Consider the following 1,153,433-nt stretch of genomic DNA (forward strand, 5'->3'; position numbering starts at 1 on the left):
ATTCATATTTAAGCGATCTCATACTTTTACATGGTTTCTTCATTTTGTAAAATAATATTAACAAAGAGCTAGTTACATTATGCAATGCCAAGTATTTCCCCACATTTTCCTCATATTTGACAGTTCTCGTAATCTTTTGCAGTTTCATCATTTTGCAAAATAATATTAACAATGAACTAGTTACATTATGCACTACTAAGTAATTCTTCCTTATTTCCTTCATTCTTCATATTTAAAGATCTCATATTTTTATATAGTTTCTTCATTTTAAAAAAATAATATTAACAAAGAGCTAGTCACATTATGCACTACTAGGCATTTCTTCCTTATTTTCTTCATTCTTCATATCTGAGAGATCTCATATTTTTATATAGTTTCATCATTTTGTAAAATGATATTAACAAAGAGCTAGTCACTTTATACTATACTAGCAATTATCCCTTATTTTCTTCATTATTCATGTTTGAGCTATCTCATATTTTTATATAGTTTCTTCATTTTGTAAAATAATATTATCAATGAGCTATTTACATTACGCAGTGCTAAGTATTTCCCCCATATTTTCTTAATATATGACAGTTCTCATATATTTTATATCGTTTCTTCATTTTGTAAAATAATATTAACAAGGAACTAGTTACATTATGCACTACTAAGTAATTCTTCCTTATTATCCTCATATTTCAAAGTTCTCGTAATTTATTTTGCAGTTTCTGACTTTTGTAAAAAGATTTCTTCCTTATTTTCTTTATGTTTGGGAGTTCTCGTAATCTTTTGCAGTTTCTTCAGTTTGCAAAATAATATTAACAAAGAGCTAGTCACATTATGCACTACTAGGCATTTCTTCCTTACTCTCTTTATTCTTCATATTTCAGAGATCTCATATTTTCATATAGTTTCTTCATTTTGTAAAACAACATTAACAAAGTGCTAGTAACATTATGCACTACTAGGCATTTCTTCCTTATTTTCTTCATTATTCATATTTGAGAGATCTCATATTTTTATATAGTTTCTTCATTTTGTAAAATAATATTAACCAAGAGCTAGTCACATTATGCATCACTAGGCATTTCTTCCTTATTTTCTTCATTCTCCATATTTAAAAATCCCATATTTTTATATAGTTTCTTCATTTTGCAAAATAATATTAACAAAGAGCTAGTCACATTATGCACCACTAGGCATTTCTTCCTTATTTTCTTCATTCTTCATATTTAAGGATCTCATATTTTTTACATAGTTTCTTCATTTTGCAAAATATTATTAACAAAGATCTAGTCACATTATGCACTACTAGGCATTTCTTCCTTATTCTCTTCATTTTTCATATTTGAGAGATCTCATATTTTCATATAGTTTCTACATTTTGGAAAGGTGGTGGTGGTGATTATTGTTTTAAGAGGAAGTACAAGTGGTGGTGGTGATTTTTGTTTTAAGAGGAAGTACAACGAGGTAATCATCCTCTCTGAACAAATAAGTGGAAAAGAAATTTAAAATATAAAACAAAATTATTTATTCAACAAAGGAATTTGGAAACGCAGTACAAAATAAAACAAAACATAATTATAAAACTAGGCCGAAAGGATTACTAACGTATCAAAAGGGAACGTACGTTCCCTGAGTAACAGTACACTTGTAATTTACATACCTTTGATAAGTCCACTGTCGCACATAAAGCGGATGACGAGATCAGCAGTAGTCGCGTCATCGGCTAGTATGCGTTCGAGTGCTTCCTGCAGGCCGAGGCTCCGTCTTAGGCCAGAGAGATCGGCGCACTCTGTGAGGATGTGGGCCACGGTGAATTCGGCACCACAAGAACACACTGGGGGGTCCTCCCTCTTTAGGAGATAAGAGTGCGTGGATCGTAAATGACCTGTCCTCAGCCTGCACAGTACTATGGCCTCTCTCCGTGAAGGTCGGAAAGGGGACCGCCACACGGTAGTTGTCTTCTTAATTGCTCTCAGCTTGTTGGGAGTTCGGATATCTAGCCACTCCGATTCCCAGAACGCCAAGATGGTTCGACGTAGCTGAGAACAAATATCCTTAGCAGGTACATTGACGGGTCTTGGAGGTAAAAGTGCAGCTTCCTTTGCTGCTTCATCCGCAAGTTCGTTTCCCGCAATCCCAACGTGGCTTGGAAGCCACGCAAAAGTAATTCTGGTGCTAGTATCGCTTAACCTGGCTAGAAGGTCATGTATCTGCTGCACCAGTGGGTGTTGCGAGAAACAGGTTTCAATAGACTGCAGAGAGCTTAACGAATCGGTACACAACAGAAAGTGGCTTCCTTCGTCACGCAGTGCAAACTGCAGTGCCTCTAAGATGGCGTAAAGCTCTGCAGTATACACGCTACATGCTTTAGGGAGCGAGATCTTCGTACTCATATCATCAATGACAAAAGAGCAACCAACATTATCTCCGATTTTAGAACCATCCGTGAAGATAAGTCTCGCGGCCGGATATTGGTGAACAAAGTCCTGGAAATACCTCCGATGAACGGAGGAATCCGTGTTCACCTTGGGTCCACGGAGCAGATCTAGACGTACATCCGGTCGCGGAACCAACCACGGAGGTACCTCGCTATGAGTTCGTTCAAGACAACCACCGATATCAATATTCAAATCATGACACAAGCTATCAATCCGAAACCCAACCGGCCGTGTGGCATTCGGCCGGTCTTGGCACCGCTGGTGGTATTGGGTGCGATAGATGCATTGATAGCTTGGATGTAGCGGCATTTCACGAATTTTGGCAGCGTACGTTAAGAGTAACTGCTGCCTCCTTATCCGTAAAGGTGGAACTCCCGCTTCAGCGAGCAGGCTGGGAATGGGGCTAGTACGGAAAGCACCCGTTGCCAGCCTTACTCCACTATGGTGAATACTGTCTAAAAGGCTCAGCGTAGATTTTGATGCTGAGCCATAAGCCGCACTTCCATACTCAATTCGGGAGAGGACCGTCGCCGTGTAAAATCGCACGGTCAGCCCCCCACGAAGTGCCGCTGAGAAACTTAAGCATGTTAAGTCTCTTCATGCAGGCAACCTTTAACTGACGGATGTGGGGCTGCCACGTAAGTCTCTTATCAAAATGGAGACCCAGGAATTTGCAGGTGTCAACCACTGGTAAGACACTGTTTCGCAAGCGGAGCTCTGGTTCCGGATGCACAGGCCGACGTCGACAGAAGTGTACAACTGAGGTTTTCGCTGCTGAAAATCGAAAACCATGTTGCAGGGCCCATCTGTCGACTCGGTTAATAGCTTGCTGTAGCTGTCTCTCTGCAAACGCCACCCTTCCGGAGCTGTAATGCAGAGCTAAGTCGTCTACATACAGCGATGGAACGACTGCGGGCCCAGCAGCGGCAACTATGCCGTTGATGGCGATTGCGAACAGCGTGACACTCAGTACCGATCCCTGAGGTACTCCATTTTCCTGAACGTAATATTGAGAAAATGCATTCCCTACTCGGACTCGAAAGAGACGGAGGGACATGAAGTTCTCAATAAACGTAGGCAAATTTCCCCGAAATCCCCACTGGTGTAGAGTGGAGAGAATCCCATATCGCCAGGTAGTATCGTAAGCTTTTTCCAGGTCAAAAAACACGGCGACTAGGTGTTCCTTCCGGAGAAAGGCCTCCTGAATGGCGCTCTCCAGTCTGACCAGATGATCAGTGGCAGACCGATGAGAGCGAAAACCACACTGGTAGTTAGACAAGAGGCCCTCCCTTTCCATGGCCCACACAAGACGCCGGTTAACCATCCTTTCAAAAAGCTTACAAAGGCCACTTGTAAGGCATATTGGCCTATAATTATCCAGAAGTTTTGGATCTTTACCTGGCTTGGGAATTGGTATTACAATTCCCTCACGCCATTGAGATGGAAACACTCCCTCACTCCATATTCTGTTGAATAGGGTGAGGATATCCTTGAGACATCTGTCACTCAAATGCTTAAGCATTTGATTATGGATTTTGTCCGGTCCAGGAGCCGTATCTCTGCATAGCGCAAGTGCACTTCGCAACTCCCACTCCGTGAAGGCCACGTTGTAGGGATGCGAAGCACTAGAGGCAAAAGAGAGTTGGTGGGCCTCTGCTTCGCGCTTAATTGGAAGAAATGCAGGGTCGTATCTCCTAGAGCTGGACGTATCTGCGAAATGTGACGCGAGGTGGTCTGCAATGACAGAAGGAATCGTAACTATATCTCCATTAATGGAGATTCCGGGTACTGAGGGCACATTCTGTACTCCGACAATACGGCGGAGTTTTGTCCACACTTGTGATGACGGAGTATGTGCCGTGATGGATGACACATACTTTTCCCACGTAGCTTTCTTACTTTCTCGAATCAAAAAACGGGCCTTCGCGCGCAGACGCTTAAATGCGATATGATTGGCCATCGTAGGATTCCGACGATAATGCTTAAAAGCCCGACGGCGATCACGTATGGCCGCTGCAATTTCGTCCGTCCACCATGGGACCTGTTTCCGGCGACGAATACCGGACGAGGAAGGAATTGTTTCCTCTGCAGCAGCCAAAATTCCAGTAGTAATGGAAGAGACGTGGTCGTCAACAGACTCCAGCATATCATCAGCCATCACTGCGCGTTTTGTAAATTCTGGCCAATTTGCCCGCCGAAGTAACCAGCGCTTGGGTACTTCGGACTGTCTTTGATCCAAGAGAGACAGAATTATCGGGAAGTGGTCACTATCACAGAGGTCGTCGTGAACTTGCCACCGTAGCAGGGGAACTAGCGCACGGCTACACAAAGTGACATCCAGGTGTGAGAATGTGCCATGCGCGCTACTGAAATGTGTCGGTTCCCCTGTATTGAGCACACAAAGATCAAATAGGTTGATCATTCGCTCGAGCTTCCTCCCCCTAGAACAGGAAGACGGAGAACCCCATAGTGTGTTACGGGCGTTCACATCCCCCAGCATGAGGAAAGGAGGAGGCAACTGAGCGATCGAATCTTGTAGTGCATGCATATCACGGTTATAATCCGGTGGAAAGTACACGTTGCAAACCGTTGTCATTACTGGCAACGGAGTGCGAACTGCAACTGCATCTAGCTGAGTACGGAGCGGTACTTCTTCGCTGAAGATGTCGGAGCGAACTAGGGTACAAACGCCCCCAGTTGCCGCGCCATCCACAGCTACTCTGTCTTTGGAATAAAGACGATATCCTCTCATAGTCGTGTCGTGTCCAGGTCTCAAACGAGATTCCTGTAGACAGACTATGGAGGCCGCATAGACGGATATCAGTTGACGTAACTCAGCTAGGCGACAGTGGTAACTACTGCAGTTCCACTGCAATAGTGCCATTGTGTGGATTGGTAGTGTTGCGAAATTAGGACAATTGCTTGCCCTTCTTTTTGTCAACTACCTGCCATTTTCCGCCGTTGTTGTCGGTATTGTCGTCACCATCCACGACAATGAGTGGTTCAGTCTCCATTGTCTCCTCAGAAGAAGGAGGCGCAGTTACTGGACCCTCCACGGACGGTGATCTCATTGGTCTGGAACAGTGGGCCTTCTTTCTGGGAGAACTAGGTTCTCCAGAAAGTGATCGAACAAGAGGGCGTCGGGGCCTCTCGCTCTTGCCCACCGTTTCTCTCTTTTTGGGAGGAGAGCCGGCAGATGGCTTGCCGGATTTCTTCGGTGATCCTGTGGACCCCGACTGAGTTGGAGAAGGCTTCTTCTCCAATTTTTTAAGGGAGCTCTGTGGCTTCACCTTCTCCTCCTTTATGATCTGGGCATTGGAAGGAGGGCTGGACTTTCCAGCCCTATTTGGGGAAGTCTTTCCCCCCGCCCTGTTGGGGGAGGACTTCCCAGCCGAACGTTCCTGGGAAGGGCCCTTCCCAGGCAACGTCGACAGTAACGCTCTTTTCGGTTTTTCACATGGTGAAACTCCAGTTTCTTTACTTACTGAATTTTGTTGCTGGCTTTGACTTTTCAATGCATTTTCAGTACCGGTGTTGTGTACAAAACTCTGTGGAGTGATCCGTACGTTTGCGACCTTTTCCGCGAATGAGATGGAGAACTCCGGAGCAGCCATGGACTTGAACTTCCTCCGGGCGTCTGGATAAGATAGCTTATCCAGCGTTTTTATCTCCTGGATCTTCTTCTCCCGCTTGAATGTGGGGCACTCCTTGGAGATTGGAGCATGCGTACCCGGGCAGTTGACGCACACAGGTGGTGGTGTGCATTCAACCCCAGCATGCTCGCACTTCCCACACATTTTGCAGGTCGTCGAACCTGTACATCGCAATGAGGTGTGGCCAAACTTTTGACAGTTATAACACCTCATTGGTGCCGGAATTTACGGACGAACAGTCAGGCGATACATTGCTACTTTTATTCGTTCAGGTATGGTCTCAGCGTCGAAGGTAAGGATGAAAGCACCCGTATCGAGTAGCTTATCACCCACACGCCTCTTCAACCTCTTCACGTCGGTTACACCCCGACGTGCTAGGTACCGGATCATTGTATCATCGGAAGACTTAACCAAATCCCTGTGGAATATAACTCCCTTGCAGGAGTTAAGGGTTTGGTGCTTCTCGATTTTCACCTCTACCTTACCGAATAACTTGGCTTTAAGTAGCCGTCTGGACTGTTCAGCCGTAGATGTCTTGATAAGTACGGATCCATCTCGGAGCTTGCGCATCTCGTCGACTTCACCAGCAACCATTTCTTCGATTGAATTACTTATCATAAAAGGACATTCGTCAAGGAAACTTTTACCATCGACCCTGGAAGCAACCAGGAATCGAGGAAGACGTTCGTCACTCATGTAGTCTACAGGAACTGGAGTATACCGCTTACGTTTTTTACCTATATTTGACGCTGTTTTTCGAAGGGTGCCACCCTTTGTAAAAGAAGGAAGAGAAAGAGGTTCCGTCTTTTGTCCCACGAGTACTCACGGAAATATGACGTCGACCTCCGGCAGAGCCAAGGAGATTTACAGGAGGCAAGGCTATATACTCCAGAGGGCGCCCGGTATCTGGAGGGGGTCGCTAGGAACTACTCACCCAGTAGCCATGCATCACCTCGCCACGACCCGAAACTTGTGATTGGGGGAGGTTAAAACCTCCGTGCTAACCTAATTATTTTTTTTAATTTAATTTTTTATTTTTTTTTAAATTTTTTTAAAAATTTATTTTTATTTTTATGTTATGTCTAAGCTAATCTACCCGAGGCAGAGAGGGTGGCCAGACAGGAAGAGGAATAAAATTAAAGATGGTGAGAATAGAAGGGTAGAAATAGTGATGAAGAATAAAGAGCACAGACACCTCTCAAGGAACTCGGGGGACACCTTGTTAGTCTGGCCCTACACCGAGGCCTATCCAGCATGGGTAACCCTGAGCTGGCACAACCCTCGGGATCAACAAGCACACAAGCCCCCACACCGACTTCAAGGTCATGGTGTCCCTAGAGGGGGACATGGGTGGTGGTGGTGGTGATTATTGTTTTAACAGGATGTACATCTAAGCAACCATCCTCTGTATAACACTATTCAGAGAGAAAAAATGGAAGGGATCCGACACTTCGAACGGTGAAGATATCGGCGAAAAGAAGACAAGGGCCACGAAGGGCGTGAAAATGAAAGACTCCCTAGCCCTCGGAAACCTAATAGCGTCGTGGTGGTGGTGGTGATTATTGTTTTAAGAGGAAGTACAACTGGGCAACCATCCTCTATATAACACTAATCAGGGTGAAAAAATGGAAGGGATCTGACACTTCGAAAAATGAAGGCATCGGCCAAAGAAAGACAAGGGCCACGAAGGGCGTGAAAATGAAAGACTCCCTAGCCCTCGCAAACCTAATAGCGTCGGGGTCGGAAAAGAACAAGAGTTGAGTGGTGGTGGTGATTATTGTTTTAAGAGGAAGTACAACTAGGCAACCATCCTCTATATAACACTAATCACAGGAAAAAATGGAAGGGGTCCGACACTTCGAAAAATGAAGATATCGGCCAATGGAAGACAAGGGCCACGAAGGGCGTGAAAATGAAAGACTCCCTAGCCCTCGCAAACCTAATAGCGTCGGGGTCGGAAAAGAACAAGAGTTGACCAAGAGAGGTCGGATAGGATAGATGAAAGTGAGGAGCCTGGCACAAGTAAGTGGAAGCAATGCCAGGACTCAGCTAAGGGCCCCGTGGTCGCCAACCCACGCTCCAAAGTTCAGAGCCCCTGGGGCCCCTTTTAGTCGCCTCTTACGACAGGCAGGGGATACCGTGGGTGTTATTCTACCGCCCCCACCCAGGTGGTGGTGGTGGTGATTATTGTTTTAAGAGGAAGTACAACTAGGCAACCATCCTCTATATAACACTAATCAGAGAGAAAATATGGAAGGGGTCCGACACTTCGAAAAATGAAGATATCGGCCAAAGAAAGACAAGGGCCACGAAGGGCGTGAAAATGAAAGACTCCCTAGCCCTCGCAAACCTAATAGCGTCGGGGTCGGAAAAGAACAAGAGTTGACCAAGGGAGGTCGGATAGGATAGATGAAAGTGAGGAGCCTGGCACACGTAAGTGGAAGCAATGCCAGGACTCAGCTGAGGGCCCCGTGGTCGCCAACCCACGCTCCAAATTTCAGAGCCCCTGGGGCAGACAATGCGGTGATGGTGGTGGTGATTATTGTTTTAAGAGGTGGTGTGGTGGTGGTTATTGTTTTAAGAGGAAGTACAACTAGGCAACCATCCTCTATATAACACTAATCAGAGAGAAAAATGGAAGGGGTCCGACACTTCGAAAAATGAAGGTATCGGCCAAAGGAAGACAAGGGCCACGAAGGGCGTGAAAATGAAAGACTCCCTAGCCCTCGCAAACCTAATAGCGTCAGGGTCGGAAAAGAACAAGAGTTGACCAAGGGAGGTCGGATAGGATAGATGAAAGTGAGGAGCCTGGCACAAGTAAGTGGAAGAAATGCCAGGACTCAGCTGAGGGCCCCGTGGTCGCCAACCCACGCTCCATAGTTCAGAGCTCCTGGGGCCCCTTTTAGTCGCCTCTTACGACAGGTGGTGTGGTGGTGATTATTGTTTTAAGAGGAAGTACAACTAGGCAACCATCCTCTATATAACACTAATCAGAGAGAAAAAATGTGAGGGGTCCGACACTTCGAAAAATGAAGATATCGGCCAAAGGAAGAAAAGGGCCACGAAGGGCGTGAAAATGAAAGACTCCCTAGCCCTCGCAAACCTAATAGCGTCGGGGTCGGAAAAGAACAAGAGTTGACCAAGGGAGGTCGGATAGGATAGATGAAAGTGAGGAGCCTGGCACAAGTAAGTGGAAGCAATGCCAGGACTCAGCTGAAGGCCCCGTGGTCGCCAACCCACGCTCCAAAGTTCAGAGCCCCTGAGGCCCCTTTTAGTCGCCTCTTACGACAGGCAGGGGATACCGTGGGTGTTATTCTACCGCCCCCACCCACAGGGGGAAGGTGGTGATTATTGTTTTAAGAGGAAGTACAACTAGGCAACCATCCTCTATATAACACTAATCAGAGGGAAAAATGGAAGGGATCCGACACTTCGAAAAATGAAGATATCGGGCAAAGGAAGACAAGGGCCACGAAGGGCGTGAAAATGAAAGACTCCCTAGCCCTCGCAAACCTAATAGCGTCGGGGTCGGAAAAGAACAAGAGTTGACCAAGGGAGGTCGGACATGATAGATGAAAGTGAGGAGCCTGGCACAAGTAAGTGGAAGCAATGCCAGGACTCAGCTGAGGGCCCCGTGGTCGCCAACCCACGCTCCAAAGTTCAGAGCCCCTGGGGCCCCTTTTAGTCGCCTCTTACGACAGGCAGGGGATACCGTGGGTGTTATTCTACCGCCCCCACCCACAGGGGGAAGGTGGTGGTGGTGGTGATTATTGTTTTAAGAGGAAGTACAACTAGGCAACCATCCTCTATATAACACTAATCAGAGGGCAAATATGGAAGGGGTCCGACACTTCGAAAAATGAAGATATCGGCCAAAGGAAGACAAGGGCCACGAAGGGCGTGAAAATGAAAGACTCCCTAGCCCTCGCAAACCTAATAGCGTCGGGGTCGGAAAAGAACAAGAGTTGACCAAGGGAGGTCGGATAGGATAGATGAAAGTGAGGAGCCTGGCACACGTAAGTGGAAGCAATGCCAGGACTCAGCTGAGGGCCCCGTGGTCGCCAACCCACGCTCCTAAGTTCAGAGCCCTTGGAGCCCCTCTTAGTCGCCTCTTACGACAGGCAGGGGATACCGTGGGTGTTATTCTACCACCCCCACCCACAGGGGGAAGCCCCTGGGGCCCCTTTTAGTCGCCTCTTACGACAGGCAGGGGATACCGTGGGTGTTATTCTACCGCCCCCACCCACAGAGGGTTAGGATAGATGAAAGTGAGGAGCCTGGCACAAGTTGAAGCAATGCCACGACTCAACTTAGGGCCCCGTGGTCGCCAACCCTTGCTCCAAAGTTCAGATGGTGGTGGTGGTGATTATTGTTTTAAGAGGAAGTACAACTAGGCAACCATCCTCTATATAACACTAATCAGAAGGAAAAATGTAAGGTGGTGGTGGTGATTATTGTTTTAAGAGGAAGTACAACTAGGCAACCATCCTCTATATAACACTAATCAGAGAGAAAAAATGGAAGGGGTCCGACACTTCGAAAAATGAAGGTATCGGCCAAAGGAAGACAAGGGCCACGAAGGGCGTGAAAATGAAAGACACCCTAGCCCTCGCAAACCTAATAGCGTCGGGGTCGGAAAAGAACAAGAGTTGACCAAGAAAGGTCGGATAGGATAGATGAAAGTGAGGAGCCTGGCACAAGTAAGTGGAAGTAATGCCAAAACTCAGCTGAGGGCCCCGTGGTCGCCAACCCACGCTCCAAATTTCAGAGCCCCTGAGACCCCTTTTAGTCGCCTCTTACGACAGGCAGGGGATACCGTGGGTGTTATTCTACCGCCCCCACCCACACTAATCAGAGGGAAAACTGGAAGGGATCCGACACTTCGAAAAATGAAGATATAGGCCATGGGCGACAAGGGCCATTAAGGGCGTGAAAATGAAAGACTCCCTAGCCCTCGCAAACCTAATAGTTTCGGGGTCGGAAAAGAACAAGAGTTGACCAAGAGAGGTGGTGGTGGTGATTATTGTTTTAAGAGGAAGTACAACTAGGCAACATCCTCTATATAACACTAATCACAGGGAAAAATGGAAGGGATCCAACACTTCGAAAAATGAAGATATCGGTCAAAGAAAGACAAGGGCCATGAAGGGCGTGAAAATGAAAGACTCCCTAGCCCTCGCAAACCTAATAGCGTCAGAGTCGGAAAAGAACAAGAGTTGACCAAGGGAGGTCAGATAGGATAGATGAAATTGAGGAGCCTGGCACAAGTAAGTGGAAGCAATGCCAGGACTCAGCTGAGGAACCCGTGGTTGCCAACCCACGCTCCAAAGTTCAGAGCCCCTGGGGCCCCTTTTAGTCGCCTCTTACGGCAAGCAGGGGATACCGTGGGTGTTATTCTACCTCCCCCACCCACAGGGGGTGACCAAGAGAGGTCAGATAGGATAGATGAAAGTGTTGAGCCTGGCACAAGTAAGTGGAAGCAATGCCAGGACTCAGCTAAGGTCCCTGTGGTCGCCAACCCACGCTCCATAGTTCAGAGCCCCTGGGGCCCCTTTTAGTCGCCTCTTACGACAGGCAGGGGATACTGTGGGTGTTATTCTACCGCCCCCACCCACAGGGGGACCGTGGTGACCAAGGTGGTGGTGGTGGTGATTATTGTTTTAAGAGGAAGTACAACTAGGCAACCATCCTCTATATAACACTAATCAGAGAGAAAAAAATTGAAGGGGTCCGACACCTCTAAAAATGAAGATATCGGCCAAATGAAGACAAGGGCCACGAAGGGCGTGAAAATGAATGACTCCCTAGCCCTCGCAAACCTAATAGCGTCGGGGTCTGAAAAGAACAAGTGTTGACCAAGCGAGGTCGGATAGGATAGATGAAAGTGAGCAGCCTGGCACAAGTAAGTGGAAGCAATGCCAGGACTCAGCTAAGGGCCCCGTGGTCACCAACCCACGCTCCAAAGTTCAGAGCCCCTGAGACCTACTCGAAGATGACGGCAACCGGCATGTGGACGTGTTAATGACACCGGATATGTATAAAACTACTTCACAAACTAAGGGACAATGCGGTGATGGTGGTGGTGATTATTGTTTTAAAAGGAAGTACAACTAGTCAACCATCCTCTATATAACACTAATCAGGTTGAAAAATGGAAGGGATCCGACACTTCGAAAAATGACGATATCGGCCAAAGGAAGACAAGGGCCACGAAGGGCATGAAAATGAAAGACTCCCTAGCCCTCGCAAACCTAATAGTGTCGGGGTCGGAAAAGAACAAGAGTTGACCAAGAGAGGTCGGATAGGATAGATGAAAGTGAGGAGCCTGGCACAAGTAAGTGGAAGCAATGCCAGGACTCAGCTGAGGGCCCCGTGGTCGCCAACCCACGCTCCAAAGTTCAGAGCCCCTGGGGCAGACAATGCGGTGATGGTGGTGGTGATTATTGTTTTAAGACTAAGTACAACTAGGCAACCATCCTCTATGAAACACTAACCAGAGGAAAAAAATGGAAGGGTTCCGATACTTCGAAACATGAAAATATCGGCCAAAGGAAGACAAGGGCCACGAAGGGCGTGAAGATGAAAGACTCCCTAGCCCTCGCAAACCTAATAGCGTCGGGGTCGGAAAAGAACAAGTGTTGACCAAGGGAGGTCGGATAGGATAGATTAAAATGAGGAGCCTGGCACAAGTAAGTGGAAGCAATGCCAGGACTCAGATGAGGGCCCCGTGGTCGCCAACCCACTCTCCAAAGTTCAGAGCCCCTGGGGCCCCTTTCAGTCGCCTCTTACGACAGGCAGGGGATACCGTGGGTGTTATTCTACCGCCCCCACCCACAGGGGGCTCAGGTAACAGCCCAGTGGTCGCCAACCTCGCTCCAAAGTTTAGAGCCCGTGGTAGTCGCCTCTTACGACAGGCAGGGGATACCGTGGGTGTTATTCTAGGCCTACCCCGTCATCCACAGAGGCTGTTGCGAATCGGACCAGAACATAAAGGCTTAGAATCGGACTATTTAGTGTTTTGCACACGACTTGGCACTAATTGCCCAAGACATCACCGATGCATAAAACCAACTTGAACGCCTGCAAGGACAAGCATCGAAAACTGGGTTAAAAATTTCATGGTAAAAATTCAGCCTTTCTCACGCAAGTTTGTATCATAGTAATCATGGCTGACGGTTGGCGAATGGACACTGCCATTGGTTGAAGGCTAGTCCAGTGAAATGTCGTTCCCTTAATTCAATACAGGCCAGAAGTTATGACCAACTTACGCGATGGAAAGACCTAAGGGTTAGGCAATGTGAAAGAATAACCATATGAAACAAATAAGAGTAACAATATCTGGCTATCTTGAAGTATGGCAGTGACATTTCTTCAGGCGATGGCAGAGTCCATTCGTGCCACCGCCAGCCACGATTATATAAGAACATGTTGAAATAGTTGAGACGTTTCGATGCAGTAACTACGATTCTAAACACTACAAACCATACAAAGAAAGTATTTTTTCTAGCACTGGCATACCAACCACATTCCCGACCCCCTTGTACTCGGCGACGACATGAAAAAACAACACGATTGAACTTCTCATTCACTGACAATTTAACGTCACGGCCACATCTTTCACATACTCTGCTATTTGAAATCAAATTGTGACGTACATACAATTGAAGTAAATCATTAAAGTTGTTCTTGTAATTAGATGAAAAACTTGTAACATTTATAACGCATCCATCGCACGATGCCATGTCAATAGACTTTGATGTGTTTTCTGTATCAACAATGGACAGATGCACTGCTGCCTAGATGTGGAGGCACTATGTACGAAGAAAGATGTAGTAGGCTTTGCTGCTATCAATAGTATCATTTCCTGACCAGTAACCCACATAAAATGCATATATTGTTTTCCTTGGCAACCGTAGAGAGGTGTTGTTTGAACTTCAGCAAATAGTTTGAAGTTTATTTACTGGTATATTTTGAAGAACTTTTTGCCTCCAGTCGCTACCTAGTACTTGCACATTACGATACGCTTAGTCGTGTGCTCCGTGTTTTCAGTATTTGGTTGTGAGGATTCTTTTTTCTTGTTTTAGTGCTAGTGCCGTGTGTTATTATGGCTGCCTCCAGTGGAGGTGATAGCCTTTTGTTAGGAGATAAGTTAGTTGTCGCGCAGGAGGAAGAAGTTCGGATGCAAGACGAATCTTCTGGAAACCTGGCAACTCAATCAATTTTGACAGACTCACAATTATCACAAAATTCTAATTCTAATGGTGACAATGTACTGCCGTCTATGGAACGTGAACAGTATTCCCATTCACACCTTGGACCTTATATTGTATACGTTGAATCTCTGGAAAACAAAAATTTAGGTCAACTCCATCCTATGGCCCTTAGGAGACATTTTTATGAACGTAATATTTCTGTCCAGTCTATCTCCCGTAAAGGTCGTAATCGCCTACAAATAATTTTTAATAATGCGGGCCAAGCCAACGATTTTCTGTGCCACCCTCTACTCACATCTCTACATCTTAAGGCATACATCCCGTCTTCTAATATTTTTCGTGTGGGGATTATTCGAGATGTGGATAAGAACCTTTCTGAAGACGACATTTGACTTTATCTTACTTCAACCGTACCGGTTAAAGCAGTACAACGTCTCAATCGTCGCATTGTTTCCAATGATGGTGTTGGTTATGTCCCCACTGGGTCAATTAAAATTACTTTTCGAGCCCAAAAGTTGCCTACACAAGTGTCTCTTTTCCAAGTCTACTTGCATGTTGAGCCTTTCATTCTTTCCCCTGTTCTCTGCAGAAAATGCCTCCGATATGGTCATACACAGGCCCAATGTCGTGCACAGGTAGCACGCTGCGGGAAGTGTTCAATGGAGCACGCTACCGATCATTGTACATCTCAGATTGCAAAATGTGTGTATTGCAAAGGCCCACATCCAACGGGAGCAATAACTTGTCCGGAACACAAATATCAACAAGAGATAAAGAAGGTCATGAGCACGGAACATATCTCATTTCAAGATGCTAAGAACAAGACTTCCCTCCCTCATTATCATCCGTCTCAACACCCCCAGGATCCCCCCCCCCCCTGGTACCAGAACAAGTCTCTTCTTCCCCTGTTCAAGATTTTTCTAGAAAACGTAAATTTACACAAGTAATCCAGAAATCTGCCCCTCCGCCTTTGACTCCGGGTTATGATAGAACTGGTTATCTTGCCTTGGTACGCCCTGACCCTGGTTCTACGGGCCGGGTTCCATTTTCTTCTCCTCCGCCTGCTACAACATCATCTTCTCTTCCAACAGCATCACCTCCCTCTACTTCGGGTCCTAGTTACCCGCCCCGATCCCACGACTCTCAACTGTTAATGCAAAGAAACCAAGTACATCAAGAAATCCAACAAATCTTATTCTTGCTTCTTCAGAATGTGGGAGGAGAGTCTCCCATTTCACCGGTAATTTATCAACTACGAGATCGCATCGCTCATATCCTTACCCTATATGATACGCGTTTTGCAGTGGAACGCTAGAAGTCTTTTTCATAAAAAACATGAACTTCAACTATTAATTCAGGAAACATGTGCTAACATCATTATAATACAAGAAACGTGGTTTTATGCAGACACCCTTTTTAATCTTCCTGATTTTCGTGTCGAACGCCTTGATACTAATGGAAGTGAAGGCCTTGCCATTTTTATTCATAAGTCTATTCCATATGTCCCCTTTCCTCTGACGCATTGCATTCCAAATACTATTGCTTTAGGTATTATCGTGCGAAATATATATTTCATCAATGTGTATTGTCCTCCTGATGTTTATATCTCTACCTCTCACTGGTCCCACTTCCTTACCCAATTTGATTCCATTGACAATGTTTTCCTCTTTGGTGATTTTAATTGTTCCCATACTGTCTGGGGTAGTTCTAAAGATACATCTAAAGGGACAAATTTTCTTACGGCATATCAGTCCCATCACTTTACCCTTTTAAATGACGGGTCCCCAACTCGACTCACCCCTCCTGGTTCACCCCCTAGTTCTGTTGATCTTTCGCTCTGCCATGACCACATGACTCCTAATACCGTGTGGCATATACTCCGTGACACTCATCTGAGTGATCATTTCCCTATTCTTATTTCTTTTGGTGTTTGTAAACCACCCTTTTCCTCATCCCCACCCTCTCAGCTCAGTAATATTCGGTCTTTACGAAATTTTGATAAACAATCGTATTGTAGTTTCCTTCACACCCATTTCCTTCAATACACGCCCAATACCTTAGACTATCCTACCCTTCTACGCATTCTCTCCTCATATGTTGAGACTTTCCATCCATTCAAATTTATCCCCTCTCTCTGTCCCCGTTCTTATCAGAAAATACATTGGTGGGACGACGAATGTCACAAGTTAATACTGCGGCAAACAGCTTTATTTAAATTGTATCGTAAGAATATGACGCTAGCTAATTATTTAACATTGAAACGTCATAATGCATGTATCAAACGCATATTTAATGCAAAGAGACGCGAGTCTTGGAAGGCCTTCATCTCCTCTCTTAATCATCGCGTATCTGCAACATCCCTTTGGAACGCCATTCGCGCACTTACCCGTGTTACTTCTGTACACCCTGAGCAATCGATTATTCTGCCTAATGTCCTTCTTTCTTTTCTATATACTATAACACCTGACTTCACAATTCCGCCTCCCTTTTCTTCTTTCCGTCCCATATCCCCCCAATTTTCTGTTTTACTTCAACCCATCCAACTGTCCGAATTACAGTCCGTTTTACAAGTAGTTCGTAGTTCATCTCCTGGTCCTGATAGTATCACTTACACTATGCTCCGGCTTTTACCCCATACCGGTCTTCTTGTTTTACTTTCTCTTTTTAATAATATCCTTCTCACCTTACAGGTACCGACACAGTGGAACAACATTCATTTAGTCCCAATTCTTAAACCTGGGAAAGATCCCTCTTCTCCTTTAAGTTATCGTGGCATTGTTTTAAGTTCCTGTGTTAGGAAACTTTTTCAAAACATTCTACTACGGCGTCTTCTCTGGGTTATGGAGAAACATCAGATCCTTCCTAAATATCAGTATGCCTTTTTTAAAGGACGTAGCACACAAGATCCACTCAATATTTTGTTGACTGATCTCCTACTAGCTAGACATCGTAAACATAGCACTATTACTGTTTTTCTTGATATTCAAGGAGCTTATGATTCCGTTCCTTTACACCTATTATGGTCTTGCCTTGATTCGCTTGGCTTTCCCTCTGCTTTTATTTCTCTATTAGAACGCCTATATACTTCTCGTACTCTCATTCTCAAATCCCCCTACGCCCCGTTTCCAGGAAGACACGTTTCGCATGGAGTCCCACAGGGTGATATACTAAGCGGTATCCTCTTTGCGCTTTATATGCGAGATTTAGAACGTATAATTACAAAGAACGCACGAGTTTTAGCTTACGCAGACGACTATGTTTTATACGTATCACATGATAGTGTTGATGTGTGTAGGAGAAAAATAGAGTGTGTCCTTCATGAGGTTGCTCTCTGGTTACATGAACATGGCTTCTCACTCTCGCCTTCCAAATGTGCTGCAATCCTATTTACCCATACTCGCGCACCTAACCGTTCTCCTCTCCTTCTTGATCGTCTTACCATCCCCTTTGTTAATCAGCATCCCTACCTTGGAGTCATATTGGACCACAAATTATCATGGACTCCTTATGTGGTCTCTCTTCAACGTAAAACTGATCGTTTTATTTCTATATTACGTACGATCACCCGTCGAAGTTGGAGCGCTGACCCCGTTACAGCTATTCTCCTTTACAGAGCAACTATTCGATCCTTACTAGATTATTGTGCTCTTTTTATCGACACCGCTCCTGCTACTACCCTTACACGTTTAAATACAATACAATACCGCGCACTACGTGTGTGTTTAGGAGCACTTAAAACTACACCAACCAATGCCTTATTAATAGAAGCCGGTGAACAGCCTTTAAAGATTCGGCGACAGACCATAGCCGCTAAGTATGTCCTCAAACATTTTACTGTCACCCGGTCTCAGCTTATCCCCAAGCTACGACTTTTACATTCTTATTATTCTTCCAAATCTCCCCGTGGAAACCGTGTCCCTGCTTTATATACCGCATTTCGTTCTCTTACACCAAGAGAATTTGAGCTCCTCCGTTTACCCACATTACCTTTATACTCTATCCCTTATGACAGTCAGTCCTTTTGTCCTCAAGTAATTATATCTTCTTCTGAATCATTTTCTTGTCTAACACATTCTACTCCTCTTTCCCCTCTTGTAACTAAACGTATTCGACTTTCCCTCTACATAAGGGAAGTAAGCATTTTTACTGACGGATCAAAATCAGCACACGGCGTTGGAGCAGCCTTTTATATCCCCCAACCGTATACTCTCTCTGAGTTTTCCCTCCCTTCTGCCTTTTCTGTTTTTACCGCCGAATTGTTTGCTATTAGACAAGCCCTCATTACCATCAGGTCACATGCTTATGATAAGGTTACGATTTTCACGGATGCACAAAATGTTCTGCATGCCTTATACTCGCCTCTCTCTTCCCCTAATTGGTACTTATATAGCGTTAAGTATATCTTATATATCCTTACTCGTTCTGGTGTTTATATAACCTTAGTTTGGGTTCCCAGTCACTCTGGTATTATGGGGAATGAGACTGCTGATCAGGCAGCTAAACGAGCATCACAACAATCCCCCCCTCTTTTTCTTGCGATCCCCCCTTCTGATCTCATTCATGAAGTGCGGGATATAGCATATCGACATTGGCAGTCCGATTGGAATGAAACGTCACGAGAAAAGGGATGTTTTTATCATCAATTACAACCTGTTATTCCTCTTAAACCGTGGTTTTATTATGGTACGTACTCTCGGCGCCATATCACATCTATTATACGTCTACGTTTTAATCATGCCCTTACTCCCCAATATAAAAATCGTTTTCATCTTCCTCCCCAACTTCCTGTGCTTGTGGCTTGTCTGATACTGACAGTAATCACCTTCTGTTACAATGTCCTGCTTTTGATGTTCCCCGCCAGCGCCTCCTATCCTCTTTGCTTAACATGGGCATCCCCTTCCCCACAAGTATTTCGTGTTTATTATCCTCTCTAACTCCTACTCTTGTGAACAGCATAAATCAGTTTCTTGATGATGCACATATTATATTATAATCCTCTGACAGTCTCTTTATGCTCACTCTTCCATTGCAAAATGTTTATCATAATTTTGGTAGGATATAAATCTCTTTACCCTCTGTCTATATGTTATCATCGTTTCTTGTGTGACTCCTATGGTATGTTTTTTTTTCTATCAGTTACATTTTAAAGTACAATACGAGTGATACATGTGTCAGTGTTTAAGTAATTAATGTTTTTCGTGACTGGACGATAACACATGAGACCAACCACACCTTTCAAGAAGAAGAAGAAGAAGAAGAAGAACCCACATAAAATGCCGTGGTGTAGTAATGTGAAAAGAAAGGTGATTGTGGTCCAGGGCTAAGTATCGTAACATATGAAAAGAAACGTAATTGTGGTCCAGGGCAAAGTGCCGTAACATATGATAAGAAACGTAATTGTGGTCCAGGGCTAAGTAAATTAACATGTGAAAAGAAAGGTAATTGTGGTCCAGGGCTCAATACCATAACCAAATAACAGATGGACTAGTTCCTAAGTACAGTGGTTGGCAGCTTTGTGCTTCGTCATCGGCGAGTCGTCTGCGAGAAAGAAACATAGGACAGTCATACCGCGCGTAGATATTGCCGATGCAAGCAAGGATCATATGAGAGAAATAGATCCGTCACTGTATAATATCGTTCACTGAGAAAACAGGTCATGGAAGCTATAGTGGCCCCTGTATCTCCGCCAACATAAGGAAATAAATACCACGATAATACCTCGTAATAAACTTGATAATAACAGTTGTTACTTTGTTAAAATTTTAATAGTGATAGAGATAATGATTGCATTTCGGTAGGAAAGTTGTATCTAAAGCTTCTCTCGTGTCTTTTACTTGAAAAGCAAATTGCAATTATCGTATTTGTATGTTGGCAATACTGCTATAATGCTAGCTTGTATCGTTGTTTCACCGTTCGCATTTTAATGTACCGTACATTTACATCTATTAAATAATAAATGCAACATTGATTACTGAAAATGTTAATGCAATTCATATAAAACCCCAAAACGCCCATATTTGCCTAAATCACGATATAACGTAACCTCATTCTTTCGCTCGTTCGTTAAACCCTTCCCACGACTTTTATGTATGGGAATGGAAAACAGGAGAAAGAAAGGAAGAAGTAAAACACAGCATAATGCACACAGTTTATATTTTGAATTTTATTCCAAACAGCAGGTAAGAAGCACAATCACACACGCGTTTACTCGCAACAGCTAGGTAATTCAATGTGAAATACGTTCATGATCATAATACTATTTCTTCACACCAAGAACGCGTATAATTGTAATTTCACTCCATACTCTCAAAAAACTGGATCAAAAATCTCGTTCAATGCGAAAGAATCTCAACAAATTTTCGTCTAACAAGCACTATTACTTACCGTACGACCAAGTTCCCTTCACGCGCAACGATAACAGTGTTGTGTTTTGAATTTGCTGTACCGCGCAACTGAATGTATAATGCCAACCACTGCCTACTAAATTAACCCTCTATAAGAGAATTTTAGTTTTCACTAGTTGGCGGAGATTGAGGAGCCCATCTCGGAACTGCTTCGGACGCTCCCTATGAAGTGTCACCCCCTTGGATGCAAGCAGTAATCATGCTACTAATGCTGCATGAGATGGACTGAACGTTTAATAAATTTCATTTGAGAAACAAATGTAGTCACGGCATCAAAATTTGTCCAAATTTGTTCCAACCATCTCATCTCTTGTTCAGGAATTAAAATATTTAGGTGATTGGACTACAGAAAATTGTAATGACGCGATTTCTGAAAATGGAGATTGCATTTCAGTTAAAAAAAGTACAGCAAAAACTCTCTCCTTGATCTGAAATATTCAACACTACAGCCTGCTGCTGCTCTCTGTTCTCACTCTCGAACACAATTAGAAGTGAAGAAACTTAAAATTGTTGTTGGTGGTGTGAGAAACCAGTAATATGTGTTCTTTGTGTTGTTTACTTCCTTGAACCTGGTTATGTACTCTTTGGAAATGGAGGACTCGGGGAGTGTGTAAAAAGAAAATGGTGTGATTGTTTGTGGTTTGTAGATGTCTGGAGAATTAAATCTCGTGTGAATGTATGTTCTGTGTTTAGAACTGTGTTTACATGTATAGATGACGTTCTGTAGTTTTTTAATGTTGGTGCAAGGATCTGTGACACGGGTAGTGCGCGAGTGTCTAACCCAACATTTAATTTGGTGACCCCGACGTGATAAGTATAACTGTACGTGCCACAATGGAGAATTTGTGTAAGAAACGGAAACCTGTGAGGATATCATTCACGAAAACCTCCCGACTTTTATTAGATGAGCTAAATAAAGACGCGATAAATGACGAAGATGTTAGGTTAATGTCCGTAAAATTGGAACGGTTATTTCAAGAACTTTCGATGTTAGATGAGCAAATACTGGACTTGGTTTTGCAAGAAGAAGGCAGTGATAAGAAATATGAAGATGAGTATGCCAATATTGAAGAATATAGGGATAAAATGGACGCTGTGAGATCAAAATAGAAGCACACACTCAGAGGTTAGATGTAACCCAAGAAAATGATAGGTTTGAGATGGCATGTTCTGTTGAGTCACATAAAAAGAAGATGAAATTACGAAAAATAGAGTTGGTTAAATTTAGCGGTGACAGAAAGGACTGGCTTTCCTTTTGGAGTCATTTTCGCAGAATTCATGAAGATGAAGACATAGCAGCGGAAGACAAATTCCAGTACCCGATCCAGGCGACAGTTCCAGGAACAAGAGCACGAGAGATCATCGACAGCTATCCACCGACTGCAGAAAACTATCAGAAGGCAGTGGACGGACTGACTGAAAGATTTGGTAAGAAGGAGTTGCTGACAGAGTTCTACATCAGAGAGCTCCTAGGTTTGGTCATAAAAAATGCCACCAGTGTGAAAGGTAAGGAACATACTTTACAACTGTACGATAAACTTGAGTGTTACTTAAGAGCGCTGGAATCCATTGAAGTAACCTTTGACAAGCATGCGGCAATTTTGTTTCCACTTGTTGAATCAAGCATTCCAGAGGAGCTTTTGAGAATCTGGATGAGGAGTAGTTCAAGTGTGACTCAGGCAAGTGATTACAGTGAAAAATTGAAGATGTTGCTAGAATTTCTAAAGGCTGAGGTCGAAGGAGAGGAGAGGATAATGTTAGCTAAAACTGGGTTTAAATTGACTCATAGATCAGGTAAAACCTCCAATGAAAGAAAAGATTCAGAGGATGAAAGTGTACCTACTGCATATAATCTGATGACTGGTGAAAAACAGAATACACGATCAAATGTTTGTGTATTTTGTGAGAAGTTTCATGAGAGTAAGGAGTGTTTTAAAGCCCAAAGGATGTCTCTTAGGGAAAAGACAGACATGTTAAAATCTAAACGGGCTTGTTTCACATGTTTAAAACCCGGACACAGGTCTGTAAGGTGTAAATCTTCACTACAATGTTTGATCTGTGGGAAAAAACATTATCCGATAATGTGTTCTGACCTGCCTAGAAATAACGAGAAACCAATATTGTCAGAAAAAAATAGGAGGGAAAACACTAGTGTCGTTGGTGCAAACCACTGTTGTTCTCCAAACGTCCTGTTGCAGACTCTAATGGTAGTTATCACAGCTAAGGGTGGTCAACGTGTGGTAAGGGCGATAATAGAAACTGGATCCCAGCGTTCCTATATTCTAAAGAAGACTGCTCTGGAAATGGCTTGTTCTTGTGTTGGATCTGAGAATCTCATACAAGTTCTGTTTGGGGGAATCTCGTCGCAAAGACAAGTACACAAGAGATATCGAGTATCACTTCAGAGCATGACAGGAAATTATTCATGTGAGATTGAAGCCTTAGATCAAGTTTCTATATGTGGTTCAATTCCTCGCATTAATCAAAGTGCTTGTCTGCAAGAATTAAAAGAGAAGGGCATTGTAGTCTCTGACACTGGAGCTGGTCATCCTACTATTGAAATTTTAATTGGAGCTGATTATGCAGAAAGCTTATTCACGGGAAATATGGTAGGACTACGGTGTGGCTTAGTGGCACAAGAAACTCGTCTTGGCTGGGTGATAATGGGAACAACCCAAAATACAGGGCATGGTAACACGGCTAAACTGGTAACATCCTTACTAACACATAGTGAAGATATGGCAAGACTCTGGAGGTTAGATGTGCTCGGGATTACAGATCCAGCAGACAGGAAAAACAGAGAGGAGGTGGAGTTAGCAGTTCTGAATCATTTCAAGAGAACAGTCGCTGTTAACAAAGATGGTAGATATGAAGTCTGCCTACCCTGGTGTGAAAGAAGAGAGGATCTTGAGAATAACAGAATGGTGGCAGAGAAAAGACTTGCATCGATGACTTCAAAACTTGTCTCCGAGAACAGATACGAAGAATATCATTCAGTACTACAAGACTGGGTAAAAGAAAACATAATTGAAGAAGTTGATGATGACATTGGAAACAAGCAGGGATACTTTATGCGTCATCGTGGAGTTTTCGAGAGTGATTCAACTACGACGTGCCGACCCGTGTTTGATGCTTCCAGTAAACAAGGAGGAAAACTGTCCCTAAATGACTGTTTGGAGAAAGGCCCCAGCTTGCTGGAACTTCTACCATTAATCCTGCTGCGATTTCGAAAAAGGGAAATAGGAGTAGTGTCAGATATAAAGAAGGCATTTCTGCAAATCTCTGTGAACGAAGTGGACCGTAATTATCTGAAATTCCTTTGGTGGGATGATTATGCGACCAGGAAGATTAAGAGTTTTCGCCACTGTCGCGTGGTATTTGGTGTAAATTGCAGTCCGTTCATTCTAGGAGCTGTTATAGAGCATCATCTTGATAACTGTCCTGCTGGGTACCGTGAAACTGCAGAAAAACTCAAGCATTCATTTTATGTGGACAACTGTGTTGCTTCAGTCAGTTCGGAAGAAAAATTAAACTCTTTCATACAAGAGGCTTCTCGTTTGATGGCCACGGCAAAGTTTGAGTTAAGAGGTTGGGCGAGTACTGCACTAAATGAAAGCGATGTGATTCAAGAAACCATACCGGTACTCGGATTACTATGGAACAGAACAACTGATAGCCTGTCTTGTGTAGGGAAAATACAAAATATAGAGCCACCTGTAACAAGAAGAAAGATTTTGTCTGTCTGTCAGGCAGTATTTGATCCTGTCGGGTATACATGTCCTGTCACTGTTGTACCGAAAAAACTATTGCAGGAAAGTTGGAAAGAAAAGACAAGCTGGGATGCTGAGGTCTCGGAAGATCTGCAAAGAAACTTCGAGAGATGGTTAGAAGAACTGCATTGTTTGGCTGATGTTGAAATTCCTAGACGATTTACTTCAAGCAGCGATCGAACATCATACACTTTACATGTCTTCTGTGATGCTAGTGCTTCAGCCTATGCTGCTGTTGTATTTTTAAGAAGTGAAAGTAACTGTAGGATGACAGTGCAGTTGTTACTAGCGAAGTCACGAGTTGCACCGGTGAAGAAAGTAACTATGCCTAGACTAGAATTGTTATCTTGCTGCATTGGTGTCCGACTGCTAGTCACTGTCAAGAACAGTTTAGGTCTCCTGGAGACTCCTCAATATTGTTGGACTGATTCGACTATTGTATTGAGTTGGATTAGGAGGGATGGAAGATGGGGAACCTTCGTAGAGAACGGAATAAAGGAGATACTAAACTTCACACAAAGGAATGAGTGGAACCACGTTCCTGGGAAACAAAATCCTGCTGACTTCCCGTCGCGAGGATGTTCGGCTAAAGAACTCTTAGAATCTGCCTGGTGGGAGGGACCAGCATGGCTAAGGCTACCTGAGGAGGAATCGCCTAGTAATATGGCTGTGGACATAGAGTCCTCTTGTCAGGAAGAGGAGAAAGGGGTAGTGATGACAGTTGGTAGTACTACCTCATGGTTTCTGGAGTACTTTTCGAAGTATACCAAGATAGTGAGGATGGTGGCATGGATATTCAGATTTGTGAAGAATAGTGCAAAACAAAGAAATGAAAGGTATAAGGGGAAGTTAACAGTGCAAGAGATAGAAAGGGCTGAAAAGAAGCTTATACAACTGGTATAAGAGGAAACGTTCACCAAAGAAAGGGTTTCTAGTTTGAAATCTCTGTGTGTCTTCAAGGATGCAGAAGGAATCCTGCGGGTGAAGACGAAAATTGTGGAAAGGAAGGACGATGATAACTTCAAATGTCCCGTTGTCTTGCCAAACAAGCATAAACTAGTTCAGCTTTTGATTCAGGAGGAACATGAAAGACTGCTTCATAGTGGAACTCATATACTACTAGCTCACTTGCGCCAGAGATACTGGATACTGAAAGGTCGAAGAACTGTTAGAAATGTGATTGCATCGTGCAAGAAATGCAGACGACATGAAGCCAAAGGTATGGTTCCAGAAGTGCAGTGCCCTCTTCCAGAAGATAGAGTGAAGGACGCATCGGTGTTTGAAGTTGTGGGAACAGACCTTGCAGGTCCACTAATCCTCAAGGGAGGACAGAAGTCGTGGATTGTACTATTCACTTGTGCCGTGTATAGGGCAGTTCATCTAGAACTAATAACCACTCTGTCAACAAATGGATTTATTATGAGTCTTCGTAGGTTCATTGCGCGAAGATGAAGGCCAAAGATAATTTACAGCCACAATGGAAGCAACTTTGTTGGGAGTAATAACCTGCTCAGATCCATTTACTGGAGCAAGATAGAAGAAGATGCCCCGTTGCTACGAATCCAGTGGAAGTTCAACCCTCCAACTGCTGCTTGGTGGGGAGGTTGGTGGGAACGGATCATCCAAACAATCAAAAGAGCCCTTCGTCGTGTGCTGGGAAGAGCGTCTCTAAACTACGAAGAACTACTGAGTATAATATGTGACTGCGAGGCTCTGATAAACTCCCGACCTCTCACTTACATGTCAGAAAATCCTCAAGATTTGAGTCCAATCACGCCTAGCATGTTTCTACAAGACATGCCCAATATGAGTACTCCTGATTTGGACTTGATAGATGAGAAGTGTTTAACAAAAAGGATGAAATATATCCAGCAACTACGTCAAGACTTGAGGAAACGATTCAGGGATGAATATCTGGGCCAGCTTGTACACTGTCAGAAGTCAAGTGGTGAAACTACAAAAATCAAGGAAGGGGACATTGTGCTCGTTGGTTGCGACCAGAAAAGACGGATCGAGTGGCCTATTGCCAAGGTGCTTGAGGTATATCCTGGAAGAGATGGTGTGGTACGAGTGGTACGGTTGAAGACTTCTTCTGGTGAACTTACCCGCCCTTTACAGAGACTCTACTTGTTGGAGGGATCCTCACCTTCAGATGTTAGTCCTGTCACTGATGTTGATGACAGAGACCGACAACCTTCAATGTCGCCATTGAGAGAGGTACAGGTGACGAGAAGCGGAAGGAGAGTAAAATTTCCTGAGAAACTGAATCTTTGAGCATAGTTGATTGTTGCTTCGTGCGACAATCAAGGGGGGAGGATGTGAGAAACCAGTAATATGTGTTCTTTGTGTTGTTTACTTCCTTGAACCTGGTTATGTACTCTTTGGAAATGGAGGACTCGGGGAGTGTGTAAAAAGAAAATGGTGTGATTGTTTGTGGTTTGTAGATGTCTGGAGAATTAAATCTCGTGTGAATGTATGTTCTGTGTTTAGAACTGTGTTTACATGTATAGATGACGTTCTGTAGTTTTTTAATGTTGGTGCAAGGATCTGTGACACGGGTAGTGCGCGAGTGTCTAACCCAACAGTTGGTGATGTATTTTGGGCTTTTATCGAGGTAATTTCACCCCGTCTACAATCGCTTACTTGCTGAATAACACTGATACACTCGAACACTTCAATCCATGAAAAGTCGTAATTTTGAAGGGACTCACACCACTTTATTCCACTATGTCACTATCACTGGCTTCTCCAGAAATATGATGAACCATCCCAATGGAATCAGTAGTATATGAATACGATCCAACAGACACCACATAGAATTTTATAACACAATATTAGCCTCATCCAAAAACGTGTTTAGAACTTTGATTATATCAGCAGAAGGATTGCATAGCAAACAAGAAACACTGGTTGGAAAACCCTGCTTAAAAACGAAAAATAATTGAGAAAAATCATAGACTGTCGCGGCTTCATGGCCACACGGAGATCAAGCAAAGAAAAGGATGATCGAACAAAAGATAGGCAAAGAGATTAGATGAGATTATATTTGCTCTGTTGCAGTGGGGTCGTCAGAAAAGTAGGATTTTTGTTGATTAAAAGAATATTGAATCAGTTCTAAAATATTTGCATTCTGCAATTAATAAATGATGCAGTAATAGGACCGAGAGTCAAAGATAGAGTACATTTTCCAAAACCAAATGCGGAAATATAAAAATGAATCTCCAAAATTACAGACGCAATGCGCAATCATGGGGCAGTTGGAAGCTGACTCACTGAATTTACACATTCGGTTCCTAAAGAATAACAGCACTGGATGAAATTGTTACAGGCAGGGAAAAGCCTGAAGGATTAAGATCACCAAATCTGCTGCACAGAGATGAAATTTGACTCACACGGGGTTTTGAGGATGATGACGGTAAAAGTTCATTAGTAGTCACGCATGTTTATTGACGTCCGAAACGGGGGAGGAGCTTACGGTGAGCTGTTTCCAATATGGCGGCGAGATAGTGACGGGAAGTAAACACGACAGTGATCGGGTGTGCGTCTGTAGGATTTATTAATTGTTCAAAATGTCTTTGGTGTCGTATGCGCAATTGTTGAGAGTTGTCGGAGATTTCACGCGTCCATTAGTGGAAGGGGAAGAAATATTCAAGCGTAATTACTTGATATGTGTAGGTAAAAAGTTTGAAACAGAAGATGAAACTGGTGTTGTAGCGTTGTGTTTACAATAATCCCACATCGATTCAAAACCGCACCAAGTTAATGTTGTCTTGAACAAGGGGGTGAAAATATGGTGCAACTGTATATGTAAAGCGGGTTTGTCAGAGAAATGTTACCGTTGACACGCTAATTCACCTTAACAGTTAAGCTACTGTAATTTTCCACTGTTAGAGGTTATGGAGTAATTTCTTGTTGATTTGGTCCATGCCAAAGCCTTAGCCAGGTGACGGGGGAGTTACCTTTTTTGTAAACTGTAATCTTGGGGAAGAAAGAAAATAATAATTCTACTAAGTAAATGTTGTAAAGCAAATAAATCCTAGGCTTTATACAGGCTTGTGTTGGAACAGCCCACATAAACATAATGTTCTTCCATTTACGATCAGCACAAAATTTAGAACTTAGAACCGACAATAATAAGTATAAAAATTATAACTACCTACAGAATATGCAGAGCAAAGTTGAAAAATTATAATTTAAGAGTACTATAACCTCTACAGTCACAGCTGTTTGAAGTTGAAGAATACTTGGTTTGTCCAATTCTACCAAATAATTAGGTTATGGTTTCTAATTTAAGATGAGCGGGCGAGTTGGCCGTGCGGTTAGGAGCGTGTAGCTGTGAGCTCGCATCCTGGAGATAGTGGGTTCGAACCCCACTGTTGGCAGCCCTGAAGGTGGTTTTCCGAGGTTTCCCATTTTCACACCAGGCAAATGCTGGGGCTGTACCTTAAGGCCACGGCCGCTTCCTTCCCATTCCTAGACCTTTCCTGTCCCATCGTCGCCATAAGACCTATCTGTGTCGGTGTGACGTAAAACAAATAGCAAAAATGTGAATTTATGATGGCAAAATACCACATATTTTCTTTCATTGATAGAAGTATTTTATAGGCAATTTAAATTCAGCGCTTAATTGCTACCAGTTAAAGATATTATTCACATGTAGATAGTTAATTTACTGTCTGCTGTTACACATATGAAGAAGTTTACAAATAGCGGATTACATTCTATGTGCGGCACAGAAGTATTAGGCTACAAGTTTATCAGTATTGTTGATGTAGCTAAATCTTTGTGAATACAAATTAGAGACAATAAGTATCAATGAGTACAATAAACAGTACCGATACCTACGCTGTGGAAAAAAGTCGTCTTCAAAAGAATGCAATTGACAGTGCGGAAACCCATCTTTCTCTCTAAACTTTTTGTACAGGAAAGTAGTGAACAGAATTCGCATCCGTTTTATACGATTTACAACCGTATACAGAGCAGTACCTCCTCAAATTTGACAATTTTCTTTCTGTTTCCATCACGACGTCAATGCTTCGCCATGTAAATAAACCTCACCAGTCACTATCACCGCCATCTCAATCTCTATATACTGCCTGCTCTGTGCCACGAGAATTGCGTTTACAGCGACATTCCAGATGGCAGCACTTACCGCACCCAGAGAACATGTTGGTTAAATGAGAGTTGGTCCGTAATACCAATATAAAATGAAAAATAATCTCTAACATGTTACTAATTGGGAAGATAATGGACATACAGAAACTAACATTTGACGTTTGAGCTTGGCTTAAGATACATAAACGTAAAATAATAAAATCTCACCAGTTACAGTAGATATTATATTAGGATCATCCCATGCTGCATGATACATACCAATTTCAGAATTTTCTCGACACGAGTAACGGAGCACCTTTTCCGTACTTTTCTTACTGTTATTTACCAGCAGTGGGCGCAAAAAAAAATTATCACTGTTTCGCTGACCCTTTGTTTATGACCAGTTTTCAGGATACGTTTTATAGTACATAATGCAGTGCGTGGGTTCGTCATGTCATTAAATCCACCACCCAATCTCACTGAACTAAATAGATCTATTGCGTCTCCAGAAAATCATCTAGTGAGAACATAAAATAACCGATTTTGTAACAGACAAGACACGCATTCCACTATAGATTTCACAGTTAGCGAGACATCATCTGCCGTCTCATTAGCAAGACATTTCAGTTTTTTACGTTATGATTCCAAACGAATTATTTTAACGTACTTGATGAAATCATCATTCAACCATTGTATGTGTTTTATCTGCTGGTGAATGGAAATGCAAAAAATCTGGATTGTTTTGCCGAAAGGCATTACAGTAATCATTTCTTAACTACAAGGGATAGATCGGAAACTTCTAAGCCTTTAACGAGGAAGTAGGCAGCAGGACTAGATAACTTCTTTGAAAGTCGGATTACAAGAAAAGAGTTTATTCGCGATAGCGGGAGATTTTACAATATCTGTGTCGCATACACTGTCAACATTGACCACGCAAACGAACATGTCACTGGTTCGGTTGTAGAGGAGCCGTACCTAATTAGCCATTTAATCAGCGATCACTGTTCCACTCCTCTCAGTGGTCTGAGAGTTTTACATTCAGCTCTAAGTCTTTCCTTCACTAAGTGGGAAATCCCGACAAACACAATAAACATTTTCCATTTAGGCTACCTGTCCAGAGTACTTTGTGACGGAGCTGATACTAGACCAGGAGTCCTGCCATATTCGTAACCATTTGGGATACTATTCCCCACGCCACATAGTAACGCGTGATTTTGTCTTGCGAAAATTATGGATTTGATTTTTTTAAATGGTCGTTTTTCCATTATATTTGGCTGCTTCCTTTACTTTATTCAAACGATCAATTTCTGGGTTGTCTTCGAATTGTCTCTGTAGTCTTTTAACTTCATTATGGTTAGTCATAAGCTGTCATCGCAGCGTCAGAATTCTTGATCATAGCCTCTAATGTTTGATTTTCTGAGCACTGCTGTCATTCTTACTCGTTGGAATATTGACTTCGATTGATACATCGTTGTTCAAATGAATTTCATACTCGTCATCCAATGTATTTCCTGCTGTTGAAGAGCTTGTTTCATCACATATTTCTTCCGAAGAAATATCTTGTCGCTGTCTGGTCTTTCGTGGAGCTATTTTTCTGCTTTGAAGGTAATGGGGATAATTTGAAGACCGACTAGGCACGCTCTCTGGATTAAATATATTTTTATTTCAGTTTTATCTTTTACCTCCATCTCTAAAATTCAGGTTTCAAACACGGGAATAATCGAATGGAATCCATTGATTACCCTTGGTTGATCCTTGGCTTGATATAGCATTAAGTCAATTTTCTCAAAGTTCTTTACTTAGGGATAACAGGAATCCTCACACCCGAAGAATTTGAATTTCCTACTTTGATATACAGAGATGAACACAACAATTAATCATTTTACAACCAGAGACACAAAGAGTGCAAACGCACTGGAACACAATAACGTGGCTACCATACGGAGATAGGCCTATGTTGGGTGCGTTAGTTGGCGCCCCTAGTGGAGGTTCGTCACACTAAGAGTTCACGCTAAGGAGCATGTTAACGGCATAGCATAGAGCAGGCAGTATATAGGATTGAGACGGCGGTGGTCACTATGTTGCAGCTTCAACATTCTACCGCGTGGCTGCGCCATCCAACTTTTCTGACGTCAATAACCGTTGCTTACGCTATTATACAAGGCTGGGAAATACAAGGCCTCGCTGGTCGTGAAACTGGTTCCCGCTCGGGCTTGCGAATCGCATCGTTTTGCCGCTAGGTGCGCGCTTCTTAGACATAAAATTGCACAGGTGAGGTACTCATTCAAACATTCACGAGCGTGTCAAGACGTATTTTTGTATTTTATGAGCTTTCTTGTGCTAGTGCGGGTGATTACAATTGAGCGATTGAAATTAATGACCGTATTTACGTAATGCGAACATCGCATAAACTTAAAAAAAAACATGGCATACTGTAGTGTTCCTTATTGAAATCAAAGATCTCAAAAGGGTGTGATATTTCATTTCATAGATTTCCGAAAGACGAGGAACTTAAAACTAAATAGTGTTTGGCAATTTCTCGTCAGGGAAATAGACTGGGATCTCCGTAGAAACCTAGTGTACATTCCACTGTTTGCAGTAGGCATTTTAAAGACTCAGATTACAGTGTGAGCACAGCACTAAAAATCCTACTTCCGAACGTCATTCCATCCGTATTTCAAGACTTTCCCGGACACAAACAAGCACAATCACATACAGGAAGACTACTTAACGGGAAGGTGAAGAGAATGACCTTCCACCTGTACTTATCAGTGAACCATTATATAAAACCACAGCCACACCCCCCTGTGGGTGGGGGCGGTAGAATAACACCCACGGTATCTCCTGCCTGTCGTAAGAGGCGACTAAAAGGGGCCTCAGGGGCTCTGAACTTTGGAGCTTGGGTTGGCGACCACGGGGCCCTTAGTTTAGTCCTGGCATTGCTTCCACTTACTTGTGCTTGCTCCTCACTTTAATCTATCCTGTCCGACCTCTCTTGGTCAACTCTTGTTCTTTTCCGACCCCGACGCTATTAGGTTTGCGAGGGCTAGGGAGTCTTTCGTTTTCACGCCCTTCGTAGCCCTTGTCTTCCTTTGGCCGATATCTTCATTTTTCGAAGTGTCGGACCCCTTCCATTTTTTCACCCTGATTAGTGTTATATAGAGGATGGTTGCCTAGTTGTTCTTCCTCTTAAAACAATAATCACCACCACCACCACCACAGCTACACAGTGTTCTATTAAACATAAACTACCAGTATATTGCACTAAATTAGGTTTGAAACTGAAAAAAATAGCCAGGAAATGTAGGAAATAAAGAGCACTTATAGCAAAGCAGAAACATATTATTGCAACTTTAAAAGAAAGGGAGCATCAACTCAAAAATGAAAAGAAAAAAAAAAACATGGACTGGACAGTCAACTAAATAAATTTACAGGACTAGCTGAACAAGGTGATTTGAAAGCAAATTTCTTGATTGAGCAGATTCAGGCTTTTTGTAAACAAAAGTGTAAATTCAGACAGGACACTATAAAGGTCTGCATATTACTGTTCAACAGGTCATCTACAGGCTAATTTAACAAACAGACTCAGCAGTGATAATTACTTTTTCCTATTTTCAAAATCTGTAGTTACTCTGTCATCAATTTCACTGGCAGTGATAGCTGGATATTTGATACTTGTAGCAGAAGAAGAAACTAGCTGTGACAGTTGTCTACAGATAATATCCTTACCTGCAACTGATAGTCCTGCAGTATGCTTAATTCGTTTTCAAGACAGGGGAGGGTTAAGGTACCCTAACGCTTTCTTCAGGGCTTTGATACAAATGTGTTACGATTTTGTTATTGAAGCAGTACACTATCTCCCAAGAAAACACTCTCTACCGATCTGTACCCACTACCTGAAAGACAAGCTTTTAATGGAACTCATGTGCAGGACCTGCAATAACGAAACATTGCCACTATTGTTGCTGTAGAAATTACTCAAGCCTTTGTTGGACAGTATTGCAAAGAATATTTCATCAAAGTGCCAAAATATTCCGAATGGTGACCAAAAACCTTTGAACAGAAAAGTGTTAAATTTAAGTTAGGCTAGGCAGTGATGTAAGATTCAAATGGTGACTCTGAACTGGAGACCCATTACAAATGCTACATTTTAAGTAATAGCTATTACGTTAGTATAAACTGACTATATATTTCCCAAACACTTTAGAACACCTTTGTAAATATGTATAAATTCGTGTTGACTGTGGGTCCATACTACGACGACTCATAAACTCAAGATACTGATGTAAATAAGATTCCAACAGGACACGTTAATATCATATTGACGGGATTATTATTGCACTACAACAGAAATGGATCACAAGCAACATTCAAAACACTTGGTTTCTCCGTAAGTATCATAATTGGCTATATATTAGCGAATTTCCACAAGCACTTGCCACAAAAACCACGCTGAACAAAGGAAGACATTCAAAACTTATGTCTAAGAAAAGCGATCTTAGCGGGAGAACTGAAAACTAAATTCGGTGACCCCACTTCTCATGGCTCATTTCCCAGCCTTGTATAATAGCGTAAGCAACGTTTATAACATAGTAATCATGGCTGACGGTGGGCGAATGGACTCTGCCATTGGTTGAAGGTTACGCCAATATATACTGGAAGTGGGCAAAAATGTGCATTGTACAACAAAATAAATAATTTAAATATTATTTCTATTAATACTTAGTTTTGCGTATTCACTTATGGTTTTTGTTCGCTTTGTACACAGTTGGCATATGCAAGTCTTCATCGGATTGTGGTACACCTTGTTTTTGCAGAGGTGATGATGGAAGCCGTGCACTGACAGTCTCGTTAGTACATGTCTCATCTCGAAGTTTGCTGACGTCCATTTCCTATCGATCATCACACCCGTGCTGTAGAATTCTGGCCAAATTTCTAGGCGGCGGTCGCTTAAACTTTGTAATTCTTGATCTGCTGCTGTAGTAGATGGGAGCACGAAGGTTGTTTTCAAATCCTCTAGCAGAAATGATTCTCTAGCTAGTACATATGTTAGGCGGGATCTTGTTGATTTGGATACACCCAAAGCTCTTTCAGGAAGCATGCTTTGACTTTTTCCAAGGTAGCTACGTTTTTCCTGGTGAGGTCAGGCCATATAATTTCAATGCCATATGTTAGGATAGGAATAATCTTTGCCTCGAATAGTTTCATTGCTGTTTCCAAGCTAAGTGCTTGTATATGCTTGATGTTATTTATTGCTAGGATAGCTTGCGCAGCTCTTTCTGTTATGTGTTTTGTAAAGCATTTGCCGCTAGGTTGTAGCGTGACCCCTAAATACTTGAAATCGTTGACTATTTTGAGTTTGCTCTTGGAGATAGTGATTTATGTTCCGTGAGGTATCTTACCTCCATTTCTAAAGACCATCATTTCCGTTTTTGTGTTGTTAATGCAGAAGTTGTTGTTCTGGCACCATTTTACAATTGTATCTATGGCACTCTGTAGTTTGTGCAGATTTGTGGAGCTTACTACTATGTCGTCTGCATACGCAAAAATGTGAATCTCTTCTCTGTCTTGCGTTATCCTCAATATTTCCTCGGTTGCCAGGACTCATGGGGTCTCCTTGAAGCACACCATTGGTTTGCCTAATTGCGTGAGAATTGGAAAGGCCGTCCGATACCCTTATAGCGTTGTATTGTAATATTTCTTTGATTACTCTTGTCCATACGTTTTCTCTTCCTAATAGGTTTTCAAGTTTGGATATGATTAGTCCTCTGTCCAGTTGGTCGAAAGCTTTGTGAAGTCCAGAAAGACGGAATAGAACTTTTCTTTCTTTTCAAGTGTTTCTTTTATGTTGCTTAATAATAGTTCTACTGCCATTAGAGTCGATCTATTGTTTCTGAATCCGAATTGAGTTTCAGGGAGGATCTCATCAATGGGTTTCTTTGCTCGTTCCGTTATTAATGTTGTGAGAATTTTAAAGGGAGCGTTTTCTAGTGCAATGCCTCTATAGTTGTTGGGATCTTCTGGGTCTCCTTTGCCTTTGAATATAACTTTACTTATGGAGTTCCTCCATTGTTCTGGTATTGTTCCGGTCTCTATGCATTTATTGAATAGCTTCGTCCATATAGGGAGCAGTGATTCTATGGATGATTTTATATGCTCATTATAGATCTTGTCTGGGACTGCAGTTTTCTTGTTCTTTGTTCTATTTATTGTCTTTCGGACTTCTTCTGCTGTAAGTGGTTTCCATTCAGTTAGGTTTGTTTTATTGCCATCTTCCGTTCTGTGGTTAGGTAAATCTGTTTCTTTCTTTTTGTTCAAAATCCTGATGAAGTGGTCTTCCAAGACTGCCATATTTATGTACTGTATGGGTGGAGCGTGTCGTGGGCAGAGTGCAATGTATGGATCCTTTTTTGCCTCTTCAGCCAGTTGATGAGCTTTTTCCTCACTGTATGCTTTTTTCTTTTCCTTTATCAATGCTTTGTATTGTTTTCTTTCAGTCGCATACATTTCTAGTAGGGTAGGGTCTTGGATGTTAAGCTTCACTTAGTGTAACTTGTCTAGCACTTTCTTTCTTTTGATGAAACATTCTTTGTCAAACCACTTTTTACTCACTTTAGCATTCATGTCGATTGGTTCTGTAGAGCTTAATATCAGATCTTCTATCCGGCTTGTGGCTTCTGACAGTTCTTCGTTCTCTATTAGTGTTTCTATGCTTTTTAGTTTGTAAGTGCTTTCTTTCAGTGTATCTATGTTTAGTTTCCTAGATATCTTCTGTGTGTTATTTTGACTTTTGTCTCTTGGGTGGGAAGTGGTGAATTCCATTGAGAGGTGTTTCCGTATGGGTGTCAATGAGTTCGTCCAGATTGGTCTTATCTTCCCTCTTTTTTGTCCCTTTACAAATAATAGATCTATTGCGCTCTTGCCATTGATGGATATATATGTTGGAGTCTTGTTGTTATTTGTAAGTAGGAAACCCTGTTCTCCGAGCTTTTCAATGATAAGTTTTGCCTTGTAGTTATCAGTGTCTATTCTGCTATTCAAATCTCCTGCTAGTACGGTTGGCTTGCTTCCTTTGCTGGTTTGTATTAGATCACTGAGCTCATCTATTATGTCCAAAGCATTGTAATATGGTTGGAAGTAAGCATCTATGATGGTGAGGTTCTTTGTTTCCACAAGTAATGCATTGTTGGATTGAGTAGTAAAGGTGATCGGTGTCAAGGATGGTTTCACCAGAATGGATATTCCTCCTGAAGGTCTTCCCAGTTCCCCTTTTTTTGCCATGAGATGTGTACCATAGAAGTGTGGATGTTGCCAGTTTTCCAAGAGGAAAGTTTCTGTGAATATTACTATGTCGTACTTGCTTATGGTGTTATCTGGTGTTACGCCAATGAAATATCGTTCCAATAATTCAAGACAGCCAGAAGCGCGGTGGCCAGAAGTTATGACCTTCGCCCTCTACTATGACTGCGCGTATATACGCCTTCCCAATACAGCAATATGAGCCAAGGTTCTTAAACACTACTAAAGGTTGGGTCCAACGCGAGAGGAGCTGCTATTGGTTCACGAAATGACGTCACAGTAGGAGCAAAGCAGCCGAGTCCAGAGCGCGCAAATCAGTAGGAATCTCATAACACCAGCAAACATTACAGTCTCTCAGAACTAATTGCAGACCAGACATAAAGATTACTGCTTTTATACGAGTGAAAAAGAGTATAGCATAGTAAGTTTTCATTATTTCTATTACGAATAAGGCATAAATGTAAGGTGATGGTGCACTGACCAACGCTTGAAATTCATTAACAATTCCAAGTTCCGCTATTTAGTTTGAGGAAGGTTACGCGTTCTCAAATCTGTAAACATAAATATTTAGAGATATGAAATGTTTGTAATATTAAATCATGACAGTAGAACTTTCGTAATGGAACTACCGTATGTTAACATACGATATACTGATTTACTTCCGCAGGTATCGAGTTTAAAGCTTAACACATGTTATAAAAGCAGCAGAAGTAAGTTCATATTCGAAACCATGCATAGATATTCCTACTTTTTAAAATTTAAAGATTAAGAAAGAACAGGAAAAACAATTACAACACAGTCCTACCCGTGAGATCAGATGTCATGAAGTGGTTGCTTTTGAAGATGAAATCCACTGTCGTGCCTTCCGCCGATGAGCTGCTATGAATTTTTCAGTTCTTTCCCGAATGTTCATTTGTCGCATGCGTATAAATGTTCTCGTTCTAACATACATTTTTAATATTTCTTGTGGTACAGCGGGGATTTTACTGCTAATTATTTGACACACTTTGCGTATAATATTAGGTATGCGTTACAGTTCAGCGCCGGCCCCGTGGTAGCGTTCCTGCCTCTCGCCCGGGGGCACGGGGTTTGATTCCCGGCCAGGTCAGGGATTTTTCTCTCGACCTGAGGACTGGTTCGAGGTCCACTCAGCCTAAGTGATTAGAATTGAGGAGCCCAGAATAACGGCCGAGAGGATGCGTCGTGCTGACCACACGACCCCTCATAATCTGCAGGCCTTCGGGCTGAGCAGCGGTCGCTGGGCAGGCCAAGGCCCTTTCAAGGGCGTTAAGTGCCGTGTTTTTTTTTTTTTTTTTGTCACAGTTCAGCACCTCCGTAAGTGTCCGTGAAAATTAACTCAAATTCCTTCATTTGGTTTACCATTCTTCCGATGGAACGAGTAGACCTCCCCGAGATAACCTCTATTCATCCGACAAGGGCTGTACCAGAAGAAATGGAAAGCATTTCCCCAGTGGGACTTCCCATTGACCTGTCATATTTTCTTCCACGGAAGGCGATGTAGCCAGCGAGGTATCGAAATCCCTCTGCTGAACAATCAGGTGTCGCTGTAGATTGCGGTACGGTTTTCTGTCGCAATGATACTATGAACACAGAAATTTCACTCCAGCTACTATTACACTATTCACGCAAGTAACGAAAAAAAAGTGTACCTCACTGCACGAAACACGGCAACTTAACAGAGATTTCACAGAAACGATCTACGACACACACACACACACACTACGCAAAATACAGTAGGACACTATATAAACCAACAGCAATATACGAAAAGAAATTACGTATAGATATTACGTGGAAATCCTTTCTTTATAAGACAGACAGCTATAAACAACGATATAAGGTACACGTGCGGTTGTATCTACACAGTCACAGTGCTCCTGTGATGACGTCACGAGCAGGACGAGGGAAAACTGACATCTACTGCGCAACCAATCTGGGCCACCCGTGATATGAGCGATATGGGCCTAGTTCCCATTTTTACCACCGAGAGCTGCGTCGCTGGCATTGAAACACGATTGTTCATTACACAAGCGTCTCGGTATAACACTGCGATAATACGACCTGGCCAATCAGAATGCATTCTTGAAAAGTATGGCCGCTGGTGGCCTCAGCCTTTTACGAAAGTGCTGCCATCTGGTATGATTCGTACTAAATATGAAAATTGATTAGCAATTGTTTTTGCGTCAGTGGAAGGAAAAGTTGTTGTTTGAATTGTGTTTAACATGTGGTCAATACGTTCGGGTGAATAATTTTTAATATTTGTTTGAATTGCGTCAACACATGGTCAATAAGTTCATTTGGATCATTTCTAATGTGGTTAATACGTTCATTCGGATAATTTCTGCTATCTACACGATGCAAAATTAAAGAGACATAAATTACAAGTAGCCTACACAAGTTGTCATCTGAATCACTAAAGCGTGGGCGGCTTAATGGAACTGGATTTACTTGTAAATTTTGTAGATGGGACACATCCAGCGAACGAGAGTTACGGGGACATATGAGCGTCATACAGTCAGCGAGAAGATTCAAAATTCATATAGACTGTCCTGGTAAGTGCTGACGATTTCCATATTAGTCGTTGAATAGGTTAGAGGTAATGGATTGGTATGTTCTTACTCAAAAGAATTCAGGGTAATTACTAGAAATATGCTGCCATATCGGAAATATTTGTTTACTGTTTGTAAGAAGGAGCTCTGGCCCCACTGTATAAAAGAAAAGGGTGATGAACATAAGGCAGATAATTACAGGCCGGCCTGCTTAACATGTGTTGCATATAAGCTCTGGTTTGATAGAAGGCTGTACACGTTTAGGAAAAGTTATTCCAGTGAGGCTCAACTTGTAGGATTCCAACATGATATAGCAGATAATTTAGATTCAGGTAGAATGGACTATATGTATCCATCCGTGGTCGTGGTGTTTATTGTTTTAAGAGGAACTGGGCAACCATCCTCTATTAACACGAATCAGAGGGAAGAGATTCGACACTTCGAAAAAAGAAGGTAGCGGCCAAAGGAAGGTGAGGGCCATGAAGACTGGTAAAGTGAAACTCTCTCTAGACCTCAAAAACCTAATACCACTGGGTCAGAAAAGAACAAGAAATGACCAAGGGAGATTGGATAGGATAAATGAAAGTGAAGAACTTGGTGTGTAAGTAAAGGGAAGCAATGCCAGGACTCAGCCAAAGTCACCATGGTCGTCAACCCGTGCTTGCAAGTTTAGAGTTCCTGGGCTCCTTTTAGTTGCCACTTATGGCTGACAGGGAATGCCATGGGTGCATTCTATTGCCCCCACCCACAGGAGGTATTTATTCAAGGATTTTGACAGGGTAGATCATTAGAGATTACTGACGAAAATGAGGGCTAATGGACAAAAGAGTGGTTGAATGGGTGGCTAAATTTCTAGAAAGAACTCACAGAATTAGAGTAGTTGAAGCATTACCTGATCCTGAAATGGTTATCTGGAATCAAAGATAAGGCTTTTTTTGCTAATGACGTTACACTGTATGTATTAAATAAGCTGCAGGTTTGTAAGCGACTACAAAAAGAGATCAACAATGTTGTGAGATGGACAGGAGACAAGGGTATGATGGTAAATGGGATGAAAAGTCTGGTTGTAATTTTCACAAAGAGGAAAAGTCCTCTCAGATTTAATTACTCTGTTGATCAGGTGACAGTACCTCATGGGGATCACGGTCTAGGTCTTAATATAAGGAAAGATCTTCATTCATGAATGAGATAGTACATAAAGGTTACACATGAGGGTATTTAAGGGTTATAGTAAGGAGGTAAACCAGAGGGCATATACAATAAGTCTCTGGTAAGACCCCCAATCAGAGGATGGTTTCACTGTGTGAGACTCCCACCAGGATTACTTGATACAAAAACTGGAGAAGATCCAAAGGAAAGCAGCATAATTTCTTCTGATGATTTCCGACAAAGGAGTAGTTTTTGAATATGTTGGAAAGAAAAGACCTGGGAGTAAGGAGACGAGATGCTCGACTAAGCGGCATGCTCTGAGCTGTCAGCAGAGAGATGGCGTGTGACGGGCGTAGCCATATGGGACGGGTTTACTGGTGGTTAGAAACCCCATGGAAATTTTATAAAAGAAAATAAACGGAAACTGATTGTAAACACGTGAAAGTCGACTCAATGGGGTGGCTCTTTTTAACAATCATAGATACATAATTGTAAAACCAACAGATATCTTGAATATGTCTTCTAAGAAGCCTCGAAAGTTGGATTTTAGATTTAAACTGAACATGCCATTCGCTGTAAAACTGCTGAGCTTGATCGTATTGTTTTTTCTGTATTTTAATGTAAGATTCTGTAGTGTACTGCAATCTGAATATCAACGTAATTCATTTGTATTAATGTCTTTATGATGACACTCAAGCATGCACAAGCACCTTAATTATGTTCTATCATAATTTTGCAACTTTAAGCACCCTCCCATAAGTTGATCTGCTACTGGAGTGTAATGGCATTAGTAGACAAATAAGCTTGGAGAGGAGCTTTTAAAGGTAGGATAGATCATAATATGAGGATAACGTTGGAATTCAAGAGGACAAATTAGGGCAAATAATTTATAAGACGACGAGTTACGGATTGGATCAATTTATCATGGGAAATGTTTGATAGATTTCCGAGTTCTTTGAAATCATTGAAGAAAATACTAAGTAAAATGATAGGGAATCTTCCAATTGGGCTACAGCTCTAAATGCAGATCATTCACCATGGGCTTAGTAGAACCCTTCATAATTCATCAGTTATATTATCATGTATAAGAAACACCCCTAACCTCGTTTTTTTCTGCTAACATAGCTTGAAATGTCGAATACCTTATGCAAAACTATCGGTTACGTAAATCTAAACTTGGATTTCTGTGTAACGACCTGAAATAATTCCATAATTATTAACGAGGACTATAAAAACACTGCATCGGTTTTCTGAGCAACTCGACCTGAAATCATTCATAGTAAATCGAAAAAAAGAATCGTATCCTTTCGTATTCCAGTTTTAATTATTAGTGTGTTAAATTTAATTCTTCTGTTTTAGGTTATCAGACAAACGTATATAGTGGCATAAATAGGCTGGATTCGATCACTGACGATCAGCTGATCATCGTAAACAAACTAATCGCGAAGTCGCCATCACCAAAGCAAGGAATTATGGGAATAAAAAGCGGCCAGGGCCACAGACTCTGAGAATGCGTTGTGATTGGCCAGGTCGTATTATCGCAGTGTTATACCGAGACGCTTGTTTCATTACAGCACACGTTACCCGGACTGGAATTCACGGGTGACTAATCCTAAGGGGAGAATACTGCAACGTCATGTAAGGGACAGTAATATAAAAGTACATGGTCCGACGGAGCCCACTATTTATCCGGCCCGCGGTCGCCCTGATGTTATTGATATTGCCATTTCGAAATACTTCTCTCCATATATTACATTTACAGTACCCAATGTGCTAAATTCAGACCATAATCCCATTCTTTTCAATCTTACATGGTCCCGCCTACATGCGCCATCTCCCATTGTTAACCGCATTCCAATTGATTATAATAAATTCAGGTGGCACGTTAACAAAAATTTACAACCTTTTGAACCACGTAGCAGGGAGGATATTGACCGGGCTATTCAACATCTATATAATAAGATGGGGAATGCTCGTAAATATGCTTCGAATGCTACTCAAAATTCTATTTCGGCCCAAACACGCAACAATGGCGTACACAACAATGGACTTCACAACAATGGCATTCATACTCCCGCCCGTCAAGGCGGGAATATGACTGGCCCTGATGATAATAGTACTCCAGATATCATTAAAGATCTTATATATATTAAAAACAGATATAGGAAAAGATGGCAATTGTACCGCGACCCTGCTGACCGGGCCGAATACTACGAACTGGCCCGGGAAGTCCGCAAAAGACTGCTGGAGCGTAAGATTGAAAAATGGGAAGAATTTTGCCGCTCCCTTACAGAACACGAATCAGACCGCAATTTCTGGAGAACCACCCGATGTCTGACTCGAACCCGGGAACCTAGCCGAGCTATTCACGGCACTAGGGGCCTGGTATTCTCCCCTTATGATAAAGCTGAGGCCTTTGCCGATTCTATTGAGAATCAATGTGTGACACATGACAATATTAACGATGACGCTGACGAACTACGGACCCGTGCCGCACAACGAAAGGTCTCAACTTTCATTAGACGATGGACTCCTGACAATGACATAGAGAGAGTGACTCCTGCAGAGGTCCGTAAAATCATCAAGGACCTAAATGAGAATAAGTCTCCTGGCGATGACAAGCTTTCCAACAAAGAAATTAAATCCCTGCCTTATAAAGCAATACTGTTTTTAGCGTCCATCTTTTCGGCCTGCCTTACCACGGGATACTTTCCTAAGCTCTGGAAAACAGCTAAAATAGTTGTTCTTCCTAAGCCTGGAAAGGACAGATTGTTCCCGCAAAATTATCGCCCTATAAGCTTGTTATCGCACTTATCTAAAATCTTTGAGAGACTTATTCTCAAAAGACTCAATGGACATCTTCGTCTGCAGGGCATAATGAGACCGGAGCAGTTCGGATTCCGGTCGAGGCGGAGTGCCCCTCTTGCGGCGCTCCGCCTTACCCAGTATGCCACTAGGTCGTTCAATTTACGCCGTACAGTACCCGCGGTATTTTTTGACATTGAAAAAGCCTTTGATACAGTGTGGCATGATAACTTGATATCTAAATTGCTAGATAAATATCACGTTCCCTCCTACCTAGTCAAAATTATTCACTCCTACCTCTATAATAGAAAATTCTACGTTTCATGTGACGGTGAAAAATCCACCCCTCGGTCTCTAAAAGCTGGAGTACCACAGGGTGGTACGCTATCCCCCACACTGTACGGCCTATATGTGAACGATCTACCGATAATTCCGGGAGTAGAGATACAGCAGTATGCTGATGACATAGCCGTCTACACTTCGAAACGACGGAGATGTGATGCCATTCGGCTACTGCAGTCCTGGATAAATCGTTTTAGGGACTGGTGCAAAATTAATAAAGTCAAAATTAATGCTGATAAAACCCAGGCCATTCCTTTTACTTGGAGAATACCTAGACTTGACCATCTTAGAATTGGCAATACGGTCCTCCCCTGGGCCCGTGTTGTCAAATATCTCGGCCTAAGTCTTGATCGTAAATTAACATGGCGCAACAATGTGAACCAGGCCCTAGAGCGAGCTTCAGCGAGGGTGGCCTGTCTCAAGCCACTGCTCCAAAATAAATATATCTCTCCCACCATAAAGAGAAATATTTATTTAGCATGTGTGAGACCCATCCTTCTGTACGGCTGTGAGGCCTGGGGCTACATTGCAAAAACTAATGTACGCAGACTGCAAACTTTTCAGAATAAAACCCTTAGAAGAATGATAAAGCCGCCCTGGTACATTTCGAATAAAAAGATCAGGCAGGACTTGCGCATTCCCACAATCCGGTTCCAAATTAACAAAATTACTAGGATGGCCAAGTCTAGAATTCTCTCCACCCAGTCAAATGATCCAGGAATCTCTTTGTTGAAACAGGTTATAAAGACCAAGAAGCCGAACACCCGGTTCAAATTCAGAGGCCCTTGGCTCCTTTATAACCCGCAATAATTTCGGCCTTTTCCAAATTTTTCTAACCAACACTAATTACTAGAAAACTGCCCTGAAAACGCCCGTTTGTTAAGAAGCCTTGGTATCCCCTCCCATCTTGCGCGTATTTTATAACAATGAATAGCGATGTTGGGGGTTTTCATTACTGATTTAGGGGCTTAAACTCCCCTAAAACAGATCGCTTTCCCCCCCCCCCCAGTGCAAGTAACAGTGATTTTCCGTCTCATCGGTATCCCACGGAAACAGATGAGTAGAGGGGCAAAATTCGCCCCGGGGCTCCCACCTACTTGCCTACAAAAAAAAAAAAAAAAAAAAAAAAAAATATACAGCACACGTTAAGTGCTTTGCATATTTCTGTTCAAATATATAGTCAATCACTCAATAAACATATTTGAATCACACTTACACCTTACAATAGACATTCAGTGAAGAACGTATCTGCAGCGGAAAAACCGTACAAAATTATGTTAACGGTAGGTAGCAAATACTGTAGAAAATAAATAATTTCACACACTTTTCTGTTTAAGTGTTTCGCGTTCTTGCGTTCAAATCTTTCAAAGATCTATGTTGTTTATGTGGCTAAATAATACAGGTATAGCACACTCGCAAATAACTTCACTCAATAACTATGAATGTCCGATTTCAGGGAAACTGAACAATCAAGCAACACAGGCACGCAACAGGATTTTTATGCACAAATGGTTATGCTTTCAATGCAAAAATCGTGAATAACTTTCAAAATCCACAGTGGCAAATCAGATAGGTACTGCAGCCTGCTGTTTTAATCTCTTTTATAAATCAAGTCCATTAGCACTTATCAAAAGAATTAAGCATCTTGTCCGGCTGCAATGTTGCCACATTTGTGCTACTGACACGTATGTCGAATCAACTTTTTATCGATAACATGTATTTGACAATGGTACCTGCATTAAAAAATCGTGCACATCTGTATACCAATGGTCTTGTAAATATTCTAGGGTTGTTATTATTTCAGTCGCGAAAATAATTTTCTCGCGCCGCACATTCATTTTCTTAAACTTAGACGGCTCGATGTCTTTGTATGTAAGAAAAATGAAGTCCGCCTCTGTGGTATAGTGGTTAGTGTGATTAGCTGCCACCCCCGGAGGCCCAGATTCGATTCCCGGCTCTGCCACGAAATTCGAAAAGTGGTACGAGGGCTGGAACGGGGTCCACTCAGCCTCGGTAGGTCAACTGAGTAGTGGTGGGTTCGATTCCCACCTCAGCCGCCTGGGCGAGGTACTGGTCATACTCCCCAGTTGTATCCCCGACCCAATTTCTCACGCTCCAGGACACTGCCCTTTAAGCGGTAGAGGTGGGATCCCTCGCTCAGTCCGAGGGAGAAACCAACCCTGGAGGGTAAGCAGATTAAGAAAGAAAGAAAGAAAAAAATGAACCGGTCTCACAGTTTCATTTGATTTCATCTGATACAGTTTCTTGATAAAAATCACCATTTATATCCTGGGAACCATCAAACATAGATTTTTTGAGTAAATAATTCCTTACTTTTCAGAATGTGCCATTTGTTGAAAGCAAGAAGAGTCATTTGACTCTCAACAGGATGACAGGTCTTCGGTTTAATGTGTTTTGAAGAAGACATTCTTCTTATCCTGCTAACATTAGGCTTATGATTATCACTCGCAATACGCAACACAAAAAAAAACCGCAAGCTTCCACTTCCTTTATTGTTTTGAATGTTAAAGTACGTAGCTCTGTACCTAAAAGCCTCTTAAAGAAGAAAAGGCCTGCGGTAACCTTTATATAGTAGTCACAGCAGAAATTATAAAACAGAAAAGGTTATTGACTAGGGTCATTCGATTTCTACTTTCGCTTGCATGACAGTCATCTTGAGTAGTTTTTATTCGCTCAACATGGAATTAAGTATCTCTCTGTTGAAAGAAGATGTCGAGTTTCTTGTCATATAACATCTGCTGTTCGATGAACTACCAACAATCAGAAACTCTCTGCTTCATTTAGGTACTGACTTCCTGCTAAGAGGCGCTCCTTATTAAGAGTGTTATTCCAGTCTCGCAGTTTATATCTCCTACGTAGCCTGAGAGTGTGGATTTATTCGGTGTGGTAAACATATCGTTTCGATGATCTCGAATTGAAATTTGGCGAGAAATTATTTCTCGAAATAACATTTAGCCGTTTATGACGTTGTTGCTCGTTGAGAGGAAATTTATGAAACGAAATCCCATTTCCCGATCTGCTTTTCATCTTACATTAAGACACGCAGCAGTAAACAATATTATGTACATGCAATTTAAGACGGTTCACGACCAACGAAACAACCCAAATAGGGTAAACACAGGCTGAAATTACACCAGGACTCTTAGCAATGATCACTGAGCGTGTCTCGTCAAGCAGACTAATGCCAGCTTCTCAGCGCTCTAAGCGCCTGAACTGGTAACTACGCCGTGTTCGTTCGTTTACATGTGTGACTGGGCGAATGAGAAGGCGTATTAGCGCAGTCATAGTAGAGGGCGATGTTATGACCTACTTACGCGGTCAAAGACCTAAGAGAATGAGGCATTATAAAAGAATAAGCATATGAAATAAATAAGAATAACAATATCTGGCTGTCTTGAATTATGGAACTGACGTTTCATAGGGCAAATCTTCAGGCGATGGCAGAGTCCATTCGTGCCACCGCCAGCCACGATTATACATGAACACGCCAAAGAGAAATAATAACATGTTGAAATAGTTGAGACGTAGCGATGCAGTAATTACGATTCTGAACAGTCGAAAGCATAGATTGAGCTACTTATGCTTTAATATGAATTGGAAATAGAGGCCTAAAGCTGCGCGACTTATGATTGAATATTAATAAGAAACAGAGGCCTAACGTTTGCTTGTTCACAGACCAATGGTTTTGTCACTAACCGGATCTAACGGGACAGCTTGCTGTTTTCAGCGAGAAAGTCGATAGTGCTGCTACCTACATGGCTTGGTGTGACCAACTCTTCAATAACATATTGCTATCTGTATGATTCTTGGCGCACTGCCGTGTTGTTTATAAAAGTGTTATGCGCTGAACAAATTACCCAGCAAGATAATGGGCATGGGAACTGATAAGAACCGCAAGTATTAAAAAAAAGTAATGACCTCGCATCTGTGTTGAGGTTACATTCTATGCTCCTTATATTAAGAAAATCAATCAAATACTCTACTGAAATATTAGTGGGACCTAAAACCAATAATATTAACAAATATGAAACTCTAGTAAACTCAAACTTGAGGGTCCACATTGTTAAACAGTACCATAAATTTCACAATCGAAAACTTGTGGGCCTGTAGCGTAATGGTTATCGTGGTAGTCTTGAAATTGAAAATTGAAGGACATGAGTTTCGAATACAGTCACCTTTCTTTACTGTAAGAAAATAATAATAATAATATATTTTTACGTCCCACTAAGTACTTTTACGGAGACGCCGAGGTGCCGGAATATAGTCCCGCAGGAATTCTGTGTTGGACATCTTCCATTTCCCTTCTGATTAGTGTTAATAGAGGATGGCTGGCCAGTTGTACTTCCTCTTAAAATAATCACCACCACGGAATGGTCAGCGTACTGGCCTTCGGTTCAGAGGGCGCTGGTACAATTCCCGGCTGAGTCGGAGATTTTAATCGCGACTGTTAATTCCTGTAGATCGAGGGCTACGGATTTGTGTTCGTATTCATACGCATCTTCAAGTATAATATACAACACATCATACAGAAAACAACCACAAAAACACGCGATAGTGAGTTCGGTATATATCCTTCCACATATGCTTGCTGTTAGGAAAGGCATCCGGCCGGAAAACTAGGCTAAGTCCATACAAAATCCTGCGCTAGGTAACTGAGAAAAGGCTAAAAAGAAGAGGAGAGAGTAGTTGTTAAATATTTCCCCCAGAGGCTGGGTGGATCGTCAAACAAATTCTGCTTTATAATTTTTGAGACAGCGAAAGGCACGGCTAACATAATGCTCCTTTGGAGGTTTATGATGGAGGCATTTCATATATTAAAATTTCATTATTATTATTATTAATAATAATATTATTCAATTATTTTAACAAAAATATTTCTCCCGTTAGTCTTGACTGTAACATAGACAAGTATGCAGTTCACACCAACACGCTAGATGTCACCACCGTCGCTGTTCGCACTCCACTCAATGCTGTTGAGATAGAGCTGTCCGGTATTGGTGTATTAAAGTATTTGATCTAACGAATCCAGACCAATCGTTATTATTGTTTACCTTAGCAACTGTAAAGAGGTGTTGTTTTGAACTTCGGAAAATAGTTAGAAAGTTTATTAGTATCCGCCTAGTACATTGAGGATTTCTGAGGTCTGCAGCGGAGGAGGCGGACATTATTTGAGTGATGAATCAGGAAGTAGAAGTTTCAATGGAAAATGAATCACTTCAAAGCTCTGAACAATCACCTGCACAAGTAGATACCGGTGCTAGTGTTCAAATAGAACAGGAATTTTACCCTCAGAATCATTATGGCCCATTTAACGTATTCGTAGAATCCAATAATAACCAGAATCTTGGACAATTACACCCTATGGCACTTGGGCGATATTTTCACGAAAATGATTTAAATGTGAAATCCATTACCCGAAAGGGGAGGAATCGTTTGCAAGTGTCATTTACTACTGCCTTACAAGCTAACGATTTTTTGTGCCACTCCATTCTCAACACATTAAAGTTAAAAGCATACATTCTGTCCTCAAATGTACTAAGAGTTGGCCTGATCCGATAAAAGCCTCACGGAAGATGTAATACTCAAATACATACAATCTACCGTTCCCATTAAGTCAGTACAAAGACTCAACAGATGGGTAGTCAATAATGAGAATACTGAGTATCAGCCTACAGGGTCTGTTAAAATTATTTTCAGAACCCAGGCTTTGCCTCAATACGTTTCTCTTTTTAGCGTATATTTACAAGTTAGACAGTTCATTTTCTCACCCATATTATGTCGAAAATGCCAACGCTATGGTCGCACAGAAAAACAGTGCAAAGCTCAATTTGTCAGATGCACATCCTATCAATCAATGTACCGAACAGTTTCAAAAATGTGCGTACTGTAAGGGTAGTCATTCAACCGGATCCAACGGATGTCCAGAGCATAAATACCAACAAGAAATAAAAAAGTTATGAGTACAGATTACCTTTCGTTTGAAGAAGCTAAAGCGAAAGTTGCGCTACCCATTTACTATCCACAACAGCCTCCAAATCACTTCCCGCCTTCCACGAAATGACCCCTCCAAACCCCTTCCTCCAGAAAATCCTAGAAAAATAAAATTCACCCAAGTGGTAATGCAATCTCCACGACCCACTCCAACCCCTGGGTTTGATAAGGAGCAATATATGGCAATTTTACGTAATGAACGAACCCCCTCACAACCCCCACCAGATAACCACTACTGAACCTTCCACCTCTTCTTCTACCTCTCCCCCTTCTATGAGTATCAACAATTAACAATCACAACAGGCAACTATTCTACATGAGAAAAAATGTCAACTTCATCAAGAAATTCTAAATATCATAGGACTCCTATTACAAAGTGCCGGAGAAGAGGGGCAACTCTCACATGCTATATATCATTTAAGGGATCAAATAACTAATATGATGGCATTATATGATTCGAATTTTGCAGTGGAATGCAAGAAGCACAGTTCCTAAAAAACCTCTTCTCATATCATTATCATTCAGGAAACATGGCTTTCTAGCTCTTCCACATTTCGTTTACCGGGTTTCAATCTTGAACGACAAGATGGACCAGGTAGTGCTGGTGATTTTTATTCAAAGTAATTTTACCTATCATATTTTTCCTCTCACTTACCAAACTCCTTATACTTTTGCTATAGGTGTTACGCACAATAATATCCATTTCATTACTGTCTACTGCCCTCCTGATGTTTACATTACTGCAAATCAATGGGCACAATTTTTTGTCCGTTTGATACTTTAGATCACGTCATTTTCTTCGGCGACTTCAACTGCCACCATACGTTATGGGGAAGTCAGCATGATACACCAAAGGGAATTCATCTCCTAACTGAGTTTCAACAATATAATTTCACATTATTAAATGATGGATCTCCCACGAGAATATCCCCCTGACACACCTCCTAGTGCTGTAAATCTAACTCTGTGTAGATCCCACATAGCTCCCATAAGCACATGGCAAACACTATCAGACACATATTCTAGTGATCATTATCCTATATTTATCATACATGGTATTGGAAAACCATGCTTAACGCAAAGAGCAACTCAAATCCGTAGCAATGTCCGCTCATTTCACACTTTCGATAAGCAAACTTCCTGCACATTTATACACAATCAACTTAGTAACCTTCAACAAACTCCTCTCACGTATAATACACTTCATTCTATTATTAATACCTACATTGATATATTTCATCCTTACAAACCTTGTGTGTCAACGTATTTACGACCCTGTCAGTATATACACTGGTGGGATAGTGAGTGCCACCAATTAGTATTAAAAACGAAAACGTTTATTTCAGACGTACCGAAATGATATGACATTACAACATTATTTATGTTTAAAGCGTCATATTGCAAGAATGAAACGAGTATTTCATGAAAAGTGACGGACAGCCTGGAAAACCTTCATATCATCTTTGACTTCACAAATGTCCAGTGCCTGTTTGTGGAATGCAATTAGAACTCTTACGCGTGCTGCCCAACAACGCCCACATTCACCCATTCCGCGAGAGATGCTTACCCCCTTTCTCATTTCTCTTACTCCAGACTACACCGTTCCCTTCCCTTTACCTCAAATTGTTTCCCAATCTACTCTATATTCAACTTTATTGCAACCTATTCAACTTCATGAATTAACTCAAACACTTGTATCTTCGACAAGTTCTACTTCTGGTCCAGATTCAATAACCTATACTATGCTTCAATTGTTGCCATCTTCAACCCCTTACTCGAATAGTGTAACAATATCTTAGCTACTGGAAATATCCCTACAGAATGGAACATCTTTCGTCTTATACCAATACTTAAACCTATAAAAACGCCAACCGACCCGGCGCATTATAGAGGAATCGTATTGGGATCATGTGTGAGAAAAACATTTCTAAAAATACTATTAATCCGTTTGGTCTGGATTATAGAATATTATCAACTCATACCCAAATCACAATATGCTTTCCTTAAAGGAAGGTGTACACAGGACCTCCTTAATATTTTCATCGTTGATCTTTTGTTAGCTCGATATCGCAAACATAGTACAATTGCTCTATTTTTAGATATCAAATGTGCATATGATTCCGTCCTCTTGCATTTACTATGGGAAAAACTTGGATCAGATGGATTTCCGTATAAGTTCATATTACTTTTATATCAATTACTTACATACCGCACTCTTATCGTTAAAACACCACATACTCCACTTGCGGGTCGACAGACTTCGACCGGCTTACCACAGGGGGACGTTTTAAGCCGTGTTCTATTTGCTTTTTATATGCGTGAATTAGAATGGATAATTTCACCATACGCTAGAGTTTTGTCTTACGCTGACGATTTTACTATATATGTCTCCCATGAGAGCATCCCTGAATGCAGGAGGATCTTAGCTAGTGTAATGCGTGACGTAATTAGGTGATTGGATACCCATGGTCTAACTCTATCAATTCCTAAATGCACAGCAATGCTTTTTACGCACAAGAGGTCGTATGAGCACTCCCCCTTAATACCTGATGAATTTCTAGTTCCGTTCTCACCTCAACACACATACCTCGGCATCATATTTGATCATAAGCTCTCGTGGAAACATCATGTTAATGCAATTCGGCAAAAAAGAACGGGTATATCCAAATCCTTAAAACAGTAACACGTAGAATTTGGGGAGCAGATCCATTAGTAGCTTTGTAGCTTTATCGCTTTATCGTGCTACAATTCGCTCTGTATTAGATTATTGTGCATTTTTTAAAGATATGTCCGCACCTTCCACAGTTTCACATCTCAATACCATACAATACAAAGCGCTTCGAATATGTATAGGTGCATTAAAAACTACTCCCACGAATGCCTTACTTGTAGAAACAGGTGAATATCCTTTGTGGATTCGTAGAAAGACTCTAGCAGGTAAATACCTTCTAAAGAAATTTGCTTTGGCCCGGTCACCATTAATTCCAAAATTACAGCTTTTACATGAATATTATACGAAACACCCCCCCAAGAGGAGAACGAACCCCTGCTATCTATCAGGGATACAAACTGTTGTGCACACAAAGCGATAAATTTCTACGTTTGCCCAAACTTCCTACGTATTCTATCCCTTATAATAGCCTACTTTTCCAAGATCATAATAACCTCTACAACTCACCTTTCTCCTTTAGAACACAATGTTCTTCATAGTCCTTCCGAATCCAAAAAAAATAGAATTTCCTTATCTGAGAACGAGATCAGAAAAAGGCGTAGGAGCAGCATTCTTTATTCCGAATTTCAATATAATTGAAACCTTCCATTTACCAAATAATTTTTCTATATTTTCTGCAGAGTTATTTGCAATTAGACAAGCACTTATTCGCGTTCAGCAACAATATAAAAGAACAACTATATATACGGATGCTCAAAGTATGCTTTATGCATTAACCTCTCCCAAGCTCTCTTATAATTGGTATTTATACAATGTGAAATATTTATTGTATCAACTCGAACAATCAGGAGTGTACATAACAGTAGTGTGGATCCCAGGACATTCCGGTATTTTTGGAAATGAGAGAGCTGATTTTGCAGCTAAGGCAGCTAGTACTCAGAATACAGAATACAGCACCAATTCTTGTAGCCCTTCCTCCCCTTGATTTCCTTCCAGTTCATGGCAAGAGAATTGGCAATATTCCACTCATACAAAAGGCATTTTTTGTATCAAATTCAGCCGCATATTCCTCATAAACCTTAGTTTTTTTATGGATCATACACTCGTCGGCCTATCACAAATATCATACGCCTTCGTTTCAACCACGCACTTACACCGCAATACAAGTACCATTTCCACCTTTCTAACCTCTCTACCTGCGTGTGGCCACCCATATGGTAACAGTAATCACATTTTATTTCAGTGTCATTAATTTGATTCTCCCCGTCGTCAATTTATGCAACGCCTTCTAAATTTATCCATTCTCCTTCCTACAAGTGTTTCCTGTTTATTGTCAACCCTCACTCCCACTTTAATTGATACATTAAATAAATTTAAAAGATGAGCTATTCCCTCCTTCATATAGTCAAAATATGCTTCTTGTATCCACTGTAAAATTTATTCCAACCTCTACAGATAAATACAAGCGAATCATAACAAAGCGTGTGAATTTTTTTACAATAATTGGTCCCGTAACATATATTAACTATCTCACATTCAAAATAAAAGGCGTATAATAAAATTCCATATCCAAGACACTTGAGTTTACACCACAGATATAGTGACTGGACGAAATTCACAGAGTCCAACCCAACACCATCAAGAAGAAGAAGAAGAAGAAGAAGACATGTCGGAATTCAAAAGTTGGGCTCTTTCCATACGTCTGTGTTCATTGCAGGATTTCGTAGAAATCAGGATCTATTGCTGCAAGCTTTTGCTGTCTTTGTTCGATGTGGGCCTCATATGCTGAGGTGGATTCTAAATTATTACCCTTATTATTATGCCCTTGCTGACAAGATGTAGTGTGTACAGTGAGCTGTGTCTTCTGGTATGGGCTAGAGCAATTTGTTACTTTCATTGACCTGTCTGTCTCAGTTTCATCCTTGGCTTTGACAATATGAAAGTGACCGAGGTATGAGCGATGCTAGTAATGCCATTCCTTATGCAGCCAGTCCCTGTTATGAATGGTGTGAAAATATCGCTCATAGAGTCGGTTGGTGCATGCGTTTCAGTGGGCTTGTCAGACTGATATGCAATGGCAACTTCTGGCTCGGTGAGGAAAGCAACGGGAAACTACCTCACTCCTTATTTCCTTAGTATGCCTCCTCAATGACGCCTAGGCTGTCTATGATAGCTTTTGGTGGAGCTGTAGAGGATCAAACCAGCCTTCGGGCTGAATACCCAACATACAACATACACCTATCATCTCCCTGATGAAAAAGTCCGTGTCTACCAGTCTATATACTAACCTTGCGCGAACTGTTCTGTGTAGCCGTAATGCTCTTTTCAAGTAGGTGGCTTTCACAGCTTCCAGTCTCCTCAGGTTGGCCATAGTGAGGTGCGTCCATATTTTGCTGATATGAGGGCGGATCTTTCTCAATGCTCTTTATTTCAAATATGGATTTGATCGCTGCAGTGCATCGTTTCTCTATGTCAGTGCCTCTCAGGGTGCATGCGTCGTGCAGTGCATGGGCGCAAGGTGCAGGAGACGACTTCACTAGATTGACCAGAGTGCAAACCCCCACTCCACTTCCCCTACACCTGTCTCGCACGTTCGGCCTGTCTTCGCCTTCAGAATCTTCCCCGCTGATCCTCCCCTCACTGCGAAATGTTTATGTGCGGTGAGCGGTGACATCTATTGTATGGGACAACGTTACCGGTGTTAAAACACTCTTCTTTTCCTTTATCTTTGCAATGATACCAGTTATGTCTGCAACAAGGGACCGGCTGACAGCAATTTGAGAGCCGTCTTTTACAGTCAGAAATTGGCCTACTCGCATGCAATCTAGTTTTCGTACAAGTCAAAGCAGGAAAAAATACCTTCCACATATGCATGTGGAACCAAACATAGAAATAATCTTAGCTGCTTCTCGATGCAGTTTAGGAAAATCTTCCTTCGAAAATTCTCGTAGAATTTGAGCAAAGCCTTTGTATTGGAAAATAGATCTTTTTGATTAACTTTTCACATAATTATTGTCCCACGGATTAAGCATTTGGCTTTATCGTCACGACTGACAAAAAATACGAAAGTTCCTAGTTCGACTGAAATGAACTTTCGGAAGTCTTTGCTTTCTGAAACAGGTTGCTCCATTACTATGTTGTTGTCTTGGGCTTATCTATTTCACTGATAAACAAGCCGTCTATCACCGAACGCTTCATCGCTCTCAGCGCACTACACCATCCGAGTCAAGCCGAGTCAGAACGATGCACTGTGCACGAAGTCTCTGCACCTTGATACGCACGCGTGAGATTTTGAGCGTTTGAGAGGCCCTGCTCTATGTGTTTAGTAAACGTCTTCCCAGTTACTTGCAAGGTTAAGCCTAAATAACGATACGAGTTTACCAGCTCTAGTTTGTTATTGCCGCACTCAAAGACATCTTCTGTGGAGATATTTCCCCCTCGCCGAAATTTCATAACTTTTGCTTTGTTGGTATTTATCTCTAGATCATTTCTCAGTGACCATTCGTTTAGCTTATTCAGTCCTTGCCTTTTTGTCATGCCAACATATGAACAACCACAACCACATGGAATTTCATATACGCCCGGTGTTTCAAGATGTGGTTTTTCTTTGACTGGTCGAAACAGGGATTTGAGCTTCCGGTCTGCGGTGAAAACTGGAATTAGATTGTACTTCTTAAGAATGCGCCCTATTCTGTCAGTTATACCTGCCACGTAAGGAAGGAATACTTTTTCTTTTTGTTGTAGTCCTGGTTGGTACTATCCAAGTTAGGCTCCTTGATCTCGTATTATGTCTCCTGATGTATAGCCGTTTTTCTTCGTGGATGTTGTCAATTCTCTCAGTGCACTCGAGCGGTTATCATCGTCTGCAATATTATTCACCCTAGTATATAACGTTCGAAGGAGATCTGCTTTTTGGGAGGAGTGGTGATGTGAAGACTTATGAAGGTATCTTTCAGAATGTGTAGGTTTCTTTTACATTGCATGGCTTAGTGTACCATCGTTCTTCTTATATACTAACACATCAAGAAAAGGTAATCTCTAGGCCTCGGATAGAGAAAGTGAGATCTGTATGCAGATGAATCAGAGTAGAAAATCTCCATGATGAGGGATTTAAGATAGAAGTACAAGGCTATGATTACTGAAAAGTTTCAAACTATGAACAGGATATAGGGAGAGAATGGGTGGCGTACAGGGATGCGTAGTAGAAACAGCAAGGAACTACTCTGTGTGGAGATGGGAAAAAGCGAACATCTTGGTGGAATGATGATGCGAGGGAAGTTTGTGAACATAAAAAAGCAATATTTTGAAAATCTTCACACCTTAAGAAGAAATATTTCTTTTGACATTGTGCTCATTAGGAGGAGGCCAATAATGTGCGTGAAATTATGCTTGAAGAAGTGGAGAGAATGGTAAATTATTATAAAGCAGCAAAAATACATGAAGTTAGACCTGAAATAGTGAAATGCAGTGGGGAAGGTAGGGATGAAATGGCTTCACAGAATGGTAAGATTAGCATGGAATGCTAGTAAGATATTTTCAGATTGGACAAAAGCAGTAATTGCACTTATCTGTGAGCAATGGAACAACTATCGAAAGATTTCGTTGATCAGTATACCATGCAGGGTAGTTCCAAGGGGAAAGGTGTTGGCTGTACTGCGGGTTTATGGGATTAAGGGTAGATTATTAAAATCAGTCAAGGGCATTTATGTTGACAATTGGGCCTAATTCTTAATCCACACATCTAGGTATTGTTTGAAATTTATATCATGTTATTATATTTTAATATTATAATTATAATTTCAATGTTAATTATTGTTGTCATGTAGGTATACTGAGTCCTTTGAGGCCACATCCATGGGGAAGGAGTTTTGTAAATAAAAAAAGATGGTAGAATGAATTTGTTGTTCATGGTAATTATAGGAGTTAGACAAGGCTGTAATATTTTAGCTTCGTTGTTCCTACCTTGTATGGATCAAGTACCGTTGGATACAAAGTGTTAGGAGGGGTTGGGTTTCGTGGAAATGAAGTAAGCAGTTTGACCTCTGCCAACGACTTGGTCCTAATGACAGACTGTGCTGAAAGTCTGAAAGGACTTGAAGATAGATGCAGTGACCATGATCTGAAAATTATCCTTTCAGAGACTGAAGTTATGTCAGTTGAGAAGAAATCTAAGAGAATTAAATACCAGATTGGGAGTACATGTACATGTGTATTCCCCCAGGATGGCATGTAGTACATGTGCAGCAAAGTTGCGATCAACAACATTCTCGCTGCGGGATCTATCTTCACACCATATTTGATGTACGGAAGTAAAAGCTGGTTGAACTCAGGATATCTTATTCATAAGTTAAAGTTAAAGTAGCGACAATGATCAATGGTGCAAACAGGAGGGAACAATGGCAGGAGGAAACTCGGAATGAGGAGGTGAAGGATTACATTCAATCGATGAAATTGTGTGCATAAACCATCCTCGCTGATGGGATTGTGAGGAGAATGGAGGAGAACAATGGACTTGGTCATGAAGGGAAGAGAAGAAGAGGGAGACCAAGACGGAAATGGTTAGAGTCTATTTCTAGTGATTTAAAGATGACAGGAAGGGAACTGAGCGAGGCATTCAGTAATTTCACTGTGGCTTGCAGACTGAAGGGCATAACAGTATATATTGGGGATATGTATGTAATTTGTCTCCATTCAATTAAGTGAACTTTCATTTCATTCAAACTGTAGGCCTAAGTTTACATACAACCTGCTCCTTCCAGAAAACTAATTGTTTATAGGAATGAGTGAAATATACAGTAAAATACATTCTCATGACGACCGTGATTGTGAAATAGCCTAATACCGAATGCTTCATTTTTATTTTTCAGATGCAAGCTGTAGTTGAACACAACAAGAAAATCAGGGTTGTATTTGCAAGATATCCATGACACGGGAGTTTTTAGGAAAATATGGACAGTATTATTTACACGAAGATAGCGGATACCCGCACCGACAAAATTTATTGATCCCCTTCAAGGACCGAGGCAAGCTCACACCCCCTCAGCAACGAAATTATAATTTAAAACTATCCAAAAATCGGTATCTTGTAGAACACTTTTTCGGCATATTAGAACAGAAATTTCGACAAATGTATCATGTAAAACTGAGCGATATGTTTTACATCGTTAATTTGATAAGGGCAGCCTGTCTTTTGCACAATATAGTCATTAATAATGAGTTTCTCTTAAATGACGTCCCTGAAAATGTCTTACCTCTGCAAGAAGGAGATGAAGATGATGAAGCTGAAGATGACCCAGACACTAAAGACATAAGCGACCATGTAGCTAATTCATTAAGAATGTGTTTATTTTTATTTTTATTATTTCAACTTCCCCCATGCGGAGGCTGCCACAAGGACAAAAAAAAGTTCAGGACTTCATAATTTACACATGTGTGGAAATTTATTGAACATCTCCCTTGGTAAGTTATTCCAATCCCTAACTCCCCTTCCTATAAACGAATATTTGCCCCAATTTGTCCTCTTGAATTCCAACTTTATCTTCATATTGCGATCCTTCCTACATTTAAAGACACCACTCATACTACTCATCAAATTCGTTTTATCCAAGTTATTTGAACCATAGTTCTTTAACAGCGTAAAACAGGCCTAAGGCTTGGAGCAATCATGTGTGTTTCGTATTTTATTAATTTATTAACTTTTAAAATACGTGATATAATGTGTCCTATATACTGCATACTAAATTTCATCAGTACTTAATGACTGTAAAATAAAGCACTTACCATTTATTTATCTATTTACCCTTTCTTTCTGTTAACGAATGGACAGAACAGCGCAAGGAAACGTAAGATTATGGTAAGACAAAATACGCGACAAGCTCTTTGTTCACTAGTCAGGAAGTGTTACAACACGATCAAGTTCGGGACCAGCCACTGACAAATCCCAAACCGGCGCATGCGCACAGGGCAAAGCATGCATCCATTGGTGACCGTCAGAAACTCGTGTGTTGGAACTAACCTATTATACGCAGTCATTAAAAAGTAAATCATAGTCTATTGTGTAGGCCTAGAGTTAAAAGTGTATTTTTTTTTTTTGCTAGGGGCTTTACGTCGCACTGACACAGATAGGTCTTATGGCGACGATGGGATAGGAAAGGCCTAGGAGTTGGAAGGAAGCGGCCGTGGCCTTAATTAAGGTACAGCCCCAGCATTTGCCTGGTGTGAAAATGGGAAACCACGGAAAACCATCTTCAGGGCTGCCGATAGTGGGATTCGAACCTACTATCTCCCAGATGCAAACTCACAGCCGCGCGCCTCTACGCGCACGGCCAACTCGCCCGGTAGTTAGAAGTGTAAACAATTGTGCATAACAGAGTCTACTATTGTGTTGTAGCAAATGGATCGTTCGTGCTGCGTGCTAGGTTGTAGATTAAATTATACTGTTGCAGATACCGTACTTCAGTTTTTAAATTCCCTGAATATACAGCTCTAAAGGAGAAATATATAAGTTATGTACGCCGGGAAATTTAAGTTAAAGGCCAAACCGTTCAAGGCCCTACACCGCTGGCTTCCCCCTATGGGTGGGGGCGGTAGAATAACACCCACGGTATCCCCTGCCTGTCGTAAGAGGCGACTAAAAGGGGCCCCAGGGGCTCTGAACTTTGAAGCGTGGGTTGGCGACCACCGGGGCCCTTAGCTGAGTCCTGGCATTGCTTCCACTTACTTGTGCCAGGCTCCTCACTTTCATCTATCCTATCCGACCTCCCTTGGTCAACTCTTGTTCTTTTCCGACCCCGACGCTATTAGGTTTGCGAGGGCTAGGGAGTCTTTCATTTTCACGCCCTTCGCGGCCCTTGTCTTTCTTTGACCGATATCTTAATTTTTCGAAGTGTCGGATCCCTTCCAATTTTCCTTCTGATTAGTGTTATATAGAGGATGGTTGCCTAGTTGTACTTCCTCTTAAAACAATAATCACCACCACCACCACCGTTGGCTGCGCAGTAGTGTGTAACTGGGGAAGAGCTGTTCATGCGCGTACCGCCATCTTGCGGGCACTGCATAGCTCGCCGAGGAGACCGTAGTATGGAATGCATACATTAACTTCCATTACGCACGAATGAAAACACCTGTCGACAGGTTATTTTTATTCCTGGGATACAGGATAATACGGTTTAAAAATGTTCATTAGATACGGTACATCATCATCATCATCATCTGTTTACCCTCCAGGTTCGGCTTTTCCCTCGGACTCAGCGAGGGATCCCACCTCTACCGCCTCAAGGGCAGTGTCCTGGAGCTTCAGACTGTTGGTCGGGGGATACAACTGGGGAGTATGACCAGTACCTCGCCCAGGCGGCCTCACCTGCTATGGTGAACAGGGGCCTTGTAGGGGGATGGGAAGATTGGAAGGGATAGGCAAGGATGAGGGAAGGAAGCGGCCGTGGCCTTAAGTTAGGTACCATCCCGGCATTCGCCTGGAGGTGAAGTGGGAAACCACGGAAAACCACTTCGAGGATGGCTGAGGTGGGAATCGAACCCACCTCTACTCAGTTGACCTCCCGAGGCTGAGTGGACCCCGTTCCAGCCCTCGTACCACTTTTCAAATTTCGTGGCAGAGCCGGGAATCGAACCCGGACCTCCGGGGGTGGCAGCTAATCACGCTAACCACTACACCACAAAGGCGGCCTCATTAGATACATCCAAAATAAAATGTTAGAAAGGTGCCGCATTAGAAAGCAGAAGCAGAAGATCCGTACAGAAATTCCCGTCAGTTCGCAAACCAAAACTACCGTACTAATTTTAAATCAAATACCACGCAGAAGTTATACAGAGAAATAATCCTGAGGTCTGAAAAGTACAAGTAGACCGTGAATTGTGAAAGTCTGTGTGTGCTTTCACATTAATTTCCGGTAAACATCTAATAGGCCTACTGTCGCATTCCAAGCATCAGGGAAACGGACATTCCCAGGCCCAAATGGCACAGCCTACGCTGAATAACCAATCAATCACTACTGATCTGCATTTAGGGCAGTCGCCCAGGTGACAGATTCCCTATCTGTTGTTTTCCTAGCCTTTTCTTAAATGATCGCAAAGAAATGGGAAAATTATTGAACATTTCCCTTGGTAAGTAATTCCAAACCCTAACGAATATTTGCCCCAATTTGTCCTCTTGAATTCCAACTTTATCTTCATATTGTGATCTTTGCTACTTTTAAAGACACCACTCAAACTTGTTCGTCTGCTGATGTCCTCCCACGCCATCTCTCCTCTGACAGCTCGGAACATACCGTTTAATCGAGCAGCTCGTCTCCTTTCTCCCAAATTTTCCCAGTCCAAACTTTGCAACATTTTTGTAACGCTACTCTTTCATCGGAAATCACCCAGAACAAATCGAGCTGCTTTTCTTTGGATTTTTTCCAGTTCTTGAATCAAGTAATCCTGGTGAGGGTCCCATACACTGGAACCATACTCTAGTTGGGGTCTTACCAGAAACTTATATGCCCTCTCCTTTACATCCTTACTACAACCCCTAAATACCCTCATATCCATGTACAGAGATCTGTACCCTTTATTAATAATCATATTTATGTGATTACCCCAATGAAGGTCTTTTCTTATATTAACACCTAGGTACTTACAAAGGAACTTTCAGCCCATCAACGCAGTCATTAAAACTGAGAGGACTTTTCCTATTTGTGAAACTCACAACCTGACTTTTAACCCCGTTTATCATCATTTTACCATTGTCCACCATCCATCTCACAACACTATCGAGGTCACCCTGCAGCCGCTCACAATCTTGTAACTTATTTATTACTCTGTACAGAATAACATCATCTGCAAACAGCCTTATCTCTGATTCCACTTCTTTACACATATCATTGATATATATATAAGAAAACATAAAGGTCCAATAACACTGCCTTGAGGAATTCCCATCTTAATTATTACAGGGTCAGATAAAGCTTCGCCTACTCTAATTCTCTGAGTTCTATTTTCTAGAAATATAGCCATCCATTCAGTCACTCTTTTTTCTAGTCCAATTGCACTCATTTTTGCCAGTAGTCTTCCATGATCTACCCTATCAAATGCCTTAGATAGGTCAATCGCAATACAGTCCATTTGGCCTCCTGAATCCAGGATATCTGCTATATCTTGCTGAAATCCTACAAGCTGAGCTTCAGTCGAATAACCTTTCCTAAACCCAAACTACCTTCTGTCAAACCAGTTATTAATTTCACAAACATGTCTAATATAATCAGAAAGAATGCTTTCCCATAGCTTACATGCAATTCATGTCAAACCGACTGGCCTGTAATTTTCAGCTTTATGTCTATCACCCTCTCCTTTATACACAGGGACTACTATAGCAACTCTCCATTCATTTGGTATAGCTCCTTCAACCAAACAATAATCAAATAAGTATACAATAAGTATACAATAAATATACAAGAATCAAGACGGTAATAACATGAAAATGATACTTATGCAAACAAACTGAACACATTTGCATTGTTATTGAACAAATCTCCACAAATCGTTTGGATAGCTGGCCTATAAGTAACAGACGTAATAAAACAACATTTAGAAAACTGGATAAGAAGACACTGCTAATGATAGTAAATAAATACCTAGGTAGTTAAACACATGTCTTAAATTTAGAGAACACTCTTCAAAAACAGAAAAACATTGTATACCGTTACATTAAATTAATAATCTTAAAAAAAGAATATGTATGGTAGCTCACATTAGGCCTACTATAATGATCATGTTTGTGTTTACATATTCGGAATAGACACACGTAATAAAATCCTAGACTCTGCACTTACGCTTTCATGAAAATACCAAGACATTTTCCAATCACAGCAGTTTACAACTTCAGTATGATTTACAGATCATGAGAAGAAAAACATTACCTGTGACTTAGCAGACTGAAGAACATCATTAATTCTTCAATTCTTTCAATATTTGTAGTATTTACAAACAGTTGTATCAAAAGCAAAGTTCTGTGATATTGGCAAAAAGAAAACCTGTGAAATAGACAATTTTCTATGAAAGTTACATAGCAGATCTATCCTTTCTGATGAGTACGTAATCATGGCAGGTATTATTCAGTACTATGAACAGATTGTTGAAAAGGTACATGACAGCAGAAATCTGTAAGGGAAAAAAAATGAGCTGTGCCCAATGTTCACTACAAGTAATTGTACTTATTTTACTAATTCCCATCTGAATGAAATTTTTCTTTTTTATTATTTCCAGTATATGAACTAATATATCAGGGTGAGTATACCTTCAGTTATGATTTCTATATGGTTTGGAAAATAGCTATCTAAAATCTACTGAGATATTCTTCTAATATAAGGAGTGGCTACTATCAATAAAATTTAGCAGGGAAAAGGATTCTTACATACTAGTTCATGAAGTGAATGGATTTAGTTAAATGCTGTCTATCACATGATGATGATGCTGTCTGACAATCTTCTTGTGTAGACTCACACTGTATGTTTTAGCAGCATGGTGGAATCTCACTTTCATGTACATTTCCACAGTTAAAGTTATAATCCTCAACACATGATTATCTAGGAATTCATTTTCCAGGATGTGATCTTGCAATTGGGGAAATAAGGAAGATACATTGAGCTGCTGCAATACCATCTTCTTTATAATGAGGGCAACAGGACCTTTGGGGGGTCTTCCACCTCCTTCTTTCCACACTTGTCGAATTGCTACCTAACAATGACGACATTTCTTAATGATATCTGGTGATCGTATTACAAGACCCCCATTATTTTTCCTAAGTAAAAAGGCCAGATGTATCACAGTTTCATCATCATAAAGTGCCTCCTTGCACTTATCGCAATAAATCCTGTCACTGATTTGCCTCACTATAAAACCAGCAATGTACACAATGACATTTTCTGAATATTCAGACACAGCTGAGGAGGAAAAGAAAATGGGGCTATATCAATCAAATGATGGTGGAGGGTCTAATTGATCAAATCTTCTTCAATGGTCATAACTCTGGTGATACTGGTCTTCACTGTTGCTCATAACGTTAGCCTTCTTCTTTCCATCCCATACCAACTACTTTGTTTTAACATTTTCTTCAACATAGTTGCCGGTAATTTGGCTGCTTACATCATTGGCAATAAGCAGGCACTTATATGCTGCTTTGAATTGCTGAGCAGAAGGGTTGTTGTTATAACCAAGCCTACTCCTCACCATGCAGAAAAAAATTTCAGTATGATCCTGGCTGAATTTATATGTTGCTAAATAGCTCAGCTTATATGATTCCACTAATGAAACATAAATATTCTTTATTCCCCTACACAATGAAAGAAACCTAATGATGGCAGTCTTCCTTGGCAACTGATACAAGGGTCTTCCTTCGTTATCCTTAAGACCCAGTAAATACACCTCAGCACATTCAAGGGAAGCAAAAGTTAACTCCTTATTTTTAGAATTTAAAACACTCTTCTGACCCTTAGCCAGTGGATTTTTTGAGTTCATGATGTTGTATAACCTGTCAAAGAAGAGACAGAACTTCGCAGTTGCCTCTGCACCCTGAAATTCTTTTAATTTCAAGTCATTACATAAAAACAGCAATGCATTTCCAACAGAAGCACTTAATACTTGTACTGCCAAGCGAACCTTCATTTTTTGACTCTTGAAAAATATGTGGTGCTTAGTTACTTTGTTGGCAAGGGTAAGGGATTCTGTACTTTGTAGCTCTTCCAGCAACTCCACATATCTCCACTCAGTTACATTATTATCTTGATCCCTTAAAACTTTCATATCACCAAACAGGTTTCTCATCAACTTGACCATCTGGCAAGCATCAAACATCATCTGTACAACACTTGGAAAGGTGTATCTACCTTGTCAGCTTGGGAATTACAGCCTAGCTTGCTCCCCGTTACTATGTTACTGCTCAGTCCATCACACACCACTGAAACAACAGTTACTTTACAGTCCTGCAGGCAACTTATGCACTCTGAAATTATGTTCATCCTAATATCAGCATTTAAGCCATTGATCAAAAAATATCCCAAGGGTATCTTCCATGATGCATTTATTGCAACAACCATCAGCACCAGTACCTCTTTAGCTTCTTCCATTTCACTTACACAGATCCCTTCCCCCACATCGACATATCCTGTGAAGCCTCTACCATCCCACTCAACACATCTCTTGATTGACATCTCGTCAAATGTTAGACTGACAAAGATTGGATGCTGGGAAAGCGATGCTCGCTCTTGTAAAGCAAGAAAAGCTTCTGGAGTGAAACTTGGATCTCCAGATAATGAATTTCTCCATTTCCTTAATGTATTTATATGAGGCATCTCATATTGAAACTATGCCTCACATATGCATAAGCAGCAGGAGAATAAAAGTGAAGGGTCAGAGCAAATTTCTTAAGAGTGTCTGAATATTTGCTAGTGTGTGCCCCAGCAGATCTCTTCAAGATGGCGGGCAATAAGCAACTAGCTGTGTGTGGTTCGTGCATAAAATCAATGACTGCCGAGGACGACTACATCATCTGTGACGGTAAGTGTCATAGAAAACATCACAGAGCGTGTGTTAAATTAAATAAACGGGAATTCAAGACACTAATTGAGGACAAATCAAAGAAGTGGTACTGCGGCAAGTGTGATAGTGTGAATGGTGATCTGGCTGCAGGGCCGAGTGTCCATAAGCTTGGGGATATGGAATCCGTAGTTAGGGACATCCACAAAAGGCTATGCAAACTAGAAGGAATCGAAGCTGAACAAGCGGAAATTAGAAAGTCGGTAACCTTCTGTGCTGAGAGTTTTGACGATATTAAGCGTCAGATGCACAAAATAACTGATGACTTTAAAAACGCTATGGCAGAAGTAGCGGCATTGAAGTCTAAGGTTGCTGTCCTCGAAAGGGAAAAGACAATAGCAGACGAAGAAGTCTCTAAGCTTAGAGAGGAAAATCAAGACCTCCAACAGTACGTCCGGAGGAACAACGTAGAAATTCATGGACTGCCTCAGCTTGGTGACGAGAATCCAGTCGCAGTTGTGAAAGCATTTGGCAATGCGCTCGGTGTCGAAGTGACCGACAGTGATATTGATGCGTGTCATTGTCTACCCCAAAAGAAGCAGGAACTCCCTCCTCCTCTCCTTGTAAAATTTTGCAGCCGGTTAAAAAAGGATCAGCTGCTCGCAGCAAGGAAGAATAAATCAACACTAAGCTCAAAAGATTTAGGTATCCAAGCAGCTAACCGAGCTATATATATATCAACGAACATCTGACATCGGGAAATAAATTTCTTCACAAGATGGCCAGGGATCTACGGCAACATGGATATAAATATATTTGGACAAGGGACTGCAAACTTTACGTAAGAAGGACTGAAAACCATCGATCAGTGCGAATTAGGAGCATTGATGATATTAGAAAGTTGCAGAGCGAAGACACAAGTGTAACGGCACAGCCAAGATATCATACCAACACTCGTTAATGACAGTACCTAAGTGTTACAACAAATATTCCATTTTTCCATTAGGCTGTTATGAAATACAATACGATTCCATAAATAATTTTGTTTTACAGAACATCAGTTCATATACAGTTGCTTCTCACCTGGACGGAAACAGCTCTACTGGCCCGTCAAAATCTTAGGTGCTTGTACCTAAACAGCAGGAGTATCCGAAACAAACTTGATGACATAGAAATTATGTTGCACATTATAGGCCAGGTAGATATATTGGTTGTGACAGAAACTTGGGTAAAAAGTGAGGAGGCGAAATACTATAATATACCAAATTATAGAAGCATCTTTTCACACAGAGACGGCAAAGCTGGAGGTGGCTTAGGTATTTACATTTCGCACTGTTGGAAAGCAAATGTGAAAATGAATTGTGAACTTGATCATAGCTTGATATGGGTTGAAATTTATAGGGATAAATTTAGTAGTAGTAAATATAAAAGTATTGATTTAATTGCGGGATATAACCCAAATAGGAATAATGCCATACCATTTCTAGCATCCCTCGAAAATTTTCTAAGTAAAATAACTAACAATTTATGCCTATTTTTGGGTGACACGAATATTGATATCTTAACTAGTGACCAACTAAAAAGAAAATACATGAACCTGCTTTCTTGCTATGATTTCAAGCAATGCAAAAATGTATATCCAACACGAATATGTGATACCACAAGCACTTTAATAGATCATGTGTCTATAAATAATTCTGGAATATATTATTATTTATCAAATGTTGGTAGCTATATAAGTGACCATAATATATTAATATTTGATATTCTTTTGCCAAATTCTAAATCTCCATCACAATCGCTTAAACTGAAAAGGCTGAAAGCAACTAATGTAGACCAAAATAATGATAGACCTGAAAGTAGTAATATCACTGAACATAACACAAAAGTCATAAACAACACTACTAGTAGAATTGACATAATGTATAATTCCTTTATTGACCAGCTACCACTTAGTACTCAAAAACAGAAAGCACAAAGTCATCGAACACAAAGAACTGGTAGCTTGCCATGGATATCTTCTGAACTTCTCAGCCTTATTAAGCGACGTGACATTTTACCTGCAAAACTTAAAAATCCCACCCTAAAAAATAACATCAATCTCAATCAGGAATATCGCAGGTGTAGAAACAATGTGACAAATCTAAAAAGGAGCTTAAAAAACAAATATTACTCTGAAAAATTTAGAATTCATAACAAGAACCCAAGGGAAACGTGGAAAATAATCAATGAAATCATACATAACAGAAAAACAACAAAAGGCAATAATTGTACATCTCTAGAAATAGATAACAAGATAATTACAGACAGTCAGGAAATATGTGAATCATTAAATTTATATTTTACAAATATTGCTAAAACCCTGGCTTCAGCAATCCCTCCCCAGAGCACTGAACACTTGCGGTTCCTAGTTACTTGAACTCATGTTACCTATATCCAACTGATGAAACAGAAGTAAGATCTATAATATTAAATCTAAAAAAACAAGAGTAGCTGTGGGCAGGATGGTATAACTGCCAACTTTCTAAAAGAATTCCAGGATTCTGTAAGTGGGATGCTAACAGATATCATTAACGAATCCTTGGCATCTGGTACATTACCTAGTGAGCTAAAAATAGCTAAAGTAGTTCCTGTCTTCAAGGGTGGGGACGGGAGGAATCCTAGTAACTATAGGCCTATCTGTATTCTTTCCATAATATCCAAAATATTAGAAACTATTGTTAAAAAGAGACTTCTCACTTTTTAAACAAAAATAATTTCTTTTACAATGCACAATATGGCTTTCGTGAGAACTCTAACACTGAAATAGCAACCGTAGATCTCATAAATATGCTGCAAGAGTCAATAGATTTTAATAGTTTTGCTGGTGGGTTGTTTATAGATCTAAAGAAGGCCTTTGATACAGTGGACCATGAAAGACTGTTAGCTAAATTAGAGAGAACAGGAGTTCGTGGTGTTGCATTGAAGTGGTTTGATAATTATCTGTCCGATAGAAAACAGTATGTAGTGCTGAATAACTGTAGGAGCTCAGCAATTAGGGTAACCCATGGCATTCCACACGGGTCAGTATTAGGGCCGATTCTCTTCCTAGTCTACATCAATGATATTGCAACTTGCCGCTTGAAAGGATGTATCACACTGTATGCCGACGACACAAACTTGTTCTATACTGGTTGTAATATAGACTCCATTGTTAAGGATATGTAGGAAGACCTCAATACTCTTTGCTTTTGGTTTCAAGCAAATAAATTAACTATTAATGTGCAAAAGACTAATTATATGATAATGACAAAACAAGGTCAGAATGAAATCCCACACAGTAAAATATATATGCAGAATACTGAAATAAAACTTGTTAGAACTGTCAAATATCTTGGGTTGGTGATTGATAGGAACTTGAACTGGACAGACCATGTTGAATACATTACTAAAAAGATCACACCTGTTGCAGGAATTTTAAAGAAACTTAGTTATCTTATCCCACAACATCTTTTAAAAGAGATCTACTACTCTTTAATTCATAGTCACCTACAATATTTGAATGTAATCTGGATGCGCTGTAAGAAGTCTGACTTGAATGAGCTAATGGTAGTACAAAATAGAGCTGTTAGAAATATACTTAATTTTTCTCTACTTAACACCAATAAAATATCTATACCTAAGTGCTAAAATACCACCCCTAAGCATGAGTGCATAATTCAATACAGCTGTACTCATGTATAAAATAAAACATAAATTTATACAACACAACACTACATATACTCTGAATTCTGACAACCATCCATATAGTACTAGGCATGCAAATGACTTTGCCTTATACAATGTTTGCTGTTATAAATATGGTATAAACAGCTTGAAGTTCTCTGCGACCCAGTTATTTAATAACATCCCTGTGGAGATAAAAACAGCACCAACTTTGGCAAAATTCAAACAAAGAGTCAAGCATTATTTTTGGGAAAGGTACAGTGCTGTTTAAATCAAAATATCAGTTGTCATTTAAGACATTCTCCCAAACAATCTTGCAAACTGTCCGGAACTATTCTTGTACCTCTACAACTTTTATGTTATGTAAATGTAAATACTCTGTAATCGGTTCTTGTACCTCTGCAACTCTGTGTTATGTATATATACTGTAAATACTCTGTAATCAATTCCTGTACGTCTGCAACTTTTATGTTATGTAATTGTAAATAATCTGAAATCTATTCTTGTACTTCAGCAACTCTTATGTTATGTAAATGAAAATACTCCATAATCCATTCTTGTACCTTTGCAACTTTCATGTTATGTAAATGTAAATACAGTCAGAAATAATTCTCTGTAATCCTCATATTGATGATGTACATATTTTATATACTGTATGTGTTTATATGTTCAACTGTTTACTAATTATCTTATATACACAACTATATTTTGATGTGTAAGTGCCCGCCAGTATGTAATGTCCTGTACAATTCCTATGTATGAGCCTGCAGGCTCGTTGGAATTAATTGAAATAAATGAATGAATGAATAATTATCTTCAACATTACCTCAGAAAAGTTAGTGTTTATAATTTCAAGAGTTAAGTTCTGATCTTTTAATTCCTTGGTTAAGTTTTTAAGGTCACTGACTTGTATTCTATGCCTGTCACACTGCTGTTCACTCCTAGCATTCTCTTTCTTCAAATCTGCAATTTGCTTATTTTTATTTCAAGCCTTTCGCTTAACATTTTTATTTGTTTTGTGGGGCTTTCTGCACTACAATAATTATGCTCAGATGAAATGCACTGTGTAACAGTACTGACTGAACTGCTACATGTACTGGGATCTATGGTTTTATATTCTGTTGAGTCCCTCCAAAATCTAACTTTCTTTTTAAAATCCTATGGGGAACCTTTTCAGTCTGAAAAAATAAAAATACATAGGCCTATTGGGTCTACCATAAGCAAAACCTATCATTGATTTTTTTTTTTAATGAAGTAATACAATATCTTTGACCTATTGAGCTACAAGTACCTTTTTTTAGATGATCTGGAAAGTCAAACAGTGTTGGCACTGCATCATCTTTAAAAATTTTGTTCCCTTGAGATTTCCAAAAACTTGCTTCTGTGAAGTGAATTGAACATATTCTATGGGAATAAGTTGGAACAAACTTGTCTCTTTTAACAGCAACAAGCCACTTTGACAGAACTTCAGGCTTATTCAATGGAAATCTGTAAGCAGTATGTCCAAACATAATAGCCATGTATTCAAAATCAAAGAAATGTATAATACATTTCTATCCCTCATTTTTTCCTCAACGATTCCTGGTACAAAGACAGAACATTCTCCCATTGATTTATCACAAAATATTCTTCTGCTACATAAATAGAACCTCATGTGATATATTTCAGAACAGAGTGGTGGAGCCAGCAATCATTCACATTTCACTATATTATTTTACATTTTGAAGATATTATTCCTGGAAACACTCATTACACTAGTGCTACTCTGCCTCATAATTCTAAATGTATCTAACAATGAAAAGAATAGGCCTACCTAGCTTAGTTTGAGTTTCTATGAGTTTAATATATTTTTAGCAGTTGATTAAGTTTAAGAGAGGAAAAATAAATCATTTAGGATATAAAATTCCCTCTCATAATATTTTCATCTTAAATACCAATATTAGGCCTACTGATTTTATAAACTCGAACTTAAAGGAGATTTTCTGAACACAAATTAAAATTGAAAATGTGTTCTAACTTTTCTATTGCAGGAGCATTATGATTCACAGAAGGAAGAAGATAAAGGAGCTTGAATATTAAGCATATATGAATACAACAGTTAAACAGGTAATTTGATTAGTGTGTTCTAGTGCAAAGTAGGAGTCAGCCCAGTCAAACTTCTCTGGAACAGCATATTTAACAATTCATTTATTATAAAGATGGTGTGAAAACATGGATAATGGTATCAATAAATCATTTTTCTCATAATTGTTAATAATTTGAAGCCATATTTTGACCTAAAATAGAAGGGTTTGCCAAGCTTTTTTTCAATCATATTTTCCGGATTCTAGGCCCGTGTTATCGAAATTTTAATACGGGTAGGCCTACACAGTCTGTAAGAACAAAATGTGAGCTTTTTCAGAATAGCTGTTTAGTTCCTAAGAACTGTCCCTAATGAAATGAAAAAAGCCAAGAAGAAGAAGCTTAAACATTGAAAATGCCACGTCCATACATCCCTGAATCCACCACTCTATAGCCTATTCTCGATTATGGTAATCTTATAACATTTCAATTTGTGCTCACTTGTGAAGAGAAATTCCAGATCTTTTATGAAGCCGATTTGTTCAATTGAGAGCTGCACAAGAGGTCACCATCGTGAATAGTTCTCCACTCCACACTTACGGCTTAACTTAGGCCTACTCTTTAATATCGCCGATCAATGTAAGCTCGCACTTATCACTAAACATAGTTGCCAATACTATAAATTAATCACTTTATACATACCCACAACCACAGATCCGCTAACCGATAGGAAACACCATGAAAAACACACAACGAAATGTGAACATAACCACGTGTTAACCATGAATTCAAAACTGACTTAGAAAAACTCATAATTAATAGAGTGATGTTTAACTTCGCGATAAAGAACAGTTTACATGAAAACCAATTTGGATTTATGCCATCAAAATCTACGGAAGAAGCCGTACATAATGTGACACAATGGATGAAATCTATCTACGATTGCAAAGAATTCGGACTACTAGTATCATTAGATATCTCCGGTGCTTTCAACTTTGCTTGGTGGCCTAAAGTGTTGCATCAGCTGAAAGTGAAGGGTTGTCCAAAATACATTTATAGCCTAATGCAAAATTACTTCACAAATAGAAAAGTGCACCTGACCATTTGTGGCACAACTGTGACAAGAAACGTAGATCGAGGATGCCCACAAGGCTCTGCTTGTAGCCCGGGTCTCTGGAACATACTCTATAATAATATTCTTCAACAGAAGCTTCCCGATAATTGTTCGCTAACTGCTTATGCAGATGATGCATTACTACTAATTAGGGGTAGAACAACAAATACATTAACATCTGCAGAAAATGAAACACGCGACATACTTCTAAGGTGGGGACAGAACAACAAATTGTAATTCAACGCATCTAAGACTGTTGCTATGCTAGTCACCAAGAAAAGGAAATTTGAGACACCGGTGGTTAAACTAGACGGCCAAAAATTAGTTATTGTAGTTAGCATGACATATCTAGGAATAATTTTAGACAGCAAACTTTTATTTAGATCGCACTTTCAACATTTGGAAACCAAAGCAGCCAAATTGTATAGGAGCCTGACAATGGTAGCACGACCCACCTGGGGACTAAACTCGGAAATTTTGAAGATTATATATCGTGGAGCTGTTTAACCAATGGTGCTTTATTGTGTCACTGCTTTCGAACATGTTCTGCATAAAAAATGGGCGCAACAGAAATTGTCTCAAATTCAAAGAGGTTTCGTGTTACGTATCACACGCGCTTACCGTACAATATCGACAGACGCTGCCCTAATTATTTCTGGTATAGAACCTCTGCATCTCACAGGACTCAGCATGTCAACTTCTGTCAACAGTAAGAAGAACAGAATACATCTGTGGAATTTGGAAGGAGTGGAACTTGAACTTCCTGCACATCATACTGCCGCCGGACATCCAGCAGATTATATGAGCTCTGTATTTGACCAACCATGTACCAGAGATCACAGCCAATCAGTATACACAGTAGCAGCACAACCAGACTATCGGATTCTGAGGAGTCTGGCTGGACACGCAAACAGAGGGAGTCGGAGACCTCTGGCCAACTTCGCCCAAACAGCAAAACATTTTTCGGAACACTGAGCAGAAATTCTCTCTTGCGGGCAGGGAAGTTGTACGAACTAGAGCAAACCCTAAATGATCAAAAAATAGAAATACTGGCACTCCAAGAAACGAGGCTGACTGACGAACACGCAATGGATTTCGGGAACTACAGACTCTTCAAAAGTAAAACAGACAAACAGATTCTCAAAAACACACCCCATTTAGGAGTTGCTTTTGCAGTCAAGAAGAGCATACTTAACTCAGTAACAGGTTTGAAATGTGTAAACAATAGGCTAATGACCTAAAGTGTGCAAACAAATCATACACACTGATCAATGCACATATGCCAGTCAATGAAGACAATAAACCAGATCGCGAGAAGGTAGACAAATCCTGGGAAATACTAGAAGAAACAGCATCAAAAATTCCTCAAAACCACGTCAAAATTCTGTTAGGAGATTTCAACGCTCAGCTAGGCAAGGAAAGGAAATACAGGAAAACAGTTGGAAAATTCCCAGCACATAAATGGACGAACCAAAATGGACGGAGATTAGTCGACTTCTGCAGGGCATTCAACCTTAAAGTCATGTCGACTCACTTCGGGAAGAAACCTTCTAAACAAATGACATGGAGATCACCCAACTCCCTCTTGGGCGAGTTTCAAATTGACCACGTGGCAATTTCATACCCAAACCACAGATAAATTATGAATGTCCAAGTAAGGAAAGGTGCAAACATAGACTCAGACCACTATCTGACAAGAGTCAAACTACAGTTGATACCCCAAAGGTTCAGAAGAAGGAAGCAAATAATTCCGAAATTTGATACTAGTCGGATCCAGCCATCTCTCACCGAAGAATTAGAGAAAAAGCAGTCCAACAATTGACAGCAACTCAAGACCAAACTAAATGAAACAGCACAAACACTGATTCCTCTGCAGAAAAGAAAAAAACACCCTTGGTGGAACGCAGACTGTGAACAAGCCATCCAATCCCGGCAGAATGCATACAATAAGTGGAACAGCAAAAAGACCGATAAGAATCACAAAATGTTTTTGGCAGTCAGGAAAGAGGCAGCGAAATTAATCCGACAGACCAAAAGGAAATTCGAAAAAGATCAACTACTAGAAATTGAAAAGGACTTCGAAAAAAACCACACAAGAAATTTCTACAAGAACTTCAAAACAAAGCTACCAGGGTATCAGCCATAAAACCTTTGCTCTAAGAAAGTAAATGGGCAATTTGCACTGAACAATCAAGAAAACTGCACCGAACTTGCAAGGTATTTTGAAGAACTGCTTAACTGCCCAGAGCCACAAAGATTTCCACCGCAGGAACCTGGCTTCACAAACCCAAATTCAGTACCACCGGATTAAGAAGAAATTACCAGACAGATAAAACGACTTAAAATTAATAAAGCTGCAGGTGAGGATGGGATCATAGCAGAAATTCTCAAATCAGCAGGCCCAAATACTATAAAAGAATTCACCGGTATCATCCAAGAGATTTGGGAAACAGAACAAATTCCAGAAGATTGTATAAGTGCACTAATTCATCCTTTACATAAGAAAGGAGACAGAACAGACGTAAATAACTGCAGAGGAATCTCATTGGTATCTGTTGCCTACAAAATTTTATATCAGTGCCTTCTCGATAGAGCCCAACAGCAACTAGAACCAAAAATTGGAGAATATCAAGCAGGTTTCAGACCAGGCCGTTCGTGTCCAGAGCAAATTTTGAACCTAAAGTTAATCCTAAGACATCAGAGAATTTGTAGCAAAAATGTAGTTTGTACTTTAGTTGATTTCAAAAAGGCCTATGATTCAGTTGATCGCCAATCACTGTTTCAGATATTAACAGGGTCTAGACGGAAAACACTCGCAATTGCAAAAGAGACATTGACAGACACAAAATCTAAGGTTAAATTCATGGGGGAAATCTCAGACCCTTTTCCGATCAAAACAGGAGTAAGACAGGGTGAATGGGCTCTCTCCACTACTCTTCAACTGCGTCCTTGAAAACGTAATACAGGAATGGCGCAAACAGAAGTCTGTCCTCAAGATTGACCAACCAATCACTCTTGGTTGGGGCAAATTAGCAGTAGACTGCCTGGCATTTGCGGACGATCTGGCAAACTTAACTCGTGACGTTTCAACAGCCATAAACCAGATCGAACTCCTGAAAGAAACAGCGGAAAAAGTCGGCCTCCAAATATCGTTTGAAAAAACTTAATACATGACCTGCAGCAAAGAAGCCCCTAAATTCATGGAGACAAAATATGGCAAAATAAATCGGGTCCAGAAATTCAAATATCTCGGTGAAATAATTCAGGAGAATGGAATAGAAACAAAAGCCAACGAAGTTAGATGCCAAAAAATGGAAACTGCATATAGACTCACCCAAAATATCTATAACAAAAAGTGTCTCTCCAAGCATGCAAAACTAAGACACTATAATACAGTAATAAAACCAGAATGCCTCTATGGATCAGAGACACTAATTTTGAACAGGAAAACTGATGTAGAAAATATTCAGAAAAAGGAACGCAAGATCATTAGGAAAATTTTAGGCCCAAAACTCGTAGATGAACAGTACCGCCTTAGAGGGAAACAGGAAATCAAACAATTTTCTAACATTCACAGCGACCTCAGAAAACGCAGATTAAGATTCTTTGGACATATAAAAAGGATGAACCCAGATAGACTTACCAAGCAAATAGTTGAATTTTATGAAAACCGAAGTAAAGCCAAAACGGACACAATAAAATGGATTGGCGAAATTAAAACAGATCTCAAACTGGCAGGAATTACACCTGAAGACATCCAAAGCCGGGTTATCTTCAGAGCCAAAGTTCATAAATGGCAAGTTGACAAAGAGGAGGAACCAAGGAAGAAGACCGGAACAACATGGTCTCAAGAGAGAAAAGAAGCACACAGCAAACGAATGAAGGAAGTGTGGGCACAAAGAAAGGCAAATGCCTGTCTCTAAGTACTTTGCGTTGTCCTAATGGGCTCATTCGCAAATAATAATAATAATAATAATAATAATAATAATAATAATAATAATAATAATAATAATAATAATAATAATAATAATAATAATAATAATAATAAATTATTATTATTATTATTATGCAACGATGGCAAACAAGATAGGAAGATGACTCTACAGGGAAATGGACGAAAAGACTGATACCTTCTCTGGGCTACCCCTGTGGATTGGGGCGGTAGAATAACACTCACGGTATCCCCTGCCTGTCGTAAGAGGCTACTAAAAGGGGCCCAAGGGGCTCTGAACTTTGGAGCGTGGGTTGGCGACCACGGGGCTCTTAGCTGAGTCCTGGCATTGCTTCCACTTACTTGTGCCAGGCTCCTCACTTTCATCTATCCTATCTGACCTCCCTTGGTCAGCTCTTGTTCTTTTCCGACCCCGACGCTATTAGGTTTGCGAGGGCTAGGGAGTCTTTCATTTTCACGCCCTTCGTGGCCCTTGTCTTTCTTTGACCGATATCTTCATTTTTCGAAGTGTCGGATCCCTTCTATTTTTCCCTTTGATTAGTGTTATATAGAGGATGGTTGCCTAGTTGTACTTCCTCTTAAAACAATAATCACCACCACCACCTTCTCTGGGCATATGGGTTGGCCGAAATCATGCTGAAGTGAACTACTATCTCACACAGTTCTTGACAGGTCATGGATACTTCCGAAAATTTCTTCATAGGCTAGGGCTAGCAACTAGTCCGGTGTGCATATACTACGGTGATATCGATGACGTATTACATACTTTCTTTGTGTGCGTTCATTGGCTGCCACAAAGAAGATGCTTAGAAGTTATGCAGGGAGAATTGACGCCAGAAGGTATCGTGTCAGTAATGCTACGAAGTCAAGAATCTTGGGACCAGGTGGCAGTCTACGTATAAAATATTCTGCGTCAGAAGAAGAAGGACCTGGACGATTACGACAGACAGTAAAGCAGAAGAAGGAAGATGAAGCACAAGATGCATTAAGCACGACATCCGCCCTGAAGTAATGCGAGAGCGGTTCCGGGGCGGAGATAAACGTCGTGGGAAAAGGGAGTGTGGTTTTTAGTGGGTAAGAATCTCCACACACTTGTTGAGTGCGGACCCTCACAAGCGTCTTATGAAAGATTTTCCACACTCCCTCGCACAAAATATTATTATTATTATTATTATTATTATTATTATTAGGGTGTGTCCTCCTCTGCGAACCATGTGACCTTGCCGCGGTGGGGAGGCTTGCCTGTCCCAATGATGCAGATAGCCGAGCCACAGGTGCAACCATATCGGATGGGTATCTGTTGAGAGACCAGACTAACGAATGGTTCATCGAAAGGGGGGTAGCAGCCTTTCGGTTGTTGCAAGGGCGGCAGTCTAGACGATTGAATGATACGGTCTTGTAATAATACTGAACATGGCTTAGCTGTGTTGATACTGCTACACGGCTGAAAGCAACGGGAAACTACAGCCTTAACTACCACCCGAGGATATGCAGCTCTCTCTGTATGAATGGTCTACTGATGATGGCTTCCTCCCGGGTGAAATATTCCGGAGTTAAACTAGTACCCCATTCGGATTTCCGGGTGGGGACTACACGAGAGGGGGCGATCATCAGGAAGATGGATACTGACATTCTACGAGTCGGAGCGTGGAATGTTAGAAGTTTGAATCGTTGTGGTAGGTTAGAGAATCTGAAAAGGGAGATGGAAAGGCTAAAGTTAGATGTAGTTGGTATAAGTGAAGTACGTTGGCAGGAAGAACAAGATTTTTGGTCAGGCGACTACCGAATTATCAACACAAAATCAAACAGGGGAAATGCAGGAGTTGGTTTCATATGAATAAAAAAATAGGGCAGCGGGTAAGCTACTACGACCAGCATAGTGAAAGAATTATTGTCGTCAACATAGACACCAAACCAATGCCCACCACAATAGTGCAGGTCCATATGCCACTAGTTCAGCGGATGATGAAGAAATCGAAAGAATATATGAGGAGATAGAAGATTTAATACAATATGTAAAAGGTGACGAGAATCTAATTGTGATGGGAGACTGGAATGCAGTGGTAGGCCATGGAAGAGAAGGTAATACAGTAGGAGAATTTGGATTGGGACAAAGGAACGAAAGAGGAAGTCGTCTGGCTGAATTCTGCACTGATCATAATTTAGTCCTTGCCAATACTTGGTTCAAACACCACAAACGACGGCTGTATACGTGGACGAGACCTGGAGACACTGGAAGGTATCAAATAGACTTCATTATGATTAGGCAGAGATTCAGAAACCAGGTGTTGGATTGCAAAACTTTCCCAGAAACAGACGTGGACTCTGACCACAACTTGTTGGTCATGAAATGCCATCTGAAGTTGAATAAATTGAAGAAAGGAAAGAATGCAAAAAGATGGGATCTAGACAAGTTGAAAGAAAAGAGTGTGAGGGATTGTTTCAAGGAACATGTTGCACAAGGACTAAATGAAAAGGCTGAAGGAAACACTATAGAGGAAGAGTGGAGAGTCATGAAAAATGAAGTCAGTAGGGGCTGATGAAGAAATGTTAGGAAGGAAGAAAAGATCAACTAAGAATCAGTGGATAACTCAGGAGATACTAAACCTGATTGATGAACGACGAAAATACAAGAATGCTAGAAATGAAGAGGGCAGAAAAGAATACAGGCGATTAAAGAATCAAGTGGATAGAAAGTGCAAGGTAGCTAAGGAAGAATGGCTGAAGGAGAAGTGCAAGGATGTCGAAGGCTGTATGGTCCTGGGAGACCCAATTTTGAGGTCAGAGTTTGACAGAACTGTGAGTGACCTAAATAGGAACAAGGCACCTGGAATTGATGACATTCCCTCTGAATTACTGACTGCCTTAGGAGAAACCAGCATGGCAAGGTTATTTCATTTAGTGTGCAAGATGTATGAGACAGGAGAAGTCCCATCCGATTTTCGGCAGAATGTTGTTATACAGCCGGTGCTGACAGGTGTGAAAACTACCGCACCATTAGTTTAGTATCTCATGCCTGCAAAATTTTAACACGTAGTATTTACAGAAGAATGGAAAAACAAGTTGAAGCTGAGTTGGGAGAAGATCAATTTGGCTTCAGAAGAAATGTAGGGACACGTGAAGCAATCCTGACTTTACGTCTATTCTTAGAGGATCGAATAAAGAAGGACAAGCCCACGTACATGGCATTCGTAGATCTAGAAAAGGCATTCGATAATGTTGATTTGACCAAGCTATTTATGATTCTGAAGATGATAGTGATCAGATACCGAGAACGAAGAATTATCTACAATCTGTATAAAAATTAGTCTGCAGTGATAAGAATCGAGGGCTTTGAAAAATAGGCAGCAGTCCAGAAAGGAGTGAGGCAAGGCTGCAGTTTGTACCCCCTCCTTTTCAATGTTTACATAGTAGAACAGGCAGTAAAGGAAATCAAAGAGAAATTTGGAAAGGGAATCACAGTCCAAGGAGAGGAAATCAAAACCTTGAGATTTATCGATGATATTGTTATTTTATCTGAGACTGCAGAAGATCTCGAGAAGTTGCTGAATGGTATGGATGAAGTCTTGGGTAAGGAGTACCAGATGGAAATAAATAAGTCCAAAACAAATGGAGTGCAGTCGAACGAAGGCAGGTGATGTAGGAAACATTAGAATAGGAAATGAAGTTTTAAAGGAAGTAGATGAATATTGTTACTTGGGTAGTAAAATGTTTAACGACGGCAGAAGTAAGGAGGACATAAAATGCAGGCTAGCACAAGCAAGGAAGAGCTTTCTTAAGAAAAGAAATTTGCTCACGTCAAACATTGATATAGGAATCAGAAAGATGTGTTTGAAGACTTCGTGTGGAGCGTGGCATTGTATGGAAGTGAAACATAGACGATAACAAGCTCAGAAAGAAAGAGAATAGAAGCTTTTGAAATGTGGTGTTACAGAAGAATGCTGAAGGTGAGATGGATAGATCGAATCACGAATGAAGAGATACTGAATCGAATTGGTGAGAGGAGATCGATTTGGCTAAATTTGACGAGAAGAAGAGATAGAATGATAGGACACGTCTTAAGACACCCAGGACTTGTTCTGTTGGTTTTTGAAGGAAGTGTAGGTGGTAAGAACGGTAGGGGTATACCAAGGTATGAATATGACAAGCAGATTAGAGCAGATGTAGGATGCAATAGTTACGTAGAAATGAAAAGGTTAGCACAAGATAGGCTGGCATGGAGGCTGCATCAAACCAGTCTATGGACTGATGATCAAACATTAGGGTGTGTGACATTAGTTGAATTTAGGTTATTATTATTGTCTTGGACCCCGCAGCAAGGTGCAAGACCGCTACTTGGCGGTAAATTACATCTGCTGCCATCGTCATTGCTTACAATGTGACCAGCATCATTGTCGCGCGTAGGCAAGTGCGCAGGATTTCTACGATACGAATGATATACTTCCGTGCATTATTGACCTTATTATAGAGGTGACAAATTTCACGGTCAATTTCACTCCTATAGTTTATTTCAAATTTGAGATTCCAAATACAAATGTTCACGCCTGTTACCTTCAGTTTTGAGATATAGGTATCCACATAAAAATAATTCACTTATTTTTACTTCCTTTCACACTCCCCCCGTTAAGTGAATTTTCCCGAAAAAATACTTTTTCTTTATTAGTAAGGGATCTTCTAAATACCAATTATCACGACTATAACATCTTCAATTTCTGAGATATGTGTCCTCATAAAAGGAATTCAACTCCTCTTTAGGTCCGCCCCTCCCCCCCCACCCAAGATAATTTTCCCCCTAGAATGCGTTTTTATTTGTTTTTGAAGGAGATCCAAATACCAGTTTTCACGTCTGTAACAACTTTGGTTTTATTTAGATGTAAGTATCCTCATACAATTAATTCAATTAAGTTTTCAGTTCTTCCACCCCCACCCCGCACCCCCACCCTTCATTGGATTTTCCGAAATCGAAGGAATACGTGTTTCTTTACTTTTAAAGCAGATTCCAAATACAAATTTTCACGTCTGCACCATCTTTCGTTTTTGAGATGATAGTATCTTCATGCAAATAATTCAACTAAGTGGATTTCCGGAAACAAGAAATATGTATTTCTTTATTTTTAAAGGAGATTGCAAATACTAAATTTCACGTCTGTAACATCTTCAGTTTTTGAGATATCAGTATCCTAATAAAAAATCAATTCCACTTTCAGTCATTTTACCCCCACCCCCACCCCACCCCCACCCAAGTGTTTTTTCCGAAAACAAAAAATACATGTTTATTTTTAATAGAAATAAAAAATACCATTTTTCACTTCTGTAACATGTTAAGTTTTTGAGATATACTGTAGACATAGTCATTTTAAAAATTCACCCCCTTTTTATTTCCCCTTAAGTGGAGTTTCGGAAAACAAATCACTAATGTCTCTTTACTTTTACACGAGATTCCGAATACCAATTTTTACGTCTGTAACATTTTTTTTTTCTGATATATACTGTGGATATAGTCTTTCTAAAAACTCATCCCATTTTTCACTCCTGTTTAACCCCCATTAACTGGATTTTCCAAAAACAAATAATACGTGTTCCTTTATTTCTAAGGGAGATTCCAAATACCAATTTTCATGTCTGTAATATCTTCAGTTTCTGAGATATAAGTATCGTCATTAAAGGTATTCAACCCCTTTTTCATTCCTCCTAGTGGGATTTTCCGAAAACAAAAAAATACGTGTTTCTTTATTTTTAAAGGAGATTCTAAATACCAATTTTTATATCTGTAAACTTTTAAAGTTTTGAGATATAGATACTCTCATTTTAAAATTCACCCCCTTTTTACTCCCTTAGCGACGGAATATCCAAAAATCCTTCCTTAACGAGCTCCTAGGTTGTAATATAAATGTAACCTTAAAATTTCATTTCTTTATGTCAAGTAGTTTTAGCTCGGCGATGATGAATCAGTCAGTCAGTCAGTCAGTCAGTCAGTCAGTCAGTCAGTCAGTCAGTCAGTCAGTCAGTCAGTCAGTCAGTCAGGACATGTTATTATATATAGATTTATGTCTTCAGAGGTAAAACAGAAAATTCAAAATACAGCAAAAGCGAGATAGCAGCGTGAGGTGAGTTCTCCTGTAGAGTTCGGGAAGATGGGCCGTACCGAAGAAGAAGAAGAAGAAGTAGAAGTAGAAGAAGACAAAATAATGGACCAAAACTCCTGTCCCTTTATTACAGCTTCTCTTTTTCTCTTTCCCAAAATCTTAATAAATCATGGGTGTTGTTGAGTTATCTGCCCCCTCTGGCGCTTTAGCTGAATGGTTAGCGCTTCGTGCCCACCCCCCCTACCCCCTGTGGGTGGGGGCGGTAGAATAACACCCACGGCATCCCCTGCCTGTCGTAAGAGGCGACTAAAAGGGGCCCAAGGGGCTCTGAACTATGGAGCGTGGGTTGGCGACCACGGGGCCCTCAGCTGAGTCCTGGCATTGCTTCCACTTACTTGTGCCAGGCTTCTCACTTTTATCTATCCTATCCGACCTCCCTTGGTCAACTCTTGTTCTTTTCCGACCCCGACGCTATTAGGTTTGCGAGGGCTAGGGAGTCTTTCATTTTCACGCCCTTCGTGGCCCTTGTCTTCCTTTGGCCGATACCTTCATTTTTCGAAGTGTCGGACCCCTTCCATTTTTCTCTCTGATTAGTGTTATATAGAGGATGGTTGCCTAGTTGTACTTCCTCTTAAAACAATAATCACCACCACCACCACCACCCCCCCTTTTTTTATGATACCTTCATTCTTCGGAGTATTGGACGTCTTCCATTTTCCTTCTATTAGTGTTAATAGAGGATGGTTGGCCAGTTGTACTTCCTCTTAAAACAATAATTACCACCACGGAATCGCAGCGTACTGGCCTTCGGTTCAGAGGGCCTTGGTACGATTCCCGGCTGAGTCGGAGATTTTAATCGCGTCTGTTAAGCCCTGTAGATCGGGGGGCTACGGGTATATACAACGTATCATACGAAAAAAAAACCAACAGAAACAAGCAATAGTGAGTACGATATATATCTCTCCACGCATGATTGCTGTTGGGTAAGGCATCCGGCCGGAAAGCTGGGCAAAGTCCATACGAAGTGCTGCGCTAGGTAATTGAGAAAAGGCTAGAAAGATGTGGAGAGAGTATTTGTTAAATATTCCTCCCAGAAGCTGGGTGGATCCCCAAATGAATTCTGCTTTATAATTTTTAAGACATAGCGAAAGGCATGGCTCGTTTGGAGGTTTATGAAGGAGGCATTTCGTATTTTAAAATTTCATTCTTAATAATTATGATTATTCAATTATTTTAACAAACATATTTCCAATATCTGTAGTGCATTCCTCTCAACTGCAGCAGAGACAAGTATGCAGTTCACACCAACACGCTAGATGTCACCACCGTTGCTGTTCGCACTCCACTCAATGCTGTCCGATATTGGTGTATTAAAGTATTTGGTCTTGGTTGTACACTCACAAGGCCGTGAAAGACCGTTCTGAGAAGAGGCTCGGCGTTGTTCAAGAATGTACCGCTAGATCGCACACTTGTTTTATTAGGCGGGGATATAAATTCATCACATCACATCTGAACTGAATAACTGATAGTTAAGAAACACTCATGGGAACAAGAAAACATTAACTTCACCTTTTATTAAATAACTTTCTTAATAATAAACGTTAAATACCTGCATAATTTTGTGGCAGTTCCGACGTAGAGTCTTTGTCATGAAGTTCTTCACGAAATCAGTGTCATTTGTTACATTTCCTGCATGATTGTCAAGTATTGGTTTAAGGAACTTCGTTACAATAATGTCCATGGAGAGGCTTCTGATTACATTCCTCGCATATAAATGTTTGCACGAATTTGGGAACAACGAACACTTTGAATTTCTTAAGTACATTTGCATTTTGTACATACTGTCTGGCATACGAAGAGAATTTGGGAACATATCTTAAGAAGAAAACAAACTTTGTCGGTGGGTAACGCAATGTGCCTCGGACTTCTGTAGGCACATCAAAGGGCTCTTCGCATTGATTCCGCGAAATTGCTCAAGACCGAACGAACACTATGAGTCCTTTTCAACAATTCGAATCAACAGTCCACCTATCACAGCCAAAGATGTCAGTTCTGTTGGGAGTGAGCATTCTGAAAAATACAAGTTATAGCTTGTTTGCTTTAGACGTATTATACAAATAAAATAAAATTATTTCTAGCTTATACATGAACAACCTACCTTCTACTGGCAAGTCAAGTTCAAATATAGTCTTGGGTGGAATATTTGAGTTAACTTTCTGTACCTCTGCCTCGGCATGTTGCTGTTTGATGGCATCTAATGTCTTGGAACGTATTTCTTTTTGCATTACTTGTATCTCACTTATTGATCATGCCAATTAGCAATGTTGTTTCCATTGCATTAAATCCACATTTCCTTCGTAAATGACTCAGGAAGAATCAATTATTATTTATTTATCGTATGATGAAGAGAGGAATATCAGCTATTTACAAAATATGTACAAAAATACACACATATACACACACTCTCAAGTTCATAAAAGTTATTCACAATACTATGTCCAGATGGTTAATCCACTCAGCGGCTTCTTCTGTTAGGTTGTGGAGATCCTTCATTGAGCCTCTAAAAGCTCTGAGGGGACATTCGAGCACTGCTGTTCTTCACCGCAGCCGCAAGGAAGACAGGACTTCCATCCACACTTGTTCAGTATTGCCCCGCATCTTCCTTGGCCGGTCCTTATCCTATTCAGTACGCACCACTGTCGAGGTGCGGGCTGCTCCCAAGGAGTTTTAATTAAGTAATGATGTGTCAGGGAGTTTTGGTTCTTGCAGGTTGATTGCTGTTCGCCACGATGGTTGTCTGGACTTTAATCGCTGCGGTAATGATACTGGACAATCTGAATATATTGGTAACAGTGGGTTGTTTTCAATTTTCTTCCATGTGTTCAGCAATGACTGAGTTCTTCTTAGGGGTGGGGGGTGGAATGTTACTTAGAACCGATAGCCAGTGCGTGTTAGTAGATTGAATACATCCTGTGATGAAGCGCATTGCTTGATTGAGCTGGGTGTCAATTATTTTGGTGTGAGCACTGTTTAACCATGTAGAACAGCAGTATTCTGCAACTGAGTACGAAAGAGCCAGAGCTGTGGATCTAATGACTGATGCATTGGCACCCCAGGTGGTCCCTGTTAACTTCTGTAATATGTTGTTCCGGGTTTTAATTTTAGCTGCTACATTCTTGAGATGCATTTTGTATGTCAGTGATCTGTCCAGATTCACCCCTAGGTATTTAGGGTTATTGCAGCATTGGAGAATCTCATCTCTGAAACTGACTGTAGGATTGTAATTTGCATGTTTGTTCCGTAGATGGAAAGTTGATACAAGGAAAAATCCAATGTCGTCCCTACTCAGGTTGCGACTTAAAATATAATGGAAACGTATTGACAATACATACATTTCACAGGTGAATTTGTTGTCGGTTGGATAGCTTCGTGAGATTCTTTGCTGGTTTTGCATGTTTGGTCTGCATTGGTTTGAATAAACTCAGGAAGGTCTCCGTTAACCACTTGAGCCTGCCGTCGTCTACTGCGGAGAATAATTTCGTGAAATGAACGACTGTCTCCGGATACAGATGTCGTGTATGTCGTGTCACTTTCGGACTATGTCTAAAAATGTAATTGTCTTCCGTAGATCAGCTAAAGATCGTTTTTCCCCAATAATTTCGATACCAAATGGAGCAACACGGCTGATTGAAGCATGAAATAGTTTGAATGCTCTCTGTATATTCTGAAGGAGTTTGCACAGTGACCCCAAGGTAACTGAAGCAATTAGGTACTACTAGGTCTATACATTATACAAGACAGGAAGGACGCACAAATGATCTGAAAAACTATGTCCACAAGTTTAATTATCGGCAAGGTCAGGATCTAATCCTGCCACCTAGCGGCAATTAGGCGGAACGGCTGTGTCCGCTGTTTTGGTTTGAAAAACCTGCATTTCACTGCCTTGTGAGTGTATGACGTAGCAACGGTCGTATACAGTACTAGAACTCAAGGTTAATAGAGAAAAACAGTAAGGTTAGTCATTCCGCGTTACGGGCTGCCATTGGCTGTCGCTGTGACGTCACCATGGAACATCGCTGGTAGCCGCTGACGGCAGACTGTATTAGCGCGCGGGTAATGTTTCACATTTTAATAATATACCGAAGTGATATTTTAGAATTTTTGAACGTCATACAATGTATTCTATAGAAACATACATTCTGTACAAGATAAAGTACGTATAACACCGTAGCGCTACAAAATAAGAGGTATTTAGAAGTGCGCGATATGTTAGGTTTAAATCAACAGATTCGAGACAAATAAGGCTATTTTTATTTACTGTTATTCACTCTTACCTCAGTGAAGATGATGTTGACGAAATGCATGGAATCTGCACCTCACTCTGACTGACAGATGGGTTTTGTTTTATATCACAACACTGTTAATTTGTTCAACACTTCACGGTGAAAACTTACAGGATACATTGCGATATGTAATAACTTCAAGTCTTGGAACACTAGCACCAAATAAACGGGTTGTCTTTCTTTCCGTTAACATAAGTCTAGAAGAGTATCACAGTCTAGTATATTCACTATCTATCCGATTTTCATCAAAAGGGCTACAGTTCGAATCGTAGTCAATGAAAGCGAGACAGGGTATGAAATAAGTTCTTTTCCGAGTTCTGCGCATAAGGCAAAGGTCCCGTGGCTTTGCACACGAAGTTTAAAACAACAAATACAACGGTAACGAACATTTCTTGACATTTACTTTGTTGATAAATGCCACATTCTCGTTTTTCGCTTACGGGCAGCCTCTTTGCCGACTGAGTGGCTCAGACGGTTGAGGCGCTGGCCTTCTGACCCCAACTTGGCAGGTTCGATCCTGGCTCAGTCCGGTGGTATTTGAAGGTGTTCAAATACGTCAGCCTCGTGTCAGCATATTTACTGGCACGTAAAAGAACTCCTGCGGGACAAAATTCCGGCACCTCGGCGTCTCCGAAAACCATAAAAGTAGTTAGTGGGACGTAAAGCAAATAACATTAATTAATTAATTATTACGGGAAGCCTCTATTGTTTTATTTCTGTTTTGCAGCCAACCAACGCAAACGGAGTAAGGTTCGGATCTTAGCACATAATTTCAAGACTTGTGGATGAACCAGTGGCGAATATAGAATATATTTTGGGGGGGGGCCAAGATTGATGTAAGGTTAGATTAAGTAATTTTAAGAGGTCAGACGATTTCAAACACTTTAGAAAGGAAAACGGAAACATTGATTTGGGCTGATACATACATACATACATACATACATACATACATACATACATACATACATACATACATACATACATACATACATACATACATACATACATACATACATACATACATACATACATACATACATACATACATACAGTACAGTACAGTAATGGTTACAAAAGGAAGTCCAGGTTTCTTGGTACACTTGCAAACTTATCAAGAACTTCTTCATCACTAACTATAATGTCTCTGTGGATAGAGAGTAAAGCAAGCCCGTTAAGCCTACTTTCAGATGTGCTGTTCCTTAAGTAAGTCTTCAGTCGAGAAAGTTCTTTCTACGGTTGCGATAGAAACAGGAAGAACGGGGAGTAATTTGAGAAGGGTATAAATGTTGGGGAAGAAAGTCTTGTCACATTTTTCTAGAGAACTTACAGCCATTTTGGGAAGATTTGAAGGATTTTCCTGACTCCACTTTTCTTTCCACCACATAAACTCACTTTGCACAATCTCTTTTTGTGACAGATTTCCTTCGTAGAAACTAAAAGCAGCCTCCAATGAACCGAAATCTGTTACGATACACAATTGTGGAAGGATGTTTTGTAAGGATGCAACTATTTCCTTGTGAGATTCAAAGCATTCTTTTAGTGAGTTACAAAAATCGTCCAGGTATATAAACTGCTAACTATTGGCTCGGAATCTCAACAACGATCGAAAATTCCCATCATTTTGGTCCGGTTCTTCAAGGCTTATACATTTTTTCCGGGGGGGCCCAGGCCCCCTGGGCCCCCCCCCCCCTTATATACGCCCCTGGGATGAACGTCAGGAAAACGGCTTTTCAACTTCACAAACATATTGTTCACAACTTCTGGTTCCCTGTTCAAATATGTTCGTCCGTGAACTTCAGCAAATATCAGTTCGAATTTAGTGATAATTTCCATAAAACTATCGGAAGGGACGAGCAAACCTCCCCGAAACAGCACGTGTACCCACCCCAGACTTGGGTCATCAGGTGGTATCAACAAATCTCCTGTAGGCATGCCCAGGGACTTATCAAATTTTCGGCAGCGATATGCGATGAACCCTGCAACGTATTTGAATCCCTCCAGACTACAGTCAGCATTTTCCTGTACGGATAGATCATCACTATCAACAGCTGGCAATTCAATGTCATTCATATCCTTGTCACCCTCAGTCATCGCCAGAGCTTGTCATATCCGGGAGGATGTTGCCAAACATAGCCGATGTAACAAATTCTCCTCCTTCGGCAGGAGCTACAGGTGACTCATTGGAATGAGGAATATCGCTGGAATTGGCTCCTAACAACAACAGTCTGATGCTATTTTTCACATCAGGTGGAGATGGATGATCGTAAAAATGCCCAAGACCTCTTAGGCGCGAAAAGAAATTTTCCAGGCAATCTTGATTCAAACTTGCCGTGAGAATGTATTTAATAATAAATAATGTTATTTCTTTTACGTCCCACTAACTACTCTTTTACGGTTTTCGGAGACGCCGAGGTGCCGGAATTTAGTCCCGCAGGAGTTCTTTTACGTGCCAGTAAATCTACCGACACGAGGCTGACGTATTTGAGCACCTTCAAATACCACCGGACTGAGCCAGGATCGAACCTGCCAAGTTGGGGGAGAATGTATTTAACGCCGAAAGATTCCATGTATTTGAACAGCACAAACGAAAAAAGAAACTAGGTCCTCTGACACTCTTTTAAACACCCCACGCACTTTAAAGGTAAACAAATACATCCGATACATGTGATAACTGAAGAATTTGCCTCGGTCTACCCTGGTCCCGCGTGGTTAGCTGTTCCACCGTGACGTCATGCGCTAAGCGAGGAAAATGCAACACCTTCTGCGCACGGCTGAGTGCACCCCCCTGCTAGAACTCTTTGGACCTGTACGTGATGCTCTTTGATTTATTGTTAATCGGCATTAGTTCAGCCCGTAGACCGCCGTCATTTGTAATGTTACAAGCGAGTGGAATTAGTGAAATCTTACTTGGAGAGCGTCTCAGAGAAGGGATGTGTTCGTTGCGATGTCCAGGAACCCACCAACCCGCCCCAAGAAGCACATTTACTTTTATAACCTAATTAAGATTATTACACGCCATGTTCCTTTCTGAAGTAGGTACTTGTATTCTTATTGGCCAATGTAAAGTGGCACGTGATCTCCTTCCCGTCAAGTATGTTGATAATAATCCGTTACAACCCCAGTACAATAAAAGTGCGCTGCTGTCGCCCAGGGGCGTAGGGCTGCTTCGCGGCTTCTAACTGTCCACGGCAAGAATCCTAACCGTCCAGACCAATCGTCTTTTCTAGATCCTATCCTAACCGTATACGAAACTAGGGGCTTAAGGCCGCCTCGCGGACGGCAAGAACAAGGGAACAATTCGAAGCATAGTTCCTAAGTGGAGAGGTTGGCAGCACTGAGCACTGCTGCAGAACATCCTTTCCAAGAAGGCCGCGACCGAGGAAACAAACGACAGTCGTTACGCGTCTGTATGAATAGCGGTCCACGGGCTGAACTAATGATATCAACTTTAGTTGGCTTAATCTTTTAGCCCGGTATTCCTTCATATATAGTGAATGGGAGTGTCTTCGTTGCAGGGATCATACGTGTCGGTAAGACTATTAAAAGCTCAGTACATGTCACGCAACATTAGTACCATGGTTACCGCTTGCATCGGCAATATCTACGCGCGGTATGACTGTCCTATGTTTATTTCTCGCAGACGACGTAATCGAGCGAAGCACAACGCTACCAACCACTCTGCTTAGGAACTAGGCCATCAGTGAGCATAGACCTCAAGGGGAGGGGACTGATTGCTTTAACTCGATGTTTTCGTTAAAATTCATTCCACTGCTCTGATTACACGTCACCATTCCAAAGAACTAGTAAGAGAAAGGTTCTTCGTAGAGGATCTGCTAGAGTGGATGCTACTACATTCTACACCTGCTTCAGGCAGTGTTCTACAAGATCTTTATTCAAAGAAGTAGGAAATAAATGGAGGACGTTCTACGCCATGATGGCTCAAGGCTGGAAACAACCAAATTATGAGCTACGACAAGTCATGACACGATTTGTGGTGCATGGCCTTCGTCAGAGATTATGTGACAATACAAGACATCACGATCCGCAGGACTCTGTGTGTCGGTTGTGCAAGAATCGTTGTGATCGCTATCACCTTCACGAATGTGGAAAATAAAGAGCGGTGTCTTAGACCAAATTTTGTACACTTGAGTGAAAATGAATGTATCTACTTCATGGCCATTGGCTGCATTTAGCCGGGAACCGTCAAAACGTGGCGGACAATGGGGTAAATATTTAGTGAAGGATTTCCATATACAATCAACTTTGTCAGTACTAGAACTTCAAAGTTATTGCAACATTTGCATGGCTGAAAATTGGCTGAGGTAAATTGACACCCGCATGTTGCGCTTTCCCTTGAGCTTTATTGACTGTGACTCTAAATGCCAAGTGAATTGTTAATTGGTGATACTTAAAAGAAAATGGAAGTGTTTTATCTGATGGAGTTAAATCTTTTACTTTTTTGTTAGTTGCTTTACGTCGCAGCGACATAGATAGGTCTTATGGCGATGATGGGATAGGAAAAGGCTAGGAGTGGTAAGGAAGCGGCATGGTGTGAAAATGGGGAAACCACGGAAAACCATCTTCAGGGATGCCGACAGTGGGGTTCGAACCCACTATCTCCCGGATGCAAGCTCACAGCTCCGCCCCTCTAACCGCACGGCCAACTTGCCCGTTGGAGTTAAATCATCTCGAGGGATTATAGTTCTCTACTGAAACCGTACAGTGTCCTGTACAGCTCATTGGTAGTATCTGCATCTTTCCGCCCCATTAAAATCATTTCAGAAGTCGCGTTATTTGTAGCATGTTGGGCAAAAGGATCATGCCCGGGTTCCATCGGCGTGTGGCCATAACCACCGGACCTGGGAAAGATAGCCGAAAGACAATGGAAAGATGGAGTTCAAGCCAGCCCCTGCGAAAAAAGCTCTCTCTCTCTCTTTCTGTCTCTCTTCAGACAAAGTGGGGAATAAGAAACTTTCTGTTTTCCCTGCGTCTTTCACGAGTGCCAACGTCGAATTTTGGCGCACAAAACTGTGTGATACTCTGATCCAGGCATAGGAACAATATGTAGGGCACATCAATGAATAGAGCTGAATTTTCTGTGTATTCCATACTGAATATATGGAATACTTTATTCACGGGGTTAGTGGAGGTCACCAGATGTCCGGCTGTAACGTATTGCTGTGACACGTGGGAATACACCGCGTCCCCAAACCGAGAATTGCGCCCAAAGTTAACTCCACCCACAAAGGGACGCTACTGCTCCAATTAAAGATGGGAGTTTATTTACCTAAAAACTGCCGATCGAATTGCAATCGCAGTTGGAACAAGTGAAAGAGGGACTTGAGGTCTTTAATACGCACCCTTTAAATGTCTTGAACTCCGCTTATTAACGGAGTAGATTTCCTTAATTCAGCGTGACAGAGCCTCTATCCCAAGTGCAGGTCGGTTGTCAATAAAAAGAAAGACCCTGGTTCTTGAGAGCTAACAAAAGACAAAGTCATTGTCCGTCACGATCGTAAAGCCGGGAGTGCATTTTGTAAACCGTGTATTAGGAAACTAGGAAACCAATACCTGCTTGCATATTCTCTCTCATTGGCCAAATCCATTAGACGCCTAACACATGTACACACCTGAAGAATGACTGGAGATGGAGAGGGCAAATGACGGGAGATCAGTATGTACCAGACACGTGCAGAGGGGAAGGAACTTGCTTCCCCTCCTGTTCACATGCCTCCCCGTGCTCGACTTGGAATAAGCGCTATAGAGGGAAATGAAGAGATGAACCACACGGGCTAGTAGGTCAATTCATTGTTGGTCAAATTCTTCTATTCCTTTGTAATTCTTTTGTGCAAAAGCTGGCTGAAATCTTAGCGGTATGACCATGTCAAATGGCATCACGCTGGACCACTGTAAGAAAGAATGACCATATTTTCACCGATGCAGGCCCTATTAACTATCTTTACAACAGTAATTGTACACTTAAATATGCACGGATATCAAATTTGGACGCAAAAATTCACTAATAACTTATTAAGGCGATTCGTGTTTCATTTACCAAGACATATTCTTTCACTGAAATATCATACCATACTTTTTCTTAATATACTTATCGGAAATGGAAGAGAAATTAAATTAGGATAAAATAACGTACAAAAATAAAAGATAGGATCAACGATTATATTTAAAGTATTTGTAAATGAAGAATATTCTTCACAATAAAAAACAAGAAGGGTAATGATAGGTGAGTTTAATAAATAAAAATAAGATATTCTCATAATATCATAGTAAAATGTCTTAAACAAAGGAAACGCTTCCAACACACGAAAATAACTGTATTTGTATAAAATGAAAATACTTTGAGAAAACTAATCAGTGGAAAACGGAAACTAAATGATTCTTCGTTACTTTGATAATAAGAAAGAATTTTTCATTTCTGGCTTCTAAAACAGCTGTCTTGCCCCTAGTTTTCCCCTTTGGGTGGGGGCAGTAGAATAACACTGACAGTATCCTCTGCCTGTCGTAGGATGCGACTAAAAGTGTCCCAGGAGCTCGTAACATCTCGCATTTTCATCAGTATCCAGCACAAGGCGTCTCCGTTTGCTACAACCTACCCCAACTTAAACGCGCTCATTTGTACTGTCCAACCCTGCCCCCGAGTTCCAATCTCCCCACTGCTTAGATTTAATGTGCGCCATGAGGATATTAGCGAACATCTGACGAACGACAACTGGAGTCATCATTCAAATTAATGGGGACACCGCGGCCACTCAACTCAACTCACCACAGCAATAGGAGCTCACCAACTTGGATCAAGGACCTCTTTACAACTACTCCCACCCCTACCCATCAAAACTCCCCCCTCCCCACCTCGCTACCGCCTTCTCAGCTGTGTAATATGAGAGGTTGACCCATCTATTACAGAAGAAACAATCATCTCAGAACTCAATGTGGAAGTCATTCTCCATTCGGAATGAAGAACTCCATGGATCCCACCTTGTCATCGCTCAAAGATGTCGATCGTGCCTTGGCCAGCGGAGTCTCCATACACAGACATCACTACACTGTAAAATGAAACCATCTCGCGCCCCACCACCACAACCCCTCCGGTGTGAGCGCAGTATCATCTAAAACAATCATGCGACCATGACCCTTAAATGTGGCCATTGCAATCAAGATCGCTCTACACCCAGGTGTCTTAACACGCATCAATCCTCCCCCTCCTGTGGAGGTAATCACGCAGTGTATTCTCGCCGCTGGCGTCGCCGCCCTCCGACTCCTCGGAATCAACTAGAACTTATAGCCCCTATCAGAACAATCGATCCACCTACATCACCTAGCCACTCCCCTTTTCGATCACCTACCGTCGAAGATCTAATTCGGTCTGTCACCATTTCATTACTAAGTATCCACCCCTAAAACAGACAGTTAAATCTCACTCGCTTACAAGCCGCAGTAAATCAAAAATTCAACTTTCACCTTCTAACCACCCATCCCGGCCTGAATTCGCCCTTCCACTTTACACCACTGCAAAACATTGCTTGAACACATTCACAGCCCCCTTAGCTCACACAACTGCTCTTCAGTTTTTGCAATCACCAACTGAACTTACTCTCCATTAAACGTAGGCTTGTGAGTGCGCCAGGGAAATTGTATGCCATTCTTCACATATTTGCCACCCTGTCTTCAGAATAGAGCACATCGGCAAAGGAACCTATCAAAACATCTTTAAGTGGTGTTAATAGCCCAAGTACTTTTATGCTTCTAAAGTTTTATATATATATATATATATATATATATATATATATATATATATATATATATATATATATTGTACCTTCCCCTGTTCTAAATTTGCCCAGCTCAGCGGAGACGCTGCGTGTTACGTTTGGACATAAAATACGGATTGAAAGCTCTATCTCAAATTAACTTAAAATCATAGGACTGGTTCTAGAATACATTATTAGCAAAAAGGAGAACTCGAATAAATAAATGGGTGGAAAGGTTTATTAACAAACAGCGTGAGAAAAGAATGATAAACTCCCTAATAAAATGAAATTACAAAAAATATTACAATAAAATACGCCTTCACAATTTTAAACACAAACACGGATCTCAAACCCAAATTACAATTATTATTATTGTGGAATACGTTGGTATTATTGTGTTTTGACATAGGATTCAAATAAATTAAATTGGGCATGGCACGCAGCCTCGATCTGAATCGTCTCTTTACATGAAATAGATTCGCACATCTCGGCCTGATTAAACAAATCCGAACTGTTCGGTAAACAAATATAATAAACACTTGATTGGGACTGGCATATACCCCCAAATGACACTGAATTTAAAATCATGGTATCCGCCCCGGATAAATTAGAGAGGGAACAGAACCTCACAACCAAAAATCAGCTCTTGCTGTGATCCCCGAATCAACGAGGCACACAAACAATGGACAAAACCCATCGGACAAACACACACAAGGTCGAAATAAACACCTCCTGAAAAAGAAAACAGATATATACACTTGATGTCATCGTCCGGGGTCCAAGACCTCTATGGCCCTGGGTGTCAACTGCCATATATTTAGCACGACAGATAATTGCCGGCTAAATTTAGCAAGTCCTGGTCAGCCTTGGAGAGAAAGTGAATAGCGAAATATTTTTACACGCGAACAGACTAATCTACCTCGGTCTGGATAACGGATTTGTGTGTAAACGCAGTTCATTCATTGTGGCTCAGTCAGCCAACATCGAGAGTCTATACTTGCGTTGGGTCAACAGATCTTTCTCCTCTCGGCTTTCAAAACCATTCTTGTCTTTCAACACATTTCCAGAGAGGCGGCTCTCTGAACTAAACTCGTATCTCGTTATGACACACCGAACTGTGTCACGATATTATGCCGCAATCAGATCTTACACCAGCCTATACTCAAATACATATTTTGCATCTCTCATGAGGCTAGCATGCTCTCTTTGCAACTCCTCGCGTCTCGCATCTAGAATACACAGGTTCGAATCCCGGCTCTCTCTTGGTCTATTCTCGCATCTAAGCCTCCTCGGGCTACTTTCACAAATATCTCACTGCAGTATCACACCTACATATCTCGGCTCTTTCCGGCCACACATCTACCCTCTGCAGGTTCTCAACCCACATACGGCTATGGATTGGTCTTTTGCGGTATCATATATAAGACACTCTCTGAGTCACAACGGTGTATATATCTCTCTGGTCTCGCTGTTACTGGTAAACATGCCCTATGCGTAATCATAAACATACAAATGCTCTTAACTATGTTGTCTTCGATACTGGGTTCCCCGTTCGAATCTCTAGAGGTATCTTGAACTCCAAGTCAGTTTGAAGACTTTGACATCAATATAACTCCCGCGTCCATACATGGTGCATAAGAAATCTACATACAAAATAACATAATAACCATTAAACTACCATTGCCTTCATACCATCTAAAGCAAAGCTAGTAAAACACAAGGCTGGCGCATGCCGTCAGCCCCAAGCTATTACTTAACCCACTCTTGAAATAAACATGCCTATGGCATTAAAAGTTACATGTTTATATATTTACATTACTGAAATGGCTCTGAGTCGAATTTATAGCTACAAGTCATGCTTGAATGCCGCTCAACTCATCTGAAATCGTCCGTCATTACCTCAGCGTGCTGTCTGGGGCTGCGTTGTCGAGTTAGCACGATGCACACAAACAATGGACAAAAACACGTCGGACAAACACACACAAGGTCGAAATAAACACCTCCTGAAAAAGAAAACAGATATATACACTTGATGTCATCGTCCGGGGTCCAAGACCTCTATGGCCCTGGGTGTCAACTGCCATACATTACGCACGGCAGATAATTGCCGCTGCGTACACCGGATCCTGAAGCCTGGCACGCGCCTCCTTGGAAGACCATTACAGATGCCGTCTTCCTCGACAAGTCCTGAAAACTGGATGACGAAATATGACACTCCTCTTTCCAGCCTCGTATTCGCATACTTAATCTGTTACTTTTGATATTTGTCCGACCATGAATAGAGCCAATTATGGGTCACAACAAGTCTTCACGGCAGTTAACCGTGGCGAACCGCACTAAATTGAAGAACTTCATCTAGTTACGTTTTTCATTTTCTCACAGTAAATGCCCGTGCGAGCTAGATCTTGTTGGAGGCACTTTATCTCGAGGTTGGATACGAGCGACACCGGTCTTCCAGCAACTCGTCTCCGGCTCACACGGCTGTTATAGTATCGCCAATTTCCGTTGGGCTGGGTACATCCCCGCTCTCACAAGGGATTGTCTTTGTGTACCGGTCGCGTCTTTCGAACGGCTGTTTGAAATTAAGTAAGGAAACCGTTAACATGTCTATTTGTCACCGCTATGGTGCAGATAATGTTCCATAATTCCAATCAATATCTTCCAGTATTATACATTCGCTGCAAGTCCGACTCGTTGGCTGAACGGTCAGCGTACTGGCCTTCGGTTCAGAGGGTCCCGGGTTCGATTCCCGGCCGGGTCGGGGATTTTAATCGTCTCTGATTAATTCTTCTAGCCCGGGGACTGGGTGTTTGTGTTTGTCCCAACACTTTCCTCTTCATATTCATACAACACACTACACTAATAACCACCACAGAAACACGCAATAGTGATTACATCCCTTCATATAGGGTTGGCGTCAGGAAGGGCATCCCGCCGTAAAACAGGGCCAAATCCACATGTGCGACACAGTTCGCACCCGCGACCCCACAGGTGTGGGAAAAGCGGTAGAAAAAGAAAAAGAAGAATACATTCGCTGCAACTTGTACTCGTGTGGAAATGCCATCTCGAATTAGCTTGCAACCAATCTGGAGTGCTCAGATTTGGTTACGTGTTGTTGGCACTACTGGCTTCACGTGACAAATTCAAACATCTCTGTTTCGCGATTTTCTTTTACTTGCTCTGATCCGCTTCAGAACGCTATCTACGGGGTCTTCACGAATAAATTCAGAATAAAACTTGATTCCCGTTAGGCTTTCCATGAGAAACCACAAGAACTGCCGCTTGCGCTACGGAGTTCCGACGTGTGGATGTTCATATATACTTGGTAAAAGGAGGTCCCCTGTGGTGAGTTTTGCGTGTCATGTATCTGTGGGTGAACTCCCCAAAACGTTTTTATTTTCACTGCCTCTTTCTAAAATACCGATTTTATGCCATTTAATCCCCCTGCAGCCCCAACTTTCAATTTTACCTCCACTACTAATACCTCATCTTCCGTTATCTTTTAATCCAAGACTGCACTATCCAGCTCTGTCTGCCACCCTATTTTTCTCGTCAACCCCTCACTATTCCATATGTCTCTCCCCCTAATAATCTCTGTAAATATTGGACCCATCTTTCCTAATTAATATTTCCCACTCCCTGCCTCCTCTCCCCTCTATATATTCTGTTTATTCTCTCCCACACCTTATCAATTTGGTTATTTTACAATCCCTAATTATTGCCTCCGCCTGTTCCTTCCACCGAAACATCTTTCTTTCTACTAACATGTTTTTATACATCTTTCGTAGCCTAAAAACGCTTGCCTCTTTTGATGAACCTTCTTCCTACACACCCTTAAAGACCTCATCACCTCCCTACATTGCTTATTGGACCATCCGTCTCCTCCTTTCCTTTTTGCTCTACCTCTTATCACACCTGTTACACTCTTTATCTTTTCCTAATAATTATAACGCCGTGTCTACGTTATTACCCCCAACGCCACGTCACCCCTACACCTGATGATTTGGAAGTTCTCATCTAAATAATTACTTAATTTATCTTTTGTTTCGTCCGACCATCTATATTTAACTTGACTCGTACCCTTCCCTTCTCCCTCCCTCTCCATATCCGTCTTCTCCTCTTCCTTCATCTTCCTCAAAGTAATATATACCGGTGCGTAGGATAATTCTATCTTATGTTTAATATCCAACATGTCTCCCAAATTAATCACCAAGTCAATTACACTCCCTCCTAGCGTCGATATAAACGTCATCTTCCTCTTTTCATCCCCTCTCCATCATCCATTCAAAATATACAAATATGCCGCACAGAAACCCAACAGTTTAAACAATTACTCTCTTTATCCTCACTCCGTCCCTCTTCTCCCATTACTTCCATCCCCTTCTTATTATATGATGGGCTCAAAATACCTATTCTCGCAATCCAGTCCCCCATTAAGATAATCACACCTTCATATTTTTCTCTAATCATACTTATATCTCCTATTAATTCCTCAAATAAGTTACGATTTGCACATGCCGATCCACTGGATGATTAAACAGGAAAGCCAGACATACATTTTTAACCTCACCCTCTCCCATTTTAACCCTTATCCATACAACACCATCCATCTCATTCGAAATTTCTTTTATTAACTTGTTTAACTCTTCCTAGATTAGTATCGCTATTCCTGCTGGATTTCTTCCCTTCATCCCCTTTTTCTTTTCACTGTATTACTAAAAAGCCCTTCCGTACTAAGCTTCTCCATACTGCCCCAGAAAAACAAAAGTCTCAGACCCCTCTACCAACTCCACCACTTCCTCACTTCTCAACTTATTAGACATCCCTTCAATATTTACAAAACCCCCTTTTAAGAATAGTTATCTCTTAGCCCATTCTTCTTCTTCGTCGTCGTCGTCTTCTTCTTCTCTGGTTCCTCTTCTATTCTTACTGCCCTCTGCTAGATTTGTGGTCTTACTCTCACTTACCCAATTTCACCGACGTTCACCACCTTTTTATCATTTCCACATTCTCTTTACCCCCCTTCCTCCTCTAGCCCCTTACCTTTCTTCCTCCATAGGTCTTTTAAACTTAAGCTTCTTCCCCTATCCGTTGATTCATGTCTTCTTTCTTCTCTCTCCTTATTTCCTCTTGTCTGGGTAGTCCCCTGGCTGCCCTCCAATCCTGGGTTCCCACGCTCCACATGCTCCATATTCAGCAAATCTCCATTCCCCGATTTGGTGTGAGGTGGACTTCGCTCACTTCCTTAATATCATTCTCCTCTATGTCATCGCTACTTATCCTTGTGACCTTCCTCACTTCTCTCTCTGCCGTCTGGGTCGCCTTCTGCTGATGTTAATGTTCTTCATCCATTTCCTTTAACCGTCCCACCGTCCATACGCGTGACCATCTTCCATCCCCAATAACCAACTGCTGCCCCCTAATATTTGCTTTAAGGCCTTGTTCTTTTGCCTCCCATAAATGCTTACGCATGATTCTGTTCTCCTTAATGGCTTCACTGTCCATCTCCCTTCTTCTGCACAATTCTCTACCTTTAAATTGCTCGCATTCCTCATCACAATATCCGCCATTAATGGAGATAACAATTTCACTCTAATTGGCCTCCTTCCCTTAACTTTCCCGACCCGATGCACATCGTCTATATCAACTTCACCAAAGTTAATATTCATTCTGTTCTGCACCACTTTCACCGGTTTGTAGACTACTTCCACTTTCCTTTTTTCTCTTCTTGCACAGCATAAATGAAAATAACCTTGAATATTGAATTTTCACGACCGCATTGTAATCGAAACCGACTTTCAACCTATTAGGTCGTGTTACGTACATTTAGTGCGTGTTGAAGAGATGTTAAGTACAGAACAAAAATGGCCAACCGGACACCAGTGGGATCCGAACCCACAACCTCCCGATTTCGCGTCGGTTGCTCTACCAATTGAGCTATGGTGGCCTAGGCCATCTTTGTTCTGTTGGAAAGGATCTGAACTACAGGTCTGGTACTACTACCATCACACTGTAGAGTGCGTTTAAGTTGCCCGTTGAGAGCCCATCCCATACACCGGAAGCATACTCTAGTTGGGGTCTTATCATAGACTTACATGCTAGATCTTTACTACAACCCCTAAACACACTCATAACCACGTGCAGAGATCTGAGGGCTTTAATCCTATTTATGTGATCACCCCAATGCAGATCTTTCCATAAATTAACACCTAGGTACTTACAGTGATCCCCATAAGGACCTCTGACCCCAACAACGCAGTAATTAAAACTGAGAGGACTTTTCCTATTTGTGAAACTCACAACCTCACTTTTAACCCCGTTTCTCACCATACCATTGCCTACTGTCTATCGCACAACATTATCGAGGTCATTATGCATTTTGCACAACACAGACAAATACGCCAGGAATAGTTGGAAATTCAAATGCGGAATTATGAATTACTGTGAATTTCCAAAGGCATTTATGGAGAAACCGGACTTGGCTTTTCGCAGGATTTTTTAAATACCTCAACAGGACATTTCAAAGTGGTCGCACACGAAAAATATTATATCGTCATATACCCCGAGAAATGGGACAACTTTCATGGCAAATATTTCGGTTTTGGTTTTTGGACTATTTTGGGTAAAATCTCAGTAGAGTCTTCCCGTAAAATATAACTTGACTCATTCCAGGAATATTCTTTCTTAAAATTTTAGACTGACCCAAGGCAAAATGCACCAAATTACGTTTTTTCATAAACGTGAACAAATGAAGGGCTTATTACCAAAGTGGCGTAATTCAACCTTTTGCGCACTTCAAGCTGAATGTATTCTCATAATAGGTCTTTACCATGTGAAAACGTATTTATTTCCAAAGTGCCGCAACTGCACGCCCAGCCCGCGTGTATCACGTGACTGCTCTTTCGCTTGTAATTTCTCTGCAGTTTTCTGTAATAGTGGCGAATATTAATGCAAATGGCGGCGTTTGATGAAGAAATTGAAAGGCAGGCGAATCATAACGCGCGGAAAACGAAACGAATACCAGCAGAATCGTAGAAAAATAAGGACAAAATTGGAGGGATTATTTTCGAAGTGACGCATTATACTTGGAAGTTGTAGCACCTACAATGTAACCTAGCCTACGCCGGTCGGCGTAAGTTCCAAAGTGACGTAAATCCAAGAGCCTCCCTCCCTTTTTGACGTTATTCTTTGCACTAGGATTTTAATCATCATGGTAAGCAGATTTTGTTGGTGCATAGAAGAAATGAAGTGTCTTCTGTTATTAGGAATCCTTTTATTAAAAAATTAGCGTTTCCTAAAAAAAATCTTTTCTTGGAGATGCGTCACTTTGGAAATAAGCCGATCAAATAATTTCGCACCTTAATTTATTTCTAAACATTCAATGTAATGTTTTATAGTTTTATCGTGTATTCCCCATCTTTCGAGCGGGGCCGGCGATAAGTGTGGGGTGCAGAGGGGGCAAATGCCCGGGGCGGACCAGAATAGAATTAAAAACAGGAATTGAATTTGGATGAGCAGTGCTGTTGACAATAAAGAAGGTTGAAAGAAAAACTTTGGTGTATTTTTATCGCGAACTTGGTGCGGAAATTTTATGGTGTAAAACGTCACGTCTATTGCAGCAACTTTGTTGCTGTAAAGATGGTGTGAATCAATATGAAAATTATACGCTGTAATTATGGGGTAATCCATTGTCTCTTTTGCACCAAATTAGCACCACAAATACACCACGTTCAAGTTCGCATTTCTGGTGTAAATTAAGTGAGGGGAGGGGTGTGGAGGGAATGGGAGTTAGGGGCCCAAGAATCCTGTGAGAATCGAGTGAAGTGAAATCGAATAAAGAATGTTACTATTGGACTAAGTGAAATGTCTATAAAAAGATTATAATCTGCTTGTTGTTCTCTTTTACTGTAGGACCTTCCATTTATTAGAGTAGAATATATGTGATTCTAACCGATTATATGTAATGGATGGTTGTTAGCTAAGCCTTTTCTTACGCGCAACAGTGATTCCTCTACGATGTTACATTTATCATGTTAAATTGCCGTCATTAGTATAATATCTACCTCGTTTTAGCCAGTACCAGCCGTCGGACCATTACGACCGCCATGTTTGTTCTGTGTTGGGTGGGTTACATATCTGCGCAGTTATCTCTCGTAAAGAACGGAGTAAAAATCTCTACATGCATCTGAATTGAAGGTGTATTTTGACCTCAGTTCTCTTTTCATTCCAACAGCTTTGGTTCTACAAGTGTGTTCTAAACTAAAAAACGTCAGTGGGTGACAGAAAAGAAGAGCCGCAGTTTGTTTCATAACTGCAGCAGTGTTGCTAGGAGAAGAAGAAGAAGAAGGAAAACAAACGCCGTGAAGGTTGGTGCAATGAGTTACAAGAATGAGGGAATATTGACGGTTAGCTAAGGATGAACAAAAATGCTCGAAAGGTTTCAGTTTTCAATTAAAACATCGTAGGCTGATGCTTTTTTTTTTTCAACAAAGGTGGAAGAGGATACGAGTGTGGTATCCCAAAACTCGATAAAAGTTAAGAGAGGATTTTTTTAAAGTTGAAAACATTCCTTAGCAGACAAAGTAGGGGGTCCCCATATTAAGCAAAACGTAAAATTAAGCAATTTCCACAATTGTGGCGAAATTTGAAGGGTTAAATGTCCCGGAAAGATTTGAAATCGTGAGTTCTGGATAGCTCTATCAAGGTAAAAGAAATCGAAAATCGCTTCCGACCTAAATGCAGTTCCAGCCTACTTCCTTTACTCGTTCTCTTTTTGATTCAAATCCCAGTCAAATTAACTTATTTACATAATTTGTTCTGTAATACGTTCCTTGGTCCAGTGCCTTCAGGAATATTTTGATTTTTGAAAAATGTCTACACTGAATGTAGTTAAAGGAGCTTAAGTGAAACTCTTGACTCACATTAACGCTCGTAATGGTAGAAAAATGCAAACTGCTAATCTAATCGCCTGGATAACGAGGATTAAGAAAAGGGTTGTAATTTTAGGAATAAATAATAAATATTGTCATATTTTTATATTGTATGTAGCTAAAATTCGTAGCTCATGTTCCTAGGGTGTTTTCAGCATTGAGTTGCTTGCCCGAAGGAGTAGAACTGTGGATTTCTTGAGACCGTAGTAAAAGTCTAAGTACATAAACCATGAACATACTGTACGATAAACTGCATTAACCGCGCAGGTTTCCGTTCCAAATGAGGGTCCGAACACGCAGACACTTTATCTGTGTCAAAACCGGTCTAAGCAGTGCACTTCACACAGTTTCTGTCTCAGACATGACGTCTCACGTGACAAACTGCACAGATGAAGGGAAGGCGTGTAGAAGTTGGCCTTGCTTTGACACGCACTTTCGATCACGATTCTGGAGCTGACTATGATGTAAGCAGTGCAGGCCCGTGGCATTGTTGTTCATGCTTGAGCAACATATTTTTTTTTTGCTAGGGGCTTTACGTCGCACCGACACAGATAGGTCTTATGGCGACGATGGGATGGGAAAGGCCTAGGAGTTGGAAGGAAGCGGCCGTGGCCTTAATTAAGGTACAGCCCCAGCATTTGCCTGGTGTGAAAATGGGAAACCACGGAAAACCATCTTCAGGGCTGCCTATAGTGGGATTCGAACCTACTATCTCCCGGATGCAAGCTCACAGCCGCGCGCCTCTACGCGCACGGCCAACTCGCCCGGTGAGCAACATTTAATACACCGTGTGTTTATTTTAAAACTTCCTGCCTTAGAGGTGAGAACTGAACATAATCACTGAAAACTGTATTTATTTCTTGAAATTGACTAATGCGCCACTTAGATTGTTGTAGTTTGATAATATTAAATATGAAACAAGATGACCCGCAGTATTCGTTATAAACATGTCAGAGAACTCGTCTTGATGTGCGTGTCGCAGTCGTAATTCTTTACCTGCCCTTTTCAATAGTTTTTTTGAACATTTAATATGCCGCAGTTTGTAGTCAGAATTCACCCTTCCTGACGTCATCATGCCGTCTGTTTGGTAAAAATATATCCATATATTCGCTTATTTATCCTGCAGTTGTTGATGTAAAGCTTGGTATTGATCGTATAAAGCAATGGTATTCTTAATCGCAGTAGTTGTATATAGAACAGTTGTCTTGTTCTCGAAGTAGCGCTTTTTGCCAGGCAGCGAACTTTTTTAAGATACATGGCCTTCACTCTTTTTAGTGGAGCTGGGTGTTGCGAGATAATGTCTGTTGAGTATATCTAAAAGCTGAGAAAGAGGATCTGGAAGGGAACAGTATTCCTCCGCTATGAGAGGATTGACAGGAGCCGCATGCAATGACATCACGACAAGTGTTAGTCGCTTAGCAACCTGCTAAGTACGGAATGTATTGCTGGTTAGCGTAAGCCTTCGCCTGCAATTTATTATTGGAGCGATCATTTAGTGATTTTATTTTGTGAATTCTCAAAGTTGGCTGAACCTTCAGTCACCGGCAGGTCATTCCGTACAGAATGAAACAACAATGAAGCACTTGCCAAAGCTGTTTTTAGTGAACTATTTTAATATAGAGATGAAATGTCGTATGGCTTTTAGTGGCGGGATATCCCAGGACGGGTTCGGCTCGCCAGCTGCAGGTCTTATTATTTGACTCCCGTAGGCGACCTGCGCGTATTGATGAGGATGAAATGATGATGAAGGCAACACGTACACCCAGCCCCCGTGCCAGGGAAATTAACCAATGATGGTTAAAATTCCGGCCCTTCCGGGAATCGAGCCCGGGACCCCTGTGACCAAAAGCCAGCACGCTAACCATTTAGCCATGGAGCCGGAGAATATATAGATAAGGTGGTAGGAAACTAAGTGAACCGATTACAGTACAGGGTTGGTCATATTGATAAATTATTTGAAAAATAAATTAGATTTCTCATCCTGTTTTCATTTTATCAGCTCCACGCTTGAATTGAAATGGAGACGGCGTTGCTGAATGTGCACGTGGCTTAAAGCCGAGACACCATGGGGTATAGCACGATCCTGTTCGTGTTCCGCTGGGGAAATGTATTTCTTCGATTGTGCTTCTATTCGTCATATCCCACAGATGTGATGTTATTATCACAGTTAATCCAATAATTTAATTTCAACATTCGGAGATAGGTTTGATGAAAGACGTATTTCTGTTTTTCATAACATTTTATCTATTACCTCACTTCATTCTATTATCCAGACACCTCACATACATAAAACCTGATACATAACGCATCCGAATATTCTATGCGATACAACTGATTGAAACTCATTCGGTTATTTTATTCGATCGGATGGAGGTTACACCATCACCACTTCTGACTACAACTGTTGGCTTATAAACACCTTCGGACTGTTTTGCGGTATACATCTCTAGATTATAAGAGTAGAGGACTTTTCAACCAAAAGACTTCTTAATTTTACGCTGCATTTGCTAATTATTATGCTGTTAATATAACACTAGAGGGAAAGAAATTGGAACAAGTAAAGTCATTCAGGTATTTGGGGAGTTTATTAACATGGAATGGAAAGCTGGGCAGAAGATGTAAGAAACAGAATGTCTATGGGGTAAAAAAATCTTTCTATGGCAATCCCTACGAATTTGCGAAAGAGCTTCGTGAATTGGAGTCTGGTGTCATATGGAGGTAAAACATGAATATCAAGAAAGAAAGATACAAATATTTTGAAAAGTTTTGAGATATGTTTGTGCAAAATAATGGAAAAATGAAGTGGACAGATGGAGTGAGAAATGATGAAGTGCTAAGAAGAGTAGGAGAGAATAGACACGTGATAAAAACGATAAGGAAGAGGAAATATCCTGGTCGGGTCACATGTTACGTAAAGTTGTCTTCAACGGAGTGTGATGGAGTTGGAAGAAGAAGGTTTGGAATGTTAACAGGTGCCAAGCAAGGTGGAAGAAGTGAACAACTGAAGCAACATGCTCGGGGAAGAAAATCATGGTGGATGTCCATTTTTCACCTGTCTCAAGAGATTCACAGAAGAAGTATTTGTTTGGTTCAGAAGGAACTTGCATCTTCCTCTGAAAACTTCTAGTTTCTGATCAAGTATGACATTCTGTCCGAGAGAGTAACATTTCTTACAATTTCACGAATTTCGTGAACTAGCCCAGAATTGGTGCTGGATTTGCCTTCTAACTCTGCTCGAAAGGTCATCGAACGTAACACATCTGTTCGGGAATTTCAACCGTCGTAATGGCATCAAGTCTGAACTTTTCAACACCATCACCATCTGAACCCCACAATTCTTCTGGTCTCTGCTTGCTGGCTCTCCATGCACCTGCCAGATAGAGTAAACCAATAAAAGCTTTTATGACTTATTTGTCAACTTTGAGTCACTTTCTATGCTGGAACTGGCTTGATTGTCTCTTATGTATTGATTTTTATACTGAACTACTACATCATCCAGCACATCTTCGGTCACTAAACAGGAGCAAGGAGCAACTTCCTACTAAAGACAGACCAGGAGGATCAAGCACGTTTGGCTACAGGTAAGAGGCGACCATCGTTTCTGCTATACCATGCGGCTCGCGAGCTTACAACTGTCCCCGCATGCACTGGTGATGCAAGGGATATCTAATCACTTGTTTTCGAAGGAGCGCTACAACATGCTGTATTGTGAGTGTTGTGAAACAAATAGCAGTCATTTTACTGCACACGGTCCATAACAGGGTGCCAAATGTATTCACGTGTAAACATTCCACTCTATAAAAGAGTTGTTTGTATGGAACACAAACTAATACTGTTCGGCTAAATACGCCTGTAGAAGGCAGACGTCTTTTTGGAGCTTTGGCTGCATTCTCAACAGATTCTCCACAGATTAAGATAATGTCTATGTATTCGTCGTTGCCGAAAGAATTGCCAGTGCAGTACTGCTGTACACTAACACATACAACAGCCTAGTACTATGCAGTCGTAAACGAGATTTACTAATCCAAAGGGTTGCATTAGACGAGTAGCACTGGGGAACATGCTGCGAGCGACCGTCCGGTTGTTCTCTCTTCATATTCTAACGTACTCTGCCTCCTGGTAGTAGTGCCCCTGTGAAAATCAGTTAGTAGACACCCCCATTCATCATTTGTGCATGCGGAATATTTATATGTAGCCGCCTGGTAATATACTCGCCAAGTAAGGCTATAGACTAAAAACCAAATATCACCGCCCTATTCTCTTTTCTTAAATGGCTCATAACTGCTGCCAACTTGACTAGCTGCAACTAAAATCACAAGACATAATCATCAACTTCAATAATGAAGGTTCCATTAACCAAGTAAATGATCAATCAAAAAATTCATAATTTAGTTGGATTTCTGACTCGATGAGGAATTAAGGGAAATACTCTCTCTCACCCTCACTTGATTTAATGTTGTATATTTCTGCCATAATTTTTGTATCCACATTACTATAACTGTATTCTTCTGTGTTTTCTTGGTGCAAATAATTCATCGTCATTGAAATTTGCTATTACTTGCTGTTACTTATCGATAAGAATATACCAAGGCTAAGTCCGTAAACCGTAAAGTCGTGACAAGGCGAGGCAAAGAAATTAACTTCCATTTCAACTGAACTGGTCTTTTTAGAGGAGATAATGTTGCTTTTCTTTTCAGGTAGATCTTGCAGATTTTTCTTGCTCCTTATACATCCTATTTTCATTATTGGACGAAATAAGACCGCATTATTAAAATGCTGCATTCGTCATTAACACCAGCTACGTTATTAAGTACATTATACGAACATGCCGCACTTATACTTATCTGGTATTACCCAAACACATTTTTAATCCTGCAGGAAAAGAAATTATGCTTTGCTTATACCCGCAATTGTAACACTAGTGATTTTGACAATACGGCAGTAGCAATACGTGAATATCGCAAGTCATCAAAAAACAAACCAATGTGAAAGATAAACAGGAACTGGGTACCTAAACTGTATGGTCAACGACACTGAATCGAACCCAACAATTAGGAAATAACTATATACCAGTACCTTCTGTATTAACAGGGGGAGGGAGTATAAATGCAAGAACGTTGTTCTGATATTGTATTTGCATTATGATGATGCACTAGATTTGATGACAGACGATGCAATATTCAAAACCTGTGGAATAAATTATCAGGTAATTTACCAGGTGTATGCATAAGTTTCTGCTCTCTGTCAGGAGAAGGCCTGGGCGTTCGGTTGAGTAAAAATAAGCATGCATTTTGAAATCGCCCGGTAACTCACAAAGTCACCGCAGGAGCACACTGATATGTCTCTAGCAGGATCTGATAGTCATTTGTCACGCTGAGACGTCACAGCTCTGTCAGGAGCTGCGCGTTCTGTTATGTGAAGATAAGCATGCATTTTTAAATCGCCCGCGCTTGTTACGTTATAGCACTGTCACTACTCCAAGGGGAGGTTACAAAGGACCTATGTGTGAGGTTAATTTGCAGTTCGTGGCCAACGTTAGGTTAACACACGTGTTAACCACACCGACAAGTCACTTCACTAGTTCGCCCCTCCAAGGGGAGGTTAACACGTCATAATAACGTCTTATCCTTACCTGCAGGTCATCTAACCGATTTTTGGCCCCTCCATGGACGCCCGATCGGTTCCGCTCCTCCAAAGTGGCCCATCAGGTTACCATTGCCCTCGTACGTAACAGTACGACGCCATAACCTCACCTAGCAGCCAAAAACTTTCCGACTCGGCTCGTTCGAGGAGCCCGTCCGATTCAGCTCCTCCAAAAGGGACCGTCAGGTTACCACTGCCCTCGTTACGTAACGGTATGACGTCATAACCTCACCTAGCAGTCAAAACCTTTCCGACTCGGCTCCCCCAAAGTCACCCGTGAGGTAAGCATTGCTCTCGTACGTCAGAGTTTGACGTCATAACCTCACCTAGCAGTCAAAACAATCCAGGTTGGCCAATGAGGTTAGCATTGCCCTTGTACCTATATGTATGACGTCATAACCTCACCTGGGGAGTCAAAAGCACCCCCAGATCATTCCCCTGACCACTTAGGCCCCTCATTGGAGTCTGTGAAGTTAGGGTTGCTCTCGTACGCAAATTCAGTGTTCAATGTTCTGGAGCCTTCATAGCCTTACTACTCAACTATGGGTCAATGACCTTACGTCAAAACCAGCATAACTCAACTAGGGGAAAATGACCTCGTGGGAAAATACTGACTCAACACTCATTGTTTTAGAACGTACATTGCCCTACGAGCGATTATTCTTCTCGCACTTTTCACAGTAATATTGCTGTCACGACCCTCTGGAGTAACAGTCTGTTCCTTAATGTGACGTACATTGTATCACAAGTCCTACCGGCCAATGCTATATCGGTACTGATTTTTCTTTTCCTCTTAATACTGTGGACTTCCATATCATAAATGTCATCACCTGCTGTAATGCCGTCAGAGAATGATGGCTCAAGTACGTCTTCTGAAGCTACTGACGTCACATCATTTTTGTCATCCGAATCAATAATAATCCCTTCTTTAGCGGTGATTTCCCTCCCTTTACGGCATTGTTGTACTTGATCTTGATGTTTTAGCACTTATTGTAGACCTAACCATAACAGACGAATTTCGTTGCACATATTCTGAAGAGTGGTTTTTTGTTGTTGTTGCTAAAAACGTATGTGTTCAGTCAACGTTTTCTCCTGTTCATAGCCTTTTGGAATGGCGTACGCTTTATAGTTTAGTGATAGCATTCATGAAGATCCAAGATCACTGACTTTACATTTCTTACCTCGATTATGGAAATCCAGTAGGCTCCAAAGAACCTGGCAGCCATAAACCTCTCACCACGGCTTAAATACACCGCAACTAGTTAAACTGTTGCTAGCGCTACAGTTTCACGACTACTGTTGCTAGCGCTACAGTTTCACGACTACTGTTGCTAGCGCTACAGTTTCACGACTACTGTTGCTAGCGCTACAGTTTCACGACTACTGTTGCTAGCGCTACAGTTTCACGACTACTGTTGCTAGCGCTACAGTTTCACGACTACTGTTGCTAGCGCTACAGTTTCACGACTAGTGTTGCTAGCGCTACAGTCTCATGGCTACTGTTGCTAGCGCTACAGTCTCATGGCTACTGTTGCTAGCGCTACAGTTTCACGACTACTGTTGCTAGCGCTACAGTTTCACGACTACTGTTGCTAGCGCTACAGTTTCACGACTACTGTTGCTAGCGCTACAGTCTCATGGCTACTGTTGCTAGCGCTACAGTCTCATGGCTACTGTTGCTAGCGCTACAGTCTCATGGCTACTGTTGCTAGCGCTACAGTCTCATGGCTACTGTTGCTAGCGCTACAGTCTCATGGCTACTGTTGCTAGCGCTACAGTTTCACGACTACTGTTGCTAGCGCGACAGTCTCATGACTACTGTTGCTAGCGCTACAGTCTCATGACTACTGTTGCTAGCGCTACAGTTTCATGACTACTGTTGCTAGCGCTACAGTTTCATGGCTACTGTTGCTAGCGCTACAGTCTCATGACTACTGTTGCTAGCGCTACAGTCTCACGACTACTGTTGCTAGCGCTACAGTCTCATGACTACTGTTGCTAGCGCTACAGTCTCATGACTACTGTTGCTAGCGCTACAGTCTCATGGCTACTGTTGCTAGCGCTACAGTTTCATGGCTACTGTTGCTAGCGCTACAGTTTCATGGCTACTGTTGCTAGCGCTACACTTTCACGACTACTGTTGCTAGCGCTACAGTTTCACGACTACTGTTGCTAGCGCTACAGTTTCATGGCTACTGTTGCTAGCGCTACAGTTTCATGACTGCTGTTGCTAGCGCTACAGTCTCATGACTGCTGTTGCTAGCGCTACAGTTTCACGACTACTGTTGCTAGCGCTACAGTCTCATGGCTACTGTTGCTAGCGCTACAGTTTCATGACTGCTGTTGCTAGCGCTACAGTTTCATGGCTACTGTTGCTAGCGCTACAGTTTCACGACTACTGTTGCTAGCGCTACAGTCTCACGACTACTGTTGCTAGCGCTACAATCTCACGACTACTGTTGCTAGCGCTACAGTCTCATGGCTACTGTTGCTAGCGCTACAGTCTCATGGCTACTGTTGCTAGCGCTACAGTTTCACGACTAGTGTTGCTAGCGCTACAGTCTCATGACTACTGTTGCTAGCGCTACAGTTTCATGACTACTGTTGCTAGCGCTACAGTCTCACGACTACTGTTGCTAGCGCTACAGTCTCATGGCTACTGTTGCTAGCGCTACAGTTTCATGGCTACTGTTGCTAGCGCTACAGTTTCATGGCTACTGTTGCTAGCGCTACAGTTTCATGGCTACTGTTGCTAGCGCTACAGTTTCATGGCTACTGTTGCTAGCGCTACAGTTTCACGACTACTGTTGCTAGCGCTACAGTCTCATGACTACTGTTGCTAGCGCTACAGTTTCATGACTACTGTTGCTAGCGCTACAGTCTCACGACTACTGTTGCTAGCGCTACAGTCTCATGACTGCTGTTGCTAGCGCTACAGTTTCATGGCTACTGTTGCTAGCGCTACAGTCTCACGACTACTGTTGCTAGCGCTACAGTTTCATGGCTACTGTTGCTAGCGCTACAGTCTCACGACTACTGTTGCTAGCGCTACAGTTTCATGGCTACTGTTGGTAGCGCTACAGTCTCACGACTACTGTTGCTAGCGCTACAGTTTCACGACTACTGTTGCTAGCGCTACAGTTTCACGACTAGTGTTGCTAGCGCTACAGTCTCATGACTACTGTTGCTAGCGCTACACTTTCACGACTACTGTTGCTAGCGCTACAGTTTCACGACTACTGTTGCTAGCGCTACAGTTTCATGGCTACTGTTGCTAGCGCTACAGTCTCATGGCTACTGTTGCTAGCGCTACAGTCTCACGACTACTGTTGCTAGCGCTACAGTTTCACGACTAGTGTTGCTAGCGCTACAGTCTCATGACTGCTGATGCTAGCGCTACAGTCTCATGACTACTGTTGCTAGCGCTACAATCTCACGACTACTGTTGCTAGCGCTACAGTTTCATGGCTACTGTTGCTAGCGCTACAGTTTCATGGCTACTGTTGCTAGCGCTACAGTCTCATGGCTACTGTTGCTAGCGCTACAGTTTCACGACTACTGTTGTTAGCGCTACAGTTTCACGACTACTGTTGCTAGCGCTGCAGTCTCATGACTACTGTTGCTAGCGCTACAGTTTCACGACTAATGTTGCTAGCGCTACAGTTTCATGGCTACTGTTGCTAGCGCTACAGTTTCACGACTACTGTTGCTAGCGCTACAGTCTCATGGCTACTGTTGCTAGCGCTACAGTTTCACGACTACTGTTGCTAGCGCTGCAGTCTCATGACTACTGTTGCTAGCGCTACAGTTTCACGACTACTGTTGCTAGCGCTACAGTTTCATGGCTACTGTTGCTAGCGCTACAGTTTCACGACTACTGTTGCTAGCGCTACAGTTTCATGGCTACTGTTGCTAGCGCTACAGTTTCATGGCTACTGTTGCTAGCGCTACAGTTTCATGACTGCTGTTGCTAGCGCTACAGTTTCACGACTACTGTTGCTAGCGCTACAGTTTCACGACTACTGTTGCTAGCGCTACAGTTTCATGACTACTGTTGCTAGCGCTACAGTTTCATGGCTACTGTTGCTAGCGCTACAGTCTCATGGCTACTGTTGCTAGCGCTGCAGTCTCACGACTACTGTTGTTAGCGCTACAGTTTCACGACTACTGTTGCTAGCGCTGCAGTCTCACGACTACTGTTGTTAGCGCTACAGTTTCACGACTACTGTTGCTAGCGCTACAATCTCACGACTACTGTTGCTAGCGCTACAGTTTCATGGCTACTGTTGCTAGCGCTACAATCTCATGACTACTGTTGCTAGCGCTACAGTTTCACGACTACTGTTGCTAGCGCTACAATCTCATGACTACTGTTGCTAGCGCTACAGTTTCACGACTACTGTTGCTAGCGCTACAATCTCACGACTACTGTTGCTAGCGCTACAGTTTCATGGCTACTGTTGCTAGCGCTACAGTTTCATGGCTACTGTTGCTAGCGCTACAGTTTCATGGCTACTGTTGCTAGCGCTACAGTTTCATGGCTACTGTTGCTAGCGCTACAATCTCACGACTACTGTTGCTAGCGCTACAATCTCACGACTACTGTTGCTAGCGCTACAGTTTCACGACTACTGTTGCTAGCGCTACAATCTCATGACTACTGTTGCTAGCGCTACAGTTTCATGGCTACTGTTGCTAGCGCTACAGTTTCATGGCTACTGTTGCTAGCGCTACAGTTTCATGGCTACTGTTGCTAGCGCTACAGTCTCATGACTACTGTTGCTAGCGCTACAGTTTCATGGCTACTGTTGCTAGCGCTACAGTTTCATGGCTACTGTTGCTAACGCTACAGTTTCACGACTACTGTTGCTAGCGCTACAGTCTCATGACTACTGTTGCTAGCGCTACAGTTTCACGACTACTGTTGCTAGCGCTACAATCTCATGACTACTGTTGCTAGCGCTACAGTTTCATGGCTACTGTTGCTAGCGCTACAGTTTCATGGCTACTGTTGCTAGCGCTACAGTTTCACGACTACTGTTGCTAGCGCTACAGTTTCATGGCTACTGTTGCTAGCGCTACAGTCTCACGACTACTGTTGCTAGCGCTACAGTTCCATGGCTACTGTTGCTAGCGCTACAGTCTCATGGCTACTGTTGCTAGCGCTACAGTTTCACGACTACTGTTGCTAGCGCTACAGTTTCACGACTAGTGTTGCTAGCGCTGCAGTCTCATGACTACTGTTGCTAGCGCTACAGTTTCATGGCTACTGTTGTTAGCGCTACAGTTTCACGACTACTGTTGCTAGCGCTACAGTTTCATGGCTACTGTTGCTAGCGCTACAGTCTCACGACTACTGTTGCTAGCGCTACAGTCTCATGGCTACTGTTGCTAGAGCTACAGTTTCATGGCTACTGTTGCTAGCGCTACAGTTTCATGGCTACTGTTGCTAGCGCTACAGTCTCATGGCTACTGTTGCTAGCGCTACAGTCTCATGGCTACTGTTGCTAGCGCTACAGTCTCACGACTACTGTTGCTAGCGCTACAGTCTCATGGCTACTGTTGCTAGCGCTACAGTCTCACGACTGCTGTTGCTAGCGCTACAGTTTCACGACTAGTGTTGCTAGCGCTACAGTTTCATGGCTACTGTTGCTAGCGCTACAGTTTCACGACTACTGTTGCTAGCGCTACAGTTTCACGACTACTGTTGCTAGCGCTACAATCTCATGACTACTGTTGCTAGCGCTACAGTTTCACGACTACTGTTGCTAGCGCTACAATCTCATGACTACTGTTGCTAGCGCTACAGTCTCACGACTACTGTTGCTAGCGCTACAGTCTCATGACTACTGTTGCTAGCGCTACAGTTTCACGACTACTGTTGCTAGCGCTACAATCTCACGACTACTGTTGCTAGCGCTACAGTTTCACGACTACTGTTGCTAGCGCTACAGTTTCACGACTACTGTTGCTAGCGCTACAGTTTCATGGCTACTGTTGCTAGCGCTACAGTCTCACGGCTACTGTTGCTAGCGCTACAGTTTCATGACTGCTGTTGCTAGCGCTACAGTTTCATGGCTACTGTTGCTAGCGCTACAGTCTCATGACTACTGTTGCTAGCGCTACAGTTTCATGGCTACTGTTGCTAGCGCTACAGTTTCACGACTACTGTTGCTAGCGCTACAGTTTCACGACTACTGTTGCTAGCGCTACAGTCTCACGACCACTGTTGCTAGCGCTACAGTTTCATGGCTACTGTTGCTAGCGCTACAGTTTCATGGCTACTGTTGCTAGCGCTACAGTTTCACGACTACTGTTGCTAGCGCTACAGTTTCATGGCTACTGTTGCTAGCGCTACAGTCTCACGACTACTGTTGCTAGCGCTACAGTTTCATGGCTACTGTTGCTAGCGCTACAGTCTCATGGCTACTGTTGCTAGCGCTACAGTTTCACGACTACTGTTGCTAGCGCTACAGTCTCATGACTACTGTTGCTAGCGCTACAGTTTCACGACTACTGTTGCTAGCGCTACAGTTTCATGGCTACTGTTGCTAGCGCTACAGTTTCACGACTACTGTTGCTAGCGCTACAGTTTCATGGCTACTGTTGCTAGCGCTACAGTTTCATGGCTACTGTTGCTAGCGCTACAGTCTCATGGCTACTGTTGCTAGCGCTACAGTCTCATGGCTACTGTTGCTAGCGCTACAGTTTCATGGCTACTGTTGCTAGCGCTACAGTCTCATGGCTACTGTTGCTAGCGCTACAGTTTCATGGCTACTGTTGCTAGCGCTACAGTTTCACGACTACTGTTGCTAGCGCTACAGTCTCATGACTACTGTTGCTAGCGCTACAGTTTCACGACTACTGTTGCTAGCGCTACAATCTCATGACTACTGTTGCTAGCGCTACAGTTTCATGGCTACTGTTGCTAGCGCTACAGTCTCATGGCTACTGTTGCTAGCGCTACAGTTTCACGACTACTGTTGCTAGCGCTACAGTCTCACGACTACTGTTGCTAGCGCTACAGTTTCATGGCTACTGTTGCTAGCGCTACAGTCTCACGACTACTGTTGCTAGCGCTACAGTTTCATGGCTACTGTTGCTAGCGCTACAGTCTCATGGCTACTGTTGCTAGCGCTACAGTTTCACGACTACTGTTGCTAGCGCTACAGTCTCATGACTACTGTTGCTAGCGCTACAGTTTCACGACTACTGTTGCTAGCGCTACAGTTTCACGACTACTGTTGCTAGCGCTACAATCTCATGACTACTGTTGCTAGCGCTACAGTTTCATGGCTACTGTTGCTAGCGCTACAGTTTCATGGCTACTGTTGCTAGCGCTACAGTCTCATGGCTACTGTTGCTAGCGCTACAGTCTCATGGCTACTGTTGCTAGCGCTACAGTTTCATGGCTACTGTTGCTAGCGCAACAGTCTCATGGCTACTGTTGCTAGCGCTACAGTTTCATGGCTACTGTTGCTAGCGCTACAGTTTCACGACTACTGTTGCTAGCGCTACAGTCTCATGACTACTGTTGCTAGCGCTACAGTTTCACGACTACTGTTGCTAGCGCTACAATCTCATGACTACTGTTGCTAGCGCTACAGTTTCATGGCTACTGTTGCTAGCGCTACAGTCTCATGGCTACTGTTGCTAGCGCTACAGTTTCACGACTACTGTTGCTAGCGCTACAGTTTCACGACTAGTGTTGCTAGCGCTGCAGTCTCATGACTACTGTTGCTAGCGCTACAGTTTCATGGCTACTGTTGTTAGCGCTACAGTTTCACGACTACTGTTGCTAGCGCTACAGTTTCATGGCTACTGTTGCTAGCGCTACAGTCTCACGACTACTGTTGCTAGCGCTACAGTCTCATGGCTACTGTTGCTAGAGCTACAGTTTCATGGCTACTGTTGCTAGCGCTACAGTTTCATGGCTACTGTTGCTAGCGCTACAGTCTCATGGCTACTGTTGCTAGCGCTACAGTCTCATGGCTACTGTTGCTAGCGCTACAGTCTCACGACTACTGTTGCTAGCGCTGCAGTCTCATGGCTACTGTTGCTAGCGCTACAGTCTCATGACTGCTGTTGCTAGCGCTACAGTTTCACGACTAGTGTTGCTAGCGCTACAGTCTCATGGCTACTGTTGCTAGCGCTACAGTTTCACGACTACTGTTGCTAGCGCTACAGTTTCATGGCTACTGTTGCTAGCGCTACAGTTTCACGACTACTGTTGCTAGCGCTACAGTTTCATGGCTACTGTTGCTAGCGCTACAGTTTCATGGCTACTGTTGCTAGCGCTACAGTTTCATGACTACTGTTGCTAGCGCTACAGTCTCATGGCTACTGTTGCTAGCGCTACAGTCTCATGACTACTGTTGCTAGCGCTACAGTTTCATGGCTACTGTTGCTAGCGCTACAGTCTCACGACTACTGTTGCTAGCGCTACAGTCTCATGGCTACTGTTGCTAGCGCTACAGTTTCATGGCTACTGTTGCTAGCGCTACAGTCTCATGGCTACTGTTGCTAGCGCTACAGTCTCACGACTACTGTTGCTAGCGCTACAGTTTCATGGCTACTGTTGCTAGCGCTACAGTCTCATGACTGCTGATGCTAGCGCTACAGTCTCATGACTGCTGTTGCTAGCGCTACAGTCTCATGACTACTGTTGCTAGCGCTACAGTTTCATGGCTACTGTTGCTAGCGCTACAGTTTCATTGCTACTGTTGCTAGCGCTACAGTTTCATGACTACTGTTGTTAGCGCTACAGTCTCATGACTGCTGTTGTTAGCGCTACAGTCTCATGACTACTGTTGCTAGCGCTACAGTCTCATGACTGCTGTTGCTAGCGCTACAGTTTCATGGCTACTGTTGCTAGAGCTACAGTTTCATGGCTACTGTTGCTAGCGCTACAGTTTCATGGCTACTGTTGCTAGCGCTACAGTCTCACGACTACTGTTGCTAGCGCTACAGTCTCATGACTACTGTTGCTAGCGCTACAGTTTCACGACTACTGTTGCTAGCGCTACAATCTCACGACTACTGTTGCTAGCGCTACAGTTTCATGGCTACTATTGCTAGCGCTACAGTCTCATGACTACTGTTGCTAGCGCTACAGTTTCACGACTACTGTTGCTAGCGCTACAGTTTCACGACTACTGTTGCTAGCGCTACAGTTTCATGGCTACTGTTGTTAGCGCTACAGTCTCATGGCTACTGTTGCTAGCGCTACAGTTTCATGACTGCTGTTGCTAGCGCTACAGTTTCATGGCTACTGTTGCTAGCGCTACAGTCTCATGACTACTGTTGCTAGCGCTACAGTTTCATGGCTACTGTTGCTAGCGCTACAGTTTCACGACTACTGTTGCTAGCGCTACAGTTTCACGACTACTGTTGCTAGCGCTACAGTCTCATGACCACTGTTGCTAGCGCTACAGTTTCATGGCTACTGTTGCTAGCGCTACAGTTTCATGGCTACTGTTGCTAGCGCTACAGTTTCACGACTACTGTTGCTAGCGCTACAGTTTCATGGCTACTGTTGCTAGCGCTACAGTCTCACGACTACTGTTGCTAGCGCTACAGTTTCATGGCTACTGTTGCTAGCGCTACAGTCTCATGGCTACTGTTGCTAGCGCTACAGTTTCACGACTACTGTTGCTAGCGCTACAGTCTCATGACTACTGTTGCTAGCGCTACAGTTTCACGACTACTGTTGCTAGCGCTACAGTTTCATGGCTACTGTTGCTAGCGCTACAGTTTCACGACTACTGTTGCTAGCGCTACAGTTTCATGGCTACTGTTGCTAGCGCTACAGTTTCATGGCTACTGTTGCTAGCGCTACAGTCTCATGGCTACTGTTGCTAGCGCTACAGTCTCATGGCTACTGTTGCTAGCGCTACAGTTTCATGGCTACTGTTGCTAGCGCTACAGTCTCATGGCTACTGTTGCTAGCGCTACAGTTTCATGGCTACTGTTGCTAGCGCTACAGTTTCACGACTACTGTTGCTAGCGCTACAGTCTCATGACTACTGTTGCTAGCGCTACAGTTTCACGACTACTGTTGCTAGCGCTACAGTTTCATGGCTACTGTTGCTAGCGCTACAGTTTCATGGCTACTGTTGCTAGCGCTACAGTTTCATGGCTACTGTTGCTAGCGCTACAGTCTCATGGCTACTGTTGCTAGCGCTACAGTCTCATGACTACTGTTGCTAGCGCTACAGTTTCATGGCTACTGTTGCTAGCGCTACAGTCTCATGGCTACTGTTGCTAGCGCTACAGTTCCATGGCTACTGTTGCTAGCGCTACAGTTTCACGACTACTGTTGCTAGCGCTACAGTTTCACGACTACTGTTGCTAGCGCTACAGTCTCATGGCTACTGTTGCTAGCGCTACAGTTTCACGACTACTGTTGCTAGCGCTACAGTTTCACGACTACTGTTGCTAGCGCTACAGTCTCATGACTACTGTTGCTAGCGCTAATGTTTCACGGCTACTGTTGCTAGCGCTACAGTTTCACGACTACTGTTGCTAGCGCTACAGTCTCATGGCTACTGTTGCTAGCGCTACAGTCTCACGACTACTGTTGCTAGCGCTACAGTCTCACGACTACTGTTGCTAGCGCTACAGTTCCATGGCTACTGTTGCTAGCGCTACCGTCTCACGACTACTGTTGCTAGCGCTACAGTCTCATGGCTACTGTTGCTAGCGCTACAGTTTCATGGCTACTGTTGCTAGCGCTACAGTCTCGTGGCTACTGTTGCTAGCGCTACAGTCTCACGACTACTGTTGCTAGCGCTACAGTCTCATGGCTACTGTTGCTAGCGCTACAGTTTCACGACTACTGTTGCTAGCGCTACAGTTTCATGGCTACTGTTGCTAGCGCTACAGTTTCATGGCTACTGTTGCTAGCGCTACAGTCTCATGGCTACTGTTGCTAGTGCTACAGTTTCATGGCTACTGTTGCTAGCGCTACAGTTTCATGGCTACTGTTGCTAGCGCTACAGTCTCATGGCTACTGTTGCTAGCGCTACAGTTTCACGACTACTGTTGCTAGCGCTACAGTTTCATGGCTACTGTTGCTAGCGCTACAGTTTCATGGCTACTGTTGCTAGCGCTACAGTCTCATGGCTACTGTTGCTAGCGCTACAGTTTCACGACTACTGTTGCTAGCGCTACAGTTTCATGGCTACTGTTGCTAGCGCTACAGTTTCATGGCTACTGTTGCTAGCGCTACAGTCTCACGACTACTGTTGCTAGCGCTACAGTCTCACGACTACTGTTGCTAGCGCTACAGTTTCATGACTACTGTTGCTAGCGCTACAGTTTCATGGCTACTGTTGCTAGCGCTACAGTTTCACGACTACTGTTGCTAGCGCTACAGTCTCATGGCTACTGTTGCTAGTGCTACAGTTTCACGACTACTGTTGCTAGCGCTACAGTCTCACGACTACTGTTGCTAGCGCTACAGTCTCACGACTACTGTTGCTAGCGCTACAGTTTCATGGCTACTGTTGCTAGCGCTACAGTTTCACGACTACTGTTGCTAGCGCTACAGTCTCATGGCTACTGTTGCTAGCGCTACAGTTTCATGGCTACTGTTGCTAGCGCTACAGTTTCATGGCTACTGTTGCTAGCGCTACAGTTTCACGACTACTGTTGCTAGCGCTACAGTTTCATGGCTACTGTTGCTAGCGCTACAGTTTCACGACTACTGTTGCTAGCGCTACAGTTTCACGACTACTGTTGCTAGCGCTACAGTCTCATGACTACTGTTGCTAGCGCTAATGTTTCACGGCTACTGTTGCTAGCGCTACAGTTTCACGACTACTGTTGCTAGCGCTACAGTCTCATGACTACTGTTGCTAGCGCTACAGTTTCACGACTACTGTTGCTAGCGCTACAGTCTCACGACTACTGTTGCTAGCGCTACAGTTTCATGACTACTGTTGCTAGCGCTACAGTTTCACGACTACTGTTGCTAGCGCTACAGTCTCATGGCTACTGTTGCTAGCGCTACAGTCTCATGGCTACTGTTGCTAGCGCTACAGTTTCACGACTACTGTTGCTAGCGCTACAGTTTCACGACTACTGTTGCTAGCGCTACAGTCTCACGACTACTGTTGCTAGCGCTACAGTCTCACGACTACTGTTGCTAGCGCTACAGTCTCATGGCTACTGTTGCTAGCGCTACAGTTTCATGTCTACTGTTGCTAGCGCTACAGTCTCATGGCTACTGTTGCTAGCGCTACAGTTTCACGACTACTGTTGCTAGCGCTACAGTTTCACGACTGCTGTTGCTAGCGCTACAGTCTCATGACTACTGTTGCTAGCGCTACAGTCTCATGACTGCTGTTGCTAGCGCTACAGTTTCATGACTACTGTTGCTAGCGCTACAGTCTCATGACTACTGTTGCTAGCGCTACAGTCTCATGACTACTGTTGCTAGCGCTACAGTTTCACGACTACTGTTGCTAGCGCTACAGTCTCATGACTACTGTTGCTAGCGCTACAGTCTCATGACTGCTGTTGCTAGCGCTACAGTTTCATGACTACTGTTGCTAGCGCTACAGTCTCATGACTACTGTTGCTAGCGCTACAGTTTCATGGCTACTGTTGGTAGCGCTACAGTTTCACGACTACTGTTGCTAGCGCTACAGTTTCATGGCTACTGTTGCTAGCGCTACAGTTTCACGACTACTGTTGCTAGCGCTGCAGTCTCACGACTACTGTTGCTAGCGCTACAGTTTCACGACTACTGTTGCTAGCGCTACAGTCTCATGACTGCTGTTGCTAGCGCTACAGTCTCATGGCTACTGTTGCTAGCGCTACAGTTTCATGACTGCTGTTGCTAGCGCTACAGTCTCACGACTACTGTTGTTAGCGCTACAGTTTCATGACTACTGTTGCTAGCGCTACAGTCTCACGACTACTGTTGCTAGCGCTACAGTTTCACGACTACTGTTGCTAGCGCTACAGTCTCATGGCTACTGTTGCTAGCGCTACAGTCTCACGACTACTGTTGCTAGCGCTACAGTCTCATGGTTACTGTTGCTAGCGCTACAGTTTCATGGCTACTGTTGCTAGCGCTACAGTCTCACGACTACTGTTGCTAGCGCTACAGTTTCACGACTACTGTTGCTAGCGCTACAGTTTCATGGCTACTGTTGCTAGCGCTACAGTTTCACGACTACTGTTGCTAGCGCTACAGTCTCATGGCTACTGTTGCTAGCGCTACAGTTTCACGACTACTGTTGCTAGCGCTACAGTCTCATGACTACTGTTGCTAGCGCTACAGTTTCATGGCTACTGTTGCTAGCGCTACAGTCTCACGACTACTGTTGCTAGCGCTACAGTTTCACGACTACTGTTGCTAGCCCTACAGTTTCATGGCTACTGTTGCTAGCGCTACAGTTTCATGGCTACTGTTGCTAGCGCTACAGTTTCATGACTACTGTTGCTAGCGCTACAGTTTCATGGCTACTGTTGCTAGCGCTACAGTCTCACGACTACTGTTGCTAGCGCTACAGTCTCATGACTGCTGTTGCTAGCGCTACAGTTTCATGACTAGTGTTGCTAGCGCTGCAGTTTCATGGCTACTGTTGCTAGCGCTACAGTTTCATGGCTACTGTTGCTAGCGCTACAGTCTCACGACTACTGTTGCTAGCGCTACAGTTTCATCACTACTGTTGCTAGCGCTACAGTTTCATGGCTACTGTTGCTAGCGCTACAGTTTCATGGCTACTGTTGCTAGCGCTACAGTTTCACGACTACTGTTGCTAGCGCTACAGTTTCATGACTGCTGTTGCTAGCGCTACAGTTTCATGGCTACTGTTGCTAGCGCTACAGTTTCATGACTGCTGTTGCTAGCGCTGCAGTTTCACGACTACTGTTGCTAGCGCTACAGTTTCATGGCTACTGTTGCTAGCGCTACAGTTTCATGACTAGTGTTGCTAGCGCTGCAGTTTCATGGCTACTGTTGCTAGCGCTACAGTTTCATGACTGCTGTTGCTAGCGCTACAGTTTCACGACTACTGTTGCTAGCGCTACAGTCTCATGACTACTGTTGCTAGCGCTACAGTTTCATGGCTACTGTTGCTAGAGCTACAGTTTCATGGCTACTGTTGCTAGCGCTACAATCTCACGACTACTGTTGCTAGCGCTACAGTCTCATGGCTACTGTTGCTAGCGCTACAGTCTCACGACTACTGTTGCTAGCGCTACAGTTTCATGGCTACTGTTGCTAGCGCTACAGTTTCATGGCTACTGTTGCTAGCGCTACAGTTTCATGGCTACTGTTGCTAGCGCTACAGTTTCATGGCTACTGTTGCTAGCGCTACAGTTTCATGGCTACTGTTGCTAGCGCTACAGTTTCATGACTGCTGTTGCTAGCGCTACAGTTTCATGGCTACTGTTGCTAGCGCTACAGTCTCATGGCTACTGTTGCTAGCGCTACAGTCTCATGGCTACTGTTGCTAGCGCTACAGTTTCATGGCTACTGTTGCTAGCGCTACAGTCTCATGGCTACTGTTGCTAGCGCTACAGTTTCATGGCTACTGTTGCTAGCGCTACAGTTTCACGACTACTGTTGCTAGCGCTACAGTCTCATGACTACTGTTGCTAGCGCTACAGTTTCACGACTACTGTTGCTAGCGCTACAGTTTCATGGCTACTGTTGCTAGCGCTACAGTTTCATGGCTACTGTTGCTAGCGCTACAGTTTCATGGCTACTGTTGCTAGCGCTACAGTCTCATGGCTACTGTTGCTAGCGCTACAGTCTCATGACTACTGTTGCTAGCGCTACAGTTTCATGGCTACTGTTGCTAGCGCTACAGTCTCATGGCTACTGTTGCTAGCGCTACAGTTCCATGGCTACTGTTGCTAGCGCTACAGTTTCACGACTACTGTTGCTAGCGCTACAGTTTCACGACTACTGTTGCTAGCGCTACAGTCTCATGGCTACTGTTGCTAGCGCTACAGTTTCACGACTACTGTTGCTAGCGCTACAGTTTCACGACTACTGTTGTTAGCGCTACAGTCTCATGGCTACTGTTGCTAGCGCTACAGTTTCATGGCTACTGTTGCTAGCGCTACAGTCTCATGGCTACTGTTGCTAGCGCTACAGTTTCACGACTACTGTTGCTAGCGCTACAGTCTCACGACTACTGTTGCTAGCGCTACAGTTTCATGGCTACTGTTGCTAGCGCTACAGTTTCACGACTACTGTTGCTAGCGCTACAGTCTCATGGCTACTGTTGCTAGCGCTACAGTTTCATGGCTACTGTTGCTAGCGCTACAGTTTCATGGCTACTGTTGCTAGCGCTACAGTTTCACGACTACTGTTGCTAGCGCTACAGTTTCATGGCTACTGTTGCTAGCGCTACAGTTTCACGACTACTGTTGCTAGCGCTACAGTTTCACGACTACTGTTGCTAGCGCTACAGTCTCATGACTACTGTTGCTAGCGCTAATGTTTCACGGCTACTGTTGCTAGCGCTACAGTTTCACGACTAATGTTGCTAGCGCTACAGTCTCATGACTACTGTTGCTAGCGCTACAGTTTCACGACTACTGTTGCTAGCGCTACAGTCTCACGACTACTGTTGCTAGCGCTACAGTTTCATGACTACTGTTGCTAGCGCTACAGTTTCACGACTACTGTTGCTAGCGCTACAGTCTCATGGCTACTGTTGCTAGCGCTACAGTCTCACGACTACTGTTGCTAGCGCTACAGTTTCATGGCTACTGTTGCTAGCGCTACAGTCTCATGACTACTGTTGCTAGCGCTACAGTCTCACGACTACTGTTGCTAGCGCTACAGTCTCATGGCTACTGTTGCTAGCGCTACAGTTTCATGGCTACTGTTGCTAGCGCTACAGTCTCACGACTACTGTTGCTAGCGCTACAGTTTCACGACTACTGTTGCTAGCGCTACAGTCTCATGGCTACTGTTGCTAGCGCTACAGTTTCATGGCTACTGTTGCTAGCGCTACAGTTTCATGACTACTGTTGCTAGCGCTACAGTTTCATGGCTACTGTTGCTAGCGCTACAGTCTCACGACTACTGTTGCTAGCGCTACAGTCTCATGACTGCTGTTGCTAGCGCTACAGTTTCATGACTAGTGTTGCTAGCGCTGCAGTTTCATGGCTACTGTTGCTAGCGCTACAGTTTCACGACTACTGTTGCTAGCGCTACAGTTTCATGACTACTGTTGCTAGCGCTACAGTCTCATGACTGCTGTTGCTAGCGCTACAGTTTCATGACTACTGTTGCTAGCGCTACAGTTTCATGACTACTGTTGCTAGCGCTACAGTCTCATGACTGCTGTTGCTAGCGCTACAGTTTCATGACTTCTGTTGCTAGCGCTACAGTTTCATGGCTACTGTTGCTAGCGCTACAGTCTCACGACTACTGTTGCTAGCGCTACAGTCTCATGACTACTGTTGCTAGCGCTACAGTTTCACGACTACTGTTGCTAGCGCTACAGTTTCATGGCTACTGTTGCTAGCGCTACAGTTTCATGACTGCTGTTGCTAGCGCTACAGTTTCATGACTACTGTTGTTAGCGCTACAGTCTCATGACTACTGTTGTTAGCGCTACAGTCTCATGACTGCTGTTGCTAGCGCTACAGTCTCACGACTACTGTTGCTAGCGCTACAGTTTCATGACTACTGTTGTTAGCGCTACAGTCTCATGACTACTGTTGTTAGCGCTACAGTCTCATGACTACTGTTGCTAGCGCTACAGTCTCATGACTGCTGTTGCTAGCGCTACAGTTTCATGGCTACTGTTGCTAGCGCTACAGTTTCATGGCTACTGTTGCTAGCGCTACAGTCTCACGACTACTGTTGCTAGCGCTACAGTTTCATGACTACTGTCGCTAGCGCTACAGTTTCATGGCTACTGTTGCTAGCGCTACAGTTTCATGGCTACTGTTGCTAGCGCTACAGTTTCACGACTACTGTTGCTAGCGCTACAGTTTCATGACTGCTGTTGCTAGCGCTACAGTTTCATGGCTACTGTTGCTAGCGCTACAGTTTCATGACTGCTGTTGCTAGCGCTACAGTTTCACGACTACTGTTGCTAGCGCTACAGTTTCATGGCTACTGTTGCTAGCGCTACAGTTTCATGACTAGTGTTGCTAGCGCTGCAGTTTCATGGCTACTGTTGCTAGCGCTACAGTTTCATGACTGCTGTTGCTAGCGCTACAGTTTCACGACTACTGTTGCTAGCGCTACAGTCTCATGACTACTGTTGCTAGCGCTACAGTTTCATGGCTACTGTTGCTAGAGCTACAGTTTCATGGCTACTGTTGCTAGCGCTACAGTCTCACGACTACTGTTGCTAGCGCTACAGTCTCATGGCTACTGTTGCTAGCGCTACAGTCTCATGGCTACTGTTGCTAGCGCTACAATCTCACGACTACTGTTGCTAGCGCTACAGTCTCATGGCTACTGTTGCTAGCGCTACAGTCTCACGACTACTGTTGCTAGCGCTACAGTTTCATGGCTACTGTTGCTAGCGCTACAGTTTCACGGCTACTGTTGCTAGCGCTACAGTTTCATGGCTACTGTTGCTAGCGCTACAGTTTCATGGCTACTGTTGCTAGCGCTACAGTTTCATGGCTACTGTTGCTAGCGCTACAGTTTCATGACTGCTGTTGCTGGCGCTACAGTTTCATGACTGCTGTTGCTAGCGCTACAGTTTCATGACTGCTGTTGCTAGCGCTACAGTTTCATGACTGCTGTTGCTAGCGCTACAGTTTCACGACTACTGTTGCTAGCGCTACAGTTTCATGGCTACTGTTGCTAGCGGTACAGTTTCATGACTCACCTATCGAGCTGAACGCTCCAAAGCGCTTTCTCACACGCGGGCATTAGAAGTGTGTTGACGGAAATACTGAAGAGTGTCGCGAAACCACGCTACATTACCAATTCCCACGATTTAGCAATTTGTCAGCATCTTGTTGGCAGTCTCAGCCGTCTGTATTTCACAAGCAGAACTAGTTGATAAGCATTGCATTCCGGTTAGAGATTATTTATAATCGACCTCTTATCGCGGAGAAGTGTCGATATGTTTGAAATAATGCGAAATTGAAGTAAGTTAGAAATTAGTGGAGATAGTCTAGAAGTTCAGAATAATATTCTGATGAGTGTAGTTGTGATAATGAATCCGAGAATCACGAAAACGTGAACAAATATTGTGTGGTAAAATGAGAAAACAATGCCGGTTCATATCATAACTTACTTTCCGGTAGTTCAAAATATTTTTTCAATTACTACCGGAATGAGAATTTTATGATCTTGTATTAAAGCAGACGAATATTCACATTTAAAATCTGCCACTGTTGATACTACTTGGCAAAACATTACGCTGACGATACAAGGGCGGGTAATGACGCTGAAATGGTATAGGAAACTTAGGTAATGTTTAGATTCAAAATTAGGGTTAGTCTTTTTCTTTTTCTTAATCTGTCTACCCTCCAGGGTTGGTTTTTCCCTCGGACTCAGCGAGGGATCCAACCTCTACCGCCTCAAGGGCAGTGTCCTGGAGCTTCACACTCTGGGTCGGGGATACAATTGGGGAGAATGACCAGTACCTCGCCCAGGCGGCCTCACCTGCTATGCTGAACAGGGGCCTTGTGGGGGATGGGAAGATTGGAATGTATAGACAAGGAAGAGGGAAGCAAGTGGCCGTGGCCTTAAGGTAGGGACCATCCCGGCATTTGCCTGGAGGAGAAGTGGGAAACCTCGGAAAACCACTTCCAGGATGGCTGAGGTGGGAATCGAACCCAGCTCTACTCATTTGACCTCCCGAGGCTAAGTGGACCAAGTTCCAGCCCTCGTACCACTTTTCAAATTTCGTGGCAGAGCCGGGAATCGAACCCAGGCCTCCGGGGGTGGCAGCTAATCACACTAACCACTACACCACAGGGGCGGACATTAGGGTCAGTACAAAATAATATACAATGACTGATCATTTAGAATTGCCTGCTGCCATTTCATGATGGATACAGTACTTTTGTATCCATCTCTCGGCACAGGCCAAAGTAAAGTGTAGCTTCCACCGAAGTCCCATTCCCCATCCATGGCTGTGACATTATGGAAGCTCCTGGGGTATGGGTAGTGCTGAGTAATGACATTCAGAGCACGACTATTGCATCTGAATGTTATGAAAGGTGTTGCTCATAGGGTTTCCTGACCCAGTGAGGAAAGTAATGGCAAACTACCTCACTCCTCGTCTTACCTAGTTGGCCTCATTTTGGTGCTGCCATTGGTTTTTGCGGTTTCCTTATAACCGCATAACCTTTGGTGATGCTATTTGAGGATCCAACCAGCCTCTGGGCTGATGACCTAACAGACAGACATATCATTTATAAACGAAATGAAAATAATTTACATTTATATCTTTATTCGTTTGACTACCGTGCTGTGTTGTGACATTTATACGCCGGAAGATTTATTGGGATAATGCCTCTGCCATAAAGCGCGGTAACCCCGGCCGGACAGCTGACCGTAAATGGGGAACGGCAAAGCATTATTATAGTAAGGAAAATGTTGGCAAGCAAAACAGCCATTTAGCGCGCGCCAATAATCCAAAGTAGCGTATCTATACTTACACTAATACTGCTCTAAAATTTTCTCATATTCCTCAGCAACAAAGCAATGTACCTTAACTAACAATATTTTGAGCAAGTTACTTTCGCTAGAGGCTTATTTTCAAAACTGTCAATATTGTATTTACGCTGTTTTGGTACTAAATATGTTCCATTCTAAATAAGAAAAGCCATGAAATACGCCATTTTGTCTATTTTTGTAGATACGCTATTTTGGTCCTAAGCCGGGGATATGTGAAAACAGTTATATTAGTTTTGAAGTGATATGTTTGTAAAATTACGTTTTGATTAAGGAGTCGTGTTACTACAAGTAATTACAGAACTTACATGCTGCATAACCTTAAAATTATTATTATTATTATTATTATTATTATGATAATTTCTTGTGCATCACAATCTGAACATTAGGTGTCTTATTTTATCTTTTCTATAGAATATTTTTACATCGATATATACAGGTGTATCATAAATTACAGCGCAAATTGAAACAACCGTAAGTACAGGATTCTACAAATAAAAAATCTTCTTAACGCTAGAACTGGCAACTGTCTAATGTTCGACTCTTTGGTCCCTGCTAAGGTGGCACTGTCCAGTATTCGACATGATCGTATTTCTTCTCGTAATTTCCTCATTTCTTCAACAGATCTCATGACAGTGCCCTATTTATCATGTTCCATGTTCACAGCGGCCGTGAGTTCACTTTATTCATATTTACATCCTCTTTGAGCGCCATTTCTGTAGTGTTTGTAAACGGGCTCTGCTTTAGTATTCTACATTATTTTATTTCGTAGTTTTCCGTTTGGTGTGACTTATTTACTTCTGCATATATATATTGTACCCGACAGGGACATGAATGAAGGACTGGTAATCAAGGGGACGCGCATTTCTTTGTCTGGTAGCGAACTCGCGGGGACCCGAAGCTTGGAACGCCACAGGTGTAGCCGAACTGGGGAATCCCGAAGTTGAAAATAAAGGAGAAGTCATCCCCACCTCATGTTGTTGCCGGGTGGGATAGGTACACTTTTTAGCATCGAAATACGGGAGCCATCTTTAGGTCAGCATGACTAACTTCGTCCTTTATAATGAAAGATGTATCGACATTTATAATACTGCACTGCGCCATGATTCAAAAGAGCTGTTCGTGATTCGAGAATTTACTTAGAGCGAGTGACGTTTTTTTGGTAATATTCCTCTGCTAATGGAAGGAATCGATGGTTACATAACAGCGAAACGTTACAGAGGCCATGTGGAATATGTCTTGACATTTTCTTGACTAGAGGAATCCTGTGAGCGAAGGGGAAGTTGAATTTATTTATTTATTTATTTATTTATATATTTATTTATTTATTTATTTATTTATTTATTTATTTATTTATTTATTTATTTATTTATTTATTTATTTATTTATTTATTTATTTATTTATTTATTTATTTATTACAGGAGATTCCACGATCGGATTTCGCACGGGTATGCATTATCCATATGATAAGATTACTGGTCACCTGATTATTGCACTATTGTGCCTCAATTACACCGAGAACAGGGTGTATAGAGATTTTGGGAGGGGGAAGCTCCTCAGTTAATATAGGGCTTTAGAGGCGTCAGCTCAAGGCAGTTGGTGTTTTCTTCTCTCGAGGGCCGGATGTATGTCCAGATCGAACTCCGAGTTCTTTGTGTCTTGTGTACTGTTAAGACAGAGAATAGATAAAAACCGCTTAATTCGCGTGGAATATGGAGTGAACTAAGACCCGAGATACAATTAAGTGCTAGTTAAATTTTGACGAGTTTCGAACAGAAATTTCAACTCGTAGACTTGTTATTATTATTATTACGCCAGCCGCCCGAGACAAAGGAGGGAGACGTCATAATATGGTTCGTTTGTGGACCCACGTTTACTAACATTTTTTGCTTGTACTATTGTGTAATTACAGCTGTTTCAATTTGCGCTGTAAATTATTATACACCAGTATAAGTATGCAACACAGTTTCTGACACTATATAAATAATTATTGCTATGTCGTTTTTGAGACTTCTCTTTATTTTACATTTTTATAAGATCAGAAATCAATGTGTCTTAGTAAGTTCGTCAGTAAATAACATACACTATTGTTCGACCGATGTTCCCTTGTAAGGAACTTCGATTTTGAAATATTAGGTTATAGACAGCTGATTAGGAGTTAATGTGTATTGTGATGATATAGTGTGCCTGTTTCCTTTATGTAAGGGCTAAATTATTAATTATTTAATGATTTTACATAATTGTTATCTACTGTAATGAATGAGAAATATACCATACAGAGTTGTTCGGCGGCATACTTCAATTATGCAGGGGTCGTGTAAAATAGTAGAAGAAAATTTTACGGAACGAAAGAAGAGAACAGAACTTGGCCACAGTGAATCAAAATGCACAATGTTGATATAGTACAGATGCTTAAAATGTCAGAAGTATATTTTGTGTCTGGAACCCACTGATATAATCTGCTAAGTGAGGGATGGCCAGTAAGCATGACAAGAAAAAATGTACTGAAATCAATATCAGTAATTGCGTTCTCTTCTAACACGGGTGTTTGTATCTATTATCTTCCGTTGTAGGTTGTGGACTGAGTGTGTGAGGCCAATTTCACGGTCAATATATTCCTTGTATACGAGGGTTGTGGCAGAACACCACCAACGCACTACATTCCTTCAATGCAGTCAAATATCGGGAAGCCCTTGGGGACCGTTGGCAAGGTGTTCTCTGTCGATGACAACAAACACCCTACTGCGCTGCCACGTCAAGAAGTCGGCGGCCTCAGAGGAGTTCCTTCAACTTCGGAAACGGGTCGAAGTCACAAAGAGTCATGTCTCGGGAGTACGGAGGGGGTGCCATGACATTCCAATACCACCGTTGCAATACGAGCTTGACATTGTTTGCGACATAACAACCTGCGTTGCCATGCAACACGACAGGACGATCATCTCGGACTAAACGTCCGCTCCAAAAATCGGAAATAGTAGCCACTATTGACGGTTTGTCCCTCAGGCATAGCACCCTCATAGTGGCTTCACCCAACTGGGTTCCTGTTGAAATTTCTGTGGTCGTGGCGACTCCGGGTGACGCCATGCCCACGTCTCATCAACACGTTGCGTCTCCTTCGTTGCGGTATCTGTCCAGGTGGACGCCAGCCAGTGCGTATCGGTGCCATTTCTGTACGTCGGTGAGTTGATATAGAGCCCAACGGGACGCAATTCCCCTCATCTTAAGACATTTCGTCAGTATGTGTTACACTCGTTGATGACTCTTCGGATAATTACCGAACAATCTATCGATAGTCTACGGAAAAGAGACCACTCACGATGTCAATCTGATCTTGAGGAATGCAATCTGCAGTCCCATTCCGTCCTACACGAAACGCCTTGAGCCATCGCGGAACCGTTCTATACGATAATGCGTGCTCGCAACAAGCTTCACGCAACCCTCTATAACATTCTAATGCATTTTCGAATTTTAATCCACGAACGCTGATCACCTTTTAAAAACATGCTTTAAAGTGGTGAAATCGACATTCTTCAATACACCGTCACACAGCAATAATACTCCCAAATGCTCACTACACATAGACTATAGCACCACCTTACCGCTCCCAAGCCCCATCTCCAGCGAGTGTCTAACTACCCCGCCCTCCTACATAGTGCAAGGAAGGAAAATTGAACTGCAGCGTTCGTTGTGGTTATGAACGTAAATTGGTATTTTATAAGTTGCACATTTATTATTCTGTGGTGCTATGTGTCCCAAGATATATTTCTTATTTAAAAAGGGGCTAAACGAACTTTCGGAAAGTGAGTCTGACACTAAAATCCTCAGCCTGTTTCCAGTCATTCGACCGGCTCTGGAGGGGAATGAATAAAGCCCCCACCTTGCGGCGAGGATAGAAATTGTGCCGGCTGCCGAAGGCTGTCGCACTCTTCTGGCGCAATGATTAATGACTGACAGATGAAATAAAATGATACCGCAGAGTGTTCCTGGACTGAAAGATGACAGGAAAAACCGGAGTACCCGGAGAAAATCCTGTCCCGCCTCCGCTTTGTCCAGCACAAATCTCACATGGAGTGATCGGGACTTAACACGGAACCCAGCGGTGAGCCAGTTGAGCCGCGGACGCTCTTGAGTCTGAAATATCCTAATTAATGATGGTGGTCATGATCTTTAACGCGTTGAAGTCTAAACGGTCTGACACCGAGGTTAGCCGGTTCGAGTCCCGTTGATCGAAAAAATGTTCAGCATCAGAATGTTTGCCGGCAGGGTAGGGGGGGGGGTATACAATATATTATAATCACTAGCTTACGTGCCAAAAGGCTGGATAAAATTCCAAACCTCTCCGCAGTGTTAATATGGAGTCAGGGCGTATGGCGGTCTTGATGGTGATTCTTCCGTCCGATGGGGATGTTAAGCCTTGAGCAGACCCTTTGATGCTATTCGACAGGAGTAGGCTACATGTCGGCACCGGGTTTCACCATTTCCCTTCCTACTATCATATATCACGTCATTCATTTCATCTCATTAACTCCTCTGATAAGGTTGACGTCAGGAAGGGCATCCGGTCATAAAATCTCACCTCACCGCATACCCGACCCCGTAGAGAAACGGGACAAGGATTGGACAAACGTATTAAATTCTTAAAACAAATGTTCTTGGTTTGTCTGAGAAATAAAAGTTTCCATAGACTAAGAAGAAGGCAAGCTGACTGCTCTCGAAATACAAACCAGTCCGAAGTAGGATAAAGGGGTGTATGTTGGTGTCCTGTGTCCGGTAGAGCGCGGTGAAGACCAATTGCACGTGCTAGAGACATCAGTTGAGAACTCACGGAACTAGTAGTAAAGTTGAAATGCTTAGGGAAATTCATGATACGTATTCAAAGATTTATCGCGAACTTCCTTGTATCCCTGTACCAAGAAGTAACCTGTGCGTTTTCCATTAAACGAGCGGACATTGTAGCCATCCATAGGCGTCATTGCCCGTCCAACACTCAGATATGAGCGTGATGGAAAGCAGTCCAAAGAGGTTGATACAGAAAATAAGAGGCACTAAGAACTTTGCTCTCGTGGCTTGGGACACAAGTATAAAATTAATAAAACAAATGTTCTTGGTTTGTCTGAGAAATATAAGTTTCCATAGACTAAGAAGAAGGGAAGCTGCCAGTACAGGGGATTCGACTCGCTACTAATGTTCTACAAAGAACAGTGGCGTATACTGAGGGCTACCAAGGCTATCGGTGAAGCCCAAACCTCAGCTGGGAATGATGGAAGTCTAAACCATATTACAATGTAAGCATCTGACACATTGTTCCATTTTAAAAACTTGAAAGCAGTGAGAAAAAACGTTGCAAGGCAAGGCATCGGAGACTGATATTGCACCCCAGACTCTCACCCCTCTCCTTTCGAGACACCTCACGCGGCTTGCTGACGTATGTCCAATAGGTGCTGGGACCGGGGTATTATACTAGCGGTGTCCGGACATTTCGTACCACGGACATTCCGTACCACTTGATTTTTGAGGACATTTCGTACCACCTAGGTCGTTATCTACCTGCCAACGATTTTCCCGTAATCTCCAAATATTTACGCCCGGACAATCCGTACCACTTGGAATTTCATTTCCACGCCAGCGGGCGTAATGAACCTGACAGACACGTTTTAGAAAGCAGAAACAAAAATAATTATTTACAATATTCGCCGAAGAAAACATCTACAGTATATAATTTTAATAATTGCCTTTTAAACTATACTTGTCACTTACGTTTACGTAAATGTTACCAAAGAAAGTCGATTTTTTTAAGAAATACTCAACAAAATATATATCCAGGGGCGCGCGGCTGTGAGGTTGCATCCGGGAGATAGTGGGTTCGAATCCCAATGTCGGCACCCCTGAAGATGGTTCTCCGTGGTTTCCCATTTCCATACCAGGCAAATGCTGGGGCTGTACCTTAATTAAGGCTACGGCCGCCTCCTTCCAACTCCTAGGCTTTTCCTCTCCCATCGTCGCCATAAGACCGATCTGTGTCGGTGCGACGTAAAGCAACCAGCAAACAAATATACATCGTGTTCGGGCGCAATGTGCTGGTGAGCATAAGAATGGATAATATTACTGTTATTGTGAATATTTATAAACTATTGCATTATTTCATTATCAAGCAAGTAAAATAAAATATTCTGACGTACTGGCCGATATGGGCTTGAAGGTCATGCGGAAACTGAAAGGTGGAAGCAGCTAGGTCCCCGCGAATGACGAATACGAGATAAGAATTAAAACGTGTGCAAATCAGATCAGTTGCGCCCGACGGAAGGTTAACAGCAGTAGTGGTCACACCGTGCGGAGGCTTCTGCGCCAGTAGTGGACACTGGGTATACAAATGAATCCATTCATTATGATATCGTTTTTACTTCGCAATACTTCTCATTCTCTCAAGTGGTACGGAAAGTCCTCTAAATAATATAAAGTCATTAGCTGACAGTTCGCAAGTAATCAGCCGGTCAAGTGGTACGAAATGTCCTAGAACCTATACTAGCCGTGCTAGGCTTCAATCCGTCAGATCGCCACTGTTAATATCAACCATGCGTTACTCATCGTATATACTTCCTCACCTCCATATTTCAGACGTAATTATATAGAGGACAGAGCGTTGGTATTTCACTCCCGTTTACTTCTACATCCTTGTAGGAAGACACAGAAGAGCTGCTGTTATAGGAGTAATATAGTTTTCTTTTTATAGGTAGATCTGCTAAAATGAAATGCATTCTTTCAGGTTTAGTGTTCTTTTTTGTTGGTTGGATTGGAACCTACGATCATGAGTCGGACACCACCACTGATCTCCCGAGGAAGCTAATAAACCAGTGAACGATGGGTACGACCGCTGTAAAATTCAACACTTTTACTTAATAATAATAATAATAATAATAATAATAATAATAATAATAATAATAATAATACATGGCATCTGTATAGGCTTGGTGGTGATCAAATGACGATCAAATGAATGGCGAAGACGTCATAAATACCCAGTCTCTAAACCAGAGTGATTAACAGTATGAAGGCTTGACGTTCAGCAAACCAACTATCGAAAAGGGGTAACCTAGGTCTAGTGGTAGCCCACGTCTTGATTCCAGCATACGCCACTGACAATGAAGGTCAATTATGAATTTGAGAGATTCACTCAAATAGTACAAAATCATCCGTGTAACTTAAAATTTATTTGAACAAATAGAATCCATCAGGGGTAGCTGCTCGAAAATTAATAAATATTGTAATATTATAAGAAAATCCGTCGAAAATTAATTAAATGTATTATTGTCCTTATGGATTAGTCAGTGGGCTGAACTTTTGTCGTTTTCCTAGAGAGAGAGAGAGGAAATGCAATTTATTTGAGCTTCCCCCATTTGGAGGTTGCGAAAGACACAAAGCTTACATGAAAAGTTAATTGACAACTACAAGGGTCATGTCTATAAATGATTGGTGTACCACATTATAGCCTACCTATTACGTAATAAAAATCGTATCAATCAATAATTTTGAAACCGCTATGGACGAAGATAGCTAAAATCATCAATGATTTCTTACTAGTATTAACGAGCCTTTCAAGGCTGCTAAACCAATGCCCTTAATAAATTGATTATCCATATACAATTTCTTACAAAAGTTGTGAAATGTGTGAGTAATGGTGCCTCTTCCAGGCAACATCGTAACCGCATCTGACATCAGACCGATCAAGTATCATTTTAGTGCGCGACTTGCGGACGGTTAATCCAGGACCAGGCGTTCAGAATACAAGTGGTATAAGTCCGGATAAAATATTTTTGTGACATGGGGAGTTAAGGATATTGTAGCCTTTCATAAGGATGATAGGTGATAGCTTAATTCCATCGAATTGTGGGAGTAAATTTTGGCAATTATTCCTTGGCAACTATGATACCACTGCTCAAGTTGTTAATTTTAACATGGAGCATAGAGGTATTCATGCAGAATGGATGTGTTATTAGTTATAACATTAATAATTTGGCCGCATATAATATTGGGATTTGGAACAAATTTGAATGACATTTACGGATCATCAGTCATTCAATGACTTGAGTTGTAGGGCTGCTTGCGAGTCGCAACAGTTTTCCACTTCATTTTTGTCTCTATCATTCTGATCGTCCTGGCGAGAACACCACTAGTCGTATTGTCTGTGTGAACAAACTCAACAACGGATACGGCAAGACAATAATGCGCCATGAGTCGGTTGCGGGCGTATTTGAATTTTACAAGCTCGAGAAACGGCCATGGAGTGATTTATACTATAAAGTGTTTTCTGAAATTAATTCAGTTAAGGTGAACTAGGAAGATTATGGATCCCAGTGCGATTCTGTTTATTGGAAATCTCGTACATTGCTAAACGAACGATTACAAGGAAGGAATACGGCAGTTGATAACGATAGTGTATCCAGATTTTTGCAGTGTGCTGATTGTGAATGCTACATGAAACGTGTGAAATGATAGTGATGTCGAATCTATGGAATATGTGCCGTGTGGAAATATTTAGTCGTGGCTACACACTTGTATAGACTGTTATTAAATACAGATTGTAAATACTTCGTTTAGGTTAAGCTAGTAATAAGAGTTTGTTGGTGACGGTTGTAATATCATTTTTAAGGCAAACATTGTTTTGTTTCTTTTGGAATTACGTGTGGTGTATTTTTCTCTATAACAATGCATTTAATATCAAATACAGTAGAGACAATACGCGACACTTCCGGTTTTAGCCTCGTTAAAATGGGAGACAATTCGCAAGTAGCGTTCCTAGTGGCGTGACCTGAAAATTCGAGCTAAATTAAAATATCAATGGAAATGTATATACGGAAATGGATAAATAAATTACGTCTAGAAAGAAAGTGTTGCTAAAATATTAACTTCAAAGTTGCTAAAGCAATTCTGGATGCATGAATGAAAAATGATTTAACAGGTTATTATTTAAAGACTGAAATTAGACATATAATCAAGATGTGGATTGGACTGCTGTAAAAGAGCTTGATCTTTCATCTATGCATTACTTTTTTAGCTTTAGCATACCTGCCTGAACTTTCACGGCTAGATTTGTCCTCTTTTTTTTCATTTAAAAGCAGTGTACATCACATTAGGACACTTGTCACTAAAATATCGGCACATTCCTTACACACATGATTCAATGAATTTACATTTATGAGCTGGACAATTTTCCTTTTAACTTGAAGCCTACTAACAGAAAGAAAATCTATAAATTAGGGCCTCAAAACATTCAAAATTTCCCTATAAGCATTACCTGCCATTGCATTAGGGTAAAGCAAATTTGCATCATCATCACATTTCTTAAGTTACCCATATTTTCCTCAGTGCTTGACTTGACAACGCATTACGGCATTCCAAACGGGGTAACTTGGAACACAACCTGCCACACACATATGCATTTTCCTGAATCAAATCAAAAGCCACAGATCACACCTACAACAACACATCTTTACTGAAGGTTAACTGCTGCAGTAATACAATAAAATAAGCTCATTATATTTTCAGTTAAAATATGGGTCGCGCAGATCAGAAGGTTAAGAAGTAGGCCTTCTATAGAAATATCTTTGTAACTGGAAAAATATATATGCCAACACAGTATTTACTTATATTTTCTTGTCACGAGGGAAACGGAAGAAAGACCGCGAATCCTTCTGCACTTCACAGCTATTGCAGCCAAACACAGCACATATCTTTGCACTCATATTCACAGGAGATATAAAGGAATGACACACGCTACTATTTCCTTATGTCAACTTAATGCAAATGCACAAATAACCCCAAAACCTTCCCAAACAAATACACATGCTCTTATGACAATCAGTAACTCTCAGGTCACTCCGCTAGACAGAGCTCTAATCGCTGCCCCTCGATATCTCGCTGAGTGTCGCGTATTGTCTCTACTGTATTTGTTAATACTCAATTTTTAGTTACAGGCGAATAGAATGTTTTAAATAACCCGCGTATGGAGAGGTTTGAGAAAGCTTTAAACATGTCTAACTAAAGAAAATCATGGGGAACTGGAAACCCTATGAGTATGGTTAATTAACCACAACAGCATGCCGTAGTGGTGTTCAAGTAAAGATAAGTACTCTATTTCTCATTTCTCCAATTTTATTGAAAATTCTTTTCTTTTCTTTAACCTACGTTTAATAGTGTGATTCAAGTAATGCCATTTATTTAACCCTCTACTGCATACTGTTGCCATAGGGCCGGTTGGGTCATCATCGGGAGGGCGGCCTTCTTCTCACCAGGGGTGATGAGTCGGCCGGACAGTAGGTTTTTATGTGGTGTTCTTTTCTTTATTTGTATGTATATTAACTATGTCTGTTTGTTTTAAAGTTAGTAGAAGTTGTGTGTGTGTGGCTAAAGTTGAACGCTGTTATTTTTCTCATTCAACGGATCAATTTGGTATTTGTTTACTGTGATCTAGAGAAAAATAATAATAAAGAATAAAGAATACTGTTGCCATTAGGCAACAAATAACTTTTCACCTGTATACATGGATAAATATTGTAGGCAGAGGTAGTTTTACGTCACACCTTCAACTGTACAATCAATTAAACATATATTACAGTGATCCCCATCATATTACCACAGGCTTCAGGAGTACCTCTGGCTCAACCTCAAAGACATTACCGACCTACGGTCGTGCAAGTATACTTGCGCCTTGCAATACGTACCCATGGCCAGTAGGCAGTAATGTTCGGTCTTTGAATGTTAAAAGCTTAGCGTAAAATCGTGAAAAAACGTATATATATTCCAATATAGCAATCCACATCACATACGAGTGTTAAGCTATTAGGCCCAGTTAAGAATTGCTGATACATTAAAAAACTGAGCGTATGTTGAACATTAAAGCTTGAAATTTTCTTCACCAAACGGAAACGAAAAATAATTCATGCAGTAGAGTGTTAAAAGCGAGGCAAATAATGTGAAGATAGTTTGAAAAGACAAAAAATTTCAATTATTGGTTTTGTTTATCTATATAATTTGATCAGAAGTAACCCTATGTAGCACCATATACACTTTTTGAAGATTCACAGTCATACTATGGGATTATATTAGCTACGTGTATTTAAGTTTATCTGAATTATTTGATTTTTGGTCTCGGTTGAGAAATTTTATGGCGGAATGTGTGTTATCATGGCAGTGTTGTGCGATTTGAGATCAGGACTTCGTAACCGCTAGAAGCGTATTTTAACATTGATGAGGTGGTGTGATCTTTTAAATGTGGTACTTTACTCTGGTACATATTATTATGAAGGATACTGTGACGTGTATGTGAATTGAGTATGTTATTTTAACTGAGTCCTCTAAATAATTAAATATGGTTAGATAGGCAGACAGATAACCAGGATCTTCGATACGTGACGAATATGGACAGGGAGAAAGCCAGGAATCTTTGAGATGATATTGATAGTAGTAATAATATAAACAGATAGACAGAAATCTTCGAGATGTTACTGATGGTAATAATAATGTGAGTAAATAGTCAAGAGTCTTCGAGACATATAAGAGTGAATAAGTTAGCCGTGTATCTGCTGTGAGGGTCTTCGAAAAGGAGGACTAAGTTATTATGAGCGAAAGAGTAGATTGTGTGCATCGTAGTTGATATTGATTACATTCGGGTGATTAGTTGACTATATCCACATTTAAATCATCGAGAGTATTATTGTCTTATTCCACCCTCATTTTGTTGTTATTGGAGACCATGCAGTTTCTGTATGATGATACTGAATTGAGACTGTGATCATCTATAACATATTAAAGAGTTATGATTTGGATCTTCTATCATAAAGGAATTTTCAGTTCCCATGTACATTTATTTTGTTTGTATGTTGCATGATCTATTATTGTTCATTTTGGATGCTATCCTTGTGTTATTTCTGGATCGCACATATATCATGTTGGAATTACAGGTGCAGGCAGCATTGTTCTATATGGGTTATTGTTGTGATCTGATCCTATTGTTTTATTCTCCATTGTTTCATTTATTTCTCATTTACATTTGAGAATAATGGCTATTGTTGTATATCGTACGTGATTGGTAGTCTAAAATTTAGCAGACATTGCTTGATTCTCATGGGCTGTGATTTGTTTACTTTATCGACGTGGAAATATTCAAATTATACCATAATATTTGTTTTTTAACGTATTCAAACGATTAAGTTACTATCTATGAAGAAATCGTAATATAGAGAAATAGAGAACTTATGGAACACCGTGTCATGAGAATAAATAATCGCTATGCCAAACAAAACAAGCAAAATATGTAAATAATTGCTATACCCAATAAACTGTAAATTTATCGTAATGTCAAACAAGATTGTTTTAAACCAGGCTATATCAGACCAGATATTTTTGAACAGATTATATTCTAATCAGATTGTATCAGACCAGGCTATGTTATGGCATACTTTACCATAACGAGTATGCAAGCAGTTGTCATTTCATAAATACTATAGGTAATGAATGAATTGTCATTTCAGTATAGTAGGCAATTGTCATTTCAGAATAGTAAAACACATATTGCTAGCCGAAGCATTCGTGATGAGTATAGATTGCTAAACCTATGTAAACAGATATAAATGTGGAAAGGAAGTGTAAGTTGTCAGAGCAAACCAGTATATTATAACCAAAGCAGTTTGAGTAACTTAACATTCCACATACGAAGGAGATAATAGTTATTGCTATGTAATTTTGGCTCATATTTGACAGATGGAATATTACCATGCGTATGCTACTTACTGGACAGTGGTCTGTTGAAGTTAGAGTTGCCAGGGGATAATATGTGTATTTTATTGCAAGTTGGATTGAGTTGTAAGATGTTGTTATGAAGGTGATATATATAAGTGAAATTTGACTTGTGGTTTATTGCTTGATATTGCTACTACAAGTACAGTAGATTGGTTATGTGAAAGGATGTGAAATGAACGGGCAAGATACATCTTAAGGTCCTGATAGACATATTTTCATCGATACTGTCAGAATTAGTTGTACGTTGGCAACTCAGGTTATTATGATTGACGTGGTATAAACTGTTTTATTTATTCTTTGAGCATGCATATCTCTGAAGATGTGGTAAATTACGGAGTCAAGGTAATAGTTACTTGAAGATTTTAGATTTTATCTCCATTCTTTCAGTCGCGGTCAGCGGGCTTGGTTTGTTTTGATTATACGCATTGTTGAATCACATTTTTTCACGGACTACACTATGTGCTTTGTAGTCAGAAGTAGTATAATTGGATGGTTCTGCCGCCACCGTCGCCACCGGCCTCCCAGGAGCCTCCTCCACCGCCACCGCAATGGGGCGCCTCACAGAGGCCTCCACCGCAGCCAGGGGCCTCTTCCAGTGCTGCCAACTTAACCTTACTAGCGCGAAATTTGAATTGGTAAACAAAGCCACATGCTTTTTTTGACAGCCACGTGCTTTTTGACAGACAACAACGCATCACTAACCTCACTGCTGCCATCCTGACGGGCCTAAACTTCAGTGCTACCAACTTAACCTAACTAGCGCGAGATTTGAATCGGTAAACAAATCCACGTGCTCTTTGACAGCCATGTGCTTTTTGACAGACAACAACATATCGCAAACCTCAGTGCTGCCATCTTGACGGGCCTAAACCTTAGTTGTGCCAACTTAACCTCACTAAAGCGAGATTTGAATCGGTAAACAAATCCACGTGTTTTTTGATAGCTGTCATCCGCCATCTTTAATCAACAGAGCACCGTGCTGCCATCTGTAGCTACATATCTTTGAAATGTGGTGGCGGATAATTGGAAAAATGCTTTTTGATAGCAGCCATCTTTAATCGACAGAGCACCGTGCTGCACTCTTTAGCAGAAATGTGGTGGCAGGCAATTCCACGTGACAGCAGCCATCTTTAATAAAGAGAGCACAGTGCTGCACTCTTTAGTTGAAATGTAGTGGGGGCAATTTGAAAATTTCTACGTGCTCTTGTTTGGAAACAAAGCCACGTGCTTTTTTTTGACAGTTACCATCCGCCATCTTTAATCAAGGGAGCACCGTGCTGCACGTTTTAGTTGAAATGTGGTGGCGGAAATTTGAAAAATGCCACGTGCTCTTGTTTGGAAACAATGCCACATGCTTTTTTGACAGCGACCATCCGCCATCAAGAGAGCACTGTGCTGCACTCTTCAGTTGAAATATGGTGGCGGCAAATTCGAAGTGCTTTACAAACTCACATGCTCTTTTGACAGCTGTCATCCACTATCTTTAATCAAGAGTGCACTCTTTAGTTGAAATGTGGTGGCGGCAATTTGAAAACTTCTACGTGCTCTTGTTTGGAAAAAAAGCCACGTGCTTTTTGGACATCTACCATCCGCCATATTTAATCAAGAGAGCACAGTGCTGCACTCTTTAGTTGAAATGTGGTGGTGGCAATTTGAAAAATTCTACTCGCTCTTGTTTGGAAACAAACCCACGTGCTTTTATGACAGCTGTCATCCGCCATCTTTAATCAGCAGAGCACCGTGCTGCCCTCTTTAGCTACAAACCTTTAAAATGTGGTCGCGGATAATTTCAAAAATTCTTTTTGACAGCTGCCATCTTTAATCAACAGAGCACCGTGCTGCTATCTTTATCATAGTAGTAGCAAATTTCTACGTCACAGCTGTCGTCCGCCATCTTGCAGGAGTAGGAGGAGGACGCAGTCAGGAGGAGGAGGAGGTGGAGTAAAAGTCCTTTTGTTCTGAACACATCAAGCAATGTTCTAATCACATGTTGAAGTTAACGACATTGAGTACAGTGTTCGATTCTAGTCTTAATCACTTCTTTTGTAATCTGATCTTCTTAGAACAAACGTATCCCGTAATATGTTCTAAACACATGTTGTATCGAGTACAGTGTTCTATTCTAGTCTTGATCACTTATTTAGTGTTCTGAACATATCAAGCAATGTTCTAAACATATGTCGTATCGTTCCGCATGAGCTACATGCTTGTAACCTATGCCAACAGATTGGCTGATATTTCATGTTATATGTTTATGCGATAACTTGTTCGACTGCTAGGGACTTAAATGCAACCAATGTATTTCTTATAGCACCAATCGTTCTGTTTAATATTTACTCTCAGTGTTTGCGATAATATAGAACTGGGTTTGAGTCTATGTTTTTTCTACTCTAAATCAGATTATTGTTTATCGAGCGAGTTGGCTGCGCTGTATAGTTTTTTCTGTAGTTTTTCTTATTTTCGCACAAGACGAATATCATAAGTTGTACTTTTTGCTATATCGTTTACCGAGCAAGTTGGCTACGCAATATGTGCACAATGTGTGTTTTTGATTTTTACACCAGGCAAATAATTGAAGTTGTACTTTTGCAAATATCGTTTAATGAGCGAGTTAGCTACGCGATGTACACAGTGTTTTTTTGGATTTTTACACTAGGCAAATCATTGAAGTTGTACTTTTGCAATATCGTTTACTGAGCGAGTTAGCTACGCAATATGTACACAGTGTGTTTTCGATTTTTACACTAGGCAAATCATTGAAGTTGTACTTTTGCTCTGAACACATCAAACAATGTTCTGATTACATGTTAAAGTTAACAGCAACGATTCTAGTCTTGTTATGTTTCAATCTAATCTTCTTAGAACAAAGGTATCCCCTAACATGTTCTAAACGCATGTTGTATCGAGTACAGTGTTCGATTCTAGTCTTAATCACTTACGTAGTGTTCTGAACACGTCAATCAATATTCTGATCACATGTTGAGGTTAATGACATCGATTCTAGTCTTGTTATGTTTCGCAATTCTAATCATGCACGATGATGTTATCGCTGCACACTCTTGCCTTCGCGATGCAGGTTTTAAATTTGTTCGATAGAGCTATGCCTTGACATAGGAAGAGGCCTTAACAGCTTAGGTATAACCGCTATAGTTTAAAGATGACCGCTATTAGCTGTCAAAAAAAACACGGAGAATTTTTTTTAATTACCCACCACCACATTTCAAAGGTAGTAGCTAAAGATAGCAGCACGATGCTCTGTTGATTAAAGATGAGAGCTGTCACAAATTGCCCTCCACCGCATGCATAACAGCAGCCGCCATCTTACGCAGTAGCCTCTAAACTAGCTTTCTTCATAAGAGTAGCCGCCGTCATGTGCGAGCAGCCCTAGACTGTCTCATAAGGAGCTATGTATAGTCACCATCTTGTCGCTGCTATCTTGCGCAAGCATCCCCCTAGGGCGTCTCATAAGAGCAGCACCCATCTTGTACAAGCGCTCTTAAGCCGTCTCATAACGAGCTATGTATAGCTGCCATCTTGTGTCCGTCATCTTGCGCAAGCATCCCTAGGGCGTCTCAAGCCATCTTGTGCAAGCACCCTTAAGCTGTCTCATAAGAGCAGCCGCCATCTTGTAGAATTAGATAGCCGTTAATGCCAAAGAGCCTAAGTAGGAACCGAACCGTTGATCTCATCGTTAAACTATGTTTTTCTTATGCTATCATATTCCTGATACTGCGAACCTAGGTATTAGGCCGAAAATTTTTGTTTGTTTTGCTCTACGACATACCGTTTTGAAGATATTTAACATTTTGCATTTAAGCCCCAAATTTAATGAATCGAACCAGCATAGCACGTTATACTCTCTACCACAGCTAGACCTGATCATGTTACAAAAACTTGCTTCAATACAAGCTAAAACAGAGCAAATGCCAAAGGGCCTAAGTAGGAACCGAACCGTTGATCTCATCATTAGACAATGTTTTTCTTATGCTATCATGTTCCTCATACTACGAACCTAAGTATGAGGAAAAATTTTGTACGTTTTGCCCTACGATGCACCGTTTTCCAGATATTTAACATTATGCATTTAAGCCCCAAATTTAATGAATCGAACTAGCACGGCACGTTGGCCTCTAAGCTAGCTTTCTTCATAAGAGCAGCAGCCATCTTGCTCAAGCACCCTTAAGGCATCTCATAAAGAGTCGTGTATAGCCGCCATCTTGCACAAGCATCCTTAGGGCGTCTCAAACCATCTTATGCAAGGACCCTTAAGCCGTCTCATAAGAGCAGTCGCCATCTTGAGCAAGCATCCCTAGGGCGTCTCATAAGGAGCCATGTATAGCCGCCATCTTGCGCAAGCATCCCAAGGGAGTGCAATTAGCGTCGAGAGATGGTTGCTGTAGAATTTTTAAATTATCCACCACCCTATTTCAAAGGTAGTAGCTAAAGAGTGCGGCACTGAGGTTTGCTATGCAAGATGGCGGATGACAGCTGTGATGTAGAAATTGGCTACTACTACGATAAAGATAGCAGCACGGTGCTCTGTTGATTAAAGATGGCAGCTGTCAAAAAGAATTTTTCAAAGATGGCGGATGACAGCTGACAAAAAAGCACGTGGGTTTGTTTCCAAACAAGAGCGAGTAAAATTTTTCAAATTGCCGCCACCACATTTCAACTAAAGAGTGCACTCTTGATTAAAGATAGTGGATGACAGCAGTCAAAAAATCACGTGAGTTTGTAAAGCACTTCGAATTTGCCGCCACCACATTTCAACTAAAGAGTGCAGCACAGTGCTCTCTTGATTAAAGATGGCGGATGGTAGCTGTCAGAAAATCACGTGGCTTTGTTTCCAAACAAGTGCACGTAGAAGTTTTCAAATTGCCGCCACCACATTTCAACTAAAGAGTGCAGCACTTTGCTTTCTTGATTAAAGATGGCTGCTGTCACGCGGAATTGCCTGCCACCACATTTCAACTAAAGAGTGCAGCACGGTGCTCTGTCGATTAAAGATGGCTGCTATTAAAAAGCATTTTTCCAATTATCCGCCACCACATTTCAAAGATATGTAGCTAAAGAGGGCAGCACGGTGCTCTGTTGATTAAAGATGGAGGATGACAGCTGTCAAAAAAGCACGTGGATTTGTTTACCGATTTAAATCTCGCGCTAGTGAGGTTAAGTTGGCACCACTATGGTTTAGGCCCGTCAAGATGGCAGCACTGAGGTTTGCGATACGTTGTTGTCTGTCAAAAAGCACGTGGCTGTCAAAAAGCACGTGGATTTGTTTACCGATTCAAATCTCGCGCTAGTTAGGTTAAGTTGGCAGCACTGAGGTTTAGGCCCGTCAAGATGCCAGCAGTGAGGTTAGCGATGCGTTGTTGTCTGTCAAAAAGCACGTGGCTGTCAAAAAACACGTGGCTTTGTTTACCAATTCAAATTTCGCGCTAGTAAGGTTAAGTTGGCAGCACTGGAAGAGGCCATTGGCTGCGGTGGCGGAGGCCCCTGGGAGGCCCCCCAGTGCGGTGGTGGTGGAGGAGGCCCCTGGGAGCCGGAGGTGGAGGTGGCCGCCGAATCCCTGTATTATACTACTGTGAAACTTCATTGTTTCTCAGTCCCATTCATTACTTTCAATTGATTTTTGAATAAAACCCTCAATCCTTTCAATTATTCGATTTGTTATTATTTTAGAAGTTAATCACCTGTCGTTAGTTTGTAAGTTATATATGGTAATGTTTACTGATTGATTTACGTAGATGAGCTCATGCGTTGCGTTGTGTACTCGCCACAATTAACTTACTCCCTCAAGATAAGAACTCTGCTCTATTTTATATATTTTTGTGTATGCGAACCCTAACTGAACTGACTATTCGATGATGATGGTGATTACTTTGTTCCGAAGTTTTTTCTTCGATATTTATTGACGCTCATGTGGATAGGAATAGCTAACTTTGTATAGATATAATTTCATTTTGATGCTGCACTGGTGAGTTACCCACCCGGCCAGCACTGCTATAATGATATTCTATGTGGGAATAAAATACTCAGAATATATTTTACACATAAAAATTTGTTTTTTTGCAAAGAGATTATAGTACTTCACTCGTTCCATTTGAATATCAGTACACAGAATAAACATTTGTAATTATAATAATTTTTAATAATAACATCTAGAATAAATTGGTATTATCGGGGAAACTATTCAAATAGAACAAAAATTGCACAGAAACCTGAAAATAAAATGTGAGGAATGGACACAAGAACGGAGAAAGTCACTCAGTGAATGAATAAAGAGACATTCAAAATAAAACAAGAAACATCATGCTAAGTAAGAAGAGGTAGTTACGAGTTTAGTAGTTCTGATTTATTTTATTTTATTAGCTTAGCACAGGGACAAAGCATTACAAACACACAAAATATGGTCGTAAAATTAGTGATAGAAGATAGGAAAAATATTACAAGAGATTAAGGAGAGTAACACATTATTATGTAGTATGTAACTGGTTTTGTAACATCGTGACAGATCCCTTAACTGCCGAGACTGCGATATCTTGTATGATGATACGAGGGATGCCTAGCATTATGCACATCTTCACAATAAGGCTCGGTATTGTTCCTCGAGCACCCACCATTAATCCAATCTCCTAAAGACGTTCAAGTTTGTGCTTGTTTTTATAATAGAACACTGAAGATTCTTAGATAGCCTTCTTCTCATTGTCAACCTCCTGTGCCTTGTCTGAACTCAGTTCAAAACTGACGGTTGGATCTAGTGTATCACCAGTTTTTGAGTCGGCTTTAAAGGCTGTGATATCTATTCACCTCGCGCTCCCTTCCATGGCGATTCCAGAGACTTCATCATGAGTGCTATATCATCTCCTTTGTAAAGAGTCAGCTAGCATGTGACCAGTGGGGTGATGAAGGGCATTGCGAAGAGTTTTATCTAACGGGAAAAAAGTCACTGCTAGTGTTACTAGATGAGTCTTTGAAGCACAAGTTGTAAAAATATCCAGGACATGTTTATTTGTTTTATATGCACTTGGCAGAATATCATAATAATTATTTTGATTTCTTCAGTGTTTTGGTGCGGGTAGTAAAACATACAACATTTAACATACTACCGTGCCATTTTAAAACAATGTATACTAAAGATTTAAAATATGTCGCATTTTGCCATTATTTTCCGTTTTAAACTTTAGTGAAGATTAGTACAATAATGAATTTAATTGAATTATATTCTTTTATTGGAAAAAGTACAACAAAAAACAAAATGCACAAATAAAATAAGTCAAACAAAAAAAATTATTCATAAAGATGTTCCTCTCTAAAGAACCAGAGAAACAAGGAAGTACCATTTGGTCCTTGTTTCAATGACGGTGAAATCCTGACATTCACCTCCCCGCGGTAGAGAGGGGGCTAACGAATGATGGGACCGATTATCTCCCGGTATAAGGAGAGTGCCAACAGTCTCTCTGAGAGTGGATGAGCGGGTATGGGTAAAGGCACTCTATTGTCCTGGGGACAAGAAATTGTTCCCAGAGGCGGAGGAACCAGTTTGGTCAACGGCATTAGGATGCAGAAGGCAACGGGAAACCACTGCATTAAAGATTCTGAGAGATATTCCAGTAAATTCACAAGGCATGATAGGAGCTGGCCGTGTGGATCGTCTGCCTCCGTTTGGAGACGACGTCTTAACAAGAATAAAGATGCTGCAATGCTTTTCTAATTACGAGCAACACTATCTTAACATTTGCGATAAACCTTGCTCACAATTTTTGTTTTTACTGGAGTTTTACACTTCTAGCTCATCCACACGCTCGTGCTGCTGAGCACCCTAGTTATTGTGCATTCTGTACATTGTGTAGGTTATGTTTCTTTACCTGAACTTACTTCCAGGTGATTGTTTGGTGCAATAATGCACTGAAATAACATCCGTCACAAGGGAATACAGAAAAGTTAGCTTACACTGTAATCCCCACTGCCCATGTGTGCGTGGTATAAGCATGGTAGTAGATAAAACCAAATACAGTAGTGACAATACGCGACACCTCCGGATTTAGCCTTGTTAAAATGGGAGACAAGTCGCAAGTGGCGCTCCTAGTGGCTTGACCTGAAAATTCGCGCTAAATTCAAATATCAATGGAAATGGATAAATAAATTACGTCTAGAAACAAAATGTTACTAAGATGTTAACTTCAAAGTTGCTAAAGCAATTCTGGATAAATGAATGAAGAATTATTTAACAGGTTATTATTTAAAGACTGAAATTAGACATATAATCAAGATGTGAAATGGGCTTTTATGCATTACATTTTTAGTTTTAGAATTCCTGCCTGAACGTTCACGGCTAGATTTTTCTTTTTTTCTCATTTAAAAGCATTGTATCATCATGTTAAAACACTTGTCAACAAAACTATCGGCACATTCCTTACAAACATGATTCAATGAATTTAATTTAAGAACTGGACAATTTTCCTTTTAACTTGAAGCCTACTAACAGAAAGAAAATCTATAAATTTAGCCTCAAAAACATTCAAACTTTCCCTTTAAGCAATACTTACCATAATGCCATCATATTAGGGTAAAACAAATTTGCATCATCATATTGTTTCAACAAAATATGTATATTTCTTAAATCACCCATATTTTTTCAGTGCTTCACAACGCATTACGGCATTCCAAATGGGGTAACTTGGAACACAACCAGCCACAGTCATATGCATATGTATTTTCCTGAATTAAATCAAACCCACACATCACACTTACAACAACACATCGGTATTGAAGGTTAACTGCTGGACTATACAATAAAATATGCATATTATATTTTAAGCCAGTTAAAATGTGGGTCGAGCAGGTTAGAAGATTATGAAGTACTATAAAAATCTGTTTGTCACAGGAAGAATATATATGCAAACACAATATTGCTTACATTTTCTTGTCACGAAACTGAAGAAAGACCGCGCATTCTTCTCTACTTCATAGTTACTGCAGCCAAACACAGCACATACCTTTCCCCTCATGTTGAGAGGAGATATCAAGGAATGACACCCGCTACTATTTAATTATGTCAACTCACTGAAAACGCATAAATAACACCAAAAACTTCACACACAAATACACGTGCTCTTATGACAGAATCAGTAGTTCTCAGGTCAATGCACTAGAGAGAGCTCTAATAGCTGTCCCTCGATATCTCGCTGGGTGTCGCGTATTCTCTCTACTGTATTTGATAAAACCTTTGCCTTCGTGGTGTACAGATCGTACTGTAGCTCCGATGGCGAACAGTATCCTCCTTCCCACCCACGCATGATACGACTTTGCCTTATAGTTAAGGTTGTATTAATATAACATTAACACCCTGTAATCGTTTGATAAGAGCCTCCGTGGCTCAGACGGCAGCGCGTCGGCCTCTCACCGCTCGATACCGTGGTTCAAATCCCGGTCACTCCAAGTGAGATTTGTGCTGGACAAAGCGGAGGCGGGACAGGTTTTTCTCCGGGTACTCCGGTTTTCCCTGTCATCTTTCATTCCAGCAAACACTCTCCATTATCATTTCATAGCATTTATCACTCATTAATAATAAATCACCTTGGGAGCGGCAACCCCATTGTAATAACAGCCTATATATGCTTCATTCATCACTTCCCTGACCCGGTCAATGACTGGAAAACAGGTTGTAGGTTTTCATTCAATCGTTTGATATCTCGTAACTTAGGTCTAGGGCAATTTTAGGAGAAGTATTCTTAAAATGTGATCAAAGTGGTCAATGCATAACGACTGACTTACCTGAGTGGCTCAGACGGTTGAAGCGCTGGCCTTCTGACCCCAACTTGTCAGGTTCGATCCTGGCTCAGTCCGGTGGTATTTGAAGGTGCTCACATGCGTCTGCCTTGTGTCCGTTGATTTACTGGCAGGCCGAATAACTCCTACGAAACGAAATTTCGGCACCTCGATGTCTCTGAAACCGTAAAAGTAGTTATTGGGACGTAAAGCAAATAACGTTATTATTACGACTGTTTTACTCCAGCAAGTAGCCACAATTTATTATTATTGTGCATTAATAAAAATACGGAGACGCACTGCTACAACTCTATAAGAAGAAGAAAGTCAAAAGTAGAACTCTCCATCAGCAAGAAACAGTTCCATCTTCGAGGATTTTCGTCTTCCATATATGTCTCCTGCCCTCATTCGAAGTGGTAAAAATATTGGTATATAGTCACTGGTATAGTTGCGATTTTCATCGTAGTGCACACAACTTCTTGGCATTGTGACAATTTCTTTAAATTTGCAACACATTACAGCATATTTCCACAAAAACGTGCTATACAATAACAGTTGGTGAATAAATTGCACGAGAAGCATTAGGTCCCGTGAATTGTCATTACTCACGACGTGAAAACAACGTATCTAACCTAAACTGTGAGGCCTCATTATCTCAATAAGAGCTGTTTAGGTCAATCCCGAAGTGAAAAATATAGAAAACAGGGATGCAATATTAAAAACATTTAAGCTCTCTAAGTAGTGAATAGTGAAATTACCAGCGTTTCGCCCAGGTGTAGCAGTGGTCTCATCAATTTTAAATATTTGCAATCCATGATATTAAATTATGGTTTCCTTCTAGGAACTTTTCTTTTAGGCATGCAATATATTTTAAACTAACGATCTGTCTTTTGAACGGCAACAATTATCCAAAGAATGTCCGACTCCATAGCTAAATGGTTAGCTCTTGGCCTTTGGTCACAGGGCTCCCGGGTTCGATTCCCGTCAGGGTCGAGAATTTCAAGCACCATTGGTTAATTTCGCTGGCACAGGAGTTGGGTGTATGTGTCGTCTTCATCCTCATCACGACACGCAGGTCGCCTACCTGCATCTGGCGAACCGAACATGTCTCCGAGACTCCCGGCACTAAAAGCCATACGCCATTTCACCCTAAGAATGCTCTCAATCACTATCTATTACATTTGCAAATACAGCTCATAACATTCGTTTAGCCGCCCTGTTCGAGCTTGGCGCTCTTTCTGCAGTACGGCCTGTACTTTGTTTTTTTTTTTTTGTTTTTTTTGTAATCTAATACTCGAGAGCCCCGAGGCGAACAGAAGGCCTCTCTACTCGTCGGTTGCATGGAAGTACGAAAAGCTCGCATCAGCGCCAGCACGTACACATAGTGGAGGAAAAATCCATCTGTCGATGACGGAACAAGTCCGCCATGTCAGAGCTGTAACCTCCTCTTCGCTAAGCTGTTAGTTATCAAATAGGCTAGTGCTAGTGGACAGGAGGTGGCATTGGTATTAGCTTATCAGAGACAAGAAAAGAGCGCAAGTTCGGTGTCGTAGGAAGGCATGTTTAGGGAGGAGAGAGCAGCGATGTCTTGGCAGGGGGGGGGGGTTACTTGGCTGACAGCTGTTGGCAGTCGGGAGTGCTTGGTGGTGGCGTTGGGGTCAGGTGAGGGGAAAGCAGGCTAAGAAGGAGCTGTATAATAGGGGACGTAACTTGGTTGGTCTGATTTGGAACAAAGGGGGAGTTGAGATGTGGTGCTGGATGAGTTTGCGGGGACATGTGTCTGGCGTGCCTATAGTGGGCCCGGATGGCTTTCTTGATGAAGGGGCACCCAGGAAACGAAGCAGCATGATGTCCCTCGCAGTTTGCGCACCTGGCCTGGGCGAAAGGTACCTCGCAGTCTGTGTGGCGGTGAGGGCCGCCACACCTGTTACATCTTGTAGAATTTTTGCACGACGCAGCAGTGTGGTGCAGTTGCAGGCAGTTGTAACACTGGATGACCAGGGAGGAGCGGGTACTGGGTTTGGGTTGGGGTGGGGGGTGGTTGATTTGGGGCGTAAGGAGGGCTTAGGCGCAGGCTTACGGCAGGTTCTTCGTGTCTGGGAGGCCTTGTCGACGTAATTTTGTGTGGGTGGATTAGGTTTGACAATGGGGTCCGGGGTTTGATGGCCTGTACTTCAGGAAGGCAGTGATAAAACATACCATCCACTTTCCCGAAGCGAGATACATAAACATTCTAAAATTAAAACGAAGAGATAATCAGTTATTTTCGCTCTGATATGCAGAGAATTCTTCAGCAGAAATAAACAACTCAAGGGCAGGTTTCTACAACCACAGTTCGGTAAACGACAGTAGGAGACACACCGCGTTTCATTTCCCTGAAGGAAGAACACTCTTATGCAGCCGATAAGGCGCACTCTATCCACAAAGTTAAGAACTAGCTGAAAAGAGCGAAGTGGTGCTAGTAGAAAATAAGCATCTAGCAACGTCCTCAGAATGAATTGAATGGGTGGTATATATTTCATAACGCCATGTTTCTGTGAGATAAGAAAGTGTACTACATACATGTAAAAGGCACTCAGTGTATGAGTATTCATCCGTGTGTAATATATCTATTACCACAGCAATAATAAAAGTGCACATCAATTTACTCTTTGGTGTGTAAAAGCGAGACATACAACCATTGTCAGTCAGTGCTGATCTCCAAGCTAGCAGCACTATAGGCGAACGTTTCCGACACAGTTGCTTAGACATCAAGTTCGTGCATATATTCGGAGATTTTAATTAGAGAAAGCAAGTCTTAATTGTGAACAGAGTTAGAAAATAATTCATTAAATTTGAAACGAACAATCTTACTGTAAACGTTATTATTAAATTAGGTTTTACTCGTAATGTACTTCTTGAAGTGAAATTGACGCAGCGAATGAGAGAAGGGGCGATACGACAGTTATATGGAACTGAGATATTTTGAGTTTTGTGTTTGCCCTAATCTTGAGAAAAAATAAATTTTATTGTTTACCATTTCAACCTCTTTAGGAAAACTATTCACAGGACGTAATTCCATCATTTAACAGTCTACTTAGGCCCTTTCCTCTGCAGACAAACAAATAAAAAATCTAACCTGCCATTGCAATTGATTCATGGTATCTGCCCACAGGCAGCGTAGAACATGAATGCTTCTATCTGATTGGCATATCACACAGTCTAAGAGTATAAACCTGTGCTGAGTGATTCACATAATGTAAATTATTTTCAAATAGATACAGAAAAAGCCTACGGATGTGTTTGATGTCATGCACATTCAACGATTAATGTATGCGAGGTAACAATTACTCAAATTTACCAAATTCTCAGAATATTCCACTCTCTCGCATACTGCCTCAATTGTATTCGCTCCTTACCAGTAACCGTTACATCCAGTGCCGGTATATAACATAAGAACAGTGATCGTTAAATCTAGTTATCTCTACAATACATTCCAGTAACCGTCACATCGAGTTATCTCTACATAATATTCAAATAATCGTTACATCTAATTATCTCTAGTTATCTCCTATATAATACATTCTAGTAATCGTTACATCTACTTACCTCCGCAAAACATCTAATTACCTCTAAATAACATTAATTAATCGTTACATCTAGTTATATCTCCATTACATCTAGTTACATCTACATAACATTCAAGCAACTGTTATATCTAGTTATCTCTACAATGCATTCCAGTAATCGTTACATCTAGTTATCTCTACATAACATTCAAGTAATCGTTACATCTAGTTATCTCTACATAACATTCAAGTAATCGTTACATCTAGTTATATCTCCATTACATCTAGTTACATCTACATAACATTCAAGCAACTGTTATATCTAGTTATCTCTACAATGCATTCCAGTAATCGTTACATCTAGTTATCTCTACATAACATTCAAGTAATCGTTACATCTAGTTATCTCTACATAACATTCAAGTAATTGTTACATCTAGTTATCTCTACATAACATTCCAGTAATCGTTACACCTAGCTATCTCTCCATTACATACTAGTTCGGCTGCCGTAGCGCAGAGTACAAGCATCGTGCGTTCGGTTTTAGTTTCTATGAGAGATCCTGAACACACAGGCTCCGTGTCGGGGACCGAAAATAGTTTTCTACGCCCTAGACTTAAAATGGCTCCTTGACTTGTGTTCTCTGCTTATCGCATGTACGTTGCCTTGCGACAGTGAATCTATGTATTTAATCCTGGTGCCAGCACGATGAACTGTCATAACGCAACACGCGTTTTACCGTAGTTTTTCGTTCATAACTCTCCAACGAAAGTAGTATAATGCAGGGATTCGGCGGCCGCCGCCTCCGCACGCCTCCTCCTCCGCCGCCTCCTCCGCCGCCTCCTCCGCCGCCGCCGCCCGCGGGAAATTTGAATTTTGGCGGGAAATTTGAATTTTGGCGCGAGATTTGAATTTGTAAACAAAGCCACGTGCTTTTTGACAGCTGTCATCGACAACAACGCAACGCTAACCTCACTGCTGCCATCTTGACGGGCCTAAACCTCACTAGTGCCAACTTAACCTAACTAGCATGAGGTAAACAAAGCCACGTGTTTTTTGACAGCCACGTGCTTTTTGACAGACAACAACGCAACGCTAACCTCAGTACTGCCATCTTGACGGGCCTAAACCTCAGTAGTGCCAACTTAACCTCACTAGCGCGAGGTAAACAAAGCCACGTGCTTTTTGACAGCCACGTGCTTTTTGACAGATTTGTAAACAAAGCCACGTGCTTTTTGACAGCTGTCATCGACAACAACGCATCGCAAACCTCAGTACTACCATCTTGACGGGCCTAAACCTCAGTAGTGCCAACTTAACCTAACTAGCATGAGGTAAACAAAGCCACGTGTTTTTTGACAGCCACGTGCTTTTCGACAGATTTGTAAACAAAGCCACGTGCTTTTTGACAGACAACAACGCATCGCAAACCTCAGTACTGCCATCTTGACGGGCCTAAACCTCAGTAGTACCAACATAACCTAACTAGCGCGAGATAAACAAAGCCACGTGCTTTTTGACAGCCACGTGCATTTTTGACAGCTGTCATCCGCCATCTTTAAACTACAGAGCACCGTGCTGCCCTCTTTCGTTACCTGTCATCGGCAGTGCTGCCATCTTGACGGACCTAAACCTTAGTGCTACCAACTTAACCTCACTAGCTCGAGATAAACAAATCCACGTGCTTTTTGACAGCCACGTGCTTTTTTGATAGCTGTCATCCGCCATCTTTGAGCACAGTGCTGCCCTCTTTAGCTACTTACCTTTGAAATGTGGTGGCGGATAATTTGAAAAATGCTTTTCGACAAGCAGCCATCTTTAATCCGGAGAGAACAGTGCTGCCCTCTATGTGGTGGCGGCAAATTGAAAAATTCCACGTGCTCTTGTTTGAAAACAAACTCACGTGCTTTTTTGACAGTTGTCATCTGCCATCTTTGAGCACAGTGCTGCCCTCTTTAGTTTGAAATGTGGTGGTGGTAAATTCCACGTGCTCTTGTTTGGAAACAAAGCCATGTGCTTTTTTGACAGCTGTCATCCGCCATCTTTAATCAACAGAGCACTGTGCTACTATCATGCGGGCAATTTCATCACCTGTCATCCGCCATCTTTAATCCACAGAACACCGTGCTGCCCTCTTTATGGCTACTACCTTAAGCACGTAAGAGCGGGCAATTTGAAAAGTTCTGTTAGCTATCATCCGCCATCTTTAATCAAGAGAGCACTGTGCTGCCATTTTTAGCTCGATACCTTTGAAATGTGGTGGCGGCAAATTGAAAAATTCCACGTGCTCTTGTTTGGAAACAAACTCACGTGCTTTTTCGACAGCTACCATCCGCCATCTTTAATCAACAGAGCATAGTGCTGCCCTCCTTTGGTTTGAAATGTGATGGCGGCAAATTCCACGTGCTCTTGTTTGGTAAACATAGCCATGTGCTTTTTTGACAGCTGTCATCCACCATCTTTAATACAGAGAGCACCGTGCTGCCCTCTTTATCGTAGTAGATGTAAATTCGTCACCTGTCATCCGCAGTGCTGCCATCTATAGCTAGATACCTTTGAAAAGTGGTGGCGGATAATTTAAAAAGAAAAATTCTACAGCAGCCCTCTCTAGACGCTAATTGCATAAGATGGTGGCTATACATGACTCCTTAAGGGTGCTTACGCAAGATGGCTGCTATACACAGGTACTTATGAGACGCCCTTGGGATGCTTGCGCAAGATGGCAGTTATACATGGCTCCTTATGAGATGCCCTAGGGATGCTTGCGCAAGATAGCGGCTGCTCTTATGGGACGGCTTAAGGGTCCTTGCACAAGATAGCTTGAGACGCCCTAAGGATGCTTGCGCAAGATGGCGGACACAAGATGGCGGCTATACACAACTCCTTATGAGACGCTTTAAGGGTGCTTGCGCAAGATGGTTGCTACTCTTAGCTTAGAGGCTAACGTGTCGTGATAGTTCGATTCATTAAATTTAGGCCTTAAATGCAAAATGTTAAATATATCGAAAACGGTGCACCGTAGAGCAAAACGGACAAAATTTTTCTGCCTAATACCTCGGTTCGCAGTATGAGGAACAAGAAAATCATAGTCTAATGATGGGATCAACGGTTCGGTTCCTACTTAGGCCCTTTGGCATTTGCTCTGTTTTAGCTTGTATTGAAGCGAGTCTTCAGGTCTAGCTATGGTAGAGAGTATAACGTACCGTGCAGGTTCGATTCATTAAATTTGGAGGCTTAAATGCAAAATGTTAAATATCTCAAAAACGATGCATCGTAGAGCAAAACGGACAAAATGTTTCCGCCTAATACGTAGGTTCGTAGTATCAGGAACAAGAAAAAACATAGTCTAATGATGAGATCAACGGTTCGATTCCTACTTAAGCCCTTTGGCATTCGCAGCTATCTATTTCTTCAAGATGGTGGCTGCTCTTATGAGAAACAAGATGCCTTGAGACGTCCTAGGGATGCTTACGCAAGATGGCAGACACAAAATGGTGACTATACATAGCTCCTTACGAGACGGCCTAGGGGTGCTCGCACAAGATGGCGGCTACTCTTATGAAGAAAGCTAGCTTAGAGGCTACTGCGCAAGATAACAGCTGCTGTTATGCATGTGGTGGAGGGCAATTTGAAATTCTATGTGCTTAATCAACAGAGCACCCTGCCGCCCTCTTTAGCTGAAATGTGGTGGTGGATAATTTGAAAAATTCTTTTGACAGCTATCATCTTTAAAAACAATGGCGACTATACATAGGCTGTTAAGGCCTTATCATTCTCCTCCTCCTCCTCCTCCTCCTCCTCCCCCTCCTCCACCTCCTTCTCTACCTCCTACTCCGCCTCTTATGTCAAGGCATAGCTTTATATCGAACAAGTTTAAACCTGCATCGCGAAGGCAAGCGCGTGCAGCGATAACATTGTTGTGCATGTTTAGACTTTCGAAACATAAGAAGAGTAGAATCAAACGCTGTACTCGATACGACATGTGATCAGAACATTGATTGATGCGTTCAGAAAACAAAATAAGTGATCAAGACTAGAATCGAACAATGTACTCAATACATCACGTGTTTAGAATATGTCAGGGGATACGCTTGTTCTAAGAAGATCAGATTGAAACATAACAAGACTAGAACAGAACACTGTAATCGATGTTGTTAACTTCAACATGTGATCAGAACATTGATTGATGTGTTCAGAACACAAAATAAGTGATCATGACTAGAATCGAACACTGTACTCGATACAACATGTGATCAGAACATTGATCGATGTGTTCAGAACACGAAATAAGTGATCAAGACTAGAATCGAACACTGTACTCAATACAACATGTATTTAGAACATGTTAGGGGGTACCCTTGTTCTAAGAAGATCAGAATGAAACATAACAAGACTAGAATCGAACACTGTAATCGATGTTGTTAACCTCAAGATATGATCAGAACATTGTTTGATGTGTTCAGAGCAAAAGTACAATTTTGATGATTTGCGCAGCTAACTCGCTCGGTAAACGATGTGGCCAAAGTATAACTTCAAATTATTTACCTTCCATCATTCGTCTTGTGTGTAAAAATCAGTTGAACAAGTTATCGCATAAACATAGCTGAAAAAAAATCGTGATAGGGTATGGAACCCAGGGGTTACATCTTGTCAGAAGAGCAAAGAGGATGAAAGGACTCTTCCTCCTCCTTACCGCACATTCCTTGGCTAAAGGGCTAATGGGCTAAAGGGCTAATGGGCTAAAGGGCTAAAGGGCTAAAGGTGCAACAACCTCGTCGATCGCTATCAGCAAGAACGCTTGTACATTGTAGAAAATTAATCTTTATTTGTAAATGGTTTCATGTTCAGAACAAGGAATGGAACCTAGTGGTTACGTCTTACGCAATAAAATCCCCGAGGTGCGATGAGTTACGTTTTTCGAACTAGTGTTTGGAACACTGAACTTTTCAAGATGATAGCAGAGAGTTTAGCAATGTTCTGTTGTTGGATTTTAAATTCCGCGCTACAACATGCATAAGGTGGCAGCCTTGAGGTTTACCGCCGTAAAGATGGCAAGAGTGAGGTTAACAATGTTCTGTTGTTGGATTTTAAATTCCGCGCTATAACATGCATAAGGTGGCAGCCTTGAGGTTTACCGCCGTAAAGATGGCAGCAGTGAGGTTAGCGACGCTCTATTGTCCTTCAAAGTGAGGTTAGGGTTCGTCAAGAAGACAGCTGTCAAAAAAGCACGTGGCTATGTTTACCAAACAAGAGCACGTGGCTGTGACGTCACGGTCACGTAGTATGCCGCCTCAGCATGCAAAGTTTAATGTCTACAACTACGTAGTAAACATTCTGCTATGTTCACAAGATTTTTTACACATAACTATTCTTTATGCTTTAAGTTCATTCACATAGGCTATGCTAAGATAGCAATACAAACACATGCGAACTTTGTACATTCTAATGGAATAAGTTTAGTACTATGTGCATCATGGATACATGATGTGTGCACGCATTTAAACTTGACTATACGTAATGCTGCTGCTTTGTTTACAAGATTTTTATACATTGCTATTCTTTATGCTTTAAGTTCGTGCACACACAAGCGATAGTCGTACGCTCTGGCAGGAGAAGTTTAGTACGACAGTCGATGCATGTAAAATCGATAGGTTATGCTAAGATAGCAGCACACTTACATGATTTTAGCACAATCTAGTGGAAAAAGTTTAGTATGATAGTCGTTTCGTGCAAAATCATTAGGTAATGTGTAAACGCTTTGAAACAAGGCTATTCTTTGTACTTTAAGTTCATGCGTACAGGTTATGCTAAGATAGCAGCACAATCTAGCGCAAGACGTTTAGTACGAGACATGCAAAATCGATAGGTGACGTGTACACGCTTTGAAGCATGGCTATTCTTCGTACTTTAAGTTCATGGGTATAAGTTATGCTAAGATACCAGCACAATCTAGCGGAAGAAGTTTAGTACGAGATTCGATGCATGCAAAATCGATAGGTGATGTGTACACACTTTGAAACATAGCTATTCTTCGTACTTTAAGTTCATGTGTATGAGTTATGCTAAGATAGCAGCACAACCTAGCGGAAGAAGTTTTGTACGACAGTCGATACATGTAAAGTCGATAGGTAATGTGTACACGCTTTGAAACATGGCTATTCTTTGTACCTTAAAGTCATGCGTACAGGTTATGCTAAGATAGCAGCACAATCTAGCGGAAGAAGTTTAGTATGATATTCGATACATACATTATCGATAGGTAATGTTTACACGCTTTGAAACAAGGCTATTCTTTGTACTTTAAGTTCATGCGTCTTAGTTATGCTTGCGATAGTCGATGCATGTAAAATCGATAGGTTATGCTAAGATAGCAGCACACTTACACGATTTTAGCACAATCTCGTGGAAGAAGTTTAGTACGAGAGTCGATGCTTGCAAAATCATTAGGTAATGTGTACACGCTTTGAAACAAGGCTATTCTTTGTACTTTAAGTTCATGCGTCTTAGTTATGCTAAGATAGCAGCACAATCTATCTGAAGAAGTTTTGCACGAGAGTCGATACATGCAAAATCGATAGTTGATGCGTACACGCTTTGAAACATGACTATTCATTGTACTTTAAGTTCATGGGTATAGGTTATGCTAAGATAGCAGCACAATCTAGCGGAAGAAATTTAGTACAAGATTCGATGAATGCAAAATCAATAAGTAATGTGTACACGCTTTGAAACATGGCTATTCTTTATACTTTAAGTTCATGTGTATAAGTTATGCTAAGATAGCAGCACAACCTAGCGGAAGAAGTTTAGTACGATATTTGTTGCATGCAAAGTCGATAGGTAATGTGTACACGCTTTGAAACATGGCTATTCTTTGTACCTTAAGGTCATGCGTATAGGTTACGCTAAGATAGCAGCACAATCTAGCGGAAGAAGTTTAGTACGAGAGTCGATGCTTGCAAAATCGATAGGTAATGTGTACACGTTTTGAGACATAGCTATTCTTTGTTCTTTAAGTTCATGCGTCTTAGTTATGCTGAGATAGCAGCACAATCTACCTGCAGAAGTTTAGTACGAGAGTCGATACATGCAAATTCGATAGTTGACGTGTACACGCTTTGAAACATGACTATTCATTGTACTTTAAGTTCATGGGTATAGGTTATGCTAAGATAGCAGCACAATCTAGCGGAAGAAATTTAGTACGATATTTGATGCATGCAAAATCAATAAGTAATGTGTACCCGCTTTGAAACATGGCTATTCTTTGTACTTTAAGTTCATGTGTATAAGTTACGCTAAGATAGCAGCACAACCTAGCGGAAGAAGTTTAGTACGATATTTGTTGCATGCAAAGTCGATAGGTAATGTGTACACGCTTTGAAACATGGCTATTCTTTGTACCTTAAGGTCACGCGTATAGGTTATGCTAAGATAGCAGCACAATCTAGCGGAAGAAGTTTAGTACAAGAGTCGATGTGTGCAAAATCGATAGGTGATGTGTACACGCTTTGAAACATGGCTATTCATTGTACTTTAATTTTATGGGTATAGGTTATGCTAAGATAGAAGCACGATCTAGCGGGTGAAGTTTAGTTCGATGGTCGATGCATGTAAAATCGATAGGTCATGTGTACACGCTTTGAAACATAGCAATTCATACTGCTGCTCTGCTCCCAAGACTTTTAAGCATAGCGTAACCTAATACTGCTCTTAACGACGTCGAGCTAAGGATTGATTACGTGACCGTGACGTCACGACCACGTGCTCTTGTTTGGTAAACATAGCCACGTGCTTTTTGACAGCTGTCTTCTTGACGAACCCTAACCTCACTTTGAAGGACAATAGAGCGTCGCTAACCTCACTGCTGCCATCTTTACGGCGGTAAACCTCAAGGCTGCCACCTTATGCATGTTATAGCGCGGAATTTAAAATCCAACAACAGAACATTGTTAACCTCACTCTTGCCATCTTTACGGCGGTAAACCTCAAGGCTGCCACCTTATGCATGTTGTAGCGCGGAATTTAAAATCCAACAACAGAACATTGCTAAACTCTCTGCTATCATCTTGAAAAGTTCAGTGTTCCAAACACTAGTTCGAAAAACGTAACTCATCGCACCTCGGGGATTTTATTACGTAAGACGTAACCCCTAGGTTCCATTCCTTGTTCTGAACATGAAACCATTTACAAATAAAGATTAATTTTCTACAAAGTACAAGCGTTCTTGCTGATAGCGATCGACTAGGTTGTTGCACCTTTAGCCCTTTAGCCCTTTAGCCCATTAGCCCTTTAGCCCATTAGCCCTTTAGCCCATTAGCCCTTTAGCCCATTAGCCCTTTAGCCAAGGAATGTGCGGTAAGGAGGAGGAAGAGTCCTTTCATCCTCTTTGCTCTTCTGACAAGATGTAACCCCTGGGTTCCATACCCTATCACGATTTTTTTTCAGCTATGTTTATGCGATAACTTGTTCGACTGATTTTTACACACAAGACGAATGATGGAAGGTAAATAATTTGAAGTTATACTTTGGCCACATCGTTTACCGAGCGAGTTAGCTGCGCAAATCATCAAAATTGTACTTTTGCTCTGAACACATCAAACAATGTTCTGATCATATCTTGAGGTTAACAACATCGATTACAGTGTTCGATTCTAGTCTTGTTATGTTTCATTCTGATCTTCTTAGAACAAGGGTACCCCCTAACATGTTCTAAATACATGTTGTATTGAGTACAGTGTTCGATTCTAGTCTTGATCACTTATTTCGTGTTCTGAACACATCGATCAATGTTCTGATCACATGTTGTATCGAGTACAGTGTTCGATTCTAGTCATGATCACTTATTTTGTGTTCTGAACACATCAATCAATGTTCTGATCACATGTTGAAGTTAACAACATCGATTACAGTGTTCTATTCTAGTCTTGTTATGTTTCAATCTGATCTTCTTAGAACAAGGGTATCCCATGACATATTCTAAACACATGATGTATTGAGTACAGTGTTCGATTCTAGTCTTGATCACTTATTTTGTTTTCTGAACGCATCAATCAATGTTCTGATCACATGTCGTATCGAGTACAGCGTTTGATTCTACTCTTCTTATGTTTCGAAAGTCTAAACAAGTAGTATAACAAGCGGGTTCGGCCGCCTCCTCCTCCTCCCGCCGCCACCTCCGCCTCCTCCTCCGCCGCCGCCTCCGCCTCCGCCGCCGCCGCCCGCGGGAAATTTAAATTTTGGCGGGAAATTTGAATTTTGGCGCGAGATTTGAATTTGTAAACAAAGCCACGTGCTTTTTGACAGCTGTCATCGACAACAACGCAACGCTAACCTCACTGCTGCCATCTTGACGGGCCTAAACCTCACTAGTGCCAACTTAACCTAACTAGCATGAGGTAAACAAAGCCACGTGTTTTTGACAGCCACGTGCTTTTTGACAGACAACAACGCATCGCTAACCTCAGTACTGCTATCTTGACGGGCCTAACCTTAGTGGTACCAACTTAACCTCACTAGCATGAGGTAAACAAAGCCACGTGCTTTTTGACAGCCACGTGCTTTTCGACAGATTTGTAAACAAAGCCACGTGCTTTTTGACAGACAACAACGCATCGCTAACCTCAGTACTGCCATCTTGACGGGCCTAAACCGCAGTAGTACCAACTTAACCTAACTAGCGCGAGATAAACAAAGCCACGTGCTTTTTGACAGCCACGTGCTTTTTTGACAGCTGTCATCCGCCATCTTTAAACTACAGAGCACCGTGCTGCCATCTTTCGTCACCTGTCATCGGCAGTGCTGCCATCTTGACGGGCCTAAACCTTAGTGCTACCAACTTAACCTCACTAGCTCGAGATAAACAAATCCACGTGCTTTTTGACAGCCACGTGCTTTTTTGATAGCTGTCATCCGCCATCTTTAATCTATAGAGCACAGTGCTGCCCTCTTTAGCTACTTACCTTTGAAATGTGGTGGCGGATAATTTGAAAAATGCTTTTCGACAAGCAGCCATCTTTAATCCAGAGAGAACAGTGCTGCCTCGGTGACGGCAAATTCCACGTGCTCTTGTTTGAAAACAAACTCACGTGCTTTTTTGACAGCTGTCATCTGCCATCTCTAATCTATAGAGCACAGTGCTGCCCTCTTTAGTTTGAAATGTGGTGGCGGTAAATTCCACGTGCTCTTGTTTGGAAACAAAGCCACGTGCAGCTGTCATACGCCATCTTTAATCAACAGAGCACCGTGCTGCTATCATGCGGGCAATTTCATCACCTGTTATCCGCCATCTTTAATCCACAGAACACCGTGCTGCCCTCGTTACGGCTACTACCTTAAGCATGTAGTAGCGGGCAATTTGAAAAGTTCTGTTAGCTGTCAGCCGCCATCTTTAATCAAGAGAGCACCGTGCTGCCATCTATGTGGTGGCGGCAAATTCCACGTGCTCTTGTTTAGTAAACAAACTCACGTGCTTTTTTGACAGCTACCATCCGCCATCTTTAATCAACAGAGCATAGTGCTGCCCTCTTTAGTTTGAAATGTGGTGGCGGCAAATTCTACGTGCTCTTGCTTGGTAAACATAGCCACGTGCAGCTGCCATCCGCCATCTTTAATCCAGAGAGCACCGTGCTGCCCTCTTTATCGTAGTAGATGTAAATTCGTCACCTGTCATCCGCAGTGCTGTCATCTTCAGCTAGATACCTTTGAAATGTGGTGGTGGATAATTTAAAAAGAAAAATTCTACAGCAGCCATCTCTCGGCGCTAATTTTATAAGATGGCGGCTATACATAACTCCTTAAGTGTGCTTACGCAAGATGGCTGCTATACACAGGTTCTTATGAGACGCCCTTGGGATGCTTGCGCAAGATGGCAGTTATACATGGCTCCTTATGAGATGCCCTAGAGATGCTTACGCAAGATGGTGGTTGCTCTTATGAGGCGGCTTAAGGGTCCTTGCACAAGATGACTAGAGACGCCCTAAGGATGCTTGCGCAAGATGGCGGACGCAAGATGGCGGCTATACACGACTCCTTATGAGACGCTTTAAGGGTGCTTGCGCAAGATAGCTGCTGCTCTTAGCTTAGAGGCTAACGTGTCGTGCTAGTCCGATTCATTAAATTTGGGGCTTAAATGCATAATGTTAAATATCTCGAAAACGGTGCATCGTAGAGCAAAACGGACAAAAGTTTTCTACCCAATACCTCGGTTAGCAGTATGGGGAACAAGTAAAACATAGTCTACTGATGGGATCAACGGTTCGGTTCCTACTTAGGCCCTTTGGCATTAGCTCTGTTTCAGCTTGTAATGAAGCAAGTCTTCGTAACATGATCAGGTCTAGCTATGGTAGAGAGTATAACGTACCGTGCAGGTTCGATTCATTACATTTGGGGCTTATATGCAAAATGTTAAATATCTCGAAAACGGACAAAATTTTTCCACCTGATACCTAGGTTTGCAGTATAAGGAACAAGAAAAAAACATAGCCTAATGATGAGATCAACGGTTCGATTCCTACTTAGGCCCTTTGGCATTGGCAGCTATCTATTTCTACAAGATGGTGGCTGCTCTTATGAGAAACAAGATGCCTTGAGACGTCCTAGGGATGCTTACGCAAGATGGTGGACACAAAATGGTGACTATACATAGCTCCTTATGAGACAGCCTAGGGGTGCTCGCACAAGATGGCGGCTACTCTGATGAAGAAAGCTAGCTTAGAGTCTACTGCGCAAGATAACAGCTGCTGTTATGCATGCGGTGGAGGGCAATTTGAAATTCTATGTGCTTAATCAACAGAGCACCCTGCTGCCCTCTTTAGCTGAAATGTGGTGGTGGATAATTTGAAAAATTCTTTTGACAGCTATCTACTTTAAACAATGGCGACTATACATAGGCTGTTAAGGCCTCCTCCTCCTCCTCCTCCTCCTCCTCCTCCTCCTCCTCCTTCTCTACCTCCTCCTCCGCCTCTTATGTCAAGGCATAGCCTTATATCGAACAAGTTTAAACCTGCATCGCGAAGGCAAGCGTGTGCAGCGATAACATTATTGTACATGTTTAGACTTTCGAAACATAAGAAGAGTAGAATCAAACGCTGTACTCGATACGACATGTGATCAGAACATTGATTGATGCGTTCAGAAAACAAAATAAGTGATCAAGACTAGAATCGAACACTGTACTCAATACATCATGTGTTTAGAATATGTCATGGGATACCATGTTCTAAGAAGATCAGATTGAAACATAACAAGACTAGAATAGAACACTGTAATCGATGTTGTTAACTTCAACATGTGATCAGAACATTGATTGATGTGTTCAGAACACAAAATAAGTGATCATGACTAGAATCGAACACTGTACTCGATACAACATGTGATCAGAACATTGATCGATGTGTTCAGAACACGAAATAAGTGATCAAGACTAGAATCGAACACTGTACTCAATACAACATGTATTTAGAACATGTTAGGGGGTACCCTTGTTCTAAGAAGATCAGAATGAAACATAACAAGACTAGAATCGAACACTGTAATCGATGTTGTTAACCTCAACATATGATCAGAACATTGTTTGATGTGTTCAGAGCAAAAGTACAATTTTGATGATTTGCTTAGTGTAAAATCAAAAACTATGGAAACACACTGTGCACATATCGCGTAGCTAACTCACTCAGTAAGCAATATTGCAAAACTACAACTTCAATGATTTGCATAGTGTAAAAATCAAAAACACACTGCACCCATACTGCGCAGCTAACTCGCTCGGTAAACGATATAGCCAAAGTATAACTTCAAATTATTTACCTTCCATCATTCGTCTTGTGTGTAAAAATCAGTCGAACAAGTTATCGCATAAACATGGCTGAAAAAAAATCGTGATAGGGTATGGAACCCAGGGGTTACATCTTATCAGAAGGGCAAAAAGGATGAAAGGACTCTTCCTCCTCCTTACCGCACATTCATTGTAGGGCTAATTGGCTGAAGGGCTAATGGGCTAAAGGGCTAATGGGCTAATGGGCTAAAGGGCTAATGGGCTAAAGGGCTAAAGGAGCAACAACCTCGTCGATCGCTATCAGCAAGAACGCTTGTACTTTGTTAAGTGTAGAAAATTAATCTTTATTGGTAAATGGTTTCATGTTCAGAACAAGGAATGGAAAATCCCCGAGGTGCGATGAGTTACGTTTTTCGAACTAGTGTTTGGAACACTGAACTTTTCAAGATGATAGCAGAGAGTTTAGCAATGTTCTGTTGTTGGATTTTAAATTCCGCGCTACAACATGCATAAGGTGGCAGCCTTGAGGTTTACCGCCGTAAAGATGGCAAGAGTGAGGTTAACAATGTTCTGTTGTTGGATTTTAAATTCCGCGCTACAACATGCATAAGGTGGCAGCCTTGAGGTTTACCGCCGTAAAGATGGCAAGAGTGAGCTTAACAATGTTCTGTTGTTGGATTTTTAAAATTCCGCGCTATAACATGCATAAGGTGGCAGCCTTGAGGTTTACCGCCGTAAAGATGGCAGCAGTGAGGTTAGCGACGCTCTATTGTCCTTCAAAGTGAGGTTAGGGTTCGTCAAGAAGACAGCTGTCATAAAAGCACGTGGCTATGTTTACCAAACAAGAGCACGTGGTCGTGACGTCACGGTCACGTAGTATGTTGCCTCAGCATGTAAATTTCAATGTCTACACCTACGTAGTTAACACTCTGCTATGTTCACAAGATTTTTTACACATAACTATTCTTTATGCTTTAAGTTCATGCACATAGGCTATGCAAAGATAGCAGTACAAACACATGCGAACTTTGTACATTCTAATGGAATAAGTTTAGTACTGTGTGCATCATGGATACATGATGTGTGCACGCATTTAATCTTGACTATACGTAATGCTGCTGCTTTGTTTACAAGATTTTTATACATTGCTATTCTTTATGCTTTAAGTTCGTGCACGCACAAGCGATACTCGTACGCTCTAGCAGGAGAAGTTTAGTACGATATTCGATACATACATTATCGATAGGTGATGTGTACACGCTTTAGAACATAGCTCATCTTTATGCTTTAAGTTCGTGCACATGGGTTAGGGATACACAAAAGCGATTGCTACATGCTCTAGCGCAAGAAGTCTAGTACGATATTCGATGCATGTAAAATCGATAGGTTATGCTAAGATAGCAGCACACTTACATGATTTTAGCACAATCTAGTGGAAAAGTTTAGCATGATAGTCGTTTCGTGCAAAATCATTAGGTAATGTGTAAACGCTTTGAAACAAGTCTATTCTTTGTACTTTAAGTTCATACGTACAGGTTATGCTAAGATAGCAGCACAATCTAGCGCAAGAAGTTTAGTACGATATTTGATGCATGCAAAATCGATAGGTGACGTGTACACGCTTTGAAGCATGGCTATTCTTTGTACTTTAAGTTCATGGGTATAGGTTATGCTAAGATACCAGCACAATCTAGCGGAAGAAGTTTAGTACGAGATTCGATGCATGCAAAATCGATAGGTGATGTGTACACACTTTGAAACATAGCTATTCTTTGTACTTTAAGTTCATGTGTATGATTTATGCTAAGATAGCAGCACACCTAGCGGAAGAAGTTTTGTACGAGAGTCGATACATGCAAAGTCGACAGGTAAAGTGTACACGCTTTGAAACATGGTTATTCTTTGTACCTTAAAGTCATGCGTATAGGTTATGCTAAGATAGCAGCATAATCTAGCGGAAGAAGTTTAGTATGATATTCGATACATACATTATCGATAGGTAATGTGTACACGCTTTGAAACAAGGCTATTCTTTGTACTTTAAGTTCATGCGTCTTAGTTATGCTTGCGATAGTCGATGCATGTAAAATCGGTAGGTTATGCTAAGATAGCAGCACACTTACACGATTTTAGCACAATCTAGTGGAAGAAGTTTAGTACGAGAGTCGATGCTTGCAAAATCATTAGGTAATGTGTACACGCTTTGAAACAAGGCTATTCTTTGTACTTTAAGTTCATGCGTCTTAGTTATGCTAAGATAGCAGCACAATCTACCTGAAGAAGTTTTTCACGAGAGTCGATACATGCAAAATCGATAGTTGATGCGTACACGCTTTGAAACATGACTATTCATTGTACTTTAAGTTCATGGGTATAGGTTATGCTAAGATAGCAGCACAATCTAGCGGAAGAAATTTAGTACGAGATTCGATGAATGCAAAATCAATAAGTAATGTGTACATGCTTTGAAACATGGCTATTCTTCATACTTTAAGTTCATGTGTATAAGTTATGCTAAGATAGCAGCACAACCTAGCGGAAGAAGTTTAGTACGATATTTGTTGCATGCAAAGTCGATAGGTAATGTGTACACGCTTTGAAACATGGCTATTCGTTGTACCTTAAGGTCATGCGTACAGGTTACGCTAAGATAGCAGCACAATCTAGCGGAAGAAGTTTAGTATGAGAGTCGATGCTTGCAAAATCGATAGGTAATGTGTACAAGTTTTGAGACATAGCTCTTCTTTGTTCTTTAAGTTCATGCGTCTTAGTTATGCTGAGATAGCAGCACAATCTACCTGCAGAAGTTTAGTACGAGAGTCGATACATGCAAATTCGATAGTTGATGTGTACACGCTTTGAAACATGACTATTCATTATACTTTAAGTTCATGGGTATAGGTTATGCTAAGATAGCAGCACAATCTAGCGGAATAAATTTAGTACGATATTTGATGCATGCAAAATCAATAAGTAGTGTGTACACGCTTTGAAACATATCTATTCTTTGTACTTTAAGTTCATGTGTATAAGTTATGCTAAGATAGCAGCACAACCTAGCGGAAGAAGTTTAGTACGATATTTGTTGCATGCAAAGTCGATAGGTAATGTGTACACGCTTTGAAACATGGCTATTCATTGTACTTTAATTTTATGGGTATAGGTTATGCTAAGATAGCAGCACGATCTAGCGGATGAAGTTTAGTTCGATGGTCGATGCATGTAAAATCGATAGGTCATGTGTACACGCTTTGAAACATAGCAATTCATACTGCTGCTCTGTTCCCAAGACTTTTAAGCATAGCTAACGCTAATACTGCTATTAACGACGTCGAGCTAAGGATTGATTACGTGACCGTGACGTCACGACCACGTGCTCTTGTTTGGTAAACATAGCCACGTGCTTTTTTGACAGCTGTCTTCTTGACGAACCCTAACCTCACTTTGAAGGACAATAGAGCGTCGCTAACCTCACTGCTGCCATCTTTACGGCGGTAAACCTCAAGGCTGCCACCTTATGCATGTTATAGCGCGGAATTTAAAATCCAACAGCAGAACATTGTTAACCTCACTCTTGCCATCTTTACGGCGGTAAACCTCAAGGCTGCCACCTTATGCATGTTGTAGCGCGGAATTTAAAATCCAACAACAGAACATTGTTAACCTCACTCTTGCCATCTTTACGGCGGTAAACCTCAAGGCTGCCACCTTATGCATGTTGTAGCGCGGAATTTAAAATCCAACAACAGAACATTGCTAAACTCTCTGCTATCATCTTGAAAAGTTCAGTGTTCCAAACACTAGTTCGAAAAACGTAACTCATCGCACCTCGGGGATTTTCCATTCCTTGTTCTGAACATGAAACCATTTACCAATAAAGATTAATTTTCTACACTTAACAAAGTACAAGCGTTCTTGCTGATAGCGATCGACGAGGTTGTTGCTCCTTTAGCCCTTTAGCCCATTAGCCCTTTAGCCCATTAGCCCATTAGCCCTTTAGCCCATTAGCCCTTCAGCCAATTAGCCCTACAATGAATGTGCGGTAAGGAGGAGGAAGAGTCCTTTCATCCTTTTTGCCCTTCTGATAAGATGTAACCCCTGGGTTCCATACCCTATCACGATTTTTTTTCAGCCATGTTTATGCGATAACTTGTTCGACTGATTTTTACACACAAGACGAATGATGGAAGGTAAATAATTTGAAGTTATACTTTGGCTATATCGTTTACCGAGCGAGTTAGCTGCGCAGTATGGGTGCAGTGTGTTTTTGATTTTTACACTATGCAAATCATTGAAGTTGTAGTTTTGCAATATTGCTTACTGAGTGAGTTAGCTACGCGATATGTGCACAGTGTGTTTCCATAGTTTTTGATTTTACACTAAGCAAATCATCAAAATTGTACTTTTGCTCTGAACACATCAAACAATGTTCTGATCATATGTTGAGGTTAACAACATCGATTACAGTGTTCGATTCTAGTCTTGTTATGTTTCATTCTGATCTTCTTAGAACAAGGGTACCCCCTAACATGTTCTAAACACATGTTGTATTGAGTACAGTGTTCGATTCTAGTCTTGATCACTTATTTCGTGTTCTGAACACATCGATCAATGTTCTGATCACATGTTGTATCGAGTACAGTGTTCGATTCTAGTCATGATCACTTATTTTGTGTTCTGAACACATCAATCAATGTTCTGATCACATGTTGAAGTTAACAACATCGATTACAGTGTTCTATTCTAGTCTTGTTATGTTTCAATCTGATCTTCTTAGAACATGGTATCCCATGACATATTCTAAACACATGATGTATTGAGTACAGTGTTCGATTCTAGTCTTGATCACTTATTTTGTTTTCTGAACGCATCAATCAATGTTCTGATCACATGTCGTATCGAGTACAGCGTTTGATTCTACTCTTCTTATGTTTCGAAAGTCTAAACATGTACAATAATGTTATCGCTGCACACGCTTGCCTTCGCGATGCAGGTTTAAACTTGTTCGATATAAGGCTATGCCTTGACATAAGAGGCGGAGGAGGAGGTAGAGAAGGAGGAGGAGGAGGAGGAGGAGGAGGAGGAGGAGGAGGAGGCCTTAACAGCCTATGTATAGTCGCCATTGTTTAAAGTAGATAGCTGTCAAAAGAATTTTTCAAATTATCCACCACCACATTTCAGCTAAAGAGGGCAGCAGGGTGCTCTGTTGATTAAGCACATAGAATTTCAAATTGCCCTCCACCGCATGCATAACAGCAGCTGTTATCTTGCGCAGTAGCCTCTAAGCTAGCTTTCTTCATCAGAGTAGCCGCCATCTTGTGCGAGCACCCCTAGGCTGTCTCATAAGGAGCTATGTATAGTCACCATTTTGTGTCCATCATCTTGCGTAAGCATCCCTAGGACGTCTCAAGGCATCTTGTTTCTCATAAGAGCAGCCACCATCTTGTAGAAATAGATAGCTGCCAATGCCAAAGGGCCTAAGTAGGAATCGAACCGTTGATCTCATCATTAGGCTATGTTTTTTTCTTGTTCCTTATACTGCAAACCTAGGTATCAGGTGGAAAAATTTTGTCCGTTTTCGAGATATTTAACATTTTGCATATAAGCCCCAAATGTAATGAATCGAACCTGCACGGTACGTTATACTCTCTACCATAGCTAGACCTGATCATGTTACGAAGACTTGCTTCATTACAAGCTGAAACAGAGCTAATGCCAAAGGGCCTAAGTAGGAACCGAACCGTTGATCCCATCAGTAGACTATGTTTTACTTGTTCCCCATACTGCTAACCGAGGTATTGGGTAGAAAACTTTTGTCCGTTTTGCTCTACGATGCACCGTTTTCGAGATATTTAACATTATGCATTTAAGCCCCAAATTTAATGAATCGGACTAGCACGACACGTTAGCCTCTAAGCTAAGAGCAGCAGCTATCTTGCGCAAGCACCCTTAAAGCGTCTCATAAGGAGTCGTGTATAGCCGCCATCTTGCGTCCGCCATCTTGCGCAAGCATCCTTAGGGCGTCTCTAGTCATCTTGTGCAAGGACCCTTAAGCCGCCTCATAAGAGCAACCACCATCTTGCGTAAGCATCTCTAGGGCATCTCATAAGGAGCCATGTATAACTGCCATCTTGCGCAAGCATCCCAAGGGCGTCTCATAAGAACCTGTGTATAGCAGCCATCTTGCGTAAGCACACTTAAGGAGTTATGTATAGCCGCCATCTTATAAAATTAGCGCCGAGAGATGGCTGCTGTAGAATTTTTCTTTTTAAATTATCCACCACCACATTTCAAAGGTATCTAGCTGAAGATGACAGCACTGCGGATGACAGGTGACGAATTTACATCTACTACGATAAAGAGGGCAGCACGGTGCTCTCTGGATTAAAGATGGCGGATGGCAGCTGCACGTGGCTATGTTTACCAAGCAAGAGCACGTAGAATTTGCCGCCACCACATTTCAAACTAAAGAGGGCAGCACTATGCTCTGTTGATTAAAGATGGCGGATGGTAGCTGTCAAAAAAGCACGTGAGTTTGTTTACTAAACAAGAGCACGTGGAATTTGCCGCCACCACATAGATGGCAGCACGGTGCTCTCTTGATTAAAGATGGCGGCTGACAGCTAACAGAATTTTAAAATTGCCCGCTACTACATGCTTAAGGTAGTAGCCGTAACGAGGGCAGCACGGTGTTCTGTGGATTAAAGATGGCGGATGACAGGTGATGAAATTGCCCGCATGATAGCAGCACGGTGCTCTGTTGATTAAAGATGGCGGATGACAGCTGCACGTGGCTTTGTTTCCAAACAAGAGCACGTGGAATTTACCGCCACCACATTTCAAACTAAAGAGGGCAGCACTGTGCTCTATAGATTAAAGATGGCAGATGACAGCTGTCAAAAAAGCACGTGAGTTTGTTTTCAAACAAGAGCACGTGGAATTTGCCGTCACCGAGGCAGCACTGTTCTCTCTGGATTAAAGATGGCTGCTTGTCGAAAAGCATTTTTCAAATTATCCGCCACCACATTTCAAAGGTAAGTAGCTAAAGAGGGCAGCACTGTGCTCTATAGATTAAAGATGGCAGATGACAGCTATCAAAAAAGCACGTGGCTGTCAAAAAGCACGTGGATTTGTTTATCTCGAGCTAGTGAGGTTAAGTTGGTAGCACTAAGGTTTAGGCCCGTCAAGATGGCAGCACTGCCGACGACAGGTGACGAAAGATGGCAGCACGGTGCTCTGTAGTTTAAAGATGGCGGATGACAGCTGTCAAAAAAGCACGTGGCTGTCAAAAAGCACGTGGCTTTGTTTATCTCGCGCTAGTTAGGTTAAGTTGGTACTACTGCGGTTTAGGCCCGTCAAGATGGCAGTACTGAGGTTAGCGATGCGTTGTTGTCTGTCAAAAAGCACGTGGCTTTGTTTACAAATCTGTCGAAAAGCACGTGGCTGTCAAAAAGCACGTGGCTTTGTTTACCTCATGCTAGTGAGGTTAAGTTGGTACCACTAAGGTTAGGCCCGTCAAGATGGCAGTACTGAGGTTAGCGATGCGTTGTTGTGTGTCAAAAAGCACGTGGCTGTCAAAAAACACGTGGCTTTGTTTACCTCATGCTAGTTAGGTTACGTTGGCACTAGTGAGGTTTAGGCCCGTCAAGATGGCAGCAGTGAGGTTAGCGTTGCGTTGTTGTCGATGACAGCTGTCAAAAAGCACGTGGCTTTGTTTACAAATTCAAATCTCGCGTCAAAATTCAAATTTCCCGCCAAAATTCAAATTTCCCGCGGGCGGCGGCGGAGGCGGAGGCGGCGGCGGAGGAGGAGGCGGAGGAGGCGGCGGGAGGAGGAGGAGGCGGCCGAACCCGCTTATTATATTACTTAAACATGCACAATAATGTTATCGCTGCACGCGCTTGCCTTCGCGATGCAGGTTTAAACATGTTCGATATAAAGCTATGCCTTGACATAAGAGGCGGAGGAGGAGGTAGAGAAGGAGGTGGAGGAGGGGGAGGAGGAGGAGGAGGAGGAGAATGATAAGGCCTTAACAGCCTATGTATAGTCGCCATTGTTTTTAAAGATGATAGCTGTCAAAAGAATTTTTCAAATTATCCACCACCACATTTCATCTAAAGAGGGCGGCAGGGTGCTCTGTTGATTAAGCACATAGAATTTCAAATTGCCCTCCACCACATGCATAACAGCAGCTGTTATCTTGCGCAGTAGCCTCTAAGCTAGCTTTCTTCATAAGAGTAGCCGCCATCTTGTGCGAGCACCCCTAGGCCGTCTCATAAGGAGCTATGTATAGTCACCATTTTGTGTCTGCCATCTTGCGTAAGCATCCATAGGACGTCTCAAGGCATCTTGTTTCTCATAAGAGCAGCCACCATCTTGAAGAAATAGATAGCTGCGAATGCCAAAGGGCTTAAGTAGGAATCGAACCGTTGATCTCATCATTAGACTATGTTTTTCTTGTTCCTAATACTACGAAGCTACGTATTAGGCGGAAAAATTTTGTCCGTTTTGCTCTACGATGCATCGTTTTTGAGATATTTAACATTTTGCATTTAAGCCTCCAAATTTAATGAATCGAACCTGCACGGTACGTTATACTCTCTACCATAGCTAGACCTGAAGACTCGCTTCAATACAAGCTAAAACAGAGCAAATGCCAAAGGGCCTAAGTAGGAACCGAACCGTTGATCCCATCATTAGACTATGATTTTCTTGTTCCTCATACTGCGAACCGAGGTATTAGGCAGAAAAATTTTGTCCGTTTTGCTCTACGGTGCACCGTTTTCGATATATTTAACATTTTGCATTTAAGCCCTAAATTTAATGAATCGAACTATCACGACACGTTAGCCTCTAAGCTAAGAGTAGCAACCATCTTGCGCAAGCACCCTTAAAGCGTCTCATAAGGAGTTATGTATAGCCGCCATCTTGTGTCCGCCATCTTGCGCAAGCATCCTTAGGGAGTCTCTAGCCAAGGACCCTTAAGCCGTCCCATAAGAGCAGCCGCTATCTTGCTCAAGCATCCCTAGGGCATCTCATAAGGAGCCATGTATAACTGATATCTTGCGCAAGCATCCCAAGGGCGTCTCATAAGGACCTGTGTATAGCAGCCATCTTGCGTAAGCACCCTTAAGGAGTCATGTATAGCCGCCATCTTATGCCATTAGCGTCGAGAGAGGGCTGCTGTAGAATTTTTCTTTTTAAATTATCCGCCACCACTTTTCAAAGGTATCTAGCTATAGATGGCAGCACTGCGGATGACAGGTGACGAATTTACATCTACTACGATAAAGAGGGAAGCACGGTGCTCTCTGTATTAAAGATGGCGGATGACAGCTGTCAAAAAAGCACATGGCTATGTTTACCAAACAAGAGCACGTGGAATTTGCCGCCATCACATTTCAAACCAAAGGAGGGCAGCACTATGCTCTGTTGATTAAAGATGGCGGATGGTAGCTGTCGAAAAAGCACGTGAGTTTGTTTCCAAACAAGAGCACGTGGAATTTTTCAATTTGCCGCCACCACATTTCAAAGGTATCGAGCTAAAGATGGCAGCACAGTGCTCTCTTGATTAAAGATGGCGGATGATAGCTAACAGAACTTTTCAAATTGCCCGCTACTACGTGCTTAAGGTAGTAGCCATAAAGAGGGCAGCACGGTGTTCTGTGGATTAAAGATGGCGGATGACAGGTGATGAAATTGCCCGCATGATAGTAGCACAGTGCTCTGTTGATTAAAGATGGCGGATGACAGCTGCACGTGGCTTTGTTTCCAAACAAGAGCACGTGGAATTTACCACCACCACATTTCAAACTAAAGAGGGCAGCACTGTGCTCAAAGATGGCAGATGACAACTGTCAAAAAGCACGTGGCTTTGTTTACAAATTCAAATCTCGCGCCAAAATTCAAATTTCCCGCCAAAATTCAAATTTCCCGCGGGCGGCGGCGGCGGAGGAGGAGGCGGAGGAGGCGGCGGGAGGAGGAGGAGGCGGCCGAACCCACTTATTATACTACTTAAACATGCACAATAATGTTATCGCTGCACGCGCTTGCCTTCGCGATGCAGGTTTAAACTTGTTCGATATAAAGCTATGCCTTGACATAAGAGGCGGAGGAGATGTAGAGAAGGAGGTGGAGGAGGGGGAGGGGAGGAGGAGGAGGAGGAGGAGAATGATAAGGCCTTAACAGCCTATATATAGTCGCCATTGTTTTTAAAGATGATAGCTGTCAAAAGAATTTTTCAAATTATCCACCACCACATTTCATCTAAAGAGGGCGGCAGGGTGCTCTGTTGATTAAGCACATAGAATTTCAAATTGCCCTCCACCACATGCATAACAGCAGCTGTTATCTTGCGCAGTAGCCTCTAAGCTAGCTTTCTTCATAAGAGTAGCCGCCATCTTGTGCGAGCACCCCTAGGCCGTCTCATAAGGAGCTATGTATAGTCACCATTTTGTGTCTGCCATCTTGCGTAAGCATCCATAGGACGTCTCAAGGCATCTTGTTTCTCATAAGAGCAGCCACCATCTTGAAGAAATATTTTTTTTTGCTAGGGGCTTTACGTCGCACCGACACAGATAGGTCTTATGGCGACGATGGGATGGGAAAGGCCTAGGAGTTGGAAAGAAGCGGCCGTGGCCTTAATTAATGTACAGCCCCAGCATTTGCCTGGTGTGAAAATGGGAAACCACGGAAAACCATCTTCAGGGCTGCCGATAGTGGGATTCGAACCTACTATCTCCCGGATGCAAGCTCACAGCCGCGCGCCTCTACGCGCACGGCCAACTCGCCCGGTGTTGAAGAAATAGATAGCTGCGAATGCCAAAGGGCTTAAGTAGGAATCGAACCGTTGATCTCATCATTAGACTATGTTTTTCTTGTTCCTGATACTACGAAGCTACGTATTAGGCGGAAAAATTTTGTCCGTTTTGCTCTACGATGCATTGTTTTTGAGATATTTAACATTTTGCATTTAAGCCTCCAAATTTAATGAATCGAACCTGCACGGTACGTTATACTCTCTACCATAGCTAGACCTGAAGACTCGCTTCAATACAAGCTAAAACAGAGCAAATGCCAAAGGGCCTAAGTAGGAACCGAACCGTTGATCCCATCATTAGACTATGATTTTCTTGTTCCTCATACTGCGAACCGAGGTATTAGGCAGAAAAATTTTGTCCGTTTTGCTCTACGGTGCACCGTTTTCGATATATTTAACATTTTGCATTTAAGCCCTAAATTTAATGAATCGAACTATCACGACACGTTAGCCTCTAAGCTAAGAGTAGCAACCATCTTGCGCAAGCACCCTTAAAGCGTCTCATAAGGAGTTATGTATAGCCGCCATCTTGTGTCCGCCATCTTGCGCAAGCATCCTTAGGGAGTCTCTAGCCAAGGACCCTTAAGCCGTCCCATAAGAGCAGCCGCTATCTTGCGCAAGCATCCCTAGGGTATCTCATAAGGAGCCATGTATAACTGCCATCTTGCGCAAGCATCCCAAGGGCGTCTCATAAGAACCTGTGTATAGCAGCCATCTTGCGTAAGCACCCTTAAGGAGTCATGTATAGCCGCCATCTTACGCAATTAGCGTCGAGAGAGGGCTGCTGTAGAATTTTTCTTTTTAAATTATCCGCCACCACTTTTCAAAGGTATCTAGCTAACGATGGCAGCACTGCGGATGACAGGTGACGAATTTACATCTACTACGATAAAGAGGGCAGCACGGTGCTCTCTGTATTAAAGATGGCGGATGACAGCTGTCAAAAAAGCACATGGCTATGTTTACCAAACAAGAGCACGTGGAATTTGCCGCCATCACATTTCAAACTAAAGAGGGCAGCACTATGCTCTGTTGATTAAAGATGGCGGATGGTAGCTGTCGAAAAAGCACGTGAGTTTGTTTCCAAACAAGAGCACGTGGAATTTTTCAATTTGCCGCCACCACATTTCAAAGGTATCTAGCTAAAGATGGCAGCACGGTGCTCTCTTGATTAAAGATGGCGGATGATAGCTAACAGAACTTTTCAAATTGCCCGCTACTACGTGCTTAAGGTAGTAGCCATAAAGAGGGCAGCACGGTGTTCTGTGGATTAAAGATGGCGGATAACAGGTGATGAAATTGCCCGCATGATAGTAGCACAGTGCTCTGTTGATTAAAGATGGCGGATGACAGCTGTCAAAAAAGCACATGGCTTTGTTTCCAAACAAGAGCACGTGGAATTTACCACCACCACATTTCAAACTAAAGAGGGCAGCACTGTGCTCAAAGATGGCAGATGACAGCTGTCAAAAAAGCACGTGAGTTTGTTTTCAAACAAGAGCACGTGGAATTTTTCAATTTGCCGCCACCACATAGAGGGCAGCACTGTTCTCTCCGGATTAAAGATGGCTGCTTGTCGAAAAGCATTTTTCAAATTATCCGCCACCACATTTCAAAGGTAAGTAGCTAAAGAGGGCAGCACTGTGCTCAAAGATGGCGGATGACAGCTATCAAAAAAGCACGTGGCTGTCAAAAAGCACGTGGATTTGTTTATCTCGAGCTAGTGAGGTTAAGTTTGTGGCACTAAGGTTTAGGCCCGTCAAGATGGCAGCACTGCCGATGACAGGTAACGAAAGAGGGCAGTACGGTGCTCTGTAGTTTAAAGATGGCGGATGACAGCTGTCAAAAAAGCACGTGGCTGTCAAAAAGCACGTGGCTTTGTTTATCTCGCGCTAGTTAGGTTATGTTGGTACTACTGAGGTTTAGGCCCGTCAAGATGGCAGTACTGAGGTTTGTGATGCGTTGTTGTCTGTCAAAAAGCACGTGGCTTTGTTTACAAATCTGTCAAAAAGCACGTGGCTGTCAAAAAACACGTGGCTTTGTTTACCTCATGCTAGTTAGGTTAAGTTGGCACTACTGAGGTTTAGGCCCGTCAAGATGGTAGTACTGAGGTTTGCGATGCGTTGTTGTCGATGACAGCTGTCAAAAAGCACGTGGCTTTGTTTACAAATCTGTCAAAAAGCACGTGGCTTTGTTTAAAAATCTGTCAAAAAGCACGTGGCTGTCAAAAAGCACGTGGATTTGTTTATCTCGATCTAGTGAGGTTAAGTTGGTAGCACTAAGGTTTAGGCCCGTCAAGATGGCAGCACTGCCGATGACAGGTGACGAAAGATGGCAGCACGGTGCTCTGTAGTTTAAAGATGGCGGATGACAGCTGTCAAAAAAGCACGTGGCTGTCAAAAAGCACGTGGCTTTGTTTACCTCGCGCTACTGAGGTTAAGTTGGCACTACTGAGGTTTAGGCCCGTCAAGATGGCAGTACTGAGGTTAGCGATGCGTTGTTGTCTGTCAAAAAGCACGTGGCTGTCAAAAAACACGTGGCTTTGTTTACCTCATGCTAGTTAGGTTAAGTTGGCACTAGTGAGGTTTAGGCCCGTCAAGATGGCAGCAGTGAGGTTAGCGTTGCGTTGTTGTCGATGACAGCTGTCAAAAAGCACGTGGCTTTGTTTACAAATTCAAATCTCGCGCCAAAATTCAAATTTCCCGCCAAAATTCAAATTTCCCGCGGGCGGCGGCGGCGGAGGAGGCGGCGGAGGAGGAGGCGTGCGGTGGCGGCGGCCGCCGAATCCCTGCATTATACTACTAACGAAAGCCAAATTAAAAACCTGCCTTCGAAGTGAATTCGGACCCCCTTCCATTTACCTATATTAAAAATTTCAGATCTATGCGTGCCGTGGATGTGGCTATTATAAATTGTTTTTGATAACTTTTTAAACATCCTGCACCCATTCTATATTTGGTGTCTTCCCTGTGAATCATACGCCCTTTTCTTTACATCCTTACTGCAGCCTCTACATACCCTCAAAACCATGTGAAGTGATATGTGACTTTCATAACAAGCTCGTTAATATGATTACCTCAATGAAGATCATTCCTTGTATTAACACCTAGATACTTACATTGTTATCCATGAGGCACTGGTTAAACTTACAACTTGACTTTTCCTCCCATTTACAATCATACCAGTCTCCACTGTCCATCTCACTACATTGTGTAAGTCCCCCTGCAACTCATTTACTACTCTGTGACATCATCTGCACGTGACTCCAGTTCTTTACTCAAGTCATTTATGTATATAACATAACATAACGGTCCAATGACAGTGCCCTGCGGGACTCCCTCTTAATTATTACATCACTAGTAATGCTGTAACATGCACGTATTTGAGGCCATGCAGCCAACGTTTGAGTATAATTGTACTGCTACTATTTTTCAACGGAGTTGAATGTACACTAACTTTTGTTTTACACATTGCTTTACGTCGCACCGACACTTATGGGGACGAAGAGTAGGAAAGAGCTAGGAGTGGGAAGGAAGAGGCCGTGGCCCTTAATTTATATACATTGCCAGTATTTGCCTGGTGTGAAAATGAAATAGTGAACTATGGAGAATCATCTTCACAGCTGCCGATAATGGGGGTACGAATCCACTATCTCCCGAGTGCAAGTTGACATCTAGGTCTCCCAAACTTTGTACTACATCGTATTATATGTTAAGATAACCAGAAAGTACTAATCACCGTAAAACGCAACCATTCACATTTTCTCTTATATCTCCTAAAGTTTTCCAGGTAATTTCTTGACATTTTCCGGAGATGTGTGTACGAACCCTTGATTTATGTTTCCTTTCACTTTTGTTATCACAAGTTGAACAGAAGAGTATTTATGGACATTCCTATAGGGGGGGAAATTGAAAACTTTGATATATGTTTGTACCTTTTTCTTATTACCAACTGATGAAATTAAAATGAATTGTCTATTATAAGTAATCAGTTGTTGTTCATTTCTGCGAACCACAATAAATTGTCTAATATATTCTGGTAATAAGATACGGCAAATTTTGTAAATGTGTTAAGCTTTCTGCTGTGTGTGTAATTTCATACAATTCTGGAAATAATGATGGTACTTAAACGACTGTAGTTCCCAGGCATTATCTTAGACTAGATTCTATGTGTAAAAAAAGCATTAAGATTGGTGCAACCAGTCCGCAGAAAACGGTACAGTTTCATTCAATTATTTTTCTGGAAAATCGAGTTAAAAAATAGTAGTGAAATGACCTGACCTTAATACACCCCAGGGCAACAATCCTCCTGGCCATCCTCGTCTCCCTCTTTTTTTTTTCTGCAATCTTCTTTCTATCCTGGATTCCTTTGTGTTGGCCTCAGTTGTGTGACTGGCACTGTCAGTGAGGGAGGAGCCTTTTTCGCACTTCTTGATACTACACCATCATTAAATGTCAGCATCTATCCTAAATGCTAGAGAATTTTGTTACTTACACCATGAATCAGCGCCCTTCGGACAAAGATAGTGAATTTGATTTTCATCCTTTATCCGAAAACTGATAGTGAAGTTGAAAGTGGATGTGCCACTTTCTATCTCTAGATTCAAAGCTTTTTGAATAAGAGGAAGAATGTAATTTTGCTATGTTTCACATATCTAATTGTTCGTAAAGAATTGCAGATATTTTTAAGACGAAAAATGATATTTTTGCCATTTTTGCACTTGCTGGTTACCTTAAATGTGCAATGCTCAGTCTTTTCAGTCTCAAATTGTGGGTTGTGTACATTTTAAAATCAAGTGCTATTTTCTCGGTAACATCCCGGATGTACCCGCAGCGAAGTACTTAAATATTACCTAAGAGACACATCTTAATTTCTCCTATCTAATCCTTGTTCATGAATCCATGATTCCATTTCTTCACTCACATCATTTATACTCGTATATATAAGAAAATATAAAGATCCAATAATGCTGCCCTTTACCTGCACCACATTCTTCCACCACACTGAAGATGTTATTATTAACATGATTATTAAGACGATGAAGTCTAAACGGTCTGACATCTTAGCTGGTTCGAGTTCCGTTCGTCAAAATATTTCACATCAGAATGTTGGCCGGCAAGGTAGGGGAGGAGGTGGTATACCGTTTCTAATCACAAGATGGCGTGTCAAAAGCCTACTAAATTCAAAACCTCACCGTAATGCTCATATGGAGTTGACGTCTGGCTGTTGACAGTGATTCCTCTGTCGGATGGCGACGTTAAGCCTTGATCAGACCTCTTGGTGCTATTGGACAGGAGTAAGCTATGTGCCGGCACCGGGCTTCACCCTCTCCCTTTGTGTTATCATATATCACGTAATTCATTATGTCTCATTAACTCCTCCGATGAGGTTGATGTCAGGAAGGGCATCCGGCCATGAAAACCCGCCATGACTGATTCATCTCACCTCATACTCGACCCTGTAGAGAAATGACACAAACATTATTATTATTATTATTATTATTATTATTATTATTATTATTATTATTATTATTATTATTATTATTATTATTATTATTATTATTATTATTATTTTATTATGCTCATTCATGGAGCTTCTTGGAATTTGTTCATTGGCTTCAAGACGTTCCCCTTCCTGTTCTTCCTAAATATCTTCCTCAATTCACTGTGTTGCCTCTTCCGTTCTTCTGACCAATTTGTACCGGTAGTTCTGCTAGTTTTCACCACAAATGTGTGTTTGTTTACAGAGGTCCTAAAGACTTTGCGATTTTTCATGATGTCATCCCCGATGTTCTTTTCATTCAAGTCCCCTCATGTTTCCTCCAGCTGTTTCTCCTGTTTTGGAAATTTATTACATTAAATATTGTTTTTGTGAGCCTATTATTATCCGTCCTAAAAATGTGTCCAAAAATGTCAAAAGTCTTCTCCGTATAATGTTAATGTGACTATAGAGGTCTAAAGTTCCCTTTTGATCAAAATTCCGTTTTTTCTTGTAAGGGGAAGAAACTATTCCTTTTATTATTATTATTATTATTATTATTATTATTATTATTATTATTATTATTATTATTATTATTATTATTATTATTATAATTATAATTATTATTATTATTATTATTATTATTATTATTATTATTATTATTATTATTATTATTATCTCTGCTGCAGATTATTACGCCCGTTGCCACCGACAATGTTCCACGACGGACAGAGCTACGTCTTTATTTTGATTGTGGTCTTCACGACGAGAACTTTGTGCATCGAGTCTACGGTGTACAGACGATACGAACTGATCTCTGCTGTACAGAGACATTTCTCGTCAGGCTGTGTCGTGTGGCAGATGTTACAGGAGAGAACGCACAACCGTGAGTACCTTACCGCTGTATAGGTTGATTCAGTAGCCGATGTGTGTGTGGGGGGGGATGTAGTAATAATAATAATAATAATAATAATAATAATAATAATAATAATAATAATAATAATAATAATAATCGTAGGGCCTCAGCTACCGCGTGCAGACATTTCAATTTGACGCCATCTGGCTGTCTGCTCGTCAATTTCGACGTTCCGTTTTACTCTAGGCCCACTAGATGGCAGACCGCGTAAACCGAAACTCTCTTGGGCGTGTGTGGTTGAGATTTAATGAATTTTGTCTGGTAAATACCAAATGTGTCACCAGAGATCTTTTACATGCCGACATCGTACGACATGGAGTGTCGAATGGACTTTTTCCGCCCTTCAAAAATCCGACCACCTCTGCCGGGTTAGAACCCGCTATCTTGGGATCCGGAGGCCGACACTCTACCACTGATCCACAGAGGCAGGAGCATGTAGTTGCTTGTACAAAATGGCGATAAAACACGATTAATGTGCAAGACTTGTCAGTATAAGGAGATTGATACAAGAGAATTATGTTGATATTAAAACGCTGATGAAGGACAGTACGACCACGGCCAACACGAATAGTATGTTCAGTTTACAATCTAAAATCCAAATTTCGAGGCTTCTTAGAAAATAGATTCAATAGATCTGTTGTTATATTTCTGAATAGTTTTGTTTATTGTCAGTTTTAGTTTATTTTCTTAACGTAAAATTTCCATGGGGGGGGGGGGGGGGCTACGCCGTTGGGTTGATTGATGTACGTCCAGTCATGGCCTCCTCGACAGCTATATTTCCGGCCTTCTACGCTTGACACTTCCACATGAATGATGTCACAGTTTTGATGTTTCGATGGCGAGACTTGAGTCTTGTTTCCATGATGATTGGAAGCAGCTCGTTTTTATTTGATAATGTATTAATTCTTCGCGGTGGTTGTTTCCAAGTGATAATCTACTATCCTGGAAGCGAGCTGGAAGCAGGCTGTCAATCATAACCCGCACCCTGCTGAGTTAACGAGTTCTAAGTGATCCTTGTTAGGTGTGGGGAGGCTGCACTCTCTTCAGTCTTTAATCTGTATCGAGTGTAATGTAGTGATCATTTTAGCAGTATTAATAGTAATATATAGTATTAATTACAGCCATTATCATTATAGACTGTTATGCCTTCCAGCATTCAGTCTGCAAGCCTCTGTGAATTTACTAAACGTCGCCACAATCCTCTATTTGCAACTAGTGCTGTGGCCTCATTTAGTTCTATACCTCTTATCTTTAAATCGTTAGAAACCGAGTCTAACCATCGTCGTCTTGGTCTTCCTCTACTTCTCTTACCCTCCATAATAGAGTCCATTAGTCTCCTAGGTAACCTATCCTCCTTCATTCGCCTCACATGACCCCGCCATCGAAGCCGGTTTATGCGTACAGCTTCATCCATCGAGTTCATTCCTAAATTAGCCTTTATCTCCTCATTCCGAGTACCCTCCTGCCATTGTTCTCACCTGTTTGTACCAGCAATCATTCTTGCTACTTTCATGTCTGTTACTTCCAACTTATGAATAAAATATCTTGAGTCCACTCACCTTTCGCTCACGTAAAGCAAATTTGGTCTGAAAACATACCAATGTAAAGATAGGTTCGTCTGGGAGCTGACTTCCTTCTTACAGAATACTGTTGATTGCAACTGCGAGCTCACTGCATTAGCTTTACTACACCTTGATTCAATCTCACTTACTATATTACCATCCTGGTAGAACTCGCAACCTAAATACTTGAAATTATCAACATGTTCTAACTTTGTATCACCAATCTGACATTCATTTCTGTTGAATTTCTTACCTACTGACATCAATTTAGTCTTCGAAAGGCTAATTTTCATACCATACTCATTGCACCTATTTTCAAGTTCCAATATATTAGACTGCAGGCTTTCGGCACAATCTACCATTAATACCAAGTCGTCAGCATAGGCCAGATTGCTTACTATATTTCCACCTAGCTGAATCCCTCCCTGCCATTTTACACCTTTCAGTAGATGACGCATGTAACTACGAACAGCAAAGGTGAAAGATTAGAGCTTTGTCTAATCCCTGTAAGTACCCTGAACCAAGAACTCATTCTACCATCAATGATTTTTAATATTTATTACTTATCAGGTTAGCGTAAGAACAATAATATGTCAGTCTGCTTCCGGCCTGGGTAAATCAAGAAACTGAGTGTAATGAAGCGGAATTAAATCCTTCTTCTTCTCCTTCTTCGTCACCAAGAATTCCAACCAAAAATAACAAAAACGTTGTGATTGGCAGAGGTGTTAAATTACGAAAACAAATCGTGATGTTAGTGAAGAACGTTAAACATTTCTTACGATGTGTTTTAGGAAATGGCGGTAGTGAGTGCAGCTGTGCAACACTGGAGACCTGGCAAGCGAGCCGGTTCCAGGACCGGCACGCTTTTGAAGTACTTCACGTGGAATGTCACTGACAAAGCAAGCATGCTATTGGTCAAGAGCCATCTGCTGTTGGTCACGGCATAAATCTGGTTACTGTTGGGGGGTGAAACAGCTTAACGTTTGAGTCGCCGGTCGTTAGCGACGAAATTGAACTTAAGACCATGGAACAACTTCAACACCACACAGGTAAAGCATCGCGCAGAATCCTATTCACACTTACACTAAAATCACAGAGTTGTTAGCCAAGACGCAACAAGTTCCTTGAATTGAACCACCTCAGCAACAATAACGACTTTGCAGCATTTTCTAACTTACAATTATTAGTATTCCCAAGTAGAAAAGGATGCCCTTTTACCTCTTCCTAAACTTTCGTTAATCTATCAGAATGATTAAAGTCTTCTTCTATATCAATATATGTAGGAGCTGATTAATTTGCCGATTCCTCCTCTAAAATAACAATCACACATGCATTGATACACTACCTGATGGAAAGTATCGGGACACTTGGAATTTACCCGTGTCACATTCCCAAATATTGGACATAAATATGGGCTGGGTCCACCCTTCGCTTATATATGACGGCTTTAATTCTGTTTGGGACGCTTTCAATGAGGTGTCTGAATGTGTGTGCAAGAGAAAGTAGTGATGTTGAATGCTGTGGACTAACTCTGGGCAGGCCAGTCTACTTCAGGAATGCTATTGTCCTCACAGATGTCGTGCTGATTGTCACTGAACTGGTCCTCTACTGCACGCAGTACACAAAGATTTGAAATGTGTTCGTATCCTTCCACATTTAGAATTTTCTCAAACGCAATGAGATCACCCCATAACCACTAGAAACACTTCACTGTTGGCACTACACATGACTGCAGCCTTTCACCAAACCCACATCCTCTCATGGAATTGCCACAGTATACCGCGATTCATCACTCCAAATCACTCGTTTCTAGTCATCGACTGTCGAGTGGCGTCGCTTTTTACACCACACTTGAACTCCCGACGCACAGTCATTGTGCTGCCCCGACAGCTGGTAATACATTGGAAATCACACGAGATTCCTTCCGGTGATTTTTGCGACTTTTTACAACCACGACATGCTCGACGGTCATTACTCAGTCTTCGTTTAACTGCGGTTGATCCTTCGCCTTTCCATTTCACATCACATCACGAACAGTCGAGTTGAGGAGCTAAAAGGGTTTAAATATCCCCGATGGATTTGTTGTTCAGATGACAACTGAGCTCTCCTGACCGACTCATTCTGCTCTTACTGTTTCTCACAATATTCCCTGCCTCCATTTATACTGTCGGGTCTGCATCTCGTGACATCTAGGATTCAATTCCGCATTGCACAAGGGTAGTGTAGTTTCTGTCTTCCGAAGGTTGCACTGTTATTCTCTTCCAGCAGGTCTTGTGAAGATAAACCAGATCATCATTCAAATGCAAAGATTTCTGTCCAAGACGAACGTTCTTTCTACTGCAGTCGACACTGGAGGACACAACACCACTCTGCCCTGCCGACGAAACAGACCTCTGTACGTCATCTGGTGTAGCGGTGACACCAAAGGCCATCATTTAAGGCAGGTACGTGACCTCGTTCATCTGATATTACTGTACATTTAGAAACGTTTGTAGATTTCCCAATTCACCAAGAACACTAACTGCCAAATTTTATATGTCTTATGGGTGGGATCATCTGAAATTAGTAGCAGTTAATGCATGGGCATGACCAGGAGACTTAATTATATCATTTGATTTCCGCAAAGGGAAAACTGGTTTCAGTTTTTTTTCTTTTTCTTTTTTTTTTTCAGCTTAGACTCTACTGTAATTAAGTAAATTTTGCGGATTGCATTTGAGCTAGAGGTGGACACTATCACCTGTAAACCACTATCGACTAGTTGAGTGGTAAGAACTTTGAACTCTCGACTGAATAGTCGAATTCATTGAGTCGAAAGTACTGTTTGCAAATCGCAAGTAGCCAGTCGTTCCATGACAAAACGTTTGAATACTTCTAGTCGGAACACTAGGTAACAACAACGGGCAGTGGTACCTTTACGAATTAGGTTTTTTGAATGTAATTGATCGGTAATTAGAAATTATTAGTATAGACACTCACTGGAACAAAATTAATGTTATAGTGAGCAATTAAAAAAGTCATTCAAAGAAACAGCTATGCAGCCCGGAACTCTACTCCATTCCACACAATTCACATTGGGAATGGGGTAGGTGAAGTACACGGAAAACCAAAGTTCGTATCCTGTAACTGACAGTGGCTATCCTTAGTGCAGTTTCTTTTCATGAGTTTTTCTGCACTCGCCTCTAGAAAATACCAAAATAGTATTGTACCTTGTAACGGTACAAACCGAAATCCAAACCTTACCAGTTCGAAAACAGAAATATCTAAGACATGGTTCATGATATTGTGACTGGTAATCAATCAATCAATCAATCAATCAATCAATCAATCAATCAATCAATCAATCAATCAATCAATCAATCAACCAACCAATCAATAAATCAATCATCAGGTGTTATGTGCATATGCAAGTGATCATGTAAATTGATTATAGGTTAATGTATTCTTTCTTTAATATTCTTATCATATATTTTCATACGCGGATATAGAGGTGTTTGTAAGTTCTCAGCAAGTTCCGATAAAAAAAATGTGTAAACATAGAAAGTGGTCGATTGGACAGTGCTAAAAGATAAAAGCAAATTAATGTTGATGGTATAAAAAAGATTTATCAATATGGTATCAGAATCTTTCACGATTTTGCAGCGCACAGTAGCTGAGAATATGCTATTGTGATATTATTATTATTATTATTATTATTATTATTATTATTATTATTGTCCGCTTCTGTGGTGTAGTGGTTAGTATGATTAACTACAACCCCCAGAGGCCCGGGTTCGATTCCCGGCTCTACCACGAAATTTTAAAAATTGTACGAGGGCTGCAACGGGGTCCACTCAACCTCGGAAGGTCAACTGAGTAAAGGAGGGTTCGATTCCCCATAAGCCGTACTCCGTGGTATCCCACATCTCCTCCAGCAAATGCTGGGATGGTACCTAACTTAAGGCGACGGTCCCTGTTCAGCATATCAGGTGAGGCCGTCTGGACGAGGTATTGCTCTTCCTGTCTAGTTTCTCCCTCCCGACCTAAAGACTCTCGCTCCATGAGACTGAGACGGTGGAGGTGGGATCCCTCGCTGAGTCCGAGGGATAAACCAACACCGGAGGGTAAACAGATTAAGAAAGATTGTTATAACTACTGCGGATAAATGTGATACCTAATCAAGATATTATTTCCAGGTGCTCTTAGATCTCTACCCTTCTAACGCCCGCTGGCTGTTACTCATGGACACGAGAAACATCGGTATTGAAGAATTTCTGGGTGACATCAACATCCCCTTCGACTGCGAGTTCCTGGTGGCCATGGAATCTCAGGAGCAGGTGGAGCTGAGAGAAGTGTATCGAGTACACTATACACTTCCGCTAGTGACGTCACTCTGGGGAAGTTGGAGTCCAGATGGCGGGCTAACTGCTCCACGTCCTGGGCTCATTCGTAGGAGGAACGATCTAAGAGGCATTGACTTCATCGCCGCTGGCACACACGTAAGTGTACAGGTACCATAACGCCAACAATTTACTGAATCGATCTGGCCACGTGGCAGACTCTCTATCAGTTGTTTATCTATGATTTCAAAGAAGTTGGAAATTTATCGAAAAATAAGTTATTCCAATCCCTAATTTCTGTTCATATAAACAAATATTTACCCCAATTTGTTCTCTTGAATTCCAACTTTATGTTGATATTATGATCTTTCCTACATTTAAAAGCTTCACTGAAGCTATCCCTCAAGTAATGTCATTCTTCACCACCTCTCCACTGACAGCTCGGGCTTGAGTTTTCCTGCTTTCCTGGAAAGTGAGCATCCTGCTGGCGAGTCTTTCTGGTTCCAACCTTTATTAAGCAATCCACTTTCTTTTTATTCTTTTTATTGTTTAGTTTTCGGCCTACTGATTTACTGATTCATCTCCGTTTCTCTCCCAGAATGTTTTCATCATTTCACTGAGTTTCCTCTCCCTTTCTTTGTGTCTTCTTCCTGGAACTCCCTTGGTTTGAAACACTGCACGGCTCTAGCTCTCATTTGTACGGATACCAACTCACTTTAGTATAAACTGAATTTGTCGCCAGTGTTGTGCCTTCCATTGTTACTGCGAGACTCAGAAAATGACGCTGTAGCTGGACAAAAACTGACATTTCACATCTTTGATGAAGTAAGAGTTCTTAGACAGTACATAACACTAATCTGGACAGTGTTGTCTTCAGATATCTCACTTTGATTTTCTCAATAATCATTAGATCAAATAAAGATTAGTCTTTTCCCGAAGTTATTAGACTAGCCCAGGGATGCGAACCTATGACACCTATTTTATGCTTTGTCATGCAATAAATAGGTCGAAAATCTATCAACATAGCATATATCAGCATTACGCTTTAATAAGGAAGTATGTCACAAATAATAACTTTCGACATATATTTTACAAATTTTATTACGTTAGCGCAAAAACATGTCTTATTCCTAAAATATATCCATTGTTAATGTAAGTTTCTGTGGCGTTTGCCAAATAAAACAATGTAATATTCAGTCGAATGGATTTATATGTAATGCAGTTAAATGAGGGAGTTTAATGATGATTTTAAAAGAAAATAACCGATGCCACACTAGACAGTAAGAAGTGGTATGCAAGACATTAGCTGACATGCAAGTTGGAAAAGCTTTGGCATCCTTGGAATAGAACTTCCGCAGAGGTATGCCTGAGCCGGAGTTTACGTACTCTAGGGTGGCCAGTTCCTTTCCGCTCCTCCATTCCCTTACACCCCCCCCCCCCACCACCACCACCTACAACGCGTGACAACCCATCCAAATGTTGACTAGGCCAAATGTTGCTCAACTTCGGAGGTCTCACGGGATCCGGTGTTTCAACACGGCTACGGCCGTTGGCTGTCTATAAGGAATGTAGAAGAAATTCAATGTCACTTTTAGACCTTTATTCTGCCAAATTATCCAAAATATGCCAATAAGCAAAGAAAGGCTTTCTAACAGAGAAGTGAGTGCTATGGTGTGGTGACTGTTGGAAATATATACAAATAAGAGTCAAAGAACGAAACATATAATCAGAATTAGTGTTTATTTTGTGGAGAAATAATGGAAAGAGCGCATCAATTTAGAGTATGTAGGTGCTTCCAAGTCGTGAATGAAGTTTGACAGCTATAGAGTCAGCCATGATACCATGCCACCGTCTCAGATAAATGGAAATTAAAGTAGTTGCAATAGCCCTAGAGCCATGTTCAAGGTTCCATTTTAAAGTGGAAGGTTTAGAGAAAAAATTAAGACAAAAAAGGGAATGTGAATTTCTTCACCCAAAATCCGATTCAATTTCCCTTTAATACACGTATGAAATCAATGAATTACTATCTGCCAAGTCCAGGCGATCCGGAATTAGAGGAAGGGAGTAAAATATAAACATCTCACATTGCAGGACAAGCCGCTGGTGCACCTGGGGGAAGAAGACCAGTTCGGTAATATCGAAGCCAGAGGATATCCAGTGGACTTGTGGAAAGAGCTGTCCATCAGGTTGAATTTTAGGTATGAAATTTTCAAAGTTTGGCTTCTTCCCAAATTACAGTCCTTAAACTATAGCCAGAAAATACTGGATTTTTTCTATTCTTACCTCACAAACCGCCGGCAGTGTGTGGTTGCAAATAATAATAAATCAACGTGGCGAACAAAAATATAATTGGTGTCCCACAAGGGTCAGTTCTGGGCCCGCTCTTATTTACTTCATATATAAATTATATCACCAGATAAATTAATCACTGCAAGTACCATCTTTATGTTGATAATCTGAAAATGTATTACCACACTAGAACTAATAATATACAACAAGCAATATATAATATAAATGCTGACCTTGAGCAAATTAATAGCTATGAAATTAAACATACATACATTACACATACATTATCATTGTAGGCTGTTATTCCTTTCAGCGTTCAGTCTGCAAGCCTCTGTGAATTTATTAAACGTCGCCACAATCCTCGATTTGCAACTAGTGTTGTGGCCTCATTTAGTTTTATACCTTTTATCTTTAAATAGTTAGAAACCGAGTCTAAACATCGTCGTCTTGGTCTACCTCTACTCCTCTTACCCTCCAGGCAGAGTCCATTATTCTCGTAGGTAACCTATTCTCCTCCATTCGCCTCACATGACCCCACCACCGAAGCCGGTTTATGCGTACAGCTTCATACATCGAGTTCATTCCTAAATTAGCCTTTATCTCCTCATTCCGAGTACCCTCCTGCCATTGTTCTCACCTGTTTGTACCAGCAATCATTCTTGCTACTTTCATGTCTGTTACTTCTAACTTATGAATAAGATATCCTGCGTCCACCCAGCTTTCGATCCCGTAAAGCAAAGATGGTCTGAAAACAGACGATGTAAAGATAGTTTCGTCTGGGAGCTGACCTCCTTCTTACAGAATACTGTTGATCGCAGCTGCGAGCTCACTGCATTAGCTTTACGACACCCTGATTCAATCTCACTAACAATATTACCATCCTGGGAAAACACATAACCTAAATACTTGAAATTATCGACCTCTTCTAGCTTTGTATCACCAATCTGACATTCAATTCTGTTGGATTTCTTACCTACTGACATCAATTTAGTCTTTGAGAGGCTAATTTTCATACCATACTCATTGCACCTATTTTCAAGTTCCAAGATGTTAGACTGCAGGCTTTCGGCACAGTCTGCCATTAAGACCAAGTCGTCAGCATAGGCCAGGCTGCTTACTACATTTCCACCTAACTGAATCCCTCCCTGCCATTTTATACCTTTCAGCATATGATCCATGTAAACTACAAACAGCAAAGGTGAAAGATTACAGCCTTGTCTAACACCTGTAAGTACCCTGAACCAAGAACTCATTCTACCATCAATTCTCAATGAAGCCCAATTGTCAACATAAATGCCTTTGATTGATTTTAATAATCTACCTTTAATTCCATAGTCCCCCAGTATCGCGAACATCTTTTCCCTCGGTACCCTGTCATATGCTTTCTCTAGATCTACGAAACATAAACACAACTGCCTATTCCTCTCGTAGCATTTTTCAATTACCTGGCGCATACTGAAAATCTGATCCTGACAGCCTCTCTGTGGTCTGAAACCACACTGGTTTTCATCCAACTTCCTCTCAACGACTGATCGCACCCTCCCTTCCAAGATGCCTGTGAATACTTTGCCTGGTATACTAATCAATGAGATACCTCGATAGTTGTTGCAAACCTTCCTGTTCCCTTGCTTATAGATAGGTGCAATTACTGCTTTTGCCCAATCTGAAGGTACCTTACCAACACTCCATGCTAATTTTACTACTCTATGAAGCCATTTCATCCCTGCCTTCCCACTATACTTCACCATTTCAGGTTGAATTTCATCTATTCCTGCTGCCTTATGACAATGGAGTTTATTTACCATCCTTTCCACTTCCTCAAGCATAATTTCACCAACATCATTTTCCTCCTCCCCATGAGCCTGGCTGTTTGCAACACCACCAGGAAGATTACCTTTTACACTGAGAAGATGTTCAAAATATTCCCTCCACCTCTCCAGTGATTCCCTGGGATCTATTATGAGTTCACCTGAATTACTCAAAACACTGTTCATTTCCTTTTTCCCTCCCTTCCTAAGATTCTTTATTACTGTCCAGAAAGGTTTCCCTGCTGCTTGACCTAGCCTTTCTATGTTGTTACCAAAATCTTCCCATGACTTCTTTTTGGATTCAACAACTATTTGTTTCGCTCTGTTTCTTTCATCTACGTACAACTCCCTGTCTGCCTTGGCCCTTGTTTGGAGCCATTTCTGATAAGCCTTCTTTTTACGTTTACAAGCTGCTCTCACTTCATCATTCCACCAAGATGTTTGCCTTTTCCCATTTTACACACAGTTGTTCCTAGGCATTCCCTTGCTGTTTCTACTACAGCATCCCTGTATGCCACCCATTCACTTTCTATATCCTGAACCTGCTTACTGTCTACTGTTCGAAACTTCTCACTAATCATATCCATGTACGTCCGTCTAATTTCCTCATCCTGGAGATTTTCTACCCTTATTCGTTTGCAGACAGATTTCACTTTCTCTACCTTAGGCCTAGAGATACTTAGTTCACTACAGATCAGATAGTGGTCTGTGTCATCGAAAAATCGCCGGAAAACTCGTACATTCCTAACAGATTTCATGAATTCGAAGTCTGTTAAGATATAGTCTATTATGGATCTGGTACCCCTAGCCTCCCATGTGTAGCGGTGAATAGCCTTATGCTTGAAGAATGTATTCGTAACAGCTAAACCCATACTAGCACAGAAGTCCAGCAAACGCTTCCCATTCCCATTAGCTTCCATATCTTCCCCACATTTACCAATCACCCTTTCGTATCCTTCAGTTCTATTCCCAACTCTCGCACTGAAATCGCCCATTAGCACTATTCTATCCTTTTTGTTGACCCTGACCACGATGTCACTCAATGCTTCATAAAACTTGTCAACTTCATCCTCATCTGCACCCTTTAACGTAAATTATGCACATAATAAACCGGAACTAGTTTTGCTTTTAGATCTGATAGTATTTGAATAAAATAACAATTGTCTATGTTCCGGGGTATGTGTGGAACGCAGAGATGGTGAGAGAGGTTGCGGGCTTGAATGGGTCTAACCACAAGAATTGAATTAAAATTTCAACAAAGGTTATATTACAATATCAAATAACAAAAAAAATTCCACTATGTGAAATAACAATCAGGTACAATGCCAATCTTGAAACCAGGTTTTGAAATCTCCAAGATTCAGAACTTTAACAATTTTGGGCTTCAAGCACCTAGTTTCACAATTTCAGAGATACCGGACCCAGTTTACAAAACTTTAATAGAAAATAAGGGACAATTTAGTCAAGGGCAGAAATCCCCTAATTCATAGAGCACTCGTTAATCTTACAAAATCTTTGAAAAAGAGCAACCAGGCTCTCGGTTCCTTACTGCCTACTCAAGGCAACATTACATCAATCTCTAGTCTCTCAAACCACCATTTACAAATTGAACTAACTTTTACAGGGGTATTTAGTACCCAACCTATGGGGCCTACATGGAAAAGAACAGGTTAAATAACTGGCCCAAACACAAAAGGAATGGAGGCGTACACTGCGCTCCAAAATAATGAAAGATAATGGAAACTTAAAAACCTAAAGGGCTCTAGGCCGACGAAACAGGGGCTATTCCCAAACTACCGAGGTGACTCGTATAGAAATTACTTTAACACATTACAGAAGAAAAAACAGTTACAAAACGTAGTCACCTCAAACCAAGATGGAGGGGAGCTCGAGAGGGTAATTCACTCTCTATCCCCCATTTCCAATTAAAGGGCTTACGAAGTTTTTAAATTAACCAAAATAAGTTTTGCATTTTAGAAAGATTTGTCACTTAACATAACTCGGATTAAACTGCGGAGGTAGCAAGAAAGAATAAAGTTATGCGGCCATTATCTTATAGATGTTCTGGTTGCCGAAGAAAGAGGCCGCCCGCCTCCTGCTTAATCACACACACTTAAATAGACGACGATCAATTGGCAAAGATATGTGAAAAGCCGCAGTTTATAAACCCTCAGGAAAGGTTCGGGATCATTCAAGACTAAACCAGCCACACTCTCTCATTTAATTGGTTAATCCCAAAGTTACACTCAGAATCGAATAAGAAGCCTGTGATAGGTTAAAAATTAATTACAGAAATTTTTGATTGGCCAGATTCAAAACTGGCGGAAAGAAAAAAGGAGGGTTGCCAACCCAAAAATAAATGAACATCAATCAGTTACAAAAACCTAGAAATACAACACTTCTTTAAATTATAAGTTCTTTCACTTTGCACTAGAGTGCATGATCATAATTTTTAGTGGTGTCATCCGTAGAAAAATGTCCAAATTCTTGATGAATATCAAAACAAAACCAGGAGAAATTCAGTCAGTTTAGGAAACTGCACAATAACAAAATTACTTAATATTTCAGTGGAGACATCTTCTGATTAAAGTTCCAAATTATTGTGTTATTAGTTTAACTTTTGATAGATAGAGGAGTTTCTTTAGGCGCTGATTTTCAGTGCGCGGCGTTGAGGTGTACCTCCCAGTACAGACCTCCCCCCAAATGTCCTTCCTTGGGGTGGCACAGAAGAATTTTGAGAAAACATTTCCAATTGAGAAAAAATTCTAAGTTTTTTGAAGTTGATTGGTAGAAAATTTGTAGATTCGATTTTAGATTTTCTTTGTGGTCGTAGCTGTTCGTTACATGCTGATAAGATTGGACGGCAAGACCTGCCGCCGCTGCCGATACCCAACTGATGTCGCCCGGACCGCCCGGGTACCCTGAGATACGCTTCTCCCACTACTATGAGAGGGGTAGTCGTGGTGATGGTCGTCCCATATTAGACATCTATGTACAGTCCCCAGATGAATTGGCGGTAGGGACACCGCTCTTCGGCCTTTGCAGGGAGATGGACTCTGGCGCGCCTTTCACAAGGAGTCTTCACGGGAGTGGAGTGGGCCCTTACCCCACTTCTGTTTTTCTCACCAGGTGTTGCAGTACGGCGGCGAACGGCTGATGGGGGCACTGAAACAGTAAGATCTAGGCGACAGAGAAGTGTTCTTGGAGACTTGAGAGGACGATCATTATTGGTGATGCAGAGGTGCGGGCGGCGTGGAAAGTGCTTGTGTGCCAATAGTGCGGAGATGCAGGAGGCGGGAATTTGGTAATGGCCACCAAGGAATAAATAGCAGGAATACCAGAGGGGAAGATCGTACATAAATATCATATACCAAATTTAATAACATTATCGGTGGAGAAGGCCTCGAATAATAATAAAAAATATTACCTTCAAACTCCTGCTAAATTTAGCGGCTAACGAAAATAGCAAATCAATTATACAGGTTTCACCTGAGAGAGGTGGACTCTAAAGATCCTCTCTGTGGCTGGATTGCTTACTAATAAGTTAACTGGTGTCAAGAAAATACTAAATGAAGCATGGCCCAGGGAATCTGGGGGCAAGCTTGCCCGCAGGAACAAAATTCCTAACCATGACTTGATCTCCGACTTTTAAATTGGTGGGCCTCCGTCCACGATCATATCTTTCCCTAACCTTTTCATAAGAAACCTTCAGGTTGTACTTAGCCTTCTTCCATACATCACTAATATTATCGGGATTTATTGTCTCTGGTAAGATATCATTCAGTGACCAAAGGTTAAAGAGCGGCGTGTTAGGAACAAATTTAAACATAAGAGAAGCAGGTGTGAACTTATGGGACTCATGAACCACCGAATTTAAAGGAAAGACCAACCAGTGCAGGGAAGTATCCCACCTGGAATGATCTTCATGATGAAATGCGATATGAGCCGATCTAAGATTACGATTGACCCGCTCAGCCAGAGATGGTTGAGGATTATACGCCGAAGTGATATGTGAGACATGTGATATAGACAGATCAAAACAGAATTTACGGAAGAGGTTGGATGTAAAGGCTTTAGAATTATCAGAAACGATATATTGACAAGGACCAAAAGAAACAAATATGGTATTTAAACAAGAAATGGTGGACTGAGCGGTAGCCAGCTTAGTCGGAAATAGCGAGGAAAATCTCGTGAAACCATCCACACACACTAGTATGAATTTGTTGGCGTTCTCCTTTGAATGGGGGAAGGGTTCGACGTAGTCTATATAGAGGCGTTCCATGGGGCGCGATGCTTGGTGAAATGATAATAGACCTAGCTTAGTGGGCAAGGTGGGTTTACTAAGCAAACAAGACTTACAATGTTTTACCAATTCAGGAATTTCACCGTCCATACCTTTCCAAATGAACATCTCTCGGAGTTTTTCCCGAGTTTTGAAGATGCCCAAATGCCCCGTGATGGGGTCTCATGATAGTTCTTGAAGATCATAGGCACAAGAACATCTGGAACCACTACTTTCATCTTTTGGTCATACCACGACGGGCAACACAAAACCCCGTTGCTCATCACATAAGGGACGACATGTTCCCCAGAAGAGAGGGTTTAAATAATAGGGGCCAGCACAGGATCTTCACGTTGATATTTTTCAATGTCCCTAAACAACATGGGGGCATCAGTTAGAATGGAATTAATACCGAAAGGTATGGGTGCGGGAAGAGAAGAACTATCATCCTGTTCGGCGGTCTCCACATCATGAGAAAACATGCGGCTTAGTCCATCCGCAACAACATTTTCAGATCCTCTGACATGCCTAACATCAAACTGGAAGGCAGAAATCCTGATGGCCCAACGGGCTATACGACCCGTACGACGTGGCCTAGCTAAGACACAACTTAAGGCTTGGTTATCCGTTTCCAGGTCGAACTTAACGTGTTCCAGATAGAGGCAGAACTTCTCTAATGCAAATAAAACTGCCAAACCCTCAAGTTCATAGATGGAATATTTGGCCTCTTGGACCGATAATATCCTAGGCGCATAGGCGATGGGTCGCCTTCCGAGTTCAGATTCCTGAAGAAGCACAGCAGCCACCGCCGAAGACGAGGCGTCGGTTTGAACGATGCATTTCTTCGAAAAATCAGGCATAGCAAGGACAGTGTTGCAGAGAGCTAATTTCACGTCTTGAAAAGCGGCTTGTTGAGAAGGCCCCCATTCAAATTCGACGCCTTTACTACGGAGTATGTTCAAGGGCGCCGCTCTGTCAGCGAAGTTAGGAATAAATTTCCTGAAGAAATTCACCATGCCGATGAACCTGCCAATACCTTTGATGTCCTTAGGAGGTTTGAAATCACGGATGGCCTGTGTTCTGGAATGATCGATAGAAACACCATCGGGAGACACAATATGCCCTAGGAATGACATAGAAGATTTAGCAAAAGCTAACTTAGATAACTTGACAGTCAACCCAGCCTTACGAAGGCGATTGAGTACCTCCATTAGATGATCTAGATGCTCTTCAAAGGTCTCAGAAAATACGACATCATCAAGATAGTGATACAAGTATTCAAACTTGATGTCAGAAAAGACCCTATCTAGCAGTCTAGTGAGCAGAGCTGCCACAGTGGGGAGCCCGAAATGCATGCGGTTATACTCATACAAGTTCCAATCCGCAGCAAAAGCTGTTAGATGTTTCGATTCTTCAGCTAGAGGTATTTGGATGTACGCCTGATTGAGATCAAGGATGGTAAAGAACTGAGCTTTCCGAAACAATGAAAAACAAGAGTGAATGTCGGGAAGAGGCACAGATTGAAACACCACCTTCCGATTTAAAGCCCTATAGTCAATCACAGATCTGAAGCCGCCTTGGGGTTTCGGCACCAGGAAAATGGGCGATGAATACACCGACTTAGAAGGTCGAACAATACCATCTTTTAGCGTTTGGTCGATGATCTCTTTAAGAGCCTTAATTTTGGGTGGAGACAGCCTGTAAGGTGGAAACCTAACTGGGATCGAATCCGTAAACTCAATCTTGTATTCAATAAGGTCAGTAACACCAATAGTATCAGAAAATACATCCGAAAACGACTGACAAAACTTACGAATACTTTCAGCCTGCTCCTCAGGTAGATGTCTAAGGTCTAACAACATCTCATCCTGGGTAGGCGAAAGAGATGAACATGATACAGAATTACACTTAAGCAAAGTGATTTTACACTCATTAGCAAATTTGAAAGTGCACGACTTGCTCTGAATGTTGAGCACCAGACCAGTAGAAGCCATGAAATCCGCTCCTAATATTATGGGACAAAACAAGTCTTTAGCCACAAACAATTTTACTTTCCAGGTGAATTTAGAAATCCGAATTTTGGCAAGGATGAAACCTAAAATATCTAACGGAGAGGAATTAACCGAAACACAATGGACTGAAGACGAACAATATTCAGGAAACTTACATACAGACTTTAATTTGGAATACCTTTCGGCGGAAATAATGGAACAAACACTCCCAGAGTCTAATAGCGCGGTGACCGGTTCATTATTTAATTCAACCTTAATGAAAGGTACTAGTGCAGGGGTCTGCGCCACAATGCAGAGGCATTCTTTAGGACCTTCGAATGATAGGTTAGAAGAACTTTTACCGATACCGCAGCTTTCGGTGGGTTTAACCGGGGCTGAGTCTGGGGGAAATGAACACGCCGACTCAGCCGATGACACTAGTCACTTCCTATTATTAGAGTTCGTGGAGGTTACACCAGAAGTTGAACAGGAGGGGGTGCTATTGGCATTAGGGCAATTTTTGGGGAGGTGAGTAAACGAGCCACATTTGAAACATCCTTGTGATGACCCTGACCCCTTCTTTGTCCCACTGGATTTGATCAAAGGGCACTTGTTACGGAGATGTTCCGTAGACCCACAAGCATAGCATTTACGGGTGGTGAATGTTCGACGAGGTGAAGGCCGAAAACTATTACAAGACTGAGGGGGCTCCCTCGCAACTCTTAAGTTGTTGGCATACCGCACACCGTCGGCTGAGACAGGCATAGCCTCTAATTCTGCTAAGGTTTGGGGACGAGACTCAAAACATAAATAAGATCTATAAGGTGGTGAGATAGCTTCAACAATAGTTTGCACTATTTGGTCTTTCGAAAAATGCAGGGCGAACACTCGGGTATAAAATTTGATATCTTGGATGTAACCCGCAAGATTTTCGTCCAGACGTTGTACCCTAAAACAGAACTTCTGTATTAGAGAGGACATTGCCCTAGGCGGAATGAAATTTGCCAAAAGGTGAGTCTTCTATGGATGATTTATCAGCTATAACCTTAACTATTTTGTCCGAGAGGACGCCTACTGAATATGGATACATGATTTGATGAATTTGAGAGTTAGGGAGGGAAAACACTAGTGCGTAATCCTGAAATTCAACTAAAAACCTGAGAAATGAAATGACATCATTAGTGGAATTTACTGAACATTTTTAAATTCCCCTAAGCAACATAGCCAGAGGATGTGGCAAACTACTGAAACAGGGTGACATAATCGGTGACGGCCTAGGGGATTGAGAAGCTTCCCATACAGCATTATTCAAAAAGAACGGTGGAATTTGTTTGGGGTGACCAGACTCTGATTCCAATGCTGCTGATATTTGCTGCGTTGCTCCAGATTTTCTACTTTCTACCACCTTGGAAGAATCTTCCTCACTCACAGTGTTTATCACAGGGGCATGGTCGGTTTTGGGAGCAGCCGCCCCAAGCAACAATTGATTGACTCTATTAGACATTTTTGAACGATGATAAACAAGATTACTAGCTTCCTTAGCATGATCTTTTTTTTTTAATTTCAGAGAAAACAGATCGCTAACCCTGATATAAAAATGGAACAGTCTAGCCTGTACTCTCTTAAGCTGATTAGGAGATGGATCGCCTACTTAATTAAAAACTTACTACCGATGCTAGTTCAGTGGTGTTGTCAGTGCTAGTGGATAGAGCCTCATCAGTTCCCACCCCCCAAAAAAATTTGGGATATAAATAGGTAATTCTAATGACTCTTTAAATTTGGTGGTATCTGCCGCAACCGTGCCTCCAGACTAAAAATTCCTAATGAGTAACTCATAGATCAATTCCTCCTTACGCAAGTAGACAGATGGAGGAATTCGCGAGGGCCAGACATGATGAAAAAAAATTACAAATTTATAAGAGGAAAAAAAATTCCAGCAACTGAGAAAATTCTTCGAGTTCGATACGCATACTATGTTCAGCCGCCAAAAGGGACTTAATTGAGTCCCATTCAACCAGGCTTTGCTACCACTTGATACGGGTTACCTGTGGAACAGAAAGAAGTGAAAGAAGGTGTGTGCTTGAATGGGTCTAACTACAATATTAAGAACTGAATAAAGATTTTTACAAAGGTTATATTTCTTTCAATATCAACAAGCAAACAAATCTCCAGAAAGAAAAATAACAATCAGGTACAATGCCAATCTTGAAACCAGATTAGGAAAATCCAAGATTCAGAACCTTAACAACTTTGGTCTTTAAGCCCCTAGTTTTACTATTTTAAAAATGGAAGACGGGTTACTTAGTTAAGGGCAGAAATCCCCTAATTCACAGAGCACTCGCTCCCAAAATACAAATTCTAGCCTTCCAAAGGCACTCGTTAATCTTACAAAACCTTTGAAAAAGAGCAATCAGGCACTCAGTTCCTTACTGCCTACTCAAGGCAACATTACATCAATCTCTAGTCTCTCAAACCACCATTTAAAAAATTGAACTAACTTTTACAGGGGTATTTAGTACCCAACCTACGGGGCCTTCATGGAAAAGAACAGGTTAAATAACTGGCCCAAACACAAAAGGAATGGAGGCGTACACTGCGCTCCAAGATAATGAAAACTTAAAAACCTGAAGGGCTCTAGGCCGATGAAACAGGGGCTATTCCCAAACTACCGAGGTGACTCGTATAGAAATTACTTTAACACATTACAGAAGGAAAAGACAGTTACAAAACGTAGTCACCTCAAACCAAGATGAAGGGGAGCTCGAGAGCGTAATTCACTCTCTATCCCCCATTTCCAATTAAAGGGCTTACGAAATTTTTACATTAACCAAAAGAAGATTTACATTTTAGAAAAGTTTGTTACTTAACATAACTCGGATTAAACTGCGGAGGTAGCAAGAAAGAATAAATTTAGGTGGCCGTTACCTTATAGATGTTCTGGTTGCCGACGAAAGAGGCCGCCCACCTCCTGCTTAAACACACACACACTTAGACAGACGACGATCAATTGGCCAAGATACGTGAAACACCACAATTTATAATCCCTCAGGGAACGTTCGAGATCATTCAAGACTAAACCAGCTACACCCTCTCAATTTAATTGGTTAATCTCAAAGTTACACTCAGAATCGAACAAGAAGCCTGTGATAGGTTGAAAAATAATTACATAAATTTTTGATTGGCCAGATTCAAAACTGGCGGAAAGAAAAAAGGAGGGTTGCCAATCCAAAAATCAATCAGTTACAAAAACCTAGAAATACAAAACTTTAAATTTTAAGTCTTTCACTTTGCACCAGAGTGCATGATCGTAATTTTTAGTGGTGTCATCTGTAGAAAAAAGTCCAAATTCTTGATGAATATCAAAACAAAACCAGGAGAAATTCAGTCAGTTTAGGAAACGGCACAATAACAAAATTACTTAATATTTCAGTGGAGACATCTTCTGATTAAAGTTCCAAATTGTTGTGTTATTAGGTTAACTTTTGATAGATAGAGGAGTTCCTTTAGGCGGTAATTTTGAATGCGCGGCGTTGAAGTGTACCTCCCGGTACAACCTCAAACCAAGATGAAGGGGAGCGCGAGAGGGTAACTCACTCTCTATCGCCGATTTACAGTTAAAGACTTTATGAAATTTTTACGTTAGCCGAAAGAAAATTTATATTTTGGAAAAGGATGTTACATAGTTAGAATTCAGACCTTCCCTCAGATAAAGTTGCGGAGACAGCAAGAAAGATTGAATTTACGGGGCCATTACCTGGTAGATGTTCTGCCGGCCGAAGAAAGAGGTTAATCTCTTAATCTCCTTCCTTAACACACACACACACTTAGAAAGACGGCGATCAATTGACATGGAAACACGAAAAGCCGCAACGTATTTACCCTCAGGCAAGGTTCGAGAGAATTCAAGACTAAACCGGCCACACCCTCTCAAAATTTATTGGCAAATTTAAAGTGACCTCCCGAAGGTATCGCCACCTTGACAAAGGGAAAAGATATTTTGCCGGGTGTTTATTGGAGGCTCGCGTGGTCAAATGGTCCTTATAGCTATGCCGCCGGGAGCATCTGCTCCTGGTAGGGCCACCCAAGCCGGACAGGTCTAAGGTGGTGATCCAGACTAAGAGTGATACCCTGGTCCTCCAGGTTGGGGGTTGAGCGTAGGGTTAACTCCCATACCTCGTAAAAAAAAATCAACTGTTACGGATACCTTAAGAATGAATAAAGCAGGACTGGAAAACTTGGTGACGAACCGGCGAGAAAAACAGCTAAAGAGAAGGAAAAGGGATATTATATTAGCAACGTGAAATGTTAAGACATTGAAGAGACCTGGCAAGTTGAAAGAAGGAATGAAATGGGAAAAAATATGGAGTGAAAATAGCAGCTCAACAGGAACTAAGATGGAAAGGGCAAGGGATGATGTCTGGACAACATATCTTGATGTACAGTGGAGAATAAGCAGGCAGTAATGGCACAGGATTCCTCATACATAAGTCGGTAAAGCAAAGCGTGAACAACTTTACTCCAATCAATGATAGGATGTGCTCTGTGAGAAGTAGGGCAAAATTCTTCAACGTAACTGTGTTTTGTGTGTACGCCCCTACTGAGGAGGCAGAAGATGAGAAGAAAGATGCATTTTATACTAAATTGGAGGAAGAAATTCATAAAGTTCAAAGACACGATGTGAAAATTATCCTTGGAGATTTAAATGCAAAAATTGGAAGAGGAGAGGTGTACAAACACTTAGTAGGGAAAGAAAGCCTGCATGAAGTAAGTTATGATAACGGATTGAGATTGATTGATTTTGTGAGTGGAAAGCAGATGATAATTAAAAGTACTTGGCATCCTAGGAAAAACATTCACAAGGAGACCTGGATTTCACCAGATGGTGTGACAAGAAATCAAGTAGACCATGTTATCATAGACAGGCGACATGCATCAGATATTATGGATGTTAGAAGCTGCAGACGTGCTGATGCAGATACAGACCACCATCTTGTTAGAGGCAAGAACGGAAAAAGTAAGAAGAAAGGCAAAGTACAATATTGAAGGTCTAAAAAATGAGGAATTGAAAGAGAAATACAAAAAGAAAATGGCTGAATCTTTGGAAATAAAAAGGGAATTATGGGAGAAAGGAGAAGTGGAAGATAAATGGGAGATACTGAAAACAACAATCAGTGAAGTTGCATATAGTACCCTGGGAAAGAATAAATTGGTTAAGAGAGCAGAATGGTTTGATGAGGAATGTTCAACGTTAATTCAAGAGAGGAATGATGCTAGGAAAAGAATGCTTCAAAGGAGAACAAGACAAATAGTAGAAGAGTATAGAGAGAAACGAAGAAGAGCAGATAAGATATGTAGATATACGAAAAGAGCTTTTGAAAGAAAGAGAATCGAAGAACTGGATGAAATGATGGATGAAAACGAGGTACGAAAGTTCCGTGAAAGAACAAAAGACCTTAAGAGAGTATTTCAAACAAGAACTGTTTTCTTCAAGGATAAAGATGGAAACCTTCTGGATGATAAAAGCAAAGTGCTTGGAAGATGGCAGGAGTATTTTTGCGACTTACTCAATGGAAATAATGAAGATGATAGAGAGGAGGAAAATATAAATGTTGATGGGGAAGAAAGAGAATCGGAAGAGGAATCAGTAAAACAGACAGACTTAGAAGAGGCCAAAGCTGCAATTAATGCATTAAAGAATAATAGAGCCCCAGGTGAAGATGGAATGGAGTCAGAGCTGTTGAGACGTGGGGGAGAGGGAATAGAAAAGGCTGTTTATGAATTGATTAAGGAGGTTTGGACAAAGGAGGAAATACCCGAGGATTGGACATTGGGTATAATTTACCCAACACATAAGAAGGGAGAAAAGGCAGTATGTGGAAATTATCGAGGGATCACCAAGCAGGCTTTAGAAAACATCGCTCTACTCTGGATCAGATATTTATATTACGACAAGTGCTAGAGAAGTTTTATGAATAAGACAAACAGCTACTTCAGCTGTATGTTGATTTTAAACAGGCATATGACAGTCTAGATAGGGGCAAAATTTACAAGATTATGAAATAATTTGTAATCCCGAGGAAATTGATTACATTAACAGAAATGACCTTGAAAACAACAGTATGCAAGGTGAAAGTGGAGCAAGATCTGTCAGAGGAGTTTTTAGTGGAGAGAGGACTAAGACAGGGAGATGTGCCTTCCACACTGCTTTTTAACCTAGCATTGGAAAAAGTAATCCGTCAATTTCCCATCAACCCAGGGGGAACCATTTTGAACAGATTAGTACAAGTGATAGCATATGCTGATGATGTAGCAATAACTGCAAGAAATGAAAGAGCTCTTTAAGAGAGCTACTCAGTATTAGAAGAGAAAGCACGGGACCTAGGACTAGAAGTGAATATATACGAAATATATGAAGATGGGAGATACAGACGGAGTAAGAGGAAGGACCACAGTAAGATTAAATGGGAAGGAATATCAAAGAGTCACATCTTTCAAATATCTAGGCTCTATAATAACAGAGGACAATAAAACCTCCGTGGAAATACAGGTGAGGATAACAAGTGGAAACCGATACTTTTACGCCTTGCAAAATATATTTAAATCCAGGAATGTCAGCAGGAATACAAAAATTAAAATATACACAACAGTACTAAGACCAATAGTTATGTATGGCTCAGAATGCTGGGTGATGACCTCCAGAGAAGAACAGTGGCTGTTACGGTGGGAAAGGAAGTGCAGTAAGAGAGCAGGATGGGTGGAGAATGAGGACAAATGTAGAGCTGCAAGGACTGTTTGGCCAGCCAGATATTGTTACTAAAATTAAGCAGGGAAGAGTTAGGTGGGCCGGTCATGTTCAGAGAATGGCAGAAACCTGCACCGTTAAAAAGGTGTTTATAGGAAAACTTGATGGAAGGAGGAGGAGAGGAAGCCTCAGGAAAAGATGGATTGATGATGTTGAGGATGACCTTAGAAAGTTAGGAGTTAAACGTTGGAGAAGAAAAGCTGAGGACCGAGATGAATGGAGGCAGGTGATAAAGGACGCCAAGGACCTACACGGACTGTAGCGCCGACCAGTAGGTAAGTAAGTAAGTAAGTAAGTAAGTAAATTTAAAGTGAACAAGAAATGTGGGATTGGTTGAAAATTAATTACAAAAATTCCTGATTGGCTAGATTCAAAACTTACGGAAAGAAGAGAAGTGTTGCCAACCCAAAAATAAATGAACATAGAGTCAGTTATGGACAACCTAGAAATACGAAACTTCTTTAAGTTATACGTTCTTTCACCTTGTACCAGAGTGCATGATCAGAGTATTTGGTAGGGACATCTGTGAAAAAATATCCAAACTTCTTGACGTATAGCAAAACAAAACAAGGAGAAATGCAGTGTTTAGGAAACTCCACAATAACAAAACGATTAATATTTCAGTAGTGACATCTGCTGACTAAAGTTTTAAGTTCATGTAGTATCAGTTTCAACTTTTGGTCGACAGATGAGTTTATTAAGGCGCTTATTTTTAATGAGCGGAGTTGTGTACATCCCGGCACAGTCTATATTTTGATCATTCTGGGATCTAATTAATTAATAATAACCTTTAATCCTTCATTTTCACTGAAATAAACTGCATTATTTACAAAAATATTTACCACTGACTCACACATTGCAATATTTTCTCTTTCATACTCAGCCTTTAATATAGCTGAGAAGGCACAGTCAATATTTTTAAATTTATTATAAAGTTCAGCTTCATTTCTTTCACTGTTAGGTCTATTTGTATTTTGATCAGAATGGGTAAGATCTTGATCTGTATGGAATATTTCTGAAATGTACTTTCTCTTTGAATATAATTCCTTTTGTATGCTGGTTTTGGGTGCATGCCACTGCTGAAGAACTGAATTTGAGACTACTGTCGTTTACTGTTAATATAAGCACATAATGCAGCTATGTGTTTACATCTTCCAGATAGACCTTCCTTGCAAGTGCAGACAGCTTCCACTAGGTTTCTGTTGCAGTGAAAATAAATAAATAAATAAATAAATAAATAAATAAATAAATAAATAAATAAATAAATAAATAAATAAATAAATAAATAAATAAATAAATAAGGTAGCTATCAAACAGGAAAAGTTAAACTGAACATTGAAGTTATATGTTTAATAATGTTAAAACTAAGATAATTGCAAATTTATAAAATATTCAAAGTTAATATTATATGGGGTTTGAATAACATTTGTCTCTCTCAAAGATAATCCAGATACTTCTTTGGAATTTTTTTCTTCCGCTTGATACACTGTATGTGATAGCTATCATTAAGCTCCCTTCCTTTCCTCAAAGTAGAATTCCTAAAATACTGAGAACTCCACATAATTTTAAGAATAACAGCTGATTAATTCAAATTATACGTATTCACAACACATTTCAATAAGTAAACACGACAGCTGATGTTATTCTGGTGTTTCTCATACCGATGAACAATCGTCTCTTCCGCTAGGGGCGCTGCGGTCGAAAATTTGTTGTTACGCACGTTCCCTATAACGAAAACTCTAGACTGGTCAGCGCAAGTTAAGAATATCTGTAAAAAAGGTTTATTGTGGCTTGCATCCCTTAAAACGGTTCAGAAATGTATTCCCTCGATCACTAAAAATTCAGGTTGTTCAGTCATTATTATTTCCCATTTTTACTACTGTGATGTAATTTTTACGGATATAACAAATGAATTAAGCTTCAAACTATAACGCACTCAAAATGCTTGTCTTAGATATGCAATGCATTTACGGTATGACGCGCGAGTTTCTCGCTACTATAAACAATTATCTTGGTTACGACTAGACGACAGGCGTAAACTACATTCAGATACTCTTGTGTACCAGGTACTTTCGGAAGACATCCCTGCTTATCTCTCCAGCAATCTTCGTCACCTTACATCTCCATGACACTAGCTCACTGTCCACCGAACAACCACATACCATCGATCATTTACTATCACCGCTTCGGGATGGTGGAATGCTGTTCCCAAAGACATCAAGGATGCTGCATCAAAAAGTATATTTAAAACCTCTTACCAGCAGTTCCTCGTGAAGTGCTTCCAGCAAGGTACCTGTATGAGTGGAACGAGTGATTGTATGTGAAAATGATATGAGATTATTGCATGCATACATACATACATACATACATACATACATACATACATACATTACCATTATAGACTGTTATGCCTTTCAGCGTTCAGTCTGCAAGCCTCTGTGAATTTACTAAACGTCGCCACAATCCTCGATTTGCAACTACTGCAGTGTTGTGGCCTCATTTAGTTCTCTACTGCTTATCTTTAAATCGTTAGAAACCGAGTCTAACCATCGTCGTCTTGGTCTCCCTCTACTTCTCTTACCCTCCATAGCAGAGTCCATTATTCTCCTAGGTAACCTATCCTCCTCCATTCGCCTCACATGACCCCACCACCGAAGCCGGTTTATGCGTACAGCTTCATCCATCGAGTTCATACCTAAATTAGCTTTTATCTCCTCATTCCGAGAACCCTCCTGCCATTGTTTCCACCTGTTTGTACCAGCAATCATTCTTGCTACTTTCATGTCTGTTACTTCTAACTTATGAATAAGATATCCTGAGTCCACCCAGCTTTCGCTCTCTTAAAGCAAAGTTGGTCTGAAAACAGACCGATGTAAAGATAGTTTCGTCTGGGAGCTGACTTCCTTCTTACAGAATACTGCTGATCGCAACTGCGAGCTCACTGCATTAGCTTTACTACACCTTGATTCAAGCTCACTTACTATATTACCATCTTGGGAGAACACGCAGCCTAAATACTTGAAATTATCGACCTGTTCCAGCTTTGTATCACCAATCTGTCATTCAATTCTGTTGAATTTCTTACCCGCTGACATCAATTCAGTCTTCGAGAGACTAATTTTCATACCATATTCATTGCACCTATTTTCAAGTTCCAAGATATGAGACTGCAGGCATTCGGCACAATCTGCCATTAAGACCAAGTCGTCAGCATAGGCCAAACTGCCTTGAAGCAACCTGAGACACATTCTCAACAATGACGCAGACATTCCGAGACGTCTACATACCAAGCCGACCAATCAATGGATTGAGATTATTGCACAATAAAATAAAATATTGGGTTAATATGATAATTTTAATTAAATTAAAAATATCCATATTGCATTTACAAAGTAGAAGTAGCCTAAACATAGTTAGTAGTGCACCCTGGTGGGGGTATGATAAGCGTCATGCAATTGAAACTATGAGGAATTAATGAGGAATATATATTTCATTTTCAGAATAAATAGTATCTTACTGTACGTACAGTAAGAACAGGCCAGGCCGAGATGGCAGGTTTCACCATACCACAGACTCTTGTCTCCAGTGAGATTAACAAACACAATGGGGGGACAGAATTAGGTTTCTCAGAATTTGTCACAACAAGGAAAGAGAGAGGCTAGCTTGTTGCCAAAGTTTTCCTAGCCCGGGGCAGTCTTGGTAGTAGCAACAGCGCAGGGAGCCGTGTGCAAAATTCTGAGAAATGATGGCGAGGTATCTCCATGTAACTAGCCGGAGTGGGACACGGGGTTGGCACTAGAAGAAAAAAAATATGAGCCTTCCCGGTCACGTGGGTAAGGTGGACCAATGGAAAAATTCACTTGACCAAAGCAAGGTGACAACTTCGTATTGTAAGAAGCACTAGCGAGGCTAACTCCGTGGATTAAACTTATAGAAAAAAGTCAAGTATCGATTCACAATAAAGTGGAATTTAGGAACCTTACTATACCATAAAACTGATATAAAGTTAATAATTGCGGGGGGGGCGGGGGGCCGATGACCTTCGATGTTAGGCCCCTTTAAACAACAAGCATCATCATCATCATCAATAATTGCGGGAGATTGCATGGTGTAATTCTGAGAATTCATGGACGCTATTCGTTGATTGGCTGAAGGCAAAGGACGCCACAATAGAGCGCGAAACCCCGAGCCGGGTTACGGCAGCTAAATTCGCGAATATATCCATTACCAGCGAACGATAATAGTTGAGAATTGGTATAGAGCATTTGAGAACATAATTACATCATTGGATCATATATATAAGCCACCGGCCAAACTGCAAACTGTCGTATGAAGATATCGGGACTGTGCGTTCCAAGATGACCTCCGTTGAACTCGGAAGAGAGGGGATACAAGTATAAATATGAGGTCGTACACTAGGATGAAAGTACTTCTGACAAAGTGTTCGGGCGGATACCACGCCCGTGGTACGTGACTACTTTTGACAGTGTGTTCGAGCTGATAGCACGCCAGTGCTGCGAAAGTACTTCTGATATTGTGTTCGAGCAGTGACTACGCCAGGGGTGCGAGTGTGTACTTACTCATGGAGTAGGATTCGAAGTATTATATTGTTACATAGTACAGGGATTCATGTCGTGATGTAGCTCATATTACAGTCTTGAGCAGTCTACTAGTATGAAGTGTTTCAAATAGACAGGACTCAGTAAATCATAACTTACGGAGTGTGAGATTCTACCAACAGATTAGGAAGTGCGTTACATGAGAACGGTCACGAGTGTTTATGTCACCTAGTAAACAGTCCATTCTAAACTGATACCTGGTCAGCTACACGAGCGTGAGACGGGAAATTCAAGTGCGCGTACGGGCCGTATAAAAGGGAAACCCGAGGTATCCCAAGTTCCTAGTGTCCCGGAAAGGAATGAAGAATGTAAATCTACATTAAGTGGGCTAGATACAAGGCCGAGAGTGTAAAATTTGTGAATAGAATTTAGGGTGGAAATTATTCCAAAGTGCAACAGTTAATTTATTTGTTTTTATTCAGAATGTGTAAAGTTGGAAAGGGTCAAGGATTAATTCTTCAAGCTGGCATGAATACCAGCGAGATGCATTGCTAAAAACCGGAGGGGCTATGGCTTCTCGTCCGGTTTTAGCAGACTGCAATGGCAGAGTTGAGTACCTTTTAATGTATTAATAGATAGCTATCGTTAGGGGGAGGAAATCATATTTTATCATGGTAACTTGATTGTGAAACGAGCCGTTACGGCTCGTATAAATTCAATGATAGATAGACAAAGGGACAAATTAATATGTAGATTAGATCAAGCACTCATCATAAATTTGATTATTAAATAGAGTATAGTAGGGTTGAGTTGTTCAGTCAAGTGCTTGAGTTGTGTGCTATGATAGGGAGCACGTTTCACATAAAGATAATGTAAATATTCATTTAGAAGTGCTTCCAAAGTGGGTTTCCGTTATCGGAACTTTTATAGATATTAAGGCATGTTGTTAAGATAATCCAGAGGTAGGATTGCCAAGTGATTAAATTGTTGTGGGACGGAATGAAGTCCATTGATATGTGTGTAAATATCGCGAAGTTCGCCAGTGGACAAAATAATAATAGTCTGTACAAGTGTCGAAGTAGGACATTAGAATTTGGTAATGTGTAAAGGCGTGTTTAATAATAATCTTTGAGAATAAAGGCACGGGCCTAGTTGGATAGTATGATTGCAAATTAAAGTAATTTAAATGTGGAGATCACCTGTGCCGTGAATAATTATAATTTGTGCAGTGAATCCGGTTTTAACACTAAATGTTTGATTTAACGTTTTTTTTGGACTCCATAATAACCATAAATAATTTTGGTAGAAACTAGATAGGCACTGTTATAATATGGTCACGCTATGTTTGAGATCCAGAGGGATTTGAGCCAAAGGTTGAGATTTGGAGTTTTGTGGGACAGAAATCCGGCCCCGAAATGAAAGTGAATTGTACTGGTGTTGATGAAGAAATAGATGGATCTTAAGGCCCACATAGAGGTTGTATTTATATACCGGTGTATTGAGTGGAAGAATAGAGTCCACACACCGAGGGTTAATTTGTGAAAATGTTTTGAAGAGTTCCAATGGATAAATGGACTTCAAAATGGAAAAAGGAAGGAATAATTTAACACTTGCAGAGATTGGAGGTATTTGCCCAACTGCGAGATGTTATGGGATTTGAGAATTGTCTTAGGAGCATATGGCCTCCATGAATTAACGGCAGTACGAAAATAAGGTGGCGGATTCGAACACTATTATGTCCTGACCGATGTGAATTCGGATCTTGGTGATTTCTGTTTGGGAGAGAACGTATGTGACCAAATTATAAAGATGGGGAATAAAAATAAAGATTCTCGAAAGAAGTAATAATAATAATAATAATAATAATAATATTCCAAGTAAATCATATCTGGATTGATTAGTGCCAAAATAAATAGGAATTGTAAAAGGGGTTATGCGTTAAACATATTAAGAGTGGACTACCGTGTAACAGGCGAAATTATATTTTTTTAATAATAATAATAATAAAAAATAAAAATAGGTACTTTTTATTTTTGGAAGAATTTACTTTTTTTTAAATTTGGACATAATTATGATGTTGGGAGTTGAAATGAAAAATTTGAGATTTTTAACTAATAATAATAATAAGGAGAATATTTGAAGAAGGAGAAGAAGAATAATCGACGAAGGTACTTTTATTTATTTCAGATGAAAATAAAATAAAATCGCGAAAAGTTGCAATATTAGTCCGAGGATGATTACGGGTTACGATAATCATGATCTCCACAGATAATGATAATAATAATAATAATAATAAAAATAAAATAAAATATTTTTTTATTTTATTTAATTTTCTTATTATTTCGGATGATGATGATGGATGATACTAGGGAAGTCAGCTGGCGAATTAACGAAATAATGTCAATTGGTTGTAAATAATAAGTTAAGTTAATATGTGTAAATGAAGGCAAATCCCTACATCTGGACCATTAGGTTAGAGTCCCTTTGTCGTATTCCTTCAACTAACGATTAGCATATCTTGGTTAGGAACCCGGGAGAGTTTGTAGTTTCCCGGGTTGGTCTCATCTCAATTAAAGTAGAGGCGATAACATGGTCCATGTGATCGCGCCTACTTAGCCAACAGGTTCTTGGTCCATGATCAAATATGGTCATGGTGTTAACGAAGGTAAATCTGATACCTTCAGATATCAACGGTTCTACCACCAAAATGGAAGGGTGGTCAAAAGTGACAAATATTATGTAATCATTTTTCAGGAATAATTTGCCAAATTACCGGCAAATCAAGGGTCAACAGATTTTGATTGTGTGTAAAATTTCATTTGTTTACTTAAATAAGTGCTCCTTTAGCATTTGCAAGGAAACAGTTCCAGGTTCTTGTTCTTGTAGAATAGTAAACCCTTGGTGACCGTTTAAATATCCGTCCCCATTCCTAGGACGGAGCCTTCATAATTTCCCTTTGATCTGAATATAAATATAATTTGTGTGTTTTATGATGAGCCTTAAAGATAAAGATTAGAGTGTCCCGTTCAACCCTGTAGTACTGATTGGATGGCGCCCTTACATTTAGTTTGAGATCTTATATCTCAAAACATTATATTTTTTATTGAGTAGTAGTTGCGATGGATTCGGACCGTAACACTCCCTGAGATAAATGCTGGTTGGGACTCAGGCATTGAGCGGGTACAGTAGTAACTACAGTATTTAACTTAGATGTAGTATTGCAGGGATACAATTAGTTAAATTTCATTTAATATTTTTATTAAGCTTACCAGTATTTTTACGTTCGTATTTCTTTCGTTATGTATTGAAATGAGTATTTTTTTCAAATCTGTATTATGTAGGCAGTTCCTTTCTTCCTTTCTTTCTTCTTTGCGTGTATATATTCATATTTTTGTCTTAAAAATTAATGTTATTTGTAGTTCTCAGTATTTTAAGTTAATCAGTGTCATTGTATTAACAAATAACATGTGTGTGGTTAAGTGTAAGAAAGGGCCAAGAGCGCTAACTTCGCCACAGAAAATAAAGGCTTCTATCTGTCTACTTTTCAGCAATGTAGAGCTACAATTTCCCTGTATCTTCCTGAAGCCTGATGTCCTTTATGAAGGACACAGACAACGCCATATCTACTCATGGGCCAACATATATCATCTGACATTTTCCTGCACTACATCATTTCTGGTTCGATAGAAGGCAGTTTGCATTTAGGAAAGGATATTCCACTGAAGCTCAACTTGTAGGATTCCAGCAAGATATAGCAAATATTTTGGATTCAGGAGGTAAAATAGATTTTATCGCGATAGGGTGGATCGCTCGAGACTACTGGCATAAATGAATGCAATTGGACTAGACAAAAGAGTGACTGAATGGGTGGCTACATTTCTAGAAAACAGATCTCAGACAATTAGAGTAGGCGAAGCTTTATCTCACCTCGTAATAATTAAGAGGGAAATTGGTCAAGGCAGTGTTATTGGACGTTTGTGTATTATTTTATATAAATGATATGAGTAAAAAAGTGGGATCAGATATAAGTATTTTTACGGATGATGTTATTATGTATAGAGTAATAAAAATGATACAAGGTTTGAACAACTGCAAAATAACCTCTATAGTGTTGTGAGCTGGACATTGGGCAATGGTATGATGATAAACGGGGTTAAAAGTCAGCTTGTGAGATTCACAAATAGGAAAAGACCTGTCAGTTTTAATTAATGTGTTGATGGGGTGAAAGTTCCTTTTGGGGATCATTGTAAGTATCTATGCGTTACTATAAGGAAGGATCTTCATTGGGATAATCACATAAATAGGACTATAAATGAACGGTACATTCTGTATCCTGATGTCCTTTTTCTTCGTTCATTGTGGCAACTCGTAGTCACGGGAAGTCGTTGATTCGTTCAATATATATATATTTAAGACATACGTTCCAGTAGATTCCGGAATATATTCTTCATATCGTAAACTCACACAAGAACTCCCCTTTATACAGAATTTTGACTCAGTTTAATAAAGTAGACCTTGATAAACAAATTTTCAATATTTCGGAAAAACCAGTCTCATACATCCTGTGATAGAGTGTAAACAGTTTTGTAAGGTAAAAGACGTCTTAACATGGTTCCAAAACTTTCCCACTTTCTCCATCGCTCCCGTTTATGATACAAGCTCTGTTACGAGTTCAAACCATTGGCTTACCGTATTAACTGAAGAATCCCCCGCTCCCCCCAGGGAAATGTTTGAAAAGTGAGATTACAGTGGTAATAGGATGCATCATGACGCCTCTCTTACGTCTTACATTTGAACTTCAACTAGGCTTGCGACCAGCAGAGCCATCAGTCAGTGCTTGTGTGGGTCATAGACGAAGACACGTCTGTCTATATTTTGAAATATTATCTTGCCATTTTTATTGTTGCATTTTTATTATTATACTAATATTGTTTGCTATAATTTTTATTTCAAGTCCATGTAAAGGATTTCTCTTCTCTTATATACCAACGTAGGGTATACCTTCATACTATTTTCCATTCTATCAAATCCAATTCACCCATTATTTTTAAAACCTTCAGTTAAAACAATAAAATTTTCTTTCTAACTTAAGTAGTACGTAAGCTCCCTTCGACAGCCGAACTTACTATCTGCAAAGTAATTGGAAATTCTAAATAGAAGTTTCACTTTCCAGATTATATCCGGCATTCGAATGTAATCGAAACAGGTGCGGTATTGTAGTGTTTCCTTACAAACCATATTTAGTACAGTTGTAGCTCTATAAGTGTGTGTACTCTCGAGAAAGCTACATACAGTTATCTAAAACGAATCACCATCAACAGGGCCACATGCCCTCACTCCATACAAGTACTGCGGATAGGTTTGGAATTCAATCAAAGTTTTGGCTGGTGTTCTAGTGATTAGAAATTATCTAAACCTCATGCACTAAGCCTGCCCGCAACAATCTCGACCCGGCTAACCTCGCTGACTATGGTCACCACATGTGCTGCTCAACCCTAGAATGGAAAAAGAAAACTTCAGCTATGATGTTCAGCAATGCATTGTTCTTACACGTAAGAAAATGGAAATTGCAACACCATGAAGGCATTGGTCATTTGCGTTTATTTTCAATATATGGAACGATACCATGTAGGTATGTAAACGATCAAAGTTTTAGACCCATTGGATTGTTGCTACAGGTCTCCCTACGTGATTGGTCGCGGAGGAATCAACTCCAGTATACGGACTCTGGTATACCGTAGTTGATTTGCAGTCTGTGCAGTGAAGTGTTCCCCGTCAAACATGCCTCAAGAAGAGCACGTTATCAACAACTGTCGCCGTTTGAGAGGGCTCGGATAATTGCGCTGTGTGAGGCTGGAATATCGCTAAGGATGGTCGCTGCACGTATTGGCCGACAGGCATCTACGGTACAACGTGTATGGCAGCAGTGGTCAAATGAAGGTACCCACACTCGTAGACAAGGCACAGGCCCAGCGCGACAGACAACTGTGAGAGAGAATCACCGCATCATTCGGATGGCCTGGATGGAACCCCAAGCAACAGCAGCGCAAATTCGAACAGCTGTAGCACCCCACGTTACACAACAAACAGTTGGTAATCGCCTGCGTGCAGCTGGCTTACGAGCCCGTGTTCTTGCACAAGGTGTTCCATTGACCCCAGAACAGCGACGTGTCAAGAAAGATCGACGTGGGTCGACAAATAGCATAGGGTCGTCTTTAGTGATGAATCGCGCTTCTGTCTTGCCCGCAGTGATCGCCAGAATCGTGTGAGCCGACGTACTGGGGAGAGGGGCCGCCCAGATCTTATTGTCGAGAGGCACACAGGGCCAACACCAAGCATTATGGTGTGGGGAGCTATTGGCTTTAATGTGAAATCACAATTAGTGCTTGTTAAGGGAAATATGACTGCTCGACAGTACGTTGATAGGGTACTCAATCCAGTGGTTGTCCCTATGATGGCGAACATTGTTAATGGGATGTTTCAGCAAGACAATGCCCGGGTTCACACTGCACGCATCTCCAGAGAAGCTCTCCACGACATCACAACCTTAGAATCGCCCGCCAGATCCCTGGACCTCAGTCCTATTGAGCATGTGTTGGACATGATGGGTCGACAACTGGCCAACCGTCCTCAGCCACCCACAACTCTGGAATAACTGACCCGTGCAGTGCAGCAAGCATGGGCCACAATTCTTCAGGAAGCGATCCAGGGCCTTATTGACTCCATGACTCGACGAATTCATCAATGTATTGCAGCTCGTGCTGGGCACATCCTGTATTGATTGTTGTCCAAACTTGCGGTCAGAGGGATCTGAAAGTGTAATCATCGAATCACAACCGAACACTCGTCTTGCATGTTCAATTGCAGCAATGTAGCACCACTTCTTCTGGGTGTTGCAATTTCCATTTTCTTCAGTGTATAATCCGTAAATGATAGCAGATTAATCTTCTCAAATATATGTGTGTGTACAATGCGGCAGAATCCGGGATGTGTGCCGACAGATACGACTTCACGTGAGAGCTTCATAGTACACTACGGTGTAAAACTGGTACCAATTTCACATGTTGAAACCTTCCCTTGTCAATATCGCAGACAGGATTAGAAATTTTGTGTGTATAGATAGATGAATCCATGTGTACACTTCCATATGCAATTGAATCAAGGAATGTATACCGTAAAATAAACCCCATAATAATTTTTCCTTCTCCTTAAATTTATTGATTTCTTGGTTACATGCTTTTCCGGGAGATCATCAATTATTGTTAGTAATATTAAAATAGTAGTGAGCATTTTAACTGGGGGAAGCCTGTAATGCTGTTTCAGTCTGATAACTCGCCGGTCTAAAGACAACTTGTACGGTCGCGAGCTGCCCAACGGTTCCTGGAGTGGCATCCTCGGGATGGTTCTCGACGGTAAAGCCAACGCCTCCCTGTCAACGTTGTCCATCACGACAGCGCGGTCCAACATCCTGGACTTCACCGACATCGTCTTCCTTACGTGGTGAGTAACTGATGATTATATAATGAGCCTAGTTCCCCAATAGATAATAGGAGGCAAGTTCCGTGTACATAGCTCTGAGCACAAGGCAGTGGCGAGAACAACTAAGAGAGGAAAGACCGCTATCGACGTGCGATCTGGCGGGAACACAAAACCCTTCCTACCGCCATTTACAACGCCTGGAAGGTCTACGTACCTACGGGGAGTTGTCACTGAAATGTTGCACACTTTTACAAAAATAATGAATTTTCAATTTTAATTCCCCCAGTTCTTTCTCTTTCAAATCCCGTTGTCAGGTTTTGCTTCCTTTCTTGCTTGCTTGCCGGCGCTAAAGTCAATGTAGGTCTTTGGCCTCCTTAATCACCTGACGAGCATTAACTTCCATCTTCCTGAGGTCCTCTCCAACATCGTCAATCCCTCTTTTCCTGGGCCTTCTTCTCCTCCTACTTCCTTCAACTTTCCCTCTAAATACCTTTTTGAGAGTACGGGTTTCTTCCATTATCTGGACGTGACCAGCCCAACTAAATATTTTTCATGATTTTAACAATATCTGGGTGGCCAAACAATCCTTACAACTGTACATGTGTCTTCTCCATCCATCCTGATCTCTAACCACACCAAATATCTTCCTCCTCCACAGCCTCTGTTCTTCAATGGTGCTCATCAGCCCACCTTCTGAGTCGTACATCACTATAGGTCATAGTACTGTCGTGTATATTTTTATTTTCGTGTTCCTGCTAACATTTCTCGATTTGAATATATTTTGCAAGGCGTAAAAGCATATCTTTCCAGTTGTATTCTTTTCCTGTATTTCCAAAGAGCTTATTATTATTGAGCCTAGATATTTGAAAGTCCTTCCTCTTGCTCCCTATGTATCTCGCCTCTTCATATACGTTGTTTTATTTATATTCACTTCTAGTCCTAGGTCCCGTGCTTTCTCTTCTGACAAAGCACACTTCCCTTCAAGAACTCTTTCGTTTCTTGCAACAATTGCCACATCATCTGCATATTCTATGACTTGTACTGATCTGTTCAGAATGGTTCCCTCTGGATTGACGCGCAGTTGGCGAATGACTTTTCCAGTGCTAAATTGAAGAGAAGTGTGGAAAGCACATCTCTGTCGCTCAGTCCTTTCTCCACTAAAAGGGCCACTGACAGACCCTGTTCCACTCTCACCTTGCATACTGTTGTTTCCAAGGTCAATTTTGTCAACCTAATCATTTTCCTCCATATTCCAAACTCTCTGATAATTTTGTAAGTGTTATCTCTCTCTAGACTGTCATATGCCTAGTGTTTCCCTAACATCTTTCCTAAAGCCCTAAACGCCGGACTTAAAGCGCAGCGGTTCGGCGTATAGAGAGCGAACTCACGCCCCTTTGTCTAAAGCTGTCAGCTTCTAACTTCTTTCAGACTGCGATTTCAATAACGCCGCTGGAATTCTTTTAAATTGTTGTAGCCCTACGTTGTGCGTAACAGAAGGAAGTGTGGGGGCGTAACTTACACGCGAGGGCAGTTTCAGTAAGGAATGTTTCTTAGCTCTTGCAATTGCCTTTCTCCACCCTAAAACATTTTCAGCTCATTGCCATGCATGAAAAGCTGCTTGCGATAGATGTCGTACCGGATTCACCTGAAATTTTCAAATAATAGCTGAATATGCACAGGAATCAAATGGTGGTTAATGTTGTCATCAGTTTCCGCTTGGAGCGCTGTGCGAGCCACCTGGTGACGAACAGCTCCAACGTAAAATATTCTTCAATTCAAGCCCTCATTATTGTAGAAGACTTCCTCTTGAACACTCGAGATTTCCTTCTGAAGATGCGGTGCAAAGTTCGCTAAAGAGTTTCACCTCATTTTCTTGACACGGGCCGTGAAAGCATCAGTGTTAATAGACTTTTGTCTAGTGAATGAGTAATAAAACATGAAAAATTATATCTATCTCACTGCTTATTACAAGCATTTTTCATAAGTCCACCAAATTATAGGCCAAACAAGTTGAAACTGTGCCGCAAAGAGCATTTCCGATGTAAAATATAAGAATAAAAATAATTTGTCAATGACTTTGCAATGAATGAACTAATCAACTCCAAATTTTGTGTGGGTCTATATCTTATTGATAAGTGCTTGTGTTTTAAATTATATTTCGGTAAGTTCTAAATTGTAGAAGATCAAAACTTCACTGATGAACCCCCTGTAGAAGACGTGGAATGTATGCACAGGTGCTTAACAAGTTGCCGGCCATTCCACTACGAGGACACTTGTAAGGCGGGCTGCAGCCTCTCCAGGCTCAATATTCCTGCTGTATTGATTACAGTGCGTATGTGCAAAGGATAATTTACTTGCTTGTTATATCTGCTTTATGATTTTACACCTGGAATACATGCATTTTGTAAATTAATCTTTATCTATGGAATCATAACAGGGATTTCAATGAAACTTTGTACACTTGTAGTACAAATTCTGGGGTTTCATTGATGTACACAGTTTTAAAATTCTATATATAAAAGTGTAATAAAATTCTTGAATGTTACAAAAATATTTCTTGAAAACTGTCAATGTGATTGGCATCAACTATTTTTCCCTTAAATACAACACTAAATTGCCCAGTATAGACCTCTATGAACTTGGTGGAAGGATAAGTTACCTTTTATAGTTATTTCTTTTGAATATTTATAAAAATGGTTTTCACATGATACAGCACTAAGCATATTTTTCAAAGGAATTCAGTAATTGCGGTTCATCCTCTATAACAAGGGGAGTTCCAAAATCCATGCATTTTGTACCATTAGTTGTTTGTTGTTGCATTCTTTGTGTGAAAAATTAAACTTTCTGTAAAATGGCTCTAAACATAGTATACACTTAACACGAGAAATCACCTGCTCCATGTGTAGTATCCTCCATCTCCATGTTCTTGTCATGTTCTTCCATCCTCAGCCCCTTTTTTGTTCTTCGTTCGTCCTCTGAAGACGCTCGAAGCCGTTTTTCAGCAAATGTTACCCGAAGAAACGTTCAGGCAGAGGAGATGTTGCATATTTCCGAACTTTGATGCCTAAACATTCTAGCACTTCCAGTTTTCTTTTATTACCATCATTAAAAGAAGAAACAGCTTCAACAGCTGCAATTTTCACAAATATCCTCGTTGAATTTGACTTTTTAGGACAAATAGTCCTTACTTTGTTGTTAAAGGATTCATTGGCATTTATAGTCTCCTTAGGAGGTCAGTAGCAGCAATCTTGTGGAATATTGACTTAATTGCCTTCATTACAGCCATTGGAATTGGGCGGAAGGTGCTTATACTCCTTCTCAGTTCCATTTCTCTGGGCTTGACGCCACCCCACCATGATTCTGAACCATTCGGGCAAAAATAATATTGAGGGTCAATGTCAGTAGAGACTTCATATAGCCTTCCTCATGTCTTCCAAGTTGTCTACATTTTCCCTGATGGTATTGCCATAACAACATTGCAGCTTGTCGACGACAGCATCAGCGAGACGACCCGCACCACCAATACCCTTACCATCTTCTAATTTTGTGCCAGCCGTCTTGTTCTTCTTCTTTTGTCTGAGTCTCACAAACTTGACACGGTTCAAAACACAACCTGGTGGTTGGGTTACAGGCACAGGATAACAAAGCAAGACAAGCCCACACTATCATTTCCGGTTCAAACGATAATTATTAATGGATCTAATGGCTTGATGGGTCAGAAATTTTTGTTCCAAACCAGTATTCCCAAAACAGTACAAATTGATGGGACGCACAAATGTCACGCCCATACAGCTGACAGTTCAGTACATGCTATAAAACTTCAGATTTACGTGAAGAAAGATGAATTCTTTCATTGGAGATCACAAAAGTGAAAAAATATCATATTTTCAGGTGCACCAGCCCCCTTTGTTGCATTTTATTTAATTCGTCTCTGATTCTTCTTATGTCCTCTCTGTTAGTCATCACGCACACGCGGTGGAGCTTCATGTTGTCGTCAGCTCCCGCTTGGAGCGCTGTGCGAGCCACCTGGTGACGAAGGAGCGTACCACTACAGCTCATTGTTGTAGAGGCCTTCCTCGTGACAGTCGAGATTTCTTTTGAAGATGCGGTGCAAAGCTCTCTGCGGAACGTAAAGCGTTTCACCCTGTTTTCCTGAGACTCTTGTCTAGTGAATGAAACATGAACAATTATATCTACCTCACTGCTTGTGATATATCCGCCAAAACAGTTGAAACTGTGCCGCAAAGAGCATTTTCGATGCAAAATATAAGAATAAAAATTGTATGTCAATAATTTTGCAACCAATTAACTAATGAACTCCGAATTTTGTATGGGTATGTATCTTATCAATATGTGCTTGTGTTTTAAATTAGATTTTGATAAGTTGTAAATTGTAGGAGTTCAAAATTTCAATCATGAATCCCCTGTAGAACACGTGGAATGTATGCACAGCTGCTTAACAAGTTGCCGGCCATTCCAGTGCAAGGACACCTGTAGAGCGGGTTGCAGAACTACCAGCTCAATGTTCTCGCTGTATTGATTACAGTGCAAAGCAGAACACACTTGCGTGTTATACCTGCTCTGTGTCCATTCACTTGCAGAGCAACTCGCTACGGGTCGCTAGTGTATTAAAAATAAACAATCTTTTATTTTATGATATTCCTTGCTAATCAGGTGAAACAAATAAAATGTCGTTTACCTCAGAGAAATCACTAAGATTGAAGTGTGGCAGTCGGTTCAGTAATCGTACAGCTCTGCATACCGAAGCGTAGAACGTCCAAAACTGACCCAAATAAATAAAAATATGGTAATTTTTGACAAATATGTTTTAATATTTTCCACGTAGCAATTTATAATTTTTTGAATGAAAAACCATCATATTTGGAAGAAATGAAAAATTGCTCATTTAAGTGTTAAGCCCCCACCAGATATCGTCTACTCCTTATCGTACAACACCTCACGTGTTTACCTGTGTAGGATTCTTCCCTGCCCTTAGATGCAGGGGAATTGACTAGGGAGCGTGATTTGGCGACCACAGGGCCCTCAGCTGAGTCCTGACATTGCTTCCAGTTACTTCCGCCAGGCTCCTAACTTTCATCTATTCCATCCGACCTCTCTTGGTCAACTCTCGTTCTTTTCCAATCCCGATGGTATTAGAATATTTAAGGTCTAGCGAGTCCTTCATTTCCACGTCTTTCGTGGCCCTTGTCTTTCTTTGGCCGATACCTTCATTTATCATTATTCATTTTCTCTCCGATATGGAGAATGGTTTCCTCAAGTTCTACGAAGTGTTATTCATTTATGGTCCACATTTGCTTTCTACCCGGCACTCAGCGGGGGATACCACCTTTACCGCCTGGAGCGTGAGGCATTTGGTCGGGTATACAAGTGGGCAGGAGTACCAGTACCTCTCTTGGTAACTGCTATGCTCAACAGGCGATGGGAATACTTGAAGGGAAGGAAATGGCCGTGTCTTAAGTTAGAGACCATCCTTCATTTGCCTGGAGGGGATGTGGGAAACCACGGAAAATCACTTCCAGTATGGCTCTCTACTCAGTGTGCCTCCCGAGGCCGAGTGGACCTCGTTCATCAGATGAATCCAAGAACCTATAAACCCACTCTAATGACTGACCGATGCAGGAGTTTTTGAGATAATATACGACATTCTTAAGAAAATGGAGGTTGGGGAAATGGCAATCGAAAACTTGAACAATAATGTTCGTATCTTGTTTCTAATACTCATTCCTCTGTTCAGTTTCTAAATCACTTACAAGTTAATGATGTTTATTTGTGCTTTTACTGACTTCTTTTTCAATTATGCCACAGTACATCAACTTTCGTAAAGTGCATGTATCTAAACATAAGATGGCAACAGACAACACTCTCTCCCGGATTTATGGTCTCCGAGATTATGGGAGATGACTATTACCTAGTTCTGGATCGGTTGAAATTGGGGACAGAGCGTTCTTTTACTGCATTGAATTAAATATGCATTACATTATATTTTCCTCACAATTACTGGACTGTTACAACACCAAATTAATTTATTTTGTCCTATACGTTAATGATATTACAAATAGTAGGACAACACGCATCTCCATGTTGGATTCTGCATTAAGGTCGGATAGGTCGTAGTTGGTCTTGATTTCGGTTTAACCCATCACTACCGAACTGCATTTAGGGCAGTTACTCAGTTGGCAGATTCCCTACCTGTTGTTTTCCTAAACTTTTCTTAAAGGATTTCAAAGAAATAAACGAATGTTTGACACAATTTGTCCTCTTGAATTCCAACTTTAAATTCATATTGTTACATTTCCTAATTTTAAAGACACCACTCAAGGTTATTCTTCTACTACCAGGTGTATGCTTAAGTTTCTCCCGGTTTTGGTGGGAAAGAAAACATGTAATTTCCCTCGGAAATTCATTTTTGAATTCAAAATATTGGTCATCGGTTTCTGCATACTTCGCCCATATTTCAGGGAAGTTACGAATACCGTACCAGAATAACTGCTTGTCTTTTGCGTAAAACCATTCGTCAAGCCATTTTCGAACTTTCCCAAAATCGCTGAAGTGCTGCTCTGAGAGCGCGTGCCCTATTGATGCGTCAGATGGCGCCAGGTCGGGGTATTACGGCGGGTACGGACGGATTTCCCATCCAAGCGATTTCAAAGTGTCCTTCACTGGATTCGCTGTGTGAGACAGCGCATTATCGTGTAACAAAGCCACTTTGCCACGTCTTCTGGCCATTACGATCATATTTATTTGTTGTCTATAGCGTTGAATTTGAGTTGGGTCATCGTCCAGTAACGCCTGCAATTACTCGTCTTCGCACTTTTGTGGTCTACCAGAGGGCGCTGAGATCATCGCGCTTAACTTGTCTCAAATGTTCTAATCGACGGAGCGTGTTCAGAAAACCATGACTTTCCACAATCTCTTCCTTTTGATTGAATAACAAAAGCAATGTGTGGCGCAAATATTCTTGTTCAGGCCCAAACTTCGACATGATCACTGAAAGATTCACAGACGCTAATGTTTCGCGGACTCAACTTGTGTGTGTTGGTAGGCTAATGTCAGACAAACAAACTGACGCATGTGTCAAATTCATACGCTGCATAGTGTTCACTGCCGCCATCTCTTAGTGAAACCGGAAAAGACTTGTGTATATACCTGGTAATGTCATTCCACTAGTGATGGGCAACGCTCTCGCTCGAGACTGTCGAGACTGACGTCACAGATCTCGAGACTCTCACGAGAATCTCGAGGCCGATTCTCCTGTATTGCGAGCTGTGCGACCTCCCAGTAACGGCGAGTGTAAACTGATGGTATATCACCAGCAGTTATTGTGTGAAATAATGTTCTCATATGGAAACTTGTGAGCCAATACATTTTGTCAAAAGCCTGGAAAAGTACTGCATATTCAACTATGAACCCCTTAATACCATTAACGAAAGTGAAAACAGAATGTTCACGACTTCTTTGGGGTGGACATCTTAGCTGACTAACCCTGCATAATTTGTGAATAACTGTAGATACGATGTACACCTACCTGGATACTAGAGGCGTGCATTATTCCAACTTGAGACTGGGAAATATGTGCTTTGCTACATATGCAACCAGCATTACACGTGAGTGTAACGTGTAATCTAAATTCCCCAATTTGCTCCAATTCTTTCAGCAGGGGTGATGGGCAATGCTCTCGAGACCGATTCTCGTGTGTTGCGTTATTAGGATGTAAACCTACCTGGATGCCTCACAATCGTTGTCAGAAGGGTAGCTCCTTGTGATTCAGATCGGCCCGGAGGTGTTCTGTGACTATCCCTCTTCATTTATATTAGGCCTATGTGTTTTTAAGTGTCGGAACATCCCAGAAATATTTCTGCCGACGTATTTTACTTCTTTTGAATAAACAACACAGCGGGCTGTGCTTTGCGGCATCTCTTCAAAATAACCGATATCCACGACTTACGTTACATTTCGGACATCGTCTTCAAGTTGTCGCGTACAACTAGTACAATTTCACATTGCACTGTCATATACCGAAGTACCTATTTTTAACAAATGCATCGCAAATGGGAAATATCTCAGTGGCAATGGTGATTTACAGCAGTGTAGTAATAACCAGGATACTTCCTTCGTAAACAGGACCATAAGGGATTGGAATAAATTACCTGCAGCAGTCTTTAATAGATTCCCTTTCGGTATCAAATCGTTTCAGAAGGTGATTAGTGCTAGTGTAAAATGAAAAGTAAAACCTGTAAATGACGGACACTGAATTTGTGATTTTCTGCTGGATTTGGAATGCTAAATTGGCAGTAATTCTTGTAATATTTCCTTTCCATGGAATTGCTTGTTGTACTCCTCTTGTTGTCGTTGTTGTTGTTGTTGGGTAATTATGCTAACTTTACATATAACGCGAATACTCTATAACATTGCAAGGAAGTATTTTCTTCGTCACCAGAATATCGGTAACAGGCAGTGGTCATAATATGATACTGAATGTGGGGTCTGATAACGCTGTACATCTACCTATCAAAAGAACTGGAGCAAACTCAAACATTTTAGATTACACATTCCACTCATGTGTAACGGCGGTTGCATTTGCCGCAAGGCGCATCTTGCCACGTCTCGAGTTCGAATACTGCACGCCTTTAGTATCCAGGTACGTGTACCTGCCTATAGAAGCCGTCAGTTTCTGTACTTAAACCACTCATTTGTCTACCTACCAGTGCATGCAATGCCAGAATGCGTATTTTTTATAACTATGTTATACTGTGTCAAAATAGACCTTAGTAGAAATGAACGCCATAGTCGCTTGTTGACACGTATTTACGAAATGGAGAAGGCCCGTGGTTGGCTATTCGCATACTCGGCACAAACAAAATTCAGCTCCGACTACCTGTAGGCCTACGACGCGCTGCTCGCTGCACAATGCTGGGACAACGCTCTCGAGATCTCTCGAAACTTCTCGCGAGAAGTGGTGCCTGCGCTAGTCTCGAGATATCCCGAGAAATATGTAGACCTCGTCTCAGACTTCCCATTACTACATTCCACCCCATCCCTCCACTAACAGCTCGGAACATACCACCTAGTCGAGCAGCTCGTCTCCTTTCTCCCAATTCCTCCCAATTTCTCCCAGCCCAACCTTGGGATTTTTCCAGTTGTTGAATCAAGTAATCCTGGTGAGGTTCCCATACATTGCAACCATACTCTAGTTAGGTTCTTTGCTGAGACTTATATTCTGTTTCCTTTACATCCTTACTATAACCCCTAAACACCCTCATAACCATATGCAGAGATCTGTATCCTTTATTTGCAGTCTAATTTATGTGATTACACTAATGAAGAGCTTTCCTTACATTAACACAAAGGTACTTACGGTGATCCCCAAACGGAACTTTCACCCCATCAACGCAGTAATTAATACTGTGAGTACGATTCCTGACTTTTAACCCCGTTTATCATCATACTGTCCTACTGTCTATCTCACAATATTATCGAGGTTATTTTACAGTAGCTTACAATCTTGTAACTTATTTATTACTCTATACAGAATAACATCATCTGCAAAAAGCCTTGTCTCTGACTCCATTTCTTAACTTATGTCAATTATATATATATATATATACAAAATATAAGGTTCTAATAATACTGCCTTGAAAAATTCCCCTCTTAATTATTACGGTGTCAGATAAAGCTTTGCCTACCCTAATTCTCTGACATCTATTTTCTATAAATATATCCACCCACTCACTCACTCTCTTGTCTAGTCCAATTGCACTCGTTTTTGCCAGTAGTCTCGCATGATCCGCCCTATCAAACGCCTTAGACAGGTCAATCGCGATGCAGTCCATTAGACCTGAATATCTGCTATATCTTCCTACAAGTTTAGCTTCATTATTTAGTGCTTACTTTTGTGTGACAAGTCTTATCCTACCATTACAACATACATTGTGACTGAATTGAATGAGTGGATGAGTAACATTCTTCCCACCCGGTCACAGATAACTGCCAGCTAGGGTGAGAGTGTCATGAATGAATGAATGAATGAATGTTCTCGTTCAATTCACATGCACTTTAATAATTAAATTAAGGGGAAAAGATTATGACACGACAGTACAACAATTTATATATCACTACATTTAAAATTATGTTAACCCACAAGTAGTTATAGTCTTTATTCTAAGACAGGCAAGTCTCCACTATTCTCGTTAATATTCGTTTTAATGATGAAAACATACCTTAACAGACAAAGTAGGGGTCCCCATCCTTCAGAAAACGTAAAGTTAAGCAATTTTCTCAATTGTGCTGAAAGTTGAAGGGTTTCATATTTTTTGTCTTGCATAGATCTAGCAAATTAAAAAGAAGAAATTTCCAAATCACTTCTCGTCTAAATACAGTCCTGGAAATCCCTTGTTTCTTTACTCGTTTCCTTCTTTATTCATATCGCAGTCAAATTCAGTTGTTTACTTTATTATTTCTGTGGTGCGTTCCTTGGATTAATGTCCACCCCGAACACATTTATAACGGCTTATGTTAGACTCAAATTAGCACTCGCAGTGGGAGATAAACGCAAACTGCTAATCTAAACGACCGCATGACGATGATTAGAAAAATATTGCAATTTTCAGAAATAAATAAAGAATAGTAGGTATAGAAAGCTGGCCCAGGGTAGGATAGGCGGTATGTATATCACTTAAGGGGAAGGCCTAGGGAGTAATACGAAGATGGTGGCCGCGTGCAACTTCCTAGTGCTAGGCCCCGCGAGGCAAGATGGCCACTATATATTGTTCTTATAATCCTAACTCTATAGAGCTGCCTCAAAGGCATGACCTATTAGTTTATCAGCCTAACTTTCGGATACGAGGCCAGGGCTACTATGCAAGATGACTGATATACTGTATTCGTTTAGACTTAACTAATAGGTCATAAGTTACAAGTTGTAGAGTTAGTATTAGCTCCTGGTCCATCTCCTTAAAGTTACTATGATATAATCAATGTCTAGTGGCCATCTTGCCTCGAGGACCCTAGCACTAGAAAGTTGCACGTGACCGCCATATTGCGCATTAGCCCCTGGCTCAGCTCTCTCATTTTATACCTACTAAGAATATATTCTAATACTTCATTATATTTTATTCACCTAAAATTCGTAGCCCTTTTCCCTAGGATGTTTTCAACACTGATTTGCTTGTATGAATGGCGAGAACTGTGAATTTTTTCTTACTGCCTTTTGCCACATACTTTTTAAATAAAAATAAAAAATATCTGCCTGTGTAAGCCACTCTTTACTTAATTGTTTTATCAACTGTATAGATTTTCCATCTCTCTTTATAATTTTGCTTTATATTTACCACCCAAATATTTAAATATCAGTGCTTCAGTCCCCTTATATTCACAAAATAAATGCGCGTCTCCGTTCCTTGTCCACAGAATAAACACTGATTTTCGTTATTTCTCTTTCTCTCTCTCTCTCTCTGGCCCTTGTACAATAGTCCTCGTTTGTCTATTGTGGCTAACGTGTTACTGTTTCTTTTATTTCAGGACTGATGTCCACATTCGAACGAGGTACGATTCCGATAACAGCTGGGGGATGTATCTTGCACCATTTACCGTACCTCTGTGGTTATGTGTGGTCGGCTGTGTTTTGATAACAGCCTGCTCCATGGGGATAATACACCACCTTCATCCGGAGAAAGACGTTTACAGCTTTCAAGAAGCCTTATTCTCAGTTGCTGGAGGCTTTTGTTCTCAAGGTAAAGAAGCGAGACACAGAATATTACATCTGTTCCTTGAACAGCGCTCCGTCCTTGCCGCGTGCTTGTTACTACGCACATGGGAAGGCGAGCCTGCAACTGCAGAAGCATCGTATGCCGGGCAGCCGGTCAAGGGGCGGCAATATGCAGAATGTTCCGCCAGGTGTGGAACACAATGCAAGAAATTCCTATGAACATAAGACCTTCTGTCGAACGTTATAATCCTCTTATTTATTTATTTATTTATTTATTTATTTATTTATTTATTTATTTATTTATTGATTGATTGATTGATTGATTGATTGATTGATTGATTGATTGATTGATTGATTGATTGATTGATTGATTGATTGATTGATTGATTGATTGATTGATTGATTGATTGATTGATTGATTGATTGATTGATTGATTGATTGATTGATTGATTGATTGATTGATTTTTAGTTCCGTTTGGGCCTGCTATGGACCACGTGGTTCTTATCTCTAGCAGCTTTCTTCTCTGACCAGTACTCCTTCATTCTTGCACTGTGAATGTCTTTTCGCTCCTGAGTCCATTTCACACCTCCTCCCGGACGTACTGTTTTTTCTGTTAGTGACTGGAGAGAGTTTGACGTTCTGATCAACGTTCTGTACCTATTCCTGTCATAAATTTCACTGGGAGCAATGTCCAATTCTTGAAGGTCTTTTCTGACGAGTCTTGCCCACTTGGCATTAGTCGCTTTCCCTCTAGAGATGGTGTGGAAGATTCTGGAGGTGAGCCTCTGATTGTCCATTCTCATGACATGACCGTAGAAGTTCAATCTCCTCTTCCTCATAGATGTTGTAATGCTCTCCAATTGTTGGTACAGTTCGTTGTTGTGCCTGATTCTGTACTTGCCTTCTTCTTTAATGGGGCCCATGATTTTTCTCAGGATCTTCCTTTCCTTCAGCTCCAGTTTTCTAAGTTGCCCTTTTCTTACCATGTTTAGGCATTCTGAGGCGTATAGTACTGACGGTCTCACTACAGTAGTGTAATGCCTGATTTTGAGGTTAAGGGAGAGGGATTTGGATTTGTACATATTCTTACATAGGTGGTAGGCATTTTCCAATTTGATGCATCTGCTGTTCATGGCCTGATCTTCATTCATGTTTGGGGTTATCCATTCTCCTAGGTATTTGAAGGAGTTAGTCCTTTGTACTGTTTTGTCCCCCAGTGGGATTGATTTGGGTGCATCTTTGATGTTGGTGATAAACTGTGTTTTGTTGATGGCGATCTTCAGCCCTACTTTAGCTGCTATGTGGTCGAGAGAGGATAGTTGATGGATAGCTTCCTCCACACTGGATGCCAGGAGTGTAAGGTCGTCTGCGAAGGCTAAACAGTTGACTGTTAACTTGTCTTTCTTGTAGCCAATTCTCAATCCAGAGTCATCCTGTAGCATTTTCGTCCACTCACGAATGACTTTTTCAAGTAGGCAATTAAAGAGGATTGGAGATAGGCCATCCCCTTGTCTAACACCTGTTTTGATCTCAAATCTCTGGGACAGTTCCCCTCTGAATTTGATTCTGGCAGTAGTGTTGGTAAGAGTTGCTTTCACTAGATTCAAGGTTTTCTTATCTAGTCCCAGTTCAGCGAGTGCCTGGAAGAGTGCCTCTCTATCTACTGAATCGTAGGCCTTCTGAAAGTCAACAAATGTTGCCACGTAGGGTGAGGCGCTTAGGTTTTTGTAAGTGATGATGGTTTTGAGGTTCAAGATTTGTTCGGCGCATGACCTTGACTTGCGAAACCCAGCCTGGTACTCTCCGATGCAGGAGTCTAGTTGAGCCTCTACTCTTGTGAGTAATACTTTGGAGAGTATCTTATACGTCACTGATACAAGGGAAATCCCTCTGTAGTTGTTGAGATCTGATTTGTCGCCTTTTTTGTGTAACGGGTGGATGATAGCTGAGGTCCAGTCGCTAGGTAACGCTTCTGTCACCCAGATGTTTGATATGATTTCATGGATACTTTGGATTGACTCCTCATCAGCGTATTTCCAGAGCTCTGCTATGATTCCATCCTCGCCCGCTGCTTTGTTACATTTCAATTCTGAAATGGCTTTCTTGATCTCCCCCTTTGTTGGTGGGAGAGAGTCCGACTTAGTAACATTCTGAGGTTCGAAATGCAGTTTCTCCTTGGGTTCCCTTGAATTTAGAAGGTTGTTGAAATACTCTGCTAGAACTGTGGTGCACTCTTCATTGTTCATTTTCAGATTTCCGTCAGCTCCCCGAAGGTGAAGTGTAGGGGCTGAGTAGGGTGTTATTAGAGATTTAAAAGTTTGGTAGAAGTCTCTAGTGTTGTTTCTTTGAAAATCCCTCTCTGCTTGTTCAATGATATTTTTATTGTACTGCCTCTTGGTGTTCCTGATAATTTTAGTAGCAGTTTTCCTAACTTCTAAGAAGTTTTTATGGTTTTCCAGACTTTTGTTACGGTTCCATTTTAGCCATGCTTGCTTTCTCTCTTCTATTGCTTTGTCACAAGTAGTTGTCCACCATAGATGTTTGTTCTTTCTGATTGCCGGGATGGTGGTTGTCGCTGCATCTATTAGTGCCTTCTGTAGTTGGGGCCAATCTTTTTTGTCTTTGTTTTTAGCCAGGGTCTCGGTGAAGTTATTGTTATCTTTCAGCCTGGCTGGATTGAACCTTGAAATTCGCGACTTGATGCAGTGGTTTTCCCTGCTGCTTTTAAGAGGGATGAAATTTGTTTTGATCAAAGAAAGATAGTGGTCTGAATCAATGTTTGCGCTTCTCAATACTTTGACATTCAGCACTTCTTTGCTGTTGCTTCTACTGATCGCTACGTGGTCCAGCTGGAATTCCCCAAGCATTGGGTTAGGACATCTCCAAGTCATGGCTTTCCTAGGAAGGCGTTTGAAAGCTGTAGATTTGAGGACTAAGTTGTAATTTCTGCACAGGTCAATCAGCCTTTCTCCATTCCTGTTGGTCCTCTTGTGGGCTGGGTAATCTCCAACTATGTTCTTGAATTTTCTCTCTTTGCCAATCTGGGCGTTAAAGTCTCCCATTAAAATAGTTATGTGGTGTTTTGGGATCCGGTCCATTGTCTCTTCGAGTACCCTCCAAAAGGTTTCCACATTTTCAATATCTTTCCTGTTGGTGTCATTAGTAGGTGCATGGAAGTTAACAACTGTGTATGCTTTGTTGAGAGTTTTAAAAGCTATAGTGGACGTTCTTCCATTTGGAGATGAAAAGGAGATGATGGAGTTGATCATTCTGCTGCTGACTATGAAGCCTGTCCCCAAGTGAGGCACATTCTTCATCACTCTTTCACCGGGTTGCCCTTTGTAGATCCGATAACCTTGTGATTCTATCACTTCTTGATCGAGGAATCTCGTCTCTTGCACAGCTGTTATCAGGATGTTGTGTTCAGTTAAAACATCTAGCGTATGTTTTAGTTTTCCTGTCTCTAGGAGGGAGTTGATGTTGATGGTCGCCAAGAACTTAAAACGTTTCTTCTTCTCACATGAAGGTGCAAGCTCCCCAGAATCCAAAGGCTTGCTTGCCCCAACAAAACTGGGGGTGGATTTTATACCACCTGGGGTAGTTTTTCCGTTGGTCGTTTTCTCCATGTTGCGAGAGTTAAGAAAAAAGTTTAGGGTGGTTACCCGCAGGTAACAATTTGTTAACTGTCAAGGTTGTAAGCCTTGAAGCCCCCAGCACTGATCTGTTCGCCGACCCAACTTCCCGCTGGGATTGGTACCCAACCTTCCACTGGGTTGCTCGGCTTTAGCAGGGGCACCTCTTGCAGGTTATGTGCTGGAGTTGGAGTGAAAGAGGCTAGTTGGATTCTCTTGCTGAATCCAATATCTTCATGTTGCAGATGATTGGCAACAACGCATTTCACTCCCATTTGCCAGAGTCATAATGACTCCTCCCAGGTTGATTCCCAGGACCCTATTTATTTATTTATTTATTTATTTATTTATTTATTTATTTATTTATTTATTTATTTATTTATTTATTTATTTTAGTTCCGTTTGGGCCTGCTATGGACCACGTAGTTCTTATCTCTAGCAGCTTTCTTCTTTGACCAGTACTCCATTCTTGCACTGCGAATGTCTTTTCGCTCGTGAGTCCATTTCACACCTCCTCCCGGACGTACTGTTTTTTCTGTTAGTGACTGGAGAGAGTTTGATGTTCTGATCAACGTTCTGTACCTATTCCTGTCATAAATTTCACTGGGAGCAATGTCCAATTCTTGAAGGTCTTTTCTGACCAGTCTTGCCCACTTGGCATTAGTCGCTTTCTCTCTAGGGATGGTGTGGAAGATTCTAGAGGTGAGCCTGTGATTGTCCATTCTCATGACATGACCGTAGAAGTTCAATCTCCTCTTCCTCATAGATGTTGTAATGCTCTTCAATTGTTGGTACAGTTCGTTGTTGTGCCTGATTCTGTACTTGCCTTAGGATCTTACTTTCCTTCAGCTCCAGTTTTCTAAGTTGCCCTTTTCTTACCATGTTTGGGCATTCTGAGGAGTATAGTACTGACGGTCTCACTACAGTAGTGTAATGCCTGATTTTGAGGTTAAAGGAGAGGGGTTTGGATTTGTACATGCTCTTACATAGGTGGTAGGCATTTTCCAATTTGATGCATCTGCTGTTCATGGCCTGATCTTCATTCATGTTTGCGGTTATCCATTCTCCTAGGTATTTGAAGGAGTTAGTCCTTTGTACTGTTTTGTCCCCCAGTGGGATTGATTTTGGTGCATTTTTGATGTTGGTGATAAACTGTGTTTTGTTGATGGCGATCTTCAGCCCTACTTTAGCTGCTATGTGGTCGAGAGAGGATAGTTGATGGATAGCTTCCTCCACGCTGGGTGCCAGGAGTGTAAGGTCGTCTGCGAAGGCTAAACAGTTGACTGTTAACTTGTCTTTCTTGTAACCAATTCTCAATCCAAAGTCATCCTTTAGCATTTTCGTCCACTCACGAATGACTTTTTTATTTATTTATTTATTTATTTATTTATTTATTTATTTTTATTTATTTATTTATTTATTTATTTATTTATTTATTTATTTATTTATTTATTTATTTATTTATTTATTTATTTATAAAATGGCTCTTGTCCCTCTGTTTCAGCATTACTTTTAAGTATAGCGGGAGTCAATTAAATTTAAAGAAAACACGTAAATAAGATAAAGAAAACAGAATTAATTTCGATTAATATTAATGACAAATATAGGATAAATTGGAAGTAGACAAAGGTGTAGGACACTCTTAACAGCACTTCAATAGCGTTGTCGAGATCTCCTCTTAAATACGTGAACAGCTCGTATGAATGAGAGCAAGTGTTATTTAGAGCTATCGTTAGGGAATGTAGATACCAGTCTTTCCCGAATTAACTAAGAGATGGCGCCGGAGAACAGTACGCAGCGTATGAATTTGACACTTACGTCAGTTTGTCAACAATCTATCTATCTATCAGTAATGATCTGTATTTAGAGCAGTCACCTAGGTGGCAGATGTCCTACCTGTTATTTTCCTAGCCTTTTCTTAAATGATTTCAAAGCAATTGGAAATTTATTAAACATCTCCCTTGGTAAGTTATTCCAATCCCTAAATCCCCTTCCTATAAATGAATATTTTCCCCGATTTGTCCTCTTGAATTCCAGCTTTATCTTCATATTGTGATCTTTCCTACTTTGAAAGATACCAGTCAAACTTATTTGCCTACCAATGCCGTTCCATGCCATCTCACCACTGACACCTCGGAATACATCGCTTATGATAGGGATGTTGATTCCCATAGGGAACCTGAAATATTTGTTCCGAATGAGTAAATTTATAATACCAATGTAGTTGGTTCTCGAATCAAGTAATCCTGGTGAGGGTCCCATGCACAGGAACCATACTCTAGTTGGGGTCTTACCAGAGACTTGTATGCCCTCTTCTTTACGTATTTACTACAACTCCCTAAACACCCTCATAACCATGTGCAGAGATCTGTGTCCTTTATTAAAATCCAATTTATTGTGATTACCCCCAATGAAGATCTTTCCGTATATTAACACTAGGTACTTACAGCCATGAGCTTTCACACCATACATCTCTATACAGAATTACGTCATCCGCAAAAACTTACTTGATTCCACTTCTTTACACATATCATTGATATATAAAGAAACATAAAGGTCGAATAATACTGCCTTGAGGATTTCCCTCTTAATTACTACAGTGTCAGGTAAAGCTTCGCCTACTCTAATTCTCAGAGTTCTATTTTCTAGAAATATAGCTACCCATTCAGTCACTCGTTTGTCTAGTCCAATTGCACTCGTTTTTGCCAGTAGTGTCCCGTGATCTCCACTATCGAATGCCTTAGATAGGAAAATCGCGATACAGTCCATTTGACCTCCTGAAACCAAGATATCTGCTACATCTTGCTGGAATGCTACAAGTGAAGCCTCAGTAGAATAACCTTACGTAGATCCGAACTGCCTTCTGTCGAACCAAACATGTCTAATATAATCAGAAAGAATGCTTTCCTAAAGCAGTAGTAAAGATAAAGATTGCGCGGCGCTTATTCAAGTTCTGTTTGTACTAAACAAAAAAACTCACCTGATTTCGTAAGTACTACCGTATGATGTTATGTTCTTTGTTGAGATCTAGAAGAAAGTTACTTGAAGGAAATAGAATAGAAATGCGCAATCTGCGAATGCGACATTAACCTAGCGACACGCACAAGTTGAGTCCGCCAAACACTAGCGTCTGTGTTGTATCGTTCACTAATCATGTCGATATTTGCGCCTCAAAAAGAACATTTGCGGCACGCATTGATTTTCTTATTTAATCAAAAGGAAAATGCTGTGGAAAGTCATCGCTTGCTGGTATAAACATATGGTGAACACGCTTCATCGATCAGAACATGTGAGACCTGTTTTCGACAATTTAGACGTAGTGATTTCGATGCGAAAGACCATGCTATGTATCTGGTGGGACCAGAGCCGTATTGTGTATTATGAACTCTTGAGGCCCGGAAAAACCGTTAATGCACAATGCTATCGCCAACGAATGATTAATTCAAATGAGACATTGATCGATAGACGAACGGAATGAGCCAGAAAACATGGCCAAGTGTGACAATGTGCCGTCTCACACAGCAAAACCAGTGAAAGACACCTTGAAATCGCTTGAATGGAGCATCCTTCCTTACCCGCCGTACTCTCCGGACCTGGCACGCACTCGCAGAGAAACTCTTCAGGAATTTCGATGAAGTTGGGAAATGGCTCGACGAATGGATTACCGCAAAAGATAAGCAGTTTTCTGGCATGGTATTCATAATTTACCTCAACGATTGGCGGATTGTGTAGAAGCCGATTGCCAATATTTTTAATAAATAAAAAGTGAACTTCCCTTGAAAATTACTTGTTTTCTTTACCACAAAAAACGGCAAAAAGTATACATTCGCCTGGAAAATTATATTAATTATTAACATAATTACTGCTATAATGCTATTTTATTCCATTAATTAGTTAGTTTCTAGATAATGTATACAGGTTTCTGAAATGATGTCCCGTGGTGCACATGCGCCAATCTCAAGTCTCAAGGCCTGACAATCAACATCCGTTCTATCCGCTTCATGAATCTCCTCTGTTTGTGATCAAACTGTTCATTTTCCAGAACTTGCAGTAAATGTGTAACTAAATCACAACTGAACTACCATGGTGTGAAAGCTCATGGCTGTAAGTACCTAGATGTTAATATGAGGAGAGTCTGGAATACCAAGATGGTGATAGCTACACGACATGGGATGTGACAGGTAAGGATATTACCAATTACTCCGGTACAAAGTTACGAAGTTTGTAAGTCGTAAACGATCGACTTTACGACATATGTCGTAATGGCATTTTGTGTTGATTAGAGGGATACTATCCATCCCTCGATTATTTGCACTTATTTCGGAACATTCTATATATCAGTAACTTCTTCCTTCCTTTAACATTTGTCATTACGTTCCTAGAATAACAAAATAAACAAGAACTCTTGGAGCAATCACTCATTGAGGCATTTAGGTGTCTAGATGTCGAACCAGATGACTTGCAGGCTTTAGAGTACGTGGTCAGCGTATTGCTCGGGTCTGCAGAGACAGGTTCTCAGTTGGTCTCACCCCACCCCACCTCTCAGACCCTGTATTAGCGGGAAATACATGGGTATGCTTAACGTAAGAAATACGTTTCCACAACCGCGAGGACATTTGGAGTCAGCCAGCGGTGTTTAATTAGCGTGCCTGCCTTCAACTGGAAGTCCTGCGCTCGATCTGATCTTGTCTACAGATTTTGATCCTGGACTGAGGATTCACTGAGTGTCATGGCAGTGGGAACTGAGAAGTCGTGGTAGTGGTGTTGGTGGTGGTGATTGCTGTTTTAGAAGGAACTACAACTAGGCAACCATCCTCTATCTAACACCAATCAGAGAGAAAACATGCAAGGGATCCGACTCTTCGGAAGATGAAGATAAGGTAGATAAGGGCCACGAAGGCGTGAAAATCAAGGACTCCCTAACTCTCGCAACGAAATACCCTCGGGGTCGGAAAAGAACAAGAGGTGACCCAGGGTGGTCGGTTAGGATAGATGAAAATGAGGAGCCAGGCACAAGTAAGTGCAAAGAATACCAACCCACGCTCCCAAGTTAAGAGCCCCTCGGGCCCATTTTAGTCACCTGTTACGGCTGGTAGGAGATGCCGTGGATGTTTTTCTACCGCCCCTACCGATATGGGGTTGAGAAGTTGTGCACCTGGTCAGTAAAGCTAATGATTATCGCTGAGAATATTGACAAGCTGACCACGCAAGACCTCACTTTCTGGAGGCCGTCAGGAGCTGTTATTGTTTCTTGTTGTTGTTATAAATTCAGTACACCTGCCTTCTACACTCAGATTTTTGCCATTTATGAAGGCATGAAGGAAGGATATGACTCCCGTCTCTAACACTTTGGCTGCTATTGAGGTTATATTACGAATGCAGTAGTCAAGTTCTTGAACGGTAAGCAACGGGCCACCACACCACATCGCGGTTGGTGTTCACTTTTAACCATTCACCAGTAATCTGCATTTAGGTCTGTCACCCTAGTGGCAGATATCCTATCAGTTTTAAGTCCAGTATTTTCTTAATTAATTAAAAAGGAGCTGAAAATTTACTTAACATCTCCATTGGTAAATAATTTCAATCCCTTCTTATAAACAAATATTTACCCCAATGTGACCTCATGCGTTCCAGATTTATATTATGATCTTTCCTACTTTTAAAAACTCTATCCAATCTTATTATTTCCACTGACAGCTCGAAGTATACCACTTAGTTGAGAATCTCGTCTCCTTACTCCCAAGTCTTCCCTGGTCAAAGTTTACAACACTTTCGTAACAGTACTCCTTTGCCGGTGATCAGCGAAATAATTGCCCCGCTTTCTTTGGATAGTTTTTAGCCCTCAAATCAAGTAATGCCGGTAAAGACACCACACTCCAGTCACTGGGTTCTTACAAGTGATGTATAAGATCTCTCCTTTACTTCCTTACTACATCCCCAAAATACTCTTATAACCATTAGAAGAGATCTGTAGCCTGTTAACATGATTACTTCAATTGTGAGCTTTCCATATATTAACACCTCGGCACACAAAAACCTTCATAACTTTCTGATAATCTCAATCTCGATTTCGGAAGACCACCCAGTATAAAACGGACAGCCTTTTAAAAGAAGCAATAACAACCTATCGCTAAAGTGTGGAAAGTAATTAAACTTCAGAAATATGTTTACAATAGTGCATTCCATAACTCACCTATATTTCATGAAAATCGGACATTGAGTTTTCATGTAATGTGTTACCGAGTTTTTGTGGTAGTTAAGCATGAAAGAAGGTGCTGGGTGGTGAATAGGTCTCAAGCTACTAAAGAGAAATTAAATTTTAAAATTTAACAAGGTTATATTTTCTTTTCAAAATTAGGTAACAACAAATAGAACAGGTACTTAGTAGCCGAAATACAACTTGAAATGTACAATTACAGGGATTAAAGAATTTGGGCTTCGAGCCCTGAAAACACAATTCTTGAGCAACTAGCTCAACTTTACGATATACCAATTTTAACAAAAGGGGCAGAAGACCCCACTCAAACCCTGGAGCCCTTGCTCCAAATTACACAGCAAAGCCTCCTCGAGGCATACAACTCTCAGTTTTAGAAAAGAGCCACTCGCTCTTAAAGTTAAGCCTCTCCCAGGCCACACCAAACTCAACTTTCAAGTTGTCCTCAAAGGACATATACACAGGGGTAAAATACCCAACCTACTGAGGTCTATTAGGTGAGAAAAGATTAATACATGACCTCTAAAATACAACTTGAGAGGAGGCGAACTTGCACTCCTAATACACTTTGCTTTTAAAACCTAATCTGGCTCTGGGCCACTAACGCAAGGGCTAATCCCATACTACAGAGGTGACTTAGAGAAGAACACTTTACATTACATAAACGAAGAAAAGTTTGAGAAAATAAGTTCACCTCAAAACAAATGTGAGTGGGAGCTCGAGAGGGTTAGCACTCTCTATCCCAATATGTAACTTTACAAGAAAAGGAAGAGTAGTTACATTTTAGGAAAAGGTTACATGATGGAAAACGCTTCGAACCCGCCGCGAGAGTTAAACTGCCGACCTAGCAAGAAAAGAAGATATTAATAGGCCATTACCTGGTAGTAGATCGCTGCCGAGGAAAGAGGCGCTTCCCGCCTCCTGCTATGTACTTAATACACTGAAAGATGGAACAGAAGTGGCCCGGAGACCCCAAAATCAGCAGTTTATATCCTCTCGCGGAAGATTCTAGGCGTTAGGGGAAATAAAACACCCTCCCACAAAATCTTTATTGGTTCGGGAAAAGAAACCCCTACATAGAGGAAAAAGAAACACATTATTGGTGGAAAATTAATTAAAGAAATTCGGGATTGGCTAGATCCAAACTAAGGGGAAAAAGAGGGGTATACAGCCAACTTAAACGATAACAGAAAGAAATTTAACAAGAAACAAACTTTTGACATAAAAATTTCTCCAACAAAATAGTTCTTTGATTTCGCACTAGGTTGCACTATTGTAATTCTTCAGTAGTGTCCTCTAGAAGAGAAAGTTCCCACTTCTTACTTCAAGCGAAACAAAAACACATCAAAAGTGACACAGTTCAAAAACTCAAAATTTTCCACGTGGTGACATCTTCTGAGAAAGTAGAGAATTAATAGAATAGATAAAGTTCAACCTTCCTCCAGAAGAGGAGTTTCAACTGGCGCAACTTTTAAATAAACAGAGTAGAGGTGTACCGCCCGGTACAGACCTCCCCCCCCAAAAGTTCTTCCAAGGGGTAACACAGAAGAACATAAGCTTTGTTTCCAAAATAAGGTCCAAGTTTTGATGTTGATATTAAGATTAATTGCGGAAGCATTTATAAGATTTTAGTAATTTGGTTGGTTGCAATTTCAAAATTTTGTTGTTGCCGGTGCAGTAAAGTTTTTATGTTTGTAGAATTTGTATTTCTGAAGATAAACTTTTAATACTTAAAGGTGAAGAAAAATTTTGCAATGTCTACCAAATATTGTTGTTAAATTCCCAAATGTAATTATTGCTTATGGTGACTGTCCATGTAGTTGATGTAGATTGAGTCGGATGGCCAGACCGGCCGTTGCAGCTTGCGTCCAACGGAGGCCGCTCGGACCCCTCAAGTACCCTGAGATACCGCTCGCCCGCACTATGAGGGGAGCAGAGGTGTTGAAGTACGCCGCGCCCGCGGTGAACAGATACAGGCTGCGGGCATGTAGCAGGTCGTGCGCCGCACATCAGCCTTGGCCGGGAGGTGAGCTCCGGCTCGCCGTGCACATGTCGTCCTCGCTGGAGAGGAGGGGGCCCATCCCCCTCCCCAGTCGCTGCACGGCGCTGCGCGGCTGCGGGGGCGCTGAAACATTAAAGCTAGGCGGCAGAATTGTGTTGGACAATTATTTTCTTTGAGGGTACAGGCTTGTAGAGAGAGTGAGGGGCCAGCGGCGTGCAGATATTCATGGTATTCATTAAGCCACTGTGTAGAGTGGAGCAGGAGACGGGAGCGTGGTAATGGCCGTGGCAAGAACAGGATGGCAGTTTAACGGGTCGGGGCAGGTTTTAAACAAGCCTTACATCTAAAACCAAAATATTACAGAAGGGGCAGAATGCCTTAAAGTGAAACTCAAAAAAAAAAAATATATATATATAACCTTCATATCCTTTCAAAATAATATGAAGCAAGTTAACACAGAAATTACACCGGTTTCACCTGGGACAGGTGAACTCTAAATATCCTCTCGGTGGCTGGATTACTTAACAATAAGGTAACCGGCGTAAGAAAATCGAGAATGATACAAGGCCCATGAAATCTGGGGGCAAGCTTGCCCGCGGGAACAAAATTTTTGACCATAACCTGGTCACCTACCTTCAAGGTGGTGGGTCTCCGTCCACGATCATACCTTTTCCTAACCTTTTCATGAGATACTTTAAGATTAGCTTTAGCCTTCTTCCCAAGATCTTTAATGTTGTCCGGATCTATTGTCTCGGGCAGAATGTCATTCAGAGACCAGAGGTTAGAGAGCGGCGTGTTGGGAACGAACTTAAACATCAAAGAAGCTGGAGTAAATTTGTGAGATTCATGAACCGCCGAATTCAAAGCAAAAGCTAACCAATGCAGGGACGTGTCCCACCTAGAATGATCTTCATGATGATAGGCAATAAGTGCGGACCTGAGATTGCGGTTAACCCGTTCAGCCAGAGATGGTTGAGGGTAATAAGCAGATGTAGTTACATGAGAGATGGACAGGTCAAAACAGAATTTACGAAACAGATTTGATGTAAAAGCTTTAGCATTATCAGATACAATGTATTGGCACGGACCAAAAGAAGCAAAAATAGAATTTAGGCAAGTAATGGTGGACTGAGCGGTAGCCAGCTTAGTCGGAAATAACCAGGAAAATCTTGTAAAAGCATCTACACACACAAAGATGAACTTGTTGGCATTACCCTTTGACTGGGGGAAGGGTCCCACATAATCGATATACAGGCGTTCCATGGGGCGCGACGCTTGATGAGAAGACAAAAGGCCTACTTTAGTGGACATGGTGGGTTTACTGATCAAACAAGATTTACAAGCTTTTACAAGTTCTCGAATTTCACCGTCCATACCTTTCCATATGAACATTTCACGAATCTTTTCACGAGTTTTAAAGATTCCAAGATGCCCCCCCAATGGGGTCTCATGATAGTATTTGAAGATCATAGGTACAAGAACCGCTGGAACAACAACTTTCATCAACTTATCATGCCTCGAAGGGCAACATAGAACACCATTCCTCAGAACATAAGGGACAACATGTTCCCCAGAAGAAAGGGTTTCCATTATAGGAGCCAGCGTCGGATCTTCACGTTGGTATTTCTCAATATCCCTAAAAAGCATGGGAGCACCTGTTAAGATGGCATTAACACCAGATAGTATGGACTCGGAAGGTGATGAACTATCGACCGGTTCGTGGGTCTCGACGTCGTTATGAAACATACGGCTGAGTCCATCAGCAACAACATTTTCGGTACCTCTGATATGTCGTACATCAAATTGGAAGGCATAAATACGGATGGCCCAACGGGCTATACGACCAGTACGACGCGGCCTACCTAAGACCCAGCTTAAGGCTTGATTATCTGTCTCCAGGTCGAATTTGACATGTTCCAGATAGAGACGGAACTTTTCTAAGGCGAATAAGACTGCCAACCCTTCGAGCTCATAGATGGAATACTTGGCTTCTTGAACCGATAGAGTCCTAGATGCATAGGCGATGGGACGCCTCCCTAGTTCAGTCTCTTGAAGAAGGACTGCAGCTACAGCTGACGACGACGCGTCCGTTTGGACGATGAATTTCTTCGAGAAATCAGGCATAGCAAGTACAGGGGCATTACAGAGAGCTAATTTAAGATCTTCGAAAGCGGCTTGTTGAGAAGGTCCCCACTCGAATTTGATGCCTTTCCTACGAAGAAGGTTTAAGGGCGCCGCTCTATTAGCAAAATTAGGAATGAACTTCCTGAAGAAATTCACCATGCCAATGAACCTGGCGATACCTTGAATGTCCTTGGGAGGTTTAAAATCACGGATGGCCTGTGTTCTAGAATGATCGACTGCTACACCATCAGGTGACACAATATGCCCTAGGAATGACATAGAGGGCTTAGCAAAGGCAACCTTGGACAACTTAACAGTTAACCCAGCCTTACGAAGGCGATTGAGAACTTCTCGCAAATGATCTAGATGTTCTTCAAAGGTTTCGGAAAATACGACGACATCATCCAAGTAGTGATATAAGTACTCAAATTTGATGTCGGAAAAGACCCTATCTAGTAGCCTAGTGAGCACAGCTGCCCCCGTGGGGAGCCCGAAAGGCACGCGGTTGTATTCATATAAATTCCAGTCCGTGGCAAACGCTGTAAGATGTTTAGACTCTTCGGCAAGGGGAATTTGATTATAGGCCTGATTCAAGTCCAAGATGGTGAAGAACTTGGCCTTACGAAACCATGAAAAGCAAGAATGAAGGTCGGGAAGGGGCACAGATTGCAACACCACCTTCCGATTGAGAGCCCTGTAATCAATGACAGGCCTGAAGCCTCCTTGGGGTTTCGGGACTAGAAAAATAGGCGAAGAATACGCTGACTTAGAGGGCCTAATAATACCATCCTTCAACATCTGATCGATGATTTCTTTCAGAGCCTTCATTTTAGGTGGAGATAGCCTATACGATGGAAGACGGACAGGAATTGAATCCGTGACCTCAATTTTGTATTCAATAAGGTCAGTAACACCAAGAGTATCAGAGAACACCTCGGGAAACGACTGACACAGTTTCCGAATACTATCAGCCTGCTCCTCAGGTAGATGTCTAAGGTCTAACAACATCTCATCCTGGGTAGGCGAAATAGATGAACATGATACAGAATTACACTTTAACAAGGGAATTCTACAATTGGACGCAAATTTGAATGTGCACGACCTACTCTGGAGATCGAGCACAAGACCAGTGTGAGAAATGAAGTCCGCTCCCAATATGATGGGGCAAGACAAACGCTTGGCCACAAACAATTTGATCTTCCATGTAAATTTAAAAACCCGAATTTTGACATGTATGGAACCTAGAATTTCTAATGGAGATGAATTAGCCGAAACATATTGAACAGGAGAAGAGACATAGTCAGGGAGTTTACAAACAGATTTCAATTTAGAATACCAATCAGCCGAAATAATGGAACAAACACTGCCTGAATCTAAGAGAGCTGTTATAGGCTCGTTATTTAACTCAATCTTAAGAAAAGGAACAGGTGCGGGGGTATCCGCCGCAATCCTAAGACACTCTTTAGGGCATTCAAAAGATGAATTTGAAGGCTGGTCGTTCTCTGCATTTACAACCTGTTTACTAGGGGCTAAGTCTCGGGAAGATGGATTAGTCGGCTCAGCCGACGCCACTAGTCACTTTTTATTATTGGAATAGCTGGAATTTGCACCAGAAGTTGAGCAGGAGGGGGTGCTATTTGAGTTTGGGCAATTCTTGGCGATATGTGAGAAGGCCCCACACTTAAAACAGCCTTGTGATGACCCTACTCCATTCCTTGTCCCACTTGACTTGATCAGAGGACACTTATTCCGCAGATGGTCAGGCGACCCACAAGCATAACATTTACGGGGATTGACTGGTCGGCGAGGTGGAGGCCGAGTGTAACTAAAGGAAGGCGGGGGTTCTTTCGCCACACGCAAGGAATCGGCATACCTAACTCCTTCCGCAGAGACGGCTAATGCTTCCAGTTCAGAGAAGGTTTGCGGGCACGCCGCGAAACACAAATATGACCTGTAGGGTGGTGAAATCCCTTCAACAATAGCTTGCACGATCTGATCCTCAGGGAAGTGGAGAGCAAACACCCTAGTATAAAACTTAATATCTTGGATGAAGTCTGCCAGGTTTTCATCCAAGCGCTGTACCCGATAATAGTATTTCTGAATAAGGGAGGACCTGGCCCTAGCCGGGATGAAGTTAGCTAGCAAATGGGCGTGGAAATCCTCAATAGAGGATTGCTCGGCAATGGCTCTAACTATTTTGTCAGATAGAACACCAATAGCATAAGGATAGATAATTTGCAAAATTTGACATGGGGAAAGAGAAAACACAAGGGCATGATCCTGAAATTCCACTAGAAATCTTAAAAATGAAATTACGTCACTGGTGGTGTTGACGGAAAACTTAGAGATACCTCTAAGCAACATTGCCAATGGATGAGGCAAGCTGCTGAACCCAGGTGTCATAGTCGTTAAAGGTTTCAAGGGCAAGGAAGTTAATTCAGAGCGGATGTTACTCAATGACGCACGGCGTTCAGATTCGTTGTTCGATGGGGCAGAGATAGTTTGAGCAGCAACGGTTATCCTATTGACTTCTCCCTGAGGAGGCTCTTCCTCGTTACCTACATTCACCGTGGCGGGTTGATCAGTTTTGGGAGGAGCTTCGCCGGTTAGCAATTGAGTGACCTTATTAGACAATTCAGAAATAGTTTCAAGGAGCGTATTAGCTTGCTTCCTCTGAACGTCATTCACCTTTAGAGACAATAGATCATTAACTCTATTTGCAAAGTGATACAGCCTGCCTTGCACACGCTTAATTTGATTAGGAGATGGATCGTTTTCATCAAAAAAGCTGACTACCGATGCTAGCCCAGTAATATTCTCGACAATCGTGGAAAGAGAGTCGTCAATTTCTTTCTCTCCCAAATTGGGGATGGAAATGGGCAAATCAAGGGACTCTCTAAGCTTGTTAGTGTCTATTGCAACCGTGCCTCCAGATTGAACGTTTCTGATAGTTAACTCATATATCAACTCCTCTTTGCGCAAGTAGTTAAGGAGGAGAACATCGCGAGGGCCGGGCATGATGACAGAACAATTTTGAAAAACTCAAAAAATTCCAGCAACTGAGAAAATTGTTAGAGTTCGAATCAAAGCAATGTTTAGCCGTCAAAAGGGGCTAAATTGAGACCCATTCAACCACGCTCTGCTACCACTTGTTACCGAGTTTTTGTGGTAGTTAAGCATGAAAGAAGGTGCTGGGTGGTGAATAGGTCTCAAGCTACTAAAGAGAAATTAAATTTTAAAATTTAACAAGGTTATATTTTCTTTTCAAAATTAGGTAACAACAAATAGAACAGGTACTTAGTAGCCGAAATACAACTTGAAATGTACAATTACAGGGATTAAAGAATTTGGGCTTCGAGCCCTGAAAACACAATTCTTGAGCAACTAGCTCAACTTTACGATATACCAATTTTAACAAAAGGGGCAGAAGACCCCACTCAAACCCTGGAGCCCTTGCTCCAAATTACACAGCAAAGCCTCCTCGAGGCATACAACTCTCAGTTTTAGAAAAGAGCCACTCGCTCTTAAAGTTAAGCCTCTCCCAGGCCACACCAAACTCAACTTTCAAGTTGTCCTCAAAGGACATATACACAGGGGTAAAATACCCAACCTACTGAGGTCTATTAGGTGAGAAAAGATTAATACATGACCTCTAAAATACAACTTGAGAGGAGGCGAACTTGCACTCCTAATACACTTTGCTTTTAAAACCTAATCTGGCTCTGGGCCACTAACGCAAGGGCTAATCCCATACTACAGAGGTGACTTAGAGAAGAACACTTTACATTACATAAACGAAGAAAAGTTTGAGAAAATAAGTTCACCTCAAAACAAATGTGAGTGGGAGCTCGAGAGGGTTAGCACTCTCTATCCCAATATGTAACTTTACAAGAAAAGGAAGAGTAGTTACATTTTAGGAAAAGGTTACATGATGGAAAACGCTTCGAACCCGCCGCGAGAGTTAAACTGCCGACCTAGCAAGAAAAGAAGATATTAATAGGCCATTACCTGGTAGTAGATCGCTGCCGAGGAAAGAGGCGCTTCCCGCCTCCTGCTATGTACTTAATACACTGAAAGATGGAACAGAAGTGGCCCGGAGACCCCAAAATCAGCAGTTTATATCCTCTCGCGGAAGATTCTAGGCGTTAGGGGAAATAAAACACCCTCCCACAAAATCTTTATTGGTTCGGGAAAAGAAACCCCTACATAGAGGAAAAAGAAACACATTATTGGTGGAAAATTAATTAAAGAAATTCGGGATTGGCTAGATCCAAACTAAGGGGAAAAAGAGGGGTATACAGCCAACTTAAACGATAACAGAAAGAAATTTAACAAGAAACAAACTTTTGACATAAAAATTTCTCCAACAAAATAGTTCTTTGATTTCGCACTAGGTTGCACTATTGTAATTCTTCAGTAGTGTCCTCTAGAAGAGAAAGTTCCCACTTCTTACTTCAAGCGAAACAAAAACACATCAAAAGTGACACAGTTCAAAAACTCAAAATTTTCCACGTGGTGACATCTTCTGAGAAAGTAGAGAATTAATAGAATAGATAAAGTTCAACCTTCCTCCAGAAGAGGAGTTTCAACTGGCGCAACTTTTAAATAAACAGAGTAGAGGTGTACCGCCCGGTACATAATGTACTACAATATTGTTGTTTTTTAAAAAATAGGCAAGAAATTAGGTACTTTTCTTGTATTCCTCTTAATATAACGGCCACAAGAAACATAACAAAAACATGTAAATACCACCAAAGAACGCAGAATAAAACAAACTTTACGGTGGTGTGATTATATTTTTGATTGGGAGACTGGTTAAAATTTTATTAGCATTTAAACTTGACCGCACATACTTTCTGCGCCGACAATAGGTATTTACAGTGATACCTGTGAGGTAATTAAAATTCAGAGAACCTTTCCTCTTTCTGAAACTTACAACTCCGCTTTCCACCCCACTTACCACCATGCTGTCCGTTTCACAACATCGTCTAGGTCTTCATGCAGTTACTCATAATCCTGTAATTCATGTATTACTCTACAGAATGTAACATCATCAAAAAAATCCTTGTCTTTATTTTCAGTTCTTTACACACACTGCCGAAGAGAACCGTGCAACATCGTTAAGGGTATAATGTTGTGTTAGTCATTCGTCACGGATATCGGCGCTCAGGGCGTCTGTCCATGTGCACTCTGTTTTGACATTGCAGGCAGTAACCGTGCTGAGGTTATAGGTGAACAGTGTTTACAAAATTCGTTCTAGGGTACAACCATGCCCCGCCGACGAGGTCAACGAAGCCACTGTAGCCCGAGACGTCGATGGGCCAGTGTCATTGAAATCTGCGCAGACCTGAAACAGACAACGGTGCTCCCCTCTCCCTGTGTCCCAGTCATAACCAGGCGGGAGTATCCTCATTGTTCTCATAGTTGACTCGTTTAGTTCAGTGTTGAACCGTACAAGCAGTAGTGCCGCAGCCTGAAAGTATATTTTCTCCTACATCCGTCCTTGATCTCCGTTCAAGCTCTGCTGTTTGAATTGTGCCCTTTCAGTACGATGCCGCACAGTACAGACAGGTTACAGCTTCAATTCTGATACACTAATCGCTTACCTCCTCAGCATCCAGACAAACGTTTCCAGTTCCACAAGTAGTTATTCATTATTCAAAACCAACATCCGTATCATCATTCCCAGCTGACTGTGAAACTATAAAGGATCGCTCTGAACGTAATTTGTTGATATAACTGAAATATAATTGACACATTGAGATTTTGCTCACTTTCATATATTTTAATCCTCCGAACTGGGCGTTTTTCACTAATTCCGGATTTAAAAAATAAATACTAGTTTTGAACTTCGGTATTTTTTCACTAGATTTGAGTTCATACTTTCGGCTTCCCATGTGTAAAAACTTTAATACAGTTGACAGATCCCTTACCATGGAAATAGTGGATTAAAATTAGGTGTTTCATTTTTTAATGTTCAAAATTTACCCTTAACTAATAAAATATGGCTGATATTGAGCTTGTTTATATTTTACACCCTTTGTTCAAAAGATAAAGCTACGTAATAATCAGTACATAAATCAATATCGTTGTCATCAATGTTTGATGCTGAATGCCCATATAATACTTCCAATAAATCACTGTCTTTCAGTCTATGTTCGCACGCAGACACCGAAGAGGCACAGCTCTAACACGATTTGAAAGGAAGAATAAGATATATAAAGCTTTAGTTTGCTGCCATCTACATGTTTTTCTAGAACTATATGGACCAGATATTGAACTGCAGCGTCGATCAACGCACATAGTACGATTTTTTCGTAGTAACAACAGTGAAAACCAGAGTACGTGCGCAGTGCGGACTTCTTTCTCCGCAATAAATGACTCGGCCTGTACAGCGTACGGCCTTCGATCTCAATATGTTAAACTTGATTAGAAAAAACAGCTCCCGTTTTAATTCCAGAATGAAAGAATTCCTTACCATGATATTCGCAGTGACAGTGAATTACGTTGTACGGTGTTCAATACAGTCCTACGCCGGCGGAAGGAGTAAAACATCCTTTTATGCACCAAATGGCGGGAGTAGTCTGATTCTTGTACCGAAAGACAGAACGATTGTTTCTAAGACAGCTTATTGTCGATATAGAACTAAACGTGGCCTGTCTGGTTCTTTCGTCGATACATTTTTATGAAGGCTTACAATCGTCGTCATTGCGAGTTATTCGTGCTTGCAATTGCTTAACACCCGTCGTATCCATTTGAATTCGTTTTGAGCAGCATGTTTGGCGTCTTAATAAATTCTCAGTCTGGCGCCCGCAAGGAATGTCTGCACGAAGGCCTCCCATGGTCTTCCTCGGAGATGCTTACCTCGTGTTTTGTCGTCAATCATCAAACTGCCACGACGAAGCCTATGGGCTATCCACATGTCCTGTTATTTCCTACTCCGACTAACGAGCTTACAGAGAATAAAAAGAAATCTCATTTCCCTTTGCGAAAATCAAATGATTATATATAGGTAATATCGGGAGACATTAGATTGAGGTATGTCTTCCGATCGTGGAAATCCATCAACGCTGCTAATTTTAGATGACAACCAGCCATAAAACACAGCCTGCGCGGTTACTAGGTAACAATACCTTACATAACAGCCTGCACGGTTACTAGGTAACAATAACTTACATAATAGCCTGCACGGTTACTAGGTAACGATACGGTACCTTACATAACAGCCTGCACGGTTACTAGGTAACAATAACTTACATAATAGCCTGCACGGTTACTAGGTAACGATACGGTACCTTACATAACAGCCTGCACGGTTACTAGGTAACAATACCTTACATAACAGCCTGCACGGTTACTAGGTAACACTACCTTACATAACAGCCTGCACGGTTACTAGGTAACGATACGGTACCTTACATAACAGCCTGCACGGTTACTAGGTAACACTACCTTACATAACAGCCTGCACGGTTACTAGGTAACACTACCTTACATAACAGCCTGCACGGTTACTAGGTAACGATACGGTACCTTACATAACAGCCTGCACGGTTACTAGGTAACACTACCTTACATAACAGCCTGCACGGTTACTAGGTAACACTACCTTACATAACAGCCTGCACGGTTACTAGGTAACACTACCTTACATAACAGCCTGCACGGTTACTAGGTAACACTACCTTACATAACAGCCTGCACGGTTACTAGGTAACACTACCTTACATAACAGCCTGCACGGTTACTAGGTAACACTACCTTACATAACAGCCTGCACGGTTACTAGGTAACAATACCTTACATAACAGCTTGCACGGTTACTAGGTAACACTACCTTACATAACAGCCTGCACGGTTACTAGGTAACACTACCTTACATAACAGCCTGCACGGTTACTAGGTAACAATACCTTACATAACAGCCTGCACGGTTACTAGGTAACAATACCTTACATAACAGCCTGCACGGTTACTAGGTAACACTACCTTACATAACAGCCTGCACGGTTACTAGGTAACAATACCTTACATAACAGCCTGCACGGTTACTAGGTAACACTACCTTACATAACAGCCTGCACGGTTACTAGGTAACACTACCTTACATAACAGCCTGCACGGTTCCTAGACAACAATACCTTACATAACAGCCTGCACGGTTCCTAGACAACAATACCTTACATAACAGCCTGCACGGTTGCTAGGTAACAATACCTTACATAACAGCCTGCACGGTTACTAGGTAACAATACCTTACATAACAGCCTGCACGGTTACTAGGTAACGATACGGTACCTTACATAACAGCCTGCACGATTACTAGGTAACAATACCTTACATAACAGCCTGCACGGTTACTAGGTAACAATACCTTACATAACAGCCTGCACGGTTACTAGGTAACAATACCTTACATAGCAGCCTGCACGGTTGCTAGGTAACAATACCTTACATAACAGCCTGCACGGTTACTAGGTAACACTACCTTACATAGCAGCCTGCACGGTTGCTAGGTAACAATACCTTACATAACAGCCTGCACGGTTACTAGGTAACAATACCTTACATAGCAGCCTGCACGGTTGCTAGGTAACAATACCTTACATAACAGCCTGCACGGTTACTAGGTAACACTACCTTACATAACAGCCTGCACGGTTACTAGGTAACAATAACTTACATAACAGCCTGCACGGTTACTAGGTAACAATAACTTACATAACAGCCTGCACGGTTACTAGGTAACGATACGGTACCTTACATAACAGCCTGCACGGTTACTAGGTAACAATAACTTACATAACAGCCTGCACGGTTACTAGGTAACAATACCTTACATAACAGCCTGCACGGTTGCTAGGTAACGATACGGTACCTTACATAACAGCCTGCACGGTTACTAGGTAACGATACGGTACCTTACATAACAGCCTGCACGGTTACTAGGTAACAATAACTTACATAACAGCCTGCACGGTTGCTAGGTAACACTACCTTACATAACAGCCTGCACGGTTGCTAGGTAACAATACCTTACATAACAGCCTGCACGGTTGCTAGGTAACGATACGGTACCTTACATAACAGCCTGCACGGTTACTAGGTAACGATACGGTACCTTACATAACAGCCTGCACGGTTACTAGGTAACAATACCTTACATAACAGCCTGCACGGTTACTAGGTAACACTACCTTACATAACAGCCTGCACGGTTACTAGGTAACGATACGGTACCTTACATAACAGCCTGCACGGTTACTAGGTAACACTACCTTACATAACAGCCTGCACGGTTACTAGGTAACAATACCTTACATAACAGCCTGCACGGTTACTAGGTAACACTACCTTACATAACAGCCTGCACGGTTACTAGGTAACGATACGGTACCTTACATAACAGCCTGCACGGTTACTAGGTAACAATACCTTACATAACAGCCTGCACGGTTACTAGGTAACAATACCTTACATAACAGCCTGCACGGTTACTAGGTAACACTACCTTACATAACAGCCTGCACGGTTGCTAGGTAACACTACCTTACATAACAGCCTGCACGGTTACTAGGTAACAATACCTTACATAACAGCCTGCACGGTTACTAGGTAACGATACGGTACCTTACATAACAGCCTGCACGGTTACTAGGTAACAATACCTTACATAACAGCCTGCACGGTTACTAGGTAACAATACCTTACATAACAGCCTGCACGGTTACTAGGTAACACTACCTTACATAACAGCCTGCACGGTTACTAGGTAACACTACCTTACATAACAGCCTGCACGGTTGCTAGGTAACAATACCTTACATAACAGCCTGCACGGTTACTAGGTAACGATACGGTACCTTACATAACAGCCTGCACGGTTCCTAGACAACAATACCTTACATAACAGCCTGCACGGTTACTAGGTAACACTACCTTACATAACAGCCTGCACGGTTGCTAGGTAACAATACCTTACATAACAGCCTGCACGGTTACTAGGTAACACTACCTTACATAACAGCCTGCACGGTTACTAGGTAACACTACCTTACATAACAGCCTGCACGGTTGCTAGGTAACAATACCTTACATAACAGCCTGCACGGTTACTAGGTAACGATACGGTACCTTACATAACAGCCTGCACGGTTCCTAGACAACAATACCTTACATAACAGCCTGCACGGTTACTAGGTAACAATACCTTACATAACAGCCTGCACGGTTACTAGGTAACACTACCTTACATAACAGCCTGCACGGTTACTAGGTAACACTACCTTACATAACAGCCTGCACGGTTGCTAGGTAACGATACGGTACCTTACATAACAGCCTGCACGGTTACTAGGTAACAATACCTTACATAACAGCCTGCACGGTTACTAGGTAACGATACGGTACCTTACATAACAGCCTGCACGGTTACTAGGTAACAATACCTTACATAACAGCCTGCACGGTTACTAGGTAACAATACCTTACATAACAGCCTGCACGGTTACTAGGTAACAATACCTTACATAGCAGCCTGCACGGTTGCTAGGTAACAATACCTTACATAACAGCCTGCACGGTTACTAGGTAACGATACGGTACCTTACATAACAGCCTGCACGGTTACTAGGTAACGATACGGTACCTTACATAACAGCCTGCACGGTTACTAGGTAACAATACCTTACATAACAGCCTGCACGGTTACTAGGTAACGATACGGTACCTTACATAACAGCCTGCACGGTTACTAGGTAACAATACCTTACATAACAGCCTGCACGGTTACTAGGTAACAATACCTTACATAACAGCCTGCACGGTTACTAGGTAACACTACCTTACATAACAGTCTGCACGGTTACTAGGTAACAATACCTTACATAACAGCCTGCACGGTTACTAGGTAACACTACCTTACATAACAGCCTGCACGGTTACTAGGTAACACTACCTTACATAACAGCCTGCACGGTTACTAGGTAACACTACCTTACATAACAGCCTGCACGGTTGCTAGGTAACAATACCTTACATAACAGCCTGCACGGTTACTAGGTAACAATACCTTACATAACAGCCTGCACGGTTGCTAGGTAACAATACCTTACATAACAGCCTGCACGGTTGCTATGGCTACACTTCCATCACTCATTTTGTCACGTTATGTTATACAAATTTTCCGATGACCCCGAGATATAAGACATGTTTATATCGGAAAGACGAGTTGTACCGAGAAGTCTAGCTGTCTCTTTCCTTCCACAGGCTCTTCAATTGCAACCACGTACCTACAATGCGTTTCAACCTTCCTTCACAGTTGTACTATTCTCTTAAACATGAATGTCTATGTTTCAGGTTTTGCTGTGTTCCCTCAGCACGTCTCTCTCCGGCTGGCGATATGGCTCTCACTGTTCACAGGATTTGTAGTGCTCGGATCTTATGGGGCCCGAATAACATCCAGTTTAGCCGTTAAGATACCAATACTACCCTTCAGGGGCTTTGAAGGTCTTCTCAGAGACGACTCCTACGGGTTTGGTATGTACGGCAAAACGGGATTTGACCAGATGTTCAAAGTAAGTGCAATTCTCATAACCTGGGTGATACAACACAGTAAATCTCAGTGGATGTAGTATAGTTGTAAATACTAACGTTATCAGCCCTATATAATTCTAGAGTTTCTCATTGTAGCGCTCTCATTACTTTTATATATTTTACTTATTCAGTCGTTAGTTGGTTCAGTGGAAGACCTACCTATCCCCACCTAGAGTCGATTTTAATTTCTATGCTGAGCAAATATCCTAGCACCACACCATCTTGTGGCAAACATCAGTAGCTTATAGTTGTGTTCGTTAGACGGTGGCAACTGCCTTCTTTCATAGAAAACTTGCCACGATTGGAATAAATCCCCATTCCAAATCCAGTCACGTGACTTTCCATGGCCTACTTGCTCAAGTGGGTGGGTAGACCTTGTACCGATCTGTGTGGTGCTCAAAAGTCGAGAAACAAAACACCGAATATGAAGGAGTGAAAAAGAAATACAAGGAACATTAATAATCAATTACTATTATTCTTTTTTCGTATCGGCGTTATCTGGGCTTTCAACTTTGCTCACTGTTCCTTCTTTCGTTGCCAGTGTTGCTCTGTCCACGTCTTTCTTGTCTTCAACTTTGGCCTTTCTTGAAAAAATGGATTGTGGTCTTGTATATCTTCATAAGTGACGCCCATCTCCTGTAGGTCGCTTTCCACATACTTGAACCAAGTTGGCTGCGTCTTCTCATCTTTAAAATAGGTATTATTTATTTATTTAATTATATTTATTATTCATTATAAGTCTCAAATCGGCGATCATAACACATTCTGGCGTTTACTGAGTTTTCGAATGATGCAGTAGGTTAACATTATTGTTATTGTTTTTGTTATTACCTGACCCATCATTTGCAGGAGGAGAGATTGTGACATTTAATAGAATACTAATTAATATCAATGTAAACCACTTTTAATTTTCATGGTCTGCAAAGTTAAAAAAAACCACTTTTTTACCGCCAAATGTGCTCCAGTTGGGATGGGTAGTTCTTCCAGTGAGCCCCTCATTTATGAACTTTCTTTTTTCATTTTCCACTGCCTTTCTTTTTCTTTGTTTCGTATGGCGTAACTTCCTTGGTTATTGGCCTAAAACGACGGAAAAAGAAAAGGATATCTGCAGGTCTAAGCTGCTTTCTATTGATAAATTTTCCTAGTACCACAGAAAATTTCGGGGTTCAAATTGTATCTTAAACTGGACGTTACAAATCTCATAACAAAATCGTGGAGTTGTGAATATTCCCGTATCGCGCCCAGTTGCAATTCTAGTCATATGTTGCTAATAATCTTCAATTATATTATCCCTTTTATTTATCACACTTGAGAACGTTATTTACAAAAGGTACCAAATCCAATAGTAAAATTTTACACCTAAGAGAACAACGCTGAGGGGGTACAAAATTCACATTAAAATTCATTTTAGCACTTTAGTGATCTTTAGTTGCACTGGTATACAAAGTACTACTGTTGAAACGTTCGTAGCTTAACAAATATTCAAGAAAGACAACGGTATTGGCACCATTTGGCGCTTAAACTGTAGACATTTCTATCTGAGAGGATTGCCGTAATCGGAAATCTCACTATATTCAAATATACAATGATCAAAATGACTTACTTTCAGTGAAGGCACAGATTAGTTAAATAACAATGTAAATTAAATATTTTCTCTTCCTGGTGATCACGGGCTCCGGAAATGGCTCCTCATTGGCCGCATGGATACCTTATGTTCTGGCCAATTCAATCCGTGGAATTTGGTACTTACTGGCATTAAACGTGACTTACAACGCTCTTTTCTGTCATGGATTTGAGCCTTTTGGGCGATTTTGACTTCTATTCTGTCTTAACGCTGCATTTGCCGCGTGTTATTCGGGAGATACATGGTGGTGGTTACTTGCTGTGACTTATACTTGCTTGAGGCTAAAAGCCCATCTCGATTCCTAGCTTCCTGTCTTGGAAGCGGTGACATCCAATAGCTTTGTGACGTTCATGCATGCTGCGTTATCTCGCAGATACGACGCGAGTAAATTTTTAAGGTATTCATGTTTATCTATAATTCGTTTGATTTGCTGTTTCATGGTTTCAAATGTGTCAGTGTCCTTGTCCTTTCCCAATATTTCAATGGATACGTTGTAAATTAAAATAGATGTGCATTTTATGTTGGTTTATATCTTTCAAAAATTATATTGGGGTTGTGTAGATGAACCCAATTTACGTACCTATCAGATACGACGCGAGCACTCATGCTACTTTTAGGACGCGCGTAATGCAGTGTTACACCTAAATCTAAGCGCATCTTGCCTCCTTATTAATTGCTGAATAAGGGTACGAACATGTCGGATGGATTCTTCTCACTCAGCGCTCATAGCACCTTTCCCTTCACACAGGAAGCTGAGAGATGCAAAACGAACCCATACATTTCAATAGTGACGTTCATGCTGGCAATTCACTCATCCCTCTTCTCTCCGCTCCCTCACTCAAGAATGAAATCGGTTTGATTTTAGAGCGATGTGCTTCTTGAGTGCTGTTCTGTGATTGGTTACTTCAAGGCCAAGGCCGGCTGCTCGTAATATTATCGGCGGGAAGCCTAATACGTACAATGATTCAACTACCAGCATCATATCATACACGCAAAAGTCCTACGGTCTTAATAATCCCACAATTTCGCAGCGCTCCGCAACACCAGCAGTCTATTCCTAAACGATCTTCCTCAGTTTCTCCAGCTTCCAACATCAGTGACAGTCCAGTTTTAAAATGTAGCTAGAAATACGTACTTTATAATATAATTTTGATTTTATTTTGTAAAATTTCAAATCAAACATGTTAGAAAAAGAGTTTTAACCTTATAAGTAGCATGACCGAAAAGCAGAAGGAATTACTTTTAATTTGAATTAAACTACGTACCATTACCATGGTATGTTTATCTTATTTCAAGCACTAATGCTTGCTTATGATGTTTTCATGATTTAATTGCACTTTGATTTATTGAACATTAACACTAATGTGTAGGCAATAACTTTTTGTTAAAAATGAAAGGGATAATTGTTAGTCTTCGAAAACGAAGCTGCTGAAGATAATGGAAACATGTCTCTTTTAAAGGACAAATAACTATATGGATTAAGTACCTATGTTCATTGAAGGTAAAATATCAATATTAAATTAGTAGGCTACTTGTTTGATATTATCTTTATACTCTATAAATTTAACATTTTGATAAAGTACGGATTACTTCATTGAAGAGGAGAATAATATTACATTACAACTGCTTTCCTTATTGTAATAACTAGTTTTCCTCAATGGAAATAGGGTTGGCATGATAGTTGCTGTCCTTCTGTGGTTTCATATTGCGTCCAATTTCTTTTAGCAAGTACTGAAATGTCTGTATTGACATTCTTAAATAATCGTGGAATTTCTGCGGGTCTTTCTTCAGTTCCTCGTATAAATGGTGGAATTCACCGAATTTCAGCCTTCACTTATTAATTAGATGTGCACTGTACCTTCTGTCAGAACTTTAAATCATGTACAGGTTTCTTGCTACCGTAAGTTCAGCATCACTACTGGTACTGCATTTATGTACATAGATAACATTTGCATAAAACAAAATTGAATTTAAAGAGCAAAGACTTGTTAATGCTGCACAGTCATAACTGGATGGAAAACGTTACCTCGTTAACGAAGAGCGAGTTGTGCACCTTTGAATGGCGAGTGATGAGTGAAGAGCCCTGCTATGACCTCTCAGTGAGGAGTCATCCAACTGGCATGTTCGAATTTTGCTCCGCCTTGTATGTGATTCATGTTAAATTCCATTGTTCATGGTTTATTTTCCTTCCTTCTTTCACAGTATAGTCCTGGCGTTAGGAAAGATTTATATGATCGGAAACTCTTACCCAACTTGAACAATTTACCGATGAACCATGAAGATGGTTTCCAAAGAGTATGTAACCAGAAATACGCCTACTTCTGCATTAGAATAGTTGTACCAGAAACGGCTCCCTGCGACTTGACGATGCTGCCAGAAGCGTCCAGCGCTCTCTACGCAGCGTTTTTGCTTCAAAAGAGGAGTCCTTATCGGAGGATCATCAACTACACGTAAGTAACATGTCAGCCTTTTCATAATGTAAGCAGCCAACATTCAACTCGACCAGATTCTAGGCCTAACCCTCAAATGGTTAGGTGAAACTTTATATAGGAGGGATGTAAATAGAGCGGCGCATACTAACTGAACGAATTCAACCTGCCTCAACTAAAGTCAAACACGTGAATTGAGCGACTAACCAGAAACTACCTTTCAAAAGAAGCATCGAACTGAGCGAAATTTGGTTAGGTCAGCCCATCATTTCAAATTATGTTACATAGGTTAGGTTACGTCAGGTTAGATTAGGTTAAGTCAGGTCTGGTCAGGTAAGATTAGGTCAGGTTAGATTAGGTTAGGTACTGTTAGGTTAGGCCTTGTCAGCTTAGGATACGTCAGGTTAGATTACGTGAGGTGAGGTTAAGTTAGGTGAGGTTAGATTAGAGTAGGTGAGGTCTGGTGAGGTAAGATTAGGTCAGATTAGATTAGGTTAGGTGAGGTTAGGTTAGGTTCGATTAGGTTAGGATAGATTAGGTTAGTTCTGGTCAGGTTAGGTTAGTGAGGCCAGATCGCGTCAGTTCAGAATAGGTTACATAGGTTAGGTGACGTCAGGTTATATTAGGTTAGGTTAGTTTAGGTTACGTCAGGCCATCATTTCAGACTGGGTTATGTAGGTTAGGTTAAGTCAGGTTAGATTAGGTCAGGTTGGATTAGGTTAGGTACTGTTAGGCCTTGTCAGGTTAGTTATATCAGGTTAGATTAGGTTAGGTGAGGTTAAGTTAGGTTTGGTGAGGTTAGATTAGGTTAGGTACTGTTAGGTTAGGCCTTATCAGGTTAGGATACGACAGGTTAGATTAGGTTAGGTGAGGTTAAGTTAGGTGAGGTTAGATTAGAGTAGGTGAGGTCTGGTCAGGTTACTTTAGATTAGGTTAGGTGAGGTTAGGTTAGGTTCGGTTAGGATATATTAGGTTAGTTCTAGTCAGGTTAGGTTAGGTCATGATGATGATGATGATTGTTGTTTTAAGGGGCCTAACATCGAAGGTCATCGACCCCTAGGTTAGGTCAGGCCAGGTCGTGTCAGTTCAGAATAGGTTACATAGGTCTGGTGACGTCAGGTTATATTAGGTTAGGTCAGTTTAGGTTACGTCAGGCCATCATTTCAGACCGGGTTATGTAGGTTAGGTTAAGTCAGGTTAGATTAGGTGAAGTCAGGTCTGGTCAGCTTAGATTAGGTCAGGCTGGATTAGGTTAGGTACTGTTAGGCCTTGTCAGGTTAGATTAGGTTAGGTGAGGTTAAGTTAAGTTTGGTGAGGTTAAATTAGAGCACGACAGGACTGGTCAGATTAGATTTAGGTCAGGTCAGGTTAGGATGCCAGGCTGAGTGGCTCAGAGGGTTGAGGCGCTGGCCTTCTGAACCCAACTTGGCAGGTTCAATCCAGGCTGTCCGGTTGTATTCGAAGGTGCTAAAATACAACTGCCTCGTGTCGGTAGAATTTCGGAGGTCATCCATAGTTTTCTTGGTTCTAATTTTTCTCTACCGAGGACTTCTGTGGCAGCTATCTCTAAGCCACTTCTAATATCGTCCCATCCCGAGTTACCTTTCTTCACTTTGGTAGCATCCTTGGATGTTTGTAACACAGTAGAATCTTGAAGTTTATCTAGGGGCCACTTCTTCTGTCTGAGTGTTTGGAACTTCTTGAATCTAACATCACATTTAGCTGCAACAAGAATGTGATCATTGTCGATTTCAGCATCTGGATAACTATGACTGGATTTCACTTGATTTCTGTTCCTCTGGTTAATCAATATATAGTCTGGTGTCTTCTTGTATCTACAGTGTCCTTCCAAGTATAACGTATTCTTCAGGGAAGCTAAAACCATGTGTTTGATATAACAATCTTGTACTGCTCATAAAATTCTAACAGCCTTCCGCCTCTTGAATTTGTTTCTCCCAGACCAAATTTACCATAGTGTCGAATATTTTCATTTGAGCCCACCAGAAGCATTAAAATCACCCATCAAAATCACATTGGCGTTATTGTCCACAATCTCAAAAATACCTTTGATGTTTTCATACATCTCTTCTACATCGTCATCCTTACTGTTTGTAGTGGGGAAATACACTTGTTTTAAGATCGGGTTTACTGGCCTGGCTTTAACTTTCACCATTAGAACTCTATTAATATGATAGGTGTTCTCAACATTGTGGAACCATTTATCTCTGAGTACAATTGCCACTCGAGTACTTCCGATTCTATTGTTGCCACTAAAGTCCTCAGATCTGAAGTCACCATTGCCGGGACATTTTGTCTCACATACACCTAGAACTTGTAATCTGTTCTTCACCACTGAATTTTTTACTTCCTCCAGTCTTCCCAGTTTGAGTAATGTTTTTACATTGCATGTACCAATATTATTTTCCTCGCAAGGATTTCGCGGGGTGACGACCGGAGAGTCATCGCTGTTGTTCCCACTCCTGCCGGATACTGGCTTCCGATTTCCATGATCAGTAGAATCAACTCTACTGTCAGAAATAAGCTACTATACGATCTTGAATGTAGTAGTTTTCCGTTGCTTTCTACATCCTAATGTCGTTGATCTATAGATTCTTCCGCCTTTAAGGCAAGAGATTGCCCTGAACCTTCAGCTGCTCATCCAGAGGCGGTTGGCGTGGTGGAGGAGGACTCCTTATCCCGGGAGTCACTCGGGTTTTCTTTTCAGTGCCCTTCTAGGACAGAGGGGCCTTACCCTGGGTGAACCACAAGGACAAAAGACCTCGAATGCTCTAATACTGTCGGAGTCGGAAAAGAACAAGAGTTGACCAAGGGAGGTCGGATAGGATAGATGAAAGTGAGGAGCCTGGCACAAGTAAGTGGAAGCAATGTCAGGACTCAGGTAAGGGCCCCATGGTGGCCAACCCATGCTCCCAAGTTGAGAGCCCCTGGGGCCCCTTTTAGTCGCCTCTTACCACAAGCAGTGGATATCATGTGTGTATTCTTCGTCTGTGTCCCGCACGCACAGTAACTATCGGCAAGTGGGATCCTTAAACTATGTGGTTCGCGACCGTGAATCGAACCCAACTATACATCACTACCTTCAGTAAACAGGGGAGAAAAAGTGTGTGCATTTACATGGCAGGGACTATACTTGTTTACAACCACGTAAACGGCATAGCAGTAGTGATCTGAAGAACAATGACACAGATCCATTAAACGGAGAATTACGTTGTGACGGCAGTGTTCTCATCTCCTTGGGTACATCAGACCGTGAGCCTGTTTCTGTAGTCGGTACTGGTTGTTCTCGATACGGTTCAGTCAGCTTGGTTGTGTTTTCTGCACTCCGTTACGTACAATTTAATTGCACTTCCTCAAAAGATAAAACACACACAAGAAATTAACACAAAGTGATACCACACACTGCACCGCACATTGCAACTATTTACAGGGCTACTATACACAAAACCAATTCACAACGGCCTAATTCAAAGAATACCACTTAACTACAAGACATCCCCGCGAAAGGCGGGGGGAATACAGCCTACTTCAACTATCAGCCTCCTTGTTATTAACAAGTGTTGTAAAACAATCTTTGTTCTTTACTGACAACTTGAGGATAGCAGGATTTCCGCTGTGAACTATTAAACAGTATCGCGTTATTTGCAAGTGAACTTCCAGCTCTGCAGTATTGTTACATAACATTTTGCTGCATAGTGTAAACGCATGTTAAAGCTAAATAGAAACGTGTGAACTTCAATATTTCCTTAAGTTTATGGCGCCAAATTCATAAAACATATAAGAAAAGTAAAATACATTATACTTACGCAAAAGTTGAGGTCGGGGTCAATAATGGCACTACCATTATTTCAAGACTGGGTGCAATGGGGTCGGAAAATATTAGTGAACAGCCGCTTCAGGCATGAAGTGAGAGTAAGTTAGGCTAAAAGGAAATTCAGCAACTAGGGAGTAAAGAGAGGTGCCCAGTCTGACTGGTGCCACAAACGATTCCACCTCACTATTTGAGGGCGTGGGATGAAAACCAAGGAAGATTATCTTATTAAAATGCTACTGAATACTGCCGGTGCAGTGCTCGCACGCGGACTCATGATCCTTATGCTGCTATTTTTCTCTTCCCTCCTCTTGTCCTCGACGTTAAGAGACATGTGATTTCAATAGTTCTCGTGCATTATTCTGTCAGTTTGCCTCATTCTACGTGGTAGTGTTGAAACAAATAGCTGATGTGGACTGTTGCTGCTTGTCCTACGAACTTGTTGCGGAGCATGTGCGAAACTAACCTGCCTTAACTAATCTGCCTAGTAACATTCACTCAAGGATCTGTGAAATTTTCAAAACTGAACCTAGAGGACGTCCTCTGGAGAATTCCAGCCACCAGAGAAGTAGTTGAGCGTAATGTCATAAGAAAAAGAACCAGGTACAGGTTCAAGAGGTGCGATGTATACTTGTGTTTACAACATGCAACTATTGTGTGATCCGAATGCTTGGAAAGTGTGATGAGATGTTAATTCGTTGTTATGTATAATGCTTATCTGTGATTGATAACTTTTCATGGCTATTCCCTAGATCGTTAAAGTGATTTTTCCTTTAATATTGTTCTAAAACATTTAGACACTTTTAATTGTTGTATAAATATTTTTCAAAAGACATCACTTCACAAAGCGTGAAAGACTATAAGGATCCTCAATTATTACGATTAAGACGACAATAACCAAAAATATTTAAATTATTTCACAGAACGGAAACACTAGATCATTTGGCAGTAGTATAAGCGATGCTTTAAAAATGTCACTGAATCCTTAAAATGTCCACTATAGTTTCTTACAGTGTTGTGTGCTGGACCAAGCTTTTTCAATATATCCCACGAACACTCCCTGTGCTTCACTCAGATGTGGTCTATAAATGCTCTTCTTTTCCTGGTCAACTTCCTTGGCCTAGGGTAAGCCTCTTTCGAACCGGATGGTCGGATCCAGAATAAGAGCTGTCTGAGTCTGCTGGCAGATGGCAGCAATATCTGCTCTTCTGCTGGACCCTGCAGAAGAGATACAATGTACTTTCTAACGAACTCTCCACTTCAAATTTCTCGGTGCAGAGGCTACATTTGCTCTCACTCCGTTTTGGCATACTTTTATAATGATTAAATATATTTTAAATCAGTTATTGTATCTCGAAAATACATTTTCTGTGTTAGTTTTATGTTAACAAATACAAAATCTACTTTTATGTACGTGCGCCGCGACTGCAGAAGACACGGAAGGCTATGCGACTGGTTAAGAGAGCTGGTCTATAGTAAGTGGCTCACTGTACGCCAGTTTCCCGAGTGTAAGATCTTAGCTCCAATTAAGATGTTTCTGTTCCATTGTATGTGCGTTGTGAAGGAAACATAAAGGTCATCAGACGAATCAGGCAGGAAATTTACACCTTTATCATTAGAGGAGTCTTGTTCGTGAACACACGAGATTTTCTTCTGAACACGTAGAGCAAAGTTCTCTGTAAAACTTAAAGAATTTCACCTTGTTTTGTGACACGGTACCAGTAAAAACCTTACAATAACCAGCCATGAAGGCATCAAACTAAATATTCCCATCTCGTTAGCTCGAACGTACAAGTTGAGTTGTTTTCTGTGCAGGTTGAAGCGGATGATGGCGGCGGGGATTCGCCGCAAGCTCCAGCTTCAATGGCTGGCCTTCCCAGACGACAGACAGACCCCTGAACTGAAGAGTGTACACCTGAGCGACGTCACAGCACCTCTCTTTATATGTGCAGCTGGAGCTCTGATATCAGTCTGTGTATTTCTGGTGGAGGTTCTCAGGGGGGTAAGAAAGTAACGGGGGATTTGTACTTGTACGTAATTGATTTGAATAAAGTCAACTTTTCCAAAAAATTCTTCTGGAACGCCTCAAATGGTCTCTCGATTTTTATAACTTGTTACCAAATATCAATTTGCCTTCCTACCGGGTCATTCCGCCTCTGATGCCATTAACCTTTTGGTTACAGATATCAGTTTAGCACGATGTCGGAAGGAACCCTTGTTGGCAATTTTCTTTGACTTACGGGGAGCCTATGATCATGTTGACCTCAAAATTTTACTCCAAAAATTGCTCAATTACAATTTTCCGCCTCTCTTTATTAATCTTCTATTGAACATGCTAAGGCACAGATCACTTCAACTAAAACACTTCCCACAGATCTCAGCACGTATGACTTCTACGGGGCTCCCTCAGGGGGATATCCTAAGTCCTATTTTATTCTCAATATATTCGATGTCCCTAGAGAAAATTATTACACGCAGGGCACGTATGATCCAATTTACCGACGATCTCGTGATATATCTCAGTCTCCCATCACTTGAAGAGGTTTATAAGTCATTACATATGACGCACTCAGAGTTCATTAAGCAGGGGAAGCTCACGATAGATAGCACTCTAAAACACAATGATTTCAGACAGGCTACCAAAGAAACCTCAAGACATCAGTGGCATTCATAGACTAAACAGTGGCCTATTGAGCAGTCTGGAAAGACAGAGTAGTCTACAAGTTCCTGGAGGTTATCCCGTGTAGAATGACTGCACAACTTTTGAACAGCACGTTCAGTCAAAGACAATTCCGTGTACACGAGGGGAAAGATGTAAGCAACCAAAGATCGCTGAACAACGGACTTCCTCAAGGGTTGGTTCCTGCTCTCTTGCTGTTTGGTTTATACATTGCAGATATGCCGGAGACAATTTCAAGGAATTTGGATATACAGAAGACTGGGAATCGCTATCAGAAACCAAACAGTTGAGCAAATGGAAGAGATCTTGAAAGGATACCTTAAGAAGTTGACACACTATTCTAAAATCTGGGGACTCAAACCAAACACCAGCAAACTTAAGTTTGCTGCTTTCATCTAAGCATAAAATAGCTAACAGGGAGTTAGAGGTGTACATGGACAACCGGCAATTAAGACACAATAGATTGCCTAATATCTAGGGATCACATTAGATAGAAAATTGTCTTATATACAACATCTCTGGAATGTTGCTGCAAAAATAAGAACTCACATTAACATAATTCATAAAATATGTGGAACAACTTGGGTATCTACAGCTGCAACTCAGCAATACTCAGCTCTAGGGTTGGTGTATTCTACTGCCAAATACTGTGTTGATGTTTGGCTAAATATTACCCACAAAAATATCATAGATTCTCAACTGAACACCAGAATTCATCTCATCACTGGCACAGTCAAATCTACTCCCATACAGTGGTCAACAGTGTTAAGTCATATTCCTCCTCCAGATCTCAGATGTAAAGATGTTCTCCTAAGAGAATTCAAAAAAATTGATGAACAATACAGAACTGCCGATACATGATGATATCGGTGATGCAAATACTAGCCGCCTGCATTCATGTAAACCACCAACAAGAGATGCCATGAACTTGAGGAACAACAACTACCAAAATTCCGTTGAATGCCAGAAGAGACTTGAGGACAAATGCTACCGAACAACGACTCCTGTGAAGAAAGATGCCACCACCTGGTTCCAACCTCCCTCATATACTATGGTCCACACTGAACAGGATTTGAACCAAGCACGAGAACTGTGCAGCCTGTGACTACAGTGCTACACAACAGACAATCCAGCACATCATCACTGCAGTGCTGGTGACTTTGCTCTCACAACCCCAGATATTACAGACTACATCCAAGCTCTAGATATACTTATACAGGAGTGCAGGTCTTACCTAAGACTTTTAGCCATACAGTAAATAAATACATCCAAAGAATGTTCTCCACAAGTCCTTTCTTCAGCAATACGAATTAAATGAAGTTCTTCAAGCTACCAAAACCTTTGCTGCTTTGTGTCGAGAGGATCTAGTTTTACAAGGCTGGCATGACGAGCATTGGCATTATTCTTAATGCACAACTCAGGGAAGGTGCCTGATAATATACAACCAAATTCGGTATCTAACAACGCGGGATAACCTTTCTTGTGCAAGATATTAGAAGACACAGTTTCATAGTAGATATCAGTTCCAAGCAAGATATCAATAGTAGAAGGATGTTAAATATATTATCACTTAAAATAACAACATGAGCAATATACCATTTGGAAGAATCAACTTCCTGTACAGGAAGTGATTGTGTTCATGAGTTCAACTGCATTGTACAATCTGACACATTAGACACAAAACAAGGTTGCATATGAAGCTTACAGGTGACACACTGGTGTTGCCTATACCAACAATAGGTAGCTCATGAGCATTAGTACGGAAGCCAAGCTTCCTGACAAGCATAGACTGACTCGTCCAGTCCAATAACGCTTAATAATAATGTTATTTCTTTTACATCCCACTAACTACTCTTTTACGGTTTCTGGAGATGCTGAGGTGCCGGAATTTAGTCCCACAAGAGTTCTTTTAGGTGCCAGTAAATCTACCGACATGAGGTTGACATATTTGAGCACCTTCAAATACCACCAGAGTGAGCCAGGATCAATCCTGCCAAGTTGGGGTCAGAAGGCCAACAATTCTCCAGACATATCCCACAGCTCCCACTCCTGTTGAACTAAATGGAATTTGGTATAACAGCAGTATGAAGTTTTCAGGCAGAGGTGGTTAAAGTAATGTATGCAATCACTCCAGCAGAGGCATAAGTGGTCATCTACAGGAGAATGGAATCCAGCTGTAGGAGACTTGGTGTTTCTACATGAAGATAACTTTCCTCCACTGGTTTGCAAGACTGGTGTAATCCAGGAGCTCCCTCCTGGCTGTGTACTGTTACTTGTGTGGTCACTTTGAAGACAAGACTGGTTTCTTTTGCCATGCCATAGTCAAATTTTGTCCATTGCCCAATTGTTTTGATTAATATATATTGTTTTTCAATTCAGTAGGCTATTTAATACAGTGATTTTATTTGTAAGATATTTTGATATTTGTTTTGAGTGTTGCAATCACTGAAGGGGCAAATATGTTGTGACTTGTGATGGCAACACTGTGCATGCTGCACTTGATAAATTTGAAATTGTACAGTCAGCGACATGCTGATGCACTTAAAATATAGAATAGACAGAGATGAGATGGCTACTTGATGCAGCGTACATGTTATTGTACCTCTTATGGGTTTATGTAAATTTTAGTACACATGAACTGTTTATACCTTTATTCATATAGAATAAATGCTCTGAATCATGTCAGTGAGTGATGGGTTTGTGTCCGTCCATGCAGATCAGTCTTCTCCTTCAAATAAACATAGTATTTGCACCTGTGGAAATATCAGTTTGAATGTGCATCCGTTATACTTGGTTCAACGGTCGCAACAATATTGTTACTGTACTTACTTGTAACTCCATATTGCTTGAGTCCATAGTTTTTGCAGTTCCTTTTGCATCCAACACTGCAACAATTCGCGTTACCTGTTTAGGTCCATCCATATTTCTAATCGTTTTTGTAAACCGTGTTTTCATATATTTCAAGCTGCGCCCGGTGCACCGTCCTGTGTTATTTAGCATAACCACCACCAGATACTCATCAACTCTCTGGTGGAATCATGGAGAGTACTTTATAGCCTACTGGAAGCACTGGTATAACTCAGTAGTTGTTGCTATCAGTTCGGTCACCTGCCATGCGTAATGCGATCATAAGATGTGTTTTCCAGTCATCAGGTATTATGCCGATCTTCCAGCATTCGACTAGGATCTGGTTCAGGTTTTAATTTTTTCACCTCCACCGGCTTTCAAAGCTAACACAATGATGCAATCTTCTCACGGACCCTTGTATTTTATGACGACGGTAATGACTTGTTGCAGATTGAGTGGTTTAGATGGTACGTGGATCTCTCACGGATGTTCTGTGAATTGCATTTCGTTTGGCTCTTTGCAGTTGAGCAATTAGTTCTCGTCATCGAGCTTCTACCGGAGAGCGGCCTTTGTTTTCACATCTGAATAGCACTGAGAAGTACTGCTGTTCCAAAACCCTTGAGCCAAATTTGTTCATGGACTCTATAACCTTCTGGTTCAAAAGAACACCTAGTCAATATCTGGTTTCTCGAGCTACTGAAAATGAAATTTTGCATTTGTGGATGACGTCATGAAGTTCCCGGTCTTTACAGCGCGAATGTTTATTTATGATGTGTTTAGGTTTAAATATTGTGTTGATTATATTTAGGAACTCTGCCTTTCTCTGCGCATGGACTTAAGGCTTTCCAGAATTTGGTGGCATGAATACACCACCGTAGGTGATGGCAGATCGGATACTCCCTGTGGGTAGTGATATCTACGCCATTTTTCACTATTGTAATTGAACTTGTTAAGTTATTTACCAGGCATGAGTGTCGGGGCACTTAGGATTTGCTATTCTGAATCTTATTCAAGAATGCCAGTTTAGCGACTTTGAGTGGGATTGTGTCTTCATCTGCTATTGTCCACCCGCTTCCTGTTCGACCCCACCATTCATGAAACAGTCCAGTGCAAGGCCAGACCACTCCCCTTCCCCCTCGTAGCAACAGCGCGAGATCAGCATAGAAATTACGAGAGTGCCGAACATTGAGCCTTCTGCCTTGAGAGATTTCTGCATGTGTCCAGCTACCGGACTATTCTTGAACGTTTGTTCTCCTTATGTTAAGGAGCATGCAACCGCGAGTCAGTTCAGTTTCGAGCTCACTCAGTGTGTAATTGCCAGCGATCGTGACGGGAAATTTCAGCTGAGGGCATCGCTGTGAAGTGTGTGAACGTGTGTGACTCTAGGATTAGCATGCAACTGCGTGGACTGACGGCAAAAACGAAACAATGCAGTTGTGTGGCGTACGATCTTGAAGAGCAAAGACCATCATTAGTGTGCGTTTTGACACGTGCATGCTGTGCGGACCCTATTTGAATACAATGTAGAGTCAACAGAGAGTGAGCTAACGACTGTATCTCTGTAAATGTATATCCTGTTCTATGAATGTGCGTTCTAATTAGGCTTGTGTGTTAATTTATTAAATATGCAACTAAATAATAAAACTTAGATAGAAGCTACCAGTCGAACGTTTATTTACATAATACCCCGCCAAATAGTTACAGAATGCAGGGTTATTTTTTTCCATTCGCGTTTGATTTAAAAATACTTCTTACTCACTGTGGGAAATATCGTAGTTTTGTAGTTACCGAACATATGCTTGCAAGGCAAGCTCATTTTCATGTCCGTCTGTCTACACACTGTAGGTAAAGGCTTTCTACATTTTCTGTTTTTGGCCAAGTTACCTTGACCTATTAAAAGAAACATTTTGGTACCTATATTGAGTTTCCTTCTGGATTGTGTATTTGATTTCGTTCTTTACGTGGAATAGTTAACACATTTTTGTTTTCTGTATTCTAGTGTTAGCATTGCGTTATTGACCAGAGGTGCAGTGGGTACATGCAACTGCAAGATCTTGGAAGAAGGAAATGAGCTGATGTGCAATTCTTCAACTCACTCTGGAGAAAGGCCAATCCATCTTGTTAAACACCAGACACTCTGTTGTAACAAATGCGCTAGTAAGTATTCCTGTAAATTATCTCTTCGAAACCATCTACAAACTCATACTGGAGAGTGTAGATATTTTTGTGTTGTGTGTGCAAAGTCGTTCTCCCGGAAATCTTACCTTCATAAACATAAGCTCACCCATATTACAGAGCGTTCCTTTTCTTGTAATACGTGTGGTAAAACGTTTGGTTTAAAAAGCTACCTCACTAGACACGTCCTTTCACATATTCGAAAGCGGACGTTTTCTTGTGACGACAGTTCCCCTCACTCTAGAAAAAAGCCAGCGGCTCTTGCGCAACGGACACTCTGTTGTAATGAATGTGGTACCAAGTTTACCCGTAAATCTTCTCTTCGAACCCACCTACGTATTCATACTGGAGAGCGTCCATACTTTTGTGTTATATGTGCTAAGTCCTTCTCTCAGAAAATCCATCTTCAGAGACACAAGTTCAACCATACTGAAGAGCGACAGCATTCTTCCGACGGGAGTACGTGGACTAAAGACCTGCTAACTGTTACAGCCAAATGTGCACACTCTTGTCCCGATTGTGGGAAAAGTTTCTTTGAAAAGAGTGCACTTAAAAGACACCGCCTTAAACATACCGGCGAGCGTCCCTACTCGTGTGACGAGTGTGGGAAATCTTATTCCTACAAAAATGATCTTAGAAAACACAACCTTAAGCATACAGGCGAGCGGCTCTGTTTCTGTGACTCCTGTGACAAAAGTTTTATGACAAGAGATCCTTTTACAGACACCGCCTTACACATACTGCACCCGTCCACCTCCCGAGTCCCAGACTAGCATTTATCTCAGGGGTGTCGGTTCATTATTTAAATCATCAAATATAAATATAACGGCATAATAGAACACGGGGATGAACGGAGCAACTTGAAATTAAAATGGGGAAGGCTCGATTGTAAACTGAATTTAAGGACTCCATGATAGGACTAGGAAGTGACTGTTACTTTAAAAAGGGCATCATCTAACTACAATAAAAAGATTATGAGAGTGGTTTCCTTTGAAATAATTTGCCAGAAGGAGCGGTTTATTACGCCATTTGACGTATGAAACTTTGATACACTTGGCAACAATATTTGAATTTCCACACATGTTACATATATAAATCACTTGCCATACCGCAAGTGGTATCAATATCTTGCTGCGTTGCTTCTGAAATAAAATGACATTTTGGAGGTATAATTTACGGATCGATTCCATTTGAATCGAACCGTTACTCAAGGATATAGCTTCCTTCTATCGGGAGCCCGAGCATAACCCATGTTACGGTCGGCTTCCCGATTTAACTAAGATGACGTACTCCGGCTATATACATTTTTCCGAGACCGGTACTCGGACTGGGTAATGTTTCTCGTGAATTGCGAAAACTGGATTCCACGGACAGTTCCTATCCTACGATATCCAGCTGATGCCATACCACTGATTTAGCATTTACATATTATTTACATGTGATCTGAAATGTTACCAGTTAGCCTCAGTAAACTACTGCCACAGATGAGATAACGAGAAGCGGTGGGAAATACCGTGCCAGTGACCCCCCTCGCATCGCGAGCGAAGTAAACAAACACGCCAAGTTGTAACATCGTCCCATACGGAAACCGTACAATAAAAAGACACCAAATGACTCTAATATTATCACTCGTATTATTCAACATACGAATAGAGGGATATCGTCCCGTATGGAAACCGTACAAAAACGAGGCAACAAATGACTAAAATATTATCACTCGTATTATTCAACATACGAATAGAGGGATATCGTCACCAAACAATTTAATCCACGAAATTATCATCCTCGAAATTATTATTATTATTATTATTATTATTATTATTATTATTATTATTATTATTATTATTATTATTACTCAACGGTTCCTGGCACTGTCACGTTTGATTAATATCGTCATTATTATGCGGGATGCAAACACAAATGGTTATTACTGTTATAATTATTATATCCCTCTCGTGATTATTATTATTATTAATGAATAGGTGACTCAAGATATTATTATTATTATTCATGTTACACAAGTTTATTATTATTATTAATGAACCGGTCACTTCCGCCAAATATATATTAAGGTATCGGTCGCCATTACAAACATTTCACTGATCAACAACGGCATCATTACTGTTATTATTATGACGATTATTATTAATCTGATCGCGATGATTTAACATCTTCCTTACATTGTTATTATTATTATCGGTTGCATATTATCATTTATATTCCCGTTTAACATCCTTATCAACGCTCATTTAATTAAGGCGGTCCAATCCTTTATCTGCAATATTTATTATTATTATTATCACGACATCATGATTGTCCTCGCTCGTCATTACAATGAATACAATATACGACCATTTATGTGAAATCTGAACTCTCATTATCCTTAGATCCGTTGTATCTCAACGAATAGCTGTGCAGTCTATTTATTTCGTACATGCTGTCACGGGTTCGAATTCTCCCCGCTGCGTAACTCAGTATTTCTCTGTGACACTGCCCGTACATTTTACACTCATTTCAATATCCTAAGTGTCTCTCGTACGGAATTTATTTTCCTCTCTATCTCAATATTCCTCGATTCATTTATTTCTCACAGAATTATCAACTGACTTATTTATTCATTTCTGACATCGTACGACCTTTTATTATCTGACTGCAGATTCTTTCACTTTTTCTATATCATTTTGATCTACGCCTTAGTTCATTCTCCACAAATAATCGTAACATCTTGAAATTATATTTACCAAAATTTGACAATCATGGTCTCGTAATATTAGCACTACATGTTCCGGCTAATAAATCGCAACTTCAAGACACGACATTTATACGTAAAAAAATATTGGACCGTAATTTAAACCAACGTTCATTAACATGTACGGATTATTAGCACCGATTTACATTTCAATATTATTAATTGACCAAATTAAATTATCACGCACTTTAATTCCGAATTAAAAACGACATCCCGTCATTAAATGATTCCCAATAAACTCAACACTTGACCACATGAATTATTATTATCTCCAAATCATATTTTAAAAAAATATCTTCTTAAAAAAATAGTTATATTATTTATTTATTATGATTATTAATATAAAAAAAGTAATAATTTCGCCTGTAATACGGTAGTCCACTCGTAATATGTTTAACGCATAACCCCTTGTACAAATTCGATTTATTCTGGCACTAAACACTCCAGATATGATTTACTTGGAAATCATTATATTAATCGCATCTCACAAATTTAACAACTTCACTTTGAAAATATGACCATATTAATTACAACAAAACACACTTGGTATGGCGAAGCTGGATTTTCCTTCCATGTCATTACATAGCTCGTTAAAATTGACAAAACATAAAAGCACATATCGGGTCTTATTTAACTAGCATAACCAAAATCAAACGTAAAGAAAATTATTGACTACAAAGAAAATATGAATGCATGCATGACTTAACGTACTACACTATATATACAAATTTACATCTCCAACAAACTGAATACATAAAAGACCCGATTATTTACATTATTATGATTTACTACTGTCCGTGCTACAAATTTAGGATGGGGTCGTTAAGCGACCCATCTTGTTACAGAAGGTAACCAAGTATAATCAAATTATTCCCATTTTTCCCATCACGATAACATTTCCCAAATATTATTTACAGTTTAGTACTCATCTTAGTTATCGGTATTCCATTACAGCTTTGCAGACGAGAGGCTCCATCCGGCCCCTCTCTGCGTTTTACTCCTCCATTCTTGATGGCGTAGTTTCACAAAAGATTTCCTGGCACATTATCATTTTACACTCATATCTTGATTACCACAAACCTTCACCATTTACAACGTTAACACTGTATACTTTAACTTGGATACAACAAATTTCTATCCTAGACCCAAGAATTTAATATTTACACTATTTTAATCTTCGTCCACCTACCGCACAATGGACCTGGACACGTACGACGAGGTGTCAACTATTACGCCCGTCGCGATACGCCCGATTTATACGGCATTCTTGACGTGTTCATAATATCGGTTCGATATAGCAAAGTACAGGCTACTACTTCCTTAAAGTACTGTTCGTCACACAGTCTATTATGTACGTACTTATGGTGATATACTTTATACTACTCTCTTGCAGTGTAATTACTTTACGTCACTGATATCCATAAATGACAAACACTGTCCTGCGATAACTATTTCCAGATTTAACATGTTGCTTGAGCGCGATCACACTTTACAAACCCTGGCGGATGCTCGCGCCATCAAATGACTGTACGTCCGTAGAATTCTAAGTTACCGGCGACCAACAGTTCAGCTCCCGATATTCATTTCACGTGTGCTGGCGACCGTCAATTCAGCTCCAACGATTCAAGACAAGTGTGCTGCGAGGATCCCTTGCCCCGTATATATGGATGAAGCCTTTTTCCCGCGGATTCGTTGACGTCATACCCCTGAGGGAGGGGGTGGATTTTTAATATCGGTACTTGCACTCCGAATTGGAAGTTAAAATTTACATCAAATTAATCCACTCCGCTAGCATATCTGCTGGATAAAATATGAACTCCTGGTGATCACAGATTTAGGAGATACGGATGGATTTAGCTCCTCACATTTCGCGCCTTTGTAAGCGTCCCTGACAACGTGGTCTTCTTTCAGCCAATGAGATTCAAGCTGTCCGGTTTCCAAGAAATCCAGCCTTCAATTTATTTAATTTGCTAATAAGTATTGATTATTTTTCCATGCGTGACATCTAATAAATTCAGTACACCCATCCGTGTACTCATAATAATTTATTACTGATTACTTTTGTAGTTACGAAAATATCTCATCCATCATTCCTTAAGATGGTATCCCTGAGTCTCCCATCAAATTTTTACTATTGGCCGGCAAGCGGTCACGTGATTTAAATCTCCACCTGCTCGAACTTAGGCTAGCGAAAGTACACGTAGCCGCTGTAATTTTCCATGAGGTCACGGAATTTCCGTCCTGCCAAAAATATCCCAAGGTATTACTCATGTGGTGAGTTTCCTTTGTATGACTCTCCCCCTTCCTCTTTCTGACCAAGACTTATTTGTGGACTCTGTATTTCCTTGTACGCCAACTAATGATATTCCCTGCTGTGAAGTAGCTAAAAGTTGTCGTGTTGAGCTAATCCGTCAGGCTCCAGTCTGTCGTCCTTCCTTCGCTCTGATTTTGACATTACATAAACGAAATATTTTCGACGTCCCTTCTGTATTTCAATAAATGTACCATATTATTTTACCGATCAAATCATGACTGACTATGGGCCTAAGTCACTCGGGTTCATCTTCCTCTTGCCCAGGTAAAAAAAAAATCTAGTGAGTATCATGAGATTTTTTTTTTATGATGTGTCCATATCATCACTATCATGATTTGACATCGGATCCTCTGTTCTTCGACGGCTATTGATTTCGTCTCTCAGCATCTGGTTCCTGAACCTTAACTCCTCGTTCTGTCTTTCGATTTGATGGATCGTATTGACAAATTCCTGCAAGTCGCTGTCTATCTCTCCACATTCTGGACATGGCCTTGCTTCAATTGGTGTATGGATTACTTGGACTTCTTCTTCCCTTCCGTCTTCTTCTTCATCCTCTTCTTCGACATCATCTTCTTCCGGCTCGTCATCTGCTTCCTCTCGTTCATCCTCTGCTTCCAGTCACATCTCTTTGTTTCCTTGTCCCGAATCGAACGTCGGTGCATTCGGGTTCAAGTCGCTGCCACCTTTCCTTGCTCTTTGGAATTGCAAGCTCTCCGCTCCTGTCGCTTCCTCATCACGGCCTCGATCATGGATCGCCTCCTTCCATTTTCTCTTGTTCAGCTCTTCTATATACCGCCTAGACTCTTGGTATCTGTCATCCTTCTCCTGACGAGATCCTCCCTGGTAATATCTCGGGTTCCCTTGATTCCTAACTGGATACGGCCTATAATTACTTCTCTGGAATCCACGGTATCCCCTGTCAGCTCGAAAGTTCCCTTGGTTGGTTTGCCGGTTGCCTTCCGCAAAATTCCTTGGTCTCGTCCATTGTCGCGGCTTCCACTCCGTATTATATGCTCGACGAGGTTCCGGATCAGTACTAGTTCCCTGGTTCTTTGTACTCGTGGTCTTCGGTTCGATTGTCCGTTCGATATTATTCACCTGTTGGTCCCTGCTCCTAATTTGTCTTGGGTTCGAATGATGCGTTGTGAGGTCTAATTGACGTAATAAAGCCTCCGCATCGACAGCTGTCTGGACATTTGACGCTATCATCATTCGTTGGACCTCGAATGGCAATTGTTTTCCAATGGCGCTAATCAATTCTGTTTCGCTCATTGGATTATCAAGCTCACGTAGCTTGTGAAATTGTGCCACAAAGTAATCTGAGAATTTCGTGGGTGAAGATGTTGAATATCGTCTGGAGTAGACTTCCAGCCTTAACTCCTGCTGTTCCTGAATACTCCAGAACTTTTGGAGAAAAGCCCGCCGAAATCCTTCAAAATCTTCAAAGGTATACAAGAAAGCCCTGAACCATACAGCTGGTGCTCCGTCTAGGAATTTCTCGACCGTTCGCAGTTGTCGCTCTACTGGTATTTTATTCTCATTTATATAACCGGCGATTTCCCGGATGAAACCTTTCGGGGTGATATGCCCACGGGCATCGAACTTTGGTGGCTTGTCATCAGACATCTTAATGACGTGTACCACCGATGTCGGGATAGCACTTGATGACGTAGACGACCCATCTCTGTTTTCAAACTTGAAACCGTGTGTGTCAGCTCGGGATAGGCCTCCTTTCTTATGAATCCCCTGGTTATCATGGGGTTCGTATTCGCGATATTGGAGGTTAAAATCTTGGCTAGACGCTGATGGTTCCAACCTAGCCTTCAACATCTCCAAGTCTTTTCGCATGTCATCCATTCCGTCGGGATTACAACTGGCTATTTCTTTTGTGCCGGAATTTTGCCCATTATACGCCTTGCATTGTTCTAATAGGCGAACTTCCGTGTCGGCAAATGATTGGCCCTGTTCGATTAGATCTTCCGTCCGCTGGAATAACGCTAAGTTTGCGTCTTCGCACTTAGTTATTCTCTGGCTACGGTCTTCTAAATTTATAGTTAGTTCTTCGACTTTGTTTTTCAGTCCTGCTACGATCACAAGTGTACGTGCGGCTTCCCCACGTAACTCGTTCATGCCCTTGTCATGCTTGTCCAAGGTGCCAGCTATCTGCGCGCATTTTTCTTCTACTTGTCCCCGGACGATGTCATTCTCCTTCCTACACTCATCCCGAATTTCCTCTATGTGTGATTCTATGTCTTGTTTATCAGTTAATCGCAGAGCGGCGAGTTCCTTGACACTAGCGTTCAATTTTTCCTTAATTTCTGCGCGTTCCATTTGAGCCTCATCTCTAACGCGGTCAACCTTTTCATTAACGATGGTAATGTACGCATCCATGTGCACTTTTAATTCATCTTTCGCGAAGTGACATGCTTCCTGAACTTGAGTTAATTTGTCCCTAAGTTCCTGTCCCATCGCTACGCTCGCGGCCTGAACTGCATCTATTTGTGCCTTGAGTTCTGTTTTATTAACTTCACACGCAGCCTGTACTTGGTCTATTTTGTTCTCTAATGAAACACTATTAACCTTCATTTGTTGAATAATTTCCTGTTTATCTGAAAACCTATCAGCCTTCATTTGTTCCGCAAGTTCATGTTTAATTGAAACACTATTAGCCTGCATTTGCTCTACAAGTTCATGTTTAATTGAAACACTATTGGCCTGCAATTGATCTAACCTATGTTCCATGTTCAGAGTTAAGTTCCGCATTAAATCCTCTAACGTGAGAGCTTTCATCTCTCCCTGTCCTTCTACCACTATGTCCTGGGATCGCTCCCCACCGTCGTCAGACATTATAACTTTTCTTGAGAAAGCAAAAGGGCCGATCGGCCTCTCACCTTGCTGCACACGAAGGAATACGCTATTGGGTCTAGGCCCTATCCTATGACATTATACCCCTACACTAACTTTCATTTAACAAAAAAAATTTGACTTTAAAACTTGTTTACATTTGCCGGTCATTCAACTTGAATGCTGGCTTGCGCCTAAGATTTCACAATAAACCGCTCCAATATAACAACAACAACAACATTAAAAACAACGATGAAGTTGGAAATCTCCTGCCCTGAAATACGTTAATTTTAATTTATACCATCTCAACCTCTTTTTAAATAATAACTTGAACTGGTGCTCAGTAATATTTTTACCATTTCAAGCCTTCCTAAACAGCTGTTTATAATATTCATCTCATGTCCAATGACATTTAAATGGAGTCCTGAATTACCAAAATAATATTAAATTCCATATGGGAAGAAGAGAAACATCAAATCTTCGAGCTTATTGAATTTTGAATCATTGCCAAACTTGAAGAGATTAGCAATGGATTATATTAATAAACTAGCCAAATCTAGCTCCGTTCGAAACTAACCTTACTCTAGCATGATATTACGTTACAAGTGAACACACACTTGACCGTGATGCGGCCATCAATTAAAAAAAATCAAAATTTTAAAAATATAAAATTTGAAAGGAAAAAAAGTATAAAAATATTACAATTGATTAGCAATAATATTGGCCTCTCAGCCGTTCTTAAAGCAAACACGTTGGGCAAGCTATATTGCTTCTGGCCCAACTGTAACTTGTCCTACAATTGGTCATCATTTTACTGATGTCAACCAACATGGCTCGTAGTTCTTCCCTTATTTTGTTAGGCCCTCTCTGCCATTCTTAAAGCAACACTTTGCCGTTCTTAAAGCCCCACTTTGGGCCAGCCATTTTGCACCCGTCCACCTCCCGAGTCCCAGACTAGCATTTATCTCAGGGGTGTCGGTTCATTATTTAAATCATCAAATATAAATATAACGGCATAATAGAACACGGGGATGAACGGAGCAACTTGAAATTAAAATGGGGAAGGCTCGATTGTAAACTGAATTTAAGGACTCCATGATAGGACTAGGAAGTGACTGTTACTTTAAAAAGGGCATCATCTAACTACAATAAAAAGATTATGAGAGTGGTTTCCTTTGAAATAATTTGCCAGAAGGAGCGGTTTATTACGCCATTTGACGTATGAAACTTTGATACACTTGGCAACAATATTTGAATTTCCACACATGTTACATACATAAATCACTTGCCATACCGCAAGTGGTATCAACATCTTGCTGCGTTGCTTCTGAAATAAAATGACATTTTGGAGGTATAATTTACGGATCGATTCCATTTGAATCGAACCGTTACTCAAGGATATAGCTTCCTTCTATCGGGAGCCCGAGCATAACCCATGTTACGGTCGGCTTCCCGATTTAACTAAGATGACGTACTCCGGCTATATACATTTTTCCGAGACCGGTACTCGGACTGGGTAATGTTTCTCGTGAATTGCGAAAACTGGATTCCACGGACAGTTCCTATCCTACGATATCCAGCTGATGCCATACCACTGATTTAGCATTTACATATTATTTACATGTGATCTGAAATGTTACCAGTTAGCCTCAGTAAACTACTGCCACAGATGAGATAACGAGAAGCGGTGGGAAATACCGTGCCAGTGACCCCCCTCGCATCGCGAGCGAAGTAAACAAACACGCCAAGTTGTAACATCGTCCCATACGGAAACCGTACAATAAAAAAACACCAAATGACTCTAATATTATCACTCGTATTATTCAACATACGAATAGAGGGATATCGTCCCGTATGGAAACCGTACAAAAACGAGGCAACAAATGACTAAAATATTATCACTCGTATTATTCAACATACGAATAGAGGGATATCGTCACCAAACAATTTAATCCACGAAATTATCATCCTCGAAATTATTATTATTATTATTATTATTATTATTATTATTATTATTATTATTATTATTACTCAACGGTTCCTGGCACTGTCACGTTTGATTAATATCGTCATTATTATGCGGGATGCAAACACAAATGGTTATTACTGTTATAATTATTATATCCCTCTCGTGATTATTATTATTATTAATGAATAGGTGACTCAAGATATTATTATTATTATTCATGTTACACAAGTTTATTATTATTATTAATGAACCGGTCACTTCCGCCAAATATATATTAAGGTATCGGTCGCCATTACAAACATTTCACTGATCAACAACGGCATCATTACTGTTATTATTATGACGATTATTATTAATCTGATCGCGATGATTTAACATCTTCCTTACATTGTTATTATTATTATCGGTTGCATATTATCATTTATATTCCCGTTTAACATCCTTATCAACGCTCATTTAATTAAGGCGGTCCAATCCTTTATCTGCAATATTTATTATTATTATTATCACGACATCATGATTATCCTCGCTCGTCATTACAATGAATACAATATACGACCATTTATGTGAAATCTGAACTCTCATTATCCTTAGATCCGTTGTATCTCAACGAATAGCTGTGCAGTCTATTTATTTCGTACATGCTGTCACGGGTTCGAATTCTCCCCGCTGCGTAACTCAGTATTTCTCTGTGACACTGCCCGTACATTTTACACTCATTTCAATATCCTAAGTGTCTCTCGTACGGAATTTATTTTCCTCTCTATCTCAATATTCCTCGATTCATTTATTTCTCACAGAATTATCAACTGACTTATTTATTCATTTCTGACATCGTACGACCTTTTATTATCTGACTGCAGATTCTTTCACTTTTTCTATATCATTTTGATCTACGCCTTAGTTCATTCTCCACAAATAATCGTAACATTTTGAAATTATATTTACCAAAATTTGACAATCATGGTCTCGTAATATTAGCACTACATGTTCCGGCTAATAAATCGCAACTTCAAGACACGACATTTATACGTAAAAAAATATTGGACCGTAATTTAAACCACACGTTCATTAACATGTACGGATTATTAGCACCGATTTACATTTCAATATTATTAATTGACCAAATTAAATTATCACGCACTTTAATTCCGAATTAAAAACGACATCCCGTCATTAAATGATTCCCAATAAACTCAACACTTGATCACATGAATTATTATTATCTCCAAATCATATTTTAAAAAAATATCTTCTTAAAAATAATAGTTATATTATTTATTTATTATGATTATTAATATAAAAAAAGTAATAATTTCGCCTGTAATACGGTAGTCCACTCGTAATATGTTTAACGCATAACCCCTTGTACAAATTCGATTTATTCTGGCACTAAACACTCCAGATATGATTTACTTGGAAATCATTATATTAATCGCATCTCACAAATTTAACAACTTCACTTTGAAAATATGACCATATTAATTACAACAAAACACACTTGGTATGGCGAAGCTGGATTTTCCTTCCATGTCATTAAATGGCTCGTTAAAATTGACAAAACATAAAAGCACATATCGGGTCTTATTTAACTAGCATAACCAAAATCAAACGTAAAGAAAATTATTGACTACAAAGAAAATATGAATGCATGCATGACTTAACGTACTACACTATATATTGTGCCCTGACAGCAATCCCTGTGACCATTTTGTAAATCTTAATTCTGTATCTCAGTGTTGGGTTAGGCCGCGGCGAAGCAATGCAGTCGGAGATCCATGAAGGCTCCACTCAAGGGACGTGCAAGTCCGACGAGTTGGGTCACAGGTTAATTAAGTGGACTGTTATCATCGTAGCTTTAAACGTAGAATGTAATCATCATTTCTGCCTAAATTACGTGGATATCCCGCAATAGAATATTAAGAGATCGAGAATATTGGCATATTCGTTAAGATACATTGACCATCATTTAATCTTATCTTAAATTAAATAACTAATCTAGTGTTCCTACGCTACTTTAAATGAGAACTCCGTAAAATGTTTTATTTATGGAAGGATTCTCCGTTTAATGATTTTTAAATAACTTCAGAAGTATCAATTACATTAAGAGCAAATTAATGGCAACTCAAACGGATATAGGAAGGAAAATATTATGTTAAATAGAAAATAAACACCTAACTTCAAGCTCTTGTTACAAATAAGTTATAACATCGTCAATCGAAAAACAAGAGAGACAAAGTGTCCCCCTCTGCTGAAGGCTTGCAGTGAAAGATCAGTTATCAACCTTGCATTTTCTAAAATAAATCACTGGGAATTATAGAATCATCCACTTCAGAATGCTATTTTCTACCCAAATATCTCACAATATTCCGTCATTTCTCTTTTAAAAATCACCGCATTATATGTCGGTATCTGTCTATCTAGCAACTTGAAAAATACCGTTATTCTAACTTCATAAAATCACCATAAATGCAACAGAAATGTTTGAAAGACACAGGATCGTAACATAATATGACATCCATCAAAATCATGCATTTAAAAGACAGACTCGATCCTTCCATACATTCATCGGTGACTGCGCCTAGATAAAAGACATCAAAAGACATTGCAACGTCTACAATACCCTTGTCTAACTACGTTGATTCTGCGCCTCCGGATACCACTGCGATGTTTGACCTGGAATACTACATTAGCACTAGGCGTCAACTCAAATGATCTACAAAATCCAACTAGCAAAGAAATGATTTACTTACCATGGAAGATCATATTTCCTTTACGACATGACCTCAATATCTTTACGTTACCGATTATCTTGCGAAGACCCTAAACATCCCTTTAATATCGTGCGCACTGGTCAATCTTGTATTTAAATAGAATAAATGTGACGACCAACTACTAGTGTTCGTGAGTGCAACATCCTATGACATTATTCTAAAATACGGCCTCGTACCTAAATAAATTATTCATCACGACAACATCAAAATTCACGCATGACCAACATAGTTCCTACCGTCAATACCATCATCAGGACCTTCACATAACATCATCATAAAATTCGCAATCCTAATGACACGTCTATAATCATCACATCTCTCTATCCACGTAAATACTTTCAAAGATCCTACCGTAACTAACACCTTATTACATCGCACAACTCGTCATGCACAGCGAATTCACAATACTAAAGAACAATCTATTCAGGCAATTACGTAAAATTACTAAATACGTTGCCGCATTAACTCCATATCACCACAATAGTATCACACTTCTATTATCAAAACACTGTATTTCCACACAAGCACATAACATTTTGAAGACCACAGAATCGCACGTCGCAAAATACCGAGCTCCTCCGAGGTATTCTGAGCTACAAGTTAAATTAACGTTCAATACCATAACACCATTACGGTACCAATAACATCCATGCCGAAAATCTATCGTAAAACCTTGCTAGCAAACATTAAAGAAATCTTACACAACCATCGCATATTATCACAACGTAGTCTGGCTCACCGCACTAGACGTAACGATCATAAGTATTACAACGCAATGTCCAACAAATAACGGTCGCTTTCAAGTTAAAATTGTTCATGTCAAATCGACATTAAAATGAATACTACTCTACATCTACAATAAGCAATTACGTGGCGGAATATATATAAGATATTCAAGTACTCATCCTGGGTTGTTGCTCCACGACGGTGTCACCTTCCGAGTTCAGCTCTCACTCAATAACATTATCAAGTATTGTCCATCACATTTCTGGTCAGATCCTTTGAGGTCCCTCTATTTTAGTTGTTCATGTTGATACGTGCATTCATTTCATCTGAATATTTAATTGCTGACGGTTCCATATTACCTGAAACTCAGAGATATCAATTAGAACAAGGTTATACACCTTAATACAATTTTTACAGTTCAAATGATACACTTGCCTTTTTCATTCAATAACAAGATATCTTGTTTTACAATATTATATGTTTATAATATGCCAATATCTCTCTAATATTTCCTTTCAACACAATCTTTTCCCTATGAATTCTTGCTTCCGATCTTTCTGAGATGCAGATTGAGAATGACAACTTCTTCAGAGACAAAACAGATTCTACCACAACATAATAATTGCAGACGGTTTGCTTTTCAGAATTCTTCTCAGCTTCTAGCTCCCATATGTTCTTGACAATTGGAAACATTTGACACATAATGCAAGACGATCTCGAACAAATCAGCTGTACTAGCAAAGGAACTTATTTAATAATTGCCGCCTCGTATTTAGGTTAGTAATCGACAGTTTCTTTTCTTCATCTCGATCGTCGGATCGTGCGAGACTAGATGTACAAGGTATGGCCCTCTCATATGAATTTATTATTTACATATTTCATGGCCCTCAGTAACATTCTGTCATAGATATTCTGCCGTTCATGCATTTCGGAAACTTTACTTGAGGAATACGTATTATTCATTTAATCCTGCCCTATGTTTCACGATGATTAACTGTCAACTCATATTTCCGAGATACCACGGGGTTTAGAGCTTGTTATCAATCCGCTGATATCTTCAATTCAGCGATGCCGTTCACGTAATTAGACAAGTCAACTGCCCTCTAATTCATCTGGAGGTGTGATAACCGGACATAAGATTTCATTGACATCATTTCTCGACATAAACTTCCAATGTGTACACCAATCTCATCCTGACATACATTGGAAGGTTATAATATACAAATTTACATCTCCAACAAACTGAATACATAAAAGACCCGATTATTTACATTATTATGATTTACTACTGTCCGTGCTACAAATTTAGGATGGGGTCGTTAAGCGACCCATCTTGTTACAGAAGGTAACCAAGTATAATCAAATTATTCCCATTTTTCCCATCACGATAACATTTCCCAAATATTATTTACAGTTTAGTACTCATCTTAGTTATCGGTATTCCATTACAGCTTTGCAGACGAGAGGCTCCATCCGGCCCCTCTCTGCGTTTTACTCCTCCATTCTTGATGGCGTAGTTTCACAAAAGATTTCCTGGCACATTATCATTTTACACTCATATCTTGATTACCACAAACCTTCACCATTTACAACGTTAACACTGTATACTTTAACTTGGATACAACAAATTTCTATCCTAGACCCAAGAATTTAATATTTACACTATTTTAATCTTCGTCCACCTACCGCACAATGGACCTGGACACGTACGACGAGGTGTCAACTATTACGCCCGTCGCGATACGCCCGATTTATACGGCATTCTTGACGTGTTCATAATATCGGTTCGATATAGCAAAGTACAGGCTACTACTTCCTTAAAGTACTGTTCGTCACACAGTCTATTATGTACGTACTTATGGTGATATACTTTATACTACTCTCTTGCAGTGTAATTACTTTACGTCACTGATATCCATAAATGACAAACACTGTCCTACGATAACTATTTCCAGATTTAACATGTTGCTTGAGCGCGATCACACTTTACAAACCCTGGCGGATGCTCGCGCCATCAAATGACTGTACGTCCGTAGAATTCTAAGTTACCGGCGACCAACAGTTCAGCTCCCGATATTCATTTCACGTGTGCTGGCGACCGTCAATTCAGCTCCAACGATTCAAGACAAGTGTGCTGCGAGGATCCCTTGCCCCGTATATATGGATGAAGCCTTTTTCCCGCGGATTCGTTGACGTCATACCCCTGAGGGAGGGGGTGGATTTTTAATATCGGTACTTGCACTCCGAATTGGAAGTTAAAATTTACATCAAATTAATCCACTCCGCTAGCATATCTGCTGGATAAAATATGAACTCCTGGTGATCACAGATTTAGGAGATACGGATGGATTTAGCTCCTCACATTTCGCGCCTTTGTAAGCGTCCCTGACAACGTGGTCTTCTTTCAGCCAATGAGATTCAAGCTGTCCGGTTTCCAAGAAATCCAGCCTTCAATTTATTTAATTTGCTAATAAGTATTGATTATTTTTCCATGCGTGACATCTAATAAATTCAGTACACCCATCCGTGTACTCATAATAATTTATTACTGATTACTTTTGTAGTTACGAAAATATCTCATCCATCATTCCTTAAGATGGTATCCCTGAGTCTCCCATCAAATTTTTACTATTGGCCGGCAAGCGGTCACGTGATTTAAATCTCCACCTGCTCGAACTTAGGCTAGCGAAAGTACACGTAGCCGCTGTAATTTTCCATGAGGTCACGGAATTTCCGTCCTGCCAAAAATATCCCAAGGTATTACTCATGTGGTGAGTTTCCTTTGTATGACTCTCCCCCTTCCTCTTTCTGACCAAGACTTATTTGTGGACTCTGTATTTCCTTGTACGCCAACTAATGATATTCCCTGCTGTGAAGTAGCTAAAAGTTGTCGTGTTGAGCTAATCCGTCAGGCTCCAGTCTGTCGTCCTTCCTTCGCTCTGATTTTGACATTACATAAACGAAATATTTTCGACGTCCCTTCTGTATTTCAATAAATGTACCATATTATTTTACCGATCAAATCATGACTGACTATGGGCCTAAGTCACTCGGGTTCAATACAGGTGAGCGTCTCCACTCTTGTGATCAATGTGGAAAAAGGTTTTATGACAGTTGGGCGCTTAAAAGACACTACCTTACACATACACGACAGGGTTTACAGTCTTGTCATCAATGTGGTAAATCGTTCTCAAACAAAGGTGCAGTGCAGTGAAGAAACACCTACCCGCTTGTAATGTCAACCCAGTGAATACTGCTGAGAAGTGTCGGAAGAGGTTTGGTCCAAAGAGATACTTTGATAAACACACCCTTACCGATGTAGCAGTGTCACAACATAGTTGTAATCAATGTGGTAAAGTGTTTCTTCGCCATTCATCACTAGGTAAACACCTGCTAATTCACACCGGAGAGCGTCCTTACCATTGTACCGAGTGTGGTAGAAGGTTTCTTCAAAAAGTATCTCTGAAGGTACATATGCGGGTCCATACTGGTGAGCGCGAACATTCTTGTCAGAAATGTGGCAGGTCGTTTGGTACAAAAGCGCACCTGAGAAGGCACCTTGCTTCTCATGCAGGAGAGCGAACGCTTTGTTGTAATGAATGTGGTAAAATGTTTGCGTTGAAATTTAATCTTCGAACGCACATGCTCATTCATATCGGGGGAGCGTCCACACGCATATGAGTGTGGAAAAAAGTTTCGTCAAAAGAGCAATTTTGATACACTTAAGCTGACATTCTAAATAGTGTCGGCATTTTTGTAACGAACGTGATCATAGGTGTCGTGAACCTTGATCGTGATAGGAGAGCAAGGTTACTGAACACAGTTTTATGTAGAAATTCCATTCTTTCTTTTCTTACGGAGATAATATATCTGAGATTATTGTGAAAAACCTGGGTAACTGACAATACACTTCGTAACCATTATTTTCCTTAAGACTGGTCACGCGCCTCTGCCACGTACGGATATGCAGTCCATCAAAACTACTGTCGTATTCATTTTCATATGCTCATGTGTACAGGAAAATTACCCTTAAATATGTTGTAGCATAGGCCTGCTCAGAAATGTATACGTGATTCCCTCCTACAGTATAATGCATGTAAGGTTCATTTTCCTGTACACATAGGCATAGGAATATGAACACAAGGACTCTTGTTCTGATGGACTGCATATCCGTACGTGGCTGAGGGGTGTGATCAGTCTTAAGGAAAATAATGGTTAGGAAGTGCATTGTCAGTTTCGTGGTTTTTCACAATCAGTACAGATGTATATAAACAAAGGTGCTTCATTCACGGAGAAAGGCAAGGGCCCTAACCAAAGGTTTGGTGAAAAGGGGCATGCATATTAAATTCAATCTTACACATATTGAACTGCGTTCACACTGTTGTGATTGCTGAAACCAGACATATTTGTGACCATGCATAAATTCTCTATAACATATAAAGGATTAATTTTGTCTATTTTACTAATGATATGTTCTAATCTTTGGTCTTTCTTGTCACCTGATCATTATTACAGACAATGAATCATGCCCTCCCAAAAAAATACCATGGCTCTACAGCCCATGAGGGCCTTGGCCTACCAAGCAAACGCTGCTCAGCCCGAAAGCCTGCAGATTACGAGGTGTCGTTAGATCCATATTGATTATTGAACTTCTTACAAAATTCTACACAAATAACTTGATATCCTCCTAGTCAATACTATGAAATTTTACATCCTAATCAGAACAAAGTCTTACATAGACATGTTTCTTTTTTTTGCTAGCGGCTTTACGTCGCACCGACACAGATAGGTCTTATGGCGACGATGGGAGAGGAAAGGCCTAGGAGTTGGAAGGAAGCGGCCGTGGCCTTCATTAAGGTACAGCCCCAGCATTTGCCTGGTGTGAAAATGGGAAACCACGGAAAACCATCTTCAGGGCTGCCGATAGTGGGATTCGAACCTACTATCTCCCGGATGCAAGCTCACAGCAGCGCGCCTCTACGCGCACGGCCAACTCGCCCGGTAGAGACATGTTTCGACCTGGCATGGGGTCATCCTCAGTAAGACGTATACAATCCATTAAAAATGTGAGTACACAAAATGAAATATTAGTTTAAAAGTTTTTCATAAAAAGCACGATGAAAATTAAAAACTGTGAGATGGTGATCGGTAAAACAGTCTTCAGCTGGATGCCTTTTTTGTTTCAATGTTTCTGTTGTCCCTTGGTGTAGTTGAACTAGTATCTGTAAACTGTTGGTTTAGTTAATATTCATAAGGTATTATTGAAGTTGGGCCGTCGGACATTTAGTCAGTAAATTTAAGAGTTTAAAAAGGTAACTAAGTGGAAAACACATAAAGTATATTATGAAGCAATGAAAATTAACTTACGTTACATGGCCCGCTTCTCTGACTATGGAGTCCAGCTGTCAAGTGACTTGCTCCCACAGTTGAGATGCAAGATGTGTTGCTGGAAGGAGGTGTAGAGGGAAAATGGGGCGGGGCTTGTGGGATTATGCGAGATCATGGGCGCTGTGACTGAAACGGAGTGAAATGATTGTGAATTCTTCTGTTCTTGTTTTGTACTACAAATAATCAGAACGAAACTTTTCCATCCTATGTTCATTTTTCTTTTATCTCATTTAAGTTAAGTGCTGGATCTTATATTGATCGATGCTATTGTAAAAATTCTCTAAGATGTTGAATAGTGGACCTTTTTGTTCATGCAGAATTTTTAGATCTTGATCTGTTGTGGTACCTCGTGGCCGAGAAATGATTATATGTTAAAGCATTGTGGTGTTCTGTGTATCCTATGAGGTAGTTCCAAACGGTTTGTTTGACATAACTTGAACCACATCCCTGGCATTCCAGTTTATATATCCCAGAATATATGTATTTATTGCTACTATTTACTGTACGAGAATTAGATACTATTTTTTCATTGGTGTTGCTAATTTTGAAAGCAATTTTTAGCTTTACATGTAATAAATATAATTTTTGGTCCGTATTGATATTTGATTGGAATAATAACAGTAAGTTATTTTTTAAATAGACCACCTAATCAATACAAAGTCTAGTCTTGGATGATTTACATAGATTTGTTAACTAATAGTGATACATGTTTCACCTTGTATGAAGGCATCATCAGCCATTGTCTTAACCTTAGATTGAAAATAAGCGTCTAATTAACATGTAATAATGAAATGAATATTACAAATCTTGAAGAGATTTGAAGTAAAATAACATTAAAAATAACAATGATGGTTTAATAATATACAATGTGATGAGTTACAATGGTGGAAGTATTAACAAAATTAACATTAGGAGGCTGCTATATTAAGTACAATGGATAAAACAACAGACTGTTATACAACAAGTAGTAAGATTGCTATAAAAATAAAGTTGAATGTCTGGCGGTTACAATTAGCCGATGGCGAGAAATCGTATATATTTAAAATAAAGAAGAGAGACTAAAAGTCGAAGGTTGGTCGAGAGATCTGAAGTTAATCATAATCTTGAAGATAAAAGACGAAACTCAGAGGCATATTGTGAAGTTGTAGAACACATTGAGGATATGAAGTTGTAAAATAGAAGTTGAAGAACAGTTTTAATTTGGATCTCTATGGATCATCTCAAATTTGAAGCAATGCTCAAATGTTGCAAGAATGTGAGTTTGTTGATATTCTAGTTGAAAAGGCATATAATAGTGGAATCTGTAAAAGGAAACAAGAAACGTAGAGTTAATTGTGTGAAAAGATGTTTTGAAAAATTGAAGTAGAATAGTGTACACTTACCATTTGACGATGACGAAGATAACTTGTAACGTTATGAGTTAGAAGTATTTGCAACAGTAGACTTCTTACTACGTGTGTTATAGATGAAGATTTGTGTTGGAGGGGGATATGTTTGCGGTGACGTAACTATTGGCTTGTTTGTAGTATTTGGAGGGGGGCTGCTATTAGTGGGAGGGAAGGAGGAGAGTGTATTACTGCGTGTATTGTATCGATGTAAGGCCATTGGAGGGAGCGATGTTACAGTGTGTGTGGCTATGGGTTTATTGGTTGCATTTGAATTAGAGGTACAAGCAGTGAGGGGAAGGGAGGGGAGTGTATTAGCTGTAGAGGAGGTGGGAACACTAATTGATGTGAGGTTGAAGATTTTTAAGAATATGTTGGTGAGGGGAGTTGATTCTCGTGATAGAATAAGAATCTGTTCACACAAGAGGCTGTTTTTATCAATAGTGTTATTTGCGTTCTTATCTTTATTAAAATGCTGGTCGAGGAAAATGAATAAATTTTCATATTCTGTCATAAGTTTACCTTTATCGACTCTTTTGAGTACTTCTCTTCATCTACATAAACAAGGGCTTGCAGGGTGTCCACCAAATCCAGATTTTAAAATTCCCTGACATTTCCCTGTTTTCCAGACACAAAAACCAGTTTTTCCCTGACACATGATGACAAAAAACTAATTTATTATAAAGGAAGTGTCAGTAATATTAAAATACATCCGAAAAACTAAATGAGCAATTAATGTGCATATTAAAACTTGGAAGTTTAATTTAGTCTGATTAAATTCACTTTAAGTTTTTTTACATGTATTACCATTACTGCTTCAGTGAAGAAACTTCTTTGTAGCCACCAACGACTCGAGCTTCTGCTATCGCCCTCCACTTCTTTTCTTCTAATTCTTTGAGCAACAAAGCGGCCTTTCTCTTATTTTTTGCAAAGAATCTTCTACTTCCAATATTTCACGTTTCTCCTTTAGATTTTGAACATACAAAGCATGAGCATTCCTTGCAGCATGGAGCATGTTATTAATGGAGACTTTTTCAATTCCACCAGGGTTTGGGATAGAATCATATATTATTCTTTGTGCTACAAGGGATACTTGTAGCATGTTCTCTACTATAATTTCTTTATTAACAGGAAAACCACATTCAAGTGAAACATTTCCATGAAACAATATTAGTATCATTTTGAGAAATGAAGCCAACTTTTCTGTTTTCAAATTTACTATTGGAAGAACAGTGCGAAGCCAAAAGTGATCTAACCTCTCGTCTTTAGAATACAAAGAATTCACTTCTTTCAAAGTATAATTCTCACAAACAGAAGTGAACTCCCTTTGTACATGAATGGCTTCATTTCCCGAGATCCATTTGTTTTCAACAAAGGCTTTTAAAGCTATCCTTAGCAGTCTGCCGCTTAGAGGCTACTTGGCTACACTTGGATCGAAACAAGAAATTAATTTAATCAGTTTATATGCTAGCGGTGAGCAGATGCGGCCAACAGCTGGAAACTGCAGATGACGACGACGATATGCCAGCGGTGACTTTTCCAGTAACTATTTGCACAAAGCTACCATTCCTCTTAGACAATCTGTGCAAAACACTAATATATCTCTACCATTTAATCCAGGATTGCCACGAAATGCTGCTTTAGCAGTATAACCTATGTCAATTTTAGATGCAGGCAGAAGATTTTCTTTACTGTCTAAATACATTTTAGGAGATCTTCTGAAGCAGTCTAACCTAGTCAGCGTTCGGTGACGGACGTATTGTGTGGAGGTGCCAGGAGAGTCAGCGTGGAATGTGAATGGTGTGTGGTAAAGTAATTCGAGTGGGAAGAGGAAGATGATTGGAGTGGATCAATATCGTGCAGCTATTGGGAGATGGCAGAGGAAAGGGGGAAAGGAGATACCTAGAAATAAAGGAGGTATAATGGAAGCAAGAATGATGGACGAGATGATATTAGCGGCAGCGGTGATATTGGTACTACTAACTATAGGAGGTGTAGAGGTAAACCCTGGCCCGACTTCTAGTGGCAACATAAACTGGGAAGACGTGGAGGTCATAAAAAAGTGGTGAAAGAAGTGGTGGAAGAAGTATGCCCGTTTGAGCAGATTAAGAATATGATGGAGCAAATGAAGGAATTTGAGCATATACGACGGTGGATACAGGGAAAAACAGACGAGATAATGAGCAAAGTAGAATCCAACGAGAGAGAGATTATAACACTCAAGACAAGAATAAGGGAGATGGAAGGAGAGGTGGTGAAGCTGCGATCGGAAATTGAAGACTGTAACCGAGAACAGAGGAAGAAACACATATTTATATATGGAGTACCGGAAGATAAAGCAGAAGATAAAGTACTGACAACTTACAAAGTAGTGGAGATTATCCAGAAAATGATGAGAATTAACTTTAGTGAAGTTGACATTGATGATGTGGAAAGAATAGGCAAAAAAAGGGGTGACAGACCGATAAAACTGAAGCTGTTTTCCACCTTGATGGCGGAATCAGTGTTAAAAGGTGCAGACAACATACGTAGCACAAAAATTTGGATCAAAGAAGACATTGGCAGAGAAGGGGTAAAGAACATTATCACACTGAAGAAACATTTGGCCAGGGCTAAATTACAAGGGTTGAGAGCCTATATTAAGGGTCAAAAATTAGTTGTGACTAACGGTATATGGACCAGAGTGTGGACTGCGAAGAAATTACAAGAGATGGAAAATGACAGCAAAGACGAAATGGTAGTGGGGAAAAGTGTGGAAGTAAGACAGGCCAGAGACAGTAAAGTGGGCGAAGACGGACATGGAGGTAAAGAAAGAACCAAGGACAATAATGCACCGGATCCAAGCTCGCAGCAAGAAAGAAAGAAAGAAAGGGATGGATGCGATAGTTGAAGCATTCGAAGTAGCGAACAGGGAGGTATTAGCAGAGATGAGGAGGGAAATAAGGGAGACCAGGGCAATATGGAAGGAGTCCAGAACGGAGGCCAGTGGGAAAGAAGAAAGAAGAAAACAGGGAGCGATTGTGGGAATAGAAACGCAGGATGTAACAAGAGCACGAAAACGAAGCGAAAATACGACTGGGAGTCAGGAAGAAGAAGCAAGAGGTGCCCTAGTGAAAGGGAGAAGTTTGAGCCTAAGAGAGATATGGGGCAAAAAGAACAGAGAAGACGAAGGCATAGTGACAAGAAGTAAAAAAGTTAATCTGTAGTTGGAAGTAAATTGCTGCGTACTGGAGAATAGTGGAGTGTGTGCATGTTATACATAGCCATGACAAGAGCGGTTAAATGACAAGTGGGTCTGAAGAGGCATGATACCAGATGGTGAAGTGTGTAGTGAATGAGGAAGAGAGTGTGTGTAACTAGGACAGGTGCTAAGGAGAAAGTGAATATATGGAGATGGTTGGAATATGAGCTGGGGCTCTAGTAGCCTAGTGATATGTGAGTTAATATGGTTTCATCTTAGTTGACGAATTGCTTGGGCTTTAAAGGTAACTAATATAGTGAAATCCTAGACGCTGAAGTGTGATTACCAGTAGAGAATCTTAAGGTGTAGTAAATGGCACTCAGGCATTACAGTGGAGGTAACACGTAGTCAGGTGTGCAACATAAGTAGAATGTAATAAAGGTCAGTGTTCAAGAGAGAATGCGCTGAATGAGATCCCGGCCGGAAGCGATATACTCTGTGGCCTAAGTGCTGATTCAGCCCGACACAGCATTGTACTCTGCCCAGTTATATGTTGCCAGTTTTAGTTTCCCATTACTAGTATTGCCATATTGTCAAATAGATGGAATTACCTTATGGCAGTAGTTATATTAGTTTTCGTTTTATCCCTTTTTATTAATAGCAATATTGAGATCGTTGATATCTGAAAAGACATCAGTGATGCATTGACATTTGATTATTATTATTTTCAATACTATCAGTTTTCGTTTTATCCCTGTTCTTAACAGCAATATTGAGATTTTTTGAGGTTTGGTTTATATATGAAAAGACAACAGTGACTTATTCACAATTGATTATTATCATTTCCAGTAACTTTGTTTTTTTTTCTATTTTTTGTTTGGTGTTAGTTATTTTTACTATACGAGCTTTATGATATGTATACAGCAACTTAAGCAGACTAGGCTAGGCATTATTATTTTTCTTCCGTAAAGGATCAATAAGACTTCATTGCTGTAGATCTGGTAGAAAAATAAAGATTACGATTACGATTACGAGATCTTCTGAAGACTGCAGTGATTCAGACTTAACAAACCTTGTCATGATATTTATCATCAATGAAAGATTCATAAAGGAGTGATGCAAATGGGAGATCTGTCTGAAACTTTTAGGAATGGTTCCAAATCTCCAACAAGTGATAATAAGAGTGACAACTTGGCCTTAAGAACCTTATCTGTTACAGCTTGGGATTTTCTTGTCTCTGTTTGTTCCTTCCACATATTTTTCGACATTAGGTAGGATATCTATAGCATGTTCAATGACTTGAAAATTTTCAAGCCATCTTATAGCACTATATTTCGAAGGAAATACGTTTCAACCTGAATAATGTATGTAATCAGCACGATTTGCAGGAGCGTAGCAAAACAAGAAGTGAAGAGCACGAAGAAATTCTGCAATATTCCATTGGGTTTCTTTTACTGCCATTTTATATGAATTGTGCACACTATGCAAGCCACAAGATCCAATGTTCAACAAAATAGGAACATCTAGATCATCTAATAAATTACCAAAATCCTCAAGAAACTTTTTATTAACATTTGGACCATCCACTGAAATTTGTAATTTTCTTAGATAGAGTCCTTGCTGTGCTTGCAAAAAAAAAAAGGTAGAGTGACCAAGAAACATGGAATCAAAATAAGAAGTGCCTACTTCATTAGTATCAGGATTGAAACAATGAACTACAAGGTCCATTTGGCCTATCTGAAAAACTTGATTCAGTGACTCATCAAACCCAACGGTGAAATGTGTGCACTTACTATCCATCTCAAGAACTTGTTTATGGAAGTAGAGAGCCAAACCATGAGTGATTGTATATGCAACTTTTGTTCTGTGCAGTTGAACTTTCGAAGCTGTTTCAGAGTCTGGAAACATTACTGGAAAAAACTGAGAACGCAATATAGGTCTAATTCATCGAGCTCACCATTCCCCAACAACACAGAATATTCAATAGTAAGAAGATCAAAACATTGAAAATTCGATCGATCAATCATATAGCTATTGATACTATTGATTACTTCACATTCGAGATCACACTAACTTTTCATTAAAATTTATTCCTGGCGTAAAAGACATGCCATAGATTAATGTGATAAAAACTGAAAAATGTGTTTGTATTACACCATTCCTCTTAGACAATCTGTGCAAAACACTGATATATCTCTATTATTTAATCCAGGATTACCACGAAGTGCTGCTTTACCAGCATAACCTATGTCAACTTTAGATGCAGGCAGATGATTTTCTTTACTTTACGCTATGTCCATTTTATCTGGCAGAAGAATGAATTTCCAGATTTTTTCCTGAATTCCCTGACATTTCCAGGTTTTCCCATTAATTATCGAATTCCCTGACATTTCCCTGTTTCCCAGGTTTTCCATACTGGTGGACACCCTGGCTTGGGGACTAAGTGCTTTCATCGTGTTGATCCAAATATACTGAGAAAAAAAGAAATAACATGTACTGTATTCTACATTCCGTGTTTCAAACCTTTACGACCGAGCTCGATAGCTGCAGTCGCTTAGGTGCGGCCAGTATCTAGTATTCGGGAGATAGTGGGTTCGAACCCCACTGTCGGCAGCCCTGAAGATGGTTTTTTCTTAACGTCGCACCAACACAAGTCTTATGACCGAGCTCGATAGCTGCAGTCGCTTAAGTGCGGCCAGTATCCAGTATTTGAGAGATAGTGGGTTCGAACCCCACTGTCGGCAGACCTGAAAATGGTTTTCCGTGGTTTCCCATTTTTACACCAGGCAAATGCTCGGACTGTGCCTTAATTCAGGCCACGGCCGCTTCCTTCCCAGTCCTAGCCCCTTCCTGTCCCATCGTCGCCATAAGATCGATCTGTGTCGGTACGACGTAAAGCCGATAGAAAAAAACATTGTGATGCGTCAGTTCATGGATGGCGAACCAATGACACGCGAACACGACTTCTGTGGCACGCCGCGCCGCACAACATAAAAACCCATTTTAATGCATGTAATAAATAGGTCGATATTCTACCAACAAACATATTTTAATATTAAGCTTAAATAAAGAATTGTGTCACAATTAATTCTATGGCCAAATTAATTAATTATTTATTTATTTATTCCGTGATGTTAGGGCATGCGTCTATAAGCTTGAATTCCTAAGATATAGTGTGTTTAAAAACAAACTATCTTGTTCTAAGTTCAACTCCAAGTCTTAAGAGGTAAGCGCGTGGTCAGCGGAACGATAGACATGCTGTATTAATAGAGGATAGATGTACAGTTGTATTTCATCTTAAAACAATGCTCTACCGAGCTCTATAGCTGCAGTCGCTTAAGTGCGGCCAGTATCCAGTATTTGGGAGATAGTGGGTTCGAACCCCACTGTCGGCAGACCTGAAAATGGTTTTCCGTGGTTTCCCATTTTTACACCAGGCAAATGCTGGGGCTGTGCCTTAATTAAAGCCACGGCCGCTTCCTTCCCAGTCCTAGCCCTTTCCTGTACCATCGTCGCCGTAAGACCTATCTGTGTCGGTGCGACGTAAAGCCAATAGCAAAAAAATAGGGTTTATGGCGACGATGGGAGAGGAAAGGTTTAGGAATGGGAAGGAAGCGACCGTGGCATTAATTAAGGTACAGCCCCAGTATTTGCCTAGTGTGAAAGCCACGGAAAAGAAGTAGAGGGACATAAAGGCGACGATGGTTAGACTCAGTTTCTAACGATTTAAAGATAAGAGGTATAGAACTAAATGAGGCCACAGCACTAGTTGCAAACACAGGATTGTGACGACGTTTAGAAAATTGACAGAGGCTTGCAGACTGAACGCTCAAAGGCATAACAGTCTATAATGATTATCTATGTATGTATGTATTATGTAGAAATATTCACTCAAACATTTAAACACTCTTTAAGCTGTTAATTATTTTCACTGGAAAAAATCAAAGCTCCATATTTTCTGCATTCCAATCGGGCCCCATGCGGCTTGGAGCCATTTTATTTATCACTCTCGTCTCTGTACCAGGAAATGCCCGTACTTTATAGCTGGAGGAGCATGAGGTGGTACACAGGGCGTGTATGGCACATTACATTGGAGTGGGTACAGAGAGTGTGAAGATTTGCTCTGAATGAAGTTCTGAACTTTCTAAACTGTCTGTTTTATTGTGAAAAGGCAAGTTCATATCACCTCATTACAGTAGAAGATGGATGAACCTGCGGCTGGCGATGTCCCGCCCTGCTCTGCTACTCCTCTCGTTCTCACTATGGATCAGTTCTCGGCAACATGTGACACGTACACTCCGACGAGGAAAGCTTTGGACGTTAGTAGTAAGGCTGGACGCATTTAAGTGCAAGGTCAAGGTCATTCAGCATCCCTAGCCAATGAAGAGCTTGCAGTGGGTCACGCGACTGCTCTTAGCCAATGGGAGAGCAGCGCATCACGGAATGCTGGTGATAGGGGCGTGGTTTGGATTTCCCACCATACCGAAGACCACTTGGTGACGGGGTGGGGACTGTTGCTAGGGCGTTGGCCGTTGGTTCCCGCCAAGGCGCCACCTTGAGTCAAAGACGTGGTTCACCTTGTCGTTCGCTGTTGGTTCCCGCCAAGGCACCATGTTGGAGGTTGGCCGTCGGTTCCCGCCAGGACGCTATGTTGGGCGTTGACCCTCGGTTCCCTGCACGGTGGCCAAGCGTTGAAAAATAAACGTATGATATTACACGCCAAAGATAATTTGATGCTCCTAAGAGGTTTTGCCTTTTTACCTACTTTGTTGGCAACTAGATTTGATATCGATCGCCTAAAGCTATACACTAAATTTGAAAAAATAAAATAGTGTCTATGCTTTTTCTAAATCCTTTAACATCTTTTGAGCATTACAACCTCGAACTTTAACTTTTTATATGCATTCGGCTACGGGGTTTCTAAATCTGCGATAAAAACACTAGGTCATCTTGGCAATATTATTAAAATTTCTAAAAACTTTTAATCACTTTTGTGTGTGTAATTAGAAGCAATGCCAGGACTCGGCATCCGCCGCTGTTGTAAGGGAGGTGCTTGATGTGTTCGCATAGATTCTGTTTGGTGACAAAGGAGCATGAACTCAAATAAGTCCTGCACCCAGCCTTTGCTGGGATTGAATATAAGAATTTGCTTTAGGAAAGGACTGTGCAAAGGTAGTGATAGTGAATATTGGGATTCGGACCTTATGTGACTCTACAAGGATTGTAGTTTCGTCGTAGCGAGATGTAGCTTGTATCTACGACTATCGGTGTAGCTCAATACTTTCGAACTGCGCCAGTCCGCTTGTGTCTGCACAGCGTGCTAGGTGAAGCTAACTAGGGAAGTATAAACCAATCCGTTAACGTCACTACAAGGGTTCTGGCCTCGCCTTACCGCTATGTAGCTTGTGACCCTCAGTGAGCATACCGACATCGACTAATCAAAGCCTGAGAAGCATGATATTCTAGCGAAATATTTCATGTAAACTCCTATTGTTGACATGCGAAGGAGGTTTGCGAGCTCTGATGTTGAATATGTCGTAGAGATCTAGTCTCTAACTATGAAACGTATACTAGAGTACACGCTTTGAAATAGAAGATCCGACGGGAAATGGAAGAAAACAAGGGAGTTGCGTAGCGGATTGATGGTCCAAAGGAACGTAAGCTACGAGACAGTATTGAAACGGTTGTTTAAACACTGAGTACTGACGACTGTTATGAACCTACAGAAATTATGACGGGAAGAAAGCGGTCGTGGTCTTATAGAAGGTACAGCTCTAGCATGTACCTGTATGCAAATGGGAACCACGGAAAACTATCCTCAGGGATGCTGACAGTGAGGTCTGACCCTACTATCTCCCGAACACTGGATACTGGCTGCACTTAAGCAACTGCAGCTCTCGATCTGAGTAATATCTATATTAACTAAAAAACTTAAATTACAGGGCGATTTTAAAAGGTGTGTCTTAAGTGGAAGGGACTGATGGCTGTAACGTGCTGTGCATGAAAAGGGTGGCTTTAATCATACAGACCTCATGATCATGATAACTCTACAGAAAACAGAATTATCAACACTCTTAACACGGCTACGATCATACATACCGCATGTTCATAATACGGGCTAAAACATCAAGCTAACCAGGACACTAGGATGTGGAAACTGCCGGTAACACCACTTCTAGGGCTGTAATCTCGTCTAACCGAGGAGTAGCAGTTACTCTATTACCCTATTGTAACGTTTCATACACCTATTACAAACTAAATTCTGGCAAGAACAATTATCGTTACCAGCTTGCTCCTCCAGCGCGATCGTAAGTAATATGCCCACGAGTTACGATAAAGATAATTAAGAGCAATTGCAAGTTGGGTGCCAGGCTTCGAAATTAAATGGAATTTGAAACCAAATTTTGATATAAATAATACTAAACTTAATTTTATGAGACTATCCCGGTCGCGAGCTATAAGAATACTAACCATTAAATGCCATGTGGAAAAACATAGGGGACCTACTAAAAAGTAAATTATTGTAACAAGTACAAAAAATATTGCATAAAAGGATGAAATTACGTAACGAATTATTCCCAAAATTGAGAATTAATGACTGAGATTACCAACTAAACCCTACACGCACGGACTTGCGATAACAGGGCTAACTAATGCTCACCAGAGATTGATCTTCTCATCGTCTGCTTCCGTGGTTGATACTTTTCGTCCTTCCTCCAACAGCATCATCCTCGGCATCTGCTTCATGGAATGGATTCCACCCTGAATCTATCACTCCCTATTGTGCTAGGTACCAAAAACATAGTACCAGCCTTACAATATGAAATTCCACTTCGGAATTAATTGGATAGAGAGGGCTGAAAACATCCAGCCCTTCTATATTATATGAAATTAGCTTTCTAAATAATCTGAGTAAGTCTCGCAGAGCCGATAAGAAATACTGGATGTAAGCACATCATAAGCAATGCACTCAGATAGCAGAGTGATCCTCTAGAACCCGGGGACTACCTGAGGATAGAGTTTCAAGAAAGCTGGATGCAGAATAATTCTTCACCACGCAGTGTAATTGTATATAAATCATCTTCACGTTTCCACTTCCTCCTTCGATGTCAGATGATGAGTCGTTCCAATGAGAGCTTATGTACGTCGCCACCCTGTCGATATAGATGTAGTGTCTGTCCTGGACAGAAAGAGCCTTCCTGATAGGAGCACGTGATGTGAGGTGATTTAGCGTCCCAACAAAAAATTATGTACACTGACTGACAGAGCAAATGCAACACCAAGAAGGAGTGGTCAGAACTTTATGCCAATTGCAGGGTAGACTGACGTCACTAAGGTATGCTCATGATGTGAAATGCGCCGCTGTGCTGCGCACGTAGCGAACGATAAATGGGACACGGCGTTGGCGAATGGCCCACTTCGTACCGTGATTTCTCAGCCGACAGTCATTGTAGAACGTGTTGTCGTGTGCCACAGGACACGTGTATAACTAAGAATGCCAGGCCGCCGTCAACGGAGGCATTTCCAGCAGACAGACGACTTTACGAGGGGTATGGTGATCGGGCTGAGAAGGGCAGGTTGGTCGCTTCGTCAAATCGCAGCCGATACCCATAGGGATGTGTCCACGGTGCAGCGCCTGTGGCGAAGATGGTTGGCGCAGGGACATGTGGCACGTGCGAGGGGTCCAGGCGCAGCCCGAGTGACGTCAGCACGCGAGGATCGGCGCATCCGCCGCCAAGCGGTGGCAGCCCCGCACGCCACGTCAACCACCATTCTTCAGCATGTGCAAGACACCCTGGCTGTTCCAATATCGACCAGAACAATTTCCCGTCGATTGGTTGAAGGAGGCTGCACTCCCGGTGTCCGCTCAGAAGACTACCATTGACTCCACAGCATAGACGTGCACGCCTGGCATGGTGCCGGGCTAGAGCGACTTGGATGAGGGAATGGCGGAACGTCGTATTCTCCGATGAGTCACGCTTCTGTTCTGTCAGTGATAGTCACCGCAGACGAGTGTGGCGTCAGCGTGGAGAAAGGTCAAATCCGGCAGTAACTGTGGAGCGCCCTACCGCTAGACAACGCGGCATCATGGTTTGGGGCGCTATTGCGTATGATTCCACGTCACCTCTAGTGCGTATTCAAGGCACGTTAAATGCCCACCGCTACGTGCAGCATGTGCTGCGGCCGGTGGCACTCCCGTACCTTCAGGGGCTGCCCAATGCTCTGTTTCAGCAGGATAATGCCCGCCCACACACTGCTCGCATCTCCCAACAGGCTCTACGAGGTGTACAGATGCTTCCGTGGCCAGCGTACTCTCCGGATCTCTCACCAATCGAACACGTGTGGGATCTCATTGGACGCCGTTTGCAAACTCTGCCCCAACCTCGTACGGACGACCAACTGTGGCCAATGGTTGACAGAGAATAGAGAACCATCCCTCAGGACACCATCCGCACTCTTATTGACTCTGTACCTCGACGTGTTTCTGCGTGCATCGCCGCTCGCGGTGGTCCTACATCCTACTGAGTCGGTGCCGTGCGCATTGTGTAACCTGCATATCGATTTGAAATAAACATCAATTATTCGTCCGTGCCGTCTCTGTTTTTCCCCAACTTTCATCCCTTTCGAACCACTCCTTCTTGGTGTTGCATTTGCTCTGTCAGTCAGTGTAGCTCCTTCGTACCGTTGCGTACGTTTCCAAGATTCGTCCAAAATTAACCTGCTGCTCCCGGACTATTGAGAAACACAAAGTAGCATGTTAGCGCAAGACCTACTGTCTTAACATTACAACGGAATATTCTAGTATATTACAATTAAAAATTATTCCTCGTTCTTACGTACCACTTACATAAATGATGATGACGGACGTTAATAGTGGATAAAATTACATATGATACAAGATACATATATATCTACACAATTAATTCGGGTGGGTAATCACATTATGTAAATGCCGTGGCAACTACGATATTACATTAGTCCACCCCCCCCCCCGATTCTAACACGCGTAACACATAGTGTCGGAATCACCCACACTATATATATATATATATTTATTTATATATCAGAAAATACACCAGTGTATCATACATCGAATCATCACCCACAGATTGTCAAGTTTACACTCATTTCGAAGTCTCGTACAGTTCATCTTGCACCAGTCTACCATGTGGTATCACTTCTATCTAGACCGACACACATAATTTACCCAACTTTATCATGCCAGTCATGTATACATATATTTCAGCCTCCATGCTCTCGAGTGTTCAAGTGTTGCATCGAAAATCACACCTTACTCAATACCTAAAAACACCACCATACATCTCCTCCGATTTCAACACACTGAAGCGTTCATCAGTTTTAAGATTGTCTTCACCAGTTTAAAATGACACACAAAAAAGCATATAGCGCAACCACACGCTACTCAATATGTGATAGCATCATTTCACCTGGTGTCACCCAATACCAAGTGTATCCCCACACATGGCAAGCACTGTTACACACGTTCACTCACACGCTGTTGGAACATGTAACCGTACTACCGCAAGTCACCTCGTGGCACATATCTGCCTGCGATGACTCTATTTTACAAAAGCAAACTTTTATATATATATATATGGCCTTCCTATTCGGCAGGTCTGAATCATCCCTTGACATTTACCAAAAAACACCCATGGCATGACTCACGTGCGCATCAGTACAATGAGCTCACACCACGCCCCACACGTGTCTACAGACATAATCCGGAAAATCCACTTCATTCATACACACAGCTGATACACAAAGACACAAACACCTCGAAAAAATAATCAGGCTAACTTGCCGTTATCTACGTTCTATATGCTCGCCCTCGATTTTCACATACCTTCGCAAACTACGAATGTTGTAGGACACAAGTAAAACATTCTCCCCGTCAGCTAATTTATAGGCACAAGGTCCCAACCTCTTATGAATACTGTACGGCCACTGATAGAAAAGAAAGAACTTCTTGATGTCTTTTTCCTCACTCCACGACTGCATGGGAACTCTCAAAAGCACAAGGTCACCTACTTCAATCTCATCCAATACCCTGCGTTTCTGCTGTTTCTTACGCGCCTCGCCAGATTTTACGATGTTTTCCCTGGCCAGCCTCACGTAAAATTCGGCGTCCCACTGAGGTTCCTCAGTAATGCCTAATACCCTCACCAGTTCATTTTGGGGTTTCCTACCGAAAGGAACCTGTAGAGGTGTAAGTCTGTTACTATCGTGTTGAACAGCATTAATCCAGGTCTTGATGTGCGATAGTTGCGCCACCCAGACAGAATGCTTTTCATGTACCAGAGCTCTAAACATACGGCCTAATTCACGCATGACCCATTCACTCATGTTACCTTCAGGATTTCTAACAGATGTCTGAACATGAGTAATCCCTAAATCATTCATAACCGAATTCCATTTTTTCGAAGTAAACTGTGGTCCGCTATCAGAAAGTATGCGACAAGGAGTACCAAGTTCCGGATTATACGGCTACTAGCTTTTCTTGTTGCTTTCCTCATAGCGTATAATTTAACCAACTTCGAGATCGCATCAATCATGACAAGACGAACTGAAAGCCGAATTGTTCTACAACTAGGGAACCAAATAAATCCACACATACTAAGTCTCCCGATTTTTTTAAACCACCGTTTGACGTGGCCCCTCCAGGTAGAGGTTCGGAATTTGGCTCCGCTGACACAAAATCAATCAATCAATACTGATCTGCATTTAGGGCAGTCGCCCAGGTGGCAGATTCCCTATCTGTTGCTTTCCTAGCCTTTTCCTAAATGATTTCAAAGAAATTGGAAATTTATTGAACATCTCCCTTGGTAAGTTATTCCAATCCCTAACTCCCCTTCCTATAAATGAATATTTGCCCCAGTTTGTCCTCTTGAATTCCAACTTTATCTTCATATTGTTATCTTTCCTACTTTTATAAACGCCATTCAAACTTATTCGTCTACTAATGTCATTCCACGCCATCTCTCCGCTGACAGCTCGGAACATACCACTTAATCGAGCAGCTCTTCTTCTTTCTCTCAATTCTACCCAACCCAAACATTGCAACATTTTTGTAACGCTACTCTTTTGTCGGAAATCACCCAGAACAAATCGAACTGCTTTTCTTTGGATTTTTTCCAGTTCTTGAATCAGGTAATCCTGGTGAGGGTCCCATACACTGGAACCATACTCTAGTTGGGGTCTTACCAGAGACTTATATGCACTCTCCTTTACATCCTTAGTACAATCCCTAAACACCCTCATAACCATGTGCAGAGATCTGTACCCTTTATTTACAATCCCATTTATGTGATTACCCCAATGAAGATCTTTCCTTATATTAACACCTAGATACTTACAATGATCCCCAAAAGGAACTTTCACCCCATCAACGCAGTAATTAAAACTGAGAGGACTTTTCCTATTTGTGAAACTCACAACCTGACTTTTAACCCCGTTTATCATCATACCATTGCCTGCTGTCCATCTCACAACATTTTCGAGGTCACGTTGCAGTTGCTCACAATCTTGTAACTTATTTATCACTCTATAGAGAATAACATCATCCGCAAAAAGCCTTACCTCCGATTCCACTCCTCTACTCATATCATTTTTATATATATAAGAAAACATAAAGGTCCAATAATACTGCCTTGAGGAATTCCCCTCTTAATTATTACAGGGTCAGATAAAGCTTTGCCTACTCTAATTCTCTGAGATCTATTTTCTAGAAATATAGCAATCCATTCAGTCACTCTTTTGTCTAGTCCAATTGCACTCATTTTTGCCAGTAGTCTCCCATGATCCACCCTATCAAATGCTTTAGACAGGTCAATCGCGATACAGTCCATTTGACCTCCAGAATCCAAGATATCTGCTATATCTTGCTGGAATCCTACAAGTTGAGCTTCAGTGGAATAACCCTTCCTAAAACCGAATTGCCTTCTATCGAACCAGTTATTAATTTCACAAACATGTCTAATATAATCAGAAAGAATGTCTTCCCAAAGCTTACATACAATGCATGTCAAACTTACTGGCCTGTAATTTTCAGCTTTATGTCTATCACCCTTTCCTTTATACACCGGGGCTACAATAGCAACTCTCCATTCATCTGGTATAGCTCCTCCGACCAAACAATAATCAAATTAGTACTTCAGATATGGTACTATATCCCAACCCATTGTCTTTAGTATATCCCCAGAAATCTGATCAATTCCAGCCGCTTTTCTAGTTTTCAACTTTTGTATCTTATTGTAAATGTCATTGTTATCATACGTAAATTTTATTACTTCTTTGGCCTTAGTCCCCTCCTCTATCTTGACATCATCCTTGTAACCAACAATCTTTACATACTGCTGACTGAATACTTCTGCCTTTTGAAGATCATCACATACACACTCCCCTTGTTCATTAATTATTCCTGGAATGTCCTTCTTGGAACCTGTTTCTGCCTTAAAATACCTATACATACCCTTCCATTTTTCACTAAAATTCGTATGACTGCCAATTATGCTTGCCATCATGTTATCCTTAGCTGCCTTCTTTGCTAGATTCAATTTTCTAGTAAGTTCCTTCAATTTCTCCTTACTTCCACAGCCATTTCTAACTCTATTTCTTTCCAGTCTGCACCTCCTTCTTAGTCTCTTTATTTCTCTATTATAATAAGGTGGGTCTTTACCATTCCTTACCACCCTTAATGGTACAAACCTGTTTTCGCATTCCTCAACAATTTCTTTAAACCCATCCCAGAGTCTGTTTACATTTTTATTTACCGTTTTCCACCGATCATAGCTACTTTTTAGAAACTGCCTCATGCCTGCTTTATCCGCCATATGGTACTGCCTAACATTCCTACTTTTAAGACCTTCCTTTCTATCACATTTATTTTTAACTACCACAAAAACAGCTTCATGATCACTAATACCATTTATTACTTCAGTTTTCCTATAGAGCTCATCTGGTTTTATCAGCACCACATCCAGGATATTTTTCCCTCTGGTTGGTTCCAATCACTTTCTGAATCAGCTGTCCTTCCCATATTAACTTATTTGCCACGAGTGTCCAGAATTTTCCTGATTCCTCTGCCCATCTTTTCCCAGATAAAGTTCTGCTTCATCTCATTTAGTATTTGCTCCGTAATGCCCTAATTTACTGTGGATAAACCATACCAATAGAACACGGAGCGACTTGGGTACACACATTGCCCATTTACATTCGCTACACCATCTAGCTAAAAACCCGTTGACTAATTTATATGTGTGTCGACCGCATGTCACCATAGCTTGCTCACTTCTCAGAAGTGCAGACAATGGTTCCTGATATTCATCGTCTTTTGATTGCTCTACTAACAAGTTACGCAATCTTTTCAGAGCAGGCTCATTGTCCTTGCAGGGGCACTCACAGACTAATATGCCTTCCTGTGGCTTAAGGATCTCTCCTCCTTTACACAAGTTCTAATCTCTGGACAGAAGATCGGGAGGACATTGTTCTTTCCTTTAATATGAGACACCGTAAAGTCATATTCCTGTAAAGCCAGTATCCACCTACTAACTCTATTTGAAGATAACTTACAAGTACAAATAAAGGATAAAGCGTGATGGTCCGCCCTACATCGTAAACTTGCTAAGGGAATACACAATTCTCAGAAATTCCAGTTCAGTAAGTGAATATCTCTTCTCACAGGCACTCAACCCTCTAGGCCCAGGGCCTCTCAAACGCCCAAAATCTCACGCGAGGAAACTGCGGCGCAGAGTTCCTGTGCACAGTGCATCGGTCGCACTTTGGCTCGGCTCGGACCAACGATTTGTCTCTGGGCTACTCGGCTCAACTCGGCTTGGATTTGGAGCGCTACGGAGCAAGTGAGGAAGAGGGAGACAGGCTGAGTGAGCGAGACATGCGTGGGGAAAGAGAGGGAGAGAGAGAGAGAGAGAGAGAGAGAGAGAGATAGCGCTATTACTCCAAATCGAGCAGTGGGGGTCTGCACTCTGGTCAACCAAGCGAAGTCGTCTTTTTTCACCGTGCACAACGCATGCACCAGGTGCTTCCAACCTGAGAGGCCTTACTTTAGATGCTAAGGATATGAATCCTAAATTTCCATCTTCGTCTTCTTGATATAGAGCTTCTGCCACTCTACACAGCGATGAATCAGTGAGTAAGACATATTTCCCATTCTCCGTAGGGTACTTGAGTACAATAGCCTCCCTGAATACTCCTTTCAGCTCCCTCAATGCAGTATCATGATTTTCAGTCCATTTCCATTTACTGTCGATTTTCAAGAGTTCTCTGAACGGCTCAAGTAAATATGCGTATCTCATTACGAAAAAAAGTTGCATACCCCAATGAAAGACCTAACTTCCTTGATATTTCTTGGGTTAAAGGTATTCAAGATTTTCCCGATTCTCGTACTCGCAGGCTTTACTCCCGCTGCAGACACACGGTGTCCCAAAAATGTGACCACACGCCTGGCAAAGACGCATTTGGAGAGTTTAAGAGTAAAGCCAGCGCGTTCGAGCTTCACAAAAACCCTCTCCAAATGGTCTAAGTGCCCTTCAAATGTGCTGGAGCCTATTACAAGGTCGTTGATATAGACCGTGGCAAACTCACCAGTGTCCTTGTCTAAAGCAATATTTAACGCTCTAATCGACGCCGAAGAGGTTTTCGTCCCTACAGCACACGAGTGAACTGGTATAAATTATACCTATAACTGGAAATAGTAAGATGCCTATCTTCCTTTCTCAACGGTATCTGCCAGAAACTACTACTGAGATCAACCGTAGAGAACCACATTTTCCCATGAAAACTCTGAATGGGCTCCTCAATCGTCTGAGACGTTAATTGATCCCCCGTATCCTCTTATTCATTGCGCGATTGTCGATGCATAACCTAACACAACCTTCACTTTTAGGGACAACAAGAAGAGGATTAGTGTTCTGACTACTTGATGGCTCAATTACGCCGTCTGATAGCATACTTTGTATTTGCTCGTCTAATGCTTTGGAAAACTTGTGTGGAATGCCATACCTCGGTCCACCAAAAGGGACTGTACTAAAAGTACAGAAAAATAATGCTCATACACATGAGTTCAGCCAGGTTTCACAGAAAATACATTGACGTGTTCAAGCAACACTTCCAACAACTCGTCTTGCCGTCCTTCCTCTAAGCAACTCTTGCCCACAACTTCCCATATTGCGTCCTTTTGACCCTTATCCAACAACACATGACACAGAACGAAACTCTCACTAACGTCTTTTTCCCTAAAGCTTTCTCTAGCTTTCTCGATAACTTGTGAAACTCTGACAACACACCCCATGGCACAATCACCCTGTTTCCCGTTAATTTCACCCTCAAAATTGGCTTGAATATGAGCCTCGTCCCACATTAAGTTAGCCATAGCTTATTTGTAATCTAGCTGTGCTGAGTGTGACGTCAGCCAATCACATTCCAAGATGATGTCAAATACAAGAAACAGAATAACTTCACATATCTGAACCACAATAGAACCAGCAATACTTGTAGGTAATGCCACCTGCTTACACACTTGTTTGGATTTCTTGCCAACGGCAGTGATGATATACGTACTCTTAACCGGCATTTCCTCCACATAAATACCTCGATGTACAAAACTCACATACCACTCACAACTAACGCATGACCTCTGACTACCTGAGTCAATAAGTGCCTGAACACCTGCCCCCTATACTTCTAACTTAACAATGGGATTAACCACTTGCTCCTGTTTGTTTATATATTCCTTCTGTGGCTCAAACATTAAATCATCTCTTACGTCTAGGTCATAAGATGACTCCATAACACAACTTCGGGTTATCGGTGGATACGGCTGAAATACAGACCGTACTTAGTTTAAATGTCTTACTTGGCCCTGACCATTCGTCCCGCTAGTGCTCACATTCCTGTCCGCCTGTCTGTTACCTTCTTGCTGATCCGTTTGTTCTTGGTTCCCGTTATTCCTAAGGTTACCTTGATTTCTAGTTTCATAGTTTAGGTGCCTACGGTTTTCTCTGCGCTCATACTGCAGGGCATAATTCTGCGCGTCCCCGTTTCTACATTCCATATTTCCCAACCCATCAAATTTAGTGAGCAGCTGTTCCGTCTCCTGAATAGTGTGTGTTTTCTGCATCACCGCCACAGTTCCTACTCCTTCAGGAAAATGCCTGAGTTGTAGCCTTACTACGTCAGTATCCGTCGCTATCCCAGATAAATTCTGGCATACCATGACGTGAGCCAAGAAGTACTCCGTCATGGATACCCGCTATTCGCCCTAAACTTGCCAAAAACGACTCTCTCCCTCTCACGACTCTGAATTGTGCCGCTCCAGTATTTTTCTTTAAATTTATTCTGGAACTCGTTGAGATCATTCATACTGTTGCGGTACATCACGAACCAGGATCTCGTTTCTCCCACGGAAGCACGGCTAATAATTTCCAAAACTTCTTCACATTTTATGTGCCCCTCATTTATGTTTCGCTCAAACCGCTTGTGAATAAGGTTAAGGCAGTCCAGTGGGTTGGTTTGTCTCCCGTTAAACTTCGGTAACTTCTCTTCTCTTACGTAATTTTCTCCGTGCTTTACCACATCGTAGCTACCTTGTTTCTCTCTTATCTCCCGTCGCAACTTCGCTTCTACATTATTGACTCTCTCCTCAACTTTCTTATCTCTACCTTTTATCTCACTTAACTTGCTTGTCTGTTTGTTTCTTAACGCTTTAATTTCACTTTCCTGTGTTTTTTACTCTCTCCCTGGTTTTATTATTTCCCTTCCCAATAACTTCTAAAAGTTCGCTTTTTTGCTCTACCAACTTCTTATCTACTTCTCTCTTATCTTGTTCCGTCTTCTTATTCTGTTTCTCTAACCGTTTATCGCAATTTTCACTCTATTTTAACAGCTCGCTTATTTCCTTACTATGGTCCTTCATTTTCTTATCAGTTTCTGGTTTGTACTCTCTTAGTTCGTCACATGGCTCTTTCTTAGTTTTCTCTAAGTCTGCCTTATTAATTTCCTTCCCCTGCTGCTCTAATTTTTCATTGATTTCCTTCCCCTGATCATTCAACTCTTTTTTTTAATTTTTAAACATGGACTGTATAAAACCACTTAACTCGTTGTTATTTTCTTCGGTGGTAGGAATAACCTCTGCTCCGCGTTTGATCTGCCATGATTCCCCAATATCAAACATATACCGAAATATGGATTTATTGATAGCACTTTCCCCAAAAAAATCCCGACCCTGTCTTCAGATTTGCAGTTCCCTATATCGTATTTAATGGTTTTCGTGCCCTACGTTGTTGTGACTTTATGTAACGTTTCATACACCTAATACAAACTAAATTCTGGCTAGAATAATTGTGCACCTCCAGCGCGATCGTAAGTAACAAGCCCACGAGTTACGATAGAGATAGTTAACAGCAATTTGCAAGTTGAGCGCCAGGCTTCGAAATGGGTGGGTAGGAGACCGGGATCTGCGATAAGGTGGCCTTCACTTAAACCGCAGTGGTACATGTAAGTTGGGAAACTTGTTTAGAAGGGTTATAGGCAGGTACATTCAGGGAAACGGGGTGGCCTAGGGAGCGGTGTTCAGCAAACAGGGAACTGGAAATCAATGACATCAATGACAATGACATAAAATGTTAGTGCTCAGCTGTAGAAGCATTGTAAACGAAGGAATCGAATTAAGTAATTTAATAGATATATACTTACCAGATATTGTAATACGAGTTGAATCATGGCTGAGAAATGATATAGTGGATACAGAAATATTCTCACGGAACTGGAGTGTGCATCGTAGAGATAGGATAGGAATGGTAAGGGTGGGAGTATTAATTCTGGTGAAAGAAGAATTTGTAAACTACGAAAATTTAAGGATGAAAAACATGAAATTCTGGGTGTAAGGCTCATCTCTAAAGATAATAGACAACTTGATGTATTTGGAGTGTACAGACCGGGAAAGGGTAGCGCTAACGCTGATTCAGAATTATTTGATAAGATAATCAGCTATGTTGGAAATGATATGGAAAGGAATGTGATAGTAGCAGGTGATCTCAATTTACCAAATGTCAATTGGGAAGGTAATGCAAATGATAGGAAGCATGAACAACAAATGGCAAATAAGTTAATAAGGGAAGGGCAGCTGATTCAGAAAGTGATGGAACCAACTAGAGGGAAGAATATTTTGGATGTGATGCTGATAAAACCGGATGAGCTCTATAGAGAAACCGAAGTAATAGATGGTATTAGTGATCACGAAGCTGTTTTTTTCGTAGTTAAAAATAAATGTGAAAGAAAGGAAACAATTAAAATTAGGGCTGTTAGGCAGTACCATATGGCTGATAAAACAGGCATGAGGGAGTTTTTAAAAATTAACTACGATCGCTGGAAAGTGGTAAATAAAAATGTAAACAGACTCTGGGATAGGTTTAAAGCAATTGTTGATGAATGTGAAAATAGGTTTGTACCTTTAAAGGTGGTAAGGAATGGTAAAGATCCACTATATTATAACAGACAAGTAAAGAGACTAAGAAGGAGGTGCAGGTTGGAAAGAAATAGAGTTAGAAATGGTTATGGAAGTAAGGAGAAATTGAAGGAACTTACTAGGAAATTGAATCTAGCAAAGAAGTCAGCTAAGGATAACATGATGGCAAGCATAATTGATGGTCGTACAAATTTTAGTGAAAATGGAAGGGTATGTATAGGTACTTTAAGGCAGAAACAGGTTCAAAGAAGGACATTCCAGGAATCATTAATGAACAAGGGGTGTGTGTATGCGAGGACCTTCAAAAGGCTGAAGTATTCAGTCAGCAGTATGTAAAGATTGTTGGTTACAAGGATAATGTCCAGATAGGGGAGGTGAGTAATACTAATGAAGTATTAAAATTTACCTATGATAACAATGACATTTAGAGTAAGATGCAAAAGTTGAAAACTAGAAAAGCAGCTGGAATTGATAAGATTTCTGGGGATATACTAAACACAATGGGTTGGGATACAGTGCCATATCTGAAATACTTATTTCATTATTGTTTGGTTGAAGGACCTATACCAAATGAATGGAGAGTTGCTATAGTAGCCCCGGTGTATAAAGGAAAGGGTGATAGACATAAAGCTGAAAATTACAGGCCAGTCAGTTTGACATGCATTGCATGTAAGCTTTGGGAAGGCATTCTTTCTGATTATATTAGGCATGTTTGCGAAATTAATAACTGGTTTGACAGAAGGCAGTTTGGGTTTAGGAAAGGTTATTCCACTGAAGCTCATCTTGTAAGATTTCAGCAAGATATAACATATATCCTGGATCAGGAGGCCAAATGGACTGCTATGCGATTGACCTATCTAAGGGATTTGATAGGGCAGATCTTGGAAAACTAGTGGCAAAAATGAGTGCTATTGGACTAGAAAAAAAGAATGGCTGAATGGGTGGATATATTTCTATAAAATAGAACTCAGAGAATTAGAGTAGGCGAAGCTTTATCTGGCCTTGTAATAATTAAGAGGGGAATTCCTCAAGGCAGTATTATGGGATCTTTATGCTTCCTTATATATATATCAATGATATGTGTAAAGAAGTGGAATCAGAGAAAAGCTGTTTGCAGATGATGTTATTCTGTCCAGAGTAATAAATAAGTTACAAGATTGTGAGCGGCTGCAGGGTGACCTCGATAGTGTTGCGAGATGGACGGTGGGCAATGGTATGATGATAAACGGGGTTAAAAGTCAGGTTGTGAGCTTCACAAATAGGAAAAGTCCTCTCAGTTTTAATTACTGCGTTGATGGGGTGAAAGTTCCTTTTGGGGAACATTGTAAGTTCCTAGGTGTTAATATAAGATAAGACCTTCATTGAGATAATCACATAAATATGTGTGTTAATAAAGGGTACAGATCTCTGCACATGGTTATGAGGGTATTTAGGCGTTGTAGTAAGGATGTAAAAGAGAGGGCGTATAAGTCTCTGGTAAGACCCCAACTAGAGTATGTTTCCAGTGTATGGGACCCTCACCAGGATTACTTGATTCAAGAACTGGAAAAATCCAAAGAAAAGCAGCTCGATTTGTTCTGGGTGATTTCCAACAAAAGAGTAGCGCTACAAAAATGTTTGCAAAATTCGGGCTGGGAAATTTTGGAGAAAGGAGACGAGCTGCTCGATTAAGTTGTATGTTCCGAGCTGTCAGTGGAGAGATTGCGTGGGAGGACATCAGTAGACGAATAAGTTTGAGTGGTGTCTTTAAAAGTAGGAAAAGTCACAATATGAAGATAAAGTTGGAATTCAAGAGGACAAATTGGGGCAAATATTCCTTTATAGGAAGGGGAGTTAGGGATTGGAATTACTTACCAATGGAGATGTTCAATAATTTTCCAATTTATTTGGGATCATTTAAGAAAAGGCTAGGAAAACAACAGATAGGGAATTTGCCACCTGGGTGACTGCCCTAAATGCAGATCAGTAGTGATTGATTAAATGGAATTTGAAACCGAATTTCGATATAAATAATTCTAAACTTAATTTTATGGGACTATCTCGGTCGTAAGATATAAGAATACTAACCATTATTTGCCATGTGGAAAAACATAGGGAACATACTAAAAAGTAAATTATTTAAAGAAGTACAAAAATATGTTATTGCATAAAAGGATGAAATTACGTAAGGAATTACTCCCAAAATTGAGAATTAATGACTGAAATTGCCAATTAAATCCTACACGCGCGGACTTGCGATAACAGGGCTAACTAATGCTCACCAGAGATTGATCTTCTCGTCGTCTGCTTCCGTGGTTGATAGTTTTCGTCCTTCCTGCAACAGCATCATCCTCGGCATCTGCTTCATAGAATGGATTCCACCCTGAATCTATCACTCCCTATTGTGCTAGGTACCAAAAACATAGTACCAGCCTTACAATATGAAATTCCACTTCGGAATTAATTGGATAGAGAGGGATGAAAACATCCAGTCCTTCTATATTATATGAAATTAGCTTTCTAAATAATCTGAGTAAGTCTCGCAGAGCCGATAAGAAATATTGAATGTAAGCACATCATAAGCGATGCACTCAGATAGCAGAGTGATCCTCTAGAAGCCGGGGACTACCTGAGAATTGAGACTCAAGAAAGCTGGATGCAGAATAATTCTTCACCACGCAGTGCAATTCTATATAAATCATCTTCACGTTTCCAATTCATCCTTCGATGTCAGATGACGAGTCGTTCCAATGAGAGCTTATACGTCGCCACCCTGTCGATGTAGATGAAGTGTGTCCTGGACAGAAAGAGCTCTCCTGATAGGAGCACGTGATGTGAGGTGATTTATCGCCCCAGCAAAAAATTATGTAGATCCTTCGTACCTTTGCGTACGTTTCCAAGAACCGTCCAAAATTAACCTGCTGATCCTGGACTATTGCGAGACACAAAGTAGCATGTTAGCGCAAGACCTACTGTCTTAACATTACAATGGAATATTCTAGTATATTACAATTAAAAATTATTTCTCGTTCTTACGTACCACTTACATAAATGATGATGGACGTTAATAGTGAATAAAATTACATATGGTACATATATATCTCACAATTAATTCGGGTGGGCAATTAAATTATGTAAATGTCGTGGCGACCACGATATTACACTATGTGAAGACTTCAGCATCAACCAGTCAAAGCTTGAAATACTGAGACTACAAGCAAACCGGGACGCTAGAATGTAGAAACTGCCGTTAACACCTCTCGCCGCCTAACGAAAACTTAAAAGAACAGTGAGAGCAATTCGCACGACAAGGGATCAGAAAACAACGGAAACAAACAACATAATACTTCATGAACACTTACCAACTCAGATCCCAAGTAAGGTCGTCGCATTGTGTGGAAGGCTGGACACACGAGGTCACGCGGAACAATAAAATATTTTTGACTGACTGACTGAAATAACATCACTTATTCCAATAAGAAAATTCTTTAATTAGAATTAATACCTCTAAAAACCCCGACAATGATTAAAAACCAACTTAAAATGATTAAGCCGATTAATTATTGTATCAATCCTTGAAATCATTTAGGATGAAAATTTAAATAAATATCATAAGGCATGTTTTGAAGGATAAAAGTAATTATGGCCATTAAACTTCTTAGTATTTTTAAAGAATATCTAATTAATTCTTCGGTAAATAATCTTAACATTAATAACCATCTCTGGCCATGAGAACAGATGATTAGGTAACTAAAGTCAAAATAATTCCTAACGACTACTTGTATATTTCAGAAATTAAAATAACACAAGGAATCAAACTAGAAACGAATGGTTAAATTACTTTAGACAGGATGGTAAAGTCATGCGAATAATATAGCGATAACACCCAGGAAGGAATAATTAAGAATCACATTAAGTTTTTAAGCTACCAAAACTCCTTGAACTGTAGGTCAATTAAATTCTATAAGCAAAAATCAAACAAGGCATCCATACACAGGAGAATCAATCATCGTCACACGCGGCAAAACATCTGTTCTGTTCGTGAAGTTTATTTGGGCTCGTTATTTCACCCAACAAAACATCAAATGTTACCTTCAACAAGGAAAACGCTTCTCAAATGTCAAGATCAACAGAGCATGCGCCCCCGAAAACGTTTACGTTAACATAGCAACAAATCACGTGACACTACCAACAAAATGGCAGCCACAAAACAATTCCAGTAGTCTTTAGAAAATGCTTCTAGTTTACCATTTTACCCAAGACCTTGGTAGTTGCGAAACAAACAGAACCAATACAATAATGCACTGTCTGTTTCCAACACCAGATCAAGAGTTAAACACATTACATATAAATAAATATAGTTGTTAGCAGCTACTACGCAAATATTAGCTTAAACACCACTTTTAAACCTTGGAAGTTATCTTGAAGTACATATTCAATTAAATTACCACCTTACAATTTCACATAGACCTCATCTTAACTAATAATGCATTTCACAATTATGATATGACCTGAATTTCCCCCACGTTTCTACTAAGTACAATTTCTTCAAATTTGGAATAAACGGTAATCTTTTAACATCCATAAAACAAAACGTGTTTCCCGTTGCACTTACATAGAACCTTTCCTAGTTGAATCCAATGGTCACCCAAGTTTTGAAAAAACAAATTTTAGGCTACTTACAGTTGTCGGTGAGGTTATTAAAAAATGAAACATGATTGGCTTCTTGCCAAGTTGGCGATTGAGTTATCCAGGATCGAAACCAAACATCGTCTCTCATTATCTAGTTTCCAATATCATTAACTTCACCAGCAGAAGCTACGTGAGAAACTTCCTTCTTCAACTAGTCACAATCAAAGACAGCAGAATTACGACGCATTGTTTTCTCTCGTGAGTTGACGATCAAGTCAGTTTCGTAGTATGCCGCTAGATGGCATCAGCGTACAGGCAGTTGCTCAGACGAGTACAGATCTCACGGCACGGACGCGTACTAGGAAGCACAGGATTAGGTAACACATTTTAATAACTTCCAGACAACTCAATGGACCCAAATCTCTTAAATACATTAGACGGAGATACTAAACAGTTCATGGGCCGAATAAAATAATTAAAAAACCATTATAGCCACCCTCCCCCAAAAGACCAACATGGGGTTGGGCGTAACAGGCGAGAACCGAAGAAAAATAATCTTCATCACCAATTTTAATAGCCAATAATGTCCTTACTTAATGCTGTTACAACTGACAAGTATTGAGGCCAGGTAAGACTTTCCTAGGATCATGAAGAAGGAGCAATATCAATTGTTTCTCAGGTCATTAATGGTCATCCAATTCCACGAACCAAGACTGCGTATAACATGAACACAACTCTCTACATATGATTTACCTTTTAACAATGGAACAGTTAATTTTTGATGAGCAGCACACGAATCATTAGGGTTTATTTTCATAATATAACGCAAGGTTTTATGTTAACTCCCCCTATGCTACGGAAAACAGGTCACATATTTCATGAAACATATCTATAATTCTTTCATTAATATAATTATGTGGCTTCAAATTTAGAGGAAGGCATGATTTCTTTGGCAATAACGAAATTACAGTGATAGACACAACACAAACAAAGGAAAAGGAAAAGGAAAAAAGAACCATAAATATCTTCAAGTAATGAATCAGTGCACCAAAATCCTAAACTAATAAATTCAATAATATCCGCCAAACTAATCACTTCATCATCAGATATGAAACCACACATCAACCCAACATAGAATAATGCAAGCACGACATACCGTACCAGGAATGACCAGGTAAAGCATACATCAAATTACAGTACGTAATGAAAGCATAAAGAATTAAAATTATACCCACAATCCAATTAAATCTCAATGTTACACTCATGGAACCACCAATCAGTGAGTAATTTCAGCATTACAAATCTTCAAACCTACTACCAAAATTATTTAATATATTCCAATTAATCCGGTTCATCTCTCATATATACTATACTTTACCTACCAAAGGAATAAAGAAAGAAGGCATCAATTACACTCGCAGAAGATATCACAGAAATGACAAGGCTAAGGAACAACTGAATTTCGATGGCATTAAGTTTACGATATTACTAAGCTAGGAGAACCTCAACAGACACAGTTGGAGACCTCGAGTTCCATCAGATGGACTGTACGCGTTAAGTTTGTCATCAACAACAGCTCTACAAGGAACACCGAGCCATGAATACCACAACACCATCAACCAAGGAACCACGCAACTGAGATAGGTTAGACAGATAAACACCGTGGGTACTCGATCTGAATTCATATATGAATCCAAATTTACAAAATTATCAATAGTACACACACCACCATGGCCACCCAATTAAGCTAAAAGCTAAACAACATGCCTCAAATTAGATGATCAATAGGAGATTAAGAAGTAGTGACCAAACATTATACGCCACCTGTTATCCACAATGGATCTCGACTTAACGGTCTAAGAAAGATGAAACCCCAAAATACGCACTGTCGCTCTACAGCCAACAGGTACCTATCTACAACCATAGAAAAATAAGGTAATTACAATATACGTACTAATATTATAAAGAGGGAAATGTGTATATTTGTTTGTAACGGATAAACTCAAAAACTACTCAACCGATTTTAAAAATTACTTCACCTATAGAAAGCTACATTGCCACTGAGTAACATGGGCTTTATTTTCAAAACAATTCGAGGTTTGGGCACAGGGGGGAATATAAAAATCATAGGCTAATATAGGCAAAATATCGAATTTGTCGTACAAGGACGAGACAAAGCTCAATTTAAGCCCCTTGACGCAAAGAACAAAACTCGGCAAGCGCTATGGGCCCAAAAATCATGTTTTAAGCCCCTAAAACCCACCGTTATGCAGATATTGGCACCACACTACCCCTGCTCTAGGGTTGAATAAAATAATGAACTGCGGTAACCATGGCATCGTCAGCTCCAGGATTCTACTGCAGCGAAATTATCTACAATATATCACAAAAGCCTAACATGTTACAGACATGAATATTTGTATTTGGAATACCCTTTAAAATTGAAAGAACAGAAATGTTCGTTTTCAGGAAGTCCGCTTAAGGGGAGGGGAGTGAAGAGAAATCAAAGGGTGATATACAACCTCACCACAGTGCCACATAACAATATTAACCCAACCACACACCAACAACAACCGTATAACACCACATCAATGATTACCAGTTCACATGCATCAGCCCACGAAGTTAAAAGGATACAACAAAATCCTCTACAGTATACCAACAAATCATATTGTGCCCACCCTAACATAATCCCAACAAGAACCACCATAATGACTCCAGAGGAACATAGTCACCTCATGACGAAACCAATATGCCACCCCAAAATAATTCCCAAAACCAACCCCACGGTACCGAATCATGCACCAACGTCAACAGAGGATCAGTAACCAACCGCAAAGGCTAAAAGAAGAAAACTTATCCGGCTGTGAATCCTTTCTCCACCACACATAAAACAACCCCAACCGGTAGAAGAAGCAATACTCAGTACATCCCATGTAATCTACAACTCCGAATAGAATAATACAATAGGAAATAGGTACTAATTTCGAGGAAAACATATACTAACAATGATAACAGCAGTGCACAGAATAAATACTCAGGGCTCCTTTCAAAACAACCAAGCTAATATCATAACCAGAATTTACATTAAACTGAGAATAGAAATAAATTACAAGTCAGACAGGTTAGGCTAACTTTATAAGCAGCATAGCAATCATGAAATGCATTAGACCTAGACATTTCGTGTGTAGGATATAATATTATCCTCAAGATCAAAATACCATTAAGTGAAGGACACCAAGTTTTATCTGAATTGAGAAGCTTACCAGTCTGGAATCCAGAAATTAAGACACTGTAAGAACACGAGGTCCATACATATAGCAAGCAGGTACTCCTTTCTAGTGTCAGCCGATAGTACTCCACGACAACAAACACGTCCCGAATTAAGGTATAGTGTGCCCATAATCCCAAGATTACAACCCGGATTAACCCATAGATTAGAACAATTCGAAAAACACAGTTAATCACAAGTAAATCATACAAATTAGCCTATAAGACCATCATCCCAAATAAATAAACACAGACCAAACCGGAATATGAGCTCACATCACCATCCGGATACCATCCATTAATGAAAAGCATAAACGTCTCGGAATGCAATAAGTGGCAGAAACTCAAGTATCACACGTATACCACCACCACGTCACCACGGTACAATAATTAGACACAAGATAGAAGAGTCACCCAATCAGTTTAAAATTTATAGGCATTTTGCACATCAGATCCAACAGAGCAGATAAAATTTTATCACAGTAAGATTCCCATACAGACATTTGTCTCAGAACAAAATACTTACCGATGACAATATTTAACGTGGAAGGGAGAAGCCCACTCCAAGAGTATAACCATCAAAAGGCCGGGAACAAGTACTCACTTAAAGCTTTAGCCCTCCTTGCCATGTCATGTGAGATGATGGTGGTGGTGGTGATTGTTGTTTTAAGAGGAAGTACAACTAGACAACCATCCTCTATATAACACTAACCAGAGGGAAAAAATGGAAGGGATCCGACACTTCGAAAAATGAAGGTATCGGCCAAAGGAAGACAAGGGCCACGAAGGGCGTGAAAATGAAAGACTCCCTAGCCCTCGCGAACCTAGTAGCGTCGGGGTCGGAAAAGAACAAGAGTTGACCAAGAGAGGTCGGATAGGATAGATGAAAGTGAGGAGCCTGGCACAAGTAAGTGGAAGGAATGCCAGGACTCAGCTAAGGGATATGTGAGATGATTCACACCATTCAACTTAAAAGGTTTTAATAAATGCATTCATAATTACCGATAAAATTAAAATTATACTAAGTAAATGAAGAAATAGAATGACTCAATATCTTGTCAATTAAATTAATATTGTAGAACAAAATAAAATCAGTAGTTTGAAATATTTTTAGATCAAGATTAAAATTCAAGGTTGAAGTACCTCAAAACAACTACAACCATAACTTATTATTACTATTATTATTGGTGTGTACCGTATCCGGAACCTCAGAATTAGAACAGGCCTTGGTTAACCAGGCAAGGAATATAGTTAAATATAAATGAATTTTGCTTCTTGAACGTGCACAATCAACTGGCAATAAACAAATAACTGACTAACACAAATAACTCAACAAATAGGATCCACATTTAACTGACTAGCTAGCAGAATAAATAACAGTCATCAAGCACCATTCCATCCGTCAGTAACATTCGAAGACAGTTATCTATTTTTCGACAACAGTGAGGCCAGAAAAACCAATCATCATCAAACAAAACTCGTAACCAGGCAACAAGCCACAATAACAGGCAAGGCAATAAGCATCGAGAAAGCTAGCCTCAGGGCCACTAATAATTTTGAGGTTTCGTTTACATTAGAGAAGAATGCCTAGAAATGCAGTTTTAAATTTTTAGACCTACACTCACCATGCGATCACATAACACCTTGAATAAACTTTAACCACACATTAGAACCATAATATAGCCTTCAAAACTTACTACAAAGGATGTTTACCGAATTAAGGTGATTATTTTAGTACATTTTAAGGATTCCAAACAGAATAATTGTGAATTACAGGTGTAGTTCATCTGCCGATCGGACGGCCACCGGAACCAGTTCCACACATAATTTTGATTTACAGCATACCAAAGGATTATATATATCTTGAGGTTCAGGCTACCACACTACTTAATTGCAGACATCCTTTTCTGCCACACAAACCAATTTGCTTCGGATTCAGAAACCAACTTGAGCTCGACTACAAAGGCCATTATTCACTTGTCCAGTTCAACTTTTTGCTTCATTGCCGCAGTTCAGACTGGCAGCCGCGAGGAGCGCCACCAACTGGCTGAGAATTTATTAACGAGCAACGCCAACAGGCTGCGCTGCGACGCACACTAGTTTCAATCCATAATGTGATACGAATTTCAAATCACTTGCGAAAGGATTCCAAGTTCATTAATAATGTCTCAACATTCATCATGCACACCACTGAATCACAAATACTCCAGACAAATGACCAAGCAGTGGACCACTTATTCACACCAGTTCTCAAAGTTCAAGACATTTACCATAACTAACTCACCAAATAAAATTCACATATATTCAGGATTAATAATTAAAATAATTTAGGGAAAATTAACATTAATTCTCTCACTGATATGTTGATTCCATAGCCATATACAAGTGCGCGATCATATGTATAGTACACTGACTGACAGAGCAAATGCAACACCAAGAAGGAGTGGTCAGAACTTTATGCCAATTGCAGGGTAGACTGACGTCACTGAGGTATGCTCATGATGTGAAATGCGCCGCTGTGCTGCGCACGTAGCGAACGATAAATGGGACACGGCGTTGGCGAATGGCCCACTTCGTACCGTGATATCTCAGTCGACAGTCATTGTAGAACGTGTTGTCGTGTGCCACAGGACACGTGTATAGCTAAGAATGCCAGGCCGCCGTCAACGGAGGCATTTCCAGCAGACAGACGACTTTACGAGGGGTATGGTGATCGGGCTGAGAAGGGCAGGTTGGTCGCTTCGTCAAATCGCAGCCGATACCCATAGGGATGTGTCCACGGTGCAGCGCCTGTGGCGAAGATGGTTGGCGCAGGGACATTTGGCACGTGCGAGGGGTTCAGGCGCAGCCCGAGTGACGTCAGCACGCGAGGATCGGCGCATCCGCCGCCAAGCGGTGGCAGCCCCGCACGCCACGTCAACCGCCATTCTTCAGCATGTGCAAGACACCCTGGCTGTTCCAATATCGACCAGAACAATTTCCCGTCGATTGGTTGAAGGAGGCCTGCACTCCCGGTGTCCGCTCAGAAGACTACCATTGACTCCACAGCATAGACGTGCACGCCTGGCATGGTGCCGGGCTAGAGCGACTTGGATGAGGGAATGCCGGAACGTCGTGTTCTCCGATGAGTCACGCTTCTGTTCTGTCAGTGATAGTCACCGCAGACGAGTGTGGCGTCGGCGTGGAGAAAGGTCAAATCCGGCAGTAACTGTGGAGCGCCCTACCGCTAGACAACGCGGCATCATGGTTTGGGGCGCTATTGCGTATGATTCTACGTCACCTCTAGTGCGTATTCAAGGTACGTTAAATGCCCACCGCTACGTGCAGCATGTGCTGCGGCCGGTGGCACTCCCGTACCTTCAGGGGCTGCCCAATGCTCTGTTTCAGCAGGATAATGCCCGCCCACACACTGCTCGCATCTCCAACAGGCTCTACGAGGTGTACAGATGCTTCTGTGGCCAGCGTACTCTCCGGATCTCTCACCAATCGAACACGTGTGGGATCTCATTGGACACCGTTTGCAAACTCTGCCCCAGCCTCGTACGGACGACCAACTGTGGCAAATGGTTGACAGATAATGGAGAACCATCCCTCAGGACCATCCGCACTCTTATTGACTCTGTACCTCGACGTGTTTCTGCGTGCATCGCCGCTCGCGGTAGTCCTACATCCTACTGAGTCGATGTCGTGCGCATTGTGTAACCTAGATATCGGTTTGAAATAAACATCAATTATTCGTCCGTGCTGTCTCTGTTTTTTTCCCAACTTTCATCCCTTTCGAACCACTCCTTCTTCGTGTTGCATTTGCTCTGTCAGTCAGTGTATGACTACACATCATATTAACTTGATGAGATCACCTTTCACAGTTTTTTCCTATACTTCACAACTTCAATAGAGATTTTACACGCCATCACCAAATATAAGAAGTATCTAGATCATAGTTACACCCATATACCAATTCCCAACATTCATACCTACAGGACAAGGTCTGTACTTCCATCACAAACATCATTAGAGATCTTCCAAAAGAATTAATCATAATGCTTAATCAAGATGATCAACAGGAGGATCACCACCAACCTTCTCACATAAAATTTTAAATCATCAAACCCAACCCAACAGCACATACCACTTCAGATTTCACTTGGGATAAATGCACCCTTTGTATCCTTTTGGCAATACGGTCACTGACGAGCATAGATACCGGACTTAAAAAACTGTAATATAGTACAAGGTCCCTGGAATCTGGGAGCTAATTTAAAAGAGAATGTATTATAACATTACGGATAGGATAAGTTTTCACAAAGACTTGATCTCCAACACTTACCTTAGTGGGTTTTCACCCTTTGTCATAGTTTTTTTTCGTACTTTTTCGTATACTTACTTACTTACTTACTTACTTACTTACTTACTTACTTACTTACTTACTTACTTACTTACTTACTTACTTACTCCTCGGCGCTATATCCCTTGTAGGGCCTTGGCCTCTCTGACGATTGTAGCCCAATCTTCACGATCTTCTGCACGCCTCCTCCATCTTCTTATTCCCATCTTTCTTAAATCCTCCTCCACATCATCCAACCATCTTTTCCGGGGTCTTCCTTTCCATCTTCTACCACCTGGATTTCCTTTATAGATCTTCTTGACAGCCCTATTATCTGGCATTCTATCCACATGTCCCAACCACCTTAATCTGTTGCTTTTTATTTCGGTTGCGATACTTGGATGTCCATAGAGTTCTTCCAATTCCTTGTTTTCCCTTATTCTCCACAATTCTCCTTCCTTCACTGGGCCAAAAATCTTTCTCAGTATTTTTCTCTCCCATCTGTTCAACAGTTCTTCATCTACTTTGGTCATTGTCCACGTTTCAGAGCCAAAAGTTACCACTGGTCGTAATACTGTTCGATAAACTGTCAACTTTAATCTTCTACCAAGGCTGCGTGATCTAATCACTTTCAGTAAAGCTAAGTAAGCCCTATTGCCTGCAGCAACCCACGCTTTTATTTCCGCCTTCATGTCATTATCTTTTGTCACCAGCACTACTAAATACTTAAACTTTTCACATCTCCCGTAGTTAATCCCATTTAATTTTATGCACTTGTCTTCCCTAACTATGGTCCTCCTAGATGCAAACAGGTAATGATTTTTGGCATTATTCACTCTTAGGCCCATTTTCCTCCTTCCTTTTCTAATCTATCCAGTCCATCCTCTAGGTCTTTCAATCTTCTATACAGCATATCAAAATCATTAGCATAAGCCAGATTGTGTGTTAAACTGTTGAACAGCGTACCGCCTGGATTACTGACCTCCACCTTTCTCATCACACGCTCCAAAACCACACTGAAGAGCAGGGTAGATAACACATCCCCTTGCCGCAAACCTTGGTTTACTTCAAAATCTTTACTAAGATTTCCTTCTATTTTAACCACACATTTAGTACCTGTTAGGGTTATTTATACCAGTCGTATCAATTTAGTTGGGAACTCCATGTCCATCATTGTTTGATACAGTTTCCTCCCTTTCGCACTATCATAAGCCTGCCGAAAATCCACAAACAGCTGATGCACATCCACAATATATTCATAGAATTTCTCCATTATTTTCCTGACATTGAAGATGTGATCTGTTGTTGATCTATCCTGTCGAAAGCCACTTTGGTAGTCTCCTAGTATCTACTCAACCAGTGGAGTGAGTTTCATAGACAAAACCTTGGCTAAGACCTTATAAACCACACTAAGCAAAGATATGCCTCTATAATTTTCACAATTTGCTTTATCTTTCTTCTTATGAATTGGGCAAATAATCGGCAAGCTCCAATGCTCTGGCATTCCTTCTCTTTCCCAAACTTCCACAATTAGTTGCTGAACTGTTCACCCCTTATTTAATCATCTCAGCTGAAATTTTATCACTTCCTCGAGCCTTGTTATTCTTCAAGTACTTAATTGTCGTCCTCACTTCTTCTATAGATGGTACAGACACTGGTTTTAAATCTAGGCTAGGATTCTGCAAAGGCTGCCCATCCTCTTCTTCCAATCTCACCGTCTCTGCAGCCACATTCAACATTTCACTAAAGTATTCCGCCCATCGGTCAAGAATCCGGTCTCTTCCCCCAGTCATGTTTCGTTCTTTATCTCTACAGAATACAGCATGTGGTTGAAAGCCTTTCTGTACGTCCTTTATTTTCCTATAGAGCTTCCGTACTTGTTGTATATCATACTGTTCCTCCAATTTTGTAATCCATTTCCTCTCTGCCTCTCTCTTCTTTCTCCTACAAATTCTGTCTGCCTCTTTCCCCTTCTTCCTAAATTCTTCTACATATGTTCTTGTTTTCCTGCTAAACATTTTCTTCCTTGCTTCATTTCTCTCCTAAATTGCTCTTCTGCAATCATCACCAAACCATCCTTGCTTTTCAGTCTTTATTTCCACTCCTAGTACTTCATCCGCAGTTTCCTGCAATGCATCTCTCAATAACATCTACTTTCCTTCGATGTTTTCCACTGCCCAGCTTTGTCATTTAGCCTCCAATTTCTTCTCCATCCTGGATTCATATAGCTGGGCAGTTTCTTTATCTTTCAATTTTGAGACCATATATCTCCTTGGAGCTTTCCCTTTCTTAGCAGATCTGTAAGTTGCAATACGTTGCCTGTAATTTAGCTGTACCAAGTAATGGTCCGAATCACAATCAGCTCCCCTACAACTGTCAACTTGTAGTATGTCAGATCCATGTCTCCGATCGATTACTACATGGTCTATTTGATTCAAGGTAACTCCATCTGGTGAACACCAAGTGGCTTTCCGTATATTCTTTCTCTGAAGCCATGTACTCTTCTCCACCATTGAGTTCCCCATGGCAAAATCAATTAGCCTCTGCCCATTATCATTTGACTCATCATGCAAACATTCCTTCCCAACTGTCTCCCTATAGGCTTCTTCTTTACCCACTTTAGCGTTGAAATCTCCAAGTATGATTTTTACATCTTGTCTTGGGATGCATTCTGTTTCTTGTTCCAATTGCCCATAGAACATATCTTTCTCTTCATCCTCAGTCTCCTCTGTAGGTGCATACACACATACAAGCGTGATATTGAAAAATGGGCCTTCGTTCTTAGAGTGCACACTCCTTCATTTACAGGTTTAAAATTCAAAACTGCTGACTTATATCTGTCATCCACTAGGAAGCCTGTGCCACCTATTGTACCTCTGGCTCCACCACTATGCAGAACTGTATATCTACCACTTCTAAAAACATTTCTTTTCCATCTGACTTCCTGAATTGCTGCTATTCCGATCTTATATTTCTCTATTTCTTGTTTCAGACTGTTTAGGGCTCCTGGTTTATTCAGGTTTCGTACATTCCAGGCTGCTATATACATATCATATTTCCGTTTGCATCTTCCATTTCCTCGCTTGGGTCGTTTACCATTGTCATCAGTCCGGCTATTCTAGTCTATGAGTTTCGTAACGAGTTGTTTTTCAGATATAGGGTGGTTAGCCCCATGATCAACCCCTAACCAGGAGGACCAGAGTATCCCTCGTCTCCCCTATCACCTTTGACCTGTCCAGTTTGGGTGGCCCTACCAGGAACTTATGCTCCCGCCGGCATAACTCTCAAGATCCCTTAGTCACGCAAGCTCCCACATCGCGACAAGATGAAGATACCAGCGTGGGAGACTTTTTCGTATGACACAGCTAACTTCGCTTTGGGTTCATCCCACATCTTGCGGACATCACGTGGAGTAGACACCTCAGGTAACAGTTCCTCAATGTGAAGGAGGTTTGAGAGAGGTGAAAATGGAACAAAACTGATCATCAATTCCATGGGGGACTTACCATGCGGCTCGTGGGTTGCAGAATTGAGGGATAGGACAACCAATGTAGACAGGTATCCCACTTGAAGCGATTCGAATTATGGTAGGCTATCAGTGCTGATTTCAAATTTCTATTTTATTCTTCCTTGAATACGATGGGTTAGGATAATAGGGAGTTGTTGCAATATGCGAAATGCACAAATCAAATAAATACTTCCTGAACAAGTGACTGGTAAATCCACTAGCATTATCCGATACCAAGAACTTGGGCGTTTCAAAGAGACGAAGATAGAACTCAAACAGGAAATAGTAGATTGCGTATTAGTAGACCTGGTTGGGAAGATCCAACAGAACCCGTTAAATGCATCAGTGCATACCAATGAGTGACTATTCCCGCAGGCAGAACGCGGAAGGGGTCCAACATGATCTATAAACAATCGTTCCATGGGTCGTGAAGCTTGTGAGGATGACAACAACCCCACACAGTTGTTTAGGCTAGGTTTACTAATAGCGCAAATTTTACAAGATTTAACCATGGACTTGATATCCCGTTTCATGTTTTCCCAGATAAAGAATTCTCTGATCTTCAATCTAGTTTTGAAATTACCCAAGTATCCACCTAGAGAACTGTCGAGATAATATTACAAGATAGTAGGAATTCAAATTTTTGACATAACAATATTTATCATCTTATCATGACGGGATTGACAACAAAGCACACCCTTAACACAAGAATATGGTTTAAGAATTTCACCAGAATTCACTCCCTCCAAAATTGTCTATAATTCGGGATCATCTTTTTGATGCAGACCAATATCATGATACAAAATGGGAAGATTATTCAAAATAGGTTTCACCATTACTAAAGCATCTTGGGGTATACAATTTCCTTCTGAACTTCCAGAAAACTCTTTCACTCCATTAAACATCCGACTAAGTCCGTCGGCGATTACATTTTCAGTTCCACGAATATGGCGAACGTTAGAATTTAAGACAGAAATTATCAGAGCCCTTCTCGTCAATCTTCCAGTTCTTTTAGGTCTTTTAAGTACCCAAGAAAGAGCCTCATTGTCAGTTTCCCAATCAAAGTTTACATGCTCAAGATAAATACGGAATTTCTCTAATGCGAAGAGTACAGCTAAACATTCAAGGTCTTAGATGGAATACTTCCTTTCCAGGGGAGAAAGTGTCCTAGATTCATAAGCGATAGGTCTTCTACCCATTTCAGAATCTTGCAGCAAGACTCCCGCAATCGCCTTGCCCGAGGCATCGGTTTGAACGATGAACCTCTTATTAAAACCCAGAATTGCAAGCACCGGAGCATTGCTAAGAGCGTTTTTCAAGGACTCAAAGGCTATTTGTTGAGTTTGATCCCACAAAAACTTAACATCTTTCCTTCGTAAGGTATTTAATGGAGCAGCAATTTCAGCATCATTACGGACAAACATTCTTTTTAAAAAATGACCATGCCAATGAACCTAGCAATGTCTTTCACATATTTTGGTGGCTTGAAATCATGGATCGCCTGGGTACAGGCATGATCTATGGGGACACCCTGTCCAGATACAATGTGACCAAAAGGTGCCTTAGAAAGTTTCACAGTTAAATCTGCTTTCTTTAGTCTTTCAGTTACTTCTTTGATGTGCTCGAGATGATCTTCAAAATTTCATGAGTAAACCACCAGGTCATCAAGATAATTCATTACAAACTTGAATTTCACATCCCCAAACACAGAATCAAGAAGCGAGTAGTACAGCAGCACCAGTCAATAGACCGAACGGAATACTAGTGTACTCATATAAGTTCCAGTCGGTCGCAAATGCAGTCTCATTTAGTGATACTTGGTTGTACGTCTGATTCAAATCAAATGTCGAAAAATATTTGGCAACATGGAACCAAGAGAAGCACGTATGCAAATCCGGCAAGGGAACTTATTACAGTACGATCTTACGGTTCAATCCCCTATAATCGATTGCAGGCCGGCAACCACCAGACGCCTTGGTCGCCAAAAACATAGGGGCCGAGTATGGAGAGATAGAAGGTCTAATGACACCATCCTGAAGCAATTTATCAATGATCTTTAATTCCACCATCTCAGATGGGGCCAACCTATAAGGGGGAAATCTAACTGGAATCTTGTCATTTATACCAATGTGGTATTTAAGAACATTGGTCAATCCGAGCTTATCAGTAAAACATCAGGATACATAGCACAAAGATCACGAATTTTTGAAGCGTGCTCCTCAGGCTGTTGTCACTTTCCTCAACATCCTCATATAAAGCACAAGTGGGATAATTTTGAAACATTGCATCATCATTGAAATAAAATTTCTATCCGGACAGAATTTGAAACTAAACTTTCTATCTTGCAAATTCAGGACCATTCCAACTTCAGCCATAAAATCAGCTCCTAAAATCATCTAGTATGGTAAATTAGAGGCAACAAGACAATTTATTGTCCATGTGAATTCTGCGATTTTGATCTTAACTGCTATGGAACCCAGAATTCTAATTTACTCCCATTGGCAGTCATACAATTAAGACAAGAAGTCCCAATTTTGGGCAATTAACAATAATATTTCATCTTCCTATACCAATCCGCATCCACAAGTGACACAACACTACCTGAATCTATCAGCCCCAATACATGTTCGTAACTGATCCTAAAACAAATCATCGAACCCTTCGGAATGATTCACCTGAAATACCTAACTTTTGAGGACGGTAAAATTTATTACTCACTTTACTACCAATAGACAAGCTTTCAATAACTTCTTTAAACACATTCCTTAGTCACCAAGAATTACTGTTACTGAAACTAGGGCACTGTCTTCGCACATGCAATTTAGAACCACATATATAACAACCGCTATTCTGATTTTGACTTAAGGTATCTCTATGTCTCGCAGAAGGTCAATTATTTCTAAGGTGGTCTCTCGATCCACATGCATAGCATTTCTTAGGTTGAGAATGAGTGACTGGATGAGTAGAAACTTGCATAGAACTATTGGGAACACAGGGAGGTGGATATCTAGCATGTCGCGATCCGTCACCATGGTTCACATCTTCGTCGAATGTACAGGCTTCCTCCAGCTCCGCAAAATAGGATTTGTATTCAAGCGTAATACTCTTAAGAATGCGAGCTACCATTTCCCGTTCTGGAACCATAATCGTAAATACCTCACACTAAAACTTTAGATCAAGTGCATATGCCAACAAGGTTTCGTGTAAAAACTGAGTCCTAAAACAATGTTTAGGCACAAGGCTCTGTAATGCGAGCGAAGGAATAAACTTAGCCAAAATCAGTTCATGAAATTCAGTTACATTCAAATTGTTATTAATTGCTTTGGAAATCTCTTTTTTCAGTACACCTTCACAGTTCGGAAACAACACCCTAAAAATTCCAATTGCATCCATGGAATATACATTGGCCGACTCATTTAACTCAACCAAAAAGCGCATAAACCTAATAGTCTCAACTGAATTCACTGAAAAATATTTATTTTTTAATGAGGTCCTTAATCAAATCAGTAGTTGAATATGACCTAGTTAATAAACCTTCCTAAAGAGCCCACAGCAATTAGATGACTGGTTACCGGACGCTTGAGGGGTAACGGGGTCATTACTTCCACCTTGATTATTGCTTTCATCAATACTAGCTTCATCATATAAGGACAGGTGATTGACTTTATTCACACTCATCATAATATCAAACTCAACCGAAATATTGATCGCTAATGTCAACAATGATGTACACTGGCCCATCCATTCATCTTCACGATCTAGAGATATCAAATCCTGAACTCTGTTGATGCAGTGACTGGTCCTGGCTTTCAGCCGCCTTAACTGGTAATCAGACAGTTGTAATTCTTTAAGTTGGTTAACAACAGAAGTTAATTCACTTACATTCCGTTTCATCAAGGAGGATTATTTTTAACTGTAGGTTAAGACCTGAGTTAAGTTAACCCCTCCTTTCACCTGGTTTAAACTGTTTATTCGAGGTTAAAAGCAAAATGGCCACCGTAAATCATGCATTTGATGCAGAGTTGCTTTATTTAGATTTGTTAAACGGTGTTCCTAACAGAAATAGGCCTATAATAAGAAGGAAAGACTTTGAAAATCTATCTGAGGAACAATTTCTGAAGAGATAGACTTCAAAAACCGTCGTCAGTAAATTCGTCGATGATGTTCGCGAGAGGTTAGAATACACAGCTGATCGAAACAAACTTGGGCTTGCGAACTAAACTAGAAACTACATTGACCGTAATAGTAGCAACAGCGGTATTACACAATATTGCTGTGGAGAACCGAGATGAACTTCCCCCACAGGACTTGACTCTGCATCAGTATCTCACAGGAAGGAGAAGGAATAGGAATGTTGGAATTGAGAATGGCATCATTCTTCACATTGATAACGACAGCACGACAGTGGCATATAGGAATGCAAGTGCACAACACCACTTTAATAGTACAACACCTATGAACATTATACTGTGTATTACGTAGTGGTTATACAGAAATGCACTTTGAAATTAAACTGTATATATTTTACTTTCGTGTGTGTTATTGCTATGAAGGTGTGCCAACTTTCAAAACACAACTCTTGGCACAGAGAAGCTAAAATTTTTAAGGAACTGTTTTAGTTGTTTCGTAGATCGCACTGTAACGTGGGCAATATTATTAAATTCCCCTGTTATTCTTTCCCATGTATCCTCCTTTTCTTTTAATTTTATACCGCCAATCTCCTTGCATTCTGTAAATCTTCGGTACTCGGTGGCTAATTCAATAAGTCATGATTTTTCTAAAGCAGAAAAATTCGTGCCACTATTATTTTCTCTTCTGCACTTCTTCCATTTTTCGTTCAAGATCGCGAAAGAGTAATATCTACCACGGACCTGAGGAAGAAAACGAAATACCGCGCAAGAAATGCACAAAAGAACCACGCAAGAAGTGTGTTCATGATTTCTGATTTTTAGTCACTGCCTCCTTGATTATTAGGGCAGCTGTTTCCTGCGAGGTTTAACGCGGTGTTAGTTAACCCGCTGCCGAAATAGCTTGGTGAAACGCGTGACTTGTAAGAATGAGTTAAAATATTAACCCTAAGTTAACAAACCCAGGGTTAGAGTATATTTAACCCACGTTGATGAAACCGGGCCTTAGAGAGAGATTTATGAAGTGCACAGACTCACCCAATTCGATACGCATGTTACCCGGTTTAATAGGACGGTCAAGAGAAGCCATCAGCTAGGCAACATCGCCCTCAATAGAGCCGGACGACTCCAATCCACGTACTTTAATTTCATATAATAACTCTCCTTTCCACAACATCCTCGGCAATAACACAGACCGGCCAGACATTTCAGTATGCAACAGAGAACACTCAAATTAAAATCAAACACCAATCTAGCCTTTCTCTTTACAGCTTTTAACTAATACAGACCCTTCTTTATTATTTCAGGCAGTATTTAATAATAATTTGCAATTATGACCTCGTTTAATTTATCACAAGGCAACAAGAACCACAAGATAAATGAATTGGGCAAAACAATAAGAAGGACACGGTCGTAGCAACACAGACGTAGCAAGCACGCGAGCTGCTACCAAAACACTATCGCGGTATTACTGGGATATTTACTGCGATAGATATTGCACAACCAAATGCCAAAACAAACAGAGCACACGGCCCCGCAAACGGTTTACATACGGTAACCATGCCAACAGTCACATGACCAGGAAAGAAAATGGCTGACTAAAAACGAACCGGGTTAGTCATAAGAACATATTTTCACTTCGTTCGTTTACACTCGAGTTTCGTGGTTTTCAGGTGAATGAAACAATTACTACGAAACCAACAAGTTAAACCACCACATAAGATAAATATTACATTACGGAGTAATAACATTCTTAACAACTTTTGAATCTAAGTTATAAAATTTTAAATTAATTTTGAAATAGAGGTCAATCGAGATCACGACGATCACGAGATTACATCGAAACCCCAAATAGACTGACAATAGATTACAATACTATGGTGATGACCTGAAACTCAGAACCATTACTGTCAAACGTAAATTTCTTTCAGGATGAAGTAGGTAAATATTCCCGGAATATGTTTAACTTATATTTTTCACATTACCCGTTTCAAATTTCACTTTCTAGACAGTATCCGTCGTACCATTTCAGGTTCCGTAGAAGGAAGAAGTTATGTTACTTACAGTTGTCGGCAAGTGAGTAAACCATCAAAGTATGCCTTGGCATATCGCCGGGCGTCAATTAACTTAACCAGTGTCAAACACCACCCACATTTCTTCTCGTTTGCTGGAAATACTATTTAACTTTGTCCAGTTGCAGACACGAAGAAGCTTGCTCCTTTCAATCAATCAGGATAACAACTGAATCACACCACATTGTTGTTCTACAAGCAAGATGACGACCAAAAAAATAAGTTTCGGCGGACGCGCCTAGGTGGCAGGAGCGTACATGCAGGCAACCAGAGAAGTGTAGCGCTCGCAGCATATTGGCGAATTACCAGCAATTACTGTGTTACATTATACATTTGAGAGACCCCAGACAGGTCCACAAGATGAAAATAATGAATGTTACCACACCTTGGCATAATGGTAAGTATGTTAGATAGCCAGACATTTTCAAACTCTTTAAAATATGTCATAGTTTGAACTTGGCCAATTAATATTAGGACCCTTAACTTTAATAATTTATTAATCAGTATTAGTTCATCCCGTAGACCGCCGCACAGTGTGTCGAATCCCAATTCTAGGTAGAAAAAATTAAGGACGTCGTTAATAGTGCTGGGATCCTATTAAAAGTTGGTCATATATCGTTTTCGAGGTCGCTGAATTCATGTCGGGTATCGTCTAAAGTGTACGATCTTCGGGGTAAAAATATAGGGGTGAGGGGAAAGGGGAGGTTTAAAAAATGACCGAAAGCAACAATAGAATCGTCGATTTACGGGAGTAAATATCACGATTTGGATGTGTATATTATAGTTTATGACAGTAGTAAACATACTGTTTAAAACTGGACAAAATATGTATAACAATGAGAATTTCAGTCCAGTATTCTTGTTACCCTTATTTGAGGAAATAGACGAAGACAGTGAAAATGAAATGAAGACTGAAAATGTATTTTAAATTGGTATTAAACATAGAACAACGAAATATGCACACAAAATAGCAATAATTTTAAAAATAAAAATATATTCGTCGAAATCAAAACAACAATATTTCTTTATAACACAATTTCATTTTCTAGTACAGTTAATGACGTAGTTTTAGTAAACACACCTTACACACGAAAACAATATTAATAATATATTATATTGCATTTGCACCTTAAAAAGGCAAGATTACACTCAAAAACATTTGATAAAAGACGCTAAAGGATCATATTATTTACAAGTATTTGTCTCATCAATCTCATCCCGTTAATAATAACAATATATCTAATGTTCATTCGTCCCCTGATTCGTCTGTATAGTCCAGAGCATCGTAGTCATTGCTATACTGGTATTCTTCATTTGATGTGAAAGAATCTTGGGAGTCATTAAGTAACTCAATAGCTTCCATAGGTGGATTACCAGGAGTTTTATGTGGCATTGTTCGGTACTTGTTTATTAAGGGATCTGATGTAATCAACATGTTATTGAATCCCTGCTACATTTTCGAGTATAGTGTTCACGAGACCTCCGACAATCTTTATTTCTAGCTTCTTGAGCTTCTTCAGATAAAGGTCCTATTGGCACAAGAAAATGTTCAATTACTTGAGTACTGTGTACTAAAATGTTATGCACAGTTACGGGCACATAATACCATGCATATACTTAACATACAAAGCCGCAACGAATTTTTTCCGAAATCGTTGTTCTCTTCTTCCTTCACTCTCCCATTTTGTGATAATATCAACTCAATTTTGTTTCTTAGCTCATGAACCTGAATGCCACTAAGAGTTGTAGACTCAAATTTATTCATAACGTATTGAAATATAACTTCTGAACGCCCCTCTTTACGACACGACCGCCACGCGTTGAAACATTCTCTCGCGGTAACGCCCACATAGTCACTGAAAATAAGAAAATAAACCATCATGCACATTCATGCGCAACCAAACCACTACAGATCCTGAATCTACATTAAATTTCTCATCGAATGATGTTGAAAGTAAAGTGGCACTATGAGACACTCATAAAGTTTTCTTCGAGCAAAATCTAAAAACAATCTAATTTTCTACAACCACTTCCTTTTACAACGCATTGTGAACAATTTATTTAGTGCAGAACGCTTGTATTACGCATAAAAGTGAGAACACATATATCTTTTCACTATTCTATGAGCCATAGAAGACAACAACTCTTGAACTCACTAGAAACACAACGTTCGGTTCACTCCGACACCTTCTATCCACTGAGCCTGATAACTGCCAGGAAGACGTTTCAGCACCTGTCCCCTGCCTCCTAAGCACCAGAAAGCGGAAAGGAAGACCTGAGGTCATCGTCTGGTTTGTTCACTATCAAATGAGCCAGGTTTCACTTTGATTTGCGGCAGTGAACTTTTTTCCACCTAGATGGGGGATTCGACACACTGTGCGCCGTAATTTGTAATGTTACAAGTGAGTGGAATAAGTGAAATCTTACTTGGAGATCGTCTCAGAGGAGAGATGTGTTCTTTGCGATGTCCAGGAACTCATCATCCCCCTTTCCAAGAAGGCCGCGAGCGAGAAGACAAACGACAGTCGTTACGCGTCTGTGTGAATAGCGGTCCACGGGCTGAACTAAGGATTATTAATCAATGTCTCTTGTTTCCTTTTTAGTATGGTCTGCATTTTCTCACTGATATGTTTCTGGAAAGAATCCCATTCCAGAGGAAGCAAGCTGAGTGGGGTTGGGAGATGTGCGAAATATATTTTCTCATTAAGATATTTCTTTTTCTTATACATAAATTGAATTTCTCTTTTAACCCTCTCCAGCCCAAATTTATTTGGCACATGAAAAAGAAAATTCCTGAAAATACCCTTCAAATAGTTATGAATAAAGTTTCTGTGAAAAAATCCATACAATTTTAGGAAAAATAAAGAAAATAGAACAGTGTTTCCAAATGGAATATGAAGGAGTTACTTAGGAAATTCACAGAAAACATGAAAGTTAGTGATTCCATTTGTAATCATAGGCCTGGAGAGGTTTGACCATATTTTACTGACTTTCATTTGAGTAAAGTTATGATGATTAGAATATAAAGTTTTTCTTTGGGCACTTTTAAGAAAACTGAGTGTTATATTATTTTTAAGGCAATCCTTCAGAAACACTATATATTTTATTACTTTAGCTACTTTCATCTTTAAGTTGACGTAGGTGTTAGCTTCTTTGCTTGCCTGGTTGGCATTTGGATTACATAAAATCAACTTCATAGTCCATATCGCACTTTAACAGATTCACAACTAAATATTTTTATTATCCACCTTGTTGATACATTAGTTGCTTAAGGCAACTTATTAGCTAATAGTGGTCATGTTTTGTATTTTTGTAACATCTTCAGCCACATGATAAGATTGTTTAGATGAAAAAATTAATACATTGAAAAAGTTTACAATGCCTTGAGAGAAAGTGTCCTTAAAAATAGCTAAGAAGATCAAATAATAACATTACAAACGAAACACTCAGGAAAAAATATATACATTATTTTTAAATTGAAAGGTTTTTAATCTAGCGGTTGTCAAGGAAACACTTGTATAATAGTCCATAGAGAATATGTCCTGATGAGTATTCTTTTCTTAAAAAGTCCATATTAAAAGTCTGAACGAGGAGCTGTTCTTGTAGTATCGGAAAGACCAGTGAGTAGGTGGGCTGGAGACGACTGAACTGAGGACGTGTGGACTGAGGATCGCCATGAATCAGCAGAGAAACCCGCTATCATGAGTGCGAGGATAAATGGACCTATGTTAATGTTCGCTGTTGAATACTGTTGAGCTGTTTAGTTGTTTACTGCATGTGACTGTGTGCATTACTGGACTGTCTGTGCAGTTGAACCAACGAACAGGTATCGTGTGTCGAGTGGCCCGTAGTGCTGGGTTCAGATCCAGCTGCTGTATGAGGTGACTGGACTTGGGGAAGTGAAAGTAAGGATTAAATGTCCCCCGATATAGCGACAGACCAGACCGCCTGCTATGCCATAAGGAAGAGAGAGACTTGTAAATAGACTTGTGGCCATTCATAGCTGATTAGAATTTTGTGTGTGCATTTACTGGGTCATCCTGAAATAAAGTAGAATAATGAAACAGATAGAGTTCTAATATGTAACAAAATGTTTGAGTGTGATTTCAGATAATTTGATGATGTTCCTTCAAGAATGAAAAATGACATTCTATTTTAATTAAGTTGTTTCTTTTTCAGGTATAATATTGTTACTACATTTTTTTAGGTAGTTTATAAATTTATTTAATCAGAGTTTTGGTAGACTGAAAAACCTAACAGTTATAAAATATTGACATTAAAACCCAGAACTAATTTTTTTTTCTAGTCTTCAAAAAGCTGAAAGTGCCTACATTTTGCATATGACACTGCAGAGCCATTCTTCTTCTCATTTCAGTATGGTGAAGTTGTTCATTTTATGCAAGCCAGCCCTCAAGTAGATGTACCTAAATAGTGGTATATGTTGTTCAGCTGCGTGGTTTCTACTGTATACTTCTACATATATTACAACACGGTTTGCCAGCAAATGGACATCGCATCTATCACTGACAAAGCTTGAGAAAAACGCCTCCAATGGCTTGGCCACGTGCTGCACTGGAACACACGCTAAACTTTCTCACCACTTTGAAATCGATAGACACTGCCGGTGTGTATGTCAAACAGCCTTGGCATGAAACAGCAAAGGCTGACACGAAGACAGCCAAGTTGAGATGCAACCTTGCCCAGGATCGTGCAAAATGACGTGCCATGATCAAGACAATGGACCGTGCTCCGGCGGGAAAATGCTAGGAAGAAGCTTGTTGAGTTGCTTAGCCCAGCAAAGTTTACCTCGCAACAGTAGCTGAAACAGAAGCAGAACCTCTCAGAGGCTCCCCGAGTGGAAGGTGCACTGCTGGACTGAGGACAGTGTGGGCTATCCAGGCTCTGTACTGGCATTATTGTGTATAGCAGTGGCGTATGCTGGGATCAAGACGTGGGCTACCACTAGACTTAGGTTACCCCTTTTCGATGGTTGGTTTAGTGAACGTCAAGCCTTCGGCGTTTTGAGCTGCGGGCAATAGCCAACGGAGTAGCCTGCTGTGTTGTCAAGGCTGCTTCACAAGCAACTGCCCTGGCCTCTGCTACTGCCTATGCTAGACCGCTGATCAGTGGAGATGGTAGCCTAAAGTTTAGCAAATTAAAGTCCGGTTTTATGGCTAAATGGATAGAATGCTTGCCTTTGGTGCTATGGCTTCTATTCAATTTTCAGAATCAAACCCTCATACTGCTAACTCCCCTACCTTGGGAAGTGGGTGTTTATGGCGTCTTCGCCATTCATGTTATCCTCATTAGGTCACCACCAAGCCTATACAGATGCCATGCACCATTATTATTATTATTATTATTATTATTATTATTATTATTATTAAATTAAAATGTTGAATTTTACAGCGGTCGTACCCATCGTTCACTGATCACTTAGCTTCCTCGGGAGATCAGTGGTGGTGTCCGACCCATGATCACGGGTTCAATTCCATTCAACAAAAGAGAACACTAAACCTGAAAGATTTCACTTCATTTTAGCGGATCTACCAATAAAAAGAAAACGATATTACTCCTATAACAGCAGCCCTGCAGTGTCTTCCTACAAGGATGTAGACGTAAACGGGAATGAAATACTAGCATTCTGTTATCTATATAATTAAGTCAGAATTAGGTGAGGAAGTATATACGATTAATAACGCATGGCTGATAGTTAGCAGTGGTGATCTGACGGACCGAAGCCTAGAACAGCTATCCCCCTGGTCCCCGCTCCTATCCGATATACAGCAGCAAGCCATGTGGGGTGAGTCGAGGGGAGATGAACGAGAGTCTGTGCTGCAATATCAGTCTCCGATGCCTTGCTCTCAGAAATTACGTGTGACGTTTTCTTCTTATTGCTTTCAAGTTTTGTAAATGGAACAATGTGTGAGATGCTTACATTATAATGTGCTTTAGAATTCCATCATTCTCAATTTAGGTTTGGGCTTCACTGATAGCCTTGGTAGCCCTCAGTATATGCTACTGGTGTATAGTTATTTTAGTTTTAATTTGTACTTTGTGTTAGAATAAATTGTGTATTTATTTGTGTGTTTGTTTTATTTCAAGAGTACTTCATGATCTACTAAGAGGTGTTGTTTAAATCAGCTTTGAAGCCTGAGATGCCTAGTGCCCTTTGACCGTGAAACACAAAGTAATTACTATTTGTTTTTTGATGTCCAGTTTTACTTCATCGTCAGTCATGTATGTAACAGTTTCCAATATCTAACTGTCTCCCTGCTGCAAGATTTCAATATTCTCTGTAGCTTCAATAATACAAACATTTCCTTTAGCCACGACCGAGCGACAATTAGAACTGTTTCATGATCAGCATACTTAACACATGATTCACACCTCCTCGAACTATGAACTGATGCTATAATGCAGCGCCAAAGTATAAAAAGAATCAGGTACTGAGAGTGTGTTAACTACCTTATCCGAAATAATGCACGGATGTATACGTTTAGGTGCCAAATAAAATATAAAATGTGGAGAGTATTCGTGCATACATGGTATCTCTCCTCGGCCCCAGCTTCCCCACAACCATGGACAAGGTGGTTCTCCTTGAGAAGGAGTGGTGATAAGGGGTAAAACTAAGGGATTGCCAATCCTGTCATTCTTGATAAAAGGAATTAAATGACTGAGCCCATCTACAAGGCCTGTCCGAAAATAACATTTTGAGAATACTGCGTTCTGAGTGGTGCTGCACAATGGTATCCTTCCTGCACTCAGCAGCTATTAGTTTGGGAGCGTATTGAGACTGTCGAGATGTCTGAATATCTACATTAGCTTCTACTTCATGGATGAATTTTCTACGTAAACAAAGACAACTGTGCTCCCTATACACCCTGCTCACTTGACCTAGTCCTGCACTCTTTTTTTTTCTGTTCTCCAAACTGAAGGAATGATTTCAATTAATTGAAGAGATCAAAGTGAAATCGCAGACAGAAATGCGCGTGATCCCTCCAGTTGCCCACAATGACGGCTTTCATAACTATTAATAGAGGAAGGTAGTACTATATAAGCCTCCTAAATTTACATTTATTGCACAGGCCTCGCACAAAAACAAGAGTGTGTGAAGACGTGGAGATGGACCTTCTCCTTTAAAATTTGTATGTTTGTTTTGTCTCTAATTTCTACTGCTCCTTTTGCATGCATTGAGCAGTCAGAGGGTAAAGCCGTTGTTATGTTCCTATCAACCTTCCTAGCTTCCTGTCTTTGCTAATCAAAGAAAATCCTTTTGGCTTTTGCAAGTCATATCTGTACTAAAAGTAGGTTCATACTATACTTCAATGAGATCAAGTCCACCAAATACTGAAAAAGGAGGAACTAATATTTCAGAGAGCGATCTAAAACCTAATAAGGGATGCTGTATTTATATTTATAAACCTATACCGCTTCGTCCACCGAATGGGGACGTTAAGCTTCAGCAGAACTCTTATTCAATAGGAGTAGGTAATGTGCTGACACAGCTTAGGTGTTAAAAGAGTCCCTATCCAAGGCATTCGTCGCATAACCATTTTATGGATATGGAGGTTTAGGCATGAAAGGATTTACGAGGAAGCACTTCTTCCCTGGGTTAGACAGGCTTTCTGCTCAAGTGTTCATCCACAGATTGTTTTGCGGCAGCTCGCCAGTCGGGTCTCTTTTCTGCCCTTTTCTTGATTCAGCATGCTTTCACACTTAGCATCTACCATTATCTGCAGAATATACTACATGTGGTGTCTTCCTCAGTACATCTTCCCTTTAACCATTTCTTCTAATATCAATTCAAGCAAGCTGTGATGTGTTAGTGCATGCCCTATCTATTTTGGCCTAGTTATTATGCTTCTCCAAATAGCATCATTCTCCCCTGCCTTCTTATACACTTCTTTATTTGTTATCCTGTTTCTCCCACTGATTTTGAACGTTCTTCTGTAGCACCAATGTTCGAATGCAGTTATTCCCTTCTTTTCCTCTTTTTCTATCGTCCGGTTTCACACCCATTTAGAGCAACACTCCACATGCATTATGTTTTAACCCAAGTAATGCTATTTGTAGTAAAGAAGCTGTTCCTTTCTACTAAATGCAACTTTTGCTTTTCTGACGCTAATTATTTCCTTATTACCTCTACCATCTTTTGTAACCTTGCTTCCCAGGTAATTAAATTTTCACACGTCGTCTGAAGTTTCTCTTTTCATTGTGATTTTTACTTTTGAGTCGCTTTTTCAGTCACATATAATCACTTTAGTTTCCTGTTTATCGATCTTCACATTATATTTGTCTCAGACGATTTCTTTCATCTTTTCTAGCACATACTGAAGATCCTTTTCACTCTCAGCGACTACTTCAATGTAAAGCAATAAACCTTTTGTATACACCATTAGCAATAATCTAGTTAAAGCTAACTGGGTCATGATCACTAATTTGATGCCGGAACTGAGCTTGGTTCTGTTACTACCTCAGCTGTAACAAAGAGCGAAAATTGTTTACAGTGCCAGAATATACTGCACATTTTAACAACAACATCAGCTCACGTACTGTGTGTGACAACAAGGATCCTGACTTACAAAAAAACACTAGTAGAAGTAATGTTGCAACTTGGAAAAGAAACTATTCGTATGCACAAATAAAATAAAAATGCTTGGACTGTACGGAATGCAACACTTCCATAGGGGATTATCACACAAAGTGGCCCAGATTAACAATTATGAAACATAAAGGTGGTGGTGCAGTCTTTGATAGTGCCTATTATGATGTTGTGGAGCGTATTTGTGGGGATACCTAAAACTTTCTCAAGATATTCCAGGTGTAGTTTGTAGCACCTCACCTGCTTCTTCTTTTCTCTGCAGTGTTGCCAGGTCTCCCGAAATTTCAGGAGATCCCCGATTTTTTTACAACACACCAGAAAACCTGAAAAAAAGGCAAAAAGTTCCTCCGAAAATGAATAATAATGGTACATAATATATTTGTTCTGAAAAACTCTTTGCTCGTCTCAGTGCGTGAACATCACTCGTTAGGTTCTTCCACGCATTCATTTTAGGCTCGAATTACGTAATCTCTCTCTTATTGAACTCAAAACTCACGCTTGACTGCATCATTCGAAGTGAAATCACTCACCCGAATACAGAATACAAAATCTGCATCCAGCTACAACTTCAAAACTGCTAAAGAATTTCTACGACTGATGAATAACTGAATCTACAGGAAGACTGGAGAAGAAGAATAAGAAGAAAAATAATAGAGTAGCCAGACAGTGTGGGTGAGTTAAATTGTACATTTTTCTCATATTGTTGTTTGAGTCATCAGTCCATAGACTGATTTGATGCAGCTTTCCATGCCACCCTATCCGTGCCAAACGTTTCATTTCTATGTAAATATTGCATCCAACATCTGCTTGTCATATTCGTACCGTGGTCTACCCCTATCGTTCTTACCACCTATACTTCCTTCAAAAACCATTAACATATCATACGGGTTATTAAGGTAAGAAGTCCACTTGGCATAACTCGTAAACAATTTAAGATACTGGCATTCTGTCTTCACTTTCGTTTAATGCATTGCCTTCCTGGGCTTTTGACTAAATTTATCTTCACACACGTTTCCATATGAGAACTGCTGATGTAACTATCAATCTTACACTCGTGGTTACTGGGATGTCGCGTCGCACAGCTCGCAGCACACGAGAATCGGTCTCGAGAGCGTTGCACATCACCCCTGCTGAAAGAATTGGAGCAAAGTCGGGTATTTTAGATTACACGTTCCACTCATATGTAATGGAGGTTGCATATGTAGCAAGGCACATCTTCCCCAACTCAGGTTCGAATAATGCACGCCTCTAGTACCCAAGTTGGTGTACATCCTATCTACAGTGATTCAGTGATTATGCATGGTTATTCAGCTAAGATGCCCACCACAAATAAGTCGTGGACAGTTTAAGATAGGTACTGACATTCTGTTGTCACTTTCGATAATGGTATTAAGGAGTTCATAGTTGAACATGCAGTACTTTTCCAGGCTTTTGACAAAATGTATTGGCTCACACGTTTTCATATGAAAACGTTATTTCACGCAATTGCTGCCAATTATATACTATCAAGTTTATAGTCGTAGTTACTGACACGTCACACACCTTGCACTACAAGAGGATCGGTCTCGAGATTCTCGAGATTTCCGACGTCAGTCTCGAGAATCTCGAACGAGAGCGTTGCCCATCACTGCCTACCAGTGCATACAATGCCAGATTGTGTATCCTTTATAATTATGTTATACTGCGTCAAAATAGACCTCGGTAAAAATGAACACTCTAGTCGCTTATTGACACGTATTTACGAAACGGAGAAGGCCCGTGGTTGGCTATTCGCACACTCGGCGCAAACAATATTCTGCTCCGACTACCTGTTAGCCTACGACACACTGCTCGCCGCACAATGCGGGGACAACGCTCTCGAGATATCTCGAAATTTCTCGCGAGAAATAGTGCCTGCGCTAGTCTCGAGAAATCTCGAGACCTAGTTTCAGACTGCCCATCACTAGGCATTTCTTGACCAACAAATTCTGGTCAGAGTCCACGTCTGCTCCTGCGAAAGTTTTGCAAACCGACACCTGGTTTCTGAATCTCTGCCTAATCATAATGAAGTCTATTTGATACCTTCGAGTGTCTCCAGGTTTCGTCCACGTATACAGCCGTCGTTAATGGTGTTTGAACCAAATATTGGCAAAATTATGATCTGTGCAGAATTCAACCTGCCGACTTCCTCTTTCGTTCTTTTGTCCCAATCGGAATTCTCCATCTGTATTACCTCATCTTCCTTGACCTACCACTGCGTTCCACTCTCCCATCACAATTAGGTTCTCGTCACCTTTTACCATATTGTATTACATTTTCTATCCCTTCATATATTATTTCGATTTCCTCATCATCCGCTGAACTAGTAGGCATATAGACCTGCACTATTGGTGTGGGTATTGGTTTGGTGTCTATCTTGGGGGCAATAATTATTTCACTATGCTGGTCGTAGTAGCTTACCCGCTGCCCTATTTTCTTATTCATTATTAAACCAACTCCTGCATTTCCCCTGTTAGATTTTGTGTTGATAATTCGGTAGTCGCCTGACCAAAAATCCTGTTCTTCCTGCCAACGTACTTCCAAGATACTTTTATAAACGCCACTCAAACTTATTCGTTTACTAATGTCATTCCACGCCATCTCTCCGCTGACAGCTCGGAACATACCACTTAGTAGAGTACCGGGCGAGTTGGCCGTGCGCGTAGAGGCGCGCGGCTGTGAGCTTGCATCCGGGAGATAGTAGGTTCGAATCCCACTATCGGCAGCCCTGAAAATGGTTTTCCGTGGTTTCCCATTTTCACACCAGGCAAATGCTGGGGCTGTACCTTAATTAAGGCCACGGCCGCTTCCTTCCAACTCCTAGGCCTTTCCTATCCCATCGTCGCCATAAGACCTATCTGTGTCGGTGCGACGTAAAGCCCCTAGCAAAAAAAAAAAAAAAAAAAAAAAACTTAGTCGAGCAGCTCTCCTTCTTTCTCTCAATTCTTCCCAGCCCAAACTTTGCAACATTTTTGTAACGCTACTCTTTTGTCGGAAATCACCCAGAACAAATCGAGCTGCTTTTCTTTGGATTTTTTTCCAGTTCTTGAATCAGGTAATCGTAGTGAGGGTCCCATACACTGGAACCATACTCTAGTTGGGGTCTTACCAGAGACTTATATGCCCTCTGCTTTACATCCTTACTACAACCCCTAAACACCCTCATAACCATGTGCAGAGATCTGTACCCTTTATTTACAATCCCATTTATGTGATTACCCCAATGAAGATCTTTCCTTATATTAACACCTAGATACCTACAATGATCCCCAAAAGGAACTTTCACCCCATCAACGCAGTAATTAAAACTGAGAGGTCTTTTCCTATTTGTGAAACTCGCAACCTGACTTTTAACCCCGTTTATCAACATACCATTGCCTGCTGTCCATCCCACAACATTTTCGAGGTCACGCAGTTGCTCACAATCTTGTAACTTATTTATTACTCTATAGAGAATAACATCATCCGCAAAAAGCCTTACCTCTTGTGAGGTGTTGCGTTATCGTGCAACAAAATCACACCAGCGCTCAATTTTCCCCGGGGCTTATCTTTAACCGCTTTACGCAACCGGTGCAACGTTTGACAATACGACGCCGCGTTGATCGTCGTTCCTTTCGGCATGAATTCCACGTGCAGCAAACCCTCCATGTCAAAGCACGCTGTCGCCATAACCTTACCGGCTGAAGGTTGAACCTTGTCCTTCTTTCGTTGTGGTGATGTGGGGTGCACCCATTCCACTGATGTTCTCTTCGTTTCGGGGGTTAACTGGTGGACCCACGTTTCGTCGCCTGTGACGATTCGCCGCAGAAACCCGTTGCCTTCTGCGGCATAGCGTTGCAAAAATGCCAGGCAGGATTGGAAACGTTGCCCCTTGTGCTCATCGGTGAGAAGACGTGGGACCCATCTTTGACACAGCTTACGATATCCAAGGTCCTCGTGAACAATGGCGAACACACTGCCATACGACATATTCAGCTGCGTCGCGATTTCTCTCAGTTTAATGCGCCGGTTCTGTCTAATGATCGCATTCACACGGGTCCTGGACGTTGCGGGCCTGCCTTCGCGATGGTTGTCCGTGATATCCGTACGTCCAGCTTCGAATTGCCGACACCACTTTACGATACCTTGCCGGGAAATGGCCCGCTCCCCACACACAGCACAAATTTCACGATGAATGTCCGTACAATTCTTCCTTTTGGCCCATAGGAATCGGATTGTCGCACGCACCTCATATTTGGAGTGAACGTCCAGTTGACGCGCCATTGCATTTGACCGCTATTCACACAATACTAGACGAGACACCACAGCGACCTGCCTAACAGACGTGTGGGCAGTGTCTGTCCCTTTCTCCGCTGTGCCCACGTTTGCGACACACAGCGCGCTGCTGCGGCGCATTAGTGCAGCTAACCTTTTGATCCACCTACGTACTTTTTAAATTTCAAATACTTCAATTGAACAATTAAATTACGAATGGTAAACTGAAAAAGACAACACTTACTACAATGAACGGTATATCAATATCTTCAATTGATGAGAAGGTAAATATTAAATATCAAGGTGTAACATTCAATGATGACATTTTCCTAGAAGAAGGATCTGTGATGAATAATTTAAATTCCAGTATAAATAAGCATGTCAAATTTTCATCTGATCAAGAAATAACAGTCTTTCTGAGGATGTAAAAAGGCAGGTGGAGAGTGCCTGCCATTATAATGAAAACTCTCCAATCTGATTGTGACCGATGGTAGGCAACTGGGCCTACCACTACAATGAAAATTCCCTGACCCAGTCTTCATATGAGAAAAGATGTTTGGTGACTTCCCCGTCGCGTTTCTAGGGTAACATTAAGAGCTATGCAATTTAATACCATCTTGCTCACGTGTACACTACCTGACCTAGAATACTGCATACAATGTAGAATTCCGTAGCAAATTTGGGGTACATCAGCTGGTACTTGATAAATTTTAAAGTTTCTTCATATGTGCAGATTTCAGTTCAAATTCTTTTCTTGGCTGGGACTTTTATGTTGTAGCCTAATATTGGATTCTTGCAGTACGTCTTCTAACAAAATGGAGCTAAACAAACAAAATACCTCAGAACAGTAATACCACTGCACTCTATTTCAATAAGTTTCCAGTAACCTTATTGCCAATGCAATTAAAGTGATACTGTGATTTCCATATAACAATGCGATAGTTAAAATTTGTTGGTTATACACAAATAAGCATTTCTCTTCCAGACAGCAAACCTGCAGCCTACTTATCTGGATGTTTATCTGACAGCCAGATAAATGTACGGTTCAAATTTATGCTCCAGATTGCACATGTATCTGGAAGTTAGGCTGATAATGCGTATATTCATTTATTTGCAGTCTGGAAGAATATTCTCTAGTTTAGCTATGCAGAAGATGGAGCAGCATTGAAGCTCATGCACATCATGATGAATCTGCATCTGCATGATGCTATACGAAAAATAAGTTATAATTTAATCTATGGATAAAGGGCACTCAAATGAAAACTGAACACACACCACGTGACCATGCAATGTTTAATTCAAAAGTATTTATCAAAAGAGTTAATAATTTATCCCACTGGGAGACGAGGCGATCAATTCCAGTTTTTGTAGAAAGAGGTAGGTTGCTGACGGATCCACAACCGCACCCACTCTCGCACTTTCTCATCCGAATGAAATCTACAGCCACGAATGTTTTTCTTCCTCCATGATTCGTCAGTTTTCCCGGATAAGGCCATCAATCCACCCTATCAAATCATGAGTAATGACACAATGGGCCTCTCCTGGGCATGCATCGTCTTGCAGTGATGTGCACACTTCTTGGAATCTCCTACGCCACCCGTCGTGGACATGCAGCGTTTGCCATACGCAGCAGACATGAGACGAGTTTCACGTACTCCAGCACCCTCGGCCACCATAAAACGAACAACACTTCTCTGTCTTCTTTGATTGCCTCCATTTCTACAAAGAAATGAACCAACAACTGCGTGCACATGTGAATTGCCACTATGCAGTTCTCCGACCACAGTACGGAATAAGTTTTTAAATAATTCCCAAGCTAGCAAGTTGCTGCCACCAACTATGTGAGTTGCACACAAGCACCATTAACGGCAATCTTCCTTGGTAGCCACAGTCAATACGGGGTCATCACTTGATGCTGTCATGCCATTATTTTTCGGTTCATGTCCCATCCATTAATTACTTTTTTTACCTTCTAATATTGGTCATCAGGGTACTAGAGGTGGTGGTATAGAATTCCTAATCACTAGTGTGTGCCGAAAGCTTGGGTTCTACACCAAACCTTTCCGCAGCACTCACATGGAGTAAGGGTATATGACGTTGATCAATGAAATTTGTCCATGGAATGAAGATGTTAAGGAGATTATATTTCTTTGAATTCGTAAGAACTTACTATTAAGTATTTACATTAAAGTGAGATAAATGCTTGCCAGTTACTATTCTAACATTGTCTTGGAAAAAAATAAAGTAACTACTTATTAAATTATTAGCAACAAATTGAATAATTAATAATAAAATTACTGATCCTCCGTCAAATCCGGGGCGTCCCCAATTTATTTTACATCTTAACAAAATTGGTGGCATTAATTACGAATATAAATGTTACCTTTATTGTAACAAGCACTTACCTATTTGATTTTGCTGTTGCTCCATACATTGCCTGACTCACTCAACATGCTGCTACATACAGAACTGCTATTTGCTATTGCCCATGGCTTATGTCACTCACCACATCACTGTGTGTGTTGTTTCTCGAAGTTTATTGTGCTTCAAGAACCTTCCTTCGCCCTATAAATTCTTCACCCCAACCATTCGGTCTTCAGTCCAGCACTGATACCGAGTGAGGTTGGAGTGTCGTCTTACCTGCTCCCAGTTTCATCACTGGGAAATTCTGCTACTGCTTCAACAATACTGGGTGAGCAACAGAGTGTTATGATTTTGTCATTTTTCCCCGCCGACTTCATTCTTTTACAAAAATGAGCAGCTCATATTATGTACATGTATTTAACTTCAGCACTTCTCTTGACTCACAGGGTATAACGTGGAACACATGCCCAGGGTTATGAGTGAAGACCTTAACAGCATCTTAGGCAGAGAAGGAAACCTTCGGAATGGCGAAGATCGTGGATGAGGCAACCCATACACCCTGGGGAAAATTAGAAGAGGAAACCACTGCCTTGTGGAGAAGAGGGATCTTCAAAGACTAAAGTAGTAAACCCCAAAAGAAAATCCTCAGATGCGTTAGACTTAGCAGGTGAGCAGATGAGTAAATTTGTACTTGCTTTCAACTATAATAAAAGCCTCGGATGGAAGTTTAAAATGAAAATGGAATTGACAAGTCTCTGGCTACAGTTGCACAGTATGATGTTAATGCTGATGTTCATGCAAGTGTTAATCAGACAACAAAATCCGATTGGGAACAATCATTATTTTAACAATGAACGGGAAGGAAAATGAATTGATTGACCTAATGGAGAGACGAAAACTCTACATCCTGGGATTAAGTGAAGTAAAATGGAAAGGGAAAGTAATAAAGAAACTAAGCAAGAGGTACACCATGTATTGGATGGGTAACAGTAAAGAGAAAAGAAATGGAGTGGGATTTATAGTGAATCACAATGTTGAACCAATAGCTGAAGATGAGTATGTAAATGAAAGAATTATAATAATGCACATACATGTAAACAAGGAACAACTGAAAATAGTACAGGTGTATGCTCCACAGACAGGATGTGGCATGGAAGAAAAAGAAGAATTCCTCAATGACTGGAAACGCATATTGTTGGAGGTGGGATCATGATAATGGGAGATCTGAATGCTAGCCTTAAGATCAGCCGATATGGTTGAGATGGACAATATGAAACACTCGTCGATTTTATAATAACAGACCAAGAATGAGGAAGATACGTCACGAATATGAAGATAAACCCCAGTGAAAGTATGGGAGGTGATCATAGATTATTATTTGTGGAATTAAAACAAGTAAAAATCCCTAAAACTGTACTGAAGAAGAAACCAAAGATCAGGATTTGGGAATTGGAGGAGGATAAAAGGATGGCATTTCAAGATTGTATAAAAAGGAAGTTGCCTAACACAGAAATATGAAATGGAGAAGAAGAGTGGGACAATTTAAGGCAGACATTTGTGGAAGCAGCAATTGAGGTATATCAGAAAACAAAAGCAAAGGTTAAGGGAAAGGAGACATGATGGTGAACAGACAAAAAAAAGAAATAAATAAAAGAAAGGAACAAGGTGAAAAAAGAAATGAATACGAAAAAGCAAAAAACGTATCAGAGGGATGAGAATAAGGTGAAAGGTTACATGTGGAATACAAAAGACTGAAACTACAAGTAAAGAAGAGTATCAAGAAAGAAAAGGAGAAATGTTGGGGAGAGTTTACAAACAAAATTGAACAAGATAGTCGAGGAAATCAGAAACTATTATACAGAGTAATAAAATCGAAAGGAATAAATCAAGGCATTAGACAGAGAAGATGGATCCATAGTACATGATGAAAAGGGTCTTCAGAAGGAGATAGCAAAATATTTTGAAAAACTTTATGATGAGGATGACTGCTCGGAGGAAGGAGACAAGAAAATGGAAATAAGAGATGGAGAAAAAGAAGAACACTATAACATGGTTGGAACTTGAAAGGGCAGTGAAAGCAATGACCAAAGGTAAAACAAGTGGAAAAGACTAATTCAATGCAGATATGATTAAGGCAGGAGGAAGCAGTGGATTACAGTGGCTATACGGAGCCCTCAATGCCATATGGAAGGATGAAAGGATACCTGAAGATTGGCAACAAGGAAGCATTGTACCATTGTTCAAAAAAGGAAATAGGAAGAAATGTGAAAATTATAGAGGTATAACCCCATTATCGCATGGGCTAAAAATAATGGAGAAAATCATAGATAAAAGACCGAGGGATATAATAGAAACACAGAGGACGAACAATATGGCTTTAAACCGAATAGATCAACAATAGACTTGATATTTACAGTGCAAACAATAATGGAAAAACACCTGGAAAGGAACAAGGAAATCATCTTTGTATTTTTGGATTTGGAAAAAGCTTATGATACACTCAAGAGAAAACGTATGGAAATGCCTACGGAAAAGGAATGTACCAAAATCATGAATTAACAAGATAAAAATGTTGTATCATGAGAGTGGTGACTCGGAAACATTTTATACAAAGATCTCAAGCAAGGAAATGCACTGTCGCCATTATTGTTTATTATATTGATAGATGAAATCATCAAACGTGTAAAACAGAGTATCAGTAGCAATGAAGTGAATGCTTTGGTATTTGAAGATGATGTGGTGATTTGGGGAAAGGGAGAAAAGGAAGTACAAAGGACACTGGACATTTGGAATGAAATCTGAAAGAGTTTGGAATGGTAATTAGTAAAAAGAAAACTGTAGTGCTCTGTGGAAAAGAGAAAAAGAGAAGCCACGTGAACATAGACGGAGAACGGTTAGAGAATGTAGAACAGTTTACGTATCTGGATAGCATTATTAATGGAAGTAATGAAATCAACCCTGAAATTAATAACAGACTAAGAAAGGTACAACATTTTATCATCAAGTCAGAGACAAAGTACTATGGGATGACAAAGTACCCAAGAGAACAAAAGTAACACTATATAAACAGTATTTCATACCAATTGTAATACACGGACTAGAAACGCTGGTAACTAATAAGGGACACGATAGTAAGATCCAAGCAGTAGAAATGAAATTTTTAAGAACATCGGTTAAAAAGACAAGAAGAGATAGAACCTAAAATATTAAAAACAGAGAAGAGCTTAATACAGGACCGTTAGTACAGAACATACAGAAAACAAGACTGAGATGGTTCGGACATGTAAAAAGAATGGGAAAGGAACAGGTAGCAAGACGGGAAATAGAAGGAGAAGTTAAGGGAAAGAAACCAGTTGGAAGACCGAGACGAAGGTGGATGGATCAGTTTTAGAAGGACATTAGAGAAGCTGGATTGGATGTGGCAGAAGTAATGGAGTAGGAAAAGTGGAAGGACAAAAAGGAGTGGAGGAGGCTTGTTAACCACACCCAAGCCACTAGAGTTGGACACTGATGACTTCCCTTGACTAGTTTTAAAAAACTAAGAAATTTATCTCCGGTTGAGGCTTGAGTTATGAAAAGTGGGCCTGGACTTAAACGAACCATTGTGACTCCGCCCCTTCCTTCTCCGACTATCCCCGTTGCAGACTTACTCAATTCTTCTGAAACTGCTTCCCTTTTTTGCAGGCTGAATGGAAAGTCATAAGATCTTTTGTTACTGTACATAAAATCTTGTAACTACACCATTTTTCTGTAAGTACATCCGTCGCTATGACGTCATTTCCGTTCAATCTCGTTGTACCTTAGTTTTGAAGTTTGTAAGAGTTCAGTTGTGGTTGTGTTTCAAGTAGAAAGAATACACAAATTCTGTTAAAAATCACACTTATTCTTTGTTGTACCATCCACGAAAACCTCACTGTTCCCAGCCTGCTACCAATCCAATTGTTGTTTGTCATCCCTTTGATTGTTCGCAGTTGGCTACACGTAAAACCTATAATTTATGAAACCGTTTAAGAATTAGTATACAAGTGTCACACACCGGACCACTGCATAAAACATGATGACGCGCATACGTGTAATTAATACTAGACAAAAAATAATAATATTGTGTGGTAGGAATTATTATTATTTGACTTGAATCTTACCTTTTACGTCCATGTAACCTTTTCAGTCTTTTTATTTTGTAGAACAATTTCTGTATTTTGTTACATATTTAATTCATTTTAAAGTGTCTTCACATGTGTAGATTTCAGTCCTAATTCTTTTCTTGGACACACCCACACACACACACACATGCACAGTTCCAGTGTATGGGACCCTCTCCATGATTACCCAATTCAAGAACTGGAAAAAATCCAAAGAAAAGCAGCTCGATTTGTTCTGGGTGATTTCCAACAAATGAATAACGTTAAAAATATGTTGCAAAGTTTGGGCTGGGAAGAACTGGGAGAAAGAAGGCTCTATTAACATTGGAACTTAATACTAAACTTAAATTAATACTAAATATTAAAGACAATGGTCTTATGCTTCTTCTAAAGTTGTGTTTTAAGTGTTCCAATGTTAATAGATTGAAGACTTGACCTTAAGATTAGTATTAGGCAGAAGATGCCCAAAACTAGGGTGAAACATGTCCCTAACTAGTGTTTATACAGTAATTCATGAAGAATTTAATCACTACAAAATATAATTGTATTGAATAGGTGGGCACAGTAATTTTTTCAAGAAAGAATTTTACTTATTGTATCTTCAATACGGAACAAAATTAGATTAGTTACTTGTAAGTGGTACGTTCCGAGCTGGCAGCGGAGAGATGGCGTGGAATGACATCAGTAGACGAATAAGTTTGAGTGGCGTTTATAAAAGTAGGAAAGATAACAATATGAAGATAAAGTTGGAATTCAAGAGGACAAATTGGGGCAAATATTCATTTATAGGAAGGGGAGTTAGGGACTGGAATAACTTACCAAGGGAGATGTTAAATAAATTTCCAATTTCTTTGAAATCATTTAAGAAAAGGCTAGTAAAACAACAGATAGGAAATCTGCCACCTGGGCGACTGCCCTAAATGCAATCAGTATTGATTGATTGATTGATTGACAAGGGCATTGGAAAGGAACTAGTAACAATGATAAAAGCAGCTGTGTGAAGACAACAATGGGTAGAACAGAATGGAACTGACAATGAGCTAAAGCAAAATGTACAGTTCATAATGGAGATGGATGACATCGTAAAGGCAGCAAGGGAAGATTACAGACGGGAAAGAATGAATGTAATGATGTTTGCGGATGATGACGTGAACTGGGGAGAAGATGAAGAGTACATTGCATCTTCATTTACTCAATTTGTTTTCTTCAACCTCGTTTCTTATTTTCCATCAACACACTTATATAGCCTTTCTTTCTTCCTAGACTCCATCAGAAATAGAAAGAACTACACTGCCAGTAATACAGACATCAGAGTTCCGCGTTGACATTTTTATTAACGGAAATGCTCTGTTCGACATTAAAACCACAAGGAGTTCTCTCAACCTAGCCTAATAAATATTCAGATCAGCTTTATGACGATAACATCCCAAAAGCACATTGGCAACTTTTACTAAATTTGAAACAAGAAGATATTTTAAGTTAGACACTTCAAGTTGTATTTTTTTTAAACCTTTTTAAGCATCCTGTTTTTCTCATCAATCATCAATTTTATCATATTTTTATATAGTTGTGTAGCTTTTAAGAAGTCTTTTGAACTGTTTAAAAATAACTGAAATTGGGTTGAAACATCTTATAAAAAAAATTATGAAGACTAATTTCAACACTCAGTTTTAGTGTATAGTCTAATTTGTATTGAAAAGGTGGACCTGTAAATACAAATTATTTTAAGAATTAATATTTAAGTATTATTATTAATAATATTTATAAACAAAAGTCAATTGCAGTCATGGAAAATTAGCTGAGAACAGGTTAAGGTGTTATGGCCATGAGGTACGCTGGGCAGACAAGTATGTAGTCAGCAAGTCTCTCTATAACCACAAATAAAAGTTGCCCTGGAAGACCTCTGGCTAACTGGATGATGGCTGTACAGAGGGACATGAATAATCTTGAACGAACAGGGATAAATGATGCCTCCTAGTTGGGTAAGCTGACCCATTTAACCAGGATAAAGCGAGGATGAAGAAAAAGTCATTGGACGCTGTTAAATAATTTATTGGATATTGCTTGGCGACAAATGAAATCGAGGTATGAGTACATAGCTTAACAGATCTCTTTAAGAAAGCAAACTTAAAAACAAAATTATTTTGGATCAAAATACAGAGAAAGTCTCTCTTAATTGGTCATTTTAAAGCACTAGTGACAACAACAAAGTTCATATACTGTAGTATTGATATTTAGGAGACTCTTGATTATCTGTTCAGAGGATTAACAACGAAGGTCTGGAATTTTTTTTTTTTTTAATCAACCCTAGTTCCAAGAACTAAAACGGATTGCACTTGACTGTACATTGTGTTGGGAGTTCAGTTCAATAAGTGAGCAGCTACAGTATACAGTACGAGTCACTGGCTTCTGCCGAGTGCGAAGCAGTGTCCAAGAAGCATAAACATGTTATAACGATAGAGCAGAAGCTGGAAACACTGCATAAACTTGAAGACTGCAATTTTACACAGTACCTGTGTAGGTGAAACGACAATCTGGGGGTTTCCAAGAAAACAAAGACAAAATAAGTTTTGTAAGCAGATCCAACTCATCAAGGAGCCTGTCAAAGCAGGAACGTAATTATGATGTTCCTTCACACAGCTGAACAAATCCATTTTAGAACAGTTTCAACAGAAATGAGAACAAGGCACGCAAGTATCTTGTGCAATATGCATCAAAACACGTCCAATTTTCTTTTTCAAAGTGTTGGCAATTGAAAGCATCATCCAGTTGGCTAAGAAAATGTAAACAAACATTAGACACTGTAACTTAATGTAGCAAATTCCTTTGTCAATATCTATTTTGCCTCATTTGCAGATTATCTATGACTTTCAATTATCTGTGCTTGCTTTATTGCTACTTACTGTGGATAATCAAGAGTCTACTGTATTAGGTATATAGGTTTCCAGTTTGTTTTTTTTATTCCCAAAAAATCCACCAATGCATTTCACTGTGGCATAGAAAATATCCTAAATGTATGTCTCAATGTGCAATGACATTGAACACCACACAATGATAACTGTAACACCTCAGAATTTGGAATGAGATAAAGTTTAAAAACATACAAAGTAATTAACTAAAAAGGATAGCCTATTTACAGTATTCCAGCTTTACACATCAGATGTTAATGTGCTAAATATGAAATTCTTAACAAAAATAAAAATTTTTCGAACATTCTCTGAAGGAAAATCCCATTAAGAAAATGAACATCAATTGGCTACTTCTTAGCTTGAAACTTTACATAGTCTAACAGATTTGGTACAACCTGGAAGAAGTAATACTACGAAGTCTCATCCACTGACAAAGGCTATAATTAGACTGTGTGTAACATGCTAAGATACATCTTTCCACCTGCATTCTTATCTATTTTTGAAACATGCATATGAAACTTTATTACAAAAGAGTAATGGAAATGAACAAGTGACAAATCAAGTCATGTACAGAAAGACTGGAACACACAATGACAGGTCAGAATGGAGAGAGAGGAGACTAGGACAATCTCCACATCCTCTTTAATCAATCTTGGTTTCTTCTGCATCCGTACATTCTCAGACCCTGATGAGTTTGCTTCCACTTCCAGCTTCATCGGGACAGCAGGCATCAACATCGGACTGTCCTTGCCGAGCACTGACGGATCCTTTCAATGGCGTTTTGGATTTCTGTTCTCCTTTTGTTTTTGTCTTTTACCAACTGTATTCATCTTTATCTTTTTGTCTCTTCCCATTTCCTGCATTTGTCAACTTTTTTATCATACATTTCCCATTCGAAGACTGAAGAACCGTCAAGACCTCCCTCAACGAATGTTGATGCCCATCCTGATAAAGCTGGGAAGCACGAACATCCTCATTGGGGCTAAGGTTGATGAGAAGAGCGTCTTTGAAAACGACAGTGTTTAGTCTCCTCCCTCAATGACCTGCCATTGTGTTTATCCTGGTAGGCATTCCCGTCCACGTTCCCATTTTACAATACATGATTATCACGAAAGAAATTAACAATGTATTTTTGATTAAATGATTCATATTAGAATATTCTTTAAAACAAGCTCTTATACGATAATCAGACACTTTGGTTGAGATGACAGTCATAACGAAACAGAGGTTGGAGTGTTACAAGTCTTTGTCAAGATATTCATTCTTAATAAATCCCATAGTGATTGCAAACTGAAGAAACTGTTCACTGTCTTCATTCTAAGTGAACAGAAATATCTCATGCTACACCGAACCATCTATCGTCTACTCATGCTGTAACAAGGATGCAAATTTCACAAATACTGGAAGATCAACAAAAATAAAAGGATAATATTGTCTACACAATGATGTTAAAGTCATTCTGTGCAACAATCACTCTGTGCTGCATTCACGGCGATAACAGAGTGCAACACAGTGGACACCCTTCGTCACAAGTCCTGTACCATCCACGGGAGGCGATACTTGCCTATGGGTTGTTCTAGTTTTGACAGGTTAGGCTGTACGTATGATGATGTGAATGCCCGAGTCGGTTGTCACGGGTTCGCTCAGCTCCCCAACTTTCAGGGCAAATGCTGCCTTCTCGAAAGGTCTCTGCATGGCACCCCGTCCGAAGGGACCCAGGTCGCCGCCACGACGAGCTGAGCTGCAATCCGAGTACTTCTGCGCCAACTCAGCGAAGGATGCACGGCCAGACTGGATCTGTTCTCGATAAGCTAAGGATAGACACACATACCACAAAATTTGTAGTTCAATTACATCAGAAACACACACAAAATACACAACTCATGACCATCATGTCTGGGTTATACAGATTATACCTTCACTTGCCTTAAATTTAGTACACACACATCTAAATTACGGAACTAACACCTTCTCAATCCTCTATCTGTAACTAGCTCTCTGGACTAGTTTAGTTTCACAGGCTCTTATCATTAAATCAGCAAAAACCAAGTCTACCCATCGTCACCTTGGTGCCTCTCCATTCCTCTGACTCGGGGACAAACTGTTAGTACCGTCCCCAACATCCCTGCAGCTCACGCACCACACACAGCATTATCCTCCACCACAATAACATGGAGTTTCCTATACGCAGCACATGATGCCCACCCTCTTCTAAGGGTTTACCTTACAAGAGCTGCACCAGACCATTGCAGTATTTGCATCTCCGTTGCGTGCTATGCCATATGCCTTCCCATTAGCCTGCTTCCCCAATACTGTCCCGTGAAAACTACCTAACAGCGATGGGTGGAGCCCGTTCATTCATATGAACTACTTCACTCATTCACAGTCTTTACTATGAATCGTTTGTTCATGAAGCCCGACGCAGCTACTCACTATGCCATTCTCTTCGTATAGTGTCTCACTCACACTCACTCAATAAAGCTTCATAATACTTAATAATATTACCAACAGATGGCTGAGCTATGTAATTATGGATACCATATGGTTTACTCGCTTATGTCATCTAGATGATGGTTGTTAGTGACAAGGAAAAGATGAACACAGAAGCCTGTCTCATAAAGAAGGAAATACATGTAAGAACACAGTTGACAGGTAGGATGGGCCTGAGAGTGATGCAGATAGTGGGAGGGGGAAGAGCAAGAGTGATCGAGCAACAGACTAATCTCTACTCCAAGAAATACACATTTATTTAAAATCAGCCTTGTCCATATATGCCAACTTTTGAAAAGCGCTATTAGTAATACTCACACGCAACAAAAATGTAACGATTTTCGACAAACCCCGACTTGACTACTTCTGGGCTACAAAATACAATAATTCATGCTTTAACCCTTTAACGCTCACACTATTTTATATTTAGTTTGCGTACATGAACAGTGGCTAAACAGGCCTATCTAGACACTTCAATAAAGTTTAATATGATTGACAAAAGCCATTGATAGTGAGCCTTATTGAATTTGGTGGTGTCTGCAGATGTTTAATGGCTTAATATTTGGCCACTTTCTGTTCTGTGTGTCATTTCCTGCACTGTACTGCCATTAGGGATGAAAGTGGCTAAATATTTAGACACTGAGTTCTTGCGTACCTAGCAGTATCACATGTTGTGTATATTCTCAGTTTGTTGCTATATATTGAGTGTTTCTGGAGTGATTGCCATATTACATCCTGATATTCATAATAGTGCACATATTTAGTCACCAGCCTATTGTTAGTAGAAATGAACAGTGGCTAAATATTTAGCCATCAGGTTCTCAAGTCCGTTTGAAAAAACAATATCAAATCAAATGACATCCAACCAACAGTTCTTCTAATAAAAAATAAAATTTGATCATTCAGGGAAAATTCAGGTGGCTAAGTACTTAGCCACTGATCTATAAAGGGTTAAACAGGATACTTCAATGAAATCATATTTGCTTACATCATAGGCTAATGATTTGTAGATGAACATAACAATCAAGACAAAATCCATGTTAAACAGCGGCAGGCATGGTGAATATTGGTTTGGAGAATACATAACAGGACTACCTTGATAAATTAAGCAGATATGTGATATGTGATAATTGAAAAAGGCTTTACACAATAAAACTTGTTTAACGTAACACAGGCAAGAACTAATATAATACGCACTGCAAATCACATGCTAGTAATAGTTGTGGTCTTTTTAGCTTCCTGCAGAAAGTCTTGAGGAAATGTTTTGTCATAGCCGGAACCAGAACTCCGGGTCTTCAAAATAGAAATCGACTCCAGAGATTCATTGGACATGGATGATCTGAACTCTGTTCTAATTTTCTTCACAAGGCTGAAAACACGTTCACATTCTGCATCCCTATGGGGTATGGTGAGAATAGAGAGCATTACTCTGGACATTTGGTTATACTTAAGAAGTCCATCGTCTCCACGAATTATTGATATTTGTGCCCAATTTTGCAGCATCTTGATTTGCAGCCAAAGTGTCATCTACCTGAAAAGCTGAGAACGGCCTCTGAAGCTCATTCACCACCTCACCTGTAGTTTCATTCTCTTCCTTGCATATCAGGATAGAAAACTTTTCCAAGAAAAAACGAATGGAAGAAAACTGTGCATCTTCAATTTTGCCTAACCTAGCAACCTAAGCATGCTTTAACACATCATCCTTGAGTGGAAACTTATTGATGATTTAGTTACAGGCAGTATAAAAGTACTTTCTCACTGATCGAAACAAAAGGGAGTTATCTGTATCCTGGAGATCATTTACTATGTTCGAAGTCTGAATACCAACAACTAATTCATCATCACTTCTTTGATTTTGAGTACTCAACTTCAAGCAATGAGGAGCTTTAGACAATTATGGGTTTAACAAACTTGGTGAACAACTGCTTTAGCAAATCCATTAGAAGTTCTAATAAAAAGTGAACTTGTGGGGAAGAAGTCTGAAGGGAAACATTGAATTTGTCAAATACAGGAATAGTCACATGAAGGAAAGTGCAAGAGGCCTTGTTCAAATTTGAGGACAGGAACATAAACAATTTTTCTTCACGTGTTGCAGCAGAAGTCTTACTTTTTAGGATGGGTTTGTCACATTTGGAAGATGTCTAGAAGTACTGTTTCTTGTTGGCTTTATTCATGAATCCTACAACAGGAATACAGCGTATGAAAATGTCCGAGAACAAATGACTTGATATCTACTGAAACATCGGAAGGAATCTGGATCACTGAAGGACACACAAAACTATAACAAACACTCAAGGCAGTCAAACACTTCATTAAAACATTTCAAAGCACACAAAGTCTTAAACGATTAAATCAACATGTCGCTAACATCGTGAACAAAGAACATGCACATGGTAAAAAACACACATGTGCAACGAATGTAATTAGTCCAAAGAATACAGGAAACTGCGAAGCACAAAGTTAAAACACAAAACTCGAACACTTCATTAAAATATGTCAACCTTAAAAGGCCAAAACCTTCAAGGAACGCCAACTTCGTGAACAAAGAATGACACTCACGTATTCAAAGGATATGGGTTAAATCACAACAAGCGAACGGAGCGGAACAAATAATTTGCAGAGCAGAGCCTGTCCACACCTAAGATTCACATGAGAGAACCATCATCCCGGCTTTAAATTCAATTCCAATGACGACACAAACATCACATGGTTAAACGTACCAATTGTATCAAAGAACGAGTTATCTATTGACTATCGTGGACTTGCATTCGACCCACCCAAACAATCGATTGTACTGAAGTGGGGTGATTATCACATGTTAATTCATTCTCACCTTCTTAGTTATATCTTTTGAACATGTAGGAACATTGTAAATCCAGTATTATTATACTTGTAGACCTGTGAAATGAGGTGGGATAGGAATGTAAGACGAGTCTGAATTGAGTGAATTAGGATAAGTACAAGGTTTAGGTAGGATAGCACGAGGAATGTAGTGGACTGTAGGTATAGGACACGAGGTAGGTAGCCGGTTCATATCACTGGATTCCTGTGGAATTATTAACAAGATATATTTACACACTTAAATACACTATGCAAGAACACTCGCTACACATATTTAACTTCACATAAACTCCGAATGTGCTAGTTACATTGACTACTATGTCATCGTCCTCACTACGTGTCAGCCTGTCCGTATCCGCTTCATCACACACACTCCTCGAGTCTCATCCCCGGAAGTGGCAGGTAGTCTACCGCATCCTGGTGGCAATACAAATAGCACTGTCATCTGACCTCTGGCGAGGGCTTGCTAAATTAGGGCTAAATCAGAGTGGAAGCAAACAGGCAAATTTGAGTCTGGTGATCAAACATGCTGCCCACCAAGAAAAGGGTTAAACACTTTTTTTTTTCACATGGAAAGCACAAAAGGAACAATTATGAAGAAAACTACAGTACAAACACACAATGTTCAGATATAGTCTCCTTGAGAAGTGCGAAGTGGACAAAGTTTTGAAATGGGCCTTTTAAATACTCCAGAAGAAGTACGGATAGTGGCGACGTGTACCAGTCCATCAGCACCAGGGTAGGCCTGATCAATTACCGCGAGCTTCCAACACAGTGGGGGGGGTGTTGTCTTCCTTGACAATTACTAATGTGCCAGGTTGCACATTATTGTTTGATAGTGTCCATTTACTCCGCTGCTGCAGATGGGAGAGGTAGTCTGTTGACCACGCCTTCCAGAATCCTTGGAGCTGCCGTTGTAGTTGCTGCCATCTAGACAGTACATTGAGACGTACATTACACAGATCTGGTTCGGGAAGGGTAGTGATAGGTCTTCCAATTAAAAAGTGACCGGGAGTGATAGCAACTAGATCGTCGGGATCATCGGATAGGGGGACTAGAGGCCTAGAGTTAGAGTTAAGACATGCTTCGATTTGTGCTATGAGTGTTGCCGTTCTCATCACTCGTCGAAGATGATGCTTGAATGATTTGACACCAGCCTCCCGAATGCCTCCAAAGTGTGGAGCCTGAGGCGGAATGAAGTGCCACTGAATGCCTCCAGTGCTAGCGAAGGTTGAGATCTCTCGATGATGTTCTTCGTCGAACAATCTCTGCAGTTCCCGAAGTTCCTTGTCGGCGCCTACAAAGTTTCTGCCATTGTCCGAATATATGTGCGCAGGTCTCCTCGTCCTGAGATGAAGCGTTTGAGAGCAGCAAGAAAGGCCTGGGTAGTCATGTTGCTAACAATTTCCAAGTGAATAGCCCTAGTAGCCAAACATACAAAAACTGCTACATAACATTTCAGCTTTGCACTGTTTTTACGAGAGCCTGATTTTATATACAGTGGGCCAGCGTAGTCATTCCCGCAATGTAGGAATGGATTGGCAGGTGACACTCTGTAGCTTGGCAATTGACCAATTAGTTGCTGGGTATTTTTTGCCTTGAGCTTATGGCAGATAAGACAATGGTGTATGATTTTCTGAATGGTATTCCTTCCGTTTGTTATCCAGTATTGCTGTCGAAGAGAAGAAAGTAGCAATTGACACCCAGTGTGTAACATTCGTCGATGTTCGTTCTCGATAATCAATTTAGTTGGGGGTAGGATTATTCGATGCTGTTGGTTGAAAGGGAGCTCCAATCATTGTAATCTGCCCCCAACTCGAAGAAGTCCTTGCTCGCAGAGAAATATATTAAGGGATATAAGCTTGCTCTTCTTACTAATCGCCTTTGTAGTCCGAAGGGCATCAATCTCTGCACCATATGCTGATGCTTGGCCACTCCTGATACATGCATATAGTCCACAACGTAACTCTTGAAGGTCTAATTCACCAGTCTTCCTTTCCGTAGGACAAAGTTTGGCATTGGCGGCAAATCTGAGGCAGTATGCTGTCACCCTCTACAGTCGTGCAAGCTTAGAGAATCGCTTCATGAACTCGTCTTCAGGTTGAAGTGCTAAGAGACTGACCACTAGCTTCCGCTGTTCTGGGATGTCCTGAGTCTCCGCAGAAGGGATTGAATCAGGCCATGACAGAGTATCCTCCACAAGCCACGGTGGTCCATTCCACCAGAGTGATTTAGCGATAAGGGTGTCTGGGGTGAGTCCTCGTGAAATCAGATCCACAGGATTATCTCCTGAAGCAACGTGCTTCCAATCTGCAATTGATGTGCTGTCTTGAATCTCTGCAACTCTGTTGGCAATGAAAGTTTTCCACCGTGTAGGCGATGCTGCAATCCATGAAAGAACTATAGTTGAATCTGTCCATAAATGGATGCTGCTAATAGACAAATTTAAGATTGATGTCACCTTCTTGAGAAGAGGAGCTAGAAGCAATGCTCCACATAACTCTAGACGAGGAAGGGAGACGTTTTTCAATGGGGTGACCTTTGACTTAGAGCACAGTAGCCTTGTGATACACTCACCCGTTTGATTTTCCGATCTTATATAAATGCAGCATCCATAACCCTTCTCAGATGCATCCGAAAACCCATCCAATTGAATGTTAGTGACAATGCCCTCTGCCAACACTAGCTTGTCAATTCGAATTGGACTAACAAGAGGAAACTGATTTTGCAGTTGCTCCCAGAAATGAAGTAGTTCTGTCGGTAGCTTCTCATCCCAACCTAAGCGCAGTTGCCAGAATTGCTGCAAGAAATATTTGCAGGAGATGATGAATGGACCCATCAGTCCCAACGGATCGTATATTGATGCTATGACTGCAAGTACCTTTATTTTTGTAACATGTCCGTTGACGTCAGTACACCCAGTACCATTCACAATCTGCAGCTGATCAGTGGCAGGATGCCACAAGAGTCCTAAAGTTTTGACATTATTGCAGTTATAGAGTTGAAGGGGCAACTGAGGTTCTCTGTATTCCGGAGGAACAGCTTCGAGTAGTCGTGGATGATTGGAACACCACTTTCGAAGTTGGAAACCTCCCCTTTGAAGGAGATCGATGAGTTGTTCTTGCATTCGTAGAGCTTCCTCAAGAGTTTCTGCCCCAGACATGCAGTCGTCCACATAGAAATCTCTCTGGAGAATTTCTGCTGCCTTGGGTAGACTGATAAGACTCCTCAATAGCGAGCTGGTGAAGGCACCTAGTAGCAAGAAAGGGTGCTGAAGCTGTTCCGTACGTGACTGTTTTCAGCTGGTAATGTCTTATAGGTTCTTCCGGCGATCGGCGCCATACGATTCTCTGAAGGTTGCAGTCACGACTATCAACATTTACTTGACGATACATCTGGCGAATGTCGGCTGTAAAGCACACTTGGTGAGTGCGGAATTTTGTAATGATGGACCAGATATCTTGCTGGATAGTCGGCCCAATTCGGAGGATGTTGTTGAGTGATTTCCCACTTGCAGTGGTGGCAGAAGCGTCAAATACAACCCTCGTCTTCGTAGTAGAGCTTGCCTCTTTAAGAACTGGGTGATGGGGCATGTAGTAGCTATGTTCATTAAGTTGCGACATGTCGATGGCCTACATATGTCCCAGAGCTTCGTATTCCTCTAAGAAGTTCACGTAGTCTTTCTCGAGTTGGGTGTTCCTCTTCAGTCGTCTCTCAAGATGATGAAGCCGTGACCTAGCCATTGTGAGCGAATGTCGGCTGTAAAGCACACTTGGTGAGTGCGGAATCTTGTAATGATGGACCAGATATCTTGCTGGATAGTCGGCCCAATTCGGAGGATGTTGTTGAGCGATTTCCCACTTGCAGTGGTGGCAGAAGCGTCAAATACAACCCTCGTCTTCGTAGTAGAGCTTGCCTCTTTAAGAACTGGGTGATGGGCCATGTAGTAGCTATGTTCATTAAGTTGCGACATGTCGATGGCCTCCATATGTCCCAGAGCTCCGTATTCCTCTAAGAAGTTCACGTAGTCTTTCTCGAGTTGGGTGTTCCTCTTCAGTCGTCTCTCAAGATGATGAAGCCGTGACCTAGCCATTGTGAGCGAGTCACCAAGTTCTGTTGAATCCTCACGAAGTGGAAGCTGTACAGTGAATCTTCCCTCAGCATGTCGCCTGGTGTTGGCAGTAAAATGTTTCTCACACTCCAGGTCGTCCTTTGATCTGATCGGCTGACTGATGTCTTCTAATTCCCCGAAATGTTAAACCAGATGGTCAAGGGAATTGTCACTCGTGGCGAAGAAGGTCTGTGTGGTCTGTGGAGGTGCTTCAGCCGTTCTGTTTAACTGAAACCGCCCTGCAAGTATCCACCCAAGTTCCGTGTTCTGGAGAACAGGATAGTCACCTCGTCTCACCCGTCTCTCCGGTCGAAGAAGCTGAAGGAATATCTCTGCACCAATTAGCATGTCAATACGCCCAGGTTGGTTGAAAGTCGAGTCGGCTAGAGGGAGCTCTTCCAGTATACACCAGTCAGCAAAGTTAATATACGATCCTGGGAGATCAGCCGAAATTCTTGGCAACACAGCACAGTTGATTTCCACTTGGTAATCGCTGTGCATGGAGTGAACATTTACGGTAGCGCTGTGACGAGATTCTGTAGCAGCGTTACTTATACCTTGTATTGGTATTCGGTTTCGAACCTTCCTTAAGCTGAGACGTTCTGCACAGGCATTTGTAGTGAAGTGTGACTGGCTACATGAATCTAGAAGCGCTCTACAAGTTTGCAATCTTCCATATCCATCACGTACTTTAACCAGTGCAGTGGAAAGTAATATCTGGGTTTGAGGTTTTGCCTTTAACGAACAATACGTTGCTGGTTGACATCAGCGCTGCTGTGTCTTCCAGGTGGGGCTTCAAGTTGCCTTCGCGGGACTGGTTGATTGGCTCGATGAAGTAGAGTGTGATGTTTCAAGCTACATGAATAACAAGAGCCTGAAGAACAGTTACTAACAATGTGTCCAGGCCTAAGACAATTTGAACACAATCTATGCTGTTTGACAAAGTCCATTCTTTGTTGGACACTGCTGCCAGAAAAATCGAAACATTTGTAAAGAGGCTGAACACCATCACAGTCAGTAGCATGCTGTAAGTGGGACGATACAGTTGGTTTGGATATCTGATCTGATTTAACGAGTTCAAGGGCATGGCACCTGTCTTCTAAGAATCGACATAATTTGTCTAGTCTCGCAAATTTCAATTTTGATGAAGACAGCTCCCATTGTTTTCTGCTGGTCTCATCAATTTGTTGCAGAATCAACTGTGATATGAGAATTTCATGCCAAGAAATATCAAGTTCAAGTGCCTCAAGTGCACTTAGATTACTTGAAACTTGATTTAGAAGTGATCGTAGATCTGTCGATGACTCTTTACTTACAGATGGAAGGTTTAGCAGGTTCTTAATATGAGATGTTGCAATGAGTTTAGTGTTATTGTATCTTTGACACACTGTTTGCTATGCAATCTTAAAATTTGTGGTGGTTATGGAAAGATTCTTAATTTGGTCATGTGCTTCACCTGTAAGTGAGGATAGCAAATAATGGTACCTTTGTATATCTTCAAGTGAGTCATTGTTTATAACTAAACTGGTAAAAGTATCAGAAAAATGACGAAAATCAATAATACTGCCCCCAAATGATGGTAATTTAATAGTTGGAAGAGCTAGTTCTCTCTTGAATGAACCAGAGTGAGTATCATTTGTTGCACCGGAAAAGTTGCCTTGTTTCAACCGTGCTTCTGCACTCTCTTCTATTAATGTTGTAATTTGATCTACTACGGCATAGTACAACGATTCGAAATTATCACAATCTTCACTATGATCTTCAGTTTCATCCTCCAGTTCTAATTTATCTTGGGCATTTTCATACTTTTCTCGTATTCTGGGTAAATCGTCTAGTCTTGCCTTGATTGCATTTATGCTTGACCCTGCTTTAAAGTTGACTACGAAGTTGTACACACGTGTGATACTGGCTTTCGCTAGGCCTCTAGTCTTAACAAGGAGTTGTTTTTCTTTGGAATCCATAGTGGGGAAGAATACGAATCAGAACCGAGTATGTACTTACAGTAGCTGCGTAGGGTACTGCATTGAAGTTGGTCTGCATGGATGTCGTATTTCCTCTGGCGCTGACAGGAGATCACTGGTTGCCATAAACTGGACCAAAGATGGCAACGTCCGAAGTGGAAATCACAATGGCGGACGAACTGACCAGAGTTGGAACAAACATGGCTGCAAATATGGCTGCTATCAGCAGTTGTATTCTTTGCCAAGATGGCTGCTATGACGCTTCGCTCCCGCCACAAACATACGTGTTGCACATTAACGAAGAATCCACAGAAATCCGGTCTAGGAGGACCATGAAATGAGGTGGGATAGGAATGTAGACGAGTTTGAATTGAGTGAATTAGGATAAGTACAAGGTTTAGATAGGATAGCACGAGGAATGTAGTGGACTGTAGGTATAGGACACGAGGTAGGTAGCCGGTTCATATCACTAGATTCCTGTGGAATTATTAACAAGATATATTTACACACTTAAATACACTATGCAAGAACACTTCACATAAACTCCGAATGTGCTAGTTACATTGACTACTATGTCATCGTCCTCACTACGCGACAGCCTGTCCGTATCCGCTTCATCACACACACTCCCCGAGTCTCGTCCCCGGAAGTGGCAGGTAGTCTACCGCATCCTGGTGGCAATACAAATAGCACTGTCCATCTGACCTCTGGTGAGGGCTTGCTAAATTAGGGCTAAATTAGAGTGGAAGCAAACAGGCAAATCTGAGTCTGGTGATCAAACAACCTGTTTCATAAAAATTAAAAAAAAAAAGAGAAAAAGAAAAGAAAGAAAAAAGAGAGAGAGAGAGTGAGTGTGTGTGTAAGTTAAGTAAAGCTGAAGTTACAGTATTCCATAGCAGAAATGCACCGCAGTGTCATGCTGAGCCATTCAAATGTAGACACGTAGCAAGTAATGAAATGGCGTATGGCTTTTAGTGCCGGGAGTGTCCGAGGACATGTTCGGCTCGCCAGGCGCAGGTCTTTCGATTTGACACCCGTAGGTGACCTGCGCGTCGTGATGAGGATGAAATGATGATGAAGACGACACATACACCCAGCCCCAGTGCCAGTGAAATTAACCAACGATGGTTAAAATTCCCGACCCTGCCAGGTATCGAACCCGGGACCCCTGTGACCAAAGGCCAGCACACTAACCATTTAGCTATGGAGCCGGACACGTAGCAAGTATTGAACTGGCATGGAGTGGACATTATCAAAAAACAGCTCACTGAAGACAGGCAGCAGTTATCCGAATTTTAAAACAGGACTTGCAGGTGTATAAGATTTATTCTTTCAGTTTTAATTAGGGGTGAAAGTACCTTATGGGGATCACTGTAAGTACTCAGGTGTTAATATAAGAAAAGATCTTCATTGGGGTAATCACAGTAAGGAGTTTATAAATAAAGGTTTTTGCTACTTGTTTGACGTTGCAATAACACATCGAATGTTTTCAGCAATTACCTTAATTAAGGTACAGCCCCACCATTTGTCTGGTGTGAAAATGGGAAACCATGGAAAACTGTCTTCGGGGCTGTGGAATTTGAACCACTATCTCCCGAATGTAAACTCACAGCTGCACAACGCTAACAGCATGGTCAGCCTGCTCGGTAAAACCACAAATTTATATGGCTGATATACTAATATACTGTACTGAATTACCGAGTTAAGGCAGTGATTGCCAGAACAGTCAGATAAGATCAAAGCTTTATAAAGATCACCGCTCGGCTCTAAAAGAGGTGCAAGAGCATCCTCAATGAGCTCTGAGCTCAAGGTTAGATTATCATCACACTGTCCAAGAAATAAAAAGAGAATAGGAGACTACTTTGTACTGGCTTTCCCGATTCTGAAATAATTACTCTGAAGCCTGCTTCTTTTTTTTTTTTTTTTTTAAATATCATACAATGTTGAACGTCCCATGTGAAATTCTTCAATGAAGTGCACTCTTACTAACTCATTTTTTTCATTTTATTCAGGAAATTCCAGCTCTTCTCGAAGTTCCAAGCATTTCCTTTACACGTCTCAGTCTTGTTCATTTTGCAGCTATTTCACCCTCTGATACACAATGCATACTGTTGAAATACTGACATTTCACTTGCTTAAACCAAACTGCTGGCTACCGAATTGCATTCACACCCTGTCTTAACACATGCTATAATTACAACAGCAGGGATTCAATCAATCAATCAATCAATCAATCAATCAATCAATCAATCAATCAATCAAATCACTACTGATCTGCATTTAGGACAGTCGTCCAGGTGGTAGATATTCATTCAGAACTGTGGCTCTGTAAAGAAACCTATATAGAGATGGAGCTCAAGGATTTAAAGGATTTTGTTTCACTTATATGATTGAATGTCTCTATTAGTGGAAATGAGAAGATTATTATTGTAGTGATACAATGTAATATATGTATATTTCAGTGCCTGGTTAGATGGAAGAGAAGACCTGAAGGCCTTAATTTTGCCAGGTAAAATAAAACATTACTAAGAACTAACTAACTTTCTCAAGAGCTGTTTTGGCAGTATCAGTCAATCCTAATAAATAGCACTGAATTTTACCAAAAAAGTGTCATTGAGTTTAAAAAGTAAATATTACGCATTTAAAACAATATTTATTTTTTGACGCTTTAAAACGTCATTGGCACTTTAGGCCATGTTTTAGATGAGAGTGTCATCCGACGCTTTCTTTTGTACTAATTATTTGTATACCAATGCACAACGTGATGGATCAGAGAGCACATTATTGCAAATAAACATCTGTTTGTCCCAAATTGTTGAAATCCAGTTTGTTGATTGCACACTTTCAGGAACACTGTCGTCTTCATTCAGCGCACTGTTGTCACTTTCACTATCAGAATTCCTCCACTCATCGTCCTCACTGCCTGACAATATATCAGATTCGCTGTCAGAAACCTCTTAACATTTTAATTAAATCATCATTAGTATACAATTGTCTCTTCTTAGGATGAGACGGGCTAGGCTGTGACCTGTTGTTCTCCATTTCGAAGCAATACCGATCGTCCCTTAATTGCACAATAATGGAACCGCGTGCGGATATTTGTTCTAAAGGTAACCTTCCTGCAGTGCCGGCATAACTACAAGCATCAATCGCCAAGCCGGCACATTTCTATGTAACTCTAGAAACATAAGGCTCTGGATGCTTTAAAGCATCAGTGACAGAGTGAATGTGTTAATATCACCAGACCTATCTATCCAAGGACACTCATACTTCCTGTTCTGCTCGACTCTTCTGGCCTGGGCAAATAATGCCTTCCTGTAAGTTGTCAAGCTCTGATTGACATATACAGTAGGTTCACATTTATCAAAGCCAATGTCGCCTGTATTTAGAGTCCTGTTCAACTTCCGCTTGTGCATAAAATTTTCTTTGTCAGCCCTTCCAACGAAATTTACAATAATATAGGCGCTTACCCTATGCTCCGACTTCTTGAGGCGGTGACTCTCATCAGTCCATGCCTGAAGTGACACTGATATATCCAGGGCACACACAATATTTTTAATGATTTTTACAGGGTCTTCATTTTGAACATCCAGTGCCCAATAGACCTCAATATCTCTCCTTTCTTATTGATAGAGGTCACCTACTTCCAGCTTCAAGTCTTCAACATATTGCTTCATGGCTGTATTTTCATTCCAGAAAGTATCTACCGAACCATGCAATGTTTCAAATTTTCAGCCTGAACTTTCAATAAAGATGAATTTACTTCTCGTGTAAGAAATGAAACAATTTTTTCAATGCTTTAATCTGTTGGTGAATTTATGGAAAGAGTTTATACTATGTTTCTCTGAATCCAAGATGACCCCCACTCTTTCCTTCAAAAAAAAGTGAACAAGGCTTAAAAAGTGCTTTGTATAACCATATGAATGTCTTTCTTGAACAGTACACATTTTTAGACTATCTTTGTCTTCACACCAACACCAAACATTAGCTTTTAGTTACGCCAAATTTTCTTGCGACTGCAAAAATTATTCTTTATTTCCACGGGTTTAATAACCATTAACTTAAAATTGGCATCATAATATCAGAGAGAACCTGTTGAAAAATTTCCAGCAATACCTGTTCCACGCGTCAGAAAAATATTCCTGCTGTCTATAAAACTAACTTTTACTCAGCATCAGGTACAACCGGCTGCCGCTTCATGCATGTCTCGCTTGCCGGCTTCGGCCGACTTCAGCGGCTAGCAAAGGCCTAATGACAACGCGGACAATGAAGGTCAACAAACTAGTTTATTGCGCCGTGGTATAGCCATTCCACCCTTGCGTTTTTCGCGCACACACCTCACAATTTTATCTTCGACTTCTTTAAAGCGTCCTTGTTGCGGGCCACTGAATGCATTTTTTGTACAGTATGCATTTTATACGCTACGCCTTCACGCTAACGCCGAATATTGGCTTTAGTTAGGCCTGTGCCATCTTTTCCTGTGGCTGCAAAATTATTCTTCAGTTCCGCGTATTTAATAACCATTAATTTAAAACTGACATCATCAATATCGACGAGAACCCTTTGAAAATCTGTCGGCAATACCTGTTCCACGTATCTTTACAATACGATGATCCATCACAAAAATATTCCTGCTGTCTATAAAACTTCATTTTACTAAGTGTCAGGTACAATAGACGCGTTATAACTCTGCCACTGAGTAGCAGTGGCCTTTCTAAGAATTCAGAGGTTTGCATGTTTTGACGGCATTCTGCAGATTTGAGACTTTTTGTAGAGGCTAATAGAATGTTATTCTCTCTTCACTATATCCCCAAGATCCAGTGCTTTACACAGAGGCACTGTACAACCGGTTGCCGAGGCTAGCGAGGTATAATAAAGAGGCAGACGTTAATTGTCAACGTGTGTGTGTGTGTGTGCGCGCGCGTGTGAAAAGAAGCAGCGTGGTTACCGTGGTAGCTGCCAGTGGTGTTTATGACTGCCAGGTTATGAATGCAAGACGACCCTTGATTTTTCACATGAGATGCTGAGAAAAGAATGTCGTCTTTGATTCGGAGAAATACGGCAAATCTCCATTGGCACTGGATAGTCAGTAGATTATCAGACACCAGTTCAGCCTCGCCTGCCAGATTTCCACATCTTGCCTGGATACATAAATTGCATTTCCAGGGTTTACTCGTAAATCTCAAACTTTTGATGTCCTCTTCCTTACAATTTACATATGTACTATGGTACTATACAGATTGCTACATGCAGCACACTGAACTTTGGCAACACTGGTTTGGAACAGGCTTCACAGATACTCATGACACTAGTGCGCTCCACATGCTGTCATTGTGGTTTGCTTCACATCTTTGTGCTAACATTCACGCTCTTGTTTGTTTCCGGATTGGTATAACTGTATGCTTACGACTCACTCAGTGGATTACTGATAAGTACTTTCAACTATTAAACAGAGCTCAGTAGTTACACATTTTGGCTTATATCTTATCATGCCTTTGCTGATGAGACCTAGTGTTTACAGTGCACTATGTCCTCTGGTATGGGCCAGAGCAATTTTGTCACTGATCTGTGTCTCTCATCCTTGGCTTTGATAATATGAAAGTGACCGAGGTATGAGCGATGCTAGTAATGCCATTCCTTACGCAGCCAGTTCCTGTTATGAATGGTCTGAAACTGTTACTCATAGGGTCGGTTGGTGCGCGCATTACAGTGAGCTTGGCAGACTGATATTTAATAGCAACTTCTGGCTCAGTGAGAAAAGCAATGGGAAACCACCGTATTTTCTCGCATAATTCACGCCCTTGCATATAATTTACGCATCCCAGTATTTTTGGGTCCAAAGTGGAGAAAAAGAAATGTTCAGGTATTTGACCTTTGATCACGCAGCTCCGGACGCATATCGAAATAAAGATTTCAACTACTCAGGTAGCAGCTTTCCTATTGCAAATACGGGCAACGTGCTGTTATCAGCTGGTAGGAGGTACCACTGCACTAGTTCAGTGAGTTAATCAGCACAGAAGTGACTACTGACGCTCTATTCCAGTCTGGTACAAACGTATTTTATGAGTGTTTCGGGCACGGGACATGCGTTTTCTGTGATCTCAAAATTGTTTGTTAGTCCACAGTGAGCAAGTATTCCGAGTAACACTGCATCATATAAAATCGTGGTGATCAGTTACGCCGAAACATATACGGGAGTAGGGCAGTGAGCCGCAAGTATATTCAGTGTCCGAATGCAAGGTGCGCTACCGCGGTAACAGAGAAGCGCACTTCAAGCGACCAACAAGTCTCGCAAAACATTTTGTGAACCAAAAAGCGGCAAGTTTCCGAAAGTAGGGGTAGATGTGCTTAAATATATTTTTTCGTTAGGCAGTATTGGATATGCCATTTCTCACAAAATGCTGTCTTTTAAAGGACGAGAAATAGCTGCTGCACATGGAATCAGTGTCCTGAATTTGAAGGTTAGCCGAGGCTTGATCGAGAGAAATGGACTTCCTCTTCGACGAAGAACAACATTATACCACAAAATACCGAATGATTTCAACCAAAAAGTACGGTAATTGATTTTCGCTGCCTTGTGATGAGAAGTGTAAAGTGAAGGAATATTTTCTCTCCCAAATAGGAACTACAGGTCAGACGCCAATCATGCTACAAAGTCGAACAATAGATAAGAAAGGGACATCGAGTGTTATCGTACGCGATACCGGAAGCGAATGCAATGTTTGTTGTAACAGGTGATGGCAGAAAGCTTGCACCTTACATTGTTCTAAAACGAAAAACAATGCCTAAAGTACAAATTTACACGAGAGATCCATATTCGTATCCAAGAAAAAGGGTGGATGGACACGTCACTCGTACAAGAATAGATACGAACGGTTTGAGGAAATATAGCAGGGGGTTCCTCGTTCGATGCCCGGCCCTTCTCATGTTGGGCAATATTTTTTTTTTTTTTGCCAGTATGTCATTATTATGTACTTAATGTACTTACATAAATTGTAATTTTATTAGCACAAGTTTATTTCACTTCAGGTCATATTGTCAGCTCGTAATGGGAAGAATATTTTCCAGTGTCGGTATTTCAAATCCACGTGTCCAACTTACCTGACCCTATTTGACTTTTGAGAAAAATCTCACGCCGGAATTTTACGCCAAATAGCGGAGTATTGAAAAGGTGGACCATTACAACATTAATTTTATAATTATTATTGTGACCACAATTCAATAGGATCAAAACCATGAAGTTTACATCCTATGATAAACAGCGATTAACCACAAATAAGTTGAACCAATTGCATGTATATTATATCTATTAAATGTATCTATTAAATGTAAATGAATTGTAAATATTTTTTCAAATATCTGGATTTCTTGAATAATTTACGCATCCGAAGTTTTCGTCTGTATTTTTTGTCAAAAAAGTGTGCTAATTACGCAAGAAAATACGGTACCTCACTCCTCATTTTCCCTAGTATGCTTCCTCCGTGGTGCCTTGGCCATCTACAGGGGGGCACACGAATAGTTGACACATTTGAAAGGCAAATATATTAAATGCAACTTATGTACTATGTTGTTCAAATTTCGTGCACACCTTCCCTGTTTCATGGAAATAACTGTAGAGGTGACACTGCTGCTTTGTCTCCGAATGCCTGAATTCCAGTGAGTTTTCTGCCATGGCCAACCGTGGCCAACTCTCCGTTCAACAGCACGCCAAAACAGTTATGTTTTATTGCGAATCGAAAAGTGTTACGGCGACACACAAAATTTCGAGCTGTATTTCAGACTAGGTGGGCATCAGCAAGGAACACCATCTTTCGCTTATACAGAAACTTTGAAGAACAAGGCAGTGTGAAGGAAGGAAAACGAACAGTTCGGTTTCCTGAAAACATCGCTGCACTGAGGGTTGCCATGCAGCCCAGACCAGTCAACAGGGCGAATTTCAAGAGAAAGTGGAATATCGCGCCGTTCTGTTCAAATGTTACATGGTGACCTTCAATTGTACCAGTACAAAATGACTACTACACAAGCTAACAGATCCTCACAGGCAGAATAGTTTGCAGGACGCATTATGGACACAAGATAAAGATGAAGTACTGTTTAGCACTTGGCTCTCTGATGAAGCCAATTTTCATCTCAATGGGGCAGTTAATAAACATAATGTGCGATTTTGGGCTACAGAAAAACCAGACAAGACCTCAAAGCCGCATGGAAATGCGTACTCCGATTGTACAGCTCTGCGGTGAAATCCATGAAGACCTGGGTTGCAAAGTCGTCAGAAACATGCGTACTCGTCTCGAAAAGGATGTCGGCAGTAGTGGAGGCCACACTGAACATGTGATATAATGAAATGTATTTCCAGGGTCCAAGCTGCCTGTGTCTAAAATTTGATTGGTGTTCTGTGAAAAATAAAGTTGTTATTCTACAAGAAAATGTCGTGCGCCACCCTGTACGACAGCTAATTGCGGAGCTGTTGAGGATCCAACCAGCTTTTCGGCTGAGGAATGAACATACACACATCTTATAAAGAGAGTATAATATTTACCGAATAAGGGGCCATCCACAATTTAACTCTTATACAGAAACTTCATCATAATTTTCACTAGTAATTGAGAGTATACTCACACTGCAGCTTTAGTGTACCCGACACATCTCTTCAATGACTTACACAACTTAAGCAGCGAAACTGCTCGCATGGCAGCATTTTTTTAGTTGTTTCATAGAAACTGTACCAAGTGGCTACCTTCTATCACAGTTTAGTACACAGAAACCTTCCTGGAGAGATCCTTTAGGAAACAGCAGAAACTGCATAAAAATATGTCTGAGGTTTTTGAGTTATAATCCAACACACGTTGGAGCGGTTTATTCAACCTCAGTAAACATTTAGCTGCATGTTAAAATAATTTAACAGTGAACTTAACCAAATTAGCATTTAATCAACAACTGGTTAAGACTAACAATCTGTTAAACTCTCAGTTAACTGAACTGCCCAGATTCAAGCAGTTATATTCTGTTAGTTAAAAATATGGCAGGTGCATTAGATGCAGAACTTCTATAATGGGAATATGATAGGCCTTTTCCAGAAAGAGAAACAAAAGAGAGGATTTTCATACAGTTCTTCGTTTTTGTTTTTTTTTTTTACTTTGCATATTACGTCCAGTCACTGGTTTGATTTAAGTATTGCTAACCAAAAACTTATAAATGGAAGTACTAACTATTTAGTGGGAGAAGTAGTTTTGTTATATAATTAGGAATATTATATCCTTGTACAGTTAGTAACAAGTATACATTTGTTAGTTACATTGATTTATCACATGGACACAGGGTTCTACATCTTCACGCCAGTGTGATCTATTATGGCATCTTACTACAACACGCAAATAATACCAGATCACAAGTAAGGGATTCAGGATCTTTCATATTATACTGTGATATTATAATCTTGTTTCAGTTGCTTTACCGTACATTAGCTAACGTCAGTATGTACATTGAATTCACTACAAATTTTCTGCCAACCGTCACTTTTAGCTTTGAGTATTGCTCCATTAGTTTACTTACTTTCTATAATAGGTATATACTTTGAAATTATTTCCAAAAGAAGAGTAATTTCAACCATGCATTCTCTTCTCGTTTCTTTCTTCTTTTTTTTCCATATTTGTCCATAGTCCAACAGGAAGTTCACGGTCAAGCAAAAAATTGTAATAAACTTTGACTTCGCACGCCTTGGTTTACAGCCCTTTTTTTTTTTTCTTTTTTTTAAGTGCTCCGGAGCGCGCTCAAAACCTGCATGTTTCTGCCACCGTCTTCTAAATTCTCACTAATCGTGACTCTTGTGAGAGTTAACACTGTGTTAACTAACAGTTCTCAGGAAATGTTTGGATAAACGCAAGAATTATAACATGCCGCTAAATTTTTAACGCTATGTTAACAAACAGTGTGTTAGTGTTGTTTTAACTGAGACTGAATAAACTGGGCTGTTGAGTTATATATATGTAAAAGTGTCTCACCATTTGAGTTCCATAAACAGACGATAAAAAATACACTTATTCCCTAAATGGCATTCATGCACGAGAATACAAAGAACTTTAGTCAACCAAGTAATTTCATTCTTCTTACATTTGACAAGGTCAAGAGCCTCTTCAGGAGTCCGAGATATTTTCTCCTCTCTCCATGACGACGGCCGCCTCGAGTTGCAATGTTTCACAAGCAGGTGGCTACAACGCACTTGGTCTGGTCCACTGCTTGACACCGATTCTGCTGGCTTCTCTGGCCTATCCCATTGGCTCTCCTTCGTGTAAATGTTCAGGTAGTAATGCTGACCTGAAAATAGGATGACGATGATAATAATCATTGTTTATAAAATTATACAAGTGTTATGCCCCACAGACGGGCTGCAGTGAGGAAGACAAAGAGAAATTTCGGCAAGACCTGGAAGATACAGTTAATGAGGAAAATATTATTATTAATGGAGATCTAAATGCACAAGTTGGGGTAGACAGACTAGGGTACGAGAACATCATTGGTCCACATGGATTTGGACAAAGGAACCCAGAAGGAGAACAACTATTAGATCTGTGCAGAAGAAATTATAATCAAAAATACATTCTTCAAAAAAAAAAAGAAAGAGACAGTCACAGAATAACAAGGTACAGTTGGGATGGCCAGTATAGAACACTGATTGACTACGTAATCACAAATAAAGATAGTGGCAGGTACATCACAGATGTAAAGATCATCCCTAGTGAAAGCATGGACAGTGACCACAGATTGTTGGTAGTAGACTTCAAACATAAGACAAATGAAACGCAGAAACTTATTACGAAAAAAACAAGGGTTAAAACTTGGAAGTTGCAAGAAGTCCAAATAAAGGAACAATACAAACTAAGGATTCAACAGAGTTTGCCGAAGTGTGGAGTAACCAGCGTTAATGAAGAATGGAAGGCCTTCAAGGACACCTATGTGGGAGAAGCCAAAAACATATGTGGAGTTACAAGTTCTATCAAAAGAAAAAAGGAGACACCATGCTGGAATGATAGAGTGAAAACAGCGGTGAAAGAAAGAAACCAAATAAAGGTGGTGGTGATTATTGTTTTAAGAGGAAGTACAACTAGGCAACCATCCTCTATATAACACTAATCAGAGGGAAAAATGGAAGGGGTCCGACACTTCGATAAATGAACGTATCGGCCAAAGGAAGTCAAGGGCCGCGAAAGGCATGAAAGTGAAAGACTCCCTAGCCCTCGCAAACCTAATAGCGTCGGGGTCGGAAAAGAACAAGAGTTGACCAAGAGAGGTCGGATAGGATAGATGAAAGTGAGGAGCCTGGCACAAGTAAGTGGAAACAGCGCCAGGACTCAGCTGAGGGCCCCGTGGTCGCCAACCCACGCTCCATAGTTCAGAGCCCCTGGGGGGAACCAAATAAAGAAGGCACTGGACAAGGAAAAACAAAAACAGGGATAAGAACGAAATGAACAAGAAATACAAAGACTTCAAGGGGTATACAGGACCAAGAAACTTGCTGTAAAGAACATTGTAAGGGAAGAAAAAGAGAAGAAATGGAATGAGTTTGCAGACAAACTGGAAGAAGACAGTAGAGGAAATATGAAATTGCTAGACAGAGTAGTGAAAAACAAGCGAAGGGATCAAGTGGCCATAAAAGCAATAGAACGTGATGATGGAACTCTGGCACAAGAAGAGGGAGAAATTAAACAAGAACTCAAGATCTATTTCGAAAAGCTGCTGAATGGAGATACAGAAAACATAACGGATAGAGGAGAGCCAAGTCGAGGAACCACAACTGAACCACCAATTACATGGCTTGAATTGAAAATGCGCTCAAGAGCATGAAGAAAGGAAAGGCAGTGGGCATAGATGAACTAAGTGCAGATATGCTGAAAGCAGAGGGAATTCTAGGAATCCAATGGCTCTACAGACTGCTCAACAAGATATGGGAGGAAAATACTATTCCTGAGGACTGGAAGATGGGCATCATTGTACCTCTGTTCAAGAAAGGAAGCCAACGAAAATGTACTAATTACCGTGGTATCATACTACTGTCTCATGTCCTGAAAATATTGGAAAAAAATCATAGAGACCGGAATCAGAGATATTGTTGAACCAATTTTGGAAGAAGAGCAGTATGGTTTCAGACCTGGAAGGTCAACTACAGACCTTATATTTGCAATTAGGATGCTAATAGAAAAATACTGGGAGAAGAACAAGCCTTTATTTCTAATATTTTTGGACGTTGAGAAAGCATACGATAGTGTACTAAGGGAAAGAATTTGGCAATGCATGAAAGAACTTCAAGTGCGAGACAGCCTCATAGACAAAGTGAAAATGTTGTATAGTGGGAACAGAAGCTGTATTCAAGTAGGGGGTGGTTTGTCGGACTGGTTTGAAACAAAGAGAGGAGTGCAGCAGGGCAGCTCATTGTCACCACTTTTATTTATTATTGTAATGGATGTAGTAATGAAATCTATTAAAAGGAAAGAACATGGAGATATCAAAGCCTTCATATTTGCAGATGATGTTGCGATCTGGAGTGACTCAGAAGAGGAATTGGGAGAGAGAATACAAAGCTGGAATGAGGAGTTTAAGAAATATGGTTTAAACATCAGCAAGACCAAGACGGTGGTGATGAAAGTGTATGGGGAAGGAGCAGAACCAATAGTCAAGTTAAATGAAGCTCAACTGGACAGCGTTCCAGTTTTCAAATACTTGGGTAGCGTTATATCAAATGACAACCTAGCAAAACATGAGGTGAACAATCGAATCAATAAGGCAACACAATTTTACCACCAGGTAAGACACCTGCTGTGGGATGAGCAAATACCCATGAAAACAAAAATGACATTGTACAAGTCCTATTATACACCAATTCTTACATACAGTCTCGAAACCACAACACTGACCAATAGAGATAATTCCAAACTTCAGGCAGCTGAAATGAAATTCCTACACACTACGATCCAGAAAACCAGGAAAGACAAGATTAGGAATGAGAAAATTAGAGAAGTAGGAATAGATGATTCTCTCCTCAATAAGATTCAGATGTCAAGACTGAAGTGGTTTGGTCACATGAAGAGGATGCCAGTAAACAGAACTACAAGGAAGGAATATGACAGAAAGGTAGAAGGAAGACGACCCGTGGGAAGGCCACGAAGGAAATGGATAGAGTTAGTTAAGAGCGATGTACTGCTGAGAGGTCATGATTGGGACAAGTTGGTGAAGGAAGAATGGTACAAGGACAGGATGAGATGGAAGAGGCTCATATACCACACCCAGGAAACTGGAGATGGTTTAGGATGATGATGATGATATAAAATTATAAATCACTGTTACCAGTCACTTTTGAAGTTTTATTAAATAATTCACTAACAACACATTTCAGAGACTGCTTGATCATCAGGTGGTAAAATGGTGAAAGACACTTTTATTCTACTTTATACATAATTGATTCCAAACAATATATATTACATTTAAGAGTAGGAGCTATGTATCTTATAAATATTGGGTCAGCTATAAGTGCGTGTCGTTTCAGCTTAAGATGGTTAGGCTACTAAATACTAATTTTCTATGTTATTACTGACCATGTGTTGAGGATTCATTAGCTGATTATAACTGTTGATTTATGATGCTTTTCCAATGAATGGTATGCTGTGATACTGCATGTCATATATGTTCACTTGTATGATTTTTCTGCTGGGAATTTTTTCTCCTGATGTTCTTAAGCATTTTATATATTGTATGTGGTTTGTATCCATTGTTTATGGCCAGTTGCTTTAAGAACTTAATTTCTTTAGTTCTACATTTATTATAGAAATGAAGCATAGCTCCTCATATTTTCTGAGATGGAGTGGCAAAATTTCTAAAGTAACTCAATTCAAGTACATAAGAGAAATCATTCAGCTTTCAAAATTAAATCATGAAGCAAGCAAAGAGAGAATCCCTAAATTACAGAAAGCCTATACCAATCAATTGGACTAAAAAATCAATATCTCAGAATGCATAACTCAGACCCTACAACATGGTAATCAAACCTGAGCATTATAAATATCAAAAACAGATCACTAATTAAAGACACAAAATGAAATGGCGTATAGCTTTTAGTGCCGGGAGTGTCCGAGGACATGTTTGGCTCGCCAGGTGCAGGTCTTCTGATTTAACGCCGGTACGCAACCTTTGCGGCGTGATGAAGATGAAATGACTATGAAGACAACACATACACCCAGCCCCCATGCCAGCAAATTAACGGATTATGGTTAAAATTCTCGACCCTGCCTGAAATCGAACCCAGGACCCCTGTGACCAAAGGCCAGCACGCTAACCATTTATAGTCATGGAGCCGGACATTAACACGTTGACGACGGCATATTGTTTTCCGAATTTATTCATTAGGAATAAAGTGAAAAATCAGAGATACGTGAACTCTAATGGATATATTATATACTATTACATATCTTAAGTACGGCCTATAGGCATTATGGTGCACTGTGTCCACTGTGTGCTGAGACCACCCGGTGGGTCTCATCGTCCACAAGTAACGCACGGGGTTCGCGCACACTCTGTGACCCGCCGGCGACCTCACTTTTGAAGGAAGCAGAAGAAAAACGTGGCCAAAATAGAAAAGTACGTAAACGTTGCATCAGTTGTTACTCAGAACTAGTGAGCATCCATGACAGAACTTAATGCTCAGAAGCACTGCAAAAAAGTGTCCATGTACTGTGAGGACTGTCCCAAGAAGCCATTGTTGTGCCTGCTTTGTTTCCATATGTAACACTGAAGTGGTACCTCACATTGTTACATTCATTCCCTTTTTACCAACAGTTTAACAAAATACTAACTCTTTTCATAATCCATGTGTTCGATATAATTTTCTTTATATTATTATTATTAAAAATAAAATTAAAATTAAAAATAACGATGCTGTTAAATATTCAACTCCAATACAACTCATAGTTATGAGTTTCTGAACAGTGTTAACCTGAATGTATCTATGCTTATATTTGTAGATATTTTCTTCATAGAAAATGATTTAAGTAATGGAACAAGCATATTGAATAAATTATCCTAGCTCCTATGTCCTCCCTGCATGTCCCTCTGTATACGAAGTTAGTTTGCCTTATGTAGAGAAGAACCAGGAGGAACGAAAGCATAATCTGTGAATGGCGCACGATACGGCTCCAGTACATATATTTTGTCACGAGACCGCCGGCGGGTCTCACTGTCCAGAAGTAAAGAGTTGGCGTGACCCGCCGGTGGGTCTCATAGTCGCCAACGTGTTAAAGACACAGAAAAGCAAGAGAGAGAAATCCTAATGAAAATCTTCAGCCCAGTCCACATAGATGGAATCTGAATGACAAGGAAATCTCATGAGTTACATCTGCATTCTGAAAAACATCTCACACTCTTTCAGGAAAAGGTGACTAAAATTGTATGGTCACTTCCTCAGAATGAACAATGAGACTGACCAAAAGAATTCTCAAACTTGCCCTCTCAGTGGAAGTCAAGAACTGGCTAACTGAAACTGAAAGACACCGGCAGGAAATTGGCATCATAGGAGACTTCAGAACACTAATTGACAATCAGAAATTTGCAAACAAATCCAAAACTAGAATCAACAAAAATGTCAGAGAAGATTAAAAGATAAGAAAAAGAGAAAGCAAATACAACAGCAAAATAAGTTCGGTCGTACACAATGATATAAAAACTCTTCCATTATTAGATCCAAACCGTAGAATATGGTGGTGGTCGACTTTTATCCCCCATTAACACTAACCAGAGAAAAATTTGAAGAGTTCTGGATCTTTGAAACATGACAGGGGAGGGGGATCTAGAGACTCCCTAGGCCTCGCAAACCTATTAGTGTGTGTTGACAAAGAAAAGTGAAACAGGAAAGATAAAAACACAAAGAGGCTGACACAAGTAAGCGGAAATAATGTGCATCGTGGTTGCCAAGTTAAGAGCTCCTGAAAGTTACCTGAGCAGGATGTATTCCTTTTTTAATGTCAAAAATTTCACTTTTGGTCCATATTGAAACGAAATTTACAATCGAAGATAAAGGTAGGGTTTTCCGCCTGTTCAATACTACAAAATAGTGAAATTATAAAAACATCGCATTTTTGTTGTCATTTTTTGGTACTGGTTTCGGCAACTTTATCTGCCATCATCAGCCTAGGAGAGTTTTGCAGGACATTTTGATACCTTCATTAAAATATTTATAACATATGTATGTTCATAAACAGAACCTTCTAAAATAAGTTTTGTTATTTACAATTGTGTATATACCGTAAAACTTATGTAGTTGAAAATCAGACTAAATTACACCTTATGAGGTTCTATAAAAGTCATTTTAAAAAATGTCTATATACAATCTTTTAAACGTACATCTCCTTGCATTGTCAACTGTTTGAAACTATACATAAAATTAATTATAACACCAAGATTCAGATAAAATTTCCTTTTTAAGTGTATGTTATTCAGCTGTTAAAGATGTACAACTAGCCTTGAAGAGGTATAAAAACATTTTAAAACATTTTGTCATGAGCGATCTTTCCAATAAGGAAATTTTATCTGAAACTTGGTGTTATAATTAATTTTATGTATACTTACAAACAGTTAACAATGCAAGGAGATGTACATTTAAAAGATTGTATATAGAAAATTTTTTTAATGACTTTCCTAGAACCTCATAAGGAGTGATTTCGTCTATGTTTTTCAACTACATAAGTTTTAAGATATATACGCAATTGTAAATAACAAAACTTATTTTAGAAGGTTCTGTTTATGTACATACATATGTTATAAATATTTTAATGTAGCTATCAAAATGTCCTGCAAAACTCTCCTATGCTGATGATGGCAAATAAAGTTGCTGAAACCGGTACCAAAAAAAGACAACAAAAATGTGATGTTTTTATAATTTCACTATTTTGTAGTATTGAACAGGTGGAAAAACCTACCTTTATCTTTGATTGTAAAGTATGTATTCTGCATTTCCACCCATTCAGCAGCCAAACCACGCTTATCAGAATTTAGTAGAAATACTTGGTGTGGCTAGGGTCCCCGAGGTGGTGGTTATTACTGTTTTACGAAGAAGTACAACTAGGCAATCGTCCTCTATTAACAATAATCAGAGGGAAAAAATTGAAGGGGTCCAACACTTCAAACAATGAAGATTTTGGCTAAAGAAAGCCAAGGGCCAAGAAGGGAGTCAAAATGAAAGACTCCCCAGCCTCAGAACCTAATAGCATCGGGGTTGGAAAAGAACAAGATTTGACCAAGGGAGGACAGATAAAAGCGACGAGCCCAGCACATGTAAGTGGAAGCAATGCCAGGACTCAGCTAGGGCCTCATAGTTGCCAATCCATCCTCCCAAGTTCAGAGCCCCTGTGGCCCCTTTTAGTCACCTCTTACGACAAGCAGAGGATACTGCGGTGTTATTCTACCACTTCCACCCACAGGGGGAGGACTCTTGAGGTTGCCAGTGTATTTTACTGTGTCCTGTTCACTGATGAAGTGAGTTAAGGGTAAGGATGAAACTGCTGATGGATACTGAGGTGCTATTAAACAATATATCTCTGATACAGTGAAACCTCGGAATGCGAGTAACTTGGTCTACGAGTGTTTTGCAAGACGAGCAAACATTCTAAATAAATTGCAACTTGATAAGCGAGTGAGGTTCCGAGCGTCACGTGTGCCTGCGTTTTCCCCTCCCCTGTTCTTCTGCCGAATGGATGAACGAGGTCTTTGGTCCTGTAGTGAAGAAATACCTTTCAGAATATAATCTGCTGCTCAAAGTCTTGCTGGTTATGGCCTTGAGGACAACTTACTGCAGGAATTAAGTTCGTTAAGGTAAAGTTCCTTCCTCCCAACACTACTCCAATACTCCAGCCTATGGATGAGCAAGTCATTTCAAACTCTAAGAAGCTATACACCAAAGCACTATTTCAGCGATGCTTCGAAGTGACCGAAGGAACTAAACTTACCCTCCAAGAGTTTGGGAGAAATCATTTCCCCATCATGAACTGTCTGAAGATCATCGATAAAGCCTGGGAAGGAGTCATCACGAGAACTCTCACTTCCGAGCTGTGGCCTTACTATGTTCTTGGACATGACTTTGAGGGGATTGTTGGTGACAGTGAGCCGCCAATTGTCGATGAAATTGTCCTTAAGGAAGACTATGGGGCTGGAGGTGAATGACGTGGACATTCAAGAGCTGGTGGAAGAACATAGCCAGGAAGTGACCACCAACGAACTGATGGACCTGCATCGTGAACAACAGGAGGAGGTTATGGAAGAGATCTCGGTGGTGGTGATTATTGTTTTAAGAGGAAGTACAACTGGGCAACCATCCTCTATATAACACTAATCAGAGAGAAAACATGGAAGGGATCTGACACTTCGAAAAATGAAAATGTCGGCCAAAGGAAGACAAGGGCCACGAAGGGCGTGAAAATGAAAGACTCCCTAGCCCTCGCAAACCTAATAGCGTCGGGGTCAGAAAAAAACAAGAGTTGACCAAGGGAGGTCGGATAGGATAGATGAAAGTGAGGAGCCTGGCACAAGTAAGTGGAAACAATGCCAGGACTCAGCTAAGGGCCCCGTGGTCGCCAACCCACGCTCCAAAGTTCAGAGCCCGTGGGGCCCCCTTTAGTCGCCTCTTACAACAGGCAGGGGATACCGTGGGTGTTATTCTACCGCCCCCACCCACAGGGGGAGAGGAGATCTCGTCGGGGGAAGAGGAGGAGGAAAAGTCAATGGTATCTCCCACTTCAACTGATATTCGGGAGAAGTGCAAATTTTGGGGAAACTGTGCAAAATTTTGTAGAAAAACACCACCTGAATAAAGCTGTAGCAGTGCAAGCGATGAATCAGTTCAATGACAATGCAATTTCACATTTTCGTGAAGTCCTCAAAAAGAGACAAAAGCAAGTCATTGGACAGGTTCCTTGTTAAAGTTGCACGAAAATAAAACAATTCCAGTGAGCCAACAGATAGCAGTGATTCCGTTAGTGAAATTCGTGCTACACGGTAACTCTTCTCATGTCATCTCTCGTCACCCGCACATCAACAATGATTCTATTGTAAGGACAAGTGCACTTTAATTTGTTTTATATTATATTTTGTTTTAGAAATGGTATGTGAATAAATATTTTTGTGTTGTGGACGAATGATCCAGATTTCAATTATTTCTTATGGCAAAACTTGCTTTGATATACGAGCGCTTTGGATTGCAAGCATGTTGCCTGAATGAATTATGCTCACAATCCAAGGTTCCACTGTACTTCAACAACTATTGGCAAATAAACAGCCAAGGTGTTTTCCAAATTTTTTCTTTGTTACATTACATTTACAACTGACCTGCATTTAGAGCTCTGTCGCCCAGGTGGCGAATTCCCTGTCAGTTCACAAAGATGGAAATTTAAATGGGTAAATTATTACTACAATCCCTCATTTATCTTCTTATGAACGAATACTTTCCCCAGTTTGTCCTCTTGAATTCCAACTTCGTCTTCATATTATTATGATATTTCCTACTAATAAAAACTCCACTCAAATGTCTCCTAATGTCATTTCACACCATTTCTCCAGTGACAGCCCTGAACATACCGGTTAGTCGAGCAGCTCGTCTCCATACTCCCAAGTCTCCACAGCCCTTACCCATTCCAGACGCTGGCTGCCATCATGGCAATCCTTGGTTTCTTCAGTATAACTTTTAAAAGTGAAAGGGCCAGTTGGCCATGCAGTTAGGCACGCGCAGCTGTGAGCTTGCATCCGGAAAAAAGTAGGTTCGAACCCCACTGTCGGCAGCCCTGAAGATTGTTTTCCAAATTTTTTCATTTTCTCACCAGGCAAATGCTGGGGCTGTACCTTAATTAAGGTCTCCTTCCCACTCCTAGGCCTTTCCTACCCCATCGTCGCCATAAGACCCATCTGTGTCTGTGCGACGTAAAGCAATGTGTAAAAATTTAAGAGCTGAGCCGTTTAAATTACAGCATTCTCTCAAGTTCGACAAACAGGAAATAATTGTTCTTCCAGGTCCTCTTCTATCTCCTAGTTTTCCTGATAATGTGAATTGAGGAAACCAATATTTTTGCTTGTTCCTCGGAATGTGCCCAAGATATTTGAACTTTCCTTTTAACATCACTTGATCCTGATAGGTGGTGGTGGTGGTGATTATTGTTTTAAGAGGAAGTACAACTAGGCAACCATCCTCTATATAACACTAATCAGAGAGAAAAATGGAAGGGGTCCGACACTTCGAAAAATGAAGATATCGGCCAAAGGAAGACAAGGGCCACGAAGGGCGTGAAAATTAAAGACTCCCTAGCCCTCGCAAACCTAATAGCGTCGGGGTCGGAAAAGAACAAGAGTTGACCAAGAGAGGTCGGATAGGATAGATGAAAGTGAGGAGCCTGACACAAGCAAGTGGAAGCACTTGATCCTGATAGTTCATGAGCCTCCTTATTTGTAAGGTCCTCAAGATCTGTCGATACACCTATATTTCCAAAGACTTGATCGTATAAGAGTATAAGTTTCAACATCATGTGAAAGAGTTGAGAAGACACAGCATTATGCAATCCTCTTTTCAGCTCTAGACTTACACCATGACAGCACAGTAGGTGTTTCATCTCTATGAAAGCAGTTCATGCTCTCTGATCCCAATGCCTGATTATGGTGGAACCTAGACAGGAACACACAGGAACACACAATTGTTTAGCTGTTTATTGTAAGAATACCTGGAGGCATAGGCATCATCATCATCATCATCATCATCAATTCTTCTCTCTAGCAAGATTTAGGAGCTTTGTCCAGTTTGTCTTGTCCATCCACAGCAGCTGATCTACATTTTGCTGCCAGTTTACACCACATTTAGCAAGATCTTTGAAAATTTGCTTTTCCCAACCATCGTGAGGGCTCCCTTTGGGCCTCTTACCAACAACATTCTTTCATAGCACGCTCTTGGGGGTCCTATTAGGGACCATCTCCCTTATATGTCCCATACCATTAAATATGCTCAATGCTAAGGTTTTCAATGGACTCGTGTCCAATACAAGTTGTTGACAGATATTCTCATTCCTTATTTCGTCTCTCCATGTCTTTTGGTGACAAGAATGGGGAACTTCATTTCAGTGGCCTGCAGGGGACTCTTCACACGTTCAAAGTTACTGCTTCCAGTCTATACGGTAGAATTGGTACAAGATATGTTTTGTACAATGAGATCTTTGAAGCTTGAGGAATTGTCATTCTAAAGTAGTTGACAAATGGAGTGGCAGAATTTTGATGCAGTACTGTCTTACTTATGACCATGCATTTGATCTACTTGACACTGAGATCAAGCCATACTTACGACTCAATGACACACTCCATCAACAAGACACTGTAGATCTTCCAAACTACTGGTCTTTAGTACTGTGTCATCTGTGTATTGAACGCTGGCGACTGTTTTTCCATTAATTTTGCTGCCATGCCGAACGCCTTCAAGAGATTCCTTGAACATTGCACAGGAGTGGAGAAGGTATGTACACGTCTTGCCCCTCGTCATATTACAACTGGCTTTTATATACTAAACACACACCATTGCATCCTTTTCCTAGAAAAGATTTCTAATTATTTTAACACACACACTACCAGACCATATTTATGTACATGTCCCTGGAAACCAGGTATTTTCTGTTATATTTAAATTTATTTTGTGTTGTAATTATGCTACAAACTTATATCATTTTCAAGGTCTATTCCTCAGCAATAATACATAAATCAAAAAACACAATTATTACCAATAAATCTCAAATATTACGGGGGATTTTTCAACCACGTAAATGTCACACACACAAAAAAAAGTTCAACAAAGGATCACTGTTCATAAAACTGTATCAGTTCACTTATAAACACTAAACCCACGGTGCAACAGCCCCGAAGGGCCATGGTCTACCAAGCGGCCACTGCTCAGCCCGAAGACCTGCATATTACGAGGTGTTGTGTTGTCAGCATGGCGAATCCTCTCAGCCATTATTCTTGGCTTTCTAAACTGGGGCCACCATCTCACCGTCAAACAGCTCCTCTTTTGTAATTCCGCAGGCTGAGTGGATTTTAAACCAGTCCTCAGATCCAGGTAAAACTTCATGACCTGGTCGCGAATCAAACCCGAGGCCTCCGGGTAAGAGGCAGGCAGGCTACCCCTACATCAAGGGGCCGGCACACTTATTATCACTATGGACTGAATTTATAGCATGTTTTACACAATTATTATTAGTTTTAGATACATTACTACACGGAATCATATTTTCTTCGTGTGATAAATTTTGAAACATAGCTCCATGCAAAGTGCAACACTGCACTCCTCACACTGATGGCATGTCGTCTTTACAGGAAGCTTTCCTGCTTGATTTCTTACTTCTCACACTGTAAATGTGGCATATCCTAGTAGCATACCAGTACTCAAACCACTAACTATGCATAAGCCTGGAGTTGATTTGAGTGATCAGCGCATTCAGTATAACCCGCTTGGAGACAGAAATATGAAATGTTGGTGGAAATTGTACTGTTTTGTAAATGCTTGGAGACAGAAATATGAAATGTTGGTGGAAATTGTACTGTTTTGTAAATGCTCATTATTTTATTTTACCGTGCTTATTGCATAGTATTTTTCAAATATACCTTCAAATATCCCAGCATCTAATTCCTCATGTTCCAAATCATCCACATCATCTATATTAGCAAAACAACCTCAATATCATGCTGTGATAAACTTTGGCAAGCTTCCATTTCCACTCACGCCGCGCTGTGAAGTGGCGTGATAACGCTGTCATGAGAAAGGCGTAGCCTTGAAAAGATATCAACTGGAGTGTCATTTCTTGCTCAGTATCGTTACTAACAGTACGAGGCATAATCCCTCCTTGTCCGGACGCGTAGAATCACCACTTAGCAAAATAACATTTGTTTAAATGAGCAACCCCACAGAAACTACGGGCTTGGCGATTTTCGATAGAAGGGTGGCCCGTAAAATCTATGGGCTTCGTAGCGAGAATGTTAAAGGGAGCCAGAGCCTGAGCCACCTATCTTAGCAATGTTAAATTTAAGAACTTTGGTGCACCTTTTCTAGGAATCTACTAACTTTGAAGTGTCATATTTTTACAGATTTTAAACCGGATATCAATACACACTTTAACACAGTAGTTTTTTAGTTTTTTCATTATTTAACGAAATATAATTCTTTTTGTAACTGTCAAAATTTGCTATAAATAATGTGTACTTTTTAACATATAATTTCTTTGTAAACCAAGACAGGAAACAAAAAGCCCTTGTTAAAGCATGCACAATAATGCTGATTATGAGTGGTTAAAGTTCTGTGTTTCTACCTTCAGCAGTACCAATATAAATGGTCCGTTATTGGACATCATAAATTTTCCAGCTAACTCATTGCTGGTTGCCCGCGTTTTGAGTTGGGCTCATCAGTTGGTACTTAGCACACCCACCAAGACGCATGGTTAGTGCATACCGTGGAGGCCACTGCATAGCCTACTTGGAGCTACCGGCAGTGCCAATGCACTACAAGAAACTTTGTCCCATTACCAAATATTGATGCCTGCTTGGCCATCAAATGATACAGATGTTGATTCCCATACGGAACCTGAAATATTTGTCCCAAATGAGTAAATTTATAGTACCAATAAAATGGTCCGTTATTGGACATTATAAATTTTCCAACTAACTCATTCCTGGTTGCCAGCGTCTTGGTGGGTGTGCTATCTACCAACTGATAAGCCCAACTTAGCACACGGGGGCGAAACACTGGCAACCAGGAATGAGTTAGTTGGAAAATTTATAATGTCCAATAACGGACCATTTACATTGGTATTATAAATTTACTCATTTGGGACAAATATATCAAGTTGCCTATGGGAATCAACATCTAGGTCGGAAAAAATTTCACCATCAGAATTTAGACTAGCAGGTGGTATACAATTTCTAATGACTAGATTACGTGCCAAACGCTTGGATTCAATTCCAAACCTCTCCGCAATGCTCAAATGGAGTGAATGCATATTATGGTGTTGATGGTGATTCGTCCATCGGATGGGGTCTTAAAAGCCCTGAGCAGATCCCTTGGTGCTATTCGACAGGAGTAGGCTATCTACAGGCAACAGCTTTCGCCCTCTCTCTACCTACTATCATAATGTCATTCACTTCATCTCAGTAACTCCTCTGATGAGGTTGGTGTTGGGAATGGCATCCGGTCATAAAATTTTGCTCCAAAGATTCATCTCACTTCACACCCCAAGTGGGAAGGGGGCTGGACATATATACATACATTACACACATAGAACTTTCAAACAACTACGGCAAACTCAAATTAATTTGCAATTCTGAACATCCAAAGGACTACAAATTGGTGTGCCAATGGGTTAATTAAGGTACAGCAAGAGCATATGCCTGGTGTGAAAATGAGAAACGATAGAAAACCATCTTCAAGACTATCGACAGAAAGTTCAAACCCACCCATCTTCCAAACGAAAGTTTAAAGCTTCATGACCAGAACTGCACAGCCAACTCACTCGGTTTATATATAAACCTTCATACAACCTTACATTATATGAAATTCCTGGTTGTTCGTTTTTTCCCAATTTTACACACAGCTGTTCCTAGGCATTCCCATGCTGTTTCTACTACAGCACCCCTGTAAGCTACCAATTTTCCTTCTATATCCTGAACTTGCTTACTGCCCATTGCTTGGAACTTTTCACTAATCATAACCATGTACTTCTGTCTAATTTCTTTGTCCTGGAGATTTTCTACCCTTATTCATCTGCAGACAGATTTCACTTTCTCCATCCTAGGCCTACGGATACTTAGTTCACTACAGATCAGACAGTTGTCTGAATCATCGAAAAATCCCTTGAAAACCCAAACATACCTTTTTTTTTTTTTTTGCTTTACGTCGCACCGACACAGATAGGTCTTATGGCGATGATGGGATGGGAAATGCCTAGGAAGTGGAAGGATGCGGCCGTGGCCTTAATTAAAGTACATCCCCGGCATTTGCCTGGTGTGAAAAAGGTAAACCACGGAAAATATCTTCAGGGCTGCCGACAGTGGGGCTCGAACCCACGATCTCCCGATTACTGGATACTGGCCGCACTTAAGTGACTGCAGCTATCGAGCTCGGTCCAAACATTCCTAACAGATTTCCTGAATTCAAAGTCAGTTAAGGTATAGTCTATTATGGAGCCTACCCTCCCATGTGTAGCGGCGAATAGCCTTATACTTTAACAATGTATTCATAACTGCTAATCCAATACTGGCACAGAAGTGAAGCAAATGCATCCCATTCCTATTAGTTTCCCTACCTTCCCCACATTTATCACCCTTTCGTAATTCTTCAGTTCTATTTCCATCTCTTGCACTGAAACCGCCCATTAGCACTATCCTATATTTGCTGTTGACGCTGACTACCTCACTCAATGCATCACAAAACTTGTCATGTTCATCATATGGACCCTCACATGGTGAATACACTATGAAAATTCTAGTCCTAATTCTTCCAACTGCTAAATCTACCCATATCATTTGCTCATTTACTACGTTATACAATCAACATAGCAGCAGCTCCAGCGAGCTTGCACTGTACTAAGAAAGCTTGCCACTGCCAGCACATTATCCACAGATACTAAATAACATGAAAGATGAACGGTAAAAATATGCGAGAGCTACAAAATATTGGTCTGGACTAATTAGGTTCTGCTTACCATACGAACAAAGAAAATAGTGGCATTATTTAGTTTCAGGCTGTTTCTCTTTCAATTCATCTTTTATGACTGCATAGGATCACTTAAGTCAGTCTATCATTCAGGTCTCTTTGAAGGGATTGTTCAGGCTTTGCGGTCCTCCCAGTACTTCCTCAGACGCTCCAATCTTCGTGCCCTTTCCTTGATAGAAAATATGCGTATTGTTGGTTTGTTTCGTGTAAGGGTAATGCGGAGGTTTGTATTCTTGAGTTTTGTATTCAATTTTATCTTAGTTGTGGTGTCTTCTGTTGTAAGGCCTATTTCCTCCAGATCCTCTCTTACTTCTCTGATCCATTTACATCCTGTCGTGGTATTTTTTGAGACGAGATTGAGCTGTACTAGTTGTTTCAGAAGTCTCGAATCCTGCATCCTCATGATATTTCCAAAGAATTCCAGTCTCCTCTTACGCATAGTATCTGTAATGGGTACATGACTTTGTTAGGTATTATCCACCACTGTCCATCTTTCGGTATTTTTTGTTGATGCAGGTTCTTCCAATTCTCCTTTCAGTTTTCTGAAGTCTATCAGTCTTTGATTGTTTATTCAGGTGAAAAAGTGATTCTGCTGCATATGTAGTTTCCGGTTTTGTAACTGTGTTGTAGTGTTTTATTTTTGCATTTATTGATAGACATTTCTTTTTGTAGATATCCCATGTTAATTTTTGTGCTTTAGCTAATCTATTTGTTCTTATTTGGATTGAGATTTTTTCATTTGGATTATGTGTTATTACTTCTCCAAGATATTTAAATTGAGTTACTATTTAGATTTTATTACCATTTATGGTAATTCTTTTAGTTGTGTTGGTTTTTGGGGCCTAATTTCTGTTTTTTCATATGATATTTTGAGGCCAATTTTATTCACAATGTTTTGAAGTTCTGATATCTGGGTTTTTGCTGCTTTTATGTCCACTGCTATAATGCTAAATCGTCGGCAAAACTCATGCAATCTGTTTGGATTTTTCGGCCAATCTTTATTTTGGGGGGACATTTCCTAAACCATTCCCTCATTACCATTTCTAGAGCACAATTAAATAATAGTGGTGAGAGCACATCTCCCGGCCGTAGTCCAGTTTTAATTTCAAATGACTCTGATGTTTCACCCCTAAACTTCAGTTTTTATTTGGTGTTAGTGAGAGTCAATTGTATCATGTGTATTAATGTGGGGTGTAGTCCAAGGTGTCTTAAAATTTTAAACAGAGATTCCCTATGGATGCAATCGTAAGCTTTCTTGAAATCTACAAATGTTATCACCATATCTCTGTTTCTTCTCCTGTTATTGTCCATTATCAACTTCTGATCTGATCAGGACAGCTCCTCCAGGTTCCGAAACCTCCTTGATATTCTTCTAGTTCTTGCTCAAGTAGTAAACTTATCCTATTAAGGATGATTATTGAAAATATTTTTTATATTATGTCTAGGAGTGAGATTCTCCTGTAGTTATTAGGGTCGGTTTTGTCTCCTTTCTTGTGCAGTGGGTGAATGAGGGCTGTTGTCCAGTGTTCTGGCAGTTCTTCTTTAATCCAGATAGAGACAAGTTGTTGATGGAGGGCAACTTTTGCAGATCTTCCTGCACATTTCCAGATTTCCAAAAAGGTCTGATCTCCTCCTGGAGCTTTGTAGTTTTTTAATTTATTCAGTGCTTGGTAGACTTCCTTTATTATGGGGGCGATTGTTGTTTTCTGGTGGTGTTTTTATTGGGGTGTCGGTTGTCCAAATGAAGTTCTGCAAGTTCCTCACAATTTAGAAGCTTGTTGAAATATTTAGCCAGAATTTCTGCATTTTGTTATGAGCCAGCTTACCATTTTCACCCTTAATCAGTAGGGTCGGGGGTTCATATTTTTGGAGCTGTTTTCTGAAGGTTTTATAGTAGTTCCTTGATTGGGTCCAGCTTACCATTTTCATCCTTAATCAGTAGGGTCGGGGGTTCATATTTTTGGAGCTGTTTTCTGAAGGTTTATAATAGTTCCTTGATTGGGTTTTATTGAATTATTCTTCAATTAATTGCAGTGTGTCCTTATGATGCTGTCTTTTTATTCTTCTTAAGACATGGGTAATTTCTTTTCTCTGTTTTACTAGATTTTGATAGGATATTTCTGTTTTTTTTTGGGACTGATGTAATAGCCATGCATGATGTCTTTTCTCCACTGTTTCATCAGATTCACTGCTCCACCATTGGTGTTTTTTACGTGGTTTAATTGGAGCCAGGTCTTTTGCAATTTGTTAAAGGTTGTGTTCTATGTTAATTTTTTCAGTTGTTTTTTGGTAATTTGCATTGTTGATTAGCTGGGTAGGATCTATTTTCTTTTAGTTTTAGGGGCTTGCTTTTGTTGTCTCCTCTGGGGGGTGAATTTAATTTTTATTTTAAGTACGTAGTGATCTGAACCTGTGTCTATTCCTCAGAGGACTTGGACATTATAGATCTCCTTGTGGTGGTATTTGTCCATGCAGATGTGATTCAGTTGCCATTCTCCTTTAGTGTAGTCAGGGTGTTTCCATGTTTTGAGTTTTTGAGGTTTTCTCTTAAAACATGTATATTTTGAGATCAAGTTATGGTTTCTACACAGGTGAACTAGTTTCTCTCCATTTTTATTTGTTTTCTTGTGTGCTGGCCATTTTCCAATGATGTCACGGTATTTTCTTTCTCTGTGTAGTTGAGCGTTGAAGTCGCCTATTAATAATTTTACAAGGTGTTTGGGGGGATGTTATCTATGGTCTGGTCCAATACGTCCCAAAATTCTTCTGTTTCCTCATGGTTGTTTGAGGAGTTGTTTTTATCATTAGTGGGAGCATGGGCATTTATTATAGTATAGATTTTATTAGATGCCTTGAAAGTGAGCATTGAGAGTCGTGGAGACATGAGTTGAATTCTTATACTGAGTTTATTACTGTATTTTAAGGCTGACCAAAAAACCTGTTCCAAATTGTGGGACAGTCTTCATCACTCTCTTCCTAGGTATACCTTTATAAAGTCTGTACCCTTGGGATTTCAAGGCATCCTGGTCAGTGTTGTTCTTTATAAGTAAGAATACTTTTTGGGGCGGGTAAGTTGGTGCTTGCCAAGAATCAAGGAAGAACCTCTCCACTCTGCTACTTCAGGTCTCATTACACATTATCTTTCTATGATTCCAACATCCAAATTGAATACCAAAACGCCACCAGAAACACACTTACACGTTCTCAAGCTCTCATTAATATTGTCGACTGTCAAGGCTTCCAGCAGCAAACTGAATTTTTACGTATTCTTTCTTTGCATTGTTGTACTAATTTGAATATCAATATACAATATTATACGTTGTTTTATACAAAAAAAAAAACTGCAATTATGCATTTATATGCACATGTCAAGAATATGTACATATTCCATACATATGCATTTATATGTACTAAACTTAAGTCGATCAATTTCAAATAGTATGAATCGCCTTTATTTCTTGCGGGCATAGTATACCTTGAAATAATCTTGCAAATAAGCCAAACTCTGCCTTCTACTCATAACCATGTGAAGAGATCTGTAACCTTTATTCACAGCCTTATTTATGCGATTTCCCCATGAACATCTTCCCTTATATTAATACCTAGGTACTTAGAGTGATCCCCAAGCGGTACTTTCAATCCATTAACACTATTTAAAACAAGAGGATTTTTCATCTCTGTGAAACTTACAGTGACTTTTTACCCCATATACCATCACAACATTATCCATCTCACAAGTCTTTGCAGTTGCTCAGAATCCTATAACATTTATTACTCTAAACAGTATAACATCATCTGTGATTCCAGTTCTTTACTCTCATCATACATATAAGAAAAGAATCATTACAGGATCAGATAATGCTTCACGTTCTCAAATTCTCAGATTTCTATATTCTAGAAATCTGGCCACTCATTGGTCTAGTCCAATAGCCCCCACTTTCGTCAATAGTCTCTCCCATGACATAACCTGTCAAAAGCCTTTGGTAGGTCAATAACAAAACAGTCCATTTGACCTCATGAATCTAAAATATATGCTATATCTTGCAAGTTGTGCCTCACTGGAATAACCTTTCCTAAACCCAAACCGCCTTCTAAAAAACCAGTTAGTAGTTTTGCAACTGTGGTTTACATAATTAGAAAGAATGCTTTCTCGGAGCTCGCAAGCAACACATCAAGCTGACTGGCCTGTAATTATCTGAATTATGTTAATTACCTTTTCCACTGTACAATGGAGCTAATACATCAAATCTCCATTTATTTGGCAGAGCTCCTTCATGTAAAGATTATTCAAATTAGTGCTCCAGATATGATACTATATATACTATATCCCAACGCATTTTCATAGTACACTCACTGGGCGAGTTGAGTGTGCGGTTAGGAGCGCGTAGCTCTAAGCTCGCATCCGGGAGATAGTGGGTTCGAACCCCACTGTCGGCAGCCCTGAAAATGGTTTTGAGTGGTTTCCCAATTTCACACCAGGCAAATGCTGGAGCTGTACCTTAATTAAGGCCACGGCCGCTTCCTTCCCATTCCTAGGCCTTTCCTGTGCCATCGTCGCCATAAGACCTATCTGTGTCGGTGCGAAATAAACAAATAGGAAAAAAATAGTACACTCATGTTCATAAAAAACATAACACCTTGAAAGACTAGAGATAGGAAGTGGTGGTGGTGATTATTGTTTTAAGAGGAAGTACAACAAGGCAACCATCCTCTATATAACACTAATCAGAGAGAAAAATGGAAGGGGTCGACACTTCGAAAAATGAAGGTATCGACCAAAGGAAGACAAGGGCCACGAAGGGCGTGAAAATGAAAGACTCCCTAGCCCTCCCAAACCTAATAGCGTCGGGGTCGGAAAAGAACAAGAGTTGACCAAGGGAGGTCGGATAGGATAGATGAAAGTGAGGAGCCTGTCACAAGTAAGTGGAAGAAATGCCAGGACTCAGCTGAGGGCCCCGTGGTCGCCAACCCACGCTCCATAGTTCAGAGCCCCTGGGGCCCCTTTTAGTCACCTCTTATGACAGGCAGGGGATACCGTGGGTGTTATTCTACAGCCCCCACCCACAGGCGGAAGTGTGGAGAGAATCCCATATTGCCAGGTAGTATCATAAGCTTTCCCCAGGTCAAAAAACACGGCGACTAGGTGTTCCTTCCGGAGAAAGGCCTCCTGAATGGCGCTCTCCAGTCTGACCAGATGATCACTGGCAAACCAATGACAGCGAAACCCACAATGGTAGTTAGAGAAGAGACCTTCCTTTTCCATGGCCCACACGAGACGCCGGTTAACCATCTTTTCAAATAGCTTACAGAGACCATTTGTACGGCATATTGGCCTATAACTATCCAACAATTTTTGGATCTTGACCTGGCTTGGGATTTGGTATCACAATTCCCTCACTACACATTCTGTTGAACAGGGTGAGGATATCCTTGAGACATCTCTCACTCAAATGCTTAAGCATTCGATTGTGCATTTTGTCCGGTCCAGGAGCAGTGTCTCTGCATAGCGCGAGTGCACTCCGCAACTTCCACCCCGTGAAAGGCACATCGTAGTGATGCGAAGCAGTAGAGGCGAAAGAGAGATGGTGTGCCTCTGCTTCGTGCATTACTAGTAGAAATGCAGAGTCGTATCTCCTGGAGCTGGACGTATCTGCAAAATGTGACGCGATGTGGTCTACAATGACTGAAGGTATCATAACTATATCTCCATTAATGGAGATTCCAGGGACTGAGGACACATTCTGTACTTCGACAGTACGACAGAGTTTTGTCAACACTTGTGATGACCGAGTATGTGCCACTATGGAAGACACATATTTTCCCCACGTAGCTTTCTTACTTTCTCAAATCAAAGAAGGGCCTTCACGCGCAGACGCTTAAATGTGATATGATTGGCCATCATAGGATTCTGGAGATAATGCTTAAAAGCCTGTCAGCAATCACGTATGCCTGCTGCAATTTCGTCTGTCCACCATGGGAACTGTTTCCTGCGAGGAATACTGGACGAGGATGGAACTGTTTCCTCTGCAGCAACTAGTAGTCCAATAGTAATGGAAGAAACGTGGTAATCAACAGACTCCAGCATATCATCGTTGGCCATCACTGCGCGTTTGGAAAATTCTGGCCAATTTGCCCGCCGAAGTAACCAGCGCTTGGGTACTTCGGTTTGTCTTCGATTCACGAAAGACAAAATTATTGGGAAGTGGTCACTATCAGAGAGCTCGCCGTGTACTTGCCACCGTAGCAAGGGAACTAGCGCACAGATGCACAAAATGACACCTAGGTGTGAGAACGTGTCGTGTGTGCTGATGAAATGTGTCGGTTCCCCTGTATTAACCACGCAAAGATCAAACAGGTTTATCAATCGCTCGAGCATCCTCCCACTAGTACAGGAAGACAGAGAACCCCAGGGTGTCTTACATCGTTCACGTCTCAGAGCATGAGAAAAGGAGGAGGTAACTGAGCGACCAAATCTTGTAGTGCACAAATTTCAAGATCATAGTTCGGTGGAATGTACACGTTGCACACCGTTTGTCATTACTGGCAACCGAGTGCGAACTGCAACTAGCTGAGTATGGAGCGGTGCTTCTTCGCTGAAGATGTCTGCGCGAACTAGGGTAAAAATGCCCCCAGTTACCGTGCTATCCACAGCTACACTGCCTTTAGAATAAGGACGATATCCTCTCATAGATGTGTTTTGTCCAGGTCTCAAATGAAATTCCTGTAGACAGACTATGGAGGCCACAGAGACGGTTATAAGGTGACGTATCTTGGCTATTCGACAGAGATAATTATTACAGTTCCACTGCAATAGTGCCATTGTGTAGATTGGTAGCATAACGAAATTAGGACAACTGCTTGCCCTTCTTTCGGTCAATTACATTCCATTTTCTGCCATTTTTGTCGTTTTCTAATATTTCATCACCATCCATGACAATGAGTGCTTCGGTCTCCATTGTCTCCTCGCTTGAGAGTGACTTGGAGACTGAACACTCCATAGATGGTGAATTCTCACATTTGGAGTGGTGGGCTTTCTTTCTGGGAGAACTGGGTTCCCCAAAAAGGAATCAGAGAGGAGGCCGTCTTGGCTTCACACTTTTGTCCACCATTTCTTTATCTTTGAAGGAGAGCCAGCAGATAGATTTCCGGTCTTCTTAGGGGATCCTGTGACCCCCAGTGGGGTTGGAGAAGTCGTCTTCTCCAAATTTTTAGGGGAGCGCTTCTCCTCATTTATTATAATCTGGACTTTACTAGGAAATTCCAGCCCTAAAGGAAATTCCCCCGCCCTGGTAGGGGAGGACTTCCCAGCCCTTCCCAGGCAACTTTGGCAATGACGCTCTTGGTTTCCCAGAAGGTACGAGAACCTTCTTGGGACTGTCTGTACTTGTCATGGCAACACTTTTTTCGTGGTTGGTTCATCTGGATAGGAAAGCTTATCCAATATTTTTATCTCCTGGATTTTCTTCTCTTCCCTGAATGTTAGGCATTCTTTGGCTATCGGAGCATGCACGCCAGTGCAACTGACGCACATTGGCAGTGGTGTACACTCAACACCAGCATGCTCACATTTTCCACGCATAGCACAGGTCGATGAACCAGGGCAACGCAATGAGTTATTGCCAAACTTTTGACAGTTATAACATCTCATTGGTACTGGAATGTATGGGCGTACAGTTAAACGGTACTTCGTGACTTTAATACATTCAGGCAGTGACTGGGCATCAAAGGTCAAAACGAAAGTGCCCATTTCGAGCAGCTTATCACCAACACTTTGATAATGTCCCGATGTGCAAGATTTCGAATTATATCGTCATCGGAAGCCCTTATCAAATCCCTGTGGAAAATAACCCCTTTGTAGGAATTAAGGGATTTGTGCTTCTCGATTTGAACTGCCACATTGCCGAACATTTTAGCCTCAAGTAACTATAGACTCTGATCGCCCGTCAATGTCTTTATCAGCACGGAGCCATCATGAAGCTTACACATTTCATCAACTTCGCCATGAACAATATCTTCAATTGCATTACTAATCATGAACGAACATTCTTCTAAGAAGCTCTGACCATCGATCCTGGAAGCAACCAAGAATCGAGGGAGCCGTTCTTTACATTCATTTTCTAATGCCAAAGGTTTATATCTTTTTCTCTTTTGCACTTTAGTAGATGCAGTTTCTTGGAGGGTGCCACCCTCTTTCAAATTAGAAAAACCAAAATCAAAACCCATGCTTTGTCCACGAGTAACCAGGATATAAGAGGTCAACCTTCGGCGGAGCCCTGACGTACCAAAGGCACGACTGTATACTCCAGAGGGTGCTCGGTATCTGGAAGGGGTCGCTAAGAACTACTCTCCCAGTAGCCATTCATCACCTCGCCACAACCTGAAACTTGTGATTGGGGGTGGACAAAACCTCCATACTAATCTATTCTACCCGAGGCAGAGGGGCTGGCTAGACAGGTGGTGATTACTGTTTTAAGAGGAAGTACAACTACGCAACCATCCTCTATATAAAACTAACCAGAAGGAAAAATGGAAGGGATCCGACACTTCAAAACATGAAAATATCGGTCAAAGACAGGCAAGGGCCACGAAGGGCATGAAAATTATAGACTCCCTAGGCCTCCATACGTAATACCGTCGGGGTCTGAAAAGAACAAGAGTTGACCAAGGGAGGTTAGATAGGATGGATGAAAGTGAGGAACCTGGCACAAGTAAGTGAAAGTAATGCCAGGACTCAGCTAAGGGCCCCATGGTCGCCAACCCACGCTCCAAAGTTCAGAGCCTCTGGGGCCCCTTTAAGTGGTGGTGATTATTGTTTTAAGAGGAAGTACAACTAGGCAACCATCCTCTATATAACACTAATCAGAGGGAAAAATGGAAGGGGTCCGACACTTCGAAAAATGAAGATATCGGCCAAAGGAAGACAAGGGCCACGAAGGGCGTGAAAATGAAAGACCACCTAGCCCTCGCAAACCTAATAGCGTCGGGGTCGGAAAAGAACAAGAGTTGACCAAGAGAGGTCTGATAGGAAAGATGAAAGTGAGGAGTCTGGCACAAGTAAGTGGAAGCAATGCCAGGACTCAGCTGAGGGCCCCGTGGTCGCCAATCCACGCTCCAAAGTTCAGAGCCCCTGAGGCCCCTTTAAGTCGCCTCTTACGACTGGCAGGGGATACAGTATGTGTTATTCTACCGCCCCCACCCACAGGGGTTAGGCTAGACAGGAAGAGGAATGAAATTTTATGAAGGTGAGAATAGAAGGGTAGAAATAGTTATGAAGAATAAAGAGCACAGACACCTCTCAGGCAACTCGGGGGACACCTTGTTAGTCTGGTCCTACACCAAGACCGATCCAGCATGGGTAACCCTGAGCTGGCACAGCCCTCGGGATCAACAAGCACACAAGCCCCCACACCGACGTCAAGGTCTTGGTGTCCTAGTGGCGGAGAAGTGAAAGACGCGCCACTAACCCAGACCATAATAAACAGCGACAGACTGTCACTCCTGATAATGTACGTGTTACACTGTTCCATTGTTGCGCCAGAGCCAAGGAGAATGCAGATCTGTCCTGCAATTCTATTCGGGTGAGGTGTCGATCTTCTCGGGGGTAGTCTGGGTGCTGCGACCAGACCCATCTCGTCCTGTTCTACGGCCTTCTGTGAACCATTCTGTACACACCCGCTGCACTGCCGACACTTCGTACCACACGAGTAGCGATTTCCCAGATGGATATATCACACTCTCTCAGTGGTGGTGGTGGTGATTATTGTTTTAGGAGAAAGAACAACTAGGCAACCATCCTCTACATACGCTAATCAGAGAGAAGAAAGGAAGGGATCAGACACTTTGAAAAATGAAGGTATCGGCCAAACGAAGATAAAGGCCACGAAGGGCGTGAAAATGAAAGACTCCCTAGGCCTCCATACGTAATACTGTCGGGGTCGGAAAAGAGCAAGAGTTTACCACGGGAGGTTGGAAAGGATAGATGAAAGTGAGGAGCCTGACACAAGTAAGTGGAAGCAATGCCAGGACTCAGCTTAGGGCCCCGTGGTCGCCAACCCACGCTCCAAAGTTCAGAGCCCCTGGGGCGAGACAGGGGATACCGTGGGTGTTATTCTACCGCCCCCACCCACAGGGGAATCACGTTCTCTCGGGCCAATAACGTGCCCTCTTTCAAACTCACTCATTTGACGGTACGGTTCTCGTATACATCAGTGAGGCATCCTGAAGGTCTGCTCAAGTCACACCGATCTATTACCTTCGGTTTATAGTGACAAGAGCCACATGCATATTTTACCAGTTGGTGGTGGTGCGACAAGATATCGATGTGGACCTTGAACCTGAGGGCTGGCAAGGTTCAAAAGCAAATCATTTCTTCAGAACATACTAATGCACATGTTCTGTGAATATGAACTTCGTATCTCTAGTCTTTCATGGTGTTCTGGTTTTTATGAATATTAATGTATATCCCCACAAATTTTATCAATTCTAGCTGCTTGTTTAGTTTTCAACTTTTGTATCTTTTTGTAAATATCTTTATCACATGTACTTCAGTAGTGTTAGCTACCTCTGCGGGAAGGCCTATGTACTTCAGTTCTTGTGGAATAAGGCTGAAATAAACAGGTTAAGCCACTTGCCAGGTAAAGATGTGTAAGTTGCACAACTAATCCAGTACATTTTCACTTTGGTGGTGGTGGTGATTGTTTTAAGAGGACGTACAACTAGGCAAGCATCCTCTATATAACAATAATCAGAGAGAAAAAATGGAAGGGGTCCGACACTTCGAAAAATGAAGATATCGGCCAAAGGAAGACGAGGGCACGAAGGGCATGAAAATGAAAGACTCCCTAGGCCTCCATACATAACACCATCAGGGTCTGAAAAGAAGAAGAGTTAACCAAGGGAGGTCGGATATGATAGATTAAAGTTCGGAGCCTGGCACAAGTAAGTGGAAGGAATGCCAGGACTCAACTAAGGGCCCCATGGTCGCCAACCCACGCTCTAAAGTTCAGAGCCCCTGAGGTCCCTTTTATTCGCCTCTTACAACAGGCAGGGGATACTGTGGATGTTATTCTACCGCCCCCACCCACAGGAGGAATTTGCATAGATAAAGTGACAATCACAAATAAAGTGGGGAAATGCAAATATAACAAAGAAGCTATATTTCAATGAGTTTTGTTATGCTGGCATCCCACAGCTAGCCGCAACGCTCGGGATCATAGACAGCTCATTTTCTATTGGGACGCACCTTCCCATGACTTTTAGCCACACAGTGTATGAGCACCTTTAAATACAATCAGGCTGAACTAGAATTGAACCCCCAACTTTTCTTTTTAATGATGTCCCCACTGTAGATTTCAGATGAATTTGAAGCCAACCACAGAAAGCCATCGCATTAGCTATATTATCCTTATACTACTTTCGCTTTACCCTACGTTCAGCTAGTCACAGAAGTAAAAAATCTCGTGGGAACATATCTGCAGTATGTGAATGTCAATGCCTCCCTTACTCTAAGCACCTCTCGTAAGGTGTAAAACGCATTAAATACGGACTCTATAGAAATTTGAAATGGAAACTTTCTGAAAAGGCAATAGGTCTATTTTGCTCTAGCCCTAGCTTCACACATTTGTAAGTGTTCTGCTATGATTAATTCAGCAGTATATATATAAAATGTCAGACTGTACTTCCTCTTAAAATCACCACCACCACTATACACAAAACATATCGTATTTTATTTCATTCTGTGGCTTGGTAAGCTTGCTGGCTTATTTTTTCTGCATTATGTTAATCATGCAGATGAGTTTAATTTGTGTTTCGTTGGTTTTGAAGGGAAGTAAAATACCATCTCCCTTTCGTATGCAACTTCCATAAGTCGGATTAGCAATAGACTCTTTGCCACTGGATCTCATGATAGCAGTATCAAACCCAGCAGAAGTAGTTGAATTTTTGAAGGGCAGAAAAATGTCCGTTCCACACTTCACATGGATGGTACATAAAAGAACCCTGGTGGCAAATGTGATGTTAACTCAAAGAAGCAACCGCAAAGCAACACCACACAGGTCATAAGACCTTTGGAGAAGTGGAAAGTAAAGGCTTCTACTATTTGTAACCTCTGCCTTGAGTGGGAGAGAGTCATTAGCTCCATGCCCAGCCCCAGGAATTAACTTAGTTCTTGATAAAATTAATTAAACCTCAAAGATCTCCCAACATTCCACCCACTAGAATAAAATGAAATGTCAAAATTCATCTGCAGGCAGCCTAATCGGCGTTAAATTAAAATGCTGTCAATGGTAGCCGAGACCACACAATTATTATACAGGGTGTATTGAAGTTCTAACACCCCCGATTTTTTTTTTCTGAGAACAGGAAACAGACAGAAACATGCAGTCTGTTTTAAAATATGTGGGCACTCTTTGCCAATGTGTGACAGAGATGGCAGTACTGTATAGTACAAAGAACCCTAGCGGCACCAACGAGAGTGAGGACCGCTTTTTTATACTTAAAATGGTAATGTTTTCAATCATTCGTTTTCTCAATTTGTATGGTGTGACACCGACTGATATTCATCGCCAGTTTAGTGAGACGTGGTGATGGTGTCATGGATGTGTCTAATGTGCGTTCGTGAGTGCAACAGTTCAAAGAAGGTAGAATGTAGTGTGACAACAAACCAAGACAATCACAGCATCGCACAAGCCAGTCTGACGACATGATCGCACAAGTGGAAAACAGTTGTTTATTAGGATCGCCAAATGAGCGTGGAACAGATTGCCTCCAAGGTTGGCATTTCCGCAAAATGCATTGCAAGAAAAATGACTGGAAAAGGCTGCATGTGTGCTCTTTCACATTTGGCGAATGTGACACAGCAGTTTCTTCTTTGAAGCAACTTCAAAGTGATTTCTCATGCTCCCTACTCACCTGACCTAGTTCTTAGCGACTTTTGGCCATTTCTAACGAAAGACACACTCCGTGGCCTTACATTTACCAGCCGCGCTGCTATCGCATCAGCAATTTTCCAGTGGTCAAGACAGACCCCTAAAGAAGCGTTTGCAGCGGCCATGGAATCATGGCATCGACATGGTGAGGAGGGCAACAGGAAAATACTTCAGACCACATTTTTCAAGTATGCCTTAGTGATGCCTAGGCTAATTATGACAACTGATCGCTGAACTATTGAAGATCCTACTGACCTTTGGGCTGACATTTAAAAATTTAAAAAAAAAAAGACTTCTGTCCACAAAGATCCAGGCCAGATCCTTAAAACTGCCAGATATTTTCACCTATTGTAAGGATGCTGTAGAACTGTCCCATCATAGGGGTAACAGGATTTACAAGGGCATGATGCTATAAACTGATTCTGTATGTCCCAAGAATGTTCTTTATCTAAGAAGTCAACAAAGAAACCTACCTGCTCTTTTAAACCCTAGCCACTAATTATGCTATAAAACATATGGGTGTGTTACATATTTTTTATTACAGTCTGGGAAGGTTTCCCCAACTGCCTGCTGACCTACCCTCGACAGGTTATTCTTGAAATCCTTTCACAACTTCTTTGACTCTACTATATGCTCCATTTCTAATGGCGATGATGGAAAAGGAAAGGGCTAGGAATGGGGACGGAAACAACTGCGGCCTTAATTAAGGTATAGCCCCAGCATTTGCCTGGTGGGAAAATAGAGAAACCACAGAAAACCATCTTCAGTTCTGCCGACAGTGAGGTTCGGAACTCACTATCTCCCAATCGCAAGCCGACAGCTATGTGAACCAAACCGCAGTCACTCGCCTGGTGCTGCTCTATTTCCTTCCTTTATTTACAACTGCCCATCTACACCAGATCTTTTTCAATAAGGCAGTCATTCATTATTTCTTTATAATGACAAGTTATGGAGAATTCTCCCTTGGACCTTTTTTATTGAGGCACCGCCGTGCCATTCCTACACACAGCCCGGCTAACATAACCAAGATATGATAATATTAATACATATCTGAGTCATTAGGTGTTCCAAAATAAAGTGTAAATACTGTAAAACTGTTTATTTAAATGATAAATCTTCATTATTTTCAGCATAACTGCAACAATTATATCAGAGTTTAAATGTTTAGTTTGACTATTACGTACTGTTGTGCACGAGCGATATCTGGATTAGCGTGGAATCGCATGCAAGCACTTGATTCTGCATGACGTCACAAACCAGTATGGCACTCCACAGCAACAGAGTGGTATGCCCCAGTGTTACGCGATTATGAACGAGCAGTAAAATACTAGAAGTTCAAATCTGTTCTGTCTCGTTCGTAATACCACTAAAACAGTTCAATTTTACAATTAATGCTTACCTGTCTGATAATACTGTTAATTCCCTGAGGGAAATAAAATGAAATGTTATCGTCGTTGCCGGGACAAAACCTCCTATGTGATAATATTTTTGGGGATATACTGACCCGCAGCACATACATTATGAAGAGCGAGAATGCCTTGACCACATTCACACAATATTGCGCCTTAGATGACAGAACCTTACAGGCCAAAGTTCTAAGCTAAAATATTTCACATAGGAGGTTTTGTCCCGGCAGCGACGATATTCTTTTATTTAAGAAGTATTCTCCGCCCGACTACTCATTCCTGCCACCCGGCTGTAAAAATTTCCGGAGAGAACACTGGTGTGTATCTATTTATTTCTTCTTTTTTGCTATTTATTTTATGTCCCATTAACTCGGATAGATCTTATGGGATGACGGGTCCAGGACTAGGAAGGAAGTAACCGCGGCCTTAAAGTATAACACCAGCATTTGCCTGATGCAAAAATCGGAAACCACATTCAAGGCTGAAGACAGTGGGGTTCAAACCCACTATTTTCCAAATGCAAGTTCACAGCTACGTGACCAAAACCACATACACTTCTGCAGGGAGATGTATAGCAATGCAAAATTCTAGAAACCACAACATGAAGCTTTTGACTTGCGTCAATCTTCTAACTGGAACTAGAGTATGTGTAGGGTCAGTTATGAGTTTCTGAAAGTATAAGTCAGGAACATGGCACTGTACGAAAGAGTAAAATGGATAATAACTGCTATAGAAAGAAAGGGAATAGAGGCCTTCAAAAGGTGGTCATACAAGAATGCTTAAGGTGAGATGAGCCAGTCACATCACAAACTAAGAAATACTGATAGGGTAGGAGTGAAGAGAACTATTTGGTGATAACTTTATTCTTAAGAATATTATATGTTTCAGGCTGGTAGAATTTATCATGAGCAACTCTCTCTTTGGACTTTTCCTTAGAGATGGGAAAGCAAAGAAGAGCAAGAAATAAGTCATTCAAAACTGAAAGATGAGGAAAAAAAACAATTTATAACCAGCTGGGTAGAGAAAGAGTTAACGCACTCGACTCATCTGCCGTTACATTCACGTGAGCATTGGCCAGGCCTTAAACTCAAATGACGAGACATTCACGTGCTGGACCAAGTCGTATGTACTAGCTTATAATTTTATCACCCCTGCAAGGTTTCTTTTTTTGCGAACTTCTACGAATAGAACAGGAATAAGGCTTGTTTACAGCTCTCTTTCTAAGAACTTGCATCATTATTGCCTAAAATTGTAACCTCTGAAAACACAGTGTCAGTCATTCTCCTAGCAATGCTACTGCTGAGTTATTCGAAAGTGTTTTGGAATTACAGGACAGCGACTGCGATTATATCATTGAAGCAGAGATTTTAAGTGAAATTGGCAGTTCATCTGATACGAGTGAGCATGAAATCATACCTAAAGCCCTGCGTGCGAAACCAAAACATAGTGATTGGGTGTGGGTTAGTGACAGTGATAACAAACCGATTATTCATTACTTTACAGGCTCTCCATGGGTATGAGGAGAAATGAGAGACAAATATTTAGGTAATTCTGTATCAGAGTTGTCCGTATTCTTGGAGTTCATGGACCCATCGTTTCCCAGATTGCGCGGGAAACAAATATTTACGTTATGGTACAATTATTGGACCTACATGGAAAAAGACTTTGCCCTCTGATTCTGATGTCCCAGGTTCATAAGCCTTGCATCCAATTATCTATATATATAAAATAAGAGTTTTGTCTGTACATTGCTCAGAATTTGAAAAGAATGGTATTTCTGCATCGGTCATGTCCACAGTAACAAGGAAATGCACTTTTTACTTTTCCATAATTTCTGTCTGTCTGTATGTATGTATGTATGTATGTACACGCATCATTAGAAAACGGCTAAAGAGAACTTAATGAAAATCAGTATGCAAAGTCGGGGAATAAGTCGCTACAATCTAGGCCATAAATAACTTTATTTACGCCGACAGAAATGGTAGTTTAGGGGAAGGCCTAAAATTTAATTTTCAAATATTTATGTTATTAGTGGTCCTATCGTAATGAAAATTGGTATTTAAAGCCGAGGAATGAGTCGCTACAATCTAGACTATAAATAATTTTATTCACGCTGAGTGAAATGGTAGTTTAGGGGAAGGTCAAAAAATTTCATTCTTGAATATTTACGTCATGAGTGGTCCTATCTCAATGAAAATTGGCATGCGTATTCGGAGAATGAGCCTTTATAATCTAGGTTATGAATCATTCTATTCACACTGAGTTAAATTGTAGTTTAGGGGAAGGCCTAACATTTTTTCTCAAATATTTAAATTATTAGTGGTCGTATCGATAAATACTACATAACCAAAGTTATATAGAATTAAATTTCCGACCTTTTATGTCTTATACATTTTTACCATACCGACTGTGATAAAACAGATATTCATGAAATTGTAATTTTGTTGCTAAGCCCATATCAACGCCGAGCCACGAGAAAATGGGTTAACAGAATTTTATGAAAATCGTTATATAGAGTCGGGGAATAAGAAACAACAGTCTAAGCTATAAACAAATTTATCCACCCTGGATGGAATTGCAGTTTAGGGGAAGGTGCCTAAGATGTAATTTTTAAATACCTATGTTATTGGTGCTATCAAAAAGTATTACATAACAAAAGTTATATTGAATACAATTTCCGATCCTTTATGTTTTAATCAGTTTTACCGTACCGACTATGGTAAGAGTGGTATTTCAGAGTCGGAAGAAAACTAAATGTGAAGACCTTCAATATCCAAAGCGCACAGCATTGATTAACAGTGACATTACATTGACCATTGTTTGATTTGATGTTCTTTGTTTCTTATGCTGCCTCTCAACTCCAATAGATGGGATTATTGCTGCGTACCGACTATAACAGCCTGACTGAATATTAGCGGAAAATAGCTGGGGAGATAGAAAACTTTCTTCTTTAGCATGCCTTTTCTCAGGTTCATACACTTTCTGATACAACTGGTACGTAACACACAGGTTCATCATAGTATTCCAGCTATGCGATCCCTAATCTGACGCGCTGTTTTGAATGAGCAGCGTGCACACTTAGGGCAGAGGCTCACTTAGTAGTAGTAGTAGTAGTGCCTGGTATGGAATAACAATTTAGGCCTATTCCGAATTATAGCACCACAATTCACTATAACTCAAAATTCGACCCTGAAAAGAGCCGTTTCTTAATTAAAGCTTCTTCCTCTTTACTTTTATTGAATTCTACATTAATTTTATTCCAAATTAGCAGTGAAGAGTGGGTTTTTCCTCTTGCTTGGAGGAAAAATTTGTCACCAAGTCAGATAGATTTTTCCGTCGCCAGTGTAGTGAATTAAGATTTTCCGACTCATCGGGCACTCCTAGGAAAAAGATTAGTAGAAGGGCATATTTTATGCCGTGGGAGTCTCCACTATTCGAGCCTCTCCCTGCCGAAAAAAGACGAAGGGTGTTCACGGATCACGGCAACCTGCGGCTTTGAACAATCCAGCTCTGGAACTTTGGACTGTTAGATCGGCAACGTAGTCCTGTTTGTTAAAAGTGAGAAAATGTGCGTATTTTCATTTGATCGAGTATTTTATATGATATCATTGCTTTTAATCTCTACTTTCCTACCGACGTTTTCATACTGACCTATGTTGACTTCAGTTAAAAAAACCACGAGGTCAGTCTCTCTGAGAATCCAATCCCGTAGCGAAGCACGGGTACATCAGCTAGTATAGTAATAAAGGTAAATATACCGAGACCCACAATTTTTCAAGAGGCAATGAGTAGTGTGACATGCCTCTACAAATACGTGAATGTTTCAAAATTTACTACACAAAATCTTCGTTCTGACATCATTGTTGTTGAGTACAATTACTTTCAATGTTTCACTAAAAACTGTGTGTAAAAATTCTGGTTTCTATTCTGTTTATAACATTTATTTCAGAGCGTTGCACGGTAGTTCTGACCGGATGGCTTACTCGTGTTGTAGAAAATTTAAATCTGATTTCTAAGCGAGTGTCCAGGACCATTAAACCTGAAGAGATTGGATTAAAAATTGCAGGCAAGGAGCAGAATATCCAAGTCCAATATTCAGAAACCCTGCTGATAGGGATTAGAAATGACCTAATTAACAAAAGAGGTCCTATCAAAATGCAGAAAGATGAGTGACAATGCCTGGCTTGGCTTGAAAGAGAAGAAATGGTATACACTACATGCATATATTTTCATTATAGATTGTTGCGCCTTTCAGCGTTCAATCTGCAAAACTCTGAATTCACTAAATTCCTCCACAAACCTCTATTCGTAACTAGCTCTGTGGCCGCGTGTAGTTCCATACCTTTTATCTTAGAATCATTAGAAACCATTTCTAAACATTGTCATCTTGGTCTCCCTCTACTTCTCTTACCCTGCATGAAGGTGCCCATTATTCCCCTAGGTAACATGTCCTCCTCCATTTGTTTCACATAATTCCACCACCGAAGCCAGCTTATGCCTACTTTTACATCAATCGAGTTCATTCGTAACTTTGACTTTTATCTTAGCCTTTTTCCCACCTGTTTTTACCAGCGGTCATTTTCGCTGTTACTTTTAAATTATCCTGAGTCCACCCAGCTTTCACTCCTGCAACACAAAGTTAGTCTGAAAACAGACTGGTGTAAAGATAGTTTTGTCAGGGAGCTGACATCTTTCATACAGAAAATACTGTTGACCGCAACAGCAAGCTTTGCTGCACGTCAATCTCACTATACTACAATCCTGGGAGAATACTGTACTTGAAATAACCTGTTCCAGTTTTGTATTCCCAACCTGACATTCAATTCTCTTAGGTTTCTTCCCTACTGACATTACTTTAGTCGTGGAAAAGCTAATTTTCACATCACACCCATTGCACATATTTTCAACTTCCAAGATATTAGACTGCACGCTTTCAGCAGACTGTGACATTAAGACCCATCTGTCACCATAGGCCAAACTGCTTACTACATTTCCACCGAAGTGAATCCCTCCATGCCACTTAATACCTTTCAGTAGATCCATGTAAACTACAAACAAAGGTGAAAGATTACAGCCTTGCCTAATCCCTGTACGTACCTTGAACCAAGAACTCATTCTACCATCAATACTCCCTGCAGACCACTTGTCGACATAAATGCCTTCAACTGCTTCATTATTCTACCCTTAATCCCATTATCCCCCATTACGGATAACTATTCTCTCTACTTTGTCATATGCCTTATCTACATCTACAAAACGTAAGCATAACTCTATTCCACTTATTACATTTTTTCAATTACCAATTATCTGAGCCCGACAACCTCTTTGTGGTCTGAAACCACTAGTTTTACTCCAACTTACTCTCAACAACTGATCACACCCTCCGTTCCAAAATGCCAGCGCACAACTTGCCTGGCGTACTAATCAATGAAATATCTCAATAGTTGTTGCAATCCTTCCTGTTCCCATGCTTAGTGATCGGTGCAATTACTACTTTCATCCAATCGAAAGGTACTTACTATTCTCTGGACCACTTTTCGAGCAGACTAAGGCGTAAGAAATGATATAGGCTAAAGGAAGACGTGGGTGAGTGGAACTGCGCCTACTGTGTTGTCACATGGTAGGAGAGGGGCAAGGGGCACGTGTTTCATGCGCCTTCCGTCAGCACAAGTTACGGCATACGTATCCAGTATATGTCTTGACAACTTGGGTGCAGTTACTATCATATTATGTTTAAAATATCAGTGGCAGTGAGGTACTCCATTAATATGAATATGTTAATGCATTAATTCTTTCAAATGTTGTCAAGTTACAACCAGTGAGCTGTGCTGTGTTATAGTGCTGGAGTACAACTTGCAACTGCGCACCGGTTCATTTGGCAACTCAGGCAAGTGTGAAGCGGCAATGACGTTACTTCGCTTTAGTCTGTTCAAAAGGTAACCCAGAGTATAACATCCCATGCTAATCTTATTACTCTATGAAGTTCTTTCATCCCTGCCTTCCCATTATATTTCACCATTTAAGGTCTAATTTCATCTATTCCTGCTGTGTTATGACAATGGCATTTATTTACCATACTTATCACTTCCTTAAGCCTACTTTCACCAACATCATTGTCCTCCTCTCCATGAAAGATATTTGAATCATTCCGTATTCCAGGGCCTCTCAGGGTGCATGCGCGTGGTGCATGCACTGTGCACGGTGCAAAAGACGACTTGGCTTGGTTGACCAGAGTGCAGACCCCCCACTCCACGATTTGGAACAATAGCGCTAACTCTCTCTTTCCTTACGCCTCTCTCGCTCGCTCCGCCTGTCTCCCTCTCCCCCACTTGCGCCGTAGCGCTCCAAATCCGGGCTGAGTTGAGCCGAGTAGAGCCGAGCATAGCCGAGTAGCCCAGAGACGAAGCGTTGATCCGAGCCATACCGAGCGGCACCGATGCACAGTGCACGGAGCTCTTGCGCCTCGCTCTGCACGCGTGAGATTTTGGGCGTTTGAGAGGCCTTGCTCTATGAAGTTCTTTCATCCCTGCCTTCCCATTATATTTCACCATTTAAGGTCTAATTTCATCTATTCCTGCTGTGTTATGACAATGGCATTTATTTACCATACTTATCACTTCCTTAAGCCTACTTTCACCAACATCATTGTCCTCCTCTCCATGAAAGATATTTGAATCATTCCGTATTGACAGTTTTCACTTTACAAAGGAGCTTGGCTGTTTCCTACGTCAAAGAAAGTTTTCCCATTACAATGAGATTTTCAAAATATTCCTTACACCTGCCCAGCGATTCCCTGTGATCTATTGTGAGAACCTGATTTACCCAAAACATTATTAATTTCCCTTTTGCCTCCCTGTCTTTCTTTATCAATGTCCAGAGAGGTTTCCCTACTGCTTGACCTACCCTTTCCAGGTTATTAATGAAATCTTCCCATGACTTCTTGGTACGACCACATATTTGTTTTGGTCTATTTCTTTCATCTAAGTGCAATTCCTTGTCTGCATCAGTCCTTGTTTAGAGCCATTTGTAATACACCTTCCCTCTGTTTACAAACTGGCCTCGCTTCATCATAAAAATGTTTCTTTCTTCTCATCTTCTTATCTTTACACACCATTCTTCCTAGGGATTCCATTGCTGTTTCTACCACTGCATCCACGTATGTCACCCATTTTCTTTTTATGTCCCGAACCTGCTTATTGTCTACTGTTTAAAACTTTTCTTGTAGGCCTACTCCTAATTTCCTCATCCTGGAGATTTTCTAACCTTAATTGTCTGCAGACAGAATTCACTTTCACTCTCCTATGCCTAGAATTAGTGGTCTGGATCACTGAAAAATCCCCAGAATACCCACACATACCTAACAGATTTCCTGAATTCGAAGTCTGTCATGATAATATAATCTATTATGGATCTGGTGATCCCGTCTTTCCATGTGTAGCAGTGAATAGCCTTATGCTTGAAAAATGTATTTTTTACAGCTAATCCCATACTGTCACAGACATCCAGTAATGCTTCCCATTCCTATTAACTTCCATTACTTTCCCACATTTACCCATCATCATCATCATCATCATCATCTCATATCGTTTAGTTCCGTTTCCAACTCTTTGCAGTTGACCGTGACCACGATGTTACTCAGGTGCTGGTACAACTTGGCAACCATCCCATCTAAGGAGAAAAATAACGTATAGGCTGAGACAAGTCTCGTCCAAATTCCTCCACTCTCTACCATTCCTTTCTAACACCAATTAAGAACACTTTATAATCTCCTTCTCGTTATTTCCCCTTACCCAACTCTTTAACATATTCAGACACATCTTTCCCAACCCGGCCTATTCTTTCCTCCACAAGGCCCATTAATACTGATAGCTCCCCATCGAATTCTATTTCGTTAGCCACATTGTTTCCAAGGAGTACCTTGCCTGTCAAAAGGAACTAGGGCTCCGTTATTCCCGTGTGTCTGAGGCTTCCTTAAAACATTGCGAGCGTGATCAGTACAAATTCTGTGAAGCAGGATGCTATTCTAGAGTGAGAATCTCTCCTCTTAACAGGTTAGGGTCCACCAGTGGATCGTATAGTCCTAGCTGCCTGAGCACATGGAGAGCCGCAACTCAGAATGTGCCCACTCCTATACCACACCAGCAATTGGTGTTCCAACTCTCAGGATAGTTTTCTAGGCTGCTCAGCCATTGCCCATGGTTCACAAACTAGGTAACTACAGTAGGGGGAGATATTAAAATCGACCCATTGCACAGCCAACACCAGTAGATCATCCGACATCATATCTTCCTATTGGAACTCCACCACCACACCAAAATGATTAAGGCTTGTTATAATTATTAGGTACTCGTGCAACCACGAACACATCCCAGTAAACATCAAATTTCCTACAGCAAAAGGTTCCACTGAGATGTTTTTAAAACGCTTTTGCAGTCACCCCAGTAAAACAAAACTGTCATTCAAAACTGAGAGACAAGGGAAAAAATTATATTTTTATGACCAGCTTGACAAAAATGGCGTCTCATATTACAGGAATGCATTTTCTGCAATGAGTGGCACTAGAACTAGTAAAATTATCTGCAGACAAACCCAATACATGTATTCATATTAGGCCTGTGGGATGTCACACTTCGTGGAGTTGCGCTTCGGCAGAAATATTCAGTCTAATTTAGAAATTTACGCATAAAAGCCAAAACATTGAATTGGGAACATAAAACGAAGTGAAAAAGATCAGCTCCTAACAACCTAAGGTTCGAATAGAAAGATCAACATGTATGATCATGAAAAACCTGTGAAAGAACGTCCAAGTCTACAAAAGCTACATGCGGTATTATTAAAATTAATCTTCTTTATCGCTCCCATCTGACTCAGCGTCGAGCCAGTATTTAATCACCTTCATTTTATTCAACACAGATCCCCGACCATCCTTGAGGTCTATGTACTACACTGCAGGATCCATTAGAAAATAAACCTCCCGTAAAGTTTTAAGAATGTAGAGTCCGCTATCCATTTCCACTCCACTCAATCACTACAACATAACGCGTGAACCGACAGTTATGTTCTGTAATATACATCGCAGGGACAACCTGATCAAAATCATAACAATTGCGAGAGCCTTATTCGTTTGGTTAACAACCGCCAGATAGCGCATGCAGGCTTAAATTTAACTTCAAAGGAATTTCACGGGCCCAGCTTACCTACTCAAGCATTACAGTCATTCTCATAAAGGTAGAGAAACATGTTGCAAGGGGTGTTTATTTCACGGGTGGCAACAATACTCAACAGTAGTGATATTTATGGTATTCACTTGTCATTCTCAAATAAGTCATCTTATTTTTCCATACTCCGTATAGTGTTGAAACCCTCCTTTGAAATCATTGGTCAAGATACTTCCATCGTGGCATACCTACCAATTTTGTAAAAGGAGATAATTGCCATTTCAAATACCTGCCCGAAACGCTAAAAGAAATGTTCCTATGCTTAAGGCAATCTGAAAAAAAGAAATAAGGTACTACAAACAATTTGTAAAGTAACCTGAATCGAATATTATTAATCAACTGAACCTCTTGGTTGCGTACCCGGCGTTATTTTTATGAGAATGAACTCAACTCACTAATATTCCAATAATGAAACCTAAAACTGACAAAATTCCACAAAATACTTTGTAAATTAAGTTGTGTGCATACTGCAATCCTGTTACATCCTGCATTACTGTCAATCATAGCAGACAGCACAGAATATGGTTAAGATTGAAAGCAGTACCGTATTGATCGTACAGACCCTTCTCTCTAAACAACCAGTCATTTAGGCAAAAAAGAAGTTAAAAACTTGTTAATGCATAGATGAAATACATAATGTGGATTTAAATCGCATTAGTTACAATATAAATTTTTAAGACACACACCAGTAGTCCTGCTTAATCGCTTTTCCCACCCTGATGGCAATTCTTCGTCCGCCATTGTTCAACCGGAAGTCACTGAATTTGGTTTCTGTTGCACAGCAGCGCTAGAAGTAAAACGTGGAGAAATATGTAACGGAATTGCCCGACGCACAGGGATTCGGCAACTGCAAGAGCGACCCAGTACGTAATAGACGTTTCCTCTTATTGGTGCTTAACCAAGTACGATGTTTGCTTGTTTCGCCCTTCTCGACCAACAGTATTAAGCGTTATATCCCATTTCGTCTTCCGCATACTTGGCAGCGGAATGGCGGCTAGGATGTAACAGGCTGTCACTAATCTGTTGAAAGTGTCAGAGAGTGGACGTATCGGGGCTGGTTGGTGGCTGTCAAAGTGTCCGTTTGGTGTTAAGGGATTTTTTTTTCAGCATTTGCTTCATCGAGAAATTCAACGGATACTGCAGATATTTAATTGTGAGTGGTTCTATTTATTTTTGATAAAGTTTTAAAACTGACAACTCAACTGATGTTTAGCAAGAGGGGGCGGAGCAACTTGTAAACATTAAGTGACATTTGCATGCGAATAGTAAATTTGTATTATTTACTGCTTATATTTGAATTTTACAACATAATCTTGGTCTGTGTACGTTTTGCGTATTGTAGTAGGTGATTTTTATTTCCGTATGGTTCATTAGTATTACCAAATTGGGTAGACCTAACCTCAATTGCATGTCTTTCGTCACGTCTACTGAAATGTTTACTGCAGTGTACGGTATTCTTATCACAGTGTTAGTTTATTCTTATTTAGGACTTCATTTGTGATTTTTTTTTTTTCGTAATGTAAAATGTATTTTTGAATTGGCTTGAAATAATGTTGCTTCATGCAGGCAGTGGAATTTTGAAAAGTTTCTATTGAAAATCTCTGTTTAACGTTGGTGTTTTTTTGTTGTTGTTGTTGTTGTTGTATTTTAGGAACTTGGGACATCATAGCCAATTGGCCGTGTAAATAGTACATGTACGGTTTGATCATACGTGGGCGCAAACGTGTTGTTATTGTGGTGTCGGCACTGGCTTGCGTATGCAGTTGGAACTCTGTGATAGCTTGTATGTTTACGCACTGTTATGGCCTTTGTTTGGAGTTGAAGTAGGGACACTACGAAAGACAACTTTGAGGATGAACAATGGTTGACAGGGGCTGATTATACAACATCCCAGACCCTGCAAGCTTTGTTGTAAATTTGTTGCTAGCATCGAACCCGGGCTTACCAGGCAGGGAGCTAAACATTGTAATGCAGCAGCTGCCGAAGAAAATCGGCTCCATCTGATTCGAAAGTTAGAATTATTATAATTCATTGGCTTATTGTATTGTCCTTTCAGTTCCATATTTTGTCGCTGTGTTTTTTTTTAATCAGTTACTAACGTATGGGAAAATGTTCCTTTGTAAGAGTGTGTGGTCGCGCGGTTTGATCTCCGCTCCAGCTTTCATGTCTAGGCCTATATTCAGTCATTCACCAGCATTTAGGGCTGATGCCCAAGCGGCGGGTTCCCTGTCAGTTGTTTACCTAATCTTTTAGTAAAGGGTTATAAATATTACACTTTACTATCTTGCCAAATGTATTTCATTTGTTATTTTCCTTTTAATTGGGATTCATTATGATTTGGTACTTATCTTTTGTTTGTGATAGCCTGTAATGTTTGTTTCTGAAGGAGGATTGAGATGGAGTAATCTTACAATTAGTTTTACGGGACTCTTTTATATCATGGTCATACGTCATTGACAAACGAATTGTTTTTGTGTTCGTTTTTTCTTCCTATTCATTAATAGAACCCGTATGTTTAGTCGGTAACAGGTTAGAATGCAAACTAATTTGGTTATTACGAAGTGTCGTCTAGTCCGCTGTTCCGTAATGTAGCGAAAATAACATAAATTGTAGGGGTTCTGATGGACGAGCCCCTAATGTTTACGCAAAACTCGTAGCATAACAGTTGTGCAGGCTAGAGTATACTTGCTCCTCGCTTCAGTAAGTTTGCATCCTAACCTGTTACTGGCAAAAAAATTCCGGGCTCTATTCTTGAAATTGGATGATGTTTGCAGGAAGTTATGTTGCCATTGAAAACCCGTAACTTAATATTTTCCGTCCAGGCCCGGATTTAGGTGCCTGGGACATAGAGCGAGTTGGCCGTGCAGTTAGGGGCCCCCAGCTGTAATCTCGCATCCGGGAGATATCCCACTGTTGGCAGCCCTGAAGATGGTTTTCCGTGGATTCCCATTTTCACACCAGGCAAATGCTGCGGTTGTATATTAGTTAAGGCCACGGCCGCTTCCTTCCTATTCTTAGGCGTTTCCTATCCCATCGTCGCCATAAGACCTATCTGTGTCGGTGCGACGTAAAGCAAATGGCAAAAATATAGGTGCCTGGTGCCTACGCACCCGCTCCTGTGAGGCCTATACGATAGTAATACAACTAGATCATATTTAAGCAGTAGATTATTCACAAAATCAGTATTGAAGTGAATAGTTAAAATTATTAATCTACGTGAAACAATTGATTACAGTATGCAGTGACTTCAAAGATCTTTTGTGAGCAAGCGGAGGAGTATTATGTAGTGTTGCCACTTGAAGAGCATCGTTTGCGTGTGTCAAGTCGACGAGTTTGCGAGGGGACCTACGCAAACCAGGTCAGTGAGTTAACTGAACAGTAATACAACGCATTCAAATAGTATTCCTTTGTATTACGTTTTGGCAAAATTTACGCCCTCAATATTTTGCCACCCGGACCCGTTTATAAATCCGATGCTGTTTCCGTCATTTGCCAGAATTGAATCGTTGCGTCTCTTTCCCGAAAATTTCGAATTTTCACATATTTTAGTAGACGGTAGCATATTGTTTTGACTGAATATATTTGACGTAGAATTACGTTTGCTCTACGGCCCGGGACAATTCCCCTGTGGGTGGAGGCGGTAGAATAACGCCCACGGTATCCCCTGCCTGTCGTAAGAGGCGACTAAAAGGGGCCCCATGGATTCTCAACTTGGGATCTGGGTTGGCGATTACGGGGCCCATGGCAGAGTCCTGACATTGCTCCCACCTGCTTGTGCCAGGCTCCTCACTTGCATGTATCCTATCCGACCTCCCTTGGTCCACTCTTGTTCTTTTCCGACCCCGACGCTATTAGAACACTCGAGGCCTAGGGAGTCTTTCAATTTCACGCCCTTCGTGGCCCTTGTGTATCTTTGGCCGTTACCTTCATTTTCAGAAGTGTCGGATCCCGTTTAACATTTTCCCTCGGATTAGAGTTGGATAGAGGATGGTTGCTTAGTTGTACTTCCTCTTAAAACAATCAGCCTACATGTATTACTGTACCCTATTTCAAAACAATGAAATATTCGAAAGCACTCCTTTGCCGAGCTACCATAATAGAAAATCTAAAACTGATTTGCTCATTGCTTGTGAATAAGGTATATAGCAGACTCGGTATTAAAACACTCGTTATTCATAATATCAGACACTCCCTGTATACCACGATACGACGGTCAAAATGCTTAAACTTTCAGTTAACGACAGGAAATGCTATATAACCTGCTTGCTAGCATTGAAATATAAAATTGATTTTCATTAATATTGTAATTTCTGAACTTGTTTTGGTTTTTTACGTCGCTCCGACGCAGATAGGTCTTATGTCGACGATACGATAGGAAAGGTCTAGGAGTGGGAAGGAAACGGCCGTGGCCTTACTTGAGCTATATCCACATCACTTGCTTGGTGTGAAAATGGGAAACCATGAATAACCAACTTCAGTGCTGCCAACAGCGGGATTTGAATGCACTGTCTCCCGAAAGCAAGCTGACAGCTTTGCGACCCTAAACCCCACGGCCAACTCGTTCGGTGTATGAATTGATTAGGAGGCTGTTTGGTTAGATTCGTTATTAGGGACGGCTGTGTGCTCTCTTCAAGTGGAATTCGATCGAATTCTGAAACAAATTAGCAACAAATAACAGTTCACACTAGCCAACAAAATGTGTGTTACCTGGAAATATGCTGCATTATTATTATTATTATTATTATTATTAAGTAAAACTTAACCGCCTCTGTGGTGTAGTGGTTAGGTGCCACATCCGAAGGTCCGGGTTCGATTCCCGGCACTGCCACGAAATGTAAAAGGTAGTACGACGGTTGGAATGGGGTCCACTCAGTCTCGGGAGGTCAGCTTGAGTATAGAGGGTTCGATTCCCTCCTCAGCCATCCTCGAAGTGGTTTTCCGTGGTTTCCCACTTCTCCAGAGAAATGCCGCGATGGTACTTAACTTAAGGCCACGGCCGCTGCCTTACCTCTTCCTTGTCTGTCCCTTCCCATCCCCCCCCCCCCCCCACATCCATCCCAAAGAGGTCCCTCTTCAGTATAGTACGCGCACCTTTTAGTGATAGGTGGACACCCTAGTGCTGAATCGGTCGACCTCGGTTATCTTCGAGATTCGTATGAGCAACTTTCGAAACACAAACTATGAATCGCTGTGCGATATCTGGCGTACACTTCAGGGGACTGACTACCTCGGATCGAGAAGGGGTATTTCATTCGCCTTGAAAGAGAATACTGCAATATATTCGAAACGTCGGCAAACTGCTCGTAATGTACAGATAACAACAACACGGTTCAACCCAGAAAATAAACTAAGTAAATAGTACTGTTGTTGTTTACACAGCAAAGCCAAAGTATATAATTCATGCTAGGAACAAGATTCGCATCGAGAAATGTTATATAATGTGCGTGTGATACCGTGGTTGGCTTAAGATAATAAAGGTTCAGAAAATTCATATCGATCGATAATATTATCGATTCAGTTCAGATTTCATTTCCATTCAGTTGGCAGTATTACCGGAACTGGGAGAGATCCCTCCTTACTCCTCAACCCCGGACAAAAATCTATCGCTAAAAGGTGCTCGTACTATAGGGTGAAGTAAGGTAATTTGGTGATAATGTTTTAAACGAATGCCACCACAAAACCTGTTTTGTTTTTGTGCTCGTCTGTTGTCAGCTGGGTGTCCTGGGTTTTTCCTTTGTCCCGCGCTCAGGTATAATCCCTGGATTTTTTCACTTACTGAGGTATGAGATTTTGTAACACTCAGCTGTAGTGATTTGGCAAGTGCAGACTTATTAAATGCAGTGTGCTATTCAAGTGAAATAAACTGTGGCAATAAACCGTTCGTTTTAGTTAGTTCTGGTGCCGAACTCTTCCTAAGAAAGTGAGTTATTTTTTATATTGAGAGAAAAGTTTAATGCCGTAACAATTTTCGGGAAAATCCTTAAGAAAATACCGAAATATTTAAGCAGTTTCTACTCAGCTGATGGTAACCCACAATAATGTTATTTTCTATTTCCAGCGTGGTTCTTTAAATGCCTGAAGGAATGAGAATTTTAGATATATTTCAGTTATAGGTAGTCTAAATTAACAAATTTCATCATCATTTTCAGAAAATAGACCGTCACCAAATTAGCTTATGCAAAAAAAAAAAACGAAAGCCTCGACAAGATGATAATCCTTAAGTGTACAAGCAGTACAGCAGTGCAGACTTAGTGGAAGTGGCTAGATTAGTGACTGAAGGTAAAATGACAGTGCACCGAGCCTCAAAATTCAAAACTTTGCCGTGGTCGTCTCTCAAATGATGGCTCCAAAACAGTGAAGAAAGAGATAGGCCTATTGCAGAAGGTATCTTACCCAAACTTGGATTACATGCGAAATCACCCCAACGATAAACCAAACCAGTTTAATTTCCGTTCATTGTTCAGTCCTGCATTTATTTCAAGTTTCTCCCATGCCAACCTAACAGGTGGATTTAGAAAGGCTGGAATAGTGCTTTTTAACCAAAATGTGATCTCTTCTGTAGCTATTGCCTCATCTCTCATAACTGAGAGATCTTTCTCAGAAATAAGTGAATCTGCAGACTCAAATTCCAATGTTGAGCACTTACTTCAGCTTCCCAGAGAACCAAGACGTGATCACAAAAAACAGAAGAGACTCTTGCGAGAGGTGTCACGCTCCTGCCGAGCAGCGACAGTAGTAGGAAAGATGACCTAACAGCGCTCATGTTGACTTACTGATTCCTGCACCTTCAGGTGTAAAGTTAAATGATGACTGGTTATGTGTCATATGCAAAAAATCGTACTCTAATGATTCCAAACGCAAAACTTTGGAAAAGTGGATTTAGTGCAGCTTTTGTACACATACTATGCATGAAGATTGCCAATCACAAGATACTGACGACATAATCATCTGAATGTGTCACGTGTGTTGTGAAGACTCATCATAAGACGAGAACTCCTGTGAAATGTAGTTGTACAACTCCTGAAAGTACAAAGTGTTCTAAAATAACTATCACCAAATTACCTTGCTACTATCACCAAATTACCTATATGTATCACCAAATAACCTAACTCAATTGAGTTGCATAAAATTATAAAGATTTCAAGGTGAAGTAATTGCAAGAATACATTCATGATCAAAACCTTTAGTTAATGTTCTATATGATACATGGAATTTTAAGGAAATAAATCATGTATTTCCCCCCTTTATGTTGCTATAATGCCTTTGCTGGCGGGACCTAGTGTTTACAGTGCACTATGTCTTCTGGTATGGGCTAGAGCAATCTTGTTACTTTCATTGATCTGTCTCAGCTTTATCCTTGGCTTTGACAAAATGAAAGTGACTGAGATATGAGTGATGCTAGTAATGCCATTCCTTCTGCAGCCAGTCCCTGCTATGAATGGTGTGAAAATATTGCTCATAGGGTCGGTTGGTGCATGCATTTCAGTGGGCTTGGCAGACTGATATGTAATAGCAACTTCTGGCTCGGTGAAGAAAGCAACGGGAAACTACCTCACTCCTCATTTCCCTAGTACGCCTCTTCAGTGATGCCTAGGCTATCTATGACAGCTGATGGCAGAGCTGTTGAAGATCCAACCAGCCTTCGGGCTGAGGACTAAACATACACATGTTGCTATAATCGAAAATGATCACCAAATTACCTTACTTTACCCTATAGCTGGTGAGGCCGGTCTTCCTCGCCGTATGTTTCCCACGCTCCAAGACACAGTCCTTGAGGCGGTAGAGGTTGGATCCCTCGCTGAGTCCGAGGGAAAAACCAACCCTCCAGGGTAAACGCTTTAAGAAAAAAAAGAGAAAGAAGTAAAAGCTTAAAGGCTGAAGAAATGTATTGTTTTGTTTTCAATTTCTGGAGATAAAAATTAGCGTATTTGTAAGATACGGGATAACAATTTGTATCATTTACACCACGTTTTGTTTTCCCTAAAAACTTTTTCTTTTCTTTTTAACATGTCGTGGATTTTGACTATTTCAGTACTGTATAGGAATCCTACGTTTCAGCATGGTGTCGCGTTCTGCCTTCATTGCTTTTGTACAAAATTAAAACCTCTGCTAATGCATGGTGTAGTCCACAACGTTCAGATTTCCGCGCCGGATGATCTTACCAATGGATTTATGGTGGCCTACTCATATTTGTTCTGTTGGAAAGGATCTAAGCTTCTATTGCCATCACATTGTAGGGAAGTTGTCCAATATCGGAAGGTTGTAGGTTGAGTGTTCCACTGGTGTCTGGTTTGTCATTTTTGTTCTGTATTTAACATCTCTTCAGTACGGCCGTAGTGCCATTTAGGCTGCCCACGTGGCACAGGGCTGACGTGTTGCTGAGAATGATGCCAGATAAACACTGGTTTGTGTACTGGCCTTTCGCCCTAGGGGTACCGGGTTGCATTGCTGGCCGGTTCGGGGTTTTAATCTTACTTAATTCCTCTCCCTCAGGGGCTGGTCGCCCTGGGGGTGGGGTCGGTAGAATAACACCCACGGTATTCCTTGCATGTCGTAAGAGGCGACTAAAAAGGGCTCTGAAATTGGGGGTGTGGATTGGCGACCACGGGACCCTCAGCTGCGTCCTGGCATTGTTTCCACTTACTTGTGCCAGGCTCCTCACTTTCATCTATCCTATCCGACCTCCCTTGGTCAACTCTTGTTCTTTTCCGACCCCGACGCTATTAGGTTTGCGAGGGCTAGGGAGTCTTTCATTTTCACGCCCTTCGTGGCCCTTGTCTTCCTTTGGCCGATATCTTCATTTTTCGAAGTGTCGGCCCCTTCAATTTTTTCCTCTCTAATTAGCGTTATATAGAGGATGGTTGCGTAGTTGCATTTCCTCTTAAAACAATAATCACCACCACCACTCAGCATTTAGGTAGGACCTCATCCTCATAGATGAGCAAGTCTCTTATTTGGCGTCAGGCCTTCCCATAGGCCATGCGCTATTGAATTACAACACCAACCGCCATGCCTCTGAACGAGACTTTGGGATCTGGACGCTGACACACATTTCACCGGACTGCAGTGGCTCAAACGGTTGAGGCGCTGGCCTTCCGACCCCAACTTGCCAGGTTCTATCCTGGCTCAGTCCGGTTGAATTTGAAGGTACTCAAATACGTCAGCCTCGTGTGGGTAGATTTACCCGAACGTAAAATAACTCCTATGCGAGATGGTTCGAACCCTACTGTCGGCGTCTCTGAAGATAGTTTTCCGTGATTTACCGTTTTCACACCACTTGTACGTTAATTAAGACCACGGCCGATTCCTTCCTACACCCAGCCCTTTCCTTTCCCGTCGTCGCCATATGGCCTGTCTGTGTTGGTGCAACGTAAAGCAAATGTTAACTAATGTGTAAGCAGAACGGGCATTAAAGGAAATCAAAGAAGGCTCTGGAAAAGACTGAAAGGAACTCTCAAGATTCGACGATGATAGTTATTTTTTGAGCCTGCAAATCTACATATGCTGAGTCTTGAAGAGGAGTGCAAGACGAAAATAATAAACTCATAACAAAAATAATGCAATACAAGCGCAAGAAATTAATAATAATAATAATAATAATAATAATAATGTCATTTGCTTTACGTCCCACTGACTACTTTTTAAGGTCTTCGGAAACGCCGAGGTGCCGGAATTTTGTCCCGCAGGAGTTCTTTTACGTGCCAGTAAATCTACCGACACGGGGCTGTCGTATTTGAGCACCTTCAAATACCACCGGACTGAGCCAGGATCGAACCTGCCAAGTTGGGGTTAGAAGGCCAGCGCCTTAACCGTCTGAGCCACTCAGCCCGGCGCAAGAATTTAGATGGTGCAGAATATATTAGAGTAGGATATGAAGTCTTGAAGGAAGTAATAGAAAAACTACCAACGGTAGAAGTAAAGAAGGCACCAAATACAAAAAGAATAACATATGTTCCCTTTGCGAAAATCAAATGGTCGTAAACGTGTGTCTCATCCGACAGTGGCTGCTAATTTAAGATGACCACCAGCCATAAGAACCCCCGTGGGAGGGGGGGGGCGGTAGAATAACACCCACGGTATCCCCTGCCTGTTGTAAGAGGTGCCACAGGGGTTCTCAGTTTGCGAGTCAGGGGTGGCGACCAATGGGCTCTTAGCTGAGTCCTGGCTTTGTTTCCACTTACTTGTTCCAGGCTCCTCACTTTCATCTATTCTATCCGACCTCCCTTGGTCAACACTTGTTCTTTTCTGACTCCGACCGTAGAGAGGATTGGAGGCTTACGAAGTTTCCATTTACACGTCCTTCGTGGCCCTTGTCTTCCTTTGGCCGATATCTGCATATTTCGAAAGTAGTATAATTGGATGGTTCTGGCGCCACCGCCACCGCGGGCTCCCAGAGGCCACCTCCACCACCACCACAGCCAGAGGTCTCCTCCACCACCCGCGGGAAATTTGAATTTGTAAACATGGCCACGTGCTTTTTTGACAGCTGTCTTCTTGATGAACCCTAACCTCACTTTGAAGGACAATAGAGCGTCGCTAACCTCACTGCTGCCATCTTTACGGCGGTAAACCTCAAGGCTGCCACCTTATGCATGTTAAAGCGCGGAATTTAAAATCCAACAACGGAACATTGTTAACCTCACTCTTGTCATCTTTACGGCAGTAAACCTCAAGGCTGCCACCTTATGCATGTTGTAGCGCGGAATTTATAATCCAACAACAGAACATTGCTAAACTCTCTGCTATCATCTTGAAAAGTTCAGTGTTCCAAACACTAGTTCGAAAAACGTAACTCTTCGCACCTCGGGGATTTTATTAGGTAAGACGTAACCCCTAGGTTCCATTCCTTGTTCTGAACATGAAACCATTTACAAATAAAGATTAATTTTCTACACTTAACAAAGTACAAGCGTTCTTGCTGATAGCGATCGATGAGGTTGTTGCTCCTTTAGCCCATTAGCCCTTTTGCCCATTAGCCCTTTAGCCTATTAGCCCTACAAGGAATGTGCGGTAAAGTAATCTTCTTAGAACAAAGGTATCCCCTGACATGTTCTAAACACACTTTGTATCGAGTACAGTGTTCGGTTCTACTTATTTAGTGTTCTAAACACTTCAGTCAATGTTCCGTTCACATGATAAAGTTAACGGCATAGAGTGCAGTTTTCGATTCCAGCCTTGTTACGTTTCTTCTGCGATTTGCAAGTCTAAACATGCTTAATGACGTCATCACTGCAGCACGTGCTTACTCTAGCTATTCCGATGCAGGTTTAAACTTGTTCGATAGAGCTATGCCTTGACATAAGAGGAGGCCTTAACAGCTTATGAAAAAGCACGTCGAATTTTTCAAATTACCCGCCACCACATTTCAAAGGTATGAGGTTTAGTGCTGTAAAGATACCTGCACGATGCAAAGCTAGCTTTCTTCATCAGAGCAGCCATCATCTTGTGTAAGCACCTCTAGACCGTATCATAAGCAGCTGTGTATAGTCATCGTCTTGTCGCTGCTACTTCCCGCAAGCACCCCTAGGGCGTCTCATAAGAGCAGCAGCCATCTTGTGCAAGCGCTCTTAAGCTGTCTCATAAGAAGCTATGTATAGTCACCATCTTGTAGAAATAGATAGCTGCCAATGCCAAAGGGCCTAAGTAGGAATCGAACCGTCGATCTCATCATTAGACTATGTTTTTCTTATGCTATCATGTTCCTGATACTGCAAACCTAGGTATCAGGTAGAAAAATTTTGTCCGTTTTCGAGATATTTAACATTTTGCATTTAAGCCCCAAATGTAATGAATCGAACCTGCACGGTACGTTATACTCTCTACCATAGCTAGACCTGATCATGTTACGAAGACTTGCTTCATTACAAGCTGAAACAGAGCTAATGCCAAAGGGCCTAAGTTAGAACCGAACCGTTGATCTCATCATTAGACTATGTTTTTCTTATGATATCATGTTCCCCATACTGCGAACCGAGGTATTGGGTAGAAAAATGTTGTCCGTTTTGCTCTACGATGCACCGTTTTCGAAATGTTTAACATTATGCATTTAAGCCCCAAATTTAATGAATCGAACTAGCACGACACGTTAGCGTCTAAGCTAGCTTTCTTCATAAGAGCAGCAGCCATCTTGCGCAAGCACCCTTAAGGCGTCTCATAAGGAGTCGTGTATAACCGCCATCTTGCGTCCGCCATCTTGCGCAAGCATCCTTAGGGCATCTCTAGCCATCTTGTGCAAGGACCCTTAAGCCGCCTCATAAGAGCAACCGCCATCTTGCGCAAGCATCTCTAGGACGTCTCATAAGGAGCCTTGTATAACCGCCATCTTGCGCAAGCAGCCCAAGGGCATCTCATAAGAACCTATGTATAGCGGCCATCTTGCATAAGCACCTTTAAGGAGTCATGTATAGCCACCATCTTGTGCAATTAGCGTCGAGAGATGGCTGATGTAGAATTTTTGCTTTTTAAATTATCCGCCACCATATTTCAAAGGTATGTACCTAAAGAGTGTAGCACTGAGCTCTATAGATTAAAGATGGCGGATGACAGCTGACAAAAAGCGCGTGATTTGTTTACTAAACAAGAGCACGTGGAATTTTTCAATTTGCCGCCACCATATTTCAAAGGTATCTAGCTAAAGATGGCAGCACGGTGCTCTCTTGATTAAAGATGGCGGATGACAGCTAACAGAACTTTTCAAATTGCCCGCTACTACAGAGAGCAGCACGGTGCTCTGTAGATTAAAGATGGCGGATGACAGCTGACGAAATTGCCCGCATGATAGCAGCACAGTGCTCTATTGATTAAAGATGGTGGATGACAGCTGTCAAAAACCACGTGGCTTTGTTTCCAAGCAAGAGCACATAGAATTTTTCAAATTGCCGCCACCACATTTCAAAGGCAACTATCTAAAGAGCGCAGCACTGAGGTTTGTGATGCAAGATGGCGGATGACAGCTGTCAGAAAAAAGCACGTGAGTTTGTAAAGCACGTGGAATTTGCCACCGCCACAAAGAGGGCAGCACGGTGCCCTCTTGATTAAAGATGGCTGCTGTCACGTGGAATTGCCTGCCACCACAGGTATCTAGCTAAAGAGGGCAGCACGGTGCTCTCTGGATTAAAGATGGCTGCTATCAAAAAGCATTTTTCAAATTATCCGCCACCACATTTCAAAGGTAAGTAGCTAAAGAGGGCACCACTGTGCTCTATGGATTAAAGATGGTGGATGACAGCTGTCAAAAAAGCACGTGGATTTGTTTACCGATTCAAATCTCGCGCTAGTAAGGTTAAGTTGGTAGCACTAAGGTTTAGGCCCGTTAAGATGGCAGCACTGCGGATGACAGCTGTGACGTACCACATTTCAAAGGTAAGTAGCTAAAGAGGGCAGCACTGTGCTCTATAGATTAAAGATGGCGGATGTCAGCTGTCAAAAAAGCACATAGCTTTGTTTCCAAACAAGAGCACGTGGAATTTGCCGCCACCACATTTCAAAGGTATCTAGCTAAAGAGGGCAGCACTGTGCTCTGTTGATTAAAGATGGCGGATGACGGCTGTCAAAAAAGCGCGTGAGTGTTTTTCCAAACAAGAGCATGTAGAATTTTTCAAATTGCCGCCACCACATAGAGGGCAGCACGGTGCTCTCTTGATTAAAGATGGCTGCTGTCATGTGGAATTGCCTGCCACCACAGGTATCTAGCTAAAGAGGGCAGCACGGTGCTCAAAGATGGCTGCTGTCAAAAAGCATTTTTCAAATTATCCGCCACCACATTTCAAAGGTAAGTAGCTAAAGAGAGCAGCGCTGTGCTCAATAGATTAAAAATGGCGGATGACAACTGTCAAAAAAAGCACGTGGATTTGTTTATTTCGCGCTAGTGAGGTTAAGTTGGTAGCACTAAGGTTTAGGCCCGTTAAGATGGCAGCACTGCGGATGACTGGTGACGAATTTGCAGCTACTGCGATAAAGAGGGCAGCACAGTGCTCTCAGATGGCGGATGACAGCTGTCAAAAAAGCACGTGGATTTGTTTACCTCGCGCTAGTTAGGTTAAGTTGGTACTACTGAGGTTTAGGCCCGTCAAGATGGCAGTACTGAGGTTAGCGATGCGTTGTTGTCGATGATAGCTGTCAAAAAGCACGTGGCTTTGTTTACAAATTCAAATTTCCCGCGGGTGGTGGAGGAGACCTGTGGCTGTGGTGGTGGTGGAGGAGGCATCTGGGAGGCCCCCCAGTGCGGTGGCGGTGGAGGTGGCCTCTGGGAGCCCGCGGTGGCGGTGGCGCCAGAACCATCCAATTATACTACTTTCGAAGTGTCGGATCCTTTCCATTGTTTCTCTCTGATTAGTGTGATATAGAGGATGGTTGTCCAGTTGTACTTCCTCTTAAAACAGTAATCACCACCACCAGCAGCCATAAGACATAGCGTGCACAGTTGCTAGGCAACATTGTCTGACCATCCATCCATACCTTACATCACAACCTGCACGGTTGCTAGGGTTACACTTTCGCCGGGCTGAGTGGCTCAGACGGCTGAGGCGCTGGCCTTCTGACCCCAACTTAGCAGATTCGATCCTGGCTCAGTCCGGTGATATTTGAAGGTGCTCAAGTACGTCAGCATCGTGCTGGTAGATTTACTGGCACGTTAAAGAACTCCTGTGGGACAAAATTCCGGTACCTCGGCGTCTCTGAAAACAGTAAAACTTGTTAGTGGGTCGTGAAGCCAATAACATTATTAGGGTTACACTTCGGTCACACTAAATTCCGCAACACAAATTTTCAGATCACCCTAAAATCATAAGACATATTCATGTAAGAAAAAAATACACATTGTTTTAACAAAAGAAACGAAGCCAAACGCCGAGTGAATTCGCCTAAATACGGACAGCTCTGGAGAAAGTTCCCCAGTGGTACCGTATCGGGAAAGGAACAATAACAGTGATAGACGCAGTGTAATTTAAATGCTGTTCTTGACTGGAGGCACGTGGACAAATACTGATGACATGCTTCGTGAGATTAGATGGACTCCTTAAAGTATTACAGAAAACGTTTGTGTCAGTTTTCCTGTACCGGCCTAACACACGGGTTAAAGTCACTCATTTTTATTTCAGGTGGATAAAATGATAACATATAATCGTGATCTGAGATAAGCAATCGGCGATATTATTAATCTGTCAGTGGAAACGTGCACTTGATAATATTTATCAGGGTTAGTGATACTTTTTATAAAACCAATCACGTGAGCTTGTCTGTTCGTCATGAAAATACAAGGTCGATGTAACACGATTTGTTAATATTTAATTCAATTCTTGGGATAATGGGATATACGAACTACACACTGTCATCAGTAATATAATGCCCTGTATTATCAATGACTTCCTGCCATCGCTGGAGTAATTTTGATATAAATGTGTCTAATGTCTCAAGCTCATCTGAAAATTTGCCTTGCGAAATATGTGACGCGATGGTTACTTAGCAGCCGTTGAGGCTGTGATTTGAAGTATGATCGATGGCCATGACTAGAGTGACATATTATCATAGAGGTGCGTTACAATACGGATAGTCGATGTGACCTTGCAGCCTGTGATGGGATGGGATGGGATGGGATGGGATGGGATGGGATGGGATGGGATGGGATGGGATGGGATGGGATGGGATGGACGAACGGACGGACGGACAAGTACACAGTCGCCTCAGCTGATTTTTCCCCCCTCTGTTGAACTCTAACATGTCAGAGGTGTTCGTCCTCCACCACCTTTCACTATATTCGACCACCGAGCGATTTGCCCGTGTGGTTAGAGGCGCGCATCTGTGAGCTGCGCGCCCCTAACCGCACGACTAACTCGCCCGGTCGCCTAAACTTTACACCCCACTTACCTTTGTAGATAGTTCGTGTTGACACAAATAGATTTAGGCTGGGGATCAACCGAAAAATTGTGTAACATGGCGTGGCAAAATGTCTGACGGAAGTGTAACCATAGCAACCGTGCAGGCTGTGATGTAAGGTGTGGATGGATGGTCAGACAGTGTTACCTAGCAACCGTGCAGGCAGTGATGTAAGATGTGGATGGTCAGACAATGTTACCTAGCAACCGTGCAGGCAGTGATGAAAGGTATTGTTACATAGCAACCATGCAGGCAGTGATGTAAGGTGTAGGTGGATGGTCAGACAGAGTTACCTAGTAACCGTGCAGGCAGTGATGTAAGGTGTGGATGGTCAGACAGTGTTACTCGCAACCGTGCAGGCAGTGATGTAAGGTGTGGATGGTCAGACAATGTTACCTAGCAACCGTGCCGGCAGTGATGTAAGGTGTGGATGGACAGTCAGACAGTGTTACCTAGCAACCGTGCAGGCAGTGATGTAAGGTGCGGATGGATGGTCATACAGTGTTACTAACAACCATGCAGGCAGTGATGTAAGGTGTAGGTGGATGGTCAGACAGTGTTACCTAGCAACCGTGCAGGCAGTGATGTAAGGTGTGGATGGTCAGACAGTGTTACTCGCAACCGTGCAGGCAGTGATGTAAGGTGTGGATGGTCAGACAATGTTACCTAGCAACCGTGCCGGCAGTGATGTAAGGTGTGGATGGACAGTCAGACAGTGTTACCTAGCAACCGTGCAGGCAGTGATGTAAGGTGCGGATGGATGGTCATACAGTGTTACTAACAACCGTGCAGGCAGTGATGTAAGGTTTGGATGGATGGTCAGACAGTGTTACTAACAACCGTGCAGGCAGTGATGTAAGGTGTGGATGGATGGTCATACAGTGTTACTAACAACCGTGCAGGCAGTGATGTATGGTGTGGATGGATGGTCATACAGTGTTACCTAGCAACCGTGCAGGCAGTGATGTAAGGTGTGGATGGATGGTCAGACAGTGTTACTAGCACTCGTGCAGGCAGTTATGTAAGGATGGATGGTCAGACAATATTACCTAGCAACCGTGCAGGCAGTGATGAAAGGTATTGTTACATAGCAACCGTGCAGGCAGGGATGTAAGGTGTGGATGGTCAGACAATATTACCTAGCAACCGTACAGGCAGTGATGAAAGGTATTGTTACATAGCAACCATGCAGGCAGTGATGTAAGGAGTGGCTGGATGGTCGGACAATGTCAACCGTGCAGGCAGTGACGTAAGGTGTGGATCGATAGTCAGACAGTGTTACCTAGCAACCGTGCAGGCAGTGATGTAAGGTGTGGCTGGATGGTCGTACAGTGTCAACCTAGCAACCGTGCAGGCAGTGATGTAAGGTGTGGATGGTCAGACAATGTTACCTAGCAATCATGCAGGCAGTGATGTAAGGTGTGGATGGTCAGACAATGTTACCTAGCAACCGAGGAGGCTGTGATGTAAGGTGTGGATGGATAGTCACAATGTTACCTAGCAAGCGTGCAGGCAGTGATGTAAGGTGTGGATGGTCAGACAATGTTACCTAGCAACCGTGCAGGCAGTGAAGTAAGGTGTGGATGGTCAGACAATGTTACCTAGCAACCGTGCAGGCAGTGATGTAAGGTGTGGATGGTCAGACAATGTTACCTAGCAACCGTGCAGGCAATGATGTAAGGTGTGGATGGATAGTCACAATGTTACCTAGCATCCGTGCAGGCAGTGATGTAAGGATGGATGGTCAGACAATGTTACCTAGCAACCGTGCAGGCAGTGATGTAAGGTGTGGATGGTCAGACAATGTTACCTAGCAACCGTGCAGGCAGTGATGTAAGGTGTGGATGGTCAGACAATGTTACCTAGCAACCGTGCAGGCAGTGATGTAAGGTGTGGATGGATAGTCACAATGTTACCTAGCAACCGTGCAGGCAGTGATGTAAGGTGTGGATGGATAGTCACAATGTTACCTAGCAAGCGTGCAGGCAGTGATGTAAGGTGTGGATGGTCAGACAATGTTACCTAGCAACCGTGCAGGCAGTGATGTAAGGTGTGGATGGTCAGGCAATGTTACCTAGCAACCGTGCAGGCAGTGATGTAAGGTGTGGATGGATAGTCACAATGTTACCTAGCATCCGTGCAGGCAGTGATGTAAGGTGTGGATGGATAGTCACAATGTTACCTAGCAACCGTGCAGGCAGTGATGTAAGGTGTGGATGGATAGTCACAATGTTACCTAGCATCCGTGCAGGCAGTGATGTAAGGATGGATGGTCAGACAATGTTACCTAGCAACCGTGCAGGCAGTGATGTAAGGTGTGGATGGTCAGACAATGTTACCTAGCAACCGTGCAGGCAGTGATGTAAGGTGTGGATGGTCAGGCAATGTTACCTAGCAACCGTGCAGGCAGTGATGTAAGGTGTGGATGGATAGTCACAATGTTACCTAGCATCCGTGCAGGTAGTGATGTAAGGTGTGGATGGTCAGACAATGTTACCTAGCATCCGTGCAGGCCGTGATGTAAGGTGTGGATGGTCAGACAATGTTACCTAGCAACCGTGCAGGCAATGATGTAAGGTGTGGATGGATAGTCACAATGTTACCTAGCATCCGTGCAGGCAGTGATGTAAGGTGTGGATGGATAGTCACAATGTTACCTAGCATCCGTGCAGGCAGTGATGTAAGGTGTGGATGGATAGTCACAATGTTACCTAGCATCCGTGCAGGCAGTGATGTAAGGTGTGGATGGATAGTCACAATGTTACATAGCAACCGTGCAAGCAGTGATGTAAGGTGTGGATGGATAGTCACAATGTTACCTAGCAACCGTGCAGGCAGTGATGAAAGGTATTGTTACATAGCAACCATGCAGGCAGTGATGTAAGGTGTAGGTGGATGGTCAGACAGTGTTACCTAGCAACCGTGCAGGCAGTGATGTAAGGTGTGGATGGTCAGACAGTGTTACTCGCAACCGTGCAGGCAGTGATGTAAGGTGTGGATGGTCAGACAATGTTACCTAGCAACCGTGCCGGCAGTGATGTAAGGTGTGGATGGACAGTCAGACAGTGTTACCTAGCAACCGTGCAGGCAGTGATGTAAGGTGCGGATGGATGGTCATACAGTGTTACTAACAACCGTGCAGGCAGTGATGTAAGGTTTGGATGGATGGTCAGACAGTGTTACTAACAACCGTGCAGGCAGTGATGTAAGGTGTGGATGGATGGTCATACAGTGTTACTAACAACCGTGCAGGCAGTGATGTATGGTGTGGATGGATGGTCATACAGTGTTACCTAGCAACCGTGCAGGCAGTGATGTAAGGTGTGGATGGATGGTCAGACAGTGTTACTAGCACTCGTGCAGGCAGTTATGTAAGGATGGATGGTCAGACAATATTACCTAGCAACCGTGCAGGCAGTGATGAAAGGTATTGTTACATAGCAACCGTGCAGGCAGGGATGTAAGGTGTGGATGGTCAGACAATATTACCTAGCAACCGTACAGGCAGTGATGAAAGGTATTGTTACATAGCAACCATGCAGGCAGTGATGTAAGGTGTGGCTGGATGGTCGGACAATGTCAACCGTGCAGGCAGTGACGTAAGGTGTGGATCGATAGTCAGACAGTGTTACCTAGCAACCGTGCAGGCAGTGATGTAAGGTGTGGCTGGATGGTCGTACAGTGTCAACCTAGCAACCGTGCAGGCAGTGATGTAAGGTGTGGATGGTCAGACAATGTTACCTAGCAATCATGCAGGCAGTGATGTAAGGTGTGGATGGTCAGACAATGTTACCTAGCAACCGAGGAGGCTGTGATGTAAGGTGTGGATGGATAGTCACAATGTTACCTAGCAAGCGTGCAGGCAGTGATGTAAGGTGTGGGTGGTCAGACAATGTTACCTAGCATCCGTGCAGGCAGTGATGTAAGGTGTGGATGGATAGTCACAATGTTACCTAGCATCCGTGCAGGCAGTGATGTAAGGATGGATGGTCAGACAATGTTACCTAGCAACCGTGCAGGCAGTGATGTAAGGTGTGGATGGTCAGACAATGTTACCTAGCAACCGTGCAGGCAGTGATTTAAGGTGTGGATGGTCAGGCAATGTTACCTAGCAACCGTGCAGGCAGTGATGTAAGGTGTGGATGGATAGTCACAATGTTACCTAGCATCCGTGCAGGTAGTGATGTAAGGTGTGGATGGTCAGACAATGTTACCTAGCATCCGTGCAGGCCGTGATGTAAGGTGTGGATGGTCAGACAATGTTACCTAGCAACCGTGCAGGCAATGATGTAAGGTGTGGATGGATAGTCACAATGTTACCTAGCATCCGTGCAGGCAGTGATGTAAGGTGTGGATGGATAGTCACAATGTTACCTAGCATCCGTGCAGGCAGTGATGTAAGGTGTGGATGGATAGTCACAATGTTACCTAGCAAGCGTGCAGGCAGTGATGTAAGGTGTGGGTGGTCAGACAATGTTACCTAGCATCCGTGCAGGCAGTGATGTAAGGTGTGGATGGATAGTCACAATGTTACCTAGCAAGCGTGCATGCAGTGATGTAAGGTGTGGATGGTCAGACAATGTTACCTAGCAACCGTGCAGGCAGTGATGTAAGGTGTGGATGGATAGTCACAATGTTACCTAGCATCCGTGCAGGCAGTGATGTAAGGTGTGGATGGATAGTCACAATGTTACCTAGCATCCGTGCAGGCAGTGATGTAAGGTGTGGATGGATAGTCACAATGTTACCTAGCATCCGTGCAGGCAGTGATGTAAGGATGGATGGTCAGAGAATGTTACCTAGCAACCGTGCAGGCAGTGATGTAAGGTGTGGATGGTCAGACAAAGTTACCTAGCAACCGTGCTGGCAGTGATGTAAGGTGTGGATGGTCAGGCAATGTTACGTAGCAACCGTGCAGGCAGTGATGTAAGGTGTGGATGGATAGTCACAATGTTACCTAGCATCCGCGCAGGCAGTGATGTAAGGATGGATGGTCAGACAATGTTACCTAGCAACCGTGCAGGCAGTGATGTAAGGTGTGGATGGTCAGACAATGTTACCTAGCAACCGTGCAGGCAGTGATGTAAGGTGTGGATGGTCAGACAATGTTACCTAGCAACCGTGCAGGCAATGATGTAAGGTGTGGATGGATAGTCACAATGTTACCTAGCATCCGTGCAGGCAGTGATGTAAGGATGGATGGTCAGACAATGTTACCTAGCAACCGTGCAGGCAGTGATGTAAGGTGTGGATGGTCAGACAATGTTACCTAGCAACCGTGCAGGCAGTGATGTAAGGTGTGGATGGTCAGACAATGTTACCTAGCAACCGAGGAGGCTGTGATGTAAGGTGTGGATGGATAGTCACAATGTTACCTAGCAACCGTGCAGGCAGGGATGTAAGGTGTGGATGGTCAGACAATGTTACCTAGCAACCCATAATGTGGCTGCCACAAGAAATTATATCGAAGTATTTCAAAGCCATTGGTGAAAATTATTTGTTTATAATTTTGTTTCACGTCGCACCGACACAGATAGGTTTTATGCCGACGATGGGATTGAATATGCCTAGGAGTGGGAAGGAATCGGTCGTGGCCTTAATTAAGGTGTGAAAATGGGATCAAGGAAAATCATTTTTAGGGTTGGCGACAGTGGAGTTCGAACCCACTGTCTCTCTGCTGTAGGCTCGCAGCGTGAAAATTAAAAAGTGATGAACTCTCTGCACTGAAATGGGCTAATGGTGCTTCCATTGTTCTGAATAGAGGGCAAAATTTATGGCAGTAATAGGAACCAGAAAAAAAAAGAACATTTACATTCCGACAGTTCTCTTCTACAAAATAAATACAATGTAAAAGAGTGGTGGTGGTCGTGGTGATCATTATTTTATGAGGAAGTACAACTAGGCAACCATCCTCTATGTAACACTAATCAAAGAGGAAAGAAATGATGGGATCTGACACTTCGGAAAATGAAGGCATCAGCCAAAGGAAGACAAGGGCCACGAAGGGCGTGAAAATGACTCACTTGGCCTCGAGTGCTCTAATACCGTCTGGGTCGGAAAAGACAAGAGCTGACCAGTGGAGGTCGGATAGGATATATGAAAGTGAGGTGCCTGGCACAAGCAAGTGGAAGCAATTCCAGGGCTCAGCTACGGGCTCCCTGATCGCCAACCCACGCTCCGAAGATTAGAGCTCCTGGTGCCCTATTTAGCCGTCTCTTACGACAGGCAGGAAGTACCGTGGGTGTTATTCTGCAGCCCCCACCCACAGGGGATCCATGTGCAAGAGATGATGTGATTTGGCTGATGCTTGAAGCACGCCGTAGGGTACAAGCATGCTTCATGAAGTTCCGCAAGACGTTTGGCTTGTCAAAAACTGGAATACAAGTTATTGTGATTAATGCAATGCGTAGTTCATTGGGAATAGTAAAATCCCAGCACTATACAATGTATTTACAGAGACTAGGAGATATAGGCCAGTTTTCTATATTGTACTAGTTCTCGTTGTCCACAGTGAGAATCTGTACATTCAGGAAGTTGACGTTTCCACAATCAATCTTACAGTATTTCTCCCACCACTGCCGCTTGGAATACAAACTAATTGAAACGAGTTATAAGGATACTAGTCCGCACGACGGTTACGCTGTGAGCTTTGCATAAACCGTAGGGGACGGCCCATCATAACTCGAATGTATGTTACTCTCGCTACATTACTGAAGAGCGGGCTAGACGAAACTTCCTAATAACCAAATTAGTTACTGCCTAAAGATATGGGGCCTAGCCATTGACATTCGGAGTGTTTATTTGTGAATTGAGAAGCAGTCTCTAGCACTGTGAAAAAGGCAACGGCAAACTCCTAATGTTGCCTAGTGCGCCTAATTTTTGCACCGGCCTCCAATCAGGTAGACGGAGAAGCCTGGTGCAGGTCTTTTATTTAGTAGACGGCCTGTAGGTGACCTGCATTTCTGTGAGGATGCGGCTCCACCTAAGATGATTTCTAACGATGAAGGTGGCACACACCGCCAGCCCCCGTGGTATTCCCTGCCTGTTGTAAGAGGCGACTAAAAGGGGCCCCATTGGCTCCGAGCGTGGGTTGGCGACCACAGGGCCCTTACCCGACTCCTGGCGTTGCTTTCACTTTCATGTATATTATCCGACCTCCCTTGATCAACTCTTATTCTTCTCCGACCTTGACGGTATTAAGTTCACGGCAATCCGTGACCCCTTGTCTTTCTTTGGCCGCGATAACTTCATTTTTCGAATTGTCGTACCCCTTCTCTGGTTAGCGTTAACAGAGAATGTACTTCGTCTTAAAGCAATCACCTGCATCCGAACCGACTGGGTATCGAACCCAGGCCTGAAGGGCAGAACGCTAACCATCGAGCCTGAAGTAGTGTACAGAGTTTGGAGTGTTTTTTTAAGGTGATGTCATTACGAATGTACAAACGGCCTTTGTTACCAAATCCTAGATAAGCAAAAGATTGGAGTATGCAGACATTGTATTTATATGGATATATCTGCTGACGTCATGCTGGGCGAGGTTATGGTTACGAAATATACTTCTGGTTGGCTGCTGTTGCTCGTTCCGGAGCTTTGAGCTAAGCACGTTCACCTGCAGCGGCCATTGTTTTAAGCGGAAATGTTAAAACACTGCTGTGCTCAAAGAACGGATACAACACAAACGTGTAATCTCTTCTATGACAGACGTGAGCGAAGCTTTTTCTCCACTTGATACTGGAAAGGAAGGGAAAAGAAGTCATGTTTGCTGCGTGTGTGTTTTCTCAACGTGCCCAGAGGACTACTGCAGTTCAAAGCCTCCTGCTTCTTGCGTAAGAGCGTTAACCTTGCATTTCCAAGGCTTCCATGTTGTGACCTACATCATAGAGACTTTTACCTTTATTTCTTGTGGTCCTAGGGTTACAGAGGTGGTGGTGCTGATTATTATTTTAAGAGGAAATCCTCTGTTAACACTAATACCGAGCGAGTCGGTCGTGCGGATAAGGGCGCGCAGCTGTGACCTTGCATTCGGGAGACAGTTGGTTCAAAACCTACTGTCGGCATCCCTGAAGATGGTTTTCCGTGGTTTTCCATTTATACACCAGGAAAATGCTGGGCCACGGCCGCTTCCTTCTGACTCCTAGCCCATCGTCGCCATAAGACCTGTCTGTGTCGGTGCGACGTAAAGCACGTTGTTAAAAAACACTTATCAAAGAAAAAATGGGTCCAACACTTCGAAAAATAAAGGTAGGTCTACCTGCCAAAGCAAGATAAGGGCCTCGAATGAAGAGATACCGAATCGAATGGGTGACAGGAGAACGATTTGGCGGAGAGAAATAGGACACATCTCTAGACGCCCAGTTAGTTTTCAGGGAAGTGTAGGAGTGGACCAGGACATCAATATGACAAACAGATTCGATGAGTAGTAGTTACCTATAAATGGAAAGGTTTGCCAGGATAGGCTGGCACGCATGCATAATAATAATAATAATAATAATAATAATAATAATAATAATAATAATAATAATAACCGAAGTTGAGTAACTACAGTATCGTAAAGTTCCACTTTTCTAGGGTGACCAAATTACCACTGAGCCCTGAAATGTAGGACACATCTAGGAACAGCATTTTTCGTCGCTGGTTGCTGGTTCGTTCTAGAATGATTTTTTTAAAATTAGATTTTGCTTTACTTCGCACCAACACATATAGGTCTTACGGTGGCGATGGGCTAGGAGTGAGAAGGAAGCAGTGGTGGCCTTAATTATGGTACAACCTTAGCATTTGCCTGTTGTGAAATTTGGGAAACCACGGAAAACAATCTTCGGGGCTGCCGACATTGGGATTCCAACCCACTATATCCTGGATGCAAGCTCACAGCTGCGCGCCCTTAACCGCAAGGCCAACTCGCCCGGTAGAATGGGTTTTAAAAAGAAATAGACCGGGCGAGTTGGCCGTGCGCGTAGAGGCGCGCGGCTGTGAGCTTGCATCCGGGAGATCGTGGGTTCGAGCCCCACTGTCGGCAGCCCTGAAGATGGTTTTCCGTGGTTTCCCATTTTCACACCAGGCAAATGCTGGGGCTATACCTTAATTAAGGCCACGGCCGCTTCCTTCCCACTCCTAGCCCTTCCCTGTCCTATCGTCGCCATAAGACCTATCTGCGTCGGTGCGACGTAAAGCAGCTAGCAAAAAAAAAAAAAAAAAAAAAAAAAAAAAGAAATAAATGAAATGAAGTGGCGTATGGCTGTTAGTGCCGGGAGATCCCAGGACAGGTTCGGCTCGCCAGGTGCAGGTCTTTTGATTTGACTCCCGTAGGCGACCTACGCGTCGTGATGAGGATGAAATGATTATGAAGACAACACACACACCCAGCCCCCGTGCCAGGGAAATGAACCAATGATGGTTACAATTCCCAACCCTGCCGGGAATCGAGCCCAGGACTCCTGTGACCAAAGCCCAGCACGCTAACCTTGAAGCCGGACAAGAAATAAATCATTGTTATAAACATCGATTGTCTCGGCATTATGTGACATTATAGTCATACTCGCCTTCTGATGCGATTTTTGGCCGATAAATAATGCTTATTCAGTTCTCATTTATAAAAGTATTTCTGTTCATTCGAAATGTTTACGGATACATATCACTCCATTAGGCAGACAACAGAGAATACAACCTTTCTTCGTTAGCATTATTGCCTGTTAGTGAAGATAAATAATCTGCAATCTTCGCAAATTCGGAATACTGCTCAAAATTTGTCGTACTTTTGAAAATAAATTCCCATTTTCCTTCCCTGTCATATTTTCTGTTTTAGTCTTAAAATATAAAAATCTGCATTAAAGAAAACACTGAAGCTAGGCATCTTCAAATGTATGATATTTTGGCGCATTTTCCGGACTCTCGAAGGTCGGGTCGTGTACGCCGGTCACCGTGTGCTACCCACATGGTTTTGAAGAATGTAAACATACTTGCCTTCACCTGCGTTACTAAGCCCACTGTGTTTTATGACGCTTGGCGTAACGGGGCCGTCGTACAACTGCGCGACGTCAGACTGTCGAAAACTGCCAGAAATTCTATAGAAACTACTCTCCCGTAAGAGGGATGTTTAACAGCTGGTTGCTCTCAGCAAGTCTGCTTCCGTTCACTTTGCCGCCTCACGTTTGGCACGAATGAACGTGGCAACTGACACAGTTGTTCTCGCGGTCCCTGCCACTAACATCATACTTGCTTTACACGTGAAGAGCCATTTGTGTTCTCCACTCGACAAAGGCTTTCTTTTCCTCATGAAGTATTCCCGTGAAGTTGTACTGGTTGATATGTCGATCACAGAACTAACCGATTACCTCAAATTAAGCTGACAGCTACGCGACCCCAACCGCAAGGCCCACTCGCTCGGTCTCTTAATAAATTAATTCTTATGTTTGTTAAAAGTATGAACTTCAAAAACTTGAAACTTATGTGCGGGTAAATTGGTTGAAACTTGTTCTATAGAAAAAGAAATTACCGAGTGACAGTCACTGAAGACACCTCGGGCTATCTTTCATTGCTTGCATGGTTGGCTCTGGCTTTAACACATGCGCTGGGGTGTAATCCACCCCAGGCGATTACATTTCTGTTCACAAGGGTGGAAATATTTATTTGATAATCTCAGCTTCTCAATGCCTTTCCATCTGCAACACCGATATATGTCTTCAAAAAACGAAAAAAATCAATTTCGCATGTCGCAGTTAAAGTCGTAGAAGTTTGACTGCATCCCGCATGTGTAACAGAATCCAGTCGGTTAATTTGTGCCACTAGTTTCTTTCTTAGATATTAAAATTGATCTTTCCAAGACTAAATTGATGTCAGTAGGTAAGAAAAGTAACAAAATTTAATGTCAGGTTGGAAATACAAAGCTGGAACAGGTGGATAATTTAAAGTATTAGGATTAATGGTCTCCCAGGATGGTGGTGTAGTAAGTGAGATTGAATGAAGGTGCAGTAAAGCTAACGCAGTGAGCTCGCAGTTGCGATCAACAGTATTCTGTAAGAAGGAAATCAGCTTCCAGACGAAACTATCTTTACATCGGTCTGTTTTCAGACCAAGTTTGCTTTACGGGAGTGAAAGCTGGGTGGACTCAGAACATCTTATGAATAAGTTTAAAAGGAACAGACATGAAAGAAGCGAGAATGATTGCTGGCAGGGGTTATTCATATTCTTAAAATGAACTTAATTGTTAAGGCATTCAAGTCATTTTGCACTAACATTTACAAGTTGTTTACATTTCAGCTTATTTATTTATTTATTTATTTATTTATTTATTTATTTATTTATTTATTTATTTATTTATTTATTTATTTATTTATTTATTTATTTATTTATTTATTTATTTATGGAATGATGAACATAACAAGCTTTCCCCGAATTACAGTATTCACAATATAATAATAAGAATTTCATTACTATAAGTTAAATACAAACAATTAAAAAATGAAGAATACAATAAATTACACAATTTATATTTGAGGACTCGGAACAACAGAAAGTTGATAATACAACACGAAGGGTACAGCTACCGGGCTGTGTGGCTCAGACCGTTCAATCCTGCCTCAGTCCGATGGTAATTGTAGATGCTCAAATACGTCAGCCCTTTGTCGGTAGATTTACTGGCACGTAAAAGAACCCCTGCGGGACTAAATTCCGGTACCTCGGCGTCTCCGAAAACCGTATAAGTAGTTAGTAGGACGTAAAAAGAATAACATTATTATTATTATTATTACAGTGCTGTACAATACAAAGTAACAGATTTAGTTATGAAGTGAACAGTCTTAGAAGGGAGAGTATAAAAGAAACATGACAAGAGTATGTTAAAGAATATTCTGAGAAAAGAAATAAAATGTTTAAATTATAAGCAGTTTAAAAATAAGAGAAATGTAACAGTGGAATGTTTAGATAGGAACCGTAAGAACAAGTAGAAGAACGAATGCAGACATGTAGACTAGACGGCGATAACTGTATATGGTTTAGTATCACATGCGAAATCAAAGTTAATTTGAATCATATAAAAGATATTCACATTATATGTATTTAATTCATTGTAATTTTTTAGAATCCTATTAAGAGGATAATTCTTATGGGCTTATATGTGGCACTTCTTAGTGTAAAATAAATTTTTGAACCTGGCTGCCCTTTGAGGAACGTAAAATAGTATTCATTAACCATTAATTTCACTACCTATTAAATATTTTGTACAAAACTAACATCATGCGCTGTTTATTTATAAATATTGTCGTAGAAAAAATTCAGAGCATACCCATTATAGCCAGCAAGAAATGTTTATTTTACATAAAGTATTCTAAAACAACCAATTGGGGCCGATGACCTTCGATGTTAGGCCCCTTAAAACAACAAGCATCATATCAAGAAAAACACCCAATTAATATAACAAATTTCATAGAAGCACAAAATATGCCGTGTTTGTTTGCGTTCTGAAAATTTGAGCGTCTGCTTGAGAGAGAATTTTCCATCCGCCCGCTGTGTACTTTTGCTAAACATGTGCGACATAAAGCCGGTTCCTGTCAGTGTCTGTTTTCAGAGGAACTGTGATTGGCCATTATAAAGAGGAGCTGATGGTCACTTGAGACGACCACTTTGTGAAGGCAATTAGGGAGGCACATCACACACCGGTGGTAACGAGGTTCGTGTAACCACTCTGCTATCGTGTGCGAGATCACACTGACGTACTGTGTAGGGTGTTACTAGTGACCCTTCTTTCTTTTGCTGATACCTTTGTTAATTAAAGGGTCAGGCTTCTTCCGTTTTTATAATAATTATGATTATTATATTCGTTTTCGATCTCTTGAGACCACATTACTGGAAATTGTCTTTTTTGCAGTCCGGCCCCATTGCTAAATGGGTAGCGTGCTGGCCTTTGGTCACAGGGGTCCCGGGGTCGATTCCCGGCAGGGTCGGGAATTTTAACCATAATTGGTTAATTCTCCTGGCACGGCGACTGGGTGTATGTGTAGTCTTCATCATTTTATCCTCATCACGAGGCAGAGGTTGCCTACGGGTGTCAAAAAAGACCTGCACCAGACCTCTCCAGCATTATTATTATTATTATTATTATTATTATTATTATTATTATTATTATTATTATTTTCTTTGCAGCACAAAATCTTTGCGTTCTTTCTCTAGCAGCCTGTCTCCTCTGTCCTTACCCCATTAGGTTTGTATTCGTCATGCAAGTGTCTCAAACTGTCGATCACCGGCCTATACTTGTCCAGTTTAGCATGTCTTCCCGATTTCATCCAGACTGCTCCAGATCCTTTCTTACTTCCCTGAACCATTTGTCGGAAACTTTAGATCTACTGTCAAGCATTTTAAAATTCTCTTTTGTCAGCCTCTTCACATCCATTCTAAACGGATGTCCATAAAATTTGAGTCTTCTTTTCCTCATTGACTCAGCCTTTCCCGTTCCTGGTACAGGTCTCCTCTTCCTCTTAAACCTATGCTGACCCTCAACGATTTCTGGACCCAATATTGTGCGCAGCATCTTTCTCTCAAATTTCCCGGCCTTTCTTTGTCCTGACATCCCTGTCATTCGGAAGCACACAGACACTCTTGTATTAGCTCGCTTTGAGATGGCTTACCTCTTGTATAAAGCAGCGGTCATCTCTCGCCTGCTGTACTCGGCTTCTGTCTCGCTAGTTTTCAGCTGTACCATTTCCCCGAGGTACTTCAAGCTTTCAATTCTTTCTCTTTATTGCCATTATTATTTGTTCAGTGTTAAGGAGTGTCCGAGGATCTGTTTGACTCGACCCGGTGCAGATCTTTCTATTTGACACTCATGAGCGTGAGTGTGCTGATGTAGGGATAGGGTGAAACTCGATGGGGGGGGGGGGGGGGACACAGAGCCTAGTCCTGTCGAATAACACCGAGGGGCCTACTCAAGACTTAACCGTGAACAGTGCGGGGAGATTTGGAATCTAATCCAGTATCTAGTGATTGCTTATTACATTAAAAATAGTTCTAAAGCACACTGATCTTAGATATAATAGTAACAATTGTAATTGATTGCGCGTAGAGCACAAAAATATTTTGAGATACCGGTAAAACTCTGTATTGTATCCGATCATTATATGCAGACTGGTGGTGATTACTGTTTTAAGAGGAAGTATAACTACGCAACCATCCCCTATATATAGGGCCTAACACTAATCAGAGAGAAAAAAATGGAAGGGATCTGAAACTTCGAAAAATAAAGTTATCGGCGAAAGGAAGACAAGGGCCACAAAGGGCTCGAGTGCTCTAATACCGTCGGGGTCGCAAAAGAACAAGAGTTGACCAAGGGATAGCATAGATGACAGTGAGGAGCCTGGCACAAGTAAGTGGAAGCAATGCCAAGACTCGGCTAAGGGGCCCGTGGTCGCCAACCCACGCTCCAAAGTTCAGAGCCCGTGGGGCCCCTTTTAGTTGCCTCTTACGACAAGCACGGGATACCGTGGGTGTTATTCTACCAACCTTACCCACAGGGGCAACATTATATGTAAACAGAACAGAAACAACGTTAGTTATATTGAAAATTATCTGGATTTCTGTCACTGGAAATTAAAAAAGTGCTATTCCGTTAATACTCGAATTTTCACCGGTCATTGACGTTCGCGGTATGTGATGTAAGCACAACGTTCGTGTCGCAATAATAATAACAATAATAATAATAATAATATTAATAATGGCGTGTGGCCTCCTCCACAGATCGAGTGCATGTCTTCCGAGTTGACGCCACTGGGCAACCTGGGCATCCGTGAGGATGGGGCCCTGCACAAGATCAGTTATAATGTTGAAGATGATACATGTACCAACGCTCGGGCCATAGGAATTAACGAACTGAAGTTAAAATCCCAGACCCGGCTGGCAGTCGAACCCGGGAACCTTTGATCAGAGACCGGCGTGCTAGTCATGGAGCCGGACGTTGCTGTAGCTGAAGTGTACACACCGATCGCTCACTTGTATGCGCGCGTTAGCACCGCTGGTATATTCCCCATCATGTAAGCGTAGTCGCTACCTCTTTCTCCCCTATTATTACTGTTCGGTTCCTGCCTTACATTTGCGAGAATAAGTAATGCATATTTTCTTTTTCTGTAGAATTGTAAGGCAATTTGGATAATACTACAATTGTGACATGTTGGAATAATCAATAAAGTAGTTGGTGTAAATTGACGAACGCAGCATTTTATAAATGCGGTCTTATCTCGTACAATTCTTACCTATGGAATTCAATTAGGATGCCTAAGAAGCAAGAAAAATCTGCAAAACTGGTCCGAAAAAGGAAAGGAACTGTACCTCCTGTATTCTTCTGTGATAAGTTTTTTTGACATAATGAGAAAATTGAAATGGAAGGAAATTTCACTATCAACCTAACATAACGTCGTCTTGTCTTGTGTATTCTTATTGACTTCCATGTAATATATTTGGTTGTGTGTATTATTACTGCGTGGTTTCTCTTCAGTCCGGCAGGTAACAGCAAATTGCAAGAAAGGAGCTAAACCGGGGAAGCACCGGGCAAACATACGGTTATAGTAATGCGTATATCAAACTAAAACATTAACTTGAGTGAGGGCGCGAGAGGGAATTCAGACTTATTATGAATATCTGGACTGATCGTTTACTTGGGTAAGGGAACCTTAATTATTGAGGTTGTGGTTATGGCATGTAACTGGTTAAGTTGGCAGCAATGATGAGCCATTAAAGAAACGAGACTAGGGCGGCGATGTTTGCTTTTTATTGTATAACCTTACACTCCGAGTACTATGCAGTTACTGCTGTTCAGCCAGTGACACGGCCGGGTTCGCTGTACTAGACACTAAAAGAACCCCGTGTCAACCCTCGGAAGACTGCCACGCGCTGACCCACTTGGCGTTTGGCCGCCATCCCAATTGGCAGGCTGTGCGAACCTCAACCAACGTCAACTTCCCCATTCATCATCCCAAGGTTTTAGCTCTACTGTTTGTTTCCATATGGATCAGGCACGTGGTTTTTTTTCGCGCTAACGTATGGAACGGTTTTGGCTGCGGTTGGGAAGGTAGCGACCGTGATCTTTCAGCACTTGCCTGCTGATAACATGGGAAACCTAGCAGGACAACATTCCGGCACCTCGCCGTCTCCGAGAACCATAAAAGTAGTTAGTTGGACGTGCGATAGAACTTACCTGATGTTCATTCTTTTCCTCTTCCAAAATCTCTGCCTCTGGGCACTGAACATTTTCCTCCGTTCTTCAGTCCTGGTATTCATTTCCCCAGTGAAATTATGGCTGTTGACTCGTTTTTAAAAAAAATTGGAGTCTTATCTTGAAGTGGGATGCTAATTTCCTGAATGTCTTTTTCTATGTCACCAAGCCAGTTGTTCTTGGCTTTCATTGACAGAGCAAGGTTGAGAATCCTTTCGGTGAGCCTGTCATTGTTCATTCTGATTATGTGACCATAGAACTTTAATCGCCTTTTCCTGATGGTGTCGGTGATCTTTTCAGAATGCTGATAAAGTTCCCAAGACTTCGTTTCATTTAGATTCCCTCTTATTAGCCTGATTTTCCTCAATATTTTCCTCTCCTGTTTCTCTGATCAAGGTTTCCGAGGCGTATATTGCTTCAAATTTTATAATAGAGTTGTAACGTCTTCAATTTTGCGTTCCTGGATATTGCTTTTTTGTTATGTCTGTTCCAGGCGAGTCTATAGGCCTTCTGTAATTTTGAGATCCCCTCCTTATTTGCTTCACGATTCAACTCTGATGGCTGAATTACTTCTGAATGTTTGAACTTATTATCTTGGATTAATTTTGCCAAATTTAGTATTGAGAGGTTTCCTCCAACTCCATCTTACATGTTGGTACAAGCTTCCCAGAATCCGAAGGCTTGTTTGCGCCGCCTGATGCGACGGTGGATTCCCATCGCTGGGTACCACCTGGGGTAGCTTTCCTTGAAAGTGTTTCCATCATGCATAATGTTATCTCATGGTAATGCTTGATGGGACAGATTACTCTGTTCGTGGTTAGAACTACGGTTGTTTGCCGTAAAGCCAGTTCTTCCGCCTTCTCAGCTGTTGGGAAATATCCTCTTCCACCATCGAGACCGTTGACTGCAGTCCTTTTTGCCTCAGTTGATCCGCGGGTGTTTATTTGGCTAAGCCTTATTCACACCTGTCCTGCATATCTACAGGAACATCCCCTATCAGCCATATGGGACGCGCAATGTCGGGGTTGAGGCCCCCTGCCACAGTGTCTTACGTAAAGTGAAGCTAACCGGGTATCTCAAACCGAACAAAACTTAACCGTGGGTGGACGGAAGAAAGAAGACAGGCTGCCAGAGAAAGGATGCTAAAGTTTTGGGCTGTGAAGAAGGCTTCCAGAAACATTAAACTGTTACCTAACGTCGTCTCTAATAGCCGTAAACGAAAAAATATATATTAGAGGTTTCGTATCTAGATATTATTTTAAGACGTAAGGGGTTGATGACCTCTTTGGTGATGTCCTGGTGGTAAACAACTCCTCTGGAATATTGCAAGGTTGCAGTGAAGTGGCAGTGGTCAGATGGCGTGGCGCCCGCTAGTTTTCTCCATCCCTAATTGCTTGCTCAGGTGTGCAGAATAGAGCGAGTTCAAGGTCCGGTTGTTCCTTTCTGGCCGACTTACTTTCTAGAAGCAGGTCGCATGAGAAACACATACTTATGTCACACATTTAGAAATCTTCATTAGCACACGAGTCGACTACAATAGTCCATTCGTTATATCACAGTGGATCGCTCTCAGCACTTTCCTCTCTTAATTGAACCATCGCAGCATTGATTGCCGGGATTGATAGTTTGGCATCCGAGCAGAAAGTTCATAGATATTATTATTATTATTATTATTATTATTATTATTATTATTATTATTATTATTATTATTATTATTATTATTTCTTCGTTATGCCCGACTATGGAACGCGACTGAACTTATTTAGCTGGTGTCGTTGCCTTTTTGATGCATAGGTCCTGAAGTATGTTTTTTTTTTTATTAAATTTATTTGGCATTCGGCAAGTAGCCATCCAGCCAGCAGAACATCATGTATACACAAATAAAATACGTACCATATTTTATGTATGAAGCACCAAAGAATACCGTCAAGTGCTACAGATAAAACCGGAAGACGGTTTTGACAGATGTCTTTTCCGAAAAGAAAAAAAAAAGATAATGACGAACGGGCTAAACCGAGACGAACAGCCGAAAAGAAGACGCGGTGTCCCTCGGACAGAGGAACGTAAGCAGGCCCGCTCAGAAAGAATGCGGGAATTCTTGGCTCAAAAGAAAGCAATGTTCATTGCCAAATGTGTCCGACTCATTGGCCGAATGGTCAGCGTACTGGCCTTCGGTTCAGAGGGTCCCGGGTTCGATTCTCGGCCGGGTCGGGGATTTTAACCTTAATTGGTTAATGCCAATGGTCCGGGGGCTGGTTGTTTGTCCTGTCCCCAACATCCCTGCAACTCATACACCACACATAACACTATCCTCCACCACAATAACACGCAGTTACCTACAAATGGCAGATGCCGCCCACCCTCATCGGAGGGTCTGCCTTACAAGGGCTGAACTCGGCTAGAAATAGCCACACGGAATATTATATTATTGCATTATAATTACAATACATGCAACAGATGAAATATCTCAATACGAAGGAAAAACAACTCATTTTATTCACCTCAATGCACACGCAAGACTTTCGGCGATAAATGTCTCATTTAGATCTTCACATTAGGCATGAGTAAAAATCGGGCAAGTCCTACGTAAATGTTATCAGATCTTCTTAGTTAACATATCATACTGGTAGCAAGAGTGACCTGATTGAGGGCCTGTTTTTCGTATAAAACACGCTGTGTCTATCGATATTTACTGCAACCGAGAATGGTGTAGTTAAAGAACAGCAATTTCCTCTTGATCGTTGTCGCGCATACGAGAATCCACTAGTCTAATCCGATGAAGATGATCTGGGTAGCAGCTATGACCGAGACGGATGTGGAGGTGTCTTCTACTAAGATGTAATTTGTCAAAGCAGGGTCGTGTTGGTATGTGAGGCTGATGACCTGCATTATGTTCCAGTTATTCGACCAGTCATTGTGAGATTTGCTGCGTAGTATGGTGTGAAGTCTGTATACGGAAGAGAAATATCTTAGTGAGTGTCTTAACTTCAAAGGGTTCAGATATCTCACCCAGGGACTTAATCTTTGAGTATGTGTGTCTCCTTTATTAATCGTAATGTCAATCAATTGTGTCATATACTTTCCGAAAGTATAATCACTGTGCCCATCTGTTCCAGTGATTAGTTATCTTTATGCGTATCAGAAGTATTTGTTTGTTAGTATTGAGAGTTTCTGAGTTGTTTCTTACTTTCTGTACGAATACTTAGGTCTTGACGTGAAACGTGTAGTATTTTTTCTCTGAGTAGTGTAATGAGTTGACTAACTCCCTGTACCTGGTAATGAACATCACACCTTGTAGGCCTGTAATGAGCCTCTGGGAAGTCTTAACGAGGAGACGCTTCTGATTAACCCCTTGAGGGAGGGAGCACGTTGCTATGGGGACAAGAAAATTGAAACCGAAGTGATTACTTGTTAAGCCTTTCAATTCCTGTCGCTTCATCTTATCTCAGTCAGTAGACATTCCCCCTTTGGGTGGGGGCGGTAGAATGCATCCCCGGTGGACCGAGCAACTTGTCAGCTTGCATTCGGGAGATGGTCGGCAGCCCTGCAGGCTGTGCCTTAATTCGCTTCCTTGCTCTGTTCTATCACATCGTCGCCGTAAGATCTGTCTGTTTCGGTGAAACATAAAGCAAAAAGCAAAAGAAGAAAAACAGACGAGTATCCCGCGCTTGTCGTAAGAGGAAACTTGGAACATGGGTTGGCAATCTCCTCATGGCAGATTCCCCCAGTCATTTCTTAAATGATTTCAAAGAAGTTGGAAATTTATCAAACATCGCCTTGATAAATACTTAATCTTCCTGTAAATGAATATTTGCCGCAATTTGTTCTCTTGAATTCCAACTTTACCTTCATTAGATGATTTTCCTACTTTTAGAAACTCCACTTGTGCTTATTCGTCTACTAGTACGCCATCTTTCCGCTGACAGTTCGGAAGATACCACTAAGTCGAGCAGCTCATTTCCTTACTTTCAAGTCTTCCCAGCCCGAAGTTTACATTTTCGTAACACTACTCGTTTGTCGGAAATGTTGTGCTGCATTTCTTTGAATATTGTCCAGTTCTTTTATCAAGTAATCCTGGCGAGGATCCAGTACTGTACCAGAGACTTGTTACAACCCCTACATGTCGTCATAATCATATAAACACATGTGTAACCCTTGTTTATGACCTCATTTACGTGATTACCCCAATAAAGATCTTTTGTATCAGCACATGGGTACTTACGCCTATGAGTTACTTTCATCCAATCAACAGAGTAATTAAATCTGAGAGGACTTATGTAACCTGACATTTCATACCATTGTGTGCCGTCAATCGCAATCTCTCTTGGTCAACTCTTGTTCTTTTCCGACTTCTACAATATTAGGTTTGGCAGGCTTAGAGAGTCTCTCGTTTGCATTCGGGAGATAGTGGGTGGGAACCGCAGCCTTGGAGATGGTTTTACGTGGTTTCCCATTTTCATATCAGGCATGTGCTGGGGGGGCTGTACCTTAATGAAGGCCACTTACGCTTCCTTTGCTATCCCATCGTCGCCATAAGACCTGTCACTGTCGGTGCGACCTAAAGTAACTTGTAAAAGAGTGTTTCATTTTCACGCCCTTCATGGCCCTTGTCTTTCTGTGGCTGATACCTCCTCCATTTAGTGTTAATAGAATTTGGTGATCCATTTGCTGTCACCACCTTGCTGACGTCACACTGATGTGGAGCTATGTAATGACTGCTGTGTGTTGTGATTGTATGAAGAGGAGTGTGTTTTAATAAACACTAACGCCCAGTCCCGAGATAGACTGTTAACCAGACGCGGTTAAAGTCCCCCGATTCGGCTAAGAATCGAATTCCGGATCGTCTGACCTGAAGGCCTGCACGCGACCAATTAGCCAAGGAACCGAATGATAATAATTGTGGTTTTACGTCCATTAATAACATTTACAGTGCAAAAAAAAAAAAAAAAAGGAGCACGTTGTATCGAATCTCTGATCTTCTCACCGTCTTTTCGTATGGTGCACCATGGTGCGATATAACTATGCTTTTAACTTTTACTTAACATCGTGAGACGAGTATATTTTTGGTCCGAACTGGGAGTTTCTATGATGAAGGTTACTTCTGGATTGTTTTTATAGATTTTGAAGGAAACAGAAAAAAGTTTACTTTTTGACAATAAAATGTAAATTGAGTAACTCTGATGCAATTTTGATTTATTGCTGGATTGTTTCTAATGCATTATATTCTAAATTAGGAAGGATAAAATGCCACTTGAAAAATGATTTCGCAAACGACCGAGCATTTTCTCTTTTTTTTTTTTTTTTTTTTTCTAGACAAGGGTGGAGGAAATCGTAGCATAAGTTGCTTGATATAACTTCCGAAGGGAAGCACCTGTCTCGCTTGTGCTGTGCAAACCACCAGTTCACAGACTCATGGAACAATCTGAACGTGCTGAGTCTGGTCACTAACCACACGCTGCACCCGCCCAGTCTCGTCCGTTGCATGGAGCCAACAGTTGCAAACATTTTTGGATTTCGTCCTCTGTTTCTCTTCTTTTCTTTCTGAATCACTTGAGTCCATGCTGTCGTTGCTGGTAGGTGATGCTCCAGTCCCAGGTCTTTAACGATAAACATCATATATTTTCGTTTGCATCTTCCTTAAACGTCCCTTTCTTAAACTCCCATCAGACACCGTATCATTCCCTTGTATTCTCCTTTTGTTAATTTAATTCTGGTTTTAAAGGCTCGACGCTCAGTCCATTGCTGGAGAGGCAGATTGAAGCTTTCGAAATGTACAGAAGAATGCTTCAAATATCCTGGGCAGACAAGAAGACCAGTGAGGAAGTCCTCAACTTGTTAAATAATAAAAACTAGGAGACTCGTGCGATGTTGATAAAGTATGTGGTGGTGTAACCCCGTGGTGAACTAAGGAGTACACACATCAGTATAATATTAGACAGTCTTACTTACCACTTAAAGTAATCTTTGATTTTTTTTTAAACATTTATGGTATCCATTTGAACGGACGGAAATGCAAGTGCATTATTATAATGACGAATGTTCCGGGAGTAATGTTCGGTTTTTACTATCATTCTTTTCTTAACTGATAATTACAGCATATTATAATGACATAAAACAGGCGTCCCAACAGTGGACAGCAATGATGGCGCGCATGTTCCTACAGCAACAGTATTTGCAAATCGCACACTTCGTACAATTTTTAAACTCACTTTTTAAAATAAATTACAGTATCGATATTTATCATATGAGTCACTGCTAATGTCTATTCTCTTTCTGTTGAATGCTCATTTGTCACGATCGGCTACTTGTGAGCGCCGCAAAAGGGGATCTATGCTACTGGAATAATGAAGAGCTTCTAACAACCATGAGGGAGCGAAAGCTCAGGTATATCCTGAGAGGTGAACTCAGTCAACACCGAGGTGAAGATCTGTGGGGAGACGCAGAAATGTCACGACTTATCTAGTCCGCCTCCATAGCGTAACGGTTAGCATTATTAGCTGCCATCCTCGGGGGCCCGGGTTCGATTTCCGATACTGACAGAATGGCGGGAGGGCTGACATGTGGTTAAAAACAATGGTGCATGCAGCTCGCGTCCATAAGGGGTGTGCCTGAAAAAAAGCTGCACCACCTCGGGACAAGGGCACGAGTTACGATAATCAACGACGAACTAAGAAGAATTCTCATGTCTCGATATCTGTTGATGAATTCCTCCCGAGTTCTCCTCAGCTATTGTCATTTGTATTTCTGTATATGCTACTCTCTGTGCCACTTTCCTACATACTTGTCCTTGGATATATACATACTGTAGAATTTGCTCTACGTCGCACGGACACAGATAAGTATTATGGCGATGATAGGATAGGAAAAGGTTAGGAGTGGGAAGGAATCGGCCGTGGCCTTAAGCTACAGCTCCAGCATTTTCCCGATGTGAAAATGGGAAACCACGGAAAAACCATCTTCAGGGCTGCCGATAGTGGGGTTCGAACCAACCAACTATCTCCCGGATGCAAGCTCACAGCTGCGTGGCTAACTCGCCCGGTATATTAATCGTATGGTTTTTAGTGCCGACAGTGTCCGAGGACCACGTCTTTCTATTGACGCCCATGGATGATGAAGTAGGCAGAGGGTAAAACCCGTTGTCGGTACGTAGCCTACTCCTGTCGAATAACAGCAAGGGCTCTGTTCAAGGCTTAACGTCTCCATCCGACGGACGAATCATCATAAACAGCGGCATATGCTCTCACTACATGAGCACTGCGGAGAGGATTGAAATGTAATCAAGGCTTTTGGCACGCAGTCTAGTGATTAGAAATTCTATACCTGCAGCTCTACATTCTGATCGTGAAATTTTTTCGACCAATGGGGCTCGAACCGGCTAAGCACTGTGTCGATCCTGACCACCAGGAGGGCTTCCTTTAAAAGAATTATCTCCGAGTTTTGTCCAGAGAAGAATTGGGAGTATGGTCGATTAGCTGAATTATATCGACGGCGTCTCAGCCACCTGACAGAACGTACAAGGAAACTACCTCTACGGTAAGGGATTTGCATGCTAGTATATTACCGCCGCAAGGTTGGCGTGTTTGATAACCTTGAAGGGTCGAACCCGCCATAATTTCAGTTCAAGAAATTGTCAGTAATATGTGACAAAGCCATCTCGGTTTGACTTGCAGTTTAGAATTCGATGAATTGCGGTTAATGTTTAAAGTTAAAATGAATTGTCTGACATTTACCGAGCCTTTTCTAGTAGAGGTCAAAAAAAAAAAAAAAGGAGAATTAGCATTGGTACTTGTGACGAGCAATACTCCACATTCCGTTGACAGACCACTTCATTGTAGCCGTCGCTGTATATGGAATGCTTTGGAGTGCTTTTTGAAGTTACGTGCGTTGGAGCAGGACTCTGCTCTTAAATATATGCCCGTCTTGAGGATGAAATATTCATGTGAACTTCAGTATATTTCCTCCATAAGTTACTCAACTTGTAGAAGCGACCGCAAACTTCTCGCTGGATCGCTCTCTATACACACACACTTGAATTTATGAATCGAATGTCGCAAGGAATAACCATATCTTGAGAGGAAACTGCAGCTGTAAAACGAGCAGGAAGTTGCCTTGCTTGTTTATATTGTTTACGAACAATAAAGCCGTTTGCGTCGAAAAATACAATGGGCTTTAGGAAAGAGACATATTATTGGCAGTTTCTTTAACTGAAAACCGAAGATGGGTTTGAGGTTTTCTCAATATAGGAAAGACTGTGACTCCTTTAGGGCTATTTCCTTTTCATTTCTCCAGTTGTAAAGTGATTTACATAATTTTAATTAGGCCTACATTATGTGTGTTTTATTGTTTCTTGACTCTTTAAACTGAATCGCATCCAAATCGCACCTATGAGTGAACATGAGTAGTTTGTATGTAGTCCAATTTTGTGAGCAAATACGCGAATTCATTCACACGAATAAAGTTCTTGGGATTGTTCTCTTTAGCTGAGACTGTAACTTGCTCGTGTTATGGAGGTGGTGTAGCATGAACTCACATTTCGAACAGCTTGGAGAGGACGTCCTCACTTGTGATATGTTAAGTAAAAGACAATACCTTCTCAGATTTATAAGGATATTCTCACTTTTCCTCAGAATACCTGATACTTGTCTCAGGCGTGGATTGATTGTTCTTATATGAATGGCTCGGGTAATAACATGGTGCCTCGTGTAAAACTTTTCCCAGGGGACACGCGATCATGTGAATTTTAAAGAACTTTAGAAGTCTATATAATATTTATCAAAAGTAAATGTATTTAGAACAGAGAAATGGGAAACGAGAGGTGCTATTAAGAGAACTAAGAGTTTTTAAGACTCGTAGATCAACCTGGACTTCATTGAAGTATAGGGAACTTGGCATTCACCAAACAACCGTGTCTCGAAAACCTGTTCGAGGCTATGGACCTCATCGTGGCTTAAGATGCAGTGTGTATTAAATTTCCTCTGACTGATACAAAATTGGATGTTGCAAACAAGAGTTTCCCGCAGCTCTTCACTGTTCATGTTACGGTTAACGTCACACTTTTATTTCACTCTCATTTCATATTACACTCGTCAAGAAAAACGTTAAGCATATACCACATTCTGTTGTGTTGATCTGGAACCGGTATCCCATTATTTAACGTGAAACTCAGAATAGGAAACACAACAAAAACGTACACTTCTCAGTAACTTTGGGCCAGTATGATGAGAAAAACACTCAGTTCGTAACTAAACCATACAAATTAAGTGACGTCCTCAGTTAGAGCATCTCAAATTAAAGACAGTTTTTAATACAGTCACGTGGTCCAATAACAACACATACACATTCAGGGACGTACTAAAGTCAGACATGAAGAAATGCCACATCAACAAAAGCAGCTAACCGCCTGTTATAGCATCCTCTTATCCACGAAGGTTGTAAGAACTGCGAACAACGCCGGAGATTTGAAACTGAGAAGATATTGCTCGGAAAGAGCGCGCGTTCCTCAAGTTGAATAACCAACGCAGGCAATGTTTGCCACCACTGTGGCTCGAGGATTGGCCTCCACAGTCGCCAGTAACATCTGAGGAAGACAGTCACACTCGTCAGCGAGTGACAGACTTATCATCAACGTGTTGGCTCTCCACGAACGCTGAAGTACTCTTGAATGCGACGGGGCATCATTGAGCATTTCATGAGACAAAGGTCCCACTTTTAGATGTTAGGATTACCGGGCGAGTTGTTAGGGGTGCGTAGCTGTGAGCTCGCATCCGGGAGATAGTAGGTTCGAATCCCACTATCGGCAGCCCTGAAGATGGTTTTCCGTGGTTTTCCATTTTCAAACCACGTTGTACCTTAACGCCACGGCCGCTTCCTTCCCTTACTAGGTCTTTCCTATCCCGTCGTCGCCATAAGACCTCTCTGTGTCGGTGCGACGTAAAGCAAAATATCACCACTAGATGTCAGGATCTTTTAGGGCCGCCTGCTGAGTGGCTCAGACGATTGTAGCGCTGGTCTTCTGACCCCAACTTGACAGGTTTGATCCTTGCTCATTCCGGTGGTATTTGAAGGTGCTTAAATACGACAGCCTCTTGTCCATAGACCTACTGGTACGGAAAAGAACTCCTGCGGGGGGAAATTCCGTCAAAAGTAGTTAGTGGGGAGTAAAGCCCAGTTTATTTATTATTATTATTATTATTATTATTATTATTATTATTATTATTATTATTATTATTATTATTTTGCACACTTTAGTGGTAATGATGTTGAAGCAATTGTACAGATTTTAGGACATCAAAGCATAATAAACCTTAATTTACACCACAATTTTACGTAGAATTCGAACCCATAAATTTCCGTACAATTTCAGCCGTGGCAATGACCACAGTCTTCTGCATGGTCTTGTAGATGTTGGTGTTGACATCCAACTTCTTCAGTCCTTCCACCAGAGTTTTAGGTATAGGAGCTGTACTCGAAAGGATAATTGGTACAATTACCGCCTCATCAGTCTTTGAATGTTTTCTGCCAGTGCCAGGGGTGTATACTTGTTGATTTTCTCAGTATACTTTTCATAGAGGTTCCCGGATTTCGGGACAGCTATGTCGATCAGAGCGGCATGTTTTATTCCCTTCTCTAACGGCACTATATCAGGTCTGTTGTGAATAGTCGTCTTATCCGTAATAATTGTTCGATCGCAGTACAGTTTAATCTTATCATTTTCGAGTACAGTTTGAGGGCTATATTAACATCGGCAAGTCTTCCGTCAACCAGTCTGTATTTAATGGCAAGCTATTATTATTATTATTATTATTATTATTATTATTATTATTATTATTATCATCATCATCTTTTAGGCGTAAATCGTTCGTGGTGGATGTTGACGGTTGGGGGAAAGGTCCACGCATGCTCTACGCAGTTCATGTTCAGGGTAAACGCTGCTGGCCAGGCTGATGCACGATGTGGGCTTGTACAGTACAGTCTCTGGTCATATTCATTTACCTCCTCTACTCATTCGTGGGACAATACATTTTACATAAGAGGAAAGCTATATGTTTTTTATTAAATGCTACTTGAAAATTCTCGGATGGTAACAGAAAAATAGCGAGCAAGCTGTTTTCTTTTTTGACTGTACACTGGTGACTAAGAAAGAAGAAATGTCTATAAATGTGTGAAATAGTTTCTAAAAACAAGCGAGAGCTAATTTTCGAATAGCATTCTTGCGTTATCGCACTTTCGCCCAGCGTTGCATGTAGCAGTGACTCAAAACAGAGATACGAGACGGCTAATTCAGCAGAAAATCTTGTTCTTTGCTTGCCACCATACCATTGTGAAGTGAATCATATCGAAATGGTATGGGCAGAAGTGTGGACGTGTATAAAAATGAACGTCTCATTCATAAAACAAGAAACGTCAAGTCTTAATTTCGGCTGCACACCACCACGTTCTGACAATACAAAATGGGTCCAACTACGTTGGACCAGACAAAGAAAATCGAAACTGATCTCTGGAAAACGACGAGTTTCAAGATGCCGAGGAACAGTTGTTGATACATTTGTCATATTCGTCATCATCATGGTTCTGATTCGGTTGAACCTGTACCATCCCGGAACACGACGAAATTTATGGAAGAATTAACACTAACTGAGCAAAGTTGACAGCCTAACAAGTATTAACTGTATTATCTTATTAATATTATATTAAATTATTATTAGTATTATTGTTATTATCATCATTATCACCTGCCCTTTTGCAGCTGACACTAGGTATGAACCATACTCTCCACTTCGTCCTGTCTCTCAACCAGCACTGCGAGATGTTCTTCAGAGTCCATCCATCGTAATCTTGGTCTCCGTCGTCCTTTTTTTTTCCCCTGTCATCTGTCTTTCCGGTGCTTGTCTTGGCAGTCATTCTTCAAACCATGTCAGTCTGTTCTGTTCCAGTTTGTCATTTAGTTTTTGCACATTTAGCTCTCTTCTTAGGTCAAGCCTTTCCAACTCGAGCACTTAGTGCCGGGACGCCCCAGCGCTGCACTCAGCAGCACCTTTCCCCTCCTTCCCCACCTACCCCGCGCAGTGGTCGGTGCATGTCTGCGTAAAAGACAATACATTCATTCTCATTCTCTCTCTGTGTGTGTCATTCTCAGTAGAATCTATTCGATAGAACAGATAGCGGAGCAGTTGGTTTCACCTTCGTTAAAAATGTCGTTTAATCCTTCATGGGTGGATTCCTATTTTGTTCTCAATACCGAAGGGAAAGCTCACTGTTTAATTTGTCATGTCATTTTAAGCGTAAAGTCTTCAACCGTGCGACGACACTACCACAATAAACATGTTTCCACCTATGATGACATTGTTGGCGCAGCAAGAACCAAACAAATTGCTAAGTTCTTCAGAGATACGTAATAACTTACTCATTAGGAATTGTTTTACATGCAGTTTAGGAGATTTGTTTTCGTTTTTGGTTTTGTATTATTAAGAACTGTTTAGAATTAGACTTAGATGTGCTGCTAAGAAAAAACATAGGTGGAGTTGGCGGCGCGGTTAGGGGCGCTCAGCTGTGAGCTTGCATCCGGGAGATAGTGGGTTCGAACCCCACTGTCGGCAGCGCTGAAGATGGTTTTCCATAGTTTCCCATTTTCAAACCAAGAAAATGCTGGGGCTGTTCCTTAATTAAGCCCACGGCCGCTTCCTTCCCATTCATAGCCTTTTCCTATCCCATCATCGCCATAAGACCTATTGCAGAAAGCAACCCACAAAGATAATTATTGTAATTTTTTGATCTCGCTGTCCCACAGATACTTGAACTCAATACTTTCGAAGGCGCAGTTCGAGCACGTTGTGGGCTATTGTTGCTCTGAAAATTGCAAAAAGCAGATGTTTTCAATTCTGAATTTAAATAAATGGAGAACTAGGACTTCTGTCTGATGCGGACTTAGAGGCTGTACATAGAATTTCTACTGCCAAATCGATTGTACCCATTATTGGTAAATTAGTTGCCGCAAATCGATGTCAGCAATCGACTTAAACGCGAAATGTACATTAAGGCAAACGCAAAGTAGTTACAGAATAAATTGTGTGTTTATGTGTTCACAGAACGTCATAAATAATATTGTTTTCATAAGCTGTGCGCTGACTTGACGACCTGTGGTTCTGCCTCTGTCACTTCCCCTCCTTCCCCCACCACCTCAACGGTGCTATAGCACAGCACCGGGGCTGCTGCCAGGGCCGTGGAAGCACCTCAGTTGGAATCGCTTGTCTTAGGTCTTCATTTCTCAATCTATCCCTCATTTTCTTCTGTACCATACTCATCAGGAATTTCATTTCGGTTTCCTGTACTCAACTCTCATCTCTCCGAGGTTTCTGCTGTATAGGCTATGCCATTATAGGTAAGTAATATCCCTTGTACAATACTTCTTTAGCCTTTATTAGTAGATCATTATTCCATCTTAATCTCCGTACTTGGTGGTAGAAGGCTCTCTCCAGTTGTATCTTCGTACTAACTTCTTTATCCAGTCTTCCATTTTGTCACTTCACTTGCCGAGTATTTGAAGTATTGTAGTATTTCCAGTTTGTCTCACAGCATCATTCGCACACTTCATTATAGCATAGAAGTCATTATTATTATTTAATATTAATTATAATGTGTGCATTTAAATCGCGCTCTGAAATTTGCCGTATCATACCTCAAAAATTGCACCGACGTTCGATCTTTAGGGCATGCAACAAAATAATTCGCTATGTCGGAAATGTCGAGGTTATGTCGCTTCGTGTGCCTGGTCTTGCACAATTTTGTAGGTCCAGTGCGCCCCACGTAGGTCGTACTGTCATTTAAAATCTTATGATCAGCTTTTTACATCATTATTCTTTATTGGCCTAGGCATCACTGAAGAGGCGTACTAGGTCATGTATGACAGCTGATGGCGGAGCTGTTGAGGATCCAACTAGCCTTGGGGCTGAAGACTATACATACATACATACATACATACATACATATATACATACATACATACATTCTTTATTGAATTTTCTGCTTATATTTGCAACGCTTGAGATTAGTGCTCAACGAAAACATAGGACCCTCTGTGTCTCCTTTTGTGTGGGATAAGATACGTCATTTCCAGATAAGATATGAGCAGACAGTTATGATGATGTACTGGATGTGTAATCTCCTTCTGTCTCTGACCTCTATAACCAGCTGGAAGTACAAGGTCGTGCCTGCACTGTGCTTGTTTTCAAAGGACTGTGAATTGCGCTAAAAACCACTGCGGATCAGTGGCGTATGCTGCGATCAAGACGTGCGCTACCACAAGACTTAGGTTACTCCTTTTCGATAGTTGGTTTAGTGAACGTCAAGCCGTAAGCGTTTTGAGCCACCTGAGTAGTCTGCTGTGTTGTCAATGTTGTTTCACAAGCCACTGCCAATACTCAGCACCTGATCAGTGGAAATTCCTGTTTAGCAAATTAAAGTCCGGCATAATGGCTAATGGGTAGAATGTTTGCCTTTGATCCGATGGCCCCGGTTCAATTCTCGGAATCAACCTCCTCGTACTCTTACTTCCCCTCGCTTGGGAACGGGGTGTTCTTGACGTCCTCGCCATTCATTTCATCCTCATCACGTCACCATCAAGCCTTTCCAGAGGCTATGCAATATTATTATTATTATTATTATTATTATTATTATTATTATTATTATTATTATTATTATTATGTATAATTTTACGACGTTATTAGGGGCCGTACCTGTCGTTCACCGGTTTATTAGCTTCCTCACTAGATCAGCGGTGGTGTCCGACCCACGATCACGGGTTCGATTCCAAACGATAAAAGAGAATAGTAGACCTGAAAGATTGAATTTCATTATAGCAGATCTACGTATAAAAAGAATATGATATTACTCCTATAAGAGCAGACGTTGCAGTGTCTTCGTAAAATGGTGTAGAAGTAGAGGGGAGTGAAATACCAGCACTCTGTTATCCATGTAATAAGGTGAGGAAGTATATGTGGTAAGAAACGCATCCCTGGTTACCAGTGGCGAACTGACGGAGCGAAGCCTTGCTCACTCATCCGATATCCAGCAGCAGCAAGCTGCAATGTCTTGCACTCAGAAATACGAGCGATGTTTTTTCTCATTGCTTTCAAGTTTTGTAAATGGAACGATGTGTCAGATGCTTTAATGTGCTTTAGGATTTCCATCGTTCTCATTTGAGGGTTGGGCTTCACCGATAGCCTTGGTAGCCCTCAGTATACGCCACTGCTGCTATGTTGAGTGCCCTTATAGAGCGTCTTTACAACAACTGAAAAGATGTACTTTGGTCGCTCGGCCCGGCGGCAAATTGTTTGAAATGCTAGAAATCACTAACTAAAGTAATTTTTAAATATTATTAACTTAAATGTCAAATCAAAATAATCATAAATATGTCTTTCGGTGAAATGTTTGTCCCGATGTTGCCTAGGAACCGTGGAGACTTTGATCGACGGCCATGAACGTACAGATCCATGGCGTGAGGTAGTGTTGCTAGGCAACTTCCCGTCACACATTTTGTTACATGACACAAATTTTCGGATAATCCCCCAGCTCTGACATTCTTGTCAAGATTATGAGAAATATTTTTGGAGTCTCATTTTTTTGGCAGTAGCGGTATATTGTTTCTGCGCTTAAGAATAAGATCACATAAAGTGAAGTAATATATTTTTCGTTGCTAATTTTGGTATCATTCTAACCCCATGCGAAGAGAATGTCACTGATATCCTTAATCCTGCAAGGACCAGGGGAGAAGTCTCCAAGGCAGATAGTGAAAATAGATTGCTTCTTGTAATGAGATATATAATCTTTGCAATGAATGTAATATATATGTATATATATGTAATATATATATATATATATCGTTATTTGAGTCATAACTCAACTGTCGTAATAAACTAAATAATTTGAAATTTTATTCTTGCCTTAAAATGGTAATCAAACCGGTATGGGCCAGCGAGGCCCTCCCTTGGTCTAAATGAAGACCAGTTTGTTTATAAATACCATTGATTTTCAAATCAACCTTGCACAAGTAGGTTATAATAATACATAAAAATTGTAACAACAATGGTAATTAAGTCAAGACTGACAACAGCTATATTATTGAAGCAACGTGACTTGTTATTGTTAGATTAGCAGTTAGTGCGTGCTTGTATTGGTCTGTTGACGAAGATGTCTAGCCTCCATAACCTCTGAATGGTGTACGGTACCGTATGTCTTCTATGTTTAAAGTATCGTGAAGATCATCAACGTTATCGTCATTCTTTCAACGTGTGTTCAATGTTAAATGGATAAGTCGAATATTTTACAACGATTATATTACTGTCGACAATAAATACCACGAAAATAAACTGCTCACTCGTTTCTTTTTTTCCGCTACACGCTGCTATACAGCGCTTATACTAGGGTCCTGGACTGTATAAGCAATTCAGTGAATAACTATAACAGATGTATACACAGGAGGCTTATACACGGTTTATTAGTAACGAATTTCGCGTAAACGGTGTATAAACCTTGTATAAAAGTTATACACCGTTTATTAGTAAGACGGGTATTGTTTAAGTGATGTATAAGCTGTGAGTCAACACGAGTCGAAATAAATTTGGTCTTGAAGAAATAAACAAAGTTCGAAGAGGACGACGATGTGGAGCGAAATATTTTTGATTCTTCAGACGAAGAAATTCATGTCAGATTTGCGTTTCTGACTAATATTTGGGTGAATTTAATTTTAGGGTCAAATGATGTTAATGATAAAAATGATCATCATAACGAGAGACATTCCTTGTGAAATAACTGTGCGGCAGAAGCAGTAAAACTGCAATCTGCTTAATATATTGGCCCAAAAATAACGCTGACCGACAAGAAAGATATTCGTGAGTGATTTGTCTTGTGACCAATATCTGGGCAAATTGAATTTCAGTTTAATATTTTATACTGAAGTTTTCCTTACAAATTATTCATTAAATTCTGTTAGATAATTTATATCAATAGAATCCAGGTTTATTACGTACCAGTATTGTTTTAGAATGGTCCTCAGAACCCCCCCCCCCCGCCCTTTCCAGTCTTCCGTGAAACAAATCAACTTTCGTCCTTTTCGAATTACGGCAGCCGTTCTGTGAAGTAATTGCAATTTTGCTGATTACTTGAAAAAGTAATTTGTTAACTGATTTCTTAGGTAAATTAACTGCAATTCAGCCAAATCTGTACTCTTGCCATCACTATCGTAGGCGCACTGTGTGCGTGATTGGCGCACATTGTCGCTCCTTACATGGTCTAATCGAGTTGAGCAGCATCTTAATTTCTGTTTGCTGCTTAATAATGCTAATGAAGTAGATGAATATTGTTACTTAGGTAGGGAAATAACTAATGATAGCAAAAATAAGGACGACATAAAATGCAGACTAGCACAAGCAAAGAAGGCCTTTCTTAAAATAAATTTGCTCACCTCGAACGTTGATATAGGAATTAGAAAGATGTTTTTGAAGACTTTCGTCTGGAGCGTGGCAGTGTATGGAGGTGAAACATGGACGATAACTAGCTGAGAAAGAAAGAGAATAGAAGTTTTTGTTACCGAAGAATGCTTAAGATGAGATGGATAGATCGAATCACGAACGAAGAGGTACCTGAACAGAATTGGTGAGAGGAGATCAATTTGGCTAAATGTGACCAGAAAAAGAGATAGAATGATAGTTTATGCAGTTGTTTCTTGAGGGAAGTGTAGGAGGTAAGAATGGTAGGGGTAGACCAAGGTATGAATATGACATGCAGATGTAGCAGTTACATAGAAATGAAAAGGTTAGCACAGGATAGGGTTGCATGGACGCTGCATCAAACCAGTCTGTGGACTGATGACGCAAATAATAATAATAATAATAATAATAATAATAATAATAATAATAATTACAACGTTACTCTGCTCATACCTTTAAGTTTTGACTCGAGAACTTACACAATGCCATTCGTCTTTGAGAGACTGCACGTGCCATTAATAAATTGGAGCTATCTGCGGTGCGTATCTGTAGGTCACCGATATTGATTTCCCTGCACAGTAGGAGGTGTGAATGGCCTGCGGGAGTGATTACTGAGATCACGGTCCCCCTTCTGCACTGCTTGCACTTCGCAGGGGGCTTTGAGTGTTCTGTGTTGTGTCGTCTCGTCTGCGCGTATCGATTGTGCGGGCAGGCGAGGAGCGACTTTGATTATCGTGTGTGCGCGCGCGCTATATTTCAAGTTTAGAAAGATTTCATCTTGAAAGCAAGCGCCTGCATTTCATTCCATGTGTGTTACACGAGATTCTAATGACTTTCAACCCCCTGCGGGTTGGAGCGTTATCTCCTCTTTGTGTTGTAGACTATGTTGAAGGCTGATTGAATCCTCAACTGCTCCGCCTGCAGCTGTCATACGAGGGTTAAAAATAAAGTAATGGGAGTATTGAGAATGCGCAATATTTAATGAACTAACAAGTTCAAGTCACCTTTTGCCAAATGTCGGGAAGCCGTTGGGGACCGTTGGCAAGGCGATCTCTGTTGATAGCGAAGGAGCGGCCTGCTGCGCGGAGTACAGATGCCATGTCAGGAAATCGGCGGCCTCGGAGGGGAAACAGGTCCAAGACTTCCCAATGCCACCGTTGCAATAAGAGCTTGACGCTGTATGCGACACGGCAACATGCGGATAGGGCGATCGTCTCGCAGTAATTGTGCTGCATAGCCGGACTGTTGACACCCTGGTAGTCGTATGCCACAATCAGCATAAGCTTCACCCGACAGGATTCCTGTCGAACCTGGGCGACGCCATTCATTCGATTGACGATTTAATTCAGGCTCGTAGGCTCGTGCCCACGTTTCATCAATGGCGACAATGCGCTGGAGAAATGTCTCTCCGTCTGTCCTGGTGGATGGCGGTGAGTTGTTGTGGAACCCAGCGGGACGCAGTTTGCTTCATATTAAGACATTTCGTCAGTTTATGAGTGGGACTAGTCTACGGAAACGAGACCACTCACGATGTCAATCTCATCTTGAGGAATGGGCGGCCGACCTGTGCACGCCTTCAACCGTCCTGTACGGTAATGGATTTTCGTAACCCTCCATAACATTATGATGGAATTTCGTCCCGGGAAACCTCGATTTTAATCCACGAACGCCACGAACCTAAGTAGGGGGAGAGGTGATACTCCCACGTGGCGCGTCCCAGGTGGCGGATAGGGGGTCCTAACCGGCTTGCCGGCGGACTTGAGAGAAATAAAATACCTCTCGCGGACCAAACACACAACCCCTGTGGGTGGGGGACGCAGACGGAGAATACACCCACGGTATCCCCTGCCTGTCGTAAGAGGCGACCAAGGGATGATTGGATTAGAACCATGAAACTACTTGTGATTAGTACCACCACGCGGGGAACACCATGGGTCGCTATTACTTGCGCGTAGTACCATTATGTTAGGTACCAAATAGGTTTATGATTAGTAGCAATCAGGAGCACCGTGCGGTCAGGCTTTTACGGTACCTGTGATTAGTAGCACTATATGAGCGACACCAGGGTTCTGGCTTGCCTATGATTAGTACCCACTGTATAAGGAACACCACGGAATAGTACGAGTCCCTGTGGTTAGTGCACTATGTGATGAAAACCATAGGTTTGCGTTGCCTGTAAATTGCGCCGCTATGTGTGAAACACCATAGGCCTGTATTACATGTGCGAATTTCATTACCTGTGAGTAGTACCATAATGTGTGGAATACTGCGAGTCTACGATACTTTGGATTAGTACCGCATCATGTCAAGTACCATGGTTCTACTTTCCAAGCGATAATACCATTATGAGAGGCCGAAGACCTATATTTTGGACCCCTTTAGCTTGCAAGCATCATTGATTCAGTATTGAGCTATAGAAGCAGTCCCTTGGGCAGTATTACTATTGTTTTCCGTCAGTTTCTGAGACTGAGGCATTGCGGGTCGGCTCCACTGATTGTTTTTACTTCATATCCATCCGTTCATTTTTCGTCCTCGCGCTTTGAATTCTGGCCAGTGGAGGTTTCTGGATTTTTATTTTGTCATTGCATTTCGTCTCATGACCTAGATGTTAGGCCCCTTAAAACAACAAGCATCATCATCATCAATCCACGAACGCACATCATCTCTTGAAAGCATGCTTTAGAGCGGTGAAATCTACACTCCTCCCTTCAACGCCACACAGCAAGAACACTCCGAAGTGGATGCCCGTCAGATGCAGACTACAGCGCCACCTGCCCCATCTCCTGCGAGTTTCTGGACTACTTTACTTACAGCCCTCGTACATAGGCTGAGTCACTGAATAGGCATTCGAGGTAAACGAGGAGTCGGGTAGTTTCCCGTTGCTTTCATTACGGAGCCGGAAGTTATTACGTTTGTATGGCGAGCCCACTGAAATGCATGCTCCAACTGACACTATCAGCTACGTTTTCACACCAGCTCATTATGACATGCCATTACTAGCTTCGCTCATGGCTTCAGATTGTCTGCTGTAAACATTTGGTCTCTCTGTCCTATTTTTTTTTTCAGCTGGGGTACATCGCACCGACACAGATAGATCTTATGGCGACGATGGGATAGGAAAAGGCTAGGAGTGGGAACGAAGCGACCGTCGCCTTGATTAAGGTACAGCCCCAGGATTTGCCTGGTCCGAAAATGTGACACCACTGAAAACTATCTTCAGGGCTGCCGACAGTTGGGTTCGAACCTGCTATCTCCCGCACACAAGCTCACAACTGCGCGACCCTAATGCACGACCAACTCGATCAGTCCCTCTCTGTCCTTAGAGGCGTGTAAAATGGGTAATATCCCGTAACCACCTCTTGTTCTCTTCGTGGTGGTGGTCGTACTAACTTTTTTTTTTTTTTTTTTTTTTTTTTTGCTAGGGGCTTTACGTCGCACCGACACAGATAGGTCTTATGGCGACGATGGGATAGGAAAGGCCTAGGAGTTGGAAGGAAGCGGCCGTGGCCTTAATTAAGGTACAGCCTCAGCATTTGCCTGGTGTGAAAATGGGAAACCACGGAAAACTATCTTCAGGGCTGCCGATAGTGGGATTCGAACCTACTATCTCCCGGATGCAAGCTCACAGCCGCGCGCCTCTACGCGCACGGCCAACTCGCCCGGTAACTATTTTTAAGACGAAGTATAATTGGACAGCCATCCTCTGTTAATGTAATCAGAGAGAAATAATCGAAGGGGCGCGACACTTAGAAAAATGACGGTATCGGCCAGAGAAAGACAATGGCCACGAAGGACATAAACCTAATACCGTCGAGGTCGGGAAAGAACAACAGTTGACCCAGAGAGGTTGATGTCTGAAGTAGTTGGAAATATGTCCATCCCCGACTTATCTCGCCTCCCACGTCGAACTCAAAGCAGGAAGTACATTTGGAAGAGCCACCAGATATAGATTACAAGGACAATATAATGACATTCATGGAATGTTTGAGCTGTTTAGGGGAAAATGAGTTCTTTCAGTGAAGTGAATGGATCATCTTCATCGTTCTGACGTATGCAACGAAATTACCTTAATCTGTAAGCACTAATGAGTTAGAGGAGTGACATGTAATAGATTTTGATGATGGATGCTTTTTTGTAGGATTTTTGTGTGCTGGAGGTAAGAATAAGGCGAGGTGGAAGTTGGCATTCTTAGTTCTTTCGCGGTAAAATGCCTCTCATTCAGCGAGATGAGATTGCCAATATGAATTAGGACCTGCTGACGTTTTTGATTATAGAGAACATCTATAGCTCATTCCACGTTAAGAAAACAGTATTGTTCTAATGGACCTGAACACGCCCCCTCTGAGATACCCATAATTCCTCGTGATTAAAGGATATTATAGTGTACTTTGTAATATATTATGAAAGACAAATAAAAAGGATGAGGCATTTTTGCCCGTAAGTTATTAAAATAACTACATAACATTTTCTTTTTCATAAATACTGTAATATATTCGTAGGGGGGAAGCAGCCATCACTTCGTTGCCTTCCTTCATTTTCCTTCTGGTACAAACCTCGTGTAGTCCCTCTGTGAACCGCCGGCATCTCACTTCTGTAGTGAACTCATCTAAAGTGTTTATTTGTTGCGTGCGCGTGCTTTTAGGCTTTAAATCAGTGAGTACTTGCCTTGTGTTGAGTGACAGTTGGTTGTCTATTGCATAGTATTTGTGTGTGTACTGTACAGAAGTATAAAGGAAAAATACCGTGTGTTTTATTTGCGCTTGATTTTGTTATTTAGCTGTGCTTTCTTAAACGTATAATTTTATTACTTTTTTTACACCGGGCGAGTTGGCCGCACGGTTAGGGACGCGCAGCTGTGAGGTTGCATTCGGGAGATAGTGGGTTCGAGTCCCTCTGTCGGCAGCCTTGAAGATTATTTTCCGTGGTTTCCCATTTTCACACCAAGCGACCGTTGGCCACGACACCTTCCTTCCCAATCCTAGCCCTTTCGTATGCCATCGGCGCCGTAAGACCTATCTGCGTCGGCGCGACGTAAAACCAGTTGTAAGATATATACTGTATATTGATTGAAGTTTTTTTATTTGTTTCTACGTTCGTTGTTTTTATTAAAACTATTTTAATTTTTTTTGCATCACATCACAACCGAATTGGATATACATTTGAGGGTGCAATAAATGTATATTGATTCCTGCCTTTTTCTTTAACATACACTAATAATGTGTTTGTTTTCTTTGTTTTCAGGTGAGTAGCTGTCTCTCTTCGCTGTTGAATTTGTTTTAAGGTAGGAAAGGTTTCTGTTTACGCTAGGGCCTCTCAGAGTGCATGCAGCGGTGCACTGCGCGGCGCAAGGTGCAAAAGACGACTTCGCTACTTTGATCACAGTGCAGACCCCCCCCCCCCGCCTCTAATTTGAGCAATCGCGCTGTCTCTCTCTCTCTCTCCCTATGCTCTGCAGCGCTCCACCATCCGAGCTTAGCCGAATCGACCCGAGACAAAACGCTGGTACGAGCCGCTTTATTTATTTATTTATTTATTTATTTTTTTGCTATTTTGCTTTACGTCGCACTGACACAGATAGGTCTTATGGCGACGATGGGATAGGAAAGGCCTAGGAGTTGGAAGGAAGCGGCCGTGGCCTTAATTATGGTACAGCCCCGGCATTTGCCTGGTGTGAAAATGGGAAACCACGGAAAACCATCTTCAAGGCTGCCGACAGTGGGACTCGAACCGATCTCCCGATTACTGGATACTGGCCGAACTTAAGCGTCTGTGGCTGAGTTTAAATGAATTTTGTCGGGTAAACACCAAATGTGTCCCATAGGTATTTTACATGCCGACATCGGGGTACGACATGGAGTGTCGAATGGACAATTTTTCGGGCTTCAAAAAAAACCAGAGTTCTAGGGCTTCAGGCAAGCAATTCAATGTTGAATACATCCTAGGAATATTAGCTACGATTTTTAGGGAAATAAAATATAATGAAGTTGAAAATATGTTATTTATTTATTCTTAAAAATTACAATCCTTTTCTTAATTATCGTTATCCTGTCGAATAGATTAACAGTTTGCCTTTTTCTAGCACTACGGGTGCTAATGTGAGTCAATACAGAGTTTCACTTAAGCCCTTATAACTACATTCGGTGTGGACTTTTTCAAAAAATCAAAAACGCCTGAGGATATTGAACCAAGGAACACGTTACAGAAAGAATTAGTAAATAACTTAATTTGGCTAGGATTTGGATTAAAAAAAGGAAACTAGTAAAGGAACAAGCGACATTGCATTCAGGCCGGAAGTGATTTTCGAAATGTATTTTTTTAGTTTGATAGAGCTGTCCCAAGACTCACAATTTGAAGCCTTTCCGGGCCCTTTAGCCCTTCAACTTTCGGCACAATTGGGGAAATGCTTAATTTTACGTTTTTCTACTTCGTCTGATAAGACATTTTTTCAACATTAATATTAGACTACCTGTGCCGGGTTTGAACCCGGTATCTTGCGATCCGGAAGCAGACACTCTACCCCTGATCCACGGACGGAATTGGGATACTGCTAATACATAATAATTGGGATCACCAGAACTTCTTGTCTGTTGGTCAAAGGAAATGAAAGATTTAACTCGTGTGTTTGCTAGGGCCTGTGTTTTTAGAAGTACATTTTGTCAGTATCCAGGAATGAGTTAAGGAGTTCGGAATCTACGACCTTTCCACCTCAATCCTAATTGGGTAATACATGGATTTTGCGACTGTTAATTGCCGTGGCCTTCTTAAATGATAGGATTGCATAGCGTGACATGACGTAGGCCGAACAATGCTTGATGTGCTGTTACATTCCAGGTGGCCGAGGTAGCTTTGCCCCACTTCCGTGTTCCTTGTCAGTTGCGTTGGTGTCGGCGGCGAGAGGCATTGCTCTCGGGTGTGTGCGTGTGTATGTTTCTCCTTGTGACCTTGCCATCAGATGGATTACTCTTGACCAAGACATGATGTCATTCGCTCTGGTATGTACGCAGTCTTATCTCAGTAAATACTTTCATTTTGATCTCTTTAAAGGGAGTTGGAGTTGACTAATGTATGTACCTCTGCCTGTGGGACAACGTAGAAGCAACAGATGGGACTGATTAAATTATTACATTTGATAAATATTTGTCTTATTCTGCATTATTACATTTGATCAAACTGTCTTATTCTGCTTTACTAAAAATACATATTGACCAGAATTTTTTTGTTTTTGTTTTTTTGCAACTTGATCACAAATACATTATGAGAAAAACACGGCATGGAAACTACAGCACAACTCTAGGCGCTTATTTAGGTTTAAAACGAGGCTTTTCTTCATTATTCGCCGACCGAGTTGGTCGTACGTACGGTTAGGGGCACGCACCTGTGAGCTTGCGTTTGGGATGTAGTGAGTTCGAATCCCATCGTCGGCAGCCCCGAAGAGGGTGTTCTATGGTTTCCCTTTTTCACACCTTAGTTAAGCCCACGGTCGCCATCATCCCGAATGCAATCTCGTAAGTACGCGACCCTAACCGCATGGTCAACTTGCTCGGTAGGTAACTTTGTACTTCCGGAAAGTTTTCCCGTACTTTTCAATACTTTGCACATCTTTCTGGTTCACGCCATTTCCTCTTGTATAGTTTATACAGGTTTATAATGTTTGTGAATATCTGTTGAGAATAGTGTGATTCGGCGCCCAGGAAAGAATATTCTCTGAATACCTCGTAAGGTTGAGGCGTTGGGCTTTGACCCCAACGTGGCAGGTTCGATCCTGGCTCAGTCCGGTGGTATTTGAAAGTGCTCAAATACGTCAGCCTCGTGCCGGGAGATTTACTGGCACGTAAAAGAACTCACGCGGTGCAAATTTGCGGCACCTCGGCGTCTCCGAAAACCGTCAAAGTAGTTAATATCACACAAAACCAATAACGTTCTTATAATCTTGTATCTTAAGCTCATTCTTGGATTCGAGTTTCCTCTCTCCTCTTAACAAGCAAAATTCCTTGTTCATTTACATAGTTCTCCCTTCAGAGTGTTTGTAGTGTCGCTCGCGGCATTGTCAAACCACGTCTGGAATCTCTAGAGGCTTTTCCCCCAGTATTCGTTGGAACATATCCACTTACGCACTGAACTAAAACTCTACAATGTGTAAAGCATAATATTACTCTTTGAAAACAAATCATTTTCATCATATTGTAACAAAACCAGGGAATCAGCTGATGTGACATTTTAGCGAATTTACCGTCGTGAATACGGTCGAGTTCAACAATGACAATCCACAGTAAACTAACGAAAGTTCACATTCGCTTCTTCTGCACAGTCAAAAACACCCAGTAGGCCTACTGTGCATACTTCCGTGAATTGCCGATTCGCTAGTTTGTCAGAAAAGCAATTTTCCTTTTGCGGAAATCAAACGATCATAAATGTGTCTTCCGGTCATGAACGGCAACCAGCCATAAGACACAGCCTGCACGGTTGCTATGGTTACACTTCCATCACATATTCTGTCGCGCCACGATACACAGATTTTCGGATCTCCCCCAGACATGTCAAAACGGACTCCACGGGGAAATAAACGTGTGTATTCCATCCGGTGTGAAGGAGAAAGTTCTGTTATTTTCCACGAAAGATGAGTAGACTATTTCCTGCGTTATTGTTCTGACATGTCTGTCTGGGAAAAGCCCCGCTACCCACTTCCGTGAAGGAGTTAGCGCACAGTCTCCTGAGAGTCGATAGCTGCTATCGATTGGTAAAAGTTTGAGATGACTATTCCCGGCCGTGACGTGAGAGTGAAAGGCCGGCCAGTGCCGTTGTCAAGGATACCGCAGGAACACTCGGCCAGTATCCCCTGTTCTCTTACATTGACTGCACAACCACTTGCCTTCGAATACTTTCCCGCTCCTCTCGTGAAGCGAACCTTTACCAACTTGAAAAGGTGCAGAAAGAAATTGCTTGAATCTTTCTATAGAGTGGACCAAAAGTCACGTTGCATGATGCAAAGTGAAAGTCTTCCAGTTGCGTAAGACGTTTGCTAGTGTGGTGGGAGTGATTTTTGAAATATCGTCGGTGATCTTTGTTGTCATGGGTGACTGGCGATCTATTTGGATGTCGCCGGTACAATTCCGTTCAGCTACTCCTTCGCCTCTCATTAACACGTCAGAAATGAAGAGTGTCGGGAGTGTTCGAGGATAAGTTTGGCTTACCAGGTACAGGTCTTTTGAATCTACACCCGGAGGCGACCTGCGGGTCGTGATGAGGACGAAATGATTATGAAGGCGACACATACACCCAGCCCGCGTGTCAGCGGAATTAACCAATCATGGTTAAAATTCCCGACCCTGCCGGAGATCGAACCCGGGACCGCTGTCACCAAAGGTCAACGCGCTAACCATTTAACCATGGAGCCAGACAATGTCAGAAATGTGGGAACAAAAGAAAATGCTGAGATTTACCGAGCTAACCTGACTTTTGGCCTATTCTGTATTTTCAAAGAACATCTCTCTAACCACAAATGATTCCGCACAGTGAGATTCTTCTAAATACAGAAACACGAAGAGAGAAAGTTGGAATGAAGTTAATAGCCGGGCTGAGTGGCTCAGGCGGTTGAGGCGCTGGCCTTCTGACCCCAACTTGGCAGGTTCGATCCTGGCTCAGTCCGCTGGTATTTGAAGGTGCTCAAATACGTCACCCTCGTGTCTGTAGATTTACTGGTACTCATAAGAACTCCTGCGGGACGAAATTCCGGCATCTCACCGTCTTCGAAAACTCTCAAGTGGGACTAAAACAATGCAGTATAATAACAATAAATTCACAGATTAATAAGTTTGTTCGTTTCCTTCCTGAATTTTCATGTGCCGTAGTGAAGATCACCGCAGGAGCCGTCCACGGTGTGATTAACCCCTTGGACGATGTGAAGCGTGAGTTGAAGCCCTTTCCACATAGTGCAGTCCTAACAGTGCTCAGTAATGTTGTGGAGTATCTTAGTGCAGCTAACGACAGAATTAATTAAACTGAATAATTTGCATGATATATTTGAATAATCTGTTTTATTTTATTGAGAAATTTTATTAATGTCGAACGATATTAACTTAATAAGCCGTTAAACATAATTAGACATTAGACAGTCATAACAATAGTCCAAAGTGACTGCTCACTACATTATAATAGACATGTAGAGGGTTATACACTTAAGATTTTTCAGCTTAATAAATTATAATCCATAGAAGGTATCGATGTTCTGTTTTCGTATTCTTGAATGGTATAAAGGGCCTCGTAAAAGGTTGTGCTTCGTTTTTGCGCGGGATCGTTTATAATCGGGATATCGACACCGACTCTGCCCTTAGCAGAAATGTTGAAATCGTTACGAATTCAGACATACAATTAGTTCGTACATCGACCGGGCGAAGTGACTGCGCTGTGGGTTGGAGCCGAACTCCCACCGTTGGCTGGCCTGAGAAAGGTTTTCCGTCATTTCCCATTTTCACTTCCAGGCAAATGCCGGGTCAGTTCCTATTCATAGGCCGCAGCCGATTCTTTCCACCTGCTTACCCAATTTCCAGTTGCTATTTATTTCCTATTCAATAGGTCCTCAACTAAGTTTGGACGTCAGGAAGGGCATCCGGCCGTAAAAACTTGCCATATAAATTGATTTCACCTCATCCCTGGCCCCGTATAAAGAAACGGGAGTAAGGGGCATGCATACAATACGTCGGACAGTTGCTTCTAGAAATGTCAGTACAACTTGCAGTGGCGGCGATAACGACCGCGCGGGGCGGGGGCATGACTGTTTCTTATTTCAGTACGTGAAGAGTGATTTTACATATGATAAAGCTAAAGCACTCAACACAGTGTCATTTGTATTACAGAGGGTTATTCCAAACTTGGCCGTCGTAGTGCAGAGCTTGTTTCGTCAGTAGGAGTACGGTAGTTATTTATGAAAGAATGAGGGTTTCGCAACCTGTCGCAATAATAACCATCCCTTGCTGCCACTCACAACAATCAGCAAGGTTGCTGAAGTAATTAACCAGTTCTGAGAACCCAGCACTCACCGAAGATGCGAAAAAAACATCCTTATCAGAATTCTAAATGCTGAAGTTTCGAGCCTGTTTATAAATCTCGGCAGTCAGTGTAGGTTAATGATGGATGGATGGATGGTTGAGTTGTAAATTATTTCGTCCTAGGAACGACATTATTTCTTAATATTGTGACGGTCAGCGTGTTTTGGTTAATATAATTGCAATATGCATTGTGTGTGTGTGTGTGTGTGTGTGTGTGTGTGTGTGTGTGTGTGTGTGTGTGTGTGTGTGTGTTCGTACCATATAAGTGTATTATTTTAATTCTTTCGGATTTGAAAACTGAATGATGTCGTTATGATTGTTATTATTATCATCGTTGCGTCGTTGTTGTAATAACATACAACTCTGTACTACGAAACAAACTTGTACCTTTCCTTATCAGAAACGAGGAGCCATTTTCAATTATTGCGGGGGCCCCGAGCTTCTTAGCGCCGCAACTGACAACTTGAGATTTTGGTAGCTCACAGCGGGCACTGACCTTGTATCAGAACGTTCGTTCGCGCAATGTCTTGTTGATACGCAAGCTGCTTCCTTGTTGTAAACCCAGCCACACAAGTGGTAATGTGTGTATGTACAGTACAAGGTAGTCAGTGCTCGATATAATTACCATTCAAGGGCCAAAACTTACGGGAACCAAATCGAGTTCCGGAAGTTCAGTGCCCTACCCAGGACACAGTGAAGCAAAAGCCTCTTTGCTGGCCATCCAGGAAATTCCTCGTAATCGTATTCGTAAACTGAGTTTGTAGAAGCACATGGTCTCGCGTCACCAGCTTTACTTTACATAGAAGTGCATTCAAACTGGTCAGTCTGCTCGAGACCTGGATATGCCCATATGAGACGGGACCTGGTGTTGGTTGCTTACCGAGCGTTGAAGTCTCCAGCTCAGCGACATTGTTGATTTCATCCGGCCGTAAGAATATGCCATACGATTTCATCTCACCTTATCCCAGACCCTGTATCAGGAAACCGAAACAGACAGAGCCCTGATTTACACTGCTCTTTCGTAATCTCTGCTGCTAGATCATATAATCCCCTCCCTGCCAACATTAGGAACGCAACTTCTCTTAATAAATTCCAGAGGTACTTGTTGTATTCGTCAACTGACTTGTGCGGTGGCCATTGTTATGAATGAGTGAGTGTGATTTGAATGGTCAATTGTTGTAGTTAGATTATAATTACGTATAAAGGTTAGATTCTTGTGCTTGTACCGAGCTCGATACCTGCAGTCACTTACGTATGGCCAGGAATATAGCGGGTTCGAACCGCTCTGTCTGCAGCCCTGAAGATTGTTTTCCGTGGTTTCCCATTTCCATACCAGGAAAATGCTGGGACTGTACCGTAATTGAGACCACGGTCGCTTCCTTGCCACTCCCAGGGCTTTCCTGTCCCATTGTCGCCATAAGACCTATCTGTGTCGGCGCGACGTAAAGCAGCTTGTAAAAAAAAATCTGATGCCTGTTGTTTAAAGGGGCCTAACATCTAGGTTATCCGCCCCATATAAATATATATTAGGGTTAGTTTCATAGTTGTCCGACTCGTTGGCTGCATGGCTAGCGTACTGGCCTTCGGTTCAGAGGGTCCCGGGTTCAATTCCCGGCCGGGTCTGGGATTTGAACCTTCATTGGTTATTCCAGTGGCCCGGGGGCTGGGTGTTTGTACCGTCCCCAACATTCCTGCAACTCACACACCACACATAACACTATCCTCCACCACAATAACACGCAGTTACCTACACATGGCAGATGCCGCCCACCCTTATCGGAGGGTCTGCCTTACAAGGGCTGCACTCGGCTAGAAATAGCCACACGAAATTATTATTATTATTATTATTATTATTATTATTATTATTATTATTATTATTATAGTTTCATAGTTAATGTTCTTCTGACTATTATTTTATATTATTCTTCTTTCTTCTAGTTTGGCCTACTTTGGACCACAGTAAACAACTGACTTGCTGGTTAGTCCTTTTTTCTTCTTCCAGAACTTATTCATTCATTTCACTGTGGTTCCTCTTCATCTTCTCTGACCAAATGTTCTTGGACTTTTCATTTTGTTTTTCCTGGAACCCCTTGAATTTATCAATTTTAGCTCGAAACATGTCGCTGTTAAAGATTTCATTTGGATTGATGCCAACTTCCTCCATCTCTTTTCTTGTTTCTTCTACCCATTTAGTAGTTGCTTTTAATTTGATGATGTAGGTAAAGATTTTCTTTCTTCGTCGACTCTCGTTCATTCTTGTGAAGTGGCCATGAAACTTCAGTTTTCCCTTACGTACGGTGCCTGTGATCTTGTCTGTCTGTCTGTCTGTCTGTCTGTCTGTCTGTCTGTCTGTCTGTCTGTCTGTCTGTCTGTCTGTATCTTCATTTCTGCTCTTTTTTTTGGGTAGAGGTTCAGTGTTTCAGTGTAAGAAAGGGCCCAGGAAGGACGAAGTGTGTCCAGTCCTTGTCCCGTTTCTCTACCGGGTCGGGTATGAAGTGAGATGAATCATCGTAGGGAGTTTTTACGGCCGGATGCCCTTCCTGACGTCAACCTCATCAGATGCGTTAATGACATTAAATGACTGGCGTGATATATGATTGTAGGACGCGGATAGGGCGAAACCCGGTGCTGGCACGTAGCCTACTCCTGCCGAATAGCACCATAGGGTCTGCTCAAGGTTTTACGTCGCCATCCGACGGACGAATCACAATCAACAGCGTCATATGCACTCACTTCATATGAGCACTGCGGAAAGGTTTGGAATTGTAATCCAGGCTTTTGGCACGCAATCTAGTGATTAGAAAGTGTATACCACCACCTCTCCTACCCTGCCGGCCGACATTCTGATGGTGCAAATATATTCGACCAACGGGACTCGAACCGGCTAAGTAGGTGTCAGGCCCTAGTATTAAAACCAATAGGACTTCTTGTGCACCGTTACTACAGGTTAATTCATGCTGTTGTCACAGCGGGTTAAGTGTACATAGACATCCCAGCGCCGCCCCTGATTGTACAGCAAACTGATTGAAAATGAATGAAAACCTACAACCTGTTTTCCAGTCATTGACCGGGTCAGGGATGGAATGATTGAACCCCCATCTTGTAGCGAGGATAGGAATTGTGCCGGCTGCCCAGGCCTGTCGCATTCCTCTGGGGCAATGATTAATGACTGACAGATGAAATGAAATTATAGTGGAGAGTGTTACTGGAATGAAAGATGAGAGGGAAAACCTAAGTGCCCGGAGAAAAACCTGTCACGCCTCAGCTTTGTCCAGCACAAATCTCACATGGAGTAACCGGGATTTGAACCACAGAATCCAGCGGTGAGAGGACGACATGCTGCCATCTGAGCCACGGAGGCTGTACAGCAAACTTGTTTCTACTATTCGTTGAACTGGTCCTGCCTGAACAGAGTTTTGTTGACACAACTAGCTGGTTCCGTGGCGAGTTGTGTGGGAGGGTCGTCAGCTGCCTAATATGGCGCCTGCAGTCTCTCACTCACCGTATGGCGGCAGGTGCTCGCGAGGTCAGAACCATGAATGAAGTACTTTCTTCAATCACCTGTTTTTATCGCGGTCAGGTGGAGAACGGAATGACAGTACAATCTGCTTGTTGGAAACTACACAGTTTTATTCGTTGCCTTATTTCAGTACCTTCCATTTTTAATGTCCTCACAATCTTTTTCTTGGGGTTGGGGTTTAGCTGGCTGCCAGCACGTCTTTACTTCCCCGAATTCCACAACGTCAAATGTTGTCTGTGGTAGTAATCTGCTTATGGTGGTGGCCATGGTTTTTGGCTGGTAGTTTATCTGCAATTAGTGTCATTAATTTCCGGGCACTATTGTAACCATGGCAACCAGTGTTGGTCTATGTACACTGGGTCAGTAGCGTCGTCTTTTCACTGTGTGCTTTGTTTCTGCAGACAGTGTCGTATCAAGTGAACCCCGTTCAGTCCACAATTAAAATCCTTGAACTACTCTACATAATAGACCTGACATAGCATTAACAAACAAAAATAATCAACACACACATCTCATTAATATCGCCATCTCGAATGACCACATTATCAAACAGAAGTATGGGGAGAACATCAACAAATATACTCCTTTGGCTATGGAAGTAGCAAGGATATGGAAACAAGACAGAGTGACAATTCTTCATTTTCTCCTTTCTCTCACTGGTCTCACACCAAAATACTTTCGAGGAAACTTAAATATACTACAGCTTCCAATGTACATTCACAACGTGGCACAAAAGGCTTCAATTTTGAACACGTCCAACATCGTCAAAACACTCCCGAATGCTTAATACGCACCATGAATAGAAAAGGCTGCAATCTCTATAGCGAAGGGGATAATGAAGGCTTGTATCGTAAATGAAAATTATGATTAAGCTCTATTCCTAATGTGGAAAACACCTAAATACGAACTATATTACAACTATAAAGTTGTGAAATAAAGAAGTAGTACTGTGCTAGAAAGAAGAATTATGTGGAAAATAGTGGGTCCCCTAAGAACTATAGAACTCTGGAAATCAAGAAAAATGGTGAAATATATCGGAACATAGAAAGCGTAACAGAAACAAAACGGAAGAAGCGGGGTTTTTGTTTGGGGGGGGGGCATTTATAGAGAATGGATGACAACAGGTTAACCAAAGAGATCTTGACATATCTTTGGAACAAGAAGTCGACAATAACCTGGATTCATGAAGTCAAGAAAGATTTGAAAGGAAACGCTAAAGGAGAAGCAATAGAGATATTTTTAGGTAGAGAGTATTAAAAATAGGAGTCAGAGGTCGGAAGGGGAAGAAAACAGGCTCGGAGTAGTCCGAGGAGAGGAAAAGGAGATGAAGGAACAGCAAATGATGAATTGAAATTGACACGAACACACACACACTCTCTCTCTCTCTCTCTCTCTCTCTCTCTCGTCTTCTAAGCCCAGTCCAGGAAATATACGAGTGCATTTGTTGTTGTTGTTAGGACAATTACTAGTTCTTAACTGTCCACCTCCGTAGTGTAACGGTTAGTGCTGTTACTTACAGTTACTGCTTGATTGCCAGGAGGGCTCGTTATAAAGGTACATTTGCCTGCAAAAGTGAAAACAAGTAGCCAGTACAGGAACGGTGATTTAGGTTCGTAATTAAATTTGCAAAGAATTAATTTCATTGTGGTTCCGTACTGACTTACAAATTATACAAAATTTGATGTTTTGGCCCGCCTTTTCAATACGTTATTACCTAACACTTAAACAATTTAAAAAATAAGTTTAGTCGTGTTATGTTTAAGGTACATGTTTCGACCATTTGAGGTCGTCATCAGCCTTGTATTATTCGTGAAACGTTGGAAAACGTTTTAAAATATATTATGAATGGACAGGTAAATAGCGAAATGAATGCGTGAAATATTATTTAAAACTCTCAGTGAAGAGAATGTCATAAAACATTTCTTACCTTGCCTTTATTAAAACCACAATGTATTAGAGGAGAGTCTGTTTAAAAGCGCTATTTCCACCCTCTCCACTGTCAACCTCCTCCTCTCCCCTCCTGCTTGCTTCGAGGGACATTTAGACCCCGGACATTCAGGCAATAATAACTTTAAAAGCAAACTAATTTGGTTATTAGGAAGTGTCGTCTAGCTCGCTGTTTCGTGATCTAGCAAGAGTAACATTAATTGCAGGGATTCTGACAGGCTGTCCCCCTTACGTTTATGCAAAACTCATGGCATAACTGTTGTGTAGGGTAGCGTAGGCATGTGTACTGTAGGCTTGGCTCGCTGGAACAGCCCACGTGCAGCCATCGCCAATACGCTAGCGATGACCTTCTGACTGGCTGCGTTGTTTTTCAATCTACCACTGCCATAAATTTATTATCTGAAATAATAATAATAATAATAATAATAATAATAATAATAATAATAATAATAATAATAATAATAATAATAATAATAATAATATCAGTTTAATGTTATACAAGTCCGGCGCACTGACGTGCTGGCCTTTGGTCCATGGGTCCTCGGTTCGATTCCCAACAGCGTCGGCGAATGTAATATTCATTGGTTAATTCTTCCGGACCAGGGGCTGCGTATTTGTGTCGTCTTCAGCATTAGAACTCATCCTCACATATGCTGAGATCGCCTATAGGGCGTCATCTCGAAAGACCGGATGGCATACTCCTCTATGAGGATGATGATGATGATTTATTATTATTATTATTATTATTATTATTATTATTGACTAGCTGTAGTACCGGTCGATGACGATGCAATCATTTAGTATGTGCATGATTACATTTTTATCGACCTCTCAAGTTGTTCCCGAGATTGTGAAGCATGTAGGTGACATGGGCTTGCCGTAATGCTAATTCCCCAAGACTTTGCAGTACTTGCGATCAGTATCAAGTGTCTGCCCAATGGATTGATACTGGTATAACCATTTAAATATTGAATTACTGAAAGATAGTAATTTGAGAAGTACAATTTGAAACATTTTGAATACACAGTGTGCCCAGCGAGTTAGTTAGGTAGCTGTCAGCTTACATTCGCACTATAGGCAGCCATGAGGGTGGTTTTCCGTGGTTTCCCATTTTCACACCAGGCATGTGCCTGCCCTATCCCACCGTCGCCATAAGACCTGTCTGTGTCGGCCCGACATAAAGCATAGCAACATAAATGTTAGTGTCTCTCGTGGTTCCTTTGCCGCTACAGAGTCTCTGGTTGTTGCAAGGTGGTTAGGGAGATAGATGTCTGTTGGGGTGGTATTTGTAGGGGAAGGTGACGAGACTAAATGAGATTTTGAAGCGACGAGGGTGAGGAACGATTTCTCATCAGGTTGGAGTCGTTGACAGTACCAAAGCTCTCTGCAGTGCACATTGAGCAAGAAGGTGGAGATGTTTCCATGTTCAGTCTCGGGAGGCTGGGGGTGATTATCCCTAGCCGCCTGCGGGGTAAGAGATATGCTGATGTGACTGTAAAAATGAATATTGAAAATCCACAGCCTGTTTCCAGTCAGTCGACCGCGTCACGAATGGAATGAATGAAGCCCGCATCTAGCGGCGAGGATAGGAAATGTGCCGGCTGCCGAAGCCTGTCGCACTCCTCTGGGGCAATGATTAATGACTGAAACATGAAATGAATGTTAATGGATTGTGTTTGTGAAATGAAAGGTGACAGGGATAATCAGGGTACCTGGAGAAAAACCTGTCCTGCCTCAGCTTTGTCCAGTACAAATCTCACATGGAGTGACCGGAATTTGAACCACGGAACCCAGCGGTGAGAGGCCGACGCACTGCGACCAGAGCCAGGGAGGCTTCTAAAGGCGAACATTACACATAAAATAAACATAGAATTTGTGTGATGGGGCCATTCACAATGTATTTCATTACCATTAGATCATAACAGGAAAGTGTGCAGAACTCGTACGTTTCGTGTTTCTATGAACGTGGTTTAGAAACATTGCAGAATGGGAAAGCGTCGATTGATTGTTCGTTTAACGTCTCTTGGGCTGTGCCTACTTTCAGTCTCCCTGACCGTGACTGGAAGTGCAGATTCCTTAGATGAGAAGTTGATTATTTTTTAGAGCTCGTAGATTTTCGTAATGCTTATAAAATGTGCCTTTTAACTGACTTCAAATCACAAGGCTGGGACACACTCAAAGAGAGCACTGTTCAAACTCTCAGTGAGTGTTTCAAATGACGTAAGTTCAGAGTAGTGCTTTGGGAGGATCTCGACTGCGCCCGACACTTAGTTTTGGTTACAGGGTTTTTATTCTCGAATTTCCTTTCCAATTTTGGAGTCGTAGGACTACACTGGATGTAGACTGTTAAAAAAGTTAACGCCTGTCGAATGCCTCACAAAAATTACTTGTTCTTTCTGATTTGATAGTGTCAGGGGCTCAAATTTCTCGAGAAAATGCAGATTCAGAATATGTGGATGTCTTTGAGTATGCAGGACGCCGTTATATACACTCCGAACAATTGACGGTCGGTAACAGTGCTATCATCCCTAGAGCCACAAAGCTAATATTCAGGCAGGCTCTTTACTTGGGACGCAGCAGTAATGCAGTCTACCGGAGACAAATCACATGACAACAATCGTCAGTGTAATGTTGTTAATCATCTTGTGAGCTTTTTCTTCCGACTCACTGAAATTACGGCGTGTAATGTAAAGGGAGTCCTTCTTGCCTTATTTTTCAGGGATCGTTCCATTACAATTTTCTAACTATCTTCTTAATTTTCCTCGTCCATATGCACCGATGACAACGCGGTTTTACACTTTAACACAATCATGACAACATCGCCATTGAACAATACTTCCATGTTAGCAATGCTCGGAATGATATGGACTTAGTAAGGAGAATTGTGCAATCATAGCCGGTACGATAAAACTGTATAAAGACATGAATGATCGGACATTGTGTTCTCTGTAAGTTTTGTTATTGCCACTTTCGATAGGACCAATAACATAGGTACTTAAAGAAATAAATGTTATGCGGCTTCCTCTAAACTACCATTTCATCAGTGTGAATACAATTACTTACAGCCTATACTGAATTGCCTTATTCCCAGACTTTACATACCGATTTTCATTAAATGCGTTGATATGGACTTAGCAAGAAAAATTGAAATTCATGAATATCTGTCATCATAGCCGGTGCGTAAAAATGTATAAGACAAATGATCGGAAATTTAATACTGTATAACTTTATTTATGTAGTATTTATCGATAGGACCACAAATACTATAGATAACAGAATTACATTTTTGAACTTCCTCAAACTACCATTGTAGTGCCTCATCCCCCAAATTTAGATACCGATATTCCTTAAATTCTCTTCAGCCATTTTCTCATGACGGACAACTGAAAAGTGCATTTCCTTGTTAATGTGAACACGACCGATACCGAAATATCATTCTGAGCAATATACAGAGAAAACTCTTATTCTCTGGTGCTGTCACATCGGAAAGACTCTCAAGCATCTGTATTTGCGGTACATCCGCTCGCGAACAGTTGAGTGAGACGCTCCCTTTCGTGTCCAGCCTTTACCCGCCCGATGTTTTCTCAAAGCTTTAAACGTTCATACGGTGTGATGCAATGACAAAATATGTTTTTTTATTACCTTGAGTACTTATTTCTAAATCCATGTTGATAAATGTTATGAATAAATAGGTCACGCGTTTGTGTTAACAGATCTGTATGTTTCCTTACTTTTTTTCTTGAACTTGAAATTCTAGAAAATCCATCAGTTAATCCACTGCCATTTCCACATCAAATCCTCCATTCGAAAACATTTTCACAGTAATAGTACTTAGCTCCTTGTCACTCTCGTAAAATGCGCTGTCCTGACCGCTGCGATGTGAAGTATTGATGGATGGCCATGACTGAGACACCTCATCTCATCACCACTTTCAAATCTCTGCCGCCCAAGATGCCTTTTCAAAGCCGAAAAGCGGTTAAAAATGATGTCAAATTTCCCTTGTGGAAATCAAATGATCATAAACGAATAAATGAAACTATTCAAACTCAAATCGATGTTGCTTGAGTCACCAGTCCATAGACTGGTTTGATGCAGCTCTTCATGCCACACTATCCTGTGCTAACTTTTTCATTTCTACGTAACTATTGTATCCTACATCTGCTCTAATCTGCTTATCATATTCATACCCTTACCGTTCTTACCGCCTACACTTCCTTCAAAAATCAGCTGAACAAGTCCTCGGTGTCTTAAGATGTGTCCTATCATTTTCTTCTTCTCGTCAAATTTAGCCAAATCGACCTCCTCTCAGCAACTCGATTCGTGATTCGATCTATCCATCTCTCCTTCAGCATTCTTCTGTAACACCACCTTTCAGAAGCTTCTATTTTTTTTTCTGAGCTAGTTATCGTCCATGTTTCACATCCATACAATGAAAAAAAATAAAATGGCGTATGGCTTTTAGTGCCGTCTGTGTCTGAGGGCAAGTTCGGCTCGCCAGGTGCAGGTCGTTTGATTTGACTCTCGTGGGCGACCTGCGCGTCGTGATGACGATGAAATGATGATTAAGACGACACATACACCCAGCCCCCGTGGCAGCGAAATTAACCAATGATGGTTAAAATTCCCGACCCTGTCGAGAATCGAACCCGGGACCCCTGTGACCAAAGGCCAGCACGCTAACCATTTAGCCGTTGAGACCGACACTTCCATACAATACCATGCTTCAAATGAAAGTCTTCAGAAAACATCTTCCTAATTCCTATATCAATGTTTGAAGTGAGCAATTCTTAAGAAAGCTCTTCCTTGCTTGTGCTAATCTGCATTTTATGTCCTCCTTACTTCTTTCATCGTTAGTTATTTTACCACCCAAGTAACAATATGCATCTACTTCCTTTAAGACTTCATTACCTAATCTAATATTTCCTGCATCACCTGCCTTCGTTCGACTGCACTCCATTACTTTTGTTTTGGACTTACTTATTTTCATCTTGTACTCCTTACCCAAGACTTCGTACATACCATATAGAAACTTCTCGAGATCTTCTGCAGTCTCAGATAAAATAACAATATCATCGGCAAATCTCAAGGTTTTCATTTCCTCTCCTTGGATTGTGATTCCCTTTCCAAATTATTCTTTGATTTCCTTTACTGCCTGTTCTATGTTAACAGTGAAAAGGCCGGGGGACAAACTGCAGCCTTGCCTCACTCCTTTCTGGATTGCCGCTTCTTTTTCAAAGCCCTCCATTCTTATCACTGCAGACTGATTTTATACAGATTGTAGATAATTCTTCGTCCCCGGTATCTGATCCCAATCCCCTTCAGAATCTTAAATAGCTCGGTCCAATCAACATTATCGAATTCCTTTTCTAGATCTACGAATGTCATGTACGTGGGCTTGCCCTTCTTGATTCGATCCTCAAAGATCAGACGTAAAGTCAGGATTGCTTCACGTGCACGTGTTCCTACATTTCTTCCGAAAGCCAAACTAATCTTCTCCCTATTCAGCTTCAGTTTGTCTTTCCAATCTTCTGTAAATAATACGTGTTAAAATTATGAGGCATGAGATATTAAACTAATGGAGCGGTAGTTTTCACACTTGTCAGCACCGGCTTTCTTGGGAATAGGTATAACAACATTCTGCCGATAATCGGATGGCACTTCTCCTGCCTCATACATCTTACGCACCTTTCCATGCTGGTGCTTTGTTCCTTTTTATGTCTTTCACAGTTCTGCCAAACTCTGACCTCAAAATTGGGTATGCCATTTCATCAGCATCAGCTGCATCTTCTTGTTCCAGAACGAAATCATCTACATCTTCTGCATTTTTACCTTGATACAACTGTTGGATATGTTCCTGCCATCTTTGTGCTTTGCCTTCTTTCCCTAAAAGTGGTTTTCCATCTGAGCTCTTAATATTCATGCACTTACATTTCCTTTCTCCAAAGGGTTCCTTGATTTTCCTGTATGCAGCAGCTACCTTTCCTACGACCATACAACCTTCGACATCCTCGCACTTCTCCTTCAGCCATTCTTCCTTAGCTACCTTGCACTTTCTATCCTTCTATCCACTTCATTCTTTAATCGTCTGTATTCTTTTCTGCCATCTTCATTTCTAGTATTCTTGTGTTTTCGTCGTTCATCGATCAGACCTGGTATCTCCTGAGATGTCCACTCATTCTTAGTTGATATTTTCTTCCTTCTTAACATTTCTTCAGCGGCCCTACTGACTTCATGTTTCTATGACTATCCAGTCTTCCTCTATTTTGTGTTTCCTTCAGCCTTGTGCAGCATGTTCCTCGAAATAATCCCTCACACTCTTTTCTTCCAACTTGTCTAGATCCAATCTCCTTGCATTCCTTCCTTTCTTCAATTTCTTCACCTTCAGATGGCATTGCATGGCGATTAGTTGTGGTCAGAGACCATGTCTGCTCCTGGGAAAGTTTTGCAATCCAACACCAGATTCAGAAACCCAATAAGTTGATAACGATTAATTTATTTGCGTGTAACGAATCGTTTTCGAGACATATCTGTATGGAATTTGCAGTCGACAAGTGTAGAGTCCAGTGCATCGAAAGGGGAAGTAGAAATTGCCCGGATCACCACGACGGAAAAAAAGCCGCCAAAAGGCAGGTCGAAAAAGTGTGTGATCCTTGGACTATTAGCGCCAGTTCACGAACATATTGACTGTACAGTAGTACGTACATTGGTATGCACTGCGTTGCATATATTGTCGGCGCCAGTGCAAGTATAGAGGATTGTGGTCATGTTTAGTCAATGAGTGTACGCCGTGTTGTCTACACTGTAGGCGCCAGTGCAAGTATAGAGGATTGTGATCATGTTTAGTCAATGAGTGTACGTGGCGTTGCCTACACTGTAGGCGCCAGTGCAAGTATAGAGATTTGTGGTCATGTTTAGTCAATGAGTGTACGCCGTGTTGTCTACACTGTAGGCGGAAGTGCAAGTATAGAGGATTGTCGTCATGTTTAGTCAATGAGTGTACGCGATGTTCTACACTGTAGGCGCCAGTGCAAGTATAGAGGATTGTGGTCATGTTTAGTCAATGAGTGTACGCGATGTTCTACACTGTAGGCGCCAGTGCAAGTATAGAGGATTGTGGTCATGTTTAGTCATGAGTGTACGCCGTGTTGTCTACACTGTAGGCGCCAGTGCAAGTATAAAGGATTGTGGCCATGTTTAGTCAATAAGTGTACGTGGTGTTGCCTACAATGTCGGCGCCATTGCAAGTGTATAGGAATGTGGTCATGTTTAGTCAGTGAGTGTACGCGGTGTTGCCTATACCGTAGGCGCCAGTACACAAACGTATTGACTGTAGTTGTACGTATTACAGCCTATAATTCCGTGTTCTATTCATTGCAGGCTACAAAGCTTGTCTGCAGGCTTTTCAGCACTTACTTCGATGTGGTGAGTTTTATTGTTTTTCTTTTTGATTATCTATTCAGCGAAGTTTATGGGTTTTCTGCGTGCGTGCGGGAACGGTGCGTCCGCTACCGACACATGGCATGCGGGAACAACTTGGTCGTCGAGGGTAAGAGAAGTAGAGGGATACCAAGGTGACGTTGTTAGTCTGTTTCTAATGACTTAGAGATAAGAAGGAGCTGAACGAGGCCGCAGAGCTAGTTACAGAGACATGCAGACTGAACGCTGCACGGTGGCTCAAAACGAAACTCGTACAGTGAAATGGCCTACTATCCAATGAGGTAAAGAATACATTTGTTGAATCACCGAACTGAAGTCTGCATGTTTTATTGCCAGTACTATAAGGGGTTGTGTACTAAAAGCACAAGGATCATACACGAACGCATTACAGGTAACGTTATTCATCTACCGGCAATTCTCTTTGCTAAGAGCAGCTTTGCAGCACCTGTTATGCAATCAGTAAGATATGGCTCGATCTTACGCCTGCAATCTTGAAGAGATTGATGCAGTTAAAACCGCATGCTTAAAATGAGCCCCTTGTCTGTAGAGAACACACAGAGCAAAGACCTGGAAAATAGAGCAGCATATAAATCTCACGTCAGAGAAAGGGACAAGAAAGCTGCGAGCATTGATTAGCTCTTTTGCCTAGCACCTGTCGTTAATTGAAGCGAGTGGAAGCAGCCTAGCTTTATGGTCACGAGGACTGCGGCTCACGGCTTCCGTTACAGGATGTGTGGCCTTAGGGGAGTCTCTGTAAACAGCATCATACACTATTCTCCTTGGCAAGGACTAATTTACTGGTGTATTATGCACACCGCAGGAACTTTGTGAGACTGGTATATGCATACAGTATGTTTGATAAATATTTTCATTTCTGTCCGAGATAGTTTGACGTCAAAGTAAAACTTGTACAGCACAGTACCACACATTGAGTCCTCCAAATTCGGCAAAGTGAACGTGAGTTGATCACCGATCATCATAGGCGGAAAAATCTTCGAAAGGAATCGCTCGGTTGGTGAACAGATCTCATACCACTGTACAGGGTGTTTTAAGGAACTCTAAATAACCACAAACAAATCCAATGTGAGCTCCAGAAAAGTCCTTAGTTATACTATAGGGATAAAACCTGAAGAGAGTCATTTGTTGAGTGTGTAGGGAGACACTCGCTGGGCTGTGATTCCAAAGCAAAAATAGGAAAAGAGAAAGAATCCCATACGCTTGTAAAATTATTAAACAACGTGTGGATTGTACCGGGAGAACAACGCTTTTGTGTATACTAAAAATATGTGGCAAAACAAATAAAAGAAAATGAAGTAGTGAATGTTAAGATACATCCAGGACAAAAGGCAAACAAAAACCAATGTTAATTTGCAGGAAGGGTGCAAATATGGTTTAGGCTTAATTAATTATAGTGTTTAATGTATAGTAATACATACAACAAAACTAACTCCTAGGACCTTGGCCTGCCAAGTGACGGCTGTTCAGCCCGAAGGCGTTCACATTACGAGGTGATGTGTGGTCAGCACGACGAATACTCTCGGCCGTTATTCTTGGCTTTGTAGGTCGGGCCCCATCTCACCGTCCAAGTAGGCCGGTTGGACCTCGAAGCAACCCTCACATTCAGGTGAACATCCCTGATCAGGCCGGGAATCGAACCAGGGCCTCCACCCTTACACCATTGGGCAGGCGTAGGAATAGACAAACTGGCTGTAATAAAGAAAATCATGCATGTATAAAGAACAGTTTAGATTGGATCTCTCCCCAGTTTCAGCTGCCAGATGGGAGCATTATATTGTTCTATAGGGATGGACGTTTTTAAATCAACAAAGCGAGGATGTATCCCAAATTATCCGCTTCTAAATTAGCTTTATGGGCTGAAAAGTGTTAGGTAAGTATTGCAATCCTGAAACAGAAATATGTCGAGAAAACACGACCACCACGGCCGAGTGCCTTGCTGAGCCAACAGAACAGAGTTTGCTGTGGAGCTCGTAAAGAAGGCCTTGCTGTTTTCGCTGATGATCACAGACAGGAAGGTTATGTATGCCGCAATCCACTTAACACAATCTAAGACCCTCTGTGAAACACGGTGGAGGCTGAATTATTGGGATCGGTAATTTGGAGTTCATTGACTATGACATGCACGAGAATGCAACCTAGTGCACAGAAAATAGATTTTTTTTTTTCAATTTGCTTTACGTCGCTACGACACCGATAGGTCTTGTGGCGATGATGGAACCGGAAAGGCCTAGGAGAGGGAAGGAAGCGGCCGTGCCCTTAACTAAGTCATAGCCCCAGCATTTGTCTGGTGTGAAAATGGGAAGCCACCTAAAACCATCTTCAGGGCTGCCGACAGTGGAGTTCGAACCCACTGTCTCTCAGATGCAAGCTCACAGCTGCGTGCCCCTAACCGCACGGCCAACTCGCCCGGTAATATAGGGATAAATAACACGTTCATATTTTATCAGGACAATGATCCTAAACACAAGGCCATGGAAATACAAATTTCCATACGAAATATATATAAATGTAATGGACCATCCGTGGTCTGGACTAAACGTTAAAATTCAGCGGGGAAGGAAGCGGCCGTTTCCACACGAGGCAAATGCTGGGGCTGTACCTTAATTAAGGCCGCGGCCGCTTCCTTCCCACTCCTAGCCCTTTCCTATCCCATCGTCGCCATAAGACCTATCTGTGTCGGGGCGACGTGAAGCAACTAGCGCAAAAAAAAAAAAATCAGTGGCACTGCATAAGGAACGAAGACGACTTGAAGAAAGGATTATTTGAGAAACCGTCCAAGATTCCTCCAGCTTAGTGTGAATATTTGGGGAATTCTATGCGAAGAAGATTCAATGAGCTTATCAAGAATAAAGGGTTCCCCACGATACATTGATACATTTAAATTGTAGCCTAGCTTACTATTTACTTTGGCAAAATATACTTCTGTATTTTGTTTTCATCAATGTGTAGGGGTTTCATTTTAAGTCAGAAATCTCCCTTCTAGTGCTGTTCAAACAAGTGAATTTTAAATATGAATCATATTATTTGTTCAACTTAGTAGTATTGTGAAATACAGGCTTTACTGAATTTACTGGATGTACTTCTCGTTTGCTGTATTGCTATACGAGTGGCATTTTGTATGTCTGTTATGTATGTATGAATGAATGAATGAATGAATGAATGAATGAATCAATCAATCAATCAATCAATCATTGATTAGAATACTCTTCTCTCCCAGTTACGGATGGCCACCAACTTATTTATTGCAATATGAAACATAATCCAACTAAAGAAAATATTACGTCATTTAAATATACTTACTAATATACTGTATTCTCCATAAATAGTACTTGGATGTATCCTGAATTTAAAGATTATACACTTAGCATTTGAGGTACTTCCTAGACTTTAACTACGTCACATACATGTTCTTACTACTAGCTACATTTCTTTGTATTCATCCACTTCACATTTATTTTCCCATATTCCTCTTATAATAGTATTATATAGCTTTGCCCATGACTGGGAGAAGTACCACAGATGCCATTTTTGCACTCCGACAAACCATAGAGGCACAGGGAGAAAAATAAAAGGTTACACATGGTCTTTATAGACTTAGAGAAGGACTATGGTAGAGTCCCACGTCAGGAAGTCTGGAGATGTTTGAGGACCAGGGCAGTACCGAAAAAGTTTGTGAGAATTATCCAGGATATGTACGAGGGAGCTAGAACAAGAGGAGGAAGCAGTGTAGGGTTGACTGGATGGATACCAGTTGGAGTTGGGTTGCATCAGGGGTCCTCACTGAATCCATACATATTCAGCCTTGTGGTGGATGGTGTACGAACTAAAGCACCGTTTGCTGATGATATTGTTTTGTGTAGCACCAGTAGGACAGAATAGGAAGAAAGGCTGGAAAGCTTGAGAAAATTCTTGGAAGACAGAGGCCTAAAAATTAATAGAAAGAAAACCAAATACCTGTGCCTCGAAGGTGAGATGGATGGCACATGCTTAAAAACGGTGGATGGTTTCAAGTATTTAGGATCTTTTAAGGATGGCAACCTAAACACGGAGATTAACCACAGAGTGCAGTCTGCCTGGATGAAGTGGAAAAGAATGTCTGGCATCCTGTGCGACAAAAGACTTGGCATAAGGGTTAAAGGAAAAGCCTACAAGACAGCAGTGAGGCCAGCCATGTTGTATGGTGCAGAGACTTGGGCAACAACAAAGGCACAATGTAATAAATTAGATGTTGCAGAGATGAAGATGCTAAGATTGATGAGTGGTGTCACTTGAATGGACCGCATCAAAAATGAGAAAATCAGAGGAACAGTTAAAGTGACAGAAGTATCTAAGAAAGTACAGGAGAGAAGACTGGACACAATATGCGAAGGGATGAAACCTACGTAAGGACGAGAGTGATGGATATGACTGTGGATGGGACCAGAAATAGGGGGGGGGGGGGACCAAGAAGGAAGTGGACAGATAATGTACGAGATCTGAGGGAGAAGAAATTAAGGGAAGATGATGCATGGGATAGGATAAAGTGGAAAAGACTTGCCAGAAACATCGATCCCGCTTGAAGCAGGATAAGAAAAGGTTGTTTTACTGTTGTGCCTGGTGAATTCCATTCTCTGTTTAACAGCCCAAGAATGCTGTATAGTTCGATTTTACCTATCTCCTTCTTTCCATCTATATATTTCCTCTCTGATCTTTGTTTCCTTACAATCTTTCAGTAGGCGAGCCACTTCCATATTTTTGTCATTTTATTCGTATTGTAGTTGTGTTCTATACACTCCTCTCATTCCCCTCATTGTGAACATTTCAGTCCTTATTGTCATAGTTTTAAGTGTTCTCTTGCTTCAACATTCTGTCGTTAATGTTTCTTTTACTCTTTGGACCAATTTCTTATACAGTCCCATATAATCCCTTGATAAATCTTTTTCGCACTGGCTCAAGCGGTTGAAGCGCTGGCCTTCTCGTCCCAACTTGGCAGGTTCGATCCTGGCTAGGTTCGGTGATATTTGAAGGTGCCCAAATACGTCCGCCTCGTCTCGGTAGATTTTCTGGCACGTAAATGAACTCCTGCGCGATTAAATTCTGGCACCTTGGAGTCTTCGAAAACTGTAAAATTGTAGTTAGTGGGACGTAAAGCTAATAACATTGTCTTTTGCAGTATTACCCCCTCCCTATGTGATACAGTAGTTCCTTCACCCCATCCACCCAGTAACCCTCATTTTGATGTTTCATTTGGTGCTGGCATGCTATACTTAGAATTTCACCTCCTACGCCCATCTTTAGCCTCAACCATTATTTACGTATTCGTTCAACAGTATCTGCCCGTTTACTCATACCTTCGGACCTCATTCTCACTGAACTGTTTGCAGTAACTTACTGCTTGGCAATCCCATTATTATTTTGGCAAATTTATTTACGACTACAGCTAATGCTACAATTCAGTCACCTACTCTCCAGATTTCTGCTCCATACAATAACTTCATTTTAACTACTGAATTAAATACATTTTTCTGAACTCTATATTCGATGTTCGGCATCTTTCTATAAAATATTTTATACTAGCGAGAGCACTTACTCCTTTCATTTTTGCGTCATGTTATTATTCCTCCCGTTACGTTTCACTTGGTTGTTGGATGTGCCATTGACTTTCATTTATGAGGTTTGTGTGGTGGGAAATGTGAGTGCTTTGTGGATGTATGCCCGTCACCTGCGCAGGCAGCGTGAGCTCCAAGGTCGTGGTCTGATCAGTGTGTGTGACCTGGCTTGTTGCGTAAAGCACGAAACATGGGAACGCTCTAACAGGCATCTGTGATATAAAAATAGCTAATAGCTGCGCATGTATGAAGGAATTCGGGAGATTTTGGTATCGAATCCCACTGTCGGCAGCCCTGAACATGTTTCTTCCGTGGTTTCCTACTTCCACATAAGGCCACAACCTCTGCCCTTTCCTATCCTTGCATCGCCGAAAACCTTCAGTCTGTTAGTACGACGTTTAACACTAGCAAAGGCAAGAAGAATACAAATGGAAGTAAAGTGAAGGTTTTTACTCAACAATCTGCTCTTAGTTTGTCATAGTTAGAGTTCAGAGAGTATACACATGTCTTACACCTGGGGTGTCATCCGAACATTTGTCTAACGAAATAGTGTGTGTATGTACGTCCAACCAACCATTGTACCGTTGCTCTGCGCTGTTGGGGATGAAGGGAGACGAATCTTCGTAGCGAGGTTTTTACGACCGGATGCCCTTCCCGAATATCAGCCTTATCAGAGGAGTTATTGGGATGAAATGAATGACGTAATATTTTATTTATTTAATTATGTATTTAGTTAGTTAGTTAGTTAGTTAGTTATTCTTCCCTAATTATAGGCTTCCACTAGGACGAAGTATAGTTCATTTTTCAGTACACAACTTAGCATCACTGCTTAACAGGTTATAAAACAGTGGTATATAATGAGTCTTATTAACATGATATATGAACATTCTTTCACGTACAACACCAAAAACTAACTAAGAAGCAAAGGGTACGAAACACACCCGTGGCTGTTAATCAAAAGTAATATTGAACCGCGGATGGCAGCTACACCTATGTTTGTCAGCAGATGTTTTTCAGTGCCTAATGAAGTCAAGACTGGGCTCCCACCTGTCAGTCCATTGAAGGGACGGCATATAACCTCTTCCTGTCGAATAGCATCAAGTGGTCTTTTTAAGGCTTTACGTCCCCATCCGAGGGACAAACTACCGTAGACAGTGGCACATGCCCTCACTCCATATGAACACTGGAGACGTTTGGCATTAAATCGAAGCGTTTCTGCTGCTGCTGCTTCTTCAAGTGTCATATCCGGTCCCCCAGACGTCCGCGATCACCCTGGAGAAAGCACGCGTTTCTTTAACTAACTGGAAGAGTTGTTGATGCAAGTCTAGTCTTTGATGTTTTGAGCCATCACATCGGTAGTCTACCAGCTCCTCACGTGCCTTCTATCTTTCCTTGTAATATGACTTGGAGAAGCCCGAAATTTCTGCCTCGCAGAACGTGGTCTAAATAAGCTGTTTTCCTGGCTTTTTAGCTCTCCTTAACACTTCGTTATTGGTTACAAAATCTGCCCAGGCTATTCTCAGTATTCTTCTATGTAAGGCCTCCTGGAGGAAGTTTGGAGAGTCCGGGTCTCTACTCCATAAAGCAATGATGACCGTAACATCTCAACAGCTTTTGCCTCAGTTTGTGGTTTACATTATCCAGGCTTTTGGTGATTAGAAATTGTATACCACGTACCGTAACGGCCAACATTCTGATTGTGGAAAAGTTTTTCGAGCAGCGAGACTCGAACCGGCTAATCGCGCTGTCAGACCATACACACTTGATGGCCACCAGCGGGCTGTAACAAAATGTGTGCCGGTAGCGTTACCTAGCAACTGTGCTGCCTATGTCTTATGGCTGGTTGCCATCTGAAATTAGCAGCCGTTGATAGAGGGCCATGGCCGGGAGACATACTTTATGATCATTTGATTTTCGCGAAGGTAAAAGTGGTTCCCTTCTGAGCAACAGCCATCTCTGTTCTGTATTGTATTGTATTGTATTGTATTTCCTTCAGTGTGATCCTCAAGAACACGCTGACAGAAACTATCCCACTTACGGTGAGTACACATAAGGAGGAAACCTGTTACGTCCGCCTCTTCGACAGGGCAGGGCCCCGTGGCGAGGTCAGTAACCTAACCACGTCCAAAATATACGCCTTTGTAACCACAATTCTAGGGCACTATGGCGTTCGTTTGGAAAGGCGTATCTGTGCTACGTTCAGTCGCTGTAGCGGATATCAAAGGGTGCGGATTCTGATGACGTATTAATACCAAAAAAACGACGTAACAATAGTCAAAAAATGCCTTAAAATGAGCGAGAATATAACACAAAACTATGAAGGATAATGTATATACCCAAAAGAATAAATATGTGTACTGTCAATATTGGATTGAATACAATTAATAAGCGTTATCTAATAATAATAATAATAATAATAATAATAATAATAATAATAATAATAATAATGTTGTTTGAGTCATTAGTTCGTAGACTGATTTGATGCAGCTGTTTATCCCACCCTATCCTGTGCTGACCTTTTCATTTCTACATAACTGCTGAATCTTACACGTGCTTGTCAAACTCATACCTTGACTGCCACTATCGTTTTATCACCCGCAATTCTCTCAAAAGCCAACCAAACAATCCTGGGTGTCTTAACATGTTCTTTCTTTCTATCTCTTCTCCTCCTTACATTTAGTCCAGTCGATCTTCTCTCACCAGTTCGATTCAGTATCTCTTCATTCGTGATCCACGGGGCTTAATGGCTCAGTCGGTGGAAGCCCTTGTCTTCTGACCCCAACTTGCCAGGTTCGATCCTGGCTCAGTCCGGTGGTATTTGAAGGTGCTCAGATAAGTCAGCCTCGTGTCGTAAAAGAACTCCTGCAGGACTGGATTGCTGGTTTTTTCGTACCCTTTCAGTCCTTATCACTGAAGACTGATTTTCGTATTATACTAATAGGCCTAATAATAATAATAATAATTATTATTATTATTATTATTATTGTTACGGAGTTCTCCGTGGTAGTTAGAGGTGAAAGAAGGTGCTGGGATGAAAAGGTCTCAACTTACGAAATTAAAGTTAATTTAAAATTCAACAAGGTTATATTTCCTTTTCGAGATCAAGAAATAACAAGTACAACAGGAACTTAGTTATATAGCAACAAAATAAGAATGTACAATTACAATTTATTAATGTATATTGGTCTTCGAGTTCCAGAAACACAATCCCTGAGCAATGAGCCCAACTTTACTTATACACAAGGTTTAACAAAGGGGCAGAAAACCCCAGTCATGCCCAGGAGCACTCGCTCCCTATTACTCAGTAAAGCCTGCTCGAGGCACACAGAAACCAAACTTCAGAAAGAGCAACCCGCTCTCAAAGTTCAAGCCTATCACAGGCCACACAAAACTCCACCTTCAAGCTGTCCTCCAAGCACATGAAAACAGGGGTAAAAATACCCAACCTACTGAGGCCTATTCAATAAAGAAACAGGACAATTACATGGCCCCAAAATACCAACTTGAGTGGGGGCGTAACTTGCACTCCTAATACACTTCTTTAAAACCTATTTGGCACTAGGCCACTTATGCAAGGGCTAATCCCATACTACGGAGGTGACACGATTGAAAAATGTTATGACATTACGAGTATAAGGGAAACTGTTATAAAAACGTAGTCACCTCAAAACAAAATGAATGGGAGTTCGAGAGGGTTAGGCACTCTCTATCCCAATTTGTAGTTAAAGAAACAGAATTTTTACCAAGTTTCTTTTACATTTTAAATATAGGTTACATGAGGAAAGTTTCGAACCCGCCCCGAGGGTTAAACTGCTGAGCTAGCAAGAAAATAAGTTATTAAACGGCCATTACCTGATGGTTGAAATGCTGCCCGAAGAAAGAGGCGCTTCCCGCCCCCTGCTACATAATCACACAAAGAAAGATGTTACTGAAGTGGCGAGGAGACCAGAAAATCAGCAGTTTATATACCCTCGCGGAAGATTCGAGACGTTTCATGAATGATTACACCCGCCCATAAGCTTTTTATTGGACGACCAAAGATTACATGTCAAAACTGGAGAAGAAAACCAGGATTGGTGGAAAATTAATTACAGAAATTTGCGATTGGCCAATTTCAAAACTGGCGGAAGGAAAGGATTAACATTGCCAACTTCAACAATGGCTGAAAGAAATTTAATAAAGAACAAACTTATAAATACTAAATTTCTTCAAAAAAAGGTTCCTTCACTTCGCACTAGGGTGCACAATTGTAGTTCTTAAGAGGTGCCATCTAGAAGAGAATGTTCACACTTCTTACTACAGAGCAAACAAATACACATCGAAACTGACGTAGTTCAGAACACTTCAAAATTTACCGTAGAGACATCTTCTGAGAACTCAGAGCATTAAAGTGGAAGTTAAAGTTCTAATTTACCTCGTCGCGACCCACATGTTCCTGAATGGTAAATCTTTTATCTGCTGTCGCTTCCGCTTCGCATGTTTCTCAGAAATGTATCTGACCATCTGTAGAAAAAAGTATCGTCGCCGAATTGTGAAATACTTCTTCAGTGCACGGCATTAGATGATTCCATTCAAACACTTGAAGTGAGTCACGCTCGAATAAATAAAACTCGCACAGTAAAAATAACAAACGCTCGGGCGCTTTAACAGCCCCACTGAAATGCGAATTTTGTACCTACTACGGGCATAACACTTCCGCATCCTGATTAGAAGCAGGATACATCAGCGTAACAGAGATTCAACGCTAACGGAGCGCATTTCATGTATGAAGGACTTTCATGAGGAATGCTGGTACTTTCTGTTGCTGAGTAATGCACTGTGTAGAGTTGTAGAAAATGAGTTCTTACATAGAAGTAGAGTTTCCGGACCTGCGTCCATATAACATATTTTCTTCTTCTTTGTGCGAAGAATGTATCGTGAAAGTTTACACCAACTCGATCCTGATTCTACTACCAGTTTTCGTTACTGGTCAATACAGCAGCCAATGTTCTTCAGCTCACCTGATGGGTATCCGGACATTTCATACCAGCTAGGTCGTTTTCCAGTAATCCCCAATTATTTACGCCAGAACAATCCGTGCTACTTGATGTCAGATAATCAATATAAAATGTAAGATTGGAATTCCTTCCCGAGTCAGCCAAGTCTCTGTTTTCATTACTTTATTGACATTTGGAGGGAGAACCCATAATTTCGAATAGAAATGCGGAACAGTCACCAAAGCGACGTAGAACAACAAATTATTTCGAGAGCTGAAAAACTGTTTGAATACCCTCTTAGAAATTCCAGAATCTAGAATAAGAAGACATACATGGTGATTTCCTGGAAAAGAGAGTAGGAGAAGGCCAACTGCGCCTTTATAAAGTACGAACTGAGCATTGGAAATTCAAAGAGAAGAAAAAAATACGTCAAGTATGACGAACGGCTTAAACAGTATGAACAAAATTGAAACGGAGATTCTTCCGTATAGCTCTCATACTCGCAGAACTTGCTTTTAGCTTGAAAAACACCAAAAACAATTTTAACAAGATAAATACAAAACAAAAGTAGAAAAACGACGGAAATGACTGGAGTTTAACCACAGTTGTTTCAAGACACCAGAATTATTATAAGCTGTTTACAAAAATTTTGCCAGTCTGGATAAAGTGTGTTAGGAATCAGGAAATGTATCATATTTATTTATCACCAGGATTAATTGACCAACATATTTTGTATTGGCCCCTCGTCCTGTGGTTTTATCATGTAGCTATTCAAGAAACACGATAATGGACCTTCTAAATCACCACCACTATTGCCAAGCGTCAGCCTTCTTTACGAGAAAAGATTATAACTAGTCGCCGCATTTTGAGGCAGTAATGAAAAGTAGTTTAGTTATCCGAAAGTCTCTTCAAGTACGCTCTTCCGTAATGTATCGAGAGTAGGGGTTCTCATGGACGAACCCCTAATGTTTATGCAAAACTCACAGCACAACCGTTGTGCAGTCGAGTATACATGCTACACGCTTCTGTAGAATTATATTCTGCGTAAAAATTCGGGCTGTTAATTTATTATAACACGATTGGTGCCACCGGAATAAACATCAAATAGTTTCCCCGGGACCTCGGCCGCGATAAATCGTAATTGTACTCACTGTACCGTTATAGTGTACCTAGGTATAGGACGTTTTTCTCATATGAATGACTAGCTTAATATTCTGTAAGCGCATATTTAAGATGTAATGCTCCCGGATTATTTCCCGTTCTTTCAAGTGGTACGAATTGTCCTCTCCTAAATATTTTAAAGTCATTATCTGCCACATGGCAGGTAGTCAGCCGGTGAAGTCGCACGTAATATCCAGTACTCGTAATAGTTAGATCATTAAGGCGTCAATTGCTTACGGTTTGACACTGTGGTTAGCCGGTTCGATTCCATTCACCGTCAGAATGTTGGCGGGCAGCGTAGTAGAGATGAGCTTTCATCGCTAGATTGCGTGCCAAAAGCCAGAGCTCTCCCCAGTCTTCATATGGAGTGAGGGCATATGAGCTGTTGGTGATTTATCCGCCAGATGGAGACGTTAAACCTTCGTGATATTCGACACAAGTAGGGTACGAACTGACACCGCATTATCACATATCAAATAAAGAGAGCTGAAACAGGGCAGCTGAACGTTTCCTCAGACACTGCTTGCACGAAAAGCAATAACGCTAAATAAAGATAAAGAAGCATTTTACGGTTTTGGCTTAATCACGTTCGGAGTAGAAGCGAAGCAGTTTCTTCTCAAACGACATCCTCCTGCGTGTTTAATACGAATATAATTTTGTTGCTCAGGGAACGGCTTTACGTCCGGTTTCGTTCTCACCCATCCGCCAGTGTGTTCGTTACGCTAGACGGAGTTCTGTAACTAGCTCGTCCACAGTTCGCCGAACTGCTGACCTACACACGTACTGGATGGCCGATTTTGTCCTCGATAGATTATTTTATTTATTTATTTATTTACTCTGACAAAACTAACATTCACAACACACACTCCAGAGTCAGTGTTTTTTTGTATTAGCGATAAACATTTAGTTTTATGCAGTTATTGAGAAGAAATGTGTACTTTACTGCATGTGATTGATACTTTTCTCCTTGAATTTTCACGAAATGATGATGTTCCTAAGACAAATCTAAATATTCACGATAAAATGTGCAAACTTGTGATTTGTTTGATTAGAAAAAAATTAAGTTTCATTTTCCATTGTGAGTGCCTGTTTCTAATGTCGGTAGCCAGGAGGAAGAAACAACGAAGTATTGCTAGATGTTGTGTTGTAATAATGTCGTGTGGCTCTTGCTGGCTGAGTAGCAGACTCTCCGAGGAGGGTGGGGAAACTATTATTATTATTATTATTATTATTATTATTATTATTATTATTATTACCGACTCGTTGGCTGAATGGTCAGCGTACTGGCCTTCGGTTCAGAGGGTCCCGGGTTCGATTCCTGGCCGGGCCGGGGATTTTAATCTTCATTGGTTAATTCCATTGGCCCGGGGGCTGGGTGTTTGTGCTGTCCCCAACATCCCTGCAACTCACACACCACACATAACACTATGCTCCACCACAATAACACGCAGTTACCTACACATGGCAGATGCCGCCCACCCTCATCGGAGGGTCTGCCTTATAAGGGCTGCACTCGGCTAGAAATGGGCACACGAAATTATATATATATATATATATATATATTATTATTATTATTATTATTATTACCGACCTGGATAGCTGCAGTCGGTTAAGTGCGGCCAGTATCCAGTAATCGGGAGATAGGTTCGAACCCCACTGTCCGCAGCCCTGAATATGGTTTTCCATGATTTTCCATTTGCACACCTGGCAGGCTGTACCTTAATTAAGGCCGCGGCCGCTTCCTTCCCATTCCTAGGCCTTTCCTATCCTATCGTCACCATAAGACCTATCCGTGTCGGTGCGACGTAAAACAAATAGCCTAGCTATTATTATTATTATTATTATTATTATTATTATTATTGTCACGTGGTGTTGTGGAGGAGGATAATGTAGTGTGTTGTACAAGAGTTGTACGGATATTGAGGATGGTACCCGCAATCCCAAAGCCACGGGGATAAACCGAGCGGCATCGAACCTGACCATTGAGCCGAGAAGACGGACATCTTGTATGTTTGGCAATGTATTTCGTAATAAGTTGTGAATAAATTTTTAAAACACCTTGTGTACATTGTCCAAAGCTCATAAAAAATATTGTTACACAGCCGTTTATTCATAAATTATTGCCTTTTTCATTGTCAGAAGTTGAGGTAAATAAGCAGGCTTACTATTCACTGGCCTGTCGGTAGAGCCCGCATTTTTAGGCAATAACAGTTAAATGCAAACTAATTTGGTTATTACGAAATATCGCCTAGTTCGATCTTCCGTAAACCGAGCTCGATAGCTGCAGTCGCGTAAGTGCGGCCAGTATCCAGTAATCGGGAGATAGTGGGTTCGAGCCCCACTGTCGGCAGCCCTGAAGATGGTTTTCCGTGGTTTCCCATTTTCACACCAGGCAACTGCCGGGGCTGTACCTTAAGACCACGGCCGCTTCCTTCCAATTCCTAGGCCTTTCCTATCCCATCGTCGCCGTAAGACATATATGTGTCGGTGCGACGTAAAGCAAATAGCAATGTCAAAGATCTTTCGTAATGTAGCGAGAGTAACATAAATTCTAGGAGTTGTGATAGGCCGTGCCCCTAATGTTGGTGCATGACTCATAGCATAACCGTTGTACAGTTTGCTGTATACTTGTTAACTCACTTCAGTTAGTTTGTCTACAAATCCGGACTCATAATTATTGGTGTATAATTGATACATTGACTCATTAAAATTAATCGCAAAATGATTGGCAACTTTTAACAATTAAAACGAAAGAACTAACTGTGGAGATCTCCCAAACGTCATCTTACATCAGATAGACTAAACAGGTAAAAATACAGTAAAATACACAGTAAGACGTAAAACTTCATTTGCCACTGATCGGCAATTGGAGCTCTTGTCCGTTTGAGCTGTTTACCTACTCGTTACTTACATGATTACAAGGAAGTTGCTTATTATCGAAAAACTTCAGTTCCAACTTTATCTTCTTATTATGATCTTCCCTACTTTTAAAAACTCCACAAAAAAACCCATTGCGCAACAGCCCCGAAGGGTCATGGCCCACCGAGCGACCGCTGCTCAACCCGAAAACCTGCAGATTACGAGGTGTCGTGTGGTCAGCTCGACGAATGAATCCTCTCGGCCATTATTCTTGGCTTTCTAGACCGGCGCCGCCATCTCACCGTCAGATAGCTCATCAACTGTAATCATCTAGGCTGAGTGGACCTTGAACCAGCCCTCAAATGCAGGTAAAAATCCCTGACCTGGCCGGAAATTGAAACCGGGGACTTCGGGTAAGAGGCAGGCAGGCTACCCCTACACCGCGGACCGGATTTTAAAAGCTCCATTAGAACCTATTTGTCTACTAGTGTCATCGGACAGCTCGGAACATACCGCTTACTCAAGCAGCTCGTCTCCTTACTCCCAAGTCTTTCCAGCCAAAAGTTCGCAACTATTCCTTTGACGTTAAATACCCACAACAAATCGTGGTACTTTCCTTTGAATCTTTTCCAGTTCTTGTATCACGTAATCCTGGTGAAAATCCCATACAATGAAACCATACCATACCTGCCAACATTCCCGATTTTCGACAGTTTTTGCCGCCTCCCGATTATTATTTCTCCTGATTTTAGCTTATTTATTGGTGAACATCAGACATTTGTTTCAGATCCCGCTATTTAATTTTTGTACGCCATTGGCCGGAAGACCTTCGCTCATTGGCCGCTTTTATATGAAATATGGATGTTTAATACGTGAAATGCGCGAGAATTTGCGATGTTTATTGAAACCTGTATATAGCGACGCGTATATCGATTGTCAATCTCTCGTTCTCGCGTGCTATGTTAGTGTTCGTTCACATCACTCCAGTCGATTCTAGAGACTAATCGCTAGATTTGGAGTCTTTTTTAGTAATTTAGTGACAGAATTTCAGTGATAGCGACTAGTGACTTTTCTAGAGATTTTAAGAACCATTTTGAGACATTTCTGACCAGTGTTAGTTTATTTGTTGATAAAAATAACATTGCTCTTCGCGGGCGCATGATGCATGACTGATTCACACGCGTGGAGCACGAGTTGATACTGTTTTCTGAAGGCTTGTCAGAGACCGACCATCTCTTACATACCTCGTACTTCCTATGAGGGGATAGAGAGCCTTGTGTAGCGACAGTCGGGTTTTGAGACAATATACCACAGTACTCCTATATTGCACAAGACGTGTAGAATAAGCAGATTTGACCGATTGTATCTCGTGATTTTTCCTGATTTTCTTATCAGAATCTCCAAATGTTTTGTTTTGTAAAATTGGCAGGTATGCGTACTCTAATTGGGATCTTACCTGTGACATAATTAAAAATGGGTCCCTTGTTTCCTGATACGGCAAGTTAAGTCTATTTCGTAATACAAGGTTGTATATTATTACAATGAAAGCAACGACGATTTAGTTTTTAAATTCGAAGGAATTAAAATGATACACTTATATGGTACGAACACACACAGCTGTTACAATATGAAGAAATAATCTCGTTCCCAGGACCGAATAATTTACTACAATGTACAACTCAACGGTGAGTCGTAGGCCTACCTACACCGACTGCTGAGAGTTATAAACAGGCTCGAGACTTCAGTATTTAGAGTTTAGCATCTTCACTGACTACTGGCTAATTACTTGCTGATTGTTGTGAGTGGCAGCAAGGGATGGTTATTATTGGAACAGGTTGGGAAACCCACATTCTTTCAGAAATAACTACCGCACTTGTATTAACTACCACGGTCTAAGTTTGGTAATACAAACAATACTGTGTTGTGAGCTGTAGCTTTATCACTCTTCAGCTACTGAGTTAAGACGCAGTCATGGGCCCCCTGCCTGCGGGGTTCTTATATAAACATCTAGGAACTTACATCAGTCTCTGCAAGGTACATTCACTCCAATAACACAGTAATTAAAACTGAGGGGACTTCCAACCTTGAACCTGTAGCGCAAGGCGATGGACTCCAGCAAGTGGACACGCATGTGCGGCTGGAATGAAAACACACTGAGCGTGAAGAAAAGTCGGAGGGAGCTGAAACCTTCGATGTGTTTGTGCGAGATTAAACCACTTGCAAAAACAGTTTTTTGTGTATTATTGCACTTTAATTGGCTTTAAGTGTTCTTTCTTATTTTACACCTGTGGGGTCGCAGGTGCGAATTGTGGCCCTGTTTTACTGTTCGATGCTCTTCCTGACTCCAAACCTGTGTGCTTTAAGTGCGACTAACTACTTTTACGGTTTTCGGAGATGGCAAGGTGCCGCGATTTAGTCCCGCAGGGGTTCTTTTACGTGCCGGCAAATTTACTGACATCAGGCTGACGTATTTGAACACCTTCAATTACCACCGGACTGAGCCAGAAGGCCAGCTCCTCTACCGTCTGAGCCACTGTGATTGTGGTTGCCCGAATATGAAGAGAGAAACACAAACACCCAGTCTCCGACCCGTCCCAGTATCGAATCCCGTACCCTCTGAACGTTGACCATTCAGCCATTTCGGACATTTAAGTTCGCTTTGAGTAATGATTATTTAATAACTGAAGTGATACGTATATTAAATGCAAGTTCGCGGTGTACAACTTAGCTCTTAAACCATCCTTGTGGCTTGTGTGTCACTGGAATTAATTTTAAGATTATTCTAGCTATAAATTGTTTTTTATTTGTATTTGTTTAAATTTGAATGGTTTTCATTTCTGTTTGTTAACGTCTTAAGTAACAATTGTCGTGAACATTGTAATTGGGACTCATCGCCTGTTATGTTCACAATAAATAAATTAATTAATAAATAGATAAATAAATAAATAAATAAATAAGTTTAACAGTTCCATTCTCGCGCCGTATCGGTCTTGATCTTGCTGACTGACCAAGTGAGGAAAGCAATGGCAAACAACTTCACTCCTCATCGTGCCCCATTGTAGTGCATAACCTTTGGTGGTGCTATTTGGAGATCTCTTCACATTGTGGAGTTAAGAGCTACTGTGTAATCTGTTATCAGCGTGAGACTTGTGAGGCATCCTGTACCATGATGCATTACAGACGGGCGGTAATGTGGAGGCGCTCTCTTGTACTCGAGACAGATAAAGCGCTGCATCACTTCCTGCACACATCCACTTGTTCTCCACGTCATAACTCTTCAACGAGAAAGAAATCCTACCCCTTGGAGGAGAAGAAGACACGCCCTCACTTGTTCTTACACATGGCGGCGCCACCTCTCCGGTCCACCACACACCTACAAGATACAGATTTACTCAAGAGCTTTGTAGACTTAGAATTCTTCCAGTTTTGATATCAGCTTCAGTAAATAGTAAATCGTTTCTGCCTTCCAGCGACTGTCACTATGAGCATACTACTGGTCGAAAATACAGGAGATGTAGCACAAAATTGGTCCATGTGGCAATTTTTTCTTACACCAAAAGCAGGACACATTTTTTGTGGATACGTTTTTGAACTGGGTTCCAGCTGCAAAATACCTTGATCCATTTACAGCCACAGTGGTAACCAGGCAACCAGTGTTCATTTTCTTCCTCATGTTATTACCGTGAGCCAGAACACTGTCTTTGACTGGCGTTTCGTCTAGTTCACAGCAAAACCCCTTGAACACGGTGACGTTACCGAAGGCAGCAGAATTTTTATCATATGGCTATAAAATTGTGTGCTAAATCAGTGACCATTTTGTTGGACGTAGATCTTCATAGGTGGAGTTATCTTGTGACATGCCATGGGAATGTTTGTGCTAAATCAGCGACTATTTTGTTGAACGTAGATCTTGATAGATGGAGGGGAATGTTGTGTGCTGTATCATCTGCTATATCCGTGGAGGTAGATCTTGATGCAACATATTTCTTTCGACTTGTCGGAACTGTTTACCTCCCCTCTGGGTGCAGTTAAGGATGCATTATCTGTACCCCTGCATGTCGTATCCTTGAATCTATGCTTTTACCGCGTAGCGGAGAAATTTGCATCTCTCTCTCTCTCTCTCTCCAACCCATCCCCCAAATGTAAGTGTCGAAGCGTGTTTATGATTGACCAAGAATAGTGGAGGAAAATACACTTTGTCATATTTCTCTGCATGGTTATTATTAGAGACGAGAATTATAGGCACTAAAAGCAGTTAAAATAGGCAGGCATATAGGCTCTTAAATTAGCCAAAATAGGCATTTAAATAGGCACTAACGTGTAAAATAGGCAACAAAATAGGCATGAAAAAATACTTTTAATTCAATAACACGTTCAGTTACTATAAAAGAAATTTACACAAGCAACGTTTCAATGTTTTCAGGTAACAACCTTGTTCTTTTGTCGGGCAGAATGTTTTGTACTGAGAGAAATCTCTCAGCATCACAGAAAGTGCTTGGACAAAACTTCAACGAAGCCACTTCATCTCGTTTTAGTTCAACTGCTTCATCTACCTCACCTCGTAGCACCCTGGCTACTTTTACCGTCGTTTTCCATCATGGATTCTGCTGCAGGACTCTTATGGAAATGTTTCGGTCGAAACTTCCCCTGACTTCTTCCACAACCCTAAATGACTCCACCGGGGGAAAGCCACTCGTCTCCAACTCGGTGATTGCTGCCGGCGGCTTGTTGAAGTCTGAAGATGCTCCAGTTTATGCAGGGGGATATTAGCTCCCACCATTACAGTGCACAGATCTATAGAAAATTGTTGTTGGTCGCCGTTCATTGTGGACTGGTAGAAAAGCTGCGATGACAACGCTTTCTGTACTCGTGTCAAATGCATCTCAGTACTTCTATGTTGATCTATATGGTATCTTTTCACATTTAATCTGAAAAATAATAAAATTGACGTAAATTACAATGTTCTTATATTCCTGCAGCTGGGCTAATGGGACAATAATGGCGCATGGCCTCCGGAGAGGCCTGGTGCGGGTCTTCTCGTAGATGGCCTGTTAGGCGACCTGCATGTCTGTGAAGATGAGGGCCCTACCTAGAATGATTTCTAATGCTTAAAACGCCACACACACCCAGCCCCAGAGGCACTGGAATTAACCAATTAAGGTTAAAATCCCCGACCCGAGTGGGAATCGAACCCGGGACCCTGTGAACCAAAGGCCAGTACGCTGACCATTCAGCCAACGAGACGGACAATATAAACATGCATTTGTTTCATTAAACAAGAGAAAGACTATTAGAGGTGATGTTTCTAGAAGTACAAAACTTTTAAGTAGCAACAAGAGAATTCGTAATTTACATGGAAATATGTCCTCAGAAATGTTCAGTTATAATCTGGCAGTTTCCTGTCAAGTTCACCGGGTGAAAAAAAACAACATAAAAATGACGCGAAACGATACCTAGGTAGCGTAGAGGAGAGATCTTCCTATATGCTTGCCAGAAACTCACCAAGCTGCCTCTAGCAGTATTCTTACTTATATAGAAGAATTAACACGGAGGTACTATAAATCTCAGATTTGTAAACATTTTATATGTTGCTATTCACCGGCTTTGGTCAGGAATACTTTATGTTGCCCGCAATAGATCCTGCATCATGTGTGCCAACAAGGATGCCACCCTCGTTGAAAATTAGAAAACCGCGTGATTTGAAATTGTCGTGGCATGCGCTCATAACCTTACTTTTTGTCACAATTTAGCAAAACTCTAGATGGGATGTTAGAGCTTAAGCACCCCAGACTATCTTTGCACAACGATTACTAACGGACCTCACCAATCCAGACCAACGTGTGACATCGTCCTAGCTGCACCATGTTCACTAGAGCCTACACATAGCGCTGGTGAAAGTTACTCACGATTTTTAAAAATTACAATTCAGTTGTAACCCGCTTCTGTGGTGTAGTAGTTAGCGTGATTAGCCGCCACTCGCGCAGGCCCGGGTTCGATTCCCGGCTCTGCCACGAAATTTGAAAAGTGGCACGAGGGCTGGAACGGCGTCCACTCAGCCTTGGGAGTTCGACTGAGTAGAGGTGGGTTCGATTTCCCCCTCAGCCATCTTCGAAGTGGTGTTCTATGGTTTCCCAATTCTCCTCCAGGAAAATGCCGGGATGGTACCTAACTTAAAGACGCGGCCACTTCCTTCCCTCTTCTTCGCCTGTCCCTTTCAATCGTCCCATGCCTTCACGAGGCCCCTGTTCAGCATAGAAGGTGAGGCTGTCTGGACAAGGTACTAGTCCTCCTCCACGGTTGTATTCCCCGACCCAAAGTCTCACGCTCCAGGACGCTGCCCTTGGGTAGAGGTGGGAACCTTCGCCGTGTCCGAGGGAAAAACCTACTCTGGAGGGTAAACAGATTAAGAAAGAAAGAAAGAAAATATTTCAGTTGTAAGTCTCTATCTTCACAGGAATTGAATCAGAGCTCAAATTACCGATTTTTAATTTTCATCCACTCTGTGACAAGAGACCACAGGCGTTCTAACGCCTCGTTCAGTAATTAATGATTATTTACATTTTAGCAATAGTAAATTATTGAAAGTTGATGTCTAACACAACAAAACAACTTTCCACAGTACGTAAATTAATAGGCCTATAAATGCTACAATGAAATGCGATCGTAGTTCAGTCATAAAAAAGATAAAAGGAACAAACGAACTTTTCTTTTTTGCTAGTAGTTTTACGTCGCACCGACACAGACAGGTCTTACGGCGACGATGGGATAGGAAACGCCTAGGAGTGAGAAGGAAGTGACCGTGGCCTTTATTAAGGTAGGCCTACAGCCCCAGCATTTGTCTGGTGTAAAAATGGGAAAACACAGAAAACCGTCTTCAGGGCTGCCGACAGTGGGGCTCGAACCCACTATCTCCCGGATGCAAGCTCACAGCCAACTCGCCCGGTGATTTTTCTTGGGGCATTGCCACAGACACCCTTCTTCTTCACAATAAATCACAACACGTTCTGAAGACAAAGCGTACGCGTACAGCAGTTCACATCGAGAAGGAGGTATAAGGGTTCGGCGTTGATTGGTTCTCGCATGTCTTAGAAGATTGGAGGGGTTGAAGGCTTCAAGGTCAAATTGTTCCTTGTTTCTCCTGACGGAAATTTCCCAAGAACTATTTCTGGTGACTTCCAAGAATTCCGATTTTTTGTTCGTGGGGTAAATAGATCTTGAGAAATGAGAATGTCCTGCACATCAGTTACGATTTAATGCATTGGAAGAAAATCGGCTTCTTTAAAATAGATTCAAAAGGCATGAAATAGGCAATTAGACTCCAAATAGGCACGAACCCCTGAAATAGGCATTTATAGGCACAATAAAACCAACTAAATCTAGCTTAAAGGACCCTAAAACGGATTTATATCTCAAAAGCCTACGTTTCTGAACACAGGAATAAAATAGGCAAATAGTCAAATTCCCGTCTCTAGTTATTATATACATTCTTAACATGACAATCTTACGTTGCTGACCTACACTGGCGTTGGTTAGTTGCAATATTTCGTATTGCGTCAAGTCTTGATGAAAAAAATAAGTTATTCCTTCATGTCAGTGGTTTTTTTTTTTTTTTTTTTTTTTTTTTTTTTTTTTTTTTTTTTTTTTTTTTTTTGGCATTTTGGCATTTGGTCCGTAAGACCATGCTGCCAGCTCTGTACATTTAGAAAACAGGAAAGTCAAAGAGCAACATCTTTACAACATGGGACCGTTAATGGCATTGTGACTAATTGGTGATGGAAAGCCACGGTACAGGAACTTTGGTTGGATGAGAACAGTTTAACTGCAGACTACAGAACAAACGTATCACAATATTAAATTGGCTTCACTTAAAAATTTGGCTATTGCTTGATATATACGGATGTCATAGCTGCTGAACAACGACGAAACGGAAGTGGGAAGTGCAACTTTCAGTTGTATAAGCGTTTGATATAAATTGGTCACTTGTGGTTTGTATCTAGTGCATCCTAAAATTATATGGTTGAGGTCTGCTTCTTGATTGGGGTCAGAGGGACAATTTGGGGAGTCTATGACTTTGAGTCTGAACAGATGACTGGGGTAAGATGCATGTCAGTGTTATCGATGGCAAATCTGGATAAAATCGAGACATTTGGCTGCCCCGCCGAACGTTTTCGGGACAGTGGGATATTGGGTTAAAAAATCGGGTCGTATGGCCACATTATCCATGCATTATGAGGCTAATGTACACGTCAAGGTTTAGAGCAGTTTTTGTGATCACACAAGCAAACCGTGTGCGTCCCATTGTTCTTGTAAGTCTAAACTCAAGACTGGACACCAAGTAGGTGAGTGAAGGGCAGTAATGGAGTCTAGTTACTAACGTACGGGAAAGTGGAATCGTCAACTTTCTAGTTCCTTGGACTTGACTGTCCTCCCCTGTTTACACGGGGAACCTTGAATCCTCTAAACCCTCCCTGTGGTACTTAGGCTGTATCTACCCCACGTCGGACGCGTGAGCACGAGAGCAGGATTATTAGAAATAAAAACATTTTTTTCTGGATATTGCACACACTTCATTTTATATTATCAAAGTTAACATAATATAATGGATTCAAAATTTTCATTATTATGTACGTGTCGATAACTTAGCAGAATGTGATGTTGGAGTTCAGGAAATAAAAGTTTGACATTAAAACTCGTATATTCCAACTGAAGAATGGAAAGACAAGTTGAAAATGAGTTTGGAAAAGATCAGTTTGTCTTCGGAGGAAATGTAGGAACACGTGAAGCAATACTCACTTCTCCTCTGATCTTACAGCGTCGATTTAAGGATGATAACTCCACAATGTTGATTGACGTAGCTATTTGAGATGCTGAAGGCGATCGGGGTCACACGCCATGGAAGAAGAATGATCTAAAATTAGTTTAAAAATCAGTCTACAGTGATAAGAATCGAGGTCTATGAAAAAGCAGCAGCAGTCCAAAAACGAGTGAGACAAGGCTGCACTTTGTCCCCCCCTCCTTTTCGGTGTTATACAGAACAGACGGCAAAGGAAATCAATGAGGAATTTGGGAAGCGGATCACAGTCCAAGGAACAAGAAATCAAAATTTTGAGATTTGCCTATCATACTGTCATTTTATCGGAGTTTGCAGAAGACCTGGGGAAACTGCTGAATGGTATGGACAGTCTTAGAGAAGCAGTACAAGATGGAAATATAGTCCAAAACAAAAGTAATGGAGTGCAGTTGAAGAAAGTCAGGTGTTGCAAAGAAGTAGATGAATATTGTTACTTGGGCAGTACAATAACTAACGATGGCAGAAGTAAGGAGGACATAAAATGCAGACTGCTACAAGCAAAGAAGAGCTTTCTTAAGAAAAGAAATTTGCTCACTTGAAACATTGATATAGGAATTAGAAAGATGTTTTTGAAGACGTTTTTGGAGTGTGGCATTGCATGGAAGTGAAAGCTCAGAAAGAGAATAGAAGCTTTTGAAATGTGGTGTTACAGAAGAATGCTGAAGGTAAGGTGGGTAGATAGAATCACAAACGAAGGGATACTGAATCGAATTGGTGAGGGGAGATTGATTTAGCGACATTTAACCAGAAGAAGATAGAATGGTCTTAAGAAACGCAGTTATATTTTGAGGGAATTTTAAGCGTTAAAAGCGGTAGGGGTAGACCAAAGCCTGAATATGACACACTGCTTCTGTCTGTCCCAACCACATTTGGCTAATTGCTTTAGCTCGGCGACTGGGCGTTTGTCTTCTTACATACAACACATCACACTACCAACGACCATAGTGGATATATCGCTCCACATGTGGTTGAAGTCGGGAAGGGCATTCGGCTGTAAAACTACTTTTAATAAATATTCGTGTGCACACCAGATAATGAGGGAAAAGGCACAAAACCCGAGGATATATACTGGCATTTTTAGGATATATTTCGGGATTTGAATGTCATATCTATCTGACCTTACCCGATCTGCGTGGCAGTCTAAAATTTCGCAGTACCATCTCCCTCATTCTACGAGATGACGTCATCCGTTGTATGGGGAATGGTGGCCTGTTTTGTCTTGTTTAAAAGTGCAATTTTTATTTTTATTAGTTATTGAATATATGATTTTACTTTTAAGTCAGTGTCTTATTCAATTTTACTGTATTATTTAGTAATTTTATAGGAAAATAACGCATTGCGAATTAGGGCCGCTGATTATTTTAAATTCAAAGTAATTTTTCTCATCATGTTGTTTAATTCTGGTCAGTTTTGTAAATTTTAGATTTTTATCTGTCATTTTATTTGGTTTCATCCCATTCCATCAGGGGACGATGACGTAGATGTTATGTCCCTTTAAACAACAATCATTATCATTTAACAGCTGCCTCTGTGGATCAGCGGTAGAGTGTCGGCCTCCGGATCCCAAGATAGCGGGTTCAAACCCGGCAGAGGTAGTCGGATTTTTGAAGGGCGGAAAAAAGTCCATTCGACACTCCATGTCGTACGATGTCGGCATGTAAAAGATCTCTGGTGACACATTTGGTGTTTACCCGACAAAATTAATTAAATCTCAGCCATAGACGCCCAAGAGAGTTTCGGTTTACTCGGCCTGCCATCTAGTGGGGGCCTAGAGTAAAACGGGACGTCGAAATTGACGAGCAGACAGCCAGATGGCGTCAAATTGAAATGTCTGCACACGGTAGCTGAGGCCATACGATTATTATTATTATTATTATTATTATTATTATTATTATTATTATTATCATCATTTAACGTGTGAGAATGCTGTCCGTTGGCTGCACGGAACGTCCTTGCTCTAGCCATTAGTCCAAGGAAATGTGTTTTGATGTGTGTACACATTATCGTCCTGTGTTTTGCTGTTGTGACTGGACAAGGTGTGTGCGGGTGTTACGCGCTGGCGACCTCATTTGTCTCGTGTGGTCGTTGCCATGGACACATGCGGACCACTCCCAGTTTCACACGGGAATCTCTGTATTAATTGGAATCATCGTTTCTCTTTCTCGGATGGTAGGTGAGGCTTTGTGCAACTACAGGACTAGCAACTGGCTGCTCGCTTTCTTAATTCCTATCTGACCTTCCTTGGTCAACTATTGTTGTCTTCCGACCCAGGAAGTCTACAGTACAGCATGAAGTGCGGTACAATGACGTGGCTGTTGCGTAAATGAACCCTTCCCTCTCTTCACAAATGGCTGGTTTGAACGTAGTCTTACTACCGTTACCCGACACTCTGCTACCGATTCAAAGAGCGAACTGCAATAGAAAATGTCTTCTAAATGAAAAACAATACCGTTTCGACGATAACCTTCAAGGAACACAAATTACTATTCAGAATTCGTGAACACAACGTAAAGAAAAACGGTACATTTGGCCGGGTTTACAGTGTGCACCCTTATCGAAACTCAAACGCGTCTTTTTTGATTATATCGATAAATTAATCAGAAGTACACTAAAGGAAATAATTGGTTTACCAATGGATTGTTCGGACTGTAGGGCATTGTGAGAGCGTCTTAACGGGCTGGACTGCGTTCTTGACCCACTTCTGGTACAAGAAAAATACATTTTCAGCAAGAAATGCAGGGTAATCTGGTTTAGTTTCTGATGAACAACCTACGGTACAGACTCTTCACAGGAAGCTGAGAAATCAGCAGCTGAAACACCGTGGAAACGTTGTCACATTCTTTTTCAGAATGGACAGTCTCAAACACCCGGATAACAATCAAGAGAGGAGTTCCAACTTCCAGTGGATTGATGTCATAAAAATGCACTGTAATGTGATAGCAGTCCGAACCGTTCCCGTAGAAGGCAAGAAAAGCGTTGTTCTCACTACAGCGAGATAGAAACCCTCCCTCATGTACTCGGCTTTGCCCCTGCGGGTGGGGGCGGGAAAATAACACCCACGGTAACCCCTGCCTGTCGTAGGAGGCGATTAAAGGGCGCCACAGGAGCTTTTCACTTTGGAGCGTGGGTTGGTGAGTTCCACTTGTGCCAGGCTCCTCACTTCTATCCGACCTCCCTTGTTCTTTTGGGACCCCGATGATATTAGGTTTGCCAACCTTAGGGAGTCTTTCATTTTCACACGTTCCGTAGCCCTTAATTTTTCGAAGTATCGGATCTCTTCCATTTCTTTCTTCTGATTGGTGTTAATAGAGGATGATTGCTTAGTTGTACTTCTTCTTAAAACAATAATCACCACCACAACCATTCTTGGTTTCTGTCCGAAATAACAGGCACCTCAGGTCAGGAGTAGTATTGCTTAAGTTCCCAAAACATCTGGAAGAAGTGCACTGTAAGAAACGTGCAGAAATTGACGGGATCCACCGGAAGAGAAGCATACGCGTTGTTATAGATCGAACAATACGGATTTAGGGTAATAGTTCACAGGCCAGAGAAGTTGATTCTGAACAGAAGAGATACTACAAAGCCTATTTTAACTACTCTGAAAAAAAGTATCCCATACCCGCCTGTTGTCAGCGCGCGAGATTTTGCCACAAACTTTTCACTTAATTTCTTTATTTGTTCTTGGTATTCGTCTTTGCTTTTTAAACGGTATATGTTTCTTATTATTTTACAGATGGGTTTACGTCGCACCAACACAGATAGGTCTTATGGCGACGATGGGACAGGAAAGGCCTAGGAATGGGAAGGAAGCGGCCGTGGCCTTAAGGTACAGTCCCAGCATTTGCCTGGCGTGAAAATAGGAAACCACGGAAGACCATCTTCAGGGCTGCCGACAGTAGGGTTCGAACCCACTATCTCCCGAATGCAAGCTTACGGCTAACCGCACGGCCATCTGGCTCGGTATTCGTTTCTATGTTTTACGTAATTGACTGTCAATTTACGGTGAGAAAAATAACATCCCTCGTCGGAGAGAGCTGTACAACGCAGAAAATTCAGAATTACGCACATAATGAGGCTCCTTTTATCCTGCAAATAATGTGTGATAATTTGAATGACATTACGGTGCTCCTTGTTCTTGGATAGCTATCACTTGACAGAAAGTGACAGGAGAAGAAATATTCCTTGTTTGTTTCTCGCAGCAGATGGTCGCGTGCTCCGTGGCTGCCTTTGCATGTCTGCGAGGATCCTCCCCTGCAGTTTAGCGAGCCAGTCAACCAGAAATAGACGAGGCGAAAGCTACTCGAGAACAACGTCCAATTTCCGCTCGTTGTCATGGTAGCAAACTGTGCATGAATGTCCGCGCTCTCGAACGTCGTTGAGCCGAGGTTCCAAGATCTGCTATCAGGCTTCCTGCGTCGTCTGTGTTTACAACTCTGGAGCCTTCAAAGTCTCATCAGAAACAGGCTGTGTACTAGGTTTGAACTGAGTTCAGATCAGCCACAGGAGGCCGAGTGAGACTTGCTGTACAACCTTGAGGTGATTGGATTAATGGTGGTGCTCGTGGAATGATACCGATCCTTATTGTGAAGACATGCGAAATACTAGGCGCCCCTAACAATACCATAAAATATATTGCAATCTCGGTACTTAAAGGATCTGTCGCGATTTTACGGAATCTCGTATATGCTACATAATAATATGTAACTGTACTTCATACTCCGTATTCCTGCCTCTCTCTTGTTCAAATAACTTCATTTATCCGCACCCAGCCCCCCTTAACTCCTGTATCTTCTGACAGAAACTTGGACGTTTTTTCTTCGTATGCCTCCTTTCATCGATTCTTTCTTAACGTATTCCAGCTCATTTCTTTCATATTCCTTTTTTATCTTCTCATTGCTGTCCCCTCTATTGTACACCATGTAATATTTACATTTTTACTGTGCTGTACCCTTAGGGGTCTTTCATTAAAGTACAGCGTAGTGTGAAAATGGGAAAATATGGAAAATGATCGTCAGGATTGCCACCGTAGGAACAGGAAATAGTGAATACCTCTTTCCACACTGGTTTGGCGTCAAGAAGGGTATCCGGCCGTAAAATCACGGCTTATGGCAAAGTGCTGACCCCGGGAAACTGATAAGAAGAGGAAGTTGAGATATTTGGCTAAAGGTAGGGAGTGATGCAGTCGTCACGGTCGGCTTGCTGTGCTGCGCTCTGCTAAGTGGTTACCCCGTTAACCTGGCCGAGTAATGACGGTATTTAGAATGCCGCTCGTTCGGACGAATTGCAAGTCCTGGAGCTCTTCCAACTGGTTCTTCACCGGCAGAGTGTGATCTAGATTAATACCTGCTGGCAGGGGAAAGTAAGTCATCGGGAATATGGACAGAGAAAGTTTCAAGGTCTGCCAGCAGGTTGTACCTGACATCTCACACTCTGAGTTGGCTCAGTCCGGTAGTATTTGATTACTAGCACGTCAAAGAACTTCTGTGAGACAAAATTTCCGCACCTCGGCTTCTCCGAAAATAGTAGTACTACGTAAAACAATGCCCTTATTTATGGTATTCATCTAAGGAATATAGAAACTGCCAACTGAAAAAGGATTGATGGCTGCAGCCATCAGTACTACTACTACTACTACTACTACTACTACTACTACTACTACTACTACTAAAAATGTTTTCATTCCTCCTCCGAAGGGTTAGGTGAGCCTCCTAGACGGTGACGCCGTCTCTCAGGGCGGGAGATTTGTTACGGTGAAGATGCTCGGAGAAAGTGAGGGGGTTGGCGGCCGTGGCCTATACTAGGAAGTGTCCCGGCATTCGCCTTAGTGCAGGAGAATGGAAAACCAGGAAAAGCCATCCTCAGGACAGCCGACGGTTGGGGCCAGCCGTGAGGTCCAGCCCTGTCCCGTCTGCCGAATGCAGAGGCGTAGAGCCACGGTAGAGCCGTGGCCACCCCTCCTCTGCTCGGTTGGCCGGTCAGAGTGCAGAGCTGTTGACCACGGACCAGCATGTGGCTATTTATGAACCGAGACCACTCTGCATCCACCGACCAGTTATGAGTTATTTTCTTTCTCAGTTAAACCTTCGCCCGTTATCTAGTCGCAGGAAAGTTGCCGACCTTAGATTCCTATATAACACTGTTCACGGTTTATTTCGTTCTCTTGAACCTGTATCCTTCTTTTCCTGCATGTTCCAACTCGGGAAACTAGGATTAATTCACCCCTTCATATACCATATACCCGCCTCTCTCTTGTTCAGAGAACTTTATTTATCCGCATTCCAACCCTCCTCAACTCTTTGTCTTCTGACAGGAACTTGGACGTTTTTCGTATCCTATCGTCGCCATAAGACCTATCTGTGTCGGTGCGACGTAAAGCAAAATAGCAAAAAAAGGAAATTGTTGTATGTTTTGTATAATCTGATAAAAAACTTATTTACCTCAAAACTTTGTTTTAATGGGTTAGCACTTAACTGTTATCTTCCATTTAAGAGAGAAATAATTATGAAATTCGATGGATACGACTCTTTTACGTAACGTTCGTCTTTACGGGGTCTTTCATTTTCACGTAACCCTTTAGTCACTCTTCACTTTGTGATCTCTTCTCTGAAAGCAAGCACTGAGAACACTTCTATGTGGGGTGCCTGGCTCTTAGAATTTTATTTATCCAAACAGCTTGTCAACATCGTGATCTCTAACATGTGTTGAAAAGTTAATGAGGGAGAACAGGCGCAATTACCGATACTGCCGTAACTTGACGTCACGTTACCCTCACCCACCTCCTCCTAAGATCGATTATCCTGTCAGCACTCTTCTCGGTCTGATCCCTGAGAAATATTGGCGGACTGGATATCATCAAATTGACAACGAAATACCGAAATGAAGAAATATGAAAACATGGATGTGCCATCCAGTAACCCACCACGGAGCTCAAAAATTGCCGTGTGTGCGGGCAGGAGATGGCTACCGAAATCCTTCGCTTTGAGGTTACCTCTCGATACAAAAATCCTTGCTGTCTCAGAATTCACTTATGACCAGGGATCAAGGCTCCAGTTCTGAAAAACAGGGGGGTGAAAAAGTACAAATACAGTGTGATGGGTAGGCCGACATGTTTTGGCCTGTTGTAGTTACTGATATAAAAAGTACTAATTTATTGTACCGTCTGTCTCTCGAAGATTACGGCAAATAAAGACGATATAAGTGAAGTTGAACAAAGCAGTAGTGCGTGGTTTTTCGATGTTCGTGTCTTGTAGTTTGAGCGCTGAAATAACAATTTATCACTAGTAGTATAATAAGCGGGTTCTGCGGCACCTCCGCCGCCGCACGCCTCCGCCCGCCTCCTCCTCCGCCGCCGCCCGCGGGAAATTTGAATTTTGGCGGGAAATTTGAATTTTGGCGCGAGATTTGAATTTGTAAACAAAGCCACATGCTTTTTGACAGCTGTCATCGACAACAACGCATCGCTAACCTCACTGCTGCCATCTTGACGGGCCTAAACCTCACTAGTACCAACTTAACCTAACTAGCGTGAGGTAAACAAAGCCACGTGTTTTTTGACAGCCACGTGCTTTTTGACAGACAACAACGCATCGCTAACCTCAGTACTGCCATCTTGACGGGCCTAAACCTCAGTAGTGCCAACTTAACCTCACTAGCATGAGGTAAACAAAGCCACGTGCTTTTTGACAGCCACGTGCTTTTGACAGACAACAACGCATCGCTAACCTCAGTACTGCTATCTTGACGGGCCTAAACCTTAGTGGTACCAACTTAACCTAACTAGCATGAGATAAACAAAGCCACGTGCTTTTTGACAGCCACGTGCTTTTTTGACAGCTGTCATCCGCCATCTTTAAACTACAGAGCACCGTGCTGCCCTCTTTCGTCACCTGTCATCGGCAGTGCTGCCATCTTGACGGGCCTAAACCTTAGTGCCACCAACTTAACCTCACTAGCTCGAGATAAACAAATCCACGTGCTTTTTGACAGCCACGTGCTTTTTTGATAGCTGTCATCCGCCATCTTTGAGCACAGTGCTGCCCTCTTTAGCTACTTACCTTTGAAATGTGGTGGCGGATAATTTGAAAAATGCTTTTCGACAAGCAGCCATCTTTAATCCAGAGAGAACAGTGCTGCCCTCTATGTGGTGGCGGCAAATTGAAAAATTCCACGTGCTCTTGTTTGAAAACAAACTCACGTGCTTTTTTGACAGCTGTCATCTGCCATCTTTAATCTATAGAGCACAGTGCTGCCCTCTTTAGTTTGAAATGTGGTGGCGGTAAATTCCACGTGCTCTTGTTTGGAAACAAAGCCATGTGCTTTTTGACAGTTGTCATCCGCCATCTTTAATCAACAGAGCACCGTGCTGCTATCATGCGAGCAATTTCATCACCTATCACCCGCCATCTTTAATCTACAGAACACCGTGCTGCCCTCTTTATGGCTACTACCTTAAGCATGTAGTAGCGGGCAATTTGAAAAGTTCTGTTAGCTATCATCCACCATCTTTAATCAAGAGAGCACCGTGCTGCCATCTTTAGTTGAAATGTGGTGGCGGCAAATTCCACGTGCTCTTGTTTGGAAACAAAGCCATGTGCTTTTTTGACAGCTGTCATCCGCCATCTTTAATCAACAGAGCACCGTGCTGCTATCATGCAGGCAATTTCATCACCTATCACCCGCCATCTTTAATCTACAGAACACCGTGCTGCCCTCTTTATGGCTACTACCTTAAGCATGTAGTAGCGGGCAATTTGAAAAGTTCTGTTAGCTATCATCCACCATCTTTAATCAAGAGAGCACCGTGCTGCCATCTTTAGCTAGATACCTTTGAAATGTGGTGGCGGCAAATTGAAAAATTCCACGTGCTCTTGTTTGGAAACAAACTCACGTGCTTTTTTGACAGCTACCATCCGCCATCTTTAATCAACAGAGCATAGTGCTGCCCTCTTTAGTTTGAAATGTGGTGGCGGCAAATTCCACATGCTCTTGTTTGGTAAACATAGCCACGTGCTCTTTTGACAGCTATCATCCGCCATCTTTAATCCAGAGAGCACCGTGCTGCCCTCTTTATCGCAGTAGATGTAAATTCGTCACCTGTCATACGCAGTGCTGCTATCTTTAGCTAGATACCTTTGAAATGTGGTGGTGGATAATTTAAAAAGAAAAATTCTACAGCAGTCCTCTCTCGACGCTAATTGCATAAGATGGCGGCTATACATGACTCCTTAAGGGTGCTTACGCAAGATGGCTGCTATACACAGGTTCTTATGAGACGCCCTTGGGATGCTTGCGCAAGATGGTGGTTATACAAGGCTCCTTATGAGACACCCTAGTGATGCTTGCGCAAGATGGCGGTTGCTCTTATGAGGCGGCTTAAGGGTCCTTTCACAAGATGGCTAGAGACGCCCTAAGGATGCTTGCGCAAGATGGCGGACACAAGATGGCGGACACAAGATGGCGGCTATACACGTCTCCTTATGAGACGCCTTAAGGGTGCTTGCGCAAGATGGCTGCTGCTCTTAGCTTAGAGGCTAACGTGTCGTGCTAGTTCGATTCATTAAATTTAGGGCTTAAATGCAAAATGTTAAATATCTCGAAAGCAGTGCATCGTAGAGCAAAACGGACAAAATTTTTCTACCCAATACCTCGGTTCGCAGTACGAGGATCAAGTAAAATATAGTCTAATGATGAGATCAACGGTTCGGTTCCTACTTAGGCCCTTTGGCATTCGCTCTGTTTTAGCTTGTATTGAAGCAAGTATTCGTAACATGATCAGGTTTAGCTATGGTAGAGAGTATAACGTGCCGTGCAGGTTCGATTCATTAAATTTGGGGCTTAAATGCAAAATGTTAAATATCTCGAAAACGGACAAAATTTTTCTACCTGATACCTAGGTTTGCAGTATCAGGAACATGATAGCATAAGAAAAACATAGTCTAATGATGAGATCGACGGTTCGATTCCTACTTAGGCCCTTTGGCATTGGCAGCTATCTATTTCTACAAGATGGTGACTATACATAGCTTCTTATGAGACAGCTTAAGAGCGCTTGCACAAGATGGCTGCTGCTCTTATGAGACGCCCTAGGGGTGCTTGCGGGAGGTAGCAGCGACAAGACGATGACTATACACAGCTGCTTATGATACGGTCTAGAGGTGCTTACACAAGATGATGGCTGCTCTGATGAAGAAAGCTAGCTTTGCATCGTGCAGGTATCTTACCAGCACTAAACCTCATACCTTTGAAATGTGGTGGCGGGCAATTTGAAAAATTCGACGTGCTTTTTCTTCACAGCAGCTATCTTTAAACAATAGCGGCTATACATAAGCTGTTAAGGCCTCCTCTTATGTCAAGGCATAGCTCTATCGAACAAGTTTAAACCTGCATCGGGATAGCTAGAGTAAGCATGTGCTGCAGTGATGACGTCATTATGCATGTTTAGACTTGCAAATCACTAAAGAAACATAACAAGACTAGAATCGAACACCGCACTCTATGCCGTTAACTTTATCATGTGATCGGAACATTGATTGAAGTGTTTAGAACACTAAATAAGTGATCAAGACTATAATAGAACACTGTACTCGATACAGAACATGTCAGGGGATACCTTTGTTCTAAGAAGATTAGATTACCGCACATTCCTTGTAGGGCTAATGGGCTAAAGGGCTAATGGGCTAAAGGGCTAGGGCGCCTCTCCTCTCTTTATCTGGGCTTGAGACCGGCTCTACAACTAGAGGCGGAGTTAACACCCTAAGGAAGGGAGAATGTTAGGAAATAATCTATACGAATATAGCTACTCGATCGACTATATACTACAGATGGATGACTTAGGTGAGGGTAAGCGCTTACTTAATAATACCTACACGACGTAATTCATACTCTATTTCAAAAATATCTTCTTTGTACTGTGTGTAACCAGCATCATGATAGGCTCTTAGCAGTTGTAAACGTTTTACGAGTACGTTGGGGTCTTTACAGTAGCTTATATCTACATAGGGTAACAGAGGCTTGTTGTGAACTTTGAGTCTATATGCAGACAGTTGATGTGCAGGGACTTGTTTTGATGTAATACGTGCTTCAGCAGTAGCGTTTCTAGGTACAAACATAACTTGTTTCGATAGCGATGAAGCGTTGAAATTTCCTTCTTCTTTACCTTGCATCTCTTCTTGAGATGTTTGCACTTCGACAGAACGTGTAGTAGGCTTAGGAAATGAAGTAAAATCATCAAGCTGTAATGGCAATGAATTTTCTTCTTCTTCTACTTTCCCTTTACTACTGTTTTGATCAACATCATTATCCTTATTATCATAATCATGATCTTGCCTCTCTTTATCTTGAAGTTTGTGCTCAGTAACAGAACTTGCAGCAGGCCTAGACAGCAAGGGAGAATTAAAAATCTCTCGCAGAGGTGTACTTTTTAAACATAAATCAGTGTTCGCTGGAATATGGTTGAGCTCTTTGTATTTTGTTCTCGATGAAGCTACATTACACGCGGCTTCATGACGTTGAGCGTTGTATGCGTTCTTGAACTCTCTTCTACAATGTTTGCATTGAAAAATCGTCCTACATGATATCTCATGACGTCTCCTGTGATAGCTTCGGGAAAATGCTTTTCCACATTCTTCGCAAATATACCTAGAAATAGGTTTTTCCATGACGGACTTTTATCTTCTGCTAACAGATTCTTCTTTAAATCTACTCGACATTTGTTACTCTCAACTTCGATGATGCGAACAGCTTAGCGATTAATAGTAAACTAACACAAAAGCGTATAACCAAGGTAGCAACAGTAAGGTTTAAGCCCATCAAGATGGCAAGAGTGAGGTTAGCGACGTTCTGCTGTTGGATTTTAAATTCCGCGCTATAACATGCATAAGGTGGCAGCCTTGAGGTTTACTGCCGTAAAGATGGCAGCAGTGAGGTTAGCGACGCTCTATTGTCCTTCAAAGTGAGGTTAGGGTTCGTCAAGAAGACAGCTGTCAAAAAGGCACGTGGCTATGTTTACCAAACAAGAGCACGTGGTCGTGACGTCACGGTCACGTAGTATGCTGCTTCAGCATGCAATGTTCAATGTCTACACCTACGTAGTAAACACTCTGCTATGTTCACAAAATGTTTACTCACAACTATTTTTTATGCTTTAAGTTCGTGCACATAGGTTATGTTAAGATAGCAGCACACGTACAAGCGATGGTCACGTGCTCTAGTAGAAGATGCATGCGTTATCAAAAGGTGATACGTACACGCTTTTAAACCTTGCTATTCTTACTGCTACTATGTTCGCAAGATTTTCAAAGATCGCTATTCTTTGTGCTTTAAGTTCGTTCGCATAGGTCATGCTAAAGTAGCAGAGCAAACACATGCGAACGTTGTACATTCTAGCGGGATGTGTTTAGTACGATAGTTGATGCATGCAAAATCGATAGGTGTTGTGTACACGCTTTGAAACTTAACTATTCTTCGTGCTTTAAATCCGTGCACATAGTTTATGCTAAGATAGCAGCACACTCTAGCGGGAGAAGTTTAGTACTCTAGTTGATGCATGTATAATCGATAGGCAATGCGTACACGCTTTTGAAACATTACTATTCTTACTGCTGCTGCTATGTTCACAAGATTTTTATACATCGCTATTCTTTATGCTTTAAGTTCATGCGGATAAGTTATACTAAGTTAGCAGCATACTTATAAGGTTGTTGCACTCTCTAGTGGAAAAAGTTTAGTAAGAAAGACGATGCATGCAAAATCGATAGGTGATGTGTACATGCTTTGAACTTGGGTATTTTTGTGCTTTAACTTCGTGCACATAGGTTATGTTAAGATTGCAGCACAATCTGGCACAAGAAGTTTAGTACGATATTTGATGCATGCAAAATTGACTGGTGTTGTGTACACGCTATTCTTTGTGCTTTAAGTTCACGCACATAGGTAGCAGCACACAATTGCGAACGTTGTACACTCTAGCGGTAGAAGTTTAGTACGATAGTCGATGCATGCAAAATTGATAGGTGATGTGTACACGCTTTGGAGCATAGGTATTCTTTGTGCTTTAACTTTATACACATACGTTAGCAATACACATATGCGATCGTTGTACACTCTGGCGGTAAAAAATAGTCGATGCATGCAAAATGAGTAGGTGATGTGTACACGCTGTTAAACATCGTTATTTTTTGTGCTTTAAGTTCGTGCGTATAGGCTATGCTAAGATAGGAGTACAATCTAGCGGAAGAAGTTCAGGGTGATCTGTACACGCCTTGAAACATGATTATTCTTTGTACTTTAAGTTCATGCACATAGGTTATGCTAAGGTAGCAGCACAATCTAGAGGAAGAAGTTTAGTACGAGAGTCGATGCTTGCAAAATCGATAAGTAATATGTACACGCTTTGAAACATGGCTATTCTTTGTACGTTAAGTTCATGGGTATAGGTTATGCTAAGATAGCAGCGCAATCTAGCGCAAGAAGTTTAGTACGAGACTCGATGAATGCGAAATCGATAGGTGATGTGTACACGCTTTGAAACATGGCTATTCTTTGTACTTTAAGTTCATGCTAAGATACCAGCACAATCTACCTGAAGATTCAGTACGAGATTCGATACATGCAAAATCGATAGTTGATGCGTACACGCTCTGAAACATGACTATTCATTGTACTTTAAGGTCATGCGTATAGGTTATGCTAAGATAGCAGCACGATCTAGCGGAAGAAGTTTAGTACGAGAGTCGATGCATGTAAAATCGATAGGTGATGTCTACACGCTTTAAAACATGGCTATTCATACTGCTGCTCTGTTCCTAAGATTTTTAAACATAGCTAATCCTAATGCTGCTCTCAACGAGGTAGAGCTAAGGATTGATGAAGTGACCGTGACGTCACGACCACGTGCTCTTGTTTGGTAAACATAGCCACGTGCCTTTTTGACAGCTGTCTTCTTGACGAACCCTAACCTCACTTTGAAGGACAATAGAGCGTCGCTAACCTCACTGCTGCCATCTTTACGGCAGTAAACCTCAAGGCTGCCACCTTATGCATGTTATAGCGCGGAATTTAAAATCCAACAGCAGAACGTCGCTAACCTCACTCTTGCCATCTTGATGGGCTTAAACCTTACTGTTGCTACCTTGGTTATACGCTTTTGTGTTAGTTTACTATTAATCGCTAAGCTGTTCGCATCATCGAAGTTGAGAGTAACAAATGTCGAGTAGATTTAAAGAAGAATCTGTTAGCAGAAGATAAAAGTCCGTCATGGAAAAACCTATTTCTAGGTATATTTGCGAAGAATGTGGAAAAGCATTTTCCCGAAGCTATCACAGGAGACGTCATGAGATATCATGTAGGACGATTTTTCAATGCAAACATTGTAGAAGAGAGTTCAAGAACGCATACAACGCTCAACGTCATGAAGCCGCGTGTAATGTAGCTTCATCGAGAACAAAATACAAAGAGCTCAACCATATTCCAGCGAACACTGATTTATGTTTAAAAAGTACACCTCTGCGAGAGATTTTTAATTCTCCCTTGCTGTCTAGGCCTGCTGCAAGTTCTGTTACTGAGCACAAACTTCAAGATAAAGAGAGGCAAGATCATGATTATGATAATAAGGATAATGATGTTGATCAAAACAGTAGTAAAGGGAAAGTAGAAGAAGAAGAAAATTCATTGCCATTACAGCTTGATGATTTTACTTCATTTCCTAAGCCTACTACACGTTCTGTCGAAGTGCAAACATCTCAAGAAGAGATGCAAGGTAAAGAAGAAGGAAATTTCAACGCTTCATCGCTATCGAAACAAGTTATGTTTGTACCTAGAAACGCTACTGCTGAAGCACGTATTACATCAAAACAAGTCCCTGCACATCAACTGTCTGCATATAGACTCAAAGTTCACAACAAGCCTCTGTTACCCTATGTAGATATAAGCTACTGTAAAGACCCCAACGTACTCGTAAAACGTTTACAACTGCTAAGAGCCTATCATGATGCTGGTTACACACAGTACAAAGAAGATATTTTTGAAATAGAGTATGAATTACGTCGTGTAGGTATTATTAAGTAAGCGCTTACCCTCACCTAAGTCATCCATCTGTAGTATATAGTCGATCGAGTAGCTATATTCGTATAGATTATTTCCTAACATTCTCCCTTCCTTAGGGTGTTAACTCCGCCTCTAGTTGTAGAGCCGGTCTCAAGCCCGGATAAAGAGAGGAGAGGCGCCCTAGCCCTTTAGCCCATTAGCCCTTTAGCCCATTAGCCCTTTAGCCTATTAGCCCTACAAGGAATGTGCGGTAATCTAATCTTCTTAGAACAAAGGTATCCCCTGACATGTTCTAAACACATGTTGTATCGAGTACAGTGTTCTATTATAGTCTTGATCACTTATTTAGTGTTCTAAACACTTCAATCAATGTTCCGATCACATGATAAAGTTAACGGCATAGAGTGCGGTGTTCGATTCTAGTCTTGTTATGTTTCTTTAGTGATTTGCAAGTCTAAACATGCATAATGACGTCATCACTGCAGCACATGCTTACTCTAGCTATCCCGATGCAGGTTTAAACTTGTTCGATAGAGCTATGCCTTGACATAAGAGGAGGCCTTAACAGCTTATGTATAGCCGCTATTGTTTAAAGATAGCTGCTGTGAAGAAAAAGCACGTCGAATTTTTCAAATTGCCCGCCACCACATTTCAAAGGTATGAGGTTTAGTGCTGGTAAGATACCTGCACGATGCAAAGCTAGCTTTCTTCATCAGAGCAGCCATCATCTTGTGTAAGCACCTCTAGACCGTATCATAAGCAGCTGTGTATAGTCATCGTCTTGTCGCTGCTACCTCCCGCAAGCACCCCTAGGGCGTCTCATAAGAGCAGCAGCCATCTTGTGCAAGCGCTCTTAAGCTGTCTCATAAGAAGCTATGTATAGTCACCATCTTGTAGAAATAGATAGCTGCCAATGCCAAAGGGCCTAAGTAGGAATCGAACCGTCGATCTCATCATTAGACTATGTTTTTCTTATGCTATCATGTTCCTGATACTGCAAACCTAGGTATCAGGTAGAAAAATTTTGTCCGTTTTCGAGATATTTAACATTTTGCATTTAAGCCCCAAATTTAATGAATCGAACCTGCACGGCACGTTATACTCTCTACCATAGCTAAACCTGATCATGTTACGAATACTTGCTTCAATACAAGCTAAAACAGAGCGAATGCCAAAGGGCCTAAGTAGGAACCGAACCGTTGATCTCATCATTAGACTATATTTTACTTGATCCTCGTACTGCGAACCGAGGTATTGGGTAGAAAAATTTTGTCCGTTTTGCTCTACGATGCACTGCTTTCGAGATATTTAACATTTTGCATTTAAGCCCTAAATTTAATGAATCGAACTAGCACGACACGTTAGCCTCTAAGCTAAGAGCAGCAGCCATCTTGCGCAAGCACCCTTAAGGCGTCTCATAAGGAGACGTGTATAGCCGCCATCTTGTGTCCGCCATCTTGTGTCCGCCATCTTGCGCAAGCATCCTTAGGGCGTCTCTAGCCATCTTGTGAAAGGACCCTTAAGCCGCCTCATAAGAGCAACCGCCATCTTGCGCAAGCATCACTAGGGTGTCTCATAAGGAGCCTTGTATAACCACCATCTTGCGCAAGCATCCCAAGGGCGTCTCATAAGAACCTGTGTATAGCAGCCATCTTGCGTAAGCACCCTTAAGGAGTCATGTATAGCCGCCATCTTATGCAATTAGCGTCGAGAGAGGACTGCTGTAGAATTTTTCTTTTTAAATTATCCACCACCACATTTCAAAGGTATCTAGCTAAAGATAGCAGCACTGCGTATGACAGGTGACGAATTTACATCTACTGCGATAAAGAGGGCAGCACGGTGCTCTCTGGATTAAAGATGGCGGATGATAGCTGTCAAAAGAGCACGTGGCTATGTTTACCAAACAAGAGCATGTGGAATTTGCCGCCACCACATTTCAAACTAAAGAGGGCAGCACTATGCTCTGTTGATTAAAGATGGCGGATGGTAGCTGTCAAAAAAGCACGTGAGTTTGTTTCCAAACAAGAGCACGTGGAATTTTTCAATTTGCCGCCACCACATTTCAAAGGTATCTAGCTAAAGATGGCAGCACGGTGCTCTCTTGATTAAAGATGGTGGATGATAGCTAACAGAACTTTTCAAATTGCCCGCTACTACATGCTTAAGGTAGTAGCCATAAAGAGGGCAGCACGGTGTTCTGTAGATTAAAGATGGCGGGTGATAGGTGATGAAATTGCTCGCATGATAGCAGCACGGTGCTCTGTTGATTAAAGATGGCGGATGACAACTGTCAAAAAGCACATGGCTTTGTTTCCAAACAAGAGCACGTGGAATTTACCGCCACCACATTTCAAACTAAAGAGGGCAGCACTGTGCTCTATAGATTAAAGATGGCAGATGACAGCTGTCAAAAAAGCACGTGAGTTTGTTTTCAAACAAGAGCACGTGGAATTTTTCAATTTGCCGCCACCACATAGAGGGCAGCACTGTTCTCTCTGGATTAAAGATGGCTGCTTGTCGAAAAGCATTTTTCAAATTATCCGCCACCACATTTCAAAGGTAAGTAGCTAAAGAGGGCAGCACTGTGCTCAAAGATGGCGGATGACAACTATCAAAAAAGCACGTGGCTGTCAAAAAGCACGTGGATTTGTTTATCTCGAGCAGTGAGGTTAAGTTGGTGGCACTAAGGTTTAGGCCCGTCAAGATGGCAGCACTGCCGATGACAGGTGACGAAAGAGGGCAGCACGGTGCTCTGTAGTTTAAAGATGGCGGATGACAGCTGTCAAAAAAGCACGTGGCTGTCAAAAAGCACGTGGCTTTGTTTATCTCATGCTAGTTAGGTTAAGTTGGTACCACTAAGGTTTAGGCCCGTCAAGATGGCAGTACTGAGGTTAGCGATGCGTTGTTGTCTGTCAAAAGCACGTGGCTGTCAAAAAGCACGTGGCTTTGTTTACCTCATGCTAGTGAGGTTAAGTTGGCACTACTGAGGTTTAGGCCCGTCAAGATGGCAGTACTGAGGTTAGCGATGCGTTGTTGTCTGTCAAAAAGCACGTGGCTGTCAAAAAACACGTGGCTTTGTTTACCTCACGCTAGTTAGGTTAAGTTGGTACTAGTGAGGTTTAGGCCCGTCAAGATGGCAGCAGTGAGGTTAGCGATGCGTTGTTGTCGATGACAGCTGTCAAAAAGCACGTGGCTTTGTTTACAAATTCAAATCTCGCGCCAAAATTCAAATTTCCCGCCAAAATTCAAATTTCCCGCGGGCGGAGGAGGAGGCGGGCGGAGGCGTGCGGCGGCGGAGGTGCCGCAGAACCCGCTTATTATACTACTATCACTGTTCTGTATGGATCAAAATTCTATAAGGATGGTATATTCATCTTAATAAATATTAAATTATTAAAGCTGTCTGACACCACTGATGATCTCAAATCGTTATGTACTAGGGTCGTAAGTAAACCTGTATCACAAGAAACGCTTGACGTAGATAACACTAACACGATACGAAGCAACTTGACAAAAATGGGAAATTGAATTTTTTACACAACCTTTTTAAAAAGAAACTCGCTTTTCTTCATCCTCTTAACAAGCACTTCGAATTTCTATTCGTTTAGAGTACTTTGCTTTATTTTTTCAAAATCCATGATGGATCCCACACGTTGTTTATTAAAATTGTGCGCCAATGTTTCCATCTCCTTTTCTCAAGAAGTATCTAGTTGCTTCTCTTCTGGCCATGCTGTGTTCACTTTTGAGAAACTTTTCCTGTAACTGGTAACTCAAAGCAATGAAATATATTTGACATTCAAGATAAATCTGAAACTTTGAACTTTATCCCATAATGATAATGAATTTGTTATTTTGTAAGCAATCCGTCCGTCCGTCCTAAAAATCAGATATATCAACCAGTGGCGTACCCTGAGGGCTACCAAGGCTATCGGTGAAGCTCAAATCTCAAAGGAGAAGGATGGAAATCTAAAGCACACTATAATACAAGCATCTGACACATTGTTCCATTTACAAAACTTGAAAACAACGAGGAGAAACGTCGCACATATTTCTGAGAGCAAGGCATCGGAAGCTGACACTGAACCTACCTCACGCGGCATGTTGCTTATGTCTGATGGGTGCGGGGACAGGGTGGATAGGTGTGCAAGGCTTCGCTCCGTCAGATCGCCACCGCTAATCATAGTATAACATACTTCCTCACATCGTACTTCTCACTTAATTATACAGATAAGAGAGTGCTGATATTTCACTCCCGTTTATTTCTGCAACATCCTTGCAGCAAGACACTGCGGGGCTGCTGTTATAGGGGTAATATAGTTTTCTGCTAAAATGAAATGTAATCTTTCGGGTTTAGTGTTATTTTGTTGGTTGGAATCGAACCCGTGATCATGAGTGGGACAGCACCATTGATCTCCCGAGGAAGCTAATAAAGCAGTGAACGAAAGGTACGACCGCTGTAAAATTCAAAATGTTTATTTAATAATAATAATAATAATAGTGCATGGCATAGGTATAAGCTTGGTGGCGACCCAGTGAGGATAAAATGAACGACGAAGACGTCATAAACCCCAGTCCCAAAGCTACGGGAATTAACAGTACGAGGGGGTTGATCATGAGAATTGAACTGGGGCCATCGGACCAAACGCAGGCATTCTATCCATTTAGTCACAAAGCCGGACTTTATTTGCTAAACCTGAGACTATACTCAGGAGTTGAGTATATGACAGTAGCAGAGGACAGGGCAGTACAATGTTGCCAGATCTACAAATAAAAAATTCGTAGGTTGTATGTAAAAGTTTTCGGAATTTTAATGAAAATGTTATAATATAACTAAAAGAATGTCATAGTCATGTGAAATTATTATGAGAAAAATATACAGTTCCACTCATCCGTACTCTGTAGCCATTCTTTACTTCTTCTCTTCCTGCAGATGTAGTTATTCATCAAGCGTAGAGATTGTGTGCCAATTTTGAAGTCGTAGCGGGATGGGGGTCGCTGATTTCCCTTCGAATGATGCAGCCAAGCCTGAGTTTTGAGTTCAATAAGAGGAGAGAGATTACGTAATTCGAGCCTAAAAATTAATGCGGGGAAGAACCTAACGAGTAATGTTATCGATAAAACATCAACGCAAAGAGTTTTTCGGCACAAATGTATTATGTACCGTTAATCAGTATTATTCATTTTCCTTAAATTTGGATTACAAGAAATTTCGGGAGATTTTTTTTTTTTTTTTTTCGGGCTTTCTGGTGTGTTGCAAAAAAAATCGGAAGATCTCCTAAAATTTTGGGAGACCTGGCAACACTGGAGCACATTTTGTGAAGCAGATTGGACAACACAGCAGGCTTCTCCGTTGGCTATTGGCTGCAGCTCAAAACGTTTAAGGCTTGACATTCACTAAGCCAACCATCAAAAAACGGTAACCGAAGTCTAGTGGTAGCCGACGTCTTGATCCCAGCATACGCCACTGATATCAACGTCAGAGAAAGAACTCGTATATTTTTCTCCGGTGCATAGCATCATGGACATGTTTTTGGATTTAGAAAACGAAAGAACTTACATTCTTACATCAACGTATGGATATGACGCTACTCACCTCGTATACATACATGAAGAACAACACGGGTTGCCATAGTTACAATACTGTGGGTAAATTGATGACTAATTCCAGATATACGTCCATCCCCAAAACATATCCCATGTTAAATAAAACCTACGCGTTAGACTCGGCCCTGCCTATTACCATTGGAAGAAAGCCTGGAACCTACTTATCTCTTGTTCCTGACTTACAGGCGACGATCAGATACGGCAGTTAATGACCAGAATTTAATGTTCCCTTAACTGTTAGTGTTAGCACTCGTACAAGGCCACCATCTTGTCATATCTGTTGCTTTGCGATCTGAAAACAGTGCACATCATTTAGCCTATAAACTATCACTTAGGAGGGTAAGTGAGGCGCTTAGCTGATTCATTGTAGAGAACAAAAAAGTTGCTAAATAAATTGTGTGATGAGCCATTTTCGTGAGAAACCAGCCGTAACAGAGATGCATCGATTTTGTTTTACCACCCCCCTCCTCCTCCTCCTCCTCCTCCTCTAAAGTCCCCTCCTGGCGACTTTTTTGAACGCCTTACAGTTAAAGTCGTACTCGCCCTTATCTTAAAATAGCTGATGTACCCGCGCTTCGCTACGGGATTATCAGAAATACTGTCTTTGTGGTTTTCCTACCTGAAGTCGTCAGAAGGAGTGTAGTGATTAAAAGCAATGATATATAAAATACTCAAACAAAATTAATAAACCGCATATTTTCTCACTTTTAACGAACAGTACTACGGTGCCGATCTAACACTCCAAAGTTCCAGTGCTGCAATGACCAGACCGCAGACAGCCGTGAACACTTCTCTGCCATTATTCCTTTAAATATGCACACTGCTCATTCCAATCAGTGCCTCAGAGTAGGAATTGAATAGCTCGAATGCTATGATGAACCAGTTTGTTACGTATCAGTAGTATCAGAAATTTATCTAACTCCCCAGCTACTTCCCGCCAATTTTCAGGGAGTCTGTTATACTCGGTACGACCGGGTGAGTTGGCTGTGCGGTTAGGGGCGCATAGCTGTGAGCTTGGATCCGGGAGGTAGTGGGTTTGAAGTCCACTGCCGACAGTCCTGAAAATGGTTTTCCGTGGTCTCCAATTTTCACACCAGGAAAAAGCTGGGGCTGTAACGTATTTAACATAGGGGTTGCTTCCTTCCCATTCCTAGCCCTTTCGTATCCCATCGTCGCCATGAGTCCTATCTGTGTCGGTGCAACGTAGAGCAGATTTAAAAAAAAACTCGGTATACAGCAGTAATCCCATCTATCGGAGATGAATGGCAACAGACACACAAAGCAAATCACAACAAACAATGGTCAATGAAATGTTATTGTTGATCAATGTTATGAGCTTTCTGTATTGTAGGCCTTCACATTGTTTTCTTTCGACTCTGTAATATAGGCCGTCTTATAAAATTAATTATAGCGCAGACTGTAGTTCCTTATTTCCCGACTTTACATACCGATTTTCATTCAATTCTGTTTACCCATTTTCTCGTGACGGCGCTGATATGATCTTAGCAACAAAAATCCATATTCATGAATATCTCCGTTATCATAGTCGGTACGGCCAAAATGTATAAGACATAAATGATCGGAAATTTAATACTCTGTAACTTTATTTATATAGTAATTGTCACTAAGACCACTAATAACACAAATATTCGAGAATTACATTTTGGGCTTTCCCCTAAACTACCATTTCGCTCAGCGTAAATAAAGTTATTTATGGCGTAGATTGTATCGACTTATTCGTCGACTTTGTATACCTATTTTAATTAAGATAGGACCACTAATAAAATAAATATTTGCGAATAACATTTTAGGCCTTCCCCTAAACTACCATTTCACTCAGCGTGATTAAAATAATGTATAGCCTAAATTGTAGCGGTTCATCACCCGACTTTACATTCCGATTTTCAATAAATTCTCTTCAGCCGTTTTCTCGTGATGCGTGTACAGACAGACAGACAGATACCATTCTTTTCAAATTCTGAGCAATGTACAGACAACTCTTATTTTATATATATAGATTACACCCCACCCTTATTCGCATCATGCCGTAAGAAAGAAGCCGACAACAATGAAATTGAACCCGAAGGTCGGAATATTAATAATAATAATAATAATAATAATAATAATAATAATATTATTAATAATAATAATAATAATAATAATAATCAACAACCGCCTCAAGGACAGTATCCTGGAGCGCAAAACTTTGGATCGGGATGAAACTGGGGAGGAGGACCAGTGCCTCGCCAAAGCGGTCTCGCCTGCTATGTTGAACAGGGGCCTTGCAGGGGGTGGGTAGATCGGGAGGGATGGACAAGGAAGAGGGAAGGAAACTCTCGTGGCCTTAAGTTACGTATCATCCCGGCATTTGCTTGGAGGAGAAATGAAATGGTGTATGGCTTTTAGCGCCGGCAGTGTCCGAGGACATGTTAAGCTCGCCAGATGCAGGTATTTCTTGATCGTCATCCGACCTGCGCGTCGTGCTGAGGATGAAATGGTGATGAAAACAACACATGGCCCCAGTCCCCGAGCCAGTGAAATTAACCAATGATGGTTAAAATTCCCAACCCTGCCGGTAATCGAACTCAGGACCCCTGTGACCAAAGGCCAGCACTCTAACCATTCAGCCATGGAGCCGGACTGCCTGGAGGAGAAGTGAAAAATTATTGTGTATGTATGTTCAGACCTAAGGCTGGTTGGATCCTCAACAGCTCCGCCATCAGCTGTCATAGATGACCTAGGCATCACTGAAGAGGCGTAATAGGGAAATGAGGAGTGAGATAGTTTTCCGTTGCTTTCCTCACCGAGCCAGAAGTTGCTATTACATATCAGTCTGCCAAGTCCACTGAAATGCATGCACCAATCGACCCTATGAGCAACAGTTTCACGCCATTCATAGCAGGGACTGGCTGCAGAAGGAATGGCATTACTAGCATCACTCATACCTCAGTCACTTTCATATTGTCAAAGCCAAGGATAAGACAGAGACAGATCTATGAAAGTGTGGCGTAGGGGTACCATGCCTGCCTCTTACCCGGAGGCTTTGGATTCGATTCCCGACCAGGTCAGGGACTTTTACCTGGACCTGAGGGCTGGTTTAAGGTAAAGGCAAGAAAAATTATTATTATTATTATTATTATTATTATTATTATTATTATTATTATTATTATTATTATTATTATTATTATTATTATTTCCAATATGATTTCATCATCCAGATTTGATACATTGTCAACGTGGCCTCCATATAATACACATAACTGATGATGTGATGTTGCTAATGAAGTTCTTGTATGAATTAATCCCTGACAGTCGTAGTTATTTGTTGTGTAACCGATATTGACCGCAGTGGAGATTCAGTGGGAGTAATTAATAATATTCTGCCTGTTTGTTGTTTGTATCAATTCATTTCGCGTCGCAGTGTACAACAGCGGAGGAAGAAACGCTCAATTAGCAGACAATACAGCGGACTCGAGCGCGCTTGTTTTGTGTATTCGGATGTAATCTCCGTGTCGAGATACCGGACAGCATTTCCTATACAGAGGGCAGTGGCTGCACAACCTTGATGTATTGCAGTCGAACGCTCTAATATGCGACTGTGGCACCGCCTGGTGGCTGACATCAATACAACTGCTTCCGTAAAACAAAGCTATATTCGATATTTCATGCGGTTTTTTCAGTTCCAGTATTCTCGTCGCCCTGTTCTTAGGGTTACCGTAATTCCAAAATGGAAAAAGTACGAACTTTTTGAGGAAACTGTTGTAATTAAATCGCTGAAGCATAAATCTATGTATATAAAATAAGAATTTTGTCTGTACATTGCTCAGACCTTAAAAAGAACGCCATTTTTATATGGGTCGTGTTCACAGTAACAAGGAAATGACCGGCTGAGTTGGACGTGCGGTTAGAGGCGCGTGGCTGTGAGCTTGCATCCAAGAGATAGTGGGTTCGAATCTCACTCTCGGCAGCCCTGAAGATAGTTTTCCGTGGTTTCTCATTTTCACACCAGACAAATGCTGGGGTTGTACCATAATTAAGGTCATGGGCGCTTCCTTCCAACTCCTAGGCCTTTCCTATCCCATCTTCGCCATAAGACCTGTTTGTGTCGGTGCGACGTAAAGCCATTAGCAAAAAAAAGCAACAACAAGGAAATGCACTTTTTCTTTCTCTGTCATGTGTGTGTGTATGTATGTATGTACGGGCATCGCGAGAAAATGCCTGAGCAGAATTTAATGAAAATCGGTATGCAAAGTCGGGGAATGAGCCACTGCAATCTAGGCTATAAATAATTTTATTCGCATTGAGTCAAATGATAGTTTAGAGGAAGGCCTAAAATTTAATTCTCAAATATTTGTTGTTAGTGGTCCGTTCCATAAATACTACATAACTAAAGTTATATGGAATTAAATTCCCGATCATTTATATCTTATACATTTTTACGCACCGGCTATAACAGAGATATTCATGAATTTCTATTTTTGTTAAGTCCATATCACCTTCGAGTCACGAGAAAATGGGTATGTTAAGTCGGGGAATAAGGCGCTGCAGTCTAGGTTATAAATAATTGTATAGAAGCTGTATGAAATGGCAGTTTAGTGGAAAAAGCCTAAACTCTAATTTTTAAATACCTAAAAAAAGTTATAGAAAATACAATGTCCGATCATTTATGCCTTTATACAGTTTTATCGTACCGACTATGATTACACAATTCATGAATTTAGACTTTCGTTGCTTAATTCTTATCAACACACAGCATCGCTAACATGGAAGTATTGTTCACTCCTGTTAACTGGCGACGGTTTTTGTCGCGTGGTCATTGGTCCATATCGACAAGAAAAATTGTGAAGCTGATTATAAAAATTAGAAACAAAATCGTAAAGGAACGCCCTTTAAGAATAACGATCGCTTGAACACAAGAGGGAATCATGAAAAAAGGAAGATCTCTTACATTAGATCCCCTAATATCACGAGTCGGAAGAAAACTAAATGTGAGGCCTACACAACGAGCTAGAAAGAGGACTATAGAGTGGCTATTGGACCGCCATATTTGAATCTACTTGAAAGTCACGTCCGCCATATTGTAAGCGACCAAATCGAGTGGGCTTGTGATGAAGCAAGTAGGCCTCCAGAGGCTGCGGGAATAAATACCGTTTCATAGTTTTCTTTATTAGGGAAGCACTCAAAGATGCGCAATGTCTGTTTAAAAGGACATTAAAGAATACAAGATACAGGCTACGTACTTACATATTGTATAAAGAAAGAAAATTAGCGCATTTCCACTAGTCCGAATTACAAAACAAATCACAAGACATTGCCAAAAATTTATACCCACTTACAGGGAATGAAAATATAGAACAGAAAACCTTGAGCAAAGCAATATAACAAATCGAGAAATCATTCATATAACTTTAATAATAATAATAATAATAATAATAATAATAATAATAATAATAATAATAAATCCTGATATCTTTCCATTTACCTGGAATTGGCATTTTGTATGGATTTAGCCTAATTTTACGACCGGATGCCCTTCCTGACGACGCCAACCCTAGGTGGAGTGATGTATTTACTATTGCGTGCTTCTGTTGCGGTTTGTAGAATGTTATGTTGTGTGTAGATATCCAGTCCCGGATCCAGAGGAATTAACTGTCGACTACCCGGTTAAAATGCTCAACCCGGTCGAATCTGGTGCCCTCTGAACCAAAGGCCAGCATGCTGATCATTCAGCCAAGAAGCCGGACACTAAACAACTTGGCAGGTTAGATCCTGGCTCAGTACGATAGTATTTAGGTGCTCAAATCCCTCAGAACTCCTGCGGGACAACATTCCGGCACCTCGGCTTATCCGAAAAAGTAGTTAGTAGGGCGTAAAACTAATAATAATTTACGAAAAATAAGTATTCTAGAGCCGTGGGGTACAAGGTTTGAAGTGAACAATGGTGTAATAAAGTATCCCTTAATAATAATAATAATAATAATAATAATAATAATAATAATAATAATAACAATAAAATAAGAACAAGAATTTGTAGGATAAACAATTTGAAATAATTGCTAAAAAAGAGAACAGTTCTTCTTGTGATAATGATCTTAAATCGCATAAGTTAACTTTCCTGAATAATTCACTTCGATTATCTTTGGAAGAAGATTATGGTAACGCCGATTTTTTATTTGCCTTATGTAGCACCCACTCAGACACGCCTTATAGCTACGATGGGATAGGAAAAGGCTAGGACTGCGAAGGAAGTGTCAGTGGCATTAAGGCACAGCAGCCCCCGTATTTGCCTGATGTGAAAATGGGAACCACGGAAAACCAGCTATCAGTGCTGTCGGCAGTGGGATTAGAACTCACTATATCCCGAATGCAAGCTAAGAGCTATATACCGCGAACCACGTAGCCAACTCGCTCAGTAGTAGTGGTGATGTAGGACTGAAAGTCCTCATATTACTCCGTATCGTTGGCAAAGGGGATGAGGTGACTAGGAAATTCTAAATATTGTAGGTGTGGCGTTGGACAGCAGGCGTCTTGCAACATCGTTGTTCACTTTATATTTATTTTCAAAATGCTGGGGAAATGTGCTCTGTAGGATACAATGTAATAATAAATAGTGGTATTGGTTTTTCGTCCTACCGACTACTTAGTACGGTTTTCGGAGAAGCTGAAGTGCCGGAGATTTGCCCCGGTGAAGTTCCCTTACGGGCCGGTAAATCTACTGACACAAAGGTAACCTATCTGAGCACCTTCAAATACCAAATACAAGAAAATAAAAGTAGGCCTAATGTACACGTGCTGGATTGTGCTACACAGGCAACGTAATTCTGCTAATCGCCCAAAACTGTGTACTTTAGTAAAAAAAGAATCTTATCTAAAATATGATATTTATTCTTCGTGTTTTCTCTACAATTTATGCAATTGCATGCCACACACGTAGAGAGCATATTTTCTTCGATCTAATCTATTAGAAGTATCGCACCGTATGCGGAGAAACTATATGAATGGCGCTTAAACTATGGAGTCGCTATTTCGCCTTGGCACCACCCAGAGCACTGTAGCAGCCATGTTAGCCACTCTATAGTCCTCTTTCTAGCTCGTTGGGCCTACATTATCGAAAGCTCAACAATACCATGACATTGACCATTGTTCGCTGTGAAATGTTTTCTCTCTTCCGCTGCCATTCATCTTCGATAGATGTACCAGTATGTGAGGAACGTGAATATTGGCAAGAAATAGCAGGGGAGTTAGATAAAATTTTGTAAAAAAAAACTTGAGTATACCATTCCTCTGGTTCATAAATTTTCTGAAAACTATTGAACGTAACACACTAGTTCATCATAGGACCGTATTTCAGCTATTCGATCCCTACTCTGAGGCGCTGATTGGAATGAGCAATGGTGTGTACACTTATAGGAATATGGCAGAGGAGTGTTCATGGCTGTCTGCGGCTGTTCATTCCGTAGCGAAGTACAGGTACGTCAGCTAGTATAATAATAATAATAATAATAATAATAATAATAATAATAATAATAATAATAATAATAATGTATGCTCTCCATTTGACGCCGTACAGGTGACCTGCGCGTCTGTAAAGAATGGGGCCCTACCTGAGACACATACCCAGTCCCCGAGCCCGGAGAATTTACTAATGAACGGTAAAATCCCCCGACCCGGACTGGAATTGAACGCGGGGTCCCTTTACCCACGGAGCCGGACAAACAGAAATATGAAACTGGGGAAGAAATATCACTGAACATTCCTAGAAGTCTGTCAAAACTACGCACTACTCTATACAGTTTTCTTTACACCCGGGATTATAGACGTGGGGTGGTGATTTTTCGCAGTAGCGATTATTATGCAAAATGTTTATAAAGGCTTGTGACCTACTTTTTAAATTTCATTAAACCTCCTTTTAGTTAAAATGAGAAACCGGCGATTTTTTCGGATCATACAGTGCCCGTCTATGTATGCACTGTACCCACAGATATGTTGCAATTCCAGAACTCTTTTTCAAATGTAAATGTAAAAAGCGTGTTTATGGAGTGTTTGGTTATGTGTAGCAGAGCTGAGCCGTTCCATTTTCTGCTGAAAATCACGTAGCATTTAAGAAGGGCATCCGGATTTTAAAGCCCCGACCAGAACCCAGCAACCTCTGAAATACATGGGAAATAGTCTATCTCGAGTTAGCGTCATCACCTTAGCGTACACAATTATACGTGGTAATCAGCCAACCAGTTGTAATCTTCTTCCTCGCGTTATTACCGTGTGTCAGAACACTGCCTTCTATATACAGTACGTACAAATGACGCCGTGTCTTAAACGAGTTTCACTGTCTTTGACGGGCGCTTCGTCTAGGTCACAACAAAGCCCCCTTACACACGGTAACGTCACCGAAGACAGTTCTCATGTAGTCATAAAATTGTGTCCTAAATCAGCGACCATTTTGTTGGACGTAGATCTTGATGTGGCATGGAAATGTCGTGTGGTGCATCAGCTGCCAAAAGAGGCGATTCAAAGGGGCGATCAAGGGATGATGGACTTTGAACAACGAGACTAGTTGTGATTAGTGCCACTATGTGAGGAACACCTCAAGTCTGGGCGTTGATGTGATATATATATATACCATCTTGTGCATCCTACAGAGGCGGGAGAGCGGACGCTCGGCTGCACAGACTAGCGGGAATAGATGCCGAGCGCTACGCTCACATGCGTTGGTTCCACTGTGTTTTGGATGGGTCTGCGTTACCTACGAGTAGTACCAGTATGTGAGGAACACCATGAGTCTATGTTGCCTGTGATTAGTACCAGTATGTGAGGAACACCATGAGTCTATGTTGCCTGTGAAATGAAATGTCATGTCGTATGGCTTTTAGTGCCGGGATATCCCAGGATGGGTTCGGCTCTCCCCTAGGCGACCTGCGCGTCGTGATGAGGATGAAATGATGATGAAGACAACACATGCTCTCAGTCTCCGTGCCACTGGAATTAACCATTTAAGGTTAAAATCACCGACCTGACCGGGAATCGAACCCGGGACCCTCTGAACCGAAGGCTAGTACGCTGACCGTTCAGCCAACGAGTCGTATTGTACCAGTATGTGAGGAACACCATGAGTCTGCATTGCCTATGATTAGTATCACTATAGCCGGGCTGAGTGGCTCAGACGGTTAAGGCGCTGGCCATCTGACCCCAACTTGGCAAGTTCGATCCTGGCTCAGTCCGGTGGTATTTGAAGGTGCTCAAATACGTCAGCCTCGTGTTGGTAGATTTACTGGCACGTAAAAGAACTCCTGCGGGACTAAATTCTGGCACCTCGGCGTTTCCGAAAACCGTAAAAAAGAGTAATTAGCGGGACGTAAAACAAATATTATTATTATTATTATTATTATTATTATTATTATTATTATTATTATTATTATTATTATTAGTATCACTATAGGAAGAACACCATGGACCAATGATTAGTGCTGTTATGAGGGGTCGGTGATATGGATCATCTCAGAAAATAAGGCGTTGTGAATTGGATCCACTGCTTGTTTTGGATTTATGGTCATTTTTCATCATCATTCGTTTTGGATCCTGGTCAGTGGATACATTTTGAAGTTTTAATTGTCGTTTCATTTGTTGTACCTCGTAGCATCAGGGGCCGATGATCTAGCTGTTACTTCCCTTTAAACATCAAACATCATCGAAAGGATGCATTATCTGTATCACCTTCATCTCGTAAGAGGCTACTAAGAAGGGTACTCACTCCCGTCTTGTAAGCCCAAAAACATATCCATGATGGTGTGTTTTTCGATGTAGCGGAGGAATTTCCTTATATCCTCTACTGTACATGTTTGATGGTAATATTCATGCTATTTAATTTGAATTGGAAAGTGATTGTAAGTGTACTTAAAATTTTTGCCACGAATACGTGATGCTTGTAGTAGGTGGTCGTCAACCCCAGTGAAGGAGATATCTGTGGGAGTGACCAGATTGGTTGTGTCAAGTCTGAGCGGATCGTGTTACTCTTTCCTGCCTTTCGCTAACAAGAGCAAACAAACTAGCGGTGCTAGGGAAGGTTCGTCGTTTTCATTAACAGTGCGCCTGGTTACTGAATAACGGATGATTCCATTACGCGGCTCGCGTCAACTCGAATGGCGCAGATGGTTCAGTTTTCAGGAACACGTAATCCAGCAGCACTCATTTGTCATTGCCAGGCTAGCGGGTTCTAAGCCGCCTGTAGTCACGTGACTCTTCCGTTATTGTTTATCGCTTGTGCTTCATAAAACCGCTCGGATAAAATGTGATGCTTCTTTGTTCTTTTGAAATGCCGAGAAATGTACAGCTGTGTAGAACAGCAGTGGCTCAGTTCTTCTGTTAGTACTGTGACCTAACGTGGCCATTACTCCTGATACCAGTGCCGGGAATTAGTACATTTCTTCTTTGTAGGCTCTTCGAAAGATTGGTACGTGTAGTGATGCCACGCCTAGTTCCGGATCGCCTGAAACTGCAATTCATTGCAATTCCACACATGCATTACATTCTCCTTAAAATTATTTGACTATTACTGTACTAAATACAATTTATTTTGTCCTAGACGTTAACAATGTTACATAGTCTAGGACAACACGTATCTAATTTAGTGCTTACTTTTGTGGAGTTTTCCTACGATTACAACATACGTTCGGCCGATGTTAGGCTCCTTTAAACAACCACCATCATCACAAGCACAACATACGTTATGACTGAATTGTGGTCATATGTAAACGACTCAATGAATGAATCAACGAATGAGATTCTTCTGGCGCGGTCACGAATAGCCTCTAACTGAGGAGAGTCCATTCATTGATGAATGAGTGAACGAATGACTTGGACGAATTGAACATTCCGTTATAAATGAATGAAATGCTGACTGCCTACATGAATGCACGAATGGATGAATAACTGAGTGAATGCATGAATGGACTAGATTCCAAGTCCTCTCTCCCAGTCATGAATTGCCTCCAACTGGAGTGTGTTTCATGAATGTAGGGATGTTCTCATTCAGTTCACCTGCCCGTAGTAGTAGTTTAAAAATAACATTGAAAATAGTAATATATCAGTTGTTTTATTGTCATATCATTATAGTATATTTTCCCCAATTTAATTGAATAATGCTGTCGGATCTCTTCCATCTTTCCCTCTGATTAGTGTTATATAGAGGGCGCTTGCCTAGTTACACTTCCTCTTAAAACAATAATCACTACCAGCACTGTACTGGTGTTTGCGTTATGAATTAAAAACTCATCCCAGTAAATTTATACAGAGCTCCCCGCCTAGGTTACAAAGGGAAGAGCACTCCATGACAGTGGACTGCGGCCTATTAGATCAAGACGACATGGGCATCGTATGGTGCATGCCTCATGTTATCACTGGTGCGAGTGAACATACGCATCACCCTCTGTGGGCTGCCACGGACGTGTCTTCAGTTAGACAGAAGTTACTTGCCATTAAAAATATAAGTAGGCCATCCTGTATGTAAATTCTTTAGGACCAGTGAAATGATGCCATTCACATTCGGTACACTCCGAATGTGGAGCGGTGAGCTGCTTGTGGCCCAGAGTGAGGGGTGCCATTCCTAGTGTCATCGCCTTGCCGTTCATCTCAGCGTGCAATCCTTGTATTCAACATTACTAGAACGTATTATGATACAGTTTCCACAGCTTTGCAATGCCCACATAATTTATTTCCACGTGTGAAATAGCTAGTTGTAAATATTATAATCTATTCAGGTACCTGTCGAGGAAGCCAAGTGACACGCGCGTCCTTATCAGTGTATCAGCCAAACCACTTCACTTAACATCGGTCCAGTTAAGTCCTGGGGATTAATTCCGTGTAACGAGAAACAGGTGTATCATTGCAGTTGGGGAACAAATTACATTCCTGTGTAATCCGCACATTCCATGTACTCCTCTGATCCGTCTGAATTCCCACCCCATCTGTTACCTTCAGAAAAGAGTACAGTGCTGCAAACCTCTACAGAGCACTCAGAATGTCCCTATGTTCACTTTGTAAGTTCCTGCAGAGAAAATTGTATATAAATAAACAAAATAATAAGAATTATAGTAATTAGCCAGCACAGACATCTTCAAGGAATTGGAAAATGTCTTGGAAATGTTACACATACCTTGGTTCAGTCATTTCTAGTACAAATAGCTGTGCTTCTGAGATTAAGACAAGAACAGCTATGACCAAATTTTTATGACGAATTTGTCCAGTTTATGGAAGGATCGTTGTATCGTGTTACAACTAATTTTATTTTTGTAGGATTTTTCAGTGGTAAAGTGTCGGCCTCCTGAAACCCAATAAAGTGGGTTCAACCCTGGCAGAGGTAGTTGAATTTTCGAAGGGAGGTAGAGTGTCCATTCGACACTCCATGTCGTACGATGTCGGCATTAATTAAAACGCAAGGCTCCCAAAGAGATTTGGTTTGCTCTGCGATCTAGTGGGTCTGCAGTAAAACGGAACGACTAAATTGACGACCAGAAGGCGTCAAATTGAAATGTCTGCACACGGTAGCTGAGGGCATATTATTATTATTATTATTATTATTATTATTATTATTATTATTATTATTATTATTATTATTTAGGATTATAATGATTCCAACAGGAATTGATCGTCTACGTCAAACGATTCAAATTGTTGTTGACCGAGCAGGAGTAAATGGTTTCGAAACTTGATCTTATTGTTAACCCTTCCCACACTTTGATGCGATATCTGCGTCAGGGCGCGAAATTTCCGATGACTTTTTAACATTGGCTCCTCATTAACGAGTCGTGAGTTACGAGTTCAGTGTGTGGAGCGGTCACGTGAGTTCATTGTGCTAGTTATCGGTCTTGTCTGGAGTCTAGCCAAGTGTACTGTAGTCCTCCGTTGTGATAGCCGACGAACATGGGTTCGAACCTGACTACGAGGAATTGGTGTGTTAGGCGACTGTGGTGCGTGTGCAACGAAGTGAAGATCGTCCGCTCCAGGTAAAAACTGCCGGACGTTATGATAAGTCAGCAAGTAATAGTGACGTATTAATGACAAACTTAAAAGTGTAATAATTCTAAAGGTCGCAGCACAGGTTCTTCTTTTTTCTGTAATTTGCTTTACGTCGCGCCGACACGCATAGTTCTTATGGTGACGATGGGACAGGGAAGGGCTAGGAGTGGGAAGGAAGCGGCAGTGGTCTTAATGAAGTAACACCACGGCATGTGCCTGGTGTGAAAATGAGGAAACCACGGGGAGTTCGAACCCACTGTCTTCCGAAAGCAAGCTGACAACTACGTGGCCGAAACAGTGCAAGGATTCGCACGGTGGACCGCGGTTCTGGTAATGCTGTTAACAAAGGTTTTAACTAATGTCATGGCGTCTCCGAAGACCGTAAAAGTAGTTAGTGGGACGTAAAACAAATAACATTATTATTATTAACTAATGTCATGTGGGCGGTAAACACCACTGTAAGAATGGTCGCCGCACTTCAGACATACACGACAGAACACCAGTCTATTTCTCGGTTTTTCGGGTAGTGAAGATGTGAAACCTATCGATGAATAACGATACAGCATAGGGATGCAGTGATTGTCAAAGTTCGGCCCATTGCTCGCCCAGCAACAGTCCGGACCATTTTGAGTGTCCACCATATTCGCCAGACATTGCCCCTAGTGATAACCACATGTTGGACCACTCAGGAAGGCCCAGGAAGGAAAGACTGCACACGAGTTGCTGCGCTGACCAAGGAAGGGATGTTTTTGTAGAGTAATAGACGCACTTTGTAAGCGCTAGAAGATTTGGGTTGCACGTAACGGAGACTAGATAGAAAAATATGCAGTTGTGTAACTCTTTCGCTCATGAAACAATATTTTTTTTCATTTAACTTGCCTGTTTAGCACGACTTGGTTATCTTCTTCTTCTGGACCTTTTGGTAATTTATTGCGGGCACTTCATGTCAATTTGGTCCCGTTTCGCGACCAGCTGCCCTTCACGATACTAATTCTGTGTAAGGAAAAGTTTTTTACCTGCGGGTTTTTGTGCTGGTTAATACTGTGGTAAATGAAGAGCAGTCAAGATGCGGACCGTTCACGTTGGTAAGTGAACTTGACGGACATGCTCGAAGAACGATCACCTGTAATAGCGCGGTGCTAAGTCGCCTTCCCAGCTTAATTTCCCGTGAGGTAATGATCGCTCTCTCCACGGCCATTGTTGAGAGTTCAACTAGCGGAAGTAATAGCGGGCCGTGCTCGTAGCAGGTATCATGTGTGAACCCGAGTTTGAAGCTGAATATATCGAGAATGTTCTCGAAATTAACTTGAAAATTAACCGACGTTTATTTAATGATAATCAAGTGGAAATACTATTTCTAGACTAAATTAGTTATTGTAAGAGATGACTAAAAAATCCACAGTTCTACCCTACAGGCAAGCAGCTCAAATGTTGAAAACATCCTAGGGACATGAGCTACGACATTTAGGAAAATAAAATAAAGTAGGAGAATATATTCTTTATTTATTCCTAAAAAATTATGGTATTTTTCTTAAACATTTTTATCCGGTCGATTAGATCAGCGGTTTGCCCTTTTTCTATTACTACGAGCGTTAATGTAAGTCAGTGCAGAGTTTCACTTAAGCCCTTATAACTATAGTCGATGTGGATATTTTTAAGTAAAAAGGGTATTGAACCAAGGAACACATTACACAGATAATCATGTAAATAATTTAATTTGGCTAGGATTTGAATAAAAAAGAAAAGCAGTAAAGAAACGAGCGATTTTAGGCGGCTTTGCATTTAGACCGGAAGTGATTTTCCAAATTTGTTTTTATAGTTTGATACAGCTATCCAAGATTCACAATTTGAAACCTTTTCGGGGCCCTTTAGCCCTTCAACTTCCGTTACAATTGAAAATTGCTTAACTTTACATTTTCGTAGTATGGGGACCTTGACTGTGTCTGCTATGGAATGCTTTGAAGATTTTTTTTTCTTTTTGCCAGTGGCTTTACGTCGCACCGACGATGGGATAGGAAAGGCGTAGGAGTTGGAAGGAAGCGGCCGTGGCCTAATTAAGGTACAGCCCCAACATTTGCCTGGTGTGAAATTGGAAAACCATCTTCAGGGCTGCCGACAGTGTAATTCGAACCCACTATCTCCCGGATGCAAGCTCACAGCCGCGCGCCTCTAACCGCATGGCCAACTCGCCCGGTACTTTCAAGATTAAAAGGAGATTCCAAGGGTTTGAAAGACACCTCGGGAGTATTTCATTTTCATGTCCTTCGTGTCTATTTTCCTATGTTTTACCAGTATTTTCTTTCAAGCGTCCGACTCCGTGGCTGAATGGTCATTGGTTGAGAGAGTCCCGAGTTCGATTCCCGGCCAGGTCGGGGATTTTATTCGCGTCGGATTAATTCTTCTGGTTTGGGGACTGGGTGTTTGTGTTTAGCCCGACATTCTCCTCTTCATATTAACACAGCACAACACACTACGCTACAAGCCACTACAGAAACACGCAGTAGTGATTACAGCCCTCCACGCAGTTGGAGTCAGGAAGGGCATCCAGCTGTAAAACAAGGTTTAATCAAGAGGTGCGACAAATTTCGCACCCGTGACCGCACAGCCATCTGAAAAGCGGTAGTAGAAGAAGAATAAGAAGAACTTCATTCTTTGAAGGGTAAGAGAGGATGGTTTCTCGGTTTTGTACTTCCTCCTAAAACAGTAGCTCAGTTGACAGGTCTTCTCTCCCTTTTGTTGTGGTTTGTGCTTAATCCCAGATAAAGTGCGAGTACCAGAGGCTCAGACGGTTGACAAGTAAAAGAACCTCATCGCGACAACATTTCAGCTCCTCGACGTCTCCGTAAACCATGATGTCGATACTTGACTCGCACAAATTAATTTCGAAATACACAATCTGTTCAATCACACAAGTGATCTCGCAGGCACAAACTTCACGGCTGTTTAGCTGTCCCATTCTTGAGTGGCGCTAAGCGACAAAATTTAATGAGTCATTTTATGACATTCTAATCAGTTATATTTTACGGTTCGTGAGATTTATTAATTATAGGCTGTTCATTTCGTCTCCTTGCTCCTTGGCTACCTTAACAAACTCTAATATTTACGTTGGATATTATAACTTTCGTTCACAGAATTAAAATTGAATCCTCCCGTGTTTTTTCCAGCGTTAAAGTTAGTATTTAGTAACGAACGACTGCGGCAAAGTTACGTGCGTGATGTAGGACTGAAGTTTACGATTCCCCTTGACAGAAATAAACAACACTCCCGCACGCTCTGGACATCACCGGGAATTGGTTCACGTGGAGTAATTCTGCCTGGCATATGTGGTGATCAGCAAGGCCGTGCCCAGAAACATTTTTTTGGAGGGGGCTTAGGATTTCGAAAAAAACTTTTAGTAACAAATATGTTTTACTTTCAAATAGATTTTGCAGAAAGAAAAGTTAGAAATAAATAGTTTTAGAGCAGTATCTTTCGGAACTTAACGGGCGGAATAGTGGTGTGGTGGCAGAACACTCTGTAACACGTGCGTGCAGTGAGGAAAAAAGGTTTGTTAGAAATGGAGATAACAATATGTTTGACTGTATTCAAAATATTTAGAGTTTTGATTTTCTTTTATCTTCTAGTGGGTTGATAACATGAAAATATGTTTATTGATATAGATTTTTATAAGCAATAAACTGACAACAGGGTCGACTTTTCAATACAATATATCAAGTAAATAATATTACATCAGTCTTGGGACTAGTTTCAGCCATCAGCGGCCATCTTGAGCCAAATAAAATTAAACAGATGGTGTGATAACTAAAACATACAAAGACAATGTTGCAAGAATAATTATAACATTAAAATCCCTATCATCATCATCATCATCATCATCATCTGTTTTCCCTCCACGTTCGGTTTTTCCCTCGGACTTACCGAGGGATCCCACCTCTACCGCCTCAAGGACAGTGTCCTGGAGCTCCAGACTCTTGGTCGGGGGATACAACTGGGGAGTATGACCAGTACCTTGCCCAGGCAGCCTCACCTGCTATGCTCCCTTGTGGAGGGATGGGAAGATTGGAAGGGATAGGCAAGGAAGAGGGAAGGAAGCGGCCGTGGCCTTAAGTTAGGTACCATCCCGGCATTCGCCTGGAGGAGAAGTGGGAAACCACGGCAAACCACTTTCCAGGATGGCTGAGGTGGGAATCGAACCCACCTCTACTCAGTTGACCTCCCGAGGCTGAGTGGACCCCGTTCCAGCCCTCGTACCACTTTTCAAATTTCGTGGCAGAGCCGGGAATCGAACCCGAGCCTCCGGGGGTGGCAGCTAATCACACTAACCACTACACCACAGAGGCGGCTAAAATCCATATAATAACAAAAATTTGATTATGATCTTCTTGTCATAATATGATGTCTTTAACTTGACTTAGGACCTCAGGCAAAGAAGTAAATCTGGAAATGATAGCCAGAATCAGGAATGAATAAACATGCAGAAAAGAAATTAAAAAGGCGAAAAATTATTTATGAGACTCACCTCTAATGTCTGATGTAGAACAAGCACTTACTTGACCATACAGGTGAGTCTCATAAATAATTTTTCTCCTTCAATGTGTTTCTTATAATTGCACTTCAGTACGGAACAAAAATGAAATGTATAGCTTATTATAGATTTTTATGGTGCGAAATGTATTAAGAACATAAAAAAATCCATATATCCCACCAAAATTGTTCTTTTCAGTAAATTTGTTAACTATATTTGTAGAGAAACATTTAAATATGACGCAGATTTTATAGGTTAAATTCAATTGTTTATTGTGCAATTTCTTGTTTTTAAAATGAAATCAAAAATGAAATGGCGTATGGCTTTTAGTGCCGGGAGTGTCCGAGGACAAGTTCGGCTAGCCAGATGCAGGTCTTTTGATCTGACTCCCGTAGGCGACCTGCGCGTCGTGATGAGGATGAAATGATGATGAAGACGACACACACACCCAGCCCCCGTGCCAGCGAAATTAACCAATTACGGTTAAAATTCCCGACCCTGCCGGGAATCGAACCCGGGACCCCTGTGACCAAAGGCCAGCACGCTAACCATTTAGCCATGGAGCCGGACGTTTTTATAATATTTCTAATTTATTGCAGGCTGTTTCAAACCACGTGTATGCCAAGTTGACTTTTATTTCGGAGGGGGTTGAACCCCCCTAACCTCCTCTCTGGGTACGGCTTTGTCAATGTTTTCAATGCGCAATTGTCCGTTGCCAGCAGTATGATCTCTGAAAGTAAAAAGAAGCAGCTTATAGCATCTCTGGAGAAACGTTCCGGATGTAACTTCCGAGTTACCGTTACTCCATGGCGTGGCGTGTGTAGCACGAAGCGCTGTAAATGTCCACAAGGCAACGTCAAGTGTTTCTCATGGATGAAGGGTCTTCAACCCGCAGACATTACAGATGAGTGAAATGTATTTTTCTAAGGAAGAATACTGTTGGTCAAAAAAGATGGAATGTGGCAACACATTGCTTTTGAAAATGTAAAATTGTTTGTCGTTATAAAATGACTGCTCACAGTGTAGCTGTCCCCCTTTATTGACCTGTCTTGTCCCTCATTCCTTTCTGCAGCAGTTGGTCACCCTGTCTCTTCTAATGCGAGAGCACTTGGCTACCAATCCCTTGGCCGTAATGATGAATACTTTGCGATCTTCTATAGTGAAGGAGTAAGAGGCGAGTGTATGAGTTCATTGTGATGACTGCATGTTGCGTGGAACAGTATCAGGGCTTCTGCTAAGGGCTTTAAGGTCCCCATCCGACGGACGAATCACTATGTCCTCACTCGACATGAAGAACGTGTTTTTAGCACGCAATCTGGTGATTAGGAATTGTATACCACCACTTCGCCTTACCGTGTAAAAAATGCAACCCTAGGTCGGTAGGACTTTACAAGGGTTACTAAAACGGGGGCAATTTCAGGCGCTTATGGCGCACTTCGTTTTCGTCCGAACCCAATCGAACAAGCGCCGTTCTTAACAGTAATGGTATCGCAAGGCAGAAACATTCTCTCGGAATTAATATTTGTAGGTGCGATAGACTACGGAAATCGTTAGTCCTAAACTTAGAAATGCTATCACATCTAAAGTTGAAAACAGAGGGCTCTCAACTTGGGAGCGTGGAGGGTTGACGACGGGGACCCCTGTTTCCACTAATTGTCGGGCTCCTCTCTTTCATGTTTCCTACCCGACCTCCCTTCGTCAACTTTCCGACCCTGACGGTATTAAGTGTCATGTTTACACCCTTCGTAGCCCTTGTCTTTCTCTTCATTTTTGGAAACGTCGGATCTCTCCCATGTTTCTTTCTGATTAATGTTAATAGACGATGGTTGTACTTCCTCTGAAAAGAATAATCATCACCAATCTGTCCGCCTTCTTAGCGTAACGTTTAGTACTGCTAGGTCCCTCCCTCTGGTTCGATTCCCGATACTGCCCACGATTTAAGAATGCCAGGAGGGCTGCTGCTACGTGGGGAGCTCACCTCCATGAGCCTGAAATGAGCTCCACCACCTTGTGGTGAGGACAGGAGTTTTACTTTTAACGACCAATTTGACTACCCTTGGCGGGTTTGAGCCAATACTGTACCTATTAGCTTATGGCACTACCCACACATTGCATAACTACATTAAGCGTAATCATAATACATAGTCCGGCTCCATGACTAAGCGTGCTGGCCTTTGGTCACAGGGGTCCCCGCTTCGATTCCCGACAGAGTCGGGAATTTTAACCATCATTGATTAACTTCGCTGACAGGGGGCTTGAGTGTGTGTGTCGTCTTCATCATTATCTCATCCTCAACATGACGCGCAGGTCGCCTACGGACGTCGAATCAAAAGACCTGCACCTGTCCTCGGACACTACCGGCATTAAAAGCTATACACCACTTCACTACTTCATTATACATACATTGATTAAAAAAACAATCATGAAACATTGATGGACTTTTCTCAGAATAGTACCCAAAATAATGCCACGCCGTCACTCCCCCTCCCATCCAATAAGGAGAAGACATTAATTATTTGAAGACTAAGAGAGGATAGTTTCCTGGTTTTGTACAGTAGCTCAGTTACAGGTCTTCTCTCCTTTTTGTTGTAGTTCGTGCTCAATCCCAGATGAAGTGCGAGTACCAGTGGCTCAGACTGTAGACAAGTAAGAGAACTCTTTCGCGAGTTTCAATTGAGACAACACCCAAACAAACTGACCTGATCTTTCTCCGGAAATCTGTCTCTATCGCTTTAGAAATTGATCCCTTCCAACGTCTGTCGCTTGCTTACCGCTCAGCTCAGAGAGGCGAAGGAGATACCCTGTGTCCGCCTTTCAGAGGACGTACCGCAAAGCTATGGAATTGGCTGTCAGGGGATGTCAAGAACTTGCATCTCCCAAAATTTCAGACATATACAAAGAAACAGGTAATTTAATGGAACTGTTGCAATGTGTCTGTATGGGTGAATGAGTGAATGACAGATTAGTAGAGTGAAAGGAAGTATGCAAGCACAGGAATTATTCAATGAGTGAGTGATTAGCTATCAATGGACAGAATGAACAAGTAGTAAGGAATTAAATACATGTGTGTCTTGCACAGTATTATTTAAGTATTTTAAATCTATGTGAATCCATGTAAATATTTTAAATAATATATCGCCTTAAGATAGGTCTAGGGAACAGTAGTTTATATGTACATGGTGGGGGGTGTCACCCTTTTTCTCTAAACCTTCCACATTTCTGAACAGAATCGTAGTAAATAAATAATACTAATACATTCTCCTGCCACTGTATGGCCGGCACTGACGCTGGCATACATCCTCCCACAGGTCCGGAGAATGTCCTTTCACACTCGCTGACAATGTGGTGGATTGTGTTCTATCTCAGCACAGTCGCAGGTAGGGAAAGCCCATTTGTGAAGCAATAAAGTAGGTAGGTCATGGCGGGTTCGAACCGTCCTGATGGTAGCCCTAGTTCTCCGATGAAAATCTGAGAAACTTTGCTGCATTCATTTGCAGCTCCCGACCAGTTTGAATCGGTGGGCATCTAGACTTCAGCTCCACCAACTGCATGACTGTGTATACGAGGAAGTTGGTTCATTTTTACTTCTCGGACAAGTTGTTCATTCTCCTTAGTTCAGGAGGTTCGATGGTGACTGAGTACTGGCAGCTAGAAAAGATGGCTGGTAGTGGGAGCTTTTAAGAGAAGTGGCTGTCAAAAACTGTTTTTCTCAATTCTTACTTTTAGTCATTGGAAGTTTATTTTCCCTTGGACAACGTGCGGAAGGAAAGGATCAGCGAGTTTAAAAATAGTGGAGCGGGGAGAAACGATCTGGTCAGCAGCGGAACTTGTTTGGTCGATAATTAACTAGAAAGTTGTAAATGGTCCCAATTATGTAAAGTACTTGGCGATACAATTAATTTCTCGGCATAGCCCGTGTAATATCTCTAAGTGGGGTGATCTGATGGCCCACATTCGGTCCCACTGGCACCGTTATCTCGTCCGTGTAACCATAGCAACGTCGTGCGTGACGTCACCGTGGGTATTTAAAATGATGCGCCTCGTACTCCCACACTTGCATTCAGCTTAGTAGTTCCCTAAACTCTTCCAGCCGGCACAAACTCTTCCCGCCTCCATTCTCTTATAACGAGTGTTTCTTGTTTTGTTTTCAATCTCACGAGAACATACTTCATTCTGATGCAAGTTTTAATGCCATATGTCTGACTCTCAGGTCACATCTTTCATTTTTCTCCAAGTAAGTCTTGTGTGCCCCCTCCCCCTCCCCCTCTCCCCCAGTGTGGCACATCCACGGCATCCCCTGCCTGTCCTAAGAGGCGACTAAAAGGGGCCCCAGGGGCTCTTAACTTTGGAGCGTGGGTTGTGTTGGTGATCACGGGGCCCTGAGCTGAGTCATAGCATTGCTTTACAAATACTTACGCCAGATTCCTTACTTTCATCTATCCTATCCGATCTCCGTTCGTCAACGATAGGAGAGTACTCGAGGCCTAGGGAGGCTTTCGTTCTCACGCTCTTAGTGGTCGTTGACTTTCCTTGGCCGATACCTTCATTTCTCGAAGTGTCGGATCCCTACCATTTTTCTCTCCGATTAGTGTTGTACTTCATCTTAAAACACTAATCAGCGCCACCACTTCATTGTGCGAACCAATAGTTTAAAAGACCATGACCACTTGATACGAGAACTGGGAAAGCACCACGATTTTTTCTGGGTGGTTTCCGACAAAAGAGTAGTGTTTCGGGAGTAAGAAGGCGAGCTGCGCGGAATGTTCCGAGCTATCAAAGGAGAGATGGCGTGGAATGACGTACAAGCTTGAGTGGAGCTTTTAAAAGTATGAAAGATAAAGTTAGAATTCAAGAGGACAAATTGTACGACGAAGAGTAAAGGACTGGAATAAATTATCAAGGGAAATGTTCGATAAATTTCCAAGTTCTTTGACATAACTTAAGAAAAAGAATCTGCCACCTCGGTGACAGATCTGAATGCAGGTCCGTGATGATTGATTGATTGATTGATTGATTGATTGATTGATTGATTGATTGATTGGTATAATTTTCTTCTTATCACTTTATTTTTATCGCACCTACGTGCTCTTTTTTTTTAATTATTGGCAGACTGTGGCTCAACGAGTTTAAAGGAAAAAAATAAAACAGTATATTTCTCTGCTGACATTTTTGTTTCTGAATAGGTTGTAAATATCTACAGTATCTATTTGATTTGTTTGTTCTTTATTCGTTCTCATTATCATTATTTTTATTTAACTTCGTAGTTATTCAGTAAATAATCAAAATAAATATAGGTCAAGCTACAGATTCTCTCTAGATAAATTCTGAAGCTCTAGCTGTGGTGCTAGAAATAATCAAAACATCGTAGGTAATAGGTAATTCAAGACCTAAAATGACAAATATTCGTAAAAAAAAAATCACCGCAATTATCTGTGCATTTCACATCCCAGTTTGGATACTTTAAAATTACTTAATGCGTACTTTACTTCCGATTAGAACAGGCTAAGCTTTACCTTAGGTCATCCAAGATTGAATGAACGAATGGTAAAGCGGAAGATACACTGCGTACGTGTACTGTCAACAGACTTATTACGAACTTGTTGGTTATAAAATGCAGAGAGATTTGTTGAAATTTTGTTAGAAATATTGATCATTTAAAATCTGCACTTACCGGGCGAGTTGGCTGTGCGGTTAGGGGATCGGAGCTGTGAGCTTGCTTCCGGGTTTGAATGGGTTCGAGCCCCACTGTCGGCAGCCCTGAAGATGGTTTTCCGTGGTTTCCCATTTTTGCACCAGGCAAATGCTGGGGCTGTACCTTAATTAAGGCCACGGCCGCTTCCTTCCCACTGCTAGGCCGTTCCTATCCCATCGTCGCCGTAAGACCTGTCGGTGTCGATGCGACGTAAAGCCAATTGTAAAAAAAGAAATCTGAACCTATCTTGCCAGACACCACTCAATTTACTTGTTACACATTTTGGAATTAAAGAGATGTCTAATATTTTTCTCTTTTTGATTTCAGGTGAGTAGCAGAGAGCGTTTAATCGTCAGTTTGCAACCGTAAGGTAGGAGCGCAGTTTTGAACTCCACAAGTGTAAAGTAAATACCTTCAGATCATTCAGTCTCTATGAACACTTCAATATTGCTGCTGTTAGAATTGAGATGTATGGACGAACCTAGTACGCTGGCGTAGCAGGGGGAGAGGTGATACTCCCAGGTGGCGGATACGGAGGTCCTAACCGGCTTGTCCACGGACTTGAGGGAAATAAAATACCTTTCGCGGACCCCCCTGTGGGTGGGGGACGCATACGAAGAATACACGCACGGTATCCCCAGCCTATCGTAAGAGGCGACTAAAAGGGGCGATCAAGGGAGGATTCTATTAGAACCATGAAACTACTTGTGATTAGTACCACCACGCGGGGAACACCATGGGTCACTTTTACTTGCGCGTAGTACCACTATGTTAGGTACCAAATAGGTTTGTGATTAGTAGCAACAAAGTGCGTTGCCGGCTTCTGCGGTACCTGTGATTAGCACCACTTTAGGAGCGACACCATGGTTCTGGCTTGCCTAAGATTAGTACACACTATATGGGGAGCACCACGGGATAGTGCAGGTCCCTGTGGTTAGTACACTTATGTGCTGAACACCATAGATTGGCGTTGCGTGTAAATGGCGCTGCAATGTGCGAAACACCATAGGTCTGTATTATACAGTATGTGCGAATTTCATTAGCTATGAGTAGTGTCATTAATGTGTGGAATACCGCGAGTCTACGCTACTTTTGATTAGTACCGCAACATGACAAATGCAGTAGCATGGTTCTACTTTCCTAGCGATAAGTACCAGTATGAGGGACGATGACCTGGATTTCGGACTCCTTTAGACTGCAAGCATCATCGATTCAGTATTGTTTCAGGATTGTGCTATAGCAGCAGTCCCTTGGTCAGTAATGCTATTGTTTTACGTCAATTTCTGGGAATGTGGGGCATTGCGGGTCGGATCCACTGATTGTTTTAACTTCATATCCATCCTTTCATTCTTTGACGTCACGTTTTGAATTCCGGTCAGTGGAGGATTTTGGACTTCGAATTTGTCATATTTCGTCTCATTTCGTACCATTAGGGCCCGATGACCTAGATGTTAGGCCCCTTCAAACAAGCATCATCATCGAGATGTATGGATCCAATACCAATATTTCGTCTTCTTCTTCTTCTTCTTCTTATTATTATTATTATTGTTAATGTTCGTGAATAGAGTATATTCTAGGATTACGTGAATACGTCACGGAAGCATACATTCTTACAGCACGGTGCGGTAAGGTTCATTTTTCTTTACACACACGGGTAGAATAATGAACACAACGAAAAATGTTGTGATGGACTGTTCATCGATATGTGGCTAGGAGATGTGGCCAGACTGAAGGGAAGTAATGGGTAGGAAGAGCATTCTTCGCATTATACGTGTCTTAAGAAGGTACTGCCTGTGTATTTTAACAGACAAATAAATAAATAAATAAATAAATAAATAAATAAATAAATAAATAAATAAATAAATAAATAAATATCGTTGTTGCGCCTGCGAAAACCGCTTTGTGATAGTATATTTGGAGAGATACTGTCCCGCAGCACATATATTATGAGGAGGGACAATTCCTTGAGAATATTGAACCTTACCGGCCAAAGTTCTAAGCTAAAATACTCTTTCATGTAGCGATTTTTGCAGGCGCAAGGACGATATAAATTAATCTATTAATGCTTAAGTCAAGAAGAAATAAAAGAACCGCGCTGAAGCGCGACAACACAGAATAATGATAATTATTTCATGTGGCTGTTTCTAGCCGGGTGCAGGCCTTGTAAGGCAGACCCACCGATGAGGGTGGGCGGCATCTGCCATGTGCAGGTAACTGCGTGTTATTGTGGAGGAGGATAGTGTTATGTGTGGTGTGTGGGTTGCAGGGATATTGGGGACAGCACAAACACCCAGCCCCCGGTCCATTGGAATTAACCAATGAAGGTTAAAATCCCCGACAGCGCCGGGAATCGAACCCGGGACCCTCTGAACCGAAAGTCAGTACGCTGACCATTCAGCAAACGAGTCGTACACATATGTTACGACGAGCGAGGATAGCTTGAGAATATTGAGTCTTGCATAATAGAACCGTACCGGCCAAGGTTCTAAGCGAAAATATCCTTTCAGAAAGCGGTATTTGCAGGCGCGAAGAATAAATAAATTGATTTTAGCATTAATTAATTAATTTATTCTAAAATCAAGAAGAAATAAACGAACTGCGCTGAAGCGGGACAAGGCTGAAGAAGCATAGTGTGCACATTGTTTAAAATAATTAACAACCCCATAGTGCGCCAGACATCGCCAGGCGTCACAATTTATATCTCCGCCGCTAGATCGGGGCTTCATTCATTCCATCCCTGACGCGGTCGAATGACTGGAAACAAGCTTGAGGATTTTAATAGCCTCATCAACATTTAGAGAGATCTACTACTACACACACCTGATGGGGTTGCAGGTGCGAACTGTGTCGCGAATGGGACTTGATTCAGTGTTTTATGGTCGGATGCCGTTCCTCGCGATAGTACTTTTTTTTTTGCTGGGGGCTTTACGTCGCACCGACACAGGTAGGTCTTATGGCGACGATGGGATAGGAAAGGCCTAGGAGTTGGAAGGAGGCGGCCGTGGCCTTAATTAAGGTACAGCCCCAGCATTCGCCTAGTGTGAAAATGGGAAACCACGGAAAACCATTTTCAGGGCTGCCGGTAGTGGGATTCGAACCTACTATCTCCCGGATGCATGCTCACAGCCGCGCGCCTCTACGCGCACGGGCAACTCGCCCGGTCGCGATAGTACTATGCGGAGTGGTGGTGATTATTTTAAGAGAAAGTACAACTAGACAACCATCCTCTACCTTCATAACACTAATCAATGAGGAAAATGGAAGGGATCTGACAGTTCGGAAAAATGAAAATGAGACTCCCTAGGCCTCGAGTGGTCTAATACCGTTGGGATCGGAAAAGAACAACAGTTCACCAAGGGAGGTCGGATAGGATAGATGAAAATAAGTAGATGAGAGAGAGAGATGGTACAAGTAGAAACAATGCTAGATTTAGGTAGGGGCCCCATGATCGCCATCGCTCGCTCTTTAAGTCGTCAGTCGCCTCCTACGATAGTTAGGGGATACCATGGATGTATTCTACCGTCCCACCCAAGGGATTTTCTTAAGCTCAGCTACCTGGATCGTAAATATTGATTATCGCCTTTAAGATAAACAATCCGCGTCCAGGGTCATCCTAGCTATTACTGCTCTTTTCTCGCCACCACTATTTTCTACAGTGACTTGACGTTGCTGGAGAAGCCGTTCCCTTCACCAAGGTGATTCACTCGTGATGCTGCACGTTGAGTCACCTCGTCTTACCTGGCTGTGGGCGAACAAGTCTCCAAGAGGCTGCTCATGGGATGCCTTTTACCATCTTACATTAAACCATTTAAAATGCAAATTTCTGCCACAAATTTTGGCACAATTTCAATTTTTCTGCAAGTTAATAGCACCAGTACCTAGAATGGAGACTTAAAATGTATCTAAAAAGAAACGACTTTTCCTCACATATAGTGACAGAATTATAACTGTAAAAGGAACAATTCTTTTTTCTAGGTATAGTTCTGTTGCCATATGTTTTTCTTGTTGAGGTTTAGTTTCGGCACTCGTAAGAACCTAATAGTTATATTCATTCATTCATTCAGCTATTTTGTGCTATTTTGTCATGTGATAAACCTCTTCCACTTTTGCCTGTCCACAGCCAAGTTTTTCATGACACAATATTTCTTTCCTCTGATGTTCACGATTTGATAGCTTTTCCTTCCTCCTCTTCTTTTACCTTTCACCATTCCTTCCCTCCTTAAACAATGTCCGATCCAGTTCATTTTCCTCCTTGTAATAATTTGCAACACGTCTTCATTCCTTGCCCGGTCTTCCCATTTCACTTGTTCTATTCTCCTCCATATCCACATCTCTAGTGCCTCCAATCTTCTTTCGCTTTTTCTTCCATACTTTTCAAGTCTCTGCACCATAACATATAAAATTTGTCAAGTCTTTTCCTCAAATCTTTGTTTACTGTCCCACGAAGTAATTTCAATTTTCTCTTGAAACCCTATGCCATGGCAATTCTTTTCTTAATTTCTGTTGTGCAGTGGATATCTTCGCTCATCATACTTCCCAAATATTTAAAGTTATTGACTTGTTCTATTTCTTTAACCCTTATATTAATACGACATTTTCTACCTCTTCCTCCAATGACCATACTGTTGGTCTTCTTATTAATTTTCACTCCATATCCTTGTAGTTTCGTGTTGAGTCCATCATTTCCCGTCCGCCTTCTGCCATCATAACCATATCTTATACACTGCACTCTCCGACCAACACAAATTCCCGACCTTTTCCATTAAAACTTGGATCGATGATTTCCTCGAGATACATGTTGAACAGCAGCCCTGCCTTACACCTCTTGTATTGTTACTCTTGCTTTCTGGTTTATTAGGCTTCTATCCCTCCAATCGACTCCATGTTTCTTTAGGATTGCCATCAATTTGTCCCAATGAAATCAACATAAACCTTCCTGTTTTTTCCCTGTGCACCTCTCCCCTCAGCATCCCAGTGGCACGAGTGTGCGATTTGAGTTGAAGAAAGAGTATAAATGCTGTCACTGTTACACGTTAGAGCCCTGCGCGGATGTTGTAAATATTTAACTAAAGTATACTACGATAATAATGTTATTTGCTTTATGTCCACTGACTTCTTTTACGGTTTTCGGTGACACCGAAGTGCCGGAATTTTGTCCCGCAGGAGTTCTTTTACGTGCCGGTAAATTTACCGACATGAGGCTGACGTATTTGAGCACCTTCAAATACCCCCGGACTGAGCCAGAAACGAACCTGCCAAGTTGGAGTCAGAAAGCCTGCACAGTATACTACATAATACAATAGGCCTGACACCTGGCACCAGAACCACAGGTTTATGAGGGGTTTTCTCTTCCGACAACTACCAACGTATTGGCCTTTGTTCATTCCTTCCATTAATTGCGGGCAGGAGCCAGTCAGGTTTAGGTGAGATTTACGGCTTTATGTTCCCAAAGCCATATCACGATTCTCCCACACCACTCTCAGCGGTCGCCTAACCGCAAGCAAAAACAAGGGTATATCTGAGTCCAATTCAATAAACTTCGTTATTTAGAAATTATCAGCAAAATTATCCGCACTGCCATACAGTTTGCATCCGCGGATAAAGTCTAGATACAGTGGAGCTTCGACACCTCTCTGCTCTAAAGACGTAGAAGTCTCTAGAAACGAGGAAGGAGGCGAAGTCTATTTTAAGAGATAAGCGAGAACACGTAATTTATGTGTTGCAGGTAAATTACAATATTTATTTCTTTCAGTTTAAAGAGGCTCAGGTCGGCAGGTTCGATCCCCAGTCAGGCCGATGGTACTTTAAGGTTCTCACAAACGCCAGCCTCATGCCAGTAAATTTTCTCCTGCAGGACAAAACTTCGGAATTTCGCCGTATCCGAAAACCGTAAGAGTAGTTGGTGGGATGTGAAACCAATAACTCTGAAAGGAACAGGTCTGACCCTTCTAAGGCTGACGATATCGGTAGAAGAAGGGGAGCGGGCGCGGAGGTTACCCTTGGCCTAGCAGAGAGCAAGGCTTGACCAAATGAGGTCGGAGAGGAAAGATGGCTCAAGTAAGGGGGAGCGGTAAGAAGCTGATCTGGGGGGCGGTTAGTCTCCAAGCCACGCTCCCAATTTCAGAGTCCCTGAGGGTTTCCCTTTCAGTTGCCTTCTACGACAGGTCGATCTATTCAGGAAATAATCTGTATTAAATAGTACGAAACAGTGATCGTAATTACCTTGCAGTCTACTTCATGGCACACAGTATGGAGGTCTAGTTTAAGGATCCATGACGAGCTCCTGATATTGCGGTCGAAGGAAAACAACCACGTTCATCGCGCACGTTGTAATCCGCCGCAGCTATAATGCATGTCGTTCCATGGCCCCACATAATCTGGTCTTCGGGGAGACTTGGCCCTCTGTAATGGCCACATTAATCCCGCAGTGTGTCCCGCAACGACCGCACCGCGAAAAGAAACTCATAGCTTCCCTGGAAATCTGCCCGTTCCTTTTAATTCTGTTACAAATGCATGATGGACAGAGATCGTAGTTCAGGACAGCTGTATCAAGATAGACGAGATTTTCAGCTGCTAGGATTCTTCCGCAACTCTTCAATCTCTTCAAAGGCGATGTGCTCGACTGTAGGTTTATACTTCTGGATTTCAACACTGATCCAGGGAGAAATTCAATTATTGATTGGCGGGCTCAGCGGCTCAGATGGCAGAGCTGTTCTTAGCTCCTCGTCCTTGATGTAGACATGTTAAAGATTGTGGAACAGTCAATGCCATCCAACAAAACTAAAAAGTAACTCTGTTATAGCTATATTTTCTGGAAAATGAACACGGAATTAATCATTTTTGGTATATTTTCACTTTTATAAATGACCCCAGATTGACACAAATGTCTTGTTAGAGCTGGGGTGTCATCCGAAAATGTTTGTATCGGAACAAAATGTGTTACGGAAGTGGTGCCTAGCAACCGTACAGGCTGTGATGTAAGGTAGGATGGATGGCCAGACAGTGTTACCTAGCAACCGTTGATGGATGGCCATGCCCGAGAGACATATTTACGATCATTTTATTGTCCCATAGGAAAATTTGACTCCATTTCATGTTTCGTGATTAACTTGTGACTTTTCTTGCTTTTATCTAAATTTTATTTCTCATGAATATTTCATGCTTTTATTTTTTAATGCGTGACTTCGTTTTTAAAAAAGTTTTTTTTTTATTTTCCAAGAATGGCTTCAGAATTTTATTTTCCATTAATTACTGGTGATTTTCAGTATATGTAGATGCCACCCATCTTGGTGTCTTCCCGTCGATGGCAAATCTATTAAGAATAACGAGTATCTCACAGAGTGCACCGCCGAGTGAAATGGCCGCGTGGCACGACCCCTGTGAGTTCGACTCCTTCGCCGATCGGCAGCATTGAGAATGGTTGTCCGTGATTTCCCATTTTCACTCTAGGCAATTGCAAATTAAGGCCCCGGCGACTTCTTTTCTTGTCCCATCCCATCGTGTCCGAAAACTTATGAGCTAATACAGTATTATCTAAGTCACTCGCATAACCGAAGGTGACAATGACATCCAGTGTTAAGATTTTAGTTCGCCTTTTAAAAAACGTAACATTTCGTCTGGGATCCAATCCGTGATCTTCAGACAATCAGTCGGACGGTTTGCCAGTCATCTTCTTCCTGGCTCATTTTGGAACGTGATGTAGGTTACGGTCGGATACTCTTCCGAACACCAGCTTTATGTGGACTGTGGTGGTGAATATTGTTTTAAAAGGAAGTACAACTAGGCAGTCATCCTCTACTGACTGTAATCAGAGAGAAATGGAAGAGATCGGACACTTCGAAAATTGAAGGTATCGGCCAAAGTAAGACAAGGACCACGAAGGGCGAAGGCTTCGGAAACCTAACATCGTTTGGTTCGGAAAAGAATAAGAGTTGACCAAGGGAGGTCAGATAAGATATATGTCCCTGGGACAAGTAAGTGGAAGAATGTCAGGACTCAGCTAGGGCCCCGTGGTGACCAACCCATTTTCCCAAGTTAAGAGCCCCTTGGGTTCTGAAGTTACCGGGCGAGTTGGCCGTATGGTGAGGGGCACGCAGCCTTGAGCTTGTATTCGGAAGACAGTGGGTTCGAACCCCATTGTCGGCAGCCCTGAACATGATTTTCCATGGTTTGGCACTTTCACACCAGGCAAATGCTGGGATGTTCCTTAATTAAGGCCACGGTTACTTCCTTCCCACTCCTAGGCCTTTCCTAACCCATCGTTGCCATAAGACCTATCTGTGTCGGTGCGACGTAAAGCAAATTGAAAAAAACCGAATGTTCTGAAAATGTAGAGGTTGGCAGGCAATTCTAGACTCGGCTATGGGCCATGTTCCTAAGTACGGGGCTTTAGTCTGCTCTTACGGTAAGCCTCCATCCACCGGGAGATGGGGAACTAATGTATGCATCTTAAAATATCCCTATATAACGTAAAGGCCAGCCCAGAGAAATTCAAGAATGTCTTTTCTTTTTACGGCTTTGAATGTGTCGGTTGCGGTGAACACTTGAAACTCTTTGGAATATGAGAGAAAGACAGATGAGCGACGCGCTAGTGGTCTGGGAGGAAAGAAATATGACGAGCGTAGCGTGATAGCGTCTTCATTTGATATGTATAGGGCCGTGACCGTCTCTATGGAGACAGTCCTCAGGTTACTGGTCGAACGTCTCGTTGTCATGTTCACGAATAGAATACTACTGCTATGTCACTGACCATGGAAATTATCGGTGAATGTCTCCTTCCTGAAATATATCGTCTTTGACTGGACTCTCACTTACTTTGTTCACATTTACATTTTGGTCGACCTTTTATGGAGCATTCTACACATAACGCAGTTAATAATAATAATAATAATAATAAAGTTATTTCCTTTACATCCCACTAACTACTTTTAAGGTTTTCGGATACGCCGAGGTGCCGGAATTTAGTCCCGCAGGAGTTATTTTACGTTCCAGTAAATCTACCGACACGAGGCTGACGTACTTGAGGACCTTTCAAATACCACCGCACTGAGCCAGGATCGAACCTGCCAAGTTGGGGTCAGAAGGCCAGCGCCGGCACCGTCTGAGCCACTCAGTCCGGCAGTACGCAGTTAAAACTAGGGACATTCTGATATCTCCATCGATATGGACATTATCAAAACAAAATATACCCCTTATGGGTGGGGGACGCAGACGAATACACCCACGGTATCCCCTGCCTGTCGTAAAAGGCGACTAAAAGGGGCCCAAGGGGCTCTCAACTTGGGAGCGTGGGTTGGCGACCACGGGGCCCTTAGTTGGGATCTGGCATTCCTTCCACTTACTTGTGCCAGGCTCCTCACTTTAATCTATCCTGACCGACTTCCCTTGGTCAACTCTTGTTCTTTTCCGACCCCGGCGATATTAGAGCATTCGAGGCCTAGGGAGTTTTTCATTTTCACGCCCTTCATGGCCCTTGTCTGTCTTCGTCCGCTACTTCTTTTTTCGAAGTGACGTATCCCTTCTTATTTCCTCCTTTTTCCCTGTCTACCCACTATGGGTGAGGGATACAGACGAAGAATACACCCACGGTATCCCCTGCCTGTCGTGAGAGGCAACTAAAAGGGGCGACCAAGGGATGATTGTATTAGAACCATGAAACTACTTTTGATTAGTACCATCACGCGGGGAACATCATGGGTTGCCTGTACTTGCGAATAGTACCACTATATTAGGTACGAAATAGATTTGTGATTAGTAGCAGCGGAGAGTGGGTCACCGTGGGTTTCCAGTACCCGTGAGTCGTACCCTTGTGAGCAACACCAGGGGTCAGGGCGTTGCCTGTGATTAGTACACCTAGGCGAGGAACACCATAGGTCTGCGTTACCTGTACGACGTGCAGTACTTGTGAGTAGTACCATCATGTGTGGAACACCGTGAGTCTGCGCTACTTTTGATTAGTACCCCAACAAGACGAATACCATGCTTCTCCTTTACTAGCGCGGGGCCGTTGACCTGTATTTTGGACACCTGTAGACAACAAGCATCCTCGATTCAGGATTGTGCTTTAGAAGTGGTCTCTTGGCCAGTAATACTATTTTTATGGTAGTTTGTGGGTAGGATCCCCTGATTGTTTTAAATTCATATTCATCCATTCATTCTTCATGCCATTTTTTATTTTGGTCAATGGATGATTTAACACTTTTAATTTGTCATTTCATTTCGTACCATCAGGTGCCGATGACCTAGATGTTAGGCCCCTTAAAACAACAAGCACCATCGTCATCAAAACAAAATATTGTTCTCTCAATATCAAATGATATGTTTTTCCAAAATACAAGGATTTGAAATTATATTGACGTTCTTTAAATTTAGAATCACGGTAGCTCCAAGAAAAAGATAATTAAGAGAATCAAAAATATAACGATCAAAATATTGTGTGTAAAATAGTGTATTACCAAAGAACGTGACATGTTCGAACATTTGGACATTTGTAGGTCTCGCCTGTAGACAGAGTAATGGCGCACTATCAATCTGCTACCAAGTTACGTTGCTCGTTCTTTGTTTTTATTATCGATACCATTGAATATCTTTGTTGTTTAAAGGGGCCTAACATCAGCAGTAATACCTTCCGTATTCTAATTACGTATAGAACTATATTTTAGTGTTCTGTTCGTTACTGCAGATTAATCGTTAAAGCTTCTTTTCTACCATCATGATCATCACAATCATAATCATCATATGTATTTAATTATTCACTGGTTTCAATCTGTTATGAAAAATGTGGGCCCAGAACCCTGACTTCGCCACTTGTAACATACACATACATTTCTTTTATAAAAATGCTATTTGTTCGCGGCGTCGACCTATAGAGATTTTTTGCCCGTACTTGCACCATGTGATATGAACCTGCGTGTGATTGGAATGGAGGAACTGTAGAGTGTTGAATGTGAGGAAAGGAACGTTAAGGGCGACACAAACACCCAGTCCCCAGGCCAGGGATATTAATAATTTACAATTAAAAACCCCTGACCCAGCCGGGAATCGAACTCTGGGCCGCCGGGTGACATACCATCCCCCTACACCGCGCGGCCGGACTACACATACATACAGTACATTATCATTATAGACCGTTATGCCTTTCAGCGTTCAATCTGCAAGCCTCTGTGAATTTACTAAACGTCGCCACAATCCACTATTTGCAACTAGTGCTGTGCCTTCATTTAGTTCTATATATCTTATCTTTAAATCATTAGAAACCGAGTCTAAGCATCGTCGTCTTGGTCACCCTCTACTTCTCTTACCCTCCATAACAGAGTCCATTATTCTCCTAGGTAACCTATCCTCCTCCATTCGTCTCACATGACCCCACCACCGAAGCCGGTTTATGCGTACATCTTCATCCATCGAGTTAATTCCTAACTTAGCCTCTATCTCCTCGTTCCGAGTACCCTCCTACCATTGTTCCCACCTGTTTGTACCAGCAATCATTCTCGCTACTTTCATGTCTGTTACTTCTAACTTATGAGTAAGATATGCTAAATGTCTTAGTGATTCAACCCAGCTTTCGCTCGCCACTTGTAAAAGAAAAATTAAATAAATAAATAAATAAATAAATAAATTAACAAATGAATTAATTCACTAATTAATTAATTGACCTGTAAGTTGTCAGCTGAGTGACTACTTTGCACAGTTTCGCTCAGACGTAATTTCATGAGTGTAGTCCTTGTATTTTAATCACTCCGTGGCTGACACACTCTGAAAATGACTCAATCTCAGTTTCCTCGTCCACCTCCAGTACAGGTGGTACTGGACGGTTGTCGAGCGGATGAGGGAAGCTTTGAGAGAAATACACTCCACGTCACAGGAGGCAACACCTTGCTGCCGCTTATGAAGTCGCTCATTGAAACTGTACAGACACAGGACGTGGTTCGTCATGTTATATGGCGAGGAGATAGTATCCAATTCCAAATATTCACGGGGCCGATGACCTAGATGTTAGGCCCCTTTAAACAACAAGCATCATCATCAAATATTCACGTATTTTATGTGCTCCTGCAACGACTGGTTATTGCAGAAGGTGGAAGTATCTTACCAGTAGCCTCACGATTGATTCGACAAGTATCGTGGCCTCTACCTTCGCCCAACATTAACCTGATACTGATTGTAATTTTTTAGGACATTGTGGACATTCTATTGTTCACCCGAGACTGTGGACATACATGTATCGGGAACTTGTGGTTGGTTTTTCTCCTGAATGGCTCATCGTTTCCACTGTACTTCCGTAATTGACGGTACGTGTGCAGGATGTTACGTAATTTTAGGCTTTTTTTTTTTCTAACGACCCCTCTTAATTGTATATTTGCAATGAAATGAGTGGGAGAACAGCTTCTTTCTGCCGCTGCTAAAAGAGAGGTGTTTGTACATGGCGGTGTATTTGTGGACTGGTGTGCTCATCGCTAGGACTGTGCGAGCCAGCTTAAACTGTTTTATTTCTGCTTGCCCTCGCCTCGCAATTTACTAGCCAGCCGTCTCACACGAACGACGAGTTATTGGGTGGTGGTAATTCAGCTCTGGTTTCTACTGCTCGCTTGATTCATTAATTGAGTAACGGAAATGAACACAGGACGCGGATCCAGTATGACACTTGACAGTGCATCGCAAGCGACATAGGCCTATACCTGGCTATCCAGGTGTTCTCTGCATCTCATAAGAGCCCACTAGAAGGGGCAACGTGGTGACCACATTTCTTGTTCGACCTCCCTTGTTTCCTTCCAACTGTGGCTGTATTAAGGAGTCTTTCTTTCTCACTCTCTTCTCTTTCTTCATTCTTTGAAGAGCTAGACCTCTTACTTTTCTCCTCTGATTAGAGTAAATAATGCAGGGTGAGTCCTCCAAGGGTTGCCGTGTTTCCTGTCTGTAAATGACAGCGCGTGCGCCGTCACATCGTTCCCTACACCTGTAGGATGGAATGGATAATCAGATAAAAGAACAATAAAATGTACCTCGTAACAGTAAGTGTTGAAACTGCTCCCCCACAACCTCTAGACAAGCTCTGTAACGTGTGATGCTCAGAGCCAGGAATTATAGGTCAGAACGCAAATTTACTGAAGCTAGTACACACTAGTTGCATAATCATTAGGGGTGTGGCGTATTAGAACCCCAAAATTTGTTACTCTCGCTGCATTCTAACCTGCAGTATTACTGCGTAAAAGTCTGGGGTATACTGATGTTATTGCGGTTGATTCTCTGAAATTCAAAATTTCCGTGCGAATTGCATTTTTCAGTTCTTCGATGGTGCGGGGTTTACTTCGATACATTCTTATCTTTCAAACTACGCCATAAATAGAAATCGCAAGGCGTCAAACCAGGAGCTGGAGCTGAACATAAATCTGCACTAAGTATTCTGTCCCCGGAAACATCACATTATTGAACGGTGAGTACAGTCTTGCTGAGACCATGACGACATCCGCTCGTCCAGACACGGTGCAGACCGCCAACTCGTCTGAGGCTCGCACATTTTGGCCATCAGTCCATAGGCTGCTTTAATGCAGCCCTCCATATCACCCTATCCTGTGCTAACCAATTTCTACGTAACTACTACAACCTTCATCTACTCTAATCTGTTTGTGATATTCATACCTTGGTCTACCTCTACCGTTCTTACCCCTTCACTTCCCTCAAAAACTAACTGAACAAGTTCTGGGTGTCTAAAGATGTGTCTCTTCTTGTCAAAGTTAGCCAGATCTCTCTCTCTCTCTCTCTCTCTCTCTCTCTCTCTCTAATTCGTTTCAGTATCTCTTCATTCGTGATTAGATCTATCCGTCTCACCTTCAGCATTCTTCTGTAACACCACATTTCAAAAGCTTCCATTCTCTTTCTTTCTGAACTAGTTATCGTCCATGTTTCACTTCCATACAATGCCACGCTCCAGATGAAAGTCTTCAAAAACATCTTTCTAATTCCTATATCAATGTTGGAAGTGAGTAAATTTCTTGTCTTAAGAAAGGTCTTCCTTGCATGTGCTAGTCTGCATTTTATGTCCTCATTACTTCTACCATCGTTAGTTATTTCGCTACCCAAGTAACAATATTCATCTACTTCCTTTAAGACTTCATTTCCTAAACTAATATTGCTTCCTTCGACTTTACTCCATTTGTTTTTGACTTACTTATTTTCAACCTGTTCTCCTTCTCCAAGACTCTGTCCATACTACTGAGCAATTTGTCCAGATGTTCTGTAGACTCAGATAAAATAATCTATTACCGGGCGAGTTGGCCGTCCGGTTAGGAACGCGCAGCTATGATCTTGCATCCGGGAGATAGTGGGCTCGAACCCCACTGTCGGCTACCCTGAAGATGGTTTTCCGTGGTTTCCCATTTTCACACCAGGCAAAAGCTGGAAAAAAAGCAGTCATCTCCGTACACGCCATGAACGCCCTGGGAGTGGAAACCTCATTTCTTAAATTTTACGACTTCCTGACGGGGATTCGAACCCACGTCCTTTCAGGCGAACCGAGTACGCAAATGCTGTACCTTAATTAAGGCCACGGCCACTTCCTTCCCATTCCTAGTCATTTCCTGTCCCATCGTCGCCACAAGACATATCTGTGTCGGTGCGACGTAAATCCAATTGTAAAAAAAATGACAGTGAGATGGCGACCCCAGTCTAGAACGCCAAAGATAACGGCCGAGAGTATTCGTCGTGCTGACCGCATGCCACCTCATAATCTGCAGGCCTTGGGGCTGTTGCGCCATGGTGTGTGCTTTGTTTCGAGAAATCTCAGTATTTTCATTTCGTCTCCTTGGATTGTGATTCCCTCTCCTTCCCCTGATTTATTTTACTGCCTCTTTTATATGATAATAAAGAAGTTGAGACAAAACTAGAGCGTTGCTTCCTTCCTTCCTTTCTGCAATGCAGGTTGTTTTTTTTTTTTTCATAGCCATCGATTCTTATCACTGCAGACTATATTTTGTACAGATTGTACTCAAATAGCTTGGGTAGCTGCCTCAGAAGTTGAGTTGTTTGTCGATATGGACAGTAGCTGTTACTGTTTCCATGTTTGTCTTTTACTCTGCGGCTAGGGTTAACTTTGTCTCCGCTTTCTTGGAACGTGGGCATTTAGGACCGTACCCAACTACCTGCTCGATGATTCACCTCCTCTCCCTGTGTTTGCGGCTGTTTACTTTGTGACCAGAATTAATCTCGGCTGTTCGTCGATTTACTCCCTCTCATTGCCTTACTGTCAGGCTCCATGGCTAAATGGTCAGGGTGCTGGCCTTTGGTCACAGGGGTCCCGGGTTCGATTTCCGGCAGGGTCGGGAATTTTAACCACCATTGGTTAATTTGGTTGGGACGGGGGCTGGGTGTGTGTGTTGTCTTCATCATTTCATCCTCATCACGATGCGTACGTCGCCTACGGGTGTCAAATCAAAAGACCTGCACCTGGCGAGCCGAACATGTCCGCGGACACTCCCGGCACTAAAAGCCATACGCCATTCCATTATTTCATTGCTTTCTTAACCAACTCTTTACAAACATTTTCGGTATTGGAAGCTTTTGAGGGCAGAGTAATGAAATTAATAATGAGGCTGAAGAGAAAAACCCCGGAGGAGAAATGTACGTCCAATGGTAAGAATTCTAAGTGTCCAGCGAAATAACCACGAAAGGCAATGAAATTATTTTTTATTTTCCAGTAATCAAGTTCTGTGTACCGACCACAGGCTTGGTGGCCATGCTCTGACACCGGAGGTAGCTGGTTCGAGTCCCGCTGCTCGAAAGAAAACTCACCGTTAGAATGTTGACCGGCAGGGTAGGAAAGGTGGTGGTATACAATTTCTCATCACTAAATTGCGTGCCAAAATCCTGGATTAAATTACAAACCTCTCCGCAGTGGTCAAATATCACGCTGTTGATGGTCATACCTCCGTCGGATGGAGACGTTAAAACTTTACTGCTATTCCATGATTTTACCTTCTCCCTTGCTACTTCGTATCACGTCATTAATTTGATCTCAATAAGTCCTTTGATGTCGTTGACGTCGCTACCACTTCATACTTGACCTCGTAGTGAAACGGGACAATGGTTGGACACAGTCTCTCTCGTACCGACCAGAGGCTAGAGAAGGCTGTGTTCATTGCAAAGAAACTTGCGTCAATTACAAAGATCTGTAAAGTCTTCTATTCTCCTGCACTAAGGCGAATGCCAGGACAGTTCCTAGTATAGTCCACGGCCGCCAAACCGTGCATCTCCTTCACCGTAACAAATGTCCCGGCCTGAGACACGGCGTTTCCCTCTAAGAGGCCCGCCTCATCCCTTCAGGAGAGGAATGGAAACGTAGTAGTAGTAGTAGTAGTAGTAGTAGTAGTAGTAGTAGTAGTAGTAGTAGTAGTAGTAGTAGTAGTAGTAGTAGTAGTAGTAGTCTCTATAAAGAAACTATTAGTACCAGGGCTACGATTTTGATGACATGTCATCTTTTAATTGGCTCACAACAGACATTACTAACTTGTACAGAAATTCTAAACATAGCTCCCACATTGTAGAAATGCTCATTTATTAGTCATTATGTTACTTTTGCCATTTTACATTTTTCGGTCATTTAAAAAAATTATAAGTCACTATTTGGTCACTTTATGGAATTTATTAGACTATTTTTGAGTCGATTTTTATGTGTTGAGAATTTTGAAGCATTTACGCGCGTGGTGTTTGATATTATTATTATTATTATTATTATTATTATTATTATTATTATTATTATTATTATTTGATAAATGCTTTACGGATGGTAAACTAACAACGTAACTAGACTTGAGTATGTTTTATACAATAATAATTCTCTAGGAATGTTTTTTGCTATTTGCTTTACGTCGCACCGACAGATATGTCTTATTTATTTATTTATTTATTTATTTATTTATTTATTTATTTAAGTGGCGAAGTTAGGGCTCATGGCCCTATCTTACACTTAACCACATACAATTTTTATTTTTATTTTTACAGTATTAATCTAAAAAATCATTGTAATCACTAATAAATTACTGTTATTGAGATATGTGAGTCAGATAAGGAATTACAATAATACAATTAATCAAGGGTACTACTGATGAAGAATTATGGGATACATAGAGTGGATAATACCAAAAAAAATCAACTTATAACCTAAAGAATATATCTTCAATTAGCTTAAAGGAAAACTTATTCAAATATAACACTAAAAAAAAAATTAACTGAATATTAGTATGTTACAATCTGAGTATACTAAAATCGATGTTACTATGTAGTCTATTCCTACGAACAGTCTATAGCCTTAAATGAGAGTAGTAAGAACGTAAATGGGATAGCCTAAGAACTTAGATCTAGTACGTATTTTTTGGTTTCAATCACACGTCATTCACTCTTACATTCATTCGAGTCAACTGTATGTACTCTGGAGGAATTTCCGGTAGGCTGTTTTAAATGTCCTAGACGAACAAGACTTTTTTAAATATCTTCCGGGATCGTATTCCATAATCTCGAAGTAGAGACCAGGAATGAATGACTGTAGGTATTGTTCGATGCGGTGCTATTTCAAGTAGTGAACCGGAACGAGTGGTAATTTCGTGGAACGAAGAAAGAAGCCTAAAATTGGACGATAGATAGATGGGGCTGTTTGAAGAAAGCAACTGATAGACAAGGGTCATTTGGTGCGTTTTTCTACGGTCATTTAGACGTAGCCATCCCAACTTTTTATGGCGACGATGGGATAGGAAAGGCCTAGGAATGGGAAGGAAGCGGCCGTGGCCTTAATTAAGGTATAGCCCCAGCATTTGCCTGGTGTGAAAATGGGAAACCACGGAAAACCATCTTCAGGACTGCCGACAGTGGGGTTCGAACCCACTATCTCCCGATTACTGGATACTGGCCGCACTTAAGCGACTGCACCTATCGAGCTCGGTCTAGGAATGTTTAAACAAGGCTAAAATATAATAATGTATTAAAGTCAAAACCGTTATTCCGACATATCGTATACATCGGCGTATTTCTATCACATTTTCTGAGAAATGTATCGCCTATTACGTCTACTGTTGATTTTTGCTTGTTACACATTTGGGGATTGCTGATAATAATGTAAAGCTTATTTTCAAACTGTTGTTTTCAGTAGGCCGGCCCCATGGTGTAGGGATAGCGTGCCTGCCTCTTACCCGGAGGCCCCGGGTTCGATTCCCGGCCAGATAAGGGATTTTACCTGGACCTAAGGGCTGGTTCGAGGTTCACTCAGCCTACGTGATTAGAAAGCCAAGAATAACGGCCGAGAGGATTCGTCGTGCTGACCACACGGCACCTCGTAATCTGCAGGCCTTCGGGCTGAGCAGCGGTCGCTTTGTAGGCCAAGGTCCTTCAAGGGCTGTAGTGCCATGGGGTTTGGGGCTTTGTTTTCAGTAGATTGTAGATTTCAAATCAGTCTGTTAAATAGTCAAAGCAAGCATCACTGTAAGGATATCGCAAAAGAAAGAGAAAGTGTGTAATAGAAAAGGGGATTAAAACGTGAGCCTCGCTAAGAAATCGGGTGTATGTCACTCAGCGATTTGTACAATTTGGAAGACCGTGTGCGGCATTGTTGCTACTTCTTTACACTTCGCTCACATATTATTGCTGTACGTACTTTGTAAACATTAGAAGAAATATTCCTCTGTCCCTTTTCACAAATACAGTAGTTATTTTACTTATGTTTTTTGAAGTTTTAGATTTATACTGTGAATTAATCATGGGGTGTGCGCCCATATGACAGTTTGTAGGGGGGTATGTAGTATTTATAATATGTTGGAAGATGACTAGCGACTTGTATTCCGCGGTAGAATAAAGGCCACCACACACAGAAAGCTAAGCTACGCTATGCTACGCATCCAACGGAAAATATAGCTCCAGTGAAGTTTCATGGAATGGCACACACAGACTGCTAACCTAAGCAACGCCAAGCTAAATTGTACAGGTAGCCAAGGAGGATATTTTCATAGCTGTGCGCAAGCGCACAATGATCTTTTTGCCCAGCATCTAGCAGGTGTGTGGCTTTCGTGAATTACTTCAATACAGCAGCTATTTTATTGCTTAATTATTTCTGTGTTTGTTAATTATCACGGAGGGCAGACAAAAGGAAGAAAGACTGATTGAAGTGGTACAAGAATACACTTTCCTGTCAAATTATTATAGATAATTACGAAAGAGAATTGTTGGCAAGAAATAAATGAATGGAAGTTGATTGTACGTATCATTTATTACTTTTACATACATTTTGACCCTACTTTCTATAATTTGGGTACTTCATATTCAGTTTTTGATAATATCATGCTGAGTAATAAAGGGAAGTTCATGAAACTGTTCCTGATTTAGACGAAAGTATTTTTTTATTCTTCATCATTTCCACACACGGCTTGATGGAATTCACCATGAATTATTCCCTTTCCAATTTCATGTATACATGATCTTCTCTCTTTCTTCATCTTTCAGCACAGCGGTCAACAAAAAAAGCCTCCTCTTCAGTTAATCCGCCATCTTTAAACGGCTGGCTAGCACAACATAGCTTGGCATTGCTTAGCATGGAGTAGCTTATGTTAGCATTCTGTATGAGGTGACCTTAACACCCTCTTGCTGTGGGGCGGTACTACCACTTCTCCGTAATACAGACTTTTAAATCATTTTCTTGAAAGAAAAACACCTGACTACAGTAGATTTTTCCTTTTCCTGTGAGCTAGGGAGGGGAGTGACCCGCGGCCCCCCTTGCCCCCGGGCATGGGCGCCCTTGGGTGTGCAGCCTAAAACTTACGGATATGACAACAACAAACAAAAAGCCTGTTTGTGCGAGTATGGCCTATAACGATGGTTAGTTGTTAAAACCGGTTCCGACTTTATATATCATGTGTGACCAGGAAGATCAAAGTCCTGAGTTGGACAAAATAGTACACCTGAAATTCTTAGTATAGTCTAAATACCGTCTTCTTACATAGGCTACCTAAAAAGTATGTTTCTCGTTTCGAATCTATGCTCAATATGGTGTTATTTTAATGCGTAACGGTACTTATGGCCAGACTAGGTAGCCTACTTCATTATTATTATTATTATTATTATTATTATTATTATTATTATATTCAGCCCGCCTGGTGGCCATGATCGTTAAGGCGCTGAAGTCTAAAAACGGTCTAACACCGAGCTTATCCGGTTCGAGTCCCGTTGGTCGAAAAAAATTTCACCATCAGAATTTTCACCGGCAGGGAAAGGGAGGTGGTGGTATACAATTTCTAATCACTAGATTGCGTGCCAAAAGCCTGGTTTAAATTCCAAACCTCTCCGCAGTGCTCATATGGAGTGAGGGCATATGACGCTGTTGATGGTGATTCGTCCGTCGGATGGGGACGTTAAGCCTTGAGCAGACCCCTTGGTGCTATTCGACAGGAGTAGGCTATGTGCCGGCACCGGGTTTCACCCTCTCCCTACTTTCATATATCACGTCATTCATTTCATCTCTCATTAACTCCTCTGATGAGGTTGACGTCAGGAAGGGCATCCGGTCATAAAAAACCGCCACGACAAATTCATCTCACCTCATACCCGACCCCGTAGGGAAACGGGACAAGGGTTGGACAAACAACAACAACATTATTATTATATTCGTCGCGAATGAAGGCAGAACTGTAACAGAGTTGAGTTTATGAGAAACTGCTCGATTGAAATCTCCCGAGCGCACAGTTACGAGGCCCCACACTGTTACAAGTGTTGAGACACCCAATGCAGGAAGTCCGCCCTCTCGTGTCTAGAACCCACACACCGCAAGTCGCCTGCACTAATATGGCGGGAACAAGGTCCGTTCGACGTGTGGGACCAAACCGGCCACTTGCCGACAATCGCAGCTCCAAGGGCGGTTCACAGCTGTGCAGTTAAACCGTTATCAGAGGGCCAATCCTGGTGAAATTAGAATCCCACAGGGGAAGAGGAATATAATTAGTCCAGGGGATGGAATATTCAATACGGGTTGAAATGAAATGATAATCCACAGCCTTTTTCGAGTCTATTCGACCGAGTCAGGAATGGATGGAATGAAGCCCCCATCTAGCGGCGAGGATAGGAAATGTGCCGGCTGCTGAAGCCTGTCGCACTCCTCTGGGGCAATGATTAATGACTGACAGATGAAATGAAATGGTATTGAAGTGTGTGGCTGGAATGAAATATGACAGGGAAAACCGGAGTACCCGGAGAAAAACCTGTCCTGCCTCCGCTTTATCCAGCACATATCTCACGTGGAGTGACCGCTATTTGAACCACGGTATCCAGCGGTCAGAGGCCGATGCGCTGCCGCCTGAGCCACGCAGGCTTTCTTCAACATGGATTATACCTTTATAAAAATAATAATAATAATAATAATAATAATAATAATAATAATAGAGATCAGGAAAACTACGGTGCGCTGGTATCAGGAGGTGAAGAAGAACCTGGAAGAAATGGGAATACAAGGGACGGAAATCATCCAAGAGAGATGTTTACAAGTCGAGCATCAAGGACACCAAGAGGTTTCGAGGAAAACTTACATCCCGTACGCAAGCGCCGTGGACAGAAGATATTGCAGAGTGAAAGCAGGATGAAAGAGCACTGGACGAGGATTAAAGCCCAGGAACAGGTGAAGCTGAATTCGATTGAACGTGGTCCATAGTCCGCCAAAATGAAGAAGAAGAAGAAGAAGAAGAAGAAGAAGAAGAAGAAGAAGAAGAAGAAGAATCCGGGCTGAGTGGCTCAGACGGTTGAGGCGCTGGCCTTCTGACCCCAGCTTGGCAGGTTCGATCCTGCCTCAGTCCGGTGGTGTCTGAAGGTGCTCAGATACGTCAGCCTCGTGTCGGTTGATTTACTGGCATGTAAAAGTACTCCTGCGGGACTAAATTCCGGCAACTCGGTGTCTCCGAAAACCGTAAAAGTAGACAGTGGGACGTAAAGCCAATACCATTATTTTTATTATTTTTATTATTTTTATTATTATTATTATTATTATTATTATTATTATTATTATTATTATAAGGAGAAATAATAATCATCATAATCATTTGCCGCGTCAGAAGCTCTAAAGAACGAGCAAATAGCTGCGCGATTTGGGCCACGGAACTGTCAGCTTCCATTCGGGACATAGTGTGTTCGAACCCTACTGTCGACAGGCCTGAAGATGGTTCTCGTGCTTTGCCATTTTGATACCATGCAAATGCTGGGGCAAATTCTGCATCGGTGTGACGTAAAGCAAGTTGTAAACAAATAAATAAATTTAAAAGGCACTAAAATCGGCTGCATATAAAGTACAATAAGATGTATATACATATTAACAAGAAGACACAACTGATAAGAAGCAAACAAAGAGATGGTGGTGGTAGTTATTGTTTTAACAGGAAGTACAACTAGGCAGCCATCTTCTACATAACACTAATCAGAGGGAAAATATCGAAGGTATCCAATGAAAATGGAAGTCTCTCTAGGCCTCGAGTACTCTAAAAGCGTCGGGGTCGGAAAAGAACAAGAATTGACCAAGAGAGGTCCGATAGGATAGATGAAAGTGAGGAGCCTGGCACAAGTAAGTGGATGATGTCAGGACTCACCTTGGACCCCATGGTCCCACGCTCGAAAGTTAAGAATTTCTGGGGTTCTTTTTAGTCGCCTCTTACAACAGGCAGGAATACCGTGGGTGTTATTCTACCGCCCGCACTCACAAGAGGTAAGAAAGAAAAAAAAAAAAGACCACGGGGGTGGATCTGCACAGTAAACGTGACCCGGTATCGAACACAGACCTCGGAGAAGTTGGTGTGTTGACTCTTCAATGTGAAGCCTGTGCTCAGAGGTGTCCCATTCCGACAGGAGGAATCCAACGAACATAGTGGATGTGGTTGGGCACAGTGACCCACATTCACACAATAGAGTCTCCTTGAAAATCCCACTTCAACAAGTGCGATTTGCATCTTCTAACACCAGAGCGCAGTCTCTTAGGACTTTACATGTTAACCATCCTTATGTATGACCAGGAGGAAATTCCTCTAGGACTATTGAGCCTCCCTCGTCAATTACACAGTCAGGCTTAGTCCCTCCAAAAGCCTCCATTGTTCTGAGGAAAAGTTTTCTAGAAGACAGGCCAGGAGAGACATACTGGCTGGTGGCCGTATAGAGATTAAGCTCTTTGCCGATCTCTCCCGACGGATGTCAGGAAGTCCAATTCCAACAACTGTTTTATATTATTATTATTATTATTATTATTATTATGGCCCATCTGGTGGCATTGCTCGTTAAGGCATCAAGTCCTTATGGTCTGACACCGTGGTTAGCCGGGTTCGACTCCCATTTTTTGAAAACATTTCACCATCAGAATGTTGACCGGCAGGGTAGGAGAGTTAGTTGTATACAATTTCTAATCTCTAGATTGCGAGCCAGAAAGTCTGATTCAGTTCGAAACACCTCCGCAGTCACGCCCTAGTGATGCCATAAGACGCTGTTGATGGTGATTCGTTAGTCTGATGGAGACATTAAGCCTTGGTGCTGTTCGACAGGAGTAGGCCATATGCCGGCACCGGGTTTCACGCACTGCTTAATTTCTATACTTTTAGGTGTGGGAACACACATCCAGAGCCGGGCTGAGTGGCTCGGACGGTTGAGGCGCTGGCCTTCTGACTCAAACTTCTCAAGTACGATCCTGGCTCAGTCGTGTGGTATTTGCAGGTGCGCAAATACGTCAGCCTCGTGTCGGTAGATTTACTGGCACGTAAAAAGAAGTCCTGCGGGACAAAATTCCGGCACCTCGGCGTCTCCGAAAACCGAAATAGTAGTTAGTGGGACGTAAAGCCAAGAATATTATTATTATTATTATTATTATTATTATTATTATTATTATTATTATTATTATTATTATACCCAGACATTTTGCCCCCTTTTCAATCATAGAACCCTCCATAAAAGTCATAAGTTTCGATATTTGGAAACACGTGTAGGGTACTATTTCAAATCTCCTGTGCGGATTATGTTCCTGTAACTTTTTATCCAGCAAAGCCCTTAAAACACTGTGTAACAAATCCCTGGGACGTGTCGGAACACCGTTCCGGCCGAAATCAAGCACTGGTTTCACCCTCTCTCTTCCTACTGGCACATCGTCATTATAAAGCTTTTTTAACATTTATTTTTCGTCGTTCCGACGTCTTATGGCGACGATAGGATAGGAGTGGGAAGGAAGCGGCCGTAGCCGTAATTAAGGTACAACCCCAGCATTTACTTAGTTTGAGAATGGGGAACTTCGGAAAACCATCCTCAGATCTGCCGACAGTGCAGTTCGAACCCACTATCGCCCGAATGCAGGCTCACACGGCCATACAATGCTAAGCAGAGTGCAATTGAACTATAAATTGCCACAGTCGTTCTGCGGACTGGAAGTTCAATTTGCAGAGATTAGTGTGTTATTTAGTATCTCCCTGTCTGGATCAGTGGTAGAACAGCAGCGTCTGGATTGCAAGTCGCGGGTTCAACTGGGCAGAGATGGTCGAGTGTCGTACGATGTCGGCATGCTAAACGTCTCTGGTCAGAATGGAGAACCATGTCTTTATTTCATAAACAATGTAAGTCAACTGTTTCAAAGAAATTATTTCGAATTTTGTTTTGTTGTTGTCATCCGTCCGTAGGCTGGTTTGATGCAGCCCTCCATGCCGCCCTGTTGTGTGCTAACCTTTCCATTTCTGCGGAACTACTACATCGTACAACTACTCTAATCTGTTCATTATATTCGTACCTTGTACTACTCCTGCCCGTTTTACCACCAACACTTCCGTAAAAAACAAGACCTGGGTGTGTGTACTATCTCTTCTTCTTGTCACATTTAGCCAAATCGATCTCCTCTCAGCAATTCAATTTAGTATCTCTTCATTTGCGATTTGATCTATCCATTTCAGCCTCAGCATTCTTCCGTAAAACCACATTTCAAAGGCTTCTATTCTCTTTCTTTCTGAGCTAGTTATCGTCCATGTTTCACTTGTATACAGGTCCGCGCTCCAGATGAAAGTCTTCAAAAACATCTTTCTAATTCCTATATCAGTGTTCGAAGTGAGCAAATTTCGTTTGTTAACAAAGCTCTTCCTTGTCTGTGCTAGTCCGCATTTTAGGTCCTCCTTACTTCTACCATCGTTAGTTATTTTACTGCACAAGTAACAATATTCATCTACATCCTTTAAGACTTCATTTCCTAATCTAATATTTCCTGCATCACCTGATTTCTTCCGACTGCACTCCATTTCTTTTGTTTTGGACTTACCTGGGTGAGTACTCTTTCTCCAAGGCTGTGTCCATAACATTGTGCCATGCAACTTTGTATGAAACAAAATTACAAGCTTTTCTTACCTATGATATGCGAAAATTCACAGATTGTTTCCAGTCATATGGCCGGGTCAGGAGTGGAATGAAGCCCCCATCTAGCTGCGAGGATAGGAATTGTGCCGGCTGCCGAAGCCTGTCGCACTCCTGGGGCAATAATTAATGACTGACAGATGAAATGATATTGCGGAGTGTTGCTGGAATGAAATATGACAGGGAAAACCGGAGTACCCGAACATAAACCTCCGCCTCCGCTTTGTCCAGCACAATTCTCAGATGGACTAACCGGGATTTGAACCATAGAACTCAGCGGTGAGAGGCCGGGGCGCTGCCGCCTGAGCCACGGAGGCTTAACTATGATATAGAACCAACAAAATAGTCACTATCTTTATGAAAAGATCATTCTAATAAGGCTTTTATTGTAATGACTCAATAGTTACCGTTCTGTTTGTTCATTTAAGATCTATTCAAAATACAGAACTTCCGATGTCTATAGCAGAATGGAACGGCTACATTCTGTGTTCACATTCTCTCTGACTGCCATCAATGATATGGCGTGTCTTGCAATGCACAGAGTAAAGTGTCTAAACATTTTCTCCTTGCTGCTGTCATTTGTCTCCATTATCGAGCTGAGCCGCTAACTCGGCTCCGCCCTCAGTGACGTAAGCTTGTCTCAATGGAATCGACTGGCAGATACTGTAGTTGTTTTAAAAATAGCAAGGATCACATTATGTCCTTTGGTAAACTTTCTAGCAGGCTCAGCACAGAACGTTGAACTTCCTTCTCCCAGTTCTCTCCGATCTCAGCAACAAATGACGACTCGGTATTCTTTGTTGATTGCAGAAGAATTTATTTATTTATTTATGTATTTATTTATTTATTTATTTATTTATTTATTACACTTGTCTGTAACAGGGTTGCACTCAAATTACAACGGACATTACAAGAAATAGTACAATAATATATATTGCAAAACAGAAAAAATATCACGAGAAATTAACAACAGATTTTGAAAAATTATAATAAACATATTTAGAAGAAAAAATGACAAAAACAATAGGTTATATAGAGATCAGGATTTGATAGTGCTGCAATTACTGGCTCCTGATTACATAAGTAGGAAGAACTAAAACTTTATGTACAAGCACACACATATGCGAACAGGTCAGGTGCATGATTAATAGTGTAAAAATAATATCTCGAAGTCCATAGACAATTGAATTCCATTTGGATTTTTTTTTAAATTTGCTTTACGTCGCACCGACACAGATAGGTCTTATTGCGACGACATTTGGATTATTGACACAGTGATAGTGTAATAAATTCTATTTTCTTTTTATGAGATGTTATTTGTTAAGATTGTTTAAGTATATTCATTAAAGAAAATCAGTAGACATTTTTGAAGTCTGTTAGGGACATTGAGAGATCTCTGTCGTGGTTTCTGAATATTTCATTAAACGTACTACACATCCTTACTAATGGCGAATTTTTATTAATTAATATGTTGGATGAGAGATTGTAAAAGAATGTCCGGTTACGCAAGTTAGATTTGCTTACGTTAAAATTTATTCTGGCTAGTAGATCATCACTATCTATAACGCCATTTATAATTTAGTGTAGAAACAGTTGATATAATTCTCGGCGAGCGCTTAATGAATTGTAGCTAAATTCTTCTAATAAGTGACTATATGATATTCTCAACCTATAAGCTGACTGATTATGCTTCTTGTAATAAATGAACCGTAAGAATCTCTTTTGAACTCCTTCATTTTATTTATATATGATTTGTAATTTGGCATCCATATAACGGATGCATATTCTAATTTTGACCTCACGAATGAGTTGTAGAGAACACATAAAGTCTTAATGTTACTTATGTCCTTCCCGTTTCGTATGATAAAACCTAGTTGTTTCAGTGCTGTATTTCAATATGTGCACTTACGACTTAGAAACGAGGTTACGGAACAACATTGTAATCAGCATATCAGGCACTCCTTAGCGATCTCATGAAACCATTTACACGAGGCTTGAGACGGTTAAATTTGTTAAATTATTTGCGAATAGCCCTATTTAGCACCGAGCGCGATTTTGTGTCATGTAGCTGGGGGGGGGGGGGGAGGAAGTACTAGGCTGGAACCCTGCCGTTGGCAGCGTGGAAGATGATTTTCACACCCAGAAAATGCTGGGGCTGTATCTTAATGAAGGCCATGGTCCATTCCTTCCCATTCATAGTCTCTTCCTGCTCATCGTCGGCGCGACGTAAAAAATGATTATGCCCATCGTTCCTTAATTCTCTTTCTGTGAGCTGCTTTTCTCTCTTGCGTCGTTTTCTATATATCCTCATGGATCTAAAGACCTTCCTGTTTTCTATGCCTTTCTGTGTGATTTCGACCCATTTAAGTTCTTTTTAATCTATGTTGTCTCCTATCTATTCCACATGGTCTGTTTTGAATCTGCTCCTGTTTCATACAATTCGACTATTTGTTTTATTGTATCCTGTTGTATCCTTAACTGTTTTACTGAGGTATTTAAATTATGGTGTTCGTCTCACTTTGCAGTACTTTGTTTCCGTGTACTGTATTTAGTGCTTAGGCCTATCCGCTGCAAGCAGTCTATTGTTACGGGTCAAGTGTTGTCTGTTTTATTGATCTCATGTAATGCAGGATAGTACGCACAATTCTCCTGGCTGTTACATCACATTTAAGATACAGACAAGAGTAATAAGAATCATAAAAGGAGCTCAAACGTTGCAGCCTTGTATACCACTGTTCCATAGTCTGGACATCATTCCACTTCGTGTGCTGGATACACTAGAAACATTATTTTGACATGAATATCTCGTATGGTTGGGGGTCATCCGAAAAATTATGCAACGTGACAAAAGTGTGACGCAAGTGACGTTATCATAGGCCTTGGTCGCCAGAGATGTTGCGGCTATGGATTTCTATAAATAGACAGTGTCCATTTTCTTGGTTTCTAACAGGTGAAAACACTCGAAACAAACGATATTCCTTTGTGCGACCTCGTCATCCGCTTTATGAGGGATAGTGGTCTGTTTTATGAAAGTGAGGAGCCTGCCACAAGTAAGTGGATGCAATCCCACGACTAGGCTAAGGGCCTCATAGACGCCAACCCACGCTCCCAAGATGACAGCCCCTGGGGCCCCTTTTAGTCGCCTCTTACTACGGGCAGGGAATACTGTGGGCGTTATTCTACCACCCCCACCCACAGGGGGAAGATTTTCGGAGACCCCGAGGTGGCGGAATTTAGTTCCGGAAGAGTGTTTATGTGCCATTGAATCTACCGACATGAGGCTGAGGTATTTGAACACCAAATACCACCGGAAGGCCAACGCCTCAACCGTCTTGAGCCATTCAGCCTGGTGACAATCATTAGTGAATAAAAGTCCTGGGGAGACTTGTAATCAAAACAAAATTAACGCACTAACTCCATTTATTTTTTCTTTCGTCCTTTTGAGACTAATGTGATTCATTTGCAATGCTGTCATAAAAATGTCGCGCTGTAATTAGATTTTCCTAGTAAATGAGATATACTAGACAGCTCGCAGGATTTCATTTTTGCGCGTGTGTGGAATGCAGCAAGAGATGATGTTCAGCCCTTTCTCCATCAGAATGCATTTGGAAGTCGTACACATTTTAAACCAACAAGTAATCCTGATGTTCGTAACTACAATACAAGAAACTCTTCATCCCGAAAATCCTCACGTCGCTTCCCAGAAAGGCCTCAACAGCACTGACCATTCAGCCAACGAGCCGGACATATTAAAACATTCATATTGTCACCACTGATCACTGTATTTATTGATATAATTATATAACGTGATGTCGGTTTGCATCTCGTGTATATTGCTCCCTTGTTTCTGGGAGTCAATCTTTCGAAAGAATAAAATAAAATCTGATTAAAATAAAATGACTTTGGTTTTGAAACATCATTTCACTTAGCCAACCCCCTTCATCATAGCCATCGTCGTCGTAATTCTCCAGAATCCCTCCCCTGTCGCCGATGTGGACAGACTGTATCTGACAGGTCCATTTGTGAGAGGGTTTTAACAGATGACGCAGAGGGTTGTTACTGTATTATAAATAGAGAGTCTTGTTACATCTTGTTCTCTGTCGTCAGCGAGGCGAGAATGAATCTGTGACAAATGGATGACGTCACGACGTGATGACTACCGCATAGCGATTATATTACGAGTGCGGACTGAATAAAACATATCCTCTTGCAGAATCTCCCCCACATGTTTACACACAACCGCTGTAAGGACGATGGCACAATTATTATTATTAATGAATGTAATTTTCGGGCAACGGTAGTGGTAGTGCTCGATAGGAAATACAAATGGACAGCTATCCTCTTTTAGTTTAGTTAGTAATGGTTTATTTTACCTGGCAAGATTAAGGCCTTCAGGGCTTCTCTTCCATCTAACCAGGCACTGAAATATACGTATAGTACATCGTATTACTTTACACTAATTAGATTTAATACAAAATGAAATTAATAATACAAGAATGGTGAGTGATGAGATTAAATTAAGATTAAATAAATTAGATATAATAAAAGGATACATTCTTAAAACTAATATCCTACATGTAAAAAAAAAGGTAGTTCATAAAATTTAATAACATTTGAAAAGCAAGTCTGGTAAACATTTTAGACTAATCTTCTACCAGGACATCCATGACGATAGAATGGTTGTGAGTAGCAGCATTAAGTTTACAGATGATCTTTACTGGTGCATAAAATGTCTCCAAAGTGCTTCCTTGAAAGTGCGAATAGCGCTTAACCCTCCGATACTTTCGGGAAGGAGGTTCCACTCACGGCAGACAATTACTGTGAATGATTTATCGTTTATCTTTTGACAGTAATCAGGGGATAAAAGATTATAAATCCTTCGAGAAATGGAAATCTTGGCGAATGAAAAATAAGGCTCCCGGAGAGCTTGAAAATGGCACTCCCTAGGTGTCGGGAGACTTAATATCGTCGGGATCGGAAGAATACAAGAGTTGACCAACATAGATCGGAAAGGAAGGATTATAAAGTGAGCAGCCTGGCATAAGTAGGTGGGAGTATTGCTAAACACTGATGTAGGGGGCCGTGCCTTTCTTCAGCAGACAGGGGATACCGAGCATGCTCTTAAAACAGTAATCACAGCCAGATAAGTCAGTGATAAATGGAAAGTACTTGTTTTTCAATTTCAGATGTTTTCGAAAAACTCCGTTTTTAAGATTTCCGTAGACATTTCGGTTGCCAAGTATTCCTGGTCTCTTTGGCGGTAGAAACTAATTGCTCTCAAACGTACAGCCTCCAAGGCCTTATAAACCTGTAAATATTGGTTGTCTGGAAAGAGCATGCAGAGACTGGCAGTTATAAATATAATCAATAATTATAAATGTGATAAATAAATAAATAAATAAATAAATAAATAAATAAAGTTGTACATAGCTTGTACAGACGTCGAGATTTACGTTTAAAATTCTAGATTAAAAAGCACATGTTTTTAGTTTGCTATTGGAGAAGAAATCCCTCCTGAGAGAATATGACTGCTGCGAGCAGGATGCCGACATGAAAGCTTTTGATTAGCTCGTCTGTGATGTAGACGTAATGAGAGGGCTTCATCACGACTATAGTGCTGTTCTCAATAGTTCATTAGTGTTGGTAACTCGAGCACAAGGAGCTCTAGGTTATATCGCTATCCAGTTACAATGTCGTGAACACTATAGCAGAGCTACCGCTTGGAGTCGAGAAACAGCACCTGTTTAAATCAGCTTTGTAAAAGCTTACATGCATCTAACTACTCACAGTTTGTTTTCGAGTTTTTTGTAATAATGGTTATGTGCACGAATCGTATCCACGAAATTTCATTGTATATTTTGTCCTAAATGGAGGATAATAATTGCTTTCACGCAAATCAACACCAAAATTAGCGGTAAATTGGTAAATACTATTATTACTAGAGAAATATACATACGTAATTACGGCGACTCTCTTCTCTGGCATTCCGCTTGATCGTGTCGTCTTTTGTTTCCTTCCTGTGGATGTGCTATGTCTGTGAATTCTCAACATCTTTGTCTAGCGCGAGCCTTTCAAAGGGGAAAATGGAGGTGAAAAGAACATCGTAAATAGAACAAAAATGATTTTTGTTGAAAGAAAAATAGCATGGTCCCTGGACTAATAATTATATCAATTAATGAGTTACGGGTACAAGTCAACAACTCGCCCCAGTAAGTAACACAAAGCAAAGCAAAGCACTTCAAAGAAATTAAGTGAGCGAAGACTTTACACACTTAAGTATTACTTGAACAAAAGACATACTGAAGCGGTGTGATGTAGAATTCATAGTCGTAATGTAGCAAAGTATGTATGCATATATTTTTCTAGTAATAATGGTATTTATTAACTTACCGCTAATTTCACTCGTAATTTGCGTAAAAGCAATTATTATATTCTAATTAGGACAAAACTTATAACGAAATTTTATGAAAAAGGTTCATTCACGTACCCGAAGGCAAGTCTCCGAAAGATGTAGAACGCCATGCCAGCAGGCGTCTTGGTGCCCTCTTCACAAATTTATATTTTGTGATTTTGTAGATGTTATTGTGATAAATAACAGGATGGTCGAGGATAATTGTTTGTAATTAAATTACTTTATTAACTAGTGGTCATTAACAGAGTTATGTTCTTGTACTGGCTTCAGTGTAGAGTAGATACATAGTAAAAGTTGAGTGCATTGACCTCTTCATAGAAGACGGCGTTTGCCAGTGACTTACGTAACGGAGGACAGCACAGTTCTGTTTTAATGAGATGCGATTTTAACGGTGGGTAAGTGAGCATGGTAACTCAATCTGTTGCGGCAGCGCTGTGTTCTCGGCATTCCTCGTCGGCCATTCCCGAAATGTTTTTCCATTTCGTCTCTAGGTAAATTCTGGGATGGTTTCTTCCTCAAGGCCAAGGCCGCTAGCCCGCTGCACCGCGGGGCTGAGTGGCGCTGGCCTTCTGACGCCAGTCCGGTGGTGTATTAGAAGGTGCTGACACGTGTCGGTAGATTTACTGGCACGTAAAAGAACTCCTGCGGGACAAAATTCCGGCTCCTCTCCGTCTCCGAAAACCGTCCAAAGTAGTTACTGGAACGCAAAAACAATAACATTAGTATACCTGCACCCTCAGATGGTGGTGGTAGTGGTGATGATTATTGTTTCAAGAGGAAGTACAACTAGGCAACCATCCTCTATATAACAGTAATCAGAGGGAAAATATGGAAGGGCTCCGACACTTCGAAAAACGAAGGTGTCGGCCAAAGAAAGGCAAGGGCCACGAAGGGCGTGAAAATGAAAGAGTCCTTAGGCCTCGAGTGCTCTAATACCGTTGGGGTTGGAAAAGAACAAGAGTTGAGCAAAGGAGGTCGGATAGGATAGATGAAAGTGAGGAGCCTGACACAAGTAACTGGAAGTAATACTAGGAGTCGGCTGAGATTTCCGTGGTCGCCAACTCACCCTCCCAAGTTAATAGCCCTTGGGGCCCCCTTTTGTTGCCTCTTACAACAGGCAGGGGATACCATGGGTGGTATCCTACTGCCCCCACCCGCAACAGCGGCAATTGTACTTCACCTCCATGGGGTGTGCCAGAGAAAGCAAGTACAGAACTGGAGAGCGGAACTACAAAAAGAAGTAACAGAGATTCTGTTTTAGGGTGGAGTCTGAAAATATCCGAACATGAAATTGACAGAAAACAGTATCAAAATACAGTATCGGCAAAGGATGTGTAGCTGAAATAAATTAGCTAAATGAGTCTCAAAATATCCGAGAAGTGTAGGTAGATAGACAGATAAAGCCTTTATTATATGTGGCGAAGTAAGGGCTCCTGGCCCTTTCTTACCCTTAACCATACACATATTATTACTTATTAATACTATGAAAGTGACAAACTTTAAATACTAAGAACTACAAATAACACTAATTTTACGACAAAAATATGAATGTATACACACACACAAAGAAAGAAAGAAAGAAAGAAAGAAAGAAAGAAAGAAAGAAAAAGGGAACTGCCTGCATAATACAGATTTGAAAAATACTGAGTTCAACACAGAACTCAATGAAATACGAAAGTAAAACTACTAGTAAACTTAATAAAAATATTAAATGAAATTTAATTTATTGTATTCTTGCAAGTTGAATACTGTAATTACTAATAGCTATGTTTACTTCTAATTGGTAAATACAGTACGGATGATTTAATTTAATTAATTTATTGATGTACACTATTAAATCAGAAAGTCATTAAGTCCGAAAAAGAGCTTAATCAATCTATTTATTTATTTTTATTAAGATTTTGGCATTTGGTCTGTAGGACCATGGTGCCAGCTCTGTACATTTATAAAACACGAAGGTGAAAGAGCAACACCTTTCATGGCATTGTGACTAATTGGTGATATAAAGCCACGGTGCAGGAGAGACTATAGAACAAACGTATCACAATGTGAATTTGGCTTCACTTAAAAATTTGGCTGTTGCTTGATAGCTGCTTAACAACGACGAAACGGAAGTGGGAAGTGGAACTTCGAGTTTGTAATAATTTGATGATGATAATAATAAATAAAATCATGAATAAGAATATATAAATAAAATTACTCAAAAACTTTATAAAATTAATAAAAATAGTTAACCGAAATGTACGTAGTATGGGCGCCAGAGTTCACCAGAATGGATCCCTCGAATTTAGATAAGAGCATGATAAACTTTATATCCCAGGGCGTGTACATAATGCTGCGTACTGGTACATCTGCTGCAGGCCTTACCTAACCTCCTGAAAACGACTAAATAGGTAGGAACTGCACCTAGGTTCATCAATAACTCCACTGATTCTAAAGTAGCTAACTATATTCTTAACAAAATCCGTGCATGAGCACCTCATCGACACACAAAATTATACATATAATACACACATAAAATATTGCTGGAAGACTCCATATTTACAACAACAACAATAATGAAAACTGTGGGAAAACGAAAGCGAGAACTAAACTACCATTTGTAGATAGTGCGATGAACAATGTACATGTATGAAGATAAATACCCTTCACTGTCTCTATATCAATTCGACTTACCGATTCTCATAATCGTCAGATATCACATCACACAGATACTGTACCTTGTAATACTGTGTTCACATATTTTAACACTTGTTGTAAAGATATATACACGCCTGTCGATCCTCAACATAAATTATGGAAAGTCTGAGATAGCTTTCACCAACATATAAGGCCAGACCTTCACAAGTACTACAACACTTAATGCATACGCCCTCCACAATTTGTTGATCAGCCACTTTCCACGAATATAACAAGACTACGCTCCACGAACGTTTGAAGTCCAGTCCATTGCAGCCGGGTCACTCGAATACCGTATATCAGCACCACTTCCTTCCCGTACAGTGTGTCAGTTGTCGTTCCTTCATACAGTGTTACTGCTTGTAGTTGTAGTAGTTCCCTTCCGCTGTGATATCGGAGTAAGACTTCGGCATTCCCCTTCCTCTCAGATGATACGTCTGGATGGTCCTTGCCCGCCAATCATGAGTGATCTTTAGTCAAGACCAAGCCCTGAACTCATACTTGGTCTCAAGACAATAACAAACGCTCGGGTATATCACATGAATCATACAAATTTCCCTAGTACAACAACATCAACAAACACTGGAGTAGCCACATGACTCATCCAAATTACCAGAGTTATTAAAGCAATGTTTTCCCACTCGTGCAAAACAAATTACTCATACCTACATATGTGGATATCTTCCAGCTTACAAATATAAATGGCAAAATATACAAATGAAATACTGATAATAATAATAAATCGAATACTGACAATAATATCTCTAACTTCTACATATAATTCGGGGGTGTGATATATGTACTATCACAAGTTGTATAAGAGTTTGATATAAATTGGTTACTTGTGGTTTGTATCTAGTACATCCTAAAATTGTATGGTTGAGGTCTGCTTCTTGATTGGGGTCAGAGGGACAATTTGGGGAGTCTACAACTTTGAGTCTCAACAGGTGACTGGGGTAAGATGCATGTCCAAGTCTCATTCTGATAATTGATGAGAGATGGCGGCGAGTTAAAGGTGGTTTCTGTGGGATGTCTCTCTGGATAGCGGCGTAATGCTTGTCTTCGATGAGCTTAATCAATCTAGTTATGATGAAAGTTGCAGATTGAAAACTTCCAAAACTAAATTTAATTTGAATTATTGTATTAACCCAATATTTTATTATATTGTACAATAATCTAATAACATCATTTTCACACACAATCACTCGTTCCACTCATACAGGTACACTTAACGAAGAACTGCTCGTAAGAGATTTTAGATATACCTCTTGGACGCAGCATCCTGATGTCTTTGGGGAGAGCATTCCACCATCTCGATGTGACAGGGATTTTAAAAACAAACAGTTCTTAAGTATACTAGCTGGATGCCGGTACTTCGCTACGTCGAGGCTGATTTTTTTAATTATTATTCATTTATTTTGAACGATTTTATCGACTATGATTACCAGTAGCTGGGAAATCCACAAGTGACAGTTGGGCTGTGGAACTGTCATGGAAAACGGCACCGAACATGATATTCTAAGTTTTACCATCTGATAAAAAGACCTCATCCCCGCTTCAGAGAGCTGGTATCTTATTTGAAGAAAGAACCTGGAAAATCTGATTTTCAAATAGCCAGGATGAATATGAATCTGGAACGTTCGAAGAGAAGAAAGACATACCCATTTTAGACGAAAGGACTGCAATTAACTACGAGGAAACTGGAGGCATTGATTTTTTTTTTTTTTTCAGAATAATCTCTTTCGTCGTCAAAATGTACTGAAACTTCTGGCAACATTCTCATGTAATTATTTTCATAGTAACATTTCTAAATGATCAAGGTTGTTCATGTCTGACAAAGCAATTTTAGCTGCATTTTTAACACTGGCACTAGGTCTAGCGTTAGCCTCCGTGGCTCAGGGGGCAGCGCGCCGGCCTCTCACCGCTGGGTTCCGTGGTTCAAATCCCGGTCACTCCATGTGAGATTTGTGCTGGACAAAGCGGAGGCGGGACAGGTTTTTCTCCGGGTACTCCCTCTCATATTTCATTCCAGCAACACTCTCAAATATCATTTCATTTCATCTGTCATTCATTAATCATTGCCCCAGAGGAGTACAACAGGCTTCGGCAGCCGCCACAGTTCCTATTTTCATTTCGCTAGGTCTAACGTTGCATGGGTTCTTTGGCGTCTGTGTGACTACTGTTCCCTGTCGTATATGTCTGTGCGAGGCTAAATGGCAGACACACCTCCTCAAGATTGAGGTACCACTTTTAGAATAGGGTGCGCAGGCCCAGCTGATGCTAACAGTGAAAATTTTCGCACCTTTTTGAGACCTTTTTATGAAGAAGTGCGACGGGAACCATCTTCTGTTAATACCAAAACAAAGAGGTCCGCCACTTCGAATAATGAACCTATAGACAAGCAAAGCGAAGGATCACTAAGTGCATTAAAATTGAAGATTCCCTAGGCCTAACAAAGACTGTCGGGATCGGAAAACAGAACTAAGAGAGGTCGAAAAGGAAAGACGAAGGCAAGGAGCCTGCCTGAGACTAATAAGTGGAAACAATGCCATACTAAACTACTACTCCATGGCCACCAACACTCATCTTCAAGTTAAGAGCCCCTGATGTCTCACGACAGACCGGGGGATACCGTGGCTATATTCTGTCGTCCCCACACACGGGAAAACGTCTTCCTTAGTATACCCATTTCATTTGCATCATTGATATATGGATGGCTTCACAACCTCCTCAAAAATGAAGCAAGCACTTGATTTTGCAGTTCTCATCTTAACGACATCGCCAGTCCATTTGATGTAGCAGACGTCTGCTATCGACCGCCCCGCCTCACAGAGTAATGAGATCCTCTTGAATTGTATATTTCTGGAAGTTCTCCAGCACCATGTAACAATCTACTTATCATTTATTCGTCAACACAACAAGATCTCACTGTCACCCGGCCGCAGGAAGCGGCCAGCAGAATTCCGCACTATCACCATATCAAAACTGGTAGACAGGTAGCCTAGACGGCACAGGAAGTCTGCTGCTCGATAGCTGACGAACCTATAAATCAAGGTATTCCATCTCCGTATCTCGATATCACTTCACTTCCTACATTTACTGGTTATATAGCGAGACAGCCGAAGTGAGGAAAATGTGATTTAAGGAGTTATAAAAAATAACGGATAAGTTCTAGCTATACGTTTATAAGGTGAAGCTGTATTGGAATAATAATAATAATAATAATAATAATAATAATAATAATAATAATAATATTTTTTGCTAGGGGCTTTACGTCGCGCCGACACAGATAGGTCTTATGGCGTCGATGGGATAGGAAAGGCCTAGGAGTTGGAAGGAAGCGGCCGTGGCCTTAATTAAGGTACAGCCCCAGCATTTGCCTGGTGTGAAAATGGGAAACCACGGAAAACCATTTTCAGGGCTGCCGATAGTGGGATTTGAACCTACTATCTCCCGGATAATAATAATAATAATAATAATAATAATAATAATAATAATAATAATAATAATAATAATAATAATATCGCCTCCGTGGCTCAGGCAACAGCGCGCCGGCCACTCACCCTTGGGTTCCCTGGCTCAGATCCCAGTCACTCCGTTGAAATTTGTGCTAGACAAAGCGGAGGCGGGACAGGTTTTTCTCCGGGTACTCCCTCTCATATTTCATTCCAGCAACACTCTCCAATATCATTTCATTTCATCTGTCATTCATTAATCATTGCGCCAGGGAAGTGCGACAGACTTCGGCAGTTGGCACAGTTCCTATCCTCGCCGCTAAATTCATTCATGACCTGGTCCAATGACTGAAAATAGGCCGAAGATGTTAATTTTCAATAATAATAATAATAATAATAATAATAATAATAATAATAATAATAATAATAATAATAATAATAAGTAAAATAAACGCTTGTCCTCTTATTCCACAGGTCTTTTCAGGCACATCCGCAATGAGCTGCATGTACCTTTTTAACCATATACCAGGGTCTCCTGCCAATCTTAAATCTCTGACAATACAGGGAATCGCACCCGGGCATCTGAGGGCAATAGCGATAATCGTTGCATTAGAGGGGTGATTATAATATTTATGTATTTATTTTAAACGAAGTAAGGAAATGAAATTAACCCAATTATCTTGCTGAAGAATTGCCAGGTATCCTTATTAAGTTACTTTTTATTAAAGTATAACCTCTCAATTGTTTTCAATCCAGTACGCTCTTGATAATATTCAGTTTGGAGTTCCAAGTGAATATAGTACAATATGTTAACGTTTCCCTTCCGGAATGCGGTTATTTAGGTCGCGCCATAACCTGAAACAGCTCGCAGTTAAACCATTTTTGTTTTGGTATTATCGTCCGAGATATTGAGGTCGGTCTTGGTGCAACGTATGCTATTAATATCCGAAGAGTAAAATAGTAAGTATTCAAATAATAAATATCTAATAATGTTTCATGTACGTCAATGCAGAGTTCAGGCTTCTCTGCTAGCGAGGAGAATGGCTTACATGGCTTCAGGCATGGCCATCTGTTCCAGCACAGGCCGTGATGTAAGGACTTGCTTAATTCTCGACGTGTACCAAAAAACTCGTGAACGTCTTAATTTCGGAGGCTGTGGATTCCTGTCAATACACTAGCCTTTCCCTATTCGTCAATTTCGAAGACCACAACACGTCTGGAACGTATTGTCATGCTGGAAAAGAATGGCAAATGATTTTAAAAAACTAACACAGTTTTACTCCCTATCCTAGCCTACACATTTCTGTCGTGGGTCATGACTCATGATCATTATTTTGACGTGAATATATTTTATGGCTGAAGGCCATCCAATAATTTATGTAACGTAACGCGACAAAATATGACGTTAGTGACGTCACATTAGTCGTTACCGTAGGCCTTGGTCACTAAATATGCTGTGGCTATAAGTTCCTTTGACGTAGAGTTGTAGTTCTCCTTGAGTTCAATTTATTGAAAGATGATTAGCTTCTTCTTTCTCAGTTTCTTAGCCTTTATCGTAAGTGTTAATTTTAACTGTAACTACACAGCATTGTAACAACGAAATGACCTTATAGCTTTAAGTGCTTCAGTTGTAAGCGACACACAACTCTACTTCAGTTCACGAGTTTTCCGAAATCAGTTTGCATTCTTTACAAGGTCCGGCTCCTTCGCTGAGTGGGCCCCGGGTTCGATTCCCGGCCTGGCCGAGGATTTCAACTATGTTTAGTTAATTCCTCTTGGTCGGGAGCTGGGTGTTTAATGCTCGTCTTAATACACAACACAACCACCACAGAAATAGCAGATAGTGATTATATCCCTCCACATAGGGTTGGCATCAGGAAGGACATTCGGCCTTAAAAGTGGGCTAATTCTATTGAAAGTGCTCACTCGAGGTAACTGAGAATGTGCCAGGAATTACAATAAGAAGAAGAATTCAGCATTCTTTATAAGCTCATGAATAGTATTTTAAATGTTAAATGACACTCTGTATACTAGTTTTCACTTCACGAACATTTCTAAAACCTTTTGCGTCTTTTGATAAGGATAGAGGACCCTTCGACATTTTTCAACAAAGTGTTCTGTGTTCTGTTGTCTGAATAAGAAGAGGAAAGTGTTGGGACAAACACATACACCCAGTCTCCGGACCAGAAGAATTAATCACACGGGGTTAAAATCCATGACCCTCTCACCATTCAGCCAACGAGTCGGAAAAATTATGAACATTAACAAACTTCCATTAGCCTGATGATTGAGTCATTTGAAAATATATTACAAACAGCGCAGTGTAGACTGAGGTTTACAACATTTTGCTTCCAATTTCCAATGAAGCTTGTCCCCGAAATTGTGACTCTCGTCCTCCGAGGCTCCATCAAGATCCTGAGACACCAGCACTGAAATGCCGTACTGACTATACTGTTTCTTTATAATTTAGAGTTGCCTTCAATTAATAGAACTGTACAGATAATTTGATATGTTGCAATACAGGAGGTTGTTCCTAAATGTTTATGGTACTTGTTGGGTTGACAAGCAGTGATGAGAGCATTTTCACGTTCACTGTCTGCCCACGTGTAACTACAGGTTTGGAACCGTTCTTCTCTACACAGTTCGATAACATTTTGAGTGTGGCAACCAGCGACTTTGACGTGGCTGATGAATCAGCTGATACGGCGCATGAAGACTTTGACGTCGGTTGCTGCACGTTAATGTAGCATGTCTGTACGTGAAGTTGTATATTAAATTGATTATAATATTCGTATGAGCAGCCTGCTTGCTGTATTTCCCAGTCTGATTTTGAAATGATTGTACAGTCACTCGAAAAAGAATGAACACGTTATTGCACCGCATGCGGCAAAACAAACGCCAGTGAAATGTTAGTTGATAAACACAGTACATAAACAATGTCATCTTCTGGTGTAATTCGGGAATATCTTATCTGTCTTGAAAGTGGATACTTTGAACGTAGTCCATATGTAGGCACCTGGGGCCGTGGGATACAAGGTGTGGGAAGGGTACAGGAATGGAGTTCCACAAGAAATTAGGCGATCTCCAAAGTATTGTTCCAGAACTATAAGAGACTACCCCGCCGTGTGACCTGTAGCTCCACCTTCCTGCATCCATTGTCGGAGTGGTAAGTTTCTGCCACGATAAGAAACGGTGCAAATCCCGTACGGATTACATAATACAGAAATCTGTTCTTTAAATTCAATTTTTACCATTTGCTTAACGTTGTTCCGACAGACATAGGTCTTACGGCACCGGGCGAGTTGGCGGTGCGGTTAAGGTGGCGCGGCTGAGAGCTTTCGTTTGGAAGATAGTGGGTTCGAACCCCACTGAAGATGGTTTCCCATTTTCACACCAGGCTCTACCTTAAGGTCACGATTGCTTTGTTCCCACTCGACCTAAGACCTATCCGTGGCGATGCGACATAAGTGATTTAAAATAAATTCGTATCACTAGATTGTGTGCCAAAATTCTGGATTCAATTCCAAACCTCTCCACAGTGTTCATAGGAAGTGGGGGCATGTGACGCTGTTGATGGCGATTCGTCCGTCGGATGGAGACGTAAAGCCTTCAGCAGACCCCTCGGTGTTAGTTGACAGGAGTAGTCTATGTGCCGGCACCGGGTTTCACCCTCTCCCTACCTGCTACCATAGCACATCATTCATTTCATCTCGCTTCATCGCCGACAGTGTAGAGAAGCGAAGCAAGGGTTGGACATACTGTACACTGGAAAGCAGTTGAATTAGAGACAGCTTCGGTTTTGGCAGATTAGTCCTGTTGTCGGTCCGGCGAATGTCATAGTTCGATGTCAGACCTCGTAACAGGTGAACACAAGATGGGTAACATAAGAGATCGCGGCCAGATTGTCGCTTTCCTTAGGTCATCCTGTCCAGAGTGTCCCGCGAGTACATACATTCGGGCAAAAGTAGTGGTGGTGGTGATTGTTTTAAGAGGAAGTACAACTAGGCAACCATCCTCTATATAACACTAATCACAGGGAAAAAATGGAAGGGATCCGACACTTCGAAAAATGAAGATATCGGCCAAAGTAAGACAAGGGCCACGAAGGGTGTGAAAATGAAAGACTCCCTAACCCTCGCAAACCCAACAGCGTCGGGGTCGGAAAGGAACAAGAGTTGTCCAACAGAGGTCGGCTAGGATACATGAAAGTGAGGAGCCTGGCACAGGTAAGTGGAAGCAGTGCCAGGACTCAGTTACGACCCCCCTTGGTCGCCAACCCACGCTCCCAAGTTGAGAGCCCCTGGGGTCCCTTTTTAGTCGCCTCTTACGACAGGCAGGGGATACCGTGGTGTTTTTCTACCGACCCCACCCACAGGGGGAATTCGGGCAAAACCACCATCACCAGCGTCAACTGCCGTTTAGTACAACTGGGGTCACCGTCGACTGACTTGCGTGGTGAGATCCGATAGAGGGGTCAGAGTGAATGCTCAGTGCTGGATAACAAGGAAGTGTAAGCAGGCATACGTTACCCTGAGATACAGAAGCAACCTGCCCACCGTACGTCACAAGGCACAGGAACACCACCTATGAACTCTCAGGCTATATATAGAGACAGATCACCAGGCCATCATCATCAAAAGTTTTACTTCCCCACCCTGCAGGGATGGGGCGGGCCACCTAGACTGTTACGTCCTCTCTCTGGCCAAGAGAAGCAGGCGGGTTGCGGAGATGTGATGGAGGAGGAAGGTGGGTAAAAGGATATGAAAAAATGAGATGAGATGAGATGGGGTTTGTCCCCTTGCCTATTTTATTGACTTTTTACATTTACGAAAGTTACAGAGCAGAATTAATAAACATAACAAGAACGTTACTCTTCGCTATGAGATATTTTGGAGGAGTAGTAGGCGTATACATACATTACAGCCTCCGTGGCTCAGACGGCAGCGCGCTGGCTCTTACTGTTGTGTTCCGTGTTTCAAATCCCGGTCACTCCATGTGAGATTTGTGCTGGACAAAGCGGAGGCAAGACAGGTTTTTCTCCGGGTACTCAGGTTTTCCCTGTCATATTTCATTCCAGCAATACACTCCAATATCATTTCATTTCATCTGTCAGTCATTAACCATTGCCTCAGAGGAGTGCGACAGGCTTCGGCAGCCGGCACAGTTCCTATCCTCACCGCTAGATGGGGGGCTCCATTCATTCCATTCCTGACCCAGTCGATGACTGGAAACAGGCCGTGGATTTTCATTTTCAGTATAGATACATTCAAACGACAATATCAGTAGATTGTTTCTTTTTTTCTTATGTTAATGATCTTCTGGACAAATGAGTCCTGGTACCAGTTTGTACACGCCGGTGGCAGGCTACGAGTGCGTCACCAAGCACTCGAGGCAATAGATTCTCTTGTCAGCAGCAGGTGGTGGTATCCTGAACACTGAGAAACATACAAATTATGTTATTATAACGCTTAGTTTCTCCCCATGTAATATGAAATATTCTTGGCTCTTATCGAGGGTTTGCTGCAGTTACAAGCGTTTTAAAACTCCAGTTGGTAGTGAAGGTGTGTGACCTATTCCGCGTGAGTCAGTCGGTGAGTCATCCGCTCCACCACCGGAATGCTGTCTGTTATTGTTCCGTGCAGCTACACTGATCGATATGGAACTATTCACACATTCCTGGAGTCGGTAGACGATAAGGCTTCCGTGTCTTCATCAAATTCAGACCCACATGCTTGGCACTCTAAAAACTCCTTCATATATTGTTATTAATAATAATAATAATAATAATAATAATAATAATAATAATAATAATAATAATAATAATAAAGAATTTGGTCAGTTATTGCCGCTTGGGACCTAAGAGTATGGCACAGTGTTTTTCTTTTTCTTCGTTGGGTGTGTTCCTCCGATAAAACTGTGCGAGGTTAACGTAATTTACAAAAGCGAAATATCCGCAGAATTGTTCTGTCGCCGGAAGTCCATCCTATTAGTTATGATCCTATCGTATCTCTTCCAGGCAACCGGTGATGTGTTTTAATTTGGAGATGTATTCGGAAATCTTCTTAGTTAACCTGCCGTTGTTCATTCTATGAAGCTGACCATAAAACGTAGTCCTCCTCTTGTAATTGTCTGTAGTTTACTGTAAATTGTGGTAAAGGTCTTCATTTTTTCGCTTCCTCCAAAGATCTTTATTCTTTTGGGGTCCCAAAATGATTCTTTTTTTTTCTTTCCTAGTTCCTCTTGTTCACCTCTTTTGTTCAACATTAAACATTCTGATCCATATAATACTTCTGTTTACGTTTTTGTAGTGCCTGATTTTTGCCTCGAACATTCTGCTTTTTTTTCGGCCTGCTGTGTAGCACGTTATTTCAACCGTTTGCATCCTTGAGCTTTCTTTCCCAGTATTCCCGTATTAGCTTTATGTGAGCTTCCTTTCTTCCTTCTTGCCTGTTTTCATCTTCAGCTTTTCTTGGAACCGCTGGTATGCTGGAAATTTCTTCTGGAGAGAAACACACAACTTCAATCAATCAATACTGATCTGCATTTAGGGCAGTCGCCCAGGTGGCAGATTCCCTATCTGTTGCTTTCCTAGCCTTTACCGAAATAATTTCAAAGAAATTGGAAATTTATTGAACATCTCCCTTGGTAAGTTATTCCAATCCCTAACTCCCCTTCCTATAAATGAATATTTGCCCCAGTTTGTCCTCTTGAATTCCAACTTTATCTTCATATTGTGATCTTTCCTACTTTTATAAACGCCATTCAAACCTATTTGTCTACTAATGTCATTCCACGCCATCTCTCCGCTAACAGCTCGGAACATACCACTTAGTCGAGCAGCTCTTCTTTCTCTCAATTCTTCCCAACCCAAACATTGCAATATTTTTGTAACGCTACTCTTTTGTCGGAAATCACTCGGAACAAGTCGAGCTGCTTTTCTTTGGATTTTTTCCAGTTCTTGAATCAGGTAATCCTGGTGAGGGTCCCATACACTGGAACCATACTCTAGTTGGGGTCTTACCAGTGACTTATATGCACTCTGCTTTACATCCTTACTACAACCCCTAAACACCTTGATAACCATGTGCAGAGATCGGTATCCTTTATTTACAATCCCATTTATGTGATTACCCCAGTGAAGATCTTTCCTTATATTAACACCTAGATACTTACAATGATCCCCAAAACGAACTTTCGCCCCATCAACGCAGTAATTAAAACTGAGAGGACTTTTCCTATTTGTGAAACTCACAACCTGACTTTTAGCCCCGTTTATCAACATACCATTGCCTGCTGTCCATCTCACAACATTTTCGAGGTCACGTTGCAGTTGCTCACAATCTTGTAACTTATTTATCACTCTATAGAGAATAACATCATCCGCAAAAAGCCTTACCTCAGATTCCACTCCTTTACTCATATCATTTATATATATAAGAAAACATAAAGGTCCGATAACAGTGCCCTGAGGACACACGTTGCTGGAAGTCTTCATGTGTGAACCCTATTTCTTGAAGGTCTTTTTCAACTTCAGTGAACCAAGGTCCCTTGGTTTTCTTGTTTACATAATAGGAAAAGATCCGCTTGGTCAATCTCTGCGAGCTCAAACGTGTTTATTATTATTATTATTATTATTATTATTATTATTATTATTATTATTATTATTATTATTATTATTATTATTATTCAGGTACAGAATTTCAAGTATTTAAGTAAGATGTGTATCCTTTCAAGGTGGTGCAGCAATGCAGTGAGCTCGCAGCATTCTGTAAGAAAGAAGTCAGCTCTTGCACGAAGGTATCTTCACATGGGTTTGTTTCCAGATGGACTTTGTGGTACGGGAGTGAGAGCTGGGCGCGCTCGGGATATTTTACTCGCAGGTTGGCAGTGACAGACATTAAAGTGGCGAGAAAGTTCGCTGGTACAGAGGTAGGAGTTTACTGGGAGTGAGGAGATGGAGGCTCTGCTAGCTGTACACTGACTGGAGAGTCCGCCCTGAAGAGTAAGAGACGTAGAGGGAGAGCAAGGTGGCGATGGTTGGACTCGGTTTCTGACGATTAGAGGTTGGGACCTAAACTTGGCCTTAGAGCTAGTTAGAAATAGAGGATTGTGGAGGCGGTGGTGGTGATTATTGTTTTAAGAGGAAGGAAACTAGACAACCATCCTCTATATAACACTGATCAATGGAAGTGGTCCGACACTTCGAAAAATGAAGATATCGGCCAAAGGAAGGCAAGGGCCACGAAGCCCTCGAGTGCTCTTAATACCTGAGGTCGGATATGATAGATGAAAGTGAAGAGTCTGGCACAAGCAATAGGAAGCAATGCCAGGACTCAGCGAAGAGCCCCGTGGTTGCCAACCCACTTTCCCCAGTTCAAAGTACCTGGAGTCCCTTTTAGTCGTCTCTTACGACAGGCAGGGGACACCGTGTTATTCTACCGCTCCCACTCACAGGGGAACAGAGGATTTGGGAGGCGTATAGTTAATTCACAGACGCTTGCAGAATGAACGGCGCAAGTCGTAACGATCTATAACGAGGAAATTATTTAATTAATTAATTAATTAATTAATTTATTTATTTATTTATTTATTTATTTATTTATTTATTTATTTATTTATTTATTTATTTATTTATTCATTCATTCTTTAAGTTGAGGCTTGCTGTGGACCAGTTGTCAATTTCAATCCTTCCTTGATGATTCCTGTTCCGTTCTTTCCAGTATTTCCTTCAACATTGCACTATGCTTTATTCTTCACTCCTGAGACCACTTTGCACCGCATTTTCTTTCCATTCTTTTTTGGAATCCTTCCACTATTAAAACTTTTTTTAAAAAAATCCGTCTATAATTTCCTCCTCTATTATTATTTCTAAATCTTTCTTGACTTCTTGTATTCAGCTCGCTGCTGAATTTTTCTCCCGAAGGTACTTGAATATCTGTTTTGTGAGTCTATCATCCATTCTAAGATATGTCCAAAAAATAGTAATCTCCTTTTTCTTATATTTTCTGGAGTATTTCCTTATTACATCTTAATTTCCATTGTTCTGTTGTTCTCATTGAACCTCAGATTTTTGTCGTGATTCTTCTTTCTAATACTTCCAATTTTTCTAAAGTTTAGTTCAAAACTAGACATTCACTTGCGTAAGGACATTCCGGTTTCACCACTGTATTGTACTGCCTTATTTATTTATGTATTTATGTATTGATTTTATTTTTTTATTTTTTATTTATTTATTTATTTTTTTATTTATTTATTTACGTCCCAGCGACACAGATAGGTATTGTAACGCCCATCGGATAGGACAGGGCTAGGAGTGGGAAGGAATTTTCAGTGGTCTTAAGGTACAGGCTCAATAAAAAATGGTGAAGCACGGTAAACCATGTTCAGGCTGCCGACAGTGGGGTTCGAAGCCACCGCTCGGTTAACCATGTGTTGTCGGTCTCTCCGAGCCGCACACTACGACCAGGGGTGCTATTCCGTACATGCCAACCGACATTGTTCGATATCGGTTACTCGACTTTCCGACTATGTTCGGCGAGCGCTATTCTGTACTATTTCTTTACCGATAATAGTAGGTGAAAGCTGTTGCTTGGACCGAATATCTTCGATTGGTGACCGTCGGCTTGTTGACCCATCGTTTGTGTGTTAACGACGGCTGTGTATACATAATTACGCCTAAAGTCACATCACACAAAGTCGCTGTGCTCTGCATTTCAGCAAGATCTTGTAAAAGATGCATTGGAAGAATGTGATCACTCTATTTTATTATTTTACACATAATTAATTTTAAACAAATGACCTTACTATGTGGTTTGTCTTCTCATTCAATTTGCCGTATTAGCGTTTGTGAGTGGTAGATGAAAAAATTATTGTTTACAAAGATATTTCTTTGTTTAATAACGAGTTGTGTTTTAAGCTAAGATTAAGGATTGTGTAGTGGTATTTTACATTTTGTAGTTGGGTTAAACGAATTAGGTTAGGTAATTGTACGAACGTTAGAACTTGTAGGTTAGGAAATTATACTTTGGGTTAGAACTTGTAAATATAGGTATATTCTGAGGTTAGGTTAATTACTGAGGGCCTTGTAAATAAATATTGTCCTCTAAGTCAAGCATATGGCCAATGCTTACCTTGCTTTGGATCTCATGCTTCTCGAGCATCGAGTACAAAGACTTCAACGGCAAGTAGAAAGAAGAGAGTGGCGAAATAGCCGTGACCCATTTTCATTGCACGACGATGAATTCATTGATCTTTTTAGATTAAGTCCAGATGCTGCCAGAGATCTTGTAGATTCACTTACATTATCTCTGGAACGCCAACGACCATATGGACTGTCTGCTGAAACCCAGGTGGGTCTAGTATATCTTTTCCTGTCTTCTTATTTATTTAATTTGTTGTTACCTTTATGAATGAATGAAAATAATTTTCTTTAGCTTACCAGTACTGCCCTTTCATTCAGAGACTTTTGGAGCTCAGTGATGAATGATTGATTATCTTTATAGGTCCTTACTGCCTTGAGGTTTTATGCCACAGGCTCATATCAGGGTGCTGTTGGTGAAGAATGGGAGCTTGGAGTTAGTCAGCCATCTGTGAGCCGATGTGTCCGTGCTGTTACAAGAAGCATAAATTAATTGCTTCTGAGACAATGGGTATATTTTCCAATGACTGCAGAAGAACGCTATTCTGCGGTTCAGAAGTTCCGAGATGCTCGGGAGCCCTTTCCAGGCACTCTTGGTGCTATAGACTGCACATATTTGAAAATCATAGCACCTAAAGAGCATGAGGAAGCTTATGTAAATCATTGGGGTGACCATACACTGAATGTGCAAGCCGTAAGTACGATTGTAATTCCATTTCATACTATTATCATTATCAATCTGTTATTCATATATAGTAGGTAATGTAATTGTTGGTTTGCTTCTAGATATGTGATCCAGATTTGAAAATTTTGAATATTAATGCCAGATATCCTGGGGCTCGGCATGATGCTTACGTTTGGTCTAATTCGGCTGCAAGAAGAGCGATGGAAAGGAACTTCACCTATGGTGAACGCAACACGTGGCTTATAGGTAACTGTGCACTTCTTTGTTCAATAGGTACAGGAGAGCTTAAAGGACAACATGTAATGCAAATAATAATGTTTTGGGCTGATAATCTTTCCATTTTGACTCTTACAAATCACAAGTAATAAAATGTATTATTATATTGCAGGTGATGATGGTTATGCCCTGGAGCCATGGCTTATGACCCCTTTAAAAAATGAAATACGTGGAACACCACTATTCCAGTACAACGAAGAATTGTGTGCTGCAAGATCTGTTGTTGAACGGCTCTTTGGGGTATTGAAGGGAGAGTTCCGGTGCCTTTCTCAGCAACGACAGCTAATGTATGACCCTGTCATGTCTGGGATGATAGCTAATGCCTGTGCTGTACTCCATAACATGAGAATTGCTCATCGTTTGGACAATGCTGTTGATGCTGTGGAAGAACAGGGTCGTATTCATAGAGTAAATGAAGAGCCTCTGCTTGGTGAAGAAGAAAACGCAAATCAAAGGCGTGCTGTAGCTCAAAGGATCCAGCAAAGCCTTATTACTAGACACTATGGAAGACATTAAGTAAAGTACACAATTGCTTGCCTAACTATCAGTGAGAAGTTAAACTGTATTTTATTGTTGTTTTTAGTGTATTGAGACATCATCAGCAGCCCATATTTTTTGTAAGTTTGTACCCATGTTCATGTGTTTTTGTGTAACTGGGGCTAGGATTGGGAAGAGGCCAGAAGTAGTATGACAGATACCACCCTGGCATACTCTTGTAGTTGAGAGGTATAAATTATTGCAAGTTGTGATGAAATGAATGAAGTATTTTAAATCTATCTTTCTCCTAATTGTGACTTTTCATTTCAAAAATTCCATTTGCATTGGCCGCAAGTCGAACTGCGGCTGCTACTTTGGAATGAAACGAATGACTTTGCCACTCAGCTGTCATATCTGACACATTTTAGTTTCTGAAGTACTACTATATGTAAAGAGCCCTGCTGATTATGTAATATTTAATTGCAATGTATCCTTGAAATAATGTATGTAAATGATAAAATGACGAGGCAAATTATGCTGTTGACAAACGGCATGTAGGCCTATGTTTTAACGTTCTGTCCATTTCCTAGTCCTAGTTGAACGAGTTGGGTTTGATCATAAGCTTTCTTCAGTGAAGTAAAATTTTACTTCTGTTGTCTTTTCATGCCCTGAACGCTTGACACAATAGCCTGCCTGTATTGGCTGTCAGAAATCAAAGTAATGACCTAGCCCATACTTTCTTCTTAGATTCATATTATGTGATTCATATCCTGATAAACAAAAAGAGCGATATTCAAATTGTGGAAGAAAGTGTAAGAGAGAGCTCTGTATTATCATTTTGGCTAATCATGTTGCTAATCCCAAATCTTAGATTTTATATACTTTGCTTATAATTTTCTGACAATGTTTGTGACAACAATCTATACTTTGTAACTAGGCAAAAATCACTATTAACAAGTTCTGCCCTAGTAATAAAATCAATTTATGGCACATGAATGAATTTCTTCACCAAAATAGTTTTATATGCCAAATTAAATGCCCTATCAAGTGTATAGCAGTGTCTCAAATCAGTCATTTTTGGTGTTGTAGACTTCACCCAGAATGGTGATGATTTTGAATTAGCATTGTCCTGTCATCGAAGCCTTAATCAATGCAAAGTGAACAATTTATAACAATCTATAATTCTTGCTCATACAACTAGTCATGAAAATTACAGTTTGTTGTAATGATAAACTTATGATATAAATATAGACATTTCTGTTTTAAAAGAATGTTGGAATATCAGTGACAATGTAATTGACCAATATTCCAATAGTGTACAGTAGTAGCTGCTATTTAATTTGTTTGTGAAATGCTTTTCTTATTGAAATGTATTTGATCGAGACATCTTTTTTTAATGATTAACATTTCATCTATTAAATAGGAAACAGGTATCTTTAGGAATAAAGTAGACTGTGAACAAAAATATAAACAGTATCTGATATGTTGTAAAGTGTAGAGTGTTTTCTGAAGATGTCAACTGTGTTCATTATACAATGTTGGCTCATAAGTCATGACAACTATTTTTTTTTCTGCATTAATGCAGGATCTTCCACACAAATGGAATGTGTGATTAATGCCGAGTATGCAATGTTGAGAAGATCCAGGCATTTGTTCCTAATGGCACGACTTGACCATCTCTGAAGGAGGGTTCAGTAGTACGTTGCTGTCACCGATGTGGCAGGTGGAACAAAGTGACACACAATCACCCTTCTGACATTGTGTGCCACAATTAACCACCTGCTTCACAGGGGAAAGATTTTGCCAGAACATCTGTTTTCGTGGTGATCCTACATGTCGCCATTCTGCAGACTGGCATTTAAGCTCAGATGCATCCACAATCACCATTCCCTCCAGCATTTGCTCCACCTTCCTGCTGGTAGCTTACAAAGTGTTCACAGTATATGGCATACCTTGTTCAATTTTGCATGTCGGTGAGTGCACGTGGCACCCACTGTGTTGCAGTTTTATGTTGATGAATATCTCCCATTAAATTCTTATAGATGGTTCATCTTTCAATGCCTGGTTTGGCTTGTAATTGAAGTAGTGTCCATTTTCTTTCCACATCCATGCACTGGGTAATTACTGCATGTAACACATCAATCCAGACACTAACAGGTCTTCTGGACAATTGTACATTGCTACTTGTTTCATGTCCATGCTGAAATGTCGCTGCCCATCTTGCAATGGTTTGTTATGGAAGGGCAAAATTCCCCACAGCTTACACAAGCGCTCTTGCATTCTTTGGCATTGTGGCCCTGATGAATGGCTAGCTTGGTGTTTGCACATTGTTCTTGCCTCGTTACATTCATTCTGCACAGAGCCTGACTCTATTGTAGCCCTATCACCCTGTGCGCGGTAATGTCCAATGCACTGCAACCTCGTGCTTTGTCCATGTACAGGGTCTCTCATATAAATTCTCGGCGTTTGTACTCTGCAGTATGGGAGGAGCGTGCATAGTCCTTGACCTAGCAAGCAGCCTGCACGTGTTCGACCTGTCAAGCATAAGTCGCCAGTCTGAATCTCGGCTGTTAACACGGTGAGGCAGTTATCATTGCAACTCCGCATTTTCGTATGTAAAAGTTCCCGTTTCATCTTAACAGTCATAACTCTCTCGCTATTGGTGTGCAGAAAATCCTAATGGTGTTTATGAAGTCCCTTATTGTGATAGGAAGATTGGTGTTTGGTGTGCTGTTAGTGCAAGATGAATAATTTACCTTAGGTTTTTTTTGAGACAATGGTAAATGCAAAGAGGTACCAAGATGACTTTTAGAAGCCATGGAAGAAGAAAATTTGCATGGGTGGCTTACACAAGATTCAGCCCCTGCTCATACAATCTTGGAAGCGTTTGCAGACATAGAGATCAGTGCTGGTCTATTTCCTCCTCGTTCTCCGGATCTGTTGTGATGTTTATTTGTGGGGTAAACTGAAAGAAAAAGTGTATTGAACAAATCCTCATACATTGGAGGAAATGAAATCACAAACATTACAGTGCCAGAACTCACTTGTGTAAGGCAGAATGTGGTTATCAGATACAGTGCCTGTATAACCCAGGAAGGACAACACTTCCAGCATCTTTTGTAACGTAAGATTTCATATAAGATTGTATACACACTTAAAGCAGGGCGGCCACGCGTGACACAAGTTCAGCTGAAGCAGCTGCTGTAGCGCAGAGCACGACCACCATGTGTTTGGTCTGAGTTTATATGAGAGACCCTGTATTATGAGTGTCTTACTTTCCCAGACATGATCTTTGTATGGTAGCCCTGTGGAAATGTGAGGAAACACAGTTGCCATGATTTATGACCCAACCCTCATATTACCTGGTTTTCAAATGAAATAAAAAATACTATAACACAAATAATAATACGGTATTTTATTTTCACTTACTTCCTTGGCATTATCCCTCTCTTGACAACTATGCTATAACCTAATATATTTTCAATGAATGTGTTGTAATCTCATTTTCCAAGAATTACTGATAGGCTTAGGGCATTGAAGTTTAAGATGGAGTCTTGGACATCTTGCTCCCATTTTTCTGTAATTTCCATATTGTGTGGTAATATTGCAAGCCTAGTGTATCTTTAGTACAGAACTTGCGTTCTCTATGTATTAATGAAGTAATCAACTTCAAATTATTTTTCAAATAGTAAAAAACACAGTTTAAAAAATTAAATTACTTAGGAAATATATCCCACTTCTTATATGGTAACTGCAAAACTCCAAACATTTTAGACTAGTTTGACGTTTCCTCAGTAGCGACATAGGGGGGGCCAAACTGATATTGAGATATTTAAGTAATAACGAACAAGGCTGTGCATAATCTAGAAGATATATCTTTGGGAAGTTCATGAATGATGCACCTCTGACAGCTTCTAGCTAAAGATTGGATCAAAAGATTAAACTAAGCGATGGGATTGTCCTATTCAACAGATATGGGGATGGGTTTGATTAAATCAAAGCTGGAAGGATGAGTCATCTATGAAAACATATGTATATTTTTTATAATTTGATTTACGTCGCACTGACACAGATAGGTCTTGCGGCAACAGTGGGATAGGAAAGCGCCTAGGAGTGGGAAGGAAATGGCCGTGGCCTTAATTAAGGTGCAGCCCCAGCATTTGCCTGATGTGAAAATGGGAAACCACGGAAAACCATCCTCAAGGCTGCCGACAGTGGGATTCGAACCCACTATCTCCCGCATGCAAGCTCACAGTTGCACGGCCAAATCGCCCGGTACATTGGATCGTGCAAAGAAACCAAAGGGTTTTGATCTCCAAAGAAAGAATTGGTACCGAGCGCGTGGCTGCACAATTTGGGCCACATAGCTGTCAGCTTGCATTTCGGAGATAGTGAGTTTAAACCCTGTTGTTGACAGCCCTGAAGATTGTTTTCCGTAGTTTCCCATTTTCACACCAGGCAAATGCTGGGGCTTAAGGCCATGGTTGCTTCATTCCCACTCCTATCCCATCGTTGCCATAAGACGTGTGTGTGCGTGTGACGTAAAGCAAATTGTAATTTTAAAAACAAATCTTTGGTGCTCCCTCAACATAATTTGAGCTAGACACGGCTGCTGCAACTACTTCCAGCACAAGATCAGCTCAGCAGTGTGAGATTGGTGTAGAGAAGCAGAGTACTGGACATCTCGTTCAGTGCTGTCATCGGTGTTCTTACTTTGGAAGCCCTAACAACCTGTTCAATCTCACTTCTGATGCTATCAGATGTTGACCTAGTGTAGTTTTGTATTTTTATTCATTCTTTGTGATTACCGTACAATCAAATAAAGCATAATTCAATAAACGAATCTTCATAACTTTTACTCAGTTTCTTACACAGTAGGGTATTCATGAAAGGACACAGGCTAGGTTAGGATAAATACACAGGATGAAACTGTACTTGGAACTACTTTCAGTAGAGATATTGTAAAGGGATAGGTAATTACTCACTACCTTCAGTTTATATATTTCTTCTGCAATTAGGGTTAGAGATAAACTATAATAAACTTCTTTTGTCCAACTATAATAAGGTATATTATACACAATTTTATAATAATGCCTTTTGTTGTCCCACCAACTACTTTCGAGGCTTTCGGAGTTGCTGGAAATTTGTCCGATAGATGTTCTTTTATGTGCCAATATGTAACAATGTGACAATGACATATTCAAAAACCTTAAAATACCACTGGACTGATTCAGGATCAATCCTGCCAACTTGAGTTCAAGAGGCCAGTGCTCTACCACCTGACCTACTCAGACAGATGTAAATCATTTTTAAAAAAATTACTAAATACCTATCACCACATTTTTACATGCTTCGTCATTTGGAAACCTCTGATGACAAGAAGTTTTGCATGCTTTTACCAACTCAGTATTCAAAGGCACAAGAGTCTGAAATGCTATGCTTTTTACATTGCATCGACACAGATGGCAATGATGATGGGATAGGACAGGACTAGGTCTGGGAAGGAAGCAACCGTGGCCTTAATTAAGATACAGCTACGGCTGCCTTGTGTGGATTATGAGAGAACAATCTTTAGGGTTACCAATAGTAGGTTTTGAACTTGTTATCTCCCGAATGCAAGTTCACAGAGAGTCTGAAATTAAGCAGTGCGAAATCTTAGGTAGTCTGACAGACATACCACATATCGCAATCCTTAGAAAGTTCTGATTAGAGACTACGAGTTGCCACGTCCTACTGAATGAGGGTACAAAAATAATGGAGAAAGAGTAATAATCACTTTAGTCAAGATATTTATTAATTTTTTTCAATTACAGTCAGGAATCGCTCCATATCTATAGACTGATTTCCAATCACTCCAATAAACCTCTCTGTTGTTTCGTTTTGCAGACGTCCATTTTCAGCCTGCTGTAGCACAGCCTTGGCCATAAGCATTGCTGCTTCACCAATCATCTGCATAGAAAGAGAACAGTGTAAGATTAATATTTTAATGTTAAAAATCTTTCTCGCTACTGGTTTTATGTCGCACAGACTCGGTCAATCAATACTGATCTGCATTTAGGGCAGTCGCCCAGGTGGCAGATTCCCTATCTGTTGTTTTCCTAGCCTTTTCTTAAATGATTGCACAGAAATTGGAAATTTATTGAACATCCCCCTTGGTAAGTTATTCCAATCCCTATCTCCCCTTCCTATAAATGAATATTTGCCCCGTTTTGTCCTCTTGAAATCCAACTTAATCTTCATATTGTGATCTTTACTACTTTTAAAGACGCCACTCAAACTTATTCGTCTACTAATGTAATTCAACGCCATATCTCCGCTGACAGCTCGGAACATACTACTTACATGTAACTAATCTCATGATTAGACTCGTACTGAATTTGCTATAATATACTTATAATACTGTGATTTTTTATTCCACCTTTTCAATACAATTGGTGGAATAAAAAATCACAATATTGTAAGCATAACATACCACTTAGTCGAGCAGCTCATCTTCTTTCTGCCAGTTCTTCCCAGCCCAAACTTTGCAACATTTTTGTAACGCTACTCTTTTGTCGGAAATCACCCAGAACAAATCGAGCTGCTTTTCTTTGGATTTTTTCCAGTTCTTGAATCAAGTAATCCTGGTGAGGGTCCCATACACTGGAACAATACTCTAGTTGGGGTCTAACCAGAGACTTATATGCCCTCTCCTTTACATCCTTACTACAACCCCTAAGCACCCTCTTACCATGTGCAGAGGTCTGTACCCTATCCCACTGTTACCGTAAGACCTGCCTGTGTCAGTATAAAGTGAAACAAATAACAAAAAATACCCACATACCATTGCTTACTTGTCAGTAAACTTAAAAGATGAAATGTATTAAGCATTTGCCAAGGAAATCCAATTGGTGAAGAAAAGGATGAAGTGTGTCATACAATTCATGCATACTGCAGGTTTGTGGACAGCTGGAGTAATAGGCATTGGTCACAGTATTTAAATAGGAGAAATCTGCTGTAGACATTAATGGTTAATTATAAATTCAACTTGTTTTGCAGATATAGCCAGTTACTTCCTTTTGAAGGGTAGCCTATATTAGACTTTCTTATAGCCAATCGCATCAGATGTGCAGACAATAAGTATTTCAGTATGTATGCTTTGCAGGTATATTTGTAACCAAAGCAAAAAGAAACATTACTTGAATTCTTTAGTCAAACTTCTCTTTGTAAAAAATTTATATTTATAATGAACTGTCATGCTATCCTTGTGTTCACTTGCCAAGAGTGAATGGCATATGTCATAGAGCACAAGACAACTATCATATTACATCATTAATATGTACGTAGCATAAGCAATTACTTGAAATCAAAGTGTAGACGAGCAGCAAATTTGGTAAGGACATAGTGAAAGCATATTTTCCCCCTCTTACTGATGGTCATTTTAGATGGACCACAACCCAACATGTCACCGATTCCCAAACAGGAAAGTTCTCTTTATTTTGGCACTCTTGTAAATATAACTTATAGGCTTTTCCAGGCTGTTGAACACCTACAACACTATAACATACCTGAAAAAAAAAACACCCAATGGTTTTACATGTATATTAGGTGTTGTAATTTGTGGATAACAAAGTGAAAACTTTTAAGTTACATTAACTGAGTCATGGTTTCATTCTTTAAAAAACTCTTGTAAATGGCACTTACCATCTGAGTTCTATTACTGTCTTCCTGTAAGACTGTAAATTTCTCACGTGCCTCCAACAACTGAACTCCAATTCTCTCCCTACTAGGAGTCTTGCATTTCTTCACAGCTGAAACATAAGACTAATTAAATCCAAGTAAACAAAAGTTAATGTTTCTAACAAGTATTCTGAACAGAAGCAACCGATGACTGTGTTTGTAGGCCCACCTGTGCAATCGCTATCACCTCCGAAAGTGTAAAAGCAGACAGAAGTCAATGACTGAATATAGCAGAGTGAATTTTCAATAAAACTTCATTGTCATTTGAGTGCTCATTATTACCAAACTAAAGCATACTGGTACTTACAATATTGCCGTGACCCTGAGCTTTGAGTAGGAGTTCGTGGTGAAGGTATTTCTAAACATACCCTTCCTTCAATTGAATTTTCCAATTCAGGAGGCACCTCTAACTTCTTTTCATGATTACCTATAAATAAATCACTTATTATTATTATTATTGCAAGTTTCAAATAATGCCCAGAATAAGAACAATATTGCAGTTTGTGAAATACTTGCCAATCTCAGTATCTACTACTTCCAGTGATAGCACTGTAGGAGTCATCACATCTTTCAAGATATGTGTTTGAGGAAGAGCCTGTAGGACTGACACATCCCCTGCCTCGAGTTGAATCTGTAGGCTCTGAAATACAATCTATATTTAAAATCTTTTAAAAAGACTATACAAAAATGGTTATTACATCTACTGTAAATAGTTACCTCTTCTTCTGGCAAGCTATCAGGGCATGCAGATCCCTCTACATACACAAAGCCAATCACTTCCAACACCCTTAGCTCAATAGCTGTAAGAGGTGTTGCAGTGATGGGCTTCCTGTTGCATTTCTCTGGCGCCTGATATTGGCTGCTTTCTTAGGAGCTGAGAACTTAAGATCCCTCCAAACCTGTACATGAAAACAGTATTAGATAATGATTACACACAAATACACTAATATTACTTATAAATATAATTCAACGTACAACTTGCCACTGTTTACTGTCCTTGACAGTTCCTCTGGGAACACTGTTCAGTATGTCCGTTAAAGCCTTCCACCTTTCACTTAGGCCTCGTTTCCCATCTTTCCCTAGAAATTTTCCACGAGCAAAAAGATTGTGGTTCTTCATGTAAGTCACCAGTTCATCTATCTGGCTTTCCGTAGCTCTTTCAGCTCTTGGAGTTTTAAAGCTGAAAGTAATATCCTACATTGTTTATTCATCATAGTTTATACTGCAATATTTATTAATATCTCATTCTTGTCAACAAAGAGATATTGTAGAGAAATTCTACACTTCTTTCCAGTAAGCATACCATTGTGACCTGAAAATTACACATATTTTCATTATACTGTCGACTGTCATGACTACGTATTTAATTTGCAAACCTCTATGAATTAACTAAGCACCTCCATACTTGTTAGTTTGCAACTAGCTCTGTAGCGTCGTTTCGTTCCTATAAAAAACTGAACCTAACCATCATCGCTTCAGTCTCCCTCTACTCTTAAACAACCGAGTCTATTATTTTTCTAGCCAAGCTAACCTTGTTCGTTTACCTGAAGAATAAAATAATTACATGATCTCAGAAGGAGCATAAATATATTACTGGTACCAGAAATTTTAATAAATTTAACAGCAATAAAAGACAAATCTACATCAAAACGGACTTTCAAAATCCTATCTTATCAGCTATAGATACCGGTACCCAAAACCTATTACAATTACAATTTATAATATCTACATACCGGTACTGTTACCATCCCACAGTGGAGTAAGAAATAGTGTATTGGTATAATCACATAAAAATGAATGGAAGAATATTTAAGGTACCACTCACAAATAACACTAATTCATTCACCAGGATGTAGTAGTTATATAGAAAGGAAATGAAACTGGTAGGGTTGCATGGAGAGCAGCATCGAACCAGTCTATGGACTTATGACACAACAATAAATTCGGTACCGGTCGAGAGCATCGTACATGCATTAATTTAATACATGATTTGAGTGCTTAACCTTATTCGTCTGTATAAACTAAGAGCGACGTTTTGTTGTGTGATAGTAAAGATAGAATTATTCACGGCTGTGTGTTTGAGCGACTGTTTCATTTGAATGTGCATATCGGTTTCGCTGTTTTAAACCAAACGGATATTCTTCTATTCTGTCTCATATAACACAAATAAATACTAAAATCAAGCACTAGAATACCACATCCAAAACTACAATTAAAAAAAAAAAAGAATATTGTGTGCCACGTGGTCCTATAGACCTAAAATGGGAATTCGATACTCTTGTTAATCCTAACATTCTAGTAATTCCTATAATATTATGCTGTTCATAAAACTAGCAAAAACCTTTAAAGAACAATGTATAAGCCTACGGCTCTAGACGTTCAAGTGGGCGCTGAATGGGTTTTGAAGACCACCGCGCTTAATGCGTTTCATTAACAGCTCTACTCACTCTTCTGTAAGAGATTATCACTTCTTATTGGTCAAAAATTCTAGCCTTCGACCGGGGTGTTCCAAAGAAACCATTTTTACCGACCGAGTTGAGTGACGTCACACAGCTCTCGCTTGCACCGATTCGACAGAGTACAGAATAGCTCGGCGTCATAACTATCGGCCCTGCAACCTATAATACTCGGTGACTTGCCGACCCGAACTTCGTCGGTTGGCATGTACGGAATAGCACCCCAGATCAATGAAGACTGAGCGAGTGCAGGTGTACCGACCTACTTGGCGGCCGATCGGTTGTAGCCGTGACTCACACTGTGTACGGAAAGGAATGCGACTGCTTGTTTCCCCGCAGAGCCTTCACCGCTAATGTTACGCCCGCACGAACAGCAACACTGTTCCTGGTGGAAAGAAGAGCTCAGTTTCTTTCGTTTCATTACCTGTCTTCTGGAGATGATGACCCCCACGCCCGGCTCAATTTTTGTTTCATTTCATGTTTCTTTATGGCAAGAATGGGTGGATATTTTGCCTCTATTTCAGAGTGTTTGATATTTTCTGTCATTCGTCAAAAGTTTCCATTCTTAAAACAGTTAATAAAATGACCATGCAGATTGTAACTTAAATGATGTAACACAACAGGTGAAGAACTTACAGCGATGGCAGACTGCTCTTCCATTAGAGCACTAATCACTTTGTTCACAACGAATTAGCCACCGTACTGTTGCACGCCTTAATAGTAACAATAAACTAATGCGTCTGGCGTCCGCTGGTCAGGATAACAAAATCCGGATATCAGAGAATGTCATTGAAATACAGCCTAATTCATACAAGTAAGTAATGAGGCCTATAATAACTTAACGCACTATGTATTAAACTCCAACGTACCGGTACTAATGTATTGAAATACAGTACAAAACATAACCCTAGAACACTAACCCTTCGTCATTTTTACGACGGGAGGTATGTTAATATGCTGTATAATAGAACGTGTTAATGTAATATTTTCTGTGTATCAAGCTATCGCATCAGATGATTTAATATCTACGTATTTTGTTAGGTTTATGACTCCAGATATCCAAAATCTTGCCGAAACAGATCACTAAGCAGACCTCTTGACCAGTCATTCAGACTCTCACCATTGCAAATGTGCGCAATCTATTAGTATGACTACTCTGTTCAATGCCTGCCGCCATTTTGTGTAGCCGAATTTCTCGACACGTTGTTGACTGTGGCGTGTGCGATTCGTGATATCTTTAGTCATTCCTGCGATAATTCGGTGGGTGTCGTCATGTTGAACGGTTATTGATAGTGCAATATAGAATGAATTTATGGGATCTCACAGCGACTTTGTTTTTAATTGACTTAAAAGGTACGTACATTATGATGACGATTTAAACAGTCACTTACTGTTTCTTAAGTGTACACGTATTGTTTTTATGCCACTACCAACTCTGTGTCTGTTATCATAGGGCATTGTAGGAGAGAAACGGCTACCAGAATAGCAGATTGGCGATTACTGTACAAATCAGATGAAAATGAAGAAGATGGGGCAGGAAGTGGAGGATAATAGTGATAGTGACGAATGTTTGAAGTACGAAGAGGAGAAAGAGCATGCAAGTCCTGAATGAGGGAACGAAATTAGTGTTTGTGATACATTACTCCACCCGCTGTGATGTTCAGACCCCATACGGACCCCAGTTACATCGGATTCTGCTGAATATGATGGACCAGAAAATTCTGATTTTGATCTCAATTTAATATTGATCAAGAAACGAATCGTTAGAGGATTTTTTTACAGGCATGTAAACAAATTAGAACTAGGGCAAGTCGATGTAATTTTGACAACTTGACTTTAAACGTCCATAATTCTATTGACCGTAATGAAAATTTCTCCAATTTTACACACGATAATTAGTATTATGTATCAAATGATTTGGTGAAAAATCTTAATATTATCGCTAGAATTTGTTTGAAAGTAATATTTGTTGTAAAATTTGTTATCGTGTAGTTTGGACCGATAGCGTGTAAATTGGACTCTTATAATTTATTTCATGAATTTATTATCAAATAGTAAGCAATAAAATACGACACTATGAATTATGGTCGTCACGTTTCGCATGTAGGAGAATGATAAAACAATTCATCTTGAATTTTGGCACAGCTTTCATGAGCCCACTTTTTGCAACTATTGCATGGAATCCAATCGTCATCATAATACTTGTCACATGCAGTGCTGTCAGAGTGGTGGTGGTGATTATTGTCGTAAGAAGAAATACAACTAGGCAACCATCCCCTATATAACACTAATCAGAGAGAAAAAATGAAAGGGATCCGACACTTCGAAAAATGAAAGTTTCGGCCAAAGGAAGACAAGGGCCACGAAGTGCGTGAAATTAGACTCCCTAGCCTTCGGGAACCTAATAGCGTCGGGGTCGGAAAAGAACAAGAGTTGACCAAGCAAGGTCGGAGGATAGATGAAAGTGAGGAGCCTGGCATAAGTGGAAGCAGTGCAGGACTCAGCTCAGTTCCCGTGGCCGCCAACCAACGCTCCAAAGTTAAGAGCCCCTGGATCTCCCTTTAGTCGCCTCTTACCACAGGCAGGGGATACCGTGGGTGTTATTCTACCGCCCCCACCCACAGGGTAAATGCAAAGAGATAGCTCCTTAATTCTGATCACGTAGGCTGAGTGGACCTCGAACCTGCCCTCAGATCCAGGTAAAAATTCCTGACCTGGCCAGGAATCGAACGTGGGTCATCGGAGTAAGAGACAGGCACGCTACTTCTACACCGCGGGACCGGCCTCAAATTTTAAAATAAGTTATTTTAGGATCTCCAGTGAAACTACGAAGAAACGTAATTATTACCATTGTGTCATGTGTTGTCTCAAAACTCACGAGCAGGGCCAGTTCTTCCTCGAATGGATAAATGTCTACCTTGTTAGTGATAGGATAATGGGATACTTTTAATAATCGGATAACTTCCATCCGATTATTTAAATAATTGAATAAATAATCGAATGAGTTTCAAATAACATTAATTTATATCGCACAGAATAATCGGATGCGTCATGAATAATTTATTTCGGTTTAAGTATTGAAATAAACGAATAGATGAACTCTTGCGAAAAAATAGAAATACGCCTGTTTTCTTTAATATGCCTAAATAAAATTTCTTATTCAAGTAAATACCGCCTTTTGGCCGCATAATGGAACTAAAACCCAGTATTCGGGAGATAGTGGGTTCGAATCCCACTGTCGGCAGCCCTGAAGATGGTTTTCCGTGGTTTCCCATTTTCACACCAGGCAAATGCTGGGGCTGTACCTTAATTAAGGCCACGGCCGCTTCCTTCCCACTCCCAGCCCTTTCCTGTCCCATCGAAAACCTATCTGTGTCGGTGCGACGTAAAGCCAATAACAAACAAAAATGTACTACGAGCTGATAGTTTCTTTTAACTACTGTAGCAGCGGGCAATATACCTACTTTAATTTTATGTCCTCCGGCTGCGTGCATAAATTGTTAGCATGCTGACCTTTGGTCCAAGAGGTCTAGGGGGTCCCGGGTTCGGTTTCCGGTCGCGTGGGATATTTTAAACTTTCATTAGTTTATTCCTTCGGCTCGGGGACTGGGTGTTTGTGCCGTCTTCAGCATTAGACTTCATCTTAGGTAGGGCCTCATCCTCACAGACGTGCAGGTCACCTCTAAAGACCTCCACCAGACGTCCCCGGAGGCCACACGTCATTATTATAAATGTATGTGAAAGGTAAAAAATGCATTATATTAGCTTTTAGACAACATTAAAATATTTTAATAATAATAATAATAATAATAATAATAATAATAATAATAATAATAATAATAATAATACACCTCGGTCTCTTTTATTCACCAGCCATTATTTGTCCCCAGTGGTTTGGGGTGGCAGAATAACATCTACAGTATCCCCTGCCTGTCGTAAGGGAAGCGTGAGTCTCCGCGCACCTCATCCCTCCTGCGGTCCGGAGTCGTGAGTTTTGAGACGTAACCCCCAATTACACAGTATGCAAAGATTTAATCAAAAACTAAATAATATGCAAAATATTCAAAATTTAGGAACGAAACTATGTTAACACCATTGGCTGAAATAACTACGTCACAGTACAATTACTTGTCACCGTATAAGCTTATAAGGAATGTGAAATTCTTGCTGAGCTTGCCTCGGACAGGGGTTGACCAAAGCTGCAAATACCAAAAATGTTACTGGTCCAAATTACAGGGAATTGCGTGCAGTCAAACTTGTATTTTATGCCTTATTTACATGCAATGTATTTCATTCATTTTCATATTAGTTTTGGTTTCTTTGTGTCACATTCATAGTTTTATCGCTTTATTTTAATATGTTGTATAATAAAATGTAAGTTATTATAAAATGTGTTGCACCGACACAGATAGGTCTTATGGCGACGATGGGGCAGGAAAGTGCTAGGAGTGGAAAGGAAGAGGCCGTGGCCTTAAGGTAAAACCCGAGCATTTGCCCCGTGCGAAAATGGGAAACCATGGAAAATCATCTTAAGGACTGCTGACAGTGGGGTTGGAACCCAGCTGCGCGCCCCAAGGTGGTGGTGGTGGTGGTGGTGGTGGTGGTGGTGGTGGTGGTGATTGTTTTAAGAGGAAGTACAACTAGGCAACCATCATTTATATAACACTAATCACAGAGAAAAAACGGACGGGCTCCGACACTTCGAAAAATGAAGGTATCGGCCAAAGAAAGACAAGGGCCATGAAGGGCGTGAAAATGAAAGACTCCCTAGCCCTCGATTCCTAACAGCGTCGGGGTCGGAAGAGAGGTCGAATAGGATAGATGAAAGTGAGGAGCCTAGCACAAGTGGAAGCAATGTCTGGACTCAGCTAAGGGCCCCATGGTCGCCAAGCCACGCTCCCTGGTTGAGAACCCCTGTTGGTTCTTTGGCATTTCTTAATACATGTTATTCCTCAGATGCTGGGGCTCGGGGTTGGGTGTTGTGCCGTCTTCAGGATTAGAATTAATTTCAGGTACGGCCCCATCATCACAGACGCGGGCGTCGCCTATAGGGCGTCGTCCTGCACCAGGGCTCTCCGGAGGCTACACGGCAATATTATTCGTCGCCACGGCCATAGCAGAGAACACTTTGTCTTACTAGAGATGGATCTGGGCTACTTTTAATTAAGAAGTAAATACGTTAACGTTAAAATATTCCCTCATAGAACAGCAATAAGTTAGGTAATCATAACGTTTCGGCGAACATTGCGGTTTCCACAATTTGACGCCCTGGGCCTGGAACCAACGATCCCGTTCGTAAATCCGGTACTGACAATTATCAGCTGTCCACAGGACTGTAATGAGTTAGTAGAGCGTACTGTGAAACTGGAGGTCCCTAGAAAGTCCTCACGTTACTCGTAGAGAGAAAGCTTACACGTATTATGTAAGTCTTGTTAATTATGGGGGCTTCTCATTTCCACAGCACCAGAACTCGCTGTGTAAAATGAGAACACGTCCGAGGTAACGCGGCTCTATGACGGCTTCTAAGGGCCGTATTCAAGAACAAGACTTTGTACCCACCAAATATTTTTCCTATTCATTGTCCAGACATTTCGGAATGTCGCCAATGGCCCGTACTTTGACTTCGCAAAGTCGACTATAGAGGATAATACAAAGGCGGACATTGTAAACATACTCCAGTTTCTGAAAGATTTTGAATACGTTCAGGAGATTATTCAAGCCTCGTCGTCGTCGTCCCCCCCCACCATCCCACATTCCTCGTCGAGTTATAGAGATGTGCAAACCCGATTGAGTTCTGCAGGGGTAACGAATTCAACATTAGGTACCGTGTCCATAAGCGAACTCACGATGTTCGAAGGTGCATTAATGAAGGAAAATCGAAGAGGACAAATTATTCCTACAGTAGGCCTACAACTCCTAATTGCTTCAAGATATTATGCCACGGATAAATGTGAATTACTAGACTTACTTACTTACTTACTTACTTACTTACTTACTTACGTAATCATTATAGACGGCTACGCCTTTCAGCGTTCAGTGTGCAAGCCTCTGTGAATTTACTAAACGTCGCCACAGTTCTGTTTGCTGTGGCCTCATTTAGCTCTATACCTTTTAACTTTAAAACGTTAGAAACTGAGTCTATCCATTGTCGTTCTGGTTTCCCTCTACATCTCTTACCCTCCATAACGGAGTCCATTATTCTCCTTTGTAACGTATCCTCCTCCATTCGCCTCGCTATGCGACCACCGAAGCCGGTTTATGACTACAGCTTCATCCATTGAGTTCATTAATAGCTTAGCCTTTATCTCATTCTGAGTACTCTCCTGCCATTGTTCCCACCTATTTGTACCAGCAATCATTCCCGCTGCTTTCATGTCTCTTACTTATGAATAAGGTTTCCTGAGTCCACACAGTTCCTTCTTACAGAATACTGCTGATCGCAACTGCGAGCTCACTGCATTAGCTTTACTGCACCTTGATTCAATCTCACTTACTATATTACCATCCTGGGAGAACACACATCTTAAATACCTGAAAATACCAACCTGTTGCAGCTTATCACCATTCTGGCATTTAATTCTCTTGGATTTCTCACCTACTGACATCAGTTTAGTTTTGGAAATGGTAATTTTCATACCAAACTCATTGCACTTATTTTCAAGCACCACGATATTATATTGCAGGTTTTCGGCACAATCTGTCATTAAGAGCAAGTCGTCGGTGTAGCGGGAGGTACACCTCAGATCCGCTCAATAAACTCCTCTATCGACCAAAAGGTGAAACTGATACCACATGAAGTTGGAACTTTAATCGGAAGGTGTCACCACTGAAATATTAAGTAATTGTGTTATTGCGAAATTTCCTAAACTGATTGGATTTCTCCTTGTTTTGTTTTGCTATACATCATGAAGTTTGGACATTTTTCCACAGATGACACTACCAAAAACTCTGGTAATGCACTCTGGTGAAAGGTGGAAGAACTTACAACTTAAAGAAGTTTCGTATTTCTAGATTTTCATAACTGAATCTATGTTCATTTATTTTTGGGTTGGCAACACTTCTTTTTCTTTCCGCCAGTTTTGAATCTAGCCAATCACACATTTTTGTAATTAATTTTCAACCAATCCCGCATTTCTTGTTCACTTTGAATTTGCCAATAAAAATTAAGAGAGCGTGTCTGGATTAGTCCTGATTTATCTCGAACCTTATATGTATAAGTTGCGGCTTTTTGTGTTTCCTTGTCAATTGATCGCCGTCCTTCTAAGTGTGTTTGTTAAGGCAGGAGGCAGTACATCTGCAAGGTAATGGCCACGTAAATTCTATCTTTCTTGCTGTTTCCGCAAATTCATCCGAGGGGAAGGTAACATTTCTAACTTTTCTAAATTGTAAATCTTCTTTCGGGTAATGTAAACATTTCATAAAGTTTTAACTGTAAATCGGGGATAGAGAGTGAGTTACCCTCTCGAGCTCCTCTTCATCTTGGTTTGAGGTGACTACGATTTAGTAACTGTTTTTGTAATGTATTAAAGTAATTTCCATGCGAGCCACCTCAGTAGTTTGGGAATAGCCCCTGTTTCATCGGCCGAGAGCCCTGTACGTTTTTAATGTTTCATTATCGGGGAGCGCAGTGTACGCCTCCATTCAGTTTGTATTCGGGCCGTTTATTTAACCTGTTCTTTTTCGCAGAGGCCCTGTAGGTTGGGTACGAGATACCCCTGTATGAAGTTATTTCAATTTGTAAGTTGGCTTGAGAGGCTAGAGATTGTAAGATTTTGATGTTGCCTTGTGTAGGCTGGAAGAAACTGAGAGCCTGTTAGCTCCTTTTCAAAGTTTTGTGATAGTGAAGGGTGCTTCTGGAAGTCTAGACATTGTAATTTAGGGAGCAAGTGCTCTTTAATTAGGGGATTTCAGCCCTTGACTAAATTATTTCTCATTTTGAATTGGACACTTGAGCTGGTAGCTCAAATTCTAAAAGTAGGGGCTTGAAGCCCAAAATTGTTAAAGTTCTGAATATTGGATTTTTCCAAGTCTCGTTTCAAGATTGGCATTGTACCTGATTTTTCATTGTGATTTCACCTAGTGGAAATTTGTTAAATTTGTTTTTTAAATATTGAAAGAAATATAACCTTTGTTAAAATTTTAATTCAATTCTTGGTATTGTAGTTAGACCCATTCAAACCCGCACCTTCTTTCACCATCTCTGCGTTCCACAGATACCACGGAACAGTCGGCATAGGCCAGACTGCTTACTACATTTCCATTTAACTGAGGGCAGTTTTGGGCAATATGCGGAGTTCGTGTTCGTGTGAGCCTGCTTTTGTTTCCGCACCCAATGGGGTGGAGTTCGAATCCTGGTCCATCCGGGGTTGAGATTTTTATTTCAAAAATCACCCGGTGCCAGTAAGGACCCGGCCAAGATCGAAATGACCCTTCGTAGCTCCAGCGACCTTGGAAATAACTCGGATAAGCTGAAGAGAGTTTACTTGATCAATTACTGTCTGCCAAACAGTAAAAGTGCCTTAACATTTTTCTTTCCATATACGTGTTGTTGAGGAACGTAAGTCTAGTTAAAAGTCCCCTCGCGCATCGGAAAGGAAATGATTACGTTAAACAGGTTGATTGTATTAAATATTTAGGTGCTTTTATAACGTCCACACTAGACTGGGACCATCATCTGCACTTTATCAAGAGTAAAACAGTACGGTACCTACTTCAGGTGTATTGAATAGACTACATGGAATAATTACCTTAAAAGTGTGTTTACTTTGCTTTAATTCATAGCCATCTACAATACACGAACGTTGTATGGAGTTACTGCATTTAAGTTCAAATAATATAACTTCAAATTCTTCAAAATAAAGCACTCAGAGCCCTTTATAGTAAAGAATAAAAACCTAAAACCTCTTTTCCAGTCAGGGATGGAATGAATGAAGCCCCATCTTGCGGCGAGAATAAGAATTGTCGTAAACCTCTGGGGCAGTGATTAATGACTGACAGATGAAATGAAATGATAGTGGAGAGTGTTGCTGGAATGAAAGATGATAGGGAATATCGGAGTACCTCGAGAAAAATCTGTTCCACCTCCGCTTTGCCCAGGTCAAATCTCACATGAAGTGACCGGGATCTGAACCAGGGAACCCAGCGGTGAGAGGCTGCCGCCTGAACCACAGAGGCTTACTTTTCCATTCTTGATGTCCAGACAAATAATGTACTCATCAACAGGCATTCCTCCGACTAGGTTATCTGTTGCATACTCTTTGGTAACACTTGCCTTCACAATTAAACATAGTTTGACTCGGGGGAAAATCGAACTCAAATTCATCAGTAATTCGTGTATTCATGATCGTGCAACACGACAGTCTAGAAACCTGCATGTCCCTAGAATGAACACAGTGAAGTATGGAACTAACGGTGTATTGTATAATAGCATTTAATTCCATTCCAGACTCGATGAAAGCTTGTCAGAATTTCAATGAATTCAAAAGAAATATTTATGGACAAAATTTAATGTTCGCCGAGCTGAGTGGCTCAGACGGTTGCGGCGCTTCTGACCCCAACTTGGCAGTTTGGATCCTGGCTCAGTCTGTTGGTATTTGAAGGTGCTCAAATATGTCGGCCGCGTGTCAGTAGATTTACTGGCACGTAAAAGAACTCCTGCAGGACTAGATCCCAGCATCTCTGCGTCTCTGAAAAGCTTAAAAAAGTAATTAGTGGGACGTAAAAACAAATATTATTAATTTAATGTTCTTGGAGTTAGTCTGTTTAATTGAACTTCTTTTCAGGTTTCATTTCGAGCAATATGGTTCTGTTTATATACACTTTTAAGCAAGAGCTGTATCCTTGATACAGGTTTTATTTTAGATTTAAACTATTCTAAATTTTATCAGCTCTGTATTACGAGTAATTCAGTTTGTCGTTACTATTGCAACTATGCCATCTCTTTAATATACTGTCCCAATACGAGCATTAGAAACAATAAAATAAAATAACTTCTTCTTGAACTTCTGGAGAGCTGCCCTACATTTCTACTTTCTTCCCAGACTGGTCATAGCGTGTTCTTTTCTAGGCCGACACCGAGACGAGACGAGACTCCCACACACATTACATTATGTAGACCAAGACGTGTTCACCAGGCTCGAACACAGAGCCACCTGCACTGCGCTACCAGAGCGTGCTTGCCTCCCGGTCATTGCTTTCAAGGTCAAGTAGTGTCCTCCTGCTCCACAGCCTCGGGGATGTCTGACGGAGGATCGGGTCTCTGCTATAATAATAATAATAATAATAATAATAATAATAATAATAATAATAATAATGGCACCGAGCTCGATAGCTGCAGTCGCTTAAGTGCGGCCAGTATCCAGTATTCGGGAGATAGTAGGTTCGAACCCCACTGTCGGCAGCCCTGAAAATGGTTTTCCGTGGTTTCCCATTTTCACACCAGGCAAATGCTGGGGCTGTACCTTAATTAAGGCCACGGCTGCTTCCTTCCCACTCCTAGCCTTTTCCTGTCCCATCGTCGCCATAAGACCTATCTGTGTCGATGCGACGTAAAACAACTAGCAAAAAAAAATAATAATAATGGCATAACACAGTAGTTAAAACAGAAGTACTTTATACATCTTAATCTAGTACTCTATAATTTTTGGCAAATCTCGAATAAAGATGATGGAAAAACAAGAAAGAAAAATTCTCAGGAAAATGCGAAAATGGATTTCGGATAAAAAAGAAACCACATGAAATCTATCAGTTACAGAAAAAGTCACACATACAATCAGAAAACGACGATTACAATTTCATGGTCACTTATACAGAATGCCAAGCGGCTATCAATTAAGTAATACGTGGTTGCCAGCCATTAAGAATTTAAGTAGGTAGTTCCCTTCCCGGTCCCTTCACTATTGTTATTTCGTCTCCGTGTTTTCCAAATTCGTACGTTCTTCGTCGCCAGATATTTCATTCCAGGCTTGTGTCAATGTCAAACACCTGTCAATGTCATATGTTACGCAAACACGTTATGTGAACCGCTTAGACTGATTGTGATGGTTCGGTCAGCCTCCGCTTCGATCGGTAGTGTTGCGACGTCCTGAGGGCCATCTGGTGACGAATGAACGTATCATTTTCCACTTCTATTATAACGTCCAAATTTCAAAGTGTCATTGTTTAAGAAGCCTTTCTCGTGGACAGTCGAGATTTCTTCTGAGGACGCAGAGCACAGTTCCTTGCGAAACGTTAAGGATTTCACCTCATTTTCTTGACACGGCATAAGCCCAAAAGCCTATACAGTATCGTGTCAATAATAATAGTAACTATAGTTAAGAAGGAAGCCATACTTCCCAGTGTATTTTTCTTCTTCGTCGTCTACTTTACCCACACCTGTGGAGTCGTGCGTGCAAACTGTGTTGCACATGTGGATTTGACCCTGTTTTACGGTGCTCGTCCTGAAGCCAACCCTATATGGAGCGATGTAATCACTATTGAGTATTTCTGTAGCGGTTGGTTGTGTAGTGCGTTGTCTGAATATGAAGAAGAAACTGTTGGAACAAATACCCAGCCGGCGAACCAGAAGAATTAATCAAATGCGATTAAATCTCCGACTCGGCCAGGAATCGAACCCGGGACCCTCTAAACCGAAGGCCTCAACGCTGACCATTCAGCCAAGGAGTCGGATCATACTCTCCATTGTCGACTCAGTTAAATGTAACTTAGAAGCTGTCGAACACATACGTTATACATATTACACTATAACATACGTGTAAAAACACGCTATTGAGCAAAGAATAAATAGGACTTACGCAAATAATTGATGAACACCAAAAATAATAACGGCCCTAGATTGGAACCTTGTGGTACTCCGGAATTAACATGTGGTGGTGGTGGTGGTGGTTGTTTTGAGGGGAAGTACAACTAGTCAACCATCCTCTATTAACAAAACCAATCAAGCCGGACTCTTCCAAAAAATGAAGTTATCGGCCAAAGAACGGCAATGGCTATGAAGGGCGTGAAGATGAGACTCCCTAGGCCTCGAATGCTCTAATACTGTCGAAGTCGGAAAAGAACGGGAGTTGACCAAGGGAAGATGAAAGTAAGTAGCCTGGCGCACGTAAGTTGAAGCAATGCTAGGACTCAGCTAAGGCCACGTGTTCGCCAACCCGCGCTCTCAAGTTAACAGCCTCTGGGGAGCTTTCTTAGTGGCCTCCTTTGACAAGCAGGGGATACCGCCCTCACCCCGTGGGCGACCGGAATTAACAGAAAATAAATCGGATTTAGGTTTAGGATATACTGTATATTGTTTTCTATTTGAGAAATAGGAAATGAGTAATTCCAGCATTTGATCTCAAAAGCCGACAGTGGTTATGAATGAATTTGTTGTGGTTTATTTTCAAAAACGTCTCGTATAAGTAGTGTCAGTTTGAGATCTGCATTCTAAACCATCGGATACAAACTCTATAAAGTTAATACGATTAGTTGCCGTGGATGTATTTGGAATTCAACCCTGTTGAAATTCTGACAAATTACATTAAACATTATTAATGTCTGGAATCTAAAGACTTCGGCAGGAGCAGAGGTGATTATTATTGGTATATAATGTTTGATTTTTGTTGTATTGCCTTGAATACTGGATATACTCTAGCATAGTTTTGGAAACTTTCGGTTTTAAAAATTTATAATTAGGTAATACAGCATATAGAGAGGATACCACACTACTTCATAACATCCTTTTAATATGCTGGTATGCCTTCTGGCCCACTACGTTGCTTTGGTTTTAATCTATTATCTCTGTCTCTATTCCTTCACTACAAATGTGGTTGATGAATACTGAATTAGGAATTCCCATGGATGACGCATGAGAACGGGCAATAGCTTGAGAAATATCACACAGTAAATAGACTTACGGTAAGAGTAGGCTTACCATACGTCCCAGTTTGTGCCGGTTTAAAATGTGTTACTCGTAAAAAAAAAAAGATGGCATCGGCGAAATGATTTAAAATTGTTGTATTGTTTCAAATAAATATGAGTGACTAAAAACCAGTAAATTAAGTTGTGAAGGAAAATGGAACGAATTGTTCAGTCATTTCAAGGATGAAATATACGTGTTGAGTAATGTTTCTTGTCTGCCTGGCTCCTCCGCTCCTGTTGAAAATCGGAGCCTACAGTAAAAGGTTTACGGACCTTCAAGTTAAACATTGGGCTTATCTGTAGTGACAAAATGTAGAATGTTGAACCAGTTCTAAACAAGGTCACGGTACTAAAAATTACGAGTCTTGATTTCACTCTCACACCTCGCTTTCTGCAGTAGGTTTTTTTCTCGTATAATAAAATATGTACCCATTTAGTCATTTTATTTGAGCACACTTAATATTCTATTATATTACCATACTGTATACCCACGTAAGTCTTAACGATATAGTGTAATTGAAGCATAGAACCGATTGTGGGCTATGACGCCGTGTTTATTGTTGCCCTGGTTTGAGAAGGAGATGGTACGGTAACACTGTGCATCAGCAATATATCATGACCGACACAGATAGGTCCTATGGCGACAGTGGGATAGGAAAGGCCTAGGAGTGGGAAGAAAGCGACAGTGGACTTGATCAGGCTACATACCCACTAATTGTTTGGTGTGGAAATAAGAAACGATGGATAACCATCTTCAGGGCTGTCGACAGTGGGGTTCGAACCCACTATGTCCGTAATGAAAGCTGATAGCAACGTGATCGAAACCACACAGCCAGTTGCTCTGTTTGTTTGTATGTATGTATGCTGTTATGTTGGTCGTTAGAGTTATGTTTACATTTATTTCGTAATATAGACGTGTAGCTGTTGATGGTTTGATGCAGCCCTCAGTGGCACCCTATCCTGTGTTAAAATTTTCATTTCTACGTAAATACTGCATCCTGCATCTGTTCTAATTTGCTTGTCTTAAGGCCGGTCTCCACTGTAAAACATTTAACAAGAACATGTTAAATCTTAAACGTTAAGTGTTGAATACTGTTTCATTTAACATTGTGTACACACTTAATAAGCATGTTAAACTTTACTTCCTTTTTCTATATACAGGTAGTTCATTATATCAGTTTGTGGTAATACATTTAGGTGGTGTCTAGTATTTTCAAACAAGGACAATGGACTCAGATGAAGAGAATTACCGGGCGAGTTGGCCGTGCGGTTAGGGACGCGCGGCTGTGAGCTTGCATCTGGAAGATAGTGGGGTCGAATCCCACTGTCAGCAGCCCTGATGAAGGTTTTCCATGGTTTCCCATTTTCACACCAGGCGAATGCTGGGGCTGTACCTTAATTAAGGTGACGGTCGCTTCCTTCCAAATCCTGGGCCTTTCCTATCGCATCGTCGCCATAAGACCTATCTTTGTCGGTGCGACGTAAAGCCACTAGCAAAAAGAAAAAAAATGATGAAGAGTATTTTGCCTTTCTTATTGCCACTGTTTCTTTTTGTTCTGATTTAGAAATGTAGGCACATTTCCTCCCCTCATCCTGCTCATTGCTTCAAAAGCAAACCACTTTGAAGTATAAACTCCGTCCGCTGCCGCCCCCGACTTTTCTGAACTTTTTACAATTCTCGACTGTACCGTACTGGGACCGAAGGGACGCTAGTATTTTTTTCGATGCACTCGCGGGAATGATTTTAGATAATTTTGAGTTCCTGGAAACTGTCGGCTTTCTTCGCTTTATCTCTGCATTCCTTTGATGAGACATCCCACAAACAAGGCCTTTCTATTATATCATTAAGTCCAGAGTAATCTCCTTGCTCCACTCCATCTCTGACTATAAATTTTACTTATAGTGCAGAGAGAACGACATACGTGCGCGTACTGTATTTGTACGGTAGCTTATAACAAAGAGTGGAGTGTTGTAACTGTAATCCTACTTGACGAGAAGTGCGTCGTTTGTGTCGTTTAGGCCATCTGTTGGAATGGAAACAGCACGGAAGTTGCCGAAGCTGTGCCGACATCTCACCAACAACGGATGGAGCGGAAAACTCGCCAACATGTTAAGTGTTACCTCAACATTCCGAGTTAACATGCAAAGTCAGTTGGAAGACACAATTTTAACATGTTCAGTTTAACATGTGGGTGTTAATCAGTGGAGACCCGCCTTTACTCATACCTTGGTGTACTCCTACCGTTCTTACCGCCTTCACTTCCGACGAAAACCAACTGAACAAGTCCTGGGTGTCGTAAGATGTGTCCTATCATTCTGTCTTCTTCTCGTCTAATTTATCCAAATCGATCTCCTCTTACTTATTCGATTCAGTATCTCTTCATTTGTGATTCGATCTACCCCCTTCACCTCCAGTATTCTTCTGTAACACCACATTTCAAAAGCTTCTGTTCTCTTTCTTTCTGAACTAGTTATCGTCCGTGTTTCACTTCCATACAATGCTACGCTCCACACGAAAGTCTTGGAAAAGTCTTTCTAATTCCTATATCAATGTTCGAGGAGAGCAAATTTATTTTCTTAAGAAAGGCCTCCCTTGCTTGTGCTAGTCTGCATTCTATGTCCTCCTTACTTCTGCCATTGTTAGTTATTTCACCGCCCAAGTAACAATATTCATCTACTTCCTTTAAGACTTCATCTGATATTTCTTGAATCACTTGACTTCATTGACATAGACGTCTTGTATAACTTTTTTTTTTAAAATTGTAGGGCTACGTCCCGAATATGGAGATTGTGCTGTGTGCACAACATAAAACTGAGAGTATGGAGGTCAAGCACAGTTGGCGATATCAATGGAACACGGACGTGTTATCAAGAGTCGTGCTGCTAGTCCAGAGACTGGCTTACTTCGTCTTACAAGTGTCGATAACTCCAGCGCTGTTTGTTTTAATTGTTTCCGTTGATAGATCATTCGCGGTCACGCCTTATCCTTTCCCCGCAGGCATGGCCTTCTATAGCTGGTGCCCACTACGTTCTCTGATTATGTCATGGGTCGTAGAACGTCGTAGGTAATAACAGCAATGACGTGGTCCTAGGTTAGAAATCGCGGAGCTTTTATTATGCATCATCATTTCTCTTTCCTCACGGGCTTACTAATAAAACATCCGTATATAGTTGTTTAACACTTCAATTCATCCCGAGGTGGTGCATCTCTTTTCAGGACACCCCCAATGGAGGTGAGCTGCATGCACTATTTTAACCACATACCGGGCATCTTGCCAGTCTTATATTTCAGGCAGTACCAGGAATCGAACCCTAGCCCACGAGAACGGCAGCTAATAACACTAACCATTACGCTACGGAGGCGGTATAAAAGCTATACACCGTTTGTTGGTAAGACTGTGCGGTGTAGGCTACAGGGGGATTTTGCTCCCTGCGGAGTATCAGACCATGTCTCAAGCTTGGACAGTTTTGCGTTGACAATTTTTCGATGCCACGGTAACTATGGCAACCAGTACACGTCATCTGTGTAGTAGAACAGGAAGAAATACAGCATATCGATGCTTCTCCGTGTAGTAGAGGAACTTAGTTAATATTTTGTAATCTAAAAGCGGAGATTCCTAACCGCGGTTCTGCAAGAATGAATACAATATTTTAAGAATTGCCATAAAGTTCAACATTTTCCTCTGTCTCAGTGGACGCTGTACACTAACTTTGCTGATAATGAAGTATTCCTAAGGGATAGTAAGGTTGGTGTAATGATAAAACTTTAATATCATTGGTGTCCTACTGTTTTTACCGTAATAAGTGGGTCTACTGGGAGTGCGAAATCGTTAAAAATTGGTGGGCGGAGGGTTCTGATTTCTACCTATGATTTTTTTTTTCTGTTTGCTTTACGTCGCACCGACACATATGTCTTATGGCGACGATGGGATAGGAAAGGCCTAGGAATTGGAAGGAAGCGGCCGTGGCCTTAATTAAGGTACGCCCCGGCATTTGCCGGGTGTGAAAATGGGAAACCACGGAAAACCATCTTCAGGGCTGCCGACAGTGAGGCTCGAACCCACTATCTCCCGATTACTGCATACTGGCCCCACTTAAGCGACTGCAGCTATCGAGCTCGGTCCTATGATTATTTGCTAAATTACAGGTAATTTTCAATATTTCAAGTCGAAATGCGTAATTTTTTTAAACAAAGGGGCGATAAGGAAATACGTCAAATAAAACTAAGCTTATCTCAAAGGAAAATAGTGAGGTAGTATTTCTCGTCGCTGCATTCTTTCGTTGAGTAGAGTTTGTATATTAAGTGATGTGCAGAGATGACCCGGTTATCAGCTATAGCAGCAGCAGCATCTCGCAATGTCAAAGGTGGCCCATTAAGTATGCCGTAAGAGACTGTGAAGTATTCACCAAAAAGCTATTTGTTTTGCCTGTTTCTACGCTATGAGCAACACTGAAACCACGTGGACAGATTTTGTGATGAATATGTCTTAGAGCTGGAGGGTCGCCCGAAAATCAGCGTGTGACGTAACGAGACAAAATGTGTTGCCTAGCAACAGTGACCTTGTGAGGTGCAAGAGCTGTAGATCTGTATAAATAGTGTGTCACAGCCAACTAGATCTACGCTGCATCAAGTCGGCCGTGGTAATACTAACCACACTGTAGAAATAATATGTAAATCCACAGCCTCCTGTTTAGGCTGGTGGTCATCTGAAATTAGCGAAGGGAAAAGTTTACGCTTTTCGTATTAATGCTTTCAGATCAACCGAATCATTTATAACTGTCTTATTCTCATTCTAATAATAATTTTGAATTGTATTAACATGGATGATTTTCGGCGTCGGAAGGGTGGGAAAGAGTTAGGATGGTGAAGGTAGCGTCGGTGGTCTTAAGTGAAGCCGCAGCATTTCTCTGGTGTGGAAATGGGAAACTAGGGCTGCCGACGGCGGGATTCAAACCCACTATCTTCCGAATACACGCTCACAACTACGCGACCAACTTTCTCGGTATGAAACATGTACTACTGCTGTTATTTTGTTGGAAATATACAGTTACGTTATTTTTGTAATTTATTCTTAACGTTTTAGACACTTTATAGTGGGTGTATTTTTGTAATGAAATCGTCTTTGAGGGAAAAGCCCACTCACCGTCCGTTCCGTAATTTCGCACCCTGGATTGCTGCTATGAGTGAAAAAAGAAATTGGTTCGTAGAATCTCGCAGAAAGGTTTAGAGCATGTTAAGTTATTGAGAAATGGAGTAATCGAATCCGGGGTCTCAGCATAAGACACATGCCCTCTACCTCTCAACTACTGGACGGACAGTGTTTGTTTTCGTAATAAAATTTGTTTGGTAAAATTAGAAACGTACAATGAGAAAATTTCTGTGGAATAAGTGGGTGGGGGAGTGAGATCTCGATTGCATAGTGGCTTGCACATGAATTTCAGTGGCAACCGACCGCCTGTTCCTCTCCGTCACGGAACTATGTCTTAACTGCTCTGGGATACAGAGTAGCTGCGTATGTGTACGTGAGTGTACTGTAGGCGCTATGCCCGATAACGTTAGCGATGCCGGGCCGTTGCATTTGTGATAATTGTTGTACTTATTTGAGCAAATTAAAGATAGTAACGTTTAATATACCGCGCGTTCATTTCAAAGCTTCTCATCGTCAATAAATGTAATGGTTCTTATTTTAGTCTTTTTCTTTCGTGCTGAGGGAAAACGTCAATTTAGAGGTGATGCATAAAATTCAGTCAGCAGTGGTTTTGAACTTCCCCCCTCGAAAACTGAATTGACTTGTGCTTCTTCAATGAGAACCAAGATAAGAACATTACATTTGTTCAAGGTGGGAAGTTTTCAAATGAACTCACTCTATATTAGAAGCATATAAAATGAATTTATTGCAAACTAAATATTAGGCCTATTGCAGTGATATTTAAAACATATCCATCGTTCTTGATAAATAAATATTTTCGTGAATAACAATTTAACATCCATACCTCTTATTGAAATCTGTGCTTATTCTTGTCGCTCAGACGGTTGAGGCGCTGACCATTCTGACCCCAACTTGGCAGATTCGATCCTGGACTCAGTCCGGTGGTATTTGAAGTTAGTGGCACGTAAAAGAACTCCTGCGGGGCAAAATTTCGGCACCTCGGCGTCTCCGAAAACCGTAGAAAAGTAGTTAGTGGGACGTTAAAACAATAGCATTATTGTTAGAAAACTCGCGACCTGTCTTCTGTTTCCAACAATAATCGGAAAATAACATTGAATATAGTGAAGTAATACATTGTAATTCATACCATGACGTAATTGCCTTTTTCCCGTACTCAAAAGAGTAACACTTTACTCTATTACTGTCCTTACTATTTTTATTAGAAATCGTCTCTGATTGGTTCGGCTCCGCTTCGTAGTAACTTAATGCAGAACACTGATAGAGAGATTATCTGTCAAGGAACAACCGCTGTGATTCCCTGCCCATCTACAGCATTCCCTCCTCATGTCATCTGTCACTGTTCGCATGTATCACAGTATATCGTACATTTCATGTTACTTTCGTTGGCCCAGCACCGGAGGGCCGTGTTTAAAACTCTGGTAGCTTAGTGGACTGTTCAGTGGTTCAAATGATATTAATGTTGATATTGTATTAAGACACACCTCTATATACACACCTGTTATACTTTTCGTAGCAACGCACTCACAAGACAAAAAAAAATCACTGCATGGGTAAAACGGTGATGATTTGCGTGACGACTTGTCGAAATTATTCATAATTAAATATTTTACTTAACATAAGTAATTTCATCATTTTATGAAATAAAATATTGTACACGACAGCCACTAAAGTGATAAGTTTACGTCACTCGTTTGGACATTCCGGTAAACATTCACCCAAGATGGCTGTTGAGTAAATAACTACTAGAATTCCATCGCAATCTTTGATATAATACCCAAGCCGACAGCGCACTCTAATTACAATAAATACAATCCGGGTATTTACGCAGTACTAGGTTAGAATGCAAGCTAATTAGACCAGCAGGAAGTGTCACCACCCTCTCTTCCGTAATGTAGCGGCAGTAACATAACATGCAGGGGGTTCTAATAGGCCGGGCCCCTAATGTGTATGAAACATCTTATAGCAGAATTCTTGTCCGGGCTAAACTGTACTTGTTACTTCAGTAACTAACCTATACGGACTCTACTGTCTCTCGATGCCCGCTCGCTACCACGGAATGTACTGACTATACCCTCTGCCCGCTTTTCCTTGCGCTGAGGTAGTCCTAGCGACCCTCCTCACATCTCCTGCTATCTTCACACGAATGTTGCTCACTTTAGCACTACAAGTGTTCCCACCATTCCTAACTGAAGCATTTAATATCTTGGAATATTCCTGTCAGCAAAATATTATTCAATGCCGAATTCACATTCTGAGTTTTTCCATGAAGGCGTGTGCTTACTTCCTTTGTAGTTAACACAAAGCGCTGAACAGCAATATATCCAGAAATCTAATAGTTGCGAGTATCGGCATAAATATAAATTTCCGTTAGTATATGTATAGCCTATACATACTTTTGTTTCCTTTCAAGGTGTAGTACTGTAATTTAGTCTCATCAAATGCCCATTTTTCGGGTTCCAAAAATGTCCACGCATTCATGTTCCGTACATCGGATATATATTTAAAAACATTGAAAATCACCCTTTCGATCTGTCTTACCCCCACCTGGGTGTTTCTCACGTTAATTGCCCCATCGGCGTTTGTGACTACCTGCTTGCTCTATATCCAGATTGCATATTACTGGAGATGGTTATCTGCCAATCTGCGGTGCTACTGCCGGAGGGTGCGCGAGGCAATTAACCTTGCGCCCCCGGTAGCGTCAGCGGATAACATTCCCCTCATTGGCCTGTAATGTTGACTTGACGTGGACCTCAGTGCTGTGGATATGGGATTTCTCTGCGGTGCAGTTGGCTGCACTGATCGGCCATAACGTTGGAAAACTAACTGGCAGTCTCAAGTGACTCAACATTAAAAAATTAACTAGTGCTTGAAGTGGCAGGATGATTTTAATCTCTTTTCCAGCTGGCACACAGTACTCAAACTCTCTCGATTGACTATTATAATGTACATTAACGTACTTAACGTTACAAGGGTCGAAAGTGAGTGAAGGGCTTTCATTTCATACGACTGTACAGTATATGGAATTCGTTTTTATTTAAATAGACGCTCATAAATTAATAAGAATTACAGTGAAGGAAATTGTTTTATCAATGGAACTCGGGCTTTTCTTTATTGATCCAACAGTAAGGTAACAGTTCAGAGACCAATGAGCTTGATGGCTTGATTTAGAAAAGAAGACATAATGCAGACTCTTTTTTTAAGTACTTCGAAGAAAACTTCACATACCCGCCAGTTGCTGGGGAGTGACGGGTTTGCTTTTCGGTGTGCGAGGTTCTGTGACAAAATGTGCAGTTAATTTCTTCGTTCGTTGTTGTATTCCTGTTTCCTTTTGACATAAATATGTCTTACGGCTGGGGGTGTTTTGCAAATTTGCGTTACGGAAGTTAGTATGACGGAAGTGTAACCCTAGCAACCGTGCAGGCTGTGATGTAAGGTATGGATGGATGGCTAGACAGTGTTGCCTAGCAACCGTGCAGGCTGTGATGTAAGGTATGGATGGATGGCTAGACAGTGTTACCTAGCAACCGTGCAGGCTGTGATGCGAGGTATGGATGGATGGCTAGACAGTGTTGCCTAGCAACCATGCAGGCTGTGATGTAAGGTATGGATGGATGGCTAGACAGTGTTGCCTAGCAACCGTGCAGGCTGTGATGTAAGTTATGGATGGATGGCTAGACAGTGTTACCTAGCAACCGTGCAGGCTGTGATGCGAGGTATGGATGGATGGCTAGACAGTGTTGCCTAGCAACCGTGCAGGCTGTGATGTAAGGTATGGATGGATGGCTATACAATGTCACCTAGCAACCGTGCAGGCTGTAATGCGAGGTATGGATGGATGGCTAGACAGTGTTGCCTAGCAACCGTGCAGGCTGTGATGTAAGTTATGGATGGATGGCTAGACAGTGTTGCCTAGCAACCGTGCAGGCTGTGATGTAAGTTATGGATGGATGGCTAGACAATGTTACCTAGCAACCGTGCAGGCTGTGCTGTAAGGTATGGATGGATGGCTAGACAGTGTTACCTAGCAACCGTGCGGGCTATGTCTTATGGCTGGATGCCATCTGAAATTAGCAGCTGTTGATGGATGGCCATGACTAAGAGACCTATTTTGATCATTTGTTTTTCGCAAAGGGAAATGTCGTTACTTTTTAAAAGATGTTTGTTTAAATGTTTAACGGCTGGGGCATTTATCGTAGTTCTCCATCTTCCTCTCTCCCATTCCTCTTCCATCATTTTGTCCCAGTTCAGCTTTCTTCTTCTCTTGCACTCCTCTTTATTTAATCAATCCACCTTGCTGTAGATCTCTTCTCCCTGTCACTGTCTCTCACTCACTCTCTTTTCCTCGAGCTTCGTCTCCATCCTCTTTACATGTACGAACAATTTTTCTACTCCTGTCAGTTCTCTCATTTAGGTTTTCCATTCCGACCTCCTTTCTTACATCTTCGTTTCTCAGTCTGCCTTTCCTTATCCTTCCTATCATACTTCTTGCGTATTTCATTTCGCTGGCCTGAATTCTACTCTCCTTCTACTTGTCAATGTTCAGGTCTCAGCTACATTATGGGTACATAATACATTTTGTACATCTCTTTACACTTGCTTGGTACTTCCTTGTTCCAGACAAGGTTTCTTACTCTCTGGCAGAATGCATTGCCCTTTGCACCTTCTTGCTTATCTCTATGTCCAGCCTTGTATCCTGCATTAATTCACTCCCTAGGTATTTAACGCTGTGGACAATTTCAAGGCTTTGACCACCAATTTTCACAATTCCTTTCTCTTCTTGCTTTTCTCTGCGCTCATTTTCATACCATACTTTTTAATTTTCTTCTTCAGTGCATCAAGTTGTTCTTGTACTTATTTGCTGTTAGTTCCCCAAACCACAGTATCGTATGCAAATACTAACAACTTCATCTGCCTGTTCCCATAAGCTTCCTTTATCTCCTTTACAATTTCGTCTATAACCACTGGAAACAAGAGAGGTGACAACACACTCCCCTGTCTTTCTAAATCGTAGATTTATGGAAACTAAACACATGAAATTCGACCACTCTAATTCGACCTAGTGTGAAATAAATATTTCAGTTCCTTGATGTTCACTTTATCAGTTTCTAATGTACTGTTCTTCTTTGTGTTTCAGGTGAGTACTAGACTAAAGGACTGTGAACACGTGAGTACGAACCCTGGGTGGTACGGCAAGCTCAATGGCGGGCGTTGTTCGCGCCAGCGGGTACTAATCAGAGATGGTGCTAAAGATGTCACCGACAAAGCGATGTCATTCATGCGGGGCCCAAACACGACTCTTTTATTTCTTCACAACGAGGCGTTCTTAGGATCTTTGGGGATATGTAATGCAAGCCAGACTTGATAGGGAGCCACACGGGTACAGTAAAGAGAAGACATTATTCATTTATGGATTTTTTTCTGTCTGTCTGCTACAAGACTCGTACGGTATTAAGGGTTTTGTAGTGCAGATAAGCATCTTACATTTTCTAAATAAAAAATACATATGTAAATTTATCCGCTACGTGGAAAAGTATTGAATCATGGATATATTTTAAGGCTAAAAGATGTAAGAGTGAGTACAGATTCTTCAGTTGTTCCCTTCGTAGTTGTCTCTTACGGCATGCTCTCCACCCACAGCGGAGATAATGAGATCTGATACATGGAAAGAGATATGTAGCATCAAGATCTACTTCCAGCAATATGGCAGCTGATCCGTCACATAACATTCCCATGTCATGTCACAAGATAGCTCCACCTATCAAGATCTACGTCCAACAAAATGGTCGCTGATTTAGCACACAATTTTCTCGCCATGAGAAAAATTCTGCCGCCTTCGGTGACGTTACCGTGTGTAAGGGGCTTTGCTAACGCCAGTCAAAGACAGTGGACACTCGTTTAAAACACGGCAGCACCATTTGTAGCTACTGTATATAGAACGATGAACTGGTTGCCTGGTTACCACGCTGTGTGTAACTGCAGCTGGACCCCCAGCTCAAATCAATATCCAAGTTTTTTTTAAAAGAAACGGCTTCCGTATTTTGAAACCTAGACTAACTTACAACATATAACATATTGAACGCACACAGTTCAGTAAATATTTCAGGTAGGATTGCACTTTAATGCAAATTAAAACGACTTCTACCTTTACTGTATGCATGTCTCTTCACGGCGACTCTGGCGTGCAGTAACAGTGTCTCCGGTGATGCTAAGGACTCGTGAAGAAATAAGACGTCACTTGTAAGGTATATACTAATACTCCCTCAATTTAGAATCTGTCTAAAAGACTGAGTATACTTTGTTCCAGATAGAGTGTGTCCCACACACTTTTGAGACTTGGGAGAAAGGAGACGAGCTGCTCGACTAAGTGGTATGTTCCGAGCTGTCGGTGGAGGGATGGCGTGGAATGCCATTAGTAGAGGAATACATTTGAGTGGTGTCTTTAAAAGTAGTATGAAGATAAATTTGGAACTCAATAGGATAAATTGGAGCAAATATTCGTTTATAGGAAGGGGAGTTAGGGATTGGTATAATTTAGTATAATTTATAAAGGGAGATGTTCAATAAATTTACAATTTCTTTGCAATCATTTGAGAAAAGGCTAGGAAAACAATAGATAGGGAATTTGCCACCTGGGCGACTGCCCTAAACGCAGATCAGTAGTTATTGATTGTAATGGAAAAATAAATAAAACTATCCAATCAGCCATTTTTCTGTATTTATTCATGGTGTAATGTTTGTCTTGTATGAATTGTATTCATTATTGGCCTCACAGTTGAGCGTCAGCACTTTCCCACCTAACACTTAAAAAAAAATGGTCGGTAACGAATTGCATTTGCCATGTCAACCTGGAATGCAGTAAATATTTTATTTTTATCATGCTTTGGTGTTAGACAATGACGAAACTTGCTTAACGAACACCAAACGTTTCCAGAACACGTATGGTAGAATTTTCTCTCGTTTCCTTTTTCATCAAAAAAGTTTTCAGGAGTTTTCTTGAAGTGGGATGTTGTGTCTTTCGATAAATCTTTCCGCAAATGAACAGGGCGACCAGACGTCCTGGCTTCATGGGGACGTCTCGGTTTTGGATGATTTCCTCCAACGTCCCAAAAATCTTTCTTTGAGTGCGAACACATTCTGGTTAAAAAAATCAATTACTTGCTCATAATAAAAGTAGTTTGTATTGGGTACGATACGGAGTTTCCGTTAAAATTCAACGCCTTCTTGATTATTTTGTTTGTCTGGACCACATTTTATTCTTGGCAGATTTGTATGTTGTATCTTCCAAGTAGCAATAAAATGTGTTGAACCTTATGACGTAAACTGGAATGATTGGCCGTTACTGAGTTTAGTGGATTTCTGTACTTCCGTCCAACTCAGACAACTTATGGTTCTGAAATGTACCAGACCGAGGGGTTGACCGTGCGGTTAGGGACGCGCAGCTGTGAACTGGCATCCGGGAGATAGTGGGTTCGAATCCCACTGTCGGCAGCCCTAACAATGGTTTTCCGTGGTTTCCCATTTTCACACCAGGCAAATGCTCGGGGCTGTACCCTAATTAAGGCCACGGCCGCTTTCTTCCCATTCCTAGTCCTTTCCTATCCCATCGTAAGAGAGATTGTAAAAAAGAAACGTACCAGATGTTTCTATAGATTTTAATTGATAGCTATTTTAACAGCTGCTAATATTCTATACGCACAAATAGTACAGTTTTCTTTCGTGTCCCGGTTTTTTAGTGTAAAAATATGGTGACCTTGCAATAATGATCCATTGAAATAGTGAAAATGTGGGAGAAGTTAAGTCATTAAACGTTGTCATCACGAAGGTTAGGTCTGCATTAGCTGTAACGTGTTAACACTAAGCAGGTGTTAGCGACTTTGAACGCCTCGTCATGCTCTATTTCAGCTCCTCTATGTTAATTACTTTAACACGAACTGGAGGACTCACAACTTGTTAATTTGATAATTTCGCAGGGCGCTCCGTGAGTATTACCACATACAAAATGTTCTCTTCTGATTACACACATGACTCGTTACTTCCATTATTCTAACGTAAGAAGCATTTTATCGGTGGCGCTGCGTGCTGAAATTCAGTAGTGTAAATCAGTCATCCTGAGTCACACAAAATAAGATTTGAAGAAAAAACAAGGCCTATATTTAATGGAATTGTATGTAGCTCTGTCAGATGTTGGTAGGAAGACCATCAATCAGTATGTTTTACCTCGTAAGCTTTGTATCCTTAATATCTCATTTCATATCATCAAATATATTTTTAAGTTCTTGCAGTCCTGTTGTTTTAACGAGTAACTACTCTAGTAGCGTATTATGTGTTGCACTGTGCAATTACGATGTGTAATACTAGGGCCCCGTGCGAGAAAACTAGCATGTGCATGAGTAGCCCCCTGGTGAATTAAGAAATACACAAATCAGTACAATATTACACAGTCTTACTTACCAGTTAATGCAATCTTTGATTTTTTAACATATATGATATCCACTTGAACGGAAGCAAATGAAAGTGCATTATTATACTGACTAATGTTCCGGAAGTAATTTTTATTTTATTATCATTCTTTTCTTAACTGATAATTACAGCATATTATAATAACGTAACCCCCTGTGGGTGGGGGACGCAGACGAACAATACACCCACGGTATCCTCTGCCTGTCATAAAGGTCGATTAAAAGGGGCGACCAAGGGATGATCAAATTAGAGCCATGAAACTACTTGTGATTAGTACCACCACGCAGGGAACACCTTGGGATGAAGGATCTCATGGTTATGGCTTGCCTATCATTAGTACCCACTATATGAGGAACACCATGGGATAGTACTAGTCTTTGTGATTAGTACACCATAGATTTGCGTTGCCTGTCAAGAGCGCCGCAATGTGCGAAACACGTTAGGAGGTCTGTAATACATGTGTGAATTTCATTACCTGTGAGTAGCACCATAATGTGTGGAATATCGCGAGTCTACGCTACTCTTGATTAGTACCGCAACACGGGAAATACCATGGTTCTACTTTTCTAGCGATAAGTACCATTATGAGGGTCGATGACCTGGATTTTGGACCCGTTTCGAGAACGAGCATAGTCTAATCGATTCAGCATCGTGCTATAGAAGCAGTCCCTTGGTCCGTACTACTGTTGTTTTGTGCCAGCTTCTGTGCATGTGAGGCACTGTGGGTCGGATCCACTGATCGTTTTAACTTCATATCAATCCATCCATTCATTCTTCGTCCTCGCGCTTTGAATTCTGGTCAGTGGAGGATTTTGAACTTTTAATTTGTCATCTCATTTCGTACCTCGATGTTAGGCCCCTTTAACCAACAACCATCAATCAATCTAATAACATAAAACAGGCGTTCCAGCGGCCAAACATATGAAGTGGACAGCAATGATGACTTGTATTTTTCTACACCAACAGTATTTGCAAATCGCACACTTCGTACAATTTTTTAAAACTCATTTTTAAAAGAATTTTTCGATATTTATGAAATGAGAGTGCAATTCGTCACTGCTAATGTCTATTCTTTCTTTTGAATGATCATTTGTCGCGATCGGTTACTCGTGAGCGCCGCAAAAAGGGATCTATACTGCTGAAATATCACCTCGTCCCTGACCCCGAAGAAAGCGGACTCTGCAATATGCGGGATAAGCGCTACGGTGGAGAGGAGGAGGAGGAGGACGAAGAAGAAGATTATATGTTCAGTGCTGGTTTTCTAAGAAAGAAGTTACCGAGCTCGATAGCTGCAATCGCTTAAGTGCGGCCAGTATCCAGTATTCGGGAGATAGTAGGTTCGAACCCCACTGTCGGCAGCCCTGAAAATGGTTTTCCGTAGTTTCCCATTTTCACACCAGGCAAATGCTGGGGCCATACTTTAATTAAGGCCACGGCCGCTTCCTTCCCACTCCTAGCCCTTTCCTGTCCCATCGTCGTCATAAGACCTATCTATGTCGGTGCGACGTAAAGCAACTAGCAAGAAAAAAAAAAAAAAAAAAAGCTGGCGGTCCAACTTCATCATAAATTGAATCTCACACTTTGTTCAATCTCCAGATATACAGTCATCTTCTCCTACAAAGGTGCTGGTTTTACTAAACTTGTAAAATCCTGATTTTAAGGCATGAGGAAATTCCTAATAATATCCAATTCATTTTTTGTTTCTTTCGATAAAAAGCTGTCAATACTGCGTACGATTGCGTAGCGCCAAAAAAGGCACTGGTTATGTTTATTTAAAATTTTTAAAAACAATTCATATTGTTAACACGTTAAATTCAAACTATCATATCCGACTTAAAAACGTTATTTCACGGTATTCATTTTCAAACCAGTGTTTCGCACGTTTAATGGCAATGTGTAGCCAAATACTTTAATACACCAATACCGGACAGCTCTATCTCAACAGCATTGAGTCGAGTGCGAACAGCGATGGTGGTGACATCTAGCGTGTTGGTGTGAACTGCATACTCGTCTATGCTACAGTTGAGAGGAATGCACTACACTCATTGGAAATATTTTTGTTAAAATAATAAATTGAATAATCATAATAATTAAGAATGTCATTTTAAAATATGAAATGCCTCTTTCATAAACATCCAAACGAGCATTATGTTAGACGTGCCTTTCGCTGTCTTGAAAATTAAAAGCAGCATTTGTTTGAGGATCCAACCATCCTCTGGGGGAAATATTTAACAACTACCTACTCTCTCCAGTTTTTTCTAGCCTGGCGAAGGACGTTGTATGGACTTAGCCTAGTTTTGCGGCCGGATGCCTTTCCTATCACCAATCGTAAGTGGAGGGATATATATTCACTACCTCGTGTTTCTGTGGTTGTTTCTCGTGTGATGTGTTGTATATATTTGAAGATGCGTATGAATACGAACACAAACCCGCAGCCCCCGATCTACAGGAATTAACAGACACGAATAAAATCTCCGACTCAGTCGGGAATCGTACCAGGGTCCTCTGAACCGAAGGCCAGTACGCTGACCTTTCCGTGGTGGTTATTTTTTAAGAGGAAGTACAACTGGCCATCCATCCTCTATTAACACTAATCAGAAGGGAAATGGAAGAGATCCAACACTCCGAAGAATGAAGGTATCATAAAAACGGGGGGCACGAAGCGCTAACCATTCAGCCAAAGCGCCAGAGCGGGCAGATAACTTAACAACATCCATGATTTATTACAATTTTGGAAAAGAGAAGCTGTAATTAAGGAGCAGGAGTTCTGATCCATTATTTTTACTTCTTCTTCTTCTTCTTCTTCTTCTTCTTCGATACGGCCGATCTTCCCGAATGCTACAGGAGAACTCAGCTCACGCTGCTCTCTCGTTTTTGCTGTACTTTGAATTTTCTGTTTTACCTCTGAAGACAGAAATACATAATATGTATAATACATTGGGGTTACGGTGAATGAACTAGGATGTTCTTGACAAAGAAGAAGTGTTCAGAATTTCCTAAAGTCTCTTTCACAAATTTATGCATGAAGCATTACCATACACACGTATTAAATTAGTTGGACTGGTGCTCAAGCCTATGCCTGTAATACACTGAAATAATTGTCTTGCCCGCTTCTGTGGTGTAGTGGTTCATGTCATTAGCTAATACCCCCGGAGGTCCGGGTTCGATTCCAGGCTCTGCCACGAAAATGAAAAGTGGTACGAGGGCTGGAACGGGGTCCTCTCAGTCTCGGGAGGTCAACTGAATAGAGGTGGGTTCGATTCCCACCTCGGCCATCCTGGAAGTGGCCATCCTTCTCCAGGCAAATGACGGGATGGTACCTAACTTAAGGCCACGGACACTTCGTTCCCTCTTCCTTGTCTATCCCTTCCAATCTTCCTATGCCCCCGCAAGGCCCCTGTTCAGTATAGCAGGTGAGGCCGCCTGGGCGAGGTACTGGTCATCCTCCCCAGTTATATCCCCCGACCCAGATTCTGAAGCTCCAAGACACTGCCCTTGAGGCGGTAGAGGTGGGATCCATGGCTGAGTCCGAGGGAAAAACCGACCCTGGAGGGTAAACAGATAAAGAAGAATTTTCTTACGCCGGGCTGAGTGGCTCAGACGGTTGATGCGATGGCCTTCTGATCCAAATTTGGCAGGTTCGATCCTGGCTCAGTCCGGTGGTATCAGAAGGTGCTCAAATACGTCAGCCTCGTGTAGGTAGATTTACTGGCATGTAAAAGAATTCCTGGGGGACTATATTCCGGCACCTCGGCGTCTCCGAAAACCGTAAAAGTACTTAGTGGGACGTAAAGAAAATTATTATTATTATTATTATTATTATTATTATTATTATTATTATTTTCTTACAGTAAAATGACTGGATTCGAAACCCATGGCCTTCAATTTTCAATTTCAAGACTACCGCGATAACCATTACGCTACAGGCCCACAAGTTTTTGTTTGTGAAATTTATGGTACTGTTTAACAATGTGGACCCTCAAGTTTGAGTATACTAGAGTTCCATATATGTTAATATTATTGTTTTTACGTCCCACTAACATTTCAGTAGAGTATTTGATTGATTTTCTTAATATAAGGGTCATAGAATGTAACCTCAACACAGATGCGAGTTCATAACTTTTTTAATACTTGCTGTCCTTATCAGTTCCCATGCCCATTAGCTTGTGGGTAATTTGTTCAGCGCATAACACTTTTCTTAGAATATAACTGCAATGTAAGATTATTTAGTGACAAACACTGATACATAATAGACAACACGGCAGTGCGCCAAGAATCATACAGATGACAATATGTTATTGAAGAGTTGGTCACACCAAGCCATGTAGGTAGCAGCACTATCGACTTTCTCACTGAAAACAGCAAGCTGTCCGGTATTATCATATTCAAGTATTTGGTGTAGCTACACACACGTCTAACCCCCTGACGTAATGGCCTTCAGTTAATAGGACCACGGTTCCGATTCCCGGCTGGGCCGAATATTTTAATGACGTTCCGTTGATGACTGCAGTTTGCAGGCTGGAGGTTTCTTCTAGCACCGCTTTTTCCCCACACGTGAGGTGCGAGCTGCCTCGCACATGGCGATTTGGCCAAGTCTTACTGCCGGCTGCCCTTCCTGACGCTAACTCTACGGTGGGGTGTAATCACTGTTGCGTGTTTCTGTGGTGGTTCGCAGTGTGGAGTGTTGAGACAAACACAAACATCCATTGTCCGAGCCAGAAGAATTAATCTTTCCGAATCGAACCAGGGACCCTCTGGTCCGAAGGCCTCAACGGTGACCATTCAGGCAAGGAGTGGGACTTGTGGTCGCCTTAATACATATCTTTACTTATCGCACTACGAGCATAACAGAAGCACGTAATAGTTGTTACATCCCTCCATGAAGTTCGCGTCAGGAAGGGCATCCGGCCGTAAGAATAGTCATAATCAAGTGCCACCCTAGATGACTGGGAAAAAGGCCTTGAAAGGAGAAGTGGCCTATAGGTACACGCATATCTTTAGTTTACATTTAGTAAATAATTTAAAGTTGATTATTTTACGCCACTAAAAAGACAAGAAATCCATACAAAACACTATACTTCAAGGCGGCGACTTGTTCTCACTCCCCGTATCAAATAGTTGTCCATTGTAGTGGCCCCCTACCCCGTTAGAGAAGTTACCGTGATGTGTTTGTTTCTTTACAAATAGACTCCAGATATTGAGGCAGTAACAGGTGGTGTCGTCTAACCTGCTCTTCAGTAATGTAAGGAGAGTAAACTGAAGTCTAGGCGTTCTGCCACTTGTCACGATCATTTCTAATGTGCAACCTGTTACTAAAATGTACATACATGTGAAAATATGCTGATTTTTTTCCTTATAATTCTGTACTTAACATCTCTTCAACATGTAGTAAATGTACGTAACACGACCAAATAGGTTGAAAGATGGTTTAGATTACATTGCGGTCGTGAAAATTCAATATTCATTGACTTAAGGGGCGACTTAAACGCACTCTGCAGTGTGATGGTAGTAGTGCCAGACCTGTAGCTTAGATCCTTTCCAACAGAACAAAGATGGCCTAGGCGACCATACCTCAATTGGTAGAGCAACCGACGCTAAAACTGGATGTTATGGGTTCGGATGGTGTCCCGTTGGCCAGTTTTGTTCTGTACTTAACATCTCTTCAACGCGTACTAAATGTACGTAACACGACCTAATAGGTTGAAAGACGGTTTCGATTACAATGCGGTCGTGAAAATTCAATATCCATTGACTTGGCTCTCAACGGGCGACTTAAACGCACTCTACAGTGTGATGGTAGTAGTGTCAGACCTGTAGCTTAGATTCTTTCCAACAGAACTAATTTGATATTTTTTCCTTTTTTCATTTTGCACTGTATGGTCCGCCTTAAACGCTACGGACTTACGCTTCAGCCTAATATAAAACCGCAGGTCTTGTCCTCATTCATACAATTTGAGGTCTGTAATCTTGTAGTTAGCCAGTACAAAACACGGATCGCAGCTGTTGGCGCATCCACCAATCAGAGCTGATAAAAGAGCGCAGTATATTCTCACAAGTGTGTCCGCTCGCCTTGAACTGCTTTATTGTGCTGCGAACTGGAGCCGCTTGAGGTCACTGAAAATTGTGTCGCCAAGATGAATGAATGTGACACTGCTGAGCACCGGTTCTTATACCCGTTAACATCTCGTGACAGACCTGAAGAACGGTATGGTTCAGAAGTACCGATTTGTGGTGACAGAACCAGGCTCGCTGTAAACCTGGGCACCTTGTTTTGTGAAACTGGTGAACTAAATTTGTTAAACAAAACGCATTTCTCTTGAGAACGTAGACGATGGCCGAATAACTATGGTGAAACCTTGATATTGCCGCAGCTTTTGTAATATCGTCGCTTGAGAACTCAGAACTCGTATGTAACACAATACCTACATTACAAAAACTCTCATATGCTTGAAAATGAAATTGCCATTTGCAAATTGTGAATGGAACTGATAACAGTCGTGTTGATTAGTACAAAAATATAACTTTATTCTTATGGTATCTTACCTTTTCACTTTCACTCAACTCCACAAATATTGGTTGGCAAAGAAGCATTTTACTGTATACATTCTCTAAGCACGAGGGTATTCGTATACTGTGGGTGAAGATATGATACTTGGAATCCTATCACCTACACAATGTGTTCATTGTACTTCAAACAAGAGGACTTCTGCGACGGTTACATTTTTGCGCGGTTTGACTGTACATAATATCTGTAAACAAGTGTCGTAGTATATTAAATACGAAATGGCGGTGTTCGTTCATTTTAAACAATCCTATTGCATATTTTGGTACGTCGCCGCCGCAGAACGACCAAGGCGCTTTGTGTTACAACGAAATAATAAAACAATATTTCGGGAAAATTTGCAGATACGAGGTCCTCATTCTTAAGAACGTTTTAAACGATATTTGTGATACCAACGACATTTTGCACACGAATCGGCAATACATTGAGGATTAAGGGTGTTGCTTTGTGGTCATTTTTATTGATACTGCAGCCAGTCCGTTTTAGTTATCACACTGCTCATAGCGGCTTATAAATTTTACATTACCAAATGTTGAAAGTATTTCTCCTCTTTCATTAAGAACCTGTGAATATTTCGAGAATATGAAAATTGAAAATCTTATAATAGCAAGAAATACTAAAAAGGACCAAGAAGAAAAGTGCAAAGGATCTTGAGTAAGTAGAATAATATTGTTGTTAGTTTTTCGTCACTCTAAGTACTTTTTTTTACTGTTTTTGGAGACGCCGAGGTGCCAAAAGTTAGTCCCGCAAGAGTTTGTTTACGAGTCAGTAAATGTACCGACACGAGGCTGACGTAATTGAGCACCTTCAAACACCACCGGGCTGAGCCTAGTTGGAACTGGCCAAGTTGGTATCAGAAGGTCATTGCCTTATGAGTAGGTGCATTTTGTGATAGTAACCGCATAGAGTAATTCTGTATCGACATTGTTAAGTTTGTGCCACTGCAAATGACATCCATTTGGTTAACATTTCAGTCTCTCATACTCAATAGTTTATGAGCAGAGTCCGTATTTTTAAGTTTTAATAGGTTAAAACGCAAATTTATGTACGCGAGTAGCCCGCATAACGGTTGCTCAATGGGATTTACATAAATACAGTATTAGGGATACTGCCTATCAGAACCCCCAAAATATATGCAGCTCCCCTACATAACTGTAGAACGGGCTGTATGCTACTTGCTAAATAACTTTTCATTCAGCCTGTTAGTACTTAAAAATAAATAAATGCAAATTTAAATCGGACTTAAGGTTTGCACTTGTAGACTTGAATACAGAATACGTGGGAATATTGAAACTTCTCTCAGCACAAACTTTCCACTGGCAATCTAACCAAATTGCTTGGCTTGGCGATGTGGAAGACAGCGACTATCAGCAGTAAGGTGATGTGCACTTTGAAATGCATTTCCTGAATAAAAAACTATTATTCAATCTAATTAAATTTTTTCTTGTAGATAGAACCCTGCCTCCTGTACCAAGCCCTAGCTAGTAACCACCCAGTATTGCCCTGAGGACTACTTCATGCTAACTTTAAAGTTAAATCATAAAGTCGGGCTCTTTTACTGACACAGTATATAAGTATATGATTAATGCAGACATCTGATGAGTTTTTTGACGGCTGGTGGATTATGCAACACAATGATAATAAGTACATTTATTCTGCTAAAAAATAAGCATTGGTTAAAACTAAGTAGCAATGTTTATAATTTGTTGAAGGACTTTGGCAGGTTTAATTGCTCTGTCCACTGGTGTGTTATTTCTTGGTTTATTAAACATGTAATCTTGAAGTCACAATTCTTGTGCTCCCATTGGAATATTGTCGAACTAGGGTGTCGCATTCAATAATGCCTAATAATTCTGTTAAAAACGTACGTTTACACTTTATAAACATTAAATAAAAAACAATTGTTTTGTTTATATCAATTAAAGACACTGACCAGTTTAATTGTGCAGTCTTTACTGTTCAATGGGCGTATTATTTCAAAGTTGATTGAATACGAAGTCTTAAAATATAGTGACAATTTGGAATTATATTCTCAATGCGTAGGTCTTTTCCATATTTTTCAAGGATGTCATCTCTCTTTGAGTACATTATTTTTAGATCAGCCATGTTACACTGTCAGTGAAGTTACGTGAACAGCATAATCCTTACTGTTGTAATGAGTATTACGTTTTATTTAATTACTCCAAAGTTCACACGTCTGCATTTTCTCTTTAAGAAACGACAGCCAGTTGCAGTGTGAGCAGGAGGCCTTGGAGTAACCATGGAAACAACACGTCACAGAGGAATAAGTAAATCCTTTCGAATTTCTCAAATGCGTGTTCATGTTCTAGCATTACGGCGCCAGTTGTCGAGTTCGATCTCCGGCAGAGTCGAAAGATTTCTCTTTAAAAATAGTAAAATGCATACTACAGTGTGCCCTTTATTTCTGGTTGTAAGAAATTCTTGGTGGACACCGTGCGTAAATACTGAAGTGCAGATAATATTTTAGTCTCGTGTTTTAGAAAAAATGTGAATTAACCTCTGAAAATCTCAATAGATAAGATGAGGATGCATCGATCAGTACAGCTGTATGTTGTATGTTGGGTATTCAGCCCGAAGGCTCTTTTGATCCTCTGCAGCTCCGCCAACGGCTGTCATAAATAAGCCTAGGCGTCACTGAAGAGGCGTACTAGGGAAATGAGGAGTGAGGTAGTTTCCCGTTGCTTTCCTTACCGAGCCAGCCGCTGCTATTACATATCAGTCTGCCAACCCCACTGAAATGCATGCACCAACCGACCATATTTTCATACAATTCATAACAGGGACTGGCTGCATAAGGGATGGTATTACTAGCATCACTCATACGTCAGTCACTTTCATATTGTCAACGCTGAAGATTTTGTACAAAGGGAAAGGAGAAAATGACAACCCCGACTCATATAGAGGTATAGCTCTAGAAAGCAATCTATACAAAGCATTTGCAACCATTGTAGCGAATCTCCTGAACAATGAAATAGACTCATTCATACCAGAACGCCAACTAGGCTTCCGCAAAGGAAAAAGCACGTTACAAGCCGCAGCATGCCTGAAAGAAAAAATTGAAGAGGCACTGAGGCACCCAGAAGGGAAGTACTACGTCGTCTTTGTTGACTGTGAGAAGGCTTTTGATCTTATCGACAGAGATATCCTGATAGGAAAATTAAAACAAATGATTGGTGACAACACGCTGGTGAGAATCGTTGAGACCATACTAGACTACAACCTAATCAAAATTGAAGATGGAGCATCCTCATCCGGGAAAGTAATTCAAACAAATGGGGTACCCCAAGGAGACCCACTAAGTCCGCTACTATTCAACGTAGCAACGGCAGATATCACACAAATAATGACGGACTCCCATGAGACTACTCTAATAATGTACGCTGATGACATGGCTCTGGGATCGAGCTCAAAGACAGAACTACAGTCGACAATGATGAAGTTAGAAGCTTGGGCTTCAGATAACAAATTTGAAATTAACCAGAAAAAGACAGTACAGATGGTGTTCAGAAAAGGTGGCAAGGCCGCCAAGGACGATGCTATATCATTAAATAATAAACGACTAGAAATAGTCAAGAAATTCAAATATGTGGGCATCACGTTCCAACGAGCATGACATCCTTCAATAACCACGTCATAGACAGAACGACAGCAGCAATCAGAGCCATCCACAATATCAAGAATATATCTATGGTATCCCTTAACACAGCGATGACTTTATTCAAGACCGCAATAACCCCAATTGTGTCATATGGAATCGAAATAATATGGGACAACCTGACAATCTGTGACTTGGAGAGGATAGAAAGGGTCAAAACAAGGTTCCTGAAGAAGGCCCTAGGAGTAGGTAAACTGGCACCCTCCAAACGTGTTTATGTACTGACACGGGAAACCTACTTCATTGAGGATCTACGACACAATCTACCACTGCCATCTACCGGCCCATTCCAAGAACTTCAAAAAAAGCTTCTTTAGAAACGCGCGGAAATAGACCCCGGATTCTACGGAAATGACGCCATGATCGATCGAAACTGGACCAAACAACTCCAAGAGCAAAGACATGTCATAACAAGATATGCAATACATGGCTTCCACCACAAAATATGCGCAAAGACAAAATTCCACAACCCAACAGATGACTGTGTTTGTACACTGTGCAAGGAAAAGTGCGACCGCTACCATCTGCTAAAGTGCAAAAACAGAATAAGGACTCTTAACAGAATACAGCAAAATGTAAATTGGCACAACAAACTTAATACTCATTCGAGTACTGCTTATAAATATATTATATTGTCAAAGCCAAGCATGAGAGTGAGACAGGTCAATGAAAGTAACAAAATTGCTCTAGTCTATACCAGAAGACATAGTGCACTATAAACATTACATCTCGCCAGCAAAGGCAGCTACATATTTTATAACTGAGTCAGTCTGTCGAAAGTAATTCAGCGTGACATAAATTCAATAGTTGAAAAAGGAAACACTGGGAGTTCTGCCTAAAAAGATACCATTAATAAATTGTTTATTACAGTTATCGCTCATTAACTCGTCTGATGAGAACGTCGAGAAGGGCATCCGGTCGCAAAAACTGCTTACAGAGATTCATCCGATGTCATTCCCGACCCTGTAACGTATCAGGACAAGGGTTGAACTTTTATTTATTTATTTATTTATTTATTTATTTATTTATTTATTTATGTATGTATGTATGTATGTATGTATGTATGTATGTATGTATGTATGTATGTATGTATGTATGTATGTATGTATGTATGTATGTATGTATGTATGTATGTATGTATGTATTGTCCCTTTTTGTGCCTCGAGTGTCTCAGGAGATGGGTGACATGCGCATCTAGGTGTCAGATAATGATGATGATAATAATGATGAGGTGGGGAGAGGATGAAACCCGGTATCGGCACGTATCCTACACGCGTTGAATAACACCAAGGCTTAACGTCTCCATCCGACGGACTTGTCACCGTAAACAGCGTCATATGTAACCGAATTTCCAGTAATAGAGAAATAAATACACTTGAAGAATGGGAGAAACGGCCGGGAAATTGAAGTTGGAGTACTTGGAGGTTCGAGATATCGAGATAGGCTCCTCACTTTCGACCTCCCTTGATCGACTCTTGTTCCAACTACGGCATTACAGCACTCGAGGCCTGGGCAGTCTTCCATTTTCACGCCCTTGTCTTTCTTTGGGCGATATCTTCATTTTTCCGTCTGATTAGCGGTAATACAGGATGGTTGCCCAGTTGTACTTTCTCTTAAAATAATAATAATAATAAGAAGAAGAAGAATTATTTCAAAAAGGGCCTAAAAACTTCGGTGGGGATCACATGGGATCACTACAGTGCACGAGTAATGTCACCTAATACCACATTGAGACATTACAAAACAGCTGTCCTACCGGAAGTTATATATCCATCAGAAACCTTAACGTGCAGATACTGAAAAACAGTAACGTAAAAATTTTAGGATCAAAAGGCGAACTGTTGACCTTTATAGTCACACAGACAGTTTCATCGCAGGAGACGTTTGAAATTCTTCTGGACACATCTTTAGGATGGATAACGATAGACTCACAACATGATTATTTAGTGTAATAGAGGATGGTTGCCCACTTCTACTTCCTCTTAAAACAATAATCACTACCACTGTCACAACAAGTGAGCTTTCTAACAGCTCTGCATTTGACGTCAGGGGCGACGATCTTTCGTAGTAATTTCCTCAACAACTTTAATATACGCTAATGGAGCTGGAATTACCGCGGCTGCTCGCACCAGAATGGATACTCGTTAAAGGATTTAAAGTGTACTCATTCCGATTACGGGGCCTCGGATGAGTCCCGTATCGTTATTTTTCGTCACTACCTCCCCGTGCCGGGAGTGGGTAATTTGCGTGCCAGCTGCCTTCCTTGGATGTGGTAGCCGTTTCTCAGGCTCCCTCTCCGAAATCGAACCCTGATTCCCCGTTACCCGTTACAACCATGGTAGGCGCAGAACCTACCATCGACAGTTGATAAGGCAGACATTTGAAAGATGCGTCGCCGGTACGATGAGAGGGCCATATGGGGTTTTAGGACATATTATGCAGTGTAAAGGCGGTATTTGGTCTGCACTGAGATGGATTTGGACTGATAAGGGGGTTTACAGAGATGAAGTCCCAGGGGCTCTGAACTTTGGAGCGTGGGTTGGCGACCACGGGGCCCTCAGCTGAGTCCTGGCATTGCTTCCACTTACTTGTGCCAGGCTCCTCACTTTCAACTATCCTGTCTGACCTCTCTTGGTCAACTCTTGTTCTTTTCCGACCCCGACGCTATTAGGTTTGCGAGGGCTAGGGAGTCTTTCATTTTCACGCCCTTAGTGGCCCTTGTCTTTCTTTGACCGATATCTTCATTTTTCGAAGTGTCGGATCCCTTCCATTTTTCCCTCTGATTAGTGTTATATAGAGGATGGTTGCCTAGTTGTACTTCCTCTTAAAACAATAATCACCACCACCACCATTACAGAGATGAAAACTTGTTTCCATGCGACTGACGCGATATTTCATGACTTCTTTCTCTGATGTCTCTCTCCAAGATACTTAGTGAATGGAACGTTTGATTATTCCACATTTGTTAAATATTATCATCAGTTGAGAGGATCCTGGGCTAGTTTGACGGGGAATGATGCAGGAAAGATGCTCGCGAAAGCCTGTAATATCTTAAAATGGGTATCCATATAGATCAGTTGTAGCGTGTTTCCTTATTATAAATGCCTGTCCGAATGAAAACACTTTGTGTTATGCATGCATTGCGGACATAGTGGCGGTAAGTTACGTGGAGCAGGGGGTTAATGGTTTGCTCTCCGCCGTAGGCCTCCATCATCCCTGTGTGTTGTTTCCATGGTTACTACGGCGCGCCCGCCCGGCTTTTGTTTCTCAAGTGGCGATGAAACAGAACACCATCGCTGTTTGCACAGTGTTCGCACTTGAAACAATAATTAACTTCGTGACTGCGTTCGCCGTTCAGGAAGTGTAATGTTTCCATTCTTCTTACTCGTAGCTGGGCATCCATCACAGAACTGTGGCTGTACCCACGTCTTGCGTTGAGCGTAATAAAAAGAAAACAAGCATGTTGGGCCTGACAACCGCTCAGCCCGACAAATCCACTCGGCAGTTGCTCTTGGCTTTCTAGATCACTGGTCGAGTTGATGGTTGATAGCTTGTGTCCAGGAGATACTGGGTTCGAACTCGGCATCCTGAAGATGGTTTTCCGTGGTTTCCTATTTTCACACCAGGGCTGTACCTTAAGGCCACGGCCTGTTCTTTCCCACTCCTAGGTCTTTCCTGTCCTATCGTCGTCGTAGGACCCATCTGTATCTGTGTGACGTAAAGCACCGGGGTCGCTATCTAACTGTCAGATAGCTCGTTAATTGAAGCAAACGCGGAGTGGTTTCTCTTTCATGTTTTGGGTTGGCGGTTTATCTGGGACACCATGGCAACCGGTGTTCGTCTGTTCCTCACTGTGCCCTAAGTGCTTGAGAACATCTTGTATCAGATGAACCCCGTTAAAGTCTTAAATTGGCCGGAAACTAACGCAAAGCAGTGAAATCATAATAATAGTATTCTATGTACGAGGTCTAGAATGTCTTGTATTTTCTCGCTGTCCTCTGTGAATGGAGTAGGAGGCTGCTGAGAGGGGAATCTTTACTCCCTCTCTCGTTTTCTCAGCCTAGCGGAGTAAATTGATGAGAGCGAAGCTTTCTTCGTCTAATTCATGCATTGATAGTTTCAGAGAGTTACTCCGGTACGTCACACTGACCCTGCATTTGTAGTTACTGCAGCAGACGATGAACAGTGCCCTTAGTTCTCACCCCCGAAATGAAAATAACGAGAACATGTTTATATCTCGCTTGACACATGATTCGGGGTCAGAAATGAGATGAAATTATATGGCATGATTTACGGCTGGATGCCCTTCCCGACGTCAACCTCAGTTGAAATTAATGATGTTGAATGAAACTGGGTAAGGGGATGTGGCCTATGAGGACGAACTGTCCCGGTATTTACCTGGAAGTAAAAAAAAAATCCGATACCCATTCTCAGGCCAGCCAATGGTGGGGTTCGAACCCTCTCGTCTCTCGAAAGTCGGTCCGCTCGATATATATATATAATTACATTACTGTGCAGGACACATTATGATGAATATGTGATGTTTCTTTCCCTTGATATAGTTCATACTACTTGTAGAATACCATTAGAGTATGGTTCCAGTGTATGGGACCCTCACTTGATACGAGAACTGGAAAGGGTCCAGCGAAAACCAGCACGATTTGTTGTGGGAGATTTCCGACAAAATAGTATTACGAAAATCTTACAAACTTTGGGCTGGGAAGACTGGGGAGTAAAGAGACCAGTGGTATGTCTCGAGCTTTCAGTGGTGAGTTGGCCTGGAATAAACGTAAGTGAATTAAAGGTAGGAAAGATAATTTGAAGATGGAATTAAAGAGGACAAATTGGGGTAAATATTCGAGGAATTAGGGATTGGAATAATCTATTAATGGAAATGTTCGATGAATGTCCAACTTCTTTGAAATCATTTAAGAAAAACCAGGGTGAACATTTGACAGGGAATCTGCCACTCGAGCAGATCAATGATTTATTGATTCAATGAACAGTGTATAAAGGGGGCAGCTCGAACTCTTATTTACACTTTAATAACCAGTACTGTAGTCGAGAGAATACGCCATTTCTCCTTGAAGTATATTTCCGTACTTCCTGCTTTCGCTTTTTTCCCGTTTTAATTTCGTCAGTGAGTATTAACATTCCAACTACGCTATGGTGGATTTCGAAATGTCATACATGAACACAACCCGAAGGTCGTCTCAATAAAAGCTATACATTTCTGTCCGAGTCCATCAGACAGAATGAGATCCAGATGAAGTATTGATTCAAACTGATGACCAGCTGTTCGGAGACACTGCAGTACTGGATCCTACTGAAACCAGGAAAGGAGCCCCGCGTCACACTGAAAATAAAGTAGGAATGATCTGCAGAGGTTTTAATCTAAATACATCCTTTCCAATACAGGGTTTGAGGGATTTGGCGGCGTGCAGTTGTGGTGCTGTGAAGCAAAGAGTTCGGCACACCAGGGAAACCCAAGAGACTTTTGTTCTGCTCTCACCCTTGTGTGTTGACTGTGTAAATACTACAAACTGTAAATATTATGTATTACTACTGTATTTATGTGTAATGCGATGTGTTAGCCATACGCTAAATAAATAAATAAATAAATTCCAAACTTCTCCGCTGTGAAAATTACCTGAACGTACCTTTATATCTATGCCATAACATAGTTGTCAACATTTTCTTTACCACATGAAACGGAAGATTATAATTTAGTAACACTGGAAAGACCGGAGCGAACTGATAAAATGGAAAGAATTATACCGACACCTATTCTGTTTTGCGTAACTCCCTGCCGGTCTTCCTCTATAATCGCTGAGGGACGTGGTTTCTAGTTAAATGTACACATTCCTATTGGTGATGACGCTGAGCTGGTGGATCATTAAATGTTCTGTACAGTCTCGTGCTCTTGCTAAAGACGAGTTGAAATGTCAACTCTCCGGGGGTTGCTCCGCCCGGCGTCGCTTTGACTAGCAGTTCCCTGTCTCAAGGGGGTGTAATAACGCGCCGAGCCTTACACCGAGCCAAGATACAGAAGCGGCATTGTTAAACTTTATGCACGTAATTCATTGACCTTATTCTATAGCTGTATTGTGGCCTGTATTTCCCATGCTCAGCTACGGCGATCTCATTTCGCCTCGGTTTTTTTGTTCTTTTCGAGCGCGGAATGCTCGTCATTTGTTCTTTTTCTTTTCCCTTCGCGACCATGAAATGAGGCCTCGCCCTGTGACAGACATGTTGCCATGGTTACGGGTCCTTCCCATCCATGGCCTGCTGCAATGGCATCTCTGTGTCTTAACTGGTAATGAAAGACATCTTTGTGATGGACTTGATTCTGACTTCGTGGGAACTTCGTTGTCGATTGAATCCTTATTTGGTTGGGTTGCGACTTGTTAGCTCTTGGAGTTGAGAAATCCACTGGCGTATACCTGCCCTTGTCTTGACAGGATTAATTATTACTTGTCTGTAAGATGTTATTTTATTTGTTCCTTTATATTCCAGTTTAGCTTTCCTTGAGATTGCCTTGTTTTTGTACAGGACATGCGTCCTATTATTATTATTATTATTATTATTACAAAACACATTATATAGCACGATACAAATTTTAAATGTAAAATTCATTGACTTATGTTAATTTGTACTGGGCATTTTTGACACCCCCTCCCAAAAGCACGTTCAGATGTTGATACGAGGGTGATACTCTCATTTATTTAATTTAATTTCCGGGTTGAACCGTGTTGTAGTTGTCTGCGCATGACTGGAGACTGATTACCTCGGATCAGGTAGGGGTATTTCAGTCGCCTTGACAAAGAATACTGCAATGTATTCGAAACGTCGGCAAACTGTACGTGATGTGCGTACAAGTACAACACGGTTCAACCCGGAAATTAAATTAAAATAATAATTCTTCACACCGTGGAAGCTTCACTTCCTGATACTCTCATATTTACGTGTTATCGCTGTCTCGAAACACCTTCTGCTATCTCCTTGTAAGGTCATGCCATGTTTGCTAACCACTCAACTCCGTCCGAAGCTCAGCTTGCGTAAACTGTCGGCTCAACATTACCTTTTGCTTACATCGACTCTTATGGGTTACTTAACGGTAAACACACTATTATCAGACCTCGGGGCAGCCAAGGACGAGTGGGCCACAAAATAGTTTTGCATGCACTTTGCATGTATTCCTGTCTGAACAAGCAAGAAGTTACATTAAAACCTCAGTAAGACGCTGTCCCGGATAATACGCAGTGTTTTACCGAGCTCGATAGCTGCAGTCGCTTAAGTGCGGCCAGTGTCCAGTATTCGGGAGATAGTAGGTTCGAACCCCACTGTCGGCAGCCCTGAAAATGGTTTTCCGTGGTTTCCCATTTTCACACCAGGCAAATGCTGGGGCTGTACCTTAATTAAGGCCACGGCCGCTTCCTTCCCACTCCTAGCCCTCTCCTGTCCCATCGTCGCCATAAGACCTATCTGTGTCGGTGCGACGTAAAGCAACTAGCAAAAAAAAAAAAAAAAAAAAAAATACGCAGTGTTTACCTCGTCCCTAGACATTTCCCCGTTGTATCGCGCTTCCATCCCGTTGAACACGCCCTTTTTCCAGGGAACATTCTTTGGTTAATGTTTAGCAAAGTTACGAGAGAAATGGACAACTTCAGTCTTTCGTCGCAAGTGTACCTGGAGCTCTGATGAAAACAGTAAACTTTACGTGGAGTTCTAGGCTAGGTAGAGCATGAGAACTCAGTCAGTTTATCTAATCTAAAGATCCTTGACAGACCAAACAGCCATCTGTTGTACATTACAATTCAGTGAAACAAAATTGAACATACCGTATATGAATTGTACATCAAAATTACATTCCCATGGCATTGTTACATTTCGAGGATATCCAATTGTATATACATTTATTTTTTCCTTTCGATGTTTAAGAAATATGTGGAAAACCATTCTAGATTGCCTTTCTGTGGGCTCGAACTGATATATCTATTAATATAAGACGACCCTGTTTTGTTTTGATCTTGTCTGTGAATTAATTCTTTATAAATAATTACATTCGTTACCTGTCACCATTTTTATTGTGTTTTCTTCACAACGTGTTTCAGAGTCTAGGCTCCATCGTCAGGTGGCGAAATTCAGTTGAATGTCGTCATTGCGATAGGTCTGCGCACGAGCTCTTGGTGTAGAGAACCTCTTACAGTGGGGAGCCTTTGTCCGTGTGCTAGTCTCCTTCGTTCCCGGTAACAGATAAATTTGCCAGCAGAAAGGACCGTAATATGGACTTAGTTCATCGCCATGTGGCTGTGGCTTGCTGAGAGGCTTGGTGCGGGTGTTTTGATTTGACTCCCGTAGGCGACCTGCGCATTGTGATGATGATGATGATGATGATGATGATGATGATGATGAAGACGCCACATACACCCAGTCCCCGTGCCAGGAGAATTAACCAATTATGGTTCAAATTCCCGATCCTGTGACCAAAGGTCAGCACGCTAACCATTTAGCCATGGAGCCGGGCGTCTAAACCGTCAAATGGGAGGGGGGGTAAGTCCGCTATTCTGTTTATGGGGCGAATTGTGTGTGTGTGTGTGTGTGTGTGTGTGTTTTTTTTTCAGCGTAAGTATGGAAGAGTGAAATCTTGTACCACGAGTCGCCACTGCTTCCAGTCTCATCCATGGCTGTTATCTTTTCTCGTATGGCTTTTAGTGCGGGAGTTCGGCTCGGCCATGAGCGACTTGGATGTGGGATGATGACAATGGAGGTATGTCGACACACAGCCTCCTGCTTAACGTCACAATCCGACGGACGACGGAAATGAAAAATCTGCAACTTTGTAGACGAAACCGCGCGGCCTGAGAGAAAACAGCTTTCCGTAAGTATCGGCGACATTGAGCCATGTCAGTGGGGTGAACGCCCTCCATGACGGTACAGTGACCTCCTCCTGCAGTATTTAGACCCCTCATCACACGGCTGAAAGGGCAGCTTAAACAAGCGGATGATTATCGTTCGACCACGGGTCACGAACGGGATCAGTCTCCTCTCAGACAAATTGATACGAACAATCTTTCTTATTATCCAACAAAGTGCTCTGTTTTTGTTTTTTTTTCTTTTGTAGGAATCACTCAGGTGAAATAGGTTTTAATGCTTTCGTTTCGTACACGTCTGAATGTCGTACACATCCCAAAGCAGGTTTAGAGCTGGGGGACATCCGAAATAGTGTCATGTGACAAAATGTGTGAAGCGACGTTACCTAGCAACAGTGCCTTGAGAGCTGCCATCACAGCCTGCATGGTTGCTAGGAGACATAGTCACACATTTTTTTGAAAGACGGAGCGAGTTGGTCGTGCGGTTAGGATCGCAAAGCTTGGAGCTTGCATTCGGTAGATAGTGGGTTCGAATCCCACTGTCGGCACCAGTGAAGATGGTTTCCCGTGGTTTCCTACTTTCACACCAGGCAAGTACTGGGGCTGTACCCGGCCGCTACTTTCCCAATCCTAGGCTTTTCCTATCCTTCTATCACCGGAATACTTCGACGTTTTAGTGCGACGTTATACAAATGGGGAAACAAAATTGAAAGATATATTTATGATCATTTGATTTCCGAAAGGGAAATTAATTACTTTTTTTCATTATGATTCGTGTTACGAGACAGTAATCCCCAGAACTGCCATCGCGACCTGTCCTTCCATAGCGGTTGTACCTGGAATGTATTCATATATCATCTTACTTCCACTTTACGGGTAAGATAGCGGCGAACTGAGCGATTTCGACTGGACATGTAGGTACAATTTTTTTTAAATAACGGGCTGAGGGAATTAGAAAGTGTAAGATAATTTTATTTAACATATTCATTGTTTCCTTCATAAAACAGATCTTAATTTTTATTAAGGAATGATTGTCGTGAAAATAATTAATTTCTTCATAAAAGTATTGATAGTGTCTAAATGTTTTGTTAGGCGCCCTTTTGTTGTGATAGCTGAAGAAAGTACAGCCAAGGGGAAAAGGCTGTATTTCCCCACTCAAGGGAAGACGAAGGAGCTTTATGATGGGAGACAACAGCTTCTTCGTCCCATCCTTTGTCCTGTAAGGCTCGGTCGTTAGTAGAGTACGAACCGATTGGAGTTCACAACTTCTCTACTAACTTGTTAAATATTCTCTAATAATCAAGTTAAATCATATAGCGCTGTGCCTTAGGTTGAAACAGATCTGTTGAAGGGGAGTTTAAGCGGTAAAATAAATTGAGTTGTCTTCAATGGCCTATACACACACGAACATAGTTCGGCGAACTTGGTCTTTTTCACAGTTCACGAACCAAGATCGCTCGTGTGTGTTGTCTCACGAACCCGAACATGGTTTTCTGTCGAGTTGGAAAACTTGGTTCGTGGAGTTGCCACCGACGAAGCATGTTCGCGCGAAAATGGTCTTCTTGGCAACTGTACGAACCGGTTTTTACCGGCTGAGTTGATAATATGGGACCGGGTATTGGCAGCGAGCGGTTGATAAGTACAATAGTCGACCTTCATGCATCGTAGCTTCTTGACAAATTTTATAGTCTTTGAGAAGCTTTCCTTGTCTTTGGAAAGTGAAGTCAAGTGAATATAGAGACAGATATAAGCGGGATGAGGCGTTATAGGAGCTGCTGAGAATGACGCAAGAGAAGATACCCGAGGCAGATTTAGCGTTTTTAAATGCGAAAGTTACTTCGTTGAAACAAAAGTTTCCGTAGGACAATTAAGATAGTTAGAGTTGAAAAGTAAAACGGGTTCGTCGCAAGAAAGTGTCCATGTACCAAAATTGTGGTACTTCGGTGTTCTTTCATTTCTCACCCACCGAAAGGAAATACGAAACTCAAAATCCAGCGTTGATGTTGCAGCCACTGAGGAAGGGGAGTCGCATGATGACAGCCAGTCAACTACTGGAGTCGCAGATAATAATTTTTCCGGGAATACCGTGGCGAACAGAGGTGAAAGATGGTCGGGCCATGAATAGGTCTATGTAAGACAGTAGGAAGATTAATTAAAAACTTTAAAATTACCGTTATATTTTGTTTTCTCGGTTATATTTTGCTTTTTTTAAAGACAAACTTTATAATTCAGGTACAGAAGTTCATAAGATAGGGGACCATTTTAGGATATCGAATAACAACCAACTTGAGCTTTAAGCTCCCTAATTATACATTCTCCATGAGCGCTACGGCTCCTTTCAAACACCAGTCAAGGAGACGAACCTCCCAATTTCTTTTGCAGGGTATTTAAAATATACAATGTTCCAAGAGCCCCTTTTGCTCCACAGAATTATCTAGGAGACTGTTCTCCACACCGGCCTTCCAAAGGCACCATTTAACCATTACAGAGAGGGAGGGTCTTTACTCTGTTAAAATTTTACACTTGGAAACCTAGTTCCAGAAAGGTCCAGGCCTATCGAAGGCACAACCTACATTTTACAATTCAAACAGTATTCCCTGCCTCAGACACTCAACAGTCTAACCTCTTAACATAAAAGAATGCAATTGAATTTCACAGAAGTATCGAAAACCCATTCTACCGGGCCTAACAGGTTAAAGTTACTGCAGGCGGACACTTGCACTCCTTGAAATTTGCAATTAAAATCTTAGAACTCTATTTGGGCTTCTGGCCCGAAGTTACAGAGGCTAAGCCTAAACTACCGAGGTGACTAGACGGAGAATGTTTAAATTACAAAGATTTCAAATTGAAACAGGTTACAAAATCATAGTCACCTCAAAATTAAGTTGATAGGGAACGCGAGAGGGTATCACACTCTCTATTCCCTGATTTCGGCTAAGTTTGTTTGAAAGTTACATTAGTAAAGATTGGAAACCTTTCCCTCGAGTTAGCTTTCAAAGACTATCACTTAGATAGGACCGCCATTACCTGGAGCTGATGGATTACTCGGCGATGGATGAGGCTCCCCGCCTCCCTTATTAACATAGACACTAGACTTGAGCGATGAATAAAGCCCCTTGGTCGAAAAATGTACCAGCTCTTATACCCGAGAGGAAAGATCCAGAAAACTCTGGGTTAAGGTCCGAACGACACACCCCTAATTTCCATTGGGTAATCAAACAGATACAAGATAGTTGTAATTAACAAAATTTTCTATTGGCCAACATCCAAAGTTGACGGGAGGAGATAGAAGTGTTGCAAACTTTGTCGCTCCAAAAACAAAGAATCATCAACTCAGTGCAGTAAACCTTAAAATAAAAAAATAATTAACAATTTCAATAATTCCTCTTCACACTAGAGGGTATGACATCACTTTTTAGTAGAGACATCTGTTGACAAAAGTTCAGACTTCTTGCACTACTTGGTGCGAGTTTTAGATTTAAGACGTCATTTCCAAGACGCTTCATTTGAATGAAAGGGGCGGGTGTACCTCCCGGTACAATAATAATTTGTTCCATATAAATATTAGTATTTATTAAATTGATTCTAACTAGGATTAAAAAATCCAATACATTGTTTCAAATTGTTCATTTTATATTGAGGATACCATTCGGTCACGCCAGGCATCTTTTCCCCGGGCATTAAAATAACTCACATAATCCATTCTTCTCTGGTTTTTAACTAATTTCTATATTCCACATGTGGCATTCGCAGAAAATTTTGAAAGTATGTTTCAGTTGTGTCTTTGAGCATGTTTACTTGTCTCTTTCTCGTAACCACGCCTTATAGCTCGTGCTCGTTTCCGTACTCAACACGTCAAGCAGAATAACAGCAGCCGCAGCGAACCATGTTTGTATGTGTATAGGGCGCTTTATTCATGGCCTCGTCAACACGTCTCCCATCAAGGTTTGCGAGCTTCCTTATCAAATCAATCACCGACGAGGGTCTCAGCATCATATAACGTGTACATAGTGGGACGTAAGTGGCTTTGCTTGTCAAACCGCGTGTCTAAGAGGGGAGATTGTAGCATTTCACTCCGTGGTTTGTACTGCAGCCGTTTAGTTACATTCGACCCGGAATGACTTAATGAATTTCATGCAAATTCCCAGGAATTAATTATCATTCATAACTGCTATATTTGTTAAAGTAATCCAGTAGCACATTTTTAAAAATTAACGAATAAAAGCTCGTACACTGCTATGATCTCGTAAAGGCGCCTCGCCTGTTCTGTAACCATGGCGACCGCGCCGGCCAGGGCCGTCTGTTACCAACGCGCCGAGCACATAAACGGTAATTTCAGGAGGGATAAAATTCAATTACGAGAGGACTTTGTTTCTCATTAATATACACCGCTAACACGTGTTGGATTACCAAGTAGAATAAGAAAAAGCTCTGCTTTGTGCTGGTGTTAGGCTAAGGGAGAAATACGGCTTATTTCCAGTTGGAGCAGAGACGCCGCTCCTAGGTTGTTGGTTTCCTTTTCGTACGCCTGTAGTCGTGAAAACAATTGAAAGTGGCTTGTCTTTTAAAATCCACCAATTCGCTGCATGACGTCGCTCCTAAGAAATATTGCTGGCTCCTATATTTTGATCTGTTTTGTTCAGTAATAATAATAATAATAATAATAATAATAATAATAATAATAATAATAAATTAACATTTTGTGTGGCTATTTCTAACGGTGTGCAGCCCTTGTAAGGCAGACCCTCCGATGAGGGTGGGCGGCATCTGCCATATGTAGGTAACTGCGTGTTATTGTGGTGGAGGATAGTGTTACGTGTGAGTTGCAGTGATGTTGGGGACAGCACAAACATCCAGCCTCCGGGAATAGAACCCGGGACCCTCTGAACCGAAGGCCAGTACGCTGACCATTCAACCAACGAGTCGGACATTCAAATAATAATAATAATAATAATAATAATAATAATAATAATAAAGCTCAGTGTTTCTGACGCATATAAAACTTCTGATCTTGTAGTGTCGGATTTGTGCTTTGAAAAGAAAAGCTCAAAACCAGAACTGGAGAAAGTCGAAAGAAGGATAGGGAGAAAGATCTCAGGACCCATTAAAAAGGAAGGAACATGAAAGCTCGGAAAAAAATGAAGAAATGCATGACAAGGTGGGCAGAGTAACAGACGTCATGAGGACAAGGAGGTTGACTTTCTTCAGGCTGACGAAGCATACCCGAGCACAAGTTTTGAATCTCAAAGGTAAACCCAGATGGCACTAAGGAGAGTGGCTGACGATTTGAGGCTGAGCGGGATTACGGTACAAGATGTCCTACGTAGACGCATATTTAAACAAAAAATCTAGGATTGGAGGGTACCTAAAGATGGGGTCAAACTAGCGAAACGTCTTCCTTGGTCAGAGGACGGAAGAAACGCTCACATTAAGTGAATGAAAGGACGTTTGGGCAAAGGCACGTAAACATAGTTGCAAGTCAGAACGATGTTTTTTGAAAAAAATTAACAAGTTGTGAGATACTGGAGTGCTGGAATTTTGCCTCAAAAATTAACCTGTGTTAAGTCGACTGACAGACGTATCTCCCATTTAAGCACAATCCCAGTGGACTGTGCAGAGAATCGATTGTGGAACCTTGAGTGTTAAAAGATAACTCCCTGTTGACTTGTGTTCAAGCAATGTGACAGTAAGGACTCGGTGATGGGGTGTGGGGGACAAATGAGATGTCTGCTCCCAGTGCGGTTGCCAGGCAACGGACACAGTGGTCCATGTGTTATGACTCTGGGGAATGTAGGGGCTGTACCGGAGATCGAACATCGTTACCCTCTCCTGGGAAATGTAGATTTCTGTACTAACCAACAGAGACGTGATGTGTGCATGTTACTCAACTGTTTGCAAACAAAAACTGTTATCTTTTGGGTGTTTGCTGTTTGAAAGCGACAACATATTTAGGCCTATGTTTTGGCAAGATTTAAGATCTGCGTCCTCAAAAGAAGAACTCTAGTTCTCACGACTTCGATTCTTCGAACAAGCCGAAAAGTTTCAAACATATTTCAATTCACTTTTTACTACTACTACTACTTTTTTCGTGTGGCTATTTCTAGCCGAGTGCAGCCCTTGTAAGGCAGACCCTCCGATGAGGGTGGGCGGCATCTGCCATGTGTAGGTAACTGCGTGTTGTTGTGGTGTTATGTGTGGTGTGAGAGTTGCAGGGATGTTGGAGACAGCACACACACCCAGCCCCCGGGCCATTGGAATTAACCAATGAAGGTTAAAATCCCCGTCCCAGCCGGGAATCGAACCCGGGACCCTCTGAACCGAAGGCCAGTACGCTGATCATTCAGCCAACGAGTCGGACACTACTACTACTACTACTACTAAAATTGTTTTAATTCTGTACCTTGATGGGGGAAGCGGGCCAACGAGAGGGTAATGCCGGCCGTGGTCTATACTAGAACTGTCCCGGCATTCGCCTTAGTGCAGGAGAATTCTCAGAACAGTCGATGTAGGGGAGCAGACCCTCTCCGTCTCCCGAATGCGGAGGCGTAGAGCCACGGTAGAGCCGTGGCCACCCCTTCATCTGCTCAGTTGGCCGGTCGGAGCGCAGAGCTGGCGGACCAGCCGTAGCCACTTGTGGGCCGAGAGCCACTCTGCACCCGCCTGCGTTCCTCATTAGAGGTTCATTCAATGTGTTGCGGGCTATATTCATTGTCTGTGAGCATTCTTTCTTATTATTTTTGTTTGTATCTCCGTCTACTCTTCAGCTTACAGACAATTATTAGATTATTAGATTAGATTATTAGATTATTAGAATATAACAGCACATCTGGTGACCGAGCAAGTTGGCCGTGCGGTTAGGGGCGCGCAGCTGTAACCTTGCATTCGGGAGATAGCGGGTTCGAACCCCACTGTCGGCAGCCCTGAAGATGGTTTTCTGTGGCTTCCCATTTTCACACGTGGCCACGGACGCTTCCTTCCCACTCCTGTCCCATCGTCGCCATAAGACCTGTGTGTCGGTGCGACGTAAAGCAAATTCTAAAAAGATGCTTACTTGTTCGCAACGCTGCTTTCGGCATTGTTAGGAACAGTCAGGCGTGGTCGTTATAATTTCTCTCTTGAGGGCGAAAACTAAACCAGTTTCAGCTACCTGTGAAAAGAGTCGAAGAATTGTCGATTCCAGGATTTGTGAATATACCTGCTTTATTTATTTTCCTAAACATACCATTTGTTTCCCTTAAAAGATGTAGATGTGACTTATTACTCTGTTAGTTTGGCAACCCGCTCATGCTGGAAGTTATTCACATCGTAATTCACGCCATCACATGGTGAGGTCTAAGATCGCTAATGCAGGTGCACGAAGAAATCCTATGCGCTTCCTCACACGGGACTACTAGAAGAGTTGATATTATTGTATTCTAGCTGATGTATCCGTGCTGCGCTACGGAATTTTACAGTGTATCCAGAAATTTATGTCAGATAGTGAACGCGTTGTGAGTAAGGCTGTATTAAATTGCATAGCTCTTACGGTTACTCCAGAAACGCCAGCGGGAAGTCACTATACGTCTTTTCTCATGTGAAGACTGGGATTTTTGGAAATGCTGACTGGACACGGAATGAATAAACATCATAGCCGGTGCGGTAAAAATGTATAAGAATAAATGATCGGAATTTTAATTTTGGGTCTTCCCGTAAACTACATAATACATACATACATACATACATACATGCAGACATGACGGAAAAATAAAAACTGCGCATTTCATTGTTACTGCGGACACGGCCGAAACAGAAATACCATTCTTTTTAAATTCTGAGCAATGTGCAGACACAACTTTTATATATACATATATTCTAACACCTCCAGGTATGGCATAATAATGAACCCTTCTGTCCGATTCGAGTTTGGTCTTCAACAAGCTGAGGAGGTAGATACAGAAAACAACCCACAAAGACAGATACAAGCTCAAATGCGTTGATGTAATAGGTCTGCTGATAGGAGCGCGATATGCTATGGCTCGGTTCTTTTTTTAGGAATTTCTTAAAAGAATATCAACATTCCAACTTCCGTACGAGATGAGATAGTCACCATAGTATTAGAGAAGAGGTGTCAAATTCTGAATCACCATCTGAATCCACACCCCTAGGTGTTTGAAATATCATATTATTATATTTTACTATTGAAAATATAATTGGCATAGCCATCTCCGTTACAAGCCTATTTGAATCTATGACTTAAAGCTTAATGATTGATTTGGCTGACGGTGATAGTTAATTATTAATGTCATGTGAGTATACTGAGTCCTCCATTTTCTAAATAAAAATATTATTATTGTAACATACAATGCACTATTCGAAACACTGCAGACAAGGCTAATGGAGCAAATAAATCATCAGCTTGGAGAATATCAAGCGGGCTTCATAAAAGGAAGATCATGCGTGGAGTAGATGGGGAGCCTGAAAAGCGTGCTGAAAAACTACATCTCTAAACAATGGGTTGTGTTCTTCGTAGACTTCAAAAACGTCTATGATTCGGTTGAGAGAGAAGTGCTGTTCGACATATTTGTAGAATTGGGAGTAGACGTGAAAATAAACTGAAATTATTTTTTGTTTTTTGTTTTTGCTAGTTGTTTTACGTCGCACCGACACAGACAGGTCTTATGGCGACGATGGGACAGGAAAGAGCTAGCAGTGAAAAGGAAGCGGCCGTGGCCTTAATTAAGGTACAGCCCCAGCATTTGCCTGGTGTGAAAATGGGAAACCACGGAAAACCATTTTCAGGGCTGCCGACAGTGAGGTTCGAACCTACTATCTCCCGAATACTGGATACTGGCCGCACTTAAGCGACTGCGGCTATCGAGTTCAGTCCTGAAATTATTAAGCAGACATTAACACACACACGTTCTAAAGTAAAATTCATGGACGAACTCTCGAACGAGTTTGTAATCAAAACAGGGGTCAGACAAGGTGATGGACTGCGTTTTGGAGATGATGATCCGCGAGTGGCTCAACCAGGTATACGTATATTGGAGGATGGAAAAATGGCATCAAGATCAACCGCCTTGCATTCGCGATCCTGTCTGGAAACACTAACACAGCTACAGAGCAGATACATATACTGTACTACAGCAGGAAGCAGATAAAGCAGAATTCCAAATTTCCTTTGAAAAAAACAAATAAATGGCCAATATCAAAACAGACCCTCATCACGTGAAGACAGAGCATGGTAAGATAGAAAGAGTTGACAGCTTCAAGAGCCTCGGGGAAATCGTACAGCTCAAAACTAGTGAGAGACAAGATGGCCGCTACTTTTCGCAGGACACATGCTTTGTACAAGAGGAAAGCCATCTCAAGGCGAGCTAAATGAAAAAATGACGATTGGCTTTTAGTGCCGGGAGTGTCCGAGGACATGTTCGGCTCGCCAGGTGCAGGTCTTTTGATTTGACTCCTGTAGCCGACCTGCGCGTCGTGATAAGGATGAAGTGATGATGAAGACGACACATACATGCAGCCCCCGTGCCAGTGAAATTAACCAGTGATGGTTAAAATTCACGACCCTGTCTGGAATCGAACCCGGGACTCCTGTGACCAAAGGCCAGAACGCTAACCATTTAGCCATGGAGCCGGACAAGGCGAGCTAAACTAAGGCAGAGTGTCTGTATGCTGGTGAATTACTCCAAAAGACAGGAGTGTCGGGACTACGAGAAGCGGAGGAATTTGAGAGGAAGATACTCCGCAAGATGAGTCCCAATATCGTGTAGGTTACGAGGAAATGGGAAGTGAGAGAATGATTGAGTCAATGAAGAAAAGAAGACTATCTGTTTAGAATGGACGAGAAGAGGCTGACAGAACAGATTTTTAAAACTCTTGACGGTAGACCTAAAGTATCCGACAAATGCTTCAGGCAGATAAGAAAAAGCAGTCTGGAAGATATCCTAAACCGAGGAAAATATAGATCAGTGATCGACAGCTTCAGAGGCTTCCATGACGAACAGAAAATGAATAGGGGGTGGGCAGAAGAAAGAAGACTGACTGTCAGACAAAGAATGCAAAGGTTTTGGGCTGAAAAGATAATAATAATAATAATAATAATAATAATAATAATAATAATTGTCCCTACATTGTAGCAAGGGGCACCATTAGCGGGACGGGGGACATGTCCTCTCCGCATCCCCCTATCTGGGGACTGTGTGTAACGAGATATAAATATCTGATCCAAATTCCATCCATAAATAAAATACAAATAATATTTATTTTTACCTGAACGAAAATTCGAAATAAAATATTACATGTCGGCCTAATAGTGCAACTAATTTGAAACTCGCATTTTCCTGTTAAACATTTCTTGTGGATGTTTAATACTGAGCAGGAACGCGGGAGGATGGAAGCCCGTACTGCAAACTTGCTTAAAGGTGTATTTTATACTTTATATTCTGTTAGCAGCGGTTGTTTTACGCATTAATTACCCAAGAGGCATCTCATAAAAGTGGAAAGCAGGAAAGTACTTCCTTATACAGTACGTCGTCCATTTGTGGTGAGGAACTACAACTCGGCAGACATCCTCGTTCTCGAATCATAAATCGAAGTAATCACTTGGTGACTCAGAATTAAAGAGACTTCCTAGGGCTCAAAGCTAACACGTTCGCGGTGGGAAGAGAACAATGTGTGACCACTGGAGGTAGAATAGGAGAGGCAGAACTCAAGAGTCTGGCGTAACGGATTATTAAAGCAGACTCAGCTAGGGGCCAGAGGGTCGCCAGTGCACATCCTCAAGTCCGGTTTATTTGAAGGTGCTCAAATATGCCAGCCTCGTGTTAGCAGATTTATCAACACAAGATAACTCATGTGGGACAAAATTCCGGCACCTCAGCGTCTTCGAAAACCGTAAAAAGTTGGGATTTAAAACCATTCTTCTTCTTTCTTCGTTATGCCCATTCAAACAGCGCGTTTGAACTTGTTCATTGGCCTGATGGTTTTCGCTTTGAATGGAGAGTTTTGTGCACCACGTCCTACCAGTTTTATTTTTAGGTTTCTCGACGAATTTGTTCTTGGTATTAAAGGCTGCACGGTCTTCTATGATGTCCGTGATATTCACTTCTTGGAGGTCGCCTTAGTGTCTTCTAGCCAGTTCATTTTGTTCTTTGAATAGCCTTTTGGTGAGTGTGTCACTGTCCACTCGTGTTAACGCGCTGCGGCTATGGAGCCAACCTCTAGTCTGAGAGACCCGTGAGTTCGAAGCCCACCATTGGCTGTCCTGACAATGGTTTTCTCTAGTTTCCCACAATGCCGGGACAGTTTCTGTTCATACAGTTGATTCGTTCCACCTCCTTACCCTATTTCATTCACCATTATTTATTTCATCTTCATTAACTCTTCAACTGAGGTTGGCGCCAGGAAGGGCATCCGGCCGTAGAACATGTGATATAATTTTATGTCGCCTCATCCCCGAGCCCTTACCACGAAACGGAACTAAAAGGCAGACATTTATTATTATTATTATTATTATTATTATTATTATTATTATTATTATTATCATGAGCGACCTGCAGACGGAAGCTCTCTTTGTTCTCATTTCTGATCACAATTAGCTACTGACGTCACACCAGGTGTGCGCTGTTCAAATATTCAGGAGCGCTCGGAGCTCATTTCGGCTCTTAAATTATCTCTGTATACGGGAAACGTGTTCTTCTTCAGATAAATTAATAATCAGGGCGGCTTTTGTTCACTCTTTCCCTTAGCATCTTATTGAGCGGGTTTTGGTTTTTGTTTTTAAAAACGAGTTGTAATATTTTAGAAATTCTCATAATCAAATGAAGTTTTGCATATTACATGCTATTTCTCGCGGCACCTCAAACATACCTATTTACAGTGAGCACAGTAGAGTCGCAGCGCGCCGACCTCTCACTGCTGGGTTTCGTGGCTTACTCCGTGCGAGATTTGTGCTGGACAAAGCGGAGGCGGGACAGGTCCTCCTTTCCATCTTTCATTCCAGCAACGCTCTCCAATATCATTTAATTTCATCTGTCAGTCATTAATCATTGCCCCAGAGGAGTGCGATAGGCTTCGGCAGCCGGTACAATTCGCCGCTAGATGGGGGCTTCATTCATTCCTCACGCGGTCGAATGACTGGAAACAGACTTGCACTGTCTGCGACACTTAGTGAGTATAAGTCACGTCACATCGCGTCCTCATAGTACAAGTAGCGCTCCCTCTGCGGATGGCGGCCGAGGCTGGCAGAGGTAGTCGGATTTTTGAAGGGTGGAAAAAAGTCCGTGCGACACTTATTGTTGTACGATTTCGTAATGTGAAAGATCTCTGATGACACATTTGGTGGTTACCCGACAAAATTCATTACAACAGCCACAGACACCCAAGAGAGATCCGGTTTACTGTGCCATCTAGTCGGCTTACAGTAAAACGGAACGGAAATTGACGAGCAAGCAGCCAGACGGCGTCAAATTAAAAAGACTGCACACGGTAGCTGAGGCCATTATTATTATTATTATTATTATTATTATTATTATTATTATTATTATTATTATTATTATTTTCCTGTACGTACCCATGCATGTGCTCCTTAGTTTTCGAGATCTAAACACGATCTGGTGTTTGAGTATGGCTGTGCAGTTCGCTACATCACTCTTCGAGAAGCGCCATAATAATTCGGTTTACCTTTTAGCCTGTAAATAAATGGAAAATATGAGTTTACAGTCTCGTTCGCAACAAGTTGACCTCTCTGCGTCCCTTTCTTTGAGTAGCAGTACCAACGTAACACATACAACCCCTGTTACAGCAATGCTATACACTAAAAAGCCTCCGTATTCTCTTTTTCCTTACATTTATTGAACATTATTGAACATTACAGGCTTGTTCACAATGTCAGCTTACATAACACAGAAAGAACCATTAAAACCAAGGAAACTGAACAATTATAAACAGAAATAAAAACTATCTATTAAGTGGCCCTTACATTGGCGGATGACCAGTCCACACTTTAGGGCACCCCCTACATCCAAATTAACCCTATAATCCTAAAATTAATTTGTTGTCCCCCTACACGGGCGAGTATTCTCTTTTTTAATAATGGTATATCACTGCTGCCAACTTGAGTAGTTACATATTGAAATCATCATGACCTCAGTGGAAGTATCAATAATGGAGATTTCTTACCAAGATACATGATCAAACAAGATATTCATAATTCAGTTTTCAAGCTCAATGCGGAATTAAGGAAATACACTCTCTCTCTCACCCTAATATTGCATCCGACCTTCAGTTTGAGGCGATCTGAACTGAACAGTTGCAGTTAGGGTGTTATGTGCACAGCGTGTTACACACTAAAAGTCCTGGAAGTGAAGAAGATATCTTCTCGGATATGAGTGTCTGGATAAGGAAAGTTCTTCCTTGTCCGCAGAAGAGGAAGTGCCTCGGGAAATATGCCAGTAAACTAGCGGGCCTGTGCGGTTCCACAAAATGAGAGCTCCAGTGAAAAAGGAATAGAAGAAAGTAACAGTGAAACTATTGAATATGCTTAATTTATTTAAATTACTATGGGACTTTAAAAACAAAATGTTTTGATTTTTTCTGGTTCTATAAGTTATTGTTCAATTACTAATAGATTGTTCGTCAGTTTAAAAGTATAAATATTCTTTTAAGTTTTAAAAACTGCAAAAACAATTAGTCACATATTATATTTAGTTCACGAACTTCAGGCAACAGCAAGTTTGCAAAGATGGTTTTTGATTATGTTTTTCGCTCTCTGTTTTCTGTGTTCATTTTGTTAAACGATTGGAAATTACTCTATTATCTATGTATTAACTGTTGTTTGTAAGTAAATTATTTTAAAAAAACCTCAGTCAATTTAATGTTATAAACTTGTGCCCTTATTTTGATATACACATTGCTATAACCGTATTCTTCCGCTGTTTGCCTTGTGTAAATAATCCAGCTCCCTTTTTGAAAAACCGGCCGCGTTGGGCGTGGAGTTAGGAGCGCGCACCTGTGAGCTCGTATCCGGGAGATAGTGGGTTCGATCCCAACTGTCGGCAGCCCTGAAGATGGTTTTCGGTGGTTTCCCATTTTCGCACCAGGCAAATACTGGGGCTGTACCTTAATTAAGACCGCGGCCGGTTCCTCCCATGCGTAGGCCGTTCCTCTCCCAAGGTCGCCATAAGACCTATCTGTGTCGGTGCGACGTAAAGCAACTAGCAGAAAAAGAATCGAAATTTGCTATTACGACTCGGAGTGAAGAGTAACCACGTTATAATAATGCAGACAAGCACATATGCTGTAAGTCAATAACAATACACAAATGCTAAATGTGCAAAGCGTACATAAGTAGAGTCAAGATTAGGTTAGGTATGTTTTGTTGGGTATTCAGCCCGACGGCTGGTTTGATCCTCCACAGCTATACCAACAGCTCTCATAGATGGCCTAGGCATCACTGAAGGGGCGTACTAGGGAAATGAGGAGTGATGTAGTTTCCCGTTGCTTTCCTTTTCCGACGAGTTCCTGCAGATTTTTCTTGGTTCTTAGACATCGTAACTAAATTATATACATAAGAATTGGACGAAATAAGATCGTATTAATAAAATGCTTCGTTCGTCATTTCACACCTACAGACGGAGGAGTTTGGCATATGTGCGCGTTTTGTTTGTTTCAAGATGTGGTAGGTTCATAATAAATGCATATATACGGAATACGCGCATATTCTGATGTATATGCATTTGAATGTATAATTGCGTTTTTATTATAATTTTGTATAAAACAATATATAATATGCTGTATTGATATTCAATACAGTACAACAATGCAATATGTAATAATTGCGTTCGCCACCAGAAGCCTTAACAAGCATTGTTGTTCACAGTCGACAATATTGAAAAGAGTTTTACAATGTGTAAATTTCTTTTCGGTGACGTTCTGGTATTCGGTTTGGATGTTGGAATCATAGAAACATAGAGACCTGAAGTAGCATAGAGGAGAGATCTTTGCTCGATATTAATTTGGCAGAGACCCCGAAAAGTATTCTTCTTACATACAAGAATTAAATAGAAACAGTCTGAAACTAAATACTGCCAGCATTTTCTTGTCCCTCCCCTGTTTGAAACTCAAATGTAGGAATACGTGAAGCAATCCTAACTTTACGTCTGATGAAGGGGATGGAATTAAGAAGGACAAGCCGACATGCATATCGCTCGTGGATCTAGAAAAGGCATTCAATAATGTTCATTGGACCAACCTGTTTGAGATTCTGAAGGTGATCGGGATTATATAAGGAGAACGAAGAATTATCTACAATCTGTATACAAATCAGTCTGCAGTGATAAGAATTGAGGGCTTTGAAAAAGAAGCAGCAATCCAGAAAGGAGTGAGGCAAGGTTGCCGTTTGTCCCCTCGTACTTTTCAATGTTTACATAGAGCATGCAGTAAAGGAAGTCAAAGAGGAATTTGGGAAGGGAATCACAATACAAGGAGAGGAAATCAAAACCGTGATTTGGTGATGATATTGCTGTTTTATGTGAGACCGCAGAAGATGTGGATAAACTCCCGAATGGTATCGAAAGAGACTTGGGTAAGGAGTACAAGGTGAAAATAAATAAGTCCAAAACAAAAGTAATGGAGTGGAGTCGAAAGAAGTCGAGTGATGCAGTAAATATTAGATTAGGAAATGAAGTCTTAAAGGAAGTAGATGAATATTGTTACTTTGGTAGTGAAATAACGAATGATGGCAGAATTAAGGAGGAGATAAAATGCAGACTAGCACAAGCAAGGAAGAGCTTTTCTAAGCAAATAAATTTGCTCACTTCGAACATTGATACAGGGATTAGAAAGATACTCGTCTGGAGCGTGGCATGGACGATAACTAGCCGAGAAAGAAAGAGAATAGAAGCTTTTGAGATGTGGTGTTACAGAAGAATGCTGAAGGTGACATGGATAGATCGAATCATGAACGAAGAGATACAGAATGGAATTGCTGAGAGATCATTTGGTTATATTTGACGAGAAGAGAGATCTTAAGACACCCATTTGTTTTTGAGGGAAGTGTAGGTGGTAAGAACGGTAGGGGTAGACCAAGATAGGAAATGAGAAGCAAATTACAGCAGATGTAAGTTGCAGCAGTTACGTAGACATGAAAAGTTTAGAACAGGATGGGGTGGCGTGGAGAGCTGCATCAAACCAGTCTCTGGACTGATGGTTCAAATAATAATAATAATAATAATAATAACAACAACATGGTCTTGTCACTTGCAAGACCTAACCAGTCCAGATTGTGTAGCTCTAACCTATCTTTACCGTTCACCTTTCGTGTTATTCAGTATCTGTGGATAATGTGTCGACGTTGGCAAGCCTGTTCATCCATTGCCTGCTATGTTGAATCTATAACGTATATTCTCATTTTCTCGTTGTATGAAGATCAGTAACCAGCAGTTGATATTTGGAGGACCAACCGTATACATAGAGTTAAAACAAGTACTTTGCAGAATATGCAGTAGTGCCACAAATCTTCTTACCTGGTATTATCCAACCAAATAGATTTACGATCATAGGTCATCATACATGAAAAGAAAATATTCTTTACTTATTCTCGGAACAATAATGTTCACTTCCATACGGCAGTCGTAGTACGTATAATAGCGCAAGGGACTACATAGATGAATGGTAACTGTAAGAAATCGTATGAGCGAGTAGGGTCCCTAAACTTTTGGTTGGTGACACTGAATCTTCAGTATTAACACACTAGAACGGCGGGCTGAGCAAGCTTTTCCCACTGTCGCCTTACTGCCTGTGCTGTCCTCTAGAGGCTGCCTCATGTGTGCGCATTACAAATGAAAAGTGCTGTTATCCGCTCCACTCTTTTTTCTCTCTCACACGTAGTCTTTTGTGTTCTCGCTGTTCTAATTAACTGTTGTAATTTTGAATGAACGAATTAACTAAAGCTCACTGCTGTCTGTACCTAGTCAACATTTGCATGACAAACAGCTGGTCTGTTTCAATTAGACTCAGCCAGATATTGCTACTGGTCTCTCTTCCTTCCCGCGTCCCCGTTAATATGAGTTATCTGCTGCGAATCCTATACAGTCGAACGAAGATCGATATAACAATAAACCAGCACTGAGCGATATATATTTGTACATTTTCGATACATTTCATATCTTTATAACTAGTGTACCTTGCAAAGTGGCCGCTACAGCTGCATTCGGGGAACTAGGGACAATTCGATAAACTAAAACACACAAACGACGGCTTTATACGTGGACGAGACCTGGACACACTGGAAGGTATCAAATAGACTTCATTATGATTAGGCAGATTCAGAAACCAGGTGTTGGATTACAAAACTTTCCCAGGTACAGGCGTGGACTCTGACCACAACTTGTTGGTCATGAAATGCCATCTGAAGCTGAAGAAATTGAAGAAAGGAAAGAATGCAGAAAGATGGGATCTACACAAGTTGAAAGAAAAAGAGTGTGAGGGATTGTTTCAAGGAACATGTCCCAAAGGACTAAATGAAAAGGCTGAAGGAAACACAATAGAGGAAGAGTGGATAGTCATGAAAAATGAAGTCAGCAGGGCTGCTGAAGAAATGTTAGGAAGGAAGAAAAGATCAACTAAGAATCAGTGGATAACTCAGGAGATACTAGACCTGATTTATGAACGACGAAAATACAAGAATGCTAGAAATCAAGAGGGCAGAAAAGAATACAGGCGATTAAAGAATGAAGTGGATAGAAAGTGCAAGGTAGCTAAGGAAGAATGGCTGAAGAAGTGCAAGGATGTCGAAGGTTATATGCTCCTAGGAAAGGTAGATGCTGCATACAGGAAAATCAAAGAAACCCTTGGAGAAAGGAAATCTAGGTGTATGAATATTAAGAGCTCAGATGGAAAGCAAATTCTAGGGAAAGAAGACAAAGCAGAAAGATGGCAGCAGCATATCCAACAGTTGTATGTAGGTGAACATGTAGATAATTTGGTTCTGGAACAAGAAGAGGCTGTTGATACTGATGAAATTGGAGACCCAATTTTGAGGTCAGAGTTTGACAGAGCTGTGAGCGACCTAAATAGGAACAAGGCACCTGGAATTGATGACATTCCCTCTGAATTACTGACTGCCTTAGGAGAAACCAGCATGGCAAGATTATTCCATTTAATGTGCAAGATGTATGAGACAGGAGAAGTCCCATCCGATTTTGAGCAAAATGTTGTTATACCTATTCCCAAGAAAGCCGGTGCTGACAGGTGTGAAAACTATCGCACCATTAGTTTAGTATCTCATGCCTGCAAAATTGTAACACATATTATTTACAGAAGAATGGAAAAACAAGTTGAAGCTGAGTTGTGAGAAGATCAATTTGGTTTCAGAAGAAATGTAGGAACACGTGAAGCAGTCCTGACCTTACGTCTGATCTAGAGGATCGAATCAAGGACAAGCCCACGTACATGGCATTTGTAGATCTAGAAAAGGCATTCGATAATGTTGATTGGACCAATCTATTTAAGATTCTGAAGGTGATTGGGATCAGATACCGAGAACGAAGAATTATTTACAATCTGTATAAAAACCAGTCTGCAGTGATAAGAATCGAGGGCTTTGAAAAAGAAGCAGCAATCCAGAAAGGAGTGGGGCAAGGCTGCAGTTTGTCCCCCCTCCTTTTCAATGTTTACATAGAACAGGCAGTAAAGGAAATCAAAGAGGAATTTGGAAAGGGAATCACAATCCAAGGAGAGGAAATCAAAACATTGAGATTTGCCGATGATATTGTTATTTTATCTGAGACTGCAGAAAATCTCGAGAAGTTGCTGAATGGTATGGACGAAGTCTTGGGTAAGGAGTACAAGATGAAAATAAATAAGTCCAAAACAAAAATAATGGAAGGCAGGTGATGCAGGAAATATTAAATTAGGAAATGAAGTCTTAAAGGAAGTAGATGAATATTGTTACTTGGGTAGTAAAATAACTAACGATGCCAGAAGTAAGGAGGACATAAAATGCAGACTAGCACAAGCAAGGAGGAGCTTTCTTAAGAAAAGAAATTTGCTCACTTCAAACATTGATATCGGAATTAGAAAGATGTTTTTGAAGACTTTCGTGTGGAGCGTGGCATTGTATGGAAGTGAAACATGGACGATAACTAGCTCAGAAAGAAAGAGAATAGAAGCTTTTTAAATGTGGTGTTACAGAAAAATGCTGAAGGTGAGATGGATAGATCGAATCACGAATGAAGAGATACTGAATCGAATTGGCGAGAGGAGATCGATTTGGCTAAATTTGACGAGAAGAAGAGATACAATAATAGGACACATCTTAAGACACCCAGGACTTGTTCAGTTGGTGTTTCAAGGAAGTGTAGGTGGTAAGAACGGTAGGGGTAGACCAAGGTATGAATATGACAGACAGATTAGAGCAGATGTAGGATGCGGTAGTTACGTAGAAATGAAAAGGTTATCACAGGATAGGGTGTCATGGAGAGCTGCATCAAACCAGTCTATGGACTGATGACTCAAACAACAACAAAATATCGATACATCGAACATTACCACTACCATCCCGATATCAAATTATTAGTTTTTCAAAATACAAGTATTTAAAGTGATGTCTAAGTAACTTATATTTGGGATCACGTCAGCTCCTGGAAAAAACAATATAATATTCAGAGAATTCGTAAATAGAATGATCAGAATATTATGTGAAAAATCATGAATGAAAGCTTCTCCAGAATTCGACATTTTCAGAGCATTATTTATTAAACACTGTACTAGTCGGTGGCGCCATTTCCGCAATTGAAAATTAATTTTACGAGAAACCGTTGTTGTTTTGAGTCATCAGTCCATAAACTCGTTTCATGCAGCTCTCCATGCCACCCTATCCTGTGCTAACCTTTCCATTTCTACATAACTATTACATCCTACATCTGCTCTAATCTGCTTGTCATATTTATAACTTGGTCTACCCGTAGCGTTTTTTCCGCTTACATTTCCCTCAAAAACCAACTGAACAAGTTCCGAGTGTCTTAAGATCATTCTTTGTCTTCTTCTCGTCAAATTTAGCCAAATCGATCTGCTCTCACCAATTCGATTTCGTGTCTGTCCATCTCACCTTCAGCATTCTTCTATAACACCACATTTCAAAAGCTTCTGCTCTCTTTCTTTTTGACCTAATTATCGTCCATGATTCATGCCCGTAGAGTACCACGCTCCAGACGAATATCTTTCTTATTCCTATATCAATGTTCGAATTGAGCAAATTTCTTTTGTTAAGAAAGCTCTTCCTTGCTTGTGCTAAACTGCATTTTATGTCCTTACTTCTGCCATCGTTAGTTATTTTAGTGCCAAAGTAACAATATTCATCTACTCAAGACTTCATTTCCTGCATCACGTGATTTTGTTACTCCTCCTGTCCATACCATTCAGCAGTTTCTCCGGATAACATAATATCCTCGGGAAATCTTAGGGTTTTTATTTCTTCTCCTTGAATTGTGATTCCCTTTCCAAATTTATCTTTGTTTTCATTTACCGTCAGTAGTATAATGCAGGGATTCGGCGGCCGCCGCCGCCGCACGCCTCCTCCGCGGCCGCCGCCGCCGCCCGCGGGAAATTTGAATTTTGGCGGGAAATTTGAATTTTGGCGCGAGATTTGAATTTGTAAACAAAGCCACGTGCTTTTTGACAGCTGTCATCGACAACAACGCAACGCTAACCTCACTGCTGCCATCTTGACGGGCCTAAACCTCACTAGTGCCAACTTAACCTAACTAGCATGAGGTAAACAAAGCCACGTGTTTTTTGACAGCCACGTGCTTTTTGACAGACAACAACGCATCGCTAACCTCAGTACTGCCATCTTGACGGGCCTAAACCTCAGTAGTGCCAACTTAACCTCACTAGCGCGAGGTAAACAAAGCCACGTGCTTTTTGACAGCCACGTGCTTTTTGACAGATTTGTAAACAAAGCCACGTGCTTTTTGACAGACAACAACGCATCGCAAACCTCAGTACTGCCATCTTGACGGGCCTAAACCTCAGTAGTACCAACATAACCTAACTAGCGCGAGATAAACAAAGCCACGTGCTTTTTGACAGCCACGTGCTTTTTTGACAGCTGTCATCCGCCATCTTTAAACTACAGAGCACCGTGCTGCCCTCTTTCGTTACCTGTCATCGGCAGTGCTGCCATCTTGACGGACCTAAACCTTAGTGCTACCAACTTAACCTCACGAGCTCGAGATAAACAAATCCACATGCTTTTTGACAGCCACGTGCTTTTTTGATAGCTGTCATCCGCCATCTTTAATCTATAGAGCACAGTGCTGCCCTCTTTAGCTACTTACCTTTGAAATGTGGTGGCGGATAATTTGAAAAATGCTTTTCGACAAGCAGCCATCTTTAATCCGGAGAGAACAGTGCTGCCCTCTATGTGGTGGCGGCAAATTGAAAAATTCCACGTGCTCTTGTTTGAAAACAAACTCACGTGCTTTTTTGACAGCTGTCATCTGCCATCTTTGAGCACAGTGCTGCCCTCTTTAGTTTGAAATGTGGTGGTGGTAAATTCCATGTGCTCTTGTTTGGAAACAAAGCCATGTGCTTTTTTGACAGCTGTCATCCGCCATCTTTAATCAACAGAGCACTGTGCTACTATCATGCGGGCAATTTCATCACCTGTTATCCGCCATCTTTAATCCACAGAACACCGTGCTGCCCTCTTTATGGCTACTACCTTAAGCACGTAGTAGCGGGCAATTTGAAAAGTTCTGTTAGCTATCATCCGCCATCTTTAATCAAGAGAGCACCGTGCTGCCATCTTTAGCTAGATACCTTTGAAATGTGGTGGCGGCAAATTGAAAAATTCCACGTGCTCTTGTTTGGAAACAAACTCACGTGCTTTTTCGACAGCTACCATCCGCCATCTTTAATCAACAGAGCATAGTGCTGCCCTCTTTAGTTTGAAATGTGATGGCGGCAAATTCCACGTGCTCTTGTTTGGTAAACATAGCCATGTGCTTTTTTGACAGCTGTCATCCGCCATCTTTAATACAGAGAGCACCGTGCTGCCCTCTTTATCGCAGTAGATGTAAATTCGTCACCTGTCATCCGCAGTGCTGCCATCTTTAGCTAGATACCTTTGAAAAGTGGTGGCGGATAATTTAAAAAGAAAAATTCTACAGCAGCCCTCTCTCGACGCTAATTGCGTAAGATGGCGGCTATACATGACTCCTTAAGGGTGCTTACGCAAGATGGCTGCTATACACAGGTTCTTATGAGACGCCCTTGGGATGCTTGCGCAAGATGGCAGTTATACATGGCTCCTTATGAGATACCCTAGGGATGCTTGCGCAAGATAGCGGCTGCTCTTATGGGACGGCTTAAGGGTCCTTGGCTAGAGACTCCCTAAGGATGCTTGCGCAAGAAGGCGGACACAAGATGGCGGCTATACATAACTCCTTATGAGACGCTTTAAGGGTGCTTGCGCAAGATGGTTGCTACTCTTAGCTTAGAGGCTAACGTGTCGTGATAGTTCGATTCATTAAATTTAGGGCTTAAATGCAAAATGTTAAATATATCGAAAACGGTGCACCGTAGAGCAAAACGGACAAAATTTTTCTGCCTAATACCTCGGTTCGCAGTATGAGGAACAAGAAAATCATAGTCTAATGATGGGATCAACGGTTCGGTTCCTACTTAGGCCCTTTGGCATTTGCTCTGTTTTAGCTTGTATTGAAGCGAGTCTTCGTAACATGATCAGGTCTAGCTATGGTAGAGAGTATAACGTACCGTGCAGGTTCGATTCATTAAATTTGGAGGCTTAAATGCAAAATGTTAAATATCTCAAAAACGATGCATCGTAGAGCAAAACGGACAAAATTTTTCCGCCTAATACGTAGGTTCGTAGTATCAGGAACAAGAAAAAACATAGTCTAATGATGAGATCAACGGTTCGATTCCTACTTAAGCCCTTTGGCATTCGCAGCTATCTATTTCTTCAAGATGGTGGCTGCTCTTATGAGAAACAAGATGCCTTGAGACGTCCTAGGGATGCTTACGCAAGATGGCAGACACAAAATGGTGACTATACATAGCTCCTTATGAGACGGCCTAGGGGTGCTCGCACAAGATGGCGGCTACTCTTATGAAGAAAGCTAGCTTAGAGGCTACTGCGCAAGATAACAGCTGCTGTTATGCATGTGGTGGAGGGCAATTTGAAATTCTATGTGCTTAATCAACAGAGCACCCTGCCGCCCTCTTTAGCTGAAATGTGGTGGTGGATAATTTGAAAAATTCTTTTGACAGCTATCATCTTTAAAAATAATGGCGACTATACATAGGCTGTTAAGGCCTTATCATTCTCCTCCTCCTCCTCCCCCTCCTCCACCTCCACCTCCTTCTCTACCTCCTCCTCCGCCTCTTATGTCAAGGCATAGCTTTATATCGAACAAGTTTAAACCTGCATCGCGAAGGCAAGCGCGTGCAGCGATAACATTATTGTGCATGTTTAGACTTTCGAAACATAAGAAGAGTAGAATCAAACGCTGTACTCGATACGACATGTGATCAGAACATTGATTGATGCGTTCAGAAAACAAAATAAGTGATCAAGACTAGAATCGAACAATGTACTCAATACATCATGTGTTTAGAATATGTCAGGGGATACGCTTGTTCTAAGAAGATCAGATTGAAACATAACAAGACTAGAACAGAACACTGTAATCGATGTTGTTAACTTCAACATGTGATCAGAACATTGATTGATGTGTTCAGAACACAAAATAAGTGATCATGACTAGAATCGAACACTGTACTCGATACAACATGTGATCAGAACATTGATCGATGTGTTCAGAACACGAAATAAGTGATCAAGACTAGAATCGAACACTGTACTCAATACAACATGTATTTAGAACATGTTAGGGGGTACCCTTGTTCTAAGAAGATCAGAATGAAACATAACAAGACTAGAATCGAACACTGTAATCGATGTTGTTAACCTCAAGATATGATTAGAACATTGTTTGATGTGTTCAGAGCAAAAGTACAATTTTGATGATTTGCGCAGCTAACTCGCTCGGTAAACGATGTGGCCAAAGTATAACTTCAAATTATTTACCTTCCATCATTCGTCTTGTGTGTAAAAATCAGTCGAACAAGTTATCGCATAAACATAGCTGGAAAAAAAATCGTGATAGGGTATGGAACCCAGGGGTTACATCTTGTCAGAAGAGCAAAAAGGATGAAAGGACTCTTCCTCCTCCTTACCGCACATTCCTTGGCTAAAGGGCTAATGGGCTAAAGGGCTAATGGGCTAAAGGGCTAAAGGGCTAAAGGTGCAACAACCTCGTCGATCGCTATCAGCAAGAACGCTTGTACTTTGTAGAAAATTAATCTTTATTTGTAAATGGTTTCATGTTCAGAACAAGGAATGGAACCTAGGGGTTACGTCTTACGTAATAAAATCCCCGAGGTGCGATGAGTTACGTTTTTCGAACTAGTGTTTGGAACACTGAACTTTTCAAGATGATAGCAGAGAGTTTAGCAATGTTCTGTTGTTGGATTTTAAATTCCGCGCTACAACATGCATAAGGTGGCAGCCTTGAGGTTTACCGCCGTAAAGATGGCAAGAGTGAGGTTAACAATGTTCTGTTGTTGGATTTTAAATTCCGCGCTATAACATGCATAAGGTGGCAGCCTTGAGGTTTACCGCCGTAAAGATGGCAGCAGTGAGGTTAGCGACGCTCTATTGTCCTTCAAAGTGAGGTTAGGGTTCGTCAAGAAGACAGCTGTCAAAAAAGCACGTGGCTATGTTTACCAAACAAGAGTACGTGGTCGTGACGTCACGGTCACGTAATCAATCCTTAGCTCGACGTCGTTAAGAGCAGTATTAGGGTTAGCTATGCTTAAAAGTCTTGGGAACAGAGCAGCAGTATGAATTGCTATGTTTCAAAGCGTGTACACATGACCTATCGATTTTACATGCATCGACCATCGAACTAAACTTCACCCGCTAGATCGTGCTGCTATCTTAGCATAACCTATACCCATAAAATTAAAGTACAAAGAATAGCCATGTTTCAAAGCGGGTACACATTACTTATTGATTTTGCATGCATCAAATATCGTACTAAATTTCTTCCGCTAGATTGTGCTGCTATCTTAGCATAACCTATACCCATAAAATTAAAGTACAATGAATAGTCATGTTTCAAAGCGTGTACACATCAACTATCGAATTTGCATGTATCGACTCTCGTACTAAACTTCTTCCGCTAGATTGTGCTGCTATCTTAGCGTAACCTATACGCATGACCTTAAGGTACAAAGAATAGCCGTGTTTCAAAGCGTGTACACATTACCTATCGACTTTGCATGCAACAAATATCGTACTAAACTTCTTCCGCTAGGTTGTGCTGCTATCTTAGCATAACTTATACACATGAACTTAAAGTATAAAAAATAGCCATGTTTCAAAGCGTGTACACATTACTTATTGATTTTGCATTCATCGAATCTTGTTCTAAATTTCTTCCGCTAGATTGTGCTGCTATCTTAGCATAACCTATACCCATGTACTTAAAGTACAATGAATAGTCATGTTTCAAAGCGTGTACGCATTACCTAATGATTTTGCAAGCATCGACTCTCGTACTAAACTTCTTCCACGAGATTGTGCTAAAATCGTGTAAGTGTGCTGCTATCTTAGCATAACCTATCGATTTTACATGCATCGACTATCGCGAGCATAACTAAGACGCATGAACTTAAAGTACAAAGAATAGCCTTGTTTCAAAGCGTGTACACATTACCTATCGACTTTACATGTATCGACTCTCGTACAAAACTTCTTCCGCTAGGTTGTGCTGCTATCTTAGCATATCTCATACACATGAACTTAAAGTACAAAGAATAGCTATGTTTCAAAGTGTGTACACATCACCTATCGATTTTGCATGCATCGAATCTCGTACTAAACTTCTTCCGCTAGATTGTGCTGGTATCTTAGCATAACTTATACCCATGAACTTAAAGTACGAAGAATAGCCATGCTTCAAAGCGTGTACACGTCACCTATCGATTTTGCATGTCTCGTACTAAACGTCTTGCGCTAGATTGTGCTGCTATCTTAGCATAACCTGTACGCATGAACTTAAAGTACAAAGAATAGCCTTGTTTCAAAGCGTTTACACATTACCTAATGATTTTGCACGAAACGACTATCATACTAAACTTTTTCCACTAGATTGTGCTAAAATCATGTAAGTGTGCTGCTATCTTAGCATAACCTATCGATTTTACATGCATCGACTATCGTACTAGACTTCTTCCGCTAGAGCATGTAGCAATCGCTTTTGTGTATCCCAAACCCATGTGCACGAACTTAAAGCATAAAGATGAGCTATGTTCTAAAGCGTGTACACATCACCTATCGATAATGTATCGAATATCATACTAAACTTCTCCTGCTAGAGCGTACGAGTATCGCTTGTGCGTGCATGAACTTAAAGCATAAAGAATAGCAATGTATAAAAATCTTGTAAACAAAGCAGCAGCATTACGTATAGTCAAGTTTAAATGCGTGCACACATCATGTATCCATGATGCACATAGTACTAAACTTATTCCATTAGAATGTACAAAGTTCGCATGTGTTTGTATTGCTATCTTAGCATAGCCTATGTGAATGAACTTAAAGCATAAAGAATAGTTATGTGTAAAAAATCTTGTGAACATAGCAGAATGTTTACTACGTAGTTGTAGACATTAAACTTTGCATGCTGAGGCGGCATACTACGTGACCGTGACGTCACAGCCACGTGCTCTTGTTTGGTAAACATAGCCACGTGCTTTTTTGACAGCTGTCTTCTTGACGAACCCTAACCTCACTTTGAAGGACAATAGAGCGTCGCTAACCTCACTGCTGCCATCTTTACGGCGGTAAACCTCAAGGCTGCCACCTTATGCATGTTATAGCGCGGAATTTAAAATCCAACAACAGAACATTGTTAACCTCACTCTTGCCATCTTTACGGCGGTAAACCTCAAGGCTGCCACCTTATGCATGTTGTAGCGCGGAATTTAAAATCCAACAACAGAACATTGCTAAACTCTCTGCTATCATCTTGAAAAGTTCAGTGTTCCAAACACTAGTTCGAAAAACGTAACTCATCGCACCTCGGGGATTTTATTACGTAAGACGTAACCCCTAGGTTCCATTCCTTGTTCTGAACATGAAACCATTTACAAATAAAGATTAATTTTCTACAAAGTACAAGCGTTCTTGCTGATAGCGATCGACGAGGTTGTTGCACTTTTAGCCCTTTAGCCCATTAGCCCTTTAGCCCTTTAGCCCATTAGCCCTTTAGCCAAGGAATGTGCGGTAAGGAGGAGGAAGAGTCCTTTCATCCTTTTTGCTCTTCTGACAAGATGTAACCCCTGGGTTCCATACCCTATCACGATTTTTTTTCAGCTATGTTTATGCGATAACTTGTTCGACTGATTTTTACACACAAGACGAATGATGGAAGGTAAATAATTTGAAGTTATACTTTGGCCACATCGTTTACCGAGCGAGTTAGCTGCGCAAATCATCAAAATTGTACTTTTGCTCTGAACACATCAAACAATGTTCTGATCATATGTTGAGGTTAACAACATCGATTACAGTGTTCGATTCTAGTCTTGTTATGTTTCATTCTGATCTTCTTAGAACAAGGGTACCCCCTAACATGTTCTAAATACATGTTGTATTGAGTACAGTGTTCGATTCTAGTCTTGATCACTTATTTCGTGTTCTGAACACATCGATCAATGTTCTGATCACATGTTGTATCGAGTACAGTGTTCGATTCTAGTCATGATCACTTATTTTGTGTTCTGAACACATCAATCAATGTTCTGATCACATGTTGAAGTTAACAACATCGATTACAGTGTTCTGTTCTAGTCTTGTTATGTTTCAATCTGATCTTCTTAGAACAAGCGTATCCCCTGACATATTCTAAACACATGATGTATTGAGTACATTGTTCGATTCTAGTCTTGATCACTTATTTTGTTTTCTGAACGCATCAATCAATGTTCTGATCACATGTCGTATCGAGTACAGCGTTTGATTCTACTCTTCTTATGTTTCGAAAGTCTAAACATGCACAATAATGTTATCGCTGCACGCGCTTGCCTTCGCGATGCAGGTTTAAACTTGTTCGATATAAAGCTATGCCTTGACATAAGAGGCGGAGGAGGAGGTAGAGAAGGAGGTGGAGGAGGGGGAGGAGGAGGAGGAGAATGATAAGGCCTTAACAGCCTATGTATAGTCGCCATTGTTTTTAAAGATGATAGCTGTCAAAAGAATTTTTCAAAATATCCACCACCACATTTCAGCTAAAGAGGACGGCAGGGTGCTCTGTTGATTAAGCACATAGAATTTCAAATTGCCCTCCACCACATGCATAACAGCAGCTGTTATCTTGCGCAGTAGCCTCTAAGCTAGCTTTCTTCATAAGAGTAGCCGCCATCTTGTGCGAGCACCCCTAGGCCGTCTCATAAGGAGCTATGTATAGTCACCATTTTGTGTCTGCCATCTTGCGTAAGCATCCCTAGGACGTCTCAAGGCATCTTGTTTCTCATAAGAGCAGCCACCATCTTGAAGAAATAGATAGCTGCGAATGCCAAAGGGCTTAAGTAGGAATCGAACCGTTGATCTCATCATTAGACTATGTTTTTTCTTGTTCCTGATACTACGAACCTACGTATTAGGCGGAAAAATTTTGTCCGTTTTGCTCTACGATGCATCGTTTTTGAGATATTTAACATTTTGCATTTAAGCCTCCAAATTTAATGAATCGAACCTGCACGGTACGTTATACTCTCTACCATAGCTAGACCTGATCATGTTACGAAGACTCGCTTCAATACAAGCTAAAACAGAGCAAATGCCAAAGGGCCTAAGTAGGAACCGAACCGTTGATCCCATCATTAGACTATGATTTTCTTGTTCCTCATACTGCGAACCGAGGTATTAGGCAGAAAAATTTTGTCCGTTTTGCTCTACGGTGCACCGTTTTCGATATATTTAACATTTTGCATTTAAGCCCTAAATTTAATGAATCGAACTATCACGACACGTTAGCCTCTAAGCTAAGAGTAGCAACCATCTTGCGCAAGCACCCTTAAAGCGTCTCATAAGGAGTTATGTATAGCCGCCATCTTGTGTCCGCCATCTTGCGCAAGCATCCTTAGGGCATCTCAAGCCATCTTGTGCAAGGACCCTTAAGCCGTCCCATAAGAGCAGCCGCTATCTTGCGCAAGCATCCCTAGGGTATCTCATAAGGAGCCATGTATAACTGCCATCTTGCGCAAGCATCCCAAGGGCGTCTCATAAGAACCTGTGTATAGCAGCCATCTTGCGTAAGCACCCTTAAGGAGTCATGTATAGCCGCCATCTTACGCAATTAGCGTCGAGAGAGGGCTGCTGTAGAATTTTTCTTTTTAAATTATCCGCCACCACTTTTCAAAGGTATCTAGCTAAAGATGGCAGCACTGCGGATGACAGGTGACGAATTTACATCTACTACGATAAAGAGGGCAGCACGGTGCTCTCTGTATTAAAGATGGCGGATGACAGCTGTCAAAAAAGCCCATGGCTATGTTTACCAAACAAGAGCACGTGGAATTTGCCGCCATCACATTTCAAACTAAAGAGGGCAGCACTATGTTCTGTTGATTAAAGATGGCGGATGGTAGCTGTCGAAAAAGCACGTGAGTTTGTTTCCAAACAAGAGCACGTGGAATTTTTCAATTTGCCGCCACCACATTTCAAAGGTATCTAGCTAAAGATGGCAGCACGGTGCTCTCTTGATTAAAGATGGCGGATGATAGCTAACAGAACTTTTCAAATTGCCCGCTACTACGTGCTTAAGGTAGTAGCCATAAAGAGGGCAGCACGGTGTTCTGTGGATTAAAGATGGCGGATAACAGGTGATGAAATTGCCCGCATGATAGTAGCACAGTGCTCTGTTGATTAAAGATGGCGGATGACAGCTGTCAAAAAAGCACATGGCTTTGTTTCCAAACAAGAGCACGTGGAATTTACCACCACCACATTTCAAACTAAAGAGGGCAGCACTGTGCTCAAAGATGGCAGATGACAGCTGTCAAAAAAGCACGTGAGTTTGTTTTCAAACAAGAGCACGTGGAATTTTTCAATTTGCCGCCACCACATAGAGGGCAGCACTGTTCTCTCCGGATTAAAGATGGCTGCTTGTCGAAAAGCATTTTTCAAATTATCCGCCACCACATTTCAAAGGTAAGTAGCTAAAGAGGGCAGCACTGTGCTCTATAGATTAAAGATGGCGGATGACAGCTATCAAAAAAGCACGTGGCTGTCAAAAAGCATGTGGATTTGTTTATCTCGAGCTAGTGAGGTTAAGTTGGTAGCACTAAGGTTTAGGTCCGTCAAGATGGCAGCACTGCCGATGACAGGTAACGAAAGAGGGCAGCACGGTGCTCTGTAGTTTAAAGATGGCGGATGACAGCTGTCAAAAAAGCACGTGGCTGTCAAAAAGCACGTGGCTTTGTTTATCTCGCGCTAGTTAGGTTATGTTGGTACTACTGAGGTTTAGGCCCGTCAAGATGGCAGTACTGAGGTTTGCGATGCGTTGTTGTCTGTCAAAAAGCACGTGGCTTTGTTTACAAATCTGTCAAAAAGCACGTGGCTGTCAAAAAACACGTGGCTTTGTTTACCTCATGCTAGTTAGGTTAAGTTGGCACTACTGAGGTTTAGGCCCGTCAAGATGGTAGTACTGAGGTTTGCGATGCGTTGTTGTCGATGACAGCTGTCAAAAAGCACGTGGCTTTGTTTACAAATCTGTCAAAAAGCACGTGGCTGTCAAAAAGCACGTGGCTTTGTTTACCTCGCGCTAGTGAGGTTAAGTTGGCACTACTGAGGTTTAGGCCCGTCAAGATGGCAGTACTGAGGTTAGCGATGCGTTGTTGTCTGTCAAAAAGCACGTGGCTGTCAAAAAACACGTGGCTTTGTTTACCTCATGCTAGTTAGGTTAAGTTGGCACTAGTGAGGTTTAGGCCCGTCAAGATGGCAGCAGTGAGGTTAGCGTTGCGTTGTTGTCGATGACAGCTGTCAAAAAGCACGTGGCTTTGTTTACAAATTCAAATCTCGCGCCAAAATTCAAATTTCCCGCCAAAATTCAAATTTCCCGCGGGCGGCGGCGGCGGCGGCGGAGGAGGAGGCGGCGGAGGAGGAGGCGTGCGGCGGCGGCGGCCGCCGAATCCCTGCATTATACTACTACCGTCTGTTCTATATAAATATTGAAAAGTAGGAGGGCGGGGGTGGGGGTTTGTCAAACTGCAGTCTTGCCTCACTGCTTCCTCGATTGCTGCTGCTTATCATTGTAGACTTGTTTATACGGAGATTGTGTATAATTCGTTTTTCTGGGTATCTGATCCCGGCCACGTTCAGAATACGGGAAACCATAAACATTATATGCGGTTAATAATTCATATTTACTTGGAAAGTAAAAATGTCTGCAATAGGCCAAGAATAGGTACGCAAGACACACACAGACCGTACATAACTAAACCTATAGTCAACAATACAAGGACAAATTTCGCCGCCACCACCACCACCACCACCATCACCTTCATAATGCATATCGTAGTTGTAGGATAATTCTCTTGCACAAGAGAGGGCAAGATACAACTTGTGCCAAACTGTGCATACAGGTTTATTATTTTAAAAACAATAACACGTCCTCCGTTATTAACAGACTGCCGTGAACGAAGTTAATACGGATCACATGTCATGGAGATGTTACAAAGCAGTAAATATACAAATTACATAATTTTCAGAGTTCTTTTCAGTAACGTTATTACGCGCCGAATATGTGGTTCCTCAGGAGCCTAATGGAACCTTGGAGAGCGATCGTAACTATTTCGTGAATGTCCTCCGTGGGTAGCTGGAACGGTTTCCACGTATCCGCGAAATGTCGAGGTATGGGGCGGCGTCCTCCTACCATTAGTCCTAATACTTCAATATCGTGAAGATTGCATTTGGACTTGTAATAGGGGATTGCCGGTTCGTGGCTCTCTTGTGTACCTTCTGGTTGGAATTTGTGGTGCTCGAACCGTACAGTTGTGTTCTCGATACGACGAGCACTCCCGTTTATAGCGAGCATCTGCGGCAAGAATAAATGAATACTTCTAAACAGACTACAATTTAGAGATGGAATATTTAATGTAGTAATAAAAAATAATTTAAAAAATCAAGCATGTATCAAAACACATTTCGGATTACTATAAATTTATACACTGTCCCAGTTTCGGGTGATCCAAAACTGCGAGCTGGGAGTATTCTACTTTAATAGGTTTTCGAGGCCTAGGCAATTCCATTTTTACACAAAGCAAATGCTGGGGCTGTACGCTAATAATTAAGGCCTCGCCTGCTTCCTTCCCACTCCTTGCTCTATCCTATCCTATCGTCGCCATAAGACATACCTGTGTCGGTGTGACGCAAAACAATTTTTAAAAAAGCTTGTCTCCTTTCTTTGGCCGATACCTTCATTTCTTCGAAGTGTCGGATCTCTTCTTGTTTCTTCATGATTAGTGTTAACAGAGGAAGGTTGGCTAGTAATGAGTAGAGAAAGGATTTTAAGCACGGACAGGTTAGAATGCAAAGGTATTTAACCAAGGCGCAGGTGTCTGGTACCCGCATACCGGATCTGCAGTGAGATTTGCATAAATATTAGCGATGTGAACTATCGGAGCCCCCTAAAGTGACTTCTTCCCGCACAACAGGCCTGCAGTGAGATTTGCGTAAATATTTGCGATCTGAACTGTCGGAACCCCTAAAGTATCTACTACCCACACAACGGATGTGGAGTGAGATTTATTAGCGATCTGAACTATCGGCTGAACCCCTAAAGGCTATGCAGCTCGCCTACACAACTGTCAAGTGGCTAGGTGATAGTCGCGCCTTGTTCAAATACGTTCCCATTCTAACCTAAACATCCTCTCTCGTAATAATCAGTACCACGTCGGTTGATTCAGGTGTGATTGTACAAGATATTACAATGAAACAAACATAATTTTTGGAAAGAAATAACGTTCTAGTAAACATCGCTATGAACAGTCGAGGCTTAACGGATCAGATCCTGTGTATCTTGAAGGATGACAGTAGTGATGTGACCACTCCTACAGTTTCTGTTTATTATTTTGCCTAACTTGTTATTCTCTTTCTCTTGCAGGTAAGTACCAGAGTGGTCCAGTCGTCTAGCGCCGCGTGAGATCTTACAGTAAGAAACTCTGTACCGTACATTTATAACATTTTAGTGTATTTCTCTGCTCTGTCTTACAAATATCAGAACCAAATCATGTGGTGGCTAAATCTCTGTACAAAATAAAATTTGGTGGACAGTGTTCTTGAAGACAGACGGCTAAAGATCTGTGACGTATAAGCTGAGTGCTTGGCATCCGGGATGTCTTGATGTCGGACATGGATAGATTGTGATGAGTTGAGCTGTTCACACAGTACAAGGAGCCTGGATAAGATATTATGTGTCACTAATGATGATGCTTGTGTTTAGAGGGACCTAATATCTAGGTCATCGGCCACTAAACGGAATACCGTGTAAAGTGGTGGCTAGACAAGAAACAGATATGGGCAGTCAGGAAACTGGACGTGGTAGAGATGAATACTAACGAGGATGTATGCGATTGAATAAGGAATAAAGAAACCAGGGGATATCCAAAGAAATGTCAAAGAATGTGGAGGAAACACATAGACACATTCTGAGACAGGGTGAACGTTAAATCATGAGGAAAGTACTGTAATTGAAATGAATGTGGACGGGAGTGGGAGAGGGAGACCGAAGAGAAAAGACATGCAACGACGAAGAAGATGGAGGGAAGGTGACCGAGGAATGTTGATGAGGCTCGCCAGAATAACAAACTGAACTTTCCATACCAGTTGAAATATTAGAATTCCAGACGTTCGTAAGCATACTAAACATTATGGAATTAACTGTTCTGTGTGTGGTTAGCGGCAGGCGATGGATAATGGGAGAAATTCCTTGCCAAACAAAACTGGAATTGGTACATTATAGTTCATTTAAGAGTCGAATGGAGGTACCATTCCGAGGTTTGTTGGAGGCGTCGTAAACCTGGATAGGAAAGGCCTAGGAGTGGGAAGGAAGCGGCCGTGGTCTGAGCAGTTGCGTGGTGTCAAAATGGGAAACCATAGAAAGCCGTCTCTATGGCTGCTGAGGTGTAAGATGCGAGGTACGTGACCCTCGCTCTGTGTTGGCGACCTACGGAACTAGAGCGAGCGTGGGAGTTACAATTTATTGCGCACTCTCATCCAGCACCAGACGTGTTCCGGCGAAAGTGATTTAATGTTTATATCTTCCTTTAACCTTGGAACTCCCATCTGAGCTTTTCATCTACAAAATTTAAGGTGGACCTGCTCTATGTCCCCTCCTAAAAATATTGCTGTGTACTTTACGAGGGCCGAGTGGGAGGCTGTCGTAAAAGGCGACACATGGGCTTTCATATCGCGAGCATGGGTTGCTGACCAGGGGTCTCCTACCTCACCGCCTTTATCTTCGCTATCCGACCTTCCTTGGACAACTCGTATCCTTTTCCGATACAAATGACCGCACAGTGCCCCCTCCCTTTCTTTTGCCGACATCTTCATGTTACTAAGAGTCGGATTTCTTCCTGTTTCTCTGCTCACCGAATTTTTTTTCAATTTGCTTTACGTCGCACCGACACAGATAGGTCTTATGGCGACGATGGGATAGGAAAGGCCTAGGAGTGGAAGGAAGCAGTCGTAGCCTTAATTAAGGTACAGTCCCAGCATTTGCCTGGTGTGAAAATGGGAAATCACGGGCTGTCGACAGTGGGGTTCGAACCCACTATCTCCTGGATGCAAGTTCACAGCTGCGCGCCCCTAACCGCACGGCCAACTCGCCCGGTCTGACTAAAATTAATGGTTATGCAGTTCTACCTCCGTTAATGGCGTGTGAAGAGTCACATCGTAGTTTTTCACTTCTTTCACAACAGCCAGTCCCCGGGGTAGACGAATTAACCAGACAAATATAAAATCACTGACCCGGCCGAGAATCGAATCCGGCGCTCTCTGAAGCGAAGGCCATTCAGCCGAGTAGTCGAACTGCGAGTTATAAAGTAAAATCTTTGGTGAACATTATACATAAAGCGGTGGCGAAATTTTAATTCTTTATATGATTTGTTGCTGTTGGCACCCCTCTTGTTTAACTAAGCTCTATTTTGTCGTAATTGCTGTATCGCTGTTGACATATCCAGGACTTTTGATGGGTTTGATAATGGGAAGAGTACTAACAAAAATGAGGACTATTGGGATAGGCAAAACAGTGAATGAATTGGGTAACTACATTTCTAGGGGGGTTGGGGTGAAGAAACATAACTCACAGAATGAAATTGGGTGAAACTTTGTGATTCTGTAATGATTAAGGGAGGACTTCCTCAAAGCAGTATCATTAGCCCTTTCTTCTCATGCCCGGCTGAATGGCTCAGACGGTTGAGGCGCTGGCCTTCTGATTCCAACTTGGCAGATTCGATCCTGGCTCAGTTCGGTGGTATTTGAAGGCGCTCAAATACGTCAGACTCGTGTCGGTAGATTTACTAGCACGTAAAAGAATTCCTGCGGGACTAAATTGCAGTATTATTATTATTATTATTATTATTATTATTATTATTATTATTAATTCGTATTTATAAGACATAAATGGTATGAGAATTAGAATCACAGATAAGGCCTTTTACAGATGATGTTACACTGTATAGAATAGTAAATAAATAAGGAAAAACGACTGCAAAAAGAGCTCGACAGTGTTGTGATGGTAAACAGAATGAAGTAAGTTTCGCCAAGAGAAGTCCTCTCACTGTGTTTGTAGGGCGATTGCAAATACAGTTTATAGATCTCTTAATGTGGTTGTGAGAGTACTTAGGAGAGGGTGTATTAAGTCTCCAGTAATAATAATCATATGGCCTCAGCTACCGTGTGCAGACATTTCAATTTGACGCCATCTGGCTGTCTGCTCGTTAATTTCGACGTTCCGTTTTACTCTAGGCCCACTAGATGGCAGACAGAGTAAACCGGATCTTTCTTGGGCGTCTATGGCTGAGATTGAATTAATTTTGTCGGGTAAACGCCAAATGTATCACCAGAGATCTTTTACATGTCGACATCGTACGACATGGAGTGTCGAATGGACTTTTTTCCGCCCTTCGAAAATCCGACTACCTCTGCCGGGTTTGAACCCGCTATCTTGGGATCCAGTAAGAGACCGGAACGAAACCAGGACTCCTTGATAGGAGAAGTAAAGCAGCACGATTTGGTTTGAGCGATTTCCGACAAAAGAGTAATATTACGAAAATATTGCAATTTGTGGTCTGGGAAGATTTCACAGTAAGGAGAGGAACTGGTGGTCTAAACGGTATGTTTCACGCTGTCGGTGGAGAAATGGCGTAGAGTGACATTAATAAACTAATAAGTTTGAGTGGTTGGTGTTTTTAAAATCAGAATGTCTGTCCGTCCATACCATTCCACCAATCTGAACCAAATTTTGTATACTTTCCCTTTAGAACCCTGCTGGTAACCCCATCTACAAAAAAGTTCGACATCCCTCTCCATTCCCTAGATTTAGCCCCTCTGGCACCTTAACATAGGTTAATATAGGCGAAATATCGAATTTGTCGTGCAAGAACGAGACGAAGCTGATTGTAAGCCTGACGGCACGAAGAACAAAACTCTGTAAGGCCCTAGGGGCCTAAAATCAACCGTTTCGGAGATATTGCCATCGTACTACTCTGCTCTGCGAATCGGATGAAGAAGTGAGCAGCAGTAACCATGGCAACGTCAGCTCAAGGATTCTACAGTAGAATACAGGTCTGGAGTTCGAAGTAGGCTAGGGCAAGGAGAAATTCTGTTGATTGTCTGGAAGAAAAAACTCTGGGGGTAAGGCACTCCTAGGGGCGGAGGTGAGGAAGGGGTGGCATATAAAAATAATAGAATAGAGTGTCGACTCCATAGGTCTCGGGGTCGCTGAGATGAACTGCGATACTCCACATGTCGTTTCAGCCCAAGTTCACCTCCATCAGCGTCGGGGGTGAGAAGGGGTGAAAAGAAAGTCAAAAATGACCCAGATTATGGATTTATGTGTGTTCACCCCTCTGCGCGGGGGTGGAAAGTGGGTGAAGTGTGAAGTAATAGAAAACGACCAATATTAAAGTAGAATTCTTAGTGTTCGGGGTCGCTCAGATGAATAGTGACACTCCGGGTGTCGTTCATCGGTATGGTGATTCAGAAGGGGTGAAAAATAACCAACTATAACTGAAACTTGAAATTGAAGGTATAACAGTAACTCCTAAAGCACGAAATAGTTGTTAAAATATCAATGAATGTCACAGTAAAGAAATCTACAAAACTTCGATTCACACAGGTAATAAAAATACCTAAAAGTAATCAGCCAAATAAAGTCACCGGGCAATATAGTTAGTATGAAGATAATTAATTAATGTTATTGATTCACACCCAATAACTACTTTTACGATTTTCGGAGACGCTGAGGTGCCGGAATTTAGTTCCGCAGGAGTTCTTTTACGTGCCAGTAAATCTCCCGACACGAGGCTGACGTATAGGATCGAACATGCCAAATCGGGGTCAGGAGAGCCACTTACCCCGCAGGATGAAGATAAAGTTCAAGTTCAAGAGGACAAATTGAGACGAATGTTCTTTCATAGGAAGAGGAATTATGGATTGGAATAATGTACCACGGAAAATGTTCCATGAATTTCCAGTTCCCTTGAAATCATTTAAGAAGACACTAGGAATGCATCACATAGAGAATCTGGCACCTGGGCGATTGCAGTAAATGCAGATCAGTCGTAAATGGAAAAGGGAGTGTTTAAGGTTGGTAGTCTTGAAACAGATACTTTCTTAGCTATGAACTTACGGCATATGGCTTAAAACTTCGCCTAAAAGTGCGACGTGAGAGTCCAGGCTGTCCAGGAGAATGTGCCCCGCCCGTTAGCTTCTTGTCCACCAATTGACCAATTAGCTGTGCTCTCGCTTGACCTCTTGTCTCAGTTTAGGGGGACTTAAGTTAATTAGGTGGTCACAGAGTGACTCACAAGCGATGGGCCGCCTCGTGTGGAGCGAGTTGCCATGGCCATATGATAGAAAAGCTATTAACGTCGCGTGCCTGGGCGTCTAGTATTGTTGTTTTTCTCTGAAAGTTACCAGGCGGTGCGGCTTATGACAGCTTCAGTAGACTAGGGGGCTTTGACTCAAGCTCTGCGCTGGGTTGCATCCTTATTACCAGAGCCCGGAAATTGGTGACCTAATAAATGCCGAAACATGACTTTAAAATTTACCTAAAATGACTTATAAGCGAGAAAATGAACCAAAAACATTAAAATAAACCCCATATTTATCCAAAATAATATGTATGTACGTTATGCGCACAACCTTGAACTCTTAATGGAGTGAATAATTTTTTTAAATGTTCAAAATATTTCTTAGGAACAAAGTCCCCATACTACGAAAAAAGTACAATTAAGCAATGATTGTGCCGAAACTTGAGGGGCTGAAGAGCGCGGAAAGGTTCCAGTTTGTGAGTCTTGGATAGCTCTATCAAACTAAGAAAACAAAGTTCGAAAATCACTTGCGGCCTAAATCGCGTGTTTCTTTACTCGTTTCCTTTTTTTATTCACCTCCGAGCCAAATTAACTTATTTACATGTGTAATGTGTTACTTGGTTCAATACCCTCAGGCATTTTTTTCATTTTTTTAAATGTCCACATCGAATGTAGTTATAAGGGCTTAAGTGAAACTCTGCATTGACTTGACTGTCATTTGCGCTTCTACTGGTAGAAAAAGAAACCATGGAAAACCACGTTCGGAATGCAAGCTCACAGCTGCGCGCCCGTAACTGGACGGCCAACTCGTTAGGTATCTTCATTTTGTATATTTAAGTGTACATTCTTGTTACAATCATGCAGTCTAGTTTTTGTTACATTTAGTTACTGTAATATTCCGAGTTTGTTTTAATTCTCTCATATATTGTACATTATTCTCAAATATATAAATACAGTATGCGAGAAAAATAGTATTTGTAATAATGGATTGGGAAGTGCTGATTTACATTGTTCTCCAACTTTCTGTATCTCACAAAATTGTCGGTCATGTTGGAGGTTTGCCAAATGTACGGTTATTTTCACATTTTGTTGCGCGTACGGTGCACTCTTTAAACCGTACTCCCAGTGTTCCGTTCTTTTTAAACATCGCGGTTTAGACAATATTATAGTATCGAAGAACAGCGCAGTTATGATCGTGTACTGCCCCTCACAATTCTTCTTGTTTATTTGATGTGGGGTTCATGAAGCCTACACCAGCATCGACAGCTTCCCATAAATGCTCGATTGGATTAAGAAGGGGAGATCTGGAGGGCTAATCCGTGTTCGTAACTTCACTGGAGTGCTCCTCCAACCACGTGCGTGCTACTACAGAGTGGTGACATGGAGCATTGTCCTGTTGAAACATGACATCTTCATCAAGGTACTCTAGGGCCAGAAAGGGATGCAGATGATCTGAAGGAATATCCACATAACGTGCACCTGTCAGCGTTTCCTGCAGCCGGACAAGGGGGCGTAATTGCGACCATGAGAACGCCGCTCAGACCAGAACTGAGCCACTTTCCGCCTGGACACAACCTTGTTGACACGCAGGATCTGTAGCTTCATGAGGCATACGCTACCTTCTACACGTCCATCAGCTCGATACACCTGGAACCGGGATTTATCAAACCATAACACACTCCGCCACTGTTCCACGGTCCATTGCCGGGACACGAGTTGTTCATCGCCTGGTGAAGCCTGTGCGGTGCAGTTGCCTCCTTACAGTCCTGGTAGGAATGGGTTCGTGCCCCCCAACATTCAACTGGGCGGCGATCTGAGTCACGGTAGCCCGTAGAGCGCCCAGTATGGTTCTGCGGAGGTGAAGTGATGTCCGTTCGTTAAACACCTGTCGTCTTCCCATGCGGCGGTTGGCAACACTGTTGACCTCGGAAACCCGAATTCAGGTGTAATCTCCGCAATGCCGTGCGTCGATCATCATCTCACATTCAACGTCGGTTAACTCGCTACTTGTTGCCATCTTCACAACACTGGTGTGTGTGACAGAGTGCTCAACTACGCCGCAGCTATCCGCAACGCTCAGGAGTCATACACGGCACATTTTCTTCTAATGGAACACTCCTTTCCGTGACTTTTGACCACTCGGTGTGTATTACACGTTTAATTCGTCCAGAAATAACTGAAGACGATTTTTATGGCACACAAGTTTGTGTTAATTATATTTCCATGGAATGCATGCACTGAAAGAGTATTTCCAATAATGGCAATGACAGAAACAGCTCTGTACATTTACCCTGCAAGGACGGGGAGGGGAGAAGAGGGGCGTTGGGCGGCTCAGACGCCCACAATCAGAATAAATTACTTTTTGTAATGATATACCTATATCTTTTGCAAAGATTATAAAGAAATTATGTTGTTATTTGAGTCGTAAGTTAACTACCATAATAAACTAAATAATTCTGAACCTTTTTTATTACGTTAAAATGGTAATGATAACCGCGAGGCTCTCCCTTAGATCACGTGAAGACCAGTCTTGTTATTGATTTTCACGTCAGGCTTGCCCAGGTACGTTTCAGTCATTCACAAATGGTAACAAAATCAAGAATGCCGGGCTGAGCGGCTGAGACGGTTGAGGCGCTGGTGTTCTGACCCACCTTGGCAGGTTCGATCCTGGCTCAGTCCGGTGGTATTTGAAGGTGCTTAAATACGTCAGTCTCGTGTCAGTAAATCTACTGACACGTAAAAGAACTGCGGGACTAAAATTCCGGCACCTCGGCGTCTCCGACGTAAAGCCAATAGCATTATTATTAAAATCAAGAATGGCCAGATTATTGAAGCAGCAAGTTATTGTTAGATTAACAGTTAGTGTGTGCTTGTAATGTTACAGATAAAATAGTCTGTTTACGTATTGTTGCTTAACACGAGTCGAAATAAATTTAGTGCTGAAGAAGTAAACGGAAGGTTGGAAGAGGAGGAGGATGATATTCGTATCCGGTTTGCGCGTGTGACTGATATTGGGTGAACTTAATTCTAGGGTCAGATGGTGTTAATGAGACACATTCCCTGACTGATATCTCTGTGACAAACCAATAAAACTGTAATCAGCTGCGACCGGAAATAAAGCCGACCGACAAGAAAGATATTCGTGATAGATCTGTGTTTGTGATCAATATCTGCGTGAATTCAATTCTTATCCTGAAGTTCTCCTTACAAATTAGTCCTTAAATGCTGTTTAATAATTTATGTCAGTAGAATTCAGCTTTATTACTTTTTTTCTTTTTTAGAATGGCCTCCGTGGGTGACGACCAAACCTTCGTCCTTGTAGGGTTAGTAAAAGAATGAACTGTTTGCATATTTCAACTGTTATGACAGTTATAAGGAATTTCACAAGTTTTGTTGCAGATTGCATCCTTCAAATGACGAGTACTTGTGAAATGTAAATTTCCATCTAAAGACTAACGCATTAATTTTTCTAATACTATAATACGGCATGACATTCTATGATTATATGTCTATTAAATATTTATTAGGGGCTGCCCAAAAGGGCATATGGGATCCATTACTGAGCTATTAAAAGTGAAATAATAACTAGGTAGCGGATGTGTTATTATGTACTTAGATACCTGATTTTGATCGTGTAGGGGTGAAAAACACGATAAACGCCTGAATGAATAGATTTAAAATGCTTAATTTTGTTGAAATATATCAGCAAGTTTTCCAGTTTTGGGGACACACACAGATAGATAACCGGACAGGTCGACTCCAAAGAGAAGAATCGTTTAGCAATCAGTATCTCGTATGGAACAAATAATTATACGGACATTTTGGTCACTCTTACAACTTAAAGGTATAACTTAAAATCCCACCAAAGTACAGGCACACGGTCGATACCATTTTATTTATATCGATAAGAAATCTGCTCTACGTGCAACAGCTTTTGGGCCATATCCCCTACGACTTAAACGGTAAAACATTCCGTTAACATCTCATTAATAATCGGAAAGGTGTACATGAGAAAAGTTTTACAAATTGATATCGATTAAGGTCCGGTATTATAATGAGGGTTTAAACTGAAGATTGAGTTAAACTGTAACTTCAGTTTAAACCACTGTTGAGTCTTATAATGGCCGGTCTAAGTTAAACTGAGGTAAAGAAACAAATATACTATCTTGGTAGCAGTGACTTGCGAGAAAAGATGACTGTCGATAATGTTTTGTTTACTTCTTGTAGGTAAAATGGCGGTTAAAAGCAATAAGCGTTGTCCTAATTTTACTTGTAAGGAAATATAATTGCTTGTGCAATTAGTAAGTCACAGAAATATTTATATAGTCCGTGAAACAGTGGCCTTATGAATTCCTCCGAAATCTTCCATTGTAATAAACATACTACGGGAGGCATAAAACTGTAATGCTATTAGTAGCTGACTGAGAAGTTCTACAGCATGATTTCTGAAATGGACGGAAGTTACTTTATTTTCTAAAATTTACACTTTTGACATTCAAACTGTTCAAAAAGTCATTTTTACATTCTTACCTTTTCGTTGCTTGTTTTATTCTAGCACGGATTTGCTGAAATAGGGTTATGACAGTCTGTTCTGAAAGCCTAAACCTATTTAAAAACTATTTTTCATTCCATATATGAAAGTGTCGTGCCCTTGTTCGAAAAACTTGTGTCCGTGGTCGTTCAATAATTGGAACCACTTCTTCCTCATCGCTTAGTATTTCTTCAAACACCTCAAAAATATCTTCGGGATCCATTGGTTCTGCCATGTTGTAAGGTTATGTATTCTTAAACTTCAGTTTAAACGGTAGATGAGTGGCAGTAACATTAATCTCTAGTTAAACTTAAGATTAAGTTTTATAATACACGACTAACAGATAAACCGAAGTTTAAACTGAACCAACAGTTTAAACCTCTATTATAATACCGGCCCTAAGACTGGCAGATTTTTGTTAGGGTTGGTCAGTTACATTTTGTGGGGGAGTAAAATAACGTTTCGCTATCATATAAACCCCTAGTCAGTTCAGGGATTTTGAAATGGTATGAAATCTAAAACCTACCTTTGGATAGGTGGACATTAAATATGAAGTTTGGTTTAAATATTTCCAGCAGTTTTCCAGTAATAAAAAATCAGCTTACATGCACCCGCTTTTGGGCTAAGTCCACTGGGACTTACACTGTAAAAGCGTCCGTTAACGATGTCTACCTTATTAGTCACCCTATCGAAAAGGTGCGCATGAGAAAAAATGTTTTAGAAATTGATTTCCATTAAGGCTGATATATCTCCATTAATGTTGGTAATGTGTATTTGTTGGGAGAGTGGAATCAGTGTCTTGATCTTCCTGTAGACCCCCAGTCCATTCAGGGATTTAGAAATAATATTGACCCTAAAACCTACCCAAGGATAGGTGGATTCTAAATATGAAGTTTGGTTGAAATACTGTACATCCAGTAGTTTTTCAGTTATAAGAACTCAGACACCAAAGCTAATATGTTTGCGGATGGTCAGTTATTACACCTGAAACGGATAACTATAAGAACGTTTCGCCAAAATAACCACTGTACAGACAGACTATATAGATATATAGATACATCCCTGGTCTCTTCCCCCATTCATTAAATGGCTATAGTGTTATGAAAACCAAAACCAAACCCCAACAGCCCCGAAGGGCCATGGCCTACCAAGTGACCGCTGCTCAGCCCGAAGGCCTGCATATTACGAGGTGTCGTGTGGTCAGCACGACGGATCATCTTGGCCATTATTCTTGGGTTTCTAGACCGCGGCCGCCATCTCACAGCCACATAGCTCCTCATTTGTAAGCACGTAGGCTGATTGGACCTCAAACCAGCCCTCAGATGCAGGTAAAAATCCCTGACCTGGCCGGGAATCGAACCCGGGGCCTCCGGGTAAGAGGAAGGCGCGCTACCCCTACACCGCGGGGCCGGCTTATGGTGTTATGACCATCTGGAAATCTGTGAACGCTACTCATTTTGATTGTCTGTTGTGAGAGGACACAGCAACGGACACTGTGTCAGTAGGCCCTGAGGTGGCGGTAGTTTGGGACGGAATAGGTAGAATGACGAATGTGGCTGGGGTCAGACGGAGTGGGAGAGCTTTATCGATTAGTCGGTGGCAGCGCTGGATGCTGTGCAGAGCCGGCCGGGTCACGTGCAGTGTTAGTCTTGTTTTCATCGCAAGCTGTGGACGTCTGTCGACTAGTGTGTGTGTGTTCGAACCCCCCACCTGGATCAGGTCCCTAACTTGTTATTGTTTTGATGCATTTCTAGCAGGCACTGTTTATCAAGCTGGTGTAGAGGTGTGTGTGTTTGTGTAGTGCTGTGTTCTCGTGGGGTACCCCGCACTAACAACAATGGACTAAGCCTCCGTACCAGCGTGTGCTAGGTTGGGAGGTGCCATTATCAGCACGCCGGGGGAGGGTAGCTCTACATGTGACCTCTTGGCTGTGTCACGTGATCTTTTCTTCTGTAAGCATAACAGTGTTTTATGTTATATATTGACGACGTATCTGTGAATTTGTCTTTCATGCTTGATTCCTTGCAGTGCCGTTAGCTACGGACATCCGTTCTTCTGTCGTTCGTGTTGTCCTTTTCGTGTTTGCTGGGGGAAATAGTTATCAGGCTTATATCTTAATTTGTTGAGTGATTATTTTGCATCGATAGGTTGTCCAGAAACGTATCTTGGTAGCAAAATTGGGGATGTTCATTGTTTATACTGTGATGCATGAAATGTGCTAAGAAAAAAGAAACTGACTAGGATCGCATACTTTCAAGAAGCTCTGGTATATATGATGATGATGATGATGATGATGATGATGATGATGATGATGAAGCCTCTGAGTGGCGGTTGTGGTATTTCCTTTCATAAGAGCTCAAATTTCGTGCATTAGAACCTTGTTAAGGTGGACTTTTGGGGATGAATTAATCCTAAGACTCCTTCCGGACTCTCACTAAGGCAGAACACACGTTGCACATACAGTACTTCCAGGATCGCGACCCCCTCCCTAATTACCCGGGAAATTTCCTGCGTCCCTGGTGGAACGCAGTCCTTTGGGACTCGAATGTCCCGAATACGGTTTTGTTGTCCATGAATTAATTTCATTCTAAATAGTGGATGTTAAGAAATTATGCGAGTAACGTAGAATTAATCAACGCTGACATTCTATTTCATTTTTAAATTGTTATTTAAGTTGTTCTAAATTTGTAGATTTTGTAAAAGACGAGCAAGAGACGGGAAGTTAAATATGAGAAAACGAGATATTTCATTTGGTACTTTGTAAGGTGTAAAAAATATAACAATATAGAATTTAATTTTTGATGGTCTGTTAGGTCATCAGCCCAGAGGCTGGTTGGATCCTCAAATAGCATCACCAAAGGTTATGCAGTTATAAGGAAAACTCCAAAAACCAATGGCAGCACCAAAATGAGGCGTACTAGGCAAGATGAGGAGTGAGGTAGTTTGCCATTGCTTTCCTCACTGGGTCAGAAAGTACTATTGCAGCACGACTGACCCTATGACCAGCACCTTTCATAACACTCAGATGCACTAGTCATGCTCTGAATGTCATTACTCAGCACTACCCATACCCCAGCAACTTCCATATTGTCACAGCCATGGATGTTGACTGGGACTGCGGTGGAAGCTACACTTTACTCTGGCCTGTGCCAAGAGATGGATGCAAAAGTACTGTATCCATCGAATTTTTGATTTTGTACTGGTATTTGTAATATCAAAAGTTGAAAAGCGTACCTCGAATTTATCTTTACTGCTATTAACTCATTGTAGAATGTCTGTGAACACACATGCATTTATAGCAAATGATTTGTAATTTTAATTCCCGAATTTTCATGGTTAAAAGGTGGGAACCCTGGATACACTCGCAATCTGACCCTTTCTAAGAGTAAGATGGTGTACGACTCCTTTGGTAGGTTTAAAATATTTTTAACAATTATCTCAGCTATAACTTATTTGTTTACTTAAAGAGACAGAAAAGCACGCAATACAAATATATATTTATTTTTATAAATCTAAATTATTATTATTATTATTATTATTATTATTATTATTATTATTATTATTATTATTATTATTATACAGTACTTACAGGATCGCCACTCCTCCCTAATTACCCGGGAAATTTCCAGCGTCCCTGGTGAAAGTCTTCAGGCGTATATAAATGTCTTGTTGGGTTAATCATCGAATGGCTTCAGTTATCATCTGCAGACATTTTAATTTGATGCTGTTAACGCTACCTTTGCGTCGATTTCGGCGATCCATGTTACTCTGCCATAACACGAATCTCAGTTGAGTTATCTGTGGATGACAATTAATTTTGTCAGGTAAACACCGGAGATCTTCTACATGCCGACATCGAACGATATGGAGTGTCCTTCTAAATCGTAATAATATTACAATATCTTGTGTTCTTACGGTCTGGAAAATGCTTCCTTATAGAAGTAGTTGGGATGGTATTTATTATTTGTTTTTTTTAAGAAGAGGTACAACTGGACAACGATACTCTCTATATATTGAACGAGTCAAGGACTTCCCGCAATTACGGTTGCTACAGTGGACAAGGTAAAGCGTATCAACAGAATGGTTTATACAGGGTGAAGCGTAATTCGTGCACTCGGGCGTCGCCTGCGACGCCTCACATGCCAGCAATAAAAAAATGTATCTTACAAAATTTCGTCTTGCGAGTATATCCGGTAGAAAACGGACGTTAAAGAGTAGCAATCTGGCAACACTGTAACCACATATAGGGTAACTACCGCTGTCAGCACGTCCACGTCGTGCTGTACAGTTGGTGCAGTGGGTAGAGTTTTTGGTTGGCATGCAGGAGGTCGATGGTTCGATCCTGGGTTGAGGCGCATTTTTTATTTGCTAATTTCCATCTGACATTACCTACTGTAATACAGTAAGACACCGTTTCTGAGGTCACATGTATCCTACATTTACAACATAATAATAATAATAATAATAATAATAATAATAATAATAATAATAATAATAATAATAATACATTAAGATACGTACTAAACAGCATGCGGTTACCAGACACAATGTTGAAAGGCAGAATTATTGGGACCATGGTGATAACACATACAAATTGTAACCGAGTTTGGACATTATTCGCAGAGCACGTTGCTAGGCCTACTGGTAACGTAAGACCCTAACGAAATGTAATGGACCTGAACGAGGCAAGAATAATAGTTGGTACTAATCTATGGGACCACTGGAGGAGGGTACAAAGAAAACAGGTTTCACATCTAGTAGATGAAGTGGTGCGAATAAATTCACGCTCACGACGTGGAAAGGGCGCCTTTCAAAGCTGACCAATGAAAACGATTGTTCGTCCATTTCTAGGATCGTAGTATGTATGTGCAAATGGTTTCTAGAGGACCCACTGCAATCGCTGTTGACGATTAAGATGCCAGATACCATACCACCTGGACTACATTTACGAAATAAAAAACAAACGCCTCAACCCAGGATCGACCACTCGACCTTCTGCATGCTAACACAAAACTCTATCCATTGCACCAACTGTACAATACGAGTAATGTTTGCTGACAAAGGTAGTTACCCTATATGTGGTTACAGTGTTGCCAGATTGCTAATCTTCAACGTCGTTTTTCTGCCGGATATACTCGCAAGATGAAATTTTGTAAGAGACATTTTTTTATTGCTGGCATGTGAGGAGTTGCGCTGCGACGCCCGAGTGCGCGAATTACGCTTCATCCTGTATATACAGCGGTAATGAAGATCTTTTTAAAATAATGGAGTTCCTAACAAATGACATCTCAGGATGTGTACAGATCCACGTATGGTGGTGGTAACTGTTCTTTCATTGCTGTTCATTGGCAGCTCGAACTTCTTCCAGAATTCTATGAACAAGGCAGGTATTGTGCCTCGAGCACCATCCATTAGGCCGATAATGTCCATTTCATTCAGCTGGTATTTATTTTTGTAGGATGCGTAAATGTTGTGCTTTTCAAGGTGGACTTCGACATGGTGCTCGAATCGAATGGCAATGAGAGGGGGAAATGGAAGGGATCCAACATTTCAAAAGTGAAGGTATCGGCCAAAGAAAGACAAGGGGCATAAAGGCCGTGAGAATGAAAGTGCTGTAATACCATCGGGGCCGAGTAGACCGAGGAAGGCCGGATAGGATACATGAAAGTGAGGAGTTTGGCCCAAGTAAGTGGAAGACTGCCAGACTCAGCTAGGGAACCCGTGGTCCCAAGGTATAAGCACATGGGATTTACACATTTTAGTTGCTTTTTACAAGCAGGGAATACTGTGGTAAGATTAAATACATTGATAGATGATTTTCTTGTACCTGGCAAACTTTGGGACACTTCTCCCTGTCTAGTAACATTCCTACCCTACTGTACTGAACTACTTGGCCTATCCATAGAAGATACTGCATAATATAGAAAAAGTAAAATGGCGTACTTCTTCGTAAATACGACATACCTATGCAGAAATTGACAGTATTATTATTATTATTATTATTATTATTATTATTATTATTATTATTATTATTTGTTCGTATAAACCAACTAAGGACCACGTTATTTCAGCTACCTTCCCCGGACTTTCATCTTTGCCCAGTGATCCTTCATTTCTTCGTGGTGTTGCTCTTTCCTTTCCTCCTGCCTAGCTGAGTGGCTCAGACGGTTTAGGCGCTGGCATTCAGACCCCAACTCGGCAGGTTCCTTCCTAGCTCAGTCCGCTGATGAAAACGAAATGACGTAGGGCTTTTAGTACCGGAAGTGTCCCGAGGACAAGTTCGGGTCGCCAGATGCAGGTCTTGAGGGCTGCCGTCAGTGGGATTCGAACCCATTATCTCCCCAATGCAAGCTCACAGCTGCGTGACCCTAACCGCATGGCCAAATTAACTCATTAATAATAATGCTATTATTAATAATAGTAATAATAAGCTTGATAATATTACTGTATTTTGTCATTTGATGTTAATAACTTGCGATAAGGATTAATTAACTGAGGAATGACAGCTGAGGACTACTTCTGCGATTTACTGATAATAATAATAATAATAATAATAATAATAATAATAATAATAATAATAATACCGCTGGTTAGTCAGATGACCTGGGGATACTCTGTGGCTTTCTTGACCGAATCCGCTTTCTCTGGTGTCAAGACATCCTCGCTTGTCACATGAGCTGATGGTACGCCATTCCTGCGTTGAGTAGAATTAAAATCTCTCGACTAACTTAGTCTGGAATCGAACTCCAGCCCTCTCAGTAAGACGTTGGCACACTACCGTTTGGCACCAACACAACATATAACTAATTCTGGACTCTCTGTCGCTCTTTCCGTTAACTATTCAATATGGAATCGATTGCGGAATGTATGCAGTCCAAAAGTGATAAATAATTCAATGTTCCTCCTGACGTCACAGAGTTCTCTTCAAGATTTTTGGAACTCGCAGCATACAACTGCAGTAGCAGTGTTGCCAATCCATAAATCTTTTCACCGTTAAATTTTAGTTGAAAATCCGCTAAATTCCGCTAAATTTTAAACTGAAGCAAAATAGCATATACCAGCTGTTTTAATAAGAGAGATTAATTCCAACACTCACCCGTTTCAGAAAAGGAGTTCATCATCTTCTCCGCCCCGCACTACATGCTCTGAGTATACGTGCTGGGTTGAGGTCCTGTGGTTTCGTATGGAGCCACATTGTACTATGCTGGCAGTTCACAGCAGTTAAGCACATACGGAAATGTTCAAATCTATTTCGAAAGTTATTTTCACTTTCATTACTGTTTTCATTGTTTTTAATAAGCGCGAAAAGGAGTAATGTCAAACAATTTCGCATTTGGCCGTCCGTATTTGGGATCACTGGGAACCTCAGTCAACTAGTCTTTTAAAGTTTAATTGTACACTGACTGACACCAAGAAGGAGTGGTTCGAAAGGGATGAAAGTTGGGGAAAAAACAGAGACGGCACGGACGAATAATTGATGTTTATTTCAAACCGATATGCAGGTTACACAATGCGCACGGCATCGACTCAGTAGGATGTAGGACCACCGCGAGCGGCGATGCACGCAGAAGCACGTCGAGGTACAGAGTCAATAAGAGTGCGGATGGTGTCCTGAGGGATGGTTCTCCATTCTCTGTCAACCATTTGCCACAGTTGGTCGTCCGTACGAGGCTGGGGCAGAGTTTGCAAACGGCGTCCAATGAGATCCCACACGTGTTCGATTGGTGAGAGATCCGGAGAGTACGCTGGCCATGGAAGCATCTGTACACCTCGTAGAGCCTGTTGGGAGATGCGAGCAGTGTGTGGGCGGGCATTATCCTGCTGAAACAGAGCATTGGGCAGCCCCTGAAGGTACGGGAGTGGCACCGGCCGCAGCACATGCTGCACGTAGCGGTGGGCATTTAACGTGCCTTGAATAGGCACTAGAGGTGACGTGGAATCATACGCAATAGCGCCCCAAACCATGATGCCGCGTTGTCTAGCGGTAGGGCGCTCCACAGTTACTGCCGGATTTGACCTTTCTCCACGCCAACGCCACACTCGTCTGCGGTGACTATCACTGACAGAACAGAAGCGTGACTCATCGGAGAACACGACATTCCGCCATTCCCTCATCCAAGTCGCTGTAGCCCGGCACCATGCCAGTCGTGCACGTCTATGCTGTGGAGTCAATGGTAGTCTTCTGAGCGGACGCCGGGAGTGCAGGCCTCCTTCAACCAATCGACGGGAAATTGTTCTGGTCGATATTGGAACAGCCAGGGTGTCTTGCACATGCTGAAGAATGGCGGTTGACGTGGCGTGCGGGGCTGCCACCGCTTGGCGGCGGATGCGCCGATCCTCGCGTGCTGACGTCACTCGGGCTGCGCCTGGACCCCTCGCACGTGCCACATGTCCCTGCGCCAACCATCTTCGCCACAGGCGCTGCACCGTGGACACATCCCTATGGGTATCGGCTGCGATTTGACGAAGCGACCAACCTGCCCTTCTCAGCCCGATCACCATACCCCTCGTAAAGTCGTCTGTCTGCTGGAAATGCCTCCGTTGACGTCGGCCTGGCATTCTTAGCTATACACGTGTCCTGTGGCACACGACAACACGTTCTACAATGACTGTCGGCTGAGAAATCACGGTACGAAGTGGGCCATTCGCCAACGCCGTGTCCCATTTATCGTTCGCTACGTGCGCAGCACAGCGGCGCATTTCACATCATGAGCATACCTCAGTGACGTCAGTCTACCCTGCAATTGGCATAAAGTTCTGACCACTCCTTCTTGGTGTTGCATTTGCTCTGTCAGTCAGTGTATATTTATTTAACCACTCTTTACGAAATATCTGACCACTATCTAACCTCTTCTTTCGACATATTGACGTACCAAAAAGAACCTCATGTCAAGAGAAACACGTTAATCAAACACGGCACTACCCGGCTCATCAAGAGTACACTAACGAGGCTGTGGGCCACAGGTGGTCTACAAAACGAGTGGTAATACGCAACATAAGTTAAATACAACGGGAGTAAGTAGACTATTATACCGTAGTAAGTTCTTTTTTTCTCCTGGTGATGAAAGGTGGATATTGTTACCGCTGAAAATCGCTAAAAGAAGTTTGAAAATCCGTCAAAAAATCCGCTGTCCGCTAAATGGAAAATTTATCCGCTGTTCCATTTAAAAATCCGCCAAATTTGGCGGAAAATCCGCTGAGTTGGCAACACTGTGCAGTAGTAAGTATGCCTGGTTTTAGTTTTCCGAACGTATTATAATTGATCATACGTGACCACTTTCCACAAAAGAAAAAGGTGCAGTCACTTTCGGCGCGTATTCTGTATGAAGTTTCTTTGTTTCTTGATTCGTCACTCACACCGATTACGAGGGAATAATAATAATATTTTTTAACAAAACACTTATCTTTTTCATATGATCTAGGAGAAAACTCAGAAGAAGGAAGTAAGGATACAATTCGAAACGAGGTAAATAATTACAAGTTCCCCGTGAAAAAACACTAGTATCAAGAATGTACTTGCAGAAATTCAAATATCCAAAACCAAAAGAGTCAACAAATTGAAATAGTTAGGTGAAGTGACAGCAGTAGAGAAGGACCCGAGGGACGAATTCACAGAATGGAAAAACTTATCATGCAATGATGCATGTATACAACAGAAAGTCAATATCCAGGAATGTTAAATTGAGACACTGTAATATTTTCAGCACATTTACTGCAACAGTGTGTCTGAATATCTTCTCAGATAGAAGAATGAGCAAAACAGAAAACAGAATCCTAAGAAAGATTATGGGACCTACTTGGGAGAATGGCAAGTACAAACTGAGACCACAACAAGATTTATACAAAGCTTTAGAAAATATGTCATGCTTCCTATATAAAAAAACGATTAAGATTATTTGATCACCTTACCGAATGGGCAAATGTATTAACAAAAAAATTTTTTGAACACACACAACCGAGTGAGTTGGCCGTGCGGTTTTGTTCGCGTAGCTGTGAGCTTGCTTTCGTGAGACAGTCGGCAGCCCTGAATATGGTTTCCCATTTTCACACCAGGCGAATGCTGGCGCTGTGCCTTAAGACCACGACCGCTTCCATTCGTATCGCATTCTCGCCGTCAGACCCATCTGTGTCGGCGCAACGTACAGCATTTCTGAAAGAAGTCGAAGAACATTTGGAACTACTAAATATTAAAGAACAGTTAGCAAACACAAAATTATTGAGGAAAGCAATGAATCGAATGAATAATAATAAGCAGAAGAAGAATACTGATTTTACGTCCATTTAGCCACTTGTACGCTTTTCAGAGACGTTGATGTACCAGAATTTTGTCCGGCAGCAGTTCCCTTTTACGGCAAACCTACCAAGACAAGGTTGACATATTTAACCACCGGACTGACCCTGGATCGAACCCCCTAACGTGGTCTCTTGGCCAGCACTCTATGATCTGACTTATTATTATTATCGTCATCATTATTGTTTGCTATGGAGCCAAGCGTTGCATTCGGGAGACGAGTCTGTTCGAAGCCCACCGTCGGCATCCCTGAATATTGTTGTCCGTGACTTTCACACCGTGAAAATGGTGGGGCTGGACCTTCAGTAAAGCCACGGGTTCCTTCATCCATTCCTATCCCTTTCCCATGCTTTCATCGCCTAAAACCTTAATGCGATGTAAGACAACTAACTAATAAACCATACAGAAATAATAAGTCCCTAATATTTTGGTGTGCTCATTTGCTGCACGTGTTAGTGTCAAAATCTCATTTCTGATTTAAAGGTTTTTAGGTGACTTTTGAAATAGAACCATCATATCGGTTCATTCCAACGGTGCATATTGCCGGCTCCATGGCTAAATGGTTAGCGTGCTGTCCTTTGGCCACAGGGGTCCGGGGTTCGATTCCCGGCAGGGTCGGGAATTTAAACCACCATTGGTTAATTTCTCTGGCACGGGGACTGGGTGCTTGTGTCGTCTTCATCATTTCATCCTCATCATGACGCGCAGGTCGCCTTCGGGAGTCAAATCGAAAGACCTGCACCTGGCGAGCCGAACATGCCCTCGGACACTCCCGGCACTAAAAGCCATACGCCGTTTCATTTTTTTTGAACTGTGCATATGATTTTCCGTGGTTTCCCATTTTTACACCGGGCAAGTGCACGGGCTGGACCTACATTAAGGCCACGGTCGCTTCCTTCCCGTTCCTCGCCCTTTCCTATCCCATCGTCGCCATGTCGGTGTGACGTAGAGCAAATTGTGTTTTAAAAAGGTCAATCTACTGTTCATACGTCACCAGCGGTTAATTTACAGTTGCTTTTACGGCAAAATTATTTTTTAGACCCCGGCTTTTTGGGCAGTAATAAATTAGAATGCAAACTAACATGACTATTAGGAATGTCGTCTAGCTAGCTTTTCTGCAATTATCGAGAGTAGCACACATTCTAGGGGTACTGATAGACGAACCCCTTATGTTTATGCAAAACTCATTGTATAACCGTTGTGCACGCCACTCGCTCAATAGGTTTGCGTTGTAACCTACTCTGGCTAAAAATCCGGGCTCTAGCTGTTACCATTAAATTTATACGAAGTTAATTGATCGTCCTTTCAGTTTAATTGAAATAGGTGAGCTTGAACCTAACCTGTTAGATGTTTATTCTTGTGGGATCGATTAATGTCAAGAGGGGAAGGTTATATCGTTGCCTTATCTTCTAAAACAATAGCCACCAACACTGATTTTTCTTGATTCATGCGGGCGATAGCCTGTATTATAGGTCTACAAAACACACAACACACCCCTGCTTGACTTAAGGGCACACTAATGAATTGGTCATTAGCGCATTATTCACACAAGCTGTTTCCTTCCGCTCCCTCACAGGCGATATTTCATGCCTCACAACTCGCCCTACATTCCACCTGCTACTCGACAGTACCGTAGGAGAAACACGGCCCCAGCAAGTCGCGTAGTATCATTCCCTTGTTGGCTTTTAGTGCCGGGGGTGTCCGAGGACATGTTCGGCTCGCCAGGTGCAGGTCTTTCGATTTGACACCCTTCGGCGACCTGCGCGTCATGATGAGGATGAAATGATGAAGACGACGCATACACCCAGCTGCCAGAGAAATTAACCAATGATGGTTAAAATTCCCTGCCCTGCCGGGAATCGAACTCGGGGCCCCTGTGACCAAAGGCCAGCACGCTAACCATTTAGCCGTGGAACCGGACATTCCCTAGTTAAGACATCTGAAGACCGAGTTCTTACAAAATCAATTTGTCGATTTCACAAGCCTCAAAAAATGTATTGGTCCTTTTTGTAAATTCTGTGCACGTTCAGCCCGCAAAGCTAAGACTGCATTTTCAGCTCGAATTAATACCATTGCATAACAATACGCTTTTTAAGCATCTGTATCACGGTAAACCAGCTCTTTTCAGTTGCCAAGGACACAAAATTAAGATTTTTTCAACTAAAATCGTGGCTACGTTCGCTTCTTATTTGTGTAAAGGTAGCTTCAACTGAAGTAAGGATTTATTGGAATAAATAGAAATGTTGTTTATAAAACTGCCAGTGAGATGTTTGCTCTTTGGGGCAGGAGACTCGGGAAGCTCCCGTGATGATCTCTGTCCCCCAGTATCGTGCTAGGGAGCTGAGCCTTAGAAGTTGCCTCAGATGTTTTCTGGAATTTGGCTGAAAAAGAAACAACAGAAGATTCCTCAAATCACAGAAAAATATCACAGAGATACAATTAAGAAATGTCGATTAAAATTATCCTGCGGACATCTACATGGAATGGATAACAGCCTGACAAAGAAAATTTTAAAACCGCAAAATTAGCTAATGGAAAAGAAACTAAGATCTACAAGAAGTTGGCATTACCGAAGAAGCGAACGAGTTAGGAGTCGCTCTAGATAGAACTGCTATATCCGGCCGGACATATTTGGACGTTTGTGAAAAGAAATTAAATAATCCCGAGTATCTCCTTCATTTTCTCCTCGCACGTAAAAGAACGTGATACACAAAAGATTGCAAATAGTGCTTTGCAAAACTTTTCTTTTTGTACAGTTTTTCAGTAAACCTAATATCGATAGAGGAATTTACCATTTTCGGTTTTGATCCCCTTAATGCTATTATTACGCCCCTAATCAGCTTAATTCCTTCTACTTACATCCTTGAAGGCGAATACAGAGTTTCAAGAAATTCTGTCGAGCCGTTCTCCCGTGATGTTCACACAAAGAACAAGCCAACTTTCAACTTTTGTATACCTAATTCGAGATGAAAACTAACTCGAGTTTCTCCCAGCATAGAGTAGAGAAGCCAGGAAGTAGCAGAGGCCGTACAAAGGTCAGTCTAACATTGATCGAGGGAATCAACTGTGGGAGTGCTCGGGACAATGGCATTAGTAAGACTTGGCATTTTAAAGCAGTAATAAGTTTCCCCCTGTGAGCGGGGGACGCAGGCGAAGAATACACCCACGGTATCCCCTGCCTGTCGTAAGAGGCGGCTAAAAGGGGCGACCAAGGGATGATCGAATTAGAACCATGAGACTACTTGTAATTAGTACCACCACGCGCGGAACACCATGGGTCGCTTTTACTTCCGCGTAGTACCACTGTGTTAGGTACACAATGAGCGACACCACCCATTATATGAGGAACACCATAAGTTTGCATTGACTGTAACTGGCGCCGCAATGTGAGGAACACCCTAGGTCTGTGTTACATGTGGGTATTACATTACCTGTGAGTAGTACCATAATGTGTGGAATACCGCGAGTCTACGCAACTTCTGATTAGTACCGCAACATGATAAATAGCATGGTTCAACTTTCCTAGCGATAAGTACCATTATTAGGACCTATTGTGTCCCAGATAATTTAATTCATTGATTCGTTGTAAGATGTTTTTATTTAAACGGAGTTTACTGGGGACAGGGTACTTTTTATTTTTGTCCTTTTAGGGGAAATTATCGTGTTGAATTTTCTGGATACGTTCTGGAGATTAAATACTGGCCACAGAAGAACACCTTCTGAGGTTGCTACCAGCGAAACATCAACGAACAGTACGCAATCTAGATGCGTGCGATATCTGCTGAGTGGTATTAATCCATGTATTTCATGCCTCTATTCCTGTATTATGATCTTCATGTAGATTATGAACAACAATGGAGAGAGCCCACAACCTTGTGGTACACCTCTGGTGGTCGGTTTCCATGAGAGTTATTGCTTTCCTAACTCGACTGCACTGTACATGTTGTATACATAATCGTTGTCTGACATTATATTTGGTAAGAAATTAAGAATTCTGTTTCTGTCAACGACGTCAAAGATACCACTATTACTATACGATATGTGGGTAGTTCGAATGATCACTAAGATTTACTCGTGCCGTGCAACTCCACGCCGGGGCGGTGCGAGACTCTTGCACTTGACGGCCATGCTCGTTACCTTGGCAACGGAGCTGGCTGTGCGTCTGGAATTTCAAGCATTCTAATCTCATCTTATTGGTTGGTGAAGGCATTTAAAAGATTTCCCTCGATGTTCTCCAGGAGACGGACTCCGCTCTGCCTGGAAGGAAATTGAAACATTCGCTGCATTCTGCTTTCACGCTGACGTGTGATAACGGTTCGTTCTATCTCGTTTGCCAATTTTATTTCCTTGCTCCCTCATTGATCGATGAGGCAGTGGAACAATATTGTGTTCTCAGTTATGATGTTATATCCACCATTGGGGACAGAATACGGTTCGTTTTGGAAACATTCAGTTTAAAACCTATCATCATCATATGCTATATAGATGATACGATATCTTAGTAGTTACAGTAGTCAGCAACTCCTCGTCGTAGCCGCTTACTATTCTGAATTGGAAGTACTCTTGGAGATATTAGTGAGAGATGACGTGATAGGCTATATGATAGTAGGGAGAGGGTACATAGCCTACTCCTGTCAAATACCACCAAGGTGTCTGTTCAAGGCTTAACGTCTCCATCCGACGGACGAATCACCATCAACAGCGTCATATGCCCTCACTTCATGTGAACACTGTGGAGAGATTGAGGCATGAACCTAGAGTTTTGTCACAATCTAGTGATTAAAATTGTATACCACAGATGTCTCTGGGCAACGATTCGTCAGATGTAAAAAAATTCACTTTCAGTTTCATTTATTGAAGACAAAGTTATGATCATTTGATTTTGTCAATGGGAAATTTGGCACCATTTTTTCTTTCTCGTCAGTATTTATGAGGGACGGTTGCTCAGTTTATTTTATGTCGAAACAGTAATCACGACCTCCGCCCGAGTTGAAGTATGTTTGGTTAATACCAAATTTACATTACTTGTAAAATATTATATACCTGTTTACCAAGTTTGTGTATGGCGTCTCCTTCTTTCAGAATTATCACACTTAAAAATTTCTGACGGCTGAGCCCAGATGATGAATTACAGCCTAATATCGGGTTAACGCAAGGTACGAATTCGCCTCTGATGGGGCGGGCGTAATTATGGGGGATCCCCTTCTTCACCCTACTTCGCCTCGCGTCATCCTATGTAATGAATGTAGGCAACTTATTGGACACGTTTGCTGCGCGGGTAACATCATAGCCGTATCACGGCGAACACGCACAACGCTCTTTCCACTTCGATAACTCCACGGAATATCTAAGTTTGATATTTCGGATGATCTGCCTACAATGATGAAGGTTTCCGAGGCCTATAGTGCATCAGGTTTGATAACTGAGCTGTAATATCTTAACTTTGCGCTCCTGGATTTTTTGTTATATCTCTTCCAGGTGTGTCTATAGGCCTCTCTCCTTATTTGGTTTATCATTCAAGCCTGATGCCTGAATTACTTCACCTAGGTACTTAAACTTAATCGCTTGATTAACTTTTCCGAATTTAGTCATTATTATCTCCGCTTCTTTTCAACCTCGTCCTAGACAAAGTCATCCGCGAGTGGGAAAAGGTATTGAAAGACATGGGATACTGGCGCCCCATACGACTAGGACGACCCAAAGACGGTATTGAGATATCATGCCTCGCTTTTGCAGATGACCTGGCCATACTTACAGATGATGTATTCACAGCCGTTAAACAAATTGAAACCCTTAGCGAATGTGCTGGAAAGGTTGGCCTACAAATTTCCTTTGAAAAGACCAAGTTCTTCTGCTCAAAATTTGACATCCAAAATTTGAACACGACACATGGGCAGATCAACCGAGTACCACACTTCAAGTACTTGGGAGAAATACTTGAACCAACGGGAGGCGAGAAGGCTGCCCAGAAAATTCGCCTACAAAAATTTCGGAAAGCCTACGGTAGGGTTCACAACATATACAATAAAAAGTGCTTGTCCCGCCATGCAAAGATCAGACACTATAATACAGTAATAAAGCCCGAAGTCTTATATGCCAGCGAGACCCTTACACTAAACGGGAAAGGTGACCTAGAAAACATTTTAAAAGAAGAAAGGAGAATCCTGAGGAAAATTCTCGGTCCCCGAAAAACAGAAGATGGATATAGACTGAGGTTACGCAGAGAGACAGAAGAGCATTCCAACATTGCAGCAGACATCCGCAAAAGACGTCTGAAATTCTATGGGCACGTCCACAGATTGCCGGCAAGTAGACTGACACACAAGATTCTCACCTACATAGAACATCTAAAAAATATTCCATGGGTACTAGAAGTGAAGAAGGATCTGGAAAAAGCCCAGATAAACCCAAATGACACCGCGGACAGAAACCTTTATAGGAAAAAAATTAATGGATGGAAAGTGCAACCAGAGAACGAAGTGAAAAAGAAGACTGGAGCAAAGTGGACAGAAGAACGAAAAAGGATCCACGGAGAAAGGATGAGAGCTGTTTGGCAACTCAGAAAACAGAATCGTTAGAGCTTTGCGTGATCCATTGGGTCCATACGCACATAATAATAATAATATTATTATTATTATTATTATTATTATTATTATTATTATTATTATTATTATTTCACTAGCCCAACTCTCAGCGGATTTTAATGAGTTAAGGATCAGCAGTTGTGCCGTTGTCTGCTTGTTGAGTCTTTAAGGTACTAACGTTCTGTTTTCACACTTCAGCTTACCGCAGCTCATCCCTACCTTCGATCACAGCTGTGCTTCCTCGCTCGCTGACAGGGAAGACGTATCAATCTTCCTCCCTCCCTGCTGCCTTCAGAAACCTCTGTTGAAGTGAAAAATGTAATATTTCTTGCCTCAAGTAAACATAATTATTCAGTTCACGCGAGTACGGGAGAGCTCTCCGTGTCTCATACGCCAGCTTACCCGCTTCAAGTCTCGAAACCTCCTGAAGGAATTTTCTTGCAAAATCTCGTGTTTCGACTGTCTATTTCATTTCGTAATGTGTTATTTACGTTGTCTCGGGTGTGTCTAGTCTGCTCTTCAGTAATGTAGCGAGAGTAACATAAATTTCAGGGGTTCTGATGGGTCGTACCCCATGTTTATGCAAAACTCATAGCATAGCCGTTCTGCTGGCTATAACGCATACTTGTTACTGCCTTAAAACCTGCGCTTTAATTACTAAGTCCCAGATAGATCATATCTCCGGCTATCACCCCCAGCATGTGGGGGCGATAGAATCCATCCACGGAATCTCATGCCTGTCGTCGTCAGGGATTCTTAGCTTGGAAGCGTGGTTTCGTGACTTAGCGTGGCATTATATGCTCTTATGTCATTCTCTTCACTTTCATCTTTTGCATCTGACCTTCCTTGGCTAAGCGTTGCCCTATCCCATATCCAACAGTATTTTCATTTTCACGTCCTTCATGACTTTTCCTTCTACGCATACCTTCACTTTTCGAAGTGTTGTACCTCTTCCATTTTCCTTCTGGTTAAATTTAAACATCGAACCCCACTATTGGTAGCCCTAAAGATGGTTTTTCATGGTTTCCCACGCTTCTTTCCCACTCTTAGCCATAAGACGTATCTGTGTCGGTGTGTCGTAAAGCAGATTGTTCGAAAACTTTGGTGGTAGGCTGTCACTATTATTTGGCCAGTGACTTTAGTTCAATAGAACGTTGAACATTTGGAATGTGGGTATATTATGGGTCTGTGATTGTTATTCTATACAACTGACCACGACGTATTCACGACAGCTAACCTCCAACTGAGTGCGCGAGTCCATACAGCGCCATCTTATAACAGAGTATGCGTGTGACGTCACATGTTTAGCACAAGTTTTGCCTTACTTTGAAGAGCTATTTCATGAGAATTACGTTTGCTTTTTATCTATTTTCTTTTATGTGTTAATTGAGACGTTGAACATAATCGCAAGTTAAATATTCGTGTTCTACCCAAACACTAAAAGCGTCTTTCCATGTACCCTTTGTCGAGGAACGTAAGTCCGCGTTAAAGAAACAGGGAACAAATTGATCACCACCTCCAATTGACTTATAGGAGAGCTCAAATACGTACCAGGATGTTAAATGGTCTTTTGACAGCAAGTTGTAGTAGGTACTCAGCATTTCTTAAAGCCGGTAGCAGTTGAAAAGCAGAGCTGGTTAATCCCGTGTTGTCATATTCTTTCGGAGATATGCTCTCCCCGGCGGCTGGCTGGTCGCTATGGGAACGCACCTTGCGGGCGATGACGACAAACCATGTTTTATTCAGGAGGGCGAGTAAACAATTGCCTATCGCGTGTCGCCGCCAGGGGGGAGGCTCTGAAATGCAAAAATATTTGTTACCGTCTTCTAGTCTGGCCTAAGTGGAGATGGGGAGATAGCGAGGACAGAGATCTGTTGTAATACATTTCCTGAGCCCGCTCTTACGAGGACGTCTCCAGTGCTTGATATATCGATGTTCGGGTTCCTAGTATAGGCCACGGCCGCCAACCCTGTCACCTTCTCCCATACAAATCTGCTGGCGCGAGAGACGGCCGCCTCCCTCTTCAGGGGAGAAATGGAAACATTTTAGTAGTAGAGTTGTTTTGAGCGTCTTCTCGTCGGAAAAGACGTACGCTCTGTCTTCTGATTCTTTTGAATTCCGTGCTTTTAAGAAAGAATATTCTTCACAAAAGAAAAAAATACTTTGGAAATGTAAGATACTTCGAAAATGTCGGCTTGATAAATGTACTGCAGTGAGCAGAAGATAATGCACTATCGAACACTGGATCAAGGAGAGGGCAGATGATAATTATGATGTTGCAGTCTGACTCCTCCTATATGGTCAGGACCACGGTGTCCCGGGTTCGAACCCTCGTCAGTTGAGGTATTTGATCATAAATCTGTTGATTCCCTTGGCTTGCGAACTAGGTGTTAGTGGTGTCCCTACATGAACATGACTACCCTCCAAGTGACGCCACCCTTCTCAGAAGGTGCGCCTTCCAGGGGCTGCACCACGCTAATAATACTCACACGAAATTATTGTTGTTGTTATTATTATTATTATTATTATTATTATTATTATTATTATTATTATTACTAGGGTTGGGGCATAATTCATTACAATTATTTCCTCTTCCGACTGGGATAGCGATAAAAGGAACACGAAAATATGGAAGGCTTCCTTCCAGATTCTTAGAGAGAAGCAATGGTCTTACGTTGTCTACGGATCGGCCACGGTATAGCAACGTGTTCCTACTTACAGAAGGGAGAAGACCCCCGCACTGTGTACTTGCGGCTGTCATCTTACAGCGGTACACACCCTTACGCAGTGTGTGAACCGTAGTCTAAAACTTCCGGGTACCATCTCCTTCATGAGCAGTCAGCAGACCTCGCCATCCGTTTTATGAGGGATAGTGGCCTGTTTTATAGTGCTTAAAGGTCAATTTTTCTATTTGCTTTTTATTTTTATTTTATCGTTAACTATGTTTTATTATAATGACTCTGTTTTGGTTTTTTATCTATTTTAATGTGTTACTTCAACTTTTTATGATTTTAATTCAAAGGCAATGCCTTATCCTGTTCAATCTATTGTTTTATCATCCACTGATTACTTTAAATTCATATTCATTCTTCATTATCATTTGTTAAGTGGCTGAATTTTAAAATTTTAATTATCATTACATTTCGTATCTCAAGTCGCACCATTAGCGGCCGATGACCTAGATGTTTGGCTCCTTCAAACAACAAGCGTCATCTTCATCATCATCTTATTTCCTCTTTTTTCGTTCGAACGTAGTATGTACCAGACAAATGGAAATGTACAGATAGGCGTAGGGAGCGTACGGCGCTGTGGAATGTATGCCTAGTGGCGAGTAGGTTTACCAGGTGCAGGATATAAAGTGAGGAAGGCCTCAAAGTAGTCCTCTAGATTGTTCACAACGCGTTGCCAGTGATGCGAGAGACGTGTGATATGTCTCCTCATCATATAAGAATTTTGCAATCTCATCTTTCACAGCGTCGGCAGTGTCCTCTCTTATCCGAAACCTCTCCCACTCAGTGGTTCTTTCACTTTGGGGATGACGTCAAAATCGCAAGGAGACATGTCCTGTGAGTATGGCGGCTGTTCCAGTACTTGCCTCGTCACATTTATCCTTCACGTAGCGTGACTCACTACTGCAGTTCCATCGCCCTGTGTGTCGTACCTGTCCAACACAACGCCATCTCGTGTTGTGTCCATGTACTGTGAGTGTCAAATGAGCATTGTATGGTAGTACCGTGCAACTGTGAGGATACAAACCAGTAGCCTTGCCTTTTTCTTCTTAATTATTATTTCTCTACAAACAATAACTAGCAAGAGAGGAAGAGAGGTAGGACCTTGCCTTTTTCATGCCCTTCGTTATTCGTGACCAGAGGTGTTGGTGTTTCCTATCGATACTTAGCATCTGTTGTCGACTCGACCAGAAAGTGCTACCACATGTTACATTTCTCTCTCCCCTCCACCTCCTGCGGTAAAGGAAGTTGTTAAACCTGTTGAACGCAGGGTCGTAAATCATCCCGTCACGAAGGTACCCCTCATCCTCCTCCTCGTTTTGTGTGTTTATTTATTGCACTTGTTATTAACTGCGACGCCGAACTACACGCCCACTTGTTCTCCACAGAGTTCTGAATGTGTCAAAGTTTCGACGGGTATCTTCTGTATTTCTGCATCATCGTTATCGCTTCTTCTTGTGTTGTTCTTCGCCGGGCTGAGTGGATGAGATGGTAGCTTGGCTGGTTCGATTCTGGCTCAGCGCGGTGGTGTTTGAAAGTGCTCAAATACGTCACTTTCGTATCAGTAAGAGAACTCGTGCGGGACGAAATTCCGGTAGCTGGGCGTCTCCGAAAACCGCAAACGTTTCTTCATCTTCGCTCCTGTATGGCTTTCAGTGCTCGAAGTGTCCTATGCTCTCCTGATACAGGTCTTTCTATTTGATTCCCCTGGGTGACCTGCGCCCCTGTGTGTAAGATGATGATGATGAGTTAGGAAGAAGTCAAACCAGATGTGGGCACATAATCCATCTCCTGTCTAATAACACCAAGAGGTCTGCTCAAGGCTTAACGTGACCATTAACAGCGTCATATGAACAGGTTTGGAATAGAATCCAGGCTTTGTGGTTACCCAACTGTAGCTAAGCACGGTGTCAGACCATCTGAACTAGACGCCTTAACAATCGTGCATCCACCGGGCGAGTTGGCCGTGCGCGTAGAGGCGCGCGGCTGTGAGCTTGCATCCGGGAGATAGTAGGTTCGAATCCCACTATCGGCAGCCCTGAAAATGGTTTTCCGTGGTTTCCCATTTTCACACCAGGCAAATGCTGGGGCTGTACCTTAATTAAGGCCACGGCCGCTTCCTTCCAACTCCTAGGTCTTTCATATCCCATCGTCGCCATAAGACCTATCATGCACTAGTTTCATGTGACTAATGAGATCTACAGCCCGTGTGAACATATCTCCCACTGTTCCACAACGCCCTCTCTCTTCAATAGGAGCAGTGAACTACTGTACCATTACATGTAACTAGCAAACGACCTGGAGGGGGAAAGATTTAAGATTAAAAAACTATGTCTGTACATCGCTTCTCTACGCAGAAAGGCATGCACATGCTTTTTAGCTTAGAAGAGGAGCGAGCAAGTACAGATTCTTTGGTTTTTCCTCTTACGACATGCAGGGGTACAGAGAATGCATCCTTTCACTCCACCCACAGGGGAGATAAAGAGTTCCGAAAAATCGAAATAAATATGTAGAACAATATGCCGGCTGATGCATGCTGTGTCACAAGATAGCCCCACGTATGAAGATGTACGTCCAACAAAATGGTCGCCCATTTAGCACACAATTTTATGGCGATGAATATAATATATTGGCAACATACGCAACTTATTATGAGAAAAATTGCGCTACGTTCGGTGACGTTACCGCGTGTGTTCGCGTCGGTGGCTCTAGTGCCAGACCTGCAGCTTAGATCCTTTCCAACAGAACAAAGATGACCTAGGCCACCATAGCTGAATTGGTAGGGCAACCGACGTGAAATCGCGAGGTTATGGGTTCGGATCCCACTAGTGTCTGGTTGGCCATTTTTATTCTGTACTTAACATCTCTTCAACACGTACTATATGTACGTAACACGGCCTAATAGGTTGAAGGTCGATTTCGATTAAAACAAAGAACATTTATTTATTTATTTATTTATTTATTTATTTATTTATTTATTTATTTATTTATTTATTTATTTTTATTTATTTATTTATTTATTTATTTATTTATTTATTTAATTTACTAAAAGGGCAAGATCAGGTGGGGGTATTTGTACTTTTAAGAGGAATTACAACTGGGGAACCATCCTCTATTAACATTAATATAATAATTTCGTGTGGCTATTTCTAGCCGAGTACAGCCCTTGTAAGGCAGACCCTCCGATGAGGGTGGGTGGCATCTGCCATGTGTAGGTAACTGCGTGTTATTGTGGTGGAGGATAGTTTTATGTGTAGTGTGTGAGTTGCAGGGATGTTGGGGACAGCACAAACACCCAACTTCCGGGCCATTGGAATTAACCAATGAAGGTTAAAATCCCCAACCCGGCCGGAAATCGAACCCGGGACCCTCTGAACCGAAGGCCAGTACGCTGACCATTCAGCCAACGAGTCGGACTATGTGTAGGTAACTGCGTGTTATTGTTGCGGAGGATAGTGTTATGTGTGGTGTGTAATGTATTAACACTAATAAAACGGTGATGGAAGAGGTCTGATACTAGTAAAAGTAAGAGACAAGGGCCACGAAGGGCCTAAAAGTGAGACTGCTTAGGTCTCGCAAACTACAAGAGTTAAGTGTTGGTGAATAGGAAACGTGAATGTGCGAAACTTGGGTAAAAGGACTAAATCAGCGTCTTACGCAAATCCATATGCCTAGCGTCTTCACTGATGTTATATCAATTAGGGCTACAAATTTTGTCTAGAATATTATGTGTTGCACCTTTTGAAACACACTATGTTTACATTCACTCCCGCTCATTTGAGATAAAACACAAGTGGGTCAGGTCATTTGTCAACCCTCTAAAGTTGTTCAATAGCGCTCTTGCGCGGTCGATGTTATTATTGAGGCCATGGCCCCCTGACAGGTGGACATCCGCTCAGTCACGGCCTGTTAGATCTATTGGTTGTGCGTGTTGTTGACTTCACTAATCTCCGTGATTGTGTTTTGTGAGTTGGTCAATTCAGAGGTATTTCCGCTGGCGGCGAGTCTGCGTTTTCAGTACTTACACCCTGATTTATTGTGTCATCAAATAATTCATGTGCGTCACTATGACTGACGAGTTACTGGTTTCTTAGTTTTATTGTATTCCGCCCTGAATGCATAATTGGCTTATGCTAGAATACAGTGTACTTAATTTTATAATCCTGATATTTTTGTGTTCCGTTTGGTTAGAGTGATCATTCATTAATTTCCGTGTCCGGTCAGCATTTCCAAAAATCTGCAGCTGCGATGGCCCTGTTATTTCCTCTAAAAAACATCTTGTCATGTGTATCGGTTGTCCAGGAATGGACAGTCGGGTTTTGTTCAGCACCACATTCACACGAGGTGTCTGCGTTTGCTGGAAGGTTGTTCTTGCAGTTGAGGGTAAGGTAGGTCGGTGCTAGAGCTAGTTTGTCCTTTGGTGACATGTCTGTTAAGACGAGTTGTCTGTGGTGTTCCCTCCAGCGACATCTGAGGTGAGAATCGAACCCCCCGCCCTCCTCTACTCATTTAACCTCCCGAGGCTGAGTGGACCCCGTTCCAGGGCTCGTTTCACTTTTTTAAATTTCGTGGGAGAGCCACGGGACTCCGGGGTGACAGCTAATCACGTAACCACTATACCACAGAGACGGCCTGAGGTACCCCGGGCAAGCATTTTAATTTGGCTGTCTGCTCGTGAATTTCCATGTTCAGTTTTACTCTAGGCCCACTAGATGGCAGAGTGAACCGGAACTCTCCTGGGCGTCTATGGCAGAGCTTTAATGAATTTTGTGGGGTAAACACCAAATGTGTCACCAGAGGTCTTTTACATGCCAACATCGTACGACATGCAGTCTTAAAAATCCGACTATCTCCGCAGGGTGAAGGTATCGTCAGAAGAAAGACAAGGGGCGCGAAGGGCGTGAAAATGAAAGTCTCCCTAGACCTTGAATGTTCTAATACCGTCGCGGTCGGAAAATAACAAGAGTTGACCAAGGGAGATCGGAAAGGACAGATGAAAGCGAGGAGCCTGGCACAAGTGAAAGCAATGCCAGGCCGAGGTACAAGCCAGGCCATGCTCTCGTGCTTGAGAGCCCGTGGGAATTCCCCTTTCAGTCGTCTGTTACAACAGCCCATAATACGCGGACGAATTGTAACTCACGCACCCACGGGGGATGGCTGTTTCACAGAGGTACTTTTGTGTCTTCAAAAACATAACCTTTCCACTTTAGCACACAATCCAGAGACTGAGTTTTCAACTCTCGCTCTCATTGTGATTGTCAAATGTCGGAGACAGCCTCCAGGCGAAACTTTGCTGCCTTTTCAACCGTGGCTTAAGATCAAAGCCTCTCCTGGATACTGTGCTTCCAGCGAACATCGAGGGAGGAAGCACATTATTGCGTAGGTGCATCGCATCTGTGTGGCTGCATCACACAGTAGAGGTTCGATCTCCACTGCGCCACGTCACCGAGCTGGGCTATTCGATCCCGGTCCGGTGTGTTCCTGTTTCGAGGTGGTGTCTATTTATTTATTTATTTATTTATTTCTAACAGGAATACTTCCCCACCTAAAATGGATGGTGACAGAGTAATTTCCATTGCATAACATTTACGGAAATAATAACAATAATATTAATGATAATATAAATCTATCTTCCTTTCTTAACCTGTTTACCTTCCAGGGTCGGTTTTTCCCTCGTACTCAGTGCCCTGGAGCGTGAGACTTTGTGTTGGCGGATACAACTGAAAAGGAGGACCAGTACCTCGCCCAGGCGGCCTCACCTGCTGTGCTGAATACTGGCCTTGTAGGGGGATGGGAAGATTGGAGGGGATAGACAAGGAAGAGGCAAGGAAGCGGCCGTGGCCTTAAGTTAGGTACCATCCCGGCATTTGCCTCGAAGAGAAGTGGTAAACTATGGAAAACCGCTTCGAGGATGGCTGAGGTGGGAATCGAGCCCCTCTCTACCCAGTTGACCTCCCAAAGGTGAGTGGACCAGGTTTCAGCCCTCGTACCACTTTTCAAATTTCGTGACAGAGCCGGGAATCGAACCCGGGCCTCCAGGGGAGGCAGCCAGTCGCACTAACAACTACACTACAGAGGTGGACAATAGAAACAATTATAGGAAGAAATTCCTTAACACTATTGTTCTTTGAGTCATTAGTCCATTGACTGATTCGATGCAGCTCTCTTTGCCACCCTATCATGTGCTAACCTTTTTATTTCTACGTAAAAACTACATCCTACATCTGCTTGTCACATTCGTATCTTGATCTACCGCCGACACTTCCCTCAAAAACTGAACAAGTCCTGGGTGTCTTAAGATGTCTCCTATCCTATCTCTTCTTCTCGTCAAATTTAGCCACATCGATCTCCTCTCACCAATTCGATTCAGAATCTCTTCATTCGTGATTCGATCTATCCATCTCGCCTTCAACATTCTTCTGTAACACCACATTTCAAAAGCTTCTTTTCTCTTTTTTTCTGAGCAAGTTATCGTCCATGTTTAACTTCTTTATAATGCAACGCTCCAGGTGAAAGTTTTCAAAAACATCTAACTCCGATATCCTTTCTTTCTGTCAATTGTAATAATGTCCAGTCGACGTACGCAACCTGAACGCACAGTGAACTTCCTCATGTATCTCCAAGCCAAATTTCTGTAATCCATTTGTCATAATCTTCCTGACTGAGTGATAAAAGTATTTCACGATTATTATTATTATTATTATTATTATTATTCAGCCGAACTGAGTGGCTCAGACGGTTGAGGCGCTGGCCTTCTGACCCCAACTTAGCGGGTTCGATCCTGGCTCAGTCCAGTGGAATTTGAAGGTGCTCAAATACGTCAGCCTCGTGTCGGTACAACTACTGGCACTTTCCTGCGGGTCTAAAAATCGTAGAAGTGGCTCTTTAAGAAGACGTGCAAACATCCACTCTAAGCGCTAATCAGAAATGGAAATGAAATCGGTCTGACATTTCGAAAAATTGAAGGTATCGGCCAAAGGAAGAAAAGGGCAACGAAGGGCGTGAAAATGAGACTCCGTAGGCCTCGAGTGCTCTAATACCGACGGGGTCGGAAAACAACAAAAGTTGATCAAGGGAGGTTGGATAGGATAGATGAAGGGAGGAGCTTCGCAGAAATAAGATAAAGAAATGTCAGCCTCAGCTGGGAACGCCAGAGGGTCCCTTTTAGTCGCCACTTACGCCAGAGTTGGGATACCATGGATGTGTTTTAACTTACGGTTCGTCACCCTGCCTCATACCCTGTTTACACTGTGTGTGCGTGTCTGTTCTTTTTTGAGGGTGGGAGAGAAGGAAGGCGATAATAATACCCTCCCAAGATGTCTTTGTCTTCGAATATTGTGAAGAACCATTTCAAAGTTGGATGCCGAACGGGCTCTTGTCGCTCTAAGCTGCCAGTCTTGTCGTCTCCAGTAGGTCGTAATCTTGTTTCCAACTGTAAGGTTAGCAAAAGTTGTCTGAAGGGTCGTTCCTTTCCAGTCTGTGTGATCGTGTGCTGTTGACGCTAAGAAACTGTGGCACTTTGAACGGACAGTGATCATGTGAAGTGTTGTGTTGAGTTTCCCGTCAAGACGCCGCACCAGACGTCGGTGCCGGGCTGCCTGGCACACAGGATGGTCCTGCAGAAGCTGGTACCAATCCGTTGGCAGCGCACCCGTCCCAAGAAGAGGTGAGTAGTAATTTAAAAAATCGTTAATTTCATAGCTCAAGACTCCCTAGGTGTCGGTACCTAATTCCGTAGGAGTTGAAAGAGAACAGAAGTTCGCCAAGAGAGGTCAGATAACAAAGATAAAAGTGAGCAACCAGACTCAGCTAGGGGGACCGTGGTCGCAACTCCACACTCCCAAGTTCAGAGCCCCAGTTGCCCTTTTAGTCGGCTCTTATACGGGTGGGGAATACTGTGAATCCTACCTAGAGGGATATTGAGGACTCTGAAATACACAGGTATATACCGTCGGAGTAGATTTTTTTGCAGAACTTTTTAAACTGAACGATTATTCCACGTTTAGTTGCGTGTATCATTTACGATTTACGAGCGTAAGCATAGAAACGTCCGAATGGTCGTTTTGATATAACTGTCTTACGGCTGGGGGTCGTTTGAAACTAGCGATACTGCATAAAATGTGTGACGCGTTGTTACGTAACAACTATGCAGGCTGTGATGTGAAGTACTGATGGATGGCCATGACTGAGAGACATGCTATGTAAGAGGAGCGTTACAGTACAGGTGGTGGTGTGATGTGAAGTACTGATGGATGGCCATGACTGAGAGACATGCTATGTAAGAGGAGCGTTACAGTACAGGTGGTGTTGTGATGTGAAGTACTGATGGATGGCCATGACTGAGAGACGTGCTATCTAAGAGGAGCGTTACAGTACAGGTGGTGTTGTGATGTGAAGCACTGATGGATGGCCATGACTGAGACATGCTATCTAAGAGGAGCGTTACAGTACAGGTGGTGTTGTGATGTGAAGTACTGATGGATGGCCATGACTGAGAGACGTGCTATCTAAGAGGAGCGTTACAGTACAGGTGTTGTTGTGATGTGAAGTACTGATGGATGGCCATGACTGAGAGACGTGCTATCTAAGAGGAGCGTTACAGTACAGGTGGTGTTGTGATGTGAAGTACTGATGGATGGCCATGACTGAGAGACGTGCTATCTAAGAGGAGCGTTACAGTACAGGTGTTGTTGTGATCTTGCAAGTTGTGATGGTGGATGGCCATGGCAGAGAGATATGGAAAGCTCTTATCGAAGTGGCCGTATCTCGTCATACTGTGGGATACTGACTATTTCACTCATAGTAGTTTCATAGGCCCTGAGTCGCTTTCCCCTTTCGACGCCCTGAATCAGTGACGCACTTGTCGTCCAGCTGTCTCTCGAAAGGATTCGTTAGATGCAAATAAATTAATCGTCATCGATTTGAGTTTCATTTATAGTTATGGTCATTTGACTCTCCCCAAGGTGATGATGGTGATGATGATTGTTGTTTAAAGGGGCCTAACAGCTACGTCATCGGCTCCCATTCCCAATTGGTACAAGTTGTTCTTTAACTTCCTTCGTTAAAATCGCCACAACTCGGCTGACTTTTGTCATACATTTATGTCCCATACCGAAAAACGATCCTCGTTAAATACTCTATACAGCGGTGAAAATCGCATCGCTTGTCAAGAGCAGCCCGCACAAACACGACGACTTTATTTTATGAATTAGACATGTTTCTAATTTTTTCTGTTTTATTAGCTGAATGCGCAACGTGAGACTACACATGTGTAATTTCACTTTGCTTCTGAAACGGGAATTATGTCTTCGTATTGACACGACCAATTGTTTTGAGGACACTGGGATGGCCATGACTAGATACGTTGCATGCGGCCATGACCTGACGCTACATCACACAGATGGTTATTTTAGACGGACATGGCTCTTCGTATTGCTTTTGTGCATCAATAAAATAAAAACAGGACTAGCTCGTTAGAGGTGTTCTATTGTTACTGGAGAGGGCATGACGCATCACTCATAGCTACCCAAGGTACCTCCACACCAAAATACATGTTTGCGCCGTAAACAGGTCTGTTATACCACGACTGAACGTGACAGACCGGCTCTGAAATACGATAAGGCATTAGTCAGGTCTGACCTCACCTGTATCTGGTTTCCACGGAGTGTTTCTGATAGGTGTTCCCGGTGGCTGAACAGCACTGACTAGGAAGTGCAAGAGATTTTGATGAGACTTACTGCTAAAAGAGATTTATTAGTTAGAAACCAGGATCAAGAAGACCAGGTGAAGTTCTGTGGTTCACAGTCTTATTTAAGGTGATGTAGAAAACGAAGAAATTTTCTCAACCACCTGGGTATTTTTTAAATAAGTATAATGATTTGATTTTCCCTGCGATCCGGATTGATGTAATATTGCAATAAAGGGGTTGTGGGGTCCGAATATTTGGTTGAATAATACAGGTTTTGACCTTGCTTACCGTGATTGGTTACTTCGCAGAGTAATTTAAAAGAGATACCGCTACCGCTATATGACAATGTCTGGGGGAGAAATACTGAGCAGAGCACATGGCGGAAATGTGTTGATATAGTTCCTGCAGTACCGAACCTTAGATGATAGAAACTTTCTGCTCGGAGTTTGAGCTGAAATATTATCACATAGCCGTTTTTCTAGGCGCAACAACGATATACGATGTATCTTAGTATCAATTAGCACTTTTAAAATTTCAACCAGTGGATTGGTCACACACAATACTGTACATTCACATACAAACAAAATCTATCTGTCTATAAATGAATGGTTGTTTATATGTCTGTGCCGAATTGACTCAAAAACTACTGGACCGATTTGGCTGAAATTTTTACAATTTGTTCTTATTACCCCTGGGACGGTTTAGGAAGTGGTTTGAACGAAATCTGATGGATAGTTCGGCATAGGGGGTGAGAAGGGTGAAAAAAAAAGAAAATAGCGGAATGTAAGTAAACCGCATGACAAGTCTGATTAGCAGGTTGCCTAGCCAACAGTATGCAAAAATTATGATGCGTTTCTTAAAACTTTTCTCCTTCTTCTTCTTCTTCTATAAACGGAATATGAAAAGTCCAAGTTCATTCTCCATGGCATAGGGGGTGAGATGGAGTGAAGAAAGAAAATTACAGATTACAGGTGAATGTGTGTGTGTGTTTCAGCATAGCTCTCAACCAGACATGATACTCCTGTTTGGGAAAGAAAACTGTAGGGTAAGACAAGCCTACGGGTGGGGGTTGAAATGGGGCGAAGTAATAAAATAATAGAAAACGACCAATATTAACAGTTAAAACGATGGATGTTAATATAGTTTTTCTCTTGCATTTAATTAAACGGTTTAGAGAAATCTAACGCGGGTGAAGCCGTGGGCACCTGCTAGTTTTAGATAAATGCTATTTTAAATTCAGTGTTTATACTTAAGTTTGAAATATACAGTTCTCCCATCCAGCCTCATCAGTGACAGAACTGGCAAGTCTTGTTTTGTTTTTTTAACTTTTCAAACTTTGGAATGCACGAAGTTCCAGCAGTCCTCATAATTCTCGATCTGAAGTTATGCTTCACAAATATTGGAAAACTTATTTTGAAACACATGTCAACGGAGCGAGATATCGATTTTTTCCAAATTGTTTGTCAGTTTGACCAACCCTGTGACACTCACGTACTAGCGGCGAGGATAGGAAATGTGCCGGCTGCCGAGGCCTGTCGCACTCCTCTGGGGCAATGATTAATGCAGAGTGTTGCTGTAATGTAAGATGACAGGGAAAAACCTGCCCTGCCTCCGCTTTGTCCAGCACAAATCTTACATGGAGTGACCGGGATTTGAACCACGCTATCCAGCGGTGAGAGGCTGGCGCGTTGCCGCCTGAGTCACGGAAGCTTCTTAAATGCTGTAATATCTTTACAAATCATAACGCGTGAAATTATGCTGTGTTTATTTTCCATATTTCTCCATATTTTGGAGTTTAGCACTATGTTCTATATTCTTAGTCATTAAAATCGATATAGTCAATATTTCGCCTAAAAATTAAATTCTGTTAAATTAAGTCTTCTCAATTATGGATACTTAAACATGTAATATTTTGAGTCCAGTTCAACGATCGACAGTGTGCCAGTGGTTTCCCGATTATTTCGTAATTTAGGTATTTCATTTCATTGCTTAATGTGGCTCTATTAAGGACCTTGTGCATGTCATGGACTCTCAGCCTCAACTAATGCTGCAAAACACAGTATGATACAAGTGTGAGGAATGGCTTACGTTACATTTATCATAATTTTTCGTGTATCATAAAAGTACTCAAATGACTCCAAAACGTACATATGTCATTTTCGGAAAGTTTCTAAAATGTTAATATAACTGTGGAACAACTGAATCGTGATAGAGGCCATAGATATAGCGAAAATGAAGACGGACACTACTTCTAAAGAACTATGAAGAAATCGGAAATGTTAGTGCAATGTTTTGTGGAGATTTGAGTGTGAAGTTAACGTTGCACTTAACCGTAGCAGACATTGTGAGCTTCAAATATTCGCTCATAACCTCTTTTGATGTTGACTGCAGTTTTTCAATATAAATCTGTCCTCAGACAAGACAGATCTTTCCAGCAGTCGAAAGAACACTTCGTTCAATATTGAATAAAAATGATCATTTGTGTAATTTTAAGTGCATAGATAGTTACATATTTGAAGTAAAATAACTAAATATATCTGTACATATTTGATTAATAATATCAATTCCTTCCCTGATTATAACTTATTTAGATATATTAGCCGGCCCCGTGGTGTAAGGGTAGGGTGCCTGCCTCTCGCCCCGAGGCCCCGTGTTCGATTCCCGGCCAGGTCAGGGATTTTTCTCTCAACCTGACGGCTGGTTCGAGGTCCATTGAGCCTACGTGATTAGAATTGAGGAGCTATCTGACGGTGAGATGGCGGCCCCGGTCTCGAAAGCCTAGAATAACGGCCGAGAGGATCCGTCGTGCTGACCACACGACCCCTCGTAATCTGCAGGACTTCGGGCTGAGCAGCGGTCGCTGGGCAGGCCAAGGCCCTTTCAAGGGCATTAAGTGCCGTGGGTTTTTTAAATTTAGATATGTAGACGACATTTCTTGTATTTTAATTGTAATTTATTTGAAGTATATTGTCAGGAGGTTAGATATCAAGCCCACAAATTATTTGGTGGAATATGTGCTCTCTGATGAAAAGAATAAGTGAGATTATCGAAACTTGTACGGCATTTCATTAATATACATTAAATAACTTTATAGCATCGGCAAGGCGGACATAGATCTTAATCACAGACTTTCAGTGGTGTAGTAGATATAAGTCAATATGCACCAAAAGGGGAAGTTTCATCACGATCCTAAGCGGAGTTGCTGAGTTCTTTTACGTCACATATAGGTGTTCTGGCGACGATGGGATAGGAAAGGGCTAGGAGTGGGAACGAAGCGGCGTGGGCTTAATTAAGGTACAGTCTCAACGTTTGCCTGGTGTGAAAATTGGAACGACGTAAAACCATCTTCACGGCTGCCGACAGTGGGGTTCGAACCACTACCTCGCGAATACTGGCCGCACTTAAGCGACTGCATTTAAGGGAAACCATCAGAGGGAAAATTAAAGAGGTCTGACAATTCAAAGAATGAAGTTTTGGTCAAGAAAAGGACCACTTCGCAACGTAGTACTGCCGGGTATGGAAGAGAAAGAACGACGTTTAATACCTTACATGTTTAGGTCATGTAATATTTCAACCGGTCTCTGTTGAGCTCTCATAATTTGTCTCGTTTCTTTTTATTTTAAAAAAGGAAATGAGGCAAGCTGGCCAAAACCACGCGTTCTTTTACTCCTAGCATATTGCGGTTTTCTGTTGTCATATCAGCCACCTGCCACATCGTCCGGTACTGCATGTCTCCACCACTTGTATCTACTGTATATAGTTTATGAGGAAATATGTATTTTGCCTCCTCCGACGAAGTTATCAACAGGAGTTGTAATATTGTGAAACTATATGGTGAATAATAATAATAATAATAATTTTCAACAGTCTAACTCCGGAAAGAAATTCAGGAAAAATTGGCCGTCAGATATCTTTGGAAAGACAGAGTAGATAACCTGCAACAAACAAGCATCAAAATTCATGGAGACAAAATATGGAAACATTAAACGAGTTTCACACTGTAAATATGTTGCTGAAACAATTCATAAAAAGCCGAAAGATGAGAACTACATATTGACTAACCCAAAATATCTACAGCAAAAAATGAATCTCCAAGCTCTCAAAACTAAGACGGGCCCATTACAATACAGTTCATTAACCGCAATGTCTTTGAGGATCAGAAACGCTAATTTTGAACAGGAAAACGGACATTGAGAAAAAGGTACGCATAATCGTAATGATAGGCCCAGAAGTCGCCGACGGAGAATACCAACTTAGAGGCGGACAGGAAATCAAACAATACACTAATATTCACAGTGACATTAGAAAGTGCAGCTTAAGATTCTATGGTCATATTAAAAGAATGCGTCTAGACAGACTTACCAAACAAACAGTCGAATTTATGGAAACAGACAGGAATTACACCGGATAATTTTCAGATCCAAAATTCACAAACAGCAAGTTGACCAAGAGGAAAGACGAACGAAGAAGACCGAAAGCAAACGCAGAGAAATATGGGCACAAAGGAAGGCAAACGCACGCTTCTAAGTCTTCTTGGCTTATTCGATGATGATGATGATGATGATGATGATGCCGAACGAGTTGGCTGTGCGGTGAGGGTCGCGTAGCTGTGAGCTTGCATTCGGGAGATAGTAGGTTCGAACCCTACCGTTGGCAGCCGTGAACATTTTCACTCGACGCACACCCTCACACAGCGGTACGTGGTGTCTGCCGGGAAAAGCAGCTACAGAGCTGGCGAATCGAACATGTCCTCGGACAGTCCCAGCACTAGGAGCCATACGCTCGAAAGAAAAAAAAATGCACGGACGAATTCCTGAAATTAAATTATGCAGCCTACTTTTTTACCCACGTGGTGTGTCATAAGCGTTTGTATGGTGTCCTTTGAACGTGATTGTGAAGGCCGTGAGCAGCAGACGTTGTCAGGTGGCTTTGAATTTACGAGCTTTCCGTCGATCCGGGAGAGCAAGGTCAGTGACCCCTCCCCTGGCCCCGCCCTCCTGTCTGCCACGTGGACCCCATCATTGATCCTGCGGGATGCTGGATGTGTCCATGTTTATTGCATCAATGTCGGGGACCACGGCTATCGACCGTCTTCTCACTACGCACCTACATCGTAGTGAATGGCTTCTCTCTTCCTACAGTGTTTAAAATATTGCTCTTGTTTCTCATTCATCAACTGTTGAGGATGCCGCGTTCGAGCGGTGATCAGGTCGTGCATTTTAACCACGTCAATAATCAGGTTGCCAGCTGCATTCATATGTCAGTCGTACCCGAAACTGTGTGGGAGTTATTCTCGACAGTCACAGCTCGCACGTGATACAACTGCAACTCTTCGCCCTTCTGCCTCAAGTCTTATTCATAGTAAGCCAAAATACGTCCGGCCCCGCGGTGTAGGGGGCAACGCGTCCGCCTGTCACCCGGCGGCCCCGGGTTCGATTCCCGGCCGGGTCAGGGGTTTTAATTGTAATGATTAATATCCCTGGCCTGGTTTTTGTGACGTCCTTAATCCTTCTTTCCTCACACACAACATTCCACACTATCATCATTCCAATTACACGCAGGTTCGTACAATATGGTGCCAGTAGGATGAAAGATCCACATGGGTCGACGCCCCGAACAAATAACATCTTTAAAAAAAGCCAAAATACTGTGCTCCTGTCTGCCTGAACAACAAGCTTGATCCGCACAATCACAGGTTGTATACATTCCATCTCCCAGCTCAAACGACCGCATACTCTGCAGCAGGAATATAAGAAGAACCTGTCCAATCCCCAGCGCTGTATCTAGCAGACTCAGGCTACGACCAGACGTGCGTCTTTTCACAATAACTTGGACGAGACCGGTCAGATACAGCTTGATATCCCACCGAAGAGGAGGAAGGGAGGCGCGTCTTAAAGGTCAAGATTCCAGAGATCTCCTGGTTTTACAATGATGTCTCTGCGAGTGTTCAAAAGAGCCAACCGACTGAGTCGACTTTCACTAGTTTGTGTTTATTTTCTTTTGTAAAAATCCCTTGCTTCGCCACTGGCTTCAGCGGCTGAAGTCACATAGCAGACAGTGAACTCTGTCTTATGTACATCGTGCGTTATCTTCACAGCTTGAAACAGTGTAGGCCTACATCACATTTCTGGTTCTCTTTTGGAAAATGGAATTTTTACACAGTGAATTGATAATTGTGGAGGTTCAAAAATATCCATGTCTGTATTATAACGAATCCGGGTTTAAAAAACCGAGAAATGAAAAGAGAATGCTGGATATCAGTTACTGCGGTGGTTTTGAGAGAATGGTGGGATGGAGAAAGCCAAAGTTGCAAGAATTTTCGTTCAATGGATTATGTAGAAGCACAAATTTTCCATTTGCTGGCCTGTTTCGGAATGGGGGATCTATCCAGTATTTTTTTCATGTCGACGTTGCCGCCGAGAAACAATTAAAAAAGCAAAAGCAAAGTCACCTTCGTGCAGGCCATGAAGGCCCTTGGAGGAGTGGAAGGTAAAGGCTTCCGCCATTGTTAACCTCGGCACGTGATGGGGTGGAGTGGTTGGCTCTACGTCCGGCCGCCTTTGCTCCCAGGAATTAACCTGGTACTCATTTTTGGTGTAGGCTGATTGAACCTCAGGGCCATATGCACCTCCGGAAGTGGAAATCTCGTTTCTTAAATTTTACGACTTCCTGACGGGGATTCGAACCCACGTCCTTCCGGGCGAACCGAGCGCGCCTTTACCGCCTCGGCCAGGCAGCCCCTCGAGAAACAACTAACGCAGTACAAAATTCAACAACTGCATTCATATTTAGTGATATTCTCTTCATAAATATTACAATTGCACACATCAGTACACATTCCGAATGTGAACCGCGAAATGAAAACACGCACGTGTGGCCCTAGCCTAAGATCGGTGCGACCGGCAATGAAAATTGCCATCAAGCCCTTTCATGATACGCAAGAAATGTCTACCGCTATCAGCATCCATAGTGTACCAGCAAGGGCTCGCTGTGTGTGGAAGATCGCCAGTAGGATACGCGAGAATCACTGGAAATACAGGGAATGTTCATTGAATTGGAATCAGATATCTGATCCATTTTTCAACTGCCAACCAGTACGTCAGGCCATCAGACTGCAGCATCACACCGTATTGAGGCGACACAGTGGACTTCAGTGTTTTATGTGCAGAAGCGGTTGAATGGATCCGGAATCAGCTGCTTTTTCATACTGAACTTCCTTCCTTATGTTGATATAAATATGTCCTTCAGCTGGGGATAATCCGAAATGAACAAAATGTCAGAGGCGATGTTACCTAGCAACAGTACCTTGAGAGCTGCACTTCGTCACAGCCAGCACGGTTGCTAGGTAACATCGGGACACACATTTTATTGAAAGATATATTTAGCCTATGACCATTTGATTTCCCCAAAAGGTAAATGTAATAACATTTTATTCCAGTGTAGCCATACGATAAACATATAACAAGTTGCTTAATTCCTCTCACTCGGGGAGTGTGTGTTCCGAACACAACTCGCTACCAGTCAGCATAGAGCTACTGTTACGGAACATCTCGCTTCTACTAGCGCTTTAACATGCTAGTAGCTACCAGACGCTTCCACGCTAGTTCACTGGATGCCAGTCTCAGACTACTTTAGAAGTCATAGAGTTCTCTGTAGGTGAAGGGTTTTTTATATGAAAATAGCTTTCTGTAATCTAGATATTTACATAGACGAAGGTATTCAGTGCGCCCAATTTATGAAAATCGACGTGAACTCGGTGAATTCCATCATTTGCATAGAATGATTGAAGACAACGAACAAACATATCTCGAATGTTATTGAATGAGCCCAGTTACATGTCACCATCTTTTAGATAATATATAGAAACTTATTACAAAACACAGAAAAAACATTCTATTTCAACAGAAGAGAAACTTGTAGTAACACTGAGGTAAGGGACTTGATGACATTATTATATTTTGGAATAGAATTCTTTTAAAATGTTAAAATTTGAGTGAAATAGAATGAAATGAAATTGTCTTCGTGTATTAATTTTTCGCAATCTGTGATTACGACTCTGCTGACAAGCTTTAAGTGACCCGAGGAAACGGACAGCCGGCCATTTCACTCGCTCCACTGGCGCTAGATAGCGTCAGCTCGTGCGTGATTAAAAAAAAGTAGTAATAAAAAAAAAAAAACAGAATTTCAAACGCATCAACACCGGCATGAGCAATGTTTATAAATTGTAGCCGCTTGTTGATCCGTAGCCGCAGCCTGGAACACATAATAGTGATTACATAGGGTTGGTGGTAGGAAGGGCAGCTGGCGTAAAGCAGGGCCAAGTTCGCACCCGTTATCGTACCAGAGTTTTGCAAAAGTGGCCGAAAAGGAGGAGGAGGAGAAGAAGAAGAAGAAGAAGAAGAAGACTTTTTTCTGTTTAGAGGGCATGAACACTGTTGCCAACTCTTTGCATACATTTCCTCCTGTTCACATCTTAACATCTATCAGATTCTCGCCCTTATTGCCTTCATAAATGACCCCATTCCTTTGGCTGGTGAGTAACAATTACCGTATACAACAATTCTGCTATGAGATTGCATAGACATTTAGGTGCCCGGCCTATTAGAACCCCTAGAAGTTCGGTTACTCGCGCTACAACACGGAAGACATCCTCCTACAGTAGCACCTTTCTGCCTACACATTCGCCCTGCGCCACAGTATTCCCAGAGTACGGCCGGGAGGTGTGCCTCACAGGGGCTCCATCAAGCTAAGAATAGCCACATTAAGCTTTTTTCTTTTCACGTATGAAGAACGTAAACAAACATTATCTGTAGAATGCGTAGCGAATGTAACTGAAGATAGGAACTACTCGGAGATGAGGCTCGGACCCCAGCCCTCTTCTGGGCTACACCACATGTTGTGACAGGGTTCTTGAAGATAAATGTTTTAAAACTTGGAGGAGAGTTTTGGTTGATGAAGACCGACATCTGTAAAGACTGGGAGGTCCATGTAGAAGCTTAGACTGTTGTCTGTTTCTCTATGGGGTCTGGTTTGAGGTGAATTGTATCTTCCTAGCGAGCTATTACGATCGGACACTCTTCCTGACGTAACCCTCATCAAAAGAATTCATGAAATGAGATTAAATGAATGACGTGGTGTATGATAGTAAGAAGGAACAGGGTGAAATCTGGTGCCGGTACTTAGTCTACTGTCGAATAGCAAAGGCTATCACCATCAACTCCATACGAGCACTGTGGGGAGGTTTGGAATTGAATTGAATCCAAGCTATGAGACGCCTTAACGATGAATGGCACCAACCGCGCAAGCTACATAACCTGTAAATATTTCTCTCTGTCGAACACAAATAAGACGGTCAAGTGTGTACCGGTGTATCATAAGTAACATATATCTTAAATGTTCTATTTACTGTAAAACACAGCATCCGCCTTGAATGAAAATCCACAGTCGTTCGACCGGGTCAGGAATGGAATAAATGAAGCCCCCATCTAGCGGCGAGGATAGGAACTGTGCCGGCTGTGCTGCCGAAGCCTGTCGCACTCCTCTGGGGCAATGATTAATGACTGACAGATGAAATGAAATGATTGTGGAGTGTGTTTCTGGAATGAAAAATGACACGGAAAACCTGCCCCGCTTCCGCTTTGACCAGCACAAATCTCACATCGAATGACCGGGATTTGAACCACGAAACCCAGCAGTGAGAGGCCGGTGTGTTGCTGCCTAAGCCACGGAGGTTTCAGGTTCCGCCTTAACAAAATAAAATTTAAGTAACATAATTCATAACATGTTATATTTATACATAAACATACTGCGATATTTTGACCAAATTTTGCAAAATTTTCAGTTATATCTTTCGAATTTTTTGATCTGGCTACACTGCTCGGACGCCTGGTGAGGCGGCGTAAATACGTACATTATGAGCGTATTGATGGAGTCTGATGGTAGGACCAAACATTCTATCCAGATCGTCTGTGTAGGCGGCAATGATTCAGATTGAGGTTAAATAGATTGGAGATCCGTTGCCATGGTTACCGTAATCTCTAACCTGAAGCTTTAACTGTGTCTGGCGGAGGCCTTGGAAGGTGGCGGTTCTCACAATAGACATGATCCAATTACCTGTATCGACAAATCAATACCCGAGTGTCAGTGGCGAGCTCCGTCTTACTGCATGCCGTTTCTGTCACTGTAGGATTATTTTGAATCCAAGATTGTCCTCTCAGTTTCAATTACTGTCTTCATGGCGTTAAAGTGCCTCACTATGAGTACCTAATGTAAGGAAAAATCTTCATTGGGGTGATCACATTAACGGGATTGTTAAATATTTTCGTATGGTTACGAGGATATTTATGGATTGTAGTAAGAATGTAAAGACCGAGCTCGATAGCTGCAGTCGCTTAAGTGCGGCCAGTATCCAGTATTCGGGAGATAGTAGGTTCGAACCCCACTGTCGGCAGCCCTGAAAATGTTTTTCCGTGGTTTCCCATTTTCACACCAGGCAAATGCTGGGGCTGTACCTTAACTAAGGCCACGGCCGCTTCCTTCCCACTTAGCCCTTTCCTGTCCCATCGTCGCCGTAAGACCTATCTGTGTCGATGCGACGTAAAACAACTAGCAAAAAAAAAAATGTAAAGAGTCGGTGGTAGAACCCCAACTGGAGTATGCTTTGAGCGTATGGGACCCTCACCAGGATTATTTGATGCAAAAACTGGAAAAGATTCAGATGAAAGCAGCTCAATTTGTTCTGGCTGATTTCCGACAAACCAGTAGTCTTCCAAAAATGTTACAAAATTTATGCGGGGAAGACTAGGAAGTAAGGAGACGAGCTGTCAGTGGAGAAATTGTCTGCAAGGACATACATTTGAGTGGTGTTTTTAAAAGTATGAAGATAAAGCTGGAATTCAAGAGGACAAATTGGGGCAAATATTCATTTATAGAAAGAAGAATTGCGGATTGGAATAGTTTACCAGTGAAGATTTTCGATAAATATCTAAGTTCTTTGAAATTATTTAAGGTAAGTAAACAGTTGACAGGGAGTCAGCCATGTGGGTGACTGCCGTAAATGCAGATCATTGGTGATTGATGATTGAAAACGTTTTTCTTCATGTGGTGGATACTCCCCCTTACTTAACAATGCTTTGTCAGTAGCAGCCGTTGTCATGGCAATACGGCGTTCCATCTCATTTGAGTGATCGAGGCTGCTTAATATCCAGTTACAATTTATTCACGCTAGGTTTTTTTCTAGTGGTTTAACGCGGCATTTCCCTGATGTGAAAAAGTGGTGATAGTGGTGATTTTTGTTTCAAGAGGACGTACAACTGGCCGACGATCCTCTATACAACACTAATCACAGAGGAAAATGGAAGGGATCCGATATTTCTAAAAATGAAGGTATCGCCAAAGAAGGATGTGAAAATGAGACTCCCTAGACCTCGCAGCCTAACAGCGTCGGGGTTGGAACAGAACAAGAGTTGGCCAAGGGAGGTCGTATAGGAAAAGACGCAATTAGCTAGCATCCGTTTCAGCTTGGGGCAATTGAGAAGACAGTTTACTTCATGCCGAGAGGGTAACAACGCTGAGAAACTAAGCCGTACCCTACATCAGGGGGCTGTTACGATATTGATTTCTCGGCATGGCCCTCAAGCCGCTCTTAATCCACGTGCAGATTTAGCGACACTACCTCTCAAAATATTTTGTGCTGTGCGTCAAAGCATTTCATAATCTAGTCTTAAGAGAACGGCCTCGCTGGTTCGCAGTATGAGTCGAACTCGGCACTCTAGGGAGATGAAATATAGTTGAAGGTCGCCGGGTGTGGTCTAGAAGACGTCCTCATAGTAATTATAGTGTCCCTTGTGACCACGGCGCCCCGCCCTGCCCTCCACGAGACACACCCTACAAGAGCTATACATTCTGGGACGTGAGCTCACATCACTGTTGAATGTGGGGTACGGTTTAGTTTCCCGGTCCGTCCTATTCTCAGCTTTGTGTTAAGAATAAAACACTCTGTTATCGATCTAATTCAGCATGATCCACATACAGGCTGGCCGGAAACAGTGACCGCCAGAGCGGAGAATAATTCACTATCTCGCTGCGTTGTCGTTTCATCAGCAGCAAAATGGGTGTTGCTAAATCTAAAACCACGGCACTACAGTCCTTGAAGAGCCTTGGCCTACCAAGCGACAGCTGCTCAGCCCGAAGGCCTGCAGATTACGAGGTGTCGTGTGGTCAGCACGACGAATCCTCTCGGCCGTTATTCTTGGCTTCCTAGACTGGGGCCGCTATCTCACCGTCAGATAGCTCCTCAGTTCTAATCATGTAGGCTGAGTGACCTGGCCGGGAATCGAAACGGGGCCTCCGGGTAAGAGGAAGGCACGCTACCCCTACACGACGGGGCCGGCTGTTGCTAAATCCGCACGTAGCTTAAGACCGGCTTGACAGGAACAGTCGAAAAATAAACCTTTGGCCATCCCCTGTGGGTGGGGCATGCAGACGAAGAATACACCCACGGTATCCCCTGCCTATCGTAAGAGGCGACTTAAAGGGGCGACCAAGGAATGATTGTATTAGAATCATGAAGCTACTTGTGATTAGTACCATCACGCGGGAAACACCATTGCGTCGCCTTTACTTGCGAGGTGTACAATTATGTAGGTACACAATAAGTTTGTGATTAGTAACAACAGATTACGGTTCACTGTGGGTTTCCACTACCATTGTGAGAAACACCACGGGTCTGTGCGTTGCCTGTGATTAGTACCTACTATACGAGGAACACCATGGGAATACCGGCGCCCGTGATTAGTACACCTAGTTGAGGGTTTGCTTTGCCTATGAGTGTCGCCGTTATGTGAGAAACATCATAGGTCTGTGTTACGTGACGTACAATACTTGTGAGTAGTACCTTAATGTGTGGAACACCGTGAGTCTACGCTACTTTTGATTAGAACCGCAACATGACAAATACCATGGTTCTATTTAACGAGCCATAAATATAATGCATAGGACTGATTACTGTAAAGAGATAACACCTTTAAAATACGTAAACTATAGTACTTGGACCCTGTGGGTGGGGGCGGTAGAATAACACCCACGGTATCCCTTGCCTGTCGTAAGAGGCGACTAAAAGGGGCCCCAGGGGCTCTGAACTTTGGAGCGTGGGTTGGCGACCACGGGGCCTTTAGCTGAGTCCTGGCATTGCTTCCACTTGTGCCAGGCCCCTCACTTTCATCTATCCTATCCGACCTCTCTTGGTCAACTCTTGTTCTTTTCCGACCCCGACGCTATTAGGTTTGCGAGGGCTAGGGAGTCTTTCATTTTCACGCCCTTCATGGCCCTTGTTTTCCTTTAGCCGATACCTTCATTTTCCAAGTGTCGGACCCTTTCCATTTTTTCTCTCTGATTAGTGTTATATAGAGGATGGTTGCCTAGTTGTACTTCCTCTTAAAAAAAATCACCACCATTAATCACCACCTTGGACCATATACTGAGAGGAGAGCAATATCGTTATTCAAGGGAAGACTGATGGGAAAAGGAGACGAACTTCTTAGTTGGACAACCTTAAACATTGGTTTGATTGTAGTTGCGGTGATCTATTCAATGCTCCTAGATGTAAAGACCGGGTTGCTGTGATGGTTGCCAACCTTCTTAGGGGAGACGTCATCTATTCAGATAACCTGAAAACTTGACTTTGCTGACTTAGAAACTGTGATTAAGAGAACACACTCCCCCTGTGGGTGTGGGGGGTAGAATTAACACCCATGGTATCCCCACCCTGTCGAAAGAGGTGACTGAAAGGTGTCGCAGGGGATTTCAACTTGGGAGCGTTGGGCTGTCGACCACGGGGCCCTTAGCTGAATTCTGGCATTGCTTCCACTTATTTGAGCCAGGATACTCACTTTCATTTATCTTATCCGACCGCCCTTGGTCAACTCTTGTTCTATGCCGACCCCCACGGTAGGCTATTAGGTTTACGAATAATAGGGAGTCTTTCATTTTCACGCTCTTGGTGGCCCTTGTTTTCCTTTAGCCGATACCTTCATTTTTCAAAGTGTCGGACCCTTTCCATATTTTCCCTCTGATTAGTGTTATATAGAGGATGGTTGCCTAGTTGCTCTTCCTCTTAAAACAATAATCACCACCACCACCACCTCCTAGTTCTTTCCTATCAGATCATCGCCAGGAGACCTAACTGTGTCGGTTCAACGTATAACAAACTACACCATGTGCGTACTCGATGTCAAATGAAATGATGGACTAAAAACGAAAGTTTTAATGTCATATGTGTATTTATCAGGTACATGTTTAGTTTTTCTTCTGAGCAACTTGTCTGTTACCCATTTGTAAACATCTTACGAACACCATTTTCGGAACCACTGCCCAAGACTACCTCTGTCAAAAGTTGTACACACACGAGAAATCCCGGCAAGAATGTGGCCTTATTTCTATTATTGATATTAATTAATAGGCCTATGTTTTATGGGTGTGCATCACACGGAGTAAGGGGCACAAAATGTGTGGCGCGATGTGATCTTGCAGGTTGTGATGTGGAGTATTGATGGATGGCCACGACTGAGAGACATATTTTCAAAGAGGGGCGTTAGACTACTGATGGTCGATGTGATCTTGCAGGTTGTGATGTGAAGTATTGATGGATGGCCACAACAGACACATATTATCAAGGAGGGGCGTTAGACTACAGATGGTCGATGTGATCTTGCAGGTTGTGATGTGAAGTATTGATGGATGGCCATGACCGACACATATTATGAAGGAGGGGCGTTAGACTACAGATGGTCGATGTGATCTTTGAGGTTGTCCGAAGGCTCTTTCATCAAAGACCCCGCATTTATCATACTATAGAGAACTGAATATTTCATTCGCGGTAGTTTAATAGTGACGCACGCAATCCTATACTTGAATCCAAATTTCACTGAGCTGTCTCTGGAAAACGATTCGTTATCAGTTTGAGTGTAATTTAATGAAGACATACTTATGATCATTTGATTTTCCATCATGGAAATTTGACACCTTTTTTTTCTTTTTAGTTACTTATCATATCTGACCGCAAGATCCCAGCTCGCATTCACTCCCCTAACTTGTAACAGACTCGTGATTTTCATGTTTTATAAGCTACCTTCCTTGGCCAACTCTTGTTCTCTTCCGACCCCGACCGTGGCCCTTGTCTTACTTTGGCCGATATCTTCATTTTTCGAAGTGTCGCATCCCTTTCATTTTTCCTTCCTGATTAGTGTTATATAGAGGATGGATGAGTAGTTGTACTTCCTCTTAAAACAATAATCAGCACCACCACTACCTGACACATAAGTAACTATACAGTACAGTAAAAACAAATGGATTATATTATGTACAACAGAGGGGAGAGCAATGAGATGAGACAAAAGAATGTGAAGGAAAGGAGGTAGGTTGAAGCTAAGGAAGGAAAAACGTCCAAGTTCCTGTCAGAAGATAAAGAGTTAAGGAGAGATGGTTGGTTGGTTCGTTCAGCAACAGAGAGGCGGGAATACAAACATGAAGGGGTGGAGTATCCTGGTTATGCGAGTTGGGACATATAAGGAAAAGAATAGGAAGACAGGAACTGGCACACAGTTCATGGAATTAAACCGGAGAGGAGCAGATGAAAACTAGTGATTGCGAAAGAGATGTCAGTCAAGTCTATTATTAAGAGCAAACAGCGAGGAAGCATTCATTCGGTTAATGGCCTACCTAACAGCAAGGGAAAGCTTAGGGATATTGAACGGCAGACTTCGCAGTCGATGCTAATATGTATTACTTCAAAAGCTGAATTCTTTAGTTTTCTCGTATGCAACTGTTAGAACGAACACATGTGTATTTTATATTCATTAACTCACATTTTACCACCCAACAAACTTGTTAGACTGCACATGGTTAAAGGAATAACATATGAATATATTTAAAGCGAATCGAAAGCCTTTTTCTTTCATGAACCTACGAGGAGAGAAGAATCTCGCATGTAATGACACAGCTACTGTAAATTTATCTTGCAATATTTTTAATTTTTTTTAGCTATTGGTTTTACGTCGCACCGACACAGAGATATCTTATGGCGACGATGGGATAGAAAAGGGCTAGGAGTGGGAAGGAAGCGGCCGTGGCCTTAATTAAGGTACAGCCCCAGAATTTGCCTGCTGTGAACATGGGAAACCATGGAAAACCATATTCAGGGCTGCCGACAGTGGGGCTCGAACCCACTATCTCCCGGATGCAAGCTCACAGCTGCGCGCCCCAAACCGCACGGCCAGCTCGCCCGGTGCAATATTTTACTATTAAGATAAGTTTTAACAGCTTTTGCTCTGTTGTGACTGAATAGTGCTTGCTACCTTTTATATAAAAACCATCCTCATATAAATAAATAGGCTTCTTTTCACCCTATGTATGTATACAAAACAGTGCTCTTTTTCTGTAGTCCCCAGTGGATTGGGGGGGGGAATAACACCCACGGTATCGCCTGCCTGTCATAAGGGGTGACTAAAGGGGCCCAAAGGGCTCTGAACTTTGGAGCGTGGGTTGGCGACCACGGGGCCCTTAGCTGAGTCCTGGCATTGCTTCCACTTGTGCCAGGCTCCTAACTTTCATCTATCCTATCCGACCTCCCTTGGTCAACTCTTGTTCTTTCCGACCCCCACCGTGTTAGGTTTACGAATCCTAGGGAGTCTTCCATTTTCACGCCCTTCGTGGCCCTTGTCTGTCTTTGGCTGATCCCTTCCATTCTTTCTCTCTGATTAGTGTTATATAGAGGATGGTTGCCTAGTTGTACTTCCGCTTAAAACAATAATCACCACCACCATCACCACCATCTCATCTTTAAATCGTTAAAAATCGAGTCTAACCGTCGTCCTCTTAGCCTCCCTCTACTTCTCTTACTCTCAGTGGTCTCTTAGGCAACCTATTCTCCGCCACAGTCTATGTTAAAAGAGAAAACAATATATGTGAAACTAGGAAGATAACTGCCGTGCAAATATTCAACAGTGTTTGGCATTCTCCATTCCATGACATGCACGCACATTGCTTTTGGATTTTGGCATCCCTTTAGACAAGGAGCATCCTCGATTCAGAATTGTGGTTTAGAAACAGTCCCTTGGTCAGTCGGATCCAGTGATTGTTTTAAGTTCATATCCATCCATTCATTCTTCATCACATTTTTTATTCTGGCCAGTGGATGATTTTGAACTTTTAAATTGTAATTACATTTCGTACCATTAGGGGCCGATGACCTAGATGTTAGGCCCGTTTAAACAACAAGCATCTTCACTTCACCCCGCACAGCAGCCGCACGCGGACAGTCTCGAACACAGGGCAGCTGACCACCAGAGCACACGAACATTATTCCTTGGCCCGGCTCCAGAGAAAGTCCGCCTCTTACACAGTCAATTCAAGTGGCCGCTCCACACAGTGAACTACGCAATACTGACAACTAAACAGCACTACGATACTCCTCACAACAAGGACATTTAACACTACTCCAACTTTACTAATACAAACAGTTCCACGCAGTGATTCCACGTCCATACACAGTCCACGGCAGTAGTACCCAAAGGCAGTATTGTTCATGCAGCCTCCTCGTTAACGACCTGCACGCTTTTGGAGCCTAGCTGGACGGCTGTGTTTACGTTCCTTGTCAGCGCAGTGACACGATTTTCTTAGCTCGAGACACACCGTTGTCAACAATGTAGCTTGGAGGACAGTTGATGGCTGGCCACTGAGAGTGAGGAACGATACTAGACAGAACTGCGTGCAGCTGTGCAACACTGGAGACTTTACAAGCGAGCCGGTTCCAGGACCGGTACACCTTTGAAGTACTCCACGTCGACTATTACTGACGCTTAGTACTCCAAGGCAGAGCACACTGTTCGCGGCTAGCCTTCTTTTCCTGTCCTGATGATGGAATACTAGAATCTTCGGGGCTGGGCCGGAAACCAGAATGCGAAACCAGACGAAGACACTGCGCTCACAGCTGACTCGCTAGGAAATTCAGAATGGGGCTGAATACATGTAGCGGTTGGAACGGAGTGAGCTGAAGATTTCTTTGCTGGTGCAGCCGGTCAACTATCGTCTCGTAGCAAACTAAATCTGAACAAAAATAAAATGTAATACGTATTCGGTGAATGAATTTTGAAAAAACGCAATAAAAGGAAATTACATACTCTAAATGGTGTTTAATTGGACGGAAGGGACACGAACACATCAAAAGGGGACATAAGTTTCCTAAGTAACAGATGACTAGAAATGCATAAGCTCTCGATTAATTCACTCTCACACATAAAGCAGGTGCCGAGATCAGCAGTACTGTCGTCATCGGTTAGTACCGTATATGAGTTAGTCTTTAATAGCGTAGTCATTGAAATGTCGGAAGTCAGAGTTAATTGAATGGCTGTACATATGAAGCTTGGGAAAAAGTGACGATATATCTGTAGATCATTTGCATAAAGGTGGTAGATACTTGCTAGTGTTTTACCATTGCCACCGATACTAATGAAATTACTAGTGGACCCAAAACCGAACCCTGTGGGACACCATATACTTTTTTCTGCCATTCAGAACTCCGTCCGTCACCCGTTGCCGGCAGCCAGTGAGATAAGTGAGGAACAATTGTAGCGTTCTTGTGTTAAAATTGAGATTTGGAAACTTGTACAGAAGTGTCTGGGCTTTGACTGTATCATATGTCCTGCTGAGGTCTAATGAAGTAAGTGCAGTCACGTTTCATTATTCTGTTGGATGTGTGATATCGTCTGTCACTTGCCCTGCCCAGAAACATGGTATCCTTAAAGCTCTGACTACCAGGGTCAGGATAATTTGTGAAGTGTCAACTCTACAAGAGGAAATTAACACCTTGAGAACCACCTTTGAGAGCTTTGATCTCAACGGTTCTTAAATCGACAGATCCTGACGTCTGTTAAGGAAAAAGATGTAAAAGGAACTGCTTACCTACCTTACATACATAACACGACGGATCGTATTGCTAAAATCTTACGTAGGCACCATGTACGAACTGTTTTTGGAACATCAATTAAGATTAGGCAACTCCTGCGACCAACTAAGGATAGTTTGCCTAAATTGCAACAACCTGGTATCTACAGAGTTCCCTGTACTTGTGGCAAGGTTTATATTGGGCAGACTTCAAGAACGGTATGTACTCGCATCAAAGAACATACTAGATGTATCAGACTCAACCAACCTGATAAATCAGCTGTTGCTGATCATGCCTTAACACCTGGTCATAATGCTTTGTTCCAAGAAGTGGATGTTCTTGCCCGTATAAAGCAATATCGCCCAAGAATAATCAGGGAGGCGGTTGAAATACGTAAACACCCGGATAATTTCAACCGCGATGCAGGCTACAAGCTCAGTGAATCATGGCTACCTATCATCAGAACCATTAAAGAGTAATGCTTTACTGTTGCCATTCGTTGTCTCTATCTGGGGCTAAAATGGCGTCCCGTTTACATCTTAGGGCACCATTTCAAGTACCTTGTTGCTTTCTCCTAGCAACCTGTTATGCGTCGTTTCATTTATCTGTGTCTCCTGATGAAGAAAGGCAAGGTTCCTTTCGAAACGCGTTGAGTGTGTTTTTATATTTAATTACACGGCATAAGCCCGAAAATATACCTCATGGAGAGTCTAGTCAGGTGTTCCGTAACTTGTAAGTGAATAATAATGTTATTTGCTTTACGTCCCACTAACTACTCTTTTACGGTTTTCGGAGACGCCGAGGTGCCGGAATTTAGTCCCGCAGGAGTTCTTTTACGTGCCAGTAAATCTACCGACACGAGGCTGACGTATTTGAGCACCTTCAAATACCACCGGACTGAGCCAGGATCGAACCTGCCAAATTGGGGTCAGAAGGCCAGCGCTTCAACCGTCTGAGCCACTCAGCCCGACACTTGTAACTGAAAGAGCACTTCCGAAACGAGTAGAAGAATTGATATTGGCCCACAGTGTGACGGAGAATTTAACGAAAATGTGCCTTATCAGCGCGTCCTTCCAAATTGCAGGAAATACCACTGGTTCTAGATGTGTGGGACGGCTCCGATGATACCAGCAGAGTTGAATTTAACACATCCTTAACGTCGTTCGTTCTAACATTCAAAAAGTAAGCTGATCGCAGTAGTTAGTGGGACGTATAATCAATAACAGTAGTAATCACTTTGAGGTTGATTGTAGACCGAGTGAAATGGCTATTAAAGTCGTCAAGTGAGACGATTAGAAGCTCTACAGCTCTATCTGTTCCTATTGATCGTGTGCCTGGCTAACTGCTGGAAGTAGCTGTTCTATTCTGTATTCCTGAAACTCCTCTTTGTCCTGTGTGCGCCTGGACTACCTGTCACGGCTGGCTACAGCAGATCTTATCTCTGTCGTTAGCAACGGGGCAGGTAATTCTCACTACCTGTCTCTCAGAGGCATTTTCGTCGTACAGATCCAAAATTAGACTCTTGAAAGTGTTCCCTTTTGAGCCAGTGTAGTGAAAGTCACGTTGGTTATAAGCGTCATTACGCAATTCCTGTCAGTGTTCTTTTATGTATCCTGATGTAACAGAAGTGAAGACAGACAGAAGTGAATATTTATCTGTAGATCATTACTATAAAGGCGGTAGGTACTTGTTAAATTCTAGTGGTTTGCCAATGTCATTGATACTGATCAAATTACTAGCGGACCCAAAACCGAACCCTCCGTCACTCGTTGCCGGCGGCCAGTGATTTAAGGGCGGAACATCGTTCATGTATTTAAAATGGAGATTTGGAAGCTGGTACAAAAGTATCTGGGGGTTGACCGTATCAAAGGCCCTGCTGAGGTCTAATAATGTAAGTACAGTCACATTTCGTTGTTCTGTTGGGGTGTGATATCATCTGTCACTCCTAGTATGGCTGTCGCAGTGCTATGTCCTGTTTGAAAGAAGTCGCCAGCTATTCCGTCACTTGTAACTTGTAAGTAAGGAGCCCAATCATTTTAGTTTCGAGTCATGTTTTTACATTAAAATCTTATTTCATTGGATATTTGGACTATGTTCAGCTCCTAATAATACGTTTCGACATACACAACTGCATGGCGTTTTTAAGAAAGAAACAGACACACATCCAGCGTATTTTCAACCTTATCCTACCAAGACGACTGCTGCCCGCATATATTCAAGTGTCACGTGGTGAACGCCACCGGCTGCGCTGCCTCTCGTATCAAACAACTCTCCAGTTGGTCATGTAGCTGTGAGCTCGCATTCGTGAGATGACTGATTCGAACCACACCGTCGACTGTTCTGAAGATGGTTTCCTGTCGTTTACCACTTTCAAACCAGCAAAAGCTGGAGTTGTACCTTAAATCCTTCTGCGATCGCTTATTTTTTTCATCCTCCCTTCGCTGGCAACCTTTCATATTTTAGTGAGACGTTGAACTACTGTACTAGCAAAAAAGTCCTTCGACTAGCCGAGAATCGAAGCTTGGGCGTCCAGAAAGGAGGTAGATTCGCTACCCCTACACCACGGGCCTGTCTCTACAAAGTTCTAAACTCGTAAAGTTTACTGAAAATAAGGTGCACTGACTGTCGTTAACTGAGTCGTGCTTTGTGTCTTCTCTCCGCTAGGTGGAGCTACTCCTGCAGTTGTTCTGAGTACAATTAATAAATTAATGTATATATAAATGAACGAACAACGCATCTTTTTAAGTTGACTCAAAAGCTGAATTTGTACTAGAAAGCTTTGTGGGATCATACTGGCTGGTGCAGTAGTCTGTTCCATTTTTCACTACTTTATACTAGAGTTGAGATGTAGGCCAGATACAGTAGCATAGTCCGCGTGTGTTGCGGTCCAGATAGGGCATGGCCTGCTAGAACACAGATGTGTGCTGTGTATTCTTTAATTGCATGTTTTCATATGGATTCATAGGAGGCCATGCCTCTACACGTAGACAAGGATTTGACGGTGTTTCCGACTACGCTCTTTTATCACCAAGTAGTTACAATGGCATGACAAACAGCCATGTTTAATACATGTACAGAGCTAGCAGTATAGTCTTACAGACCAAATGCCAAAATATTAAAAAAAAAACTGACTACGCTGTAAGCGTGCAGGAGCCTAGCTAGCGTAGATGATCAAGAAGGCTGTCGTGAAATGTTGCTATCTTGAGAACTTGTCAGAATGTGTGTCGGTCGAACACAATCCTGTATGTTTACTCCTCGGTCCCGTTTCTACATACGGCGTCGGGGATGAGGTGAGGTGCATCTTTATGGCATAGTTTTACGGCCGGATGCCCTTTCTAACACCAACCTCAGTTGAGGCAAAGATGTCGAAGAAATCTGCTGTGATTTATGAACAGGAACTGTAAAAATGGGAAACCACGGAAAACAGTGTTCAGGACAGCCGATGGTGGGGTTCGAAGCCACTCCTCTCCCAAATGCACAGCTTTTCTTCTTGGTCGCCGTCGCGAATGGCTCACATAGGACCACGTGGAATCAACATTTATTGGCTTTCTCTTTTGAATGGGTGTGTTTTTGTTGCAGGGATCATACATGTTGGTTAGCTTTTTGAAAAACTCTTGTGATTGTGATTTTTCTGACTTCATATCGGTCCAGTAGATTTGGTGAACCTAATTCCTTTGTCTGTTTGAACCAATTCGATCTAGTGGTTTTATTCTTTAAGAATAAATTCAGTGAAATAGTCTGTTTGAGTCCATTATTTCTAAGTCCTCCTCATATAATATGATAAATATGAAAATAATGAAGGTTCCCGTCCTTTCCTTTCCACTACTAGCTTTGTCCTGTCCCACAGTGATCATAAGACTTGGCTGTGTCGGTGTGACGTAAAGCGCCTCTCAGCGGCCAGTCTGCGCACCTCTGTGACACTTTTCCCCACCTGTACTTTTTGCTACTTAAGAATTGCGAAGTTAGAGGTCCGCCCTGTTTAAAAACAAGCCGGACAAGGCGCTAATGTTTTGGCTGGAACAGGTAGAACCGGTTATCTGGCCGTGAGATCACGCATATCTCCACTCAGTTGTTGGCTCATCAGCTGACTCACCTGCGGATGACGTGTTCCCTGCAAATCTTATCGCGTCTGCTTTTACAATCCATCAGCTAATGTGAAGGCAAAAATACTCTCTCTTATTTACTGTATTCTAGGAAAACAGTTGCGGTTCATTTCATCCGTTTATGAAAAGAACTCGCTAGATATTACGTGAAACGAACGCCACAGCTATATTATAACTTGATCGTGACGGGGACATTTCTTTACATTCTGTATCCATTTCAGGAGGCTTTGGAAACTTCAGACAAGGGTAGCACGTGGCTAGTGGTGGTGGTGATTGTTTTAAGACAAAGTGCAACTAGGCAACCATCCTCTATATAACACTAATCAGAGAGAAAAAAATGGAAGGGATCCGATACTTCGAAAAATGAAGATATCGGCCAAAGGAAGACAAGGGCCACGAAGGGCATGAAAATGAAAGACTCCCTAGCCCTCGCAAACCTAATAGCGTCGGGGTCGGAAAAGAACTAGTGTTGACCAAGGGAGATCGGATAGGATAGATGAAAGTGAGGAGCCTGGCACAAGTAAGTGGAAGCAGTGCCAGGACTCAGCTGAGGGCCCCGTGGTCGCCAACACGCGCTCCCAAGTTGAGCCCCTGGGCCCCTTTTAGTCGCCTCTTACGACAGGCAGGGGATACCGTGGGCGTTATTCTACGTCGTCAACCACAGCGGGAGAATAATGACAGTTATTCCTGATAAACAGAGATCAGGTGTTTAGGCAATAATACGTGAGAATGCAAAGTTACTGAAGCTGGTAACAAGTATAATGTAGCCTGTGCTATGAGTTTTGCATTTATAGTAGGGGTCCGGTCCAGCGGAACCTGTTAGTCTCACTACATAACGGAAGAATGCGCTAGATGAAATTAGTTTGCATTCTAACCTGTTTCTGTCTAAAAATCTATCTATTGATATTTATTGATAACTATTGCAATTTCTATAGAAAAACATTTTATAACAAAAAACTGAACAGCGTGCATTTTGCACATAACGTCAGAACCAGCCGGGTTCATAGGTCTGTGATAATATAGCAGACCGTTGAAATATTGTCCAATTTATTTGCAGTCATATTTTCCACAACCTGTCATTGCCAACTTTCCACCCGGCCTGCAATCAGAGGAAAAATAAAACTCAGGTGTTACTGTGGCCCAGCTGGCCTGACGTATCTCGGACCATTAACTGCGGAACCCTGTCTCCACCGCTGTATTTCTCCGCCAATTCATGGACCAATAGATGGTTATTTACGAGCTCCTTTTGTTTGTGGGCGGGGCCGAGCGACCCGCGGTTTCACTTCGTAATCAATTTGTGAAGAACGCCTCCGTTCGATACGTAGCGAAATGTCGGCGTAAAGAACAGATGCTTGCTCCACGAACAGGGTGTTTGGAACAATATCCATAGTTCGTAAAATATGACTCTTCTTTTTCATTTAGCGAGGGACGAGTTGGAATTAGAGTGCGATGTTTCTGAGGTAGGTAGTATCTTCGTTTGCCCCTCAATTTACACCACCCGCTGTACCGTGCTTCAGGCAGGGTGTATGCGTAATGTGTAAGAAGCAATTCTGAGGACATCACTGCACTGCAGCTGCGGCTTCAGGACGTATTCCACATGCGGACTGCCGACGGTGCGGTTCGAACTCCCTCGCCTCCCGAATGCTGAACTTGGCTCCAAAACTCCACGACCACTCCGCTCGGTATTTATCATCTGTACTTAATGAATTGTCGCGCTTCAGTTATACGGATATTATTATTAGGGCCCGGGTGTTTATGACGTAAAACTATTAGAAATATGCAACTATTTATGACCTAAAATATATTTAATTATGACAATAAATATGACTTCAAAGTTTTTGGTCACATTTTCGAAATCTTCAGAAACTTGCTGCTGTTTAAATTAACAATATATCGAAAACATACTTTTAAGACCTAGAACACTCAGTAATCGTAAATAAGTAAAAAATATTTCGAATTTATTTAATTACTCAATCCAGAAGAACTCTCAACTCTGTACAGAATGGAATGTCACATTTTGTTTCTAGTCGCTTTACGTCGCACCGACACAGAGAGGTCTTATGGCGACGATGGGAGAGGAAAGGCCTAGGAATGGGAAGGAATCGTCCGTGGCGTTAATTACGGTACAGCCCCAGCATGTGCCTGGTGTGAAAATGGGAAACCACGGAAAACCATTTTCAGGGCCGCCGACAGTGGGGTTCGAACCCACTATCTCCCGGATGCGAGCTCACAGCTGCGCCCTCCTAACCGCACGGCCAACTCGCCCGGTAATGTCACATTTTGATGCGCGATCAGAAAGAATTACAATATCAAATTACATATATCTTAAAGTTTTAAAATAGGAACGTTCTTCTATTTTTTACGCAACATTCACTTGTAACAGGGAAAAGACCGCTCAACTTCGCAGGATGTTAATGGGGCATATGAATGGATGAAAACCATAACGGTATAAGTAGCATTTTGGTCATTCTGAGAAAAAGGCATTTAAACATTGTCACCACTCATATAAAGCATGCTATTTGTAATTATACCACCTATCACTAGAGTGCAGAATATTACCGCTATCACTTGTACCTCTTTGCTGGTGAAAGGATACATCCTCTCGGAGTTACATCCTGCACTTAACTCATTTTTTTTTAAAATGTCACTTATACCGTTATGGTTTTCATCCATTCATATTTGAAATACATAGCTGCAGTCGCTTAAGTGCGGCCAGTATCCGGTAATCGGGAGATAGTGAGTTCGAATCCCACTGTCGGCAGCCCTGAAGATGGTTTTCTGTGGTTTCCCATTTTCACACCAGGCAAATGCTGGGGCTGTACAGTAATTAACGCCACGGACGATTCCTTCCCATTCCTAGGCCTCTCCTATCCCATAGTCGCCATAAGACCTATCTGTGTCGGTGCGACGTAAAGCAAATAGAAAAAAAAAGGAATATATCATATCATTAGAGTTCAGTTGAGGCTTATCTTTCTACCCATCTGTCTCTTTCTATATAGCTTACCCTCCTAATTCGCATAAAAATATATTTCTATAAAAAAGATAATTGGAAGAAATTACAGACAATTAGGAGATATGAAAAATCCGTCTTTGAGACGACTACAAGCAGGTATGCAAAAATGGAATGAAAGGATAAAGATTTGACAAAAGTACGAAAATTCAGGTAAATATGACATGTTATAAACATTCGGGCCCTAATAATAATAATAATAATAATAATAATAATAATAATAATAATAATAATAATAATAATAATAATAATAATAATAATAATACTTACGTGGGATTCCTTTCGGATTATATTTTTTGAGTTAAAACATCGGAAGGTTTTTGTCCCGTACGTCCGCTTCGTTCCCGCATACTTACGCCACTGTGTCGTAAAAGAAAACACCTTTAATACGACGTATATGTTTACTGGTAGATCCCTTCCAACGTCTGTCACTTGTTTTCGCTCAGACCAGAAAGTAGTAGCAGCTAGGCTTTTTTGCGCCTTTCACCCGTACCTCCGCTTTCCAGAAGGGTTTTTATTGGCGCTCCACAAAGCTGTGGTACTTAACTTTCAGGGGATGTCTCAAGGACTTGCTTGCCTCTTCCAAAATTTCAGTTACAAAACAAAGAAATGATTAAATGGGATACTGACAGAGTGAAAGGAAGTGTGCGAGAGAATGAATGGGCTGTGAGAAATTGTGTAAATGTATATTCTCCACATTATTTTGGAAACCATGTAACTATTGTAAATAACACCTCACCTTACCTGCGCTCTTCCTTTTTTACTACACGTTCCATATTCCTGTAGGCCTACAGTATTGTGATAAATTCGTAATGACCGTGTGTCTAAAAACATTGAATATTTTGGTGAAATTTTCGTATAAACCTAGTTATCAGTTTCACGTGTAATAATGGCCATCTGAGTTCTTATAACTGGAAAACTACTGAATATATTTCTACCAAACTTCATATATAGAATCCACGTGACGTTGGGTAGGTTTTAGGGCCAATAACATTTCTAAATCCGTGAATGACCGGGTGAACTGGCCGTGTGGTTGGGGGCGCGCAGCTGTGGGTTCGAACCGCACTATCGGCAGCGCTGAAAATGGTTTCCCGTTTTCATACCAGGCAAATGCTGGGACTGTGCCTTAATTAAGGCCACAGCCGCTTCCTTCCCAGTCCTACGCCTTTCCTTTGTGCGACGTTAAACGAATTATAAAAAATTAACAAATAAATCCATGAATGGATTGGGGGTTTGTAAGAAGATCGAAACTATGATTTTACCCTCCCGCACAATATACATGACCAACATAAATGGAAATATACCATCCTTGAAAAAAAAAAAAAACAATTTGTGAAAGTTTTGCTCGTGGAGGAAGATTGATAAGGGAGACATCATTAACGGACCGTTTTCCAGTCTAGGATGTCCCAGCGGACTTAGCCTAAAAGTGGGTGCGTGTAAAGCATAGCGGATTTTTAGTCCTAGTCCCATGGGATACTTGGTTCGTGTCACTTCAAGGTGGGTTAACGGGAAAAAATAAAGATCTTTTACTTTTCCCGATACAACAGATAATAAGGGAGGTTATGATCAACGATGGGTTTCATGAGTCTTCAGCCATAGCGCCACTCCAGTGATCAGAGAAACAACAAGTTTGGACCAGGAACTGTATCGCACAATAACCTCTCATTCTGTCTCTACGTAACTGCTACGTGCTTTCGTTTAACATATCGTATTAAACGTTTGAATATAGGCATTGTAACTTCGCATGAACTCATGAAGGAGACATGCGATCCATTGTAAATTCCCGTACGGAGAATAGGTACAACTGCTAATAAATAAATAAATAAATAAATAAATAAATAAATAAATAAATAAATAAATAAATAAATAAATAAAACAATACAATTATTATTATTATTATTATTATTATTATTATTATTATTATTATTATTATTATTATTATTATTATTAATAGTATTAAGTTCCCAGAAGTGCACTCAGACGCAGTTAGCTATGCTGTTTGAACGTAACCACAGCGTAGCAGGTCGCATTAGTAATTCATTGTGCGGAACAAGTGCAGATACGGTACGGTTTGTGTAGCACGCAGGCGGCCATGGATAATGAGAGACTTGCTGCAGAAGGCCATGCAAGCGTGTCTCCTTCACCATCACTGTAGCAATATACTCTGCAATACTTTACCGTTTCTAGGTGGGTTCCAGTTAACAGGTTCAAAGGATTCTGTTTTTTGGTCCTGTTGTGGGATTATCGGATATATTCCCTCCATATGGAAATATTTCTCAACACACTCGAGAAGTTCACTGCAGTATCTTGCAAACCCCGAAAACAAACAACAGACAAGTCTTACGGCGACGATGGGATATAACTGAGGAGCCTGGCACAAGAAATGCCAACCCACGCTCCCAAGTTAAGAGCCTCTGGGGTCCCTTTTAGTCGCCGTTACGACAGGCAGGGGATGCTGTAGATGTTGTTCTACCGCTCCCCACCGACAGTGGGTAGATTCGAAAGGCTGATAAACCCCTTTCTTGCCCCTCCACCCTTAAAACAATAATATCGATTTCTTTCGCTGCACGACACAATCCTGGGAGAAGAGATATCCAAAACCTGTTCCTAGTTTATTTTTATTTCTCTACGTAAGTTTTTGGAAATACGAAGCCTGTTTGAAAAACTCCTGTGGAAATAAGTCTTAAGGGTGTACCTGCCGCTTAGCTTTGTCTCCCCTACTCTATTAATACATCGCTCCCAACACCGTTTCCACTTAAAGGAAGCAGTCGTGATAAGCAATTTCAGGGAACGCATGAATTCACATTGATCTCTCCAATTGACAAATCGTCGGTCCATTCAGAGTGAATTTCAGTTTGAGAAGGTCTACTCACGCTAGGTCACGTGAGTGGGATGGTAGAGAAACTCGCAAATAAACAGCGATCTCATGGGGGAGACACCAGGAGTTATTTCTGCAGAAGTCTTCTCATTTCCTCTCAAACGTCTCAAGACAACATCAGCGGTTCACTGTTTGACCTCCAGGAAGAAATTCATGTTGTACAACACCATCGACAATACTTTTACGTTCGACCACTCCTTCCTCTTTTTCTTCGCTCTCAGCGAATCGCCATAAACTTGTCTTCATCATCTTCCCCTGCAAGAAGCAAAAGCGAATGTTGATACGCAGCTTGTAACATTTACACATCTCGATAGTCGCAACACACGCTTAACACCCGAGTTACCTAGCTGGGTGCCCCTTGAAGGTATCCCACTGCGGCCAGGCTCGTCCATCTGAAATGCGGGCAGCGCACGTAAAGGCGTACGTCGGAGTCAAACGAGAAAGCGAACACACTCGGCACGGGACAGAAGCACTCACATTCGATTGTGACTACGAAGCTCTTGTCGCACCATTCAACCAAATGTTAGAGTGCAGTATTTAATCAAAGACACTGTATTCGCAAGAAAAACTGGTATTTTAAAATATTTGAGCTTTATTTATTCTGCGCTCGATATTAATAAGTCATCGTTTCATTTTCTTATATTTACATATTTAAAGAGAACTGACACGTTATAAGTTGCTTGATACAATTGTGAAGGTTGAAGTGTGCAAACTAAGATTTACAGTTTATTGTATGAGAATGCCAGAATTTCCACTAAGAAAAGTAAAATTCGAGCAGTTAATTTAGTAAAACGTGATACATACTTCAACAAGTTTAACGCTTGATTTGACACAATGTTCTCATGCTATGTGACTTGACCTGTTCATTGTAGTAGTTAAAACGTATCATCCATTAGCCTCTAAATAGCGAGTGAGTTTCATCAGTAGAGAAAAGACAGATACTTACCAAGTAAAACTCTGTAAATGCAAATACAATTTGTTTTACAAGATAATATATATATTGAAATGATCTGCATTTGTGTCCACTGGAAATAAAAAAGTGAACGTTCGCCGTCCTGTGATCTTCACGTTCTGTGACGTAAACAGAACGTTGCTGTCGCTGAAGCGCACACGCTGATCGCTCGCCCGTCCCCTTATATGCTGTGCACCCGCGGGACGAAACACCCAGCGTGAGCACCTCTGGTCTACACACTGGCAGACTAACAGCTGCTGAGCAGTTTACTGTTACCACAATACAGCGCCACTTAGTCGGATTCGGCTACGGCGTTGTATTTGCGCCGTATTTTCAAAATTCTGTTATTTTTTGAACAGATCTCGTTATATCTTTTAAATATTATGCTCACTGCAGTATCATAGTGAAAATCGGGAGGATTAGACTTGGAAACCTCGGTGTGCCCAACTTTTAATTCTTTAGAAACATCAAGGTTGTTATGGAGGTGACTACGTTAAGTCGTGTTTAAAATGGACTGGTTTGAGCTGGTAGAGGCTGGGGTTTCTGCCATCTGTGTGAAGCCAGGGAGGTGCTCCTGCGTTAATTGTGTCGTCCATTAAAGTAATTAGGGAGGCAAGCTCGATTACAGAGAAAGGGTGTCACCTGGCAGCAGCTGAACGTCCCTCGGTGTATTTCACTTACAGTGGGCAAGGAATATGACGGTGCTGCGCTAATGGATCGACACGCAATGGCCACCGTGAACCGTTTAGAGGACTTAGTGACTGAAACAAGTGAAACGCACTATTGTAATATTTGGGAAGTGTTGCATCTCTGTTAGATTCGAGAGAAATTTAGCATTGTTGTCAAATAGCAATGTGCGTGCATGTCATGGAATGGAGAATGCCAAACACTGTTAAATATTTGCACGGCAGTTATCTTCCTAGTTTCACATATATTGTTTTCTCTTTTAACATAGACTGTGGTGGAGGATAGGTTGCCTAAGAGACCACTGAGAGTAAGAGAAGAAGAGGGAGGCTAAGACGACGACGGTTAGACTCGATTTTTAACGATTTAAAGATGAGATGGTGGTGATGGTGGTGGTGATTATTGTTTTAAGCAGAAGTACAACTAGGCAACCATCCTCTATATAACACTAATCAGAGAGAAAGAATGGAAGGGATCGGCCAAAGACAGACAAGGGCCACGAAGGGCGTGAAAATGAAAGACTCCCTAGGATTCGTAAACCTAACACTGTGGGGGTCGGAAAGAACAAAAGATGACCAAGGGAGGTCGGATAGGATAGATGAAAGTGAGGAGCCTGGCACAAGTGGAAACCATTCCAGGACTCAGCTAAGGGCCCCGTGGTCTCCAGCCCACGCTCCAAAGTTCAGAGCCCTTTGGGCCCCTTTAGTCCCCCCTTATGACAGGCAGGCGATACCGTGGGTGTTATTCTACCCCCCACCCCCACCCACTGGGGACTACAGAAAAAGAGCACTGTTTTATATACCTACATAGGGTGAAAAGAAGCCTATTTATTTATATGAGGATGGTTTTTATATAAAAGGTAGCAAGCACTATTCAGTCACAACAGAGCAAAAGCTGTTAAAACTTATCTTAATAGTAAAATATTGCACCGGGCGAGCTGGCCGTGCGGTTTGGGGCGCGCAACTGTGAGCTTGCATCCGGGAGATAGTGGGTTCGAGCCCCACTGTCGGCAGCCCTGAATATGGTGTTCCGTGGTTTCCCATGTTCACACCAGGCAAATTCTGGGGCTGTACCTTAATTAAGGCCACGGCCGCTTCCTTCCCATTCCTAGCCCTTTCCTAGCCCTTTCCTATCCCATCGTCGCCGTAAGATATCTCTGTGTCGGTGCGACGTAAAACCAATAGCAATAGCAAAAAAAAAATATATATATATATATATATATTGCAAGATAAATTTAGCTGTGTCATTACATGCGAGATTCTTTTCTCCTCATAGGTTCATGAATGAAAAAGGCTTTCGGTTCGCTTTAAATACATTCATATGTTATTCCTTTAACCATCTGCAGTCTTAACAAGTTTGTTGGATGGTAAAATGTGAGTTAATGAATATAAAATACACACATGTGCTCGTTCTAACAGTTACATATGTGAAAACTAAAGAATTCAGCTTTTGAAGTAATATATATTAGCATCGACTGCGAAGTCTGCCATCCATTTCTTCTGAAACCTCTTGAGTGGAAAAGGCCAGATATCCTGAGGAGTGAGGTATGAACACGTTCAATATCCTTAAGCTTTCCCTTGCTGATAGATAGGCCATTAACCGAATGAATGCTTCCTCACTGTTTGCTCTTAATAATAGACTTGAATGATATCTCTTTCGCAATCACTAGTTTTCATCTGCTTCTCTCCGGTTTAATTCCATGAACTGTGTGCCAGTTCCTGTCTTCCTATTCTTTTCTTTATATGTCCCAACTCGCATAACCAGGATACTCCACCCCTTCATGTTTCTATTCCCGCTTCTCTCTTGCTGAACCAACCAACCAACCAACCAACCAACTAACCAACCATCTCTCCTTAACTCTTTATCTTCTGACAGGAACTTGGACGGTTTTTCTTCCTTAGCAATAACGTACCTCCTTTCCTTCACATTCCTTTTGTCTCATCTCATTGCTCTCCCCTCTGTTGTACATAATATAATGCATTCGTTTTTTACTGTACTATATAGTTACTTATGTGTCAGGTAGTGGTGGTGTTGATTATTGTTTTAAGAGGAAGTACAACTACTCATCCATCCTCTATATAACACTAATCAGGGAGGAAAAATGAAAGGGATGCGACACTTCGAAAAATGAAGATATCGGCCAAAGTAAGACAAGGGCCACGGAGGAAGTGAAAATTAAATTCTCCCTAGCCCTCGAGAACCTAATACGGTCGGGGTCGGAAAAGAACAAGAGTTGGCCAAGGAAGGTAGCTTATAAAACATGAAAGTCACGAGTCTATTACAAGTTAGGGGAGTGAATGCCAGCTGGGATCTTGCAGTCAGATATGATAAGTAACTAAAAAGAAAAAAGGTATCAAATTTCCATGAGGGAAAATCAAATGATCATAAGTATGTCTTCATTTACACTCTAACAGATAACGATTAAATTTATCTTCATTTAACGAATAGTTTTCGAGAGACAGCTCAGTGGAATTTGGATTCAAGTGTAGGATTGAGTGCGTCACTATTAAACTACCGCGAATGAAATATTCAGTTCTCTATAGTACGATGAATGCGGCGCCTTTGATGAAAGACCCTTCGGACAACCTCCAAGATCACATCGACCATCAGTAGTCTAACGCCCCTCCTTGATAATATGTGTCTGTCGTGGCCATCCATCAATACTTCACATCACAACCTCCAAGATCACATCGACCATGTGTACTCTAACGCCCCTCTTTGAAAATATGTCTCTCAGTCGTGGCCATCCATCAGTACTTCACATCACAACCTGCAAGATCACATCGACCATGTGTACTCTAACGCCCCTCTTTGAAAATATGTCTCTCAGTCGTGGCCATCCATCAGTACTTCACATCACAACCTGCAAGATCACATCGACCATGTGTACTCTAACGCCCCTCTTTGAAAATATGTCTCTCAGTCGTGGCCATCCATCAGTACTTCACATCACAACCTGCAAGATCACATCGACCATGTGTACTATAACGCCCCTCCTTCATAATATGTGTCTGTCATGGCCATCCATCAATACTTCACATCACAACCTGCAAGATCACATCGACCATCAGTAGTCGAACGCTCCTGTTGATAACGTGTCTCTGTCATGGCCATCCATCAATACTTCACATCACAACCTGCAAGATCACATCGACCATCAGTAGTCTAACGCCACTCTTTGAAAATATGTCTCTCAGTCGTGGCCATCCATCAATACTTCACATCACAACCTGCAAGATCACATCGCGCCACACATTTTGTGCCCCTTACTCCGTGTGATGCACACCCATAAGACATAGGCCTATTAATTAATATCAATAATAGTAATAAGGCCACATTCTTGCCGGGATTTCTCGTGTGTGTACAACTTTTGACAGAGGTAGTCTTGGGCAGTGATTCCGAAAATGGGGTTCGTAAGATGTTTACAAATGGGTAACAGACAAGTTGTTCAGAAGAAAAACTAAACATGTACCTGATAAATACACATATGACATTAAAACTTACGTTCTTAGTCCATCATTTCATTTGACATCGAGTACGCATATGGTGTAGTTTGTTATACGTTGAACCGACACAGTTAGGTCTCCTGGCGATGATCTGATAGGAAAGAACTAGGAGGAGGTGGTGGTGGTGGTGGTGGTGGTGGTGGTGGTGGTGATTATTGTTTTAAGAGGAAGAGCAACTAGGCAACCATCCTCTATATAACACTAATCAGAGGGAAAATATGGAAAGGGTCCGACACTTGGAAAAATGAAGGTATCGGCTAAAGGAAAACAAGGGCCATGAAGGGCGTGAAAATGAAAGACTCCCTAGGCCTCCATACGTAATACCGTTGGGGTTGGAAAAGAACAAGAGTTGACAAAGAGAGGTCGGATAGGATAGATGAAAGTGAGGGGCCTGGCACAAGTGGAAGCAATGCCAGGACTCAGCTAAGGGCCCCGTGGTCGCCAACCCACGCTCCAAAGTTCAGAGCCCCTGGGGCCCCTTTTAGTCGCTTCTTACGACAGGCAAGGGATACCGTGGGTGTTATTCTACCGCCCCCACCCACAGGGTCCAAGTACTATAGTTTACGTATTTTAAAGGTGTTATCTCTTTACAGTAATCAATCCTATGCATTATATCAGGGTTCGCCATTCTGTCCATCCAACTTACTCGCAAAATCCTTTCGGTAAGTCCACATCTCCAATGCCTCCAATAGGTTGACCTTATGTTGTTTTACTGTCCAAGTTCCCATTCCATCGAATACTACCGAGAACATACAGCATCGTAGCTGTCAAGCTTAGGTCTCTGCTGCATAATACATGTACTTCTGGCTTGCCCAATTTTCTTACTTTAATTTCTTCAGAGCAGTCATTGACAATGGTTCCTGGACTCTTCGTACAGTTTCACCTTGATTGCTTTTGAAACGATTGAGAAACAAGTTTAGGGCTAATCCACTGCTGCCACCTTATCAGTTAGCCGTTGTAGGTCTGCGAGATATCCTGCGAGTAGAAGAGTGTCGTCAGCGAATCTCAAGTTGTTCACAGTTGTTCCTGCTACTTCCTCAGACAGCGCTGCTTTTATGACTTTTTCAGAATAAATATTGAACAGTAATGGGGATAATACACAACCCCTGTTTATTTCTATTTCTTCTGAAATCATATTGCCTCCCCTTATTACAGCAGTTTGGTTGTAATACAGTTGGATTATAATATTTAGATCTCTTTTGTCTAGTTTTCTTCCTCTTCTTTTTCTTCTTATTCTTAGCAATTGAAAAATCAGACTCTCATGGCGAACTTTATCAGAGCATTTGTTGTAGTCCTGGAAAGAAACATAGAGAGTTTACAGAAGGTTATAAGAAATGACAAAACAAACCCATCATATCACTAGGTTTCTGATGACCTAATTAATTTTATACCGGTAGACGGTTGTCTGCACGCAACCCTTGCGTATAATGAGCTGCACTATGACTTAGAGGTGGGGTTTTATTCGTACTACGTCTGGGTGCGGTCACGTTGTCCGGAAGGAAGCCATCCCGCTACCCTTGTGACGCCTGGTGCATACCAATATCAGCTGGCATTGTTCACGGAGAGACTAGTAACACACAACGCGTGGAGTCTCTACTCATTGACGTTCCCAGGTTCACCACTTCGAATCTGGCTGATGTTTCAAGGGCGGAAAAAATACATTGACGCTCCGCTGGTGATGAAATGATTATTTTTGTGGGTTCTGATTATTATTTTAAGATAAGCACAGCCATTGTCTCTCTATCAACAGCCCTCCTAGTGACCGCCAGTTCCTTCGGATCTGACACTATGGTTCGAGTCCCGAGAATTGGAAAAGTTTTCACCATCACAATTTTGGCTAGCGGGGTAGGAGAGGTGGAGGTATACAAATGTAATCACTCTGTAGTGTTCATGGGAGAGAGTGATTCGACCGTCCGATGGAGACGTTAAGCCTTGGTGTTATTCGACACCGGGATTTTCTCTCTTTGATCCTATCGCATATTCACGTCATTAACTCCTTTGATGAAGCTGACGTGCGGTAAGACAACCTCAGCTCTCCTATATCCGATCCCCTAGAGAAACGGGACAAAGGTTGGACAAACACACAAAACTATCCTCTTGGACGCTTCCAAAAATGAAGGTATCGGCCAAAGGAAGACAAGGCCACGAAGGGCGTGAAAATGACTCCCTAGGCCTCCATACGTAATATCATAGGGGTCGTGAAAGAACAAGAGTTGACCAAGGGAAGTTGATAGGATAGATGAAATTGAGAAGCCTGACGCAATTGGAAATATGACACCGCTCCAAAGTTCAGAGCCTCTGTGACCCCTTTTAGTCGCCTCTTACAACAAACATGGAATACCGTGGGTGTTGTTGTATCCCCCACTCCCACCCGCAGGAGGAGCACGCCAGTACAGCACGTAAAGTAAATTCACATAGACACAATTACAACACAAGACATACCAGTAACAGTGTTTGTACAATTACTCACTCCTGCAAATATGGCATCGATTAATTGTGGTACTGTTGGATAATTCTATACATTAAACTATCTGAAGCTCTGTGACAATTTTCAAAAACTAAATAAACAATTACCAAATAGTGTTGGTCCTGTATAACCGATTTTGACTGTTTTGTTAACCATTCCTTTTTATTTTCTTTCATGGTGCTGTTTATTTTGTAAGTATTTTGTATTTTTTTGTGATGCTAATGCATACTTTTAAATGTATTAGCTCTCAAGATGATAATCTATCTATCGATCTATATAAAAATGGATGTGTGTCTGTTCCAACATGACTTTGCTACGCATGGACCAATTTCAACGAAACTTGCTACACATATGATTTAACTGTTCGGAAGAAAATACTGTGGGGCTGACATCCCTAACGTCCTTAGGGGTGGAGATGGGAAGGGCATGACATGTAAAAATAATAAACGAAAACTACCAATATTAGTGCGGAATCCATAATTTTCGGAGTCGTTGACATGAATAGTGACACTTTCGATGCCATTCAACTCCATGTTCAGTTCCCATCGGGATGAGGAATATAACTATAATTAATAATAATAATAATAATAATAATAATAATAATGGCGTGGCCTGCGGAGAAACGTGGGGCAGATATTTCAAGTTGACCTGCGCGTCTTTAGGGGGGAGGAGCGTGAGGGGGGGGGCGGGGCAATGAATTGTAATGATGAAGAGGGCACAAACGTCCAGCCCCGAACCAGAACCAGTGTAATTTAAAATTCCCGACCCGGCCGAGAGTCGAACCCGGGATCTTTCGAAGTCGCTTAGCTGGTTGGTGACAGTCCCAATGACAATGCGATTTGCTTTACGCCGCACCGACACACACAGGTCTTATGGTATAGGGAAGGGGTAGGAATGGGAAGGAAAGGCAGTGTGCCTTTTAAGGCACAGCCCCAGCATTTGGCTAGTGTGAAAATGGAAAAGCATCTTCAGGGCTGCCGACAGTGGGGTTCGAACCCATTATCTCCCGAATACAAGCTCAAAGCTGCGCGACCCTAGCCGCACGGCACAGTTGGAATCGTGTACATCGTATCTATAGCGCGACGCGTTAAATACACAGAGTTATCACGTATTTTTATTGATCAACTACTTCCCAGACAATCTGGGCTGTCACTCACACACACACACACACACACACACACACACACACACACACACACACACACACACACACACACACACACACACACACCAAGTAAATGGCAGCGCGGTTTGGTCACGTAGCTCTCAGCTTGCATTCGGGAGATAGTGGGTTTGAACCCCACTGTCGGCAGCCCTGAAGGTGGTATTCCGTGGTTTCCCATTTTTTCTCCAGGCAAATACTGTGACTGTACCTTGATTAAGACTCGGGAGTTTCCTTCTCGTTCCCTTTCATATCGCATCGTCGCCATAAGACCTATCTGTGTCGGTCCGGTGCAAAGCAAATCGTAAATTAAAAAAAGTAGTCCATGATGAATTTTAACGCGAAATTTACAATTTAAACGTATAAAAAATCCCTAAAACTACCTATTAGCCAACGCCACAAAAATTCGCTTCACATATAATTAACAGGTACCGAACTCGATAGCTGCAGTCCCTTAAGTGCGGCCAATATCCAGTATTCGGGAGATAGTAGGTTCGAACCCCACTGTCGGCAGCCCTGAAAATGGTTTTCCGTGGTTTCCCATTTTCACACCAGGCAAATGCTGGGGCTGTACCTTAATTAAGGCCACGGCCGCTTCCTTCCCACTCCCAGACCTTCCCTGTCCCATCGTCGCCATAAGACCTATCTGTGTCGGTGCGACATAAAGCAAAAAAAAAAAAATTAACAGGTAATACAAATCCTAAAAGTAAGCATTCAGAAAAGTATCCGGGCAGCGCCGGCTACTACAGCTAGTAAAGCAATATAAACTGACTATACATTTATGATCCTATTCTCAGGTACCTTCCTAAATAGAACAATGCCTATAGTTGGATACTTTTGACGACGATTTCTCTAACAGGAAATGTTAAAAAGAGGCAATAATAATTGAACTTCCCGGGGTTATGCTATATATGTAGCCTGGTATGGGCATTATTTTCTTCACTAAGTATTTGACGCTAACAGTTTCACTCCTGAATGAAAATAACCTGTTCGTATCCATCCTAAATAATATCCGGGCAATGCTTCCTATTTCACTAATATAACTTAACCTCTGAGCGATCGGTACAACTAAAATATTACATATCAATTTTCATGACGCGACATTTCAATGACACCTTGATGCATTTAGTTCATTTTCATACCCCTGCACTATCCATCGTTAGGTGTGCGTATCGTGACTGTGCATAATTAGACTTGGCAAAGTGCCTGGTTTGAAGTAACCTGCAGGAAACTTACATTTTTGCTCATTGAATCATGTTGAAATTTTGTAAAGCATGCCGAAACATGTGAATTACACTGGGCACACGCTCTGTTCTGTCGTGCGTCGTCTATTGGTGGGCACAGCACGCTACGAAACATCGCGACTTGGAATGAGAAGGAGCGAACCTGCTGGGAATAAAGAACACTACACTGACCACTGCTGCTCTCTCCAGAGGAAAAAAGAACTCTCTCTGTTCATTGTTGGGCGTGATGTTAGGTGTAGGTAGACTACTTCACTGACACATCAGAGCCTTAATACACCTTATATCATTCCTAGTTTCTGTCTGTGGCTTGGCTGTATTTTGATTTAATTTGTATTTAGTTTCAGCTGTTCTTAAGAACCATTTTATTTCCTAAATATGATTGCATAAAATATTAAATCTACTGAAACAAAATAAATAAAAAATGCAGTTTATATTGTAAATGAATTTGAAAAGAAATTAAATAAACCTACAAGAAGCTACTACAAAACGCTCTTCATTCGTCTTACCGATTATGAAGCACTCAGTCCACTTCCATTAAGATGATGAAGAATACAGCTTTAGAAACTAAAGCTTGTCATTGGTGATGACGATGATGGTGATACTATAATAATAATAATAATAATAATAATAATAATAATAATAATAATAATAATAATAGTAGTAATAATAATAATAATAATAATAATAATAATAATAATAATAATAATAATAATAATAATAATAATAATAATAATATAAGGATTCTAATCTATTTAGGTACAAAGTAGCAGAATGTGAAGGTGGATTGCTTAGGATTCGCTGATGACATGGCATTGTTAGCAGGAGATAAAGAAGAAGCCCAAATAATGCTCGAAAAATTACATGAAATCGCAGAGAAAGCAGGACTCAGGATCTCATATGAAAAGACAGAGTGCATAGAATACAAAGATAATAAAGAAAAGCATCTGGAAACAAAGTATGGGAAAGTCAAGATGTCAGATAAATTTAAATATCTTGGTTAACGGATCCAGCCGAATAGGCTTGATAAGGTAGCAAAGAACGGAGGGCCGGAAAGATGAAGTTAGCCTATAGATTAGTACAGAGCAAGGATCAGACGCTATACCACGGTTATAAAGCCAGAGGGACTTTGCAGTTCAGAATGTCTGATACTGAACAAGAAAGGGGAAACGGATGAGGTAGAGAGGAAAGGAAGAAAAATCTTGAAGGATCTTACGACCCGACAAAAGAAAGGATGGTACATGGAGGAATAGGAGAAATGAAGATCTACACAGACAAGATCACAGGCACCATACGTAAGAGGAGACAGAAGTTTTATGTTCACCTCACAAGAATGAACGAGAGTCGACGAACAAAGAAAATCTCTTACCTGCTTTTCATTTGACGATGTAGTTATTAAATGGATAGAAGAAACAAGAAATTACATGGAAGTTGGCATCAATCCAAAAGAGACATGTTTCGAGCTAAAATTGATAAATTCAAGGGGTTCCGGGAAAAACAAAATGAAAAGTCCAAGAACATTTGGTCAGAGGAGGGAAAGAGGAACCACAGCGAAATGAATGAAGAAGTTCTGGGAGAAGAAAACAGGACTAACCAGCAAGTCAGTTTCTTACCGTGGTCCAAAGTAGGCCAAACTGGAAGAAAGAATAATAATAATAATAATGTTATATACATCTTCATTATAGACTCTTAATCCCTGCAAGCGTCGGCGAACTACTAAACGCCCCAACAATCATGTTTGTAAATCGCTCTGTGGTCACCCTCTTCTTTTTTAGAAACTGAATCTGGCCATCGCGGCTTTGGTCTCCATGTACTTAAGATTCTATTAGAATAAAATTTATTGTAGCCACCTATTCAATACAATTCACAGTTTGTGGTGATTAAATTCTAAGTGATTTGTATACACTACATAGGTACACGTTTCGCCCTGTTTTTTGGGCATCTTCAGCCTATTGTCAATCTTAAGGTCAAGATCCAGGTCTTGTGTGTGTTAAACATTTGGAACCAATATATACACATATAACCTTAAATTAAGAATCTCCCTATTTTTACAAATAAAAAAGGAGGGCGTTACTCTAGGTGATAGTTACAAAAATTATAAAAATGTGCAACTTCAATTAAAACACAATTTGTTACATGACTACATTTAAATTATCTAACAATTTACAAACTGTAGAAAGTAACAATTGGATTTCTTCAACATTGGATGAACCATTAGGTTGGTAGTTTGTAGAAAGTATGTTCGTCCACGGTTCTTTTTGTTCACCTATACCATTCGTATAATAGGAACCATAGTTTGTTGTTGTTCTTGCAAAGGTTGAAATATCCCATGAAGAAAGAAGCATAGTGGGTTGTTGCTATTATAAGGAATTATTATATTGCTAATTATATTGGTTTCAAATGTTTAACATAGACAAAACCTGCGTCTTGACCTTATGCCCAAAAACAGTGCGAAACACGTAACTATGTAGTGTATACAAATCACTTACAATTTAATCACCACAAAGGGTGAATTGTATTGAATAGGTGGCTACAATAAAATTTATTCTAATAGAATCTTAATTATTGTTATCTTCAATACGGAACAAACATGAGATTAGTTACTTGTAACTCCCTGTACTTCTCTTAACCTGTATTGTCCAGTCCAGGTAATCTATCCTCCATTCGCCTTACATGAGCGCACGACAGTTATGTGTATGGCTTCTTCATCCATCTGCTATATTCCTAACTTACAGTAGTGCTTATCTCTTCTTTCGCGTCGTATTTTAAGTCTTATGCCATGTTTTGCTATCTTTTAGAACATAAGTGTTTGCATTGGCCTATTTCCAGAATTTTGGTCATGGATTTCAGAGTAGTACTTGTACTGCCACAACCATAAAATTACACGGTTTGGCTGCGGGTATTTCTCCGTGTGTTAGTGGACCTTTGCAGTTAGCGAGTTTCTGGGTTGGAGATGAGATATTTATTGCGCCAATAGTTCACAGTTGTTGGAATTTGAGACCTGACTTGAGCGAAGAGGACGCTACATATTCAGTCTACCGATAGCCCACAAGGAGACCGACATGAATTTTTTAGAAAGAGCTACAGAATATGCGTTATTGCGAAAGCAACGAAGGAAGAATATGTCTATCCATCGTTTATTAAGCTAAAGGCTGCTAAAAGGACTGTTGCCATATGAAGATTTGTGTGTGTGTTTTTTTGCTGTTTTACGTCGCACTGACACAGATAGGTCTTATGGCGACGATGGAAAGGAAAGACCTAGAAATGGGAAGGAAGCGGCCTTGGCCTTAATTAGGGCGCAGCCCCAGCATTTGCCTGGTATGAAAATGGGAAACCACGGAAAACCATCTTCAGGGCTGCCGACAGTGGGGTTCGAACCCACTATCTCCCGGATGCAAGCTCACAGCTGCGCGCTCCTAACCGCACGGCCAACTCGTCCAGTTTTTTTTTTTCTTTTCAGAATGAGCAAGAATTGTTTCGACGAATTATTGTACATGACACAACCGTATATTACCTACAGTATCAGAAACAAACTCAACTTCGTTGATCGGTCTTTCAGTCTTTAATATGCATCAGTTGTGTTCAAGGACCTGTTGGTAAGCGGTTATTTTGCCGGTCGTGCGTGCGGTGTGTTTCATATCGCTCCGCTTATACGTGTTGTGCATTTTTAATAGCGCGGCGGGAAATTATTCGCTTGGGTGTTCACGTCAATTTAACATACTGTAGTGCGTTCCACTCGGCGGTTAACGGATAGAAAACTCCCATCCGCGCTACTTCTTCGTCAGTATCCGCAAAATTGCACGAAGCTCTTTTTCTGTATCGACTCACTGTCGACTTGTGACTGCCTGGTCGCCCACTGTTCTCTGCATAATAACTTAGCGTTGTTGAGTAGTTGATTCTTTGCCTGCACCGCCATACTTTCAGGGTCAGTTAAATGTAAAAGTTTCCGTAGATAATCTAAAAGAACATTTGAAGTTCATCCTCTGGGTTTGGCCTGTCTCCAAACAGTCATGGAGAAACGTGGTGAAGGTTTAACATAAGCTCATCAGCGAAGAATGATGTTGAGTCTGTACCCAATCAACTTATAATAACTTAAATCACGGAGAATTAATAAATAATCAAATTAACTTGCACAATACCGTGTTACACATCTGAATCTGATATAGCAGGTATTTTAAATTTACGATCGATAGTGAACTATGCAAGGCCTTTGATAGGGTAGATCATGGAAGAGAACTGACAAAACTGAGGGCTATTGGAGTAGACATAAGAGTGCTTGAATGGGTGGCTACATTTCTGGAAAATAGAACTCAGACAATTAAAGTGGGTGAGGCATTATCTGATCCTGTTTCCTTATATTGTACCTATACATGATATGAGTATGTTGTTGTATGTTGGGTATTCAGCCCGAAGGCTGGTTTGATCCTCCACAGCTCCACCAACAGCTGTCATAGATAGCCTAGGCATCACTGAAGAGACATACTAGGGAAATGCGAGGTAGTTTCCCGTTGTTTTCCTCACCTGATATGAGTAAAGAACCGGAATCACACATAGAGCTCTTGGCGGATGATGTTATACTGTATAGAGTAATAAATGTGTTACAGGACTGTGAGTGACTGCAAAAAGACTTCGGCAGTGTTGTGAGATGGACAGCAGGTATTGCTATCATGACAAACGAGGTGAAGAATCAGCTTGTAAGTCTCACCAAGTCCATTCAGATTTAATTACTGTGTTGATAGAGTGAAAGTTCTCCATGGGGACCATGGCGTTGATATAAGGAAAGATCTTCACTGGAGTAATAACATAAATGCGATTGTAAATAAAGGGTACAGATCTCTGCACATGGTTATGATGGTATCTAGGATTGTAGTAAGAATGTTGAAGAGAGATTCCAGTTACAGTAGTGTTTCCCTCACCAGGATTACTTGATCAGGACTGGAAAAATCCAAACAAAAGCAGCTCAATTTGTTCTGGGTGATTTCCGACAAAATAGTAGCGTTACAAAAATGTTGCAAAATTTTGGGTTGGGAAGACTTGGGAGAAAGGAGACGATCTGCCCGATGAAGTATGTTCCGAGCTGTCAGCGGAGAGATGGCGTGGAATGTCATTAGTAGATCAGTACGTTTGAGTGGAAAGATCACAGTATGAAGATAATATTGGAATTTAAGAGGACAAATTGGGGCAAATATTCATTTATAGGAAGGGAAATTATAGATTGGAATAACTTACCAAGGAAGATGTTCAATAAATTTCCAATTTCTTTGCAATCATTTAACAAAATGCTAGGAAAACAACAGATAGGGACTGCCCTAAATGCAGATGAGTAGTGATTGACTGATATTGTCAAACATGAATGGTAAACACACGACATGACGCGAATTGTATGCACAATGGACCAAGCCAGTGGTTACGTGATTTAGTTCACGTAGCTGTCAGCTTGCATTCGAGAGATAGTGGGTTCAAACCCCACTGTCTGCTGCCCTGAAGATGCTTTCCCGTGGTTTCCCGTTTTCACACCTTCGCTTCCTTCCCTTCCGTCGTCGCCATGAGACCTGGAAATCTAGCAGTAGAATAATAGACAGGAAATTATATCTCTTACTAGCTGTTACCCACGGCTTCGCTCGCGAGGATTTCGTAAGTTAATAAAATGAATTGTCCCTCGGTACTGTACAAAGATGTTATCTGAAAATCCCTAAAGTATAAAAACTCGCCGAAAAATTGCAGTTCATTTACGGCAGAACCTCTTTGTAAACCACGTTTGTGGCATTGCCTTACGGGGCTAAGACGACCAGGCTACAGGCAGAGCTAAATCTGGAACATGCGACACGGAACTCTACATGTCAGAAACAGTCCTGTTTTAAGTCGAAAGGAAATGTTTCGTTATTTCTAAAGGAGATTCCAAATACCGATTATCACGTCTTTAACATCTTAGTTTTTGAGATATAAGTATCCCCATAAAAGGAATTCAACCTCTCCTTCACTTATTTTCCTTCTCCAGCTTAAGTTGATTTTCCGAAAACAAAAAGTACGTGTTTATTTATTTTTAAAGGACATTACAAATACCTATTTTCACGTCTGTAACATGTTAGGTTTGAGATACTGTAGTAAGACGTCGTCTCCAAACGGAGGTAGACGATCCACACTACCAGCTCTGATCTTGACGTTGCAGCCATGCCATGTGAATTTATTGGAATATCTCTCAGGATATTTAATGCAGTGGTTTCCCGTTGCCTTCTCCATCCTAATGCCGTTGACCAAACTGGTTCCTCCGCCTTTGGGAACAATTTCTTGTCCCCAGGACATACCCGCTCATCCACTCTCAAAGAGGCTGTTGGCACTTGGTATAGGGGATCTCCTTAAATCGGTCCCTTCATTCGTTAGCCCCCTCTCTACCGCGGGGAGGTGAATGTCAGGATTTCACCGTCATTGAAACAAGGACCAAATGGCACTTCCCTGTTTCTCTGGTTCTTTAGAGAAGAATGTAGATATACTCATTTTAAAAACTGCCCCACTGCTTGATTGAGTGTTCAGCGTAGGGGCTTTCAGTTCACAGGGTTCCGGGTTCGATTTCGGGCTGAGTCGTGGAATTAAATCGCTTGTGATTAATCCTTCTGGCTCGGACAGGTTGTTTGTGCTTGTCCCAACACACTCCTCTTCATATGAACTCAACACACCACTTTACCAACCACAACAGGAACACGCAATAGTAATTACATCCCTACACATAGGGTTGGCGTCAGGAAGGCCATCCAGCCGTAAAACAGTGTCAAATCCGCATTTGCTACACAGTCCGCACCCGCGATCCCACAGATGTGGGAAAAGCGCTAGAAGAAGAAGATACTTATTTTAAAAATTCACTCGCTTTTTTTTATTAATTCGCCCCCTTAAGTGGATTTTCCAAAAAAGTGTGTTCATTCATTTTTAAAGGAGATTCCAAGTAGGCCTACCAATTTTAACATCTGTAACATGTTTCTAAGATATATGTATCCTCATATAAATAATTCAAATCCTTCCTCACTTCTTTTCACCTCCCCATCATCCCTTAAGTGGATTTTTGAAAACAAAATTTGTGTTCTTTTATTTTTAAAGGAGAATCTAAATACCAAATTTCATGTCTGTAATATGTTAGGTTTTTGTGATATATTGTAGATAATCTCGCTGCTGTAGAATACTGGAGCTGACGTTGCCATGGTTACGACAGTTAATTTCTTTATCCGATCCTTAGAGCAGGGGTAGTGTGGTGGCAATATCTCCATAACAGTTGGTTTCAGGACCTTAAAACATGGTTTTCGGGCCCGTAGGGCTTGCCGAGTTTTGTTCATTGCGTCAAGGGGCTTAAATTGAGCTTTGTCTCGTCCTTGTACGGCAAATTCGATATTTCGCCTATATTAGCCTAGTATTTTTATCTCTCTCCCTGGTCCCCTCCTCCCTCGAATTGTTTTGAAAATAAAATACAGCCCATGTCCCTCAAGGATAATGAATATTTAAATTAGTAAAATAGTTTTTAGCATCGGTCCAGTAGTTCCTGAGATTAGCCATTACATACATACAAACTTTACCTCTTTATATATTAGCAAAACAGGACTTCATACAGTGCAAACGACAGAGGCTCAGGATTAGCAACGCCTACAAATACCTCGGAATCACAATTCAAGTAAGTGGAACGTCTTTCTCGATACACCTGAGGAAAAGAATAGCCGCAGTAATTGGGAACATCGACATCAAGCAGCTACCACGCCTGTCCCTGGAGACAGCCATGCGACTTTTCGTAATCAAGGTTATGCCTGTAGCCACATATGGTCTGGAGTTAATATGGGAGTTTCTCCCGAAGAAACAACTATAAGAATTGCAAAGTCTAAAAGCGAGGTTCCTCAAGCGAGTTCTAAGCGTCTCGAAATACACTCCATCTCGACTAGTCTATTTGGCGAGGGAAACGTTTATAGTGGAGGATATAAGACTTCACCTACTGCTACCATCCACAACAAGTTATCAAGAACTCTTACAAGAACTGAAAGGGGGGAAAAAAGCAGATATTGGGATGGATTTCTACGGGACAGGCGCCATGATCAACCGTGAATGGACACGCACAGGATACGACTTACGGCATACAGTTACGAGGTTTGCCATACATGGGTTTCACCATAAAGTATGCCAGACCTTGAATGACCATGAGCCAGGCCCGGATTGCGTGTGCAGACTCTGTGACCAACACTGCCTTACAGTGCAAGCGTAGGCAACATACGATCACCCAGCTTTCCATTGAATAATGGATATGACAATTTTTAAAAGTGCAAACTAACTTGGTGACAATAAGGGGAAAGATTTACTTCTTACATGGCCATTGACTGCAATAACATTCGTATTATATATTAAGTATAGCTAGCTCATTCCACGTTAAGAAAACGGTATTGCTCTTATGACCTGCAAGCAGTGAACACACCCTTCTGAGACACACATAATTCCTCGTGATTAAGAGATATTATACTGTACTTCGTAATGTGTTAAAAAGGATGAGACATTTTTGCCCGTGATTTGTTGAAATAACTTCATAATATTTTATTTTTCATAAATACATTTGTAGGGAGGAAGCGCAATGGCGGGACCAGCCTTTGCTTCCTTGCCTTCCTTCATTTTCCTTCTACGTTGCTCTGGTACGAACCCTGTGAACCACCGGCAGCTCACTTCTGTAGTGAAGTCATCTACAGTATTTATTTGTTGCGTCTGTTTTCTAGTCTTTATTGCCTGAAGAAATTTATTAAATGCATCCCTCATCCCTCGAGCCCATAAGAACTATTTGTCTATTTTCTTCCCCAGTTGTGAAGTAGTTTACCTCTCATTCTGTACAAACAAAAAAATATCCCTTGCAAAACCCCGTTCCCTTTAGTTCATAAAAATAATTTGTAGCTTACTTTCTTCCGCTTTTTGTCTTGGACTTAGATAATGAATCTCACAAATTCATGTGCCGCCGTTTTCCCGTGATTCTGTTGTGTGGAGCCGTTGGATGTGGCAACCCTGTTGTCATGAGAGCATTACTGTTCTCTTAACATGGAATGAGCTATAGTGGACCTTTGTTTGTTTGTTTGTTTGTTTGTTTGTTTGTTTGTTTGTTTGTTATGCTGCTCAATAACAACAGCACTAAGAGGGTACTTGTGTTTGTTGTGTTCCAGAAGTTCTGATGGCCGCCCTACTGCGCCCCCTGCACTACGACTCGCCCGGTCTCTGGGGCTGGCTCTACCGGACGGCGGGGGCATTGCTTTTGCCATGAGCTCCGCCATGGTGGCACACAACAATTCTAACAACAATAACAACACTAACTTTGCTCTTAACAACAACGTCGACCCTTCACCCGGCGACCTGGCGCTGCTCGCGAAACTGGAGGAAGCCAACAGGTGAGTAATCATCTATTTTCTTATACGTATCTTACGATATCTCACCTTATAGACACAACAACGCATGTTATTATACGACACAATATTCTTTCTCATGGAATGTTTCGAGCATTTCACGGTCCTTTTTTGTGTAGAATTTGAGGTAAAACAAAAAAAAAAATATATTCAGTCTTGAAAATATGGGAAAGTTGGCGTCCCGAGAAAGGTTTCCAAGGAACGCCTGATATCCCTGGACCTATGTTGTATGTGGTCTATGTGAACAAACATCCAGAGAAATGAACCAGTTGCAGGTAGGCTGGGAGTCGGAGACGGGACCCCACTTAACCGAAGACGAACCAGACCTTTCGGGAAAGATCGCGAAGGGCGTGGAAACGAAAGGTCGCGTCCAATAACATTATTAGATAAATAAGGTTGAGTGGTCTTTTTGAAAGTAGGAAAGATCACAATATGAAGATACAGTTGAAATTTAGGTCAGACTGGAGCAAATATTCGTTAACAGGAAGAAGAGTTAGGAAATGGAATAATAATTTACCAAGATAAATATTCAATAAATTTCCGAATTCTTTCAAATTATTTATGAAAAGACTGGGTAAACAACTAATAGGGAATCTGACACATGGGTGACTGCCCTAAATGGAGATCAGTGGTGATTGATTGATGGGATGTGGAGAAATATTGCTGATAACACGTTCCTTGAAACTTGTTTTGATAATTGCATTGGCAGCATTGACGAGAAGCACATCAGGATAAAAACCTACAACCTGTTGTCCAGTCTATGACCGCACTCCTCTGGGGCAATGATTAATGAATGACTGACAGATGAAATGAAATGTTAGTGGAGAGTGTTTCTGGAGTAAAGGATGACAGGGAAAACTGGAGTACCCGGAGAAAAACCTGTCCCGCCTCTGCTTCGTCCAGCACAAATCTCACATGGAGTGACCGTGATTTGAAGCACGGAACCCAGCGGTGAGAGGCCGATGCGCTGCCGTCTGAGCCACGGAGACTCACATCAGGATAAAAATGTCCCAATAAAAGCAGATCTTATTAACTTATTTTAATTGCGTGCCTTATTCTATCGTCCTAGAAGTGGAGCCGGATGCAGATTGTACAAAATCATGCAGTGCATATTCTAATACAACTACTGTAAGTCGTTCAGGTAGAAGTTTACTCATTATTTGAATAGCAAAGAAGGGGAACTACCGTGGTAAAATCAATATGCGTTACCTGCGAATGTATTGCACAACGCAGCATAGAAACACGTAACGACTAACAACCTCATGTTCCGTGATTAATTACTTTACTTTGTGTAATGGCCTGTGTATAAACTTGATTTATTTGCTGTGGTTTTGTAAGCATATAGATCTGCTGCTTTTGTCTTAATTTTATCCGAATTAAGTTTTAATGTGTTGCGTGCTGTTTTGAAAAGTAGCATATGGTTTCGCAGCCTTTCGAAATACGGGCACCCCTTATTCCGGGATTCGATACGCAAGAGGTTTAAAATGCCCCCACTAAGTCTAGACCCGGGAATTGGTCATTCTCTACCTATCCATCTGTTACTATTTAATCAGACCTAGCAAAGAGACTACCGTTGGTCTGATTCTACTCGCTCAACTGCTGCTTAAAAACGCTTTCTTTGTGAACTTAGTTTGTCACAACAAGAATTCTGCGTGATATTTGAGACGGCGCTTGCTCATAAAATGGGAGAGAGATTTAAAATTTAGAATGCAGCTGTGTATTTGACATTCAGCCGAGGATCTTTCTTAGAAACATTCGGATCTTCTCTATTTGCGGTGGTATGCAAGAGCTAGGAACATTCTACTCTTCGGTGTTTGGTCTGCCATGATATGGGGGTTTCCAGAGGCGAGCAGCATTTTTTTTCCCCGTGCGTTTCACCCGATATTTCAGGTTTTTTCTTCTAATTTGAAATGATCCGTCCAGGATACTTATAATGAATGCAACGTTTGATTTTTTCCATATTTAGTATCGAGAAATAGCCTACAGAGGTTTTATGGCGGTGAGACATTACTTAAGTTCTTTTAAAAGATGCTTTGAAAACCTACATGTGTTCATGTACGGCTCTGATTGTTGGGCAAGGCAGAAAACGCATGACCAGCGAATGCATGTCACAGAGATGCGGATGTTGCGATGGTTGGCGGGAGTGCGCAATGAGCATGTGCGACGATCTTTTAAAGTTTTGCCCATCAGCGACGATGAAAAAAAAAAAACCGTTCCGCTGGTATGGTCACGTAAAAGAAAGAAATGAACACTCTTTAGCCATCGAAGAGCCGAAAAGAGGAAGAGGGCGTCCTAAGTCAACTTTGAAACGAACTGCTGAGGCTGCCTTAAGGAAAAGGAAAGTGCCATTAGATCGGGTTCAAGAACGTTGGATATACTCTCTACACGTCAGACGAGCCGACCCTGAGTAAGCTCGGGAGCGCCCGTTTTGTGGGTGCATATACGGCCAGGAAAGAAGCAGCTTTGGAAAGCTACAACTTTAGCAATTTTTTGTAATATTTCGAGCTGGAAACTAGCGATATTGAGGTCATTTGCACTTAGGACTGCACCATCTGCAAAATGAACGCAGTTCATTATTATTATTATTATTATCATCATCATCATCATCATCTGTATTATTTTTGTTGTCAACATCCCGTTTTTCTCAAATAATACAAAGCCTACAGCGATGAATAAGGTATCAGTGGATTAGGATTTTACCGACTTCTGAGTTCCATACTCATTTCACGTTAAAGTACACAGTTTGAAAATTAAGGGAACATGTTTTTGAACGTATGCCATGCTCCACAAAACAGTACCTCACTCCCACGTATATTACGAACTAAACCTATATTCTTTACCGTTGAAGTATATAAAAACATCGATGGATTCGTGTTCATTTTCAGAACACAAACGGAAATGTCCAAATAGGGGCGAAAACAAAGTGGTAACAGTCCTCCAGGGTGCAGCTATCTAGAGCGACGCATCAAGTTGGCCGTGAGTGGATGTAAGTGTATTGACATTTACAAACTTCCAAGATGGCGTCAATAAACATCACCAATAGCTCATGAAGCATTGTATACATATATTACCGTATGGCTTTTAGTGCCGGGAGTGTCCGGCTGATGCAGGTCTTTCTGTTTAATAACCATGGCGACTTTGCGCTTCTGAATATGGGAAGACGATGGTGATAAAAGAAGGGAGAGGGTGAAACCCGGTGTTGGCGCGTAACCTAACCCCATGGCACTACAGCCCTTGAAGGGCCTTGGCCTACTAAGCGACAGCTGCTCAGCCCGAAGGCCTGCAGTTTACGATGTTGTGTGGTCAGCACGACGAATCCTTGGCTTTCTAGACCGGGGCCGCTATCTCACAGTCAGATAGCTCCTCAATTCTAATCACGTAGGCTGAGTGGACCTCGAACCAGCCCTCAGATCGAGGTAGAAATCCCTGACCTGGCCGGGAATCGAACCCAGGGCCTCCGGGTAAGAGGCAGGCACAGGGCCCGGTGCGTGGTGTACTCCTGTCGAAGAACACCCTCAGAGGGACGAATCACCATCAACAGCGTTATATGCCTCACTCCATATGAGCACCGCAGATAGAAAACCTTTCCTACCGTGCCGGTCAACATGCTGATCGTGAAATCTTTTTCTGCTAACGGGACTCGAAGCGGCTAACCACGCTTGCCCACTAGTGATTGTTACACGCAGCTCAGATAAAATAAGAGACGACGATTCTAGTTTTGTATCCCTAGACGTATAAAGTTAGCATAAGTGTATGTTATATTATTTATGTTGTCAACATCCGTCTTTCTCAACTAATTAAAACACTACACCAATTAATAAGGTATCAGTGGATAGGATTTTTTTACCGACTTCTGATCCAGAATACTCAGTTTACATTAAAATTCAGGCTTGCAAACACAATTTCATTTTGAAGAAAAACACTAGTGTCGTGTTGATCAGAAATGTAAATGCTAAACAGGCCTTAATGGTCCTCACTGTGACTGCTCGGTTAATTGACTGTGGAGTCATCCTGTAACACGAATTAATCTCCATACCTTTCAAAATGGCAAGAAGACTGTTGCCACTGAAAGTTGCCTTTTCAGTGACTCTGTGTCTCAGGGACAAACACTTCAAAGAGCTGCGATTATACTTGCCAAATTCTGTGTTTACTTATGAAGCCTTTGTCAAACATTCTAACACTAATTTTGTATCTGGTGGTGGAGGAAGTACAACACTATATAACACTAATCAGAGAGAAAATGGAAGGAATCCGACACTTCGAAAAATTAAGGTATCGGCCTAACGATAAGTAAGACAAGGGCTACGAAGCCCTATGGACCTAATAGCGTCGGGGTCGGAAAAGAACAAGAGTTGATCAAGGGAGGTCGGATAGAATAGACGGAAGTGAGGAGCCTGGCACAAGTAAGTGGAAGCAATGCCAGGGCTCAGCTAAGGGCCCCGTGGTCGCCAACCCACACTCCCAAGTTGAGCCTTTGGGACCCCTAATAGTAGCCTCTTACGAAAGGCAGGAGATACTGTGGGTATTATTGTACCGCCTCCACCCACTGCGCTAAGTATTTCAACAACCCTACAACAGACTATATCGTTTTTGTGGGGTGGGGGTGGGCTAGAAGGGTTCAATTGCGGAGATTTCTCACGAATATACTGGTTATTATTATTATTATTATTATTATTATTATTATTATTATTATTATTATCATCATCATCTTCGGCTGGGCTATTATGAGTTTGTTGTTAATGGTTACCGTGCGTTACTCACTTTTTTCCTTGACGTCATGCCGATAAGATAAGAGCCCTACAGTGCACTCAGTGCCACATGGTGAACATGTACGGCTACATCTATGGATATTCATGCGCTGACATTCCTACATACAAGGTAACAAGGTACTGCTTCCTACCAGGTGACAATACTCTTCTTATGTCAATAATGAACAATATTTATAGGAGACAGAAATAACTTGTTCGCCTAAACTGTACATGCATGCTTGAGTGCCTTTAAGAGTGCTATAACTTCCATATTGTTTTTTTTTTGTTTTTTGTTTTTTTACAATAATGTTCAGGGCGATATTTTCGCTGTATTACTATTGTTCTGCCATTTTCTTAAATCTTGAGGATTCATGCTGTTGGAAGATAGGATCTTTTAAAGTCAGATCCTGATATACATGCTTATTAACAGCTTTATTTCCAAATAAAATCGTGTGTGTATTATTACTTCTTATAACCACATGTCATTTTCAGTTCATCTTTAAATCATTACAAAATATTACATTTTTGAGGAGCGTAGATTGAAGCTTGGTTATGGTACTTAATCTATATATATAAAATAATAGTTTTGTCTGTACATTGCTCAGAATTTGAAAAAGAATGGTATTTCTGTATCGGTCATGTCCACAGTAACAAGGAAATGCACTTTTTACTTTTCCGCAATGTCTGTCTGTCTGTCTGTCTGTCTGTCTGTCTGTCTGTCTGTCTGTCTGTCTGTCTGTCTGTCTGTCTGTCTGTCTGTACAAGCATCACAAAAAACGGCTGTGAATTTCATGAAAATCGGTATGTAAAGTCGGGGGATGAGCCACTACAATCTAGGCTATGTCATTTTATTCACGCTGAGTGAAATGGTAGTTTAGGGAAGGCCTAAAATTCAATTCTCAAATATTTATATTATTACTGGTCCTATCGATATATACTACATAACTAAAGTTACGTAGAATTAAATTTCCGATCATTTATGCCTTATACATTTTTACCGTACCGGCTATGATAACACAGATATTCATGAATTTCGATTTTTGTTGCTAAGTCCATATCAATGCCGGGCCACGAGAAAATGGGTGAACAGAATTGAATGAAAATCTGTATATAGAGTCGAGGATGAAGAAACTATAGTCTAAACTATAAACAGTTTCACTGACCCTGGATGAAATCGTAATTTAGAGGTAGGCGCCTAAAATTTAATCTTTAAATACCTTTGTTATTGGTCCTATAATAATAATTTCGTGTGGCTATTTCTAGCCGAGTGCAGCCCTTGTAAGACAGACCCTCCGATGAGGGTGGGCGGCATCTGCCATGCGTAGGTAACTGCGTGTTATTGTGGTGGAGGAAAGTGTTATGTGTGGTGTGCGAGTTGCAGGGATGTTGGGAACAGCACAAACACCCAGCTCCCGGGCCATTGGAATTAACCAATGAAGGTTAAAATCCCCGACCCGGCCGGGAATCGAACCCGGGACCATCTGAACCGAAGGCCAGTACGCTGACCATTCAGCCAACGAGTCGGACTATTGGTCCTATAGAAAAGTTATAGAGAATACAATTTCTGAAAATTCAATATTCTTAGTAATCTTACGTTAGAGATTTTGATTTGAGAAATCATCTTTCGTAATGTTCTGATATTTCCAGGTTTGTTTCATACATATTCCTGGAATCTCTGTTTTGCTGATTATTTTGCGGAGTGTTGGTGGTAGCTGAGTAGCTCAGACGGTAGAGCGTTGATTCCAACTTGGCAGGTTCGATCCTGGCTCAGTCCGGTGTTATTTGAAGGTGCTCAGATACGTCAGCCTCGTGTCGGTAGATTTACTGGCACGTAAAAGAACTCCTGTGGGAAAATATACCAGCCCCTCGCCGTTTCTGGAAATTGTAAAACTTGTAAGTGCGACGTAAAACCTAATGCCGTCAGGGTAGGAAGAGAACAAGAGTTGACTAAGAGAGGTCAGCTAGGAAAGAAGAAAGCGAAGAGGTGGTGGTGGTGGGTGGTGATTATTGTTTTAAGAGGAAGTACAACTAGGCAACCATCCTCTATATAACACTAATCAGACGGAAAAATGGAAGGGATCCGATACTTCGAAAAATGAAGATATCGGCCAAAGGAAGACAAGGGCCACGAAGGGCGTGAAAATGAAAGACTCCCTAGCCCTCGCAAACCTAAGAGCGTCGGGGTCGGAAAAGAACAAGAGTTGACCAAGAGAGGTCGGATAGGATAGATGAAAGTGAGGAGCCTTACACAAGTAAGTGGAAGCAATGCCAGGACTCAGCTGAGGGCCCCGTGGTCGCCAACCCACGCTCCAAAGTTCAGAGCCCCTGGGGCCCCTTTGAGTCGCCTCTTACGACAGGCAGGGGATACCGTGGGTGTTATTCTACCGCCCCCACCCACAGGGGGATCAGTCAGGGTATACCGTGGATGTAATCTGGTGCGGGTCCTATGCTGCTCTATTGACTAATTCGATCTTGCCAGTCACTATTCGGTGTCAACATACGGGAGATTAGAGACTGTGCGTGCGTGGATCAGGATAAGATAACTCACGTCTGCTTTAACAGTGGTGGTGTTCGTGATAAAGGTTAACATTCCCAGTGCACGTGTTGTCTTTAACTCATTTTATCCGTTTGTTAATAATAATTGTTCCGGGGTTTATCGTGGACCGCAGAGGTGAAAGAAGGTGCCGGGATGGATGGGTCTAACTACAATGTCAAGAAAAGAATTTAAAACTTAAACTGAAGGTTATATTTTCTTAAATTCAACCTTAGCAAATTTTCATAACAATGAAACGTCAGGTACAATGACAAATTTTAGACAAGACAAGAAAATTCAAAATTTAGTGACAGTTTAAAAATCTGGGCTTCAAGCCCCTCGCTTTACAATTCTTGAGCTCCTAGCTCAAATTTACAAAGAGCACAAATTCACTCAAGGGCAGAAATCCCCCTAATTCATGGAGCACTTGCTCCCAAAATCCAACATGTAGCCTTCAAGAGGCATACAGTAATCTTACTTTGCAAAAGAGCTAACAGGCTCTCGGTTTTCCAAGCCTATTCAAGGCAACATCAACTTACAATTTCTGGATTATACAGGGGTTTTTAATACCCAACCTACTGGACCTTCATGGAACAAGAATAATGGCTAAATAAATGGCCCGAACACAAAATGAATGGAGGCGAATACTTGCACTCCTAGATATGAACAAACCTAAAGGACACTAGGCCGATGAAACAGGGGCTATTCCCAAACTATGGAGGTGACTCGTATAAGAATAAATTAAGACATTACGGATAGGAAGAAAACCAGTTACAAAACATAGTCACCTCAAACCAATATGAAGGGGAGCTCGAGAGGGTACATCACTCTCTATCCCCGATTTACAGTTAGATTTTATGAAGTTTTTACATTAGCCGGCAGAAAGTTACATTTTAGGAAAACTGGGTTACATAGTTAATGATTCGGACCTTTCCCTCAGGTTAAACTGCGGAGCTAGCAAGAAATAAAGATGTTATGTGGCCATTACCTTGTCGTTGTAGTGCTGCCTGATGAAAGAGGCGCCGCCCGCCTCCTGCTTTGACACACAGTAGGTCAGATGACGATCAATTGGCCAAGAGACGTGAAAATCCGCAGTTTATAAACCCTCGGGGAAAGTTCGAGACCATTCAAGATTAGACTAGCCACATCCTCTCACGTTTATTGGTCGGTTTAAAAGTTACACTCAAAATCGAAGAATAAGAAGAAGAAGAAGACTGTGATTGGTAGAAAATTAATTACAGAAATTAGGGATTGGCTAGATTCAAAACTGGCAGAAATAACAAGGAAATATTGCCAACCCAAAAAAAATGAACATCAATCGATAAAAAAAACTTATGAATACAAAACTTCTTTAAATCAAAGGTTCTTTCACTTCGCACCAGGGTGCATGATCATCATTCTTTGGTAGTATCATCTATGAGAGAATGTCCAAACTTCTTGATGAATGGAAAACAAAACAAGTAGAAATTCACACAGTTCAGGAAACTTCACAATAACAAAATTATATCAGATTTTAGTGGTGACATCTTCAGAGTAAAGTTCTAACTTGTTGTATTATTGGTTTCACGTTTGATAGATAGAGGAGTTCTTTTAGGCACTCATTTTGAACGCGCGGCGTAGAGGTTGTACCTCCCGGTACAACAACAACAATAATAATAATAATAATAATAATAATAATAATAATAATAATAATAATACCCTCTGTGGATTGGGGACGCAGACGAAGACTACACCCACGGTATCCTCTGCCTGTTGTAAGAAACGACTTAAAGGGACCATGAAACTACGAGGGGCGTACTATATTGTTTTACACTTTATTTTTTGTACGTCCGGGTATGGTTCACATTTCACTTTTGAAGATGGTGATGTGTAACTAGTGTCTTTTTCCATCGTTGGGTAGCAGCACACGCACAGGGGCCAACGAATGCACTCGTCATAGCCATTTAATAACAACACCGTCAGCGCTATACGACTTGGTTCCTACGGAAAGAAGGCGTGACCACTGCAGAAATTCATTGGCGCTTGGTGGCAGTCTGTGGAGAACATGCGCCGTCACGGAAAACAGTTTACGACTGGGTGGAAGGCTGGAAAACAGGGCGCAAATCGGTGGACAAGGGAACCAGTTCTGGAGGGAGTGTGACAGTGTCAATACCAGTCAACATTGTCCGGGTCGAACAGGCCATCCAAGCAAACAAATGCATCACATTTACGGAAATGGAGGCAGCCACGGGAATTAGCCGAAACACCCTGCAGCGGATCGTGCACGGCCACTTACAGTTGGGGAAGGTGTCATCCACGTGGGTGCCTAGACTCTTGTCAGCATACGAAAAGCAGAGGCGTGTGGACGTGTGCAGAGAACGTTTGCAACGCCATGATTAAGATCCTGCCGATTTCATGGCTTCCATTACCATGAGCCACAAACGAAACAACAGTCGATGCAACGGAAGCATAGGGGCAGTCCACCGCCAAAGAAATGTCGAACAGTGCCATCAGTTGGCAAGCGAATGGCGACAGTGTTCTGGGACACAAAGGACATCATCCTTTTTGACTGGCTGGAATTTGGGGCCACAATTAACAGTGCAGCCTATGTGGCAACCCTTAAGAGCTTACGTCGTGCCATTCAAACTAAGCGGCCAGGAAAATGGGCTAAAGGTGTGCTTCTGCAACACGACAATGCCCGGCCCCACTCTAGCCGAGAGACCACCGCTGCCATTGATCAAATAGGATTCACGGTGCTGCCACACCCATCATATTCTCCCGACTTGGCACCAAGTGATTATCACCTGTTCGGGAACATGAAGAAACATCTGCGTGGTCGCCATTTTGCAGAACTGGCCACAGCTGTCGAGGCATGGGTACGCAGCACTCCAAAAGAATGGTTTCAGGAAGGTCTGGAGAGACTGACACATCGATGGCAAAAGTGCATACAGTTACAAGGAGATTGTGTTCAGAAGATGGACGTAACAACTGATGTGTAATGTACTTCATTTGGGCAGAAAAAAATAACGTGTAAAACAATATAGTACCCCCTTCGTACTTGTGATTAGTACCATCACGAGGGGAACACCATGGGTCGCCTTTACTTCCGAGTAGTACCACCTTGTTAGGTACACAATAGGTTTGTGATTAGTAGCAGTAGAGAGTGGTTCACAGTGAGTTTACAATACCTATGATTAGTTCCAACTATGAGAGGAACACCACGGGCTTAGGTTGCCTGTGATTAGTATCCACTATGTGAGGAACACCACGGGAATACCGACGCTCGTGATTAGTACACCTATGTGAGAAACAGCATGGGTTTGCATTGCCTATGAGTGGCGCCGTAATGTGAGAAATACCATAGGTTTGCGACCTAGATTACTTGTGAGGAGTACCACAGTGCGAGCAACACCGGGAGTCTCTTAATTGTGGTTGGTAAGAAATAGCATGGTTGTTACTTTACTAGCGATAAGTACCATTATGAGGGGCTGTTGACCTGGATTTTGACCCCTTGCCCTGCCCCTTGGTCAGTAGTACTATAGTGTCTGGGAAGGTGAGGCATTGCACGTGGGATCCACTGATTGTTTCAAATTCATAATCATTGTTGATCGTCGTCGTTTGGAATTCTAGTCAGCGGATCGATTTTGGAATTCTTTTTAACTTTCACCATCGTGAGTTGGATCCGCTGATAATTTTAAATTCATATTCATCCATTCATTGTTCATCATCACGTTTTGAATTCTGGTCAGTGGATGAATTTTGGACTTTTAAATTGTCATTACATTTCGTACCATTACGAACCGATGACCTTGAAGTTAGGCCCCTTTAAACAACAATCCTCATCATCATCATTAATAATAATAATAATAATAATAATAATAATAATAATAATAATATATTTAGATTGATGGTTTTGCGGCCTTAAATTGTACACATGATAATAAGCTTTGGGCTTTTGCCGTAGAGAAATCTTTCTCGTGAACAGTCGAGATTTTCTCCTGAACACGCGGAGCACGGTTCTTTGCGAAACGTGAAGAATTTCACCATGTTTTCTTGACACGGCAAAAGCCCAAAAGCTTATTATTATGTCTACAATCACATCATACTATGGGCTACAACATTGACTTGTCTCGGTCTCATCCTTGGCTTTGACAGTATGAAAGCGACTGAGGTATGATCCGATGCTATAAATGGTGTGAAAGTGTCGCTCATAGGGTCCCTTGATGCATGCATTTCACTGGTCTTGGCAGGCTCATATGTAGTAGCAATTTCTGGCTCGGTGAAGAAAGCAACAGGAAACTACCTTTTTATTCGCTTATACGTCTCTTCATTGATGCCTAAGACATATATGTTGAGGAACAAACGATCCTTCGAGTTGAATACATACATACATACATACATACATACATACATACATACATACATAGTCTCTGAGCGCTACACTGAACCAGTGAATGTAGTAAACGTTGAAGGCAAGGCAGTGCTGTTGTTGGAACATTTGTCTCAAAGGAGGCTCCAAATGGACTTGTACAGCACTTCTGTGGCTTTTTTCTTACTATGCTCGGACTAGCCGCGCTACGACTATGGACTCGATCTCTGAATTCCGGAGGCGAGTGGGTTCGAATCCAATCCCACCGTCGGTTGTCCTGAGAATGCTTTTCCGTGCTTTCTTATTTTCACTTCCAGGCAAATACTACCCGTACGCCACAGCCGCTTCCTTCTACCTCCGTGTCCAATTTCATTCATCTTCATTAGCTCCTTAACTGACGTCGACGTCAGGAAGGACATCCGGCGGTAAAACATCTCCCCTCATCCCCGGAACTAATATATAGATAATAATAATAATGGCGTGTGGCCTGGTGCAGGTCTTTCAATTTGACGCTTTACAGGTGACCTGAGCGTCTGTGAGAATGGGGCCCTACCTATAATGAATTCTAATGCTGAAGTGGTGGTGGTGGTGATTATTGTTTTAAGAGGAAGTACAACTAGGCAACCATCCTCTATATAACACTAATCAGAGGGAAAAATCGAAGGGATCAGACACTTCGAAAAATGAAGATATCGGTCAAAGAAAGACAAGGGCCACGAAGGACGTGAAAATGAAAGACTCCCTAGCCCTCGCAATCCTAATAGCGTCGGGGTCGGAAAAGAACAAGAGTTGACCAAGGGAGGTCGGATAGGATAGATGAAAGTGAGGAGCCTGGCACAAGTGGAAGCAATGCCAGGACTCAGCTAGGAGCCCCGTGGTCGCCAACCCACGCTCCAAAGTTTAGAGTCCGTGGGGCTCTAATGCTGAAGACGGCATATACCCCAGCCCCCGAGCCACTGGAATTAACCAATCGAACCCGGGACCCTCAGGACCAAAGGCCAGCACGCTAACCATTTAGCCATGGAGAAATAGCATGTATGCGTAAACGAATAATAGGTCTTATCATACAGTGATTACTTTGCACAAAAGTAAGTAAAACACGTTTATCTTCACAACATAAGGTGCTTGATTGATCTTCGTTTCAATGAAACACAAATATGGTGACCGAGCGAGTTGGCCGTGCGGTTACGGATGCGCAGCTCTGAGCTTGTATTCGGGAGATAGTGGGTTCGAACCTCACTGTCGACAGCTATGAAGATAGTTTCCCGTGGTTTCCCATTTGCACACTAGGCATTTTCCTTTCCTTAGAGTAGAATCTCTGAAATAAGATTTCCATTTCACCCATTGAGGCCCTACGTATATAACACTTGTTGTTTGGCTTACACTAGACATTGGTCACTGTATACCACGCATTGTAGACAGGCGTTATTCAATTTAGGATTGACTGCTACTCCCGACACATTTTGCCTCCCATTGATGCTCGAAGCTCCACAAGAACGGAGGAGCTTCATTCGCACGCGGCCTATACACTTCGCACGAAACCAGAATATTAATTTTTTAGCATTGTAGTTTCAGCTTGTCTGCATGGCAAATGTCGCTCTGTAGTCCTGCTGGACTTTAGTGCGACATAATTTTTCACTCTGTTTAAAACCTTTATCTCTGAATTATTTTTTACATAATAAAAAACTATTTTCATTACTGAATAATTACTCCAGCGACGAAATGTATAAGGAATCCGTTGCTCGCTTATTGCATGGAATAGGCTGCCGTGCTATTGTCTGTGGGTTTAAAATATTCTCTTTTGTCTACAGTAAAGAACCCAAGCACGGGAAGACACTCCCAAATATGTCGCAAGATCACTGCTCAGCGCCACAGATGAGGCTAGAAGCCATTTCTGTTTACATTGTGGGTCGCAGCAGTGAACCTCCCACAAAAATTGCCAAAAAAATCTAGTTTCGAAATAGATACCGCTACTCGTTCTCCCAAGGTTGGTTACCCTGTACTAGAGATGGGCACTATCGACTGATAACTATCGAACTAGTCGATAGTTTAAACTATCGTAACAGTCGACTACTTTAAAAAACAAGTCGACTGAATTCAGTCGCATTCCCGTCAGCCGTCACGGATCTCTCCACGTTTCACTGCCCAGTCAGCACAAAACAAGTCGACTGAATTCAGTCGTACTCCCGTCACAGCGACATGGAAGCGAATGGAACTATCGGTTTATGGTCATTTCGGATATGTAATATATAATATGTTAACTTTATAGGTACATACTTAATGTGGCGATTTTCTCTTGTTGTTTATGTGCTCTTTATTTCGTTGCATATTTGTTTATATTAATTACATTATTCATAAATAAGGCATAACTATAAAATAATCTGCATAACTATAATAATAATCTAGAAAATACAGTAGTAGTGTGTTTGGCTAGTCTCATATAAATTCCCCCTGTGGGTGGGGGCAGTAGAATAACACCCACGGTATCGCCTGCCTGTCGTAAGAGGCGACTTAAAGGGGCCTCAGGGGCTCTGAACGTTGGAGCGTGGGTTGGCGACCACGGGGTCCTCAGCTGAGTCCTGGCATTGCTTCCACTTACTTGTGCCAGGCTCCTCACTTTCATCTATCCTATCCGACCTCCCTTGGTCAACTCTTGTTCTTTTCCGGCCCGACGCTATTAGGTTTGCGAGGGCTAGGGAGTCTTTCATTTTCACGCCCTTCGTGGCCCTTGTCTTTCTTTGACCGATATCTTCATTTTTCGAAGTGTCGGATCCCTTCTATTTTTCCCTCTGATTAGTGTTATATAGAGGATGGTTGCCTGGTTGTACTTCCTCTTAAAACAATAATCACCACCACCACCATCTCATATATATCTTGATTGTGTACTACAGCAACAAATTTTACATATTATTATTGTTAGTACTGTTCGGGAATAGAGCCTCATTGTCGTCTTTCTACGTTTCACTGTCCATTTAGCACCAAGAAAGACCATTCCTATGATGCTGATTCGTATTAAGGGCATCTCCCTATTTATTAGCGCCGCGTCCGGACGAGTGCGTGAATCGGATTTTAACCTGCCAACTGTGAATTCCTCAATAGCGTGATTATATAAGTCTAGGATTGGGGTATGCGCCCAAGGTACAGTACTATTGTGGCATTTGCTAGGAATGAATGTAGAAAACCCCATGGAAAACTGCATTAAGGATACGGTATCCGCTTTCAGTGAATGGAATACGGACCTGGGATAACCAGGTGGCGCAGCTTCTTATTCCTAATGTGGATTGGTGTGACTCCTCGGCTGCGAACGTGGGTCCCTTTGAATACATTTGTAAGTCACTCAATATAACATTAATTTTGTTCTAATGGGTGTCTATACACGTTATTTCGATTTATTGGTAAATTGCGTTAAATCAGTCGAATTCGTAAAAGTACGATTCTCCACTTTTGATACGGAGAGTTTCGACTGGAAACATTCGAATGTTTTTCATGGACTGACTACTTGCGTTATATGAACTTTCTTTCGACTGAAATCATTCGACTGTTCAGTCTTCTCAACAGGAAGTAATGAATACTTTTGTTCGACTGAAAACATTCGACTATTCAGTCGATAGTTTGAAGGGACTATCGCCCGACTAGTCGATAGTGGTTTTCAGTCGATAGTGACCATCTCTACCCTGTACCTTAAATTATTTGGTGTAAATAGCAAAATGGCTACTCCATCATTTACTGATGATGAGTTGTGTAATCAACAATGGCAGTCCAATTGGAATGAATCGTCACGAGAAAAGGGACATTTTTATCATCTATTACAACCTGTTATTCCTCCTAAACCGTGGTTTTATTATGGCACGTACTCTCGGTGCCACATCACATCTATTATTCGTCTACGTTTTAATCATGCTCTTACTCACCAATATAAAAATCGTTTTAATCTTTCTCCCCCAACTTCCTGTGTTTGTGTCTTGCCTCATACCGACAGTAATCACCTCCTGTTACATTGTCCTGCTTTTGATGTTCCCCGCCAGCGCTTCCTATCCTCTCTAATTTCTACTCTTGTTAACAGCATAAATCAGTTTCTTGATGCACATATTGTATTATAATCCTTGAACAGCCTCTTTGTTCTCACTCTTCCATTGCAAAATGTTTGTCATATTTTTGGTGGGATATAAATCACCTTAACCTGTGTCTTCTGGGTTACATTCACAAAATACTACTCTCCAACTCCGAGTAAACTCGGAGTTTACTCTATCCGTTCACAAAAGCAAAGAGTTAACTCTACAAGGTGTTCATAAAATCCATTCGAATTAACTCAGAATATACTCTTTTTACTCTGCGTAAATAGGTAGGTAGATTTAACTCGACATGCGCAGTACTGCATTCATTGGTGGCGGTGAAAAACTTAAACTTGAAAACACAAATACGAATACCGACATGGAAATGAATTCCAATTCCAATTATTATCTAGTTGTTGACAAAGAAGGACGTTATGTACTGAATGAAGAAGGAGATATTTGCGTCCAAAACAGGGAAAGTAGGTACCAATTTCATAATCGGTGGAAATATCATGATTACATTTTTTATAAGAACACCCATGTTACGAATGATCAGCTGATTTATTAACCTCAAATTCCTAATGTTTATTTTGTAAATTTATACGTAACTCTGTTTATTTTAGATGTCCTTCTGAATGTGAATTCGTCTGACGTAACTGAAGATCTTAAAGGAGATCATAGTCGTTGGTCACACAATGCAGTCTTATTACTGTTAGATGGATACAGCAATAACATTGACTCGTTCGCATCCTCTGCTGTGCGAAATAATGTCGTGTGGAATAAAATGGCCACTCAGTTAATGTCAGAAGGGTTTAATTTCTCACCAAAACAGTGTGAATTTAAATTCAAGAACTTAAAGAAGAGGTACCATTGCTAAAGTGGACAATATGAAATCCACGCAGTCTGGAGCCTCAAAAATTAAGTTCGATTATTTTGATCAGTTCCACGAATTATTTGGGAAGAAACCCAATGTCGTTCCTGTGGCATTGGCTTCTTCAAGCAGGGGTGCTAACATTAACTTGTCTGGTGATCAAAATGTTGAAGTGTTAGATTCCAGTGGCGAAGATGAAAATATGGATAATACTGACTATCCAATACTCAATAAGCCGTCCAAGCAGCCTCCCAAAAAGAAGGCGAAATTAGATACAGTGCTTTCACACTTTTCACAATTAAGTGCCGAAAGGGAGAAAGAAACGGAAACAAGGCACAAGGAATTAATCGAGGTGCAGAAAGATGCCATACGGGTTTTCAGTGAAAAAATGGACAAATTAATCGAAAAGCTTTAATATTTTAATTTAATTTAATTTTAATTTTTGGAAAAAAGTTAATTTACAACCATTTATTTTCTTAGTTATTCATGTTTCTTTCTTGTGTGTGTTTATTTGGCGTCATTTATTAATTGAAGTTCATGTCCGTTAATAAGTAAAGAAGGAAGTAAACTAAAAATTGTAGTGTTCGAACTAGAGTTGAAATACCTTGCCAAATGCAATTCCTCAATTAAAATAAAGCTGCTGGGCTAAATCTCGTCTCTTTTCATTCCCATCTCGTACATCCTGAAGACAACGGTCAACATCTTCAATTTCAATCTCATCATTTCGTTCCTATCCTTCACGTATGTACTCTTCTACCAAAGGGTCGTGGTCAATACAGATGTTGTGCAACACGCAAGCGGCTAATTTAAATCTGTCCTATTCATGTCCAAATATTTTAACCTTCTGAATCTACCTTTCAGCAGGGCGAATGCTCTTTCTATCACTTGCCTAGTTTTGGAAAGTACCAGGTTGAAATTTCGTTCAGTTCTATTGAGGTTACCTCTATCAATATACGGTGGAATGAGCCAATTCAATACAAGATACGCCTTGTCACCCAATAAGAATTCGCCATTTGGAAAGAACTGATTATTATTCGACACAGTATCCGCGTAAATGTCAGAATTTCGAAGAATTCATACATCACTGACTGAGCTCGGGTATCCCACAAAACAGTCGATAAACTTCAAACTTGAGTCACAGATTCCCTGTAGTGTTACTGCATGAAAACATTTCCTATTCACATAAACTTCAGGATCTTTCTTTGGGGCTTTAATGGGAATGTATGAGCCATCAATAACCCCTATGACATTAGGTATGTTTGATAATTTTTGGAAGGCTTCACATGATTCCTGAATCTCACTACCCTGCGGCCATTTAATTATGTTATGTGAAATACTGCACAATGCATTTATAACTCTCACAAAACAGACGGAAAGAGTTGACTTGGCCATGTCAAACTTTTCCCCAACAGTTCTGTACGAATCAGGCGTTGCTAAGATCCAAATTACTGCCAGAAGTTGCTTTCGTGGATCTTGCAATGGTCTTCCTCGTTCCCCGATTTTGGATTTCGAAAGTTTAGGGCCAATGACTCTCAGAAGATGTTCGAATGCTGATCTCGGCAATCGAAAATGTTGTTTAAATTCGATTTCATCGTAGCTGTTGACAACATATTCTACATATCCAGTTATTCTAATTGGCTTATCGTTCACTAATGCAGAACAAATATATTGGTATTCGTCGACATCATCATCATCAGATTCTTCCTGCAAGATAAACAACAACAGATACTGTTTTAGGTCACATTTCGGTGAGGAAAGTAGCAACAACTCGTACAGCACACTGCTATTAATGAACTCACCTGAAAATTATTCATTAAATTCCTCGCAAACGAGGTTATGGTAAAAGAAATAACCTTCCTTAATTGATCAGCCATATTCTGTTACTCTGTATTCACTCTAAAGCGTTCATGAAATACCGTTACTCGGAGTTAACCTTACTAGTTACTCCGCGATACTCTAACTCTACTCGGAGTAGTATTTTGTGAACGCAACCTCATGTTTTGTGTGAGTCCTATGGTGGGTTTTCTTTCTATCAACTATACTTTTAACGTTCACTGCGAGTGATATATGTGTCAGTGTTATTAATCAGGTTTCGTGACTGGACGATAACAAATGAGTCCAACCACACCATTCAAGAAGAAGAAGAAGAATGAGTTGTGTAATTATTACTCGTATTTGTGACCTTTTCACCTAGCTCGATAATTTACTGATCATTGATATTGTTCAGGAAAATAATAGTGCCAGATATTTCAGTGTAGTACAGTTTAGTATAGTTGAGCTTTCGTATTCTTATTCATAAACCAGTTTAAAGTCCTCGTACAGTTTTTCAGTCAGAATCATTTCCGAAACATTAACATTTGTCTGTTAGTCATATGATTGGAGATCGTAAATTGATTTATGGGTTTCTTTGAACTTGTGGAAGTTTATAGTTCTTTAGGGACGCCATGTTGGAAACCATGACTGTTAACAATGGATGTGGAAACTGATGAGCATGTGGTGCTAATTTCGGGGTCGCCATGTAGAGCGGACAAAATTTTCGTGTGGCCTCCTGGCCAATTGGAACACTCGAAGAAGAGAATGCACTTTGTAAGTTGGGGCGGTAAGCATAATCTGGAGATTGTACCTGGAACGAAGGCTGGTGCGAACGGCAAACATATCGTTTTCAAGCTCAGGTAGGCGAAATAACCTTGTTAATGACTGTTATGAGTTGCTATATCGCTATGTTCGTCGTCCTCTATCAGTATCTTTTATAGCGTGCAATCATGTCTAGTGTTCGGTTTTTCTGTCACAACATTAAATACTTGCTTTCCATGCGCGTAAAAGATAAGATAAATATTGTACTCGATTACAAATTAAGTTTTCAACAAGAAATCTGTAAAATTACACTTACTGCACAGGATATCACTAACATTAGACTGGAATAATACAGAGGTTTGCAAGGAAAATACCTTACTTCATTTTCTTTTTAGCTTAGCAACTTTAAGTGGTTATCATCACTTTTTAATACATGCTATCATCACTTGGTGATATCTTAGAGCTTGTGAAATTATCTTTTTTATGTTAGCTAATGTCTCTTAGCGTTTCAGATAATTTGCCATTTACTAGAATGTAACGATTACAATTAATTTCAAGAAGTAAACATGATCGTCAAGGCTGTCACCGTGGTTAGCCGGTTCGAGCCCCATTGGTGCAGAAAATGGCACTGTCAGAATGTTAGCCAGCTGGGTAGGAGAAGTGGTGGTATCATTGGATTGCGTGACAAAAGCCTGCAGTGTTGATCATATATGGTGATTCTTCCGTTGGATGGAGACGTTAAGCCGTGAAAAGACCCCTGGCTGTATCCCATTAGCGTCACACATCGTGATGCGTGGAATGGAAAGATCTGCGTCAGGCCACCCCGGAGGCTGCATGTAATTAGGCAGCAGAAAGTGAACGCAGCCTCTCTGCAGGATACTTCAACAATTCAGTCCAGTGGTATTTGAAGATGCTCAGATACGTCAGCCTCGTGTGGGTAGATTTACTGGCGCTTAAAAGAACTCCTCCGGAACCTAATTTCGGCGCCTCGACGTCTCCGAAAACCGTTAAAGTAGTTAGTGGTACGTAAAGCAAGTAGCATTATTAATTCAGTGCGCATGCACAGCACAAGCATATTGCCGACTTCTTGAAAACTAGACCACAGAGTCTGTGTTCCCTCCTAAAATTTGAACAGAATAGGCCTATACATCTCTGTACAGAACAAGAAGTAGCGTTAAAGCTAGAACTATGTTTTATTTCCCACAGCCGAACATGTATCTGGTTTCCGGTAGTTAGGGCGTTTCAAGACATTTCTGGCAAGTTGCATTTTCGAAGAAAAACAAGAAAACCCGGCCCGGTCTGATATTCGAGTGGTTTCAAAGATGTGACGTGCCCTGTATGAAAGGTTTAATTCCCCAGTGCGACCTGCCATTTCGGTGTGAAAGCTCGCAGAAACATTCGCGAAATCAGCCATCATTGTTCTATGGCCACTGTATCCTACTCCTTGTTCCTCTTGAGATGACATTTTTTATGCGTGTGTTCATAGTTAAGTGCATTTCCAATTAGAATTGTTTCGACGAAGCGCTCTTTTCTGTTGCAGGCTCATCGAGGCGGATGCCAAGTCCCTGAACTCGCTATCGGGGAACAGTGGCCACTCCCGCAAGAGTTCCGACACTTCCCAGATCTCCCTCACTTCCGGTAAGTATTAGCTTAAGCTACAGCAAATAGAGGATTTATTTTGTGATGAAATAACACAGTTGCTTCCTCCCAACGACAAGCATATTGCTGACTTCTGCGACTAGTTTCTGGAAAACTAGAGCACAGAAGAGTGTGTGTTCCTTCCTAAAATCTGGACAGAATATACACACTCGTAGAGTCATTTCATGTTAAACTGAGGACTATGTTTTATTTCCCACACTCGAACCTATATCTGGAAGTTACGGCTATAGAGATTAGTGTTTAAGAATGTTGTAGTTTTTAAGTCCCATAACTACCGAGCTCGATAGCTGCAGTCGCTTAAATGCGGCCAGTATCCAGTATTCGGGAGATAGTAGGTTCGAACCCCACTGTCGGCAGACCTGAAAATGGTTTTCCGTGGTTTCCCATTTTCACACCAGGCAAATGCTGGGGCTGTACCTTAAATTAAGGCCACGGCCGCTTCCTTCCCACTCCTAGCCCTTCCCTGTCCCATCGTCGCCATAAGACCTATCTGTGTCGGTGCGATGTAAAACAACTAGCAAAAAAAAGAAAAGTCCCATAACTACTTTAGATCACTGTTTCACTTGTGATAAATACTCTAGTCGAGCACAAAAGAGAAGCAGTATTTAGTTAGTGTGCATGAGCAAGTACGAGATCGGTTTAATTTCAAACTGGACTGCGCAAAAGCTGTTAGTCGTAAATATCGAACATTGGTTGGGTACAACTAAGGGATGTTCGTGGGCTTCATCTTCTTTCTGAGCTCGCGTTGGAGGATTGAAAGGAATACGCCTAGCTTTGAGACTAACACTTGAAAATGTTGGGAATGATTACGACGCGCGTACAACACTTGCATACTGTAATGAGGGACGCCGTACTTGGAAGATTGAAATTAGAAGTGATGTTATACCTGTTAGATTATAGGGAGTTGCTGGACAGGTCTCCAACATTTTTCACTAGTGTATCAAAGGCTACAGGACTTGTTCGCATGAAGCAAGCGTAGCGTCCTGTCTATCTTCCGGTAAGGACTGTCGGGGGCGGGGGCACCTACTTGGACAAGTACGAGTAATTTGAGTGTCGTTCGAATGATTTGATTGGTCTGGCTACTGCTTGCTTCCTGTTACTTGTTCAAGTAATTTGAATGGCTACTCGAGCCAGCCTGTAGCCTTTTCTCTTCTCAAAACTGGTTTTAAGTATTTCTGTAAAAATACGTTTTTGACATGAGTGGATATAAAAAGAACTTTTCTGCCGTAGTCAATTTCTATTTTTTAAAAAGATTCTGTGAGATGTTCCATTTCTCAGCATTATAGGCCTAACACTTTTCGTTGGAGGAACACAGGTAGGGTCTGGTCAACCACTGCTCGTTGGCGCGCCAGTAACACGATCTTGCGGGTCAGTTTGTGTCTGCCCTTCAAAAATGGACCATGTTAATCGGGATCGAACTCGCAACCACGAGAGAGAATCAACATGGAATGTTTGTTTCAGGTACGAGCTCCAGTCAGGAGCGAGCCGAGGATGGTGAAGAGGACGCATGGACTGTGTGGGGGAGAGTGTCCAATGACTGGGAGAACTTTTGGAAGAAGAGGAACCCCTTCGTTAGGGTGAGCAAGACTCCACATTATTTCCCTTCAGTGTTCTTTAGCCATCAAGTGAAACACGGATTGTGATATGCGCTGTCGTGATACCGTACGTTCAGGGAAGTTGAAACTTGTTGGAAGTCCATCCCCGCGATATACGAGAGTATGGTGTTGTATTCTCGATCTGGTACTGTAAACAGACGGTCATTTCTTTCTTGCCTGAGTTATGAAGGTCGAAGAAGAAAGCTGTATAGTACACATAATCCTGGACCTCTTTCAATTTTCCGTCTGATTAGTGTTAGTAGAGGATGGTTGCCCAGTTGTACTTCCTGTTGAAACAATAATCACCACCTTGTACACATAAGTCCTTGGAGAGAATAATGGAATAAACACTACGAATTTCAAATTAATGTTGATAAGGTTGAGGAGTGGAACCATCCTGTATTAACACTAATCTGAAATGAAAGTAGTAGTAGTCCGACACCTTGAAAAATGATCCACGAAGAGCGTGAAAATAAAAGCCTCCCTAGACCTCGAGGTCCGAAGAGAACAAGAACTGGCCGAGGGAGGTCGGACAGAAAAGATGAAAGTGAGGAGCCTGACACAATTTCAGACTCAGCTAGGGGGACCATGGCCGCCAACCCAGAGCCCCTGGTCGCCGTTTACGACAGACATCGGATACCGTGAATATATTCTATCGACTCCACCTACAGGAGGTTTGATAAGGTTGAATAACATTTTTGTTTTTTTTGTTTTTGTTTTTCAGTTTCTGTGCTGCCTGTCGGTAAAGATCTTTTTGCTGTTATTTAGGTGTTTAGGCTTACATTTTAGTTAACTAGGGAGTTGAACAGCTCCAGCGTCTCAGATTGACCTGCTGATCGTCTGAAATCGGACGAAAGAGTATAATAATTGTGATGTTTCAGGAGCTGGTCCGCAAAGGCATCCCCCACCACTTCCGCGGGATTGTGTGGCAGCTGCTGTGCGGCGCCCACGACTCGCCAGTCAAGAAGCAGTATGCGGACTACATCAAGGCCACGTCCGCCTGCGAGAAGGTAATCGATGTCAGTAACGATCATCATCATTTTGAAGGAGCACAGTAGGACGTCGTCTATCGGGGTCTCACCAGTTGCAGGTCGCACTATCGCTTGTAGCAGGATGTGCTGCTCATTTTACTAAAATGGAGAACGTATCACTCTTTTGGACACAGAGGGTGTAAATGAATACCTAGTACAAACTCGTCAGACAGTCTGGTGGCAAGGCAAGAATATAACGGCTGTAATCTCTGCTCACATTCTTACTAACAGAAAAGAAAATCTGTGTTACAAGGTAGCGACCCGCCCAGGCTTTTGAATTTATGAGACAGAATGTTGTTTTCGTCTTGATGTAACCCAGTGCGACGTTCTGTTAGTTCGCTCCTTTCTCCTCAAATTACGATATTCCTGAACTATTCATGTTATAAAAAAAAATACCTTAATACCTTAGTAAGTTTATCGAGGTGAATAAACAAGTTATTGCTTGCGTGATAAATTTCGAAGTACGGTTTCTAATTTTAAGGTTTCTTTTTTAGTACAAGCTATATGACTGTTACCTTTTACAGATAGGTTTATATCGCCGCGATTCGTCGATTTTTTAATGCTCAGTGATGCCTGGGGTCCGTTGCTGACTGTTTAAGCGGTTTAAACCAATAAAACTCTCCGATGACCGTTTTCTGTTTTACTTGCTTCACTAAAATCTCCAGTGCTCGGCTCTCTTAGTTCTTGGATAATGATCTATACAGCAGCGGAGATAAACGCCAAAATCCGTCCGGTTGTTTTCCAAATTCCGCACTAACACAGACAGACAACTACCGGGGAATTTTTATTTTATAATATGTATAGATACCACTGCCTGCTCGATCTGCATCCGATGGCTGCTTATACTGCCTGCTCATTACAACATTTTTAACATGGCACTAAATGAAACACTCCGTTTACAAATACCCACAGCAGGTGGCAGCACCAACCGGCTCCAGACTTGTTGGAATGAAATAGCGGGAAATAGGGTAGTTCTGTACTTGTTTTCAGTGAAAATGGTGTACTGCTGCGTGTCTTTCTGCAAATCAAAGAAAGGGAAACCAGAATGCCGTGGTATTTCATTCCATGACACGGGCCTTTTCAGGAGATCCAGTTGAAGCCATGTTTAGTGCTATTAGAATGGGAGGAGGGTGCAATGACATGACTGACTCCCGGGCTGCTCAGAATTCCATAGCCTAAAGAGAATTCTGAAATCCGGTATTTTAATGTCCAACGATGGTGCTAACGTTATCCACAAGCAAAATTCAAAATTTTCTGCCCCAGTATCCTCTCCCGGACTTGACGAAACAGAACCGGTGATGCCCGCTGAGTATGTACTTGATTTACTGGAAGATGTTCGTGAGCCCCCTGAGTCAGTGTGTGTCACTTTGGAAACTGCTTCCCAGGCATTAGTATGTGGTTATTTAGTGCGTGTAATGGAAGAAAAAACAGAATGCAGCACGTGCTTGAATAACGTTTCCACCTCAGTTAATACATCCCCATTGATGAACTTAATTAGACAGTTGGATAGAGGAGGCCTGCGCTATCCCCAGCAACGAGGCGGCTCTACCGTACTGCAAGAAATCTGCAAATCTGCTCCAGACTATAAAAAACTATGTTCTACCCTCTTTGTGCCAGTGTAAGATTTTAAAGTGTGCTAGTAACAATAAGCACCAGGAACTTGTGTAAGAAACTGTGGTGGCCAAATTTGTGAAATCTCTACTTAGTAATGTGGGGAAGTACCAGACAGACAAAGTTTCCAGGTTTTCTTGTTCGTCGAAAACTCTTTCTCGAAAAGTCCTGAAGCTATCACTCTAGAGCAGGGCCTCTCAGGGTGCATGCACCGTGCAGTGCACGGGTGCAAGGTGCAGGAGACAACTTCACTAGGTTGACCAGAGTGCAAACCCCCCAGTCCACTTCCCCTACACCTGTCTCGCACGTTCGGCCTGTCTTCGCCTTCTCCACCTTCCCCACTGATCCTCCCCTCACTGCGAAATGTATATGTGCGGTGAGCGGCGACATCTATTGTATGGGACAACGTTACCGATGTTAAAACACTCTTCTTTCAGTTTGGTTTGAGACTATTTATCTTCTCTAGCTCTTCTTTTCCTTTATCTTTGCAATGATACCAGTTATGCCTGCAACAAGGGACCGGCTGACAGCAATTTGAGAGCAGTCTTTAAATTACAATCGGAAATTGGCCTGCTCGCATGCAATTTAGTTTTCGTACAAGTCAAAGCAGGAAAAAATACCTTTCACATATGCATGTGGAACTAAACATAGAAATAATCTTAGCTGCTTCTCGATGCAGCTTAGGAAAATCTTCCTTCGAAACATTCTCGTAGAATTTGAGCAAAGCCTTTGTGTTGGAAAATAGATCTTTTTGATAAACTTATCACATAATTATTGTCCCACGGATTAAGCATTTGGCTTTATCGTCACTACTGATGAAGAAATAGGAAAGTTCCCAGTTCGATTGAAATGGACTTTCGGAAGTCTTTGCTTTCTTTGAAACGGGTTGCTCCATTATTATGTTGTCTTGCGCTATCTATTTCACTGATAAACAAGCCGTCTACCACCGCATGCTTCATCGCTCTCGGTGCACTACACCATCCGAGTCAAGCCGAGTTGAGTCGAGTCGGAACGATGCACAGTGCACGGAGTCTCTGCGCCTCGATACGCACGTGTGAGATTTTGAGCGTTTGAGAGGCCCTGCTCTAGAGCACCACCTTATGCGTACAATTCTTTAGTTTTTCTGTTATTTTCAGATTTTAAATTTTGCTTGTATGCTTATCTAGCTGTATTCACGTGGTAACGGGGTATGTCTGGTGCTGCCATCTAGCGGCAGATTGTTTGTAAGTCGTGTTACACGTTTGAATATGGAATGAGCAGGCAGTATAAGCAGCCATCAGATGCAGATCGAGCAGGCAATGATAGATACTCTGCCGGCCCGTGGTGTAGGGGTAGTGTGCCTGCCTCTTACCCGGAGGTCCCGGGTTTGATTCCCGGCCAGGTCAGGGATTTTTACCTGGACCTGAGGACTGGTTCGAGGTCCACTCAGCCTGCGTGATTAGAATTGAGGAGCTATCTGACGGATTTGTCGTGCTGACCACACGACACCTCGTAATCTGCAGGCCTTCAGGCTGAGGGCTGTAGTGCCATGGGGGGGGTATAGATACTCTGGTTATTAATACAAAGGCAGATTGAGCGCGCACCCCCTCACTATTCACAATACAGTATTTTTCTATTTTCGCTAGGCAGTGAGAATCGAGATGAGAGAAAAGTCGCATGCTGGGATCCACTCTGAAGATTGTGCCGGCTGAAAGCTGACGTGTAAAGCTCATTCTGGGTCCGTGCTACATGATCGTTGAAACTAGCGATGGACAGAATCGCATACGGTGTATTCGAGAACTGTTTAGAATCAAACTAAAGTTATATAGAATTAAATTTCCGAATGTTTATGTCATACATTTTTACCACACCAGCTATGATGACACAGATGCTAATGAATTTGTTGCTAAGTCCATATCAGCGCCGAGCCACAAGAAAATGGGTTAACAGAATTAATGAAAATTGGTATATATAGAGTCGGGGAATAAGAAACTACAGTCTAAGCTATAAACAATTTTATTCACCCCGGATTAAATGGTAGTTTAAGGGAGGGCGCCTAAAATTTAATTTTTAAATACCTATGTTATTGTTCCTATCGAAAAGTACTACATAAAAAAGTTATAGAGAATACAGTTTCCGATCATTTAGGTTTTATTCAGTTTTACCGTACCGACTACGATAAGAGTGGTACTTCGGAGTCGGAAAAAAATTAAATGTGAAGGCCTACAATATTGAAAGCGCACAACATTGATCAACAATAACGTTACATTGACCATTGTTTGTTGTGATGTTCTTTGTCTCTTGTGCTGCCACTCAACTCCGATACTTGGGATCACTGCTGCGTACCGAGTATAACAGCCTGATTGAACATTGGCGGGAAATAGCTGGAGAGTATTCTTTAGCATGCCATTTCTCTGGTCCATACATTTTCTGATACTGCTGGTACGTAACACACTGGTTCATCATAGTATTCCAGCTATTCAATCCTTATTCTGACGCGCTGATTAGAATGATCAATGCGCACACTTAATGGAATAATGGCATAGGCTCACTTATGACTTGGTCTAGAATTACAGTTTCAGCCTATTCCAAATTATAGCACCACAATTCAGTAAAAGACTCAAAATTCAACCCTAAAAAGAGCCATTTCTTGAGAAAAGCTTCTTCCTCTTTTATTAAATCTACATTCATTTTATTCCAAATTAGCAGCAAAGATGGGCTTTCTCCTCTGGCTTGGAGGAAAAATTTGCTTCCAAGTCAGATAGTGTTTTTTTCTCCCGCCATTGTAGTGAATTGAGATTTTCCGACTCATCAGGTACTCCTAGGAAACAGATAAGTAAACGGGCATATTTTTTGCCCTGGGACTCTCCACTATTCGAACCCCCCTCCGATAAAAAGAAATGAAGAGTGTTTACAGATGTCTGTGGTCTGGTTATTCCAGCTCTGAAACTTTGGACTGTTAGATTAGCAGCGTAATACTGTTCGTTAAAAGCGAGAGCATGTGCCGTTTTTCATTTGATCAAGTATTTCATACGAAAGCATTACTTTTAATCGCGCCATTCCTACTGACGTCATTGTTAATGACCTGTGTTCATTTCCATTGAGAAAACCATTAGGAGAGTCTTTCTGAGGATGTAAAAAGGCAGGTGGAGAGTGAGGGTCTGCCATTATAATTAAAACTCCCCACCTGATTGTGACTGATAGTAGGCAAGCGGGCCTACCATAACAATGAAAATTTCCTAACCCAATCTTCATATGAGAAAAGACATTTGGTGACTTCCCCGTCCGTTTTTAGGGTAGCGTTAGGAGCTATGCAGTTTAATACGATCTTGCTCACAACATGTACACTACCTAACCTAGAATGCTGTATACAATTTAGAATTCTGTAGCGAAGCACGGGTATATCAGCTGGTTTTATTTATGTATGAAATATTATGCTATGCCCATAAATGAGACAATTTTGAAAACTAAGAGATTACCTATTAAATTTAATAAAAGCAAAAAATGAGAAGCTTTAATTAATATTTGGCCACCTGAATTCTAAAGGTTTGTAATGTTCATTTATGCCTGTTACAGCCAGCTTATAGTACATTTCTGTTTTCACTGCTGTATGGCGATGTCACTGCTAAATTTTAGGAACAGATTGAATGCATTGTTTGTTAATATTGAAGTTGTGCTGTTATCATGAAGTTTGCCGTTGTGCCATTTATTGTTTTGTGTTGTGACTGCTGTGTGGTGTGATGCAGTGTGCACAGGGACCCATCCTGATCAGCAAATCTCCTAATCCTTTATTTCTGAACTCGATTATCTGGGATTTGTTTACTTCAGACAACGTAGAATGCAGCAGATGTTTATTTTTCTTTCTTTTAGTGCATATGAAGTTGATATAGAGAGAAGGGGGGGGGGGGATGCTAAATTTTTTATCAGGCTTAAATAATGATATGAGCCTGGTGCGACTAAAGCGATGTTGGTTGAGAAGAGACGCAGGGAGATCGAGGAGTATGAAATTGGAGCAGGTGGGGTTGCTAGCACACCACAGAGAAATTACGGAACATTGCTGACTCACAAGGGGAGACCAATTTCATTGAACTTTGGTGTTGATATACATGGGTACAATACCTGTTCGGAAATTCTCCGAACAGACTTGAGTTTTTAAGAATTTTTAACATTTCGGTTTTCAAACACCACCAGCCAGCCAGCATTCAAAGAAGCATTATCATTGGCACCATAACATCAGATGCACAATTTCAGGTTTTCATAAAGCCATTTTTAAACTAAATTAAAATTTTGAATTTTTTTTACTTGAAGTTGTTCTATGAAAAAAGATATGTTAAGGAAATACAAAGAAAATAAACATTAAAGAAGGTAGGCTCAATGGCGACCCAAACTGTGTGCCTTACATTAGAGTCAGCGCCTTGACCTGTAAGCTACAAGAACGTTTCTCTGATTTAATGCCAAACACAGTGACAAGTCGGTGTGGGAAGAAGAAACAAGGACAAACTGAAGAGAAAAAAAACCAAGGATATCCACGTCTTCACTAGTTCCTCTCCTCCAGTGACAAGTTCATTTCTGCTTCTGAGCTTCATCAGGAGGTCTCAGCAGATAGCAAGAGAGCTGGATAAATACAGGAAAAATGAAGAAACAAGAATAAAAGATGAATACAAATACATATAGGAAGTGACAAGAAGATAAAAGTGATTACTGTCGCCTTTGATACAATTGACTGGAAGGAATGAGACCTTATAAACGTCATTTCATTTAATATTTCCTGCCTAAGATCAATCTTATATTGAATGTATTCAATATTTTAAAGATTTCAGTCCATTTCTTCAATAATATTTGTTTGTTATGACTTTATCTGTTTGTTTACAGTAATTGTCTTATTGATTGAAAGCTGAAGATTCCTTGACATGAGGTTATAAATTTATGAATATTTTAATTTAAATAATTGCTATCACCATGCATAATAGAATTGTACTTGCTGATTATTGAGGAGGGGAAGAAGAAGAATCTGCATTACTAGTTCATTCACTGTGGCTTGTAGACTCGTGTGTGTAAGACTAGGTCCCCTGAATTTTGATCATTACTTAACATAGTTCTGACGTGTTCAATGTGTCTGTGTGAGAAAGTAATGTGCATCATTCACTGTTGTAGAGATTCTGCCGAAAGACCAAGAGAAGGTACTGTTTGTATTCCCTGGTAAGGCTTTTCTTTACAATTACATTTAACAATAATTGATGGCAGACAGCAGCTGTTGGATAATCCAGATACATGACGTCTTGCTGCGTTTTTAAAAAATAAAGCTTTAGTTTGAGTTTTTCTTCCCCTGCTTGCTGTAACAAATTATTTCTGTATTTCACCACCTGCTTCTCTTTTCTGCTTTTCTTGTCATAATAACGGTGTACCAGCTTTCTTCCTTCGCTGCTTGCTAATGCTTTTGGTCCTGTGCAGCAGGAATGTCAAAGTAGGTCTCTCCCTCATATCGTTAGTGTCAAAGCAGCTAGAATGACAAGGTTAATCTATTAAAATGATGTCAGGTGTTCTTGCTAAAAGCGGAAGGAACTGGGGCCAGCCTCTAGGTTATTTCAAAACCATTGTATCTAGTGGAGTTAGTAGAAAGAAACTTACACTTTGTGTTCCTTTTGCAAAATACATTCTAATTTATTGCTTGAATTCCATTGTAATTTTAAATAAATCTGTGTTGTGAATCTTATTTCTAAGGCATTGTACTTTGTGATATATCTCATGGGATATTGAACATTAGTTGAAACATTGCCAGTAGTGGCTAATATACCAAAAGAAGATCACTGCTTGTCAGTTGATATGGCCATGAAAGTCTGCACCAGTAAATTGTTGCTCACATTCATCAGTATGGTAAATATGTTGAATGATGCATCCGACATCAGTACAAAGAAGTTATGCATGAAAGAGCTAAGGAAAGAACTTAGCCCTCCATTCCTTGCAGTTTTTGTTTCATGTTAGCCCAAGAGCAACAGCCAGACCCTGAGAATACTGGAAAATAAACAATTAAATGCTGTTAAAGCAGAGAACGGGTGAAATATACAAACCATCACATGATAGCATTTCTTTGGGGACGCGGATAAAATTAAAGGCTGCTACATTTTTATTAAACTTTAGTAAAGTATTGTAAACATGAGCTCAATGCCACAGTATTTTGAACCTATCTGATCCGCAGGTAGCTGCTTGACCAGTAGTTGAAGACACTGTGGTATTTGTTAGTTCAGCAATTAATAGGTCTTAGAAGTGATCAAGCAGTAAAAGAGCCAAAATCAAGGAGGAAAAGATGAATGTACTGTATATGTTGGGTATTCAGCCTTGATCTTCAACCGCATCACCTTCAGCTGTCATAGATGATGTACGTGTCGCTGAAGAGTCATTCCAGGGAAAGGAGTGAGATAGTGTCCCATTGCTTTTGCAGAGGTAAAGCTGTTGGTGTTGAAGAAATTGCTGTAGAAACGATGAAGGCTGCAGACTAGTAAGTTTGCAGTGGACATATTTCGTTACTGAGGTGCTTATAGAAAGGCAAAACCCTGAAGTCTGGCAAAAAAAAAAAAAAAAAAGTATTGTAATTCCAGTATTCAGAAAAAGGGGATGATACCAGAATTGATGTGCAGTTAGGGGCATGCAGTTGTGAACTTGCATACGGGAGATAGTGGGTTCGAAACCCACTGTTGGCAGCCCTGAAAATGGTTTTCCATGGTTTCCCATTTTCACACCAGGCAAATGCTGGGGCTGTACCTTAATTAAGGCCACGGCCGCTTCCCATTCCTAGCCTTTTCCTATCCCATCATTGCCATAAGAGGTACCTGTGTCAGTGCGACATAAAACAACTAGCCAAAAAGAATCAGAATCCTAAATTCAAGAGGAACCATTGTGATTTGCATTTTGAAGATCAACAATGAAATCAATCTGCATCATAAGACAGATCATGGAAAAGGAGTGAGAATATGGGGAGGATCTCGTGATGATTTTTATAGATGTACAAAAGGCCTATGACAATGTACCCAGAGAAAAGGTTTGGGAAACTTGGATAGAGAAAAATGTGGGTATAGATACAACAGAAATGATTGGAGCATTGTTTTACAAATGTTGCAATTGTGTGAAAACGAAAGCTAGCAACGCAGGATGGTTTAAAAGAGAAACAGGACTGAGACAAGGAAATGTTGTTACTGTTCCTCTTTATATTGATTATGAAGGAAGCAAAGGAATGAAAATGAATGTAATGTAATGTAATGCTGTTTGCTCATGATGTTGTGATGTGGGGAAAGGACGAGTCTGAGATACAGGAATAGATTGAACAATGGGGAATAAACCACGGTAATGACCAGAGGAAAGAGGAGGCAGTGATCTAGAAGTACCTACTTAGGAACTGAAATAATGGCAAATACTAGACTGGATGTGGAAATTACCACCTGCTGTGGAATAAAGATACACCAATGATGAAAAAGACAAAAAAGAGATGAAAATTGTATCCAAGCAGCTGAAATGAAGTTTCTGAGGATCATGGTTCAGAATACAAGAAGGGGACATAAGGAAAGTGGAGAAGTTGAATGATAAGAGGAACAGGGACACACCAGATAGAAGAGCAGTAAACTGCTGTAGAAAACACAGCTTGGAATGAACTGGATGAGGGAAAATGATGACGAGTTAATTTCGTAGTCTGTGGGTTATAAAGTCATTCTTACTAGTACCCAACAAAATTGAGATGTTCAGTTCTCTGGATTGATGGCAAAATCACCTCAAAATTATATGTTGATTATGTATATAAATGTGAGCAGGACGAAAATATACTGTTCACAAAACACATTACTGATTCATAAACCCCAAGTGGTTCTTGTCACTCTGGTGTAGATGTGCTAAGAGGTATTCCAAGTTTGACTGCATGGCTGTAACTGAAATGAATCCATGAATTTATTTGTTTAGTGTAGTCCACTGATTCATCCCATACTACATGGTGTAAACAGAGGGAGGAACTGCCCAGTTCTTCTACATCCATTTCTTGTCGTTTTCCAACCTTTTCCTTTTTTCCTCGTCCTAACAACAAAACATCTCCCTCAAGAATGATACTCGACCTTCCTAATGGGATTGGGAAATAGAAATGAGGAGAACATATAGAAAAACTGTGTTTGATGGGAAGAGAGCAGCTAGTCTATCATAGCATTCTGCTGGTAAGTGCCCTTTTCTCACCGAGACTGTATGTGCTGCCTCCTAATGTCGTTGCTATCGCCTCATTATCTTAGGGGAGGAGATGAATAGATAACGCAGCTTGCAATGGCCAGTGTTTGACATCCCTGATGTACAGCTTTAGCTTCTCTGTGCTCAGCTTACGTAATGCCAGATTATGTTGTGTTTGTATTTGTGATTGTTGTGCCCAAACTGGCTGTTCTCTCTAAAGTAATTATTTTATTTTGTTAAGAAGCCTTGTTGTCGATATACCATATTTACTCAAATCAAATGTGCATCTCAATTTTAAAAGTCTTGGAATAAAAAGAATGTTTGCTTATGACTGTAATATTGTACATAGTTACTAAATTTAATATTACTTCATACAGCATTGAGTTTTATGTGTAGATTTCCTAGCTTTATTATTATTATTATTATTATTATTTTTATTATTATTGCTTTGTGTGATAGGTTACAATTTTTATTTCTCTTTTCCCGTTCCAATTTCAGAATCTCATGCTTCTTCCTTTTTGTTGGGCCAATGAGCTTCTTTCTCGTCTCTTCAGAAAGACAAATCACCCCTTGTGGGTGGGAGATGCAGACGAAGAATACGTCCACGGTCTCCCGTGCCTGTTGTAAGAGGCGACTAAAAGGGGCGACCAAGGGATGATTGTATTAGAACCATGAAACTACTTGTGATTAGTACCATCACGCGAAGAACACCATGGGTCGCCTTTACTTGGGAGTAGTACCACTATGTTAGGTACACAGTAGGTTTGTGATTAGTAGCAGCAGAAAGTGGTTCACTGTTGGTTTCCAGTACCCGTGGTTATTATGATTGTGAGAAAAACCATGGGTTTTGGCATTGCCTGTGATTAGTACCACTATATGAGCGACACCATTGGTCGGAGTTGCCCGTGATTAGTACCCACTATATGAGGAACACCATGGGACTACCGGCGCCCGTGATTAGTACACCTAGGTGAGGAACACCCTGGATTTGCGTTGTCTGTGAGTGGCGTCATTCTGTGAGAAACACCATAGGTCTGCATTACCTGTGCGACGTACAATACTTGTGAGTAGTACCATAATGTGTGGAACACCGTGAGTCTACGCTACTTTTGATTAGTACCACAACATGACAAATACCATGGTTCTACTTTACTAGCGATAAGTACCATTATGAGGGGCCATTGACCTGGATTTTGGACCCCTTTAGACAACAAGCATCCTCGATTCAGCAGGATTGTGCTTTAGAAGTGGTCCCTCAGTCAGTAATACTATTGTTTATGATAGTTTGTGTGTCGGATGCACTGATTGTTTTAAATTCATATCCATCCATTCATTCTTCATCACATTTCTTAGTCTGGTCAGTGAATAATTTTGAACTTTTAAATTGTCATTACATTTCGTACCATTAGGGGCCGATGACCTAGATGTTAGGCCCCTTTAAAACAGCAAGCATCATCTAAGACAAATCTCCATTTTGTTTTGATGCCACGAGTGAATGTTGCTGTCTGCTGCACTGCATTCTCTTGCAGCCTGCCTATTTCCGTGGTTCACTGCATTACCTGAAAAGTTTTGAAGCTTACACTGAAGCAGAAAGTTAACAATAATTTTGGAATTTACATACAGATCTACTGCATTATGGATTCTAAAACACAGCCCGATTTTGGAGAATACATTTGGCTGAAAAAGGTGGATTCTAAAACACAGCCCGATTTTGGAGAATACATTTGGCTGAAAAAAGTGGGTTTTAATTGTCAGTAAATACAGTATGAGACCTACTTCACCTGGCTAAATTTACTCTCACACTGTACATTCAAATATGAACTGGCAGTGAGGAGTTTCTGACAAATGGGGAATGATTGATAGGAGATGGGCTGCAAACTATGAATTCTGAAAGTGTTTTATTTGTTGAAGTAAAAGGAATATTTCTTGTTTTAGAACAAGTTTTTAAGGTAGCCATATTTCTTAAGAGATTTCTGTAAGAAATGTGGTTAATAAAATTTTAATATACTAATGCTGATCTTTTCACTTATGAGGAGCTGACCTTATCCATAAAATAATAATAATTGTATGTCCTGCTAATGAAACACCCGGGTGTTGGAAACTTGTTCATGCTGGAGTTCTTTTATGTCCCAGTTAATAGGAAAATGAAAATCCACAGCCTATTTCCAGTTTCAACGGGGTTGGGAATGGAATGAATGAAGCCCCCATCTAGTGGCGAGGATACAAACTGTGCAGGCTACTGATGCCTGTCGCTCTCATCTGACAAATGAAATGAAATGATACTGGAGAGTGTTACTTTACAAAAAACAATATAAGTCACCACCTTATCAATACAAAATTTATTCACATTCAGCTAGTAAATATGGTCAAGACCGGTTTCGACCCCTAGGGGGTCATCTTCAGTTCACATGCATAAAAAATATATTTTACAAAAACATCACATATAATGATTAAAACTTAATGTAATTTAAGAACCAATTTTTAATGTATATTACTGAACTTACTACTATTAATTTACACAAATGTATGTATATCTTATTCCACATTGTACAACCCAAATTAGATAGTGATAACATGAAAAATAGCATGTAATTTCATGGATGATGTATATTAGTTAACTACTTACCTTGACACTGTATGCTGGGAAACTTAGGATTGACACATACAATAGCTCAAATGTACCAAGACATACATACCAACATTTATGATCAGTTCGACTTAATTTAAGTTTTAATCATTATATGTGATGTTTTTGTAAAAAAAATTTTTTATGCATGTCAACTGAAGATGACCCCCTAGGGGTCGAAACCGGTCTTGACCATATTTACTAGCTGAATGTGAATAAATTTTGTATTGATAAGGTGGTGACTTATATTTATATTGTTTTTTGTAAAGTAATATCTATCAATACGGAAATGAAACTTATAAACAACTGGAGAGTGTTGCTGGAATGAAAGATGACAGGGGAAACCCGGAGTACCCAGATAAAATTCTGTCCTGTCTGCGCTCTGTCCAGCACAAATCTCTCATGGACTGACTGGGGTTTGAACCACGGAACCCAGTGCTGCGAGGCCAGCATGCTGCCACCTGAGTCCAGGAAATAAGAGGTTGGTGCATTTCATCACCTTCTAAACCCACACATGGTGTGGGGGTAATGTACCTGCCTCTTACCTGGAGGCCCTCGATTTGATTACCCGCCAATCCAGGGATTCTGGAACAGCCTCGAGAGACCAGCTAAAAGCTATCTGATATGGAGAGGAAAGTCGAGCAATAGGTCTGGCTGGGCAGTAGTTGTCAATGGCTAATTGCTGTCTACTGCTGAGCCACTCGGACCTGCATCTCTATAAACCTGTTTCCACCATACACACAAGCTGCCTCTGTGGATCCATCGTAGAGTGTCGGCCTCCGGATCCCAAGATAGCGGGTTCAAACCCGGCAGAGGTAGTCGGATTTTTGAAGGGCGGAAAAATGTCCATTCGACACTCCATGTCGTACGATGTCGGCATGTAAAAGATCTCTGGTGATACATTTGGTATTTACCCGACAAAATTAATTAAAAATCTCAGCCATAGATGCCCAAGAGAGATCCGGTTTACTCTAGGTCCGCTAGATGGCAGACAAAGTAAACCGGAACGTCGAAATTGACGAGCAGACAGCCAGATGGCGTCAAATCGAAATGTCTGCAAACGGTAGCTGAGGCCATACGATTATTATTATTATTATTATTATTATTATTATTATTATTATTATTATTATTATTATTATTATTACCATACACACAAGCCTGGAAACTTGCACTCAAGAGATGATGGGAAGAACGCAACCATCATCAACCCCTAAAGATAAATTTTCATTGTTTCCTATTTTCACCCCAGACATGTGCTGCTTCCTTTCCAGTCCTAGATCTTTCCTATCCCAACTTCATCTAAAGACTGCCTATGTTATGTTGACAAAAGTAATATAATACCAGTACTAAAAAAATGAGGTATGAAAACAGATCAATACACTATTTTCACAAAACATGTCATATCATGTGGTAAGCAGCCAGTTTGGGCAGGTCAGCAGTGAGATACTTTTTTGACCTAACGTAATTAAGAGAAGTGTTAACTTACCAAGTAAAAGACATATTCAGGAAGTTGTTGTTCTAGTTGTTATTGAGAAGCATCCTAATTGTTACTTAGAATATTGATATTGCTAATTCTTTAAAGATCTTTCAAAATTCTTTCTTTAAGTTCTAGGAGTTTTACACTGCCTTAAATACTCGGTGGTGGGATCTCTGCCAGCTGCATGCTACTATATTTTCTCAACATCCCCTTCACTATTTCAAACATGTAAACTAGTTCCCATTTGGCATGCGCTTTTAGTCGAGTTGATACAGGCAGTCGTTCCCTAAATCCACTGTAGCATTCAAAATATGATTCAGAATAGAGTATGTTTATGAATTCTACAGTTAATTTACTCCACTGCACAAACAAGTTGAAGATACGGTAGTGATACTTTCATTGTTATGGATCCATCTCATTAAAGTGTTCTGTTAACACAAAATGAATGCAAAATTTCTGTAAGAGTAAAGTATTCTCTGTAAATATCTATTGTAACAAAGAGAAGAGTCACAAAAGTGTTAAATTATAAAACTGGATTGTATGCTCTTTGAATTCCATTTAATCAGTGCACAAAATTTATGATGAAAGGCAGGAGTCTGGTTGCCAGTAGGTTTGTTCCTCACAAATTTAACCAAAGTTAGTTTAGTTTCTTCTACACAGGAAACATATTTTAAATATTTTTAAAAGGATCCTGTGTTGTCAACGCTACAGGATAGCATCTGCTTAATATTGGCACTCTGGAAGACTATCATATCATCATATAACAACCACTCAAAATGGCCTGGCCAATCTTTGTTGAATTTCCTTTTAAGAGGAAAAGATGTTTTGATGTTTTCACAGAACAGGAAAGTGAACCAACTTCAACACCGCTATAAGTGGAGTCACTCTCGCTTAGTTTCAGAGACACTTGTGATAGAGTCCAGTCTTTATTGTTAATATTAGCCCTTTTATAAAAGGACAGAAGATTACTTTGTTTTTCTCCACAGCAGTTACTTAATATGAAGCAGAATAACACGAAACACTTGGGGTTTACGGTACAGTGAACTTGTGAAAGGTACTGCTAAAAAATTATCAAATATCACTGCACAGTATAAAAAACATAAACAGATAAGAAATCACTGTTGTCATGTGTGAAGAGCCAATATTTTATAAATATATTAATACTTGGTCATCAGTGGTGACTAGCAATTTCATGGCATTATTTAAGTCTTCAACAATTTCACTATTAATTTATTGATTATTTTATGATAACAATATCCTTTGCATTTTCTGTCACTAGACAGGTTACGGGGATATTGAGAATGATAATAGTGCACTGTCAGCTGTTCAGCCGCTGGTGATTATGCCAGTAGGCAGCCAAGAGAGAGCACAACTTCCCCTGTATTTGAACAAGAAAATGAGCTTTCTTCTTTATTAAAGAAAGCTCCTCAAATTGGATATCAATTTAAATTATCTGTACATTTATGAAAACAAGGTTTTAATTTTTTCATCCTCCCTAGGTTAATGACATACAGCTTCCATTCACAAGTTTGAGATAACATATATTAGCTTCATTCTGCTTTCTGTCTAATTCTATCTGCAAAGATGTTCTTTGGCTTACTGTATCTTGAGTGATCTTGCATTAACGAGGGTTGTGGGGCTTGTTTGTCACAGCGATGTCTGTCTGGTTGGTAATGTTGTTGTCCCCGCAGGTGATCCGGCGAGACATAGCCCGGACGTATCCGGAGCACGAGTTCTTCAAGGAGAAGGATGGGCTCGGCCAGGAGAGTCTCTTCAACGTGATGAAGGCGTATTCTCTCCACGACCGTGAGGTGGGCTACTGCCAAGGTTCAGGTTTCATCGTTGGGCTGCTACTCATGCAGGTATGTCTGCTACCACTACTCGTAGTGGGCAAACCAGGATGGCATGCTAATGGATCCTCCTTTTCAAGTAATGTATGTAGTAAGACAGGAACATGTTACCATATACACACAATTTTTTTTTTCAAAATTTGCAACGGAGATTGGAGTGCAGCTATTATTTGCATTATGTGCTTTTGACGTACAGAAATCTGGATAGGTGGTATTTTTCTGCCCACTCTGTTGACAGGTCTGTTACCGCTAAAAATGAGAAGCACACTGCATACATATTGGTTCATTTATGTGGCATCAATTTAAAGTATTGCCTGTTTGTGAAGATCGGTGTGAGTTCTTGTTTACAGCTTAAGAAACACTCCACATTATTGAAGCGGCAGTGCAGATTGGTAATACTGCTGCACGAAGAAAGTACAATGTGGACAAGAGTTTCGTATGTGATTGGAGGAAAAATAGAGCTCGACTTGAGCAGACAAATAGAACCACAGGGCATTTTGTGAATGAAAATCTGTGTTTCCAGAAATTGGAAACAGGATATGCAAATATCTGAATGAAAAAATTACAGGTTGTAAGGCTAGACGTGAATGGCTCATGTGTGTTTTCATTCCAATATATTGTGAATTTCCGCAGATATTTTATCGATCTGTGTCAGAGAAATTCGTGTTTACTCTCGCAAGTTGCTAGTGTAGACCAGACATATTTATTGTACTGTAGTATTTATGGTTTTTAATCTTAATATTTAACTAAGTTATTTAATTACAAAAATAACTTTTTCTTTTCAAAATTTCCATTTCTAAAATGAAGGTATGGGGATTATTTGCATATATACGTTAGGATAAGCACGATGACAGGTTAGTGTGGGATGAAGGAGAAATAGAAAGAAAACTCAAAAGGATTATAACTATCTCCACATTTTCAAATACATCAATCCTAGTTCATCTACCGATACATCCATTTCTTCTCAGTCTATGGGAGACTCGGCTCTACTTGTGAGCTTTTCACAGATCTTCAGGCATGATGTGGGACAGGTACGATAACAAGAAAACCAGATAAACAAGCCAAAATGTGTTCCTCTCCTTGGATATATTGTGTATTTCTTGGTTTGTACTTATCTGTTACTTTCCATTACTTATATTGACATTTGGGCTCCTCTTCTTCTTTTTGTCTTGATGTGGGAAGAGTAGGATGAAAAGCAAGCTGGTTGAATATAGGAGAAGGAAATAGAAGATTGGGAGCACAGATGGAAAAATGTAGACCAAGTCAACATAAGTAATGGAAAGGAACACCCAAGTTACAAATAAAGTCGTTCATGCTGGTTGTTTGTTACTTTCTGTTACTATGTGTGTGTTTCTTACATCCTTGCAAAGAAAGTCTGTCTTTCCTCTCCGTTCTTTCTTTCTCTTCTCTCCCTCTTTGTGTTGCTTTATTTTCCTGCCATGTTTATTTAAAATATTCTTAAAGAGTAAGAAGTGTGCAAGAAGTAACGTTGAGTAATGTAATTGCAGATGCCTGAAGAGGAGGCGTTTGCTGTGCTGGTAAAGCTGATGCAAGAGTATCGCATGCGGGACATGTTCAAGCCGACGATGGCCGAACTCGGACTGTGCATGTATCAGTTGGAGAACCTCGTGCAGGTGAGTGCCACTGGATGTCTATATCTCCTCTACAGTTCTCCGTACTGTCGTTACTGTTGTGATGCCCTTGCTTCCAGGAGCTGATCCCAGACCTCCACATGCACTTTCAGTCGCAGAGCTTCCACACGAGCATGTACGCTAGCGGCTGGTTCCTCACCCTCTTCACCACCGCGTTGCCCCTGCCCGTCGCCTGCAGGTACGTGCACCGGGCAAGTTGGCCGTGCGGTTAGGGTCGCGCAGCTGTGAGCTTGCATCCGGGAGATATCCCACTGTCGGCAGCCCTGAAGATGGTATTTCGTGCTTTCCCATTTTCACACCAGGCAGGGGCTGTACCTTTATTAAGGCCACGGCCGCTTCCTTCCCACTCCTTTGCCTTTCCTGTCCCTTGGTCGCCATAAGACCTATCTGTGTCGGTGCGACGTAAAGCAAATAGCAGGTACGTGTAGTAGATGCTGCAGAGGCTCTCGTGTGTTTCAAGACCAGTAGCGGTCTAGTCCAATGGTTCCTAAACTATTTCTGCTCTCCGCATGTTAGCTACGTGAGGATATTCCCACGGTGCGCTAGATCAGAACATGCTTAACAATTACACCTCGTTAGTGCAATTAATAACTGTAACACTTATTTAACACTACAAAAAGTGTAATAAAGATACATAGGACAAATTCATCTAATCATAATTCTCTACATTCATTTTCACTGAGTACTTACTCTTTAATACACTGATACCGAAACCGAGCTTCATACAAAATAAGAAATGGTAAATGGGATTAAAATTTGCTGATCTGTACTCTGTAGAAAAAAATATTAATTTATTATTGAAGTAGAACCAGAGTAAAAATAACTCATCATATTTATGATATTTACATTCTCACAACAATAATTACTGTTCAATAAAAGTTAGCCCATTTTCTTTAAATACAACAAGAAATACCCTCAAAAGCAATTATTGTCTTAGTAACGTGCTTAAACAAAGAAAATGATGTGATGTTTGAACATTAACTCTACACCATGTGACAACTATTTATGTACAGTGTGATGTATGAGTAAGTTTGGTAAGCTTCTAGAATGAGTTGGGAATGTAGATAATTATTGCTGAATGCCGTTTAGTTGAGGCTTTAAGCAAAGTCATTTATTAATTGAAATATTATGATGCAACATCAAAACATATTGCATTGCTTCAGGGGAAGAAAAGAAGTTCTGTTCTGCAGCAAAACTAGTGAGAAAGCCACAATCTTGAAGTAAAACTATGTATTGATTAGGTGAAGAATAAACTAAAGTTTGTACAAATTATGTCATATCCTTCAATACGGGTCTAACCATGAAATTTATTGCTTATACATCACCAAAATTAGTACCAATCAGTATGGCTTCATTTTGAGAACTGGTACAACTGACACTATCTTCACATCTCTAAACCTTATGGAGTGACACAGAGCAAAACTACTGCCACTTAACATTGCTGTCGTTGATCGATATCAAGAAGACTGTGTTCTACATCGGCTGATCACGACCATAACATGCTGTAGCAGTTTATCATCTGTATCAGAATGTTATATACAAATATCAGCAGTCGGCACCTCAGACAGTTTCCCTGTTAAAGTCGGTGTCCTCAGGGCTCTTGCTCTGTCACCGCAGCTCTTCTTCATGATGGATACCATCACTCGAGACTTGCAATGCAGTGTTCCTTGGACCCTCAAGTATGCCGACGATGTCGCACTCGCAGCCATCAATCACCCAAGCACAATTGCAATTTCGAGTTGAAGAATGGAACAACTGCCTCTCCCTACATGGTCTCCGTCTGAACATAATACCTGGAAACTAATCCAAGTATGGGGCGAGAGCTTAGCAAAAGCTTCAGATACCGTGGACCTTGCCTGCAGAGTGACTGTGGAATGAAAATGAAGTGTGAGCTCGGAAAAAATGCAACTTGGATGTGGTGAGGGGTGTCACTAGCACACTTTGTGACAAAAAAATGCCTCTTCACCAAACCGTAGCGTGTCCAGTTGCAATATATGATGCTAAATGCCGACCATCCAACAAAAGCATTGGAGACGTGAGTGCTCCACTGCTCGATGTGCATCTCCTTAATCCACCGCATTGACCGGGCGAGTTGGCCGTGCGCGTAGAGGCGCGCGGCTGTGAGCTTGCATCCGGGAGATAGTAGGTTCGAATCCCACTATCGGCAGCCCTGAAGATGGTTTTCCGTGGTTTCCCATTTTCACACCAGGCAAATGCTGGGGCTGTACCTTAATTAAGGCCACGGCCGCTTCCTTCCAACTCCTAGGCCTTTCCTATCCCATCGTCGCCATAAGACCTATCTGTGTCGGTGCGACGTAAAGCCGCTAGCAAAAAAAAAAAAAATCCACCGCATTGGGAAAGACACAGTTCGTCAGCAAATGGGCAGCATGTCACTTACGGAGAAAATACAGGAAAGGCACCTCTGATTGTACGGCCTTGTTCTGTGTGCAGCATGTGGCACAGTTGCCAGCCTCACCTTTCACTTCGACGTCATTGGTGTCCACCCATCTGGATGACCAAGAAAGTACTGGCTAGATGTGGTAAAAGAGGATATGAGGGAGGCTTGATGCCAAATGACGTCCATGACCATGCAAAATAGTTTTTAAGGACTCAAGGAGAAGACCATGGTCTTGCGGGACAACACTAGGAAGAATAGGAATGCTGTAAGTGGTTATTGTGGCGATTAACTGAGTTATGGGATGGCTGGAAACTTGTTTGTGAAGTCAGCTCCCAGATTATTATTCTCGTGTCAGAAACATCGAGAACATTTGGTCATATTATGCACGTTTTGGCCAAGTGCATTCTCTGTGACTTGAAAGAGTTATCTTCTGTACAGGAGAATAGGCACAGCAGAATGTGGTCTGTTTAGCATTGATGTAACCCCATCTTGCTGAGGTCACTTCGGATCTGCTCACACCTGATCTCAACCTATTTAGGGATTTCTACAGTATCCAGTTCTCTTTATAGCCAGGTGGTAAGCACTCAGCTACTGCTATCTGTGCAGGGATGTTGGGAAACCTTGTTTTCTAGAGCTGTAATCTTGCTGTTAGGGCTGTTCTGATTAGTTCCGGAGATGTTCGTAAAAAATCTGTTCCTGGACTTCAGTCTCTGAGCTGGGGGGAACATGACCATGTAGTGGATGAGCACTTTCTTGTTCTTTTCGAGCCCTCACCTTATTCGCAGCTTCTTCTCTTCGAATGTGTGGTGCTGCAGTTCCTGCAAGCTGATAGAGCATGTCGACTGGTGAAGACTTAAAACAGCCTGTCAACAACTGACAGCTCTCATTGAGTTCCCAGATGAAATGAAATGAAATGTCGTATGGGTTTTAGTGCCGAGATATCCCAGGATGGGTTCGGCTCGCCCGTAGGCGACCTGCGCGTCGTGATGAGGATGAAATGATGATGAAGACAACACATACACCCAGCCCCCGTGCCGTTGGAATTAACCAATTAAGGTTAAAATCTCCGACCCGGCCACGAATCGAACCGAAGGCCAGTACGCTGACCGTTCAGCCAACGAGTCGGACAGTTCCCAGATGATAAACCATTAACCGTGCAAGTGCGACATTGATCTTAATTTCATCTCCTACAAAGTACATGGCAGTAATTCCTTGGGAACGGTGAAGGGAGGTACCAATACGAAGGAGTGCGCAGTTGCTGTCATTAAATTCTCTGTTATACTGGAATCTAATGAAGGAAGAAGCTGTGGTGAGTTCAAACCAAGCATTTGTGGCTAGAAATAAGTTTATTTGCACTATATTGTTTTTCGTTTCTTCCTGTCTTTTTGTTCCTTTGGCAACAATATTGAAAGTAATGTATGTCTGTTTATATAGGCTTAATATTTAATTTTATTTACCCCCACCACATAGATCTAATAAGATTGCAGAACAGGTTATAGCTAAAGAATTCTTCAAGGAATTAATTGTATAAAAGGTTATTTTTGCTATAGAGAAAATGCTATCATTTCACACCTCGGTAACTATACATTTCGTTGTAGACATTATATGGGCCATGTCAAGAAAACAGCATGAAATTCTTTACGTTTCGCAGAGAATTTTGCTCCGCGTCTTCAGAAGAAAATCTCTTCTGTTCATGAGGAAGACTTCTACAATAATGGGGGTTTAAATTTAGACGTTAGTAATAGAAGTGTAAGTTCGTTCATCACCAACAGTAGAGATTTTCTTCTGAAGACACAGAGCAAAGCTTTCTGTGAAACGTAAAGAGTTTCACCTTGTTTTCTTGACACGGCATGTCTACAAGTACGGGCCGTGAAAGCATCAATGTATACTTTTCATTACCTATCCTTTTTAGCAAAAAAACTTTTTGTAGACATGATACTGTATAGGCTTTTGGGTTTATGCCATGTCAAGAAAATAAGGTGAAATTCTTTACGTTTTGCAATAGCAACATTAAAAACCTCTATGGGGAGGATTCTTTTAAGAAGGCTTCAGAATTCAACAAATTAAGGAGAAAGAAGTCTATTCTTCTTTTTTCTGTGTGCTTTCTACTGATATGCAGGGACCGTAACATCATTCCCAACTGTGTGAAACTGAAGCACACGTTGAATACACCGAAGGCCAGGAGAATATATCAACGCGCTAGCAAGGCTTTTGGGATCGAGAGAGTGCATTACACTCGTAAGGAACTGAACTCGCAAGAGTTGTTTCGTTTACACCTGCTGTTAAGCAACATTCTCTCGCAGGAATTGTGGTCGACTTTCGATCATATTACTGCTATACAGCTGGAGCTGTAGGCCTGCAATGGACATATCGAGTTCTCAGGATTGTCTGGGAGAATGAGGAGGTCCCTGAGGATTGGCAAAAAGGAATAATCATCCCAATTTTCAAGAAAGGTGATAAGAAAGTATTGAAGAACTATAGGGGAATTACTCTAATATCCCGTTGCTAAGATAATGGAGAGGATACTGGAAAGTAGGATTAGGTTGAGGGTTGAAAATTAGATACAGGAAAATCAGTTTGGTTTCAGAAGTGGAAGGTCAACAATAGAGCCCATTTTCATTATGAGACAACTAATGGAAAAGCAATGGGAGTACGGGAATGATGTACAAGGAATGATGTAGTTGTGTGCAAACACAAGTTGGCAGGACAAGTTGGTTCAAAATAACTAGTGGGCTGAGACAGGGAAGTGTTCTATCACCAATCCTGTTTACAATAGTAACGGATGACATCATGAGAACAGCAAAAGGAACATATGGAGGAAGAGAAATGAACATCATGTTATTTGCAGATGATATTGTGATTTGGGGGGGAAGAGGACATGAAGGTTCAAGAACAGTTGGATGTGGTGATTGGGAAGATCGAAGAATGTGGATTGAAAATAAGTGTAGAAAAGAGTAAAACTCTTGTTATGACTAGAGGGGAGAAAGAAGGGAAAGGTCAAATTAGACTTACAGACAAGCCCCTGGAAGTAGTGGAGACATTCAAATACCTGGGGAGTGAATTAATGGAGAGTGCTCGACTGGATGCTGAGATTAGTAAGAGTATTCAAGCTGGAAGCTGTTTCTATCATAGTGTAAGAAACATGTTATGGGACAAAGGAAGCAAAGGAAACTATGTACAAGATGAATTACGTACCCATAACAACTCACGGAGCAGAAACTTGGCCAATGACAAAGAAGGATGAGAGTCGAATACAGGCAGCCGAAATGAAGTTCTTGAGGAGTATGATACAGAAGAATAGAAGAGACAAAATAAGGAATGAGATATTCAGGAAGAAATTGGAGTGGAAAAAATGAATGATAGAATAGAGAAGAGCCGACTAAGATGGTCTGAGCACATAAAGAGAATGAGATGAAAGAATGCCAGAAAAGGTGATGGAAATGCAAATGCAAGGAAGGAGAGGCCGTGGACGAACACGATTGAGATGGAAGGACACAATCCAATGCAGTATTGTAGAAAGAAACCTGAACTGGGACACAGTGTTAGAGGAATGGTGGATAGACCAAAGAAAGTGAAGAGGAACCATATTTGCCCCAACCTGACTACAGCTGGATAATGGGAAATGATGATGATGGTGGTGGTGGTGGTGAGGAGGAGGAGGAGGAATAATGTAAAACTTACATTTCTTATTTTAATAGTATTGAAAGGTTGAACCATCATACGAGTATATCTTCTTTCAACTTAATAGTGATGCGTGCTACGGCGAAAGTAAAGTTTATATTCATAATTAATGCCATTGTATTCGCCGTAGGATCATTAATTTTTTATTAATTCAATTTATTGCTGCTAATTTAATTAGTTAGTTTTTTTCCCAAGACAATATTAGAATAGTAACTGGCAAGCATTTATCTCACTTTAGTGTAAGCAAGTTGTTATGAAGTCAAAGAAATACAATCTCCTTAACGTCCTCATTCGACGGACGAATCACCATGAACAATGTCATATACCTTTACGTTATACGTGCATCACGGATAGGTTTGGAACAGAACCCTAGCTTTTGACACTCACTCTAATGATTAGGAAATGTGTACTATCACCTCTAGTACCCTACCGACTAACATTTAGAAGGTAAAAAAAATGTTGGACTATTGGGACTCAAACCCAAAAATAACTGCATGGCTGCACCAAACGATGTTGCTATTGAAGTGCTTGCGTGCAACTCATATAGTCAGTAGCAACAACTTGTTAGCTTGGGAAATCTTGAAAAATTCTGCGATAGCTGGACAGGAAGCAAGATATATTTTATAAATATATAGCGTACATAGATTAAATTATAACAACTTATTTTTCGTATAGCATCATGCAGATCTCGATGTGTAGCCATCTTGATTCTTACAGTAGCGTTCCTGGTAGGAGCAAAGTCCCAGATAAGAGCGTTAACCGCCTCTCTGACTGGCATAGCTAAACTTAAGAATATTCTCCCAGAGCAAATAAACGAAAGTTGTCACGTTTTCAGCTAAACTTCTAGATAAATGTGCAAATTGCCACATAAATGTATACCTCACTTTTATCTGGCTGTCATAGTACAGCCCTAAGTAGGGCTTTAGAAATGATTTTATAGATGAAGATTCTTCTTCTTTGTTTGTATCAGCCTACTAAGGACCACGTTATTTCAGCTATCTTCTCTGGGCTTTGATCTCTGCGCAGTGCTCCTTCATTCGTTGCCGGTGTTGCTTCTTTCTTTTCTCCGTCCACGTCTTTCCCGTCTTCAACTTTGACCTTTTGGGAAACCCTGGTGGTCTTTTAGTTTCCTCCTGAGTGGGTTGCGTTCTTGTATATCTTCCTAAGTGATCCCCATTTCCTTTCCGTGTGGGCCATAACATGCACATTACATCAGAGATCTTCTGGACCTGAGTATACAGCTCATAATTATCCCAACGTCTATATTTATTTTCGTCTTTAATTGGGCCAAGAATTTTCCTTATGATCTTTCTCTCTTTAATTTCCAATTTTTCCATCAGGCCTTTCTTGCTCATAGCAAGGTATTCCACTGCATACAAAGCCTCTGGTCTTATGGCAGTGCAATAACGTCTGAGTTTTGTGTTCAAGAGATGAAGTATTATTATTATTGTTATTATTATTATTATTATTATTATTATTATTATTATTATTATTATTATTATTATTATTATTATTATTATTATTATTATTATTATTATTATTATTATTTACTTTTAATATAATATGCATCAGACTTGTTCTGGGAGTGACACTTTTATTCACAGCTAGTCCATACTTCTCTCTATTTACAATTTATTTCTTTAACAAACAGATCACCACTGCAGATTGCTTAGATCAAGTTTTCACGCACATTGCTCCTTTATGCTACTGAACAGAATATGTGACGACGTGACTTGAGTCGCACAAGAACACGAGCCAGAAATAAGTGATTTATCAGCCATTGTCAGCACTTTGGTATTTGGATACTAGATGTCAACAATTCCAGAAAAACCAATATCTTTACTGAAACTGCGATATTCAAGCAGCCCCTGAGTTTTCTGGGTAGGCAGCAGGACAAAATACCTGAACACAGGACTGTCCTGTCTAATCTGGGTCAGCTGTTCGGATTAGAGAATAGAGGACTGTGAAAAGGTAAAGACTTGTGCATTATTCCACTGAAATGCTTATTGTGCTTAATCAGGAAACAGGAGGGTTCATGTGGCCATTAGGCATGTTCTCGTCAACTTCAGTCATGGCAGTTTCCTTAAGCATAATCAAACACAGTATTACAAATGAGACTACAACGAGTTCACTACACAAGAAAATGCATTAAATTCCACACAATAATTTTACTGCAGAATGCTATGAAAGAAGTGTAAGTTATTCAGGAAGAGATTATGTCTCATACTCGTGTGTTCCAGGATAATGGACGTGTTCCTGTCGGAGGGAATGGAGGTGATCTTCAAGGTAGCACTGGCCCTCCTCACGCTGGGCAAGGAGGATCTCCTCTGTCTCGATATGGAGGGGATGCTCAAGGTGAGTGTGAATTAGGACAACCCCTCGGCCCTCAAAGAGCTTGTTTCTACTTCCTAGACTGACCTGTCATTGTGGTTCCTCCTTCGCTGCATACGACTTGTTTGTTATACACTAGGAATGTAAGTCAGACCTTCTTCGTTGCTGATATAATTGGTTCAAAAGCTAGACTGATACAGTAGAAGTCCGTTATAGCGAGAATTCACAACAGCGAAAAATGTACTCGCTAGAACGGATTGTAGTTATATCCGATCTTTGTATAAAAGTCGGAAAACCCTTTGTGCCCTTTAAAATCACTATGAAACGGCAATCAGGTTGTTCAAAACTTGCGTTTCCGCAGATGATATCCATACTACGGCTTACTTGTTATTTTTCGTAATCCGATACTACATGAAAGTGTATGTTTAATTTCATTCTGAAAAAATGTAGTCCCGTATTTCTCGGAATCCAAGATTAAACCCAATTTTTTCCTTCAAAAATGTTAAATCAGGCTCAAAAAGGAGTCTGTAAAATCATACAGGCCTACGCATTTTTAGACGCCGAACATTGACTTTCGTCACGCCGTATTTCATTTTCTTTGCGGCTGCACAATTATTCTTTATTTCCACAGGTTAAAGGACCATTAACTTGGTAACATTGGCATCATAATACCGAAGAGAACTCGTTGAAAATGTTCCGGCAATACCTATTCCATGCGTCTCTACAATACAACGATCCATCAGGAAATTATTCTTGCTGTCTATAAAACTGATACTTTTACGCAGTGTCAGATATATTTAAAGATAAAAATTTCATTGTTCCGTATTGAAATTATTGATGTTAAAAATTAAATAACTGGAAAGGAGGTTCAACCTATTCAATACTCAAAAGAAAGAAACGTAGCAATCACATTTCTATTTAAATGGGACCGGTTTCGACCTTAGTCTAGGTCATAATCAGCCATAAAAAACATGTAAAATGTTTATGAATGTTGGATGTCAGTTTCACACTCTGTTAGGCACAAAGACACGACACCACATTCTGTCCTGCACAAAGTCACAACACTAACAATCAACATGCGAAGATCAAAAAGGCTTGAATTCGCAGACGAACAGATCTGTAGTAGAAAGCCGCCAGCTCCCGGTGACCAGCGCGGCACACTCAAGGTCACGCGCTGCGGCCAAACACCAAAGTAAAGTGGAGAACGTTTGGAAGGTCCAGAACCTGTCACGGCTGCGGGAAGCCAAGTACGTATATAAAAATATACGACGCCAATTAGTACAACCGAATGAGCACCCGTACTCCAGTTAAGTTCTTGGTAAACAGTTGACTTGAAAAAACAATTGTAGAGAGAAGAAAAAATGTAGTAAAAAGCGCAATATCGGAAAACAAATGAAAACTTATATGCACAGTGCGCTATTTTTTAAAAAGAAAAAATTTCTAGGTTATGATTGAAGTAGTCGAAGTTGGCGCAAGACAAAAATTTTTGAAAGAGGAGAATAAATTAAACGAGGAAGAGTGATAGTGAAATAAGAGAAAGAATAAAAGAAATTGAAGTTAGATGGTAATGAGGAAAGATAAGATAGGGAAATGAAGGAGGGGTAGTTTAAGGTGGGTTAGGAGGGTGGGTTATTGGAGGTAGAAAATGTGGGTGGGAACTATGTAAGACATGGAAAATAGAATTGGGGTTTTGGAATTTGGAATTTTTGAGAAGAAGAATTAGGAAGTCAAAAAGGATATTGGTCAGATACAACCGGCTACCGCTACACGCACGTCTCGCTTGTCGGGTGCAGCCAAATTCAACCGGTAGGCCTAATCACGAACGTTGAAAGTCAACGAACGAGTTTATTGCGCCATGGTATAGCCAACCGCCCTTGTGTTTTTCGTGCACATACCTCACAATTTCATCATCGACTTCTTTAAAACGTCCCTGTTGCGGACCACTGAATGCATTTTTTGTACAGTACGCATTTTTTTTAGCTGTTTGTCTTCACGCTAACGCGAAATATTGGCTTTAGTTAGGCCTATGCCGTATTTTCTTGCGGCTGCACAATTATTCTACATTTCCAAGTGTTTAACAAACATTAACTTAAAATTGGCATAATATCGACTAGAACCCGTTGAAAATTTGCCGGTAATACCTTTTCCACGTATCTTTACAATACGACTATCCATCACGAAAATATTCCTGCTGTCTATAAACCTTAATTTTACTAAGCATCAAGTACAATAGACGCGTTATGACTCTACCACTGAGTAGCCATGGCTTTTCTAAGAATTCGAAGGGTCGCATGTTTTGATGCCATTCTGCAGATTTGAGAAACACACAGGCACTGTACACTGTACAACCGGTAGCGATGTGTAGTAAAGAGGCGGTCGTTTATTGTCAATGAGTTCTGTGAGTGTGTGAAAAGAAGCAGCATGGTTACCGCGGTAGTTGCCAGTGGTATCCATTAACTTACTGTTAGGCCGCGAATGCAACAACCCTTGAGTTTTCGCATGAGATTCTGAGGAAAAAAAAGTCTTGGATTTGGAGAAATACGGTATCACTCCAGAGATTTCTGTGGCAAACACCTCAGCTTTCTTCTTCAAACAGCGTCACCTAACCTAACCGTACCGGTATATGTAGCCTATCATGAAAACATATTTGAAACGCATGTAGAGAAATAACCTCCTCGTGAAAAATTTACATGTAAATAGCCGTAACTAGACGCGAGAAGATATGAAATATCCTCTGAAATCAGTGATGTACTCTGCCATATCTTGAGGTGTATGACATTCTCGCGTAATTTCCGTTTATAACACTAAAATTAAGATATCGTTTATTCAGTCTTTATTTTTACGAGTTAACAACTGCTATCGGCCACATTATTTACACATTTATTACGAAAACGTGTTATACTCATTCATTTCGAATTTTCTTCTGAGAACAGCAGACGATGGGTATTATTAATCAACTCCAACATTGCCTTTGAATGACAACGAGAGAGCTCGCAAATGCACAAAGTGAGAAAACTATACCGTACCGGTACCGAAGATGATCGATCGCATTTTGTTGCAAACGTTTCAGTTTTTTTATTCAAACAGCGTCACGTATCCTAACTTACCGTACTATACACTTCAAGCGCCGGTAGAGAAATTATACCTTTCTCGCTATAAATTTTCATAATAGCCTTTCTGTAATTTAACCAGATGCCACAAAATACAAACTAACCTATGAAATCAATTAAGCACTCTGCCATATCTCGAGGTGTATCCCATTCTTACTTAATTGCAGTATTTAGCCTCAAAATTAAGCGGTCGTTTAGTCAGCCTTAATTTTTAACGAGTTAACAACCGTTATCGGACACGTTATTTACGCATTTATAACGAAAATGTTCTCTTTCATTTCGAATTTTCTTTATGGAACAGCTGTCGATGTATATTACTAATCGACTCCGACATCGCCTTCGAATATCGACGAGAGAAATCACTAGTACACGCAGCGAGAAAACGATGCGAAGGTAATCGATCGCATGCAATATCATCGCTAGGGTACATAAATATCGGTAACGGAAAAAATCGTGCACGCTTAATCGCTCGTAATAACGGATGCGCCAGTGATAGGGTTCTCGCTGTACCCGAAGGACGATACACAGTTTAATATAGGAATTTTGAAGGGACAGGAAAAGGTCGTCGGTATAACGGAGTTCTCGTTATATGCCGTACTCGCTATAGCGGACTTCTACTGTATATGTTAATTGTTAAAAAATTGATCCGTTTAAAATATGTGGTCTGTCCACTTTGACTGATCTAAATATTTTCACTCCGGCGAAACAAGAGCAGACGCTTAGCCTTGGGGATGAGTACGTATGGCAGCTGACTGTGACTTCTGTACAGGGTACGTTACACCTTCTGCTATCTCGGTCGCATCTGTTCGCACTTTTAAGACACAACAGGTTGACTATTTTATTTATATAGTTTGTACTATTTGCGAATGTATTAGTCATTTTTATTCCTGCAAAGTTTCCCATCCTTTTAATATTTGGACACAGCATTGGCAGAGTTAAATCTTTCTCTTCTTCATATTCTTCAGTCACCCGACGTGAGGATAAGGACTTCATCTGCGGTATACAGTTTCTCATGCATTGTACGGTATCGTAGTGCATTGAAGCTCCCTATAGAACCACTAATAAGTTGCCAGTGAAGAGCAAGACTTTTGTACTTTGATAATATGTCGGAACCTTCTATTAACCTTTGATTAGTAAGAAAACCATATACATATCTCAGTGTGTCACTATGCCAGTATTAACACAAGGTATGAATGGGCGGATAAAGTCTTTTGTGCTTTGATAACATTTCGAAACCTTCTTTTAATCTTGGAATGTACATATTTGTTTTGGTGTAGTTATCAATCCTGATTTAATTTTTTCCTCATTTAAGAATTATGATGGGCAAACCATCTTATCTTGGCATTGCCACCACTGATGGGTCATCATGTGAATACTTGATTTATGTAACTTACATATTTTCTGTTTGGCAGTTCTTCCAGAAGGAGCTGCCTCAACGTGCAGAGGCAGACCCAGATGGACTCATGCTCTTGGCCTACAATATGAAGCTCAACCCAAAGAGGATGAAGAAATTAGAGAAAGACTATACTGTGATGAAGACTAAGGAACAGGAAGAAATGGTTGAACTCAGGGTGAGCACTTTCTGAATTCCTTCATAACATACTCAAGTATTGTTCCCAGAAGAATCGTTCTTGTCTTAGGAGTATTCCATGATAAAGTAGAGTAACAGAAATATACCTGATTTACTTGCCTATACCACCTCTCCCTTAATTATAGACTGTTCATAGTCCTCCTCCTGAAGGAGGTAATATGTCACTTCTCCACCTTCCTCTCTCCTTTGTCCCAGAACAGGTTTCTTCTTCCTGCACTCCTCTTTATTGTTCTATGTCTCCCTCTCCTTCATCTGTTTTGGTATTTGATAACGTACAGAATGTATTATGCTCGCATACTGACCTATGCTGCTGAGATCTGGACATTGACAAGAGAGTAGAATTCAGGCCAGTGAAATGAAATGCCTAAGAAAGGAAAGACAGATTGAGAAATGAAGATGTGAAAAAGGTGGTTGGAATAGAAAACCTAAATGAGAGAATTGACAGGTGTAAACTAAATTGTTTGAACATGTAAAGAGCATGGAGGAGAAAACAATAATTTTAGACTGTTATTGGGTAAAAATGTTGGGGTAAAAGGCAATTGGGAGGGGGAAAATAATGACAAAAATCTTTGAAGTGACCAGGCAGCAACCGAGAGAAACATTTCAGTTAATGGTAATCCAGGTAACACTCCTCCTTTCCCCGAACGTGCAGGACAGGACATCACCAAGTTGAAAATTGCTGGAGTTGTCTTGATTGATAGGAGCACGAGCATTGATTAAGGTGTAAGCCTTATTAGCGCACGTGGTAGTAAGAGTTGACAGATGGGGAGAAATGGCTTTAAAGTCCACTGAGAATCAACAATGGTTGTACGAACTAAGGAAGTTGTGCATAGAATAACTAAGTTAGCAGATGTGATCTTAGCCTTGGATTTGAACACCTGGTATCTGTATATTGTTAAGATATCTTCCAATGCTGCTGAGTGCTTGGCCCTTACTCATCATAGTGATATAGAAGAATCCTTGGCACATGTCAAAATTCTGAGGGTGAATATCACCTGACATCGACTGCAAAGCTGTACTCTAAATTTGGAAAGTTCTCACTTGTTATGAGGAAGTGCTGTTATCTTTTTCGAATCCTTACCACAATATCTCAATTCTTACTTGGAAATGTACCATTTCCTGGGCAACCACGGCGACGGAGGATCTGAGGCACGGTTCAGGAAAGAAGTTCAGAACCTTGGTATCACAGGTTAATCTTTGTGAAAGAGCAAGAAGACTACCATGGTGCGAAGATCCTGAAATGAAATGTTAATTTTTTTAAAAAATCGTATGGCCTCAGCTATCGTGTGCAAGCATTTTTGATTTGATGTTACCTAGGTTGCCTGCATGTCAATTTTGATGTTCTGTTTTACTCTACCTCATGACAGAGTGAACTGGATTTCTGTAGGGCAATTTATTTAAATTTTGGGTAAACACCAATTGGGTCACCAGAGATCTTTTACGGCAGACATCGTACAACATGGTGTGTTGTGCCTGCCTGGAATAATGAATATAATGGAAATGGGAAATAGGAATTAGACATGTAAACCTGGGAATGATAAAACATATTGGCAGGTCAGTGTGGGAGGATTGTCTCTCCTTCCTTCCACACTGACCTCTCATTATGTTTATCTTTTATTTTCACTCTTAACTTTCTATCTATGATTACTTGCTACTTTTTTCTTCTCTTTTCTGTAACATAGTCCCTATTAAGATGCATGGTCGTCATCAGCTGCAACTCGTATCCGAGCCATTCAGCAGTTTACATTTTCACACTCACAAATGTTTGTGAATATGTTTCGTATGACTTAGTAGCCCAATCATAACATGAAACGTATGTCCATACAGATCACATGAAATGGTTTGGGGAGGGCGGAACTGAGCTTGGTGGAGCTTCTGTACATAACCCATCTGATAAAGAAGAAAGAGGAAAGGTGCTGTGAAAATTGGGTTGCAAAACCTTGAACTTGCGGAAAGCTTCAAGTACTTGGAAAGTAACTGATGCAGGACACAGGATCGGATGTGAAGGATTGTACCAGAGGGAAAAGTGCCCCACAGTGACATGAGACATGGATACTAACGAAAGACAGGAGAGGTAGGAAAGACGAGAAAGAAATGGGTAAGAATTGAGGATGTTGAAATAGAAAAGTTTTCCAACAAAATGGGCATTAATAGATTCAGATGTTAAGAAGATGGAAGAGGGTAGGAGGCTATGATTGAAGGAAGGAGACTTGGCCATGAACAGTGTAAGAAAAAGAAACCTGGGTGGGAACAGAATTGAGGAAGATGGAAAGGTGTCAAACATCCCAAGCAGGCTGGAGCTGGAAAAAGATGTCAAGAGTTCATGTAGGTTTGTTAACATTTTAAAGCATATAGCGCTACATTCTCCATAATGGTATGGCATACCTAGACTCCCCACCATGAGCTGAGTTGATGTGTGCGAAGTGGAAAACAAGTTAAAGTGCTATTTTCAAGAATAAACAAGACAGTTAAAAAGTGGGGAAAAGACAACATCAGAAACGTTCCATAAGGTTGTTATTCATCTGAATGTAGTTAAACACAAGTGTGCTACACCGGAAAAGAAGAGAAAATATGGCTGATGTATGTTGGGTTGTGTGATGAACTTGTAAAGTCCTCTGTGTGTGGCAAAGTCTAACAAGTCTAACCTAAAGACAAAAGGTGCACACTGTGAACAGCAAGGATTGCCTGTGTTATTTAAAATGATATAGTTTACACCTGTTTATGAAAGGAATAGAATGAGATTATAATGTGAAATAAAACATACCACAGTGTAGTGGTGGTGCTGTTTAGAAGTTTGGTTCCAGGAAGCTATTCTTGAGACAGTACAAAGTATGTGAACTTAGTTGCAAGCTGCAAATTGAAGACAAAACTACACAAATCTTAAAAAGAAAAATATTATGTTCTGTCACTAAAATATTCTTTCTGTACAAAAATGAACACAATATGCGGGGTTACAAGTATTTATTTTGCACCATGTGTTCAGGATAGCAATGGGTGGGAAATGTGGAGTGATATTTTATTGTGTTGTTGTTGTTGCTTCAGCAAACAGACTTCGGTAGTAAAGTTCATTATATAATTCTACAGAGTATAATGAACTCTTGGTGAAAAGTACAGCAACGGATTTTTAAAATAGGCAGAAAGAAATACGATTATTCTTAACATGTAACATGAATGATTTTGCACTGAATACACATTTGACATGTCCAACTCTGCTCATCTTCGCACAGAGTTTGAGTTGGAAAGCTTCAAAAACTTGGAAAGCGGAAATTGTACCAGAGTGTGAGGAACTTGATATGGGAGAAGGAAGTGCAAAGTGCACCATACTGTCATGAGACCTGGACACGAATGAAAGACGGGACATAAGGTACCCCACAGAAAAAAGTCCAATGGATTTAAATTAGGAGAGCATGAGGGCCAAGCGTTCATGATAATGTGCATTAAGAGCTTGAAGGCACAAGGACTGAAATGTATCATTCATGAACCATTAAACAAAGCTACCTAATAAAAGTTTTCATTTCATACCATAATGGGTTACGGTGGGACTCCTAGAGGGTGATGGCCTTTCTTAGGCCAGGACATGTTACGGTGATTTGAAGTGCGAAGAACACGAGTCATGGCGTATAAAAGAAACTGCCCCAGCGTTTGCCTTGGTGAAGGCAATGGAAAAGCACAGAAACCATTCTCAGGACAGCCAACGACGGGAGAAGCCCACCAGCCTCTTAAATACAGCACTTCATTTCATGCCATAGTTGCTCATTGAGCAAAGCTATCAGATACGGCTACTTATGATTCGGACTACATTTGTGGTTGTTAGAGGCATATTCAGGTCGACAACAATTTGTTATCTTGTCTTGTCATTTAAAGGGGCATAGCATCTAGATCATCGGCCCAATTTGTTATCCACATCATAATTACACGTGTAACAACGTAAGAAGTATATGATTTACTGTAATTCCTTCAATTAAGATGTGTTGGAGCATACTACCTCCAATAGAAATGGAAAACTACACAGTTATGCACTTCTGGACCCGTTTTGGTATAACTCTCTATCTGAAGAGTTCATTCCTGAAGTTCTGTGCAAGGTTTTCATTATACCCTCTATGACTGAAGTGTGTTTGCTGCTAAAGAATAGTAAAATATTACTTCACATTTCCCACCCAGTACCACCCCATGGACAACCTAAAGCCATCGTCAACTTATACATATCATACTTATCCTCCTCACAGATCTGCTACTAGTAAGACTTTTACTGAACTCAATCCCTTGCAGTTAAAATTGAAATAATTGATAAGGAGATTCCACCTATTCAATACCAAAAAATAAGAAATGTAATGAATTACATTCTCATTTAATAATAATCCCTTGCGTCGGTGGATCCAGAGTGAGTCTCGGCCCACAAGTGGCCACCGGCCAACCGAGCAGAGGAGGGGTGGCCACGGCTCTACCTTGGCTGTACGCCTCTGTATTCGGGAGACGGGACAGGGCTGAACCTCAAGGCTGACCCCAACCATCGGCTGTTCTGAGAACGATTTCCCGTGGTTTTCCATCCTCCTGCACTAAGGCGAATGCCGGGACAGTTCCTAGTATAGGCCACGCCGCCAACCCCTTTACCTTCTCGGAGCATCTCCTTCACCATCACAAATCTCTCGACCTGAGAGACAGTGTTACCATCTAAGAGGCCCTCTTCCCCCTTCGGAGGAGGAATGAAAACATTTTAGTAGTAGTAGTAGCAATCCCTTGTGATGGCTTATGATCTATTTCTATTTGTATCTTTTGTAGTTTTTGTGGTCTTCATCACATCTGTGCTTTCTACATTCCAGCGTCTGAGACAAGAGAACCGTCTCCTGCGGCAGCGCGTGGAGCTGTTGGAGGCGGAGTCGAGCGAGCTGGCGGACAGACTGGTTCGCGGACAGGTGTCTCGAGCTGAGGAGGAAGAGACTACGTTTGTGGTGCAGCGGGAGCTTGCCGCACTGCGACACACGCATCTCGAGACATCCCACCAGCTGGAGATGGCTCATGAAGAGATCCGTAACCTCGCCCTGCTCATGGAGGAGTCGGTAAGAGACTTTACACTACATGCTGTCACCAGCTGCACAAAGTAGACATAGATTTTCTTCTTTCTTTGCAGTATTACGTCATGGAAGAAAATGTTTCATCTTTGATTTCTTTAATGATTTCATATATTGAGGCAAGTTTTGTGTGGAACCAACTTCTGATTTCATAAAGCAGTGCCATGAACGTAAGATTTTTTAAGCCATTGTTTTTCAGTATAGACTGACTTAAAGAAACTTATGAGTTCTTCACTCTGTCAAACACGAATATAACACTTGGAACAATATAGAATATTGACAAATCCACCATATTTAATATTAAATGTTTGTAACTAAAGCTCATTCCCAAATCCTTGCCCATAAAAACAAAATCCACCACAACATCAGCGAAAATCTCAACTTCACTATCACGATTGCTACAGATAAAAATCACATCAAAATTTGCATGTATAAAAAACCCAAGAAATGAGCAATACAGATCTTGATTCCCATAGGGAACCTGAGATATTTGTCCCGAATGTGTAAACGGACCAAACAAATGTTACTCATTCATTTAAAGCTAAGCAACTTTTGGCCCCCTACCTTATGGTCATTCTGTACTAAATTTTTACATGATCATGAAGGAGTCCAAAAACAGAAGGTCAATGACAACAAAATAATAACCTAATCGACAAACAAACTAACCCAGAAAATAACAACAGTGGCAAAATTATAAATTGTCACCCCAGAGGAATAATCAGCAGATCCCACACAAACCTTTCAAATAATTAACTAATAACTAATTTTGAATAAATAAATATATAAATTAGAAAGTCACACTCGTTGGCTGAATAGTCAGCTTACTGGCCTTCGGTACAGAGAGAATAATGAGCGCTCACCCTTTTCTCTATTTATCGTCTCCCATTAATTTATCAATCACCACGGCAAGCTGTTCGAGTTGAGCCTCGCATTGTAATTTCTTTTAAATTTCTTCCTATTTTAAAATTTTTATTTTGGTTTTATTCTTTTTAATGATTTAAATTATTCTTAAAAATTTATATACCCGCTTTAAAGTGTTGAAATTAAGTCCTACACTGTATTCCTAGGACTTTAATTATGTCACCTTTTACTTTTCGGCCGGAGAAACAAATGCCTACAAGACCTGCCTAGCAACAGCTATACATAACTTGCATATCACAAGTTCAATTTCATAACGAGTTATCCTTCGGGTTTTCATCTTGCACCGGGTCCTTTATCTCGTTATTGGCCTCAAATACTACATCTTCATACGTCTTCATATGCGAGTGCAACACAGCGGGATTGTACTGGACCTGCTTATGAAGTTCAACTGGATTTGTTTCGGCATGAAGTAGTGTTGTTCTTTTTACTCTTTTGACTGTGATCATTGTGTTATGAACATCAACTGGAATTGCTTCGGCACAAAATAGTGTTGGTTTTTCTACATGCTCTTTTTGTCTGTGATCATTGTGTTATGTGTTTTTTGATTTTTATGACTTAATTTTTGCACTGTTTTTCTAGTTGGTTGATAATGACACTTCAAATATGTTAAAACCGGTCCAAAATGAACAGGTTGTAACTTTTTTTTTTTTGTGCTAGGGGCTTTACGTCGCACCGACACAGATAGGTCTTATGGCGTTGTAACTTCTATTTGGTTCAACTTAATAACAGAACATTGAAAGGTGGATCCTTCCTTCTATTTATTATTGTATGTTTCACTATTCAATATGGAACAGTAATGAAATTGTTTACTTTCCTAGCGACATTCATGAGAAAATACAATTTGTGTACTTCTGTACCAGAGATGGGCTAGGGTATCCACTCATTCTTTCATCAGGAGAAAACTGTTGGCATAACACCCCAGAGATGATCTTTTGATATTATTCCAAAATAATATATAACGCACCATGGAGAAGGTACAGAACCTGCAGAAAATTTAAAGGAACTCCTCAATAATGACTTACGGCAAAGAAGAAAATAAAGCAAGGGAAAACTGCGTCACATGTGGACAGATGTCAAATGAAAGGGAAAAAGTTAAGGATTCACACAGAAAAATAAAATGGCTATCTCCAAAAGGTTAAGGTTACTGGTGGGATGTAAGGACAGGTCAGCAAAATCAAACAATAATCCACAGTAAAATAAAAACTCCTTCATTGTGTACCAAAATACGATCTATTCCACTCAACCACATGACAGACATACAAAGTCACTCAATATAATAATACCAGGGATAATACCGTAGATTGGTCCGAATTACCAGACTAGATATGTACAAAATCATGATGTACATAACCACCACAATGCCACATAGGCAGTTACAAAGCAGACTTAGAGACCTTAAAACGGGCCAGGTATAAGACATCGATGAAATCCCCGACAAGAGATCCAAAATACCAGGCACCCTACAAACAGAGATGTCATTCCCACCAACAATATTGGAATAGACCGTATCATGCCACAACATAGAAGTGATACATATAAATAAGGTTGGAATGAAGGTAATAAAGACACATATAATGTGGCGACACATCAAAAATGAATCTATTAAACTTTTTAAAATAGTTTATGTTGGGTCCACCTTGTCAGTACACTTTTAATGATTGAAAATTATTTATTGTATCATGCATGTTTAAGGAACAGTACGCATTCCCTTCATCATTAAAGTCAAATCAAGGTATCTTTGATTTGACAAGGTGGATGCAACATAAACTATTTTAAATAGTTTATTTAATAGATTTAGACAAGTCAATACAGGATCAAATAAAATACCTATTATGGTTAAGTTTATCAACGTCCAAAATAGGCAAAAAACCCAAGCAAAGGGTGAAATAATATGGCAATATTTTCAAAGCATAATGTTCAGTCGAACGGTAACCAAAGTGCGACCGATAAGGCAGGATAAAAATACACAGAATTAATAAAGATAAAGTGGGCATAGAGAAACAAACTTACTAAGTGAAGTAATTATAGATTCTGTGCAAATCTCTAGCATAACATCATTTGAATCTGTTATAAATATTATAATATAGTAAGAAGGCCTGCATTTTCGCTTTTCTGTGAAATTCAAAGAAAAATTATCATTAAGAGACTTAAAATCAAGAAAGTAGAAAAGCCAAAGTTACAAGAGGGGACAGTATTGCCATCTTGTGACACTATGATAAACTATCAAGTGTAAGATTGCCAGTACAGGAAGAAAGTAAAAGATTTCGTAACATTAATCAAACATATGTGAAATTGAAGAAAAATACAGGCAGAGAAGCAGAAGCATCTCAGTGGATAGTTATATTACAATTTTCTATACCATTGTAAAATGTCAATATGGAATTATGGTGAAGTTCATCATATGCAACCCCTGTTTGCCCCCAAACTGTTTATAGCAGCTTGAAGCAGAAGCAAATGTTGATACGCTGCTCGTAATGTTTAGACATCTCAACGATCCCAACGCATCCACTTGTTTCAGGAATTCAAAGCAAAGGGCTAGTTATTTAGGAAGTATACCATCATGCACTGCCGCTTACGAAAAACCGCCAGAACTCCCATTTGTGCGATATTTTCAAAATCCGATTATTTTCTGAACAGGCCTTGTATTTCTAGTTCTAGTAATGTTGTGTTTGGAAGAAAATTAACCTTAAACCTTTTCCAGGATGTCCCTATGCTCCAGAGATTTATCCTCTTCCTATCCCGCTTGACCCGGCGCTTTATCCCTCAGACCGTGCTCGACAGGTTCTCTGCGAGGCATGCTGTCATCATACGTGTGAGTATCCTACACGAGACTTACGAAACCTTCTGAATTCATCCATTTGCTTTGTTTCTGTATCAACCTTTAAGAATTGTTATAGTCGTAAGTTCTTCAGAATCTCATGAGTAATCTTCATTTAAATCAAACATTTGCCAGTCTGAGACAAATATTTGATCATATATATTGGAAGATCGGAATAGGAAAAAGGACCATAGGATAAATAAAATGAGAAGTCAGTGACGGGGGGGGGGGGGGAGGAAATGAGGACAAACGTGAAAACACACAAGGCATTGAGGGGCCATATGGGAACTTGAGGATAAGAAGATAACTGGATAAAGACAGGAAAATGGAAGAGACTAAGATGAATACAGGAACAAGGGAAATATTGAAACAGGAATGCCCGTACTTTAGTTTTGTGGAGAGCATGGATAACACCAAGGCGTGTACGGTTCATGCTTTAGAGAGTACAAGAGAAGGGTAGTGAAACGAGTTCATATTTAAAGTGGAACTTGCAGTTTATTCAGAAAAATGCATGGAAATTATATCACCTTTTACAGACGAATGGTTTGAATGTCCTCGAAGATGTGGAGAAGGCGGCGTCCCACATCGTCGGCGTTGTCCCACGGTGGTTTTTATCCCTCGGTGTTGAAGGAGACTCGAACCTGGGGCGGTCGTCTGACGATAGTGCAGCGTGGAATACTTGTTGAGTTTTGTATTCCACTAAGTCCCATGAAAGGAGCAGAGAAATGTAAAACTTTCGCACAGAATGTCAATGGAATCTGATACGACACTTCTCTACTGCACTGCACTGCACTGCAAATTATGGCGAGACACTGTTTACTGGCCGAAGAAGTTTCACTATAAATGGTGTTGAACGCACATTTTAAAAAGAGAGATGAATTCAAAATCACAGGTCTGTGAGAATGATTAATATTGTTCGTGCAATAGTCACTGTCGAGCTTGAAGTGATAGGCAACGAAAATAATCTGGAACTTTCTGAGATACGATGGTTTACAACTTCACTCAATCTCAGTGCAAAAGAAAATAAATTAAGTCCTTCGGACACAGCCTCTGCACTGTTTGTAATGAGTATGCAATGTTCTAGCGCACACACATAGAAATAAATTAAAGTTTCTGTGAAGACAGAAAGAAATAGTTTATGACACAGTCTTGTGAAAGAGAACCAAGTTCTGTTACGACTCAGTCTTAACAAAAATCACGTAATTTCTCAGAGGTAAACTTTCCACTGAGGCACAATATTACATCTAAATGTAGACACAGTCTTTATGAGGGGATTTAACATAGTCCCTTGAGAAGAGATAAAGGTACCGTATTTCACAAATCAGCACAGTCCTTGAAAGGAAATATCGGCACAGTTTTATAAAAGTAAATGTTAGCACAGTTCTGTGAAATGGATTGACACAGTCTTTTGAAAATTAAAGTTGGCACACTTTTATGAAAAGAAAATGTCGACACTGTTTTCTCATGGAGTAATTGGCACAGTCTTTGAAAGAAAAATAGGCACTGTCCTTTATGAAACAAATTGACACTGTCCATAGAAAGAATTGTACTTTCACTAGGCCACAATTTTACAAAATAGCCTAACACAGTCTCTTGTAGAGGAAACAACTAAAGCACAGTCTTTATGCCCTGAGTCCTTTAAGCACAGTTTCGAAATATCAAGTGATTACTGTACAGTCTCTTCGATTACACAATTCACGAAACGAAATAATGTTACTCGGCTCGACAGACCAATATTATCAGTGAATAAGCTTTCGCTTACACGCAAAGTTAGAGTCTACAGAGAAAGCTTTCAACACTCGTATTACGTACTTTCAAACCCCGGTCCTTAGCTGGACAGAGTAACGAACTGTATCACATCAGGGAGACGACTGGTTCATGATGAAGTACTGCGACACACACTGTGACACAGACACACTCTGATCTCTTCGAGGCTGGCGACCCTCTTACATTACTCAAGGTCGGACGGCGAGACTGGGAATATGAGCTTCTAAAAAAAATTCATATCTCAGCCATCCTTCCGCCAATTTTAATGAAATTTTGGGTAGTAGCATTTGTTGAGCAGGCCTACAAGGTGACATTCTCGAAATTATGATTTAACCTTCCACTCGTGATGAAATGCCATAGAATCCAATAGAACTTTCGGTGTGATGTCACTTGGCCTTGGCTGACACTCTGTAGCAGCGCTTGCTTGCATGCTGTCCCCCATAATGCCTGCGCGCTCGGCCCTTGTTTTGAATTCATACAGCCGGGTGTTAGCGTGTTCTTCTCAAGAAATACATGAACGCGAATGCTCGCAGGTCATTCTCGTTTCAATATATAGGTGAAGAAAAATAATGGGTAGAAATAAACGAGTTCCAAATCAAGTCTTCTCTACAGGATGTCCCAAAACAATGTACTCTCTGTGTGAATGACAGTTAATGTTGGTTTGTTAACCCCCTAAGCGGGGAGCTCGGTACACACTAGCTTACTCTCAGGTGGGGAGCAATTTCCCTGATTGAAGAAAATATTTAATTACTTGATTAAAAACAATCTTAGACTAAAATGAACTATTGAAGGGCCAAAAGAGAAATATTTACTTGAATATAATGTATTTAATTGTTGAATAATTTGATTATTTTAATTTTTCAATAATTTGTGCAAAAACGTACTAACTGCTTTCACACTGTGAAATCGAGATTGCTTCTTCCTAACAGCAAAGCTTTGATTTTTTAATACAGTAACTTTCACCTGAATATTTTAGGCAGTTTACTATCAATCTCTGCCTGGAAATAAATGTTTCTGTATTTGTAATTTGTAGATTTACAAAGTTTACATGTACTTAAAAGATGTACAATGGAATAAATTATAATACTCACGAAATTTTCTGTTATGTTGGTTAGCGCTTTCGAGGGATCAAGTTTATATCGCCTCCCTACAATTCATAAGTGACACACACGGACTAGATTACAATACAATACAGGTAATATTTACAGTATTTACAGTCTTCACAGTGTTATGTCTTTTACAGCTGTTCATTATGATACACTCGGAAGCAGGTCATTTTATATAATCTGTCTCGCCTTCGCATAATTTATATAACTCCATTCCAAAACGCGATCGTTTTCTTGTAATGTAAACTTTCCACCCTAGCCACCCTTTCCACAGCAAGAGGTTCTCATCAATTGACATTTTGCCATCAGGGGTATAAGCTACCAAAAATTTTGCGAACAGGTGGTCAAATACTGGATTTATCTCATATATTTTGGGAGGAAGTTGTGCATTATTCACCTCATTGTCAGAGATATTTAAAAAGCTATGGAGGAAAATATAATAATAATAATAATAATAATAATAATAATAATAATAATAATAATAATAATAATGTCATTGGCTTCACGTCCCACTAACTACTTTTTCGGTTTTCGGAGACAGTGAGGTGCCGGAATTTAGTCCCGCATTTCATTTGCATGCCAGTAAATCTACTGACAAGAGGCCGACATATTTGAGCACCTTCAAATACCACCGGTCTGAGCCAGAATCGAACCTGCCAAGTTGGGGTCAGGCATCTTTTGTCTGTTCAGCTATGTTCTGGCATATCTAGTCATGAAAAAGTAATTAAAATATTTTGCTCAGTTTTGTTTTTCCTAAAAACACTCTCTTTATGTCACAATGGAAATTTGGATCAAAGCAGGAATTTCTTTGTCCATTTTCAGTATAAGTTGGCGAAGAACTTGCAATGGTTGTGTTGTATGTCCGGCGCTCCCTTCTCGCTCCGCCAGCCAGCTACACGCGCGCCAAGTGTCATTCTTCTAGCCTCGACGCGCAGCCCTCAGTGCGCGTGCCTGAACAGTCGTGTGTGTACTATAAAGAGGAACCCCAGCCTGTCCAGAAGCCCACTTGCCCCGGTGTCCAGCTCCAGAATACACCCTACGTCGAGCACGGAGGCTACTCCTCTTGAAAATGTGCTTCGACCAGGTGGACTGAATTTCTGGCAGTACGAGGTCTCACCTCTGGTCACCGCTCCTCTTTCCGCTGCCTATATCCAGTCATACTATTACATACCGTTATATTTCCCTAATTAATGCAAGCTCCCTTGGTTTCGCCAAGTAAGAATTCTTCCAACATTGAACTTGCCTTTATGAACTCAACAAGGAAGGACTTTCCAAACATTTATGTCAGTACTTCGGATAGTTTTCGACTATCGACTTTTCTTATCACAAGGACTATCTTTTCGAGATAGAAGTGGATGTACATACTGTAAACTTGTATATAGTGTACCAAAAGATAGACTCATTCTCAAGATTCCTAATTCATTTGCTTCAAGTTAAATTTTCATTTTATTTGTGTAAATAGTGTATTTTGCATTTGAAGCGAATAATAAAGTTGTGTTTTGTAAATCTCAACCTTGGTTACAACAGGTTGGATTGTATTATCATCACAACTGTCACTGTCATAATCGCTACTTGAACTGGAATCGAACACGTGTTGTCTCTTTTGCGACTGCTGAACATTCGCATCAGCTACGCCCAAACCCTGTATATTCGAGCCTGCAGTACTTACTCCAGGTAATTTCCTGTCACTGACGAATTCCCCTTCAGCAGAACTTACTTCACTAATATCACAATTCTCCCCACTAAATTCCAACATTTCGTTTATCATGACCCGTAAATCATCTTCCTCTAACAGTGGGGGCTGGTATTTCGTTATAGATATTTTAGCGGGAAAAAATGTAAGAAAAAGGATCTAATAGAACCCTGGTCTCAGCAGTTTGGACGGAAATCATGAAATATGACTGTATTACGGATGTGTACGATAAAATGTTGTGTAACTCGCGATAAACACACTCTCCAGTCTTGAAGGAAGAACTCAAGACTGGGGATAATAAATCAGGTCACAGTTCTAAAATGTCATGAGAGAGGTCTGTTCAGTGTCACAATCTCTAGGAATCCCTTCTATAGCAATATTATTACATCCAAGAGACGATTAGGTGATGAGCTAAAGCTTCAGCGCGGAGCTATTAGGCCTTACGTCGTTCTTGCCCGGACTCAGCTTTGTTCTTTATGTTGCAACTCATGGATGACACATTCGTATTGGGAGAACATAGTTGAAAAAATTCACATGAGAGGGCAGACTCTTCCAGAATACGCTGCTGAAAAGGAAATAAACCTATGCAGGCAGGCGACTGAGAAAAAAAAATTGAATCGGCGGATATATCCGCGTTCCCCACCGAGCAAGCGACTTGTAGCCGCGGATCTCGCCGCGTCGCCCACCGAATGGGTTAACATCTTTGCCCAGTCAGTTTGTTTGGCAACAGAAAGAAACAAAGTAAGGCACTGAGTTATTGCCCTCTTAAGAACTGTTACTTTTGTGCTCCTTTGCAAGTTCCTGCCTTTCTATACATGACTATTTATCAGTTCCTTTCTGTGACTTACATATTTTATGTTTGCGGTGATGCACAGTCTGTGTCTGATCTCCCTTAATCAATCCTTGTTTCTTTTCCAAATCCAAAGTATGAAGGTACTGAAGCCTGGGAAGTCATAATTTTCTGAATTTCGCAACACTTCCCTATCTTTAGCGATAACTTAATTCTCGGAGAGTTTGAACCTCCTCATGTTTGCTGGTTTTAAGAGAGGCTGCAAGTTACATTACACCTTAAAACAACAATCATCAACACCAAATCACTTGCAGATGGCTGTTTAACACAACTGTCTCCTGCATGAGTTGTAGTTTCCAACTACGGAGCAAGGGTTTACAGTTAATTCAATGGGAACTATTTGAACTACTGTATGCATAATTCAGAACTAAGTGAAATCTGGTTAGTAAGTTCCTCATTAACGCGTTTTCCCGCTTAGCACATCATAAATTTGAAGTCCCGATGCCCATCGCATTAAATCTGTATAAAAAAATACCTCACTTACCACATCAGGAATTTTGCCTTTACTGCCTAGTACGACCATATATACCCCAGACCTGAAAATGTTCTTTGTCATCCCTTGTGTACAGAATGTGATTTCCAACGGAGATAAGAGCCCTCACCACGGGTCGGTCAGAGAAAGTTGCATGATAAGAGAAAATGACCTAGAATTCTCGAACTCCTTCGAGGGGCAAGCTGTTAGCTGAGGTAAAGTTGAGTTTTGCGTCATTGATTGGCAGCAAAGACTTTACTCTAGAATAAGACAGCACAGTAATAAGATTCCACTGTGGCTAGGAGCGCTGAATTCAGTTTCACGCGTTTTTATCTTTCAAAGCCGTCCTGTTGACATTTACGGCTTATGGCTGGGAGTCATCCGAAATTACGCGTCGCAGAAGTTCCCGCCACAAAATGTGTAACGGAAGCGTAACTCTAGCAACCGTGCAGCCGTTGGTGGATGGTCATGACCGAGAGACATATCTATGAGCATGTGATTTTCTCAAAAGGAAAAGTGGTTTATTTTTTGTTCTATGGAAAGGTCTTTGTTGTCAGCAAGATTGTTGAATAACCCACTGCGCTTGATTATGCTTGTAGCCTATTTCACATTCTAGTCAGAAGTTAGAAATATATTTATTCAAAACATTCTTTCCAACTTTGGAAACTTTTCCTTCGCACACTCATTTTCTTTTTCCGTTTCTATTTTGCTTATACGCATTTTCAGTTTTGTCTCGGTTGCCCACAATGGTGTTCAAAGTAGAAGGTGCTAGTTTTAACGTTCACACCAACTCTACACGCTTAAGATGTGGATTCCTATCTACTTCTTGAAGGATTTTAATTTTTTCTTCATTAGTGAGTGGTTTCACGACCCTTTCCTTATCCATAGCTAGGCTATCACAAGACAGGTACCATACTGCGCTACTGAACTTCTCACATTTATTCTATTAGTTCATAAGTAGGCTGTCACGCGACAAATAATAACTTAACTTCTCTTTACCACTCAACACAATAAATTGAAGGTAATGCCAATAACTGTTCTTGTGATAAGATGATTTAAATCGGTGTGGTACGACTGAATTTAAAATAAGTCTATAGTGCAGCAATAGCAGATCTTCAACAGGTCGTTTGTGGGTGCCGTTAAGTATTAAGGCTTCCATATATTGTAGGCCTATCCCATTAAAAAGTTATGTAAAGATGCAGGCATTGGTAAAGCGATGTACCATTCATACAAAAATACAAATTGCTAGTTTGACAAATCACCACCACCACCACCTGACAGTTGGCACATTTTTATTATTCACCGGCAAGTCTGTTTGAACCAATGCCGAGTACTGCCGAAGTGTCATGTTCAAGATGGCAGCTGAAGGCGCTTAATCACGCATGGCGAGTATAAACTTGCGAGAAATTCATGCTCGAACAAAGTGACCAGAAAACAGTGTTCAATTGCCCACTGATGAGAAACCTAAGGCTTCAGGTAACAATTCATTATACAATTATTTTAGGAAGAAAGTAATGTGCTATAATATGTAGGGACTGTAGCTACTTCTATGAGCCCAAGGGCAAAAGAATGTCATATCTGTTCTTCCGTGTTTTCCACATCTGTTGTTACTTTAACAGGCTCCAGTAGAGAATTATTGATATTTGTTCTCTCGATTTTTCACACTTTTTAGCGCTCTCCTTTACCTCCTGAAACACTAGACACACAATGTAAATTGTACTAATGTGTAAAGGGATACCATCTCCCTGTTGGATAGTTTTTGATGGGATATTCAATAGTACGTTTTCCTGCTTAACACGATTTTTCTTGTCCCCTGCAGAAATGTACTGACGAGGTTTCACTGTACTAATTAAGCTCAAGTCATATATACAAAGATTGGAACATTGAAATAAAAGGAACACATGACAGAAAAAACACAAAAACAGGCCAGTGTGGGGAAAAAGGAGAAATAGAAAAAAATATGAAATGACGAGGACAATCCCCACATCTTCAGATAGATTGGCTCTCTCCTAATCAATCCCAGTTCTACATCCATTTTTCTCAGCCCTCAATGAGCTCTTCAGGAGGGCAGGCTTCAGCACTCATCTTGATAGATCTTCAGACCTGATGTGCGACATATAGGATAAGAGGAAAGCTGGATAAACAAAAGATGATGTGCTTTTGTGTTTTCTTTCTATTTTTCCCTCTTTCCACACTGTTTCTCAATTATTGAACTGAAACTATTCAGATAGTCTATTTAATTTAAAATACGTTACCATATTGTTGTAATGTCCTAGTACACAATTCAAAAAAATTAGGGGAACATGTTGTATAACGTCTGGTATCATCATCATCATCATCATCATCATCATCAGTTTTCCACTCCAGTTGCCCGGGTGTGGTTTACGAGCACTCTCCACTTCTGTCTGTCCATGTACCACTCTTCTCTCAAGACGACATCCCAGCTGATTCCTCTTGTTCCTATGTCCTCTTTCACTTGGTCCAGCCACCTCTTCCTAGGTCTTCCTACCGGTCGTTTTCCAGCCACGACTGTGTGTAGCCATTGTTTTGCTGTCCTTCCATTGTCCATTCGTTTGACATGGCCAAACCATTTCAAACGGGCCCTTGTCACTTTTTCATTCAGGGATGGGTACACACCAGCTTGCTCCCTTATTCTTTCATTCCTTACCCTGTCCCTTTTTGTCTTCTGTACCATAGTTCGTAGGAACTTCATTTCTGCGGCTTGTAGTTTGCTGTCCACTTGTTGGGTTGTTGTGCAGGTTTCTAGGCCATATGTTATTATGGGGGTGAAGTATGATTGGAATAGAATCTGCTTTGATCTTAAGGGAACTTGTTCATTCCAGAGGAGGTTCCGAACTTGATGGTAAAACTGAGCTGATTTTTGAATGCGGTTGTTAATCTCATGCTGTATTCTGTTATCACTTGAAATGATGCACCCAAGATATTTATATTGGTCTACTGTTTCCAGATGTGTACCTTCCAGCATTATTTTTCCTTTCTCCTTCTGCCTGGTATATGAATGTTAATTTGGTAGATGGGGTTCCAATAGTTGTACAGCATACGTTGAGACCTTAAGGCCGGTCTCCACTGATTAACATACTGTTTCATTTAATATTGTGTCCACACTTAATAAACATGTTAAACTTGACTTTCTTCGTTTATATATAGGTAGTTCATCATATAAATTTGCGGCAATACATTTAGGTGGTGTCTAGTATTTTCATATAAGGAAAATGGACTCAGATGAAGAGGATTTGGCCTTTGTTATTACCACTATTGCTTCTTGTTATGATTTAGAAATGCAGTTATTAGATACATTTTTCTCCCCTCATTCTGCTCATTGCTTCCAAAGCAAACCTCTTTGAAGTATAAACTTCGTCCGCTCCCGTCCCCCGACTTCCGACTTTTTCTGATTTTTTTTTTTGCAATACTCCACTGTACTGGGAGCGGAGGGACGCTAGTTTTTTTTTTTTTTTTTTTTTTTTTTATGCACTCGCAGGAATAATTATAGATAATTTAGAGTTCCTGGAAACTGTCGGCTTTGTTCGCTTTATCTCTGTATTCCTTTGATGAGACATCCCACAAACAAGGCCTTTCTATTATGTCATTAATTAAGTCCAAAATAATCTTGCTCCACTCCATTTCTGACTATAAATTTTAGTATAGTGCAGAGAGAATGACACACGTGCGCGTACCGGTACCGGTACTGTATTTGTAGCTTATAACAAAGAGAACGAGTGTTGCGGAGTGTTGTAACTATAATCCTGCTTCACGAGAAGCACGTTGTTTGCTTCGTCTGGCTATATGTTGACATGTAAACGGCAAGGAAGTTGCCGAAGCTGTGCCAACATCTCACGAACAACGAATTGACTTGACGTGCTTTCCACTTGGAGTGGAAAACACGCCAGCATGTTAAAAGTGTTAACCTCAACATTCTGAGTTAACATGCAAAGTCAATTGGAAGACACAATCACAATATACATGTCAATTGTAACATGTTAAATTTAACATGTTGGTGTTAAATGTTAATCAGTGGAGACCGGCCTTTAGAGACTCAGGGTATGTCAAATCTAAGTTATATTCCATCTGTAGGCGTAGCCATGCATTAAACTGTCAGGTGACCCCTCAAAACAAAGAGAATAGCGGTGCGTCTGTGTCATTGTGAGGTACACAGACTACAGCAGTCATCTTAACGAGGTTCAAGTCACAAGGGCCGTCACTTTGATCCAGGAAGGATGGACTTTTCGTCATGTTACTGTTGATTTCAATGTCTCTCTGTCAGTTATTCACGGTTTGTGGAATTGCTACGACAGGCCACTTCACGAGGAGGGTTGGACAAGGTCGTGGACGCATAACAACCCCACAGGATGACCGATATCTGACCATCTGTGCGTTGCGGCGTTGTTCAGCAACTGCCAGAGAACTGCAACAAGACCTCAGGAGGGTCACTGGAGTCATGGTGTCTGACCAGACAGTAAGGAACAGGTTAAGAGAAGTGTCCTTACAACCCAGACGTCCTGTTCGAGTGCCCCGTTTAACGCAACAACATTGCGCAGCTCGCCTTCTTTTTGCCCGTACCCACATCAACTGGCAACTTCGCCAGTGGAGACCTGTGTTGTTCACAGACGAGCCAGATTTCCCCTGGCACAGCGTGATGGACGTCAACGAGTGTGGAGACACCGTGGTGAGCAGTACATGCGAAATGTTGTCCAGGAAGGCGACTGATTCGGACAGGATTCTGTGATGGTGTGGGGTGGCATCAGTATTGATGGCCGTATGGATCTTGTCGTTGTCCGGGGTAATCTTACCGCTGCGGGGTACATCGAGCAGACACTGCTACAGCATGTGTTGGTTGCTGCATATGGTGTTGGCTCTGAATTCGTACTCGTGCACGACAATGTCAGGACTCGTGTAGCGTGCATAACCAGAGCTGTCTTGCGAGAACTGGACATTCAAGAGATGGTATGGCCAGCAGTGAGTCCTGACCTTAATCCCATCGAGCATGTGTGGGATAGGCTTGATAGAAGTGTTCATGAGCGTCCTCTTCCACCACAGACGATCCAAGACCTTGAGCAGGCTCTCATTGAAGAATGAGACCTGATATCGCAACGTGACCTCCGTCGACTTATACGGAGCATGTCTCGTAGGTGCCAAGCTGTAATAAATGCTCATGGAGACCAAACACCATACTGAAGCTCTCCTACTGTGATAAAAATCTGCCCTGGAGGACTGTTATCACTTTGTTTTTGCCCCAATTTGGACATTTCTGTCTGTGTTCTGTAAATGAACGCAAATCCATCAATGTTCTTCTGTATACTTCAACGATAAAGAATAAAGGTAAAGGTTTAGATGGTAATATACCTGGGTGTGAGGTATTGTTTTGTGGAGCATGGCATACATTCAAAAACATGTTCGCCTAATTTTTTTGAACTGTGTATTTGATTTTTTACCAGGTTTCAAAAGGACTAACAGTAAATTTTGTCTGAAATACATAGTTTCACATTTTTTGCAAGGGAGAGAGTGTGTGGGGGTACAGGGTGGTTGAAAACAACATAAACAGAGTACATGAGAGTTAGAGCGTTGGTCACACTGATAAGTAATTTGAAAAAATTATGTCGATATATCGCACCATTGTCATTTTATCAGCTGCTGCAGTTAGCCAATCAGATCACTTCGTGGGCAAATTGAAATTGGCTGTAAGAGGCGGTGTTGTTAAATCTTTGCGTGGCTTGGGCGACAAATGTGAACATTTAGGACAGTGAGATGATAGTGATGATGACATTGGTGGTGACAGTTCTGTGGAGAAGTCTCAGGTGAGATTTCCCACAAAACAAAGTTTTTGTTTTTTGCATTTTATGGTGAGTTTGTTTTTTGTTGGTTTGGGTCACGTGCCTATCAGCTTGTATTCAGGTGATAGTGGATTTGAACCCCACTGTCAGCAGCCCTGGAGATGGTTTTCTCTGGTTCCCCTTTTTTTTACCCCCCAAAAAATTAAGGCCACGGTTGCTTCCTTTCCATTCCTAATCCTTTCCTATCCCATCATCACCGTAAGACCTGCCTGTGTCGGAGGAACGACATAAAGCAATTTGTTCAAGGATATGTTATTATTCGAGTGTATGTATAAATCCGGGTTCTAGTGATAGGCATGCGAGATCCTTTAAACTTATAAACTCCTAGTGGATTTAAAATTGTATGAGACCAACTCTATGTGCATCAACAGCAAGAGCAACAAGTTATTTTAGATTACCTGTTGGTTCATAAAGAAAGATCTCTTGGTTTCTTTCTTCCAGCACTCGTCACGCCAGTCTTCTCTCGAGGAGATCTCCCACAAGCGAGAACTGTTATCACAGAAGGAGGAGCTGATCGAGTGTCTGCAGCAGGAACTAGTGAAGGTGCGTCTAAGAGAGGCGGAGAACGACGCTCTGATTCGAGACCTGCGGGCGCGTATCCAGGAGCTGGAGGATGTGAGTATCTGTCCCTTGTACTGCGTCATGACAGTAGTTTGTATTTCTCTACATGTTATGTTGTCTCTTCACTCAGGACAAGAAGACTTTGCGAGAGTCGACTCCAGACAATTCGGTGGCTCACCTTCAGGAGGAGCTGATCGCCGTCAAGCTCCGTGAGGCCGAGGCGAACCTCTCCCTCAAGGACCTAAGACAGCGTGTGGGAGAGCTGAGTGCACAATGGCAGAGACATCTGCAGGTCAGTACTGAGTTGTTACTCTTCATAACACATTCTCATCATTCTATGTTAATATCCAACAAAATTATGAATATTCTGCTTCTTACTACGAAGGTCATTTCCTGAGTCATGGCAGCTGTATTTTTATCTTCTAATAAATGTAAATCCACTAGGTGAGTGGAATGTACTCTGTGTACAGGAGCTAATGGCAAAGGGCTCTTCATAAATAGAAATCATTGTCACTCAGTCTGTCGGTCATTGATTTACATTTAGCACTGTCACCCAGGTGGCAGATTCCCTGTAAGTTGTTTACCTCGTCTGTTATTAAATGATTTCACAGAAATTGGAAATTTATAGAACAGTTCCCTTCATAAAGTACTCCAGTCCCTAATTCCCTTTCCTATAAATGACCGTCATCCCAGATTTGTATTTTTGAATTCCAACTTTATTGTCATGTCATATGGTCGTATCTTTAGAAGCTCCACTCAAACTTATTCATCTAGTAATGTCATTCCATGCCATCTATGTACTCACAGCTCAGACATACTGCTCAGTCGAGCTATTCATCTCCTTGCTCCCACGTCTCTACAGCTAAAGTAATATTTGTAATGCTCTTTTGTCAGAAATCGCCCAGAACAAATCATCGTGCTATCCTTTAGACCATTTCCAGTTCTCGTATCAATTAATCCTGGTGATGAATTGGGGTCTTACCAGTGATTTACAATCCGTGTCCTTTCATCATCATCATCATCATCATCATCACCCTCCTTTCCCCTTATCCAGTTCCTGCCAGGCACTTTCCACCTTCCTCTCTCCTTCCATCATTTCTCCTCCATTTTATCTTAATCCAGGTTTCTTCTTCTTGCACTGCTCTTTATTGAATCGCTCCACTTTGTTCTAGGTTCCCCTCTTGCCCTCTTTCCCACAAATTTCATCTCCATTATCTGTTCTGGTATTCTTCTCTCCTCCATCCTTTTTTCATGTCCAAACCATCTTAGTATATTCTTATCAATTCTCTCATTTAGGTTTTCCATTTCTACCTCCCTTCTCACATCTTTGTTTCTCAACCTGTCTTTCCTACCATACTTCTTAGGAATTCCATTTCAGTGGCTGAATTCTGCTTGTCATTGTCCAGGTCGCAGCCGCAAAGTGCATTGTACATTATCTCTTAACTGTTTCTTATTCCAAATAAGGTTCTTACACTCTGGCAGAATGCACCCGCTTGCTAATCTCCATGTCCAGCCTTATAGTCTGCATTAATTCACTCCCTAGGTATTTGAAACTGTCAACAATTTCAATGCTTTAATGACCACCAGTTTTCACAAAGCATTCCTCTTGTCTTTCTCGTCTTAATATCACCATGGTCTCGTTTTTCTCTCCGCTGAGCTTCATACCATACTTTCCAATTTTCTCATTCAGTTCTTGTACTGTTTGTTCCCTGGACCACAATATGTCTCTGCTCCACTTACAAATGCCCTTTGAAAGTTGGGCCACTCAGCTTCCTCATTTCCTTGTTGAGTAACTGGATTATCTTTTAATTTCTACACTTTTATTTTATAATCTTTTATCTCCTCTCTCTCTTAGCCACAGAGCTAGGTACAAATAGAGAATTGTGGAGATGTTTAGTAAATTCAGAGGCTTGCAGATGGAACACTGCAGTCTATAATTAGTATGTATGTATGTATGTATGTATGTATGTATGTATGTCTAGGAGTGATAATAAACATACTTTTGGTAAAATTGTCCATGGCAGGGAAACTCCACTAACGCATGTAACAACGTCACTGTAGAAGAGAGTATGCCAGCAAAAACTGAAATAAGATGTATATATTTTTTGTATTGTACTGTAATTCATTCCATGAATAGAATAGAACAAACTTAAAACAGTAATGCTTTGTCACTTATCTTTGGAAGATAAGACAAGTGAAGCTTCTTAAAACATGGGAAATAAACAGTCTGTACAAGGTGAGGGGAAACACTCCTGTTGTAATTATAGCATGTGTAATGAAGTGTTAAGAGAAGGTGTGAATGCCATTCAGTAGCCAGCACTTTGGTTTAAACAAGTGAAATGTCAGTATTCCAACAGTATGCAGTGTGTATCAGAGGGTGAAATAGCTGCAAAATGAACAAGACAGAGACGTGTAAAAGAAATGCTTGGAACTTAGAGAAGAGCTGGAATTCCTGGATAAAATTTAAAAATGAGTTAGTATGAGTGCCCTTAATTGAAGAATTTCACATGGGACGTTTTAACATTGTACGATATCAGAAAAAGAAGGAAGCTTCAGAGTAATTATTTCAGAATTGGGAAAGCCAGTACAAAGTAGTCTCCTATTCTCTTTTTATTTCTTGGACAGTGTGATGATGATCTAACCTTGAGCTCAGAGCTCATTGAGGACGCTCTTGCAACTCTTTTAGAGCCGAGCGGTGATCTTTATAAAGCTTTGATCTTATCTGACTGTTCTGGCAATCACTGCCTTAACTCGGTAATTCAATACAGTATATTAGTATATCAGCCACATAAATTTGCGGTTTTACCGAGCAAGCTGACCATGCGGTTAGCGTTGCACAGTTGTGAGCTTACATTCGGGAGATAATGGGTTCAAATTTCACAGCCCTGAAGATGGTTTTCCATGGTTTCCCATTTTCACACCTTAATTGAGGCCATGGCTGTTATCTTCCCAACCCTAGTCCGTCCCCATCCTTCCATCGCTGAAAACATTTGATGTGTTCATGCTTCGTCCAACAAGTAGCAAAAAAGAAATAACTGTGTGAAGAGATCTGTAACCTTTATTTATAACCTCCTTACTGTGATTACCCCAATGAAGATCTTTCCTTATATTAACACTTGAATACTTATAGTGATCCCCATAAGGTACTTTCACCCCATCAACACAGTAATTAAAACTGAAAGGACGTGTGCAAGTCCTGTTGGAAAATTGGGATAATTCCTGCCTTCTTCAGTTAAGATCTTTTCGATAATGTCGTTCTTTTCCGCTCCGTAATAGCTGTGCCCTTTCTTTCTCCTTCAATAAATGTTATGAATGGTAGGTTGGTATAAAAGTTCCTGCCAATCTTCAGGTTTCATGTGAAAAGGAGAAAATTGTACAAATGCAGCAAGAGACAAGATGTTAAAAGTGATGGCAAACACGAGGAATATAGGATAACCATAGAAGAAAAAATATTGTTTTTTTTTTTCCCCTGCTAGAAATGCTTGTACTGTTTTCCTCATCCTTTATCTCCAGGGATCCAGTTTTTGATTTCAGATTCCTCAACCTTCTTCCGCTCCCAGCTTCCTGCAGTAATCCAAGATCACGCCACAAAATATTGCGGTAAGTGTGCTCGCAGCAGAGGGAATTTCAAGTTAAATAGTTTGCTGTTGTGAGGAGAGAGAGAGGTTGTTAACCCCTTGAGTACCAATGCTCAGAAATTTTGCAAGAAGTGCCAGAGTTTTGTTTGACTTGATGTAGTTCTTTCTGCATTTGCTAGATAGCACCAATGGTATGTTTTTCTTCACTTGGAAGTACCTGCAGGTAGTTTTTACTAAAATAATATATTTTCTATGTTGAAGAAGTGACAATACCTGAAATCAGTGAAATACAATCTCCATCAGAATTCTACCACTCTGTTAGCCAACTTCTTTGTGATGACACATTTCTCCCCAAGCTTCCAACACCACATTGTACAAAACATATCTTGTAGCAATTCTAACTCGCAGACTGGAAGCAGCAACTTTGTCTGGACCTGCAAAAAGTGGCTTACAGGCTGCTGAATGAAGTTCCCATTCTTGTCTTCAAAAGACAAGGAGACAAAATAAGGAACAAGAATATCCGACAAGAAGTTGGGTTGGACAGGAGCCTATTGGATACCTTGGAATTAAGCAGATTACGATGGTATCGACATGCGAGAAGGATGGCTCCAAATAGGAAAGGAATGTTGTTGGTAAGAGGCCCAGAGGCAGGCCTCGTGATGATTATAAAAACAAATTTCCAAAAACTGCCAAATGTGATGTAAATTGGCAGCGAAAAGTAGAACATCAGCTCTGGATGGACATGTGGCTTGCAACCAGTTTGTTAGAGTGGAGAACTGACGGCAGCGATGATGAAGGGGGTGACAGCTCTACCACTGGCTTGGAGAACAAGAAATAAGATCAGTTTAATTTAAAGAGGGTGGGGGGATAGATTATGGCAATTTTTCTCTTAGAAATACAAGCCATTCATTGTCATTTGGTGTCATAAAACTTACCATCAGCCAAACAAGACTGCATAGGGTTCGTTCAAAGTACAAAACCAAGAAATGGACTGATATTGTGTGTATACATTGCTAAAAGGTATTGCATTCAGATTGTATCTCAGGACATAAAAGTGAACTTTTGAAAGATTTATGTGCTGTAAATTTTGAAATATGATATAATGCTTTGTGTCAGATTCCCACATAACACAGGTAAATGAAATTTTGCATTTCTTTCATTTATTAACTATTCTGATACATTCTATTTAATGCTTTTTTTTTACTACCAAACAGAAAATACAAATAAAGATAAAAAATTAAAATAAAAAAGGGTAATTTTACATTTTACATATTGTTTTTAAGTTTTTCTAATGCTAAAAGAGAAGATGAAATTTTGGGCGACAGACAGAAAAAAATATTCAAGTGGCTACCACTAACAACTAAACTTACTGATATTTATCCACCACACTGCATTTTTACAGAAATGAGCTTGGGTTTATGTTCTTATAGCTGGCACTCAAAGGGTTAATATAGAGGTTGGTCATAAATAGGGTTTGGATTCCTGTGGCATGTTATTTTTATGCCGGTCTCTTTGTGCAAACTGAAGTTAAACACACCTCAACTTTTGTGAACACAATAACATGGTTCTTACTGGTCATGTTACTATATTTTATTTTATTTTTAAGTTATATTTAACCAAAGAAAACATATTTCTGGTCATATTTTGACAGTTTCAGCTGTTCTCCATATGTTTTATGCCGATAATGCCACAGGAAGTTTGGCTAGCAGTAAGTTATCAACAGGGAAAGACAGAAGACCGTGGCCAGGTTTCTGCTGGTCTTCTAAACAAATTTTGGACAATTTTTAATTTCTTTTGAATCATATTTTCTAATTTTTAATGTTGTATTTTGGTGTTTATGTAGAACGCAAGTTCATGTGTATTTCCTGAGTCTGGGTCATAAGGTTTAGTGATGTATGGCATAATAAAGTGATGGCCTGGCTCACAGTGTTTATTTTATAGGAGCATCGCGTGGAGGCAACTCCAGCTCCTGACAGCACGCCCAAGAAGCTGTTGTTCTGGGAGAGTCGCAACAATGAGACGCAGCGCCTTGAGGAGGAGCTCATGACCACCAGAATACGAGAGATGGAGGTGTTGACCGAGCTCAAGGAGCTGAGACTCAAAGTGATGGAGCTTGAAACCCAGGTATGTGCTGACTCTTTCAGTTCTGTTTTCTGCAACACTGCTGGTGCAGGTTGTGTGATGCTGGCACCTCCATTAACAAGCCACAGACAACAAACAAGCCGTGAAAGAAGCAGAACTTCCGCTACCTAAACCCTATCTCAGATAACCGGGGGAGACAAAGTACTGGAAAAGCTTACCTTTTGTTAAAGCATTAAAAAATACTTTATATGTGTAATATTATCTCCATGTGGCATATTTACATCATCTCATTCCGTTTTGCATCACTTTTCACTTCAAAAGCTGTTAAGTTTCAATTCTTGAGTGAAGCAAAGCGTTAACATACCGTTTGAGTGTGGGGGTGCCATTTTGATGTTCAGTACGGGCTCACTTCAGTAACATGCGACCCACATGAAAAAGAGTTCTCGGTGTATTGCTGTGTGATTTTGGTTTTACCGCACAAGTGGAGTTGCTTATTATTACAAGTTTTTTCCTTGATAATATTTAGTAATATAGCATTATTAATTAAGTTGGTAGTCAATCTTCATTTAGGTGTTCAGTTAATTTCCATATAATGTAAAACATGCACTGCACTTCAGTAATTCCCATTAGAAAATAACATGGCAGTTGGCGTGAATGGCGAGTTCAGTTGACAAAAGAAAGGGTGTAATTAGGAGTAAAAACATACTCATACCTGCCAACCCTACTGATTTACCTGGAAACTTTACGTTTTTTAACTCGTGTTCCGATTTTCCTATTTATTTTTAATTCTTCCTGTTTTTGACCAACATAACTTCCAGTATGGTCAATACTCTTCCCCTAGGATAAAGGATAAATTCTTGTGTGCTTGTGTAATTTACCCAACCTCATTTTCAAGCGTATTTGTTTGATGTTTTATTTCTCTAGTGTATCGTCCGTCGCCTTCGTGCGTCGTGTTTCCTGCTCGCTACAGCAGCGTGTGTGCTTTACGGCTGGGGATTCGGGACAGCAATTGTCCTACAAGCAAGAGAAGCTAGCGCCCGCTAGCGATTCGGTTAATCGGGACGAAAGAATGAGTTTGTTATTGTGTAGTTCGCGCACTGTTAACATCGTTTCTGTGCGTAATTTTGTTGGAGTTGTAGGCTACGTGTTTTTTCTAACGGTTTTATGCTTTTCCCCCATCAAAATCGTATGTTAATAATGTATGAGGCATAGCGATCTGTTTTGTATGTGGTAGTTTTGCATATTTCAGTGCATTTTTGTTCATTCTTACTTCATAATTTTAATGAATTGAATGTATTTCAGAGAATTGTGTTGATGACAGTTTTTGGTATTTTCTCTTCACATTATTGCCAAAAACATAACAAACGTTATCTCCAAGTGTTCAGGGATGCTTTTTGTTGCGTGTGTCGGTGTGATATAAACACTATTATTCGTGTGTATGTGTCGTGATTAGGTACATTTTCTTGTAATCATTTTTATGTTTTTTTAGTTTAGTATTTTTAATTTTATGATCAATTCACATTGTAACTGTAGACATATATGTCTTTTATCCTGTCTTTTTTTCACTTAGACTGTGGCGCAGTATATGTGATGAAATTCAAGAATTAAAAAAATCTCTCTGTTTTTGATTTCTAAATGTCAGCAGCTATGCTGAAAGGAAAGCAGGCCATTGCTATCCAATGAGAACAATGAAGCAAACATCCACCCAACATATCAGTAGAGTACAATGTTGCTGCTACTACAGTCTGTAATGACGACAAGGAGTTTTAATCTTAATTCTTTGTTTGTCAGCTTGCTCGCCCTGTCACGACTTCACCAGAGCCCTGTTAGGTGCCATTTTTCAAGATTCCTGTAGGGCCTTCACAACTACCCTAGCAGTCCTGGAACTGCTGTCATAACAGGCAACTAAAAGGGAGACCAGGGCCTCTGAACTTTGGAGCTTGGGTTGGCGACCACAGTTCATCTACCTGAGTCTGGTGTCGAGCTCCTCACCTTTATCTTACCTCTCTGACCTTCCTGATCAACGCTTCTTCTTTACCAGCTCCAATAGTATTAGGTTTATGAGGTTTAGGGAGTTCCATTTTCACGCCCTTCATGGCACGTCTTTCTTTTGCCGATACCTTTATTTTTTGAGGTGTTGAACCTCTTTGAATTTTCCCTCTGATTCGTGTTACACTTCCTATTAAAACAGTAATCACCACCACCACATTCTGCTGCACTTCTCTACTTTGTGAAATTGCCCATCTCACATGGAGTGGACTTAATCCTCTTGTGCTTGAGGACCTCATATGAGTTAAGGTTAAGCATTGTTGATAAATCTAAGACACTAAATGCAAGTTGAACTTTAAAGCTTGAAATTGTCATCACCAAATACAAACAAAAAATAATTCATACATGAGAGTTTCAAAGGAGATGTATATTCATATACTGTCTTTGTTGGTAAAACAGGTTTGTAGACTAGAAATTCTGTTTGTGTTATCTATGGTTTAAAGAGTTATGTAACTTCAAAATGAAACGCTAGGTATATTTGTACAGTGCATACTTCGTAATCAGCTAACTGCTCTGAGCCCCCACATGAGCACTTGAATTAGAGACTAAATGGCACTGTGGTTGCCCCAGCGGATGTAATGGCACAGGAGATCTCGGGGCATTTGATAATGGCTAGATGTATGGGTCGTTCCATCTCTGAAGTCGTCCACGTGCCACTATATCAAGGGTGTACCACAACTTCTGATTTTGTGTAAAACCATCACCGCCAGGGTCAACTACAAAAGTGTTCAACGTGTTGATGGAGGTTGTCATTGGCTAGCTCAGATGGTGAGAGCAGATAGGCAGCCCTCACCAAATGAATGAGAACAGTGAAGTGTGAGTAGCCCTACCATCTGAACCATTCCCTCAGAATGAGGTAAGGAAGTCATTGTTCTACTTGGGCACCTTTGCTCACCACATGTTACATGACACAAAGACTGATGTGGACACAAGAACACTGCCATTGGGCTGTTGAAGCACGGAAAAAGATTGTCTGGACAGATGAGTCATGGTACGAGTTGCTCCAGCCGATGGTAGGGTACAAGTGCGTCAGCAAGTATATGAGATAACGGATCCATTGTTCAGGCCAGTGGTGGTGTTATCCTTGTATAGGGACTATTTAAGTGAAATGAAATGGCATTTGTGTTACATCTACCCCTGACCGGTGAATAACATAGGAACCTGTTGTCACATCATCTCCACCCATTTCTTTGTCGTCAGCAACTTGTGAGGGACTTGTGCTTACAGCAATACAATGCATCAGCCCTTCGCTCCTGAATTGTGGCCAGTTGGTTTGGTTAACACTCCACGAACATGATTGGTGCCTGGACCCCAAGGTCAGCTTACTTCAGTCCTACTGAGCACATATGGGATGATGTCAAGAGGGATGTGCGTGCCCTGGACCTTGCTCTGACCAATCTCGGTGTATTGTGGGAGTTCTGGATAAACATAGCTCCACAATGCTTCATCCCCAGCATCACTGCCATCAGCAGGGCGTTAGTAGCCAGGTATCTCTAATTCACTTATTCATCGGAGTATTTCATCAATTAATTAGAACATTGTTGTTGATTTTATGGCAAAATTATTATTGCCATCAAATTTTGGATATGATAGTTGATCATTCACTCAGGTTTTCTTGAAATCCATCTGGTCCACCCCAAGCCTTATAAGCCTTATAAGTTAATTACTGCGGGGCTGAGTGGTTCAGACGGTTGAGGCGCTGGCCTTCTGACCCCAACTTGGCAGGTTCGATCGTGGCTCAGTCCGGTGGTATTTGAAGGTGCTCAAATACGTCAGCCTCGTACTGGTAGATTTACTGGCACATAAAATAACTCCTGCGGGACTAAATTCCGGAATCTCGGCGTCTCCAAAGACCGTAAAAGTAGTTAGATGTAAAGCAAATAACATTATTATTATTATTATTATTATTATTATTATTATTATTATTATTATTATTATTATTATTATTATTATTATTATTATTATTATTGAGTTAATTAGTCAAGCTGGTTCCTCTGCCCATATGTAGAATTCTAAAGAGTCTTAATTTTCCTACCTTTCTTTGTAGGGTACTTTCTTTTTGACTGGTCAGATTTCTTCGTCTGATTAATATTGCAAGGCACTGATAATCTGTAAATACAACTATCACCACTAGGTAAAGTAAATTTGTGTCCTTGTCTCAAGTCAGTGCAGCTCTTTCCTGGAGAAGAGCTGCATGTACTGTTTTAACAACATACTAGCCCTTCTGCCAAACTTAAATTCCTGGCAGTATCGGGAATCGAACCCTGGCCTCTGAGAACAATAAGTAATCAAATTTCTATAGAACACTTTCCCGCTTTGTCAATACTTTACATATTTTATTACACCTAATTCCCGTACATGTTTCGAGAGCCAATTACTCTCCTTCAGCGGTGCCAAAACATCAATAATCTTTCGACTTGGTACATTGTTACAGATATACTTACCAACACAACAATTACATATAAATCTTGAAATTGTTACAATATTTCTTTGTGTTTCAACTTTTACTTACTTACTTACTTACTTACTTACTTACTATGTCAATTTATTTCAGACTTTAAAATAGAAATTTTCAAATCATAAATGAATATCTATTAAATTAGTCACTATATGCTAAAATTTTAAATCTGCTTTGCTCTTTGTGTCTAAATTTACTTTGTCAGTTGACAGCAAGCAAAGAGCAATAACACATTTGTTTGATTCAGACTAATGTAATAATATTTCGTTCGTGGATAAATGTGGTAACCACTTGAAATTGAAGAATTTGACGGTTAAAAGGACTAGCAAGGTCATTACGTAACAGGTAGCATAGTAGCAGTTCGCCCCGTAAGGTCATTGACGGCAAGTGAGGGCATATTGTTTGGTTCAGGCCAGTGTTATGCCATTTGAATTTGTGGATAAATTCAGTTTAAACTGAAGAATTCCGATTTATATGAGAGGTCTCGGAAATATAGCAGACTTAAGGAAAGGAGAAATTTTCAAGAAGAGAGCAGAAAATATTTTAAGTTCAACACAGTGACTAACTTAATAGGAGTTATTTATTTAGTAGGGAAAAAAATCTATTTCAAGTGTTTTATTAAATGACAATGTAAATTTAGACACAAAGAAACATTGTATTTCTTTTTAGATGTAAATAAGGACGTAAGTTCAAAGAGCAGAGCAGATTTAACATTTTAGCATATAGTGACTAATTTAATAGATTGACTAATTTAATAGATATTCATTTATGATTTGAAAATTTCTATTTTAAAGTCTGAAATAAAGACATAGTAAGTAAGTAAGTAAAAGTTGAAACACGAAGAAATATTTTAACAATTTCAAGATTTATATGTAATTGTTGTGTTGGTAAGTATATTTGTAACAATGTACCAAGTCCAAAGATTATTGATGTTTTGACACCGCTGAAGGAGAGTAATTGGCTCTTGAAACATGTACGGGAATTAGGTGTAATAAAATATGTAAAGTATTGACAAGGTGGGAAAGTGTTCTATAGAAATTTGAATACAAGTCAATACAGACAGGATTAACCAACATGGTGAAAATAATCAATTCTAACAGTAAGTAATAGCGCTAACCATTACACTATGCAGGTGGACAGTACTACTAGGTGTTAGGATAATTTATTCCACTGTATCTAGGCTTAAACTGTACTAAATTATAATGTTCTAAATCGATGGAACTGAATTTAATGTTCTGTTTCAGGTGCAAGTGAGTACGAACCAGCTACGACGTCAAGATGAAGAGAACAAGAATCTGCGTGAGGAGCTGGAACAAGCGCAGTCCCGTGAACGAGAGCATGCTGCTCGCCTCAGGGAACATCAACATCGCTATGCTGACCTGGAATCTAAGGTTGGTTTGAGATGGGTTTTGAAGGAACTTTCTGTGCAAATAACAGTCACTGCACCTTGTGCACTAACACTTTGATCTACCTTCTTTTTTCTTTTTGCACTTCCATACTATTTATGTTTTCAGTTATATTATGGAAATGCTGACCAATGCGTACATGATGTTACACGCATATAAACAATTTTTTTATCATTCCACCTTGCATTTATGGTTTGAAGAAGTCGCGCTTTTGTATGGAACACTAAAAAAAAACCAGGTGTCCACATACAAAAGCAACCTCTCATTCTCTAATGAGGTATCCTTGCAGAGTCCCCTTGTTGCACCATTCTGCATTGCCTGGATGGCTATAATTTCTTCTGAGCTGGAGCCATTTTTGATGGGTAGTAGCAAGTAAAAGAAATGAACGGATCATTAGTAACACATGGTTTTGAAAGAAAAACAGAAGATAACAAGATATAGTTGGGATAACAAAATCAAAACTCTGACAGATTACATTTTGGTTGAGAAAAGTAACAGGAAAATGTTGGTAGACGTATTAGCCCTCCCAAATGAATCTTTCGAAGGAGTTCACAGAGTTGTGATAGCTAAGTTAAAGATGGGAAAGATACAAAAGATGACTGAGATTAGGCAGAGAAAGCTAAGGGTGTGGAAATTGCAGGAGAAGGAAATAAATAAAGAGTTCCAGACACACATTAAAACCAGTATACCTAAGGAAGACATCAGAAGAGTCGAAGAAGAATGGGCATACTTTAAAAAACAGTCATGGTCGAGTCTGCAGAAAAGACCTGTGGAAGAGTATCAGGAAGGAAGAAAGATCAAGAAACGCCCTGGTGGAATGACAGGGTAAAAGATATTGTTAAACGGAAGAAACAAGCTTGGAAAAGATGGCTGAGAAACAGAACAACAGAATGCAGGCACTGCAAGAAGGAATGCTCCAAGGTGGTTCAAGAAGAGAAAAAGAAATGCTGGCAAAAATTCACTGAATCTCTGCAAGAAGATACAACCAGAAACAAAAAGATCTTATTCCAGTGGGTAAAAAAGAAGAAAAACCCAGGGGAAGGTGCTAACTCCATTAAAAATGAACAGGAGGAAGTGATGACAAAGAAGCAGGATATATTGCAGCCCCAAACCCAAACCCCATGGCACTACAGCCCTTGAAGGGCCTTGGCCTACCAAGCGACCGCTGCTCAGCCCGAAGGCCTGCAGATTACGAGGTGTCGTGTGGTCAGCACGACGAATCCTCTCGGCCATTATTCTTGGCTTTCTAGACCGCGGCCACCATCTCACCATCAGATAGCTCCTCAACTCTAATCACGTAGGCTGAGTAGACCTTGAACCAGCCCTCAGGTCCAGGTAAAATTCCCTGACCTGGCCGGGAATCGAACCCGAGGCCTCCGGGCAGGCACGCTTCCCCTACACCATGGGGCTGGCATATATTTCAGAGGTGGGGAAAATACTTTGAACAGCTTTACAACGTGCAAAATACCTCGGTACAAGGAGAAATCGAAGAACCTGATTTAGTGCAGATGGATGACGAGGAAAATGAGGTCTCCATGGCTGAGATTGAGTGGGCCACTAAAAGAATAAAACAAGGCAAGGCAGCTGGAATTGACGAGGTCACCATAGAAGTGATAATAGCAGCAGTAGTTGGTCTACAGTGGTTGTATAGACTCTGAGTGATATGGAGAGAAAAGACTGTTCCTAAAGAGTGGACAAAAGGGGTCATTATACCACTTTTCAAGAAAGGAGACAGGAAGCAATGTGAAAATTGCAGAGGAGTGACACTGATATCTCATAAAGCTAAGATGCTTGAAAGAATCTAGGATAGACGAATAAGAGACAGAGTAGAGGCAGAACACCAGTATGGATTCAGAAGAGGCAGGTCCTCATTTGAACCAACATTTACATTGCATCAAATGATGGAAAGGTATTGGGAATATGGAAAGGACATGGCAGTAACGTTTCTAGATATTGAAAAGGCTTATGACAGCGTCCCAAGGAATTCCATATGGAAAACATTGACAGAGGCACAGACTGGGAATGAAACAATGCAGATGGTAATGGCATTGTATCAAAATTGCAAAAGCTATGTTAGAACAAAAGTGGGTCAAACTGAATGGTTCAGAGTTGAAACAGGCTTAAGACAGGGAAGTGTATTGTCTCCCTTACTCTTAATTATCATCATAGAATTCTACATAATATCAAGGAAAAGAGGATATGCTCTTTGCTGATGACATTGTAGTTTGGTGAGATAATGAAGAGGAAGTACAGACACAAGTTGATTTATGGAATGAGGAGATAAGAAATTTTGGAATGAAGATTACTACTGCGAAAAGTAAGACTTTGATCATGACAAGAGGTAGCAAAAAATCCAGGGGAGTGATAAAAATAGGAAATGAACCTCTTGAAGCAGTGAAAATTTTTAAATATTTGGGTAGCATAATGTCACGAGATGGAAATTTGGATGGAGATATTGATTTAAGAATACAGCAGTCTGCAAGTTTCTACCAGTGTGTGAGGGACATTGTATGGAACAAAGATGTGCCAATGAAGTGCAAGAAGGTTTTATACTCGTCCTATTATAAACCTATACTCACCTATGCTTCAGCAGCCTGGACATTAACTAAGTGGAACCAAAGTAAGATACAAGCAGCTGAAATGAGGTTCTTGAGGAGCATACAGGGAAAGACAAGACGAGATAGAATATGAAATGAGAAAATAAGGAGAAGCGTGGGAGTGTATAAACTTCAAGAAGAGACTGATATAGCAAAGCTAAAATGGTTTGGACACATGATGAGAACGCCAAGAGAGAGAATACAAAACAGAACATTTATGGATACAGAGACTGGAAAGAGGCCTAGGGGACGCCCTAGAATGAGATGGCGGAGCTCTGTTGTGGACTGTATTGCAAATAGAGGAGTCGATAGCAATGAAGTACTAGAAGAGGAATGGTGGATTGATTGATTTATTTATTTATTTATTTATTTATTTATTTATTTATTTATTTATTTATTTATTTATTTATTTATTTATTTATTTATTTATTTATTTATTTATTTATTTATTTATTTATTATTTGTTTATTTAAGTTAGTCAGCTGCATTCAGCAGGTAGTCTCGGCAAGCAGTCTTAAATTTAAGTAATGAGGTGGAATTTCTGACACTGACAGGCAGGGAATTCCAAAGTCTAGAACCTGCCACAACTAAGGAATTGTTGTACATAGAGGATCGGTGAACAGGAATAGAAAGGGAGGAACCAGAGCGGGTATTACTGCTGTGAAAGGAGGACAAATACTTAAGCTGGGATGAAATGTATATTGGTCTGTCTTCAGAGAACAGTCTGTATATCTGTATCAGTATGTGATACGTTCGTCGTTTGTCAGGTTTCAGCCATGAAATAGTGTGATAGTATGCGGTGACATGTGTATCATAACTCAGACTGTATATGAATCTAAGGCAACAAGCGCTCGCTGAAGTTTCGAAGTCTGCTCTTTTGTTGCGTCTACCAGAATGACGTCACAGTAGTCGAGGACGGGAAGCACTAGCGTTTGTATGAGTTTGACTCTCACATTACAAGGTAAAATATCGCTGTTTCTTTTAACCGAATGAAGTATCGAAAATATTTTTTTGCACACATTCTTAATATATTCAGACCAATTTAAAGTTTCATTCATTGTCACTCCAAGATTTCTCACAGTTTGGCTGAATGGAATAACTCTACCATTCAGTATAACTGGAGGAATAATTTCGTATCTTAGTGTGGCCAACAATTTTTGAGAGCCAATAATGATTGCTTGTGTCTAGGGGGGGTTAAGAAGGAGGGAATTTTTCAAGGAGTAATCATTTAGTCGCTGAAGGTCAGCATTGATGCCTGTTGTGGCATCAGGCAAATCAGAGGTCTTAGAGTGGCAGTAAATTTGTAAGTCATCCACATAAAGATGGTAGCTACAATTATTTAAATTAGATGAAATGTCGTTTATGTACAAAATAAAGAGTAATGGGCCTAAAACACTACCCTGCGGCGTGCCTTCCTTCCTGGTTAGCCAGCGAGAGGTTTGATCAAGTGTTATAATTCGTTGCGCGCGATTTTTGAGGTACGATGAAAAGAAATTAATAGTTGGTTGATCGAAGTAGTAAGATTGCATCTTGTTTAATAGAGTCTGGATGTTTATAGTGTCAAATGCGCTACTGAAATCGAGGAGAGTAAGTATTGTCACCAGTCTTTGGTCCATTGCATGTCGTATGTCATCAGTCACTTTGATCAGGGCAGTTGCTGTGCTGTGTACCTTCTTGAAGCCAGATTGCAATGGGTCTAGGAGAGAATGGTTGTTTAAGTATTCCAACACCTGCTCATGAACCAGACGCTCGAGTGCTGTGGAAATCGCTGGTAAGATAGAAATTAGTCTGTAGTCGGATGGTAGGGAGGGGTCAGGTTTCTTAGGCATAGGGATAAATTAGCTAGTTTCCATAGTGAAGGAAAGGTTCCGTTTTTAAGGCAGTAGTTAAAAATGTGGGTAATAATAAGTCAAACAGCACCAATAATGTTGTGTAGGAAAGTTATAGGGATATCATCCACTCCTCTGGCTTTTGATATTATTAGTGTGAGGGGAATTTTGCGAACATTTCACAATATTTACAGACCTAAGCGTTGCTTTCTGTTGTTACATGATCCCAGAATTGTAGGGTTAGAAATTCATTGACCACTCACAGTTCTGTTGGATTATCTCCTAACTTTCTCTTTACCACAGAGGGGATTTCATAAACTTGCTTACATGTAACGTCAGCAGGTTTATTAGTTTCAAGTTCTAAAGTCCAATCGTTACTGACATTCCTACCTGTTGACGTCATTATACCTTGTGTAAATCTTGAATTATACGTTGGCGTTGGGTCTCCGGAAATAGAATCAGGTTCACCTTCACCAATATCATTTGAAGATGAATTACTTTCACTCCGCACCCTTTCATAGTGAATCTCAACATTAATGTTCTCAAGCCAATCCGTGCCACTCCAGGCCTCGGCCATATTTGTTTACAAATAGCATGTGGTGGGCTGCATTTCATTTTTCTTGTTCCACGAGTGAGTTAACCTTCTATGGTATAAAAATGACATTCAGGTAGTTCCTGTCATCTGTTGGTTACATTTTAAAACTTACAGAACGAACCTCGCTGGCTTGGTAACCGTAATTACGCATTTGCAGGTAGTCCGTATGCGTGGACGCGAGTGTCCATCAAAGTATGGCACGACGTTAAGGAAAGTTGCCCATTCTTCCACAGCACACGTTAAAAACACAAATGTTTTACCCATTTTCTCAGCAACCATTCCTACTGTAGTTGTTGCAATAAAATTTTAATGCTGCATTTATCACTGTTTAGTAAGGCTTCTGTACTAAAATTATTCTGAAATGTTCTTTAGGCAGGTAATCATTTCTTTTTGAAAAATGTTTTGGTAGTATTTTGATTACTAAAACTTCTGTTTTGAAGATATCTGTATACATTTACTGCCAGAGTGGTGTGGTAAATGAACATTGAAAATATATATTTTCTGTGATTATTGGTTTCTGAAATATTATGTGGGAAAATTGGTAATTTTTCAAGAAAATAGTTTAAAGTTTTGCAAATTCATAAGGGCATACATTGTCTGTCCAGCAGTTAAACCCTCATAGTAATAAAGAAAAACCTCATTTTTGATTCATTGTCACACTTCTCTGATTATAATCACAATTCTCACATAAATGTGTTGAAATTTATTCACATATTCATTTTCAAATATCATTTTCATTGTAGTAGCACTAACACAGGTGAAAATACTTCTGAAGCAGAAGTCACATTAGTAGCACATGGATAATTAATTGTATTAGAGTTCCCTGGTATGCTTGAAGCAGCATTTTCATTGATGCTTTCTGGTATTTATAACGGCTGAACTTCCTTTTCTTCAATAATCATTAACATGGCATGAACGGCACACAGCACAATAACCTACACTTTTAAAAATGCACAGACTGTTATGACAGTAGGGTAAGTGTATGAAACACGGTTTTACTTGTGCATTGAACAACTTGCCAACTTTCTACTAAAAATACTTTTCTCTCAATGTAAAATGTAAAATTCTAATGCAAAATGTGGAAGAACAGTATAATAAAATTTAAATTTAAATGGGTTTGAGTTGACATGTTATTCACATAGCCTGCCTGGTGGCCAGTTCGAGCCCTGTTGGTTGAAAAAGAAAATTCACCATCAGAATATTGGCCAGCAGGGTAGGAGAGGTTGTGATATACAATTTCTAATCACTAGATTGCATGTCAAAAGCCTGGATTCAGTTCCAAACCTCTCCATAGTGTTCGTATGGAGTGATGGTGATTCGTCCGTTGGATTGAGACTTTAAGCCTGGTGCAGACACCTTGGTGCTATTTGGCAGAAGTAGCTATGTGTCGGCACTGGATTTCACAGTCCAGCTCCATGTCTAAATGGTTAGCGTGCTGGTCTTTGGTCACAGGGGTCCCAAGTTTGATTTCCGGCAGGGTCGGGAATTTTAACCATCATTGGTTAATTTCTCTGGCATGGGGGCTGGGTGTATGTGTCGTCTTCATCATCATGACGCGCAGGTCGTCTACGGGCGTCAAATAAAAAGACCTGCACCTGGCGAGTCGAACTTGTCCTCAGACACTCCCAGCTCTAAAAGCCATACGCCATTTCATTTTACTGGGTTTCACACTTTTCCTACTATCATAGATCACATCATTCATTTCATCTCCTAACCTTCTACAGACATATGATGATATATGCATATTATCCTTCCACAAATGAAAAATAAAATCCACAGCCTGTTCCCAGTTATTTGACCAGGTCAGGAATGGAATGAAGCCCCCATCTAGTGGCGAAGATAGGAAATGTGCCGACTGCTGAAACCTGTCGCAATCTTCTGGGGTAATGATAAATGACTGACAAATGAAATGAAATGTTAATGGAGAGTGTTGCTGAAATGAAAGATGACAGGGAAAACCGGAGTACCTAGAGAAAAACCTGTCCCGCCTCCTCTTTGTCCAGCACAAAACTCGCATGGAGTGACCAGGATTTGAACCACGGTATCCAGCGGTGAGAGGCCGATGCGCTGCCGCCTGAACCACTGAGGCTTACCCCTTTCACGAATATAAAAATAATCAATAATCAATAAAAGTTCAAATTAGTACACAGTTATATTATTGTATACATGGTACTAGTTTTGGCCCTGCATTTTTGGCCCAAAAACTAATTTGTATTGATTAGGAGGAACATCCTTCAATATTATATTTATACATAACATCAATACGGAACATGAAACTCATAAATTATGAAAATTATCCTTCCGCAGTTAGTTGTCGATATATAATTGACTTTTCCATTTTGTGCAGTTGCTTGTCAATTATGTATCACAACAGCCACAAGGGATGTGTTCAAGGAGCCATGGAGTAGCTTCTGCGGCGATCTCCATGCAATATTTCCAACTACTAAGAAATCTGCAAAGAGAATAAACTATGAAAGCAAGCATGTTCAGTGGTTGACCATGTGGTGTCAGACCAGGTTGCAGCTGGCCCTACCAAGCTGAGTAGGAAGCGTGTAATATTTTTATGAGGAGCAGATAAATGAAGTGTTAGGAGAACAAACTGGCAGTGATGATAACAATTGTTAGAATTAAATACAAGGTACATAAGAACATTGGAGTGATGAAAGCACAGGAAGATTACCGTATGTTGATGGTGGAAAGAATTAGTCTGATGGCAGAAAACCTAAAGAACACACGTTCTGTAATAATTCCGAACTTATACAGATGACGGTATTGATTGTTTTTTCACTAATTTTTTACAATGAGTAGTACGATACAATTACTAATTCATCATCATCATCATTTCTCTTTATCCAGCTGTAGCCAGGTAGGGGCAAATATGTTCCTTTCCACTTTGTTTGGTCTTTCCAGCACTCCTCCTCCAACACTGTGTCCCAGTCCAGGTTTCTTTCTCTAATACCGCCTTGGATTGTATCCTTTCATCTGAATTGTGGTCGTCCATTGTGTATTGATTGGTGGAAAAACACTTTTCTTATCTATACCATGGCCTCTCCTTCCTTGCATTTGCATTTCCATCACCTTTTTTGGCATTCTTTCATCACTCATTCGCTTTATGTGCCCAGACCATCTTAGTCGGCTCTTCTCTATTCTATCATTCATTTTTTCCACTCCAATTTCTTCCTGAATTTTCTCATTCCTTATTTTGTCTCTTCTATTCTTCTGTATCATACTCCTCAAGAACTTCATTTCGGCTGCCTGTATTCGACTCTCATCCTTCTTTGTCATTGGCCAAGTTTCTGCTCCGTGAGTTGTTATGGGTACGTAATTCATCTTGTACATAGTTTCCTTTGCTTCCTTTGTCCCATAACATGTTTCTTACACTATGATAGAAACAGCTTCCAGCTTGAATACTCTTACTAATCTCAGCATCCAGTCGAGCACTCTCCATTAATTCACTCCCCAGGTATTTGCATGTCTCCACTACTTCCAGGGGCTTGTCTGTAAGTCTAATCTGACCTTTCCCTTCTTTCTCCCCTCTAGTCATAACAATTTTCAATCCACATTCTTTGATCTTCCCATTCACCACATCCAACTGTTCTTGAACCTTCATATCCTCTTCTCCCCAAATCACAATATCATCTGCAAACGACATGATGTTCATTTCTCTTCCTCCATATTTCTAGTTGTAAACCTTGTAAGCATTGGCCATGTCAAACTGTAGGTCCCATGGCTATGATCACAGTATCCTGCAAGCTTGGTTGCTTTCTCAAGAACTGTTGAACTAGAACTGGTGTCCACTATGTTGTTGTAATTCACAGTGTACACCTGATTCCAGATGAAGGACGAGCTTATGATGGCACGGATCCGTGATGCAGAGCATGCTCAGTCTGTGGCTGAACTCAAGCAGAAGATCTCCATCTTGGAACTGAAGGTAAGGTGAAACTGTGACGATACACGCCTGTTTAATACACTATCCTGCATAATATGCTTTTAAAATGTACCCTGAATAGTGCGCTCAAATCCCACCTATTAGGCTTCATTCTTGGAATATTTTCACAAACACTTGGAAGAAAATTTAAATTTTTGTTACTTGTTCTCACTAAGGTCATTACTCTGCAATGTTTTCCACCCTTCATCTAGTATTGGTCCTGTTACCTGCACTTTCTAAACCACTGCCCCTTGTCTCTCACACTCACATTTCTATCCTTTCACTCTGGAAAATTTTGCTTGTTATTTTCATGTTTTCCTTGGTGTATTGAAATGTCCATATGATTAAACTTAGTGTTAAACTCTTTTGAGAAATCTTTGAATTATACAAAATCATAGAAAATCACAACTGCTGATGAAACGGCTGAAGGCGGTGAGTAAGTTCAATCCATTCCCACACAGCAAGAAGCCCTCGCTGCGATGCGAGTAAGTTCACTCGGTACCCACACAGCAAGAAGCCTTCGCTGCGACGCGAGTAATTTCAGTCGGTTCCCACACAGCGAGAAGCCCTTGCTGTGATGCGAGTAAGTTCACCCGGTACCCACACAGCAAGAAGCCTTCAGTCGGTTCCCACACAGCGAGAAGCCCTTGCTGTGATGCGAGTAAGTTCACTTGGTACCCACACAGCAAGAAGCCCTTGCTGCGATGCAAGTGACTTCAGTCTGTACCCACACAGCAAGAAGCGCTCACTGTGATGCGAATGATTCAACAGTTTATCATTTAAAAAAAGGCAATTAGTAATGCACCCAACAGGGCATGGGTAACAGATAATCTGCAGTACATATCTGAGTGGAGGATGAAGGATTATGTTTTGAGGTGAGTACTGTAGCTGCCTCCTTAGCAGCTTGTAGTTCCTGTTTAGTAAAAGTACACTCGTGGCATGCTTTATCTTTTGAAGTAATGTACATCGTCTGCACTAACAGAGCACTTAACAGTTGTGTGTTCATGTTAGCATGAAATTCAATCTTGTTCTTCCTCACCAAACTAAAAACTCTTTCCACTGGAGAATTGCTATGGGGTACCATCATTAGCTTACTCAGTGAAGGGAACTTCCTTGTTCCTGAAGCATATATTCAATATTTCAAACCAAATTCTGTGGGCCCTTTCATCCTTGTCAAAAGGAACTCCATCAAATTGGAAACAACTAAACTCGATTCCCAAAGATTCAATTTCTTCTGGTGACAGAAGTTTAGGAAACAAGTCAATCATAAATTTTATAGATAAAAACTCTTGGATTTCCTCTGGGAAATATTAGCAACTTCAGCATGTTCGAGAAACTTATCCCTAATTGTCCATTTGTTGACGATGTACTCAACTGTTTTTGTATAGAACAGTGTGACATTGGAATAAAACTTTTTCAGGATAGTTTCATGTAGAGAAATTGTCCTTGAGTTTGCCCCAATGACCATCTCACTGTCACTTTTCTAACTTCATCATCATCATCATCATCATCAGTTTTCCACTCCAGTTGCCCGGGTGTGGTTTACGAGCACTCTCCACTTCTGTCTGTCCATGTACCACTCTTCTCTCAAGACGACATCCCAGCTGACTCCTCTTGTTCCTATATCCTCTTTCACTTGGTCCAGCCACCTCTTCCTAGGTCTTCCTACCGGTCGTTTTCCGGCCACGACTATGTGTAGCCATTGTTTTGCTGTCCTTCCATCATCCAATCGTTTGACATGGCCAAACCATTTCAAACAGGCCCTTGTCACTTTTTCATTCAGGGATGGGTACACACCAGCTTCCTCCCTTATTCTTTCATTCCTTACCCTGTCCCTTTTTGTCTTCTGTACCATAGTACGTAGGAACTTCATTTCTGCGGCTTGTAGTTTGCTATCCACTTGTTGGGTTGTTGTGCAGGTTTCTAGGCCATATGTTAGTATGGGGGTGAATTATGATTGGAATAGAATCTGCTTTGATCTTAAGAGAACTTGTTCGTTCCAGAGTAGGTTCCGAACTTGATGGTAAAACTGTGCTGATTTTTGAATGCAGTTGTTAATCTCATGCTGTATTCTGTTATCACTTGAAATGATGCACCCAAGATATTTATATTGGTCTACTGTTTCCAGCTGTGTACCTTCCAGCATTATTTTTCCTTTCTTCTTCTGCCTGTTGACAGACATAGTAACAGTTTTCGATTTATTTATTGTTAATCCGTGTGCTTTCGAATGTTCCTTCCAGGTGTTCAGCCTCTCATGGACTTCCTTCTCTGTATTTCCCCAAATTACTACATCATCTGCAAATGCAAATGCATTGATGTCCATATTGTTCTTCTGCTTAATTTCTTTCATGACTTCATCCATGACGGTGATAAAAAGTAAGGGTGAAAGGGTACTGCCTTGGTGCACTCCTTTAGTAGTTTGGAACCAATCAGAATTACCGTTTCCTATCTGTACGCAACTGCAGCAGTCTTCGTAAAGCATTTTAACTTTCTGGATAAGACCTTTGGGTACATTTTTCTTTCTTAAGCATTCCCATATAGTCTTCCTTGGAATACTATCAAATGCTTTTTTGAGATCCAAAAACACTAGTGTTAAGTCTTTGCCCTTCTCCCAATGCTTTTCTAACAGTATTCTAAGTGCAAATATGAGATCGGTAGTTGATCGGTGTTCTCTGAATCCATATTGTTCTTCCTGTAGTTGTGGTTCTATTATTTTCCTTAGCCTTTTTTCAAGTATTTTCTCAAATATTTTCAAACCATGAGACAATAAAGTGATCCCTTTATAATTGCTACATTTCTTCCGGCTTCCTTTTTTGAAGAGAGGTATTATTATTCCCTTTTTCCAATCATCTGGGACTTTCCTATCCTTCCATATTGCATTAATTACTCTATGAAGCCACTGTATTCCTATTGCACCAGTTGCTTTGATCATATCTGCACTGACTTCATCAAATCCTGTTGATCTTTCTTTGGGCATACTATTACGGGCAGTCTCTACTTCCTTCCATGTTGGCGGGCTCTCTTGGTCAGCCTCATCATTGCAGCTTAAACTGACCTGCATGGTTACATCATTGGAGTCTTTCCCAGTACAGTTGTATAAATTATCAAAATAGGATTTCATGATCTTCCTTATTTCTGTCTCTTCCCTGACTATGTTACCATCTGGTTCCTCTATTGCTGTTATGTATTCATTGTCTCTTCTTATATTTTGTATTGTTCGGTAAAGTAGTTTAGAATTAGCTTTGCTGTCTTGCTCTAGTTTATCTGTGAAATCTAGTTTATCTGTGAAATCAGTCCGAGCCTTCTGTTTTTCTTCAGCCACAATTTTCTTTACTCGTAGCTTCTGATCTCTGTATTTCTGCTGCAGTTTGTTTACTCTAGATTCATTCCTTTGACTTCCTTTTTGCATTTCTTTGTCTCTGGCTTTCCTGGTTTCATTTTTCGCTTTCACAGCAATCTTCACCCGATCGTTCCACCAAGGAGTTTCTTTTGCCTTCATTTTGCTATTAGTTTTACCACAAACTTCTACTGCAGCTCCGACAATGCTTTCTTTGAATCTAGTCCACTCGATGTTGCCTTCTTGTAATGCATCTGATGGTAATTTATTGGTCACTTTTTTTGTGTGTTCAGCTTGTTTCTCTGCCTTCTTTAGCTCTCATGTCTTGATTTTTGGTTTCCTGTATTTCTGAGGTCTGTAAATTTTAATGTACTTTATTGTTGCGAGGAGAAGTCTGTGGTCACTGTCCAGGCTTTCACTTGGTATAACTCTGACATCACATATGGTCTTTCCTGCTTCATTGTCTGATATAAAATAATCTATCAGAGTTTTAGTATCTCCATTCCAACTGTATCTTGTTAGTTTATGACTTAGCTGCTTCTGAAACCAACTGTTGTTTATTCTCAAGCCATTCTTTACACATAGATCTAGAAGACTTTCTCCTTCTGGGTTCCTGTCTCCATAACCATGTGGACCTAGTACATTTTCATATCCAAGCCTGTCTGATCCAACTTGAGCATTTAGATCTCCCATTACTATGATATTTTCCTCTCTTTCTATAGCTTCTTCTAAATCAGTTCGGAATTGTTCTTTTTCCTCTTCGTTACAGACAGTCTGTGGGGCATACATCTGGACTACTGTCAGCACACTCTTGTTAAGAGAGATGTTCAACTTAATAATTCTTTCATTAACATATATTACCTCACTGATGACATCAATGTCCTCTCTTAATATAAAACCTACACCATTTTTGGCTTCTGTTTTGTTTCCATTCCAATGTAGTTTGTATCCTTTTCTTAGCTTTCTTGTTCCTCTTCCCTTCCACTTTGCCTCACTCAGGCCAAGAATACAGAGGTTCCTCCTTTCCATCATATCTATCAGCTCCTCGCTTCTGCCAGTCAGGGTCAGGATATTTAATGTTCCAATTCTGTGTTTTGGACTCTTTCTTTTGGGCTTCTTCTCAAAACATCGTACTTGAACATCAGCCTTACGGTCATCATACGTTGCAGATGTTTGAGAAGAGGTGTCTATCCGGTATTTGTTTTGCGATCCGAGGCTCGTTTTGTAGTTGAAAGCAATCGATGTAACCCTTCAGTTGACTTGCTAAGCCTAACACTGCTGGGGATTTTCTGTCAGGGGTATTCTCCCTTAGCCTTTGGCAGTCCCCTACCTCACTGCAAGGCAGCAGCTGATGAATTTATGTGTCATTTCCTACACAAGGGTCACATCAAACCTTCTGGGGGAAACTCCTCCACCCGTAGCTGTCGGTCTTCCCCTAGTTTGTCGGGTTTGGTATCGGCCGCCCAACCCTCGGCCAGACAGTAGCAGGATCTCTCCTGACCTGAGATTTATTTTCTGTAATTTAGCACATCAAGCAAATTACTATAGGACTCTGGAACCTAGGATGCTCTCACAAAGCAAAAATATTATTTAATTTTGAATAAAGTTTGTGAATAAGTGGTGTCTCTTGTTGGAGGAATACAGTTAAGGAGTTGATGCCAACCACCTTCCTGTTTGCTTCATTTCTAATTTCATCGTACTGGTTTTTTGGTTCATTGTTCTGATGAATTTCTTTTCTGTTGACTGGATTTTACTACAGGGTGGTGCATGATAAGTCACCTGATTTTTTTTTTTTTTTTTTTTTTTTTTTTTTTCATGAATAACACATTTGTTGTTGACAAGATTTGTAATTTACTGATGTAGAAGTAAAGAATACAGCTTGGAAATACAACCTAATGTTCAATATGACTGCCGATTTGTTTTACAACTTCTTCAAGTCGCACATGTGCATTCGTGACGACTCTCCGACACAAATCTTCTGGAATGGCGCGGCATAACTCCACAATGATGGCCTTAAGTTGCACTGCATTTTCGGGTTTTCTGTGGTACATCTCCTCTTTAAGGAACCCCCAAAGGAAGAAGTCACATGGGTTAATGTCCGGGTTGTGAAGGGGGCCACATTCCTCCTCCTTCATAACGTTCTGGAAATCTGTTTGACAATGCCCTAAGGCCAAGTCTCTCGTGTAGGAAATCACTGCAATGCCATGAGTCGAGGAAAGAACTGGTTTCGCAGCATGTCTAAATAACGTTCACCGGTTACTCTAGCATCGAAGAAAAACGGACCGATGATTCCGTGGCTTGATATCGTGACCCACACGCACACTTTCTCTCCGTAGGCATCTTTCATGTGGATAATCGCGGAGATTCACGTGTCCAAAATCGAAGATTCTGTTTGTTCACAACACCGTTCACCTAAAAATAAGCTTCATCCGAAAACCATGTGTTCTGTAGCACTGCTTCTTGGTCTTGCTCGATTGCCCACCTTGCAAACTGTAGTCTGCGTTCCTTATCTCTCGCAGTAAGCTTATGCGCCACAGTCATCTTGTATGGATACAAGCGAAGCACGGATTGAATATTTCTTTGCACCGTTAGGCGTGAAATTCCCCACTCGGCACTGGCTCTTCTTGTTGATTTACTCGGACTATCAGTCAAAGCCACTCGAACTGCTTCAATGTTTTGCGGCGAACGTACGGTACATGCATGTGGCCGCTTACACTCCAAAACAGATCCAGTACCTGCAAATTTGTGATGTAATGTGCGTATTGTCTGTGGGCTGGGAGCCCACCGTGTGCCGAAATGAGCACGAAACCTTCTCTGTGTCAATGTAACACTGTCCGTCGCCGCGAACTGTAACACAATCTTCGTCTTTAGTGCGACGGCCAACCGTCCTTTGTCCGCCATCGCGGCAAACTGAAATGGCGGACTCAAAATGGAAGCGATGAACTCGTAACGACATCTGTGGTAATTTTCATGAACTGCACGAATTTAAGTGCACAGTTTGAAAGATATTGCCCCAATAGTATACTTGTGGGATCAGAATTCAATCGGGTGACTTATCATGCGCCACCCTGTATTAGCCTTGTTATGTAGGGTACATGTTTCAAGTCCATAGGTGAGAACTGGAATAAAAAAAGGTATGAAAAATGATCTGCTTTGCTTTCTGGGGTATTTTATCGTCCCAGAGTAGATTTAGCACTTGAAAAAAATTTGAGAAGCTTTCTGAGTCCTATTAATTATTTCTTGGTTTATTGCGTACAAGAGAGATTTCAACATGTGAGGACAGTCAGATAGCCTATCATAATAATCATCATCAGCATCAGCATCTTGAAATTGTCAAAAAGCAGGTTGCTGGGTGTCTCTCATCTTCTGTTACGCTCCATGGCCAGGTCCATGTTTGTGCTAAGAATTGTGCTCGACTCTTATGTGTCTATTCGTATGATAGCCTGGATTACCTAAATAATAAGGTTGGATATATTGACAGCAAAAGGAGATCTCTAGTGACACATTTGGTGTTCACCCAACAAAATTCCTTTAATAATAAATAATGTTATTGTTTTTATGTCTCACCAACTACTTTTGACAGTTTTTGGAGACACTGAGGTGCCAGAATTTTGTCCCACAGGAGTTCTTTTACATGCCAGAAAATCTACCGACACGAGATACGAGCACCTTCAAATACCACCGGACTGAGCCGGGATCGAACTTGCCAAGTTGGAATCAGAAGCCAGCACCTCAACCATCTGAGCCACTCAGCCCGGCAAAATTCAATTAAACTCAGCCATAGATGCTCAAGAGAGATTCGGTTCACTCTGTCATCTAATATACTCCCCACTATGTAAGCGTATATACTCTTTCCTCCCTGTTAATACTGAAGGTTAGTTATTTTCCAACTGTTGGGTTTGATTCAGTGTCACTAACTGACACGACACGTTGCACATTGGCACTGTGACTTGCGAGATTTACGTATTGCCACTGCCGTATTATGAAAGTCACTAGTGTTGTAAGTGCGGGTATAAGTAAAGCATATTTTCTTTTTTCTGTAGGATTATAAATCTGTTTGGGTAATACTAGGTAAGTAGAATTGCAGCATGTTCGAATAATGCACTAATGTGTTAAATGATAAACTCGGCATTTAAATAATACGGTCTTATTTCGTCCACTTTGTATGTATAAAATGCGATTAGGATGTAAGCCTATAAGAAGCCAGAAAAATCTACAATAACTGCTCCGAAAAGTGAAGCTACATTACCTCCTCTATAATGATCAGTTCAGTTGAAATGGAAGGAAATTTTATCAGCCCAACGTAACGTAACTTAACCTAACCTAACCTAACCTTGTCTTGCAACAGCTTTGGTATGAAAAAAAATTAGGTTCCTAGAAGGAAACCATAGTTTAATTTCATCGATTGCAAATGTTAAAAACTTTTAAGCTTTAAATCTTTAGCCTTTTTCAATCTTGAAATTACCAGCGTTTCGCCCTAGAGTAGCAGTGGGCTCATCAGTTGGAATGCTACACCTTTCCTAGGCTCATGGCGCAGCAGGATGAACTCAAGAAACTGTCGACAGAGGGTGGTGAATCAGTAACTTCCCTTTCAACCACCACAGCACAGCGGACGATCATTGAGCCCAGTTAGTGGGGTAGGCCATGGATAGTACGGACATGACTTGCACGTTCCTTCGAAGATTTTCTTTGCTCACTGTCAGAGACAGAACTTCACATGGCCTGATGAAGGCCAATGCAATTTGGTGGAAAGCTCAGCTTTTTTAAATAAATATATAAAGTTGATACAATGAGCCACTTAAACCTACGTTCATTAACCGAAGAATAGGGTTATAGTAATGTGTATGTCAAAATAAAGGCAGAAATATGTAACATTAATTTAAGTGAGGGTAAGAGAGAGTGTGTATTTCCTTAATTCCTCATGGAGCTTGAAAACTGACTTAATTATGAATATCCTAATTAATCATTTACTTGGGTAAGGGAACTCTATTATTGATACATTGAGGTCCGTTTGTTGATGCTTATGTTTCGTCGTTCGAGTATGTAACTAGTCAAGAGGTGATGAGCCATTAGGGTGGTAATTATTTGTCGAAATTAACGAGCAGGCAGCAAGATGGCCTGCACATGTTGTGATGTACCCACTCAGCCCACAGATGTGTGACAAAATTATAACGTGGCGGGTTACTTTAATATTAATATAAATAAATGATATCTCATTGTTTCTCCATAAACAATATCCATGGGCGCCAGCCTTCAAGCTTATGGCTTGAAAACGATAGTTGGTAATTAATAATAATAATAATAATAATAATAATAATACGTAATGAGACTCAAAAAACTCCCAGGGGTGAGGTGACGGAACACAAATCATTTAGTACACTAACTTGGAATTTAAGGATCATTAATAATAATTTCATAAAATACAAATTAAAACAGCTATTTATTAGGATGAAAAACATGACATAACAGCGTATGAACGAAATCTGAACTTACGGAAGCAAAAGAAAAATTGAATGAAATTAACTCTAAGAAAATGAACTGTTGCGCGAAGACTTGCAGTAACTTATGCCATTAGCTCACCATTTGTAGACTGTTATTTTGAAGCTGAAGATGGATGGATCTCTCGTACCGGCTGCGTCATCTGTTGTTGGATTCCAGTCCTACTTCTGCTTCATGCATAATACACTAGCTGTAATATGACTTTCCTGCCTTAACACTTCCTACTGTACTCCTTACATAAAGTTGTAATGAGTCCTAATTTTAAAACCAAAACCAAAACTTGTATTCTTCCGTATTACAGAACAGTAGCATAACTAAATTCATAATAAAAGCTCTCCTTCCCTGTACTAGTTACAACCGGTCTTCCGTTGACTATACCTCTCGTCATTGAGATAACGAGTCCCAATGAGAGTAACTTTTGAGTAGTATCCTATGGTACTACTCAGATGTGAAGTGAACTAAGTTAAAATCTTCGATGTGCAGACCTAGAATCATAGTAAGAGTGTCTTCCAAGAGTGTCTCTGTGTCTAAGAGCAAGAAGAATGTCCTCTCCAGCTCTTGTCTTCCAAGTATATGGGTTCAAAATTCTCCCTCCATCAGCCATATCACATGGTCCAGTAAGATTTGAGGTCTCATCCCTTCTCCTATGTATTGCTGTGAATCCATCACGTTGCTTCATTACATACATTCACATAGGCTGAACTTTCCCGCGAAATGAAAGCGTCAGGTAGCGAACTTCGAAAAGTCGGTGTTCATAATGTTTCAACTGTCTCTTCAGAAGGTGGAGAGGGTAAGGTCTCTCGTAACCTTGATGACGTACATTTCCTGGAAATGGGTTGAAATTAGCCTGCTGACTCTGGTCACCTCACGACGACTATTGGAAAATTTACTGCAAGTTATTAATATGAATGATGTTGAAATACTTTACCCAATATGTGGTTCGTTCAGAATACATTATAGCCGCGATACAAAGAAATGGAATGATGATGTGAAATGGATGATTAAAACCCTATATATATATATATACATATTAATTTAAAAATGACCTATCAGTGATTAAATATATACGTCTTATCAATTAATTATATAGTTCAATAATTGAATACATGCAGTGTTATCCCAAACATCACAATGTTAGCTGTGGTCATATGATTATTATTAGTATTTCAAATTATTTGTCATTTACTTTTACAAAATATTTGGTTTAAAACACTCTTATTGCTAAGCCTTGATGTCTTGGGGAAAAGTAAATCTTCATGTTTGCTAAAAAGACGCTCTACAGGGGCACCTGGAGGAATTTTATTTTAGGAAGTATATGACAAGTAAAAACTACATTTTGTAAAAAGTAAAAATTACTAAAAATATATTTGTTACAAGTAATTAGATTACTTTTACTCATTTACTCCCCAACTTTGATTGTATGAAATAATATTATATTAGAATCATAATGCATGTTTTCACTTCCTGACAGAACGAAGAAATGGTGACAGAAGGAGAGCTACGGAGTAACCTGGATGACAGCGAGAAGGTGCGCGAACTGCAGGACAAGGTCGCAGACCTCAAGGCCGAGGTGAGTGTTGTTGGCACGACTGACTCCCTCCCTCGTACTCCTAGTCGAGACTCTTCTTGTTTGGTTCCATTTTGTGGATTTCTTTTTTTAAAGTTTTAACAAGTTGGTCCCCACCTGTTCTCTTTTTTCTTTTCTTTTTTTTTTTTTTGTCACGCTTTGACTACTCGTTGTGCACTTGTTAACTTCAATCAGTTTCACCTAAGTTCTGTACCAACGCTTCATTTCTTTGGTTTCTGTTGGAGGACAGTTAGTTTTTTATCTTCTCACCCTATGTGGTGATATGATGGGTGTTGCCATGTTGTACTTGTCAGGTCAGAGCTCAGTTTACCAAGCAAATGCTCAAGAATTTATAAAGATCTCATCAAATTTCTGCAATGACACTTGACCCTGCGAGTTGGCGGCAGTAGAATATATCTATATTATCCCCGTTCTGTTTTCTCGAAGTAATTGTCAGATATTTACAGTGTGCCCATCCCGAATGCTGAAGCATTATAGATCTAATTGGTCGCAGTGCAAACTCATGTAGTGTCCTCTCCCTTCATGCTAGGCTTAGAAAATAGTACAGTTCCTTTAGAAAACAAAGTTGGTATTATTTTCTCAGCAAATGTTGACACCCTGGAGAATAACTTTCTAAAGGTGAGAACAGATTTTCCGTGCCTTTTAAGGGTTTACAACTTATTTAAGGTGAATACTTTAACTACCTCATCCAGTATATAAAAGGTAGTTATATCCTGTCAGTGCTTTTCATTTCATTGAGAGATAAAGATGGCTTCTGGTGAACATTTTCTTTACAAAATCCACTTGCGAGCTGGAAAAGAGAAAACTGATATAGAGTGCTCTCATTTTATGAGAAAACTTCATATTATTCTGCTGCTGGCCCACTTCTGGCTCTCTCAATTGGAGTGTAAAAAGCCAGGTGACAGGTGACAAAACATCCCAACAGGCAGTTGCTTCTGAGAATTGTACTAGAACACATCTCTGACTGTTGCTAGTATATTAAGTTATTGTTTGGAAAATGAAGCGTTTGGTTTAACTGCAAATTTATTTGGTAGCAAGATAACTTTAGAAGTTGCATTAGGAGATTTGTTCATAAACATCCTGACTCGAGCATTCCTCCACAATCTTGTGTTTTGAATTTGATGAAAAAGCGGCATGCAACAGGTTCAGTTTGTGATGCACAGAGACTTTTTCAAACCAAATATAAATTTGGGAATATTCGAGTGCTGTTAGAGGAAAGTCCCAGAAATTCACTTAATTGTCTAGCGCAGCAAACAAACATACCATCTGTCCACAAAGCTACCAGGCTGCTGAAATTTCAGCCATAAAAAGTAAGGAACTTCACTAGACAGATTTTGCCACAAGGACACTCTTAAGTCCAGTTTTGATGACTAGACAATTAATGCAGGAATATAACCCCCTAGATCAGCTGATGGAACTTACTTTGATTGTTATTTTTGGGGAACCCTAAAGGGCAAAGTTTACTGAAATCATTCCTGTATTATGGAAGAAATGAAAGCCGAAATGACACTTGCAATACATTGTATTACCGAAGCAGAATTACAGAAAGTGGCTAATAATTTGATGAAATGGTGTGAGGCATGTCTTATTGCACAAGGTCATTTTCAACAGTATCTGAAATAAATGGCGAGTAATAAACCTGTATACTTGTACAGTATTTTTAATAATAATGTTTTAATTTCAGGGTTATTTTATTTTGTAGTTGCTAAATATCTTGATTTGCCAGTAGAATCAGAATATACCCTCTGCAGGAAAGTGGGAGCCATGTTTCATTGTAATATAGTTTCCTCATTTGTCGTCTGTCTTCCCACGCTACAGTTGAGAGAGGGAAGTTGGTCAGCAGCAGAATGTGATCTGAAGTTTCCTTGTAAAATGAGAGCAGTGTATAATTTTTTTTCTCATCGTCATAATCATCATCATCATCATCATCGGTTCGACAGCCTTTTGCGGGCCTTCCTCAAAATTTCTGCCAGTCTTTCCTATTAAGTGCCCTGATCTTGATGTCATGACGCACACCCAGCTCAGCTTTGGTCTTCCAACTTTTCAGGATTCTTCTGGCAGTGTCTTACATATCTTCTTCACCACTCTGTTGTTATTGGCATGAAGTACATGTCCAGCCCACCCTAGCCTCTTGATCTTGATGACTTTAATAATGTGGAGTTCATTAAATAAGTGGTTAATCTCTTGGTTGTATCGTCTTCTCCACACTCAGTTTCCTTCTACTGGCCGAAAACTGCATTTCAGAACCATATGTTAGTACATACCTGGTTGTTTCTCTCTTCAGTAATCACGACTTCAAATGCTTTCTAAGGCTATAAAAATGCCTATTTGCACAGAGAATCCTTTTGTGGATGTCATCACTAACATTATTTTTACAATTGACCCCTGATTCCAAGTAGGTGAAACTACATACAACTTCAGATTTGTTTTTTTGCTATTTGTTTTACGTCGCACCGACACAGATAGGTCTTATGGCGACGATGGGATAGGAAAGGCATAGGAATGGGAAGGAAGCGGCCGTGGCCTTAATTAAGGTACAGCCCCAGCATTTGCCTGGTGTGAAAACGGGAAACCACGGAAAACCATCTTCAGGGCTGCCGACAGTGGGGTTCGAACCTACTATCTCCCGAATACTGGAGACTGGTCGCACTTAAGCGACTGCAGCTATCGAGCTCGGTACTTCAGATTTGTACAAGCCAGTTTCAATGTATATTTTTTTTCTGCATAATTTTTCTTAATCACAGGCATATACTTATGCCTATTGCTCACGGTAAAATATTTCGTGAAATTTGTTGTACAATTAATTTTATAAAAATTTTGGTGACAACAATTTGTGTTGCTCACGGTAAAATTATTTTATAAAATCCGTGGTGGAAGCATCGGGATGGCCATCTGTGAACTCACTTCTGAACTAAGATGTGTATGTGCTGCCATCTATTGCTAAAAATTTTAACCAAGAATCAGCTGGTTAACTTAGACTGTGTTTGAGAGTATGACTCCAACAACCAAAGCAAAACTTGCTGCTTTAGCCACAATTATATATTGTACAGTGGTAAAAAGGAAGAAAAGAAATGCAGGAAATGCTGGACTCGGGATTGGGTCATAGGAAGAGAAGAAGGTAGAGGATTGCTGTCCTTGGTCGAAAATTAGTTGAGGTTAGAAGACCAGCAGATTTATATTTCTTTTCATAGCTCCTGGTGTTCTTGCTGTGATATCAATATCATCCACGTACTCTGAAATTTGAACTGATTTATAGAAGATACTGCCTCTCATGTTAATGCCAGAATCTCGAACCACCTTCTCTAATGCACCATTGAACAGAAGACAGGCCAGTGAATTTCCTTGTCTTGACTCCATTTGTAGTTGTGACAAAGTTTGACAACATATTTTTAATCTTAATTTGAGTATTTTCCATGGTAGCTTTTACTAATGAAATCAGTTTTTGAGGAAAGTGCATCTCCTACGTTACCATATATAGGCGATCTCTATCAGTACTGTCATTCTGAATGGAAGTCAATGAACAAGTGATTTGCATTAATACTAAATTCAGTGCACTGCTCAAGTCTTTGGCATATAATTTTTTTTTAGAGTATTGATCTTCCTTTTCAGAATCTATGTTGGTAGTCTCCAATGATATCTTCAACAAAGGGAACAAGCCTGTTATACAGAATGGTCAAGGAATTTTATAGACAGTGGACAGTAAACTAATTCCCCTGTAATTGCAACCTACCATGACATCACCATCTTTGTGAACTGGTCATACAATGCTAAAGTTACATTCATGAGGTATTTTTTCAGCAATCCATATCTTTGTCATTAGTTTATGACCTAGTTAAGTATACTCTGGTCCTGCGTGTTTTACAAGTTCTGACTGGATAAGCACCATTCCCTGGAGCTTTGTTGTTTTTCAAGTTTGTAATAGCAAGACTTAGTTCCTCAATGGTTAACACTGGCACTTGCACTTCATTTCCCAGACTGTCTGCATTTTCTGCGATGACTATCCTTCCTTGATTATCAGGTAACCTGTATTTCCATTAGTTCATCAAAGTGCTGAGCCCTCCTGTCAAGCATCGCTTCATTTCTGCTCCAGCAAGTGCCATCTTTATCTCTACTCAGAATTGTTCTTGGTTGGAAATCCTTCCAACTCTTATTTCATTTCTAATAAAAAGCATTTCCTTCATTGGAGCCTTTCAGATGTTCTAACTCCACAAGTTTTCTTCTCTCATTCTCTCTCTCTCTTTTCTTGTGTAGTCTCTTCTCTTCTCTTCCCTTCCAGCCACTCTATTCTTCCACAGCATTTTTTGTTTTTTTACGTCGGACCGACACGGATAGGTCTCATGGCGAAGATGGGATAGAAAAGGCCAAGGAGTGGAAAGGAAACGGCCATGGCCTTAATTAAGGTTCAGCCCCAGCATTTGCCTGGTGTGGACATGAGAAACCACAGGAAACCATCTTCAGGCCTGCGACAGTGGGGTTAACATCCACTGTTTCCCGAATGCAAGTTCACAGCTGCGCACTCCTAATCACACGGCCAACTCGCCCGGTCACACAGCTTTTCTGGTATGGTTCTGCTGCATCCCCTTGTGTGCATCATTTTTTAAATCTGTCAGATATTGACACTCTTTGTCAAACCAACCATTGCAATTTTCCAATCTGCTCTTCCTGAGACATTAACTGCAGCTGTAACAAAAACATCATTGAAGTTCCTCTAGATCTCAACAGTACTCTCACTATAGACATGATATTGTATAGGCTTTTGGGCTTGTGCCGTGTCAAGAAAATAAGGTAAAGTTCTTAACGTTTCGCAGAAAACTGTGTTCTACGTCCTCAGAAGAATTCTCGACTGTCCACGAGAAAGGCTTCTTAATGACACTTTTGAATTTGGAACGTTATAATAGAAGTAGAAGTGGAAATGGTACGTTCATTCACCACCAGATGGACCCCAGGACGTGGCACAACGCTAGCGTTCGAAACGGAAGCTGACCGAACCATCACAATCAGACTAAGCGGTTCACATAACGTGTTTGCGTAACACATGACAGGTGTAAGACATAGACATAAGCCTGGAATGAAACATCTGGCGACGAGGAACGTACGAATTTGGAAAAACACAGAGACGAAATAACAATAGTGAAGGGGCAGGGAAGGGAACTACCTACGTAAATTCTTAATGGCTGCAACCAGGTATTACTTAATTGATAACCGGTGTCCCTGTTGAAATTGTTAGGATTTCTACGTATTTCCACAGCTTCCCATATAATCCTGGACCTGTAGTGTCTAGTGTGGCGTTTGAAACCACAGTGCCTGATGTTAAACATATAGCGCTGATCACCGGGAGCTGGCAAGTTACTTCAGTAGATCTACTCATCTTCAACTCCTGCACGATTATGGATCTTCATGTGTGTTCGATTATGATATGACTTTGTGCCTGACAGTGTTTAAAAACTAGCTCATTTAACCGTTCTCTGCTATTCATAAACATTATAAGATTTTGCCTAACACTGTGTGCCATACTGCTGCTCAGAAAATTACGCACTGTTTTCTTTTAAGTGACTTACATTTTACTTCTTCTGAATTTTACAGTGTCTACCCCCGTTCATTTTTATATCACGTCTTATACTGATCCGGAGTGTACTTGATCTTTTATCTCCTTTTCCTATGCATTGTTTTTTTTTTTTGGTTTTTTTTTTTGCTAGGGGCTTTACGTCGCACCGACATAGATAGGTCTTATGGCGACGATGGGATAGGAAAGGCCTAGGAGTTGGAAGGAAGCGGCCGTGGCCTTAATTAAGGTACAGCCCCAGCATTTGCCTGGTGTGAAAATGGGAAACCACAGAAAACCATCTTCAGGGCTGCCAATAGTGGGATTCGAACCTACTATCTCCCGGATGCAAGCTCACAGCCGCGCGCCTCTACGCGCACGGCCAACTCGCCCGGTCCTATGCATTGTTTTTCATGTTTTAATTGGCTGATGATGACCTGGACTAGGGTTGAAACCGGTACCACTTCTACTTATTATTGAATAAGAATGTAATTCACTACATTTCTTATTCTTTTGTATTGAATAGGTTTAATCTCTTTATCAATTATTTCAATTTTAACTGTAATATTCTTCAATACGGAACAATGACATTTTTAACTTTAAATGCATCTTGGAACATGACATCATGACCCGACGATAGAGCGTGCTCAGCTATTACCGATTTCTCAGGTTGGTTAAGACGAATATTACGTTCATGTTCTTTGATACGGGTACCAATGGACCGGCATGTTTGGCCGATGTATACTTTACCGCATGTACAGGGAATTTCATATACCCCAGGATGTACAAGTGGGGACAATGCGTCCTTGGTTTTACTCAGACTGTGAGCAGTTTTAGTGGCGGTGCCAAACACTGTTTTTATATTGTGTTTGCGGAGGACCTTGGCAATTCGATCTGTGGTGTTGTGAATGTAAGGCAAGTAGGTAGTTCCCTTCACTTCTTCCTTCTGTGAGATTTGCTTGGTCGTTTCTCTGGGATGTAGGGCTCTATGAATCTGCAAATCGCTGTAACCATTACCCTTGAAGTTAAAAATTAAATAACTGGAGGTTCAACCTATTCAATACTCAAAAGAAAGAAACGTAGCAATCACATTTCTATTTAAATGGGACCGGTTTCGACCTTAGTCTAGGTCATCATCAGCCATAAAAAACATGTAAAATGTTTAAGAATGTTGGAGGTCAGTTTTTCACTGTTAGGCACAAAGACACGACATCACATTCTGTTCTGCACAAAGTCACAACATTAACAATCAACTTGCGAAGATCAAAAAGGCTTGAATTCGCAGACGAACAGATCTGTAGATGAAAGCCGCCAGCTCCCGGTGACTACGTGGCACACTCAAGGTCACGCGCTGCGGCCAAACACCAAAGTAGAGTGGAGAACGTTTCGAAGGTCCAGAACCTGTCACGGCTGCGGGAAGCCAAGTACGTATATAAAAATGTACGATGCCAATTAGTATAACCGAATGAGCACCCGTACTCCAGCTAAGATCTTGGTAAACAGTTGATTTGAACGCGACTTTGAGCGTGTCCATCTCCATCTCGATATGTGATGGCTCACAAATTCGTCTTGCTCTTTTGGCGAGTGTCGTGAGGATGCCTTGTTTTTTGTGCTGGATGGTGGTGAGAATCTGCATGAAGATAGCGATTTGTGTGGGTAGGCTTACGATAGACGGTATGTCCTAAGGAGCTGTCCGGTTTCTTTCTTACTAGAACATCCAAGAAAGGAAGGCATCCGTCCGACTCCATCTCCATAGTGAATTTTGTTGACGGATGTTGCTGATTTAGGTGGTCTAAAAATAGATGAAGTTTCTCAGGACCTTCTGTTCAGATCACAAATACATCATCAACATACCTCCACCATATCATAGGCCTGACGGGCGCCGAAGCAATAGCCTCCTCCTCAGAATGCTCCGTAAAGAAATTAGCCACTACGGGCGAAAGTGGACTTCCCATAGCCACTCCGTCCGTCTGTTCGTAAAAATTCCCACTCGCAAGAAATAGCTGGACATCATGCAGTGGTAAAATAGCTTAGTAATGTCCTCAGGGAACAGGTGTTCAATGAGAGACATGACCGAGTCAATCGGCACTTTAGTGAACAAGGACTCCACATCGAAACTCACCAAAAGTGCATTAGGTTGAAGGGTTATGGTTGACAGCTTGTTGACGAAATACCGAGAGTCCCTGACATATGATTCAGTACGTCCTATGTGTGGCTGAAGCAATTTGCTTAGGTATTTAGCCAGAGCATACGTAGGAGAACCTATCGGACTAACAATAGGTCTGAGGGGAACATATTTTTTATGGATCTTAGACAGTCCATATAATCTAGGTGGCACCACATCCCCCGGGTACAGATGTTTAGCCTCCTCTTTTGGAATTGAAGATTGCCTTAAGAGCTTCGCGGTGGCGTTGGACACATGAGTGGTGGGGTCACATGAGCTCAGTCTGTAGACAGGCTCTGACAATATAGCCGATATCTTACTCTTATATTTTGAAGATAAAAATTTCATAATATTCCGTATTGAATTGTATCACAATTAAATTGAAATTATGAATAAGGTAGTTCAACCTATTCAGTACATATAAATATGAAATGTAGAGTTATATTCCTATTTAATTATAAGCGGAAGCAGTACCGGTTTCGACCTCAATCCAGGTCGTCATCAGCCGAATAAAACGCCTTATTTATTATTTCAATCTTACTCTTATACTTGTCAGTGTCCATAACCACTGTCACATTACCCTTATCAGCTGAGAGAATGGTCAGTTCAGAATCATCTCTAAGTTCCTTCAGAGCTCTCCTTTCGCCTCTTGTTAAATTGGGCGTGGGTACAACAGCAGACCTTATGAGTCTCACACATTTCTGTCTTAACTCGTCAGCGTCTTCCGTAGGTAGTTTGTGGATGGCTGCCTCAACGGAAGTAATTAACTCCTCAATGGGAATTTTAGAGGGAGCGACGACAAAATTAAGACCCCTAGCTAGAACTGCCGTTTGGTTCCCGTCCAAGGATTTCTTGGAAAGATTGACAACAGTTTTACTAGCATCCGGTTTCGTGCGAGAGACCGCCTGCTTCTGAGCTAGACGAAGGAACTTTGATTTTTGTCTGAATGACACCTGGTTGAATTTTCGTTCAGCCTGTATAGCAGTAATGCAATCGAAAGTCAACCACAATTCCGGCGAGAGAGTGTTGCTTAATAGCAGGTGTAAACGAAACAACTCTCGGGAGACTGAATCCAGTTCCCTACAAGTGTTATGCACTATCTCGTTCACAAGAGCCTTGCTAGCAAGTTGATATATTCTCCTGGCTTTCGGTGTATTTAACGTGTGCTTCAGCTTCACACAGTTGGGAATGATGTTATGGTCCCTGCATCTCAGTAGAAAGCACAAAGAAGAAAGATGAATAGACTTCTTTCTCCTTAATTTGCTGAATTTTGAAGCCTTCTTGAAAGTATCCTCCCCATAGAAAGTATTAATGTTGCCATTAATGCTTTCACGGCCCGTACTTATAGACATGATATTGTGTAGGCTTTTGGGCTTGTGCCGTGTCAAGAAAATAAGGTGAAGTTCTTAACGTTTCACAGAAACCTGTGTTCTGCGTCCTCAGAAGAATTCTCGACGTCCACGAGAAAGGCTTCTTAAACAATGACGCTTTTGAATTTGGAATGTTGTAATAGAAGTGGAAATGGTACTTTCATTCACCACCAGATGGACCCTAGGACGTGGCACAACGCTAGCGTTCGAAGTATAAGCTGACCGAACCATCACAATCAGACTAAGCGGTTCACATAACGTGTTTTCGTAACATACACTGACTGACAGAGCAAATGCAACACCAAGAAGGAGTGGTCAGAACTTTATGCCAATTGCAGGGTAGACTGACGTCACTGAGGTATGCTCATGATGTGAAATGCGCCGCTGTGCTGCGCACGTAGCGAACGATAAATGGGACACGGCGTTGGCGAATGGCCCACTTCGTACCGTGATTTCTCAGCCGACAGTCATTGTAGAACGTGTTGTCGTGTGCCACAGGACACGTGTATAGCTAAGAATGCCAGGCCGCCGTCAACGGAGGCATTTCCAGCAGACAGACGACTTTATGAGGGGTATGGTGATCGGGCTGAGAAGGGCAGGTTGGTCGCTTCGTCAAATCGCAGCCGATACCCATAGGGATGTGTCCACGGTGCAGCGCCTGTGGCGAAGATGGTTGGCGCAGGGACATGTGGCACGTGCGAGGGGTCCAGGCGCAGCCCGAGTGACGTCAGCACGCGAGGATCAGCGCATCCGCCGCCAAGCGGTGGCAGCCCCGCACGCCACGTCAACTGCCATTCTTCAGCATGTGCAAGACACCCTGGCTGTTCCAATATCGACCAGAACAATTTCCCGTCGATTGGTTGAAGGAGGCCTGCACTCCCGGTGTCCGCTCAGAAGACTACCATTGACTCCACAGCATAGACGTGCACGCCTGGCATGGTGCCGGGCTAGAGCGACTTGGATGAGGGAATGGCGGAACGTCGTGTTCTCCGATGAGTCACGCTTCTGTTCTGTCAGTGATAGTCACCGCAGACGAGTGTGGCGTCGGCGTGGAGAAAGGTCAAATCCGGCAGTAACTGTGGAGCGCCCTACCGCTAGACAACGCGGCATCATGGTTTGGGGCGCTATTGCGTATGATTCCACGTCACCTCTAGTGCGTATTCAAGGCACGTTAAATGCCCACCGCTACGTGCAGCATGTGCTGTGGCTGGTGGCACTCCCGTACCTTCAGGGGCTGCCCAATGCTCTGTTTCAGCAGGATAATGCCCGCCCACACACTGCTCGCATCTCCCAACAGGCTCTACGAGGTGTACAGATGCTTCCGTGGCCAGCGTACTCTCCGGATCTCTCACCAATCGAACACGTGTGGGATCTCATTGGACGCCGTTTGCAAACTCTGCCCCAGCCTCGTACGGACGACCAACTGTGGCAAATGGTTGACAGAGAATGGAGAACCATCCCTCAGGACACCATCCGCACTCTTATTGACTCTGTACCTCGACGTGTTTCTGCGTGCATCGCCGCTCGCGGTGGTCCTACATCCTACTGAGTCGATGCCGTGCGCATTGTGTAACCTGCATATTGGTTTGAAATAAACATCAATTATTCGTCCGTGCCGTCTCTGTTTTTTCCCCAACTTTCATCCCTTTCGAACCACTCCTTCTTGGTGTTGCATTTGCTCTGTCAGTCAGTGTATTACAGGTGTAAGACGTAGACATAAGCCTGGAATGAAACATCTGGCGACGAGGAACGTACGAATTTGGAAAAACACAGAGACGAAATAACAATAGTGAAGGGGCAGGGAAGGGAACTACCTACGTAAATTCTTAATGGCTGGCAACCAGGTATTACTTAATTGATAACCGGTGTCCCTGTTGAAATTGTTAGGATTTCTACGTATTTCCACAGCTTCCCGTATAATCCTGGACCTGTAGTGTCTAGTGTGGGTAAGAGCTCGAGCATCTTGGAACATGACATCATGACCCGACGATAGAGCGTGCTCAGCTATTGCTGATTTGTCAGGTTGGTTGAGACGAATATTACGTTCATGTTCCTTGATACGGGTACCAATGGACCGGCATGTTTGACCGATGTATACTTTACTGCACGTACAGGGAATTTCGTATACCCCAGGATGTACAAGTGGGGACAATTTGTCCTTGGTTTTACTCAGACTGTGAGCAATTTTAGTGGCAGTGCCAAACACTGTTTTTATATTGTATTTGCGGAGGACCATGGCAATTCGATCTGTGGTGTTGTGAATGTAAGGCAAGTAGGCAGTTCCCTTCACTTCTTCCTTCTGTGAGATTTGCTTGGTCATTTCTCTGGAATGTAGGGCTCTATGAATCTGCAAATCGCTGTAACTTTTTGCTAGTTGCTTTACGTCGCACCGACACAGATTGGTCTTATGCCAAGGTCCTCCGCAAACACAATATAATAACAGTGTTTGGCACCGCCACTAAAATAGCTCACAGTCTGAGTAAAACCAAGGACAAATTGTCCCCACTTGTACATCCTGGGGTATACGAAATTCTCTGTATGTGCGGTAAAGTATACATCGTCCAAACATGCCGGTCCATTGGTACCCGTATCAAAGAACATGAACGTAATATTCGTCTCAACCAACCTGACAAATCGGTAATAGCTGAGCACGCTCTATCGTCGGGTCATGATGTCATGTTCCAAGATGCTCGAGCTCTTACCCACACTAGACACTACAGGTCCAGGATTATATGGGAAGCTGGGGAAATACGTAGAAATTCTAACAATTTCAACAGGGACATCGGCTATCAATTAAGTAATACCTTGTTGCCAGCCATTAAGAATTTACGTAGGTAGTTCCCTTTCCTGCCCCTTCACTATTGTTATTTCGTCTCGGTGTTTTTCCAAATTGGTACGTTCCTCATCGCCAGATGTTTAATTCCAGGCTTATGTCTATGTCTTACACCTGTCATGTGTTACGCAAGCACGTTATGTGAACTGCTTAGTCTTATTGTGATGGTTCGGTCAGCTTCCGCTTCGAACGCTAGCATTGTGCCACGTCGTGGGGTCCATCTGGTGGTGAATGAACATACCATTTCCACTTCTACTTCTATTATAACGTTCCAAATCAAAAGCGTCATTGTTTCAGAAGCCTTTCTCGTGGACAGTCGAGAATTCTTCTGAGGACGCAGAACACAGTTTTCTGCAAAACGTTAAGAACTTCACCTTATTTTCCTGACACGGCACAAGCCCAAAAGCCTATACAATATCATGTCTATAAGTATGGGCCATGAAAGCATTAATGGCAACAATACTCTCACTGTCAGTGCCTCGTTGATTAAATCAGTGTGCCTGCGGGCAGTTTTTTGGTTCTTTTAGTCTAGCAGTGTTAAAATTCCTAGCCAGGGATCCATGTGCCTTCCTTGTATCAGATATTCTGCTTCTAATTATTGCAATAACAAGGTAATGATCAGAGTCAACATTTGCCCACCCCCCTGTAACTTCTTATGTCCGTCAATTTGGATAGGTTGGTCAATTTGATTAAAATTATTGCCATCTGGAAATTTCCATGTCATTTTTTGTTCCTTGAAAAGGCACGTTTATTATCCTGATTCCATTGTCATTTGACTCGCTATGCAGGCTGTATTTATCAATCACAGGCATATACAAGGCTTCTTGCCATATCTTGGCATTCATATCCCGGAAAATTATTTTGCAGTTGTGTCTTGGGCTCTTACTATGGACTTGGCTCCATTTTATGACATATGGGCTTTGTATGCTGACCTATCGAATAGATGAAACAATACCAATATACAATATTTCTGCCAATAATCCCCGCCACCAAATAATCCCCGCTCTGTAATTTTAGGATGGATCATATTGAAAAAATGAAATAAACTAAAATTCCTTCCATCAAAGGAGTAATGTAGGCATAAACAAACATTTCATATCACTTCTCGAGTTCTGTGTGGTCTTTATGCTAATATGAACATGACAGATATAGCTACTTTGCCTGAACATGTTTGAGATGATAAAAATGCATTATCACTGCTATAAAATATATTTGCCATGGAAATTAGCAAGTAGGCCCTCTTATGTGAGAGGTATTTCATTAATCTGTACGTGCAATAGGCTCGTAGATCGGAAGATTTATTGTGTCTTTCTTCACTAGAATCCTCTCCTAAATTACAAATTCGTCACACTCCACGTCTAAAACACTTCTCACACGCGGTCTCTTTTTACGCGGATGGCAACGCGACCGGTGGTGGATAATTCTTTTCGTGCAATGTAAACACTTGAAACAGGCACACCTGCAAACTCGTTTGTTAGTTTTGCGATACAGTAAAACCTTGTTAATTCGAAGTCGTAGGGACGCTAAAATGTTACTTCAAATTACGTGATTTCGAATTAACTGCCAACTCATAATTCAGAAATGCCAACCCATGCCGCATCACAAAATACTCTAAGACCTGTTACTGCATGCAATTAACACTGATTCACAGTTTAAACCTTTCAGATGCCATGGAAAAACTATTTCCAAAATGTATCGAACAAAGTGTATTTACATTATTCAAATAAAGCACTTGGATAAATCACTGGCAAACATAACCTCATGCAAAAAAAAAAGCAACCAAGATTCAAAGACGAGGACAAATTATGCTGGCTCCCCTGTGCAAGTGCCTTATTTTTTGATTACTGTAGGCCTACTGTTTGCATTTTTAGATGTCCTGTACTGCATGCAAATACTGTGGCTTATCAAACTTTCCTACGACGAGGGGAGGAAGTCTTTTTGCTTCCGTCTGCATTTCATAAGTTATGAACACAGTACAGTGTTTAAAACTTCAAGTCCTTTTGATCTCGGCATTAAGAAAAAAAAAGATGCAGTTTCATCGGCATTGACAATATTGTCCGGTGGGTACAAATTGATTATAATTATGAGCCACGCTTTTTCGCCAACTGTCAGCATCGCCAGTGTTCGCGGATTCTGCTTCTCCACACACTGCCTGCTACGTGATATTGTGGAATTCCTTAAAACGCTGACTACAAATGAATTACGATTTCACTCAAACTTCACAACTATGAAACACACTGTAGATACAGTGAAGCAAGGGAAAGTGCAGAAAGCTACCCCTGCACGTTCCAGAAGATGCATTCTATCGTGACACCAAGAAAATTTGAATTTAAATTACTCTGTAAAATACTATTTTAAAAAATGTAAAGGCAGTGTTTAAAAAGTCTGAATTGTTTTCTGTTTAAATATGACATATGGGGGCAGTTTTCTTTCATCTGTGGTTACGCAAAGCATAGCTGTACACCCAACATCAAAAACGAAGTGAACCAGGAGCGTGTTGCCAACCTTGACGCAAATAAAACCCGCAATCCAATTTTGTGGCTCAGTTATTCTTTTAAATATGCGGGGATTATTCGTGTAAACTTGGTGTGAAAAAGCATCTGTTGGGGGAAAAGAAACACAAACAAACAAGATATGTTAAATGGCTGTGTGGTTCGAGCTTGCATTGAAGACTCCACTGTTAACAGCCCTGAAGATGGTTTTCCATGGTTTACCATTTTCACACCAGGCAAATGCTGGAGCTGTACCTTAACTAAGGCCACGGTCTCATCTTTCTCAGTCCTAGCACTGTCCTCTCCCACCATTGCCATAAGACTTGTCTGAGCTAGTTAGACATAGTAAGAAGTAGGAAAAAAGGGTGAAAATATGGTCATATGGATTCGGTGAACTCTTATCGGACTTGAATGTGACCAAGCGGGGGTGGAAGGATGTTTCTCTCAGACCTGTATTTGTTGTGTTATCTGATGTTAACTTAGGAAGTTGTCTGTAATTTGTGCTTTGAACATTTATTGAAGATCATGCTGATTACAAAACTTCTGTCTTTGCTGACATTTACAACATGGCCAAAAATATGTACAAATATTTTCTGTAATTATTCTGAATATTTAAAAAATTGCTGAACCACACTTTTTTTTTGTTTTCTGGCAATTGCACAAGAAATACTGGTTTGTATAATTCTGTTGCAGTCCACTTCTGTGTTTTCTTTAGAGATGGCCAATGGATAGGGTATTATTAAGTTAAAAATTAACTTTTGTAAGATGTCTATAATCTTCTTAAAATTGTGTAATTTGAATAAAAAGCTATGAGGTTCAAATCTAAAAGAGATATTACACAATGGCTGAATCTTTTTTGTATGCAAGTACTTTTGTTTTGAATATATCTCAGATTTTACATAGTCTTAATTTCACAAAAACTAGATTGAGTAAGAAAAGTGTAGAAAAGGACACAGCTTACTGAGGGGGAGACTTTTTTAAATCACACTTGTGTCAACGATAGAGCTTAGTGAACCGAGCTCGATGGCTGCCGCTTAAGTGCGGCCAGTATCCAGTATTCGGGAGATAGTGGGTTCGAACCCGACTGTCGGCAGCCCTGAAGATGGTTTTCAATGGTTTCCCTTTTTCACACCAGGCAAATGCTGGGGGTGTACTTTAACTAAGGCCACGGATGCTTCCTTCCCATTCCAAGGCTTTCCTGTCCCATCGTCGCCATAAGACTTATCTGTGTCGGTGCGACATAAAACAAATAGCAAAAAAAAAGAGCTTACTGAATCCCAGAGAGATACAGTGTCTACATATCTTCTGGTATGCTAGAATAAATTTGTTACTTTCATTGATCTCTCTCTGGCTCATCCTTGACAGTATGAAAGTGCCTGAAGTAACACCATCCCTGTGGTGAATAATGTGAAAGTGTTGTTCTTATGGTTAGTTGACATGTGTTTCGGTGGGCTTGGCACTCTGATATGGAATAGCACCCTCTGGCACAATGAGAACAGCAATGGGAAACATCTCACACGTAGTTTCTCTGGTACACTTTTTCACTGATGCCTGGGCTGTCCGAGATGGCTGTTGGGCATCCAACCAACCTTTGGGCTAACAACTATACATACATACATACATACATACATACATACATTGCTTAGTGCTCTTAAGCGAACTCGTAATGTGCTCCTAAAGTCTCCTGCGATGAACCCATCCCACTTGAAGGTCAGAGAGAGGAAGGCAGTGTTAGTCACGTAGTGTGCAGTTCACATGTGCAATATTAGATCTTAATGAAAAGTTTAAGCTTTGGCCGTAGGAAAACTTGGTAGTGTGGAAAGCATCTGGCTCTGATGATCTTTAGGAGAGAGACTTAAACAGTATTAGCACCATCACAGGCCAACTCTTAATGTTCCTTTACTTCTTCAGAAGAAACCAATAAGTTATGAATTAAACGCGACTTTCTTCATTGTTTATGACAAACTTGTACATCAGTTGAAACACTTTGGACTTGACAGTAAAGATGTTAACTGTATTGGAACCGAAAACAGCTCGATCACAATACAAGAAGTTAATTCATGCTGTACTGTGAAGTCACTCCTGATGAAATTGATAAAGGAATCAAGATCATCAACTCCATCCATCCGCTGACTTTAGAACACCTTCAGTTCCTTTTGAACAATGTCGATCAAGTAAGCAAGTAGTTTGGCCTTAAAATGAGCGTTCATAAAATGATATTCACAGTATTCAGCAATTCTGTTACCACTGTGGAAAGAAACCCCACAATGCTGTCCAACACAACTGCATCCTCAGGTTTGTGAAGAGTTATGTGTTATTGATGGTGCTTTACAGTGCCAAGGAGGTTTAGTCCATGAACCAACTACAGATCTTTGGAATTTGGGTGTATTGTAGAATGTTGAAGATCCATTCGTGCTGGAAAGCAGCCTATTTTGATCATATCTTTATAGATGGCAAATACAGTGTGATACAAGTCAGCATAGAAGGAAATGTGGGTGCAGGTGGAGACAATCATCCAGCGACAGTTGTTCAACATCCACGATACAACAGCTCTGATATGACACACAAAATAGATACAAAAAATTTTAATCCACCTTTTCAATACTTAACAATCATGTGATGTTTACAAAAACATTACATTGTGCTATTACAAGGTACTAGTTTTGGTCCTATAAGGACCATCATCAGCCTAGCCAAGATACATAAGTTCTGTTTTAGGATACTGAGTTTAATTCAAGAAAGCAGTGCAAGACTTTTCATTGAACATCAAAAGTTCATCTTGTTTCATACTGAAAAGATGATCATATCTATTGTTCTGAGTCATGAAAACGCTGTACAGTTTGGCTTGTTGGCTGAATGGTCAGTTCAAAGGGCCCTGGATTCGATGCCCCGCCGGGTCGGGAATTTTAACTTTGTCTAGTTAATTCTGCTACTTCGGGGGCTGGCTATTTGTCTTCATTTACACACATCATGTCACAAATGCAATAGCGCATGCATCTTTCCACATAGGGTTGGTGACGGGAAAGGCTTCCCGCTGTAACAAGTGCCAACTCCAGGTAATTTGGAAATGGCCATATAGAAGAAGAATAGCATTGCAGAAGACAACCTTCACTCATCTTTGGTGTCCTTAATGCTTGATATCAGTAGAATTGTCATCTATTGAACGATTATATGTTTTGGGGAGATGAGTATTTCTAACTGTCCATGCTGGGATCGTCTGAGATCCAATATGTTACCATAGAAGCAAAGAATTTGCTGAAATCCTGTACAGAAACAAAAGGTGAACGTTTCGAGACAAAACAATGTGACCCTGGTCTGTTGTTGCAACACTGGGCACAGCTGAAGAATCAGAGGCTGAGCCCCACTTAAGTGATATGGCTTTGCTGTTGAGTTTTCACATTTGAAGAGCATTTTAACCATCAAAATGATTGTGTCTATGCCTCAGATGCCGTCACAGTTCATCAGGTGGCTTCAAAAATTCAGAGTATTTGTTATCCAGTATCGCTAATCGTTCGATGGGGAATTTCATCCATTGATGTTTTCATCATTCACTTTTGCAAGAAAGGTGTCAAAAAAACATGATGTTATGTTCTATTGTAAAGCCCTTCAGTCAAACTTTGTTCATGGGGCAAAATTGTAGTTCTTTGCTCCAATACACAAGTCCAAGACTACTCAATTGAATGTTCCCGGCTTCATTTCTGTTGTTGATTGGCCATCTGGTAGTTCAGTTCTCAATCCTTTGGATTACAAATTATAGTCAGCACATGAGGATAATTTTCTGGAAGAAGGGACACCCTAATATTGAGAGTCTGAAAAGAACCTTAAAGATTGCTGTAGCCAAGTTTCCTATGAACGTTTGCTTGACACACTCGACATATGACCAGGGAGATTGAAATATTGTGTTCGAAAACAAAGTGGAATAGCAAACCTAACATTTTTAATATAAATACATTGGTATTAGTACAGTGGAACTTCAGTTCTCCATTTTTGGACGGACCCTGGAAAAAAAGTACAAAACAGGAAAAAAAACTTAATAATAATGTTATTGTTTTTATGTCTCGCTAACTACTTTTGATGGTTTTCGGAGATGCCGAGACGTCAGAATTTTGTCCTGCAGGAGTTCATTTACGTGCCAGTAAATCTACTGACATGAGGCTAACATATTTGAGCACCTTCAAATACCACCAGACAGAGCGAAAATCAAACCTCCCAAGTTGGGGTCAGAGGGCCAGCGCCTCACCCATCTGAGCCACTTAGCCCAGGTGGAAAAACAAAATTCAGGAATGAATTAGTCTTTTTTTTTAAATTTGGCTAAACACCACAATAATGGAATATGTTTACTGTAATTACAATCTAATAGGACATAAAAAAACTTTCCAGTCTGTCAAACACACAAAATTTCAGTAAAAATTATAACACTATACAGAATTGTCAGTGATAGAGAGTTAGGTGATAATATGAACAAGTATTAACAAATGATGATTTTATAAGTACTCAACCAACGCCGTATTAACATAACGAAAAACAAAATTCTGTACTTGTCTGGATTGCCAAAGCTTAATCCGTTCTCACCAAACACTATTTCACGACTGTGGTCAAGGAAAAGCTAGAGGAAGATTTTGGGCAAAGCATGTTGTTCCGCCGAGAGCGGAGGGGACGCAGGAGAGGAGCTACTGGAACTTTGTTGATCCTTCCTATTGGATAGGGGAGAGCAGGTCATTACTTTTCCCATGTTATAATCTAGCATACTGTGCCGTGGATAGGATTTGGGAAGTAGGGGTGGGGCGATGTGAGTGTTGCTGAACCTTCCTTCATCTACTGGCTACGGGGGGGGAGAGAAGGCTGTTAACCTTCTTCATGTAATAATGTATTTATGTATTATGGATAAGTGCAAGTTAATGATTGAATAAAGTGCAGAATTGAAATGGAGAGTATCTAATAGATGTTACTTTTACGATAGACCAACTTAAAAAAAAGAAAGTCATTAAGCACTAATTTAAACAGTAAATGTTGACCAGATGTTATGTAAGTAGAGCGAAGAGCGGGGAATTAAATGTGTATGCTTATTTAGGTTGGTTTCGTTAGCTTTTTTTTTTTTTTTGCGACGTAAATTTAGATTGCTTCCTTAATATTCAAAGATTTACTTTTATTTTTTATGTGTAAAATTTTTAGGTCTGTGTTAATGTCAGTGAAATGGTGCAAACTGTCATGTATGTGCTCTCCGAAGGCTGAATACTGATTATATCTTATCGCGTTTTTGTGTTCTTTGTATCTTGTGTGGAAATTGTTTTGTTTGTCCTATATATGTGGCATTGCAGTTAGGTTCTTGGCACTTGAGTTTATAGACTCCTGACTTGGAGAAAGGGTCTTTTTTGTTTAGATTGCACTTGCTCACATGTCTCTGCAGTGTGTTTTTCATTCTAAAGGCTACTTTTGGACCTTGTTTTTGAAAATATTAGCTACTTTGTATGTGTTCTTGTTAACATAGTTGAGAACCACATATTTTTCCCTGTCATGTGTGGTAGTTTCCCAGGCATTTTTTTCTTATGTTTATTTAAAAGTTTCTCTTGTGTGCCCGGTGGGTGGTTGTTTCTTTTACCAAGCTCTGTAGCTGCAGTCGCTTAAGTGCGGCCAGTACCTAGTATTCGGGAGATAGTAGGTTCGAACCCCACTGTCGGCAGCCCTGAAGATGGTTTTCCGTGGTTTCCCAGTTTCACACCAGGCAAAGGCTGTACCTTAATGAAGACCACAGCCGCTTCCTTCCCAGTCCTAGCTCTTTCCTGTCCCATCGTCGCCATAAGACATATCTGTGTTGGTGCGACGTAAAGCCAGTAGCAAAAAAAGAAAGTTGTTTCTTTTCACAATTTGTTCAATGATTTGTATCTCTTCAATGAAATCCGTTGTGCTCATTGGTATGGAAGTAGCTCTGTGTATTCAGTCCTGCTATCTTTTGTGTGTATGGATGGTTCGACTCATTGTCAATAGTGTGTGACGTCTGTAAGACAGGTTTTCATTATTCCTACTCATTGTGATGTCTAAATAGTTTATTTTCTTGTTAGTTTCTGGTTCCATTGTGAACTTGGTGGACTTATGTAAAGAATTTAGTGTGTTTAATAACTGGTGTGCATTAGTGATGTCATTATCATATATGCATATGGACCGCAAGAATGCTATGAAAATTTCCAAGTTTAAGAACATTGTATTTTAATTAATTATATGTTATTTATGAGTAGAACAGTGAAGTTTTAAGTTTCTAATGCAGGTCATGTCAACTTCAACGATTGTTTCAAAACCATGAGAAAAACACTACCTTAATACACCATTATTCATATCATATGACATTCTTATTATATTTAGTGATATTTTATAATTATATGTTACGTTAACATTAGATTATATGACCAGTTGAGGATGACCTCAAAGGAGGTCGAAACTGGTCCTCCTACCGGGCGAGTTGGCCGTGCGCATAGAGGCGCGTGGCTGTGAGCTTGCATCCGGGAGATAGTAGGTTCGAATCCCACTATCGGCAGTCCTGAAGATGGTTTTCCGTGGTTTCCCATTTTCACACCAGGCAAATGCTGGGGCTGTACCTTAATTAAGGCCACGGCCGCTTCCTTCCAACTCCTAGGCCTTTCCTATCCCATCGTCGCCATAAGACCTATCTGTGTCGGTGCGACGTAAAGCCCCTAGCAAAAAAAAAAAAAAAAAAAAAAAAGAAACTGGTCCTGTATATTAAACATCAATACGGACATGAAAGTAATAGATTATAATAGCACACTGAGATGTTCGCCGCACATAGAGGCATAAGGCCCGCCTGCAGGAAACAAAACTGGGCCCCCTCCAGTCTAGGTCCAGCTTATATATACTTACTGCTGTTTAAAACTCATTAATTTTAAATACATTTAATTTTGAAAGTTAAATATTTTGTGGGGGTTTGAAATACAAAGTAAATAAATGTGTTTCTGTCTTTTGTCTTTAAACTGTTAAAACTTTACTGTACTCACATTTGTTACTGAAGAAACTAGACCATACATTGAACTTCCTGGAATGCAAAGGCATTGATGATTTCATCAATGGATGACACATTTGATGCTGAGGAGTTCACAGATTTTGTCTTGGGTCATAACATTTTGTAGGTATTTCTTTATAAGTTTCAGTTTTAAAAATGATCGTTTTCAGATATCTCTGAGAAAGCGTGACCGCTCGTGTTATGAGAGACAGCTGTCTTAAACGCAACACAATAACAATTATTTGCAGTCAGATGCAACATCCAACTATTACTCTACCTATTCACTTGTAAAAACAAACTTTTTCAGTTCATTATGTAAACTCATGTCGATGTCACCTTTCCCGTGCAGAGTGGCATTCGGGTAAAGTTATTTATTAATTTGTTTACTTCTTCGGGGGAAGTCCACGGGCCCCTTAAGTCCTGGGCTCACCTGCATTGCAAGCATTGCAGACGCAAACATTACGCCACTGGCTACACAAGCCAGTAGGCTACAGGTGATAAACGATACAAACTCTATAAATGGTACAACTGCGGGTTGTATGAGGACATTTTAACATAAAAACTAGAACGTAAAAATCCCCATCTTAAATTTCGGATATCCCAAATAGAAACATGACTTTATATATAAAAGGTGCAACATCTTTTCGTGTCCCTCTTATATAATGCCTGATGGTGCCAGAAGATTTAGTGCGGTATTGAAAACTGTAGCACATGTGAAAGGTTCACCATAGGTAACACATTGAAATGAGTAAAGGGCTGCGAAACTACATTTTGTAAAGACTTTGTCCCACTCAGATATGAGCCATGTCCAATCACAAAGAATATCTGAAGTCATGACACAAGTGCCCTGAGAGAAGTGCCGAAAACCTGCTCAGCAATACAATCGTAAAAAGTCTGTCGAAAATAAACATCTAACCCTGTCTTTTTCAAGTATGAACATTTGACAAAACTTGTTCCATCTTCATGTAGAGCTCTTGGAATGTGCTATGTCTCCTAACTGTTACAGCCACTCTGCTCTATGACTTTCATGGTTTTCCTAAACAATATCAGGCAAATGCAATGCAAACACGATGCTTTAAGAAAGTTCACAGCCGATCACTTTTCTAGTACTTGCTCTAATTACCACAAGGAGGGGACGTTAATGCAAAGATCTATAGACATGACATTGCCATCCTTTCGTTCATGTTATTTGGTCACCAGTATATGTAGTAAGTCTATACTGCATAAGTCACCATTAATCCTTTTAAAGGTTATGTAATGTTGTACTCAACAATATAGTTTAGAGTTCGAGTGGGATTCTCAAAAGTTCTTGAATGTATTATTTTCGATTCTGCCCATCATGAAAAACTGCTTGATCGAGGATATAGCTTTGATGGGGCCAAAATTTTTGGACACTTCATGCAGGAAATCGTTTCTTCGAGGAACAGATAATGCAAGATTTTTAAACATAATTGAATTAGGATGTTCGCAGGACCACATAATTTAAATTAATAAACTGGGAAAATATTGTTTCCAGTAATGGATAATCGAAGTTCCACTCTATTATTTTATTTACTACATTCTGAACAGAAATATGGAAGGTCCAGTGAAAAAAGGACGACTCAGTCTATACATAAAATGTTTCCTAGAACACATTGTTCTTTTATTCCTAAAGATTACACTTCTCTTTTCCAAGCTGTTGTTCAAATATATTGTTAATATAATGTGTAATTCTTTATGGCCAGACTAAGTATAACATCTAACAGCTTACAGTATTTTGATTTGTTGATTCAGCTCCCATGACTTCTAATTGTATTCATACTGATTGTTTACTTGTACCAAAATATCTCATAAAATTATTGTAAACTAAAGCATAACTAAATATAAATTATGTTAAACATTTTAATGTTTATATTCTTGAATACTGTGTAACACTGCATGCCATTGGCCATCTCTGCTGTATCCGTTTGTTTCTTTTGCTAAGTGTACTAACTAACGCAAGCGTGTCTTCAGTTCCCCACGCCAACAAGCCCGGACGTTGAACCTTGGAAATGGCTGGAGTAAGTCTATAGCCAGCTTACTTGCTTGCCATGGCCGATCGCCCACCGCATGCCCTGTCCCCATCTTCTTAACGAACTAGCTTCTCATGACTGGATTATGAACAGTGGTGTTTTTTTTTTTTTTTTTTTTTTGCATCTGTGGAAGTTCTTGGTACAACTACAATAGCCCCTCTCCCAGTCCTTGTCCGTGCCTTGCTGTTTGCTGTGGAGTGTGTTTAGAGATGTCAGTTAGCAGTTACACTGCTGGCTGGGATATGGAATTTGTGGTGGGCAAAATGGCTAAGGCAAATTTTTGTGTGGTACTTGCATTTCCTCTGCTAGAGGTTTATGCGAGTCCCATTACCCACAACAACTGGTTGAGTAATCTATGGGCATTCATCCTGACCCTCTTCCCGATACCCATTTGCAAGGAAATACTTTCTTCCACTAACCTTAGCATAGAACTTCAATTCTTGCCCACAGTGGTGTAGTGACACTTGACTGGGGAGTTGTCGTTTCAGAGATCTGAGGTTCAAATCCTGGCGCTGGAAAAATTCTTTCTGCATGTGTTGACACTAAATGCTAGGATAAGATCATTTATCTGGCAAAAGTTAGGGATATATTCCCTTTCTCACATTTAACTAGTTCTAACCTAATACACTATTACTAACCCACTGTTCAGGATGAAATTGCTTGAGTCAGCCGCACACATGCTGAGATACTGGTTTCAGACTGTCAGAGACAGTGTGGTACGAAACAGCGAAGGTACCTGGAATTATGTCTCGTCTCTAGTTTCGCTTTGCACATCCTCTGATTTAACATCAATATAGTGAAGGAAAATTTGTTCCATTGTTGGATGTCTGTGAACAGGATGCTAAGATGGAATTATATTCCAATAAACGTGTTGTTTTGTTTCAGGCAAGGCCTGAATTATCAGTTGAAAGGTCATGCTAAAGGGATGGGAAGAGTAGTTCATCCAAACACAGCTGATAATTATATAATGTAACCTTAATTGCCATAATTGCCCGGAATAAAATGACATCCCAGAGACCGTCTGTTTTTATGAACCAAGTGGTCTTATCTGGAGACATATTTTCTCTGACAGTTTCATCTCATCTGATGTGCGCTCAGCCTAACAGGTGTAATGCAAATATAAATAATTATGGTGGTATTAATAAAAGTAATAATATCAGTAAAATAGTTTAATCTGGTGATATTAAAAATAGATTTGCATCATACATAAGTCATCATCATCATCATCATCATCATCATCATCATCAATGTCCCACTCCAGTCGCCCGGGTCTGCTTATCATACATAAGTATGTAAAAATATTAAATTTGTCACAATATAAATCGTAGTAAACGGCTGAAGGGATGAATTGCATGTACCTGTGGTGTGTGTATTACAACAAACATTAACACCCAAGTTAAAGCAATTAACCAAGTGTGGCTAAAATCCCTAGCCTGGTCGAGATTCAGAGCCTTGACCCTATGAACCAAAGACCTCTAGGATAAACATTCAGCCTAGGATGTAGACAAATAAATAAATACTATTCTCGGTAATTACAGACATTCTCAAAACTTGCCTTTGTTTTGAAACATGTTCCACAGTAGGACTGACAAGTTGTGTTATTTCAAAATTCAACATTTGAATATCTATCCCTGAGGCTTTAGGCCCAGAGAGCTTACACTGCACACAAGTATGAGCAGACATTGGTTTCCTGATTGAAAAGATCAAGGTTGGATTAATACCAATTTATTTATGTAACGTATGGCTTTACAGATACAATACAATACATACATACACAATTTTGGAAAGCAGACTGTTTCTTTATACCAAGATACGGCTCAAGCAGCTATCTTGGCACATCCAGTATTATCACATCCCCTGTGGTGGAATACTAGCCATGTTCCTTGCCTTGATGGTTGAAAATGCACCTCCCGTTAGTCACTAGGCAGCACTTTTGCCTACCTGTACGTACTACTACAGACACTCTGAGAACATTCAGTGGACTGATGATCCTATTGTCCTATAAGCATCAACACAACCAAGTGTCATGCAGTTTGTTATGTACATTGAACTATAGGAGGCCTGCTCAAACATTGACTGAATAGCCTAGTTAGCTCTGTCTCTTTCAAAGTACTCCCCGCAATTAATACAACATTCTCAATGTCGTCTCCACTAACGAAGGCAGTCTGGGTTTCAGTTTGATCTCTTCAATTGACTGAAACTGTTGTCCTTTCTGGGTGAATTTCTGTTTAGTACGGTGGATGGAGAAGCACATTTGTCTTTGTGTTATTGAATCAACAGCCATGAGTAAGCTTACACTTTGTCATGGGGGAGGAGGGTAAGTATGCACTTTTTCTCCAGACATATTCTCTCAAATTTCTCACGACTTGAGATAATACCAGTCGTTTACCGTTTGACCCTCAGGTGTTCCACTCCATTAATATCAGAAAAGACTATCAACAACACTTTCATTGTCAAATGAATGCTTTCTTTGGTCTAAGCAAATTTTTTTCCACACCACTTTGATGGTTGCATTTTCTTTTCAATGTGGTATCCATAAAATCCTAGTTTCATCACTAGTTATGATTGTTCTCATTAGAGTGATCCAAAAGTTCCTGATTGAAGGAAACCCTTAAGTCTCTACTTGTCCTCAGTCGTGGAACGTGGAACAAGCTTTGGAGCTTTCCAATACATGTCTATTTTTTCCGTGAGAATTTCATGACATGAAGATGTTAGTCTTATTTGACTTCTCAGAATGCACAACTTTTACAAAGTAGTCGAGCATGAGCATCGTCGCACGACATTGAGGGACATCCTGAACGTTGACTGTCTACCATTCTTGCAACACTGTGTGTGACTCTCACACTGATCACCATAAACTATCTTCTTCATATGGTACATCTCTGTAAACCAGTTTCCCCACTTTGCAACCAAATGTTGATGTGGTGCCAGTAATATTGAGACATCTCGACACACCCCGACACACTGTCCAATTTCAGAAATGCGTGGAAGATGGAAGGATACAAATATATAATGCTACTTACAGGAAATCACTAAACTTTGCATTTGCTCAGTATTTACAAAGATTTATTATTTTATGAGCAGGCCTTGTATACGATAAGATTGGATGACCTGATGAGGACTGAAGCTAAAGATGGGAATTATCTATCAGGTTATGCTACTTGGTTACCAAGAACTTCCACTGTTACAGGCCCCTTGTCACAAACGTTGTTAGCCTTGAAGTGAAGTGTGTTTATGACTAATATCTGGTGGTATTGAAAATGATGTTGTTTGTAAAGTAGTTAAATGACGCATGTTGTTCTGTTTAAGTTGCGATGCCGACTAGAAACTTGTATTGTTGTTCTGTTCCTGTATCCCTTCCCTTTAGCGTTGTGGAATGTTGATTTTGAGATGAGAATGTTGTCTTTTAGTTAAGTGTAGGAGTACATGTTCCTTGTTTGCTTGTTTGGGGAAGTAATTTTAGAAGTGACTTTAATTTTTCTCATGATATTGGGCTTAGCTTGTAGCCCTTCAAAGTCCATATGATGAAGGTTTGAGAGTTTAAAGAAGGATCTATTGACATGTTTGTAGTGGTGGTTCCAGTTAGCTTGTAAGTTTCCCAAGTGGAGCAGATACATGTTCTTTCCTCTCTACTTTACTTCTGTGATGTTGAGACCCTATTATATCTCATACCTGCTGCCCTAAAATGTAAATTAAATATTATACTGAAAACTGAGATAGATTTTATTATTTTCCATTAGTAAAAAGAACTTTGTCTTTGATGTCAACAGGGCCAGATTTAGGTACAGTGCTGGCCCTACGCCAAGCTAAAATTTGCTACATCTTCTCCTCCCTCCCCTCCCCCTTCCTCCCACCACTTCTAGAAACAAAAGAATTTATAAGCAGCTATACACAGATCAAGGGGCAGCCTGGCCAAGGCGGTAAAGGAGTGCTCGGTTCGCCCGTAACGACGCGGGTTCAATTCCCCATCAGGAAGTGAAAAAAATTAAGAAATGAGAATTCCACTTCTGGAGGTACACATGGACCTGAGGTTTACTCAGCCTACACAAGAAATGAGAACGAGGGTAATTCCTGAGGGCAAAGGTGGCAAGCCATAGAGCTAACCACTCTAAATGCCGAGGTTACGGATAGGCCTTTGTGGCCTGTACGGAGATGACTTTGCTTTATATAAAAGCCATGGTTAAATTATTCTGACATGAAATGTTCAGTTTAGAAAACATTAACATACTGGAATCAATTTGCTTGCATTTTTGATTGTGATTTGTAAAACAGAAGAGTTACCATCCAATACCGAAGTCTTAAGGCATGTTAGCCTTTGTGAAGATGGTTTGAAACATGTTCAAATTTATTGTTGAAATAAAATTCCATCGTGAATGGTGGTGGTGGTGGTGGTGGTGGTGGTGGTGGTGGTTACTGTTTTAAGAAGTACAACTGGGCAACCATCCTCTCTTAATGCTAATCAGAAGGAAAATGGAAGAGAAGAGCCAAAAAGGGCGGGAAAATGAAAGAATCCTTAAGCCTCACAAAACTAGTACCGTTTGGGAGAAGGGAGAGAACGAGAGTTGACTAAGGGAGGCCAGACTCAGCTGAGGGAACGGGCATTGTAAAAGGCTAGGCCTTTGTTGACATAATTATTTTCTACTTATACACAAAGTCTAAAATTAATTTAAAAATAACCATCACATTTCTAACAAACTTTCAATATTGAATTCTTCATGACGTGCTGGATAGTGATTTAATTGTTGATGTTTTGGAGAAATATGGTTCTTAATCATAGTGATAGATGATGAATGCATTTCCAGTTTGATTTTCAATTGTTTAACACAAGCATTTTCGTACCATACATGCAGATGCGTGCTTTCCTTTAACTCGAACTGTGACAATGTCACCATCGCAAGTTGTTTAAGAATAAACCTCTGTCTGTGTAAAGTTTTACCAATGAGTGTTGTAAAAACAAATTTCACTGCAAATTGAAATATTAAAAATTAGAGAAAAAGCCCTCCTAGTTACTGCCATCCTAGGCTTAAATCCAGCACTGGATGTGAAGGGTTTTGCTGAGTGCAGTTGCAATCAAGCCAGTTATCTTGGTAACAGAAGACCAACAAGTAACTTTCTTTGGCCGATATCTTCATTTTTTGAAGTGTCGGATCCCTTCCATTTTTTCCATCTGATTAGTATTAGTTGCCCAGCTGTACTTCCTCTTAAAACAATCATGGGGTTAAGAAAGCTATTTCATGTAGGTTTAGTCCAAAATATAAGCGACTAGCTGTACTACCGATTGTTGATGGATTATTGAACAGGGTTTCACACGAAAGCTCTTGTTGTTTACCCAAATGGTATATTTAGCGCAAAAATATAAATTCATGGATTAATATAAGCTGTGTGAGATATAAAAGATTGGAAATTGGAATGTAAGTACAGTCTTTTAGATAGAAGTTCATAAAAATTTACTGTAATTGTGAATATCTTTATTATTATTTCCAAGACAATAAAAACTCATGATTTGTGATACAACTAACATCAACAGAGAATTGGACTTTTCATATTTTGGCCCTCTTGATATTGTTACACCTTGTGTACTAATCAAACAGTATATAGCCTAGTGCACAGCTCAGCTATCGCTAAACTTAGATACTGAGCTTCAAGAAGTTCTGTTTAGCCATCGTAACAAAGACAGACGAGCAAACAGAACAACAACAAAATTTTAACAGAACATTTTTGTGACTTCTCGGAACCTAATCAGAGATAAAAACAAAATATGAGGGGGAAGAATAGAATTTAATTTATGCTGATGTATATTTAATTAATTTTTAACTTGATTTAAATTTTTAATGTACACTTCTTAGAAAGAATTGAAAGGCCTCCATGAATGGATTAGGGAATGGCAATGAAATGAAAAGCATGTAATCAAGGCTCCAGAAAATGGCTACTGTTTTACAGTTAACACAAAACATTGAAAGAGTAATTAATGTAAAGAACACAAGATCATGAGAAAAATTCTAATACCAGGAACTAAACCTAATGTGGAAATCTACAAACGAATTTCCAGATTTGCATGAACAATACTACTAACCCAAATCTGTGTACACAAACAGAACAAAATACTTTCTTGGATTGCAAAATCTACAGGATCAAGATGGAATCATATAGTGCAATTTATACTGATGGATCAAAATTCAATGAGAGAAATGGTTGTGCGGTGAAATATGAAGACTATAGTAAGCTATACAGATGGCTAGATCTTTTCACAGGTTTTAAAAGTGAACTGTATGCTCTTAAATAGGCCATGATTCATATTTCAAAAGCAAGCTACAATAACTCATTCATAATATTCTCTGATTCCAAAAGTGCATTAACTTCAATACAAAATCCATCAACAACACACCTCCTTGTTAAAGAAATTCAAATGCTGTACTACAAGATCAAGATTGCAGGAAAAAATGTTATTTTTATGCGGATACCATCTCAGAGGAATACAGTACCAGGCAACGAATCCGCTGATCAAGCAGCAAAAGAGGCTACTAGTCTTCCAATCAACGACCGTCAAATTGCCACGCCACATTCTGATATCATCGCTTATATCAAAATCAAACTACACAAACAATGGAAAATGAACTGGCTTAAAACTTCCACTAACAACCTCCAAAAAATTTAAATGATATCTACGAGAACATATCCTCTCCAAAACTTCACCAGACATGAACCAGTCTTAATCTCCCGACTAAGGATAGGACGCACGAAGATCACCCACAACTATCTCCTAGAAAAAAAAAAACAACCTCCCACCTGCAGTAAGTGTAACTGCTCTCTCACTGTCAAGCATATCATCTCAGAATGTCAACTGTATGACCATTGGCGCCAACACCACAACATACATAAGGAAATGGAAGTGACACTGGCTTCTCCAGCACTGATTCATCAAGTCATCAACTTCCTCAAGGACACTGGCTTGCATTCCAAAATCTAATTACATTATATTTATTTATATTTTCCTTATATTTTTATAATTACATTATTATTATTATTATTATTATTATTATTATTATTATTATTATTTAATCATATGTAAGAGTCGCGATAAGACTTTGGAGTTAAAGCAACTATAAACAACCCTATTTAATTTTTTTTTTTTAAAGGTGGAATCGTAAAGTTACACAAACATGAGGGTTCGAGGAAGACCACATGATAGGAGCAATGGAAACTCACCCACTTGTTTCACATGAAATAATACTGGACTAGGAAGGCCAAGAAGTGATGATTCCACGTGGTCCTGAAGGACCTATTCACAAAGGAGGAGAAGAAGAAGAAGAAGAAGAAGAAGAAGATGATGATGATGATGATGATGATGATGATGATGATGATGATGATGATGATGATGATGATGATGATGATGATGATGATGATGATGATTCTTGTCAAACTTTGCCTCCAAGTTCTGATGTAATCTGTGATGGCTGCTCAGTTCAAAATTTGAGTTGTTTGTTTTCTTACAGATGGCTTTGTAGGATAGCTTCATTTAAAGTGTCCATGAAGCTGCTCTCTCCTTCTTTACTCAGCAAATTAAGTTTCTTTTCTGGCAGTTTCATTATTTTCTGATCCCTTCTTTCTTATAAATTTCTGATAGCATGAAAATTAACAGATTTTTTAAAACTTCTAATGTTATGTGATCCTGAATATTGTGTTTTATTACAATAATTATCTGTATTATTAGAGGTTGATCACTTTGTTTACCACCATCACCTCCTTCTCGACCGTTTCAAGGGCAACATTTACTCAAAATATCTCTCCTCCATCCCCTTTTGTGCCTTCATGTGCTGGTGTGCAGTGCTGATGTCCCAGTTGCTCTAACTCCCATTCTTAAAACATTTGTCATGTTTGTTATCATTTGACCCAGACAAGCAACCAAGGAAAATTTACTGTGAAGGAAAGAATAGACTGTAATTCATGTATTCGTTTCCACAGATCATGAGACTAGAGAGCTGGAAAGAGCGGTGGGTCGGTGGTTCGGCCACGACGAGGGTGCCGACGTCGCGGTCGGCTTCGTTGGACACGGAGAGCGAGCACGACGAGACTTCGGACCTGCAGCTGAGGCTGACGAGCGAAGCGTCGTCCAGTCCGGAAGTCTGACCCCTGCCGGCGCCGTCCGGGAGAGGCGGCCGCATTAGGTTGACGCGCTCTGCAACGTTCCCGTAGCCGAGGGAACTTTACGCAGCTCTTCCTGATATTTTTTTAAATAATTGTTTAAAAAATAAAAATTGGAGAACTACTGAGGCAACAAGAACCATTCCCAAGTGCAGCTCATGTAGAGACGAAGACTGCGGTGGTGATATATATGTTGGTGTGATAGTTTCCCTGCTTGTATTTTAAAGATTAAGGAACACCCCCTTTCCCATTCACAGCAACTTCCCACAACGCACTAAGGCCCGTCCAGAGAGGAGTCACTCGTCCCCCCGTCCAACATTTATCGTCGAGGCTTATCCTCGATCCACCAGCCCTTGTATCTTCTGCCGTCTTTAAAACATCATAAGTATTTACTGTTGTTTCCCATCTGTTCTGTCTGTATCCTAAGTTAAATGTGATACTACTTGTTATATTTTTCTGTCCTACATAAGTCTTTCAAAACTGTTCTCCTGTTTTAGGAGTTAACATATTTGACTGTTCTCCTTAATGTTCCTCTCTGATCATTACTTCTAAGCAGCAGTGAGTGGTTTAGTCACCAACCTAAAACTTAAGAGAGAAAGCAGTTGTTTCCACTTTCCACACAGCAGAGACCTTCCTCCTGTGCCAAAGTTAATCAATATATGCCTGTTCTCTGTTATCTGGCTGCTTCTTGTCATCTGCTGTGTCCCTTGACTGCTCGGAGATCACAAGTGGCTACACTCTTCCTCCAGTAGGTGCTAGTTCATACAATTGATCAAACAGCCCTAATCTGGCCTTTTTTCCCTCCACTGTGTCGTCCTAGTTCACAGAAATCTTCATTATTTAGCCATTTCAAAGAGGAGTTAAAGAAAAATCCTAGCATAGAAAAGTTTATTGTTAAAAGATACATCTTAGTTGTGTGTGTATATTTTGTTTGTAAATGAAGGACAGATGGGTGTACATAAAAGGGTTTGTCATATTCGTCGTCAGAAGACTTCCCTGTATGGTGCAGTATTCCTTTACTTGTGGTTATTTTTTTAAGCGTGCAAGATGTGTAATTTATTTATTATTTATAGTCTGGAACTCCAATTGCTAGTGCGTGTTATTTGGCTGTGGTGTGTTTGTCGTGCAATCTTCAACCCGTAAGAGACGAGAAGAGAAGAGGAGAAAGGAATGCAGTATTATTGTTATATCTGATTTTTAAAAATTGGTGAGAAAATGGATGATAATATGAAATGGTGTTTTAGCAATGGAAATGGAATACTCAACTAATTGTTAGATAAAAAATTGTTTTCAATTTTTAACATCAAGCTTTTTCTAATAGGCTCTGTTGAATATTAAATGTGCCCTAAAAAGCATTTTTGAATCGTTGTTTAGCTGTTGGCACATTTTTAATTTCTGTAGCTAAAGAGACATGAAGCAACAAAAAATTCCTTTTAATATATGTCTCAGGCCCATGGCACATTTTATATCGTAGCAGTTGTAAAGATAACTTGGTATGTACTTCCTTTCCTTCCCTGAATCTGTCTTTCTGCAACAGTAGTTGCTGGGAACTACAGCAGTGGACAAGAAGTGGATCTCCCCACAGCTGAGATGAGGAGTTGCTAAGAATTTTGTTGATTAATTCTAAATGTAGAATTCATTTATTGTGCATCAGAAGAACAGCGTTCTTATTTCTGCTGTCCTGCTCTAAACATGTTCACTTGCTCATGTTAATGCTTATTGGTTAATACTATCACAGAACACCTGTGTTAGTGATCCTACATGCAAAATGTCCAAAATAGAATTTCTCAAATAATTTAAGTCAGAAAAATATGCAAGAACCAATTTGTATGTATTGCCAATAATAATAATAATAATAATAATAATAATAATCGTATGCCCTCGGCTAACATGTGCAGGCATTTTAATTTGACGCCATCTGGCTGTCTTTTTGTCAATTTTGATGTTCCATTTTACTCTAGGCCTACTAGATGCAGAGTAAACCGAATCTCTCTTGGGCATCTTTTTAATTAATGTTGTCAGGTAAACACCAAATGTGTCACCAGAGATATTTCACATGCAGACATTGTAAAACATGGAGTGTCGAATGGACTTTTTTCCACCTTTCAAAAATCCGACTACCCACACTCTACTATTGACCCACAGAGACAGCTAATTGTCATTAATATAAGCAAGCAATTCAAGTTGAAGAGTACCAGGGACCATGCCCTCATGCTTGACCTGCCGTTTCCTCTGCGACACCGTCTGTTCTCGAAGGCTCAATGGAACCTTCATTCTTTTGAGTTGGTGTGGAACGCTGATAAAGGGGTATTAATATTTATTATAGCATATAACATTTAATAACGCATTTGAGTCTCAGCCTTGTTTTCACCCCTCGGTTTCAGAAACCCAGGACTAATCCTTATGTACATGATTTTTGTGAAAACATTCCAAAATCTTTACCATATTCTGAAGGATTGAGGATCAAGGATGATTTAGAAGGTAAGAATTAAGTGTCAGCACCTATTTTTATACTGTATTTTCTAAAGTTATTTGAACAATAAGTCAGTTTTTTATATGATAAAAATCTGCATAATGAGCATAATTGGAATTATTAATCACTTCATCTATAGCATCCCCAATTTCACTTTCAGTTCACAGAACTCGTGGTAGTCTTGGCATATTTATGAATAAATACAGACAAATAACATGAGAACTTGTGGAAAACAATTACTTCAACTTCTATCTAGATGACGTGAGATGATCATCTGTGTATTGTATTTCCTAATAATTCTCCAACTAGTTGACATTTGGTGACACAAATTAACAGCGTCAATGTGAAAAAACTAGTAAATATACCTGTGGAAACCCAAACTCAAGTTCTGGTTGTGCACAGGAAACTTGTGAAATACTCGTGAGTTTCAATGTTTTAAATGTTGTATAGCTGAGGTATATACTTTGAAGATTAGATTGCAACATTGATCTTGTTGAGATTGTCTCATTTTAATGAGTGGAAGGAAATGGGAACGTCTGCGCTATGAACACTTGTGGAGCATTTGGAGACCACTTGGTAGCTTATACAGCTAGAGTTCTCATTTTCTTCGTTGCTATCAGTGAGAATGGAATATTGAAATTGACATCATCATAGCTGCTCAGCCTGAATAATAAGAATTAATTACCAATTGATGCACTTAAAGTGGAAAATGTAGATTGTGTTTGTATTTTACATTCAACTACCATAGTTTTAGTTATTAGTTTGGAGATTAGCTTAAATGGATGATTTGTAACAGCAGTAACCTGAAAATGTGGATATCTCTGATCAGGAAAAAAAAGATCAAAACCCCATTTGCAATGTAAATAAAGGGTTTAATCATATAATTACACTTAATTATTATTATTATTTCATCTAGCATTTAGCTCAATACATTCAAATACAATACATTAGTTGAGCTATAAAGTAGAAACAAGAAATGCTGTACTGTACTTACAAAATGTGGTTGTTGCATAAAAATGTCAGTACTGTAATTTTTTACATTCTTTAATATTACTTTCACTTAAGTAGGAAAATCACTTGTTTTCTTTTGGCTTAAGGAACTAAACTGCTACATTGTCTGGTAGCTGCTAATACTGTAGCTGTATAAGTGTTACAGGTAGCCCCAATTAGTTTGGATTACTGGAGCTCTGCTGCATTAGAACAGTGAAGAACTTCAGAAATGTAAAATAGAAACGTATCTACAAACCAGGATTCATGTGGCAGGGTTTGGCCAGTGCTTCAGATTTGCATAATAACATAACACCACCGTCTGAGGATCTGATGGAAATATGAATAAAAACCTTCCCTATTCATAGCTGTGCATAGAATATGTCATGTGGGTATTGGCTGGGTGCTACAAAGAAATGAATTTGTAGACTTTAGGTTTAGAAAAATTCTTTTGACATAAATATGTCTTATGACTGGGGGACATCTGATAATTTGCATCATGAAATTAGCAATATAAAATGTGTGACATGATGTTACCTAGCAACCGTGCAGTCTTTGATGTGAAGCCTTGATGGACAGCCATGACTACACTTGCCACCTCCAAGTTCCATACAGATGCCTCTCGAAAATGATTTGTTAAGTGCAAATAAATCACTCTTCATCAATTCGAGTTTCATTTGTTGAAAGACATTTGATTTTCCCAGAGGGAAATTTGATACCAGTTTTTTTTACTTGACTGTCCTCTTGCAAACATTGTAAAAAAGAAACAAATCTCCAGTGACTCGGTCACATCTTGGGTTTCTTGGTGCATATCTCTTACCATAAGCTAGACGGGAGAAGTAAATTAGAAGTACTCGGTTGCAGTTTGTGGTGCCTTGGCTCTCTTAAACTCAGCCAGGGTTTTCTGACTCTCTTTACTTGTTGAACCTACCTTAAATTAAAGATTTTGGCATTTTGGAACCAATTATTCACGCATGGTCAGTTTTCTCACAGATATAGATAGATCTCACGTAGGCAAAAAGTGTGACTCCTTGTGGAACGTGCTATCACATTGCAAGGGAATGTGCTTACCAATACAAGATCAAGGGTAATTTGGTCAGCCCGTGAAGGTTATCTCTACAACTCCCAGTTTTACAGCAGGCTGAATGAAGTTAGAGGACAGAATTCTTGCCACAATCACTCCTTGGTAATTTGACTACACATTGGATTCAGAATCAAATAACAATGAAAATAAATGATTTAACAATGATAATAAATGATCAAGCTCCAGGATTACATCCATTCCTTAATGTTCATAAGATAATTACTCTGACTGTGAGGAGACATTGTCTTGTCATTTCTGTGGTATCCTGACAGAAATGAGTGGTGGTTTCTCAGGGACCTGCACACAGAATGTATCATGGGCTGAGATGTAGTGATAATGTACTTATATTTGTTTTCTGTTAACTGTTGTTGTAGAGGTAGAGTTTTATGCAGCCTTCTAGACATTCCAGTTTCTGGTAGCTATAATCTGTAGCCTCCTTTTATACCAACCCTGGTTTCTGTCCTCTTTATGTCTACTTATGTTTGGGCCCATCTTCCTTGTCAACCGCTGGCTGGTAAATTTGTTTAGAATCAATAAAGAATGACTACAAAGGACATGTTTTTTTTCTTTCTTTTTAACCCCCCTCAGAACTTCCAGTAGTGCCATCTGATGGATATGAGACGAAGCACATCTCAACTACTGTGTGAACAGTCCGTAGAATTTTACTGTGATTCTATTTTAGCGGCTTAGTGTATGAAGATAGACACGAACTTATTTGGCGAGCTCTTCGCTGTCATGGCGTCCCTGAAGAGTATGTAAGCTGGGTGCAACTTCTGTATCGCAATTCCACTAGTGTTGTCCGGAGTCCTGCTGGAATCTCTCCGCCTTTCGATATCACTGTGGGTGTTCATCAAGGTTCTGCCCTTTCACCATTGCTATTCATCCTCTGCATGGATACGGCAACAGCTGACATACAGACTTCACATCCCTGGACCCTTCTTTATGCCGATGATGTGGTACTTGCACAAGAAACCCGTCCTGAACTCCAGCATCAGGTTCAAACGTGGAAGGACAGACTGGCTGAAAATGGACTGCACCTCAATATCCAGAAGACAGAATACCTGGAATGTGGCCCCCAAACCAGAGGTACCATAAGTATCAGTGAAGAAGACCTGCAGAAGACCATGCAATTTAAGTACTTAGGATCCGTCGTCACCTCAAACTGTGACACCACTCCTGATACTCGGATGAGGGTAAATGCAGCTTGGCTCAAGTGGAGACAGGTCACTGGAGTCCTCTGTGATAAAAAGATGCCTCAATATCTAAAGGCAAAAGTTTATAAGAGTGTGGTACGGCCAGCAGCGATCTATGGGACTGAATGTCGCCCCATGACGAAACAACAGGAGCAAATGTTGACAACCATGGAGATGAAGATGCTTCGATGGTCCATGGGGCTGACCCGATGTGACCACATAAGGAACACGGACGTCCGGCAAAGGTTTGGTGTCGCGCCCATCATAGACAAAGTGAGGGAAGCCCGTCTCCGCTGGTACGGCCACGTCATGAGAAAACAGGACGACTCAGTTGCCAAAACAGCGCTCCACATCAACCCAGAGGGAACAAGACCACGAGGAAGACCGGCAAAGAGATGGACTGACAACATCAGGGCAGACATGCACAGTGTTGGCTTAACACCAGAAGATGTCAACGACAGACAGAAATGGAGGAGATGTAGCAAAGCAGCAGACCCTGCAAGTCGGGATTAATGCTAAGAAAGAGAGAGTGTATGAAGATAGAATTTAGGGCTCCTGGCCCTGTAGATCATCAGACGTTTTCTTGTGGCTTGGGAATATGAGAGAAAGCTCCAGTATACCTTCAACAATTCCTTCTTCCTCACATTGTCCTTCTCAGTTTGATAGTCATCATTATGTTCCTGGTCAAAAAGGGCTAACGATCATGCAGTTTTGCAACTAATGAAAACTATCACAAACACTGAACAATGTTGGCAGTGTTCATCGTTGATGGAATTGATAATAAAAATTTAATCTCCGTTATTATCCCTCGTGGTAAAAATATTGACCCGTTATAAATAATTATAAATTAGGTTTTCTGTTTTTGTGTTGTGTACACTCCTTGGTTCAAACTAATATTTGAGGAGATATTAGAAAGTTTGTGAAGAATATAGTAATCGTTAATAACTCTGTTAATACTCTTGACAGTGTAAAATCACACAAGTTGTATTAGGTACAGAATTTTGATATAGCTTTCCTTCCATGGTCCCCTTAATATCACTTACACCACTGTATCCTGTTAAACCGCTAAACCTACTTTAATAAACTTAAGAAAAAAATAAAGTATGAAGCAGCAATTTGAAGTGTACAGACAAAATTTTAATTGTATTTTTGTTCAATCATGTGATGTAACTATAAGTACTGTCATTATTCCAACTAACCATATCCAGTTCAATTAATTGATAAACATTAACCCAACTTCAAACACTTCATTTTCCCCCAGACAAATTTCACAAATGGTACAGTCAACAACCTGTATTTAAAGAAAATCAATTCTGTTCGTGTTAATTTTAATATTATGATAAATTGAGTTCTTTTTCTATGTTTTAATGTATCTTGCTTTGAGATTAAACTTGTCTAAACAACAGCCCTGTTCCATACTGACCATACATTGAACTAGTCAAACACTTACAATCAATATAAAATGCCTGCCATCTGTCCTGATAGTCGAGAAATGATCGGTGCGGATCTTATAATTTTTCAAACTATATTTCACTATGGTGGATCATTTAGTAGTTTCTGATAAAACCATTAAAGGAGTTTCATGAATATTAATATTTCCATTTCAGTGATGTGCATCTTTCTATGAGGTAGTCCTTGTAAAGATTGTTTATTTTTTAGATTGATCAAAACCGGGCGAGTTGGCCGTGCGCGTAGAGGCGCGCGGCTGTGAGCTTGCATCCGGGAGATAGTAGGTTCGAATCCCACTATCGGCAGCCCTGAAGATGGTTTTCCGTGGTTTCCCATTTTCACACCAGGCAAATGCTGGGGCTGTACCTTAATTAAGGCCACAGCCGCTTCCTTCCAACTCCTAGGCCTTTCCTCTCCCATCGTCGCCATAAGACCTATCTGTGTCGGTGCGACGTAAAGCCCCTAGCAAAAAAAAAGATTGATCAAAGTTCTCCAAGATGGTATAAAATGGTGTTGCACTTAAGGATTATCATTTTCACTAAAATACACAGAACAGCTTAACAGTAGCTAGTTTCATTAAGCCTCACAGCCCTGCATTTGAGAGGCGGAGGGGTTGGTCCCCACCACAGGCTGTTCTGAGAATGGTTTTCCTTGGTTTTCCATTCTCCTGCACTAAGGCTAACTGCGGGACAGTTCTTATTTTAGGCCATGGCCGCATCCATCTTACCTTAGGGGTTGATGATCTAGATGTTAGGCCGCTTTAAACAACAAGCATCATCATCATCATCATCATCATCTTAATCTCACTTTTAGACATGATGCTGTATAGGCTTTTGGGCTTATGCTGTGTCAAGAAAATAAGGTGAAATTCTTTACGTTTTGCAGAGAATTGTGCTCTGCATCATTGGAAGAAAATCTCGATTGTCCATGAGAAAGGCTTCTTAAACGCATCAATGAAAGCATCTATGGCAAATCACATCGCTGTTAAAATCTCCCTGTCCTCGGAGAAACTATATCTTCAATATCCCACAACACTGTTACAGGTGGCCACAGCTGTACAGCCCTGCTTTCAAGAGATGGCAAGCTGGTACCGCCATCAGCTGTCCTGGTTGCCCATTCTCTTGTACTCTCATGCCCTTGTAATCATGGCGCCCAATAATAGCAATGTTATGTGTATTATCCGCACACTTTTTCTTGGTGCATTTGTGTACGGGGGTGAAGTGTAAGGAGGGAGCTGTCCCGGTATCAATAGTGCTGTCTGGTGCTGCCAACTGAATGAAAATAAAATCTGAATTGAATCGAGAATATGATCGATCGATACGAAATTTCTAAACCGTTATCATCTTAAGCCAACAACTATGTCACATACACATTATATAACATTATAAAACATTTCTCGATGCGAATCTTGTTCCTAGCATGAATTCTATACTTTGGCTTTGTTGTGTAAACAACAACAGTACTAGTACGTAAAGTGTACGCCAGATGTCGCACAACGATGCTTAAGCAATTCATAGTTTGTGTTTCAAAGGTTGCCAGTACGAATCTCGAAGATCGCCGAGGTTGACCGATTCAGTACTAGGGTGTAAATGCGCCAAGATAAAGTGTGCGGATAATAGTTCCTGCAAAGTGTCGCTCGAGGAGAACGAAAATTATGTATAGTGTGACGGGAAGCGTAGTGAAACGTTCCATTTAAACTGTACACGTGTTTCAAATGCTGTTTTTAAGGCAACTCTGTCAAATCCAGGGGAAATTTTGTAGCATTGTAAACAATGCAAACATAACCCTACTTCTGCTAAATCGCTTTCATACACTTTTCAGCAGAATAAAGTCAAAGTGGTCAATACAAGCCTGTGTGAAGCTGTGAACAACATGCAGCAAATCCTGAAAGATGTCTGCAGCTTGCAGGAGTTTCAGTCCAGAAAATTTGAACTGCTACAGCAAAACAGTGAACTTAAAAAGCGCATAGACCATTTAACCAGCAAAGTGAACAACAGCAAGACTGAAAATAGTGCTCTCAAAGAACAAAATAATCATATGAAGGATCAAATCAATGATCTTGAACAGTATTCTAAGAATTATAATTTAGAAATTGTCAGCATACTAGTCTCTAAGGATGAGAATGTGTATGACATAGTAACTCAAGTTGCAGGTGCAGTTGGAGTGGAAATTCAACCTGACCGGGACATTGAATATTGCCACCGACTCCCAGCGGCTACAGATAAGGATGAAAGGAAGAAGATTCCTCTCATAATTGCGAAATTCTATTTGCGTAAAACAAAAAACATGATCATGGAAAAAAAAAAAAAAAAAGCATGGGAAACTTCTCTGTGCAGGTATTCAAGTCAGTGGGGACACTACTGTATATTTTAAATGAACATCTAACAAAACAGAACCAAAATCTATATTGGCTAGCCAGAAGCAGGAAAAATTAGGACAGCCCCATACTGCAAATCAAGACTGCAGCTGACTTACCAGCAACTCCTACTAAGCAGAGAGACAGTTAGGGTATGTATACCTGAGCCAAGTGAGTGGTGGTGGTGATTATTGTTTTAAGAGGAAGTGCAACTAGGCAACCATCCTCTATATAACACTAATCAGAGGGGAAAATGGAAGGGACCCAACACTTCGAAAAATGAAGATATTGGCCAAAGGAAGACAAGGGCCACAAAGGGCTTGAAAATGAAAGACTCCCTAGCCCTCACAAACCTAATAGCGTCGGGGTCGGAAAAGAACAAGAGTTGACCAAGAGAGGTCAGATAGGATAGATGAAAGTGAGGAGCCTGGCACAAGTAAGTGGAAGCAATGCCATGAGCCAAGTGATTCATAAATATACTTACATTGAAGTTCTCTCTCGAAGTGTGCACCAAGCAATTACAAATAGTAATACTGCACAATAGGCTATAGATATGAAACCAGATCATGAATTACAGCTTACCTTACAAGATGGTATCACCACAGGCATTGTAAACACCCCTCAAGACTTGAACAAATTAATCAACTATACTGCAGGAATGAGAATTATGCACCTGAATACAGTATAAGTGGCATGATAACAAATTTTGAAAGCATGACATGTTAAATCAACTGGACCATAAACCAGACATTATAATACTATCTGAAACCCAACTCATTAGGGATATACCCTTCTCTATTTTAGAATATAATGAGCACTTCATACCCCCACAAAAGTCTACACATGACAGTTTAAAGATATACACACATATAACCCTCATACAAAATGTTGCAGTATCTACTGTGAAAACCTTAAAAGCAGCAAATGGTAGCCTAATCAACTTAAAATATAATAAAGAAAGTTACCTGGTACTTGCTATGTACAGATCACCTTCCACAAGCCCAAAGATATTCATAGAAGAACTAGGAAATACACTTCAGCAGCTACCTGCAGCCACACATTACATAATAATAGGAGATATTACATAGACATTTTAAACCCAACTGGTCAGTACGCTCAAAAAATTAAAAATGAATACATAAACACCTAAGTGCTAATGGTTTCATTTCATACATCAACTTTGCAACAAGGATAACCCCAAAATCTAAATCCCATAGAAATAACAATTTTGAGTCATATGTTCTACATACTATTATCACAGATCACAGTCCTATTTTTCTCATACAAAAACAATCCCAGAAATATCATATACCACTGAAATACTGAACAATGCCAGAATAAATTATGAAGCTTTAAATAAAGCCTTAAAAAAGGAAAATTGGGAATCTGTCCTGAATGAACGTGATGTCCACAAAGCGAGGAGTAGTTTTATTGGGCTATTAACTCAACATATCTCTGAACACTCCACTAACACAAGACATGTAAGATCAAAATTCAGAAAGATAACACCATGGATCACAACTGGAATCGTAACTTCCATTAGAATAAGGGACAAATTACACCAGACAATTGTAAAACAAAAGATGAGGTCCTCAAATAATGGCGAGATCACAAACACTATTAAGAAACATAAAACATACTGTAACTGGATAAACAGGCTCATTAAAGCTGCAAAAGAGAAGTTCAAATATAGACAGCATAAATCTTAGACTCACAAGAAACAACCCAACCAACTATCATTGCAGACAAATTTGTACATTATTTCAGTGGTATAGGTTTAGAACTTGCTGCCAAAATAATGAATACCAGCAAAGAACCTAATGACACACAGACATATGACATTCGTGCAATACCTCAACCACAATCAATCTTTTTTCTTCCCATAACAGAAACAGAAATAATGAATCACATAGCTACACTAGAAGATAACTCAGCCAATGGCTATGACAATATCTCAAGTAAAACACTAAAAACAATTAGTTCACATATTCTACAGCCTCTGCATTATATTTTTAATCTATCACTAATGAAAGGACAATTTCCAGACCCATTCAAAATTGCTATCATAGTCCCAATCCATAAATTAGGCGATAAGAGAGAGTTAAACAATTATCGTTCAATTTTTCTCACAACCAACCTTTCAGAATTACTAGAGAAATGCATTAAAACCAGATTACTTAATTACCTGAATAAGTATAACATATTGTCTCCAAATCAGTTTGGTTTTAGACCAAAAGTTAGCGCTCAAGATGCAATATTCTCCTTAACTGATTATTTGTATAAAACCATTGATAGCTCCGAAAGGACTATTTCTATATTTTTGGATTTAACAAAGGCGTTTGATACCGTAGACCACAATATACTCCTTAGAAGAAAACTTGAAAAAGTTAGCATTTGTGGAATTCCTCAAAATCTAATTAAAAGCTTTCTTTCTAACAGAATACAAAAGGTAAGAATCGAGGATACCCTAAGTAAAAGTGTTGAAGTAAAAATCAGAGTATCCCAAGGAACAGTGCTAGGACCAATTATTTTTCTGTTATATTTCAATGATCTGTGTGGGCTAAACTGTAATGCAAAAATTAACGCATATACTGAAGACACGGTAGTTACAGTCATGGGTGGACACCTTCAACACAGCTCAAGAAACCCTAGTCATAATTCAACAACCACCTACTTACTTTAAATTAAAACAAAATTCCTCTGCTTCTCGCATCACTAAAACTCCACACAGCAACTTGCAAAAATACTGAAAGCTGCAACTGTTATACTTTACAGAAATCAAAAAAGTTTCATACCTAGGGATAATTATAGATAGTTATCTGAAATGGAAATTTGATCATTAAACTTTAGAAACTTATTTATATACATGTTGTTTCAAAAAGAATATATTATGTATTTCGAATGCATATATTTATTCAACTATTTATTTATTTGTATCGGAAGCATTAATACTATAAATACATATATACTCTTACTGAATTATTTCCATTATAGACAGTCACACTTGTCAAAAAAAAGGTCTATGTAGGACTGCCAGATTTTCGTATGGCAAATAAGGAACACTTCCATTTCCTTGCCATGTAGCGCTAAATTAAGGCACCATAGAGAAAAGACCAGGCTTATATTAACAAGTAAATACCGGTAATAATATAACATCGTCAGCATGAAATGTGTAGGTACTTAATTTATTACAAACTAATAATGCGTTAGTCTTTACATTGAAATGAACATTTCACATGTTCTTGTCATTTGAAGAAGCAATTTGTAACAGTTTCTTATTCAATAAAACTTTCTTCAGAAATTCCTTACAATTCTCATCATAGTTGAAGTACAAAGTTCATTTTTTGTTAAATCTACTGAGCATCTGCTTCTGTCATCTCTCCATTTTATTGCCATTACTGAAAATACTCTTTCAGTATATGCATTCAATGGAAATATACTTAAGACAAACTTAAGTACCATCAAAATGTTCTTCAGTTTTTCTGGGCCAATTAAACCACTGATACATATAATGGAGGAGACTACACGCCTGCTAGTACCGCTAGAACACTGCCAGAGGTGCTGTTCTCAACTGTGATGGCTGATCATTGGTCAGGTCAGAATACAGAATATTTTGATTATAACCACGCACTTTTTTGTTACTATACTATTGTCTAACCATGATATTTAGAAAAACGGAACATTGGGCATAAGGTTTAAATGGTGCACCATACGCGGAACAAAATGAGAAAAAAACGTATTGTTTCGGGCAAAACCGTACATCTGGCAACCCTAGGTCTATACTACTTTTGCCCAGAAATTGTTGACATCCAGTGCATTTTCTGTTGCCTGAAGTAGATCTTGTACTGTGCAAGTTTTAGGGCACCTACTACACTGCACTAAACTAGATATTCAACTGTAAGACATACGAATATGAAACTTTGCACACATATTTACAAACCTCTCAAGTTCAGATTACAGATGTTCAATATGTCCTCCATCAACGACACGTACAATATCACATCGATACTCAAATTCCTCCCATACTCGGGCAAGCATGTCCTTCGTCACTGATGTTATGGCAGTACGGATCCGGTTCTTCAACTCTTCTAGGTTCTTTGGGAGTGGTGGTACATAAACGTTGACTTTAACGAAACTTCACAGGAAGAAATCACAGGGTGTCAAATCCGGTGACCGTGGAGCCCAGCTGAGACATGCTAAGTCGCCAGCTCCAACAGTTCGGTAGAGATATTCACGCACTTGGCTACTCCAGTGAGATACTGCCAACCGTTAACCGTGTTTCCATCAAAGAAGAATGGGCTGTAAACAGATGATCAGGATATCGCACAAAACACATTGACTTGGGCGAATCTCGTATATGTTCAATGGCTGCATGTGGGTTCTGTAGGCCCCAAATTCGAACATTGTGTTTGTTCACCTGACTAATAACATGGAAAGTCGCTTCATCACTGAACACGATGCGTTGTGCGAAAGTGTTATCATTGTCAATAGCATCAAGAATCTTGTTACAAAGGATGCAGAGCTTGTAACAGCTGTAACTTGTACAGCTTCATAACCAACCGACATCTCAAAACATGATATACTAACAATTTGTTGGTTGTTTTGATCCACCTTTTCAATACGAATTAGTTTGTGTTGCTAGGTTGTAATGTTACAACACTAATTTACCGGGACATGTTTCGCTTTATTCACAAGCATCATCAGCCTATACAATTGTCTCAAGGTTTTTCATATTTGGATTGTTGTTACAAATTTCATTACATTGAATGTAAATCTAATTTCAGTGATAACAATATTTAAAACATATGTAACACATTAAAAATTATGTCAATATGATTTGCAATGTTAAAATGGAGTAACTCTTAATTCTAAAACACATTGACGTCCAAAACACAGTTTTTACAATTTGAAAATTTGGCAAAAAATTGTTTGCAATGTTAAAATAAAATTGATTCAACTATAATTTGGCATTAAAATTTGAGTCATAAATATAAATATTGGATGTTATTATATATGAGCCATAGTTTCTAAAGTGCGTTGGTTTCTAGAACCACAACAGACAATAGCCACAGTAACACAATAAGGTCCACAAGATTCTGTAGCAGCAGACAAAGGGATGCTTCTTCCATTCTATATCTCAAAAGAAACAAAATCAGATACTCAAAATTTGGATTGAAGCCCCTTTTAACCATAACTTACATTAAAACAATCAACTTCCAACGGAGAGTCTGGTCGCTACAAACAAGAATTAAATATGTCAATACTTCCTCTGATCAAATTGCCAAACTGCAGCAGCAAGCCTCATCAAATCTAGAAGCCATTCTCCAACGAACTCAAGACTTCAATTCTAGATTATCATCATGACTCTAATCATGCATGATGCTAAATTACAGTCTTTTTAAATAACATTATTTAGAGAGCACAATTCTTAACTATAATTCTCAATACTGAAATATTACTGTATTCTTCTGCAAAGAACACGAGTCAAAAATTTGCATTAGGCTGCAAGACAGAACTGGAATAAGTCTACCACGCCAGAACACTTTACTTGGACAAAGAAATCTAAGTTGTCTAGGACCACGGATATACAATGCATTACCTGTGGACGTGATCAGTGGCAACCAGAATACCCTGAAGAAAAGGCTATTCACATGGCTCATTACAAAGTAGATCAACTTATAAATTTCTGTTATAATATTTAAACCAACTAGCACACTATTCCTCTCGTCTAAGCAACCAACGTTCTCCTTAACCCATGTCTCTCATTTCCAGCTCCCTGTTTGTTACACCAAATGCAGAAAAACAGTTCATAAAATTACTGTAATGCAATATCACCAAAATGATAATGGAGTAAATGATGCCATGATATACATAATCTAGCTACTGTATTTTTGAAGCCCACACACAAGTTTACCTCACGTGGGATTCACACTGTATCTTTTACTACCTCTGTATGTATATGTAAGGTATTGATCGTGAATAAAAATATTTAAAATAAATATTTTAAAAATGTTGGGACATACTTTTAAAAGATCACAGCTGCACTCACCTTATCCGCAACATTGTTAACTTTTTCATTGCTGAAATAAAGTCTCTCATGTAAAAGCTCTGTGCTGAATTATTTTTAATAATCTACCTGGATACACAAAAGTCAAAAATAACATTGGAAATCCTTGTTTTTAATTGTCACACTGACTATGGAAGGTCCTGAACTGATCACTTTCTAACACAAAATGTAACTATGCTTCTTCTTGTTCATTTCCCATTTCCAGTCTTGTGGGTTGGGTTGTAATTCAAGGACCACCACAGTTGTCTATTTCTCCACCACTCCCTTCCTTCTTCCAATACTTCTTCCACTTTTATTTCTCTCTTCTCTATACTATCCTTCACCATATCTGACCACCTCTTTCTGGGCCTTCCCCATTGTCTTCCTCCTATTGTTACTACACTGTGTATAGCAAATTCAAGGTTGTCCAACACAAAAGGCCAAGAAGTAGGCAAACATTAAAATAATAATGAAAGAGCTCAAGTTATGTTTTTGGTGGTTAGATGAAGTTCTGTCTACTTTCAAACACAAATACAGTATATAATTACACTGAATATCATAACTTCAGAGTTGTGCAATTTGAGTAATATACAAAAATTACAGTTAAAAACTTTAACATAAACACTGAGAATGCATTAAAAATTCCTGTGCATATTGGTATGAAATCACTCAATCGAAAATTGTCCAGACGGGTTAATCAAGTATTGTTGAAACCTGATAATTCCAACAAAAAAAAAAGTAGGTAGCTTACATGTTTTTAAAGTGCATAACTTCTTTGGAAGTGTTTTGAGTTGTGCCTTTCAACTTGTATTGCAAACGTGATTTTAAACTGCGGTGTTTTCTCCAATACAAATTATGTTTGTTTTATTTGCTATTTCTTGCATAAGAACTGGTGAAAATAATAAATGAGAAATGCCCATAGTCTTTGTTTTGTTCTGTAACCGACCTCGAGTAATAACACAATTTGCATCATTAAAATCATGCATGATTGAACTAAACACAATACCCTATCATTGGAACATCGGAGGATAGGTACCGCTTCTTTTTCTCAGGCTTTTTTTTTTTTTTTTTTTTTTTTTGCTAGGGGCTTTACGTCGCACCGACACAGATAGGTCTTATGGCGACGATTCTCAGGCTTTGTGGACATGGTTTATCAACATCTGCACTTTCATTACAATCACCACAATCATCCTTCTCAAAATCACTAAAATTGGAACATTCATCTTCCGATTATAATGAGGATAAAATCCTTATGAACTCTGATATGGCAAGATTGTGCTCTTTGCTGGTGGAGGACATATTGAACTGAGATTACATATAAATTATAAACGTAAAAGTTACCCACCTTGTAGTTATATTTACACTGCGTGTATTTACATTACATGGGACTAGTTTCAACCCTACTCAGGGTCATCATCAGCCATATTTAAACAATACCCTATATTTGACGAAATCCTAAAACATGTTTCTAAGCAGTAAGAACAGTATGAAACAAATATATAACTAACGCTGTGATGTGTGGTTGAATTAGGTGCCAGCTTGTGCACCGGACATTCCACAGCTGATAAAGAAATATTGTATTTATAGAAATAATTTGTGAATGAATCAGCAGATAATCATTAAATAACTTTCTCTCTACTGCAGAGAGACGACTGTATAAGCCCACAGAGTGTGAATGATTTCTGATGTCAACATTGCGAGTATTGCATAGTTATAACCAGATGTATGTCTAAACGTAATATTTTGGGTGCAACAGAGTAGCGAATAGAGATGTTAAGTACAGAACAAAAATGGCCAACCAGACACCAGTAGGATATGAACCCACAACCTCCCGATTTCGTGTCGGTTGCTCTACCAATTGAGCTATGATGGCCCAGGTCATCTTTGTTCTGTTGGAAAGGATCCAAGCTACAGGTCTGGTGCTACTACCATCACACTGTAGAGTGCGTTTAAGTTGCCTGTTGAGGGCCAAGTCAATGAATATTGAATTTTCACAACCACATTGTAATCGAAACCGACTTTCAACCTATTAGGTCGTGTTACGTACATTTAGTACATGTTGAAGAGATGTTAAGTACAGAACAAAAATGGCCAACCAGACACCAGTGGGATCCGAACCCACAACCTCCCACTCTACCAGTTGAGCTATGGTGGCCCAGGCCATCTTTGTTCTGTTGCAAAGTACTTTATTGTTATCGACTCCTCTGTTTGCAATACAGTCCACAACAGAGCTCCGCCATCTCATTCTAGGACAGGCCTTTCCAACTCGAGCACTTAATGCTGGGGCGCACCAGTGCTGCACTCACCAGCACCGTTCCCCTCCTTCCCCACCTACCCCGCGCAGTAGTCGGTGGATGTCTGCGTAAGAGACAGTACATTCATTCTCATTCTCTCTCTGTGTGTGTCATTCTCAGTAGAATCTATTCTATAGAACAGACAGTGGAGCAGTTGGTTTCACCTTCGTTAAAAATGTTGTTTAATCGTCCATGGGTGGATTCATATTTTGTTCTCACTACCGAAGGGAAAGTTCAGTGATAATTTGTCATGTCATTTTAAGCGTAAAGTCTTCAACCGTGCAACAACACTACCACAATAAACATGTTTCCACCTGTGATGACATTGTTGGCGCAACAAGAACCGAACAAATTGCTAAGTTCTTCAGAGATATGTAATAACTTACTCATTAGGAATTGTTTTACTTTCAATTTAGGAGATTTGTTTTCATTTTTGGTTTTGTATTATTAAGAACAGTTTAGAATTAGACTTAGTTGTGCTGCTAAGAAAAAACACCGGGCGAGTTGGCGGCATGGTTAGGTAATAATAATAATAACTTAAATGTTTCCACCTTTTCAATACAATATATTCACAAGATTACAAAATTATACGGTACTAGTTTCGACCCATCTAGGGGTCATCATCAGCCGTATTGGAGCAAAGATCATTTGTGGCGAAATCCTAAGACAATATTATTTTAAAGAATAACAAGTGAAATGAGATGTTATGGTAATAGTTAATAATACAAGGAATATACATAATAAGAGGTTTTTAACAAAGAATAAAGTATAAATGGGGTGTTGTAAAAATTATAATCATGGAAATCAGTAAGTTCTTGTATTGAAATGAAATATGGCTTAGGAAGAGGGCTTAAGGTGGGGCTGAAGGGTGCGGGAGAAAGTGTAATTGTCTTGGAAAAGTACCTTTGATTAAATTTAGGATTGAGTTTAGGTTGGCTGCATTATTGTTTCTGAGGAAAGTGAAACAATAATGCAGCCAACCTAAACTCAATCCTAAATTTAATCAAAGGTACTTTTCCAAGACAATTACACTTTCTCCCGCACCCTTCAGCCCCACCTTAAGCCCTCTTCCTAAGCCATATTTCATTTCAATACAAGAACTTACTGATTTCCATGATTATAATTTTTACAACACCCCATTTATACTTTATTCTTTGTTAAAAACCTCTTATTATGTATATTCCTTGTATTATTAACTATTACCATAACATCTCATTTCACTTGTTATTCTTTAAAATAATATTGTCTTAGGATTTCGCCACAAATGATCTTTGCTCCAATACGGCTGATGATGACCCCTAGATGGGTCGAAACTAGTACCGTATAATTTTGTAATCTTGTGAATATATTGTATTGAAAAGGTGGAAACATTTAAGTTATTATTATTATTACTTATATATTGTTCAATACGGACCAAAAACATGAAAAGGCATGGTTAGGGGCGCTCTGCTGTGAGCTTGCATCCCGGAGATAGTGGGTTCGAACCCCATTGTCAGCAGCGCTGAAGATGGTTTTCCGTGGTTTCCCATTTTCAAACCAAGAAAATGCTAAGGCTGTTACTTAATTAAGGCCACGGCCGCTTTCTTCCCATTCCTACCCTTTTCCTATCCCATCATCGCCATAAGACCTATTGCAAAAAAGAACCCACAATGATAATTATTTTAAATATTTTATCTCCCTGTCCCACAGATACTTGAACACAACACTTTAGAAGGCTCAGTTCAAGCATGTTATGGGCTATTGTTTTTCTGAAAATTGCAAAAAGATGTTTTCTATTCCGAATTTAAATAAATGGAGAACTAGGACGTCTCTGTCTGATGCGGACTTAGAGGCTGTACTTAGAATTTCTACTGCCAAATCGATTGTACACATTATTGGTAAACTAGTTGCCGCAAAACGATGTCAGCAATCGACTTAAACGCTAAATGTACATTAAAGCAAACGCAAAGTATGTACAGAATATATTGTGTGTTTGTGTTCACAGAACTGTCATAAATACTATTGTTTTCATAAGCTGCGCGCTGACCTGACGACCTGTGGTTCTGCCTCTGCCACTTCCCCTCCTTCCCCCACCACCTCAACAGTGCTATAGCACAGCACCGGGGCTGCTGCCAGGGCCGGCCGGGGCCGTGGGAGCACCTCAGTTGGAATCGCTTGTTCTAGGATGTCCCCTAGGCCTCTTTCCAGTCTCTGTATCCATGAATGTTCTCTTTTGTATTCTCTCTCTTGGCATTCTCATCATGTGTTCAAACCATTTTAGCTTTTCTATATCAGTCTCTTGAAGTTTACACACTCCCATGCTTCTCCTTATTTCCTCATTTCCTATTCAATCTCGTCTTGTCTTTCCCTGTATGCTCCTCAAGAACCTCATTTCAGCTGCTTGTATCTTACTTTGGTTCCGCTTAGTTAACATCCAGGCTGCTGAAGCATAGGTCAGTATAGGTTTATAATAGGACAAGTATAAAACCTTCTTGCACTTCATTGGCACATCTTTGTTCCATACAATGTCCCTCACACACTGGTAGAAACTTGCAGACTGCTGTATTCTTAAATCAATATCTCCATCCAAATTTCCATCTTGTGATATCATGCTGCCCAAATATTTAAAAGTTTTCATTACTTCAAGAGGTTCATTTCCTATTTTTATCACTCCCCTGGATTTTCTGTTACCTCTTGTCATGATCAGAGTCTTACTTTTCGCAGTACTAATCCTCATTCCAAAATTTCTTATCTCCTCATTCCATAAATCAACTTGTGTCTGTACTTCCTCTTCATTATCTCACCAAACTACAATGTCATCAGCAAAGAGCATATCCTCTTTTCCTTGATATTATGTAGAATTCTATGATGATAATTAAGAGTAAGGGAGACAATACACTTCCCTGTCTTAAGCCTGTTTCAACTCTGAACCATTCAGTTTGACCCACTTTTGTTCTAACATAGCTTTTGCAATTTTGATACAATGCCATTACCATCTGCATTGTTTCATTCCCAGTCTGTGCCTCTGTCAATGTTTTCCATATGGAATTCCTTGGGACGCTGTCATAAGCCTTTTCAATATCTAGAAACGTTACTGCCATGTCCTTTCCATATTCCCAATACCTTTCCATCATTTGATGCAATGTAAATGTTGGTTCAAATGAGGACCTGCCTCTTCTGAATCCATACTGGTGTTCTGCCTCTACTCTGTCTCTTATTCGTCTATCCTAGATTCTTTCAAGCATCTTAGCTTTATGAGATATCAGTGTCACTCCTCTGCAATTTTCACATTGCTTCCTGTCTCCTTTCTTGAAAAGTGGTATAATGACCCCTTTTGTCCACTCTTTAGGAACAGTCTTTTCTCTCCATATCACTCAGAGTCTATACAACCACTGTAGACCAACTACTGCTGCTATTATCACTTCTATGGTGACCTCGTCAATTCCAGCTGCCTTGCCTTGTTTTATTCTTTTAGTGGCCTACTCAATCTCTGCCATGGACACCTCATTTTCCTCGTCATCCATCTGCACTAAATCAGGTTCTTCGATTTCTCCTTGTACCCAGGCATTTTGCACATTGTAAAACTATTCAAAGTATTTTCCCCACCTCTGCAATATATCCTGCTTCTTTGTCATAACTTCCTCGTGTTCATTTTTAATGAAGTTAGCACCTTCACCTGGGTTTTTCTTCTTTTTTACCCACTGGAATAAGATCTTTTTGTTTCCGATTGTACCTTCTTGCAGAGATTCAGTGAATTTTTGCTAGCATTTCTTTTTCTCTTCTAGGACCACCTTGGAGCATTCCTTCTTGCAGTGCCTGTATTTTGTTTTGCATTCTGTTGTTCTGTTTCTCAGGCATCTTTTCCAAGCTGTTTCTTCCTTTTAACTAGATCTTTTACCCTGTCATTCCACCACGGCGTTTCTTGATATTTCTTCCTTCCTGATACTCTTCTACAGGTCTTTTCTGCAGACTCGACCATGACTGTTTTAAAGTATGCCCATTCTTCTTCGACCCTTCTGATGTCTTCCTTAGGTATACTGGTTTTAATGTGTGTCTGGAACTCTTCATCTATTTCCTTCTGCAATTTCCACACCCTTAGCTTTCTCTGAATAATCTGTCATCTTTTGTATCTTTCCCATCTTTAACTTAGCTATCACAACTCTGTGATCTTCTTCAAAGATTCACTTGGGAGGGCTATTACATCTAGCAACATTTTCCTGTTACCTTTCTTGACCAAAATGTAATCTATCAGAGTTTTGATTTTGTTATTCCAATATATCTTGTTACATTCTGACTGCTTTTCTTTCAAAACATGTGTTACCAATGATCAGCTCATTTCTTCTACAAAAGTCTACCAAAATATCTCCAGCCTTGTTTCTCTTCCCATATCCAAATGGACCTATAATCACTTCATCTCCTTTTCTTTCCTAACCTACTTGGGCATTCATGTCTCCTATGATCACAACTTGTTTGTCCTGTATATGATCTTCCAGATATTCAAGATATTCCTCTAGATCCATATCTGTATTTCCTGTTTGTGGAGCATACCCTTGAATTATATCTGTAACACCAGTTTCAAGTCTCAGTCTGACCTTAATCAACCTGTCATTTATGTTTACCACCAATTCTAGATATTCCTTTAGGTCTTTTCTAATTATGAGACCTACACCATTTTTGGCTTCTCTTCATCCACTATAGTATAAGGTCTATCCTTTCTTTAGTTTCCACTCACCTTTTCCTTTCCATTTGGTCTCACTGATTCCCAGCAATGCTATATCTTTGTCAACCATAAAATCTACAATTTCTTCCACTTTTCCTGTTAGTGTTACTACATTGATGGTCGTTATCTTGATGTATTTGGTTGCTGGTCGCCCATTTCTCACATTTCTCCCAGCATCACAAGAACTGCACATCGCTTTTGGGGAACGCCCTAGCATTTTGCATGTTGCTTGTGGGGAACGCCCTAGCATTTTCCGAGGCTTCAGTATACTTGTCATCATATAGGCTTTTCTTACGATGGGTTCGCCACTCCCAAAGGCATTTTAGAGCTACTGCCAGCCAAAATTTGTGGGCCGCTCCTAACATGGAGAACAGATGCCTTTTGTAGCCGCTCCTCTGGATTACAGACGCTACAGCTGATATGGGATTTCAGTGGCATTTCCTCCACTGAAGGCCCAATTCCCTTCTATAAGGACTCCTCCGCCCTTAGCCGTTGGTCCTTATAGTGGGTCAGGCTATTTACCGCCGCCCAACACTCGGTGTTCAGATACTGGCTATATGGTTTACTCCATTATCATAGCAGATTAACTGGCCAGACAGTCCTGGGTACCAAGGGTATTATTTCCCTTTGAAATTCTTCCTGTATGCTTGTCTCCTTCAACTTCCATACTTTAATTCTTTTCTCTCTTCTTAGTGGGGGTTTTTCAATCTTTCCCACTTTCAGTTTTCCTGTCACAACTCTATGATCTACCAAAAGCTTCTTCAGGCATGGCTGTAACATCTAAAAGGTTCTTCCAATTTTCTTTCTCTATGCCTATATAATCAATCATGGTCTTCGTTTGTCTGTCTCCCCAACCATACCTTGTAATCTTCTGACTGTTCTTCTTCCTAAACCAGGTGTTTCCAACAATCATTTGGTTCCTCATGCAAAAATCCACCAACAACTCACCTTCTAGATTTACAATTCCACATCCAAAGGGCCCTACAACATCTTCCTTTCCTTGTCTTTCCATTCCAACTTGTGCATTTAGATCTCCCATCAATAGCACTTCCTTATCTTCTATATGTCTCTCCACTTCCTCTAAAGTCCTCTAGATGTTCATCTATGCAACCCGTTTGTGAGGCATACAACTGAAATAGATCTTTCTTGCCATTTTCAAACTGGAGTCTCATCACCATCATCCTATCGCTGACGCATTTTGTAGATTCCATATATTCTTGGATTTATTTTTTAAGTATGATGGCCACTCCATTTTTTGCTCCAGATCCTCCGCTGTAATTCAGCCTGTATTCTTCTTTCAGAGGAATCTCTCCCATACCCCTCTTCTTGGTCTCACACTGTCCAAGTATGGCTATATCTTTTTCTTTCATGAAGTCAACCAGTTCTTCTGTCTTTCCCGTCAGTGTGAGGACATTTACTGTCGCAATCTTGATGTAGTTACCATTAAGAACACTAAATCAAAAGTTAAATTCAGATGGGAGTTGTCTGAATCATTTGAAATCTGGACTGGAACTTTGGCAGGGTGACAGTCTCTCACCATTACTATTTAACTGCTCACTGGAGAAAATCATGCGAGAGTGGACTAAAAAATGCCAAACAAACATCAAGATTGGCAAAAATATCAAACTCAATTGCCTGGCATTTGCAGATGACCTTGCATGTCTTGCAAATAGCATGGAAGATGCTAAACACCAAATTGAAGAACTCAAAAAAAATAGCAGTAAAAGTCAGACTACAAATCTCATTTGAAAAGACGGAAATGATGCCATCCTGCAAGGTTAAAATACCAACTATCACACTGAATAATAACAAAGAAATTAAAATTGTAAATAAATTCAAGTATCTTGGAACTTAAACAAGAAAGTATCAGGAACCTGAGTTAATAATACACACAATGAGGAAAAGGAGGGTTGCATTTTTCTGCCACATATCAAGACTACCAGAAACCAGGGTACTGAAACATCTTTTCAACTACTTTTGGAAAAGTAAAACCAAGAATAATTGGTTCAAAGAAATCCAAGATCATTTAGATGAGTTAGGGTTATTTCTGTTTTTGTTAAGAAGGAATCCATACTTTTGAGTATGCTAGATTATAACATGGGGAAAGTACTGACCTGCTCTCTGCTATCCAATAGGAAGGATTCACAATGTTCCTGTAGTCCCTCCCCTCTCAGCGGAACAACATGCTTCGCCCAAAATCTTCCACTAGCTTTTCCTTGACCACAGTCGTGAAATAGTGTTTGGTGACAACAGACTAAGCTTCGGCAATCCAGATAAGTACAAAATTTTGTTTATCATTATTTTAATACGGTGTTAGTTGTGTTCTTATAAAAAATCATCATTTGTTAATACCTGTTCATATTATCACTTAACTCTCTATCATTAACAAGTTTATGCAACGTAAACAATACTGTACATATTTACACATGATTTAAGTGATTTGATAGAATCTGAGGATGTTCTTGTAGAATGAAACGTGTCATTCTTTGTGTAATAGTGTGTATTTTTTACAGGCATGTTTATAGTATTATTATTTTTATTGTAATTTTGTGTGTTTAACAGGCTGGAAAGTTTTTATGTTCTATTTGAGTTAGGCTTGAAAATGCAGCAAATTGAAGACCAAGAAGAGAAGAGGATCCTGAGAAACAGACTTGAGACTTAAACTAAAAACTTTTACACGCAAACAGTACACCATAACTGATGAAGAAAGGGCAGCCAGGTTGGAAAGAATAAAGAAGTTTTGAGAGCAGAAGAAGAAAAATAAGCTAAATTTGTAGCTAATACTCTTAAGACTTAAATGTATATGGATTGATTTTAGTCCTCCAATGTGGGCGTAAAATATATATTTTTTAAAGTACACCTGTCGAATAATAATTACTGCACTATTCATCTGTTAAATCAATGTAGTTAACAATAAACAACAATGGCATTCTGAAACATACGAGCGCACACATGGGTGAAATTCATCCAGTCAATGTTTCTCTCACACTACGAGCAAAACTAACAAAGCTACGCAGCTGATTCAAGGTCATAACATTTGGAAGAGTTTACTAGAAAGGTACTGAGAGTCTGGCCCCGCAGTGTAGGGGGCAACACGTCTGCCTGTCACCCGGCGGCCCCGGGTTCGATTCCTGTCTGGGTCATGGGTTTTTAATTGTAAATGATTAATATCCCTGGCCTGGGGACTGGGTGTTTGTGTTATCCTTAACGTTCCTTTCCTCACATTCAACACTCTACACTTCCTCCATTCCAATTACACGCAGATTCATATCACATGGTGCAAGTAGGGGCAAATGATCTCTATAGGTCGACGCCCCGAACAAATAGCATTTAAAAAAAAAAAAAATGGTGCTGAGAAGGGAGGCCTGAAGAGCATGTTAGAAAACACAGAAATTTGCATTTGAAATTCTCTTGAATACATGCGTCCTTACCGGTTAAAGGCTATGATGTCAATTCTCTGAAAACTACCATTTATGACCACTCTCCGTGGCAATGCGGACAGAGGTTGTTGTCCAGCAATCTGCCTGGCACCAAGCGCACCGCAGAAACATTAGCAGTCATCTTTATAGCCTCTCTCCACTCGTTACAAGATGGTCTGTTATGATCTCTCACCCAAGAGTTTGGTGGTGTGTACTTTTTGTAAAGTTGCACTCTGAGTCCTTTTTGCAGTAGGTAAATTCACGTTTTGATAGCTCTTGACGGATCTTGTTAGCATCGTACAGGCCGTTCTTGGCAGTTATTTTCCGAGTGTTGGTATTTGTCACTTTGACACATTCTATACAACTCTCCGGGTGAGAATCCCTCGAAGTAACAGTGAGCAGATTCTCAGTCTTAAGTAAGATGTTGCAGGCATTAACGGATTCCCACAAGGTTTTAAAAAGAGTGAGTCCTTTGTATTTCTTTTCAGCGAACAACATGCCACCTAGAGTACCTGTCAGCAACTCCAGCATCTCCTTTATTGCACTTTTAATCATTTTATTGCTATCAGATAAAATTTTCTGTGTCATTTCCTTAAAACTGCATGTCAGAAAAGGATATTTAGAAGAATTCAGGACTATGAGCTTTTGGTCTTCCTTAAGCAGTGGCTGTGATGTTGAAAGTTGGAGCTTATTGTGAAGACCTTTCATTACGGCAGTCTCGTCGAACCCTAGAGTATCCCTGAAGATAATTCCAAGGTAACTGAAGGAAAGAAAGTACAGGGAGCTATACTATGGTCCTCTGGTGAGAAGTCGCCTGGTTGCGGGGTAAGAGGTGGGAGTAGTAACCACGGTTGCCACGCATGCGCCTATCTCAAATCTTAAGGCCTGACAATACACATCTGTTCATCTGTTCCATCCGCGGAGACTCTTGTGAACTGAGGTGCTATCGAGAAGTTCCAAAGTGGTAGGACAATTGTGCCTTAGTTACACATTTACTGTATGTCCTACATAATGAACAGTTTAATAATGAATATGCATTGATTCATTGTCTGTTACAACTGATGTTTGTAGCTAAGAGTGTAGTATCTGTTACTCATGCCGTATCTACAAACTGCTGCGACTTCTCGTCTGACACAGATATCAGACGGTGCGTTGATGAGGTGAAAGTTCCTTTTGGGGATCATTGTAAGTATCTAGGTGTTAATATAAGGAAAGATCTTCATTGGGGTAATCACATAAATGGGATTTTAAATAAAGAGTACAGATCTCTGCACATGGTTATGAGGGTATTTAGGGGTTGTAGTAAGGATGTAAAGGAGAGGGCATATAAGTCTCTGGTAAGACCCCATCTAGAGTATGGTTCCAGTGTATGGGAGCCTCACCAGGATTACCTGATTCAAGAACTGGAAATAATGGAAAATTCTAAATTCCCACGGAGGGAATTAGATATTTTTCACCAATAGAGCATGTCAAATGTCTAATTTCCTCCGTGGGAATTTAGAATTTTCCATTCGGAATTGCTAGGCAGGCAATAATTCCAATCTGGAAATTTATCTTCCATATGCAATTATCAGACTGTGCCTCTTATAAAGGCTTCTGATAAGTTCACCTGCATACACCCCAGCGTCAGTGGGTAGGGTCTGACACATCCCATTCTGATGAGTCTAGTGTCAGAAACACTGGTTAATAGGGCAAACGCCTGAAAAGCCTTACATCTGATATGTTTTTTAACTGGAAATATGCCAAAGAAAAGCAGCTTGATGTATTCTGGGTGATTTCCGACAAAAGAGTAGCGTCACAATTAAAATTAATAACATTATGTAATGGTTCCACCTTTTCAATACATGTAAACTTAGTACTGTAAGGTTACATCAGTAGTTGATCATAAACGGTACCAGTTTCGACCCTAAGTTCCGTGTCATCATCAGCCAATCACTCAAAAAACAGAAGAAAACAATGCACAGGTAAATAAACAGTAATGTAGAAGATATAGTTTTTCACCAGATGTAAGTTCGTGTGGAGCAGTATAACACGTGTGACTTTAGCACCATGCTTTAAAAGTTCTTAAAATGTTGAAGAGAAGAAGAAGAAATAGCTCGAGAAGCAGTATTGTAATTGTGACCAAAGGCCAGCATGCCATCTCTTAATAAATCATACTTTTGTCAATAGGGATCAACATGAAATTCATATCATATGATAGCCTACAGTTATATGGAAGACAAATACGAAGGGAACAACAGAACTACCAGCCACATTGCAGAAAACACGAAATAGACGAATGTAGAAAGGGTCCTTGAACCACACAGTGTCCAGATAACATACACGCTGAGCTTGTGCACTCATGTGATGACATGAAACACTGGATTTTTCAACTGGTGTCAGCTATAAAAGTGGCATGATCATTGAAGCATCAAGCATGTACAGTGTGACACAATGGTTAGCCGGTTTGAGTCCCGTTGGTCGAAAAACTTTTCATCATCAGAATGTTGGACGGCAGGTTAGGATGTAACACCAGATGTAAGCAAAGGGATTAGTGTGGCAGTCGTGTCGTGCCGAGGTGCGTGCGTTAAATGCGGCCGTGTGGAACTATTACCAACATTAGATTGCGTGCCAAAAGTTCCAAACCTCTCCGCAGTGTTCATGTGGAGTGAGGGTATGTGACACTGTTGATGGTGATTCTTCCCTTGGATGGGGACGTAGAGCTTTGAGCAGACCCCTTGGTGTCATTCGACAGGAGTGGGCTACATGCTGACACCTTCCCTGCCTCGTGATCATCATCATACTACATCCATATGAGCAGGTTGCCCATGGGAGTCACATAGACCTACACCAGGGGAGCCAAAGAAACACTTTCCGCATTAAAAATTATACGATAAATGAACAAACCAGGCTCGAGAATAAGATTAATTTAAAATCCCCACCCACAATTTAGATGGACTTGGTTATACAGTAGCTACATGGTCATGGGAGTATGTAGTAACAAGTTCTGTAGTTAGATGGCACTTAATAGCAGTTTTGTTATATTTCTTGTGAATCAAGAATGCATTGCAGAATCACCTATGCTAAGAGAATACAAAATAGATTAATGTAGAAGGTGATATAAATAACTCTAACAGTCTTTTGGCTTTTGCCATGTCAAGAAAACAAGGAGATGTCTTCCTTGGAGACAGATGTGAACTATTAGAGATATCCTTCTGGAGGAAGATGTCTTTCTCCTCTTCTACCATAAATTTGATATTATGATCTAACAAATTTAAAAATTGTAATATATTATTGCTATTATTTAGGTGTTCATCTATTATTACGAAAGTGTCATCTACAAATTGCGTCCAGAACTCTAAACACTGAATTATTTTATGATGTTCTAGATGGTCCAGATAAATATTGGCAAGGATGCCTGAGGCTGAGGCCCCCATTGGTAGTCCATTTTGATTATATACTGTATTTTGTTATTAAAAGTAAAATAATTATTTCCTACAACAAATTCTAAAATGTTCATAACTTGCTCTATTTCCAATTTCCCTTGACAGCCTTGATTTGTTAAATTCGTTTTTATGATGTCTATTACTTCATTAACTAGAATATTAGCATATATATTAGTTACATCATAAGAGCATATGAAGTGATGTCCGGCTCCATGGCTAAAAGGTTAGCGTACTGGCCTTTGATCACAGGGTTCCCGGGTTTGATTCCCAGCAGGGTCAGGAATTTTAACCATCATTGATCAATTTCGCTGACACGGGGGCTGGGTGTATGTGTCGTCTTCATCATCATTTCATCATCATCATCATCATCACAACATGCAGGTCGCCTACGAGAGTCTAATCAAAAGACCTGCACTTGGCGAGTCGAACATGTCTTCGGACTCTCCCGGCACTAAAAACCGTACACCATTTCATATGAAGTGATGTGGCAATAATTTAAAATTTTTCTAAATATTACAAAAATCCACTGAATTTTTAATGGGTGATTTAATATCAAAATTATAAATGTTATATAGAAATACATACATACATACATACATTATCATTATAGACTGTTATGCCATTCAGCGTTCAGTCTGCAAGCCTCTGAGAATATACTAAATTGATTTATGAATTTCATTTTCCGTACTGACATTTACCAATCGTCATAAAAGGAAAGAAAAATTCCATCTAATCAATACATTTATTTTCTTGTAAAGTATTACAATCTAGGACTGGTTTCGACCCTTCATGGGTCATCCTCAGCTATATCAGAATCACATTTGCATTTCTATCTTATACCTCTGAAAGACCATCATGATATATTGTTTCATAATTTTCAGTGAAAACTTATCTTAAAAATTTACAAATTTCTAAGCGTTGTGTTAAAATTAAAAATTAAAATTACAAAACTTTGTCTATTATATACATGCCCTTGGGCTGACAGAATGCATCCTTGGGTTGATTAAGCATCTAGCTTAGGAATTGTTGCTTATTCTGTTGAATCGAATCCCTTTTATACTTATGTACAATCGTGAATAGACTATCAGTAAAATTTGATAAATAAAGCTTGCGTGATAATTATAATAAAATATCATGTTACATCTTTATACCATATTGCTGGAGTGATATTATTTTAGGCAGAATATAAATGCGTGTTGACCTCTATAAAATATTTTTACATAAACACACTAATATATTTTAAAGTCTAATCATTGTATTTTAATGTCTAAAATACTTATTGCTTTGAATTTTACTGATAGTCTATTCACGATTGTACATAAGTATAAAAGGGATTCGATTCAACAGAATAAGCAACAATACCTAAGATAGATGCTTAATCAACCCAAGGATGCATTCTGTCAGCCCAAGGGCATGTATATAATAGACAAAGTTTTGTAATTTTAATTTTTAATTTTAACACAACGCTTAGAAATTTGTAAGTTTTTAAGATAAGTTTTCACTGAAAATTATGAAACAATATATCATGAAGGTCTTTCAGAGGTATAAGATAGAAATGCAAATGTGATTCTGATATAGCTGAGGATGACCTATGAAGGGTCAAAACCAGTCCTAGATTGTAATACTTTACAAGAAAATAAATGTATTGATTAGGTGGAATTTTTCTTTCCTTTTATGACGAATATACTAAATGTCGCCACAATCCTCGATTTGCAACTAGTGTTGTGGCCTCATTTAGTTCTATACCTCTTATCTTTAAATTGTTAGAAACCGAGTCTAACCATCATCATCTTGGTCTACCTCTACTTCTCTTACCCTCCATAACAGAGTCCATTATTCTCCTAGGTAACCTATCCTCCTCCATTCGTCACACATGACCCCACCACCGAAGCTGGTTTATGCGTACAGCTTCATCCATCGAGTTCATTCCTAAATTAGCCTTTATCTCCTCATTCCGAGTACCCTCCTGCCATTGTTCCCACCTGTTTGTACCAGCAGTCATTCTTGCTACTTTCCTGTCTGTTACTTCTAACTTATGAATAAGATATCCTGAGTCCACCCAGCTTTCGCACCCGTAAAGCAAAGTTGGTCTGAAAACAGACCGATGTAAAGATAGTTTCGTCTGGGAGCTCACTTTCTTATTACAGAATACTGCTGATCGCAACTGCGAGCTCACTGCATTAGCTTTACTACACCTTGATTCAATCTCACTTACTATATTACCATCCTGGGAGAACACACAACCTAAATACTTGAAATTATCTACCTGTTCTAGCTTTGTTTCACCAATCTGACATTCAGTTCTGTTGAATTTCTTACCTACTGACATCAATTTAGACTTTGAGAGGCTAATTTTCATACCATACTCATTGCACCTTTTTCCAAGTTCCAAGATATTAGACTGCAGGCTTTCGGCACAGTCTGCCATTAAGACCAAGTCGTCAGCATAGGCCAAACTGCTTACTACATTTCCACCTAACTGAATCCCTCCCTGCCATTTTATGATCCATGTAAACTACGAACAGCAAAGGTGAAAGATTACAGCCTTGTCTAACTCCTGTAAGTACCCTGAACCAAGAACTCATTCTACCATCAATTCTCACTGAAGCCCAATTGTCAACACAAATGCCTTTGATTGATTTTAATAATCTACCTTTAATTCCATAGTCTCCCAGTATGGCGAACATCTTTTCCCTCGGTACCCTGTCATATGCTTTCTCTAGATCTACGAAACATAAACACAACTGCCTATTCCTCTCATAGCATTTTTCAATTACCTGGCGCATACTGAAAATATGATCCTGACAGCCTCTCTGTGGTCTGAAACCACACTGATTTTCATCCAACTTCCTCTCAACGACTGATCGCACCCTCCCTTCCAAGATGCCAGTGAATACTTTGCCTGGTATACTAATCAGTGAGATACCTCGATAGTTGTTGCAATCCTTCCTGTCCCTTGCTTATAGATAGGTGCAATTACTGCTTTTGTCCAATCTGAAGGTACCTTACTAACACTCCACGCTAATTTTACTACTCTATGAAGCCATTTCATCCCTGCCTTCCCACTATACTTCACCATTTCAGGTCTAATTTCATCTATTCCTGCTGCCTGACAATGGAGTTTATTTACTATCCTTTCCACTTCCTCAAGCATAATTTCACCAACATCATTTTCCTCCTCCCCGTGAGCTTGGCTGTTTGCAACACCACCATGATGATTTCCTTTTACATTGAGAAGATGTTCAAAATATTCCCTCCACCTCTCCCTGGGATCTATTATGAGTTCACCTGAATTACTCAAAACACTGTTCATTTCCTTTTTCCCTCCCTTCCTAAGATTGTTCATTACTGTCCAGAAAGGTTTCCCTGCTGCTTGACCTAGCCTTTCCAGGTTATTACCAAAATCTTCCCACGACTTCTTTTTGGATTCAACAACTATTTGTTTTGCTCTGTTTCTTTCATCTACGTAAAAATCCCTGTCTGCCTTGGTCCTTGTTTGGAGCCATTTCTTATAAGCCTTCCTTTTACATTTACAGGCTGCTCTCACTTCATCATTCCACCAAGATGTTCGCCTTTTCCCATCTTTACACACAGTTGTTCCTAGGCATTCCCTTGCTGTTTCTGCTACAGCATCCCTGTATGCCACCCATTCACTTTCTATATCCTGAACCTGCTTACTGTTTACTGTTCGAAACTTCTCACTAATCATATCCATGTACTTCTGTCTAATTTCCTCGTCCTGGAGATTTTCTACCCTTATTCGTTTGCAGACAGATTTCACTTTCTCTACCCTAGGCCTAGAGATACTTAGTTCACTACAGATCAGATAGTGGTCTGTATCATCGAAAAATCCGCGAAAAACTCGTACATTCCCAACAGATTTCCTGAATACAAAGTCTGTTAAGATACAGTCTATTATGGATCTGGTACTCCTAGCCTCCCATGTGTAGCGGTGACTAGCCTTATGCTAGAAGAATGTATTTGTAACAGCTAAACCCCTACTAGCACAGAAGTCCAGCAAATGCTTCCCATTCCCATTAGCTTCCATATCTTCCCCATATTTACCAATCACGCTTTCGTATCCTTCAGTTCTATTCCCAACTCTCGCATTGAAATTGCCCATTAGCACTATTCTATCTTTGCTGTTGACCCTGACCACGCTGTCACTCAATGCTTCATAAAACTTGTCAACTTCATCCTCATCTTCACCCTCACATGGTGAATACACGGACACAAATCTTGTCCTAATTCCTCCCACTGACAAATCTACCCACATCATTCGCTCATTTACGTGCCTAACAGAAACTATGTTGCGTGCAATGGTATTCCTGATAAAGAGCCCTACCCCAGACTCTGCCCTTCCCTTTCTAACACCCATCAAGTACACTTTATAATCTCCTCTCTCTTCTTCATTATCTCCCTTTAATCCAAACATCACTTACTCCTAGCACATCCAGATGCATCCTCTTTGCTAACTCAGCCAGTTCTACCTTCTTTCTTCCATAAGCCCCATTAATATTGATAGCTCCCCATCGAATTCCATTTCATTCGCCAAGTTGTTTCCAAGGAGTCCCTCATCTGTCAAATGGGAGTGGGACTCCATTACTCCCATAGGTCCGAGGCTTGTTTAAAGTGTTCTGAGCTCGGTAAATTCATGAAGCAGGATGCTGCCCTACTTGCACATAGTCCAAGTGAGGATCTCTCCTGTAACGGGTTATGGACCACCGGTGAATTGTATAGTCCTAGCCACCTGAGCACAAGGAGGGCCACGACTCAGAATATGTCCGAGATGCCCACTCCCATTCCATAGCAACTGGTATCCCGACTCTCATGACCACTTACAAGGCCACTCAGCCGTTTCCCATGGTTCACGAACTAGGACGTGACTACTGTAACCCACAAACATGAACCATTATATAGAAATTTAGGTATATATTTTGAAATCTTGTATTTAGGACTACTTTTACAATGATAGGTCTGGGGGACCCCAACCTTGTGAACCTTGTGTAACGATCCAGCCATTAGTAATTTTGGAATCATTTTTATCATTTTCTGAATTTCATTTTCATTAAGGACGAAAGTAGAATTTTTCAGCAGAGATCTCAGATACTTTTAGATTTGGCTGTAGGGTCCTTATTTACTGTTGAGAATGAATTATCTGAAAAGAACTCTTCCATCTTTTCAATATCATCATCATCATCATAGACCAAGACTTGGAGATTCTTAGAACATTAGGAAAAGGCCCTCTTCTGGACGTCATCGAAAATTGCTTTATACACCTTGATCAGCTTTTTAACCCTAATTTAAACTTAAATGAAATTTCCAAAAATCCAATATTCTTTATGACTTTCTTATTACGGTTCTTAAACATGTTAAGTTTACGAGAAGGCATTCGATCTTCCACGCATTACGTAACACCCTACCTTGCTACACGTTCCCACCACATAGCCCTCCAGACCCACCCCCAGCACCTCTCCCGTAGGTGTTTCCTCTCCAAGCCCCTCCCTTCCTGTCCTCTCCTCTCCTAACCACCTTTACCCGAAAACCTGATTCAGTTGTCAACTCCTCACCACAGTATAAGCTTCCCGGCATGCTGCAGCAAGGTGAGTCTCAATCCTTTGATTCTCTATATCCTTGATTCATTTGATTTGCCCTCTACAGAACTTCACATTCAAATCAGTTCTCTGTTTTCTTTAGGTTTTACGTTACGCTTGAACCGAGGAATCTCGATCCTACACAATATAATAGGACCTACATGTACACTCTAATGCCCACACCACAACTTCAGATTAAGAAGACCATGCCACCAGCAGTGACCGGACTACTCCTCAGTGCCGTATTATGACTAAGATTTTAACGTGTTCACAAAAAAATTTTTTTTTATCATATCAAAGTAAAAATTCACAGAGAGTGCCTCAGCTCATGTGCAAGACTAATACGCCGCCAATGCATAGCTATCTTTAGACATTTTACTTGAACTATTTTAAATGTGACATTATATGAATTTTATCTAGCCTGTGTGTCTTGTTGCTACATGTAAATCTATTCACTTGCTTGGTTTTATATATGGCTGATGATGACATTGTATACGAGTCAAAACCGGTACCATTATAATTAAAATGTTGTAACATAATCAATATGCAACAGTTATGTATTGGAAAGGTGGATTCCATTATATTAAATTACTTTTGTGATTCTCGGTTCAATACGGAACGGCCATGTAGTTTATAACTTTAGATCCAACCATGTTATCGGGTTCCCTTCTTTTTCTCCATCTTTTATTTCCATTTTCTCTTCTCCTTCTTCCTCCGAGCAGTCATCCTCATTATAAAGTTCTTCAAAATACTTTGCCACCACCTTCTGAAGACCCTTTTCGTCATGTATTATGGATCCATCTTCCCTCTCTATTGCCTTGGTTTTTTCTTGATTTATTCTTTTCGATTTTATTACTCTGTATAATAGTTTCTGATTTCCTCGACTATCATGCTCAATTGTGTTGGTAAACTCTCCCCAGCATTTCTCCTTTTCTTCCTTGATACTCCTCTTTACTTGTAGTTTCAATCTTTTGTATTCCACATGTAACTTTTCTATCTTATTCTCATCCCTCCGCTACATTTTTGCTTTTAGTTATCCATTTCTTTCTTCACCTTGTTCCTTTCTTTTATTTATTTTTTTATTTTGTCTGTCCACCACCGTGTCTCCTTTCCCTTAACCTTTGCTTTTGTTTTCCCGCATACCTCAATTGCTGCTTCAACAAATGTCTGTCTTAAATTGTCCCACTCTTCTTCTCTACTTTGAATTTCCATGTTAGGCAACTTTCTTTTTGTACAATTTTGCAATGCCATTCTTTTATCCTCCTCCTCCAATTCCCAAATCCTGATCTTTGGTTTCTTCTTCAATACAATTTTAGGGATTTTTACTTGTTTTAATTCCACAATCAATGATCTATGATCACCTTCCATACTTTAACTGGGGATTATCTTCGTATTCATGACGTATCTTCCCCATTCTCGGTCTATTATTATAAAATCTATGAGTGTTCCATACTGTCCATCCCAACTATATTGGCTGATCTTAAGGCTATTCCTCTTCATAAACCATGTGTTCTTTATTATCAGGTTATTTCTGATTCAAAAATCCAACAGTTTTTCTCCATCTTCACTTCTATTGCCATACCCATGTCGGCCCAGTACATTCACATATCCCATTCTATCAGTTCCCACATGAGCATTCAGATCTCCCATTATCATGATCCCATCTCCAACAATATGTGTTTCCAGTTCATTGAGGAACTCTTCTTTATCTTCCGTGCTACATCCTGTCTGTGGAGCATACACCTGTACTATTTTCAGTTGTTCCTTGTTTACATGTATGTGCATTATTATAATTGTTTCATTTACATACTCAACTCCAGCTATTGGTTCGACATTCTGATTCACTACAAATCCCACTCCATTTCTTTTCTCTTCACTGTAACCCATCCAGTACAAGGCGTACCCATTTCTTAGTTTCTTCATTCCTTTCCTTTTCCATTTTGCTTCACTTAATCCCAGGATGTCAAGTTTCTTTGTCTCCATTAGGTCCATCAATTCATTTTCCTTCCCATTCATTGTTAAAATATTTATTGTTCCAAATTGGGTTTTGTTCTCTGATCTAACACTTGCACGAACATCAGCATTACCATCATACTGTGCAACTGTAGTCAGAGTCTTGTCAATTCCATTTCCACCCGAGGCTTGTATTGTACTTGAAAGCAAGTACAAATTTACTCATCTGCTGACCTACTAAGCCTAATGCATCTGAGGATTTTCGTTTGGAGTTTACTCCCTTAACCTTTGAAGATCCCTCTTCTGCACAAGGCAGTGATTTCCTCTTCTAATTTTCCCCAGAGAGGATGGGTTGCCTCGTCTACCATCTTCGCCATTCCAAAGGTCTCCTTCTCTGCCTAAGATGCTGTTAAGGTCTTCACCCATAACCCTGGGCATGGGTTCCACATTATACGTCATGAGACTGGGTCTCTGCCTGAACTTACGAGGAACATTTGAAAAGTCCGTGCAAAAATAAAAACTACTTACGTGTTTGGGGTAAACCTTTTTTATTTTTTGATATAATCTCCTTTTAGGCTTATAAACTTCATCCAACGATGTTCTAGTTTGTTGCTCCCTTCCGAATAATAGGATTTGTCCAAGTCTGCAAAATGTCCATTAGTGTTTGCAATCACCTCCTCCTTTGAATAAAATCTTTGTCCCACCAGCCATTTCTTCAAATTGGGGAACAAATAATAGTCCGAGGGAGCCAAGTCTAGAGAATAGGGGGGATGTGAATCGAGTTGGAATCCTATTTCCATTAATTTTGCGACCACAACTGCTGAGGTGTGTGCTGGTGCGTTGTCGTGATGGAAAAGGACTTTCCTGTGGGCCAATCGCGGGCGTTTTTCTTGCAGCTCGGTTTTCAAACGGTCCAATAACAATGAATAATATGCACCTGTAATAGTTTTAACCTCTTCCAGATAATACCTATATAAATGGTCCGTTATTGGACATTATAAATTTTCCAGCTAACTCATCCCTGGTTGCCAGCGTTTCGCCCCCGTGTGCTAGGCTAGGCTCATCAGTTGGTACCTAGCACGCCTACCAAGACGCATTGCTAGTGCATACCATGGAGGCCACTGCATAGGCTAATTGTAGCCACCGGCAGTGCCAATGCACTATGAGAGACTTTGTCTCACTACCAAAAATTGATGCCTGCTTGGCCATCAGGTGATATAGATGTTGATTCCCATAGGGAATCAGAAATATCTGTTCCGAATGAGTAAATTTATAATACCAATATAAATGGTCCGTTATTGGACATTATAAATTTTCCAGCTAACACATTCCTGGTTGCCAGCGTTTCACCCCCGTGTGCTAGGCTGGGCTCATCAGTTGGTACCTAGCACACCTACCAAGACGCATGGCTAGTGCATACCGTGGAGGCCAGTGCGTAGGCTAATTGTAGCCACCGGCAGTGCCAATGCACTATGAGAGACTTTGTCTCACTACCAAAAATTGATGCCTGCTTGGCCATCAGATGATACAGATGTTGATTCCCATAGGGAATCAGAAATATTTGTTCCGAATGAGTAAATTTATAATACCAATATAAATGGTCCGTTATTGGACATTATCAATTTTCCAGCTAACTCATTGCTGGTTGCCAGCGTTTCGCCCCCGTGTGCTAGGCTGGGCTCATCAGTTGGTACCTAGCACACTTACCAAGACGCATGGCTAGTGCATACCGTGGAGGCCACTGTGTAGGCTAATGCACTATGAGAGACTTTGTCTCACTACCAAAAATTTATGCCTGCTTGGCCATCAGATGATATAGATGTTGATTCCCATAGGGAGCCAGAAATATTTGTTCTGAATGAGTAGATTTATAATACCAATATAAATGGTCCGTTATTGGACATCATACATTTTCCAGCTAACTCCTTCCTGGTTGCCAGCAGTGAACATCCAATGCTCCAGAAACACAGAACTTCTCCCTCTATTCAACAACATAGACAGGCATTAACTTCATTGTTAACAACCACAGAGAACCAGTATACACAAGTCGAATGCTTCTGGCACCGAGAAGAAATCACTGCTCGTCACCATTCAAAGGAAAAATATCTGTGTGAAGAACATTTTAAGAATTATTTTACATGAGATAAGAGAGGTAGATCTGAAGTAAAACTACCACTACATTGAGATCCTCAAGATTTTGGAGATTTGCTAGCCTGTGCCAAGCAGAACTTCAGATGCTCAGAGGGAATGAAGAAAACTGCAGATCTGAGAAATGAGTACATCAAATTCATGGATGAATACTTGAGGTTACGGCACATGGAAATCATTGATCCTACTGAATAGCAATAACAACCACAACCACCTTGCTATTTCATGCCTCACCATGCCATCATCAAGGGAGCAAGCAGCACCACCAAGGTTTAAGATGTTTTTAACATGTCCACGAAAAAAACTTTGTATAATGATGATAGGACCAACATGTTCGTGAGCCTGACAGAGACCTTCAGAGGATCTTGTGACGCACCTGTCCAGGACATTGTTTGGAAGTCTACCACTTAACTACAATGACCTATGGCACTGCTGCAGCACTGTATCTTGTACGAGATGCATATTTCAGATGGTACTTGAGGGACAACAGCAGCTTAAGTTATGACACAAGACTTTTATGAAGGATGTCACTTCGATTCTCAAATATGGAGAATTTCTCCTGAGAAAATGGCGGTCCAACAGTCCTGACATTTTTCAAGCCACCCTAGTAACACTTTACCAGAACCACATACCTTGCAGTCTTTCCATGATCATGAGATGATGACGACTCTTGGTCTCTACTGAGATCCTACTAGCAATGAATTCCAATTCCACATAATAGACTGCAATCAAACCAGAATATGGATTAAAAGTATTGTTTTGACAGTTGTAGACTCCATATTCAATCCAGTGGGACTTCTAAGACCTATGATTGTGCGCTGCAAGACATTTGTCCAAACCACTTGGCAACAATGAATGGACTGGGATGAATCACTGCCCTTAGCAAGTCAATGGAAGGAAATGTGTTGTCAATTCCCAGAATTGAATAAAATACACATACCTCAAAGATTGACACTAGATGGTGTGAGTGCCCATGTTGAACTGCCTGAATTTGCCAGTCTGTCCAAGAAAGCCTATGGCGCCTGTGTCTGCTTGCGCTGTAAAAGTTTCAATGGGAAACACCAAAGTTCATGTACTATCTATGAAAACCAGAGTAGCACCTATGAAGCTAATCACCTTGCCATGACTAGAGCTACAGTAAATTGTTCTGTTCTTTTGACTCATCTCATGGACAAAGTGAAGGCAGCCATTAACTTCAAAAGATTCAGCAATGCCATTGTTGGAATGACTCGACACATATTCCTTAATGGGGGAGAGGAACTGGTGGGACGATTATTAAGAGGAACGGGACACTATAGTGAAATTTCTAAATTTTATATTTTTCAATAAATTGTTACCATTTATTTTCCTGAGATATATCTCCTCAGATATAGTAACATTGCCAACTTTTTGAGTAGGAATTTTTTAACTTTCTTTTTATCAGCATTGTTAAAGAAAGTCCCTCGCATCACTATTTTGTTTCTACTTTGCAACAAATTTTGCACAAATCTGCTGGATAGTTATGCTAACAAAAGTCAGCATCACAGTTCGTTGTTTGATAAATATATATTTGCATGTAAAATTTTTTTAAATGTATGTTATGTTTAATTTTTAAAATATGTGTACACACAACATTTCATAGATCAAAAATAATTTTAAATCATCTTCCATTGCAAAATGTATGCTATCATTTATTCACTAACTATCTAACAACTACTGCATAAAATTTCATCTACATCAGACAAAAACTGCATGATAAGGGACAATTTCTTTGAAAGTTAACATGAAGATTTTGCTAAGCCATAAAATGCAAAATAAAAATCTGTGCAACTTCACTCACTTTAGAACTGCCCTGTTCAAAAAGTGTACCCTTCAGACTTCCTTCTTCTCTCCTCCAGCAATATTTTCATCACCTTCTTCTTTTCCTCAGCTCCTTTTCTTACTTTGTTGTATCCGCCTTTGATGTCGCTAGGGACTGATGTTCACTGCAAAAGTTGGTACTGACTTCCCTCTGAGCTGATGACCTTCGATGTTAAGCCCCTTAAAACAACAAGCAAGCTGACTTCCCTCTGATGGATTGAAGGACTTTGCTACGAACATCTGGCAGATTGTTCTGGATAGCAAAATACCACATCTGATACTCGATCACAGTAGTGTAATAATAAAGTTCAAAACATAATTAAACAACAACAACAAGCAATTCCATGGAAACAAAATATTGCAAGAAATACAATCTAAATCAAGCAGAAAATTACAAATTCAGTGTCCATCATTTAAAACTTTTACTTTTCACTTTACACTAGCACTAATGGTTTTCTTAAATGTCTTGATACTGAAAGGGAATCTGTCAAAGACTGGTGCAGGTAATTTATTCCAATCCCTTATGGTTACAAAGGATCCCACATCCGTATGCTGGTTTCTGGCTCTAATTTTATGCTTGTGATTATTTCTCGTTAAGTACAAGGGAGGTTCCAACCTATTCCTAATACTACTCCAGGCACTCCTTCCTGTGCAGCTCTTATAAAGACAACACAGGCAAGCTCTAGTTCTTTGAGATTCAAGACTTTCCCAATTAATGGTATTCCTCCTATTCCCGTTTACAAAACACATCCCTTTTCTTTGAACTTTCTCTAGGGATTTTATTAAACCTACCCTGCACGGATCACAGCACGCAGATCCATATTCGAAAAATGGTCTTACCAAACATTTATAAGCTTTACTTTTGGCACCAGAATTAGCTTTCTTGAGATTCGGCATGATGAAATATAAGAAACAATGTTAGGTTTTGGTCCACCCAATCAATACACATCACTTTACAAGTGAAAAACTATTTAATCAAAAAACATATTAGATATTAGGGACATGTTTAGTCTTCATACGATGAAGTTCGTAAATTGTAATAATGAAATGTAACGATCTACATCTAAGCACTTCAACAACAATCCTTCCCCCAAGTTTGCAATCCCTCTTTCAATTTTATTTATTTACTTTTTAAATACTGAAACACAATTTCTTGCTTTTACCGCTGTGGATTTTCATTTGATTTTCACGCACCCATTTTTCAATCGTATCTCAATTCCGCTGAAGCAATAGATCATTCTCCTCTGTTTTTATCTCCCGGTATATGATACAATCATTGTGCATTTGTGCACATCTCCTTTATTGATATTAAAATATTACAAATAAATTGAAATGTTATAGTACAATAGTAGCTTTCTTCAGGTCACAAAAGAACAAGCGTAGATCAAGAAAGGTAAAATTTGAATGACAAAAGCAAGTAGACTGACACAAGCAAATGAAAACAAACTATAAGCTTACCTGGTTAGGCCCCCCATGGTCACTTATGATGGAAAACTCAGGGGTTTCCTCTTTTAGCTGCTTCTTATGACAGACAAGAAATTTATTCTAATATCGCCATCCACAGAGAAAGGCAGGAACTGGTGGTGTAGTGATTATTATCTCAAATTTCTTCTTAAAGTAATGAAGTACCCCATTCTAACTTAAATCATAGAAGGAAGAGGAATAGTTCCAGCCCTTTGAAGGAGAATGAATGTATTCAGAGAACGGACAAAGTCCAAAAAGATGTGAAAAGTTTTAAAAAAATCACCCTTGGACCTCAAAATCTCCAACATCTTTAGGGTCAGCAAAGAACAAGAGTTGATTCAGAGAGGTCAGACAGGAAAGAACTGTCACATTATAAATCTACCATTGTACTATAACATTTCAATTTATTTGTAATCCTTTAATATCCATAAAGGAGATGTGCACAAATGTGCAAAGAGATTAAAGGTTATAGCCCTCTACTATACTAATTGTCCTTTTTTTTTTTTTTTTTTTTTGGGCACTTTATGATGTGATATCAATCACACTTTTTCTCACACAGTTGTCTTTCACTTTGTGCAGTCACTGTGTTGTACTATTTTAGAATGGTATCCATGGACTGCCATCCATGTGTCTACATGTTGTAGTTCATAGTTTGCTTCAGTCCATTACCACTCTATTATAGCATCTGTAGTGTAAAATTATTATTATTTTTATAACAAGTTGTTTTACATCGCACCGACAGAGATAGGTCTTAAGGTAATGATGGGACAGGAAAGGGCTGGGAGGGGGAAGTAATCGGCCGTGGCCTTAATAAGGTACAGCACCAGCATATACCTAGTGTGAAAATGGGAAACCACAGAAAACTGTCTTCAGGGCTGCTGACAGTGGGGTTCGAACCTACTATCTCCCAAATCTCAATTGAGAATGATGGAAGTCTAAAGCACATTATAATGTAAACATCTGACACATTGTTGGAGATTTTGAGGTCCAAGGGTGATTTTTTAAAAACTTTTCACATCTTTTTGGACTTTGTCCGTTCTCTGCATACATTCATTCTCCTTCAGAGGGCTGGAACTATTCCTCTTCCTTCTATGATTTAAGTTAGAATGGGGTACTTCATTACTTTAATAAGCAACTTGATATATTTGGAGTGTACAGATCGGGAAAGGGTAGCACTGACGCGGATTCGGAAATATTTGATAGGATAGTCAGCTATGTGGAAAACGACATGGAAAGAAATGTGATTGTAGCGGGAGATCTGAATTTGCCAGATGTCAATTGGTAAGGACATGCGAACGACAGGAAGCATGACCAACAAATGGCAAATAAGTTAATATGGGAAGGACAGCTGATTCAGAAAGTGATGGAACCAACCAGAGGGAAAAATATCCTGGATGTCGTGCTGATAAAACCAGATGAGCTCTATAGGGAAACTGAAGTAATAGATGGTATTAGTGATCATGAAGCTGTTTTTGTGGTAGTTAAAAATAATTGTGATAGAAAGGAAGGTCTTAAAAGTAGGACTGTTAGGCAGTACCATATGGCTGATAAAGCAGGTATGAGGCAGTTTCTAAAATGTAATTATGATCGGTGGAAAACGGTAAATAAAAATGTAAACAGACTCTGGGATGGGTTTAAAGAAATTGTTGAGGAATGCGAAAACAGGTTTGTACCATTAAGGGTGGTAAGGAATGGTAAAGACCCACCTTATTATAATAGAGAAATAAAGAGACTAAGAAGGAGGTGCAGATTGGAAAGAAATAGAGTTAGAAATGGCTGTGGAAGTAAGGAGAAATTGAAGGAACTTACTAGAAAATTGAATCTAGCAAAGAAGGCAGCTAAGGATAATATGATGGCAAGCACAATTGACAGTCATACGAATTTTAGTGAAAAATGGAAGGGTATGTATAGGTATTTTAAGGCAGAAACAGGTTCCAAGAAGGACATTCCAGGAATAATTAATGAACAAGGGGAGTGTGTATGTGAGGATCTTCAAAAGGCAGAAGTATTCAGTCAGCAGTATGTAAAGATTGTTGGTTACAAGGAAAATGTTGAGATTGAGGAGGAGACTAAGGCCAAAGAAGTAATAACATTTACATATATAACAATGACATTTACAATAAGATACAAAAGTTGAAAACTAGAAAAGCGGCTGGAATTGATCAGATTTCTGGGGATATACTAAAGACAGTGGGTTGGGATATAGTACCATATCTGAAGTACTTATTTGATTATTGTTTGGTCGGAGGAGCTATACCAGATGAATGGAGAGTTGCTATTGTAGCCCCTGTGTATAAAGGAAAGGGTGATAGGCATAAAGCTGAAAATTACAGGCTAGTAAGTTTGACATGCATTGTATGTAAGCTTTGGGAAGGCATTCTTTCTGATTATATTAGACATGTTTGCGAAATTAATAACTGGTTCGATAGAAGGCAATTCGGTTTTAGGAAAGGTTATTCCACTGAAACTCAACTTGTAGGATTCCAGCAAGATATAGCAGATATCTTGGATTCTGGAGGTCAAATGGACTATATCGCGATTGACCTGTCTAAAGCATTTGATAGGGTGGATCATGGGAGACTACTGGCAAAAATGAGTACAATTGGACTAGACAAAAGAGTGACTGAATGGGTTGCTATATTTCTAGAAAATAGATCTCAGAGAATTAGGGTAGGTGAAGCTTTATCTGACCCTGTAATAATTAAGAGGGGAATTCCTCAAGGCAGTATTATCGGACCTTTATGTTTTCTTATATATATAAATGATATGAGTAAAGGAGTGGAATCGGAGGTAAGGATTTTTGCGGATGATGTTATTCTCTATAGAGTGATAAATAAGTTACAAGATTGTGAGCAACTGCAGCGTGACCTCGAAAATGTTGTGAGATGGACAGCAGGCAATGGTATGATGATAAACGGGGTTAAAAGTCAGGGTTTTGAGTTTCACAAATAGGAAAAGTCCTCTGAGTTTTAATTACTGCGTTGATGGGGTGAAAGTTCCTTTTGGGGATCATTGTAAGTATCTAGGTGTTAATATAAGGAAAGATCTTCATTGGGGTAATCACATAAATGGGATTGTAAATAAAGGGTACCGATCTCTGCACATGGTTATGAGGGTGTTTAGGGGTTGTAGTAAGGATGTAAAGGAGAGGGCATATAAGTCTCTGGTAAGACCCCAACTAGAGTATGGTTCCAGTGTATGGGACCCTCACCAGGATTACCTGATTCAAGAACTGGAAAAAATCCAAAGAAAAGCAGCTCGATTTGTTCTGGGTGATTTCCGACAAAAGAGTAGCGTTACAAAAATGTTGCAATGTTTGGGTTGGGAAGAATTGAGAGAAAGAAGAAGAGCTGCTCGACTAAGTGGTATGTTCTGAGCTGTCAGCAGAGATTTGGCGTGGAATGACATTAGTAGACGAATAAGTTTGAATGGTGTTTATAAAAGTAGGAACGATCACAATATGAAGATAAAGTTGGAATTCAAGAGGACAAACTGGGGCAAATATTCATTTATAGGAAGGGGAGTTAGGGATTGGAATAACTTACCAAGGGAGACGTTCAATAAATTTCCAATTTCTTTGAAATCATTTAGGAAAAGGCTAGGAAAGTAACAGATAGGGAATCTGCCACCTGGGCGACTGCCCTAAATGCAGATCAGTATTGACTGATATTGATTGATTGATAAATAAATACAAAACTTAAAAGCAACGAGAAAAAAAAATCGCACATATTTCTGAGAGCTAAGCATCAGAGACTGATATCACAGCCCAGACTCTCGTCCCTCTCCCCTCAACCCATTTCACACGATTTGCTGACGTATGTCCTATAGGTGCTGGGACCGGGGTGATAGCTGTGCTAGGCTTCGTTCTGCCAGATCGCCACTGTTAACTGTGAACCATAAGTTACTCATCGTATATACTTCCTCACCTCCATATGTCTGGTGTAATTATATAGATAACAGAGTGCTGGTATTTCACTCCCGTTTACTTCTCCATCCTTGTAGGAAGAAACTGCAGGACTCCTGTTATAAGACTAATATAGTTTTCTTTTTATAAGTAGATCTGCTAAAAATGAAATGCATTCTTTCAGGTTTAGTGTTCTCTTTTGTTGGTTGGAATCGAACTCGTGATCATGGGTCGGACACCACCACTGATCTCCGGAGGAAGCTCATAACCAGTGAATGATGGGTACGACCGCTGTGAAATTCATCATGTTTATTTATAATAATAATAATAATAATAATAATAATAATAATAATAATAATAATAATGATGATGATGATGACGATGCATGGCATCTGTTTCGGCTGGGTGGTGACCTAATGAGGATAAAATGAATGGCAAAGACATCATAAACACCCAGTCCCCAAGCCAGGGGAATTAATAGTGTGAGGGTGTTGATTCTGAAAATTGAACCGGGGCCATCGGAGCAAAGGCAAGCATTCTGTCCATTTAGCCACAAAGCCGGACTTTAATTTGCTGAACCTTAGGCTTCCAGCTCCACTAATCAGGTGTTGAGTATTGACAGTAGCAGTGGCCAGGGCAGTAGCTCGTGAAGCTGCCTTCACAACACAACAGGCTTTTCAGTTGGCTATTGGCTGCAGCTCAAAATGCTTCACGTTCACTAAACCAACTATCGAAAAGGGGGAACCTAAGTCTAGTGGTAGCCCACGTCTTGATCCCAGCATACGCCACTGACTAATATTCATATCACGCGCTGAAACCAAGTCAGAGAAGTTACAGTAACAGCATCTTTGACCTGATAACTCTTTAGGAAAGTCTTTCTGTTACCCAGGTGGAATTTGAGATCGCCTTTAAAATGAAAGTTTGGTATTATAAATCTCATATATGAAAAATGAAAACACTGAATCTTCTCATTCGGAGATCAACATTGCTATGCTAGCGCTTTAGTGAGTGATGCTATAACTATTGAGTGACTTGAAATGTAACATACTCTTATATTATATTGATAGGCTTTCTGCAGTATAAAATTACATTATAAATCGTTTAAAATCATTTAAGTAATGATATTTAGAAAAAATTGTACCATCAGACTGAGATCGTATTGGTATTCTGCGTCCTACTGCTGTACATCCATATCTATGGAGTATAGTTTTCTCATTGACCGCTAGAGGTGTCGATGTCTCTTCATTGTTCCCAAGCTTTGGAGCAGGTTTGGTCGGGTATAATCAGTTGCTGAAGATTTTGCCTGCAGTAATGGACGAGCTGGTTTGTGAATAAGTGTCTCGTGTGGAATGTGAATGTGCAAATTTGTTTTTGAGCGACCGTGGCAGTCTGGATACATTTCTCAGCTGTATAATCAAGTACGTGGATTCATTCAACGTTTCTCTTTGATGTTTATAGTGAGAGAATTTAAATATTTATACACCTTGTGGAAATTGGTACGAGATGCTGTGTCCAAAAATTCAAGTTGTTTTGTACAAATGTTACCGTATTTTTGGAGCTAGTGTACTTTACGATAAAGTTGTTTGTTTATTATTATTAGTATGCGTCACTTCGTAATGTATGATCTTAATTCTTGGAGATAATCGTTTATGACATTCAGGTTATTCACTGTTTGTGTTGTGTGCTCTGAATTTAATACCGTAATTTGGACTAGATTTGCCGATGCGTAAACAGCAAAGTAACTTACTGAGAAGGAATTTTCTCTGCACTTCTACTTTTGTAGGCATTTTGTTTATATTGCTTTGAGTGGAGATATTGTTGTTTTTTTTTTTTCAATGAAGTTTTATTTTGAAAGAGTCCATACATTTTTCGGCTCAAATGATTTGACGTTATTTCAGAGTTGGAGAAATATAAAGTATAATCATTGGCGTTCAGTTATCAGCGTTAATTTTCCCTTCAGAACTTACTGATGTGACAGTGTACAGAAACTGGTTTTGGTACCGTAAATATTCTCCCTTGGTGAATTCCGAATGACAGCTGATGATCGATCCTTCTGCATATGGATGGCTCTTTATTTACTGAGCTTGTTTTTGTATTTTGTGACCTCCTGCAAAGTTTACAATCGATATGTTACCGGTTAATGACATTATTTCATAAGGCTATTGCAATTGGCGAACATAGATTAAACGATACGTAAGTAGTTACGCTTTTTAAAATATATTGTTTACTCAGAAGGTCATGAGTGAGACACGCCTAAAATTATTGACATTAATTATGTGTTGTGCAGCATGACAATGGCACAGTTAATGTGTAGCACCTCAGCACGGAAAGGTGGAGTAGGAAGCAGAAAAAGGATTGTAAAAGAAAGTGAAGACGTGGGAAGTTCGTGGGGATCTTTTCCCCTCTTCTCATTGAAGATTGCTATTGTAAAACTATTGTCTCAGTCCGTCTGCTCTCATAGGGAAAGGTTGCCCGTGTTTTTCTCTTTTGTAAGAGGAGGGAGGAACACATTGTAAAATGATAATCTCGTCACCCACACTTCTAAAAATATTGTTAAATGGGGAATCCTTTTAAATTTTAGAACTTTAAATTGGCAGTGCCACAAGTGATCGCTGTTCATCTACCAATCTGTCTCCAAGATATACCTAATCCTATTTGTATCCCCCACACTGTTCCTTCATGGTTATTTACCCTGGAATAAACAGAACTACAGCATGTTCCGAGACTGTACGTAGCCTACCTAACATAAATACGGCTTCTTCCATCCCGGTAGAAACCCACCGATTCAGTTTATTATAGTTCTGGACAAGTTACGACTAGCTGTTTCCACGAAATCGTGAAAACCGGGTGAGTTGGCCGTGCGGTTACGGGCGCGCGGTTGTGAGCTTGCATCCCACTGTCGGCAGCCCTGAGGATGGTTTTTCGTGGTTTCCCATTTCCACACCCAGCAAATGCTGGGGCTGTACCTTAAGGCCACGACCGCTTCCTTCCAACTCCTAGGCCTTTCCTATCCCATCGTCGCCATGAGACGTATCTGTGTCGGTGCGACGTAAAGCCACTAGCAAAAATAATTTTTTTAAAAAAATCATGAAGGGTCCCTTCCTAAACGTCTTGACATATAGCGATAGCTACGGTGAACGAAGAGCAGTTGTAGATACAACCCCTCTTTAGTATGGCGCAAGGTTGTCAACATTTTAGAGTTCAGTTGCTGTTTGGATATGAAGTCGTAAATATAGGCTACCGTATGTGTTGTACGGTAGAGTAATTTTGAAATTATAAGTCGTGTTTAGGTCGTCATGAAGTTAACCGAATAAGCTGCCGAAAAAGTTGTGTCGGAAGTGTCAGCTGTCATTGAAAAGGGAGGGACAGGCTTTATCATCCAGAAATAAATTATATACAGAATAATAGCCTGATGCTACTAAAGAGTAGTATGCCTAATCTCTACAGTTCAGAAAATGACCGCAATATTGATAATCTCGACCGCTATCTTATCATACCCCAACAAAGAAACCTTTCGATACGACCTAGAAGTACTGTGAGTTTTACCAAAATAATGGCAGGAACCGATTATGAATTTCCGTTTGGAAGCAGACTGTGGTAAACATTCTTTATGGATTGTATGCATTAAGTCGTGTGGTTAACTTTACTACTCGGACTGTTTAGGTAGGCGCTGGCCTTCTGACCCCGACTTTGCAGGTTCGATCCTGGCTCAGTCCGGTGGTATTTGAAGGTTCTCAAATGCGTCTGCCTCGTGTTGGTAGATTTACTGGCACGTAAAAGAACTCCTGCGGGACTAAATTCCGGCACATCAGTGTCTCCGAAAACCGTAAAAATGTAGCTAGTGGGACGTGAATCCAATAACATTATTATTATCATTATTAACTTTACTACTCATCTAGTACGTTTACATGCAGGATTCAGATCGATCTCAGTACACTTCCCGTATTGAAAACGCCATGTAAACGGGGACTCAGTTCCATCCTGCAGTGTTAACACTGGACCCACGAATCGACAAGATTTTGGCAAATAAGTAGCAGTAAAAGTCGCGTTCAGTCCATAGGAATAACCTTCCGGAGAAGCGGGATAAATGGACGTACGAGTGTAAAATTTCAAATGTAAAAGTAAAATGTTGGTGTGACTTTCAAAATTTGTAATTTAAACATTATAGTTTTAATAGCAAATAATAATTAATTTAATAAATGCAAAAATATTTTTTTTTAAATACTGTCCCGGTCCGTGAGTGTTGAAAGATTGAATAGTACTCCTCTAAAACACGGCGCTACAAATATTTCATATCTTCAGTCTTCCCTACGTTTAGATATTAGATATATCATAAGGCAGATTCGGTATAAGTTCGATATAAGTGCTATTAGCTACCGTCCTCGGAGGCCCGAGTTCGGTACGGTACTTCCAGAAATTTGAGATTGACAGGAGGGCTGGTATGTGGTTAAGGAGGACATTCAGCTAGGAGGGAGGTGTGCCCTAATAGGGCTGCACAACCTCGAGACGAAAACACGAACTTGCTTCTCCGGCTCTATTGCTTCTACCTGATTAACAAACTGGCCTTTGGTCCAGTGGGTCCTGAGTCCGATTCCCGGCCGGACGAAGAATTTAACTTTCAGTAGATAATTCCTCTGGCTCGGGCCTCAGGTCACCCACGGGGTCAAATCGAAAGACCTGCACCAAGGCCACACGCCATTAGAACAAGTACATATGTATGTTCAGCGATATCATTTATTCAAAATGCCCTCTTGACTAGATATATTCTTGGTTGTATAAGGTATGTGGAAGCAAAGGGAATTACTGCGATGAAGTAAAGTACAAAACGATGGAAAGTACGAAAATATACGAGTTAAATATTAGGTCCAAGTAAATCAGAAAAAAACGGTTTCCGAATCGAAAAGATAAGCAGAAATTGTTTTCTACATGACGGATCTCCAAATTATTGGACCTGAGGGTCTCATATCAAACTTCGAGTCTCAGCAGGGGCCTGATCAAGATATTTGATCAGAAATAAAAAAAACTTCAAAGAAATTAATAAAATGTATAATAGTGTTTCTAGCGTGAGAGGTATAAAATTTTATTTTTAAATCCAGGGTTTTATCAAACTGTGGCTCTAATTCAGTCTGTGAAATAAAAATAATCTTCAAATATTGGTCACTTAAGTTACACCACCATTTTGATTTTGTGAGCTTCAATAAAGATAATGTTCCCTCACACCTATAGAGAGTCTGAAAAAAAAAAAAAAACTGAGCACTTCATTCCACTGAGAGCTCCGCTGCTATCGAAGTCAGTCGAAACCCTTCACAAAGCCAAACCGAACGCATTCTTCGGTGAAACGTCGGGACCATCACCACGGCCTACAAGCCCGGAAAACACTGACATGATTTGTAGCGCCGGCCGTGAAAGCCTCGGTCGCTATATCAAGTTTTCTGCACTCCCATAAAGATATCCTCACCTGTTGTTGTTCCATGTAAGTTCTTAAGTAACTTCGAACTCTTAACACTCTCATAAACAACAAAACTGAAGCAGAATCAGCGACATCTATTCGCCCACCCGTGGCTATTAGAGGCCACAGACATTTCTAAAATTTCTCTGTCAATTGAGTAGAAAGATTACAGCTGATGTCTTTGATTCGATGTACCACTGTGTTTACCGAAAGGAATTAAAACATGTTTTTGTTTCTAGTCACCATCAGTGAATGGCTTGCCTCTTTTTGCGGTTTTTCCTATAGTACATAAACCTACATACACAACAGCTCCACTTTGTTGAACATGTTTTGGTTTGTTGTAAACAAACCTCAGGTTTTAATATTTCTAATTTATGTTCACGCACCTTTCCTTAAAGATATGGAGGTTTTTACCGTGCCTTATTTTGTAGTGACGAGGAATATGTACTCCTTAATGACAGCAATACGTTCGTTACAGATCACACACATTTCTTTGCTCTCTTTCTCTATAACGAAATATTCCACTGAAGGTCGACATTCGCTCTTTACTTTTCCCTTCTTGCTTTAAACCGACATAGTGCACACGTGGGCCTACGCCAACGTAAACATTTAGCCTTAACCTCAAATAAAGTGCCAATGAACACAGCCTTCTGGATAGCTCAGCGAACACAGCAAGAGTCACAGCGCTCCTATAGTGCCCTCTCTCCAATTTACGAACAAGTGAAGAGCGGTCCCTCATAGGGTTAAACTAGCCGTAAAAATTGCACGCTACAATTAAAAACAAGCTTATTCCCTCCTTTTCCTGATAAAACTTAGTTATTTCCTTATTCAGTTTTATATATTTTCCACAATCCATCCAGCTGACAACCACGTCTGATGTTGCCAAACAATATTGTGAAGCGTAATTTTTTCATGTCTTTAATGAAGGAATTAGGAAGCCATGATCGTTAAGGGGTTCTATATGGTCTGACACCGTGGTAGCCGGTTCGAGTCCCGATGATAAAAAAAAATCACCATCAGAATGTTGGCCGGCAGAGTAGGGGAGGTGGTAGTATACAAATGCCTGGATTACATTCCAAACATGTCCGCAGTACTCTTATGGTGTGAGGCCATATGACGTCCGTCGGATGGAGACGTAAAGCCTTGAGCTAACCCGTTGGTGCTATTCGACGAGTAGGTTCTATGCCGGCACCGGATTTCTTCCTCTCCCTTCACGTCATTCATATATCATTAACTCATCTGATGATGTGTTGACGTCAGGAAGGGCATCCGGTCGTAAAACTAGTTATGAAGATTCATAGCGCTTCATATCCGACCTCGTAGAGAAACGAGACAAGGGTTGGACAATCTAATGAAGGAATTAGGAAAATGCAGCTTTGGTGTTACAGCGTCGTCTAGGGTGCCCCATCTCGGCTTTCGTAATTCCAATGCATAAGCGTGAAGTTGTGGTTGCATCGTGGGGTCATCTTCAGGCATAATGATCGCGCACTGTGCACACTCTGTTAACTCGTATTCAGTTGGATTTGCGTATATATTTGGTGTGATGGATCTGACTCTTTCTGTCCTATTCCGTCAATTCTTAGGGTTGACACTTGTATGGATTTCTTTCTTATCTTTCTTAATCAATTTACCCTCCAGAGTTGGTTTTTCCCTCAGACTCGGCGAGGGAGTGGCCTCCGTGGCTTAGGCGACAGCGCGCCGGCCTCTCGCCGCTGGGTTCCGTGGTTCAAATCCCGGTCACTCCATGTGAGATTTGTGTTGGGCAAAGCGAAGGCGGGACGGGTTTTTCTCCGGGAACTCCGGTTTTCCCTGTAATCTTTCACTCCAGCAACACTGCAATATCATTTTATTTCATCTGTCAGTCATTAATCATGGCCCCAGAGGAGTGTGACAGCCCTCGGCAGCCGGCATAGTTCCTATGCTCGCCGCTAGATGGTGGCTTCATTCATCCCATTCCTGACTGGAAACAGGCTGTGGATTTTCATTTTCACTCGGCGAGGTATCCCACCTTTTTCGCCTCAAGGCCAATGTCCTGGAGCGTGAAACATTGGGTCGGGATGATAAAACTGTGGAGAAGGACCAGTACCTCACCCAGGCGGTGTCACCTGCTATGCTGAACAGGGGCCTTATAGGGAGACAGAGATATTGGAAGGTATAGACAACGAAGGAGGCAGCCGTGGCCTTAAGTTAGGTACCATCCCGGTACGTATTTGCCTGGAGACGTGGGGAACCACGGAAAACCACTTCGAGGATGGCTGAGGTGGGAATCGAAACCCCTCTGCTCGCTTGCCCTCCCGAGACTGAGTGGACCCCGTTCTAGTCCTCGTACCAGTTTTCCAGTTTCGTGGCAGAGCCGGGAATCGAACCCGGGTCTCCGAGGGTGGCAGCTAATCACACTAACCACTACACGACAGGGGCATACGGTGTAGATTTCGCCCAGTTTTACGACCGGATAGTCTTCAGGCGCCTACTGAGTGGAGGGGTCTATTCACTGTGTATATGGGACGAACACTGGTTCCCATACGTATCGTCGTTGCTCTTGGAACACCTCTATGGCCGGTAAGGTTCAGTGTTGTGCGAGAAGTGTCAAAGAATTCTAGCTCTTAATGAGATCGGGTCAGTGTTTCTTCCGCAACATGATCACATAGCGGTTTTCGCATGCATTGCCACCGTTGCCTTCATAGTATCTTTTTAAGTAGTCAGTGGCTCGCTTGGTGTGTGTGATCGTTAAGGCGTCAAGACCTTCTTGTCTACCAACACAGTCGATCTGAGTCCTGTTTGTGGGGGTGGGGGTGGAGATCACCTTCAAAATGTTGGCCGGCATGATAGGAGAGGTGTGGTGTCTACTTACTAAATTGCGAACCAAAAGTCGCTATTCAGTTCCAAACTTCTCCGCAGTGTTCATATGGAGTTAAGGGTGGACTTCAGCAGAAGTACGATATGTTTCACCTTCTCAAACACGAAAGACCTGCATCGGGTGAGGCACTGGAAGCCGTATGTGTCGGCGGATACAGAGTGGGTTTCGGCCCACAAGTGGCCACGTCTGGTCGGTCCGACAGCTCTGCACTCCGACTGGCTAACCGAGCAGACGAGGGGTGGCCACGGCTCTTATCTGTGCAACTTACGGAAAGGAGGCTCCTGGCGCGGAACAGTACACAACTTCGAACATGTCCCCTAACAGTCCAGCAATTAATTCTCTTCGAGATGGAAATTGCCCTATCTCAGTGAAAAGAAGTTCCAGGAGATTAAGACTCTGAATGGTATTTCATACCAGGAAGCACGCCGTACGTTCAATTCCACGAATACTCCTACAAAACAGGTATGCTATAGCATTATAGTACAAAGCCTGTAAAGTTCGTACTTTGTTCCAGTCACTTCCAGGATCGGTGCGTCCGAAACGGCTGCTGTTCCAGCGGGCAACGTCGCAAAGAGAAAAAGCTCGAAGGTGAGGTATAACTCACCTTCGGCCATACAGAAGCCTATGTCGGCGAAGGCAACTAATACAACACAGCAGGGGAGGAAGCCAGCGGCGGCATTGTCGACTAGGACTGCCCATCTAGCCGCTCCCCCACCCCTGCTATGAAGGAGAAACAATATCCTCCGTCTGGAAGGCATGTGTCAGCTTCTACTCTAGAACCAGTGAGTGCGCAGTCCTCCTTGGGGATTACCCCACTACCAAAATGGAGACTGAAACAGTGTTTAGGATAGAAAGCGGCTTGCCGCTTCAAATCTAACACAGAAAAGAAGAGTCCACACTATGGCGCTGTTACAGTGGAACTGTGACGGTTATGATAGGCATCTTACGGAGCTGCGCCAGCTAATCAAGCTATTCGTGGCGAGTAATAATCTACTTTCAAGAAACAAATCTCAGGTCGGATCAACTTATGGTCTTGAGGAATTTCGAAAGACCGTATTCATGTCAACCGGGCTGCCGGTGACGTTGGTATCGTAACTCCTGATACCTACAGCGAACCAGTTCCATTAAAAACTGAGCTAGTAGCGGTACGTGTTTCTTTATCTGTCATGACTTTCAGTTTGTAATGTATTTTTTCCACCAAACCTGCCTGTTAATATCAGTGATGTAATGTAGGTATTGATCAGCTCCTACCTTTCCTCTTATTGGGTGATTTTAACGCTCATTACCCACTATGGGACTCTGAAACGCCTTGCTTCAGAGAGAGGGAGAAGCTGTTTGGAGGGCTGGATTTCTGCATTTTGACTATAAAGGAGCCAACTCATTTTTGGAACCTTTTTCCGCTTTGACCTTCTTTCTATAAAGCCATGCGCTCGTTCCCCTTCTTCGGTGGAGTGTACCTATATGACCTGCCCCTCTACCATTTTCCTATTGTAAGTTACTCACTTTGTTGAAACAGACAGAGGCTGCTCCTCCATGGATTCTGAAACGTGCTGATTACCGAAAGTCCACATCACTAGCTGTGTTTAACGATTCGCCCCGATGATGATATACGCCATACAATGGTGCTGCTAAGGAGTCCGTTCCATCCTTTTTTTTTCTTTCTGGAATTCTCGACGTAAACCCGTGCTGTCATGTAACGAAGAGATAGCAGCAGCTATAAAAGACCTATATCGAGTTCATAACTTGTATCTAAGGTCAGTTTGGTAACTTCACGCTAAGTCAGGAGTTATTCGAGAGAGAAAAATCATGGGAAAGATAAGTGTCGTGTTGATCCATCCTCGTTTCCAAATCATCCAGCGAGTCACTTCGCTTATGTGTCTGGTTCCGGGAATTACCGTCCCGAATTTCTTGATCTGAAGCGTGATGCAAGACGCCATCATCTACGTTTTGCAGGACAGGGCTCGCGGACCGATGTTGAAACATCTCAGTGAGAATAGCCTATGCTATATCTTAAGAGTTTTCAACCTAATCTGGTTGGAGGGTGAGTTTCCGTCTCGGTAGCGAGAGGAGATAGTAATTCCTCTCCTCAAGCCTGACTAGCACTTCAAGTATGCAGGAAGCTACGGACTTGTTTGTCTTAATAATTGTTTGTGTAAGCTGTTTTGAGAGGATGGTGATTGGACGATTTGTGTCTGGGGCAAAGAGAACTGTTTTCCGAGTACCAGTGTGGCATTTGAGCTGTTTGGTCGACCCCTTGTTACGCCTGAGTGCGGAAGAGCGCACCGGTATCGGCACGTCACAAACCACCTATCTTTTCGGAGGTAGGTGGAACATACGGATAACCAGGGATTCCATCTCGAACGCTTTTCTCCGTAAACAGCATTTGGAGGCTGTTTTCGATTTGTACAGAGCCTATGACACTTAGCATTTAGCGTGTGATGAACTGTAATACCCACATGTACAAACAAGTGCGGCCTCGGGTGGCACGGGGAGGACATCGGGTAATCAGTACCAGTAGCGGCCATTGGGAATTAGAAGTTGTAACCGTCCAGGCTTCTCCAGCCCTACTAATTTAATAATATCATTTTACGCGATATCATTTGATATCAAGTTTATCCGCCATCGGCAATTATTTGTAATAACATATTTATTCAACGTCAATCATTTGTAATCAAGGCTTTTTGGAATCATATTGTATATATGATAACGTCGTTTTATTATTTAAATTATTATATTATGTAGGATAAGAATTCATTATGTTGTAAATACGGTCAATATGTTGAGACATAGTTGTTTTCATTTCATCTCATATTTGTGTATACGGAGGGTTATTCTTGAAGCTTGGGATTTTGCGTGAGTCATGGAATTATTTTATGACCAAGGCTAGTAAACAGCGACCCGTGCGCGAGGCTTGCAAGCTGGTCAGCTATATCATCGCCACGCCTTCTGGACTTGTCGAGGAATAAGAGAAAGGGAGTTGATGCTTCGATCTATCGAATCAGATACTTCGTTGTATATGAGTTTTGAGATTGAACTGTTACCAAGAGTGGGGGTTTGCCCGGATATATACTGATTCTCAACACGAGAACGGGACCTTACAACCTAACGAGATACTCCATCACTACTACTTCTACTGTGAACATCTACTTTGAACGACGTGATTTGATTTTTGAAACAGTGTGTGGTCGCTCCGCGACATAGTTATTTTTGTACAATGTATTATCGCTTCGATACAGTACTTAGTTGCGGGAATGTTATCGGATCTACGTGAAACGAAACAAGCTTACGGCTTGTGTTATTTTCAGCAAATATTCTGGACGAAGAACTATGTTTAGTTCAAGTCTACGGAATTTTGGTACAAGTCTGTACCGTATAAATAGTATAGCTCAGTTGGATTGAGATTTCTAGTAATATGGAAAAATTCATATCTCTGAATTTTCTCCTCTTACGATCAACGCTGATCAGTTTTTACAAGTATAGGGCCAATGTCTATTTTAAAGACTAGCCAAGCAGGGAGTGCTAGACCAGATAGCCCGTACCATATCAGAGAAGGAAGGAAGGATGTCCATGGAGCAAAGTCTACACCGAGAAGGAGAGAACGAGTAACCACGGAAACCTGATGACTTCAACGGAAGCTGCAATTGGTGAGCTTCAATTAGATAAAGCAAGCAATAGTAAATTCAGTAAATTATAAATTCCTCCACGCTTTAAGGAAACTTTTCCGATTCATCTCATTTTTTTGTATAATAAATTCATTTGTATTTTATATTGCGTTAATTTTCTTTCTTAAGCGATACTTAATGGTTAATTATTTAAAATCCTACCCCTGTGATTTCAATATAAGTCTCTATGCTAGTAAATATAAATTTTGGTTTACAGTTTTATTCAAAACTGTAACCATGGTGCCCAAACATTACATAGAGAAATGGGGAACCATGGAATGTTAATTGTTTCTATTTGCGTGGCAATTTTCGGGCAAGCCACAAATAGTTTATTTAATATTCATGTTTCCCAAGATAATAACTTTCATCTCCCCAAGTGTTTTGACGAGGTGGAACAGTTACAGAGTCTCCGGGTTTGTGGAATATAGCGGAAGGGAGGAGGGGGTCTATATACATGAAAACTGAAAGGACAAAAAGCTATAAAATGGAATTTCGATAGAGAGTCTCCAAACTTAACTGTGGTGATAATATTTATTTGAGATTTTGATTCAATACTACGTAATAAAACTTCCACCAAAGGAACAATAATTATGTATTACAATTAAATTAGAAGTACGGCGTGATTATACAGTTAAAATAATTTGGTATTTGACTGCATACTTAGAAACTAAAAGAAACTAAACTAAAAGACTAAAACTAAAGAGACTGCCAGACTAACGAGTGCGCGCGGCAAGCAGGTGAATCATATCCAAAGAAGATGGAATCATCATAGGATCATTCCACAGTGTCCATGACTTTGGCAAATATATATATATATATATATATATATATATATATATACCTGCCACCCTTCCTCACAGCACATGCACTTGGGCGCTATACAAATCGGTTAGTCGCGTAAACGACATTTATTGCGTATTTTCACTAATAATTAGCTGATGAGACAACAAGGCTTGTGCAAATTCCTTGTTTCAGCCAGCTCAAATGCCATACAGATGTAATGTTTTCTCCACAAAGTGGGGGGGGGGGGGACTCCCACCTCCTGATCGCCGCTACTTATTAGTACAATATTTATTTAATACTCCTCATAGAAACTTATTCACTTTAATGTCAGTATTTACAACTACGGAAGCAGTATTTTTATAGCGTATGCGTACGAATACATTACATCTCTCCCCGAAGAGCAATTGTTTTTTGTAGATTCACTCGAGGGTAACTACACAATTATGTTGACACTGTACCGTTCCTTAAATATTATGTTAGTATATTGTAACATTTATTTTTCGTACCTCTTCCTTGTCAGAACGTAACTTGCGTAAGCACACGGCGCAAAGCGGTGTCACATTTCGTGAATGTGGTCGTTACCAGTGCGTGACCACCTGAGTCAAGGTCAAGGTGTGTTGTCGTCCATCAGCAGGAAGTAAGCCCCTTCTGTCGTTTGCAAGACCAAAACTGGAATGAGTGCTTCAGGAGCGCAGTATTGCCCATTTACATGTTTAACATTGAAATTAATGATCGAGGAACTGTTTGTCTGAAGAATGATCACTTGGATTAGTACTCCCAGATGCATGCACGTAGTATGAAGGCTGTTTGCGAATGACCATTTTGTTCTGGTAAATGGTCAGAAATACAACCAAGTTATAAGGCCTTAATTTTTATATACAACTTTCTTCGTGGATCGGTGGTAGAGTGTCTGTGTACCGATCCCAAATTCGCGGGTTCAAACGCGGCAGTGGTAGTCGAATTTTTGAAGAACGGGAGGCGGTGGAGTCTATTCTGCACTCTATGCCGAACGGTCTCAGCTTCTAAAATATCTCTGACACATTTGGTGTAAACCGGACCAAATTAATTAAAACTCAGCCATACATCGTCCAACAGCATCCTTCTTTCTGCCATCTAGTTGAATAGAACGGAACGTCGAAATTTACACGCAGGCACTTCATCATCTAGGTATTCTGCCTTATGGCAGGTCTTGTCATGGGATGAACCTCTTCCACTGTTGCCTGTCCTGCGCCAAGTTTTTCATGTCCGAATATTTATTTCCTTGGATATTGTCCAACATTTGATATTTTTTCCTTCCTCTTCCTCGATTGTCTTTCACCATTCCTTCTATTCCTTCTTTCATTAAACAGTCCCTCCTCAAACAATGTCCAATCCAGTTCATTTTTCTCCTTCTAATGATTTGTAATATACTTCGTTCTTTTCCAACTCTTGGTAATGCCTCCTCATTCCCTACCCGGTCTTCCCATTTCACTCATTCTATTCTCCTCCATACCCACATCTCTAGTGCCTCCAATCTTCTCTCATCTTTCTTTCTCAATGTCCAAGTCTATGCGCCATACAGCGCTATGCTCCAAATGAAACACTTAGCAAGTCTTTTCCTCAAATCTTTGTTTAGTGGTCCACAAAGTAATTTTGAATTCTTCTTAAAACCTTCTTTTGCTATGGCAATTCTTTTCTTAATTTCTGTCGTGCAATACATATCATCTCTGATCATACTTCCCAAATACTAAGTTACTGACTTGCCCTATTTCTTCTCCCCCTATACTAATATGACAGCTTCTACCTTTTCCTCCAATTATCATACTTTTGGTTTTATTAATTCTCATTCCATATTCTTCTAATTTCATGTTGAGTTTATCGAACATTTGTATCATTTCACGTTCGCTTTCTCCCTTCACACCCATATCATCTGCAAATCTTATACATTCTACTCTCCTACCTCCAACACAAACTCCACTATTTCCATTAAAACTTTCATTGATTATTTCTTCGAGATAGATGTTGAACAGTGTCTGTGATAAAGAGCAGCCCTGTCTTACACCTCCTCCTAATTCAATTTCTTCACTCAACTCATCTCCTATTCTCACTCTTGCTCTCTGGTTTAAATACAAATTCTTTATTAGCCTTCTATCCCTCCAATCAACTCCATGTTTCTTCGGGATTGTCATCAATTTGTCCCATCTGACACAGTCAAAAGCCTTCTCAAGGTCAATAAATACAGCATAAACCTTCCTGTTTTTCTCTATCCTACCTCTCTCCTATCACCCTCAGATGTCCAACGGCGTCTCTTGTTTCAACTCCTCCCCTGAAACCAAACTGTTCTTCACCTATAAAGTTATTCAGCTTTCCATATATCCTTCTGTTGAGCGTCCGCAGTAAGACGTTGGCTGCATGTGAAATTAGACTCAATGTCCTATGTTCTTCTTTTTTTTTGCTGTTCTTTTTTCTTTTCCATAGGGATTAAGATGATTTCACTAAAGTTATTTGGTCCTCTCATGTATATCTGATTACATAATCCATTCAACTCCTTTCTTCCCTCGTTATTTAACTTTCAAACACACGCGTATGAGGTGGAATCCACCGCAGGTTATTTCATTTCCTAGTGAAATGTACAAAAAAAACTTTCTACATTTTCTGTTTCATTTCCTAACGTATTATTGTTACAATACTCATCCTCTAATTCTCTACATTTTTATGACATTATATTACTCTGCACACGGTAGCTGGGGTGATTTTTATTATTATTATTATTATTATTATTATTATTATTATTATTATTATTATTATATATTTTAAACTTTTTGTAGCTTCATCCAGCTGTGAGCTTGCATTCAGGAGGTAGTCGGTTCGAAACCCACTGTTGGCAGCCCTGAAGATGGTTTTCCGTGGTTTCCCATTTTCACCCCCAGGCGAATAATGGAGCTGTACCTTAAATGAAGGCCACGTCTGCTTCCTTCCCTGTCCTAGGCCTTTCCTATGCCATCGTCGCCGTAAGACCAGTGTCGATGCGACGTAAAGCAAATGATGTACAGGGTGTGACAATAAGGTGTGGTCAAATTTTCAAGACACGTTCCTCACAGATAGAAGCAGAAAATGTTATATGGACATGGGTCCTGAAACGCTTAATTTACGTGTTAGAACTCATTATTTACAACTCTGCATAGTACATTAATAATAATGGGAATCGCATAAAAACATAACTTGCCAATATATCTTATCGATATGTTGATGTGAACTTTAAGCACTTAAAATAGGGGAAGTGTCTAGTTCTGCAGGTACATGTATCAGTACTAACGGAGGGCATTTTGACCATTTCATGTAAAAGCAGTTACTGGGGCGTAAAACCAATAATACCAAGCTCGATAGCTGCACTCGCTTAATTGCGGCCAGTATCCAGTAATCGGGAGATAGTGGTTTCGAACCCCACTGTCGGCAGCCCTGGAGATGGTTTTCCGTGGTTTACCATTTTCATACCAGGCAAATGCTGGAACTGTACCTTAATTAAGGCCACGGCCGCTTCCTTCCCATTCCTAGGACTTTCCTATCCCATCGTCGGCATAAGACCTATCTGTGTCGGTGCGACGTAAAGCAAATAGCAAAAAATAAAACCAGTAACATTATTACTCCCTCTGCTTTGAGGCATGAAGAACTTTCGCGGTGTCCTCTTCCTGTCTTAGGAGATGGCTAAAAGGTGTAACCCCCAGAGGTTAGAGGTTTGTTCTCTCCCGAAGGTATTGGGATTGAGTCCTTTCATTTTCACGCCCTTCATGACCCTTTCTTTTGCCGATACCCTCAATTTTCGAAGGGTCGGCCCTCTTTGTTTTCTCTGGTTAATGTTAATACAGGATGTTTGCCTAGATGTACTTCCTCGTAAAACAATCACTACCACCATTAGTGTTAATACCGGGCGATTTGGCCGTGCGGTTAGGGTCGCGCAGCTGTGAGCTTGCATCCGGGAGATAGTGGGTTCGAACCCCACTGTCGGCAACCCTGAAGATGGTTTTCCGTGGTTTCCCATTTTCACACCAGGCAAATGCTTGGGGGCTTTGTCCTTAATTAAGGCCACGACCGCTTCTTTTCCACTCCTAGGCGCCATAAGACCTATCTGTGTCGGTGCGACGTAAAGCAAATAGCAAAAAAAAAAAAAAAAAAAAGTTGTTATAATATAGGATGGCTGTCTAGTTGTACTTCCTCTTAAAACAATCACCACCGGGCGAGTTGGACGTGCGGTTAGGAGCGCGCGGCTGTGAGCTTGCATCTGGGAGATAGTTGGTTCGAATCCCACTGTCGGCAGCCCTGAAGATGGTTTTCCGTGGTTTCCCAATTTCACACCAGGCAAATGCTGTGGCTATACCTTAATTAAGGCGACGGCCGCTTCTTTCCCACTCCTAGCCCTTTTCCTCCTGTAAGTGGGGGCGATAGTATAACACCCACGGTATCCCTTGCCTGTCGTAAGAGGCAACTAAAAGGGGTCCCTAGGGCTCTGAACTTTGGTGCGTGGGTTGCCAACCACGAGGTCCTCAGCTGAGTCCTGGTATAGCTTCGACTTACTTTGTCAGGCTCCTCACTTTCATCTATCCTATCCGACCTCCCTTGGTCAACTCTTGTTCTTTTCAGACCCCGACGGTATTACGTATGGAGGCCTCGGGAGTCTTTCATTTTCACGCCCTTCGTGGCCCTTGTCTTCCTTTGGCCGATACCTTTATTTCTCGAAGTGTCGTACCCCTTCCATTTTTCTCTCTGATTAATGTTATATAGAGGATGGTTGTCTAGTTGTACTTCCTCTTTAAACAATAATCACCACCACTACCACCGCCACCACTCCTAGCCCTCTCGTGATCCATCGTCGCCGTAAGACCTATGTGTGTCGGTGCGACGTAAATCAACTTGTAATAATAATGTCCATGGATTTTAAAATCGGCCTTGTTTATGGAAGTTGTTACCTCATGGGTGTCTGTTTTCGATCCGGACTGTTTCTGGTTCTGGTGACTCCCGGACGTGCTCGCTGATAATTGGTGCCGGTCTGCCAATGGTAACGGCAACGTGTGTGGCGGAATGTTTCTAGATGGTTACTGTTAACCTAGACGCCTTGAGGAAGTGCAATGTTTAACAGGTGTGGAATGTCTTAGGTCAGTCATGACTAGCCCGCCCTCTGAGACATCGAGTTTATCAGCCCCTTCACGGAGAAGAATTTATCGCGTTAATGTCATTTCACTTGCTATAGAATGCGAGACACCAGCGTGCCGAAATACTTGCACAGAAAAGGCACAGTATTTCTGGCGTATTAGTAAATCCTAAACGGCCAGACCTTGTGCATTTGGAATTCAGTTTCCTACACAAAGTCCAACAGTTTCCAGGAGAATAAGGTTTTATGTTTTTTAACGCGTGTTTTACTCAATAAATACAAGATAACGGGCACATTAGAAATAGAGAATAAGTACAAGATTTGGGAATAACTTTCCCAGTAAAAATGTTCAAATGCATTTACTTCGTAAGTAAGCGGTTTGCTTACTGTCATGTGCAGCAGTGCAGCATCTTTGTTTACCAACGGTTCCTGAGCATTGAAGTTACTTAGTTGGGACCTACCGTGCCTTGTCCTGTTTCTCTACGGGGTCGGGTATGAAGTGAGATGACTGGATAGGAACATTAATTCAAACACATACACATACACATGGTTGTTTATTGCAATGTGTTCCTGTATATAATTTAGTTATACTTTACTCACCTTAGTTTAGTTAGTGATACTTTAGTTGCTTTAGTTATACTGTAGGTTGTAAAAATTTTATATGTAAAAATTACATTGTATATACATGAAGTGGTTAAGTGTAAGAAAGGGCCGGGAGCCCTAACTTCGCCACAATAAAGACGCTTTAATAATAATAATAATAATAATAATAATAATAATAATAATAAAACGCAAAGCGAAGTCCTCTCCGCACAGGTCATGAAGACCCTTGGAGTGTTGGAGCTATGCCTTAACCTCGGCACTTGGTGGGGCCGCAATTCAAACATAGGCTATAAGTTAGAAAATTGATCCTGCAGGCAGGACACAACAAGACTGTGTTATGAGCCAGTGCTGCGTTTTCTATTTCTTTGACATAACTTATACTTTTTTATGTAACTGTAATTTTCAGTAGTCTAATCCACAATGATATAATTGAAATTTTGTTTTTAATGCACAAATCCTCGAAAAAATAATGTGGGGAGGGGGGGGGGGGGTGTTGAATGCACGTCCCTGTATGACATTTGTGCGTGTTGGTGGCTATGTGGATGAGCCATCATATAGCTTTTACCATCCTCATCCTGTAATATAGCCTTCCTATTTAAAAAGCGGTTCTTACGTAATCTGTAACATCTGTTGACGCGTTGTCTTCACGTTGGACGTCATCTACCCGTATCCCATCCAGGGTGCTTGGAATATCTGTAATGTGTTGTTAACTATGACTGCGTGGACGAATCTTCTTCTTCTTCCTGGTCTTTGGGGTCGGCACTTTCTATGGATATAACCGTGTGAGGAGGAATGTGCTTGTTTGTCGTGTGATGTCTCGAACGCAAATATCCAGTCCCCGAGCCAGACGAATAAGCCAGACGCGGCCTGGCTGGGAATAGAACTCAGGACCCTCTGATCCATAGGCCACTATGCTGACCTTTCAGAGCCAAGCTAGTTTTATTATGTTAACACTTCGATTCCCATTGTGCTCCTACATTTTCTGAAGTCAGTGTATAGACCTAACCTTTGACTTGGTTAACTCAATAGTACATGTCACAGAAATTCAACACTGCAGGCAGTGTTCGTTATGTGCATAATGAGTGTGGAGGAAGCTAGTGAGGTAATTAATTAACTGCCGGGTCACATAGACATAGAGAGATATCGGGTGACGAGAAATGGGATAACTTCATTAACTTCCTCCACAAACACTGGTAACAGTCTGTTGTTCGTCTAGAAGTCGATAATATCGGAGGGAATGTTTCGTGTGAGCATCTTCTTGTGAAGTGCAAAGGCCATCGTTCGCTGGGAGACGTTTTATTGTACGCTGGGTAATTGAACTATTAACTGTTCAGATTCATCTGTGCATATTATAAAATTAAGTGCGCGGTAGGTGTCTTGTGTTTGTGTGGTTTGAAGCGAAAGAGCCTGTACTAAGGAGGGTTGAACTGCTTGAAATATTAACCTACGACAGAAGGGAGCTGGGCTGAGGCGATTTTACTGATGGAATTCAAAGAAAAGGGTGGCTAATCCGAGCGCTTTCTTGACTCACCACCAGTGACAGATCCCAAGTGTGTGTGGAAGAATTATTGTTCAGCATAAATACGAGTAGCTCTACAAGAAGTCGGGAACGGTAAAAAATAGTTTGCAATAAGCGTTTTTATATTCGAGTTAGCTGTAAGAAATCAACCTGAAAATTAGAAACAGCCTGTGTGGGCGGCACACGCGATAAGGTGAAGCTCGGCGAGTTTTTAGATGGTCACGGGATTGAGTTAAGGCGACGGATTATCCCCCCTTTTATTCAATCAAAAAACCATACCCGAAACGTTCCGCTACAACTCCACCGGCGTCAGTATTGGGGGAGAGAACATCACGCCCCTCGCGTATGCTGATATATCCTTATCTAAACCAAGAGGTAGCTGAAACGCATGCTGGCGACCAGGTCGAGAAAGTTCGGCCTGCTCTTCATTGAAGCGAAAGCCGAGTAACTTTTGCTGAAGGAAGAGGGTTATAGCCGCTTAAATCACATAAGAGACGGAGTTCGTGAGTTCGTATACCCGGAAGCCGTGTTTACGAAGGATGTCATGCCAGGATCTGAGCTGGAAATCGGTGTTATTACAGCTTCGGCCATCTCCTCAGGTCAAGTAGAGTCTGTGAAGATATTTCAAGATCCGACTGTACAGAACGGTGCAGATGAGAGACTTGGAGTGTATGGAAGCAAGATCTCAACAAACTCGTTATCTTCGAGAGAAAAGTCATGCGGAAGACCTATGCGCGGCATAGCATTGCGGCCATGGGGGAGTGGCGCGAACCGGAGGATCTGACTGATGTTCGGCAGACGACTCGAGTGGTTGAGCAACCATCGATGTCACGTTATGGGGATGGATTTCATTCCTTGAGGAAGGAGACAAGTGTTGGCAATGCAGCGGTTGTGTGCGGAATCTCTCGGCCTGCAGGAAACACTCGAACTAGCCGAAGACAAGAATACTGCTGATCTCATAGTTCGCTTTATGTGTGAGAGTGGATTCAAATTTCAAGTGTTGTGTATTCCCTTGTGATGTCTTTATGACCATTTCGGCTTAATAAAATAGTTTTTTTTTAAACTTCTGCGAAATCGTCTGTTGAATGCATTATTGTATTATAATTTTTCCTTTATTTGTTTAGAGCGGATGATTACCTCTTTTTTTTCGATTGGTTTAACGTCGCGCCATCACATCGAAGGTTTTTGGCGACGTGAGGATTGGGAAACTACCGGTAGTGCCGTGGCCTTAAGTAAGGCATACATATGAAAGTGGGAAATACGGAAAACCATATTCAGGAATGCCAGCGGTAGGATTCGAACACACCACCTCTCAGCTACGTGACCCCAACCGCGTGACCAACTCGCTTGATTTGTCAAGTTGTACTTTGTCTTAAAACAGAAATAACCACCACGGAGCGGTTGTTGGGTGCGCTTTCAATGGGTTCTATTCACTTGCGAGTGGTCCGACTCGTTGGCTGAATGGTCAGCGTACTGGCCTTCGGTTCAGAGGGTCCCGGGTTCGATTCCCGGACGGGTCGGGGATTTTAACCTCTATTGGTTAATTCCAATGGCCCGAGGACTGGGTGTTTGTGCTGTTCCCAACATCCCTGCAACTCACACACCACTCCTAACACTATCCTCCACCACAAAAACACGCAGTTACCTACACATGGCAGATGCCGCCCACCCTCATCGGAGGGTCTGCCTTAAAAGGGCTGCACTCGGCTAGAAATAGCCACACGAAATTATATTACTTGCGAGTGATTACAGCGCTACTACGCGTTTACTAGTATTCGATTTGTAATAAATGAAATACACAGAAGTGAGCACAATCCTTATCAGGTGCTAATCGTAATATTCACATGATTTATGAGAATAAAATACAGACAGTTTCCATTTCTATGATTGGAACATCGCCAGCGCTTTGAAAGATTACGAGGTGGCATGTTTTCTGCGCAACGAATCCTCTCGGCCATTATTCTTGGCTTTCTAAGCCAGCGCTGTTATCTCACCGTCAGAAGCTCTTAAATCGTTCTCACATAGGATGAGTCGACCTCGAACCAGCCAGGTGATCTGACCGGGAATTGAACCCGGGGCAGGCATGCTATCCCTAGTCGGTATGTAGTTTTTCGCCTACCTACGAATGATATTGTTGATAATTCACCAGCATTGCATTTGTGGAAAACCAATATTGTAATATTCTAAACCCTATTAATAAGACCTTACTATATATATATTCTGGCATGAGAAGGTTATGCTCCGGTTTTCTGTGTCAAATAGGGGCATCAAAAAATTAGTAGAATTCAGGAATATTTTTTTTACTAACGTCAGTCACCAATAAACAATGCAGGAAACCACTAGAACTCGACTACTTTTCACGATCATGGGTTGCTTCTCCCCAGTCGGTATGAGCAGCGGATCATCTCCACCACCACTTCTATGAAATGTATAATTAAGCGGGTTTCTAAGGAACAACGGTTTACAACTAATTATGTTTTATGGCGAGCTTGCTTTACGTAATTGCATCAGAGTGGTATTAACAGCGTATTTTATTCATCATAAATGATCATGAAGTTCCTTGTGAATTGTTGTCACCTACGACAAGTGGACAACATTTCCGATCTCCGATTGGTCATCAGAGGAGAATCTCACATAAAAAGTAATCCAGCTTCAGTATTCACTCACCAGTAGTCTACATAAAAGGAGTTACAGGGGAGATAATGTTATTCGGGGGCGTGATTAACTCTGGCCTTCTACACGGATGGCGGAGGTTTCAATCCTCCGTTGGAATATACACGCCATGATAGGAAGGACATTCGGCTTTAAACCCCTGGTCAAAACCAAATTGAGCGTGGGTGGCATCTAGAATGAGCCGAAGGAAGTTTTTTATTCATACTGTTATATGTAGAGCCCTGCACGGACGCAGATGTCCGCGGATTTACTGTCTTGGCGGATGCAAACTATATGGCAGGGAGGATAATTTTGCTGATAATATCCCCAGTTAACAGTTAGCGGGTGCGGATGATTAAGTTTCACTCAGGTATACTGTTATTTTTGCTCGTCGTTAAGTGACCCTTGACAGTGGTATGGGAGAATTGTGAAGGAACCTTGAGACCATAAAGCCGTAAATCTGACCTAAGCCCAACTGGCTCCTGTCCGCAGTTAATGGAAGGAAGGAACAAAGGTCAATACGTCGGTAGTTGTCCCTCATAAACTTGCGACTGTGGGGCGTCTGATGCCAGGTATCAGGCATGTTGTATTGTATTAACAAATCTATCAATTTCATTGCCTTGGGTGTTACATACTGTAATTAATGTATACAATATCCGCGGATAACACTTCGCGGATGCGGATAATACTTTGTATATCCGCGCAGGGCTCTTCTTATACGTTGGTATGCCGTCCGAAACATCTGAGTGTAGGTTTGCGAGATTTACTCAGGATTGTAACTTCAATTGAGAAGCTATCTGATATGAGGCTGAGTGGAAGTTCTCACACCCCCACTATCTGCAAGGTGTTTGAGCTGTTTGAATTATTATTCCTTTTTGTAAATAAGTATGTTTTCTATGCTCGTGCAGTTTCTTTGCCCTAACAAGCAGTTTAAAAGGCGTAGACCTATTTGAAGCATTCTTGGATCATGTAATCTACTTGCAAGTATCTCGTCATTGATAACGCTTATCTATGGGATAATCCTTGGTAGTGGTAGTCTCACTGGGTCACCGTCATCTCCAGACATGTGGCTCACTAACTGTAAGAATCTCTTCCATCCATTCTCCTAAAACACCACCCTTGATATAGCGAAAAGTCATCCAGCCGTAAATCTGGGCTTCATCCACACGAAATGCTGACACCAAGCAAAATGGGGAAAATGGAATTTGCTGTACGTCGTACCGACACAAGTTTTATGGTGACGATGGGGTAGGAAAGGCCTAGGATCGGAAAGGAAGCGCCCATGGCCTTAAGGTGTGAAAATGGGAAACCACGGAAAACCATCTTCAGGGCTGCTGACAGCGAGGTTCGAACCCATTACCTCCCAAACCACGCGACCATCCGCTTGGTGAATTGGAAAACCAGATAATTTAATTTTATTTCCGTACTTTTTGCTTGATGTTATCATCCTGATGGTTTTTTAAAACTTTGTATTTTTCGTACGAATGCAGGAGCGTGGATGTGGAGTTGTTTAAAGACGTTCCTTCGCGCACTGCTTGGAGTCGTTCCGCTCATTCAATTATTCCCCTGTCATCATCACGTGGAAGGGAGTCTTGCCAATGAATCATGGTATCCTTTTTGAAGGACTTGCCCGGAGCGAGGCCTGTTCTCGTTAGCAACTGTTGCCATGGTGACTCAGGGAGGGGATTATCCTGTCACTGCCTTTCAATTTTCATAAAAGTCGCAGGTTTGAAGAGAAAAACCAGAGCTCCGTCCATCTAAAAGAATGAAGGTATTGTCGGGAAAACAAACTTCTCTTAACATTGCTCAGAAGAGAAGAAAGGGAAAAGGGAAGTTCCACGACACGGAGAAACATATTCAGAGGTGCCGACAGTGGCGTATTATCTCCCGAATGCAAGCTCACAACTTCGTTACTCGGACCGCGTACCAACTTGCTCGGTAACCGTAACAGTAGTTTATGTATGTTTAGTACTCAGCCCGAGGGTTGGTTGGATCCTCAGTAGACTGCCGCATACATTGTTACCTAAGGAGATGTAGTAGGGAAATTTACTTACGTACCATATGGATTTTAGTGCCGGCAGTGTCCGAGGACATGTTCGGCTCGTCTGGTGCAGATCTTTTTACTTAACGCCTAAGGGCGACTTGCACGTCTGTCTGAATGTGTGATGCTGATGATAATGAGGTAGGGAGCGGATGAAACCGTGCTAATGGCACGCAGTCTCCACTACCCTGCCGGCCAACATTCTAATGGCGAAACTGTTTTCGGCCAACGGGACTCGGTTCGCCTAACCACGGTGTCAAACCACGTGGGCTACTAGCGAGGTAGTTTCTCGCCGTACTAGAACGTGCTCATACTGCTCATTCTGGTCTGGTGCACTTGTTACTGTACGTTATACATTACAAAGAGAAAGAAGTTGGTAATGTGGGATTTTGAACACAAATTTATCGTTCACTGTGTGCGAGATAAGTATTGTGTATAAGCCACCTCGGGCCTTGAGGCATGCTTGAACACGAGGCATATTCAACACCAAAGAATCCAACGGTTTTTTTTGGGGGGGGGGGGCAGATTATCCCCCTCCTGGAAAGCAGCTGAATGTTAGCAGGCCGGGCGAGTTGGACGTGCGGTTAGGGGCATGCAGCTGTCGGCTTGCATCCGGGAGATAGTGGGTTCGAACCCCACAGTCGGGAGCCCTGAATATAGGTTTCCGTGGTTTTCCATTTTCACACCAGGGAAATGCTGGGGCTCTTCCTTAAGGCCACGGCCGTTTCCTTCCCACTCCTAGGACTTTCCTATCCCATTATCGTCATAAGACATATCTGTGTCAGTGCGACGTAAAGCAAGTTGTAAAAGTACAAAATTAATGTTACCACGAGGATTTGGACGATGGATAATAATTACTCTTCTGTTCTTCAGACAAATCATGTCACTCTGGATACGTACTAGATCCACTGTGGGTAGGAGCGGTAGAATAACACCCACGGTATTCCTTGCCTGTCGTAAGAGGCCACTAAAAGGGGCCCCAGGCGCTCTCAACTTGGGAGCGTGGGTTGGTGACCACGGGGCCTGAGCTGAGTCCTGACATTGCTTTCACTTCTTTGTGACAGACTATTCACGTTCATCTATCCTATCCGACCTCCCTTGGTCAACTCTTGTTCATTTCCGACACTGGCGGTATTAGGTTGCGAGGCCTAGGGAGTCTTTCATTATCACGCTATTCGTGGCCCTCGCCTTCATTTGGCCGATAACTTCATTTTTCGAAATGTCGGATCCCTTCCAATTTTTCTTTCTGTTTGTACAGAGCACGGCCTCTCAGGTTTCATGCACTAGTGCATTGCGCAGCGCAAGGTGCATAAGGTAACTTCGCTAGGTTGACCAAAGTGCAGATCCGCCACTCCTCGATTTTGAGCAATAGCTCTGTCTCTCTCTTTCCCTACGCCTCTATCGCTCGATCGCTCCGCCTATTTCCCCTTCCTCACTCGATCTTCATCGCTCCACCATCCGAACCGAGTTGAGCTGAACCTAGCCGAGTCGCTCCGAGACAAAACGCTGGTCAGAACCGAGCCGAGTCGGACTGATGCACGGTGCACAGAACTTCTGCGCCTTGTTTTTCACGGGTGAAATTTTGTGCGTTTGAGTGGCGCTGATGTAGAGGATGGTTGCCTAGTTGTACTTCCCCACGAACCTACTACGCTGGCGTAGCCGGGGGAGAGGTGATATTCCCACGTGTTGCGTCCCAGGTGGCGGATAGCGGGGTCCTAACCGGCTTGCCGGCGGACTTGAGGGAAATAAAATACCTCTCGCGAACCAAACACACAACCCTCTGCGGGTGGGGGGCGCACATGTAGAATACGCCCGCGGTATCCCCTGTCTGTCGTAAGAGGCGACAAAAAGGAGCCCAAGGGACTCTCAACTAGGGAGTGTGGATTGGCGACTACGGGGCCCTTAGATGAGTCTTGGCGTTGCTTCCACCTACCTGTGCCAGGCTCCTAACTTTCGTCTATCCTGTCCGACCTCCCTTGGTCAAATCTTGTTCTTTTCCGACCCCGACGGTGTTAGAGCATTCGAGGCCTACGGAGTCTCATTTTTACGCCCTTCGTGGCCCTGACCTTTCTTCGTCCGTTACTTCATTTTTCGAAGTGACGGATCACTACTTTTTTCTATTTTCTCTTTATCTACCCCTATGGGTGGGGGACGCAGACGAAGAATACACCCACGGTATCCTCTGCTTGTCGTAAGAGGCGACTAAAAGGGGCGACCAAGGGATGATCAAATTAGAACCATGAAACTATTTGTGATTAGTACCACCACGGGGGGAACACCATGGGTCGCCTTTACTTGCGCGTAGTACCTTTATGTTAGGTACTGAATAGGTTTGTGATTAGTAGCAAACGTGGGCACGACGGCTTTTACAGTACCTGTGATTAGTAGCACTATATGAGCGACATCATGGGATGAAGGAACCCATGGTTCTGGCTTCCCTATGATTAGTACCCACTATATAAGAAACACCACGGGATACTACGAGTCCCTGTGGTTACTACACTTAGGTGAACACCATAGGTTTGCGTTGCCTGTCAAGGGCGCCGCAATATGCGAAACACAGTAGGTCTGTAATATATGTGCGAATTTCATTACCTGTGAGTCGTACCATAATGTATGGAATACCACGAGTCTACGCTACTCTTGATTAGTACCGCAACATGGGAAATACCATAGTTCTACTTTTCTAGCGAAATATACCATTATGAGGGCTAATGACCTAGATTTTGGACCCGTTTCGAGAACGAGCATATTCTAATCGATTCAGCATCGTGCTATAGAAGCAGTCCCTTGGTCCGTACTACTATTGTTTTGTGCCAGCTTCTGTGCAGGTGAGGCACTGTGGATCGGATCCACTGATCGTTTTAACTTCATATCAATCCATCCATTCATTCTTCGTTCTCACGCTTTGAATTCTGGTCAGTGGAGGATTTTGAACTTTTAATTTGTCGTCTCATTTCGTACCATTAGGTGCCGATAACCTCGATGTTAGGCCCCTTTGAACAACAAACATCAATCAATCATCAATCAGTTGTACTTCCTCTTAAAACAATCATCACCACCACCACCACCACCACCATCTGAAGCGCGGTCGAGGATGAAGGGCCCATTCCATCTTTCACCGGATCTTCTCCCGACTCTAATGCTCCTGTTGTATGGATACAAGCGTATGATAACGCTTCTGCTGTTCCTGTGAGTTGTCCACCTCACATGAGCTGCCCTATTGTCTGCTTTAAGAGGAGCTCCTCCGTCGTGCAGCCGATTACGCACTGACTGATTTGTCACATAAACTCAGGTTGCTCTCCTAAGATCCTGGGGAAACGAGGTGGCAGGAGCAAATGCCGATCCTGCCTGCGAATAGTTTTTGCGTGGCGTGGTTGTAGATCGGAAACTGTTGTTTCTCCCTGAACTACACCACCTTGCCTGTCGTAAGAGGCGACTGGAAGGGGGACCAAGGAGCGTGGGTTTGGTGTCCCTAGTTCTTCTAACTTCCACTTACTTGCGTCATTTTCCTATCCGACCACCCTTGATCTTTTCCAACCCCTGCGGCTGTATGGTTGCGAGCCCTAGGGAGTCTTTCGTTTTCGCGCCCTTCGTGGCCCTCACTTGTGTTTTTGTCGACGACTTCATTCTGGTGATCGTAGTGATTATTGTTTTAATAGGAAAAACAACTGCTCTCGTAATCAGATGGAAGAAGTCTAATCCTTAGAAGAATGAAGATATCGGCGAAAGAAAGGGAATGGCCATTAAGAACGTGGAGATACTGTCGGGGTCAGAGAAGAACAAAATTAACGAAGGGAGGTCGGATAGCAAAGATGAACATGAACATGGCACAACTGGAAGCAATCCCAGACTCAGCTAAGGACTTTGTTGTCGCCAACCCTAAGTTGAGAGTCCCAAACTACGTTCTCTTCTGAGAATGCAGTGGCTATGCTTGTTAAGGCGTGAAGTCTATATAGTCTGATACCATGCTTAGCTGGTTGGGGTGGGGCGGGGAATCGTCGTCAGCAGAATGTTGGCCGGCAGGCTAGGGGAGGTGGTGGTATACAATTCGTAATCACTAGATTGCGTGCCAAAAGCTTGGATTCAATTCCAAACCTCTCTGCAGTGTTCATATGGAGTGAGGGAATGACTCTGTTGATGGTGCGTCGTCCGTCGGATGGAGACAATAAGCCTTCAGCAGACCCCTTGGTGTTATTCGACCGGAGTAGGCTATGTGCCGGCACCGGCTTTTACACTCTCCCTACCTCATTATCATCCCACATCCAGACCCGTAGGTCGGCCATGGGTGTCAGATAGAAACGCGAACTGAACATGTCCTCGGACACTCCCGGCACTAAAAGCTGTACGCTAAACAAGAAATACAGTTAAATACGTTTTTTTTAAAGTAAGATAAAAGATAATTCAAGGGAAAACAACTCTTGATTTTTATTTAATTTGAAATAATATTTCGTCTGCTTCGAAGATTTCCTAAATTGGATATTGTTATCCTTAATTCCTTGTTTGCAAATACGCAGTTACATTGAAAAAATACCCCTGTGGGCATAAATTGTAAAGAAAATGTTGTGAATATGTTACAACAGATTGCTCGAGAACGTGATCGCTGAACTCGGCTTGAGAGAGCGCAGCGCTGTCGGCCTCGAAAATCTCGAGCGCTGTTCCTTAGTGGCGTCGCGAATAGTCTCGTACGTATGGATTTTACGACCGGATGTTCTTTCTGGTACCAACCCTATTTGGAGGGTTGTGTTCACTATTACGTGTTTCTATGGAGGATGGTAGTGCTCTGTGATTTAATTTCGTGTGGCTATTTCTAGCCGAGTGCAGCCTTTGTAAGACAGACCCTACGATGAGGGTGGGCGGCATCTGCCATGTATAGGTAACTGCGTGTTATTATGTTGGGGGATAGAGTTACGTGTGGTATTTGAAATTGAACCGCACCCCTCCCTTACCGAGAATACATGACATACTATAATACGCACATCGGGAGATTCGAGGCGTGGACCGCGACAAGGAAAGGCCTAAGACACATCCCTGAACTGGAAATGACCCTAACTAACAATGCACAACAGGGATGAGACTAATACTACTAGCAATAAAATTCAAATAAAATTTAATGAGGGTTTATTGATGTAATAAAATCCAGAGAAAATGAAGCCAGCAATTTAAAGTATTAAAAAGATTCGTACATGAGTTCATTTGGTTCAGTCGTTGTACTAACATAAATGCGTCAGCGCAGCATTTCTCAAAACACCAACCTTAATATTAAACTTACGACGTGCTCGCCGTCTCAATTGTAATCTCACTACATATTTAGCCAATCTGAATACAATCCACACGGATTGGTTTGGTCCTTCGTTCCACGAGTTTAATTACATTGTTTACATACGCGTCCTTCAAACTCAATCATCATCTCAACAACAATAGCTATAGAAAGGTAAGATCCCCAAGCATCCGGGAGAAGAAACTCAGAGCAGATAAATAATTGAATGCAGGTATCAGCATGGCACAGAGAGAAAACATCTCTGAACCAAGGAAACAAAATTAAAACCCAAGGAGAATCACGGGCATTCGCATAGCCTGATTATAAGAAGGCAAACATGGCGGCCACGTGGGCAACCTAACGGCCAAGACAGAGACCAAGGCATAATAATTAACACCGTACCGAAAACAAACACAAGGTACGGAAACAAGATCAAAGGGAAAATTAAGCTGACCGATACGTCATCTTTTCACTCTCCTCACTCACCAACACACACGCACTCTAACATTCAGACATTGCCGGTACCGGCAAACAATGCGAGCAGTAGCTCCCGTCAATAAGTTGAACACAAACTCATATTGTGTGACTCTTATGGTCACAAACAAAGGTTTCACATATGTCAAATATAGCGTGCACGGCGCAGACAATTAGCAATAGTATAATAGGGACTCAGTGGTCACGCATAAACCCAGCATCTTACGCACTCCGTACGACGCGAATGGATCTCCGCGTCGACGCGCAGGGCATTCCTTCATTTGATGGCAAGATACATTAGAATGCAGCACGCATAAATAGAATTGATCAGAGTCCCAGTTACCAACATCACACAATCACAATAACAACAACAAACACGCGGCCCATTCACGCCGCAGAGCAGAAAGGTGCATATCAATCAGCTGCAATAAAATGCGGAGAATATCACTAGAGACCCGTAGAAAAAAATATATTAAAACAAGGATCACCATGCCTGCAATATTAGCCGTCAAAATAAAAAGAAAGATGGCAGTATAGGCAGAGTTTAAATCTAATAAATACCCATCTATAGCTCAGAAAAGCCACTCCGATCTGCGTGGAGTCCATTTTATATTCCTCTCTCATAACCACAACAAACATTCGAGTCAAAGAGATAAAGTTACAGTCTCGCCGGAAAGAATGACCTTCCGTGATCAAAACTGAGGTTGCTGCCCTTTCTAGTACAACCTTGGAAATAGTTAAGTCAATCAATGATAAGCCGCAAGAGGCCTTTAGCAGTAATAGAAAGGTGACTTTATGTAACAGCCATTCAAACATGGCTCGAGATGCAGGGATGTTGGGGACAGCGCAAACACCCGGGCCACTGGAATTGACCAATGAAGGTTAAAATCCCCGACCCGGCCGGGAATCCAACCCGGAACCCTCTGAACCGAAGGCCAGTACGCTCACCAGCCAACAAGTCGGACATGTGTGAATATGAACTCGGAGGAATTAAACAGACGTGATAGAAATTCCCGAACCGACCGGGAATCGAGCTCGGGCCCATCGGAACCGAATGCCGACCATTCAGCCAAGGAGTCTTATACCGAAAAAAAGCTCGTGCGTGAGTTACCTTACTGCCCGATTGAAGGTATGTAGGTAAACACGCAGGAGAGTGACGTCATGACCAGTAGGAGGGGCTCCCAAGATGAAGACCGAACAGTTAAGTTCCTTGTGTGATTCTCGGTAGTCGAGGACCAACCATTCCCTATAGTACAAACTTCGAGAAAAATTCGACAAGGAGAATTTAATTTTTTAAACGGAGACAACAATTATATTGTGCAAAGTTTGCCGTAAAGATATAAAGGCAGACAGAACTCTATTCTACACTCAAAAAAAATATGACGTCACGCCAAGAGCGAACCTCAACATCAAAATCATATCCAGAAAATAAAGTTTTATCCAGATTTGTGTATGAATGAAATGGTGTATGGCTCTTAGTGCCGGGAGTGTCCGAGGACAGTTTGGCTCGCCACTGCAGGTCTTTTGATTCGACTCCCGTAGGCGACCTGCGCGTCGTGATGAAGATGAAATTATGATTATCCAGTCCCCGTGCCTGCGAAATTAACCAATTACGGTTCAAGTTCCCGACCCTGTTGGGAATCGAAGCCGGGACCGTTGTGACCAAAGGCCAGAATGCTGACCATTTAGCCATGGAGCCGGAAAGAATTTGTCAGTGATAGTAGCTGACAACATCCCTTTCAACAACGTTAAAAATAATCATTGCGTTTTATTTTTTATTTTTTGAAAAATATACGCGTAATAAAGTTCTCAGAGAATTATCTAAGACCGTGCTGTCATAATGCTTGGGACTAGGTAAGACACAAAACAAAGCCAGGAAATGTAGGTTTCCCTGGCCTATACGACACAATCTTAGCAAACGTTATTGTGGGGATTTTCTTTCCTGGTCGTGCTGAAGTACTACTATATGATTGAAAACTTGTATTTTATGTTTTGCTGTACTTGAACGGTGGCGTGTGGTCGGGCGAAGACACGCCCTCCCTGCTGTCACGACCAGCTCCTAACGTCATGTGTTTTGGGTAGCTCAAGTGGGGCCGAGCAATATGGCTACGCGGTACAGGCATTCAATCTGACTTTCCAGTCGTACTCCTCTCCCATCGCATTGTCGCCGAAAACTGGTCTGTGTTGGCGTGACGTGGTAATATTTTAAGATGGGATCAAACGAGGAATTCAGTTCTTCAAACCATTTTTAAAAAACATTTTAAAACGCATACATTATAGACCGTTATGACTTTCAGCGTTCAGTATGTAAGTTTCCGTGAGTGTCTACACAATCCTCTCTTTCCAACTACACTGACCGGAAAAATTATTGGATCGCTTGAATGTTAAATTGTAAAACTTTTGTTTCATTATTATATTGATTATTTTCATGAAAACTTATCTAAGTAACTGAGGGTAGCAATAACATAAATTACTTAGATAACTTTTTCATGTAAATAATAACACAAATGTTTCACAAATTAACATGCTTTTTCCTTTGAAAATTCAAGTGATGCATTAATTTTTCCGGTCAGTGTAGTTCTGTAGCCTCATTTACTCCCACGCTTATTAACATTAAATCACTAAATCAGACTCTGACATTCGTTGTCTTGGTCTCTTTCTGCTTATGTTGTCCACCATGACCCAGTCAGTTACTATTCTCCTAGATGACCTATACACCTCACACGATCCCATCACCAAAGACTGTTGACATGTTCGGCTACATCCATCGAGCTCCTTCCTAACTTAGCTATTGTTCCCATTAGTTTGTACCAGCACTGCTTCTCGTTCCAAGAATGTAGGCTTTCAACACAATCTGCCATTAAGATGTATGCCAAACTGCAAACTACCCAACTAAATCTCGCCCCGTCATTGTATGCTGTCATGTAAACTGTGAATAATAAGAGTGAAAGATTTTCGTGTAACTACTCTGAACCAAGAACTGCGACCCGTTGTCAGCAAAATTAGTTTCGATTGTCTGTAATAATCTACCCCTACTCCCATATTTGCTCAGTACGGCTGGTATTCTGTCCAGGTCTACGTAACGTGAACATAACATTATATTCCTCTCATAGTACTTGACCCGTAATGAAAATCTGGCGAGTGAACGGCGATCATTTACAACACACACGTTTCTCTGGTGAATTCCTGTGAGGTAGAGAGGCATTACTTTATCTTGCAGCAGTGATATTTTAAGACACTTCACAAACACATGCATCCTCACGCAACATACTTGTGGCTCTGAGATTATTTTTAACATTTGCACACAACAGCGGATGTGGAAAACAAAGCCATAAAGTATGAACTTTTGTCTTTATGTTAAGACAGCTCACACTCAACAGTATGCTCTCCGGTTGAGAGCGCTAATTGAAGATGTTCGCATGACTTCTTAAAAGGAAAGGACAACCACGATTCCCCAAAAATATGGGTAGGTTCCCATTAAGTGCTGGATGAGAAGCGACTGATGGACGAAAGGAAGCCAAATAATTAGTGGCAAGGGAACTGTTTTGGTTGAACCAGGCCATTTGCTATGAAAATTGGTAGTGATACGACAGTTTCTTTTTTTTTTTTTTTTGCTATTGGCTTTACGTCGCACCGACACAGATAGGTCTTATGGCGACGATAGGACAGGAAAGGGCTAGGAGTGGGAGGGAAGCGGCCGTGGCCTTAATTAAGGTACAGCCCATCATTTGCCTGGTGTGAAATTGGGAAATCACGGAAAAGCATCTTCAGGGCTGCCGACAGTGGGGTTCGAACCCACTATCTCCCGAATACTGGATACTGGCTGCACTCGAGCTCGGTACGACAGTTTCATGCGCGAACATTTCATACTACACGATACGATACAGAAGTACACTTAAACTCGAACGTGTGTTTCACGAATTTTCTATACCTCGAAGGAATATTAGTTTCCCAACGGAATCTTATATATTTCATGTGTTCTATATTTTCGATAACTCGAAGTTCTATTACTCGAATTCTTCGATATCTCGAAGGATATTTCAAGCCCAGGTGTGATTTTTTTCTCTGTAACTCGGAGTGTATGCAGAACATTACGCTTATGTGTGCTTGATTATCCCCAGATGAAGTTAGTTACTGTAGGAGAAACCTAAATACAGATTTAAACACGTAGAGTGTATGTTTGTCGAGCGCGATCTTGAGCAGCCACGTACCAGAATAGCTTAAAACTGTCCTTTAGGTCACTTTGCAACCCCCAGCGAGCGGTTTACAGTCTGAAGCTATGGTGCTGTTAATACAATCAGTCAATACTGATCTGCATTTAGGGCAGTCGCCCAGGTGGCAGATTCCTTATCTGTTGTTTTCCTAGCCTTTTCCTAAATGATTTCAAAGAAATTGGAAATTTATTGAACGTATCCCTTGGTAAGTTACTCCAATCCCTAACTCCCCTCCCTATAAATGAATATTTGCCCCAATTTGTCCTCGTGAATTCCAACTTTATCTTCATATTGTGATCTTTCCTACTTTTATAAACGCCACTCAAACTTATTCGTCTACTAATGTCATTCCACGCCTTCTCTCCGCTGACAGCTCGGAACATACCACTTAGTCGAGCAGCTCTTCTTCTTTCTCTCAGTTCCTCCCGACCCAAACTTTGCAACATTTTTGTAACGCTACTCTTTTGTCGGAAATCACCCAGAACAAATCGAGCTGCTTTTTTTTTTCCAGTTCTTGAATCAGGTAATCCTGGTGAAGGTCCCATACACTGGAACCATACTCTAGTTAGGGTCTTACCAGTGACTTATATGCCCTCTCCTTTACATCCTTACTACAACCCCTAAACACCCCTATAACCATGTGCAGAGATCTGTATCCTTTATTTACAATCCCATTTATGTGATTACCCCAATGAAGATCTTTCCTTATATTAACACGTAGATACTTACAATGATCCCCAAAAGGAACTTTCACCTCCATCAACGCAGTAATTAAAACTGAGAGGTCTTTTCCTATTTATGAAACTCACAACCTGACTTTTAACCCCGTTTATCATCATACCATTGCCTGCTGTCCATCTCACAACATTTTCGAGGTCACGTTGCAGTTGCTCACAATCTTGTAACTTATTTATCACTCTATAGAGAATAACATCATCCGCAAAAAGCCTTACCTCCGATTCCACTCCTTTACTCATATCATTTATTTATATATATAAGAAAACATAAAGGTCCGATAATACTGCCTTGAGGAATTCCCGTCTTAATTATTACAGCGTCAGATAAAGCTTCACCTACTCTAATTCTCTGAGATCTATTTTCTAGAAATATAGCAACCCATTCAGTCACTCTTCTGTCTAGTCCAGTTGCACTCATTTTTGCCAGTAGTCTCCCATGATCCACCCTATCAAATGCTTTAGACAGGTCAATCGCGATACAGTCCATTTGACCTCCAGAATCCAAGATATCTGCTATATCTTGCTGGAACCCTACAAGTTGAGCTTCAGTGGAATAACGTTTCCTAAAACCGAACTGTCTTCTATCGAACCAGTTATTAATTTCACAAACATGTCTAATATAATCAGAAAGAATGCCTTCCCAAAGCTTACATACAATGCATGTCAAACTTACTGGCCTGTAATTTTCAGCTTTATGTCTATGACCCTTTCCTTTATACACAGGGGCTACTATAGCAACTCTCCATTCGTCTGGTATAGCTCCTCCGACCAAGCAATAATGAAATAAGTATTTCAGATATGGTACTATATCCCAACCCATTGTCTTTAGTATATCCCCAGAAATCTGATCAATTCCAGCCGCTTTTCTAGTTTTCAACTTTTGTATCTTATTGTTGTAGAGATCACATGACATATTTCTTTTCAAAAATATTAATTTGTAAGTATTCTACATTGAGCAAAATAAAACTTTTAATACGATATCGAATAATATTAAAATTTTAATGTTAAAAAAGAACAGTGTTAAAAATTAGGAAGCAAAATACAGTACGGTACAGTGAAGCCGTAGTAGTACTTACGTGTTCTATACCTTGAATTTTCTATAACTCGAAGTGTTTTCAGCCCCCGCAGGCACTTTGAGATGTCGAAGTTCGACTGTAAAAACGCTAATAATATACTCAAATACATTTGTAAGGCGTGAAAATATGTTTGTGGTGTCAAAATCTTATTGTCGTTGGATGTAACTTTAAAGTGGAACTCTTAGTGCATACATCAGCTGACTGCTCAGAGCCAACAATTCATTGTAACACTACCATTTATTTTTACGGAAAAATGATTACCATTATTACATTTGTATGTTGAGTGTTCGGCAGGAAGACTGGTTTGATCGTGAACAACACCGCCATCAGATTATCGCCCACGGTATCCCCAGCCTGTCGTAAGAGGCCCCTAGCTTAGTCCTGACATTGTTTCCTCTTACTTGTGCCAGGCTCCTCACTTTCATCTATACTATCCGACCTTCCTTGGTCAGCTCTTGTTCTTTTCCGACCCCGACGCCATTAGGTTTCCCAGGGCTAGGGAGTCTTTCATTTTCACGCCCTTCGTGGCCCTCGTCTTTCTTTGGCCGATGCCTTCATTCTTTAAAGTGTCGGATCCTTTCCATTTTTTCTGTCTGATTAGTGTTATGTAGAGAATGGTTGCCTAGTTGTACTTTCTCTTTAAACGGTAATCACCACCACAGCACCGCACCAGCTGCCATACGTGGCCTAGGCATTCTAGACAAATTGTGAAAGAGGTAGTTTCACGTTTGCTTTCCTCGCGGAGCCAGAAGTTGCTATTTTGTATCAGACCGCTAGCCCACTGAAATTCACGCAGAAACCGAGTCTGAGAGACGAGTCCACGCCATTCAGAAAAGGGATTGGCTAACACAGCTTTTCAATCAGATCATCAAAGAAGGTCAAATAGCATCAGTTTGGCGACGGACCATTACCGTACTAATCTTCAAGAAGAGGGAAAGTCCTGCCGATTGTTGTAATTATCGCCCGATCAGACTTCCGAGCCACGCGATGACTGTCTTCGAACGTATTCTCGACAAAAGGATTCGCGAAATAGCCAAACTTACAACGAACCAAGCTGGATTTGTGAAAAATTGTGGCACGACAGATGCAATCCACGCTGCGCGGCTGTTAGTTGAGGAACACCGTGAAAAAAATAAGCCTCTTCATCTCGCTTTTCTGGATCTTGAGAAGGCCTTTGATCGGGTGCCACATGACCTAATCTGGTTAGTGCTACGAGAACATAGCATTCCAGAGCACCTTGTTAAGTGGGTACAGATGCTCTACGTAGAACCAAGGAGGAGCGTCCGATGATTTCTTCATCACTGTAGGAGTCCATCGAGACTCTGCCTTACCACCACTGCTGTTCATTCTTGTGATGGACACTGTTACATCAGACCTGCACAAACCAATACCATGGACACTTCTCTATGCTGCTGATGTCATGTTGGCTGCTGAGAATAAGTTTGATCTCCAGCGCCACACAGAAGAGTGGAACAACCGGCTGGCGCAATACGGCCTGCGCCTCAACAAGAAGAAGACAGAATACATGACATTAGATCCTCGAGAAGTTGGAACAATCCACGTTGATGGTGAAGATCTACCACGAGTAGATAAATTTAAATATCTTGGCTCCATAATCTCTGACGATGGTAGACTTATTGACGAGGTCAACACAAGGATACACGCAGCCTGGCTGAAGTGGCGAATGACAACGGGCGTCACCTGTGACCATCGGATGAAGGACCATCTGACATCTAAGAACTACCGGACTGTTATCCGTCCTGTCGCTCTCTACAGCACGGAGTGTTGGCCTGCTACAAAGGAGGTAGAACGTCGTCTAAGCGTCATGGAGACAAAGATGCTTAGGTGGATAGCTGGCATCACTAGACTGGATCATATTTCAAACGACGATATTAGGAAACGTTTTGGCGTTGCACCGATGCAGAAGAAAATGCAGGAAAACCGTCTGCGCTGGTTTGGACATGTTGCGGGCAGAAGACAGTACATTGGCAGAGTCAGCGTATACATTCGAAGTCGCTGGAAAGAGGCCCAAGGGACGACCAAGATGGCGATGGACCGATACAGTGCACAACGACCTGAAAGCTGTAAGACTACATCCAGACATGGCCCGAGACCGAATTAATTGGAGACAACGAATCCACACAGCGGACCCTGCCACCAGGCGGAACAAACGCCAAAGAAGAAGTATCACTCATACCCCAGTCACTTTCAGATCGCCAAAGCTAAGGATGAGATTGAGACAGGTCACTTTTCTTGCTCATAGTGCTCTGTAAACACAAATGATACGTTAATTGATCACTCACCCAAGATATATTGAATTTTGCTAGTTGTCTATGGATAATAAGACGTAAAGTAAGAAAATGCTTGCAAAATTCGTAAGAAATCAATAAATCCAGAAGATAACTGCGCTATTAAGTAAGTTATTTAATCATGTTATTGCTTTTACGCCCCACTAACTACTTTACGGATTTTGGAGACGCCGAGGTGCCGGAATGGTGTTCCGCAGAAGTTCTTTTACGTACCGATAATCTGCTGACACGAGACTGACCGGGCGAGTTGGCCGTGCGGTTAGGAGCGCGCAGCTGTGAGCTCGCATCCAGGAGATAGTGGGTTCGAACCCCACTGTCGGCAGCCCTGAAGATGGTTTTCTGTGGTTTCCCATTTTCACACCAGGCAAATGCTGGAGCTGTACCTTAATTAAGGCCACGGCCGCTTCCTTCCCATTCCTAGGCCTTTCCTGTCCCGTCGACGACTATGGCCTATCTGTGTCGGTGCGACGTTAAGCAACTAGACACGAGACTGGCGTATTTTTGAGTACCTTGAAATACCACCGGACTAAGCCAGGATCGAACGTGCCAGCTTTGTAACTTTGTACAGTATGTATCTAATGTGACTGATAATCGCTCCCAAGTAGATGCTATTTATACCGATTTCCAAAAGGCCTTTGACAGAGTAGATCACGATTGTTTAATCAATAATTTAATGGATTATAATTTAGATCAGTCTCTTATGTGTCCTCTAGTTTCATATTTGAAGCATAGAAGCCATTTTGTAAGTTACAGAAACATGTTTTCTTACAATTACATTAAAAATCTGGAGTAGCACAAGGCTCTAATTTGGGTCTTCTGCTGTTTCTGTTGTTTGTAAACGATATTCCTAGCAACATTCGGTTCTCAAAGGTATTATTATTTGCTGACGATATTAAATTATATAAATCAATATCAAGTGTGCATGATTGTTTAGAACTGCAAGTTCACTTAAATATCTTGTCTGAATGGAGCAAATTTAACAAATTACCCTTCAATATTAATAAATGCAGGAAGATCACTTTTTCAATGAAAAAAGATAAGATAAATTTTACATACTCGATTAATGATGCCCAATTGCAACAAGTAAATGAAATTAATGACTTAGGAGTAATATTAACTAGTGACTTAAGTTGCACTGCTCATATTGAAAATGTTGTGAATAAGGCATACAGGAGCCTTGGGTTTATAATGAGACGTTCGTATAGCCTAAGTAATAAATCTTTATTTTGTTTGTATTTTTCATTAGTTCGATCAAATCTGGAATATGCCTCTATTATTTGGAATCAATCAACAAAAGTTCACACAGATTTGATAGAAAGGATCCAGAAAAAGTTCTTGAAATATATATACTTCAGGCAAAGCGGAGAATATCCTAAATATTTATCATATCATAAGATGATTGAAATGTTTGATTTTGAAAGGCTTGATATCAGAAGAAAATGTCAGTCGATGGTGTTTCTCTATAAGTTAGTTAACAATGAAATAGACAGTATTGATTTAACTTGTCAACTTCTACTGTATGCACCTAGAAAACCAGCAGGTAAATTCAGGAATTTGTTTTTCTTGCCAAGAGTTAACACAAACATGTAAATTCACCCCTATGCAGGATGATGTCACTGTATAATAAATTACATCCTCTGAATATAGATTTATTTCAAAATAAGAAATCAGAATTTTTGAAATCTTGTAAGCATTTATTACAATTAATTAGCTAGACGAATGATGCCATATTTCGTCTTTTTGTTTTGTTCTTATTCTTCCTTTTATTGTATTCTTTAACTTTATCACTGCTGTTATACTGTAGTTAGGTAACTCTTTATTTCATACTCTATTTTGTGATTATCTTATTTCTCGTATTTTTTAATTATATTTTATACGATTGGAACTTATGAGCAAATATTGTAATTGGGCTAACGCCTGTATATTTGCATACAATAAATAAATAAATAAACTCGGATTTAGAAGGCCAGTGCTCTACCGCTCTGAGCTACCCAACAATTGATTCGCAGCAATACAAGAGGACTTCTCTTTTTCTTATTTTCTTGCTGGTAGACCAATCTTCCGAGAAACCAACGCACGGGGAAATCCCTTCCTACTCATCCAGTTCCGTTTCTTCCACTTCGGTGGTTACGGTGACAAAAACCAGAACAGCTCTTTTAAGACGAACTACAACGTGGAGGATTTCGCGGCGCTATCTTGCGGCATATCTATAAATAGCGGTATGGTCTTAGGGTCAGGTCGATCGATAACATACATCATTTATAAGAGCGGAAAACAAAGAATTATCTCCCCACCAACATAAATAAAAGCATTCTATTTTTCCACTTCGACAGCTCTCGGAACAGAGGGAGCACAATACATTTCTTACCTTTATCCCCGAGTTTAAGAATGTTCAATATTTTATTTTAAACCAGCTTATAAACGTCCTTATCTTGCTCCCGCCTCATGTGAGAAGCATGCTAGAGAGTGGTCGTGTAGTCTGTCATTACATTTCCATATCGTAGCTCCGACAGCGTTGGTCGCGTAGGTGTGGATTGCAGACCTGGTGCCCCATCTTCACACCACGCCGCTACCTTTCCGTCTGCGGTCCTGTCTGACCACAGGTCCCTTGTTCTGTCCAAAGAAAATTTGTCATTTTGTCCTATTTGTAGATTCTTGTTCTAGCTGCTGATACATCTTTCTTCCTTTTCTGAGAATATCTGATAGCTGTATCCCCCTTCCTGTTCCTGTTTCTTTTTCCTTCATCCTGGTCTTCAATAATATCATTCAGTAATCCATTCCTTCGCATACCGTGCCCCATCTGATTGGCTTTTCTTACTAAAATCTCCTGCAGAATGGTTGTAGATTCTTTTCCATCTGTAATGCCCACTATTAAAAAAAATAACGTCATGTGGTAATGGCGGTGATTATTGTTTTAAGGGCTAGTACAACTACACAACCATTCCTTCATAAATCTACAGATAGAACGGAGGAGAGTTGACTGCGGCCTGTGTTCAAACGTCAGACTCCCTTGGTCTCACAGACAGAATGCTGCTGAGGTCGGAATAGGAAAAAAAAAAAAAAATGTTAAGCAAGGGAGGTCGGATAAGAAAGATGAGAGTTGAGAGTAAGGAGCCTGATTAGAGGGCTCGTGGTCGCCACTCCGCTCTCCCAACTTCGGGTCCCGGTAGCAATCGAGTACCACATTATATCCGAGGTTCACTTACGTTGTCGGGTTTCACTATCAAGTCCACATTTTAACTGGGCAAGAAAAGACGTGCTGGAACGGCGAAGGTTACAGAGCGACTTAATAAGGGTTATCTGTATTTCTGCACCCCTGAAGTAATGTGACGGCAATGCTACGCTTGAAAAATCCCTGGAAAAGTAGGGACATCATTGAAAGATCAAATGATGACTGCTGTACTTTCCCCTATATCCATTTATGACTGCGAAACATGGGGCTTGAAGAAAGCTGACAGGAGAAGGATCGATGTATTTGTGCTTTGGTGTTGGCGACATCTGCTGAAAATACGGTGGACAGCCGAAAGTAATGAGAAAAACTAGGACCAGGTCAAGTCACAAATCTCTTTGGAAGAGAATCCTTTCTAGCCACGAACCTACTACGCTATCGGAGCAGGGGGAGAGGTGATACTCCTACGTGACGGATCCCAAGTGGCGGATAGCGGAGTCCTAACCACCTTGCCGGCGGACTTGAGCGAAATAAAATATCTCTCGCGGACCAAACACACAACCCCGTGTGCGTGGGGAATGCAGACGAAGAATACATCCACGGTATCCCCTGCCTGTCATAAGAGACGACTTAAAGAGGGTGACCAAAGGGTGCTGAATTTTGAAGCATGAGATTACCTGTGATTAGTACCAGCATGCCAGGAACACCATGATTCGACTTTTCTTGCGATTAGTACCACTATGTGAGGAATACCACGGATCTGCGGGTGGATCACCATAGGTTTACAGTACGCGTGTATAGTATCCGTCACAATGACGGAGGCTCACCCTCTGCCCAGAGACGGCTGAACACCACAAGGAGTTAAAAAGTGGTTATGCTCGCTGGGGTGTTTCAGCATTTGGTTATGAACGTCATGGGTTTGGGTGTTGCCTGTGATTAGTACCAGTGGGGAACACCGTGAGTCTGGGTTACTTGTGATTAGTACCGCTACTTTACTAGCGATGGGTACCATTATGAGGGGCTGTTGACCCGGGTTTTGGACCCCTTTGGACAACAAGCATCATCGATTCAGAATTGTGCTTTGGATGCAGCCCTTTGGTCAGTATATACCATTAAGTTCATAATCATTGTTCATCGTCGTCTTTTTGAATTCTAGTCATTGGATTGATTTTTGAAATTTTTTAACTTTCAGTATTGAGAGTTGAATCCGTTGATTATTTTATATTCATATTCATCCATTCTTTCATCATCATCATCATCATCATCAAGTTTGAAGTCTGTTCACTGGATAAATTTTGGAATTTTAAATTGTCATTATATTTAGTCTCAATTCGTACCATTAGGGGCCGATGACCTAGATGTTATGCCCCTTTAAACAACAAGCATCATCACCTTCTTTCTCGCCATTTCCTCAGTTCCCTGGGGACGACACTTCGTCTGTATTTCGCTCAGTTTTACGGCCGGATGACCTTCCTATTGCGTGTTTCTGCGATAGTTGGCAGTGTGATGTGTTGTCATTAGGACGATCACAAGCAACTAGTTCCCGAGCTAGGGGAATGAGCCATACACAGTTCAGATCCCCAGTCCGGTGAAGGATCGAATGGAAGGCCTGAACGACGAGAGTTTTACATCGCACCAGCTCAGGTCTTTCAGCGACGATGGAAGACTGGGAAGAAAGTGACCGTCGCTCAGCATTTCCCTGGTGTAAGAGTGGGATACCACCACGGAAAACCATCTTCAAGGCTGCCAGCAGTGGGGTTCGAACCCACAAGCTCACAGCTGCAGTATGGAAAAGGGTGTCTCGCTGGAAGTGGTGGGTGGCAAAAGAGGAACTGGAAGGCCAAAATCACGTCAAGGGAGATACTGGCATGATGATTGCCTAACTAAAAGAAACTACCAGGATTAAGATTTAATGGACTGAGCAGATAACCAGTAAAAAACAAAGTCGAAATCTAATGAACTTACTTTACTTCACTGAAATCAGTAAAGCTTGACTTGGGCATTTCTGTCTTGAACAATATGGCAGATACAGAGCGAAACGTTGGCGACGTTTCATTGTAATTGCACTATGTGCTAATTAAAACAGTCATCACTTCTACCTCAGCTAGACGTAATCTTTATGGCCCGTGCGTCCTATTTAGCGTTAATGAGTTGGATGCTGGGGTTGTCTAGCGTAGTGACCGAGATCAATAGCGTTGTAGCGAGCGCTCAGACTAGTGGGAGACTTCGATCGCCTGACTCACTGTCTGCTGCGGGGCGGTCCTTCCGTACACAACCCGTGCACCTCGCAACGCTGACGTCTTCTGCGGCTTTGCATAAGAACACTTGATAGGCCTTATAAAACATTAGTTGTTTACCAAGGTCCTTCTGGCAGCATCATTCCTGCGCTTTCATTTAACAGATGGAAATCATTCATTGTCCTAGTTGTTTTACGTCGCACCGACACAGATAGGTCTTACGGCGACGATGGGACAGGAAAGGGCTAGGAGTGGGAAGGAAGCGGCCGTGGCCTTAATTAAGGTACAGCCCCAGCATTTGCCTGGTGTGAAAATGGGAAACCACGGAAAACCATTTTCAGGGCTGCCGATAGTCGGGTTCGAACCTACTATCTCCCGAATACTGGATACTGGCCGCATTTAAGCGACTGCAGCTATCGAGCTCGGTAAATCATTCATTGTTGTAATGGGTATTTTTATCTTAATAAAATAATAATAATAATAAAAATAAAAACTTTAATACATTTAATTTAATATTTTATTTTAATAAGGTTATCAATTTTGCTTCAGAATAAATGTAGGAACACATGACTTTACGCCTGATCTTAGAGAATCGATTTAAGGAGGACAAGCACACATACAGTCATGGCGTTCGTAGATCTAGAAAAGGCAAATGCTAGTGTTGATTTGACCAAACTAGTTGAGATTCTGGTGGTGACCGGGATCAGATACCGAGAACGACCTTTTCAATGTTTATAGGCCTATCTACAGGCAGTAAAAGAAATCAAGAGGAATTTGGGAAGGCAATCACAATCCAAGGTGAGGAAATCAAAACCCTGAGATGTGTTGATGATATTGTTATTTTATCTGCGACTGCAGAAAATCTGGAAAAATTGCTTAAGGGTATGGACGAAGTCTTGGGTAAGGAGTACGAGATGAAAATAAATAAGTCCAAAACAAAAGTAATGGGGTGCAGTCGAACGAAGTCAGGTGATGTAGGAAATACAGTATTAGATTAGGAAATTAACTCTTAAAGGAAGTAGATGGATATTGTTACTTGTAAGGACAATAAATGCTCAATTCGAACATTGATGTAGGGATTAGAAAGATGTTTATGAAGACTTTTGTCTGGAGCGTGGCAATGTATGGAAGTGGAACATCGACGATAACTAGTTCAGAAAGAAAGAGAATAGAAGCTTTTGAAATGTGGCGTTACAGAAGAATGCTGAAGGTGAAATGGATAGATCGAATCACAAATGAAGAGATACTGGATCGAATTGGTGAGAGGAGATCGATTTGGCTAAATTTGACCAGGAGAAGAAATAAAATGATACGACACATCTTAAAACACCCAGGACTTCTTCTGTTAGTTTTTTTTAGGGAAGTGTGTGCTGTAACATCGGTAGGGGCAGATCGGCAGACAGATTAGAGTGGATGTGGAATGTAGTAGTTGGGTCGAAATAAAAAGATTAGATCAGGATAGGGTGGTATGGAAAGCTGCATTAAATCAGTCTGTGGATTAATTACCCTTTTTTTTTTTGCTTTACATCTTGTGGCGACGATGGGACAGGGAAGGGCTATGAGTGGGAAGGAAGCGGCCATGGCCTTAATTAAGGTACAGCCCCAGCATTTGCCTGGTGTGAAGATGGGAAACCACGGAAAACCATTTTCAGGGCTGCCGACAGTGGGGTTCGAACCTACTATCTCCCGAATACTGGATACTGGCCGCACTTAAGCGACTGCAGCTATCGAGCTCGGTAATTACCCAAACTACCACAACTTTTATCGTATAGGTATATATCATTGCGAACCTTTTTAAAAAAAAATCTTTTTATGCTCAACAGTTCTTCCACACACTTTGGATGTGTACTTGGTTTCAAGAACGTAAGCCAAGAACGTACGCAGGTAGCGGTTTTTTCTTTGGCTTCCTTCAGTGAACTCGCCACTCTTCGGCTTGGCTCCCTTCTGTCGCAGATAGTTTCATAGGCCTACACCTTCCTCGACAAATGCTCTACACTACACAACGATGAAGTCCACATCAAAATTCTCCAGTCTAACCTGCAAAAATAGCAAAACGGGGTCATAATTTCATTTAAAAAATACTGTATATGTCTACTCTTCCCATACTTGGATTTCTTTCTCGGATTAGTGTTCAGCATTCGAAATTAGCTTGAGTCTAATGTTTGTTTGTTAGCTGGGACATGGCGGGAAAACGAATCAATAGAATGTCTGTACCTGTACGCGATATAAGTTGTAGGCTAAATTTAATTTCCGAACTCTTATGTTCATACATACATACATACATACATACATACATACATACATACATACATACATACATACATCATTATACACCGTTAGGCCTTTCAGCGTTCAGTCTGCAAGCCTCTGTGAATTTACTAAACGTCGCCACAATCCTCTATTTGCAATCAGTGCTGTGGTCTCATTTAGTTCTATAAATCTTATCTTTAAATCGTTAGAAAGTTAGTCTAACCATCGCCGTCTTGGTGTCCCTCTACTTCTCTTGCCCTCCATAAGAGTCCATTATTCTCCTAGGTAACCTATCCTCCTCACATGACTCCACCACCGAAGCCGGTTTATGCGTACAACTTCATCAAGTTCATTCCTAACTGAGCCTTTATCTCCTCATCCCGAGTACCCTCCTGCCATTATTCCCACCTGTTTGTACCATTAATCATTCTAGCTACTTTCATGTCTGTTACCTCTAACTTATGAAAAAGATATCCTGAGTCCACTCAGTTTTCGATCCCGTAAAGCAAAGATAGTCTGGAAACAGACCGATATAAAGATAGTTTCGTACGGGAGCTGACTTCCTTCTTACAGAATACTGTTGATCGCAACTACGAGCTCACTGCACCTTGATTCAATCTCACTTACTACATTACCATCCTTGGAGAACATACATCCTAAATACTTGAAATTATCTACCTGTTCCAGCTTTGTATTACCAATCTGACATTCAGTTCTCTTGGATTTCTTACCTACTGACATCAATTTAGTCTTCGAAAGGCTAATTTTCCTACCATACTCATTGCATCTATTTCCAAATTCCAAGATATTAGACTGCAGGCTTTCGGCACGATCTGCCATTAATGCCAAGTCGTCCGTATTGGCCAGACTGCTTACTTATCAATTTAACTTAATCCCTCCCTGCCACTTTATACCTTTCAGCAGATGATCCATGTAAAGTACGAACAACAAAGGTGAAAGATTACAGCCTTGTCTAACCCTTGTAAGTACCCTGAACCAAGAACTCATTCCACCATCAATTCTCACCGAAGCCCAATTGTCAACATAAATGCCTTTGATTGATTTTAATAATCTACCCTTAATTCCATAGTCCCCTAGTATGGCGAACATCTGGCATATGCTTTTTCTAGATCTACGAAACATGAACACAATTATCTATTCCTCTCGTAGCATTTTTCAGTTACCTGGCGCATACTGAAAATCTGATCCTGACACCCTCTCTGTGGTCTGAAACCACACTGGTTTTCATCCAACGTCCTCTCAATGACTGATCGCACCCTCCCTTCCAAGATGCCAGTGAATACTTTGCCTCGATACTTGTTGCAATCTTTCCTGTTCCCTTGCTTATAGATAGGTGCAGTTACAGCTTTTGTCCAATCTGAAGGCACCGTACACTCCATACTAATGTTACTACTCTATGAAGCCATTTCATCCCTGCCTTCCCACTATATTTCACCATTTCAAGTCTAATTTAATCTATTCCTGCTGCTGAAGGACAGTGGAGTTTATTTACAATACTTTCCACTTCCTCAAGCGTAATTTCACCAACATCATATTTCTCCTCTCCATAAGCTTGGTTGTTAGCGACACCACCAGGGAGATTTCCTTTTACGTTGAGAAGATTTTCAATATATTCCCTCTACCTGTTCAGTGATTCTCGGGGATCTATTACGAGTTACCTGAATTATCCAAAACACTGTTAATTTTCTCTTTCCCTCCCTCCCTTTCTAAAATTTTTATTATTGTCCAGAAAGGTTTCCCTGCTGCTTGACCTAGCCTTTTCATGTCATTACCAAACTCTTCCCACGACTTCTTTTTGGATTCAACAACTATTTGTTTCGCTCTGGCTCATCTACGTACAATTCTCTGTCTGCATCAGCCCTGATTTGGAGCCATTTCTGGTAAGCTTTTTTTTTTTTTTTACAAGCTGCTCTCTCACATAATCAGTGTACTAAGTTGTTCGCTTTTTCCCCATCTTTACACACAGTTGTTCCTAGGCATTCCCTTGCTGTTTCTACAACAGCATCCCTGTATGCTACCCATTCACTTTCTATATCCTGAACCTGCTTACAGTCTACTGTTCGGAACTTCTCCCTAATCATATCAACGTATTTCTGTCTAATTTCCTTGTCCTGGAGATTTTTTACCCTTATTCGTTTGCTGACAGATTTCAGTTTCTCTATCCTGGGCCTAGAGATACTTAGTTCACTGCAGATCAGATAGTGGTCTATATCATCGAAAAATCCCCGGTAAACCCGTACATTCCTAACAGATTTCCTTAATTCGAAATCGGTTAAGATATAGTCTATTATGGATCTGCTACCCCTAGCCTCCCATGTGTAGCGGTGAATAGCCTTATGCTTGAAGAATATATTCGTAACTGCTAAATCCACACTAGCACAGAAGTCCAACAAACTCTTCCCATTCCTTTTATCTTCCATATCTTCCCCACATTTACCAATCACCCGTTCGTATCCTTCAGTTCTATTTCCAACTCTTGCATTGAAATCGCCCATTAGAACTATCCCGTCCTTGCTCTTGACCCTGACTCTGGCGTTACTCGGTGCTTCATAAAACTTGTCAACTTCACCCTCATCTGCACCCTCACGTGGTGAATACACTTAGACAATTCTTGTCCTAATTCCTCCAACTGCCAAATCTACCCACATCATTCGCTCATTTACGTGACTAACAGAAACTATGTTGCGTGTGATAGTATTCCTGATGAACAGTCCTACCCCACACTGTGCTCTTCCCTTTTTAACACCCGTCAAGTACACTTTACAATCTCCTATCTGTTCCTCTTTATCTCCCCTTACCCGAATATCACTTACTCCTAGCACATCCAGGTGCATCCTCTTTGCTGACTCAGCCAGTTCTACTTTCTTTCTTCCATAAGCCCCATTAGTATTGATAGCTCCCCGTCGAGTTCCATTTTGTTCGCCAAGTTGTTTCCAAGGAGTCCCTCGCCTGTCAAATGGGAGTGGGACTCCGTTACTCCCGTAGGTCCGAGGCTTGCTTAAAATGTTCTGAGCTCTGTAAATTCGTGAAGCAGGATGCTACCCTACTTACACATAGTCCAAGTGAGGATCTCTCCTCTAACGGGTTAGGGACTACCGGAGGATTGTGGAATCCTAGCCCCCTGAGCACAAGGAGGGCCATGACTCAGAATATGTCCGAGACGCCCACTCCCATTGCGTAGCAACTGGTGTCCCAACTCTCAGGACCACTTACTAGGCCTCTCAGCCGTTGCCCATGGTTCACGAACTAGGAAGTGACTACAGTAATCCACACCATGATCCATATTCAATGCAAGGAGTAATAAGAGGGATATTTGCGTTTATTACATTTTCACTAACTTCTAAATATCTCCGGAAATATTCGTTGTATTTGAAAAGTGCACGCGACAATTTTCTATTAATGTCCAATCATTTCTATCCTACACATAATAATAAGGGACATTCTTGAGTTTAAGTTTCTACTCCTGTATGCATCGAGTTAGTCGTCATGGCCACGAACAAGCAAGCAAATTGGCGATGATGGTGGTCGATGGCGGCAGCTCAAGTTTAACGAAATGTTGGCAAAATAAAAGAAAGAACTGTTCACATTTTTCTTTTCAACTTGGTGTTGAACGTTTGAGCCCATGTATCCATGTGTTACCACATTATTCAGTATTATTAAAAAGCAGTCGTAGGTCTTTGATGCAGCAGAATTCATTTTTATATTTCGGAGCTGCCTCCTTTTCTTTGCACCTAATTATATGGACATTTAGGCTAATTTTCATAGGTACGTAGAGTTACAAAAATGAAATGCATTATATTTTACGCAGTACGATCTATTTCACCCCTCGAACTCTCCTGTCGTATACTCTGGTCCATCAAATGCAGCCTCGTCCTTGTTTAGCTGGTTATGCCAACTCCATCACATCCTTAAATTTTGCAGCTTTAAGCGTCAACGAGTTCTGATAAGCAGACTACGCGTTTCAATCCGGGCGATTTCTCGCATCACCTCTAATTCAACATTTTCACTAGTTGCAATCATTCCTTCAGGGATTAGTGTTGTATTTCGTAAAATTTGATAGTGAAATATTTTTTTGTTATTGCCAGTGTATCTATAATCTTGACATCAACATGAGTACGGATCGCGTCCTTCGGTTTGGAGCAGGAGTAGCAGGAGAAATAACCTTTTGGTACCGAATGAAAAAGGAGATTTTTTCTGAACAAGATGGAATATGTAACTCGAAAAGTGCCCAAAATACAGCTACTTCCTTATCGCTGCAAACACTTCAGTTCTTTCTGTGGGGCCGATGACCTTTGATGTAAGGCCCCTTAAAAAACAATCATCATCATCAGTTCTTTCTGTAAGTTGCAAAACCGTTTCCTATCCCATCGTCACCGTAAGACCTATCTATTTCGGTGCGACGTAAAGCAAATCGTAAACAAAAATGCAGCTGGGCCCTTTAGAGCAGTAGACCTAATTGCAGTTCTGGAAACAAATGCATTGTCCAGTTAAAAATCCGTGGAGAATTTGCGAAAAAGCTCGTCAAACTGATGATCTGAATGTTGTCAAATTGGTAGGCCTACTTGTAAAAGGAATGGTTGGATTATAGACTGAGCATTTCTCGGTGTGCACATCATAAAATGGTTGTTCTATTTTATTCTAACGGACTGACACTTTGGAGGTAATTCAGGTTGAGCGGACCATCTGAGTCCCTTCCACGTGGTCAGTGATCAACATTTACCATCCGACCACTGCGACGGCATTGACGCTGATTGACCTTTTGAACAATTAATAATATAATGTAGTGGAGGAGTTAAAAATAGCTGTCGTCTGTCGGCGAGGTCGATGTGCTGGGAGCAGCGCGAGACTGGTGCGCGACGGAGTTCGATAGCTAGTGATGTCACAACCGTATTATGTATAGCAAATTGCAATATCTCGAATACGAGTTAGCTCGTATCGGAAGTAACATGTTTTTCTGTTTCATCCAGAATTAGAATTGAAAATCAGATTTGAAGATCTTTGGTAACGATAGTTATAAACTTCTCTCTCAGTTAGCGTGTCCGACATGAGTATTCTCTTTTAAGGATACCAGACCTTTCTCCATGTTTTCTTTCCAGCTTAACAAAATTTCTTTCACAGAATGAACTTATTCATAGATCCATGCTTCTCTCTATCCTTCCACGTTCGACTTTCGAGTGACCTGGAACTCATTTAACAGGGTAAGAGTGCATTTTTCTCGCAAATTGCATTGGAGTCCGATTATTCGACGTAAACGGACATCGGATTAGCGAGAATTGCATTACGTAGCTATTAGCTTACATTCGGGAGATAGTGGGGTCGAACCCCACTGTCGACAGCCGTGAAGATGGCTTTCCGTTATTGCCCACCTCCATTAATACCACAGCCTCTTCCTCCCCACTCGTAGCCCTTTCCTATCCCATCGTCGCCATGGGACCTATCTGTGTTGGGCGACGTAAAACAAACGGTTAAAATAAGGAATCATGTGTCGAAATTCTCTTCATTAAATATTAGAAACGCCACAAAATCTAATTCATGACATATTCTTATTTATGGACAGGATCTGCAACATTTCATTTGAAAACCAGTTGACAGCTTTACTATGATCACGGTATCAAGAGTCACCTAAAACTGCAGGTTTACATCCTAACAGTCCACTTGTACATATATGCTGCTCATCTTTAGGCCATCACGTAGACACTCGCGCGCTGTTCCTCCTGACATTTCGGTTTAATCTCTTCATTTCACTGAAATCTCATCCTTTCAGTGTGAATTCCCGGATTAGTAGGGCGGATGGAAAAGCACAATGCTGGCTTGATATTAGTAAAATAATCAGGAATCAACAGCGCTGTCATGTTGGAGCTTCGACATTCTATTGACATTTTCTAACTCTTCGAGATAATATTAGGGGTTAACCGTTTGACCGTCATAGAGCACAAAACAATACTGTCAGCAAAGTTTGACGTTCGACGTGACCTACCGCTCGGCGAACTGTGGAACATAAACGTTTCCCGCAGTTGGAAAGCAGAAGCGAGTAACAGGACTACCACATGGCTGTGGCTAGTCTGATGCCTGTCGTGCGTGGGAGACTACATGTCACTATAGTGTTATGTGAGATGTGTGGGTTACAGCAGCACAAACCCGCAATCAAATACCGCGACCAGGCTGGGAATCGAGCCCGGGAGCCAAGTCGCTGACCACTCAGCCATGGAGTCGGTCAAAATCTCTTTAGCGTTTAAAACGTTTGATACGTTGTAATAATACCGGTACATCATTATTTAAACAATAAAAATAAACGTAAAACACGTCATATGTTATGCGTGAAATTGAAATATAAAGATAAATATTATTAGGCATTAATAAAAAACAACCGAGCGGTGTGGCCGTGCATGTTATCGCGCTACGGCAGGGCCTCTGAATTGCCCAAAACCTCACGCGAGCAAACCGAGGCGCGGAGGTTCTGTGCCCCGTACATCGGTCCGACTCGGCTCGGTTCGGACCAGCGTTTTGTCGCGGGGTGACTCGGCTAAGCTCTGCTCAAACCCTGCTCGGATGGTGACGCGCTACAGAGCAAGTGAGGAAGGGGGAGGCAGGCGTTGGGAAAGAGACAGAGCTATTGCTCAAGGGGTCTACACTCTGGTCAACCAAGCGAAGTCGTCTTATGCACCTTGCGCCGTGCAGTGCACCGGTGCATGCATCCTGAGAGGCCTTGCGCTAAGGCTTTGGAGGCAAGCTCTCTGTTCGGTATCGGCAAGAGAAAGGGAAGTGCGTTCGAACCCCACCGCCGACAGTCTTGATGAGATTTTTTATTATATTTGTTTTTTTCGTTTTTACTTCCTGTTAAATATCGGGGCAGTTCCTGTTCACAGGACACGGCCGATTTCTTCCACCTCATTACCCAGTCACAGTCATTCGTGTAATCTTCATTAGCTCCTCAACTGAGGTTGACGTCAGGAAGGGCATCCTATCGTAAATTATGCCATATTTCATCCCCGAACCTGTATCAAGAAATGGAACTAAGGGGTAGGTAAACAACAACAACATAACTAACCTAACGTCATGGCACTACAGCCGTAAAGGCCTTAGCCTACCAAGCGACCGCTACTCAACGAGGTGTCGTGTGTGGTGAGGGCGACGAATCCTCTCGGCCGTTATTCTTGGCGTTCTAGACCGGGGCCTCTGTCTCACCGTGAGATAGCTCCTCAATTATAATCACGTAGACTGAGTGGACCTCGAACCAGCCTTCGGACGCAGGTAAAAATCCCTGATGTGGCCGGGAATCGAAGCCGGGGCCTCCGGGTAAGAGGCAAGCATGCTTCCCCTACACCGCGGGACCGGCACAACAACAACAACATAGCAGTAATAAAAAGCAGATAATGTTTTCTTTAGTGCATGGAACTGAAACACGAACTAACCTTTGGGCTTTGAGCACAGGCTTCTTAGCTACCAGTGGCCATTTATGACAACGCTACCGTTGTGGACTGCGCTTTCTCAAGAGCAGAATTTTGCGACTCATACGTCCTGTGAAACTGCACTAGTCCTAACCAGCTTGTGTTGCAGTGCTGTAGGTGAGGCAATAGAACACATCTACGGTACCTCGTGAAGTTGGCGATCACGGTTCCTTTAGCTGAGTCGGACTTTCCTTCCACTTACCTGTATCTCACACGTTACTTTAATCTTTCCTATCTGTCCCTTGATCAGCTCTTGTTCTTTTCCGACTTCGGCGATGTTAGGTTTGCGAGGCGTAGTTTGACGCCCTTCGTGGTAACGTCCCTTTATTTTGCCGATACCTTCGTTTTTTCCAAGTGCCTGAGGTTTTTCTTCTCCTCTCTGATTAGTTTTAATAGAGGATGGCTGTCCAGTTGTACTTCCTCCTAAAAACAGTAACCACCACCACCATAACCACCAGGAAAAAATGAAAGGCGATGAAGAGTTTTTAACGCCTGCCGGGATCGTGCCTCGAAGTAGTGTCCATTGTAGTGTAGGTATTTCTTAGATTAAGCCAAGGATGAAATTTAACTTGTATTTCTCAAGGACATACTACAAGCTCTACTAGAATAATTCATATCATCCGTCTCCGTAGCGTAACGGTTAACACTATTGGCTGCCCTGGTACTGCCAGAGATGTGGGATTTGGTACATGTAGCTCACCTCCCTTGGGGTTGTGCTTGAAAAAAAGATTGTATTTACTTTGGACGAGGACAATAATTTTTATTTATTTTATCTAACAACCACAGTAATACACAACTCTCTTCTTAATAATGTTATTTATTTTACATCCTTCCCCGTATTGAACTCATGTACGGTATTCCCTGTCTATCGTAATAGTCGACCTAAAGGGGTAATTCACCAGGGGCGCTCAACTTCGGAGCGTGGCTTGGTGATCACGGGGTCCTTAATTGAGTCCTGGCATTGGTTTCACTTGTGCCAGGCTCCTCCCTTTCATCTATCCTATACGACCTCCCTTGGCCAGTTCTTGTACTTTTCCAACCCCAATGATATTAGAGCATTCGAGGCCTATGTAGTCTTTCATTTTCACTCCCTTCGTGGCCCTTGTCTTTTTTGGCCGATACCTTCATTTTTCGAAGTGTCGGGCCCCTTTCCATTTTTCTCTCTGATTAGTTTGATATGCATTGCCCAGTTGTACTTTATAATACTAATATAAATGGTCCGTTATTGGACATTATAAATTTTCCAGCTAACTCATTCCTGGTTGCCAGCGTTTCGCCCCCGTGTGCTAGGTTGGGCTCATCAGTCGGTACCAAGCACACCTACCAAGACGCTGGCTAGTGCATACCGTGGAGGCCACTGCGTAGGCTACTTATAGCCACCGGGAGTGCCAATGCACTATGAAAAACTTTCTCATTATCAAAATTGATGCCTGCTTGGCCATCAGATGGTATAGATGTTGATTCCCCTGGGGAATCTGAAATATTTGTTCCGAATGAGTAAATTTATAAATTTTCTCTTAAAACAATAATCACCAGCACCACCACCACCGTCACTACCACTGTCCCACTAATTACTTTTACATGCCAATAAATGTACCGACAGGAGGCTGACTCCCGGACTGATCTTGGGCTCAGAAGGCTCGAACCACTTGACACCTATCTAAAGGCTGGGATGACCCAATGTATCCCATAAGGAAGTACGAAGCGAGAACAGAGCAGTAAAGAGCTGGCGACCTTCGCTCTTCCTATCTTAAAAGACCTTGGTATTGTCTCGTCATATATGTACATTGGCCAGTAAACCTGTCGACACAGTACTCCATGTTCCCCACTGCGCTCATGCTCCTCGCATCGACTGATAAGCGATTACCGGTGGCAGCCACAGTGATCTAAATGATGTCCGCGGAAAACGAATAAATTGTCTTATAGCAATAGTATTGCCATCGCTTGCGTGCAGTGAGAGATCACTTTGTGTTCGTTGTGTGATGGTATCGGAAATCATGCAAATTGATCTGTTCTCTGAGCTGAAATATCATATAGAACATGCATGAGCATTTTAGAGCTCACAAACCACATAACTATCAGAGGTCCGAGTTACAAGAGGGGAACTTGTTTGCTGTTCTTCTAAAACAGAAACGAGAACAACGAATTTAATTTATTAAAAATTATAAAGATCGATATCTTAGAAAATTGATTTCTTCAAACATCTATATCATAGTAAGTTGACGTATTCTAAACTTTTCAGTTGCTGAGCTGATGAAATTAAGATTATCTATATATGAGGCGTCCAGAAGTAAAACGCTGTGAGTGCACCAGAACATTTTTTTCAGGAAACACGAAAAACGTCTTGCTTCCTTTGGCTCGCAGATATGCAAAATTCCTTTTCATTGTAGATTAATATTCACTTACGGACTATTTTTATGACAATCTTTAAAATATTGGGGTTTTAATTTTTTAGTTATTACCTAAAATTGTTTGGATTCACCGAGTTTTGCTCCTGTTTTCATGGATTTAGGTAGGTTTGCTTCTGTAGAGATATTATCACAATGTAATTGGAAAGAAGATGCCTTAATGCTGGTTCAAATGACAAAAGAATTTATTTATTGACTACAAGTAAGTGTGATTACATAGTATATGACATCAAATGATAGTCTGCAAGAAGTAAAAAGGCCGCAACCTGTCCTGTTCCATCGAAATTACACAGGCAGCTCATTGTCTTCTGGATGAATTTCAAACTCTGAGTCCTCCTCTGCATTGTTCAGTTGTTTGAGAATCCATCAGATTCTTATAGAAAACAAGATCTTCGTTTTCTTCCCGAAATGCTTTCACTTCCTTTAAGGCTCCTCCGATATGGATAACATTCGGCTTCATAGACGAGTAGGCTTTGCCACGTCTGCATATCCCTCTCCCTTCACCAGAGTCCATTATGTAGGCCACTTCACCTCTTACTAGTGCATTTCCATGTTTACTCCTGGTGATCACAACCCTTTTTACGGGAGCAAATTTGAAGTGATACTGACCACAGGGCTTGACGACATCAGCAACTGCATCTTTCCAACACCGATTGACGACATCTGCTCCCAGCTGGAAAACTATTCCGTTATCCTTGAATACTTCATGGTACTCACTCGGTAATACGACAGTAACTTTCGACCTGAGAACTTTTTCTATTCCTCCAAAAATTCTATCGGGTGGTAGAAAAGAATATTCAACCACTGGATAGAAGATCTTCACCCGTTTCACACTGACAGGAGCCTCTTGTGTTAGCCAAAAGCACAGCATACGCAGCATTGTCTGGTTCTTGTTTTGCTCTACACAGCTGTCCTAGATTAGGTGGATGGTGTGGATGCCAATCAAAGCTGCTGATGTTAACCTGTGATGCACACAGGACACAATTACATTAGATCCCTTTGCAAAATCGGTTTCTTTCCGAGTGTAAATAAATACATCTCCCTGGTTTTTCCACACACCTGATGGGCCTTGGTAGATCGTAAAATTGTACACATACATTTGGCGTGTATAATAAGCACTTTGATCTTGCAACTTAGGCATTGTAAGGTTTTTCTGGCAATCAAATGTGAAGGTTATTTCACCATTGTACTCAACTTTCAGTTCATCATAAAAAGCTTTTGCCTTTGCTTTGTGCACAAGCTCAGAACTAACATCCATGGAGAAAAAAGCTTGTAAAATAGCATTATTCAAACGCAGGGCACAGTGTGTATTAAGCTAGTTTTGCACCTGCAAACCACCTTAAGTAATGGCGCTTGGTCAGGATACACCAAGTTCTGCTTCTTTATGATGAAAATGGATTCACTCAGTTTTGCTTTGCAAACAGATGTGGATGCACACACTTTTGCATCTGTAAGCTGTTTTCGGGGTGCGATTTAAAGCAGACGGAAGCAGTTTTGCTTGAGTTTTAAGGGTCTAATCAACAGACGACAGCATAGAGAACAAAATGGTGGCAACACCTCATTTTCGAGCAAAAGTGGATTTACTGCATTTTGCATCTGGACGCCTCATATATTGTCTGTACACTGTTCAGAATTTTAAAAAGAATGGTACTTCTGTATCGATCATATCCACAGTAACAAGGAAATGCATTTTTGTCTGTCTGTCTGTCTGTCTGTCTGTCTGTCTGTCTGTCTGTCTGTCTGTCTGTCTGTCTGTCTGTCTGTCTGTCTGTCTGTCTGTCTGTCTGTCTGTCTGTCTGTACACGTATCACGAGAAAATGGCTGAAGAGAATTTAATAAAAATTGGTGTGAAAAGTCGGGGAATGAACCACTACAATCTAGGCTATAAATAATTTTATTCACGCTGAGGGGAATGATAGTTTAGGGGAAGGCCTAAAATTTACTTCTCAAATATTTGCTATTAGGGGTCATACAAACCGTATCGATAAATACTGCATAAGAAAAGTTATAGAAAATTACATTTCCGATCATTTATGTCATATACATTTTTACCGTACCGGTTATGGTAACAGAGATAGATATCCATGAATTTGAATTTTTGTTGCTAAGTCCATATCAACACCGAGCCACGAGAAAATGGGTAGACAGAATTGAATGAAAATCGGTATGCAAAGTCGGGGAATTAGGAACTACATTCTAGGCTATAAATAATTTTATTCATACTGGATATATATATATATCGTATGGCTTTACAAGTACCCAAAAAATTTAATATCAAATGGAAATGTCCAAATTTGACAACCAGTCCAGAGCACTCGGAGTCACTTGATGTAGAAGCCTCAGATAACCGTTAAATGCTCGAAGTGGGCACTCCTTAACAATGTGTTCCATTGTCTGCTCCTCCGCTCCACAGTCGCAGTCAGCAGATGAACGGAAACCCCATTTCTTCAACATGTAACCACACCTCCCGTGACCCGTCCTAATTCGGTTCAGCTTCGACCAGGTTTGATGCGGCAGTTGGAATCCTTCAACCTTCTTTGTTGGATCTTGAACCAAGTGAGCGTTGTTTGGTGGATGTTCATATCGAAAGAACTGATGCATTTTAAATCAGTCCAGGGTGGTTTGCGTGATTCCAAACGAGTTGTTGGTGAGTGTTGTAAGGCATCGTACAAGAGAAAGTTCTTATGAGAAGAGATCTTCTTGAGCAAGTTTACCTTAGCTGCTTTCCTCCTTAGATCTGGCGGGGCAATATTAGCTAAGACAGGTAACCACTGAATGGGAGTAGATCTGACAGTACCAGTGATAACTCTAATTGCTTCATTAAGCTGGACATCAATCTTTGTTGTGTGAATGCTGTTTTGCCATACAGAAGCTCAGTATCCACCAGTAGAATACACAAGAGCGAGTGCAGCAGTGCGTAGGGTATTGGCGTCCGCACCCTAGCTACTTCCGGCAATCTTGGGGAGTAGATTCACTCTGGAGCCAAGTTTCTTAGATAACGTGACGCACTGTTGTCTGAATGTCAAGGACCGATCCAGAGTGATTCCTAGATATTTGGGATTGTAGTTATGAGGTTGAAGTCTCCATTTATGGAAGTAGTCATTCAATTTCGTCAGATCACTTGTCAGTACATTCTCACAGTGCATAAGACCTTTACTCTGGAAGACTAACACTAGGACATCTGCATACTGGATTTTCAATGAGTCAGTGTCTGGCATATCATGAATATAAAAGTTAAACAGAATGGGGGCCAGAACTGATCCCTGAGGTAGGCCATTGTTTAGAGTCCTCCATCTGCTAGATTGTCCGTTCAGAAACACCTTAAAGCGTCTGTCAGAGAGCATGTTGTTCACTAGAAACGCCAGCTTTTAACATGGGATGATTTCAATAAACTTCGACATCAAGCCATCCCTCCACACAGTGTCATAAGCTGCTGTAATGTCCACAGAAACTGCAGCTGATCGGAGACCTTGTTGAAATCCAACTTCAACTAGAGTTGTCAATGTTAAAACCTGGTCGTAGCAGCTCCGATGTTTCCTAAAGCCACCTTGTTCAACAGGGATGGTTTGATCAATGGCCTCTTGAATGCGATTTAGAATAAGCCTTTCTAGTAGCTTATAGGTCATACTGAGTAGTGATACTGGCCGGTAGTGAGAAGCATCAGTTCCGTCTTTGCCTGGTTTCAGGATGGCAATTATCTTAGTCTGCTTGAAAAGCTTTGGTAATCTTCCAGTCCGTAGCATTTCATTGAAGAATTCAATGAGCCACAATTTTGTTTTAGGTCCTATGGCTTTAAGAAACTCTGGATATACGCCATCAAAGCCAACAGCTTTATTTACCTTTAGTATATTCAAGGCTATATCAAATTAAGTCAGCAGAGTAGTCAGGATGTGGTGTTAGATTGGACCTCTTTATGTACAATTCATTTCTCACGATTCGTGTATGTGCCTTGTCAGTTTTAGCTTTCGAATTCTTCATTAGTCTGGGTGCAACAGCATTGGCATTCACACGTGGGACTGTGCTTGTCAGCCTTGGATCTGTACCAAGTTTTCTTATAAGTTTCCAGGCATTGCGACTAGAATGTGTAAAGTTCTGCCAGTGTTTTATGCCATTTTTCTCTTCTGTTCTTATTGAGAGCTCTCAAAAGGTCGTCAGCTGTTGTATCATCTTGAGATTCTTGATATTTAACATACAAATCATTGCATTCTTGAGACCATCCGGGGATGTATTCCTTCCGAAACCCACGTGGAATATAGTTTTTGGCATTAACTTTAATAGCACGCACAAATCGTTCGTAATTGGATGGAATTGGAGGAATCCACTGAACGGTGTTATCAAGACCTTTCTGAAATAGTTCGCAAGTTGAAAACTCCGTCGAGGTTGTGGGATGGAGGTGACTAGTTGAATTTCTGTACCATAATAAATAATGACTGGCCTATGTTGGCGACTTTTCGTTGTCATATCGTTATTTCCAGATTTGGATACGATGCACAGATCAGGGGAATAATCCTTTAACCACCTACCAGATCGGAACGTTCCTGGATCTTTAGCGTTGTCCACAAGCTGAAGATTGTGCAGATCCATCAATTCATTTAGAATTTCCCCACTGTCGTCTTCATTCTGATCTCCCAATACATGACTATGGCTGTTGAAATCACCGACATACACTACTGGGTGACTGAAGGATCTTACAGGAGGATTTGGCCAGCTGACTTGTGGAGGTTTGTAAATATTTACTACAATGATGCCGGCAGTCTCTACAGCCAAAACAAAGACATCTGCTGTTCTGTCTTGATAAGTTACTTTGTAGTCGGTGAGAAGGGACCTGACATATGTAGCAATACCGTATTGTTCATCATGTATGGCTCCAGCCAGATCATAACCATATATCCTTCCTCTTCTGTAAAGATCTGTGTCATCCTTGGTGTGAGTCTCCTGTATTGCTATTATATCTACAGTATTCTGCGGCATCTGGCGTGAGAGATTGACTCTTAGCAGTTTGAAATCGATTCGATATTCAAATGACTTATCCGTAAGTTGTTACCAATGGAAATTGATGAGTGTTCCGTGCTTGGTTGGTCCTGAAAAGGACTATGCGTAGATAAGTTCTCTTGCATACTTGTTGCTGTGTAGCAGCACATTTGTGGAAGAATCAGCCGGTTAAACCGTTGCCCAGGGATCGTCCGATTGCATTAACCACAGTCTTTGGGGAAGCTTCTTCCTTGGTCCCCTTGGATGATATGTTAGTTTATGAGAAGGCGCCTAAAATGTAATTTTTAATTATCTATGTTATTGGCGCTATCGAAGAGTACTACATAACAAATATAAAAAATACAATTTCCGATCATTTGTCTTATTCTGTTTTACTGTACCGACTATGATAAGAGTGGTGGTGGTGGTGATTGTTTCAAGAGGAAGAACAACTAGGCAACTATCCTCTATATAACACTAATCAGACAGAAACAAAAATGGAAGGAGTCCGACACTTCGAAAAATGAAAGTATCAGCCTAAGGAAGACAAGGGCCACGAAGGGCCCGAAAAGTAAAGCCTCTGTACGTAGTACTGTTGGGGTCAGAAAAGAACGAGAGTTGACCAAGGGAAATCGGATGGGATAGGGCAGGATAAGATAGGACAGATGAAAGTGGGGAACCTGGCACAAGTGGAAGCAATGCCAGGACTCAGCTAAGGGTCCCGTGGTCGCCAACCTACGCTCCCAGTTCAGAGCCCCCTGGGCCCGTTTCAGTCGCCTTTTACGACAGGCAGGGGTTGCGGTGCTGTTTTTCTACCGCCCCTACCCACAGGAAGACGACTGTGATAAGGGAATTCATGAATTTAGACTCGTGTTGCTTAGTCCTTTTCAACGCCGACAGTGAAATATTGTTCAATCGTGTTAACTGGCAATGGATTTTGTCTTAAGATGTGAAACTGTGTGGTCATCGGTCCATATCGACAAGGATAATTTGAAGATTATTATAAAAAATGAGAAGAAAGTCGTAAAGGAACGATCTCTTGAAGAATAAGACAGAAAGGAGTCATGAGAGCTCTCTTTACATTAAGTATAACTATATTCATAGCCGTAAAGGATTGGTCGTCCTGTCTAGCTCGGGAGTCATGTGTAAATCTGGCGTTTCTGCGAGTAAAGCAATGTCGTCTAGTTTTTCCTTGTCTTTTTTTTTTTTTTTTTTTTTTTTTCCGCATATGGTGTATTCCAAGTCAAAATTCACATCATCCCATTTGTCTGATGAACATCTGTTGGTGCAGCTGAAAATAATTCAACTGAAATAAACCCAGATTGGTGTGAAATAATTGCAAATGTAAAAGAAATGTTATTAAAAGTGAAATACCATAATTTACTGTTTTTCTGTAGTGTATAGAATATATAAATTGTAAGCAGAATCAGCAACTGTCTCTGAACTCATTGTATGTCCATCTGCGTGGTGTTTTATCGTGTAGTTCGGGGTTTGCTCATTCATGATTTCATAGACCATCATGGAGTAAGTTCGCTGTACCGTGATGTCCAGGATGATATTCTCCGCCTAGTAGGTGTAGGATGTAGTACTCACGTAAAAGTGAAAAGATTACTACAGGATAGATTTTAATAATCTACGTTATATTGGTCCCCCTAGTGACAGCAAATTATGTGTTTTATTTAATTCACTACACGTTTCGGGATTCTATTATAATCCCTTCATCAGCCTTCTTACGAAATACCCTTAGCATAACCTTTCATTCTATTGCTATTGCATGTTTCCTAAAATCATTTAAATATATGACCTTTAAAATGTCGGTTACCGATACACTGTTAAAATATTACATTACATGTGCTTGTCATTAGACACAATTGTCGCTACCGGAACCTTACTTATTCCCTATTTTAAAATTGTTAAATAGTCTATCACTTCTCTGTTGCACAGTCCCTTGTTTTGTTCTCGTATCAATTCATTGAAATGTTCTTCTGTTGGTGTACTATGCATATTTAAGTTACATTTCCCATTATTAGGTAGGCAGGCTTCCCACCAATCTACAATCAGAAATCAATTCACTAGATTATTAGTGCCTTATTGAAACACTATGTGAGAGAGACTCAAATGTGTTGAAGAGTTAGTCTTACCTCTGTTGACTGCGAGTATATATGGAGATCAGGTGAACGTCTACCAACGGCAGCGAACGAATGTGTGGGGCCTTGCTACTACGAGAGAGGAGTGCCTGTATGCTGGAGGGAGTGTCCTCTCATTGCGTAGGTAGCGATGGAAGAGAAGACGAAAGTGGGGGTGGTTAAAGTTGATCCTTTTATTTTGTTCATGTAATGCGTGACTAATTTCAATTCTTTTAAACTATTATCCCTATCTTGTTACGGTCTGTAAATGTCCAATTTTTCCAACACATTAATTATTGTAGTTTTGTCAATACGGACCACTCGGCCTATGAAAATGGCCAAAATGATAAAAACAGGATAGGGTGTCATGGAGAACTGCATAATACCAGTCTATGGACTGATGACCCAAAAGATTACCCGGCTATGAAGATGTGACTGAAATTGGTTGCTTTCGTGCGAGGGTTAAGACGTGGTATACATTTCAAAGGCCCATCCTTCGACACGCCAACAAGTGCTCACGGTTGCACACAATGCCCGTTTCCTTGGCTGAATGGTGAGCGGCGCCGAAGTCCAACTGGGTATGGTTCGGGGACTGGGTCTTTGTTTTCGGCTCAGTACAATCACCACAGAAACCGACATCCCTCCACGTAGGGTTGGTCCCAAAAAGGACATCCGGCCGCAAAACTGGGCGGTATTCATATCAAGTGCCGACCCCAGAAAATTGAAATTAAGAACGGGAAGAAGAAGAATCAAACTTCTTGCAATTCCGATACAGGTTTTGATTTCTTCATCTGCCCATACACAGTACACAATTTTTAAAATACTATTAAGAAGAAATAAAGGAAGTTCCTTATATCTTATATTATGGTTGTAGGTAGAAAGGTGCTGGGAGTTCTGTCTGGTGCGAGGCGACTTGAGGTGGAACTTGCAGCGTCTGCACGAGGTGTTTTATGGGTAGCTTGTCGCCTCCCAGTCTGTTCCCTAACGTGGTGTGGATTTACGGAAGAGGAAGCAGGATTACATGTAACGGCTCCAGACGATACGTCTTGTCGATAAACCTCTTCGGTCCACAGTCGGCAATTACTATAGCTCAGGATTGCTTGTATGCGCCGTGACTCAGCTTCCTTACTGGGGCGCCTCGAAATAGCAGATCGTTTATTTATTGTATCCATTTCCAAAGCTGTGTAGTAGGATCCGATATCTATCAGTCCTGACGTTCAATATCTCAACTAGTAACTAAGCCTCTACTATGAGGCGTTATGTAAGTTTACGGGTTGTTGTAGAAACTATACCAAATTTCCTCGGTACGTTGTAGGCTATTTGTAGATAAATAGTTAATTTCGCGCGGTGCAGAGTCAATATTTGGACATTACATCAGTTGGTGTTCTGATTACGTTTCTAACTCAGTTGATTTTTAAAAGTATTTCTTGTATATTTAAGAAATGGCCTCGCCTTCATTGAACAGTTATAATCATCACCACCAGCACCATCATTGAGTATAGTTTGATGGCTCGTAGTGTGTTGTGTTGCGCGTGTATCAAAATCTGTACACGTACACCCATCTTCCGAGCTGGACTAGGTTAACATCCCCGATCCTGCCGACAATCGAACCTGGGAACTGGGCATCATTGAATAATAATAATAATAATAATAATAATAATAATAATAATAATAATAATAATAATAATAATAATAATAATCGTGTGTCCTCAACAACCGCGTGCAGGCATTTTAATTCGATGGCAGTTAGGCTGCCTGCGCTTCATATTCGACGTTCCGGTTTACTCCACCAGATGGCAGAGAAAGAGGTGATCTGTTCCCCACCTAATTGATCTATTTTCATTATACGTCCAGGTCGTGGCGAGAAGAGCCACAGATTCAAATTTAAAGACGTAACTCAGTAAACGAAATTTAAATATACAGAGAGCGCTTCACAAGACCAATACAACGTACGTACAAGCTCGAATCTCGTCTCCGTGGTGATAGTATTTTCGTGAGTTTGTTTTAACGTTCAGTTTGCACATTATTTGCATTACAACCTTATTAGAGATATGCGCAGTGATGTTTATTTAACAATATTGGTTGACTAATGTGGGTTTTGCCATCTGCTTCCCTGTGGGAAATCGTTTAATATGAATTCAAAATGTGAGTACCTTATTGCTAAACGTTGTTTCAAGAACTACGTTCTGACTGATGATTACGAGTTTGATACCACAATGGAATACTCAGCAGATTGCGAGTTTGATACCACACTGGAATACTCAGCAGATTACGAAGTTGATACCACACTGGAATACTCAGCAGATTACGAAGTTGATACCACACTGGAATACTCAGCAGATTTCGAGTTTGATACCACAGTGGAATACTCAGTAGATTACGAGTTTGATACCACACTGGAATACTCAGTAGATTACGAGTTTGATATCATAATGGAATATTCAGTAGATTACGAGTTTGATATCATAGTGGAATATTCAGCAGATTACGCGTTTGATACCACAGTGGAATGCTCAGCAGATAACGAATTTGGTATCACCGCGGAATACTTTGTATTAGAGCCGCTTTTGTTTTCTCTTTGGGTAAATAATTGTGACCAAAATTCACTTGTTCGTCGGTATATTCGTTGTCGTTCATTTAAAGTATGATATACATCGTTGGAGGAGTTCTCTTGCGACCATGGATTGCTCCATGAATCTTGATGATGATGCTTATTGTATTAGGGGCCTAACATCTAAGGTCATCGGCCCGCTACATGAATCAGAGTGACAGTAATCAGAAAGGCAAGAGAAATTGACAAACTGTGCAGGAGGACAGATGTCGGAGCCAAGAGGAGTGGGAAATACCGTGGGCTTGTGAAAAACAATTACTGTAACACAGCAAAAGCGAGGTTTGATCCGTGAATTACCAGCTTTTAAAGCAGAGAACTTGTTCACTGCGGGAACTTGTCGCTTGGTGGCGTTGTGAAGCACTCTCGATATATTGAAATTCAGATTCAGATTCCAGTTCCTTGGAATTGGGTGGGAGTTGCGCCTAGCATTTTGAGCCGGTGAAATTCTTGTCATAGCGTGCACGTATTCTGAAAATGTATCTGGTCGGTGGGGACACGTTAACAAGGTCTCTTGCTCTTTTTCTTTAATTTTGTTGGATGAAATCAAATATGTCACCAAAGATCTTTTACATGCCGACACAAAAATCTGACTACCGAGCAAGTGGGTCACGTAGCTTGCATCCGGGAGGTACTGGGTTCGAACCCACTGTCGGCAGCCCTGAAGATTGTTTTCCGTGGTTTCCCATTTTACACCTTTATTAAGGCCATGGCCCGCTTCCTTCCCACCCGTTGCCCTTTCCTATCCCATCGTCGCCTTAAGACTTATCTGTTTCAGTGCGACGTAAAGCAGATTGTATAGAAAATAGAATCTGACTGCCTCTGTCGGGTTTGAACTCTGATGTTGGGATCTGGAGGCCTACCCTCCTACCACTAATCCGCCACAGAAGGGTCCGGGAGTGTCAGAGGACGTGTTCGACTCGTCTGGTGCAAGTCTATTTGATGACCATGAGTCCATGACCGGCCTGCGCTTTAGAGCGTGAGATTATGATGATGATGATGATGATGATGATGCAGGGAGAGTGCGAAGCCCATTGTCCGTACATAGCCTACTTCTGTCGAATAAGCAAGGGGTCTGCTCAAGGCTTAACCCCTCCATCCGACGTTCGAACCACTATAAATAGCGTCGTACGCCCTCACTCCATATGAACACTGCAGAGAGGTTTGGAATTGAATCCAGGCTTTTGGCACGTAATCTAGTGATTATTAATTGTATACCACGACCTCCCCTGCCTGCCGACCATTCTGATGATGTACTCGAACCGGCTAACCACGGTGTCAGGCCATACAGACCATGTGGAGTGGTACAGTATGACTACTGCTAGCCTGGTGTAGACCATCTAATAAGAATGTATTGAACTTTGCTTCTACTTGAATGACAGTGCTGGTGGTGATATTTTTTTTTAAGAGGAAGTACAACACCATCATCTGTCAACACTAATCAGAGGGGAAAATGGTAGTGATCCGACACTTCAGCTCTAATTCCGTCGGGGTCGCAAAAGGACAAGAGTTGACCAAGGGACGTCGGATAGGATACATGAAAGTGAGGAGCCTTGGCACAAGTAACTGGAGGCAGTGCCAGGACTCAGCTAAGGGTCCCGAGTTATGAGCATCTGGGGACTCTATCCGTCGCCTCTTTCGGGAGGCAGGGAATATCATGGATGTATTCTACCACCCTCACCCACGGGGGTGCGAATGTTCCGTTGTAAACAGTAAAGATCAGCTAATGTTAATTCTATTTACAATTTCTTATTTTTGCGAAGCTGGATTGTGTTATGGTCGCTGTGTTAAAGAGTAAGCAAGAAGTGAAATCAGTGTAGAGAAGAAAATGAGAATGACTGTGTTCAGTTTTGTTCCAAGGTTTTGAGAACATGTGCTGTGATCAACAGGCTCACCGGTCCCACAATTTATTGTAGGTTGAATTCGTTCAGTGACGCATCGCTTCTGCAAGAGTCAGCCCTGCGGTGTTTCCTGGGAGGAAGGAATGAGTGAGTGAGAGGCCGGCCCGAGGGCATGTGATGGCCACGGGTCGTTTTGTGCTTTTTCGTGTGGTGTCTCCATGGCTTTTATAGAATGTTCGTATTCCGACCTCACCACGAACATTCTAGTACCTCGCCGCGAACAGATGTGTGTTGTTGGAGCAGAGCTGTGACTGTAACGAGATTGTTGTCGTCGCGAGGAATGTTGGGGAATGGCTGAATTGATGCTCTGTTATTGTCGAGTGATACGTGTGGAGTAGTTCAGTGTGTGGAGCAGGTACACGAGTTGATTATTGTTGTTATCGACCTTGTCTGAAATTAAGTGTACAGTCGTGTTGCGTGATAGTCAACATTCTTGTGTTCGAACCGAATGTCCGTGTAGCTGCTGTGTGAAGAGACTGGTGCGTCCTTAGCAAAGGGGAAAGAAATTCCTGTCAATCAAGATTACAGAGGGGTCGCCCGTTCCTCGTAAATACCAGCCAGCTCAAGATCCACTGTGAGGACCAGACACTTTGTAAATAACCGCTAATGGTCATTGTGTACTGATTGGATCATCCTCAATTAAATTAATCCAAAAAACTCAGTGTTTTATTCGTATTCGCATCTAGCTTATGCAGCCCACATACAAACTGTAATTAGTAAATCTGTCTTGATTTAGGGAATAATGGAAATATCCTTCGTTACGAAGGGCGGCATGAACTGAGAACGTGAGGAAACCTCATCAGCTTGTTGTCGTTGAGCTGTTGTTTAACGACGCTGATGTTTAATTTCTTGTTTGCTGTGTTAGCAAAACTAAGGTAATATTGTTCTTTTCCAGTATAATAGCTTGATAAATATTTACAGTATACACTTCTGGTATTACCATCATTATACACCTGATGGTTTATTTTTTCACTTATTATTCATCATTGTCGTTAGTGCTGGCGTCTCCCCTGGGCAATCCCAAACCGTTGTGAGATTAGTGTGGAAACCGTTACATGTGACAGCGCATCTTTTTCTGAATTCTTGTTCTCTTCCGATTGTATTTGTCCGTATAATAATAATAATAATAATAATAATAATAATAATAATAATAATAATAATGGTTCATGTTTGTGGGATACTGTAGCCACGTCCTAGTTCGTGAACCATGGGCAACGGCTGAGTGGCCTAGTAAGTGGTCCTGAGAGTCGGGGTACCAGTTGCTATGGAATGGGACTGAGTATCTCGGACATATTCTGAGTCGTGGCCTTCCTTGTGCTCAGGCGGCTAGGACTATACAATTCACCGGTGGTCCATAACCCGTTAGAAGGGAGATCCTCACTTGGACTATGTGCAATAGGGTAGTATCCTGCTTCATGAATTTACTGAGCTCAGAACATTTTAAGCAAGCCTCGGACCTATGGGAATGGGAAGCGTTTGCTGGACTTCTGTGCTAGTATAAATTTAGCTGTTACGAATACATTCTTCAAGCATAAGGCTATTCACCGCTACACATGAGAGGCTAGGGGTCCCAGATCTATAATAGACTATATCTTAACAGACTTTGAATTCAGAAAATCTGTTAGGAATGTAAGAGTTTTTCGCGGATTTTTCGATGATACAGACCACTATCTGATCTGTAGTGAACTAAGTATCTCTAGGCCTAGGGTAGATAAAGTGAAATCTGTCTGCTTACGAATAAGGGTAAAAAATCTCCAGGACGATTAAATTAGACAGAAGTATATGGATATGATTAGTGAGAAGTTTCGAAGCAGGTTCAGGATATAGAAAGTGAATGGGTTGCATACAGGGATGCTGTAGTAGAAACAGCAAGGGAATGCCTAGGAACAACTGTGTGTAAAGATGGGAAAAGGCGAACATCTTGGTGGAATGATGAAATGAGTGCAGCCTGTAAACGTAAAAAGAAGGCTTATCAGAAATGGTTCCAAACAAGGGCCGAGGCAGACAGGGATTTGTACGTAGATGAAAGAAACAGAGCAAAACAAATAGTTATTGAATCCAAAAAGAAGATTTTGGTAATAACCTGGAAAGGCTGGGTCAAGCAGCAGGGAAACCTTTCTGGACAGTAATAAAGAATCTTATGAAGGGAGGGAAAAAGGAAATGAACAGTGTTTTGAGTAATTCAGGTGAACTCATAATAGATCCCAGGGAATCACTGGAGAGGTGGAGGGAATATTTTGAACATCTTCTCAATGTAAAAGGAAATCATCCTGGTGGTGTTGTGAACAGCCAAGCTCATGGGGAGGAGGAAAATGATGTTGGTGAAATTATGCTTGAGGAGGTGGAAAGGATGGTAAAAAAAACTCCATTGTCGTAAGACAGCAGGAATAGATGATATTAGACCTGAAATGGTGAAGTATAGTGGGAAGGCCGGGATGAAATGGCTTCATAGAGTAGTAAAATTAGCGTGGAGTTTTGGTAAGGTACCTTCAGATTGGACAAAAGCAGTAATTGCACCTATCTATAAGCAAAGGAACAGGAAGGAATTGCAATAACTATCGAGGTATCTCATTGATTACTATACCAGGCAACGTATTCACTGGCTTCTTGGAAGGGAGGGTGCGATCAGTCGTTGAGAGGAAGTTGGATGAAAACCAGTGTGGTTTCAGACCACAGAGAGGCTGTCAGGATCAGATTTTCAGTATGGGCCAGGTAATTGAAAAATGCTACGAGAGGAATAGGCAGTTGTGCTTATGTTTCGTAGATCTAGAGAAAGCATATGACAGGGTACCGAGGGAAAAGATGTTCGCCATACTGGGGGACTATGGAATTAAAGGTAGATTATTAAAATCAATCAAAGGCATTTATGTTGACAATTGGGCTTAAGTGAGAATTGATGGTAGAATGAGTTCTTTGTTCAGGGTATTTACAGGGGTTAGACAAAGCTGTAATCTTTCACCTTTGCTGCTCATAGTTTACATGGATCATATGCTGAAAGGTGTAAAATGGCAGGGAGGGATTCAGTTAGGTGGAAATGTAGTAAGCAGTTTGGCCTATGCTGACGACTTGGTCTTAATGGCAGATTGTGCCGAAAGCCTGCAGTCTAATATCTTGGAACTTGGAAATAGGTGCAATGAGTATGGTATGAAAATTAGCCTGTCGAAGTCTAAATTGATGTCAGTAGGTAAGAAATTCAACAGAATTGAATGTCAGATTGGTGAAACAAAGCTAGAACAGGTTGATCATTTGAAGTATTTAGGTTTTGTTCTCCCAGGATGGCAATATAGTAAGTGAGATTGAATCAAGGTGTCATAAAACTAATGCAGTTAGCTTGCAGTTGCGATCAGCAGTATTCTGTAAGAAGGAAGTCAGCTCCCAGTCGAAACTATCTTTACATCGGTCTGTTTTCAGACCAACTTTGCTTTACGGGAGCGAGAGCTGGGTGGATTCAGGATATCTTATTCATAAGTTAGAAGTAATAGACATGAAAGTAGTAAGAATGATTGCTGGTACAAACAGGTGGGAACAATGGCAGGTGGATACTCGGAATGAGGAGATTAAGGCTAATTTAGGAATGAACTCGGTGGATGAAGCTGTACGCATAAACCGGCTTCGGTGATGGGGTCATGTGAGGCGAATGGAGGAGGATAGGTTACCTAGCAGAATAATGGACTCTGTATGGAGGGTAAGAGAAGTAGATGTAGACCAAGACGACGATGGTTAGACTCAGTTTCTAACGATTTAAAGATAAGAGGTATAGAACTAAATGAGGCCAAAACACTAGTTGCAAATCGAGAATTGTGGCGATGTTTAGTAAATTTTCAGAGCCTAGCAGACTGAACGCTGAAAGGCATAACAGTCTATAATGACAATGTATGTATAATGTATTAATAATAATAATAATAATAATAATAATAATAATAATAATAATAATAATAATAATAATAATAATAATTGTTCGGGGGTATTCTTTGGAAGGCAGAGGTGAAAGAAGGTGCGGGCTGGAATGGGTCTATCTACGATAGTCAAAGATTAATTTAAAACTTTAAAATAAAGGTTATATTTCTTTTCAGATATTAACTTTTAACAAAACTCTTCACTTGGTGAAAGAACAAGATTTCAGGTACAGAACAATTTTGGTACAAATCAGAAAAACCAAGAATTGGTAATTTACAATTTTGAGCTTCAAGCTCATAATTTACAAAGGTCCCAACATCGCTAATGTTGCCTTTAGTTAGATAGAAAAGGAGAGAAATCTCCCAAAACACAATTTTCAAGAGCACTTTGCTCCAACAGTTACAAGTTACTGCCTTCCAAAGGCACCACTCAGTATTACACAAAATAGCTTACAGGCTCTACAATTCTACCAAGGAGACTGCGCTACCAAACACTTACGCCCAACTTTTAACTTTTACCTTTGCATAATACTTTACAATTTCTAGCCTCTGTAGGCACAACCTACATTTGGCAAGACTGTAGCAGTTGGATTTAAGAAACAATACAGGGGTATCGAGTACCCATTCTACCGGGCCTTCGTGGATAATAACAGGTTCAATTACTGGCCCAAAAATTAAAATGTATGGAGGCGAACACTTGCGCCCCTCGAAATCAGAAATTAAACCCTAGCTTGAGGCCCGATGATGCAGAGGCTAACTCCGAACTACTGAGGTGACTAGATGGACAAGTTAATTTACAATTTAAAAGAGAAAAGCAGTTACAAAATCGTAGCCACCTCAAGATTAATTGAAGGGGAGTTCGAGAGGGTAACGCACTCTCTATCCCCGATTTACAGTTTAAGTCCTTAGGACGTACATGAAATTTTACATGAGAAGGAAGAAAGTTTACATTTTAGGAAATTGACTGTTACATAGTTGAACATTGAAACCTTCCCCCCGAGTTCAGCTTGCGGAGATAACTACAGAGGTAGAAAACTGGTGGCCATTACCTGGGCTGGTGTTCTGCCTGCCGGAAAATGAGGACCCCCGCCTCCTCTCTTAACACACACACACACAGTAATACGACGATCAATAAGACAAGTTAGCTCGAAAAGGCTTCATCTTTTATACCCGAGAGGAAGGTTTGAGAAGGCTCTGGACTAAATCCGGGCACACCCTCTCATTTCATTGGACATACAAAAGGTTACAAGAAGCCCATGATTGGCTGAAAATTAAATACACAAAATTTCTGATTGGTCAGAAACCAACGCTGGCGGGATGAGTAAGAAATGTTGCAAACCTTGAAGTATCAAAATAAGGAAAGTCAATTCAGTTCAGAAAACCTATAAACACAAAATTTCTTTAAATTTCTAGTTACTCCATTTTGCACCAGGGTGCCTTACATCAGTTCTTTACTAGTGGCATCTATGGAGAAAAGTCCGAACTTCTTGATATAGTTGTGCAAACTGTGATATATATATAAACGAAATCCAGTCAGTTTAGGAAAATTTAAAACAACACATTACTCTGTCACTTTAGTAGCGATATCTTTTGATCATCGTCCCAACTTCTTGCACTAGTTGTTTCAATTTTAGTATGATAGGTAGCGTTCTTGAAGGCGCTTCATTTAAATGCACGGGGATGAGGTGTGCCTCCCGGTAGAATAATAATAATAATAATAATAATAATAATAATGATGATGATGATGATGATGATGATGATGAAAGTTCACAGCTTGTTTCGTCATTCGACCGGGTCAGGAATGGAATGAAGCCCCTATCTAGCGGCGAGGATAGGAATTGTGCCGGCTGCCGAAGCCTATCGCATTTCTCTGGGGCAGTGATTAATGAATGACAGATGAAATGAAATAATTTTGGAGAGTGTTACTGGAATGAAAGATGACGGGGGAAAACCGGAGATCCCGGAGAAAAACCTGTTCCGCCTCCACTTTGTCCAGCACATATCTCACATGAAGTGACCGGGATTTGAACCACGGAACCCAGGGATGAGAGGCCGGTGTGCTGCCACCTGAGCCACGGAGGCTCTAATAATAATAATAATAATAATAATAATAATAATAATGCAATAATAAAACCAAAGCAAATCCATCTCCGCACGTAGTAGTAGTAGTAGTAGTAGTAGTAGTAGTAGTAGTAGTAGTAAATTGTTTTCTTTGCTCCCCTTAAAGGAGGGGCGGATTATTAATTATCAAAAATTACATATATCAACATTTATATTGAGAAATACCATAGTTACCACCTTAACAACCAATTATGTATCTAGTTTTGGAGCTGTCTCTCATGCCAGGCGATTTGTGGTGGCGATGGAGATGGAAATTCAAAACTATGGCTATAACTCTATAACTGTGCAAATTTACATTTGCCCACAGTAAGGTGCCTAAAGTGAAAGAAAAATATTGTAGCATTACATAACATTACACTCCTGATCCTTCTTCTTCTTCTTCTTCTTCTTCTTCTTCTTCTTATTATTATTATTATTATTATTATTATTATTATTATTATTCATGACCTTTTCCCGATTATGTGGGAGATTGACACTAATATGTGTTTTAAGTCCAGTTAATTCATATCTCTTTTTGTTTTTATATCTACTTTCCTGGCGAGATGTAGTGTTTACAGTGCACTGTGTCTTCTGGTATGGGCTAGAATACATTTGTTACTTTCATTGACCTGTCTGTCTCATCCTTGGCTTTGACATAATGAAGGTTACCGAGGTATGAGCTATGCTAGTAATACCATTCCTTATGCAGCCAGTCCCTGTTATGAATGGGCGAGTTGAACAGGTTACACATTCCAAAATCCTTACTCTTCAGGAGAAAGGAAAATCTGTTTTGTGGCTAAAAGAAAGGTTTTATCAAAAAAGTTTCTATTAGGCACTTATACATCATATTTCTGGGTATTCAACTCTGTGGATCCGTGGTAGAGTGTCGGCCTCCGGATCCCAAGATAGCGGGTTCAAACCCGGCAGAGGTAGTCGGATTTTTGAAGGGCGGAAAAAAGTCCATTCGACACTCCATGTCGTACGATGTCGGCATGTAAAAGATCTCTGGTGATACATTTGGTATTTACCCGACAAAATTAATTAAATCTCAGCCATAGACGCCCAAGAGAGATCCGGTTTACTCTGTTTGCCATCTAACGGACCTAGAGTAAAACGGAACGTCAAAATTGACGAGCAGACAGCCAGATGGCGTCAAATCGAAATGTCTGCACACGGTAGCTGAGGCCATACGATTATTATTATTTTATATTACGTACAGTTTTCAAGTTATACCATTTTTATGTCGTGGAATATGTCCCTTTTTATACTCAAATTTGAGAAAGATCTAAGATCTTTGTAGAGGCAGATAATGTATAATAAACTAGCAATTTTAAAAGTCTATTAAGCAGTAACACATTATTACACAAACATACGCCCAACCATCATTTCTTTTATAGTTATTCATTGTCATTCCGTGAGTCAGCTGGAAATTGACTTAGGCCTATATTGATATCAACACTTCTTCAGCTTGCTTGTGTAATGAACGCCAAAAAAGAAATGGAAAAGCTTAAGAAAAGATCAAAAGATCCTAACTGGTGTAGTATGGAAAATGTAAGCAAATTTAATTGAATCGGCGAGTTGAAAAGGGTACACATTCCAAAATCCTTACTTTTCAGGAGAAAGGAAAAACTGTTTTGTAGCTTAAAATAAAGGTTTGATCAAAAAAGTTTCTATTAGGCATTTATACATCATATTTCTGCGTATTCAACTACAAAGTATGGAAATCATATTTCGTATGGTTTTCAAGTTATGCTATTTTTTATTATGTCCCCTTTTATATGTACTGAAATTTGAGAAAGATCTTTGTAGGGACAGATAGTGTATAATAAACTCGCAGTATCAAAAGCCTATTAAGCTGTAACACATTATTACACAAAAATAAGCTCAATCATCATTTGTTTTATAGTTATTCATTGTCATTCTGTCTCTTTAAAGTGTTTACTTTACGGAGATGTCTAGCCTCCATAACCTCTGAATGGTGTATGTCTTCTATGTTTAAAATATCGTGAAGATCATCAACGTTATCGTCCATTCTTTCGGTGTGTGTTCAGTAATAAATGGATAAGTCGAATATTTCACCACGATTATATTACTGTAGACAATAAATACCACGAAAATAAACTGCTCACTCGTTTCTTTTTCCGCTACTCGCTGCTATACAACGCTTATACAAGGGTCCTGGTCTGTATAAGCAATTCATTGAATAACTATAACAGATGTATACACAGGAGGTTTATACACGGTTTATTAGTTACGAATTTCACATAAACTGTGTATAAACCTTGTATAAAAGTTATAAAGTTATACACCGTTTATTAGTAAGACGGTAAATGTACAAAGCTTTACAGATTTCTAGAGTGCTTATATAATCTACAGCACTCGCTGTTGCTGTGAGAAAATCACGATAGTCTCTACGACTTCCCCGGTTTTTGCACTCTGTCACTTTGTCGAACTGTTTGTTTCTTGACACCACAGACACATTTTAATGACGGTATTTTCCCTCACTGATGCAGAGCACCTGCACACCTTCATTGACAAATCCGCGTTCGGTTGAGGGTCGTCCATGTCGCAGGGGCTGACCAAAACCAGGTGATTTTGTTGCCAGTCTTCATTGCATGAGTTGAGGAAGTTGAATTTATCTTCTAAGAGCATTATTGCTGGATGTCTAGATCTGAGGCTGGTTTTAATATCAGAAGCTGATTTTCCTTGAATTCTCGGATGAAAGCTCTCCTCTCTCTTTCATCAAGGGTAGTATATGGCTCAGAATAGACAGCCAGTATGTGAGAGTAGATTGTATTGTCCCGCTAACGGTGCGCATGATTTCATTTAGCCGCGTGTCTACCTTTCGAAGTAGATTACCTCGATCCTATTCAATATATTCTTGTTTAGATAGGTTCTCCTTAAGAGAAGCTTGCTTCTAAAGCTATTAGAAATTCATCAGTCAGGTCTGCAGTGATTTAGGACATGGCATCCAATTTTTTTTATTTGGCGAGTGTCGAAGATTTTTTTTCTATTTTTGTGACTTACAGAATTTGAAACGACTACCTTCATGGTAACATGATCTACTTTATATATGGTGTATGTTGTAAAATGTTAGGCTTGTAAATGTTTGGTGTATTTTGATGATAAACTCGTTTAACGTAAGATAGATACAATGAATGCATATCTGATGTGCCCACTTTGGTGCTATTACACATGGGAACACCACTCCCGTTCATCAGAATACACGATCGAGGTATATTTCATGACGGAGGTGCTCGCAATAGCCTGAGGCCAACAAGTTCAAAGACCCGCAACCTACCAAAATGTTCCGGTCTCTGTGGCAGCTACGCTTCTACGCTCTGTTCTGTTAGTTGTCACAGTGTCTTGACAACAGTACTTCTGTAGTCTGTGTGTGTGTGTATGTATCGGTCGATAGATCCAACGATCGCGGGTTCAACACCGACAGAGTGGAAAAATGTCCATTCGACTGTCCATATAGTACGATATCGGCATGTAAAGGATCTCTGGTGACACATTTGGTTTTTGCTGGACGAAATTAGTAAAAACTCGGCCATAGATCTCTCAAGAGGAATCGGGGTCGATCACAGTAGAGTAAAACAAAATGTTGAAATTGACGCGCAGGCAACCTAGAAGGCGTAACATAAAAATATGTGCACACGGTGGCTGACGTATATGAGGGGTGCTGATAATGCTTGCGCTCTTGGCGCTCCTCTGTCGGTCATGTTTGTGGGTGTTTGTTAGTTGAGTTGAGATTCAGTTTGAGATAATTTTAGGGTGATGTGTTTGTGTATTTTTGGATGGATGTGATGGTGTGGTGGCAGTGCGCTGAGGTTGTTCGCGTGTGATATGTATGGCTGACATAATTTTAAGGATTGCGGAACGTGGTAGATTTTTATGTGATTTTTGGAAACTCTTGAGAACTTAATGTTCCATACTGTCGAGAAAACTATAAACTAATATCCTTTGAAATAATAGGCTTAATGACTGGTGAGATTTGTCAGTTCAAATAAAAAGTTTGGCCTGAGACACTCTTTGATGAATGACGTGTGTGTGTTCTTTGGAACCAAAGCTAAGGTGGGATATGTGAGCAATATGCTGGCAAGATGTAGTGTTTACAGTGCACTGTCTTCACGTATGGGCTAGAATAAATTTGTTACTTGCATTGACCTGTCTCAGCTTTATCCTTGGCTTTGACAATATGAAAGTGACTGAGGTATGAGTGATGCCATTCCTTATGCAGCCAGTCCCTGCTATGCAAGATGTGAAAACGTCGCTCATAGTATCGGTTGGTGTACGCATTTTAGTGGGCTTGGCAGACTGATATGCAATAGCAACTTCTGGCTCAGTGAGGAAAGCAACAAGAAACTACCTCACTCCTCATTTCCCTAGTACACCTCTTCAGTGACACCTAGGCCATCTATGACAGCTAATGGTGGACCTGATGAGGGTCCAACCAACCTTCGGGCTGAATACCCAACATACATACATACATACATACATACATACATACATACATACATACATACATACATACATACATACATACACAAGCTGTTGCAGTTTTAATATAATTTCGATGTCGTGTAGATTAATTACATTAAACGTGTCATTTTAACCGATTAATATTGAGTAATTTTTGTTTATTTTTAATATCACTTCAGAACTTATTTTTGTAAGCTTTATCATTCTAGGCAACCTCCAATTGTGGGGAAAGTAGAATAGAATGTTTTCAAAATAATATTCTTTCAGAGCTTGAATAAGTTTGTAGGAAAAAGGAACCTTTACCTCTAATTTATGAAATAATTTACGGTATTTATGATAATTGTTCCATAGCGACACTAGCTTGGAGCTTGGAGGCAAAAGCATAAAAGTTTAATGATGTCCATTCATCCCCTGCGGGAGATTCATCCGCACAACGAGAACCCGTAGAGTGTTTATCGCAGTTCAGTGCCCCGTTACCGCTGTGTAACGAGCGGCGGACCGCAACATACAGTCGCACGTCGGATATGTAGGCCTCCCAAACCGGCAACGAAGTCGTTTGAAGGTGAAATTGGACGAATTATTAAGTTTAATATTTGCATATATTTGAGATTAATGCCTACATTTCGAATTTCGGATTTATTGTGCATGTTTTCGACGTTTATTATGCATATTTTAACTGTTTTACAAGCGATCGTCAAGAGAATGTAATTAATGCCGTGAACTCTTGCGGAATGTGCAGCCTTGTTCTGAATGAACATTACAGCTGTTGTTAAGATTTCAAGGAAGATCAAGACAGGAACACAGCGTGCGCTCCCGAATTCAAGTACAGTACTGCCACATCCGTGGATGTAGAGCTTTGAAGCTAATTTTAACTTTAAAACGTCACAGATTTATAGATACAAGAAAACTTGGATAGTATTGCTGTAGTGTACTGGAAAGCAAATTGTGGGCGGGATAAGTAGGGTGTGCAGTGTAAAGTGAAAGAGGAATGTGAATTTAATTGTTTTTCGCTACGTTTGCATTTTTTATAGCCTTACTATTCATTAACACACCGTGTCTTATCTGTGCATATTGCTTTAAGAGTGAACACTAATAGAGTGAATACGTCTCAGGGATTGTTTGTTTTAATGGAACAGTCGCAGCTCTAAGTACAGTGCGAGTTTTGTTTTTCATTTAGTTGTTTATTTATGATCGCCGGTCCCGTGGTGTAGGGGTAGCGTGCCTGCCTCGTAACAGGACGCCGCGGGTTCGATTCTCGGCGAGGACAGGGATTTTACCTGGATCTGAGGGCTGGTTCGAGGTCCACTCGGCCTACGTGATTAAAATTGAGAGCTATCTGACGGTGAGATAGCGGTGCCGGTCTAGAAAGCCAAGAATAACGGCCGAGAGGATTCTTCGTGCTGACCACACCACATCTCGTAATCTGCAGCAGCGGTCGCTTGGTACGCCTAGGCCCTTCAGGGCTGGTGTGCAGTGGGGTTGGGGGTTGTTTTCTTCATGATCATGATTCTGTGTATTGCTGTGGGTGAATCGCGTGAGTCTAGTAAAGGAATCTTACGTTTGCATTTATAAAAGTATTTAATAGCATGAAACTAAGCGCGTACTTCAGTGCATATATCACGACTTTAGGCAGCATAGTTGCATACTATATTTTTTATTTATACAGCATATAAATCCGATGTCTATTTATAACAATATTTCGGACTCTAGCAAGACGCAGAATACTGTTTGGCCCACAGTTTAATTCAAGGTATCATGTTGCAAATGTAAGGGGAGATCCGTGTAACTCGACCGCTTAACTTCGAATGGGCATAACATCACCGACTGTTATGAAAATGCTTTACTGGTTTTTTCTTGTGTTGCAAATAAAGGTTGAAAGTGAATTAAATTTAATTTTCACGAATTGTTTATATATATATATATATAGCCTACATTTTGACTGTAAAATGAGTGCGTGTAATTTGGACTGATGTCTTCGACCGGGAAGTTGTGTAATTTAGGGCTTGTACATTAAATCCCTTTTACTGCATTGTAATTGATAATACTTCATTACTACACAGTAGATGAACACAGTGTCCCGTTACTGCTGGGTGACGCGTGAAGTGCAGGCCCGTACAGTCCGAGCATTTTAATTTAATTCCACCCTAGTTCCATGCCACTTCTCACAGGTGGCACAATATCAGGATTGATTCCTGGACAAAGATGATGGTTATGATTATGATTATGATGATTGTCGTTGTTTAAAGGGGTCTAGGGACAACGATAATAACCATAAATATGTCGCTACTGATCGTGTACACGTAGCTGAATGCATAAATACTGTAGTCTGCTTACTTCCATCTACCTTAAACTAAACCCGGCTCTGATGGGCGTGGCCTACCAAGTGACCGCTGCTGCAGATTACGGGGTGACGCGCAACGAATTCTCTCGGGCCTTATTCTTGGCTTTCTTGACCGCCTTTATCTACCATCCTCACCAGAAATAAAGGAAATATAGCACCAAATTCTCCAGATTATCATCTGTACCAAACGCTCAGGAAAACGATACTGTACACAAATATTGTTACCGTGAGAATTTCCTGGGAGTGTGAGAAGAAAGCTAATTCTAAACCACCGGGCAAGTTGGCCGTGCGGTTAGGGGCGCGCGGCTGTGAGCTTGCATCCGGGAGATAGTGGGTTCGAATCCCACTGTCGGCAACTCTGAAAATGGTTTTCCGTGGTTTCCCACTTTTACACCAGGCAAATGCTGGGGCTGTACCTTAATTAAGGCCACGACCGCTTCCTTCCAACGCCTAGGCCTTTCCTATCCCATCGTCGCCATAAGACCTGTCCGTGTCGGTGCGAAGTAAAACCACTAGCAAACGAAATCTAAACCAATTAGGAAAACAACTAAATGGGATAGGAATTCAATAAGAAAATATTGTTAACGCTTTAAAATATACACTTTTGAGTAATCAAAGTTACGCACCATGCCAAGTTCACAGTTGCTTATAAATAATATAAAAACTATATTAAATAGGTCAGTGTGTTTGCTTTAATATTTTAGTAGAGATACCTTGAATCCTCTTATCTTCAGTAGCAAATTTCTGAGCACACAATCGGATCACAGAATAAGTTTTAAGGAATGTGAGCGGTACATTATTTCATTTTCTTCCTTCCACGTAGAACTTGCCGCTGAGAGAACCAGGCTTGGGCGGACACGTGTTGTAGCGTTTATCTACTTGAACTACACAAAAAAAAAAAAAAAAAAAAAAAAAATGCGTTGCAGAATAACATGTTTCTGCGCTCATCTATTATGGAAAGACATCAGTCATTTTTGTTTGTTGTTTCCTGTTGATAGCCTCTGTAATAAATACTGATCTGAAAGATTCCAAAAACAGTTAACTATTCTTTTGTAACAGATTCAAGAGAACATGGAACCTGTTCCAGCACTTCTGCCTGTTACCAACGTAGATTGCTGTTGAACGCGTTCTGCATATCTTGGAGATGTAAATATTTCGTTGGACTCTCGGACCGACTGATTTAGCTCCTTTGCTGAATGGTCAACGTTGGGGCCCTTCGATTCGCAGGGTCCCGGGTTCGATTCGCGACGGGGTCAGGTTTTAACTTTACCTGGTTAATTCGTATGACTCTGGGACTGGGATGTGTGTTTGTCCCAGTACAGTCCACGCCGCATTACCAACCACCACAGAAACTCATCCCTCCAGGAAGGGTTAGCGACAGAGTTCGCACCCGCGACCCCACAGGATGTGCACAGTTATGATTCATGTAGCCTGTCCTTGGTCATGGATAGTGCTTTCCTGGTAAAAGTTGCTCTTTATCTCTATCCAGAAGGACGTTGGCGGGCGATGTAGGAGGCCAAAGAATGAGTGGAGATGGAGGATATCCTGAGGTCGCCAAAAATGAAACAGTAAACGCATGAAAAAAACAGTGGATCCGACTCAATAAAAGATCATAAATAATAGTATTATTGACCAAGGGCCAACTTCTACAGCACAATCGTGAATCGAGGATGCTTGATGTCTAAAGGGGTCCAAAATCCAGGTCAAAGGTCCCTCAGAATGTTACTTATCGGTAATAAAGGAGAACCATGATATTTCTCAAGCTGCGGTACTAATCAAAGGTAGCGTAAACTGACGGTGTTCCGAACATTAAGGTACTACTGACAAGTATTGTACGTCGTAAAGGTAACGCAGACCTATGGTGTTTCTCACACAATGGCGCCACTCATAGCCAACGCAAACCGATGAGGTTCCTCACCTAGGTGTACTAATCACGGGCGCCGGCATTCCCGTGGTGTTCCTCACATAGTGAGTACTAATCACTGGCAACGCAGACCCACGGTGTCGCTCATATAGTGGTACAACTCACAGGCAACGCCCAGACCCGTGGTGTTCCTCACATAGTGGTACAACTCACAGGCAACGCAGACCCACGGTGTCGCTCATATAGTGGTACAACTCACACGCAACGCCCAGACCCGTGGTGTTGCTCACATGGGTACGACTCACGGGTACTGAAAAACCACACTGAACCCCGCTTGAGTGGTACGAATCACAAAACTATTCAGTACCTAACAGAGTGGTACTGCTCGCGAGTAAAAGCGACCCATGGTGTTCCGCGCGTGATGGTGCGAATCAAAAGTAGTTTCATAGTTCTAAAACAATCAGCCCTTGGTCGCTCCTTTTAGTCGACTCTCACGACAGGCAGGGGATACCGTGGGTGTATTATTCGTCTGCCTCCCCCACCCACAGGGGGTGTGTGTTTGGTCCGCGAGAGGTATTTTATTTCCCTCAAGTCCACCGGCAAGCCACCTGGGACGCGCCACGTGGGACGTAGCAGGTTCGTGGCGAGGCGGTATAAACAGCGGGCGTGTTGAGATTGAAATTGAAGTCAAGCGATCGGTTGACCTGCGTAATTAGTTTAACTCCGCGGCAAATTGATGGATGCTATTTTTAAGTTGGTGTCGTGCAATGCTACAAGTGTAGGTGGTTATTATTATATATAGCAGTAGTAGTGGTTTGTGTCAACAGAGCTCTTTCACACGAAGTAGACTATAGAATGGACTTTTGATTTAGGGAACCGGTGGCCCGTTGGTGGTAAAACCAGAATGTTGGCCGGTGGTGGTATACTATTTCTAATCACTTGATTGCGTGCTAAGAGCCAGGATTCAATTACAAATCTCTCCGTATATGGAGTGGTATGGCGTTGTTAATGGTGATGGAGACGTTACACCCTTCGTGTTAATCGACATGAGTAGGCTAGTGCCAACACTGGATTTCACCCCGTCCCCGATCATCCCAGAGCCTCCCGGTACAAAAACCCCACACGCTAAACAAGTCTGTTTTAGATCAATTATGACAATAAAAGCATTTTTTTTGTTAGTGCCTAGAATGGTCTATTTCTCTATTGGCGCCTTCCCCCCCCCCCCCCAGAAAATGCGTAGATTATTATTTATTTTTGCTTCCTTATATCTCGTTGGTTGGTGGTCGGAAGACCTATTGCCCGATCACATCCTGTGAGGACATACACTCGATTTAAAATATTATGATTGAAAGGAGATATACATTTACGTCAGAATACCTTGAAAAATACACTGAAGTCAACTGTAATGTAGGTGGAGAGAAGTTGCTTAAATGTAAACTTGCATTAGGGAGATAGTGGTTCGAACGTCACCATCCGTGGTTTACCATTTTCATACCAAGCAAGTGTTGTCTGGGGCTGTATTATGTTTGAGGATACCGCCAGTTCCTTAGTCTACGCCCTCTCTGACTTAGTGCGACGTTAAAAGAATTGTTTCAGTACAGTTTCATTGAACATCAAACTGGCTCAGCATTTTTCTCAAGATAATTTACATTTTAAATAGGGCCTGATTTAACATTGTATTGCTTATTTAGGTTGCCTGAAACAGGATTTTAATGCCTAAACTAATGTCCTCACTTTACTTATGAAGGATACCACTATGCGGAGCGACTTACGGTAAAATGCAGTGTTTTCGAAGTTCGTTTTTAAAAATAAATCTTGTATAAAGAGGAATGTGACGTAAAGTACGTATTGGCAACGACAACAACAACAACAACAACTGCATTGTCGGCTCAGTAAACAGGCTGTAATGTTTATGAATGTTTCATGAGTCTGTGAACTGCTGAAATGATTGTATATGGGTTGGGGCAGTTGTATGAACTGGTTCTTGAATGTTCTTTCTCCTTGTTTCAGGACGGATAGTTGGCGTTTACACCTCGAAGAATATGTAATCAGAAAACCAGCCGTTTCGTAAGTTTACCATTCCTATTAATATTATGCAGAATACCTGTCTTCAGTCACACAAACCAGGTCAACTCACCAATGTAATGAGTATTCATCGGAGAACAGAGCACAGACTCTGAAGAAACGATTGAGCACATTACATTTAAGTTCCTTGCACTAAATTATTTATCAGACTCCATTTTAATGATCAAAATCCTCCGTTGTAGATACAAACCCTGTGAATACCCACAACAAACATTATACCTGTGCGTTAAATTGTTTCTGAGAAAAATTGACCTGCGAGGAACTTATAGAATACCATGCGCTCATTCCTTTTTTGAGCGACTGTACAGTTGTCAAGGAGTTTTGGGGGTACAGAAAACTCGGGCATGAACACGTGAGAACGACGCTCTGGTTATGTTATGGTTATGTTTCTTTGATTAACGTAAAATTATCTTCCCACTTTGCCAGACGAGGGACTGGCTCTGGTCAGTGCATACCTGTCGTTAAATGTTTGTTCATGTTATATAAAATGTTTAACAATAGCCTCCACCAGATTAAAATGTTGCCCACGTTCTTTGTTATTTTATTTGACAAAATCAAAACTGTCTGTTTCTTGTTCTAAGTAAAGCTGTGTAATATCTTAGTATTTAGATTTTGCCTGTACATTGCTAGTTGCTTTGGATCTTTATATAGTTTTGCACTTGAAATTGCAATATAGTGTTCGTGAGTTTCAAAATGTTCGTATGTTTGCGTCTGTACTATATTTTGACTCTCAAACTGCGTACCAGACTACATGTAGCATATACATTGACATGCCAAAAGTCATGTGAAAGGGATTAGCATATACATTGACATGCCGAAAGTCATGTGATAGGGATCTAGTATCATGTAGGCCATCCTACAGCCAAGTGCAGCAACTCACGTAGCACTGATTCCACAAGTGGAAGAAACACCTACGGAGAGATTCTGACCCATGCCGTTTGGATAGCTACCCACAGCTTCCTGTTATTTGTAGGTGCAGCCTCTTGGATGTGAATGGACCTCACCACCACGCCCCATAAATGCTCGGCAGGCGAGAAAGTTGACTACAGCAGTCGTTGAAACACTTTAGAACGCTTCCCGAACCACTTCTGGACAACTTAGGCCCGTTGACACGGTGCAGTATCCTGCTGGAATATCTCATTGTTGTAGGGGGTGCAAAGGGTCACCAAGCAGTTCTTCGCAGCAGTCACTGGCCAGAGACCTGTTGGGTGAGCGAATACAGCCCATGGAGCTACCACCAGCTTATATGGTGCCCTGTTAAGTGGGGTCCATGGCTTCATGGGATCTGCGCTATATCCGAACCCTAACATCAGCTCGAAACAACTGGAAAAGTGACTCATCGGACCAAGCTACGTGTTGCCAGTCCTTCAGGGTCCAATTAGCACTGTGGTAAGTCTTCTGCTCCCATATCACAGTGACTTTAAAGAGCGGTGCGCTGACCTTCTGGATATGCGTCTGGTTCTTCCTGCATTGAATGTGGATGTGATTTGAATCGGTCTGTTACTACGGATAATTCTAGTCATATTCCGCTAATCCGTTGTCGGCTAGTGCGCCTTCCATGAGGTATTCCCGATACGCACGTGACGCCGTCGATCGAGGAATGTCCGCAGAACTTCGACAGTGGAATGTTCCGTTTGTCATGTCCCCACTACCACGCCCCGTTCGGAAGACTATAATTCACGTCGCCTTACCAGATGGTGTTTACACTCACTCCCGAGATGTCAGATGACAGCTGATCTGTAGTTGGGATGGGCATACGTTTGATCTCCTGGCCCCTAGTTTCCCAGCAGGGGGGGGGGGGTAATTTAACGATAGTAGGCTTTAAAACGGAAGTTCTCATTCCCCACAGCTCAGTTGCCCATGCATCTCTTATTACGATAGACGTGTGTCTCTTTTTCTGGCTCAGACAATTCGCACGTGCTTTGTTCGTTGTTTGAAAGTATTGTAATATTTGCTTCATTAATTAATATTTGTGAAGTGTGTTACTTTTTACTTAGCTTCATGCAATAATGTGAAGGCCTCGAAATATGACAACCATGCTCCTGACAGCACTCACTTGCCTTTTAAACGACACGCGCCCCTTGTCAGAGGAAACAGACTGAAACCCTCATTACCATAAGGGGGGGGGGGGGGGCGACGTTTTGGGATCAGGAGCTGCCGCCTGGGTATACAGTGAATCACCTTAATATTCGGACACCGGATGGCATGTGACAATCTGAACATTATATTTGTATTTTCTTGAGCATACAGAAAGGAAAGTTTGACAATACAAAACACCAATGTTTCCAATATGATTACATAATAATACAAGTGTATCAGAACAAAAATGACTTGTAGATAAAAAAATCAGTCGTCACCTTATCAAATAACAAAACCACTTTAATATTCGGACACAAGGATCATAATGACCAAAACTGTAGCGTAACATGGAACTCAAACCAAACTAGTACTTGGTGGCATTGCCACGTTGTTTTATGACGGCTTTCAGTTGTTGTGGCATAGAACAAACTAACTTTTCCGTGTCCTTAGGGCTAATATTAGCCCATTCTCGTATCAGTCTTCGTTGCAGTTCCTTCTTTGCCGTTATTTTGGACTTCCTCACTCTCTTGTCTAGTTCACTCCATAAATTCTCAATGGGATTAAGATTCGGGCTCTGGGGTGGAGTTTCAAGCACCTTTGGGCAGTTGAACAATAGCCACATTCGGACATTCCACGCTTTATGCTTGGGATCATTATCTTGATAGAAATGAAATGTGTCCCTGATCCCAAGCTTTGTAGCACTTTGGTGTAAATTCTGCTTCAGGATGGCTAGACACTGTTTATGGTCCATTGTATGTTCAATAAAAGACATTTCACCCACTCCAGCAGACGAAAAGCACGCCCATACCATTGCATTCCCGCCTCCATGTTTGACAGTTGGTTGCAAATGTGTCTGTTTTAATTCGTCATTTGGTTTGCGCCAAACCATTCTCCTCCCATCCGATCCATAAATATTAAATTTGCTCTCATCACAAAATAACACATGTTTCCACCATTCTGTGTCCTTGTGTACATATTGCAAGGCAAACTTCAATCTTTTCCTTCGGTTCACTTCACTGATAAATGGCTTTTTCCTCGACACCATCCCGTTAAATCCGGCCTTTCGAAGAGTCCTGCGCACAGTTTCAGGGTGCACTGATTTACCAGCTTCCTCTTCTAACTCCCGTGCAAGTTGTGGCGCACTCAGTATAGGATCGTTTCCTATTTTTCTTAATAGAAGTCTTTCTTCACGATCAGTTAGCTTTTTCGGTTGACCCGTTTGCGGTATAGACTCAATCCTGTCCTCTTCTTTAAATCGCCGTACAATGTCATTGACAGTACTCTTACTCATACACAACATTCGTGCAATATCTCTGCAACTGCGTCCCTTTGCATTGTGGACAATAACCAGTTGGCGCTGTTCAAACGTTGTGTTTCTGCCTTTGCGCCTCATTGTACGTACAGACTAATCCCTGTCGTTCTGTACAGCGCTGCTCACTGCAGTGAAGTTCAGGGATACGTATCCTACTCCTTACGTTTCTCCCTTGCCGCAATTGGGTCAGGTAGTCACGTGCAAATGGAGTAACGATGACGTGTCCGAATATTAAAATGATGTGTAGTATCTCATTATTTCCTTTTCTATCACTATCAGATCACTTCACCAATTCGCCTGGCATTGAATCTTGTTGTGATACGTGCGCTAAATACTCACGAAGTGTTGGACGTATGTTTGTTGTATACACATTTGTTTGCGAACAAATTATGTCAGGAAACATTCCAATATCTGTGTTGTCCGAATATTAAAGTGACCCACTGTATGTTCGCTGTCTCAACTTCACAAGACGCACGCTGCGGTGGCGCCAACGACTACCTTTAATACTGCTATTCCATGGCTTGTGGCGTGTCATTTGACTTTTGTGACGGTCTGAAGATCGTTTGGATTTCAACCTGGACATTCCACAAACTGCAAATGCTTGTAAACTTACACGTTCAATAATACTGCCATTAGCTAGAAGTAATGGCGGCATTATTAGTGGTAAAGAAATAATGATGCGACACAGAACACAAATGTGCGATAATGACGGGGATCCGGATATCAGACCGCCATTGTTGCCGAATAGAGGGGATAATGTCATTAATGCTCATCGTATGAGGGCGCACGTCCTTACTCCACCATTACTGTGTTCCAGTCGTCGCAGAGCCGTGGTGGAAGGCTGTGTCGTCATAGAGAACTCCGAGGAATTAATTCCGGAGAAATGAAGTTCTTCGGAACTATTTGAGCTTAACAGAAGTCTTTGAGAACTGTACAAAAATGTTAGCTACTTTATTTTTCCACATCAGCTAGTTTTGTTATTTGTCACTTCTCTCTAATTACCTGAGTAGAATGAGCAGTTCATTCAGAAGTATTTAGATTATGGTTTCAGTTTTCATTCCTACCGGGCGAGCTGGCCGTGAGGTTAGGGGCGCGCAGTTGTGAGCTTGCATCCGGGAGATAGAGGGTTCGAACCCCACAGTCGGCAGCCCTGAAGATGGTTTTCCGTGTTTTCCCATTTTCACACCAGGCAAATGCTCTGGGGCTGTACCTTAATTAAGGCCACGGCCGCTTTCTTCCCACTCCCAGGCCATTCCTATCCCATCGTCGCCAAAAGACCTATCTGTGTCGCTGCGACGTAAAGCAAATTGTAAAAATGTTCATTCCTTGCGAAAACAAAATTACCGCATATTGCAGATCTTAACTTCGTGGTTCGTACTGTACGTGAGCACTTGCAAGTTTCCAGAATGCCTGTGCTTATTGAAGCCGGTCACAGCTGGAAACTTTATATAAATAAAAATGAATCGCTAAATGTGTTGCTAAGCGCAAAACTCGGGAACGGCTGGACCAATTCGGCTAATTCTTTTTTTCAAATATTCGTCGAAGTCCGAGTAAGGTTTTACGGAGAGAAAAATTGAAAAAAAAAAAATGCCAGGAAAAACGTAAGGGCCCCATTTCTCTTTTCCCATTCAAACTGTTCGTCTCTCTTTCCTTCTCCCACGTTTGCGCTTAGCGCTGTCTTCCTCTAATCCAGCGCGTTTGCCAAATGTCCGTAAATCCGAATGTTATCGGTTAAAATGGGTGAATATCGGATTATGTACAAAATTTCAAGCCGCATTTGATGCCGTTAACCAAAAAACGGTTTACAAAATATTGAGTGTGAAAATATTAAAATAATGGAATATTGCCTCAAATGCAAAATCTTCATGTCATAACTCCTATTTTATATTCACTAATAATATACCAAATTTTCGACGTAACTGTTTTAAAATAGATCATTTTGAGCTTAAAAATCATTTAAGTAAAATAAATTGGGGAGACATCTTAAACAGCAGTGATTTAGATATCAAACTTGATAAATTCGTGAATACAATTAAAAGCTGCATGAGCCTGTCCACTGTTAAATTGAAATCAAAGGAAGTCAAAAGAACGGAATGGATTTCTTACGGTTTGGTAAAATCTATTCACACAAGAGACCGACTTTATCAACAATATTTAAAAAATAAGGATAACTTGGAAATTAAAGAACAGTACAGGAAATATAGGAACAAACTAAATGATCTAATTATGAAAACGAAAACTGAGTACTATAGGAATCTGATCAATCGCAATTCAAATAACCGGGGTAAGGTCTGGGGCATAGTCAATGAAATAACACAAAGGTCAGTTAGAAAAGAAGAGATCAAGGTAATCAGATATAAAGGTGAAATCTGGAAAGATGACATAAATATTTCTAATAAATTTAACAATTATTTCATTAACGAAACCACTGAGAAAGCAAAGCATCACAGACAGATTTCCGACTCCACATTAAATATCGCTCGCAACCCTCATACTTCCTTCCTTGCACCGGTAACAGAATACGATCTGAAGAGATGTTTGAGTGAAGTACATGAAAACAAAGCTGTAGGAATAGACAATATTTCGGCTCGAATTATTAAAGAAAATATAGAGTCATTAAAGGAACCGTTGCTGAATATTATCAATGATTCCTTCACCTTAGGTTACTTTCCAAAACAGCTTAAAACAACAATAGTAAAACCTCTTCACAAGTCTGGAAATATTTGTGACATTAGAAATTACAGACCCATTTCGATAACTACAACAATATCAAAAATACTTGAGAAATGCTTAAAGAACAATATTTACCAATTTTTAGAAAAACACCAAATACTTTCGCCCAGACAGTTTGGATTCATTAAAAATCTCGGAACGACTGATGCTATATCCGCTTTAACAAAGAGAATATACGAAAATCTTAATTCTTCTCTGCTCTCCACAGGGATATTTCTCGACCTTGAAAAGGCATTCGATAGTGTGTCACACCGCTTGCTCCTCCAGAAATTGGAAAAATACGGCTTTAGGGGTAATGTGCTGGATTTACTTGAGAGTTACTTGACAGATCGAGTACAGTATGTCAAAATTAATCAACATCTAAGCACACCAATGAGGATAATAAAGGGTGTTCCACAAGGCACAGTATTAGGTCCTTTATTGTTTATTATATTTATTAATGATCTAGAAAAAACAATAGCAAATGCACGTCGTAACATATGCAGATGATACAGTCATTTATGTTGAGGGTGATAGCTGGAATCTCGTCAGACAGAGAGCAACTCGAGCACTGCTTAAAGTTCAAGCATGGTTAGATAATAATGAATTATTTCTAAACATCAAAAAGACAAAATTTATGAATTTTTCTGTAACAGATACACGAAAAGATTTTAATGAATTAATTGTACACAACATCAACTGTAAATTTAATTGTAACTGCTACAAAATTTATAAAGTAAATAATGTTAAGTATTTGGGATTATTAATTGATTCGGACATGAAATGGAAAAGTCACATTACCGATTTAAGAAAGAAAATCAGAAGAACTGTTTATATATTTCATAATTTAAAATACATATCCAGTATAAAATTGTTAAGAGAGGTTTATTACGCTTTAGTTCAGTCTATTCTTAGCTACGGAATTTTGGCATGGGGAGGAGCCTACAAAAATGTAATCAATAAAATACAGGTTGTTCAAAACCTTATATTACGAATAATGTACCAGAAAGGAAGATTATACCCAAGTAGTCAATTATATGCTGAAGCAAATATATTTAATGTAAAACAGCTCTATGCCCTTGAAATATACAAATATATTAACAAAAACAAAAATATAATTGAGAACATTAAACATGAATATTCAACACGCAGTAAGATGAACCACCGCTGTATGTTATACAAACCCAAACTTAGCATAACAAAGCGCAATTTCTTGTACTTCATTCCAAAATTCTTTAATGTCCTTCCCGGTTCTTTACAAACTACTTTATTAGGTCAGAAAATGAGTCTGAAGTGTCTTAAATCCTTTGTCAGGGATAATAAAACTGTTATGGAAGAAATAACTAAATGAGAATATCACGTCACCATATCCAATTTCCATTCAGTGCTCCACCATGTGCTGTTGATCATATCCGTCATTCACTCATACCCATACTCGTATTTCAGGCATCATTTAAAATATATTTCTCACTATGTAATTAATATTCTAAATTACCACACACAAGGTTTCACCTTACGTGGTATTTTACTGATATCTACTCGACTCTGTTGAGGTTGGTGTGATTTTGTATAATAATAATAATAATAATAATAATAATAATAATAATAATAATAATAATAATAATAATAATTTATTTAATGTGTGCAAGAGATAGTTAGAAGTTCAATTTATTTTAAGTATTAATACGTTGATAATACTACTACTTATGTAATATATGTGGTTTAGTTATAAGATTAATATTTCTCAAGTAATAATGTTATTAGAAGAGTTATGTATACATAAAACAGAGTCCTGTAAATATGTAAACGACATGATGAATGAATAAATAAATAAATAATAATAATAATAATAATAATTATTATTATTATTATTATTATTATTATTATTAATGGTGCATAATACATATGTGCCGAAAAACAAAAAACAAAAAAAAACTATATTTGTAATTTTTTTACTGCTGGTAAAGGAACATTTCAGCTCGACGTAGATAAGTTTGTTTTTAAATTTAAATGATGAGAACATGCACTATTTGTGTTTCTTTTCAGTCATGTTCAGAGATTTTTATGTGCAGGCACGAAAAAGTCAGTCGCTGGCCAACTTCTTTGCTATTGAACTTTCGTGGGGGTTCAAAGAGAGATAAATGGTCTTCGGATATGGAAGTTGTTTTTAAAACAAACCCCAAGTTCTTATCTCGCGTAGTTCTCAGTTTGTGACAGGAAGAACGTCTCCTCGGGGTTTTGGTTTCGCGCGTGACTCGGCTGGCTGTCTCGGTGCCTCGACTGCCGGTACGGATCCCACACGCTCCCAAGACAGTCGCATGCAGTGTCGTGTTTTGTTATAGTTGGAGACCTTTGTCTACCCTGATTGTTTTTAAATCTTCGCTTCTCAACAAACAAGTTCATCGATTTCTTTGGTTGATGGATTTATTGTGTGTGTGCTTCCATACACAGTACACTCATTTCAAGACTCATGCCGCCTATAAGACGCGGGCGGAACAACTTCGGTCGAAGAACTCGAAATGTTACAAACAAGCTAATTTTCAGTCTAATCGAACTTCACAACAACGTGAAGAGCGAAATGAAACTAAAAGGATTCGGATATCACAAACCCGTGCAACGCGTCGTTCAGCTAATCATCTTGCAAGTTTGAATCGAGCTGCTTTCAGTTACGAGGTTTCAATTGACTACAGTGCCTGTCAGTGGGTTGCTATTGGATCTATGAACTCAGTTTGCTAATATTGTAAGGCATTGAAATACAAAAATGAAGCCGCTGGATTGTGTTGCGCAAATGGCAAAGTGAAATTAGTGCCATTGATTCCACTCATTGGTTTCAGGGACAGGAACAGATTCCATACATTTCCTTACAAATATCCAAAATATAACAACTGCTTTCAAATGACTTCATTTGGGGCAACAAATGTACTTCGGGACAATTTCATGCCAACTTTCAAGGTAACATATAACAAGCAGACTTATCCCCCATATTGCTTTGTTTACTTAATTTTATAGTTTTTGTGACAAAAATAATAAACCTGCCCTTCTTAATTTACAGATACAAGGCCAAATATATCACAGAGCAGGTTCACCGTTGTCGGTGTTTTAATGGCGACTACAAATTTCTGCAAATTTATTTCATGGACAATTCATTACAAGAAATTGATCTGCGTTGTGCTCATAAAAGTTCAGTGAAGAGGTCTATTGTAGAACAATTACAAACTTTTTTCATCAACACAATCAATTGATTACATTCTTCCGAACTGCCCTGGATCTCATGCCATCTAATAGGCCTAAACAACAAAATTGTAATCAGAACTATCCATCCGAATTTTTGAACTCGCTGGATTTGCCTGGATTGCCGCCTCACATTCTTCAATTAAAGGTCTGATCAGTGGTCATAATGTTGCGAAATATCAACCAACCGCGTCTTTGTAATGGCACACGGCTAGCGGTGAAAATACTACTGAACAACGTGATCGAAGCAACCATTCTAACGGGGTAATATAAAGGAGAACACGATTTGATACCACGCATCCCTATAATTCCGACTGACATACCATTTGAATTTAAACGACTGCAGTTTCCAGTGCAGCTCGCTTTTGCTGTGACCATAAATAAATCCCAGGGGCAGCCATTGAGTGTTTGCGGCATTAATCTTGAAAACCCATGTTTTTCGCATGGCCAATTGTATGGTGCCTGTTCCCGTGTTGGAAAACCATCAGTTTGTTTGTTTACGCGCCAGGTAATCAAACAAAAAATATCGTGTATCTTCATAGTGTTGATTGGAATCAGTGTTTTCTATGATAGTTATTTCCTAAGAAGAAAGTGGAGTAAGTTTTGCCACATTATCTTCACGCCATCAACTTATCAAATGACTTGATTTGCAACGGGTGATAATTATGACTGTGAGAGATTTGAAGACCTGCTGAAAAGTTCCCATCTATGTTACAGTCTATCAGGGTTATTTCTGGGTAGTGATACGCTGTGACCTATTTCAGCATTTCCTTATTCACAATCAAGATATTAATATTGCAGATAATGAAAACACGTTTTTCCGGTAGTTTGTTGTTAACTTTTGGTAGCAGTAGAAAATGAACTCATTCGATGTTGATAACGTAGTCATTTGAATTATTCTGATTTTTGCGTGCAGTACGGACTGAATTTGAGTTCCTTCCATTGTCATTTATTTTGAAAAAGAACGACGTCTATCGCGTCAGCTAGTCTTCAATATTTCTCCCAGATACTAGAAAACATGTATGCACATAGCCAGATATTTAGTAGATCCTAAGGATCATAGGAAAATAAATACTGTAAATAAATTAAAATTGTAACGCTAAGATCACTTTTATTTCACTTAGATCGCCTTTCGTTTTTCGCAAAAAACTCGGTATAACATTATACTTGCCGCTAATTAAGTCATTCACGGCAGTTTATGGAATATGTCTTTATTCATCTATCAGTAGTCCTGCATTCGTCCACCTCAGTCACACTTTTATGGAATTTATGGAATATATGAAACATGTCCCAAGGTGATTTAGTAATGACTGATAAATGCTATGAAATGATAAATGGAGAGTTGCTGGAATGAAAGATGACAGGGAAAACCGGAGTACCTGGAGAAAAAGCTGTCCCGCCTCTGCTTTGTCCAGCACAAATCTCACATGGAGTGACCGGGATTTGAACTACGGTATCCAGCGCTGAGAGGCCGACGCGCTGTCATCTGAGGCACGGAGGCTGCATGGAATGTCTATATTCATCCATAAATAGTCCTTACATTCATCTATCTCAGTCACACTTATTTCCTTGAGTAAGATGATTTGTGAATACCTGTCACTATTTCCAGCCTTTCGTCATCCAACACTGGCGTTTAACACGTTATGTGACCGAGCTCGATAGCTGCAGTCGCTTAAGTGCGGCCAGTATCCAGTATTCGGGAGATAGTAGGTTCGAACCCCACTGTCGGCAGTCCTGAAAATGGTTTTCCGTGGTTTCCCATTTTCACACCAGGCAAATGCTGGGGCTGTACCTTAATTAAGGCCACGGCCGCTTCCTTCCCACTCCTAGCGCTTTCCTGTCCCATCGTCGCCGTAAGACCTATCTGTGTCGGTGCGACGTAAATCAACTAGCAAAAAAAAAAAAAAAAAAAAAAAAGTTATGTGACGAGGTGGCCGAGTGGTTAAGGCATTGGACTTACAGACGAAAACCACGTCGTTATGTCAAAGCCAATGCCCAGTTTCATGAACGAACTTAAGTGTTTAACACTGCTATTAAGTAGACTTACACTCAATTTAACATAAATGGCCGTCTCATCAAGCGTATTGTTAATACTTTTGTTAAATCAACATGACACCAGCCCTGTGTATAACCTCTTAACAGCTCTTAAAAGTTCAAAATGGTAGCATGGAAGCTTTACTGCTGTATGAAGACTATCTATAAACTGAAGAAGTCAAAGAACGGCCCATACTAAGAAAAAATAACCTTTTAGAGTTGTCAGAAAAAATTTTCTACAAAGATACCTAATTACCAAAACCATAATGAACAAGGTAGTGGAATAAATTGAAAATAGATAAGAGTTCTCCACAGTTTGAAATTTACCAGTGTCTCCAGAGCACGGGTTGTTCTTCAGATTCTTTTCACGTAATTGTAGGCGACTGTGTTCATGTGTGCAAGACAAGAGAGTGTATAATTAATTGTGCAGAGTCATTACATTATTTTCCCTGCAGTAAAAGAATGCCCAAAGTCGGTGAAGACATATCGATTATCACATTTTCCCGATGTTGTAGGAGCCTGCAGGAGCCGTGGATTGCACTCATATAAGAATACTCGCTTTCGCTCATTGGGGGCTCCGCCCCCAAACTCCAGGGTACTCTACATTACAAATGGAAATTAGAAATAGACTGTGGCGAAACGGTATGTCGCATCGACAAACGGACTGTGCCAACGGACGGACCTTTTACTGGCCGGCATGTTTGGTGCTAATATATCTTCTCGTATATTGGCGATTTATTGTATGGATAGGAGTAAACTTTTCGATCTGGGGCAAATTACACAAGTTGAAAAATTATTTTATTCACTTAATAGTCAGCTACAGTCTTGAAACTTTCATAGGACCAAATTTATAACTCTCTTCATTCCAGGGACAGAAAATGCTATCCAGTTTTGATTGGAATTACTGTTTAGACAGAAAGTACTTCGAAACGAAGGTCTGCAACGGCATGAAATTTGCCTGAATGTTTCGATATTTTTCAGAGGTAAAAAGTTAAAAGTTACAGGTAGGGAGGAAGAGACCTCCGCGCATGTGTTGTGTCAGTGCGAGGCTTTTGCAAGCACTAGACATCGATATCTTGGCTCACATTTTGTGAGCTTGGAAGACATCAGGAATGCCAACGTCCGGACACTGGTATTCTTTATAGGAGCACTAGGACTGGACTAGGCAAACCCGTTTAAGGGACACAAAATGTCTTCACAGACCTACGTGTGGAGCCCTGCGAAGGCAGGGCTCACCCATTCTTTATCTATCTATCTATCTATCTATCTATCTATCTATCTAAAAGTTACAGAGTAACAACTATAATTTCGCCAGATTTCAATTTTCTGGTGCACCTGGAAATTGCGTCCGCCATTTTATTTGTCGGAGAAAGATAAAAATTGAAAATTTAAATTTATTGGAATTTTTCACTGGGTTACAGCCTAATAGTGTTACAGATGGCCGATAGGGCCAAGGAATGTGCACGCTAAGTAGTGCAGACTTTCATTTGGAAATTTATTGCTGCTAAACAGAAAAACTGATTGCGGCACCAGACGGCCCTTTTAGTCGCCTACATTATGGTCTTATTCCTGTTGTTGTACCTCCGCGATTTATACCATAGAAAGAAGTGAACGTTTCGATCCATGTCAAATTTCGTCCGCTTTTCACAAGTTGAAAAATTATTTTGCCAACTTAGCAGACAGCTACAGTCTTGAATCTTGGCAGGCAGGTCGACGATGAAACGACCTGCAATTTTGGTTGTTTCAGGTTATACCGTATTTCCATGGGCTTCACGATAAATTGCTTAAGGGACATAAATTAGGCTGAAATTTGATTAGTGCTTCCACACATTCCTTCCGTTTTCGCATACATTCAAGGCAGCTAGAATAATGAAAGTCGGTCTGCATTTGGCCAAAGAGCGTGGTGAATTTTGTGCATCTGTCTGTCTTATGAGTGCGTGAATCAGTAAAATAAATTATGGAAATTTAACAAAATTGACCAAAACCGGGAAAATGAAGCTCAATCTAAGGTAGAAGGGGTCGAGATACGACAAGAAGTCATAGGACCAAAGTTGTAGATATCTTTATTTTAGGACTGAAAGTGCAATCCGTTTATTGATAGCATTTACCGTTCAGGCACAAGATAGCTCGAAACGAAAGTCTTTAGTGTCATTAAATTTGGCTTAATATTTCGACTTTTTAGTGGGTAAAATATTAAATATTTGAACTTGTTGCAATTTCTACGTCGGTTACAGGCTAGGAGCTATAACTTTGCCAATTTTAATTTTGTACGGCACAGCATCATGGCGTCCGCCATTTTGTTGAGAGGAGGGAGGGGGGGGGGGGGGAGAATTAAAAATGTGAACTTTTTGGAATTTTTTCTTGGGTTGCAGCCTAATAGCTATCACATTGCCGAATTTCAAGTTCGTAGTTCATCTGGAAGTGGGCAAACATTAATGTCAGTGAGTGAGGGATATTGAACCGTTCTACCAGGCGAGTTAGTTGTGCGGTTAGGGGCGCGCAGCTGTGAGCTTGCATCCGAGAGATAAGTTCGTGGGTTTGAACACCACTGTCGCCAGCGCTGAAGATGGTTTTCCTTGGTTTCCCATTTTCAGACCAGGCAAATGCCGGGGCTGTAGCTTAATTAAGGCGACGACCACTTCCTTCCCACTCCTAGCCCTTTGCTATCCCACCGTCCCATAAGATCTCTTTGTGTCGGTGCGACGTAAAGTAAATTCTAAAAGAAAGAAAGATAACTTTTTTTTTCATGCACACTGGCATACTTTCAAATTAAATGTGTCCGTATTAATTTGTCTTTAACAATTGTATCATAAGAAATGCTGGAAATGTGTTCGTAAAACAGGGGACTTTAAACCAAAGTGTTAAATTAATAACAATTGTCAGTTAACATTTTAAAGCAAAATGTAACACAGAGTTGAAGAAACTGGGCATAAAAGTATAGCTAAGCACGCATTTAAAAAATGCAAATCCATCCTCCTCGCATGGAGACATGACTGTTACAGAAACAGTCATGACGCTAATATTGAGCGTGTAAGGTGAGAAAGTGAGGATGGCAACCAGTGTCATTGATCGTGCAAGAGTAGTTATGGCCGGAATTTGAACAAACTGAACCTGCTTCACAAGTCATCTCGTGTCCAAATGTAGAATCCAGGTCAAGTCAGAAGATACATCTCATTATTACATAATCATAAACAATGTGCTTGGTTATTACTCAACACCTGCCTCAAGCGTTCATCAGCGGTGCGATGCACACAGCCACATATTTAGGAGATCCATATTGAGGATCAGAATTGTAACACTAAATTCACTGATATTTCACTTCGATCGCTTTTGACATTTGGAATTATTTTGACTAGCTTTTGACGGGTTAAATTTTGTAATAACTGCTGCAGTAAAGCCATGTAGCATAAGAGATTCTGTCAATGTAAGTTAATATTACTGTATGATGAGGATTTTAACGCGCTAACTAAGAAATGCAAATGCAAACGACCTAAAACTTTTTAAAAAATCCCTACAAAGTTTCTTTTGCTTTACGTCGCATCGATACAGATAGGTCTTAATGGCGACGATGGGATAGGAAGGGCATAGGAGTGGGAAGGAAGCGGTCGTGGCCCCAGCATTTGCCTGGTGTGAAAATGGGAAACCACGGAAAACCATTTTCATGGGGCTCGAACCCACTATCTCCCGGACGCAAGCTCACGGCTGTGTGACTCTAACCGCACAGCCAACTCGCCCAGTGCCTATAAAGTTTGAAAATAAAAACTATAAACATTTTTATTTTAATATTAGGTTTTGGGGTCAGATTTGCACATGAAGCCAAAAATAATATAGAACAATACAGTTTAGGGAGTCACCCTCACCTCATACCTGACCCGGTCGAATGTCTGGAAACAGGCTGTGGATTTTCATTTTTCATTTCAGTTTAGGAAATCAAGTTTGTGTAACAAAATTTACATTAAAATAGCCATTCAATATACAGCTGATTAATTGATTTGAGATTTTCGTTTTACGTAATTGACAGCCATTGGGCTTTCATTTGATCCGTCCTGAATTGTAATTCCCTATAAACAGCATTTGCAGAGGAAAATGACTACAAAGCTTTATTCACTTAGAAGTTCCATTCCACTTGATTGACACTAGAGGAGCACACTACGTCACTAGCTTCCAAGTCCGCTGTCAGTTTTCTGCGAGAAAAGTTCTCATGGAATCATAGAAGGGAAGGAAGGTGGTCTTTGCTTAGTTTTCTGGGGACAGAGTGTAGTATGGGTAAGAAACAGAGTTTAACTAAGAAAGGAAATTAAAAATCGAACAGTTCAGCAAGCAAAACTGTATCGAAGTATGAATGAAGAATGCATAAACAAAATTTTACAAGCTAAAAATTGACGTATACCACAAATTTGGAGAAAAATTCACCAACATATGTATTTGCTTAGTTCAGCACTTCTTACTGTGATACAGATTTATAGTTCCACCGTTGGCAGCCCTGAAGATGGGTTTCCGTGATTTTCCCTTTTCACACTAGGCAAATGATGGGGTTGTGCCTTAGTTAAGATCACGGCCGCTTCTTTCCCGTTCCCAGCCTGGTTATGGGAGATGGGTATTATCTTTTTAAAACAATCAGGCTCTCATCGGAAAAGAATTCCATAGCCTGGCACCAGACACTTGGGATGGACTGATGCACGAGGAGTTGGATCGTGTGTACTGCTGATGAGTGGATGTGCGGGATTGCTTCATTTACAAGTTGGAAGGTGTGTAAATATCTCATTTGCTTAATGTATAACCAGGCGAGTAGTAGGGGTAAAACATCAGTGGAACTTTAAGGTAAAAATATGTGTTTTTCACAACGTTGTGCAGAGCGATTGAACTTATCTTGCAGATTAATTTTCTTCTCTTCTCAGAATCTCTTCATCTCGCTATGATTTTTCTCAGCCCTTGCTGGCAAGATGTAGTGTTTATAGTGCACTGTGTCTTCTGGTATGGTCTAGAATAAATTTGTTACTTTCATTGACCTGTCTGTCTTATCCTTGGCTTTGACAATATGAAAGTGGCTGAGGTATGAGTGTTGCTAGTAATGCCATTCCTTATGCAGCCAGTCCCTGTTATGAATGGTGTGAAAATGTCTCTCATAGGGTCGGTTGGTGCATGCATTTCAGTGGGCTTGGCAGACTAATATGCAATAGCAACTTCTGGCTCAGTGAGGAAAGCAACGGGAAACTACCTCACTCCTCATTTCCCTCGTACGCCTCTTCAGTGACACCTAGGCCATCTATGACAGCTGATGGTGGACCTGTTTAAGATCCAACCAGCCTTCGGGCTGAAAACCCAACACCCCCTGTGGGTGCGAGCGGTAGAATAACACCCACGGTATCCCCTGCCTGTCGTAAGAGGCGACTAAAAGGGGCCCCAGGGGCTCTGAACTTTGGAGCGTGGGTTGGCGACCACGGGGTCCTCAGCTGGGTGCTTCCACTTACTTGTGCCAGGCTCCTCACTTTCATCTATCCTATCCGACCTCCCTTGGTCAACTCTTGTTCTTTTCAGACCCCGACGCTATTAGGTTTGCGAGGGCTAGGGAGTCATTCATTTTCACGCCCTTCGTGGCCCTTTTCTTTCTTTGACCGATATCTTCATTTTTCGAAGTGTCGGATCCCTTCTATTTTTCCTTCTGATTAGTGTTATATAGAGGATGGTTGCCTAGTTGTACTTCCTCTTAAAACAATAATCACCACCACCTGAAAACCCAACATACAACATGATTTTTCTTCCTTTCTTCCATCCACGCAGTGATGGTTCTCATCGTGGTTTTTTTCAGCAAAATGATGTTTGTTCACCAACGTTCTATATCTAGGCCTGTCCCATGTAATTTCGTTTGTAATGTTGATTTCTTGAAGTTCTTTTTTCAGTTTCGATTATCCAGTTTGCCTTGACTTCCAGCGAGGAGGCATAATTAAATACCCTGTTAGTAAGTCATTCATTGTCAATTCCTTGAATATGGGCATAACATTTCTGTGGTCCTTTTCTAATATCTGATTTTTTTTTTCAATTTGCTTTACGGCGCGCCGACATTCGAAGGGGGTAATATATTGTTTTACACTTTATTTTTTCTACCAAATGAAGTACATTACACATCAGTTGTTACGTCCACCTTCTCAACATAATCTCCTTGTAACTGTATGCACTTTTGCTATCGATGTGTCACCCTCCAGACTTTCCTGAAAGCATTCTTTCGAAGTGCTGAGTACCCGTGCCTCGACAGCTGTGGCCAGTTCTGCAAAATCCGATCATGATCTTGATCATGGCGTTGCAAAAGTTCTCTGCACACGTCCACACGCCTCTGCTTTTCGTATGCTGACAAGAGTCTAGGCACCCACGTGGATGACACCTTCCCCAATTGTAAGTGGCCGTGCACGATCCGCTGCAGGGTGTTTCGGCTAATTCCCGTGGCTGCCTACATTTCCGTAAATTGATGCATTTGTTTCCTTGGATGGCCTGTTCGACCCGGGCAATGTTGACTGGTATTGACACTGTCACATTCCCTCCAGAACTGGTTCCCTTGTCCACCGATGTGCGCCCTGTTTTCCAACCTTCCACCCAGTTGTAAACTGTTTTCCGTGACGGCGCATGTTCTCCACAGACTGCCACCAAGCGCCGATGAATTTCTGCAGTGGTCACGCCTTCTTTCCATACTGATGTCCCTGACGGTCGCTTTCCACGTTGTCTCCTCCTACACTGACAGTGTTGTTATAAAGCGGCTATGACGACTGCATTCGTTGGCCCCTGTGCTTGTGCTGCTACCAAACGGTGGAACAAGACACTAGTTACACGTCACCACCTTCAAAAGTGAAATGTGGACCATACCCGGAGGAACAAAAATTAAAGTTTAAAACAATATAGTACGCCCCTCCTAGATAGGTCTTACGGCGACGATGGGATAGAAAAGGCCTGTGAGTGGGAAGGTAGCGTCCGTGGTCTTAATTAAGCTACAGCCCCGCATTTCCTGGTGTGAAAATGGGAAACCACGGAAAACCATCTTCAGGGCTGCCGACAGTCTCCCACTATCTCCCGGATGCAAGCTCACAGCTGCGCGCCCCTAATCGTACGGCCAACTCGTCCGGTCTAATAGTATCTGGTATTTTCTCAGAATGTCTGTATAACCCAGGAGACCTACTTTTGATTCACGCTCCTTCTGTGCATACTGGGCCAAATATTTTCCTAAGAATTTTCCTTTCTTTTTTCTAAATTTTTAGTTGGTGATATGTCTCCAATGATCAATGTTTCTGATGCCAATAATGCTTCAGGCTTAATTACCGTATCATATTATTTTAGCGTTCCGAGATATTTTGTTGTACCTGTTCCATGTGATTCTTTAGGCTTTTCGTAATTTATAAATTCCCTCTTTGTTTACTTCACGATTTAATCCGAATGGTTGGAAGATTTCTCCTAAGTATTTGAAATGATTTATCTGACGGATTTTGCCAAACTGAATTACCAGAGGTTTTTTTGTCTGAAAACTTACGAATTCCTTTCATGTATCGGGTTTTCTCATAGGAGATTTGGAGTCCACTTTCAGATGCAATTATATGATGGTTTTTTTTTCAGGGACTGTATTGCTTCTTTCCTATTGTTGGATAAAATCACCATATCATCTGCATATGAATTTTATCTTTAACTAGCTTGCCGATTTTAATCCCTTTTCTCAGGTTCGGACTACTTAGCCTAGCACAAGATTGACTAATAATGGAGATAAGCCATCTCCTTGTCTGTAGCCCGTCTTAATTTCAAAAGGTTCAGAAATTTTACCTGCGAACTTAACTTTCGAGGTGGTGACGATTACTGTCTGTCTGATCAAATTTCTTGTATTCTTATCTGCTCTAAATTCTTCCAGCACATCAGAAACTTAGTCTGTCTTTAAAAGAAAATCATACGCTTTTTTTTAAATCTACAAAAACTGTGATTATTATCAACTATAATTCTTAATTGAAAATTGACATTTCCCCCATTTTCAACCTCGAGGACAGGTAAAAAAAAAAAATTATTGCAATTTGTTTCACGTCGCATCGACACAGGTCTTGTGGCGACGATGGGATAGTAAGGGCTTAGGAATGGGACGGAAGCGGTCGTGGCATTAATTAAGGTACAGTCCCAGCATTTGCCTGGTGTGAAAATGGGAAATCACGAAAAGCCATCTTTAGGGCTGCCGACATTGGGGATCGAACCCACTATCTCCCGGATGCAAACTCACAGCTGCGCGCCTCTGACCGCACGGCCAACTCGCCCGGTGGCAGTTCTTCTGTTGTCTTGTAAAATCAGGTTTCTGTTACATAAGCGACGATACGTTGTGATTTGTAGCGTGGAAAGAAATCACGAAAATATTTTGTTGCCTTTAGACTGGAATTTAGTAGTCACAATTAGAAAATGTTAGATGCCATTTTTTAAAGCCCTTACTTTATTGATAAGTTAATTATTGAAGGTTCAGCTGCTGAGATTTGTGCCGATTCATTAAGATGACGCTGCTCACTCGCATGAGGAAGGAGGTTAGTTATTTTCTGCATGGCCTCAATCTATTGTTGCGAAATGCATCCACAGCCTAGGTCACCACAGGGTCCCTTGAGAGGGACTCTGTATCAACATGAAACACCACTTCAGTCAATACATGGCCAAACAAGGCCAGCAGTGCGCGCTTCTTATTCATCGTGTCTGCAATTTATCACAGAACATAGTGTAGATGTAATGGAAGTACAGTCGAAACCGTTTATTGCGACATCGCTTTGGATATAACGGTCCTGTCTACATAAACACTGTATTTCGAAAATCGTTTAGTACGACGTCGCTTATTACGACATAAACAGCATATTTTTATCACGTTTTTCAGGAAATGTATCGACTATGACGTCCAGTTCTGATTTGTTATTTCTTACGCATTTGGGTATTGCTGACCACAACGTAAAGCTTATTTTCAGTAGATTTCAAATCAGTCTGTCTGTTAAATAGTCAAAGCAAGCATCGCTGGGAAGACGTCGCGAATGAAAGAGAAAGTGTTTAATATTAAAGAAAAGTCACAAATACTATGACTATAAAAATGGGGAAACAAACGTCGGCCTCGCTAAGTGTATCATACACAACCAGAGAGAACATCTCGTTCTTCTTTCCTCACTTATTATTCTATATTTTGCTGACAAATTATTGCTGTACGTACTGTGTAAACATCCTCTAATACTGTATTGCAACTACGGTACTTACTTCACTTACGGTTTTTGAAGTTTTACCTTATTCCGTTAATTACGTATGTAAGTGTGCAGCCTAAAACTCACAGCAACAAAATAAAAACCGGTTTGTCCGACTGTCGCCTATAACTAACATTAATTAGTGGTCCCTTCAGAGTCGTTACAACTGGTTTCGACTTGTGTATATTTGTATGGTTATAACTGGGGGAGCGGTGGATAGATTTTTATGTGGTTTGCGCTGTTGCCTAGAGGGTCTCTCTAGGAAGGTTTCCGTAAAAGGAAGCAGAGATCTGTGCCACGCAACTCGAAGAAAATGACGCCACGCGTAGAGTGTAAATAATTCTACAAGTAAGTCCGGGGGAGATGTCTTTGAAAGATGACTCTCAGTAACAGGAGAAAACCTTCACTGGGGTACGGGAAGAGCACTTCTGAGGCTCGACTTAACGCTGCCTAAACCGTTTAAGACGATCATTTCCATACAAGCGTAGACGTGGAGGAAATCTAGTAATACCATTCAGCTTCTGTGTTATCGGAAATTAAGGAACAAATAAGCTAACTCGAACAAAAAACAGCGGCGCTGTTTTTTTTTTACATTAGTGAGCATTGACCCTCCCAGAGGTTTTCTTCGAACCTCTGACAGTCAAAGTTTCTCAAATCCATTTCAATGCAATAACTAAAGCTGGTACCCTTTGTGTTCTACGTAATAATTATAATATTGATGTTGTTATTATTATTATTATCATTATTATTTTATGGAACTGAAAGCACAATCGCTGGGATTCGCAAAATCTGCTCGTCGCGAGTGGAGTCGCGGGTAAAAGCTAGTTGGCGACAGATTCTCCTCAGATGCCCTCTGTGAATCGTTCCAAGCGGCTCTCAAATTACGAGCTTGGGGTGGGCGACCACGTGGTGCCTAATTGAGTCCAACTTGTTCACCGAGCTGAGGCCTTTTTTATTCAGTTCCTCGACCCATAAAACTAAGTGATTTGAAGAAAGCTGCTAAAAGCGCCCCGTCTGTCAGTTGACTGCATCAGGAAGGGTACTTTAAAATGGGAAAAGTGAAAGGGAAAAGCTCTTGAGGGGATCCAAAACCTGCAACCTCTTGCACACTTCAGTTTAAAAGAACAAAAACGTTGCTCCTAGAGCCCGTTTTATTTTCTCATGCAACAGGCTTTATTGCTTTAGTAATTGAATGCGCTTTGCTTGGGTTGTGACTTGTTGAGGTAACACTCGCGATTTAAATGAATTGTTTTCTCTCGATCTCAGAAGAGAGGACACGACCGAGGACTCATGTTTACCCTAGGTTATCGTCTCTTCTCGTTATATAAAAACTATTTATAAAGCGTGAATGTCTAAACTCCAGCTGCTAGTCTCCACAGGCCTCGTCAAAGAGGGAGATGAAGAGTCCTTCACTCTCGAGTATGTCACTTCTCATCTTATCGTAAACATCCTCTCTTTTTCATGGGCTAAATTATCTTCCGCGGTTGACATAAAGTGTGCATGAACCTCAAAAGGCCCTGGCAATAATCTGGTGTGTCTGAAAATCGTAATTTGGTTATTTCAGTTTGTTTAGTTAGTGGATATCTCAATAAACAATCATTTCGCTAAATAAGGATAAGCTGACACGTACATCAGCTAAGCCAGTTACATTTTTTTTTTTTTTTTTGTAACATTCAGCTGTATTGTGCCCTGCTCCTTGACTGAATGCTCTAGCTCCAAAGAGATCCAGGTTCGATTTTAGGCCGGACCAGGGATTTGAATGGCATCTAGTGTTCGTCGTCACACTAGCAACCACCACGTAGGGTTAGCGTCCCCAGGAGGAAGAAGTGGAACGCTAAGGGTATTTTGACGAACTAAGTTGTGAAAAGTGCTTAGAGCGGTTAGCTCTCTAACTTCTTGTACCCAAGAGCGCGGAGTCGTTTCTGACTGAAGTGCATGGATTTCTGAAGAAGGGAAACATGCGGAAATCAGTCTACCTTCAGTGATCGGGGTCATATAGCTGTGAGCTTGGATTCGGGAGATTGAGGGTTCGAACCCCACTATCAGCAGCCCTGAAGATGATTTTTCACGGTTTTCTATTTTCCCAGCAGGAAAATGTTGGTGCTGTACTTTAAGATCACAGCCCGATGTTAACAGTTCTCATTCCCCCCCTAATGCATTTCCTCTTTCTGCTGCTCTTGTCATTCGTTTTCTGTGAGAGTGGATTAATCAAGTGTACGTAAATTTCAAGTGTTCTGTTGCTCAGAAAAGTTATGTTCCCTTTCGATTCGTTTATGGCCTTTTCGGCTTAATACAATAATTTTTGTTTTACTTTGTAATTAATTTCCAAATTCCTTTTTTGAATAAATAATTTTGGTTTTTCCCCCACTTAATTTGTTCAGAGAGGATGATTACCTACTTGTTCTGTCTCTTAAAACAGAAATCACCACTACCACTCTTTAATCCAAAGCATTGGATTGTAGATTGTATTGGACTGTGTAACATTGATTCACATCATTAGTTAGATATGTGTGAACTGTGTGGATGTGCCATTCTGCCGACATATCCCTTCGTTGTGTCTTAGTTCAGTATTATAGAGATTGTTACTCCATTTTTATTCTTAAGAATTGATAGTTGTAGGCCTGGTTCCTTGAACAGAGGGCATTTGATCGCTCTCTTTTGTTGTTTTCCGGCCTCTAATAGCATGTGTTTAACATTAGCGCGACTCCTTGAAGTGAATGAGAATGCGGTAACAAGGCTGATCCGAGATATTTGTGACTGACATACACTGACTGACAGAGCAAATGCAACACCAAGAAGGAGTGGTTCGAAAGGGATGAAAGTTGGGAAAAAAACAGAGACGGCACGGACGAATAATTGATGTTTATTTCAAACCGATATACAGGTTACACAATGCGCACGGCATCGACTCAGTAGGATGTAGGACCACCGCGAGCGGCGATGCACGCAGAAACACGTCGAGGTACAGAGTCAATAAGAGTGCGGATGGTGTCCTGAGGGATGGTTCTCCATTCTCTGTCAACCATTTGCCACAGTTGGTCGTCCGTACGAGGCTGGGGCAGAGTTTGCAAACGGCGTCCAATGAGATCCCACACGTGTTCGATTGGTGAGAGATCCGGAGAGTACGCTGGTCACGGAAGCATCTGTACACCTCGTAGAGCCTGTTGGGAGATGCGAGCAGTGTGTGGGCGGGCATTATCCTGCTGAAACAGAGCATTGGGCAGCCCCTGAAGGTACGGGAGTGCCACCGGCCGCAGCACATGCTGCACGTAGCGGTGGGCATTTAACGTGCCTTGAATACGCACTAGAGGTGACGTGGAATCATACGCAATAGCGCCCCAAACCATGATGCCGCGTTGTCTAGCGGTAGGGCGCTCCACAGTTACTGCCGGATTTGAACTTTCTCCACGCCGACGCCACACTCGTCTGCGGTGACTATCACTGACAGAACAGAAGCGTGACTCATCGGAGAACACGACGTTCCGCCATTCCCTCATCCAAGTCGCTCTAGCCCGGCACCATGCCAGGCATGCACGTCTATGCTGTGGAGTCAATGGTAGTCTTCTGAGCGGACACCGGGAGTGCAGGCCTCCTTCAACCAATCGACAGGAAATTGTTCTGGTCGATATTGGAACAGCCAGGGTGTCTTGCACATGCTGAAGAATGGCGGTTGACGTGGCGTGCGGGGCTGCCACCGCTTGGCGGCGGATGCGCCGATCCTCGCGTGCTGACGTCACTCGGGCTGCGCCTGGACCCCTCGCACGTGCCACATGTCCCTGCGCCAACCATCTTCGCCACAGGCGCTGCACCGTGGACACATCCCTATGGGTATCGGCTGCGATTTGACGAAGCGACCAACCTGCCCTTCTCAGCCCGATCACCATACCCCTCGTAAAGTCGTCTGTCTGCTGGAAATGCCTCCGTTGACGGCGGCCTGGCATTCTTAGCTATACACGTGTCCTGTGGCACACGACAACACGTTCTACAATGACTGTCGGCTGAGAAATCACGGTACGAAGTGGGCCATTCGCCAACGCCGTGTCCCATTTATCGTTCGCTACGTGCGCAGCACAGCGGCGCATTTCACATCATGAGCATAGCTCAGTGACGTCAGTCTACCCTGCAATTGGCATAAAGTTCTGACCACTCCTTCTTGGTGTTGCATTTGCTCTGTCATTCAGTGTATTTCCCATCGTAAATGTAAGATGAAAGTTGCTACTTAGAAGGATAGCGATTCTGAAATAACGTCATGAATGCATTCGAAATCAGTGTTCAGGGGTCCACATATTGAGTTGCGACCTGTGGACCATAACTGACGTTGGCGGTTGCAGAGTAGGCTACTCCGACCGACCAACCGAGAGGCTGGTCCCCATCGTCGGCTGTCCTGAGAATGGCTTTCCATTCTTCTGTACCAAGTATCACGCTACTGACACAAAGAGACGCCCGCCCTCCAACTGCTTTCACAAACAGTCACGCTCTCCTCCGATATCCCTTCGTCAACTCTTCTCTTCCGACCCCAACACTGGTATTTTTTTTTTTTTTACAGCTTCTTCCCCACACCCAGGTGTGTTTGTGCGTGCGAACTATGTTGTACATTTGGAGTTGTCCATGTTTTACGCAGGATGCCCTTCTTGACGCCAGTCCTATAGATTCCAAGGTGCTTGGTGGTGTTGGTGCGTTGAGTATGTATGAAGATGAGTGTGTTGGGACAAACACAAATGTCCAGTATCCGAATCAGAGGAATTAACCATATGCATTTTAAAATCTCAAACCCGGGACTCTCTCAACCTAAGGCCGCGACGCTGACCATTCAGGCAAGGAGTCAGCCGCTGCTACTATGCTATTGGCATATTAATTTGACGTCGTTTAGGCTCATTTAATTAATTATTTAATGTCGACGCTCGGGTTTACTCCACCAAATGACAGACGATCTATGGCCGAGTTAAAAATTAATTTTGTCTGATCGACGCCAGTATGTCACCAGAGGCCGATATCGTAGAACATGAAGTAGATCTACCGAATGGGCTTTTTCCTGCACTTTAAAAATGCGCAGTGGCGTGCACCGAACCCCAGCTATCGCGGCGCTGCTGGAGTAAAGAATTTTATTATTTACATTTTCTTATTATTCCTTAGAACTATTCTTTATCAAGTAAAAACAGCTAAGTCAAGGCAAGTACAGCTGTCGTTCTGCCGCAGTCCAGGTCTCCCCAGCGAGCTGGGTTTCTTTGCCGGCGCGAAACCAGTCCAGGTCACTAGCGAGTTGGGTTCCTTTGCTGGCGCGAAAGAGAGCTACCCCAGCGAAATTCAAGTCGCTTGGTTGGCCTGCTTTTCTCGGGGAGGTTGGCCTCGCTCGAGATTCACAGCGTCTTACGGCGGGGGAGCAATTGCCTGGGTACATGTTAGTTGTAAAGGCTAGTACACACCTAGCGACAAAGTTGCGGGACATTGTATCGGGACAGTTGCGAGACACTGTCCCTAGACTGTTGCGATACAATGTCCCGCGTCCTCATCTGTAGAGCCAGGTCCAACACAGAAATCGGCGCGAAATGGCGCAAGAAATTGCTTTATGTACTTTTAATTTGTTCTTAAACTACTTATTGTCCGTACAAAGAAAAAAACTTCTTCTGTGAGGCTAGCTGTCATTCTGCGGTTCCTTGCTAGTGGTGAATCTTTTACCAGCTTAATGTATACCTTTCGAATTTCAAAACAAGCTATTTCACGTATCGTTCCAGAATTCTGTGAGGCCCTAATTACTTCTCTAAAATGGCTTGTAAAGGTAATAAAAATTGTATTTACATACTGTATACGTAATTTATTTATATTTCATAATGAAACAAATCTGTATCCAAAATAACATTATATTGGTAACAATAAATTGACTCAGTTCTGTCCGCGCTAACGAAAAAAACAATGCTGAACATAATAATAACTTATTAACATGATAATGAATGAAATATTTCTCCCAACTTACGCAATATTGGTAACAAATTGAGTGGTATTTCATAATTTAAAAACGGTTTAAATAGTCTGTATTGTTTGGTCTTGTCCCATCGCATCTGAGTCTGGAGTAGGGACACTTTCGGAAGATGGTGAAAAGGAACCCGAGTAGATTGAGTAATTACTATTAATGCTACGGGTTGTTGATGATGAACTATTGACTGGATAGGTTAATAAGTCCAACGTTGCCCAAGTTGACTGGTCTGTGCTGTACTTTTCTATTTGCAATTTAATTATTATATCATCAGTTTCACGCTGAGCTAATGTAATTTACACTGGATTCTTTCCGCAGTTTCTTAGTTTATAAGCAGTATGCTCACCCTACACCGAAAATCCATCTCTTCGAGTAACCGCCTTTGTTAATGTTTTCATGCAGTTAAGTTTCCTTCGCGATGTAATTTGGATCAACGCTGTTCTTCTTTCTTTTGGGTATTGGTGGACTTCTAAATTCTTCTTGAGGTGGAACAGTTTCTTCTGCTGCTTGATCTACTTGCTCTTGCTCGACGCTGTTGACCTGGGGACAAACAAATTATTTCAATTTATTAATTTTTATTTTATTTTGTAATAATTTATTGTTATTGTTCTTTTAATATATTTTATGCAATTGTATTGCAACGTGTTCCTCGATTTTCAGACCCCAAAAACTGAATCAGAATGGACAGAAGTAGCGGGTCAATTCTCAGCACGATGGAATTTGCCTCATTGTTTAGGTAGTATGGAAGGCAAACACGTTCAGATTGTGGCCCCAGAAAATAGCGGCAGTATGTATTATAATTACAAAGAAAATTTCAGTATAGTGCTTTTTGGTGTTGGTGATGCCAATTACAACTTTATATATGCAGATGTAGGGAGTGAAGGCCGAATATCGGATGGTGGTGTTTTAAATCTACATCTCTTTATAAGAAAATGGTGGAAAATAAATTAAATATCCCCAGAATAAGATTTGCCAAGTAGGTCGACCTCTGTCCCGTATGTATTTGTCGCAGATGATGCTTTTTCATTAAACACCCATGTAATGAAACCTTATCCAGGTCGATTGTGTGTGTCACCAGCAGAAAAAGATTTTTAATTACAGGTTATCTAGAGCGCGACGAATTACTAAAAATATATTTCGTGTTATAAGTTCCAAATAAAATGGAAGCAGTGGTTTAAACTATCATTTACATACACAACTTTTTAAGAAAAAAATCTGAATCAAGAAGCTTTTATACTCCTCCAGGATCATTTGATCTGGAAGGTGCAGGTACAGGGACAATGGAGATCTGAATTAGAAAGTGGTTTAACATGCCTGTACGTGTACTCACCCAAGTGCATAACATTAGAGATGAATTTAGATATTATTTTATGTCTCCAGAAGGAGTGTTACCTTGGCAAAACAATCTAAGAAAGCGCCATTATGATATTTACAATATATTTCTATAGGAAAACAAACCAATTTTTGTTCTTATTAAATTTGTATTTCAATTTTTTGAACGTTACCTTTTTTGTAATAAGTGTTACTAGGTGAACGTGTAGTAAGTAATAATATGTAATTGTTTTAAGAAAATAAAATGTACTTACTTCATTACTCGTCTGACTTTCCCCGCCTTCATCGTCGTCAGTGGTTCTGCTTCCTCTTGATACCATCTCTTGCAGTAAAAACATCAAAGGTTGGTAACCAAACCAGTTGGACTTATCGGGGGAAGAGCGAATTTTTTGGATTCCGTGAGTTTTCTGTGCTCTCGCTTAAATTGTGATTTAATGTTGTGAATCTTTTTCTCCATCTCGTGAATGGACATAGTGAAACTTTTTAGCCAGAGACTCCATTGCTTCCCTCCTTTTGTCTCTGTTTTCATCCTCGGTAGACACAACATCCCAAAGACAATTGAGGGTGTGTAAATCCTCAATAATTTTTAGAGTAGTTTCCATCGCAAGACAATCGAACGTGAAACACAACACCAGCACGTGGCGGCTATCTGCACACTGGCATCGGCGTGTCCCGGGACTTGTCGCGATACACGTGTTCCGCGACTTTGGTGTGTACTAGCCTTAATACTCGGAAATGTTCAGCAACACACACCAAAGGCCACAAGAAAAAACAGCATAGCCACTTGCACTTAGTCTTGCTAATAGAAATAGCCATTTTATGAAATCAATTGTTATAGAAGTAATTATTTTATTTTTGGATTTTGATAGCGATTCATTGATGGCACGTGTAGAGAATGTTTTTCAATGTACGCGGAAAAATAATTAGGTTGCCCAGCATGGACACAGAGCCGAGCACGAAGTACAAAAGTGTTGTAGTTGTTTAGGCTACTTTGTATGAATGGGTTTGCCTATAATGGTGGTATATCGTGAATTTTTGTAGCGTTCCTCTTGGATTATAGGTGAAGTTTTCGCGAGTTGTGTGACATTTTTTCGTGAGGAACATTTTCTCTCGTTTATCGTTCTTATACCTACATTCAGCATGCAAGTGAAACTGTAAGACTTCGGCGTCGGTAAAATATCTCCTAAATTTTGTTCATTCAGTTTAGGTTAGGCCTTTTGAATGTAAAAAAGCCAGAAAGTTAATCGCAGCATATTTCTGTGAAAACCATGAATGTATTATTACGAAGCGTCAGCATGTACGTAACACGACCTAATACGTTGAAAGTCTGTTTCGATTGCAAGTAAAATGTTTAAAATTTGCCGTAGCTTAAGTTATGATGGTGCCGTCACTGCCATGAATACCAATTTGGAAGTATGTGCGAGTATGTGGTTTAAACTATTGTTATTCAAGTGAGTTATAATTTCATAAGTTCTTTAATACCTACACTGTTTTATTCATTATATGTTCTGTTTGCTCGTTATATTTCCACTTAGTTATTGACTGAGTTTATAAAATTGTAATGTTGGCTTTAAAGAGAGTGGTGGGGCTGCGATTGCTTTTGTGTTTTTTCAATTTTTTCAGCTGGGGTAACAAATGTGTTCACCGCACGCCACTGAAAATGCGTCTGGCTCTGCCAGGTTTGTATTATGACATATCCGTACATTGGCCAAGGTAATCCACCCTGACGGGGATTGTCGGTCGGAAGTTGGCTTTCTTGAACAGTCTTAAGAAATAATATTGTCATTGAACTGTTCATGCTTTTCGCTTCCACTTGCTCAAGTGGCGGGCGTAGCTTAGAACAGAGGTGTGACGCCGGGAAACAGTGCGTTGCGTCTGTTGCCAATTGGGGTCTGGCCATGGGCATGTCCGGTTAATTAGGAGCAGTGCTTTAGTGGAATCAGTGGTCATCTTCCATCAGTAGACATCAATATAGGCTACCTCTCTCTATTGTCCTGTCAGCACTATACCACCATAGTCATTTTGTACTTTAAAGAGCTCAGCTTTATCATACGAGGTGGTTTTTGAGATTGCTGGGGCTCTACCTTAATTGGAGAGTCTGATGCCGTAGTAAACAAACTATATGGATAATATTTCTCAGTATCATGTTTTAAACTAATTTTGAAGAATGAAAAACATAATTGAAAGGTTTTCTTCATTCGTGCATAACCTGAACATTAATCTTGTTATCTTTAAATATGCAGAGATGTCTCGACACTATTCCTTTTGCAATTGTGTATTCCTAAAGGGCACTGATAAATTCCGAATCCGTAGTTGGTTCATTTTGGCATCAGACCCTCCAATTAAGGTTCCGGCAGTTCTTTGCCCTTCCTTACATCGTCGGAAAGCTTTTATGTGTTTGTGGGACGTTAAACTTCTAGGGAAAAATATTTTGTGTTGGACACAGTGACTAACTTAATACTGAACGACGACTTTAGCGCTCGAATCTCTCTTTAATTTTATTTTAAGAATGCACCTTTCGGTTTCTCACTTCTTTGAAAAAAGTAAGGTTTCTGTATCCAGAAATATATGATATGTGTGTTCCTAAAATGTACTGTAAATGAGTAATGACTAATGACACTCCCACTCAGCTGTCAGGGACCATACGAGCAATCGAAAAGCAACAAGGAAACATTGCAAAAATGATATTTTTTCCTTGAAATATAAGTAATATGCCACTAACCACGTCTAAATTTTTGACGCGTAAAATGCGTTCGTATTGAAAGCCCACTTTCATTTATAAATACCTTTAGATACACTGTAGATCTGTATTGTATGTACTAGTGCTATCAACTTGCAGCAAAAGAACGATGACTCATAAAATTAAGTAGTATCTTCCTTGAAAATTGTACCTAAAGTTGTGGCAGAAATAGCAGTTGTTAAATATAATTTGTTATTTGCATCTATGTTGATGAACTGAAGGGGGGGGGGGGGATACATAGTTGGTGTTTTCCGCCCTAGTTGATGTTGAAAGGAGAGCAAAGTTTGGTAGTCTTAAAGCAAATAGTTTGTTACGTATTAGCCGACGTTCAGGTGCCCTAAAAACGCTAGCAAAGATAATAGGAAGCCTCTTGTCCAGGCAGCAATAAGCCACTAGATTAGTTTTCATTTTAAAGAATCAAACTTCACCGCTTTGGACACAATAGGCTAACCAAGAACTACAACTTCAGTGCGCTGTTGGTTCGAGAACAGTATACGCAATTTCTGAAATAATAAGATAGTTAAAAACGGTTCATTGAAGTACAAGTGTGTACTGTCAGTTTGTAAACAGTGATGTCACCAGGCATCAATGGGTTCCTCTGTGCTGGCCTGCGAGCAGTCCCGTTATGGTGCTCATGGTCTGGCTTCCGTAGCACCAGGGCAAATAAACACACTCGCTTACCACGTTTAAGAGCTGCCTGGCTGCATTCAATTCTAGTTTCGATTCTCCATCAGAAATTTTCAAACTGTATCTGATTCACAAATAAATTCTTACCAATATATCGATCTAAATGTTCGTTTGTTTCTGTTTCACATCAAAACGACTGAAATTTGGCAGGCCTATACGTGGTAGGCTACCTTGAGTTAACACACAGGTTACATACACTGATGAGTAATATAATTAGAGATACATGTTGTTTTGGCAAATGGGTGCTGTGATCGGCCCGGTGAATGTAATCGCACGGCGTAGCACTTGACTGCGATGTTGTCGGACTTCGTACTGGCCTTGTGGGTAATAATTAACCAGCGAATGGGCAAAACACGAAATCACGGTGCATTTGATTGCGGTCAGATTATTGGTGCCAGATGTATGGGCCATTCCATCTCCGAAGTCGTTCAGGCACTAGGCTGTCCACGAGTCATCGTGTCGAGTGTGTTCCATGAGTGCGTGTATTCGGGCATTACCACCACCACGAGGGTCAACTCCCGTTGGAGTACAACGTGTTGACTAGCTCGGGATGGTAAGAGGTGATAGACGAGCCTTGCGTGCAGCAGATCATTGCCGAATTTACTGTGGACAACAGCGAAATGTGAGTAGCTCTGCATCCAGAAACATCTCCTAGCAATAGAGTACCCACGGGGTACCTCTGCTCACCACACGTCAGAAGACACAATAACTGACATGGGCAAGGGATCAGCGCCTTTGAACGTTTTGAAGCATGGAAAAAGGTCACCTGATCAGATGAGTTGACGGATCATTTGGTAGGATACGTGGGCCATCATCCTAGGGCAAGGGAATGGGTCCCTCTTGCCAGTGTGTTATAGCTCAGTCGCTGGTGGCGGTATTCTCTTATAAGGACTGTTGACGTGGGATGGTCTATCCGCCAATGTCATTCACTGGCGAACGTTAGAGTAACCTGTGTCTGATCAGGACAATGCACCTGCCCATCGCTCTCGAATTGTAGCCTATTGGTTCAAGGAACATTCCACAGACATGAGAATGCTTGGCTAGTCCTGAAGATCACCCGACCTCAAAATTATTGAGCACATCTGAGATGCGCCCTGACTCTACTCTACTTCGTACATTGTGGGAGGTTGTGCGGCGGTCATGGATCATTATGGTTCCCCAACGTTTTCCACATCGCGTGGCTGAGAAAGTGGGTGCTACACGCTACTAGCCAGGTATCTCTAATTCAATTGCTCATCAGTGTCCTATCACGCTAACTCTTAAGCAAAAGAAAATGTGGAGTAAGTCGGAGAAATTTGTACGTCTGGGATATTCTGCTTTTAACGTACTTTGTGAGCGCCCAGCCAGCTTTTTACGATAGAGCCAAGATATCCGACTTTCCGCCTTTCAAGAACAAAATGTACCAAATATTGAAATACAGTAGGGCCTATATAAGATAAAATCTGATGTTTAAATATACGTGTTTCTGTCGTTTTAAGAAAAGTGGGCATTTTATAGGGAACTTTGCTGTTCGTAATGAAACATCTGGTGACCCTGCTTGCGGTTGCTGTCACAACACTCGCAATAGAATTTAGATCGATTTCCACAACCTGCTTCAGTTCTTTAGGCATCATTTGTTTCTGTGAACATGCAGTAATCTACTGTACCATTCTTCGAGTTTGTGTTTAATCAAAGTTTTATAGTTGAAGTGCAGAGTATTTAGTTCTCATAGAGCGCTGAAGCACTGCCACTGTTTCACGGGAAAGCCAATGTGAACGAGTTTCGAATCCTAGATCTCGGTTGCAAACAAGCCGTTTTAATTGCAGAAGAACTCTTCTTGCAATGCTTATTCTGGTTTTGCTTTCTGCTTTCGCATTCCCTTGTAGCACATACGCGGTACTATTCCCGGTTATATCATTTTTTGTATTCTAATGAGATAGTTTTCCCTTAACTTTGCGACCAGGGAAGAACACCAGTCCTTTTCCTCACTTGTCCCTCTGAGGCTTTCCTGCACCCATTTTCATCTTGCTGCCATAAGTATAATATAGCGGCCTGAGTGGTGACAGTACAAACCGCCGCTAGAGACAATCTCGATATGTTGATTGATATTTCGCAAGGATGTTATTGTATTGGCACAAGTGCAACAACGTGTTAATGATTTTAAAATTCAAATTAGAATGATTAGACAGGTTTTTATTCCGAAGCTTGCAATTCGAACACGTCTGTTTGCAGTAATTAAAATTTACGAGCATAAACTTTCTTTACACAGTTTAAAGAGAGACGTTAAGAATAAAAATTGACAATTACTCCTCCAGAGTAAAATTAAGTCATCACCGAGACCTCACGTCCATGTTAGTGTTAACCCTGTCCATTTTTAAGGGTTAAACGAGGAATGTAGGCAGTGGGTGTTGAGGAACCACCGCTGGCATGTGCCAGCTTGCCGTCTGCCACTTGTAACAGAGATGTTCCACACTGTTCGTCACAGGTTTATATTAGGGTTGGCTCCAGTTTATTTTCGTGTCTTGATCTACAGCACGAGTGGGGAAAACTGCGGCGCCTTCGCACCTTCTCACTGTGCTCTGCGTACTATTGCAAACATTTCTACATCCACCCAGAGTTGTCCCTTGTCTGGAGTATCAGTACCTCACAGTACAGCTTCAGTGTTTTCGTTTCATGCAGTGGCGGCTGAAAAAGAAAAAGAAAGGGGAAGGACACGAAAAAGAAATAAAAAAAGCAATGAAATATACGTGTGTAGAAAAGATTAAAAACAGTTTGATGTCTAAATACTAAATCTACTTTTCTCTTTAGCTGAAGCGAATTAATCTATGACATTAGTTCAAAGTAAATATTTCCCCAAAAAACAACCCCAAGAAAAACAAAATATTTTTTTTCCGAACAACTACAAATCCTCTCACCTTTTTCTTATCTAGGGAGGATTATGGTATACGATCTATTGACACTTGTTTCATGCACATGTCTGGTCTGGCACGTTAGTTTGACGTTCCGGCCAGTATTTCCGTCTTCAGACAGAATATTGTGACGTCTTGGCTGTTGTAGTTTGCTGTGTTGAAGCTGGTAGGATACTCAGACAACGTTATGTGGTTATGAGAACCCGATGGCGGCGCTATTTTGACATCAGTATATCCCTAAGTGATAAGCCTAAGACAATCCTCACAGTCGCCTCTATTAAAACCTTGACTTTTAAAAAAATGCTATTTTTTTCGGGGCGTCGACCTATGAAGATATTTTGCCCCTACTTGTACAATATGTGAGGACCCTGCGTGTATTATGTAAATGGCGAAAGTGTAAAGTGTTGAATGTGAGGAAAGGAATGTTAAGGACGACACAAACACCCAGTCCCCAGGCCAGGGATATTAATCGTTTACAATTAAAAACCCTGACCTGGCCGGGAATCGAAGCCGGGGTCGCCGGGTTGGCCCCTACACCGCGGGGCCGGACAAAACCTCGACTACCAGTTGCTAAAACTCGTGCTAGAAAAGATGGAAAAGCTTCTCTGTACATCGTTGTGACAATCACGGGCAAGGAACTAGGAATATAAATACTCGTAAAAATAAATCCCTATATGTACGGGATTAGATCCATAATTGTGATGTATACAGACGAGACAGCCGTGAAATGATTTCATAGAATAACAGAATTGGCATAGAATATAGGAATTGTACCTCTGATTAGATGGAAGCAGTAATAACACTAATTTGTTAGGAAACAGAGCCTGCTATAGCATTTGCGACGTTGCTTTGATTAGACAAATTGTTTCCTGACAGACATTCTAATTCTGGCAGTTACTCGATTTCAGAGGGAAGTGTCTGCAAGCATTACTAGGAGGCAGTATTATTGGACATTTCTGTTTTATATATATATATAAATGATATAAGTAACGGACATCACAGGTAAGGCTTTTTGCGGATTATGTTGCGCTGTACACGATTGTGAGCGACTGCAAAAAGACCTCGACAATGGTGTGCGATGGTACATGGCTAATAGAGATGTCCTCTGTTTTAATAACTATGTTGACCGGGTTAAAGTACTTGTACCTTCAATAGGTGTTAATATTAGGAACGATTATAAGGTTATATGGTTTTTATGACGGTATTTGTCACTGGCGAGACCCCACTTACAGTATATGAGACCCTCACCGCGATTACTTGATTCAAGAACTGGAACAGAGCAAGTGGCTATGCGGTTCCGTCCCACGAGTTCCATTCCCATGAGTTCCGAAATCAAATTGGTTAGGAAAAACGTCCCATGAGTTCCTATCGCGTATTCACGCCTGAGTAAATAAGCTAATGAGTCCCACTAGTTCCGAATGTCTCTGGAAAACCCATCTGTCAGTTCTGAGGTTAGACCGGCTGATAATAGTACGAGGGGACCTTGAGGAGTTAATGGCCTTACCACCAGGTACCTAAGGGCTATTTTCAAGTAATTTGTGTTTGTGTCTTTGAGTGGAGCAGATAAACATGGAGTTCAAAACTAGCATTAAAGGAAACCATATTTTGATGTTTAATGGTTACCATTTTTATAAGAAACGCGACAGCAAATCAAGCGAAGTGTTTATTTTTGCTGCAAAACCATGTGCCGGAAAAGTGATTTTAAAAAATTGGGAAATGATTAAAGAAGTGGACTATGATTTTGTTCCTAATATGGACAGCGTTGAGGTGTTCAAAGGAGCTTCCATGGCCAGGAAAAGAGCTCGCGAGGAGAATAACTCTTCAGTCTCACAGGTAAGGATGATTCATATAACTTTCTTATTGCTTCTCTTTATTTATTTTTTACAAGCTATTTTTCATAATCAAATACAGAAAATGAACACAGGGTTGTTGGACTTTTGAGCCACTTTAAATTATTATATTAAATATAAGGCTAAGATTAAAACATGAATGATTAAATAATGTAATATTTATCTTCATTTAATATGCTTAGGAATAATATCATCATGCTTAGGGATCTAATATGATTCATGTGATATGCTTAATCATTTAACAATATTGTAATAATTAATTACCTAATTACAGGCGGTAAAGTGAACCATTCTAACGCCATGTATTTTTTTCAGATATACGACGAAGAATTCGGACACTTGCATCAGCAGGATACGAGTTAGTGACTCGAATGCCTCAGTTCCAAAGTTTAAAGAGTTCATTGTACAGACAGCGGAGTGAAGCACAAGGAGTGCAGAAAGAACCAATGCATCGAGGTGAAGTATATTTAGCTGAATAAACTCTATGTAGGCTATGCCTGATGGCACAAACTTCTTATTGGCTGACGTCTGTGAAGGCGACAGATTACTGATATTTGCGAGCCCTAGAGGCAAAGAAATATTAAAACAAAACAAACACACTTCTTAATGGACAGGACATTTAAGAGTGTCAGTAGCAAAGTGTGCACCATTCATGTAGACATGGGAAGCAACAAAGAGGAGATAAACGCCTGCTGTTTTCGCACTGCTTCCAAACAAGAGCAAAGCCACTTATGTTCGCCTCTTCAAAAAAAATCCTTAATGTAATACCTGAATGGTCACCTGAAATAGTAAACATGGATATAGAAGATAGAAGATAGAGATAGAAGAAGTATTTCCAAGATTCCAAGTGCAAGGTTGTTTTTTCCACTTAAGCCAAAGTATTTGGAGAAAAGTGCAAGAAATTGGACTTTCGGGCATGTATACAACTAGCCAGGAAATCAGAAACACCATCAAGCAGTGTGCTGCACTTGTATTCCTCAAACCAGAAAAAGTAGAAGACGGTTGGCTACACATTCATAGCACGGTCCCGGACAATAAAAAGTTAATCGAGTTTTTTGATTACTTTGTCTAGCAATGGCTTCGAAACGTGCATATTCCGATTGAAATGTGGAATTGCCATGGGAAGAGGCATAGAACGAATAACTCTGTACAGAGTTGAAACCATAAGCTGAATTTGAAATTCGGAGACTTGGTGTTGTGTTTGAAGGAGTCTGAAAATTCAGACGAAAAAATTATGCGGGCAGAGTTGAATTTGCAAGCCACAAAATGGAAAAGAAAATATGTTGCAATGGATGACAGAATCCAAAGAGCAACTCAACAGTTTGAAGAGACCGGTGATTTAACAGTATTTTTAAGAAATGTTTCTTTTGCAGTACATATTGATTAGAGTGTAAAGAGAAGAATAATTGAGTTAAAACATCAATTTGACGAAGCTACCCGCTAATTACTAAGTGACTCGTAAATAAGATTTAAAAAACAGTTCAAAGACGAAGCGACATGTGATACTATTTTAAGAACTTCGTAAACATAACTCAAAACTGATTATTTTGACGAAGCCACATGCTGATACAGATACTGACAGGCGAAAGCTGCTTATGGGAACTACCGGTCCATGGTGTTGCCCCCCCCCCCCTGTTAAAGTAGCCAATTCATTAAAGAGGGCACGCACTCCCGGCTGGGGCTAACAATGGACCTTATTTGTTTCAGTAATAAACAAATTAATGCAATTTTGCTGTAGAAAACTAAGCTGAAACTCGCTCAGTTAGTGTTCGGAACTGACGGGACTCGCTCAAGTAGTGTAATTGGCAGATAGCCAATTCGCGAAAGAATTCGGAACTCATGAGAATCGGAACTAATGGGAGGACACGGTGGCTATGCGGTTAGGATCACGTACCTGTCAGCTTGCATTCGGGAAATAGTGGGACCCCACTGTCGGTAGCCCTGAAGATGGTTTTCCGTGGTTTCCCATTTTCACAGCTGTACCTTAAGGGCATGGTCGCTTCCTTCCCACTCCTAGCCCTTTCCTATCCCATCGTCGCTATTCGACCTATCTTTGTCGGTGCGACTTAAAGCGAATTGTTAAAAAAAACTGGGAAAGATCCTAAAGAAAGCAGTCCTATTTGTTCTGGGTGATTTTCGTTAGGGAAATGTTACAAACTTTAGACTGGGAATAAGGAGACAAGCTGCTGGGTGTGTGACGGTAGTGCTCCTCAATATTTTGTGATTAGTTTGAATAACGAAGTGAAACTCTGTGCCGCTGGATTACTAAGGTTTGAAGAACTGATGTACGTGTTAGATTTTTATTAGATCTTAATTAGTGATATGTTACGGATCAAGTTAAGTTATTTGCGGAACAATCTGTATGTAAACATTGAGGTGAAGTGCTACCAACTTAAACATATTTCCAAAGAGTAGTGAAGTGCAGTCACCGTCAGCAAGACCAACTATAATTACCCTCGCAAGAAAGCAGCCGATCTTCACAGCCTGAAACAACTGGTCATAGAAAAGTGAAATGCAGAGAAGATTATCTCGACGATACAATAGGATAGGAATGGTAGGAGAGGGAGTATTCATTCTGGTGAAAGAAGAATTTGTAAGCTACGAAATAGTTAAGGATGAACAACATGAAATCCTGGGTGTAAGGCTCATCTCTAAAGATAATAGGCAACTTTGTCTTTGGAGTGTACAGACCGGGCCGATATCTTCATTTTTTGAAGTGCCAGATCCCTTCCATTTTCTCTCTCTCTCTCTCTCTCTCTCTCTCTCTCTCTCTCTCTGATTATTGTTATACAGAGGATGGCTGCCTAGTACTCCTCTTCAAACAATAATAACTTACGATGGCCGTGTTCTATTGATTTCATGTATCCCTGAGATCGATGGAGAGGATGAAAGTGCAATGCATACAGCGCTGGAAACAAGAACTAAGCGACGAGTTAAAGAATGCGTAGATTGATAGTAGATGGAAGAGTTTAAAAACACCCTAACCATGGCTTCAGCGCTCAAAATGAAAGAGTGCACACTTCACGCGTGTGCGTGAGAGAGAAAGAATCTGCTACCCACGAAACTATATATATACGGTATATATTACGTGTTGCTTTACGTCGCCCCGACACAGATAGGTCTTATGGTGACGATGGGACAGGAAATGGCTAGGAGTGGGAAGGAAGCGGCCGTGGCCTTAATTAAGTAAGGTACAGCCCCAGCGTTTGCCTGTTGTGAAAATGAGAAACCACGGAAAACCATCTCCAAGGCTGCCGACAGTGGCGTTCGAACCCACTATCTCCCGAATACTGGATACTGGCCGCACTTAAGCGACTGCAGCTATCAAGCTCGGTACGAAATGAATGAACTTTATTGTAGAAATTAAGAGGAACAGAAGGAGACATGCAAGATGACAAAATTCCACCTTCCAGTAGGTAACAGGATTGGAGGGCACCCTGAATGGAGAATCAAGGAAGCGTTTGGTTTGTTCGCTGAGGCTTCACGGCTAGATGAACTGCAACTCCGCTGAATCTGGCATTACTTTCAGCAGCGCCAGGCTTCTCTTGCTACTTTGCCGATAATCCTTAAACCAGCAACCACTACCAATTTAAACCACATTTATTTATTCTTCATATATATATACACTAGCTGATGTACTCGTGCTTCGCTACGGAATTCTACATTGTACACAGAATTCTAGGTTATGTAGTGCACACGTTGTGAGCAAGATTGTATTAAATTGCATAGCTCTTAACGTTACCCCAGAAACTCGACGGGGAAGTCACCAAACGTCTTTTCTCATATGAAGACTGAATTAGGGAATTTTCATTGTAATGGTAGGCTCGTTTGCCTACCATCAGTCACAATCAGGCTGGGCAGTTTTCACTATAATGACAGACATTCACTCCCCGCCTGTCTGGTTACATCTCAGAAAGACTGTCTTAGTGGTTTCCCAACTGAAATGAACATATGTAATTACAGTGACGACGTCAGTAGGAATGGCGTGATTAAAAGTAATGCTTTCATATGAAATACTCGATCAAATGAAAAACCAGATTTTCTCACTTTTAACGAACAGTACTACGCTGCCGATCTAACAGTCCAAAGTTCCAGAACTGGAATGACCAGGCCTCAAACAGCTGTGATCCGTGAACACTATTTGTCTTTTCGCTGGGTCTAATAGTGGAGAGTACCAGGGCAAAAACTATGCCCTTTTACTAATCTGTTTTCTCGGAGTACCCGATGAGCCAGAAAATCTCGGTTCACTACACAGGCGGTGGAAAAATCTATCTGACTTGGAGGCAAATGCTTCCTTCAAGCCAGAGGAGAAACCCTCTCTTCACTGCTAATTTGGAATAAAATGAATGTAGAATTTAATAAAAGTGAAGAGGCTTTTCTTAAGAAACGGCTCTTTTCAGGGTTGAATTTTGAGTTACTTAGTGAATTGTGGTGCTATAATTTGGAATAGGCCTAAATTTGTATTTCTAGACCAGGTCATAAGTGAGCCTCTGTCTTATGTGTGCACACTGCTCATTCAAAACAGCGCGTCAGAGAAGGGGTCTAATAGCTGGAATACTATGATGAACCATTGTGTTACGTACCGGCAGTATCAGAAAATGTATGAACCAGAGGAATGGCATGCTAAAGAAAATTTTCTAACTCCCCAGCTCTTTCCCGCCAATATTCAGTCAGGCTGTTATACTCGGTACGCAGCAGTAATCCCATCTATCGGAGTTGAGTATCAGCATAGGAGACAAAGAACATCACTACAAACATTGGTCAATGTAATGTTATTGTTGATCAGTGTTATGCGCTTTCGATATTGTAGGCCTTCACATTCAGTTTTCTTCCCACTCTGAAATACCACTCTTATCATAGTTGGTACGGTAAAACTGAATAAAACATAAATGATCAGAAAGTGTATTCTCTATAACATGTGTTATGTAGTACTTTTCGACAGGACCAGTAACATAGGTATTTAAAAATTAAATAGTAGGCGCCTTCCCCTAAACTACAATTCCATACAGGGAGAATAAAATTGTTTAGAGCTTTGACTGTAGTTTCTTATTTTCCGAGTCTATACCGATTTTCATTCAATTCTGTTAACCCATTTTCTCGCGGCTCGGCGTTGATATGGACTTAGCAACAAAAATACAAATTCATGAATATCTCTGTTATCATAGCCGGTACGGTAAAAATGTATGACATAAACGACCGGAAAAGTAATTCTATATAACTTTATGTGAAGTACCGGTACTTATTTTTCCTAACAATGTTAGATAGGAAGTCTTGTCACGAGTATCCAATTGCACTTTGGGTTTTTATTATGAAAAAGTTTACACATGGTATTACCGAAATGGCAAATACAGCGTGATACATCCTATCATAGCAGGCAAGATAGAAAGGAAACGTGGACATGAATGGAGACATTTTTTTCTGGGCACAGAACCTCCTACACTAGTTCGACATCCATGATACGGGGGAGGGGAGCGCAAAGTAGAATAATTATTCCATAATGGTCACCAATCTTGTGTGAGCGAGCATCTTATGTTAGCGGAAAATTTACAGCTTATCCCAGGAAATGTACATTTTATTCGCGCTGTTGGCAGTATATCATACACTATTAGTCGCACGAGGCCATGCTCGTATGTATGGAGCCAGCAGGGCATGTCGAACCTCCCATTTCAATACTCCGTGTCCCCTTCAGTAGCTGCAATTCACACTGCTCTCTCCCATGTAAATGATTGTGGAAGTGGCAAAAACCATCCTATGGTACACAGTTACGAGTTGCATTCAAGTTCTTTGTAGCATGCAGAAACATAGGACACATTTTAAAACACACGGCCACGAACCTGTGGGGGAGAGGTGATACTCCCACGTGGCGCGTCCCGGGTGGCGTATAGGGGGGTCCTAACCGGCTTGCCGGCGGACTTGAGGGAAATAAAATACCTCTCGCGGACCAAACACACAACCCTCTGTGGGTGGAGGACGCAGACGAAGAATACACCCACGGTATCCCCTGCCTGTCGGAAGAGGCAACTACAAGGGGCGACCAAGGGATAATTGTCTTGGAACCATGAAACTACTTGTGATTAGTACCACCACGCGAAGAACATCATGGGTCGCTTTTACTTGCGCGTAGTACCAGTATATTAGGTACCAAATAGGTTTGTGCGGTCGGCTTTTGCAGTACCTGTGATTAGTACCACCATATGAGCAGGATCATGGGATGATAGCTCATGGTTCTGCCTTGCCTGTGATTAGTACCCACTATATGAGGAACACCACGGGATAGTGGAAGGTCCCTGTGGTTAACTCTTAAGTGACGAACACCATAGGTTTGCGTTGCCTGTGAATGGCGCCGCAAAGTGAGAAAAACATATGTCTGTATTATATGTCGAATTTCATAACCTCTGAGTAGTACATTAATGTGTGGAATACCGCAAGTCTCTGCTACTTTTGATTAGAACCGCAACAGGACAGATACCATGGTTCTACTTTGCTAGCGATCAGTACCGTTATGAGGGGCCGATAACTTGGATTTTGGATCCCCTTTAGACTGCAAGCTTCATCGTTTCAGTGTTATGCTATAACAGCAGTCCCTTGGTCAGTAATCCTCTTCTTTTACGTCAGTTTGTGTGAATGTGAAATATTGCGGTTCGCATCCACTGATTGTTTTAAATTCATTTCCATCCATTCATTCTTCATTCTCACGCTTTGTATTCTGGTCGGTGGAGAATTTTAGATTTTTAATTTGTCATTCCATTTCGTCTCATTTCGTACCATTAGGGGCCGATGATCTCGATGTTAGGTCCCTTTAAACAACAATCATCATCATCATCAAAACACACGGGCATCCTCCTTGAATAGAGTGGATCGGGGGGAGATGCCTATCGGGGGGAGATGCCTATAGCTTCGTAGTTCCGTCGGGAACCACCAGATCGCAACAACAACTTGTCTCGCGCTTGGTGGCCTCAGTTAGCCGTTGAATCCAATACGTATGACTCTGTGTGAACTGTTTTCCCGCTCTGTTATCAAGAAATTCAAGGTAAGAACTTAAGGCGGTGCCTTGTTAATAATGCACAGTTGTTTTAAAGTGCTTATCAGCCTATATAATAAGGAGGATTTGCAAATATTAGTATATGTTGGGCAAGGTACATACTTTGCAGTGTACGTTTTTAAATTCACTAGCTCCGAAGCTGCCATACTGTGCACGTTGCGGGAAGTGGCATCTCACCCCGACTCTCGGTAGAGATGCCACTTTTTCTTCGGGGTAAGATGCCGAAGTTGATTCTTCAGATATAACAGTTTCTTTTCGTAGGAACATGCCAAGAACGTATATCAGGACATCAAACAGGGGTCAGTGGTCCGAAGAGAGCCTGCAAATGGCCATGGAACACGTCCGAACCGGGGGGATGAATTGTTTTAGAGCTTCCCAAGATTATGGAATCCCATACAGAACACTTAAACGACGTCTGGAGAGGAACGACGAAAAGAAGCATGCCATGGGCCCACAAAGTAAGTAGTTACTGATTAATTTTGATGTTTTCTCTCCTTCGGGAGTAAAATGACAACTGGTTCCTAACCGTGAAATTTAATTTAAATTTAAAAAATGCTCTTCTCAGGTAAACTTATACCATATTAAGTATCCATACGCGAACTGTACTCTCCCATTTGCTCCGAAATGTCTTCACTTATTTATTATTATTATTATTATTATTATTATTATTATTATTATTATTAATTTTTATAATTTTACAGGTTGCCTTGGCGAAGAGAACGAGAAGAAGTTGGTCACCTACATAAGACAACTGCAGATTTCTCGATTCCCCCCAACTGGAGAAAATCTACGGAAGCTGGCATTTCAGTTTGCAGAACGAAATGGAATTCCTCACCGTTTTCGTCGAGAAAATGGTATGGCAGGCTGGGATTGGCTACAGTCCTTTCTGAAACGTTTCCCAACGTTAGTTACGAAAAAGCCACAAGGTCTCTCTGTTGACCGGGCTATGGCAATGAATAGGGAAGCAATTGCAGAATATTTTTCTTTAATTCTGGATGTGTTGTCAGCAAACAATTTACTGGATAAGCCCGGACACTTGTATAATATGGATGAAACCGGTTTTCAGATGAATCCTAGGCCAGACACTGTGATAGCAGAGAAAGAAAACATGTGCAATAACTGTGCTAAAGAACTCTGATACAAGAGTCATCCTTACAGCTGATTTAATGTGGTTACACTATAATTTTGTGTGTTTATTTTTTGATAATCATAATAAATATGCTTTAAGAATTGAATTTAGACGATTTTTCTCCAGAATGACATAAAACTAGTAGTCGAAACTCATCCAGATTTAATTGCCATCTTACCCCGATGCTCGGGGTGAGATGACTAAATACATGCCTTCATAAATAAATGTTTAAAACGTACAATTACTAATGATTGGCATAGCTAACTGGCCTATATATAGAAAAAACTCGGCAAAATATTACTGTTTTATGTCTAATTCGAACTCTCAATTTTTATGTACATTTTTGTCCTCAAAACACTAAGTATGGCATCTTCCCCCGATCTACTCTAATAGATACAGATGGCAACTTCACCCGGCTCACAGAAGCCGCATGGCATCAGCTGGAATCACTTGAAGTTCATCGCAGTTGAGTGTGACGAGATGTGATGATGTCCTAGACGTAAAAATCGTGGTTATGTTGCTGCGAAAATTCAATGAATGCAGAAATGAGGCGGCCTCGGGCACGCACCAGCTGATCTCAGAACGTAGTCGCACGAGTGGAGCAACAGGTTATAGAGGACCGCCGCTTTCAAAATCGGCATTTCCATAGGTTCAGTGCTAAAAATCCTTCATGACAATCTGAACGTGCAGAAGGTTTCTTCCAGAGGTTCCTTCTCGACAGCATCTTCAGAGTGATTCTTCATGTTCGTGACCTTGCGCCCAGATATTTTTGGCTCATCCCAGTGCTTAAAGGTATATAGTTAGCAGTCGCACGTTTTCCATGTGTGCTGCTCTTGCATGAGCAATTTTACAGTGGCACAGGAAAAAAAGCCTTTGCAGCAGCCATGCAATCTTGAGGGCGATGACGCTAAAAATGTGCACGAGACTGCCTGGAGAAAGAAGTTTTTGTAAAAATACTTTTTGACAAAAGAAAAAACAATACTATGATACCGTAGGACGTGAATGCACAGATGAGCAACCCAGGACACACGACGTCCTATCCAGTGCCACTCATGATAATTGGGGCAAAAGTCTGGTGGTTGTGCTGTCCAGGGGATATGACGAGCACGTGGGGAGTGCGGATATATGGGCAGATGTTGTCTTTTTGGGATAGTGTATCTCCTTGTTACAGGAATGGCACTAGAATAGTTTGAACGATGCTGAAACATTGTACACCATTATGCCAGGAGTGTCACTACCATATACGGATGATCTGGTCCTCACTCAGGAGCTTTCATATTCATTTCTGTTACATGACATGATACCATCGACGTCTCGATCCGTCAGAGGACTATTAGAACACACGACTTGACGAACTTGCGCAACGTTAGCGTCGTCACACGACGTTGAGGTCCCTCCTGGACGTGAGTCGTCGTCTGTTGACTGTCGACTGTCCTTGAAACGTTGAAACCACTCGTAACACAACGTGCATTTCATAAACTGTCATCATTTGGTTCGTCCCCATAAAAGCGAATATTGATAAGCTGCATGTGATATTCAGACATTTCGACAGTGGCAACACTTACTCAACACACTCGCAAACCAACAGGTGCACATCGATTTGCGCGGTAAGTGGGTAGTTACTCACGGAGGATGCCACTATCCCGCTAATAGGCTTCGTATGCATGTATTGTATACCGGTATGTCTAAATTTCCAGAAGTTCAGTAGTAAGCAGCTACATCGAGCGACCTTTAGTCTGTCAGAGAGTGACCTTTCCCTCCCCAGTGTGTGTAATGTGCTGTGTCGCCCTTTTCCTGGAAGGGTGTGGTATTCCCTTTGTACGTAGTGCGCCGTTCTAGCGACAAACTGACCACATGAGCACTCTACTCCTATAGTCTTTACAATGATTGGGTTATTGTTTCACGATGATATCAGCCTGAATGTTAGATGTTAGATATATGAACTTCTTTTGACTGCTTTCAAATCTGTGAATTGTAATTTCAGTTGCTTATTTAGAAGTTATATTTTTTACAAGAAAAAATAATTTTCTTTAACGTTTCATGAGCGGATATTCTAGTTCTTTTGCGCTTAAATACGTCCTAAAACTGGCTAAATGTACTAAAACCAGTTAAATATGCACTAAAACTAGCTGAATATGTCTTAAACCAATTAATTATGCCCTTAAACTAGCTAAATATGTTCTTTTTTTGCTATTTGCTTTACGTCGCACCGATTCGGATAGGTCTTATGGCGACGATGGGACAGGAAAAGGCTGGGAGTGGGAAGGAAGCGGCCGTGGCCTTAATTAAGGTACAGCCCCAGCATTTGCCTGGTCTGAAAATGGGAAACCACGGAAAACCATCTTCAGGGCTTCCGACAGTGGGGTTCGAACCTACTATCTCCCGAATACTGGATACTTGCCGCACTTAAGCGACTGCAGCTATCGAGCTCGATGCTAAATATGTTCTAAAACTAGCTAAATACGTCCTAAAACTAGCTAAACACAACCAAAAACTAGCTAAATATCCCCTTAAGACTAACTAAATATGCACTGAACCAGCTAAACATGTCCTAAAACCAGTTAAATATGCGCTAAACTAGCTCGATATGTCCTAAACTAGCTAAATATGTCATAAACCAGTTAAATATGTCCTAAAACTAGCTAAATATATCCTTAAAAAGATAAAATATGACAAGAATTTTAGGGATAGGTTGCAACTGATTACTAACAATAAACGTGTCAAAAAGTGATGATACAGCTGACACAGAGCTAGAATAGGTAAATTAACACTTTTCACATTCATTCAGTAGTATAGCCCCGAGGCGCAGTTCTTGCTCTATTTTCCTAAAAAGGAACCAAAAAGGTATTCGCATGCTTTTTGGTATCTGTCCGCGGACGTTCGTATAGCATCTCTTGTAAATCTGCTTCCTATCTTCGTCCGGAAAAGAAAGAAAAATACATCTACAGTATTTTGAAATTCTGTCTTTGAAAATCGTCGCAGATAACATGTACCTTGTTACAAATTGCGCCTCAACTTTAAAAATATGACCTTATATCACTAACATGAGCAAAATATATCAAAGCAATAAAATTGGTCGAAATGTGCATTTATATGCAACATAAAATTGCTTTAACCGCGGGTAGGGACCCATCATTCGCACTTATTTTTCAGATTTCTGGTAAAATGACCTCAGGAAAGTAATATACGAGTTTTCCTTAATTTCCGAACCTTAATGATGACTATGTCGGGAAGTGCGCTTCCACTTTGTACAGTACTTGGCCGGGCTGAGTGGCTCAGACGGTTGAGGCGCTGTCTCCAACTTGGCAGGTTCAATCCTGACTCAGTCCGGTGGTACTTGAAGATGCTCAAATACGTCAGTCTCGAGTCGGTGGATTTACTGGCACGTAAAAGAACTCCTGCGGGACTAAATTCCGGCACCTCTGCGTCTCCGAAAACCGTTGAAGTAGTTAGTGGGACGTAAAGCAAATAAGATTATTTATTCTAACTTTATCATTGGAACGCATTGCTCTTTAATTTGTTCCACCACTCTGTATGCGATACTCTCATTCTTCCCGTTCGTACTTCACTCATGTTGACCGTGGTTTTCCTCCGCCTTCATATGAAAAATTGAGGTGGTGATTTTCGAACATATCGAGATTGAAGTCCCCTTCTTTGAAAGGTGCGGTTGTGGACCTAGTTTCTAAAGGAAATCAAATGGGCTGTCAGCTTGCATTCGGGAGATAGTAGTGGGTTTGAATCCCACGTTCGGTAGCACTGAAGATAGGTTTTCCATGGTTTCTCATTTTCACACCACGCCACGGTCGCTTCCTTTCCACTCTTAGCCCTTTCGTATCCCAGCGTCTCCATAACACCTGCCTATGTCGGTGCGACGTAAATCAGATTGTAAAAATAAACAGTAAAATCATAATCAAAAGCAGAACCTCTGCGAGCCCGAGGAGGGCCGGCCTACTCTTCCGCTGCTAGAGCAATCAGGAAGTGCGTGTCCTGGCGATTTGCGCTCCACTGGCCTGCCCTAGTCATTGGCCGTATCTCCACTACCTCTCGCTCTCTTGTACAGTCAAGTATCTACATCTATTAACCTGGGATCACCTTTTTCCCCAATCCTGTTCAGTTCGTCAATAGATTTTGTCCTAAAGGAATTTTCAGAGAGTGAGATGGGCAATATAACAGTTGCAACTTTTACTAATGACATTTCTAAATCAAACGAAGATGCTCAAGAATGGGTGGGGATGTAGAGATCTCTGTTGCGTAAAGTCGGCCCTGAATTAAATATTGTAAATTCATCAGTGATCAACATAAAGGTAGATTCATAGAAAAAACCTAATACTATATTGTAAATCTTCAATTACTAGAATTAAACCTGATGAAATCATAAAATATCTGAGAATTACATTCAGTAATTAAATAAAATTTAATCAGGGTAAAATAATAGTAATTGAACTTCGAAATGACTAGGAGGTTTTGGTATACTCTCCAATGTTACGTCCTGTCCAGAAAATTAATGTAGTCAATCGTATTTATGGCCAAAGCTTGTTTATTCCTTGCAAATAGCGTCACTACATCAACTTACACACTTTTGTTCTTGGAGTAATTTCGAAGCTCTGACAAAGCAATATTGCTTTTGTCCACTGATATTCCCAGTAGGATGCTGTATTGTAATACAAATGGATTAATACGAGCTGCATGGGAAGTCTTTTTACAACACCGTAAGATATGCATTTCCTTAATTTTTCAACTGCTTTTCCCCACACCTGTGGAGTCGCGACTGCGAACTACGTCGCACATGTGGATTTGGCCTTGTTTTACGGTCGGATGCCCTTTCTGACTCGCTTGTTTCTGCGGTGGTTGGTAGTGAGTGAGTGAGTGTGATGTGTGAAGCGAGAATAATTGATCAACGAGAGTCGAACCCGGGACTTACTAAACTGCCATTCTGCCAAGGAGTCGGACATGTATTTAGTTAATTTAAGCAAATAATCCACATAGCAATGAAATACGGCCCCTTCAGAGCGAAGTTCATCTCAATCTTCCTCAACTTGAAGTTTAGTCGAAAACAAAGCTTCGTACAGATCTAAGAACATGCGAATTTGAAACTTGGAAGTCATTGCCAGATCGAGATAATCTTCGCAGATGTATCTCATTCTAACAAGTGGATTTTTAACAAACCACATCTGAAGGATCACCTGTTTTAAAATGCACGCAAACGTGACGCTGTCCGGACCATTCCAGGCCGATCCTTGACGATACCGATGCAGACAATGCACCGAGAACGAATTACTTGAACATGTCTTAGGATTCTGTGATAGAGGGACATTGCTACGTAATTCACGCCATCACATGTTTTTCCCACAACTGTGGAGACGCCGGTGCGAACTGTGTAGCACATGTGGATTTAGCCTTGTTTTACGGCCGGATGCCCTCCGTGACTCCAAGATCGGTAATGCTTTGCGACAGAAAGGGTGACACGGGCACGAAGAAAAGTATATACAGTATGAACCTACTTTTACCTATTTCAAAGAAAAATATGAGCTAAAATGCATTGACGTAATGGGTCTGCTGACAGCAGCACGAGGCTATACATATCTTTTTGGAAGGATTTCGTAAAAAAATAAAAAATAAAATAAAAATCAAGTTCCTCTATGAGATGAGATGAGATGAGATGGTGACCATAGTCCTAAAGAAGTGTTGTAGATTCTGAACCACCATCTTAATCAACACATGTAGATGTTGTTTATAGGTGGGCCGGCACAAGGTTGCACTTGACAGTTGTAAGTCATGTTGGCACCACTACAAAAATGAAATGAAGAACGTCACCCGTCAGTCAGAATCACCAATCCACTGCTTTTTATGTCAGATACAGTTGCGCATTTTATTCATGTTAATTCGTATTTAATTCCGTATAGTGTTCATAATATTTTATTTGCCTACACAAATATGAGCATTTAAAATATATTATAAGGTTTAAGCGAGCTACAAAACAAATACGAACTATTTTCAGTTGATTGTTGTTGGCAATATAGGTAGTATAGTGGTGCCATCTATAAGTAGCTTGACTACTGTATTGAAGTGTTGCCGTTTTGTCTGTCGCCGCTAGCACGTGGTCGGGTGTGATTCGCGCGTTTATGAAAGTTTTGTTTTCATTTTGAGATAATTGTGAAATTTTATTTTAACGAATGCAGTGCGATGTCTCGGAAATGACAACATAGTCATGAAGCGCGAAGTGATAATCCTTTGAGCCGCGGAGTGTCCCTTAATAGTCAGGCATTAGAATTAGTGCGGAGAACTCGTGAGTTTTACGAGAGGGAGACGAAATTCGTACGCTTGTATAGCCGTCTCTACGTTCCTGTAGATCATGTTATGGATCGCAAATCTCAAACATTAGGGCTTTCAAAGCGTACTGTCATTCAAACAGGTGTTCGCCTCCAAGAACAGAAGGAAAAAGTGACTGGGGTACATAGCAATAGCGAAAACGGGGCTGATAGTAGGGACTTGTTTCACAGCACTCCGGGAAAGAAACGAATTAAGCTATCTCCTGTAATAGGAATTAATTCTTTCCAGGCCGATGCAATACGAAGACACGAGTACGATTTTTACAGCTCAAAGTCCCATCTGTCATTGTTATGGACAATGCACGTTACCACTCCGTAATAATGGACAAGACCCCTTCTTCGAGCGCCCGTAAAGAACTGTAAGTGGAATGGCTGCAGTAAAGAAATATCCCAGCGCATATGTGTACGACTAAATTCCGTCGACACCGGGCGAGTTGGCCGTGCGGTTAGGGGCGCGCAGCTGTGAGCTCGCATCCGGGAGATAGAGGGTTCGAATTCCACTGTCGACAGCCCTGAAGATGGTTTTCCGTGGTCTCCCTTTTTCACTCCAGGCAAATGCTGGGGGTGTACCTTAATTAAGACAACGGTCGCTTCCTTCCCATTCGTAGGCCTTTCCTGTCCCATCGTCGCTATAAAACCTATCTGTGTCGGTGCGATGTAAAGCAAATAGCAAAAAAAAAAAAAAAGAAAATAGTCGACGAGGTAGCGAAGGAACAAGGGCACGAGGTTATTAGGTTGCCGCCGTACCACTGTCACTTCAACCTCATTGAGTTGGTACGGTATGGGGTGAAGTAAAACATTACGTACGCACTTATAACACGTCCTTCACAGTTACTGAAGTGGAAGGACTGTTCCGGGAGAGTATTGCTCCAATGGATGCGGCTTTGTGCAGGAAGAAATTTAGCCATGTCGCAGCATTCATTAATTCGGCAATGGCAATACATGGCATCATCAGTGACTCTCAGGAGTTGATGATCTGCCTAGACGATGATGACAGTGACAACGAAGGCGACGGTAGTGATGGCAGTGAACTGGATGGTATCGAGCCTCTGCCTTTGTGAATCAGGTATGAAAATAAGGTTTCTGAATTTTCGTAAATTTTATAGAATTTACTTGAAACATTTTGTGTTAGCACCGGTGTATATTATTCTAACATTTATTGGTGAAGGTGTATATGAAGTGAGATCCTTGTCGGCCGATTTCTTCCGTGTTTTGTAACATCGCGACAATAAGAACTTCGTAGTATATTTATCTCGTATAATTTTGTGTGATGAATAATCGGCGAGTTGAAAGTTCAATTTTTGTCGGCAGATTTCATTTGTATTGTGTATCATCGCGATGACATTAAAAACATTGCTCCCATGTTTTTAAAAACACATGTGTCGTGCAGTCAGCTGTTGTTACAGCGGCAACATCGCTTCGTGCGCCATTGCAGTGTGACCAATATTGTGCGCAGCTGTCAAGTGCAACCTTACGCCGGCCCACCTATAGTAATACATTTGCATCATATTCTTATTGTTATATTTTAATTATCAGCTTAATGTATATTATTACTGTATTGTCACAGGTATACCGAGTTCTTATCCGCTGAACGAATAATGGAATTGTTAAATAAAGAATTACAATTTTCGTGCGAAATAGAAATGATCATTCCATTATGGTTGTCAAATTCTCTTCAGAAGAAAAATGTGCGTTTTCTATTGATGTTAGGTCACACCGTCTCAGATTGTTTCTTTGCTGTATTTACGTGGTTTACTATAAATACATAATGTGTAAAATGTATGTGTATTCTGAACATGATTTCTTGCGCCCGTTCATTTTATGTGAGTTAATCAGTTTCCCCAACACCCATGGCACTACAGCCCTGACGGGCCTTGGCCTACCAAGCGATCACTGCTCAGCTCCAAGACCTGAAGTTTATCAGGGACGCTTCGTCAGCACGACGAATCTTAGTCGTAATTCTTGGCTATCCAGACCTGGGCCGATATCTCACTATCATATAGTTCATCAGTTGTTCTCAAGAAGGCGGAATGGACCTCGGACCAGCCCTCAGATCCAGGTTTAAAACAAGTCACTGATCTGGTCGGGAATCGAACCCGAAGCCTCGGAGTAAGAGACAGGCTCGCTACCTCTTTAGACAGCTAAAGGCGATGAAGGTGAGTGGCGGTCAACGCAAACTGCACCGCTAAGAGGAGGAGGCTGTGCTACCAGGCAGAAGTTAGTAAGTGCCAGTGGCGGGTAGGGTCAAGGCGATGGAAACTGAACACATAAGACATCACAAGAAAACCCGGAGAAAAAGTAATTTACGTGATCCTACTATCACCGTTTCACACAAAGTAAAGCAGTTATTGCTTGTTTTTCGCAAACGCACGAAGGAAGTTCTAGAAGGTGTCGTACCAGAGTATGTCATTACTAGTACGCTGATGCATTCCTTTTTTTAAGGATAGATCAGGAAAACCAGAATCACCAACACTACCTGCCATTTTAAAGCAGCTGTTGCAACATGAATGAATTATTATAGAGGGTTCGAAGCCCGGTGGGTAGTCTGGCTCCCCGAGTTGACACCCTGTTCCAACTGAATAGTGGCACGAATGGCTGCCTTACGGCCACGAAGTGCATACAGTTTTTCCCGCTGATATTCTATCGGCTCAAGGCAGGTTCCATCCGTGCCAGCCAAGATTTGGTACAGTTCATAGAACTCCAAGAATTGGAGAGTTTTTGTTGAAATTAAGGCTGAAACCTTATAGATTAGGTACTTTAGCGGATGTGGTCACGCCCGCCGAGGCGGCAGCAGGCACTCCTTCCACTTTATCCGCGCCATGTCCAGTAGACGGGGTAACTGTGAGCAAGCTGCGTGGTGGTGGTCACAAGAATAGCGGTTGCATCGAACCCGGAGCCCACAAGATACCTGACGATGTGCCCACTTAATACAGTGGAAACACTGAAACAGCTGCTGAGGGTACGGCTCGATTTCACCTATTTTGCTACCACTGCTCCGTGGTAGGGTGTTCTGATGAATCCCTCCTTCCCTGGGTGCAGTTACGTGGTGACGGAGAGTGGACCTATCGTGGTGGCCCGGCGTCTTTCTGCCGTCGCTCTCTGCTCTTCTCGGCGAGGGGTGAAGCCTCGTCTTGGTAGCGCTTCACGTAATGGACTGATGGTACGGGCTGCCTCGCTATATCATCATCATCATCATCATCATCATCATCATCATCATCATCATCGTCTTCTTCTTGGCTGGCGGCAGCGGTGGGCGTCGACGACCTGATGTGGTGCCGGTCCTTTTGGGTACAGTCAGACGTGTGAGTCGTGGAGGTGGCGCTAAAAGGCCATAAAGCCTGGGTAGCAGCCTCCGATCGCCACGTGCCGTCCGCCTCTACCTCTGTGCTGCCGTCCGCTGTCCTCGACGCCGTCCTGTGGTAAGCCCCTATTGCTGGTTAGCCCGCGCTGGTTGTGTTCATTTCTGGTGTTCGGCCTTGGGTGTCTGCGTCCATTTGGTGAGGTACGGACGCACGAACTGAGTGGCGCCGTTCCTCATGTCCGCGGCCTCCACGGGAACCAATGCACACGAATCGGTACCAACGAACTTCTGCCGGCGGAGGGGTGATAGTGTTCGTCTCGTTGATGGTGTTGCGGGGTGCGGCATGTAGTTGTCGGGGATTCCGTCGCCTCCCTGTTATTGCAATAGTAGCGTTCCTCTGCCATCGCTGTGCTCCTCCTGAAATGAAACCTTGAAAAAACTAGTGACAAATGTTCCTAACTGTACTTCCGAGTACACAGACAAATTTACTTGTGACGTCTCCTCTGTCTAGATCGCCTCTGCTTATGAAGGTGGTTACTATATCGTCCCTCACAGGCTCCCGCAAGGCCCGAGGACGTCTTTGGAACACTGGAACGTACCGTTACTGGTCTGTAACTTGCAAGGTTCTCTAACTGCATACTGGTAATTTGTGTATAATATCCATCCAAGAATGACCGAATTTGTAACTTTCCTCTGTTCGGGTGTTTCTTTATTTCTGTAGCCTTTCGAGAGTCTGCGCAGATCTACTAAATTCCGTTGTTTGTTTCGAAAGAAGGCTTAGCTACAGCAGAAATTTTCTTATTTTGGTTATTAGTGTGACAGATATGTTCTTCGGGTAGAAGTTAGTAGCTTCGTTTCGCCTTCATAGCATATACTGCAGCTACATTCTGTAATTCTGTAGTGTCTTTGGCATGTTGTAGATAAAGAGTAGTGGTCCATGGCTCGCCTTGGCAGTGAATAATGCAATGTATTTGAAACGTCGGCAACCTGTAAAGTACAGAAAAAGCAACATAGCCTAACCCCCCCCCCCCCAAAAAAAGAAATTTAATACAGAAGTAGTTCAGCAGACACGCAGGACAATGTTTAAAAACTATCGAAATGCGGGACATTAGATTGACTTCATACGGTGTTCCAAACCCGGGGGGAAACTGTAAAAGTAGTTAGTGTGGGACATAAAGCCACATTATTATTAAACCCCGGGTAAAAATATGAACACAGAAAAGTGGACGAGTCTGCTCGGCTCGGACGCGGATGACCGGTCTGTTATATAGGCACGACACTACTGTATGGGTTGTAGTTTAAAGCAACTGTCTGCTCACTCACCCATACTTGCGAATAGACTGCTCGATTTCTGTTGATTGGTCTCCTCATAAAGCGCTCTTGTTTATTGCCTTACATCAGGCTGTTAAATTTACCGTGACCGTGGAAACGTCTTGTGACGTCAGCCAACGGTAATCTTCGTGGCCTGGCTACCATCTTAATTGTTGTCATTTGAGTTCTCGCTACGTTGTATAACTAAACTAGAAGTTTATTACTTACTAGGCTGAATTTAAACACACAGTATTTTGTTCCCATGCAATATTTCACTAATCTTCTGCGTATTATATAAAACTCAACGTCTGTCTGTATTCATCTCTGCTCGGTTTTAACTGGAGAACCGCTGGGTGGATTTTAATGTAGTTTTCGCTGTTTGCCTTCAGGATCTCCCGAGCAAGGTTTCTGTATATTAAATATTGAACTGTGATGAAAGGAAGCCGAACAGTAACAGTTACTGCGAAAAAAAACGGGAAGAGAATGACGCCATGCAAACAATTCCTCGGCTTACGTTGCCTAAACCATTAAATATGTCCACAAGCAGTATGCGCAAGATTTGTAACGCATAAAAAGTTCTGCGAACAAGTTCGCGTGACCTCATACTTAACTTTATAAAAAGTAGCCTATTATAAATATTCTAGTATTTGTCAACAGTATACCTTGCACTACGTTCGGGAAGAGCGTTTCTGAGACTCGGCTTAACGCTGCCTATGTTTATCAGTCTACTAGGCAATACACGTATCTTCAGATAACAGTTTCTATGTTGCACGGGGGCAGACTTCAAATATCGCTGGGGGGAATTTTAACTCGTTCTGCTTTCTCCCGTATCAGAATACCCTGTTGTCTTTACGTTCTAGCTCCTAATGGTTAAACAAGAACTGTTGTCTATAAAGAACCCCTAAACTAAATAGCTACACTTTTTCTACGTCTTCGCCCATATAAACCAAATCATTATTTCCATGTGGAGACGTGGACAAAAGGTTAATATAATAAACAGCAACTAATACTATTCCAGTTATATTTTCGGAAATATAATAATGTCAATGAGTAACAAGTTAACAGACTCAAACATAATAATGTAATTTTTTACATCCCACTAACTACGTTTTCGGTTTTCGGAGACGCCGCGGTGCCGGAATTTAGTCCCGCAGGAGTTATTTTACGTTCCAGTAAATTTACCGATACGAGGCTGGCGTATTTGAGCACCTTCAAATACCACCGGACTGAGCCGGGATCGAACCTGCCAAGTTGAAGACAGCGCCTCAACCGTCTGAGCCACTCAGCCCGGCAAACTCAAACAAACAAAAACAGTATTGGAAGTATTACCTTAGACTAAAAGTTTTCCGAAGGTTTTTCCGAACACAAATTACTGTGATAGCTAAAATTGGTGCCTTTGTGTTTGACTTAGGCGTTTCTTTTACGAAACTCGGAGGACACAATCGCTTGGAACCATGGGTAAAAGCTAGTATAAAATAAGCGCGCAGTTCGTACCTATTGGTTTACTAAGGCACCTTTATAAATACTCGCAGTCTGCTAAAGCTTTCTTGGAGACTTTTCAAACAAATGTTTGCATTACTCTACCAAATAAACAGGCTACGTCTTTGATAACTGTGAACACTTACCTTTAATATTATTTCATTTATTTATTATTCGGCTAAAGCCATGAAACGCTTGAAAATTCCGTTTTAAAAAGCAGGGAGCACCAATAAAATGTTTATTTTTTTATTAGGGTTATTTATAGTCGCTTTAACTCCAAGGTCTTATCGCGACTCTTACATATGATTACAGAATAATAATAATAATAATAATAATAATAATAATAATAATAATAATAATAATAATAATAATATTGTAATTATAAAAATGTAAAGGAAAAAATAAATAAGTATAATATAATTAGATTTTGGAGTGCAAGCCAGTGTCCTTGAAGAAGTTGATGGCTTGATGACTCAGTGCTGGAGAAGCCAGTGTCAGTTCCATTTCCTTAGGTATGTTGTGGTGTTGGCGCCAATGGTCATACACAGGGGGCTCATTCCCGACTCCCGCGCTTTGCTTCCAGCGTAACATCGCCTCATGCTTGACATCACGTGGAGGTCTGTCGGCAGCTGTTGCGGTGAACGATAAGGAACTCACTTTCAGTATAGGTCTATTTTGCGGTACGCAGTCTTGTAACATCTTCAGTATTGTATTGATTGTTGTGTTAAAGATGAGTAAGGTTTCTAAATAATACTTAGTTAATTGTGCTATGGCACAATGTACTAATTGGGGATAAAAACAATTGGTGTCTTGTACCACAGATTTTCAAAACGTGAGGTGCGCACTAAATTACAATGAGTCTGAAAAGATCGCGGTTTTGACATTTGATGAAATGACTATAGACGGACGTATTTCATACCATTCATCTGATGACCGCATACTAGGGCCTCACAGCAACGTCCAGGTAGCGATGGTTCGAGGGCTCTTTGCTGCATGGAAGCAACCCATTTTTTATGATTTCGACGTGACAATGATGTCAGAGTTGTTAAGAAACATAATTAGTAAACTTGAGGCTTGTGACATGCATATTGTCGCAGTAACTTGTGACCCTGGGGGGAAAAAATTTAAAGTGTGGAAGAAACTAAACGTACACAAGGACAAGAGCTTTTTGCCAATCCAGTGGTTGATGAAAGGAAGGTGTGGGTGTCCTGTGATGTACCCCACCTCTTGAAATTATTGAGAAACAACTTTTTAGATGAATGTTTGACGTTAGCTGATGGTTCAGAATTTCAGAAGACGACAATAGAACACCTATTACAAATTTCAAACAGGGGACCTATCAACTACACATCATTTAATGAGGCTCATCTTGTGAGTGTAACAGACGGATCCTGTCAGAATGTGAGAATGGCTGCGCACAGCTCTGTCAGTGCGGTATACTTTAAACAAGGACGCTGAAAGCAACTACATCGAGCTAGTCAATGACACCTTCGACGTGTTGAATTTCAGGGCACCTGAAGATGAAAAGACTCCCCTTAGGAGTGGATACGGTTTAAACTTAAGGAGCTAGGAAAATATTCTGAAGCGCTTTCTCAAAGATGATTACACAAGTGAGATTTGGTAAACGGAAAACTTTACTTCCGTTTCAGAAGGGGTTCATAATATTTACAAACTCTCTCTTAAGACTTTTTGAAGACATGGAACATGCAAATATGTCTTATATTTTAACCGCCAGATTAAACCACGTGTCCGTGGCCTAGGAGTTTTTTTTATAGCAATCCGTTTCCATTTGAAGTTCGTAACAGAATTCGACTTCTATTACTCACAGGGAGTACTGAAATTCCTCTCTCCTGTAGTGTGTCAGTGAAAGTTGAAAATAATTCATTGCCGAGTGATACGGGTACTTTTCATCCAGATACTGATAATGAGGAAGATTTCTTGAGCTCCGCAAGCAATGAACTATATATAGATGTTTTTGAGTGGCCGTTAACACCTGTACCCGTAGATGAACAGGAAGAAACGTTGGAGTTGTTAAGACTTGGAAGACTTGAGCCAGAACTTCGAAACTGAAGACGTAAACCAGGATGCAATTAAATATCTTACAGGCTACTTGGCATTCAAATGTCGCTCTGTTGATGATAGCTTGGGTGACAAAGGTGAAATGTTTGCATTGGCACAGGAAGTGCCTCACGACTGGTTATCAATCATTTCAAAAGAATTCCTTACTCGTCCAACCGAAGAATGGTATCAAAATGTTATGCAGTTTGATGTACTGTTTGGTAGTTTTCACGGGATTTATATTTCTAAATGTGAAAGAGTAATGCAGACTTTGACTTCTATAATAAAATCAAGATTTCCAGAACTTGACTAGAATATTATATCGCTGTACGTCAGAACTAGGACTTTCATTAGAATATGTCACCTCAACAAAAACATCATATAGATGCTATAAAGGAGTATTAAGCGAAAAATAGTCGACTGTGGGCAGCTTCGACCTCTTCAACAACTTCCTAAGTCATCAAAACGTGAGTTTTAAATACAATAAAACCAATAACTATTCCAGTGTTTCTATACATGTATTGTTCTTACAGCCGGCTTTTAAGATGTAATTACTCAAAGTTTCTTCTATTTTCTATCAACAGTATTATATCACTGATTGCAGGTGGTATGTAAAGTACCTCTTTATTATAATAAAGCCAACTTTTAAATTATTTATAAGAAATTGAACTTATTTTTCCTAATTATCGAGGTTTATGCTGCATGGAGGCAATGCAGGCGCGCGCTTCTAGCCCTCCCGGCTACGTCACGCGTGATCAACCAATGACAGCGCTGTGAGCGGAAATGGCCTACCTAATATACTCTATCTACCTTGGGTCATACAGTTGACATTCTGAGATGATATGCTTGACAGTGAGAGAGCAGTTACATTTACTGCAGGTGGGAGGTTGTTTCTTTTCTAGGAGATAGTTGTGGGTGATCTTCGTGTGTCCTATCCTTAGTCGGGGGATTGAGACTTGTTCATGTCTGGTGAGGTTTTGGAGAGGATATGTTCTCGTAGATATCATTTTAATTTTTTGGAGGTTGCTAGTGGAAGGTTTAAGCCAGTTCATTTTCCATTGTTCGTGTAGTTTGATTTTGATATAAGCGATGATATCAGAATGTGGCATGGCAATTTGACGGTCATTGATTGGAAGACTAGTAGCCTCTTTTGCTGCTTGATCAGCGGATTCGTTGCCTGGTATTCCTCTGTGAGATGGTATCAGCATAAAAATAACATTTTTTCCTGCAATCTTGATCTTGTGGTACAGCATTTGAATTTCTTTCACAAGGAGGTGTGTTGTTGATGGATTTTGTATTGAAGTTAATGCACTTTTGGAATCAGAGAATATTATTAATGAGTTATTGTAGCTTGCTTTTGAAATATGAATTATGGCCTATTTAAGAGTATACAGTTCACTTGTAAAAACTGTGAAAAGATCTGGTAATCTGTATAGCTTACTATAGTCTTTATATTTCACTGCACAACCATTTCTCTCATTGAATTTTGATCCATCAGTATAAATTGCACTATATGATGAGTATCTATTACAAATTTCATTATATAGTTGTTGGGATTTCGCTGTGTCAGTTTGAGCTTTAAGATTGCTGTTCAATTCCCAATTGATTGGAGGGGTATCTAGTGAGTTGTGTGGAAATAAAATGGGTGGAAGGCTAAGGTTTAGTTCTTTGAGAAGATTGTATATTCTGATGTTAAAGAGTTGGGGTTGAGATCCAGTTAGTTTTCCTTTATGTTTCTTTGAAAGTAGGTGTTTTTTCAAGTATTGGTTACTTAAGCCAGCTATCTTGAGTACGTATGTCAAACTCAGCTGTTTACGTCTGATTTCAAGTGGTGGTTCGTTGGCTTCAATCTCTATACTAGCTATGGGGCTGGTGCGATAGGCTCCTAGGGCAATTCGAAGAGCTGAAGATTGGATGGTATTAAGGATGTTAAGAGTAGATGGTCTGGCAGAACAATATACTATACTGCCATAATCCAGTTTGGCTCTCTCTCTCTCTCTGCCGGGCTGAGTGGCTCAGACGGTTAAGGCGCTGGCCTTCTGACACCAACTTGGCAGGTTCGATCCTGGCTCAGTCCGGTGGTATTTGAAGGTGCTCAAATACGTCAGCCTCGTGTCGGTAGATTTACTGGCACGTAAAAGAACTCCTGCTGGACTAAATTCCGGCATCTCGGCGTCTCCGAAAACCGTTAAAGAGTAGTTAGTGGGACGTAAAACAAATATTATTATTATTATTATTATTATTATTATTATTATTATTATTATTATTATTATTATTATTATTATTATTACAGCTTGGCTCTGATTGTGGCTCTGTATGTGTTCATTAGGACATGGTAGTCTGCTCCCCAGTTTTTTGCTGAGATAATTTTCATGATATTCATTCTTCTTTGACACTCGTCTTTAAGATTTTTAAGATATGGGGTTCAGGTGAGCTTGTTATCAAATAAAAGTCCTAGAATTTTAATGGTTTTAACTGATTCAATTTTATGGTCTTCCATATATAATTCAGGGTTAGGGATGGTATGTTTATTTTTGGAGAAGAGAATACATTTGGTTTTAGTTTTAGAAAATTTGAACCCTGTGGTTTTAGTCCAGTTTTGAATATTTACAATTGATTCTTGTAATAGGAGTTGAGTCGTCGTAATGTTTTTCCCTGGGCAGAAGATTATCAAATCGTCAGCAAAAAGGCAACACTTAACTGGTGAGTGGATGTTAGAGACTATACCATTAATTGCCACAAGAAACAGTGTTACACTGATAACTGATCCTTGTGGGACTCCATTGTTGATTACTACTTCCATTTACTCTAACTTGAATTCGGCGCATTTGGAGAAAATTATAAACGAAATATAGGATATTTCCAGATATATTATGTGTCATTAGTACTTTGATTACATAGTCTTTCCGTACCATGTCATATGCCTTGTTAATATCTAAACTGACTGCTATTAGGTGTTGGTTATTGAGGAACGCTTCCTGTATTTCAGATTCCAGACTTATCAAATTGTCTGTTGTGGAGTGTGCTTTACGGAACCCGTTTTGCACATTACTGAAGAAATGTATGTGCTCAAGATATCAGCGTAATCTTTTGTTGACTATTTTCTCCATGAGTTTACACATAATTTTCTGCAATTGAGTTGTCTTTCCCTGGTTTGGGTATTGGAACTACAATGGCATTTCGCTATTGATCAGGAAAAGTCTTAGAGCTCCATATTTGGTTGAAAATGGCCAGAAGATAATTTATTTAGAAATTCATAAGGGACCGTATCTGGGCCAGAACTAGATTTGCCACATTTGTCAAGTTCAATAATTATTTCCTGTAGTTGAAAAGCATCGTTTAGATTATAGTTGGGGTCAGAGATGGCTTTCCTTAGATCAACGGATTCACTGGATTTCTTTGTATGGAGAAATTCGGATCATAATTTTTGTCGCTAGAGATCTCGGCAAATGTGTCAGCTAATTTATCAGCGATGTTTTGAGGTTTGTTTATGAAGGTTCCGTCAACCGAGTTTCTGAGGGAAGTAATGTAGAAGTGATTATATTTGCCATTTATTCTTTGAAGTTTTCCTTTTGTGGGGTTTGGGAACTTAGCGAGGAGACAAGTGATAGCCATGAATTATTTTTGCTGAGTTTAATTTCTTTTCGAGCGATTGCTCTACATTTCTGAAATTGGGCTTTATTTTCGGGAGTGGGTTTTCTTTTGTAGAGGTAGAAAGCGTGATTCTTATTCTTAATAGCCACCTTACAAGTGTTCCACCAAGGTACTGTTTTCTTAAAGGAATTTGAGATTACTTTTGGAACACTCATGTCCGCAGATTTAACAAGAACTTCTGCGAAATCTTGAACAATGGTATTTATGTGCTTAGAAGGGAAATCACTTGAAGGGGTTAAGTCTTTTCAGTGATTATTGACTGTCTGCCTAAATTTTGCCCAATCTGCCTTATTTAAGTTTCATTTAGAGTTGTTAATAAATGAGGAGTTGACTGAAGAATTTTCATTATTGATTAGTATCGGGAGGTGGTCACTATTTCCTTGGAGTGTTGAATAAACAAACCAGTTGAAAAGGGTTGCTACTTCCGGTGTGCAGATGGTTAGGTCTATACTACTACAGATGCCGTGGGCTATGTCAAAGCGAGTTGGAGCAGTAGAGTTCATTAGAATTAAATCAAATTCATCAAGTATCTTTTCTATCTCTTTTCCTCTTGCATCAGAACTGTGGCTACCCCATAACGTGTTGTGGCTGTTGAAGTCACCTACTAGGATGAATGGTTTAGGTAGTTGGTGGATAAGGTTTCGTAGATCGTCACCTTGAAACAAATAACTGTTTGGAATATAAACATTGCAGATACATAGAGAAGGTGGTAGATGGACTGAAATTGCTACAGCTTTTAAATTAGTGTTAACAGTCATTTCTTTGGCATAGATATTGTTTCTGATATAAGTAGCTACTCCTCCACTCGCATGATTCACATTAGTTCTATTTTTGTGGTAGACACTGTAAAGTCTTAGATTGGCAGCAAAGTCGTTCTGAAAGTTTGTTTCTTGGAGACAGATAACAGATAGTTGGTGTTTATTTATTAGGAGTTGTAGATATTCTAACTGTGATCGATAACTGTTAAGATTCCATTGGAGTAATGTTGTCATAATAATGATCAAACGCAGAACGAGGTTTATCTCCATTGTTATACTGGGAAAGAGAAGAGTCTCAGGCCAGAAGAATTAACCAGAGAGGGCTAAAATTCCCGGCCCAATCGGTAGTCGAACCTGAGATCTTTTACGTCTCAATATCGTACGATACATTACCACTGATCTCGACAATATTCCGGCACCCCGGCGTCTCTGGAAATGTAAAGTTAGTTAAAGATATGCAAAACCTTCGAAACCCTTAAAAGTAGTTAATGGGACGTAAAAACTATTATTATTATTATTATTATTATTATTATTATTATTATTATTATTATATGTATTTCTTAAACATATTTGATTTACAACGAAGGAGGTGCGTGCATATTTTGGTACTTGTGGGGAACTACGGCAGCAAACATTTCAAAAACCCGTTTAAAGAAATATCTCCTTGTAGCACATGGAGTGAAGTCTCCTTGACACAACACTGTGTTGCGTGTGTGTGTAACCTTGGTGTTGTGTCCGCAGGCAGCGGTTCGTGACAGTGGCGCTCATCAGTGGAGTGGCTCTAGTCAACAAATAGACCCGCTCACCAAGCCGACATGACGCCCACTTCCATTTCGCGATCACATGTTACTTCAACATCGCCTTTCTTTAAATGTCCCAGCTCATGGCTTTAAAGTGTTCCTTTTGTATGGGTATGATATCTGTTGACACTTGACGACGTTCATCATCATTGGTTTACGGTCCTAAGACGGATCAGTTACCATTCCCAGATTCTCCTTCATTGAAACACAGTGTTGTGCCTGGATGGCAGGTAGAATTTGTTTAAGGAAGACATTTTTAGGTCTACCTCGTGGTGGTTGTCCTTCATTGAAGCGTTCTGCCAGTTCCCACTAAACTGCGCTGCCGCATTGACCATGTGAAACGACGCTTACGGATAATGCGAAAGATTGATCTCCATTGGTTCACAGTGTCTGAAACTCTGGCGTTTGACATCTTTTCTGTCCACGTCATATTTATCATCTTACGATAGCACCACATCTCAAAGGCTGCTCTTTTCATAATTATTTAGTTCCCACATTTCACAGGCATACAGTCCATACAAATGCATACAATATTCTCACTCAGAGGGAAGGACTAGGTTGAGCAATACGGCATTTAACTTTAGTCGTGCGGCGTCCGTCCTCTGTTATCTTCGGGTCCAAGTTCTGTTCTGTCTATAAGCGAAGAGATTTGGGAATTTCGAGACTGGCATGCATCCATCATTCTTCTAATGAACACGTTCAGTGAAAATATTATCATTAAAAACAAAATCAAAATCAAAACCAATATTGCACAAAATTATTCGGACACTTGCCGTTTTACTTATGGTCCTAAGGGTTCGGTATCTGGTGGGCTTTCCTTTCATTATAATTACTTCCCTGAGTCGACTTGGCATACTCTCCACTAATTTCCGGATGTAATCGGGAGATAACTTCTGCCACTCTTCTTGAAGTCCGTTTTTCAGTTATTCTCTAGATGTGATTGTTGTTTTCCTTATTTCTTTATCCAGTTTGTCCCAAAGATTCTCAATCCCATTGAAGTCTGGTGATTGAGGGGGAGGATGAAGCACCTTTGAGCAATTAAACAATAACCACATCCTTACATTCCAGGCCATATGCTTTGGGTCGTTATCTTGATAAAACTTCACCAATCCCCATCTTTTCGGCACTCTTTTTCATATTGTCCCTCAGTATTTTAAGGTATTGAAAGTGGTCCATTTTACCCTCAATAAAAACCAATTCACCAACTCCATTTGCCGGCGGGCCGATGACCTTAGATGTTAGGCCCCTTTAAACAACAAGCATCATCATCATCACCATTCGCCGGCATGCACCCCCACACCATTACATGTCCACCACCATGCTTCACAGTTGCTTCCAGATTTTTGTCTTGAAGCTGAATGTTAGGACGCCGCCAAACTGTTAACCTCCCATCAGATTGAAATATGTTAAATTTACTCTCATCAGCAAATATAACGTCATTCCACCACTCATTGTCTTCTTTAACATGCTCTTTGGCAAACAGCATTCACTTTCTTCGATTTACTTGATTTATGAAGGGCTTCCTTCTTGCAATATGGCCGTGAAAGTTACCTCTTCTGAGCACTCTCCGTATTGTTTAGGGATGCACTTTCTTTCGGGTGTCTGCGGCAATCTCCGTAGCGAGTTTTGGAGCACTTAACTTGGGTGCCTTTTTCATTTTTCTGATGAAATAACACTCTTCCCTCACAGAAAAAAGTTCTTGGACGTCCCGTATTCGGTAGATGTCAATCCTATCTTCCTCCCGGAATCTTGTGACAATATCAGAGACTGTACTTCTTTTCATTTGTAACATTTAAGCAATTTTACGACAACTTTTACCTTTAGCATGGTGAAAAATTACTAGCTGCTGCTGTTCGATTGTGCTCTCTCTTCCTCTGCGGCCCATTTTCACCTACGTTGTACACAGCACTCTAACACATTGAATGTTTACGTTCGCACTGTCCGTGGCTCTTTTACATACGACCTCTGCACGGCAACTGACTTTTGTCCGAATAATTTTGTTGAAGCACGTTAACTGCGTTCTGAGGTTCCGTGGTCACTGGTTCTATCCTGTTTTCTAAAAGTACACATTTGAACGTCGTGTTGAATCTGTCAAACTGGGTTCTGTCAGAAACTAGTTTGCGTGTACGATATTTTCTCTGGAATATAGGGCCAGTGTGTAGCAAAGACTATAATTACTAACGTGTCCGAATAATTATGTGAGTCGCTGTAGATGGGCTGCCGTCTAGGATGGCCTGTTCCTCTGCAAACTTAATTACTTTTATGGGTCTTCTAGAGCTTCCGCCATCATCAATTCACCAAACGCATTAAACACATCCTTGTCTTACTGCTTTCTGATAGGGACTGGATTAGTAAGACACGCTCTCAAACGTACAACTGCATTTCGACCATCGTGAAGGTTCCATTTGGTTGTTCTCCCGCTCCTGTATTCCTTAATAACGGCAATAATGTATACCAGGAAACTCGGTCAGTGAAGCATATTTCGGTTTAGAGTGTCAGTGGTTTCTCGGGTACCAACTCCTCGACGGAAACCACATTGTGTTTAAACCAAATTGTGTTTTCTTGGATGCATAGACTGCCTCTTCTAGTCTTCTGTATGATTTGGATCATGATTTTGGATACGTGAGGAACCAGACTTATTCTGTACATAATACGTTGATCGCATTTGCTTTCTTTGATAAAGGGACCGTGACGGAGTTCCGAAATTCTGGTTTAAATTCGTATATTGTGTGACTTTGGTCATACTGTGTGTCACCAGCTGACTTGATCGGTGCAATAGGGAGTTTTCTCACTACGTAATGACCGCATTTCCAATTCAGATTCACTTTTAGTCTGAGGTAACTTGTGTGTATGTACTCGAATTCTTCACTGTACATTGTGAGCTTGCATCGGGGAGATAGTGGGTTGGAAACCCACTGTCAGCAGCCCTGAAGATGGTTTTGCGTAGTTCCCATTTTCACACCAGGCTAATGATGGGACTATACCTTAATCAAGGCCAACGCCGCTTCCTTCCCACTCCTAAGCCTTTCGTATCCCATCGTCGCCGTAAGACCTATCTGTGTCTGAGCGACGTACAACAGATTTTAGAACTAATGCAAAATTACTTGATGTTCACATGTCATCAGAAGTATAGTGTCACTCATGATCCGACGTTCCCGGGTTCGATACCGACCGAGGAAGTAATTTGAAGAGCAAGCAGCATGTCCTAATGTCTGGTACCCGCTTCACTGCCAGATAGGAGCGCGATGGAAGGGTCGAAAATGGTGAACAGGACGTCTAAATATCACATTAGAAGGTCGGCAAACCTGTTTGCTGAGTCTGTAACTTATTCTTCTTGTTATTATTATTATTATTATTATTATTATTATTGTTATTATTTAGAAGGTCGTACATTCTTTTTGAAGAGCATCAGTGAAGTCAGCAGGCCGCCTGGTGGCCACGATTATTAAGGCGCTGAAGCCTAAACGGTCTGACACCCTGGTTACCCTGTTCGAGTCCCGCTGGTCGAAAATTTCACCTTCAGAATGTTGGCCGGTAGGGTAGGGAAGATGGTGGTATACAATTTATAATCACTAGAGTGCGTGCCAAATGTCTGGATTAAATTCTGCAGTGATCATATGGAGTGAGAGCATATGACGCTCTTGATGGTGATTTGTGTGTCGGGTGGAGACGTTAAGCCTTCAGCAGACCCCTTGGTGTTTTTAGACAGGAGTAGGCTATCTGTCGGCACCGTCATTCATCTGATCTCTTTAACTCCTCTGATGAGGTTGACGTCAGGAAGGGCATCCGGTCATAAACACCCGCTACGACAGATTCATCTCACCTCATACCCGACCCCATAGAGAAACAGGACAAGGATTGCACAAACATCAGTGAAGTCAGCAAGGAGGTTGGCATTAAACATTGAAAAAACAAAGTTCATGATGATCAGCAGGCAGGAAATCAACTCTGGACGCAAACACCGTTTAAAAGTTGCCACATTTTAAGTAGCCGGGATGCTGGCTTGTACAAGAATGGGATTTCGATATAGAAATCAAAGCCAGAATCGACAATGCTAAAAGTATAAGGAATGATAATCCACAGCCTGTTTCCTGTCATTCGACCGGGTCATGAATGGAATGAATGAAGCCCCATCTAGCGGCGACGATAGAAATTGTGCCGGCTGCCGAAGCCTGTCGCACTCCTCTGGGACAATGATTAATGAATGACAGGTGAAATGAAATGATATTGTTGCTGGAATGCATTATGACAGGGAAAACCGGAATACCCGGAGAAAAACTTATCCCGCCTCCGCTTTGTCCAGCACAAATCTCACATGGAGTGACCGGAATTTGAACCACGGAACCCAGCGGTGAGAGGCCGGCGCGCTGCCGCCTGAGCCACGGAGGCTTGCTAAAAGTATTATAATAATAATAATTTTACGTCCCACTAACTACTTTTACGGTTTTCGGAGACGCCGACAAGCCGCAATTTTGTCCCGCATGAGTTTTTACGTGCTGGTAAATCTACCGACACGAGGAACACCTTCAGGAAGGAACCTGCCAAGTTGGGCTGAGCCACTCAGTCCGGCTTGCTAAAAGTGTATAACCGTGAAGTGTTTGTTACTAGACACCAACTGAGTGCATGTCGTATATAGAGCACGTCGCAAAATAGTCGCATCTTCACCGTCTGATGCAGCTGATGATAGAAAACCTCGACATCCACGATACAAGAAGACGAGGTTCTCCCTAGATCACGACTTCTTCTTCCACCTGAATGCACCAATTACTGATAGTTCACCGGACTTCCTGCTAAGGCAGTGTTATGGTCTCGTAAACAGGTCGTTCCTAACGGTAACCGTGACGAGCGTTACAATCAACTGTTAGTGTAGTCACCTCACTGATTCTTTACAACGTCATTGCTGCAAGGATTTGGCTCATTTTGGGACCATCGATCCATTATTAATCTTTTCATGGCCAAATTATGTTAAGGAAAACGTGTTTTCAGAGTGGCTATGTTATATGAACCAGAAATTATTTAAATTTCTTTTTGAAACTCGGAACCATGCTAAAAACCTAGGAACTATACATTATGTTAGTCATTCTCTTTGTGTTGTTACATTGTTTCTGTAATTAGTCCGACTCATTGGCCGAATGGTTAGCGTCAAGGCCTTCAGTTCAGAGAGCCTTGGGTTCGATTCTCGGCCGGGACGGGGATTTTAATCGCGGTCTGATTAGTTCTTCTTGTTCGGGGACTGGATATTTGTGTTCGTCCTAACACTCTCCTCTTCAAATTCAGACAATACACCACACCACCAACCATCACAGAAACACGCAATAGTAATATTACATCCGTCCACATAGGGTTGGCGTCAGGAAGTACATCCGGCCGTAAAACAGGGCCATTAGCGGCCGATGACCTCGATGTTAGGCCCCTTTAAACAACAATCATCTATATATATATATATATATATATATATATATATATAAAATAACAGTTGTGTCTGTACATTGCTCAGAATTTGAAAAGAATGGCATTTCTGTATCGGTCATGTCCACAGTAACAAGAAAATGCATTTCTTTTTTACTTTTCCGTAATTTCTGTCTGTCTGTCTGTCTGTCTGTCTGTCTGTCTGTCTGTATGTATGTATGTATGTATGTATGTATGTATGTATGTATGTACACGCATCACGAGAAAACGGCTGAAGAGAATTTAATGAAAATTGGAATGTAAAGTCGGGTGATGAACCGCTAAAATCTAGCCTATAAATTATTTTAATCACGCTGAGTGAAATGGTAGTTTAGGGGAAGGCCTGAAATTTAATTCTCAAACATTTATGGTATTAGTGGTCGTGTCTTAATGAACACCGGTAGACAAGGATGGAAAATAAGTCGCTACAATATAGGCTATACACGCCAAGAAAAATGGTAGTTTAGGGGAAGGCCTAAAATGTAATTGTCAAATATTTATTATATTAGTGGTCGTATCTTCACGAAAATTGGTATGCAAAGTCGGGGAATAAGTCGCTATAATCTAGGCTATCAATAATGTTATTCACACTGAATGAAATGGTAGTTTAGGGGAAGGCCTAACATTATTTTTCAAATATTTATATTAATAGTGGTCATATCGATAAATACTACATAACTAAAGTTATATAGAATTAAATTTCCGATAATTTACGTCTTATGTATTTTTACTGTACTGGCTATGATAACACATATATTCATGAATTTGGATTTTTGTTGCTAAGTCCATATCAACGCCGAGCACCGAGAAAATGGGTAAACAGAATTTAATGAAAATCGGTATATAGAGCCAGGGAATAAGAAACTACATTTTAAACTATAAACAATGTTACTCACCTTGGTTGAAATGGTAGTTTAGGGGAGGGCACCTAAAATTTAATTTTTAAATACCTATGTTCTTGGTCCTGTGGAAAAGTACTATATAAGTTAACAAAAGTTATAGGGAATACAATTTCCGATCATTTATGTTTTATTCAGTTTTACCGTACCGACTATGATAAGAGTGGTATTTCAGGACCGGAAGACAATAATAATGTGAAGGCCTACAATATCGAAAGCGCGTAACATTGATCAACAATAACATTACACTGACCGTTGTTTGTTGCAATGTTCTTTGTCTCTTATGCTGACATTCAACGCCGATAGATGGGATTACTGCTGGACACCGAGTATAACAGCCTAACTGAATATTGGCGGGAAATAGCCGAGGAGTTAGATAACTTTCTTCTTTAGCATGCCATTCCTTTGGTTCATACATTTTCTGATACTGCTGGTACGAAACACACTGGTTCATCATAATATTCCAGCTATTCGATACCTACTCTGATGCGCTGTTTTGAATGAGAAGTGTGCGCCCTTGAGTCAGAGGCTCAGTTAGTAGTAGTAGTATAAACTGGTCTAGAATTACAATTTAGACTATTCCAAATTATAGTACCACAATTCAATAAATAACTCAAAAATAAACCCCGAAAAGAGCTGTTTCTTAAGAAAAGCTTCTTCCTCTTCACTGTTATTAAATTTACATTCATTTTATTCCAAATTAGCAGCGGAGATGTGGTTTCTTCTCTGGCTTGGAAGAAAAATTGCCTCTACGTCAGATAGTTCTTTCCCCCGCTAGTGTAGTGAATTGAGATTTTCCGACTCATCGGGTACTCGCAGGAAACAGATAAGTAAACGGGCGTAGTTTTTGCCCTGGGACTATCCACTATTCGACTCCCCCCTCCCCCCCAATGAAAAAAGGACGAAGATTGTTCACGGATCATGGATGTCTGCGACTTGGTGATTCCAGCTCTATAGCTTTGGGCTGTTAGTTCGGCAGCGTAGTTCTGTTCGTTAAAAGTGAGAAAATGTGTGGTTTTTCATTTGATCGAGTATTTCATATGAAAGCATTGCTTTTAATCGCGCCATTCCTACTGAAGTCATTGTAATGACCTATATTCATTTCAGGCAGGCGGAGAGTGAGTGTCTGCCATTATAATGAAAACTCCCCAACCTGATTGTGACTGACGGTAGGCAAGCTGGCCTACCATTACAATGAAAATTCCCTATCCCAGTCTTCATATGAGAACAGACGTTGGTGACTTCACCGTCGTGTTTCTAGGGCAACGTTAAGAGCTATGCAACTTAATACAATCTTGCTCACAACGTTTACACTACCTAACCTAGAATTCTGTATACAATTTAGAATTCCGTAGCGAAGCACGGGTACATCAGCTAGTCATCATCATAAAAACAGGGCCCACTTCGCACACGCGACCCCACTAGTGTGGGAAAAGCGGCAGAAGATGATGATTGTTTATGTAATTAATGAATTGTTCTGTAGTAATGTGAGAACTTTCACAGTTTATCCCAGGCAGTTCTGGGATTACTTGTGGCCTTTGGCCGTCGCTTTAAAGCCGGATGCCCTTCCTGACAGCGGGTTACTTTTCTTCTGAAAATTTCTCCCCGGAATCGACAGGGAATCGAATCCTGGCTGTCCATGTAAAAAGCTAGCAGCTAAGCCACTACACTGATCACACCCGTCTCTGTCTTCTGTAACATGAAATATCTGCTTGATTTAAATAAATAAATAGATGATTTATTTTACCTTAACCATTACTGTAAATACACAAGTAACATGAAATCTGAACCTAATTCCTATTCTACTTTATCAAACTAATAGGCTTATCTAACATACTGCATAATATACAGTAAATAAAAAGACATACTGCTTCCTAAATACAATAATGAAATCATACTTGTGAAACAGAAATAATCATTCGATATTATTAATTATAATGTCCGGCCGTTGGCTATGGGATTCGAACCCACCATCTCCCCATTGCAAGCTCACAGTTACGTGACTATAAGCGCACGGTTATTTGAGTACAATGGAAGTTTATAGGTTAAGTGCAATTGAAGTGGAAGGACTTTTAACGGGTGTTGGTACCGACTGTCTGTTAGGTCATCAGCCCAGAGGCTGTTTGGATCCTCAAATAGCACCACCAAAGGCTATGCAGTTATAGGGAAACAGCAAAAACCAATGGCAGAGCCCAAATGAGGCGTACCAGGCAAGATGAGGAGTGAGGTAGTTTGCCATTGCTTTCCTCACTGGGCCAGAATGTGCCACTGCAGCACGACTGACCCTATGAACAACACCTTTCATAACACCCAGACACTATTTGTACTCCGAATGTCATTATTCAGCACCACCCACACCCCAGCAACTTTCATATTGTCACAAGCATGGATGAGACTGGGACTTCAGTGGAACCTACACTTTGCTCTGGTCTGTGCCAAGAGACGGATACAGAAGTACTGCATCCATCAAGAAATGGCAACAGGCGGGTTGCTACCGTATTGTAGCAGAATAACGTTCGTCTCAACGTGAAATGCCGCGTTTGAATATTAAGAAATAAATGACTCGATGTTGGGTACTCATCCCTAAGGCCGGTTTGATCCTCACCAGCTCTCCTGTCAGCTGTCATAAATGGCCTAGATTTCATTGAAGAGACATACTACGGAAATGAGGAGTGAGATAGTTTCCTGTTGCTTTCCCTGCCGATCCAGAAGTTGCTATTAAACATTATTCTATCAAGCGCACGAAAATGCACATACCAGTCGACTCTATGAGTAACATTTTCACACCATTCATAGCAGGGACTGGCTGCATAAGGAATTAAGTTACTAGCATCGTTCATACCTCAGTCACTTTCATGTTGTCAAAGTCAAGGATGAGACTGAGACAGGTCAATGAAAGTAACAACATTGCTCTAGCCCATACCAGAAGACAAGGTTCACTGTAAATAACTATTGTGTCTGATATAATCTGAGACTACATGGTGGAATGTTAATAATCTGAAATACAAATTTATTACCGAGGAATTGTACATAACCCATTTTAAGCCGTGGCAGCGCTTATCAAACAGAAGTTTCTATGACGTGACTTGTAACTTTACTTTATTAGTGTTGTGTATTATTCGTGGAATAGAAAGTTACTACTCGATATTTTGCAGGAAATTTTACTAATAAAGTATTAGACCATACTTTAGGCCCTGGTTTCATCTCCGTCTGTTCTCCGTTCCCCGTTCCTTCTGTTGCGACGCCCATTGAAGATTCTCTTCGGTTTTTCCTGTTCATCATCCGGCTCCATGGCTAAATGGTTAGTGTGCTGGTCTTTGGTCACAGGGGTCCCGGGTTCGATTTCCGGCAGGGTCTGGAATTTTAACCATCATTGGTTAATTTCACTGGCACGGGGGCTGGGTGTATGCGTCTTCTTTATCATCATTACATCCTCATCATGATGCGCAGCTCGCCCACGGGAGTCAAATCAACTTGTCCTCGAACACTCCCGGCACTAAAAGCCATACGCCATTTCGTTTTCCTGTTCATCAACTCTCTGCAATACCCCATTCCTCTCCCTTTCTACTCAGGCTATCCTCGGCGTTCTTCTCAACTACATCTCAAACGCCGCCAATCTCCTTCCGCCCTTCTTCCATAGTGGGCATCGGCTCAAAAAACCGTACCCGCGTCGAAGCGCAGAGGAGTCTTCGTTCTGTTGAAGGCCCCGTGCCGGATGCGACCGGCGTTGACAAGCAAATTGTCATTTGATAAGCTTTGTCATCACCCAAGGTAAGGTAAGCTAAATCAGAACCAGAAAAGTTAGAAAAATGGCCAAAAATTGAGAACACTGCTTACGGGGTAGGGAATGAAATTGTCCTTGTTCTGTTCAACTACTAATCCGCAAACTGTGCACAACATTAATGTACACTGAATTAGTCGTCGGGAAATACAACCCATACAGCTCTTTACGGAGAACAATTCGAACGATTGCATGAAAGGCTCACAAATAACAATGAATGAGTACATTTCTTACGAAAGTTTAAATAAAACATACATCACTTTACACACACGCACACACACACACAATTCAAGTACTCATTGAAATATGTCAGTGTAATGTATAATTTGGAAAGCCATAAACCGAGGTATTCCTTTCCCAAAGAAACCATAGATGGGTCATAAATAGGCAAGAGATATTTCAAGGACAAAATCCTAAAAATTTGGGCGAAATGTACAACCAGGTAATCTTCTACTGAATACTAGAATAACACAAGTTTGGTTACATTTTAACAAGGATTATTTGTTTTACAGTTAACTGATCTGTAAGTATAGCTCTTGGGGATCATCAGGACCAGTCCCTGGATTTTCGGGAAACAGATATGACAGAGCAGCATTTTCTTCGGCTGCTTTTCAAGAACTTTCCTGTGAAGTATCAGTACGGAGTGTAATGCCATTTCAACAAGTCCTATAAGCAGCTGTTGCCCCTACTTTATGTAACACTTGTGGAGGAAACTCGTTGTCTTACAACACGAAATATGGTGATGCGTTTACGTCTTTTCCTAAAATATGTCCATATATGGAGCTGCGTTTCCATGTCTGGGAGAAGGTACCAAGCAGGTTAGGTCAGTGCATTGCAGCACGACTAGTTACAGCTACTTCGGTAGGCTGCTGGGTTCGAATATCCCGTTGGCCATCCTTGAAAATGGTTTCTCATGGTTTCCCATTTTCATCTTCAGGAAAATGCCTTGATGGCACCTTCCTCCAATTTCTAGCCCGTACAGTTACACTCACAGGCAACACCCTCACACAGCATACATCCTCGGACACTGGCACTAAAAGCCAGATGCTAAAAAATGTTAATCAATCAATGATTTGTTGTGTCTTCTAGTGAGGAGTGTTGTAACAGGTATAGGCCCTACAGAGAATAGCTAACATTTTAAACGCCATGCCCATGCGTGAAGCTGATGAGTCTAGGCCTGATCTTCGTACAGAGGACCGCATATTAGAATTTACTGCAGAGGACCCCCAGCAGCAATACTCGCCAAATCGCGGTAGTGGTAGGCGTGGACCGTTCTACGAACATAACGGGAAGACGGGCAACATCAGTATCATTTGCAATGTGTTCAGCACTACTGGAAAGAAATTATGCACCGCAGATAGCCTTTTGTGAATAGTTCCATCCTCAACCCAAAGACTTCATGTTCACAAATGAGGTCTCGTTTACGAGGAATGAAGCTTCAGTTTTGACAACACGTAGTCGGAGAACAAGCCCTATGCTATGAGACGTTCCCACCACCAGGGTTGGTTTTCCCATTAATGTTTGGACAGGGATTTTGGGGAGCACTATCAGAGGATCTGTGATATTACCTCATAGAATGGCTAGCCGCTAGTGTATCTTATCTGCAGTTTCTGGAAGGCATTCTTCTACTAGTACTACTACTACTACTACTACTACTACTACTACTACTACTACTACTAATACTACTACTACAGGATGTTCCACTCCATCTGTGGTTGCAACATGATGGAGCACCCCCGCACTTTACCAACGCAGTGCGCCGTCACCTGGACGCCGCCTATCCGCAGCGAAGGATCGGCCGAAAGAAGTCCCTATCAAAACCCCTTAGATTACTTCTTTTGGGGGTTCATGAAATCTAAGGTTTATCGCAGAGAAGTGGAAATTCTTCAAGAGTTCCGGGAATGTGTCTTGGAAGCTACTCAGGACATCAGTCAAAACAACGAGGTACTAGGGCGTGTTCAATCATTTCCCACGGCCAGTCTGGTCAAATGTGGTAAAGGTACATAGACGCTTTGTCGTTGTTTTAATGTTTTTCTGTTAAAAAGTAAATAAGGGTAGAGTTTTACGTGACTTTTACTTTTGTGATCATAAGCCACAGGACCTCCATTTTTATGTAGAGTCCGACCCATAGGACGTGGTATTTAATTTCGTAAATCCCACACGTATTGGTCAGGAATCAAACCGTGACTGCCTTGGGCTCGTTTCTATTTCTCCCCACTTTATTCGGTCGGGGTCGGAAAAGAACGAGAATTGACCAAGGGAGATGAGATAGGATAGATGAAAGTGAGGAGCCTGGTACAAGTAGGTGAGAGCAGTGCCAGGACTCAACTCGGTGCCCCGTGGTTGCCAACCCACGCTCCCAAGTTGAGAGCCTCTTACGACAGGCAGGGAATACCCTGGATGTTATTCTATTGGCCCCCACCCACAGCAGGATGTGGAGTTAGATAACTTTGTTCTTTAGCATGATATTCCTCTGGCTCATCGATTGTCTGATACTACTGGTACGTAACGCACATGTTTATCATAGTATTCCACGCATTTGATCCCTACTCTGAGGCGCTGATTGGAATAAGTAGTGTGCACTCTTAAAGGAATAATGGCAGAGGAGTGTTCACGGCCGTCTGCAGCCTGGTCATTCCAGGTCGGGAACTTTGGATTGTTAGATCGGCAGCATAGCACTGTTCGGTAAAAATGAGAAAATGTGCGATTTTCTATTTTATTGTTTTATATGATAATATTGCTTGTAATCGTGACATTCCTACTGACTTCATTGTAATGACCTATGATGATTTCAGTTGGGAAAACCATAAAGACAGCCTTTCTAAAGTTAAAAAAAAGGCAGGTGGAGAGTGATTGTCTGCCATTATCATCAAACTGCCCAACTAGACTGACTGGCAGTAGGAAGTGGGCTTGCCATCGTAATGAAAACTCCTCAAGTTCATTGTGACTGATAGTGATAAGAGGAACTGCCATTATAATTTCCTAATCCAGTCTTCAAATGAGAAAAGACGTATGGTGACTTTCCCGTCACTTTTCTGGATAACTTTAAGAACTATGCAATTTAATATAATCTTACTCACAACGTGTAGAGTACTTAATCTAGAATTCCGAATACAATGTAGGATTCCGTAGTGAAGCACGGGCACATCAGCTAGTCATATCTAAATTTGTTTCAGAATCTAATTACGCTGTACCGGGGACTCCGAAATTAAGGTTGAAACCCTTTCAGAAAACAGTCGGTAATGTTTGGTAACAAAAGACACGAGTAGCGTTACGAAAATGTTGCAAATCTTCGGCTGGGAAGACTTAGATTTTTTTTTACCAAGGGAGATGTTCAATAAATTTCCTAATTCTCTGAAATTATTTATGTCTTAGGCCTACTTACTTATCGTGTCTTATTTGTGCCGGGAGTGTCCGAGGACGTATTCGGCTCGCCTGGTGCAGGTCTTTCTACCTGACGCTAATGGGCGTCTTGCGCTTCTGGATGTGAGATTATGATAATGAGGTAGGGAGAGGGTGAAATCCGGTGTCGACACGTAGCCTACACTCTCGAATAACACCAAGGGGTCTGTTCAAAGCTTTACGTCGTCATCCGACGGACGAATCACCGTCAGCATCGTATTCCCTCATTCCATTTGAACAATGCGAACGGGTTTGGATTTGAATCCAGGCTTTTGTCACGCAATCTAGTGATTACAAATTGTATACCACCAACTTTCCTACCCTGCCGGCCTACAAACTGATGGTGAAAATTTTTTCATCCAGGCTAAGTGGTTCAGACGGTTGAGGTGCTGGTCTTCCGACTCCAACTTGGCAGGTTCGATCCTGGCTCAGTCCGGTTGATGTTTGAAGGTGCTCAAATACGTCAGCTTCGTGTCGGTGGATTCACTGGCACGTAAAATAACTTCTGCGGGACTAAATTCCGGTATTTCGGCGTCTCTTTAAACCAGAAACATAGTTACTGGAACGTAAAGCTAGCAACATTATTATAATTATTTTTTCGTCCAACGACACTCGAACCGGCTAACCACGGCATTAGACCATTATTTTAGAAAAGACTAAGTTAGTAAGTGATAAGCAATCTGCCACTTGGTGACAGCCCTAAATGCAGATCAATTGTGATTGATGGTCGCATGCGGCACAGTGCTTATCCACTCGTCGCTATTGACACGATAATGACCGGGTCGCATCTGGCACGGTCGCTTCTGGCACGTAACCGAGTCTTCATATCCCCGCTGCATCTCATATCCTCCGTTGTTATGTTTCCAAAACATTCGAAGGCTGACACTGGTCTATCCTATTTTCTATTGCGATGATCACCGTACTCTTTGTCTCACTGTTGTTAATTTGTATTCTGTGTTGCTCCACAAGCCACATTCTGTTGATAGCCCGTTCACTCTCTTGTAACACCTTGTCATCTGTCTCTTGCCACCAGCATGCATTGCTCTCCTTCCCTACAGCAGCTTTGTCTAACTCCCCTTCCAATCCTACTTTCAAGGCGGGGACGTAACGAATGTAATACGGGCCCCCTGACAATACCTGACAATAACTACAGCACGTACGAGTAATACAATATATTGTCAAAAATGAACAGAGCGATTATTCGTTATTGTAAGATTATTGAAAAAAATGTTTAATAGGTTTTATTTGTCTGCGTCCGTGCTTTAATGGCTAAGCTGCTGAAGTGACAACGTACGTAACTTAAATTGTTTTCATTTTTCGGTAACTACAGAACTACACTCTAACAGATACCGAAGTCTCGGTTACAACAAACACACACAGTACGAACAAAAATTAAATGAAAAACTCTTCAAATAAAGTTTGAAAAATATCAAAACCTACAACTGATCAGCCTATTATTAACTTTGCGCAAAGAAAGCTCCTTCGAAACTGAGTTGACTAATTGCTACGACACACACTTCCTATTGGCGTTATACACTGTTGTCGAATAAATGTGTGACAAAAGTTAAATGTTCTGCAAAATTTGTGCACAATACGATCTCAGGTATACTACACACCTAACTAAAATATGGTGTTTTTGGTACCAATTTTTATTACTGTAATTTTTAAAAAAATAATTTGGTGCAGATCTTTTCTGAGGAACGTGTCGCGGTGTTGCCAGAGACGATAAGAGCTGAGCTGTGTCACACTCAACACGATAAACTGCTGCTACACTCTCTACCTACAAGTTATAAAATAGAAAATATAACCGCCCAGATAATTTCCATGCAGAGTGACATTAGGCGGGGCCCGCCTGCACGGTAACGTTACGACCTTGGTTTAAGGGATTATTCCTGTAATGAATCCCCAAGTAGAATTATGAAGGATGGTAGTGCAGATATGTGGGGCAGGCTGTGTGATGCTGCTAGCTATCGATCTGGCGGCTGGCATGACGCCACTAATTGAGGCGCTCTGCTCTCTTGCCAGTGACTTTTATGTACAATATTTATGACAGGCGGCAGTGCAGCACTTTGCGCTTTGTCTCACGATTCCTGACCTCCGTACAGTACTTCACGTAATGAGGTTTTCCTTCCTTAAAGTGGATGGCACCATTTGTGATTATAATTAAATGAAGCTGCTCCTTAATGGCTGGTTCTACTCAGCCGGAGAACAGGTCAAGACAAGGAATAATAATAATAATAATAATAATAATAATAATAATAATATCTCGCTAGTACCAGTTACCTATAAAATTCTATCCCATTGTCTTTTCGACAGAGCATAACAACAACTGGAACCAAAAATCAGAGAATATCAAGCAGGATTCAGACCAGACAGATCGTGCCTGTGAGAAATCTTGAATCTAAATTGTAGTGACCTGTTTTATCGTCTTTGAAAGTGAGTTTTATTTTTATTTTATTTTTGTGTTATCGTTAACTGCGTTTTACTCTATTGTTTTTGTGTATTTTAATGTGTTTCTTACTTTTAATTTGAATGATATATGTGATTTCACTTCAAGACATTGTTTTATTTTATTTTTATCGATTTGTCTATCATTTTATAAAAACATAAGGCATTGTGAATTAGGTCCACTGATTATTTTAAATTCACAATATTTTTTCGCAGACTAGCACAAGCACAGAAGTCTTTTCTTAAGAAAAGAAATTTGCTCACTTCGAGCATTGATATAGGAGTCAGACATTTTTGTAGACTTTCGTCTGGAGCCTAGCATTGTATGGAAGTGAAACAGGACGATAACTAGTTCAGAAAGAAAGAGAATAGAAGCTTTTGAAATGTCGTGTTACAGAAGAATACTGAAAGTGAGATATCGCGAATGAAGAGATACTGAATCGAATTGTTGAGAGGAGATCGATTTGTCTAAATTTGACAAGAAGAAGAAATAGAATGATAGGGCACATCTTAAGACATCCAGGACTTGTGTAGTTGGTTTTTGAGGGAAGTGTGGGTGGTAAGAACGGTAGGAGTAGACCAAGGTATGAATATGACAAGCAGATTAGAGTAGATGTAGGATGCAATAGGTTCCGTACAATGAAAAGGCTAGCACAGGATAGGGTGGCATGGGCAGTTGCATCAAACCAGTGTATGGACTGATGACTCAAACAGCAACAATAATTTTGTCAATCATCTTTTGTTTGTAAATTCTAGTCAGTAGATACATTTTGAAATGTTAATTATTATTACATTTCGTTTCACCTCTTACCATTAGGGGCCGATGACCTAAATGTTAGGCCCCTTTAAAACAACAAGCATTACCATGATCAACCTCTATCTGACATCTGTGTTGAGATCCAGACGGCAGGCGAAGGTTAGAATAAATCAGATGAATGTTCACCGATGCCTACAAGACAACTAAAACCACAGACACGCCCGAAGTGTGTCATGAGTGTGACGATTTTCACTTTTTAATCTGCGGTTGGTGCCAAAAATCTTCATGTTTATCATTACTGCGCGCCAGCTCCCTGTTCGTAGTCGTGGAAGGAACTAGCCAGTCAGCTGGGACATCTCACTTGGAGGGCATAGTGACAGCCTCCCCTGGTGTTCTCTTTGTCTCGTTTCCCCGTGCGCCTTCTCATAGGCGAAAAGAAAATATTCTTTTTCTTGCCGCACACCGAGTATTCGAGTACTTCATCACCAGGATATTAAAACAGGTCCGCCGCGAGCAGACAGGCAGTGAAATGGAATGGGACAGCAGCAGTCCTGGCTGCCACCGTACTCGGTGTCGTAAAGATGGCTGTCTTCAGAGTTGTTATTGGAGTGAGTACGACGAAGTGTGGTCGCTGTTGTTCACTGGTGCTGTGTTATTATCGTGCTGAGTATTCCGCGTGTGCTGATTGTGTGTACAAGGTATAGCCAAGGTACAGTCGTCGTGCGTCGTGATTGCTGGCGGACTGTGTGAGGAGTGACCGGTAGTGCGAGCGAAGTGGAAGTACCAGTCAGGATTATTGCCGTCTTAGGGCCCCTTCACACGAGGCGACTAGTGGCGGCCACTGGTGGCGGCAACTTACAGCGGAGCTTTCATACGTGGCGACTGCAGTTGCGGAAGCTGGAAACAGTCGCCTACGGCCTACAGTCGCTCACGCGGCAGCTAGCGGCCGCTACTTGGAGTCGCCGCCACTCGAGGTAAAGCATTATTTTAAATGAGAGCTTTCACGCGGTGCCACTCGTAGCCGCTACTTCTCACTGTCCACTCCAGTTTGATCCAGTTCATGTAATTTAGGAAGTCCTGAATAACAAGCGTACTGCGTTCATTGTCAGATATGAGTGCAAACATGGAAAAAAGTAGCCTTATTAGATTAACAGTCCGACTCGTTGGCTGAATGGTCAGCGTACTGGCCTTCGGTTCAGAGGGTTCCGGGTTCGATTTCCGGCCGGGTCGGGGATTTTAACCTAATTGGTTAATTCCAATGGCTTGGGGGGGCCCGGGCGTGTGTAGCGTATTCAACATTAGAAATCATCCTAGGTAGGGCCCTCATCTTCACAGATATGCAGGTCGTCTAATAGACCGTCTACTAGAAAAAGATCTGCACTAGGCCTCTCCGGAGGCCATACGCCATTAATTAATTAGATTAACAGATGAACAAGTGAAACGGAAGATCTGATGGAGTTGAAAAATATCCCACGATTTGGAACGCTTCAGTCGATGAGTATGGAAAAGTGAACGAAGAAACGCATGGCGTAGCATTATATTGAGGTTCTTCGCGAGTTTGATGACAAAACACCAGCAGAGAGAAACGAGATTAGTAAGCGTTTTCCATATATTTTACGTACCACCTTTTGTTGATTTGTTACAAGAAAACTCAATTTAGCAAAACAATTCTGTAAATTACCGAGTATATTCAGAAAAGAGTATTTCATTCATTATTTGCTTCAATTATTTTTATTGTAGTGAAAAGTTTCAATCATGAAGGAGATTTACATGGTAAGCAAGATAGCAATAGAATGAAAGATAAACGATCATCACTACTTAACTAATGCTATTAACAAGAGTCCATTGGCAAATTGAAATTACTAAACGCATGTAAAGTACAATTGTGTTTTTGGCGTCCATCTATGATCTGTATAGCACTCTAGACATAATACTTATGTCTCTAAATACGATCCATTTGCCATGAAACTGCACCTTCCTCACTGATAAAGTAGTTGGCAAACTTGTCTCGTAAATTTCTGGCAAGTCTTGATGTAGGTTCTGAAGCAGGACTCATTTCAAACAATCCATCTACTGTCAAAGTATCTTCGATTTGAACACCATACCTCTCTCGTACAAAATTATGCAAAACAACACACTTTCACGATGTCCTCTGCTAGTGATGGTGTCAACATCCACTGGTCTATGGAAAATGCGCCATTTGTTGCAAGTATTCCAAAGGTACATTCATTGTACTTGCGTGCCGTTGAAAGTCTGTAATTAAAAGACGCGTTTCTTTACACTCAGAAAAGTGCCCGCATATTATCGCAGTATATGACGGGAAAGACCAAATCCCTCATCAGCTACAAATACAAAGGGCATTGACTCATCAAATCCTGCGTACGACCTCTGTGGTGGAGGATAACCTTCATTGCTCTTACCGTGCTTTTATTTATCTTTTTCTTTTGGATTAGCAAAGCAAGCAGAAGCAGTTCCTCACTCATAAAAAACATTTTAGAAATGGGGAGTAGACCTGTTTTCCGTACAGGCGATCGGCTGGCGCCATCGATCGCCGCCACCTCATATGAAAGGGGCCTTAGTTAATACCAGCAAACTGAACTACCTACTGTGAAGAGGACAACAGCCACTAATGATGAAATTGTTGTCATTCATTCTCAAATATTAATTATGTGTGTACTAATGTAGGCCACCCTAGAATAAATTACATCGATACCAGTTTTCAACATAAGTTCTACATTTTCGCGGTTGATTATGTATGATCACCGATTCATCAAGAGGCTACCATCGCTGTCATGGTTGGCTGCGGAGAGGAATTATGTCCACATAGTTTCTGTTCATATAATCACATCTAAACACCTGGCCGTGTTAAGGGTACGAACAAGAGGAAATCGCACAGTGAGAACACAAGGGCGATATTATCCTCCAACCTCATATCATACATAGCATCAGTCCAGGTGCTCCGGTCTGTGTATGTAGGACGAACGTACCGGAGTCCTTAATGGTAATTGACCGTAGTCTTGCTTATTGAACGAGGGCTAACGACCTGGCACCAAGCCATTCATCATCTTGATAATGCCGCGAGGAGACAAGGCACGCCATCCTTTTACCGAAATTAAACATGCCTCATATCTAACAAGAACTAAATAATAATAATAATAATAATAATAATAATAATAATAATAATAATAATAATAATAATAATAATAATAATAATGTTTTTGATTTTCGGAGCCGCCGAGGAGCCGGAATGTTGTACCGTCGGAGTTCTTTTACATGGCGGTATTCTACCTCAACTAAATTTGTGCCGCCTGAAGTATTGAAGATGTTGCAGGATATTGTAAAGTTGATGGGTTGGTGATCTAATTAAAAGTATCGGGAATATTACTGGTCAAAATAGAGCCAAAATATCGCTGTTTAGACGATTCATTACTAATGTTCTGACTAGGACTTCCACATTAATTTCAAAATCAGGATTAAGGTGCTGTCTTATAAATGGGTTTAGACTTTTAATTCATAGTATCAGTGGGCTGTCTCAGTGCTGTTATTTTTTAAAAAGAGAACAGCCTTGACAGTCATTGACTCTTAACAAACCTAACATAGCCCGCGAGGTTACACCAGAGCGGTGAAGTGAGTGGAGGCAGTACAAGTGTTGTAAACATGTGAGTCATACTCACCTTAGTTGGTATTGAACTAGTTTCTCTTGTTATCTCTACTTAACGCACTGTACATACATTTTTTGAAAGAATATGGTAAACAAACTGAGAGGATCAGAGTTTCAATCCTCTTTATCAACCAGAGTATTTGGTGATCGTGCTGATGATGATATACGACGTAATAATACGAGCGCATTCGGTCATCGGGGCATCTCTCTCTTTGTTTAGTAACAGTCAGCACAATGCAGAGCGGTCCAGTTGATATTATAACCATGGTTGGTGCAATTTTGAGTGACCTATGGGAAGCGATCTCCTGAGTGGTGACCCCTTCGCCGTGCCTATTTTTCCGTCCATTTTTCTTTTCTAATATCGAGACAGGTGGCAAAACATTGCTTTAAAACCAGGTAACTTGGTAACTGACGCCTTTGGCAAGTAGGCCTATGTATAGTACAACGATCAGACAGGTTATTTCACAAAGTGCTGCTGATTACACTGGACCAGGCAATTTAGTATTGGTAACAACTGTCTTCTTTACTTAGAAATTACGTCAGTATATGTTTTATGTTAAAACTGATGTCCTTTTGGATCAAGTTAGGTTGTATTTTTTCCCAGAAATTGCTGGAGTGTGAGAACAGTGACAAACAGTGGACGGCTCTGTAGCCAGATCAATAACACCTCGTGTGTTCTGTGTGGGAACCGCGTAACGTACGTCATCACACTGCTACTCCTTTCTAGTAATATTACTATCACAATAGTAATAATACTTTTGAGATGTAGTTTCTACAACAGATTTGTGGTAAGTTAAAAACAAAACTCATACTTGTCATAATTAGTAAATACCACATCATTTCTGCTACGTCTACTAATTTTATAATGATAATAAAAATAATAATAATAAAAATAATAATAATAATAATAATCGTACCGTGTGCAGACATTTCAATTTGACGCCATCCGGCTGTCTGCTCGTCAATTTCGACGTTCCGCTTTACTCTAGACCTACTAGACAGAGTAAACCGGATCTCTTGGGCGTCTGTGGCTGAGATTTTAATGAATTTTGTCGGGTAAACACCAAATGTGTCACCAGAGATCTTTCACATGGCGACATCGTACGGCATGTAGTGACGAATGGTCTTTTCTCCGCCCTTCAAAAATCAGACTACCTCTTCCAGGTTTGAACCCGCTATCTTAAAATCAGGAGGCCGACACTCTGCCACTGATCCACCGATGATAATACTATGCCTTTGCTGGCGAGACCTAGTGTTTACAATGCACTCTGTCTTCTGGTATGGGAGAGGTCACATTTGTTTCTTTCACTGACCTATCTCATCCTTGGCTTTGACCATATGAAAGTGACTGAGGTATCACTGATGCTATCAGTGTCGTTCCTTATGCAGCTAGTCCCTGGTATAAATAGTGTAAAACTGTCAGTCGTGTGGTTGGGCATGCATTTCAGTGGGTCTGGCAGACTGATATGTAACAGCAACTTCTGGCTCGGTGAAGAGGGCAACGGGAAACTACCTCACTCGTAATTTCTCTAAGATGACTCTTCAGTGACCCTAGGCCTGTATGATAGCTGATGGTAGAGCTGTCGAGGATCAAGTCACCCTTCGAGCTGAGTACTCAACATGCATAAATAATAATAATAATAATAATAATAATAATAATAATAATAATAATAATAATAATACCCGTGTGGGGATTTACCAGTTACCTCCATCGGGCGCGTCCCATTGGAATTGCCGAAGCTCGCTGGCTCTGCCGCCAGCAGAGTCAGAGGGTAGTAGGGAAATAAAATACCACCGTGAAAAAAGAACTGGTCCCTTGCCTGGGTTACGTCGAAGACTGGTAAATGACCAGAAGCCAGAAAACATCTTGAGGCAACCTCTAGGGCTAACAACCCTAATTGTAAAAGGATGGGTACCCGTCCAAAGCAAAGTCAAGTCAAAAAGCATGATGGCACAACATTTCAAGAAACATACCCCAGGGGGTAAATCTTCGGATAAATCCCTCGTCGTGAACGCCACGGCGCACGAGTCTCATTCGGATTCTGGGGGAGACTCGACATCATGCAAGAGACGAGTCGGAGCGTCTCGGTGTACCCCGAAGAGTCAAAAACTCAAGCCAAAATCTAAAACCTTTCTAGCAACTTTCAACATAAATTCACTTACACAAACTGGCAAGCTGAAAACCTTCACCAAAGCAGAAACAGGTTCCAAGAAGGACATTCCAGGAATAATTAATGATCAAGGGGAGTGTGTATGTGAGGATCTTCAAAAGGCAGAAGTATTCAGTCAGCAGTATGTAAAGATTGTTGGTTACAAGGATAATGTCGAGATAGAGGAGGAGACTAAGGCCAAAGAAGTAATAAAATTTACATATGATAACAATGACATTTACAATAAGATACAAAAGTTGAAAACTAGAAAAGCGGCTGGAATTGATCAGATTTCTGGGGATATACTAAAGACAATGGGTTGGGATATAGTACCATATCTGGAGTACTTATTTGATTATTGTTTGGTCGGAGGAGCTATACCAGATGCATGGAGAGTTGCTATAGTAGTCCCTGTGTATAAAGGAAAGGGTGATAGACATAAAGCTGAAAATTACAGGCCAGTAAGTTTGACATGCATTGTATGTAAGCTTTGGGAAGGCATTCTTTCTGATTATATTAGACATGTTTGTGAAATTAATAACTGGTTCGATAGAAGGCAATTCGGTTTTAGGAAAGGTTATTCCACTGAAGCTCAACTTGTAGGATTCCAGCAAGATATAGCAGATATCTTGGATTCTGGAGGTCAAATGGACTGTATCGCGATTGACCTGTCTAAAGCATTTGATAGGGTGGATCATGGGAGACTACTGGCAAAAATGAGTGCAATTGGACTAGACAAAAGAGTGACTGAATGGGTTGCTATATTTCTAGAAAATAGATCTCAGAGAGTTTTGTCTGACCCTGTAATAGTTGAGAGGGGAGTTCCTCAGGGCAGTGTTATCGGACCTTTATGTTTTCTTATATATATAAATGATATGAGTAAAGGAGTGGAATCGGAGGTAAGGCTTTTTGCGGATGATGTTATTCTCTATAGAGTGATAAATAAGTTACAAGATTGTGAGCAACTGCAACGTGACCTCGAAAATGTTGTGAGATGGATAGCAGGCAATGGTATGTTGATAAACGGGGTTAAAAGTCAGGTTGTGAGTTTCACAAATAGGAAAAGCCCTCTCAGTTTTAATTACTGCGTTGATGGGGTGAAAGTTCCTTTTGGGGATCATTGTAAGTATCTAGGTGTTAATATAAGGAAAGATCTTCATTGGGGTAATCACATAAATGGGATTGTAAATAAAGGGTACCGATCTCTGCACATGGTTATGAGGGTGTTTAGGTGTTGTAGTAAGGATGTAAAGGAGAGTGCATATAAGTCTCTGGTAAGACCCCAACTAGAGTATGGTTCCAGTGTATGGGACCCTCACCAGGATTACCTGATTCAAGAACTGGAAAAAATCCAAAGAAAAGCAGCTCGATTTGTTCTGAGTGATTTCCCACAAAAGAATAGCGTTACAAAAATGTTTCAATGTTTGGGTTGGGAAGAATTGAGAGAAAGAAGAGCTGCTCGACTAAGTGGTATGTTCCGAGCTGTTAGCGGAGAGATGGCGTGGAATGATATTAGTAGACGAATAAGTTTGAATGGCGTTTATAAAAGTAGGAAAGATCACAATATGAAGATAAAGTTGGAATTCAAGAGGACAAACTGGGGCAAATATTCATTTATAGGAAGGGGAGTTAGGGATTGGAATAACTTACCAAGGGAGATGTTCAATAAATTTCCAATTTCTTTGAAATCATTTAGGAAAAGGCTAGGAAAATAACAGATAGGGAATCTGCCACCTGGGCGACTGTCCTAAATGCAGATCAGTATTGATTGATTGATTGATTGATTGATTGATTGATTGATTGATTGATTGATTGATTGATTGATTGAGGAAACAAGGTACCCAGATGAAGAGATTTTTGAATCCGAAGGCTAACGATTTTTCAAGAGCAAAGCGCAAAGAGGAATCCTCAATGGAGCTGTGATGCTTGGAACCGCGTTTGCTGTTAGAACCAAGATCCTTAAATCGGTTGCAAATTTCGAACCTGTGAATGACAGATTGTCTATACTCACAATTAAATGCGCGAACAAAACCTACGCCCTAGTTAACGTACATGCTCCTACAAACGATAAGAACAAGTCTGATCCAGACGAAGTTGATAATTTCCGGGACCTACTGGATGAAAAATTAAACGAAATCCCCAAACACCATGTCAAGCTTCTTTTGGGTGACTTCAATGCCCAACTAGGTCGTGACAGAGGTACAAGAAAGTTATAGGAAATTACCCTGCTCACAAAAGAACCAATCCCAATGGCAAAAGACTGGTGTCCATTTGCGAAAATCACAACCTGCAGGTCATGTCGACCCACTTTCGCCATCTACCCAGAAAGCAAATGACTTGGCGTTCTCCCGTCCAAACTCTCGGAGAGTTCCAAATTGATCATGTTGCAATCTCCAGGAGAAACAGCCCTGAGATTATGAATGTCAAGGTAAAGAAAGGCATCAATGTGGCCTCAGATCACTATATGTCTCTTATCAAATTCAAACCAATTCCCGCAAACACAAGGAAGACAACCAAACAGATCACACGCTTCGAGAATGATAAACTTCGGCAAAGGGTCGAGGAGTTCCAGGAGAAGGCTAGACCAAATGACTGTGACTTTAACAACGCCAAACGTCTCCTTGTTGAGGCCGCCAAAGACGTTGCAGAAATCAAGAGAAGCAAAAAGCATTCCTGGTGGAATGGTACCTGCGAATCAGTCCTCCAAGAAAGACTCAGTGCGTGGAAACAGTACTACTCTACGAAATCAGAAAATGATTGGGAAACCTACAAAACCCAACGTGCCCAAGCAGCTAGGGTGTTCAGAACTGAGAAACGTAAATACGAAAAATCTCTCATTGAAAAGATAGAACAACACTTTAGGAAGAATGAAAGCAGAGAGTACTACAGGGCCTTCAAACGCAAACTCACTGGCTATAAACCACCATCTCTATGCTTTGAGCGAAAGGACGGCACACTGGCAACGTCAAATGAAGAAAATTGCAGCATTCTGGCAGACTACTTCAAGAATTTACTTAATTGCTCTAAACCGCAAAGCCCCATTGAGACCAAGGTACCCAGATTCCAAACCACCCGACAGAGATGAAATCAAGCGCCACATTGCCCGTCTCAAAAATAACAAAGCGCCGGGGAAGACTCAGTAGTAGCAGAACTATGGAAATATGCCCCAGAGGAATCACTTAATATCTTGCAAAAGCAAATAGAAGAAATTTGGAACAAGGAGACCCTACCCGAAGATTGGAAAATAGCTTTGATCCATCCATTACACAAAAAAGGCAGCATGAAGAACATCAACAACTACAGAGGAATATCTTTGCTACCCGTGACTTACAAAATTCTATCACTTGCCATCCTGGAGCGTTTGGAAGCACAAGTCGAACATCAAATAGGTGAATACCAAAGAGGGTTCAGCAAAGGTCGCTCAACAGCCGAACAGATCCAAAATCTCAAAACGATCATCAGATATTGTACACTAAGGTCCAAGCAGTATGTGTCTGTCTTTGTGGACTTTAAGAAAGCGTACGACTCCATTGACCGGGAAGTCCTGCTAAACATCTTAAATGAATTTGGAGTTGATTTGAAACTGCTGGCATTAATTAGAGCCACCCTGACCGATACAAAATCCAAGGTGAAGTTCCACGGATGTCTCTCGCATTCCTTTGACATCAAAACAGGAGTCTGACAAGGTGATGGGCTATCCCCGATACTCTTCAACTGTGTTCTTGAAAAGATCATCAGAACCTGGCGGGTGAGATTACAGGAAACCAACTACAGTGCATTGAGAATAGGAACCAAATCCAAGGGGATCGTAACAGACTGCTTAGCATTTGCCGATGATATTGCTGTTCTCTCAAACGACATAGAAACCGCTAGAGCTCAAGTTGAAATTTTAAAGGAAATTGCCGAACAGACTGGTTTGCAGATATCGTTTGAGAAAACGGAAGTAATGACCAACATCAAAGAGGCTCCACCAAAACTCCATACGAAATACGGGGACATCACCCGAGTAGACAAATTCAAATACCTAGGTGAGATAATCATGAAAAATGGAATGGACAAAGAAGCACTTCAGGAGCGAGTACGCAAACTGGAAATAGCCTACCAAACATCCCGCACAATGTACAACAAAAAATGCCTTTCCCAAAACACCAAGATACGTCACTATGAAACAGTTCTGAAGCCAGCAGTTCTGGATGCAGCCGAAACCCTGTCTCTAAATGCCAACAAAGGACTCCTTGAAGAACTGGAGAAAAAAGAACGCAAAATTGTGAGAGGAATCATGGGATCAAAGTACAGAAATGGAATCCATCAAAAGAGATCCAACGAGGAAGTCTACAGCAAAATAGAGAAAATTACCGACACAATCAGAAAAAGACGGGCACGATTTTACGGTCATCTGAAAAGAATGGACGGAAGGAAGTTAACTAAAGAAATCTTTCACTTTTTTGATTCAAACCCCAAAACCACAATTCCCTGGTTTAGAAATACCAAAGAAGACCTGCAAATGCTACATATCTCAGCTGAAGACGCCCTTAATAGAGATCTCTTCCGCAAGAAAATATTGACGAACGGGCTAAACCGAGACGAGCAACCGAAGAGAAGAGACGGTGCCCCTTGGACAGAAGCAGGCCCACTCGCAAAGAATGAGGGAAATTTGGGCTCTAAAGAAGGCCAAGTTCAGTGTCAAATGCAACAAGACTTAACGTGGTCCTTGATGGTCCCAGCGAATTATATATATATATATAATAAACACTGACAACGAAAAAGTAACCGACAAAAACCCGAGCAGAAAAGTGACGTGAAGTCTACACAATCACCTAGAATATTTACTGTCCAACAAGAAATCACTTTCCACCAAAGGCAAACTACGTCGCTACCACGTAGTCGTTCTCCCAGAAGCATTCTACGCGGCATCATTAACCATCAACATCAAAGACGTCGAAAAATTGGAAGTTCCTTTCGTGATCTTGATTGGCAGCTCTAACCTTTCACTGACACGCACCACATGCGAGAGGTTCGAGCACAAATCTGTTGACTGTTAAAACTCGCGACTGCTGTACGCTCGGCTCGACCCAGACAAGACCGATAACTGGCACAAACAACTCAACACAGTTAACGTAACTGATCCACACGCTGAAGTACTCAACAATATCCTCCGGCACGACCAACACTTGAACGGTCCACCATGACGACATTCTCTCTCGACACTCCCTACAGCTCGTTTGCTTCTAGTATGCTTCTGTATCCCTGGTAATGAAGTACTGGAATCCTCGAAGTGATAACACCAGACGAAGAACACAATATAAGCAATGCCGTCACCTGGGGCCTTCCATCCTGACTCACTCGCTTGTCTTAGGAAATACCGAACGGGGCTACAGAAGGAAGAAACTGAAAGAAGAAAGCTGCTCATTAATATTTAAATTATTTATAAACATCCAAGAAATCCAGAACAGGTGACATTCCTCGACAATTTGTTTAATGGTTTGTCTGGGAAATGCGCATTTGCATGTTGGGCACTGGATTTCCCGTACTTGTACAACAGCTCAGCACATGTCACATTTACTGCCTCTTGAGAAAACTGTACAACTGCTGTAGATAGTTCCTGCTTCCAGGACAGATTGATTTGTCTGCCAGGTCATCTTTAAGGGCTTGTAGTACGACAGCCAGATAAATGCGCGGTTAAAATTTATGCGGCAGATTGCACATTTATCGGGAAGTTGGGTTGAAAACGCGTGCTATACTACTACTTTTGTTTATATGCAGTCTGGAGAAATAGTCCTTAGTTTAGCTATGCGGAAGATGAAGCGGCATTTAAAGCAGCTGTTGAAGCTCTTACCTGAAACGTCTGAGACTGCTCCTATCTGGTACTCGGTTGCGAGAATCTGAATCTGCACGATGCTATTCGAAAACGAATTTCTTATAAGGTAATCTATGTGTATATTTATAAAATACGTCACACTTTCCATCCAGCTATCAGGGTTTAGGCCTGTAATGACTTTCCGAGCTAGCATGTTGTTCTCACTAAGTATCACACGCAGGCAAGCGTTGCTTCGATAAGTTTGCTTGATAGACATGGTCGTCACGGTGTCGTTTCATGACGCTGCCATACCGTGTTTTACCGGTTCGAGAATATGTTTTTGCAGTCTAAGTGTTGGTCGGCAGGGTACAAGAGGTAGGTGGTAGTATACAATTCCTAATCACTAGAGTGCATGCGAGAATCTTAGACTGATTTTGTAACTTTTCCGCGGCGCTCATATGAGGAGCGTTGGAACGTAAACCAATAAATCAACTTTTGCTGGAGTCGTGTTTTTGTGGATTTTTGGGTTAAACATACATGATGGCACAAAAATAAATAATCAAACGAAACTCATTAAATATACCTTTACAAGTCTTCTGAAATGCATCGGTTAGATCAGAAACCGATAAATCCTGCAAAATATTATTATAAAAAGGAAGAATATGAACAGCATATAGAAGGAACACGGAAATGTGCTTAGGAGAGGACTGTGTATAACGGAATATTAAATCTCCTGGAGAATCATGTAAAGTCGTGAATGGTATAATAGATGTCACAAGTATTTAATTTCCACAATTAGAGTATTTCAAGGAAAAGTACAGAGAAGTCAAACAGAAATATTATTCAAGTAAAATACTTTGTAGGAATGAGTTTATTCAGGAAAAAAAGTTTTTGTTTTTTAAAGAGGGGAGGAAATCGTTCACAATATTTGAAGATATTAAATAGTCTACTAGCTCAAAATAAATAGAAGGTGATAGGTTTTGAAGCTCGAGCAATTTGGAAAGGACTGGAAAAATGATGATTTTTTTCTAGTACAGAAACCTGTTTTACGATAATAATAAGTGAAGATGACGAGAGTGATTGTTTGGAATATGACATTTCATCTTTAATATAGTAAAACTGCATTTGTTTGCAATAAATAAGTGGTATTCTCAAGTATAAATGCTAATCTATTAGCGACTTGACTAAGTATATCCGCTGCTAAAAATGAAAACCTATAACCTGTTTTTCCAGCCTTTGCCCGGGTCAGGGATGAACCACATATAGGCTATTATTACAATGGGGTCGCCACTTCCAAGGTGATCATTAATGACTGATAAATGCTATGAAATGATAATGGAGAGTGTTGCTGGAATGAAAGATGACAGGGAAAACCGGAGTACCCGGAGAAAAACCTGTCCCTCCTCAGCTTTGCCCAGCCCAAATCTCACATGGAGTGACCGGGATTTGAACCACGGTATCCAGCGGTGAGAGGCCGATGCGCTGCCGTCTGAGCCACGGAGGCACTTATATCCGCTGCTGTCTGATCAAAATCCGACAACTCAAAGCAATCGGATCAAAAAAGATATCTCTGTTTTCTTGAGCCTAATACCTGGATAACTAAGATGGATATTTCACTTTTGAAATAACTTTCGGAATAGTGTTTCCTGTTCCTCTGTCTGGTATAGTGTGATTAACCACGGCTTTATGAATACTTATTAGATTCTCTAATAAATGCTTTTCTGGATTTATCCGGTTTTGTTCTGACGCTCGTCATATGGAGTAAGAGTATGTGACGTTTATGCTGATTCGTCCGTCGAATGGTGAATTTACGGAGGTTGTATTTCTTTGACTTCATAACAACTTACTACTTTTACTCGAAAGTGATACAAAAAAACCCTACTTATTAAGTTTGGAGCAATATATTGAATAATTAATAACAAAATTACCGATCCTCCACCGTATGCATGCCGTCTACAAGTGGTATCCACCGTTCCGAATTTACATCTTAATAAAATTGGTGGCATTGATTATGAAGATAACCTTTTTCTTTCGCCGTAATGTTCATCTCTCTTCTACAAAATTTTATTGCCTGACATACTAAATTAATTTTAAAGTTCCTTCATGTGTGTAGATTTCAGTCCTAATTCTTGTCTTGGCTGGAACTCCCACATATAGCGTAATAATACCGGTAGTGTAATATTATCCGGTTCCATAACTAAATGCTGGCTTTTAGTTTAAGGGGTCACGGGTTCAATTCCCGGCCGGTTCGGGGAGTTGAACTTTCATTCCTCTGGCTCGGAGACTGAGTATTTTTGCCATCTTCAGCATTAGAATTTATTTCAGATAGGGCCCCATCCTCACAGATGCACACGTCACCTGTAGGCCTACGGCGTTGGCTTGGAAGGCCACGCGCCATTATTATTATTATTATTATTATTATTATTATTATTATTATTATTATTATTATTATAGTATAATATAGGACTCTTATAATAATAAGCCTCCGTGGCTCAGGCGGCAGCGCGCCGGCCTCTCACCGCTGGGTTCCGTGGTTCAAATCCCGGTCACTCGATGTGAGATTTGTGCTAGAGAAAGCGGAGGCGGGACAGGTTTTTCTCCGGGTACTCCGTTTTTCCCTGTCATCTTTCATTCCAGCAACACACTCCAGTATCATTTCATCTGTCAGTCATTAATCATTGCCCCAGAGGAGTGCGACAGGCCTCGGCAGTCGGCACAATTCCCATGCTCGCCGCAAGATGGGGCTTCATTCATTCCATTCCTGACCCGGTCACTAACTGGAAAACAGGTTGTAGGTTTTTCTTATTGGAGTCTTGTAATACGATTTCAAAAGAAATGGCGATTAACAAAAGAAACATCCGGGAACAGGTAGGCCTTTACTACGGTGCATAATTTCACATTTTTAGTAACCTTATTTAAAGTGACCAGACGTCCCGTTTTGAACGGGACAGTACTGTTTTTGAACCTCATGTCCCGGTGGCCTGACAGATTTTGTCGGGACGCCTCTTTGTCCCGTTTTGTTAGAAAATTAATTTTAATTTTAGTCTATTTTCGTCAACGTAATATTTTAAATTATTATAGATACTGAAATTCGTGTATGGCAAGGTAACTGTTTTTATGTCCATAACAACTAAGCTAGCTAAGAGTAAAGAGGAAATATAGGAGGCTGTGACAATATTTGTTACGAGCAACAACAAATATGGCAACCCTGCTACTCTGCCTGCATTTGTTTTCCTCAACGACATTAAACATATAGACTGCTAATCTGATGGCCATCTTTGAATCTACTTGAACCACTGGCAGCCATGACACTTGTAGGCAAAACATATGCTTATTTCCTCTGAATCTGGCATAGAAAGGCTCTGCAGAAGTTGTTGTGTGATGGAGTACGGTCTTTGAGAAGGTGTGCAAGGTTAAAATAAATACATAAATAAATAAATAAATAAATAAATAAATAAATAAATAAATAAATGTAGGCTATGAATTCAGTCGAATGAAGTCAGGCGAGGTTTGACCAAGAGAGGTCCGGTAGAAATATTAAAGTGGTAAAGCTGGTAGGATACCGTATGTGGAAGGAATGTTACACTCAACCAGGGATCAGGTGTTCTCAACTTTAGAATCTGGGGTTACCCCATTTAGTGGCCCCTTACGACAGGCAGAGGATGCCGTAGAGATATTGTACACAGCAACCAATGGACGTCTGTGCTACATGTCGCACAGCAGTTCTTAGAAAGTAGCCATAAGTAGCAAAAAGCATAAAACGTAACAAACCAGACAAAGAAGCAAAATTCAAAAATTATACCAGAATGACACTGAAGGTATGTCATGAAAAGGCAGGGTATCTTTCTCTACGCGTGTGAATTCCTCAATGAACTGCTGTACGTATAACATGTCTTTCTGTAGTGAATGACTTTATTGTTACTGCATGACGCCGAATTATCCATCCTTCTACATTCGTAATTCTCGTTTTAACCAAGCAAATGCTCACCATATTCACTGCGCTCATTTCATTATAACATCAATGCAACATTAAGCATGTTTGAAAATGTCGTGTTTATTCTTAAATATATCTTTAATTTGCAATAACGTATAATCTCATCAATTCATTGAAGGGCTAACTGTCAAGACCAAGAAATGGCAGCCGCCATGAGTTGCAGGTAAAAGTTAGTTCTCTGTGCTTCAACCAGGGGCGCTGTAACGAGTATGTTTAGCAGTCTATATATCTTTTAATGCCGTTGGTTTTCCTTGCTTGAAGCGAGTCTCTGGTTAATTCTTTCAACAACAGCAGTTGGAGTGTCGTATGATGCAGGATTAAAGATGCCGAAACGAAAATGTATGTTCACTACTGCGTTACAAGAAAGGTAAGTGCCTTATTAACTTAGAATTTATAGCGAATTTACTGCAATTCAACTCCCAGTAATTATGTATAGATCAACAAATACTTATTTGCTATCGTAGGTACACGTTCATAAAGAAAACACTGACCGATTGTGATTATGATGTTCGTTGCACCATTTGTAACACCGAATTCTCTGTGTCCCATGAAGGGGTAAAGCGACATTGAACAACATCTAAAATCAACGCAGAAATTGCGGCTTCGTCATCCAAAAGTGTAACTTCATTTTTTCGGCCAACTTCAGCAACAGACCGTGAACTGCACTTCGCTGCAATTGAAGGAGCCTGGACTTACCACATGGTTGAAGAAAATCATAGCTTTCGCTCAAATGACTGTGCTTCGAAACTAATAAGAAATTGGTTTGAACAGAAACTCTCTTGCGGTCGTACGAAGTGTGAAGCCATTGTTGTGAACGTACTGCACCTCATTCTTATGTATTGCAGAAGGAATTGAATGAAGTCAGGTTTGTTACAGTATTTACAGATGCTTCTAATCATGGGGAGAAAAAAGATCTTTCCTGTTATGGTTGGGTACTTTTTACCACTACAGGGTGTCCGTGTTCGAATTTTGGAAATTGATGAACGTCCTGGCGAAACAGCAGATATTGTTACCGATTATCTGATTGACGTGTTTGCAAAAAACAATCTTAACAACAAGATAACTGCATTCTGTGGTGACAGTACTAATGGTAATTTTGGTGGGGCAGCACGTAAGGGATCCAGAAATATTTTCCACAAACTTAGGATGTTATTACATCGTGAAATCCTTGGCGTTGGATGTGCAGTGCATATAGTGCACAACACAAGACTGCTTCTGATTGTTTACCTATGTATGCAGAACTTGTTATTCACAAAATATATTGCCATTTTCACTCATACACTATTAGAGTAGAATCCCTAAAGGATTTCTGCAATTTTGCTGAGAATGACTGCAGGAAATTGTTAGGTTATAGTAACACCAGGTGGTTAGCGTTGATGCCAGCACTTGGAAGAGTTCTTGCAATTTTTGAAGGACTGAGGTCATATTTTCTGCGTCAGGAAAAATGTCCAGTGATAGTGAAAGATTTTTTTGAAAACCCATTGGCGAAAATTGTTCTTTTTCTGTACAACCAAGCTACAACTTTCCACCAGGCAGTTCTCCAGGTAGAAGGTGAGTTAACAACAGGAGTTGAAGTAGCCATGGCACTTTCTATGTTGAAAGTAAATATGACTCAGAAAAAGGAGAACAGTTTTATCGCAGATGTTGTAAAATGTGCTTTGCATGAACTGCAAGATGAGGGTAAGGTGAAAGTAGAGGATTTCCAAAAAAATTGCTAATAGTTTCTATGGTTCATGTATTCAGTACTTGAAAGTCTGGACTGACAGATTTGAAGTATATAAGAAATTTGAATGGATCTTGCTTAACAATGTCCTGAAATGTAATGATGTTGAAATATGTATACCTACGATTAAAATTGTATCTGTAGAATCAAATCTTGATGATAATGCTATTTTCAGTGAATTTGTATATGTTAAGCAATTTGCCACTGCAGACAAAATCACAGTATGGAATAATGAGGGAAAAGAAGCCATCTGAGATGGGTAGAAATGTTTCAGTATTTCTCTTCTCACAAACTTTCATTGTGCTTTTTCTAAGGTTGTAGAATTTGGGTTATTCTTGCCAGGTACTAATGCACATGTAGAAAGAGTTTTTGCAAGTATGAACAAAATATGGACATCAGAAAAAAAACCAATT

The 1,153,433-nt window shown here is 41.2% G+C and overlaps 4 protein-coding genes across 14 annotated transcripts in view; 3 read left to right on the top strand and 1 right to left on the bottom strand.

The window, feature by feature from the left end:
• Positions 1–358,400: 358,400 nt before the first annotated feature.
• On the bottom strand, positions 358,401–420,794 carry LOC136884563 (peptidyl-prolyl cis-trans isomerase NIMA-interacting 1). Its single transcript, XM_067156819.2, has 3 exons — positions 420,672–420,794; positions 380,787–380,990; positions 358,401–361,084 (listed from the first exon to the last, which is right to left on the bottom strand). The coding sequence occupies exons 1-3, from the start codon at positions 420,724–420,726 to the stop codon at positions 360,864–360,866; spliced, it is 480 nt and encodes a 159-aa protein (XP_067012920.1). The 5' UTR covers positions 420,727–420,794; the 3' UTR covers positions 358,401–360,863.
• Positions 420,795–420,997: 203 nt separating this feature from the next.
• On the top strand, positions 420,998–929,281 carry Evi5 (ecotropic viral integration site 5). Of its 6 annotated transcripts, XM_067156474.2 has the most exons (19): positions 420,998–421,138; positions 786,240–786,461; positions 807,143–807,240; positions 808,723–808,838; positions 809,738–809,875; positions 825,468–825,638; positions 827,135–827,260; positions 827,338–827,456; positions 835,598–835,712; positions 840,211–840,369; positions 845,210–845,446; positions 861,376–861,549; positions 861,626–861,787; positions 867,015–867,197; positions 872,907–873,053; positions 881,925–882,020; positions 892,325–892,423; positions 915,844–915,890; positions 923,865–923,964. In XM_067156474.2, the coding sequence occupies exons 2-19, from the start codon at positions 786,334–786,336 to the stop codon at positions 923,869–923,871; spliced, it is 2,322 nt and encodes a 773-aa protein (XP_067012575.1). In that variant the 5' UTR covers positions 420,998–421,138; positions 786,240–786,333; the 3' UTR covers positions 923,872–923,964. The 6 variants fall into 6 exon arrangements, with proteins under 6 accessions (XP_067012575.1, XP_067012571.1, XP_067012573.1 ...); XM_067156470.2 differs by lacking the exon at positions 915,844–915,890 and having other exon boundaries at positions 923,865–929,281; XM_067156472.2 differs by lacking the exon at positions 915,844–915,890 and having other exon boundaries at positions 809,738–809,866; positions 923,865–929,281.
• Positions 609,397–610,612, top strand: LOC137502811 (putative nuclease HARBI1). Its single transcript, XM_068229823.1, has 3 exons — positions 609,397–609,567; positions 609,660–609,804; positions 609,947–610,612. Exons 1-3 carry the CDS (start codon positions 609,397–609,399, stop codon positions 610,348–610,350), a joined length of 720 nt encoding a protein of 239 aa, XP_068085924.1. The 3' UTR covers positions 610,351–610,612.
• Positions 929,282–971,650: 42,369 nt separating the features above from the next.
• Mical (Molecule interacting with CasL) overlaps positions 971,651–1,153,433 on the top strand; it is a 688,331-nt gene continuing 506,548 nt past the window's right edge. For all 6 annotated transcript variants that reach the window (XM_067156726.2, XM_067156729.2, XM_067156731.2 and 3 more), the window contains exons 1-2: positions 971,651–971,789; positions 1,054,968–1,055,024. The gene's annotated coding sequence lies outside the window, so the exon portion shown is untranslated. The remainder of the gene's footprint in view (positions 971,790–1,054,967; positions 1,055,025–1,153,433) is intronic.

The sequence above is a fragment of the Anabrus simplex genome, chromosome 12 (genome assembly GCF_040414725.1).
Source record: "Anabrus simplex isolate iqAnaSimp1 chromosome 12, ASM4041472v1, whole genome shotgun sequence".
In the NCBI taxonomy this organism is placed as follows: Eukaryota; Metazoa; Arthropoda; class Insecta; order Orthoptera; family Tettigoniidae; genus Anabrus; species Anabrus simplex.

Bases quoted from the DNA above. Each gene is read 5' to 3' on its own strand.
- LOC136884563 (XM_067156819.2), bottom strand. From the start codon at position 420,726: ATGGCGGACGAAGAATTGCCATCAGGGTGGGAAAAGCGATTAAGCAGG. The intron at 380,991-420,671 runs GTGTGTGTCTTA...TCCTATTTTCAG, and splicing joins GCGATTAAGCAGGACTACTG to GTCAGCATTACTACCTGAAC. The intron at 361,085-380,786 runs GTAAGAAGAATG...GTCTATCCTTAG, and splicing joins GGCTCTTGACCTTGTCAAAT to CTTATCGAGAACAGATCCAG.
- LOC137502811 (XM_068229823.1), top strand. From the start codon at position 609,397: ATGACTGCAGAAGAACGCTATTCTGCGGTTCAGAAGTTCCGAGATGCT. The intron at 609,568-609,659 runs GTAAGTACGATT...GTTTGCTTCTAG, and splicing joins ATACACTGAATGTGCAAGCC to ATATGTGATCCAGATTTGAA. The intron at 609,805-609,946 runs GTAACTGTGCAC...ATTATATTGCAG, and splicing joins ACGCAACACGTGGCTTATAG to GTGATGATGGTTATGCCCTG.
- Evi5 (XM_067156470.2), top strand. From the start codon at position 786,334: ATGAGCTCCGCCATGGTGGCACACAACAATTCTAACAACAATAACAAC. The intron at 827,261-827,337 runs GTGAGTGCCACT...CCTTGCTTCCAG, and splicing joins AGTTGGAGAACCTCGTGCAG to GAGCTGATCCCAGACCTCCA. The intron at 892,424-923,864 runs GTGAGTGTTGTT...TCGTTTCCACAG, and splicing joins TCGCAGACCTCAAGGCCGAG to ATCATGAGACTAGAGAGCTG.